The sequence below is a fragment of the Schistocerca gregaria genome, chromosome 7 (assembly GCF_023897955.1).
Source record: "Schistocerca gregaria isolate iqSchGreg1 chromosome 7, iqSchGreg1.2, whole genome shotgun sequence".
Lineage (NCBI taxonomy): Eukaryota > Metazoa > Arthropoda > Insecta > Orthoptera > Acrididae > Schistocerca > Schistocerca gregaria.
This window is the reverse complement of record NC_064926.1, coordinates 493,451,244-494,425,824: the sequence shown is the minus strand read 5'-3', so window position 1 is coordinate 494,425,824 and position 974,581 is coordinate 493,451,244. Positions and strand designations below refer to the sequence as shown.

Genomic DNA, 974,581 nt, shown 5'->3' with positions numbered 1-974,581 from the left:
ACATGTTACGTTTGATTAGGCTCATATAGCTGACTTACTCTCATTTTACTTGCTTTCCTTGTCTTTTTACGCCATTTATATTTGCTGTTGGAATTTACCTACCTATTTCTTACATAATTCGTGCTGTTAAAGAGGTGAATACAGTGAGCAGATGAAAGGAATGTGGCTTTCAGTAGTTATTTGGAGATAAAGGGTAGTGTGGAGATTTACTCCAAACCAGTCTTTGGACTGAAGATAATAACAGTAAATAGTATGACTACTACTACTACTACTATACTGATACAGTGATGATTGTCACAGATTAAATAGTCTGCTACTTATTGCCCATTAAGTTAGATTTTAAAAAAAAACGAATATTCCATATTGTAAATACACAGTAAAAGTAAAATACCCAAACTCTTAAGCAGGGGCTTATGGTAGATTCTAGGTTTACATTGTTTATTATTCTAATGGTCTATTTTGTATGCCAAAAACTCACTTAGCTGTTGTCAAATCACCCCAGAACATGATTCTATATTTAAGATGGGCATAATAGATAATCTCAATAGTTTTTTCACATGACATTCATACTAAAAATAACATTGAGGCTGATACATTTACAGTTCACATCACATATTTGGTTGGCAGAGGTTAACAAGTACGCTCGGTCAGATGGCGGCTCTTACATTTAACTCTCAAGCTGATAAGGTAAGCATGTTCTCACTAGGTATATAGCAAGATGTTCAAAGTGGTCTCATTTTTCACAAATTAGAAACCACTGTAAGTGAAAAACAGTTGCTGACATGTCACATTTTTTACTGTTAACCTTTCCTTCTTTCTATTAGTCTCTGTGGAAGCTATACTGTGCACTTACAGTAGCCATGTGACAAAAAACCAACCAAAGCTATCAAAGAACTATTTAATACTGCACATGACTGACTCATATAGGCTATCCTTCTCATAAACTGTATTAACATTGTTCCGTAAAAAATGTGCCTTATTAAAGAAGTAAACAAAAGTTTTGTGTTATTATCACAAAGATGTGATGTACACAGACATGACTCTACCTATTGTACTGATCTAGATTGAGCTTCTAGACTGTTATATCTTAATAGTTCTATCTTTTCTGGGGGTGTAGATGTCAATGAACCACCATTACTAGTAATAGAGATGCCTAGAAAAATACGAGACTCTGGTGTCATACACCAAGCATTGTCACAGACGTATTTATGTAATTTCAATGGTCATTACTTGGCTTAGAAAAAATATTATACAACATTAAAGTAATTACTGTCAACAGAGTAATAATTATATTTAAAATATATATAAATGTATTTAAAGTAATCCCTCGTGTTCCAGTAGCATACGTATGGTCTTGTTTTATTAACTGTGCTGGAAAAGCATCAATACCAAAACACATTTCTTATTAACGTGACCACATATATTACAACAAATATTGACTACTGTTGAAACTAGCTTCTGATTCTACAATGAGGTAACAGATGTGTTACAAAAATAGCAAACAGGTGCTTTCTTTCTGTCAGACGAAAGTTCTTAAGCACAAAATGAAATGTGATTGGCACCATATTTTCCCTTTAATAACTATCAGCCAATTCAATATACTTACTAATATGTTTAGTGTTTACAGATAACTGAGGGATCATAATGATGAAAAGTACACGAATTTTATGGCCACAAATACACAGTTATATTCTACCAAAGCATAGAGTTGAGTGTCATTTGTTCATCTGTAGTTGCAGCAAACCATGTACAGCACCTAGTCAATATTCAAGTTTCTGTTCCAAAACATCAATGCTGCCAGGCTTTTTATTGCTGTGGGACTCTCCAGGGGACGATAGAGTAGAAACTTCTACACTGTTGGAGACGCCAAGAAGGATAGAATTTATTTATTTAATCAGCTTCTAGCAGCTAATGGCCATTTAGCAAGATAAAAGTTAAATAAGAGGTATTTAATACCAATCATAAACTGATGACATAACAATGACACAAGTATAACATCATTAACGTTTAATTTTGTTGTAGTGGCCCAAATATAAATAAAGATATGCATATATATTCTATATATTAAACAACACCACAAGTTAACAGATAAAATGAAACAATTGTATCACTAGAAATAGAACTGTTCAGAACCTAAACTGAAATAACTAAATGTATAAAAAATGTATTAACATGGCAGTTAAAATAGTTCCCAGAGCTGAGTTATTAATAGAAAGATATATCACTATCTTGGAAAAATTTGATAAGTTTATTAGGTAAATTCAGAATTATTCATAGAAAGTAGAATCGTACCACTTGCAGAAAACTCTAATTTCAGAGGACGTTATTAAGGCAAAGAAGATTGGCTATGCCTCTCCCATTTTGCAAATGCAATGAAGATGTGACTGGCGGCACCTTCTGTAGTGTTCAGCATTGCCAACTAGGCGGATTTCCTATAACAAATTACAGAATTTAAAGTTGTAAAATTGTTAAAATTTAGCTTTGGCAATTGATGGATTTTTTGACAGATATTATTAAAAATTTAAAAATTTACTTTCTTTGACGAATTTTGCTGATTTAGTTTAATTTTGATAAAAGTATTATATATTATCTGGAAATAAACTGTTACAAATCTTCATACACCTGCAAGGCAGTGGCATGGTGTATTAACAAATTGTTTCACTAAAAAGTTTCAATCAGTGTGTTGCGAAAATAGGTTCTATTTCTAATTTGCTATTTCAAATTAAATATATATAGGATATAAGTGACAGCTTAACTGGAATTAACCCTAGCATTACCAACGTATTTTTTGTTACATGTGATACCAATGGGGGGGGGGGCCTCAAAGGCCCATAAAGAATACCACAATTTATTTCATCATAAATCAAGTTTATTTACTTCTGATACCTCTAATAACACTTCAAAATGCTTAGACATTGTTTTTGTATACTGGATAATAAAAGATGTTATTATAATACGAATAAAATGAACAAATCACGAGATTCAGTTTATATATTTTTTGGAGTAATGTTTCAAAATAGTGTTTTCTTATAAAAACGACTTTTTTAATTCGATACACTACACGAAGCAAACAAAATTTACTGTCTCATTCTGCAACGTATTTTTCACACAACACTGTCTTCCTGCAGTGTTTCCCACAGACGTGTTTGTGGCACTGAGAGCAGGTAACAGTTGACTTTCCCAGTTTGTTGTACTTGATCTTTTTAGATGCAGCTTCTTGGCAGCATAGGTGGCACCGTCCACGTGTTCCTGGTTCTGCTGTTGAGGATGATGGTTCTACAGAGCAGCTGAGCTTCAGTTGTGTGATGCTTTCCATTGCCATTATTACTGGCTTCTGAAGTCCATACAAATTTTGTGCCCGTTTATCTACTTGAGATCTTATTAGTTCGAGACCTAAGTTAGTGATAAAAACCCTTCTGCGGTTTAGCAAATTCTTTTTCCAATTCGGAAAGTTGAGGAGGAAGAGTGAATATGCATTTATTGCTGCTATGTCAATGAGTGTGTAGAAGAGGGACAAAGGCCATCTTCTTGTTCCTCTCTTTGTGCTGTAGTGTCTTGCCATCTGGTCTATGGTGTCCACGCCTCCCTTTGTAGAATTATAAAAAAGATTTATGTTAGTCTTTTTTGAGTCTTCATTCAACACCCCTTCTGAGTGATAAGTTGAAAGCATCAACAGCAGTCGCTTTGGCTTCTCGCGGACTAGCGTTGATGCAAGAGTAACTGGTGGCCTCTGTGTCTGAGGGTCAGTATAAGCAAAGATGGAAGAGTGTAAACTGCGGCCAGTTGTAGTCTTCAGCTCTTCAGGTATGTGTCGTCTGTTAGACTGTAGGGTGCCAACAAGTGTGAGGTGAAAATCATTCCATAGAGTCTCAGCAAGCTCCACTGAAGTATAGTACCGATCTGTGGTAACATTACGGCCTGATTTTTCAATAGGTTTTATTAGTCTCTTTACAATTTCCATCGGTCCATTTGAATGCTGTGTATTTCCTGACTTGCCTGTATAGATGTCCATGCTGATCACATATCTAGTCTCAGAATCAGACAGCATTCGAATTAGAATGCCGTATTTTCCAGGTTTTTCTTTTAGAAACACCTTGAATGGACAGTGACCACGGAACAAAGACAACATCTCATCCACTGTTGTATGTAGACCAGGAATGAAATACAATGGAAGTGAAGAATTGAAGCTTTCAAAAATTTCCCTCATTGGAGCAAACTTGTCAGTCTGGCGACGAATTTCTCTTGTGTTCTTATCATCAAACCTCAATATTTTAGTCAATTCGAAAAATCGGGTCCGACTCATTGATCCATAGTACACTTGTCGGCCCTGAAGCAAAGACCATAAATCTTGGACAGGTATCTTATTGTCATGATTTGAACCCATGATTAGCAAGAGTCCTATATAACAAAATAACTCATCTTCATCTGTGTGCTGAATACCTAGTCGAGAAGCCTCTTCATTTGAGTGTAGTTTTATTAGATTCATAATTTGAGGTGTAAAAAAGAGCTCTATAGCCTCTTTCGGAGACGCAATTCTTCCTTGTTGTCCTAGCCCCATTCTTTCTCGCACTATATTTTGTACAGAACGCCGATATTGTCGAGATGGCTTTGTAATATACTCTCGTCCACTTTTTTCAATGAATTTATCACATTCCAGATCATTATCATCTGGTGGATTGGCTTCAACCTCATCTTCATTCTCAGACGATGAATCAGTTCTAATTTCTTCCACATCATCATCGACTTCACTTTCCTCTAAATCTGATTCGTTCAAAACTTCTTCTAGCACTGTTTCAATGGAACTATCACGTAAACATTGTCTACTCATGTTGCTGGTTCAACAGCAGCAGAAACACTGAAAATAACAATGGTCCGCTTCGTAATAATATGTCTGAAGGCAACAATGCCACAATTCGTTTCATGGTAAGAATTTGAAACGAAAGACTCAACCTCGTAAATCTTTCCTTGCTATTACCAACGGGTGGGCTTCTAAGGCCCACAGAGAATTAAATCAAGTAAATGAATTTTAATTACATTTTTATTCCGAAATTCTGTAATGACTCAATAGTACATTCAATAACGAACAATTACCTTTGCTTTCAAGTTCATATATCAAAGGGTGTGGATACAACATAGAAAAACTGAGTCAGTGGGCCTACGAGCCCCCCCCCCCCCCCCCCCCCCCCGTTGGTAATGCTAGGGTTAACACCTTTGGTTTCATTCCTGTTAAGCACTGTACACAGTTATCTTTTATTTAGATCTAATAGTAACAAATATCTTGGATGACCAGCAAACTCAGCAAAGCAAACATAATATGGTGGCGTATGGCTTTAATATCTTTTGCATGCCTAGATACAGAATATGCCTCTAGTAGTAGTAGCACAATAACAAAGGTATTAATTGGCTTATGAGTTCTGGATAGTGAGTGCAGTGCATTAGTGTATGTTCCAGTTCAGTAGTGCATTATTATGTGTTTGTTAACCATTAACAGTTCATAATGGGAGGGAACCTCCATGGCATGTATTCACTATAAAGAAAAGTATAAAGAATCAGAGATTACTGCATACTATGTGCAAGACAATGTGTGGGGCTATAGATAGACAGATGATGAATGAAGCACATTTTTCTGTCAAGAGAGCAATGACTGATGCCTTCAATGACTAATGCAGCAGAATATTGTCAAGTGATCTGTCATGGAACTCAAAGAAATTCTGATCATATATAAAGACTGTTAGTGGCACCAAAGTTAGTGTCCAGTCCCTAGCGAATGAGACAGGAACTGAAACTGAATGTAGCAAATCAAAAGCTGAAATGCTTAACTCCAATTTACAAACATTCCTTTACAAAGAAAAATCCAGGAGTATAGCCCAAAATTAATTATCATACCACCAAAAAGATGACTGAAACATGTATTAGTGTCAGTGGTATTGAGAAACAGCTGAAATGTTAAAATTCAACAAAGCCCCAAGGATCAATGGAATACCCATCAATTCTATACTGAATTTGCAGCTGACTTAGCCCTTCTTCTAGATATAATCTACCGTAGATCCCTCCAACAAAAACTGTGCCTAGTTCTTGGAAAAGGTATGGATCACACCTGTCTACAAGAATAGTAGCAGAAGTGATCCACAAAACTACTGTCCACCATCCATGACATTGATTTGCTGTAGGATCTTAGAATATGTTCTGAGCTTAAACATAATGATGTATCTTCAACAGAATAATACGCCAACCGGTGTGGATTTCGGAAACATTGATAAAAGTGAAACCCAAATCACACTTTTCTCACATCACATACTGAAAGCTTTGGATCAAGGCAGCCTGGTAAATGCAGTGTTTCTTGATTTCTGAAAAGCATTTGACTAGTATTGCAGTTACGCTTATTGGCAAAAGTACGATCATATGGGGTATCAAGGGAAATTTGAGGACCCTTTGATAGGAAGAACACACCATGTTGTCTTGGATGGAGTGTCATCAACAGATGTAGAAGTTAGTTTGAGTATGCCCCAGAGAAGAGTTTTGGAATCCTACCTTGTTCGTGTTATATATTAATGACCTCACAGACAATATTAATAGTAAAATCATGCTTTTGGAAAAGGGTGCAGTTATCTATAATGAAGAAAGTAGCTGCTTAGTATTCTGTCAGATCTTGATAAAATTTCAAAGTGGTGCAAAAGCTGGCAATGTGCTTTAAATCTTCAGGAATGTAAAGCTGTGTGCTTCACAAAACGAAAAAAACATAGTATTCTATGGCTATAATATCAAAGAATCATTGCTAGAATCAGGAATCAGGAATGTAAAGCTGTGTGCTTCACAAAACGAAAAAAACATAGTATTCTATGGCTATAATATCAAAGAATCATTGCTAGAATTGGCCAAGTCATACAAATACCTGGGTGTAACACTTTGTAGGGATATGAAATGTTGTTGTTGTTGTTGTGGTCTTCAGTCCTGAGACTGGTTTGATGCAGCTCTCCACACTACTCTATCACTCTGTTCTGTGCAAGCTGCTTCATCTCCCAGTACCTACTGCAACCTACATCCTTCTGAATCTGCTTAGTGTATTCATCTCTTGGTCTCCCTCTACGATTTTTACCTTCCACGCTGCCCTCTAATGCTAAATTTGTGATCCCTTGATGCCTCAAAACATGTCCTACCAACCGATCCCGTCTACTAGTCAAGTTGTGCCACACACTTCTCTTCTCCACAATCCAATGAAATGGAATCATCATATAATCTCAGTCATTGGTAAAGCAGGTGGGTGTAAACTTCGGTTTACTGGTAGAATACTGGGGAAATACACTCAGTCTCCAAAGGAATTTGCTCACAAATCACTCATGCGACCAGTTCTAGAATGTTGCTCAAGTGTGGGGACCCATGCCAAATAGATCTAACAGGGGATATCAGACGTATGCAGTGAAGGGAAATATCAATGGTCACAGGTTTGTTTAGGCCAGGAAGGAGTGTCAAAGCAATACTGAATTAACTGTACTGGAAGACTCTTGAAGATATATGTAAACTATAGCAATAATGTCTATTACAAAAAGAAATATACTACAATCCCCTACATATCGCTCACATAGAGATCTGAAGATAAGATTAGAATAATTACTGCAAGCACAGAGGCATTCAAACAGTTATTATTCCCAAGCTCCATGCATGAATGGAATGGAAGAAACCCTAATAACTGGTACATTGGGACTCACCCGCTGCCACGCATCTCCCGATGGTTAGAGGTGCCTGGGGAAAATAGCAGTGCATGGCGCGAATATTGCCAATGCAATCTGAATTTGCGTCTGTCAGATTTACTTCTTCACGGAAAATGATTGTTCTATTTGTAAGCAGCGTCTTCATGAGGGTCAAAATTGTCATTTCAGTTTATTAAAAATGCATATGTATGTGTAGCTGCTTAAACTTCTCTTACATGGTTTGTAGTTAATCACTATGCAGTTAGATCCATTGATCATCTTTCAGATCTAACCAAGAAACTTTTCCCGCGTGCTGACTATTCATCTCTTTTAAAGGTACATGACACAAAGTGCAGTGCTTCGATGTCGAATTCCTCTACTAACACTTTAAAGCAGAACTACAATACTCCACGGATAATGGGCATTTAGTCTTCTTATAGATGAATCTACTGACATTTCTGTCACCAAGTTGTTGGCTGTATGCACTGTATATTTTTAAAAACTGAGATATTTACACTTCGTTAAGAATTGTTGAACTAGAGCAAGAGTATGCTGATTCCATTGTTACTACAGTAAACTCATTACTTTCAGACCTTCGAGTTAGACATTAAGCAGACGAGACGAATTGGTAATGATAATGGCTCAGTAACGGCGGGCATTAACGATACTGTTTACCAGGAACTGAAACGTGAGCCGGTAATCTAGTGTTGTTCCCAAGTTCGACGATTCTTTCACTTAGCTGTGTTCTCTGCTGCCAAAACTTTGCTAAGGAATCTTAAGTTTTACATTTGTGAAATTATGCTTAGTGCTCTAAATCTTCGTCCCGACAATTCAGGTAAAGGGATTTGCTTAAAGCAAGAAATGATAGACTCGAGGCCCTTAAAATTGTACTCCAATGAGACACAAAGTGGCTGACGATCAGGGTTGCTGTTAATCGCATTTTAAGTCAGTAATTTGAGCTAAAGGCATGTTTCGAAATATCCTGACTTCAGACTGTTACTCAGCTGAACTTTTAAGCAAGGTGTCTCACCTAAATTTTCACCGCCAATGTCCCTGGAACCGCAATAGATATTGACGAATGTCTTTCACGGGTATGAATGTACGGCAAGGGCTCACGATAACAAATACTACGAGACGTTCTAAACCGTGTGCAAACATTGGTTTCAGCACAAAATTATGTTTTTTAATGGACGCCCTATATTACTCCATACGCAATAAGTAGCATGAGAAATCAAAACAATAATGGCGTTAGCTGCATCGCAATACGTCTGTTACATCCCGAGAAACTGGAACTCGAAGTTGACGCGTGAAATCTACGAAATGCGCTGCTATTGCACTTTCCACGACACAAAAGAGAACCGCATGATACTCGTGATCGCGATGTGATTGACGTACACCTTCTTACTTTCATTGTTATCACGCATTTTATGTGTAGGATACTGTTTACCAATGAGGCCACGTTTACAAACCGTGGGGAACGTCATCTTACACAATATGCAATACTGAAAACCAGAAAATCCACTCTGGATTCTCCAGGTTGAATATCAGTGTCAGTGGAGTGTCAATGGTATGGTAGTGTAGGACACCACATCATTGTCCGTTATTTCACTGATGGCACTTTTAAATGGCGATAGTACGAAAGGTTCCTGAGATGTATCTTACCTGGATTGATGGAAGACCTACCCATTCATTTGCGTCAAATAATGTGTTATCAACATGGCAGATGCCTTGTGCATAATGCCGCAGTGGCCTGACAGGCGCTAAACCAACAATTCCCAGGTTGATGGATTGGATGGGGGAGTCCCATTCAGGTATTTCCAGCATGGTAGCCGAACCTCACACCCATGGATTTTTTTCTCTGGGGACATGTCAGACATGTGGTGTATCAGCAGTTCTCAACAACAGTTGTAACATTCCCTATGCCGATATACCATTTTGTAACATCCCCTCTGCAGAATGACGAACCCAAACTTATAACCCCTTGGACTGTCTGGTATGGTAAGTGGTAGATTTACAGGAGTGTGTGGCAGTTCCTCTTTGTGACATACCTGCGCGGTGGCAGCGCAGTCAGCCTCTGCACTTTCTCGACCTGTAATCTTACCTACCCTGACCTGCGGTTCAGCTGCTCATACTACAGGAAAACTTAAACATAATCCTTCTTTAATAGTTAGCGCTTTCTGTGTGCTCTGATCATTATTACTCATATTTGCTCTCTACTTTCAATTTGTCTCATATTCTTTCAACCTAAAAACTAAACCTTTTCTTTAACTTTAAATACCCCTTTCCCGCATGTAAGTTCTGTTACTTTGCATTTCCCCAACTACTTCTCTCCCTTGGACTCTTGTGCTCTCTCTTTCACACCCCTGTGAAGAATCTTTGGTAGACAAATGGTTAGTAGAAGAGGCTGAAGCACAGAAACGAAGAATTGCTTCAGTCTGCTGAGGTGCGCACAGTCCCAAGCTGTGAAGTTTCCCAAGAGTAAGAGACTCCCTACACTTAATTATCTCTCTCTCGTCTCCTGTAACTCTTCAATTCTATTACATTCCTTAGTCGAAAAACTAGTTTTGAACCAGGGTAGACGAGTCGATAGGCATTAATATGTGGTGAACTCTCCACCAAAAATGGGTCCATGATACACCAGCAGAAATTTCTTTTACTCTTGGGACAGATTTTTCGATCGCTCTTTGGTCTTGACCAAATCCCCTGGTTTAAATACCGTTGCCTGAGCCCTTGCATCATGTCTTTTCTTTCTTTCAGCTGTCCATCGACACATTCTTTCCCTGGCCAACTTTTCTATTTCATCCTTAGCTACAACTTTGCTCGCCGGAAAAATAACTTCACACCCAATAAAATTCGTTGGTTTGTGTACAAACATTAATTCAAATGGCGCAAAACCAGTTGCTTCATGCCATACATTATTGATTACCTCTTCAACTTTTAAAATAAAGTTTTCCCAAGTTGTGTTTCTTCTGTGACAATAAGTTCTACATAACCGGTTCAACTCCTTCATGAACCGCTCACTGGGCTTCCCTTGAGGGAAATATGGCGAAACTCTGACATGTCTCAGTCCATGTCGCTACAATATTTCCGTAAACTTGTGGGCTGTAAACTGAGGACCATTGTCTGACAGTGAAGCAGCTGACTTGTCACCTGCACAGAAATATATTTCCCCAGTTTTTCAGTTTTTCAGTCAATATCTTGGCATTCGCCCTCCTAATTGGTTTCAACTTTGTGTTTCGCAAACACATCTAACACTACAAAAATATAGGTACAAGCACCCCTGGATACTGAGAGAGGTCTAAACAAGTCTACTGCAGTCAGGGACCGATGGTCTTTGTAGTCTGGTCCCTTCAGACCCCACAAACCAACCAACCATCCACTACAATTAATTCTCGAGGTCATTCTACTTGCTCATTCTGTCACAAACCTTGAATGGGAATCGTAACTGCTCGCGCCTTTTGACATTGATTACAAGGTTGGACTCGCCTCTGCATCCTACGCCACATGTTTTCAAATATTACCTCCTCCTGTAATTCTGTAATTCATTTTCGTGCCACATAATGTACATGACTTTCGTGTACTAGGCCTATTAATTCAGCTATACTGCTTCGGAAAACAGAGTTTCCACTCGTCCTGGTCCTCTCTCCTTCTCCTAAACAACACCCCTTTATGAATCTTATAACATAATTTCACTTTGCGATGTTTCTTTGCTCCGAATATTTGCTTAACATATTTTAAATATTCATCCCGCTTCTGCTGTCTTCTTATATCCTTACACAACCGCTTAAAATTACCGAACTATCAGTTTAATAAGTCACAGCAGCAAAATACTAACGCGAATTCCTTACAGACGAATGGAAAAACTGATAAGAGTCGACCTCAGAGAAGATCAGTTTAGATTCTGTAGAAATGTTGGAACACGCGAGGCAATCCTGACCCTACGACTTATCTTAGAAAATAGATTAAAGAAAGGCAAACCTACGTTTCTAGTATTTGTACACTTAGAGAAAGCATTTGACAATGTTAACAGGAATACTCTCTTTCAAATTCTAACGGTGGCAGGGGTAAAATGCAGGGAGCGAAAGGCTATTTACAATGTGTACAGAAACCAGATGGAAGTTATAAGAGTTGAGGGTGCATGAAAGGGAAGCTGTGGTTGGGAAGGGAATAAGACAGGGTTGCAGCCTCTCCCCGATCTTATTCAATCTGTATATTGAGCAAGCAATAAAAGAAACAAAAGGAAAATTCTGAATAGGAATTAAAATCCATGGAGAAGAAATAAAAACTTTGAGGTTCGCTGCTGACATTGTAATTCTGTCAGAGACAGCAAAGGACTTGGAAGAGCAGTTGAACGGAATGGACAGTATCTGGAACGGAGGATATAAGATGAACATCAACAAAAGCAAAACGAGGATAATGGAATGTAGTCGAGTTTAGTCGGGTGATGCTGAGGGAATTAGACTAGGAAATGAGACACTTAAAGTAGTAAAGGAGTTTTGCTATTTGGGGAGCAAAATAACTGACAATGCTCGAAGTCGAGAGGATATAAAATGTAGACTAGCAATGCCAAGGAAATCGTTTCTGAAGAAGATAAATTTGTTAACATCGTGTATAGATTTAAGTGTCAGGAAGTCGTTTCTGAAAGTATTTGTATGGAGTGTAGCAATGTATGGAAGTGAAACGTGGAGGATAAATAGTTTGGACAAGAAGAGAATAGAAGCTTTCGAAATGTGGTGCTACAGAAGAATGCTGAAGATTAGATGGGTAGATCACATAACTAATGAGGAGGTATTGAATAGGATTGGGGAGAAGAAAAGTTTGTGGCACAGCTTGACTAGAAGAAGGGATCGGTTGGAAAGGCATATTCTGAGGCATCAAGGGATCACCAATTTAGTATTGGAGGGCAGTGCGGAGGGTAAAAATCGTAGAGGGAGACCAAGAGATGAATACACTAAGCAGATTCAGTAGGGTGTAGGTTGCAGTAAATACTGGGAGACGAAAAAGCTTGCACAGGATAGAGTAGCATGGAGAGCTGCATCAAACCAGTCTCTGGACTGAAGACCACAACAACATTAACTACTACTACTATTTAGTCATCTTTTACGTTCGTCTCACACTTTACTGTCCACTCTCGTGGCTTTTCTTTCACAAGCTTCCAGCCCACCTGAGAAGCACTTCGTACTACTCCATGATGCATCCGTATTACTCGTTTCCTGGTAAATGCACCATTTTGTAGCATTTCCTAGGCTGATGTACCACTTCGTAGCGTCCCCTCTGCGGAATGACAAACCCAAACTTATAATGTACTGGTCGTCTTGGACTGTCTGGTACAGTAAGCAGTAGATTTATAGGGGTGGATGGCAAGTCCTCTTTGTGACTTACCTGCGTGGTGGCAGCGCAGCCAGGCATCGCATTTTCACAACATGTAATCTTACCTTCCCTTAACTGCAGTTCAGCTGCTCAAACGTTATTCGGCACCCTGTGGTTTCTGGACTTAGCAAATATCTAGAACTAAGGTTTTGGAGAGGAATTTCTGAGATACTAATTAATAAACACAGCTCTGATAAAAGCAATTATATTCTAGAGGCATGTTGGCCTCAAAAGCCTTTGATACAAATTATTACAAACAAATTACAAAATCGTAGTTTACGCGCCAGAATCCAGCCAGATAGTGGTCAGACAGATTAGCCCCTCTAAGTGGGTTCAAGACCATTGCCAGATACCGATTGCATTTGGTTGTTGTTTCAGACAGGCTAATCTCAGTTGTGATTGTATTAATATAATTCACTCTGCAGCCACATGGGTCTTTTAATGTACAAGGCCAGGATCTTGTATTACAGGATGCCACAGAACTCAGTCTTTACTTACACTTGATACCCCTAATAGTAATAAACATGATCATAACCAATTGCTCATAATGATCACTGGCAGGAAACCAAAAACGGAATTGCTACAGCAGGAGCGGCAACAACAGCTGACTTACCATGTTCAATGACTGTCCTGTTGTTTCATGTGATAAGCTTTGTTTAATTAATTATTTGTGTCTATGCCTCAGTAACTGTCACATATTAAGAAAAACATTCATTCACAGTCAAAATAACTTCACCACCTACACGAACGCTGCTTTGTCATGGTCTTATTCAGATTTAGCCAAAAAGCAAAGCTTAGTTTGTAATCTTGTGGGAGAGACACTGCCAGCCATCCATACTGCTCCTTGGTCGAACAGCTAGTCCCCAACAATGGCGTACTGTGCGCCCTTCTCCCCCACTAAACTGCTTGTAACCCGAGCCATCATCTTTTCCCTTAAAACAGACACATTTTACCTTACACCTTCCCTGCTGCTTTCTGCGCATATGCACTTTTGATTTACACTCTTCCGCAAATTTTACTCTGGCCTTCTGCTCCAATTTAAAGTTTTTTCAAAGAACTGCTTTTTTACCCTTCGGCAGCCTCTGGTAAGTCCAGGCCACCTTCTCCATCCTTAATGGGTGGCCCACCTGTGGATACTACGTCGTATTTCTAAGCTGACCCTGACTTTTCTGTGTCCTTCCGTCTTCACGATCTTGCAAGTCACTATGCTGGCCTACCACACCCGACTCGGCTCCCATCGTAACTCTTCGGCACGCTACCTCCGCTATGGCCGTCTGCCTGTCTGCTATCCTGCTACTTTCTAAGAGGTGCCCATTTAATTTAAAAGGTTAAACATAAAGTTTCATTGCCCGTACAACAACTGGGTTTCTTTCTGAAAGCACCTCATATTCTTAGCTAGCGAATGAAGTTCTTAAAACTATTGCTTAACTGAAGCATGGTCATTCGTGCACAGCACATTGCCACCTCCCACAGTGGCCAACATGGAAGCCTGTATTACCGCTGCATGCGCTGTAGTAACACCACAAACACTGACAACCGTGAGTGGATCTGTGACGGAGTGCGCACAGCAGTGGTGGGAAGAAAACTGCGACCTCTTTGAACAAATGTTGTGGCGTTTCGGCTGTAAGACGTGTGATTACTCACTTGTATACATTTTGCGTATTATGGAGAAGGCATATGTTTGTCTTGTTGGTACTACTGTATGTTTATGTATGCGTTGCACCATTTGCAATGGTTCAATTGGGCCGCAGTCATGAAAGATGTTCAGTAACAAGTCCTGTACGTGACATGTACCATTTTGTAATTGGTGTACAGCTTTGTACAAATAGCATTTACCTCCCTGTGTGAACATCTGACAGCCGTTAATTTTCTTTACTCTGACCAGTGGTTATCGATATTTCGTTACCATTATGTCCATTCTAATACTACCCAAAAGGTCATTGATGCACATACCAGTAAACCATGGTTTCATTTTGGGTGACTGGACATCGGTATGTTTCCCAGGCCATGTACTAAATGTGTAGATTTCAATATGTAAGTACAACATTCGTTGCTTCATAGTGTGTCAATCACATCGTTATTGCAAGCAATGTGTAGGTCACGCTTGCATTGCAGGAAGTATAATAGCGGCGAGTTTAGTTCATTTCACACATCAACTAAGTGTTCCAATTTCTCTGAATGTAATTGACATATTGCAATTCAACCAACATCATTATTATTGTGATTTCTCATGTTATTGATTGCATATGGAATAATTTGGGACGCCGATTGAAACAAAAACGTAAGTTAGTGTTGAAACCAATACTTGCACACCATTTAGGAAGTCTCATAGCATTTACTTGCGTGAGCCTCTGCTGTACATTCATACCCATGCAAGCCATTTGTAAATATTACTGTGGTTACAGATATATTGGTGGTGGTAAGTTTAGGTGGGACACCCTGTATAGTGACTATGTACTCTGATGTCATCATCAACCTTTACCTTCTGTTTCTTAAACCAACTCTAGAAGTATGTCAAAAAGTAAGTAAATCATTCCAGTCAAGTGCAGTACATAGTTAAAAGCCACTGCAAGACTTAGTTCTTCTTACGTCTTATGAGGTGGATTGTTGCCCCAGTTACAGGGAGGATTTGCTAACGGTAGACATTAGAAAATATAATCCACTAATATTTATCTTGGCCATGGAGTAGAGGTTTCACTGGTAGACATGATAAGACATCATACAATTAACACAGGTGCAAAAATTTCTGCTTTGCTTACTAGTGGAGCTCCAGTGCAAATGCCAAGAGTTTTCAAAAAAGTGTCTATAATTATACGAGAATAGCGTTTGATGACTGTTAAAGAAAGCATAATGCTGCTACCATAGGAATGTCAATTACCTGAAACAGAAATAACGAAATTAGATTCCCAGTGGTTAAAATTAACTACTGTTCAACGGAAAAAATGTTAGTAATATAATAGACCTTTGGCAAAAGGTCGCATCATAGGAACACACTAGTTCCCAAAATCCATTTCGTAACCTCTCACATCTTGCAATGGTGCTTTTTGTCTTACTTTGGCCAAATGCTGAGATCAAAACAGCATTTTACATGCTAAACAATGTGAAAACCTCCCTCAGGAATAGACTTAAAACGAATATGGTAAACGCAGTTCTTACTGATTGGGATGGACTTACACAGTTGAACAAGTGCTGTCATAATTATGTCTCACCAGTGCATGTTTTGAAGCAGGACGACACAGTGACTACTTAATGACTAGTAGAACAACACAGCACCTCAGCTGAAGAAGAGAAAGAGGACAATGTGAATCAATTATTATTATTTTAATCAACAAAAGTGTGTAAATGTGTGTAAACTTGCTTTTTACTGTTGCATCAAAATATGGTGCTGTTATCTAATAATTTGTATTTTTTATTCTGACTGAGTTGGCGGATTTTTAAATCTTTGTGCGACTCAAAAAGTAATGAGTATAATGTTTAAAATAAATTGTAATTTTATCTTTATTTTTGCTGAAATATACGCAGATATATAATTTTGAAGGAAGTTTTAAATGTTTGCCCAACATGTACACAAGTAATGAGTGTAATATTTTGAAATAAGTTTTATTTTATCTTTATTTTAGCAAAAAAAATACAGACATGCAATTTTGATGGATTTTTAGGGTACTGGTCTCACGGAGAAAATAATCAAGTGATGGGAACACAGGCAGTGTTAGTTCAGTTGCAGAGCGGAGATGCAGGTAATTCTAATGCAGTGGAGGCATATCAAAAACCTACTGTAGGTGAATCTCATACAGCGGATAGTAGATATCAGCCAACTGGGTAAGCAAACTTTGCAAAAACCAGGATCTAGATTGGATTACAGGTTGAACACTGTTGTAATATCTTTACCTGAGTATGTGAGACAACTTTCGAGTCCCCTTGTCATTGTTGAAAGGCATTGTGTGTGGCCAGACAGCACATTTTAAAGGACTAAAATTTGAGGTCAATGAAAGTTCCAGATGTTGTGACTTCATTCATTGCGTTCACATGTCTCACATCTTCTGAAAGACAAAAAACGAATTTCAGAAACCGTTTTTCGCTCTCGTGTTTGCTTGTTAAGGACTGAAGCGGATTTGCTAGAACATATATTGGTTGTGGTGAGAGACTATTAATTATAGGTAAACTGCACGAACGTAGGCATATATGCGTTCAAAAACATGTGATAAATGTTAATCTCGTATTTTTGGTGAGTGGTAATTTACCTTTTCTCCCCAATACGTTCAACAGCGCCAGCGTGACTGCGGCGGCTATTCTCTCTTCTTACTGAACTTCGTCTCCGAATGTGTCCATTTAAAAATCCTATTTCTCGTCACACAGAGAGAAGTAAATCAGGAAGTAACTCGGTAGTAGAATGAAAACTTGCAATTTCCACATATTTGAAGTTTTACTAAACAAAATACTGAGACTCGGTTACATGCGTCCTCTCGGTATGAGGTTGTTGTTGTGGTCTTCAGTCCTGAAGCCACTCATATAGTAGGCCTGACTACTAGATGCCACAGAATGGGGTAGAAACCTCCCAGACCCTACGGTATCTTTGCCGTACTTAGACAGTGTGAGTATTTATTTATATGATTCAAATGGCTCCAATGGGTCTGAGCACTATGGGACTCAACATCTAAGGTCATCATTCCCCTAGAACTTAGAACTACTTAAACCTAAATAACCTAAGGACATCACACACATCCATGCCCGAGGCAGGATTTTAACCTGTGACCATAGAGGTGCGCAGTTCCAGACTGAAGCGCCTAGAACCGCTCTGTCACATCGTATTTATTTATATGTGTAGGCAATTTAAAGTACCTAACACCCAGTCAAATACGGCGCCTGGAAAACAGCTGCTAGAAATTATTATTTAATCAGCACATTCGATATTCCTCTTCAATTGGATAAAGTGTAAACAGCTTCAGTCTAACATTTCTCCTTATTCTTTTCTGTACAAAAAACTTTCCTTCGCTCATATTAGCCAAAAGTTTTTAAAAACAAGACGAACTTTCAGATCCCAAGACTAGTGGAGCAACCTTCGTGCCAGTGCACATTGCATTCTTGCCAAATATATTCAAGATGGCGGCCATGACGTCATACAAGATCGCTGCATGTAGACTTGGCAACATCGCATGACATCATATAAGATGGCGGCTTTTGGCGGGAAAATGGACCAATTGTGCTACGTCCACTAATGAAACCTCAGGAAAAAATGGCGGGAAGTTTGAATTCCAACAGGATAAGGCATGCAAAGACCGTACTTGTCTTTTTATTATTTATTTATTTATTGTTCCATGGTACCAAATTAAGGATAAGTCTCCATGGTCATGGAATGGGCCAATACATGAAATTGTAGCATGATATTAGAAACAAGATAAAATGAAATGTAAAAAAAAAACATATTCAGGTGACAAGTCGTAAGTTTAAATAAAGAAAATCAACAATGTAACACTGGAGTTTGCTTAATTTTTTAGCTCTTCTAGGAACTCCTCGACAGAATAGAAGGAGTGAGCCATGAGAAAACTCTTCAATTTAGACTTAAAAGTGTTTGGGCTACTGCTAAGATTTTTGAGTTCTTTTGGTAGCTTGTTGAAAATGGATGCAGCAGAACACTGCACTCCTTTCTGCACAAGAGTCAAGGAAGTGCATTCCACATGCAGATTGGATTTCTGCCTAGTATCAACTGAGTGAAAGCTGCTAACTCTTGGGAAAAGGCTAATATTGCTACAACAAACGACATTAAAGAAAATATACACTGGGAGGCAAAGTCAGAATTCCCAGACTATTGAATAGGGATCGACAAGAGGTTCTCGAACTTACACCACATGTAGCTCGAACAGCCCGTTTTTGAGCCAAAAATCCCCTTTTTGGATCAGAAGAATTACCCCAAAAAATAATACCATATGACATAAGTGTATGAAAATATGCGAAGTAGACTACTTTTCGTGTTGAAGTGTCACTTATTTCAGATACTGTTCTAATGGTAAATAAAGCAGCATTTAGTTTCTGAACAAGATCCTGGACATGGGCTTTCCACAACAGCTTACTATCTATCCGAACGCCTAGGAACTTGAACTGTTCCGACTAGCATATAAAATGCCCATTCTGTCTGATCAAAATATCGGTTCTTGTTGAATTGTGCGTTAGGAACCGTAAAAACTGAGTCTTACTGTGATTTAGCATCAAATTATTTTCCACAAGCCACAAACTTATTTCATGAACTACATTATTTGACACTGTTTCAATATTACACACAAGATCCTTCACTACCAAACTGGTGTCATCAGAAAACAGAAATATTTATGAATCACCTGTACTACTAGAAGGCATATCATTTATATAAATAAGAAGCAGCAGTGGCCCCAGCACCGATCCTTGGGGAACGCCCCACTTAACAGTGCCCCATTGGGACTGAACATCAGTACCACTCTCAATATATCGGAGAATTACCTTCTGCTTTCTGTTCTTGAAGTAAGAGGCGAACCAATTGTAGGCTACTCCCCTTACTCCATAATGGTCCAACTTCTGCAGTAATACACTCCTGGAAATTGAAATAAGAACACCGTGAATTCATTGTCCCAGGAAGGGGAAACTTTATTGACACATTCCTGGGGTCAGATACATCACATGATCGCACTGACAGAACCACAGGCACATAGACACAGGCAACAGAGCATGCACAATGTCGGCACTAGTACAGTGTATATCCACCTTTCGCTAGCAATGCAGGCTGCTATTCTCCCATGGAGACGATCGTAGAGATGCTGGATGTAGTCCTGTGGAACGGCTTGCCATGCCATTTCCACCTGGCGCCTCAGTTTGATCAGCGTTCGTGCTGGATGTGGAGACCGCGTGAGACGACGATTCATCCAGTCCCAAACATGCTCAATGGGGGACAGATCCGGAGATCTTGCTGGCCAGGGTAGTTGACTTACACCTTCTAGAGCACGTTGGGTGGCACGGAATACATGCGGACGTGCATTGTCCTGTTGGAACAGCAAGTTCCCTTGCCGGTCTAGGAATGGTAGAACGATGGGTTCGATGACGGTTTGGATGTACCGTGCACTATTCAGTGTCCCCTCGACGATCACCAGAGGTGTACGGCTAGTGTAGGAGATCGCTCCCCACACCATGATGCCGGGTGTTGGCCCTGTGTGCCTCGGTCGTATGCAGTCCTGATTGTGGCGCTCACCTGCACGGCGCCAAACACGCATACGACCATCATTGGCACCAAGGCAGAAGCGACTCTCATCGCTGAAGACGACACGTCTCCATTCGTCCCTCCATTCACGCCTGTCGCGACACCACTGGAGGCGGGCTGCACGATGTTGGGACGTGAGCGGAAGACGGCCTAACGGTGTGCGGGACCGTAGCCCAGATTCATGGATACGGTTGCGAATGGTCCTCGCCGATACCCCAGGAGCAACAGTGTCCCTAATTTGCTGGGAAGTGGCGGTGCGGTCCCCTACGGCAGTGCGTAGGATCCTACGGTCTTGGCGTGCATCCGTGCGTCGCTGCGGTCCGGTCCCAGGTCGACGGGCACGTGCACCTTCCGCCGACCACTGGCGACATCATCGATGTACTGTGGAGACCTCACGCCCCACGTGTTGAGCAATTCGGCGGTACGTCCACCCGGCCTCCCGCATGCCCACTATACGCCCTCGCTCAAAGTCCATCAACTGCAGATACGGTTCACGTCCACGCTGTCGCGGCATGCTACCAGTGTTAAAGACTGCGATGGAGCACCGTATGCCACGGCAAACTGGCTGACACTGACGGCGGCGGTGCACAAATGCTGCGCAGCTAGCGCTATTCGACGGCCAACACCGCGGTTCCTGGTGTGTCCGCTGTGCCGTGCGTGTGATCATTGCTTGTACAGCCCTCTCGCACTGTCCGGAGCAAGTATGGTGGGTCTGACACACCAGTGTCAATGTGTTCTTTTTTCCATTTCCAGGAGTGTATTTTGTGGTCAACACAGTGAAAAGCCTTTGTTAAATCAAAGAAAACACCTAGCGTTCGCAACCTTTTATTTAATCCATCCAAAACCTCACAGAGAAAAGAGAATATAGCATTTTCAGTTGTTAAACCATTTCTAAAACCAAATTAAACATTTGACAGCAAATTATATGAATTTAAATGCTCCAGTAACCTTGTATATACAACCTTCTCGATAACTTTAGCAAACACCGATGGCATAGAAATAGGTCTAAAATTGTCAACATTACCAATGTCTCCCTTTTTATAAAGTGTCTTCACTACCGAGTACCTTAGTTGGTCAGGAAACCGGCCACTCCTAAAGGAAAAGTTACAGATATGGCTAAGTACTGGGCTAACATACACAGAACAATACTTCAGTATTCTGCTAGATACCCCGTCATATCCATGAGAGTTCTTGTTCTCTAGTGATTTAATTATTAACTAAATCTCCCTCGTGTCAGTATCATGGAGGAGCATTTCAGGTAACAGTCTCGGAACACTTTTATCTAAGAGCGATATATGATTCCCTGTTGGGACTAGGTTTCTATTTAGTTCACCTGCTATATTCAGAAAGTGATTATTAAATACTGTACATATATGCGACTTATCAGTAACATGGACATTCCCACTACGCACTGATTCTATATCCTCGACCTGTCTCTGCAGACCAGCCACTTCCTTTGCGGCTGACCATATGGTTTTAGTTTTATCCTGAGACTTGGCTATTCTATCTGCATACCACATACTTTTTGCCTTCCTTATAACATTTTTAAACACCTTACAATACTGTTTGTAATGGGCTGCTGCATTTAGATTTTGACTGTTTCTAACGTTTTGATATAACTGCCACTTTGTTCTACAAGATATTCTTATCCCTCTAGTGAGTCACCCAGGCTGCCTGTTTGTGCTAGTACCCTGTTTTGAACGTTCTAACGGAAAGCAACTTTCAAAGAGCACGAGAAAAGTCTTCAGAAAAGCATTATATTTATCGTCTACTGTATCGGCGCTACAAAAATCTTGCCACTCTTGTTCCTTGATAACGTTTTGATATAACTGCCACTTTGTTCTACAAGATATTCTTATCCCTCTAGTGAGTCACCCAGGCTGCCTGTTTGTGCTAGTACCCTGTTTTGAACGTTCTAACGGAAAGCAACTTTCAAAGAGCACGAGAAAAGTCTTCAGAAAAGCATTATATTTATCGTCTACTGTATCGGCGCTACAAAAATCTTGCCACTCTTGTTCCTTGATAAGATTTACAAAGGTCTCTACAGCAACTGGATCAGCTATCCTAAACAGCTGATGAGTATATTTAACACGTGTTGCAGCACAAAAATCTTTTAGGGTTAAAATTTGTGCATCATGATCTGAAATGCCATTCATCTTTTTGCTGATAGAATGCCCTTCTAGTAATGAGGAATGAACAAAAATGTTGTCTACGGTTGTTCTACTGTTCCCTTGCACTCTCATTGGAAAGAATACGGTTTGCATAAGATTATATGAATTAAGGAGGTCCACCAGCATCCTCTTCCTTGCACAATCACTTATACAATTAATATTGAAGTCACCATATATAACTAACTTTTTGTATTTCCTATAAAGTGAACCAAGAACCTCCTCTAGCGTTAGCAAAAATGTTGCGAAATCGGAGTCTGGGGATCTATAAATATCAACAGTCAGGAGTTTAGCTCCATTAAATTTAACCACACCTGCACAACATACTAGCACCTTTTCAGTGCAGTACTTTGAAACATCAATTGACTCAAATGGGATGCCGTTTTTCACACACATGGCTACTCCCCCACACTGCAAAGAGCTCCTCGAAAAGCTGCCAGCCAACCTGTATCCTGGTAAAGGAAACCTCTGAATTATCTCCTTCTTTAAGAAGTGTTCAGATATACCAATAATTTCAGAGTCAGCATCTATAAGCAGTTCACTAACTTTATCTCTAATACCTTGTATATTTTGATGAAATATACTAATTCCCTCATTACTCGAATACCTAAGCTTAGTCAAAAATGGTTTCCTTGTTAGAGAGACTTCCCTTAAGCAGGAATACCTATCAGCTGACTTTAATCTAAAAAAGGTGCAGCTCTTACACCCACTACTGCAGGAATTTTCCCATGAGTGATCCCACCAACCCCACCTATGCTGTCACCTATAAGCTTTGTCAACCTCCCCTTCCCATACCTGTTGAGGTGCAGGCCATGTCTAGTAAAACCCATCCTGCTGATAGACTCCACTGATTATCATTCATTAATATTCATTATTCATTATTATTTATTATCATTCCTTATCATTTATTATTATAGGCCTACCTCCACTAAAAAATGTTCCAAATTCAAATTCCAACACGATAATGGCTGCAAAACCTTACTTTTGTTAATTATTATTCATTATTATTTATTAACATTCATTATCATTCATTGTAATTTATTATCATTCATTATCATTTATTATCATTCATTATCATTTATTATTATTATTACTATTATTATTATTATTTATTATAGGCCTACATCCACTAGAAAATTGCACCAAATTCAAATTCCAACACGATAATGTCTCGAAAACTGTACTTCTAAGTATTATTATCATTTATTATTTATTCAAGATGTCCGATTTTTCTTACATCCATAACAAAAATCTATCGCAAGTTGAAATCCCAACACCATAATTGATCACACGTACGAACTTTCTCCCTCACTTACCTTTTTCACTGTTAGCCTATCATAATCGCGTCAAATAATAAACTGCTCTTATAGTAAAATAAGTCACGACCTTTGATTTTGCAGGCCGGGGGGGGGGGGGGGGGGGGGAGGTACTGAAGACTTAATTTCAAGTAGTACGGTCATCACTTGTTCTCCAACACAGTCAGCACACACATCTTTGATATCGCAGTGAAGTCACCACGACGTCCACGCTCCAACTGAATTAGTTCAAATCCTCGCCACCCCCTGGCCAGTGCCCGGAGACACTGCCTACGCCTGTAATGTGAGGCGGTCGGCCACTAGCGCGGGGGGCGAGCCCAGCGATCGCTGCCATGTCGTAAACATATTTTCGCTGGACACGCTGGAACTTGTCGAGTTTGACGTCACAGCGGCCGCTTGTCCGCTCACCACGTGTATTCGTCGGCTCCGCACGTTTCCTGCCAAAATTGTCTGCCTCGGAGTTGAATCACACAACGGTCAGCCGTTTCCCTGCAACCACGCCACGTTCAAAAATGTCGATGCTGATCGCTCACTGTCCACCACGTCTCCCTGTGCGAGCGAGAACGCAGTCCTACTCTTCTGGCGGCAAAGTGTGCCCTGGGCCATGTTGCACAGCCCACAGACAGGCACCCAATCATAATTTCAGTACACACAATAGCAAACTGCTACTAAATAATACACCACACAGATGTGTAGATACGCTCAGTACTCGTAAACTATCCTAATAACGCATAGCAAAACCTGCAGATCCGCTCGCAGAATAACTCAGCAGACGTGCGCAGGTACCCCCACTCTGCACCCTGACCACAGGATCGTGAGGTCACCTTTCCGCCTGATTTCAGACCTCGCACAGCACCTGCTCGGCTTCCTCAAGCGTGAGTTGGCGCGGTCAACGCGCTCGTCAGCGGTCAAAGCACACACATACGTCCGTCCAGGACCGCATTCCCGAGCCGAGACCACCAAACGCGGGTGAAAGTCAACTTTATATCAAAGTAGCATAATTCCAAAGCGCAGCCTCCACACGCTAGACACATCATAGCAGCACATGTCTTTACCTCCTATGACACTGTAGCACACTGCACATGCTCCTCACATGACATTACACGGCCTTTTAACTAAACATAACTAGACATCCCTGCTCAAGCCTCATCGTGTGACTAGCCACCTAAAAACCTTCTCAATTTATTCTTACTATACAACATATTTTTTTTAAAAAAAAAGATCTAATTTACACCTCCCACTGCACCTCACCTCAAACCCGTCCCACCATCAACATACGCAAACGTCCTCAACCCTATCTTGACTCTCATGTATCACCCCACAAACCATGCCCATCAATCAATTTACAATTCTCATCCCCTCTTTTCGAATTACAAACGTATACTCTATCTAAACACCAATCAAATCATCTTTCTCGCACTTTCAACAGTAAAATTTGTTTTACACACACTCAGAAATACCAAACGGAATTTAAAGAGTCAAACCTTTATACAGACCATCAAGCACATACGACACTCACACCAATATTCAAAGCCTGGTCGATATTTACCACCTCCACCTTCAATTAAATACACTCCTGGAAATTGAAATAAGAACACCGCGAATTCATTGTCCCAGGAAGGGGAAACTTTATTGACACATTCCTGGGGTCAGATACATCACATGATCACACTGACAGAACCACAGGCACATAGACACAGGCAACAGAGCATGCACAATGTCGGCACTAGTACAGTGTATATCCACCTTTCGCAGCAATGCAGGCCGCTATTCTCCCATGGAGACGATCGTAGAGATGCTGGATGTAGTCCTGTGGAATGGCTTGCCACGCCATTTCCACCTGGCGCCTCAGTTGGACCAGCGTTCGTGCTGGATGTGCAGACCGCGTGAGACGACGCTTCATCCAGTCCCAAACATGCTCAATGGGGGACAGATCCGGAGATCTTGCTGGCCAGGGTAGTTGACTTACACCTTCTAGAGAACGTTGGGTGGCACGGGATACATGCGGACGTGCATTGTCCTGTTGGAACAGAAAGTTCCCTTGCCGGTCTAGGAATGGTAGAACGATGGGTTCGATGAGGGTTTGGATGTACCGTGCACTATTCAGTGTCACCTCGACCATCACCAGAGGTGTACGGCCAGTGTAGGAGATCACTCCCCACACCATGATGCCGGGTGTTGGCCCTGTGTGCCTCGGTCGTATGCAGTCCTGATTGTGGCGCTCACCTGCACGGCGCCAAACACGCATACGACCATCATTGGCACCAAGGCAGAAGCGACTCTCATCGCTGAAGACGACACGTCTCCATTCGTCCCTCCATTCACGCCTGTCGCGACACCACTGGAGGCGGGCTGCACGATGTTGGGGCGTGAGCGGAAGACGGCCTAACGGTGTGCAGGACCGTAGCCCAGCTTCATGGAGACGGTTGCGAATGGTCCTCGCCGATACCCCAGGGGCAACAGTGTCCCTAATTTGCTGGGAAGTGGTGGTGCGGTCCCCTACGGCACTGCGTGGGATCCTACGGTCTTGGCGTGCATCCGTGCGTCGCTGCTGTCCGGTCCCAGGTCGACAGGCACGTGCACCTTCCGCCGACCACTGGCGACAACATCGATGTACTGTGGAGACCTCACGCCCCACGTGTTGAGCAATTCGGCGGTACGTCCACCCGGCCTCCCGCATGCCCACTATACGCCCTCGCTCAAAGTCCGTCAACTGCAGATACGGTTCACGTCCACGCTGTCGCGGCATGCTACCAGTGTTAAAGACTGCGATGGAGCTCCGTATGCGACGGCAAACTGGTTGACACTGACGGCGGCGGTGCACAAATGCTGCGCAGCTAGCGCCACTCGACGGCCAACACCGCGGTTCCTGGTGTGTCCGCTGTGCCGTGCGTGTGATCATTGATTGTACAGCCCTCTCGCAGTGTCCGGAGCAAGTATGGTGGGTCTGACACAGCGGTGTCAATGTGTTCTTTTTTCCATTTCCAGGAGTGTATTATTACCATTGCCACAACATTCTGCCAGCGCTCGATTTGTACCTACTTTTCCGCTCTTAACTGTTGTCACTAGCGATCGAATATCACTATCCATAGATTGCATAAATTTCCACATAAAAAAAATCTCGCCCCGCCGTTTAGAGACTCCTATATCTGAACACATACCATCATTCAACAATCACTTGCTCTTAATCTAATAACTCATCCATCAGGTCTGGGGGCAAGGTCATCCCTTTCTTTCTTTCTTTCTTTCTTTCTTTCAGCAGCAAAGTGTTTTTTTTGGTTTTTTTTTTTATACTGTGGTAGCTAAACTGCGCCATCAAATTAACATCACCATTCGCGAAACATATCTTCAAATATGTAAACACACTACTCAATTACACAGCGGTCCCACTGAGGACATGACCTTCAATATTACAGTTCTTAATCCAATAACCACCGAAACAAGTACTAACTTCTCAAACTAATCCCATAGCACCTTACGAAGCGAGCGTCCGAGCGGCATGTCAAAGCCACATAGCTGTCCATCTAAACAGCCGTCCACTCAGCCCCAGGACCAGAATGCTGAAGTGGGCTCTCCTTGTACCTGCTCTCCAGCTATTGTCTAACGACATACAGTGCACAAATGGATTCCTGAATAGCGCAGATCTCTATCTCCCCCTTGCATCTCCAACAGGACATGTAAACAGTGTCTCCCCCAGCCAGCGAACCCGAAGTCATTCACCCTTCGCTTACAATTTCCACTTGCATATATAAAACCATATTCACTCCTGCCAAAACTCACTTAATAATAAAAAAAGCATTCTCCCTTTCTAAGCATAGATGAGTATGCATTTATCTTCACCCATCTGATCTCTGCAATTTAAGTCGAAGAAAGACAAATCTATTAACTTTGCAACCTATCTATAAACAGAACGACTTCAGTTACTACAACAGGACCTTGTTTTGACCATTCGCCGGAAATGGGCGCAATGTTGTACGCCTCAAACTAGGTACAAGTACAACAGATCCTCAACACCCTATCATCTTTATCCTCTACCATCAAACAGTGAAAAAGTCACGGAGGCACCAACGCGATCCACCTCCAGCACGGACAAATGGAATTCACAATACTCCCCCCGAATAACTCAGAGTGCAACCATCCAAGAATTCCTAACAGCTCGCCACATCCAACACCTCAAACTACAGATGCCTATATAAACAAGAGTATATTAAATATACACACACGCTGCAGAGACCCCTTTAAAGTTTGTACTCTAAGTGAATGATAAGTTGCCTCTGGCCCTTGTTCAGACAGTGTTTTCTAACACACTTTTGCACACTCCCAAGCATTTCGTCTTTCTGCCGCAACTTCGAAATCATTGTCTGATTCTAAACAGAGATTAACACGGACTGGGGCATGGCCTCTCTCAGGAAACTATACCTTGCATCTTATAAATCATATTCTTACAGTCGATAGCATAACATGGAATGATTTTAAATAAAGCACACCCACAACACAAGGAAAATAGAAGAGCCTGCTGGCGTTGTAGCGACTTCCTTCGAAAGTGATTAACCACCTCTACATTTAAACTCATATATCGCAATAACCGAATAGTTTATAACTCGGCATGTAACACTTTGTTACAGGAAATGTTCAAAATGTCCTCCGTTAGCGAAGATCACAATACGAGCACGATGAGTCTCGACATTTGTTGCCGGTGTTGCGTAGACAAGAGCTTTCAAATGCCCACATAAATGAAAGTCAAGAGGGTCGAGGTCAGGAGAGAGTGGAGGCCATGGAATTCGTCTGCCTCTACCAATCCATCGGTTACCGAATCTGTTGTTGAGAAGCGTACGAACACTTTGACTGAGATGTGCAGGTGCTCCATCATGCATGAACCACATGTTGTGTCGTACTTGTAAAGGTACATGTTCTAGCAGCACAGGTAGAGTATCCCGAATGAAATCATGATAACGTGCTCCATTGAGCGTAGGTGAAAGAACGTGGGGCCCAATCAAGACATCACCAACAATGCCTGCCCAAACGTTCACAGAAAATCTGTGTTGATGACGTGATTGCACAATTGCGTGCGGATTCTCGTCAGCCCACATATGTTGATTGTTAAAATATAAATTTTGATCACGTTGGAATGAAGCCTCATCCTTAAAGAGAACATTTGCACTGAAATGAGGATTGATACATTGTTGTATGAACCATTTGCAGAAGTGTACCCGCAGAGACCAATCAGCTGCTGATAGTGCCTGCACACGCTGTACATGGTACGGAAACAACTGGTTCTCCCATAGCACTCTCCATACAGTGACGTGGTCAACGTTACCTTGTAGAGCAGCAACTTCTCTGACGCTGACATTAGGGTTATCGTCAACTGCACGAAGAATTGCCTCATCCATTGCAGGTGTCCTCGTTCTAGGTCTTCCCCAGTAGCGAGTCATAGGCTGGAATGTTCCGTGCTCCCTAAGATGCCGATCAATTGCTTTGAATGTCTTCCAGTCGGGACACCTTCGTTCTGGAAATCTGTCTCAATAAAATGTACTGCGCCCCGTGCTAATCCATACATTAAATGGGCATCTGCCAACTCCGCATTTGTAAACATTGCACTGACTGCAAAACCACGTTCTTGATGCTAGTACAGTAGAGAAATGAGTCGCATATCAACACAAGCACCGAAGTCAAAATTACCTTCCTTCAATTGGGCCAACTGGCGGTGAATCGAGGAAGTACAGTACATACTGACGAAACCAAAATGAGCTCTAACATGGAGATTAAGCGTTTCCGGACACATGTCCACATAACATCTTTTCTTTATTTGTGTGTGAGGAATGTTTCTTGAAAGTTTGGCTGTACCTTTTTGTAACACCCTGTACATCCTGAGTTGTGTCCGAGAGGTGGATCCACCATATGCAGCATCCGTGATAGTGTTCGCGGGTAGACTAAGCACGCGTTACGTCCGGAGAAGTATTCTATGCTCGACGTTTGGTCCACTAGCCGATGGGACCGGGACCTAGGAGCCGTCCGCGTGGCGTGCATGTGCGCAGAGATACGGAAAACAGAGCAAGCGCTCTCCGAATGTGGAGGTGACTGGATACGCCTTGCTTACATTTAGAGACAATTTTACAACACAGAACAATAACTTATGTCGCGGTCGCGAGGATGGATCTGACATAAAATCGAAAGAAATGAAAAAAACTGATTAGCGCATAGATATAAACTAACCTAATATACACCGAAATGCGGTGAAAATGATAATGTACTCGCTTATCTTCTGGTTCGCAGGGGAAATTTGTACATGGAATCAAGTATGCGGCAACGAGGAATGCAGGAAAACGATGACGTCGAAGCGAGCCGAATAAGGAAGGCAGTCAATTTTTTCTCTTTGAATTCGTATTATAGTGTATATCTACTGAGGTGGCAGTCATACACGCGAGTTGAAGACTGTATTTGATACTTTTCAGGAGGACAGAGAATCATTCACGTCTAAACTTTCTCACATCTGTGTTAAATGATAACAGAGGGTGTACGGGATGATCACTTGAGACAGAGCTGCAACTAGGTACGATTCAAACGTTGACTCATTTGTTCTAGAGAAGGACAAGTTGCTGAAGGTAGATTTTTTCCCAGTATTCTATTTGGATGCTTCAGTCACGTGATATAGCCAGCGTTCTAGTTGTATGCTGCTACGTGTTCAGTATGTGGTTTAAAGCGATGTCTACTTGCGATCGTTAACGGTCAACCCGTCGGTCATCAGAGGACTTCCATCTCATGTGTGATGAAAGTTGACACATTCCTCTAATCGCACTTTGATTTACGCGATCCCCACCCTGTCGCATGTTTGGTGTAAAACCGAGACTTCAGCGTCTTAACTAAGTTAGCTGTGGGTATTTGTGAAGGGCTGTAATCATCTTGTTCTTCTTAACTGTGTGCTATTAAATTAAGGCACTTTGAGATCTGTTACTATAAATCGATATGGTGTGCTAAGCTCCAAGACTTGGTTACATTTCGAGACATGTGGTGCACTTGGATGGGTTAGGACTAGGAAAGCTCTATTCAGTCGAGAGAGGTGGAGTGTATTCATCTGCTCAGTTGAGGAATAATTGGGTAGCGATGTTGTAGGGTAGGTAGGTCAATGCCAAGGTGAAGATGGTCTTTTAATGTAAGAGGACTAGATAGCTCTGTGACCGCCATACGCAGGGAGATTGATCGAGTACTATGCGCGATGTCTTAGAAACATGTATAGCGTTGTCTGGTATAATTTGATCGCCTTTATGTGTTCGAGAATTAAGTGTGAATGGACGTGCTGAGCAGTCATCTATGAATGGTACAATGATACTTGTAAAGTAGTGGATGTATGGTTTAGCTATGATACTGAAATTAAGAAAACAAGCTGTCACATGATTGGCCAGTGTTGGACTTACTGTAAAATTTTTCGCGATATCAGCTGTGATGGATAATATTACAGTAGATCGGTGGTGTCATATCCATCGCATCTGTGCATTGGATATGACATAATGATTGACTGACAATGCTTTCTTGAGTTGGGGGAGAAATTTTGATTGATGGACAGCAACTTCCAGGGTTGCAAGCACCGAAAACGGTGATCCTGTACTTGTGTGCAAAAATGACCAATCACTAGAAATGGAATGCAGAGTTATAAACTATTCGGTTATTGCGATATATGAGTTTAAATGTAGAGGTGGTCAATCACTTTCGAAGGAAGTCGCTACAACGCCAGCAGGCTCTTCTATTTTCCTTGTGTTGTGGATGTGCTTTAAATAAAATCATTCCATGTTATGCTATCTACTGTAAGAATATGATTTATAAGGTGCAAGGTATAGTTTCCTGTGAGAGGCCGTGCATCAGTCCGTGTTAATGTCTGTTTAGAATCAGACAATGATTTCGAAGTCGCGGCAGGAAGACGAAATGTTTGGGAGTGTGCAAAAGTGTGTTAGAAAACACTGTCTGAACAAGGGCCAGAGGCAACTTCTCATTCGCTTAGAGTACAAACTTTAAAGGGGTCTCTGCAGCGTGTGTGTATATTTAATATAATCTTGTTTATATAGGCATCTGTAGTTTGGGGTGTTGGATGTGGCGAGCTGTTAGGAATTCTTGGATGGTTGCACTCTGAGTTATTCGGGGGGAGTATTGTGAATTCCATTTGTCCGTGCTGGAGGTGGATCGCGTTGGTGCCTCCGTGACTTTTTCACTGTTTGATGGTAGAGGATAAAGATGATAGGGTGTTGAGGATCTGTTGTACTTGTACCTAGTTTGAGGCGTACAACATTGCGCCCATTTCCGGCGAATGGTCAAAACAAGGTCCTGTTGTAGTAACTGAAGTCGTTCTGTTTATAGATAGGTTGCAAAGTTAATAGATTTGTCTTTCTTCGACTTAAATTGCAGAGATCAGATGGGTGAAGATAAATGCATACTCATCTATGCTTAGAAAGGGAGAATGCTTTTTTTATTATTAAGTGAGTTTTGGCAGGAGTGAATATGGTTTTATATATGCAAGTGGAAATTGTAAGCGAAGGGTGAATGACTTCGGGTTCGCTGGCTGGGGGAGACACTGTTTACATGTCCTGTTGGAGATGCAAGGGGGAGATAGAGATCTGCGCTATTCAGGAATCCATTTGTGCACTGTATGTCGTTAGACAATAGCTGGCGAGCAGGTACAAGGAGAGCCCACTTCAGCATTCTGGTCCTGGGGCTGAGTGGACGGCTGTTTAGATGGACAGCTATGTGGCTTTGACATGCCGCTCGGACGCTCGCTTCGTAAGGTGCTATGGGATTAGTTTGAGAAGTTAGTACTTGTTTCGGTGGTTATTGGATTAAGAACTGTAATATTGAAGGTCATGTCCTCAGTGGGACCGCTGTGTAATTGAGTAAGTGTGTTTACATATTTGAAGATATGTTTCGCGAATGGTGATGTTAAGTTGATGATGCCCGCATCTCGTGGTCGTGCGGTAGCGTTCTCGCTTCCCACGCCCGGGTTTCCGGGTTCGATTCCCGGCGGGGTCAGGGATTTTCTCTGCCTCGTGATGGCTGGGTGTTGTGTGATGTCCTTAAGTTAGTTAGGTTTAAGTAGTTCTGAGTTCTAGGGGACTGATGACCACAGATGTTAAGTCGCATAGTGATCAGAGCCATTTGAACCATTTTTTTGTTAAGTTGATGGCGCAGTTTAGCTACCACTGTAAAAAATTAGCTGTCTGCTGCTGAAAGAAAGAAAGAAAGAATGGGATGACCTTGCCCCCAGACCTGATGGATGAGTTATTAGATAAGAGCAAGTGATTGTTGAATGATGGTACGTGTTCAGATATACGAGTCTCTAAACGGCGGGGCGAGATTTTTTTTTTTTTTGTGGAAATTTATGCAATCTATGGATAGTGATATTCGACCGCTAGTGACAACAGTTAAGAGCGGAAAAGTAGGTACAAATCGAGCGCTGGCCGAATGTTGTGGCAATGGTAATAATATTTAATTGAAGGTGGAGGTGGTAAATATCGACCAGGCTTTGAATATTGGTGAGAGTGTCGTATGTGCTTGATGGTCTGTATAAAAGTTTGACTCTTTAATTGCGTTTGGTATTTCTGGGTGTGTGTAAAACAAATTTTACTGTTGAAAGTGCGAGAGAGATGAGTTGATTGGTGTTGAGATAGAGGATACGTTTGTAATTCGAAAAGAGGGGGTGAGAATGGTAAATTGATTGATGGGCATGGTTTGTGGGGTGATACATGAGAGTCAAGACAGGGTAGAGGACGTTTGCGTATGTTGATGGTGGGACGGGTTTGAGGTTAGGTGCAGTGGGAGGTGTAAATTAGATTTTTTTTTAAAAAAAATGTTGTATAGTAAGAATAATATTGAGAAGGTTTTTAAATGACTGGTCACTCGACGAGGCGAGAGCAGGGATGTGTAGTTATGTTTAGTTAAACGGCCGTGTAATGTCATGTGAGCAGCAATGCGCAGTGTGCTACAGTGCCATAGGAAGTAAAGACATGTGCTGCTATGATGTGTCTAGCGTATGGAGGCTGCACTTTGGAATTATGCTACGTTGATATAAAGTTGACTTTCACCCGCATTTGGTGGTCGCGGCTCGGGAATGCGGTCCTGGACGGACGTATGTGTGTGCTTTGACCGCTGACGAGCGCGTTGACCGCGCCAACTCACGCTTGAGGAAGCCTAGCAGGTGCTGTGCGAGGTATGAAATCAGGCGGAAAGGTGACCTCACGATCCTGTGGTCAGGGTGCAGAATGGGGGTACCTGCGCACGTCTGCTGAGTTGTTTTGCGAGCGGATCTGCAGGCTCTGCTATGCATTATTAGGATAGTTTACGAGTACTGAGCGTATCTACACATCTGTGTGATGTATTATTTAGTAGCAGTTTGCTATTGTGTGTACTGAAATTATGACTGGGTGCGTGTCTGTGGGTTTGTGCAACATGGCCCAGGCACATCTGGTATTGGTGTTTCGTGATAGCGTGTATGGTTAAATAAGTTGTTCGAAAAAAATAGAGTGTTCTCAATGATGACACGCGCCTGCTGCGCAGATCAGAGTGATTGGCTTTCCGTCACCATCTCGGTTGCATGCGAGTAGTAGTAAATGTTTTCCCGGCCGCGTTAATCGAGTGTGTCAACGAACTATGAGCTATTCTGACAACAGATGTGAAGGCAGGTCCCAACCTGAGACGCCGGCGGTATATATGAGAAGAACAATACAGCTTTCACATGTGTCGGCTGTCACGAGCGCTCGGAAGCTGAACTTGGCTGGAGACTCTGGAATCCCCTTCCCCGCCGACCGCAGGCGCACGCGGTGTGCTTTGGAGCGTAATCTAAGGCGCATAGGCGATATCAATTTCTCCGGTGATAGGTACGAATGTGACTGTGTTGAGGTCATGTTTGGGGGAGTCCGAGCGGAGACTTTTGGTCGGTTTGGCAGCTGGTGGTGTTTGGGCGCGTCTGTTGCACTATTTTGCAAGTATGTCTGTGCAATGTGTGGTACTTTATTTGGAGAGTTTAAGAATACAGAGCTCGTCTGCTGATATTGTGTACTGCATTATTTAAGAGCTGTTTGCTATTGTGTGGTGAAATTAGGAGTTGTTTACGTGTTTGTGGCCTGTGTCAAATGACCACAGTCGGATCAGTGTGGGTGTTTTGTGACAAATACACTCCACGACTTAATAAAAGGGCTCCAAAAAAAAGTTATGCCCTTCCTTACTTCCCCAAGCAGCACAGCGCAGTCTGAGCTGTTTTTGCACAACAATGGCAATCTGGTCAGAATGTGAGTGAGTAGACAGACAACTGGACAAATTTATCTGTAGAGGAGTTAGAGGTCTGGATTGGAATGAATATCTTGATGGGTGTGGTTGTGTTGCGAAGTGTAGTGCACTACTGGAGTTTAGAAACTGCCTTCTGTCAGCCTTACATACCGAAACCTATGAGAAGTAAAAGTTTCAAAAAGATATGTCGCAAATAAATAAAGTATACTAATTCCTCCTTCCATCAGTGAATGCAGTGAAATTATTTCCCAAAATTGGCAGTTGTTTGGCTATTTGGAGGTAAATGTTTTACATTATTTACGAGCGGTTTGCATGTCTCTAGGCTGTGCTATGAGCTATTTTTAAGTGTTTACAATTAGCAAGTGTGTGTCTAGAACATTATAAATGAGTTATGTAGGAGTGATTTGCAGGTCTGTATGATGTGGGACATGTCGGTGTGATACATATACTCCATTCCTAAATAAAGCAAATTCGTTCCTCCATCCATGAACCTAGTGCAGCGTGAGTCAGTTTACCAGAAACATGTAGGAAGAGGTTGAGTGCTAGTGGCTTAGTTTGAGACAATTTTCTTACGTTGGTGGCGGAAGCGCAAGTGAGCGTTGTTTACTGGCAGATTTCAAAATTGGCGCTGGTTTTTAGAAGGAGGAGGTGGCGGTCTGGTCCTCCAAAAGTAGTTGAAATTAGGGAGTTGAACACGTTTTCATGCGTATATGAAATTGTAACTTCAATTATTTAATATAGCTGGGGTGATGAGAGTGAATTAGCGAGCGTTCTCGCGACGAGCAAACGCGCTTTTATACGGTCATGGTGGATTCCACTGTCGGTCAAACTCTGGCGCCAAACGTATCCTTTGTCCGGCACGCGGTCGACAGGTTCCATCCTGTCCAGCGTTAAGTGTTTGTGGGCGCGGAAAGATGTTTACGTAGTCGGACTGAGGCGAGCGCGGCTGACTGTTTGTTGCGAGACCCTGAGGCGCCGCTCGCCACCAACCTGGCGCGCTGGCCATGGGGATGTGCGGGCACTGCTGGCCTCTTGACGTCAGCCGGCCAGGGAGCTATCTATGGAGTGGGCTCAGCCGACCGCGCTACGTCAGCTGCGCTCGAGAGTTTCGCTGTGTGAGCATGGAGAATTCAGGTGGGACACACCTGCATGACCATAATGTCTGGAATAAAGAGACATGTTCCAGGTATTTAGAGAAGGCTATGTCGCGTTTATGGAGGGTGTGTGACGTAAGCGGGACGACGGGGCAACGATTGTACAGTTAGAACGTGCGCGCGAAAGCGAATCAATTAGTGGACGTTCTAGCGCAGTCCAAACGTGCTGTTATATAGTCATGGCGGATTCCACTGTCGAGCACACTTTGCCGCTAAAAGTGTAGGACTACGTTCTCGTTCGCACAGGGAGACGTGGTGGACAGTGAGCGGTCAGAATCGACAAGTTTGAACGTGGCGCCAAAAGTGTTGCAGGGAAACGGCTGACCGTTGTGTGATTCAACTCCGAAGCAGACAATTTTGGCAGGAAACGTGCGGAGCCGACGAATACACGTGGTGAGCGGACAAGCGGCCGCTGGGACGTCAAACTCGACAAGTTCCAGCGTGTCCAGCGAAAATATGTTTACGGCATGGCAGCGATCGCTGGGCTCGCCCCCCGCGCTAGTGGCCGACCGCCTCACAGTACAGGCGTAGGCAGTGTCTCCGGGCACTGGCCAGGGGGTGGCGAGGATTTGAACTAATTCAGTTGGAGCGTGGACGTCGTGGTGACTTCACTGTGATATCAGTGATGTGTGTGCTTACTGTGTTGGAGAACAAGTGATGACCGTACTACTTGAAATTAAGTCTTCATTACCTTCCCCGCCCCCCCCCCCCCCCCCCCGCCCTGCAAAATCAAAGGACGTGACTTATTTTACTATAAGAGCAGTTTATTATTTGACGCGATTATGATAGGCTAACAGTGTAAAAGGTAAGTGAGGGAGAATTTTCTAGTGGATGCAGGCCTATAATAATAAATAATAATAATAAATGATAGTGAATGATAATAAATGACAATGAATGATAATGAATGTTAATAAATATTAATGAATAATAATTAACAAAAGTAAGGTTTTGCAGTCATTATCGTGTTGGAATTTGAATTTGGAGCAATTTTCTAGTGGAGATAGGCCTATAATAATAAATGATAAGGAATGATAATAAGTAATAATATTTAATAATGAATGTTAATGAATGATAACCAATAATAACAAAAAGACAAGTATGGTTTTTGCATGCATTATCCTGTTGGAATTCAAACTTCCCGTCATTTTTTCTTCTGGAGGCTTAGGTTACTGGATGTAGCAAAATTGGGCTATTTTCGCGCCAAAATTCAAAATTCCCGATATTTTTCTTGAGCTTAGCACAATTGGCCCATTTTCCCAACAAAAGACGCCATCTTGGATGACGTCATGCGTTGTTGCCAAGTCTACATGCTGCCATTTTGTATGACGTCATCGCCGCCATCTTGAATAAATTTGGCAACAATGCAATGTGCGCTGGCACGAAGATTGCACCACTACTCCCAAGCACGATTCAAAACCGGTTGTGTTAATTGCGAACAAAAATCAGTTGCAGAATTGGAAAAGCAGCAACACGAAGCGAATTTCCAGAATTGACTTTGAATTGTTTACATGACCACCCAGAAGCGATACCGAGGAATCGGTTTGCGAATTCAGATTTGGGAGCCCAATTTAAACGGCGTGAGTGAGATTTAACCCACAGTTCACAAACTCAATAAATATGATACAACAGCTTGTGGCTTTTGTGGTATAACCGTGAGCTATCGTTCATACAGGATGCCAGCAATTCTGTGTAATTGTACAGCTTACAACATAATGTTAAATGCAATCATATAGGCGGTTATCGATGTCACAGTACAGGTTATGACATTAGAGTTGTGACAAGAGTTAAATATGAGGAAGAAGGAACCCAAATGTTGGATCCAATACGAGATTTCGTGCAGGAATACATCAGGTGCCACAAATACATTCATAAAATAAATAACAGCCTAAGACAAAACTGCTGTTTGCTGTGGCAAACTAACAAACAGTTGGCATGTAAATATCATCTGCAGAGACGCCACACTTCCAAGATTTCCGAATCCTATTGTATTCGTTGATGTAGGCATTTCGAATAACTGGTTTTCAGTTTAACAGCTGTCACATCACACTCAGCGCTATTTCTCGCAAATAATACACAACTTATAAAGCGCTAAGTCTCACTAATCACGAAGTTTATAAGACTCACTATTTTGGTTACACATTAAATTTATTTATTTATGTATCCAAAAAAATTTCAAGTCTGTGGAATAGGCCGATGTCATTGTTCTGCAAATATTGCGCGCACACACACACACACACACACACACACACACACACAATGCTACAGAAAATTAAACATAGGTTGTTGTTCTTGTAGTTACAGAAGCAGCGAAAGTTTACTGGCCAACTGCTGTTTTGACGTTTTTCATTAATAAAATGAAAATACACTGAAATGAAATGGAGTACAGCAGCAATTGATGGCATTAGCAACGTGGTACTAAAAGCTTGTTCCCAACAAATAAGTAGGATTCTCAGTCACCTATGTAGTAGCTCACTGAAACAGGGAATTTTTCCAGATAAACTGAAATACACTATTGTTAAACCATTGCATAAAAATGGGATAGGTCTTATGGTAACAGTTACCACCAATCTCACTTCTGACAGCTTTATCCAAAATTCTTGAAAAAGCATTGGAATCAAGAGTAACATAAGATATTTGCAAAATCAAGTACTAACAAAATGTCAACTTGGTCGTCAGAAAGGCTTTTCAACAGAAAATACTATATATCCTTTCACTGATCAAATATTAAATGCATTGAATAACTGAACGTCACCACTTGGGATACTTTATCATCTCTCAAAGGCTTTGATTGAGTGAATCATGAAACTCATCTAGATAATCTTACATATTGAGCTATGTGTGGAACAGTGCACAAATCGTTCAACTCATATTTAACAGGAAGACTGCAGAAGGTTAAAACTAACAGTACAGATAATCTGCAAAAATCAGCAGACTCCTCTAACTGGGGAGGTATCAAGGATGGTGTTTCACAGGGTTCAGTCTTCAGTTCTTTATTGTTCTTAATATGTATTAATGACCTGCCACTCTATACTCATGAAGATGTAAAGCTAGTTTCCTTTTTTTGTTGCTGTTGATACAAGTGTAGTAATCACCTGCCCCCCAAACAAAAATCAGCTGAGGAAATTGTAAATAATGTCTTTCAGAAAATTATCAAGTAGTTCTCTGCAAATTGACTCTCAGTAATTTTTGAGAAAACACAGTTTATACAATTCTGTACAGTAAATGGAATAACACCACTGACAAATATAAATTATGAACAAAAGTCTCTTGTTAAGACAGAATATTTGCAATATCTAGGTGTGTGCATTGATTAGAAACTGAATTGGAAGAAACACATCGATGACCTGCTGAAAGTTCAGCTACTTATGATATTAGGGTTATTGCAAATTTTGATGACACACTTATAAGTGAATTAGCCTGCTATGCCTACACTGAAATAAGAACACCGTGAATTCATTGTCCCAGGAAGGGGAAACTTTATTGACACATTCCTGGGGTCAGATACATCACATGATCACACTGACAGAACCACAGGCACATAGACACAGGCAACAGAGCATGCACAATGTCGGCACTAGTACAGTGTATATCCACCTTTCGCAGCAATGCAGGCTGCTATTCTCCCATGGAGACGATCGTAGAGATGCTGGATGTAGTCCTGTGGAATGGCTTGCCATGCCATTTCCACCTGGCGCCTCAGTTGGACCAGCGTTCGTGCTGGACGTGCAGACCGCGTGAGACGACGCTTCATCCAGTCCCAAACATGCTCAATGGGGGACAGAGCCGGAGATCTTGCTGGCCAGGGTAGTTGACTTACACCTTCTAGAGCACGTTGGGTGGCACGGGATACATGCGGAGGTGCATTGTCCTGTTGGAACAGAAAGTTCCCTTGCCGGTCTAGGAATGGTAGAACGATGGGTTCGATGACGGTTTGGATGTACCGTGCACTATTCAGTGTCCCCTCGACGATCACCAGAGGTGTATGGCCAGTGTAGGAGATCGCTCCCCACACCATGATGCCGGGTGTTGGCCCTGTGTGCCTCGGTCGTATGCAGTCCTGATTGTGGCGCTCACCTGCACGGCGCCAAACACGCATACGACCATCATTGGCACCAAGGCAGAAGCGACTCTCATCGCTGAAGACGGCACGTCTCCATTCGTCCCTCCATTCACGCCTGTCGCGACACCACTGGAGGCGGGCTACACGATGTTGGGGCGTGAGCGGAAGACGGCCTAACGGTGTGCGGGACTGTAACCCAACTTCATGGAGACGGTTACGAATGGTCCTCGCCGATACCCCAGGAGCAACAGTATCCCTAATTTGCTGGGAAGTGGCGGTGCGGTCCCCTACGGCACTGCGTAGGATCCTACGGTCTTGGCGTGCATCCGTGCGTCGCTGCAGTCCGGTCCCAGGTCGAGGGGCACATGCACCTTCCGCCGACCACTGGCAACAACATCGATGTACTGTGGAGACCTCACGCCCCACGTGTTGAGCAATTCGGCGGTACGTCCACCCGGCCTCCCGCATGCCCACTATACGCCCTCGCTCAAAGTCCGTCAACTGCAGATACGGTTCACGTCCACGCTGTCACGGCATGTTACCAGTGTTAAAGACTGCGATGGAGCTCCGTATGCCACGGCAAACTGGCTGACGCTGACGGCGGCGGTGTACAAATGCTGCGCAGCTAGCGCCATTCGACGGCCAACACCGCGGTTCCTGGTGTGTCCGCTGTGTCGTGCATGTGATCGTTGCTTGTACAGCAGTGTCTGGAGCAAGTATGGTGGGTCTGACACACCGGTGTCAATGTGTTCTGTTTTCCATTTCCAGGAGTGTATTTTCATTCACTGCTTTCATATGGAATCATATTTTAGGACAATTCGTCATTAAGAGTGGAAGCATTCATTTCACAAAAGCGTTAAATAGCTGGAGCCCATCCAAGATCACATAGCAGACATTTATTTAAGGAACTCAGGGTATTCACAGTACCTTCGCAATACATAGATTCACTTATGAAATTTGTTATTAATAACCCATCCCAATTCAAACATAACAGCGAAGTGCATAGCTACAACACTAGAAGAAAGGATGATCTTAATTATTCTGGATTAAATCTCACTTTGGCAGAGAAAGGGGAGAATTATGCTACCACAAAAATCTTTGGTCATTTGCCAAACAGCATTAAAAGTCTGACAGATAGCCAACCAACATTTAAGTAAACAAATTAAAACAATTTGCGAATGACAACTCCTTCTACTGAATAGATGAATTTTTACATATGAAGTAGTAACTGTAAAAAAAATTAATTAACTATTTTGGGTAAAGAAAACTTGCATTTCATGTGACACATTCCACATCATTACGAAATGTCATATTATGAACTCTGGAACAAGTATTAATGTATGTATGTATGTAAACAATTACTCGAATATAACTGCCATTGAGTGCTTGTGGCATGAAAAACAGCCACCAGGGAACAGTGGTGGAATGAAAGTGACGACGCAAAGTAAAACCAAATTGAACGTTTTGTGACACGACATACTGCTCCACAGAAAACTAGGACTTACACATGCAGTTGCACTGTGGCGACACATTTGTTGCATGTGTGAAACCCTTCCTTGTTCATAATTATTTAGCCACACAAAAATACATGCAACTTTGATCAAATTTTATCAGTTATCACAACACACAGATAATATTCAGGTGTTTTGTTTGTTTCGAGCCATGAACGCCAATTGAAACTGGCTGTCACGGCATCATCACGTCATGTCAAAGTGTATTCACATTGGTACTTGACATTAGCCTCAAAGAGATTTCTAACCATCATGAATTAGAAACTGTTAAAATGTTATGTCTTCTTATTGACAGTAAATTGATCTGGGAACCATACATTAAAATATATTTGCTAGACTTTCAAGAGTTATTTATTTAATAAGAAATTTAAAAAGATGTGTTCCAAATAACTATATAAGATCAGCAATTCTGCTTTATTGCAAACTATCATATCATACAGAATTTTACTGTGAGTAGTAGCTGTTATGTGGGACTGATGACCTCAGCAGTTTGGTCCCTTAGAAATTCACACACACACACACACACACACACACACACACACACACACACACATCAATTGTAATGTAAATGAAATTTTACTCTTCCAAAATAAATTAATAAGAATAACAACTATTTCTGATAAGACAGACCATTGTAAACCTTTATTCATTAAACTGGAATGTTAACAGTAGAAAAATTATTCATCTCTAATGTTTTATTGTATGTCAGAAACAATGTTTCTAATTTTGTATTGAGAATTTATGTACATACTCGTAACCAGAGACCAGATTATATGAATTTGTGTTCACAATATTTTAAAAATTTAGACAGGCGGTCTCTAGCTCGATCTAGTTTTAATGTCTCATAGATTTAGTGTGATCTATAACTGCATGCAATCGCTAACGGAGAGGCCACTGCCAAGCGAAATCATTAGAGAAGAGGAGCAGGCAGACAGAGTCAATGGTCCCTCCCTATGCCCCAGTTAATCCCCTCCGCTGTCATACCATGTGCGTTGGAAACAATAAAATTAAACTAGCAAGCTTTCAGTCGCACATTCATTGCTTCAGTTTAGCTTTCTATTAACTTGTACACAGTTAAATGTGTTTTCAACGAGTAATGTGTAACTTTTTGTGCGCTACGTCCCCGAAAAAGGAAACGTCACTGTCATTTTGGGGATAGCTGACCAACATGGAACATTTACATATGACAGAACTGTTTTATATTGTCGAGTTTCCAGGAAAAAAAGTTTCGTGCGAAAAAGGTTTCAAATGGACCAGCATGTCAAGATAAGTCTTCATATAGCAGGAATGCAGATGAAAGGACCACGACAACAACTTCCGACGACAGTAAGCAGTAGCAGGGATTTGTCCAAATGTAACCAAAAAAATCAGTTTAACATGTATCTATGTAAAGAATTCATTGCAAGCAAGATTCCTCTTCACAGACTTACACACCCTGCCCTCAAAAGCTCCCTGCACAAATATTGCTTAAATCAAAATATGCGAGATGAATGAACATTGCGTAAAAAACACATACCAACAATTTATATAGATGTTCTGGAAGAAACACGCAATGAACCCAAGGAAAGCATTATCTGCATTTCAGCTGACGAAACCACAGACACTTGTGGACATTGCATTTTACTTTTAATCGTTGGTGCTTTAAAAGAAGAGCCTTCTTTTTTCTATTTAGTAGTCTGCAAAGAACTTGGAAAAGTAAATCATTCTACGATCGCAGATTTGTGAATGAGGGATTTAGAAAAATATTTCCAGAACCTCTGTACATGAAAGGGTGTTTTTGTTTATTTCAGATGCTGTTCCCTGTATGATCAAAGCAGAAAAAGTCCTCCGAACATTTTATCCCAATTGGATTCATGTGACGAGCTTTTCTCATGCAGTACATCACCTTTCTGATGAAGTAAGTTCCACGTTTGTGAATGAAAATAAACTAACTTCATCCACAAAGAAAGTGTTTCTAAATGCTCCAAATGTGCTTGTACCTCTTCAACCAGTGCTAACTCGTTGGGGTACATGGGCCGAAGCTGTGTTGTCTTACAATCAACATTTCGAGCCCTGTAGAGGAGTAGCAAACGACTTTGATACTGCAGAGCCTTTGGCAGTTTGCCAGTACAAGGAAGCTTTTAATGACTACGGTATTTAAAAAGAGACATTGCTGTGATTAGCACTCATTTTTCCCATATATGTGCAAGTATTAAAAAGCTTTGTCATTGAATGATTCTATTCACTTAATGAATAAAGTTAATCTAGTGAACTCCCCGTTGCCAAAAGCATTCGCAAGAAAACTTAAGGAAAAGTTTGAAAACATTTTAAACAATAACCCAGGCTTTGAACACTTGTGCCAAATTTTATTATTGGGATAGGTGAACTTTAACCAGAAAAAATAATTGCCAACATAGGACCCAAATTCAAATACTGCCTAGTTAGCCCAGTTGATGTAGTACGGTCCCCTTCCGCTTATAAAAATATTTTGGGTGACTGAAGACATAATCTTATTACCGAAAATATGGAACAGTATTTGGTCGTTTATGTTTGCCCACATCAGAAACCGAGCGAGGTGGCGCAGTGGTTAGACATTGGACTCGCATTCGGGAGGACGACGGTTCAATCCGGTGTCCAGCCATCCTGATTTAGGTTTTCCTTGATTTCCCTAAATCGCTCCAGGCAAATGGGCCGGTATGGTTCCTTTAAAAGGACACGGCCGACTTCCTTCCCCATCCTTCCCTAATCCGATGAGACCGATGACCTCGCTGTCTGGTCTCCTTCCCCAAACAACCCCCAACCCCCCACATCAGAAAAATGTAAAATAAATGGTAAATGATGCTTTGGTCCAATAGTATTAGTTAAAAGCTAATGCTGTTCAAAAAAATTCATGATTGTATATTGTATTTAAATAAAATATTAGTGAGTTTCTGAGTGTGCCCCTCTCCTTGCGATATATCGCAAATTTGTTCCTGTACGTGTCGACTGTTCCGCCAGAACTCACTCGCATTGCATCCACTTGTTACCGACAACAATGGCAAAGAAGGAACAATCCTTGAACCACAGTATGTATCCCAATTTTGTAATTTTATAGAAAATAATCCCAGAAATACCTCCTTCTTAATCTCTGCCAGAAAGTACTCAGAAAACAATATCATCTTGTGAAGTTCTTCTTGTTATGTCCGTGCTTGCTACGAAAATGCAATGGGAAATTCCGCCTTATACAAGACACCTTTTTTCTGTTTTGTTTCACCCATACATTTTCACCTCTTTTGTACTATCTTCAGTGGGTTTAATATTTAGTTTTAGCTGTAAAATTGTTGTTACATATTAACATTTTTGTTGTTTATAACATTATGTCTAAGTTAAATTTACAGCTTAATTGACGAAAAGTGGATGATGCATTAGTTAACATACCTTACCTGATGCTACTGTCCATTTATTTTGGTAGCTATTCTGCTACACAATATACAACTTGTCATCTTCAAACAGCAAAACGTATTTAGTTTTCTATTTGTTATGCATTTACTAACAGAAATGAATCTGTATCAAGTTTTTGTGTGTAACTTACAGTGTTGAAATTGTGGTGCGTTCTCGTGTATTGTTGGCTTACTTCGTCACGTATGGTCGCTTGGCACTATACTTTTTCGATTTCTCAAAACATAGGCAGAGTTTTCGCTCCCATTACATGTTGTTGTGGCTGTGTGGTATTAACTTGTTTCGTGGTGTGTTTGGCTGGGTGAGGCGGGCGAGTTTGAATTGTGTGCGGCATCAGTGGTGTATGGTTTTGTGGGTGTCCATGTGTGTGCTGAGGACTGGGGCAGGGAGAGAGAGAGAGGGTGAGGGGAGCGACTGAGAGAGAAAGATTTCTTTTTTCCAATTAGTAGTTTTGGAGTGTGTGTTATTTGTATAGTACTTCTATTATGAAGAAGAGGGTATTGTTGCACTGTGGTGTGTATTGATTGAGTACTGCTACTAGTTTTTAGGATGTGTTAGTCAGTTTCAATGTTGTTGGGTGCTGATTGTGTGCTAATAGGTGGTATACAAATGTATATGTTGGCCAAACATGTACGAATTTCTGAACCAGGTATACAGAATACCTCAGAGCACTGAAAAGCAATAGCTCACACTCAACATTTGCAGATTATCTGACAGAACACAATCACCACCCAACAATCATTGAAACTGACTTACACATCCTAAAAACTAGTAGCAACTTACGAGGGGTGTTTGAAAAGTCTGGCACCAACGGAGCATATCGAGGTTATGTTTAGTTAGTAGCATCTTTGGAAAAAAAAAACCACACCAAGTTTCAGCCATATTATTAAATTTTCTTGTGTTTGGCATTCGTGTGAATCACGGAAGTCGAGTGATTGTCAAAAAATGGAGGAAGAAGAATCTCGTTTGGTAATTAAACCTTACTTTATGAAAGGCAAAACGCCTCAAGAGATTAAAGAGAAGCTTGATAAACATTACGGTGACTCTGCACCTTCGATTAGAACAGTTCATAAGTGGTTTCAAAATTTTCGTAGTGGCCATATGGGCGCAAGTGATCCTGAACGTTCTGGACGCCCTTTGGAGGTTATGACTCCAGAAATCATTGATAAAATCCGTGATATGGTGAAGGATGGCAGAAGTGTTACGGTGCTTGAAATTGCTAGTGCTTTGGGCATGGAATAAAAGGGTACATAATATTTTGCGTAAACATTTGGACATGTGAAAGCTATCCGGAAGATGGGTTCCGCGATTGCTCATGCTTGACCAAATACAGAACTGTGTGAAGTTTTGCAAGGATGGTTTGCAGCTGCTTAGGAAGAGTCCTCAGGACTTTAAGCGTCATTTTGTCACTGTGGATGAAACATGGATTCAATTTTTCCTCTTTCTTGGCATACAATGTGTGAAGTAATACCAAATCCTGATAAAATTAAAATGTAAACTTCTGGGTGCCAAAAGAATCAGAATAGGTGTTCATACATAATTCGGTCATCCTCTCCTGCAGGATCAAAGAATGATGTGTCTCCTGAGATCAAACAACAATATAAACAATGGGTCACCAAGGGAGAATCTGCAACAAAAAAGGTGAAGAGCAGAATTTTGGCTGCAAAGGTTATGGCAACTGTCTTTTGGGATTCGCAAGGGATAATCCTCATGGACTATCTGGAAAAGGGAAAAACTATTACAGGTGCCTATTATTAATCGTTACTGGACCGTTTGAAAACCGAGCTGCTACAAAAACGTCAGCGATTGGACCGGAAAAAGTCCTTTTCCCTCATGAAAATGTGCCAGCACACCCCTCAGCAGTTGTGATCGCAAAAATAATGGAAACAGGATTCCAACTCGTTTCACATCACCACTGTTCTCCAGATTTAGCTCGCTTGGACTACTATTTGTTCCCCAATTTGAAGAAATGGCTGGCGGGACAAAGATTTCATTCAAACAAGGATGTGATTGCAGCAACTAATAGCTATTTTGCAGACTTGGACAATTCCTATTATTCGGAAGGGATCAACAAATTAGAACAGTGTTGGACAAAGTGCATAAGTCTAAAAGTAGACTATGTCGAAAAATAAAAAAGATTTACCCCAAACACGTAAGTAGTTTTTATTTTAATATGGCCATTTCAAACTTCCCTCATATACCAAAAATTCACTATAGAGAAAACTATGACATCCAAAAATCAATAGCGCAAGGAAAGAAAATAATCATGAATACACATCACTGTGCGACAATACCCTCTTCACCACAATAGAAGAACTATACTAATCACACCTATACCAAAACTCTTCATGGGGAAAAACGTCTTTCTCCCTCCTTCCCCCTCTCCCCCCTCCCTCCCTCCCTCCCTCCCTCCCTCTCTCTCTCTCTCTCTCTCTCTCTCTCTCTCTCTCTCTCTCTCTCTCTCTCTCTGCCCCAGTCCTCAACACACACATGCACACCCACTCAAACCAAATACAATTCAAACTGTAGCACCTCACCCAGCCAAACACGCCACGAAACAAATTAATACCACACAGCCACAACAACACGTAACAGTAGCGAAAACTCTGCCTATATTTTGAGAAACAGAAAAAGTGCAGTGCCAAGTGACCGTAGATCACGAAGTAAGCCTATTAACTTCGCCAGTAACACCAGAGAACGCATCACTGTATCAAAACTGTAAGTTACACACAAAAAAAACGTGCTACAGACACATTTCCGATCGTAAATTCATAACAAACAGAAAAATAAATTACGTTTTGCTGTTTGCAGATGACAAGTTGTATATTGTGTAGCACAATAGCTACCAAAATAAAAGGACGCTATCACCAGGTAACATATGTAACCACAATTTTACAGTTAAAAATAAAAGTTAAACGCACTGAAGATAGCAAAAAAGTGCTGAAACATGTATGAGTGAAACGAAACAGAGAAAAGGTGTCTTGAATAAGGCCGAATTTCCTATCCCTTTTTCGTAGCAAGCACGGACATAATAAGAAGAACTGCACCACAAGATGATTATTTCCACACCAAACCAGGTATTTTCTTCGCAGCTCTTCAACAAATACCAGAACACAACCATCAGACTTCTTAAAACCGTACTCAACATAAAATTCAACAAATATGTTTGACTTATAAAATTGTACCTATCTTTGTAACCATAACTGTAAACAACATGTCACCAACAGCACAGCAGACAAAACATAAGATGTAAAGAATGTGGATAAAGCAAGAAATCAGGCCTTTCTATTCCAAAAAACAGACTCTGAATGTTCAACTATACAGATTGCATACAGAACTAGCAAATCACATATCCTATCCACCATTTTTTGATGAATTAATGTACAGGGTCAGAACATACACAGGTACCATAATAGGCAGAAAACATACAATCCAACAAAAGAAACTCACCAAAATGATAAACCTCACAAACACCTACTAATCCAACCGCCAACACAACAAGCACACTTATCACAAAAGAGTGATTAATCTAACAGACATTAAATTATCTGAACAAGGAAGCAACCTACTTGAAGAGGGTCCCAAACATAACATAAACACAATGGTGTCACACAGGACAGTAGAAAATATAACAGAAAGTGAACACATCATAAAACAACAAGAAGAACTAAACACACCTGAATTCAATGCAAATCTAACAAGAGAAGTAGTTGCTGAGGAAATAAGAAACATAATCAAAGAGAACAACTCCACTGTGAAAGAAAACACTAGGACTGCTGAAGAAAAAACCTACAGAAAACTACAGAACAAATTAACTCAAGAAAATGCCATCATCACAAAACCCGACAAGGGTAATTCAATAGTAGTCGTAAACAAACAAGAATACATTCACAAAACATTAGAATTCATCCAAAGCAACAGCACCACAGAATTAAGAAGTGACCCAACAAACTGATACCAAAGTAAGTTACAGAAAACCCTGAAAAACATACAAACAATTTTCACAGAAAAACAGATTAAAAGAATGACACAGAAAAATCACAAGGCCCCCATCCTAAAATTATTGCCTAAAGTTCACAAACCCAGAATACCTATATATCCATTGATATACTTCACCAGTATACCATTTGGCCAAACACACACACAGTCTCTGCTCCAGACAATATACAAATACACTGAAAACAGAAGTCTAAAGAACTCAGGTGACTTAATAGAAAAAATAAGAAATGGAAACATACCAAACACAGCAACTTTGATTCCATTTGACATAATTTCCATGTACACACACATCCCAACAGTGAAACCATCAACATCATAGAAAGAAACCTCCAACTACAAGGGAACACACCCACAACAGACATATAAGAAATATCAGCCATATTCAGACTCGTCACAGAGCAAAACTACTTCACAATTTTACTCTCAACAAGATTGGCTACCCATGGGATCCCCAATCAGTGGCCTCCTGGCTGAAATTTTCCTCAATTAGAGAGAAAAACAAATCTTTGACAAAATAGTGATATCAAAACAGTGCAAAATAATATATTGCTGCAGATATGTAGATGACATAATTTGCTTAATAGATGAACCACAGCCTCACATAAAAGAACTTCATGACAACATAAACTCCATCCACCCACAAATACAATTCCCCATTGAAACACAAACAGATGAAAAACTTAATTTCTTAGATCTCACCATATATAAGAGAAACAACAAACATGAATTCACAATCTACAGAAAACCCACAATCACCAGCTCCATTATTCATAACCAATCAGATCACCCCATAACTCACAATGAAGCAAGCTTCAGATAATTACTTCGCAGACTGAACAAAATACCGATGAACAAACATGATTACACACAAGAACTGAACGTAATACAACAAATTGGACAGGAGAATGGATATGATGCAAAGAGAGTAGACAAAATAAACCACAAAATACATTTACAAACAACACATAACCATGAAACACCCACACAAACAAACAGAAGACAACACACATCAAATCAGCAGACAGTAAGCAATAAATGGCACATAATGACTTACAACAACAGAGCCACACACAGGGTGGGTAATATACTTAAGAAACAATCACTCAGTATCGCATGCAGAACTAACAACAGTATATAAAGCAGACTTGGAAAAAATATCACTAACACTGACAATTACAGCTAGTCCGGTATATACCAACTTACTTGCAACTACTGTCAATCTGTATATGTGGGCCAAACATGCAGGAATTTCAGAACCAGGCATATAGAACACCTCAGAGCACTAAAAGGCAATAGCTCACATTCAACATTTGCAGACCACCTGATTGCACACAATCACCACCCAACAAACATTGAAACTGACTTAAACATACCGAAAACTAGTAGCAGCTTATGCCAAAAATTAACTATAGAAGAAAATTATCACATCCAAAAATCAATAGCCTAAGGAAAGAAAGTACTCAATGAATACACATCACTGTGCACAAAACCATCTTCGCCACAATAGAAATACTATACAAATAACACCCACTCCAAAACTACTCATGGGAAAAAAAATCTTTCTCCCTCAGTCCCTCCCCCCACCCTCTATCTCTATCTCCCTACCCCAGTCCTCAACACACACATGGACACCCACAAAACCATACACCACTGATGCCGAATACAATTCAAACTTGCGCGCCTCACCCAGCCAAACACGCCACGAAACAAATTAATACTACACAGTCACAACAACACGTAATAGCAGCGAAAACTATGCCTATGTTTTGAGAAATCGAAGAAGTGTAGTGCCAAGCGATCATAGGTCACGACGTAAGCCTATTTACTTCGCCAACAACACAGGAGAACGCACTACAATTTCAAAAGTGTAAGTTACACACAAAAAAAACGTAATACAGACTCATTTCCGTTAGTAAATGCATAAGAAACAGAAAAATAAATTTCGTTTTGCTGTTTGCAGATGACAAGTTGTATATTGTGTAGCAGAATAGCTACCAAAATAAACTGACAATAGCATCATGTAAGGTATCTTAACTAATGCATACACCCAATGGCCAAATAAGCTGTAAATGGAACTTAGACAAAATGTTATAAGCAATACAATGTTAATATGTAACAACAATTTTACAGCTAAAAGTAAAAATTAAGTCCTCTGAAAATAGCACAAAAGTGCTGAAAGATGTATGGGTGAAACAAAACAGAAAAAAGGTGTCTTATGTAAGGTGGTATTTCCCATCCCAATGATATCAGTGTTCTAAATGTGCCAATTTTTCGCATGACCAGCGCTCTTCCTCACAATTGATACGCACAAGTTCGACTCTGATCTATAGTGCATACACTAACTACCGTGCTTTTTTGTTATTTCATCTGGCATATATTGACACTTTTGATTTTTAAACGTTTTTCATGCATATTTGCATCCATATTTTAAGGTTTTTATGATGCATATAATCCGAACTCTAGGTATAACACTAGAAACAGAACATGTGTAGACACGCCAAATCACATATTGTGTAAATCACATAACTGCTACCTAGTCCTTGGACTAATGATGTTTAAGGGGGATGTAATGGATTTTGGTCGAAAAAACGATTTTCAAAAATATTATTTTCATGATCTGCAAAATTTACTCTATGTTGTGTGTGAATTTTATCGTGATAGCAGCTTTAGAAATGCCTTCAAATTGTTGAACTGATTAACTTGTGGCCACTCCCACCTTTTCCGACATTTGGGAAACTGCTTGCTTCAGTGGAATTTTTGTCAGTATGAAGGCTATTTTCTTTTGATATCTTTGGCTGGCATCTATATCTCTGAGTGACATCTATAGCTTTGCCTGAAAACTTTCTTCCATGTTGTTTATTTATATTTTGACAATACTAACACGTATTAGTAGGTGGACCTTTATGTGGAAGTAAAGATTTATGCATAATGGGTGGTGGCAAAACTGTGTTTACCAAAGGGAGTTTTCATGGAAATCTGTTTACCAACAAAATAGAGGAAGCAGCTCGAAATGAAGAATATAAGCACTCAGCTTCAGCTTCGAAACTTGGGACAGGAAAATTGTACAGGTGTGTGAATGATGTTGATATGGATTCCATTGGATTCAGAGCTTCTCTGCAGGCTATAAAGTTTTCATGATCATGTTTTAGCTAAACTGATACTGGTACCTACAAAGGCAATTTTGAGTTAGCATATGCTCTGAGATACCTTGGAGAGAGCAGGGAAGTAGGTAATGTATTTTGTAGTTTTATGAACAACCTAGTGCAAGGTTTGAAAAAATAAAGAAATGGCTAATGCTGTATACGATACAGCCGAAGTTTCTATGAAGAAAGCAGAGAAGGAATTGGTAGAAATAAACCAAAAAGAAATAGATCCTGGGGTAGATATTCATGGCAGTGAATCTTCTACAAATGTTACTGACTGTGTATGTCTGTAGCTGGGACCTGGATGGAAAGGGGTCACACATGTATAGATGGAGTTGCATCTGTTACTTATATTATCTCAGATAAAGTTTTAGATATAGAGATTATGTCTAAATACTGCCACTAGTGTGGAACAAGGAAAATTTCCAACAATGAAGACGGTAAGAAACTGTGGTAAGAAAAGCATGTAGTTACAGGGGCCCAAGTGGGGCCATGGAGGCTGCTGCTGTTGTGAGGATGTTCTCCAGATCTCAGAACCAGTATTTTGTTAGATATTCTAAATACCATGGTGATCGGGACTCCTCTTCGTTCTGAGCTGTAACAGATAAAAATGTGTACAGTACAGCAATAGAAAAGTTGGAGTGTGTTGGCCACATCCAAAACAGGCTAGGTGGTAGTCTTCATCGCTTGCTGAAAGAGAAGAAAGGTGAAGTACTTGAGGATGGAAAACCACTAGGAGGAAAAGGCAGGCTTACTATGAAAGAAATTGATTCTCTTGAGTTATTTTATTGGAGAGCTATCAGGAAAAACACATATAATTTACTGGCAATGAATTGTACAGAGTGGGCAATTATTTTTCCACAAAATATCCACTGACCAAACACCAATGCACAATCTGTGTCCAAAAGACGATTGGTAGAAATGAGACATATTCACATAAACACTCATTACCAGAACCTGTTATGAATGCAATTAAGCCCACATTCAGGTTTCTTGGGAGCCCTGATTTATTCAGGAAGTGTGTTCTTGGAGAGAAAGCCTCAATAATTTAATTTGGATGAGATGCTCAAAAAGGACATTCTGTGGACTTGAAGTACTCAAAATAGGTGTCTATGATGGCAGAATGGAGGGTACTAGAGAGAGTTGCTATAGATTCTGGTGTGTTTACAACAAAAGTATTTTACACCATCGACAAAAGCAGGGTCAAGAAAGCTTACAGATTAGTGTCTTACTTGCAAATATAGGACAGGCAGATTCGAAGACAAGAGAAGACATACCTGGAGGATGAGGAATAACAGTATGGAGGATTTTAAACTTTAGATAAGCTTATTACCTGTAGAACTATGAAAAGAAAATTTTTGACCCCCATTTTCTCTGTTTTACATTTTTTACATTATTAAAAGGCTTTCTCAAAAAGTATATGCACTAACGATATGAAATTTTCAGGGACTGTTCACAATGTGTTGCTGTCTCCCTGGAACTAAAAAATATGAGATCCTGCAATTACATTCTTATTTTTAGATGATTTTATGAGGAAATAAAAGTTAATTTTGGATATGCAAAATTAAAAACTCTGTTAATAATATAATTTGTACCATAAATTAATAACTGTAGTTCAGTGGTCTTATAGCCTTTTCGTGACACTTCAATAAAATTTTCAGATTAATTGCATGATAATAATCTGAGTTATGGCTTTTTATAAAAAAAGACAGTAAAAAATTAAAAATTCAATGTTCTTGGAAATTATTAATCCTGCATATTTTATTATTTTTCCTTAAAACACAGCTTTTTTGCTTTACAGATGAAAAATTTTAGATTTTTATGTTAATAAATATGGCTCTAATTATTTTTAAATAAATGTTTACGTGTTCCGTTACATCCCCCGTTAATAGGCTTAGGGTAGATTTTAAAGAACTGCCTGTAAATATATTTAAAGCTAAATAGTGTAAGCTACTAGTAAACCATCCTTTTTAGACAGTTGACAAACTTTTTTAAGGTCAAAATACTTGTAAAGATGAGCGAGACAGTAGGGGATTTTTTTTTATTATATGAGCTTTCAAAAAGTACCTTTATTTTTCTTGTAACAGCCAAGCGTCAGCCAGCAGAAGCAGCCTGTAATTTTTCTTGTCCCACGGTTTGGAAGTCAGCACCAAGGAAGCCTACCTCGATCACTCGCCTCCCTTTTGTGCTGACGAGTTAATGTCACCCCAGCCGTCGCTGACCAAGCCACGCTCTGGAAAGTTCCATTGCCGCCCCCACAGGTTTCTCGGTCCTGGCCAATCAGGGAGGAGGAAGACACATTGCTGTGCTGGAAGTACTCGGCCACCGCCATCGGGCCCTCGGTCTTGGACGTGCAGCCTGGTGCTGTGGCGCCGCAGCTTGACCCAAAGTCTCCAACCTGTTTCCAAAGTCTTCCCAAGATTTCTTCTTGGATGCAGAACACTGTCCTTGCCTTTACTCTAACACCTACGTCACTGATTGTGTCATAAAAACTATCCATCTTATCTTGATCTGTCCCTTCACAATGCGAATATACTGACACAATCCTAATTTTCTTGTTAGACACTGTCAGATCTATCCGCATCAGTCGTTTGTTTACGTACCTTATTGTAACTACGCTGGGTTCCATTTCTTTCCTGATGTAAAGCCCTACACCCCACTGTGCTATTCCTGCTTTGACTCCTGACAAGTAAACCTTATATTCTGCCACTTCCTCTTCTTTCTCACCCCTTACCCGAATGTCACTAACAGCTAAAACATCCAACCCCATCTTACTTGCAGACTCTGCCAACTCTACCTGTAAGTAGGCTGTTTAGGTTTTTTTTATTGGTAACGCCAACGCCACGTAGCGCTCTGTAAGAAAATCACTGGCTGTGCTGCGTGCAGTCTGTGGCTGGTTTGCATTGTTGTCTGCCATTGTAGTATTGGACAGCGGCAGCTGGATGCTAACAGCGCGTAGCGTTGCGCAGTTGGAGGTGAGCCGCCAGCAGTGGTGGACGTGGGGAGAGAGATGGCGGAGTTTTGAAATTTGTAAGAATTGGTGTCATGAACTGATATATATATATATATATATATATATATATATATATATATATATATATATATATATATATATATATATATTATGACTATTAAGGTAAATACATTGTTTGTACTCTATTAAAATCTTTCATTCGCTAACTATGCCTATCAGTAGTTAGTGCCTTCAGTAGTTTGAATCTTTTATTTAGCTGGCAGTAGTGGTGCTCGCTGTATTGCAGTAGTTCGAGTAACGAAGATTTTTTGTGAGGTAAGTGATTTGTGAAAGGTATAGGTTAATGTTAGTCAGGGCCATTCTTTTGTAAGGATTATTGAAAGTCAGATTGCGTTGCGCTAAAAAAATATTGTGTGTCAGTTTAAGTACAGTCTTGTATAATTCTTCTAAGGGGACGTTTCATATGTCGACCCTTAGCCAAGGATACCTCACTGGAATTTTCTGATTTTTTCTTGTAGTTTGTGTAATTATTGTAACTATTGTTTATTGCTAGTGCGTAATTGCAGAGAGAATCTCGTTTGTAGTTGTAGTCTTTCACCGTTGTACAGTAAAACAGTTGTGGCATGCATTTAGAGTTGCACCAAGTATTTCGCAGCTGCGCTTGCAATTAACTAGATATTATTTGCTATGTTAATGTGTTCTCTTATTTTTTGGCTCTTCAAATTGTGTTTTTCTGTGTTGTCGTGTGAAATATTGTGACAATAATGGCGTGTGAAAAACGTAATACTAGGCTCCAAAATAAACTGAGAAATGACAGTGAAGACGAAAGCAGTGTGTTAGCGCCACCATGCAATGAATTAACTAATGTTCAAAGTAGTAATTTGGTAATTGTACATAGGGAAATGGAGCGGGCTGCAAACAATGGTGTAGACAGTGAAACAAGTAGTGAACAGAGAACAATTATCGATCGATCAGTCGGCAACAGCTCGCCTCAGGATTCCGAAATGACAGGAGACATTCTTGCAAATACTGTAGATTCAGGTTTTGCGTCCTCACCGCTATCTCAAATAAGTCAAGACACATTTTCTGTTTTTCAAACTGCGCATATTGCCGGTTCAAATGCATTGCCGAATAGCACAGAGGAACATGTTTCAGACACCAGTGCATTGTTATTACAATTAATGCAACAAATGGGACAAAAGCTTCAAAAGTTAGACACAATGGAACAAAATCAGAGACAAACACAGCAAAATCTTCTAAAGTTAGACACAATGGAACAAAATCTTCAAAAGTTAGACACAATGGAACAAAATCAGAGACAAACACAGCAAAAGTTAGACGCAATGGAGCAAAAGCTTCAAAAGTTAGACTCAGTGGAACATACGCTTGAACAAACACGTGAAGATTTAACTACTGAATTATATAAAATCGAATCGAAGTGTCAAAAAGTCTGTAATGACGTAAAAACACAAATTTGTGAGCATTTCCAACCTATTTTTTCGCGACATGAAAATGCATTACAGAATCACGAAGCAGCCATAAAAGAACTGCAAACAATTATTCATGATAATCATGAGACCTTGGAAGCTAAAACTGACTCAGTTGCATCTACCGATTCGGTTACACAACTTGCAAAAACTCAAGAAAACTTAAAGGACACAGTAGATACTCTGAAAATTGGTTCAGGAAGACACATGGAGGACATTAGTTCATTATCAGATAAAGTAGTTGAACTTTCGGATCAGCTAAATAATTTATCTACGAAGGTAGATGATAATCTGAATGACACAAAACCGGTAGTCTTTAATGACACAGAAGAGTTCGAACAAATTAGGAAATTCAAACAAAATCAAAATCAAATTAATACGCAACACCAAAGAGAAATCCGGGAAGTACAAGATCAGCTGACACAGGTAATACAAGAATTACGTGTTTCAGAGGACACTCGCACTCCAATACGGGAAGAGGGACATAAAAATACGGAACTGCCACAAAATAACAACACAGGGCACTTTGGAGATTATGAAAGAAATTGGCAAAGTACACCGAATTTTGATATGGAACCGCCGAAACGACGTAACAATGACCGATATGCGACCCGCCTACACGATGATTTTGACTATAAGCTGTTCATTACTACACGTAAATTCAAAACATTTAAGAATTCTGGCAACGACATTCATCCACAAGCGTGGCTCCATCAATTCTCTCATTGTTTTCCTCCCAACTGGTCACTAGAGCACAGATTAGAATTTATGTGTGGCTACTTAGAGAATGAACCAGCTGTAAGAATGCGATCGGTCATTCACGATTGCCACAGTGAAGGAGAATTTTACCATGCCTTCCTCTCAGCATATTGGTCCCAAGCCACACAAGACCGAGTAAAACATGGCATCATGATGATGAAACATTTCGAACAATCTGAATTTTCCAGTCTTGTGAAATATTTTGAAGACATGTTGCACAAGAATCAGTACCTGTCAAACCCATACAGCCCGTCAGAACTCATCCGCATTTGCTTAATCAAATTGCCTGAACATTTACGGCATATTATTTTGGCAGGCCGTTGCAAAGAGGACATTGAAGCTTTTCAGGGACTCTTACAAGAACTAGAAATTGACAATGACAATCGCGGAACGCGAAAACAGGAACACAACAATTACAGGTCACATCCGTCGCAATCCCGCGATGAAAGAAATAATAACTGGACACGACAAGGCCATTCTCACAACACAAATCGTGACCAAAACAGACACCACCCATATGACAACCACTGGCAGAGTAATAGTTACAGAGAAAGATCGCATTTCCGTAGTAATGAATATCACAGAGACAATCAGAGAAACAGACAATACGGGAACCAAAATAATTATTATCAAGGGAGACGGAATAACTTCAGACGCAACGGTCCAGCGCGCAGTTACGATTCAGGGAGAAATTCTCCACCACATGACCGACAAGAAATTAATTACAGAAATTACCGACATGACGACAGACGATATGATCGTAACGACAGACCTGAATTGCATCAGAACTGGCGGGATTCAAACAGAGCAGTGCCCTCTCGACAAGGTGAATTTGTAGAAGTTAGGTCTCCTAATCCCAATAACGGCGCGCGCCAACAAAGAAACAGACAATGACTCGCACCGCAGGCAGCCACCTACGCCGGCGGGCTCAGAGAAAAATAACAAGAGACACTAACCTTGAGAAAAGATTTAGCATTCCTTACCGACGTATAAAACATGATAATTGCTTTTCAGTTGACAGTCTGCGTACTAGGAAGAGTAAAGGATTGTACTACATTTCACTTGTAAAACCATTTATTGAAATATAATCTGCAGTTTAACTTTGTCTTTGTCATAAAACATTTCACTTCACATTTCTAGTATGCTTTGTCACACTGAGAAACTGTTAACATGCAACAATGTTTTAAAGTTAAATATCCAGTCAAGAACCAAGACAACTTATTTAAACAGAAATTACGAATGGATTTTTATGGCGAACAGACGACACAGTGTTGTTATTTGTACATTCTTGCTTGTTAGTTGCACGATTACGTAACGACTATAAGGCTTACATACTTAGAACAGTTACCAGTACTGCTAATGAGATTTTAATGCAACATTTTGGTTTACTTGAAAATACATTCTGGATTTAAAGTACTTTCTGTGAGATACCAGATGACTCAGTGGTTAGTTTATGTGACAGCTACACGATTTTATCACAACGCTACTAATGAGCGACAATTTACAATGTTGCTTTTGCACTGTATCTGTTTTATATCTACACAGTTTTTCTGTATTATTCTGGAAAGTAAAACATGTTTTAGTAGTAACTTGTAGGTATAGCTACAATGAGACAGCCTTTTCTGTAGCACAACAATACGTACAGTACAGTACTTACTTCATCACGGCAATAAGCGTAATAACTAAGATATCTATACGTAAAGCATTTCAATTTCGTTTATCATGAGGTAAGTACATTGACTTCTGCAGAACTTAGCTTTCCGAGGACAATAACTACGACACTTCCACAGAGATTGTCTTACAGCAAGACGGACATTTAGCGCTACAGGACACGCATTAAACTATTTATTTTTCAACATATTTGAATTACAAAGAAAGTTTTCCGTGATACATTTCATTCCATTGCTGTAATCTGTAACACCTGAAAATATAATTACATTAATCCTCAGGGGGGTACACGCTTACTTTGTGTACCATGTGTTTGGCAAGCACAAGGAGCCCTAGCTAATATGGTATTTGCTTATACAATTTTACACATCGGTACCATATTTCTCTAACACAGAGTTACACAGCTATCTGATTATTTGACAGAGAAACAAACATATTTTTACTACGTCAGTGACAGATGTTTACGCAATTACACAGCTGGATAACTTCACACTTATGAAATTGTATTTTGCCTGTACTTTGTGAACTCTTCATATTTTTTCAGAACCATTGTGATACTATGAGAGCTTTGAATGATTTATTTGGTATGAGATCATGATTTTTAACGTACGTTTGAGGTAGATGACACTTTTGATATGAGCAGAGAATTTTTTTTAGGCTTTGAAATTATTGGAAGAAGCTACGACGATTTTGAGATTTGGCTGAGGTTTTATGATGTTATGATGACGATGTGTATTACGCTGTTGCGGTATGTTTATGATCAACAAGCTGATGCTATATGAGGAATTTGATTATGCTACATATTTATTATGATGAAATATTGAAGAAGGGTATACGAATATGTATATGTATAATAAGGTAAGGAATAATGAGTAGTGGTTAGGGACTCTGGTTTGTGGAAAAGGTTGTTGGAAACCAAGAACTGTACTTTAAGATTTATGAAATGTGTGTAAATGCGTGAATGTATTACAATGCTGACGAAAATTTTTTGGACACTGTTATATAAATAGGATTTTGTTTCTACAGATGAATAACGCAAATTCTTGACGTGTGAAATTTTTATATGAGACTGTCACTGTAGCGGAAACTGCTGTCATAAATATTTCAGTAAGAAAGGTAAGTGACCTTGACGTAATGCGTTTTGGGCGCCCAGCTGAGAGGTAGTCGTCTGACAACAGAAAGCCATAAAAAAAGGGCACTATCCTCGCTATTGACATTCCTTTGTAGAAAGCATCGCAAATACGACACGCCCATTACTTGGAAAGATACTTACATCTGACACCTGATTATAACAAACGTCTTTCTACGAGAGTTGACAGAATTTCTACTAACTTATGAAATGTCACATGACTATTGAATGATATTTTTATGCTTTGCTTTTCATAGTTGCTTATTTCATTTGATATCTGTTTTCCAGCTGTGTTGCAGCATTGGCTTTATAAAATAAAATTAAATGCATTTGCTAATGTGAACACTTTCTGTCAACAGATCTATTAAATAATTATTTTATGATCCACATTCTTCGAAAAAGGAGCTCTTGGAATGGAAAGAGCAATAAGAAGCGACTAATAACAGTAACTGTATATATAATTTTCTTTTCAAGTACTTGGTAATTTGTTGTAGCATTAGTTTTTGTGGTGCACCACTTTAATTACATAGACATTAAGATGTGATTATAACTTTCCCTTATCTGCATTGTTGTCTTTAGTATACTATTTTTTCTGCTTGTGGGTTTGTCATGTTTAGATATAAGTTATTACATTTACTGCTGCTTGCTTTGAAAATCTGCATTTTTTTGGGTCATTGCTGTTTGTGTTAATTTGTTTTGTGCTGCTGCATTGCGTCGTCCTTTAGTTTAGCATTTGAGCTCAGTAGGTTTAAGTTAGCTTAAGAGAGGTAGACTATATAAGAAACTAACTATGATGAATTGGGAGGAAAGCATTGAGAAGCTATAAGAAAATGGTTTGGCCCAAAAAAAAAAAGTTGTGTACAGTGGAGAAAAACTATTTTCGAAAGAGGATGTGAACAGAATACAGAAAGCATGCTTGGATAGGATTTTTTAGGCGGAAACAAATGTTGAAATAAGACGAAAGATCTATGGACTGCAGTTTTGGGATGGACTGCAGTACCAAATGTTACAGTGAAAACGAAAACCCTGTCCTTTCCTTTTGTGTTATCCCACTATGTGTTTCTGTACCCTTGTGTATTTATTTTCTTCCTGTCTCTGTGTACTGTTTCATAGATTTTTTTCTCTTCTAATACTAAGCTACATTCACTATGATGAGGAATACTGTTATCCTCAAATATATCTTGCATTAATAACATGTTATTTACTTTCGTAAACATGTTTACACATAATTTATTCTGTTTTGTTCTAATGCTGATGTGTGAAGTTGATGTTTCAAAAGTTATTCTGATCTTTTATGTATGTACTTATGTCGTAATTTTTGTAACACTGATGTATTTGTTATCTCGATTCTTTTGTAAAGCCTGTATTACTGCAAATGTTATCTGTACTATTATGTTCTTTAATGATATATTTTGTCCTTTGTTATTGTATTCTTATGTTATAAAATTGTAATTGACACCAATTCATCAAATTAAGTAACTTGTAAATTACATTTCACTGTACACGTTTCTGTTGGTCATAGTATATGGACAATACGTGAGAAGTAGGGACTGATAGTGTTTGCAAGTGTGTTGATAATTCAGCAAGGGACTGGTTAACAGCATTGCTGGTTCTAAGGACAATTCCAAAACTTTGTGAGTGGACAAGTGGTGGGTTATGGACTTGCAATATTATCCACAAGACTCTTCAATGGTGATTGTGCGCCCGCACAGTCAAACAGATGGCTGCTGGCTATCTCTACAAGGACTGAAGTGGGTCTACACCTTTGATGACCCACCAATACCATTATTTCTACAAGGACTGCAGTGGGTTTGCACCTCTGGTGGCCCACCAATACCGTAATCTCAACCAGGACTACAGTGGGTCTGCGCTGTAATGACCTACCTACCAGTATTCTTCAAAACTTCGACTGACTCTGCTGTCGGTTTGCTCTGATGTGGCCCATTACCTGTCAGCATATCAAGAGTCAGCACTGTCTTTCTGTTGGAAGGACAACACTACTTCTTCAAGACTGCATGGAAATCCACTACTTCCGTGTGCATTCTGTTTAACTGCTCAGACTTTGAGAAAAAACACTGCAATTTTACTTTGATGAATGATCAGGACTGTCTTTATGGACTGTGAGAAAATTTTAGCTTTTGACCAACATTGTATCGATAAGTGTGTGCATTTCATTTCTTTGTTATTGTAATTATGAAAAAAATTTTCAAATCTGTATCGGCCACTGCCCAAAACAATTTGTAATTTTTTTGTGGGGAGCATGGGGGCTATGTAAGTAGGCTGTTTAGTTTTTTTTTATTGGTAACGAAAACGCCACGTAGCGCTCTGTAAGAAAATCACTGGCTGTGCTGCGTGCAGTCTGTGGCTGGTTTGCATTGTTGTCTGCCATTGTAGTGTTGGACAGCGGCAGCTGGATGCTAACAGCGCGTAGCGTTGCGCAGTTGGAGGTGAGCCGCCAGCAGTGGTGGACGTGGGGAGAGAGATGGCGGAGTTTTGAAATTTGTAAGAATTGGTGTCATGAACTGATATATATATATATATATATATTATGACTATTAAGGTAAATACATTGTTTGTACTCTATTAAAATCTTTCATTCGCTAACTATGCCTATCAGTAGTTAGTGCCTTCAGTAGTTTGAATCTTTTATTTAGCTGGCAGTAGTGGTGCTCGCTGTATTGCAGTAGTTCGAGTAACGAAGATTTTTTGTGAGGTAAGTGATTTGTGAAAGGTATAGGTTAATGTTAGTCAGGGCCATTCTTTTGTAAGGATTATTGAAAGTCAGATTGCGTTGCGCTAAAATAATATTGTGTGTCAGTTTAAGTACAGTCTTGTATAATTTTTCTAAGGGGACGTTTCATACCTTCTTCCCAGAGTAGCCCCCATTGATATTAATAGCTCCCCATCTTGTTTCCATTCGTTTGCCGAGTCGTATCGTAGTGAGGACCAGAAAATGTCGAGAGCTGGAACATGTTAGTTTAAATGGTATACTCGGGAACAAAGAAGTTAGAATTTTGGTTGATGCTGGTGCACAGATTAGTGTATTATTTGTAGATAAAAATGATCGAAGGGTGTTACAGCCATCCTGATTCCATATCAGTGGCCTTGGAGAGGAAGTAATTATCCCTGCGGATTCGTTTGTAGTGAATCTGCAAATAGCCGAAGGTAAATACAGTCAAGGGATGGATGTAGTAAGGTTAAAGAAAGGTGATTTTGACATCAAATTAGGGAATGACTGCTTGCACCGTTATCAGGGGATAGTGAATTATCGAATGCACACTGTGCAGTTCGGTGAAGCAATTCATCATTTCGGCAGTGCACCATCCCACCAGCCACGAGGAAGCTGTGAAAGGCGTTGTTCAGTCTTCCATAAAAGCGTGGACGTGGGCGATAATAATCACTGACCCTGTAACGATAAGAAGCTGAAGCTCAAAGATTCTTTGGATAGATGTCAAAAATCGTACGCAGCCGGAGACAGACATTCTGGTGGATCCACTCACCCAGAATAATGTATTAGATCGTCAATCAGTACATATAAAGACAAGTATTTGTCGACCGGAAAGAAAACAGAAAAGTTTTGCCATACCGGTGAGTGTAGATAATTTTGGTGTGAAAGATGTTGTGATACCGAAAGGTGCTATTGTTTCTAGTAGACAGAAAATTTTGAAGAAGTAGGAGGAGCTGAGATGCAGCAAAGTAAAGATGAGAAGGCTTGAGGAAAAAGAAGTGTTCAATTAGAGAAGTGCACAATGTCGCGTAGTCATTAAGGAGTCAGTTGTCAGAGAAATTAAGTCATTTAAACGTTGAGAAGAAGATATTGCAGCCAGTGTTAGAGGAATTTTCTTGGTTGTTTGAAGAGAGGCAATTCTTATCAGCCACGGATTTGGTTCAGCACGAAATTCCGACCGGTGAAGCACGGCTGATTGCATAAAAACTATATCGTATATAGTATCATTTGCAAGGTGTAGTCGAAGATATGATTCAGCAGCAATTAGCTGCAGGAATCATTCAGCCCTCCTCAAGTTCGTGGGCATCCCCCGTGCTCGTCGTACCGAGAAAGTCCGTAAATTTAGAGAAAGCCCATCACCTATGTGTCGATATGCGGGCAGTTAACTGAGTAATGACACCAGACACGTATCCATTACCACGCATTGACGAGACATTAGACCGCCTAGGCAACTGCAAGTATTTCGCCACCCTTGACTTACGCTCCGGATATCATCAGATCCCTGTTGCATCCCCGGACCGCCATAAAACTGCTTTTGTCGTACCTGCAGGATTGTATGAATCTGTAAGAATGCCTTTTGGTTTGAGGAATGCACCCGCCACTTTTCAAAGATTTGCAGATTTGTTGTTGCTTGGTATATTTAGATGACATTATTATTTTTTCTAAAACTATCAAAGAACATGCAGAAAGGCTGAGAGATGTTTTGGAAAGGTTCAAAGGAGTGTGAAACTGGAAAAGTGTGTCTTTGTTCAAACAGAAGTACAATAGTTGGGGCAAATAGTAAGTGAAGAAGGTGCCAAACTGGATCCCCATTTGACCACAGCAGTAAAGGAATTTCCAACACCAAGAAATATCAAAGAATTACAGTCATTTCTAGGCCTTGAAAATTATTACAGACATTTTGTGAACAATTATGCTACCATTGCGAAGCCCTTGACTAAATTATTGAAAAAAAGGAGCTAGTTTTATCTGGGCCAAGGAATGTGATGAAGCAATGCAACAAATCCAATATGTTTTAACTAGAGCCCCTGTACTAGCATACCCAGATTTTGAAAAGCCATTCTTTCTGGTGGTAGTTGCCTCCTATTATGCTGTAGGGGCCATCCTGTCAGAAGAAATGGATGGAGAAGAACGACAAATTTGTTATGTGTCTCCACAGTTTAACAAAGCAGAATCGAAATACAGTACCACGGAAAAGGAGCTTTTAGCGCTCATGTGTGGTGTAACCTATTTCCGATGTTATTTGTATGGGAAAAAATTTACTGTCATCACTGATCATGCCACGTTACAGTGAATGCTAAGCTGAAGAGACCCAAGCAACAGGTTAACTCGTTAGGGTTTAAAAGTGAGCGAATTTGAGTATGAGGTAAAAGACAAATGGGCAAGTTGCGTCAAAACGCCGACGCATTAAGTCGGAAAGCCAGAGTGATCGTAACTAATGTTGTTTCTATTGAATAATTGAGGGAAGCACAGCAAAGAGATGTTGAATGTCAGAAATATGAGGCTTTGCCTGAATTTTCTGTTGAAGATGGAATTTTATATCGAAAGGCCCTCTTGGGTAAACGAGTGGTAATTCCGAAAGAACTACGTCGCAAAATAATAGCACAATTTCACGATAGTCTGCAAGCATGTCATAATGGTTTTTGTGCCACCAATTGCCAAATAGCCACCCATTACTTCTGGGAAGGCAGACGGCGAGACGTGCAAAGGTATATACAAAATTGTTTGCCTTGTGTTAAGAGGTCATTACCACCTCGGACGAAAGTGCCCTTACTGCAAGTACCAGGAGCCATTCGTCCTTGGGCTTTAGTAACCGCAGATATCGTTGGTCCTTTCCCTCTGAGCCTACAAAATAACAGATATATATTGTCCATCATAGATAATTTTTCCAGGTTCATGCTTTCTTACTACGTTAATAAACATCACAGTGACTGGGACAGGCATGTCCAATACGTCACATCAGCTTATAGTAGCTGTGTCCGTGAAGCTACAGGACATTCCCTTTATGAAGCAGTATATGGCCGCCCTATGAATTCGCCTTTTGAGATTGACAAACTGCCGCCTAGAATTAAATCGAAAGACGTGAAAGGTTTGACCTGACATCAAAAAGCCATTAGGAAAAAAGTGAGAGGGAATAACGCAAAACGCACTGCTCATCCGTTAAAGAGGGATAACCTGGAAGCAAAAATGCCCGTGTACAAGGTAGGAGACCTAGATATTTTGAGCAATCCAGCAGTAAAAAAGGGAAGAACCAAGAAGTTTACACCTACTCATGAAGGACCATACCGTACCATCTGGCTTACTTCGCCAGTAAATGCAGAAATTCAGTTATCAAAACGCACAGTGATCATTCATTTCGACAGGTTAAAGTTGTACAAAGGTCCCGAGCCATCCCCCAATAGCGAAACGCCCTATTACGCAAGTAGTTCCACCCAAGAAATCAAGAAAGAAGGTAATAAAACCGCCTAGACCGCAACGTAGATATGCTGTAAGGTCAAAGCACCCCAAAGATTTATGTTTCAGGAGTTAGATCTGAGATGACATGTAAACAGTTGGAAAAGTCCTGCGTGCAGCAAGAGAATTAATTGACAGAAAACACCGTCGTTACTATATATTCATTTAAGTTGTGCTTGTTAGGTATAAGTAGACATAAGAATTGGAAACCATTGGTAATAGAATTTAGGATGTCACATGTTAATGGAAGTGACTGAAGTTTTTGTACTCATTGTGTCTTGTAATGTTGTCGTAGCAGTCGGGAACTGAAAACACAAATACTTACTGGTAACGGAATTAAGGGGAAAATTGTCCTTTCCATTAGAACATGGTGAGCTAAGGATCAGTTAATCTTGTATACGTTAAAGGGATTCACACTTCAACTTTTGATTTAGTGAATACTGAACGGACAAAGCTGTTAAAGCTTTACCATAAAAACATGATAGTAACACGCCTTCGTAACTGCCGACATTCTGAGGTCTACCTGCTATTTGACATACACCCTATAACATGTATGTTTCGCTAAATGTTCACACACCAATAATAGCAAGAATATGTATGTCCAGGTTAAACAACAAATATGTTACTTTAAAAGTAAAAAGAGTCCTCCTTAAGTGCTATTTTATTGTTTTAATAATGCCATGTTGAAGAGACAACAAGGTAAGTTTTTATGATACCACGTATTTCTGTATATTAAATGCCAAGGAGGAAGTCGCTCGGTTAACGCCAGTCATTGCAATTTGTTTACATACAACAAGCCCTGCTCCTCGCCGCTTAGCGACGCCCCCACCCCCCCTCCTCTTCCCTTTCCCCACACATCTTCTCTCCGAGTGAGCGGTCATTGCAGTTCCCCCTCTCCCCGGCACCCACCTCGGCCGTTGGTGCAGGCAACATCTGCACCTTTCCCCTCACCCCTCCTCAGCAGTGCCCTTTGCCCTGCAGGCCACGTACCTCGGCCACGCAGAAGCAAGCACCTAGATGTGCTTCCGCCCCTGCTATCTTACGTTGTAGCGTAACCAGTAAATCCAAGAAAATAGTTAAGAAAAGAAATCCGTCAGCCTACTATTGCTTTACAGATTCTGCTAGTTTTACCGAATAATGGAAATCTATTTGCGACGTTTATTTGAATTTTCAGTAAAGAATAAAACCTAGAGCGGAAAGAAATTTTTTCCTTATAAACACTGTCTATAACACCAAAAGGTAGGAGACGTGGGAATTTCCAACCGGTCTCCAGCTGAGCTGTATTACCACTCTTGCGTTTAATAAACAGGTCTACACTCCTGGAAATTGAAATAAGAACACCGCGAATTCATTGTCCCAGGAAGGGGAAACTTTATTGACACATTCCTGGGGTCAGATACATCACATAATCACACTGACAGAAGCACAGGCACATAGACACAGGCAACAGAGCATGCACAATATCGGCACTAGTACAGTGTATATCCACCTTTCGCAGCAATGCAGGCTGCTATTCTCCCATGGAGACGATCGTAGAGATGCTGGATGTAGTCCTGTGGAACGGCTTGCCATGCCATTTCCACCTGGCGCCTCAGTTGGACCAGCGTTCGTGCTGGACGTGCAGACCGCGTGAGACGACGCTTCATCCAGTCCCAAACATGCTCAATGGGGGACAGATCCGGAGATCTTGCTGGCCAGGGTAGTTGACTTACACCTTCTAGAGCACGTTGGGTGGCACGAGATACATGCGGAGGTGCATTGTTCTGTTGGAACAGCAAGTTCCCTTGCCGGTCTAGGAATGGTAGAACGATGGGTTCGATGACGGTTTGGATGTACCGTGCACTACAGTGTCCCCTCGACGATCACCAGAGGTGTACGGCCAGTGTAGGAGATCGCTCCCCACACCATGATGCCGGGTGTTGGCTCTGTGTGCCTCGGTCGTATGCAGTCCTGATTGTGGCGCTCACCTGCACGGCGCCAAACACGCATACGACGATCATTGGCACCAAGGCAGAAGCGACTCTCATCGCTGAAGACGACACGTCTCCATTCGTCCCTCCATTCACGCCTGTCGCGACACCACTGGAGGCGGGCTGCACGATGTTGGGGCGTGAGCGGAAGACGGCCTAACGGTGTGCGGGACCATAGCCCAGCTTCATGGAGACGGTTGCGAATGGTCCTCGCCGATACCCCAGGAGCAACAGTGTCCCTAATTTGCTGGGAAGTGGCGGTGCGGTCCCCTACGGCACTGCGTACGATCCTACGGTCTTGGCGTGCATCCGTGCGTCGCTGCGGTCCGGTCCCAGGTCGACGGGCACGTGCACCTTCCGCCGACCACTGGCAACAACATCGATGTACTGTGGAGACCTCACGCCCCACGTGTTGAGCAATTCGGCGGTACGCCCACCTGGCCTCCCGCATGCCCACTATACGCCCTCGCTCAAAGTCCGTCAACTGCACATACGGTTCACGTCCACGCTGTCGCGGCATGCTACCAGTGTTAAAGACTGCGATGGAGCTCCGTATGCGACGGCAAACTGGCTGACACTGACGGCGGCGGTGCACAAATGCTGCGCAGCTAGCGCCATTCGACGGCCAACACCGCGGTTCCTGGTGTGTCCGCTGTGTCGTGCGTGTGATCATTGCTTGTACAGCCCTCTCGCAGTGTCCGGAGCAAGTATGGTGGGTCTGACACACCGGTGTCAATGTGTTCTTTTTTTCCATTTCCAGGAAGCCAGCCCTTGACGTGATATTTATACTGTAAGTGACCATTGTGTGGGGAACATGTCAGACAAGGATCGAATTTGAAATGCCAACGTGCAATACAGTAAAGTCAAGTAACGACCCAGTCAATGTTATTGTTAGTTTTAAATAACAATCTTAACAATAGTCCAGTTCAGAAGTTATTTACTGTGTCCAGACTAAGCCCCTGCAACTCTCGCTTCCCGCGAAGCAGACCGGTACAGCGGGCCCCGGACCGAGTAGGGGTCAGCCTGGCCGGTCGTCCCGGAAACACAGGCGCTTCCCAGAGACGACCAGGAGGCGTCCACGGCGCCGCAAGAGGTCGCTATAGCCGCAGACCTCTTTCCTTCCTCTCGACACGTGACTGAAAATAGAGCCAGCCATAACCATGCAGTATTTAGGCTGGCGCAGGAGCCTGGAGAGGCACCCCCACCCTCACCTACCTTGGCCTCACCATTGACTGTCACCTCGCCTGGACCCCTCATCTCCGCTCCATCCAATCCAAACCCCACAACCGCCTCCGATCCTCAAACTCCTCTCTGGCCGGACATGGGGGTTGCACCCCTCTACCATCCTCCACACCTACAAATCCTTAATCCGTCCCATCCTCTGTTATGCCAGTCCTGCCTGGATATCTGCCCCCCCCCCCTCAATTCTATAAGTCCCTCCAGATCCTTGAGCGTCATGCACTCCGCCTCGCCTCCCGTGTACGCCTCCCGTCCCCCACGAGGATCCTCTATGATCTCATTCCTTTCCCCCATCTGCTCCTATTCCTCGCACATATCCGCATCCTCTACACCTCCCGCCGCCTTGATCCCCCTCACCCCCTGGTTGCTCCTCTCCTCTCCCATCCCCACCCCCTGCCACGTCTTCATTGTTGTGTCCCCCTACCCTCTATCTCTACACCCTTCATCCCCTTTCCCAAGATGGCTTCCATCAACTCCCCCTCCCGGATGATGCCCTCTCTGCCTCCATTTATCCCTCCTATGAATTCTGATCCTCACTCCCCCTCCTTTCCTCTGTCCTTTATCTGGGCTCCCTCTCCCCCCTTCCATCCTCTTTTTTCCCCACCTCCCATCTCTCTGCCCCCTTCTCTCCCCCGAGTCCTTTTGCATTTCCTTCCTCTGCTTCCTCTCATTCCCTCTCGCGTCTGCCCTGCCCCTCTCCCTCTTTATGAGTCCTCTCCCTCCTTGGTTCCCCCCACCCTTTTCGTTTTTTCCTTCCTCCCTCCTTGTTCTTCCCCCTCCTCTAGGTCCCCCCCCCCATCTGCGATTGGCACGAGAGTGTCATATTTGTGCCCCCATTTTCGTGCAGTGTTTTACAGTGAGCGTTCCGTGTTCTGTTTTTTGGGAAGTGTTGCGAACGGCCATTATACTGTCGCTGGGTGTGCTTTTTATCTCTTGCGAACAGAACCCAGATTGTGGCAATGTTTTTTAATTGTGTGTGTACTATGTTACTTGTCTGATTCCTGTGTCTTTTATTAACATTGCCAACCCCTTTTGCTTTCTGTTTTAACTTTCCGCATTTTTCCGCCATTTTACACTTTAAGTCACCGTTTTATCGCCTGTTTTTCTCGTTTCTTTTCTTCTTCCGTTTCTAAAAACAAAGTCTGTAGGCCGTAGAGCAGTGTACTAAGATGCTGCCAGCCCACCCCCTTCAGGGGGAATTGAAAATCAATCAAGAAAAAAAAACGCTAGAGAGGCGGTTCACGCCGAGCGAGCCCACTGGTGTCATCGTAGCCACTGCGTCATCATCCACCACCGCCAGCGTGCCAGAGTCATCCTTGCAGGGCATCTAATCGTCCTCCGACTCAGGTGACGGCAACGTGGACTCCGCGCCGCTCTTCACGAGACGCCCGGGGCTTGGTTTGGTGAAGTTGTATGATTACTACATTATTAGCCACTAGTTTTGAGTAAGTGATCTCTAAAAGAGCCAAGGCGGCTTCACAATTCATACAGAAGTATAAAAATTCATAAATTATGTACGTTTTAGAATAACAGAGTATCTACAGGGTGTTTTCAAAAATGACTGGTATATTTGAAATGGCAATAAAAACTAAACGAGCAGCGATAGAAATACACCGTTTGTTGCAATATGCTTGGGACAACAGTACATTTTCAGGCGGACAAACTTTCGAAATTACAGTAGTTACAATTTTCAACAACAGATGGCGCTGCAAGTGATGTGAAAGATATAGAAGACAACGCAGTCTGGGGGTGCGCCATTCTGTACGTCGTCTTTCTGCTGTAAGCGTGTGCTGTTCACAACGTGCAAGTGTGCTGTGGACAACATGGTTTATTCCTTAGAACAGAGGATTTTTCTGGTGTTGGAATTCCACCGTCTAGAACACAGTGTTGTTGCAACAAGACGAAGTTTTCAACGGAGGTTTAATGTAACCAAAGGACCGAAAAGCGATACAATAAAGGATCTGTTTGAAAAATTTCAACGGACTGGGAACGTGACAGATGAACGTGCTGGAAAGGTGGGGCGACCGCGTACGGCAACCACAGAGGGCAACGCGCAGCTAGTGCATCAGGTGATCCAACAGCAGCCTCGGGTTTCCGTTCGCCGTGTTGCAGCTGCGGTCCAAATGACGCCAACGTCCACGTATCGTCTCATGCGCCAGAGTTTACACCTCTATCCATACAAAATTCAAACGCGGCAACCCCTCAGCGCCACTACCATTGCTGCACGAGAGACATTCGCTAACGATATAGTGCACAGGATTGATGACGGCGATATGCATGTGGGCAGCATTTGGTTTACTGACAAAGCTTATTTTTACCTGGACGGCTTCGTCAATAAACAGAACTGGCGCATATGGGGAACCGAAAAGCCCCATGTTGCAGTTCCATCGTCCTTGCATCCTCAAAAAGTACTGGTCTGGGCAGCCATTTCTTCCAAAGGAATCATTGGCCCATTTTTCCGATCCGAAACGATTACTGAATCACGCTATCTGGACAATCTTCGTGAATTTGTAGCGGTACAAACTGCCTTAGACGACACTGCGAACACCTCCTGGTTTATGCAAGATGGTGCCCGGCCACATCGCACGGCCGACGTCTTTAATTTCCTGAATGAATATTTCGATGATCGTGTGATTGCTTTGGGCAATCCGAAACATACAGGAAGCGGCGTGGATTGGCCTCCCTATTCGCCAGACATGAACCCCTGTGACTTCTTTCTGTGGGGACACTTGAAAGACCAGGTGTACCGCCAGGATCCAGAAACAATTGAACAGTTGAAGCAGTACATCTCATCTGCATGTGAAGCCATTCCACCAGACACGTTGTCAAAGGTTTCGGGTAATTTCATTCAGAGACTACGCCATATTATTGCTACGCATGGTGGATATGTGGAAAATATCGTACTATAGAGTTTTCCAGACCGCAGCGCCATCTGTTGTTGACAATTGTAACTACTGTAATTTCGAAAGTTTGTCTGCCTGAAAATGTACTGTTGTCCCAAGCATATTGTAACAAACGTTTTTTACCCAAGTATTTGTATCTTTTTAAAAAATAAAAACGGCCCTTACTTAAAAAACAACCCTCGTAACTTTATTTTTCTTGTTACAGACAAGCTTCAGCCGGCAGCGTCGGTTGGCTGTAATTTTTCTCGTCCCGTGGTCTGGCAACAGGAAGTGAAGACCAAGCCTCCCTCGTGTGCGGACGAGGTAACGCCTCCCCAGGCGTCGCTGACCGAGCCACACTCTGGAAAGTTCCATTGGCACCCCCGCGGGTTTCTCGGCCCTGACCAATCAGGGCGGACGTAGCCGCATGATCGTGCTGGAAGTACTCGGCCGCCGCCACGGGGCCCTCGCTCTTGGACGTGCGCCCCGTTGTAGTGAACACATCTTCCGCTTCTCCTGGTGCTGTGGCGCCGTGGACAGTTTTTGCATGCCACTCGAACTTACCCGATTGGCAGAAACCAACGAAACTAAATTACATTGATACAGTAGTTAATGAAGGAATATATGCTTTTGACTTTGTCTATTGCTGTAAGAGCTTAATGAGAACAAAACTTCATTATTATTTTTTTATCATTACAGTCCATCACGTTACAGCTCATCAAGCCAATTCAAATCATATGATCTCAGCTAGTATGGCTGTTCTCAACTGTCATTTCATCGGACTTGCGTTCTTTGCAAGATGATTTTCAACTGGTTTTACACTTGAAGTGCAAATACATAACACATTATCTTATATATGTGAATGCTGGAGTCCACATTTGTATAAAAACGACATTTATTGGACTCAAACGGTCTGCAACTTACAGGGATGGCTTGTTTATTGGAGAAGCAAGACAGAATTTCAGAACAAGAAGAAAGTGGATCCAAAAAATTTCATTACATGATACAGAAGGGGAATTTCGTACATTATATAAGGAGCTGAAGGTGGAGGAATTTGCATTTTATAAGTATTTTAGAAAGTCGAAGCACCAGTGTTTCCATTTGTGCCATCAAATACCACCCAAAATTACGAAAAAGGAACACAATGTTAAAAGCTGTCGTCACAACCCACGAAAGATTATTTCTTTGAGGGTATGTTTAGTTGCCAGTTCAGAGCAAATTTTTATGGAATACTCGTATCTCCTTCTGTATCTTTCCTTTCGAGATTTATGGCATTATATATATATATATATATATATATATATATATATATATATATATATATATATATATATACTGTATTTGGCTTTTAATTGTTCAAGTGTATTATTTGTATTGGGGTTAGCTAGTGAATCCACACAAATATCAGCCATTGTTGCTTGCAAAATTGTTTCACACAAAGTCCAGAGAGCTACTTAACAATAAATACATCTGCCACAGACATGAATTTGAACAAGCAACTCTAATACATAACTTGGTGTACAATTTTAAAAAAAAGCATTTTTCCAATATTGCAGCGTCTGAGGGTTTCATTCTATTTGCTTACAAAACCTATCAAACTCCTGGCAACATACAGATGATGTCCACTTACTACTTAATTTGAAAAACTAAACAATTTATATAAATATAATAATAATGAACAAAGACATAGATTTACAACTCAGATCAAATACGAAAATCATGACAAAATGCATTGGGGAGATGTATGTATAGCTGCATATTAGGAGGAAATGAGCTTGATGGTCATGTTCAGTGCCGCCATTGCATAACATTTAAAAGTCTCTCGGTGGTGTTAAAAATTCCACTAGATACGATCAATAGTGTTAGCTAAAAATCTGCTAGCTATGCCTAAACTTTTTTGAGGGCAAAGATAATGTCAGGGGCGGTAAATTATATTTATTTTCAGCTTTTAGTTACCGCCAGATAATTGTGTACTACAAGATATTTTTGATGATGCTATTTTGCTTTTATTCTTGGAATATTTTCCAAAGTTGATATGAAAGACTAAAAATCATATTCATTTATTGATATATGGTACTGAAGTGTGTTATATTTTTAACAACAAAACTAATTCTAACATGTTCAAGTTACAGAAATCTGAAAAAAATTAAATTTGTGAATGATGCCCTCAACTGGAACTCCAAATTACTCATGTCACAAGTTTTCGATCTGAAAAAAAAATAAAAAGTGCACACCGTCAGGTGGCTTGCGGAGTATGGATGTAGATGTAGATGTAGAACCCTGAAATCGCGAAAAAATCGGAGTTCCATACGAAAAGTTCAATGCCACCCAAAACATATTTGTAGCATCAAACTTTTTGCGATTTCATGGCTGGTCCCATGGAAAGAGTTCTTCTCACTAATGAGTACACTGATTGGACCTAGGATTTAACATGTCATGGTGTGTATATTATGGTACACTTTCACAAAAGAAAATATAGTTATTAACTCAATACTTTTACCTACATTCCAAAATCAGGTAAGAAGTCTCCAGGATCATCAACTGCATTAAATGAAGAAGTAGTTGAAGCCTCTCCAGTTTCTGTTGCTCTTCATTTACTGACCTGGTTAATAACACGTTCTGGGAGGTTATAAGTCGAGCAACTCATTTTTTTAATCTTGACTTGGTTTCTGATGAAAAGAAGAAAATTTGCCATTTGTTCAGAGTGACTGTTCCAAAGTTCGTTTTCCATAGTGTTCATGGAGCTAAACATCTTTTCTTCTTTGCCGTTAGAGTCGTGTAAGAATATAACAGCAACAGTGAAATCATTAAAATGCTGGAAAGTGTTTGATCCTGTCACAATTTTATTTTCAGCTGCTTTGGCCCAAAAGCTAATAGGGATTCCAGTCAACAAAGTCAATAGTTTGCCACTACTGCAAGTTTTTGTCAATTTGTTTGTCTTTCTCACTCAAGATAGTAATTTTTCCTAAAGCTTTGTAACTGGGTGGCAGTCGCAAGATTTTGTCAATTTGTTTGTCTTCCTCACACAGGAGAGTCATTTTTCCTAAAGCTTTGTAACTGGCTGGCAGTCGTTTATGGCTTTCTTCTCCAACCTTCACTTTAAAATCAATACACCTTTTTTTTTATTTCTGCAGCAATGACATTATGACTTGCCAGAAGTTTCTCTACATGTGACTCAAAAAGGTATCCAAGGCAGGCACAGGATAGAGGGGGGGTCTCTAATTTTGGAACTAAGTAGTCTGTGGGTTGCTGCTGCCATCGACAACAGAATTCTTCACAGACTGAACCAATGAGCTCAATACTATTGAACATAGCAAAGTCATCAAAGACTTAATCGTTTTACATGGTTTGATTTTTAACTGTCAAAGATTTTCATTGTCTGTTGAAGTCACCAAGGATAGTTTTCAAAAAATACACATATAGTCACTTTCGTTCATCTGCGTATATATTATAAAGCAGCTACGCTGTGTGACATCGATTCTTAGCAGTCACTAACTGTAGTTTTAATTTATCCCTTTGCAATATTTTTTATATAGCCAGTTCGATAGATAGCCATCAGTTGTCACATGCCCTCAGTATTTTTAACGGCGCACCATCGTGATTAATTGGCTATAAAATATATCTCATGTGTGCGTTACTACATGGGTTTGGCTGAAGTTGGTGAGTGTCGGGTTGTAGACACTGGCAGTGCAGGCTGGAGGCCACCAGGTGGCAGTGGTGTAGCAATGGCAGACTAGCCACGGAAGGCGTGGCTGTGTCTGTGTGATGGAAGCGATAATGTATAGGGTGCTCCCTTCACCACTGCAGCCAGTGATAGCACTCGAGGCATGCACTGCGAGTATTGAATGGTAATGAATGCGTGGTCAGAAAAATGGAGGGGTAACTCCAGGGGGTCGGTGACATATGAAAGCAGTTGCATTTGTAGCTCATAAGGCAACTTGACAAGAGAAAGGGCGCAGAGAGTGATGTCAGGTATAACTTCACTGTCGCTTTGGGAGTAAAGCTGTCACCAGAGCTATGAGGTTATCCACTTGCCTAATAGTTCGTCGTGAAGATAGTGGTATATTGGCCTGCATGGGAGAATGGAGAGGTGCTTGATGAGGCAGTTTTTAGCCTGTGTATATTTTCAGTCCTTGGGTGGTGAAAGCAGTAGAACACAGATGAGGTCGATGTGGTCGTGCAGATGCCTGATTAAGCAAATGAAACTTGTGCTATCATTTGAGATACCCTGAAGATTCAGGATATTGTCCACTAGGGCAAACCATGTCTTAGGATTGTCTTTTGCAGTCCTGGCAGCTTGGGAAACCCCACAGGGGTAGTATTACGAGTGGGTGAGGGAACAGCCGACACGCACTGAGGCAGTAGTTCCATACTGGACTGGGGTGTGAAGTTGTGATTGAGCGTTATCGCACCAGAGACTGAAGCAGCAGAAGTCTCGGCTGGTTTGTAGTAGAATGCACGTTGAAGTCTGTTAATTTCCAGAATGGGCATGGTTGTATCAGATGCTCCAGTGACAGGAGCACCAGAGGGAGGTGCAGCAGGAGCAGGTGTGGGCAGAGCAGGTGGTGCCATAATTCATAACAGCTGGCCAGACACATGATCATAAGTGGAGACCCAAACAGGTATGGACGAGGCAGCAGCGCCATACCCGGAAGCAGCAAGGAAGAACAATGCAGGCGCAAACAAGGAAGTGATGTCGTGATCCATAGCAGAAGGAGGGGGCACATCCGAGGCAGGTGAGAAGAAAGTTGCAGCACCATGGGCTGGTGCATTTGAAGTGGCAGCAACAGACTATGGGCGCTGTAGGTTGTTGCGACAGAAGAGGGTGCAAAAGGTGCAAGAGCAATTTTCCAGTGTAGCAGAAGAACCCATCACAGCAGGGGGGGGGGGGGGGGGGGGGGAAGGCAGGCATCGTCAATGTAAATTGTGAGAACACTGCAGGATGAGCAGCCAAATGCAATGAGGCAGCATGATGTAGACTCAGTAAATGGGCCGTGTAGCTTCAACCTTGACATTGCACCCGCGATGTGGTGTGGAATGGCGTGGCAACATCCTTTAAAGGGACAAGGTCGATAAGTAGGCTGTTTGGCACAGCATGGTCACCTGTTGGCCAACAGGTGAAATCGGCCATATTGTGCTGGGTGATGCTCGCTTGATGGCGTCAAAAACCTGTGAAACAAAGTCACATTTCTGCCTTAGCTGTGTGTGATGAGGTAAGTGTTATAGCAGATTCACAGTCAAATCTCACTGTAGGTATTGAGCAGATAGAATGCGAAGGAATTATATGGTCCATGGTTGCGGTGAACAATGGGAACCAACATACACAAAACAAAGATGATAAACACTCGCATTTACTAAAGGTTGTCAGAATCACCACTATGGTTATTGGTGCAGTTAAGCTAATGTGCATCAGTAATAACACATGTTTCAATGGAAATACACTTATGAAACACTAAATAACTAGAAATAATATAGCAAAAAACGTGAGTGTTACAGGATGTCAGAAAGCCAGCATTAGAATTCTCCAAAGAAAGTCGTTCACACATAAAATACACTTTTCACTTCTTGATTGTCGCTACAAGTACCTTTTAAGCTTAATCAGTTCAGGTTACAATACATGACTCATCTAAGAGCATTTTTGGTTATAGGAGTACACATCTATTGCTGTGAACTGCACATGTTATATTGCTCTGAGATTTAATTATTATGTGTTGAAGTTAATAAGAAATGGGATATAGCTTTAAATGCGTTTTCAAATTAGTGCCAACAATGATATTTGAAAGCAACTGCAAGCTGTTTTTGGTTTAACTGATGTCATTTATCTATAGTTGAAGTCCAACCACTTGGAGCACTAGCAGCACTGCAACCATCAAAAGGTTATATTATTTTGCCCTGTAGGGTTTTGTCATTGTTTGACAGAATACTCCTGGGACTGGGGATTCCCGTTTTATCTGATTCCATGTTGAAGTTACCAATACCAGAAGTTGAAGATCGGTAACTGCATAATGATCGTACTGTATTTAATTATGTTTGGTTAGCTGCACATTTTTAATATCTAAACTAAGAAACTTTGTGTCTATTTGATACCCTAAAAAGTCGCCAGACGTCGCTAAATTATTTACACGAAAAAAAACCAGAATTTTGTCCACTAAAAGTTCATAAAATACACTGGTGACGTGATCAAAAACAGATGATGACGTCAGAACTTTTGTGGATGACGCAATTTGAAAACTGTTGCACCACGTTTTGATGGAACATGTCAGTTAACGAGCATTTTGCTCTCATTCAAGTAAATGGCGGATAGAGACAGCCTGCCAGGAATTATAAAACAAATCCTGTCATCCAGGACCAGGTGCCACAAAGAGCGCAGATTCGCCACGAGATGGGTAAATTCACGGGCGTCTATGGTGCTGAATGAGGCCAGGCTGATCAGGCCTAAGTGCTGTAATGTGCGAGAGAGACAGGCAAGAACCTACGTCATAGAGAAACCCCAAAGGGCTGTTTGTACCCAGGGAGGCATAGGAGTGTTAAATACGATGGACACAAGATCGGCCGTAAAGCGAAACATTTATGAAAACTATTTAATTCTGTAGTAATTCAGGGAATGAAGCAACAGTAATTTTAATCTACCATCTTTCTTAAATTTTCATGGTGATCTCAATAAAACTTTAATTTTGATCATATCTATAATAGGTTAGGATTTACTGTGTAAGTAGGCTGTTTAGGTTTTTTTATTGGTAACGCCACGTAGCGCTCTGTAGGAAAGTCACTGGCTGTGCTGTGTGCAGTCTGTGGCTGGTTTGCATTGTTGTCTGCCATTGTAGTGTTGGGCAGCGGCAACTGGATGCTAACAGCGCGTAGCGTTGTGCAGTTCGAGGTGAGCTGCCAGCAGTGGTGGACGTGGGGAGAGAGATGGCGGAGTTTTGAAATTTGTAAGAACTTGTGTCATGAACTGATATATATATTTTGAATATTAAGGTAATTCATTGTTTGTTCTATTAAAATCTTTCATTTGCTAACTGTGCCTGTCAGTAGTTAGTGCCTTCAGTAGTTTGAATCTTTTATTTAGCTGGCAGTAGTGGCGCTCACTGTATTGCAGTAGCTTGTACTAGTAACAAAGATTTTTGTGAGGTAAGTGATTTGTGAAAGGTATAGGTTAATGCTAGTCAGGGCCATTTTTGTAGGGATTTTTGAAAGTCAGATTGCGTTGTGCTAAAAATATTATGTGTCAGTTTAAGCACAGTCTTGTATAATTTTTCAAAGGGGACGTTTCATATGGCGACCCTGCCAGGATACCTCACTGGAACCTTCTGATTTTTTCTTGTAGTTTGTGTAATTAGAGTAGCTTTTTTTTATTGCTAGCGCTTAATTATAGAGAGAATTTCCTTTGTAGTTGTTTTTCATTGTTGCACAGTAAAACAGTTGTGGCATGCATGTAGATTTGCAGCAAGGATTTCGCAGCTGCGCTTGCAATTAACGAGATATTATTTTCAGTGCTACACTAATGTGCTCTCTTATTTTTGCTCTTTAAATTGTGCTTTTCTGTGTTATCATGTGAAATATTGTGACAATAATGGCGTGTGAAAAACGTAATACTAGGCTCCAAAGTAAACTGATAAATGACAGTGAAGAGGAAAGCAGTGTGTTAGCGCCACTGATTAATGAATTAACTAATGTTCAAAGTAGTAATTTGGTAATTGTGCATAGGGAAATGGATCGGGCTGCAAACAATGGTGTAGGCAGTGAAACAATTAGTGAACAGGGAAGCATTATCGATCGATCGGTCGGCAACAGCTCGCCTCAGGATTCTGAAATGACAGGACACAATCTTGCAAATACTGTAGATTCAGGTTTTGCTTCCTCACCGTTTTCTCAAATACGTCAAGACACATTTTCTGCTTTTCAAACTGAGTATATTGCCGGTTCAAATGCATTGCCGAATAGCACAGAGGAACATGTTTCAGACACCAGTGCATTGTTATTACAATTAATGCAACAAATGGGACAAAAGCTTTAAAAGTTAGACACAATGGAACAAAATCTTCGGAAGTTAGACACCACACTTGAACAAACACGTGAAGATTTAACTACTAATTTACATAACACTGAATCGAAATGTCAAAAAATCTGTAATGACGTAAAAACACAACTTTGTGAGCATTTTCAACCTATTTTTTCGCGGCATGAAAATGCATTACAGAATCACGAAGCAGCCATAAAAGAACTGCAAACAATTGTTTGTGAAAATCACGACACCTTGCAAGCTAAAATTGACTCAGTTGCATCTACCGATTCAGTTACGCAACTTTCAAAAACACAGGAAAACTTAAAGGACACAGTAGATACGATTTCAACACAAATGGACACTCTGAAACTTGGTTCAGAAAAACACACAGAGGAAATAATTTCACTATCAGATAAAGTAGCCGAACTTTCAGATCAGTTCACTAACTTATCTACAAAGGTAGATGATGATCTGAATGACACAAAACATGTAGCCTTCACTGACACTGAAGAGTATGAACAAATTAGAAAATTCAAACAGAATCAAAATCAAATCAACACACAGTACAAAAGCGAAATGCGGGAAGTACAAGATCAGTTGGCTCAAGTAATACAAGAATTACATATTTCAGAGGACACTCGCGCTCCAATACGGGAAGAGGGACATAAAAATACGGAACAGCCACAAAATAATAACACAGGGCACTTCGGAAATTATGAAAGAAATTGGCAAGGTACACCGAATTTTGAGATGGAACCGCCGAAACGACGTAACAATAACCGACATGCGACTCGCCGACATGATGATTTTGACTATAAGCTGTTCATTACTACACGTAAATTCAAAATATTTAAGAATTCTGGCAACGACATTCATCCACAAGCGTGGCTCCATCAATTCTCTCATTGTTTTCCTCCCAACTAGTCATTAGAGCACAGATTAGAATTTAGGTGTGGCTACTTGGAGAGTGAACCAGCTGTAAGAATGCGATCGGTCATTCACGATTGTCACAGTGAAGGAGAATTTTATCGTGACTTCCTCTCAGCATTATTGGTCTCAAGCTACATAAGACCGAGTAAAACCTAGCATCATAATGATGAAACATTTCGAACAATCTGAATTTTCCAGTCTTGTCAAATATTTCGAAGACATGTTACATAAGAATCAGTATCTTTCAAACCCATACAGCCCCTCAGAACTCATCCGCATTTGCTTAATCAAATTACCTGAACATTTACGACAGATTATTTTAGCAGGACGATGGAAAGACGACACTGAAGCTTTTCAGGGACTGTTACAAGAACTCGAAATTGACACTGACAATCGCGGAACGCGAAAACAGGAGCACAACAAGTACAGGTCACACCTGTCACAATTCCGCAATGACAGAAATAATACACGACAAGGCTATTCTTACAACGTAAATCGTGAGCAAAACAGACACCACCCGTATGACAACTGTTGGCAGAGTAGTAATAATTACAGGGAAAGATCACCTCTCTGCGGTAGTGACTATCACAGAGACAATCAGAGAAACAGACAATATGGAAACCAAAATAATTATTATCAAGGGAGACAGAATAACTTCAGACGCAACGGTCCAGCGCGCAGTTACGATTCAGGGAGAAATTCTCCACCACGTGACCAACAAGAAAGAAACTATGGAATCTACCGACATGACGACAGACGATATGATCGGAACGACAGTCCTGAATTGCAGCAGAACTGGCGGGATTCAAACAGGGCAGGGCCCTCTCGACAAGGTGAATTTGTAGAAGTTAGGTCTCCAAATCCCAATAACGACGCGCGCCAACAAAGAAACCGACAATGACTCGCACCGCAGGCAGCCACCTGCGCCTGCTGGCTCAGAGAAAAATAACAGAGACGCTAACCTTGAGAAAAGATTTAGCATTCCTTACCGATGTATAAAACATAATTGCTTTTCAGTTGACAGTCTGCGTACTAGGAAGAGTAAAGGTTTACACCACATTTCACATGTAAAACCGTTTATTGAATGATAATCTGCTGTTTAACTTAGTCTCTGCCATAAAACTTTTTACTTCACATTTCTAGTATGCTTTGTCGCACTGAGAAACTGTTAACATGCACAATGTTTTGAAGTTAACTATCCAGTCTAGAACCTAGGGAACATTTTTAAACAGAAATTACGAATGCACTGTTATAGTGAACTGACGACACAGTGTTGTTATTTGTACATTCTTGCTTGTTAGTTTCACGATTACGTAACGATTATAAGGCTTACATACTTAGAACATATACTGTTAATGAGATTTTAATGCAACATTTTGGTTTAGTTGAAAAGACATTCTTTATTTGAAGTACTTTCTGTGAGATTAAAGATGACTTAGCACTTGGTTTCTTTGATAGCTACACGATTATATCACGACGCTACTAATGTGTGACACAATTTACACTGTGCTTTTGCGGTGTATCTGTTTTATAGCTGCACAGTTTTTCTGAATTCTTCTGGAAAGGAAAATTTGTTTTAGTAGTAACTTTGTGGTATAGCTACAATGAGACAGCCTTTTCTGTAGCACAACAATACGTTACAGTACAGTACTTACTTCATCACGGCAATAAGTGTAGTAACTACGATATCTATACGCAAAGCATTTCACTTTTGTTTATCATGAGGTAAGTACATTGACTTCTGCAGAACTTAACTTTCGGAGGACGATAACTACGACACTTCCACAGAGATTATCTTACAAGACGCACAGTTTAGCGCTACAGTACACGTATTTGAGTGATTAATTTTGTACTTAAAACATTTATTTTTAAAGATATTTGAAGTACAATGATACAAAGGTTTTCCGTGATACATTTCATTCCATTGCTGTACTCTGTAACACCTGAGGGTATAATGGCATTAATCCTCAGGGTGGTACGCACTTACTTTGTGTACCATATGTCTGGCAAGCACTAGGAGCCCTAGCTAATATGGTATTTGCTTATACAACTTTACACATCGGTACCATATTTCTCTAACACATAAATTACACAGCTATCTGATCATTTAACTGAGATAAACAAACATTTATTATACTACATCAGTGACAGATGTTTACACAGTTGGATAACTTCACACTTACGAAATTGTATTTTGTCTGTACTTTGTGAACTGTTCATATTTTTTCGGAACCACTGTGATACTATGAGAGCTTTGAATGTTGTATTTGGTATGGAATCATGATTTTTAAAGTACGTTTGAGGCAGATGACACTTTTGCCATGAGCAGAGAATTTTTTTTAGGTTTTGAAATTATTGGAGGAAGCTATGACGATTTTGAGATTTGGCTAAGGTTTTATGATGTTATGACGACGATGTGTATTACGCTGTTGCGGTATGTTTATGATCAATAAGCTGATGCTATATGAGGAATTTGATTATGCTATGTATTTATTATGATGAAATATTGAAGAAGTGTCTACGAATGTGTATATGTGTAATAAAGCAAGGAATAATGAGTAGTGGTTAGGGACTCTGGTTTGTGAAAAAGGTTTTTGTAAACCTAGAATCGTACTTTAAGAGTTATGAAATGTATGTAAATGCGTGAATGTATTACAATGGCGACGAAAATTTTTTGGAAACTGTTATATGAATAGGATTTTGTTTCTACAGATTTGAAACGCAAGTTCTTGACCTGTGAAATTTTTTATATGAGACTGCCACTGTAGCGGAAACTGGTGTCGTGAAGTTTTCGGTAAGAAAGTTAAGTGACCAAGTGCACGTAATGCGTCGTGGGCACCCAGCTGCGCGACAGTTACCTGGAAACAAGCCATTAGTGTGTGCCTTTCAGAGGCACAGGCGGAAAAAAAAGAGGCCATTATCCTCGCTATTGACGTTCCTTTGCAGAAAGCATCGCAAATACGACACGCTCAAACTTGAAAACATATGATCATAGTGTGGAGCTCTTAATTGATGATATTTATTAAAATGCCTATTGTCTTGCCAGTTGAAAGATTGTTTACTGCATTATGAAACGCCGTATGGCTAGTGAATGACGTTTCACGCCTTGCTTTGCCTATTTTGTTTAATACCTACTTTCTAGCTGCACTGCAGCATGGTTACTATAAAATTTAATGGATGTACTAATATAAATATTTTATGCCTACAGATCCAGTAAATAATAACTTTATGATGTACTTAAAAAAAACGAAGGAGCTCAAAAAGACATTTCCCTTCACAGGAATTGCATACAGAATTTTCTTTTAAAGTACATGATAATATTTTTTTACAATAAGTTTTTGTGGTTCACCACTTTAATTATATAGACATATACATTTCCCTTATCTGCATTGTTGTCTTTAGTGTAATATTTTTCTGCTTGAGCTTTGTCATGTTTAGATATAAGTTACTGCATTTGCTGCTGCTATTTGCCAGGCATAGTGCTACTAAATTTCACTTTGTATTACTCTGTTAAGCTAGTTTTACTACTGATTTATTTTTCTTGTTGCTGCACATTGGTTCATATCAGTTGAAATGTTGCATTGCTTGGTAATTTAGATTTACTGTAGCTTGCTTTGCCAATTGCCATTTTTTTTCTCATTGCTGATTGTGTTAATTGTTTTGTGCTGCTGCATTGCGTCGTCCCTTAGTTTAGCATCTGAGCTCAGTAGGTTTAAGTTAGCTTAAGAGGGGGTAGACTATATAAGAAACTAACTATGATGAATTGGAAGAAAAGCATTGAGAAACTATAAGAAAATGATTTGGCCAAAAAAGTAGTGTACATTGGAGAAAAACTATTTTTGAAAGAGGATGTGAAGAGAATACAGAAAGCATGCTTGGATAGGATTTTTTTTTTTTTTTTTTTTTTTTTTTTGTCTGGAGCAAATGTAGAAATAAGAGGGACGATCTATGGAATGAAGTTTTGGGTTGGACTGCAGTACCAAATGTTACACTGAAAACAAACCCTGTCCTTTCCTTTTGTGTTATCCCACTATGTGTTTGTGTACCCTTGTGTATTTATTTTCTTCCTGTCTCTGTGTACTGTTTCATAGAATTTTTTCTCTTCTAATACTAAGCTACATTCAATATGATGAGGAATACTGTTATCCTCAAATATAATTTGCATTAATAACATGTTATTTACTTCGTAAAGATGCTTAGACATTATTTATTATGTTTTGTTTTAATGCTCATGTGTGAAGTTGATGTTTCAAAAGTTATTCTGAACGTTTATGTATTTACTTATGTCATAATTCCTGTAACACTGATGTATATGTTAATTTCTATTGTTTTGTAAAGCCTGTATTACTACAAATGTTATCTGTATTGTTATGTTCTTTAATGATGTATTTTGTACCTTTGTTATTGTATTCTCATGTTATAAAATTGTAATTGACACCAGTTCATCAAATTAAGTAACTTGTAAGTTACATTTCACTGGACACGTTTCTGTTGGTCGTAGTGTATGGACAATATGTGAGGAGTAGGAACTGATTGTATTTATACGTGTGTTAGTAATTCAGCAAGGGACTGGTTAACAGCATTGTTGGTTCTAAGGACAATTAGAAAAACCTTTGTGAGTACACAAGTGGTGGTCGATGGACTTGCTATATTCTCCGCAAGACTCTTCGATGGTGATCGTGCACCTGCACAGTCGCAACAGATGGCTGCTGGCTATCTCTACAAGGACTACAATGGGTCTACACCTTTCATGACTCACCAATACCATTATTTCTACAAGGACTGCAATGGGTCTGCACCTCTGGTGGCCCACCAATACCGTAATCTCTACCAGGACTACAATGGGTCTACACTGTGTTGACCTACCTACCAATATTCTTCAAAACTTCGACTGATTCTGCTGTGGGTTTGCGGTGTTGTGGCCCATTACCTGTCTGCATGTCAAGAGACAGCACTGTCTTTCCGTTGGAAGGACAACACTACTTCTTCAAGACTGCATGGAAATCCACTACTTGCGTGGGCATTTTCTTTTACTGCTCAGACATTGAGCAAAAACACTGCTATTTTACTGTGATGAAAGATCAGGACTGTCTTTATCGACTGTGATAAAATTTTAGCTTTTGACCAACATTGTACCGGTAAGCGTGTGCATTTTATTTCTTTGTTATTGTAATTATGAAAAAAATTTTCAAATATGTATTAGCCACTGCCCAAAACAATTTGTAAATTTTTTTGTGGGGAGCATGGGGGCTATGTAAGTAGGCCGTTTAGGTTTTTTTATTGGTAAGGCCACGTAGCGCTCTGTAGGAAAATCACTGGCTGTGCTGTGTGCAGTCTGTGGCTGGTTTGCATTGTTGTCTGCCATTGTAGTGTTGGGCAGCGGCAGCTGGATGCTAACGGCGTGTAGCGTTGCGCAGTTGGAGGTGAGCCGCCAGCAGTGGTGGACGTGGGGAGAGAGATGGCGCAGTTTTGAAATTTGTAAGAATTGGTGTCATGAACTGATATATATATATATTGAATATTAAGGTAAATACATTGTTTGTTCTATTAAAATCTTTCATTTGCTAACTGTGCCTGTCAGTAGTTAGTGCCTTCAGTAGTTTAAATCTTTTATTTAGCTGGCAGTAGTGGCGCTCACTGTATTGCAGTAGCATGAGTAACGAAGATTTTTGTGAGGTAAGTGATTTGTGAAACGTATAGGTTTATGCTAGTCAGAGCCATGTTTTGTAGGTTAAAGTGAAACTAACAAGTTTTGTAACAAAGGCCTGAGTGCTAAAATCTGAACGCTTTGGTCGATCTTAACGATCGACATTTGATATAAAAGCGCATTATTAAAATGACAAATGTTGTAAATATCAATTCTGTAACTTTATTTTTTTTAAATATATAGTAAATTTAAACTATCAGTATTTTCAGTTAAGTATCAGATCATCATTTCCTCCACACAAAACACAGCATGAAACCTTATTGAATCATGAGCTAATAGAATATTTGTTGTAAAGTTTAGTGCATAATATTTACTTCTGTTCTTTATCAGAAAGATCATTGGTGCAAGGTTACTGGTTGTAACATTCGAAGTTAAAAAGGAAATTGTACTTGTTTAATGTAAAAGAATTTAACTTTTATTACGTAATGGATATTATTGTTACTTTATTTAGAACGTGAAAGAGATCAAGCTTTGATTATTTCAGTATGTTAAAATGTAAAATAATGTAGAATAAGCTGTAGCCAATCAGATGGACAGCTTCTGGGAGAGGAAGTGCACTAGTCAATGAGCGAGGATATTCGGCGCGCTGGAAACGCGACTGGGGACAGGCCGAGGGAGTGCTGGAGGAGACACAAAAGCGGACGGTCGGTCTTTAGGTAGCTAGGAAGTGAAACGACTACGAAAATTTCGCGTTGTGTGGTATCGCAGGACTTACCGGTAGTCTCTGAGAGGTGAGCAGCTGTGCGCCACTTTTTGTGTAGACAACGAGATGAAGTATTGGACCTATATTTCGCAATGAAACTGTGAATGATCGAACTCTGTCAAATGGATATGCACTCAAGTGTAACAGTAACTCTAAATACGATCTTATTCTAACCAAATCGCAACTGTGTGGTCTACATCATTTATAGGTCGTTAATTTAGCTCGCGATATTATTATATGTTATATTAACTTTGTTTCCACAACGAAACTTTGTCTCGAAACACGGCAAAAAATCCTAAGAGATTCTGAATGTATGTGAAGTATGTTAGCGGCAAGAAACAATAAATGCCTTCTCTGCGCGATAGCAATGGAGATAATATCGAAGACAGTGCTGCCAAAGCAGAGTTACTAAACACATCCTTCCGAAATGCCGTCAGCAAAGGAGACGAAGTAAATATTCCAGAATTCGAATCGAAAACAGCTGCCAACATGAGTAACGTAGAAGTAAATATCCTCGGAGTAGTGAAGCAACTTAAATCACTTAATAAAAGCAAGTCATCTGGTCCAGACTGCATACCAATTAGGTTCCTTTCGAAGCATGCTGATGCATTAGCTCCATACTTACAATCATATGCAACCGTTCACTCGACAAAGATCTGCACCCAAAGACTGGAAAGTTGCACAGGTCACACCAATATTCAAGAAAGGTAGTAGGAGTAATCCACTAAATTACAGGCTCATATCGTTAACGTCGATATGCAGCAGGATTTTGGAACATATATTGTGTTCGAACATTATGAATTACCTCAAAGAAAACGGTCTATTGACACACAGTCAACATGAGTTTAGAAAACATCGTTCCTGTGAAACACAACTAGCTCTTTATTCACATGAAGTGTTGAGTGCTGTTGACAAGAAATTTCAGATCGATTCCGTATTTCGGGATTTCAGGAAGGCTTTTGACACAGTGCCATACAAGCGGCTCGTAGTGAAATTGCGGAAAGACATCGAGTAAAACAGAAGTGATTTCTGGCGTTCCCCAAGGTAGTGTTATAGGCCCTATGCTGTTCCTTATCTATATAAACGATTTGGGAGACAACCTGAGCAGCTGTCTTTGGTTGTTTGCAGATGAAGCTGTCGTTTATCGACTAATAAAGTCATCAGAAGATCAAAACAAACTGCAAAACGATTTAGAAAAGATAACTGAATGGTGCGAAAAGTGGCAGCTGACCCTAAATAACGAAAAGTGCGTGGTCATCCACATGAGTGCTAAAAGGAATCCATTAAACTTCGTTTACACGATAAATCAGTCTAATCTAAAAGCTGCAAATTCAACTAAATATCTAGATATTACAATTAGAAACAACTTAAATTGAAGGAACACATAGAAAATGTTGTGGGGAAGGCTAACCAAAGACTTTGTTTTATTGGCAGGACACTTAGAAAATTTAACAGACCTACTAAGGAGACTGCCTACACTACGCTTGTCCGCCCTCTTTTAGAATACTGCTGCATGGTGTGGGATACTTACCAGATATGATTGATGGAGTACATCGATAAAGTTCAAAGAAAGGCAACAAATTTTGTATTATCGCGAAATATGGGAGAGAGTGTCACAGAAATGATACAGGATTTGGGCTGGACGTCATTAAAAGAAAGGAGTTTTTCGTTGATACTGAATCTTCTCACGTAATCCCAATCACCAACTTTCTCCTCCGAATGCGAAAATATTTTGTTGACACTGACGTACATAGGGAGGAACGATCACCACGATAAAATAAGGGAAATCAGAACGTATATGGAAAGATATAGATGTTCATTATTTCCGCGCGCTATACGAGACTGGAATAATAGAGAATTGTGAAGATGGTTCAATTAACCCTCTACTAGGCACTTAAATGTGATTTGCAGAGTATCCATGTAGATGTAGATATATGTTTCATACAATGTCTCAAACTTGCCATTAGCCACACAATTTAACCAAAGGGTCATAAGTGCCTATTTTAGTGCGAGTAATGCGACAATGCAGTTCAAGCCCTAGACGAGTTTGAGCCAAGACATTTCGACGAAAAGGAACCGCATGTGAGACTGAATATCTTTGGGATGTTAGCTCGCAAACATGACATGACGGACAGTGTGAACTGGCCTGAAAGTTGTTTCATCAAAGATGCCATCATTCATCATTCTTGGGTGTAGTGCTCCTTGTGGTCGTAGTCTTAAGTGTAAAGAAATTACACTTCTTTCATTAGTGGACTTGTTCAAGTGACGTTTTCTTTTATATGTATGAACTTCAGATGAACTTTTTAATCTTACTGTAATGTTTATGTATCTTACATTTGACTTCAGTTTTTCTATCAATCCAACTTACAAAGCTCTCTGGGTTAATACTGTGACTGGGAACTGATCTAACAGCATTTTCGGTAAGTGGGTGTAAATAGAGCATCAGCTTCGTCAGTCCATATTCAGGGAAAGGTTGTGCCATCAGTTTTTTCCATGTGTCCTCCTCACTTATGGAAGGCATGTACATAAAAAGTAGAATATTAATTTTGACTTGTGCTCCTTTAAAATTACAATTTAAATGTGTGGATATTAAATATGGTAGCAGTGTACACTGCACTAATAACAGTCAACCACATAATGATTTGAGTACATTTATTTAACATGAGAAAATGTCAACGTAGAGGAGAATACAAAACCAATGCTTATGCTTTGTCGTCGTCCATGCCCGCCACAGAGACGTCCCTTTCCCCACCAGAGCATGGGATAAGTGCAGAGATGGAAATAGTGTCGACAACAAAATCTCAAAGCCACCAGGAAGAACATAAGTGGCATCATGCGCAGGAATACAGTTGATCATCGACGGTCCAGGGGAGAGAGGTGGACAGAGGGTGGAGAGGAATGTAGTTTGAAAGGATGTCATTACCTGAAACAGAAACTAATGAGGAGTCGCTGTCAGAATCGTCAGGGCCATCGAACATGGCGATAGGGGTGACATCGAAGTGCAGTGATGTGACCTGTGGTGGGGTTGAAGGAATGTTGAAGATGAAGATGGTGCCACTGCACATAGATAGGTCACCGATGTTATGACCTTAGACTTTGCATGGAATACTGACTTGTGTAAAGGAATCGGGTCGCATGCAGAGGAAGAGAGACTGCACTCAGGGAGAGAAGGATCCCTAGAGAAGTCACTTGGAATAGAAATGGTAACTTTGTCCTGGGCAAGGACAACTGTAGAATCAGAACTGTCATCCATACTTTGCGGTGGGGGGGATCAGCTAAACTCCAGGCCGGTTTGAGACAGACACTATTTGCTTCTTTCCATTAAATAGAATGTCGAAGGTGTTCTGTCCACTGCTGAACACTCTGTGTGGGAGAGAGTAGGAAGGCTGGAGTGGCTTTGACTGAGTCATCATGTAGCATAATGTAGTTACAATGTGCGAGGTCTTCATGCAGGAATAAGCGAGGAAAGGTGTGAGTCCTTGGAGGGCAGGTTATGTATTTTAGAAATGCATTCAGGCACTTGTTTAACCAGTTCTGGAAGTTCATCTGTGGTTACAATGGGCACTGGTTCGACAAACTGAGTGGGTAGGACATGGGCTTCGCCATATAAGGCCTCTGTTAATTAGGCCTGGAGATCATCTTTATACGCTGTGCACACTCTGAGTGGGACCATGGAAGTGCAGAGACCAAGAACCACCGTGATACATAAGTGCCACCTTCAGTGCACGATGCCACCTCTCCACTAAGCCGTTATTCTGGGCATAATATGTTGTTATATGGAATTCCTACGTCCCACAGAGCTCGCACAGAAGGGAGAACAATGTTGACTCAAATTGGTGGTCCTGATCCAGGGTAGTAGAGGAAGGACAACTAACTTGATCAATCCAGGGATTGAAGAAGACAAGAGCTACAGTTTCAGCCGTAATGTCAACAACTGGGATGGTTTCAACCCATTGTATCGTATGATCAATAATAGACAGGATGTAATGGAAGCTGTTTGACTGGGATAGAGGAACGATGATGTCGCTATGGATGTGTTGTAATCTGTCCCTCGGTATGCTAAATGTTCCGAGGTATGGCTAGGCATGTCTATTGGGTGGAGTATACCTGTGGAAGTGTCACAGGAGATAGGCATTGTGTAGCCCAGGAGGAGGCATTGCTCAAGTGTTAGGGTGCAGTTTGAATCTTGAGGCATTTGCGACAACTCCTGGTCATTTGCTTGTAGGTTGGCAAGCTCACCCATATTGATGGAAGAGGTTATAGAGTTCATGTAGGAGAAATAGTCTGTGATGCCATTACTTGCATCCTGTATATACTACACACTGGTGGAGTACTGACAGATGAGGTCTATGTGGCATAGGCATTGTGCAGATACATCCATGCTTACGTTTTGAATAGCATCTGGTACAGGACTGAAATCAGTGTAGATGGTGGACTCGTGACCCTCGATGTTATCACAAAACTATCATACCACTTCGTAGACTACCAGCAATTCATAGACAAATGTGGACCATTTGTGCTGAGAGGCTGTCAGTTTATGGAAAAAAAAAATTCAAAGGCTCTGTTTATCACCCAAGTGTTGCTGAACACTTCACCTATTGATGAATCATCTGCATTGCTCGTAATGGAAATACATGCATCTAAGATAGTATAGGGCAGAGTGACAGCACGGGAAAGAGCTGACTTTAGTGCATCACTTCCATCCAGAAACCTTCGAGGCGCCAGAAGTGATTTTGTCTTTAAGGGCATTAGTAAGGCAGGCCTGAAGGGATGCAGCATGACAAATGAGACGTCTGTAAAAGTTGATAATTCTGGGAAACTGGTGCAACTCACGATAGTCAACGGGAAGAGGAAGGTGTTTAATGAAATTGACTCAGATGGAGGTAAAACGGATTCCGTCCGCCAAAACATCATGGCTGTGGAAGGTGACATCTCCTCTGCACAGTTAAGATTTCTCATGTTTTATCTCGTTGCCGTTCTTATGTAGCAAGATTTAATTCATGCTCAGCCTCAGATGAGGAGAGAATGAGTATGTCATGTACGTAGGCATATGCATATGGCATGTTAAAAAGCAAGGAGTCAACAAAACAGTGTCAGGTCTCGGCACCTTTTTTTTAAGCCTTACGGCATATAACAGTATTCAGCGAGGCCAAATGGTACAATCACAGCGGTTTTTGTATTGTCCACTGGGGCCATTGGTATATCAGTAAACTGTCGAAATACTCATAATAAAAGTTCCCAAATTTACTGCCACCCAGGAAAACTCTTGCACTCGAGTTATACTAGGGATCCGACATGAAAAGCTCTTGAGGTGTTTAGCAAGTCGTGGAACGTATATCGGAACAACATGTCAGAGGCCATAGGAGGGAGAGTGTCATTGGAGTTGACAAAAATATTCTCTCTATTAAGGACAAAGTGGAGTGTGATAGTGAAGTCATCTTGTCGCGTATAAGAAGTATAGGTGCAACCAAGTTAATTGTTGGATGTTTTTACCAGATAGCCAATTCTGCTGTGACTGTTTGAGAGCCATTCAAAGAAAGTCAAAGTAAATAACCAGATCATGAAATAGTGGTTGGAGGCGACTTTAATGTGCCGAGTATAGCCTGAGATGTCTATGGGCTCATTGCAGTAGGTGCAGACAGACAGTCATGTGAAACACTTTTGAACACGTTTTCTGAAAATTGTCTTGAACAGCTAGTTTGGCAGCCCACATGCACTGGAAATATCTTAGATCTTGTAGCTACAAACAGGCTGGGCCTTATCGACAATGTCAGAATAGAAACGAAGAATAGCGATCATGATGTCATTTTAGCAACTATGATTATGAAAGTTAATGAATCAGTAAAGAAGGCTAGGAGACTGTTTCTGCTAGACAGGGCAGTTACTAATATCTCACATAGAAGTGAATTGGCATCGCTTAGTTCCAGTAAGATGGATGTAGTGGAATTATGGGCAAAGTTTAAGCAATCTGTAAATCGTGGTCTGGAGGGTCATGTGGATAGTAAGTGGATAAAGGATGGAAAAGACCCACCATGGTTTAATAACAAAAATTCGGCAAATGCTGAGGAAGGAGAGGCTGTTGCACTCTCGTTTCAAAAGGGAATGCATAAATGAAAGAAGGTTTGTAGAGATTTGTGCGTCTGTGAAAATATCTATGCACGAAGCATGCAACTACCACTGTCACACCTTAGCAAAAGATCTGGCAGTGAAACCAAGAAAATTCTGGCCATATGTAAAATCACTAAGCATGTCTAAGGCTTCCATTCAATCACAAATGTCTGCTTGTGTCTGTATATGTGTGGATGGATATGTGTGTGTGTGTGTGTGTGTGTGTGTGTGTGTGTGTGTGTCTGTATGTGTGTGTGTGTGAGTGAGTGTATACCTGTCCTTTTTTCCCCCTAAGGTAAGTCTTTCCACTCCCAGGATTGGAATGACTCCTTACCTTCTCCCTTAAAACCCACATCCTTTCATCTTTCCTCTCCTTCCCTCTTTACTGATGAAGCAACCGTGGGTACCTACCGAACATATACCTGCATTACTTGATCGATATCTGCAACCCTAGAGTACAAAGACTTCCCTCCTCCTCCTCTTAAAGATGCCCATCGTTTCCCACATTGTCTGAAATCCGTACCTGTCCCACTCCCACCACACACATCTTAGTTGTCACCATTAATGCCACCTCTATATATACCATCCTCCCATGTACATGGTCTTTCTGCTGCTGAACATTTCCTCTGTCAGTGCTCACCAGATTCCAAATCTATGACATCCTTCCTACTCACCTTACTCAAGTTTATACTTACCAACCACTACATGGCCTTTGAGGGGCAGGCATACACACAGATCTGGGGTACGACCATGGGAACCAGGATGGTTCCTTCCAGTGACATGGGTTACTTGGATGGTGCTTTCCTGGGATCCATAAGCCTTCAGCTCCTGGTTCGGTTTAGATACATTGATGACATCTTTACTATATGAACTCATCATGATGCAGACATGTTAAAACTACTGGAATCTCCAAGTACATTCTCCTACTTAAATTTCACATGGTCCTACTCCAAATACCATGCCACTTTCCTCACTGTTAATCTCATACTCACTGAAGGTCAGCCACAAACTTCTGTTCACATTAAACCAACTAACAAACAACAGTACTTACATTTTGACAGTTGCCGTCCTTCCCATATCAAACATTCCCTCCCGTACAGCCTTGACACGCAAGGCAAACTTATTTATTCAGATGCAGACTCTTTACAGCAATGCACCACCATTCTGACCTCAACCTATGCTGGGCATAATTACCCCACCAGCCTAGTTCGAAAGCAGATTTCCTGGGTCATCACATCCAATCCTGGTAAAGGTGATACCTCTAAAAAAGAACTTTGGAGTACACCACTTGCCACTCAGTATTATCCTGGTCTTGAGTGTATTAATCAGCTACTTCAATAAGACTATGACTTCCTAAAACCATGTCCTGAATTGAGATCCATTCTACCTGAGATTTTGCCCGCCAAACCTATGTTAGCTTTTCGTCACCCCCCCCCCCCCCCCCCCCAGTCTACGCAATATCCCTGTCAGACTCTATGCTCCTTCTGCGCCCATCTCTCTACCCTATGGCTCCTACTCCTGTGACCACCCCCACTGTAAGACTTGCCCTGTGCACCCTCCTACCACCATCTCTACCAGCCCTGAACTGGCAAAATGTACACTACCAAAGGAAGAGGCCACCTGTGAAACAACATGTCATATACCAGCTGCTATGTAAACACTGTTCGGCTTTTAACATTGGCATGACTACCCCCAAGTTATCAGTTAGGTTGAATGGGCACAGGCAGCAGGTGTATACTGCTAAGACACAATATCCTGTTGTAGAGCATGCTCTACAACTTGACAGTTGTGACCTTGGTGCCTGTTTCCCCACATGTACCATCTGGATTCTTCGCCCAGACACCAGTTTCTCAGAACTCCCTAGGCGGGAACTAGTGCTACAACACCTGGCCTCAATTTACATTAATTTCTTTGGTCTGAGTATTTCTTCACAGTAACTAGTCCTTTTTCACTAGGTTTTAGTTTTCTACAGCTTTCATTTTCTGACCTGTCTATTTTTTGCCATCCGCCTCTCACATCTATCACTTGCAATGCACTAAACTTTTCACTTTTAGTAACTCATTCACAATGTTTTACCAGTAACCTCTGTCTTGCATATTACCCTACTTTCCAGCTTAAAGCTCACAGGTTTTCAAATCTCGTCTAGTGCAGTTCCCAACAATCTTCCCTTCTCATAATGTCCGGTAAGTCTCCCGTGACCCTGGGTTCTGGGCAACTCTGTCAAACTCTTTTCCTAAACCTCACCAGCCCATTTCCTTCACCTATCCTCCTTCCTCTTCAACCCTTCTGCAAGAACAAGGAGCCACTGGCTCCGAAATCTTGCAAATTGTAACACCTTTTGTATGTGCATTCTCCTGCTTCTGCTTGGTGAGTAGACTTTTTAGCTATCAAATTACTTATATTGTCAAAAATTCATTATTTTCGTTGATATATTACTCAATATTGCTCGTATGACACAGGGTTTGTATGCGTTTTCTTTGAATATAACAGGTGTAAATTTTGAATATTAAGTTCTGGTAGATATAATAGATTGCTATCACGAATGCTATAATGTGATTTGCAGCCTCTCAGTGACAAGATATGCTGATGCACTTTACATGTGATTTGTCCTTAAGTTTGTTTATGTTGGTCTTATGTCATTCTGTGGTCATGTGCTTTCCCTTTAGTAGCCAAATAATGAAACAATTCTGAAGCCCTGCAGCACAATAATATTTTGTCTCATTACCACTGGAGGGAAATGAAAAACTTTGTGGTGGTGAGTAAATAACAGTTTTCAGCTGAAGTCTCACTGAAAGGCAGAATCACTGTGTTGGCGATAGGTACACAAACAAAGTTACAGAGCTTCGCTAGCTTTCAGAATGCACTTCCTTTTTCAAGCTTGTAGGAAAAACATGTACACAAACACACACGCTCACTCACATGCACTCATCTGTCTTCCTACATTGTGTTCAGTCGACTGCCAGTTCTTTCCTGCCCCATGGTGAAGGTACTGAGATGAGGTAGGGGTGTAGATTGGGTTGGGGTGAGGGATGGAGAGCAGTGGGAGGCACAGAGACTGGTGTGGAAGATATCCTCAGTGAGTGTTTCCTGTGAAAAATAGTGCAATCTTTTTGTATTTAAAACCTTCGCCAAGGAAAAGGGCAACTAGTAAATCTTGTTGCTGTCTAAGTCACCCTGACAACTTTAGTTATGTGTGTGGGAAGTTCACTCCAAAAGCCCAAATAAAACCAATCCCTGATTTGGTTAAGAAGGCGTATAAATTGCATTTTGATTTCCTGTTGGTGACCAAGATAAAAATTTTGCACCTCATATTGCCTGCATAACCTGTTCTACAACCTTAACCAAGTGGTTGAAAGGAGAACACCAAGCCATGCCATTCGTTGTTCCGATGGTGTGAGCCTAATGACCATTATTCAGACTGTTACTTCTGTCCTACAAATATTTTGGGACATTCAACCAAAACTAGACATAAAATAAAGTATCCAAATGTATCTTCGGTGCATTTGCCTGTGCCCCATGATGAGGGCTTGTCTGTTCCTGTCTGTAACTTGCAAGCTGCAGAACCACACACCATGTCAAGTGAATCAGAAAGTATTGAACATATAGAAGAGTACTTCCCTCAATATCATGACACTTTGCCTCAGCTTTTTAATCAAAAGGAATTGAACAATTTGGTTCGCGATCTAAAACTTTCAAAACAGCAAGCTGAACTCTTGGGGTCAAGACTGCAACAACGGAACTTTCTAGCTCCAGGGACAAAAATTTCCTGTTTCAGATCAAGAGTGTTTCCTTTGCTCAATATTTTCATATGCAGAATTCAATGTGTGTATGTAGAGATGTCAATGGTCTGATGATGCAGCTACGTGTACAACATAATCCACAGGAGTGGTGACTATTTATTGACTCCAGTATCAATGTGTGTATGTAGAGATGTCAATGGTCTGATAATGCAGCTACGTGTGCAACATAATCCACAGGAGTGGCGACTATTTATTGACTCCAGTAAAACTAGCTTGAAAGCAGTACTAATACATAATGGCAATGCATTTACATTGGTACCGCTGGCTTATGCTGTATACATGAAGGAAATTTATGAAACGATGGCTTTACTGCTAGACGCAATCAAATATAAGGATCATGAATGGCAGCTTTGCTGTGATTTAAAAGTTTTTGCACTCCTTAGATGATTACAGGCTGGATTCACGAAATACTGCTCCTTTTTGTGCATTTGGGACAGCCGTTACACCAAGAACCACTATACAGTCAAGGAATGTCCTATAAGGATGTCATATGTTCCTGGAAACGTAAATGTGAACAATAACCCATTGGTTGAGCTCAAGAAAATCATTTTGCCTCCCCTTCATATCAAGTTGGACCTTACCAAGAACTTTGTAAAATCTCTGGATAAGGAAGATTGGGCCTTCAGTCACTTAAAAGAAAAGTTTCCCAAATTAAGTGAGGCAAAGCTGAAAGATGGTATATTTGTTGGACCACTAATAAGAAAATTACTGACAGATCCAACCTTTGATACCAAACTCACAGATATCCAATTAGCTGCTTGGTCTTCTTTTACCACAAAGCCATACGCCTTGTCACGAAGTACCACCCTAGACTGAAAGGACTGAACCATGTCCTTCGACAGGGCTTTGGTTATCTATCATCGTGCCCTGAAATGAGGGACATACTACCAAGATACTCCAAACCTCTCCCAAATTGGTGTTCCGCCACCCACCTAACCTCCACAACATCCCAATCCATACCTATGCCATCATACCCCCTCTCCTATCACATGGATCATACCCCTATCGAAGGCCCAGATGCAAGATCTGCCCAGTCTACTCACCCAGGACCACCTACTCACAGGCTTATCATACCTCTTCAAAGGCAAGGCCACTTGTGAAAGCAGCCATATTATATACCAGCTCTGCTGCAATGATCCAGAGGCACAACATGCAGCAGAGCACAATGTGCAAAATTTCAATGGCAGCTTCACAATCCATGCCATCTGGATCCTCCCCACAACCACTAGCTCTTCTGAGCTGCACAGATAGGAGCTATCCTTACACTCCCATAACATTCCTGGCCTAAGCCTAAGGTAACTTGCTGCACCCCACCCCCCTCCCCACTCAATAGAGTGTGTGTGTGTGTGTGTGTGTGTGTGTGTGTGTGTGTGTGTGTGCGCGCGCACCATCCCCTGCTCCACATGACTATGAAATCGCACGACCAAGAGTCCACCACCTGCCCCCTATACCTACACCCCTAACTAGCCTCCCCACTCTCCCATGAGCCACTTCCCCCTACCCCCTCCCTGCCTCCCACCACTCTCCTTCACTTACCCCACCCTGCTTCACACCCCTACTTCACCCAAGACCCAAGCTAGAAAAAGGAAGTGTATTCCAAAAGCTAGCCAAACTCTGTTCCTTTTGTTTGTGTACCTATCAGTGACACAGCACTTCTGCCTTTCACTGACAGTCTCCTTTATTCCTAAGTAACTAGTATAATTCCCAACAAGAACTTTCGTGACGCCCCCCCCCCCCCCCTCCAATCGGTAATGCTGGAATTCAATATGGTGTTGGCCCACCCTTAGCCTTGATGACAGCTTCCACTCTCACAGGCATACCTCCAGTCAGGTGCTTGAAGGTTTCTTGGGGAATGGCAGTCCATTCTTTGCGGAGTGCTGCACTGAGGAGAGGTTGTCCTGTTCAGCTGCAAGGCGGTGAAGAAATGTGCAGGAAGCATCAACTCATTACTGCATGTGGTCCTCAGTCGGCATGCATGGCACCCACCTTGCGCACACCTTCCGGTACTTCAATGTTTCCATTAAAATTTTGTGAGCAGTGCTTCGGGAAACCTCAGGAACCAACATGCAGAGATCATCCAGGGTGACCTGTCAATCTTCATGCATTATTTGCTCAACCTTCAACACTGTCTCCTCAGAAACCGACTGTCCCCCACTTCTTTGTTAATCATGAATTTTGGTCCAACCAGCTGCAAACTCTCAACATCACTTACAAACATTTTGGACATCCATGCATGACTCACCATACACTTTTGTCAAATGGTGATGGATTTCAATCAGTGCAGTGCCCTTTGCGTTCAAAAATCGAATAACTGCATGCAATTTGCACTTGGTGGTAACATCCAATGGGAGCTCCATTGTCAACGGCTGCCAAGCCAAGACTGAGCGCCTCAGTGCAGCGTGCACCTGTTTACACACAGTGCGTGAAGCACTCTTCATAACTGTGTGACCAACTGCCACACAGAGTTCTGTACTTATAAAGAAATAGGAGACCTTAGTTTTGGGATTACCCTCGTATGTTGAAAAACCTGCTTTTTGCATTGGAAAGTGTGCAACTGGTATGAAGGCATGTCAGCTGACTTTGCTGTGCTGGCAACTAAGCAGGAGCACACCCAAGCTTGGCAACCATCTGAATTCTTGACCACACCACCTTGCTTGCTGTTACCCAGATGCCTAGATGAGCCAGATTATGCAATGCTCCGAAAACTATGTGCTCAAATTCTGTGGGAATGTACAGATATTGTTTGTCCTGGGATGTGTCACACCAGATACTCACGGCACAATATCGGACAGAGAAACATTGCAGCTGCAGGAATGTGAGTTCACTTTGAAGCAAATCATGCAGCACTGTTGCTTGGCTGCTGTCTCAGCCCAAGGCACCACCTGTAGGTTATCGCAGTTTGGAGACAGATGGTCTGTGATAATGTTGTTTCTACATGAAACGTGACACACACAGTTTTTTATTGGGCTATAGATTCCGCTTGTCAACACTGCTGCAGTGAGCTATGATCCATTGCACATTGGAAGAAACAAAATGTTTAATGCCCACAAAGGTCACCAGCAACTCGCCATCAATAGCACTCAATTTCTTCTGCTGCCACATAAGGTTCTGTGCTGACTGAATTCTGGCTCGTGTCCATCATAACAGCCAATGGGGTAGATGATCCAGCCGTGCCACATGTGCCAAACATTGCTTGTCTTTATGAAATGCCACTTCTCTTTCTGGGGTCCAAGGAAAATGCTCCTTGTCTGTACGTGAAAATATGAGCTTATCATCCAGAATAGCAATGGCAACCCATGCAACACTTCATGAAAAAATAATAATAATAATAATAATAATAAATAAATAAAAATAAAAAAATAAAATAAAACCACTGCCATGTCTGTGCAGTGTTTCTCAAGGCATGAATCTGTATGCAAAAAAGGTGTTATAACAGTGATTTTCTGTGCATCCACTAGCTCCACCAGAATTTGCAAAGATGCCTTTGCAAAATTGACCACACTAAACACCTGAGCACGAGAGATCATGCAGTTACAGTCAATCATGTTAGGCACAGAGTAACAATCGGGAATTGTGTGGGCATTGAATGTCCTATAATACCTGGATAATCACCAGGATCTGTCTTTTCTGTCCACCACATGTAGTAGGGACGCCCAGAAACTACCTGATCTAGTGACAATATCTGATTTCAACAGCTCCTTGAACCCAATTTGCAGTACCATGTACTTGTATGGCAGAAACCTCCTTAGATGATCTGCAACATCTTGGCCAGGTGGGTATGGTGCACTTACTGTTGGTGGCGACTGGATGTGTGAGTGCTGGAAATTCTTGCTGAAAAGATTATAACCATTTACTGTAGGCTAGGAAACATTCAAATCCACAGACACCATAATGTGACACTGCCAAGTGGTTTCCACTCTATTGTATGGGCACAATTGACTCATCATTTACCAGCACAGGTGACATGGTTGACAGATTGGCACTGCAGTTCACTGTATTTAAATGAAGGTCCACTAAAGCTAGAGACACATGAAAAGGAGACAAAAAAATTTGTACTGAGTATAGGGTCGGTGACACTGTTGATAACAAAATGTCCAAGTAGGCTAATATTGAAGACTCACATCACAGTAACATCAAATTGCTGATGCTTCTCCTGTTCATGACCTGTCTCCACATTTGCCTTCGCTGCAAACTCTGTAGGTCAGTGACAGCCAAACTACCTGTGTTTCATGTGCCTGAGCTCTGCTTTCCAGTGCTGTTCCATGTGAGACCCCCTCCCTCCCAGTTGTAGATGCTATTACTAACGGCACCTGCAATGGGCAAGTACTACTGAGTGTCCCCTTGCCCAGAACAAGGCTTGCCACCTCAATGCCATCATACTCCTCCATGCTAAAACTGCCATCCAGGACCTCTTAACACTCCAGAATTGTGTGCCCTTTGGACAGTAATTGGTCTTCTCCTATACACTTTGTCCTTAAGAAAGAAGGTTCTTCCTGCTTGTGCGGGGACTATCACATACCCAACACTCAGACAATCCTTGACAATTGTCCAGTTCTGTACAACCAGGATTTAGTGCAACAATTGCACTGTGCCCAGATTTTCAGCATTATTGACTGTCACAAGGCTTATCACCAAATCCCAATGCACTGTGACAACATACTTAAAACAGCCATTACCATACCATTTGGCTTACTTGAATAATGCTACATGCACATACAGTCATAAATGCTCCTCATATGTGGCAATGTTTTAACCACAATTTTGTTCACACTCCCCTTTTTGCTATGCATAACTTGAGGATATTCTCATCTACTTCTCTTCTGCTGAAGAGCAAGAGCTCCATTTATCTCAAGTTCTCAAAGCACTCATCAACAATGGTATCAAGATAAACCATGACACATCTCACTTACTTGCTACCAGTGTCATTTTTCTGGGTTCCACCATGTAGCTGATTGCATCACGTTCATCTGAGATTTGCCATTTTCCCAGACACTTCTTGAGCTCTATCATTTCCTTTGGATGATTCACATCTTCTGGTGTCGTATTCCTCATGGTGCACCCCTGCAAGTGCCTTTGACAGATGACTTGAAAGGCAAAAACACTCTCAGCACTCACAAAGTGGTATTCACTGACCAAGGTTGTCAGGCTTGCAAGCCCCCTCACTGATGCATGGCATTTCTATCACCACTGATGTGAACAAGTCTTGCAACAGTGTCATCCTACATCAGCACATGGGCAACTCGATGCAGCCCCTTCATTTCCTCTCCAAGAAACTCTCTTCCTCACAATGTAAGTGGTCCATCTTTGATTAGGAACTATTTGCGATATAAGAGGTGGTCCATCACTTCTGTGAGGACATAGAAGGCCAGTCTGTAACTAAGTACACAGATCACAGTCCACTTCGTGGATGCCATCCATAATCCTGCTATCGACTTGCTGCCACAGCATGTCCATTACATGGACTTCATTTGCCAGTACACCACTGCTGTCTTCAGAGATGCCAATAACATTGTCACCAATTACATGTTACTTGTACACACCATCTCTTCACTCTTGGACTTGGATGAACTGACACACATGCAACAAGGTGAACTGAATACCTGCCATTTACAATAAGATGATGATAAAACGCTGACTATTGAGTCATGCCACCTCTCTGGTTATTCAGTGAGGAGGAGATTAGAGTTTAACATCACGTCAACAACGAGGTCATTAGAGACAGAGCACTAGTTCAAATTGGGGAAGAAAATCAGCCATACCCTTTCAGAGGAACCATCCTGGAATTTGCCTGAAGAGATTTACGGAAATCATGGAAAACCTAAATAAAGATGGCCGTACATGGGTTTGAACCGTCATCCTCTCAAATGCGAGTCCAGTGTGCTAACCACTGCACAACTTGCTTGGTCTGGTTATTCGTGTCCTGTGCAATGTGACACCTCCATAGGTATTCTCCATCGCCTCGCTCTGGCCTCACTCCACCAAAAAATCTTCTCAGTGATTCACTTCCTCATTCAGCAGGCATTAAGGCCACTACTCAACTTGTCACCAAAAACTTCATTTACATGGCAGTTGAGTATGATTGTCGCATATGAACACATTTATGCTTATGACGCCAATGTAATGAAGTTGGACACTATGCCCAATCTCCACTGAGTCAATTCGACATTCCCAAAGGATGGTTTTGACATGTTCATGTTGACCTCGTCAGTCGTCTTTCCTCCTCAGACAGTTTCAAATATATACGGAGCTTCTCCCAGAAATTCCCACTGATACTGTCACTCATGCATTTGTTGTCTCTTGGACTGACCACTTCAGTTGACCCTCTTCTATCACTATCGATCAGGGGTGACAGTTCGAATCTGTCCTTTTCAGCAGACTGTGCAACTTGTGCAGTGCTTATCATCTCCAAAGTAATGGGATGATTGAACGCTGGCACTGTATCCTTAAAGCAGCCCTAATGTGTCACTCCACTTCCTGCTCCAAGGCCCTCACCTGCATTCTGCTCAGAACTTATACAGCATTCTAAGATGAACTGCAAGCTTCACTGGCTGACATACTATGTGGTGGAGCCATGGTCTTGCCTGCTGAATCCATTGATGAGTTCAAGCCTCACCCCCCCCCCCCCCCCTCCCCTTTCCAAGCTCTCAGCTTTGGTCAGTCATGTCCATTCTCACATAACTCACATCAACATTCAGCCTCCATGTGCTCACCTACTGCCCCACATGCCTTTAGTCATAGGAACTTAGAGCACTGTAACTATGTAATGCTCTGCTCCTCAATTTCAGTTCCTGTCTCATTTGCTAGGCACTGAAAACTAACTTTGGTGCCACTAACAGCCTTTACGTATGACCAGATTTTCTTTTGGTTGTACGAGGTGTGTTTTTTAAGTAATGTCCATCTGAGCATAAGTACACAAGGAAAGGTTATTTCAAACAAGTAAATTTATTTTCAGAAAGTACATACTTCACTCTATTTTTAGAAAAATGGTTCAAATGCCTCTGGGCACTATGGGACTTAACATCTGAGGTCATCAGTCCCCTAGAACTTAGAGGAGCTACTTAAACCAAACTAACCTAAGGACATCACACACTTCCATGCTCAAGGCAGGATTCGAACCTGCGACCATAGCGGTCACGCCATTCTGGACTGAAGTGCCTAGAACCGCTTGGCCACAATGGCCGGCCTATTTTTCAACATAGTTGCCAAGTTTGTTCAAACACATATCATACCTCCCAACCAATTTTAAAATACCCTCTTCATAAAATTTGCCACCTGCTCCGATAACCAAGAGTTCACTGCTGTTTTCATGTCATCGTCGTCATTGTAATGGCTGCCACTGAGGTGCTGTTTGAGGTGGAGGAACAGATGGTAATTGCTCAGCACAAGATCAGGACTATAGATTGGGTGGTCTAAAACTTCCCAACCAAAATAAATCATGGGTTTGACCTGCAGTGTGAGGTCTTGCATTGTCATGGAGAAGGACAATTCCCTTTGTCAGCATGCTGCATCTTTTGTTTTGAATCACTTTGCATAGCTTTCTCGGGGTTTGCCAGTATGCTTCTGCATTGATAGTGGTTCCTTGTTGCATGAAATCGACCAACGAAACACCATGCCTATCCCAAAACACCGACGCCATGATTTTGTGCTAGGACAAAGTCTGTTTGGCCTTCACCTTTACAGGTGAGTGTGTGTGTCTCCATTTCATGCTCTGTTGCTTCGATTCAGGTGTGATATGCGAAACCCATGTTTCGTCTCCAGTTATGATATGACTCAAGAAGCTGTCACCTTCTTCATGATAACGAGTCAAGAACTTCATCACACACTCAAATCTTTGATTTTGTGGTCCTCTGTTAGGAGTTTCGGGACCCAACAGGAGCACAGTTTCCTAAACTTTAGGTGTTCAGAAACAATGTTGTAAAGCACTGATCTCGACATGACAGGAAATTCGTTTGAGAGACCTGTTATTGTGAAGTGTCTGTTCTCATGAAACCTTGCTTCAACTGAAGCCACTAAATCGTCTGTAATCAAAGAAGAGTGACCAGAGCGGTCCTTATCATGGACGTTCTCACAGCCATCTTTGAATTCTCATACCCACTTATGCACTTTGCTTTCACTCATAACATATCACCATACACTTCGCAAATCTGTCAATGAATTTCTGCAGCAGACAGGTTTCTTGGTGACAAAAACTGCATAACTGGGCGAAACTCACATGCGGCAGGCGATCTGATAGTCTTAAACATTTTGAAAGCACAGAACAGAACCATACAGGTTAGCTACAGAGCTGAAACTGAGCACAGTTGTTCCTGAGGCATGCCAGTACACGATGCATGTGCTCGTTGAGGTAGGAACATGAACTACTAATGTCTACAACAAAATAGACCTTACTTAAAAAACACGCCTCATATGAAAGATCACTTGGCAGTCTTCTGCTACAGAAGTCATTGGAGGCATCATGTATTGCTCTCTTGACAATCAAATGAATTTCATTTAGCATCTCGCATTGTAATAACAACTACTGTGATGGACTGCTTGATTATCTTTGATTCAGTCTAGTTTCAACTGCCACTATATGTGTCGAATTGTGCTAACTACAGTAAAAGTGCTTTCTCTATATGTTCCTTTTGAGTTGGTGATCTCCTTTTTTCATCAATTTTCTGTGAGAATAGGAATTGCAACAACTGCATAGAAGTTAATTAGGTGGGCATTATTCCTGGAAAAATTTCAGATATACATACAACACATATAGGGTCACTTAATACTTACTGAATACCCTTTGCAGATTACCCCTAGGTGTGGGTATGATGAGTAGATGATAAGTAGTTCTAAGTTCTAGGGGACTTATGACCACCCCAGTTAAGTCTCATAGTGCTCAGAGCCATTTGAACCATTTTTTGAAGATTTAGTTTCTGCATAAAGGTTACGGACACTTTGGTACATGTAAGTGCATTAAACACACTGATTACATTCTATTACTGTAAAAATAAGGAAGTAAAAGGTATTTTAAGAACTTGCACATTATATCCAAGAGTGAAGGATGACAATAGTCAGATAATTCATTAATTATATCCCGTAATACCCAAGGTACTCCATGATCTCATTGCTGCAGATTTATAGGGGCATTTGCCTTGTGGTATTGCCCACTCATTTTTGTATAAGCAAAATGCTGGTCCAAGTGTGTGAAATTGTATCCCATGAAAGTCGCGTATTGAACCAAGGTAGTTAACTGTCTACGACAAAACACTGTAGATGTGGGGAAACCTAATTGTTTGCTCACAGATAATGGAACACATTTTACTTGTAAAAGCTTTAGAGAATTTCAAACATGAGTAGCTATCAAGCACATTGCTATTTTCAAATACTATCCACAGTCCAATCCCACTGGGTGTATAATGAAAGAAATTTGCCAATTATGTTGAACAAATTGCTCTGCCAAACATACTATCTTGGCATAAGGGATCCTAGAGTTCCCTATTATTCTAAATGAGCCATTGCATTTATCAACAGGATGTTCAGCAGTGGAGGTGATGAAAAAGAAATTCATTGCAGAACCCTTATTGAAATTGTTCACTTGGTATATGGGAGATAAAGCAGATAAGGATGGCATACACAAGTCTGTGGAGCAACAATTAAGAAGGGAATTAAAGAGCAGAATGGGGGAACATAACCCATGTGGAGTTTGCTGGTCTACAATCGGGCGCCTCCCCAGATGGCGGATAGGGGAATGATCACCAGACATGGTGGGTACTGGGCAAATAAAATACCTGGGGTGGGCCAAAACTAGCAATCGCTGCCTTGTAGTATGATTTTGGCTTATCAAAGGCTAAAGGAAGAAAACCTTGAGTAAAAATTACCTGGTCCTCCGAGTTGGGGGGTTGTGCAGTGGGCCAGCTCCTCACTCACATAAAAACATAAAAATGCTAAAAAACCTAATAATATGCCTCGGAAAAATTGGAACTTTGGATGACGAACTGGCAATGAGACATGGGAAATTATTTTTGGATGCTGGTTTGTACAAGGTATTTCCACTAAAATAAATTTACTACCTGCAGAACTTGACATGTTCAACATGGATGTTGTTGTACTCTCTGAAACAAAGAAGAAGGGCCAAGGAGAAGAAGAACTGGATAATTATGTACATATCTGGAGTGGGGTTTCAAAAGCAGAAAGAGCCAAAGCATGAGTCTCCATTATGATAAAGAAATTGTGGAATAAAAGAATCACAAATTGGACATTCATCAATCAACATATTATAACTGTTGAAATGACATTATTTGCAAGGATCTGAGGATGAATCTAAATGTTACACATACATGTATATTAAAAATTATTTACCAAGGAAAGTCACAAAACAGCAGTATGTTTGAGAAGTTATTTCACTGAGAGAACCAGTTTCAGCTACTCATTATTGCCATCTGTTGTCAAGTGTTTGAAGTAAACACTCCAAAAATGAACTTACAGAATCCAGATATTGATGGCTCCAGTTATGCAAGTATAGATATAAATATCTGGTTGTCTATATATGGAGTGCATCGGAACCTGAAGATCGCATTAATGAGATGCTGAAACTGGTTGCCTAAATAAAATAACTTTTCAACACATATGGTTGTTTGGCTATTTTCCCAGGTAAATATTTGACCAGCTGCTGTCTCATATCCTCTATGGATAGACACAGATTGCAAATTATGGTTTGAGAATTGTTGTACAGCCTAGAATGAACCCTGGAAGAGGAAATTCCTTAATATGTCTTTCTTATCTAGGTGTCATTATGCACAATACATTTAAATTCTAAAGAAAGGGCAATACAAATCTTGCAGAAACTGAAATGCCTCCCTTGCGAAGCATAATGAAGTTTGTGTGTTCAAAGTGGACGTAGTCTGACCAGTTCAGTTTGCTATCAGTACATACTAGTAGATATTTTTGTAGTGCCCCTTCTTCTCCTGTTGCCTGCTGATAATTCAGTTTTATTACTCCTCTACACTTTTACCATTTATCTGAAACTGAAAAAAAAACTGGTTTTACTGAGGTTGACGGAAAGTCTGTTTTACTGAGTACAGTGACATCAACAGAAAATATGGTACCTTTACAATAGTCCGTACAAAGAGGTAGGTAATTTAGGAATTTTATTGATTCTATTATATGTTTTTTTTTTTGGTGATAATTTCAAGAAACTAACTCATGCATTTTTGTTAAAGAGGAGTTAGTGTGAGCTCGTCCATTATATTTTGAGACATTTAAAGACAAAATTTTCACTTTAATTTCTTCAATGAATACATCATGTATTACAATACTGCTGCTGTTAATAGGTATGCTTTGTTAATAGGTATTCTTAGCGATCAACATAGTATTCACTTATTCTAATGGAGTATGGAACATCAGATATGCTCGTATCATTTGGTATATAACGATTACGAAGGCTGTCGATGACTAGATCTCTGCTGTAATGTCTCCATCTTCTATTTTCAACAAAGCTGTGAAAAACCTGCTGTGTGGATGGCAATCTCCGGTCCACGAAACGTTTTATACGTACCCACAAATTTGCTTTGTTATTCTGCATAATCCAATATCTGGGGCAAAGAAGACACTCAACAGGTGTTAAAGCAATAATCCTACGATCTGTGAGATTTTCACCTGAAACAATTTTCAGTACAAAATGTTGTGTTCCCTGCAAAAATTTAAAAAGAGAACACAACAGATTACAGAAAAGATTACTAGATACTGTCAATATGAAATTTAACATCTTCACAAACATATTTCGGCAGCACTTCAAATCTTTTTTTCTCCCCAAGTAAACAAATGGAAGCAAAATTAAATGGAAATAGGGATGAGAGATGGACAACATAGAGGATCCTGAATCAGGAAGTGAAATCTACACTTAATCTAGACAGACTGGAATCGAGTTGAAAATCTATCACCACCAGTATTCTAATGTTTTTAAGTCTGTGATAAAAAGGAAAACAAATGGGCTATGTACAAAAAATAAAGAATGCAATAAAGAGAATCTAGAGCATTAATATACAAAAAACAGTGAGATCTGCAATTTATTTGTATCAAACAAAGATTAACATAATGCGATTTCAGATGATTAATAGTGGCCTGGTGGTGTGACAGACAGAAATTATTTGTCATGTGTTGAACAATACAGCTGATGAAAACTTCCTGGGGAATAAGCTGAATAATAAGCTAAAATGGATTCAACGTGTAGCAAAAGTATCAAAAATTTCAGTTAACATCTTTTGTAGCTGAAAGCATCTTTCATCATGCTGACTTGTAGACTACTATGTTGTTTTTCACAATTTCTCTCATTGATATCTCATGGAATCATTTTCCGAGCCAATGTAACTAAGTACAGTGAATAACTCAATGTCTTGCAGAATCTCCTTTTAAGATTCTGGAACTGTTACACTTGGGTGTCTATTCATTTTCTCCTCAATATGGCATTAACTAAACGAAACATTTTTTAACCTCATTTCACAAATATTATTATTACTGTTGGACCTAGGTTTTAGGTTATAAGCTCATTTTCTAGTATATAGCTGATTAATATGATAAAGGGAAGTCCTTGGTGGAATATAAATAATGGAAGTAGTAAAAGTAACAAACCACCCTGTCTGATGCCTGTTTAAGGCCAAACTTGCAACAATTTGATTTCATGAACTGTTAAAGATACTGAAACAAGGTTTTCAACATATTAGAATACACAGAAAGGTGCATAATTATGTTGCATGTGTAATGCACTTTACACTTGAATCAACTAAGATACTGAAACACTTATGTAGAGCGATAGCCTTTTTACTGCGTCCAGAAGCTCCTGAAAAGACAAGTGCAGCCATATAAAGCTTTTTGATGTTGGCAATGAAACTTTTTGCAAAAAATATCTGAGAAATAACTCAAAAATAAAAGTTAAGGCAGCTGGAATCACCTACTTCAGTCAAGCATCATGCAGTGAGGCTCTCGTGCCTCGTTCCACTATCTTATCATGCATTTGGCTGTTTACTTTCTTCCACATAAGCTGCTCACTTAAATATGAGTATGTACGCATATTTAATTGTTTTACTAAGTCTTCAATGATATGCTATAAGTTAGTATAAAGTTCCAGTTATGACAACCATAGCTGACCACTATATCTTTGTCATGTAAAGTAGGGCCAAGAGAAATTGTATTTAATTAGTAGTTTAAGCCAGTAAGTTGATTACTAAAGGACCTCATGCAGATACCTGTTATTTTCCTGTAGGACTTTCTGACTGATGACTTTCAGGCAAATTCAGCTACAGTATATTTAGAGGGATTCAGCTACAGTATATTTAGAGGGCCTGATGATGAGGAAGTGTATCACTGAAACTGGTTGCCAATAAATTGATAATGAAGTTACAGCCAACGGCAGTGCTGAAAATTGTAATAAACGTGTCAGTGCTCACGATCACACCCTTACCACCATTCAAACGGTTCCTTCAACAAATCTTTGGAGTACTGGCAAATCTACATCTCATGTTTTGACTTGCATTGTTGTGCAAATAACATTTCTAGTGTGCAGCAACGTGATTTACAATTGTCTTCTAGTAGCTGTTTATACAAAGCGCTATGGAAATTCCAACCACTCTCAGACCATAGAGATTTGTCTTTCAATGACTTCTGAGCTCTTTATCCGTTTACTATGGTCATATGATACACTGCTGCAACTAAGCTCCAGTTTAATCAGTGTCATAAACAGAAAAGTCAGTTGAATGCAGCTTAGGTATCCAACTTGTAGGATCTTGCATGCAAGTGCAGTTTCACGTGTCAGAAGTGTAAAGTTTCATATTCAGAATCTTTGATTCAAGATGTGATTGTGTGCCTTGTGCTGACAGGGAGGTTGCAGCTAAAACTTTGGCCACCATGCCACCAATAGTGATGTGAAATGGTTTGAGTCTCACCTAATTAACAGGAAACAATGGGTGTTGCGAAATAGGTAAGCAATCAGTCTTCATCTGGCTGGGAATTAATTACATATGGTGTTCCTTGATGTTCCATTTGGGTCTGCTGCTTTTCCTTGTGTACATTAATGACCTCTTGTCCATTAACTGCCAGATGCTAAGTTTGTTTTATTTGAAGATGATACAAACATTACGATAAATAGCAAGTCAAGTACAGATTTAGAAATGCCTGCCAATCAAATTTTCGTTGACATTAATAAATGGTTTAAAGTCAATTCACTGTCATTAAACTTTGAAAAGACTCGCTACATAAAGCACTCTGTCTTCAGGCCACGAGTGGCCTACTGGGACCATCCGACCGCTGTGTCATCCTCGGTGGAGGATGCAGATAGGAGGGGTGTGGGGTCAGCACACTGCTCTCCCAGTCGTTATGATGGTATTCTTGACCGAAGCCACTACTATTCGGTCGAGTAACTCCTCAATTGGCACCACAAGGCTGAGTGCACCACGTAAAATGGCAACAGCCCATGACGGCCTGGATGGTCACCCATCCAAGTGCCGACCACACCCGACAGCACTTAACTTCGGTGACCTCACAGGAACCGGTGTAACCACTGCGGCAAGGCCATTGCAATTCAGAATCAGTGAGAGATTTCCTTCTGGCATGTATGTAACATATGAAGACATGGAGATTGAAGAGGTTGACAATGTTAAATTTCTGGGTTTACAATTCAGAATAAATTCAATTGGGAAGGGCATACCACATAATTGCGCCTAAACAAATCTGTTAGATGTGAGAATGATGTCAGATGTAGGAGATATAAATATAAAAAAATGCATACTCTGCTTACTTTCATTCTATTAAGTCATATGGAATCATATTCTGTGGTAACTCATCAAACTGAGCAAAAGTTTTTTTGCACACAAAAGTGTTTAATAAGTCTAATTTGACGTGAAAATTCAAGAATATCACGTGGAAACCTGCTCAAGGAACTTTCAGTATTCTAACAACTGCTTCTCAGTATATTTATTTGTGAGTGAAATTTGTTTCAAATAATATTTCCAACCAATATCTCAATACATAGCATCAATAATGGGAATAAGAACAATATACACAAAGATCTAAAATCTTTTGCCTTGGTCCCAAAAGGGACCCATTATTAAGGAATGTACATTTTCAATAAACTACCAATAACCATTAATAATTTTTATAAAAAAATTGTTTCAGACAAAGCACAGTTACACAGAGCTTGAAAGACATTTTGATAGGCAAATCCTTCTACTTTGTAGATGAATATCTTAACAGGGACTGTTAGACCAGCTTAAGCAAAAATGTCAGTTAGATTTCAGTTGTGAAAGCAACAATCAAGATTAGGTAGTTTGTGTATGATATATTTATTAAAAGTGCATAACTATGTTTTATTCTGACAGTGTATCAATTCTGTAAATACAAGCAGTTCCAGTTTACTATAACATATTGACACATTTTGTCAATCTCCTGACAAATGATCAGGATAGAGAGTATTATATTTAAATGTTTTACATTTTTAATGTTATATTGTCTGACTTGTTCCATACCCTTGGGAATCATCTTATTTTTGTGTCTATGGAACAAGAGCTGAACCTAATCTCTAATCTACTCTAATCCAAGTCTGATCTCCTAGTCTTGACGGGATGCTTAAAATTACTAAATATTTCAGGATTTCTTTGGCATCTCAGCATGCTTCTATGAATGACATTCAGTTTTTCCAAGTTGTTAGTTGCTTTCTCATACAATGGTCAACTGATGATTCCAACTCATCATTCTTTAATTCTGCCTCTATGACTCATCATAGTATACAGGTGACAACATCACTGGCATCTCAGTATCAGATGACCTTTTATTTGATGTTAGCTGGGCACATCCTCTCTCCTTGGTGCTGTGACATATAACATGCATGTCAATGAAACTTCAGTCCTGTCCTGACTATGATAGCAGATATAACAGAAACTGATGTCTGCACTGTGTAGCAGACAGCTGTGTATACGGCAAGTGCAGTCATCTGGTCTTTGAGTGGCTCACCGATCACATGATCAGCTGCAGTATGAAGACAATATTGTGGTCCACATAGTAATGGCTGTGGGGAATGTGGGTTCAAAGCTCCCTTTAGACTTGACACTACTTGATCAGTCCATGGACACTAGTGCTGTTGAGTCTTTTATCAACAAGAACACATATCATCAGCTCAGTTAGCCTCTGCACAGCAGGCCCAGTGACAGGTCCTATTATACTGCTGCAAGACCATTCCTCTACCTGGAGAGCTGTCACTGTGGCTAAGTAAAAAATCATTGAACATGTACTAACCTTAGTGGTGCACTCCCCAACTGCTACTAACATTTTTGGCTTAGACTCTTTAACAGTTTTGGATTCACAGAGGACCAAGTTAATTTAGCATCAACCACAGCCTCTTTTCTTGATCTTTATGCCCTGCCCACATCCTATAAAGAGATTTTTGAACCAACACTCAGTTGTGCATAGAGCTTTCAACTAAGTCTTGTGAAGCTTGTACACTTCCATTTGCGGATGGTGAGGCTGTTCAGAACAGCTTCAGGACCAAGGCAATGTCCATGGTGATCATTAAAAAATCAAACAGGCTTTTGCACATCTGTGGTGATTTTAAGTCCACAATAAATTCCGAAATTAATGTTGATTCTTATCTTCTGCCTCACCCAGAATAGTAGTTGACTAAACTAGCCAGTAGCTACTATTATTTGAGGACAGATTTAAGGGATGCATATCTTCAAGTGTTGCTTGGTGATGTATCACATCAGTTGCTAGTTTTAAATATGCTGTTTGGCTTATACCTGTACAGTTGCTTACCATTGTGGATTGCAAGTGTATCTGTCATTTTCCAAAAGCATTTGTAATTGTTGATTCAAGGTATTCCACATTCTTTTGATTATTTGGATAATATTTTTGTGACAGGGTTGAATCCTTGTTTAAACAGCCCCAGGAAAATGGTTGATTTTTCAGTTAGGAAAGCAAAGTCTCTTGTCTCCGGTGTTATGATGGCCTCAAGACTGCTCCATTTCTTATGCCATGTATACCAGACCTGCCATTGACACTAATGATGGACGCATCCCAGTATGGCACATCGGCAATTTTGTCACACAAGTTCTCAGATTTATGAAGTCAAGAATTTTCATATATATCTGTATGGCAGCAAGTTCCATCTGTCAACTGAATCTTGACTTACATGTCTGGGCATCAGTCTAAGCTTCCAGATAAGATGGGCAGCATCTGCAGTGCTGGACATTCTTTTTATGCAGACAACATTAGAAAATCTGTTTTTATCCCACTGCCCAATACCTCAATACAGACACCCTGTATCACCTCCCTCTTGGCTGCAACATGGGATTCAGTTGCTCAGAAACTGTTTGTTTTGCATTGGATCAACAGCAGCAAACTACATTGGACGAATTGCCACTGGTGGCACATGAGGTTGCCTTGGCATCATCCCATGTCCCAATCTTGCACAAGATTTTTCACCAGTCCAGAAGCAGTGGCTGGAGCATGTTTCCCACCAGGCCACTTTGGTTTCAAGCAATTATTTTGCACTGTGCTACTTGCTCAATGCCACAAAGTGCATCTTAGCTTTGGCCACATTATACTCGGGACTGTTGGACATACAAGTAATTCTGCCCACACCTTCTTCATGCATCACACTGGAGAATGAAGGCCTTGGCCAGGCATCAGTGCCAATATTGAATGTGTGAACCACTCCTCCTCCATTAATCAAATGTCCCTAGCTAAACACTTTCCACCATGGTCCCACTCTGAATATCCTTGGGAGTGCATCCACATCGATTTTACACAGTTGTTTCAGGAAGCTAAATGATTTCTAGTGGAGAATGACCTCTCCAACTTTCTGTTCATGGTGCACATACCATTCTCCACCTCACCTACAACCATTTGTGTCCTTGAGAGGATATTTGTCACTGAGTTATATCTAGCAACCTGGTGTCACGTAAGAGTCCCCAATTTACATCAATTAAGTTTCAAGCCCTTCTTCACCACAATGGTATACACACCTGACCAATGCTCCTTTTCAACCCATCTTGAGTCTGGAGGTTGAACGAAAGGCCCACATTTATTAAACGCAAATAGGGAAGGCCTTGCTATGATCATCAACCGAGAATGCCTTGCACAGCTTCCTCACAGTGTACAGGTCCACCCACATCAACGATGTCAGTTTAACCAAAATTCTGCACATGCACAGGCATCACGTGCAACAAGCCCATCCTGCATGCAAGCCCAAAAACACGGGGGGCACCTGTGTCTGGGCACATGAGGCTAGTGTCCATGGTAGGCTGAAGAGGTCATCAAATGCAACAGGCACTGTCAGATGTTTGACATTGCAGCTGGGAACGTTTACCTGACCTGCCATAACAGCCCGGTCCCTTTGCGATCATAGTCGCAAGCAGTGCCCCTGGCTCTGACCCATGGACAGGACAGAAGGGTTACCACCAGCTGGGTCTCTTGCCCTCTCCCCATATACCTCCTGCAGTGGGTATGGGTCTCTGCTCCTGTACTCCTACTTGTCCACAGATGGGTGATAGATCAAGGTTTAAGAATCTATGGAAATGGGGCCGCTCCCTCTGTCCCAACTGTCGGTCATCCCAATGGCACTGGAGCAGTCTTTCTTTGTGGGCATGCTGCCATACCTGCGTGTTTCATCTGGGCGTCAAACCTAGTCTGGCAAGATCCATTGGGAGAGATCCTCCAACCTCCCACCCCTGGCAGTGCTAACATTACCTGCATCATTTTCAGCCCTAAGTGCCAATTTTTGGGGGTGAAAGAGTTAATACCCCCACCAGAGGACGCAATCGATGGCTGATCAGGAGCATTGCTGTTAGCTACGGTTAGATGCCATCGCCAGGTCTCAAGGGTGAGGCTAATTGCAGTATGGCACTAGGCGAATGGGTAAGGCTCAGCCTTCTTTGGTACACTCCATGAGCTCAGTTAAATCTCATCTACCAGCTGTTCAGATATTGACCTCGCTTTGGACATAGACTTTGTGGCTTATGTTCTTGGTGTTTATACAGTGATGCACTCATGAAAACCTTGGCGTTCTTCACAGATTACACACGGACACTTTAAATTGGTAGGACCAGGCATTAAAGAAAAATACCATGTACTGGTGACAGCTAGGATTCCATTGCAGCTGCTCATTCAGTCCAGACTAATTAAGTGGTGTATACCTTTGAAACACTACAGCAGTTTCTCAGGCTGATCCTAGTCTGGCAGAATCATTTTATTTTATTGCTTGTGTATTGATGACAAGTTGTGTGCCACTACCTTTTTATGACATTCTGTTAAATGGATTACACTACCCACCACATGATCTCTCAATTGTGTCTTTTTTTTTTAGAATTCTTTGAATTTCAGCTTCCGCTGCTGCTCTCTTCAGCAACAGTATTTGATGTGGCTCTGTACAAAATAATGCACATTCTCTAACTTGGAATTTCCATGCCCATCCATGCATTTTTCATATTTCCTCATAAAATACAGACCAATTTCTTTTCAAATCTTGCATCAATTTGCAATGTTGCACCTCAGACAATTCAGCAAGGTTTCCTGTCTTCTGGTCAACTAGATCAAATATATTAACTTCTCTAGTGGCATCAAGCTCGTCATGATTATCTTCTTTCTCTCTATGACACTTATCTCTTCCATTTCATTCACTGATTTCAACTCTCTAAATGCAGAAATCTCTTCATCTTTTTCTACAGTTCCATGATTCTTTGTCATCCTTGATAAGCAATTTTCCTTTACTAAAATCCAGTGTGACACATTTCTCTGTGAGCAAGCAAACTCCAAGCACAAAACTGACACACAACACTTGGACAGTTAATATGTTCTTCTCAGATTCCCTCTATCCACTCTTAAATCTTGTTAAAGCTTGCCCCTTCCTCACTGCCTTTGTCTCTCAAAATATCTATCTATATTCTATATATCTCAGTCTCTAAAATAGGTATTGATGCTTCAGCATTTATGATTCTGTTTTCATGCAATAGATCTTGTCTCATGTCCCTGTGATCTTTAAATTTCATGATTAATATTGGCAATGACCTGCTTCCAGTGTTCATTCCCAATTGCGTCACATTAGAAACTTCCTTCAGTTGTACAATTCTTGTTGTAGATGCATGTGTTCTCCATAAGTACTCGTTTGTAGTGACTACTTTGGTGACTTTCTCATACCACTCATAAATTCATGGCAATCATTTTCGCAAGTACTGTCTTTTTGCAGGTTGATCTCCTGAATACCTTGCTTCTTCAACTTTTCTGTGACTATCACAAACACTGCATGTCAGTCAGTCATCAAAATTTTGCCACATATACTCCCCTTGATAATCACCATTATTTTGTACCTCATGGCTACAGAAATCACCAAGGTCTCCTTTTTTTCAAATCAGAGCTGCACTCCCCATTCTGTTTTCTGCCCCTTTCCTTTCTCCAGTTTTCCTCTTCCACCATCAGTTCTATCTTGTCCAGCATTAAATATAATTCCTCCACATTTTGGTCTGGCAGCAGTGAAATTTTTCCATGCACTGCCAATGACAAGCTTTGAATCAAAATCTCCATCAGTCTTTCTTCACATACTGTATCACCCATATATGCTTTCTTGTCCCAATTTTTTCTATACAATTTATCATTATTACATATTGATCCCCCCCCCCATGAACCATGGACCTTGCAGTTGGTGGGGAGGCTTGCGTGTCTCTGTGATACAGATAGCCATACCGTAGGTGCAACCACAACGGAGGGGTATCTGTTGAGAGGCCAGACAAACGTGTGGTTCCTGAAGAGGGGCAGCAGCCTTTTCAGTAGTTGTAAGGGATGATTGACTGATCTGGCCTTGTAACAATAACCAAAACGGCCTTGCTGTGCTGGTACTGCGAACGGCTGAAAGCAAGGGGAAACTACGGCCGTAATTTTTCCCGAGGGCATGCAGCTTTACTGTATGATTAAATGATGATGGCGTCCTCTTGGGTAAAATATTCCGGAGGTAAAATAGTCCCCCATTCGGATCTCCGGGCGGGGACTACTCAAGAGGATGTCGTTATCAGGAGAAAGAAAACTGGTGTTCTACGGATCGGAGCGTGGAATGTCAGATCCCTTAATTGGGCGGGTAGGTTAGAAAATTTAAAAAGGGAAATGGATAGGTTAAAGTTAGATATAGTGGGAATTAGTGAAGTTCGGTGGCAGGAGGAACAAGACTTTTGGTCAGGTGACTACAGGGTTATAAACACAAAATCAAATAGGGGTAATGCAGGAGTAGGTTTAATAATGAATAGGAAAATTGGAATGCAGGTAAGCTACTACAAACAGCATAGTGAACGCATTATTGTGGCCAAGATAGATACGAAGCCCACACCTACTACAGTAGTACAAGTTTATATGCCAACTAGCTCTGCAGATGACAAAGAAATTGAAGAAATGTATGATGAAATAAAAGAAATTATTCAGATAGTGAAGGGAGATGAAAATTTAATAGTCTTGGGTGACTGTAATTCGAGTGTAGGAAAAGGGAGAGAAGGAAATGTAGTAGGTGGATATGGATTGGGGCTAACAAATGAAAGGGGAAGCCGCTTGGTAGAATTTTGCACAGAGCACAGCTTAATCACAGCTAACACTTGGTTTAAGAATCACGAAAGAAGGTTGTATACATGGAAGAACTCTGGAGATACTAAAAGGTATCAGATAGATTATATAATGGTAAGACAGAGATTTAGGAACCAGGTATTAAATTGTAAGACATTTCCAGGGGCAGATGTGGACTCTGACCACAATCTGTTGGTTATGACCTGTAGATTAAAACTGAAAAAAACTGCAAAAAGGTGGGAATTTAAGGAGATGGGACCTGGATAAACTGAAAGAACCAGAGGTTGTGCAGAGTTTCAGGGAGAGCATAAGGGAACAATTGACAGGAATAGGGAAAAGAAATGCAGTAGAAGAAGAATGGATAGCTTTGAGGGATGAAGTAGTGAAGGCAGCAGACGATCAAGTAGGTAAGGTAAAAAGACGAGGGCTAGTAGAAATCCTTGGGTACCAGAAGAAATATTGAATTTAATTGATGAAAGGATAAAATATAAAAATGCAATAAATGAAGCAGGCAAAAAGGAATACAAACGTCTCAAAAACGAGATGGGTAGGAAGTGCAAAATGGCTAAGCAGGGATGGCTAGAGGACAAATGTAAGGATGTAGAGGCTTATCTCACTAGGGGTAAGATAGATACTGCCTATAGGAAAATTAGAGAGACCTTTGGAGGTAAGAGAACCACTTGTATGAACATCAAGAGCTCAGATGGAAACCCAATCCTAAGCAAAGAAGGGAAAGCAGAAAGGTGGAAGGAGTATATAGAGGGTCTATACAAGGGCAATGTACTTGAGGACAATATTATGGAAATGGAAGAGGATGTAGATGAAGATGAAATGGGAGATATGATACTGCGTGAAGAGTTTGACAGAGCACTGAAAGACCTGTGTCGAAACAAGGCCCCCGGAGTAGACAACATTCCATTAGAACTACTGACGGCCTTGGGAGAGCCAGTCCTGACAAAACTCTACCATCTGGTGAGCAAGATGTATGAAACAGGCAAAATACCCTCAGACTTCAAGAAGAATATAATAATTCCAATCCCAAAGAAATCAGGTGTTGACAGATGTGAAAATAACCGAACTATCAGTTTAATAAGCCACAGCTGCAAAATACTAACACGAATTCTTTACAGACGAATGGAAAAACTAGTAGAAGCCGACATAGGGGAAGATCAGTTTGGATTCCGTAGAAATACTGGAACATGTGAGGCAATACTAACCTTACGACTTATCTTAGAAGACAGACTAAGGAAAGGCAAACCTACGTTTCTAGCATTTGTAGACTTAGAGAAAGCTTTTGACAATGTTGATTGGAATACTCTCTTTCAAATTCTAAAGGTGGCAGGGGTAAAATACAGGGAGCGAAAGGCTATTTACAACTTGTACAGAAACCAGATGGCAGTTATAAGAGTCTAGGGACATGAAAGGGAAGCAGTGGTTGGGAAGGGAGTGAGACAGTGTTGTAGCCTCTCCCCGATGTTATTCAATCTGTATATTGAGCAAACAGTAAAGGAAACAAAAGAAAAATTCGGAGTAGGTATTACAATTCATGGAGAAGAAATAAAACCTTTGAGGTTCGCCGATGACATTGTAATTCTGTCAGAGACAGCAAAGGACTTGGAAGAGCAGTTGAATGGAATGGACAGTGTCTTGAGAGGAGTATATAAGATGAACATCAACAAAAGCAACACGAGGATAATGGAATGTAGTCAAATTAAGTCGGGTGATGCTGAGTGAATTAGATTAGGAAATGACACACTTAAAGTAGTAAAGGAGTTTTGCTATTTGGGGAGCAAAATAACTGATGATGGTCGAAGTAGAGGGGATATAAAATGTAGACTGGCAATGGCAAGGAAAGCGTTTCTGAAGAAGAGAAATTTGTTAACATCGAGTATAGATTTAAGTGTCAGGAAGTCTTTTCTTAAAGTAATTGTACGGAGTGTAGCCATGTATGGAAGTGAAACATGGACAGTAAATAGTTTGGACAAGAAGAGAATAGAAGCTTTCGAAATGTGGTGCTACAGAAGAATGCTGAAGATTAGATGGGTAGATCGCATAACTAATGAGGAAGTATTGAATAGGATTGGGGAGAAGAGAAGTTTGTGGCACAACTTGACCAGAACAAGGGATTGGTTGGTAGGACATGTTCTGAGGCATCAAGGGATCACCAATTTAGTATTGGAGGGCAGTGTGGAGGGTAAAAATCGTAGAGGGAGACCAAGAGATAAATACACCAATCAGATTCAGAGGGATGTAGGTTGCAGTAGGTACTGGGAGATGAAGAAGCTTGCACTGGATAGAGTAGCATGGAGAGCTGCATCAAACCAGTCTCAGGACTGAAGACCACAACAACAACAACATATTGATGTGAGTAATTGGCGAGAGTCAAGAGTGAAAATTTCACTGAACGTTATTTATTTTGTAACCAATACTATTTCACAAACTTATCTTCCAATAGTTCATAGATCTCGTTTTTTGTGATCACTCTGCTGCCACAGGCATGCATTTCTCATTGCAAAAGGCCAACCAAAAAACTTATTTGTCTCTTGTTCATCCCAATTTACCAGATACAAGTCTCTAAACTGAAAAAGGCAACTTTAATGACTGAAATTTACGCACACTTATCTAACTATCACTCACATTACTTGTGGTGGTAACAATAACATCTTTCTGTTTAGCTTCAAACCTTGGCACAGTTTCTCTTTTCCCTTCCAAATTCGGCAGTTACACTCTGTTCAGACTCTACACTCCAATGACAGTGTTAATAAGTGATTTTTTGTTTACTTAGCAGACACTTTGTTTCTGTGATTTCACTGTCTTGTTTCTTATTCTGCATGGATAAATTTGTCATTTTTTATTTGCACCAGATTTTGTGTTCCACAAATTCCTCTTTTAATGCTTGAACATCATTCTCAATATTTATTTATTGCTACATTCTCTCCAAATTCTCTGTTACTACTCTTAAGAACTTTCTTAGGTGAAATCCTGACATTTTTTCACTTTTTGTAATTACATCACTTCGTTCACAAAGACTTTTGATCAAATTTGTGACAGCAGTATTCAAATTTCAGGTTGGAACTGTGGTAACTGTTTTTAGTAGTCTGCAAATTTGCTTATATCATTGTTATCCATTGTCAGGTAAGAATGACTCTTGGGTGTCAAGGTTTGCACTGCTTTGTGGTCACTTATTACACTGTCATTTCCTATTCCTGAGGCACTTTCCCATTCAGAACTTATTAAAATGTTTTCTGTTACATGTTTTTGTTTACTTTGCCTTGCCATTACACTGTTTGTCTCCATTATTAACAGGAATATTTTTAATTGCAAAAATGACTGTCCTCATCACTTTTCTTAGTTCATCTCTAATTAACATCACCCTACTTTTTACTTTAGATGCAGCTATCCAAATGCTGACACACAACGGTTCATAGCAAGGTGCCACGGCCCAGGGACGTATCGCCACACCCCCCTTATCTGTCAAAATAAATTGATCACATTTAGAGGGTGCTACAGCATGATGACTTGTATTATCCATCATTTGAATTTTAAGGACTCATCAATTGGTCTACACGAGAAATGCTATGATACAATTAGACATTTTATTTTTATTAACACTTTTTGTCCCACAGTTCCCTTATGTGCCACTAAACAACAGCTTAAGAGCAAAATAAATTTTTAATATATAGGAGTACACTACAGAGAGTGACTGTAACATTGAAGAGAGAGAGTACCAGATCAGGACAACAGTTGCAAAAGTTCACATATGAGAAAGTAAATAAGTGACCAGTCACTGCAACTCAGTCCTGAGGAAATAGTCAATGCATTAGGTTATTGTAAAAATTGTTAACTTAAATGTGATTTGTTAAAAGTTGTAAATTAACAAGAAAGAATAACACTCATTAACAGAGATGCACTTAACAGTTCAGTATCTCAGAAATGAATTAGACTTACTGCAAATAATTGTAGAGGAACACTCACCACCTGTGTTGGTAATGACTAAATAGGGCCTAAAATCTAGTGAAATAATGTATTATATATTAGAAAATGCCATAAAGAGGGTGGTGCGAAATTTATATTATTAAATATACAGCAGTTTAAAAATTTTTTTTTCTAAAACACCACACCAAATAGGGATGACAGTTGTTGTCCTTCACAGTAATGATCTTTTGTTAGCTAAGCATAAAATAATAAGGGTATATTGCCCACCAAATGATGTAATGTGCCTTATGGATAGACTTAAAAGTGTAATTGGTCAGACTTTTCCTAATTGCCTTGCTACGAGTAAGCTTGAAGCTTACTGATGTTTTAAGCTCATATAATGTTTTAAATTTAAAGATACTACAGTAATGTATTCATGTCCACTAGAATAGATTATGCTAAAATCGACAGAAATGTTATATAGGTAAGGTAAACTGCAGTAGCTTAAATTTTCATTATTCTGATCACTTTTGTCAGGTGATATGAGTACACAAATTAAGCTTTGTCTAAAATAGTAAAAGTTGTTCTGCAGTAACAAACTATGAATAGATCAAATATTCATTGTTTTAAACACAAACTTGCACAGAAGTGGGATTCTGTGCACCAATTCTGTTGATACATTGTGACTATAGTTGCCCTGTCAGATGAATCCAGAAGGTAGTTAAAGAATGCCAAAATGGACTGAAACTAGTCTGATTAGGCTCAGGAAAAGTATACATCACCTAAACATGTTTTATCAATCAACTAATCTGCAGGTATTTAAGGAAGAAAACAACCACACAAAGAAAACTTTCAAAACTTAAATTGCTTCTCTCCTCCCACCCGTAGACTGCTAGCGCTTTCCTTCTCCACTCCACTTCAGACTGCTGCTTTCATTCACTGCGACAGTTGCATTCTAGACAAAGATAGTAGTCATGTGAGCATCAGGTAAGCTTCCTTGTGTGAATATATGTATCTTTTCCTTTGTAAAGAGGGCTTTGGCCAAAAAAACCAATGTGTAATGAGTCAAATGTGTCTTTTTGTTGTGCCTGCCTACAGACTCAACATGTCATCTTTACAGTGGACAGCAATCTAATGTTTTCATAATGTTGTTGATATTCCATACTTGACTTTGCAAATGTTTGTTTATATTACAAATTATTTCATGTGCACAGTTACTTTTATACCTCTGTGAAGTTCAATAAGTACTGTTACTGTAATTAATGGTTTAATTACTTCTCTTCGGGATATATTTACAGAGGAACAGATGTGCTGTGTGTCACTTCACTTGATTAAACTGTGAAACTGGAACTGGCCATCAACTATGTAATAATTCCACTTTTAAAATTCATTTCTTGTTCTGTTGATATAATTTGGCACTATCAGTTACAGCACCGGTTCCCAGAATATCATTTCAGGACAGTATGATATAAGGCGCTTCAGGTTTGAACAAAACTGAGTGCAACATCTAACAACAGGTAAGGGGACCATCGCAGAACCCAAGAAAATTAACACAAAAACATTCAGCTTAGGACATGATGGTAACATTTTCAAAAATCCAACTCCTATATGTAACATTTTAAAAACTGTATCACTACTACTATTTACCAACCAATACATACTATAGATGCACAGGGCAAGGCCCCATATCACCATATTCATTGTACAGCATATGAAACTGTGGAGGTCATTGAGCAGGAAGAATGCAAGGTAACACACATGATAAAGAAAGAATTTTCATCTGGTGGGATAGCATATCCAGTGCAATTACTAAGGTGTAGCTAAAGGGAATCTCTCAACCGCTTACCTACCTGATTAATGGTAGCATTAGAGAAAATATGTATCAAACTATTCTAAAAAACAGTGTTGTGAAATTAGTGTGTAAAAAGGGAAGCAGGAAGATATCTCCACTCCAGCATAACCCTTTCCACTTCAATGTCGAGTGCCACTCGACATTGCGAAATTTGTTTTCCGCTCCGATGTCAAACCTCATTCAACATGACTTTTCGAAGCTCTCAGACATATTTTGAGTCTACTAGGCATTATTGTTGCAGTGTGCTGCCATCTAGGAGAACTAGTGTTAACTCGGTGTCGAACAGTCAAAGATTGTAATTATTACGTTCAAGTCCATGCACTCGAAATGGCTAGTTCTTCACATACAGTCCTTTCTGAGGAAGAGATTTTAGATCTTTTAGAGTAATCTCTAACTGAAAACAAGAGTGAAAATGATTTTGATTATGATAGTGATTCATTTCAAAACAATTTGAGTGACAATGACAAAGAAAACAGTGACAATGTGCATGTTTCAAGTGATTCAGCAGAGGATTCATGGCGAATGTGGAGCGACACTGACACTGACTTCACAGATTTTCCTTTTGAAGAATCAAAGTGTGGTTTTATAACAGAAAGTAGTTCTGTTCCATCATCGCCCATCAGATTCTTTCAATTAATTTTTACAGATAACCTATTTCAACAAATAGCAGATGAAACGAATAGGTATGCTACATCAAAAATACGTAAAGTGACACCACTTCCACAACATTCTGCATGGTGGGACTGGGGAAATGTTACCATGGAAGAAATGAAATGCTTCCATGGTGTGCTACTGAATATGGCATTACAGAAGTGGAAGAACTTGCAGGACTTTTTTTTCAAGAGAATGGTTACAATCATCCAACTTCTTTCCAGACTGTTTTAGTCGCCGACGATTTATACAGATTTTCTGGCACTTCATGTTTCTAATCCGACGAGTGCTGCACATGTCAACAGTCAGGTTCAGTCACATCTGAATAAAGTGACAAATGTAATGAATTACTTGTCTGGCATGTTTCTCGAAATTTATCGAGCATATCAGTATTTAGCTGCTGATGAATCTACAGTATTGTTCAAGGGTTGTGTATTATTAAAAATGTACAATCCTCAAAAACTAACAAAATGGGGACTCAGAGTTTATGTAATTTCAGATTCATCAAATGGTTATATCTGCAATTTGATACCCTATTTTAGCGCTGTAACAACTGAGTCATTGATTTGTCCATGCTTGAATTTTTCTGAGAGAATAGTTCTTCAGCTGCTAGCTAGTATCAGAAATGCTACAGGGCAATCAGGGTATCGTTTGTACACTGACTGTTTTTATACAGGCGTTGCATTAGCTGATGAGCTGTTGAAACAGAACATGCATCTCACAGGAACGATTCAGGCCAATCACAAAAACCTTCCAGCTGCAATCAAGAAAGGAGCTCTGCGCGTCTAAGGAAGCATGAAATAAAATGCCTCTGCAACAACAAAATGATGGTTCTGGCATGGCAAGATAAACGAACAGTTCTCATGCTTTCTACAAAAGCCAATAACTCAGTGTCACTTATAGAAAGGAGAAACAGAAAGGAAAGGAAAGAAATAAAGAAACCAAATCTGATTATTGATTATACTTCAAAGATGGGCGGAGTTGACCAATCTGACCATTTTATTTCCAGTTACGGTTTTCTAATGAAAAGTCTCAAATGGTGGCGTAAACAGCTATTTACTATACATGAACCACTGTGAGAAAAACAACTTGACAACACCGTCTCACAAAGCATTCCGTAAAGTGTTATAAGAGGATTAGTTGCCGAAGAAAGAACTCAAGGACAGAAATGAGGACGTCGTTCAACTTCTGATGACAAGGAACGCTTGAATGGAAAGTTGCACATTATCAACAAGCTTCCTGGGAACAAGCATAAGGATTGTGCAGTGTGCTCAGACAGGAAAAAGAAATGTGGCAGGCATGACACTGTGTATTACTAGGAAACATGCTCACGAAACCCAGCTCTCCACCATGGAAAGTGTTTCAAAAAATACCACACAATGGAAAGTTTTGTACTGTTAAAGCTTACGTAAATATATGAATGAAAGCATACATTTTGTTTTAATGTAATGAATTACAATTGTTGGCCAGCGGCCACATTGTTTCCACAAAGAGATCCGCGCAAATCTCTGCGGTTCACTGCCACTCAGGAGGCGGCGATTTAAATAAGAGTGCACGGAGCTGCCCTGTGTCTGCCTTACAGAGTGCAAAGAGTTAATGCCTTTTTCACAAAACATACACTGCTTATAAATTCTCAGTACAGCTTTAGAAAAGCACTACCACAGCAATTTCACAGAGCATGTAGACAGCACAAATATCTTCAGAATGGCAGAAGCTTTCAACACAGCAAATCATAGCTTACTTCTCAGAAAATTGACATCACAATGAATTTGCACAATTACTAACCTGATTGCTGACTTGTTCCTCAATAGCTCCTTAACTCTGTAGTCTCATGCTGAAAACTGTCTGTATTTGTAACTAAACTGAGCAATAACAGCTGCAGCACCACTGCTTTAAGATTCACTTATTTGCACATTTACTCTGATTAAATCCCATTTGAGTGATGACCAGCTTTTAACATTTCCTCATGTAACTAGCATTTCACTGGTAAGAAATTTGTTAACTCCAATCTGATCAGTCTGTGGCAACTCCTTCCATGGCCTCCACCTGTAGCAACAGATGATGGCCCCCCAACACCCTCACTGCCTACTTCCTCCGGAGGAAGAACTTAGATGCCCATGCTATCCAGATGTCACACATGCTGAACCATTGCTTGAGCAGTCTCTTGTTCTACTCTGATGAGGCAACACCTCCCGACCATGTTCTTGACAGCTCACCCACACAGTGCCACGTGGCTTGTTAGTCATCTGCAGCACTTTGACAGGGTATGTGTGAACAGTAAAATTCTTACCCCACATTCAGTGTCAGTCATCTGTCATGGTTCACTAAACAAGAGAAGTGCTGCCACATTTCTCCGCACTGCCTTCCCCAGCTGCGCACCCTTGAACTGCTTCCATTGACTCTGTGTTTACAAAGCCTGATACCTGAAGCCTGTTTCATCCTCCCAGTAACAGCACCTGCAATACTGCATGCAGTGTGACACAAATAGTGATGTGAAGTGCAGTGCAGTGTGCACCAGGAGTACCAGGTGGATTTATTACCATCCCATCCCTGACTGTTTTGGCATCCCTTTACCTCCAAGCATGCCACTGAAGTGGGTTATTTCATCTTGCCAAATGACACCAAACAACGGCTGTAAGCCTTTCATGGCCTCCCCTGTCCAGAGAGTCCACCCTGAATGATGTCCCTCCTTCATTAAGAAGTAGTAACTCATTAAATCTTACTGTAGTTATTAGCTTTTAGGAATAATATATCAGAACAAGCTCACACAGCTCTTTCAACACACACTGTTATTTATTGTTATCTTCCTTAATTAGCTCACCACTTAGGTATGTATGCCCGTTAGAAGCATGGAAAGGAACCTAGACCGTTCCTTCATGGTGATGACTTCCAAACCAACACATTGAGTCTCTTTACTGAAACACACTAGTTTTCCTTTATCATTAATCCAATTAGCCCACCCTATGTGGTCACAAAATCAGTTTCCATTCGACTGATGAGACACAACCTGCTCACACCTACACCTGTCACTACTTCGTGTATTAACATATGGTGAAGATTGTATTGCTTGGTCAACATTGTGTGTGTCCTGCCTACCTTCTTCTGTGCAATATTGCTTGCCAGCACCACCCCACATATCGTGACAAACTGCTCACACTGTTAAGCCACAATGTTGCTACCACACATTCCCACCCCTACTGTGGTCGCACCTGGCGGGCTCTCAAGCCAGAAGCCGTCATTACCCCTCCCACCCCAGCACTTATAAGCACTTCGAATGTGTCAGAACTCCGGAAGTAACTGTCAGCACTACAGAACTGCTTGTCACAGCTGACCAACAGGGTAGTGCACCCAGCACAAGTCGACTCTGCAGACCCTCCTCCCAATTGTGCATGCTCACTTGCCCCCCATCAACCCAAAAGACCCACCTTTGTGGTTTTCTTCCACTGAGACAGTTTTTGCTGGTTGCTCTATCACAAGCAATGCAACATAATTCGGTATGATTGCCAGCCATATTCATCCGACCAGCTCTGCTGAAGTCCAGGATGTTATTTCAGATCCATTCCTCTCCGGCAGCTACACTAAATTAAAAGAATGCATCATGCACCGCTATCGGGTGGAGAAATGTAGGGTCCCCCTGAATAGGTCAGGCGTGCACTACACGCCGGAAGCGGCTACGAGGGTAGCGGAGTACGTGTGGAGTGCACATGGGGTTTTTTTAGGTTAGAGAATTCCCTCCCTAGGCCCGACAAGACGCCTCCTGAGACGCGGCAAGGCAGGAGTAGGCAAAATGCAACAAGGAATAACAATATTAATGTGCTAATAGTAAACTGCAGGAGCGTCTATAGAAAGGTCCCAGAACTGCTCTCATTAATAAACGGTCACAACGCCCATATAGTACTAGGAACAGAAAGTTGGCTGAAACCAGACGTAAACAGTAATGAAATCCTAAACTCTGATTGGAATGTATACCGCAGAGATAGGCTGGACAGTGAAGGGGGAGGCGTGTTTATAGCGATAAGAAGTGCAATAGTATCGAAGGAAATTGACGGAGATTCGAATTGTGAAATGATTTGGGTGAAGGTCACGGTTAAAGCAGGCTCAGACATGGTAATTGGATGTCTCTATAGGCCCCCGGGCTCAGCAGCTGTTGTGGCTCAGCACCTGAAGAATAATTTGGAAAATATTTCGAGTAGATTTCCCCACCATGTTATAGTTCTGGGTGGAGATTTTAATTTGCCGGATATAGACTGGGAGACTCAAACGTTCATAACGGGTGGCAGGGACAAAGAATCCAGTGAAATATTTTTAAGTGCTTTATCTGAAAACTACCTTGAGCAATTAAACAGAGAACCGACTCGTGGCGATAACATATTAGATCTTCTGGTGACAAACAGACCCGAACTATTTGAATCAGTTAATGCAGAACAGGGAATCAGCGATCATAAAGCGGTTATTGCATCGATGATTTCAGCCGTAAATAGAAATATTAAAAAAGGTAGGAAGATTTTTCTGTTTAGCAAAAGTGACAAAAAGCAGATTTCAGAGTACTTGATGGCTCAACACACAAGTTTTGTCTCAAGTACAGATAGTGTTGAGCATCAGTGGACGAAGTTCAAAACCATGGTACAATATGCGTTAGATGAGTATGTGCCAAGCAAGATCGTAAGAGATGGAAAAGAGCCACCGTGGTACAACAACCGAGTTAGAAAACTGCTGCGGAAGCAAAGGGAACTTCACAGCAAACATAAACATAGCCAAAGCCTTGCAGACAAACAAAAATTACGCGAAGCGAAATGTAGTGTGAGGAGGGCTATGCGAGAGGCTTTCAATGAATTCGAAAGTAAAGTTCTATGTACTGACTTGGCAGAAAATCCTAAGAAATTTTGGTCCTATGTCAAAGCGGTAGGTGGATCAAAACAAAATGTCCAGACACTCTGTGACCAAAATGGTACTGAAACAGAGGATGACAGACTAAAGGCCGAATTACTAAATGTCTTCTTCCAAAGCTGTTTCACAGAGGAAGACTGCACTGTGCTTCCTTCTCTAGATTGTCGCACAGTTGACAAAATGGTAGATATCGAAGTAGACGACAGAGGGATAGAGAAACAATTAAAATCGCTCAAAAGAGGAAAGGCCGCTGGTCCTGATGGGATAACAGTTCGATTTTACACAGAGTACCCGAAGGAACTTGCCCCCCTTCTTGCAGCGGTGTACCGTAGGTCTCTAGAAGAGCGAAGCGTTCCAAAGGATTGGAAAAGGGCACAGGTCATCCCCGTTCTCAAGAAGGGACGTCGAACAGATGTGCAGAACTATAGACCTATATCTCTAACGTCGATCAGTTGTAGAATTTTGGAACACGTATTATGTTCGAGTATAATGTCAGAGACAGTATTGGATTTTCCACACCCTATCACTGTCGAAGGCCTCCAGCATTTTATCGGCAGGGTCAACTTTTTCCATCGCCATCTTAAGAATGCCACTGCCACTCAAGAGCCCATTACTACAGCTCTCTGTGGTGATGAAACAAAGTCAAAAAGCTGGTCCTTGGACACAGGCCATAATCAAGAGCTTTGAAAAAACAAAACAGGACCTTGAAAACGTGGCCCTTTTGGCCCACCCTCACCCTAGTGTCCCCACACAATAGCGGTGGTCGTGAGCGAGACGGTTATCAGGGCCATCCTGCAACAATTGGTTAACAATGTCTGGCAACTGCTTGTCTTCTTTTCATCCAAGCTCTCTGATGCACAACACTGCTGGAGCATGGTATCACTGCAAGCTGCTCATAGTCCACAAAGTCATCCACTTTTTCCTATTTTCATTTGAGGGACACTTCTTTATGATCTTCACAGACCACCACCCCCTCGCCTCTGGTTTTTGCAGGAAAGACATAGGTCAGATCTCATTTCAATAGTTTAGGCTACAGTAGTATATCACACAATTCACTACTGATGTACAGTGTGTTGCTGGCATCGATAACATTGTGGGAGATTTTCTTATCCCCTCCTGTGTCATCACCCAAACCTTTGATTACAATGCCCTGGCAGGTGCTCAAGAGGAGGGCCTGGACTTACCCCACATGCTTCAGAATGTGGACTCTGGCCTCAACCTCAGCTACGATCCATACTCGGCTCCGACTGTAAGATGTGGTATGATGTTCTCATGGGTCCTTCACAGTCTGAAAGTTCCTGGTATGATGTTCTCATGGGTCCTTCACAGTCTGAAAGTTCCAACAGTTGGTGCCACCCCTTCCTCCCTCCCACCTTCCAAAAACTGGCATCTGATGGTGTCCACAGCCTTGTACACCCAGGCATCCACACATCTGCCACCATCATGAAATAATGCTTCGTCGGCCCAGTTTCCAACATGAGTGCAGCACTGGGCCCAGTACTATATTCCATGTCATTGTGCCAAGGTCGAACGGCATGTTCACTCCCCTGCAGATGCCTTTCCCTCCCCCCACCTACCTGCACAACACCGGTTCATGCACACTTTCACCTCAACATTATTGGTGGCCTACTACCCTCCTCAAATAGATATCAATATCTGCTGACAATTACTGACATTTACTAGCTGGCCAGAGGCCACACCTTACCTCTGAAATTTCCGCTGAAACTGTGGCTGCAGCCTTTCTTCAAACCTGAGTGTCCAGATCTGGATGCCCACGTGACATCACTGCAGATCCCAGATTCCGTTCACTTCAGCCCTCTTCTGATCACAGACAGCCACCCAGGGCTCCAATTTCCACAATACCACCAGCTACCACCCTGCAGCTAATGGCATGGTGGAGCAGTTCCACTGCACTCTTAAAGCCGCCTCCACATGTTATTCTTCCGAATGGTCCGCTGCCCTACCCCTGGTACTTCTAGGCCTGCAGATCACTCACAAAACTGACATAGGAACTTCTACCACTGATTTGGTATGTGGACAGCCACTCATCATTCCTTGTTATTTTTTGGAAGTGACCCCACCCCCTCCTGACAGTACCATCCCAGGTTTTGTGCACCAGTTCCAGAGCTTCATGGCTCAGCTGCAGCCAACACCTCCACATCATCATGGTGAGCACTGTACCTTCATCCACCGTGACCTCAAAGCATGCACATCTCATGCTTCCGGTGGATGCATACCAGTCAACACTCTGCCCTCAGTATTCGGGCCCACACTTGGTGTTAGGCTCAAGCCAGCCTACAGCCTAGAGCCCATCCAGCCAATGAGCACAGCACCATCAAGATGGAGTTGCCTCGCCTATTGCCAGTCCCAGTCACAGCACCATCAACACTGTGCCTGATACAGTTCAGGCCAACAATTTCTCATATACTATTCCCAACATGCCACCAGCAGACGCCGTGTCTGACACACCATCAGCCGACACCGCCTATGGTCCACTGCCAACCGACTAGATGACTGACAAATCCCAACTGCCTGAGACCCCGATGTCACCACCACACTACTGTGCACACCAGGATGGCATCTGGTGGGCATGTAAGGTGTTTTTCCTAGATGTAAAACGATAAATGCCAGGATTTGTGGAAAAGAAGGGCTTTATTCCCAAGAAATGGGATACAACATTCATAAACACTGGCTACAGCTGTGGAGTGAACCACACATGGTACAGAAAGAGCATTTCACCCTTAATAGGAAGGAGTGGCTGACACGTCAGAGGGTAAGGAAGCCGCAGGAAAGAGAGTGACATGCTGTTGCAGCCACTACCTCACAAACCCTTTCACATACCTCATGCGATGGCACTTGGTCCTCCCACTGGCAGGTTTGAGGTAGAAAGTTGGCATCTCTCAGTCAGCAATACTGTGGTGACATCCTTAGCTCAGCGTAATTACATGGGAGCCAGCCACAAATACTGCAAAGTAGTTCACGTAACAGCTCTCACCACTGTCTGAGGCTAAGATAAAATGATGGAAGTAGAATATAATAATAATTTTACCATTTTTACCCATTAACATGTACACTACCTTTTTCACAGCCTCCAGCCAATGCAGACAGCCCCTCAATCCCATTGGCGGGCGCCTCATCCAACAAGATGTCAGCACCACTACACTAGCACCTGCACCACTGTAGCAGTGACACTATTTCACACACACCCAACCCGCACACAGGGTTTGCCCATGCTCCTCCTCTCATCAGAAATCGCAGCAGGAGCATGAGCACAGCAGTGACAACCTGTGCCCACCTCCCAGAAAGCATAAACTGTCAGCCTCAAACACTCCTCTGGACAGCTGGCACATCTGTTTTCCTCTCAAAAGGGGAAAACTGTAGATGACTAGATGACTCCTTCCATTGCCTCCCACCTGCAATAGCAGAGTAGCAGATGGCGGGCTACACACACTGGAAACCAACCAACCTACTCCCCCCACAACACTCTCTCTGGCCACTTCTGCCAGAGGGAGAGTTTAGACGGCCATGCTTTCCACATGTCATGCATGCCGAACTGCCGCTTGAGCAGTCTATTGTTTCGTTCTGATGAAGCAACACCAACTGGCCGTGCTGTTGGCAACTCACCCATGAAATGCCACATGGCTTACATCATTGTCTGCCGCATTTTGCCAGGGTATGCATGAAGAGCAGAACTGTTATCCGGATTCAGTGTCAGTGTTGCGTCGCGGTTCATTTAACAAGAGGAGTGCTACCACATTTTTCTAAGCCGCTATCCTGAGCTGCATTCCCTCAAGGTGCTTCCATTGGCTATGGGTGTATGAAGCCCAATGCTGGAGGCCTGGTTTGTCCTCCTGGTACCAGCACCCAGAATATTGTGTGAAGTGTGGTGTAAATAGTGAAGTGCAGTACGCACCAAGAGTACCAGTCGGGTTTATTACCATTCCATCTGTGGCTGTTTTGGCACTCCTTTTCTGCTAAGCATGCCACTGTAATGGGTTTTTCTGCCCTGCAAATGACATCTTACAAAGGCTGTAAGCCATTAATGGTCCAGATACTCCACACATAGTGAGGGCCCTCCTTGATTAAGAGGCAGTAACTCATTAAATCTTCCTGTAGTTGTTGGCTTTTAGCAATAATATTTCAGAACTAGCTGATCGCTTAGGTATGTAAGCCCCTTGAAGAATAGAAGGGAACCTAAATCATTCCTTCAAGTCCACTCTCCTACAAGACGGTAATACTACGAATCACATTACTGAACCTATATATGGATATCAGACAGTGGCAGAATAATTCATCAGTATTCTTTTAACCAGTTCATTGTTAAATGTCTTTCTTCACCATACTTCCACACAGCACTTACTGAGTGTCCAACTGAGTTCACCTACAAAATTATGTACCTATAGTCACTCACAGGTGCTTGTGAGCTACGGGCTACACAAATGACCATTTTCTCAAAAGGAGTTCATAAGAAAGACACAACACAGTGGAATATCATTACACACAGATTTCTGCATGTTCATTACTAATCACAGACTTTTAAGTTGAGTAATATAGAGATGTTGCTCAAAAGAAGTCTACCCACGGACTTTAACATTTAAGTGTTAATCAGCTGGTAGCTATCTAGGCATGGTCCCTTTACACGCAGATGTTATAGGGATTGTTCCCAAGCATGGACTGAGGATTCCTTGGCTGGAGGGAGTATATAAAGATGGACATATGGATATTTTGTGAACTAATGATTATATTTCAGTTTATAATAATGTAAGAGACAGATTTAGCAGTAGTGTCAAGCTATTTAGCCCCACAACAATCATCTTTAACTGTATGTTAAATGATTAAAAAAGTATCTACACCCATCAAGATACTCCACAAGCCACTGTATGATGTGTGGCAGAGGGTACCCTGTACCACTACCAGTCATTTTCTTTTCTGTTCCACTCGCAAGTAGAGCAAGGGGAAAACGACTGTCTATATGCCTCTGTATGAGCCCTAATTTCTTGAATCTCATCTTCATGGTCTAAATGCACAATGTATGTTGGCACCAGTAGAATCATTTGGCAGTCAGCTTCAAATGGTGGTTCTCTCAGTTTCCTCAATAGTGTTTCTCAAAAGGAACATCACCTTCCCTCCTGGGATTCTCATTTGAGTTCCCAAGGCCTCACCATTACACTTACATGTTGTTCGAACCTACTGGTAACAAATCTAACAGCCCGTTGCTGAATTGCTTCAATGTCTCCTTCAATACAACCTGGCATGGACCCCAAGCAGTCGAGCAGCACTCACGAATAGGTTGCACCATAGTCCTATATGCGATCTCCTTCACAGGTAAACCACTCTTTCTAAAAATTCTCCCAATAAACCAAAGTCAACCGATCACTTTCCCCACTACAGTTTTCACATACTCATTCCATTTCATACGCTTTGCAATGTTACACCCAGATATTTAAACTACTTGACTGTCATGTAGGACACTAGTAATACTGTATCCAAACGCTACAGGTCTGTTCTTCCTAATCAGCAGCATTAACTTACATTTTTCCACGGTTAGAGCTAGCTGCAATTCATCACAGCAACTAGAAATTTTGTCTAAGTTGTCTTCTATTTTCCTACAGTCATTCAACTTTGACACCTTACTGTACACTACAGCATCATCAAGGTTGCTGCCCACCGTATCTGCCAAATCATTAATGTATGTAGAGAACAACATATGTTCTATCACACTTCCCTGGGGCACTCCTGATGATACCCTTGTCTCTTCTGATGAATACTTACCACTGAAGACAACATACTAGGTTCTATTACTTAAGACATTTTGAGCTGCTCACATATCTATGAACTTATTTCATATGTTTGTACCTCCATTAACAGCCTGCAGTGGGGCACCATGACCAATGCTTTCCAGAAATGTAGAAATATGGAATATGTCTGTTGCCCTTCATCCATAGTTCTCAGTCTCAAGAAAAATTAATATATTCGAACTGAGAATATGTTCACAATGATTCTACATCAAACCAGAGTTACGAATATTGCTCTGTAATGTTGTGTGTCCATTCTCTAACCATTCTTATATACAGGAGCCACCTGTGCTTTTATCCAATCATTTGAGACTTTGTGCTGTGCAAGAGATTAATGAATAACGCAGGCTAGATAAAGGACCAACGCCATATAGTACTCTTCGTAAAACCAAATTGGGATTCCATACAGACCTGGTGATTTATTTGCTTCCAAATCTTTAAGCTGTTTCTCTATGGCAGGAATACTTATTACTATGTCATCCATACAGGCTTTCAAATCTTTCAGTTGTTTCTCTATGCCTGGAATATTTATTACTATGTCATCCATACAGGAGTCTGTATGATGGTCAGACTGACTCCCATTTGCTATGATCAACTGCCACACCAGACTGGTCAACAAGGGACTGAATGGAAGCCATAGAACTGCTTAGTGATTTTACACAGGACCGCAATTTTCTCGATTCTTTGCCAGGTCTTTTGCTGAAGTATAACAGTTTATAGCACTAGCCTGCCATACGATTCTCTCTCCTAACAACCTAACCTTCTATTCTTGACCTGGGAAAAGCCACGTATAATGATAACTTGCTGTGGAACAAGCTACTGTTACCCTCTGTGAGGATTTTAAATTTTGACGGCGCGTGTGTCCAATGGATAAAGGTATCAGACTATAATTTTTAATACGATGAACGTAACAGAAAACTAAACAGACTTTAACCTTTGGAGTTAATGAAAGTGTTGTTGTTGTTGTTGTGGTCTTCAGTCAGGAGACTGGTTTGATGCAGCTCTACATGCTACTCTATCCTGTGCAAGCTTCTTCATCTCCCAGTACCTACTGCAACCTACATCCTTCTGAATCTGCTTGCTGTATTCACCTCTTGGTCTCCTTCTATGATTTTTACCCTCTACACTGTCCTCCAATACTAAAGTGGTGATCCCTTGATGCCTCAGAACATGTCCTACCAACCGATCCCTTCTTCTAGTCAAGTTGTGCCACAAACTTCTCCCCAATCCTATTCAACACCTCCTCATTAGTTATGTGATCTACCCATCTAATCTTCAGCATTCTTCTGTAGCACCACATTTCGAAAGCTTCTATTCTCTTCTTGTCCAAACTATTTATCATCCATGATTCACTTCCATACATGGCTACACTCCATACAAACACTTTCAGAAATGGCTTCCTGACACTTAAATCTATACTCAATGTTAACAAATTTCTCTTCTTCAGAAATGCTTTCCTTGCCATTGCCAGTCTACATTTTATATCCTCTCTACTTCGACCATCATCAGTTATTTTGCTCCCCAAATAGCAAAACTCCTTTACTATTTTAAGTGTGTCATTTCCTAATCTAATTCCCTCAGCATCACCCGACTTAATTTGACTACATTCCATTATCCTCGTTTTGCTTTTGTTGATGTTCATCTTATACCCTTCTTTCAAGACACTATCCATTCCATTCAACTGCTGTTCCAAGTCCTTTCCTGTCTCTGACAGAATTACAATGTCATCGGCGAACCTCAAAGGTTTTATTTCTTCTCCATGAATTGTAATACCTACTCCGAATTTTTCTTTTGTTTCCTTTACTGTTTGCTCAATATACAGATTGAATAATATCGGGGAGAGGCTACAACACTGTCTCACTCCCTTCCCAACCACTGCTTCCCTTTCATGTCCCTAGACTCTTATAACTGCCATTTGGTTTCTATACAAATTGTAAATAGCCTTTCGCTCCCTGTATTTTACCCCTGCCACGTTCAGAATTTGAAAGAGTGTATTCCAGTCAACATTGTCAAAAGCTTTCTCTAAGTCTACAAATGCTAGAAACGTAGGTTTGCCTTTCCTTAATCTAGCTTCTAAGATAAATCATAGGGTCAGTATTACCTCACATGTTCCAATATTTCTACGGAATCCAAACTGATCTTCCCCTATGTCGGCTTCTACTAGTTTTTCCATTCATCTGTAAAGAATTTGCGTTAGTATTTTGCAGCCGTGACTTGTTAAACTGATAGTTCGGTTATTTTCACACCTGTCACCACCTGCTTTCTTTGCGATTGGAATTATTATATTCTTCTTGAAGTCTGATGGTATTTCACCTGTCTCATACATCTTGCTCACCAGATGGGAGAGTTTTGTCAGGACTGGCTCTCCCAAGGCCGTTAGTGGTTCTAAAGGAATGTTGTCTACTCCCGGGGCCTTGTTTGGACTCAGGTCTTTCAGTGCTCTGTCAAACTCTTCACACAGTATCATATATCCCATTTCATCTTCATCTACATCCTCCTCCATTTCCACAATATTGTCCTCAAGTACATCGCCCTTGTATAGACCGTCTATATACTCCTTCCACCTTTCTGCTTTCCCTTCTTTGCTTCGAACTGGTTTCCATCTGAGCTCTTAATATTCATACATGTGGTTCTCTTTTCTCCAAAGGTCTCTTTAATTTTCCTGTAGGCAGTAGCTACCTTACCCCTAGTGAGATAAGCCTCTACATCCTAACATTTATCCTCTAGCCATCCCTGATTAGCCAATTTGCACTTCCTGTTGATTTCATTTTTGAGACTTTTGTATTCCTTTTTGCCTGCTTCATTTACTGCATTTTTATATTTTCTCCTTTCATCAATTAAATTCAATATTTCTTCTGTTACCCAAGGATTTCTAATAGCCCTCGTCTTTTTACCTACTTGATCCTCTGCTCCCTTCACTACTTCTTCCCTCAAAGCTACCCATTTTTCTTCTACTGTATTTCTTTCCCCCATTCTTGCCATTTGTTCCCTTATGCTCTTTCTGAAACTCTGTACAACCTCTGGTCCCATCTCCTTAAATTCCCACCTTTTTGTAATTTCTTCAGTTTTAATCTACAGTCCATAACCAAAAGATTGTGGTCAGAGTCCACATCTGCCCCTGGAAATGTCTTACAATTTAAAACCTGGTTCCTAAATCTCTGTCTTACCATTACATAATCTATCTGAAATCTGTCAGTATCTCCAGGCTTCTTCCATGTATACAACCTTCTTTTATGATTCTTTAACCAAGTGTTAGCTATGATTAATTTGTGCTCTGTGAAAAATTCTACCAGGCGGCTTCCTCTTTCATTTCTTAGCCCCAATCCATATTCACCTATTACATTTCCTTCTCTCCCTTTTCCTACTACTGAATTCCAGTCACCCATGACTATTAAATTTTCGTCTCCCTTCACTGTTGTAATAATTTCTTTATTTTGTCATACATTTCTTCAATTTCTTTGTCATCTGCAGAGCTAGTTGGCATATAAACTTGTACTACTATAGTAGGCATGGGCTTCGTGTCTATCTTGGCCACAATAATCCATTCACTATGCTCTTTGTAATAGCTTACCCGCATTCCTATTTTTTTTATTCATTATTAAGCCTACTCCTGCATTACCCCTATTTGACTTTGTATTTATAACCCTGTATTCGCCTGACCAAAAGTCTTGTTCCTCCTGCCACCGAACTTCACTAATTCCCACTATATCTAATTTCAACCTATCCATTTTCCTTTTTAAATTTTCTAACCTACTTGCTCAATTAAGGGATCTGACATTCCACACTCCGATCCGTAGAACGCCAGTTTTCTTTCTCCTGATAATGATGTTCTCCTGAGTAGTCCCCTCCTGGAGATCCGAATGGGGGACTATTTTACCTCTGGAATATTTTACCCAAGAGGATACCATCATCATCAACCATACAGTAAAGCTGCATGCCCTCTGGAAAAGTTATGGCTCTGGTTTCCCCTTGCTTTGTTCGCAGTACCAGCACAGCGAGGCTGTTTTGGTTAGTGTTAGAAGGCCAGATCAGTCAATTATCCAGACTGTTGCCCCTGCAACTACTGAAAAGGCTGCTGCCCCTCTTCAGGAACCACACGTTTGTCTGGCCTCTCAACAGATACCCCTCTGTTGTGGTTGCACCTACGGTACGGCTATCTGTATCGCTGAGGCACGCAAGCCTCCCCACCAACGGCAAGGTCCATGGTTCATGGGGGGAAAGTGATAAAATTAATATTTGAATAAAAAAATGAATGGTTGCCAGCCCAATAGGGCACATTAATTTGGAAAGATATGTTTATGAAAATTGGATAATGGTTACTAAAGTTACTTAATATTTCCCTTTGAATAGCGTACAGGCTACAAACTGACATAGGGTACTCTGAGCTATGTGTAGCAGCAGTTATCAATAACGCACACTCCAGTAATTATGGAAAGCAAATTTGCACTAAACTCATACTAACAACAGCTGCATTCAAGGAATTTACTTAAACCAATACTGAAATGTTTGTGCATGAAGTGCTGAACTAAATTTGAACATGGGGGACTTCTATCTTAACTGACATGTAAAATGACAAATAAAGATAGTTAATATCATTATTATAGCAGTAATAGTTCAATTAACTTTCTAATATGTGAAGAATATGATGGGGACCCATAAACCAGTATAATGTCACTAGTCAGGCTCTATGATTATTTCAGTAGAAAAGACTAATCAAACAAAGCTACTCCTTAACGTCACTTGGAATAGTTTATATTCCACTTTGCAAGGCAAAATATTCAACACTGAGCTCAATTAACTTTTTTTTAAAAAGGAATCATTCATAATAGGAATCAAGACACCACTAATTTTAAAACAAGCTTAACTTTTTGTCTCCTTTTTACCACCTGTGAAGCAGGCATTTTAGACAATAATATTTACACTATCTGGCACTGTATTCTTGCAAAATTATACTTTGCAATAAACTGAGAGTACTTTAGCAAAATCCTATCTGACTTCACTTTTTTGGTCTTAGCTTTAACTTTTGCTACTCCTTTCACATTTGACAAACAAAAAGAAACCACTCTGAAAACACTTGAAAGCAAGAATAGTTCATTTAAAACAGGATACTTGGTTTTAGAAACACTTAGGAGAGGACCCTGCTTTGGTTCATGATTGGGATAGAAGATATAGTTCTGTATTCATGGCCCTTGATGTTCAAATGCTCTATCTCTTCTTGGCATTCGATTTTCAATATATTAGGGCCATTCCTTTTTGCTGAGAATACCAAACAATAGCCAGACCCACATCCGAGGCAAAATGCCTTGCAAAGCAGCTTCCAATTGCCTCTCTTGGCACCATAGAAGTGTGCCATGCTACGGCTGGCCACTTACTGCATACTGTTTACACCAAGGAGCCGCCTAGTTTGACCACCAAAACCATCTTTCACGTCACACCATGCAGCTTCCGTTGCAGAGGGACTTCATTACAGCTTTAACATTTTACAATACAATTGCCCTAAACATGAACTAGCTTCCAATTAACATTGTCTTTCTTATAAACATACACATATTATAAAATTCATTATGTTAACAAATCATTTTTCTTTTTTCATATATATATTACAAAACTCTAAATTTCCTGTCACAAATCAGTGACTTTAAACAACAAAGAATACACACTCCATAACTGGCAGATACACAGTTACATAATATAAACCTACTTCTAATCATAAAAGTGTTACAAGTGGTAGCTGTATGCTTCGCGCATAGATCTTTTTACAGACGCACAAATCTCTACTAAACTTCACTCGTCATCAATTGTGCATTCTCTTTTGAACAGGGAGTGCAACAGCCTATGCTTCCTCAGCACGTTCTGAGTTTCATTATTAAACCATGGTGGATCTTTTCCACCCTTTATTCACTTACAAGGCACGTAACTCTCCAGACCATGATTTGCAATCTGCTTAAACTTTGCCCATTATTCCTCTATGGCCATATTACTGAAACTAAGTGACGTCAGTTCACTGCCTAAGTGAAATTCTAACAACTGCTTATCTGCTCCATCTTGCAGAAACGCTCTTGCAGCCTCCTTGATTGATTTATGAACTTCCATAACCTACAATGACATCATGATCACTACTTCCTGTTTCTATACTGACACTGTTGATAAGGTCCGGCCTATTTCTAGTTACAAGATCCATGATATTTCCATCACGTATGGGCCGCTGAGCTAGCAGTTCAACACAATTTGCAGAAAACATGTTCAAAAGTATTTTGCATGACTGTGTGTCTGCACCATGCACAAACCCCTAGACATGCCAATCTATACGCAGTAGGTTCCAGTTGCCTCAAACTAGTATTGCATGATCTGGCTATTTACATGTTACTGACTGTAGACTTTTTGAATGCCTCTAAAACTGTCACAGCAGAATTGTGTGGCCAGTAAAAACACCCAGCCATTAACTTGGTTTTTGACCTACACCTGTTATATGCGACCAGATAACTTCACTGTCACACTCAACTTTGTCTTTAATGGGGACCCTTTTATTTTTTTGTCAATGAACACTCCCCCTCCTATGGCCTAATCTGTCTTTCCAACATATGTCCCATGACTTAGTAAATGATGATGATGATCATCATCATCATCATTCATCCCCTTTATGGTTGGAGGAAGGCAATGGAAAACCACCTCCACTAGCACCTTGCCTAGTATGGCGGTGCGGGTCCACTATGCTCTGTTACGGAGTATTGGACTTCATCATCATCATCAACTTACTAAATAACTCAGAGCTTTCCACCTTGGGTCTTGGCCAGCTCTCAGTCCCAAAAATTATTTGAGTGCGAGAACTTTCCTGGTGTGAAATAAATTAAGCATCTTTATTATGAATGCTTCAACAGTTTACTGACAAAATTTTGACAGTCAGAGTGCATTTATTCTAAATGCCATCTGACTTCCCTTGCTGCGTATCAACTGGCAAGTGTTCATCAGAGCACCTCAAACTACCACCTAGCCTGAAAAACCCTATTGTGCACCCCACAAGCACTCTGCTACCTGAGTGGCTGTCTTATTTGTGTAGCGCACCCTGATCTATCAAGGGGAGTTTTAAAATCCCCAAACATAATGCAGGTCAAGAAATCTGCTGTCAAGACTGTCACAGAGTCAATAAAGCCTTTGGATGAGACCCTCCATTCAGCTCTAAACCAAGGGACTCCAATCAGCTCTTGGAACAACGCAGCAAATTGCCAGCTCTGCTTGCACCACACACGCAAGACCAGCAGCTTTCAAGCTTTTAAGGGAGAGGGTAAGGAGTCATTCCAGTCCAGGGAGCGCTCCCGAAACTGGAATGACTCCTTACCCTCTCCCTTAAAACCAGTATCCTTTCGTCTTTCCCTCTCCTTCCCTCTTCCTGATGAAGTAACCGTGGGTTGCGAAACCTTGAATTTTGTGTGTGTGTTTGTGTTTGTTTGTGTGACTATCAACATGCCAGCGCTTTCGCTTGGTAAGTTACATCATCTTTGTTTTTAGATATATTTTTCCCATGTGGAATGTTTCCCTCTATTATATTCATATCATTAATTTGAACCCAACAATTGTGTTTGTTATTGTTGCATTTCCAAATCTTTTCTGTCGTCTTACTTTCTCTTTCTGTTGTTGCAAGTAGTTTCACTTTGTATTCACCTTCTCCTTTTTACCCCTTACCCTCCCCTTTAAAACCCACATCCTTTCGTCTTTCCCCCTCCTTCCCTCTTTCCCAATGAAGTAACTGTTGGTTGCGAAAGCTTGAATTATGTGTGTATGTTTGTGTTTGTTTGTGCGTCTATCAACATGCCAGAGCTTTTGTTTGGTAAGTTACATCATGTTTGTTTTTAGATAAATTTTTCCCACGTGGAATGTTACCCTCTATTATATTCGTATCATTAATCTCAACCCAAAAATTGTGTTTGTTATTGTGACTGTTGAATTTCCAAATCTTTTCTGTCATCTTTCTTTCTCTTTCTGTTTTTGCAAGTAGTTTCACTTTGTATTCACCTTCTCCTTTACACTCCTTACCCTCTCCCTTAAAACCCACATCCTTTTGTCTTTCCCTCTCCTTCCCTCTTTCCTGATGAAGCAACCATTGGTTGCGAAAGCTTGAATTTTGTGTGTATGTTTGTGTTTGTTTGTGCGTCTATCGACATGCCAGCGGTTTCGTTTGGTAAATTACATCATCTTTGTTTTTAGATAAATTTTTCCCACGTGGAGTGTTTTCCTCTATTATATTGATATCATTAATTTGAACCCAAGAATTATGTTTGTTATTGTCACTGTTGCGTTTACAAATCTTTCTGTTATCTTACTTTCTCTTTCTGTTTTTGCAAGTAGTTTCACTTTGTATTCACCTTCTCCTTTTTACTACTTACCCTCTCCTTTAAAACCCACATCCTATCGTCTTTCACTCTCCTTCCCTCTTTCTTGATGAAGCAACCGTTGGCTGCGAAAGCTTGAATTTTGTGTGTATGTTTGTGTGTCTATCAACATGCCAGCGTTTTCGTTTGGTAAGTTACATCATCATTGTTTTTAGATATATTTTTCCCACGTGGAATGTTTCCCTCTATTGTATTCATATCATTAATTTGAACCCAAGAATTATAATTGTTGTTGTCACTGTTGCATTTACAAATCTTTCTGTCATCTGAATTTCTCTTTCTGTTTCTGCAAGTAGTTTCACTTTGTATTCACCTTCTCCTTTTTACTCCTTACCTTCTCCCTTAAAACCCACATCCTTTTGTCTTTCCCTCTACTTCCCTCTTTCCTGATGAAGCAACCATTGGTTGCGAAAGCTTGAATTTTGCGTGTATGTTTGTGTTTGTGCGACTATCAACATGCCAGCACTTTCGTTTGGTAAGTTACATCATCTTTGTTTTTAGATATATTTTTCCCATGTGAAATGTTTCCCTCTATTATAATCATAACTTACAAAAATGTGAGATTAAAAACCTTAAACAGAAAAACAAACATGAAATTTAATAAACCCTAGTATGAGGAAAAAAACAGAAAATGATAAACACTTAACGTGCTTCACTGTAAATGCATATCAGCTGAGAGCTGGAGCCCGACTGACTGGCTTACTAAATGAATACTGCATACCTATGAGAATTACTAAGTTTAGTATAAAATCCTTTGGTTCGCATTCCATTAATTTATGCAGTTTCTTAATTAGTTGCTTATTTGGATAGCCAAAAGCACTATCCAATACACAAAAATTAGGATAACTAAAGTGAAAGTAAAATCTGTGAAATAAAGAAACTAAAAGTTCAAATAATGGAAGTATTTTTGGATGTGTCCAAACTGTAATTACAAATACTTTCTAAGTTAATCAGTTTTCAGAGAAAGTAAAAGGTTATTGCACGAAGCTAAATAAGAACTTTACAATGAGCTAGATATTTTTGTGAATAGAAAGTTATTATGTTATGCTAATTTTATGATCACATGGAATGGAAACAATTTCAACTATCACTGTATCTTAAAAGAAACATTTTATGGAAAAGTAAGACAAGAAAAAAATAGTGTGGTAGCAAGTAGAGTAATTCCATCTTGCTGTGTTTTACTCTGTGCACCCATTCATGCATCTTCTAGCGATACACATAATGAATCATGAGCAATGCTAACTGACCTACAAATCAGGTGATAAAATTTAAACTTTCAATTCACCAGTGAAACAGTAATAAAAGGTGTGCAGAGGGACTCAATCCTTGGTCCTTTTCTCTCCCTTATATAAGGAGCAGTCAGATGAAAACAAAACACAGGGAAAAATGGAAGTAAACTGTTTAAATCTTTCATAAGAAATTGCCATATCTGTTGATACATTTATCCTGATGAGAGACCAAGATGGTCAGTGCCTTCTTGAAAACATGTTTGCTGCTTGCACCTCTTCATCTGAAGCAAATAAACGGCCACAAATGTTTTTCTTCAGGGTTCCAAAAATATGGAAAATGGATGGGGTGAGATTAGCACTTAATCGAGCAATATGTGTACAGCACAGTCAAAACAACTTTGACAAGATATGGGTGTGCCCACATTTTGAGAATGCTGCAGAAAATTTGCTGGAAAGCCCTTACACATCCTCCATACAGTCCTGATCTCACCACATGAGACTTCCAATTTTTGGAGCCCTGAAGAAAAACATTCATGGTTGCCGATTTGCTTCATACGAAAAGGTGCACACCTGTGTACAATCGCGGCTCCATAGACAACCACAAACATTTTTCCTGTCTAGTCACACAGTGGATTAATGTATCAAAGAATATGGCAATTACTTTTGAAACAGTAAACAGTTTACTTGGTTTTTCCATCTGTCTTATTTTCATTTGACTGTTTCTTGTGTTATTGCATTAACAACACTGCACAGTCCATTAACTTCCTTATTATAAGCTATCCAGATGTCATCTCTATCTTGTTCTACACTGTAATTGGAAAGATAAAAAAATCTACTCACCAACTGGTGGCAGGAGGACCAATTTATAAAGCTATTTTATTTGCAAACTTTTGGAGCCAGTAGCTTCTTCTTCTTGCAGAAGGGTTGAAGGGGAAGGAAGAGATCCATTCTGTCCACCACACCTAGAATAGTTTTTTGTTGCCCTCCCAAATGCCGCAATATCCTTGTAGAGACCAATGCTCCTTCTGCACCTGTCTCCCCACCCTATGGCCCCAACCCATGTGTGTCTGCAGCTTGTGGCTACCGTTGCTGCCTCTGGATCACAGGGTCCTGGGTTCGATTCCTGGCTAGGTTGGGGATTTTTTCCATTGAGGGGAACTGGGTGTTTGTGTTATCCGCATCATTTCATCATCATTCGTGAAAGTGACAAGACTGGACGGTGTAAAGATTGGGAATTCGTACGGATGCAGATAAGCGCACAGTTGAGTGCCCCACAAATGAAATATCATCATCATCCTACTCATGTGACTGTCCCCACTGCAATATTTGCCCTATGCATCCTCCTACAACCACCTATATCAGCCCTGTAACTGGTGAAACATACAATGTCAAAGGGCAAGCCACCTGTGAAACAACACAACAAGTTATCAATCCGGATGAATGGGCATAAGCAGAGGGTGTATACTGACAACAAACAATATCCTGTAACAGAGAAATCTCTACAACACGACAGTCCTGACCTCAGTGCCTGTTTCACCACAAGTGCCACCTGGATTATTCCCCCAGACACCGGTTTCTCAGAACACTGGAGGTGGGAACTAGCACTACAACATGTCCTTGGTTGTTGCCACCCACCTGGCCTTAATTTATGTCAGTGTCTTTGGCCTCCACATTTCTGCACAGTAACTGTTCCTTTCTTCACTCCGTTCTATGGCCTTCATTTCCTGACCTGTCTATTTTTTCCTGACCGCCCCCCCCCCCCTCCCCTCCCCCCGCCACCATCTCTACCACACACTTTGATTTCCACGCTTATTGACTTGTGCATAATGTTTTGATAGTAATCTCTACCTTGCATATTACACTATCTCCCGATTTTAAGCACTCAGGTTTTCAAATCTCATCCGGTGCAGTCCCCAACAATCAGTCTTTCCTTCTCATCCCATCCAGTAAGTCTCCCCTGAGTCAAGATTCTGGGCAACTTTTCCAAACTCTCCCCATTTCCCAAACCTCATCAGTCTTTTTCCACCACCAATCTTCCTTTTCCTTCAACCCTTCTGCCAGAATGAGTCATTGGCTCCAAAAACTAGCAAATTTAAATACCTTCAAATGTTTGTTCCCCAGCTCAGAATTTTTTATCTAACCAATTACATTATATTTTCAAAAACTGACAATCTTAATTTGTGTTAGAGAACATGAGGAACTATAATATTTTCTTACTATTAGGGTAACAGAATTAACAAAATACTTGAATAGTTAGGAATGTCAATCTATCTCAATTATTGACATGTACAACAGGCAGTTCTCACCCCACCAATGCAGGAAATGTATGTAACATCTTGGCAACAGTAACTAACAGTTGTAAATTTCTGGGTCTGTACGTTGATGAAAATTTGCAATGGACAAACCACATTGATTTCATTTGAGGAATAGTCAGTAGTGGCTTGTACCTCCTTCACCACGTCCCATAAATAGTTGCTGGCAAAACATCAAAAATAGTATCCTGCGAAATGATTTACCACTTTATTAACTATAGGATGGAATTACGATGCTCTGCAGCTGATGTCTAATTAAAAAGAATATTACTGCTAAAGAAATGAACAGCGAAACTTATACATGGGATAGGCCATAGAGTACAATGTGGTGAAGTGTTTGGGTAGCACAAATACTCAGTGCTGACCTGTTAGAATGTGAATATGTATGTTCACTTGCAACCATCTCTTGCTTTGTTGACAGCATCTGTGCTTCACAATCACAGTCAGTTATGTACATAAGAAACACAGAGTCTGATGCACCCCACAGTAGGCAATCCATCGTTTCCATTAACGAACACCAAATAACATATGAACTGATAAACAAAGAATTTAAAAGTAACATAATTATTTATTTGTGTCACAAAAACGCTGCAAATAAGCATAGTGCATCAACACGACGAAGCAAAACCCAGAGAATGAAGTCAAAGATCTCCAATACAATTATCGAATTTGTTGAGTTCACCGTTGATAGTCACCACACGTATCATAATTAGCAGTGATTTTCATTTTTTTACGAACCTTTAACTCTTAAGAGATGAGTTTGTATTAAATGTAATGGAAATTTTTAAAGAATATACATTGAACAGACCAAAAAATGTGTTTTTCTATAGTTACGTATTTACATACAACATACCACAAGTTCATAAAATTTTGAGCTTTTGTAAGGTCCAGCATACCTGACAGGTGGACTAGTGTGAATTATTTCTGCCTGATTATGACAGCAAGTGAATGAAAAAAATCATTTTACTTTCTATTTTGATTTATTCCAACTGATTGAGGTTTTTGATCTGATTTGAGTGCAAAGGACAGGAACAGCATTACCTTTACGCCTTCCCATAACTTGTATTGCATCCAGAATTTCCAATTAGCATAAAAATAAAAATTCAACATACTTACCAAGACCAAAAGTAGCAAGCTCACTAAGAATACATATTTGCATAAAGTGTGTTTGTCCAATTTCGCCAGGTTGAATTCCTGTCCCAAATGTCTGTAATCTACAGCTTTGATGATCTTTCTTTGTTTCTTTTACAATTATATTTAAATGTTGAATTATCTGGCACAATCCTTTTAATACGAAGAACACATAATTGGTTCGTGCTCCACAGGCTGTAGAATTTGAAAAGATATGAATTACAAACACAGTGATACATGATTTACTTCAAAATAGAACTTCTTATTGCCTAAGATTGAAGGCCACATATTATTTACAGTAGTTTGATGATGAACACATTATTACCTAAAATTGTTTCATTTGGCTCATATGTTTTAATTCTTGAAAGCATACAGCACTCGTGAAGAGCAACTGAACTCCATTCATCAAAATATGGAAATCTTGCCATAGCATATTTGCACATATCCCAGTCTGGCTTTATTGTTTCCTCTATCACCTTATCAAAATCTTTTTTCTCAATATGAAGCAGTTCACATGTTGCTGTTAATCCAAGTTGTTGAGGATTAGTAATACTACTAACTTGGCTTCTAAATACAGTAAGAAGTTTAATTAAAGTAAGTTAGTCCAAAAATCAATAAAAGTAACTTATAATAATTACAGCAGTGATGATTGACAAGTCTTTTTAACATATGCTGTAGCATCTCTCTGACAACTGCCATGGTAAATAAGAAATCCAAGTCGATATAAAATAAATTTTAACTCGACAAAATAGTGTTTACTAATAATATATAGTGTGTACCAATAATATACACTCAGCAATGTGGATAACATATCAGTATATTCATTAAACTACTGACATATAGAAAGCTGCTAATATGTGAGAAATCCAAGCAACAGAAACATTTTGAAATATAAAGCAGTTTTCTTTTTAATCCTCTTCCCGTTTACATTTATATAAGTTATTTAGAATTAAACTGTCCAGTGATACTACGGTTATAAAGAATACAACATTTTTATATGATGTAGTGGTTGGCCAGTGTTGGGAGGCAAGCTTGCATGACCAGCCATGTTGTGGCCAGTCCCAAAGGAAGGCACGGCTGGGCCATTTCTCTGTGATCAATGGAGTTCAAGTGGACATATTTTGTACTTTCCAAGCCACCACCATACATTGTGTGAAAGACGGTACCTTGTGTGACAGAATACTACTACCCCCTCCCTTCTACCACTACAAAACCACGTTTCCATTTGGGAGTGATATCTGGGAAGAAATATTGCTAGTAAAACAGTTACCAGTCAGCAGGTGATGGGTGAAGTGATCACTGTAGCAAATATCTACTAATACCAGTATTGCTGGCCTTTGTTTTGATCACAATCGAGGTAGATTCTCCCTGCACATCAGTTAGGGGCCTGAAGAAGGTGTAGTAAAACACTGAAACTAGTTCCCAAATAAAAAGAGGTTGAAAATTGACGGCTGAAAGGTATTTGACATCCTCCAAGTATAATAAGGTTGAGGATCCTATGAGCTTTGCTGTGTTGTCAAAATAAGTAGTGGCAGATGATCATTTCTGCACCAATGTAGTGAAGGAACACTGTTGCTTGAACGTAAATAGAAGTTATGCTGATGTGCAGCAAACACATGGAGAATCTGTCAAATAAAATTGACGGACAGGTTAGAATAGGTATCTGTGAATGTCAGTACAATATCCCTGTGAATCTAAGTATAAGTGTAACTGCAATTGAAAGAATTCATTTTAGCTGAAGGTAGACTGAGAAAGATTAGCTTGATGAATTTAATGAGATCCCTGTACAAAGTAAAGTAAGCCACCCAATTATACAGAGCCAAATATTTCAGGCAGAATAGTACACTGTCTTCTTGATAGTGGCAGTGAAGCAAGTGCATTGATCCAAGCATTCAGATTATACTCCTAACAGCAATAAGTTGGCTGTAGTGTGAGTAACTGGTTTACGAATAATAGTTTCTGATAGAAAAATATCTAGACTGGTAAAGCAAGAAGCTTTGATACCAATGGTATACAAGACACAATTATAGATTATTCTTGTTTAAGTGTCAAACAATGGAAAATCCACCATGGAACGTAACAATATTGTGAAAAGGAAAGTTGTTACTCACCATATAGCGGAAATGCTGAGTTGCCGATAGGCACAGCTAAAACACTGTCACAAATAATAGCTATCGGCCAGCAAGGTCTTCATCAGAATTAGACGGCAAATGCCAACATATATACTCACACAAATGCAATTCACACATACACGACTGCAGTCTCAGCCAACTGAGGCCACACCTCCAGTGTGACTGCAGTCTCAGGCAACCGAGGCCACACTGCCAGTGTGGCCTCAGTTGTCTGAGACTGTAGTCATGCGTATGAGTTGCGATTGGCATGAGCATGTATGTTTGTGTTTGCAATCTAATTCTGACGAAGGCCTTGCTGGCTGAAAGCTATTATTTGTGACAGTCTTTTTGTTGTGCCTATTTGTGACCCAGCATTTTGTTTAAGTGTGTTAGGTTTAAATCTGGATATGTTAATTGGCACTGATTTTGTGTCAAAGTACCAAGGAAAGATCAACTTTGATCAGAGCCAAGTAATGTGAATGCTGTTAAATTCTGCTGTAATTACTGTGCCTTTAATTGGAAAGCATGTTGTTAATAATATTGAAACATGAGAGATACCCATAAGCATGACAAAAAATAGCGGTACTTGTGGAAGGCAATGGCAAACCACCTTGCTAGGACCTTGCCTAGTACAGCGGTGCGGGTATCCCCTACACTCTGTCATGGAGTATGGGACTTTATCATTATTGGGGGAAGATCCTGAATTAACTAGAAATATGAAGGTTGCTGATGAGGAATAGAAATATATCTTGGAGGAACTAGAGGCTAAAATACAGTCAACTGAACAAAATTTCAGTGAACAAAGGGCAGAACTGAGAAAAGTAATAACTCGTCATCACAGTGAATTTTCAAATAGGCCAGGCGTGGAAAAAGTTGTGACTGTCATTTAAATGCAAAGCCTGAGCAAATTTTTTTCCAAAAAATGCTACACAATATATGTTAATTGGTAGGAAGCCATCAAGAAAGAAATTCAATGTACATTGGATTGGAAGGTAATTGAACAAGCAATTAGAGAATTTAATAATCCTCTGGTGGTAGTAGCTAAATATGACAGATGCATCAGATTAGTGTTGGATGCATGCTGGTTAAATGAAATTGTAATGGTGGAGAGAGACTTCACCCAAAAATATGGACAAGTTACTACAAAAATTCTGAGGGGCTAAATACTTTACTTCAATGGATATAATGTGTGGCCACTGGAAAATAAAAGAATCTTACGGCATTGATGGCTGAGAGGCCCCATCTGGGGGAGCTCGGCCGCTGGGTGCAAGTCTTAGTTCGGTTGACCCCACATTGGATGACTTGCACGTCAGTGATGATGAAATGATGGTGAGGACAGCACAACACCCAGTGAATGAGTGGAGAAAACCTCCAATCTGGCTGGGAATCGAACCCGGGCCCCCTGCATGGTGGACAAACATGTTGCCACTCAGCTAAACAGGTGGACTGAGGACATTGGAATGTGTGTTTGACAAAAGAATCTTGTAAATAGATGGATGGCCTTTTTATATGAGAGTGTTTGCAGCTAGTACAGAGAAGTCCCTTTTGGATCAAATATTTCTGTGTGTGCCATTGTTAAAGTGATGGCTTACATAATGGGAAAAACTGTTAGAGTAGGGGACAGTTCATGTAGACGATATTCTGTAGGCAAGTTTATCATGCGGGGAACATATTAGTCTACTAGACAGGGTGCTAGAAGCAATAAAAGGAGAAAGCACGAAGTTAAAGTGAGAAAAAACCAAATGCATTAAAAACAACTTAAATTTCTTGGGCCATAAAATTAGCAGGAATGTTACATGACCTAATCCTTCCAAGCTGTTAGTTTTTGAGAGCTTTAAGGTTTCAAAGAATAAAAGGAAACTCTTATCCATGTTTGGATTATTTGGGTTCTACTGACATTTTGTCGGAGACCAGTCATTTAACGCACCTTGCTTACACCAGTTATCGGAAATGGGTACCCCTTGGGTTTGGACAAAAGAGTGCCAGTCTGCTTCTGCAACCTCCTGTATTTGGAAGGCCCTTTTGTATGTCAGTTGATGCAACTGGGAAGGGAATTGCAGTAGAGGTGCTTCAGCTGGAAACAGAAGGTGATAAAGATATACCTGAAACGATCACCTCTACAAGTCATTCAATGCAACATGCAGAGCGTAATTATGGAACCTCTGATCAAAGGCTATCATGTTTTGTATGTAGAAGTTTGAACATTACTTATTAGGCCATAAACTTTTAATATGTAGTGTGCACACGGCTTTTACATTTTTTTAAAACTTGCAAGTTGAGACATGCATGACTAATTGACAGGCCATGTACCTTCTTCAGCAGTTTGTGCTTGAAATTAAACATATACATTGAAATGACAATCTGATAGCAAGTGGGCTATTGAGACCCACTGAGCTGCACAAATGAATCAGAAATTCACTTGATAGAGAACAATCTACATCTACATCTACACTTATACTCCCCAAGCCGCCCAACCGTGTGTGGCGGAGGGCACTTTACATGCCACTGTCATTACCGCCCTTTTCTGTTCCAGTCGCGTATGGTTTGCGGGAAGAACAACTGTCTGAAAGCCTCTGTGCGTGCTCAAATCTCTCTAATTTTACATTCATGATCTCCTCGGGAGGTATAAGTAGGGGGAAGCAATATATTCGATACCTCATCCAGAAACGCACCCTCTCGAAACCTGGTGAGCAAGCTACACCGTGATGCAGAGCGCCTCTCTTGCAGAGTCTGCCACTTGAGTTTGCTAAACATCTCCATAACGCTATCACGGTTACCAAATATCCCTGTGACGAAATGTGCCGCTCTTCTTTGGATCTTCTCTATCTCCTCCGTCAAGCCGATCTGGTACGGATCCCACACTGATGAGCAATACTCAAGTATAGGTCGAACGAGTATTTTGTAAGCCACCTCCTTTGTTGATGGACTACATTTTCTAAGGACTCTCCCAATGAATCTCAACCTGGTACCTGCCTTACCATCAATTAATTTTATATGATCATTCCACTTCAAATTGTTCCGCACACATACTCCCAGATATTTTACAGAAGTAACTGCTACCAGTGTTCATTCCGCTATCATATAATCATACAATAAAGGATCCTTCTTTCTATGTATTCGCAATACATTACATTTGTCTACATTAAGGGTCAGTTGCCACTCCCTGTACCAAGTGCCTATTCGCTGCAGATCTTCCTGCATTTTGCTACAATTTTCTAATGCTGCAACTTCTCTGTATTCTACAGAATCATCTGCGAAAAGCCGCATGGAACTTCCGACACTATCTACTAGATCATTTATATATATTGTGAAAAGCAATGGTCCCATAACACTCCCCTGTGGCACGCCAGAGGTTACTTTAACGTCTGTAGACGTCTCTCCATTGATAATAACATGCTGTGTTCTGTTTGCTAAAAACTCTTCAATCCAACCACACAACTGGTCTGATATCCCTTGTTTATCACGCGACAGTGCGGAACTGTATCGAACGCCTTCCGGCAGTCAAGGAAAATAGCATCTACCTGGGAGCCTGTATCTAATATTTTCTGGGTCTCATGAACAAATAAAGCAAGTAGGGTACCACACGATTGCTGTTTCCAGAATCCATGTTGATTCCTACAGAGTAGATTCTGGGTTTCGAAAAACGACATGATTCTCGAGCAAAAAACATGTTCTAAAATTCTACAGCAGATCGATGTCAGAGATATAGGTCTGTAGTTTTGCACATCTGCTCGATGACCCTTCTCAAAGACTGGGACTACCTGTGCTCTTTTCCAATCATTTGGAACCTTCTGTTCCTCTAGGGACTTGCGGTACATGACTGTTAGAAGGGGGCAAGTTCTTTCGCATACTCTGTGTAGAATCGAATTGGTATCCTGTCAGGTCCAGTGGACTTTCCTCTGTTGAGTGATTCCAGTTGCTTTTCTATTCCTTGGACACTTATTTCCATGTCAGCCATTTTTTCGTTTGTGCGCTGATTTAGAGAAGGAACTGCAGCAAACAGCTTTGGAAAAAGGTGTTTAGTATTTCAGCTTTACAGGTGTCATCCTCTGTTTCAATGCCATCATCATCCCGGAGTGTCTGGATATGCTGTTTTGAGCCACTTACTGATTTAACGTAAAACCAGAACTTCCTAGGATTTTCTGTCAAGTCGGTACATAGAATTTTACTTTCGAATTCACTGAACCCTAGCCCTCCTTACGCTACTTTGACATCATTTAGCTTCTGTTTGTCTGAGAATTACAAAAAAGTCTTTTAGGCCACCCTAATTCTTCAAAAGTAGTGCAGTACTACTGTCTGCATAATGGAATTTTGTTCCGAAGAAGAAAACTAGATTCAGCAAAATGGAAGTTGTTTTCCACCCCAATATGTGCACTGGTAGATGATCTGCCTTTATGTCAAGGAAATTATGGAAATAAGAAATGCATCTCCATACAGAGAGAAAAAGTGATTTTCAAGAATATTTATCATAGAGCAGCAGAGAGACTGATATCCTGTGTTGTATGTCGAAAGGTGCTTGCAATAAACAGCATAGTGCTAGAGGAAATGTACATTGCAGAGCCAAGTGAGCCCCTATAATAAATGATAAACAGATCTGTTTTTTCCCCCTATCCATATCTAAAGGAATATGTACTTATGTTTTTATGTTGGTTAATGGTTTCAGAAAACAGATCAAAGATTATCCAGTAAATCGAGCTAATGTCAAAACTCAGATAGACAAGATGCGAAAGGACTATTTTGTAAAAACTGGCAAGCTTAAGAGACCCTTATTGTATAATGGTGAAAAATGTGTATCATATAGATTTAAAATTTGTATTGTATAAATTTAAAATCCTCCCCCGATGAACCATGGACCAATGCCGTTGGTGGGGAGGCTTGGGTCCCCAGCGCTACAGATAGCCGTACAATAGGTGCAACCACAACGGAGGGGTATCTGTTGAGAGACCAGACAAATGTGTGGTTCCTGAAGAGGGGCAGCAGCCTTTTCAGTAGTTGCAGGGGCAACATTCTGGATGACTGACTGATCTGGCCTTGTAACAATAACCAAAACGGCCTTGCTGTGCTGGTACTGCGAAGGGGAAACTGCGGCCGTAATTTTTCCCGAGGGCATGCAGCTTTACTGTATGATTAAATGATGATGGCGTCCTCTTGGGTAAAATATTCCAGAGGTAAAATAGTCCCCCATTCAAATCACCGGGTGGGGACTACTCAAGAGGATGTCGTTATCAGAAGAAAAAAAACTGGTGTTCTACGGATCGGAGCGTGGAATGTCAGATCCCTTAATCGGGCAGGTAGGTTAGAAAATTTAAAACGAGAAATGGATAGGTTAAAGTTAGATATAGTGGGAATTAGTGAAGTTCGGTGGCAGGAGGAACAAGACCTTTGGTCAGGTGACTACAGGGTTATAAATACAAAGTCAAATAGGGGTAATGCAGGAGTAGGCTTAATAATGAATAAAAAAAATAGGAATGCGGGTAAGCTACTACAAAGAGCATAGTGAATGGATTATTGTGGCCAAGATAGACATGAAGCCCATGCCTACTATAGTAGTACAAGTTTATATGCCAACTAGCTCTGCAGATGACAAAGAAATTGAAGAAATGTATGACAAAATAAAGAAATTATTACGACAGTGAAGGGAGACGAAAATTTAATAGTCATGGGTGACTGGAATTCAGTAGTAGGAAAAGGGAGAGAAGGAAACGTAATAGGTGAATATGGACTGGGGCAAAGAAATGAAAGAGGAAGCCGCCTGGTCGAATTTTGCACAGAGCACAAATTAATCATAGCTAACACTTGGTTAAAGAATCATAAAAGAAGGTTGTATACATGGAAGAAGCCTGGAGATACTGACAGATTTCAGATAGATTATGTAATGGTAAGACAGAGATTTAGGAACCAGGTTTTAAATTGTAAGACATTTCCAGGGGCAGATGTGGACTCTGACCACAATCTATTGGTTATGGACTGTAGATTAAAACTGAAGAAATTACAAAAAGGTGGGAATTTAAGGAGATGGAACCTGGATAAGCTAAAAGAACCAGAGGTTGTGCAGAGTTTCAGGGAGAGCATAAGGGAACAATTGACAGGAATGGGGGAAAGAAATACAGTAGAAGAAGAATGGGTAGCTTTGAGGGATGAAGTAGTGAAGGCAGCATAGGATCAAGTAGGTAAAAAGACGAGGGCTAGTAGAAATCCTTGGGTAACAGAAGAAATATTGAATTTAATTGATGAAAGGAGAAAATATAAAAATGCAGTAAATGATGCAGGCAAAAAGGAATACAAACGTCTCAAAAATGAGATCGACAGGAAGTGCAAAATGGGTAAGTAGGCATGGCTAGAGGACAAATGAAAGGATGTAGAGGCTTATCTCACTAGGGGTAAGATAGGTACTGCCTACAGGAAAATTAAAGAAACCTTTGGAGATAAGAGAACCACTTGTATGAATATCAAGAGCTCAGATGGCAACCCAGTTCTAAGCAAAGAAGGGAAGGCAGAAAGGTGGAAGGAGTATATAGAAGGTTTATACAAGGGCGATGTACTTGAGGACAATATTATGGAAATGGAAGAGGATGTAGATGAAGATGAAATGGGAGATACGATACTGCGTGAAGAGTTTGACAGAGCACTGAAAGACCTGAGTCAAAACAAGGGCCCCGGAGTAGACAACATTCCATTGGAACTACTGACGGCCTTGGGAGAGCCGGTCCTGACACAACTCTACCATCTATTGAGCAAGAGGTATGAGACAGGCAAAATACCCTCAGACTTCAAGAAGAATATAATAATTCCAATCCCAAAGAAAGCAGGTGTTGACAGATGTGAAAATAACCAAACTATCAGTTTAATAAGTCACAGCTGCAAAATACTAACGCAAATTCTTTACAGACAAATGGAAAAACTAGTAGAAGCAGATCTCGGGGAAGATCACATTGGATTCCATAGAAATGTTGGAACACATGAGGCAATACTGACCCTACGGCTTATCTTAGAATCTAGATTAAGGAAGGGCAAACCTATGTTTCTAGCATTTGTAGGCTTAGAAAAAGCTTCTGACAATGTTGACTTTAATACTCTCTTTCAAATTCTGAAGGTGACAGGGGTAAAATACAGGGAGCGAAAGGCTATTTACAATTTGTACAGAAACCAGATGGCAGTTATTAGAGTCGAGGGACATGAAAGGGAGGCAGTGGTTGGGAAGGGAGTGAGACAGGGTTGTAGTCTCTCCCCAATGTTATTCAATCTGTATATTGAGCAAGCAGTAAAGGAAACAAAGTAAAATTCGGAGTAGGTATTAAAATCCATGGAGAAGAAATAAAAACCTTGAGGTTCTCCGATGACATCGTAATTCTGTCAGAGACAGCAAAGTACTTGGAAGTGCAGTTGAACGGAATGGATAGTGTCTTGAAAGGAGGATATAAGATGAACATCAACAAAAGCAAAACGAGGATAATGGAATGTTGTCAAATTAAGTCGGGTGATGCTGAGGGAATTAGATTAGGAAATGACACACTTAAAGTAGTAAAGGAGTTTTGCTATTTGGGGAGCAAAATAACTGATGATGGTCGAAGTAGAGAGGATATAAAATGTAGACTGGCAATGGCAAGGAAAGCGTTTCTGAAGAAGAGAAATTTGTTAACATCGAGTATAGATTTAAGTGTCAGGAAGTCATTTCTGAAAGTGTTTGTATGGAGTGTAGCCATGTATGGAAGTGAATCATGGATGATAAATAGTTTGGACAAGAAGAGAATAGAAGCTTTCGAAATGTGGTGCTACAGAAGAATGCTGAAGATTAGATGGGTAGATCACATAACTAATGAGGAAGTATTGAATCGGATTGGGGAGAAGAGAAGTTTGTGGCACAAATTGACCAGAAGAAGGGATCGGTTGGTAGGACATATTCTGAGGCATCAAGGGATCACCAATTTAGTATTGGAGGGCACTGTGGAGGGTAAAAATCGTAGAGGGAGACCAAGAGATGAATACACTAAGCAGATTCAGAAGGATGTAGGTTGCAGTAGGTACTGGGAGATGAAGAAGCTTGCACAGGATAGAGTAGCATGGAGAGCTGCATCAAACCAGTCTCAGGACTGAAGACCACAACAACAACAAATTTAAAATATGTTTAGAGAATGCAGTAATTTGACTTAAAAGAATTTTGGCATCATATTTCCCATGACGAAATATTAGTGAGGGGATTGTGAGTGAGTTGAATCGATTATGTCAAATCTACTGTGCAAGAAATCATATGACATGGACTGATCATACCAGAAACTTTGAAGAAATCATCAGCAACCTTAAACATTGATGCAACAGGATTTACTCATTGTGAACCTATGTTTAATCATGACCCTCATAACATCATTTCGAATATGGTTGATTTTCCCTTTCTGTCTAAGATCTCACTAGATGGAAAGAAAGTACATTTAAGAGCTAACATACATACAAGAGCACTGGACAGAAAAGGGTATCAGGATACAAAAGTGAACAGGTGACCTAGCGTTAGTTCAGGGAAAAAGAAAATTTCAGCAGAAACACCGAAATTTATGTATATGTAACAAGCAGCATTTAGAATAATAGGTAATCCACAAAAAATGCATACAGACTTGAGTACCCAGAGATTAACAAGAAGTTGGGACTCTGAAGCATTGTGGATTGGAAGAAATTTATGGATAACAGTAATTAAGAGTCGGTAGGGAATATGCCACTGTTTGACAGATACATAGTTTGGCATACTGTGCAGTCCCAGCTGAGTGAATGTTGTTTCCACTTTCAGATTTCATTCCTCCTTCATCTGTTTCCTATCAACAGAGTAGATTCTGAGGGGAATCTGCCACTCTTTGGTGGATACACGATATGGCGTACTGATTAGTCCCACGTAAATGAAACTATTTTCACTTTCAGATCTCATTCCTTCTTCTTTTCTATCCAAACTTAATAAGAATTATATGTCTTCATGTGTATATATAAGCTAGTACTGTGTAAGGACTTGGTAGTGTAAGAATTATTTACCAATTTTGATGTACCTGATTTGTGAAATAGCAACCACAAGAAGAGACTTTGTATCAGTGGATTTAAAATTTTCATTGAAATCATGTAACTTCTAGAGAACAGTAGAAAAGATAATAGTAAACATGGGTTGTCAAATCTTAAATTTGGATTAGTAGGAAAATATATAAATACTATCCATAAAAAAATTGTAAAAGCTGAAGTTTCCTGAAATCTCTGAAAATGAAGACGTTTGTAAAAAATTGTATTTTTTAGTTGGTAATTAATTTGTCTGTAATTAAGAGTGGTAAGATTACACCACATAGAGGAATGCAAAAGCGATTTGTCATTAACTGATGGAGGGTGGGAAGTGGGTGATGCACATGCCAGAAATATGTGTAATGAGGTTAGTAGTCTGATGAAAAAAGAATGGAGGAAGAAGGAACAATTATATGGAGTAATTGGAAATAAAAAGGAGATTATTTAAGGAGGTGTATGTTTATTTTTCTTAAGTCTCAAGAAAGAGTTTTAAGAACACTTATCCTACTTGTGAGGCAATGTAAGATGTAGAAACTGACAAACATGGACAGTAATACAGGCACCTAAAATGGTTTCAGAAATGCAGATTTTTGAGAATGCATGTATAATAATAAGTACAATAATAACAGGTTTTGACAGAGGTAACAACAATACAAGATAGCTGCTGACAAGAAAATGACTTTTGTAGTAAAGTAATCTGTATTATAATTGATCCATACAAAGATGAAAACCCGCAGTGGTCTCTCAACCTTATGAGACAGGTAGTGTAATAGTTAATGTACTAGTATGTACTAATGTACTAGTATGTATGTACTAGTATGTACTAGTAAAGTACTAGTGTAATAATTATAATGCAAACTAGCCAATACGTCACAGAGGAAAACTTCGATAAGGACATATTAAAATGTAAGCACAACTTTTTACAGAGAGTGGAGTTTGTGTCTCAGGACCTGTACCAAAATAAGTATTAAGATGACAAGAAATAGCATTGTACATTTTGTGAAATGATGTACTGCCAGTAGAAATACTGAGAAAAAAAAGAGAGATTTTAATAGTGAAACAAAAACATTCTTTATTTTAACATCTGTTGTAATGATGTGAATAAGAAAAGAGAAAAAGTAGGCTTTTAAATTGTTTGTCCTCCCTTATCCGCTTGCCATGGACATGTGGGCATTATGTATCTGTAGTAACCTGCGAGCTGTGTTTAGAAAAGTGACAAGAGCACCAGCCAAAGTGGCTCTTCCCCTTTTCCTCGTAATATATTTGAACTGTGAAAGGACATGCACCGAAGTGACTTCCCCCATCTACTCCAAATGAGCAATGAATGAATGGCCATTAGCACGCTCTCCAAATTCATTATCTTCTGCAAATAAATGAGTGAGTATCAAAATTTGTAAGTGTGAAGTCTTTTCAAGATTATTGACTGAAATACACCAAATAAAAACAGGCATTACAAATAAAAAGCCGTTCCACTGAATATAAACATATGATTAAACTGAAATCAAATTATTCTTTGATATGAAATAAATTTTTTGCATATTTATCTATAAAAATGTTAACCTTTACAAATGACTGCTTGTGTCTGTGTATGTGCGGATTGATATGTGTGTGTATGCGACTGTATACCTGTCCTTTTTTCCCCCTAAGGTAAGTCTTTCCGCTCCCGGGATTGGAATGACTCCTTACCCTCTCCCTTAAAACTCACATCCTTTCGTCTTTCCCTCTCCTTCCCTCTTTCCTGATGAAGCAACCGTTGGTTGTGAAAGCTTGAACTTTGTGTGTATGTTTGTGTTTGTTTGTGTGTCTATCAACCTGCCAGCACTTTCGTTTGGTAAGTCACATCATCTTTGTTTTTACAAATGTATTAATTTGTTGATTTGTGTTTCTTTGTGTGTGTAAGTGTTCTTCATGTCTACTGTGGTAAATAAGAGAAGTGCTAATACAAGAAATTTAAAAAATCTACACACACATAAAGGAATCAATCTTTCCATCTCATCCCATCTGGTAAGTCTCCCCTGATCTGCAATTCTGGGTGGCTTTTCTGAAATCTACCCCTTTTCCTAGATTTCTCCAGTCCTTCCACTGCACCCCTCTTCCTTCCCCTCAACCCTTTTGCTGAAAGAAGAAACCAGTAGCTCTGAAAGCTTATGCAATTACAACCTTCTTTTATGTGTATTTTCTGCCGCCACTTGGTGAGTAGATTTTTTGTCTATCTGATTACATTACATAGTAAAAAACTGATTATATTCATTATTATAAAAATAGGTATTTCCTAGAAGTATGTGCAATTATACTTCACTTGTATACATTATTTAATTTTATGTTAAAGTTTTTATCATGCAATGAGATATAAGGTGATGTGGGAAGCCAGCAGTACGGCTACATATCAATAATGATGCAGTGTGGCTACATATCAATAATGATGAGAGAATGATATTAGTAACTCCCGAGCAATCAGCCAAGGCCAAGCTGACTGTGCGTAAGTGTGTGCATGAGCATTCGGACAAAGCATTGTGCGACAATCTAAAATAAAATCAAAAATTTATGTAATGTCACAGTACTTCGCCAGATGATGTAAAACAATACTAGTGTTATGTTTTCGATTAATTTCTACAAAATTCAACTTTTTATGAAATTTCAAAAGCATGAAACATTAAAGATAGAAAGTTTTTGTTGTAGGTTCCATTTTATGTAAGAAACATATGGTAGGGGTTTTTATGAAGTTACCTCTTTTAGTTTTCAGGTTATTAAATAAAAACTGGTTTTTGTACTAAAATTTTTAAAATAATGATAAATAAAGTAGCCTTTAGAAGTAAGTTACAATGACAAAATTACATCAACTTTGTTCACTAGAAATAGTGATGGACCTGTACCAAAATGCAGAGTACAGTACTGCTCATAGAAAACTTGCGAAAATTGTTAGTCTTCAACTATTTTTTTGCAAAATTTGTAGACATGTATTTTCATGGTTTGATAATTTACTGGAAATCCAGAGTTTTAGTTACAATGTTTTTGTTCTGTATGCCACCTGTAGTGTTGTGCAGAAAACGATATGGCAAGTGGCCTCCCTTGTTCACAACTTCTAAGGCAAGGAATTAACTATACTTAACTAGCAGATGAAGTGATAATCAGAAATACTTGGAACTTCAAGCAGAGGTCATCTCTGAACCGTATTGAGTGCTGATTATGATAAGAAAATTTTAATGAATTTCAAATATATTTTTGTGTGTGTAAACTTTTTGTGATTACATTGATCTGTTCGAATGGTAAACTTTCATTGACTGAGAAAACTTTAATGAACCTCCAAAATATTTCTGTGCATGTGCACTTTTCTTGAATACACTGATTTGTTAAAAAAGTAAATTTTCATTTATTGCTGTAGTTCCCAACTCCTTTTCATCATAAACTGAGAATTAGAAGATTTTATTCAGTTTGATCAGCTAGACTGTGGACTGGAGGTTTCAGGGAGCAGATTCCATGATTACTTTCTGGCTGTTTACACAAATATTTTATAGGCTCTTGTAAACAACAGTAGTATTTAAAGAGTGCACAAATACATACTAAATGCACCAAAAACAAACTTGATGCAAGTGACATAACTTTGAACCCACTGCTCCACACCATTTTTAGAGAACCTAAATTATTATGCCATTTTCCTTTGTCATGCTACAATGATTACTCACCTCCTGAATCAAATATGAAAAAAGGCATTCTGTTTAAATGGACACTGGCTTCCAATAGGGCATATGTAAAATTAAAGCAGCAGCTAAACTTGAAACTCTGTTTAACATACTGAATACCACAGGTCGTAGATATTTGTGGCCAACACTTCCCAAGATGGAGTAGGCATCAATACATTGCATTACAATGAAATCCTGATGGCACTGAGCAACAATAGAATGCGCTTACAAGTTCTTGACCATGGCGCACATGTGCGCACGCACACAGCCATATTACACAAAAAGTGCATTTGTAGCAGGTAGATTGAATTTCCTATGGCATAGGAAAACAAATGCAATCCTTTGTAGAAGACTGGGTGGCATATCTACAAGAACTTGGCTGTACGTGTACTTTCTAGTATGCATGTGACAAATACTATGCTGAAACCCATGGAACATTTAGCATTAAACCAAGATGCTCAGTCACAGGCATTTAGTGAGTCAGTTCCCACTCCGGTAAAATTGCTCTGATTTGCCAAAGTCTTTGAGATTTCACAAGCAGCACAGGAAAGTTTTCCCAACTAAATGTGAAATTTCTGCACTTTTCAATACATCTTCCAGAATTCAAATCACTGTTCATCAGGCCACTCACTAGAACAGCAAGACACAATGGTGTTTGCTTCAACAAGCATGTTTCAAAACTGCATGTTCACAGCTATTGCCATTTGCAAAATTGTCGTAAGTGTTTTGTGAAGCATCTACATCTAGAATGCTTGCATTACAAAGCTTGAATCTGCTACAACTTCTTCAACACAACACATAAACTGAAGCTACAATCAGCCTCACAGCATCACTTCCCAGGCCCAACATACAAATAGTATCAAACTGCTTAGCCATAGCAATGCCTCCTTTCCAAACAAATTAATACTTTCAGTTCCTATTCAAGAAATGCCAATTATTTTTGTTTATGATATCAGTGCATCAGTTTTCCTTTTACAGCAATCCAAATACTTGAGCATCAGTCCACCACAATTAAAACCCATACAGTCATAAGCTTCCATGTGGCAGGCAATCATTAAGTTATGCCCATTTCACAATTAACTATACTTGAGATATAAGCATGTGACCCAAGTCCAACATACTTAGTGGTGGCAGATCATACAGTTAACATTTTCGGCACCCTGGCTCATACTGTCTTCAGATTTTCTGTTCAGGAATCTGTTCTTGCCATCCAGTATCCTATCCTTGGACTCAAATAGGCACACTTTTTACAATGTTTCACTTTCTCCATGAATCAGACTTGGGAACTATAACAGATTTTTACTATCACGTTAAGCTTAAAGGTTTCGCAGTCCAGTTGCAATCAATACTATTGACACTTCACTTCATGCTGATGTCAACAAAGAACTACAGTGGTTGGACAAATCAATGGAAAAACTGCAAGAAATGCATGATTGAATATAAATGCAGATGCTAGTGAAGCCTGTGGGTTGCACTGTTGTATATGACCCCAAATGGCACCCGTGGAATGTCCTCAACACATTGCAAATGTCAGTCATGTTCAGAAAGGGCAAGGTAGTTGCGAATACAATATGTCACAGCTGAGTGAATTCAGACATGAGCAAACTGTTGGTGCTCATACGGTGGTTGCTTACATAAACCAAGGCAGCAGAGTGTTTGGTGTTTCAAGAGGCGCCATACTGAAGATTTAAGATTTATGTCACATACAGGAAAGAGGAAAAACATCGTCCACTAAGTTACAGTGCAGACAAAGGTCTGTGGTGAGTAACAGCAAAGACTGCATCAAAGAGGAAGAGGACGAGGACGACAGCTGCAAAAGTCACTGTAGAACTGACTGGCACACTCACTAACCATGTCTGCACCAAACCAACATGAAGGGAGCTGTAGTAGAAGCAAGGAACTGACTGATGAGCTAGAATTCCAGAACATTTCATCAGCAATGTCACGTCAAAGAAACAAAACTTGGACTATGAGAGAATGTCATTTGGTCAGCTGAGTCTTGTTTCACACTGTTTCCAACTTCAGCCTGAATTTACATTCAAAGAGTGAAACATGACGGCAGTTCGATGATGATGTCATGGAATTTCCCAGGCTCTATTGTTACTCTGCACAGTCACATTACTACCGAGGATTGTGTGACCAGTTTGGATGATCAGGTCCATCCCACAGTACAATGTTTTTTCATCACTGGTGTCGCTATATTCCAAGAATAAAGGCCCCTGCTCACAAAGCACACATCATTCAGGACTAGTTTTGTGAGCCTAAGGATGAATGGTCACATATCCACATTTACCATCCCTCAACATTATTGAGCCTTCAGCCTTCATATCTATTTTGGATAGAAGTGTGTGTGATCACTATCCACCTCCATCATCACCACCTGATTTGCCTCTATCTTGCAGGAAGAATGCTACAAGATTCTCACTAAAACCACCACACAAGACCTGTATTTATCCATTCTGAGCTGGCTGGAAGCTGTTTTGAATGCCAGCAATTTTCCTTCATCGTACTGGCATGATAATATAGTGTGTTTGTGGTGTTCCCATGTTCTTGCCCACTCCCTGTACACTGGGTAGGGCACAAAAATGTTTTGATACCAACACTCAACTGCCAGTGGACAATACCACTGATGAATGGTTGCAAACCAGAACAAATGTTGAGTCTTTGTGGCAATTTTAAAGCAACAGTGAATGCACAAAAGCTGACCATTCATGGACAACAGTAATCCTCCAATTTTCTAAAGATATCTAGAACAACTTATAATGGGTATTCCACAGTTTATAAATAATATATATGATATTATTGTCACAGGTGAAGCACATGCTACATATCTGCATAATTTGTATGTCTGATACATTACATGGCCTTAAATGAGACAATTCCAAATATTCTTTTTTTTTCACCTACTGCCACATATAAAGAAGCCCCAAAACATTCTCAAGAATATGTTGAAGGAAGTAGGAAAATGCCTGCTATCATTAACCTTAGAGATCTGAAAGTATTCCTAGACAGAGGGAAATTGCTGCTACCATTAACCTTAGAGACTGTTCCTACACAAAATCAATTGTTACACTGCATCCAAAATGTCTCCGCCTTTTGGCCCTCATATACTGGAAATGCAAAAAAATTAAGTGATAACAGGCATGTCAACAAGTGTTTCAGTGATTCAGAAGCAAACTAAAGTCAGCAAGCTGGCTAGCAATGTATCAACCAAGTCTGCCCCTGGTTCTAGCAACTGACACCGAAGCACATGAAATTGGTAGTCTTTAACACATAAATTTCTCAGTGGTTCTAAGATTTCTTTGGCCATTCCAGTCTCAAATTGAAGAGGAGCTCCTGGCTATCATTTTTGATATAATGAAAATTAATTTTTTAAATAAAGAAACAAATTACATGTAATTATTGACCACGAAACCTTATTCTCCATTCTTTGACTACAACACACACTGTCCAATCATACTACTCACTTGCTCAAGCACTGGGCTCAATACTTATCAAATATTCTACATTCCATTTATTAATGGCCTTTGAAATAATATTCAAATGCAAATGCATTATTTATGTTGCATATGTTACCTGGTAATTCAACAGCCCAGAAGCTGTTTGCTTTCAGACAGAACACCATCAAACCATCTGGAAGAATTTCCCATCACATTTTGGAACATAGAAACAGCTACGATGAAACATTCTAACCTTGGTATAGAAATACATTACATGCAACAAGAGTGGTCAACAGTACTATCAACAACAGAAAATCCCTGACTTCAGTAATATTTTTCAAAGCAATATTTATAGCAAGCTTTTGAAGAAATGCTTCTCTTAGCATTTTAAAATGAAGTATGCAGGATTATTACACCATCTCTGTTGCAACAACACACCTTGAACCTATTTCACCCGTCACACTGTGGAATTACAAGGATGATAAATCTTTGCTAAAAGTATGTTTCTTGGCCAAAAATGGATGAAGACATTACACACGTTGTGAAAAATTATATAATGCATCAACCAGCACCTTCTCAAACACTTTGCCTCATGGCTAGAGCCAATACAGCCATGGGAACATATCTTGCAATCACGCATTTCCCACATGTGGTCCAGCTACAGCTTACTGCCATGGTGGCCACCAGTATGCTTTATTGCAGATCTTCTCCACTGAAGCATGGCACCCACACTTGTAACTAACAGTTGTCCACAGTTCAAGGCAGCCACAGTCACTCACTTTTGTACTTGCAACAGCATCCAACATGAAAATGTGCTCCAAATTTCAACCTGCATACAATTGATTTGTAGGGATATTTGAGAATAGTTCAAACTCTTACATAATTAAATGTGAACAGTTTCAAAACAGTTTTTAAAGGCATTTCAAGCAAGGTCACTGTCTGGATGAGCTGCTTAACAGCCACCATCATCAGATTTTGTGCCAGTGTAATGTGAGGATAACACCACAGTATTCCACATTGGGATTCCAGTGTGGGTAAGTTCATTTTGGGCCACACAAGGATGGATTCAGGGATCCACTGCGGCTTGTTACAGCTGTTAGTTGGATGTGGTTGTGACATATGAGGGCCAGCTGTGTAAACACTAAAATCAGCTGCATTTGCGGCATTCAGCCCATTTCAAGGATCACTATGGCTGCAATCACCTCCAAGCTCTCAGTTCAACAGACAGCCACAATCTGATGAACTTATGCTGGCTCTGACACTGAGACTATGCTGCCATCAGCAGACTGTGGCTATGGCGCTGAATATCACATACCATACATCCTCCTTGCATTGACCAAGGCATTCAGCTCTTTGATCAGTTTGAGGGGTAAGGTATTCAGTAGTCCAACTGAATGTTGATTTGAAAATCATCAATTTGCATAATTGCTACAATGTCCAGTGGAGACTTTGTGAGCCGAATGCCTGCGTTAATGCCTGGCTGCAGCCTGCTGTAACCTACATCAGTGTATGCCTTTGCCTGCACCATACAGTGGTCTCTGTGGATCCTATAAGACAAGCTGTGTGTTTCCTTGAGCTGCGTTAGTTTTGCTGTTCAGACTTTGCTTGTACCTGCTACAGCTGGGCTCTTCCTATAGTAGACTAGTGAAATACTTTTCAACGAGAACTTTAATTTTTCTTAGTTTTGTTTCTGTAGACAAACTGTAGGCAAAGTCATACAAGTTTTCACAAATGAGGCCTTCATCAAGCTATATGAGCAAAATTATTTTGTTATTATTCCTTGTTTTTGATTAAGCCTTTTATAATGTGAACTATTGAATTTTAATTGAAAGATTAAAATGCTGTGGCATTATTTACATCTGTCTTGCACGTGCAGTCTCAAAGCTTCAAAACAGAAAACAGAGAGCAATACTGACAAGCCACATCACAGGATTTACAGTTTACCTCTAAACTACATAAATAAATTTTGAAAGATTTTCTAAGGACTGTTCAAAAATGGTAATGTGCAATGATAACAAAATAATGTTAATCAAAGGTTCAAACTTAATCACACAAAACACAGTTGGAGTGATGACCACTAAGACAATCAGTTTAGATTCTAATCACATATGGACCCATGTTATCAAATTTCAAATGAATAACATTGTCTGTTCAATACAAAAACAGTCTTTATGGCCATTCACTAAATCAAATACTTCAGTTATAATTCTTTGGTGCCCAGCTGCATAGCAACCTACAACAGTGTTAACAGATAACCAAATTACTCAGCAAATTTCATTCAGACGTTTTCTCTCTCAAAAGTTTGTCATAAGGTGTTGACATGCAGACAAGGGTATATATCTTATTTTGAAATACAGTCACTTCCTGCTGCCTTGCAGAATTGTCTTCTTAGATATTGTTTCATAAGTCAATAAAATATTTAGCTGGCAAATAAGAGCAAAACCAATATTGAGTCATCTCAACAGACACCTTGAAAGATCTCAGAATTCTAGACTCCAATCTTACTCATATTCACATTGAGGGAGAAGTTCGGGCTGATTACACTAAACAACACCCATTTAGCAGTAGTTCATTTATTCACCTAAACACATGCAAGGCTCACAAAGAACTGAACATGGGGGAACAGACACAGACAATGCTCAGAGTCCAAAGATGATGCTCAGAGTCCAAAGATGAACGCATATCGATGCTGGTTTCGATCTCATCGGCGACACATAGTGCCGCCCCCCCTCCTGCAGTATGAAGTACTCTTGAGAGGCCGGAGGGGGGGTAGGGGGTGGTAAGGCATCGGCACAGAGGTGGTCCGCGGGAGCCGGACCACGGTTGGCTCGGCAGCATCATTGGGGAGCTGTGGGTAGATGTCATGAAGGAAGGTTCGGACTCGAACCTGGAAGTCGTTGAAGCGGTCGGGCGTCGTACTGGGCGTGCAGCGACAGGTAGGCCAGCGGTTTGCAGGTGGAACAGAGCGACGGCGATGATGTCTCCTGTGGGCATGGCGACCACACAAAGCATGTCCAGGTCGACATCAGGAGAGAGGGAGGGGAATACATTTCACCAGGTGGAAGGGAATGGTAGAGTTGGTGTCATGAGCACTGGATGAAAAGAAACACATGATGAATGGAGTACAATCACACAGTATTACTGAGATGTCGTGGATTATGTCCGGGGGGACAGGCACAAACACCTCGAGCGAGGGCACGTTCAAGATGGGGAGGCGTGAGAAACCTCGACAGGGCAAGGCAGGCGACGGTGGAGAGGTCGAAGGAACTGGCAAAGGGCCCGGCAGCGAGGGGAGCATATGGTCACTTGACGGAGTGCGTGAGACCGGAGTAGAGGGTGCGGCCAGGGGAGAACTCGACAATTGGAACTGGAAGTCACTCGACGGAGAGTGTGAGACTGGCGTAGAGGGCAAGGTCGGAGGAGAGCTTGAAAATTGGGAGCTAGAAGTCACTCAATCGAGTGTGTAAGTCCGACGTGGAGGGAGTGGTCAGAGTGTCGTGAGCCACGACAGTGAGTGGCGTGGTCATGGCCTGAAGGGGGGTAGAAGAAGGCTCGACATGAGCAGGCTTAAGTCTGTTGAGAGAGACTGTAACAGCTGAATCTTTCATCTGGATGTCATAGGTGTTGGCTGAGCGCCGGAGAACTCAGTACAGGCCGGTATATGGAGGTTGGAGGGGAGCACAGACAGTGTCATCTCAGAGCATGACATACTCGCAAATGTCCACAGATTTTGGGACGTGAATCTTAGAGCGGGAATGGCTGGTGGGCGAAGGGATATGGAGGTTGATGATATGGCGTCTGATGCAGTCAATGAAGGAAGATAAGTCAGACAGAGGGAGAGAAGCAGAAGGGCTCACAAGTTCGCCATGGAGAACAATGTCCTGGCTGTATACGAACTCGGCTATTGTGCCTTTGAGGTCTTCCTTATGTATCGTACATGCCAAGTAGCACAAGGGGAAGGGCCTCCGTCACAGAGAGTTGTGGCATCGAAAGGTGCCTTGAGAGTGTGGTGCCAACGCTCGAATAGCCCGTTACTTTGCAGATATGCTGTGGTAGGGATGTGCCGGATGCCGCAAGTGTTACAAATCTCGTTGAAAGGCCCGACTCAAATTGTCTGCCCTGGTCAGTCATGATGATAGCTGGACATCCGAAACGTGATACCCATTACTCAACAAAAGCTTGAGCAACAGTTTCTGCTGTAATATTGGGGAGGGGGACAGTCTCGACCCAGCGAGTTGTTCGGTCGACAGACAAGAGAACATAACAAAAGCCATTAGAGGGGAAGAGAGGGCTGACAGTGTCAATACGAATATGCTGGAAACGCCCAGGAGGGATAGAAAAGGAGCCGAGTGGGGGTGAAGTGGGCTTGTGTACCTTTCAGTGTTGGCATGTGACGCAGGAGTGTGCCCATTGCTGGCAGTCCTTGTTGACATTTCTCCACACAAAGCGTCCGTTACGAGGCGGATGGATGCACGAACACCGGGATGGGCTAAATTATGCAATGCGTTGAAGACAGCTTGATGGAGCATGGTTGGGATGAGGGGGCATAACGTGCCCGTACTGTCGTCACACCAGATCTCACCAGAAATGCCAGGGTAGGTAGTGCGGACGAAGTGTAGTGAAGGAATAGAGTCTGAAATCAGGTTTTGTGACTCCTCGTCGGCGGGTTGGAGGTTAGGCAGTTCAGAGAGGTCTAACAGCGAATGGACGGCGTCGACTCATGAAAGGAAATCAGTAACTACACTGTCAGCACCCTTTTATGTGTCTGACATTGGTGGTGAACTGAGATATGAAGTCCATGTATCTGAAGTGGCGAGGAGGCGGGTCAGCTGGCAGGTTTGTAATGGCTGGAGCCAGGGGTTTGTGGTCTGTTAAAACATAGAAAGGGCGTCCATCAATGTCAGTCTTAAAATGCTTAATCGCTTCATAGACTACGAGCACCTCCCTGTCAAATGAGGAATATTTCCGTTGTGCATTGGTGAGCTTCCATGAGAAGAACTGCAGAGACGAAGTTTGGCCATCGATTGTCTGACTAAGGACAGCGCCGATGGCAGTATCACTCACATCTGTGGTGATGAAAAGCTGTGCATTGGAATGAGGATGCGTGATGGTGCACACTTCGGCAAGAAGATTTTTGAGGGCAGTGAAAGAGTCAGTCATAGCAGGGGTCCATGGAACGGGCCGAGATCCAGAAGTGTTGGTGCCTGCCAAGGCATCCATCAGTGGAGCCCGAGCTAGATGTCAGCGATAATAATTAATTGTCCCCAGTAATCGCCATAGCTCTTTGAATGACGAAGGTATGGGTAGGTTTAGTATTGTTTGTATTTTCTCAGGGGGCAATGAAATGCCGTCGGCAGAGACCCAAAAACCAAGAAAAGTGACATTGGGTTGATGTGGCTGCAATTTGTCCTGGTTGGTCTCGATGCCTGCTGCCGTGAGAGTGTTCGTAACAGTTTGCACATGTCGAATGTCGTCGACAGAGGAGCTGAACACAAGAATGTCATCAAGATATGCAAAGCAGAATTTTAGGTCGAATAGCACTTCGTTGATGAAGCGTTGCCAGGTCTGGGTTGTGTTTTTCAGACAGAAGGGCATGAATCAAAACTGAAAGAACCCGATCAGGGTGGTTATTCCTGTCTTCTCAATGTTTTCATGTGCCATGGGGATCTGGTGGTAGGCCCGTTTGCAATCAATGACAGAGAACGTCGTCGCACCTGTGAGGGAACTGATAAAGTCGGCAATCTTGGGTATGGGGTAGGTGTCCATAATTGTTTGTGCGTTTAGTCGACAGTAGTCTCCACACATGTGCCAGGACCCGTCTTTCTTGGGTGTCATATGTATGGGCGTAGACCAGCTACTGGCAGAGGGTTGAATGACGCCAGAGCTTAGAAGTTCAGAAATCTGATTTTTAAGGTCGGAGAGGCGCTCGGGACAAAGTCAACGTGGTTTACTTCAGATCGGGGGACTTGGTGTGAGGTGAAGCTTGTGAACCCTGCCATTGGTGATGATGGAAATGTTGCCGGCGGCACAGAAGGCAGTTTGTTTACAATGTGTGGTGGGCAGGGTAGGCGAAGCGTAATCATGGGTTTCGGAGCCAACAGACAGGAGCTGGGGTGGCGAAGTGTCCCAGGAGTCTACGTGACAAGGTGTCCGCCGGCCCGAAGCAGTGGCACCGTGGTCGGGTGAGCTCCATAGAGCTCATGAGCCGTTAGTGAGTCTATTGTCCAAGGGTGCAGCCTGTGGCAGCATTGTTGCGGGGGAACCGCTTGGCATGAGTGCACTGTTTGTGTTGTCAGTGGTGGTAGCATGGCGGCGCGCAGGAGCCGAAGTTGCATAGTTTGAGGTGCAGTCCGTGAGGGACGGGATAGGAGCCGTCAGTATGGGAACACGTGACTCTCGTCGCGCATGCGCACTTGTGTCCGGCCGAGTGTCAAACGCTGCCGTGTTAGGGGTGTGTGGCCCTGCAGAACTGTCAGTACACCTTATGGCAGTCTCGATAGCACAGTTGCGAGGAGTAGCAGGAGGTAAACACACTGAGGCTCAAATGCTGGGATTGCTAGCAGATTCCGCGCACTTACTGACCTTGCTTTGTTCTTGCTGTAGTGTCTGTAATTCCTTTGCTGCAATGCAGAGCTGGAGCTGTATTTCGTGGAGCTGGAGGGAGAGTTCGAAGTTTTCCTTGCATAGGCGAGTGACATGTTCAACCTCAACAAGGCACTTGTGCATGGTTTCTTGTAATGTTGACAGAGACAAGCATGTATGGATGAGATGAGCCCGGACTGATGTGTCAAGAGGGGGGGGGGCCCTCGACAGAGCACAGGGGAAGTGAGTCTTGTACGGATGATGAAACACGGTGTTTCGCACAAGGTCTGGTAAAAGTTAGTGGTGTCACAAAAAGGGAATGCCTAGTATAAATTTGTCAATTTAGCACACTAAAAAAGTCCACTCAAGTTTGCAGGTTGCAGAGAGTGAGACGACGTGGGAAGTTGAACCCGAGCATTGCAGTTTAGTTGAATGCATGGCTTGCAGTGAAGTATGATGAGGGCGGATGTTCGCAAGGACGTAGGCAGCAGCGAAACATTGGCGCCTGTGTCCACTAGTAAAAGGTATCCCAACGAAATGTCTTTAATGTAAAGTCGTCCACAATTATCCGGTCATTCCCAGACAGAATGGAGCACTGGGGGGTGCCTGTCATGTTGTGAGCAGGACATGGCACCCGGACCTACCTGCGATTGGCATTTGGGAAGTAGCAGGGTGGTCTGCAGTTCTGTGCCACCTCACCAAACTGTGTGTGAAAGTAACAGTACGGGTAGTGCGGTTCCATTGCCTGCGGAAAGTTCATTGCCAGTGGCAGTGACCAAGGTTCAGTGGCCGCATCAGGTTCGGTTGCAGGAGAGGGCGTGGCCGTGGGCAGAGCCAGTGACGTCCCAGTTGTATGTTTACTGCTTCCCGGAGCAAGCGGAACGGCCGGCACAATATGGCCCCGGCAGTGTCCAGCCACAGGGCGATGAGCCTGAACCTAAGACTTGTCAGTTAGGCTGTGGCTGGCGAAATAGAGCTTGTCAGCAATTGTCATTCTTTGCTCGACAGGTTCAGGAGACCTTTGAGCCAGAGCAAAGCGGATGTGAGAAGATAGCTTATCTGACCAGATGGCGCGGAGAGCTATGTCAGAGAATAGTTCAGCACTGACCAGGGCGTGCAGCTGTCTCCAGAGCTGGGACGGTTTGTCATTGGCTAGTTGCTTGACGTGGAGCACTTGCCGTATTGTTGCCTCAGTTGAGCGTGCAAGCTGATGTAGAACTGTCTTTTTGGAAAGAGTGTACCGGGTAGATGAGTCCGGGGCATCGACCAGGTCAGCAATCAAGTCCTCCTGGACATGCAGGTGGGTGATGAGGCACAGAAACCGGGTTGACTTGTCAAGTTTGTAATGGTCGAACACTTCGTCCACAATTCTGAACCATGTTGTTGTTCTGTCGGAATTAAACAGTGGCAGCATCGGCAAGCGCTGTAGGATGTTCGGAAGAACAGGTTGAGTTGAGTTCGTCGGGGCATTGCCTGAATCAAGCTGTTGTTGCTGTAGTATTCCAGGAGAGCATGCCTCCAGGGGTTGTGGCAACGATGGCTGTTCGGGTGGCAACGTGAAGGTGACACGTTGTGGTTGAATGAGACACCGTAATATGTCAATAGCGATTGTGGAAGCTCAATACGTTGTGGGTGTGTTTGGATTGACATGTCACGGAAGATTGACACGGATGAGGCACCAAGATGTGCTAAGAACGGTACCGGAAGCACGACTGGAGCCGGCACAGGGGTGACAGGTGAGAAAAAGTTCAAAGTTTGAGAACGCGTGTTAGTCTGCGGAAAGCTCAATGTCTGATCACAGCCATGGCCACCTGTATTGCAGGGAGGCTGCAGAGGTGCAGGCTGTCCAAAAGCACAGTGTGGGAAATGATGTCGAATGTGGGACGGAATGTGTGAATGTTCACTGTTCATTGTCACTCCACTCAAAACAGTGAGCGGATAAGGTGAACGTCGTGGCACAAAACACTGAGCTGTAGCAGTGGGATGGAGGTGGAACTCAGGCACAGATAACCAGTTATTGTTCTTGTTGCAGGCCGAGGTATCGAAGTAGGAAGGCATGTGTTGATGCTGGACTGAGGCAGGCGTGGGCATGGTCAGATGCTAAGGAGGTGGACCTGTGAACGAAGCAGTTCTGGCCATGTGGCAGGTATCCGCGTGGTACTGCACGGACTGCAACATGGCAAATCGTTGTCCTGGCAGTAGTAGGTTGTCCGACAAAGCATTTGCAGAAATTGGCATTGGTCCCACACTGCAGGGAGATCTGTAAGAGGTAACTGCGCAGTCAATGATGGAGGGCACATGTGGCGGGAACAAAGGCGTTTGATAGCCGGAGTCATGTGCACTCCTAACCTCACTTACTGTTGCATGCTCGAAACGTCTGGCGAAATCGGCAGAATCATCGAGTGAGAGGCATCGTGCTGCAGTCCTGGAGGGTTCACATCGCCCACAACACGATGCATCTCAATCACAAAATCCCGCGTTAGGCGCTGGTCCGAAGTCATTGTTCAAATGCTGTGTCTATGTAATACCCGCGAAAATAACAGACGCAGAGGTCGCGGACACAGTAAAACAGCGAGAACGCAGACACAGTAAAACTACGAAAATGGAAGACATTACAACTCGGGGTCACCAGTGAGGGAGAAGTTCGGGTTGGTTACACCAAACAACACCCATTTAGCAGTAGTTCATTTATTCACCTAAACGCATGCAAGGCTCACAAAGAACTGAATATGGCGGAACAGCCCAAAGACAATACTCAGAGTCCAAAGACGATGCTCAGAGTCAAAAGACAAATGCATATCGATCCTGGTGTTGACCTCATCAGCACCACAACATTAATGGTACTTGTAGCTAATAATAAAAATCATTCTTACATGAAATGTCATATTCATAAACACAATATTTAAAAATGTTCTTGGTGACTCTGTTCCCTTGCATAAGCTTAGAGTGAAGTTTTATCTTGATCTGTAAAGATCTTTCACAAGCTGCTAACAAATATAGAGCAAGGAGTTGGATAATTTTTATTTTTTGAAAAATTAACACTTTCAATAATTATTTGATTATCTACATTCAGTGACTGAAATCTTCTATTACCAGCATGTCAAGTAGAAAGGCTCAGTTTAAACATGCCTCTATCATTACAGCTTGTGGCAGATTGTTGTTACGTGATAATTATCAGTGTATTTACATCAATTTAAAAAAGATAAACATTAGTACATGAAGAGCTACTTAGGGTAGCTGAGTAGGTAATGTCTGTCAATCAATGAAGTAGCAGTTCTGTTAATTTTATTGTGTTAATTTATAGCCTGCATACAGACACAAAGAATGTTGCACTTTAATAATATATTAGCATCTAAAATTGCATTAAATTGGTGAAGAGGAAAACAAAAAAAAGATGACTATCTCTTGATAAGTTGGGAATAATGTTTGTGAATATGATGTAATGCTTATGTGTAAATACAAGCACTGATGGGTTGAGGGGAGAGCAGTGCTTAAGAGTCCGCCCCATACTGAAAAATTCCGGGTCCTCATAACTCAACCTAAAATGATGTACCTTTTATTTTTATTTTTTCAACATCCCTAAATGTCCTAGATCTGGTTACTGGTAGTGAAAAGCAACATAAATAAATAGTTTAATGAAGTGGTAACATTCAACAGTTTCAGATCAATGGAAAATAGTTTAATAAAATGGTAACATTCGTTCAATAGTTTCAGATCATTGGAAAATACCCTCCTTTCCACTGGAGTCCATCCTGGCTCCACTGCTGAGTATATATATTCTGAACAATATACTTGTCATTTATCTTTACCATCATTGCCAGAAGAGAATGTTTTTATAGCATTCCAAAAGTAGAAAAGGCGGAAGGCATCTCTACAGGGCAGGCAGAGCTCAGAGCCTGGGAAAGGCTATCTGCCTAGGAAATGGTAATCCAAAATATTACTCAGCGAGTGTGGAAGCTGTGATGTGGCAGCCCCATCACCAAGCTTAAACTGCACAATGCTCGTAACGTGGCCAGGGGATTCTATACCTATTGGTTCACATCAACAATTTGCCTCGAATAATGGATTCAAAGGAAATGGACATAGGCTATGGAACAGGAATTCGCAAGGTGGAAACAAGAAACACTGCTTTAAATTTGGGGCATGGAATGTCCGTAGTCTTAATAAACCAGCTTCAGCAGCGACTTTGATATCTGAACTACAAACATACAAAACAGACATTGTGGCTCTACAGGAAATTAGGTGGCTTGGAGAAGGGTTACACACGGAGGATAATTGTGTCATTTTTTATTGGGGAGGTGAAAAACATCATGAATTTGGTACTGGTTTTGCTGTTAAGAACAGGGTTGTTAATCTGGTTAAGGAATTCCATCCCATTAACCAAATAATGTCTTACATAAGAATCAAACACCAGTGGTACGATATAACATTTGTAAATGTCCTTGCACTGACTGAAGATTCAACTGAGAATGAGAAAGATGAGTACTATGAAGAATTAGAGTGAGTAGTCGACAAGAAATATGAGAATTATTTTACGGGACTTTAATGGAAAAATAGGTGAAGAGGATATGTTCATCCCCACAATAGGAAAACATAGCAAGCACTCGACCACAAATGAAAATGGATTAAAAATTATCAACTTTGCACTGTCAAAGAATATGAGAATTTGCTCGATGATATTCCCTCACAAAGATATACACAAAGGTACATGGTGCTCTCCAGATGGCAAAACAGTAAATCAGATTGACCATGTTATGACAGATCAACATTTCATTTTATTTATAAGAGATGTCAGAATGTACAGAGGAACTGAAATTGGCTCAGATCATTTCCTAGTGGTAGGAAAGATGAAAATCAATATGATTTGGAATCAACAACCAAAATCCACACCAAAACCTAATTTAGACATCAAACGACTGAAGGAACTGTCTGTTAAGGAAGCCTATGCAATTGAAATACATAACCAATTTACAGCATTGCGAGAAGCTGAGGAGAAAAATAGCATCGAAAAGGCTTGGGAAAGAATAAAGATTGTAGTAACAGATGCAGCAGAAAAAACACTGGGCAAGAAAAAGAAAACAAAGAAATAGAAATAGTTCAACGAAAAGTGTAAGAGAGCAGTAGAAAGGAGGTAAGAAGCCAGGATACTGTGGCTGCATAATAAGGAGAGTGGGGATAGGAGAGAGATCTTCAAGGCAGTTAGAAGAGAAACAGTAAGAGTTCTACGAACAGAGGAAAGGAAATATCTAACTGGAGTACTAGAATCTACAGAAGTGGAAAGCAGGAATGGAAACTCAAAGAAGTTGTTTCAGTGTACAAAGAAAAGTAAGAGGGGTTATCAAAGTGAAAAACTGTTCATAAAAGACAAAAATCAAAATATGCTAACGCAGCTGGAAGATATCCTAGAAAGATGGAAAGAGTATTTCTCAGAAATGTTAAATTGCACTGATCCGCACATAATGCAATGTCTGAGAGTGACAGCATTGATAATGACAAATGTAGAATCACAGAACAGGAAGTGATCCACACCATTCAAAAGCTCAAAAACAACAAGGCAGCAGGTGAGGACCAGATATCAGCAGAGATGTTAAAAGAGGGCTGAAGCAAACTACAAAAAGAAATTTATAACCTAATCACAATGATCTGGAAAACTGAAACACTGCCGGAAGATTGGAAAACTGTAATAATTTGTCCAGTACACAAGAAAGGAAACAGAATGGAATGTGGAAATTTCAGAGGAATCAGTTTGCTGAACATAACATACAAAATTCTCTGAATGATCATTACGGAAAAACTTAAACCTTACAAAGAAAACATTAATCAAGATTACCAGGCTGGATTTTGAACAAACTGTTCCACAACAGATAATTTGTTTACTATATGACAGATCTTTGAGAAATACTGTATCTTCATTGACTTCCAACAAGCCAACAACAGCATCCACAGAAGTAGCCTCTACAACACATTACGAGAAGTTACTATACCCAGTAAAATCATTAGGATGATACAACTATGCATGGATGGCTTCCAGGCAGGAGTGAAGTTCAGAGGGTCTATATTTCCCACCTTTACAATTAAAAGAGGCTTAAGACAGGGATATGCTCTTTCATGTGTCCTCTTCAACCTTGCATTAGAGAAAGTGGTTCGGGAGAGTAATTTACATCTATACAATGGTCTCCGATTCGAACACAGTGAAGTAAAACTCCTGTCTTGTGGAGATGATATAGTGTTGCTGAGTGAAACTGAAGAAGAACTGAAAGACATGTACAGATCTCTCAGGCACAGTGCCAGCAAAATGGGGCTTTTGATTAACCAAGAGAAAACCAAATATATGGAAATAGGTCGAGTCATAAACCCAAATCCTTACATTGAAATTGACCAGCATTCCAAATTCAGAAAAGTTCTCTGGTTTAAATACCTTGGATCACATTTCAAAAGTAAAAATATCATAACAATGGATATAAATGAAAGAATAGCCTCGGGGTCAAGATGTAAGCAACCCACCTAAAAGTAAAGCTTTGTCAATCACTACAAAGCTGAAGATATACAACACTATCATCTGCCCCATAGTACTGTATGGTTCATAAAGCTGGACACTTACAAAGGATGAAAGAGAAAAACTGAATGTTTTTGAAAGAAAAATAATGAGGGACCTGTGTTGGAGAATGGTGTACGGAGAATTCAAAAGAACAATGAAATTTATCAGTTAGTGTAGCAACCCACTATCATCAAGAAATTAAAACGTAAGGAGACTGCAATGGGCTGGACATGTGGCTAGAATGGAAAACAACAGGATCACCAAGAAAGCATTTGAAGGAACTCTCCAGGTAACAAGACCATTAGGCCGACCCCGTACAAGGTGGAAAGATAACAGAGAAGGACATCGCAGCATTAGGAATTTCCGCAGGGTGGAGAGAGGCTGCAAGAGACAGAAGGCGGTGGAAGCAGATTGTTGATGCAGCGCATGGACTACAGGGCCTGTAATCGCTGAGAGGAGATGAGAAGAAAAGAGAATCATAACTACCAGCACATTCCAAGAGATATGGCCTCCGCACAGGAACTCTTTAGAGGGAACTACGTATGTCATGTTTGGTAGGAGTATAAATAACCAAACAGGCATATTAGGTTATGTGATACTTGCTGTGGTTTGTGTTTCATCAAACACATCAGCATGTGAAACCTTGTTTTTGGAAGAAACCGGTTACATGATTCAGTGTCTGTGAATTCAGGTTTCCAAAGTATCTTCAAATGTAAATGTGATGAAAATCACTACTCCAGTGGTAGACAAACTAAAAGGCATGGATGATTACAATACATAGAAGATCAAGATGAAATTACTTCTAATGTGTGAAAAATTATGGGATTATGCCATGGATGAAAGGGCCATTACAAAAGATACAGCTGCATGAACACTTATTCTTTTGCTCGTAGACAAATCTCTGTAAAACATGTAGAAAACACAATGCAGGCAAGGGAAGCTTGGGATACTCTGGGAAACCTGCTTACTGGGTGAATACAACTAATTGGAAGGATCTGGGATACTCTGTTGTACACTACATTATCCAAATGTGAAGGAAATATTCAGAATTATCTAACTCATATTCTGTGTGTAGCCAACAAAGTGCAGAGTATGAACAAACTAGTTGATAACGCAATGCTAATTGAATTTATTATGCTGAGATGTTTAGTAAGATTTTGTCTGCCTTACAAGATGTGTATAGAAACCAGTACAATAGATCAAAATTTATCATTGAAAAACAACAAAGAGAAGTTACTAAATGTAGAATAATAGCACATGTTGGACAAAGCTCGTGGTCACATGGCTTTATCCACAAAATATTGTAAGAAATCACAGACAAAACACGAAAGGAAGAAAATAAAATTTTCACTTGCTGGAAGTCATTTCGAAACTCTCTCCAGAGGCAAAAATCATTCCGAGGGAGCATACAAGTAATTGTTCTGCCATTTGGTATGTCATATTTCAACCAGAATGAGTGTATCATTTCTGGAGCATCACTGAACATGATTTCAACAAAGCAATGTCTCCAAGATTTTGTATCAGAAAAATTGTAAACAAAAAATTCTGAAGTGTGCTGATTGTTATTACCTTTAATCACCAATAATTGCGAGGGTATTCAGACACTCTCTCTTAGAAACCATAGCTGGTTACATGATAACAACTCAGTATCTCGTATTCGACTGCCGTGCCGTGACATGTGGCCGGCGCCGTTCGTAGCTAGGTGGCGCTCCTGCACTCAGCCGAGTTGCGGAGCGTCTCTATCCCCGTTTGCGCGTACTCTCGTGGAGGCACTGTTAAATGTCGTGGCACTGTCACAACACTTTTCCCCCACTTCAAGGGGAAAAAAAAAACACTCACTTCCTTGGAGACATGGACAGTGCGGAAACATCCATGGCCTCTTGTGAGGCCACGAGAAGATCCCGCGAAGAAACACGAGAGTATGGTCGAAAATGTCCAGGACGGAAACTCGTACGTGGAATGTGCCTCCTGGATGAGATGATGGGTGAAAACTCTAGAGGAGCATCCATAGGTGTCGTGGACTTGGGCGTGTGCTCCAGCGAGATGGGTCCCGGAGAAGGCGGCGTCGCGACTAGGGCCGGTTCCGGCGTACTCGGAAGCGGTAGCGACGTCGGCTGCATCAACACGTACGGTAGATAGGCAGCGGCGACAGGACTGGCTTCTCGGGCTGGTGGAGGCAAAGGAAGGGGCAGTGGCACCAGCGTGACCACCACTAGTGGGTGCACTCTGGTCGTAATGGCGAACAACCGTGCCGTCGTCCGTACGTATTTCACAAAGCCGGCAGCCGCGAAGAGCCTTGACCACCCCTGGAATCCATTTAGGGCGAGACCCATACCCTCGTGCCCACACGTCGGCGCCCACTGAGTATTTTCCCGCACTAGGGGACACAGCACAAGGCCTGACAGGGTGAATCAGGTGCAGTAGAGTGCATGGTTGACGGCCATGCAAGAGTTCAGCAGGGCTGCGATTACCCAGAGGCGTGAAGCGATAAAAACTCAGAAATGGCAGCAGAGCGTCATCTGCGGAAAAATCACTAAGGAATTTTTTCATCTGGCTTTTGAAAGTACGGAAAAGGCACTCGACCTCCCCATTCGATTGCGGATGGAAGGGCAGTGCTGTAACATGATGAATCCCTTGTCCAGTACAAAAATCACGGAAGGCCTGCGAAGAGAACTGACGGCCATTGTCAGTGATGATCGTGGATGGAAGACCATCTAGCGCAAAGATTTTGGACCAAGACAGCGTCGTCGAGCAGTGGTGGGCGACGGACATCGAACAACAAATGGAAACTTCGAGAAGGCATCATTCAACAGTAGCCAATAAGTACCGAGGAAGGGGCCGCCTAAGTCAGTGTGCACCCGTTCCCATGGCTGTGCCGGATCAGGCCATGGAGCATTGTACGAGGTGCAGCCAGTTATTGAGCACACTGACCACACGCAGCAACCATGTGGGCGATGTCTGAATCAATACCGGGCCAATAAATGTGCCTGCGGGCCAGGGACATAGTCCGAGAAATACCCCAATGACCTTCATGCAACAGTTTGAGAACATCTTTGCGAAGAGAGGCTGGCACCACAACCTGTGGAGATGCGCCATCTGTGGCCAGAAGAACAACACCATCACGAACAGACAGACGAAGGTGCAAGGCATGGTAGTTGCGAAGGGGATCCGATGCCCGGCCCTTGGTCCGGTCCGGGCAACCCCATTGAACAAAACGCATCACCCGACGCATGACCAAGTCCCGTGCATGACCTGCGAACCTGTAAGTGGAAAACCCTCGACTGCACGATTTTCTTCCTCATCAATGTGGAAACAGAGTAGTTCATCATGATCGAAAACTGGGTCGGGGCCCATCGGCAATCGCGACAATGCGTCAGCGTTGGCGTGGTGGGCCGTGGGGCGATAGTGAATCTCATAGTGAAAACGAGACAAGTATAAGGCCCAACGTTGCAGGCGGTGAGCTGCCTTATCCGGAAGCAACGCTGATGGGCTGAACAGAGACCAGCGGTTTGTAGTCACTAATGAGGTGAAACTTAGAACCATACAAAAAAAAAAAAAAAAAACGCTGAACTTTTTTAGAGCATAAATGATAGTGAGCGCCTTCTTTTTGATTTGATAGTCACGCCGTTGCACATCGTTGAGGGTCTTGGAAGCATAGGCGATGGGTCATTCCGACCCATCCTCATACCGATGGGCGAGAACAGCCCCTAGGCCATACTGTGACGTGTCAGTCGCCAGAACCAAGTGCTGACCCGGACGGAATGTGGCAAGACAAGGCGCCGACTGCAAATGAGCCTTCAGGTGAACAAAAGCCTGCTCACACTCGTCGGACCAACAGAAAGGGACGTTTCTGGGTAACAGCTGATGCAGAGGACGAGCTACCTCCGCCGCAGACGGAATGAATTTGTGATAATAAGCAATCTTGCCTAGAAACGCCGGAAGTTCTTTGACCGTAGACGGCGGGGGTAGAGCGTTAATGGCCGCAATGTGCTGACTTAGAGGATGTATACCCTCACGAGACAAGTGGAAACCAATGGAGGGTTGGAAAAACTGTGACTTGTCCAGATTGCACCTCAACCCAGCCGAATGCAAAACCCGAAACAGTGAACGCAAATTGCGAAGGTGCTCCTCAGTGGAGGCCCCCGTGACAACAATGTCATCCAGATAGTTCATGCAGCCGGGAACGGAAGCCGTGAGCTGTTCCAAAAACCGCTGAAAAATTGCCGGTGCGCTAGTGATGCCAAATGGTAACCGCTGGTACTGATACAACCCACAAGGAGTGTTGATGACAAGAAATTCCTTGGAAGTAGCATCCAACGGCAACTGATGGTACGCCTCCGATAAGTCAAGTTTGGAAAAGAACTGGCCCCCAGCGAGGTTGGTAAATAACTCCTTAGGACGAGGAAGAGCTTAAGTGTCAATGAGGCTCTGAGCATTGACAGTGGCTTTAAAATCACCACACAATCACAGACTCCCGTTTGGTTTAGAAATCACCACGATCCGCGATGCCCATTCGCTGGAGGTAACAGGAAGGAGAATCCCTGAAGCTGTTAACCTTTCTATCTCAGCCTTGACAGGTGCACGCAACGCCACCGGAATAGGGCGTGCCCGGAAAAACTTAGAGCGAGCCGTAGGTTTAAGAGTAATGTGGGCTTCAAAATCCTTTGCACAACCCAGACCAGCAGAGAACACGGACGAAAATTCAGAACACAATCCATCCAGCTGCTGATACGGAATATCCTCAGATATGAGGTGCACATCATCATCAATGGAGAACCCGAACAACTGGAAAGCATCATAACCGAACAGGTTTTCAGTGCCCGCATGATCCACCACATAAAACGTGAGGGGCCCAACAACAGACTTGTAGGCAGTGGAAGCATCAAACTGACCACTGATAGGAATTTTCTGTTTATTATAAGTTCTCAGATTTCTCGTAACTGGAGACAAAGGAGGGGAGCCCAACTCCAAATACGTGCGAGAATTAATGAGAGTTACTGCAGAGCCAGTGTCCACTTGCATGCGCATGTCTTTATCCAGAACACGAACAGTAACAAACAACTTATTAGTTTGAGAAAGCACACAGTGAACATCCATGTCCGATGCCTCATGAAAGTGACAATAACTGCACCAACAAGAGTGACTTCACAAAGTGAGACAATTATTGACATCACAATTACTAATATGTGTAACTAAGAATCACATGTAGTTCAGACAGAAATATCTGATCATCATGGACAACTAATCAGCTTTTGCAGAAGTAATGACTCAGTATCAGAACCAAAACAAACAACCAAAGAAATTAGGATCATCAGTGAACAAAATATCAACATCTTTAGAACAATGTTAAGTAAGGAAACCTGGAGTGAAACCCTACAGGCCCAGAGTGTAAATGAAAAATATGATGCATTTATTTCAACAATTAAGTACCATTTTAATGTAGCATTTCCCAAAGTAAGGAGACAAGAAAGGCGGGAAGATCAAACACAGTGGATTACCAGTGAAATACTAGAACAGTGAAGGAAGCTTCAGGACGTGAGACGGATGGGCGAAGCTGAAAACTATAAAATGTTAAAAAAGAAGTATAGAAAAACAATAAGAGAAGCGAAAGCAAGAGCAATTGACACCACTATAGCGAACTCAAAAAACAAGGCAAAGGCAACTTGGAATGCAATCAATGCTGAAAGAAAGGAAAAAGATGGGTCAAACAAAGAAGAAGGTATTAGGTCAATTAAAATAGACAACACAGTGGTCACAGATGGTATGGAAATAGCAAACATACTGAATAATAACTATTTCAGTGTAGTAGAAAACCTAAAATTGGAAAGAAATAGTCAAAAACAGAAGGGTATTAAGGTACCAAAAAGATCATGCAGTACTATGTTCTTAAGACCAGCCACAGAAGATGAATTACGGAAAACCATACAGAAACTGAAGTCCAAGAAATCAGCTGGTGATGATGAAATATCAAATCATGTAATAAAGCTGGTATATGAGGAGATAATAACACCACTGAAGAACATAGCAAACTGTTCTTTCAGAGATGCAATTTTTCCAGAAAAACTGAAGATAACGAAGGTAGTGCCAGTGTACAAGAAAGGGTGTAGGGATGATCCCAACAACTACAGACCAGTTTCACTGATATCAGGTTTCTCAAAAATCCTACAAATGCTTATGTATACCAGATTAGTTAACTATTTGGACAAACATAACATTCTCATGCCCTCACAACATGGTTTCAGAAAGGGTAAATCTACAGAATCAGCAACTGTCAGTCTAACAGAATACATTTTACAGTCCTTGGATGAGAAAAAGGTTGTCTCTGCAATGTTTCTGGACCTTTCAAAGGCATTTGACACCATCAACCATGAAATGCTGATACAAAAATTAAGCAACTACGGCATTCACGGGCAACCAGGTGAATGGATAAAATCATACTTGTGCAACCGCAAGCAGTATGTATCATTAGGAAACTCGTACCAATCAGAAACCAAATCCATCAGATATGGAGTGCTGCAGGGTTCGGTAATGGGGCCATTGTTATTTAATGTATTTGTTAATGATATAGGTGTTGAGGAGGAAGAAAAGAAAATATTGTATGCTGATGACATGACAATACTAAATAGTGACCAAAATATGGAACAGCTTGAGAGAAGAGCATACATATCTGCAAATGTCACAGCTCAATGGCTGTTGGAAAATGAACTGGTTATAAATCTAAAAAAGACTAAGTATGGAGTGTTTAGAAACAAGGAAAAGGCTGTAGACATGGATTTAGAGGTTGATGGAACAAGGCTGGAAGAAGTAGAATCTGCTAGATTCTTAGGTATTCTTGTGGATAATGAACTGAAATGGAAAAAAAAAAAATAAATAATGTCTGTAAGAAACTGAGCTCTGTCATATTCTTAATGATGCAGCTCTCACAGTATTCAGACAGGAACCTTCTGTGTACAGTGTATCATGGACTTTTCGAACCATACTTACAGTATGGAGTGACTGTGTGGGGAAACTCAAACAAACAAGAGACAAAACGAGTGTCCACATTACAAAAAAAAGCAATTAGGACCATTTTAAGAAGAAAGACCTCTGAAACATGCAGAAACTGTTTCAAGAACTTAAATATCTTAACTTTTGCATCGTTGTACATATACAAAACAATAATGTACATCACAAAAGGTAGTGAGGACTGGATTACAAATGCTAGTGTACACACCCACAATACAAGAAAGAAGAATGAAGTACGGAGCATACCCCACCGACTGGCAATGCTAGAAAAAGGACCCCAGTACTCTGGTATCAGACTACTAAGAAGTCTGCCCAAAACCCTGCAAGATAGTGTACTTCACAATGACTTTCCAAAGAAACTTACAAGACTATCTCATTAAAAAAGAGTTTTACAATGTTGCAGAATACTTATGCCATTAAATTTGTATGTATTGTTACTCATTATCAGTAATGTAAAAATGTAAGCTAAAGGTGTAGAATAATAAGTGATAAGGAATGTTAACACTTTGACATGTCCTATATTACACGTACATTTACTGTACACAATGTAATCTTACAGAATCAAATAAAATTCAATTCAATTCAATATCCATGCCCCAGGCAGGATTCGAACCTGCGATGCTAGCAGCAGCATGGTTCCAGACTGAAGCACCTAGAACTGCTCAGCCACAGCGGCCAGCATTTCAAATATCTGCACTGGAAACAAAACTTGAGAACTTCTTTTAGTCAAACATTTCAACAAACTTTAAGTCAGGCAGTGGGCAGTGAATCAGGTCTGTCATTCAACAGCATGATTATAGTACCTAATATCTCAAGGTACATCCTTCTGTAGTCATCTTATGATGTGTTTATGTGCAGGTTTCCTTTCTTCTATCCATTGGAGTATCATAAATGGTTTCAGCCTTGCACCAAATTTTTTCAAAGCTTTTGTATCTCTTAATGCACAGCTTTCAAGTCTTCCTCTTCTTTGCTGCAAGATGCAGTTCTAAGGATTTTGACTGCTGCACAACATTAAAGGTAATGTCTGGCAGTGAAATCAGTTCTTTAGATAACATATTGAGAAATCAACATGCTTAATTGAAAGCAGTTGTGCCCAATTTTGTAGATTTTCTAAAGTAATTACCTTGATTGTTGGAGTCACAGCTTTCCCTGTATCCTCTAAATGATAACTGTAGATGTCCTACAAAGGATGTGGCTGCTTTCCTGATTCTGTTTCACTGGTTCATAATGCTTTTAAAATGCTTAGAAATTTCTTTTCATCTAATTTCAAATCAATCCAACTTTTACCAAATATGCCCAGTGCTATCCATGCATGGATATGAGATTCTGATTTATCATACAATAAAATTGCAGTGTGCAGATTACCACGGTCCAAATAATCACAATATTTATCATTCTTGTCTTTTCCAAGAAACAAACATTGCCAACAGAAGAGTTCACACAGTAGTTCACTGCTGCATAACCAAAGTGTTTTGTTGTAATTATCAGGATTAAGTGTTCATAAAAAAATTCTGTATTTGTTCTCCATCTTTAACTTGTGAGACAAGGAATTGGTCAAACATTCCTAACAAGTTCTAACTTTTCACTGAATGGCCATGAGCAGAAGGCCATCAAAAACACTTACTACAACATCACTATTACTATCACTCATTTTGCAAAACTGCTGGCAAAAATGTCATGGGACTGAGCATCAGATTAGTGTGTTCTCTAGTCCAGACTAGAATGGTGCACTGGAAAGGACTAACAGATCAGTTAGTGAGATGGTTTGATTTATGTTATTTGTCTCTGATCTACTTGAGAAATATAGGGTAGAGGCTTGCAAAACAGCTGTTTACCTAAAGAACAACTTTTCTCACAGAGTATTTAACGGCTCAACAGGAGTTATAAAATAGTGAAGTTGCTTCTTTGAACCATTTAAAAGTGATTGGTTGTACAGATTGTACAGACCTTACCCTCATAGCAGATCAAAATAGAACAAAATGGGATTCCAAGGCTAAGAAATATTTTTCACCGGTTAAGATGAGATCACTAAAAGTTACAGGCTAACTAATCCACAGAATTCCAAGAAAATTGTGAAAGGCAGGAGTGTTGTTTCACTGGAGAATGAGTGCAGGATTGACAGTACTAGTACATTGGCCACAAGTGAAAATTACAGTATGTTCTGGCAAATGGAACACCTTGCTGAACAGGACAAGGAAGAAGAAGTAGTGGAAAAGAGTAGTGAAGGTCATACCCAAATATTCCTCAGCAATAAGCAATTGAAAACACCTAAGTAGTAGCCAGCATTCACTATTTGACATTCTGGAGGGAATTCTTTATGGATAATTCCCTTTGAATCAAAGAAAAGTGAGCAGTGGCCTGACAGTTCCAATTAGATCCTCAATTAACCTGGTAGATGCACAACAATCATTTCAAAGAAAAATTTTCTTAGACTCAAATTCTTGATGATGCTCCTGAACATGGATTATCTTCAATGCTGTCTCTGCCATCACAAAGTCGTGCATGCACTTAAAATGTTTTATGATTTATTTCGTCACTATCAAAACACATTTTATCATTTCAAAAATTCTGTGACATTTTTCCACTATTTAAACCAAAACTTAATGTTTGCACATTGCTTCTCTCACCAGTTTGTAATGCTATAACTGTTAAATTTAAAATGCAAGGTAGTCAACGTACACACTATTTAATTCATGCATTCATTCACAGATGGCACTAGTAGTAGTTGTTATTGTTGTGGTCTTCAATCCAAAGACTGGTTTGGTGTAGCTCTTCATGCTCTTTATCTCTCAATAACTACTGCAACCTACATCCTTCTCAATCTGCTTATGTATTCATCTCTTGACCTCCCTCTATGATTTTTACCCCTCATGCTTCCCTCCAGAGCTAAATTTGTGATCCCTTGATGCCTCAAAATGTCCTGTCAACTGTCCCTTCATCTAGTCAGGTTGTAGCACAAAGTTCTCTTCTCCCCAATTCTATTCAGTACCTTCTCATTAGTTACGTGATCTATTCATCTAATCTTGAGCATTCTTCTGTAGCACCACATTTCAAAAGCTTCTATTCTCTTCTTGTCTAAACTGTTTATTGTCCGTGTCTCACTCCCATACATGGCAACACTACATACAAATACTTTCAGAAAGAACTTCCTGACATTAAAATGTATACTCAATGTTAACAAATTTCTCTTCTTCAGGAACACTTTCCTTGCCATAGCCAGTCTACATTTTATAGCCTCTTCACTTCAGCCATCATCAGTCGTTTGCTTCCAAAATAGCAAAACTCATCTACAACTTTAAGTGTCTCATTCCCTAATCTAATTCCCTGAGCATCACCTGACATACGACATAACTGATATAATTAGTAGTTACAAGAATATAAACTCAGTCACCTTTCCCGTGGGGCTAGAAATTCTTCAATCAAAGATGCAGTATATTTGAGATGGCTGACAGGAGAATTGTTAAATAGTAAGTATCAAAATCATGTAATCGTTTTTCAAGATAATCCGATTGGTATCTACCTTTACCATCATAAGCACCAGCACATCCTAACATCTAATCAAACAGCCATCAAAATTTCCCCAAAGATATGAACTATGCTGTCTGTAAATGAAAACTCTGAGAGTTATGGGCAACAAATGAACAGTCACAAATAAGGATGCTAACATTTTAATGCTTTTAGCATTTAACAGTGTCTATGCCGTAACACATCACTATGGTCAGTGGGCTAACGGGGGATGTTATTTGTTGATAGGCAGGAGTCTAATTCAATTGCGTATGTGTGTCACTGTTAATCTGAAAACGATTTTCATTGTTATCAAATAATAAAAATATTATATGTACTTTCAGTAAGAGTTCCAATGTTATTGAGGACAACCCTGTAAAATATTCTGATGTCTGCGCCATGCAGTGTTTTTATCGCACTATTTTTGCAGAATAAATACTTATTTTCATACTACAAGAAAAGAACAGACAATGAAATTACATAAAATAAATATGTACCTTTAAGGACATGTCAGTATAATGATGGAATTTCCAAATGCAAAGAATACCAAACTGAGTGTTTGATCAGTGCATTAATACACCATTTCATTTTTGGCTATTGTTGGTGTAAACACAAAAGATTTCTTAGGTTTAATTCAATGAGTGACAATCAATGTCTACTTCTGATAGCAGTTTTGTTCCTAACAATTAACCAAAGAGTTTAGAAAAAAAGTTTATTGTTACGTTTACATCTAATTTGCTAAAAGAAATTATGCGGCACCCTTCTGCCCTTGTTGACAAATTTATTCTTGGAAGGAAGTTAAAGATGAAAATCAGCAACTTTAGTTGTCCTCAATCAATACTATCTCTTACATTAAAAACTCCACTAATAATCATTGTGGAGGTAAGTATACATAATCCTATTACTTCTCTCTGATGGTTTGATTAAATAAAAATTAAAATATTATAGGTCACTTCTACATAGTTTGGACTAATAAAAATGAAACTCCTATAGGTCACTTCTACATAGTTTGGACTGTTATCTCCTGTTCTACATCCAAACTCTGCAAACCAAAGTACATGGTAGAAAGTAGTTTCAGTATAGCTGATATTAGGACTTCTTTCTTTTTCATTCATAAATGGAGTATGGGAAGAATTACTGCTAAAGTGCTCCTCTGAGCAGTTTATTTAGTCTAATATTATGTTTTCATCTTCCTGCTTTTAAAATATATGCATGGGGGGACATTGTTCTTTAATGACAAAAATCAGTTTGAAATAAATTGAAACATATACAATGGAAACACATAAACATTGTACCTGTTTTAAAATTAAAATGGGATTACATTATGATTCTGCATAAATTTTGTAAGTAATGATCTTAGTACTTGATCATTCTCATAAATTCTCTTAATTCTGAAATTGCTGTAATCTGTCTGTGTACTCTTCGACAAGCCCTTGTACATAAATTTTAAATACATCAAGAGTAAATAAAATGTTGTTGATTAACATTGCTTGAGTAGATTATTTCTGACAAACATGAGTAGTTAACACTGTGTACAGACTCTACTTATAATAGCTGCTTCTATCTGCTAATGTATTCCTCGAGTTCTCCACATTGTTAAAAATTATTGTGCTGTATTAAACATTATGCATGTGTGAAGTAGTGAAATAACTAGAGAACTAACTGGAGAAATGCTTATATCATGGTGGATTACTGAAAATGTCAGTTCCACATATATTAATAATTTTTTTTGGGCGTTAACTACTGAACAAGAAATTTCAATATTAAAGATGTTCACATAAACTATATTGGTAATAAACCTGAAATTAAAGAAATAAATTTGTTGAAAACTCATCGATCTTGCTAATATATTTTTTTCTACAAAAGCTGGTATGATTATTATTTGCTTCAATAATTTATTGCAGATGGCAAAGGTAAGTCATACACCTGCTGTGTATCACACCACCTGAAAAGTAACAAATCTACAAATCAATGAATAAATGATGATTTTTTTTCTTCAGGCAGATACCATAAAAATTTTGCTCAAACTTTTGCTGAACACTTATTAAAAGAACACTACACAGAAAATACTTTTGGAAAAGTGTACATTTTCAGACCTTCTGTTGGGCTGTCTGTAGACATCTCCAGGCAGTACCTGAATAAATGTTTGATCAATACTTCCCTGATCCATGTTAAGACCTCATTAATTAATATCACAGATGCATTCAGGGAGGATACAAAGCTAAGAGTCTCAGTGTCAAAACAAGTTAATATGAATGACAATCCTGTGTGTGCACTGCATTAAGATACAAGAGAGGTTAACAGCAAAGATACCAACATGGTAAATGGTTAAAAAATAAATTCAAGAGACTTCTGATTTGTTTAGATGAACTACAGCCATCAAATCATATTTATGTGATTTTTGTTTCTGAATATCACCTGATCACTGAAACAGGAATGCTGATTATGGATGGGTATAGTTTTACCATGAAGTTACTGCAAGGTAGGCATGGAGAAAAAGAGTTGGTATTTACATTAAGGAGGAATACAAATATGAAAACATTGACATCCTTAGTTTCTATAGTGATAAGCATTTTTCTAGATGCAGAAATTCATGGAAAGTTAACATTAATTGTCACAATATGCATAGTTCCAGCTACTATATCTAATTTAATTTTTTAGAGTATATTTATCCTACAGCTGCACAGGAATTCCTTGCCATTTTATACGACTGAATTCTTATCATAAATTTGCTCCAGGAATTACAGAAACTACCAGCACTGCTACTGCTAACATTTCTATAGACACATCTACACTGTAAAGTGACATTGTAAATTGTCACTCTGTCACTGTTCAATCATGAAACTCAACTTGTGTTTAAACCTCTGACTGCTGTAGACAATCTTGCTACACATTGTCTTAAGCATCAGGTCATTGTTACCTAATCTGTCAACTTGATTTGATTTGATTTATTTATTCATCCATGGCTCATCTTTTAATGATATAGGATTTATCATCATAATACAGTGAAAATAAACAGCTTACAACACACATGCATACAGAATATATAAGTATGTTTTTATGGGGATAGGACAGGTAGTTAACTGTGCCTTGATGAAGGAAACATCCCAGCATTTCACTAATATGATGTAGGAAAACATAAACCAGAATGGCTAGATAGAGCATACTTTATCCTCTTAAATATGAAGTCAGTGTCCTGAAAACCTGAAAACTGCACTGCATGCTCCTGTTGGTCCCTACAATACAAACACTGCAAACTATACAAACACTGCAAAGCTTAAGGAGCAACATTGCACCACCCCCTCCCCCCTTGCCACTGAAAAACTGAGTCAGCATTCCACCATAATGAATGGGCCATCTATGATGAGTCATAGGTACCAGTAGCAAATGTTCTTAATAACTGTTCCTTAAATATAGTAGAATGCATACAAACAAACAGTTCAAGAGAAAAATCACAGCACCAAGTTGCACAAACAACTCTCATCATTCTGAAATTAAGAGAATTATACACTCTCAGAAATCAGAGCTCATCTTGTGTTTAAGTTTTTTTCCAGTAGAATGCTAAAGATTTGTTCCTATATAATAAACTCAGTCTCATCAGAAACATGTAATGCATCATTAATTTAAGGCATTTTTCCACACAGTCTGAAATATGGCACTGTTAAGCCCCTCTTTAAGAAGGTGATAAGAGAGAAGTCACTAACTACCAACCCATTTCACTACTGACTTCATTTTCTAAAATATCTGAGAAGATGCTGTACTCTAGAAAAGTCTATCACCTAAGCTACAAAAAGATCCTCAGCATATCACAGTTTGACTTTCAGAAGGGTTGCTCCACTGAGACTGCCATGTATATGTTAACTTACCAAAATTTAACAAGCATTAAATAATAAAATAGTGATAAATGTTATTTTCTGCAACCTATCTAAGGTAGCTGACTGAGTGGATCACGGTATTCTTCCAGATTGAAGTTACATAGGGCTGATGAAATAGCCAACCAATGGATAAAGTCATATCTAACCAAAAGAATGCAGAAAGTTGTAGTTAATAATTCAAACAATATAGGTAGGGCACATAATTTTGGCTGGGAAGAAATCATGTATTGTTCCCCATATATGTAAGCAATCTTTTGTCTAATATACAACAAGCAGAGTTAGTTCTTTTTGCAAATGACTCTAGTATTTGTGACGAAGCAAGCAGGAATATGTTTACATCCCCTCGTTTTGCCATCTGCCTCCTTAAATTCATTTTTTCACTTTTAACTAATTACCATTAACATACGTGAATATAATCTATATTTTCATATAAGAGAAAGGTTGGCCCTCAGTTTTAAAGAATATTGACTATTCTTTGTTAGTATCTATCATTACGGGGCAAAATCAGTAATTGTTTTGTAACTTGAATTCTATTGTTGACATATAAATAAATAAATAAATAAATAAATTTGCCTTCAAAAATGTCTGCTTGTGTCTGTGTATGTGCAGATGGATGCGTGTGTGTGTGTGCGAGTGTACACCTGTCCTTTTTCCCCCTAAGGTAAGTCTTTCCGCTCCTGGGATTGGAATGACTCCTTACCCTCTCCCTTAAAACCCACATCCTTTCATCTTTCCCTTTTTCCTGAAGAAGCAACCGTCGGTTGCGAAAGCTAGAAATTTTGTGTGTGTGTTTTATTTATTGTGCCTGTCTACCGGTGCTTTCCAGTTTGGTAAGTCTTGGAATCTTTGTTTTCAATATATTTTTCCCATGTGGAAGTTTCTTTCTATTTTATTTAAATATAAATTCTGTAACAATTATTAATGTTTGGAATACAAAATGCTAGAAATTTAAAGTATTTATTTGGCTTTTTTTAAAAAGATTTTAGCAAAGCCAGCCCTTAATTAATTCCAAAGTAATTAAGTTTTGTCAAAAGTTAAATTCATGATTTAAACAAATAATTCGTCTTAACACTTGTAGTAGAAGAAACTGATAAAAATAACCAATTTTGTTGATGTATTTAGTTAATTTAATGAGTTAAACTTTAATTGTAAATTCTGTAAACTTAGCTTCGAACAATGTGTAGTTTCAGTGCCTATTATTGTGGGGGTATATAAGGGCCAGATTTTTGGTCACAAGTCCGTCAGTCCACGGCTGAGTTTCAGACGAGGAACCTGTGCTGGTTAGAATGACAACAATGTATCAACTTAACAGTGAAATAAGTGTTACACCAATAGGTCATGTGTTAAAGCAATAACAGTGTCTGTTCCATACGTACCTTTCTATTCTTCAAGAACTTTGAACTTTGTGGTTAAGTTTTTACTGCTCATAGTTGCTCAATAGTAAACTATTGTAGCAGTATGTGGATGTCCGCCTGCTAACTATTAATTAGGCTTATGGAAAGTTAAACAATAGTGCACTGGCCATATAGCTGTGTATTATTAGGAGGTTGTGTAAAATGGAAGTAAAATTCTGTGAAATGCAACTGTGCATCTGCCAGCTACAGTCATTTACAGTAGACAGTACTACACGTCCACCCCCCCCCCCCCCCCCCCCCGCTTCCCCCCCTCCCCCCCCTCCCCCCCCCCCCACAGCCAGTATGCCCATGCTTTATACTGTGTGGGAAATCATTAATATAAATTAGAAATAGAGCTGGACCTAAGGTGACTAAAGTAGAAGTCATAGGTTATGACCTAGCAGTATGGCAAAATTACAGGACACTGACAATGATTGTAAATTGTACCGGACATAGCCACAATTTAATGTGTACGACAATCTTCTGTGCAGGGAAACAAAGTTAGGGAAAAGGGTAGTAGTGCCAGTGAAACTGAGGGACAAGGTTTTAAAGGGAGCACATGATCACATGTTATCCAGTCATACAGGATGTGGAGCGACGAATAGGAGAGTGGCGGGAAGGTACTGGTGGAGAGGTAGGAAAGGCAATGTGGATCAGTATGTCAAGAATTGTATACCATGTGCACAGAGAGCAGATTTGAGTCGGAAACAGAGACAGCTACAACAATTACCAGAAGCAACATGTCCATTCTCTTTGCTGGGGACTGATGTCTTAGGACCTTTAAGACAAACTCCATTGGGGAACAGATTCGTTCTGACAATAATAGATAATTTTTTGAGGTATGTGGAGATGGTGGCTATGCCAAATCACCAGGCGGCAATGGTCATGCAAGCATTAGTAAACAACTGGATTTTGAAGTTTGATGTACTAGCGACAGTAATTACTGACCAAAGGACCAACTTCATGTTGGATTTAATAAAGGAACTGTGTAAATTGCTGAATGTAAAGAAGTTGAGGACAAGCACATTGCATCCACAGGCCAACGGAAGGACAGAATGGGTACACAGAACAATCGGGAAGATGATGAGTTTTTTGTGGATTCTCATCACTATCAATGCAACGAGTATTTGAAGCATATTGTATGCGGATACAATGCTAAAGTCCATACAAATACCGGTTTGTCTCCATATGAGGTAGTGTACGGGTGAAAAATGCCATCGCTGTTTGATTTAGTGAAGCTACAGAAAGGAAGGACTGGTGAATCTGTACGACAATTTGCGAGAACAATTTGGGATGTTAGGAAACGAGTACAAAAGGTGAATACAAAGGCTTTGGAAAGGCAGGAAGATGCAGTAAAGTGGAAAGGAAGTTTATCGCAGTATACAGTGGGGCAATGGGTAACGCTGTCCACCCCCTACATGCAAAAAGGGAAAACGAAGAAATTCCTCACAAGGTATCAAGGGCCATACCAAGTTGCTGAAACCACATCCCTCGTTAATGTTAAGCTTCAGCTGCCAACTAGAACAAATATAGTACACACTGGGCGGTTACGGTCATTTCAGGGTATCCCAGATGTGATACCAGTCATGTCACAGGAAAGAAAGAGGAAGTAAGAGAGAGTGAAGAGAGGTGCTAAGCACAGAGAAAACCAGGAAAACTGAGTACAGTATGAAGTACCGTATGCTTTGCGATCTAGAAAATAGAAGAGTATTTGTAGTTCTTTTTGTTTTCTAGTTATGTATCATTGGGTTTGCATAGATTAATTAGGCATTTTATTTTATCTGTGTTTTTGAGTACCATGAGCCTGCTAGGGGCAAGAGTCTTTTGAAGAGGGAGGAAGGGTGATGATGATCCCTGTCCTCAGGTCACTGAAAGGGGAAGTGTAGCATCTGCCGTATGTGAAGTGTTGTTGGAGGAGAAATAAAACGCGGTTCTGGAGAAATAAATGTGTAGGAATAAATTTTGAGGTGAAGCCGTTATAAATATGTGTTGAATGATGTCAGAGTCATACACTTTCCTGTTTAAATTTTTCGTTATCTACAGTGCTAGGTCGGGAAAGCCGTGTTTATTGCACCAGTTCATATAATGTAAATTTAAGAATGGAAGTGGTCACACAATCGGTGTGGGGTTTGGATAAAAAATAGTGAATGTTGGAGGAAAATCTGTGAAGCTACAAATATGGGACACGTGCACGGTGCAATTATTTTTAGCCAAGAGAAAAGGAAGACTGTCCAAGGGACATTGTGGAGCCAAAATTGAGCTTGCAATGGGTTGGGATGCATTGGATCTTCTCCATCTACGGGAATTTGATAGTAGTAGCAAGTTGATTTGAGCAGGGAAGCGAAACATATAGAGCTCGAGGGGAGCGGAATTTTAATTAGTGGAACTAAGTGTAACATAATAGGACCAACCTTCCACCTGCCAGCATCAATTTCAAGAGTCAGCAATTAAATGTTACACAGCCACAGCTGTACTGACCAGAAGCCACTTTAGGGTTTTTGCCAAGGCAGAATCTGACCTTGTTAAATCAAACTCTGGAGCCAGGTCTGGTGAGATCCATAAACCAGTTCATTTTAGAGCAATAGGGGCGTATATCAGCCAAACAGCTTGTGCAACATGTCCCTGAGTATAGGGAAAGACAACGGCAAAGAACGATCATTTTGAGCACCTCTGTGCCGAATGTCATCGCAGCCTTAACTTTGTTATGTGTTGTTTTCTTTCTGATCATGTGGAGAGGTAATTCCAAGTAGAACCAAGGGTAGTCCACGACCCAGTGGATTGGATAACGAGGGTGTGAGACAAGTAGCTAAGGGGTTGATTGAGCAGTGGTCGTCCAGTAAGGATTTTTTACGTTCTGTTTCATGTATGGTTTTAAGAGGTCACTAGACCACATTTAAGTTTTCTAGTAGTAAGGAAATATGCCACAGGGGCCGACCCAAACAAGTTAAGAGCTAGTTAAGGGTCGACCCGGGGATTGGGTCTTTCCAAAGAGGGGGATAATGTAGCAGCACTGTTGTTTAGGATAGGGAAAGTTAGTTTTGTGTGATATTCTGAGCACAAGTTGCAGCCAGGTGCAGGCCGGATTGCAGTGGGCTATGCATACCAGCAGTTACGAAGGCAAATAGAGGTCACAGGTGTGTAGTACTGCCGGAGAAGGCACACACAGCAGTTTTCATGGCACAAGTCACAGGCAGAAGGGGGCCACTGGCCAACCTAAGTGTTATGCATACACGATGCAAAGTGGCACGCTTGACAAAACAGAGGCGCACAGCCGAGTATAAATAAATAGGGGCCATTTTCTAATGAGATTCATTCAAGTGTAGCAGCTCTCCTGGATGGCAGCATGTGTCACACCACCGGGCTACACACAGCAATAGATGGGGCGCCAGCATTCCAGTCCATGGTGGGTCATTGGCTCAACCCTTTGAGGCCAAAGTGGGGTCTGCAGCCAGCCAGCAGCAGGCCACTCTTCGGCTCGCTACTGCGGGCAGTCGTCTCGGCTCCCGACACACGCTGGAAACTTACCGAGGCGAGGGCCGCAGATTCGGATGACGAATAGCAGGCGCTTGTTGCCACTGCGATCTCAGCTATGCCAGCAAGGAAGAAGCATTGTGGGGCCAGCAGAGCAGTGCTGTGACACGAGAATGGTGGCCACTGAGTCGGCTACTGGCACAGCCACCCTGATATCATGGAACTCAAAATGTTGTGCTAGTTATAAGTAATAGAATCATAAGAGGATGGAAGGCAAAGAGGTAAGGTAAACAGAAAATGAAAGGTGTCGGCATATGTGGAGGAAAATTAACATCTGAAGTAATCAGCTCGTGGGTGTATCAGCAATGGCAATATGCAGTATGAACCATCTTGAATATGAGAACTTAATATTAACTGTGGTATAATAGAAGTGTTTGTGTTGTGTGGAATCAGTATATTGGCACAACCTATTCTAACATTAAGGAATTCCAACTTTAGACATAGTTGCCTGGAGTAATATGCAAGAGTTGTATGTATATCACCCTTCAGGCTAGAATGTCAAGCAAATAATAGTTTTTCTAAGTGATAATTTCGTCTGTCTGATCGGTAATGAGTGTTAAGTTTGCCTTAGCATAAAGATCTGTTACTGTGGTGTGTTTTTCAGTAGAGTCAATGTTGCAAGGGATAAACACAGCAGGTGTTTATTTATTACATAATGAAAAAATAATGAAATAATAAAAAAAATAATAATGTTAGGGTCTTAATGGTTGGGGAGCCTGTCTCTGCGGTAGGGACATTTTTTGAGAATGCACTCCACTAGCTAACAAGGTAAAAAATGTAAGTAAAATAATTGAACTGACAGACAAGATTGAGGAATGAAAAAGATAACTGTATACCAAGAAATGTGGTGTAGCTGTATTGATGATCTAATTTTGAACTAGGCAACATTGGGTACTGTGTATATTGTGTAATTCATGACACTGCAGCTGGGAATGAGAGTTTAACAGAAAGAGCAAAATTTTAGTGAGGTACAAGTCATATAATGCTGCATCATTGGATCTATATGTTATCTGAAAACTTCTATTTGTTTTCTGAGGAATTATGAGCTTAAAGTGGTAATACTGGGATGTATTGCTGATCAACTGATTCTGACACGTCAACTATTTTGTAACATTTTGTGAGGATTTAATTTTCTGTTTGAATGAGAGCAGTGCTCAGAGCTGAGTAGAGAAGTGGGGCAATGATTTGGTACAACTTCCATCCCCTTAATTTTGATTTGAATAGTAATTTAGTATGTGGTCATGAGGCCTGCCCGGTTAGCCATGCGGTCTAACGCACGGCTTTCCGGGCGGGAAGGAGCGCCTGGTCCCCAGCACAAATCCGCCTGGCGGATCTGTGTCGAGGTCCGGTGAACCTGCCAGTCTGTGGATGGTTTTTTGACGGTTTTCCATCTGCCTCGGCGAATGCGGGCTGGTTCCCCTTATTCCGCTTCAGTTACACTATGTTGGCGATTGCTGCGCAAACAATTTCTCCACGTACACGTACTCCACCACCACTCTACCACGCAAACATAGGGGTTACACTCATCTGGTGTGAGACGATCCCTGGAGGGGGGGGGGGGGGGGGGGTCCACCGTGGGCCGAACCACACAGTAACCCTGGGTTCAGTGTGGGGCAGCGGAGGGGTGAAGTGGACTGCGGTAGTCGTCGTGGGGTTGTGGACCACTGCGGCTGCGGCGGGGACGGAGCCTCTCCATCATTTCTAGGTCCCCAGTTATTACACAATACATACAATACAATACAATGTGGTGGTGACTATTTTTTTTCATAACGCAATGTTTAGTAAATCTATGCTACTTTGGCTTCTTTGCATATGGAAGAGAGACCCAAATCTTTCAATTTTTACCAGTTTCAGAGAGTTATGACTCGCAGTAATGTTTTGTAGTGTAATGTGTATTTAATTTTAAAAAAATTTCTAGTCACCACCTTTCGTACTATAGTCAGTTTTAGTACTAATTATTCTAATGTTATGAGAACTTTTTAATGTATCCATTTATGAAGTAATGACTATTATTTTGAGTGTGAAACATTTTTTCTGATACTTAAATTAGAAGTAAAAGTAATTGCACTAAAGTAGCGTATTTTATCTTACTTTTTCATGTACTGTGTCAGAGGAGAACCACCACCAAGGGAACTGATAGCAGTGCATTTCCTTACTAATTGCCACTTGGACCTTTTGAAGGCATGGACAACTTGGTGAGAGAATGTGTAAGAGTTCATTAAAAGTGTGAAAGTGCTTGTGAAAAATACTAAACACTGAGGAAGTGAAATTTTTTATCCAAAAAGTGAACAGCAATGTGCAGTGTAATGTAACTTTTTTGCTACTCATGGGGATTAATTTTTTGTTAAGCAAGATAGGACTTGTATAAAGTGATGTACACTTTAAAATGTAATCTTTGTTCACCCCAAAAGGACATCACTTATGATGAAGATGCCTAATTGTGGATATTTTGAGCAAATGTACAATATGTACTGTATGTAGTGTATGTAAATATGTTGTATGGGAATTTTCATACGGCCAGTTCACATAAGTATGAATTTGTAAAGTATATGTACTGTAGTTTTGATAAGATTTCATATGTAATATCTTTCTGTGTGTAGGTTTTTAACCCACTGCCTGGGGTCACTTGTGGTCATTGAATTGCCTGTTAGCTATTTGCAATGTCTATCTGGTCTATCCAATGAAGGGGTGATGTGACAAAGCAAGCCAAGATATTTTTACTTCCCCTCTTGTTTTGCTACCTCTCTCCTTAAATTCGTTTTTTCACTTTTAACCAATTACCATTAGCATACGTGAATATAATCTGCATTTTCATAAAAGAGAAAGGGTGACCCTCAGTTTCGAAGAATATAACACCAGATCTAATTTAGTGCGTAGTGTTATGTATGTAATTGATGTTCTAATTTATTTTGACTATTCCTAGTTAGTATCTTTTGTTACAGAGTGAAATCAGTAATTTTTCAGAACTTAAGTTCTATTGTTGACGTATAAACAAATATAAATTCTGTACTAATTATAAACATTTGGGGGAACAACTAATAGTAATCTTAAAGTATTTATTTCGAAACCATGTTAGCAAAGCCAGCCCTTAATTAATTCCAAACTAATTAACAGTTTTGTCAAAAGTATTGTTTGTGTAACTATATAGGTTAATTTCATGATTTAAACAAATAATTCGTCTTAACCCATGTAGTAGAAGAAACTGTTAAAAAGAACCAGTTTTTCAATGACCCAGTTAATTTAATGAGTTAAATTTTAATTGTAATTTCTGTAATTTTATCTTTGAAAAAGGCGTAGTATCAGTACCTATTATTGTGAGGAAATATAAGGGCCCGAGTTTTGGTCATGAGTCAGTCAGTCCACGGCCGAGTTTCAGACAAGGAACCTGGGTTGGTTAGAATAATAACAATGCATCCATGGAATAAGTGTAACACAATTAGGCTGTGTGTTAAAACAATGACAGTGTCTGCTCCTTACGTACCTTTCTATTCTGCAAGGACTGTGAACTTTGTGGTTAGGTTTTTACTGCTTGTAGATGTTAAATAGTAAACTATTGTATCAGTATGTGGAGGTTTGCCTGCATACTATTAATGAGGCTTATGGAATGTTAAAACAAAAGTGCACTGGCACTGTTTGTTATTGGGGGGTTGTGAACAGTGAAAGTAAACAACTGTGAAATGCAACTATGTGCCTGTCAGCTACATTATTTACAGCAGTCAGTGTTGTACTTCCACAGCCCATTTTTCAGACAATATCACAACACAGTACGTCAACACTGGTGACAGATAGGGCAGAACTCTATATGAAAGAGGCATTCCCGGTGCAAACAAATGAAATTGTAATCCTACCCACCTCACCGTCTGAAATTAAGAAAATAATAAATTCACTTAAGAATAAAAACTCACATGGAACTGATAGTATCTCCAATAGAATACTAAAATCTTGTCCACACCTGATAAGTCGAGTTCTTAGCCACATATGTAATAGCTCATTGAATCAGGGAATATTTCCTGACAGATTGAAATATGCCATAGTTAAACCCTTGTATAAAAAAGGTGACAAGACAGACGTCAACAATTATCATCCTATTTCACTTCTGACATCCTTCTCAAAAGTGTTTGAAAAAGTAATGTACTCAAGAGTAACTTTACACATTAGTGGGAATAACGTTTTAACAAAATGTCAGTTCGGTTTTCAGAAAGGTGTTTCAACAAATTTTAAATGCTCTGGATAATAGAACATCACCAATTGGGATTTTCTGTGATCTCTCTAAGGCTTTTGATTGTGTGGATCATGAAATCCTCTTAGATAAGCTGAAGTACTATGGAATGAATGGTTCAGTACACAGATGGTTCACTTCATATTTAACTGGTAGAATGCAGAAGGTTGAAACAGTAAACCCACATAGTACACAAAGGGCAGCAGGTTATTCAGACTGGGGATGTATCAAGAATGGGGTACCACAGGGTTCTGTCTTGGGGCCTTTATTGTTTTTAATATACGTTAATGACTTGCCTAATTATATTCATGAAGATGCAAACTTGGTTCTCTTTGCAGATGACACAAGTATTGTAATCAAGCCTAAAAAGCAAGAATCAGCTGAGGAAAATGCAAATAATGTTTTTCAAAGAGTTATTAGGTGGTTTTCCGCAAATGGACTTTCATTGAACTTTGAAAAAAACACTGTACATACAGTTCAGTACAGGGAAAGGCATAACACCGGAAATAATCATAGAGTGTGGGGGGAAATCTTTAGCTAAAGCAGATTGTTCAAAATTTCTGGGTGTCTGTATTGATCAGAATTTGAACTGGAAGACACACATTGACAATCTACTGAAACGTTTGAGCTCAGCTACCTACGCTATTAGTGTCATTGCAAATTTTGGAGACAAGCACATCAGTAAGTTAGCTTACCATGCATATTTTCATTCATTGCTTTCTTACGGAATCATCTTTTGGGGTAATTCATCACTAAGAAAGAAGCTATTTATTGCACAAAAACGTGTTATCAGAATAATGTCTGGGGCTCACCCAAGATCATCTTGTAGACAATTATTTAAAGAATTAGGGATATTGCCAGTAGCTTCACAATACATATACAGCCTAATGAAATTTGTTGTTAGTAACCCAGATCACTTCAGAATTAATAGCACAGTCCACAGCTACAATACTAGGAGACAGGGTGACCTTCACTACCGTTCATTGAATTTGACATTGGCACAAAAGGGGGTGAATTATACTGCCACAAAGATTTTTGGTCAATTGCCAAACAATATCAAAAGTCTGACAGACAACCAATCGGCATTCAAAAGTAAGTTAAGGGAATTCCTGAATGACAACTCCTTCTACTTCATAGATGAATTTTTAGACATAGGCCAAAGAAATACAGTAAGCATTAACAATTGTACCGTATATAAGACTAACAATGATTATTTGGGATAAATGAATCTTGTGTACTTTGACACGTTCCACATCATTACGAAAGAATCGTGTTCATGATCCATGGAACAAGTAAACTAACTAACTAACAACAAACAAAGAAATAAATGAAGGCAACCGTCACTAATACAATGCTCAAAACAATTAAGGGATCATGTGAGATACTATACACATCACATGGTAATGTATTTTACTCATATATCAGTTATGATTGTAATTTGTGTGTGATACAGTACAATATTTTGCTGTCATAGATCTTTACTTGAGGTTTATATGGCATTTATGTAGAGGGAGGCCCCCTGGGGCTAGCATAACAGCAAAACAGTAATTCTCGTTGCCCTCTAATATGGTGTGTGATCACCTCGGACAGTCAGTACAGCCACACATCTGCATGGAATGGACAGTATAATATTATCAATCACCTCTTGAGAGATATTTGGCCATTCGTCCATGAGTGCAATATCCAGCACTGCAACCACTGTGGGAGGTGCTGGTCTGTCTGCAATGCGTCTGCCAAGTGCATCCCGGACATGCTCAATCAGGTTTAAGTGGGGTGAACAAGCTGGCCACTCCATCCATTCCATTTCCTCAGCTTCAAGCACATTGTCCACCACTGTAGCTCTGTGGGGACAACTGTTATCGTCCACCAGAAGGAACCCATCTCCCATGGCACCAGCATAAGGCACAATAAAAAGTCAATGGATCCCATCACTATATCTCTGAACAGTCAAAGCACCATTCCGAAAGGTGTAGAGGTCCATATGTGCACCAATACTGACTCCTGCCCACACCATTCGTCCACCATCATGATATGGTGATGTTTCCTGCACATAAGTAGGACTGTTCCGAGTTCCATGTTCTCTCCAGATGAAGGAACAACAATTGTCTGGCTGAACACAAAATCTTGACTTAGCTGTGAACAGCACCCAGCACCACTCATTACAACTCCAATCCTGATGTTTCTTCGCCCAGTTTCTCCAGGCTAAACAGTGTTATAAATTTAATGGGACCACACCATAGGCCTCCGTGCATAGAGGTCACATTCCCAAAGGCAATTTCAGACTCTTTGTGTTGATATTGCACTTCCTGTTGCTGCCTGGAGGGTGTGTTGCAGCTGAGTTGCATTCGGCCTCCTGTCTTGACGGGGGCCTCCTGTCTCAACGGGCTGTTAACCAGAGATAATGGTCATCTCTTGCTGATGTTACCCATACAACCTTGGCCTTGCGTTCTTGTAATGGTTCCTGTTGTCTGAAATCGTGTCCAGGTCCTGGAAATTACACTTTGGGACACTCCAATAGCTGCAGGTACCGCCTTCTGTGTTTGTCCCGCTTCCAACTGTCCTCTGGCTCTCCCAACTGTCCTCTGGCTCTCCATGCCATAGCTCTGGGTAAGATACGTTGTTGTTGCATTGTACTAAATGCTCACTACACTAACTGAATCCAAATGCTTGTGTAATTCATTTGGTAGAGTAAACATAAATCCCCTCTGTGGCAACTTCCCGTTACTATCACTTTCTCGGTGACTGTAATGTTGTTGTCTGCACTCTGTAGAACTGATAGAAAGATGTCAAACCATTTTAGTTTATTCTGCTGATGACAATACGTCACAGCCTAGATATCTCAACTGATGCCCTAATTGTTTTGACCAGTGTAGAATAAAAAAGCAAGAGGAATGCATCTCGTTCTTTCATCAAAATATAAAAGGCCTCCTAAGCAAAACAGATCAACTTTTTATTAACATTAATCAAAAGGATTTAAATAATGCTCAGATTTTGTGCTTAACTGAACACCATGTTACTGATAAATGCACCTTGCCATCTAAAAGTTATAGGTAAGTAACAAACTGCTGTAGGGAAAGTAAAGACAAAGGTGGAGTAGGATAGTGTAGCATACAAAGGAATAGATACTAAGAAATACTGTATGGAACAATAATTTGAGGCATGTGCAACTGAAACAATAACTAATTTCTAGATAATAACAGTGCTAGCTGTCTACGGTATCTTCAGGTGACATAAAACTTTTCTACATATATTGGAACTCCTGCTGTCAGGGTTACATGCAAATCCAAAGGATGTTGTAGTTTTAGGCGATTTTAATATAAACTTTTTGACAGAAAATTAGAATGAAATTGACTTTGAGATTGTAATGATCTTATATAATCTGATATCAGTAATAAAATATTCAACAATAATTATATCCAAGTCCCAAACTATAATAGATAACATGTTTTTATATGTAAGCAGACATCAGAATTGTACTGTCAGGCAGGTTATAAGGGGGGTTTGAGATCATGATGGACAAATTCTCACTCTTTATGATGTTAATCTGTATAACAAAATATTTGCTCAATGGAAGTTCATACGAGTAATGAACAAAGATGGTCTTCAGTATGTAGCCTTGATAATACTGATACTAAATTTAAGTGTTTTATAAAGAATCCTGTGCTCTTTTTGAAGAAACATTTCCAAAGAAATGGATCAGAAACAGTGCTTCCAATTCTGCAAGTAAGCCTTGGATTACAAAAGGCATAAAACAGTCACGTAAAACCAAAAGGGAAAGTTATGCTGGAACAATATTATCGAAAAATGTAGAAAAATGGGAACACTATGATTGTACTGTAAAACTTTAAAGAAACTAATATAGAAATCAAAAGCCCTTTATTATGAGAAGAAAATAGATAATTCTAATAATAAAATAAAAACAATTTGGAGCAGTGTAAAAAAAGAAACAGGAAGAGAAACAACAAGCAGAGAAGATGTAAATAAAATAAGATATGAAGGAACCCTAATAGATAACCCAAAAAGTGTGGCTGAGGATTTTAATAAACACTTCCTATCAGTAACTCAACAAACTGGTTGCGAGCCCAAAGCTGATGACTCTGCAGGAGTTGATAATACTTCTAATAATTTACTGAAATATTCTTGCATGTGGATAATGGACATTCTATGTCATATTTTCAATGCTTCCCTTCAAAAAGTTGTTATTCCCAGTAGGCTTAAGTATGTCATTGTGAAGCCCCTATACAAAAAGCGTGATAAAACTGAATTAACTAACTATTGACTTATCTCTCTGCTGACAGTTTCCTCTCAAATTCTAAAAAACTAATACATGTAAGAATTACTGATCATCTCGTGAAAAATGGAGTTCTCAGCAAAAATTCAATTTGGCTTTCAAAAGTGTCGTTCACCAGAAGATGCAATCTATGCCTTGTAAATGAAGTCCTAGAAACCCTTAATGAGAAAATGCTAGCAATTGGTGTCTTCTGTGATCTGTCTAAATCATTTGACTGTGATGATCACCAGATTCTCTTGCAAAAAGCAAAATTAGAAGAAATAAGTGGTGTTACAGGTAACTGGCTACAGTCGTATCTCCAAGACAGGAAACAAAAAGTTGTCTTGAATTGCTCAGGTAGAGTATGTGATGTTTCTGCACATTCTCAATAGAGTTACATTGGTGTGGAGTGTCTCAGGGCTCAATTCTTGGACCACTATTATTCTTAATTTTTATAAATGATCTACCATCATGAACAAGCCTGCCATGTAAATTTACTTTATTTGCTGATGATACCACAATTTTTATGAGCAGTAGAACAGACAGTAATCTTGAGAAATCCATTATCACATACTCTCAGATGTGCTTAATTGGTTCAAGGTGAATTGTCTCTCATCAAATTCCAGTAAGACCGGTTGTATTAAGCTCTGTACAAAAACAGAAAAAGAGAGAGAATTAAGTCTGACATGTGGTAATCAGCCAATAGAAAGAACGGAAACAACATTTCTTGAAATGCACATTTTCAAGAAAATGAACTGGTCTTCACATATAAAATATCTCTGTAAGAAGCTTAGGTTGTCACTACATGTATTGAACCTAAAACTGCAAAAGTGGCATACTATGGCTATTTTCACTCACTCATTGGATATGGTTTTATTTTTTTGGGGAAAGTGTTCATTGTTCAGATGCAAACTTTTAAGAGTTATATGTGGATTGCGCCCAAGAGACTTATGTACAAACAGCTTTCAAAAACTTAAAATATACATAACTACATGCCAATATATTTTTTCTCTCATGTGTTTGGTCTGTAAAAATATAGAGATGTTTCAACCAAATAGTAATTATCATGAGTATAACACACAGAGGAAGAATGACATACACAATGTGCATAGATGTGAGCTGGATATGAAAGGGGGTCCACCACACTAAAACAAAACTTTTCAATGCTCTTACTCCTGAAATTAAAACAGTGACTCATAATAAGAGAAAGTTTCTGAAAGCATTAAAATATTTCTGCTAGAAAAAGCTTTCTACAGTCTAGATGAATTTTTTAAATAAATAAATTGTAAGATTGTAATCTTATAAAATACAAGATGACATAATGTCACTAAGAATATAATTTAACTGGAGCTGTGTAACCGTTTGTGCTCTGTATCTGTTTTTCTGCAGTGCTTCAATGATCCTAAGAAAATATGTATCTTCTTTTTTCTGTATTGCCACTCAAACAAATTAACTGTATAAATTCTTATATAAATATGTAAATGTCTGTATGTGGTATAAGATTATATTATTGTATTTGTAAAAAACTGATTTGTTCCGCATCCTTGTGAACTTAACACAGTTGGACCTACGGAACATGAAATAAAATAAAAAATAAATAAAATCAGTCAAATCAAATCAAACACATTATTACAGGAAAGGAATTTTTCCTAGTATGTAGGCTACCTTACATTAAATAAATATAAATGAAAGTACATACTACATTGATCTAATGTCAAGCTCAAGGCAGGTGCCATAGAAGTTCACAATTAAAGTAAGAACCAAGGAAGTTGAAGTGTGGCTATGTGATGGCCACAAATGCCCACACACTAATATGTTTGATTGCATGGCCATCTTCCGCAGCAGCTCTTAACATTTGTTACTATAGGTTATCTGCCTTGAGCTCACTGCAGTCTGATTAAAAAGAATCACACCTACCCCAGTTCGCTTTTGTTTATAAAGCATCTTACATGGTTATTGGTGTTGCTTTACATATTCTGCTCCTTCCCTCCTTGTTAGCAGCAGTTGGTGTCAAGTGCTGCACTATTTACAATTCACTATCTTAAACTGTTTCTCATTTTGGACTGCCACAGTGTTTATGCTGCTTTTGAGCAACGAAACAGAAGTTATGGTGATTTTAATTAAAGGGTCACATCAGAACGCAGTTATATACTGGGCATGGCGTGAACTGCTGTGAATTGCGTGGTGTTCTGGCAGTGAACAAGATATATGGCTATCAGTGTTATTAGCCCTAATCTTATATATATGCTTTGTGTTTTGCTCACACAGAGCCAAAATATGTGGATCAGTTGTGATTTTAAAATTGTGAATTAATGTTTGATTTGCACTGTGACGATAACAGAGGTTGCAAGAGGGCTCTGGTGAATCATCAGTTGTGATTTTAAAATTGTGAATTAAAATTTGATTTGCACTGTGACAATGACAGAAGTTGCAAGAGGGCTCTGGTCACTTATTTAAGAGAGTAACACATTTTGCCTCACACAGGTTGATGGTAGGCAGAATCGATTGTCAAGCACTGTCAGTGCTAAGTGAATGAATGTGACAGCAGTCTGGATGTAGACATCGGTCAGTTAGCATATTGTAGTTGGAATCCCGTGATATCATATCAGCTGAGAGTGGTCCTATCACTGCAGGTTGATCCTCAGTAATACATTGCACCAAATTGTGACAAATAATGTTACTAATGAATGTTCAAAAATTTATAGAGTGCTGAAAATCTGTGTTTCACATAGTGCGCTGGCCACACATTGGACTGCAGTGGCAACTGCGTGTGCTTAAGTATTGTTACAGTGTCTAATGACAGACCAAAGTATTGACCTGTGTTGGGATTAACCCTTATTAGAAGATGAAAGTAAACCACAAAATATTGCTCAAACAGAGTAAAATATCTCAACACTGGTTATTGCAAAAAAAAAACTCACCATTGTGTTTAATATGGATGAGTAGCAGCATTCTGATTAGAAATGTCTCACAAAATAGCTAAACCCAATATCACTAATCTGTTAGGTCATGGTTACCTAAAAATTGGAACTCATGTTGCTGTTCAGTTATTAAAAATTCACAGAATTTAATTGGGAGAATTTCATTTTGACCACCTTGCCTAGGACCTGTTCTTTGGATCAAATAATAACGAATATTAGTATTGCCTGTGATCAAAATTCGACCAGTTGCATTTCTAAAGTAAAGCTAGTCAAACTTTTCCATGTAATAAACTGGGATTTATTCATATGCAGGTTCTTAGTGTTACCTAAACATTATGCTCTAATTGTAAAGCAACAGCATGCATATTGTGAGATAGTAACTTCATTTCTAGGCATTTGGTGCATTATTGAACAAATTAACATGCCACTCAGTATCTCCATAAGGAAATACTAATAGATGTTCTAATGAATCCAATGATGAATCTATAACCAAGATGTGTTTGACCATACCAGAGTTTCTGAAAAAACACAAAGATAAAAAAATCTACTAACCAGGCAGTAGCAGAACACACACATAAAAGATGGTTGTAACCGGCAAGCTTTCAGAGCCAATTGCTCCTTCTTCAGGCAGAAGGGTTGAAGGGGAAGGAAGAAAACTGACTGGAGATGTCTACAGAAAGTGTAGATTTCGGGAAAGCCACACAGAACCACGGGTCAGAGGAGACTTACTGTATGGGATGAGAAGGAAAGACTGATTGTTGGGGACTGCATCGGACAGATTTGAAAACCTGGTAGCTTAAAGGTGGAAGACAGGGTAATAGGCAGACAGACATTAATGCTTAAACATCATGCATGAGTTGATAAGAGTGGAAAGCTAAGTGCATTGTATGTAACAGAGGTGGGAAAGACAATGAAAGATGTAGAAAACTAAATTGGAATGAAGCAAAGAGTAGTTACAGTGAAGAAATGCTGAGATGGGAGAAATTAACATAAATTAAGGGCAGGTAGGTGGTGAAAACTAAGAACATGCTATAGGGCTAGTTCCCACCTGCAGAGTTTTGAGGAACTGGTGTCTGGGGGGAAAATCCAGATGGCGCGTGTGGTGAAACAGGTGCCGAAGTCACGAATGTCATGTTGTAGAGCATGCTCTCCAACAGGATATTGCAATTTGCTAGTATACACCCTCTGCTTATGCCCATTCATCCATTGATAATTTGGTGGCAGTCCTGCCGATGTAGAAGACCCAACAGTGTTTACATAATAGCTGGTATATGACATGTCGTTATGCAAGTGGCTTTCCCTTTGATAGTAAATGTTTTTCCAGTTACAGTGCTATTATAGGTAGCAGTAGGAGGGTGCATAGGGCAAGTCTTGCAGCGGAGATGGTCACAGGGATAGGAGCTGTAGGGTAGGGAGGTGGGTGCAGAAGGAGCGTAGTAGGGTCTGACAACAACATTTCAGAGATTGAGAAGGTGCCAGAAAGCCATTCTAGGTGTTGTGGGCTAAATTTCAGACAGAATGGATCTCATTTCAGGACATGATTTTAGGAAGTCATGGCCCTGTCGAAGTAGCTGATTAACATATTCTAGACCAGGATAATACTGAGTCACCAGTGGTGTGTTCCAAAGCTGTTTTGTGGAGGGATCAGCAGTACCAGGATTGGATGTGATGGCCTGAGAAATCGGCTTTTTAACTAGGCTGATGGGGTAATTACGTACAGTGAAGACTGAGGTGAAAATTGTGGTGTATTTCTGTAAAAAGTCTGCATCCAAATAAATATGTTTGCCATGGATGACAAGGCTGTATGGGAGAGAACATTTGACATGGAAAGGATGTCAACTGTCAAAATGTAAGTACTGTTGTTTATTGGTAGGTTTAACGTGGATAGAAGTGTGTAGCTGGTCTTTGGTGACGACGAAATCAACGTCAAGGAAATTGGCATGGTTTTCGGAATAGGGCCATGTGAAATTTAATTGGGAGACAATATCAGAGTTCTCAGGAATTTTAGCACGTCAGCCTCACTATGAGTCCATATGGCAAAGATGTCATCAAAGTATCTAAACCAAATGAGGAGCTAAACACTTACAGATCCTACAAAATCCCCCTCCAAGCAACCACCTTTAAGCTCTCAGGTTTTCAAATGTGTCCAATACAGTCCCCAACAATCAGTCTTTCCCTCTCATCTCGTACAGTACGTCTCCACTGACCATCAGTGCTGGGTGACTTTCCCGAAATCTACCCCTCTTCCTAGACAAATCCAGTCCTTTTTCTGTACCCTACTTACTTCCCCATCAACTGAGCCATTGGCTCAGAAAGCTTGCCAATTACAACTGTCTTTTATGTATGTGTTCTGCCGCCACTTGGTGAGTAGATTTTTTATCTATGCAATTAGATAATTTTGTCAATAATTGATTGCTTTTGTTGTTAAAGAAGGCAAAGTATTTCTTTCTAATGGTGGCTCATTGTCAATTATGGCAAAAATTGAGGCTTCATCAGTTTGAGCTGCATCATTGTAATGCCACAAGTCTAGATTTTTATTAACCGTGTAACCATACAAATTTCTCTATTTTCATTTTGAACTCTTGCATAGTAATCTTTCATCGCAGTGAAAGAATGCACAAAATAATTACCACATTTTAATTCAACAGCAATTTCATACTTGACATTCTTATTATTATTGCATGACTGATCTGTCGATTATTCAGTTTGTAGCAAACAGCCGCATCAATTTCATAAAAATATAATTCAATATAAGATAGGGAACATCCACATGTAGAAGTCATTGGACCTAATCTATGATAGAAAAATGTCGTATGTAAAACTGGGTGTGAAATTTTGGCATCAAAACTGACCATAGTAAAGGCTGATTGTAACTATAAATACTATTGAGATAATTCTTTGATTTCTCTTGAATTCTTGGATAATTTGAACTGAGACCTTGTAAAAGTGCATCAAAAAATAAATTTTGTGTTAACACTGGCAAAGTTATCTTTTCCCTTATGAATTCACAATGTGAATGCTGATCTATCATGTATGGTAAACTCTGATGCAAAATGTTTTGCATTACAAAATCTGCACTATAAATCAATCAAAACGCAATTGTAACTGTTAAAATTTGTAGAATTACCTTAAGTAGACATTTATATGTACCATTAACTACAGCATTTGCAATATCATTTGCTCACAAAAATTTTGTCTGGCTATCTTTGTATCTTTCACTGTGACTCATCAGCATTCCCTTCTAGGCATAGCCTAAGACAAATTTAGTTTCTACATAATGACAGAAGACAGAAGTTAGTGCTATTCACAATGCGTAAAATTATATTCTTTGTTACTGCGATATTTTGATTTCCACAGCTGACAACATTATCAACCTAGCAGTTGTTGCATTGTAGCTATTTGGTATGTGTGTGTTACTTCAAATGAGCCATGTAAACATGGATATCCCTGTAATGCAATTTCACGAAAAGTTGTTAATTTCGTGTGTCATTTCTACCAGAATTTGAAATATAGTATTCCAGTCAACATTGTCAAAAGTTTTCTCTAAGTCTATAAATGCTAGAAATGTAGGTTTGTCTTTCCTTAATCTATCTTCTAAGATAAGTCGTAGGCTCAGTACTGTCTTGCGTGTTCCAACGTTTCTGCGGAATCCAAACCGATCTTCCGTGAGGTTGGCTTCTACTAGTTTTTCCATTCATCTGTAAAGAATCAACGTTAGTATTTTGCAACCATGACTTATTAAACTGATAGTTTGCTGATTTTCACACCAGTCAGTAACTGCTTTCTTTGGAATTGGAACTGATGTCTGAGGGTATTTCACCAGTCTCACATGTCTTGGTCACCAAATGGAAGAGTTCTGTCATGACTGACTCTCCCAAGGCCATCAGTAGTTCTAATGGAATGTTGTCCACTCCTGGGGCCTTGTTTCAACTCAGGTCTTTAAATGCTCTGTCAAATTTTTCAAGCAGTATCATATCTCCAATTTCACCCATCTCCTCTTCCACTCCCATAATATTGTCTTCAAGTACATCCCAATTGTATAGGCCTCTATATACTCCTTCCACCTTTCTGCTTTCCCTTCTTTGCTTAGGACTGGTTTTTCATCTTGATTTTCATACAGGTGGTTCCTTTTTGTCCAAAGGTCTCTTTAACTTTCCTGTAAGCAATATCTATCTCACCCCTACTGATACATGCCTCTACATCCTTGCTTTTGTCCTCTAGCCATCCCTGCTTAGCGGTTTGCACTTATAGTCAATATCATTTTTGGGATGTTTGTATTCCTTTTCGCCTGCCTTAATTACAGCATTTTTATATTTTCTCCTTTCATCAATTAAATTCAATATCCCTTGTGTTACTCAAGGATTTCTACTAGACCTCGTCTTTGTACCTACTTGATCCTCTGCTGCCTCCATTATTTCATCTCTCAAAGGGAATACAAACGTCTCAAAAATGGGATCGACAGGAAGCGCAAAATGGCTAAGCAGGGATGGCTAGAGGACAAGTGTACGGATGTAAAGGCTTATCTCACAAGGGGTAAGATAGATACTGCCTACAGGAAAATTAAAGAGTCCTTTGGAGAAAAGAGAACCACTTGCATGAATATCAAGAGCTTTCATGGAAACCCAGTTCTAAGCAAAGAAGGGAAAGCAGAAAGGTGGAAGGAGTATATAGAGGGCCTATACAAGGGCGATGTTCTTGAGGACAATATTATGGAAATGGAAGAGGAGGTAGATGAAGATGAAATGGGAGATATGATACTGAGTGAAGAGTTTGACTAAAAGACCTGAGTTGAAACAAGGCCTTGGGAATAGACAACATTCCATTAGAACTACTGACAGCTTTGGGAGAGCCAGTCTTGACAAAACTCTACCATCTGGTGACCAAGATGTATGAGACAAGCGAAACACCCTCAGACTTCAAGAAGAAGATAATAATTCCAATCCCAAAGAAAGCAGGTGTTGACAGGTGTGAAAATTACTGAACTATCAGTTTAATGAGTCACAGCTGCAAAATACTAACACGAATTCTTTACAGACGAATGGAAAAACTGGTAGAAGCCGACCTCGGGGAAGATCAGTTTGGATTCCGTAGAAATGTAGGAACACATGAGGCAATACTGACCCTACGACATATCTTAGAAGAAAGATTAAGGAAAGGCAAACCTACATTTCTAGCATTTGTAGACTTGGAGAAAGCTTTTGACAATGTTGACTGGAACACTCTCTATCAAATTCTGAAGGTGGCAGGGGTAAAATACAGGGAGCGAAAGGCTATTTACAATTTGTACAGAAACCAAATGGCAGTTATAAGAGTCAAGGGACATGAAAGGGAAGCAGTTTTTGGGAAGGGAATGAGACAGGGTTGTAGCCTATCCCCGATATTATTCAATCTATATATTGAGCAAGCAGTAAAAGAAACAAAAGAAAAGTTCGGAGCAGGTATTAAAATCCATGGAGAAAAAAATAAAAACTTTGAGGTTCGCCGATGACATTGCAATTCTGTCAGAGACAGCAAAGGACTTGCAAGAGCAATTGAACGCAATGGACAGTGTCTTGAAAGGAGGGTATAAGATGAACATCAACAAAAGCTAAATGAGGATAATGGAATGTAGTCGAATTAAGTTGGGTGATGCTGAGAGAATTAGATTAGGAAATGAGGCACTAAAAGTACTAAAGGAGTTTTGCTATTTGGGAGCAAAATAACTGATGATAGTCAAAGTACACAGGATATAAAATGTAGACTGGCAATGGCAAGGAAAGCGTTTCTGAAGAAGAGAAATTTGTTAACATCGAGTATTGATTTAAGTGTCAGGAAGTCGTTTCTGAAAGTATTTGTATGGAGTGTAGCCATTTATGGAAGTGAAACATGGATGATAAATAGTTTAGACAAGAAGAGAATAGTTGAGGTTGTTGTTGTTGTGGTCTTCAGTCCTGAGACCTGTTTGATGCAGCTCTCCATGCTACTCTATCCTGTGCAAGCTTCTTCATCTCCCAGTACCTACTGCAACCTGCATCCTTCTGGGTCCGCTTAGTGTATTCATCTCTTGGTCTCCCTCTACGATTTTTATCCTCCACGCTGCCCTCCAATACTAAATTGGTGATCCCTTGATGCCTCAAAACATGTCCTACCAATCGATCCCTTCTTCTTGTCAAGTTGTGGCACAAACTTCTCTTCTCCCAAATCCTATTCAATACTTCATCATTAGTTATGTGATCTACCCATCTAATCATCAGCATTCTTCTGTAGCACCACATTTTGAAAGCTTCTATTCTCTTCTTGTCCAAACTATTTATCGTCCATGTTTCACTTCCATACATGGCTACACTCCATACAAATACTTTCAGAAACAACTTCCTCACACTTAAATCTATACTCGATGTTAATAAATTTCTCTTTTTCAGAAAAGCTTTCCTTCCCATTGCCAGTCTACTTTTTATATCCTCTCTACTTCGACCATCATCAGTTATTTTGCTCCCCAAATAGCAAAACTCCTTTACTACTTTAAGTAATTCCCTCAGCATCGCCCGACTTAATTCGACTAAATTCCAACATCCTCGTTTTGCTTTTGTTGATGTTCATCTTATATCCTCGTTTCCAGACACTGTCCATTACATTCAACTGCTCTTCCAAGTCCTTTGCTGTCTCTGACAGAATTACAATGTCATCGGCGAACCTCAAAGTTTTTTTTCTTCTCCATGGATTTTAATACCTACTCCAAATTTTTCTTTTGTTCCCTTTACTGCTTGCTCAATATATAATTGAATAACATAATAATATAATAATATAATAATATATAATTGAATAACATCGGGGAGAGGCTACAACCCTGTCTTATTCCCTTCCCAACTACTGCTTCCCTTTAATGTCCCTAGACTCTTATAACTGCCATCTGGTTTCTGTACAAATTGTAAATAGACTTTCGCTCCCCGTATTTTATGCCTGCCACCTTCAGAATTGGAAAGAGAGTATTCCAGTCAACATTGTCAAAAGCTTTCTCTAAGTCTACAAATGCTAGAAATGTAGGTTTGCCTTTCCTTAATCTTTCTTCTAAGATATGTCGTAGGGTCAGTATTGCCTCATGTGTTCCTACATTTCTACGGAATCCAAACTGATCTTCCCTGAGGTCGGCTTCTACTAGTTTTTCCATTCGTCTGTAAGGAATTCGTGTTAGTATTTTGCAGCTGTGGCTTATTAAACTGATAGTTCACTAATTTTCACAACTGTCAACACCTGCTTTCTTTGGGATTGGAATTATTATATTCTTCTTGAAGTCTGAGGGTATTTCGCCTGTCTCATACATCTTGCTCACCAGATGGAAGAGTTTTGTCAGTACTGGCTCTCCCAAGGCCGTCAGTAGTTCCAATGGCATCTTGTCTACTCCGGGGGCCTTGTTTCGAGTCAGGTCTTTCAGTGCTCTGTCAAACTCTTCACGCAGTATCGTATCTCCCATTTCATCTTCATCTACATCCTCTTCCATTTCCATAATATTGTCCTCAAGTACATCGCCTTGCATAGACCCTCTATATACTCCCTCCACGTTTCTGCTTTCCCTTCTTTGCTAAGAACTGGGTTTGCATCTGAGGTCTTGATATTCATACAAGTGGTTCTCTTACCCCCAAAGGTCTCTCTAATTTTCCTGTAGGCAGTATCTATCTTACCCCTAGTGAGATAAGCCTCTACATCCTTACATTTGTCCTCTAGCCATCCCTGCTTAGCCATTTTGCACTTTCTGTCGATCTCATTTTTGAGACGTTTGTATTCCTTTTTGCCTGCTTCATTTACTGCATTTTTATATTTTCTCCTTTAATCAATTAAATTCAAAATATCTTCTGTTACCCAAGGATTTCTACTAGCCCTCATCTTTTTACCTACTTGATTCTCTGCTGCCTTCACTACTTCATCCCTCAAAACTACCCATTCTTCTTCTACTGTATTTCTTTCCCCCATTCTTGTCAATTGTTCCCTTATGCTCTCCCTGAAACTCTGTACAACCTCTGGTTCTTTCAGTTTATCCAGGTCCCATCTCCTTAAATTCCCACCTTTTTGCAGTTTCTTAAGTTTTAATCTACAGGTCATAACCAATAGATTGTGGTCAGAGTCCACATCTGCCCCTGGAAATGTCTTACATTTTAAAACCTGGTTCCTAAATCTCTGTCTTACCATTATATAATCTATCTTATACCTTTTAGTATCTCCAGGGTTCTTCCATGTATACAACCTTCTTTCATGATTCTTAAACCAAGTGTTAGCAATGATTAAGTTTTGCTCTGTGCAAAATTCTACCAGGCGGCTTCCTTTTGCATTTCTTAGCCCCATTCCATATTCACCTACTATGTTCCTTCTCTCCCTTTTCCTACACACGAATTCCAGTCTTCCATGACTATTAAATCTCATCTCCCTTCACTATCTGAATAATTTCTTTTATTTCATCATACATTTCTTCAATTTCTTCATCATCTGCAGAGCTAGTTGGCATATAAACTTGTACGCCTGCATTACCCCTATTTGATTTTGTGTTTATAACCCTGTAGTCACCTGACCAAAAGTCTTGTTCCTCCTGCCACCGAACTTCACTAATTCCCACTATATCTAACTTTAACCTATCCATTTCCCTTTTTATATTTTCTAACCTACCTGCCCGATTAAGGGATCTGACATTCCACGCTCCGATCCGTAGAATGCCAGTTTTCTTTCTCCTCATAACGACGTCCTCTTGAGTAGTCCCCGCCCGGAGATCCGAATGGGGGGCTATTTTACCTCCGGAATATTTTACCCAAGAGGACGCCATCATCATTTAATCATACAGTAAAGCTACAAGCTGCATGCCCTCGGGAAAAATTACAGCCGTAGTTTCCCCTTGCTTTCAGCCATTCGCAGTACCAGCACAGCAAGGCCGTTTTGGTTATTGTTACAAGGCCAGATCAGTCAATCATCCAGACTGTTGCCCTTGCAACTGCTGAAAAGGCTGCTGCCCCTCTTCAGGAACCACATGTTTGTCTGGCCTCTCAACAGATACCCCTCCGTTGTGATTATACCTACGGTACGACTATCTGTATCGCTCGCTGAGGCACGCAATCCTCCCCACCAACGGCAAAGTCCATGGTTCATGGGGGAAGGGGGGGAGGGGTAATAGAAGCTTTCGAAATGTGGTGCTTGAGAAGAATGTTGAAGATTAGATGGGTAGATCACATATCTAATGAGGAGGTATTGAACAAAATTGGGGGGAAGAGGAGTTTGTGGCACAACTTGACTATAAGAAGGGATCAGTTGGTAGGACATGTTCTGAGGCATCAAGGGATCACAAATTTAGTACTGGCGGGCAGCGTGGAGGGTAAAAATCGTACAGGGAGACCAAGAGATGAATACACTAAGTAGATTCAGAATGATGTAGGCTGCAGTAGGTACTGGGAGAGGAAGAAATTGCACAGGATGAGTAGCATGGAGAGCTGCATCAAACCAGTCTCAGGACTGAAGACCACAACAACAACAACAACAACCTGCTCGATTAAGGGATCTGATATTCCAGGCTCTGATTCACAGAACACCAGTTTCTTTCTCCTGATAATGTGGTCCTCCTGAGTAGTCCCCACTCAGAGATCCAAATGGGAGACTATTTTACCTCTGGAATATTTTACCCTAGAGGACACCATCATCATTTAACCATACAGTAAAGCTGCATGCCCTCGGGATGGCTGTAGTTTGCCCTTGCTTTCAGCCGTTCGCAGTACCAGCACAGCAAGGCCATTTTGGTTAATGTTACAAAGTCAGATCAGACAATCATCCAGACTGTTACCCATGCAACTACTGAAAAGTCTGATGCCCCTCTTCAGGAACCACATGTTTTTCTGGCCTCTCAACAGATACCCGTCCATTGTGGTTGCATCTACAGTGCAGTGTATCGTCAAGGTATGCAAGCCTCCCCAAGGTTCATAAAGCATATATTTATTTTTACCACTCTTAATGGCTACTTACAAATACAATTTTTTTCTTTGTGCATATCTACGGCAAAGTGCCTGTCAAATTATATAGGTTTCATTGGCCTCCTTGTGTAATTAATGTTAAAAATTTGTACTTCAATTTTTGTGATGACATATTAATGTTATGATTAAACTGTGATACAACGTAATTTTGAAAGTAAAAAATTGCAGGGCGTGTCGAAAATTCATGTTCTGCATCAAGTGCACAGACAACAATCTGGATTGCATGGAGGACTGTGTTTGTGTTACCTACTGATACAGGAAGTGACAATATACCAAAGTATTGACCTGTGTTGAGATTAACTGTAATTAGAAGATGAAAGTTGTGTTTGCCACACACTGTGTCTAACTAGAATATATTGCTCAAATAGTGTTTTAATCTCAACACTAATTATTTTCTCTGAGCACTATGGGACTTAACATCTATGGTCATCAGTCCCCTAGAACTTAGAACTACTTAAACCTAACTAACCTAAGGACATCACACAACACCCAGTCATCACAAAGCAGAGGAAATCCCTGACCCTGCCGAGAATCGAACCCGGGAACCCAGGCGTGGGAAGCGAGAACGCTAGCGCACGACCACGAGCTGTGGACACTAATTATTGCATACACCACTCCCTGTTGTGTTCAAGACTGCTGAGCAGTAGCATTCTGATTTGAAATGACTCCAAAAACAGCTAAACCTGATTAGTGCTTATATATAAGGTCACAGTCACATAAAAATTAGAACTCAAGCAGCTATTCAGTTATTAATCATTGACAGAATTTAATCAGGAGTGTTTCACCTTGGCTACTGTGCCTAGGACCTGATCTTTGGGTCAAATAATCATGAATATTAAACTCAAGAGACTGAGATACAATATAATTTTGAAAGTCAAAAATCAAAGGAATGAACAATATCATTTGGACTTCACAATGCAGTAGTACTTGACATACTGTGAGTAAACTTGTTTTTACAATATCAAACAGTGGGAGCAAGTTCAATGAACAGTGCCTAAAAGTGTGAACGTTAAAATCCACAAGAGAAACTGTGAAAGTCCAGAGCAAAAGAAAGACACATATGGTCAACATGTTCAAATTTTCATCACAAATATATCAGGGAAGTGAACTTTGGTGATTTTAGGGCCAAAATTGTTTTTTGAACGGTTAAAATTGGTTGACTTTACGTGGAATCATGAACTGAAATGTATACCTTGGCTCCAACAATGGTGGCACAATTATTGAGTGACATCACACAGGTGTGTGGAGAAATCAAGTAAAACAGTAGTGGGCAGCAAGGTGATTCCACAAGCCCCTACAGTAAAACATATAAGGAATTAGGGCAATGCAGAAGGACCACAATAGATCGTGACTGCAATGACATCAAGTGGCAAGATGCGAACAACAGGGGCACCGAGCTCAACATCTAGTGGTGAAGCATCGAATTACATACAACAATGCCACCTGGCCGCAGACCAGTGAACTGCGAGCAATGTGCTGATCAATAGTCGCAGCATCGGATGGTGCACATAGCCCCACAGTGCAACTAACAGATGTGCGGACAGCAAATTGTAAGTAAAGAGATGGATCCATTGCAAGATGGCTGCAGAGTGAGATCACAGGTATTTTCTTCCTCTGCTAAAAGAACTTATTTAAGAGAAAATTTTATTTTTTTGTATACTTTCTGTAGTGTCCCTTCTTGTCCCACAGCTGAATATTAACATCTCAGCAGCACTTGTTCTTGAAAAAACTTGTCCTTTAGCTGAAGTCCCGATAATCGCGAAATTTTGCGTGACATAAACACAAAAAATTCTATTCAAGTTGTCTTGATAGTGCAAAATTCGTTTAAAAAAGACTGCTACTAGTTTCATCAGTGTCTATTGTCACAATTGAAGTGCAATTAAACGTTTCTAAATTGTATTTAACTAACACATTTCATATTGTTTACTGGTTAGATAGGCACGATTTAGGCCTAACCTTTCTGAGTTATAAACGTTCAAAAACCAGACCAAACTCGCCTGATAATGCAAATTTTCTAAAAGCAAATTGATTTCAAATTCAGACTTTTGTCATTGTATCTCTAAATCAGGAAAAAAAGCAACCAATACACATAAGACTTTTGTGTCGTTTTTTGTTTACACATAGCCAATCTCCCATCCCTGACAAATTTAAAACTTAATTATTCTTTCAAAACTGACCATGAGTGAGAAATGTGGGAGCTGTTATAGTGTAGTGAGTAGAGGGATTTGTTGCCAATCTTGTAGGAAATATTTTCACTGGGGGGGGGGGGGGGGGGGGGGGGGGAGAATGTTGAGAGAATGAAAGAGGCTCTCTCTTGGAATTGCAGAGTGTGCAGTAGGAACATTCTGAATGGAGGAAGCAAGGAAGGAACTCATAGGGATCAAGGGAGATAGGGGGGAGGAGGGTGGTTGGGAACCGGCAGCTGGTAGGAGGATTGGAAGAAAGAGAACGATCTGACACCAAAAACAGGTATCTACCATTGCCAGAGTTAAGTGGAGAAGAGCCTCAGGTAGAATGAGGAGCAGGAAATGTGCAGCACACTTCAACTGAGGGCAAGTAGCCTAGGAATGTACAAAGTGTTAAGAAGAAGAAAGTGCTGCTGCTAGGTAGTAGCCATGGGCAAGGTGTAGGCATTCAGTTACAGGAAAGTTTAGGGCCAGCGCACCAGGTCACCAGTATCTTCAAGCCAAATGCACTGCTAAGTCATGTGATAGAGGACCTAGGGTCTTTATGTAAGGACTTTACAAAAGAGGACCGTGTAGTGATAGTGGGAGGGGCGGGAAATGGTTTGGACAGGAATAGGGCATATGACATAGGTGGTGACCTGGACAAGATAGCTTCCCTGACTCAAGGCACCAACGTACACTTTGCTGAGCTGCTCCAGCATCATGATCGATCACACCTTGATGGAGCTGTAAGGCGAATCAATGTGGGGTTAGGGATGGCTCTGAGGACAGCCAACTTTTCTCATGTTTCTCTGGTGCCCATCAGGACTATCAACAAATGGGGTTTCACCAGGCATGGCCTACACCTAAACAGGACTGGGAAGGGAAGATTGGTACAGCTGATTAATGATTCATTCATGCCACACATGGTCAAATACCTGTTGTCATAGGTAGGAGAAGTATGTGTTTTTTAGGATAAATCCAGACAACAGGTTCTCCTGCCTAAAGCGTATCTCCAGCACTTTAAAAAATACTGAAACAATCACTCACGAGACAGATTTTAACAAACAAAAACCAACCATTGGAAAGAGTGACATGGGGCATTTCACAGACTTAACAATCTTCCATCAAAACATGCAATCAATAAAAAATAAAATACAACTACCAGAAGTTGAGCTCCAATCTTTGAACTGTACAGTAGTTTGTATAACTGAGCACTAGTGTAGAGACACACAAATCCAACATTTAGTGTTATCATTGTATGAAAAGCCAAACTCTTACTGCAGAACTAATTCAAGGGGGGAGGGGGTGGGGGAAGGATCATGCATTTATATCAGAAAAGAAACACAGTTCTAATCAAGACATAACCTCAGTACCATAAGTGAAGAGAAACACTTTGAAATATCAGTTATTGAATTAACAGGCTTGATATCACCGAGAAATTAATCATTTTGCGTGGTAGTGTGGACACCTTTATCAATAAGTTAACAGAAGTTCTAGATAAAGTCTTAAGTACAAAGGTCAACATAATTCTGTGTGGGAACATTAACATCAACACTAACATCCTAAATGAATCCAGCAGCACCTTCATAAACATCCTTCAAAGTTTTAGCATGTCCCTATTGGTTAATAGTGCAACAAGGGTTACAACAATGACTTCATCAGTAATTGACTATGTGGCCACAAATATGAACAGGGAAAAATGTGATGTAGCTGTAAAAGAGCTTGGACTGTCAGACCATCTCTGTCAAATAACAACAGTAAAGCCAGACATCGAATCATTCCTTAAACTGCAAGCCTACAAACGACATCCATCAAAAATCAAAATAAAAGATTTTTCGAAAGAACTAGAAAGGCTGAAGTGTACAATGAAACCAATGTGAATATGAAACTCTCTAAATTACCCATGTTGTTTAAACTGAACTTTGAAAAGGCATTTTCAAAAGTATGCATGTCTGTATCAACATCTCACAAAAACAGATGGACAAGAGCAGGTATTAAGAAATCTACCCAAACACTTAAAACACCTCAGTTCCATGAAAAAGATTCGCAATGATCCACAATTCTTAAATTTCTATCACAGATACAGAAAAATCTATAGGAAGATGCTGACTGCTGCAAAAAAGTCATTTAATGACAAAATAATATATAATGCAGAGAATAAAAGCAAAGCAGTCTGGGAAGTTATAAAAAAGGAAATGGGCAGAGGCAAACAAACACAGAATAACATACTGCTAAGGGAGGGGGATAAAGTAATAAATGATCCACAGCATTTAGCAAACTATGTAAATGAACATTTTTCAAGTATTGCAGAGAAGTTACAGCAAAAATTCCCCAAACAAATACAGCACCCGTAAATAATGTTACACTAAATACAATGATGTTACTTCCAACCACAGAGAGTGAAATCAGCAAACAATTCAAAAACTAAAAAAGAAAACGTCAGTAGGCTTAGATGAAGTGCCAATGTGTGCACTAAAACAATGCATAGGGATTATACAAGGCCCCTTGACAAATATAATAAATGAATCCTTCACATCAGGGACATTTCCAGAGCAGTTAAAACAGGCAAGCGTTGTACCTTTGCTTAAGAAAGGTAATGCAGAAGACATAGAAAACTACCAGCCCATTTCCCTGCTGTTAGCATTCTCAAAAATAATAGAAGCAATTATGAAAGACAAATTAATGAAGTACTGGTACCTGAATAAACATCTTTTAAGGGAATCACAGTTTGGTTTCTGTAGTGGCAAAAATACGGGTGTCAGCCATAGTGGAATTCACAAAAGTTGTACGTGATGCTCTTGATAAAGATGAGTGTGTCACAGGCATATTTTTGGATCTTTCTAAGGCGTTTGATACAGTCGACCACAAGATTCTATTAAATAAATTAGAAGCAATCAGAATAAGAGGGGTAGCTAATGACTGGTTTCGATCATACCTAACAGATAGGGTACAAAGAGTAGAGATAACACATACTTCAAATACATCTAAACATTTAGTAAAAAACTTATCAGAACCAAAATACATTAATAGAGGGGCTCTACAAGGTAGCACATTAGGACCAATACTGTTCTCGATATACATCAATGACATTCCCAGTAGTGTTACTCATGGTGAAAAAATCCTCTTTGGTGATGACAGAAATATTATAGTCACTGAGAATATAAGAGAACTCCTTGCCGAGAAAGAAAATGAAACTCTCAAGGAAGTTTATGATTGCTCAATAAGTAATAAAGTGACATTGAACATAAACAAAACTAATGCCACCAATTTCAGCTTGAAGAGGAAAAATGAAAATGTTAAATTAAATGTAGCTGGCACCTCTATAGACTGTGTAACAAATGCTAAATTTCTAGGAATGAATACTGATTCTGTGTTGAAGTGGTGTTGACACACAAAGGTACTTGCAAACAGAATGTCATGAGCATGTTATGCCCTTAGAATCCTATCATCAGTGTGTAACATGCAGTGTCTTTTAGCTACAGATTATTCATATGTACACTCAATTCTTAGCTATGGCATTCTTTTTTGGGGAACAAATGCACAAAATATGAACACAATTTACAAACTCCAGAAAAGAGCCATAAGAATAATAACCAAAAATACTAGTCGAGCTCATTGTAAGGATCTGTTCAGAACACTGGGGATGTTAACTGCTCCATGTGAATACATTTACCAGTCAGTTGTACACATCAAAAATAACATTGGTAATTACTGAACAAACATCACCACCCATGACCATGCAACAAGAGATAGACTCAACTTACAATCACCAAGAAAAAATAAACATAAAACTCAAAACAGCATTTTCTACTTAGGAATAAAACTGTACAATAAATTACCAAAAGAGATTAAAGAAATTGCAAAAATACACTTATTTAAAAAAAGCAGCTAAAAAGTACCTGTTATGCAATACATTTTATACATTGAAGGATTACTTAGCTAAAACAGAGTAGGGGTTTGAGAAAAAAGGGTTATACAAATAAATACTAATAATGATGATTATAAAATATCCAACATTCCGCATAACACCTTCACTTTATGTTTTTTACCTTCTTTTTTTTCCTTTCTAGAAATACTTACCCCCAAGCTATGCATAGCACAATACTAACACCTCTACACCTCTTCCTCTTTCTGAGCTCAACTTCACACTCATTATGGAGGGATGCTGACTCAGTTTTTCAGGATAGCAAATGGGAAGTTGCAGTACAGAAAATGGCCCAGAGATCACCAGTGTGTGTGTGTGTGTGTGTGTGTGTGTGTGTGTGTGTGTGTGTGTGTGTAGTGAGTGAAGTGCTATGAAATAATGTGTGTGTAGTGTGTGCAATGACTGATAGTGAGATATGAGTGAACACTGTGGCATTACATTATTTAATAAGTTATTTGTAAAAAAAGAATTGTATACCAGGAGTAAATCTAATGATTGTCTCTAACTATAGAACTCTGTAAATATATGTGTGTATGAATTAGTTTATTTTAAATTGATATAAATTTGTAAATACTTTAACATGTCCTATACCCTTGTAAAAAGAGATATACGGATGAATAAAGCTACTAATACTACTACTATTACTACTACTACTACTACTACTACTACTACTACTATTACACCAGACACCAAACATCACAACTTGAGCTACAGTCAAAGGATGAGTGAAGATGGCATGCTGACACAATAGCAAACTACATTACACTATCTTCAGAGCATATAAGTGACTTCAAATAATACAGTCAAACTTGCTCAAATTGGCACATGTATAATTCGGAAATCTGCCCAAACTGAACAAGCATTTCAGCCCCATCACATTCCGTGCACTTATATATGCTGATTTGTTGTATAAAGCAGAACGTGCCTAATGCAGAAATGAAAAGCAAATGTTAAAACATACTTAATAATTCATTGTATATTGCGGAAAAGAGCCTATACAGTACTACTGTATAACAGTTCATTAGTTATTCATGATTCTACAAGAACGTTACTCTTAACATCTCTGTTAAGTGGTGCAAAACCACAGAAAGAGGTCCAGCATAGTGCGGCGTTGCTGGTGTGGACCTAAAACCTGCTCTGTGCAACAACGAGTAAGTTGTGCTCAGTGTCAGTACAGTACATCAAAGGAAATGGTTCGTTCGTCGATGTTCTGTTTGTTGACTTTCTCATTTTCCTCATTATTGATGCACACCGTCACACATAGGAATACTGTTGCACATCTACAAACTCTCAGCTGCAATGTGCACAATAAAAGAGGTGGGTATTGTTCTGTCAAACAGTGGTTTTACCAGGCAAGCTCATTATTTTCACCAGTGTCAGCTGACTAGTAGCACTTTAAAAGATACAGCAACATGATGTTGAACAAACAGTATGTGTCATTAACACTTAACAAAAAGATTAATGTAACTGAGGCAAGTGAAAACGACAAACTCTCTATGTGCAAATTTATGTTGCATTTCAAATGTGGTAAAACACAAATTTATGAGACTTTAAGAAACAAGAATAATATGTGGGATGAATGGATGAAAGGGAACATGCAGATGAAAAGAAAGGTGAAGAAGACCGGAAATTAAAAAATTAACGAAATAGTGTGGGTATGGTTCATAAGTGCGCAGACAAAAAACTTACCTTTATCTGGACCCATGTTGCAGAGTGAGGCTCTGAAAGACGCTAAAGAGCTTGGAATTACAGAATGTTTAAGGCATTCACAGAATGGCTGGACAGTTTAAAAGCTAGGCACAACTTGTATGGAATGAAGTGTATGAGGAAGCTAAGGATGTGAAGGAAAGTGTAGCAACAGAACGAAAGACAATACTGTCCAACTTAATTGTGAATTATGACCCGAAAGATGTGTTCACTGCTGATGAAATGGGACTGTTTTATTGCATGCTGCCTTCAAAATCACTAGCAATTCAAGGTGAAAAGTGCACCGACGGAAAAACGTCCAAGGAGAGGCTCACTGTACTGCTGTGTGGAAACATGTTAGGTGAAATGGAGAAGCCACTGATGACTCGAAAAGGTGGCAAAACTGCATTGTTTCAAAAACATAAGACATCAGTAAGCCTCCAATCACGTGGCAAAGCAATTAAAAGGCGTGGATGGTGAGTGATCTTATGGAAGAATGGCTGGGCTCTTTCAACACCAAAATGAAAAAATGAAATCCCCAAGTTCTCCTTTTCCTAGACTATGCAACCTGCCAGCTGTGAGTAATTTTATCGAACATGAAGTTGGCTTGGTTCCCTCACGGTTCAACCAGCCTCACACAATCCATGGACCAGAGGATTATTTACACATTCAAGTGTCATTACAGGCAATTACTGATGCACTCTCTTATTCTTAGTGCTGAAGAAGCTGAAAGTGCGTTTGCTCTTGCATGGTCAGTTTCTGTCCTGGATGCAGTAATTTGGATTGGCTTGGCATTAAAGGAAATAAAACCTAAAAATGTCACCAAGTGCTTCAACGGAGTGAGGTTTCAGGGTCAAGAACAAGACGCTTTTGTGACCATGGCCAATGAAGTTCAAGAAAATGCAGCAGCAATTGCTGAATTAATGAAAATGCGAAACATTTCATGTAGTGCAGATGATTACATTCGAAGTGTTGACTTTCTGTCAAATGACTCCACTTCCACTTCAGCAGCAAACAGATTTAATAGAAATCCACAACATAGAGAATTCTCCCAACTTCTTGGAACTATTGTATGGTGCAAAAAAATGCATAGAAAAGAAAAACAATTTTGAACAGGAAATTAAAACAAGTTTCCCTCCTTGGTATGTGGCGAAAAAAGTGAAATGTACAGCAAATAAACATGGGAATAATATGTACATACCTAACATACCAGTCAGATAAGAATTATAAGGCTGCAAATAAGAAGCCAAGCATTACATGGGTTTAAGGTCAGAAAGGTAAACTGGGACTTTGTTTATGAATATGATACAGATCAATTAACTGTTGAAACTCTGTTTAATAATTTCCTTAAGACATATACTGACTTATGGTACACTTGTTCACAGACATATTTAAAGGCACTCTTTGCCTTTAAATATGTCTGCTTGTGTCTGTGTATGTGCGGATGGATATGTGTGTGTGTGCGAGTGTACACCTGTCCTTTTTGCCCCATAAGGAAAGTCTTTCCGCTTCCGGGATTGGAATGACTCCTTACCCTCTCCCTTAAAACCCACATCCTTTCGTCTTTCCCTCTCCTTCCCTCTTTCCTGAAGAAGCAACCGTCGGTTGCGAAAGCTAGAAATTCTGTGTATTTGTTTGTGTGTTTTATTCATTGTGCATATCTACCGGCGCTTTCCCGCTTGGTAAGTCTTGGAATCTTTGTTTTTAATATATTTTTCCCATGTGGAAGTTTCTTTCTATTTTACTTACATCATCGTTGTTTATATATTTATTAATTTATGGCGTGTGATTATTGCAATGCTTTATGCAGAATTGTGAATCTTGATGTTAGTGTTTGGTTTTGGTAGACTTGTGTTTATTATTGTTTCACATTTAGGAAGACAATGGTTCAGACCTGTGTCTGGTCATCCTGATTTATGTTTCCTGTGATTTCCTTAAATCACTTCAGGTAAATGATGGGTTGGTTCCTTTGAAAGGGTTCGTCCCATTTCCTTCCCCATCCTTCACTAATATGAGCTTGTACTCTGTCTCTAATGACCTTATTGTTGATGAGACGTCAAACACTGATCTCCTCCCCTCCTCCTCTTTATTACTGTAATCAATGGTGATAGTTATTTTGTCATTTTGGCGAACTGAAGTGAAACTGTGAAAGCTTACTTAATTATTGGTTAATTAGGAAGAGATTGGGGCTACCAAAGATTTTTTAATAGTACTTCCCAGTGAAGAGTGTAATGGAAATCACCACCAGAGTTTGTTTGGTTACTTATACAGGGTGCAGCACTTAAATCCAGACAAATGAAACTTTTTTTAGAAGCAAATTTATTAAAACAAAACACAAATGAAAATGAATATCCTTTTACATATAAGTAGTGATACCTTTCAAGAGTAACATTACTCAATGTAATCCCCTTCAGCTGCAATGACAGCATCCAATGTTGTCCTGAGCCAATCATACGCACTCTTAAAACAATGCTGTCCACATTCGCGAATGCTGCTTCGATAGCAGTGGGTAGAGATGCGACATTAGGGTGCTTCATCTTATTGATAACTCTTTTGACTAGGCTCAAAAAATTATAGTTGAGGAGGTTCAAATCTGGGCTATCTGGGGCCATAACTCCTTTAACAAGAACATGTCAACATTATCCAAGATTCAGTTTTGGACTAAATGGCTCGTATGAGGTCCTCCTCTGCCATCAGACACATTGTTCCCTCACTGACATTCAATACTGATCCCAATTTCCTCTGCGATTACCCAGCAATAACCCCAGATCCTCCTAAATCAATGCCTGAGCCTTTTTGATGACTTCTGCAGTTCTTGACACACATTTCCTCAAATGAGATTCCCTCACCATGTTAGTGGAACCTTCCCCAGACTTCTCCAAAACATTATACTTGGCCACAGTATCATAAACAGTTGGTCTCAGATACCCAAAAAATCTAACTATTTCAGTGGGCAAATGCCCAGAACGAAGACTTTTGCTAATCAGGCTCTATGGTTGTACTCTGCACTTGTCCGTAAGATCTCAGACATTTTGAGGTTCTGACTGTTTCCTAGTTGCCTATGGCTTTCAAGAACGCCACTCGCAACCTCTGGCAGAACTATGGTATGGTGGGAAATTCAAACTGCAATTTGATTTAAGTGTTGCATCCTGCAGTAGTACACAATTTTTCATAAGAAACATGGCGCCTCAGAGCAAAGCAGTGTCACAAGTCTTGAGAAAAAAGCCAAGATTAGTGGCTTGTTGTGTAAAAAATGTTTAAAACGTGAGGTATTTTGTGCTTGAAATGCAACTTTTGGTTGCACAAAAAGTGCGCGAAAATATAGTTAAAATTCATCAATGACAATGTTCAATCATCATCTCTGGATTGTTTACATGACGAAAAACCATCACTAGCTTCGGAAGTGCAAACAAAAAATTTCATCATCAAAGGACTGCAAAACAAAATTAATACTCTAAAATCAGAACTATTATTACTCAAGAAAGAAAATACTGATGAATCGCAAAATATGCAGCTGTGTGAATCGTGAAACCAAATGTAGTGATAGGTCTATAAACAATCCAAATCAGTCCACTTCACAAAGAGATGAAGTAAAAAATGCATCTATAGTGGCTTTACAGCAAGTCCAAAGTGAAAACAGAAATTTTGACAAACTTAGTAACATTTAACAAGATTCCACAAATGGGTCTAAATCAGTTTGTAATGATGCAGGCCTGCAGTTAAACAGCACAAACTCGGAAAATAAATACTAGTTGTGCAAGAAAAAGAAAATTAAGCCTCAAAGTAAGGTTACTGTAAATGGGAAAGAAGAATTTCTCTTTATATGAGACTCTTACTTAAAAATATTGTTGTGCCAAATTCAAAAATTGACTTGCATCCAGTCAACAACCATTTAAAACATTGCTACTAACCAAAATGGTGTCAGAGTGAAATCAAATTTCAAGGGCATATTCATGCATGTTGGGAAAAACTCTGCTCGACACAGCAGTGAGGCCTAAATTATTAGCGGATCTCGAAACTTGATTTGTACTGCTAAATCATTGTATAGTAAATCAAGACTGGTAATAAGTGGTATTTTGCACAAGAGATCGGTGAGTGACTCTTACATAGACAAAATAAACAATGATATTAGCGCCCAGTGTGATAAACTTGTTGTTGTGGTTGTCTTCAGTGCTGAGACTGGATTGATGCAGCTCTCCATGCTACTCTATCCTGTGCAAGCTTCTTCATCTCCCAGTACTTACTGCAACCTACATCCTTCTGAATCTGCTTAGTGTGTTCATCTCTTTGTCTCCCTCCACGCTGCCCTCAAATGCTAAATTTGTGATCCCTTGATGCCTCAGAACATGTCCTACCAACCGGACCCTTCTTCTTGTCAAGTTGTGCCGCAAACTCCTCTTCTCCCCAATTCTATTCAATACCTCTTCATTAGTTATGTGATCTACCCATATAATCTTCAGCATTCTTCTATAGCACAACATTTCGAAAGCTTCTATTCTCTTCTTGTCCAAACTAGTTATTGTCCATGTTTCACTTCCATACGTGGCTACACTCTATACAAATACTTTCAGAAACCGCTTCCCGGCACTTAAATCTATACTCGATGTTGACAAATTTCTGTTCTTCGGAAACGCTTTCCTTGCCATTGCCAGTCTACATTTTATATCCTCTCTACTTCGACCATCATCAGTTATTTTGCTCCCCAAATAGCAAAACTCCTTTACTACTTTAAGTGTCTCATTTCCTAATCTAATTCCCTCAGCATCACCCGACTTAATTCGACTACATTCCATTATCCTCGTTTTGCTTTTGTTGATGTTCATCTTGCTGTGGTATTTATAAACCCAAACAAATTTATAAGTAACAAATGTCTGGTTATAGATGGTGTACATCTAAATAGGCTAGGCTCAGTGACTCTGAGTAAAATGTTTTTGGACTTTTGCAAAATCATCAACAATCAGGGAAACTGACAAAGTGTGGAAAGGTTGTTAAAACAAAAGAATAAACTGAAAATGAAAATAATACAGATATATTCCAACAAAGATTTACTTAAAAGCATTCAAAACAGCAATAAAAATTTTCTAATGCATTGGAATATAAATGGTGTAGCCTCAGATTTTTGTAACCCAAGTTATTTAAAAATTGATGAACTTCTACTTTCAGAATGTTCAGATTTAAAAAATTGTGTGTTTAATGGAACATTGGCTGAGAAAAGGCAATACAGGGACTCTAAACAAATTTGAACATTTTACAGTTTCCAGTAGTTTCTATAGAGGTAACAGATCTTGTGGGGCTGCTGCATGCTTCTAAATGAGAACTGAGTCCAGTTGTTTGAATGAGGAAGGAAATTTTTAAAGTTGTGCTGTGGAACTAATTGATTTAAATACTATAATTGTATCTCTGTACAGATTTCCTGGAAGTGCTGTAACAAAATTGTTTTTATCCATATTTCAATGTTTATTAGAAAGATTACAGAATGACAGTAAGAAAAAATTGTAATTGCAGCAGACTCTAATATAAATGTATTAAATAATAACAATGACACTGTAATTCTTTTGACTTAATTTAGAAATATGCTTTTAGTTTAAGTTTCACTGAATGTACTAGGAGAAATAGCCACTCTGAAACATGTATTGACAATATTCTGAGAAATTATCAGTTTGAGGATGGAAGCAAATTCTGTTTAGATTTTAGACATATCAGATCATTCAGCAATGCCCATAGAGTTTTCAAAAATATGGAAACCAGAATATGTGAAAACATGTTTTAAAAGGAACTTTAGCAAAGAGAATGTAAATATATATTCTAACGAAGTGAGAACTATAAACTGGCCTCTAGATAACAGTGTGTCAAGTGAAAAAATTTCAAAACATTCCTAAACCATTTCCTAGATGTTTTCAATTACACTTTTTACCATCAAGACAGATGACAGAGAATGGCCAGTAAAATAATTTGGATTACACCAGGAATAAAAGTTTCTAGTGTCAGGAAAAAACAGCTTCACAATGAGTTAAAACATAACAAAAATGCTGACATTGTGGGGTGTGTAAAGAGATATGGGTATGTAAAGAAGTATAAGAATAAATTCAAAAGAGTTGTATAGGCAGCAAAAAAATTGGCAAACAACCTGTATATTAGAAAACATGAAAATAAATCAAAGGCAATTAGCGGTGTTGTCAAATCTGAGTTAGGAGTAAAGAACAAGTGCCAAGAAATTAACCGAATAAGAATTAAAAATGATATAATTACAGATCCTTTTCAAATGTCAAACTGTTTCAATGATTTCTTCACAAATGTGGCAAAATCAGAAGTAGATATCATGGCCCACGAGGAACTTTGTAAATATGAAACAAAATGCAAGTCTTAAAACATTCAAAAGAATTATCCCAAAGGTTGTAGAAGATGCTATAGTCTCTTTAAAAAACAAGAAATCAGCTGGGTGTGATGAAATTACAACCATTTCTCATCTATTGGCTAAAATTATTAATCAGTCATTTGAGGAAGGATATTTCCCAGATGTGTTAAAATATGCTGAAATAAGACCATTGTTCTACAAAGGCTCACTAGATGACATGGGAAATTACTGCCCTACTTCCCTGCTGCCAGTTTTTGCTAAGGTGATAGAAAGGATTGTTGGAAAACATCTTGAAGACTTTCTTATAGAAAACAATATTACAGTTAAAAGTCAATTTGGATTTCAAAAGGGGAAAAATACAATAAATGCTATCAGTGAATCCACTGAAAAGATAAACTCTGCTTTAGGCAAGGGTAAAACGGTCACAGCTATTTTTAGTGATTTGACCAAAACTTTTGATTTGGTCAATCACTTACTACTACACAAGCTAGAGAGGTATGGGATTGTGGACAGGGCATTGTAGTACTTCAAATCTTATTTGTCAGAAAGAAAAGAGAGTTATTCAAAATTTCATTGGAAAAAAAAATCATTCTCAGACTGGAAAAAGATTTGTACAGTGGTCCCACAGGGGCCAATTTTAGGGCCTTATCTTTTTCTGCTGTACATAAATGATTTACCTTTGAACATTGATGTTCACTCCATTTTATTCACAGATGACACCTCGGTTTTAAATGAAAATGACAATTTAGAACAAATTCATGATGTTGTTGTTGTGGTCTTCAGTCCTGAGACTGGTTTGATGCAGCTCTCCATGCTACTCTATCCTGTGCAACCTTCTTCATCTCCCAGTACCCACTGCACCCTACATCCTTCTGAATATGTTTAGTGTATTCATCTCTTGGTCTCCCTCTATGATTTTTACCCTCCATGCTGCCCTCCAATACTAAATTGATGATCCCTTGATGCCTCAGAACATGTCCTACCAACCAATCCCTTCTTCTAGTCAAGTTGTGCCAAAACCTTCTCTTCTTCCCAATCCTATTCAATACCTCCTCATTAGTTATATGATCTACCCATCTTATCTTCAGCATTCTTCTGTTCATGATACAGTGGAAAATATAATGGGAAACCTAGAATTATGGTTTCAGCAAAATGGATTAAAACTGAATGTCACAAAAACACAAATAGTGCAGTTAGTGCTAAAACATCATCAGCATTTCCCACAAAAATAGTGCATGGCGATCAGGAAATGACTGAAGCAAGTTATGTAAAATTTCTAGGTCTAAATCTTGACAAAAATTTAAATTGGAAGATACATGTAGACTTCTTAATAAACAAACTAAAAAGCCTGACTCCACCCTTATGGACACCAGGAAGATAGTCTACCACAGCTACTTTGAGAGTATAATTTGATACAGAATAATTTTCTGGGGAAACTCTGCAAACAGCTCAAGATTACTTACACTTCAAAAGAGAATGATAAGAAACATGTGTTTAGTCCAAAAAATAACATCATGTCACCCATTATTTAAAAAATTAAAAATACTAACCATACTTTCTCTGTACAACGACGAAATTTTTATTTTCATCTATAAAAATCAAAATTCACTTGACAATTTTCATTTCAACCACAATTACAGTACTTGTCACAGGCACTGTTTCAAACTTCCCTACCATAATTTAAAACTTTATCCTCAAACACCGCTACTCAAAATTAGCTAAAGAAAATAAAGAATTCAGTAAATGCTTGCAAAAGTTGTCCCAAGAGAATAAAGAGAACATAGAGAAAATATATAGGAAAATAATGAATGCTGGGAGGAAGAAGGAAGGAACAAAGACCGCAAAGAAAGACATGTCAGACTGCATGAAAATTGAGGTAAACTTGGAGACAATATGTGTGACATGAGGGTCAATATAACAGAAGAGCAGAGAACAGTGTTATGAAGGAAATGCAGGATCTGGAACAAGATAAATTTTTGTCCACAGATACAGGTCAAGAGAAGCCAATTGAAGAAAATGAAGAAGAGATGGGCAGACTCCTGACAAAAATAAAACTTCAGGAAACAGAACTAGCTATGAATTTGAGGGATGAAACAGCAACACAGAGGGAGGAAGGCAATCCACAAATTAAACAAGATATCAACCATTTGCAAGAAGTTATACAAGGCAGGAGAACAAACCTGAAGAAACTGACAGGAAAGTTAAGAGCAAACCTTTGGTAATGAGGAAAGATGATGTCATTACAGCAACTAATAGTGATAATAAGCTGTTGAAAATGGTGGATGTAAGCTCTGCTAACAAGGTTAATTGTATCAACAGATCCTTTACATTAATTAACAATGAAGATCTACAAACCTTCAGCTGGCATTTGCAGCAAAGTATAACATATCTCTTCATTTCTTGATATACAATAACTTTTCCTGGCAATGGATGTTTGTCATTATTCTGGATGGTGTTGCATTGAAAGGAATATTCAGTTTGCTAAAATATAGTTTTTGCTTAGCTGATTCTCTTTAAGTTGGATTTGTTGTACTCATAAAGAGGAATGATAATGTCGGAGGTGTGCTATGTACAAAGAAAAAGCACTAATACTAGGATTCTGACAGCCTAGTTAAGCAGTCTGGTTATGCAGTAACTATGAAATAAAAACTATCTGCACTTTGAACGTATGTAGTTGAAGTCTTCAAATATTGGAACCACAAAATGTAAGAATTATTTGCTTCCATGAGTAAGGAATTTCAATCACACTGTCCGCTTCCTGCCAAATCACAAACCCAACATGTCACCTTAGCTCTGCTGCATCCTGCCAAATCCTCACAACCGAGAAGAAAAAAAGATACTCTTTAAAGCAAAGAGGTTACATCATAGTCGAAGACATTAACAAAACTTGGTAGATTTTAATTGGTAGATCTTTCATTTTACAACTCATAATTTATTTTGACGTATCATATATAAATGGTTGTGTGTGAAATAATGATCTTCAGGAGGTATAATATTATATGAATATTTTGATTTATAAAATGATATTAGCACATCCTAGCAGTATCAAAGTATACAGAATAGGTCTTATCTCTGATTACATCACAAATGGAATACACAGCATATCAGACAAAAATGTAAATGACAAATTCAAACTATTCTTGAATACTTAAGTATCCTGCTTGAAGCTGTATTTAAAATGTGCCAACCTGAGTGATGAGGCTAACAGTGACTCACTAATGGCATCAAAAAATTCTGTGAAACAAACTTTATACTTCACTCAACAATTCTAATAAACCTCATGATCAATACAAAATACTGTAGCATCCTAAAGAATATGATTTAAAAAACCCTAGAGTATGTTTGTTAAATCTTAAATGGACAGTTCAAATAACAAAGTAAAGACAATTTGAAAGTTGATAAAAAAAGAGGCAGAAGAACAGACAATATTGAAGTGTGTCATAATGGCACCATGGTAGATGAAGGTGAAATAATTGCCAACAACTCCAACAACCATTTTTTGACAGTAGTCAATCAAATTGGTTCTAAAAAGGTCCATGGCTGAAGCCATGAACCTGATAAATAGATCGGTGCAGAAGTAAATCAGCCAGACGTGTTACCTATATCACAATTGATGGGACTAAGCAGGTGAAAAGCCAAACAAAAAACAAAAATGCCACTGATGTGGAAAATATATCAAAGTAATGAAGCACTGCTGTAAATTTATTCTTAAAGAACTTCATCACACATTCAGTAAGCCTCAATGAATCTGAGTATCGTCTTTGAACTAAGCTAAGATTATCTTTGTGCAGTTCTGCCACGTCAGTTCTTTGTAAGCCTTTGATGTGTTTAGGTGAATAAACGAACTACTGCAAAATGGGAGTGTTGTTTGGTGTAATCGACCCAAACTTCCTCCTCACTGGTGACCCCGAGTTGTAACGTCTTCCGTTTTCGCCGCTTTACTGTGGCCGCGACCTCCGCATTGGTTATTTTCGCGTGTATTACATCGACACAGCATTCAAACAATGACTTCGGCCCAACGCCTAATGCCGGATTTTGTGATCGACATGCATCGTGCTGCGGGCGATGTACACCCGCCAGGACTGCAACACGATGCCTCTCACTCAACGATTACGTCCTGGAGGCACACTCTCCTGGAATACTACAGCAACAACAGCTCATTTCAGGCAGTGCCCCGACAACTGAGTTCAACCTGTTTTTCCGAACATTCTACAACACTTACCAACACTGCCACTATTTAATCCCGACAGAGCTACAACCTGGTTCAATATTGCGGATGAAGTGTTCAACCATTATAAACTCGATGAATCAACCAGGTTTCTGTGCCTTATCACCAACCTGCACGACCAGGAGGACTTGATGGCTGACCTGGTCGATGCCCCGGACTCATCTACCCGGTACACTCTAGCCAAAGAGACAGTTCTACATTGGCTTGCACGCTCAACTGAGGGAGCAATACGGCAAGTGCTCCACGTTGAGCAACTAGGCAATGACAAACCTTCCAAGCTCTGGAGACGGCTAAGTGCCCCGGTCAGCACAGATCTATTCTCTGACACAGCTCTCCTCGACATCTGGTTAGATAAACTATCTCCTCACACCCGCTTTGCTGTGGCTCAAAGGCCTCCTGAACCTGTCGAGCAAAGAACGACAATCGCTGACAAGCTACACGATGCATCACTGTTCCACTTCGCCAGCCCCTGCCTACCTGACAAATCTCAGGTTCAGGCTCATCGCCCTGTAGCTGGGGCTGTACTGTGCTGACCGTTCTGCTCGCTCCGGGAAGCAGTAAACAAGCAAGTGGAACATCACCGACTCTTCCTGCGGTCACGCCCCCTCTTCAATCGAACCTGCTGTGGCCACCGAACCTTGGCCACCGCCACTGGAAACAAACTTTCAGCAGGAAATGCAACTGCACTACCTGCATTGTTACTTCCACACACGGTTTGGTGAGACGGCACAGAATTGCAGACCACCCTGCTACTTCCCAAACGCCAATCGCAGGTAGGTTCGGGTGCCGCCTCCTGTGCACAACATGACAGGCAACCCACAGTGCTCCATTCTGTCCGGGAATGACCGGATAATTGTGGACGACTTGACAATTAAAGAATTTTCGTCGGGATACGTTTTCCTAGTGGACACAGGCACTGATGTTTCACTGCTGCCCACGTCCTCAGTGTCATTGAACATCCGCCCTCATCATACTTCACTGCGAGTTGTGAATTCAACTAAACTACAATGCTCATGTTCAACTTAACATGTCGTCTCACTCTCTGCATGTCGTCTCACTCTCTGCAAACTGCAAACTCAAGTAGACCTTTTAGTGTGCGAAATTGACGAACCTATACCAGGCATTGACTTCTTGCGACACCACAAACTTGCACCGGACCTAGTGTGAAACACCATGTTTCACCATCCATCCAAGAGCCACGTCCCCTGTGCTCTGTCGAGCAACCTCCCCCACCCACCCACTCCCACCCCTACCCCCTCCCCCGCCCTGTGACACATCGGTCCGGGCTCATCTCATCCGCACATGCTTGTCTCTGTCGACGACGTTACAAGAAACCACGCATAAGTTTGAGCTTGAACACATCGCTCGCCTACACAAGGTAAACTTCGAGCTCTCCCTCCGACTCCACGAAACACAGCTCCAGCTCTCCAATGCAGCAAAGTAATTACAGACACTACAGCAAGCACAAAGCAAAGTCAGTATGTGTGCTGAATCTGCTTGCAATCCCAGCAATCAAGCCTCCAGGTGTTTACTTCCCGCTACCCCTTGCAACTGTGCTAACAAGACTGCCATAACATGTACTATAATTATAATAATAATAATAATAATAATAATAATAATAATAAAGATTTTATTGTCTTTAGGCCATTACAGCAATTGACAATGTCAAATGAAGATACAATTTACAATACAGTGTAATAAGGTATTGACTACTGAAATATTTTAGCTTATATTACAATAAATGTACAGTGGGTCATCTGTTGGATTACTGCATTTTACAGTTGAAGAATTCATTGATATCAAAGAACGGGTGGGCAATAAACCATTCATGCAGTCTTTCTTTGAATGTATGTTCAGGAAGCTCCTGTATAGCACGTGGCAGCTTTTAAATAGTTTGTGCCTTGTGACTCATAGCTATTTATTGATTTTGATAATCTGTGGTAAGGCGTGTATATGTGTTTGATGCTTCTTGTGTTGTAACAATGTACATTTTCTCTATGTTTCACATCTTGTAGGTTCTTCTTCATAAAGATTAAGACATTGTATATATAGAGGTTTATTACTGTCATAATTGTTTTGGTAAATATGGGTTTGCAGTGAGCCTTATGTGCAGAATTTGTAATTATCCCAATGGCTTTCTTCTGCAATAATAGGATGTCATGTTTATGACTACAGTTACTTCACAAGATAATGCCATAGGATATTATATTTTGGAAAAATGCAAATAAGATGATCTGATGTATGTTTCATGTACACAATTTCTGAGTTGTCTTATTAAATAAATTGCTCTAGATAGCTTACTAGATAGCTCCACAGGGCCACACCCTGCCTTGACACTTGGCCGGACACAAGTGCGCATGCACAACAAGTGTCAAGTGTTTCCAAACTGATGGCTCCTACCCCGCCCTCGCGGACAGCACCACAAACTATGCAACTTCGGCTCCTGCATGCCGCCGTGCGACCGCCACTGACAACACAAACAGCGCACTCGCACCAAGCGTCTAATCCGCAACCGTGCTGCCACAGGCCGCACCCTGGGACAATGGATTCACTAATGTCTCCCGACCTCTACCGAGCTCACGCGACCACGGTGCCACTGCTTCGGGCCGGTGGCCATCTTGTTGCGTTGACTCCTGGGACACTTCGCTGCCTCGGCTCCCGTCGGATCCGCCAAGTGGCTCCGAACACCATAACCATGCCTCACCTGCCCCGCCCGCCACACACTGTAAGCAAACCGGCTCCCGTGCCACTGGCAACATTTCCGTTGTCACCTACAGCATGGTTCACAAGCTTTGCCTGACGCCAGGTCCCCCGATTTGCAGTAAACAACATCGACTTTGTCCAGAGCGCCTCTCTGACCTTAAAAAAGCAGATCTCTGAACTACTAAGATCCAGCATCATCGAACCCTCTGCCAGTAGCTGGTCTATGCCCATAGATATGACACCCAAGAAAGACAAGTCGTGGCCCATGCGTGGAGACTACCGTCGACTAAACCCACGAACAATTATGGACACCTACCCCATATCCAAGATTGCCGACTTTATCAGTTCCCTCACAGGTGCGACCACGTTCTCTGTCATTGATTGCAAACGGGCCTACCACCAGATCCCCATGGCACCTGAAAACATTGAGAAGACAGGAATCACCACCCCCAACGGGTTCTTTCAGTTTCGATTCATGCCCTTCTGTCTGAAAAACACAACCCAGACCTGGCAACGCTTCATCAACGAAGTGCTATTCGACCTAAAATTCTGCTTTGCATATCTTGATGACATTCCTGTGAAGGACAACATTCGACATGTGCAAACTGTTATGAACACTTTCGCGGCAGCAGGCATCGAGACCAACCAGGACAAATTGCAGCTACATCAACCCAATGTCACTTTTTTTGGTTTTCGGGCCTCTGCCAATGGCACTTCGCCGCCCCCTGAGAAAGTACAAACAATACTAAACCTACCAGACCTTCGTCATTCAAAGAGCTCCGGTGCATTCTGCGGAAGGTTAATTATTATCGCCAACATCTACTTTGGGCTGCGGAGATTCAGACTCCAATGACGGACACCTTGGCAGGCACCAACACTTCTGGATCTCGGCCCGTTCCATGGACCCCTGCTATGACTGACTCCACTGCCCTCAAAAATCTTCTTGCCGAGTCCTGCACCATCACGCATCCTCATCCCAATGTGCAGCTTTTCATCACCACAGGCACTGCCATCGGCGCTGTCCTTCGCCAAACAATTGACGGCCAAACTTCGCCTCTGCAGTTCTTCTCATGCAAGCTCACCAATGCACAACGGAAATATTCCGCGTTTGACAGGGAGTTGCTCACAATCTATGAAGCAAGACTGACATTGAGGGACACCCTTTCTATGTTTTAACGGACCACAAAACCCTGGTTGCATCCATTACAATCCTGCCTCCTCGCCGCTTCAGATACATGGACTTCATATCTCTGTTCACCACCAATGTCAGACACATAAAGGGTGCTGACAATATAGTTGCTGATTTCCTTTCACGAGTCGACGCCATCCATTCACTGTTAGACCTCTCTGAGCTGGTTAACCTCCAACCCGCTGGCGAGGAGGCACAAAACCTGATTTCAGACTCTACCTCTTCACTACACTTTATCCGCATCACCTTCCCTGGCATTTCTGGTGAGAACTGGTGCGATGACAGTACAGGCACGTTACGCCCCCTCATACTAACCGCGCTCTGTCGAGCTGTCTGCAACACATTGCATAATTTAGCCCACCCTGGTGTTCATGCGTCTGCCCGCCTCATAGCGGAGCGCTTTGTGTGGAGAAATGTCAACAAGGACTGCCAGCAATGGGCACACTCCTGCGTCACTTGCCAACACTCAAAAGTACACAAGCACACTTCACCCCCGCTCAGCGCCTTTTCGATCCCTCCTGGGCGTTTCCAGCATATTCATATAGACATTGTCGGCCCTCTCCCCCCCCCCCCCCCCCCCTCCACTAACGGCTTTTGTTATGTTCTCTCGTCTATCGACCGAACAACTCAACTGGGTTGAGGCTGTCCCCTTCCCCAATATTATGGCAGAAACTGTTGCTTGAGCTTTTGTCGAGTCATGGGTATCGCATTTTGGATGTCCTGCTATCATCACGACTGAACAGGGCAGACAATTTGAGTTGGCTCTGTTCAACGAGATTTGTAACATTTGAGGCATCAGGTGCATTCATACCACAGCATATCACCCACAAAGTAACGGGCTAGTTGAGCACGGACACCGCACTTTCAAAGCGGCTCTTCGATGCCACGACTCTCTGTGGACGGAGGCCCTTCCCCTTGAGCTACTCGGCATTCGTGCGATCTATAGGGAAGACCTCAAAGGCACAATAGCCGAGTTTGTATATGGCCAGAACATTGTGCTCCCTGGCGAACTCGTGAGCCCTTCTGCTTCTCTCCCTCAGTCCGACTTACCTTCCTTCGTGGACCATGTCAGACACCACTTCATCAACCTCCATATCCGTCTGCCCGCCAGCCATTCCTGCCCTAACGTTCATATCCCGAAATCTCTGGACAATTGCGAGTACATCATGCTCTGAGATGACACTGTCTGTGCTCCCCACCAACCTCCACACACTGGCCCATATCGAGTTCTCCAGCGCTCAGGCAACACCTATGACATCCAGATGAAAGATTCATCTGTCACAGTCTCTCTCAACAGACTTAAGCCTGCTCACATCGAGCCTTCTTCTATCCCCCTTCAGGCCATGACCACGCCACTCACTGTCGTGGCTCACGACGCTCCGACCACTCCCTCCACATCAGACTTACGCACTCAATCGAGTGACTTCCAGCTCCAATCGTCGAGCTCTCCTCCGACCTCACCCCCTACTCCGGTCTCACGCACTCCGTTGAGTGACCACATGCTCCCCATGTCGAGCTTACCTATAATCACGCCCTCGCCGCTGGGCCCTTTGCCGGTCCGTTTGACCTCCCCACCATCGCCTGCCTCACCTTGGTGAGGTTACTCACGCTCCCCCATCTTGAATGTGCCCTCGCTGGAGGTGTTTATGCCTGTCCCCCCAGACATAATCCACAAAATCTCAATAATACTATGTGATGATACACTGTTCGTCATGTGTTTCCCTTCATCCACTGCTCATGACACAACCTCTGCCAGTCCCTGCCACCTGGTGAAATGTGTTCCCCTCTCGCCCGACGTCAACCTGGACATGCTTCGTGTGTTCGCCACACCCATCAGAGACATCGTCGTCGTCGCTCCGTTCAACCCGTAAACCGCCGGCCTACCTGTCACTGCACAACCAGCACGCCAAGTACGATGCCCGGCTCACTTCAATGACTTCCAGGTTCGGTGGCCGAACCTTCCTTCACGACATCTACCCACACAGCACCCCGACGACGCTGTCGAGCTGATGGTGGTCCGGCTCCCGCGACACCATAGTCACCGGGGGGATGACTATGGTGTCAAGCCTCTCAAGAATACTCTGTACTGTGACGGGAGGGAGGGGTGGGGGGGGGGGGGGGGCAACTATGTGCTATGTGGCGGCAATGAGGTCGACACCAGCATCGATCTGAGTATCGTCTTTGAACTAAGCTAAGATTAGTTCAAAGATTCCGCCATGTCAGTTCTTTGTAAGCCTTCAATGTGTTTAGGTGAATAAATGAACAACTGCAAAATGGAAGTGTTGTTTGGTGTAACCAACCCAAACTTCCTCCTCTAATTCACTGCTAAGATGTCTTCCTAAAATCCTAGAGAAGCTTGTTCACAAGATGATTACCAATCATCTTAATAAACACAGTATTCTTGAAAACAATCAGCCATCTTAATAAACACAGTATTTGACATCCACCGAAAAATATGGGTCCATTCAAAATTACACTTTGTGAGGTTCCATTGCTACCAAGTTCATTCTCCTGGCTTATAATTAGTGTTTGTACACTGACATGCGATGGTGGCATTGACGACACACACGTCGACGAGGCATAGTGCTTCAATGCTGTTGCAGATAGAGCTCACAGCGGAATGATTCCACTGGCCTGCACTGCCCGCTTCTATAGGGAATGAGTGACCTTGGTTACGTCACGCACTGATTACGGACTTAGACTGCAGGCACCAGCGAGAAAGGGTTATCCCGGACGCGCATACTAGGTATTATAGAATATGCGCGTCTGCTGGTGCACCAGCCTGGCGCCGAGCCAAGCGGGTTGCGTAACCGACTGGCTAGGTGCCCAGCGGGCAGTGCAACACTATGCTTTGTTAAGTTTTTCAAACTGTTGCATCCCTGAGCCCCTGGTTCTAGATGTACCCTTGTCCGGTTAGTGGCTGTCGCTACAGTTGACACTTTATCAATAATTATAGTACAGAGTTACATCACCAGTTACAGTTACATTTTCAGCAAGTACACCAAGTCCTTTAACCCATACATGTATTTTCTCATCATTACTAACTTTATGACAGGTGCAGGTATACAAAGTAAAAGGCATATTACTGTAAACATAACTAGATCTACTAGACGTCTTCGGGTCGATCCCAAAATTCCATGTCTTGTAGGTGATGACAAATCAGGCGGCGAAAGATTCGAGTCCAGGAAGGGGTATTTGAACTGAACAATCCTTTTTCTCACTAGCCAACCAACTTCTCAAATACATGAACAATAAAATGTCACCAGTTGGAATCTCTTGTGATTTGCCTAAGTATTTGAGAGTGTTCGTAAAAAACTTCCACTTGGGAAGACTGAGTGCCATTCTTAAATGCTAACATAGGGATGTGCACTGAGTTTTATCTAGATGACAGAAAGCAGAACATAGTGTTGAACAATTCTGCAATGGCATCCAGCCTGCTCTGTCTGTGGCACAAAGAAATGTATATATCGCAGGCTTAACTCTTAGTCCCTTACTGTTCTTGATCTTTATCAAACGACCTCCCATGGTGTATGAGCCAAAAGTATACTTCACTCTGTCTGCAGATGAGAGAACCATTATGACTGGCAAAATAGGCAATTGGAATCTAGAGAACACTGCATCCACTGCATTCAAAGAAGCTATAGATTCATTCACTTCAAATTGCCTGTCTCTCAGTGTTGACAAGCTCAATTCATTCAGTTTCACACAGCACACAAAAAACAAGATGATGTTGAAAAAAAATATAGTAACAGAGATGTAGTGAGAATTGAGTCTTCCAAATTCCTGGGATTACATACTAATAACAACCTAATTCCGCTACTTTACACCTCTGACCTCCTAAATTTGGCAGCATTTGCCATTCGCTTGATTGCGTCTCTTTGTGACTTGGAAACAATCAAAGTTCCATAGCTTAGACATATCCATTTATTTATGATATACGGGATCATATTCTGTGAAAATCAGTCACCTGTAAATAAAATCTCTATTGGACAGAATAGGTTCGTCAGAATTATGAGCAGAGTTCACCCCAGATCCCCTTGCAGACATTTATTCAAACAGTGGGAATCATGACCATGCCATGCCTGAATATTTTGCCGGTTATGTCCTTTGCCAATAATAACTGTACATTTTGCAAAATAAACAGTGGCTGTCATGATCATGATACACGAACTAACACCATCTTCACAAAGACAAAAAATATCTCAGCATGAAACAGAAAGGAGTACATTATTAAAGCATAAAAGTATATAACAAACTTCCAAGTCACATCAAATCAGTCATTAGGGATCTGGAAAAATTCAAAAAACAGTCAAAACTTCATATTTGTGTCAGCACTTCCTATTTTTCCAGTAATTTTTTGGAAATGTGTAGTACTTTGTGAACTGTGTTTGATTTTAAGCATCGCTATGTGATATTAGTGTGTAGTACTAGTATATAACTTACTGACAAGAGTGCTCTATATGTGCACTAGCCATTTTCCAGCAGCTTTGCCCATGCACATGATTGAAACATTGTGACGTGCATCTCCACCTCCCCACATCTCTAGATTCATCTCTTCCTTCCTCAGCCTATGACCATCTCATCCATCCCCCATCTCTCTGTCCATATGCTTCTCCCAACTCTGCCCATCTCCTCCTGTCACCCTCTGTGCCTATCCCTCCTGCACTTTCACTCTGTCCATCTCCTCCTGTCCCTCTCTGTCTGTTCATCTCCTCTTCCCTCCCCTCTCTGAACATCTTCTCTTCCCCGATCCTCTCTGTCCACCTCCTCTTCCCTCCCTTCTCTGTCCATCTACTCCACCTGAACCATCCCTCATTATCCCTCTCATTCTCCCCCTCTATTTGACCACCACATCCTCACTCCTCCTCTCTCTCCATCTCCTCGTGCCCCAGTCTCTCTGTTCGTCGCCTCTCCAGCCCTCCTCTCCCTATCCATCTGTTTCTGTATCCTCTTGCAACTCATCTCTTCCTCCCCAATCTATCCCTATCCATATTCCTCCTCCTCTCTCTGTCCATCCCCTGATGCAACCCTCTCTCTGTCCATTTTCTCCTGGCCCCTCTACTCTATCCATCCTGTCCTGACCCCCTATCTCTGTCCATTCCCTCCACCATCCATCTCATCCTCCCCTTGTCCGCCCCCGGTAGCTGAGTGGTCAGCGCGACAGACTGTCAATCCAAAGGGCCTGGGTTCGATTCCCGGCTGGGTCGGAGATTTTCTCCGCTCAGGGACTGGGTGTTGTGTTGTCCTAATCATTATCATTTCATCCCCATCGACGCGCAAGTCGCAGAAGTGGTGTCAAATCGAAAGACTTGCACCAGGCGAACGGTCTAGCTGACAGGAGGCCCTCGTCACACGACATTATTTATCCTCCCCTCAGCCATGACGATCTGCATGTATAGCACCTGCACAAGCTGCTGGTGAAGCAGAGCAATACCGCTCCCATGTCAGGGAGTAGAAATCAATTTTCTGCCACTAATGTGCTGACATGCAAAGCAGGTAGATAAAAAATGCCAAAACTACTTAAACACAACACACCTGGCATGGAAGGATATCATGGGCTGGAAAAACTTTCCTTGACTCTGAAGTATATGCTGCCCTAAAACGCAGGTCAGTAAGATAGGCCCATTATATCCCCGCAATACACACTTATCATGTAGAGCAGCCTATATGGCAGGGGCTGAAATGTCTTACCTTGTCTCTTATGTGTAGTCTGCCTGTAAAGCAGGCCAATACTGTTCTATTGGGTGACTAAATCCACACCCACAATACTTTTCCTTCGAATGCATTACCTACAAACAAATTCAAGATACGGCTATCGGCAGCCACATGGTGCCATCCTATGCCAACCTATTCATGGGCCATTTGGAGAAATCCTTCCCAAGCACCCAGAATCCTAAACCCCTCACCTGGATCAGATTTACTGATGACATTTTTACGATCTGGATAGAGTGTGAGGGCACCCTAACCACATTCCTCCAGAACCTCAACAGCTTCTGCCCCATTTGCATCACCTGGTCCAACTCAACCTATTAAGCCATCTTCCTAGATGATGACCTTCACCTCAAAGATGGCTACATCATTACCTCTGTCCATATCCAACCAACTAACCACCAGCAATACCTCCACGTCGACAGCTGCCACCATTCCGTACCAAGAAGTCTCTTCCATACAGCCTAGCCCCCTGTGGTCTTCGCATCTGCAGTGACAAGTGGTCCCTCTTGAAATATATCGAGAATTTCACTAAAGCCTTAACAGACCATAATTATCCTCCAAACATGTACAAAAACAAATTTCCCATGCCGTATCTTTCCAGTCTCCCACCACCTCCCAAAGTCTCACTGTCCAGCCACAGAGGAGTATTCCCCTCGTAACTCAGGACTGGAGTAACTGAATTACATTCTCTGCCAGGGTTTTGACTACCTCTCATCATGCCCTGAAATGAGAATGTCCTGCCCACTATCCTTCCCACCCTACCCACAGTGGTATTCCACCATCCACAAACCTAAACAATACACTCGGCCATCCCTACACAACCACTGCTCCCAACCCCTTACCTTATGGCTCATACCCCTGTAATGGACCTAGATGGAAGACCTGTCCATACATCCTCTCACCACCACTTACTCCAGTCTGGTCACAAACATCAACTATCCCATCAAAGACAGGCCTACCTGTGAAACCAGTCATGTGATCTACACGCTAAGCAGCAACCACTGTGCTGCATTCTATGTGGGCATGAGGACCAACAAGCTGACTGTCCGTTGAATGACCACCGACAAACTGTGGCCAAGAAACAAATGGACCACCCTGTTGCAAAGCATGCTGTCCAACACACTATCCTTCATTTCAATGACTGCTTCACAGCCTGTATCATATGGATCCTTCCCACCAACACCAGCTTTTCTGAACTGTGCAGATGGGAACTTTCCTAGCAATACATCCTATGTTCCTGCCTTCTGGCCTCAACCTTTGTTAGTCATTGTCCTCACCCATACAGCCGCTTCCCTGTTCCCATTACAGCATTACACAGCCCTCATTCCACCATCACACCTGGGCTTTTTACTTCTCTCCTTTCCTGCTACACCTCCCCCACCCACCACCTCTCCCTGCCTTCTGTCTAACCTCCAAATTGCACATAGCTACCCTACCCTCTTTCCACCTCGTCCCTGTGTGCTCCCCAGCAGCACTTCACTGTGTTCCACCCCTACCCTACATCCTTCCCCCTCCCCACCCCAGCCTCCTCCTTACCCCACCCAGTTGCAGTTGCCACTCCCATCATACACTTGTGCTGCTGCTCACAATGTGCCTTCAGTTTCCAGAGACTGCATTTGTGTGTGTGTGTGTGTGTGTGTGTGTGTGTGTGTGTGTGTAGTCTATTTTTGATGAAAGCCTTGATGGCCGAAAACTTATATGTGATAGCCTTTTTGTTGTGCCTATCTGTGACTCAGCATCTGCGCTATATGGTGAGTAGCAACTTTCCTTCCATAATATTGTTACATTCCATCCTGGATTTTCCACTGTTTGTCAACTAAGTAGGCTGTATTTATCTTGAAAGATGAGAAAATAGATTCAATAAACCAGAAATTACTACCACTAGAAATATTTTGTGACTTGGTTAAAGCTTTGGTCTGGATGACTCATGATATCCTAATGCAAAATTTAGAATATTATGGAGGAGTGCTACTCACCATATAGTGGAGATGATGAGTCACAGGTAGGCAGAACAAAACAGTCATCAAGTTAAGTTTTCAGCTGGAAAGGCCTTCATCCGAAATAGACCACACACACCCACACACGAACACGTGCCCCTCCCCCCACCCCCACCCTACCCCCACATACACACACACACACACACAGATGACCACATGCTCTGTCTCGCAAGACCAGACTCACTTTTCCATCCTGGATTTTACGTTCTTCCATATTATGGAGTAATAAGACACATCAGGCTCATATTTTTTATCTTATCTGAATGACAGAAACTAATCTGAGGTAGTTATATGTCCATTACTTAACAATAGGCACTCAGAATTTGAAGCGTCATGAGCATCATGCATTGTTTACCACAAGGTTCATTCTTGGACCCTATGCTGTTTTATGATTCTTCCATTTGCTGTTTCAGAAGATGCAAATTTTGTCTTTTTTGCAGGACACATGAGTACAGAAATAAAAAATAGTATTAGCCTCTTACTGAAAAGGTAGCTGATGAAGTACACACACATGAAATAAAGTTCTACATCAGCTCGGTTCCGAGAATTCTGGAACCTGTACAGAAAATTGAAATAGAGATCAACATAAACATCATTTCTGCCCTTTTTATTGCTCACGAAAACCACACATTGCATGTTGTGCCACCATACAGTGAGACCTTCTGATGTCATGGTCCAGTTGCTGTTCATACCGGTACCTCTAATACCGAGTAGCTGGTCCTCTTGCACTGATGCATACCTGTATTCATCGTGTCATACTATCTAAAAGTTCATCAAGGCACTGTTGGTCCAGACTGTCCCACTCCTCAATGGCGATTCAGTGTCGATCCCTCAGAGTGTTTGGTAGGTCATGTCGTTCATAAACAGTCCTTTTCAATCTATCCTAGACATGTTTGATAGGGTTCATGTCTGGAGAACATGCTGGCCACTCTAGTTGAGTGATGTCGTTACCCTGAAGGAAGTCAATCACAAGATGTGCATGATGGGCCCGCAAATTGTCGTCCATGAAGATGAATACCTCACCAATATGCTGCCACTATGGTTGCACTATCGGTCAGAGGATGGCATTCATGCAGCTCCAATGTCAGGCGCCTAATGGAGCCCCTTAGGGATATGGCAGCAAGAGAGGGGAAGAAAACCAATGTGCACTCCTTGTGGATGCCGGGGGGAGTCATTCCAGATGTAGAAAGGGTCCTTCCGGATGCCATGAAGGGTACAGGGTGCACCCATCTGCAGGTGGTCGCTCATGTCGGCACCAATGATGTGGGTCGCTATGGATTGGAGAAAATCCTCTCTGGCTTCCGGCGGCTATCTGATTTGGTGAAGACTGCCAGTCTCGCTAGCGGGGTGAAAGCAGAGCTCACCATCGGCAGCATCGTCGACAGGACTGACTGCTCACCTTTGGTACAGAGCCGAGTGGAGGGTCTGAATCAGAGGCTGAGACGGTTCTGCGACCGTGTGGGCTGTAGATTCCTCGACTTGCGCCATAGGGTGGTGGGGTTTCGGGTTCTGCTGGATAGGTCAGGAGTCCACTACACGTAGCAAGTGGCTACACGGGTAGCAGGGGTTGTGTGGTGTGGACTGGGCAGTTTTTTAGGTTAGATGGCCTCGGGCAGGTACAGAAAGGGCAACTGCTTCAAAGGGTGCGGGGCAAAGTCAGGACACGCGGGGACCAAGCAGCAATCGGTATTGTAATTGTAAACTGTCGAAGCTGCATTGGTAAAATACCTGGACTTCAAGCGCTGATAGAAAGCACCGAAGCTGAAATCGTTATAGGTACAGAAAGCTGGCTGAAGCCATAGATAAACTCTGCCGAAATTTTTACAAAGGCACAGAGGGTGTTTAGAAAGGATAGATTGCATGCAACTGGTGGTGGCGTGTTTGTCGCTATTAGTAATAGTTTATCCTGTATTGAAGTAGAAGTGGATAGTTCCTGTGAATTAGTATGGGTGGAGGTTACACTCAACAACCGAGCTAGGTTAATAGTTGGCTCCTTTTACCGACCTCCCGACTGAGCAGCATTAGTGGCAGAACAACTGGGAGAAAATTTGGAATACATTTCACATAAATTTTCTCAGCATGTTATAGTCTTAGGTGGAGATTTCAATTTACCAGATATAGACTGGGACACTCAGATGTTCAGGACGGGTAGTAGGGACAGAGCATCGGGTGACATTATACTGAGTGCACTATCTGAAAATTACCTCGAGCAATTAAACAGAGAACCAACTCGTGGAGATAACATCTTGGACCTACTGATAACAAACAGACCCGAACTTTTCGACTCTGTAAGTGCAGAACAGGGAATCAGTGATCATAAGGCCGTTGCAGCATCCCTGAATATGGAAGTTAATAGCAATATAAAAAAAGGGAGGAAGATTTATCCGTTTAGCACGAGTAATAGAAGGTAGATTTCAGACTGCCTAACAGATCAAAATGAAAATTTCTGTTCCGACACTGACAATGTTGAGTGTTTATGGAAAAAGTTCAAGGCAATCGTAAAATGCGTTTTAAACAGGTATGTGATGAGTAAAACTGTGAGGGACGGGAAAAACCCACCATGGTTCAACAACAAAGTTAGAAAACTACTGCGAAAGCAAAGAGAGCTTCACTCCAAGTTTAAACGCATCCAAAACCTCTGAGACAAACAGAAGCTAAACGATGTCAAACTTAGTGTAAGGAGGGCAATGCATGAAGTGTTCAGTGAATTTGAAAGTAAAATTCTATGTACCGACTTGTCAGAAAATCCTAGGAAGTTCTGGTCTTACGTTAAATCAGTAAGTGGCTCGAAACAGCATATCCAGACACTCCGGGATGATGATGGCATTGAAACAGAGGATGACACGCATAAAGCTGAAATACTAAACACCTTTTTCCAAAGCTGTATTCACAGAGGAAGACCGCACAACAGTTCTTTCTCTAAATCCTCGCACAAATGAAGAATGGCTGACATCGAAATAAGTGTCCAAGGAATAGAACAGCAACTGGAATCACTCAACAGAGGAAAGTCCACTGGACCTGATGGGATAACACTTCGATTCTACACAGAGTACGCGAAAGAACTTGCCCCTCTTCTTTAACAGCCATGCACCACAAGTCTCTAGAGGAACAGAAGGTTCCAAATGATTGGAAAAGAGCACAGGTAGTCCCAGTCTTCAATAAGGGTCATCAAGCAAATGCGCAAAACTGTAGACCTATATCTCTGATGTTGATCTGTTGTAGAATTTTAGAACATGTTTTTTGCTCTCGTATCATGTCATTTCTGGAAACCCAGAATCTACTCTGTAGGAATCAACATGGAAGATCTGCAGCAGATAGGCACTTGGTTAAGGGAGTGGCAACTGACCCTTAACATAGACAAATGTAATGTACTGCGAACACATAGAAAGAAGGATCCTTTATGGTATGATTATATGATAGCGGAACAAACATTGGTAGCAGTTACTTCTGTAAAATATCTGGGAGTATGCGTGCAGAACGATTTGAAGTGGAATGATCATATAAAATTAATTGTTGGTAAGGCGGGTACCAGGTTGAGATTCATTGGGAGAGTCCTTAGAAAATGTAGTGGCTTACAAAACACTCGTTCGACCTATACTTGAGTATTGCTCATCAGTGTGGGATCCGTACCAGATCGGGTTGGCGGAGGAGATAGAGAAGATCCAAAGAAGAGCGGCGCGTTATGTCACAGGGTTATTTGGTAACCGTGTAGCGTTATGGAGATGTTTAGCACACTCAAGTGGCAGACTCTGCAAGAGAGGCGCTCTGCATCACGGTGTAGCTTGCTCACCAGGTTTCGAGAGGGTGCGTTTCTGGATGAGGTATTGAATATATTGCTTCCCCCTACTTATACCTCCCGAGGAGATCACGAATGTAAAATTAGAGAGATTTGAGCACGCACAGAGGCTCTCAGACAGTCGTCCTTGCCACGAACCATGCACGACTAGAGCAGAAAAGGGAGGTAATGACAGTGGCACGTAAAGTGCCCTCCGCCACACACCGTTGGTTGGCTTGCGGAGTATAAATGTAGATGTAGATGTAGAACACCCACTACAGTACCTTCCATGACCACCCGCGGTGTACGTTGGCCCCAGTTAATGCCACCCAAAAACATCAGGGAACTTCCACCTTGTTGCACTTGTTGGACAGTGTGTCTAAGGCATTCAGCCTGATTGGATTACCTCCAAACACTTCTCCGATGATTGTCTGGTTGAAGGAATATGCAACTCATCAGTGAAGAGAAAGTGATGCCAACCCTGAGCAGTCCATTCGGCATGTTGTTAGGCACATCTGTAACCGTGCTGCATAGTGTCATGGTTGAAAAGATGGAGCTCGCCATGGAAGTCAGGAGTGAAGTTGCACATCATTAGGCCAACTGCGCATGGTTTGAGTCATAACACTATGTCCTGTGGCTGCACGAAAAGCTGCATGAAAAGCATTATTCAACATGGTGGCATTGCTGTCCAAGCTCCTCTACATCTACTGAGCCATAATCCACAGATAGCGGTCATCCACTGCAGTAATAGCCCTTGAGTTCCTGTCTCTCTGTATCACCTCCATGTCTGAATAACATTGTTTTGGTTCACTCCGAGACACCTGGACACTTCCCTTGCTGACAGCCCTTCCTGGCACAAAGTAAAAATGCGGACACAATTGAACCATGATATTGACCATCTAGGCATGGTTGAACTACAGACAAAACAAGCTGTGTACCTCCTTCCTGGTGGAATGACTGGAGCTGATTGGCTGTCGCACACCCTCCATCTAATAGGTGCTCTTCATGTATGGTTGTTTACATCTTTGGGTGGGTTTAGTGACATCTCTGAACAGTCATACTGACTGTGTCTGTGATACAATATCCAAAGTGAACATCTATCTTCAGGAGTTCTGAGAACCGGGATGATGCAAAACTTTTTTTTATGTGTGTAGCATTAATAAAGTGTCTTAGTTCACCCATGTTTGCAACGCACATAATTACTGATACAGGCAATTTAAAAACTAAGGAACTAGTTTCTTCTGCATATTTACATTTACTACTGAGTAAGGGAACCATTTTGTGGGGAACTCAATGTACAGGGACAATGTTTCCTGAAAACATAAGAAGTTTTTAAGAATTGTATCTGTTGTTAATTTTAGAGCATCCTGTAAGGACTTGTTCAAAAAACAAGGTGTTTTAACAACTAATTCACAACTTGTTCTTGTTGTTGTGGTCTTCAGTCCTGAGACTGGTTTGATGCAGCTCTCCATGCTACTCTGTCCTGTGCAAGCTTCTTCATCTCCCAGTACCTACTGAAACCTACATCCTTCTGAATCTGCTTAGTGTATCATCTCTTGGTCTCCCTCTACGATTTTTACCCTCCACGCTGCCCTCCAATACTAAATTTGTGATCCCTTGATGCCTCAAAACATGTCCTACCAACCGATCCCTTCTTCTAGTCAAGTTGTGCCACAAACTTATCTTTTCCCCAATCCTGTTCAATACCTCCTCATTAGTTACGTGATCTATCCACTTTCTCTTCAGCATTCTTCTGTAGCACCACATTTTGAAAGCTTCTATTCTCTTCTTGTCCAAACTAGTTATCGTCCATGTTTCACTTCCATACATGGCTACACTCCATACAAATACTTTCAGAAAGGACTTCCTAACACTTAAATCTATACTCGATGTTAACAAATTTCTCTTCTTCAGAAACGCTTTCCTTGCCATTGCCAGTCTACATTTTATATCCTCTCTACTTCGACCATCATCAGTTATTTTACTTCGTAAATAGCAAAACTCCTTTACTACTTTAAGTGTCTCATTTACTAATCTAATTCCCTCAGCATCATCCGACTTAATTCGACTACATTCCATTATCCTCGTTTTGCTTTTGTTAATGTTCATCTTATATCCTCCTTTCGAGACACTATCCATTCCGTTCAACTGCTCTTCCAAGTCCTTTTGCTGCGATGTTGTCAGCGAACCTCAACATTTTTATTTCTTCTCCATGGATTTTAATACCTACTCCGAATTTTTCTTTTGTTTCCTTCACTGCTTGCTCAATATACAGATTGAATAACATCGGGGAGAGGCTACAACCCTGTCTCACTCCCTTCCCAACCACTGCTTCCCTTTCATGTCCCTCGACTCTAATGACTGTCATCTGGTTTCTGTACAAATTGTAATTAGCCTTTCGCTCCCTGTATTTTACCCTTGCCACCCTCAGAATTTGAAAGAGAGTATTCCAGTCAACATTGTCAAAAGCTTTCTCCAAGTCTACAAATGCTAGAAACGTAGGTTTGCCTTTTCTTAATCTTTCTTCTAAGATAAGTCGTAAGGTCAGTATTGCCTCATGTGTTCCAACATTTCTACGGAATCCAAACTGATCCTCCCCGAGGTCCGCATCTACTAGTTTTTCCATTCGTCTGTAAAGAATTCGCGTTAGTATTTTGCAGCTCTGACTTATTATACTGATAGTTCGATAATTTTCACACCTGTCAGCACCTGCTTTCTTTGGGATTGGAATTATTATGTTATTCTTGAAGTCTGAGGGTATTTGGCCTGTCTCATACATCTTGCTCACCAGCTGGTAGAGTTTTGTCATGACTGGCTCTCCCAAGGCCGTCAGTAGTTCTAATGGAATTTTGTCTACTCCGGGGGCCTTGTTTCGACTCAGGTCTTTCAGTGCTCTGTCAAACTCTTCACGCAGTATCTTACCTCCCATTTCGTCTTCATCTACATCCTCTTCCATTTCCATAATATTGTCCTCAAGTACATCGCCCTTGTATAAACCTTCTATATACTCCTTCCACCTTTCTGCCTTCCCTTCTTTGCTTAGAACTGGGTTGCCATCTGAGCTCTTGATATTCATACAAGTGGTTCTCTTCTCTCCAAAGGTCTCTTTTAATTTTCCTGTAGGCTGTATCTATCTTACCCCTAGTGAGATTAGCTTCTACAATCTTACATTTGTCCTCTAGCCATCCCTGCTTAGCCATTTTGCACTTCCTGTCGATCTCATTTTTGAGATGTCTGTATTCCTTTCTGCCTGCTTTATTTACTGCATTTTTATATTTTCTCCTTTCATCAATTAAATTCAATATTTCTTTTGTTACCCAAGGATTTCTACTAGCCCTCGTCTTTTTACCTACTTTATCCTCTGCTGCCTTCACTACTTCATCCCTCAGAGCTATCCATTCTTCTTCTACTGTATTTCTTTCCCCCATTCTTGTCAATTGTTCCCTTATGCTCTCTTTGAAACTCTGTACAACCTCTGGTTCTTTCAGCTTATCCAGATCCCATGTCCTAAAATTCCCACCTTTTTGCAGTTTCTTCAGTTTTAATCTACAGGTCATAACCAATAGATTGTGGTCAGAGTCCACACCTGCCCCTGGAAATGTCCTACAATTTAAAACCTGATTCCTAAATCTCTGTCTTACCATTATATAATCTATCTGCTACCTTTTAGTATCTCCAGGATTCCTCCATGTATACAACCTTCTTTTATGATTCTTGAACCAAGTGTTAGCTATGATTAAGTTATGCTCTGTGCAAAATTCTACCAGATGGCTTCCTCTTTCATTTCTTAGCCCCAATCCATATTCACCCACTATGTTTCCTTCTCTCCCTTTTCCTACTGACGAATTCCAGTCACCCATGACTATTAAATTTTTGTCTCCCTTCACAACATACAAATGCATAATTATCTGTGTTATTACCAATATTAATCTTTTCTCAAAAAAGAGTGAAAACCATGAACATAACATCAGGCTAAAATAATAACCTCTATAAAGACTCCAAAGGGTACAGAACTGGTACAGAATTGTTGTTGGTGTTGCATTTGACAACCAACCGGAGCACTTTAAACGTAACGTACATAACATGGTGGAGTTTAAGACTGAATTATAGAACTTTCTTCTGGGAAACACCATCTGCTCCATTGAAATGTGTTTTTATACTCTCAAATTGAATGTTTCTGGTTAGTTCATAATTAGAACCAGCAATCTAATATCATTTCACTAAGTTGCACTTAAATTACATGTACATCAGTGACTTCTTTTCACAAGCCACAATCAACCTGCCATGGGATCCAGGCAAAATGATTAATGCAATTTAAAAATGTAAATGAATAAAAATAATCAAATTTCAACAACAAGGCAAGGACAATTTGCAGGATTACCAAGGTATGAAACAAATAAACTTAGTAATGCAAATAATATTGAATTCTCAGATGACAAAGGCAGTGAGACAGAAGATATGAAATTTAAATCACTAGCTACTAAAATTTAATAAATTCATCATAACAGTAACTGAAAACACAGACACAAAACATAGTCCATCAAAATGGATACCAGTAACTATACAATCCCTTGATCAAAATTATCTGAAATGAAATCTGTGCAGTCCTAAAGCATCGACTGCACACTGACCAGCGCAGTGCCACGAAATGGCATCAAGAAGAAGCTGACCCATATGCCAATGGAAAGAACGGGCAACACCACACCTCCAAGAAGACAGAGTTCAGCACCCCATGTCAACATTAATTTAACTAGCAGCCCTTCGGTGGTAGCCCCAGTTCAGTCGCAGCCCTCAAGAGCATCAGTACAGACTAATAGGAAGCTGTTACTTAACTTGCATTCTGTCAGTAATAGATTATTTGAGCACTTGCAAGTAGGAGGCACAGGCAGCCACTTCATAAAGAGAAGTTAAGTTATATTTTTTTTTTAGAAGTAAAATGATCATTTAATCTTCATGTGATTTGTACAGATTATTTTGGATTCCTGCTACTGGCAATCACAACTTCTCTCCTTCCTTTTTTGTGACAGTGCTGATTGCCACAGTAGCCCACACAACATACTCTATACTGAAAATCTCACATATAATCAATTTCTAGTTATTTCTGCTTAGTCTTATCAGTACCCCTTCAAATTACTTAACGAAGTTTAAAATATTTCATCTTGGGCACTATAAGCTGTTCTCATTGCTATATTGTAGTTTACCAAATTTATTACTGTACAGCATACAAATAGATTTTCAGTTCTGACAGGTCTTCGGGCAGGGAGGTTACAAGGTGTAGTTAGTGGTTATGGGCGGGACAAGCACACAGTCTTAGTACGGACAAGCAGAGTGGAGTGTTCAAAACAAAATGAATGAATGCTACTGCTCCAACAGAGAAACAAAGGCATTATTCATTAAGATAGCTGAAGATAAAGGACATAATCACTCAAAAGACTTATTGTCTTTCATAAATGATGAAAGAGGAAAACTAATAAAATGGACAGAGGACATCTGTCGACTCAAATGCGGCAAAAGTGTTCTAGATTCTCTAGAAACAGCAAACAACTTTAACAAAATCATACAATGGATACTCCAGATAGATATATCTACAATGTAGGAAAAAGACAGATCGCTACTTACTGTAAAGACAACACATTAAGTTGGAAACAGGAACAATTAAAAGACATTTACATAAAGCTTTCGGCCACAGCCCTCATCAGCACTGAGAAACTCACCATTTATATACACAAGGAAGCACACCTCAAGCACCCATGACCGCCAACTCCAGCATCTCGGTCCAGAATGCCAGCTGATTGAATTATGCAATATCCAAATTTGTGAGCCATTCAGGTATGACAGTGGCCCATGCTGAACTATAAGGGAACATGAAGGCAGGCATAACCATCCTCAAGGTTACAGTTGACCTCTTCTGACCACCGCAATGGAGGATCACTGTGCTTGTACTAAGCAATTTGTAACTCCTTCACATCTGTGACTATCCGTTCAAGAAAAAATAATGGATCCCTGTGTCATCCCACACTACTGATCAGAGGCTAGCAGAAGCTGCAATAAGAATTACCATCCCGTGCATAGGCTGCCATTAATGTCACAAAACAAATGGGTACTTTTGTAGTGATGTCATGACCAGGAAGCACAGACTGCTGATTAATGGTGCTGCAATGAATCATGGTTCTGTGCTACCTCAAATGACCATCATTGGTGAGTATGACTGTTACCTGGGGACAGGTCTCATTTTTCTAATGTTTTGGAGAGGCTCATCAGTGTTACTGTCGGTGTCATGGTGTGGGGTGTCATCAGGCACAAGTTATACCACAGTTGGTAACAATTGAGGGAACTTTGGTGGTACAATGGCTTGTCATGGGTATCCTGTCCTCATGTGCTACCAATCATGTGACAGTATCATGGTGCCATTTTTCAACAAGACAGTGCTCATCCACACATGGCACAAGTTCTTTATAAAACTGACTCAACTTTATAATCACTGAAATAACGTCGTAAACTCTCTCAACATGTGTAGTTTAATTTTGTTTCCTCCTGCCCTCCAGAGTGCAGCAGCATTTTTTTTTTTTTTTTTTTTTTTTTTTTCAGGCAGTGTAGTTCCGGTGTTCCTAAACAAACATGTGCAGATTCATTGCTGGTTCGTGATTACTAAAATATGCAGCTCCTCTACCTTCACAGTGTTCCCAACTTTGCCATTGCCATGTATAATAGGAAAGACTCCAGCACAAATAATAGCATTAAATATTCAAACAGCAGCGTATAGATAGTAAGTCAACTTCATCACACTGGATGGAATGATGATGGGTGCAAAGATGACAAACCCTAAATATTACTTTGTGACTGAAACTTCCTGGCAGATTAAAATTGTATGCCAGACCGAGACTCGAACTAGGGACCTTTGCCTCTCGCGGGCAAGTGCTCTACCAACTGAGCTACCCGAGCATGACTCACTACCCACCCTCACAGCTTCACTCCCGCCAGTACCTTGCTTCTACCTTCCATACTTCACCGAAGCTCTCCTGCAAAACTTTCAGAACTAGCACTCCTGGAAGAAAGGATATTGCAGAGACATGGCTATGCCACAGCCTGGGGGATGTTTCCAGAATGAGACTTTCATTCTGCAGTGGAGTGTGTGCTGATAAGAAACTTCCTAGCAGATTAAAACTGTGTGCCGGACCAAGACTCAGTCCAGCACACAGTTTTAATCTGCCAGGAACTTTCATATCAGTGCACACTCCACTACAGAGTGAAAAATCTCATTCAGGATACTTTGTGACAGTTTCAGATTTGTGTAAATACACACCATTTTGTTTGTACTATGTGTGGAAATTTGAAAGCGGCAATTGCACATGTCAGACAAGTGCTAGTATTGGCAGACTTACCAGTGTTTTGATGTACCACAATATTTTGACAGAGCTTTCAGCAACATGTATGACTTGTCCTGTTGTGACACTATAAGAACATGGTGTATCTCTGCATACCTACACGAACTATTTCTTCAACTTCTTCCTCACAAATTGCTATTGAGGCAGAGGTCACGTCATGTGTAGTACGAAACTAAATGTACTACTTATTTACCAACACCTCAACTTTAGAGAATTATCTATTAAATATTGACAAACATTTCCTTTTCTTCTCTCAGAGCTGAAATTTTTTCATTAAATTTCACTATAGTACTTACTTCCAACTTCTTGAGCACAAAACAGTGGATAATTAATTTATTACAATAAACAGAAATTGTTCCAATACTGAACCACTTGTTGCTTATTAAGTAGTCTCTAAAAGAAGCCTTCAACAGGTAAAGAAAAGAGGTACAAAAGAAAATAATTTTGAGTACTCTTCAATAAATGCTCTAGTGCCGTATTATCAGAGACACTTATTTGGGCACTAAATAATATGTGAACTTACTGTAAGTTGTTACAGTAGCCGTTCTAGGAATATCATGTATTAAAGAAATTTCTCCAAATACATCTCCTGGCTCCAAATCACCCGCTGGAATGATGACAGGTTCATTTGACACCGGGTCTATAGCTGATTGTGTTATACCAGCTTTACCCGACAATATAAAATAAATGCCCGTTGGAAGACCTTCCTGTTTGACAACAACTCTGCCTGGCCCATAGCAAAGGAGATAAGTAACTTCTGCTAGTTTCTTCTGCACATCCTGTCATCAAAAATGAAAAAGGTCACTACACATTCCAAACTTTAATAGAAGGAATGCCAGCAGAATGAAACATCCAATTAAAAATCTGAACTTGAAACATTATAAAGACTCAAAAAGGTTTCACATTCATGAATGCACCATTCTACTGAAAACAAAAGTTAGCAACACAAATTGAAGTTGTGCATTTCCTCTCTGATGTGAGCATGAAAAACATTGTATCATCCAGGAAGAAATTTAATCTAAATAAGAATTTACTTTGTGTTTCATGCACTGTTTTGTTTTATGAGAATGAAGTGTTAGGAGACTGTGACAGCTGAATGTTTGTGTCAGCATTTGTGTTATCAGAAGTACCTGCAAAAACTGACAATGAGAACAGGAAGGTAGCAGAACACAAAAATTAACTACCAATATTACTACGTTTCATAAAGAAATAAGACTGTAGCTTTGTTTGTTTTTGGACTGGGAAAGAGAACTGTGTCTTTTTTGTTTCAGTTATTGTTTTAGGGTACATGTGGAAGGCAATGAGAGAGTTACAACAGTCTGACATGCATGAACATTTTTAGATTCTACAATCTCACACATACATGTGAACAGAGTAGCCTTAACTTTGTTAAAAAGTGGAAATTATTATTCCATGAGATTGAAAGTGAATTTTCATACAGAGCACCAAGATGTTGTACAATTTACAATATTATTTCAAATTGGAAGCTTGATAACTTACTAGCTCTTACTATGCTGTGATAACACAATTTGTAGGCATATAATGAATTGTTTCATTACAAAAATGCAAGTCTGGAGTTGGTTTTATTTATTCGCTGCAGCATTCAGACCCATCAACTCACACACATTACACCACCCTAACCATTTACAGAATATGCAAAGAAACTCACTAGAAAATAAATTGTGAGTCCTACAGTGCAGCCACAGGGTTGTGTGAGTCTAATAGAGGGAAACATTCCATATGGGAAAAATATATCTAAAAACAAAGGTGATGTGACTTACCAAACGAAAGTGCTGGCAGATCGATAGACACACAAACAAACACAAACATACACACAAAATTCAAGCTTTCACAACCAACGGTTGCTTCGTCAGGAAAGATGGAAGGAGAGGGAAAGGCGAAATGATGTGGGTTTTAAGGGAGAGGGTAAGAAGTCATTCGATTCCCGGGAGCCTAAAGACTTACCTTAGGGGGGAAAAAGGACGGGTATACAATCGCACACACACACATATCCATCCACACACACAAGCAGACATATTTCAAGGCAAAGAGTATGGGCAGAGACGTCAGTCGAGGCAGAAGTGCAGAGGCAAAGATGTTGTTGCATGACAGGTGAGTTATGAGTGGCGGCAACTTGAAATTAGCAGAGATTGACAGTGGATAACGGGAAGAGAGGATATATTGAAGGGCAAGTTCCCATCTCTGGAGTTCGGATAGGTTGGTGTTAGTGGGAAGTATCCATATAACCCGGATGGTGTAACACTGTGCCAAGATGTGCTGGCTGTGCACCAAGGCATGTTTAGCCACAGGGTGATCCTCATTCCCAACAAACACTGTCCATTCTCATGAATGGACATAGGGCAGACAGTGTTTGTTGGGAATGAGGATCACACTGTAGCTAAACATGCCTTGGTGCACGGCCAGTACATCTTAGCACAGTGTTACACTGTCCGGGTTATCTGAATACTGCCCACTAACACCAACCTATCCTAACTATGGAGATGGGAACTTGCCCTTCAATATATCCTCTCTTCCCGTTATCCACCAGGCCTCAATCTCCGCTAATTTCAAGTTGCCGCCACTCATACCTCACCTGTCATTCAACAACATCTTTGCCTCTGCACTTCCGCCTCGACTGACATCTCTGCCCAAACTCTTTGCCTTGAAATATGTCTGCTTGTGTCTGTATATGTGTGGATGGATATATGTGTGTGTGCGAGTGTATACCCATCCTTTTTCCCCCCTAAGGTAAATCTTTCCGCTCCCGGGATTGGAATGACTCCTTACCCTCTCCCTTAAAACCCACATCCTTTCGTCTTTCCCTCTCCTTCTCTCTTTCCTGACGAAGCAACCATTGGTTGCGAAAGCTTGAATTTTGTGTGTATGTTTGTGTTTGTTTGTATGTCTATCGATCTGCCAGCGCTTTCGTTTGGTAAGTCACATCATCTTTGTTTTTAGAGATAATGAATGTAATTGGATAGATAAAAAATCTACTCACCAAGTGGCAGCAGGAGAACACACATATCAAAAAAGGTTTTACATATGCAAGCTTTTGGAGCCAGTGGCTCCTTCTACTGGCAGAAGGGTTGAAAGGAAAGGAAGAGGGGTGAAGGAAAAGGATTGGAAAGGTTTGGAAAAAGGGGTAGAGTTCGGAAAAGGCACCCAGAACCCCAAGTCAGGGGAGACTTACTGGATGGAATCAGAAGGTAAGTTCCCCTGACTTGGGGTTCAGGGTGGATTTTTCAAACTCTAGCCCTTTTCCCGAACCTCTCCAGTCCTCTTCAGTTCTCTTGCTTCCTGTTCAACCCTTCTGCCAGAAGAAGCTTCAATCCTCTTGCTTCCTGTTCAACCCTTCTGCCAGAAGAAGGAGCTGCTGGTTCCAGAAGCTTGTTTGTGTAAAACATTTTTTTATATGTGTGTTCTCCTGCTGCCGCTAGGTGAGTAAATTCTTTATCTATCCAATTACATTCTACTGTCAAAACTTAATTGTTTTCTTTGTTATAACAATTATGAATGATTGTCTATAACTAACTGTATCCTAACTGTAAGTTAATCACATCGCAATTTTGTGGGTACAATCTGCATTCCAAGCTACAAAAAAATTATGTCAATGATACTGACTTCCACTCATATTGTAGAAACATACGGAAGAAACTCTACAGAAATGGAAGAAAAAACTATAAAAATATGGAGATCCCAATAAGTGATATTCTGTGTACTTAGTAAAATATGAAGATGATAAACTGGTTTAGCTCTAGAGTATATGATGAGAAAACTGATGCAAGAATATAAAAAAGGGGGTCTAAACTTAAGTATTGGTAAAGCAAAATGTATATTAATTGATAAGATAAATAAAGATTTAGCATTGGAAGAAGGGATGAGGACATTGTCAGTTAATGAAGGAAATAAAAACTTAACTATCGCCATTACAAATTATGAGAAATGAGACAAACAAATTATTTCAAGAATAAACTGGGGAAATACAAAAGAGTGAAGGTAACAGCTCACCATATAGTTGGCATGTTGAATAGTCCTAAGGCATATAAACAAGATTGCATTGTGCCAGAAGTGCTGCTCGATTAGGGTGATAGGGTGGGTTAGGTGAAGTGAGTAAGGAAAAGTAAGGAGGTGGTGGGAGGGGGACGGATAGGAAGAAGGATGGCGATGGTTGGGAAAGGTAGTAAGTTAATGAGATAGCTCATTCTGGTGCAGGCAGCTGTGTGTGATGCACGATGGCTTATGCATTGGATAGGTGGGTGGGGAAAATGGAACAGAGGAAAAGGGAGATTGCACAGAGTGAACGCAGAATGAGTGAAGCAATGGTGACAGTGAGAGAGGTCAAGATAGGGGAGCAGGAAAGGAGCTAGCAGAGTTTGAGGCAGGAAGATTACCTCCAAAAGTTTTCCAATTTACTAATATCCTGCTCCCACATTAGTGTACCACTGTCCAACAATACCTAACCTGTTCCTACCAACAATGAAACCTTCTGTCAGTCCCTCATAGCACCCATACCAGCCTTGCTCACCTTCTCCATCAGACACATATCTCAAAAATCCCTCCCAAGACCCCACAAAAGTCAGAAACCAAACAACCCCCAAACACTGTTACTTGACAGTCTATCAAGAAAGTCAGCACTACAGAAGTTTCAGTCATATCCAAAGGCCTTATCTTCAGCCCCACACCTGAATCAAATTACACTGGATTCATCAAAGACATACTCACCTTCACCAAATCCCTACAGTCGATACACTTTTTTTGCCAGGAAAACCTGAAATCAAAGCCAACTAAAATCCAACAATGAACTTTACATCTCCAGTCCACATCTCTGTCCAACCATGATTCTCCCCCACTCCCACCTAAACACCCTTCTAACCACACCTGATTACCTTCTAGAAACTCCTTACCTCCAACTTGGCCTCGTTCTCCTTTCCTAGTTCCTTTCCCAATAACATTAATATATCCACAAAGGAAAGAGCATACAACCACAACCTCACAATAGAGTGTGACTTAATCATCCTCTCTACTGACAAAGGCTCTACTACCACCTTGACAAACCACAGTGAATATTTGACAGAAAGTACCAGCTGACAGTTTGAGTCTTCCATCTACATGTTACTTGGTAAGATGGCAGACAGGGTAAATGTATTTCGCAATTTCCTCAAGAAAGTAAATATTGGTGGTAAAAAAAGTCTGTATAAATCATAAGGATGAAACTCTGAAACTAACTGAATGTGTATTCAGTTATAAAACCCACTGCATCCATCCACAATTATGTAATGAATTGTGTTTTATTCATTTCATGACGTACATTTGCAATCCACTTGGTTTGTGTACAGGAGACACGTCAAAATTTTATAATACAGTTACAATGATTTTTACATTAACAAATAATAGCACTACAATAAATGATAACACTATAACGATATTTCTTGGAATATGTAACACATTGTATACAGCTCAAATTTCCAGTTTGCCCTGCATGAATTCATCCACTGAGAAATAACACTTCAGTGTCAGTACCTCACATAGCTTTCTTTTAAGTGAACCTAAATTCATCTGCATCAACTTGTTGCCTTTTAATTTATTACAAATTTTCATTACCATGTATTGAGGTCCTTTGGCATACAGTCTGGGGCAGTGGGTGGGGAGCATAAAATTTTCATTGTTTCTAGTATCATGTGGATGGACAAAATGGTTTCCCTAAAATAATTCATGCGTGATGTACAAAAATATAATGATCTCGTGTATGTATACGGATGGCAGAGTTAATATTTTAAGTTTTCTGAATAATGGTTGACATCTTTGTGATTTGTAGTGTACATATTTAGAAAGATTTTTTTTTCTGTATTTTTAGTATCTACACTATGTTTGTCGAATTACCCCAAAAACAATACCATACATAACAATGGATTCAAAGTAGCTTGTATATGCTACTTTTCGTGTGTCCATGTCAGTTGTAGTTGATAATAAACCATGAACAAATAAACTACAAACTAATCAGTGAACCATATACTGTTAACAGATATTGGAAGCTAAAACGACACTGAGAAGCCTTTGGAAAAATTTAAAATGAGCATGAAGGGTTCTCTGGGATGTACACTGAAAGTAACACACAAAATGTATGTAACAAATCATCTAATATCTCTTAGGCATGGTGCCCAAGAGCTAAATGGCAAAATCAGGTCTGTGAATCATTTTACGAGAGAAAAAAATCAGTACTTTTACAAAGGTGTGTAAGAAGAGACTATCTGTGAACCCTGGCATTGAACAACTTGAAAGAAATGAGTAAACAATTATTGGTTTATATCTAAACAGTCCAGGAAAGATTCACTTCTTGAATAAGTATGGCTCTTTATACATACAACAAAAATAAGAAAGGAAAGTACAGTGATAAAGCATACATGAACATGTGACGGTTCGCCCGCTTTATTTCTTCGTTTGTTGTCCTCGGTGTCGACATACTGCATTGCTATACTAGCTTAAAAATGGGGGGTGGAAGTCAAACACAGACTACTTCAAACGATGTAGCCAACAGGTGCATCTGCGTTTCACAGTTGTTTACTTTCACCGTACACAACCCACCAATATACTCAGTTATATGGCCAGTTCACTATTGTTTAACTTTCGATAAGCCTCATTAATAGGTTTACTGTTTACTGTTGAACATCCACGAGCAGTAAAAGCCTAACCGCATAGTTCACATTTCTTGAAGAATAAAAAGGTACATATGGAAACAGACTCTGTCATTGTTTTAACACACAGCCCAAATGGTTTCACTTATTTAACAGTTAAGTTGATGCATTGTTGTTGCTCTAACCAACACAGGTTGCTTGTCTGAAACTCGGCCACGGACTGACTGCCTTGAGACCAAAAATCTGGCCCTTATATATACTCACAATAATAGGTACTGAAACTACTCATTGTTCAAAGTTAAATTTACAGAAATTACAATTAAAACTTCTCATTAAATCAACTGAATACATTGAAAAATTGGTTCTTTTTAACAGTTTCTTCTACTACAAGGGTTAACATGAATTATTTGTTTAAATCATGAAATTAACATACATAGTTACGCAAACAATACTGTTGACAAAACTGTTAATTACTTTGGAATTAATTAAGGGCTGGCTTTGCTAACATGTTTTCAAATAGAGCCAAATAAATTCTTTACGAATACTATTAGTTGTTCCTCCAAATATTTATAATTAGTACAGAATTTATATTTGTTTACAAGTCAACAATACAGTTTAAGTTATGAAACAATTACTGATTTCACCTTATAACAAAGATCATCATCACCTTGGACAGTTTCCAGCCTTTGGCCAGGTATGTATGGAACACAGGCCTCTACATTATCTTCTGGCTTGCCACCATCCCTCCGTCTTCACCTTGGTCCAGTCTTCTCCTTTCTTCTGGACACAGTCCTCCACTCTTTTCAGCCATCTGTCTCTCAGTCTCCCTCTTGGTCTCTTTCCTTCCAGTTTCATCTTGTGTATCCTCCTGGGTATCCTCTTCTCCTCCATTCTCTTCACATGTCCATACCATCTCAGCCTTGATTTCTCTATCTCCTCCTCTAATGGTTCCACCTTCATTAACTCTCTGATCCTCTCATTTCTTAACCTGTCTATCTTTGTCACTCCAATACTGTTTCTCAAGAATTTCATCTCACTAGCTTGTACTTTGCTTTTTTCTCTTCCTTTCATAACCCAGGTTCCTGATGCATATGTCAGAATTAGGACATAATACGACTGGTATATAACCTTTTTACTGATTTGGGGTGCATCTTTGCTCCATATCAGGCTTCTGACACACTTCCGAAATGCTTCTGCTTTTCTCCCCCGCTCGTTTATTTCCGTCTTCCTGTATCAGGCTTCCTATGTACTTGAAACTATCCACTCTCCTCAATCGTTCCCCGCCAATTGTTATTCCCAATGTTCCTCTCTCCTTCTTTCTTGCTGTGATAATTACCTCACTCTTACTTATACTATATTTCATCCCATATTCCTGTACTGTTCATTCCCATACATCCAACTGCTCTTGTACTTCCTCCTCATTATTCCCCCAAATCATCAGATCATCTGCAAACACCATAGCTTCCATCTTCCTTTCACCAATTACTTGTGCTACTGTACTCATTATATCATCCATCACTACAATGAACAGTAAATATACTAACTATTAATAGTCAAAATAAATTAGAAAATCAATCATATTCATAAAAATAAACATAAAATTAGATCTGCTGTTATAGTCTTTAAAACTGAGGGCCAATCTTTCTCTTTTATGGAAAGGCAGATTCCACTCGGGTATGTTAATGGGAATTAGTTACAAGTGAAAAAATTATTTTTAAGGAGTCAGATGGCAAAACAAGAGGTGAAGTAAAAGTAACCCAGCTTGCTTCATCACAAACTGACATTCAGGTAAAAAAGTATGTCCTGTAATGAAAAAACCAAACAAGGACAAACAGATAGTTATGGTGCAGGGAATGAGTAGAAACCAATTAAAATGAAGAAAAGGCAACACACCCAAATAGCAGATGGCACCCCCCCCCCCCCCCCCCCCTCTCTCTCTCTCAGGTAACAGACACAGCAATTTATATTCTGAAGATTTCGACTCCTACACATTAATAAGCAATTGTTGAAATACAAGTGACAGCAAGCTTTTGTGTGTGTGAATGTGCATGTCCGTGCGTGTGTGTGTGAGTGTACCTGAGTAGTATCACATCTCCGCAGAGATTCTTAGGAATCAGGAAGTACTTAGCCATAAGCAAGTACATATAAAATGATCATAACATGCTAAGCTTTAAAACAAATTCATTATTCAGTATAACAACAACAACAACAACAACACACACACACACACACACACACACACACACACACAAATTTTATAATGTGAAGTTATGAACATACACCTCAGGATAACGTTTGAAGCACTGAAGTCCACAAACAATGCTACTAAGGATTTCTCTTTCCTTCTCAGAGCGATATTCTGCTGGTTTCATAAATGATGCTTTGTCCTGAAACACAAATAATCACTTCACTAATGAGCAGAATAAGCGTTTTCATTGAGAAACAAATTGAGATTAAGTTTACCTGCAGGGAAAGTGTGCCCTTTTTGCCCCTTTTCCGCTTCAGAGCCAAGATTTTCTGTTGGTCAGTTTCATCTATTTCCTCTTCTTCAGTTTCAGTCAGCCAATAGAGGTTGGCAAACACTTTCCTCACAACTGCACGGAATCGTAGCTTACCTCTTAGCTTTGGTTCACCTGTCACCTGAAACAGATGAACTTTGTACGAGATACCTCTCATTCTTATTGATTCTTTTGATTATTTGTTGTACAAGATGCACAGTATGATGTTGGACATATTAATATAAATATAGTGAAGATTATGCCATGAGAACGAGCACAATATGTATTACCTGGAAGATACGTAATGTGATGATAACATTACAGCGTGATATATTTAATAAAATAGGAATATTTCAGTAGACAAATGTGTTCACATATGCATTTAAATATAAAAGAAAATGTTAGTAGACAGTAAATTTAGGTAGACTTTTTTTCATCTGTGATATAAGGTATTTGCTTATACTATAGTACAATTTATATAACAGGTAGTCTTGAGAACTACTTTAAATAATTGTATATTCTTTATAGTTTGATATAGTGCAGTAGTTTATAACATAATGTTTCCCTCTTCTTAGGAGTCAAATTTGTTCAAGAGCCGTTTGTGTTGATTTCTGTATATTGTATGCAGATTAAAGGAGGATCAAAAAATATCCACCTAAAGAGATGCAGTACATTAATAATTACATTTACAATCTAGACTTAAACTGAACTGCTTCCACAAACCGCAACAATATGCCAGGACTGAAGCACAAGTGCAACAATGCAAAAGCACATCTTTAAATGCCAGTAATCGCACAGTCAACTAGTTGCAACATAATATAGCCCACAGGACATTTCATATCAAAGACTATAAATATCTAAAAATGAATCACAACTGAGTCAGACATTTTTAGACGTCAGTAAGCATTACTATGCAATAACACTGTCAAGTTATGTAGCTTCATGATGTCAATTCCACAATCAAAGAACAAAGACAGAAAGGAAATTTAGAGACAACCATATTGTTAACAATGAGATCATGAGGGGTGAACTATTAGTAATTTTAGTAGTTGCCATAGCAGTAACAGTAATCTTTATTTGGACATAACATCATTACAGTCTTCAGTATTGTCATTAAAGCTAAGTTTGCTGATAACATTATAATGCTTTCAAAGACAGTAAAGGACTTGGAAGATCAGATGAACATGGAACTGATAATGTCTTTCAAAGATACACATCAACAGTGGTAATGGAATTTAGTATGATTAAATCCAATCACACTGAGGGTATGGGACACTACAAGTAGTAGACAAGTTTTTCCATCTTGGCAGCAAACAGTGATGGCAGAACTAAAGGGGATAGAAAATGCAGACTAGCAAATAGCAAGAAAATCTTTTCTGAAAAAGAAAAGAAGTGTTAGGACGCCATTTGTGAAGTTATTTGTCTGGAGTTCAGCCTTGTATGAAACTGAAACATGAACAATATAGTTCAGACAAGAAGGGAATAGTAGGTTTTGAAATGAAGTATCACAGAAGATGGCTGCAGAGTAAATGAGGAGACTGAATGAGGCCCTGAATGAAACTGACGAAAAACAAATTTACAAAACAACTTCAGTAAAAATCGGGGTCAGTTGAAAGGAAACATGCTGAGTCATAATGGAATCATAAGTTTGGTAATGGAGGGAATTGTGGGGGTACAAATAGTAGAGCAATAACAAGGCATCGCTACAGTAAGCAGGTTCAAGTACATGCAGTGTGCTGTAGGTGTGAAAAGATATAAATGAAATATACTAGCATGGAGAGCTGCATCAAACCAGTCTTTGGCCTGAAGAGCACATCAATGACATATATATCCTAATGGAAGATTTATGAGCACATCAATGACATACATATCCTAATGAAAGATTTATGTAGCATCACACAGGCACATTGGTGACTCAGAGGTCCAATGCAATACATCACCAGGTACCCACAGTTGGGTCAAGTGTATCCCACACCAAAAGAAAAGAAGGGTTCATCAGAGATGCTTGTCTACATACTCATTTTGCAGATAAATGGTTGAGTGAGGCATCACCATGGAACTTGCTACCATCCTTGACGAATTTCCTCCATCTGCTACAGTTTTCAGAAAACTCCTCCCATTTGTCACAGTCAATATTAAATGCATTCCTATCACCTCACACCAAAGTGCAAAGCAGGTCTTCCAGGAGGTCTCTTGGCATGTGCTATCTCACTAACTAATCTGTGGTAGGGAAGACGGAAGTGGTCCATAAGATTAAGTGTCCCACAGCAGGCAATGTACCTTGAGAGTGGCAGGGACACTTGGTAGATTTGCAGCATTCAGGACCATTTCATTTGTCACAAAGACCCTCCACATTATGCCAAGAACGTTTCATAAGCACTGCAGATGAAACATACTGAGCTTATGTTCTTGTTTGGCATTTGATGTCCAGGTCTGAACACCATACAAGAGTAAGCTCAGGATGCATGTTTGATAGACAATCATTTTTGCAGTCACCATAAAGTGTTTGTTAATCCCCATTCTACTGCAGAACTCCCCAAAAGCATTCACTACTTTGCCAATTCTTGAATTAATTTTGTTGTGTAGAGAAAGATCTTCTGACAAACTGATGTTGCAGAATTTGTAGATTACAGTCAACAAGGAACCATCTAATCTTACGTCAGGCATATCTGTGTATCCTTTCACTATAATTGCAGTGTTCTTTACAATCACAGACATGGAGAAGAGCTTGCATGTAGCAGCAACCAGAACCGTAAGACTTTGAAGGTCGTCTTGAGTATGTATTATGATGCTGCATTGTCAGCAAATAAAGGTTACTTACAAATAAGTTCTCACAGTAATGCTGGTAGTGCTTGGATCTGAGTAACAAGATTTTGTAAAGTTTCCTGTTAGGTCTGGTATGCAGATGGATGCAAAGTTATGTTTCACCAAAAGTAACTTTGACAATTAACGAGAAGAATATGGCATACAAGGGATATAGGTTCTGCCTTTTTTTTCCCAACACAGATTTTTCATATTACCCAAACATGTTTCAGCATCTCTGTGCCATCATCAGTGGGTTTTGTTTACTGGACTACTATAAAAGTGAACATAATTTTAGGATGTAACAAGATGGAACCTATATTCCATAATTTAACTGCAAACACAGAAGAAAGACAAGAGCTGTAAACCCAAAAGATGAATATCAAACAAGGTAGGGACCAGTAAACAGCCTTGACAAACTCATTTTTTTTTTTGCAAGAAAAGGACCTGCTGTGCTTCCTCCAAATATCACAGCACCCTTCATATCATCATGAAGAGCCCTGATCATCTTCAAAAGTTTTTGAGGGAACCTTATCTTCACTTATAAAGTATAGAGTCCATCCCTGCTTACTGTGACAAACGCCTTATTTAGGTCAATTAAAGCAATCAACAATGGGGTCTTCTTCTCATGGGACTTTTCCTGAACTTGTCAGAGCATGAAGATCATTTGTGCTTTTTATTATATAGCATAAAAACCCTATGCTATACAGTAAATGGGGAAATTAATGAAACGCTTTGTTACAACATAAGCATGGTTTGTATTTACAATAAGCTACTTAAAAATGATATGTGATAATAGAGCTTTCATTTGTCAGCTAGTATTGGTTTGTATTTTTTTCTATTTTTTTTTTGATGCTTCTTGTGTAACTTTTTCTAAAATGAGTTCCTTCCTGAACTTCTCGGAGAAGTGACCAATCGTAGTCCACCATCATGTTGGTGTTCCAGTGGCCTTGGTAGTGTTTTTCCATCACATTAACGTCCTGGTGAAATCGGTCTCTTCGGTGCTCACTAACATGTCCCATATTGTCCAGGAAATAATCAAGGTGACTGTTCAAAAAGTGAACTTTCAGGCTCATTAAACATCTTAAAGTTTCAAACTTCTTAATATTGTAATAAACCCTACCACTTATCTTAGAAGGTAGATTAACAAAGGGCAAACTCATGTTTCTAGCAAAGCTTTTGACAATGTTGACTAGAATACTCTCTTTCAAATTCTGAAGGTGGCAGGGGTAAAATACAGGGAACGAAAGGCTATTTACAATTTGTACAGAAACCAGATGGCAGTTATAAAAGTCACGGGACATGAAAGGGAAGCAGTGGTTGGGAAGGGAGTGAGACAGGGTTGTAGCCTCTCCCCAATGCTATTAAATTTGTATATTGAGCAAGCAGTAAAGGAAACAAAAGAAAAATTCGGAGCAGGTATTAAAATCCATGGAGAAGAAATAAGAACTTTGAGGTTCGCCGATGAGATTGTAATTATGTCAGAGACAGCAAAGGACGTGGAAGAGCAGTTGAACGAAATGGACAGTTTCTTGAAAGGAGTGTATAAGATGAGCATCAACAAAAGCAAAACTTGGGTAATGGAGTGTAGTCGAATTAAGTTGGGTGATGCTGAGGGAGTTAGATTAGGAAATGAGACACTTAAAGTAGTAAAGGAGTTTTGCTATTTGGGGAGAAAAATAACTGATGATGGTCGAAGTAGAGAGGATATAAAATGTAGACTGGTAATAGCAAGGAAAGAGTTTCTGAAGAAGATAAATTTGTTAACATCGAGTATATCTAAAGTGTCAGGAAGTCGTTTCTGAAAGTATTTGTATGGAGTGTAGCCATGTGTGGAAGTGAAACATGGATGATAAATAGTTTGGACAAGAAGAGAATAGAAGCTTTCAAAATGTGGTGCTACAGAAGAATGCTGAAGATTAGATGGGTAGATCACATAACTAATGAGGAGGTATTGAATAGAATTAGAGAGAAGAGAAATTTGTGGCACAACTTGACTAGAGGAAAGGATCGGTTTGTAGGGCATATTCTGAGGCATCAAGGGACCACCAATTTAGTATTGGAGGGCAGTGTGGAGGGTAAAAATGATAGAGGAAGACCAAGAGATGAATACACTGAACAGATTCAGAAGGATGTAGGATGCAGTAGGTACTGGGAGATGAAGAAGCTTGCACAGGATAGAGTAGCATGAAGAGCTGCATCAATCCAGCAGTCTCAGGACTGAAGACCACAACGACGACAACAACAATATTGTAGCTATAACAGAAACATATTCTGGGTCTTTTTCATGTGCTAAGAACTTTGTAATGACTTGCCTGACTGATACCCATGCTTCTTTCTCATTTAAGGTCATTGTTGTTTCAAAGTTAACATCAAACATCAATTTTCTAATGTCAGGTCCAACAAAGACGCCTTCTTTTAGTTTAGCTTCTGAAAGGTGTGGAAACTTCTGGCAGAGATACTTAAAACAAGGTCCATCTTTAGGCAAAGCCTTTGCAAACTGTTTCATTAGGCCTAACTTTATATGTGGAGGTGGTAGGAATATGTGTTTTGGATCTACAAGGTTTTTGTGTAGAATGTTTTTCTCACCAGGTTTTAAAGACCCACTCACAGGCCAGTTCTTTCAGCACCAGTGTTGATCCCTAGCCCTACTGTCCCATTCACACAAGAAACATGGAAATTTAGCAAAGCCACCTTCCTCATCAAGGAGCATGCATGTTATTTTTAGATCACCACACAACATCCAACCATGAGCAGAATAGCCCATTTTACTTGGCACTATTTCTAGGTTTTCATAGCTTTACTTCATATGTACAGAATATCCAACAGGTATAGCTGCATACATGTTACCATCGTGTAATAAAGCAGTCTTTAAACTAGTTTTGGATGAATCAATAAACTATATTTGGTACAAAATTCCTGCATTGGGATTGGGTCCTTGAGAATATTGATGTGTTGAAACCCCTCCTTGTTTATAAGTGTCAGGCCACTATCAACTAGAACTGAAACCACTGCAACACTACCCACAATGATCTAAACAAATCAAAGGCAGTTGTTAAGTGCACAGTTTGCAAATGCATTCATACATACTGGGAGAAACTTTGCACAAGTATACAGGAGTATTTAGGTGTTGGAGACATTGGTGTAGTGTATTCGGGTATCAAAAGGGCTATTGGGCCTGTTTCTAAAATGACTGCCTCACATAAGGAGATCGATGGTAGAATAGAATAGAAACTTTATTCGCACATAACATGTCATTTACGGTCAGCTGATTGGGACATAGGCGACTTGTCAGTTTAAAGCTACTTCTCTAATTGTAAGTATACAGAATAATTACAGGTAGTTTGTAATTTTAAGTACCACAAAATGATTTAAAATAATCATGTTGAAAATAAAGTAAAATTAGGAATAAACAATTAATTAAAGTACTTTTTTAGCATGACAGAATAAAATGCAACATCAGGCACAGTTATTTGTGACAGTCAGTCATAAATTCTTCTACACTGTAATAATATTTACTTCCTAGGTATTTTTTAAAATGATGTCCAACTTCTTCTGGTTCATAATTTTTAAATTTTTCATAGACCTTATTTTCCAGCCTCATGCTCATATAGTAAGGTGTCTTCTGCAGCAGTTTTAGCCTATGAATTGGTAACTTATATTGATATTTGTTTCTTGTTTCATAATAATGCTTAAACAGGTTATCCTCAAAAAGTTGTGGGTTTTATTTAGAAAACTTAATTGTCATATAGATATAGAGGCCAGGAACAGTCATAAGATCAAGGGCCTTGAACAGGGGTCTGCACGATTGCCTTTTTTCTGCATCTGCCATAGCTTTAATGAGTTTTTTCTGTAGCCTAAAAACTCTCTGTAAATTGGTATTCTTTGATCCCCAAAAAAGTATACCCTATCTAATCACAGATACAACATATGTATGATGTACAACTTTTATGACTGGTGTTTCTATTATACTGTTTATAACATTCATTGCAAATATTAAACTATTTAGATGGTGACACATGTCATCTATGTGGTCTGTCCATGATAAATTCTTGTTCAACATTTCACCTAGAATTTTGGTACTGTTCATGGTGGCAAAGTGATTGTCCTCATATGTTATTTCTAGTATATCCTGTATAGTTTGTTTTGTGGTAAAGCAAATGTTTTGTGCCTTTGTTAGATTTAATTTCAGACCATTATTTCTCATCCAGGCCTCAATTTCACCAAGAGACTGCTGAAGACGAGTAATTAAATTTTCATTTTTCTTGCAACAGTCTATTGCTGTAGAGTCATCTGCATAAAAAATAGTGTCTGAATTTATGTTAGTCGGCAGGTCATTTATATAATACAAGAACAATATTTGTCCAAGGATAGATCCTTGTGGCACTCTTTGTTCTGCCTTTCCCCAACTTGAGAAGACTCTCTTACCAGTTTTTCTATTAATGTTCTTTGTTTCCTGTTTTATAGGTAAGATGATGTCCATCTCAGCGAATTTTCACTAAAACCACATGCTTGTAGCTTGCGAAGTAGTAGTTTGTGATCTACTGTGTCAAAGGCTTTACACGTCATAAACGATGCCCGATACATTCATATTTTTATCTAGACTACTACTAATTTTTGTAATAAGTTCATTAATGGTTTGCACAGTGCAGTGGCCTCTTTGGAAACCATGCTGATTGTTCTCGATAATATTTTGCAGATTATTGTAGTTAACTATCTGGTTGCATGCAGTTCTTTCAAATATTTTGGAAAACATTGATAACAATGAGATTGCTCAATAACACAGGCCAACGATGGAAAAACGTTTTTGCTGAAAATACCTTATTCTTATCTTTTTTAAGGTGGGCAATCCAAATATGATACTTAAAAAACTGTATCTCCCAGAATTTCTTCACATTTTACAGTTAAATTTATTAAATAAAGCGATTTTTTAAAGAATTTAACTGTTTATACCCTCCCCCCATGAAGCATGGACCTTGCCGTTGGTGGGGAGGCTTTCGTGCCTCAGCGATACAGATAGCCGTACCGTAGGTGCAACCACAACGGATGGGGGTATCTGTTGAGAGGCCAGACAAACGTGTGGTTCCTGAAGAGGGGCAGCAGCTTTTTCAGTAGTTGCACGGGCAACAGTCTGGATGATTGACTGATCTGGCCTTGTAACAATAACCAAAACGGCCTTGCTGTGCTGGTACTGCGAACAGCTGAAAGCAAGGGGAAACTACGACCGTAATCTTTCCCGAGGGCATGCAGCTTTACTGTATGATTAAATGATGATGCCGTCCTTTTGGGTAAAATATTCCGGAGGTAAAATAGTCCCCCATTCGGATCTCCGGGCGGGGACTACTCAAGAGGATGTCGTTATCAGGAGAAAGAAAACTGGCGTTCTATGGATCGGAGCATGGAATGTCAGATCCCTTAATCGGGCAGGTAGGTTAGAAAATTTAAAAAGGGAAATGGATAGGTTAAAGTTAGATATAGAGGGAATTAGTGAAGTTCGGTAGCAGGAGGAACACGACTTTTGGTCAGGTGACTACAGGGTTATAAACACAAAAGCAAATAGGGGTAATGCAGGAGTAGGTTTAATAATGAATAGGAAAATAGGAATGCAGGTAAGCTGATACAAACAGCATAGTGAACGCATTATTGTGGCCAAGCTCACGCCTACTACAGTAGTACAAGTTTATATGCCAACTAGCTCTGCAGATGACAAAGAAATTGAAGAAATGTATGATCAAATAAAAGAAATTATTCAGATAGTGAAGGGAGATGAAAATTTAATAGTCATGGGTGACTGGAATTCGGTAGTAGGAAAAGGGAGAGAAGGAAACGTAATAGGTGAATATGGACTGGGGCAAAGAAATGAAAGAGGAAGCCGCCTGGTCGAATTTTGCACAGAGCACAACTTAATCATAGCTAACACTTGGTTCAAGAACCATAAAAGAAGGCTGTATACATGGAAGAAGCCTGGAGATACTGACAGGTTTCAGATAGATTATATAATGGTAAGACAGGGATTTAGGAACCAGGTTTCAAATTTTAAGGCATTTCCAGGAGCAGATGTGGACTCTGACCACAATCTATTGGTTATGACCTGTAGGTTAAAACTAAAGAAACTGCACTAAGGTGGGAATTTTAGGACATGGGACCTGGATAAACTAAAAGAACCAGAGGTTGTACAGAGTTTCAGGGAGAGCATAAGGGAGCAATAGACAGGAATGGGGGAAAGAAATACGGTAGAAGAAGAATGGGTAGCTTTGAGGGGTGAAGTAGTGAAGGCAGCAGAGGATCAAGTAGGTAAAAAGACGAAGGCTAGTAGAAATCCTTGGGTAACAGAAGAAATATTGAATTTAATTGATGAGAGGAGAAAATATAAAAATGCAGTAAATGAAGCAGGCAAAAAGGAATACAAGCGTCTCAAAAATGAGATTGACAGGAAGTGCAAAATGGCTAAGCAGGGATGGCTAGAGGACAAATGTAAGGATGTAGAGGCTTATCTCACTAGGGTTAAGATAGATACTGCCTACAGCAAAATTAAAGAGACCTTTGGAGATAAGAGACCCACGGGTATGAACATCAAGAGCTCAGATGGAAACCCAGTTCTAAGCAAAGAAGAGAAAGCAGAAAGGTGGAAGGAGTATATAGAGGGTCTATACAAGGGCGATGTACTTGAGGACAATATTATGGAAATGGAAGAGGATGTAAATGAAGATGAAATGGGAGATACGATACTGCATGAAGAGTTTGACAGAGCACTGAAAGACCTGAGTCGAAACAAGGCCCCCGGAGTAGACAACATTCCATTGAAACTACTGACGGCCTTGGGATAGCCAGTCCTGACAAAACTCTACCATCTGGTGAGCAAGATGTATGAGACAGGGGAAATACCCTCAGACTTCAAGAAGAATATAATAATTCAAATCCTAAAGAAAGCAGGTGTTGACAGATGTGAAAATTACCGAACTATCAGTTTAATAAGTCACAGCTGCAAAATACTAACGCAAATTCTTTACAGACGAATAAAAAAACTAGTAGAAGCCAACCTCGGGGAAGATCAGTTTGGATTCCGTAGAAATGTTGGAACATGTGAGGCAATACTGTCCCTACGACTTATCTTAGAAGCTAGATTAAGGGAGAGCAAACCTACGTTTCTAGCATTTGTAGACTTAGAGGAAGCTTTTGACAATGTTGATTGGAATACTCTCTTTCAAATTCTGAAGGTAGCAGGAGTAAAATACAGGGAGCAAAAGGCTATTTACAATTTGTACAGAAACCAGATGGCAGTTATAAGAATCGAGGGACATGAAAGGGAAGCAGTGGTTGGGAAGGGAGTGAGACAGGGTTGTAGCCTCTCCCCGATGTTATTCAATCTGTATATTGAGCAAGAAGGAAGGAAACAAAAGAAAAATTCGGAGTAGGTATTAAAATCCATGGAGAAGAAATAAAAATGTTGAGGTTCGCTGACAACATCGCAGCAAAAGGACTTGGAAGAGCAGTTGAACGGAATGGATAGTGTCTCGAAAGGAGGATATAAGATGAACATCAACAAAAGCAAAACGAGGATAATGGAATGTAGTCAAATTAAGTCGGGTGATGCTGAGGGAATTAGATTATGAAATGAGACACTTAAAGTAGTAAAAGAGTTTTGCTATTTGGGGAGTAAAATAACTGATGATGGTCAAAATAGAGAGGATATAAAATGTATACTGGTAATAGCAAGGAAATCATTTCTGAAGAAGAGAAATTTGTTAACATCGAGTATAGATTTAAGTGTCAGGAAGTCCTTTCTGAAAGTATTTGTATGGAGTGTAGCCATGTATGGAAGTGTAACATGGACGATAACTAGTTTGGACAAGAAGAGAATAGAAGCTTTCAAATTGTGGAGCTACAGAAGAATGCTGAAGATTAGATGGGTAGATCACATAACTAATGAGAACGTATTGAATAGGATTGGGGAGAGGAGAAGTTTGTGGCACAACTTGACCAGAAGAAGGGATCGGTTGGTAGGGCATGTTCCGAGGCATCAAGGGATCACCAATTTAGTATTAGAGGGCAGCGTGGGGGGTAAAAATCGTAGAGGGAGACCAAGAGATGACTACACTAAGCAGATTCAGAAGGATGTAGGTTGCAGTAGGTACTGGGAGATGAAGAAGTTTGCACAAGATAGAGTAGCATGGAGAGCTGCATCAGACCAGTCTCAGGACTGAAGACCACAACAACAAACATAGTTAAAATAATTTTAAAAGGAAATGTAATGAATGTAGATGATGTTGGTAGCACTACTGGAAAACATTTGTTTCCAAAAATGGTTGATTCCGTTTTTGTGTGAACAGATGGTTTTTGTTTACTGTCAAGCAAACCTCACTTTCCCATTTCCTGTACATGTACACATTACAACGTCTATTGGTGGTTGTTGTAAAAACTCTGCTGACTGTTTTTGTTATATTTGTGGTGAATTTGTGACAAAAAAAATACCAAAGAAACATTATGAACTTCGTGAAAAAGATTTATCTATCGTACTTTGGATCTAAATTTGGTGGTGATGATAAATCTTGGGCACCGCATAAGGTATGTTATGTGTGTGTTGAAGATCTGAGAAAATGGTCCAAAAAGGAGAAAAAAGCCTTTACATTTGCTGTTCCTATGATATGGAGGGAGCCAAGAAATCATTCCGATGATTGCTACTTTTGCAGTGTCGATATTACTGGTCATAATTCGAAAAACAAGAAGGTAATAAGCTACCCTAACCTTCTATCCACCATCCAACCAGTAGGTAATGGTGTAGATTTGCCGGTTCCTGAACCATCAGATGATTTAAATTCTATTCCAACAGAAGTGTTGTCTGATGTACAATCTGATTTGCATGAACCAGATGATGATGAATTCCATTGTAATACAGAAAGTGTAAAACCCAAATTGTTTACTCAGACCAAGCATGAAATTTGGTTAGGGATCTGGGCTTAGCGAAAGAAAAAGCTGAATTGCTTGGCTCTACATTGAAAGAAAAGAACTTATTGGCAGTTGGAACCAGCATATACACATATAGAAAGAGAGAGCAGCAATTTTCCAAGGTTTTTCAACAAGAAGGTGGTTTAGTGTACTGCTCAGACATTCCTGGTCTGATGAATCAGTTTGGTATTGAATACAAAAAGGAAGACTGGAGGTTATGCCTAGTAGTGTATTAAAAACCGTAAGGAACTTTAAGTTATCAGATAGTGCTGATATTTATGACATGAATTGCAATTTACTGAAGAAAGTCATTCATACCACTGTTCGTCCACTTCATAAAGAAATGTTTATCAGAGGGATACTTTCTAGAGGAGTTGAAATTATCTCTAGTGGTTCCTGTGAATGAAAGAGTGACAAAGACAACCCTGTAAGTTTCAGACCAATATCAATAGTTCCAGTCACAGCCAAAATAGTAGAATACATCATTTACCATCTGCTCATATTGAAAAACTTGGAATATTTAATGTAGCACAATACGGATTTAAAAAAAAAAATCGTCAGCAGTAGATGCAATAGACTCCGTAATTAAATATGTTCTTAAAGTGTTTGAGGAGAAAAGAGTTGCTCATGCCACTTTCTGTGACCTGAGGAAAGCATTTGACTGTGTAGGATATGACACACTACTACAGGAACTCCATTTTTATGGCATCAGGGATAACAGCCTAAAACTACTAAAACCTTGTCTCCAAAACCATATGCAATTTGTGTATATTAGCACAGAAAAGTCTCTGAGAAACAAACTAAGGTGGAAGTTCTGCAAAGATCTGTGTTGGGACCATTTTTGTTTTTTGGTAATAATCAATGGCCTACCCTCCTTTATAAGTTGCATAAAGTGCTTTTTGCAGATGAGACTATCATCCTAAACTACAACAACGATCTAAATATGTTAAATGATTCTGCTGACAATAAACTTGCCCAAGCATCATATTAGTTCAGGTCTAATGAGTTTGTCCTGAACGAGAACAAAACACCATAAATGGTATTTAGCCTAGCCTGAAGGACAAAGTCCTTTTAATGGTCCCTGTTATATAAAGTTATTGGGGGTCTACTGAGATGCCAAATTATCCTGGGAGCAACAAATAAAATACATCAGTGTTACATTATCCAGAGTAATTTACTTATTAAGATGTTCTTGGGGGTATACTGAGATGACAAATTGTCCTAGGAGCAACAAATAAAATACATCAGTTTTACATTATCCAGAGTAATTTACTTATTAAGATGTTTTATGAAATGTGTAACAGAAGAAATGCATATGTTAAGACACCTTATTTTGCACTTTTTCAAAGTACTATGTCTACTATGGACTTATTCCCTGGGGAAACGTAAGCCATGTTCAAAACATAATACCATTGCAGAGGAAAGTAATCAGACTCATTACATGTTCTCATCATAAAGCACATTGAATGCCCTTGTTCTCTGAATGTAAAATAATGACTGTTATAAATCTGAATATATACCAAGTGTTAACCTATCACAACACTAGAAATAATAAATCCACATACATGTCATACCATACATTATCAGAGTCAGTCGATAGTTATGAGCTACTAGGCCAAAAACTATTTAATAAGCTTCCTCAGATGGTACAAGACCTTCCAGATTGTGAATTTAGGAAAACATTAAATAAATGGCTTCTTGACAACCTCATAAATTAAAAGAATTTTTTGACTGCAACATGGAATTGTAAGTTAACAACTGACATGGCCAAACATTTCTATTTGCTAATGTAATGATTGTGTTATATACATAAAAAATTGTCTATTGCTGTATAGGCCTAATGGCAATACAATTATCTTATCTTCTTTCCGAACTCTATCACTGAACATTTATACTGTTACAAGGTTCTTAATTTTGCAGACATTCATCTTGGTTTTTCTATGTGTCATAGCAGAGGGAATATTTTTAAACACAAAGCTAACTTTTGTCACTACTAGTATTTGATCAGTGTCACAATCAGCACTATGTAATGAACACATGTGGAAGAAATGGTGAAGAGATTTTCCCTTAGTTAAGATAAGATCTAGTTGATAGCAATGTTTGGAGTGAAGGTGCATCATCTTGCCTTCAAAGTACATGTCATCAATGCACGGTTGGTATTTGGCACAAAATTCATGTAGCTGTAAACCATTCTCACTCACAATGAAATTTTCACTCTGCAGTAGAGTTCACTGATACCTCATCTCCTACCTTCCAAACCTCACAGAAGCTGCTCTTGCAGCCCGCAAAAGACAAAGGTCCCAAGTTTGAGTCTCAGTCCAGCACACAGTTTTAATCTGCCAGGAAGTTTCATTCTCAATCCTCTTGTCTGCACCACGACTACTGCAAGTACATTGGTGCATGAGAAACAGCAAGCTGTAGTTGAGTTTTGAATTTGAAGATTTCATCCACACATGGAGAATCCTCTCCTTCAGCATTACAATGCCAGGCCACCAGAAGGGCAGCATCATATACAAAGATCTGATACCTCAGGTTCACTGTCATCTATCATTCTCCATACAGTCCCGTCTTGGGCCCCATCTGATTTTCATCTGTTCCCAAACCTTGAAGAATAGCTCCGAGGACTTGAGCTCGATAGTGATGAAGTGGTGCAAGCAGAGGTGACGTTGTGGCTCTGTCAACAAAGTCAACCAATCGACAGTGACAGTATCAAGAAATTGCTCGACTTGGGAGGAATGTGTTCATCACCAGGGTGGCTACGTTGAGAAATAAATATATAGATATGAAAGATAAAGATGTTGAATGTTAGTAACGTCTGTTTTGTTTAAAAATCAGTAAAAGTTTTCACATAAAAAATTCAACTTTCAGTATACCCTCGTACTTACCACTACTAATATACTTGACTCTACATACACAAAAAATAGGGAAATATATAATGGGGTCAGAAACATCAAAAAGGGTCGTTTTAACTTTCATTGTAAATCAACACATAGAGGAGGTGTTGAGTCACAGATAACCACAATGAAAATGATTGGACAAAGAAAATGAAGCATCACCAAGGAATTATCTGAATAGGATGGAAATCCCTAGATATGACATACATGTACAGACAAACAAATGAGTACAATTTCAGAAAAATTGGGTAATTTATTCATAAGAAAGAGCTTCACAAATCGAGCGAGTCAATAATGTGTTGGTCCACTTCTGCCCTTTATGCAAGCACTTATTTGGCTTGCCACTGATTGCTAACAGTTTTGGATGTCCTTCTGAAGTATATATAGTGAAACCCATGTTTTACGGTTTCATGCAGTCCAGACTTAAAAAACGCAAACTTGAGGAAAATGCAGAATCAAGGAAAATATTAAAACCCCCCGAAATATGAGTAAAAACACATGTAATTGACAAATAGGATTAAAAATCCCAATCCTCTGCAACGATTTGTATAAAACCTGTCTAGGTGAAGGAAATTAAATCTACAATACAATGCTTATTGTGGAATCAAAACATGGGGGAACTTGTATATACGTAAAAGAACATGTAGATTACAAGAGTATAACATCTGTTTGCAAACTTGGTTGTGAAAGAGACTTTGAAATCTCAGCTGTAGAATTAATGTCTGAAAACACTATTATTTTTGTGTGTATAGATCTCCTGTTAGCAAGATAAGAGCTTTTTTCAAAAAATTGGACCTTGCTTTAGGCAAACTTAAGACAACTGGGAAAACAGTGGTACTATGTGGTGATTTTAATATTGACTTTCTGAGCCATAGCCCTCACAGGGAAATGTTTTTAAATATTATAAAAAAGCCTACAATCTTTGTCTTACTGTTAGCTCTCCAACACATGTAACTAAAACTAGTGTCACTCTCCTTGATCAGGTATGCGTAAACATGGACAAGTGTACATCAGAAAACTTTGATACCGGCTATAGTGACCACCTTTCGCAATTACTGACCATACCTGTAAATCACATTTCAACCAGTATAGAAAATGTTATCCATAAAACGATTTATAGTGGGAAAAATATTGAATGCTTCCAGTACCTAATCAGTGAACAATCTTGGAGAGAAGTATATGATACCACTAATACTAACGAAAAGATGGAACATTTTTTGAATATTTTCAAGCATAATTTTGACATAGCTTTTCCACAAAGGGAAGTTATTTCCAAGAGCACAGATACATTCAGAAACTGGATTACACCAGCCATCAGACTATCTTGTAAAAGGAAGCGGGAACTTTTTCTGCAGTCAAAAACTAACAGCAGTCCAGAATTTATTAATTATTTCAAAAAATACAAGCTAGTTTTGAAATGCATCATAAAGGAGGTAAAAATTAAGGAAAATGACAAATATATTATGAAGTCATCCGATAAAACTAAGTCCATGTGGGAAACTGTGCAGGATCTTACTGGGAAGAAGACAACTCACAAAAATATTGCGATATCACATGATGGCAAGAATGTCACTGACCCTAGGGAAGTTGCAAATAGTTTCAATTCTTACTATGCAACTGTTGCTGGGAAATTAGTGAAGGAAAAATTTGGAAATCCACCCAATACAACATGTAAAGAACTTTCATCTACTGAAATAAACAATATATCCATGTTCCTCAGTCCAGTAAGCCCAACAGAGCTCCTAAATACCATTAATTCACTGAAGAGTAAGTATTCAACTGGTATTGATGATATTCCAGATTATATTATAAAAATAACAGCAAGACAAATACTTTCACCTTTATTGGACATATGCAATTCATCCTTATCATGTGGTTTCTTCCCTCAGCAACTGAAAATGGCAAAAGTAATACCCCTATATAAAAAAGGTGATCATCAATGTATGGGTAACTATAGGCCTCTGTCTCTATTGTCAGGGTTTTCGAAAATTATTGAAAAAGTGTTCCTTTCAAAACTAATTACATTCTTTGACAAGAATATTATTTCTGGATGTCAACATGGCTTCAGACCACAGAGACCAATTGAAACTGCCACTTTCAAACTGATAAACCATGTCTTAAATGCAGTGGACAACCACAGAAATATCTCAGGTTTATTCTTGGACCTAACAAAAGTTTTTGATATGATTGATCATTCTATACTCCTGAGGAAGCTCGAATGGTATGGTGTACGAGGTGTGCCAAATCAGTGGATCAAATCATATTTGGAATCTCGCTCTCAGGTAACGGAAGGAAATGAACTCCAGGTACACGTTTCAGAACCATGTGGACTAACTCATAGTGTTCCACAGGGCTCCATTTTAGGTCCCTTTCTTTTTTGATCTACATTAATGATTTCCCATCACACGTTAGGGATTCTGAACCAGTACTGTTTGCAGATGGCACCAGTCTATTGATTGAAGGAAATAATGAAGAAAATCTTACTGCATCTGCAAAAGATATTTCAAAAGGAGTGTCTGAATGGTTTACCAGAAACAGGCTAATAGCTAATCCCCAAAAAAAGGTACTCATGAATTTCCACACTGATCAAAATAAAAATCCGGCACAACCTGTAACATGTATAGATAACCAAAATATTAGTTCTGTCAATGAAACTAAATTTTTTGGGATTCAAATCCAGGAAAATCTTAAATGGAACACTCATATCACAGCCCTAAATTCAAAACTAGCAAAAATGAGCTATGTGGTAAGAATTCTCTACAACAGTACTAGTGCAGAAACAGTTAGGACTGTATACTTTGCTCGTGTACATTCAATACTGAAGTACGGTATCATTTTCTGGGGAAATGTACATCAGGCCATAACAGTTTTCAGGAAACAAAAGGCAATTATAAGAATAATGAAACAAGTGAGCAGCAGAAAATCATGCAAACCTTTCTTTAAAGATCTAAAGATCCTACCCCTTCCCTGCATTTATATACTGGAAGTAGTCACGCACGTCAAAAAAAGCATACTGAAAAAAGAAAACCTTTTTCTTCAAAACAAAAGTGTCCATGATTACAGAACCAGGTCAGACAGTGACATACATGTCAATCATTGTAACACCACATTATGCCAAAAAGGTGTATATCATGCGGGAACAAAACTTTACAACAGATTACCAAGACATATAAAATCTCTTACTGAACTACAAAGCTTTAAAAAGTCTGTGTCATCCTACCTTCTGAAAAACTGCTACTATTCAGTCTCACAGTATCTTATGCAAGAAAAAATGTAATTTGTATCTTTAATTGTAGGAATAAGTTATAAATATACAGTATTTCAAAAATTTGTAATTATTAACTGTATAGATCCAAATTGTCATAAAAATTTATAAAATTAATGTTTGACATTTGAAAATCGAATAGCTAAAAAGGTTTTCTGTCCAATATCCTGTGTAAAATATATGTACTTAAAAAGAGATTTATATGGACAAATAAACAAATAAATAAAATAATTGTGGTAACGAATTTCATCAGTTCTTAAAAACTCATAGACATATAACAGCAAGTACAAACCCATCACAAGATTGAAATTGGTATCTGTATCAAGCTGTTTTCTGACATGCTACGATGATGAATTATACATTCAAAACACTTGTTTTTGAAATATCATCCTTTGTCCTCAACCAAAAAAAAGCAAAAATTGATGAGCATGTTGGATTAAACCAAAAACACCACAGCTGCAAAGTGCTTAAACCGTAAGCAAAAATGTGAATGTCTGCTTAATGACAAACTATGTCACCATTGCTGTTACTGTTTAGTGCTTTTCTTAGAAGCCACATTTCACATGCTCATAACTGTTAAAGTGTTATTTTAGGTTTGATGTGAGAAACAGATATGTGACAAAATGAGTTTACTTCACCAGCTGACATTACAAACTTATTAGAAGTTGGCTCAGTGAATTTCTGTACTCTGTGTAAAATGTAAGTTTGAAAGAAAGCTCAGGTGCTACAGTTTCATTTCATGCCCTCTGTCACTTTTTGCTATCTTTATGATTTACAGTGTGTGGTGAGTATGGTGCAAAGTATATATGTATGTGAGTAGTGTATGTAGTTGTTGCAACTGTATCATATCATATTGGAACACAAAAGTTTTTAAAATGTGCTAAACAAACTAAAGAAAGAAAAGAAGAAAAAAATTGTAATAGCAGCAGATTTTAATATAAACATTGCAAATGACAATAAAGAATCAACAAATTTATTGATTCAATTAAAAAGTCTGGTTTTAAACTAAATTTTTCGGAGTCCACCAGAGAAAATATTCACTCAGCAACACGCATCGACAACATTGTAACAAATTATAACTTTGATAATGTAAATAAATTCTGCCTAGACTTAGGTCTTTCTAATCACTCTGCCTTGTTTGTGTCACTGCCAAAAACTGACAAACATAATATAAAGAAGACTTGTATCAAAAGGAGTTTCAATAAAACAAATATTGAAATATTCTATGAAAAACTAAGTAAAGTTAAGTGGTGTTTCAGGGATGGTGATTCAACAAATGAAAACTTTAGTACATTCTTAAACAGTTTTATTGAGGTATTTAATGAAACTTTCCCGCCAAGATCATATTGCAACAAAACATCAAGTAAGATAAAATGGATCACACCAGGAATAAAAATATCGAGTGAGAGGAAAAGGAAGCTACACAATCAACTGAAGTACAAAAAAGATCCTGATTTTGTAAAATATGTTAGAAACTATAAAACTATTTTCAAAAAAGTTGTGAAAGCTTCAAAACAAATGGCAAATAACAAATTCATTCTAGGGCAGAAAAATAAAACAAGGGCAGTATGGTCTGTAGTTAAGTCTGAATTAGGTGTCCAAAACCATAAACAAGATATCTCAGAAATCAAACTTAAGGAAAAATTGGTTGTAAATCCAGCTCAAATATCTGAGTGCTTCAATGAATACTTTATAAATGTAGCACAATCTGATTTAGACATAGCAAATTATGAGCAGAAAGTAAATAGTTTTGGGTTAAAAGACAATACCACTGAATGTCTTAAAAAATTCAACACAGTCTCAGCAAAACTTGTTGAAAATATCATACTTTCCTTGAAAGACAAAAACTCGGCTGGCTGGGACGGGATACCCACCAAAATAATTAAAAAAGTTTACAACGTAATAGCTCATCCTCTCTCTCTCATAATAAACAAATCCTTTGAAGACGGTTACTTCCCTGATCTCTTGAAATATGCGGAAGTAAAACCATTGTATAAAAAAGGTTCAAAAGATGATATGGGAAATTATCGCCCCATCTCTATACTTCCTGTCATATCAAAAATATTTGAAAAAATTGCTGCTTTACAGATACAAAGCTTCATCACACAGAATGATATCATTTCACCAAACCAATTTGGCTTCCAACAAGGCAAAAACACAGTAGATGCAATAAATGAGTTTATTGAAAAAATTACTTCATCACTAGATAGGAAAGCTAAGGTCGCAGGAATATTTTGTGATCTGACAAAAGCATTCGACTCTGTAAACCATGCCCTCATGCTTTTCAAACTCAACAGGTATGGAATAAGGGATATTGCTTTGAAATGGTTTGAATCATACCTCTCGGAGAGGAAGCAAAGGGTAATAATCACATCAAATGGAGCAGATTACTTCTCAGAGTGGAAAACTGTCACACAAGGTGTTCCTCAAGGCTCAATTCTTGGACCCATTTTATTCCTGTTCTATGTAAATGACTTGCCTCTCAATATAAATACTCATTTAACTTTGTTTGCAGATGATACTTCTGCCCTAATTGAAAATGAAAATTCTGAAAATGTACCACATTGTGTCATGAATACGTTAAGAAACCTGGAAACATGGTTCAGTCTAAATGGCTTAAGGATAAACATTTCAAAAACCCACATGATGAGTTTTAAATCCAAAAAGTCAAAAACTGAAGAAATCTGTATCACTCACAACAATCAAAAAATGAAAGAACTTGACTCAGTCAGGTTCCTGGGAATAAACTTAGACAAAACTTTGAGCTGGAATTCTCATATAGAATATCTAGCAAATAAATTAAACAGCCTTGCCTTTGCAATGGAAATTTTAGCCTGTGCCACTGATATGGCCACCAGGAAAATAGCGTATTATAGCTACTTCGAATCAGTTATTCGATATGGCATAATTTTTTGGGGAAACTCTGGAAACGTTACACGAATCTTAAAATTGCAAAAAAGAATCGTTCGCAACATGTGCTCTGCACAGCCGAGGGCATCATGTAGACCATTATTTAGAGATCTAAAAATATTAACTGTTCCCTCTCTATACATCCTTGAGGTGATTCTTTTCCTACGCAGGAGAGCTGATCTATTCAATAAAAATCATTTTGAACACTCGTATGACACGAGACATAAAGAAAACTTTATGCTCACCTCTCATCGTTTAAAACTGCGTGCTCAGACTCCTCAGTATATAGCCATGAAAATTCACAACTCTATAAAAGGGTGTGGCATGATGAGTATGAAGGTAAATATTTTAAAAAGCAAGTTACATGATTTTCTAATTAAACGATGCTACTACTCTGTGGAAGATTTCATGAAGGATGAAGTGATAATTTGAGCTGGATCCCTGAAATGGAATAAAAATTTCTGATAGTTATAGTAGATGTAAATGCTATAAGTTTGACAAATTTTAAGTAAGTAAATTTTTCACAAAGTATTACTGTAAGTATGACAAAATTGTAAATAAGCTAATTGTAACCTTGACGTGTCTCCTGTACATCAGACATATGTTCTGAAATATTGTACGTTATGAGATAAATAAAACACATTTAACATTTAACATTTAACATCGCAGAATCCTTATTCTATTTCCATGTGACATCTCTGACTTGGCACATCACCCACACGAAAAGTATATTTACAATATTTCACAAAATGCTTCCACCCCTACCTGCCCTCCCGTCATTGAAGAGTCACTCTCCCTCTCCACACATCCCGTAGGTAAGCTCATTTTACATATATGTGATTATGGTGTGCTAGCTGTGCTGGCTATTGGGTGACTTAACAAGTCACAAGCCAATAAGAGTTTACCAGCCCGAAATGGGCAATGTTTCCTTGATTATGACTGAGCATATTCTTTGAGACTCAATGTCTGAATTTAAAAGGTTGAAGAGTGATGTTGCTGCTGAATACAGTACATCAAAATTACATGCAAGAAGATGAGTCTGAGTGATATGTGGCACAAGAAAAGGTGGTGACTGGGCCCCTTTGTCACGTATTGTCTTGGTCTGGAGAACTTTGCATCAACTGTCTTGTTTTTCCATTACCCCTGCAACCTAGCAGTAGTTGTATCATAATCAAATGGTGAAGCTATATCTTGCAAGTTGTGTTGGCAATGCTGATCATGAATTGTGTCAGTGTTTCCTCTCTCACATCTTCTCCCTCCACAACAGTCTAAAATATTCCCTTAACTCAACCACCACCCTTGGTGCGAATCATCTGTCTTTTGGGCCACTTATAACTTGTTCCGCCACATAAATTTCAATAGGAAGAAAAGGGACAAACTCAAGAGAAACACTGTGTAAGAACCAAGGTAAGGTACCTAGTAGGAACAAACGTAAAATTAGGGAATTTTTACCAATGATCTCATGGGTTTTTCACAGGGGCTACGAATATATGCTGTAGAATCACAAAAAAAAGTAAAATTAGAGAACAAAAAATTAAAGTTCCATAGTGCCAAATTCTGTCCAATTGGCATGTTAGATCATCTCCATCCTGAGGTGGTTTGAGGACACTGCCCATAATGCTCCAAACTTTCTCTATTGGGGAGAAATATGATGACCTTGCTGGCCAAGGTAGGATTTGACAAGCACAAAGACAAGCAGGAGAAACTGTCATCGTAGGCAGGTGGGCAGTATCTTCCTCAAATGTAAGCCCAGAACAGCTTGCCATGTATGGCAACAAAACAGGACATAGAATATTATTGACATATCACTTTGCTATAAGGGTGTCATGGATGATGACCAATGGCATCTTGCAATGAAAAGAAATTGCACCTCAGACCATCACTCCTGGTTGGTGAGCCGTATGGCAAACAACAGTCAGGTTGGTATCCTGCCAATGTCCAGAGTATCTCCAAACATGTCTTTGGCCTAGACTCTTATTGAATAGAGTAGTCATGGGTCAGTGACTGTTTAGGACATCCAAAATATCAGGCCGGACTAAATATCTTCCAGCTGTTTTCAGATGTGAACTTGTAGCAGACTCATTCAGTAACACGACACTCAGTAACACTGCATAACTGATGTTGGGATATTAACCATCGGACGGGCGCACCTGTGTATAAAGTGCATCAACTGCAAATAACATTGTCATTTACAGTTCCATTGTTGTTTTACAATAGCAAGCCCCTACCAATTCCTACATTATTGTTTCAGCTACCACAGTGAGAAGTTGTCATAGGTTGACGTGAACTACAGTAATTTAAAATAAACTGCGAGTGTGTCATCTTAGTGTACAAAGCACGCCAGGCACCCAGTCATGTAGGTGATTTTTCCTTTACTTTTATTTCGTCTCTTTTTAATCGAATCAAAAGATAACATGTAACAAGCGGGTATATCACTGAGCAGGGCAAGATCAAAGCTGACAGACAACGAGCTTGATTGATTACTCAACGAGGGTCCAGATTTTAACTCTGTACCAGACAACAAAAATGATGATGACTCTGAAGCAGAAGAGGAATTTATCACACCAAGTGAACACGATTCAGATTCTGATCAAGTTCATGATTCAGATGATGACTGTGAAGAGCCACTCTCCACTGATGGTATTTTTATTGGGAGGAACAAAACGTGTAAATGGAATAAAATATGCCCTAATATGACTTCAAAAACAAAAAGAAACAATCTTGTGAAAATATTCCCTGGGATTACACATGTTGCCAAAGGGGTCACAAGTGTAACAGAGGCTTTACGGACAATACTTAGCCTGGAAATGATTGATGAAATTGTAAAATACATATAAGAAAGAATGTGTACAATATTCCAGAGAAAGGGACACTAAGGAAACTTCAAGGTGTGAAATGATGGCATTCTTGGGGTTGCTGTATTTCATCTGGACTAAGAAAGCAAACCACACAAATGTCATTGAGCTGTGGACAGCAGATGGTACTGGCATAGAGACTATGACAGCTGTGATGAGCTACAGAAGATTTCTGTTCCTTTTACAATGTATCTGTTTTGACGACAAGAGTACAAGGCAAAAAAGAAGAGTAACTGATTAACTTGCTGCAATAAGGCAAATTTTAGATACCTTTGTGTTGAACTGCAAGAACACTTATAGTTTAGGGCAATTCGTGACAGTAAACAAAAAGTTGCAAGCTCTCCGGAGTCGCTGTTCTTTTGTTCAGTATATCCTGGACTAAGCAGCAAAGTACGGGATAAAGATTTTTGTAGTAATATTGAAGTATATTGTGGAAGACAACCTAAAGGACCATACCATTTTCCTAATTCTCCATGTGATATTGTAGGAAGGTTAGTTACTGACACAGAAGGCTCAGGAAGAAACATTACAATGGATAATTGGTACACTATCTATTCCTTAGCCAACTCTATTTTCCAAAAGCAATTAATGTGCATCAGCACGTTGAGAAAAAACAAACGCGAGATCCCACAAGAACTTTTACCTGGAAAACATAGTGGTTTTCAGAATGATATGACACTAGTTTTGTATGTGCCAAAACAAAACAAGGCAATGTTTATATTACTTTCAACTATGCATGATTTTGGAACCATTAACGAAGTTACAGGTAAACCAGAGAAAGTTTTGGATTACAACATAACAGAGGGAGGAGTCGACACAGTCAATCAAATGGGAGGTAACAAGAAGATGCCCATTGGTTGTAATCTATGCTCTAAAGGACATAGCAAGAATCAATGCTCAAATAATTTTTCATGCAAATGAAGCAAATCTAAAAAAGAAGAGAAGAATTTTCTTGAAAGATTTAGCACTGTCTCTTATGAAGCCTCAACTAGTGGAAAAAGCTAATATTCCTTCACTTCCTGCCAACATTGCAACTTTCCTTATGAAATACAAAGATCAACGTGTTGAAAGAACTGAGGAGCGGAACACCAAGAAAAGAGGTCAGTGTGTGACATGTGGACAAGCAAGAAACACATCTACTACCATAAGGTGTAACTCATGCCATAGCTTTTTTTTTTTTTTTTTGCAAAGGACATGTAAAAACAGTGTATGTGAGAAGTGTAGAGCATTTCCCGAAAATGCACAAATCAATTAACTGTGTAGATGGAAGGAACTTTGTGAAAACCGGTACTTCTTCAATATATAAAGCCTTTGTCCTTTTATATTGCAATGAAAGAGCGTTTTTGTTCAGTATGTGCTTAAAAAAGTGTATGAATAGATTGGTGTGTCAGCTACGGCAACAGAATGATATGACAGTTTCTTATTTGTTTCATCAAATAGTAAATTAGCGATGTAATATAAGTTTCTTGTATTGTTGTTTAAATAAACTAACATAAAACTGTTATTTATCTCATACATGTTTCCCTTGGTAGCATAATAACAGCTTTTGATTACATGTGTACAAAGTGCACCGTGCGCCCGCTTTTGTTACAAAAATCGGCGCACCTGCTTGAGAGTTAAATACAAACTTGATGTACATTTTCCATGTTTTAAAGACAATAAACCAACTTAAAGGAAATTTAGACATTTTTTCAAATGAATCATGCACGAATCCTGAATAATTGACTTTAACTTTCAGCTACTGCCCATGGACTGGAGTTATTTGGCCTTTGCATAGCAGGTGTTTTCGTCAATGCTGCTTTTGTCGGTTAAATCTGTAAATACTGTTTCAGAGTGAAGGAGCAGACAACCTGAAGGCTATCCAGCTAGGTGGACTGAGTGTTTACAGGATAGTGAGAGAGCAACCCGCCCCGCCACAGTACCAAATGGGACTAATAGGAGATATTGAAGGCATTCAGAGAAGGGTAGCATCAACGGTCGTAGGTTTGTTTGACCTGTAACAGAGTGTCACAGAGATGCTGAAGAAACTGAACTGGCAGACCCTGAAGATAGACAAACACTATCCCAAGAAAGACTACTTACAAAATTTCAAGAACTGGCTTAAAATGATGACTTTAGGACTGCATTACAAACCTCCATCTATTGCTCACACAATGATCATGAGGACAAGATTAGATTAATTACAACACTCACAGATGCTTTTAAACAATCATTTTCCCTGCCCCCCCCCCCCATATGTGAATGGAACAGGGAGAAATCCTAATAACTGGTACAATGGGACTTACCCTATGGCATGCACTTCACAGCAGTTTGCAGAGTATGTACGTAGATGTAGATGTAGATATGCCTAGACCTAAATCAACAGTGCAGGTGGTAATACCACGCAGCTTAATAGGTGTATGATTCACCACCTGGAGCTGTAGAAGAGATCCATAAGTGTGAGACCAGGCAGTTGTTTTTGGGAGTGGGCTTCTTTCAGAGTACAAGTCAGTGAAAAAGTACTGGTCTGTATTTCTTTCAAGAACATGTAAACAGCCACCCCAAATTGTTCTAGTCCTAGTCACACCCATTCCAAGGGGCACTATAACAAATTAAATTTTGTCATGAATTAAGTAGCATGGTGAGAAATATGTACATCCATGGACGCAATATGTTACAAACCAATGGAATAACAAGGGGTGTTCAATAAGTAATGTAACACATTTTTTTCTTGGCAACTTTCCATTGAAAAACCACAGAGTTTGTTGTGAGATATCATGGAATATTCTCACTTTAGCTCATGTAGTTTCATGAAAGTTCCAATAGGTAATGGTGCTATATGTAGCCTTTAAAATAGCATCTGCAACAGAGTTGAATTCCAAGTATAGAGCTGTCATTGAGTTTCCTTTGTCAGAAAACCAGAGCATTGCAGATTTTCTTTGGCACTTGCAGAATGTCTGCAGAGACATTCTGAAGAAAATCAAGGTGAGCCATTGGGTAAAGCACCTATTGTCGTCACAAGAAGCTCACACAAACCTGTTCAATCCCCTGTGTGCTGGCCAGCCCCAAACAGCAGTGACCCTTGCAATGTTGGAACATGCTCAACTGAGATGATCAACAGATCACAATATAATACCTCACTGCACAACTTGATATCCCTGTTGGTAGTGCTGACACACTCGTCCACCAGTTGGGGTACTACAAGGTGTGCGCCCTCTAGGTACCATTCTGGGATAAGAGCCTTCCCAGTAAAGTGGCATAAGTCAATCGCATAGGATGAAGATTTATGTTGAAAAATAGGATTTTGTAGCCAAAAGACTGGGTAATAATAGGATGTAATGGAATCCTGAATAAAACTTAAGTGTTTCCCGAAAAAAAAGGTGTTGTATTACTTACTGAACACCCGTCGTATTACGTGTCTCACAAATTCATTTTTGTGTGCACCACACATCTGCCGTCGCTGGTGGGCTAGCACCACAGCAGAGGAGGCAACAGCCAGTGCTCACAGCATCACAGACTGCGCATTGCAATTAAGAGTAGTTATGTCATTCGCACAACTCTTTGTGGCAGGAAACATCCTTCTCGACTGCACTTCCTGTGGAGACACTGAGCCAATGCACACATGATGGATGTGTCCACACATGTTTTGCTAGTAACTATGAACTATAGTTCACTCGGAAACACCATCAGATATTTAACCCATAACTTCCCAGTGTGTCCATATGGACACAATTGTTGACTAGTTTTGTTTTTACTTCATTGTTGGCTTACAATTATTTTTAGCGTTGGCAGTCACATATTGTTTTCAGGGAGGGTTTGAATTTTACATACATTGTGTTAACACTTCATTGTTACCATTTACACTGTGATTGTGACAGCCTGTATTTCAGGGAGTGCTTTGACGTCCGCAATGGAGCATGTTGATGTAAAGTAAGTAATGTTTCATAAAGAACTTCTTCATTCTGTCATGTGAAACTGTTTGCAGTATATCTAAATATGTTTATAGAGATTTTCATTTGAGAAAAGTTGTTATCCATCGATTCACTTTCTGTTTATGAAGTGATTATTTCAGCCATGTCCATATAGACACGCTGGGCAGTTGCAGGGTCAAAAATGATTTCGTTAACAGAGGTCTGGCAGAATCTTTAGAGCCTGGTTTGACTGTGCAGGATATTTTAGACATCCTGTTTGAGGATTCAAACACTCCTCAGGCTGATGGAATTTACATCAGGACCCTGATCCAGCAGTCCTCACGGATGAGGATTCGGATGATGAGGATGAAGGAGGAATGGCAGTTTATCTCAATCCTAGACAACTCCGGACTGAAGCTGAAATAAGATTAACAGACACACACACACAGAAACAGATTTCAGAAATATAGATTACAGGAACAGAAATATGCAAAAAACCTGGGTTCATGGTGCACTAATTTCAAATTTGAAGTCTTTTTCCTGATTCATGCTTTGACACGTATGTCGATAAGTCTGCAGTGGAAATTTTCGAATTATTCTTTCATGACAATCTGATACAATTCCTAGTTGATGAGTCAAACAACTACACACTTTTAAAGAACTTTCCAAATCCTAATATAACTTGTGAAGAAATGAGGTGTTTTCTGGGATCCTCATTCTAAGTAGTTATAACTCTCTCCCTAACAAGAGGTTATACTGGGATTCCAATTTAGACACACAAAATGATTTTGTATGTAATGCCATGAGGAGAAATCGTTTTCAACAAATTCTTAGATTTCTGCACAGTAATGACAATAACAAATTTGATGAAAAGGACAAGATGTGGAAAATTAGACCCTTTATTGAAATAGTAAAAGACAAATGTAATAAGCTGTTTGTTCCTCAGCAACATCTGTCTTATGATGAATCAATGATAAAATATTTTGGGAGACACTCTTGCAAGCAATTTATCAGGGGGAAACTGATACGATTTAGATATAAAGCATGGTGTTTATGCACTACTTCTGGATATCTGGTAAATTTTTCCTTTTATCAAGGAAAATCACCCAATCCAAATACAGTATATGAAGCACAGTTCGGTAAGGCTACTGCCCCACTCGTTCAGATGATAGTTGATTTGACACTGGATGTAAAGCTACTGCCATTCCACTTTTTCTTTGACAACTTATTTACAGGTTTTTCTGTTCTGCAATATCTGAGAAAAAAGGGCTATGGAGCACCAGGCACTGTCGGAGAAAACAGAGTTCCCAAATTGTGCCCAATTTCCTCACAGAAAGTGCTAGTTAAAAAGGAAAGGGGGTATTTTGAATCCTCACTTTGCAAGGATGATGGTGTTTTCGTTGCAAAATGGGTGGACAATTCAGTGGCTACTGTAGCTTCTACTTGTGAAGGAGGTGAACCTGTATCATTTGTAAAAAGATATTCCACAAAGGAGAAGAAGACAGTTCAAGTACAACGTCCTCAAGTTATCACAGCCTATAATAAACACATGGGAGGAGTGGAGAGGATGGATGAAAACATTGCCATGTGCAAAATAAACATTCGAAACAAGAAGTGGTACTGGGCTTTACTTTCTTGGCTGATTGACTTATCGGTACATAATGTGTGGCAGCTGAAGAAAGGAATGGAAGCTAGGACTACTCAACTTGAATTCAGAAGAGAAATTGTACAAGTTTACCTAAAAAGATACATGAATCCCGTAAAAGTAGCAGGCAGGCTGTCTATCAGTCCTTATGTGTAGATACAAATCACGTGTTCCACGTGATACCAGATATGATGGTATAAAGCACTATATCAAGCAAACTGAGAAGAAGAGAGTTATAACACCAAGTTGAACACATATATTTCAAAACGACACAACACATGTAAGTCACTGAGCACGTTGACGAAGCAAGACATGTGAACAAGGTAACATTCGAATGAACACTGAGTCCAAGTCTACTGGCTGCTACATGACTGGCAGACAGCGCTGCATGTAGAGGATGCGCGTAATTGCGCGGCAGTACTCTGAATGATCGGCGAGTCACAACACTTTTCCCCCCTTTGAAATTTTTGCACTGGTCTTGATGGAGGTGGCCTGGAGATTGCTAACGTCCATAGGCGTTGTTTGACTGGCCGTAAAGTCTCGAGGAGGAGGCTTCCCGTACGGACGGAAGTGTCCCCGATGATAACGGGTCGAGATGATAGGAGACGTAGGGGTCGAATCTGCTGGGGCCCCGTGCACCAATCTGCCCGTTGCGGCAAGTCCCGTTGATATAACAGGAGACATGGGCGATGTGTCGGCGTCCGTAGGAGGAGGAGGAGGCGAGTAGATTAGCTCCGACATATGATGGTCATCTGGTTCCTGCATGGGCACGTCTCCTGGTGCCGTCCGTTCTTGTGCTGGCACCGAGATGACGGTGAGAGGGCTGCATTGCAAGTCAAGATCCTGAGCATCAGGTAGAGCTGAAGGTGGTATAGCGGCATTCGGAACAGGCGTTGCCGGCACACAAGGCCAACGCTGGACCGAATGACGCACTGCAACACCCGTGTCTATCTGGTTTTCATACAGGCGTCAGCCACGGTGTGGTAAGATGCAGCCTGGACTCCATTTTGGCCGCCTGCCATATCCCCGTACCCAGACGAGGTCGTTGGCAGTGAACCGGCCAAGTGAACGCACCTGCGGCCGTGAGGTGGAAGACCGCAGAAGATGAAGTAGTGTGTGGGGCTGTCGGCCATATAAGAACTCAGCCGGGCTGTGGTCGCCCATGGGGGTGAAACGGTAAGAAACCAGAAACTGGAGAAGCCCATCATCAGCAGCAAAAGAAGTCAGGAGTTTCCGCATCTGAGCCTTAAATGTGCGGACCAGTCATTCCGCCTCACTGTTTGATTGTGGATGGAACGGAGGGGCCGTAACATGCATAACACCGTGACAAGCACAAAAATCCGCAAATTAGGAAGAGGCAAATTGCGGACCATTATCAGTGACAAGAGTAGAGGGAAGGCCTTCCAAAGAAAAAATGTGGGCGAGAGCACTTGTGGTTGCCGTGGTGGTAGGCAACGTGCAACGGACAATGAAAGGAAAGTTAGAGTAGGTGTCAATTATGAGGAGCCAATGGTCTCGCGAAGTCAGCATGAATGTGCTCCCAGGGCATCGCAGGTGAAGGCCACGGTGACAAAGATGACTTCAGGGAGGCAGTCTGTGACGCACAAGGGCCGCAGGCAGCGACCATGTGTGCTATTTCAGAGTCGATGCCAGGCCAGTACACATGATGGCACACCAGAGATTATGTGCGATACACACCCCAGTGCCCTTGGTGAAGGAGACGCAAGACCGAAGCACGCAAAGATGCAGGTACCACAACAGGCGGCGAAGGATTGTTGGTGGAAAGGAGGATAACACCATCCCTAACCGTGAGGCGGTAGCGCAAAGCGTAGTAGTTCCGCAACGGGTCAGAAGTCTTAGCGGACGGATGATCTGGCCAACCCTTCTGAATACAGGGTAAAACTTTGGAGAGGGTAGGATCAGAACCCGCAGCAGCTGCCAGCCGGTCCCCGGTGATGGGGAATCCGTCCACAACCCAGCTTGGTAGCACCCAGTTGGAAACACAAAAGTTCGTCCCTATCGAATCCCCAGAACAGGACCCATAGGAAGGTGAGACAGTGCATCAGGATTCGCATGTTGAGCCGTCGGCCAGAAATGAATCTCATAATTGAAACGAGACAAGTAAAGAACTCAACGCTGGAGGCAGGGTGCAGCATTGTCGGGAAGTGACGATGATGGATGAAACAAGGAAACAAGCGGTTTGTGATCCGTAACAAGATGAAATTGGGATCCATAGAGAAAAACACCAAACTTATGAAGAGCATAAATAATGGCCAAAGCTTCTTTTTCAATTTGAGAATACTTTTGTTGGGCATCCATGAGCGTTTTGGAGGCATAAGCAATGGGTTGTTCAGAGCCGTCCGAAAAAAGGTGCCCAAGGACTGCGCCAGCCCCGTAATAAGAGGCGTCCGTGGCAAGAACAAGATGTTGGCCAGGTCGGTAAGTAACCAGGCATGGGGCCCGTTTTAGCAAAGTCTTCAATTTCTGGAAAGCCGCATCACATGATGCGGACCAGTAAAAAGGCACATTTTTATGCAACAGGCGATGCAACGACTGAGCCACCAACGCAGCAGACGGTAAAAACTTGTGATAGTATGCCATTTTCCCCAAGATGACCTGCAGTTCCTCAACAGATGCAGCGCAAGGAAGGGCATCAATCGCAGCGACAGTTCGCTGAAGTGGACGAATACCATCCCGAAAGAGTTGAAACCCCAAGTACGTGATAGATGCCTGAAAAAATTGTGATTTCTGAAGATTGCACTTAAGACCGGCAGTCTGTGAGACATGAAAAAGTGTGTGGAGGTTCTGAAGATGTTCTTCAGTGGTGGAGCCAGTGACAACAATGTCGTCCATGTAATTTATACACCCAGGGACAGGGAGCAACAATTGTTCCAAGAACCGCTGAAAGAGAGCAGGGGCGCTGGCAACACCGAATGGCAATCATTGGTATTGATAGAGGCCGAAAGGCGTGTTAAGGACCAGAAACTGCCGGGAAGGAGCTTTGAGAGGAAGTTGATGATAAGGTGCTGACAGGTCAATTTTAGAAAAATACTGGCCTCCCACAAGTTTATTGAACAATTCTTCAGGTCGCGGCATAGGGTAAGTGTCGATAAGGCATTGCGCATTTACAGGGACTTTAAAATCGCCACAGAGACGAATATCACCATATGGCTTAGCAACAACAACGACAGGAGAGGACCACTAAGTGGAAGTGACAGGAAGCAAGACCTATGAAGTAGTGAGATGATCCACCTCCCATTTTACCCGATCATGAAGGGCCACAGGAATGGGCCGAGCCCGAAAAAACTTAGGCCGAGCAGTGGGTTTGAGCATGATATGAGCTTCAAAGTCGTTTGCACGGCCTAACCCAGGAGAAAAAAGGGACGAAAATGTCGTCGACAAGGAATCCAATTGAGCATAAGGAATAGCATCAGAGACGATATTGACAGAGGCATCTATGGAGAACCCAAAAACGCAAAAGGTATCAAAACCAAAAAGATTCTCTGCATTACTCACAGATATGGGAACAGTGCGAACAACAGATTTGTAAGATACCTCAGCATTAAACTGTCCCAAGAGAGAAATCTTCTGTTTACTGTAAGTCCATAATTGCCGAGTGACAGGTGATAGGAGTGGAGAACCCAACTGAAGATACATCTGATAATTAATTATAGTGGCAGCAGAACCGGTATCCACCTTCCTGCGAACATCCCGACCAAGGATTTGGACAGTGAGGAATAACTTCCCTAAAAGGGAAGAAGTGCAACTGACAGACAACACAGAAGCAGAATCAGCGTCACGGTCATGAACATCATGTATGTGGTTGGATTTGCAAACGGATCACACATGACACTTCTTTTTTAATTGGGACACACAGCCCAACATTGGGGACAGTCCTCCTGTGAATGTTTTGGAAAATACTGCGGACATGAAGCAAGTTGCCGTGGGTTTTGCTGCAGTTTCTTAGAGGGTTGTTTAATGTTAGGCCGAGGCTGCGCGTGGAGGCGTACTGCGGCCACGTCGTCTGGCGGAGACACATACGTCGTCAACAGCGCACAGAGGTTGTATTTCCCCAACGTCACCCCATGCCTCTATTTGCGCCCCAGCGGCGCAAGAAATTTCAAATGACTACGCGATGGATCGGACTTCATCTAGAGTCGGATTTGCCAACTGAAGGGCATGATGCCGAACTTCTTTGTCGAGCGCCAACCGGATAATAGCATCCCATACCATAGAATCGGCATAGGTTTCTTTGTCAACGGCAGTAACAAATTGACTTTTTCGACTGAGGCCATGTAGTTCAGCAGCCCAAGCGCGATAGGATTGATGCAGTTTTTTTTGACAACAATAAAAGGCAACACGAGAGGCTACCACATGCATTTGCTTTTGAAAATAGACAGACAGAAGTGAGCACATTTCAGCAAAGGACAAAGATGCAGGATTTTTCAAAGAAGCCAATTGCGACAAGAACCGATACATTTGAGGTGAAATCCATGAAAGGAACAGAGACTTACATGTTTGTTCGTCTGTGACATGAAATGCCAAGAAGTGCTGTCGAAGACGTTTTTCGTAATCAGACCAGTCTTCCGCCGTCTCGTCGTAAGGAGGAAAAGGAGGTATAGACAACGACGAGAAACGCCCCGCATTTGAAGCCGCTATGAAATCGCGAATCGTTGATGTTAAAAGCGTTTGCAATTCAATGAGACCTTGCAATAGTTGCTCGACAGTAGCCATGGAAACCTGTGGGTCAACAATGAAAAGGAAAAATCCACTACCTCGTCGCCAATTGTTATAACGTCAAGTTGAACACATATATTTCAAAGCGACGCAACACATATAAGTCACTGAGCAAGTTGACGAAGCAAGACATGTGAAGAAGGTAACATTTGAATGAACACTGAGTCCAAGTCTAGTGGCTGCTGCCAGGCTGGCCGCTTAGGTGGCGCGGCCGCTGCATGGCTGGCAGACAGCGCCGCATGTAAAGGATGCGCAGCGGCACTTTGAATGATCGGCGAGTCCCAACAAAGAGAAGATGTCTAGGTTTGTACTGCAAACAGAAATCATCAGCTGTTCACTCAAAATGTGATGTAGGACTGTGTTTAGAATGCTTTGAAGTGGACCATGAAAGTCAGTAAAACAAATGATTGTACATTATTTTGTGTATGGTGTTATAAATTGGTTTGTAAAAAATATTTTGTTCAAATTTTGCCTTACTAGTATTAAACATCTTATTAATAAAACAAACCTTCAAATGTATTTCAATATCACAGAAAATATTTCAAATACGCATCTGAGTGCCCAGCGCATCCATATGGACACGTTATGTTACAGACAAACTAAGACAGAGAAGAGTCAAATAACGGCTTATATGCACTACTTAGATGCACAAGAAGTCAAAAAATTGAAAATTAATTTAAATATCCAATTTTGAAAAATTCGGGCAGTTAAGAGTTAACAGCTTGCTGAGTGTTCAGTTTAGTTCAAGCAAGAGGACAACATAGTGGCTGAGTTGGATTTGAAATGCATAGCAGTACTGTTGCGCACTGGGATGTCTTTGGTGAGCTGGCGGTACACCAAGAAAAAGCACAGAACAATTGCAAACAGTTCCTGAGTCCCACTGGGAACAAGAGGATGTGTGTGCATGGAGACTGCTGTGATGGCATCAAATAAGTCATAATTCTTTTATCAGTTGGTAAAGAGGTGACACAGTACCAAACACATGGACTGACTGGACTAAGTCTTGCCTGTTGTTAAACTCAACTTGCTTGTGTCAATGTTATGAATTTGCCGATAAGCAGACCTAGTGTAATTGTTGAGCTGTTATGGTGAACACCATCCAATAAACAGTGCTACTGCATGTAAACATTTGTAGAGTAGTTGGGGCAAGCACAATGGGAGGGCTCTGCACAAGACTATCTCAAATTTAAGATTAAATTAGCTCCACCACTAGTGTGATCTTTTATTACCATACATTGTTAGGAACTGTTGTCCCACACAAGTGATCCAGATTATTATGTTACTTTTAGTATCAGAGTTAGTTTAACTGCACTAGCTGTGGAATCACCACTTGGAAAATTTAAAACTGTGTATCAGTGCACCAGTGTTCACTTCCTACACAGTGGCTTCTTTTTTGTTTCTTCATTTAGCACAGAGTGTAGATGTCCAAACATGTTTGAGAACTGTAATCTGCTTATTGTTTTCTCTTCTTTCATTGAATAAAAATGTTATTTGTAATGCATATTCAGTAGTTGTGCATTGCCAAAGTCATGGGCCATTCCAAACCATTCATTCCCATGACACATTTAGACAGATCAACAATGCCGTTCTCACACTGGTGATCCCATATGAATTCCAGAGACTGACTACTGACATCACCTCTTCCCCACCTTGCTACCCCCAACCCTCTCCACCATTCACACCATGTAATTCTACGCTCCAGTTGGCCAGCATCCTGCAAGCATACCATTGTGACCTAAACCAGAAATGATTCCACCTTTGCCAACCCCTTCCTTTGAGCTTGGCCCCAGCCAATGCCCAGTACCCCCCTAAACCCTCCTAAGATAACAGAGCCAATGGCTGGCTTGCACCTGCTCATATGTCAGTAGTGCATTTTGCGCAAAATGTCACTGCCTCAACACACCCTCTTCCCCCTTTCACCCCCAGACAGACTGTACCAAGGTCCATGTACAACCATTCAACTCTCGCAACTCCGTCAGAAGTTTATTTCCATGGAAGCAATATTTGCAGGTACTTCGGTAGCTAGCAATGCCACACAGTTCGCTCTGACAGTCGCACAGTTTGAGCCTTCGGTTGCTATGGACGCAAGCAACATCATCACCATAGTATAATTTTCACTTTGCAGCAGCATGTGTGCTGGTATGGAACTTCCTGGCAGATTAAAACTGTGTGCCGGACCTAGGCTCTGTAACTCGGGATCTTCACCTTTTGCAGACAAATGCTCTACTGATTGAACTACCCAAACACAACTCACGACCAGTCCTCACAGCTTTACTTCCACCAGTAACTTGGCTCCTATTTTCCAAACTTCACAGAAGCACTCCTGCAAAACTTACAGAACTAGCACTCCTGAGAGAAAGGACATTGTAGAGCACTTGTCCATGACAGGCAAAGGTCCTGAGATCAAGTCTCAGTGTGGCACACAGTTTTATTCAGCTAGGAAATTTTAGGTCATCACAGATCTACCCAAGTTCTGCAAATTCAATGTGCTCAAAGATCAACAGATAGGACAGCTGGCCTCATCGAAATGCAGCACACATGTGTGCTATTTTCATCACAGGAATGCACCGATAAGCAACCATCACAGTGCCTCCAGCACCTTTGAGCTCTGGCTGAACCCACAGTAATTCCAAATAATCTGGGCAAATAAAACTGGGGACAAACAGCTTGTGACGGTACCTTGAGTGTTTCGGCAATGACACTGCCAACAGCTGGACACCTTGTACATGTTGCCCGAACTCTGACGGCAGCCACCAGTAGGCATGCCCGATGGCTCTGCTGTGTCTCAGTGCCTGTACATGCACTACTGTGGCAACTCTCCTCCTGCCCCCATCAGCTTACCTGCTTGACACTGGCTCCTACCTCACCGTATACCCCCTCTGGCTGCTATCTTCCTCTACCCTTCCCCCCTCCCCACCATGGCAAATTTTTCCACCACACCACCTATCATTCCTACAACCGGTTGTTGACCTCAGCAGAGGTTTCACACTGGACTTTGCTATGGCCAATATAATGGACTCTATCTTTGGCACTGACTTCATCGCCCACTATGGCCTTCTCCTTGACCAGCCAAACCACAGCATCGTCAATGCTACTTCCCACTGCTTTGTTCCTTGTGTTTCCTGCACCCCCATTTCGCCACTAAGCAGTTCTCCTATTGCAACCCTTTTGCCTACCTCCTTGCTGAATTTCCGCTCCTCACCTGCCCTTCTAGTGACCCCAGAGTTGCATGCCATAATATGCTGCACTACATTACAAGTCTGGAAACCACACGGCATTTTTTGCTGACCCTACCCCATCCCACCGGTCAAGCGATGGTCCGCAAGCCAAAAATGAGACAGCCATCACTGCCAGGGTGTTATGCCCCTCAAAGGACCCATCAGGCTTAACATTGCACCTCGTTCCCAAAAACATTAGGGCTTGGTGCCCATGTGGTGACTTTTGCGGCCTCAATGCCTGACTAGTTCCCACCCACTATCCTGTTCCACTATTACACAGCTAAAGTAACAGCCTGTCGGGTGTTACCCTGTTCAGCAAGTTAAGACTTCACTAAAGCATTCACACAAATTCTGGTCACTTCAGAGGACATGGAAAAGACAGCGATAACCCATTCTGTATAGCCCCTTGGGCTCCTTTGCATGCTTGGACAATGTCCTGATCCACTTGTGCAGAACTGATTATCAACCTGGAAAAGTGCATTTTCAATGTTTCTGAGATGGACTTCCAGGGGAATAGAATATTTCCTATCAGCTATTGCCCACTGAGCGAGAGATTCTGTGTCATAGTCGAATTCTCACACCCCAAAATATTTATGGAACTCCCAAAGTTCATCAGAGGGGGAAAACTTTCACCAACATCACCTGAAGAACGTGGCATCACTCAGTACTGCCCTCCAGAGCGACCACATTAGAGGCAACAGACCCATACCCTGGACAGTGCAAAATACAGACAGCTCTGAGTTAACAAAATAAGACATTTCCAATGTTGTCCTTCTGTCCCACCTGCATCCATCTATCCACTCTTGCAATCACCATGGATGCCAACCAATCCATTGCAGATGCTGTCATCCTGCAACATGTCGAAGGTTTTTCTCTGCGAAGCTGGTTGAGCAGCAGCAGAGCTGGGCCGCATTTGACCACAAGCTCCTTGGCATGTATAAGGCAAGAAGAATGCCCCTTTACAGCTTCACTAACCACTGCCTGTCACCGTAGGTTTCAGCCAAAAAGACAGCAGCCAAATTTCCCTTCAACAGTTCTGCTAACAGGGATACATCACACAATTTATGACCGACATGACATGTGACAGGTGTTGTCAACATTGTCACTGACTGTTTAGTTGCTGCAGCACCATTACCACCCCCCTCGATTACATCATAACAACAGGTGCCCCTGAAGCAAATCCTGAACTTGAAAAGCTGTGCTGCAACAGCAGCACAGCAGTTTCAAGTTCAGTGTAGAGTTTTATTTGAATCCAATCCTGACTGGAAATTAACATAATCATTTTTTATCCTTTGTGAGTTAATCCACCTCCAAACAGTTAACATTCTGACGTAAAATGCAATCTAGCATTTCATCTCTATTCTGATCTCTTTATGGGGCATATCACCGTTTTGAGGGCATTCACATTGACAACTAAGTTTTAGGTTAAAAGATTAGTATTCAGTAAGTATCTTTTGGGTCACACACTGCATCCTGCAAAAATGTGTGTGTTAAAAGAATATTAAACTACTAATTGGAGACATGGATAGGCCAATTTGGAAAAGGAAAATAAGATACTTGTTGGATTACCATAAAGTTGCATTGGATGTCACTGTTAAGAGATTAGTGAAGCTCAGAGTGCTGGAAGACAGCGCAACAAACAAAAGAGCTGAAAAGCACAAAGAACAGTTTGACTTGTACCGAAAGTCAAACTGTTACCCAAAATGTACCATGACTAGTGCAATTAGTGATGAAGTGAATCAAAAGGTAATGGAACAGGAAATAGCTAATGACACACAGGAGGCATTAAAGCAGCAGTCTAAAGCCTCATCCACGAATCAGTAATTCAGACTCTGCACAGACTTTTTCTCCTTTAGCTGGATACCAGATGAAGATGTTTTTATGTGTACATCAAAACTGAGGAGTTTGTGAAATGAGTTGAACAATGGACCTGAAGCTAACCAGATCTTATGCTAGTTTACAAAACCTTGCATATTTGACCAAGTGAACTTGAAACCTTTCAATAAAGCTAGATGTTGCTAACATAGGATGAAAAGAGAACAAGTAAATTAATAGAACATTTATGTATGTTAGAAAGGAATTTCATGAAGAATCCAAAAAGTGACAAAATGTAAAAGGAAGCACTAACAGTATATGTAAGAAAACAAAAACCAGATGGTAAAGACACCTGTGTTGAGAATGAATCAAGACAAGATTACATTTGCAATTATTCTAAATGAAAGGGCCAAAAAGAATAGCAGAAAGTGGATTTCTGTTGGAAAACAAAACAAAAATAGCAGCCAGGAAAGTTTTGCAGCTGCTAGGGCTGTGCTTATTTCTGCTGTGAAGAACCCTATTCAGTTGAAGTAGATTAAGCAACAAGCTGAGCTACGAGGCATGTGACCAGGTGGTCAGAGTATTTTACAGACCTTCTAAAATTTGACAGTCCATGCTGTGTAAAGGCAGCTGGAAAAGAAACCCTTATGGCAGTGGATAAAGGCAATATTTGGTTATCATCTGTAACTGATGGTCACAGTATGATGCTGTTGTATGAGTGGTATGTTCCACATCTATCTAGAAACTTGTTCAGTGTCAGCCACTCAAGAGTGGAATCAGTGAATTTAAGTCATCAACAAAGGAGGGTTGGATTAAAGTTGATGACAAAGCAGTGCTGCATGGAACCCGGAAGCCCTCTGGAGTCATGTACGAGGGTTTGAACTTAAATAGTGACAACTATTTATTCACAACTGATACAAAAGAGTTACATGTTTGCACCTGTTTCTGTCCTTCAAAGTGGTCACCAGCATTGTATAGAAAGCGTTGCCAGCGATGTGGAAGGCATAGTATACCGTTAGCATAGCCTGTTCTGTTACTGGTGCAAATGGAGTGGTCTAAAGTTATGGTGATTCTCAAGTACGACTGTGATGGTGTTATCCTAATTCATTACATTCCTCCACAGCAGACCGTCAATGCACTGTATTACTGTTCACTTTTGGAGTATCACCTACAACCAGCTTTGCGAAAGAAGAGGCAATACTTTGTGCGCAACCCACCCATCATTTTGCACAACAATGTACGGGCGCATACAGAGCAAGCTGTGGCTGCTCTTTTGGATCGATGTGACTGAGACATGCTGTACCATTCACCATACTCCCTGTACATAAGTCCTCGCGACTTTGATTTGGTTCCGAAGATGAAGGTACGACTTCGTGGCATTCGCTTCAGAACTGTTCCAGAGATTCAACAGGCAATAGACCGCTCCGTTCACACCATCAGCAGAACAGGCTCTGCTAACGGTATACTATTCCTTCCGGACTGCTCAGAACGGGTTCTACATGATGCTGGTGACTACTTTGAAGGACAGTAACATGAGCAAACATGTAACTTTTTTGTATCAGTTGTGAATAAATAGTTGCCACTATTTAAGTTCCAACCCTCATACATGCAGAAATTCAACCAACTTTGCTCAAAGAAATTGCTGCAGTAAAAGAAATTAAAAAGAAATTGCTGCAGTAAAAGAAATTAAAGAGACTCCATTATTGCACTGTACCATGAGAAATGAGGACATCAGGAGAAACACCATGTCAAAGGAATATTAGGAAGAGAATTGGGCATAAGTTTTCCCTTGGAAAAGGCATTCTGTGAGCCATGCATTTATGGCAAAGCAAACTGCTTGCCGCTTGGTCTGGGAGAGAAGACAACCAAGCAAGAGGAACTGACAAAAGCTGATGTCTGTGGACCTTTTAATGAATCTTTGAAGAAGAAGATATATATGGTTGTGTTCAAAGACAGCTACACAAAATTTCAATATTGCTACATCATGAGGCAAAAATCTGAAGTTAAGGATGCTTCGAAATATGTTCACCATTTGAAGATGCTGGGTCACACAGTCAAAGGTCTACTAAGTGACAATGGTCTAGAATTTGACAGTAAGGAATTCAGAACATACTGTATGCACATGGTGTTACTCATAGGCTGACAGTACCCTACACACCACAGCCAAATGGTGGAAGTGAGAGTAAGATATGAACTGTAGTTGAAATGGCAAGAACCTTCAAGTACTCAAAAAAAGACGTTAATTTCCCAACAGCCACATGGGCAGAATTGTTTGGAGCATCAGTGTACCTTTCTAAATCGAACTGGAAAATTATCTGTGGAAGGTATTAGTCCCTTTGAGTTAAGGTTAGGTAAGAATCTGAGAATAAAACATTTACATATAATAGTCTCTACATGCTAAGCCTACATCCCAGTTCAAAGAAATAGAAAATTGATAAGAAAGCTATCAAGAACTATCTTGTGAAATTAGATGAATGTGAGCATTACAGAATTTGGTTGAAAAAAGAAAAGAAAACTGTTAGCAGAGATGTAATCTTCCACGAAAGAGTTGCAAGTTGTGAAGCACAAGTCAAATTACCATTGCAGGATGTTGAGCAAAATAAGCAGGGAAAGTGCGCAGCTCAGGAAGAAGATAAGGTAAACTCCACCAAAGAAGAGTCTGAAGAATCAGGAGACTGAAGAGGACAGTACTGACACCAGAGAAGAGGTGCTGATACCAGAGAACAGGAACTCTTTAACCAGTCTCATAAACAACTCCAAAATCACTCAACATTGATGAAACCTTCATGGCTAAATAACTTTGGAATGCCCACTGGAGAGATGATTAAAAAAAAAATTAAAAAAATTTTTAAAAAAAGATGAAGAACCAGAATCATATGAAGAAGCTGTAAGTGGTACACAAGAAATCACTGGAAGCAAGCTATGAAAAATGAAATGAAGTCACTACTAGAGATTCAGACATGGCAATTGACTACTCTACAAAAAGGAGCAAAAGTTATATTGTAAGTGGGTTTTACATGTGAAGACTAACCACAATGAGGTACTAAGAAATGTAAAGCAAGGCTTGTTGTCGAGGGGTTTAATCAATGCTATGGCATAAACTACAGTGAAATCTTCGGTTCAGTAGCTAAGCTGAGCACAATTCGTTCAATGTTAAGCGTTGCTGCAGGTGAGAAGATGCATCTCACACAGTTTGATGTGTCCACAGCATTATTGTATGGATAACTAGACAAAGTAATGTATTATGCAACAGCCTGAAGACTACAATGATGGTGTAGGGAGAGTTTGCACATTAAGGCAAAGTTCATATGCATTTAAGCAGGCCTTGAGATGTTGGCATAACTTCAGAGCACTTCTTTTGACAGCAGGTTCCAAGGCAAGTGATGCAGATATTTGCTTACATATCAGAGATGAAGGTGGCAAGAAACTGTTAGTCATTCTTTATGTAGACGACAAGTTAGTTGTGGTGAGTTATCAGTAGGTTTCCAGAAAGTTTGTTGATGAGTTGAAGGTTCAGTTCAAGATTGCTGTGAAGCCAGCACCGTATTTCCTCAGATTCAAGATAAAACACTTTGATGATGGTGCCTCAAGTCAGCAAGCCTATGCAAAGAGACTCTGGAACATTTCAACTTGTACCAACACAAATGGTAAACGATGTGGATACACTACAAGCAGAAAGAAAGAATGCAGAGGAGTGCAACTTTCCTCATTGACAAGCAGTTGGGAGCACTGATGAACCTGATCCTTGGAAAGACACCCTAGTTAGTTTACAGTATGATCTTCCTGTCTCAAACTCTTCAACAGCAGCTGTAGTAAGACTAAAGCGAGTATTCCAGTATGAAGCAGATATATGTGACCTAATCACAACCTATTGTTCAAATTTATTCAGTGGCATATTACATTGCTACAGTGATGAGGACTTTGGACAGTGCCACAAAAGTGGATGGTCAACATCTGGTGTAGTTATTACACATGGAAGTGGAGCTATCATCTGGCTCAGTCAATGATTGCCACATCTACAATAGAAGCAGAGCCGGTAGTGTAACAGAACCTGTTAAGCGCATAATTTACCCATGCAGAAATCATGTAATTTAACTATGCAAACATTTTAGAGGAATGAGAAAGTTGATGGAAGTTCCAGTCCTTAATACTGACAATCAAGCAACAGTGAAAAATGCACAAAATCCTGAGATCCACCGTAACAAAAAACACATTAAGATTTTTTTCATCTGAGAGTTAGGCATTCAGCATATTTCAACTGAGAATCAGCCAGCAGATATACTGATTAAATCCCTAGAAAAACCAAGACTGTTAGTTTTATGTAAAAAAAGGATATTTTGTGTCAATTTGTTTCTTCTTTACTCCTTTCTCTCTTCATTAAATAAGGGTAGTGTTGCAGTTTTATATATATATATATATCAAATGAGGTTGGCAACACTTCTGCTGTGGAGTTTTTGGAGGAACAAGTAATGCAACTGTTTTGTTTAGCAAAGTGTGTTTTTGTAGAATGTGACATAAACTAAATGTTTGGTACACTAGTACAATTTTTCAAGCTAAAATGAGTTAATGTAACAAGTACATCTATGTACTAGAAGCCGCAGCTCATGGCCTCACAGTAGCGTTCTCGCTTCCTGAGCGCGGGGTCCCGGGTTCGATTCCTGGCGGGATCAGGGATTTTCACCTACCTCGAGATGACTGGGTGTTGTTGTGTCGTCTTCATCATCATCATTCATCCCCATTACGGTTGGAGGAAGGCAATGGCAAACCATCTCCACTAGGACCTTGCCTAGTACGGCGGTGCGGGTATCCCGCATCATTCCCCTATGCTCTGTCAAGGAGTATGGGACTTCATCATAATTATTTACTAGTGGGTGATTATTCTAGAAAGACATTTTTTTTTTCTTAAGAGTAAAGATCAAATATTTGATTTTTTCTGTGTGTTCAAAACTTGGATAGAAAATGTGGTTGGTCCAAAAATCAATGCTGTTAGATTGGATAATAGTAGTGAATTTGTAAACTCTTAATTTTTATTCATTTCTCAGAGAGCATCAGATTAGTGTGTGCTATAGTCCAGAACAGAATGGTGTAGTGAATAGATCAATTTGTAAGACTGCATAGTGCACCTAACCAGTACAGGCAGAGGCATGCAACACAGCCTTTTTCTTAAAGAACCGTGTTCCTCAAATAACACTTAATGGTAAGACTCCACAGGAGTCATGGAAAGGAAAAGTTGTCTTCTTTGAACCATTTGAAATTATTTGGTTGTTGAGCTCTTCTCAATACAGCACATCAAAAAAGAAGAAAGTAGGATGCCAAAGCTAAGGAATTTGGTTTTGTTGAGTATTGTCAAATGACTACAGATCTCAGACTAATTGATTGACAGAATCCCAAAAAAATCATGCAAGACAGGAGCATTGTTTTTCTGAAGAATGAGTGCATGACTGACAGTACCAGGGCACCAACAGAAAATGAAAATTACTGGATGTTCTGGCCAAGTGACCAGTATGCGTTGAACGTTGTGAGGCAAAAGAAATAGTGGAAGTCAGCAGTTCTGAGAGTGACAAAGCAGATGCTAATCAATACCCAGGCTACAACCTGGATGCTCAGTTAGTGGTAGACATAGAGGAGACAGAAATGCTGCCAATGGACCCTGATCCTCCAGAAGTTGAACAGCCAGTCAGAAGAGCAGGACATGTACCCAGACCCAAAGGGTATCCAAATTATGTGACATACCTGATGAGTGAGTTTTCCAGCTAGTGAGAAGATCCTGTAAATCTGGAGGATGCCATGTCAATTAGTTAAACGACTGGATAAAGGCCGTGAAAGAGGAAGTAAAGTGTTACCACAACAGTAGTGTTTGGGAACTTGTGGACCAACCCAAGAGTAAAAGTAATGTGACTAACCAACCATGAGTAAAAGTATTGTGACTATGTTGTTGTTCTGGTCTTCAGTCCTGAGACTGGTTTGATGCAGCTCTCCATGCTACTCCATCCTGTGCAAGCTTCTTCATCTCCCACTACCTACTGCAACCTACATCCTTCTGAATCTGCTTAGTGTATTCATCTCTTGGTCTCCCTCTACGATTTTTACCCTCCACGCTGCCCTCCAATACCAAATTGGTGATCCCTTGATGCCTCAGAACATGTCCTACCAACCGATCCCTTCTTCTAGTCAAGATGTGCCACAAACTTCTCTTCTCCTCAATCCTATTCAATACTTCCTCATTAGTTATGTGATCTACCCAAATAATTTTCAGCATTCTTCTGTGGCACCACATTTCGAAAGCCTCTATTCTCTTCCTGTCCAAACTATTTATCGTCCATGTTTGACTTCCATACATGGCTACACTCCATACAAATACTTTCAGAAATGACTTCCTGACACTTAAATCTATACTCGATGTTAACAAATTTCTCTTCTTCAGAAACGCTTTCCTTGCCATTGCCAGTCTACATTTTATATCCTCTCTACTTCAACCATCATCAGTTATTTTTCTCCCCAAATAGCAAAACTCCTTTACTACTTTAAGTGTCTCATTTCCTAATCTAATTCCCTCAGCATTACCCGACTTAATTCGACTACATTCCATTATCTTCGTTTTGCTTTTGTTGATGTTCATCTTATATCCTCCCTTCAAGACGCTGTCCATTCCATTCAACTGCTCTTCCAAGTCCTTTGCTGTCTCTGACAGAATTACAATGTCACTGGCGAACCTAAACGTTTTTATTTCTTCTCTATGGATTTTAATGCCTACTCTGAATTTTCTTTTGTTTCCTTTCCTGCTTGCTCAATATACAGATTGAATAACATCGGGGAGAGGCTACAACCCTGTCTCACTCCCTTCCCAACCACTGCTTCTCTTTCATGCCCCTCGACTCTTCTAAGTGCCATCTGGTTTCTGTACAAATTGTAAATACCCTTTCGCTCCCTGTATTTTACCCCTGCCACCTTCAGAATTTGAAAGAAAGTATTCCAGTGAACATTGTCAAAAGCTTTCTCTAAGTCTACAAATGCTAGTAAAGTAGGTTTGCCTGTCCTTAATCTTTCTTCTAAGATAAGTCGTAAGGTCAGTATTGCCTCATGTGTTCCAGCATTTCTACGGAATCCAAACTGATCTTCCCCGAGGTCAGCTTCTACTAGTTTTTCCATTCGTCTGTAAAGAATTCATGTTAGTATTTAGAAGCTGTGACTTATTAAACTGATAGTTCACTAATTTTCACATCTGTCAACACCTGCTTTCTTTGTGATTGGAATTATTACATTCTTCTTGAAGTCTGAGGGTATTTCGCCTGTTTCATACAACTTGCTCACCAGATGGTAGAGGTTTGTCAGGACTGGCTCTCCCAAGGCCGTCAGTAGTTCCAATGCAATGTTGTCTACTCTGGGGGCCTTGTTTCGACTCAGGTCTTTCAGAGCTCTGTCCAACTCTTCACGCAGTATAGTATCTCCCATTTCATCTTCATTTACATCCTCTTCCATTTCCATAATATTGTCCTCAAGTACATTGCCTTGTATAGACCCTCTATATAGTACTTCCACCTTTCTGCTTTCCCTTCTTTGCTTAGAACTGGGTTTCCATCTTGATGTTCATACAAGTGGTTCTCTTATCTCCAAAGGTCTCTTTAATTTTTCTGTAGGCAGTATCTATCTTACCCCTAGTGAGATAAGCCTCTACATCCTTAAATTTGTTCTCTAGCCATCCCTGCTTAGCCATTTTGCACTTCCTGTTGATCTCGTTTTTGAGACGTCTGTATTCCTTTTTGCCTGCTTCATTTAGTGCATTTTTATATTTTCTCCTTTCATCAATTAAATTCAATATTTCTTCTGTTACCCAAGGATTTCTACTAGTCCTCGTCTTTTTACCTACTTGATCCTCTGCTGCCTTCACTACTTCATCCCTCAAAGCTACCCATTCTTCTTCTACTGTATTTCTTTCCCCCATTCCTGTCAATTGTTCCCTTATGCTCTTCCTGAATCTCTGTACAACCTGTGGTTTAGTCAGTTTATCCAGGTCCCATCTCCTTAAATTCCCACCTTTTTGCAATTTCTTCAGTTTTAATCTACAGTTCATAACCAATATATTGTGGTCAGAGTCCACATCTGCCCCTGGAAATGTCTTACAATTTAAAACCTGGTTCCTAAATCTCTCTCTTACCATTACGTAATATATCTGAAACCTGTCAGTGTTTCCTACTATATCTAACTTTAACCTATCCATTTCCCTTTTTAAATTGTCTAACCTACCTGCTCGATTAAGGGATCTGACATCCCACGCTCCGATCCGCAGAACACCAGTTTTCTTTCTCCTGATAACGACGTCCTCCTGAGTAGTCCCCACCCAGAGATCCGAATGGGGGACTATTTTACCTCCGGAATATTTTACTCAAGAGGACGCCATCATCATTTAACTATACAGTAAAGCTGCATGTCCTCGGGGAAAAATTATGGCCGTAGTTTCCCCTTGCTTTCAGCCGTGCGCAGTACCAGCACAGCAAGGTAGTTTTGGTTAGTGTTACAAGGCCAGATCAGACAATCATTGAGACTGTTGCCCCTGCAATTACTGAAAAAGCTGCTGCCCCTCTTCAAGAACCACGTTTGTCTGGTCTCTCAACAGCTACGGCTATCTGTATTGCTGAGGCACGTCAAGGTCCATGGTTCTTGGGAGGGGGGATTTGTACATATGTTTCTCAATAATATAAACATTCCTCTCACAGTATTTTACTTAGTTCTACTTTTCTAATCATATCACAAAACTTTTACATAGTGCAATGTTTATGAGCATTAAGTTACAATCTATAATTATTTTAAATACCCATTCACAATGTAGTAGCTATTATGTAGTAAATTACTTTTAGGGCTTTGTTGAAAGGTGTGGGGACCATTTGCATCTTTGTGGCAGAGTGTTGTACAATTCTGTTCCACAGTATGACACACTATTTTGAGCTTTTGACTTGTTTCTTCTGTTTAGATGTAAATACTGTCTGGATTCGGTTCATGGTCATGTATTGATAGATGTATTCACACGCCAAACTGTCAGAATATCTACCTCTTTGAATAAATCTTTACAAGTGCCCTGTTGCTGCTATTTGTTACTATTCATTGAGTTACTTTCTGAATCTTGAAAATAGTCTGTATTTTCCCAGCACTTATTCACCAAAACATTATTCCACAACTGAGGATTGAATGCATGTATCCAAAGTAGGCTACTTTGAGGCATGAAATGCTCCACACAGTGCAGAGATCTGTAGGACATAACATGCTGAGGATACCTTCTTTACCAAAATTCTCACATGGTCTGTCCATTTCAACTGACAGAGGATACCTTCTTTACCAAAATTCTCACATGGTCTGTCCATTTCAACTGACAATCTACATTCATCTCCAAGAATCTGGTAATAGTTACACAATCTAGTACATCATTATTTACTTTTATTATGGTATCACTGCATTTATTATTTAGTCAAAAGGTTATACAGTTTGTCTTTTTCACATTTACAGTTTCTCTATTCCTTAATGACCAGGATTATTTCTCCTCTTTAATCTCTTGATAGCACAGAGGCCATCCACCATTTGTTGGCACAGCCACAAGCAACAAGTCCTGTAGTCTGTTCAAATGCCACAGCATCTGGACTCACTTGAATTTTATGAACATCAAATTCCTTAAAACCAGAACGATATTTTGCTATAGCTTTGCTCATAGAAATACAATAATGATACTTCTGAGTCCGTGTGACTGAACTGGTTTTATAAAATCTTTTAGCCAAGCTCCTGTTTTATGATGCAAGTTCATTATTTGCTACATAGGAAAAGTGGCTAATGGCATATATGCTTCACCCAACTCAAACAAATGGAAGGAAGGTTAATATTTGATCATGTGCTTCCACAAGTTCTTAATATGAATGTTATGAAAACCATCTCAATCTTTATTTTATGAGCATTTATTAAGCTGTTAGTTTCATTCCATATGGACATCCTTACATGACATGTGGTACAAATGTCTCTGTGGCACCATTTAAATGCTCAATTTCCCAATAAAGCATTGAACTGCACATGTTGCAATATGACAAGCACAATATTCCCCTTCACAGGCTGTGCTTGATATTTGTATTCCAAAATGCGCATTTCCACATTTTACTAGGAAATTTAAGCATTTTAAATCATGACACTGTTCGCCAGAGCTTCACTAATTTTATCTCAACAAATCATCTCTACTGAAGTGAATAGCACTAAAATAAAATTTATTTCCATATTATCCATTTCGACTATCATCATGAAAGGACAGGAAATGGCACCAGGTGCACTCAGTGTGTATGTTTGAGGACCTCATTCAACATGTTAAAGACGCTATTCTGGCAGCCACTGAGGGAACAGGTTGCAAGCTACTGCAGATTGTGATGCACAATGGAACAAATGATGCCTGTGGTCTGAGCTCCGAGGTCATACTGGATTATTCCAGTGACAGGTAGAGAAAGGTGAGAGGACCAGTCTTGTAACGAAGATTCAACAAAGTTCATAGTATGCAGCACTGTCCCCAGAACTAATCGAGGCCCTTGGTTCTGAGTCGAGTGGAAGGACTGAACCAGATACTTCAAAAGATCTGTGAAAAGTGGCTCAAGTGTGCACCACACATCAGAGGGTCTTTTAGATAGGCAATTATCAATCCAGTTCAGATAACAATGCTTGTAGGAAACCTAGAAAGTCAAAAGAAATTCCTCCCACAGGTGAGAGTATTCGAAACCTAATGGTTAACTGCCACAGAATTTGTAACATAGTGCCAGAATTCGAAGCACTCCTGAATAATAGGTACATAAAGGTGGCTGAAAAGGGCAAGAACATGTATGGGAACTCTGGCTCAAGTTTAAAAGAATAATTGACCATGCATTGGATAGATATATACCCAGTGGAACAGTTCATAATGAGGAGGGAATCTCCATATGTGGTCACTGCAAAGAAACTTTTAAAGAAACAAAGACTACTGCTTCATAAGTGTCAAAAAGATCTACACGCATAGATAGAGAGATGCTGAATGAAATATTGCCAAGAGGGCAATACATTAAATCTTCAATAACTACCACAGCAGAATATTGTCAAATGATGTTTCACAAAAACCCAAAGGAATTCTACCCATATGTAAAGGCTGTTAGTGGCACCAAAGTTAGTGTCCAGTACTTAGAAAATGAGACAGGAACTGAAATTGAAGGTTGCAAAGCAAAAGTTGAAATACGTAACTATTATCAAATGTTCCTTTACAAAGGAAAACCCAAGAGAACTTAATTTTGTTCATCATATCACACATTTTAGGAAAGCCTGATTTAAATAAGCATGATTTAAATAATGAACACTGAACCAGTAAGCCGACTCATTTTTTAAAAATAATAATAATAATAAATAATAATCCATTGATCTGAAGACTTTATCATCCACAGTCTTAGCTGTTTTATGCATGATGAAGATCTGTTTGTTTATCTTTTTACACAGTGCATCTATGAGCTCCCCCCCCCCCCCCCCCCCCATGCCAAATGATTGTCTGTTATAGTTCCTAGAAAGTTTGTGCTGGTTACTTCTTTAATGGTCTTTCCATTTATTTTAACGCTTATATTATAATTTTCACTAAAATTGGTCTGAAATACTACATTCATCGTTTTAGACCGATTCATAAACAGGTTGTTTTGCGTTAAATATTTATTTGCATTTTCGATATTCAGGAGTGCTTCCTTCTCCAGCTCCTCTTTTGTGTCAGCTGTGCAAATGATTGTTGTGTCATCATCGTACATTATAAGTTTCTGATTTATATAGCTAAGGAAGTCGTTTACGTAGAGAATAAATAGTACTGGCCCAAGCACCGACCCATGCGGCACACAGTGTTTAACTGTTTGCAATTCTGATCTGAACTCAAACATAACCTTACGTTCATGAGCTGAAACCATGGAGGTAAGAATCTTACCTCCATGGCTGAAACACTCTTCAATTAAAACAATGATAAAACAAAGTTTCATTATATTACTCTATTGACGTGTGCAAGTGTTAACCCCACAGTAGTAACCCCGTCGAAACATTAAACAGCGCAACTGCGCCAGGTCTCCAACCACTTATTCAAATACGAATCATCTCGTAGACAACCGCCTCACTGTGGGATTCTGCCACTTGCTCGTAGCGTGGGTCATTTCCTTGAACGAACTGTAAATTTGTTATCACGTACCTCCCAGTTTATTTTATATTACTGATGCTCACTTGGATGAAAGACAACATAACTTATCACACTGACAGCCTAAGCAGTAATGAATGAGGAGGTATGGGCTCACAATTGTAAAACATCAATGCAACGGTACAAGACAATGTTGTTTAAAGCTAGCGTGCTACACATAGTAGGTGCGCCCGCACCAAGATTAATCGTATACACATTGTCAACTGAACGATGAGCCCCGACAAAGCGCATCTTCCGCTTGGAGCGGCTAACAATGTATTTTACATTCATTTCATATTTGCCTGCAGACAGCTGTTGTGTTGTATAGGCATCGTCAGATGGTTATACAAATGATTATCAATAAGGTCAGTAAACAGCTGCACATATATAAATTTCATAGCAACCGTAAACTATGAAGTAGTGTAGGAGCACGCACAGAACCACTTGTCTTAAAATCGCCTACGTATCCGCCACTAATGTATTTCGAAGCCTTACCGTGACTTCTTCTACTGATGCCGCACTTGTGGTGGTTCTTGACGTCATTATAAATACTTGGATTTTACCTCCTTTTTTAATTTATACTCTGATTCTTAAAGAGATGATGACGATTATTTAGGTTTTAGAGAGACTTTATGCATATGAAACCACTTCAGTGCAGTGACATATTACAGTAAAAGAATCTTAACAACGAATTTTTTGTTTGCTACGCAACAATACGTACGTAAAAAAGTGGAAGGGTAGGAGAGTGTGCGTGAATTAGTTGTTTGTTTGTTTTGTTTTCTTCCACTTCCGTTAGATACCATTTAGTCACTGCTGCGTAATAATAATATCTTTGTTCACTCAATATACGCATCTTTTAGTGTAGCATCGCTTTTCCTGTTTATTATTAAATTTTATATCTTTATCTGTCCATTGCATATAAATATTAGAGTACATTGTTGTAGGTTTTAATGTTGGGTTCAGATAGCAAAGACTTCACTGACATTAGTTGTGGGATTTTATTCTCGATAGCAAATGCTAAAAACTTGTTCCTCGCCTCACTATATTTTCTGTATTGACATTATATACTTTCGTATCTCCCTGAGTAGTATCGTCACAAGAACAGGCTGGTGTTTGGTTTGTATGTAGTCGGTGTAAGTGCTCTGGAAATATCGTGTGATTCCACTTAATGTGGATGTTGCTTGTCGAGGTCCACAAAAGTACTGCAACCAAGGCCGTTTCGGAAATCGTGATAATAATAATAATAATAAACCCCGTGGAGGACCGGGAAAAGAATAATCCTCCGGTATGTTCTGCCAGTCGTAAAAGGCGACCAAAAGAACAATCCACTAATAGGGCTAACCCCCATTTTAGTGTTATTAGTTGGTTCAGGAGAGAGCTAATGAAGCCTCGGACAAGTAATGTCATGGTCAGAGACGACGCTTGAATCCTATGCCCGTCCACAATGGTAACGACACTGCTAGCCACACGGAAAATGATTTAAATCCAAATACTGGTGTTTTGCAGGATATTCTTCCTGCAACCACTCTAGAAGGAAAACAAAGATAGAGGATGAGATGGTTAGATGAAGTTAACCGACACCTCATATTCTGTTATTACCAACCAACAAACTTAGGAACCACTCAACTGGATACAGATCCCAAGAATACACAACATTTATTACCAGATACCCAGAATTAAAATTTTTATCAGAACAACGACTAGCTGATCAGGTCCGTGTAATAATCAAAAATAACAGGATACCCCAGTCAAAATTAGAAAACATCAAACAACAAATACAACAAATACTGCAACAAAATAATGTGGAATCAGAAGAAGAAGAAAATACAGTAATAGACTCAAACATTCAAGAGCAAACAAACGAAGAACAACACGCATCAATTAAACAATCAGAGCGATACGAAATCTTAGGACAGCCACCAAGACAAGCACAAATAGAACACAAAGTGACACACATGCTACATATAGAAGAATAATTTCAGCTGACATACATAGAATACAAAGAAATCAGTAAAATAATAAACTCACTGAAAAGTAAAAGCTCTTACGGAATTGATGGCATTTCCAGCAAGATACTTAAAGCTTTTTCCCCACAGATAAGTAGGATTCTCAGCCACCTATGTAATAGCTCTTTGGAGCAGGGTGTTTTCCCCGATAGACTGAAGTATGCCATTGTAAAACCATAGCATAAAAAGGGGGATACGTCGGATGTCAACAACTATCGCCCAATCTCTCTTCTGACAGCTCTATCAAAATTTTTTGAGAAAGTTATGTATTCAAGAGTAGCCTCCCATATTTGTAAAAATAAAGTACTAACAAAATGTCAGTTTGGTTTTCAGAAAGGCTTTTCAACAGAAAATGCCATATACGCTTTCACTGATCAAATATTAAATGCTCTGAATAACCGGACATCACCCATTGGTATTTTTTGTGATCTCTCAAAGACCTTTGATGGAGTAAATCATGGCATTCTTTTAGATAAGCTAAATCATTACGGTTTGAGGGGGGCAGTGCACAAATGGTTTAATTTATACTTAACAGGAAGAATGTAGAAAGTTGAAATAAGTTATTCTTGTAATGTTAAAACAACAACTGATTCCTCAAACTAGGGGGGCTATCAAGTGAAGGGTTCACAGGGTTCGGTCTTAGGTCCTTTACTGTTCTTGATATACATTAATGACTTCCCATTCCACATTGATGAAGATGCAAAGTTAGTTCTTTTGATGATGATACAAGTATAGTAATAACATCCAAAAACCAAGAACTAAGTGATGTAATTGTAAATGATGTTTTTCACAAAATTATTAAGTGGTTCTCAGCAAACGAACACTCTTTAAATTTTGATAAAACACAGTGTATACAGTTCCATATAGTAAATGGCACAACTCCAGTAATAAATATAGATTTTGAACAGAAGTCTGTAGCTAAGGTAGAATTTTCCAAATTTTTAGGTGTGGCCATTGATGAGAGGTTAAACTGGAAGCAACACATTGATGGTCTGCTGAAACGTCTGAGTTCAGCTATGTATGCTATTAGGGTTATTGCAAATTTTGGTGACTATAATCTCAGTAAATTAACTTACTATGCCTACTTTCATTCACTGCTTTCGTATGGCATCATATTCTGGGGTAATTGATCGTTGAGTAGAAATGTATTCATTGCTCAAAAACGTGTAATCAGAATAATTGCTGGAGCCCACCCATGGTCATCCTGCAGACATCTATTTAAGGATCTAGAGATCCTCACAGTAACCTCACAGTGTATATATTCTCTTATTAAATTTGTTGTTAACAATCCTAACCAATTCAAAAGTAATAGCAGTGTGCATAGCTATAACACCAGGAGAAAGGACAATCTTCACTATGCAGGGTGTAATCTGACTTTGGCACAGAAAGGGGTAAATTATGCTGCTACAAAAGTCTTTGGTCACCTTAGATTATATTAGATTAGATTTCGTTCCATAGATTCGTGTTGAGGAGATCCTCGTGGATGTGGAACAAGTCACCTTTTTTTTATTTTTTATTTTTTTAAGCTGAAACAACAATACTAATAGTATAAATATATACATCATAAATATATACATCATTTGTTTCTATTAAAAAATTCGTCGATGGAGTAGGAGTTTGCAGTAGGGTTTTGGAGCATATACTGTATTCAAACATTATAAATCACCTCGAAGGGAATGATCTATTGACACGTAATCAGCATGATTTCAGATATCATCGTTCTTGTGCAACGCAGCTAGCTCTTTATTCGCACGAAGTAATGGCCGCTATCGACAGGGGATCTCAAGTTGATTCCGTATTTCTAGAATTCCGGAAAGCTTTTGACACTTTTGACACTGTTCCTCACAAGTGACTTCTAATCAGGCTGTGCGGCTATGGGGTATTGTCTCAGTTGTGCGACTGGATTCGTGATTTCCTGTCAGGAGGGTCGCAGTTCGTAGTAATAGACGGCAAATCAACGAGTAAAATTGAAGTGACAACAGGTGTTCCCCAGGGAAGCGTCCTGGGACCTCTGTTGTTCCTGATCTATATACATGACCTGGGTGACAAGCTGAGCAGTTCTCTTACGTTATTCACAGGTGATGCTGTAATTTACCGTCTAGTAAGGTCATCCGAAGACCAGTATCAGTTGCAAAGCAATTTAGAACAGATTGCTGTATCGTGTGTCAGGTGGCAGTTGACGCAAAATAACGAAAAGTGTGAGGTGATCCACATGAGATCCAAAAGAAATCCGTTGGAATTCGAATACTCGATAAGTAGCACAATTCTCAAGGCTGTCAATTCAACTAAGTACCTGGGTGTTAAAATTACGAACAACTTCAGTTGGAAAGACCACATAGATAATATTGTGGGGAAGGCGAGCCAAAGGTTGCGTTTCATTGGCAGGACACTTAGAAGATGCAACAAGTCCACTAAAGAGACAGCTTAGACTACACTCGTTCGTCCTCTGTTAGAATATTGCTGGGAAGTGTGGGATCCTTACCAGATGGGATTGACGGAGGACATCGAAAGGGTGCAAAAAAGGGCGTGTCGTTTTGTATTATCACGTAATAGTGGAGAGAGTGTGGTAGATATGATACACGAGTTGGGATGGAAGTCATTAAAGCAAACACGTTTATCGTCGCGGCGAGATCTATTTACGAAATTTCAGTCACCAACTTTCTCTTCCGAATGCGAAAATATTTTGTTGAGCCCAACCTTCATAGGTAGGAATGATCATCAAAATAAAATAAGAGAAATCACAGCTCGAACAGAAAGGTTTAGGTGTTCGTTTTTCCCGCGCGCTGTTCGGGAGTGGAATGGCAGGGAGATAGTATGAGTGTGGTTCGATGAACCCTCTGCCAAGCACTTAAATGTGAATTGCAGAGTAATCACGTAGATGTAGATTCATTTGGTATGGAGTTAATTACATCCTGGAATGAGAGTATGTGTGTGTCCCAATCAATATGTCTTTTATGGCAGTATATTCTACATAGTTTACCAATTTCTTTTATCAATCGTTAGAAGGGTTCGAAGAAGCGTGATATCTGGATATATAGATTGGAGAAATGTTTCTAGCTCGTAACATGCGTGTCCATATCGCAGATCGAAATTGTGGTCCAAAAGTACTTTCAATAGATGCCCAACATGAAATAGAAAATGTTTTACAAATGCATTCGAAATAGATTTAGTAGTAGCTTTGCGTAACGGAGCGAAGGTAACAAATTTCGAAGTGAGTTCAACAGCGACAAAGATGTTACAAAAACCTCTATTAGATCTGGGAATCGGTCCAAAAATGTCTACAGCGGCCATATGTCTCAATTCAATCGATACAATTGGATACAACGGAGGAATATGTGAAGTCGTGTCTGATTTGGCTTTCTGGCAGATTTTACATGACACAAAAACTCGTTGAATACGTTTCTCCATATTGGCAAAATAACAGTTGTTTCTCAGTATAAGAAAACATTTTCTGATTCCATAATGTGCGTAACTTAAATGAGTTAATGTGTTAACAAGCTCGTCAGGAATGCATAATAAGCAGTTGTTGCTGTCAGGGTGAAAGCGGCGAAACAGAGCGTCGTTGTTGCGTACAGTATAATTGTTTTTAATGGTAACGATATTTCTATCTCGCCAAATGTGGTTAATTTCTGTCCATACGTCGCCCTTGCTCTGCTCTTGTGCTATGTCTCATAATGACGACAAAATGATATTTTCAAATGCAACTTGTTGAATATACATGAGGCTAAAATTTGCTTGGCAGAAGTCAGTGGCGATGTCTTGCTGATCGTTGCTGAGAGAACGGGATAGCGCGTCTGCTACAATATTGTGTGTACTGGGAATGTGAACAATTGTAAAAATAAATTCCTGTAAATAAAGCTTCCATCTGCTTAACCTGTCATTTGTAAATTTAACTGAAAGTAAAAACTGTATAGCTCTATGATCTGGACAAACCATAGTGTGTCTTCCATAAAGAAAATGCCTAAATCTGGTAAATGCCGCCTGCTGTGGTGGTCGAGCGGGTCTAGGCGCTTCAGTTCGGAACCACGCGACCGGCATGGATGTGTTTGATGTCCTTACGTTAATTAGGTTTAAGTACTTCTAAGTTCTAGGGGACCGATGACCTCAGATATTAATTCCCATAGTGCTCAGAGCCATTTGAACCATTTGGTAAATGCCCATACAACACATAATGTTTCGAGCTCTGTAACAGAGTAATTGCGTTCAGCAGGTGACAGAATGCGACTTGCAAAGGCGATGTTTTTAGTTACTGTAGTAACGTCTTCTTCAATTTCCTGAAAAATGTGTACGCCTAGAGCGCTGTTAGAACTGTCGGTGGCAATGGAAAAATTTCTGGTAGGATCTGGGTGAGATAAAAGTGGTGGGCTCAACAAGGATTGTTTCAGATTAACAAATTCAAACTGCTTGGCTATCCCAGGTCCAAATAGAGCTTTTACCCGCCAGCTGACATAATCTAGGGATGTCTAAAGCAGAGTAATGAATAAATTTACGGAAAAAGTTTATTAATCCCAGAAAGGTGCCTAGCTGTTTCTTGGTCGTTGGTTCAGTAATGTCACGTAAAGCTTGAAGTTTTTCGGGGTCAGGCGCAATGCCTTCTGCTGACATGACATGTCCAAGAAATTGTATGGAAGTTTTGCCGACATACGATTTGCTAAGATTAACTGTGAGTCCTTGGGCATTAAAAGTCTGCAACAGTTGTTCAAGAATCAAATTATGTTCAGACCAGTTAGCTTCTGCGACAAGGATGTCGTCTACATACATTGCGATTCTGTCGGAAGTATCGTATTCAACCTCGAATAAATGTTGCTGAAGAAACTGTTAGACCGAACGGTAATATGGAAAATTGATAATAATCACCAAAACAGAGAAATACTGTGTACTTTCTGCAGTTCGGATGGAGCAGAATTTGTCAAAATCCTGATTTTAGAAGTAATGTGGAATAAATAGCAGTAGGCCTACCATGAAATTTCTGTAGAAGTTCTTCTATTGTCTGTGGGCGATCTGTTTCATTAATAATAATGTCGTTACATGACACGAATCAAATGCGAGGCGAAGTGAGCCGTCCTTTTTCTTAACAATATGGAGCAGGTTTATGCACGGACTAATTGATGGTTCAATAATAGCTTGATCAAGCATAGCTTGCAATTCTTTTTTGACTTGTTCTCTGTGGATATATGGAATGGGATAACGTTTGGCTTTAAATGTGTCGTGCTGTTTAACTTTGAATTCGTACATAAAACCGGACATAGTACCAGGGATGTTGTCAAAAACTGGAGCTTGCTGTAAAAGAATATAGCGTAGTTGAGTACGTTCGTCATCTGTATTTGCACTGCTCTGTTTTACCCTCTCAGAAATCATTTGCATAACGTCATATTCGGCTTCGTCTGGTGTATTGTAGTGGTGTCCATACGTATATGTGAACAATGTGGAATGACTGTCTGTTACGCGATGTAGAAGTGACCTCTGTCCGATTAATTGTCTGCTCTTCTGCTGATAAAGCGTGCTGAAATTCCAATGCCAGTTGTAATTTTTCCTCCTTTTAACATTACATAGGAACTTCGGAAGTCAATAATTGCGTCGTGTTGTACCAAAAAGTTCGTACCTAAAAACAATCCAAAAATTTTGTGTGGAACGTATGACCTGCAATACAAAATGATAAGTGTATCTGTAAGTTTACATCTACTTCTTTACCAGATACTGCTCCTTTTACTATAGTTTTGCCTACTGGTAACGTAGGATAGGTGTTCTCTTTGTTGCATTCGTTGAAAGTTTCTTCATTTATAACTGACATAGGTGATCCAGAATCGATTACTGCTGAAAATGTGGATCAATAACAGGGTGAGGAATGGTTTTTTGTATAACTGTTTTTTCTTATAAAAGTGTGTCTCGGATGTCGTCAAAAGTAATAACATTTTCAAGAGTATTGCTTACGTTGCTGGAAGATACAACCTTTACTGTATCTAGTCAAATTCTTTCTGACATGCTGTTATTTGCGGGAGGATGCTGTGGCGTTTCAATTATCTGTACTGTTCTGTTACTTCGTCCTGACATATTAGGTTGGGGATGATATCGACTGTCTGGTTCAATCATGATCTGTTGTGGATGGTTCTGCTGCTGACAAAACCTGCTGTTATTAAATGTGCGCCGAAAACTGTGCTCATTACCTTTACATCTGTCATGATAGTCATTACTATACGATGCGTTTCGATAGGAATTGAAATGATGTGTCTTCTGTACGTAGTGATTTCCTTGTTGCTGTGCGTTACTATTTGGCAGAGCCGACGCTCTACGTGTAGGCGGCGAAACATTAAATCTTGGTTGGCCTTGTACATTACATTGTTGGTTAGGTATGCTAACCGGCTGGTTTTTTTGTGTTATGGGGAAAACCCTCTATTGTTGTCAAAATGTGTTTGCTGTTGCCGATAATTTTGACGATACTGATAATTAAATTTTGTGTGGTGTTAAAGTTCTGGTAGCTGTCATTTCTGGAGCGTCTAATGAAAACTGTCACTTTCAGGTAAAACTTGTCATATCAAGTTTTCTTTACTCATTTCTAACCCTAGAAAGATCGATAGTTGAAGAGTTGTTTTGATAGCCAAAAGGATGGTAAAAAGAGTAGGAAGCAGCGCAGAAAACTAAACAAGAAATAGCACTACCACGGCTCAGGGCCCTGTGCGCGCAACGGCGCAAAAAAATTTATAAAAATATTTATAAATTAATTTAAGCAGACAAAGATGAAGTTCAAATTCATGTACTTATGAGAAGAACGGCATCAGTAATACTATTAACAATAATTCCAAGAAAATTTACCTGCGCCATTAGATGTTGCAAGAACAGTAACTGAGAACCCCATATACAAAATTAATTCTCCTTCGGGAAATGTAACTTCAGCGTTACGATTTTTCTCGCCTGTTGTTTGTTCTGCATTTACGGGAGATCAGACAAGAAAGTGAACATTCTAGAAATATTTGGCAGAAATGAATAAAGCACAGAGTGGTGAAGTGGGGGCGTTCTGATTTATATCACAATGAGACACTTTCGGTGCTACAAACAATCAAAGATGAATAATAAAACAATTTTCGTATCGCTGTCAGTCACTCTCAGGAACGATTCCCCGCTTTCATAAGCTGATTTCAGCTGAGAAACAATTTCTTCTTCAGTGAAAAGATCGTCATTTACATTGCTGTCCATTATCACGAATGAAGCTACAAACATGGAAGCACTTTCAAGCACTGTTAAATATGTAATAAGGCAGTAACAATGTGCTGTGGCTGCGTGCGCTTCTGTATTTACGCTGTATTGTTTACAGTATCAAAAGATTGTAGATACGTGGTATTTAAGTCTCCAGAGTTCCGCGGTATTGCCATCTATTTATCTGCTTTGTCACATACGCGGTATTGTTTTAGATAATTTTTTCATGGTAAATAATTAAAAATTCGGCATTATGGCGTTAAGAGCAGATGCGCATACAGTCTACGACGTCATCTGACTGAAAAACGAAAAATCGGTAATTTGCCAGTTACAAGGTATTGTTTCTTCATCGACGATATATTTTGCTTTCGTAAACAACTTACGCTTGCCTTCCTGTCTCTGTGTAGTAATTGTTTCAATGACTTGATTCTTTACTTTGTTCTGTTCCTGTATGAATTTACGGTAACGCGTTTCACTGTTTTGTATGTGGTGATTAAAACGTTCATCAGTTTGGCTGTTCCGTTGTTCAAGTTTCTTGTCAACTTTCGCATCCAGCGTGCGGGAAAGTTCTGCTGACATTAAACTCGTCGTGTAACTGTGTTGCGTTTTGTGGACATTGTTTAGCAACTGCACTGATTTCATCTCTAAGTAATTTTGTTGTGGCTGCACGTGTATTACTTATTTCTTGAGCAACAGATCTAATTTCTTCACTAATATTCCCAGCATAAGCCTTAATTTCCTCACGTAACTGTTCTTTGGTATCATCACATTGCACAGCAACAGCTGTAATCTGTTCACTAAGTTGTTTGTAATTGATGTCGTGTTTTTCTTTCAACTGTTTGAAATTTTCATTAAGTTGTTTGTTCGATTCATTAAGTTGTCTATAATTGTTGTCTTGTTTTTCATTCGATTGTTTGAGACTTTCATTAAGTTGTTTGTTCGATAATTAAGGTTGTCGTGTTGTCATTAAGTTTTAGCAATAATGCCACAACTTGATGCATCCCAAAATTAGCGAATCTATTCTCTGTGCTGTGTGATGGTGTATCTACACTTGTCACGTTTTTTGTAACTATTTTGCCATTGATTCATGAAAAGGTTCACTAATTGGATGTGCACTGTTGGTCACTACATCAGAATCAAATCAATAAGACGTATTTTTAGTACATTGTTCATCTTTGTTAGAAATATTTCTCTGTTCACTGCGTAAATTTTGCAAATCAGGTGTGTCAAACTGGACAGCGTTCATTGTAGTGGAACGTGCTATGTCATCATTTGTCGTTAAATTTACTGTGGCCATTATTGAATTTGTTTGCTCATCATTTAGATTAGAATCATTACTGGTGGTTGGTACACACTGATTATCTGTAATTGTGGATTATCATTATGACACTGAGTGTCGTTAGTATTATCAGTCAAATTATTCAAGTCGGCTTTTTCACTCATTATGCATCGCGATCTACTGTTAGCAGTTTTTCGCAGCATTTTCATAAGTCAAAGGAGGCACAAAATCAAACAAAGACAAAGCAAAAATGGAACAAATACAATGATAACAAGGAGCAATAAATTTCCAATGATCTGTGAAAGAAGGAGTGACAAATTAGTAAATGCGTTGTGCCAGATGCAAACTACGTTTAACATTAGGTAAATAAGAGCAGATAATAATTGACTACTTCTCAGAAATTCACAAAAAAATACGATCCTGGCCGGCTGTCGCCAAGTGTAACCTCCCAATAAAAATGTGACTAACCTCTCAATAAAAATGTGACTCATATATAACCTTTCAACAAAAATCTCGTAATGTAACCTTTCAATAATTAACTGACTATGAATCTAAACTGGTAAATCTGGATGTCAGCAGTGCTGCGTCATGGCCCTGAAAAGTCATTCTGAATCAACCGAACATTCTTACCTCAATGATGTCGCCTGATAACGCGTGTATATCTGCTCCTATAATAAATTTTTCTGGCACAGCCCAGTGCAATGCTGGGTACTAGATTTTGTTACGTATGAAAGCAAATAATTTTTTTACGATAATTGGCATGACTATGGATAGGATAAATTAGTACAAACTTTAAATTCGGATGAATGACTGTCAAAAGTTATCTTTATAAGAAAGATTATTACTGAAAAATTATTGAAAAATATTTACACGTGACAAAATCAGTCGTAACAATTAACATACGGCACTAAACAATAATATTTTGATTTACCTTATACTACATCGCTCAGGCATCGTCATCATTCTCCACGACTGGCCTTGCCCAACTGCTCGACTGCGAGCTACTACTACTGCTGCTGCCAACACTGCTCTCTGGTCTGCGATTCTATTGTAGTTTACATATCGCAGGCAGTGCGTGAGCAATCCTCTCTTACAATGGGGTTCATAAATCTCTGTTCTAGGTAGTTTTCAGAGGAGGCATTTAATGAAGTTCCACAGGATGCCTTATTATGCCCACCACTAAAAAAACCTTAATTTTTTCAATTAATTGTTTGATGATCAAAGTCTCCACAGATGGTTACAATATGATTGGGGAACTTATGTACAAGTAAACTGAGGTTTTTCTCAAGTTTTTGGTTACATTAGGGGATGAATCGGTGGGCAACAGAAGGATCCAATTACCATTTTATGTCCACCCCTGATAATGGGCCTTACCCAAACAACCTCACATGCCGCTTTAACTTCTAACTCATTCGATTTGAGTTTCTTGCCTACTGCGACAAATACACCACTTCATTTCCCATTTACCTATCCTTCGATATACATTAAAATTTTCCCCAAAACTCTCACTGCCATCAATTCTTTTGCAATCAATTTAAGGTTTCAATCAGTTTTCTGTTATGTGAGCTTCACTGATTTTCATGAGCACTTCATAATCTACTACTATTTTGCAAATGCTTCAACAGTTTACCATTAGGATCTTATTACTCTCACGTGTGGGAGGCATTTCTTTCGATCTGATACTTCTGGATTTCCTACAGCTATTTCTATCTGGATTGGATGGGGAGTGGCCTAACCCAAAAACCCTTGTGTGCACGCCATACACAGTCAGCTTCCTGAGTAGCAGCCTCTAATGTATAGTGCACACCTCATCTATTTAGGGAGACCCTACAGTTCTCAACCCTATGGCACAAGCCCAGAAAGTCGCAGCCTAACTTGTCACAGAATCTTCGAAATCTCTAGTGCATTCCTACCACTTGACACAGAACCAAAGGTAGACTATCAGTTCTGGGGACAATGCTGTAAATTGTGTGCTTCGTTGAACCTCCAAGTACAAGATTGATGTTCTCAACCTTGTCCGCTAGTCGTTTGAATGACCCAAGAATGGCCTCAGATCCCAGATGACAGGCATCATTTGTTCCTACATACGCCACAATCTGCAGCTGGATGCATCCCATTCCCTCAATGTCTGCTGGTATAGTTTCTTCAACAGGCTGAATGAGGCCCCTAGCCATATACACTGAGAGCAAGTTGTAATGTTTCCCCAAGTGTCAGCGGATTTCGTGACTGTTTTTTCGCGCAATAGCACTGAGACTATTTATCGCTGACAATAGACTCTGCGATTGCAATGAAATTATTATCTCTGTAATTGGATTATCTATTTAATTTAAGCAAAGAAGAACATGCAACTTTTTTTTTTCTTTCTCTTCCTTTTCAGCCATTGTGTGGTACGGTCATAAGATATAGGACTATTTGTCGGTCTATGTTACGTAGAGATTTTGTTATTTGTGCTCAATTTGCATAATAATAACTATTTAATTTCATTGTGTTTGTTATTACGACTAATCATGCCTTTCTTCCTCAGCATTTTTTATGAATGTGGTGATTAAATGTGGCTTACTTTGTGTGGGGATGTCTGTTAGTGAGTGATCGCATATTAACGGCACCAATGAGGTACACAGAAAGAGCCTCCCAGCAGATCGTTCAGTAAATGTCATGAAAAACCAAACGGTAAATAGATAAAAACGGTACCAATCAATGTAATACGTTTAGTTTTCTTTCAGGATAGAACCTGCATCTAAAATTTCACTTTTCACAAAACGTAGTCCGATAACTTTTACGCGTAAATCACGTCCCAAAATTATACTCGCCAACAGACAATCTCGGTAGAGGAGTCTAGATAAAAATACATCGATCATTAATTATAGTGTTGGTAACTGCGTTCAGATTTCAATATTTACAAATATTTTTCATGATTTTCCAAGTATGTAATTTTCTTGCTTTAACTGACGACTCATTTAGCCAAAGATAATTTTAATTTGGCTCAGACTTACATTTGAGTTCAAACATTTTAAAGAGCAGAATAATATAAAATTAAATACTAATATCAAAACCCAACAATAATAAACAACAATAATAATAAAGCCCTTAGTACAGGACCCTTTTTTGTATGTACATATGTTTGTATATGTATCATTGTAATTTCAATATCTAAAAAATTTGTTTATTTTTGTTACATGAAAAACCACTGTAAAGAGATATGAGACAATTACAATTAGCTGGGTATTACGAGACGTGAAGTACAGCCCTTAAAAGCAAGAATCACAACTCGAGACATTGCTGAAGCACAGTAAGAAAGAAGGTAAGGACATAACTGTTTTCCTTTGTCCTGGTGTGCAAAAGTTAGTTTGGGAATGTTGAATTCCGAAAAACATTGATCACAATAACTTGAACATTTTTTGGTGATTTTTGCTAAACTAATCGTCGCTAGTTTGTTTTATCGTCAATTGCTATCCATTAACAATAATTCCTATTAAATAAAATTTGCTGCGTGTAAGTTGAGTAGAATTAATGGGCAATTTTATTAAATTCAACGAAGTGTATCTTTTTTTTAAATTCATGGGCGAAGTTGGTAGAAACATTAAAATGGCTACACCAGTAGTAGTAGAATGAGACGTAGTCAGTGACGAATAAGATATGGTGAGTCAGGAAACTAAAAATTATGAATTATCGGTGGGTGAAAATGCACCTACGACCGGACATACTGAAGAACCCACCCAGAGTGGATCAGTGCCTACTAATTTCACTGAGCTGTTCACATTTTTCAGAGAACAGAGGCAAGGTTTACATCGCGCTGTTCATGAACAAAATGCACACTTTAAAGAGGTTCAGAAAAATGTAAGACACAGTTTAGATGCAAAACTACAAAATGTTACAGGCAGTTTCGATGCAAAACAACAGAATGTGACTGACAATTTTGATGCAAAACTGTAAACTGCAGACACTGAAATCAAAACTAGTATGACTGGTAGTTTAGACGCAAAACTTCAAAATGTGACCATACATGTTAAGTCCTATAGTGCTCAGAGCCAATTTGACTGAGAGTTTGAAGATAAAACTTCAAACTGCAGCTAATGAATTTCAAAATAATACAACAACATTAGTAAACGAAAATTTGAACGCCATAGCCCATCAGGTACAAGAAAATGTTGCCACACAAATTCGCGACGAAGTTGATAGAAAATTCAGTAAAATTGGAACTAACTTAAAAAATATTAGTGATGAATTTGACGAAATGCGAAAAACATACAAGAACGTGTCTGAAGCTGCCAATGATGTAACCAAGCAGGTCGCTCAAGTTAATGCAGCACAAAGTACATTAGAAAATTTTGTGCAGTAAATAGCTACACAGGTACAGGCACTCGCTATCAAACAGGAGAAATCTGTAGAAGCGAAGTTTGTAGAGAGAGGCAATCAGTTTACTCTTGACTTTGTGAACTGGTTGAACATGAAAGACAACCAATTTCAATAATGTTTACAGAACGAACTGCCTGTAACCCTAAAGAAAGCGGCAAATGAAGCTTTGTCGGCAGCAAACATGTTAAGTGAAAACACCGAACAGGTTTCTGAATGGAAACAGACAATTACACAAGAACTAGACACGTTAAAAAGGGAGCTTGCAGCGATAAGAAACGCAGCAGGTGAGTCTGATTTACATGTCAATAAGTTGCCAGGGACGCAGACTGTGACGTCTTGAGGAGCGACATTAATCAACTGTTCGGCAACAATGCTCAACCTGCAACCCATTCACGTAGCTTGTGAACAGGGGGAGGCCAGTCCTCGTTCTAACATACTTGTGGAGGAGAATTTACTAAAATACAAACAGTTCCAAAGTTTTACATCACATCGCAAAATACCACACCCTGTCATTTTTATCAAAAACCCCCATGGTATACTACCAGAATCATGGTATGATAATCAGAAAATACAATTTGTCACTACCCATGTTCAAGGTGATGGAGCCTTATGAGCAAGTGAAGTAATAGATTATTGGCATACTCATGAGGAATTCGAGAAAGCTTTTCTAAATAAGTATTGGTCAGCTAAAACACAAGAACGTTTAATAATCCAGACATGTACAATAGTAAGGTCATGTGGCTTTTAAAATCAAAACTACCAGTCTCAATAACAGAACATTACTTTATGTAACAGATTCAATGTAGAACTTTTTACATCAACACTTGATTCTATTGGCCTGTTGCATGACAAAGCGAAATTGAATGGAGGGCAGTAATGCTTAAGTATCAAATAACAACAGTAACTATAGTAATGTTAGCAAAAATAAGAATAATTTGCCTCAATCTTACAATGGTGATAATAATCTAGGACAAAGGGATGGAAGAAATCCTCCTCCTTTTAATAAGAGGCGTAGGCAAGACAACAGTAATAACAATAGTAATAACAATAATCAGCCAAACCGCTGGCAACCACTACCATAGCAGTCGAACAGTACTTGGCATTCTAATCATAATCAGCTGGCGCTTCTGCGCCACTGAATAGTGCGAGGGGAACACAATAGTTCTGGACAAAACTAGAGGCAACAGCTAGCACTAAGAATTACAGAGGCGGTGGGCAACACTATGCCCAGCACATCAGAGGCGTTAAATTAAATGTGACTTCATACAGCCCTCATAGGGCGGTCGCTGAAGAAACAGGGGACAAATGTCATGAGAGCGTGTATTTAATAAGATATAATCAGGACAAAAATCTGAGTGATGAACTTTGCGAAGAAAACCATTTGTGTAAACTAACAGAAAAGGAAAAAATCCAAGCTTCATTTCATACAGTAGTAGTACGATGTATCAGGCAGCGTAACTTGCTGTGACTGTGCGAGAGAGAGAGAGAGAGACAAAGATATTGTTTATTACTCTGTGGCGGTCAGCGCTCACGTAATTATTCTTAGGATATAGAGCTTTTGTTCTTCTTAAGAGTAATTTTTACTAGAAGAGAGCCATTCTTGTGATGTAAAAATTGACGTCATTGCGAGTTTTTGATTAAAATTGTAAAATGTATGTGTATATGGAATGAAATCAGTTAATAGAACAATAAAATATTGTGATTTAATAATAAATACCAGCTTCAGAACAGTTCCGGAAGGAGCGTTCAGTTCTAGTGAAATAGTTCGATGTTTTCTTCGGAAAAGAAGTCACTTTATGAATCATTTAAATCCACAATAGTACCTGGACATTTCTCAGAACTGAAAGCAATCTGATTGCTATACAACAGAGCCCCGAAGAATATTTCTCCGTACTTTGGTTACCACTTTCAGCTAAACACGGTATCTGCAGCATCTGGAGCAGGTTTCTACAACAGCAGAAGCGTGTAATCGCTATCAGTTTCACACATCGCCCTGTGTACGCTGCATGTATTTACCCACAACAGTGAACATACAGTTACTCACACACATAGAAAGACAATACAAGGTGGTGTGGTAAACATTCCAGTATATAGGTCCCATAGAGCTAACAGTAATTATCCTAGTAGTTGTAGTAAACATTTTTTTTTTCGAAGGAGTCTTTATAGTAGGTGGCATAACACCCACACTTACTGTTGACATGAGCGCAGCTTCAAATTGCATGGCTTTAGAATTCTATAACACGATTTGTGAACTTCAGACATGACATACGCTGCCGGTACACAATGTAGGATCATTGGTGCGTTTGGAAATAAGTCAAAGGAAGTAAGTGTTCAGACTCATGTATTAGTTGAGGCAGGTAATGTAGCCATAGAGAGCACATTCCTGTTTTGTGAAGGTTTATCAGTGAGCTGCATATGGGGTGTAGATTTCTTACAAGAAAGAGATGCAATAATTGACCTTTCTGGTGGCACATGTGTATTAAAAGTGAATGGGAAGGGGATAGCCCTACCACTCATTAAAAGCAAGCTGGTTCAAAGTAAGTTTAGTCAAGGAGAACGAATCAAATACATAAAACCAGAAGTAATTTTATGTGACACTCAGTTTCCTATGTTGCAAGACCAAACAAAGCCCAGTCAACAGCAATTTGATGTACAGTCTTGCAGACAAGAAGTACAAAGCAAAGTTTATTAATTAATTTATTTAAACAGTGTACAACAGAACAAATATATATCTGTTTTTGATGAAAAGCCCAGTATAATTAAAGGACATGTGTATACAAAGCAAGTAAACATTCTTCCAATCTACCTATTCTGATCTGTGGGCCAACAGAGAAGCTGTATCAAATTAAATCCGTTGCATGTTAGAATGGGATGTCATAGGACCATCCATGAAATCATACAGTAGTCCAATTCTTGCAGTGGCTAAACCAGAATATAAAGAAATATTTTGCTGAGTAAACATTTCCTAGAGTGGATGTCACTATGTAAATATTATGAGAATTTGTAAACGTGTTACTATGTAAGATGTAATCATAAGATGTAATCGTAGTAACATTTTCATGGATGCAATGACTTCATTTTTTTCTTTTTTTTGCTATGCAATTCTAAGTAAAGAAAGTAAGGCAGAGGCCAATGTATGATGAAGTTTTTTCATCAGTAGATTTTAGGTTTTCTACAGATGCAATGAGTTTTAGTGTAAAATATTTTTTTTCATTATGGGTAACATGTAGTTTGTAAATATAATCAGTAAGTTACTGTGAGTCGTGTTTTTAAAGGGAAGTAATAAAACTATTGAGATTTTAGTCCGATAGTAGGGAAATGGCAACATTGTGCCATGAGCAGACTTGTATACTTTACTAGTTCTCGCGACTAATTTCAGCCGTACACACCAGTTTGTGTGAGGTAAAAACAGTCAGTGATGTCTTTAGCTCCAGTTGTAATGACTAAACTCGCACTACATACTGAAAAAAACACTATAAACCTAGGCTTCACAACCGTAAACAGCCACACAACAAAATTAATGTCGCGAAGAATTGTAAGAGAAAAAAGTTAGAAAGTTATGGAACATAAACCCTATGTATATCATACAGTTAGTACCTACAACAGAGTACATAAGCTGTAGGATTCTTCTTTGAGCACATTTGTTAGTAACATGTCAGTTACCGACAGGGGCTCAGTAATAAGTTGTCGATGACAAACAGAACTGTTAGTGGTGCAGTTGTGCACATAAATTTGCATTTCACAGGAGGACTCTTTATACAAGAGCAAAGAGAAATATTTGCTTTCAAGAGACGTTATATGGTTATAATACAGCGTCGCCTGGTGAAATAAATACAAACACTTCGCACTAATATCGAATATGGACGGCACTCTTAGCAGCAAGTGAATCTGTGTACTCACCGAGACGACGGCATTGAAGTAATGTGATGATCAGCTAAAGTGAAACACAGTGAAGTGTTGTTACTAGAAACTCAGATAATGAATAACGCGCAATAAACTGTGGAACAGACTGCAGCGCTGGAATTTTGTGAATGCGACTTCACGTGTAATTATTACACGCCGACGCGAAGCTAAGCGCTTAAGAAACCAAATTTTTGATAAATGCTTTGTAGCATGTGTAATGTACAGTATTATGAGAACACTAATGAATGTGAAAAAACCGAAACTAACATGAACGTGTTTATGCAGTAACGGTGTTCACCTTAACTGACAGTAGAGTGCATGAACAAAAAGCATCTATTACCTCTTTTGTATCACAACACAAACATGTATACTATGTTATTCACAGCTGTCACCAAACAAACTGATATACATTAGTGTTCCACAAGACTGCAGCTACGTACTAATCAAAATCCTTTTAGGGAATGTGTATTAAAAAGTCAATATTGTGTGTCACCAATCTACATATGTTTCTTGTAATACCTGTACCCTGACCTGATTGGATCCCGTCGGGCACACCTGGTCCAGAACTCCAGAATCTTCTTGCTCTATCGCAGACAACACAGATCGTCGTGGCTCACACGTATGCAGATTTTGTAAACTTTGCGAGCACGCCTCCATGACCACTTTACACAACAGCAACGGCGAATGCTGCAGTACGACTGACTTCGCCTTTACAATCGTCAAGCAAGAATGAATAATATTCAACTGAGTGATCATTATAAACTGTTTCAAGACACCAGACAAGACAGGCTTTTCCAGAACAGGTGAAGTGAGTTCCACTGGCTTAGTTTCAGTTTCAGCGAAAGTCAGCACCTCAAACTTGTTGGTTAGGGGTATCAGTACAACACCCTGAGTCCTCCGTTGTTGCCATCCACGCTGTACAGGACGCCCGGATCTACCACTGAAATACCACTCACAGTCAAGTGGATGGGAAACGAGAGATTCTATACTTTCTGCAGAGGAGACAGGATCCACATGAGAGGATGGTAATTGAGGTACCTCCAATGCACGTATCACAGGTATATGACTCTAGGGAGCTCTTCCAACAGACTGATTTGCAGTAGCTGCCGATCATTTGACAGCGTTTGACAGTATTCAGGGCGAGTTTCAGCTGTTTATGAACGTCAAGCTACTTATCCCACGTTTGAGAGCAGCATTCACAATGGGGCTGCACTTTGACTGGTGCAGTGTATTACATGGCAGTGAAAAAATAACTTTACATAAGACTGCTGATTACGTTTTAATCTGCTGAGCTAAAAAGTTGCTAATTACCTACAAGAATTGAGGCAGATTAACAAAACGAGATTTCTACTAAGGCAACACAAAAACCTGTAGTAAAAATTACTAGTTTACTAAAGGGTGACGTAATTATATTTGTTAGTAAACTCGGAAACAGAGTTAATTTACGATAATTGCAGAAAATATACTGTAAAGGGCTGCTACTCTTTAAGGGAAAACTAGATTAACACAATATGTTAGTAAGAAAATCTGCTGCCATAACTAAATTACAAACGCGGATTTTGTACATATTATTCATAGACTATGCAATGAATAATAGTAGCTTCCGAGAATTCTCAAAAACGCACGTTTATTTGCGTTGGTATACAATGAAATTCAGGGTTGACGTATTCTTTGGCTAAACTGTGAACCACAAATAGTGATTTGGTACAAAATAAATTACGTATCCAACTCACCGGTAGCTTACGAAACTTTTATCTAGTAAATGTCCGAAAATTGTCAAACCAACCTATTGTACAATGAAAGTAGAGAACGATTGTTCTGAACGAGGATACGCCTATTGTTCTTAAAAATTTTCAAAGAGCACAATTTAGTTTAAGACTATAATTGACGATAACAGTCCCAGTTTATCGCGGCTCTCGCGAACGTTTGAAATTTCACAATATATCACAATACAAACAATCAGTGAAAGATTATGCATGAGCAACGTTAACAGTAAAAATATGCAAATGTAGGTCTTTAAATTGGCTCACAGTCTTGTACACATGGTCTCACACAAGGGAAAATTCCTAAGTCAACTTTTATGTACACTGAGGCGCCAAAGAAACTCGTATTTGCATATGTATTCAAATACAGAGATATATAAACAGACAGAACACGGCGCAACGATTGGCAACGGCTATAGAAGACAACTGCCTGGCGCAGTTGTTAGATCGGTTACTGCTGCTACATCCACATGAGAGGATGGTACTTGAGGTGTCTCCGGTGCAGGTAACATAGGTACATGACTCTCGGGAGCTCTTCCAACAGACTTATTTGCAGTAGCTGCCAATCGTTTGACAGCGTTTAAGTGAGTTCGAACGTGGTGTTAGTCGGTGCACGAGCGATGGGGCACGCATCTCCGAGGTAACGATGAAGTGGAGATTTTCCCGTAGAACCAGTTCAGGAGTATACCTGAATCAGCAGTCCAGTAAAACATCAAATATCCGACATACCTTCAGCCGGAAAAAGATCCTGCACAAACGGGACCGACGACAACTGAAGAGTATAGTATAGTGTGACACTAGTGTAACTCTTCCGCATATTGCTGTAGGTTTCAATGTTGAGCCATTAACAAGTGTCAGCGTGCAAACCATTCAGCGAAACATCATCGATATGGGCTTTCGGAGCCGAAGGCCCACTCGTGTACCCTTGATGACTGCACGACAAAAAGCTTTACACCTCGCCTGGGCCCGACAACACTGACATTCGGCTGTTGATGACCGGAAACATGTTGCCCGGGCGGACGAGTCTCCTTTCAAGTTGTATCAAGGTGGACTTGCACGGGTATGGCGGCAACTTGCCAGGGGCCTTGCATTTCAGCAGGGAACTGTTCAAGCTGGGGAAGTTCTGTAATGGTGTGGGGCATGTGCAGGCAGAGTGATATTGGACCCCTGATACGTCTAGATATGACTCTGAAATGTGACATATATGCAAGCATCCTGTCCAATTACCTGCATCCATTCATGTCCATTGCGCATTCCGACGGACTTGGGCAGGAAAATGCGACACCTCACTCGTCCAGAATTGCTACAGAGTGTTCCAAAAACATTCTTCTGAGTTTAAACACTTCGGCTGGCCACCAAACTCCCCAGACATGAACATTATTGAGCATACATGAGATACCTTGCAATAATCTGTTCAGAAAAGATCTCCACCCCCTTGTACCCTTACAGATTTATGGACAGCCCTGCAGTATTCATGGTGTTAATTCCCTCGAGCACTGCTTCAGACATTAGTCGAGTCCATGCCACATTGTGTTGCGGCACTTGTGTGTGCTCGCGAGTGTCCTACGCGATATTAGGCAGGTGTACCAGTATCTTTGACTCTTTAGTGTATAAATATAAATGCGCATTGCACGAATTTTTTACTAAGCTGATGCTGTGCACACTTTTACACTGGCACGCCGAAAAAGAACACTGAGTGTAAGATTATGTAGATCAAAATCGCTCAAATGTGCAGCACCAACAATGCACATGTTCTTCCTGGTGCAGTTAACAGTTTTCATGCATCAAACTGTTTCTTGGTGCACGGACTTTCCTAGTGAGTATGACTAACGAAGATTTCTGCAGTGCAGTCATCAGGCCATTTTCACGAACCCACTGATTCGCGTTCCTTATCGTGACATAAGGTTGTTCATTTCCTTCAGTTATATTAAATGGGAAATAAACACACATATGTCACCTGCAAACTGGATTACTCTAAATGACTTCCATATCACAGGTATACACTGATCATTATGACCACCGACCTACTATCGATATAAACCCATTGAGGCAATATCAGCATAAGCTGGCAGGGAATGATTGCAAGTCACATGTAAACACTGTGCATCAGTATCAGTGAGCATGCTCTCCGTGTGTAGACTGGGGAAGACGCGGATTCTTTCTGAGTTTGACTGAGACGAGATTGTGATGGTCTGGAGGCTTGGCACTAGCATTCTCGAAGCTGCATGACTTGGCAGGTGTTTGAGGAGTGCTGTGGTGAGTGTACTCAACACGTTGCGAAACGAAAGTGAAACCACTTCCAGACACCGTGGGGTGCGGCGGCCAACCCTCATTACAGGTGTCAGACTTCATAGCCTGGGTAGAGTAGTAAAACAGGACAGGCGGCGAACTGTCGCGGAACTAACGTCAAGCTTTAATGCTGGGTAGGGTACAAGTGTGTCTGAAGACGCGGTGCGCAGAACACGCCTAACAATAGGCCTCTGCACCTGACGACCCATGTGTGTACCAATGTTAACACTACGATATCAGCAGCTACGACTGAAATGGGCACGTGACCATCGGCACTGAACGTTGGCACAGTGGCAGAGCATTGTATGCTTTGATGAAACGTGGTACCTTATAACGTCCCCAACATTTACACGAAATTTGCCGTAAGTAATGTAACTATGCCAGGCACCTCTGGATAATATATCGATAATTATACAAAGATCATAATGTGTAGGCAACATAAGTAGTCTCTTTTTGTTGTTGCACTTGTCTCTCTCAGTTAGCTTGAGTCATAGAATGAAATTTTCACTCTACAGCGGAGTGTGCGCTGATATGAAACTTCCTGGCAGATTAAAACTGTGTGCCGGACCGAGATTCGAACTCGGGACCTTTGCCTTTCGCGGGCAAGTGCTCTACCAACTCCAGTACCTCACAGGAGAGCTTCTGTGAAGTTTGGAAGGTAGAAGACGAGGTACTGGCGGAATTAGAGCTGTGAGGACGGGGGCGTGAGTCGTGCTTGGGTAGCTCAGTTGGTAGAGCACTTGCCTGCAAAAGGCAAAGGTCCCGAGTTCGAGTCTTGGTACGACACACAGTTTTAACCTGCCAGGAAGTTTCAGCTTAATTCATGTTACTCAATTAATTCTGCAGATTTGATGAATCGGTCGAAGTAGATGTTTCTTGGATTGCTACTTAATTATTTACGACTGGAACTGTTATTAGAAATCAGGTGCACGCATTTGAATATCACGCGCTTCATGCAGAGGATCTTTTGTTTCAAATATTAGCCATGAGGAATACTGTGAAGTTGGTTTTTATTTATTTTTTAAATATACTGTTGTCGTTAAAACCTTCTTCATCATTCAGATGTGACGGCGTGAATCTGTCATCTTACATGGTAACAGCTTCTTGACACCTGTGCTGACTACTGAGTAATGGAGACAAAATGGCGGCAGCTCCATTATGCTCTGGGGAACATTAACTTCGGCATCCATGGAACCAGTGGTGCTCGTGCAGGGCACCATGATGCGCAGGTAGTACTGTACACTGGGTGCAGACCATGTACATTCCTTCATGATAATCATGTTTCTCGATGGCAGTGGGGTTTTTCAGTAAGATACCTACCATGTCACAAGGCCAGGAGTGTGATGGAGTGGTTCGAGGAATACAATGGTAAATTCCAATTGATGTGCTGGCCCTACAACTCACCGGATCTGAATCTGATCAAACATGCCTGGGATGTGATTGAATGTGGTGCCACAGCTCATCGTCTCCCCTCCCCCGAATTTACTGGAATTAGGTGAATTGTGTGTGCTGATGTGGTGCCATCCCCCACCAAAGGCCTACCAATGCCTCATTACTTTTATACCAAAGATGGACATACCAGTTATTAGGCAGTTGGTCATAATGTTCTGGCTGATAAGTGTATATTGCACATAGTAGTGGGCTGAGTACGAATCCTTGTGGTATGATACTGTCCACCAAGCATGACCCTTGAACCCAGTATCCTTTCTATATATGCAGTTAATTCACTGATTAATGATGATGTACCTTCTACAAACTGAGGTGAGTTCCTAAAAGTAAATAACTTATATAATAGTATATTTGTCTGAATTTCATCATATTCTTTTGCAACATCCGAATATAGTGCTGCTGTATATTTGCTCTCACCAAAGCCAGCTAACCTGGAGGAAACTAATATTTAAACATTGTCATTGCAGCTTCTACCTCCATGATACCCGAATGCGCGACCCCTTGAACCCAGTATCCTTTCTATACATGCAGTTCATTCACTGATTAATAATGATGTACCTTCTACAAACTGAAGTGAGTTCCTAAAAGTAAATAACTTATATAATAGTATATTTGTCTGAATTTCATCATATTCTTTTGCAACATCTGAATATAGTGCTGCTGTATATGTGCTCTCACCAAAGCCAGCTAACCTGGAGGAAACTAATATTTAAACATTGTCATTGCAGCCATGATACCCGAATGCACGACCCCTTGAACCCAGTATTCTTTCTATATATGCAGTTCATTCACTGATTAATGATGATGTACATTCTACAAACTGAAGTGAGTTCCTAAAAGTAAATAACTTAGATTATAGTATATCTGTCTGAATTTCATCATATGCTTTTGCGACATCCAAATACAGTGCTGCTGTATATTTGCTCTCACCAAAGCCAGCCAACGTGGAGGAAACTAATATTTAAACATTGTCATTGCAGCTTCTACCTCCATGATACCCGAATTGCGAACCAACTAGTAAGGATGAGGATTATACCCACCATTCCAATCACCTTTTTTTTATTAGTTTTTCCAATGCTTTCATAATATATGATGACAGTGCAATCAGTCTGTAAGAAGTGGCTAATAGTGGAGCTTTCCGTTTTTTATACATGGGGACTATGATTTGGGCCTTCCATTTTTGGACTAATTCTTGATGCATCCTAATTCCATTATAGATTTGGAGAAGTAATTCTACAACATTGTCAGGCATATTTTGTATAATGGAATATGTGACCTGAATCATTCCTGGGGAAGTGTTTGGGCTCTTTTTGATGACTAATGTCAACTCATCGATACTGAACTGTGTAGTTATTTACAGGAGTTTCCCTTTGTCTTCTGAATATGTTATTATGAACTCTTGGTGGGGCAATAAGCACACAGAACTCTTCTATACATTCACATGATGGTATATTATTGACTGTAAGCACTGTATTCTTAAATCTGTTGACCTTCTGCCATATCTCTGATGGTTTAGTATTCTTGGTCAGACTATTACAATATACTATTCAACTACTCTTCTTGGTGTATTTCAGTATTTTCTTGGTTATAGCTGTCATTTGTTAATAGAACAAAAAGTTGTCCACTCTAGGTTGTTTAACACATTCACATAACACTGCCCTTCTGTTTTGTATTGCTTTAGCGCAGTCTTTATTTCACCTTGGATAACCCAGTCATCTTGCTTTCGTTGATACAGGTTATTTTGGGATGGACTCATTTGCTATGTGATACATGCTGTTCTGTAGTTTCATGTAAGCCCTGTGTAGATGTTGTTGGTTTTTTTCTATTGATTTAACCTCTAATTCAAGAATTTGTCAAAATTTATACCCATCGACTTTGTTCATGTTCCAAGTCAATTTGTTGGCAATATGAGCTTGGTTATTTTTCTCGCACTGCTCACACTGCATATTCATAGTTACGAGAAAATGATCTGATCCCATGGTTTTCTCCAGAACGGACCATGCTGTGATTTGGTTCATTTAGTGAGAGGTTAATGTTATATCCACTGCAGTTGGTCTCTTTCATAGTCCTTGGTTTAATGCTAAGGATCTGTAACTGTATATGATCAAGCTATAATCATCAGTGCAAGACATTACATACCCCTCTCCCTTATTATTCAAATGACATCCCCATGCTGTGTGCTGGGCTTTACAGTCCACACAGATTATGAATGGTTTTGTGTTACAATATTGTCTGCATGTGTTCTTCAAAATTCCTAGAGGTTGGGGGGACGATATACAGACGCAATGGAGAATCGGCTTTTGATGGTACTTATTTCTACTGCTGTTGCTTGAAAGTCAAGGTTAGGTACTGCAATAGTAATATGTTCATAGTAGAGTTTTGTACTAATTAGTATGGCTACTCCATCTTTCCCATCCTCTCAATCCGATCTTATTACTTGATATCTTCGACATCTAATGGACATGTTTGCTTTAATCCAAGTTTCACTTATAACAGCAATAGAATAGTCATTAGTGTAAAGATCATTCATGTATAACTTTCCAGTAGCATGTAAGGATTTAGAATTTCATTTGTGAACTTTTATATCCATTATCCTGTTTATATAAGTGTAGTATAAGTATAGCCTATTTCTCTTGTGATCCATATTTATTTTTTTGATACTATTGACGCAACTATATTGTATATATTAGCTTTATTTGAGCTTTCCTTGTTTAATGAGGTAAACTGTGTTATTAGAGTTGTTATTTCCGTCACCAGCTATTCAGTTATTGCTGTTTTTTTATCCTCCCCTCCTTGCCTGTTGGGGCTCAGGTGATGGAGCATGTGGATTCCCTTTAACAGGTGATATTGGTAAATTTATATTTGCAGAAAGAGGACTTTGAATCTGTATATTCTTTATTTGTTTTGGTCTAATGTGGTGAACAATCGTTGTGAATCCCTGCTGAATACTTTTAATGGGAAGGTGGGGGACTCTTTCTGCCATTCTGATTTACTCCTGTCAAGATTCCTTACCACAGCAGCATAAGGTGTTTGGTTTACATATTTTTCAGTTTCCTTAAAGGATATATTGTACGTTGCTGACGCTTCCTTAATCTCTTGTTATTTTAGGTATAATGGGCAAGCTATATCTTGTTGACACAGTATATTATTCCTCTTGTGCACTGAGCTGTCTCATGGTTCTCTCCACACTGATTGCATTGAGTCTGTGACTGACATTAGTTACTAAGAAGGCATCTAAAATACCGCCTCACTAGGCGTATGTGTGGTCAAACATTACACTGCATGCCATATGTCACATATTCTAGTAGAAAATGTGATGCAAATGTGAACATACATGTTTGCCAGGATATGTAATTCGTTGTTTATAAATTACTTATTCTCTTTATGATGCTTTGTATATTGGTGACTGTAATTGTAGACTGAAAAGCATCTTTCAGCTCTAACCCTGTTAATTTTGGATCTACATTTCTGATAACTCCCTGTTGAAGTGTTCTATGGTTTGGAATGTACGCTACCATCTCTTTATGATGTAATGGATTGTCCTCCATAAACTTGTTTGCAGCCTCCATTGTTGACAAATTAATATAAATTCTGTTTCTTCCCACAACCTTGCCTACTGTATCACTATGATATCTAATATCTTTATTTTGATCATATATTAGTTGGGCATCCATTTGCGAAGGATTTTGGGTATATCATTCTGTTCTTACATAAGTTGTGTGCTAAAGGAGTTGCCACCTAGTGCTGTCTTCAAAGCCCCAGCTGCGATGGGGACTTTCTTCGTTTAAATTAAATGTGTCAGATATATCTGTGTTGAATGTAGTCGAACTCGTTACCTCCTTTGTTATCTATTGCTGAATGGTGACTGTTCTTCCATTCTCTTTTAATTCTTCCTTCTGCTCCTTCGTGCATTTTGCTGTAGAGCTTGTCGGTTTCTTGATATCCATACTCATGTTCGGGAGAGCTTTCACCGTCTGTAACTCTCGATTGTATAACTTAAAAACTGTTTGTTTTCTGTAAATTTGTGATAAAACATTAAGAACAACCTATTTTTCGGCACTTCTAGCCACATTTCACACTCGGGTTTCATTGCAAGGAGGAAACCCGAGTGTGAAATGTGGCTAGAAGTGCCGCCATTCTCCTACTGCGTATTAACAGTGCGACAAACAAGAGCACAACAGTACAGAGACTGTGACTGCACACTATTTTTTAATTAAAAACTACATAGTTGAAGCATGATTAAGAAAAACATTGATGGTTGTTAATACATTAAAATATCTTAAAAGCATCACTTTATGTATCTTAGTAATAATATTGTATCTGACACATAAGTAGGACCTACTTCCAAGACTACAGTAACACCATTGTACATCTGCTACGGCCTCTAACCAGTCCTCACATTCGTGTTTGTTTACATCAGGTTTTTTCTTATTACGTGGACAGTATATCGTGGCAGTCGGCCGCAACCGCAAACAGACGACAACTTTGATGCCCACGGGAAGAGGAGTGCTGCAGAGCAATAAGTCCCGCCTCCCTCTCGAAGGGCTGCCAGCCTACGTCTGCATTCTGTGCTACCATGAAAGTGAAAGTGATGTGATGGTCGTAGCGATCGCTGATTGCTTTTGTTGTGATGGGAGACGCATTCGAATCCCTCTATGCACCTGCGTTAGTCTCCTCACTCATTTCATACTAAGAAAGAAAAAGAAACAAGCAATCCACAACGCAAAGCAAGTTGGAGTACACAAATCATTTGGTAGCCGCTATAGTGAAATTGCTTGCTGTAGTTGGCAGTGGTAGTTTGGACCCAACCTCTACGGGTATCTTACGCAACTACAGTTCAAAACACTCCCCATCTAAAACTGCCACAATATAATGTCCACAAAATATGATGAACAGGGTATAGAGCATTTGTAGTTTCACAGAATAAATATAAACAAACGGAACAGTGGAATAAAGAAACAATTGCATAGCATGTACAGAAATATTAATAGTATTAATAATAATTGTCATCATTAGGGTTTGAACCCACAATGCTTGTTACAACAATCTAACGGTCACCCATCTAACGATCACTCTCACCAACTTGAAGACATATTATGTACTGATGCAGCAGGAGAGACCATTAACAGCCAGTACGACAGCAACAACCACTTGACTCCCAGCAGGAGAAACCATCCCACCATTAACAGCCAGCCCAGCAGCAACAGGAATCGATCCACCACCAACTGCCAGTATGACAGCAACAGTCAGTCGACTCCCAAATAGAAAAATCTAACAACCATTGCACTTAAAGGATGTTTTAGTGCCTGTGAGCCTAAGGCAAATACAAAGGTAAGAAACGTTTCTATACAGATTGTACTGGTTCCCAAAAATTACAACAAAAACCGTAAATAAAGGAAAAAAGAACAGGAATTCCAAGAATCCTATAAAGAAAACTATTCTTTAAACCTTAGGCAAAAAAACAGCACTTTTTTAATGTAGTCGAACATAAATCACATGGTTACAACCCATCAAAATGAAAGAACGAATGAAATTGATGAACTACAATTTAACTCTCAGAATGTAGAAATATTAAAATTGTTTGTTTAAAAGAGCATTGGCTTACAAAAGATAGTATCATAATTTTAAATATTACTCATGGGGGCTCATACATAGTTTTAAATAATTCTGTAGAGTATGAAGTATAAGACAATTTCCATTTTCTAAATGAAGAAGGAGTATTTGAAAGGTGCCCAATTTAATTAGAAACACAAAATATTATTACTGTTTCTATATATAGAAACCCAGGTGTAGAGATAACAAAATTATTTTTACTGAAATTAAAAAATCTTTTACAGAAAGTCACGAATGAGAAAAAGAAGAAGGTATTAATAGCAGTTGATTTCAATATAAATTTATTATCAAATCAATGACTCAATAAAGTTTATGGACTCAATCCAAAAATTTGGTTTCAAGGCAAACTTCAGGGAAATCACAAGAGAAAAAGAAAATACAGAAAGTTGTATTGATAACATTTTAACAAATTATAAATTTGTTGATGCAAAGAAGTTATGTGTGGAATTGGGACTCTCAGACCACTCTGCTCTGTTTATTGAAACAGCAAATGCAAACGAAACAAGCACTAAAAATACTTATAGCAAAAGACATTTTACTGCTGAAAATTATAACAGTTCTTCTCTAAATTAGAACACGTGGAGTGGCAAGTTGTAGATGATACTCCAATTTCAGTACAATTTAACAGGTTTCTAGAAAGATTCTTACATGTATTTAATGAAATATTTCCACTTAGAGTATTCCACACAAAGGTGGCAAATAAGCTAAATTGGATCACTGATGGAATAAAAATATCCGGTTGGAAGAAAAGACAACTGCACAAGGAGTTGAAATACAACAAAGACCCTGTTTTATGTCAAATGGTATAAAGACTTATTTAAAAGGGTAGTGAAAGCTGCAAAAGAAATGGTAAATAATAAATACATTTTGGCTCATGAAAACAAATCAAAGGCAGTCTGGTCTGTCGTAAAATCAGAACTGGGGATGATAACTAACAGCATAGTTATCTCCAAAATTAAGGTGGGAAATAAAGCTATAACAAATCCTGCTCTGATTTCAGAATATTTTAACAATTACTTATAAATGTATAAAATCAGTTGCAGAGGTAGATGGTTATACTGAAAAACTACAATTAGGTCAGGAGGCGGAAGAATGTTTCAACAGATTTAAAAAAAATTCAGCCAAAGGTGTAGAGAACAATATATTACAGCTTAAAAACAAAAATTCCGCAGGGTGAGATGGCATACCTTTTAAAGCAGTTAAGTCAGCTGCCAGGATAATAGCTCACCCCTTTGCTAATTAATCAATAAATCACTCAAAGAAGGCCACTTTCCAGACGCCCTGAACCTTGCAAAAGGTAAAACCTTTGTTCAAAAACGGCTCAAGAGAAGATATGTGGAACTTTCGCCCAATCTCTATTCTCCCAATTTCCTCAAAAATATTTGAAAAAGTGGTAGTAATGCAAATCAAAAAAATTATAGAAAAGTCAAACATAGTGTCAGACAATCAATATGGTTTTCAGCCAGGCAAAAACACAATAGACGCCATGAATGAGTTTGTGAAAAAAAAAATTGTTCTGCCTTAGACAAGTCTAGAAAAGTTGCAGGATTGTTATGTGATCTCACAAAAGCATTTGACTGTGTAAACCATCAATTGCTCCTGTATAAAATAGAAAAATACGGAATTGGAGGTCGTGTTTTAGATTGGTTCAGATCATACCTCACAAAGGGAAAACAAAGAGAAGTCGTATCATCAAGGAAGGGAAATCTCTTTTCTCAATGGATGATTATTTCACAAGGTGTTCCAAAGGGCTCAATTCTGGGTCCAATTTTATTCTTACTTTACATAAATGACTTGCCACCAAACATAAATTCACATTCAATTTCATTTGCTGATGATACGTTCACCATCATCGAAAGCATTCACTCAGAAAAAATTCCCTCAACTGTCACAAATCTGCTAGACAGTTTAGAAAACTGGTTCCAACTAAATGGGTTAAAATTGAATATTGGAAAAACACATTTACTACAGTTTAAAAATAAAAACTCTAAGATAAATGAAATTCATATTACTTGCAAAAACCAGGAACTGAAACAATCAGATTGTGCTAAATTTTTAGGAATACATTTGGACCATTTCACATACAGAATACTTAGCAAATAAGTTAAATAACCTGACCTTTACTATGAAGATTTTTCATATTAAATTAGCATGGAGATAAGAAAAGTAGTTTATCACAGCTATTTTGAAGTGGTTATAAGGAATTGCATTATCTTTTGGGGTAATACAAACAAAATCATTAAAATATTAAAATTATAAAAACCAATTGTTAGAAATATGTGTAATACAAGACCAAAAGAATCTAGTCTCCCACTCTGAAGCTCTTGTAGTAACGCATCCCGGGCATCGACATTGTCCGTTAGCAACTGCAGCGACTTTTGTAAGATGTCTAACTGGAGCTGCTGCTGCTGCATGAGCTTCTGCTGTTGCTCCAGCAGACAGACTAACTTTGCCTCCATACCAGCAACAACCACCGTTTACCTCATTGCCAAAATGTTGTAACGGCGACTGGAACGGTCACTGGATTGAAGTGACGGAAAGCACGTCAGGACCCGTGGAGCGGCCCGCGAACAACAACACAACAGGAGAGGATGGACATGACCAATGCAGGACAGAACGAACAACAACAAGATCGAAACAGCAGAGTCACAAGAAAACCTAACAACCACATCCACTTGTACACAGAATAAGGAAGTAAATGGGCTGTCTAAGGCGAGGCGATATGTCCACAGTCATACGCAAGGTTAGACTAGCTGGCCGAGCGAGAGGCAGGCGCTTAAGTACTCTATCGGGGGCGCTGCTATTGGCCGCTGGAACCACGTGTTCCACTGTGGCGCCCACACACTAAATGTTGGCCAGGAGACGTGTGCCGCCACAGCTTACGACGCGATGGTGTAGAGACCTCTAGGAGTCTTCGACGTCCATGACGTCTGGCGGGGATTCAGATTCCGCGGCACGCATTACCAGAAATACCATGACTGTATCAGATCTCTTCAGTACTTCGTCTACTCACCCGAGGATGGCCAGACGTCTCTGGGTCGAAATATCGTGAAAGAAGGTTGATGGGATCCATCTGCAAACCCTAAAATTACTGGAAAAAGAAATACACCAGGAAAATTTCAGAAGCCACAGACTCTAAGATGGTTGTCGTAGACTAAGAGCTGCGCGCCATTAGAATATAGACGCAGGATGTGTTGTCATGTTTTGTAGTGAGGTGGCTTGAAGCAGGGGAGCGACCTGATGTGCCTGTATCAGGCTGCTGTACTAGTTTGGGTAGCTGCAGAGTGGACTACAGCAGTACACGTTTTCACTGAAGCATGCACAGAACTAGCAGGAGGGGTGCAGCCGAGTAGGCACAGCGTCCTGGTCGGGTGAATTGTTGTAACGGTTAGGTGTGGGTTGATGGCTGGGCGTGAATGTGGCAGACAGTTATTTACATTCCACTACAAATGCGGTACCTGGGTCCATCATGGTATCTGATTGTTGGTGCTTCACTACAGCAGAGTCTTGCAAGGCTGCTGCAGGTGCGGCGTGGGAGGCCCGGCTGAGGCCAGAGCAGCTCGACAACTGTTGGTTGGCCAGGCACTGCATAGTGAGCATTGTGCGGGTTGTCTCCATGGCTGCATTCAGTGTGTGGGCTGGCTATATATGCAACAAGTGTTGATGTCGGTGCGAGTGTTTATCAAGTCGTGATGTTGCACAAGGCCAAGCATCTGGTCAGCAAGCCATAACCGGGTTTCCAGCTGTTTGTCCTTGTGCATCAGCATGGCCATCTGTACGTTTTAAGGCAGCTTGAGAAGCCATAGAGCATGATCTGATAAGAGATTTGCTTCAATTTGGAAGTGTAACCTGCACCACAGTGCTGATGGGGTATTGTGGCCCAGCGACATATCAGTGTTGGCTATGTGGAGCTGTTGTTCAGGGGAACGCATAAGGCACTGTAGTATGTGTTTTCACTGTCTCATATCTGTCAGTGATTGGTGCGTGGAATAGGAGGTTACAGATAAGATCAGTGTTGGTGTGGAGGTGGTTCAAAAGCACCAAAAACTTGTCACGGTCATCTGTGATCCCAGCCGACTGCGTCATGCAATCACAGAGTGCGAACATACTTGTGGAGAATCAAGTGGTAGTTGTGGCAGATGTAAGTTGGTGTGTGTAGCTGGTGGTAATCGGCCTGGTGGCAAGGAGCTGGAACCAGTATGAGTTTGTTGTAATCGTGTGAAGTACATTGCGCGGGTTCGTGAACGTGATCTGATGGTGCTGATAGAGAGGGGAGCTGGCTTCATGGCACGGTAGTCGCAGTAGGTGCGTCAGTAATGCAGGTGTCGTGACCAACAGAAGGACATCATCGACCACAGAGAGCATGTGGGACAGGTGGCGCCAGGGGCTGAAATCAGACTGCATCCGACGAGTAACATAGGACGGCCACCCATGGACCACCTAATTTAGAATCTGCCGCAAGACAGGGTCGCAGCAGGTAGCCGCAGTAATGTCAGCAGCTATAAGAGGAAGACTGTCCAGCGCATCCCAGTGGGTGGAATCAATGTGAAAACAAAGGACCTCCTGTTGGCCAAAGGCAGGATCAGCGCCTGCTCGGAGACATGACAAGGCATCCGCATTAGCATGGTGGGCGGTGGGCTTACACCAGACGGTGTAAGCATAATTACGTAAAAACAATGCCCTGCACTGGAGGCATTGAGCAGTCTGCTCGGGAAGGTGAGAGTGGGGTCCGAAAAGTATAACCAATGGTATATGGTCCGTCAGGAGGATGAACTTTGCCCCAAAGACATAGGTGTGAAATTTTTGGATGGCGAACACGATCGCCAGGGCCTCCTTTTCAATCTGGAAGTAGTTCCGCTGTGCTGGGGTCAACGTCTTAGAGGTATAAGCGATAGGCCGTTCAGAGCCAACGGCATCCTGGTGCGCAAAGACGGCCCCAATGCCATATGCCGAAGCATCAGCTGCCACAACCAAGGGGCAGGCCAGAGAGAAGGGAGTAAGGCAAGGGGCGAACTTCAGCATCGCCTTTAAACGGAGTAAAGCCTGTACACAGGCAGGCGTCCAATCAAAAGGTACCCCTTTGCGATGCAAGTGATTGAGGGGTTGAGCAATGGAGACAGCCTGGGGCAAGAACTTTAAGTAATAAGTAACCTTGCCCAAAAACACCTGGAATTCAGAGAGGTCCTTGGGACAAGGAAGGGCCTCAAAGGCCGCGGCATTACAACTCGAATGACGAATGCAATCTTTGCTAAGCCAGTATTCCACTTCCATTTGAAAAAAACAACACTTGTCCACACGACCAGCAGACTGCAGAGCTAGAAATAATTCGCTGAGGTTTTGCAAATGTTCCTGGCGGGAACACCCGGTGACCAAGATGTCATCCAGATAATTCATACGTGCTGCAATTGGCTGTGTAAGCTTCTCCAGGAAGCGCTGGAAAATAGCCGGCGCCAAAGAGATACCAAAGGGAGGGCGCTTGTACTTATACAATCCGAAAGGCGTGTTGATAACCATGATGGTCTGAGATTCGGCATCCAAGGGCACCTGGTGGTATGCCTCAGCCAGGTTGATCTTGGAAAAATACTCTCCCCCGGCATGCTTGGCAAGAAGGTCTTCCTGTCGTGGAATGGGTTAAGTGACAACAACAGACTGAGCATTGGTTGTAGTGTCGAAGTCCCCACGCAGCCAAAGGGACACATTGGGTTTCCGTATGACCACCAGTGGGGTCACCCATGCACTGTAAGTTACAGGTTCCAACATGCCACCGGCCTGGAGCCTATCAAGTTCCTGCTTGACCACTGGCCATAAGTCCACCAGAAGAGGCCGGACCCGCAAGAAGCGAGGCTGAGCAGCCGGCTTTAGGGTGATGTGCACCTGAAAGCCAGAAGCACACCCAAGATCCAGTGCAAACGACGACGCAAAAGTGGAGCACAGATCGTCCAAGTCCTGAAAGGGAACAGCCGTGGAAATGACCTTAACTTCGTCAGAAATTGAAAAACCAAGCAGTTGAAATGCATCCAGGCCACAAATATTCGAAGCCGACGGATGGTCTACGACAAAGAGGGTAAGGAGCCATGGAACACACTTGTACGTCGCCTGGATGACGAACTGTCCACGAAGGGGAATGGAACCGTCTCTGTAGCCGACCAAATGGCGAGACGAAGGCGAGAACGCAGGAGAGCCCAGCTGTGTATATGTCGCCATATTAATCAGGGAGACGGTGGCCCCAGTGTCGGCCTGAAAACTGACATCCTCAGTGAATTGCGGAGCGTGAGGAAAGGCTTCTGCACTGTTGGGTCATCCTGTGGTATGACCGATTGCAGAGCATGGATGGTATCTTGAGGCCCAGGAGGGGCAGGACTGGATCGATTTGAGCGACTACGACAAACCAATCGGATTTGGCCCTCCTTGTTACACAGCGTGCACGTTTTCCAGCAGTAAGGACAATCAGGACGGGAATGGGCAGTAAAGCACTGTGGGCAATATGGGTGTGGCTGTGCGACCGGCGATGAGAGGCGACCGAAGGCGCCAACGCCATAGAGACGTCAGAACACGAGGAGTCCCAACGGCGCTGGCCTCTGTTGGCTGGGCCACGTCGACGTCGCGAGGGTGGAACCCGCCATGACGCCACGATCGCTGCCACCTGCGGTAGCGCCATAAGACGATCGTTAGTCGTTTGAGCAATTTCAAAGGAGTGGGCAATGCGGAGAATCTCTTCCAAGGACGGGTTGTCGAGTTTCAATGCCGCAGTACGGACTTCGGGCTCAGGAGCCAGCTGACCCACCACATCCCACATCAGGGAGTCTGCATACGAAGCCTTACACTGCTGATTGGTGCACATAAAATCACATCAACGGCTGAGATCCTGCAAGTCCGTGACCCAGGAACAATACGATTGACCAGGCTGTTTATGGTACTGGTGGAACTCCAGTCGAGAGGCGACTACATGGTAGCGTTGGGAATAATAGTTTGTCAGCAAAATGCAGAACTCCTGGAAAGAGAGAGCCACAGGATCAGACAACAGTGCCAAGTTACGGAGAAGAAAGAACGTGTCCAGAGAGGCCCAAGACAAAAACAACGACCACTGCAAGGAGTCGTCCGTAACTTGAAAAGCTGCGAAATGTTGTTTCAGCCAATGTAACCAGTTTCCCAGTCCTCTTTACCGTCATTATAGGGTGGAAACGGCGGCGGATGTAGGAAAGCATCAGACACCCAGGGACTCTGAAGCTGGTGCGGTAACGCGTCCCGGGCATTGACTTTGTCCGTTAGAAAATGCAGCGACTTTTGTAAGATGTCTAACTGGAACTGCTGCTGCTGCATGAGCTGCTGCTGTTGCTGCAGAAAATAGACCAACTTCACCTCCATACCAACAACGACCACCGTTTACCTAGTCGCCAAAATGTTGTAACTATGACCAGGTTAGTCACGGGGTAGCAATTACGGAAAGCGCAGCAGGACCCTCGGAGAGGCTCGCGAACAACAACACAATGGGAGAGGATAGACATGACCAATGAAGGACAGAACGAATACAACAAGATCAAACACCTCAGTCACAAGGAAACAAGCACGTCCACTCGTACACAGAACAAGGAAGTAAGTTGTCTAGTGCGAAGTGAAGTGTAACCGATGTATGCGAGATTAGACTGGCTGGTGGAGCGAGAGGCAGGCGCTTAAGTATGCTATCAGAGGCGCTGCTATTGGACGCTGGGCACCCTCACACTAAAAGCGGGCCAGGAGGCGAGCGCCGCCACAGCTTACGGCGTGATGGTGCAGAGACCTCTGTGGGTCTTTGATATCCATGGCGTCTGGTTCGGATTCAAATTCTCCCCCCCTCCCCCCCCCCCCCCCCGAGTAAGATCATTGCCCTACCACAGCAAGAACTACTGTATCTTTGCCAGATCAATCCTCTGTAGTACATGCTCTATGCTGCATGCATTGTCAGTTGCTGTGAGAATAAAAGTATTCATAGTAAGTGGCGGGAGTGTGAGTGATTATTTATTGTCATAATTACCACGCCTGCTTCCCACCAAGCTACATTGGTAACCCCTTCTTACAAAATACCGAGTTACACTCGCACCGGCACGCTGCCGATCACTGTGGAATACAAACTTCACGCCACAAAGAATACGCCCAACGACAGTGCTTCATCGCTTGGAATCATTACAGACAATTTATATATGGATCTATTTCGTGTTCTCGCTGATTCCTGGACGAGATAACCAATGCAACTGTGGTTCCATATAGTGCAGCAATACTGTAGCAGATGACAAACAAGCAGAGTGTAGGTAGAGTCTCTCTATTAGACCTGTTGCACCTTCTAAGTGTTCTGCCAATGAAACAGAAGGCTTTGATTTGTTTTCCTCACAACATTATCTATGTTATTGTTCCAATTTAAGTCATTCTAAATCCTAAGCCTTTAGACAAATTGACAGCATTTAAATTTGTGTGATTTATTGTGTTTTCAAAATTTAATGGATTCCTTTTTATACTCAGGTGGATGACTTCATTCTTTTCCTTATTGAGAGACAATTGCCACCCTCTGCACCATTCAGATATTGTGTCTAAGTCTTTTTGCAATTGATTTTGATCTTCTGATGATTTTACTAGATGGTAAATAACAGCAACATCTTCAATCAATCCAAGAGGGCTCTCAGATTACATCCTAAATCTTTTATGTTGAGTGGGAACAGCTGAGGGCCTATAACCCTTCCTTGGGGAGCGCCGGATATCACTTCTGCGTTATTCAGTGATTTTCTGTCAATATGTACTGAGACCTTTCTGAGGAGAAACCTCAGATCCAGTCGCACAGCTGAAGTGGTAATTCTTAGCCACACAATAGGGTATTTGACTGTTTCCTGGAAATTATCTTAAATGATTAATAATGTAATTTTAAGCTCCTAAAATACTTTTTCCCCTATTGAATTTCAGTATTCCGTTATAAAAATGGAAATGAAATTAAAATAATTTGAAAGCTTGCTAATATGCTCTGTTCGAGTCATGTGGTGCCTGTGATTTCACTTGCTAGCTCGCTGTTCCTGTCATAATGCTAATTCATAGTGATGCCTTGTTGTGGTTGCACTATACTGGCAGATTGGTACCATATCGATGCACAAGTTCACTAACATAATTAAAAATATGTTGCGTTGTGCAGTTAACTTACCTCTGAGTTATGCTCTTCCACTGTTACAATGAAGGATAATGTCATTCAATGAAATTAAACTCCTAGTGAAAATTGCCATTTTTCCGAATACACCTCAATTCTTTGGTAGCTCAGTTGTTAGAGCGGTAGACCATTGAATTTTATAAGATAATGTCCATAGATTGCTTGTTAAACTGTAACCAGAAAGAACATTTTAAATTATTTGTAAAATGACTTGACAGTCCTCTCAGATGAACACCAAATTATGAAACTTCATGCACCAATCAGAAACACAATATTATTGTGTTTTCCTTGCTGTTAATATGCATATACATTTGCAAATGTTGTTCACACATGTCACATTCAAAAAGATATTTCCTAGTTTACATGGCCATGCACTTTTTACTTAATTAGAAACTATGTTTGTGACACCTGCAAGTTGCACATGCTGTATATATATCTCTGTACAATCTCATTACCCTACACCTCATAGTACAGCTGGTGTATAGTGATTCCTCCCTACAAGCAATGCTTTCCAAATATGTGGATTGTTTGTTTTCAAAGTAAGTGCACTTATCGTCCATTGTCCACGAGAAGCTATATACTATAATACATCCCACAATCAAAAGAAGCTACAATTATTTCTTGCTAATGCTATTTTTGTATTTGGGTAAAACTTTTAAAAATATACTACCCTTAGAGGATTTGAACATGTGACTTAATTACCCGTAGTCACAAGCACGATCTGATGCACAACTTTTTTTCCCCATACAGTGAAGGAATAGAGGGAGTGGTCTCAGGGGTGAAGTGAGCAGGGGTCATTGTACAATGGTTGGCCACAATGTCTCCATCACAAAACAGGAACATATGGAACTGTAAATGGCCACAGGAAAATATTCATTTATTTATTAACAAAAGATAAATCTGCATTTTCCATGACTTGTCTCTGAAACATAAAAGAAAAATAAACACAAGGCTACACTTCTGTAACAAGCACATGTGGCGTCGAGACTCCACGGACACTGCCGCCCCATTTTCATGACACGTCTCCTCCTTAAGCTGCGTAGGTAGCGTGATTTGTTAATCTCCTTGTCTGAATGTATCAAGCTTATTTCCTGTGATGAATAATCCAGCTATGGGGTGGATCGTGTAAGATGCTCTGCAACAAGTTCAAAAAGTTTGACACTTACGGTTCTTCACAATAGCATAATGATGATCATTTAAATAGTTCCAAAAATCCATGATTCCTGTGACACCACCTCCAAATAAATAATGAATTGCATGACCTCTCATCCATATGACAGCTATGTGTTTCGTCCTCGTGTAATAAACGGCGTCTGAGTAGAGGAGAGTGCGGGAATCGATGTAAGTGGGAGACATCTGTAAAAAGAGAGCCAAAATTTGACGCACAAAATATCAGCTCTCTTCCATCAGCCCACAATATAGCCGGTGTTTGTCTGAATCCTGGATGTTGCAATACACACATAGAGGCAAAGCTGCAAGATGGATTCTATGGAGTCTCTGTCGAGTAATTTGTTTACTGTTCACTGTCAAGTGCCAGGTTGAACATACATCTGAATCTAGCGCTACTACGTTGACAGAGCACCATACTACACTCAAATGCACAGTAGGACACATCAGTTTGATGACATTAGGCAACCGGCAGCGAAAGGGTGCGATCAACGTCACAGGCCATTGGTAAACAAGAGACAGGGAGATCACCTTGTAGGTAGCTATACTCTAGATAAAACCTCTCAAAGCAGGGAAAGGGCACCATATCTCAGTAAGCACCCCAGATGGTCAAGGGAATATGGTGCCAGAGCCTCCATAAGTAAGCCTGTGAGTCTGGTTGGGCATCACCGCCAAAGCTTGAGGTGCATACTAATGTATAGACACACTGCTTGATCATGAACATTAACGAGGCAAAGTTTATCCTGTTCTTTAGGAAGAGTGAGGGAGTCATATCAAACCTTAAATATCAGTCTAGTGCTGTCAGAGGAACCAAATGCACCATGATGCCCTGAGCTGTGTGTTTAGGCATCAGTAGCATTTGCGCTACATGCAGAATTCATGATGCCTGATAGAAATTAACAAATTGGGTCCTTTGATAAAGGTCCAAAGCATGAAGATGATGATACGGAAGTCCAGCATGCATGCATTGCAAGACACTCCGATAATTAAGGGCATCATGTGTGACATGTCACCCATTAAGTCAATACCAAGACAGCGGATTTTATCCCACAGTCTGAGTGGGGCAACACTTGCAGGTGTCATCCCAGTGCCAGCATTCAAAGCCATCAATTTATGTTCATTTATACAGCTCCCCGAAGTTTCACCGTAAGTGATTATCCAATCCAAGGCTCTGCAAACATCATGTTCATCGTGAAGTGTTAACATCAGATCATCTGCATACACAGTGCACCTAAAATCGAGCTACCAAGAAACAAACCCATGAGGTATTGTCACAGACTGCATAATAAAGGTTCCAATGCTAAAGTGTACAGTACTGTCAATAATGGGAACCCCCGTCTAACGGAGAAGTGAATTTGCAAGGCGTTCGACAGTCTACCGTTGACAAGCACTTTCAATGTTGTGTCACGTAGGAGATGGAGTACCATCTCGACAAAAGCATCTCGGTAATGCAAATTCTGAAGAACAGCAGTTAAGTACATATGACTGATGATCAAATTCTTGACTGAAGTCTATCACAGCCAGTGCTCCCAGTATGTAATGCACTTTAGTGAGGCCAATCAGGTCCCTGTAGCGGAACAGGGCAACGCAGATACTGTGTGTCCCAACCATCAATGCCTGATCCACTGTTAGGACGCGAGATGTCGTATGCTGAATTCGAGCTGTCAGTAGACACATGAAGATTTTCATATCACCGTTCAACAAAGTTAATGCTCGGTAGTCTGTAATATATGATCCTCTGTGTGGTTTACAGATTGGGATGATGATATCTTCCACAAATGCAGCCAGAAGTTGCACCTCTGGTGTCATGAGCTCTTGACATATAGTAGTCCAATAGAGCAGCAACAGTCCCTGGAACGTCCTATAAAACTCCAAGGGTAAGCCATCTGGTTCTGGTGCCCCTTTTCCTATGGCATCCAACACTCCTCTTCCAGTCACTGGTTCTAGCAGTTCCTGTTGGAGTTCCAGAGTAACCGTTGTGTGTGTCAAACCAGCAACAGCAGTAATGATATCTGGTCAGACCTCATCTCCACATACAGGTGAGAATAATGGATAAAGTATTCATTGTTTATGTCTCTTAGTGTGACGTGATGTACATCATCTTCTGTTGTCACTGCATGGATCAATGTCCTATGTCTGCGCTTTCTTTCCATGGCTATATGTTACATGGAGGGCCGTTTGTTGGCGATTCTGACAGTTCGATGTGTACAAATAATGGTCCCTTCCAGATGTTGATGTGCCAAGGCCAAAATCTTCACTTTTCCTTCGTTGACAGTCATCTGGTAGTCTGGTGATGGGGCCATAAGGGAACACTTCCTGAAGATGGCGTAGTAGAACTCTGTACTGCTGCGCCTCAATGCTGCAGCTTTCCTACTAAATGTCTTCATGATACATTGAAGGCTCAGCTTGGCACTGTCCAGCCACCACAGTAAAGCAGATGTATACACTCCTCATCGTTGCAGGCACAGTCTCCACATCTTCCACTGCCACTTGACATTCCACTGAGGACATGTGAGTGGTGTTAAATTTCCACGGACTGCGGGTGTGCCACACATTTTGGCATCAAAGTGTGATGGTACAGATGTAAACAGGATGGTTAGTAAATGCAGCTGGCCACAAATCGGCTGCCGAGACCGCATCCCTGAAAGATCGAGAAGTATATATCCTATCAATTCTGTTAGACAAATTTTCCATAAAGTGCATGAAACCCTGTCCGTCAGCACGGGTATCCATCAAACTAAGCTCGTGAATGATAGCTCTGAGTGCTGGGCAAGGAAAATGCTGAGGAATTTGGGCCTTGGGAGATGGTGTTGTAATGTAACGGACTACTGAAGAGTGCGATACCACTGTTATAGTCGCATCTGCCCTTGCAGGGTCAGTGCTCCAATTTCATTTCTATGATTTTTTTTATTTAATATTATTGTATGTAGTATTTAATTTTGCCCAAATCTTTTTATTATATTATTCTATAATGTGAACTTTATTTGTTTATTTCTGGAGAATATGTTGGCACCAGTGTGAGCCAAAGACATTCGTGTGTGAATGGTAGAGTGTCAGACATTGTTAAGGTGACTGTTGGAGTGAGTTAGTTGGACTGTTGTGGGGAGAGCGTGGTTTTGTGAGGTGGACTGTTGATGGGAGTACGGAAGGAAGTATGTCGTCTTATATTGAGAGTATCTATAAATAGTATGTGATATGAAGATGGAAATTATTGTGAAAAAGTTTAATTAATAAAAATGAAGAATCAATAGTAAAACAAAAAGCGAGTACCAGTTTTCATTAGCACACAAAGACCCGGACCTAATATTAACAATGTTAGATGGATGGAACGCACCATGGCGAGAATCAGGACAATGAGACCAAATTCAGCATCTAAAGGTAAGGTATTTTAATTAGTTTTAGTATTCTGTGATGTATCATTCTTTTGTCTAAATATTAAGCTTAACATCGTCTGTTGTAGATATAGACCACCCAAGCAGGCGGGGTGTCGTCAATTGATCATCATAATCTCAGGGTTTGAAATAGCATTTAAATGAATTGAAAGTTTGTCACTTGATATTTGATTTTCACCCCAGACGAAAGAGGGTACATTACAGTGTACAACTAAAATCGACCCCAATCACCATATCATCTGACTTACCTTGGCATAATAGTGTTAATTCCTCAATAAATTCATGTCTCTTGCTGGTACTAAATTCACTCCTCTTGCTGGTACTGGATGGTGTGTAAACGTTGACGAGGTGTATCCCTTGGACTGTAAGTGCTATCTATGCCCCTGGCTTTTGGTAGGTATCATACATCGGTGGCTATTAAAACTTCCTTGAGAAGTAATGCGATGCCACTTCCCATATCCGACACATATGATATGCAAGTCGTGTATCCAGAGATGCCCTGGAAGTCAAGAACTTACACCTGCAATAAGATTGCATCAATGTCAGCCACATAAAGTGTGTTACATAAGTATGACAGCTTCTCACTTGACCGAATGGTATTGATGTTAATCATTATAGACCCTCAAAGGCAGCGGCTGTCATTGGCGTATGCAGTGGTGATGGGTTTGGTCACCCCCACACCAACCTGTCACCTCTATTTTCATACTGTCCACAGGAGATGAGGAGGATAGTGTAACTCCCCCTCTTCTGTAAGTGATGTGCCCACCAAAGAGTCACCTTCCACGTCGTCTGCCCATAGGTCACTGGAGAGAGGCTGCTGGTGTGGTTCATCGGCTACTGAAGAGGCCCTTGTAGCGATTCTTCGTGGCTGCAACGGTATTCCATCACCCCCTCCATCTCTGAACAGGTATCCAGGAGAAGAAAAGTCCATGATCTCAGTTCCTAAAGATGGAACAGTGTAGCTCGACGCCTCTGGGGCAGGAGCATCCCTGACACTGTCGAAATCAGTACGATTGTGTGTATCTGTCCACTAGATACAGTTGTCACACGGTGTGCATCGGCGTTTCTTGCACTTACAGGGGTCAACACTTCTTCCAGACATGCATCTCCATGTCAGAATGTGAGTGTAGATCCAACTTCTCTGCACCTTCCAAGAGGAAAGTTTGGGTTGATACGACTCACGGATCAATATCGATCCACTCGTGTGTTGGCAGTTGCCGTTCAAGTTTATCTGGCAACTCCGTTTGCAAAAGGCAGAAGGTATGTGCCTTATTAATAACGTGTCCTGCTGTCTGCAGTGGTAACCTATCCCAATCCCCATCGCCCGACCCTGCAGGTATCACCACTTGGGCGTCAGACACTGTAGGTGCCATCACTTGTGTGCCAGACATCTCGGTGTCGTTACTTGTGCATAAGTAATTGGTAGTATCAATGGAGGAACATGTCGTACCACCCCTCCTGATGGAATCTGGGTGATCCGTTGCTGCAAACAGTCAGAGGGAACATGACCATCCTGTCCACATCCTGAGCATGTGCATAGTTGTCCATCATACATGATAATTGCATGACAACCATCAATGTTTGAGTATGAAAGAACATGCTTCATCAGTTCAATTTTGACCTGTCTTACTCTGCTGAGTGCAGAATATGTTGCAAAAGTCTGTCACTTCCCAGCCATGTGGATGATGACAGTCCTGTATGGCTTAAGAGCGGAGATAATGGAGTCGGTGGATACCTCAAAAGGTAGCTCAAATACCCGAAAGGTCCTTGGGATTAGGCCTGCATGTTACAAAGTAACAGTATGTGCACCTGAGTGCCTAAACTGGAGTTTGCTGGCAGCACCAGTAACCACCTTCCTGCACGATTCTTCATTAATCATCTTAACAATGACTACAGTGGTTGTGATTGAAAAGTGAATACCAATTATGTCCTGTGGATCTACATGTAGTTCATCACACAAGAAGTTTTCCACTTCATATGCTCATGACCTTGGGTATTCGGCTTGGAATGTAATCTTGATAGTGTTCTTCCTATATGAGTTTGTCATGTTACTTCAAAGAGCTTGTAGTAAGTGATTTGCACTTGTGTGACGTAAAAAACTCCTGTATGTCACTAGAATGGTTGGACAGCAAGCACACCTTCTCACTCCTCCGTCACTGATGGCCAACTGTCACTGAACGCCTGCTGGAAGCAGTGCCTCTGCTGAGTGTCTTCTGCAGAGGAAAATAGCACTTAGTTTTGTGCATTGTGGCTCATGACTGATAGTTGACAATCTAGTTACAAAATAAGGACCCATTTGAAAAAGTTCCGTGATTCCTTAGTTTTGACAAGTTAAATGATATTGCAGGGAGCAGGGAAAAAATGTCTGTCGTTGCTCATATCGCTGCTCTAAACTAGTGGAGCATAAGTGCATCGACTTAATTTACATCTACATCTACATCCATACTCCGCAAGCCACCTGACAGTGTGTGGCGGAGGGTACCCTGAGTACCTCTATCGGTTCTCCCTTCTATTCCAGTCTCGTATTGTACATGGAAAGAAGGATTGTCGGTATGCTTCTGTGTGGGCTCTAATCTCTCTGATTTTATCCTCATGGTCTCTTCGCGAGATATACGTAGGAGGGAGCAATATACTGCTTGATTCTTCGGTGAAGGTATGTTTTCGAAACTTTAACAAAAGCCCATACCGAGCTACTGCGCGTCTCTCCTGCAGAGTCTTCCACTGGAGTTTATCTATCATCTCCGTAACGCTTTCGCAATTACTAAATGATCCTGTAACGAAGCGCGCTGCTCTCCGTTGGATCTTCTCTATCTCTTCTATCAACCCTATCTGGTGCGGATCCCACACTGCTGAGCAGTATACAAGCAGTGGGCGAACAAGCGTACTGTAACCTACTTCCTTTGTTGTCGGATTGCATTTCCTTAGGATTCTTCCAATGAATCTCAGTCTGGCATCTGCTTTACCGACCATCAACTTTATATGTTCATTCCATTTTAAATCACTCCTAATGCGTACTCCCAGATAATTTATGGAATTAACTGCTTCCAGTTGCTCACCTGCTATTTTGTAGCTAAATGATAAGGGACCTATCTTTCTATGTATTTGCATCACATTACACTTGTCTACATTGAGATTCAATTGCCATTCCGTGCACCAAGCGTCAATTCGCTGCAGATCCTCCTGCATTTCAGTACAATTTTCCATTGTTGCAACCTCTCGATACACCACAGCATCATCTGCAAAAAGCCTCAGTGAACTTTGGATGTCATCCACCAGGTCATTTATGTATATTGTGAATAGCAACGGTCCTATGACACTCCCCTGCGGCACACCTGAAATCACTCTTACTTCGGAAGACTTCTCTCCATTGAGAATGACATGCTGCGTTCTGTTACCTAGGAACTCTTCAATCCAATCACACAATTGATCTGATAGTCCGTATGCTCTTACTTTGTTCATTAAATGACTGTGGGGAACTGTGTCAAATGCCTTGCGGAAGTCAAGAAACATGGCATCTACCTGTGAACCCGTGTCTAAGGCCCTCTGAGTCTCGTGGACGAATAGCGCGAGCTGGGTTTCACACGACCGTCTTTTTCGAAACCCATGCTGATTCCTACAGAGTAGATTTCTAGTCTCCAGAAAAGACATCATACTGGAACATAATACGTGTTCCAAAATTCTACAACTGATCGACGTTAGAGATATAGGTCTATAGTTCTGCACATCTGTTCGACGTCCCTTCTTGAAAACGGGGATGACCTGTGCCCTTTTCCAATCCTTTGGAACGCTACGCTCTTCTAGAGACCTACAGTACACTGCTGCAAGAAGGGGGGCAAATTCCTTCGAGTACTCTGTGTAAAATCGAACTGGTATTCCATCAGGACCAGCGGCCTTTCCTCTTTTGAGCGATTTTAATTGTTTCTCTATCGCTCTGTCGTCTATTTCGATATCTACCATTTTGTCAACTGTGCGACAATCAAGAGAAGGAAGCACGGTGCAGTCTTCCTCTGTGAAACAGCTTTGGAAGAACACATTTAGTATTTCGGCCTTTAGTCTGTCATCCTCTGTTTCAGTACCATTTTGGTCACAGAGTGTCTGGACATTTTGTTTTGATCCACCTACCGCTTTGACATAGGACCAAAATTTCTTAGGATTTTCTGCCAAGTCAGTACATAGAACTTTACTTTCGAATTCATTGAACGCCTCTCGCATAGCCCTCCTCACACTACATTTCGCTTCGCGTATTTTTTGTTTGTCTGCAAGGCTTTGGCTATGTTTATGTTTGCTGTGAAGTTCCCTTTGCTTCCGCAGCAGTTTTCTAACTCGGTTGTTGTACCACGGTGGCTCTTTCCCATCTCTTACGATCTTGCTTCGCACATACTCATCTAACGCATATTGTACGATGGTTTTGAACTTTGTCCACTGATCCTCAACACTATCTGTGCTTGAGACAAAACTTTTGTGTTGAGTCGTCAGGTACTCTGTAATCTGCTTTTCGTCACTTTTGCTAAACAGAAAAGTCTTCCTACCTTTTTTAATATTTCTATTTACAGCTGAAATCATCGATGCAGTAACCGCTTTATGATCGCTGATTCCCTGTTCCGCATTAACTGATTCAAATAGTTCAGGTCTGTTTGTCACCAGAAGGTCTAATATGTTATCGCCACGAGTCGGTTTTCTGTTTAACTGCTCAAGGTAGTTTTCAGATAAAGCACTTTAAAATATTTCACTGGATTCTTTGTCCCTGCCACCCGTTATGAACGTTTGAGTCTCCCAGTCTATATCCGGCAAATTAATATCTCCACCCAGAACTATAACGTGGTGGGGAAATCTACTCGAAATATTTTCCAAATTATTCTTCAGGTTCTGAGCCCAGGGGCCTATAGATACATCCAATAGATACATCCAATAGATACATCCAATTACCATGTCTGAGCCTGCTTTAACCGTGACCTTCACCCAAATCATTTCACAATTCGAATCTCCGTCAATTTCCTTCGATACTATTGCACTTCTTATCGCTATAAACACGCCTCCCCCTTCACTGTCCAGCCTGTCTCTGCGGTATACATTCCAATCTGAGTTTAGGATTTCATTACTGTTTACATGTGGTTTCAGCCAACTTTCTGTCCCTAGTACTATATGGGCGTTGTGACCGTTTATTAATGAGAACAGTTCTGGGACCTTTCTATAGACGTTCCTGCAGTTTACTATTAGCATATTAATATTGTTATTCCCTGTTGCATTTTGCCTACTCCTGCCTTGCCGCGTCTCAGGAGGCGTCTTGTCGGGCCTAGGGAGGGAATTCTCTAACCTAAAAAAACCCCATGTGCACTCCACACGTACTCCGCTACCCTCGTAGCCGCTTCCGGCGTGTAGTGCACGCCTGACCTATTCAGGGGGACCCTACATTTCTCCACCCGATAGCGGAGGTCGAGAAATTTGCACCCCAGCTCTCCAGCTCTTCCACAATTGGCATTCACAAAATTCCTTTCTGTTGTTACTTAAAAGTTGTAATAGCATTTTCCATCACTAAACAGCTAAACTGTTTGTGAAAAAGTACATAAAAACCTTGTAACTTCGGCTACCACTCCTATAACACACGTACAGCTTTGTCTTACTCCTGGTCTGCGATGTCACCAGAGCATCAGCCAATAACAGAGCATTTTTGATCATGTGACCATACCTTGATATTTAATGATTTTTAAGCTTTATTTGCATAAAATTAACTGAAATTTTGTGAGAATATTGACCATAAATGTTATTTAAAAGTTGTAATCAATCAGGATAACAACAATCTGAACCATATTTTTAACATAAAAAAATAGCCTATTTGATTAGAAGTATCTTGTGAGGAAAGGCATCAAAAACCTTCTGGAAATGTATTAATATGGAATCAATTTGAAATTCCCTGTCGATGGCACTCATTACTTTGTGCAAATAAAGAGCTAGTTGTGTTGCATAAGAATGATATTTTCTGAATCTGTGATGTTTGTGTGTCAATAGACTGTTATCTTTGAGGTAATTCATAATGTTCAAAACCATTATATATTCCAAAATCCTACTGCAAATCAATATTAGTGACATAGATTTGGAATTCAGTGGATTACTCCTATTTCCTTTATTGAGTATTGGTGTGATCCCTGCAACTTTCCAGTCTTTTGGTACGGATCTTTCATTAAGTGAGCAGTTGTATACAATTGCTACATGTGGGGCAATTGTATCAAGATACTCTGAAAGGAATATTGTTAGTATGCTGTCTGGACCACGTTAATTTGCATTTATTAAGTGCTTATAGCTGCTTCATGTCACTGAGGATATCTATGTCTAAGTTACTCATGTTGGCAATGGTTCTTGATTTGAATTCTGGAATATTTACTTTGTTTTCTTTGGTGAAGTCATTTCAGAAAACTATGTTTAATAACTCCACTTAGTGGTGTTGTCATTGGTAATATTGCCACTGGTATTGCACACTGAGTATATTGACTGTGTCTTGCTGCTGGTGTACTTTACATATGACCAGAATCTCTTTGGATTTTCTGTCAGATTGCTAGGCAGAATTTCATTATGGAAGCTATTCAAAGCATCCCACACTGAAGTCTGCACTACGCTTCGAGCTTCAGTAAAACATCACCAATTTTGAGACTTTGTGTCCTTATAATTTGGCATGTTTTTCTTTTCTTTTCTTTTGTTGTTGTTACGTCTGCAACATTGTTCTGACTTGTTTAGTGTATCATGGGGGATCAGCACCATCTTTCATTAATTTATTTGGTATAAATTGCTCAATTGTCTCAGATGCTATTTCTTGAATGTAAGCCGTGTCTCATCTCCACTTACACAGTTAGTTGGGGATGGGTTGAGGCTCTCTCTTAGGAATGCATCATGTGAATTTATACTTGCTTTTTTAAATGGGTATGTTTTGTTATTATTTTTTGGTGGGTTTGGTGTTAGGGTATTCAGTCTTACTACAATGATCTTGTGGACACTAATCCCTGTACCCATCTTAATGCTTCCTGTTTGCTAGAGGTTATTTGTTGCTAAGAGGCTGTAACAAAGTAGGTGAATTCTTTCCCTTGTTTTGTTTTTCTTCCCCAAAAGTTCTTAGTTTTTTGCAAATATCTTCAAGATTGTCACTTAAGTGGCATGTGTACAGTACTTTAAATCTTTAATACTAACTCAGGGCTTAACCAACTTGACATTATTATCCACTACATTCAGTTTGTCAATCAGAATCTATTGGTGTGATTAGTTTACCTAAAAACTGTGCTAATTACAAATACCAATAATTTCGAACTTTGTTATCATTGTTCACAGGGAAACATGTACCCAGTTACTAAGTTTTGGATTGACTAGATGAAAAGGGCAGGTGAATAATTATAGCATTTATACAGCTTATGTTGAAAATATGTCAGTAATTTTTGCCTCCATTTAGTTTCACAGCATTCATATAAAAACAATTTTACTGAAGTAGAATCCCATATTTTGGTAAAATAGACAGCATAATTCAATAGCAATTATTATTTGATCTGAAAGTTCACATTTAGAAGAATCTCTCTCCACTATTCAGTTAATCAGGAGAGTAATTGTTTAATTGGAATTTGTAAAAAGACAGCGGACAACAATATCTGAGAATATTGTTACTTATTGTAAACATATAACAGGAATGTTTCAGGAGCCACTTTAGTCAGTCAACGGAAGGTTATGAGATTACAAAGATTCAATTTACTGCATACCGTATGCAGATGAGTTACCACAAATTAGAAGCATACAAAGTGCCAAGTTTTATATAAATTCTGTGTCCGAAGTTAATTCGGTGACTGGTTTTCAATGATCGGCTGTGAGTTTCCCATTAATCTCAAGAACTGTATCGAACTTCAATAACACATTCTGCAAATTGTGACAATAGTATTATACTTGTCTTATTTTTAAATGATGTTTACTGTGCACATTGTTCATCATGTTGATATGATTACCTACTTGGTAGGACAGTATAATTATTTTAACTGTGTTAAACATTTACTTGCCACACATAAACATTTGGGTCACTTCAGTGTTACATTACTGAATTTTGAAAATTCTCAATATAGAACATCAATTGAGCGTAGTAAGTGGCTAGTTGTTTTTCTATGCATAAATTATAGTGAATGAGACATGAGCTGGCCATAAACTATAGGTTATTTAACAACAAAGTTTAATTAAATTATTTTGACTGAAAACCTGGTGTGGATCATATCATTCAAAATAGCACACTTTAGTAAATCATTTTCAGCCAGATTTGATGGAGGTGCAGCTAGCTAGCAAGGGTATAATTGCACAAGTACATACAACTATGCTTCAAGGTCAAATATGTTTTCGCAACTACGTACACTTTGAGTGGGCTTCCGAACTAATTGCCCAAAATAATTTTCCAAGAAACCATTTAGTATGGGTTCAGATGACGTTTTATGCCTGTCACCGACATTTAACATGTAATTCAATCGACATTTTGAGGATAGATCAAAGTCACCAGCAAGCATAACTGTATGAGCAGGGTTTCTATTTGAAATGAGGTTCAAGTTTTCTTTGAGCTTTCAGTAACTGTATCATCTGAGTCAGGTTGTCAGTAAAAGGAGTTAAATATTAATTTATTTCAGTTGCCAGGTATAACCTCTACCCATGATAAATCACAGGAACTATTTACTTCAATTTTGCTAAAGATAAACTACTTCTGACAGCCACAAAGATGCCGTCACCAACTATATTTAACCTACCTTTTCTAAATACTGCTTCATCCTTTGTAAAAGTTTTGGCTGAACTTCTCTCTGGCTTTAGCCAGCTTTCAGCACCTATATCAAATGGTTCAAATGGCTCTGAGCACTATGGGACTTAACATCTGAGGTCATCAGACCCCTAGAACTTAGAACTACTTAAACCTAACTAACCTAAGGACATCACACACATCCATGCCCGAGGTAGGATTCAAACCTGCGACCGTAGCAGTTGCGCAGTTCCAGACTGAAGCGGCTAGAATCGCTCGGCCGCACTGGGCGGCAGTACCTATATCAATTTGGGTTTCAGTGCTTTCTATACACACTTGGCACTCTGGTTCTTTCTCATCACAGTTATATGTTTATAGCTACAGTATTGATTGTTGCTCTGTCCATCCTCTTCCTGTGTTTGTACTACACCTTTCAAATCTTAATTACTTTCTGCACTTTCCCGAGACCCTCTAACCTAAAAGACCACCCAGCCCATTCCACACAGCCCTTGCTATCGGTGTAGCCATATCAGGTGATGTGGAATAAAAATATTTTTTATTAATGTATCAGGCTCCACTGTATTTCAGCTCTTTCATAAACTGTCAGATACTTGTGAACCTGTGACTCTCTTCTGTTCTGACATAACAGGAATACTTGAGAAATATTTTGAATTGCAGATCCATGTTGCTGTTGCGTACTTTATATAATCATTTTCAGATAGATTTGATGGAGGTGGAGCTACCAAGGGCATATTTTCACAGGTAAATACAGCTACACACTTCAAGGTCAAATATGTTTTCACAACTATTTACACTTTGAGTGAGCTCCTGAACTTACAGTTCAAAATAGTATTTGGAGAAAGCTTTTAGTACGAGTTCAGATGATGTTCTAATCCTACCATCAATGTTACACATTATGTCAATTTACAGCTACAGTGTTGATTGTTGCTATGTTTACCCTCTCCCTGTACTCGTACTGCACCCTTTGAAACTTAAGTTCCTTCTGCGCTTTCCCAAGACCCTCTAACCTAAAAAAAACACCCACTCCATTCTACACAGCTCCTGCTACAGGTGTAACCATATCAGGTGATGTGGAAAGAAAATCTTTTTTTATTATTGTATGCAGGCCCCACTATATTTCAACTCTTTCACAAATTTTCACCTACTTGTAAACTTGTGACTCGCTCCTGTGACATTGAGAAATATTTTGAATTGCAAATCAATGTTGCTGCTGCCAGATGCAGATCTTGTTCAGCATTTCACGAAGTCAAATCAGAACTATAGACAGTGGATTACTCAATTATAGGGCCTATTAGGGAACATAAATTTCACTATGAAAATAATCAATGTAACATGTCTTATGCAGGTTCACTAATTCGATTATCGTGCGCTCCCCTGATAATAAATTACAGAAGGCCTGCTCAGTCTAACAAACTTGTCTTTACAAGTCTCAGGCATACAAACAAATGCATGTTTCTGCTGAAGCATTACAGGATGAGGAAGCTGACGTATTCAATACAAGTCAACATTTGACGCAACCAAGTGAGCGGCATAGCCACACTCAGAAAACATAGGGCATACATACTACAAAATCTTTTATCACATTTTGGCGTGAACCATAAAAGCCATGTACCTGTTTCTGTCAGAACACACATTTTATAAAGACCAGACATAGGCTGAGATGCACAAAAGAAGCACAACCAACAAAAATATCAGACACTTTAGCATACGGCAGTGGTTAATAACAAAAAGTTAAATAATCTACATCTACATCTACATCCATACTCCGCAAGCCACCTGACGGTGTGTGGCGGAGGGTACCCTGAGTACCTCTATCGGTTCTCCCTTCTATTCCAGTCTCGTATTGTACGTGGAAAGAAGGATTGTCGGTATGCTTCTGTGTGGGCTCTAATCTCTCTGATTTTATCCTCATGGTCTCTTCGCGAGATATACGTAGGAGGGAGCAATATACTGCTTGACTCTTCGGTGAAGGTATGTTCTCGAAACTTTATGTATTTGCATCACATTACACTTGTCTACATTGAGATTCAATTGCCATTCCGTGCACCATGCGTCAATTCGCTGCAGATCCTCCTGCATTTCAGTACAATTTTCCATTGTTGCAACCTCTCGATACACCACAGCATCATCTGCAAAAAGCCTCAGTGAACTTCCGATGTCATCCACCAGGTCATTCATGTATATTGTGAATAGCAACGGTCCTATGACACTCCCCTGCAGCACACCTGAAATCACTCTTACTTCGGAAGACTTCTCTCCATTGAGAATGACATGCTGCGTTCTGTTATCTAGGAACTCCTCAATCCAATCACACAATTGATCTGATAGTCCGTATGCTCTTAATTTGTTCATTAAACGACTGTGGGGAACTGTATCAAACGCCTTGCGGAAGTCAAGAAACACGGCATCTACCTGTGAACCCGTGTCTAAGGCCCTCTGAGTCTCGTGGACGAATAGCGCGAGCTGGGTTTCACACGACCGTCTTTTTCGAAACCCATGCTGATTCCTACAGAGTAGATTTCTAGTCTCCAGAAAAGACATTGTACTTGAACATAGTACGTGTTCCAAAATTCTACAACTGATCGACGTTAGAGATATAGAAGGATAGTATGTAAAATAAGGGAAAGGCAACCACTCAACCATAGAGTGGATCACATAAACGTATTAAAAAATTCACACATAGCCAAACAGAAGCTGAAAAAAGTCTTTAACATATGTCAAGCCTGGAAGAGTGAGAGTGCAGACTATGCTGCAGACAACTCCGACATGCTTAGTTGAGAGAAAATTGTGGTGGAAAGGGGTATCCAACTGGCACATTTAGTGAAGTAGCTGTTGAATCATTCATGTTTTGGTGTGCAGCACAGCCAGCATCCAGATCGTTAAGTTTGAGCTTTGCAGTTTGGCGGCGACCATAAAGGTAGTACACAGTTGGTTATTTTTCACGCCTAAATAGAATGCTGTACACTAATTGTAGCACAGCTGATATATAACATAAAACAATGGAAACTCCATGTTGGAATATCTACAATATAAGGAAAACCACATATTGCTACTCACCGTATAAATGACACACTGAGTTGCAGATAGGCACAACAAAAAGATTGTAACACATTTAGATTTTGACCAAAGGCTTCATCAGAAAAGGAAAAACACACTCTCATTCATTCACACGAGCAAGCATACTACACAAACACATTACAGCCATCTCTGGCAGCTTGTATTGGAACGCAACTGTCACGTTGAATGGAAGCAGTGGACTGGAGGGTGTGGAGAAGGGATAGCAGGGTACGAATGGCGGAGCTAAGAGCACTGTCTGGCACAGCGTGCAGAGACTAGAAGGAGGCATGACAAGACTGCCACCAGGCACTGTCAGGAGGCTGTGGGGCAGGGAAGTGGGGGAAAGGGAGTGGTGAATGCGGAGCAGAAAAAGAGAGGAGCAGAGAAGAGGAAAGACAGATGGGTGTTTTGGCAGAGGGTGGCACACAGAGGGTTAGGGGACGTGAAAGAGAGGAGGTGATAGGACAGAGGGGCTGAAACAGTTTGGCGGAGCGTGTGGAGACAGCAGGTTACCTTAGACTGTAGCCAGGTTAATATCAAGAGCAGAGAATGTGTTGTAATAATAACTACCATCTGTGCTGTTCAGAAACGCTGTTGGTGGAGGTGAGGATCCATATAGTCTGGGTTATGAAGTAGTGAAATCAAGCACATTATGTTCAACTGTGTTGCGGCACAGGATAGTCAACTTTGCTCTTGGCCACAGTTTGGTGGTGGTCATTCACCATGGTGGACAGCTGGTTGGTACTCTACTACAATCATGTACACCTTTTTGCATTATAAAAAGCTGTGCAAGTTTTTTCAGTGTGACAAGACTGGAAGAAGAAGTGCTGGGCGGGTGAGTGGATGAATTGTGCAGGTCTTGTACCTGGGTCTTCCATAGTGATATGATCCCTGCAGCAAGGGCTTGGGGTTTGGTGTAGCACAGGGATGGAATAGGATGTTGTAGAGGTTTGGTGGGTGATGTAACATCACTTTAGGAGTGATGGTAAGGATCTTGGGTAAGAGGGTAAGATGTCCCTCATTTTTAGGACATCATGATAAGTAATCAAAGCCTTGACAAAGGTCCAGGATGGTATTAGGTGATGAAGGGGGAATTACTTTGTAGCTGATTCTTGGGAGGATTGGAGGTGAGTGGGGAAATGGCAAGGGAAATTTGTTTGCAGACTAGGTCTGGGTGATAGTGCCTGTCTATGAAGGCACTGCATACCCTCAGCATAGTGGACAAGGGAGTTCTTGTTACTGCACACACACCCTGTCCCTATCAGAGAGGAGGACGTTAATGCCCAGGACAGTGGCATCCTGGGTTGAGAAGGGCCATGTGAAGCAGATGGGTGAGAATGTGTTGGGGTTGTGAAGATATGAGAATAGTGTCTCTTGGCTCTGAGTCGAGATCATGGAGGTATCATCAATGAACCTGAACCAGACTAGGGGTTTGGTGCTTTGGGAGGCTAGAAAGATCTCTAGCTGGCATACAAACAGGTTGGCCCTGGAGGGTGCCATGTGGATGCCCACGGCTGTGCTGCAGATTTGGTTGTATACCTTCCCTTCAAAGCAGAAGTAGTTGTGAGTTAGGACGAAGTTAGTGAGGTGTATGAGGAATGAGGTAATGTATTTGGAGTCTGAAGGATGTTGAGAGACACAGTGTTCAGTAGTGGCAAAACCATGGGCATGAGGGATATTGGTGTATAGGGAAGTGGCGTCAGTACTGATGAGTAGGGATCCAACAGGTAAAGGGGTGGAGATGGTGAAGAGTCAGTGATGGAACAGGTTGGTACCTTCAATAAGGGAGGCCAGTTTATGGCAAGTGGTTGGAGGTGTTGGTCAATGAAGGCCAAAATTATTTCAGTGGGGCACAACAACCAACTACAATGGAGCATCCAGGATAGTTGGATTTGCGGCTTTTGGGGGAGGCCATAGAAGATAGGTGTGCAGGCTACCATAGCAGTGAGGAGGAAAACAGATTCAGGTGAAAGGTTCTGGGAAGGGCCTAAGGTTTTAACCAGGGACTGGAGATTATGTTGGACTTCTGGAATAAGATCACTCTTGCAGAGTTTATAGGTAAAGCAGTCAGATAAACCTAGCCAACGGTGAAAATTTAAATGGGGTGAAATAAATGTTTGTAAACTATATTGACCAAGCAGATACTGAAAATGATAATGGAAAACTAATTAGCTCTCATTTCCAAAGTAAATGGGGCTGCACTTATTATAATCATATTTTATTAGTGTTCATCGCCAGCTCCTTCCCTTGTATGTTTCAAAATCCTACTGTTGGTAAATTGGGTGGTGAAGTTTCAGGCAACAATAGCTTTGTCTGTTTTGTCACTGCTTCTGGCCAAAGATCGTCGCAACAGTTGGAAGAACATGTTACTGAAATGTAGACAGTGTATGTGGTCATAGTAATTCCTGTGATTCAATACACCTCGCAAATGCGTAAACAGTGCTGACAATTTTTGCTACATTTGTGGACAGGCTGTATTGGTACTATAAATGAGCCCAAAACACCATGTATTAGGACGGTGTACAGACTGTATTTTGGCTGTTAAATTGGGGACAAGGACAAGCCATGGGCTCCTCATGTACACTCCTGGAAATGAAAAAAAGAACACATTGACACCGGTGTGTCAGACCCACCATACTTGCTCCGGACACTGCGAGAGGGCTGTACAAGCAATGATCACACACACGGCACAGCGGACACACCAGGAACCGCGGTGTTGGCCGTCGAATGGCGCTAGCTGCGCAGCATTTGTGCACCGCCGCCGTCAGTGTCAGCCAGTTTGCTGTGGCATACGGAGCTCCATCACAGTCTTTAACACTGGTAGCATGCCGCGACAGCGTGGACGTGAACCATATGTGCAGTTGACGGACTTTGAGCGAGGTCGTATAGTGGGCATGCGGGAGGCCGAGTGGACGTACCGCTGAATTGCTCAACACGTGGGGCGTGAGGTCTCCACAGTACATCGATGTTGTCGCCAGTGGTCGGCGGAAGGTGAACGTGCCCGTCGACCTGGGACCGGACCACAGCGACGCACGGATGCACGCCAAGACCGTAGGATCCTACGCAGTGCTATAGGGGACCGCACCGCCACTTCCCAGCAAATTAGGGACACTGTTGCTCCTGGGGTATCGGCGAGGACCATTCGCAACCGTCTCCATGAAGCTGGGCTACGGTCCCGCACACCGTTAGGCCATCTTCCGCTCACGCCCCAACATCGTGCAGCCCGCCTCCAGTGGTGTCGCGACAGGCGTGAATGGAGGGACAAATGGAGACGTGTCGTCTTCAGCGATGAGAGTCGCTTCTGCCTTGGTGCCAATTATGGTCGTATGCGTGTTTGGCGCCATGCAGGTGAGCGCCACAATCAGGACTGCATACAACCGAGGCACACAGGGCCAACACCCGGCATCATGGTGTGGGGAGCGATCTCCTACACTGGCCGTACACCTCTGATGATCGACGAGGGGACACTGAATTGTGCACGGTACATCCAAACTGTCATCGAACCCATCGTTCTACCATTCCTAGACCGGCAAGGAAACTTGCTGTTCCAACAGGACAATGCACGTCCGCATGTATCCCGTGCCACCCAATGTGCTCTAGAAGGTGTAAGTCAACTACCCTGGCCAGCCAGATCTCCGGATCTGTCCCCCATTGAGCATGTTTGGGACTGGATGAAGCGTCGTCTCGCGCGGTCTGCACGTCCAGCATGAACGCTGGTCCAACTGAGGCGCCAGGTGGAAATGGCATGGCAAGCCGTTCCACAGGACTACATCCAGCATCTCTACGATCGTCTCCATGGGAGAATAGCAGCCTGCATTGCTGCGAAAGGTGGATATACACTGTACTAGTGCCGACATTGTGCATGCTCTGTTGCCTGTGTCTATGTGCCTGTGGTTCTGTCAGTGTGATCATGTGATGTATCTGACGCCAGGAATGTGCCAATAAAGTTTCCTCTTCCTGGGACAATGAATTCACGGTGTTCTTATTTCAATTTCCAGGAGTGTATGTTACATATCTTGTGTCTCGAGTCTTCATTCATGGCTGAATCATAAAAGATTTTTCATGGGGTTTGCTGTATCCACAATCTGGTAAGAACAATCAAATCATGTGAATGATTGTTACTTTTGTGCAACAACTCCATTAACACTTGGTATCTCTAAGATGAATCTTGACGTATCTTAACATACCATCAGCCATGCATCCAAGGTCGCATGGAGATGGACTGCCTGTTCCTGTCCCACCTGATTGTGCTAATGATGAAGGCAATAATGAAACTAGGGCTGCACCATCACCTTCAAAAAACAGTTCTTCAAAAGATCCTGATTTTGTGTGGAATGATGAGTGTACAGAGATTCACAAAATAATGCAATGTGAACTTAATGAGCTAGTGAGAGATCTGGAATTATCAAAAAGTAAAGCTGAACTGTTTGTGCGAAGACTGCAACAGTGGACAGTAAATGTGAGTGCAGTCTGCAACTGCTGTATGCCACTCCTTCCATTTTTGAAAGTGAAAAGAATGTGGTATTTTGTTGTGATGTACAGAGACAGGGCAGCTATTGGCATTGACTATAAAAGTGATCAATAGAGGTTGTTCATCGACTCCTGCAAAGAAACATATGGTAACATGAAACAGTTGTTATTGTGATTGAACTATGGCCAGTTTAAATGGTAGATTTAGGGGGATCTGGAAGTCATAGGCATAATACTTGGGATGGAGCATGGCTACACCAAATTCTCTTGTTTCCTGTGCCCTTGGGATAACCACACCAAAGCACTTCATTATAAAAAGAAAGATGGGCCCAAGTGTCAATCACCTAAACCTGAATCTCACAACATTATGCACAAATCACCTGTCAAATACAAGAACATAATTGTCCTTGCTCTTCACATAAAATTGGTCCCAATGAAAAACTTCATTAACGTCAAGGACAAAACTGGGGAAGTATTTCTCTATTTGTGAGAAATTTCCATATCTCATTGAGGCGAAAGTACAAGACGGGATTCTTGTGGGTCCCCAGATAAACAAACTGTACAAAAATGAGCTTTTCAATACAATCCTTGCAGGTGATGAAAAGTTAGCTTGGGATGCCATTGTTCAAGTTTCAACAAACAGTCTAGGAAATAATAAGACAGAAAACGGTTGAGGCGTAGCGCCTTCGTATCGTTCCTGTCACTTGTTAGGGCGATATCATTATAGGCATGAGTCATCGACAGATGTCACCAGCTGACATGGACCTGAGTTACAGACCTGCACGTAGTTGTACTAGTAGGCGGCAGAGGTCAGCAGTTGATGGATGGTGCTGGCAGTCGTAGTCAAAACAATGTTGTAAAGTTATGTTTGATTAATATTTAATGTATTTGCATAATTATAATTGTTTTATATGTGTAGTAATTAGCAGTGTGAGTGTTGTATGAGTGAAGAACAACAGAAGTAAATGAAAATTGTTTTGTTTATTCATGAAGTACCAGCTAAACTATACAGGGGATTTACTATAATTAAATGTGCAGTCAGTTTATGGTACTAATAAATTGTGAGTAGAACACAAATTAATCGGTAATTTCAGGAGGAGTAATTTTATATTTGATACTTTTCTAAATTTATTTATTTAGCAATTGCCGTAGAAAGAATGTTTTACTATGATTGGTCATTGAAGAAAGTGCAGGTTAGTGCGGGATAATACTGCAACCTGATTTGCTGTTTGTGATATCAGCCAATCAGAAAAATGCAGTCTTGCGCCAATCTATGTTGCGAACAAAGCCTTTGGTGTGATCTAGAGAAGTCGGGGGCTGAGAGTTCGAACCAGTAACATCTCAGTGAAAGCAGCTCCGACGAAAGTACTATAAAACCGCGGAAAAATTCTAATTACGAGTTCGCGAAGTAGTTCAAAGTGTATTTAAGTGAACAGTATGGTGGAAGTCGTGTGGAATTTCGGACGGAATATAAAAATTATTGCTTTTGACTGTTAGTTAAAACTGTGTGGTGTGTTGTGCGTTCTCAGACTGGAACAGGTATTACGTGTGGAGCAGAGTGCACAACATTTGAGCGAGCATTTTCATAACTTACGATCCAGTGAACTCTATTAACTTTGGTAATGGGTGTAAATACCATAAACTGGCTACGTGTGTGATTGTGATTGTGATTTGCGTGTGAACTTTACGTTGTGTTGCCACTTAGTACGGACTTGCAGTATTAACTGTGATCTTTATCGTAAAAATACACCTGAAAATTTACATTGCCAAGTTAAAACTTTTATTTCAGTAGCTGGCTACATCCCGTATACCGGACAATTCTATGTATGTTGCGACCTGCAGTAGACAGTAGTGGTCTAGTATTTTCTACTACAGCATTTAGCTAGACAAATGAACATTACTGGACACTGGCAAGGCGGTGAAAGGTAACGTGCCGTGCCGCACTGTAATCACCTTGTGTCAATTCTCCTGCACTGCTACAACAGACTGGAGTGCAAAATGTTCTTAAAGTGTCATTTCCTAGATTCCCACATAGGATTCTTTACTGACAAGTATGGTGCTGGAATCGACAATCATGGGGAACGCATCCACCAGCAATTTCAGACATGGAAATGAGATACCCGGGAAAGTGGAGTGCATCAGTGCTAGCCAATTACTGCTTGACACTGATCAGGGAATCACCAGCAGAAAACTACAAATTCCAGACAAAGTGGCTACACCTCAATGACCTTCCTCTGAGGAATAACAAGGTAAATACACGCATAAGCTTATATAGGCAATAATGTAAAGGTATCAAAACTTCAAAATGAGAGCTAATCTTGCATTTTTATTAACATTTTTGCTATCAGCACACCTGAAAAAAATAAAGATAAGCTGTTTTTATGTCACTTACACAAAAGAAGTAAAATTTTGTTGGTTAGTGCGATTAGCGGAGGCAATCCACCAGGTAGTCACTGCGATTCATAACAACAGACATGATACTTTTGTCTGCAGGTAGAATTATTGGGTCACGGTTTGTTTTGAGCTTGTGTATGGCTGCCTTTTCTTCTGCTGAAAAGTTGATGTTCTTAGGAAGGGACGTAGGGCATGATGGTGAGGCCAAGTTGGGGGTAAAGAATTCCTGGAAGGTGACCAGGGGAGTGGTTAAGTGGGAGGGGGAAAAGGTCACAGTAGGATGATGGTATGAACTGGGAGTGACATAGTTCAATATTGGTATTAGGTTGGCTTTGGTTGGAGGGACTGGTAGCAAAGAAGTGTTTCCACTGCAGGGTTTGGGAATGTAGGTCTTTTACAAGTCCAATTTGGTTAAAGTTGGGTGTAGGGCTAAAGATGAGGCCTTTGGATAAGAATTGAAACTTCTGTGGGGCTGAAGATTTTGGTGGAACAGTTAACAGTGGTCAGGATATGTTTCAACACTGTATTTGGTGGAGAGTTGGTGGTGAATTTTGGGGAATGCGGCAAGTTGTAAAGGTCAGATAAGCAGGGTTTGGATGCTATGATGAGTTCACATAAAGGAACTCTGCAGATAGGATATGAAATGGGTAGTGGAACCCTGAGGTGGCAGTATGATGTCAGCAGGTTGGGTAGCTTATGGATATGGTGTATGGGATACACCAGGTGCTGGAGAGCAAGGGATTTGATGTCAGAGACATGATGTATGCAGCAGGGATTGCATACCATGCAGAGGTTGTTCTGGGATACCTGTTTCATGGAGATATTTTTTTGCAGTACAACGTTAGTGAGCGTCAGGTACTGGCAAAATCTGAAAACGTGAAGGTCATTATGAAAGGAGTGGTGGGGTCCAGACAAAGTAATTTTTGTGGAAAGGCCTTGTGGGGGAAGGGGGGGGGGGGCGGTCCATGGTTTAGGCAGCATTTAAGAAACTGGATGTGGTATAGGTTTCAGAAAGGGATACTTTTCTGAAATGGTGCAGAAAGATGGAGCAGGGGTCAATTATGGTGAGGATGGCATGTTGGATGACTGTGAGGAGCTGGATAACAGCAAAGGTGCATACCACACATTTTTGTGTATTTTTACATATTTGTGTGCATTTTTAGATACCTGTGGATGTTCTGCATGTGTTTATGTATTTTTATGCATCTTTTCTGTGATCCGGTTCCCCTCTCAATCATCCATTACCTTATTTGCCCATTTCCTTGTCATCTTGTTTCCCCATTGCCAACCGTTCTACAATGGACCCCTGCTCCACCTTCCTACACCAGTTCAGAAAAATATCACACTCCTGGCTAAAACACAGCCACCCATTCAGTTTCTTAAATGCAGGCTAAACCACAGAAGCCTCTCCCCCTCCCAATGGCCTAATGACAAAAATTCCTTTCTCTGGATCCTACTCCTCCTTTCAAAATGATTTTCACTTTCTTTAATTCCACCAGTCGATGGCACTTACAAACTCAGTACTGCAAAAATGCATCTGCATGGAACAGGCTTCGCAGAACCACATCTGCTCCCTCTGCAAGATACTGCTTCTCTGCAATCCCTGCTACACACATCATATCTCTGAAATTGAATCCCTTGTTCCCCAGCATCCAGACGACTATTTCATACACCACCTCCATAAGTTATCCAACCGGCTGACATTGTACTTCCACCTGGGGCACCACTATCCAACCAGTATCCAACCCACAGTGTTCCTCCTTGTCAATGGCTCATAGCACCCAGACCCTGCCTAGCTCACCTTTTCAACTTGCCAGATCCCCAAAACTACCTACTAACAAACCACCAAGTCCAGCACCCAAACATTCCCGGAACACTGTTGTTAACCTTTCCACCAAAACCGTCAGCCCCACAAAGTTTCAGTTCTATCCATAGGCCTCACCTTAGATCTACACTCAAATTTAATCACGTTGGACTTGTCAAAGATGTTCTCTCCTTCTCCTGAACCCTACAGTAAAAACACTTCTTTGCCGCCAGTCCCTCCAATCAAAGCTAATCTAATCTCAATCCTGAACCTTGCCTCTTCCAGTTCATCCCACCATCTTACTGTGATCCTTGTTCCCCATTTGCCGTCCCACCTACCCCCCCCCCCCCCTCCCTCCCCAAATAAACAATCACTTTCCAGGAATTCCTTACCTCCAACTTGGTCACACTGTCCTCTCCCAGGTCCCTTGCTAACAATAGCAACCTTTCAGGAGAAGAAAGGACAGTCATAAACAAGCTCAAAACAAAACTAGGCTTATCATCCTATCTGCAGACAAAAGTTTCACAACTGTTGTTATGAATTGCAGTGACTACCTGGCAGAAGGCGTCCTCCAGTTATCTGACTCCTATACCTATAAACTCTACCAGGGCGATCCCATCCCATAAGTCCAACACAATCTCCAATCCGTGGTAAAAGTCTTAGGCCCTTCCCAGAAACTCTCCCCTGAATCTCTTACCCTCCTCACCCCTGTGGCACCCGGCACAACTACCTTCTAACTGCTCCCCAAAATCCACAGATCCAACAATCTTGGATGCTCAATTGTAGCTGGTTGTTGTGCCCCCACTGAAAGAATTTCGGGCCTCATTGACCAACACCTTCCAACCACTTGCCCATAATCTAACCTCCCTTATTGAAGGTACCAACCAGTTCCTTCACCGAGTCTTCACCATCTCCACCGCTTTATCTGTTGGATCCCTACTCATCAGTATTGACGCCACTTCCCTATACACCAACACCCTTCAGGCCCATGTTTTGCCACTGTTGAACACCACCTCTCACAAAGCCCTTCAGACTCAAAACTCACTGCCTCATTCTTCATACACCTTACTAACTTTGTCCTAACACTCAACTATTTCTTCTTTGAAGGGAGTGTATACAAACAAATCTATGGCACAGCCTTGGGCACCCACAAGCCCCCCCCCCCCCCCCCAATGCCAACCTGTTTATGAGCCATTGGAGGAGACATTCCTAGTCTCCCAAATGCCAAATCCCTAATCTGGTTCAGTTTCATTGATGATATCGACTCAGGGCCAGGACACCCTATCTTCATTCCTTCACAATCTCAACACCTTCTCTCCCTTGACCTTTGTCAATGCTGATCTTCTCACCTCTGATGACTCAGTCCACGCCTCTGTCCATATTAAACCCACCTACCACCAACGGAGCCGATATTTCGACAGCTGTTATCCCTTCCATACACATACAGATTGATCACCTGGGGATGGCAAACCTGTAGTGACAATAACTCCCTTGCCCAGTATACTTAAAGAGTCTCACCAGGGCCTTCACAGACAGGCACTATACCCCCGTACTTATATGCAAACAGATCTCCTATGCCATTTGTCCACGTACCTCCAATCTCCCACCACCCCCAAGAACATGCTACAAAGGAGTTCCCCCTTTCTCGTTTAAACAGTACCACCCATGGAATGGAACAACTGAACTACATCTTTCATCAGGGCTTTGATTACCAATTACCATGCCCTGAAATTCAGGACATCCTACCAAAAATTCTTCCCACCCCTCCTGAAGTGGTGTTCCGTAGCCCACTCAACCTCCTAAACACCCTATTCCAGCCTTATATCACTCTCAATCCCAACCAATTGGACAGGGATCATGTACCTGTGGAATGTCAAGGTGCAAGACCTGCCCAATTCACTCACCCTGGGATCCCTATTTCAGTCCTGTCACAGGCTTATTCTACCTGATCAGGGGCCAGCCTACCTGTAAATGCAGCCATGTCATAAACCAGCTCTGTTGCAATCATTGAACAGCTTTAATTACCAACCATCTGTCCACCAGGATGAATGACCACAGCCGTCTGACGCCATGAGCAAAGTTGATAACTGTGTGGTATGACATGTACCTGAACATAACACGCTTGATTTCAATGTCTGCTTCATAACCCAGACCATATGGATCCTCACCTCCACCAACGACACTTATGAACAGATTGGAGTTATTCTTACAATACATTCTCTGCTCCTGAATTTAACCTGGCCTCAGCCTAAGGTAAGCTACGGTCTCCACGCCCTCCACCCAACAGTTTCCACCCCTTCTATTCTACCATCTCCTCCCTACTCATGTCCCCTCAATCCTCTTCATTTGCTACCCTATGCCAATGCACCCACCTATCCTTTCCCACTACCCGTCCTCCCAACGATGCGCCTCGATGGCAGTCTTGTCATGCCTCCCCTTACTTCCTGCATGCTGCTCGAGACAGTGCTCTTCTCTCTCCCCACTCTGTACCCTATTACCCCTTCTCCTTCCCTGCACCCTTTATATTGCTGCTTCTGTTCAATGTGTCTGTTGCATTTCAGTCCAAGCCTCGGAGATGATAATCATGTGCGATGGAGGTGGGCTTGCTTGCGTGAATAAATGAGTATGTGTTTCCTTTTCTGAAGAAGACTTTGGCCGAAAGCTGAAAATGTAACAATTTTTTCATTGTACCTCTCTGCAACTCAGCATGACATCTCATATGTACGGTGAGCACCAATTTACCTTTTCCTTATATAGTTGATATGTAACATCACAAGTGTCCTTGCCTTTGAATGGGTAGAATATGACAGCACCTGGAGTGTGGTCGGAGTGTGGGTAGGAATATAGAACAGGTCTTTCATCTGGGCCAACCATATGGGAATGAATCATGTGTGCAGGATTGGGATGGACAAGGATAATCTGTGGACTAGTGTGTGGCAGAACATTACTTTGAGGGATGCGGGTAGGACTTTAGCTAGGTTAGCACCCATCTCGGGGTACGACAAGAGATAGTTGAAAAAATTCTGGTTGGTAGATGGTTAACAGGTTTATTGGTGTCATAGGAGCAGATGGTACAGATTTGTTTGTGGATGAGCTGGATAGAATAATCCATATAAAAATTTCATCAATCAATCTGAACCAGAAAAGAGATTTTAGGTGTTGACTGGGTAGGACAAATTCCTCCAGATAGCCCATAAAAGTTGACAATGGACGATCCCATGAGACTTCTCATGACAGTACCATGGAGCTGTTTGTAGACATGGCTTTTGGAACTGAAATAATAGTGGACCAGGATGTGGTTGGCTATGAGGATTAAAAAGAGGTGGTGGATTTGTTATCAGGAGGATGTTGGGAAAGACATGGGGGATGTTGGTGTAAAAGGATGTTGCATCCACAGTACCCTACAAGGAGTCGGGTGGTAACAGGTCAGAAAATGTATTGAGGTGGTGATGAAATGAGCACTGTGTTGAATATAGGAAGGGAGGTTACAAACAAATACCACAAGAGGCCACTACCATACAGGCACAACCACTCGCTGGGCACCACTCAGTTTTGAGCAGCAGCCCCCACATAATTACACTACAGAACCCAGCCTCTACATAATTACACTACAGAACACAGTTCTGGTCTGAAGATTACACTCAGACACAGCAGTCGCTATTTATGGAGTAATAGGACAGTCAGTCATGAGGGTCTGCACGATTACTTTTAGTCACAGTGAGAATATCACAGACTGCTAAAGGACACTGAAGTTATTTAGTTTTCATAGTTTTATGTATAGGACATCCAGTGCCACATATCAAACTGTTACCAAAGTTAAGTACCACACATAGTACTGCCCTGTCAAGCAAGTGTTTAATTAGTAGGACTAACATGCAACTGCCACCCATTTTAATGAACTATAGCAATAAACAAGTTTTCTGCTATGATGGATGTTTGAGGTGAATTAATGGTAACATTTAGTTAGTTACAACATTCCAACACTTCCACTGCCAGTAATGTAATTGATCAGATTCTTTGTCTACAACTGGAGCCTCTCTAATCTTTCTCGTTTCATTGGAAGATACGATGAGAAAGTGAGACATGTTTGTGCAGATATAGCGAGTAGTTAAGAGTCTTTGTAACTCATATGGGCAGATGGATATTGTATTACTGTGGAACGTGAATTACTGTGAATCATGTTTTGAGTATTTAAAGAAAATCCATACACTACCACAATTGAACTTTTATTATTTAGCAGTTAAAGAGACCCATCTAACAATTACAATTTTTGAAAGTTCCTGATTTCTTTGTATAGGAAAAACTCGAGACAAGGATCATACCCTGAAGAAGATAATGTACCAGAATATTTAGGAAAATCCTAGGTAATACATGGGTTGATGGACAATGGCGAATGAGAGCAAATGAGGACTTGTACAGCAAGACATAACCTATCACAGCATCCATTAAGAACAGATGGTTGTTATTTTACGGTCATCTCATGAGGATGGACGGTGACTGACTAACAAAAAGAATATGGAGTTTCATCCGATTTAAGAAAACAAGGGCGAGATGGTTTGAAGAATGTGAAAACGATCTTATGCAGATTGGTATCTAAGAGAGAGAAATTCCTGACAGGAACAAATTTAGAAGATTGGTGAACAACTACCAAGGTTTTAAAATGGCATCAACATCCAAAATATGTAGAGCACCTTTGCCCGAAGAGCAGGCACTTCTTGGTGGGCTCAGAAGATACTGGCAGGAAGTCAAAGCTGGAACAAGAACAAGACCTACACACTAAAATGAGATTGGTCGTTGCCACGCATTGAGCATTACTTCTTTCAAGTTGAAGCAAAATGACTAACATCAACTAAAAGCAATAAACATGTTATTGAAACGTAACCTTCTATTGAAAGATCACATCACAAAAGGCAAATGCTGATTTTCGAGGCATACTGCATCGAGGAATTTCACTCAGGGAATCAGCTGAGTAAAATCTTTGTTTGGGAGCTCTGTTTTGACAAATATCTTACCTGCCATCTTCTGATGAAGCACATGGACTCTGCCAAATGCTGCTAAATACGTTTCATCTCCCAGAACTGTACTAGGTGAGCCAATTGCGATTGCTTGGAAATGGAAGTCGCAGGTTGTGGGAGTAGAGGTAGTGGGAGAGTGGCTGTGCATTGATTCCTGCGACTGCAATTCCATATTGTCCAGTGCTCGTGTTCTGATCGAGGAATGCATCTAGTGAATTTTTGATGCATCATTCTAAGAGGGGTCATGATGAAATCTGGTGTCTGTTCATGAGATTTTCGTAAAATCTATGCTATGCTATGCTGTGCTGCCTTTGACTCTTCTGTGTAGCTGTGGCAGACATTCTTCATGTACTCTTCACATTTCTGAGAGATGCAATGTTGCATTTTGCCAGTGTATTGGTGGCCACAAGTGCACGTAATGTGTTCATGCCAGGTGTTTTAGTCCCAAAAGATATTTTGTGGCATCCAGCAGGGTAGAAAATTTTGTCAAGATCCTTGCAACCTTGGCATAGGGCATATGGTAGGAGAAATAAGCCTTTGTTGTCAACTTGTGCCATTTCCTTCTCTTCCATGATCTGTCATGAGAGTGTGTTTTATTTGCATCCTCAGAGTAGCTGTCCCAATGGAAAATTTCATATAGATGATGTAACATAGAGGGCCGGCTTCATTTATGACAGAGGGCTTGGACTCTGAGCATTAGCATGCAACGAAGTCCTACATGGGATGTTGGCAATTAGCTACATTTAGGTAGAGGTCTGTATGTGTCTTCTTACAGTATACAGAGTGCTCGTATGCACTTCATTTAAAAAACACTTTCAAATTTGCTGGTGACCCTGTAATTCTGTTAGACATGGCAACACAGTCGATCAATTTAATGGAATAGGTATTGTCTTGAAAAGAGGTTATATGATGAACACAACAAAAGTAAAACCAATAATGTAATGTAGTTGACTGAAATTAGCCAATGCTCAGGAAACTGGATCAGAAAATAAGACACAAAATAGTAGACAAGTTTTGCTATTTGCATGGCAAAAAACTGATGATGGCTGTACTAGAGAGGATATAATATGTAGACTCACAATAGCAAACAATGCATTTGTGAAAATGATAAATTTGCTATCAAATATAAATTTAATTAATGTTAGGAAGTCCAGTGAATAGCTATTTATCTGAAACGCAATCTTCTACAAAATCGAAATGTGGCCAATATTAACAGTTGAGACAAGGGAGAACAGAAGCTTGTGAAATGTGATGCAACAGAAAAGTGCTGAAGATTAGATGAGTAGATCAGATTACTAAAAGGTGGTACTGAATAAAATTGGGGAACAGAAATTCATGGCACAACTTGACTCAATAAAGGAATTAATTAACAGCATACACCCTGAGGAAGAGAAAGTGTGTGTTTTGGGGATTGTACAGGAAAACTAAGACTTGAATAGAGTAAGCAGGTTGAAACTGGATGTAGGTTGCAGTAATTATGAAGAGATTGAAAGGACTTCTGATTCATTCAGTCTCAATTTATAACGAAGTAGACTGTGAATACAGTTTATTAATCCCTACTACTGTGCATGCCCAAAAAAAGAGTACGCATGCCGAAGCATTCAGAATTAAATGACTAACTTTTGTAAGCAAGAAATTGCTCTTATGAAGGAATAAGGGATAAATTACTTTGCGGAGCTACTATATATTACTGACACTCTCTGCAGCGTGTGGTCCAGTAGTTAGTGCCCTGCCTCTAGATTGGGGCCTGGTTCGATTCTCAGGCAGGTCAGAGATTTTCTTTGCTCATTTGTTTTGTCCTAACCGTTTTCTCTCACCCTCATGTGCAAATTGCCGAAGTCTCATCAAACAGAAAGGCTTGCACCAGGAGGCCAAACAACCCTAGATGGGGTCCCCCGGCCAACAATACCATACTACCATTTCATTTTTTTCCATTATTAATATTACCAATATTTTTTAGAGAAAACAATGTTTTCTACTATTTGTTGAGGATTACCTCTGCTTATTCAAACTGACCTTAGTAGTCAAATATTTCATTAATCAAGTCTTTGTATTTCATTAATTACATCTGGAAGTCATCTTACTCAATTTATAAGTAGGAAATAGGTACATAAACAATATCCGGAAGACTGTAGCTCAGATTGCAAACTTGTGTTCTTCAGAAGATAACAACAAACACAATATTGTTGTTTTCCTTTTTATTTAAAAAACCCCATCATTTTCTTCTCTTAAACTTTTTTTTATCTAAGTGAATTACCATCCAAAACTGATGTATCAAGAATCACTCTTTTCTCACTATGTTGTGTGCACATTTTCTATTGGCTGAAATTACCATGTTCTAACAATCATCATTTGGAGATAATTTAATGTATGAAAACTGACTGACCTCTTGCTAAACATCCATTTATAAGTAGTTTCACATAAATCTTCCTTCAGCGTTAGGTTCAAACATAGTTTTGGGGTGTACTAACTACATTGCATTACATCAAATACCAAAAAGTTATATTAATATTTTATTCTCTGTTCATATTCTAATTGCAGTGGTGTGAGATGACATACTTTTGCTATTGTTCTACAGGTTGATATTTTGAGATAGTAAAAAGAGAACGAAGATGCACTTCAAGCTTGTAGATATAAATAAAACAGTTTTAGTAAATAAATACGCAGTGTCTAAAGTATAATAAATAAATAAATGACATGTTTATGATTACAGAATTACAGAGTGTGGTTAAGACCATTTAATATTAATAAATTCTGCATTTTTATAAATGTAAATAAAAAAAAATCACATATCAAAAGACTACTATATGAATAAACTGATTTCACCATTGTGTCGCACCATATAAAATATTCCTTCCAAAGCCATTAATTACTTAGGACTTCATACTTCAATTTTTACTGCACGCTTCAGCAATTTCACCTGCATAACAGGTTAAGCCTCCCATATACCTAATAGCAAAGGAGTTAGGTGGAAAGGTATACAGTAAAATCTCATCACAACAAACAATTTCATCAACATACATATCACATTTCTTAAAGAAAATGTCTTATACCTACTGATAGAGTTACATGCAAGTCCAACATTAAATATTATTTTCAGATGTTTTACCATTATACTGGCTTAAGTAACTGCATGGTAGGTAAACAACACAAGGCAGTAAGCGTCTATACATTATCTACAGCCATGCTTACTAGGGAATTACTTTAACTGTATAACACGTTTAGATAGATTTGTTGCTTTGAGATTCTACTGTGTCAAGAAAATAATAGCAGCCAATGACACTTCCCAACACTGTAGCTGTTATTATTACTACTTTAAAATACAACTCTGTAATCACTTAAATTGGAAAATTCATGTAATGTACTGCTGCTACAGAAGTAATAAGGCGCAAATTGTTTCTTAAGCATCTACTATTTTTTTCAGAAACAAATAAAACTGAAATTTATGAAATTACAAAATACATTGGAGCTGCACAAAAGCAAATGGAAGTGATATCTTACATGTAATGGGCAAGGTACAATGTCAGAACATATTGCTCATCAAAGAAAGACATAGATTTCTCTTTTTAACACATTATTCACTGGAATTCACTGATGACAATGATTGTTTCCCCTCTTTAAAAGTACTGCACTTACTGAACTTGAATATTTACACATTAACTTAACTATTTCAATATGCTAATACTTGAGTATTCAATACTCTCATGGGCAAATGTACAAAATAAATTACAATTACGATACTTCAGTATTTCATACTGTACAATCACACATTTACATTGGCTGTAAACATTATTATATGCATCAATACATCGAATATATTAAATGCTGCACTGGAGATTTCAACAATATAAAAAAATTACATTTGGCTAAGCCACTTTTCCTAACACACATTCAAATGGACAAATAACAAACTTGGCATGCAGAAAAATAGTTTCCACTTTTTCATTTCTGACTAGCATAAAAATAGACTTTCTTTTTTTTTTACCATATGAATTATTCCTTAGACCTAAAACAAAAATTAACATCCCTTAAATCGACCGAGCGTTGCAATCTTATTTTCTCTGTCCACACCCATATAACAGAAACCAGTACAGATTTAGCATCCATTTTGTACTTTTTGTTTTCTTAATGGCTAATAATATTAGTTCATAAAAGTTCATCTATTCTGCAAACATTAATCTGTCTCTCTCTATCTCACTCACACACATACATGCACACTCACACCCAAATACATATTCCCCCATTTATTTACAAACTGTAAAATCACAACACACATCTCTGTACGACAATAGCCACCGGACTGTCCGAATAAAATATCAGTAAATGTAGAATGTTACAACTTATACATAAAACAGCTTAAAGCTGAAGATAGTGCAGTTAAGAATTACAGTGCCAATATGGCACTTCACAAAAAATTCTAATGAAAGTCAAATGAGTACTTGCATGTTACTCCTAATGTACAACGTAAACAAGTATTCATTAATATAGGTAAAATGAGAGTACTCTGATAAGTTTCAGTGGTCTATAAGGAACTCAATTAGTTCATAATGTGAGATATGTGTTCTTTTCTGCCTGCCATAACAAATATAGTACATATTCACATATTCTTTCATCCTCCATCACAATCTCAAGTAAACATATACTGATTTTTGGCTCTATAAATCTCCTTGGATACTATATACCAGTTATATGTCAAGATAAGTGCTGTCTGCATATTCCATTCCATTGTACAGTGGGCAATTAACTGTCCAGACACACTCAAAACTGTAAAGTAAGTCACCAAGGCCATCACAGAAAATATACCCACTGATAGCTGCAAGAGAATTCTGCAGCTATGTAAGTGCAAGAAAACTCACAAGTCACAAATTGATAAGGTCTACTTCAGGATTTTAGCTTATTCATGTAACAAACCCTCAGATGGATGGTCAAATGATGCTTATTCATTAATTGGTATTTCATATCAGGCTACAAATGCAAGATGCATATGTAGCAATTCATGTGTGCACGCACACGTGCATGCATAGTATGTACACACGTGCCCGCCCGCCCGCACACACACACACACACACACACACACACACACACACACCACAAACAAATTCTAAATGTACATGTAAGAAACAAACTAATGAGCCAAGGGGCTATTAAGAAGCTCATTATGGTGGCAGAAACGAAACTAAACGGCATGTCACTTGCTGTGACGTAATTTGCATCATTTGCACCATCTGGGGGTGGGGGTTGGGACACTCTTACCACAAAGAGCACTCCATATGCACAACAAACATTGCCTCATATCATTTCTAGCAACTCTGATGTTTTTACATCATGAGTGGCATCCACACCAAAAGGTACAAGCTAACACGAAGTATCATCATATGTTATACCATTTTACAATCTAGCATATGCCAAACTCCAAGGCATTTTCAAACCTAACTTTGTAAAATAAATAAATAAATAAATAAAACCAAATTAATCACAGATTAAATCAAAGCACATCACAACTTAACATACACTTTACAGGTCTAACTGGTATCTTTCTTTAGTCAAAACAAAAATATGTTTTGAATGATGGAAATTTGGTAGCACACTTTGACAAACAATTAAAAATATGAAATAAGTACTGCCTGAGAAACGTCAACCCGTGGAGCTGGCTTATAACCACAAACCTCATTTTCCCAACCCCCACTACAGGAGCCATTCTCAAGGATTCAATATAGTTGGCTTTTTGCGATGTCTCCGACCTGGTTCCAGAAGGTAAGAGAGATCTAGGGGCTGTTTACTGGGCAATCTTGCTAAGAGGCGAAGTAGTATGAGATTCAGACGCTGTCTCTGGCTTGCTCTCTGCAAATAAAACAAAGAGTATCACTTAAACAAAAGTTTCCACTATGAGAAATGTAATGATAAATCTCAATTCTGAGTCACAATAGGTATCACCAGAACAACATGATATCTCTCTCTCCCCTCCCCTCTCTCACATACAAAAATCTTTTTTTATAATTTTATTTAATATTACAAGTAAAAATAATTACAAATGATTTTGAAATGTGATGGAAACATAGCAGCAATAGTAGAGAAAAAATAACACAATTTATACATTTCTAGGTTACAGTCCTGATAAAACATTGTTAAATTTGTTATGTTACACCATGAACACAGAAACATTACATTCATTTGAGTGTGTCTAAACTGAGATAGGTTAGCACTAATTGTTTTCTTCTGTGAATCTCTTATCTTTGAATCCTACACGAGATCACCCAAGTCCCCTTCACTTCCATATCATTCATTTCTGAGGTTTCAGCCATGTCAGTCTAGTGGTAAAGTACATGCTTGGAAATCTCAAGGTTGCGGGATTGCATCCCACTAGGACCACGGAATTTTCAGTCTGCGTTCAATCTCATCTTTACCCCTCAAAAATGTGAGGAGTCACTAGGAACGACGAGGTTCAGATTTCAAGTTAAGCTGTAGGTCCCATTCCCTCGGCTGGATAACTGGGGTTAATCAGGGACACCAAAGCTGTTGAAGTGGTGTCTAAGACTTGCACCAGGCCACTGACCCAGGTGCAAACATGATTATTTCCAAAGTCTGACCTCTCCAAAGTTACACGTGTTGTGAGACACATTTGAGTGGTAATGAACAGTTTTGTTTGTTATTTCCTGTCATGTGTGTACCATACAGTCTTTACAAAAGCCCATAAGCATTTCCAATTTGTTGTAAAATGTTGAAGAAAGACAGGATCCAAAGTCACTTCTCACAGTACAGTCTAAATTGATAAATTTCCTTAACTTCACTTAAACTATGCCATAAACATTAATGGGAATGGTTCAGGGTCATTTGAGTTATACTGAAGATCATTGTGAGCATCTGCTCAGTAAATGCAGAGAGCTTTGGAAGTGAAATATACTCACAAGCCCAAAATGTACTTTTGTGTGGTTCAATTTTTGTCACTATTTCCTTTGAGTCCCTCAACTTCCACTTATTTCCTGCCTGCTTATCCGTTTCAGACTTCCATTTTTTATCACTACACCACCAATCTTTTACTAATTTCTTTGTCTTGAGACCAGTTGGGGGCAACTTTCCTTTCCAACTATTTATTTATTTGAAGACAACTACTCACCATATAGCTGACGCATTCAGTGCTCAACAGGCAAATAACAAGATTGAGGACACTGCTGAATTTCAGGCAATATCCTTACCTATACCACAACTACCACTGTCCCAACATTGTAATCTGACTGGAGTATGAGTCAGGTGGATTGGGTGAGAGGAGAACAGAGATGGGAAAGGAACAAGAAATAATAGAGAGAAGGGTGCTTGAAGGGTGAAAGGAAGAGGCTGGAAGGGAACAGCACAGGAATGTGGCTTAGGTAGGGTATTGGGGAGGGGGAATAGAAGAGAATAAAAGAGAGACCACAGGGAGATGAGGAGAGTTCATCACCCAGTGACAGAAAGTGCTACAAAGCACTTGTTGACTTCAATAGCTGCTTCACAGTCCGTGTCATCTAAGCCCTCTGCTTCCAGCTTCTCTCAATTACAAAGATGGGAAATGTGCTAAGAAATCATGCTTCAATTCCACAATCCTCCCAGCTTCAACCTCTACTAGACTAGACCCTGTCTTTCAACCTAACCTACCCTTGTACCCACACATCCCACTTCATTAATCTAGACTCACACTTTCCTCTCTGCTGTCTCCACTTTTATCATGTGCCACATACAACCACATCTACCTGCCTCACTGCTGCCTCACTCACTTGTTGCCTTTCCACCTTTTCCTTTCAGCTGTCAACCATCCAACAAAATACCTCACCCAAGTCAGGCAGCAGCACTGAGGCAACATAGTCAGTCAGGACAATGTACCCATGACTGTGTGTGCATGTTCTGAAAGATTGATGTGGAGGAGGACAGCATGAAAGATTATGTATGTTTTTAATCTCGTTTATGTGGCTATGACCACTCAATCTCTCAACTGAATGAAGAACAGTTAACTTTACTCATTGCATTATTTGTTTTCCAGACAGGACCAGGTTTTTCCTGTATCATATTACTCACTTCTTCACTTTTATTAGTTACCGAAAAATGTAATTAAAATGTGTATCTTCATCATAGGCCCAAAACCAATAAAATTACACATCACTGTGACATTGCAGGCAAAACTCCACACAGAAAAATTTGCTGGAACACACATAGATTAGGCAACAAGACTGTGTCGCCACTCATTCAGTTGCTTTTGGACAGTGCCCCCACAATTTGTAGGAAAAAGAGTTCCGATTTTCATGTAGAACTAATTATTTTTCTCACAGTTACAAACTCCAATACTGAAAAATCCAAAGAACAAAATAATAGAGCCATCAAACTCATGTTTTTTCCATGAACACTGTTGCTTTGTGCACACACATAATTATTCTCCAATATTCAGCTTCTCTGGTGCATCACAACTCTTGTCAGGAGGAAAACCCATAAACCTCTCCCATCTGAATACCACATTATTATTATATTAAAAACAAAGATTCCAAGACTTACCAAGCGGGAAAGCGCCGGCAGACAGGCACATGAACAAAACACACAAACAGAATTACGAGCTTTCGCAACTGGCAGTTGCGAAAGCTCGTAATTCTGTGTGTGTGTTTGTGTGTTTTGTTCATGTGCCTGTCTGCCGGCGCTTTCCCGCTTGGTAAGTCTTGGAATCTTTGTTTTTAATATATTTTTCCCATGTGGAAGTTTCTTTCTATTTTATTTACAACCACATTATTATTATTATTATTATTATATGCACTAACAATTTTAACATGTTTGACAATTAATTCTTTAGTCTTTCCATATCAAACGCGTTGCTCAACTCCAGAATTTACAGATAAATTGATATTTTGTATCACTACACAAAAACATTTAATACCTCCATATAATGTTGCAAATTTATGACAAGCTGCAGTGCATAAATATGTGGCAGGCTTGAAAAAACATTGTTTTCTTCGGTCTAAAACAACCTATGTATATCAATTATCACGAATATGGATTATCTAACACCACGGGTAAATTCTGTCAAAAAGTGACACTACAAATGGTCTAGACTAGGACACTGCTTGTTTTTAATAAGGAGAAGGGCTTAGGTACTACGACAGCTTTAAATGATGATGATTTCTATGTGTATTTGTTTTTAAATGACACATGTGAAGCTGAATTCTTGAAAAATATGCTAAGTTTGGGATTCAAAGTAAAAGAGTTAGAAATAGCTAAAAACTATTTGGGGATGGAAATCAAATACGATAAAATTAAGAGGTATGTACATGTTTAAGTCAAGATCATGCTCATTAGCTGCTGGAAAGGTTCAGACCGTAAACACTTTTACTTAAACTTAACTTGATTTTCTAAGTGAAAAAGAAAACAAGGTTTATGATGTTGCTTATCAAGTCTGAAAAGGTAGCTACATGTATCTGTCTGTACTTACAAGACCAGACGTTTCTTTCGGTGTGAGCTATTTAAGCCAGTATTCTGACATGAACTAGAAATGGGTTAAGAGAATTTTGAGCTATTTTAAAGAAACTAAGATTTATTGTCTTCAAGTTTACGAAAGGGCATTTACAATATGTGGTTTTGTAGATGCAGATATGCAAATTGTTCCTTCAACAGGAAATCATACAATAGTTTTGTTTTTAAACTGTGTGTCTCTGCAGTTCTATGGCAGAGCACTAAACAGGAAACTGTTGCTCTTTCTAGAACATGGGCTGAGCATATGGCTCTTTCTGAGTTTTGTCAAGAGGCCATTTATTTAAGAAGAGTATTTTATGGACTGATACACTGTAACAATTGTGTAACTTTGTTTAATGGTAACCAGAGTGCTTAAAATTTGTCTGTTGATATTCAGCATCACTTTATAAGGGAAGTAGTATCCAACAAAGTCGTAAAAACATTTGACTTACAGAAAAATGATATGCCAGCAGATATAATGACAAAAGTATTAAGAAAAGGAAGACATTGTGAATGCCTTGATTGTATGGGTCTAGGTACTTTTAAGACCGCCATCTGCATGTTTTGAAGTGGGGTCTCTAAGAGCCATGATCTTTTGTATGTCTTTGTATGCCAGTGAATTCACCTTGCCTTGTCATGTTCTCTGTGATGTGTGTGTGTGTGTGTGTGTGTGTGTGTGTGTGTGTGTGTGTGTGTGTGTGTATCGTGTGCGTGTCATGTCTGCTGTATATCATATAGCACTGAGTGCAGTATAATGTGCGAGTTCCTCTTAACACGAAGAGGTCTAATAAAGTTCAGGCGTATGTCTCAGTGTTCTCAATACATGTAGATAGATAGAACACTAAATACAGCAACCTACAAACTGATCATTTCCATACTTTGGTTGTTTACAGCACCCCATAAATGACTTAGACTTTCAGTGAGATAATGCACCATTCCATTCTGTCTTGCACCACCCCATTCTCACCAAATGTTTCAGAACGGCTTGGGGCTGCCTGTGTGGCTTTCCTGAGTGACTCACCTCCATCCCACATAGAACACCTGGGACACAACCAAGGGAGATGTGCCACATCCTAGACTGGAGGCAGCAATTGACTGCTTGTGGATCAGGGTATCTTAACTTGTCGTGCACTCCATGCCAGGACATTTGTCATTGACATCAGGTAGGAAGCATGTGTTACATGCTGCCTGTAATTCACTTTTCCATGAACGTTTAAACAAAACAATCACTACAATAAACACACAATGGAATGAGAGTTAAAAAAAAAAACTTGTACCTACCAGGCAATAGCAGACGGGAAAAATCAGAAATCATGAGTTTTCTCTACCAAGCAAGAGAGAGTTACAAATCATGTTCCCCTTGATGTGAAGCCCAGAAATGCTTCTAATTAACTTTTTAATAGTGTTATAGTGGCTTTCAAACCCTTCCTATCTTCTGCTAGGTGGAAAAACCTCTGGTTCTTTTCATTTGATTAATTATCCCCTCTCCTACCTCTCCCACACAAACTTTTGCAGTTAGTTGTGTGGGAGAGAAACATTTGTTACCAGTATCTGAGCTATTGGCCAAATATAAAATGGAAGAGGATAACTGCTTTTATTTTATCTCTAATAAGGAATATTAATATTCACAACTCCCTAGCTTTACCTAATTCAAGAATCTATTAGTGGTTATCATTTGAATAATTGTGGAAATTGTGATAGTGGAGGAAGAGCTTATCACAAATAGATACAAATGTATTCCTAAAACACTAGATTGAAATAAATGAAATACTGGGGCCACTAGATGCATCTGCATAAAGATATTTTCATACGTATTGTAACCTGAATACAGCAACCAGTCACATATGTGAAGTTTGTTTACATTTAAACATTACCTTACTTGTGGCTGGTTGCTGTTTTTAAATCACAATGTGTTTTGGACAAGATTGTGGGAAAGATATGTGCCACACAAATATATCCTTCGAACACAGAACAATAAATTGTGTATTTTGAAATAGTTGTGCTTACAAAATATATAGTAAATAAATGAGTAGTATAAAGATAATAGTATAATGTTACATTATGTAGTATGTTTAAAAACACTTCTAAGCTGTGCAATGCAGCCACTGAAACAACACAAAGCAAAATTTACAGAAGATAAGCACAACAGCAGAACATTAGCATTCACCATAAAAATAACAGTCTTCACACAAACAAGCTACAGTAATGATGTTAACAATGTTGGAATGTTCTACTCACAGTAACATATTATGCACACAAATTTGTTTTAAATTAATGAAGCTGCACTGAAATGCATAAGACTGAGAGGATGAATGGAAAACTCACAAACAAACAAATTTTTTCAGGCACTGTGAAAACTATTTTGCCTTTCATTTTAAAGCTGAGCAACACAATCTGCGTGTCTCAAATACAATGATGTGGTTAATGCTCTCTGTGGCAATATAAAGAAAAGGGGGGAGAACTTACACTTCATAGGCTGCCATAAATCCTTCCTAAATTAACAATGGGTTATAAACCATGGGGCAAGAGAAGTATCGAAAGACCAAGGAAGAGATGGTGAGATTAGAACAGGCTCTTGGCCTAACCCTAGAGAGACAAAAAACGAAGAAGAAGAAGAAGAAAACTCAAATTTAGGGTGACATATTGTTTTAGAGTACCACCTGCACCAAGCAATAGATATTATAACTTTCTTTTGCAATATAAAAGATTTTCTGAGGGTGAAGATAAATGGCTTGAAACTTGAATAAATTAACCTGTTCGATTGAGACTTCTACACAGCAGTCTTTTTTTTTTTTTTTTAATATTTTTATACATGATATGGTGTAGATTGCACAAAAATTGTTAGCATGCACCAAATCAATTAACCATTCAGTTATTTATTACAATTTTTTCCATCTTCGCTACTGTGAGAGCTCTACTACTGAACACTGATAGCTCTTAAGGTATGCATTTTAAGCCCATGCTTACTGGACTTTTTTTCTTGTTTTGGTCCATACTATCTCGTTTCAAAACATAAAAAGCAAAGAGCTTGCAGTAGAAAAGGTGTGCTTCACATTACCTAAATTGAACAAGTGCTTGTAGCTTTTAAGGTGTCCATTTCAGTGCCCACATTTACTACATTTTTTCCCCTTCCTTTGGTCTATACTGCCACTTCTGAAAAAGTGCGTGTTCAGCGGGGACAATGTAGCCACACAAGTGTGTGTGTGTGTGTCAGGTGGTTGGAGTGGGGGGAGGGCAGGAGGCACCCGGCTGTATTTGTACTCTTATCTCATTAAAGGATTTGTCCACAGGCTAGCAAAGTTTTCATTCTTTTTTGTGTGCCCGTCAAAAACTCATTACTTCCACTATTCTGTAAGTAGTCTCCCTTACCTCCAAATTATACATATGTATACTACCTTCCTGTCCACAGCTATGCCTGCATACATATATGTCACATATATTTAATGCTGCCAAAACTCTGATTCTATAGTATGTTATAAAACGAAACTCCAGAGAGGGTATCTGATGTATGTAACTGTGTGACATTACCTTTGGTCCAAAACATGGTGGCAAAGCTATTGGCTTGTTGCAGCACTCATTCTTAAGATCTGAGTGATACATTGAACAACATATGTAAGAGACAGTTTGTACTTCATGCCTTTAAATTATTGCAAGTCAATTAAGTACAGATCGTTTTTTACTTGTAACCCCATCTCATCTCAATTACCCTACGAGTTATAGGGATATCTTATCCCACAGTATTTTTGTACAAATAATGAGTTGGGCCCCCTCTTAAGCTGTCCCAATGCACAATGCATAATCGTACACAGTGTCACTGCTGAGCAATGCTTACAGAGGGGCATAAGCAGGAATGTACATTATGAACCATGCTAGTGATGTAGCCCTATATCTTACATTATGCAATGAAAAATTCGGACGTAAGGATTAAACACATCGAAGACTGTACAAGCATTGTACTCATTACTCTGAATTGTATCATATAGCAAACATCAACTGATGAACTCATTTTTGCAAATAAAATACAATTCAACAGGCAAAGAGTAAATAGCTTTTCCAAAGGGTAAATATTTTCCCCTAATTTATGAGATATTCTTCAAATCAGTAAGTATCTTGTACTACACACTTGCTAAAGTAGCCTAATGTTCTTCCTCAAGGTTCAAGTTATACCCTAATCAAATTTGATGGAAACCGGTTCAGCAGGTTAGTAATAATAAATTCAAATGCCATGAATGATGCAGCAGTTTCCACTGATCTCAGAGTTTATGATATCATACATCCAGAACTATGTGTCGTACAATGATATAATTTTGCATATAAATTCAGTGGTGTATGTGACAATGTAGTAAAGAAGTAATAAATTAAGATGTCTTGTCTGATGAGAAAATGAACAGCGAAAATGTAGTAAGTGATAAACTTTTTTCTTTCATTTTGTGGGGGATGCCAGCCAGAAAAATTTGCATAATGGTTTGAAATTAGGTGTAAAGTTTGTTGCAAGTTGCTAAGGGCTATCGTTGTCAAATGCTGGATGAATACGATCTGGGTATTTGTGCATGTGGTCTACACTTCTTTTTCACCCCCACCTCTCCAGTAGGTAGTTGTTTCTTACCCATACAGCAATTCTTTCCAAATAGTAAGTAACATATGTACTAAGTTTGATTGAAATCGGTCCACTGACTTCGGAAGTGATATTGAACATACAAACATTTTTTATAATTTGCTTGTATATCTTTTTCCATGATGCCATTTTGATGAAATACAGCCTATATGGTGTCCTGTGCTACACTGAAGTTACTAGTGAAACCCCTTGAAAATCTGTCTAGTTATTTGGAGACTGGCTTGTTCAAAGACAAAATGATAGAAACGGCAAATTTACAGATACATGATTAGTACAGGTATATTGTTCAACTGATGCAATAATATGCTTGCACAAAACAAAAGCCAATCATTCTATATCATAATTATTTATATGCAGAGACTAACTCTACGTGCCTAGTGATAATAAATGTTGTGACTCGCCAATCTTTCAGAGTGACGCCGTGCAGTTATGCGCATCCTCTACATGCGGCGCTGTCTGCCAGCCATGCAGTAGCAGCGCCACCAAAGCGGCCAGACAGCCAGCGGCTGCTAGACTTGGACTCAGTTATGATTTGACTGTTAAAGTGTATACACGGCTTACTCTGTTTACTTGATCTGTGACTTTCATGTATTGCATCTTCCTTGAAATATATTTGTTGAACTTGAAGTTATTGACCCACATGTTTCCATGGCTACTTTAGAGCAACTATTGCAAGGTCTCATAGAACAGCAAACACTTCTCACAAATGCGATTCATGATTTCGTCACGGCATCAAATGCCAGGGCGTCTCTCGTCATCGTCTCTACCTACTTTTCCTCCTTACGACGAGACGGCGGTAGACAGGTCTGATTACGAAAAACGTCTTTGACAGCTCTTCTTGGCATTTCATGTCGCGGATGAACAAACATGTAAGTCTCTGTTTGGTAGCCTCTCATGCTGCCTTTTATCGTTGTCAAAAACAACCAAATCAATCCTACCGCGCTTGGGCTGCTGAACTTCACAGCCCCAGTAGAAAGTGTCAATTTGTTACTGAAGTTCACAAAGAATCCTACACCAATTCAATGGTACGGGATGCTATTATCCGTTCGGTGCCCGACAAAGAAGTTAGGCAACATGCCCTTCAGTAGGCAAATCCGACTCTAGATGAAGTCCTATCCATCGCTCAGTCTTCTGAAATTTCTCGCACCGCTGGAGCGCAAATAGAGGCATGGGGTGACGATGGGGAAATACAACCTCTGTGCGATGTTGACGAAGCGTGTGGCTTGTCCCGGCTGGCCAACGTGGCCACAGTATGCTCCCAAGCGCAGCCTCGGCCTATAAACAAACAGCTAAAAATATGCAGCAAAACCCACGGCAACTGCCTTCATGTCTGCGGTGTTTTACGAAACAGTCACGAGAAGACTGTCCACAACGTAGGGCCGTGTGTCACAAATGCAAAAAAAAGGGTCATGTGTGATCCGTTTGCAAATCCGACCGCATACATGAAGTTCATGAACATGACTCTGATTCTGTGTTGTCTGTCAATTGTACTTCTTCCCTTTCAGGGAAGTTATTCCTCACTGTCCAAATGCTTGGTCGAGATGTTCGCATGCAGGTGGATACTGGTTCTGCTGCCACATCATCAATTCTCAGACATATCTCCAGCTGGGTTCTCCAATCCTGTCACCTGTCACTAGGCAGTTACGGACTTACAATAAACAGAAGATTTCTCTCTTGGGACAATTTGATGCTGAGGTATCTTACAAATCTGTCGTTCGCACTGTTCCCATATTGGTGGTCAACCATAGTAACGCAGAGAATCTTTTTGGTTTCGACGCCTTTCACATTTTTGTGTTCTCCATAGATGATTCTGTCAATATCGTCTCTGATCCTATTCCTTATGCTCAACTGTATTCCTTGTTTACGACATTTTCGTCCCTTTTTTCTCCTGGGTTAGGCCATGCAAACGACTTTGAAGCTCATATCACGCTCCAACCCACTGCTCGGCCCGTTCCTATGGCCCTTCGTGATCAGGTCAAACGGGAGCTGGATCGTCTCACTGCTTCAGGGGTCTTGCTGCCTGTCACTTCCAGTGAGTGGTCCTCTCCTGTTGTCGTCGTTGCTAAGCCAAATGGTGATATTCATTTCTGTGGCGATTTCAAAGCCACTGTAAATGCTCAATGCCTTGTCGGCACTTACCCTATGCCTTGACCTAAAGAATTGTTCACTAAACTTGCTGGAGACCAGTATTTTTCTAAACTTGACCTATCAGAAGCTTATCATCAACTTCCTCTCAACACTGCTTCCTGGCAGTTTCTGGTCCTCAACACACCTTTTGGCCTCTATCAATACCAACGATTGCCATTTGGGGTTGCCAGCGCCCCTGCTCTCTTTCAGCGATTCTTGGAACAATTATTGCTCTTTGTCCCTGGGTGTATAAATTACAAGGACGACGTTGTTGTAACTGGCTCCATCACTGATAACATCTTCAAAATCTCCGCACACTCTTTCATGTCTTACAAACTGCCGGTCTTAAGTGTAATCTTCAGAAATAAAAATTTTTTCAGGCATCTATCACGTACTTGGGGTTTCAACTCTCTCGGGATGGTATTTGTCCACTTCAGCAAACTGTCGCTGCGATCGATGCCCTTCCTCTGTTAAGGAACTGCAGGCCTTCTTGGGGAAAATAACATACTATCACAAGTTTTTACCGTATACGGCTTCGGTGGCTCAGTCGTTGCATCGCCTGTTGCATAAAAATGTGCCTTTTCACTGGTCAGCGTCATGCGATGCGGCTTTCCATAAATTGAAGACTATGCTGAAACAGGCCCCGTGCCTGGCTACTTATCGACCTGGCCAACATCTTGTTCTTGCCACGGATGCCTCTCAATACGGGGTCAGTGCAGTCCTTGCGCACCGTTTTTCTGACGGTTCTGAACAACCCATTGATTATGCCTCCAAAACGCTCATGGATCCCCAAAAAGAGTATTCTCAAATTGAAAAAGAAGCTGTGGCCATTATTTATGCTCTTCATAAGTTTGGTGTTTTTCTCTATGGATCCAAATTTCATCTTGTTACGGATCACAAACTACTCGTTTCCTTGTTTCATCCATCAACGTCACTTCCCGACAAGGCTTCACTCCGCCTCCAGCATTGGGCCCTTTATTTCTCTCGTTTCAATTATGAGATTCATTTCCGGCCGATGGCTGAACATGCGAATGCTGACGCACTGTCTCACCTTCCCATGGGTCCCGATTTGACATTCGATAGCACGAACTTTTGTGTTTCCACCTGGATGTTGCTGAGCAGCAGGTTGTGGACGGGTTCCCCATCACTGGGGACCGGCTGGTGGCTGCTACGGGTTCTGACCCTACCCTCTTTCGGGCTTTACGCTGTATTAAGAAGGGTTGGCCCGATCGTATGTCTGCTAAGAGTTCCGATCCGTTGCAGAACTACTACGCTTTGCGTTACCGCCTCATGGCTAGGAATGGTGTTATCCTCCTTTCCACCGACAATGCTTCGCCTGCGTCTTTGCTTGCTTCGGTCTTGCGCCTCCTTCACCAATGGCACTGGGGTGTGTCTGGCACAAAATCTCTGGCACGCTGTTACGTGCACTGGCCCGGCATCAACTCTGAAATCGCACACATGGTAGCTGCCTGTGGCCCTTGTGCGTCACAGGCAACTACCCCGAAGTAATCTTTGTCACTTTGGCCTTCGCCTGAGAAGCCCAGGGAGCGTATTCATGCTGACTTCGCCGGACCTTTAAGTACTTATTGGCTTCTCGTTATTGACGCCTACTCTAACTTTCCTTTCATTGTCCGTTGCACGTCGCCTACCACTGCGGCAACCACCCATGCTCTAGCTCGCATTTTCTTTTTGGAAGGCCTTCTCTCTACTCTTGTTACTGATAATGGTTAACAATTTGCCTCTTCTGATTTTGCAGATTTTTGTGCCCGTCACAGCGCCATGCATGTCACGGCCCCTCCGTTCCACCCACAGTCAAACGGTGAGACTGAATGACTGGTCTGCACCACATTTAAGGCTCAGATGAGGAAACACCTGACTTCTGCTGATGATGCGCTTCTCCAGTTTCTGGCTTCTTACCGTTTCTCCACCATGGGCGACCATAGCCCGGCTGAACTCTTACATGGCCGACATCCTCGCATTCTACTTCATCTTCTGTGGCCTTCCACCTCACGGCTGTGGGTGCCTTGTCTTGGCCGGTTCACCGCCGACGACCTTGTACGGGTACGGGATATGGCAGGTGGCCAAAATGGAATCCTGGCCACATCTTACGACACCGTGGCCAACACCTGTATGAAATCCAGATGGACACGGGTGTTGCAGTGCGTCATTCGAACCAGCTTCGGCCTCGTGTGCCAGCAATGCCTTTTCTGGATGCCGCTACACCACCTTCGGCTCTACCTGACGCTCGGGATACTGGAATCTCTCATTACTCACAACGCAGTCCTCTCACCATCATATCGGTGGCAGCACAAGAACTGACGCCACCTGGAGACGTGCCCATGCAGGAACCAGATGACCATCATCTGTCGGAGCAACTCTTACTTGCCTCCTCCTCCTACAGATGTGGACACATCGCGCCATGTCTCCTGCTATAACAACCGGACTTGCCGCAACGGGGTAGATTGGTGCACGGGGCCCCAGCAGATTCGACCCCCACCTCTCCTGTCATCTCGACACGTTATCATCGGGGACACTTCCGTCTGTACGGGAAGCCTCCTCCTCGAGACTTTACGGCCAGTCAAACAACACCTATGGACATTAGCAATCTACAGGCCACCTCCATCAAGCCCTGTGCAAAAACTTCAAAGGGGGGAAAAGTGTTGTGACTCGTTGATCTTTCAAAGTGCCGCCGCGCAGTTACATGCGTCCTCTACATGCGGCGCAGTCTGCCAGCCATGCAGCAACAGCGTCACCTAAGGGGCCAGCCAGCTAGTGGCCGCTAGACTTGGACTCAGTTATGATTTCACTGTTAAAGTGTACACATGTCTTAGTCTGTTTACTTGATCTGTGACTTTCATGTATTGCGTCTTCCTTGAAATATATTTGTTCAACTTGAAGTTATAACAATCAAATTTTCATTCTGAACAATTATTTAATAAAATTCTCAGATGCCCAATTATTTTCTCACTATATTTTCACTAGACGATTAACAATGCAAAACTGAAGTTACTTAGTATTTTTGGCTCCATGAGCTTGTATGATGTTATAAATTGTTCATGATACACACAGAAACATCTGAAGAAATGGACTTCACAAGACTGCGAACTATTTTCATTTTGGCTTTTCTGTGATTGTTATTGTTAGCTAATGAAATGAGTTAATGGTATCAGTCACATTTTATTTATTACTACAACATGTTTCAGACATTTAAACCTCCAGCATCAGGTACATTTATGTGGATCAATACACCATATATATGTAGTGTCATGATTTTGGTGTAATCTATGGTACTGTTTACAACACATACTGTGACACTGTCTGGTAAAAGTCTTCAAGTACTAGACCATGCCACAGGTTGCCCCAAAATTGTAAAACAACACATACGCGTCATACTAACCTACATAAACCCACCTGATGATGGAAGTTTACACCTCTGAAACTTGTGGAAATAAATTAAACTGTGACTGCTAACAGTAAACTTGTTGTTTCATTCAGTATCACATAGCTCACTTTCTTCACTTCCTCAAAGGCGGTGCAAATAAAAGCAACAACTGGTCACCATTGGAATTAAATTGAGTTTACCGCACTGCACTGACTCACTCGTCAAATTAAATTCGGCAACTGGATCACTGCAACCTAGTTACACTAGCAGCCAACTCTCTGTTTGACTGAGCCTTATTTCTTTATTTTCTTTTTAGTTAAAAAAAAGAGATGTGCAAGTATAGGAGCTTAAGCTTTAACATAATGTCTACAGGGGGAAACATTCAAATTCTATAAGCTGCATGCATCAATAACCATTCATCAAATTCAATTTTTTCATTTTCTCAATTTACATTAAGCCTACTCTCATGATGAAATTCTAATCTTCACAGAAAACTTGCCCTTAACACTTTTGAGTGCCTTGCCTGTAACATTACATTGTCTTTAATGTTGGAAAGAATACCTTACCCATAGTATTACAGGCATGACATTCTTTCCAACACTGAAGACAATGTAACATGGTGATCTCGGCACTTGAAGTGTTAGTTAGCAGGTGAATACCACAACTAGTATGGTGAGAGAGCATACTGAAGAAAACTTGAACATCACAATTATTTTTAATACTTACTGTACATGTAAGATACTTCAATATTATGAGTAACTGCGGTGCTGTATTAATATCAATTAGTGAGTACTGAATTATTTTCTGACAGTCCCAGATTCAGTACAGTTTGTGGTTATGAAGTATATCAAAATGCAATATGAATTAGGTAGGATTGCTGTCCACCACTTTGAGGAGGCACTGAGTACCGGACAGGCACATTTAAAGGTTTTGTTTAGCTATCCTTCATTAGTGGAACCACAGCACTCAGAGATGTGTATATGAGTTCTTGTGTGTGTGAGTATGTTTCTTCACCTCATGAAGAACTTTGTCTGGAAGCTAAGTAATATCCAAATGTCCACTTTTAAGTGGGCCTGTTCACTGCTCAGTGCCTCCTCTATGTGGTGAGTAACAATTCTAACCTATATCGTCATTTCATCCAGAATCTCCCACTGTTTGAAACTGCATTGTGATTCAGTACATACAGGAAGTTGTAATATTTAACCATAATGGTAGGAAAAACACATTAATAAGTCACATTAATAAGTCACATAAAGAAAACTGTGTGATATTTAACATAGTACCATGATGTACAGATTAATCACTGGGTTAGTGACCACTTTCCTTTTATCTGTTTACATAAAGCAAACACATGCTGCAATAATTTTACTGCACACATACATGCAAAAACAGCACCCTATGCAAGATATTTGAACATAACGCACAGTACACTGAATGAAAATGATAATCCACTGTCAAAGTTTCCATCAATACCATTAGCCACACAAATGTACTGGACACACAGAAAGCAAATTATTGTGGCATTAATATCTGCCGCAAATATGGTAAACAAATGCACAATTAGTGTTTTTGAGTTAAGAGGTGCAACATAAGAAGAAAGGGATATAAATAAACACTAACAGCATTACTATTAACATTAGCTCTGGCAAGTGGACATGCATTGAAGCGAATAAGCGAAGCAGCAACATGCCTTTCGTGCCAAAGTGTCATCCCTTACTCTGGCTAGAGGCAGTTCCTCCTCCTCATCTTGGTGTGTAGAAGGTTGCTGAACCTTTGCCTCCTCCTCTGCTGCTCTTGAGCTTGTGCTTCGGCCCCGTGATCTTGGTGCTACAGGTCCATGTGGCTGATGGTATAAAAGCTTTAGTTACAATTATGCAAGCAGAGTGATATGTGAAGTGTGCAAACTAACAATAAGTAAGTGTTTCATGTTAAGTTTTGGTTATTCAATCTCACTTAATTCACAGCACTGAAATATCAACAACTGTCTGCTCCTATTGCACCAGCAGGGTAATATGAATAATAAGCATATACATGATTGTTGAAGTTTTCCCGGCATAATGAGTATTCCATGTGGTTTTGAGGTTGCAGCTGCATGACAATGACCTTTTGCCACCACATTTCAACTGACAACCATTCAGCCATCTTAAGGTGATTTTAGCATGGAGATTACTGGTGCATGTTGCTGACATTATACTGAAAATTGGTACAGTGGCGCATGTGCTTAAGGTTTTACTGTGCGACATCCTTCTGTCAAATTTAGCACCTTTCGTTGATACTGTTCTGTCTACAGAAGACAGCTGCACACACAACAGTGATATTGCATGTATGCCCTCTATTGAACTGTGGCCCACACAGTTAAAACTCAGTTGTCAAAATAATAAAATTCACTGTCACTGAATTTGTCATTAGATGTAAAATTTAGTCTTTCTGAAGATAACACAGAAATCACAAGGTTCCAAGCCTTATCAAGTAGAAAGGCACCATCACATGTAATAATGTCTTCTGCAAAACATATTTCCACAGATTCCTTAATAATTGAATCCCAGTAGGATCGTGCTGTGGCCAAGTTATTCATAGCAGAATAGCCCGTAGAATGTCCTGTGGAGTATCAACACTACTGGGCTGGAGAAGGTGAGTCTGATGATCATGTTCCACCCACCTTCCATGAACTGTGCATATTGTCTGACCAATGTAGGCTTTGCTACATTGATATAGTAATCTGTGGATCATCTTTTGCTGAGATGAGAAGAGCACAGATTTTTATAGGTGGCCTGGGTTTAATATGACGTTTCTTAAGGATTCTGCCTAATTTAGATGAAATGTTACCCACATCTTGGAGGGACACCCCTTGAGGTTTATGGTCATGTTTACTCCTCAATAAAGATGGCTTAATTCCATGGGAAGAACATCTATTGCCTTTAAACGCAGACTGCAGGTGTTCTAACTCCTTCGCAAGGCTATCTCTATCAGATACAACACATGCCTCATGTGCCTGTATACAAAGGATGCCAACAGCATGTGAAGGGTGGTGACAGCTAGAAAGCTAAAAATATAGATCCACATGTGGGCTTACAGTAAAACAGAAAGCCCTAGTGATCTATCTACTTTCCAATGGATTGAAATATCAAGAAACGAAAGACAGCCACCTTACTCCAAATTCATCGTAATCTGAATATTTTCATGGATAGAATTTAGATGTAAAACTCATGATGGCTCTTCCTCATTATGGGGCCACACTACAACAGTATCATCTAAATATCACGTTTGGTTTAAGCTCTGCAGACTCGAGTCCCTTCTCCTCAAAGTCTTCCATATATGAGTTTGCTACCAGAGAGAATACAGGACTTCCCACAGCAAGGCTCAAGTCTTTATGACAATGAATCACACTTATTAATAAATTTTGATGTTGCTTCACTCTTCACAAGTGTCCATCTAACGGAGGGGTGGTAAAGATTTCGGCTTACAGGCCACGCCCAGGCCCCACTGCCAAAGCGCTCAGCCTTGCTTCACACTTCCTCCACTCCCATGCAGCACTTTCTGAGTGCAAGGACGGAGAAGAGGGGAAATCAGGGAACGCATTGCATTTAAATGGCAGTACAGTTGCACAGCATACAACCTGGTTTCACATTTCTCAACAACACAGATCACAAACAAATCAAGTTTTCAGTATTAATTAATTATATTTGGCATGCTGAAGACATAATATAATTTTTGTCTGGTACAAACTGTTGGCACACGGACAGACGTACATGATTTCAGAGAGTTTCACATGCCACATAATTGTGACTTATTTAGTTTCATAATTGAAAAAAAGTCTTTCACACAAATATTTCATGTCAAAATATTGTAGCACTTCTACCATCTCACTACAGAGACTTGGAAAACCTATCTGAGAAAAGCATTGCAGACGTCCTGGACAATTTTAAAGATTTATTTTTAAAACTGGAATTACCTTGGAGGTCAATCAGTCTGCATATACACAGGGGCGCTTTCAACTGAAATGGCAAACTGTCTCGAAACTGAAGTGACTTTTGACAGTGTCCTCAAAACCTGTATAAAACTACTGTTGTAATTCTTGCAAGGCCACAATGAATTCTTCAAACCTCTCACTTTCTTTAACTTGAGCTTTTTTGCCAGAATGTGTCCCTTCTACAACACGGTTTTGTTTTTAAAGTCATGTCCTTCAAATCAGAAAAAAAGTTATCTTGCAATGTCTTACTTGGACAGTTTCCAGCTTTTTCCTTCATAAATTCAACAATAGTGAGTTTTTAATCAAAAACTTGTTCCAGGCATACCCTTGCCTTAACCAACACACTTTGCAGTAATATATGGAGTCTCCATACCCTTTGTTTATTTCCACTGGAAACTGTTGAGTTTAAATTCCTTCTGTGAAGTACTATAACGTCATTTTGTGGCAAATAAGCAGTACCCATCACTTATGTGAACTGTAATTCTCATCCCGCTCTTCTGTCATTCCCGTTTATTTTAAAGGATTGTGACATCAGTCAAGGGGACAACCACAGAGACTATACAAGTGTATGCACTACAGGTGGGCTGCAGTTCTGAGGAGAAGCAAGCGTTTGAAGAGGAAATGCAGAAACAGATGGGAAGGAAGAATGGGATAGTAATGGGGGATTTAAATGCACACGTTGGAAGAAAAAGACAAGGCTGAGATAGTGTGCTTGGACCAGAGGGTTGCGGCTGCCGAAACGAAGAAGGTACTATTGGCGTTCTGCCAAAGGAATGGCTTGCTGGTTGGGAATTCTTGGTTCAGGAAAAGAGAGCCATAAGATTACCTAGTACAGTCAAGACTTATAGAGAAAGTTGATAGTTGACTACTACCTGTACGATAGTGAGATGAATAGGAACATCACCGACATTAAGGTAATACCATCAGAGGCCTTGGATAGCAACCACCATTTGCTGGTAATTAACCTGAGAGGGATTAAGGATAATAAAGAGAAAGAAAACCAGAAAAGACGTATAAGAGTATGGAAGTTGAAGGAGGAAGAAAGTAGGCTACAGTGCCTACAAGTAGTAAAGGAAAGCATCCCAAAGTATGAACCATAAATGGTAGAAGAGAAATGGGGTAGATTCAAGGGAACATTAATAAGTGTGGCATATGTGGGAGGTCAAGCAACAAAAAAAGAGATGGAAGGAAACACCCTGGTGGCACAAACAATATAGCACAGAAGAATAGAGCCTTTAGGGTATGGTTCCAGAAGAGAACAGTAGAGACAAGAGAAGAGTATCAAGCAAGAAAGAATGAAGAAAAAAGAGTGGTGGCAGAGGATAGTGAAAGTTCAAAAAAGGTGTTATATGGGATGATTAAAAGTAAGAGGAAGAACGGTATGATATATTATGCCAGAATGGTGAACAAAAGTGGCCAAGATGTGGAGAATAAGAAGGAACTGAAGAACATGCGGAAGGAGTATTTTCAAAAACTCCTGAACCCAAATGGAGACTGGGATGAGGAGAAAAAGAGGAGGAACAACAAATGGAAAAAGACCTTACATGGGGAGAAGTGGAACACGCATTGGGCAAGATGAAGGGAGGGAAGTCACCAGGTCTGGATGAGATAAGTGCAGAAATGGTGAGAGCAGCAGGAGAGGTGAGGATACAATGGCTACATCGAGTAATGAAGATTGTGTGGAGACAGAAGATGATCCCAGAAGACTAGAAGAAGAGAATAAGTGTCCTGATATTTAAGAAGGGAAATAGAAAATAGTGCAAGAACTCTCAAGGGATAAAATTGATGAGTCACTGTGCACAGATTTTTGAAAAAATCTTGGTAGCACAAATTCGGGCAAAATTAGAAGGAAGGATGAGAGAAGAGCAACATGGCTTCAGAATAGGAAGGTCCACAATGGATCTAATTTTTGCTGTAAGACATCTGAAGAAACAGCATTATAAATATAGAATAGATCTACTAATGACATTCCTGGACATTGAAAAAGCGTATGATAGTGTATGTAGAAACAAAGTGTGGAAAGCCCTGGAGAACAAAGGAGTAGCAAAACAGATTATTTGGAGAATAGCAGAAATGTACCATGGAAGTGTGAGCTTTGTGAAAGTGGGAGGAGAGATCAGCTTGGATTTAACAGAAGAATGGCTTGTGGCGGGGAAGTGCACTTTCACCATTACTCTTCATTGTAGCAATGGATGATACAATGAGTACAGTAGCACAAGTAATTGGTGAAGGAAAGATGAAAGCTATGGTGTTTGCAGAGGATTTGATGATTTGGGGGAATACGGAGGAGGAAGTACAAAACAACTGGACATATGGGAACAAACAGTACAAGAATATGGGATGAAATGGAGTATAAGTAAGAGTGAGATGATTATCACAAGAATGAAGGAGAGAGGAACAACTGGAATAACAATTGGTACAGAACAATTGAGAAGAATGGAGAGTTTCAAGTACCTAGGAGGCCTGATAGAGGAAGATGGAAAAAACGACAGACAAATAAACGAGTGGAGGAGAAAAGCAGAAGCATTTCAGAAGAGTGTCAAAAGCCTGATACGGAGAAAGGATGTACACCAAATCAGTGGAAACTATATATACCGGTCAAACTGTGTCCCAATCCTGACACCATCCAAAACCTGGGTTATAAAAGGAAGAGAGAAAAGCTAAGTACAAGCTAATGAGATGAACTTCTTGAGGAACAGTATTGGAGTGGCAAAGATAGACAGGTTAAGAAATGAGAGGATCAGAGAGTTAATGAAGGTGGAACAATTACAGAAGGAGACAGATAAATCAAGGCTGAGATGGTATGGGCACGTTAAGCACGTTAAGAGGATACCCAGGAGGATACAAGAGATAAAACTGGAAGGAAAGAGACCAAGACACAAATGGCTGATAGGAGCAGAGGAATGCATCCAGAAGAAAGAAGAGTGGACAAAGGTGAAGACAGAGAGATAGTGGGAAGACATAAGACGACAGAGAGGCTTATGTTTCAAACAGACCTGGACAGAGGCTAGAAACTGTCCAAGATGATGATGATGATGATGATGTGACAACAGATCGCTGGATAGTTTCTTTTTGTGCAAAAAGCCACTGGACCTGCGAACGCCCTTAATACCACAAATAAATAGTGAACTCAGAGAGTTGTGCCAACCGGAAAATACTGCACTACAAATGCTAAATGAAACATTGCATTGTTCCAGTTACAAGGAGGACTGGGCAAACCTGACTGACAAGCCGGGTCCTTGCCCACAAGTGACCCACGCAAACTGCACTTGTGAAATTCGGCACACCGTGGCCAGCTCTACTTTAATGGTCACTTTGTTACTCATTGGCAGCTTGAGTTCTGTCCCATCATGTCCTTTCCTCAACTTACCTTTTATTCAACAAACTGAACAAACTGATGCTGTTGCTAAGGTGTGGGTGTCCTTTGGAAGCTGCTGTACCAGACACACATTGTGTCTGATAGAGACAGCCTTCAAAGGAGCCAGAACACCAACAATCTGTGTTTAAAGGCAATGGATATTTCAGATCACAGCTTTAACTCTCCGACTGCTACAGACATTCTCACTGCTTTCTGTGGTGTGTGAGGCTTTGTCATCAACTTATCCCGCTACCTTCACTGGTACACAACATTCCGGCCACTACCTATGTACTTGTTAAACCATATGATCCGACCCACTGGTGTTGAATGTTCCTGGAGCACTGGATGTCATGACTTTATCGACTGCTCTGGGTTTCGCCACCCGCAATACAAAGTAAATACGATTACTCTGACAACTGAAGTGTTTCACTCCTCTAGAAAAGAATTACTGCATAGACAAACACACGTGTGTCAATATTGTTTCGTGACTATGAATTACATATCTTCTGCAGTTTTAGTATGATTTTAGAAGCCTATGATGAAAGCGAGGTGTCACTTTGGACTCATCTTAGTAAATTAGCGTTCTTTCATCATTAGACCAGTTGTCCTCAATATTCATAACTGTAAATACTCAAGGAAAGGGTGAACCTATCTGTGATATAGCTCTGATATATTGGCAGTCACTAGGAACCATAGTAATAAGTTTTCACTCCACATTTGTTGATTCTGATTCATGATACGTTTTCAGTAACTTTGTGTTTCATCACAGGAGGAAAGCCAAGTAACCTAACAAGATGTGTTGCAATACAATTACTCTCTCCCATGTGCACAGCGCAGCTGTATTACACGACTTATCACTGATGTGCCCGAGTGAATGTGTCGGCCACTATGAAACACTTATCATCTAATTTTAAGAAAACTATTTGGTGAAAAATTTTGATTCTTTTACATCTTACACTCTTTCCGTCCATTATTTGTCGTAGATACTGTGTTGCAACAAAATACACGAAGCATTGCACGAAATTTTAAGAATTCTGTAGAGGTAAAAACACATTGCATAGACATTGCATATGGTTCATTTGAGATCATTCATTGCTGTATATAAATTGTAGCTAACATACTGAACTATAATGAAAGGATAGATTGCTACTCACCATGAAGGTGACACACTAATTTGCAGATAGGCATAACAAAAAGCCTGCTACACATTGAGATTTTGGCAAGTGCATTGTGCATTTTTAAACACACACACACACACACACACACACACACACAGAGCCATGAAATAACTGTCATGTTGAATGAAAGCAGCAATCTGGACAGGGGTGGGGGAAGGGGGAGGGATATAACGAATCCCAGAATGATCTTCTTGTGGCCACGATCTTCATGTCAGAATAATCCATAGACTGTTCTGTGGAGATACAATGTTCAGATATGGCTGGCTGACTCAGCTGGAAGACAGAATAATCCATAGAATGTTCTGTGGAGATACAACATTCAGCTATGGCCAACTTACTGAACTGAAAAAGGAGAGTCCGGTGTTCATGTTCCATGCACCTCTCATCAGCTATGCATGTTGTGTGTGCAATGTCGGCTTTGCAATACTGATATGGTAATCTGCAGATTCCACTATGCACAGCACAATTCACAGCACCTTTTACTTTACTGCAGTAGAAGAGCCATTGAACACAACTGATAGCTTGTTGAAGTGTGCAAGGTGAGTATCAACAAAAGTAAAACAAGGGTAATGCAATGTAGTTAAGTGAAATCAAGGAATTAGATTAGGAAATGAGATACTAAACGTAGCTGATGAATTTTGCTACATGGGTGGCAAAATAACTGATGATGCATAAAATAGAGACGGGTGGGAGCACTGGCAGAAGGTGGCACACAAAGGGGATGAGGGAACGTGAATTAGGAGAAGGTGATAAGACAGAGGAGGCAGAAAATTTTATGTGGACAGTGGGCATCAGTGGGTTGCCATAAGTTAAAGCCAGGACAATTTCGGGAGTGGAGAATGTGTTATGAGGATAACTCCCATCTGTGCAGTGCAGAAAAGCTGGTGGTGGACGGGAGGGTCCAGACACTCAAAGTTCTGAAGCAGCCACTGAAATTAAACATATTATATTCAGCTGCATGTTGTGTCACAGGGTGGTCCATTTTGCTCCTGACCACAGTTTGGCGATGGCCATTCATCTCGGTGGACAGCTGTTTGGTAGTTACACAAATATAAAAAACTGCGCAATGATTGCGGCAGAGCTGGTATATGACATGGCTGCTTTCACATGTGGCTCAGCTTCTGATGAGGGCTGATATGAGTTTGCAGAAGGTTCAAGTTAAAGTGTCAACGTGGCATAGCATTGACGAGACCACACACATAGTTCAAGAAAGGTGTGTGGAACATGATTGCTACAATTGCCTTTTGCAACCCAGTAAGCCAGGCACTGCCAAATATTGTATGTTAGTAGAACATTCTATATATTATTCTGCCGTGAAAATCATTGCCTCAGTGAAACCTTTCTGGATTCTATTATTTAGCAACCTGTGAAAATACACTCCTGGAAATGGAAAAAAGAACACATTGACACCGGTGTGTCAGACCCACCATACTTGCTCCGGACACTGCGAGAGGGCTGTACAAGCAATGATCACACGCACGGCACAGCGGACACACCAGGAACCGCGGTGTTGGCCGTCGAATGGCGCTAGCTGCGCACCATTTGTGCACCGCCGCCGTCAGTGTCAGCCAGTTTGCCGTGGCATACGGAGCTCCATCGCAGTCTTTAACACTGGTAGCATGCCGCGACAGCGTGGACGTGAACCGTATGTGCAGTTGACGGACTTTGAGCGAGGGCGTATAGTGGGCATGCGGGAGGCCGGGTGGACGTACCGCAAAATTGCTCAACACGTGGGGCGTGAGGTCTCCACAGTACATCGATGTTGTCGCCAGTGGTCGGCGGAAGGTACACGTGCCCGTCAACCTGGGACCGGACCGCAGCGACGCACGGATGCACGCCAAGACCGTAGGATCCTATGCAGTGCCATAGGGGACCGCACCGCCACTTCCCAGCAAATTAGGGACACTGTTGCTCCTGGGGTATCGGCGAGGACCATTCGCAACCGTCTCCATGAAGCTGGGCTATGGTCCCGCACACCGTTAGGCCGTCTTCCGCTCACGCCCCAACATCGTGCAGCCCGCCTCCAGTGGTGTCGCGACAAGCGTGAATGGAGGGACAAATGGAGACGTGTCGTCTTCAGCGATGAGAGTCGCTTCTGCCTTGGTGCCAATGATGGTCGTATGCGTGTTTGGCGCCGTGCAGGTGAGCGCCACAATCAGGACTGCATACGACCGAGGCACACAGGGCCAACACCCGGCATCATGGTGTGGGGAGCGATCTCCTACACTGGCCGTACACCTCTGGTGATCGTCGAGGGGACACTGAATGGTGCACGGTACATCCAAACCGTCATCGAACCCATCGTTCTACCATTCCTAGACCGGCAAGGGAACTTGCTGTTCCAACAGGACAATGCACGTCCGTATGTATCTCGTGCCACCCAACGTGGTCTAGAAGGTGTAAGTCAACTACCCTCGCCAGCAAGATCTCCGGATCTGTCCCGCATTGAGCATGTTTGGGACTGGATGAAGCGTCGTCTCACGCGGTCTGCACGTCCAGCACGAACGCTGGTCCAACTGAGGCGCCAGGTGGAAATGGCATGGCAAGCCGTTCCACAGGACTACATCCAGCATCTCTACGATCGTCTCCATGGGAGAATAGTAGCCTGCATTGCTGCGAAAGGTGGATATACACTGTACTAGTGCCGACATTGTGCATGCTCTGTTGCTTGTGTCTATGTGCCTGTGGCTCTGTCAGTGTGATCATGTGATGTATCTGACCCCAGGAATGTGTCAATAAAGTTTCCCCTTCCTGGGACAATGAATTCACGGTGTTCTTATTTCAATTTCCAGGAGTGTACATCTGCTGGAAGACCTTACTAATTGCAACAGCTGTTTTCTGCTTGGTAACGCTTGGGACCTGGTGATTTCTTGACATCTTCAGAAACAAAAAATTTTATACCTAATGACACATCCAAGCACAATTAACGTTATTATTTTGACAACTGAATTTTAATTCTCGAGGACTAGTTTCAAAAAACACACTACACATAGGTACTTTCTAACATCATTACACAAACCACCATCACTCCAATACTGAGCGACACATTATCGCCACTGTGCACATGCCTACATGCAGTAGATGGAGTAAAATTTGACAGAGTGCACTAACTCAACAGAGGGCAGTAGTGTAGTGGAAACCTTTGCACATGTGCCATCGTGCCAAATTTTTGGTATAAAGTCAGCAAAGTGCACCAGCAATCTCCGCTGTAAACTCAACAGGAGATGACTGAATGGTTGTCAGCTGAAATATTGCAGCAGGATGTAAATGTCATCTGTCTCCTAACACAAAACCTCATGGAATAATCAAGCTTGTGCTTAGAGGATACATCCAGAAAGAGTTTCTATTCACAAAACATGCAACACATAGGTACTTTCTAACAACTTTGTACAAACCGCCATCACTCCAGTACTGAGTGACACTCTTGACATAACGTCTTTACACAGGTGTTGTGCAGGAAAGTACCAAACGTGAATTGTGGATGGTTCTGAAGGTTTTGCTAATATGAAAAACATTTATGTAAAACTAGTAAGCAATCTATGAATGTGAGAAGTAGCAAATACATTCACAACTTCAGAGGAGACATTTTGAAAACACCCTTACCGTATAACAGTAAGAAAACAAAAATAATGGAAGAGAGGTGTTCAGCAGTTGATATGCACTTAAAAGAAACTTCACACAACATCCTCCTTCAGATCCATCTGGTACAAAATACTCAGCCAAGGCAATGTAACTCTCTCTCTCTCTCTCTCTCTCTCTCTCTCTCTCTCTCTCTGTGTGTGTGTGTGTGTGTGTGTGTGTGTGTGTGTGTGTGTGTGTGTGTGTGTGTGTGTGTGTGTGAGCTGATGATTTGTTTGATCCTGAAATTACTTGGGCCACCAATAGTGGCAAAAACAAACTGTGGATATGGTGAACAGTATTGTTGGAAACATAAATTTTCATATTTTTGCAAGCATGTTGGCTTCCTGCACCTAGTATTCAGATGTTATACAAACATTATTGGATTTTGTGGTAGTCAAAGTTTTTGTTTGAGAATACTATAGCATATCAAACTAAAAGTATTTTGCATCACTGCTTAACAATCAGAAGAAGTCAATACCAAAATGTGAAGTTTGTTGAAGCAATACAAAATACAACTAAATGCTGAAAAGTGTAAACATACTGCCTTATGTTATTACTACTTACAAAATAAGTAAATAAGCCTTTCCATCAAATACTTTAATAATAGGAACATACTAACACACATTTTGCAAGTAGATTAAAATTTTTGTCGCTATGTTAAATGTCTGACAAACTTACAGTGTACGTCCTCTGTGGTTTCAGACGAGTATCAAATGTTTCAAATGCATAAGTTTTAGTGCAAATTGAATGCCTCGGTTTTGCAATTTTTGTAAAAAGATGGGCACTCTTGTCAACCCGATATTCACAAATATATACATGCTCCTCAGGTGCACCCACAGGTCTTCCTTTGCAGTATGTATTTAAATCAAGCACCCAGCAGTGTCCCATGATGAGATCCAAGGGCACAACCTCATACAAAGGTACTCTCATAACCTCGTTGGGAAAAAATTTCCGAGAAGGTTCATGATAAGTTTCATGTGGGCGAAGGTAATGATGCCCAAATGCAAATTTTTCATTCCTGTAAAATAATAAAAAAATGTCTTGAACTACACACAATGAAATATTATAGTTTTCTACTATATATATATAAAGAAATATGATAAGGAAGACAAAGCTGTTTAGTAAAATAAATTTGTGTTACATGGTTCAGATACCTGCATATAAACTCACAAACAAAAAAGTTGGGTCTCTTGGAGGAGAGAGGAAAGTGAAATTACATTTAATGCTTTGGGAGGTGATGTGGTTTTGTCTCATTAATTACAAAATCAAATTAAATGAACAATAAAATTGAAAGCACAAACACACTGTTGGTCCCTTGTAATTAAAATGTTGCTGCCTTTAGGGTACAAAACACTGATTTTTCTGGGATATGTCAGCCCACAATTGCTGTATTTGGTTATCGATATTCTGAATATCGGTACTGGAACTGAGGTTATGACTTCTCACGGAAGTTTTATGAGAAGTAAATCGAGAGGACAGTTTCATTCATAGACCCTTGCTTCACAGCTGAGTCAAGGTAGAAGCTTGCATCTGCTATTGATTTTTACAATTTACAGTTCTTGTAGCACTAACAATATAGGCAAACTGAATGACAAGAATACAGTATTCTCTTGGCTCCATACAGCTGAATCAGCAAACACCATACAACTTCACATCAACACTGTAACAAATCTTGAAAATCAACAGTGCTCTACAACAATGGCAGCTTTCTGGCATTGTTGAAGCACATGTTTCATGTTCCAAGTGTCCTATGCAAACATATTTTTGTCAGTGTTAATTTGTCTCTTGGGCTAGTATAGAGTGGGTCCAACACCAGTGATGGTAGTTCATCAGTTGCACATATCAAATGGTATGATAGTTTCACATAGCGGATTGTGCATCTATATTGACATGAGAATGGGAAAATATTCTTCAAAGTAAATTTGCAAGTGATCTCACTTGCCAAAGCCTCATCTGTAAACGTAAGAAGACCCCTACATTAATTTATTACACAACATTAAAACATTGACCTCAGCAGCAATAATTTTATCTGCGAATATAAGAACCTCAAATCTGAGGTTTCGAATGATAGTTCACCTCCTGTGCAACGAAATTTGTTGTGGCGATGAAAATAGCACTGAACTGGCAATAAAATAACACAAAAATTGGCAAAAGTACTGAATTTGGACAAAAAATAACACTGGAATTGGGAATTAAGTAACATAGTAATTGAGAAAAAGATAACACCAAATTTGGCAAAAAAGAACGAAAAAGCACTGAATTTGGAAAAAAAGAAAGAAAAAGCACTGAATTTGGCAAAAACATAACACCGAATTTGATAAATTACAATGTCGAATTTGGCAAAATTACAGCACCAAATTTGGTAAAAATGCAGTGCCAAAACTGGCAAAACGCAGTGCCAAATCTGGCAAAACACAGTATGGAATTTGACAAAACCACAGCATTGAATTTGGCAAAACATAGCACAGGATTTGGCACCGGAAAAAATCTGAAATGGCAAAAAGATTTGGAAAAAATGCACAGAGTTTTGAGGTGGAGGAAATGGGGAGAAATAACAAGGACATTGGGAAGAAAATGATACTTGGTGTGGCAAAAACTAACACTGAAATTGGAAAAACCAATATCAAACCTTGTAAAAATAGACTATGAAAAAAAAACCAAATTTGAAAATAATTACACTCAATATGAAACAATTGGCACCAAATTGGACCAAAAAATAAGAAGGTTTTTTCCTGTTACTACCAGTTGCACATTAAATTTCTGGTACTGCCAATGCCACACACAACTCTTGTCAAGATAGACATTACAATATAACATTTTCATAGCGTTCCTTAAGTAGCGTACAAAGAATGGAAGAATTTAATTATTGCCTAAAACTAAAAACTAAATGAAAATATTACCTTACATATCTTTCCACTAAATGCATAATTGTTGTTCCAAATTATACTTGTCTTTAATAACAGTGACATACACACACACACAAAATAACGGTGAGCTCCTTCATGATACTGTGTCAATCAATAATAACAAAAATCAAGAATGCTGATAGCTGCAGTAGTACTTGGCACAAAATATACACTATAATGAGAAACTGTCACAGATGGTGAATAAAAGTGAACTATTTCAGTTTACAAAATAACAAGACTGTTCTATAAGATTCGAAACGGGAATCAATAATAACTGATTGTAATGTCATACGTAACTGAATTGAACCTTAGCATTACTTTCAAGGTTAATTTTACATTAAGTACAAGATGAAAACATTACAGAATAATGAAAAAAAAATGACATACTTTTCATCTTTCCACAATCTTTCTATTCTGAATATATCCAAGTCTGAATACTTCACATCTTTAACAGTTTTGTATGTGTGTTTTGTTGGCGGTGATGTCTTTGGAGCATTTTCCTCTATCATATCCCGGAGCACATAAACGGTGTCACCTAATAACAAAAGTTAATGTTTCACAAGTATATTAAAATACTAATCTGCTCTACAAAATTTGTTTTAATAGCTACTTTATGCCTTATTTGTGTACCTTGGCGAAGCTGTAACGTTCCCCTTAGAAGTGTGATATAGTAGGTGAGCCCTGGTGTAGCATAAGGAGGCTGTGGCGACATCAGAATTTCAAGTTCAACAGGTCTAGGGTTGCACTGTTCACAGAGATAGTGTTCCACACCTTCATCTGCTCTCACACAATCACAATGCTGCCAAACAAGACACCGTTCACACTGGATCATCATGCCTTCATCTTTGTACAAACCGCAGATGCATCGTATGACATCCTCCTCCTCACCACCTGAGAGTACACAAATGATAATTAATATAATATGACCAATACTCTATTCCCACGTATGAGTATTAGCCAAGCAAACAAAATCTTCAGATAAACTATTACTATCTATAAACTCTCAGAACATCGCAATTATTCTTATTTCGTCAACACTCTCGTGTTAATTTTGTAACAGACTCTGGCTTTCAATATTTACAGAAGAGGCGGGTGGAGAGAGGTTGCAGGAGTGGAGGAATCAAATGTGCTGCTTCAAATTTCACAGGAGTTGTGCCAAAAAATGCAAAAGTGGTGGTCAGATAACAAGTTAAAAAATCTCAGCAAATAAGACTATCAACCTGCTGCTCAAAGGCAGCCTCTCTCTCTTGTGGAATCCTACTCTGAGGATGGGGTGAGCTCCTGTGCACTGCAGTGCTATATTTAAGTATTTGGGCATAAATTTGGATGTTAAGGTAATTGGGACTGCAGACAGCAGTGCTAGATCTCCTGTGGCCACATTTCAGGGCTGGTGTGGATTTCCCGGAACTCCAGTTCCAGAGATTTAGCAAGTTTTCCACAGCAATTGGTACTTACTCCCATACACAAAAGTAATATTAACATAGGTCGCAGATGTAGAATTCCATAACAGGGGCTGAAGAATATAACTTTGTTAACCCTGAGGTATTCAAGTGGTTAAGATCAAGAACTATAAGTATGCCATCTGCTGGGATGGTAGTGTAGATATCAACAAATGTATTACAAGGTTTAAGGGTTTCGGGTGGTTTTCCTTTTTTATTTTATATTTAATTCCACCACTCACTGAAAATCCTTAAACTACATAACAAATCAGGAAGAAAATTTTTCATCACAATTGCATGTAACTTTCTGTAGCTATGTGGACATACAGGGTGTTTCAAAAATGACCGGTATATTTGAAACGGCAATAAAAACTAAACGAGCAGCGATAGAAATACACCGTTTGTTGCAATATGCTTGGGACAACAGTACATTTTCAGGCGGACAAACTTTCAAAATTACAGTAGTTACAATTTTCAACAACAGATGGCGCTGCAAGTGATGTGAAAGATATAGAAGACAACGCAGTCTGTGGGTGCACCATTCGGTACATCGTCTTTCTGCTGTAAGCATGTGCTGTTCACAACGTGCAAGTGTGCTGTGGACAACATGGTTTATTCCTTAGAACAGAGGATTTTTCTGGTGTTGGAATTCCATCACCTAGAAGACAGTGTTGTTGCAACAAGACAAAGTTTTCAACAGAGGTTTAATGTAACCAAAGGACCGAAAAGCGATACAATAAAGGATCTGTTTGAAAAATTTCAATGGACTGGGAACGTGGCGGATGAACGTGCTGGAAAGGTAGGGCGACTGCGTACGGCAACCACAGAGGGCAACGCGCAGCTAGTGCAGCAGGTGATCCAACAGTGATACATCGCACGGCCGACGTCTTTAATTTCCTGAATGAATATTCCGATGATCGTGTGATTGCTTTGGGCTATCCGAAACATACAGGAGGCGGCGTGGATTGGCCTCCCTATTCGCCAGACATGAACCCCTGTGACTTCTTTCTGTGGGGACACTTGAAAGACCAGGTGTACCGCCAGAATCCAGAAACAATTGAACAGCTGAAGCAGTACATCTCATCTGCATGTGAAGCCATTCCGCCAGATGCGTTGTCAAAGGTTTCGGGTAATTTCATTCAGAGACTACGCCATATTATTGCTACGCATGGTGGATATGTGGAAAATATCGTACTATGGAGTTTCCCAGACCACAGCGCCATCTGTTGTTGAAAATTGTAACTACTGTAATTTCGAAAGTTTGTCTGCCTGAAAATGTACTGTTGTCCCAAGCATATTGCAACAAACGGTGTATTTCTATCGCTGCTCGTTTAGTTTTTATTGCCGTTTCAAATATACCGGTCATTTTTGAAACACCCTGTATGACGTGCATTGGATTCTTGGTGGCATGTGTTAAGATAGCAAGCAATATGATGATGATGATGATGATGATATGCCACATTAACATAGGAAGACATGGGAGAGAGAGAAAAGTTCAGAATAAAAGTAAAAGTTTTAAGGGCTTCTGCGAGAAAATAAAGAAAGACAGGTATAATATAGACAGAAGAAAGAAGAGAAAAACATAGGGAAAAAAATGAAAAACTACTGGAGAGAGAGAAAGAAAGGAGAAAAAGAAAGAAGATATAAGTTATTCCATGTGGTACTCAGCAGGAAAAAAAGTAATGAATTGTAAATAAAGACATAATGTTAAAAAGATAAGAAATTTTCGATCGCGACTTAACCCTGTATTGGGCACTGTTGCTCTCAACCAACATCAAAATTGCACACTGCTTTCTGTGACGTTTTTCTAGTTTCATCCTCGGGCGGGCAACAATCATTACAAGCAATGTTTTAACTCCCTGATACAGTGATATTCTGTTCTCTCTGGTGTGAAGTTTCTGGATGATCTGCCTCTTAGACAGACGACATGCTATGTCATGTGAGCATCGAATACTGAAGTAGCACTGCTTTCAATTTTGTGACACTGTTTTATCTGGTACAGCGGAAACTGTATACAAACAGAAAGAGGGACATTTCTAAAAATGTACTGTGAAAATGATGTTGCCTGAAGGCACCATTGCTCCAATATCAAACTTTATAACACATGTGTAATGTTTTCAGTACCATCACGATAACACATTTACAGGATATTGGAGATGGAAACAAACACTTTTTACAGAAGAAATAAAAGAATCAGCATTATTTCACCACCAGAAGATCCTTGCCACTCTCACTGTTGCCTACAATAGTGACAAACATTCAGAATATGAACCAGAGAAAGCTTGCAACAGCAGATTATTGGATATTCCAGAATCTGAAGTAGAGCCTGATGAGGAATCCCTAGTTTCCTCAGGCACTAACAACTGAATCATTGTGACTGAGCCAAGTGACAGTGGTTAGCACACAAGACTCACATTCAGGAGGGCAACAGTTCAAATCTGTCTCTGGCCGTCCACATTTAGATTTTCCACGAGTTCCCTAAATTGCCCCACATAAATTCCAGGAAAGTTTCATCGAAACGGCATAGCCGATTTCCTTCCTCATCCTTGCAACATTCCGAGCTTATGCTCCATCTCAAATGTCTTAATGTTGATAGGACATTTAACTCAAATCTTCCTTCCTTCCGAGCCTGATTTCAAGATACTGGTAAAAAAAGAAAAAGGGGGGGGGGGGGGGCCACAATAACAACGTGAACACCAAATGCAATAAGAAGAACGGCACTGCATTCAGCAGAATAAAAAAAGACATCCAGTTCCATGTGATGGCTGATGTACCTACTGTGTGTGACAGTCATTTAGCAGGTCCACCACTGCAATATTTAAGACAATGTGTTAGAAATTATCTTGTGGATACTATTGCTATGGAAACTAATGCATATTCAGAGTAACAACACAGTGCAGTGCAGTCAACAGAAATAAAAGTGAGGTGGAGAAGTGGACTGGTATGCTCATTTATATGGGTATTGTAAGTATGCCTTCTTGGACAGATTACTGGTCAGTCAACAAATTGTGACAGAATTCCAGGCATTATGAGCTTGAAATTACTCAAGAAATTTTGTAGGTAAATATGTTTTGCAAACAATGAGCTAGCAACACACAGTAACAACACACTAATCGGGATCAAACCACTTCGCAATTCTGCATTAGAAAACTGCCGTCAACAACAACAGCAACAACAACGACAAGTCTACTGATGAGATTATGGTGACTTATAATCATACAAAGGCTGGCAATCTGCATAGTACATTCAAAATAACCACCACAAACAGCGTTTCAAAATATTTGTAAGTGAAGATGTGTCATTCGTTATGTATGATTTTATTCCTTGTACAGACAAAGTCACACTATCACACATTACAGAAGCAGAAAGGTCTTTTGGAATTGATGGGTACAATGCACAGTCAGTCCTAAGAAGAAGAAATATGGACTCTTGTGCCAGTAAATTATATACAATATGACAATCTTGGTCACTGACGGGGGTATGGACCAAAGAGAAGATTTCAGCTTTCCCTCGGGAGTATGTGGAATGGTTCTGTGGTTTGTTAAAGAGAGGAATTGTTTAAAAACATTCATATAAAATAAAGCACATGCAACCAATTTTTCATCCACAGGAAAAAGACTGTGGTTTTAAATAGTAGCATGCAAGCGCCTTTTATGAGCAATGTCACTTACAAGTAACATGCTGTATTTTGAAAAAAATAAATTTTACAGAACCCCAAATGCATGTAAAATTCTTTACATGACCATATACATTTTATTTAAGTAATCTTAACATATTTTCTTCATAATATTCCTGTATGTGACCAATAATAGGCTAAAACAGAGATATACTCCAAAACTGAACTGACAGCTCAAAACTTCTTAAGAACAATAGGCTTGTTATGTAAGGGAGATTTATGAGATCAAACGATGGAAAATCCAGAATGGAATGGAAAGTGCCTATCGCGACTCAGCATCTCCACTAATGGAGATTTATAAGAAATTTATATTGGCCACTCCAGTTGACCTCCATCGTATGGTAATTGGCTTCACCATTAAAAACAACATAACTACTGTGAATATTCCTTCCGTAGAATGCAAAATAAAAAAACCACATTTTACTGTGGTAATTTATGTTTAGAGGGAGTTACTGCTTTGGACTATCCTTCAAAAAATAAAACTTAACACACTTTTGTTGACACTAACATTTGCAAAAATTCTTAACATCAACATTTTTTATCCCTTGACATCAAAGCTGCTTTGAGAGTGTACAAACCTGGATCATGTTCTGGTATAAATGACGATGGTGGACTTTCCCCCAATATTTCTTCAAGCTGTGCCATGAAATCCATTTTGGCCACATTGTATACTTTACGTAACCTTGTTGCTGTGATTCCCAACTCCGATGTACGGCCAAAGAATCTAACATTATTTGTAAAAAGTCGACTCATGTCCTGATCAAACGATTCTACAGTTTTATAATAGCCTGTTACAATATTCTGACCTAATGTTGTCAGATCAATTGGATCAGTAACACGCTGGTAATACTGAGGGAGTTTCTTTTTTGAAGGCAATGTCAGGAAAGGTGCTGCTAACATCTCTCCATGTTCATCTGCAACAAAAGCAAAGCATATTGAATTGGAATGTAATCTCATTAAAAGTTTGCACATCAGAGTTAAGCTATAAGTTTACCTTTAGCAGATGTAACAACATTGTACAAATCCCTGAAAACATAGGCCAATCTTGCAGTCCTTGTGAGTTCAGGATTATCTTCCGCTTGTGCTAATCGTCGTGTTCTGATGTTTCTAGGAGTGGATAATGCATTCAGTTGGGTAAGAAACACATCCGACTGCTTGACCTGAGGTCGTGCGTAGTTTCCTGCAAGTGGCTCTTCACGACGGGTTGCCTGCTTGAGACGTTCTCGTAGCCTCTTTACCTAAAGTGACATGATAGGTATTATAAAGGCCTGAAATAGCTCCTGTAGGCTACATTAACACATTCCTACTTCTTGACTAATATTATCGGCAACAACATTCATAATAAATACCTTTTCAAGATTTCTTAACAGAAAGCAGTGATGCATCTGTGCAAAACATCTCTGTTGGTGCGACATTGGCTTTACTGGAGTCATATTACAGTGTTTTTGACTTGATGAGCCTTCCCCAAGCCTCTTCTTATACTTCAGCTTATTTGTACTGCTGCAGATGCTGGTACTGCTTTTCCGGGAATTTTTCCGTGGCCGTCCTACCATTCGCCTTTCTCTCTCTTCGACTCGTGTCACTGATCCATTTACTCTCTGTGACTTGCCTCCTATTACTCCACGACACTGAGAACTTCCACATTTGCAAGTCTGTAAAAAAAGAGCAGTTTTCACATGCATTCTGGAAAGCTACACTCTACAACTAGAGTTATAAATTATATTTGGGTACATCACGATCTGTGATCCACAAATAAAATATGCAGTTTCCAGCTCTCTACAAACAATAAATGGGAATTAAGTACCTTGACAACCAAATTGGAGTAGCTTTAAGGTGAAAACTATAGCTCAAAAGATAAGTGCACTTTAAATGTCGCAAATATCCATTGTCCGTAGTGATAATGAAACTGCACATGGAAATATTCATAGTATGGAACCAATATATTCCATGAGGGATGATCATGACTTACACATTGAAAAATTACTAGCATATTAATAAAACATTTTGTTACATTTCAATAACTGTGAAATGTTACACATACAGGTTGTATATGCGTCCAAGGAAAAAATTCCCGGATATCCCAGTTGAAAATTCACTTTTTCCCCACATGAAAATACACTCCTTCCAAGACGAAAATACACTTTTTCCATGATAATAGACAGTGTAGTTTCCCTCAGAGCAGTAAAAACATCAATTTTTAGAATCATACAGGTTTTATATACACCAGCGGAGAACTTCCCCACACTTAAGAAAACGAAACTCAGCAACGAGGGGGTGGGGTGAGAGAACGTGTTTTGAAAAGATCTTTGATGTGCAGCACAATGTACGCTGCATATTTTCATGTTATGAAAGTATAAATTCGAATTCCACCAAACACAGCATGTTAATTTCCGGAGCACTGAAATACTGATTGCAATACGCTTTTGTACGCCAATCATAGCTCGTGTCACGTGATCTCACTGGCCAATGACAGCAGATAATCAGAGAATAGGACATGTGATGTATTCAGCCAATAGCAACGTCACTGTTAAATAACATGAACAAACAAGTACGAAAAGTTAATAGTTTAAATTAATGCCCATAGTGTAGCTACTAGAAAAGCTAAGTTTTCACGTATAACACTGGTGTTTTTAGCGTGTGTTACACTTTAAGGTACATCACACAAATGTGCCAACAAAATTTTTAACAATGACATTTATGTCTGGTCATCAGGACTCGAAATTATTCCAAGTGGTTGGTACTCAAAGTGCTAAGTTTTAAATGAGAGTCAAACACTCTGTGATTTAAGAAATTCATTGCACATTCTAATGCATAACATAACTCATCTTCCATAAAAGGAAAGTTTCTTTGAAAATAACGTTTTTCAAAGAAACATTTGCAATATTTTCCTGAGACTTCCTCAACATGGGTTCGTTTCAGCAGGTGCCAGAGAGCGCCAGAAAACAGCCAGAGATACTCCAAGATAGTAGGAATTCTGTAAACTGTAGTAAAATGCATAATTTGGCTTAAAGAACACATTCATATGTCCAGATTTACAATGAAGTAGGCCCCAATCTGATATTAAGCTTTTCAGTGCAGTTTTTGGGATGCAAATTTTCTTGTAATACCGGTACTATATTGTCTCATGTTTGGTTCTTTATTATGGCACAATGCCATATGTGCCGGAATATGAAAATGTGCACTTAAAAATTCAGTGAACAATTAAAACTAGCCAATAGTGTGGACTGAAACATTTAGTTTCTTATTAATTGACTGCATCTGTGGAAAAATTAAGAAAAGCCACATTTATTTAGCAGACCGACAAAAACGACTTCATTGTTGTGCAAGGCGATTAATGCCTGACTGCCAAAAACATGGAAAGAAAATAAAATCAGAAAACTGAAATTAATAACATATCTTAGCCTTCCATAATTATGTGAATCAATTTTAATGCTCTTGATAGCACCCAGCCACAGAAACCCATTTTGTATAACTTGTTGTGTGAACTGTAAATGAAGAGAAAGCAGCAAAATCACTAAACATAAACACGGGTCACTATCTCCCTCCTCACTACAATCCAGACTGCTCAATGCATACGTGAATCTGGTACCTTAGGCACGCCAGAAAATTTTTTATGGGTAGCATGACTACTTCCTGATACTGGTGCAGCAACACTTTAAGTAGCCAAAGGCAGAAGGTACTGCTCATACGGAACTCAACTGCGCATATGCAGGAGCCTGCTGGAAACTGCTCAAAACGAACTTAATGAAACAGTTATTATGTCACGCTCATCGGAAGTAGTTTGCTGTTATGAAGTATTCTATTATCTTCGTCCTAAAGCCTTTGACACATTTTGCTTTAGGCAGGCGCTTGTCTGTGCACTGTGTCTTCTTCTAAATGGCGCATTTCCTTTTGCAGGTTTTACATTGGTTTTAGTCTGTTGCAATATTATTTTGTAGTAGGGTGATACAGTAAAATTCTTTGTTAGACTATCAATTCTTACCAGTCAAAATTACGAAAATTTAACTCAAGACTAAAACAATGAACAATTCCCGGAATTCTGAAAAACTCCCTTTTTTTCCAGAATTCCCTGTTGTTCCGGAGTGTATACACCCTGACATACCACAAATACTAAATGCAATATTGCCACACTCAGTTGAGCACTAAGAGAACTTAGACAATGATGCAGCTAGTTCATTTGGGTGAGAGAAATGACATCAGTTTCAGTAATGTGTGTGACATGTAATTACAGTAAACTGTGAAGCAAATTTTCCATCATAGACAAGTAATTTGCAATTTTTATTTGCTGTAGTTGGTCACTGTCAATCACCTACACTTACATGCTACACAGCAAGGGGAAAAAATGACCCTCTTGCAGGGGATGGCGTGATTCAGCTGTACAAGAGCAACAGCTATTACAAAACAGTTGGTTGTAACGAATATTACTTTTACATTGAGTGAGGAGTCAATACATCTGCTAACTTCTATTATTGGGCTCCAGAAACAAAAGAATAGAAAATGATTTACTGTAAGTCACCAAACCAAAAGCAAATGTTGGGCTTCAATTTCCTTATATTCAATGAGTGTCATAGAGAAGAAAAGCAACAAAGCAGCACTATTTGTGATACATACACTCCCTTTGCGTTGTGGTTCTCTTTCAAAAGATGTACAAATTATGTTTCAAGGTTACTGTAACAACTACAAATACATGAAATAAGTAATGTCACTTGGATATGGATTACTCACAAAAGTGACATTAGCAAAGGAACAGGCAACATTTCAAAATAGATTTATTTGAAGAATACGCATTAACCAATTTAACGTATGGCTCAACATTAGATTGAAACTGGGTGTAACTGTTCTTAATTCTGGACTGAAGTATGTTCCATAGATTATATACAATGATACTAAATTTTTAGTTAATGGGCTACACATTAAAATGTTGGCAAATTTTATATTGAAAATCTTTTACCTGTCCTTCTGCAGGGTTGAACAGAGAAAAGTTGTAATCATACGAAAGTTCTTCAAGTGGCTCAATGTCCCGTAAAGCAAATAAAGCCATACGGAATAAGCCATTGACGCTCCATTTTTGCATTTCACAGTTTGGTTCACAAGAATGATTCACAAAACGCCCTGGAATCAAACATCCACATTATTACCATATTATGCAACATGAAATATTTCCTTCTACAGATATACTTTTACAAAAAATTATATGCACCTTGAAGGAATTATCCAAATTGGATGGAAATTGGTAGATGTGATGTACATGTACAGACAAACAAATGGTTACATTTTCAGAAAAATACGATGATTTACTCAAGAGAAAGAGCTTCACATACTGAGCAAGTCAGTAATGTGTTGGTCCACCTCTGATCATTATGCAAGCAGTTATTTGGCTTGCCATTGACCAAGTTGTTGTATGTCCTCCTGAGGGACACTGTGGCAAATTCTATCCAATTAGCATGTTAGATCATCAGAATGCTGAGAAGCTTGGAGGCCATAATGCTCCAAACAATCTCAGCCGGGGAGAGATCTGGCAACCTTGCAGACCAAGGTAGGGTTTGGCAAGAACAAAGACAAGCTGTAGAAACTTTTACCTTGTGAATGTGGGCATTATCTTGCTGCAAGCTGTAAGCCCAGGACGTCTTGCCACGAAAGGCAACAAAGTGGGGCATATAATATCATCAGCATACCACTGTGCTGTAATGGTGCCACATACGACAATTGAAGGGGTCCTCCTATGAAAAGAAATGGTACCCCAGCCCATCATTCCTGATCTTCGCACTTTATGGCAGGAGCATTTCTTGACAAGTATCTGGCTTAAAATCTCGTTTAACGGAGTAGAATTGTCTTCATTGATGAGTCCTTTGAGAAGAGCCTCAATGACAAGTGAAGATATATCTGGAGACACCCTGGATAGCAGTGAAATAACTAGCTGATATTTGCCTGTCACACTGCCCGACAAACAGGCCTGATGGTCTGGGGTGCCATTTCTTTAAATAGCAGGACCTTTTGGCCATCATCTACAGCACAGCAGTACGTCGATGATTTTCCCTCTTTTGTTGCCCTTCACGGCAAGTCATTCTAGGCTTAAATTTCAGCAAGATAATGCCTGTCCACACTTGGCGATAGTTGCTACTGCTTATCTTAGTGCTTCTCAAATTCTGCCTTGGACAACTAGGTCACCAGATCTCTCCCCAACTGAGAATGTTTGGAGCATTGTGGACAGTGACCTCTAACCAGCTCAGGATTTTGATGATGCAACATGGACAGAATTTAGCACAATACCTCTCAGGAGGACACCCAATAACTCTGTCAATCAATGCCAGTTTGAAGAACTGCTTGCATAAGGAGGAGAGAAGGATCAACACATTACTGACTTGCTCAATTTGTGAATTTCTTCCTCTTGAATGAATCATTCAATTTATTTGAAATTGTAATGATCGGTTAGCATGCATGTGTAGGTCACATCTACTGATTTCCATCTCATTCGGATTATTCCTTTGGGGTGCATGGTTTTTTTTTGTCTTAAGAGTTTTTTCCATCTCATTCGGATTATTCCTTTGGGGTGCATGGTTTTTTTTTGTCTTAAGAGTGTACTTCTACACACATCTACAAAGGCATTTTGTGCATTAACAAACAGCTAACAAACAGCATGCTACTCACAAATTTTTTTGGCTAAATATAATCAGTTATCTGTAATTGACATTACTGAGTAAAATGTGCTCATTCACTACTTCTTCCCCAACTTCCTTTTTTAACAAATATAGGAAAACATTAGATCACCGCAGGAGCCTGTAGCTAGCTGATAAGACTGTTTGCACGTAATTTCTAATACATTCTGTGGTACCAGACACTCTACAAATTATGTTGCTTAAGTTCTTCACACAAGAAATATTTTTTTCACCTTAACACATTTCTTTTATAGTCTAAATGTTAGCCAATTTAATTCAGTTTGTGAATGGCTACACAGAAAGTTGTCATTAATTCTGCACTTTCAAAATATTAACTATGAAAATTAATATCTTATTCACTCCTGACTTAGTGTCAAAGGCACTCCTGACTTTGTGTCAAAGGCTGTGCTGAGCTTGTGTGTTCCTTTGCAATACATACAGCTGACACTATTTCAGTGACTTCTCGATTGTCTTCAAAAGAAGTGCTTGACTATTGTTCTTTTAATATATTTGTTATTTAATTCTAAATAAGTGTGTCATTTGGTCAATTAACTGTGTCATTTGACCAAACAGAAATACCATTCAGTTTGACAAGATTGTGGCTGCAGTGAAGAAAATTAGTAAAAAATGACACATCTTCAAAAGGAACTTGTTACTTATAGAGTAAACATTGTTTTCTTTGTTTTATGCCTCTTTTTTCCTGGATTCACATTATTACAAGCTACACAAGTTAAACTGTCTCTTGGGACTGTAATAAAGTCTTATTAAGATCAAACACTTTTTGCTCTATTCTATATCATCTCCAGCAGCAATTGTAATAATATGACTTTTCATACAATTTTGTTTGCCAGGATCATGAACAGTTCTCATTTTTTCACTTACTACTATAAACAGTATTAAATTATCATCATTACTCATGCCCCCCCCCCCCCCCACCCACCCACCCACCCACTCACCGAGCACACACATCATTCTTCATGTTGTTCTGGTAGATTTTAGCATACAACACTTTCACCAACACTAAATCTGTATGTTTTATTAGTTTAAATAATGATTGTGTGGTCACTCATTATGTCTTTCTTTTCAGTTGTTGCCTTTTAGATCCAGAAGTTCTCTTGTAGGGTCAGAAGATGTTTGTTGTTACTGAATCTGACTATGTTCATGTCTGCTTCTATTATGGTAGGAAAAGAACAATCCTTCTAGACAACACAATAACAGTATCATATAAATAAGGCAAAATACCCACTCTAAATTACCCACCACTGCACCACAGTAAAGCAACGATCAATGCACACAGAAGTTATAGATACCTCCTCACTCCCACACACACATCCACACTAAAAAACAAACACACAGGATATAGTACATGCACCTGCCACTACCAAGACAAGAAAAAAAGATAAACAGACCCACAATATCAAAGCAAAGTAAAGGAAATAAACATGAATATATTTAGTGTTAGTGGAAGTGCTGTGTGCTAAAATGAACCACACGTGTAGAAGAACATGTAGAATGATTCCAGAATGAGATTTTCACTCTGCAGCAGAGTGTGTACTGATATCTGCCAGGAAGTTTCATTTAGAATGATGTGAGAAACAAAGAAACTGGAGTAATAATGTTAAATTAATACTGTTTACAATAGTAACTGAAATTATGAAAACTGTTCATGATCCTAGCAAGCAAAATTGTAAGAAAAGCCATATTGTTACACTGACCACTGAAGTTGCTTTAGAATAAATCTAAACAAGTTTCACCTTCAAAAGACTTTTTTTTATTACAGTCATGAGAGATGACAGAATCAATATAAATTCTAATTGTATTCACAAACCAAAATATATTCCAAATCAGTTCAAAACAAAAATGTTCTTCCTTAACAAAGATTAAATGTAAACTAACAGAAATCAGCAGCACCAAAAACTGAATAAATGAACTACACAAATTTAGTAAACTTACCATCTCCTCCCATTCGATGCCCATCAATCACGAGGCCACCATCCAAATTGAGGCAATAGTGATGAGTGTCATTTATGTAACGTGATGCCATCCTGTCTTTGAATTCTTTCTCACTGACAACTTCACCGACATACTCCAAAATAAATTCTCCTGCCCTGATAGGATATTTGGTTCTAACACCCCATCCCTGGAAGATAATGATCAAACATCAGGTATACATAAAATTTAAAAGACAGAGACAGTATAATGAGTGAAGTAAATGGAATAATGTAGATAATGTTAGAAGAGCACAGAAAATAACAAATGACAGTAAACAGAACAGTACAGACATTTAACAGAAAACTATACCAGAATAAATATAAGAAAAGCCCATTAAAGCATGTAAATGAAATGGGAGAGATACCAGGGGAAGAGGGAGGGAATGAAGGAGAGTGAAGGACGAATAAGTGAGGGTGAGGAGTTAGGGGAGAGGTTGAGAAGTTAGGTGGGGGGGGGGGGGGGGTAAGGAGTTAGAGGGTAGATAGGGGGGTGGTAGAGGAGTTAGGGGGAGGTAGAGGAGCTAAGGTAGAGGAAGAGGAGCTTGGGAGGGGGAAAGAGGACTAAGGGAGGAGAGGAGTTCGGGAGGGGGAAAGAGGAGTAAGGGAGGAAAGGAGTTTGGGGGAGGGGTGGCAAAGGAGAGAAGTTGGAGTGGGGGTAGGAAGGGAGAGGAGTTAGAGAGGTAAGGGGAGAGAGGAGTTCATGGGTAGGGAGGGAGGGAAGTTCTACGAGCGAGATGAGTTGGGGGGGGGGGGGTACGGAGGGAGAGGAGTTAGGGCAGGAGGGAGAGGAGTTAGGGCAGGAGGGAGAGGAGTTAGGGCAGGAGGGAGAGGAGTTAGGGCAGGAGGGAGAGTAGTCGGGAGGGTGAGAGAAGTTGCGGGGAAGGGGGATTTGTTAGGGGGAGGGATATAAGTCAGGGCAATGGGGAGAGTTGTTAATGGGGAGGGACAGGAGAGTAGTTAGGGGTTAGGGCAGGAAAAAAAGGAGTTAGGACAGGAGAGAGGAGAGTGATGGGAGAATGTGGAGGAGGTAGAAGAGGAAGGGGAGTGAGGGAGGAGGTAGGGGATGAGGGAGTGGAGTGGGGGGGGGAGTGGAGACGGGGGATGAGGGAGTGGAGGCGAGGGAGCAGGGAGCGGAGGCGGGGGAGGAGGGAGCGGTGGCGGGGGGAGGAGGGAGCGGAGGCGGGGGAGCAGGGAGCGGTGTCGGGGGAGGAGGGAGCGGTGTCGGGGGAGGAGGGAGCGGAGGCGGGGGAGGAGGGAGCGGAGGCGGGGGAGGAGGGAGCGGAGGCGGGGGAGGAGGGAGCGGAGGCGGGGGAGGAGGGAGCGGAGGCGGGGGAGGAGGGAGCGGAGGCGGGGGAGGAGGGAGCGGAGGCGGGGGAGGAGGGAGCGGAGGCGGGGGAGGAGGGAGCGGAGGCGGGGGAGGAGGGAGCGGAGGCGGGGGAGGAGGGAGCGGAGGCGGGGGAGGAGGGAGCGGAGGCGGGGGAGGAGGGAGCGGAGGTGGGGGAGGAGGGAGCGGAGGCGGGGGAGGAGGGAGCGGAGGCGGGGGAGGAGGGAGCGGAGGCGGGGGAGGAGGGAGCGGAGGCGGGGGAGGAGGGAGCGGAGGCGGGGGAGGAGGGAGCGGAGGCGGGGGAGGAGGGAGCGGAGACAGGGGAGGAGGGAGTGGAGACAGGGGAGGAGGGAGTGGAGACAGGGGAGGAGGGAGTGGAGTTAGAGAAAAGAGTTAATGGCGGATGGCAGGGGGAAGTAGGGGGTGAGAGGGGGGCTTAAAGGAGAGAAAGAAGTTAAGGAAGAAAGAAGAGGCAGTGAGATGATCAGAGAAGAGGTATGTGACACTCGTGAGGTGTTTTAAATACATTGTTTTTGCCCTAATGTATTATGCACTGATGCTAAAAGTCAGCAACTTGCTGTAGTGTTTCAAGAATTTCCACTGAAATTCTAGAACCACTTGGCCTTTGACCATCTCGAACACATGATATTCTAAATATAAGTGTGAGAGAGCCTATCTACTGTTTGTCACCTGTCTGTGTGTGCAGGTCTGAAGTGTGTAGTAAGACGATAGACGATTGTAGACACAGCGGTCGAACGGCACCGACAAGTGTTTGCCAGTCGCAACACGGAAGTTTAATTAAAGAACACGACAGACTCAAGGAACTTCTGTATTATTCCGTACTGTTTTATAACTGTGACTTTTGTTAGCATGAAAGAACAGTTGAGTGGAAAAAGATTTTTAGTCACTTTTAACTTGAACCTGCTGGAGGCAAGACATGTTTACAAATGTGTGAGAAGAGGAATGGCTATTAAACCAACTCTCTCGCAAACGTTATTTAATTGGTCTCTGGAAGTTACTATTGGAGCATTGCCACTGAGGCAATGAGAAAATGAATCGACTTCATTTACTTCCGGTACGTTGGACGTGGAAGAATTATGGGCAAATTTTAAACACATTGTAAATCACGTAATGGGCAAGTTTGTGCCGAAAAAGTGGGTTACGGACGGCAAAGACCTGTCGTGGTTTAACAGCACAATTCAGAGACTGCTCAGGTAGGAAAGGCAGTTGCAATCGCGTTACAAGAAAGATCGGGAGAATGAGGACAGGCAAAAGTTAGAAGAGATTCGTACTGCTGTAAAAAGAGTGATGTGCAAAGCATTCAAACACTACCACTGTCATACCTTAGCAAAAGATCTTGCTGAAAATCCAAGGAAATTCTAGTCTTACGTAAAATCGTTAAGCGGGTCGAAGGCTTCCATCCAGTCACTCACTGATCAGTCTGGCCTGGCAACGGAAGACAGCAAAACTAAAGTTGAAATTTTAAATTTAGCTTTTGAGAAATCTTTCACACAGGAGGATCGTACAAACATACCGCTGTTTGAGTCTCGTACAGATTTCCGTATGAAGGACATAGTGATAGACATCCCTGGGGTTGTGAAGCAGCTGAATGGGTTGAAAATAAATAAATCGCCAGTTCCTGACTGGATTCCAATTCGGTTTTACAGAGAGTACTCAACTGCACTGGCTGCTTATTTAGCTTGCATTTATCGCGAATCTATTGCCCAACGTAAAGTCCCGAGCAAATGGAAAAAGAGTGCAGGTGACGCCTGTATATAAGAAGGGTAGAAGGACGGATCCTCAAAATTACAGACCAATATCCTTAACATCGGTTTGTTGCAGGATTCTCGGACATATTCTCAGTTCGAATATAATGAATTTCCTTGAGACAGAGAAGTTGCTGTCCATGCATCAGCACGGCTTTAGAAAGCATCGCTCCTGCGAAACGCAACTCGCCCTTTTTTCACATGATAACTTGTCAACCATAGATGAAGGGTATCAGACAGATCCATATTCCTTGACTTCTGGAAAGTGTTTGACTCCGCGCCCTACTGCAGACTCCTAACTAAGGAACAAGCATATGGGATTGGTTCCCAAGCATGCGAGTGGCTCTAAGACTTCTTAAGTAATAGAACCCAGTACGTTGTCCTCGATGGTGAGTGTTCATCGGAGGTGAGGGTATCATCTGGACTGCCCCAGGGAAGTGTGGTAGGTCCGCTGTTGTTTTCTATCTACTTAAATGATCTTTTGGATAGGGTGGATAGCAATGTGCAGCTGTTTGCTGATGATGCTGTGGTGTACGGGAAGGTGTCGTCGTCGAGTGACTGTAGGAGGATACAAGATGACTTGGACAGGATTTGTGATTGGTGTTAAGAATGGCAGCAAACTCTAAATATAGATAAATGTAAATTAATGCAGATGAATAGGAAAAAGAATCCTGTAATGTTTGAATGCTCCATTAGTAGTGCAGCACTTGACACAGTCACGTCGATTAAATATTTGGGAGTAACATTGCAGAGCAATATGAAGTGGGACAAGCATGTAATGGCAGTTGTGGGGAAGGCGGGTAGTCGTCTATGGTTCATTGGTAGAATTTTGGGAAAATGTGGTTCATCTGTAAAGGAGACCGCTTATAAAACTAATATGACCTATTCTTGAGTACTGATTGAGCATTTGGGATCCCTATCAGGTCGGATTTAAGGAAGACATAGAAGCAATTCAGAGGCGGGCTGCTGGATTTGTTACTGGTAGGTTTGATCATCACGCGAGTGTTACGGAAATGCTACAGGAACTCGGGTGGGAGTCTCTAGAGGAAAGGAGGGCATTCTTTTCATGAATTGCTACTGAGGAAATTTAGAGAACCAGCATTTGAGAATGACTGCAGTATAATTTTACTGCCGCCAACTTACATTTTGCGGAAAGACCACAAAGATAAGATAAGAGAGATTAGGTCTCGTACAGAGGCATATAGGCAGTAATTTTGTACCTCGTTCTGTTTGGGAGTGGAACAGGGAGAGAAGATGCTAGTTGTGGTACGAGATACCCTCCGCCACGCATCGTACGGTGGATTGCAGAGTATGTATGTAGTTGTAGATGTAGGCCTTCTGCTCAGCTAAGAGGCAGTGTTGGTCATGACGCTGTTCCAGGGGCAGACTTCCACTTTTAGTGTGCACCACCTTATTGTTGTCCCCTTCTGTGTCCTCTGCTGTACTCCTGTCACCAACAGCCTCACACTCTAGTGAGGCATGCAACTGTGCCTACTTATATGGAGCCCACATGTTTTGACCTGCCCTCCTCCCTCTCTGCCTTCCCCTTCTGTATCCCTTTCGCTGATGGTCAAACCCGCTGACAGAAGTATTTACCTGCGGACGGCAGTAAGCCAAGCAGGCCCATGCTTACACCGAGTTCACCCACCACAGATTTCGCCTTACACTTTGTGCCCATTGTTGTTGCCGAGTGCTCGGTTGTCAGCTATCTGCACCAGCCAAGTGCCGAGTTCATTCCTGTGCACATCTTTACACGATTTCGGACTATCTGTTTCCAGTAGAGTAATTCGCTGAGCGAGTCTTATTTCCTCTCACATAGTTTTGTTCCCCAGTCATTATTGAGCCACTGTTGACCAGTGAAGTACCCAGCTGACAGTGTAGTGTAGCGGCATTCATGCTTGTGTCGATACTAAAAAAAACTATAAAAACAGATTTCCAACTGATATTATCCATTAATTAAGATACATATTCATGGTTACCTTGTCCTTTGTCATGAACTTTTCCAGCCCTGGTGCCCATTCATGCTTTTGTATTCGTTGGTTTGAACAATAATCCTTGCACGGACAAAGCTGTGGAGAGCATTCAGCATAAACCATTCGATTTATGCACTCCTCACCACATCCCTTGACACCAGGTCTACTTGGTAGTGGACAGTTACAAGCCTGTGCCTCATACATGTACGTTGGTTTGACATCGTAGTACACATCTACAAAAGAAATACACATGCATATAATTAGTTTAAATAATTCTAATAATGTGCAAGTAAGTTATACAGTTATCTTTTAGAACTCTGTGATAACACTTACTTGTGCGGATCTTTTTGTAATTCCAAGACGGTACCCGATCTCGGCCTGGAAGCTGGCTATGTGTATGTAACCACCACAAGTCATACGGCAATTTGAACTCCAGTCTTCTCTGTCGCAAATATTTTCCACAGTGGTATGGTGGAGGAAGAAGACCATGCTGGTGTTCTTCAGGCCTATAGATAAGTCTGGATTTTCCCACATCTGCTGGTGGTCGCCTAACACTGTAAACATAGTAATGGAAAGGCCTTGGTGGAATATAAGTAATGGAAGGAATAAAGATAACAAACAACCCACCATATAGCTGAGACATTGATCTGTAGGTAGGTGCATAAATATAAATGAGAACACTGCTGAGCTTTCAGATGAATCTTTCTTCAGAACTAAGCTCTGAAGTAATATTCTTGCAAAAGCTTGGCAATGTCCTCAGTCTTGTTTCTGTGCTTATCAGAGACTCGATGCCTCAGCTATACACTCTATGTCGTTACTCAGCTATATACAGAGTTGCTAGAGAGTTGCTGCCTTCATTCCTATTATTAACACTGTAAACATAATGAAAGAGATAAGTAGGACTAAACAGATTATATCTACAAGGGCCTTTTTTTCCATCCTCCAATAGGCTATAAATAAAAGACAAGTTCATAGAAAACATATTACCAAAATTTTTGTACGCTTATGGTTACTTTTCAATACAATCACCGAAAAGATTGAGACAGTTATCGAACCTGTGGACAAGCTTTGCAATACCCTCTTCAAAAAATTTTGCCACCAATGAATGGTATGAAAGTGCTGCCCTCCTAGCCATGTCTCTGGTTCTGGGAAAACGTGAAAGTCGCTGGGTGCCAGGTCAGAACTGTACGGTGGATGATTGAAAATTTCCCATTGAAATTGTTCGAGGAGCCGTTGGTTGGTTGGTTTAAAAGAGGGGGAGGGACCAAACTGCTAGGTCATTGGTCCCTCATTCCAATTAAAATATTTCCACAAGGATGGGAGTAAAATAATCAAGACATAAAAAACCACAGCTGGAAGAATGGAGAAAACCACAAGAATGACTGAAGGGCAACAAACACTAAAATGGACAAAATCAGACAAGAAAATCAAAGAGAAGCAAGAAACATGTAGAAGAGATCAAAACAAGAGAGCAGATTACCATGGTTGGCTGGCTGGCCATGAGAATAAAAAGGAGAAGCAAGCCACTCTGCAACACATTAAAACCTCCACTCTAAAAGCAGTAGGGTGGAAGACACAGGGGGACAAAGGACATGCGCTAAAACCTAGATCAAATGATAAAACCCAACTTCACGAGTAAAATGCAAAACTAAAGCTGCTGTTGAGGCACATCACCAAACACTGAAGGTAGGATGCTGGGAAAGTTAAAAGTCCACCGCAGAGGGGCTAGAAATGGGCAGTCCAGCAAGAGGTGGACGAGCGTCATTTGTGAGACATAGCAACACCGAGGTGGGTCCTCGCGATGGAGGAGGTAACCACGTGTTAACCACATATGGCCAATGTGGAGCACAACAGAGGACAACTGATTCCATGTGAGAGGACCGTATGTAAGACTTCCACACATTGGAGTATCCTTAATGACATGCAGTTTGTTGTGCATTCTGTTATGCCATTCCACCTCCCAATGCCAAAAAACCCTGTAGCATAAGACAGAATGCAGGTCAGTTTTGGAAATGCCCATTCCAGACGCAGTTTCTGCTTAGCCTGTTTGGCCAGCCTGTCGGCAAGTTCGTTGCCTGTGATTCCGACGGGTTCTGGGGTCCACACAAACACCACTGAATGACGGGACCATTCCAGGGCATAGATGGACTCCTGAATGGCTGGTACCAAAGGATGGCGAGGGTAGCACGGGTCGATAGCTTCTAGGCTGCTCAAGGAGTTATTGCACAGGTGGAATGACTCATCAGGGCATGAGTGGATGTGCTCAAGAACATGAGATATGACTGCCAGCTCTTCAGTGGAAACACTGCAGCCATCTGGAAAGGAGAGCTGTTCAATATGTCCTCTATGAACATAGCAATGCCTATGTGACCACCAGCCATCAAGCCGTCAGTGTAAACCACTTCATGGTCCCGGTACATGTTAAGAAGCGAGAGAAAGTGATAGCGGAGAGCCACAGGGTTAACGGAGCCCTTAGGGCCATGCGAAAGGTCCAGAAGAATCTGCGGCCTAGGTGTACACCATGCAGGTGTATGTGAATGGGGAGGTGGTAACGGGAAGGACCCCAGTTCAGACAGAAGGGACTGGATGCGAACTGCAACTGTAATCCCTAACCTGGACCGCTGACGCAGGAAATGAACGTCCATGGGTGGGAAAAGGAGACGGTATTTCAGATGTGCAAGAGAACTAAAATCGTGTGTAACATAACTGGTGAGCAGTTGTGCATGCCTAACCTTCAATGGAGGGACTCCAGCCTCCACCAGGACACTGGTCAGCGAACTTGATCTAAAAGTTCCCGTCACTAGGCGAACACCACACAGGTGCACTGGGTCGAGTAAATGAAACGCTGCAGGCGCCACCAAACCGTAAATCAGACTCCCATAGTCGAGGCGGGATTTAACAAGGGCTCTGTAGAGCTGCAGCAGCGTAGAGCGATCTGCATCCCAGTTGGTGTTGCTCAGGCAGTGTAGGGTATTGAGATGCAGCCATCACTTCCACTTAAGCTGACAAAGGTAAGGTAGCCAAGTCAATCAGGTGTTGAAAACCAGTGCTATGAATCGATATGTCTCCACTACAGTGACTGGATCTTCATTAAGGTAAACTTCTGGTTCTTGATGAACGGTGCAACACCAACAGAAATGCATGACACACGACTTCGCAGCTGAAAACTGGAAGCTCTGGGCTAGAGCCCATGACTATGTCTTGAGAATGGCTTCCTGTAGGTGCCACTCAACAACACCAGTACTGCAGGAGCAGTACGAAATGTAGAAGTAATCCACATACAGTGTAGGCGAGACTGACGGCCCTACAGCTGCTGCTACATAATTAATAGCCACTAAAAATAAAGAGAGAATCAATATGGAGTCCTGCGGAACACCATTCCCCTGAATATGGGGGGAACTATAGGAGGCACCAACTTGGACACAGAAAGTACGGAGTGACAGGAAGTTTTGGATAAAAATCGTCACGGGCCCTGGAGACCCCACTCATACACTGTGGCAAGGATATAATGTTGCCAGGTCATGTTGTTTGCTTTACCTAAGTCAAAAAAGATGGCAACCAGATGCTGACATCTGGAAAAGGCTCTTCGGATGGCAGACTCGAGGGACACAAGATTATCAGTGGTAGAGCGAGCATGGCGGAAGCTGCCCTGACATGGAGCCAGTAGGCCACGTGACTCCAGGACTCAACCCAACCACCAACACAGCTTATGTTCCAGCAGCTTACAAAGAAAGTTGGTTAGGCTGATAGGCCAGTAGCTATCGACATCAAGTGGGTCATGACTGGGTTTGAGCACTGGAATGAGGGTGCTCTACCGCTATTGTGATGGAAAGATGCCATTGCACCAGATCTGGTTGAAGGTGATGAGGAGATGTCGCTTGTAGTCAGATGAGAGATGTTTAATCATCTGACTGTGTCAGCCCAGGTATGTTGGGGCAATGAGCAAGGACACTGAGGAGCTCCCACTCTGTAAATGGGGTGTTATAAGGTTCACTATGGCGTGTAATGAACGGGAGGACTTTCCTTTCCATCCAGGGTTTGAGGGTGCGAAAGGCTGGTGGGTAGTTTTCCAACACAGAGGCTCGAGCATAATGCTCAGCAAAGTGCTCGACAACACCATTTGCATCATAAGCTGGAGAACGCGGGCACGGAGCAGCTTAAAGGCAACTAGCTACTCTAGGGAAGTGTGCTGCTTATATCACTGTAGAGCTCACCAACACATTTTAATTGCCTCGGCAATTTCTGGCGATCAGCAAGGGACTGTCTTTTGCTGGGGCCACCCTAAAGAACGAGGGATCGCATTTTCCGCCACAGAAATGATTGCTGTAGTCACCTCCTCAATGACAACATCGATGGCACCATGTGTGGGAAATTCAGCGGTGACAACAGAGGTGAAGGCTTCCCAATCTGCCTTGTTTAAAGCCCATCTGGGTAGGCGTCCATGGGCATGACGCCAGGGGAGTAACAGGAAGATGGGGAAATGGTCACTACCACACAAGTCGTCATGTGCACTCCAGTGGGTAGGTGGGAGAAGGCCAGGACTGCAAAGTGAGAGATCAATGGCCAAATATGTGCCATGTGCCACACTGAAATGTGTGGGGGCACCTGTATTTAAGAGGCAAAGGTCTAGTTGTGACAGTAAATTTTCAACCTCCCTACCTCGGCCAGTAAGCATGGTGCCACCCCATAAGCGGTTATGTGCGTTAAAATCTCCCAAAAGTAGGAAAGATTTAGGGAGTTGATCAATCAGTGCAGCCAATACGTTCAGAGGTACTGCACCATCTGGAGGAAGATATACAGTGCAGACAGTTACTTCCTGCATTGTCTTTGTCCTGACAGCCACAGCTTCAAGAGGGGTTTGAAGGTGCACAGGTTCACTACACACAGAGTTCAGTATATAGATACAAACTCCACCTGACACACTATTATAGTCGCTATGGTTCCTGTAATATCCCTTATAGCTGTGGAGGGCAGGGGTCTGCATTGCCAGGAACCAAGTTTCCTGGAGGGCAATGCAGATAGCAGCTGTAAAGCTTGACAGTTGCTGTAGCTCAGCCAGGTGGTAGAAAAAATCAGCGCAATTCCACTGGAGGATTACATGATCGTGAGACTGGGAAGGCATGAAACACTCAATGAGGCAGTCTACACCTCAGGGTCACCTGTTGCCACCAGATGAGTATCTGTGCAATCGACATCCATTGTGCCTGAGGGCCCAGCGAGACCTAGGTCCTCAGCAGATGCCAATATCTCCACCTCATCCTTTGTAGGTAGTGATGGTGTGGGTGCCACGGCAGGGCCTTGGTTCTTAGGAGGGGGGGGGGGGGGGGGGGGTGCCTTTTTCTTTTCTTTTTAGGTTTCTCTCGCTGCTCCTCAGGTTTGCCCGGCTGGGAGGGCTTCACTGATTCAGTCTCAGGGACTGAGAAGGACTGTGAAGCCCTACGACCAGCTACCTGTGGTTGCTTCAGCCAGTGGTGGATGTCAACTTTATCACTGGTAGGAACCTGGAAAGGGAGTGACCCAAGGGACCCCTTCCTGGCAAGAGGAGCCGAAGAAGACTTACGCTTCTTCGGCTGAGAAGTGGGGACTGACGTCCCCGATGGTTGGGAGGGTGTTGCTCCTGAAGTAGGTTGTGCATGAGCAACAGGGAGGGAAGTGGCCCCCCCACAATAAAGGGGCAAGTGGAGTCTGACAGCTCTGAGAGCCAACTGTATGTGGCAGAACAGAAAATGGTAAAACTTTTGTCATAGCAGCGACGTAGGTTGACGTCATATGCATAGATGCACAGGACGTAGTCTCTCATATTTTCTCTTAGCCTCAGTGTATGTTTAGTCAATCCAGGGTCTTGTATTCCATTATTTTTCTTTCTTTCTGGAGAATCCTGCAGTCTGGCAAGTAAGGCGAATGGTGTTCTCCGCAGTTGACACAGATTGGAGATGGGACACAGGGAGTATTGGGATATGAAGGATCTCCACAATCCCGACAGGTAACATTGAAAGTACAGCAGGAAGACATATGGCTAAACTTCCAGCACTTAAAACACCGCATGGGGGGATGGATATATGGCTGTACGTCACAGTGGTAGACCACCACCTTGACAATCTCGGGTAATGTGTGTCCCTCAATGTCAGACTGCTAAAGAAGGTCCCTGCAAAATATGATACCCTGGACCATACTTAAGCCCTTATGGGGCATGATGGAAACAGAAATATCCCCCACCTTATCAGAGGTGAGTAGTGTTTGTGACTGGGCAGAGGATGCTGTTTTTATCAAGACTGACCCAGATTGCATTTTGAACAAGCCCTCCAGCTCCCCAAACTTTTCCTCTAAATCAAGGAGCCGTTGGGCTGTGGAAGCAGTGTGTGGATGAGCGTTGTCATGGGTCAACACGATTCCTAAAGTCAACATTCCTCTACATTTGTTTTGAATGGCTCTATGCAAACGTTGTAAAGTTCCACAATAAGCAGCTGCATTGATAATGGTTCTGGGCTGCATAAACTCTACAAGCAACGTACCTTTTTAGTCCCAAAACACGGTACCTTTCAGTTGTTGAATGTTTGTTTGAATTTTTTTGGTGAATCTGGATGCATCCATTGCTGTGATTGTCGTTTTGTTTCCAGTGTCTCGTATTGGGTCCAAGTTTCATCTCCAGTAACTATTGATTTCAAAAAGTTCTCTCCTTCATTGTGATAACAGTCAAGGAAATTCAAAGCTGATGCCATTCGGTGACTTTTGTGGGCGTCCGTCAACATTTTTGGAACTCAACGAGCACAAAGTTTTTTGTAGCTTAAATGTTCAGTAACGATAGTGTGTACGACAGATCTTGAATCTTCTGAAATTTCCATAGACAAAACAGTTATGGTGAACCTACAATTTTCTGTAACCAATCAGTCAATGCGTTCAACAAGATCAGCTGTAACGACAGACGTTCGTCCCTGGGACCCTTCATCATGCATGTCACATCGGCCATCTTTAAACCTTCCGCACCACTCATGAACAACACCATCAGTCACGAAGTTATCACCATACACTTGGCTCATTCTCTGATGAATTTCTGCTGCACTATTCCCTTCTGCTTGCAGAAACCAAATTACAATTTGTAATTCATACTTGGCGGGAACAACAATGACGGTCTCCATGTTTATGTGACTGTAGTGCAACGCAGACTGATGCCTTGAGGTCGGCAATGGCGGAGTGTGTAGTGCGAGAGTTGCGCAGTAGACTACAGCGCATGTCCACTTTCTGCCGCTCACGTAGCTTCTATACAAGTGATCGGAGGTTTGGGGGGGGGGGGGGGGGGGTAGACCCTCGTACATACTACAGCACAGCGCGCACGCACACACGCGCACGCCCACACACACGCACGCACGCCCACACACACGCACGCACGCCCACACACACGCACGCACGCCCACACACACGCACGCACACACACACACACACACACACACACACACACACACACACACACACACACACACACCTTTCACTACACATCTCTTCAATCAAAAGTACTGATACTCTTTTCAGGTATTCCAACAATGTCTCATCACATAAACAGAAGACACTTCTAATTCGGAGTGCTTTCTGAACTATTCTGTACTCTGTATTTGCTATAACCTGAAGCTCCTTTTCCTTGGAGAAAAAAAAAAAAAACCTTAGCATTGTATGAAGAAATGGGACTTCTTATTGCAGTAAACATGAAAGCAGTTCAGTGGCTCAAACAAGTAAGGGTATTGTACTACATCAGGGCAATATAAGTATTGATGATTACCACAAGCAGATTATTTCTGAAAATATATGGTGCATATGGCAGTGAACAAGTTAAAACTGAAAAAAATAATGATAAAGGATGGAAGGGGGACTGCAGTTACTTTCAAACTTTTCTTCCCAGAATAAAAAGTAACAGCTACTTTGCACTATTAGAGTTTCTTTAAACAAAATTTATCTTGAATAAATGATGGTAACTTATTTTAAACTTACTCTGTTTTATAGTAGTCTGAAAATAACCCAGCCACAAGATATTTCTTTCTCCACCGAGGCTGTTTTTTACGCTGAGAAGACTTTGTAGATTCATCACCCGAAGGAACATCACTACATATCATACTTTCATATGGAAGCACTTCACTGCTGCAAATAAGTTGTAATAAGAAACCAGATATTATAGAACCAACACACATCAAAAATGTAATTTTATTGTACAACTGTCGACTCTGTGATAACTTAAAACAGGTAAATTCGCTTGAGAGAACCTCCATTCCTGGGACTTTACAAAGTTCGCACAAAGCAACTCCTCAACAGGAATGGTGTGATGAGTACTGATGAGGCCACACGTAAAACTGTGTTTACCTCTATCAACACTTATTGTTTTGGTGCTAGAAGATAAATTATATTTATTTTCCATGGAATATGAATGAGAATTTCGACTATCAGATAGCCGCATTATATAATAATTAACAAAAATAGTACAAGCACATATGGGTTAAGTGTTAACTCTGCGTAAATAACTTACAGTTATGGTACTCAGTATCAAAAGATTATAGGTATGTCAAGATGTACTGTACAACATTAAATGCACAAAGAAAAATATATTGCGAAAATTAACTTTTCACTTTACGCAAAAGTCATGTTTGGTAGTCATATATACAGGATATAAAAACTGTGATTACAATTCAGCAGCTGGAGCGGAACTTTAGTACCAACTATGGTAGGAATGCCCAGAGACAATCTGGTTGGACCAAAGTTCTGTTACTTTGTACTGTTCCTCATAAAGTGTAATATCTCCTAAATTCATTGTAACAATCCAGGGCAGACTTTTCTTTTACCTCAGAAACAAGCAGGTCACTGGATCAATCTATATATTTGCCACTTTCCTCATTCTTAAATTTGAATCAGTTAACTAAAGAGAATGACTTCTCTACTTGGAACAGGAGGCACCACTTAAGTATCACAGCTAAGTGGCTAGTGGGTGGCTTGCAGCATACCAATTACAATGTTCCCACATTCTCTATATTTGTCCATCTCTGTTTTCCTTTTGAGGGTTTGAATACAATCTCATTTGGATATCAAATTACCTTATGACTTCTCTGAAATTAAGATTGTAAGTTTAACAGTAACCCACTATCCTGGTAAGTATTTGACAAGAAATGTTCTTCTGGAGGTGTGTCTACTTAGCAAAAATGATAATAGTGACCGAAACTGTCTCATGAGCAATCTCACATGTTTTTCTTTGAAATAAAATTAATTAAACAAATATCTTTAATGAAGATGCCCATATTACTTACTAAGGAGTGAGCACTGTATCTAGCACTAGTACAGAAACTTCGGTGCTTCAGTTTTTGCTGCTCTAACTAATAAATAGAAAGGGGAATAACTTTCATTTTACAGTCACAAGAAGAAAAGCAATACTGTGTCACTATATACATTTTAAAAGGAATAAAAGATATTCTTCACACATCACCAATCACCATTAACATATTTTAACAATATATCCAATTATTTTCATGTGTGTGTGTGTGTGTGTGTGAGAGAGAGAGAGAGAGAGAGAGAGAGAGAGAGAGAGAGAGAGAGAGAGAGAGGTGGGGAGGGGGTATTTATACATTTTTTCATTCAGGTGAATGAACTCACGGCAACACTTTTTACTATTAACACGACAAATAAATAGAGAAAACAACTGAAAACAGTGTACTTACACATCATCTCTGTCAACATAGTCCTCACGACATTTTCTATAGCGCTTTGGTGGAGCAACAGGCTCATCTTGTGACAAGTCACGTCTCCTCTTCCTCCTAGGTATTTCTTCATTGGGTGGTAACACCATATCTTCCATAGCACATGAACTCTCATCATCTGTTCCATAACCTTCCAATTTTGCACCAACATCACGCAATGCACCTCTGCTTTTCTTGCTACTACTTATTACGTCGGATTCTGTGTCAGTATCATCTTCCACTTTGCAGGCGCTTTTTCGATTTTTGTTCTTATCTCTAGAGTAAAGGTCTAAGGTAGTAGTACTAGTAACACACTCTACTTTCTCTTCCCTGATCTTTTCATCCGAGCACTGAGGTATTTCAGTTGTTTCCGACTTCAGTGATTCAATTTTACGACCCTTTGGTTTTTCACTTTTTGCCGACACTTGGTCCCTTTTATTTGGTGATTTGGTCTCTGTGCACTGAGTCCCATTAACTGAACTGGAATTCAAAATTTCACTATTTGACACTAATGCTTCATTTATCACAGGTACGTGGAGTGATGTAGCTGGTGATTCACTGGAATTTTGTACTTTCTCTGACAGACAGTTTTGAATCTGTTCCAACGATTTATCAATCAATGGGGGTCTCTTTTTCTTCTTTCTTTTTATTGGAAAGCCAGTTCTGTTAATTGTTTTCCTTCTTCGAGCTCTTTCTTTCACTGCCCCTGCTGCTTTTTTCAGAAGCTCTAGTGGAGTTAATTTTGTAACGTGGATACGCACATCCCTGATTAACTTTCTCCTCTTTAGATGTACACGTTTCAGGTTTGATTCTTCCCGGGCTGATGCTCCATTAAGACGTTTCAATCTGAGACTATGAAAAGTGTGTGTTCCATGTTCAGTAACATTGTTTTTATCACTACTAGAACTCACTTTTGAGGAAGGAACAGGCCTTGTCTGCACTGTCCTGGTTATAACGGGAGATGTTCTGCATGGCTGTGGAACAGATCTTCCTGAAGCAACAGTCGATTTTTCTGTAGGTGGAATTACTGTAGGTGACTGCACTGATTTTGCAATGTCTTTTACACTGGTGTCACTAGTTTTACCAGCAGGTAAATTGCTTTTGCTAGTACACACAGTTTCTTTTGATAATGCACCTCGTGTTACGGGTGATGAAAGCTTTGTGGCTGTTACTGTCCTGTTTCCTGTGGACACTTTACTTAATGGTGACAATGATTTAGCAGCTGCCACTGACTTTGTTTGTGAAGATGCTAATTTATTTGAAGCTGAATTGGTTTTAACTACTGTCCTGTTAATGACTGAACTCACACGTTTCGGCAACATAGCTGTTTTCGAAACTGATGACGATAACCTGTGGATAGGAGATCCCACCTTAATGGTGGGGAAACTGGACTTGCTCAATACTGGTGATGATGGCTTTGCATGTGTAGGAGAAGCAGGAACAGTGGAATCTGGCTCAGCAATTTTCACTGACGGTTCAAAGATGCCTGGTGGAACTTTTGGCTCAGCAGACACCGAAGAAGATCCCTGAACAACTGCTGTTGATGCAATTGTTGTCACCACTGATGACGATGCTGTTGTTATTGTAGTTGTCACTGGCGCTGCAACTGCACTGGTTGTTGTAATTGTAGTAACTGAGGATGACAACAACGGTGCAGTAGACACCGGCAGTGGCACACTGACAGCAACAGGAGTGGCAGTAGAGTTTATACTCGCACTACGTGACGCAGTTCGTTTGCTTGGTTGTGGAGGAACATTATGTGAAGAACTGTTATCACCTGTTACATCTTTGTTCTTGTTAACTACCACACATGGTGTTTTTGCACTATTGCAAGTAGCAGCTACAACATTCTCTAATCGATGCCTTTTTTTAGGTGTGACAATTACAGTGCGTTGTCCCTGAGGGGTTTTGTCAAGACATGGCGTTGTTGTATATTTGGTTATACAAGCCTCGATAGTTTCATCTATGGAATTTCTGGAAACATCTGCCAGCAGTTTAGACTTTATGTCGATCTGAGCACAATTCTTATTAGCTGCATTTGTCACGCAGTTTGTTTTATCACCCAATTTTTCTTTTGAAACTGAGCATATCTTCTCTGCTGGTTTTATCTGATTTTTACCAGCTGTTGCCACTATGCTTGTACTGCTTGTACCACTCTTCTCTTTCTCTAGACACAATCTCTCCATTCCACTTGTTTTCTTGCTGTCAGTGGTAATGTCTATTTTTGTAGTATCTGCTGATGTGTTAACTGGCTGAAGGTTTGTTGCGGTTGACATGTGGTAGTGACGTTTCTTCAAAGGAAGCCTCTGTTCATTGCTGGCATTAGCTTCAGGCCGTTCATGACCCTATAACAAAAATAGACTCATTGTTATTTCCAAAGTTTGCAACTAAACAAAAATACTGGAGACTCAAATTATATCACAAACTACAGTAAAGGAAAGGCACCCTACAGTTGTGTGGGGCATTTTTAAAGACAATATCGAGCAAAGTGTGCTACAGACTGTACAATGCAGTATGTATCAAAAGAGTATATGCGCTGTTTGAACATGAATTTGTGCATAACCCATATGTATAACAAATATTTAAAATATAATAAAGCCAATGTCCAGATAAGCGTAGATGAAACACTTGAGCAGGAAATGCTGGGCTGTGATTCAGTGTAGCTATTATAGCATTTAAGTGAAAGAATGAATAAGTATTTCCTGTACGTAAATACTTTTATGATCCTTCAATACATACACTAAGGTGACAAAAGTCATGGGATATCGATATACAAATATATAGATGGCAGTGGTATCATGCACACAAAGTACAAGATGTCCCACTCGAAAGTGGCCCCACAAACGTGTAGCAATTCCACTGAAATTACACTGTATAATTTGTGGCATCTGCTGTGGCAACACTGTACTTTGCGACATCGTTTGAGGCAACGGTGTGTTTCTGCACATCACTGTGGCTGCAGCTCAGTGTTTCGTGTTTAGCAACAAATGGCTATTCTGTTGAAGAGCACATGGTTTTTGTGAAACAATGTTGGATTATTGGTTTCATTAACACATGTCAGTGAATGTTTGTTGAAAGGTTTGGTGACCAGCATATACTGTCTAAATGCTGCATACAACACTTAGTGAATAAGATAGAGAGCAACTGAATGATGTTGGATATTCGTGGCAGGGAACAGTCGCCATTATGGAGGGGGGGGGGGGGGGGGGGGGGGGGGGCAGTGACTGATGTGCAACAAAAATTTTTGGCCTCTCCTGCAAGGTCTGTTCAACCAACGTTTTTCTCAGGAATGTAGAATGTCACAAACTCGGGACAGCAGTTCTACATCTCTCACAGTACAATTCTGTGGTGTAATGAAAAATCCACATGCACTGGATGAGCAACCCCTGCATTCACAAAAGATTGGCGTGTTCCGTGCAACATCAGACTATCCCCCCCCCCCCCTCCCCCCCCCCCCCCCCCCCCCCCAAGTCTAATGTGACAAGGGCAGTTCGCACTGAAATGTTTCACAAATTTGTAAAATAGCTGGGTGATGAAGAACTTACCCTCAGCTGCTACCAACAGGATGGGGCCAAATGTCACATTTCAAGTGACCATGGCTGAGTTTGGAATCATTTTTCCCAAGCACAGTGATTTTGAAAGGACTGTGGCCCTCAAGGTCACCTGATTTACCACCAACTGACTTTTTTATGGGGTGGCCTAAATGGCAAGGTCTACAGGAGCAAATCATACAACTCTGAAGATTTACACGAGAACATCGTCCACAAAATCCAGGCAGTAACACCACAGATTCTGGCAGCAACGTTGGAAAATCTGCAGAGGCGAGTTCAGCTGTGTTTACAATTTGAGGGTGGTCAATTCCAGCATCTATTGTGATTCACCTTTATTTCACCATGAACAAGATAGGACATGTTCATTTCATTTCATTTCATTTCCTGCTGTTTATGCAAAGCCCTTAAGTGTAATTTAAGCAAATGTATGTTTATGAAGCCTCTTTCAAGCTGGACACCCTGCATAACAGAGCAGTGCTTTGGTGGACCTGTCATTTGTACTAAGGTGATTCACATGAAAAGATTTCCGAAGTGATTATGAACATACAATGGGAATTAACAGATGTTGAATATGGAGTAGTAGTTCCAGCCAGATGCAATGGACATTCTGTTTTGGAAATAGTTATGGAATTCAATATTTCAAGATCCACAATGTCAACAGTGTGCCGAGAACATCAAATTTCAGGCATTCCTTTCCCTGCGGACAATGCAGTGGCCAATGGCCCTAACTTAATGACTTGCAGCAGTGCCATTCCATACAGTTGTCAGTACAAACAAACACACAAAATTAAACAATGGAAAATCCACTATTGTAAATGTGTGTGTGTGTGTGTGTGTGTGTGTGTGTGTGTGTGTGTGTGTGTGTGTGTGTGGTGTGTGTGTGTGTGTGTGTCAACTAATTTTGATGAAGGCCTTACTGGCCAAAACTATTTTTGTGACAGTCTTTTCGTTATGCATATCTGTGACTCAGCATCTCCACTATATTGAAACACACAAATTGTGTGAAATAACCACAGACATCAACTTGTGATGTAAGATAAATGTTTATACCAGTACAGTGGAGTGAAATTTGGCATTAATGAGCTGTGGCAGCAGATGACCAATGCGAGTGCCTTTGCTAACAGCACAGCATCACCTGCAGTGCCTCTCCTGGATTCCTGACCATATCAATTGGACCCTAGATGATTGGAAAATCATGGCCTGATCAGATTAGTCCCCATTTCATTTGGTAACAGCTGATTGTAGGGTTTGAGTGTGGGATACACTCCACAAAGCCATGGGCTCCAGTTGTCAACGAGGCAGCACTGTGTAAGCTAGTGGCGGCCCATAATGGCGTGGACTGTGTTTACATGGAATGGACTGGATCACCTGATCCAGCTAAACTGATCATTGCCTGGAAATGGTTATGTTTGGCTACTTGAAGATGATTTGCAGCCATTCATCAACTACACTTTGCCAAACAATGATTGAATCTTTATGGATGATACATTTGTTGGCAATTGGTTTGACGAACATTCTGGACATTTTGAGCAAATTATTTGGCCACCCAGATCGCCAAATGTGTATTCGATCGAACATTTATGGGACATAATCAAGAGGTCAGTTCGTGCACAAAACCCTGCACCAGCAAACACTTTTACAATTATGGACAGCTATAGAGGCAGACTCGCTAATATTTCTGCAGGCAACTTTCAGTGACTTGTTGAGTCCATGCCACATTGAGTTACTGCACCATCCACAGAGGCAAAAAGACTTCAACTAGGAAGTGTCTTATGACTTTTGTCATCTCAGTGTAACACCATTCCAATGTCTAGCTTTGTCATTCACCAAGTTCTACACAGCCCGTAACTACATAAGCAATACTTAGTTTCACAAGTTTCTGATTAGTCATAACTTTTCAACTCAATGGAGGTAAGCACGATGACTACAATACTTCTCTGCCAAATGTTGTTGTCATCTGAGTGAGTGAGAGGGAGAGACACAGAGAGAGAAGTTGGTATTAATCAAGAATCAGAGAACATCATAATAATTATAATTTATTTAAACAGTCAATGGCAAAGGAGGAATTGAGAGTGCCAAAACACTTCCTGAAAAGAACAAATTGTTTCCTCACAACCAATGAAATGGAGCTCTAGCAAGATTGCAAAATCTCATAAATCAAAAATTATCAGTTTTAAGCTGCATGTTTGTACATGTTAAGAACTGTGTCCTGCATAAGATGAGAAATCTTTGATCTCATTACATGTATGCTTAGTTGTTCTCCTACACATTAACAAAAACTTGTAAATTCTAACATTCAAATCTTAGTATATGAAACCATGTGTCACAGAAGAATTTTTCTGCTTGGGAATTTAACATGCATCAGTCATTTTTGTGCCAATGTAATAATTATTTAGAGTTTTTTGGTGATATTTACAACATTTGCCTAGTTTAACAGTGTTATAATGGAGTGATTAATACACAACAAGTAATTAATTGAGCAGGCAATCAGTTAATGTATGCAAAAGATTAGATTATCGAAAGTGTTAAGTTAACAAATAAAGAGATAGAGGGGCTGGCCAGTACTTACCTCAGCTCAGTACAGCCGATAGAAACACAAAAAACTTAAATTTTCGGTTGTTTTTTATGTTTCTATCGGCTGTACTGAGCTGAGGTAAGTACTGGCCAGCCCCTCTATCTCTTTGTTAGTAATTGTTTCACATCTTTATATGAGATTTTCCATTAATTAGTAAGTTAACAAATAAGGCAGATGTGAGGTGTGCTATTCTTTCTCCACCTTATAGTATGTTATTATACCAAAGCATAACACTCATTTTGTAGATAGATGGATAATAATATCATGCCTTAGGCCTACAATTATTATACAGAATATCCCAGAAGTACACAGTATAAAAATTTTACATCCAAACAGTGAATTTTGATATTACAGGAAACTCAAATGCAAGTACATAATCACACATCAAGGGAAAGTAAAATATTGAAGATGACACTATAATTGTCAGACATTTTCTGCCCAGAAGTTCCAGCAACATTCTCAACAGGTTCAGTTATAACCCTACTATAGTAGAGGAATCTAAAGGCTCAGAAGTAGATGATCTGAACTTGACAAGTAAATGAAGGAATAGAGCTGGTCTCCAACTGGGGGTGATCCATGGAGTGGCACCACACCACCTCTTCTCCACAGAAAAACTTCAAAGCTGCACCACCTTCCAGTAATGTCACAGTGACAGTGTTCTGGGGCTCTAAAGGGGTTATTCTATTTGATGTTCTCCCTCAGGGTGCAACAATCAAAGCTGAAGTTTATTGTTACCTTGAGGGAATTGAAGAAACGATTTCAGTGTTCATCATCATAAAAATGCAAACAAATTTCTCTTCCTCCATAACGACACAAGGACTCACAAAAGTCTGCACACCTGAGAAGAGCTCACAAAACTGAATCAGACTGTTCCTCATCCATCCTACAGTCCAGACCTCGCACCTTCCAACTTCCATCAATTTGGCCCAATAAAAGATGCACTCTGAAAACGCAGTATGTTGATGATGGGAATGTTATTGATACAGGAAGAGGTTGGCTCTGATGTCAACCAGTAGAATGGTACCTCACCGGCATACAGGCCCTCCCAGTAAGAAGGTGTAAGGCCGATGCACTGAATGAAGATTATTTTGAAAAATAGGATTTTGTAGCCAAAAGAGTGGAGGATATCATGGAGTATTGTACTCATAAATAAAAACAACCTGCTTTCAGAAAAAATGTGTTGCATTGCTTACTGAATGCTCCTCATACCATGGACGTACAAGTAGTGCAGTCGGTGCTTGCACCCCAGGCCAATTGTCTTTCTTTCAAACAGAAGCTGGTGAGCATTCCACATGCAGAAAGAAAACGAGGTGCTCAACTCACCAGTTGATTATGTTGATGTTATAAAGGAAGTGAGGTATGAAAAACATGCCCAGTGTAGACTACTCTCAAGTTCTGTGCTATAAATCAGTTTGTCCAGAGAACAAAGTAAGCAAGCCTGGTGTTACAGATGTATTGGCACTGAGGTATAAACCATCTATGGGTACCAAATATAAACTGGATTTTGAAGACGTTAGGAATTACTTCTGAGATGACCTATTACAATGACCAGTAATATAAGAACCAGCTACAATTTTTGCACAAAAGAATTGTGATTTAACGTCTCTAAAATCAGTTATCCAAAAGATTATAATCTTTTTTAAGGATGTCTCATTTACACATAATGTCAAGTAAACAGTAGGAAAACCACAAAACTAACTTTTATTTTTGTGTGAGAAGACTTTAAATTCATATTTAATTCATGTTTTGTGTCTGTATGCTCAGTTCTGTTAGTAACATTAAAAATTATATGAGTGCAGAAACTCTTAACTTCTTGTGTTTTAACAATAATTTGGTTGCAACGCCTTGTATATCACTAAATAAGGTCACTAACACCATAAAAATTGCCAAATAATGTGTGCAACAGATATTGTTACTTTATTTTATGACTCAGTGTCTCTTTAAACTAGCATGACTTGTATCAATTTAAACTTGTACATATTATAATGTTATTTTAGTTTCCTTTAAAATCTGTGTTTTTTGAGATATGGTGTTCTGTTATCTTAATGATGAAATGTAGTAACTGATACATATGCTAAACTAGCAAGTAAGTGAAGAAAGAATCTGAAGTAGTTCCCATATACAAGGAAGGAGTAATTAGCCTTATAAACTCTGGACATAAGCTACACATGAAGATCCTCACTGCCAACACTAATCAATAACAGATTTTATTTTGCCTGAAGAACAGATTATGTTCTGTAATAGTAATTCTTGTGTTTATTAAGTTTTTGTTATGAAACACATCATTGAAAAAAGGACAGAATGAAACTGCAATTCCTATATTATGTTTGTTGACCGTGTTAAAGCTTTTGACAGAATACTGAGAAGTCAACTCTGTATAACCACAGCTATTGAAGAAAACTCTTATTATAACATTCAAATGTGTCTTACTGCTATAGTGATGTGCAAACAAGAAGGTGGTTGTGTGATGTATTCTGTGCAGAGAAGTATGTAGAACACTTTGGGGCATTGTCAGTCTCCTGACACGTGCTACAGCTGTTTCCTAAGTGCCAGATTGGACCAATGTTTCTGCTTCTGGCACAACATAGAACAGTTTATATGCTTGGAAAACTGTTGCGGTCACTTCTTAATGTACTACTTGTCATGTTCACTTTATGCCACCCATAATGAACACTACTGTGACGAAGTACCTTCACTATACATAAACTAACATGAAAGTTCAATGCTAAATGGCCCATGTGCATCCTGAAGTGCATGCTATAGACAAATATGGTAGACTACTGGCTGAACAGTCATGTGGTACACTACTTCTTGCCACTGTCAGCCTGCCTTCTTAGGTACATACCACTATAGCTACCTCCAAGTCAGCTATTAATAACTATCTATTAAACATGTTGGCACATGTATCTTCCTTGGCTGTATACATTCACATTTTGAGTAAACTGATATTAAACATAAAACTGAATATGCTGTAAAACAATTATAACCCTATAATACTAAGTGAGAAGGACGGGAATTTTACAAGACAAAGGCGATAACAGGAAGCAACTATGATGCTGCGACATGAGTCCTTAATGGCAAGAAACAGAAGTAAAACCCAACCCCAGAAACAAGGTTTCTTCAATTGATTATTGAAGCAACATGGGGAGATATAGCCTAACTCTCACCATAAGTTAAAGAATCACACAAAATCACCAGAGGTGAAAATTTCATGCTTAAAGGATGAGTGACCCACATTTATCAAGCGCAATAGCAGCCAAGTGGCTTCCAAAGAATGGGTAGGCTGAAGATCCAATGGAAAGATCAACAGTGGCTGAAATCCAAAGTTCATAATCTTTAATCACAGTGGTTACGACACCAAGCGTATATACTGATGGCTTGTATGTCACTAGAACAAATGTATTATTTATCAATAATCCTACCAACTGCATACGACAATGGTCTTGGAAGCGGATAGCAACTGTGGTAAGCAAACACCATAGCACCTTCAGTTCTAGCCCCTAGTCCCCTCCCCCCTCTAAACCAAACACACCCAAGTGACTAAAAGAATCATTGTATTGTCAATCCAGCAGTGTGCCTATTCCATGCCATGCAATTTGATTGCTACTAATTGATAATTATAAAATAATGTTTTCTCACAGCATGAACTGAGAAAGTAGTTACCATTTTTACTTGGGTGAGTTTAAGACACAAAAAGAGTGCAACCTGAACCGATAAATCTTAGTCTTACCTTCGGTACTTCAACAGCATTCTTCTTTATTCTTCTTTGACGGCACTTTTCCTTCCCTCCATCTCCCTCAGCACCAGACTCTTTATCACTACTTCTTGATTTTTCACTACCTTTCCGCTTCTTAATGATTCTTTTAACCCTAAATATTGATGGTAGAGCTAATTCGCCTGCCCTCAAATTCCCCGAGACAGAACCTCCCCTGGCAATAATACAAAAGCGATTAAAATCTTGTATCAATTTTTCCACTTCTAACAGGAATGCAGGATCCACGACACGTCTCTCCGGTTTCACCAGTCCTAGCTTTTTCTTTCGTTTTTTGTGTTTGTGATGTGATATTCCAGGAGGAAAAGAATGTACCCTTGGTAACTGTCTAGGTTTCACTAGTTTCTGCACTGTAATTGAATGAGAGTTAGAAGCTGAAAGTGTCCCTGAATTTGCAATATGTCTTTGCCTGGGGCCACGTACTCCCAGTCGTCTCTCAGTTTCTGGAATTTTACTCTGAGTCATATCGTGCCTCCTTCTACCTTTCCTACGTCTTTCCTCAACAGTAACTTTAGAACGCACAACAGTTTCAGCCTTCTTCTGGCTGTTTTCTCTCAGTCTCACTCTAGAAGATTTAACAGGAAACCTCTTAACTTCAGTAGACTCAGTCTGAAGAGATAGTTCAGATCTCCTGCTTACTCTCACATTTACATCACTAAAAGTAGCACAACCTTTCTGTTTCACATTCACTTCACCACTACTGTCATTCCTCTGTAGTTTTCCTACAGGTGAATCCTCACTAGCCTTGCCTTGATTTGCAGCCTTTCTCTTCACTGGGCTCCTACTTTCAGCCTCCTTTGAAGTTTTTCTGTCCATAGCAGGTAGAGGAAGATTGGGCTCCAACACAGGAGGGGCCTTTTTGGGTCTTCCAGGTCCTCGTTTTATGGGAGCCACAGGAACAGGTGATGGAGTAGGAGGAATTTCGTCACCACTGTCAGTACCACTAGCAGTTACTACAGCTGAAGCATTGCGAAATGATACATGGTTTTGCACTGGCCTCTTCCTTGCAACCTTGACATTCTTCCTCAGTTTTGGTCTGCCTGGACCCCTACGCTCAGTTCGTGGACGGCGTATGCACTTAGTGTTCTTAGCTGGCCTTCCAGGACCACGTTTCACAGGTCCTTTCTTCCGCCTACCAGAAAACAATGCAGGAGGGGGAGTGGCAGTATCCCGTGCTGGACTTGGCAGAGGTGAAGAGGTCTTCTGCGTGTTCGGTGCAGGAGAATGAACTGCCGTATGGGAAGAAGGTGAACAAGACTGGTGAACTGGTGAGCCGGCCACAGATTGGATTCCACTGTCTGGAGAAACATTAGACACCGAACAGTCTAAACGCATGTAAGCTTCCAGTTCTGGCACCAGTTTGCTGGGTGCCGTAGGGCATTCCGGCCGATTTGTCGACTCGGCAGCTGGTTGAGGTGGTCTGATCACTTTTGGGGGTCGGCCCCTTTTTCGCCTGTGTGGAACATCTCTCTGAGTAGCTGTCTTGTTTGTATCTTGTACTGAAGTTACAGTAGCTGCCTGTGATGAAAGTATCTCTGTCTTCTCAACAAACTGCTGAAGCAATGCTGAAGAATATCCACCAACAGATGAAGATGGCGCAGCTCCATCTGGGATGTTAGCTGGTTCTTCAGTTGCCTCTCCACTTTTTGCAGCTGTAGCACTCCTCGTCATGGCTGGAGTAGCCTCTTCACTGTCTATATTTATCCTCTTAATTGCATCACTCACAACTTGTTCTGGTAGTTCTACATCACTACTGGATTCAGCTCCTGTGGTTGCTCGTTGCTGTGCAACTGCTGCAGACACTTTCCCACTTTCTGAACTGACATCTTCAAAACCATCAAAAGGAGGTCCTGCTTCATCTTCATGGTTGTCTATTGTTACAACATCTGGAAGAATAGCTGCCAAGTCCTCCTGGTTGATTTCCTAGAAATAAGAAACTGTGTTAGTTTCATTGTTGGTGACAACAAATACAGTGTATAAATAATATTTTTAAGAAAGTCATCAGTTAATTCAACAAGAAAGCTGGAAATAAAGTATTCAAGCAGTTTACACTATATCAGTGTGATGATACCCGTGTTTCTGGAGCATGTATACATGTAGCACACTAACCCTGCAGACAGATTACCATTACAAAATTGTCACAATTAATTATTTTTGAGAGCTCTTGTGAATATGTTTAAAAGCTAATAGACAACACTGACACTGAGAATAACTTTTATAAATTTCTGTTGGAAATGAGAATAACGTTTAAACATAAGAAAGTAAATGGATTTAAACTTACACCTACAAACAAAACAAAAATAATATTTCCTGAATAAACTGGGTTTAATAAACAAATGATAATGACACCATTAAGAAATGGAGCATAAACTAAGAATGGGGAAGGGAAGCGGCTGTGTTCTGTTCATAGGAATCACCCCAGCTTTTGTATTAAACAATTTATGGCAATTGTGAAAATCTATGCCTAGAAGGCTGAAAGAGAATTTGAACTAATATCCTCCTGAATGAGAGTCTAGTGTCTTAATAATTTCACCAAAGGGGATGCAGCCCCCCTCCCTTCTGCCTGGTGGCCTTTGGTCCTAGGGAGGGCCCAGGAACAGTCCCATTTTTAATCAAATCCCAAATGAGGCCAAAATACGCCCAGTAAATAAGAGGCAATTTGGAGTTCAAGGACTCATATGTACGCAAAATATGAGGGTTGACTGAAAAGTAATGCCTCCACCTTTGTAGCTCTTCAACAGTTGACAGCATTGGTACACAGCAGGTACTGGCTTGTTCTGTAGGCTCTTCTCTAAAGCTCCACTTGGCAGGAAGCCTTAGCATTGAACGGTTGTGTTGTTACAGTGTGAAGTACGGAACACTCTGCAGACAGTCGGTCAATGTGATTTAAGCAACGTGCAGTCACTGAATTCTTGACAGGAGATGGTGTCACCCCAAAGGAGATTCATCAGAGAATGAAAACAGGTTGGCCAGAATTTTACCGTGTGGGTATACAGGCGCTGGTTCCAAGATGGCGTACGGCAGTTGAGAGGGATGGAAATTATGTGGAGAAATGAAAATATTGTCCCTAAAGGATGTATCTACACACTGTAAAACTTTCAAACATGTAGAATAAGAGATAGATTTAAAAAAAAGTGTGCATTTCTTTTGGAGTGACCCTCGTAACTTAAAATTTTTTTGGAGACCAAATGAATATATTAGCTGAAACTGTCGGGGATACCCATCAGAATGCAGAAAACTCAAAACTGTCCACTTGTGCATGCTCTCCAGAACATTCTGTTAACTCCATTTCATTCTTCATAAATCTTGATTAGAAGTAGTACATAGTTAATGTAAATTTTCTTTGATTTTTATTGTGGAGTCTTAAGCTAGTTTAAATGGTAGCTGTTTCATCATACACCTAAGAAGAGCTCAAAATGTAAATACTTGCGTTTCTATTTAGATCATTATCATGTTGAAATTTTTTAATACATACTATTAGGATCGGAAATGCATGGAAACTTAAAGTTCTATAATCCTTTGCAAACATTAGATTCTTACACGACGTTGTTTCCCAATACACAGTAAATTGCAGATTCACGATGTGTAACAAACAAACGATGGTTTATCAAATAGTAAAATAATCTTTTTATCCACTGAAAAAAATTGGCTTTATTGTCAGCCGCAATATAAACCCTATACACAACATTCATTTTAAAATGAATCATGATAGTACTTATCTATTCTCTCGAGCCCAAAGACTACAAAGACAGAAAAAATTACTGTTATGGATATGTAGGTCATGATCTGCACCTAAATAATCTTTCAATTTTTTAAAAAATGATTTCATCCATCTACCTCCCATGAAAGAAAGTTATGAAAAGCAAAGTCTCACAAGGCCAAATTAGTCATTGTATCTTTATCCAAATATCTTCCCACTCATGGAGAAAATAAAGATGATGAAGAAAAGGGTAATCAAAGTGTTGAATCTGACTCCAATGTACACACAATTTTTATGTTGAGACTAAGATGATAAACCTACTGTTTGTGATTTTAATGAAAACTTTTGTGCGACACTGAAAAACAGATGATAAAGACAGTAATGATGAGAAAATTAGTGAGAATGAAAATACTTCTGATGCATCTAACTTCGACTCTTCTTCATCCAGTGATACTGTACACTGGCCAGTACCTGCTATAGAGGATATCACAACTGTGATTACTGAAAAGGTTTATGAAGTATATCAAAACAAGGTATCTATAAAAAGACAAGGTGAACACACTACACAAACCCATTGACATTTTAGTTTTTCGTGGGTTTACTCACGTTTGAACAAGACGAAACATTTAACGAAATGGATGTTGTACTCGCCATGAACAAATAAACTGTACTGTTTTTTGCTGCCGATTATTTGCCTCTGAGAGCAGTATATAAACATGAATCATCATCTTAACATCTATCAAATTTTGAAAAATGCAGAACACTCTGTATGGTCTTGAAACTTAAGAAAAGGCTCTGACAAACATAATCAGAAGATTGTTCTTGATGAGATCACGGAATGGAGGAACATTTTACATCACTGTTTAGATATTACACTATTTTTAGTCCAGCGAAAGCTTGATTTCTGTGGTGACAGTAAAGACATTTCTTTGGAAAACAGAAATTTTCTTAAAATTAGTGCAATTGATGACAAAATCTCAGTATTACAGCTGGAGGAGCCTGCTGGTGAATAAAAGAGAGTATCTTATTACTGGTAAAAGGGGATACAAAATGAATTTAATTTTATTTTAGGTGAATACATTTAGGAAGAAATTATTGCAGATATATTCCATAAATATTATGGAATAATTTTTGACGGCACTCCCAGTGAAAGAAGAACTGACCAACCGAATGAAATATTGATATGTCCATAAAGAAGACAAAATTATGGAAGTTCCAAAATCCTTGTTAGTTTTTTATGTCAGGAAAGACTGCAGAGGATATGTCAAAATATATTCAACAGCACCCAGAAAAAGACGGGCTGATATTGTGTTATGCATGGCTCAAAGGTATGATAACACTGTGCCAATCTCAGATGTACATGGAGGAGTATTATGAAAAATTCAAGAAGTCAATCCAAAAATCATTTTCAGTCCCTGTGCAAATCATTCCTTAAATCTTTGTGGAGTTTGTGAATTCTCATTTATTCCCTTCGGCATCATCTGTTTTGCACTCATAAAGAGGTTATTTCAATCTCCTCATCATCTACATACAGATGGGAATTACTTATAGAGAAATAAAAACGTTTGAAACAACTGTTTGATATCCACTGGAGTGCGCATTACATTTCCGTTAAAGTCATAAAAAGAAAATGAGGAAGCAACTGCGAGCACTTTTGAAGATATGCAAGTGTCATTCAAGGCAAATCTTGATACTAGATCTGTAGCAAGCTTGCTCCTTCACATATAACTGCATTTTATCTTTTTGACCAACTTCAACTTTTGGCACATGACAGTGGAGAAGTCAATTTAGCTGAAGAATATATATATATATATATATATATATATATATATATATATATAAACACACACACAGAATTACGAGCTTTCGCAACTGGCAGTTGCTTCGTCAGGAAAGAGGGAAGGAGAGGGAAAAATGAAAGGATGTGGGTTTTAAGGCAGAGGGTAAGGAGTCATTCCAATCCCGGGAGCGGAAAGACTTCCCTTAGGGGAAAAAAAGGACAGGTGTACACTCGCACACACACACACACACACATATCCATCCGCACATACACAGACACAAGCAGACATATTTAAAGGCCTTAAAACCCACATCCTTTCATTTTTCCCTCTCCTTCCCTCTTTCCTGACGAAGCAACTGCCAGTTACGAAAGCTCGTAATTCTGTGTGTGTGTGTTTGTGTGTTTTGTTCATGTGCCTGTCTGCCGGCGCTTTCCCGCTTGGTAAGTCTTGGAATCTTTGTTTTTAATATATTTTTCCCATGTGGAAGTTTCTTTCTATTTTATATATATATATATATATATATATATATATATATATATATATATGTGTGTGTGTGTGTGTGTGTGTGTGTGTGTGTGTGTGTGTGTGTGTGCGCGCGCGGATGGATATGTGTGTGTGTGCGCGCGCAAGTGTACACCTGTCCTTTTTTCCCCCAAGGTTAAGTCTTTCCGCTCCCGGGATTGGAATGACTCCTTACCCTCTCCCTTAAAACCCACATCCTTTGGTTTTTCCCTCTCCTTCCCTCTTTCCTGAAGAAGCAACCGTTGGTTGCGAAAGCTAGAAATTCTGTGTGTGTGTTTGTGTGTTTTATTTATTGTGCCTGTCTACCGGAGCTTTCCCTTCACATAAGACTTTAGATAAAGGACTCACCAAATTAAAAACCATGAATGAGATTTTTGTGATGGAAAGAACTATAATTATAGACAATGCTGTTACTTTTGGCACTAAAAAATACTATGATATGAACATTAACAATGATCAACAAGGAAGACGGAGGGTAGATAAAACAATGTCAGGTAAACTAGCTCATGACACTGGATTATCAATTCAACAAAAAGTTTGTTGATCGGTGTTTGAATGCATAGAATGATTTCGACAAGAGTTCTCACAACAATACATGGTCATTAAAGATATCATCAAAATTTTCCAAACCGTTGAAATAAAATTTATGCTTGAAGCTTCCAATAATGCTCTGGCTGTAGCACTGGACAATCTGGTAGAAATTTACGATGAGTTTGATAAAGAACAGGTGGTGCAAAGAAATAATCTATGTGCAATGAATAAAATTGTAGATGTTGTTGCTAGACAGACAGCCCAAGAAATCCTTCAATTTATAATTAAATGGGACTTCACTGAATTAAAATGGGACTTCACTGAATCATTACCCTGTATATCACTTATAATCCAATACTTCTTGGCTATTTGTGTCTCAGTCACATCATGCTAGAGAATAGCTAGCTAAACTGTACATTTTACTAAGTGAAAGTAAAGTGTCAAATGAAATACATTTGAATGATTTTATTGAGAATTTCTAAAAATAAAGACACCAAAACATGTACTATAACAACATCAATAATAAATACTATCTCGTACTATGGTTACGAAGCTAACTGTCATTATAATTGTAAAAGGTTTGTTTCCAAAAATATAAAATATAATTTTCTTATTCTATTCATTATTATTCCTTTGCACTGCCTGATGGTAACTGCGCTAAACGCTGATTCATATTTTCTCACATACATCTTTAAGTATGTGCACTACAATTACTAGTATGTAGAATACATACATTATAAATATTTGATTTCTTTATCAATCATGACACCTATATTATTCATATTTTACAAAATGTACAGCACATATATCAATTTCTAAACAGACTGGAGAGCATGTTTAGTTTCATCACCACAGGTCTCTGAAAGGCTTAGGCGGTCATTGCACCATACCACCTTTGTTTGGTCTTCTTGAATAAGATATACCATACAACAATATTAATAGAAGAAAAGTGAAAGATAGTATGAAAATGATTAGTCAAAAGGAATCAGAAATTCCTTTAGGTTATTACAGGGCTCAGCATATTCGGCTGTTCATACCTCTAGATGCTCTGTTATAGGAAGGGTCTCAGACTGGACCTCAATATGACCCAGCTCCTGAGCTAGTTGTGAGATCTCTGCTACCTCTCCATCCTCATCACTATCTGACTCATCATCATCAGTGTCAGTATTGCTGCGGGGTGTATGGACACCCCTCCCACGTCCACTGCCACCTCCAGCACAAGGGTACAGGCTCGGTGAGGCGGGTACACGCATACTGTAGAGCGCTGCTGTGCGGCCACCTACGGCCGAAACCTGCAACAACAAGAAACAAAAATAAAATGTGTAAAGTTGCAAGAGAAATGTAGCACTTCAAGTATTGCTACGTGTATCAACTGACATTGTGACAAAGGAAGCTGGAATATTTTTACTTCCCCTCTTGTTTTGCCATTTACCTCCTTAAAATTTCTTTTTCCACTTTCAAGTAATTACCATTAATGTACATGAGTATAATCTGCATGTTCATAAAAGAGAAAGGTTGGCCCTCAGTTTTAATTTTGTGCTTAGTTTTATGTATGTTATTGATTTTCCAATTTGTTTCAACTATTCCTAGTTAGTATCTTTTGTTATAGGGTGAAATCAGTAATTGTTTTGTAACTTAAATTCTATTGTTGACATACAAACAAATATAAATTCTGTACTAATTATAAACATTTGGGAGACAAAACAATAGCATTCTTAAAGGATCTATTTGGCTCTATTTGGAAACATGTTAGCAAAACCAATCCTTTATGAATTCCATAGTAATTAACAGTTTTGTCAAGAGTATTGTTTACATAACTATATTTGTTAATTTCATGATTTAAACAAATAATTAGGCTTAATCCTTGTAGTAGAAGAAACCGTTAAAAAGAAATTACACTGAAGTGGGTACACTGAAAATGTAGCATATGGGAACATTGAAAATGAAGCAGATATTCTTTAAGTGAACATATTCAAACTCTGATACTTGACTGAAAATAAGTTTGTAATTAACAGTTCACTAAAACCTACCCTTTGGGTGCCCTTTATCCTGCTACTGTTGAGTCATAAATAGTATGTTACTTCTCCTATTTTTTGGAGAACCAACCATACCTGTATAAAGCCTGTTATTAAATCAGATCAACACTCCCACAGGCATATTTAAGCTACTGCGATCACCCCCCACTCCGGGAGGAATCCATGTACCCCTACAATCTGTGTCTAGTGCATGATGAAACATGATATTGTTTATGCATTGTATATCTGGTGTGAAACATGTGAATTAGTCCCATATTTACCTAGGTGAATGTGGAAAACTGTCTAAAAACCACATCCAGGCTGTCCAGTATACCACCTCCCATGGTGAATCCGTGAGGCACATTCAATTTGGGGCTAATGCATCTCCCTGTGTTACAGAATCAAGTACTCTGATGCACTCAGGTGTCCTGGCAGTTTCAATAGTTCTCTGACATAATGCTGTAAAATTATATCTGAGCATCATCCTGAGTATGTTTCATTCATTAATTTTGTGTTTGCCTATTAGTGGGAGCTGTGGTTATATCTGTCACTATTATATGAAATGGTAACTCTGATCTCCCACCTGCACAACAAGCTCTCTATCTTATCTGCCTAAACATGAAAGTGATATCATATAATGATGCCGAAAGTAGGTACTTAGAATTGCAGGTACTTGGTTCTCTTTAACGCAATTGAATTTGCTCAGCACATTCAGTTTTCATCAAGAAATCATTACCCACAAGAAAATGTAATTGCTGTATGTGAATTCTGTGCTATGTTCTGGGCAACAGCACACAATTAAGCCACTTCTGACATTAAACATCTTCACTGATTAACAAACACAACTATGCAATAATATTTAACTTTCTAGTGTGCACTGCGTGAACAGACCAACACCTGAGCCCAAAAATTCTTGCCATTATTTCTCCACTGATTGACGACTCCATAGAGTGCTGTGTGCACAACAACCATATACGTTATTAGAAGGTAGGTCAGTGTTGGCTGTAATTTTGATGGTTTATTGACAGCAAAATGTTCCATAGGTTTGGTTACCGATGATAACTTGACACCAGTACCTATGAGCTTTAATTTGTACATTACAGCACTGAAGATGATCATTGTGTTATTGGAAATTGATTTTGCTGTCAGTAAACCATGAAAATTATGGCCAACGCTGACCTTCCTTCTAATTATTTCTCCATGTAATCACAGCACACAAAATTATGTACTGGATGTTCATAATATGCTGTGTTTCTATAAATGAATTCTTATCTGTCTGAGTTAAAAATGATAATCAGAGTTTTATTCCACAGTTTCACTGATTTTTGGGTTTTGTTTACAGCTGTATTCTTTTAACTATTTGTGACATGTCCAATGTTGCGTACTGATGGCACTGCAAACTGAATTAGATTAAACACTCATTTTCTGATACACACAATCAGTTTCAAGAGATTGTCTTTACTGACACACTATATTTTTAGATATGCTCAACTCATTAACTAAGTAATCAGCATCTGAAGAAGCCACATAGACGAGCTGTGTTCAGTCTCAATACCAGAAGTGATTTCTGAAAAGTAACCTTTGGTATAGGGCACAAACTTGGATTCTACAATAACACACCAGCTAATATGGATGCCCATAAAGACTCACTATCATTTCAAAAACTCATAACTTGGTAACTATTAGAGATAGACAACTGTGGTTTGTTGTAAAATGTTTAACACCTCTCAGTTTCTTTTTTCTTTTTGTTCTATGTTACAGATTTGTCTTGAAGTGCATCAAAACGGTGACAAACCAGAAGGTTGCAAAGTGTCATCTGGTGTGCAGAGTCCAAGTCTCCAACAATGCTACTGCAGAATTATCGAGTTCATACGGGAGGGCATCACCGCAGAAACAAGGATAATGTGATGGTTCAAAAAAATTTAAAGAGACAGACAGTGTCAAAGAGCTGTCTCAAAGCAATGGCTCCTTGGGTCCCAAGCAAATGTATTGGCAACGACTTCAACTGTCCATAAAATGATACATAAGCAGTTACGCCTTTTTGCTGTAACAGTCTAAGTATTGGAGCTTAACAATCGTCCTCTGTAGTATTCAATCGCATGCCCCATAGTGGCCTCCACACATACTGACAATGATGACTTGAGAGTCTCACTTTTCGTATGAAGCAACATTCAATATTTCAGGACATGCGGATTGCCACATTAGGAAATGGGCTTGGAAAAGCAGCACAACACACATTAACACATCCATTATAGTCCCAAGCTTCATGTTTGGTGTGGCCTAATGCATGACAGGCCCATGTTTCTTCAAAGAGAATACCATAAACAGAAATGTTTAGCTGGACATACTGAAACAGTTCCTGCTATGACAAATTGAAGAGCGTAGTTGTCCATCACTGTCCAGCATAATGGTGCACCTCCACATTGGTGTTAGAACATGTGAGATATGCTGAATGACACACATTATGGGAGGTGGATAGGTCGTGATGATCCCAACACATGGCTCTGTGCTATCCTGATGTCATGCCATTAGATTTAGTTTTGTGGGGTTATATCAAGGATTGTGTGTACACAACACCAGTCAATGAGATCAGAGCTGTTGATGCTGCAGTGCTGACCTGTACATGGATGGAACTCAAATATTGCTTTGATGTTCTGTAAGTGATGAGTGGGGTGCATATTGGAAATTTCGCACAACTGAAGAAAAGATTCTAAGAGTTGCTAAACGGTTTAAAATAAACCACAACACTGTATCTCTAATGGTTTCCAAGTTATGATTTTCTGGTATGGCAGCAGGATCTTGCGGCCACCCTGCAGGCTGCGGCCTTTTCAGAGAAACCTCGTAGCATTCACTTTCAAGGGACTAAGGTAAACTTAAATCTGGATGACTACATGGGGATTACTGTTCCACTCTTTCGAAATGGGAGTCCACTGTGTTAATGTCCATTTCATCCCTCTGAGCTTTCACAGAAATAAATTTTGATAGAAAAAGAGGCTGGTGTACTATCAAATGCAGTGTCCAATATTTTCCCCCAATAATGTGTAGGCAGAAGATGGAAGCAGTATCAAGTCAGACTTGCCCCTCACAGCCTGGGCCTAGTTATGGTATCACATTATTATCAGATGGGTGCATATCTTCCATAGTGTTGTCAGAATCTGAACTCAATGTAGGCCTTCTATAAGTTGTTATATGCTCCTGTTAAAACTACTTTTACGTCTATACCCTGCAAGCCACCTTAGTTTGTGGCGGAGGGTGTTTTTGGTACCATATCTCTTTTCTCCTTCCCTTTTCCATTTGCAAATAGCAGATGGGAAGAATGTGTCATTAAACCTCTGTATTAGTTCTAATTCTGATTGTCTAATTGTGTCCATTTTGCGATGCATATGTGGGAAGAAGTAAAACACTGCCTGGCACTTTTTTGAATGAACATTCAACAGTCTGGCTGACTTTAATGCGCAACACATCTCTTCTAGTGTCTGTCACTGGAGTTTTGCAGAGCATCTCCGTGCTGCTCTTCACTGAATATTTTCTACCTCTTCTTTTCACCCAATCTGATAAGTATCTGAGACTGTAGCAATACAGAGAAACGGTCGAACAATTGCTTTGTAAGACATTTTTCGTGAGTGAATTACTTTTCCTTGTGATTTTTCCCATGAGTCTCAATTTCACAACTAGTTTTATGTAGTCATTTCACTTTAGATCACTCCGGATATTACTCCAACGTATTTTCCCGTAGTTACCTTTTCCACTTCTAGGCACTGGTACTCCGAGCATTCTCTGTATCCAGCTGATCGTGCAGTGTGCTTTTAGGCAGTCTTGTGACAGAAAAACAAGGCCTCAACACCAATGTCTTCTCTCAGCTCTCCTAGTACGGTATAATGAATGGTTTAGTCCCTTAACAGTCCTTGTAGATTACAAGATAAATGCTGCTAACACTTTATGGGAAAAGTACTGTTTCCACGGTGTTGATTTAGGTTGAGAAGAAGGCACTGCTAAGCTGCACATTCGTGAGGCACCTTTCGTAATAAACGTCAGCGGGTAGACGGCGGCTGCCCCACGTGGGGCTCTGCGAGGGAGATGCTAATCAGCGGCGGCGCCACGCAGCCGACGACTGCCCGCTGACTCACTGCCGGGCCAACTACGCGGACGGCCGACGGGGGCGGGCTTTACCTACGTATTAGTCACATCACAGATGTCGCGCCATCCGTGACTGCTAGGCGCCGCGCTACTTGACGGCTAATGCTCAGCAGCCGTTTCTCCTCACCAGTGTTTTCACTATCGAGTCAGGGACTTCCACAGAAACGGGAATTTCTTCACAAATTATCAGTAGGTAGATAAGTATCGTCAGAATCGAACTAGGTCGGCATTTAGAGCCTGAAAGAATTAGGGTTTCTTGTTGTGGGATACAAACGCGAGAGGATAAATAATGATCTGCCGACTCCAGTCCCGCAGCCGAAAGAAAGTTTACGTCATTGTATCCAACATCTTCAAAAATTAGAAAACTGCGTTTATTATAGTTGGATTCTCTTCTTTTCTGGGAGAACCATTCAGAATTTATACTCTACTATGAGAAAGTGTGAGTAAACTACATTATCAGTACCTCGCGAGAGATCGAAAGGCGGACTCATCTGTGTCTCTATCAGGTCGGCTGATCGGATCGTGCAATATCCAGATTTATGGGGCATTTATAAGTGACAGTGTCTACATCTATTATACCCGGCAAACCATTATGAAGTGCTGGGCAGAGGGTACGTTCCATTGTACCAGTTATTTAAGATTTCTTACCGTTCCATTCACGTACGGAGTGCGGGAAGAATGATGGTTTGATTGAATGCCTCTGTGCTTGCAGCAATTATTCTAATCTTATCCTCTCGAACCCTATGTGGGCGATACGTAGGGGGGTTGTAGTATATTCCTAGCGTAATGATTTAAACTCGGTTCTTGAAACTTTATTAATAGATAGTTTATGTCTATCTTCAAGAGTTTTCCAGTTCAGTTAATTCAGTATCTCTGTGACACTAGACCACGGATCACACAAACCTGTGACCATTCGTGCTGCCCTTCTCTGTATACGTTCGATGTCCCCTTTAAGTCCTATTTGGAACGGGTTCTACGCACTTTAGCAATATTCTAGACCCGGTCGGACGAATGATTTATAAGCAACGTTTTGTGGATTGACAGCACTTATCTGGTATTCTACCAATGATCCAAAGCCTACTACCTGCTTTACCCACAACAGAGCCTATGTGATCATTCCATTTCGTATTCTTACAAAGTGTTACACCCAGGTTTTGTATGAGTTGGCCGACTCCAACAGTGACTCACTGGTATTATAGTCATAGAATACTACTTTTTTTCGTTTTGTGAAGTGCGCAATTTTACATTTCTGAACATTTAAAGCAACCTACCAATCCCTGCACCACTTTGAAGTCTTATCAACATCTGAGTGAATATTTATTAAGATTCTTTCAGAGGCACTTCACCACAGATAACTGCATCATCTGCAAAAATATTGGTATTACTATCAATATTGTCTGCAAGATGAAAGGTGATTAATACACCGCATGAACAACAAGGGTCCAAACACACCTCTCTGGGGCGCACCTGAAGTTACTTCTACATCTGACAATGATTCAACATGCTGCATCCTCCCTAACAAAAATTCCTCAATCCAGTAACAAATTTAACTTGAGACCCATATGACCGTACTTTTGATAATAAGCGTAGGTGCGGTACTGAGTCCAATGCTTTTCGGAAATCAAGACATACAACATCCACCGGACTGAGTTGATACAAAGCTTTCAGTATGTCACGTGAGAAAAGTGCGAGATTGGTTTCACATGATCAACATGTTCAGAATCCATGCTGGCTGGCACTGAGGAAGTCACTCTGTTCAAGATACCTCACTGTGTTTGAGCTTAGAATATATACTAAGATTCTACAACAAATCGTTGTCAAGAATACTGGACGGTAGTTTTTGCGGATTACTGCTGCTATTCTTCCTGTAGTCGTGTGTGACTCGTGCTTTTTTGCAAGAACTTTGTTCGAGGGATCTACCATAGGGGCTAACTCGGCCGCAATTTAAGTATATAATCTGACATGGATTCCATCGGGCCCTGGAGCTTTGTTCAATTTTGACAATATTCTGCTACGGCAGCCACTGAATGGATCACGCATTGCTCTAGCTCTCTTGACAGTCAAACGCGTTTCATTAGCATCTGCCCATCTGTAGCCCTATGCTTTGTGTCCCGATGCAGGACTGAAACTCACTGGAAATGGAGGAAAAACTGACCTATAACCATGTGTCCGGAAATGCATCGTCGCTACGGTAGATGGCACTGACAAGTGATGGTTCCTCTGACCACGTGCCGTGTGTTTCTTGTGTGTTGAAGGCTGTGTGTGTGAGATGCAGCGTAGTGTAAACAGCTGAATGGTCCGGTATTCACATCGGAACAAGCCAGGATGGTGTTTGTGTGCGGTCAAGCAGACGGAAACGGTCGAGAGGCAGCACGGCTATACCAAAACAAGTACACTCACAGACAGCAACCACACCACCCAACATTTAAAGCCCTTTCTGGGCGTTTGTGTGACACGAGTCCTTTGAGACAGACGAACGTACAGGGAGGCGGCGGACTGTGCCTACACGAGATTTGGAGGACCGGGTTCTACAGGTTATTGAGACGAACCATAGTACAAGCTCCTGGCAAGTTGGCCGCCAACGTGGTGTAAGCCAATGTACTATTATATGTATCCTGCATGACAGCCGCCATTATCCCTATCACTCGCAATTCCACGAGGCCACTTGGAACATCTGTTGTGACGTGGACGCGACGCAGCTCTGTACTGTGTTCCGGGACGATTTTCCGCCGTTGCACGCACACCGTGCATTTGGAGATACATTTTCATAGGGCCTTTTTTCCTCCATTTCCAGTCAGGAATCCGTCGCTGCAGTTTGCCGGTTTCATTAATATTCACATATTAGAACACTGACAATCTCGAAGGAGTAAATATTACTGCGGGTGGCTGCAGATATCCGCTACTGTCAAGTCTTTTCAGTGTGACTATTAGAGTAGTACACTGAAGAGCCAAAGAAATTGGTATATGTCTATCGTGTAGGGAGACCGTGAGCATGCAGAAGTGCCGCAACACGACGTGGTATGGGGTCGACTAATGTCTAAAGTAGTGCTGGAGATAACTGACACCATGAATTCTTCAATGCTTTCCATAAATCCGTAAGAGAACGAGGAAGTGGAGATCTCTTCTGAACAGCACGTTGCAAGGCACTCCAGATATACTCAATAATCACAGTGGGGAGTCTGGTGACCAGCAGAAGTGTTTAAACTCAGAAGAGTGTTTCTGGAGCCACCTAGTGGCAATTCTAAACATGCAGGGTGTCGCACTGTTCTGCTGGAATTGCCGAAGTCGGTAGGAATGCACAACGGACATGAACGGATGAAGTGGTTAGACAAGATGTTTTCGTACGTGTCACCTGTCAGAGTCGTATCTAGACGTATCAGGGGTCGCATATCACTCCACCTTCACACACCCAACATCATTACAGAGCCTCCACCAGCTTGAACAGTCTCGTGCTGACATGCAAGTTCAATGGATTCATGAAGTTGTCTCCATATCCGTACACATCCATCCTCTCGATACAATTTGAAACGAGACTCGTCCGACCAGGAAACATGTTTCCAGTCATCAACAGTACAATGCCGGTGCTGAAGGGCGCACGCGAGGCGTAAAGCTTTGTGTCGCGCGATCATCAAGGGTACATGAATTGGCCTTAAGCTCCGAAAGCCCAAGAAATGGCTCTGAACACTATGGAACTTAACATCTGAGGTCATCAGTCCTCTAGAACTTAGAACTACTTAAACCTAACTAACCTAAGGACATCACACACATACATGCAAGAGGCAGGATTCAAACCTGCGACCGAAGCAGTCGCGCGTTTCGGGACTGAAGCGCCTAGAACCGCTCGACAACCGCGGCCGGCCCCGAAAGCCCATATCTACGTTGTTTCGTTGGTTCGCACGCCGACACTTGTTGATTGCACAGCATTTGAAATCTGCGGCAATTTGCGGAAGGGTTGCACTTCTGTGATGTTGAACGATTCTCTTCAGTCATCACTGGTTCCGTTCTTTCAGGGTCTTTTTCCGGCCGCAACGATGTCGGAGATTTTATGTTTTACCGGATTCCTGATATCCATTGTACACTCGTGAAATGGTCGTACGGGTAAATCACCACTTCATCACTACTTCGGAGATGCTGTGTCCCATCGTTCGTGCTCCGACTATAACAACACGTTCAAACTCACTTAAATCTTGATAACCTGCCATTGTAGCTGCAGTAACCGATCTAACAATTGCGCCAGACGCCGACCGCAGTGTCATATTCTGTCTGTTTACATATCTCTATTTGAATATGCATGCCTGTACCAGTTTCTTTGGCGCTTCAGTGTAGAGCGAACACTGGTATCCGCGCAAAGCTCTCTGCCTACAGAACGTGTGTGGGACACACTTTAGCACGCCAGCAGCCGCCGCCACCGACTCTTCCAGACCCGCATGCAGGGATGCATCGACAGCCTATGGACAAATCTTGAAGCAACTCTTCACGAGAGGATGACCTGTCGCTACCAGCCTAGCAGTAACCGTACTGTCTTGGTCTAAGGCGTGTATCGTATCTGTGCCTAACGTTTTCTGTTTAAGTTGTTTTGTGCTTTCGAATTCTGTGGCGCCTCTGTATATCTTAGCGATACAATGATTTGACTTCGAGAGAATTTTATCAAATACATGAGTAGTAAATCTCCAGCGAGTAGGTGTTAGCTCGTCCTGTCACTTATCCTAAATGCTACCGGTTTTTTTTTTATTAATACGCTTAGCTTTCGGGCAGTCTGTGCGTTAGTGAAGAGCTGAGAATAAAAACGAAAACGTGGACGAGATAGAAAGTGGCGCCGCTGGCTTTCCCTCTGCGACTCCGCGGTGAGGACGCGCGTTGCGACGGCTGCCTGCGCTGCTACCGCGGACCGGCAACGCAGCGCGGCGCGGCAGGTGCGGCCGAGCGCCCACTGGTCAGGCCGGAACCTGGCCGCCGCCGCGCTGGACCGTCCACAGCCGGCCGGGATCAATATCGCCGCCACCGCCGCTGCCTACCTACCTAACACAACAGTTACTGCGGAGTACTAGGCCTGGACTTGGGCCTCCCCCTCCCTGTCCTCCTACCTCTTGGCAGAGTTAGATCCGAAGCACACTTCCGTCTTGTTGACCAGTCTAGTGTGGCAGTTGAAGAAAGCAGAACGAAAGCCGAAGTTTTAAATTTCACGTTCAAGAAATCGTTCACACAGAAGAGCCGTACAAACATACCGTCATTTGACCATCGGACAGACTCCTGAACGGACGACATAGTAATAAGCATACCCGGCGTAGAGAAACAACTGAAAGATTTGAAAACAAGTCACCAGGTCCGGATTGAATCCCAGTTAGATTTTACAACGAGTACTCTATCTGCGGCATTCGCCCCTTACCTATCTTGCATTTATCGCGAATCTCTCGTCCAGCACAAAGTCCCAAGTGACTGGAAAATAGTGCAGGTGACTACAGTATATAAGAAGGGAAAATTACACACAAATATTCCGAACTTCTGTTTGCTGAAGAATCGTTGAACATATTCTCAGTTCGAATGTAATGAACTTTCTTGAGACTAAGCAACGTATGTCCACGAAAGAAAGCATCGCTCGTGCGAAACTCAGCTTGCCCTTTTCTCACATGATATTGAAAACTATGGATGAAGGGCAACAAGCAGATTCCACATTTCCAAATAGCATCTGACATGGTGCCCCACTGCAGGCTGTCTACGAGGGTACGAGCATATGAAATAAATCCACAGGTACGTCAGTGGTTCGAAGACTTCTTACATAGTAGAACCCAGTATGTTGCCCCCGACGGCGGATGTTCAACAGAGGCGCAACGGTATCGTCGGAAGTGCTCCAAGGAAATGTGTTAGGACCGCTGCTGTTTTCTATATACATAAATGATTTGGCGTACAGGGTGGACAGCCACATGCAGTCGTTTGCTGATGATGCCGTGGTGTACGTTAACGAGTCGGAGTTGACTCACTGTAGGAACATACAAGACGACTTAGACAAAATTTCCAGTTTGTGTGATGATGGCAGCTAGCCCTAAATGTGGAAAAAAGTAAATTAATGTTCGGAAACAGTGTTACTAGTGTCCTGCTTGGCTCAGCAAGTCGTTTAAATATTTGGGCGTGTAACGTTACTAGGCAATATGAGGAATGAGCATGTTAAAACCGTGGTAGCGAAGGAAAATGATCGACTTCGGTTTACTGGGAGAATTTTAAAAAAGAATGGTTCATTTGTAAAGGAGGCCGCATATAGGACGCTGGTGCGGCCTATTCTTGCGTTTTTGGGATCTGTACCAGGTCAGACTGAAATGAGATATCGAAGGAATTCAGGGACGGGCGGCTAGGTTTGTTACCTGTTGGTTCGAACAACACGTAAGCGTTAGGAGTGCTTCGGGAACTCAAATGGGAACCCCTGGTGGGAAGGGGACGTTCTTTTCTTGAAACGCAATTGAGAAAATTTAGAGAACCGCAATTTGAAGTTGTCTACTACCGTCAACATACATCGCGCGTAAGGACCACGAAGATAAGACACGAGAAATTAGGGCTCATGCGGTGACGTACAGACAGTCGTTTTTCCCTCGCTCTATTTCCGAGCGGAATGGGGGGGGGGGGGAGAACAAGTAGTGGTACAAGGTACCCTCCGCCACGCACCGCACGGTGGCTTGCGAAGAACCGATTTAGATGTAGAATACACTGCCTATTCCAGATCTATACGCGTAACAGGCCTAAGCCCTGTTGAGCCGAGCATTTATGCGAAATATTTCAGAACGTCTATAGGCACAAGAGATTCAATGATCCGAAAAAGGCATATTACTTATGAATAACTACACTGATGGGAAAAAAATCGCAACACCAAGATAGGATTGTGCGATATAAACGATTGTTGGTAGGCAGGCGTGTTTCTACATCTGGAAGATGGAGTCTATTCAAATTTGCTGCCAGTTGCATAAGATTGACGCTGGTTGCGCCACTATGAGGAGGCAAATCATGCTTGCTTTAAATACCCGATATAACCGTTGTTGAGAGAGAGTTACCTTTCAGGTTTGGCGAGGTGACCTTAAAATTAAAAATAAAACCTAAATAACGGCGATTGGTATTGTTTTATTCGACCATCATTTGCGATTTCGGTGACGTCAAGCGAGAGCTAATTGGAGGGCATGGTTGAGGCCTGTTGTGTTTTCTGATGAATGCTGGTTCTGCCTCGGTGCCAGTTATTGATGACTGTTAGTTACAGGGAGGCCAGTTGATAGCCTGCGACCAACCTCCCTGCGCCCTAGAAACACTGGATCTACACCTGGAATTTTGGTCTGGGGTGCGGTTTCGTATGACATCAGGAGCACTCTCGTGGATATCCCATGCACCCTGACCGCAAATTTGTACGTGAAACTGGTAATTCTACCTGTTCTGCTGCCATTCATAACAGAATTACAAGGGATGTTTACCAACAGGTTAACTCCCGCTCAGATGCCGCTGATGTAACCCAACATGCCCTACAGAGTGTCGACATTTTGCTTTGGCCTGCTTCATCACCAGATCTGTCCCCAATCTTGCACATATGGGACAACGTCAGACGACAACTCCGGTGCCATACACAACCAGCATTAACCATCACCGTACTGACCGATCACGTGCAATAGGCATGAAACTCCAACCCACAAACTGACATCCTGCAACTGTGCAACAAAATACATGCTCGTTTGCATACTTGCATTCAACTTTCTGACGGTTACACCGGCAATTAGTGTACCAGCATTTAACACCTAGAATGCGTTAATGCGCGCTTACATCAACCTGTGCTCCTGCAATGTCAAACACTGAAATATGATAGGCCGGCCGAAGTAGCCGAACGGTTCTAGGCGCTACAGTCTGGAACCGCACGACCGCTACGGTCGCAGGTTTGAATCCTGCCTCGGGCATGGATGTGTGTGATGTCCTTAGGTTAGGTAGGTTCAAGTAGTTCTAAGTTCTAGGGGACTGATGACCTCAGCAGTTAAGTCCCATAATGCTCAGAGCCATTTTAAATATGTTACCTCGACAAATGTACTCCCGAAATTTCATTATTCTACATTAAATATTTTTTGGTGCTGCATTTTTTTTTCTTTCAGTGCATAAACTTTCGTTGGAGTCTCACATCGTAGATCTAAAGAGGAAACAAGTAAATGTTGAAACTTTTCTAACGCTAACAGTCAGTTTCATACACAGGGCACGAGTTCCTAGCGTTCGGGTTCCTTTCTTCATCGTGCTTATTCCACAGCTCTCCGCATAGCTCAGAGATAATTATAAGGCCGTTTTCGCTGTTCTAGTTCAAAATTTACACTGAGTTGACAAATGTCAGTCGGGCCTCCTTTTGCTCGGCGTAGAGCACCAACTCGACGTGGCATGGACTCAGCAAATCATTGGAAGTCCCCTGCAGAAATATTGAGTCACGCTGCCTCTATAACCGTCCATAATTTCGAAAGTGTTGTCAGAGCAGGATTTTGTGCACGAACTGACCTCTCGATTATGCCCCATACATGTTCGACGGGCCTAATGTCGAGCAGTCAGGATGGTCAAATCATTCGTTCGAATCGACCAGAATGTTCTTCAAGCCAAACGCGAACAATTGTGGCCCAGTGACATGCCGCACCGGCATTCATAAAAATTCCATCGTTGTTTGGGAACATGAAGTCCATGAATGGCTCAAATGGTCTCCAAGTAGCCGAGCATAACCATTTCCAGTCAGTGATTGGTTCATGTGAGTGCCATCGGCCACTCCGTTGTTCTTGGTGAGAGGTAATACCTGCTATGTGGTATTCTCGGCACACTCTTGACGCTGCGGATCTCGGAATATTGTATTCGCTAACGATTTCCGAGATGGAATGTTCCATGAGTCCACCTCCATTCCGCCTTCTAAGTCTGTTAACTCCCGCCGCGTGGCCATCATCACGTTGGAAATCTTTTTGCATGAATCACATGTGTACAAATTGCAGCTCCGATAATGCACTGCCCTTTTATACCTTTTGTACGCGATGCTACTGCTGTCTGTGTACGTGCATGTCGCTATCCCAGAGTTTAGTCACCTAAGTGGATTTTGGTTTGTGACATCTTTCTATTACTGAAAAAAAAACCACCGTTGCACCCTATATAGTGAATTGTTCTGAACGTATCTGCGCTTCGAGAGTAATAACTGACAATTATCTTACGAATAACGTAATTCCACACAAAAAAATGATCAAGTCATGGACGATATATGTTGCATTCGTCCAACGGAAAAGGGGACAGTACTTAAAATTGACTTGTGGTTGTATTTATCTGGAGCCGCAGGAAACGGGCAAAGGCGTTAAAATATTTACTTTCGCTAAACTAGAACTATCCTTTTACATACAGACTCCATTTCCTAATAGTGGTAATCCGTCTGATGTGTGAAGTGGGTTGGCACAGTTTGGCGATAAACGTGTATAGAGGAACCTTTACTTCTAGTGAGAGTCGCCAGTGCATCTTGCATCTCAACGTTCTTCCTGAAACAACTCTACTTAGCCGTCACAAACCATGCTAGAGGGATCTCATCTCTGGGTACGATATGCCAATGTATTGTTTTATGAGACGTTAAACTGTTTGCAAAACTGGTTATTTCAAGGCAACACGCGAAAGCAAAAACGGCTTTCACCTACAATGGAGCAGGTAAACTTTTCCGAAATCTATACAGTCGTACAACCCCGTGTACCAGTCGTGCATATGTAATACTTCCCAAATGCATACCTAATTCTCCTCCCTACTCCGCAACCAGTAAGCCAAATGAGTAGGACGGACAACTAGGTATTACTTTGTCGAGCGCATGTTAAACAAGAAATCTGTCTGCTCTTGCATCAGTATATACGCAGGAACACGCAATTATGAACTGCCTAGAACAACACTTAAATGCTGGTACTTTACAGCTTACGATCAACACACTTCGTCAGAAGCCGTCTGTTCTTGTTTCGCGATAATCAGACGGTATTGCATGCAATTTATTGCGGTTAGCTGTTGTGTAGGACAGAGTAAAACTGTGGAAGATAACATCGGAAAGCGCTTTTCTTTATGACCGCCCGACTCGGCCTGTCAGCCTCGTCTGATTAATGGATCGTACTTCCGCATGGCGGTCTCCGGATCGTGCCTCTATATCTGCTGCACGTTTCTGAACCTCCCCCTTTGGCCCGAGTCTGTAAATCACCTTTGCCGTCCATTGTAATGCAAGGAATACAAATGAGTGTGCTGATTTTTCTACCGCAGATGTATGCGCATTGATTCCCAGGAAGAGGCAGCAGAAGACGAACTCGTTAAATTCTGGCCAGGACGGCCATGCTGCAGCACTATCGCTATGCAACGTCTTACAGCTTGTATTGACGCCTTTCGCTCCATCTCGAACGCAGCAGGCTTTCTGCAGAGTAAGTCAGCCTTACTGTTTGGTCGATGGATTCTATTTATACCCTGGCACACATTTGGCAAGAGCGCAGTGCACGTACGGATGTCTATGGAAAGTAAAAGCACGAATATCAGTGCGTTTATACTTTATCTTTTACTGTCCGGCTGAACATAAAAACACTACAGAAAAGACGAGTTCGAACATTTGCAGACTCCTGTCTGAAATAGAGAAAACTAAATTGTTTTATTCGCAACAAGTTTACGGTGTCTTCAAGCCGTTGAGATAAGCACCCCAGGAAAAAAAAAAAGCTTTAATCACTATGGGACTTAACATCTGAGGCCATCAGTCCCCCTAGACTTAGAACTACTTAAACCTAACTAACCTAAGGAGATCACACACATCCATGCCCGAGGCAGGATTCGAACCTGCGACCGCAGCAGCAGCGCTTTTCCGGGCTGAAGCGCCGAGAACCGCTCGGCCACAGCGGCCAGCAGCATCCCAGCATGATATTTGATATTACGTCCTTACTTTTGTATGACTCAAAATCTATCGTTCATAAGAAAGACAAAGTGTTCAGACTCCCGTCGACGTCTAGGTTATTACGCCTCTCGCCGACGTCTAGATTGTTATAGATAGAATACAAGCTTGGACATAAGAAAACTGGGGTGACACTGATTCAGAAACCGTTCCGGCATTTTGGCTCAAGTTATTTGGGGAGGCGAAGATGGATAATTTAAAACCAGGATCGCTAGGCGTTAACACCACGCCTCCCGATTTAAGGTAGAATGTCTTAAGACTACTGCCTAGTTGCTGGTTTCCCTTTTAATTCTTAATATCCTCTCTCAGTTATTAATTTCTAAGTTTGGTACTCTGACGTCACTCAGGCTGAATCGACGTATACTAGACGAGGAAGCTAAGACAAGCATAGGCAAATATACTCATAATGATTAAATGCACTATGTGATCAGAAGTATCCGGACAGCCCCAAAAACATACATTTTTCATATTAGATGTATTGTGCTGCCACCTACTGCCAGATACTCCATATTAGCGACATCAGTAGTCATTAGACATAGTCAGTGAGCAGAATGGGGCGCTCCGCGGAAATCACGGACGTCGAACATGATCAGGTGATTGGGTGTCACTTGCGTCATACGTCTGTACGCGGGATTTCCACACTCCTAAACATCCCTAGGTCCACTGTTTCCTATGTGATAGTGAATTGGAGACGTGATAGGACACGTACAGCACAAAAACGTACAGGCTGACCTCGTCTGTTGACTGACAGAGACCGCCGACAGTTGAAGAAGGTCGTAATGTGTGATAGGCAGACATCTATCCACACCATCACACAGGAATTCTAAACCGCATCTGGATCCACTGCAAGTACTTTGACAGTTAGGCAGGAGGTGAGAAAACCTTGGATTTCATGGTCGAGCGGCTGTTCATAAGCCACACATCACGCCGGTAAATGCCAAACGACGCCTCCCTTGGTGTAAGGAGCGTAAACATTGGACGATAGAACATGGAAAAACGTTATGTGGAGTGACAAATCACGGTGCACAAGCTGGCGATCCGATGGTAGGGTGTGGCAATGGCAAATGCCCGGTGAACGCATCTGCCAGCGTGTGTAGTGCCAACAGTAAAATTCGGAGGCGGTGATGTTACTGTGTGGTCGTGTTTTTTATGGAGGGGGCTTGCAGTCCTTGTTGTTTTTCGTGGCACTATCACAGCACAGACCTACATTGATGTTTTAAGCACCTTCTTGCTTCCCACTGTTGAAGAGTAATCCGGGGATGGCGATTGTATCTTTCAACGCGATCGAACACCTGTTCATAATGCACGGCCTGTGGTGGAGTGGTTACTGCACAGATTCCTGGCCTGAATCCTATAGAACACCTTTAGGGTGTTTTGGAACGCCGACTTCGTGCTACGCCTCACCGATCGACATCGATACTTCTCAGTGCAGCACTCCGTGAAGAATGGGCTGCCATTCCCCAAGAAACCTTCGAGCACCTGATTGAACGTATGCCTGCGAGAGTTGAAGCTGTCATCAAAGCTAAGGGTGGGCCAACACCATATTGAATTCCAGCATTACCGATGGATGGCGCCACGAACTTTTAAGTAATTTTCAGTCAGAAGTCAAGTTCAAATGATTCAAATGGCACCGAGCACTATGGGACTTAACATCTATGGTCATCAGTCCCCTAGAACTTATAACTACTTAAACCTAACTAACCTAAGGACATCACACAACACCCAGTCATCACGAGGCAGAGAAAATCCCTGACCCCGCCGGGAATCGAACCCGGGAACCCGGAGGAGTCACGTGTCTGGATACTTTGGATTACATAGTGTACATCACGAAGCGGGTATGTTAACTTGTAGAGGGCAATGTGGCGAATTTTTTGACACACACAAGTAATTCCTAACATTTATAACTTCCGAATGATGACACCGTCCTCGGTTATTTAATACATACTTTCTTCTGTGACAATGAAAAGAGTGCTTCGAAAAGGACTTCACTGAGATAACTTGTGCGGAACATTATCTGACAATAAGAAGACAACAGCGCCCCAAACCACCGTCCCTCCGTCAGAAAAAGTGACCACACAGACGTCTGCGCTGCTGCAACAAATGTAAGCGAACACGTAAGTCAGCACACAGAAACTGCATGCCGAATTTCACCCAACACAGGCACATGTTACAGAGGGGCACAAGAGAACAATGGACTCGGACTGACTGTGCAAACCTGCCAGCAACGCCTCGCAACACCTCCATACTTTTATATTCAACCGTTGGCACCACCGAACACACCGCATTTACCTTCCCTTGGCAGCCGTCTCTGAACAAGCACAAATTCAGGAGTGGCTAAAACACAAGTATGCTAGTAGAGCATTCTCCCTCATTCAAATGTAGGGTCTTAGATAATCACGTCAACAGTCAGGTTGTATGCATATTATTTCTATCGTCTCACCTACCCTTTACTGTGGCTATGAAGCTTTGATCACTGACAGGAGATAGGCACATCGTTTCCAGAAATATCAAGTCATTGGCACTTTTGGAGTGCAACATGAAGAAATGCCTAAACAAATACTAACAATCTGGAGTAATGGGATCAAACTGACCATCACACGTTGATGACTTGCGCACGAGATATTAAGCACTTCAAGCACTACTTCTAACGAAAAAGGCAGGGGTGTGACGAGCTCAAAAGGTGCGAACGAAGCACAAAGAGACTCCCCATTTACCGGTCATAAACTACTCGTGCTAAAAATGTGGGAATTTGTAACGTTTCCGAGATTGTGGGGCATGTGTTTCCATAACGATGAATTATTCCGTCTGGAGAGTAGTTTTACGTACATTCTGCTTGTCAGATCACAGACGTATGGAAGTAAACTTCTCGTCAATTGATGAGGGACACGTGGTCCGTGGATTCTTCCGTCGCGTTTGATTAATTTGCAGAGACGATGTTGAGGACACTGTTGAGTGGATTACTATTGGCTTTCGGGAGCACTCTGGAGTCTGGTTGGCTTGGTGTTACTGGATTTACCATAAAGCCAAGGCAAATGTTTTAGAACGCTGGACTGTAAATAATGAAAGGTTTTTAACGAGTGGGCGCCAATTAGGTGAGTGCAGTTGGTCACAGCCCTGATTTTCACGCGCTTGAGTTTCTATTTACACTCCTGGAAATTGAAATAAGAACACCGTGAATTCATTGTCCCAGGAAGGGGAAACTTTATTGACACATTCCTGGGGTCAGATACATCACATGATCACACAGACAGAACCACAGGCACATAGACACAGGCAACAGAGCATGCACAATGTCGGCACTAGTACAGTGTATATCCACCTTTCGCAGCAATGCAGGCTGCTATTCTCCCATGGAGACGATCGTACAGATGCTGGATGTAGTCCTTGGAACGGCTTGCCATGCCATTTCCACCTGGCGCCTCAGTTGGACCAGCGTTCGTGCTGGACGTGCAGACCGCGTGAGACGACGCTTCATCCAGTCCCAAACATGCTCAATGGGGGACAGATCCGGAGATCTGGCTGGCCAGGGTAGTTGACTTACACCTTCTAGAGCACGTTGGGTGGCACGGGATACATGCGGACGTGCATTGTCCTGTTGGAACAGCAAGTTCCCTTGCCGGTCTAGGAATGGTTGAACGATGGGTTCGATGACGGTTTGGATGTACCGTGCACTATTCAGTGTCCCCTCGATGATCACCAGAGGTGTACGGCCAGTGTAGGAGATCGCTCCCCACACCATGATGCCGGGTGTTGGCCCTGTGTGCCTCGGTCGTATGCAGTCCTGATTGTGGCGCTCATCTGCACGGCGCCAAACACGCATACGACCATCATTAGCACCAAGGCAGAAGCGACTCTCATCGCTGAAGACGACACGTCTCCATTCGTCCCTCCATTCACGCCTGTTGCGACACCACTGGAGGCGGGCTACACGATGTTGGGGCGTGAGCGGAAGACGGCCTAACGGTGTGAGGGACCGTAGCCCAGCTTCATGGAGACGGTTGCGAATAGTCCTCGCCGATACCCCAGGAGCAACAGTATCCCTAATTTGCTGGGAAGTGGCGGTGCGGTCCCTTACGGCAATGCGTAGGATCCTACGGTCTTGGCGTGCATCCGTGCGTCCCTGCGGTCCGGTCCCAGGTCGACGGGCACGTGCACCTTCCGCCGACCACTGGCGACAACATCGATGTACTGTGGAGACCTCACGCCCCACGTGTTGAGAAATTCGGCGGTACGTCCACCCGGCCTCCCGCATGCCCACTATACGCCCTCGCTCAAAGTCCGTCAACTGCACATACGGTTCACGTCCACGCTGTCGCGGCATGCTACCAGTGTTAAAGACTGCGATGGAGCTACGTATGCCACGGCAAACTGGCTGACACTGACGGCGGCGGTGCACAAATGCTGCGCAGCTAGCGCCATTCGACGGCCAACACAGCGGTTCCTGGTGTGTCCGCTGTGCCGTGCGTGTGATCATTGCTTGTACAGCCCTCTCGCAGTGTCCGGAGCAAGTATGGTGGGTCTGACACACCGGTGTCAATGTGTTCTTTTTTCCATTTCCAGGAGTGTATTTCGGAAGGGTGATTATCTTTGGCGGCTGGAATCAGACAGTCGATTGGACATTAAATCTCAGCTAATAGTAATCTGGGAAGAGTTGGGCCGAAGAAACGGAACTGGCTGCATTAACGTGAAAATAATCGTTCTTTTTTATGCGGAAGCTAATCTATTATTTTTAGCTTCACTGGCATTTTTATTTTCCAGCGCTTATGTCAACATTACAACTGAACAGGGTGGAGCAGTGATAAGAATACTGGACTGGTTTTCGAGAGGGCGGCGGTTAAATTCCCCGTTCGGCCGTCTAGGTTCTCCGCGATTCCTTTAAAGAGCTTAAGGCAAAGGATAGGATGGTTCCATTGAAAGGCCATCTCGGATTTTCTCCTTCCCCACATCCCCTCTACTTCGCGCTTCATCTCTAATGACCACGTCGATGACGTAGCTTTAAATACCAGCACCTTTCTTCCTTTCCCAATATTTTTCTTTTGCAGTTTGAGGTTGTTACAGGGATCAGCTCCCAGGTTGTCACCGGTCTAAAGTTTCAGTCCCAGTCGCTGTGACGTCCTCCGAGTGCAATGATACAGCTACAATTCTCAATCAGTGGTGCTTAGGCTGTGACTAACTACTAAAACTTTTACTCTGCTGCGGAGTATGTGCTCTGTTACGAGTCTTCATGGCAGATTGAAACAGTGTGCCAGATCGGGACTCGAACCCTTGTTTTGCGGATCATAGTAAGGCTGGCGATCCGTATGACAACAATATCACATTGACAGAGAACTGGAAGACAGAAGTCGAAAAAAGCCCCCCCACAGTAGAAGATATTTCCTCAGGAGTAGAGATCAGAAACATCTAAGTCTCATCAGGGACTTTACGAAATATCTCTCTTGCCAATCGCGTAGCGAAATTAAAAATGAGTTAAGTGCGATTCGCTTCGCTCTCGTCACTTGGACGACAACAGCGGACATTACATCGAATTTACGAGCAAAGTAGGGCTAACATTACAATGTGACTCCAGTAATTGTATCTACAGTCACCAGACCTACAGCCAACAAGTTCCTCGGAACACGCCCCATTTTGTAACACAGGCGATGATCAGGTCCTGTCACTGCAAGAGCCTGAGGCGTAGCCTATGGCCATCGACGGGCAGGACAAGTACTGGGCACTTGAGCACGCTGCCTTCTCGGCCGGGTGTGCGGGTGCCGTCAATGTCCACACGAGCTGACGCCAGTTAGCACAAGAACTTGTTTACTTGCACCTCCGCTGCGGGGAAAAAGCGCTGGGAGCGCCGAGACGCGGCGCGGACGGAAGCGAAGACGGGCAGACTAGGGGGCCACGCACGAGCGAGCAGCAAGTAGGGGGAGTGGGGAGGGAGAACAGCAGATGTGCGTCCTGCCAAACGGAGCCCGCGCCGCCCTGCGCAACAAGCTGCCTCACAAATTAAAACAGCCTGCATGTCGCCCCGTCTACAGTTCTGCAACGCTAAGTATTCCTGACTGCCTAACCAAGCTATCGGAAACTAAGACGCTATCAACTTATGGCAGACGACGAGTTGTTAAACTTCGCATAAACGTCAAACAACTAATTCGCAACGATGTGTTACGATATAAAATGCCAAATGGCTAAACGGGAATGGTTACAGTGTAGCTGCAAAGCTGCAGAAGAATAAACTACTAAGGGAAAGATAGATGCCACCTATGCGAAAATCAGACCTTCGGAGGAAAGAAAAGCAGCCGAATGAATATCAAAAGCTCAGATGGTGAGCCAATACTGAGCAAATAACGAAAAGACGAAACGGAGGGAGGGAGGGAGAGAGAGAGAGAGAGAGAGAGAGAGAGAGAGAGAGAGAGAGAGAGAGAGAGAGAGAGAGAGAGAGGGGGGAGGGAGAGGGAGGGAGAGAGAGAGAGAGAGAGAGAGAGAGAGAGAGAGAGAGAGAGAGATGGGGGGTGGGGGGGGAATCTACACAAGAGAAATGAACCTGCAAGCAATATTTGGAATGTGAAGATAAAGTAGATGCTGTAAATTTATTTTAATATTACTATATTATTTTTACACGTTGCATGTCTACATATTTGCAGCACTCTGCAATTAGAGGGCTCCGAATTGTACCATGTGACGTGACAAGTAATACAGCAATGTCAGTGTGTGAGAAACAGTGTGCTGCAATCAAGTTTCGAATTCAACCCTTTCCTTCAGCATGACAATGCCAGACCACACACGAGCACTGCGACATCTGCAACAATCCGACGCCTTAGGTTCACAGTCTTCGATCATCCTCAATACAGTCCCTGTCCGATTCTCATGTGTTTCCAAAACTTACAGAAAACTTTCGAGGACTCCACTTTGACAGTGGTGAAGCGGTGTAAGCAGAGGTGACGCTGTAGCACCACCAACAAAGACAAAGATTTTACAGTGACGATATCAACAAACTGGTCTCCCGCTGGGAGAAATGTGTTAGTCGCCTGGGTAACTATGTTGACAAATAATTATTTAACATGTAGAATAAATATGTACAATGTTAATAACGTTTGTTTTATTAAAAAACTTTATAGTCCTCTTATAAAAAATTCGAAGGCATTACTTTCCTGATCACGCTCGCATTATGCTCTCTGATAGTGCTTAACCATTAAAATAAATTTACAGCAATCTTCGACGAAAAATTGCAGAACTAAATAATGCGCTACACAACCTGCTATTAGCCGACAAACGCAAGTTACCATGACAAAAAGAGTACACAAACTGACGCACCTGACTTTAGTATACATTAGTAGTCTCGTTCCAATAATGTTGTACATAATATTCAACATTGTGCAATTGTATAAATTGCTTTAAAAACCTGTTCCTAGCTGCATGGATTAACATGCGAAATTTTATTATCTACCACAATATCCAATTAAATACAGATTTTCTAAATGGAGTAATGCAATGTTTAAGGGCCAATCGGTAGCTGATGAAATGGGAATCGGTGTAGGTTTGCAACAACATAAATGAAACAATTTTTGCACTCAAAAAGTGTTTTTGAAGTTATTGAGTTCCCGTCGGAAATACAACTGCATTAGCATATTAGTAAGATGAATCCTTGTGAACTGAACTGAGCTTTGGTTTAAGACAAATTTCAGTGAGACAACAAGAGATGCTTAGGTTTTATTCAAACCTCGCCACCGACGACACACCCCTGTGTACTTTAAATAGGGAACAAGTCCACGAGTGGGAAGAGACCGCAGCGCCATCGTTCTCAGACTCGTCATAACTGCGGAAACGTTGGGCGCGAAGGGGGGGTCAGCATAGCACCGACTAACAGCTGCTCCTTGTTTTCTAATGCGTGCTATGTTTTCTAATGCGTGCAATCCTCAACAAAGGACTCGTACTCGCTCCGTTTCTGATATAGTACGAGAAGTGTTGATATCCCTGAAAGAGTGAGCCATGACAAAACCATTCTATCTGATAGGAAAGACATGTAGGATAACGTAAACACCCTAAAACTTAAAGAAGAATGTAATAATTCCAGTTCCAAAGAAGGCAAGTGCTGGCAGGTGTGAATACTACCGAGTCATCAGTCATAGTTGTTAAGTATTGATACCAATTGTTTATAAAAGGGAGAAATTGGAAAGAGAATTGAAACTCTGGGTAAACAAACAAAAACTTTATGAGATTTACTGATTACACTGACATTCTGTCAGAGACGGCAAACATCTCGTACGAGCATCTGAACGGAAAAAGTAGTCAAATGGATCTGAGCGCTATGGGACATAACATCTGAGGTCATCAGTCCCCTAGAACGTAGAACTACTTAAACCTAACTAACCTAAGGACATCACACACATACATGCCCGAGGCAGGATTCAAACCTGCGACCGTAGCGGTCGCGCGATTTCAAACTGAAGTGCCTAGAACCGCTCGGCCACCTCGGCCGGCTAGAAAAGCTAGTATCCTGAAAAAGAGACTGTAAGATGAACACCGACAAAAATAAAACGAAATGGAATGTAACCGAATTAAATCAAGCGATGCTCTGGGAATTAAATTAGGAAATGAGACATAAAAATTAATTGACCAGTTTTGCTATTTGGGCAGAAAAGTAAATGATGATGGCCAAAGTAGAGGGGACATAAAAATGCAGACTTCAATATAAATGTAAGCGTTAGTTAAGTCTTTTCTGAAGGTGTTTCTCTGGCGTGTAGTGCTGTATGGAAGTGAAAGATTGACGACAAGCAGCTGAGACATGAAGAGAATAGAAACCTTTAAAATGTCGTATTATTGAAGAACCCAGAAGATTAGATGGGCAGAACGAATAAGTAATGAGGAGGTAGTGGATCGATTTGGGGAGAAACGAAATTTATGGCACAATCTAACTAACAGAAGGGATTGGTTGACAGGATACATCCTGAGGCATCAAGGAATTGTCAGTTTGCTAACGAAGGGAAGACGGGGGACTAGCTGCTAAGGGAGACCTACACATGTATACAGTAAGCATGTTCAAATACGTGTAGGTTGTAGTAGCTATTCAGAGATGCAGCAAGTACAAGTATTAAAATTTCTATTTTAAGCTGGTTTACATAAGACAGGTAACAATGTACTGCACTTCATACGGTATATTAGGTATAGCTGTACTACCCGTTAGTGACACACGAAAATCCGGATTTTCTGCTTATCATGAACGGTCGCCATAACCACTTCGGATATTCGTGCAGCTCTCCGGACCGAGACAAACTTCCACATGTCACATTCTCAACGTCATTATATACCATAGTCCACTATTTTCATCAACTAATGCTCGCAACATCACTCGATTCCCACTGCAGGGAGAATGAGACTACGAGGAATCAAGACCAATGTTGTTAACGTCGTATGCCCACCCATGCTTATAATACTTATTTGCACGTCTGAAAGAACAGACACTGTTGACGATCCACTGTTGTATGAAATACTTCGAAATGTATTCGCTGACTGCGAATTCCTTGATATCAGTTATATTAGACACAGTATGTATAATCATAAGTAATATGCACGAATAGCCGAGGTGGTGAAGGCGACCGCTCGAATTAAGGAGGAAATCCGGGTTCGCATCCCGGTCGAGCACAAATTTTCATATCTCACTGTTGGGTAGTACATCTACAGTGCATCTAACTTAAATTTCGAAGTATTTCATACAGCTGTAGATTATCAAAACTGTCAGTTCTTTCAAACATGCAAGTAAACTTTATAACAGGGCAAACGTATTATTTTGCGCGTTTCTCGAAAATCTAGGTTATGCACTTAATAGAAAATATCTGGCCGTTGATGTACTTCATGTTGCATAGAGTAATGAACGAATACTATTTCATTCCACTTTTGGAAACGCACTCGGTACACAGAACAACCACACACATTTCACCACCAGAATGCTTGTGCACAGAGACGTCGGTAACAGACGAAAAAAAGTAGTCTGTATATGGTTTAATGACCTGTCTGCAGAACCAGAACAAACAGAAGTTGTTACGAGATAACTACAACACGTACACTTCACATATTAAAGTTTCAAAAGGCGGTATGAAACGAGCAGTGCTAATGATCTGCTTCGTTATATAACTATTCTGAAACTTTCGACTCAACAGCATAGTTTCCATGAAACGCACTGTTTGATAAACCCGACAGACGTAAATATGTAGAGCTATAATTAAACGTACATATATTCAGTTCATTTTTAACTGTCCAAATACTCACGTTGCCGCATGTGAATGAAGAGTTATCAGTTTTCTTCCGGCGACACATCCCTTATAAGCCGTCGGCTGATTAACAAATGACAATGATGAGAGAGGCTATTTTTTTGAAACTGGTAGTTCATACAAACCCCAGGTACGATGCTTAGCTTTGCACGAGAAGAGTAACAACGCCAAAATGAATGAATGGACGGAATTGTAGATGTGCAAGACAGAGTTGCAAAAAAATATATTTTCAAGTAACAAAAATGGAGCATGCAAATATGGACCAGGAGAAAATAGCAATAATTGTGACCCAAGGAAAAAAAAAAAAATACCAGCTGCGATAAGGCTCTGAGACACTTGCGTACAATACGACGATCTGCCTCATTACTAAACGTCCGTGCTGGAGCCTTGTCTGATACTTCTGGGCATCGAATCACACGCTTGCCTGATGCGACGAACAGCATACACCGTAATACCAGAGACATGAAAACACTTCTCGAAACATGGAGACAGGAGAAAGAATATTTCGTGCAGTAGTCTAGAACAAGATTTAAGCGCTTTAGTCCGTATGCGAAATGATACTGCGGGCATGTCACGATTGCCGGGACGCGGAACTATAGCTCCCTCCAACCAACAGGTCGTTAGCGCGGTACAAAAATAATGTCCTCCGAACGGGCTGCCAAACGGCGACACTTAATCCGCGCGTTGGCCCCACGCGCGATGCTGGCCAGGCGTGACGTCGCTGGCTGCTGACGTCAATCCCTGCAGCCGCCTCGGCGTCGCCTTGGCTAACACCACCCGCCTATCGCTGCCACGACAGCCAAGTGAGTCTGCCTTTGGCCGCCAAGAAGCGTACGCCTGCAAAATGAGCAGCCCATTTGTGAAGGTCGACCGACGTGACAATGGTGCATTTCCTCATTGTTGCCGTGTGTCGTAATACAATGACCACTCAAAATAACAAGGCGCGAAGGAGACAGACGGAAACCATTAACTTCAGTTCAGCACTACTATATAATTTTTTTGTTTTATTCCGTTGCCAATTTGCGACGAGTACACGGTCGCAGCACAATGCGGCAGTGTGCCCAACGACTTATACATTATGAGTGAAAAGGACTTTACAACTTTGAAATAATGTAAAAATCTATTGACATAACTTACAGAACCGGTAGATGCGCCATTTTGTAGCAAACAACCTCAAATTTCACACAGAAGTGTCAAATGTCATTTTGGTTCGATGTGACTACCATTCGAGAAGCGGCAAACATCCTACTGGTAATCGATTCGTTCTCATACTCGTTGCAGCAAAACGAGTGTAACTTGTGCAACGGCAGCATAGAACCGATTTTTCAGAGCGGATAAATGGTTGGTAGGGAAGGCACATACACACGGCCTTCAATGAAACCCGAGAGAAAGAAATCCAATGATTTCAAGTTGGGGAGCGAGGCGGCCAAGGGACTGGCCCTTCGCGGCCAATCCATCGACCTGGAAAGCGATTATCGCGGAATACTCGAACTTCCGTGAGGAAATTAGGTGCTGCACCGTCTTGCTGGTAGTAAATCATCCCATCTCGGTCATCTCTATCGGTCTGTGGAATTAAAAACTTTTCTTGCAAATCCAGAAAACAATACCAGAGATAGTTTCCCCCGTGAAGAAGAAAGGACAGTACACTTTCAATTTGCTCCTTAGCAAAACAACATTAACTCTGGCACTGTCACGAAAGCGTTGCAAGGTTGCATGTGAATTTCGCTGCCCTATATTCTGAAACGCTGGCGCTGCTAATGACGGAATGGAGTACTGGTACTCTACATGAATCATACTTGGGGTTGTTTCTACAAAATAATACATCTGCCGATTTTGTATCTCAATAAATTTTTATATCATTCCAAAGTTGTAATGTCCTTTATCACTCACCCTGTACTGTGCTAGACATAGCTAATAACAACGTTCTACCGAACACGAAGACACAAAAGGATTCATAATTACTAGCAATATCCGTATTTTTCAAATCATTCGAACAACATATCATAAAATCAGTCAATGAAGAAAAGTACTCCACAACCGAAATGTCATAGCGGGGACGATTGGTCGACGAATACTCAGAAAAGTAGCCGCAATGAATTATCACCTCGTAGAAAGATTTAAGGTGGTAACATCACAATATTCTAGTCATGCGGAAGCCATATACCGGTTGAACTGTAAGCAAGTATAATACGTCGACAAATGTGATGGATTACAATACCCTCTTTCGACCAAATCTTCAGTACCGCACACATGCCATTACCACACGAGGATAGCAAAAGAAATGGAGCATGTTGAAATTTGATCTCCGCGATCTGTCACAGATTTGTCTCAGTCACGTCACCGTATGTTCCACGAACTGCAGTGCCAAACGACAACAATACCGATGTGAATAGCTGAGGCACTCACTATAAATTTTCAATACAAATCAACAACGATAATAATGGCTCTAATGTAAGTGTCGCGAAATGATTACGGTCGTAAAAGTGAGATATACTCGAGTTTATACTGAAGTGTACCGTCAATGGAACGGGAAGGGGACAGACGACTTTTCGTACTACGTACTGAGGAGCAGTTTGGAAGGTGAGACGAAGCAAGTTGAATATCCATCCAGACTCATCTTCTACGTTTTTCGGCCTACCAAGATTTTACAATATGATAGTGTACCTAGTACCTAGTGAGTGCATAGTAATTTCAGATTCATAAATAAATTTAGTCCCATTCATTGCTCATTACAGACTACTTGTTAATATAGTTGCAGTGATCTAATTCGTTAACTCAGAAACTTCGTCAATTATGAAATATTGTTAATTGAAAAGGTAATACAGTACGACCTTACGCGTTTAGTGAGCGGTGGGAAACACATTTCGGTACATTAACGCCTGTCATTTGAAACTACGTACTTCCAACTTTTCCGTAAAGTATCTAAAATTGTCTGCAACTAATTATCTACCACATTAATTAACATAAAGGCTTTAGACCACTGCTAACATAAGTTACAAATTACGTAAAATTTACTCTTGGATTCTAAACTTTGGCATTATAATTTTGATGATATATATTTCATGTTCAATTTGACGTGCAACAATTGTTAACTAACTCACTAATTAGACGGTTCAATATTCTGACAGGTCATAAGATATTTTATTTAAGAAGGCTGCCGTCTGTAATGAGTAGTTTTAAACATATTGTTCATAGACAAAATTATGTATATATACACCTCGCACACCTGACGTCAGACGGTCTGCGAATGAGAGCAAAGGGAGCAAAACGTATGTCTCCTGTCGTGAGCAAGGTGCCGTAATCCGATAACTAACATTCTGGAAATATTCTCATATATTGCGTGCAGTTCGTTTTCTTCGCTTGTGAGTTTAATTCATGAGCTCTGCGACCGTAATTACTAATCAATTCTGAGTGAGAACAACTTAGAGGAACATCCATTATTGACTCCGATGAACAATGACTGTTTACCAGAGCACTGTTGACGGGCTTACTGATTATTTTTGTGCACTATCTTAATTGTTTCTTCGTGTTCCAAAAATGTGTATGAGAACACAGTGATACAGTGAACCGATACGTTAAATTTTTGTCACATGTGAATCGTTTTGAACCACTGGACTGCGTCGTATGACAATTTAACAATCAAATGGTTCAAGTGGCTCTGAGCACTATGCGACTTAACATCTGAGGTCATCAGTCGCCTAGAACTTAGAACTAATTAAACCTAGCTAACCTTAGGGCATCACACACATCAATGATCGAGGCAGGATTCGAACCTGCGACCGTAGCTGTCGCTCGGCTCCAGACTGCAGCGCCTAGAACCGCACGGCCACTCCGGCCGGCATTTAACAATCTATGAACTCGTGTACTACGTAACACTGCTTTTCCTTAATGAGACCTATTTGTGAGACCCGAAACTGGCCATATCAGTGAATAATTTACACCAAGAGTGAAAATTAAGTGTTTTAAATCTACATCTGAAGTCGACCGAAATATTGCTGTAGAATGTTAGTACAACCATCATCTTTCAGCCAGTTTTAGAGCCAGCGCAGTTACCGAGAAGAAAATAAAAGGCTTATGCAGAACGGGCGTTTGTTCCAAAGGCACGAGGGACAACTGAACAAATATTCAGATTAGACTGCACAAAATTAAAATGTAGTAAGGGAAAAACGACGAAGAAAAAACTGACAGCTAGACATGTCAGCCGTGGATACTACAAAGGGTAACAAAGATTGCAAGACATTTACAGAAAGGGAGGCTCAGAAGTCGAGGCGATGGCGTGGGCGGAACGACTTTGACGAATGACAGTAACACGGCCGAAACGGCGACCGCTGTGTAGGAGGAGCGGCCGCTTACCTGCAGCTGGCAGCACGCAGCAGCTCGCGTACTCGCCGGCTTCGGCGCGGAGGTGTAGGCCTACTAGCCGCTGTAGTCCCAGCCAGCGCCGGCGCCCGCGCTCGCCGGCTGTTAATTAATTTTTCCGCGCGGCTCTGAGCGGCGCCGTGTGGTGCGAGCGGTCCGAGCCGGCCGGCGGTTGGCCCGGCCTGCTGACGCCTTGACGCGTGTATAATGCACTGCGTGCCGCGCCGCGCGCCACGCACAACGCACTCCGCTTTCTCCCCCTTTTTTTCGATGCACATTTACGGAACGCAGGGGCTGGCGTTCCGGGAAGGCGACAGCAACAGCGCGGCGCCGCGGGCCGGTCGGTGTCGGCGACTTCTCCCGTGCACTGCCCCCGCAAATTGCGGGTCCCTCTGGGATGTACGGTTTGTTTACAAAGTCGCGGCTCGCTCGGGCTTCCCGGACGTTGAGACTTGAGCAGATAACCGACTTTATCTCAACAATAACCGTACCCGAAACATCCGCGACGCACTGTTCCTTATCGGTTAACACGGTTTAAACGATAAGTACGCGCCAACACAGGATTCGAATGTCGGCAGCACGGGCCGTTGTAACAGGCGCGCTTTGAACGAGGTGTGGGACAGCTGTCAGGTTCGAGCACAACGGCGATAAGGTGCCAAGCAAAACTTTCACAGTACCTACAATGATATTTGTTCCAGTAACGGGCTTCTTCAGATTAAATTGCGCAAGAAACTATCTTTTCAGCAATCTTCCGCATAGAAATTTTCGATGAAACTATGTTTATCCCATTACAATCTTGCTGGGAGGAACAAGTGGATACTTTCAGTCGACGACTGCACAATGCCGGATTCGAGATTTCAGACGTGTCATTATTATGCACTATAATAAAACGAATCTCGATACCTGTCATGTATTATTGGGTTTTCCAGCCGAGTTGATACTTCATATTTCGGTTTACTACCAATTTTAATATTAAATCAATAAACCAACATGAGCGAACAGGATGGGACCGCTCTACGCAGCGCCGTTAAGTGTTTTGCCCGTAGTTCTATTTTGTTTTAGTATCTGCTTTTGTCAGTTTTCTGCATACTGTACAGTTCACCAGCTAGAGAATGGTTTCGCATCCGTCACCTTAATTATTAACGGCGCCCCCATGTGCTACCAGACCTTGACTGGCAACTGATCATTCTACCATTCTCACGGGAAACCGAGAAACTAGCACAGACTTCACTTGAGAAGCTTCAATCAGACCACGAGAATAAGTGGTGAATGGCTTGTTATGACTACTGCGCCGACACCCCCCGGTCTCTTTCTGATGGACTACTCCACTGAGATGCCAGGTTAATCTAAAATCTGCTACCACTGAGGATAAAATTTTGCCCCAAGATGACTTTAATTTAACGTACGACCATATCATAAAATTTCCATCATTGCAGCTTCCCTTCACAGCAAAGGAAGCTGGTAACCAACCTGCAGATAAAGTAGAAGCAATGGAAAGTCGTCAGCTTTGCTGCCATTATTGACCCCACGACACCGAATTTTTCTGGGCTTTGGGAGGAAAATGGTGGTAGAAGAAGAGGGTAGTGATCTAAACGAATTTGAAGATGAAAATGACCCTTCTTACAATAATGAACGTGACACTGCTCCGCATGCCAATGAGAAATATGCCAACCAGTGTTATATCTCTGCAGTCGTCCTGTTCATCAAATCTGCCGCGATGTCAGCGATGTACATACATTGTGAGGAAACTTGCGTGAATACTGAACATTTGCGAAAAATTGTATATTAATTCATACGTGAAGTTCATTACATGCTGCTAATTTTTCACGTCCTGTATGTCCTTACAGCAATCTATTACGGTTTCGCGTTATTTCTAATACAATGAAGTAGTTTGAGTTCTTATGTTTCGTACATCGCTGTTATTCAGGGATACGTGTACTTACTTTCCTTTTGTGATTTATTTTGAATTATTTTTGTGTTACACTGATATTCTGCATTAAAATACAGGATATGCAAATACAAAAGTTATGGTGGACAATGAATACCTCATAGCTGCATTTCGTAAATTTAAAAGAAGAAGCAAAATCGGTGTCTTAAAAAATAATATGAAATGATACAGGTTAAGTTGCTACAAGTATAACTATATAGTAGACGCCTAGTTATTTACGAATTAGAGAAATCCAATCCATGCACTTTCAAATCTTTTTTTCATAACGGAGTTACTGGTTACTGGAATAGCAAGGTTTTCCCGGACGGGTGAAGTTACGAAGTTTCATTGCCCATCATCGAAATATTTGTAATGAAAGCAAAACAAAATAATTTTTCTTTGCTATAACAAAGCAATATCCTTTTGGACTCCGCAACGCTATTTATGGTACAAAGAAGTCACAACTCCGTTTGAGGGTTAAGCAAGGCTACACGACACGTAGGCAGACTAATACGTAATGTGAGGAACAAAATGAAGCAGTTATAAGACGGAACGAAACAGCAGGCTGAATTTTGATGGGCGGTAGGCGCACTGGGTAACTGAGCCCAGCAGCGTGAAAGAAGCAGTAAGCAGGCAGGCTGTCCACAGTCGTCTTTTTGGAGAGCGCTGGCTGGCGGCGGCGACTAGGGCGCGGGCCCTGCGCCCCTGGCGGAAGGAGCACATCCGCCGCGGGCCGCGGCTGCCCGGCGAAGGCCGTCACGCGCCGCTGGCCGCCCTGCGAGGAGAGGCGGCGGGCGCGAGCGCATTCTTGTGGCCAACTGCCCGCTAACTGGAACACAAGCCGCGCCCGCCCACTCTTCACGACGCGTTTCCTCCTAACTAGCCGCACAATTAGCATAAGTGACACGCAGCTCGGCGTCCGATCGCCTACGTGTGTTCTCTACGGGCCAGCGTTCGGCGTGCAGTGGCGGCTGTATAACGCACGATAATATTTCCGTTCTTTTCTTCCCATTTCGAAAACTTATTCTAAGACTGCTGAGTACAGTTCTGGTGATAGGGACCGTCCTTACGTGCCTCCTCTTTCGTTTCTGAATTTCCCATTATCTTCAGGAAGCAATGACGCAAAAATTCTTCATTATACACATATAGGACTACGAATTAACTAAACTAACCCTTAACCGGTGTTGCCCAGTCTCTGGGACTCCATGGAAGCTGTTCAGTACCTTCCTATGGTGGATAGATACGTCGCGTTCTAAGGCAACTGCAGTCTGTTGTTTTTTTAATATTTTTTTTAACTCCCTACGCAATGTCACTGTGACGATGGACTGCTGGCAGCACTTTCGATCTCACCAGTGATTTCTTCCACGTACACTCCTGGAAATGGAAAAAAGAACACATTGACACCGGTGTGTCAGACCCACCATACTTGCTCCGGACACTGCGAGAGGGCTGTACAAGCAATGATCACACGCACGGCACAGCGGACACACCAGGAACCGCGGTGTTGGCCGTCGAATGGCGCTAGCTGCGCAGCATTTGTGCACCGTCGCCGTCAGTGTCAGCCAGTTTGCCGTGGCATACGGAGCTCCATCGCAGTCTTTAACACTGGTAGCATGCCGCGACAGCGTGGACGTGAACCGTATGTGCAGTTGACGGACTTTGATCGAGGGCGTATAGTGGGCATGCGGGAGGCCGGGTGGACGTACCGCCGAATTGCTCAACACGTGGGGCGTGAGGTCTCCACAGTACATCGATGTTGTCGCCAGTGGTCGGCGGAAGGTGCACGTGCCCGTCGATCTGGGACCGGACCGCAGCGACGCACGGATGCACGCCAAGACCGTAGGATCCTACGCATTGCCGTAGGGGACCGCACCGCCACTTCCCAGCAAATTAGGGACACTGTTGCTCCTGGGGTATCGGCGAGGACTATTCGCAACCGTCTCTATGAAGCTGGGCTACGGTCCCGCACACCGTTAGGCCGTCTTCCGCTCACGCCCCAACATCGTGCAGCCCGCCTCCAGTGGTGTCGCAACAGGTGTGAATGGAGGGACGAATGGAGACGTGTCGTCTTCAGCGATGAGAGTCGCTTCTGCCTTGGTGCCAATGATGGTCGTATGCGTGTTTGGCGCCGTGCAGGTGAGCGCCACAATCAGGACTGCATACGACCGAGGCACACACGGCCAACACCCGGCATCATGGTGTGGGGAGCGATCTCCTACACTGGCCGTACACCTCTGGTGATCATCGAGGGGACACTGAATAGTGCACGGTACATCCAAACCGTCATCGAACCCATCGTTCAACCATTCCTAGACCGGCAAGGGAACTTGCTGTTCCAACAGGACAATGCACGTCCGCATGTATCCCGTGCTACCCAACGTGCTCTAGAAGGTGTAAGTCAACTACCCTGGCCAGCAAGATCTCCGGCTCTGTCCCCCATTGAGCATGTTTGGGACTGGATGAAGCGTCGTCTCACGCGGTCTGCACGCCCAGCACGAACGCTGGTCCAACTGAGGCGCCAGGTGGAAATGGCATGGCAAGCCGTTCCACAGGACTACATCCAGCATCTCTACGATCGTCTCCATGGGAGAATAGCAGCCTGCATTGCTGCGAAAGGTGGATATACACTGTACTAGTGCCGACATTGTGCATGCTCTGTTGCCTGTGTCTATGTGCCTGTGGTTCTGTCAATGTGATCATGTGATGTATCTGACCCCAGGAATGTGTCAATAAAGTTTCCCCTTCATGGGACAATGAATTCACGGTGTTCTTATTTCAATTTCCAGGAGTGTATTTTATGTGATTTCTTACAACAATTCTCCGCAATGCTCGCGGTCCTGTCCGTTAGTATACGAGGTCGGCCTGGTCTTGTTTCAGCTGTGGCTGGATGTTAAACTTCACAATCACCCCATCAACTCAGGCAGCTTTAGAAGGGGTGAAATGTCCCTGATGGGTTTGTTACTCGGGTTTATATCAAGTGACTACGTTCGAAGTCACTGAGCTATTCGACAAGATTCTGCAATCACTCGGATTGGGTATTAAAAAGAATACTTGCATAATATCTCATGAATGCAGTCAGAACAACCACCCGACAATTGTTTCGCTAACTGTCAAACACAGTCCTATTAACCTCCTTTGAACACACTGAAAGATCTTGAGGAACATTACTTAAAATAACCGGGTCTAATACAGTTACACTGATCTTCAGCAGTATTTGTAAATAATGGATGTTAAGGTACTGCAGAATGTCCACAAGTTTGTCAGAAGAATCCCCTAAGTCTGCACCCAGCGTGGAAAGCATGGAGGAGAAATAGGGGTAGAGCGTGTTTTTATACTGAGCCATGCTGCTGTGACGATGAACACTAATTCGTAATACATTCTTCATAGGCTTGCGCCATCGGCCCTTCATCTGAAATGTGAACCGACGACCTCTTATCTATTTTTTGTGATTTAAGAGCTAGACGTAGCTCGAATGCCGAAACAATAAGCTGACGATTCTGGTAATCTTTTTAGCGTGAGTCTGAGTTATGTAAATGATCTGCAAAATGAAGTTATAAAGATGATCAAGGCACAAGGAAACTCTAGGTAAGGTCTGAAAACGGATTATAAGAACAAGTATTTTTATTTTTAGATGTCTTCTAGCAAATAACAGACTCCCAGCACTGCGACAGATCCAAAACAAAAGGTTTTGTGACAGTGGAAATGGACGGTCCAGAACGTAAAAGACAGAGAACCACCGATATTTAAATTCATACAGCTGATTTACTGCAAACAGCCAATATTCGTCTCTAATTAAGCAGTTTAGTGTCAGATCGCATCTCAAGAGTTGCTGAACAAAGGAGAGGTGAAGGGAATGGCTACATGGAGAATGGGAGGCGCATTTTCAATCGTATTCTAGCTGCGTATAATGCCTTTGGATTGGAACAGAGGCACTACGCTCAACTCAAGAGAATTATAGTTGAGAAAGATGCCCAGGCAGTGAATTCCATCTAAACTCCACGTGGATATACCCTATGCGAAGGTTTCGGATTCGATAAGGTACGTAGCAGAAGTGGCTTGGTAGTTAAAAAACACAGAACTCAGCCAAATAGCAACAAAAAATTTTACAGCTGCGTTTCTGCATAATTCAAAAATGTGTTGTACTCTTCATTCCGAATGCTGGGGTGACGCTGCTCCCCATGCTTGTCTATTTCGTGCAGGTCTCACCATCTCTGCATAAACACTACAACCCACATCCGTATGACATACTTACTGCATTCAAGGATTCTTTTAGTCACCTTGATCCACAAACTTCTTTTCTCCCCCCAACTGGGTTCAGCACCACTTAATTACCTAAGGATTTCCTCGGAGCGATTGATTAATGGTGTGCTTCCGCGTGTTGTGCCAAGTTGTTGTTTCCATTTTATGCACAATATTTCGACGACCGACCTATACGTCTTCTTCAGGTTCTACAAGTTTTTGTTGTTATGTGCACCTGCTGAGGCTGGAGTCCAGCAGAACACTCGGAAGCACGCCATTAATTTATTGATTAGTTATACAATACATACATCTAACTTCAGCAATCTTCTGTAACACCACATTTCAAAAGCTTCTATTCTCTCCTTGTCTGAACCGACTATCGTTCACTTTTGACTTCTGTACAAGGGAACACTGTAAACGAATAGTTTCAGAAATGACTTCCTATATTAGATAAAATATTTCGTTTTTGTTGATGTTGCCAGAATGGATTTTATATTGTTTCTACTGCGTTCATCGTCAGTTATCAGCTCCCCTAACAGGAGAAAAAACCTTGACTAATTGAAGTGTTCGATACCGCTTCGCCAACTCATAACCAATGGATAACCTTTCAACCTAATCTTATCCTACGGCGACGCAACATATCAGAATGTCGCCACATCTAAAACTTCGTATTCACTTTCGTTCGTCAGTTCATAGCCATACTGCTACCTCCTACAATAACGTAGACGTAGGGCTACAGTACGGATTTGGACTGTCACTGCAAGTCATATTTCTTAAACCAACACAAACGCGAAAGAAGTGCTGTTGGTGTTCTGTTGTCTTTCTATTTGCGCACTCACGTCATACGCCACATCATCATTACGTTGCAGAACGAAACCAACATCCACTATCGGTATGATCAGTTGACAACACTACTCTACTGCTTTTAGTGTCTCGTTTCCTAATTTATTACCTCAATATCGTTTAATGTAATTGAACTACAGGCAACTACCTTTGTTATACTTCTGAGGATGGCCATCTAACAACATACTATATTTCCACTATGATCCACTGGTCTTCTCAGTCCTTTGCCTAATCATCAAAATTTAAATATTTTTATTTCTTCTCCTTGAACTTTAATTGCATTTCCCAATTCCGCTATGCTTTCTTTTATTGTTTGCTTAATGAACAGATCGAATAATATAGGGGATAAACTGTAACCCTGTGTCACTCTCTTTTCAAGTACGGGTGACCCTTTCACGTCCTTCAGCTCTTATGAGAATCCTGTTTCTGTACAAACTGCAGATCACGTTACGATCCTTGTATTTTACCGCCGCTATATTCAGAATTTCAGTGTCTATACACTGACGGAAAAAATCGAAAACAAAAAATGATTAATGTAGAGTAATGAAATTTCGGGAATACATTTGTCTAGGTAATACATTTAAATAATATATGATTTCAAGATCCCAGGTTAATGTAACCGCAAAAAAGCTACTGCAAATGTGAAACGCAGATTCATTAATAACCGGTGTAACCGCCAGAATGTTGACTGCAAGAATGCACATGTGCATGCATTGTGTTGCACGCACGTGCCGGATATCAGTTTGTTGTGTGGCGTTCCATGCCTGTTGCATTTGTTCCGTTAATACAGGGAAGTATTACGCTGTCTGTGGATGATGCTGGAGCTGTCATTCGATGATGTCCCATATGTGCTCGATTGGAGGCAGATCTGGTGATCGAGCAGGCCAAGGCAACACGTCAACACTGCAGAGCATGTTGCGTTACAACAGCGATTATGTGCGCGAGCGTTATCCACCTGGAAAACACCCCTTGGAATGGCAACACTGCAGGTCCAGTCACCAAAGTGACGTGCAAATTTCAGTCACGCTACGTGGGATGACCACAAGAATGCTCCTGCTGTCATATGAAATTGCACCCCAGACCATAACTCATCGTGTAGGTACAGTGTGTTCAAAAAATGGTTCAAGAAGCTCTGAGCAACTTGGGACTTAACTTCTGAGGTCATCAGTCCCCTAGAACTTAGAACTACTTAAACCTAACTAATCTAAGGAGATCACACACATCCAAGCCCGAGGCAGGATTCGAACATGCGATCGTAGCGGTCGCGCGGTTTCAGACTGTAGCGCCTAGAACCGCTCGGCCGCGACGGCCGGCGGTCCAGTGTGTCTCGCACGCACACAGTCTGGTTGCAGATCCTCAAGTGGCCGCCTCCTTACAAAAAAAACAGTCATCACTTGCACCGAGGCTGAACCAACTTTCATCAGAAAACACAACAGACCTCCACCCCGCCCGTCAAAGAGCTCTCGCTTGACGCCTGTGAAGTCGCAAATGGTGGTGGTTTAGGGTCATTGGAATGCAGGCTACGGCGTCTGCCTCGGAGCTGTCCTTGAAGTAAACCATTTATGACAGTTCTTTGTGTGTCTGTGGTGCCAACTACTGCTCAAATTGCTGCTGCAGATGCAGGCACTATGGTCTTCCCTCTCGTTAGTGTCATGTGGCCACTCGGAGCCCGGTCTTGTTGCGATTGTACATTCTCGTGACACCGGTACGAGCAATCATTACAGTGACTATATTCCTGCCAAATCTTTCTACAATATTGCAGAAGTAACAATCATCTTTTTGTAGCCCTAATACACAACCGAATTCAAACTCATTGAGGTATCGACAATGGCATCTTTGTGGCCTTAATGGCATTCTTGACTAACATCAATTCAGCACATCCAATACCTGGGGTAATTAACGTTCACGACCGTTGCAGCACGTTTTTGAAGCAAACCTGACTGGCATCCTCAAAATAGCACTACTAGCGCCACTATTATGCGACTGTCAGGAAATCTGAATAGAAACACGCCCATCAACTTTCTGTATGTTGCACAACTCCTCCTTGGTGTTGCGATTTTTTTCCATGAGCTTACTTCTTCATGTAGAGAAAGCTTACTCTCTACAAGCAGTGAGTTCACTACTGATGTAAATATTATGCAAGTCCATCGTGACACGTAGAGTTCTTTAATCTCTCTTTATACCCTTGCTTACGGTTACTTGGCGTGATCAAAGTGGCGCAAGCCACGCATTCCCTCGTAAGGTACGGAAGCGCTGCTAGAAGAACGCGGTCTTAAAATAGAAGCAGCGAAACGGCGGCCGGGGAATCAATACAAGGAGAGCGGACGCAGCGCACACGGACGGAACTCGCGACTTGTTTGCTCGCATCACGAGCAGGCAGGGTGGAGGGGACAGCTGAGATGCTATTCGTACAAGCGGCGGTAAAAACACGCTGGATGGATTCCATCCTTCGAGGGAAATTCAATCGGACCCTCGTGGCGGCAACACCGAGCTTCCCTCGTCTCGATAAACTTCCCTCCCGTCCTGAGCCACCCGCGGAAGTTGGCTGGCGCCAGTGCTGCGTAGTTTAACGTTGTTTGCCGTCGCATCAGCAACCGGGAGGGGGAGCGCCCAGTCGGCACTCTTCTTGCCGCTCTACTCCCTGGCGATGGCGCTGTTAGATGCCACCTTATGGATCGCATCGAATTTCAATCTAAAGCCGGGTTTCCCAAACTGTGTTCCGCGGGAAGTGAAGAAGTGCTCCCGAAAAACTATTAACAACATGGCCTTTTCTTCTACATTATGATAGTACCAACTTAAAAAAATATATAATTTCTGTTTTATTAGTTCTGATTGAAAATTGAAGTATACTGAATAAAACAAGATTTAATCATTTTTTAAAAAATTTATTGACTGAGTCAACAAGGTGTTCTATCAAAATCCGAGGATTCTCAAAGTGTTGCGTAAGTGGCAAAGTTTGGGAACCCTTGGTCTAGAGGCTGCAAACAGGTAGCAGTGTCCAGCGTAATCGGCACAGTATTAGGAGCTACTCCTACATTCTTCATTTGGTTTTCACAGTTTGGAACGACATTTGATGCTTGATCCCAGTACGGCTTTGAGAGCACATGGACAGCCGCTAAATTTTAGTGTGACGCGTTTCGAGAAGTAAAGTGAAGGTTTAGAATTATAACCGGCAATTATCCCCAGGCCACTGTCGTCTCCTCCACCTTGACTGTCCCAAATTTACTTCCTATTATGGTGATTCAAGTTCACAACCTTCACAGAGCCAAGTAATGAAAAATAACACCCTGTTTTATTTGCGAAAAAATAGCGCCGAATTTAATCAGTACACGAAAAGCTAACCATATAAAGACAGGGTCGGGATTTGTAACATAAAAAGCGCATTGTCGGTTGTTACTTCTTATCGTGTTTGACGCATTAAAAGGGTTCAGGTTACTTCAAGAATACAAGTTGTTTTAAATGATCCCACATATTTGGCTATGCCCCACGGCATAGGATTCGCTGGTGGCATAGATTGTTTACATTTGCAGTACTGTGTTGGGAGTAAGTGTATGCCACGCGTTACCTGCGTGTCATTTGTCATGTTGTAACTTTCTATATCACAATATATTGTGCCTAACTAACCTAAGGACATCACACACATCCATGCCCGAGGCAGGATTCGAACCTGCGATCGTAGCGGCCGCGCGGCTTCAGACTGTAGCGCCTAGAACCGCTCCCCCACTCCAGCCGGTTCCATGCTCTCGATGTATTGATTGCTCAAACACCACATCAGTTCAGTATATCTCCACAAGTTTTCGTTGTGGTCAGGGCAAACGATGTCGCAATTGTCAAGTAATTTCCTGCTACTAAATTATGATACCAGCTGGGAGAAATAGGCGAAAACCATGTCTCTTGCGGACAGAATTACGTTGCTTTCACTATTATATCTTCTCATACGTTCAGCCATTCTAGTTAACTCGGATTCCCGAGGACTCTGTTTTCAGGTAAAACGGCTAGCCATCAACATTATAAGGAGCACTCAAATTAAAATGAGACGGATGGAGAAAAAGAGTAAGCAAACTAGTTATTAATTCGAAAGCAATCATCATAGCTGTTAAGAGATTTATCCCACTCTAAGAAAAGGCGCTCTGTCTGTGCCTTTACGGAAAAATGTATTTGCTTGCCTACAGAACTATGACTGTATCCAGGCGCGCTCCTCTTCGTCTGAAGCAAATCAAAGGCCACGAAGGGCTCCTAAAATATGAAAGCTACATGAGGAGGACTGTATGGAGGGTGTGTAAGGGCTTCCCAGAGAATCGTCTGCAACATAGTCGATGCAACGGCCATGTCAGCTCCCAGAAATATTACGAAATTTGATTCGCAAATTGCATATCTAAATTGATTGAAGCTGTACCATATATTGGTGACACACAAAAATTTATGTCCGAACGGGACTCGAGCCCGGTTTCCGGTTGGTTGGTTGTGGGAGAACCCATATGTCACATCTGCCCACATCTCTTAAGGCTCTCTCTCTCTCTCTCTCTCTCTCTCTCTCTCTCTCTCTCTCTCTCTCTCTCACACACACACACACACACACTGCGTGATTGCCGCCAGAGAGGGACATTCGATGTGATCGCTGTTTTACACGGCACATAATAGTTATTATGTAATAGTATAATGTCTCTGTTGACAATGTCCGAAGGAACAATGTTTTATGTGAATTGTCAACCCAGACATTGTGCATTTATGTAATAGACTCCTGGGAAATCATTATGGCCTTACTATTCGACTCCAAGGACCCGTAGTTCATCGACTTTTTGGAACATAGCACCCCAATTAAAGCACAGCGCTTTGCAGACACTGCAAGTCCGAAAACCCAGGAATGTTGACGGACGCCATCACCCTGTTGCAGGATAATGCCCGCCCACATATTGCCGAAGCTGTTTCGACAACACCGCAGAAGTTTTACTGGGAAGCTCTTGCTCTTCCTTCATAACAGTCACGATCTCTCGTCAGCTATTTCCACAGTTATGTTGCCCTCAAGTAAGACATTCGTGGCCGTCAACTTGCTTCGGACGAAGCCTGTGTACAATCATGGTTTCGTAGGCAAACGTAAACATTTTTCTATGAAGGCACTGACCGTCTTGTGTCACTGTAGGATAAATGTTCTAATAGGTATGGTGATTACATTCGAAACGATAAACAGTTCACTTTTATCTATTTGTCTTGTTTTCATTTTACCGACGCTTATACAGGGTGGTGCACGAAAAGCCGGACACGGGATCACACCGCTCACCTATTAACGCTCAAAGTTTTGCCGGCCACGAGCACATACAACAACAAATAGATAAACATGTTATTATTAGATAATAAAGAAACAGAAAATAACCCAATGTAAAGGTCTACATTCACTGATATGCTTTTTTTTCTGCATTACATTACATTAGGTGTTGAAAGGCCGTAGCACTCGGTGTAGGTTTTTCGTGCGCCATTCTGTATTTATTCTCAAGCCTTTAAGAAAAGGGCAGAAGTTTTCTAAACGCTTCCTCTACGTATAAACTAGAATAATCGGCGATTGCCCACTTCATTGATCTGGAACCAATAACATTTGCCTCAGGTTTGTGACTGTTACATCCACGAACACATATGGCTTGCCGCGCGGGATTAGCCGAGCGGTCTCAGACGCTGCAGTCATAGACTGTGCGGCTGGTCCCGGCGGGGTTCGAGTCCTCCCTCGGGAGTGTGTGTGTGTGTGTGTGTGTGTGTGTGTGTGTGTGTGTGTGTGTGTGTGTGTGTGTGTCTTTAGGATAATTTAAGTCACGTAGTGTGTAAGCTTAGGGACTGATGACCTTGGCAGTTAGATCCCATAAGATTTCACACACATTTGAACATTTTTGAACATATGGCTTTAAAGGATTTACAGACAGTTACAGCACGCTCACAATTAAGACGGTGCAGATTAGCCAGGATGCGGCTTATTCGTGCGAAAAATTTACAAATAAAGTATATCGTTATAATTAGAAAAAATATCTGCGTTAATACTAATTTCTGATCATGAAACGTGTCGGCGACTGAGTGGCCTATCAACCGAAACTTGAGCAGCTGAGTGACACTGGTATAGAGAACGACGTGTTTTACGTAGCGTAAGAGTGCGAAGGCGAGGCGATCGAGGAATCCGTTAACACGCATACTGCGGCACTGAAACGCCTCGATCTGTTACCACAGAACGCAAGATAAAGCTCGAGAGACTATACCGATGGTGATCGGTCGTTTATTTCCCAAAAGTCAACTGAAAGCAAGTGATAGGAAATACCGTGTGATGTATGTGTAATTTTTTTTTTTTTTTAATGACTCGTCCATGTTTTCCTGCTGTCCGCGCAGCGTCGGTTCGGCGCCCTGGCCGCTCAACTGCTGGCCGCTCCACAGATAAGGGGCGGGCAGTCACGACGAGCCATTGGACGGCCACCGGCGGCCGGCCGGCCCCTGACCTACGAAACAGCTGGCTCGAGCCCCAGGCGGCGCCGCGCCCGCCTCTAGGTCAGTAAAGCGCGCGCGAATCAATACTGCGCTACGTCATCCAGCCTCCCGCAACAGGGCCGGCTCGTCTGCGTTCCAGGCTGTTCCATAACTGCTTCGTCTCGTCCCGCCTTACAAGTACTCATTTAAGTGAAGATATATCGGTTACAGTATCGCCGATGCCCGTCTGTTGAGAAGCTAAACTTCGGTAACACGACTTACGAAAAAGTCATTCCTCTGAAATACAGCTTCTTTTATTACGAGGCGATGACTTGCAAGAGGCGGTTGTAGGTGAACAGACCGCGTTCTTCCAAAAGAGCTTTTCACTAATAACAAAACACGACTATTAGGTGTATCGTATGAGTTAACAAACGTTGCGCTCCCATTTAAATATATGGCCGAAAGAGTCAGCCTTCAGGAATTGTGAAACGAATTCTGTCGTCCAGGACTAGGTGCCACAAAGGGCGCAGATTCACCACGAGTTGGGGAAACTCACAGATGTCTATTGTCTATTGCGGCCGAAGCGCTGTAGTGTGCGAGTGAGCCGGACGAGAACCTACGTCATAGGGAAACCCAGTAGAAGCCATTTGTGGCCAAGGAGACGTATCAGTGTTAAATGTGGCGGGTCTAAGATCGGCCACAAAGGGAAACATTTATGAAAACTATGTGGTAATGCAGGGAATCAAGCCATAGTAACTTTAATCTGCCATCCTGCATAAATTTTCATGGTGATCCCAATAAAACCTGAATATTGATCATATCTGTAACAGTTTAGGATTTACTGTTAAAGTGAAATTAACAAGTTCTGTAACAAAGAACTCAATGCTAAAATCTGAACGCTTTGGTCGATCTTAATGATCGGCATTTCATATAGAAGGGCATAATTAAAATGACAAACATTGTAAATATCAACTCTGTAACTTTATTTGTTTAAAAGATATAGTAAATTTAAATTATCAGTATTTTCAGTTAAGCATTAGGTCATCATTTCCTCCACACAAAACACATTGAACGATGACAGTATGATACCTTATTGAATCATTACGTAATAGAATATTTGTAGCCGGCCGGGGTGGCCGAGCGGTTCTAGGCGCTTCAGTCTGGAACCGCTACGGTCGCAGGTTCGAATACTGCCTCGGGCATGGACGTGTGTGATGTCGTTAGGTTAGGTTTAAGTAGTTCCAAGTTCTAGGGGACTGATGACCTCAAATGTTAAGACCCATAATGTTCAGAGCCATTTTAACCATTTTTTAAGAATATTTGTTCTTAAGTTGAGTGCATAATAGTTACTTTTGTTCTTTATTTATTTATCAGAAATCACATTGGTACAAGGCTACTGGCCGTGCCATTCAAAATTAAGAAGGACATTATATTGGATTTATGTGAAAACAATTAACTTTTATTATTTAATGGAAATTATTGTTACTTTATTTAGAACGTGAAAGTGGTCAAGCTTTGAGTATTTAAATACGTTAAAATGTAAAATAATGTAGAATAAGTTGTAACGAATCAGATGGAAGGCTTCAGGAAAGGGAACTGCACCAGTCAGGTGAGCTTGGATATTCGGCGCTCGGGAAACGCGGCCGAGGACGGGCAGAGGGAGTGCTGGTGCACACGCGGAAGCGGGCAGTTCGGCTGGAGACGCCAAAGGGACAGTTCGGATTGAGACACGAAAGTGGAAAGTCGGTCTTTAGGCAGCTAGGAAGTGAAACGACTTAGAAAATTTCGCGTTGTGTGGTATCGCGGGACTTAATATCTGAGCGGTGAGCAGCCGCGCACCTGGAGTGAACTCTTGACTTTTCGTGTGGAGTATCGGACTTGTTTCGCGATGAGATTGTGAACGATCGAACTGTGTCAAACGGATATGCGATCGAGTGTAACAGTAACTCTACATACAACCATTTTCGCTATTAGTTTGTTTTCTGAACAAACATTTTTCTAACCAAATCGCAACTGTGTGACCTACGTCATTTATGGGTCGTTGATTTAGTTCCCGATATTACCATTACTGTTATCATATGTTATATTAACTTTGCACTTCGCAAACTTGCCATCAGCCAGACAATTTAACGAAAAGGTTACAAGTGTAACTTAGGGCATGTAAAGCGACACGTGCTCTTCAATCCTTAGACGAGTTTGAGCCAAGACATTTCGACGAAGAGGAACCGCATGAGAGCCCGAACACCATAGAGATGTTAGCTTGCAATCGTCGTAGATACGACACGACACTGCCTCGACGAATTTTTGACTAATAAGAGTTCAGTATGGGATGCCAAATGTTCAACAAAAATGAAAGTATCATCGGTGTATGGCGCATGGTAGCGTACCGAGCGAAGTGGCTAGCACACTGGACTCGGTAGGACGACAGATGGAATCAGCACCCGATCATCCACATTTAGGTTCCCCGTGATTTTCCTAAATTGCTCCAGGCAAATACTGGAATAGTTTCTTTGAAAGGGCCCGGCCATTTCCCTCCCCATTCCTGAAACATTCCGAGCTTGTCTTGTCCTTCGTCTCTAGTGATCTCGATGATGACGGGATGTTAAAACCCTAATCTTCCTTTTTTTGTGGAAGCATAGCTGGCCCTTTAATATAGTCAACAAAAATTAACGGTTTATCAGATAAAATCGGCAGCACTAATACACTGCTCACGGACGACTGTGCTGTGAACGATGAAGTATCGTAGTTGGACTACGGCACGACGTGGATAAAATTTTCGCTTGGTGCTATGAATAGAATCTTCCTTTAAATGAGGATAAATGCAAAATTAGGCATAAACAAAAACGAGCAATCAGATAGCATTCTACTGATCTGTGTTCATCTTCTTAAGCATGTCCCGTCGTTCAAGTATTTAAGGCAAATACTAACAAGCGATATACCCGGCCAGTTAGCCGTGCAGTCTAACGCACTACTTTCCAGGCGGGAAGGCGTGCCGTTCCCCGGCACGAATCCGCCCGGCGGTTTATTGTCGAGGTCCGGTGTACCGGCCAGTCTGTGGATGGTTTTTAAGGCGGATTTCCATCTGCCTCGGAGAAAGCGGGCTGGTTCCCCTTATTCCGCTTCACTTACACTATGTCGGCGATTGCTGCGCAAACACTGTCTCCAAGTACGCGTACACCATATTTACTCTACCACGCAAACATTTGGGGTTACACTCGTCTGGTGTGAGACGTTCCCGGGGGATCCACTGGGAGCCGAACCGCACAATAACCCTGGGTTCGGTGTGGGGCGGCAGTGGGGTGAGTGGACTGCTGTAGCCTGTTGTGGGGTTGTCAACCACTGAGGGGCTACGGCGGGGACGAAGCCTCTCCGTCGTTTCTAGGTAGCCAGTTCAATACAATACAATAAGCTATATGAAAGTAGTGTTACGGATGGACCACATGTCGTATATTTGTTGAAACAATTCTCGGAAAGCGCGCTCGATTTGAACGGGAAATCGCAAAATGATGTGAAACCAACTCGAAAATATTGCTCCACAGAGTAAAGCAGGAAGCAGACTTCGGTCTTTGGAAGAATAGTAGGAAAATGCAAATCAGTCTACAAAAGGAGAGTGTTTACATATCATTCGTGAGATGTCATCCCTAGAATACTGTTCAAGTGTGTGGGACCCGTGTCAAATAAGACTGGTAGAGAATACTGAACGTATACAGAGTAGCGCAGCACGAATGGTCACAGGTTTGTTTCACCCGTGGGAGACTGTCACTGAGATGTTGAAAGAACTGAACTGAGATACTCTTGAAGATAGACGGGAGCTACTCTGAAAAAGTCTGCCAACAAAGTGTTCAAGAAACGGCTTTAAATGGTGACTCTAGGGATACACTATAATCCCCTACCCATCGGTCACATAGGCATCGTGAGAGTAAGATTTGATTAATTACAGCTCGCACTGAGACATTTAAACAATCATTGTTTCTTCCTGCGCCTCATATTTGAATGGAACGGAAAAAAAGGGGAAGTACCCTTTGCCACGCACTTCACAGCGGTTCGCAGGGTATACATGTAAATGTAGACAACAGACATCGAACGAATTCAGGAACTCGCTGCTATGATCGTAACAGGTCGGTATAATTGATATGAAACTATAGCACAAATGCTCGGGGAACTTATATGGGTGTTCTTGGAAGTAACTCGTTCTCGTGAAACGATACGCTCAGAGAATTCAAATGCGAACCTTTAGAAGAAATGTGACGTTGTCCTTGCGAGGTCCTGAGATCATTATGCTTGCACCAGTGTATACTTTGGGAAGGGTTTGTGATATTAGAGATTTAGGGTGTGTACAGACGCATATGGACGGTCATTTTCCCTCTATGCGGATGGAATGCGACATAAAATATTGAATATTAGTACAACGTAACTTCGCCACGCACTGTACTGCTACAGCTGTAGTCCAATCATCGCGTGGCAGCGGCTCGGTGTGAAGCGCAGATGCAGGTTAAAAACTGCGCCGAGTGCGAACTACAGCCCAAACTACACGTTCCATGAAGCGCAGTTCTCACTGAGGCAATACGATCTGACGCGCAATAATGATCACTAGATGTGGCCGTTATCCGTACGACACTAGAGTTTCCACACGAGCATTACGACAACGTCCAAAATAAGTCAAGTATTTACCTAAGACTGGAAAAAGGTATGGCTCTCTTCCAGCGTTATAAACTATTTCGATGTGTCACATTTGGTACGCAGCACTGTATGACCTAAAATGCACCAAACGGAAACTGTTCGGCGACTATATTTATCACCGCAAAGTTTTGAAAATATGCGCTGCGTTTTACTTAATCACAATAACTATGGGCAATAGCGAAAAGCGTCGTCTCGCGTACCGTATCACCTCAGGGAGAACCGCGCCTGATAATCGTACTCAACTGTATCCGATAGGCCGTGATTTTCATTCCGCGGGAAGGGGACTGGAATGTGATAACTCCAAGAGACAACATAGCGCAATGTTTAGTTCTGTGTTGAACTTCAGATGAAATGAGTGTAGTAGACCGCACTGTTGGGTGGCATAGCGAGCAAACTGGAAGCGTGGTGGTTTAGAACGCCATCGGATATAACAAGCGATCTCACCTTAAACTTAATTAGGGCAATCTAAGGAGGAATCAGGCGAATTGCTCTTCCTTTTTACCCAGTATACAGGAAACTACCTGATAACCACGTCACGGTCTATTTACAACCCGGGTCCTCGTTCACCCACTCCTACGCCCGCAGTGGAGATGCTTTGTACCTCTGTCCGAGCCGCGTCGACGTCGCCTGGCGAATGACCAATGTAAACGAAGTACCCTACTGCCAGAAGAACAGCATGAACGCCACTGATTGTCTACATAACATTCTACCATATTCTCTATTACTTACGCTTATGACACTGGTTCTAATTGTTTTAACGTTTATATCCTGCTTTCCCTTCTTTTATGATGCATACTCAGTCACTGTATCAAAATTCGTAATGCAGAGTCACCTTATAAATTTTGTTTTATGTTATGTAAATAATGACGTTACGTAAGTTACAACGAACACTCTTCCTTTTAAAGAGTATGTTACTTAATATACAATTTTATAATGGTCATATATTTTCCACTTCGCAAAAACGACAATGATCTGCAGAATTACACAGGAGTATTCCTCAGGCGGATGTAGACGTCGCCACCCGCCTGCATTCCCGTCAGTTTTTTGAACAGCTGAGCATGTCGTTTTCCATTGCATTCAGTGATTCCATAGACGAGATGCATATCGGCCGATTCGTCATCAGTAAACCCATCCAAAAGTATTTTGTAAAACCATTAACGTACACCTAACACCGTCGGGAAAAGCAAACCCGAGCAGTACTGAATGCAAGCTTGAGGACCAACAGTAAAATAGGCCTTACTGTTGTCAACAGCAAATACCGTGAGTGAACGGTACAAGCCTGTTTCCAAACAAGACACACGACGCATAATATCGATATTTTCAATGCAATATCGACGCAAGGAGTAAGAAATCAAACAAAATGTAATTACTCTGTAACGAGCCACTGGAGACGAGGGGTTAGTTAGACCAAAATACTTGAAAAATATCCCTGAAGGACCTCCAAATGTTTGTCGGTGGAGTTCTGGTTCAACGTGTATATATGCATAATGGCCTTTTCGACAGAATGACAACGCTCCTTACGTACGTTACATGTACCACATACAGAACCACGTGTACAGACCATTTTTTATTTTAATATATGCTTAGTCGAGTAGAAGAGACACGACTTTTAAAATACATTCTTGTATTTCGGTTTCACTGTATTTTCTGAAAACTAATTGTAACAAAAAAACTAGGTCCAATAGAAAATAAGAAAAAATATAGTTACTTCCCACTGTAAAATTTTAAGCACCAACAGTTCTTGTTCGAGTATTTCCAGTCCTATTCATCAGCATAACACATTAAGGGCACTCGGCCTTTCTACCTTCTAGACCAAATCGCGAAGTTACGACGGTCGGATTGACGGACCCTTCATCCACATTTTCTGGGTGCAAATTTCACTACGTGCAGCTTACAGGACACCGACTGAGATTCGCTGCAAGAATCCCCAGTAAGTGTAGACCGCATTTAAAGGAGGCAGCTTACAAAATCCTCGGTCGACCAATACTCGAATATTCCTCGCCAGAATAGGATCTGTTCCAGACAGAACGGCGAAGAGTAAATGAAGAAGATACAAAGAAGAGCTGTGTCTTCGTCACAGATCCACTTAGTACGCGCAGTGGCCAACGCTAAAAGAGAGGCGTCGTGCATCACGGTGTTGTTTACTGCTAATGATCCGAGAGTGTATGTTCCTAGAAGATACCGCCAATATATTGCTTTCTCCTACGTGTATCTCGTTTAAAGACTATGAAGATAAAAAGTAAGAGAGATTCGAGCCCACACAACAGAGGCTTACCAGCAATCGTTCTTCCCGCGAAGTATTTGCTACTGGGAAAGGAAACGGCAAGGGTCCCTTTAACACAAGATACCTTGCGGAATATAGATGTAGATTAATTTCATTTTACTTCAATTCCTCGTTTCTACCGTTGCAATCTTCACAAATGTTGGTGTAGATTAGTAGATAGTACTCCTGCTCGGCAGAAAATTGTGCACTCTTCTTGTGTCTTACCCTGTTGGAGGGAAGTGAGGCACACAGGTCGGATAGTAACAGTTTAACATCTCGTCGACGTGAAAGTCATACCAGACTAAGCGCCAGCTGAGATGGGTAAGAATGGAGGGCGAAACTCACCGTAGCATGTCTGAAGGAATCATGCTGGTATTTCTCTCAATCGAGAAACCACAGAATGCACAAGCGAAAGCTACCAAGTGGGCAGTTTTTCTTCTCGAACTCGTTGTCATTTCAGTAGAACATATAAATATTGGAACAGGAGGAGGGTGCATACCGCTTCTTCTACTTCTATATCTACATGAATACTCTGCAATTCACACGTTAAGTGCCTGGCAGTGGTTTCTTCGAAGGCCCGTCAGACCGTTCCACTCTCATAACAACGCGTAGGAAAAATTAACACTTAAATATTGTAGGAGCTCTAACTTCTCTGTTTTATTATGATGATCATTTCTCCTTACATGAGCTGGCGACACTAAAATATTTCCACGTTCCGAGGAGAAAGTTGGTGCGTGAAAACATCTCGTTTCAAAGAAACATCTTTTGTTTTAATGGTTGCCATCCCAACTGGCTTATCATATTCGTGACACTCTCTCCGTATTTCGCGATAATACAAAACCAGCAGTCCTTCTTTGAACTTTTTCGATATCCTTTGTCAATCCTACCTGGCAAGCATCCCACGCAGCACAGCAACACACTTAGCAGAGGACTAACAGGCGTCTTGTAGGTAGTTTCTTTAGTGCATCTGTTGCATCTTCTAAGCGTTCTCCCAGTAAAATGTAGAGTTTGGTTTTTCTTCACCAGAACATTACGCACGCGATCGTTCCAATTTCCCAAATATTTAATCGAACTGACAGCCTTAAATTTGTTTAATACATCGTGTAACTGAAATTTAACAGATTTCTTTTCGCATTAACGTGGACGACCTCGCAACATTTCTTTATTCAGAGAAAATTTCCAGCTTTCACATCATATACATGTTCTGTCTACATTGTTTTGAAATTGGCTTCGATCATGTGACACACTAAGATGGCTGCTCAGATTGTCTCCTAAATCGCTTAATTAGATTCGGAACAGCAGAGGGACTTTAACACTTTCTTGGGGAACGCTGGGTATCATTTCTGTTTCGCTCGATGACTTTCCGTCCATCACGACGTACTATGACGTTCCTGACAGGAAAAAGGCGAATCCAGATACATAACTGAAGCGATACACCCACTGGCACGCGATCTGATTACAAATCGATTGGGAAGAAAGCTGTCAAAAGTGGAAATCTAGAACATGGAATCAATTTGAGATCCCTTTTTGATAGTACTCATTACTTCGTGCGAATAAAGATGGTTTCACAAGAACCATATTTTCTGAATCCGTATTGACTGTGTGTCAATAGACCGTTTACTTCGAGGTAATTCATAATGTTCTAAAGCGGTATTTGTTCCAAAATGCTACAGCAAATTGACGCCAGTAACATGGGTCTGTAATTCATACGATTACTCCTATTCCCTTTCCCGAGTAATTGGTGCTACCTGTGCAGCTTACCAGTCTTTTGGTACGATCATTCGTCGCGCGAGCGGTTGTATATGACTGATTATGGGGTTATTGTAATAGCATACTCTGAAAGGAACCTTGTTAGTATGCTGTTTGGACAGGAACGCACGTCTTTATTAAGTACTTCAAGCTGCTTCGCTACACCGAGAACAACTAAGTCTACTCGTGTTGGTTGTTGTTCTTGACGCAAATTCTGAAATATTTACTTCGTCTTCTTTGGGAACTAATTTCGGAAAACAGGATTAAATTCCTCTTTAGTGGTGCTGACATCGGTTATATTTCCAAAATAGTACACCGCGGTGCAAAGCAAACGAATTGACGAGCATAATTCTGTTGCAAAGATTGAACATTGTACGATGATACAGCAGTTATTTCACATCAAAACGCACATACCATGAAGCTGATAGCCTCATACGAGGACAGGATTGATACATTTTCATCACAGTGCTGCCCCGGAGTAACCCTTACACTTTACAGTATTATTCGGAGACATCTTTATTTATTCACCTTACACCAGATTTATATATGATACGAAAATATATGATGGACTATTTCTAAGGCTACCTAGCCTAAACGTAACCCAACACACCAGTACCACGAGCGAAACAATTAGCAGAAAAAAGCGCGAAAAGGCAGTGCAATTGAAATATCAAAAAGGCGCTGGGGGCAATAAGGCAGCGGTATGGAAAATCATCAATAACAGTTGCTATCAGCATCAGATGTATGTATGTATTTAAGCCCCTACTTAAGTACCAATCTTTACTAAAAAAGACTGCGGTATTTCTAATATAGCTGACCGCTAATGCCATACAAAATCCCCTTACTTGCTCGGTGAATAGGAAACAGAGATAAAGATAAGGTAATCGTGGTAATAATGGTTCTCCGAAAGCTTGTAGGTGTAAAACAGAGAGACAATAAAGCATAAGTGGGAAGTATACAGTTGGAGAATAAACTCCCCATTGACATTCGAGAAGCGTGGGAAGGATCTAAAAAGCTAGGCCACGACAAAGGCGTCTCCCGAAAGAAGTGAGAGGAGGGCGAGTCGGAACTGCGACGCCCGTTGCTGAAATAATAGGAAAAAAGCAGCGTAGCGCAACTCGGCGAGGCGCAGGCGCGAGGGAGGGAAACCACCGCGCTACGGACGGCTCGTGTGACTGTGGCCTTCGCCGCTTGAGGCCGCGCGCCGCGCCGCGGCGTTGTTACGTGAATCACTGCAGCGAGCAAGAGGGCGCTCCGATCGGAGTGTTCGTCGGGCGGCAAGCCGGTCTGCAAGGCCTCCGCAACGCACCGCAGCATCGCGCTTTTTTTTTAGTGTCTCTGTACGTGTGTGTGTGTGTGTGTGTGTGTGTGTGTGTGTGTGTGTGTGTGCTCTCGCAGCTTCTCGCTCCTTCCCAGTGTTGCCGCACTGCAGCGCGCCATGGGAAAATATATTCAGACGCCTCACTCGCTGCGCACATAAACACTCTGGTCGCAGGCATTCCAACTATTACTTAAAAAACATATAGGAACTCTACCAAATTTAAAATGCGCACCATACTATTGGGCGTAATCTATCTACGTCGTTAAAGAATTCAGGATGCAATCTGACAGAACATGCATACTACTTTCTCTCTGCCGCAAAATAAGCGGGACAAAAAAAAAGTTATTTTCGATTGGTTCGTCACAAAAACTGGAAATCATTCCGAGAGTCTCAATCTTCTCATCAAAGAAAGACAGTTCTATCAAACAATTTAATGCCATATTTCTAACGCTCTCCGGTAAACAGCCTGGTGATACCCAACGTCATTCTAAGGTTGCAAAGCACCAGAGCTTCTCTTTATATAGTCACGAATCCAAACATGTTTGTCCCTTCCCTTTTTTTCCTAATTTCAAACAGCCACTCCGCCATTACTAAGTTAGCAGGCCAATTTCCATTTCTAATAGGACAGTGGTACTCCGACACTAAAAAAAATCTCGGTTGAAGTATACACTTATTTCGCCATGTACACTGGCAATTACGATACTAGTTTCGCAACGGCGGTTTCAAGAAACGAGTTCCGCAACCTAGCGTTTCCGTATAAATAAGATTTAAGAATCCATCGTGGCGTTTCTTGTTTCGACAACACAACGACTCGCTTTGTTAGTGCGAGATGAAAAAGGGAGTTTCTTCCACACAGATAATAGAATGAACAATGCTTCCCCATATTTCTGCAAGCTTTCCTACTTGGACACAGAATATTATTCTGCATGTATGGGCAAGGCACTATAAAGTCCAAGCGCAGTCAGAGTATTTTATTACTGCTCATGGTTATAAAAATTATTAATGGCAAACGGCTGCAGAAGCAAAACAAAACGGTAGTTCAGTTTTCTACCAAATCGAATAATTGGGGCGTTAGCTACAAATGAAGACTCTAGCTTATTTCCCTGAATATACACAGAGGCGTCTAGTTGTCAGGCGCAATTCATCATCATCTGCGAACACTTCATTCTCAGTTACATGTCAAAACATCTACCACAGACGAACATTGTCACTAATGCGGTACGTCGACAATGTGACGGTGGTGAATGAACGATGATTGTACGGCATCATCACGATGCCAGTGCTCTTAACGCCGCACACAGAATGGAGAATACGCGCAGTATTCAAGCCGCGGCGACCATCCTCCACGAGTAATTCAAATGAGCGTACAGCTGCTTAACGACCGCTCAGCGTCGACCTTGGAAGCGGAACACGCTGCCGATTAGATATTCAGCGCGCACAGGGACGGGCGAGCAACAGGCTGGCATTATAAAACGGACAAAAACGGCATTGATGACAATATTCCGCTCGAGGGCAGACACAATACTAGCTATTCTGTAAGTGTGGCACGAACCACACACGCAATTCAACCTCGCGCACACAAATGGGACGTCAGCGTCGACACACAGCAGCTTCTTCAAGAGGTGAAAATTCATCTAGTCTCCATAAAAAGACATTCATCATACTAAACTCTGATTACCACTGCCACCGGAAAATGTCTGAAATATTTTGTATACAAAGCCAGTGTCTGACACTCCGTTGGCACCAGCCTAACTACGCGTTACCAAAAGAGCTCGATTCTGCAGTTATAAGAAGCACCTGTCCGTGATATTTTTTCCAATGAGAAAACGCTATGGCTTCTGCAAGCTGTGTCTTAAAAAAAAATAAAAAGGACGCACAGAAACTGCTATTTGTATACCAGCACACACAAACTTTTGTCTGATATAGCCAAGATACACAAACAATGTTATCCCTAACGAGCGAACGCCCCCCCCCCCCCCCACCTCCTCAGATTTAATGGTAAAATGGCTCAATGGATAGAGCGTCAAAAACTGAGCACAGATCAATCATGAAAACAGGAAGAAGGTATACTGAACTGAAAAACAAGCAAAATAAAAACAGTGAACGGTCGAAGGATGGAAAATGCAATGCAGTGCAGACTATAACAGCAATTGTGTTGTGGTTAAGTGGTCACGGTGTTGAACTGCCATGTGGGCGAGCCATATTTTTACTTTTTTTTCCTCTCCATCCGCTGTATTAAAATTGGTATCTGTGTCGTGAGGTAACATCCGTTTTGCAACGGCGAGGTGTAAGAAAGGGACATACAATGAGTTGATTCTGCTGAACTACTATATTAGCAGCCGAAAGGAAATGGCTTTCGAATTGGAACCGCAAACGTTTGCTAGTCAATCAAATCCTCCGCCGGAAAACACGGCTAGTGTGACGTACACGGCGTTAATGACAGAACGTGTGTCATATGGCAGAAATCTCTTACCGATGCACCTAATTTGTACGTATGGTGAGTGAGTGAGACATGTATGCCTCATTGTCCGATGTAGGTGTTCGTATGAATGTGATCACTCGCAAGGAAATGATGAACACATGATAGTTCCATAAGCTGCAACAGTTTCAAAATCACATAGTTTATCTGTGCTCTGTCAAAACAAAAACGGTTTTGAAGTTGCGTCTCGTTTTGGAAGTTCTGAAATCCTTTATTGTAACATAATTCACACCCATCTACTTCTCATGTGTCTGTGAGAGGGCGCGCGGGAGTGTGTGTGTGTGTGTGTGTGTGTGTGTGTGTGTGTGTGTGTGTGTGTGTGTCATCTATTTTCGACAAAGGCCTTGCTCGCTGAAAGCTTATACTGTGACAGTGTTTTTGGTGAGCTTATCTGCGAATAAGCATCTCCGCTACATGGTGAGAAGCAACTTTCCGTTTGATAAAATTGTTTTCCTTTCTGTGAGACGTCTGTGTGGTATCTCGCTTGCTCTCACTATTCATTACGTTATAGCTACTGCCAAGACTACAGAAAGAGAACAAACATTTCAACGACCGGACGGACAGTTCATAAAGTTGCGGGAAAAAAAAAAAAAAAATAAAATGAACAGCACCAGAGAGATTTAAACACGGCTCGCCCGCATGGCACTCAAACAAACATGGTGAACACTTTAACCACGTCGCTGTCGCTGTTTTCGGCTGCTCTATATTGCACTTCTTGTCCTTCTACTCTTCACTGTTTCTATTTTGCTTCCCCCCCCCCCCCCCCCCCCCCCCCCCGCAGTTCAGTACACCTTCTACCTGTTTTCATGCCTGATCTGTGTTCAGTTTTTGACGGGTTATTCGCTGAGCCATATTACCACCGAAGCTGAAGGGTGTGCTATGGGGAGTTTCACTTGTAACTAACTCTGGGATTTCAGAAGAAGATTCCGCAAAAACCGCAAGATATACAGAAAAATGACACATACTGCATCTCTTCTCACCAAGTTTCGATTCGTAATACGCGCCGCGGATTAGTTTCGGAGCACACCACTAAGGGGCAGGCGTGTCAGAACGTGGCATATACGGGAGCGAGGTGTGCGTTGTTGTTGTGGTCTTCAGTCCTGAGACTGGTTTGATGAAGGTCTCCATGCTACTCTACCCTGTACAAGCTCCATCATCTCCCAGTACCTACTGCAGCCTACATCCTTCTGAATCTGCTTAGTGTATTCATCTCTTGGTCTCCCTCTACGATTTTTACCCTCCACGCTGCCCTCCAACAATAAATTGGTGATCCCTTGATGCCTCAGAACATGCCCTACCAACCGATCCCTTCTTCTGGTCAAGTTGTGCCACAAACTCCTCTTCTCCTCAATTCTATTCAATACCTCATCATTAGTTATGTGATATACCCATCTAATCTTCAGCATTCTTCTGTAGCACCACATTTCGAAAGATTCAATTCTTTTCTTGTCGAAAATATTTATCGTCCATGTTTCACTTCCATACATGGGTACACTCCATAGAAATACTTTCAGAAACGACTTCCTGACATTTAAATCTATACTCGATGTTGTGTGTATTGTATCTTTATATGTGACCTTGTATTAGCTAAATACGAGTCAACTATGCCGATTCGGCGACGATTTCGTACCATAAAGTATGTAAATGTTCCAACTGACCAAAAAATCCATGGTCGGTACAACATATTCCTTGAGTCCGGATGCTTATTTGGTGTAAAAGAACAGGCTGGTCCGATCGTGAGCTGTGATTTCGTGTACCTGAATATACTGCAGCTACGGCTTATGCAAATATTACAGCAACACGTTGGAGATTTCATTTTGCAACAAGAGAGTGCTCTAACACGCTTATTTTCATACATTCGTCATTGCCTCGAAGCCGAACTATCTCAGCCCGGTAGCCTCCCCCTTCTCCGTGTGAATTCTTCTTGTTGTATTATGTCAAAGATCGTGTGTCCCCCCTCTCCATTGCCACTTAATTTGGAAGAGTTCCACAAATGAGGAGACAAAAGGAATTATGCGATTTCAAATACTCTTCCTTGCCTTTGTATTTCAAGAAGTTCAATTCGAGCCTGCTCTTTTTGAGATTTAAAAAGCGCACGACTCTCATTACAGACTACTGCACGCATTCTCTGCGGCTACGCTAATGTCAGCCTAAAATGACACGTTGTTATAACGGGGAAACAAGATTGAAAATGTCACTAACTCCTCTTTAAGTGTGTTAGCAACTAGAACTAAAATCGTTGGTTATTAATATACAGGACCAATAGTTGTCGCTAAATATATTCTAGGTTTGCTATTCTTTCGAACTCACAGATACGAGACCGACTGCAATGGGGTTTCGCACCAACACTGATTATTAGTGCGTAGATGAAGACAGGAAGGACGATTACGATTTAGGTCCTGTCGGTAGAATCGTTATTACATAGCAATACAAGGTCGGATTGATCATGGACGGTCCAGACAATTGGCCGCGTTGTTTTCGAAGGAACCATTAGGTGAATTCGCTAACAAATAACTGAAATTGTCACTCTCCTTCCTTTCTTGAACAAACTGGGGCAGCGAAAATCATTTCCCTTGCTTAAATTAACATCGGTTACATTGGGCTGAGCGGGCTGTCGGTACACTACAACTATACAGAAAGATATGCGAAACGTTATTAACTGGTATAGATAGTCTAAACTGCTATATAGTTTTGCAGCTCTTCCCCCATACAGATTCCAAGAAGATGCATTGAGTATACATCGTTTTACAGGACACAACTACATGTGTAATACCGTCGACAATTTCTTTTTGTAAGAACATTATCTCCTCTTTGTTTTGATGTCGGTACACCACTCGTGCCAACCCGTGTAGCGGCGTCACCGTGAATTGAAAACTATCAGCTGAAGAAGCAAGACTGATTTTTTATCTCATTTACCAATTAATATGGCTCAACTCGTCGTAGTCTGCAAAACTGCTAAACGTTGTCTACTGTGGGATAAAAAGGGGAGTCATGTCGCCAGTTTAGGCGACACAAATATGCGCATCCTTTACACCCACGGTAATGTTTTCAGGTTTACAAAACATGGAACTTCTGTACGGCCTCGTCGCTGTGACATATGAGAGGGGTAACGCAGAAATGAATATATAACAACGCGATCGGCGGCTGGCAGGCGTCCGTGTGCTCTTGAGACGGCCGGCTAGCCCCACTTGGTATTGGCGACGCGGCGCATGCCGATCCCTTGACACAAGGAGTGATGGTGGCGCTGGCAGCTGTGGTGGGGTTTGGCGGAGAGGGTGGGGAATAAGCAGCAGCGGCGGGGTAGCCGGAAGGGGGACGCTGCTCCGTATCTGTGATCACAGTACGAACCACCGCGCCTGTTGGCAAAGACAAGATGCAATTTACAACGGGCACAGGCTCAGCGGTGTCTTGGGCGCACCTAATCCGTAGACTCTGTAGCCAGGCACGATTATTCCATCTAATGCAATAGGCCCTTTCGCAGCGTACATTACGCCAGATTAATACAGGCCCCCAACTACAAACTTCGCAATGACAGATCATCTACACTTAAATATATTTATTAAGGTAAATACTTTCAATTCGTAGTTTACGAGTAAAATATTTTAACGGCCTGAGAATGAATAACAAAAATACGAAAATTATATTATGTTTAAGGCATACTGCTATAATTTTATCAAAATTGATCCCCCTGATCCTTATACGTCTGCTGCCAAACAGCAATTACCGTCCACAGAGATCAAGCATGCGAGGATTCTATCTCAAACGGTGAAACGCGTAACTGGTTCGATCAATCTGCCCAGCTCCGGCGACAGACTTGGGTCCATTTAAGGTGAGAACAAGTCAACGGGGCTTGCAGGCCACACCATACTGATCGACATACTGGATGTTACACGAAATCGTCTGTTGGCTTTTCTCACCCATCACCGAATTGGTGTTTATCATGCTACTGTGTGCAGCAAGCGGTGCTGTACCCACCAGTTATACGAGCTGCTCCAGTTAAGCGGGATGGCAGAAGTGGGCCTCCTGAAATGACTATCACCTTGCTCCAACGTTCGCGAAAAACCTTTATGGAGATATCTACCAGTAATCGCATCTGCGTTCACACAGTAGCATATGTGACTACTTCCACACTTGAAATAAACTGCGAGCGTGAAGCAGGTGGAAGGTAGAATCATTAGTATTACCATGAAGAAACTGTTGCTCAAGTTCTATACCATGCACGAAATTTGGTGCACCAAAGTGCTGCAGCTTATGGGGTTGCAGCCATGTAGGCTGTGCTCCTACAGTGCCAAACAAATGGCTACGTAACTTATGCATACCATGCCACAAAAGCATATTGGTTTCGAGTGCATTAGTAGCTTCTCAATCGTGGTACCTCAACATCCGGCGTTTGCACATCGCGCTTTCTACAGCTAACATGCTCATTGTTCTTCAAAGCCCTCGAATAAGTGTTTCTTAATACATATGTGACGATTTATTTCGATGCCGGCCGGCCGAGCGGTTCTAGGCGCTTCATTCCGGAACCGCGCTGCTGCTCCTACGGTCGCAGGCTCGAATCCTGCCTCGGGCATGGATGTGTGTGATGCCCTTAGGTTAGTTAGGTTTAAGTCTAGGGGACTGATGACCTCATATGTTAAGTCCCATAGTGCTTAGAACCATTTGAAAGCCCGTACTTTGCGCACATCGGTCTCCTACGACAACCTCGGCGGAGATTTATAAAGGGCAGTCAAATAAAAACGAGACAGATCAGAAAAAAGTAATCGTCACAACTGTTAATACCTTCATGCCACTGTGAAGCAAATCGTCAATGCCTTCATGGGAAAATGCCTGCAGTTGTCTACAGATCTATAATTGTACTCGTGCGTGCAAATCTTGGTCTGAAGCAAATCAACGTTTGCAAAAATTTGGAAATCACATGGAAAGAGACAAGGACTATAATGAGGTTGTATAAGGGTTTCCCAGAGAAACTTCTGCAGCTTAGTCGAAACAATCATGGCAACATGTAGGCAGGCATTATCCTACAACAAAATGATGTCGTCCGTCAACATTCATAATCGTTTGGACTAAATGGCGGGCATCAATTTTTGCTCAGTCTTTGTGTACCGCAGTACGGTGGTTGTGGTGCTCTGTTCCAGAAAGCCAAACAGCAGCAGTTTGACGCAGTCAAAGAAAAAGTCGTCATGATTTTCCCGAAGCTGGCGTCCATAGCTTTGGATTCTTTTGGTGGTGTGAATCCACGTAATTTCATTGTTGTCTCTGAAGTTCGCTCCCCAGCTCAAAAATGACGACGCCATGTTGCATCTCCCGCCACAAATGGGACATGAAACGATATTCTTCGTCGTGACACTCTTCCATGTGCGGCAGTGATATCGACATTCTCCTCAGTTAGGCTGTGGGGAATCAACTGTGCACAGATTTTTTTCCGGAACTTCAGATGCTCTGCCATGATAGCGTGAGCAGTATCGTAGCTAATGCCAACATGAATCGAACGCCTCCACCATCATTTTGACGGCAGCATTCACCGCAGCACCGACAGATGGGGTAGTGACACGATGAGACTGACCTAGCAGCAAACTGTTTTTCAATGAGACATCAACTAATTGAAATAGTTTTTTTTAATTGGTTGGCTTTCGGTACTTGCCGATGCACCCATCTCAATAGTGTTACGTCAATTTTGACGGTACTAACGCGAGGACAACACAAAACCCAGTCCCCGAGCAAAGAAAATATCAGACCCGGTTGGAAATGGAACCCAGGCCCCTTCGTTTAGCAATCCTCCACACTGACCGCGCAACTACCGACGCGGACCTCGAAACAGTTTGTTTCACGCAAACACACGCGCAAGTGACATACTGTGTTCGTCGTACACAGCAGACATTCGGGCATGGGTTTCACTTTCTGACACTTCTTCCGAAATCAGAAATTGCACTAAACCTCGCTGTTTCTCTTTCCTGGGCTCCTTAGTGAAGTTTGACGCACAAGCTACTCGATGACCTCACGTGGAGCGCGTCCAACAGACAAATAGCACAGTGATGAACGTTCTCAGTGTTCCTTCTTGATTCCCAATGGAGGGCACTTTTATACACACATCTAATTCCGTTACCAACGTCCGCGCCATGCTTGTTCTACAGTCTGAATAGTTTTGTTTTGACTGACTCTTGTCGAAAGCCGGAAAGAGCTACTAATAGAAAGAACCTTCCATTACGCCCGAGAGATTGTTCGGATGACACAGTGAAAAGTGTTGGAGTTAGTAGGATATTGTTCCAGAGTGGCTTCGATCTGCTGCCACAAAATATTGATACTATCGCACGATTACAGTCATAGCGATAATGTGAGCAGAACATTTCTGTTTAATTGGGGGCACGTCCATGCAGCATGCTACGAAAAAAAACTGCAACTTCCGTTCTATACAGACGACTTCGCCGCTTCCAGCCGCTCGCGGTCAGGTTCAGTCTTACTGGAGGGCGCAAGACGATCCGTGACCTTGGCGCAGACGCCTTTCCTTCGAGGTTCTGTTGGGAGCAGTAGGAATCCACAGTAATTGCGAAGGTCGCCGCTAATTATGGCCCAATAACTTTTGCCTTCTGTCCAATAGAAAAGAAGGTTTGCGCCGAAACATGACACACACACACACACACACACACACACACACACACACACACAAAACGCTGTTACAGCTTTTAAAAAAATGATATTTAAATTTTCGTGTCCAATCGATGGAGCAACGTCATGTGAAATCTGGTGCGATGTTCACTGACTGACTATGACACCCACTGCTGTGATGGAGAAGGCAGAGTGACACGGTTCTGTTTGGTGACTTTGTGTGTTCGTAATTGCCGTTTGGTATACCAAACTGAAAAGAGTAATAATAAAAGGGTGACGGAAGGGATGGGAGTGGGGGGATGACAGTCGCGCTAAGTCATGATGCTGGAAATGTGGGTTATTCTTGCTGTCACTGTCAAACATTAATTTGAGGCTACTCTACCGAAAGATACATAAAATTATAGTCTCGATAGCATCTGGCTCATAGTGCTAGCGGTAACGGCATTTTGCATTCAAACAGGGCGTTGCTTGTAATACTGCACGGGCACTCTTTGCTGCCTCTATCAACACATCATAAAAAAAAAAAAAAATTGGCGCTTCAAACAGAAGGAACACTCGTTATACAACTGATGAAAAATTTTTCTAAAACTGCTCTTTATAAAACGTATTATTCTACTGAGCATAATGTTCGCATCGATTTCAACCCGAACGAAATTTTGCGTACCGCAACATAATAAACAAATCGTACGACTGGCAAAGAAACGTAAATAATGCGACTTCAGTTAAGCCAGCTTCCCGCTGTCGAAAGAGTAACTAACTAGAGCGACCTTATGTGGAATGATCCCGTAAAACAAATGTAGCAGCCAGAAAATCAGATGCCAGACTGAGATTATAGGAAGAATCTTGAGGAAATCTACGAAAGAAGTGGCTCGCGCGGAGCTTGTTTTTTAGAGCTAATACAGAAGCTTACGGACAATCATCCTTCCTAGGCGCCATTCGCAAGTGGAACAGGGGATCAGTTAGTGGCGCGAGAAGTACCTTCCGCCACACACCGTCAGGTGGCCTGTGGAGTACTGATGTAGATGTAGAGCAGACGAAAGGTGGAAATTCCGTCGCCGGTCGCCTGCCTCGTTGTGTGCGGTCCCACGTACGGCGCGGCGCGCCTTATAATTACCGGGGATGTGGCTTTTACGAGCTGCTGTAATTGCGGAAAGGACGGGCTAGCCGGCGGCTATTATGCGCTCTTAGCGAAGAGTTTCTCCGCAGCTGCGATGCACGTGATTCCGCAACTGCGGCCAGCAGCAGAGAATCTGGCACAACTGCCGCGAGCTGCGAAGGTCGCCACCGCGGCGCTATTCCAGCCCGCATTTTAACGCGAACGGAGCACGTTCCGTCCTGGTCCATTTCCGCGCTGCACTGCCTTCTCAGAAGATGCTTTCTACGTGGTGTGAGAGAGAGGGAGGCGTCGGAACAATGTGTGTTACCTGTATGCGCTGCTCCTTATGTCAGCAACACATGCAACGCACGCATGCATTGTTCCGCACATGACAATCGGCCGAAACAATATGGACGAGTAAACAGAGTCTGAAAGTGAAATCGTGTACATTTTTTCCAATACGTGAGACGTGATTTGAAGTGCAGATGGTGGAAGGCGCGACTTCCGTAGTTTCGGTATACAGCAGAGAGGAGGCAAGAAAATGTTTTTAGGAACTCGTCTACTGCTGATAGTAACAAAGAGAATGGTTCACAATTTACACTACGCTGTCTCCTCCATAAATATTTGTAACCTAAATGAGTGATGGTGGTTGTTGGGATGTTTAAGGGGGACTAAACAGCTAAGGTCATCAGTCCCCCCTAAATGAGTTGTGAAGCGCACGACGACTATAGTAAGCTGCGTTATGAGAGAAAAGAGACGAATGTATTCGTGTACTCACGGCCAACCAATACTGCAAAACCGAGTATAACTTTAATGGTGCTTATTTTTATGCTTTGCACAGTACCTATTAGATAATACCTTGGTCCGGCGATTAGAAAAAAATAGAACTAGAGAATCTACATTTTGACCAATAAAAAGGAAGGTTTGAGTCTGGCGCCCCGTTGCCTTCGATCTCATTGGAGACAGAGTATAGAATCAGGATCTGTAAGTATGGGAAAGAAAATCGGCCGTAGTTAACAGTGCCCACGAAACTTAACTAGATGCATAGCACAAGCCTGGACTGCAGTAAGTATGGCTATGGAAACAGGCCATGCCCTAATTGAAGGAACTCTTCAGAAAGTCGTCTCAAGTAATTCTGGGAAACCACAGAAAACCTACAAATGGATGGTGCGTCGGAATGGAACTCCGCTACTGAATACAAGTGCAGCATCACCTCACTCATTAATTTCTAAAAGGACGATTATGATCACGTCCTACAGTGTTTATCGACCTTAAGGGACGCGTTTTGTGGGCCGAATGCTGAAGCCATAAGTGACGGTCACTTAGCGTTCTAGCACACTGGACGCGCATCTGGTAGGAGGACAGTTCAGACCTGCGTCTGGCCATCCTGATTTGGGTTTTCCGTGATTTTCCTAAATTGCTCCACGCAAATTCCGGGACGGTTCCTTTGACAGGGTACAGCCGACTTCCTTTCCCGATCCTTCCCTAATCCGATGGGACCAGTGACCTCGCTGTTTGGTCCCCTCCCCCAAATCACCCAACCAACCGGGTTAAGAAACCAATACAGATTTCTGGGTATTCCTCAAACTTCCCTTATGGTGATCTCTTCCCGATGGTTCATCCGTTCGAAAGATTAGAAACGTCTCGCAGGCAGTCACTATCACTTCTGTGGCCTCGTGGCAGTAAGGTGAACGAAGAAATGTCACGATTCGTTGTCTCTCAAGAAATGCGCATTTCGGCCTCTGTTCGTACGCGTTCGCTCAGCTTTGTATGGCCAGTAATGAGGAATCTTATAAACTACAGAAGAGTTATGAGCGACAACATTTCGGTGGTAACTTCTTCACGTCGTTGTTTTATTGTCCAGACATTTCTACTCCGTACCGCGAGATAATAAATCGCACGTCCCGTCGGGCTACTGCACGCTAGAGACTGCAAATCGGAGATCACTTCTACGATAGCAAATGACCGTGCTGTGTGCAGGCAGCTCACGATTGCTCGTAAACAAGAGGAGGAGGAGGAAGAAGAATCATAAAAAGAGGAAGAAATCTGCGAACGAGGCGCTTATGGATGACAACCAGTATTTCGAAGCTGGCGGCCGTAAATAATCTCAGGTGGCGGGCGATGGTGCGGTAAGGGCGAGATGGTGCAGGGCAGATAGGCAGCGGGCGGTCGCGGGTTATCGCGGCTCGCAAGACAGGGAGCCAGGCGAGAGGCGCGGCGGGAATTAATTACGGCGCGGCCGCCGGCACGCCCGCCACGACGTGACAACATTCCTGACGAGTCCACTCTCTGCTCGATATCACGGTCATTATTCCGAGCCGGCGAGCGAGAGTGAACGAGTATGAGCGCCGCGAGAGGAGAAGCGAACGGCGGCGCAGCCGGCGACATCAAGTTTTTGTGGTGGTGGGGAGAGTTCATAACCTGCTGGGCGGCCCTTCTACCGACAGCCTCGCTGCCGCAACGAGGTACAGTCCGGTAGCAAAGGCTGCGCGAGCGTGGCCAATCTCGACGTCCGGCCAGCCGCTGAGCTCCCGATCAAAGAACTCGGCTTACCTTCGCGTCAAGGACACCGTCTACCCGAGGGCTGCAAGAACTTACAATTCCTGCACTTACAATGTAACGTCTGTACACCTTCTGTGGCGCACGATTTACATGCTGAATTTAGCTCCAGTTCTGTCATCCACCTCTCCCGTTTGCAACACAACACGGTCCTTTTTACTTCGTCGTTGTAATGAAACGTTTGCTTTATAATTTTTTCTTCGTCCTCCTTTTCAGGAATGTCGTAAAAGTGATGTAATACAAATTTAATGTTGCCCCTACCATCCAAGTTTAACCATGGTTAATCCTATTTATGGTTACAGACCAGCATCCAGAAAGCAGAAACGATGGGAGGAAAGCAAATTGCAGAGTTGAAATCGTTGGAGATTTCAGATAAGATAGATTTTTCCAACTTATATCACACTCTTTATACAGGACACGTTCTGAGTAATCACCGAGTCACCAATTTAGTGTCGGAGGAAAGTGTGGGGACTAAAAATCGTACAGGGAGACCAAGAGATGAATACAATAAGCAGATTCAGAAGGATACACAGGGTGTTTCACAATTCATGTTACACACTTCTTGAGGTTGTAGACAGGACTTCGTACATCAAGTTTCACATAGGAAACCTTTTCCGGAAAAGTCATTCAACGACGCTACAGAGCGTCAAAGTTAGGCGCGGGCGCCTGTAAATGTATGTATAAACATGGTGATTCCGGGTTGATGTTACAAACTTTCCAGGATGATGGAAAGGATAGATGTATCAATTTGAAGTAAGAGTCCCTGTACAGGAAATGAACGAGTCGAAGGCTACAAGCCAAACCCGTTATGATACTTCTGACAGTGGTATACATGTACCGGTAGACTACTGTTGTTGCTACGAATGTAGGATAGGCAAATTTCAGAGGTGGTAGTATGGAACAAGGGGAAAATATCCAGTAAATATGGCTCTAAAATGTATATCCGAGGAGCTAAGAGCACTTGTTCAACTCTGCTACCATGAAACACATCTCATCTACTGAACAAGTGCTCACAGCTGTTAAGGTATAAATTTTAGAGCCCATGTTTACTAGCTATTTTTTCTTGTTTTGGACCAGACTACCACCTCTGGAGGTAGCCTATCTTACAACCTTAGCAACACCAGTACCAGTACATGTATTCCAAGTCAGAAGTACCAGAACGGTTTTCACTTGTAAGTTTCTGCTCGTTTCGTTTCCGGTACAGCGACCCTTACCTCAAATTGACACATTTATCCTTCTCCAACATAGTTGGAAGTCCGAATCACCATCACGGAATCACCCTGTACATACGTACATTTACAGGCGCCGGCGCCAATAGCTCTGACGCTCTGTAGCGTTGTTGGATGACGTTTACGGACATAGGTTCCTATGTAAAACTTAGTCTACTACGCCCCCTCTACAACCTCTAGAAGTGTGTAACACGAAATGTGAAACAGCCTGTCAACTGTAGTAGGCTTGCACATGATAGAATAGCGTGAAGAGCTTCTTCAAACCAGTCTTCGTACTGAAGACCACCGTAACAACAAAACAACAACAAGTAATATTACTATTACTAATCTCTATACTGAATTACCGTCGCGACAGTCTTTCTACAAGGCTCTGGTCATGTCTCCTCCCTTAACCTTCAACGGATCGTAAACGTGACAAACTTAGAGTATCTTCCTGTTTCCTTTTTCAGTCCGATGTTGTATGCTCACGAGTCGTACATACCGTCACTGTCTTCACCACTTTTGCTACCGATTCACAGCTGACTCACTAGCAACTTAAACAGGAACATTGGCATTTAATGACCAGTTGACAGGAACGGACCGTAAGCTCAATTTGGGAAGGAAACCGACCGCGTCCATTAAAAGGGAACTAAACCGTCATTCGCCTTAAACGATTTAGGGAAATCACAGAATAAGTAAATCTGGATGACCGTATGAGACATCGAAACGTCGTCCTCCCGAATACGAGTCCAGTGTCTCACCACTGCCGATGTTCCAGTGGGTGCTAACAACTTCGTTAATCACCTCTTCGATGTTGCAACCGAGAAACACATCAATTAATACTGAAAGGGTATAGAGACGCCCGTTTACACTTTCGATAAAACTTGACACTGAAACATGCTTGATATGCATGTCCCCCCCCCCCCCCCCCAACTTATCACAGAACGAGAGATTTTATAACACCAATTTCTCTGTCCATACGTCCAGAACGAACAGGAATATGAGGAGTGGCGTTGTAGTAGATAGTCTGAGTTTGTGACCGCAATGTCAATATGTAAAACTACCGACGTTTTGGTCACTGAATGCATGTGGCCTGTTTCAGGGTGTTTTTGTTTACGGAATAAATATACGTTTTACACATTGACAATGCGGTCACAAACACAGAAAAAAAATATTGACTGTGCAATGTCCACTGAAGCCTAAGGTAATATTTATACTACAGAAGATACTTTTTTATGAACGAGCAATACTGACTGACTCTAAACCCACTCTTTACTAGTAGTTAATTTTCATTGCGCCTGAGTAATAACAAAACTTATGCCTTCTAAACCACGTTCTTCCTCGTTTCACTTCCTTACACCGAAAAGCACAACTACTGTGAGCTAAAGACCACAGGGCCCTCTACCACGAGCTGATTCGAGATGCTACCTAGCAGTTCTTTGTGATACAAAATCACATGAAGATTCCAACCAATTCTTCATGGCAGCTGCCTCCGATAACAAACGTTAATTGCAGAAACCTAGAAAAATGCTTTAACATAACGTATTTACTTTGTGGGAGTGAATGCTTCCCAGCATTTTGAACAACGAATTACAATAGATACCTACCGTGGATCCAACGAGGGGAAGCTGAGGTATGGGACGAACATGTTTCCATTGCATCACATAACCTGTTAAAGTAAAAGACAGGGAAACCAAGAGGTTGGTGCGAACTGCGACTTTCCGGTAGATGGTTTAGTCTGCATGTGGCTATTATGATTCACGAGCGCTGAGAACGTTTGTGTGTTGAACGTGAGAAGTCTCCATACATTTAATTGAAGCTACGTCAAACGTGTACGCTTGAAAACACACAGTACGGATTTTAGGCTGCACGACTAAACTACACCGACCGAAATTCCATTCTCAGTTTACGAAATTGTTGGTTTTGCAATAAATATAAGTATCGTTTGTGGGACTGTACGTCGCAAGTCATGATCGTATGAGAGTACCAGTTAGCATCAAGGAGTTTAAGATTACCACAATGCTGAGCTCAGTGCTACGACTCGCCCATCTGGCCCACCAGTAGCTAAAAACGTCACGCAAGGTCGCAGCGGTGAAAGGCAGCAACCAGACGGCTTCCTCGATGGCATAGGCGTAAGGTCATCCGCAGAGGGTGGCGCACGCACTCTGCCGTAATTCCGCGATAACCTGGGGTCAGGCTGGAGTGAAGCACAGTCCGCCGAAACCAGGCCCCGCCACCAAGTAAAACCCAAGCCCAAATGTGGGCTCTAGTAGGGTCTCAGTGTAGCCTTTTAGTGTCCTTGTCTGTTGCATGGTCTGTCCACTTCCCCCCTTTTTTGCTCTCTCTCTCTCTCTCACACACACAAACGCACTACATCAGAGAGAGAACACCAAGCATGGAGGGCAGTTTCCATCAGTAAAGCTTCTCTAAAACGTACACTGTTGTCTTCTGAAACAGTAGTAGGCAACCATGTAAAATTATACCCACCGCTACTGCTTACTAACAGGGAAGGAGGACGGAGAGAGTCCACAGTCTTAATCTGTCTAGCTGAACTATAAAACTAGCGGTTACTGTAGTTAGTTGGAAGGTCAGCTTCCAAATAAGTTCTTCCTAACATCACCTCCCCAATAGTGAACTCCAGAAGACAGCTAACGACGCGGCAGACTCCGAGTTTTACCTACTTTCACTGCCTCATAGCATACTGGCGCCAGTACTTGTAGTCTGCTGTATGACCGTTGTCATTTCATGGCAACTACATTTGTCTATAGTGTTTGTTTAATGAATGTGTTGAACACGAAAGATTGCTGTTACGGACGGTCGTGTGTACTATATCTTTTCGGATATTGTTTTCATCTACTTTCCTACACGTTCAATAGACTAATTTGGTGTTGACTTGTAATTACTAACCTGAAGCACTCCTACCATTTATAATTTAACATCAATGACCTTGATGTATAGGACAATAATACGTAGTTCATAATGAGTTACTGTAATATTTTACAGTGTGGAATGAATACCGCTTACCCTCTTTCTAGTGCTAACTTAGGAATAATTTGCCGTGCTCCTGGAACAAGGACGAAGTACGAGACTAAGCAAGAAGGCATTTCTCTGTGCATCATTTTAATGCCGAATAATATTTAGTGAGTGTTGTTTCTTAAATGCATAATACCTGAAACTGAATGATGAAAGGAACTAAATGTTCGTAAATTGTAAAAAGGTTAAAATAAACGATGCATAAGTTAATAGGTCTACAAAGATATTTATGAAGCGGTTTTGGTGGTGGTGGTGGTTACTGTTTAACGTCCCGTCGACAGCGAGGTCATTAGAGACGGGAAGCGGTTTTGTTTCCATTTATCTATAACGAAAACACGTATCAAAAACAATGATGTTGGTCCATGTCCACAATGAGGTGTCAGACGTCCCGTCGACGACGAAGTTATTAGAGACGGAGCAGAATTCTGAATGGAAGATGGATGGGAAAGGAAAGTACCATCCCAGCATTTGCATGTAGTGATTTAGGGAAATCATGGAAAGCTAACTCTGAATTGGGGGGGGGGGGGCATTTTACAACACGGCTCTCCCGCATGAGAGTACAATGTATTAACCACTGCGCCACCTCAGTGCCCACTACTACACGTCACTAGATAAATGAGTGTCTCGAGGTGTTATCTATAGGGATCCGAGACGACTCGCAATAGCCTGTTGACAACCAGAAAGTGTGCTCCAGCTGTGCAATAAAAAAGCAAATAAACAGAAACAATGGGAACATATAACTTATTCTACAAGCAAAATTACATTCTAGCACGCTGTGATTCCTACAACTGACAACTACAATACTTGTCAAAAGTTAAACGTAATGAAGGCAAAAGAATTCAATATATAACATTTCGTATACAACAGTGTCGTAAACCTGCAATGAAGAAATATCTGAAATTGATGATAAGCGTGAAGAATGAAAATTAGAAACGAAAATTTCGTCCATAACAACAAACTAGTTTTACATATGTAGACTGAAGCGACGAATGAAAATTTGTACCAAGGCCGGGATTCGAATTTCGGCCTTGATACAAATTTTCATTCGTCGCTTCGTTCTGCATGTTTACATCATAGATGTCTGAGACTTGAAAAGGTCTCTGGAACCATAAATTTTTATTTGAACAAACTAGTTAATAAGGGACGCAGTCATGCTCTGCAGCCTTGGCTGCCCGTCATGCTAAGCACAGTAATGGTATTCTCTTTCAAAAGTTTAGAAGCAGACACCTGCATCCTAGACACGGTCTACTGGATTCTCAAAAATTCAGTGGCCAACCCACGCGCTGAAAGTCTTCTCCTGCGAGAAATTAACCCTCCACAGAAATTCAATGTATACAGGAATTACAGTGCCTGAAGACCAATCTTGCCTGACGAGCCGCACGTTGTGGTTGCAGTATCTCATGTCCTAACCTCTGAGCGTTAACAGTATTCCTCTGATCTCCAATGAATATGTGAAGATCTGTACGCCCTTTCAACAATATACCCAACTGACCGCGTTGTTTCTGTGATCGTAGCAGCTACCATTCTCCTCCAATACGAATGTACTGAGTGGTAAGGCGGGACATATTTGTGAAGAATCTATTCCCTAATTCATTCGTCGTGCAATCTTGACGTCGCTTACTACACAATAAACGTATCAATGTCTGCACCGCTCTGAGAACATACACTGCTCCAGGCGTACTAAGCGTCTGCTCCAATGCCAGTTTCTCAGGCAATGCAACGTCTGCACAGTTGCACTTTGCCATACAGTTAAAGCCAGGTGTAAGTCTGTTGTGGAATAAAAGATGTTGTACGGGTCTACGACTAAATTTTTTTGTGTTTTGGAAGTATCACAGAAAATTCTAAATGGCACTTTGTAGGCATTTAACGCTGTCGAGATTTAGGACTGAGTGTGGTATGTAGACAACCGTACTTCGCACAAGAGGTCTAATTTAATTTTTCTCTCTTCATGTTGTTTCTGTGATTGTAGACAAGTGTGCGATGTGAATTACTCTGATAACCGAAGAAGTACGACGCTACTAGGTGTCCCATTACTCCAACTTCCAAACAGGACACAAATGGGGTGTCTGTCACAACATACGTCGTGAGCTTCACCAGAAAGAGCAAACAGAGTGGGGCATTAAGGGAATAATGCACAGTTCCTTGTAATAATAAAATGGCGCGCCTGTTCGAAGCAGGAACCGTTCTTTTCCTATATAGGTAGAACAATTCCGGTTTTTGGGGTTATCTTGACGGCCATTTACAGCAATTGCTCACCTTTTCGTTCTTTTGACACTGGCGTATTATTCAACCGAGCTTGATCCCCAGCACAGCGAGAGTTGCCCCGATTATATCAGAGTCGCCGGATTGGAAAGCCGGGCGTTATTCTGGCCGGCGTAACTGGCCTTGATTTACGGCCGGCCGGCGCTGGCCTGACTCCGCTCCATTTAGCGTAAAGAGCGCTTCCAATGTGGGTCAAACGCGCTCCTCTGCTATATCCACTTGCGCTCCCGGACAGCGCCAATCTCAATCTACATCACCAGCTCCCTCTCTGTTTTACTTACTTCACATTTACACTGCAGGCATCTGCGAGGCCGTTCCGTTACAGCCGCGAGTGTCTTACATAATCGCGTGGAGGAAAATGTAGTGCCTGTAACTTATGCAGGAAGTCACGAACTTGCTGTCGTTCTATTCGAAGATTACAATTACATACTTAGTTACGCGATCCGTAATTTCAGTTGTTTACCTCTGTGGCACACGAACAGAAGTTTCATGCTTTTCGGTTTACTGAAGTCATATCGACGACTACATCACTAGAGGCGCAGCAAAAGCTCTACCAGGAACGTATGGGGAAGGAAATCGGACATGTCTTTTCGAAGGACCCAAACCCGTATTTACGTTAAGCGACTTAGGGAAATTTACTGAACACTTAAATCTGGATTTGAGACGCCGTCTTCCCAATTCGATTCTAATGGTTTACAATTGTGTTATCTTTCACTGTGGCTATGAAAGAGGTGTAAAAAATCAGTTAAAACAGTTAATAGCTCCTGCACGCAATGATGGTGCAAGTTAGGATTTTTCTAAAGATCTGTCTGAAGTTCCGCTTTTTCTACAGGCCGTATTTCATTTGAAAACGTTATAGCTATCTTTGTGTGCATTCGCCCGGAAGCATTTCCTGATTCGAATGCAATACTCCGTATCGAACAGAGAAAGGTGAAGGCAGTCACATTCGAATACGTATAGCTATCGCTGTATGATTCATGTCTGCTAGAAACTTATTAAGTTATACGACAATTGTCTCGATACATAAAGAAAGACGTACTTGTCTAACTAGTTTACTTGTTTATGAACATACTTGTATTTAATGTTCGCGAATAAAGCTTCATTTTGTTCCAGCCACGTCGAGCTCAAACCACACGCAGTGCAGCCACCCCGGCCATCTTCGACGGCTGAACTTTTTAACAGTCACGCAGTATGGTAGAATCAGATGACAGTTATAAATGTGTGCCAATTCAGATACCTGCCTATCGTGGGCAGCGAGGTATCACAGCGTTATCCCAGCATGCTTCGCGGAATGACGCAGAGCTGCAAGTGTCAAACAAGTCCGCCCGACCCAAAGCCTTTAACTTCTGACAGCTCTCTGTCGCTGCGTGCAGACCGTAGAGAGTAAAGCCCTACCGTCTCAATAATTATAGGATGACTGTTATTTTAACCGATGAAGGAAGTTGCTACTGTTTAGCAATGTATGCACCTCTCTTTAAATATCATCTTGCGCGGCTCTATACACTGAGATGACAACAGTCATGCGATAGTTCAAATGGCTCTGAGCACTATGGGAGTCAACTTCTGAGGTCATCTGTCCCCTAGAACTTAGAACTACTTAAACCTAACTAACCTAAGGATATCACACACATCCATGCTCGAGGCAGGATTCGAACCTGCGACCGTAGCGGTCGCGCGGTTCCAGACTGTAGCGCCTAGAACCGCTCGGCCATTCCGGCCGGCCATGCGATAGTGATATGCACAAATACATATGGCGGTAGTATCGCGCACACAAGATATAAAAGGGTGTTGCGTTGGCGGTGTTGTCACTTGTACTCAGGTGGTTCACGTGAAAAGGTTTCCGACGTGATTATGGTCCCACGAAGAGAATTAACAGACTCTGAACGCGAAACGGTAGTTAGAGCTAGACGTACTGGATATTTCATTTCAGAAATCGTGCGGGAATTCAATATTCCGAGAACCGTGCGTAGTATTAAGAGAGTGCCAAGAATAACCAATTTCACGCATTACCTCAAACCGCAGTCAACGCAGTGATCGACGGCCTTCATTTAACGACCGAGAGCAGCGACATTTACGTAGTGTTCTCACTGCTGACAGACAAGCAATACTGCGCGAGATAACCGCAGAAATGAGTGTGGGACGTACGATGAACGTATCCGTTAGGGCAGTGCGGTGAAATTTGACGTTAATGGGCTATGGCAGCAGGCCACCGGCGCGAGTGCCTCTGCTAACAGCACGACATCGCCTGAATGCCATTCCTGGGCTCGTAAAGACAATACGTCATATCATTGGACCACAATTGTTCGCGATTGGTTTGAAGAGCGTTCTGGACAGTTCGAGCGAATGACTTGGCCATCCCGGTCGCCCGACACAAATCCCATAGAACATTTATGGGACATAATCGAGAGTTCCGTTCGTGTACAAAATCCTGCACCGTTAACAGTTTCGCAACTGCGGGCGGCTATAGAGGCAGCATGGTCAGTATTTCTGCAGGGAATTCCAACGACTTGTGTTCATGCCAAGTCGAGTAGCTGCTTTACTCGATGCAAAAGGAGATCCGATACCATATTAGTACGACTTTTGTCACCGCAGTGTATTATGAAGCGACAATATGTGTTACTAATATTCTTATGATTAATCTTTTAACACTTGTGGTAGAACACAGCGAATCAAGTCGTAAGATTGAAATGGTTCTTCTTATATGACGTGGTGGAATCTCGTGTCGCAATCGAAGAACTCTTCTTTTTTACTTGTGTGTACCAGTTGTTCGAAAATCTACGCGAAATGCAAGGCCCTGAAACGAAAACGTTGTAATTATAAAATCAATACTGTTTACCCAAACGAAGCAATATGTATACGCGCAGAAGACGTCCACGATGAATCACGCTTCTGACATCAACAAACTGCATCTCAGTATGATAATTAGTTCTTGTAACTTGTAGCGATTAAAGGCGCAAAGTTTTCGAATTTGTTTGTACAAAAATTATCATCATATGAAACGTAAATTTTGAGTGAAGGGATGCGGTTACTCCCGAAGCATACTATGTATCATCGTTCTCCCACACGGTGTTAGACTATCAGCCAACACCGTTAAGTAGTGCACCTCCACGGAAAATTCGAATAATGTTTCATTATTCATGAAGCATTTTCATAAGAAACGATGAGGTGGTTCTGGCGCACCAGTCCGAACTAGGCAAATACTGTGTCCAATATGTTTTCAATAAAACTATATTATATAATGAACAGCCTTGGGCAACAGCGTTGCAAAAAGACGTTAAGAACGCCACTAGTGACGTCTATAAAGAACGGCAAATGGCCACGAAATGCCGATCGGAATGTTCGAGCACATGCTTGCTGTCCAGGGCTGCCCGGCGCGGCGAGGTTTTACGTCGGACGCCACCTGAAAGGCTGCGAATGCGGCCCTCGCGTGGAATAATAATCAGTCCGGCAGCTTATAACAAACGACCAGCTGCAAAAGATGCGTGCAGCGCCGCCACTGGGCAGTAAGACAAAAGGCCTGGGCGCCTCCGCTCCGTGCTGGCGCGCTTTGTAATGGCGTTCTGCAAAGACAAAACACCGTGTGGGAAAGCATGCTCTTTCGTAAGTGCCCTCCTCCAGGCACGATAACCGGAATTAACGGCGCGAGCTGCGCAATAGCACTCTTCTCACAGGCGAAGGCGGAAATTAAATAATAAAACAGGTAATTAGAGTCTAAGATAAAATACTGCATTGAAGAACGCGGTAGAAACATATCAGGCTAAGATGCAGTCTTACGTGCTTGGCGCGTGATGCAGGACAAACTTCTGAAAATGTCACGGGTTAACGGCGATGCAGCTTCTTTTACACTAACGAGACAATCTAGCCATACTAGGTTATTATTGTGATTCGTGAGTTGTTTAGTCGACGATCTTCTGCGTGTCAACGACAAATGATTTCTTCATAAATACGGTATACATTCTGTGCAACAAACATTTAACCAGAGTTAGGCGTTAGGTAACCATGGCACAGAAGAGTCATAAATGTTACTGGGGTAACAAACCAAAGGTATTACTCTGGAAAGATCAACTCGAGGTCAAGTGTGTCTTAAACAAAACATTCCATAAATTACACAGAACAGCCTCTGAAATTTAATCAGTAGATCTACAGTAATTCTGAATATTCGTGGTTCAAGAAGAAATTATTTCAGGTGCTTGTAGCTGTTCTCCTTTTTTACTTTAGACATTTACCTCGGAAAATTTTTCACTGTTATTGTAGGTATTTGGGGAGGAGAGGCCCATTAGTTACTCGGCTGGGCAAGGAGACGGTAGGAAACCGATCACGGTCTTCCTGAAGAAACCACTCCCGGCATTTGTCCGAACCGTTGGAAATCAACACACGCTGAGAATTCACTTTAGACATTTACCTCGGAAAATTTTTCACTGTTATTGTAGGTATTTGGGGAGGAGAGGCCCATTAGTTACTCGGCTGGGCAAGGAGACGGTAGGAAACCGATCACGGTCTTCCTGAAGAAACCACTCCCGGCATTTGTCCGAACCGTTGGAGATCAACACACGCTGAGAATTCACGGCTTGGTGACAGATTCATGATCCTACAATAACGTGTGCGGCATTCCCGAAGAATGATTAATACCTCAAAGCACAATATTCCTTCGAGTTTTGGCTTTGCTCACAGGCGGCCTTCATATCTATGTAGAGATAGACCACATCCGTCTAAAAAAGATAATGAATTTTGCTTCGTATTGAAAGCCAACGGCTGGTTCCACAGGACGTAGAACATATCGACTCACCAGGAAAACTCTCAAATCAGATTGTCTGATAACATTTTCCCGTTAACATTTTACCGAACTTACATCCTCTAGAGATGTAACAGAAGATAGATACATTTTTACGCACGAAGCAAGGAATCCGTTGGAAGTAATGCGTTGACTGTTAACAGTGAACCTTTTTACAGTTCATTAGTCGGACAGTGGATATTTCTTTTTTTTTGAGGGGGGGGGGGGTTATATTGCACTGCTATAAGGCCTATTTTATTTGTTATGAGTAATGACTATATTAACCTTGTAACGCGAGTACAAAAGAGTTTTCCAAGATCAGAAGTGGAGAGAATTGATCGAATGTGGTGCTAAACATTTTCGTAACTAATCGTTGGTATAATACACGGCGTAGTTATTTCGCATGTGTTCCTAACATCGCTAGGAGAGTGCGGATTTTTATATCGAGAGTTGTGGGGTCGCGTAGATACAGGAATTATGGCTTTCTTATGAGCAGTTGTACTCTGTAGATATGCCTTACCAGTGTCTAGCTCCCTTCTGTTTCTTACTCTATGTCCAAATGTCTTCTAATAAACGTCACTAGAAGTATGGGGAGAGCTGGCTGACTTGGCGAAAAATAATATCCACAGGTTAAAAAGTTTGAATCTCGGCACGTCAATACTTATTCCGATGCTTAGCTCATTGTGCATCGTTAGAATTCAATTATTTTCTGAGTGAAAGAAGGAGAGTGAATGCGATAAAAGGGACTGAGGCAAGGGTATGGCGTGACATCCTTGTAGATGCCCTTACAGTTCGTTACAATGATAGAGGAAAACGTGCAAAATATAAACTGGGTAATTACCTCGTACTGAACGCACTGCCCTGGCACAGTGGAAGAGAAATGTTTGTCTTGACACAAGCAAGCACACATGTTAACTTGACGGGTAAAGTGCTGCGCGCGAGAGCAATGATGACGCACGTGTTTGTTTGTTTGTTTGTGTGTGTGTGTGTGTGTGTGTGTGTGTGTGTGTGTGTGTGTGTGTTTACACGTGGTTCGTGACAGTCGTGTATTTGAAGAACTAATTAAAGTTAAGTATATATGTATATTCCTTGATGTGCTACTTCTAAGGTGTTGGAACTAATCAACTATGTGCTGCAACGCTAGTGTTTTTCAATATAATATTGTCTCTCGCAACTAGGTCTATGAAAGATGTCCAGTAGCGTGTAAAATAACGATAAATGAAAGTATGCAGCGTTTCGCTATAACATATAGAAGTATACATTAGTGTAAACTACAATGCGTTATTGCCACCCCCACCCAAATTTTTGTTGTGGTGACATTGAACTGTGAAGTAGCCGCGACGTCTAAGTTATGTTGGAAGGTGATAATTTGGCCGTGAGCTGGTGAATCCAGCTAACGCAAATGTGAAGGAAAGCTTGTCACAGGTTGATCTACGATGTAGCCTCATGTCTAAGTTAGCGTCGTGTTTAACGTGCTTCGTTTTTATTATTACGAAACCTGAGAGTAGATTTATAAAACTTGTATAATCTTTGATGATTTGTAAGTCTCTTCAGGTATTTTGATGCGTATCATACACAAACACTACGAGACATGCATAATTTTTTTCTATTTTTATATTATTTAGCGGTAACACGAAGAACCATGCCATATTTACAGCTGTAGGATAACTTTTATTAGTTAAGAGGAAGGCAATTTGCTATGCACGAAGGCCGTAGCCTACATGCAGTGGCAATCGCTGTGCCGGCAGCATAGCCTTTGTTGAACAAACCAACTACGTCCTTACCGGAAAATTCCCTCAGAAAACGCAACTATATCCTTTCATGGCCGCCTTTACTGCAACAAAAAATAGCTGAAACTTAAACCACTGTATTTTCAGTATCTGTAAAAATCAAGTTACCAGCATCGGGAGCACGACAAACCCTGATCCACTGTGCCGTACCGCTCCTGAACTTTATTTAGGTTTCCAGCAACAGTTTAACAGTTTCAGTGTTTCATCCTCTAAATGATGGTAGTAATTAGTAGAGACAATACCACATTGAAACCAGGCCCCTGGCGGAGAACATGTTACAGCTTTCGGACATGCCAGGTATAAAAAGACGTTATTTGATCAATATGTGTGCTTCATAGCATAATTATTCTCCTTAGACATGATATAAGGAACACGTGTTCGGTTTTCTTTTTGTACGTGGGACTTTAACCTGGGGTGGTGACAAGTACTACTTTGAGCCAACACACCTAAAAGTTAATGCCCGCAAACATAATCGTCGGCCATTTCTCTCGAGGAGCGTCGCATGCCTACGCAGCTGTCGGTTGAAGTGTGGTAGGCGGATCGGTAATCTATGTCCTGCAGAATGACCTCAGTTTATTGGCACTCTGCCGCCGCACACAGTATTGAGGCATGGACCTTGGCGCTTAAATATTTATGACTACGCGGTAACGTTTGCTCTAACGACTTTTTTCTTGGGGGAACGTTTCTCATGCTTTACTGAGCGAGTGTTTCTCCTTTATTCAGCTCTTCTTTTATGACTTGTGACAAGTATGTTAGCCAACATGTCCGAGAACGTGTGCGCGATTTATAGGAGACTTACGATTTAAGACATCTGCTCATATCGATCAACGTATATACCTTCGGCTGACTGTTTCTTTAGGGAGCCAGTTTCGAGAAAAATAATTGCCAAGGCGCTTCATTGCAGAGACCGGTGAACTATCATACAGCTACGTAATCACTGTTATTCAGTTCAGCGCGACCTACTGCCTTCATCTATATACTATGCCTTTGTAAACTACAGCGCCTGCGAATGTGACACTGGTGAAATATAGGTGTACCTAAAAGTAGTAATCAAGGTTCTGTCAGTAGTTGTTACAACCAGGGTAATACTATATATTAATGAACCTTACAAATGGCAAAGTAGTGCATGATAAATTTCTGTGATTGTATTAATTTAATGTTACGTTAACATAGGCACTGCCTCTTGCAACTAAACATTTTCGGCCTTGATGCTCATTAGGCTGTACTGCCGAAACAATGGAAAAGTGCGAATACCCAAAAAGCTTTATAGATATCCCGCGTAAAATAGTACCCTACTTTCATCAATGAATGTTTTCAACGACGGACGCAAGTAATCAGGCGGTAAAACGTATGTGTTGTGGCGTAATGTAGATGTTTGATAATGTCCGGACTGTCGAAGAATGCAAGATCACGAGTTTAACGTCCCATCGACGAGGAATCCAATAGAGATTGAGCACAAACCCACAGGACAAAGTTGTCATTTCGAAAGAAGACTTCCCGGCACTCGCCTTAAATTATTTAGAGAAAATGCGTAAACATAAACCTGAGTGGCCAGAAAATTTCATCCCCTTCCTCCAAACTGACATATGGCGGTAAAAATCACTAACAAATGTGATGTGTAAGGTAAAGTGCTAACTGTGCTTTCTTAGAAATGGGACTGCCATCTAAATAAAATTAATTAGTGACATGCGACGCATGAAAGGAAACGAGACGACCCTCGTCTGAATACCATTACCTGTATTTTACATATGAGGTTCATTCAAATGAGACCTGGTCAGTGCGTCTTCCTTTGCCTTACACGTAAGGTGGCACCACATAACTGCGGACATCTATTTGTAGAGAGACTGAAGGGTGTGCACCGTTTGATGTTGCATAGCGCCAGTGTGGTTTCACGCCGAAGAGAAGGTGGTCACGCAAGTTATCGCCCACTGCCGAACATACAGGCGAGTAAGCAGGAACAACGTGGAGTGATTCGATTTTTGGCGGCGGAGGGAGTTGGAGGCCAAGAAATGTATCGACGGGCGAAGGCTGTGTACGGTGAGTACGGTCTGAGTCGTTCAAGTGTTGTGGAATGGCATAAACGATTCCTTGAGGGGCGCGAGTCACTGGAAGACGATGTTCGTCCTGGACAGGCTCGTCGTGTCATCACACCGGAAATGGTTGCGGAAGAGAATGCTTTAGTCTTGGACAACTGCAGAATCACCGTGGATGAAATGCATCGGTTACCCGCACCATAATGTATCAACGCTTAAACTTTCGTAAAATCTGTGCGCAGTGGGTTCCCCACCAACTGACCGTCGAACAGCGCAATACTTGAATGGTGCTGTCTTCGAGTCATCTGCAACGTTATCATGAGGAGGAATAAGGCTTCCTGTCGCGTATTGTCACAGGTGACAAAACATGGTGTCACCATTTTGAACCGGAAAGCAAGCATCAGAGCAAGCAGTGGAAATATGCGACTTCACCAACTCCACAGAAATCAAAGGCCGTGCACACAAGTTCTGGTTAAGGTCATGATGTCTTCCTTTTTTGAGCGCAAGGATCATCTGCTTGTCGAGTTTCTGGAGAGGGGAACCACTAATGGCGTTATCCTCTTGCATGATAATGCCCGCCCACACACGGCCAATGCGGTGAAAACGACATTGCAGCAGTTTCGGTGGGAAACGTTGGAACATCCACCGTACAGTCCCGACCTTTCGCCGTGTAGCTTTCATGTGTCTGGACCTCTAAAACAAGCTATTCGCGGACATCGATTCGCAGCGGACGACGAAGTGTGTGACTGGGTCCAGGCATGGATCCGACTGCAGCCTACTAGCTGCTTCAAGGATGGAATAGACCAGCTAGTGTCGATTTGGGATAAATGTGCCAAATGTTTTGGCGACTCTTTTTGAGTGTGTGTACTGTGTATAACTACATTTTTGAGTTAATAAAATTGCTACCGTTACTTTATAGTAATGAACGAGTTCCATCTGAATGCCTCTTACAGTTTGGGACAGAAGCGGAGAAACCATAAAGAAACATCGGGACATGAGCATCCGTAACGTAAGTTACTACTAGAACTGCAGGGAGATGGATAAGTAAGTATGATCGTGAAAACTTAATCGTGATGAAGAAGAAATCTGTAACTAATGGTCATTGTTGTTGTTGTTGTTATTGTTGTTGTGGTGATGGTGGAGGAGGAACGGAAGCGTTACGTTGCACGGTCATGTGCAAGAAATAAACTGATTTTGTCCGCCCCAATGTCACAGGCTGAGGAACAAACACATACAGGTTTAATCATGGGAGCACAACAGCTGCTACTGTTGCAGCGTTAACACGCCTCCGACAATTGCCTGTTAACTGCGAAGCAGGCTATACTCCTCTGCCTTATTACCGCCCCACGTACCTTCCGTGACTAAGTGTGCCTGCACGTGGACATTAACACGGATGCGCTTTGGGGGAAAAATGACGTAAAACACGAGAGCAGCAGCTGAGTCACGCGGCGCAGATAACCGTCAAAATATTTATCTCGGTCCGCCGGAATGGCCAGTGGCTTTAGGCAGCACAGAAAGAGAATACGGCACGAACTCTAACCTTTTAAAGCGCCAACGACGATGCCGCAGCGCGTCGGAAGAAATGGTTGCAAGAGGAGAACGAGGAGGAACTGGGGGGAAGGGGGGAGGAGAAAATGCAGTTGCCTGGAGAGCAGTAAGGCGGCGCAGCGAGCCAACGCCCGCTGAACGCCTGTTCCTTTACAGTCAATATTATTCTACAGAGGCGGGCGGGGCCAAATGTTAAGACATCACAGCAGTGATGACACGGCAGAGGTGGACAGCATTCTGCACGACACAGTTCTCTTCTTGAGCGTGACACTCATTTACGAGCACTCCTTCCGTGACTGATCCCAATACAGTTAACTGGCTCAACCGCAGTGTGAAAAATAAATGTAAACATCGGCGAACAGAAGATATTTTAAAAATAGTAATAAATTTACTCCTGTTTCGGTATGGTTCTTCTTCTTACTCTGTACAGACATCTATGCCATAAAATACGCATCATCGTTCGAACGAAGATATGGTTTCTTCAAATTAGCTGTTTCATTTTCCTCTGCACTGATTCAAGGTTATTACATGTAACGGAATGGTACGTCTAGATTCACGAGTCTTTTCTTGGGGGAATGGTGTCTTACCTGTGGCATGTTCTCAAATTTTTCTAGATAAGGCTTCAATGTGACGCGGACGTTTAGCTGTAGGTCATCAGAGCAGTAAAAACTAGGACTGGGCAAGGACGCGCCATGTTCGTTTCTAAGCTAGAATGTCCGTTACAAAACAAACATTTCGCCATTTTACATCACCCATATTTTGATGGGGTTGTTCTTCATTGAGAGTTATTGTCCGTCCTGTAATGTTTAGGTACAACTCTCGCTTGGTAGCCTATAAGCATTACACCTTATGCTGATCAGGTACACACACGTGGAGCGTCTACGTAGCTACTGAATAGACTTTTTCAAATGACTTTTCTTTGATATAAAACGCCTTGAATAATACTTCTGATCGCAGTACGACCCTTTTTGAGATTGCATTTAGTGCTTCTAGTCTGTCCTTTCGTGGCTGAACTCTTTCCATGCATGCTATGTACAACTCATCCTCCCACAAAAAATTTCCTTATCAATGGAGAGCAAATAATAGTACACTGTTGTGCTAAATACAATTCGCTCTGCCACAATTGTTTCACGCTAACTGTATTTGGGCACTCTGTTTCATGCATCAACCGCGGGCTTTCCAAACACTTACACATCTGCCTTCACTGTTTTCAAAGAGCTAAAAAATGACCATTTCTGTGCTATAGGGGCCTAAACGACGCTTCACATCTACATACAGACCACCGTATCCCAAAATAGAAATTATGATTTGTGAAATTATATTGCTTTCGGAAAGAGAACAATCAAACTGTAATGGCGAAAGTTCTGATTCACGAACTTGTCGATACTTCAGCCGCAAATCAAGCAATAAGAAGCCTTAACTGCACGTGCCACAGACGGTTGAACGCCACTACAGTAGCTGTTTTTATTTTGAAATATAGCAGTATATACTTTCACTTTAGAAGAGGAGGTTATATCGAGTGGATCCGGCCGCGGTGACCGAGCGGTTCTAGGCGCGTCAGTGCGGAACTGCGCTGCTGCTACGGTCACAGGTTCGAATCCTGCCTCAGGCATGGATGTGTGTTATGTCCTTAGGTTGGTTAGGTTTAAGTAGTTCTAAGTCTAGGGGACTGATGACCTCAGATGTTAAGTCCCATAGTGCTCAAATCCATTAGAACTATTTTTACATCGTGTAGTAAAATAATTTTCTCCCTTTCAATTCCATTCGAGAATGGTAAGTGGAAGGAAAGACTTTCGTTACTATTCTGCAAAGAGGATAATCTTTCTTTATTTATACTGGACTGTGGACTTCCGGACGTTTTAAGTTTTTTTCTTTTTTCGGTTGTTCCACAGGCGATTGTTGAGCATTATGTAGTCCCGTATTGACAACATACATCTGAGCTAAAAATGGCAGGCTGCTGCTTCTTCTTCTCTTCTTCCTCCTCCCCTCTTCCCTACTGACCGGGGCAGTAGATCGACAGATAACACTGAAGATGTACCACGAAGGTTTTTGCTAGATATCTTTGTAAACGGTACTTTATTAGGATTCTTCCCGAAAATCTACTGTACCGCCTACGTGTCCCAATGCTGAGTTTGTTGATCATTTCGTATAGGTATTTGATGGTTGTGACTGAGCGCCGTTCAGTATTCCGTATGCGCCTTCATCAAGGAAAATTCTTACCACGTAACGAAATGAAGCTGCCTTAAATTCTTACCATGTAACGATATGAAGCTGCTGTAAATTAAGTTTTCCGAACAAAAAGGATAAAACTGGTTTCGGGTTTTCAACACAGTTCAACACGTTATTTGTGTTGTACTATTCATGTATCCACATGCTACAACTCATCAGGAACTATCAACTCCTAGTAATACGGCTCACAGCCTGTATGAACTGTCGCCATTTTCTGCTTGTGGTTGTAGACGTTTTTATTCAACAGAGCATTAAGAATTAACACCAGAAAAAGAATGTTGTGAAGACAATTTCGAAGCTATGCTTCATCCTTCAGGCCGCGAAGTCAAATTTAAGCGGAATTGTCAAGACAAAACAGTGTTACGTTCAGCACAACTAGTGCTTGAAGGTATGTAAGTAACAAATAAACAACGTGTTCGGATCTTCACACGACTCGTGTTGCAAAATGACGCTAATTCACTCTCTCTGCCATTTTACACACACACACACACACACACACACACACACACACACACACACACACACTCTGCACTGAAGATGCACAGAAGAGGAAGAAGTAAAGTGGGCGACTGCCGCTCTTGGCCCACACGGAAAGTGCGCATGCGTGGAGCGCTACCCGCAGAAACGTATAGATGACGCCGGGATTGGGAGGCAGAGGCTCGCAGCCAATTGCCGGTCGGGCCGTCGCGCAGATAACAGTGCAGGCAATTGCCCGCTCGCCTGCCCCAACCCCTGCAGCGGCTCTTTTCAACCACTTGCACCGCTTCCCCATTCCGCCCGCCGCCGGCGCTCACGATGCGGAAGCAGACCGGGGCCCTCGCCGGCGTAATTGAACTACCTGCTCCGGGCGGAGAGCACCGATAATCAAATTTCGGTATAAAGTGGTGTGTAAAAGCACACCCATCCCCAACGCTCTGTCTCCTTCGTGCAAAGTTTCTCGATAAGATAGTGTGCTACGTCGGCACCTATTAAGTAACAGCAGGTATATATAGCGATCGAAGGCGTTTTGTCAGCACGGGCAGTTCATACGGCGACACACTGTTTCTGTGTCAGCACAGGCACTTTTTTTTTAAATGAAAAATACATGAGGACTAAATTTCCTACTAACAATACACACGTGCAAATGTAAGAAAGAACTGCACCATTGAATACGAGACATATGTAAATGCGGCCTTCCATACCCCACAATTTTTGCTTCACTTTTGATTTTAACTTTCCAGGTTGGTTCAAATGGCTCTGAGCACTATGCGACTAAACTTCTGAGGTCATCAGTCGCCTAGAACTTAACTAATTAAACCTAACTAACATAAGGACATCACACACATCCATGCCCTAGGCAGGATTCGAACCTGCGACCGTAGCGGTCGCTCGGCTGCAGACTGTAGCGTCTAGAACTGCACGGCCACTCCGGCCGGCAAACTTTCCAGGTATGTGTTGGATCAATTACAAAGACAATTTCTACATGGATCAATGTCCCTAGCAAGTATAACAAAATTTACTGCGTCCGTTTCTCATGGTTCATGGTGTTGCTATCGGAATGTAACAAAGTGAAATATCTTCAATACATGTGTACATCATCCACATGCCTTTAGGCAATTATTTTAGCCTGAGGCAAGAATGCCGTATTTAATTTTTTTTACTGCAAATTCTACGTAATACTCACCGAGCTGCGCTTTGATAAATATAAAGCATGCAATGCGGAGTCGTAAGGAACAAAAGTGTCAGATGGTTGACGACTTAAGGCTTATATCCTGTTCTCCTCTCACATGTGGTGGAAAGGGAATGAGGAGAAAATTACGTGCCAATTTTAAAAGCTTTTCGTAGCCCCTCAATGAACGATTGGTCTATTATGACTCTCTTGGCAAAGTGGAAACGATGGCGGTTATAACTGAACCATCTGCGACCGAGCGGCATCACAAATATTTATAATGCCTATCTTAAAATGTTATTTTCACAAACATGGAAACTCGCTAACATAATCTGTCTTCCTAAGCCAGGAAAAGATCAGATATTTCCACAAAATAAACGTCTGATTTCCCTGTTAAGCTGTCTAGGTAAAATTCACAAAAAAGGTCATCCTTCACTTTCTCCGTGAATTCCCAACTTCTAGGGATGTAATCATTCCACAACAATTCGGATTTCGAGGCCAACACAGCACTGTGCACAAGAGTTAAGGGAATTCCAACGCAGCGTCACGCAATGGCGGAATTATATACACCTAAGTAAAGCCTATTGCCGACAGTTGTGGCCGATCGGCTCTAGGCGCTCCAGTCCGGAACGGCGCTGCTGCTACGGTCGCAGGCTCGAATCCCGCCTCAGGCATGGATGTGTATAATGTCCTTAGATTAGTTAGGTTTAAGTAGTTCTAAGTCTAGTGGACTGATGACCTCAGATGTTAAGTCTGATAGTGCTCAGAGCAATTTTGAACCATATTTCCAGACAATTAACGTTCATCGTTGACTAGCACGTATTCTTATTACGAGGATTTGAACGAATACTTTCTGCGTCCTCTTGGTATGTGTTAAACTGAAAGGCGACGGAATGAAGAGATGGTGGTTTGGGAGGTGAGGGAGAGGGGCGCACTAAGGGGAGATGATGCACGAAACTAAACACAGTACGTGACGAGTGAAGCATCTGTTACGAAATGAAGACTGCTCTAACCACCGAAAGTGTAATAGCCTCTCTGATAAGGAACCACGCTATGCAGCAGATATTATTGAGGGATACTATGATAACGTTTTCGGATAACAAGCATGCACTTCGTCGCCTTCTACAACGAAATGGAATTACCAGTGAAAAACTCTGAAAGTTATACCGCTGTAGTAAGGTTGGCACACGCGGACATCTGCTTCCACACACGTGTTAGCATCTTATATCGGCCGGTATAAATCTCTGGCGAGTCACACATTTGTCCAATCTACAAGACCGGTTTCTCAGCTACGCTCCGCCTGCGGAAGGAATCTTGGAGCTGTTTCTTTCGAACACATGAATTGTAAACAAGGTGTTTATACCTTCTGACAGGAAGGGGATAAGTTATGTGATAGATAACAGTAAACAGAACACTCAAAACACAGTGCAAGCGGAGGGAAAATAGAGGCATTTGTTCAAAGATTAATGCGGCGCTTACTCGAAAGCACCTGAGTACATTTTTATAGTGTACGTCCCTATACCACTATCAATACAACACACTTACACGAAATGTGGGGTACGTAATGTACATGACTTTTATTCTTTTTTTTCCAAAGTTATATGATTAGCAAGAGGGTCCGGAAGCGATAGTTAACATGACAGAGTATATGAAATATTTATATTACTCGTATTACAGTATTTCTGTCGTGAATTCTGCGTTCGAGAAGCTGTGTGCATATGACAATTTCGTTGTTGCTCAAAGTATGCTCCATGCAGGCACTAGGAATTAAGGAATTCATCGATCGAGCCCGTTGCATAGAACTGAGTTGCGCACTGCCACAATGAAAAATTTTTGATTATAATACGACCTCATACATTCTGCGAAGCCCACTATTTCGCGTATCAGCAATGCGGGGGAGTGGTGGTTACTATGCAAATATGTCTGGACAGGAAAGAGAGAACGAAGAAGAAACATACGATTTACATCTTCTCTCTCACTTTTTCTCATGCCTAGCAAAACCATACGCGTGATTTGTGATCCATTCTCCCCCAAAGGAAATACTCGCAGTGCTGACGTTAACACTGCGTCACTAGTTCAAGGAACGTGACTCAGAACAGCAACGCGACAGTGCGGCTGCTCGGGGTTACGTGCAGAACCGCTGCACTTGTGCTTAAGTTCATCCATTCTCGATATTTACCCTTTTACTATGTTCGTTGCTCTGTAACAGGCGTTCCATGCTCACTGCAATTCTTCATTATAGTGTTACTATTTCCTCAGAAACGACTCGTTTTGTTATTACATGGACACTTAAGGCAGCTGTTTTGTGCACTTGCAAAAAACTGGTTCCCTTGTCGAAAATCTGTTCAAAAATGGTTCAAATGGCTCTAAGGATTACGGGACTTAACATCTGAGGTTATCAGTCCCCTAGACATAGAACTACTTACACCTAACTAACCCAAGGACACACCACACACCCATGCCCGAGGCAGGATTCGAACTTGCGACCGTAGCAGCAGCGTGGTTCCGGACTGAAGCGTCTAGAACCGATCGGTCACAGTGGCCGGCGAAAATCTGTAAATATAAGTTTCTACTTGTTAACAAACGGAAGGAACACGGTGTCTTTCCCCAGAAACGGCTCATTTTGTCATTATTTGGCCGCTTATTACAGCTGTTTTGCGCACTTTGGCAAGAAAAAGGAGCACTATTGTCGAAAGTCTGCAAACAGCAATCTACTGGCCGTTATAATTCTTCCAAACGTTTGTGAGCAATGCATTTTCTTAGAAGTGGGAAGAACATGAACAATGCATGAATTATAATTGATATCGGTAGAAGGTAGGCTACTTCAACGCCCCATAGGCATCGAGGAAATCAGAGGAAGGGCAGTTGGAGAAGAACGCAGAAGAGTGCAAAGGATATGGAGAATATTAACGGAATCCACCGTATACTACATTCAACATGTTATGACGGGGCTTTGAGCTTCAGTTCCAACCAGTGCATGGTCTCGCTTAATATGTACAAGAGCAAGGCGAACTGTTGACACGCAGTTTCATACAGATTCTTGCCTAGTAGTCGGTCTTCTTAGTCAACGGGCTGACAATCAGAGCACGGTAAACAATGCTTTTCATTGGTCGAATGTGGCACTACAACCTGTTGACTTCTTGCACAGGCTCAGGAGTAGCTGCAAAGCGATTCGCTGGCCTCACTGACAATACGACTGTGCAGCGCCGGTCTGCCAGTTCCGTACTTGTACAAAGCTGTTTCACACGTTCCTTGTGAGTCTACTGTTAACGATTCCGCAGTGTTATTTGGAAGTGGTTTGTTTACTGACTGTACTAATCACACCGATGATCTGGATGTGATTAGGCTGCCAACATCGAAAGCGAAGTCTTCTGGAACTTCAAACTGAGCGCAGTTTTGCTACAATCAACAGTAACTTACTGGACACTTAACTCCTGCATACAAGTGTCTGATTTATCTCGATCATCCGAAATATATATATGTCCACAATCAAACTAAAAAAAAAAGTACAAATAAACACTGTTTACCTAGCGTGGCAACCTTTCTTCTAATATTGTGCGTTACGAAAATATGAACAGTAGTTCACCTTTTTTAAATAGCACCCTATATTTTTATTCCGTACTCTATTTCCTTTTCTCAAGACCTGTCTTAAAAGCTGTCAGGGTGTACAATTCATTGGAACATTATTTGATTAAAAACATAACACAAAAATGACTTCGACTCCAGCGTAATTGCGTAGAGCGTTGGTACATGGAGTAACGTAACTCATCTACTTGCTGTTGTTGCCAGTACACCAATGGAAACACAAGGAAAATTCAGTCAATTGTCTTTAGTTTAATGTTTGTGTGAGTGCAATGTACGGGGTGGTAATAATTAATGTCTCGCCTCTTAATCCGGTGTAAAAGAAAAACTATTTACCGTGTGAGTACCCATCTTTATAGGAATGATGTTCAGACCATATGCTGGAGGATTTGCGCTGTTTTACCGAAACAGCAATTGTGCTGCTGCTCTCTGCGAGTATCACGCTTTAAAAGAATATGCAGAAGTCCACTTTTCGCACCGGAGTTGAAGATCATGATTCGCGAGTCCAAATTAACGCGCTACTAGGGAACTGCTCCTAGGGAAGGCTGACGACTAATTGCGACACAAATAATCACAGACGTTCCAGTTACCATGGCTGCAAATTCTGGACGCAATGTGCAATCTTCAACCAGTGCAACAGCTGAGTCACGACAGTCGAACATTCCATGGTCCACCGTTCGAAAAGTGCTGCAAACAGTTGTGAAATGTTTTGTACTCATCAGAACCCGCTGCGTGGTATACACCACGAAGATGACGTGCTGCAGACGCCAAATTTAAGCGACAGGAGGAAGATGCTGTGATATGCAAATGATTAGCTTTTCAGAGCATTCACACAGGCGCCGGTGGCGACACCTACAACGTGCTGACATGAGGAAAGTTTCCAACCGATTTCTCATACACAAACAGCAGTTGACTGGCGTTGAGTGGTGAAACGTTGTTGTGATGCCTCGTGTAAGGAGGAGAAATGCGTATCATCACGTTTCCCACTTTGATAAAGGTCGGATTTTAGCCTATCGCGATTGCGGTTTATCGTATCGCGACATTGCTGCTCGCGGTGGTCGAGATCCAATGACTGTTAGCAGAATATGGAATCGGTGAGTTCAGGAGGTCAATAAGGAATGCCGTGCTGGATTCCAACGGCCTCGTATCACTAGCAGTCGAGATGATAGGCATCTTATCCGCATGGCTGTAACGGATCGTGCAGCCACGTCTCGATTCCTGAGTCAGCAGATGGGGACGTTTGCAAGACAACAACCATCTGCACCAACAGTTCGACGATGTTTGCAGCAGCATGGACTCTCAGCTCGGAGACCATGGCTGCGGTTACCCTTGACGTTGCATCACAGACAGGAGCGCCTGCGATGGTGTACTCAACGACGAACCTGGGTGCACGGATGGCAAAACATTTTTTCGGATGCGTCCAGGTACTGTTTACAGCATCACGATGGTGGCATCCGTGTTTGGCGACATCGCGGTGAACGCACATTGGAAGCGTGTATTCGTCTTCGCCATACTGGCGTATCACCCGGCGTCATGGTATGGGGTGCCATTGGTTACATGTCTCGGTCACCTCTTGTGTTCGCATTGACGGCACTCTGAACAGTGGACGTTACATTTCAGGTGTGTTACGACCCGTGGCTCTACCCTTCATTCGATCCCTGCGAAACCCTACATTTGAGCAGGATAATACACGACCACATGTTGCAGGTCCTGTACGTGCCTTTCTGGATACAGAAAATGTTCGACTGCTGCCCTGGCCAGCACATTCTCCAGATCTCTCACCAATTGAAAACGCCTGGTCAATGGTGGTCGAGCAACTGGCTCGCCACAATACGCCAGTCACTACTCTTGATGAACTGTGGTATCGTGTTGAAGCTGCATGGGCAGCTGTACCTGTACACGCCATCCAAGCTATATTTGGCCCAATGCCCAGGCGTATCAAGGCCGTTATTAGGGCCAGGGGTGGTTTTTCTGGGTACTGATTTCTGAGGATCTATGCACCCAAATTGCGTGAAAATGTAATCACATGTCAGTTCTAGTATACTATATTTGTCCAATGAATACCCGTTTATCATCTGCATGTCTTCTTGGTGTAGCAGTTTTAATGGCCAGTAGCGTATGTCATACAAGGACATTAATATTTCACGCTATGAGACGAAAGACACTACTGAGTTCGAGTATATTTTTTTGCAATAGGCCTATTTCGGCGAGATTGCCATCTTCAGATTACATCAAGAGGTCTTGATGTCCATACGACACAGCTGTCTTAATTGCTTGCACTACTATTTATGTTTGCTTGTTTAATATTAGTGGAGCTATAGTAGGCGTTAAACTTTAGCTGGAGCAATTATTTCTGAAGTTGCCAGGTTATGAAAGCTTATATCATAATGACGTTACTTGACAGCTGTATACAGTTGAATCAGCGATGTTGTGAATGATATCTCTAGTGCGGTTCCAGGTTGTGGTTGATGTAGATGGTAGTCACACTGAGCAACATTCGTAACCTGGAAAACGGTGTGTAATTAATAAATATTACTCTCTCATGTGGAAATTGAAAAGTTTCTTTCAATGGTTTGTTCATTACCTCTCTTCCGCCAGTTCACATAAATTTTACCACGAAGTTTCATTTTTCTACGCTCACTCGTTTTTGTTGGAGGGGCTCAAGCAGCAAAGTTTAATTGTAATCACGCTGTACACCAACGAAGAGAAGGTAAAAATGCTAATCGTATGTGGAAGATGTAATTTAGCAGAAAACTAGCTATAATACTGTTGTCCTATCTACAATAGGTGTTGTAAATTGAAATGATGTATTAAGTTCAGCAAGGGCAGGCCTTGATTAAAAACTACATCACCATTACTTTTATTTTATTGTGGTCGAAGGCAGGTCTGATTTAATCCTTGTATTACCATCTGTTTAATGCAAACTCCAGCAAGTGGATGTTATCCCGTGTTGGCGACACTGTTTGCTTGTACATGAGAGTCAGTCAGTTTTGGGTGACGTTTTTAATAACGTCACGCTTAGTTAAATGTAATATATGTGATACGTTTCTGAACAAGCCTTTAAGAGAGGATGTGGATTATCGAATAAAAAATATATATGTTGCTGTTACAAAAAGAGGAACTGCTGTTCACATCCTCGCAACGGCCGAAGTTACAAGAAGAGTAATCATGCTGGTTGGTGCCTCCTTTTAGACAGACAACATTTGCTTTGATACATCTTTCACACTGGGGTGGCAAAAGTTGTGGGATAGCGGTATGCACATACACCGTTGACAGTACCATCTCGTCCGCAGCTCGTGGTCTAGCGGTTAGCGTTGCAACCTGTGCATTACGGGGTCCTGAGTTCGATTCCCAAACCGGGTCGGAGATTTTCTCCGCCTGGGGACTGGGTGTTTGTGTTGTCCTCCTCATTCGGAAAATGGAGAGACTGGACACAATAAAGATTGAGAATTTGTCCGGGCGCTCATAACCACGTCATTGAGCGCCCACCAACCAACCAACCAACCAACCAACCAACCACCACCACCACCATCATCATCACAGTAGCGTCTCGTACACAAGGTATAAAATGATTGTGCACTGGCGGAGCTGTCATTTGTACTTTGTGATTTATGTGAAAAGATTTCCGACATGATTATGGCATCACGACGGGAATTAACAGACTTTGAACGCAGAATGATACTTGGAGCTAGATGCATAAGACAAACCATTTCGGAAATAGTTAGGGAATTCAATATTCCGACATACACGGAGTCAAGATAGCGCCGAGTATATCAAATTTCACGCATTGCCTCTCATCACAAATAATGTAGTGGTCGACGCCCTTCACTTAATGACCGAGAACAGCGGCTTCTGCGTCGAGTTTTCAGTACTGACAGGCAAGCCGCGCGGGGTAGCTTCACGGCCTAGGGACCTTGCCACAGTTGGCGCGACTTCCCCCGTCGGAGGTTCGAGTCCTCCCTCGGGCATGGCTGTGTGTGCGTTGTACCTTGGGTAAGTTAGTTTCAGTTGGATTAAGTAGTGTGTGAGTCTCGGGACCGATGACCTCAGCAGTTAGGTCCCATAGGAACTTACCAATACCCACCACTGAAATGCGTGAAATAACTATAGAAATCAATACGGGACGTACGACAAGCGTACCCCTTTCGGCAATGCGGGGAAATTTAGCGTTAATGGATAAAATGGCAGCAAACGACCGACGCGAATGCCTCTGCTAACTGCACGACATCGCCTGCAGGGCTTCTCCTGGGCTCGTGACCATATCGGTTGCACCCTAGACGACTGGAAAGCCGTGGACTCGTTAGATAGCTCTTGATTTCAGTTGGCACGGGCAGAAGACAGGCTTCGAGATCCTACGGGGCCATGGATCCAAGTTGTCAACAAGGCACAGTGCAGCCACAATGGTAAAATTTGTGGCGAGGTGTTATGGGACCAAACGGCTGAGGTCATCGGCCCTTAAGCTTACACGCTATTTAATCTAACTTAAACTTACTTACGCTAAGGACGACACACACACCCATGCCCGAGGGAGGACTCGAACCTCCGACGGGGGGAGCCGCGCGGACCGTGACAAGACGCCTCAGACCACGCGGCTCCATAATGGTGTGTGCTGGGTTTACATGGAGTGGACCAATCGCTGACTGGAAATAGTTATGTTAGGGTACTTGGACAACATCTGAAGCCATTCATGAACTTTATCCAGGTTGCCTGAAATGATTTCCACTGAACATTTATGGACATAATCGAGAGGTCAGTTAGTGCTAAAATCCTGCACCGGACACACTTTCGCAATTGTGGACGAATATAGAGGCAGCATGGCTCAATACTTCTGCAAGGGACTTCCAACGACTTGTTGAGTCCACGCCATGCCGAGTTATTTCAGTATGCCGGCCAAAAGGAGGTCCGACATGATATAGGTGGTGTCCCATGACATTTGTCATCGCAGGGTATTTTGCTTCTGGAAAAGAAGTCATTCGTGGCGGTAAAGATAAAATGGGTCGCGCTATGTGATAAATATTTTCGTCATAGATTCAGTTTGTGGAATCAAGGTAGCCAACAACACGATGGAATACATGCCGCCCTGGGGATGACAAGTGGAGCTTGTAGTCGTGTATCCCGTGAGGATTTTCCAGTCGAACTGCTGGGAGATGAGGTATCTGGTGGCAGCTGCGGCCGCTAACAGGAACGAGGCGGCAGCCGCGAGACGCCCACGCCACGCGCGCCGCGGCCCACGCGCCAGGGAGCGGTAGGCGGTAGGTAGCGCTGGAATGTCGCCCCGAGCCGAGCAGGGCAGGGCAGGGCAGGGCAGGGCAGAGCAGAGCAGAGCAGAGCAGAGCAGCGCCACGCGGCCGCTGCCGTGCTCACCTCAACTCGTCCGTCACATTTCGAGCGGATTACCAAAGTACTGTATGGCAGCGACTTTCCCAGCTCGGCGGATCGAACTGCCACACGTGACTGCCTCGAGTATCGGCTCACGGCATCGGTCACATCGCTGTTGGTAGCCTCTTAGGAAGGGCACAACTCGGATATTAATGATTTTTTGGTGGAAGAGGACATTACGGTTACGATAACAAGAGAAAGGAAGGCGACAGCGATAGAGCGAACACCTGCAGACGGACCGAAAGAGGGAACAGATATCCACCAAGAGGGAATGTACCACTGTTCAATTTGGAGGAGAGAAATGATCCCGGCAGAATGGAAGCGGAAGCAGTCTGTCATCTGCCCGGTACTTACCAAAGAAGACCCAATGTGTCATAGGACGGTTGCTATTCACAATATACATAAATGACCTTGTGGATAACATCGGAAGTTCACTGAGGCTTTTTGCAGACGATGCTGTGGTGTATCGAGAGGTTGTAACAATGGAAAATTCTACTGAAATGCAGGAGGATCTGCAGCGAATTGGCGCACGGTGCAGGGAATGGCAATTGAATTTCAATGTAGACAAGTGTAACGTGCTGCGAATACATAGAAAGATAGATCCCGTATCATTTAGCTACAAAATAGGAGGTCAGCAACTGGAAGCAGTTAATTCCAAAAATTATCTGGGAGTACGCATTAGGAGCGATTTAAAATGGTATGATCATATAAAGTTGATCGTCGGTAAAGCAGAGGCCAGACTGAGATTCATTGGAAAAATCCTAAGGAAATGCAATCCGAAAACAAAGGAAGTAGGTTGCAGTATGCTTGTTCGCCCACTGCTTGAATACTGCTCAACAGTGTGGGATCCGTACCAGATAGGGTTGATAGAAGAGATAGAGAAGATCCAACGGAGAGCAGCGCGCTTCGTTACAGGATTATTTAGTAATCGCGAAAGCGTTACGGACATGATAAACTCCAGCGGAAGACTCTACAGGAGAGACGCTCAGTAGCTCGGTACGGGATTTTGTTAAAGTTTCGAGAACATACCTTCGCCGAAGAGTCAAGCAGTACATTGCTCCCTCCTACGTGTATCTCGGGAAGAGACCACGAGGATAAAATCAGAGAGATTAGTGCCCACACAGAATCATACCGACAACAGTTCTTTCCACGAACAATACGAGACTGGAATAGAAGGGAGAACCGATAGAGGTACTCAAAATATCCTCCACCGCACACCGTCAGGTGGCTTGCGGAGTAGATGTAGAAATGAAACGCAGCTACTACAGAGGAATGGCCAGAGAACGATGACAGTCCTTTAGATCTGGATGGTTAAATCTTTGACGTAGTAAAAGGGGTCAATAACACATGGCAGTACTCAATCAAATTAATAGACCAGGAACATTCCATAAATTGATCACTGCTGTTATCGATAATGCTTTTCTTCGATGTCGTAATCGAAATACAAGACGGCGCGCGCAGCGTTTACGACATCCGGTAGGCGCGACACCACTGCCGCTAGGCTGCTCAGTCGCCAGCTGAGTCGCAATAGTTGCCAGAGCGAATCGATGACATCATGACAGTCGACTGCCAAGCAGATCCAGCGACAATTGGTCCGTTCAGCCTGACTACAGTAATCAACTGCCAGCCGTTAACGTGAGCAGTTCGAAAGGAATACTACGTTAACAATTCCTGGATGGGTCCGAGCCTCACATGGGCAGCGGCCCATAGCCATAGACGTCCTATCTTCTGACCTATGTGTCGTACAATGATACGGTTTTCCAGATACCTCCCGTATTCAATCAAACATACACGCTACCTGGAACTCTAACCGGATTGGCGAAACAGTTTATTCTTTTAAAAACATCTGGGTAAGCTGAAACTTATCCAACTTGATCCAGAATTAGATTTCCACTCTGCAGCGGAGTGTGCGCTGACATAAAACTTCCTAGCAGATTAAAACTGTGTGCCGGACCGAGACTCGAACTCGGAACCTTGGCCTTTCGTGGGCCAAGTGCTCTACCATCTGAGCTACCCGCAGACTCACGCCCCGTCCTCACAGCTTTACTTCTGCCAGTATCTCATCTCCTACCCTCCAAACTTTGCAGAAGCTCTCCTGCGAACCTTGAGGAACTAGCACTCCTGAAAGAAAGGATATTGCGGAGACATGGCTTAGCCACAGCCTGGAGGATGTTTCCAGAATGAGAATGATGTTTCCAGACTATGGCTAAGCCATGTCTCCGCAATATCCTTTCTTGCAGGAGTGCTATTTCTTCAAGGTTCGCAGAAGAGCTTCTGCAAAGTTTGGAAGGTAGGAGACGAGGTACTGGCAGAAGTAAAGCTGTGAGGACGGGGCGTGAGTCGTGCTTGGGTAGCTCAGATGGTAGAGCACTTGCCCGCGAATGACAAAGGTCCCGAGTTCGAGTCTCGGTACGGCAAAAGTTTTAATCTGCCAGGAAGTTTCATATCCAACTTGATGTTGGTCGCTAAGCCTTTAATGCACCATGCTTCCTACTTAAACGACGACTTTGCGAGGCACTTCTGAGGGAGCCAAGGAGGTGATAATCGGAAATGGGCGTTCCAACGCCTAAAAAAAACTGCTAACGAATATTTTGATTCCGTGGGAATCCACATCCTCTAAGTATTTGTTTAATAAAAGAATGCATTGTATAAGGTGCGTTCAAAAAGAAACGAGCCGGGGGCATAATTACAGAAAAATGTTAGAAGTACTGACCCTAGCTGTTGAGACAGCTGTTTCACTGTGACACAAGGCGGTGCATGTCTGTCTCCTAAGAGGCTGCGATGTTAACCAGTTCCGTACGTACAGCTGGACGTTGTGGTCTGAGGTGACTCGTTTTCCCCTCAGAGCCTTTTTAAGGGGACCAAAAATGGCGTAATCACAGGGAGAGAGGTCCAGTCTGTATGGCGGGTGGCCGAGAACCTCCAATTTGAATCTGCAGGAGTGCCGCTAATGTGTTGACCGTAGGAGGCTTTGCTTTGCCGTGGAGCAGAATGACTCCCACGCGAGATTGCCTGTTTGTTTTGATCTGATCGCTTGGCGAAGAGTGGTCAAGGTTTGCGGGTAACGCTCGGCATTCACTGTTGTCCAGTGCTGCAGGAAGGGAATCAGAAGGGGGCCACCTTGGTCAAAGAAGAACGTCAGCATAACCTCCCTGCACTCGTGTGGACGATGACATCCGCTGTACGTGCGGAACTGGTTAACATCGCAACCCAGGGAATTTTATGAGACAGCCATTCACAACCTTGTGTCACAGTGGGAAAAGTGTCTCAACAGCCAGGGTCAATACTTCTAACATACAGGTACTGGTTTCTGTAATTATGCCTACGGGTCATTTCTTTTTGAACGCCCCTTGTATGATGTAGACTGTATTGTGCTTTATTGAAATCGCACTATTAGCTAATTTCGACCGTGACCCGTTATAAAGTACACTTACAATATGATGTATTACAGTAGTACTGAACTCTTTTTTTTATGTCGCATACATAAAGCCAGAAGTTGTACTCCATCGTAACATCCTCTGAGTGCAGCAGCCTGACAACCCATGGCCATAGATGTCTGCAATGAATAGTTTCACCGGTTAGTCAACGGTGTGTATTCTTACACCGCTACACAACGGCACCATTTTCGACCTTAGGCCATGATGTTTAGTGCGATTTGTTTGCATATCGCCCTTATCTAGCACTTTCACTCTCACTAAGTACTTTTCTAGGAAAGGCCTTTCGAGTTCAAAGGTGATTTGGCCAAACTTGACAAACTTTTCCGTTGGCGGCACTGGGAGTAGAAATTTTTACTCTGAAGACAGTGATGTATCAATGACTGCCTTCACAAACATAACTTTTTCAGCCTCTGTGGTTATACATGAAGCGTGACTAGGGTTGCCAACTTGTGTAAGTACATATACTTTTTATTGAGCTCCGTGTGCAATAAGATAGTCCTAAAAATGAAATATTTTCAAAATCTGTGTATTTATCTACTGAAATATGGACTTTTCGTACTTCTGGCTTCAACTACGGATTTTTGGTCGGCTTTAAAATGTTGATAAAATAAATGAGTTACTCTTTATTCAAATGTACTGCACTTCTTTCCTCTTCCTGCAGTTTTCTTCGGTAAATGCTGTGGTTACGTCAGCAGAAAGCATGTAAGATACAATTGTGTAATTTTTTGGTGACTTAAATCACTAGTTTTTTAAGCATATGCACCCATGTTTAGAAAAACAAATCAGAAAACGTTGAACGACTAGACACGACATTCACAAGACACGTCAATTAGCATGTTCCGCAGAAATGATTAGCACTGGAACCATGTCGGCCCGTGGGTTCAAGGTCAAAATAGATATCGCGGCGCAACACCACCTACCGGTAAAATGTGCCTGCGGCTCTTGTCACTATAAACCGAAGGTAATGGAACAGAGTGACTTGAGCAGATGTGCAGGATGCCTTGCAGACGTATGCGCGAACCGTACCGTCAGATCAGTGAGTTTGAAAGAGGACGCATGCGAGAATGTGGTGCATTCATTCGGGAAATTGCTGCTCGTGTGCGACGAAGTGTTCCGACAGCGTAGCGGGCGTGTGCCGAATGGTTCACAAAACTAATACGTACAACTATAACCCAATACGTTAATTGTTTCCCAGCAATCGAATGTATAAATTTGTTTTCATTCAGTTCTTCGCCCACGACGGAGGTATCCTGTGAGCATGCGCAACACTAGAAGCGAAGTCAACAGCAAACATAAGGCGCCTCATTGTTGGCGTGCTAAATTGATCAATGTTAGTTGGGATTGCTTGGGGGAAGAGACCAAACAGCGTGTTCATCGGTCTAATCGGATTAGGAAAGGACGTCGGCCGTGAGCGCGGATAGCGAATACCTGAACTATTCGTTGAGAGATTTCTGGGAAAGTATAGTGCACGTACAAAGGAGACCGCGCATATGACGCCAAGTGCGAACCAATTTTGAGCATTGTTAAAAGTGTCAGGATCATTACCTGGTCGGATTAAAGTAAGGCATGGAAGCAATTTACAGGGGTGCAGCTAGATTTGTTACCCGATGAGGTCATAAACGTTCCGTGAACTTGAATGGGGACCTTCGGAGATAAGTCGATGTGCTTTAACTGAAACTTTATTGAAGAAATTTAGAGGACCAGAGTGACTACGGGGGAACGACTGTATTGCCTCCTACGCTAACTGGCGTTAAGGACAAAATAGAGGAAAATAGGGCTCGCGCAGGAGCATGCAAGCAATAGTGTTCCCCCCACCCTCACACTTTCGAGTGGAACAGGAAAGTCACTGTGTAGCAATGGTTTAAAGTACCCTCACCATGCATTATAAAATGGTTTAGGAAATATATATGTAGATGTAGGTTCTGCTTCTTTATTGGTCTGTTCACTGGTAACTGCGGAAAATGTTTCTTTGTGTATACAGTTGGTATTCCATTAACTCCTGCAAGCCTCTCTCTTAACTTAGCAAATACGGCAATAACTCGTCAGTGAAACTGTTCGAGGCCTCCTTAAAAAGATGATAGCATGTATTTCTCAAAGCTTTTCACAATGTAAACGACATCTTTCACTTGGACCAGAAACCGAGTGCAATATTTGGTTACGTCCAAGTGTGGAGTAAAAGAGTTACGAGGCGGGTCCCGCGTTCGGTACATGCCAGTACTGTGTAGCAAAAATTGTACGCGCTGCAACGAGTCTCTCATTGCGGTACACGTCGTCAAATTAATTGAATACCCTACAATCTAAACGCGGACTTCATGCGACAATAAAAGTCGACCAATTCTTACAATTTATCTAAGAAACAACATTTCAATACTTTACAAGCGGACTTCACGGAGCACGGAGTGGTCCTCTCAGAATTCTTCATACTTACGAGAACCTGGAACTTTAACAGTGGCAACTACTTACTGACAACTTATACAAGATGGACTCATATAGAAGTTCAGCTGTACTTAAAAAGTAGTCACCAGAATTGTACATAAACCGTCGCCAGCCAGCTATGTGGAAGACGCAGAATACCCTTAGCAGCTCTAGTTGCACTGATAGTTCGTGTGGAGAAGTCCTACGCCCGACGAATCTCTGTAGCAGTTCTCAAGCGAATGACATGACGTGTTGCATTCAATTTATTCCTAAATTTGAAATCACAGGGCCTAACGTCCGAGAAGGGTGGTGAGTGGTGCAGCACTTCCCAGTCCTCTTGATGGATGCTCCATATGCACCCGAGCACTGTCCTGCAAAATGATGGCTGGATCCTGCAGAAAGTGTCGGCGCTTCTTTCTCTAAGCTGTTCATTTTTGGATCACAGCCTGCGACCAGCTTACAGAGAGAAGTGGCGGCGATTTCTCCAGCACCCATCAATTTGCAGGGCAATACTCCGGCGCATATGGCACAAGCCGAGACCGATACGTTCGATCGATCGATGGGACTGCGAGTGCCATATCGCCCACCGCACTCCCCAGACTTGTGACTTTCAACTTAGTTGCTAAGCTGAAGAAAGCACTTCAATGGCATTGTTAGCACAGATCCGTCGGGCAACAGGCCGTTCACAACTGGCGCTGCTAAGAGTATCCTACGACTTCCGCATACCGGCAAAAGTTGGTGAATACTTTGAAGTGCAGTGAAAATTCGAAAAATGTTTCTATTTTGTATAAGCTGTAAAAAAATAGTTGCCACTATTAAAGTTCCAATCCTCGTATATGACTGAAGGTCAGTGTCCGGATATGTAATTCATAAAACGATTTGGCAAAAATCTTTGGAAATAGTACGTTATCCGAACGCCATTAAGTACAAACAGCTAACGGCCTTGCCGCATTGGTAACATCGGCTCTCGTCAGATCACAGAAGTTACTCGCTGTCGGGGTTGGTTAGCACTTAAACGGGGAACCGTCCTATCTGCCGGGCGGTGTTGGCATGCGGAGTGCAGTGAGCCTTTGTGAGGCACATTGAGGAACTTGTTTGAGAAGCAGCGGCTCCGCTCCTAAAACTGACAATGGCCGGGAGAGTGGTGTGCTCACCACACGCCCCCTCCATATCCGCATCCAGTGACGCCTGTGGGCAGAGGATGACACGGACGTTGGTCAGTACTGTTGGGCCTTCCGAGACCTGATCGTTTGGTTTTTTAGTTAAGTACGAACAACTGTAATTTTAATGGATTCATCGACAGCTCCATGAATACAGCAGTTGGTTTGAAATTATTAAGTCAGTGGTTTGCATCCCGTCATAACATACTTTTTCTAATTCTGTATTTCTTAACATTAACTAAATGAAAATGTTAACAAATACTGAATCATGATTTTTAAAAATACTTGTTTTTCGTTACTGGTCATCATCATCATCATCATCATCATCATTTAAGACTGATTATGCCTTTCAGCGTTCAGTCTGGAGCATAGCCCCCTTATAAAATTCCTGCATGATTTTGCTCTGATTGTTGCCAGCATCATACACTCCTGGAAATGGAAAAAAGAACACATTGACACCGGTGTGTCAGACCCACCATACTTGCTCCGGACACTGCGAGAGGGCTGTACAAGCAATGATCACACGCACGGCACAGCGGACACACCAGGAAACGCGGTGTTGGCCGTCGAATGGCGCTAGCTGCGCAGCATTTGTGCACCACCGCCGTCAGTGTCAGCCAGTTTGCCGTGGCATACGGAGCTCCATCGCAGTCTTTAACACTGGTAGCATGCCGCGACAGCGTGGACGTGAACCGTATGTGCAGTTGACGGACTTTGAGCGAGGGCGTATAGTGGGCATGCGGGAGGCCGGGTGGACGTACCGCCACTTCCCAGCAAATTAGGGACACTGTTGCTCCTGGGGTATCGACGAGGACCATTCGCAACCGTCTCCATGAAGCTGGGCTACGGTCCCGCACACCGTTAGGCCGTCTTCCGCTCACGCCTTAACATCGTGCAGCCCGCCTCCAGTGGTGTCGCGACAGGCGTGAATGGAGGGACGAATGGAGACGTGTCGTCTTCAGCGATGAGAGTCGCTTCTGCCTTGGTGCCAATGATGGTCGTATGCGTGTTTGGCGCCGTGCAGGTGAGCGCCACAATCAGGACTGCATACGACCGAGGCACACAGGGCCAACACCCGGCATCATGGTGTGGGGAGCGATCTCCTACACTGGCCGTACACCTCTGGTGATCGTCGAGGGAACACTGAATAGTGCACGGTACATCCAACCCGTCATCGAACCCATCGTTCTACCATTCCTAGACCGGCAAGGGAACTTGCTGTTCCAACAGGACAATGCACGTCCGCGTGTATCCCGTGCCACCCAACGTGCTCTAGAAGGTGTAAGTCAACCACCCTGGCCAGCAAGATCTCCGGATCTGTCCCCCATTGAGCATGTTTGGGACTGGATGAAGCGTCGTCTCACGCGGTCTGCACGTCCAGCACGAACGCTGGACCAACTGAGGCGCCAGGTGGAAATGGCATGGCAAGCCGTTCCACAGGGCTACATCCAGCATCTCTACGATCGTCTCCATGGGATAATAGCAGCCTGCATTGCTGCGAAAGGTGGATATACACTGTACTAGTGCCGACATTGTGCATGCTCTGTTGCCTGTGTCTATGTGCCTGTGGTTCTGTCAGTGTCATCATGTGATGTATCTGACCACAGGAATGTGTCAATAAAATTTCCCCTTCCTGGGACAATGAATTCACGGTGTTCTTATTTCAATTTCCAGGAGTGTATTTAAAGTATCGGGGAAGCAGGTTGCTAGCCTTACTTGCCCCGAGTCCCATTGAGTTTTACCCCTAACGGCTGAGGGACTAACCGGTGGATTTGGTAGTCTTTGCCGTCTGAGCACAAAGGTGACCACGACTCAGAATATGTCCGAGATGCCCAGCCTTATTCCAAAGTAACTGGTATCCCGACTGTCGGGACCACTTACTTGGTCACTCATACGTTGCCCGTGGTTCATGAACTAGGACATGACTACAGGAATCCACACTGGTCGTATGAAAAAATCGGTAAACAAATCATAGTGCCTTTTTGTTAAACGAAAAAAGTTATACACTCAATAACACTATTCAGCCTCTAGAAATAAAAATACTTGGTTTTCTATTTGATGTTTCCCATTTTGTACTAAATTTTCATTTATTTTAGGTACATCCACTTTCATTCTAATAGTAATAAAAATGTTATTTTTTTATTAAAAACGACGATTTAATATTGAATTGACATTTCCATATGGTAACACACACGATTTTTTTGAAATGTATGCTACTATAGAGAATCGATTGCACAATTTCAAACCAACTGTGCTACGCGCTGAGATACCACTGAATTATTAAACAGTTTACATTATTGTGCACTTAAAACCGCTCAAAAATATTCTAACCTTTCATCTCACTATTTTAAGAAACTGATGTCCTGGAACTGACCTCCAAATTATCTTAAGTATGAACAATTCTGAAAGGCTACCTTCCTTTAAGAGAGATCCATTGTATCTGTTTGCTGCATTATGGCCCAACAGTGGAAATATGTTTTGCACGATGACAAGGAATAAGGATACAACATTTCCTGTATTCTATTCACATCATACTTGAGCCAAAGCTCGAGCTTTAATCAACCTCCAATAGAGTTCCCGTCGTGAGCAATGTAATGTAGTGAATACATTTGTGGTTTCCTTGAATGAACAGCTGTCGGTAGTTATCATATGAGACAGCGCTGTAAGGTTACGGAGGCGGCAGGAATAGATATGATGCGTGCGCTACCAGTGATTACACCGATACACACAACGCGAAATTACACAGGATATAACTGGTTAGTTACTACTAAACATCCTGATGCTGTGAAGAGGTAACAATGCACAGTTACACCGGACGAAAGGTCGCTGGAGGAAAGTTTTTACTCAAATTCTACGTGTTAAGAATAATGGTGTTTTACGCAAAGGGGTCCTCGCAAAACAGTTCCGAGCTCACAACAATGTTTCTTCTCTTGCATCATTCACGACTGGAACAAGAAACGGAGGATTGTGCTACAGAAAGATCCTTTCGCCACACAATACAGCGACCATAGGCAATAAAAACATTGTAACTCCACTTTTAAATTTTGAGGATAAGCAAAATCGGTTACTTAAAAAATAACGCAAAGTGATACAGAAATGTCTGCATGTGTAAATGTATAGTATAAGCCTAGTTATTGACAGATTGGACAAATCCATGCACTTTCAAATCTCTCTTTGGTTACAGAGTTACTGTACCCTCAAATTACGAGGATTTCATAGACCGATGGAATATTGCTTACGATCTATAAGGTGGTTAAAGGAGTATAGACGCAGAAAGAAATGACTTAGTCCAGAATGAATTTTTCACTCTGCACCAGTGTGCTCGCTTGTATGATTGAACTTGATTGAACCAGGAAGCTTTGCCATGAGCGGCCAAGTGCTCTGCCGAATGAGCTAGCCATGCACGACTCACAAACCGTACGTTCGATGCATACGAGCGATGCGTTTCAGGAGTGCACATGAAACAATGGTGCCGCGCACACTACGGAGTGAAGCTGCGAAACCGCCGCGTTCGCCAACCACTGTTGCATCTCGCCGACAAGCAGCAATCGTTGTAGTTGAATGGAGCAGTGAAAGTGCGTTACCAACCACCTCAACAGCTGTCTTCAGCCTGGCATGGATGCGACTAGTTTGGACGCGGAATTGTTCAATGAAGGGCTGAAAAAAATACCCTGACATATGGGGCACCTCTCGCAAAGAGTACCAAAATAGGATTCAGAAGAGTCACATGGTTTCAAGTGTGTGGAAAGTTTTGTGGGGGTTCGATGTGAAAACAAATCAGGAGAGAAATGATACAGATAAACATCAATGCTAAACAATTTAGTTCAAAAAATGGCTCAAATGGCTCTGAGCACTATGGGACTTAACATCTTAGGTCATCAGTCCCCTAGAACTTAGAACTACTTAAACCTAACTAACCTAAGGACATCACACAACACCCAGCCATCACGAGGCAGAGAAAATCTCTGACCCCGCCGGGAATCGAACCCGGGAACCTGGCCGTGGGGAGCGAGAACGCTACCGCACGACCACGAGATGCGGGCACAATTTAGTTCAAATGGCTCTGAGCACTACGGGACTTAACATCTGAGGTCTTAAGTCCCCTAGACTTACAACTACTTAAACCTAACTAACCTAAGGACATCACACACACATCCATGCCCGAAGCAAGATCCGAAACTGCGACCGTAGCAGCAGCGCGGCTCCGGACTGAAGAGCCTAGAACCGATCGGCCACAGCGGCAGGCAATTAATCATTTATGTCTGTAAATTAAACATTACTTCCTTTGTTAAGTGAACTACTACTTTGGGTTGCTCAGATTTCACTATCAAGATCACACAGCATGCTTTTCAAACCCCCTGGCATTTTCAGCAACCTTTCCCTTGTGAATTTCGGTATGCACTCTTTTTACAAGACTTCCCAAACATATTTGCGAACTTTCCTTACTATTTTGTAGAGCTGTCTGGCCGAATGCATATTTATAATGTACAACACTTAGAATGCAGCTACTACTCAGGTATCTGGAAAAGATGAACAACTGACCGACTGTACATGCATCATCTCTTACATTCATAAACAGTGTCACGAACGCTTTCAAAAGCATGAGCTAACCCGCGTGTGAGTCCAAAACCTGCCGTTGCGTTTCTTGATGCATTCATAAACGAAATAAGCGAATACTGCCTGCTTTCTTCTGCCTGTTCGATTCCAATCCAGTACAGATACACAGTTATTACTGTGACACCGCGATCTCGCTGCGAGCACGTGCGGGCGTTGCTCGTGTGCATCGAGCCGTACTCACAGCTTACTTCCGCCAGTATCTCATCTCCTGCGTTCCGAACTTCACAGACGTTCTCTCTCTGTAACTTTCAAGAATAGCACTCCTGGAAGAAAGGAAACTGCGGAATGGCTTAGCCGCGGCCTGGGGGACTGTTTCCCAGAATGAATTTTTCACTCTGGAATTTTTTTATTCTTCCCAGAATGAGTTTTTCACTTTGGATTTTTTTTATTCTGGAAACAGTCCCTCAGACTGTGGCTAAGCCATGTCTCCGCAATTTCCTTCCTCCCAGGAGTGTTAGTCCTGCAAGTCAAACAGAACTTCTATGACGTTTGGAGGGTAGGAAATGAAGTATTGGCGGAAGTAAAGCTGCATACGGAAAATACAGCAATGGTTGAGCCCAAACAAAGCTGCAATCCTCGTGCAATGACGCAAGTTCTTGTTGCTTTCGTCGCTGCCTTTTTTTTTAAACTCCTCAACCTCGACACACTGGCCGTGAAATGTCTAGTGTAGTCCAAGGAACAAGCGATCATTTTCTTCGCAAACGAACCAAATGTTTTTGATTTCGGCCCATCTTGGAACATACTGTCACCTGATTGCTGCTTACTTTCCGGTTCGTACAAAGTAGATCTAAAGTTTAATCTGTTACGAATTAGCACAGAGATTTTGCATTTTGTCGGTCGAATGTTTTGAATCATTACCTTACACCAACTGATGTGAGCTGGCTTCTGAGTTTCTGTAACTGCGCGGACTCCATCTAGAACATATCTATTCATGCAAAATGGAATGTGCTTTAGTCTCTATCGCACAAAAACTCATATGCAAAGCCTCTTCAATTAAGCTGCGTACAGCATCTACTGTGTTACGAAGAACAGACGCTGATTTTCATGAAATTTATAGATGACAGAAGCGTGATTACGATGAAATTATGAAAGTCATTTGTAAACAGTCCTTTAATAAAACGATTGATTACCAAAGTCGAGTACAGCCCTTCGAGGCATTGTTGTTGACCTCGGCCTCTATGAAAATGGCAATAAATCACGCAACAAAAACCTTCACGTGGAATTTCCAATATTCACAAGATTCCTTGCGTAAAAGCTCAGTTTAAACAAATCACTCTGCCATTTTCTGATCAACAATAGTTGTGCCACGTCTACGTCTACATCATGTCATGACTACTTCAATTCACACTTAAGTGCCTGGCTGAGGGTTCTTCGAACCACTACTACTTTACCGCTGCACTCTCTAGCAGCACGTGGAAAAAACGATCAAAATCTTTATGAGCTCTGATTTCTCGTATTTTATTACGATCATCGTATCTCCTCATGCAGGGTGGCGGTAATAAAATATTTTCACATTCAGAAGAGAAAGTTATTGATTGAAATATCGTCAAACTATCTCGCATAACGAAAACCGCCTTTGTTTTAATGAATGCCATCCCAACTAGCTTACCATATCTGTGACACTCTCTCCCCTATTTCGCGATAATACAAAACTAGCTGCCTTTGAACGTTAACGACGTTCTCCGTCGATCATACCTGGTAAGGATACAAAAGAGCATACCAACACTATTAGGAGAGGACGACAAGCACAGTATAGGCTCTTGACTAGACCTGTTGCGCCTCTAAGTGTTCTGTCAATAAAACGTAGTCTCTGGTTTGCTCTGCCCTGAACTTCATTCATGTGACCGTTCTAACTCAGGTCGTTCGTAATTGTAAATCCTAGTTATTTAGTCGAATTGACAGCCTTTAAATTTATGTGACTTACCGGTTAACCGAAATTTAATGGATTTCTTTTCGTTCTCATGTAGATGATCTCGCCCATTTCTTTATTCAGAGAAAATTGCCACATTTCGCAACAGTACGCACGTTTTTTTTTTTTTTTTTAATAATTTTGCAGTTGGTTTTGATCATGTGAGACGGTAAATGACATCATCTGACGGCTACTCAAGTGGTCTCCTAAAAATAGCTTATGTAGATTAGGAACGATCCCCTGTCGATAAAACTCATTACTTCGTACGAATAAAGAGCTAGTTCTGTTTCACTAGAACGATAATTTCAGAATCCGTCATGAATGCGTGTGAACAGTCCGTTTACCTTCCAGGAAAGACATTTTCTAATGCAGCATATGTTCCAAAATGCTACTGAAAATGGACACCGACGTTGGTGATTGGCTCCGGTATTCAGCGAATTACTCCTGTTTCCCTTGTTGAGTATTGGTGTAACCTGAGCAACTTTTCAGTCTTTTGATATGGATCTTTCGTCGAGAGAGAGGTGGTGTGTATGACTGATAAGTATGGAGCTATTGTATCAGCATTCTCTAAAAGGAACTTTATTGGTACGCTATCTCAATCGGAAGACACGCCTTTATTAAGTGCTTTAGGCTGTTTCGCTACATCGAGGATATCTACTTCTCATTTACTCATATTGGCAGTTGCTCTCAATTCCAATTCTGTAATGTTTACTTCATCTTCCTCGGTGAAGGAATTTCGGAAAACTGTGTTTAATAACTCCGCTTTAGTGGCACTGCCTTCGGTTATATCGCAACTGGTATCGCGCAGTGGAGGTACTGACTGCGTCTTGCCGCTGATGCGCTTCACATACGTCTCAACAGCGACACCTAGTGTCAGCAAGCGGACGCCTGTTTCGTCGGCGGTCCAGCGGGAGAAGGAAGCAGGCTGGCGCTGGCGGCGTGAAAGTGGCGGGGAGCGCCAGCGCCGCCTGTAGAAAGCTGAAGGTCAAGGCTAGGCGGGTTGAGTGAACCAGCCGCCGCTCGGCGCGGCGCGCCGCGGCCGACACGCGTCACGTACATTCTCGTGGGAGTGCTGGGCCCGCGCCCGCGCCCGCAAGGACACTCGGTCACTAAGTCATGATCCCCGGCAGCCGCGCCTCGCCGCCTCCGCATTTCAGAAAAAAAAACGAGGAAAATTACTGCGGCCGCAGCCACGGCTGCTCTAAAGAGGTACGACCGGCCCGATAACATCGGAGAGCTCTCACAAGGCGCTCGCTAATGTGGCCGCAGCGTGGGGAGCGCCGCCCAGACACTGAAGCACAGACAGCTTCAAAGCCAAGTACCAGCATGCGCGACGCAATGCAACTGGTGACACAATTATTCGACGTCCACAACGGGCAATAGTTGAGGCGCCGCAGAGACAATCTGGGAGCGCTACTAGTATCGTAAACAGGTCGTATGTGTCTTTCGAGATGTGTCAAGAATTTTACTAGCGACCGTTGAAAAAAGTGACCATGTTCTTGCGAAATCCCGCTGGACCTTGTATTAAAAGGAGACTCTGAAAGACTTTTAGTCCGTGCAACTTGCGTCGCAAAGGATCGTAACAATGAACTTCGGTCTCTCCATACGCGAATGGAATAGTTCAGGAGTGGCTTATATTAGTACGTGGTGGTGGTTGTGGTGGTGAGGACGGCGGACTTCGGCTTGTGGAATGACATGGGATAACTGTAGGTATCTGGTCTCTGCAACGATTAGACATTTGAACATCGAGCCTTGAGCAAAAATAGTAACGATTGTTCGGTGTGATGTAGTTTATTTTATTGGTGCATAAGTTTGTAGCGTTTTTGTTTTTCATGTTAGTATTCATTGCGGTGGGTTTATTTACCGAGTGTCATTTTTTATTTGTACTTCACTGTTGTTATTTGAGTTTACATATTGTCATTTTTATTATTTGGAGATAGTGAGTGTAGCTGTGGACGCTAGAAAAATGGAGTGCCCTGTGGGGAAATCGGATCATTTCCAACATTATCACCTTCTTGATTTTATTAGTGTGGCGAAATGGGGAAATGTATGGGGAAATGTCAATGGACAGAGCACACCAAAAAAATGGTTTTCTTGTTTTGAGGAGGATCATTTTGACACTAGTAACGTTCATGACACCTTCAGTGTTTGATGAAAATCGGTTAAACGTCTTAATCCACAATGATCCACGTCAAGGTCCTCCAGATGCGGCAAATGTGATGAACTGTTATCATTCCACCATCCTGAGACTTTTGCATACAATGAGGAAGGTTCAAAAATCGAGTGTAACTCTACCGCATGCTCTAAGCTAAAATCACAAAATCAGTGAGTGGCCATATGTGCATCTCTGCTTGCTCGTCAGCAATCGGTTCGTAAACAACACCGACCATCCCTATCTTGTATCGTTACAGGTGCCGACAAATGGAATCTTTACGGAAAATACAGCAATGGTTGAGGTCAAACAAAGTAGCAATCCTCGTGCAAAGATGCAAGCGCATCCACAAAAGTAATTTCATGCAACTGATGGAAAAACGACGGTATTGTGTGTTACGAACAGCTTCCCCGAGGTGCGACCATCACAGCTGACATTTGCTAACCACTACTGAGATGTCTTGCGATGCAATCCACGAACAACGGCCAGGAAGACTGCGTGAAGTGTGGTACTTCACGATAACGCCCACCCGCATTCTGCTAGACTGACGAAAACACTATGCAGGAGTTGGGTTGGGAACTCATTCCGCACCCTTCTTATTTACCTGATCTTGCGCCCTCAAGCTTTCACCTAACAGTGAAGGAGAATATATTATTGGTACCTAAAGCCTCTATTATGTATAGCTGTTGCGTTTATTAAGCTTATGGACAAACGCTTTGAAATTATGCACCAACTCAATAAACTGCTGTTCTGTATTTCTGCTGTTTCTCTGTGTGGAGTATATGGATGGGCTTCAAACGTTCCCAGGCACATTATTACTGTAGTGCCCTTCTGGGCTGCGGGGAGGGGGGAAGGGGGGAGGGAGAGAGGGGAGAGGAGAGAGAGAGAGAGAGAGAGAGAGAGAGAGAGAGAGAGAGAGAGAGAGAGAGAGAGAGAGAAGACCAGGACAGAGCGCACGGCGTTCACCCCTACAGCTCGTAAACAATAACACGACGTGCAATGGAAGCACACACCGGCGTTAGAAGTAAACCGTTAGCACCACCGGCGACGACTCGTCATAAACGGGGTTAGGGATGTTAGCTACCACGAAAAGTCGTCTAGGATCACCACGGGAACTGGTTGTGTATCTGGCAAGACAATAACTAAGCCTGGCCAACTTGGACTCTAGATCGCCATCACCACTCGTATTGTTGTTTCCTTCGGAGTATCCAGCATTTTAACAATACGAGTTTTTCAGGTTAATTTATGATACGAGATGTTGAGTTGACGGTGGGGAACTACACACTTCACTGCCAGAGGACTGAGTGGCAGAACACACGCTTTTCTAACTACGGGCTGTGTAGTATCTTAGTTACCAAAGCACTTTTCATAAAGAAAGAGCCGGCCGGGGTGGCCGAGCGGTTCTAGGCGCTACAGTCTGGAAGCGCGCGACCGCTACGGTCGCAGGTTCGAATCCTGCTTCGGGCATGGATTAGGTTAGTTAGGTTTAAGTAGTTCTAAGTTCTAGGGGCTGATGACCTCAGAAGTTAAGTCCTATAGTGCTCAGAGCCATTTGAACCGTAAAGAAAGAAAACAAAACAGAAGTAATACTTGCGTATGTCGTGAGCACCGCTTGGCAGCGTAAAAGTATCCTATGAATTACGGTGGCGAAAGTCTCTGAAATTCTACAGTAGAGAATGTATTGCTAAATATAACACCACGTTAATGGAAGACTGTATTAACTCCCACGACTTCAGCGACCTCCACTTTTATAATAGAAAATTTATTACTTTAAGCTGTTGAACATCGATCTGTGGAAAGCCGTTACATACCCAGCAATACGAAGGGAAAAGGACGCTGTTATCAATAGACATTAATTAAAGCTCTTTTTTGCTATGATTTTATTCACAGCTGTCATTTTTTCAGCCACTGTGCTGTATATTTTTTCACAATAGTAGATTTATTTCACTTACCCGGTTCTGACAGTGAGATCTTCTTCGGAACTTCAATTTTGGCTTAGCAGACGCCAAAACCTTCGGCAATGAAGCAGTATGCCATGATATACCGCAAAATGCACATGGTACGTTAGATAATTATGATCACAGATTAATAACTTAGGCAAGCATTAATCACACTACAGAGCCAGGTGGTGCGTACCATTATACTTCACTGACGAAGGTAATATGACATCTAAGCCAATATTGAACTTCCAAAGACGATAGATTGATCTGTAGAAGCCAGATCCATCTGTAAATTAAGCGACATAAATATTCCAACTCTACAGCTGACAATTTTATTCTGAAGAAAACAAAAATTGTTACTATCCTTTAGCTGTGTGTCCCAGCGCTGTTTATGAATTCATCACTTAAAGAAATCGACTAATTCAGTCTCACCTAAAACTAGATGGTGTCGCGATAAGGCAGAGGCCAAGACAAAAGCCTGAAGACACCGACTGGCCGCCTCCAATTTGCACGCAAGTCAGACCGGGCCCGCACCGGCAGCAGCCTGTGCTGCCAGCCAAGGCCACCCCGCCGCAAGGTCGCAATTAGCATAGCCGCCACACTGATACATCATCGCCATTATGGCGATATTCCCCCTGCTCCTTCTTACTGCCACAGAGTCGACCACACCTTATGTAATCTCTATGGAATCCGGGCTTATGCAAACAGTTCTCATTCGCAACTCCCCTCCCTCGCTGCTCACTCTCTCCTCGCCTCCCTGTCTACGAGAGCTATCCCGAAAGCAACAGATGTTTTAAAACAAAAAGCTAATAACACTGAAAAACCAAATTTTATTCTATATATATTTAAATATAAACTCTTCACCGGCACTCAAATTGAAGCATTTATTGTACCGCGGCACAAGATATTTCAGTACAGTCTGTCTAGAGATCTGTCGCCTGCGACTACGACTGCTTGTTTTGTATCATCCTCCTTAAGTTTGTCAGTGTCTGATAACACCTCTCTGAGTTAACTGTCGTGCCACGTTAAAGGAAATCAACTAGAGTCACTCACAGAGAGACCCGAAACACAGCAGTCATGATCTTTCTTGCTGACAATATTTACTAACACTATCTTAGTTTCTTGGTAGAGTTTGTGTGTCACCATTCCATAGCAGTCATTTTGTTTCACAGCTGATATGCTTCGCCCGATACGATACTGCAGGGCCTGTATTATTCCAAATTACTATTCAATGTTCCTTCGGACATGCAGATGTGTAACTGAATGACGACAATGAAAAATCTGTGCCGAATCCTGATTTCCTTTCTATCACGAGCGGCCTTCTTACGATAAGGCTATCCCAGCACGCTTCACGGCCCCCAAACCCAAACTTCCACAGGTCGTCAACCGCGAGTCTTCAACTTGCACTCGTACATCCACTACATATATTTCCGTACTGGGGGGAGACATTTTAATTGAAAGTAACTTGTCCGATGTCGAAGAATGAGTACAACATTGTAGTGTCTATGTTGCTCTCAAGTACGATGCAATGTTCCTTCGGATGTGCACGCGTGGAAGTTTGGGTCTGGCTTTGAACCCTGCTCGGACAGCCTAATAGTAAGGCTAACGCTTGTGATAAACGGGAAATCCAGGTTCGAGTGCCGGTCTGGCACAAATTTTCACTGTCGTCATTTCATTATACGGCTGATGGTTATCCATATTCCTAACTTCTAATACATTTCATGTATTTATAATTTTGGTGAGATTTCCTACGGTGTGGTAGCGTGACATATAACGGGAACTACACACATTAAAACAAGTTTTGCACCACCCCGATTCCCAAAACTGCTGAAGACAGGCGATGACTATGGATATTGTATTACACACACAGCCACAGTCCCTTTGACTGACCAGATATGTCATTAAACCCGTCTAAAGATGTAAACAACTATGCATGAGCAGAGCCTATTAGACGGAGGGGGTCCACAGCCGATGAGTTCCAGTCATTCCACCAGGAAAGAGGTACACGGGTCGTGTTTGTCTGTAGTTCAACCATGCCTAGACGGTCAATACCGCGGTTCGATCGCGTCGGCATTGTTACTTTGTGCCAGGAAGGGCTCTCAACAAGGGAAGTGTCCAGGCGTCTCGGAGTGAACCAAAGCGATGTTGTTCAGACATACAGACAGGAACTGCCGATGACATGCCTTTCTCAGGCCGCCCAAGGGCTACTACTGCAGTGGATGACCGCTACCTACGGATTATGGCTCGGAGGAACCCTGGCAGCAACGCCACCATGTTGAATAATGCTTTTCGTGCAGCCACAGAACGTCGTGCTACGACTCAAACTATGCGAATTACGCTGCATGATGCGCAGCTCCTTCCGGACGTCCATCTTTGCAACCACGACATCATGCAGCGTGGTACAGATGGTCCCAACAACAAGCCGAGTGGACCGCTCAGGATTGGCATCACGTTCCATTCACCGAGTGTCGGATATGTCTTCAACTAGACAATCGTCGGAGACGTGTTTGGAGGCAATCCGGCCAGGCTGAACGCCTTAGACACTCTGTCCAGCGAGTGCATCAAGGTGGAGATTCCCTGCGGTTTTGGGGTGGCATTATGTGGGGGCCTTCGTACGGCGATCTGGTGGTCATGGAAGGCGCTGTAACGGCTGTATGATACGTGAATGCCATCCTCCGATCGACAGTGCAACCATATCGGCAGCATATTGGCGAGGCATTCGTCTTCATGGACGACAATTCGCGCCCCCATCGTGCACATTTTGTGAATGACTTCCTTCAGGATAACGTCATCGCTCGACTAGAGTGGCCTGCGTGTTCTCCAGACATGAGCCCTATCGAACATGCAAGGGATAGATTGAAAAGGGCTATTTATGGGCGACGTGACCCACCAACCACTCTGAGGAATCTACGCCGCATCGCCGTTGAGAGTGACAATCTGGACCAACAGTGCCTTGATGAACTTGTGGATAGTATGCCACGATGAATACAGGCATGACACAATGCAAGAGGACATGCTACTGGTTATTAGAAGTACCGGTGCGTACAGTAATCTGGACCACCACCTCTGAAGGTGCAATGTGTGGTTTTCATGAGCAATAAAAAGGGTGGTAATGCTGTTTATGTTGATCTCTATTCCATTTATCTGTGCAGGTTCTGGAACTCTCGGAACCGAGGTAACGTAAAACTTTTTTGTGTGTGTACGTAAACAAAGGCATTGTAATTACATTATTGATTCACTTTGGGTAATCCGCATTACAAAATCACGGAAACACGAATAAGAGATTCGCGACTGAGACGGAGCAGAAAAAAAAATTTGTCAGTTTTCAGTTGTTTATACAGCTAAGTGAACTTCTACAACTACGATCGATGAAACATATAAAAGGTGAAAAGTAATGGTGAGCCGTTTCTGAAAGGCAACAAAGGCATGAAAGACTCACAAATACATTCAATTCTAGTCCGCAAAGTTATTTGCGTGTGAGCACCGTTAACGAAAGTGCGCGCCATTCAGCACAGAATGGAGACGGGCAGCCGTTCCTGCCGGCGATACAGCTATGAAAGCGTGGCGTCCCGCAAACCGTAGCACTCTTTCAGCACGTTAATTGCATCCACCTGCTACTGCTGACATTTAGTATTGAGCGCGCATCGTATTGTGAAATATTAGCCTCATTCTCCCAGCGATGTAGCATGAAGCTTGTCTTTCAACACTCCTCTCTCCTCTGTTAAGGCCGCGCGCAGCGAAGTATACTGTTATCCTCAAACCTTCCTCAGTCGTTCCGTCTTGCAGTTCACTTCGCCATCATTTCTATTTCTTTTCCAAGGTTCTTTAAAGCACTAGGCAAGAAAACAAGGAGCAGCTCTCTATCTACTCGATTACACTGAACAAATGCGATCGTCATGGCAAGGTCATATAGTACGATAACCTGTCAGTAACTTGCCTCTATTTTCTCAAATAGCAGGAATGACAAAGTATTCACGAGACACACAAATAAAAGACACTGAGTTACAATAAAAACTTTCTCTGGTTAGCGGCAATGGGGTAGAAACAGATCGGCAGTCTCTTTTTTCTTCAAGTTTTACATATTTCAACCATGTATAGCAGACACGTTCCGCTTTTTCCGTTGATATACCCCTTATTATTGAAATCCAATGTCTCAATAAACGGGTGATGATCTGAAATTTTGTACGCATAAAATTTGCGCAAAACTTCCCTACCAATCATCCAAGTACATCATTTGCCACTTGATTGATCATTTAGTCTTTTTTGTCCTTTATCGAACACCAAAACTGTCCTTTCTGAAATACCATTTCTAGGGTTCTGGCTTTAGAAATTAACATTATTTTTATTTTATTTAAGGTGTTTTTCTTGGGAATTTGTATCTTAATACTTCTTTACTGCGCCTATTTCCAATAATCATACTTCATAACCAGAACAACACACAATCGTCAACAGCTTTTCTATTCTTGTGTCGCACACTACTATTTCTACGAGCTGTCTGAAGAGTCTAACACACAGTAATGAGGGACAGAAAATGGATGCTATGCTTATACCAAGTCGTCGCACTGAGAACTGTACTCAGATTAACATAACTTTGTCACTCACAAAAAGAAGTGGGCGGGGTGGGGGGGGGGTCAGTGTTGGCAACATGCATTTTGCATTTAACTACACTTCACAAGGCGCTGCGCATACCTACTAAACAGACAATGCAGCGAGCACTTGGCGCTCGGCGAAGAACAAAGATTCGTTGGGTGGCCTCTACCACTTAACTAGCGGAGACGTCAATCACAACGTGATTTTAATTATGTATTTCGTTCTGTCAAAGATGACAAACAGCTCTGTGCTGTCGCCGTTTGTAAACACGTTCCAGGGCCGTAATAATACCGCACACGATCAATCGTGAGGCGCAAGGTTCAGAGATTGGCTGCTGTGTGGTACTTCTTTGTGAATGTGCCATTCCTCCGGTCTCTTAGGCTTTAATTCACCATATTCATCTTAAGCGGCCGTGTTGAGTCATTTCATTACACTTTATCAGGCAGTCACTTAAAGTGAAGACGTGACTTGCATCGTTATTTGACCAGAACATCCTAACCCTTTGCTGCTTCACTACATACTCTGCAAGCCACGGTACAGTGGGTAGCGTGTTCTCTCTCTCTCTCTCTCTCTCTCTCTCTCTCTCTCTCTCTCTCTCTCTCATAATGCTTGAAGCCCCTTGACGATGAAACAGAGGCGAGCAGTATACTTTCCTGTCCAATAGTGGCGAATAGTTGATCAACTTGTCAGTACGTCGGATCGCTTGTCAGCACGTCGGGTCTGCGTGAACGTCGATGGCAAATCGTCTTCGAACACGCGGAGAGAAGAAAATTAGTAATAATAATAATCTCATCTAATTTCGGTCTTGGAATTTCTATAGCACTACAGAGTTACAGCTCAAATACCATCAAGAATCACCATCTGCGGCTGAGAATTAACGAGGAATGAGTCTAGCACTAAGTTGTATTTAGTAAAGAGTAACTTTGCGTCTTAGTATACTTTTGCTTCTTCGAGGCTCGTGCGTTAACCCAGCTCCAGTAAAGAAAGGTCTACTTGCCACTTAAAACCGGTGGAGGAGACAAATAACTGCCTTACTATAAGGTGCAATATTTGGAATTCTGAGTTTGCCTGTCACCACGATGCGTGTCACTAATTTGTCGGTAAGATTTTACTTAGTTAAATAGTTACCATTATCACCTAGATAGTCATCGCTCATTAAAACATTTCATTAAAAAATTGGGCGTTACTTATATCTGCTTTTGTCTCAGTTAGTCCTAGGTGTATTAACGACGCTGATTCTGCTCTTGCTCGTCTTTTTCACAGAGCCAGGGGCCTGAAAATATTCAGTCTTGGGGGGGGGGAGACAAACGTAGCAGACGATTGTTTTGGAACTTTTTGTCGGCTTCACTGAAATTTTACATCTTAGATGTAAGAATGTGACATTTCACTAAATTTCACCACAGCGAAAATTATTTGAGCTATTTGTAAACAACAACATTCCTCTGGAGTGGGCCGAGGCGGCTCGAGATGTTCCTAAAACGGCCAGTGTACGGCTGGCAACGTTGTCGTTCCCGATATTTGATTTATGAAGTATGAAGTTCTAGCTTGAAGCTTTCTGCTAAGGAGTCGCGGCGGGCAGATGCTTAGCGCCGGCTTTATTGCCTCGCGCAGGCCGGAGTCACTGGGCGCCGGAGCTGCTGGCCGGACCGGTGCACGCCAGCTATCGATAATCGCGGCGCGGCGGCAGGTGACGCCGCGTCTCACAGGCCTTGAACCCGCTCTGCCGTCTGTCCGCGCCGAGAGAACCTGTCCTGGCCGGACTGGTCGCTGGCGGCCGTAGTAATAATCACCAACAAACATCCGATGCACTCGCCTCCACGCCACCATTTATCATCATCATAGTCATTATAAATTGCGACACGTCCTATATTGTATGGTAATTTTATTTGGCATATGGCAGACTACATGGTATTATACAGTTACACGCTATGCTGACTGAAGTCATGGGATAAGCGGTATACACACATGCAGATGGCGGTAGTATCGCGTACACAAAGTATAAGACGCAGAGCATTGGCGGAGCTGTCATTTGTACCCAGGGGATTCGTGTGAAAAGGTTTCCGTCGCGGTTATGGCCACACAACCATTTCGGAAATCGTTAGGGAATTCAGTATTTCGAGATCCACAGCGTCAAGAGTGTTCCGCGAATACCAAATATCTAGCATTACTCTCACCACGGGCAACGCAGTGGCCGCCGGCTTTCAGTAACGATCGACAGCAGTTGCGTTTGCGTAGACCTGTCGGTGCCAACAGACAAGCAACACTGAGTAAAATAACCGCAAAAATCGGCTACGTCGGTGTGGCATTAATGGGCTAAGGTAGCACGACATCGCCTGCAGCGCCTCTCCTTGGCTCGTGACTATATCGATTGGACCCTAGACGAATGGAAAATCGTGGTCTGATTAGGTAAGCCCCGATTTGAGATAGTAAGAGCTGACGCTACATTTCCGAGTGTGTCGCAGACCACACGAAGCCATGGACACATGTTGTCAACAAGGCAATGTGTAAGCAGTTGATGGCTCCATAATGGTGTGGGCTGTGTTTACATGGAATGGACTACGTCTTCTGGTTCGAATGAATCGATCAGTGACTGGAAATATTTATGGTCGGCTGTCTGGAGACCATTTGCAGTAATTCATTCACTTAATTTTTATGGATGACAATGCGCCTTGCTACCGGGTCACAACTGTTCGCGATTGGTCTTAAGAACATTCTGGACAATGCGAGCAAGTGATCTGGCCACCCAAATCGTCCGTCATGAATCCCATCGAACAATAATGGTACATAATCGAGGGGTCAGTTCGTGCACAAAACCCGGCACCAGCAAAACTTTCGCAATTATGGACGGCTATAGAGGCAGTATGGCTCCATGTTTCTGCAGCAGATTTTCCAACGGCTTGTTGATCCATGGCACGTCGAGTTTCTGCACTACGCCGGGCAAAAGGACGTCCGACACGATATTAGGAGGTACTCCATGGCTTTTGTCACCTCCTGTTTACAGCTTTTGACGTCAGTGTCAGGAAGAATTTGCTTTGCCCATATATCGTGTTAAGTGCACTCCTGCACTATGTGTTGAAAGTTGCCGAGTTTCTATTCGCAATTGCAAAATGGGCCAAGCACTTTTTATCAACATGGAAAATCTCTACATATCCCATGTTTCGTGCAGATCCTATCTTTTTTCCACGTACATGGGGGCAGTTTGAAGTCTTCTCTTTTAATGTGGGTGTTTAGGTCGGTTTATATTCCCAATGGCGCTTGCTGGATCCATATTTCCTCTTATTTATGACGTATATCAAATGGATAACCAAGAAGCTTTGCTGCAGTTTTTATTGCTGGTTGCCTGGATTTTATCCTGTCAGGCAAGTAGCTGTGAATGGGAAGCTTCTTACATAACAATGTTTGCGCGGAGAGGTATGGCCCAACGTTGGCAGTCATTAAACTGCTGTAATTTTGAGAAATCCTGTGACCGTACCCACTGTTGCTGTTCAACCACACAGGGGAGTGCTATTCCGCTGTGTTAAACCCCAATGCAGAACAGTGAAGCGTTACAGCTGCTGATACCTTGTTTTCCAGTTTACTCAAAACTGGTCGATTTCACATTCGCGAGACGCCGAACTTAAAATGCTGCTCCTTCTGGCGTTGTGCTCATTACCACTTGCCTTAGTCACCATTTTTACACCTGCGTTTCTCACTGCAGCACGTTGTGTGACATTCCCTCAATACTGGGCCCAGTCCCCGAAAATTAATATGCATGACGCAGTCCCTCTATCCTCTTTAGTCCCTTGTCCAGGACTGTAGGATCGCAACCAGAGGGAAAAAGAGGGCAAAAATAATCGCATAATAAACAAAGAAGACACATGTTTATCACTCAATCAATAAAGTTAAAGTATTATTTTTCAAGAATACACTCAAAACAAGGGCGAACTACGTAGAAAATATTATAGGGACCTAATTTTCAGGAAAGCATGAGTTCACGGGAAAGCACACAGGTTAATAAAATGTATCCCGTAATACTAAGGGGACAGCTTTGGCGGCTATGCAAGACGCTCAAGATAACCTGATACTGCTCCACACGGCAGGTTGTCCAACTGTGGCGGCAAATTTGGCAGTTCGGCTGTCGTGTGCAGTACTGCACACACTATGCATGCTATAGGTGGTGCATCGTAATCTCACATGTTTTAACACGAACTGTTTGTGACGATTAGAACTGTGTGTCGGGACGGTATTCGAAACCTAACAGGAATCAGTTGCAAGTTGAGACTTGCCCTGTGCGGCGATCACGGATAAGCTCTCGTCTGGGTACTGCCGCCAAATGATCGCACCCGAGGCAGCCTCAAGTGGGAGACACTGGCCACTTACGTGTGGGCGAGCCAATCATTCAGTGAACCAGATAAGACCCTCTTCCTAAAAATCTTGGTAAAAACATTGGATAAGTCACAGAACTTTAAAAACTTTAACCACATTTTTTTGTATATTTTCTAAAAGAGATGGCAGATCCGCCGGCAAGTCAGCCGCGGCCCAATAGTCAGAAAATAAATCGCAATCCAGTAAAACGTAGCACACAGTGACCTGGATGCCACAAGCACCACACATTGGAGTGTCGTCTCGCAGGAGCAGGAATCCATGCATCATAGGACTGTGGCCTATCCAAAGCCGAATGAGAACCTCGTCACGTACGTAACTGGAAGGAAGTACACCACACAGGCGTTGTGGACTTAACCAAACGGAGCTTATTGTCAGTCATTTCCAGCCACTCATCACCCCACCGACGCATGACTCGTGAGCTCAACGGCGTTGTGAGTGCGTGCAGCGGGATGGCACACTGAAATACTTGCGGATCGAGACACGCCTCCTTGGCTGCGAGATCTCTTTCGTTCCCAGCAATGCCGATGTGCCCTGGAATCAAGCAGAAAGCCACCTCCTTCCCCAGTCGTTGTAGTTGGAGGAGGGCATCCTGGATGGTCTGGACTATTTTATCTACTAGATACGAACGATGCAATGAGTTAAGGGCACTTAGTGAATCGGAACAGAGAAGAAATTTAGGGCAGGAAGAGCGTCTCATCTGCTCCAATGCCCGCAAGATCGCAGACAATCCTGCATCAATGACAGTAAACGCTTGTGACAGTCGGATCTTGAGGACACGATCCGGAAAAACAACACAGCAACCAACGGAATCCCCCTGTTTCGACCCACCCGTAAAAATAGATACATAGTCGTGGTACTCAGATAAAATGGCATAAAATGTTACATTAAAAACGGTGGTAGCAAAAAAGACGGTCCATAGGGAGATGAGCAACAATATGGGGAGCGGGTGAGGTTGGAGCTGCAAGAAGCTCACACACCTTGCGTATCAGGAGGAGCTGCCACCGGATGGTTAGTGGCGTTACCCAGGCCTCAGCAGACAGGCTAGGTATGGGTCCCCGCATTGTGGACAGCGTCGAGAATCCGCAAATAGAGGGTCTCGCTGACCCATCACCGTGCACCCGTAGTCTGGCTATGAACGCACAAAAGCCCGATAAAACTGGAGACGACGCGCCCTGTTCGTTCCCCAAAACCTGTGGCTGAGGCACTTGAGGATGTTTAGTGCCTTCAGGGTTCTGGCTTTCAAGTCTCGCAGGTGTGGCAACCATGACAATCTGGAGTCAAAAATGAGGCCCAGCAACTGCACTGTGTCTCTGAAATGTAGGATAGTGTCCCCCATATGCAAGGCAGGCAAATTAAAAGGACGATGACAACGACTACAATGAACACACAAACACTAATCGGCAGAAAACTGAAAACCCGTCTTTGCACACCACTCCTCTGACTCAGACCACTCCTCTAACTGCCGCACTGTAAGTTACAACTGACGGCTCACCGTTGCAACACTGGAGGATGAACGGAAAACAGCAAAGTCGTCCACAAATAAGGAGCACTGTACTGGACTCCGTACCGAAGATGTTATACTGTTGATGGCTATGGAAAAGAGGGCAACACTTAAAACACTGCCCTGGAGGACACCATCCTCCTGCTCAAATCGATCAGAGAGTGTGTCACCAACTCGAGTCCGAAAAAACCGCTGAGATAGGAAAGACCGAATGAAAATGGGGAGGTGGCCACAAAAGCCCCATTGATGAAGTTGTGCGAGAATACAGTGTCTCGAAGTAGTATCGTATGACTAACTGGTATCAAAGAACATGCCGATACAGTGATGCTGAAGGAGGAAAGCCTGCTGAATAGCGCCTCTAGGAGGGTCAGGTTGTCGACTGTGGACCGAAATTTTCGGAATCCACATTGAGAGCGGTTAAGGAGTTGTCTGATCTCTAACAGCTAGACCAGACGACGGTTAACCATCCGTTCCAGGGTCTTTCCTACACAGCTCGTCAAGGCGATACTCTGATAACTGCTGGGGCATGTGCGGTCTTTTCCTGATTTGAGAAGAGGGATGAGAATTATCTACCTCCACGCGTTGGGGTGGACGCCTGTCTGCCATATTAGATTAAAACATTCAAGGAGGATTTCGTTTGAGGCTGCTGGTAGATGTCGAAGCACGCGTGACCGTGTGCAGTGTCAGAAGTCTCAGTCAGTGACGAATCGAGCTTCCACATGGAGAAAGGGGAGTTGTAGGTCTCAGAACTGTTCGACAGTCATACGGTAGCGAAGAAACGCTGGATCCTGGCTTGCAGTGGCAGTAGTTTGTGCAAAATACTCGGCCTGCGTCTGAGTAATGTTTATAGGTGTTGTTTGGAGGCACCTGGTTCAGCACAGACACGTTTAAGAACGAACTGACCGACTTTCGAAGGCTGCGTGAACGCTCCTTCTTTTATATTAATTTCTCTGTCACACGGCCAACCCCAACTAAAATAACTTTGTGCTTGGTGTTTATCGATGGATCGACTACGTTAAGCTTGTTAATTTAAGCCTTAAACAGTAAACTACGCGCGCCGTAAGTATTAGTATGAAACAATAATAAAATAAAAAGTTACGCCAACGAAACCACAGTGTTTCAGTACGAGTCGCCCACTGGAGGTAATGCGTTTGTATGTTGTACTGTTTCGTGTTCCGAGACTTTAAAAGGGAGGGAACAGAGTGTGTCCCAGTGACTGAGTTTCTTCGCACCGCGACTATACTCTACGACAGGTTTTCGATGAACACGCTCTCCACGTCAACCCAGAGTAACTACGGCTTCCTGTTTTAGTCTCACGCCTCGCTTCAAGTGACATGTGGCAGCCATACAGCATGAAATTCTATTTACACATCTTTTCAGCAATACGCAGATATTACAACTATAGCATCTTAGATGGAAATAGAGATTTTTCCGTATTTCACGTTTCTTTACCTTAAATTATCCGCGAGGCGATGAAATGACAAGGTCGGAGTACAATTCAAAGCGCGCGAAAAAAATTTTCAGAATTTCCACCACTATACAACTTACCAGAACAGTAAAGCTTGGCACTAGCGCTGTCGTTCAAGCAGTGTGTGTGTGTGTGTGTGTGTGTGTGTGTGTGTGTGTGTGTGTGTGTGTGTGTCAATCACACCCCCGGAGTTGAGATTTTTCTGTTTTCTATCAATTGCCGCTTTTCCAGAAAAATGTAACGGGGTTCATTTATTTTCCAGTTCTTTAAAATTTCACCTACGCCTCGCTTATACCGAAGCCACATGTTATGTACGGTTAATGCTCAACTAAATGTTGTCGCCAGTTATAACAGTTCACGTACAACAACGAGGACTTTTCTCCAGCGCTCCTGGTAAATAGCCAAGCGAAATTTGGAACATGACTGCTTTTTTCAACGGAGTAAATTCCACAAGCTGTTGACCAGGGGGATGCGTTGATCATTAGTAGAGAACTGCATTGCATTGGAACGGTCAAGGAGAGTGTAGACTGAGGTTCATATAGAAGCGAGGAAACTGTGAAAGCACGCACTTCACGCAGGGTACTGAGTGGGGAAACGTGAGCGCCCATGTGGGGAACGGGAGAAGTTCCTAACACCCCCCCCCCCCCCCTGCGGGTCACGTCATCCCAACAGCCGCCTGCAAGCCAGAGAACAAGCCACAAAAATGTTGACGCCGGTTACGTAACAGCCATGCTGCTTGGGAGGCACCGACAGTGGTGTCTCAGGGACCGAAAACACAGCTTCCCTGAAGCGGAAGTAATTCATGGAACGAAAATGGTAACATGTTACAGATCTCTTCCCACTTTCTCTCACCTATTAATATCTGCATTCCCCAAATACGTCATTTCTGCACGAAAAAACAAACTAGTCGACGTCAAGGAAAAACACCCTGCAGATCACTGATGGATAATATGCTGATATATCTCCTGGCAAACCTCCGACAGTGATTGTCTAATGCTTCTACAAAAATTTGTAGTGTCAGCCTGTTTTTGATGTCGACCTCTGTACGTCGGCATATGTTTTGGTATCAGAGGAACCAGTTACACTCCTGTGAGTGATGCTATCTTCAATTGCCCTCTACGCTGCGAAATGGGCATATAAACAAACAACGGTGTCTTGAAATATCTGGTTAATTCCGTAGCAGTGCCACTTTTTATCTAGTAATACTATCAGTCGCTGATACCTAACATAGCAGGTATGCACAATGAAATAAAACTTCTGAACCTATAGTTAATGTGTGAAGTGTTCCTACCGACGGCCGCTGCGTTCCGGGAGAGCTAGGGCCTCTCGTCTGAGGCGTGACATCTTTCGGGAGGAGAGGGTACCGTTAAGAGAAAGCCGAGTACGAGCGTGCTCTTTGTTCCCTGATGCCGACGCGATACAGTCGCGTCCTAGAGTGACAGATCACGACCACCTCTTTCAGCCCGCATTCTCAAGGTTAGTCCACCGCCTGCAACGTCAAGAATGCAGTTACCTGCATCCTACCAAACTTCGCTCTCTTGCTGCAAAGGAAAAAAATCGGTATTTGGCTTTGTTCAGTTTCCAAAAAAATGAATACTATAATTGAGAACGTTTCTTCAATATAATCGGCGCTCTTTCGCATGCCGTTTTGAAGCGTTTGACGCAGCAGCGGAAAGGCTAGAGGTGCGTACGAAAGCATGCAGCAGAATAAAAATAAATCTTTGTCATAGCGCTTTTATGTTCATCCACGAAAGAGCTGTTACGTAATGATTAACTACGCCTCGTGTTATGTACGAGTGGTGAAAAGTAATGTCTCCGAATTATTTATGTGAAAAAACTCTTAAAGCTTTTTAAATAAAACAAACGTTATTAACATTGTACCATTCTTCATGTCTTTGTCGCTAGAGGGCTCCGAACTGTAGCGTGTAACATGACTGTGTGTAATGTCACTGTGTTGGTGCGTGAAAAAAAGCGTGCTGTAATCTAGTTTTGAATTTGAAGAGTTCGTCCATATGTGGAGCAGTCTCTCCTTCAGCATGAAAATGCCAGAGACCACATCTGCGCTGCGACACCTGCAACAATCCGACGCCTTGGGTTCACTGTCATCGATCATCCTCTCTACAATCCCGACTTGGCTCCATCCAATTTTCCATGTTCCCAAAACTTAAAACGAATACCTTCGAGGGCTCCACTCTGATAGTGATGAAGTGGTGTAAGTCGGGGTAATGTAGCTCAGACAACAAAATCAGACGTTCTACAGTGACGGTATCACCAAACTGATCTTTCGGTGGGAGAAATGTGTTCGTCGCCAAGGTGAGTATGTTGATAAATAAACACGAAGACATGGATAGTAAATACGTAGAATGTTAATGAAGTTTGTTTTATTTAAAAAGCTTTAACAGTTTCACATAAAAAAATTGGAGGCATTGCTTTTCACCAAGCCCTCAAAGAAAACGTTTGTCACCACAGCTTGTTCTCCGTAAAATAATCTGTGAATCTCCAGAAAAACAAGCTCCAAGTAACCTACTTACAGCACATATGGGGAAAACGCTATTGGTTAAAACATCGTGCGATGCGTTTACAGGAGCAGGGGCCATATTTTTAAAAATGACGCCGACTAAACACAAAATTAACTCAAATTTGTTTATTTCTACTTCCACTCGAAGTAGACCAGCACCACTGAATACTGTACATTTTCTGCTTCGCCATTTCATGACAAGTCAGCGCACAAATGAGGAGGAAAGACGGGTCTATCGTCGGTGTGGGCAAAGATACGGAAGAACACAGGGCTTGTACTTTCCAAAGAAACCGTCATGGCATTCAGCTTAATCGATTTGGGAGGACCTAAATCTGGAAAGCGGAATGGGATAGGAACTGACTCATTCAGCCAGTTGTAAGAGGAGCTATAGATTAACGCAAAACCTGAACCACGATGCAACTTTTTCTTTTTCGCATTAACAAGTGATTTTCAGAGATGAAACGTGGTACTGTATACGTCACGAGTACTAAATAACTATTTGGTTAATTCACTAGTTATGACGTGCGTAATATTCTACACACCTCATTATCACAATACGGCAGTTTGTTCTAAAGTGATCAGGGGTGAAATTAAAATCTGCAACTATGCCACAATCAATATCCCGTTAAAATAATTTCGTGTGGGTCAGTGGACTGGGGCAAGTCTTTCAACTAGGCGCCACTTCGGCACATTGCTTGTCACTAACGCTCCCCAGCTATCCAACCGGGAAAACGCACCTAGAGTTTAACGTGTTGTGTTGTTTCTGGCGAATCTCCAAATCACTGAAGTGCGATGCCTACGTTAAAAGGCGGATTACAAATTTCCGCAGCCGGACCGGGATTAGATCCCACGATCTTTCGGTTTCCAGGTACGTTCTTTACCGCTAGACCACCACGCCAGACAACACGCTTTTGCGACATGCCGCACATTGTGACACGCTAGTATCCTTCTCGATATGCTATCCACAAGGTGGTCCAGAATTTGCTGCTTAAGTGTGTCCTACACTGCTCCTGCGACGCCCTGGTTCGTGCAAGCATAAACCGTGGGCCATTCCCATTCGGTTGATTCCCGCCCCCTTGTGGAAGCTGGCCACGTCATGGGCTCGTACACTCTTGTTCTGAAAGACGAACCTATTACCGAAATATTGTTTGCAGGGCTGGACAATAGTTTGGAAGATCCAATCCCAATACACCACAGCCTTCAAATTATAGTTGACAGGGATGAGAGGTGTCTGATCTCCCTACATACTTTCAGCCTAAACCACAACTGACTCATATTCCTTCTGAATCTGTGGCACTGGATGACAGAGTACACTGGTAGCATCCTGCATTCACATTCTTCTAGCTCGATCATTGGTCTGCTAACAAATCCTGCATTCCCCATTTTGAGGAGACTATATTTGAGAGCTTTTCAACATTTTTGTTTCAAAAACCACGATGAGACAAGAAGTGTGAACTCCCAGTTCAGGTCAGACATTGGACTATGTGACTGACAGCCAGCTATTAGGCCCAGTCAAGATTTTTTCAAAAATGGAGAACGTGACGCCATTGATCCAGTCCCGGTTTAGGTCTTTCCCTGTCTGGGGATTACCTACGAGGCAGGCACGACTTCTATGTGGCGAACATCCGTTGATGTTGCTGACCGAGGGCGATCACTAGGAAGCACGTCATCGTCACAGTTTTTGTATCTCACAACAGCGATGGAATGCTCTAATAGCGCCACTGAAGTGTACGGCGATTCCCCGTTCTGAAACCTCTACCTGCTGTATAGGGACAATGAGCCACACGTTTTTTGAGATGTTTATTTAGCGAACGTGTCCTTCGCGGCAAGCACTAGTTTCCAAAATCCCGCTGAGTAATTGTGAGAGAGACCGCTAGCGGCATAGCTGTGGCGCGAAGCGAGGCTGCGACGCGACAGGTCGGCCGTTCGAGCCCAGCCGGGTGTAGTGTTGCCGGGTAACCGGAGCGGAGCGGAGCGGCGCGGCGCGGCGGCCGTAACCCGAGCCCGCCGTGTCACCCGCCATTAATATTCCTCCGGCGGGACATTAGCGGCCAGGCGGGGGCCACGGATCGCTTTCAGGCGAGCGCGGCAACCCGACACCTCGCGTACCAGCCGCGCCGCGCACACATGACACACTTCTCTGCCCCGCGCCAGGCAACGGTCAGCGCCGACCGCAGCTTCCGGTGGCGCGGCCGCCACGATCCTACCCAAACACGCGCTTTCTCGCACATGCAGCACGGCCGTCGACTGACCGCCATCTACAATACGCATGTACGTCCTCTTCTGTAGTATTGCTGTGCGGTGTGGGATCCGCATCAGGCAGGATCGACGGAGGACATCGAAAAAGTTCAAAGAAGCAGCTCGTTCTGCACTTTCGCGAAAAAGGGAAGAGAGAGCCACGGATATGAGATGCGAATTGGGTAACAATCATTAAAATAAAGGCACTTTGCTTTGCGGTAGGATCTTTCATAAAATTTCAGTCACCAACTTTCTCCTCAGAGTGTGAAAAAATTTGTATGTACCCATCTGTATCGGGAGAAATGATCATCATAATAAAAGAAATCACAGCTCACACTAAAAGATTTAAGTGTACGCTTTCCCCGCGAGCTCTGCGAGAGTGGAACGGTAGAGAAATAGGAGCAGCTTGAATGTGGTTCTATGAACCATCTGCCAGGCACTTAATTGTGCAGAGTGACCAAGTAGATGTGGATTTTAAGTCAGTACATGAGTACAAAGACACCGCACTCAAACATTTGTTTACGATAGCACAGATTAATACTGTCCTACTACTCCGAACTCTGTGCTCTCTTTCGTTTTCTGTGACCTGTTTTCCTTTCTTCAGTTCTATGCCTTGTCAGTTTTAGTGCTGGCTTTCTTTGGAAATACTGATAGGTTCTTAATACCTTCTTGAATAGGTCCTGTTCAGGATATTTTCACTTGAGCTCCCTTTTTTTTTTTTTTTTTTTTTTTTTTAATAGCCAGAATAATATAAAAGTAGGTTGGTCTAAATTCGGGCGCATTTACGCTACGTTTCCATAGAAAGAAAGGCTCCTTTTTCGCATGGCATCTGTCACCATATCCACGTGCCTCTACTGTTTGTTGTGCGGTTTTCTAAACACACCAGTCTCTCTAAAATGAGCTTCTCGCCGATTTCACGTTACGTTACATTGCTAAACATACCAGTCTTTTTTTTGAGCAAAATATATTACTTTCCGTTGCTTCTAGCTTGTCGTTCAGAACTTTCCTATTAATCGTGAGGCATTATGTTGTTTTCAGCACCTCCAGTCGAATAAGTGCACAACTGTCAAAGTTGGTACCAAACTATACACGGATCGTTTATTGTACACACCCTTACTCAGCTGGTACTCACTCCGATTTTGTTGATCATAATATAGTGACTTGTTTGTCATGTCACACTGTTCGATCGACTATGCTATGTACTTCATCTTTTCGTCCAAACTTAAATTTGCTGATTTACACCGAGCTCTCTCGGCACTGACTTGACGTATACTCAAAGGAGATTCTCCTCGATCGGTGGGTTTTTTCAGCTTTACGTAAATGTACATAACATAATTTCATGACTTTCAACCAGGTACAAATAGAAACGTCGAAGCAATCAAAAGGTAAGGCACAGATCATTTCATTATGACTTTCAACCAGGTACAAATATAAATCTCGAAACAATCTAACGGTATGTCACGATCATTGTGTTATAAAATGCCGTGTCCTTTACGATTAATGTACTGCAGAGTACCGTCTATAGCTAGCCAACGTAATGTGTGGCTTACTCAATAACGTTTTACTACTTTGGAAAAGTACATGAAGTTAATGGTTTTAAAAAGAACCAATTCGTTCGCCCAACCTACCACACAACAAGGATTTTCGCGATACTCAAAATTTATATTCAGTGACACGTTCCCCAGAGAAAGCGTAGACACCACAACTGTGTAAAGACCAACAGTGTAAAGACCAACTGTACTACTAACTCTGAATTTAGGTTAATTCCTGAGTATCTGAATTCCATTCTGATGAAAAGAAAACCTCAACACACCAATAGCTTTATAAAACAATATACGTCAGGAGAGGCTGGTCCAGGAGTAGATTTGGAATTGTAACCGACAGTTTAGAGTACACTCAACTAAAACGTAATACAGAATTAACTATGTACAAGAGGAAAATTTATTTCACTCCTGTGAGTTTAAACATGCTGTGCTGCACGGGGTGGCAGCTTGGTCTCACAGGAACTTAAAAAATTGTTGTAGCCAGTTACCACATCTACTGTGCGACCCAACACGGAATTCAAAGCACACTACTTTGAAACAATTTCTCTGAATCTGTTATATTCTGCATACATAAAGTGCGTAGTTTCTTCAAATTATGTGAGAGAACAAATGGACGCTGCCTTCGCTAACAGTATGTAAGAGGACCGCGCTTTGACGCTGCTAACAAGCAGAGAGCTTTTCGGAAGTGCGCGGAGTTTGAAGGGTTGTTTGCCGTAAGCTGGCTAGCAGAACTTGCGGTCTAGTTGGAAGCAGTTCCCGAAGAGAAGCGAACGGCGGGGGCGAGCCGAACAGAACGGAACGTGGCAAGTTCTGCCGCAGCGCGAAAGTCACAAGCCCGCAAGCTGGCTCCTCGCTGGCAGGACAACTGTCTCCCGCGGAAGTTGGGCCCTAACGCACCAAACGCACTACCAAGTAGACAGCTTTAAAAATTTGTGGTTAAGAAAACAGTAAACTCCCAATGAAATCTCTTCATTAGCTAATCATTGCTCTAGGATACAAAGTATCAAATGTTCAAATGTGTGTGAAATCTTATGGGACTTAACTGCTAAGGTCATCAGTCCCTAAGCTTACACACTACTTAACCTAAATCATCCTAAGGACAACCACACACACCCATGCCCAAGGGAGGACTCGAACCTCTGCCGGGACCAGCCGCACAGTCCACGACTGCAGCCCGTTAAGACCACGCGGCTACAAAGTATCAATCACTTTCAAGTCATCATTGTGGAAATTACGATGGGAATATAGTTGGGGGAGGGAGCAGAAACTTCTAAATGATATAGTATTTTTACATGTTGCGAAACAAAGGAGTTATCACTTACTCGTATGAATCTGGAGCACGTGCACGAAACCGCACTTCACTCTATGACGGACGGAGCCGCACACTCCTGGGACATATGTTTAGCACCAAGAAACAATAGTTTTAGCATACCTCTGACATCTTTGGATTCAAACTTACGTTAAGAGGACAGGAGGTACGTTCGAACGTAATGGTTAGGCGGTCATATGACGAATATCGGCAATAATTGAGGAAAGATCTTTATCTGGATAACGGAAGCAACGTGATAGCGCGTCACCACAGACACACTCAAAGCAATGTACAACACTATGATTTTCGTCCCTTACCATGATGCAGTACCAGCTTGTTCTGTGTACACCCTTATCCATCCAGACTTCCGTCCTGGCTGTAGCAGCAACAGCTGTTCGAACCGGAATGTCGTTCTGATTTTCCAGGAATTAATCATTCTGCCCTACTCGAGTATGCTCACATGTTAATATTGCGGCCTCTGACATAAGCGAGGCTTACGGCATCATGCTTTCATGTTTCCCTTCATCAGAAAGCTCTTCACTGGCCGGCTGGGCGGAACTCTGAGAATTCCGGTCGTTGCTTGGTTTTTGTGTATTCCATATCTCCGCACTATTTTTCACTTCACAAACGTTAGTATATTACTAAGACACTCTTAACATTTATAAGAGAAATAATAGACGGAAACACGCCTGCACAAAAAATTCAAACTTTTTTAGTGGAAAACAAAACATGAAGTCACGCTAGTGGCTTGGTGAAGCCGACACGTCGCTAGGCGGCAAGCATGAGACATAGCAATGTGTATACTAGAAACAGCTATTAACAATCGTTCCAGCATATTTCTAGTATCTGGTATGGTTTCTTTGAGAGAAATTTTTGTAATGTGCAAAATGTTGGCCTACTCCAAAAGTCAAACGCGTCATATACAGTGCAGGGTAGGCAAAATAAAATTCGTCAGAAAACATTCATGAGAACGGGAGATACGTCCATCACAGAAAACTATGAAAACCTTGATTTCAATGCAACAGTCTGTGCAAGCATATCTCCCCCCCCACCCCACCACCCTGCTCTCACCCGAATAGTTCCCTTGAATGAGAGGAGGAAACGTGTTAAGTGCTCAGTTGAATATAACACAAAACTGTGTTCACAATACGGCGGATGTTCGTTGACGAATGATATGCGAAGAACAAATCGTGGTAAACCACAGTGAAACTGTTTGCTGAACAGTTTAAGACAGGATATGTTCTGGCAAAACCTCCAGCAAAGGATGGAATGAAAAACTTAGTTGCTAATGGCGCGAAACTAGCTCCGTAGGGAACAAAAATAGTTAACTATCCAAAAGGAGTTCCAACATCGGAAAACATTGGTCGAGCGAAGGAAAGCCTGTAACAAGTCCGACGAAATTGCAACGCCGTTTATCTTTGCAACTGTGGATTAAAAGATCGTCGTGTTAAATCATTATCAAAAAGAACCTCCATCTGCAGTCTTATAAATTTACTGCTGTGGCTCGGTAAAGGGATCCAGACGTTCTGCTGGTGGTTTCTGAGTGAAGTGCATTCAGGGCTTTTGGAATCTCAGTTTTTCAATTCATATGAGACTTGGTTTAATCTGCCATAGTATGTGAACTCACAGAACATGTTCTATTATAACGAGAATGTCCCGATTAGTACTTTGAAGAGCCGTTGCATAATCTCAAGACTGGCGTTCGATGCGCAGTATTTGGTGTCGGCATCACAACACGATTCTTCCACCAAACTGTTAATGCTAACTTGTATCTCCGGACACTATTTAATCCATCTGATGGCCAACTTACAGCAAATGAACAACATGATGTTTTCAGCAAGATGGAGCAACAACAAGCACTGCCTTGACAACCCTGTCGCAAAGGCATGACGTGTGGACAACTAAAGGAGACAGTACAATCCTCTGGTCACCCCGATCGCATGATCTCTCTTCCTGTGGTTTTTACCTGTGAGGCAAATTGAAGGGACAGGTGTACCAGCTAACCCATACACACTGGAACCACTAACTCAGGACACTGAAAACGCTATTGCCGCTACACCTCAGGCGAAGATTCTACACGTCTCTCGCAGTTGATAAATCGAGCACAGCACTGTTTTCATGTCAACCATGGTCATGTGCAGCATCTTCATCTTCAATGATGTTAATTAACAAGGCGGCAGCCCCGAGTCCGTCTTGTTGTGAATCGTGTTTGTTGACATGGCCAGCGTTGGAGACAAGCGCTCTGTATTTTTTCATATTATTAAATCAAGATCGCTATTTTAAAAAAAAATATTTGATTACTGGTTTCAGCTACACACGAGCCACCTACAGATCATAAAAGCATTCCTGATTACGGAACCTGCCATAACGGTTCAACACATTGCTGATATCTTTTTTTAAAAATGACAACATCCATACACATCGTATAGGTAAAATAACTTTACATTGTTTATAGTCAATTGAGTAGAACTAAGGTCATAAAATGAAGGCTTTATGCCATTACAATTTATTAACTGACAGTTTAATCAATATTTGTACTATCTCAGGGGAGAGATGAGCTCAGGTCAGACATGTATTCTCATAGCAGAGATTATCTGAGCTCTTCTCTGATATGAGATAGAACAAATGCTGATTAAATTGTCCATTACTAAATTTTAACGGCATAATACCTTAGTTTTATGACATTCGTTTCTATTTTATTGGTTATGAACGATTTACCTATATGCTGCCTACAGATGTTGTCATTTTTGGAAATGATTTTAACGGTGCGTTGAGCCGTTACGGCAATGAACCTAATCAAGAATGTTTTTATGACCTGTAGGTGACTCGTGTGTAACTGAAACTAGTTTTCAAAATTAGAAAAAAAAGAGATCTAGACTTCGACGCTTTTCATTTTTTGGCTCAGTTTTATTTGTCAGCCTGTACTAGGTGGGTGCCCAGTCTCGTACGACACGCATATCGTTTCTCGAACTCTGAGACGAATTTTGCAGAGCCCTTCCCCGTTTCTCACCAACTGTCTTTCCCGTCTGTTACGAGGGTTAGAGATTCGAAAACTTCGTTACAAGTGGCAACGCAACCACAGAGCTCTGAGGCAGTCCCAAACGGCGGATGTGATAAAACATGACTTGCCCGTTCAATAACATCCCACCTACGCTAAAAGCAGGGAGCAAAAAGAGGGAGGGGAACGGTGTGACGGGGGTGGGGGGGCAACCGGCGGGTAAAAAAGCATCGATTGCCGGGTTCGAGGCCGGAAGGGACAAAACAAGCGCGGGCGGCTGCGATTGGCTGGACCGGCGGAAGGGAGGGGGAGCGGTTCGAAGCCCGGCGCTGCTAAAGTTGAACGCTCGCAGGCCCGCCGCTGCGGTCCACACACTGCACCACACCACACCACACCCAGGCCCGGCAGCGCAGCTCCGCGCCGCCACGACAGCCGCTGATTTATTGCCGAACCGCGCTGCTGGGCTGCCCGCTTACGCGCGGGTGTGAGGGACCGGCGCCAAGGCCGCTCCTCTCTCTCTCTCTCTCTCTCTCTCTCTCTCTCTCTCTCTCTCTCTCTCTCTCTCTGGCCTTGAGCTCCCCCTGCCAAAAAGCGCGGTCGCCAATTGGACGTGCAAACCTAACGCAGCTGTTACAAATCAGCCTTAGCTAACATCCGGAATTATGGCTTGCTTTCTTCAGATTTCGCTTCTGTGTATCGATTGCCTTAATCCTTTTCCATTTTGTTAGCATCTCATTATGACACTGGACAGCTGCCGTAAAACATATGCAGCACACTACCGCTGCGCCTGATATTTCACGAAAAATGAAGCTGCAAATAAAAGGAAGAGCGCATTTTATCACTGCGGGGCTTAATCATTGCCACTCTCTATGCCCGCATTTACACGCCTTATCAGCCTCTTCTCTGTTTATGGAAAAAGCCGCTCCTTTCGCTTTACACCAAGACATCTACGCGAAAGGAGCTTGGAATGATAGTAACCTCCAGCTAAAAAACTCATCTTACCACCAATTGGTCCCCCCCCCCCCCCCCCTCTCTCTCTCTCACACACACACACACACACACACACACACACACACACACACACACACACACACACACACAGAGAGAGAGAGAGAGAGAGAGAGAGAGAGAGAGAGAGAGAGAGAGAGAGAGAGAGAGAGAGAGAGAGAGATTTTTTCGCTTAAAACGTTAAGATAAATGCACTACATTACCATTACTGAACTGAGAAAGACTCCCTTGTTAACAGTGTTAACAGCGTTGTATCACGAACGAATAAATGTACTATCGTTTAGATTGCATCGAGGTAGCGAACGTGAAGTTTAAACTGGCCAATATATGTGCAGTCTCATAATGCATTTTTACTACATAGAGCAAAATTTTCGACGCGAGGTACAGTACCCAGCCGCGGTCTACACTATCGTTCACTCGTCATTCGTGGCGTGACACTATCCTAGGACTGGAAGAATGTGTGGGTGTTGGTGATTGAACTGCATAAAGGACGAAGATTAAGTATTGAGAAAGACCCCCGACGACACTTGATACGGAGCATCGGACGGATGGACGGGGGAAGGGTCAGTGCACCCTTGTTATAGAGAACGTTCACTATGCACCTACAGTGATGTATGGAACCCACAGATAATCTGAAACTGGGTTGGTCTCGACTGGGATCCACTTGAAGCTGCTTGAACCACGGGTGCCACACGCCATGTCCATATTTATTCTGTGTATGGTTCGGATAATCAACAAAACGTACCAAATCGCAGTTTGGCCGCCCATGCACGGAATGCGGCGAAAATATCCACCAGACCATAAGACTCCCTCCTCTGGAGCACAGCTTCCGCCTCCCAGGGGGAGGGCCGTACCCGACCGACCCGCACATCCCCTTCAAAGCTACGCCCACGCGCCCCGCCACCGCTCACTCCGCCACCACGACCGCGGCGCCACTATTAAAAGCGGCCGCTTACAGTAACCCGGGGCTATATTTGGGGGCAAATCGATCAAGTGGCCAACTCACGTGACAAGGAATACAACAACTGAAGATTCAGGGAGGTTTTTTTGTGTTTTTTGTTTTTTTTTTACGCAGGAAACTCCGTAGCTTTTTACATGAATCCCACCTAGGAAAACACACGCTATTATTGATGACGCCATTCGAAAGCTCAAACAATTCTTGACTTTAAGTAGCATAAATAGGGCTGACACAGAATCCGAAAAAAACCTGCCTACTGCGAGGTACTGGTTTCTGCCTTCATGTGTTAAGACTAAAAGCGAAACCATCACCATAGCACGATAAGAGTGAAGTTACATACTGGCGCTTATATAAAACTGGTACAACTAAACAAGCTGGTATAAGAGTATCTTAAATGAGAGCCGCAGTGAATCATGTGGCAGACTCAAATAAAATCACTTCGAATACTGTATATCATTTTAACAATACATCACATACAACTGCAACTGTATTCAATCTGAATCTGGTCATAACACAATCCTGGTTTGCTAGCTACGGTCCTGGCAGACGTGATATGGCCTATCTTCCTCTGACTTCATTAGTGGTTCAACCACACAACACTGCCTAAAGTTTATTAACGTTTAATTTTTTGTCACACTCCACAATATTTGTAGAGAGTCATACTAAAACATAAACTAAGTCTTCGTGTAATTTGGGTATAATAAAAATCGCCCAAATACATAAATCCAATATGTCGTTTCAGTGGACGTCAAAATGAAGGCGGTTCAGTAACCTGGCAAAGAAGCAGTACAAACGGAGCTCAGCTGGACAAGGAACTCGGCCGTGCACTAATCAAAGTACTTGCCTAGAAAAAAGTAGGGGAAAGTGCAGTAAACTAACTGTGGGTAGTCGGAGCGATCGTTCACTCATTTAATCATCGTATACCAATAAATCTGTCGCTGTGACGTGTCAAAACAAGCGTACTGGAGAGTGTAGACTTGACAGTCGATGGCTGATATGTGCGCGAAAATGTACTTCATAATAGGGAACAGCTCACCGCTGTTTTCTTCAGATGAGAGGAACGGCGACAGCGACACGAACATCCGGCACAAAACAACGGCACATCTGACAAAAACAAGAAAACTCGGCACGTATTCTGCTTGTAGAAGTCGGTTCAAATGCAGGCAGTGAAACAACGTAGACATTACAGGCAATTAAACTCATTTCACAGTTATCCGGAGAAAAGCGTACCGAAACGCTGACAGCTGCACTATTGATTAAAATATATGTCGAGAGGAAAATACCTCCAATGAGTTCGTGTAAAAAGTAAGTAGACTGGCCATTAGCGATTCAAAATGCAGCGCAACAGCCAACGCCTCCAGAAGCATTCCTTCTTGCAATGGCGTGGGCACTCGGCCGCTTGCCAAAGCAGGCGCACAGTCCATTGTTAAAGGCTCGTTGCAGACATGCCTCCATATTGTGAATAGCGGAAATTTCAGTTGGTGCCACATAGGCAAGCGTGTCGAAGATGCCATAGCGGATAGCTGAATCGTTAACAGCTCACGTGCCGCTTACATTTCTGACAACGTAAATTTATGGCAGCTATCTACATGCTGACTAGCTGTTCTTCCACACAGCAAATTGTTCAGGCACGGACAGACGACAACGGCTGGAGAATAACAGTTCTCATAGTGACAGAGCCGTGGCTTTCTATTTTTCATTCCCCAGTAGACTTATGCCTTGTGCAACAGTTTCAATAGTTACGTATATCTAGCTTTGTTCTACAATTGCTCTTCATAAATAAGACCGTACTGCTTGCGAAACAACTGATGTGGGAATGTACTGATTGGGGGCTAAAGTTAGTAGCTTCCATGAACTAATAAGGTTGGACGAACATGTGCAGTCAGTGGTAACAAAAATGAAGAGAGAGAAATTTCTCGGGAAGACAGGGAGAGAGCGCGCGTCCTGTTTAAAGAACCACACACGAAGTGTTACTACGAGCTTTTATACAATAGTGCTCCAGCTTTTGAGGCTTTTTCTCAGGTAGGCACAGCAGGCGATATCGCATCGTAACAATCTGGTGTCGGTAGTAAGGAACGCTCGCCGAACTTAACAACGTAAATCGCTGCAAGCAAGGAGACGTCGTTCTTATGTAACCCTGTTGGGTACAATTAGTCAACAAATATTTCGAGTAGTATGCATATTCTACTGTCTCTGTATCAATACCACGAATTGCGGTCATAGAATTAGGGCGAGACAATGAAGAGTAACCAGGCACACAGCACAGTCATGTACCATTTACTTCTGTACGGATGGAACACGACAAGGATTGGCTCAGTTTAGTCCAAAGTATTTACCACTTTGTGCAGTGTCCGACGGATTGTGAACGGTCCAATCATATTGATGTCACCACCTGCCGAAAGCCTTTTGCAGCGCGAGGCGTGCAGGAAAAGAGTCGATGAAACTCTGGAAGTTACCGGTAGGGATGTGAAGCCATGTCGACTCCAGTGCCATGGCCAGTTGCACTGGATTTCTCGGATGAAGATCATTGGCGCGAAAAGCCCGATCAAGATAGTCTGACGTTGCATCGTCCTCCTGGTAGATGCCATCGTACGGAGGAAAAAAACATATTGCATGTACGAGTGGATATGATCCCGAAGGGTAGATGCTACTTGTGTTGATCCGTTGTGCCTTCAAGAATGGAAAGATCACTCACGGAATGCGGCGAAAATATCCACCAGACCATAAGACTCCCTCCTCTGGAGTGGATCTTTCCACGATTGTTACTACACGCAAAATGCCATCTGCGATGGAAAATAAAACATGATTCATCTGAAAAGGCCACCTGTCGCCATTCAGCGGACGTCTAGCTGAGGTACTGGCGTGCAAATTTCAGCATTCGTCGCCGATGAAGAACAGTGAGTATGTGTGCGTGAAACAGGAACCTGCTGCGGAGGCTCATACGCAGCAATATTAGCTGAACAGTTGTTGAGGAGACGCTGTTGGTAGCCCCTTGGTTAATCTGGGCTGTCTGTTTCTCAATAATTGCACGGCTATTCGTCTGTACACATCTCCGCAGCCGTCGTTCACACCTGTCATCTATGACCCGTGGTGCACCACAGATGCCCAGCGCTGGTTTTGGTGAGCGTCAGTTTACCACGCACGGTGTACTTTAACCACGGCGGCAGGTGCACTGTTCACAAATCGAGCCGTTTCGAAAATACTTCCTCACTAGGTCCAAATCCAATGATCATGCCCTTTTGGACGTCGGATAAATCGCTCCGTTTACGCCTTACAACAACGACTGCTCTGTTTTCCGCGTCCTTCCGTCACGCTTTATATACCGTCTACTGCTAGTGCTGCCACCTGCCATCTGTGAATAGTTATTGAACGCTGACATCGAACATACGCGGTGGTCACAGAACATGAATGGACCGTATATATGTCAACGTAGTCCGCAGCCTCCACAACGATTCGAACCAACATTCAGCCTCCGTATGGCTATCAAAATACTGAAGACGTTCCCAAATGCACTACCCCTTCGCATACAGATTGTCCAACAGCACTTGCGGTCCGTCACTAATGACAGAGCTGTCAACAAGACATTAAACCCGAAATCTTCCTGCTTGCTATAATGCACCTCTATCTCTTAAATTGTAGCAGTCGAAATAAAAGGTGGAATAATGTATGTTCAAGAAAAGAAACTTTTCAATGTATACACAGTACATCGCGGGGAACTTTTCGGTGGTATTTACATCGAAGGAATAAAGCGTACCGACCGTGATACCGTGCTGGACCTAACAAAAGAGATCGGTCCGATAAAAACACATTTTATTCTTCCTGTTGCCGTAACAGAGAATGGGGGAATGGAAAGGTGGGTCGCCTACGCAGCCGTCACGCACGTAGTAATAGGGCGAGCTGTGTTTCAATTAGAGGGCGGGAAACCCGCGACCGCGCAGCTCCGCCCACGAGGGAAGTCAGACCGCGGTGATCGATCATATTAGCAATTTATGCGGCGCATTAATTAGCCCCCTCTCTCTCAGCTGTGCAAGGCGCCGCCGCCGGCGCGATGACGTCACAGGGTAAACACGGCGCGACAGACGCCGGCGCGTGGTCAGGCCGCCGGCTCTGCCCTGCGATCAATACACTTGGCCCTCTTTAATCCATCAACACGCCGCCGCCCCGCTGTGTAATCCCCACAACCTGTCCAAGCAGCAGCTCCGTGCGTTGCGTGGCGATTCTGGGCAGCACCTTTAAAGAGCAACACACACATATCTCTCCTCTGTTGTATCAAATATGATCCAATGTCTACCAAAAAGAAGTAAGATCAGGGTCTGTAAAAGGAATGTTAAATGGAAAAAGGCCACTAAAAAGCGCAGCTTTAAGCAGCGTCTGTTTCACAAGTAAAGGCTTTAATTTTTCTGTTCTAACATGGTGAAGTAAATTCTGTGCTATCGCTCAGTTGATTTGATTGACATCTATAGCGGGAAAATATGGCCGCGAAAATAGCATTCGTAAGAATATCATGATAACATCAATTACACGTACATAACTAACAAGGTGTAAACAGCTGTGTGAAGTCATTCCCTATAGCTCAAGAATAGGAACAACTAGTTACATCCCTCCACAATCGTTCCTTGGGAATTATACATTGCCGATTCGCCTCTATGTCGTTCTCTGCCGTTAATGGAAGTCACTAAGGAGTGATGATTAGAACAATCGGTCGTCACGATCGGGTTTCCCAAACCATAACCATTACCTGAAGAAGGGAAATTTGTTAACATCGAGTATAGATTTAAGCGTCAGGAAGTCGTTTCTGTAAGTATTTGTATGGAGTGTAGCCATGTATAGAAGTGAAACATGGATGATAAATAGTTTGGACAAGAAGAGTATAGAAGCTTTCGAAATGTGGTGCTGCAGAAGAATGCTGAAGATTAGATGGGTAGATAACATAAATAATGAGGAGGTATTGAATAGAATTAGGGAGAAGAGGAGTTTGTGGCACAACTTGACAAGAAGAAGAGACCGGTTGGTAGGACATGTTCTGAGGCAACAAGGGATCACCAATTTAGCATTGGAGGGCAGCGTGGAGGGTAAAAATCGTAGAGGGAGACCAAGAGATGAATACACTAAGCAGATTCAGAAGGATGTAGGTTGCAGTAAGTACTGGGAGATGAAGAAGCTTGCACAGGACAGAGTAGCATGGAGAGCTGCATCAAACCAGTCTCAGGACTGAAGACCACAACAACAACAACAACAACAACAACCGTTACTTCCTCTTCTAGCAGCTCCATAGTCCTCATGACACTTTGTGTACTCAGCTTTACAACAGTCGTTCTACCGCCAGTGTCTGGAAACTACGCTACGGGAGAAAGATTTCAGATATGTGCCTAACTGCTTTCACGGCATGTGGACCAAAACAATGTAGTATTTTTTTCTCGCTGTTGGAATTTGACGGCGACACACTAACGTGACCAGTATTTTGTACACAAACTTATTAAAACCTGCCGCATATCGCATAAATAAAGTAGGCGTTAGCGGCACCCTGCTGGCTAGTCTGTTTCATTTAATTTGGTGGGTCGAGCATGCGTTTTAGTGTTTCATTCCGGCATCTTTAAAATAGTCTTTGGAAACGAACGGACACATGGAGATTTACGGGGCGACAGAATCGATCAGAAACCTCAGCACCCCTCCGCCACCCCTGTCTGCATTTATCTGAGATGTGGAAACCTGGCTACGGAAGCGGACCCGAGTCCGGCACGCAAAGCAAGCTGGCTTGCGTGACGCGCTGGCGGTACTTGCACGCGTGTATTTATAGCAGGCCACGAAGACGCCTGCCGCGCAAGCTGTTCGCCGCACCACCTTCTGCAGTGATTTTTTTTTACAAGAAGCGCCACCTCCGACAGCGGTATTCTGCCGCTACATTGCATTTTCGCATGGTACTTCGACCTCAATGGCGATGTGTGTTTACTCGCGACGGAACAGCTTGAGTTGGGCAGTTACTCCAGTATATACGAAGGCAATGAACGTTTCTCTCGATAATTTCCTAAAAACTTACAACCCAAGTCTTCGCCCTGAAAACGATAAACTTGAATAGTATGGGCGTCTATAAGTAAACCGCGCCTCACAGCAAAGACAGCTTAAAAGAAGGGAAGCTATTATTCTCCTACATCTCGATCACCGAAACTCACATTTCACTGTCTTAACCTATGAAAGTTAGTATTCAGCGAAAGTAAAAATGGTTGCCGGATCTTCATAACAATCGTCAATACTAGTTACGGTGGTGATTGATGAGACTAATATGAAGAGAATTATCCGTGATTGGTTAGTTACTTCGCTTACATTGTAGCAGTCCGCACATCAGATTTCCCCATCATAAATTAGAGGTTGACGCACGAAAATCCGGCTCCGCGTACTAGACGCTCATCGTCGCGCCCGCCAATTGCCATCTAACGCTTCGAAGCTGTTGCGACTACGTTTTGTATCATCAGTGCAAAAGCCATTATGACATGAAATATCTTAGTGAGGTGTATCCTCTTCAAGAAAGAATAGCAATAATGGACTTTAAGGAAACGCGGGGCATCTTTGTAAAGAGGTTTCCTAGCATTTCCATGTCAGCAACGAGCAGTACACAGGGTTTGGTGAGCTGCGTACTAGAGGTCAGCTGCAAACGCAAAAAAGAATCGAGCCTTGTCCGTTCGTAGAAGTTGCTGTGATCGTGGATATTCCAGCACGAATGATACCGAGGCCAAAGAAGCTGGTATGTAAATTGTCTCGATATAGGGATGGAGCCCATCAAAATGACGCGTGTCTAAGAACAGAAGGAGGAAGACAAGAGAAAATGTGTGAAACGCTTGAAACGCTGTATGAAGCTATGTCAAAAATATTAGAGTGGAATGTTGGATCCGCTGCTGTATTTCATGAGTGATGAGGCCAGGTTCCATCTGACACAACATGCGAACTCCCAGTATACTAGTCAAGAAACAATCCCTATGCGACTGATTAGGAACCTCTTCGTAGGGAAAAAATCGGAGTGTGGTGTACAGTGTCAGCAAGTAGGATTGTGGGTCCCATATCTGCTACGTAAGTACGTATCCCACCGAGCTAAATTTCTATTCGGGGGTTATGGTGCTAAGAGTTATGTACTGTGAATTATAACTGACTCTTCAGTGAATCATTGTGGAAAATTGGCAGTTAGTACGAAGTTTCGGCTGAGGATCGTTAAATACAGAGCTTGCAGTCGCATCGGTGGAGCTCCAATTCTCTGTAAAATATTCATCGATCCATATTTTCAGGAACCGGGAGTGTAAGGAAGAGAAGAAAGAATGGGCGGAAATCGCGTGATGAATTCCTCCTGACAGTTTTAGTATTATAAACAAACAGGGCTCATTGCAATCTGCTCTTACAATCAGTAGAAGCAAAAACACACACACACAGATACGTTCGTCGGCTGATAGTTCAGATCTCCAAATGTACGCCCATATAGCGGCGAGTTTAGCGTCAAGCGGTGCATTACTTCCGCGAGCTAGCCGAGCACCAGCAATACTACTGCGCAGTTGCCGACGTTGCCACTGATCCGCAGGGCGTCCTAGCTAACGTAACGTAGCCAGCCATGAACGATGCAGACTACTTGGATTGCTACTGCCCGGGTTGGCATTCCGCAAATGCCAACAGGTATAACAGAAGGGCTTCACGGAACAGATGGAGAGAACATGCAGAACACAACCCTCATCAGTCATATTAGTCATCCAAGAAAACCAACATAGTCGTGCGGGACACGACGCATCTACAGATCATCAAGCTTTAGATCGCTTAAAGACAAATATACAACGGAATACACATATAAATGAACTCCGTCAGCGTACCAAGCGAGTGATGGTGAACGTTCTATAACTACATGTGACATAACGTATTTATTAAACACTACCACGGAAAAATATGCCGGATTTAATACCCTTTGACAGTAAGACCATTAGAGAAGGAGTAATAGGCCTGAAAGCGCAAGGATTTAGGATGAAACAGATAGTACCCTTTTAGGGAACCATCCCCAGAATTTGTTGTCGGAATTGAATTATGGAAATCACGGGATACCTAAGTCTGGATGTGCGAACACAGATTTGAAGCCCGCTACTTCCACACACAAGTCCACTGTGGTTGGTTGAGTAGGGGGAGGATCCCAAACAGCGAAGTCATTGGTCCAATCGAATTAGCGAAACATGGGGAAGGAAATCGGCCATGCACTTCAACAGGAGGCATCCCGGCATTTGACTGACGCGATTTAGAGAAATCACGGAAGACCTAAATCAGGATTGCCGGACGCGACTTTGAACCGTCGTCCTCCCCAATGCTAGCCCAGTGTGCTGACCACTGAGCCACCTCGCTCGGTAGCCTACTGTGCTAGGCATTGCCGCCACCAAGCTTGTTGCTGTCGAGATAATCGTAAATTCTTAGGTCAAAGGGGGAACACGAAATGCGAGGGAATCATACAAATTCTTCCACTATACTGCCACGGTCCAGCAACTGTGATATATTTTTAGTAGGAAAAACAGTCTTGGTTGGGAACACAACATAAGCTTTATTGAGGCGTTTTGCCTTTTTGAGGCATCTTCAGAATTCGTATAGGACCTGCGGGTAACGCTTTAGTCGTAAGTAGAAACTTTTCTGGCCAACTTCGGCGAAGATATGCAGTTAAGCCTAGATAGGTCCACACTTACACTCTTGACACAAATATGTGAATAAAAATTGTAGTGGCCGTGAATACATGGCAGCACGTGCATATGAAGGAATGATATCGTTTGCTAGCAAACCACCTTCCAGAAAGGTTTAGAAATTAACGCATAATGAGTTTACATAAAGCATGCTGCACTGAATGCAAGGCGATAATTGTGTCTACGTCTCGTTAAAGCTTTTCACTAAAGACAAAACATCTGCTCCAGAGTAACATGTGGTGCAGGCGAGAAGCTGCCATGACACTGTTAAATGACCATCCCAGGTTCAAACATGACTGTGTGATTTTAACCCCGCTCGATAATTGCGGGTGGTCGTAGGTACTAGGTCCATTAAGGAACAGATAGCAAAACCCAAATGTGGGAGGCGAGCGGGTTTCATTTGATTTCATCATTATCTACGAGATCAGTGTGCTTTGGCATCGCCAATTTATTTCGATGGCACCAATGAAACACTGAACAGCGAAAAAAGCTGGTACACCTGTCTAATATCGTGTAGGGCCCCAGCGAGCACGCAGAAGTGTTGCGACACGACGTGGCATGGACTCGACTAATGTCTCAAGTAGTGCTGGAGGGAATTGACACCATGAATCCTGCACGGCTGTCCATAAATCCGTAATACGAGAGCGTGGAGATCTCTTCTGAACAGCACGTTGCAATGCATCCCAGATATGCTCAATAATTTTATCCATATTTTGCAGCTCAATACAAGAGCTATGAATTACAAACACCTAAGTTCAGCATACACAGAAAACACACACACACCGGCATAACACTGGACAACTCATCATCAAGAACATGTAAATGCTTTCAGGCTCAACCACTTTGAAAAATCAGCCATTGCACAAGATATGTTGGAAACGAAACATGTCATCAACAATCTAGAAAACAATTTGGTAGTATTACGTAATGAAGCCAATGGTAAGATCCTAAATATGTTAGAACAACTGGAAAAAAAAAACAAAAAAACCCAGAATCGATGTTAAATGAACAACCAGATTTCACAAGACACAGCTATTTCAGTAGTTTTAAAGAACTATTCTAAAGTTATTTACTGCATATGTCAATTTTTTAATAATTATATCTTTAGCACTATGAAAAATTCATCTTTGACCACACCATGTACAAAAAAACATCTGTGAAGTGTTTACAAACATGTGGTTACGAATGTGCCTCTTGAATAAAGTGATAGGTTTGAAAACGACGGAGGAAAAACTTAAGCTGTTGCTAAAACGTTCGAAACGATTTTCTTGGATTATTTGGTAAGATTACACTGTTCATCTTTTCCACTATTTCGCACAATTTTCCGCGTCTGACTTGCGAATTTCGCAACCTAACATCAAACCTTTTCGTGACAGGAATATGCATTTCATCTCATCCAAGAGAAAAAAATAAAGCATGTATTAAGGCGAATTACATCTGAACATGGACCCACAGTGTCCGAAATGCAGCGTGTACTGAATAAAAAACGAAAAATTGTGACTGAAGTCGTTTTTTAATTCATACCTCGAGTGTATGCTCAATAATGTTCATGTCTGGGGCATTTGGTGACCAATGGAACTGTTTAAACTCAGCTACTCTGTAGCAATTCCGGACAAGTGAGGTGTCGCACTGTCCTGCTGGGATTGCCCACGTCGGTCGGAATGCACTATGGACATGAATGGATGCAGGTGATCGACATGATGCTCACGTACGTGTCATCCGCCAGAGTCGTATGTAGACGTATCAGGGGTCCCAAATCACTCCAACTGCACACGATCCACAACACCATTACAAGCGCGTCCACCAGCTTTAACAGTCTCGTTCGGCTCCGAAAGCCCATATCGATGATGTTGCGTTGAATGTTTCGCACGCTGACACTTGTTGGATGGCCCAGCATTGAAATCTGCAGCAATTTGCGGAAGGATTGCTCTTCTGTCACGTTGAGCGATTTTCTTCAGTCGTCGTTGACCCCGTTCTTGTAGGATCCTTTTCCGGCCGCGGCGATGTCGGAGATTTGATGTTTTACCGGATTCCTGATATTCGCTATACACTCGTGAAATGGTCGTTCGGGAAAATCCCCACTTCGTCGCTACCTCGCCGATGCTGTGTCCCATCGCTCGTGCGCCGACTACAACTGCACGTCCAGACTCACTTAAATGTTGCCACTGTAGCAGCAGCAACCGATCTAACTGCGCCAGACACTTTATGTCTTATATAGGGGCTGCCGACCGCAGCGCCGTATTATGCTGATTAACTATCTATTTGAATACGCATGCCTGTACCAGTTTCTTTGGCGCTTCGGTGTATATTTATCAGGTTAGCTTAAGCAGCAGAAGCTATAGAAAGCAACATGCAGGCAAATATATTGATCAGACTACGTTGAATTAAAAGCAGAAGCTGATGTTACAGACTTATGTCTCTCAACATTTCGCCGCGGAGTATCAAAAAATAACGGACAACTTCAAAAATCAAATGTTTGCGGTTAGTGTCGGAATGTCGACAAAATCAACAGCTTTTCTCCCGGTAAAGGTACTGGACGTCGAGGCAGGTTTACTCTCCGTCGTCCTGTAATCAGCGGCGGCCGCCCACGCGGGGACGGAAGCGGCGCGGCAGTTAGTAGCGGCAACTGCTAGCAGATAACGCCCACGCCGGCGAGGGAATTTTCTTCGCTCAGCGTGCCGCAAGGCAGAGCCGAGAGTAATGTGGACGGCGGGGAGGCGAGGCGCGCTGGCATCGTGCGCGCCAGCAGATCAATTGGGGGCGACGAAAAGGTGGCCGGCTCCGGCTTCGCGCGCGGTGCCCGCTGCGTACTTATCGCCTACCATCTACCACATACACGAGTAACAACTGACGAGTACAGGAGGAAGTTCTAGTGGCACTTTATGCGGTACTCGATACACGACATTTGCAATGTTGCATCAGCAATACGTCGTCGTTTCTTGCGGTGGGGTGGGCGTGGTCTGTGACACAGGATGAGCTACGTGGAGTAAATGCTTTGGATCTGGAAAACACAACTGAATATTTAGGCACACGAGAATAGTTCTGCAATACCGGCGAAGATGTGAAACAGTATCGGCTTTACAAAGTGGGGAGACAAGTACCTCTCCTAACTTTTAGTGTAATGACCTCCTCCGACTCCGTGGGCTTTCTATGAACATCACACTGCGTTACTGTCAGAGACAGACGAATGGTAATTCCCAGACGGTAGTACACCAAGGAAGGAAGAATTCAGAACTCTTATCTAAGGATTCCTTGGTACGACACGAGTGAAAGATAACAGCATATCGTTAAAGATATCCTGCTACAAAGCGGCTTCTATCCGTGGCAATATGAGAACAGACGTGTGTCACTATCTCGAACCCTCATCGTCTTCGTATGTAGGCCTGCTGATTTTATCATGAAGCACGCGGGAACTGCTAAAATCAGCAACAAGGAACCTGTCTTACTTTAAAGAAAAAATGAACAAACTACTCTTGCCAGTCATTATGCCATATATGGCGGGGGGATACTATCCTCCAATATTAACCACTCCCTGTCCTGTGAAACGATGGAAAGCCTTAGTATGTCTCCACACGTTTTAATATCTCTTTATTTTAACTCTGAAAATCCCACGCGATTTGATACAATGTGGCCAATAGATCTGTAGCACAGTCTACGCCAAATCCTGATCCTATAGGACTGCAAATGTAAGCGTCTTTCTCCCAACAATAATCATCATTTAACTTCTCTGTGAATCTCTTACTTTCGTATGGGCTACAGCGATCTACTACGATGGCAGCGGCGCGACTGACTTCCTTCGGCGTCTACAGCTTCGGTTTCTCGTTAAGGCTCCCAAAACACGATGCAGTGGCATTCTAGGAGGAGGGAGGATATTGGTGTTTAACCCCGTCGACAACGAGGTCATTAGAGACGGAGCGCAAGCTCGGGTGAGGGAAGGATGGGGAAGGAAATCGGCCGTGCCCTTTCAAAGGAACCATCCCGGCATTTGCCTGAAGCGATTTAGGGAAATCACGGAAAACCTAAAATCAGGATGGCCGGAGACGGGATTGAACCGTCGTCCTCCCGAATGCGAGTCCAGTGTGCTAACCACTGTGCCACCTCGCTCGGTTGGGCACTCTAGATGACCAAATTGATTGATCTACAGTTTAAAAGTAAATCCTAACGAGTGTACGATGTTGAGTAGACGCTAACAAAATATCCAGTCAACTTTAAGCATAGGTGACGACAGTCACATTTTATCGGACAAAAAGGAACTGCTTCTTATAGTCTTAACAATACGGAAGTGATCGGATTTTCACTTGACCATACGACATAGACATGAGTGATGGAAAATTGCAGCAGTGTTGTACAACACGTAAGGAACGAACAGGCTTCAAGTGACACCGTTCGTCAGCTATGTTTTTTGATGGTATGTGACTACTCGACCATACAGCCAGCTCATTAAGCCAGAAACTGCTCAACGGCCAAATTCTATGCATCGATCTCATACATACAATGGGCAAAAGATATATACATGTATTTCATTACTATCATTTGATTCTACAACTAGCAGGTGTCACACGCAGTCACCCAGATTCTTGTTATTCTTCAGAGTGCACTACGGGGACATCAGCTTGGAACCCGTGTGTGTAGGGCCGTATAGTGCAGAGGCAGAAACGCCAGTTTGTAATAATGGCGAACGGAAACGAAAGTGTTTTAGGATAACAAGTTTTCACGTCATTTGCGAACACGGAGGCCTCCATGCCCACAGGCAATACGCAGGTTATCTCGCCAGTTCGTATGTCGTGGTTCTCTTCCAAAGTGTGCGCTGTTACACGGTGGCTGGCGCGTATCATAACGCTGGACATGTTTGCTCGCGAACTTCGCTTTACAAGGCTGTCCCGCCGACGGTCCCCGACAGTGCATTGCGCGCAAGCAGGGCGGTCGCAGGAGGGAGGAAAGGCGACTTGCGGCGTTGTCGCAAGTTGACATCGGCCGCCGGCGCCGCTCGGTGCGTAAACAAAGGTGACGCACCGCGGCCACCCTCGCGCCCGGCGCCTGGCACGCACGCTCACACTCGCTCCCCCCTCCCCCTGCCCACACACTCCTGCTGCTTCTGGGCCGCTCGGCTGCGCTACTGTCGTTGCACAAGCCCACGACACCGTACGCAAGACGCCTCCGTTACACATGCCTCTGTAGCAACCTTAAATACGTAACGTACATTGTCCCAGATGTAATGTGTTCAATTAGTATAGAAGAGTGGAAACCGTTTTCTCTTAAATATGCTGGCCTCCTCTGTCCTCTAACACTCTCAAATAATTAATATTCTTCCAACGAATATAAAGATGTAAAAGAACACAACTTGGACAGAAATGCGTGCTATAAAACACTGCTAAGCACTTCAGTTGTAACCACAGACATAGGGAGGAACACTCATCGAAACCTCACTGCGTACAACACAACAAAGCTTTAACAACGCCCACGTAGTGCGTTATACAGTGAGTCTGAGTCCATTACTTACCTCTTCCGTGTAATCACTTAAAAACCTCACTGCACACAAAAAGCGCGTTTACGTATATGCTACAAGTGATCAGTTAGCTTTTCCGCGAAATATACCCTTCTAAAGCCCCGGAAGGGCACACATGAAAATCTGACATAAACATGTAGTATGTTTGCATACATCGACGCAACATTTGGCAGTGTCACTCGAGCTTCTTTCGCTGGCGTTGCTATAGCTGTGCCTACGCCACTTGTAGCATGCTGGCAGGTTAGTAGCTCGGACGCTGCTTCTGGAACAATCTTTCATCTGCTGTATGGGCCATGTAATTTGTTGCAGGTTCTCCAATCAAACAAGCACGAAAAGTGGTAATTTAATGCTCGTAATTGTTATGAGATATAAACCGCATTCTCTATTCTTAATGAAGTCGATGTGTACTGGGCGCCGAAAGTATTTTCCGGAAACTGGTGTGATGTAAATAATGTTTATCTCTCTCAGTTACCCAAGACAGCGACGAAACCATTACAATTTGTAGTTCTCACATTATTATTTCAGTCCTACATTATTACACTCGCGTAGATTTTTGTTGTATTTGTTAACATTGATGCGTATTACTTACTAAAACATTTAAGGGGACACATTTGAGTGCACCTGAGAAATGGCAGAGTATCGTCTTGACAGCAGAACACCCAAGACCTCCAGTGTCCATAAGTGTGACGCATTAGCAAGAATCGCAGACCAAAGACGTTCGTACATCACCTAAAATATTCTGCGAAGCGGTGTACAACCTGAGAACAGCGTTATCTGATAATATATGGTTTTGGACTGTTCGCAGCGTTTCCCTCGAGTGCCCGGCCAAAGATTTTCGCTGGCATCATTCGTACTTTACCGCTGAATACAACGGAGGAGTGTACAATAATGGGCAAGAGTTCTTCCATAGTATCTGTCCCAGTTGCGCGAGAAACACTTCTCGTCCGTTCGCTCTCTAGGCCCGGGGGCATCCCCGACAATTACGCAAGACGAGGAAGGGAATGACAGCGGCTTCGTGAAAGGCTGAGACGGCGTGACTGGCGGGCGGCGCGTCCAGCGAAAGGGCGAAAGTCGAGGGGAAGACGCGGCGCGTGAAAGTCGGCGCTTACCTGCTGGTAGCTCTTGACCAGGTGGCTGACTATCTCCCACACATCCATGGCTTCCTTGTCGGTGCCGTACTCGGCCGCAGTGGGGAACCAACAGTGGCACCACTTGCTCCCGCGCTTGGGCTCTGCCGACTCGTTGTCATGCTCGGCGTGGCGGACCATAACACAGCGCGGCACTACTGTCACTCGCGGCGCGGCGCGGCTGTCACGTGGCCGGGCTCGGCGCGGCGCGGCGCTAGCACGTCGCACGTCGCGTGCGCGCGGCGGACTGGCGCTGCCCGCCGCCGCCGCTGGGGCAGTGGACCAGCCGCGGGCGGGCGCGCGCGCAACAAGCCGCCGCAAGGACGTGCGGCGCGGGCCGGCCGCGGCCAGCCTGCGTCGCTCCTCTCTCAACTTACTCACTTCGCCTACGTATTACTTGCAACGTCTTCGCGTCGGACCTTGTCGCAACAACAGCCCCACAATCTAAGCACGTCATTCATCCTCCACGCGTCCGGCAAGGTGGGGTAACTGTGAAGCGAGTCCCTTGAAACTTCGACATCGCGGGATTGAATCCCGGTCGGACTATGGAATATTTCAATCAGTTTTTAATGTAGCCTCCACCTTTCGAAGACATGAAGATTCGCCAGGAGTGACACCTGGTTCGGACATTCCACGTTAAACTATACGATTCCCCTTTCCCAGTGGGTTAGCGACACGCAACTCGCCAATGTGGTGCCCAATTGAAAGACCTGCAACAAGCCTTGGATCCGAACGGTGGATGACATTAAGTTGACGTCTGAAGATTTTCACTAAAATAAATGTCGTGTGACTAGGGCCTCCCGTCGGGTAGACCGTTCGCCTGGTGCAAGTCTTTTCGATTTGACGCCACTTCGGCGGCTTGCGCGTCGATGTGGATGAAATGATGATGATGATGATTAGGACTACACAACACCCAGTCCCTGAGCGGAGAAAATCTCCGACCCAGCCGGGAATCGAACCCGGGCCCTTACGATTGACAGTCCATCGCGCTGACCACTTTTTTCTATTTTCTTTCTTTTTTCATTTTTTTCGTTGCTTTTTCGTGTGGGCGGACGTCACAAGACATCCGTTCAAATTGATTCCTTTACTCAGCTTTTTATTACAGAAAAGGGCGAGCATCCCTCTGACCGAACACGCTGAGCTACCGTGCCGGCATCCACTCAGCTACCGGGGGCGGACAAGATTTTCACTGATCCATGAGTAATTATGATATCGTTACTGGGCTGATTTAAATGGCCAAAGAGTTTTCCATGACATCGCTAGATTTTTTTCTCATCAGTACGCAAACTATAGCAAAGCGAGGAGCTTCCAACAAACAGTAAGATTTCCCTTGCGGCACGCAGAATTCCTCCCGTTACTGCTTTACGTCGAACAAACGATAGTTCCGTAATGGCTGTGTTACTGAATGTTCTAACGTTATTTTATTAATTAATCATTCAGTGCCCCATAAATATTCTCTCTTTTCGCCAAGAGGTACCACACTTTTTTTTAAACAGAAATTCTAGATAGCAAGTCTTTTTCCAAGAACCGCGAAGAGTAGCCGCTGGGTATAGGGCGTATTGTCACGGTCCGTGCAGGTCCCCTCCTAGGACTCCTCCCTCGGGCGTGGGTGTGTGTCGTCCTTAGCGTACGTTAGTTTAAGTTAGATTAAATAGTGTGTAAGCTTAGGTATCGATGACCCCATCAGTTTGGTCCCATAAGACCTTAACCATAAATTTCCAATTTCTTTTCCCAGGGTTTTGTCACTTCTCATGCCTTGTTCAAATATATGTCGTACTAAGGAAATACTAACACTAGGGAGGTTTCACTATTACCAAATCGCATTGAAGGCAACAGTATACTTTAATGTAGTTTAGACTTATCTTCAAAAGGACTTGACAAGAGGCACTAAGTGAACGCTCGCGACTGCTACGGTCGCACGTTCGAATCCTGCCTCGGGCATGGATGTGTGTGATGTCCTTAGGTTAGCTAGGTTTAAGTAGTTCTAAGTTCTAGGGGGCTGATGACCTAAGATGTTAAGTCCCATAGTGCTCAGAGTCATTTGAACCATTTTTGAACTAAGTGAACGAACACACGACGCATCAGTGATCTGGAAACAAACCATCTTGTTTCGTTGAAAATACATTAAATTAATTATGCAAGTCAAAAGAAATCTATTTATGTGTGCCAGGACATTGGGAACCTCTTGTGGCAAGAACAGTAAAGGGCCATCACACTGTGATCTCGCGCCAGCAGTCACCATATTTTTAAGAAAGTGAATCATTTCTGGTGGACAAACGGCTTCACCAAAGAAATCACTACAGAAAACTAAGTTTACAAAAAACACAACACAAATTTTTAACATTACAATTGATTTAGCGCTCTTGTGACTCGCTGGAAAAGTTTTTAACAGTGAAATATGCTAATCTAGATTGACAAAAGATCTTTATATATAGTCACTGCTATGTGAAATTGTAATTATGAATCCTACATAGTAATGTTATGTCACGATGGCCGGCCCAGCGAACTGGATACGATTTCTTCAATCGAGCAGTCTGGATGTCATCTTAAAATAAGTGTTCAGTGGGATGTGATTAATGATGCTAGAACGGACTGGCTGGAACTGACTTATCCTATACAGGTCTGGAAGTTACTCAGTGAAGTTGGCTAGAAACGCTTTTCCTACTCATACAGGCCAAATTCTGTAGCGGAAGCAGTGCAGTACCCCGGGGTTATTTGTGATGCTAGTGATCAGCAAAACCTTTTCACACAGATGTCTGCTGCGGTCTTTTCAAAATGGATATTGTGGAAGAGTATACAGTAGGTGATTTAGGGATAGTTGCAAACTCCAAAAAAGGATAACGTGATCAGCAAGTAATAGTGGCTTCGACAGGTACTGCACAATACAGACACAAACATATTTTTATTCTCCATCCATAGTCAAAAGACGATAGGGGGCTTTTACATTCTCTGGCCGGTTACTTACATTTGAAGACAAAATTAAATTTGCGCCCGGAAAAAAAAACCGAATTTGCCAGGGAACTGCGGTGGCCCCGACTCGTCCCAGCGCCGGCCTTCGAAGCCAAGGACGCCTGGCCACTGGCAACCGCCTAACTGTACACAATCTGCGCGAAAGTGAGTCACACGAACAAAGACGGTTAGCCGCTAAGTATCGCCAGACAGACAACAGTTTCACAAAAACTACATAAATTTTAACGTGTAGTATTGAATCCGTTAAAAATTTGTCAACTGACGCTTTTCAGATACAAACAAGACATCATAAAATATAGCGGAATATCATTGTATTACAAAAAAATAATAATAAATGGCTCGAATGGCTCAAAGCACTATGGGACATACCATCTGAGGTCATCAGTCCGCAGGACTTAGAACTACTTAAACCTAACTAACCTAAGGACATCACACACATCCATGCCGCGGCAGGATTCGAACCTGCGACCGTAGCAGCCAATTGTATTACAAATTCCAATGAATATGTCAGGCATATTTCACTGCCGATTTTATGTGCTTGTATTATATCAGCAAATTCGTAATTTTCCGTGTTGGAGATGCATTTAAAACTAGTGAATACAGTGCCCTTTCGATTTGGTTTTAGACGACGTGCGTATCAAAAACGAATGATGCCCTACACTCAAATCTGTTTTTAATATAAGTCAATATCTATAATCTTCGTAATACGAATTGAAGTTAAGTGAAACTATCCACTAATTCCATATACAGCATATAGTAGCTATTGCTACTGAGACAGTTAAAATACTCGTGTGACAAGAGTGTAGTACGTGTACACGATCGAGCGTCCATCGACAGAAACTATCAGCAGCCAATACTGACATCGGTACAGGAGCTGGAGTTTGCAGCATGACGCGCTAACAGGCTTCAAGTGGCCAGTAAATGCAGGCGAAATACGTTATTTGTTCTCGGCGAGGCAGTCGAGCGCTAATTGGCGGTAGCGCTACGCTACGACTGCATCACTAACAGCAGAACAAACACGGCCGCTATTCAGAGGCGAGTCGAGCCGAGCGAACGGCCGCTCTTTTACGATGCGGCACTCCTTTTACGACCCGGCCGCTCTTGGGATTAAACGCGTCACCAGCTACACGGACGCTTTTTTTCACATTGTTCTTTTTTTGTAAGATCCCTAAAACAAAATTTAGGCTATCACCAGGCTGAGACTTGAGTCAGACAGGACACAGCACACGGAATTTTCTAGAATACGTTCTGAAGGACGTGGGTTGTGAAGCTTCAGCAAATATTTGCATTTCCACAATTTCGCATTTTTTTCTTAAGTCTGTCTTAGCAATTCCTGTTTCAGGTTTTAGGAAGTACAGAAAGAAATATCTAAATCCGTGTGCAACATAAAAACCGCTACCAACATCTATTAACTGCTTCCATCTGAATCGAATGATGTTCCAATAAACTAAGGCACCGTAGCTTTCCTATTTTCAAAGGAGCGCTATTTATGTTGGATAAGGTCTGGGGAAGGATGGAGAGGTAACCAATTTAGGTAGCACACCAGACCATTTACAGAAATAATTGCTAGACGGCGTTTGGAAATCCGGACTTCTAGGACGGACATTTTCAAAATGGAATTGGATAATGTATGCAGAACAGACCTTTAGAACAAGCAAAAAGATCTAGCTATCTTCACGATACGTGATCATACCTTAGAAATTATTTTAATTGTTGAATAGTATTCCGAATTTTGCACAGTGTTATCAAATTCCGTAGCAGTTTTTACATTCTTTTCTTTCCTCTTATACTCAATGGTTACCAATAAAGCTACTTCCTGCGTGGTACACAAATGATTGCACAGTGTTTCATCTAAGTTCCCTAACAGTCAAATGATTGCTTAAAACCCTCTGAACTTTCAAAGCTTCTCATATTTTTCCCTTTTCTAGAATAACTTTTTAACGACAATCTGAGAAAAAGGCCACCACAAACGGAGAACAAGATCGGCTGGACAACCATGAGACGGGGTCGAGTCCATGCCCTCTCCAAAAAAAACAACAGCGATATTCGCCTATAGCGATTTAGGAGAAAGAAACACGAATCCGTATGACTTTACGAGTATATGAATCCCGTTTTTGCGAATGTAAATGTAGTTACCTGTTTATTTTGTTTTTGGGCGCCAAAACAGCTAAGGTGATACGCTCCCTTGTCAGAAACGTAGAACACGAATGTAGTCATCTGGTCTAGCCGTCAGCATGTTCGACACCTGATTGTGAAGAGACCGGAACAAAACGAGATCTAAAGAAAGGACTCCGGTTCCCAATAACCTACCTATCCGATAAGCACCAGGAATAACGTAGAAGCAATCACAACTACTGCGTCACCTCGCTCAATTATCTCCGGAAATCAGATCAGTTGGAGAATTCTTTGCAGTTTGTGTACCAAATGTATCTGACAAATTCATGGTCTCCTACAAGTATATGACGAGGAATTTGAGCAAATATGAAGGAAAATCTTAAACTTAGAATTGCTTCGCGAGAAGTTTCCTGGTACCACGATAGATTCCACAACTTGTTAATATCTAGGATAATCCCAAATACGTTCTTTAAATATTTATCACCACACAATATTTTGCAATGCTACGATACGAAGTCCTGAGTCTGCGATTACTAGTTTCACTGAAACCGTAAGAGAATTTCTATGTTTTCCTGGCGAAGCCAGAGTTCGCCAGTTACCAATATACTTTTGTAACATTGCTCAACGTGTTGAAATGTATATTTCTTAGCGGACGTTTGGGAGATGGTGGGCGCTTTCCCTTCTTCTCCCTTGAGCGCTGTTTCCACGATGGACTTACCAACCTCAAAATTACCGGAATCGTTCCCTACTGGTGTATATATATCGTCGATAACTGCACTACACCTCTGTTGTAAATTTACTTTTCTTCATATGATGAAGTGAATTTAATTTAGATAGGATGTACGTGGTGACGTTTAAATCATTACGCAACCATTGTTCACAGTCGTGCGCCACACCAAAAATAACTCGTTTCAAATTTCTCCGTTTAAAGTTAGGGAAAGCACAACAAGAGTGTACGAATGCCCCTTCCGACGCCACAAAAAGAATACAATGGAGTGTCTGCTTTAGCATTGTGCAACCAAATTAAGTCTATACAATATTTTCCTCGAACATCAGGTGGTAACAACAACTTATGAAATAATAAGGTACAGTTAACAGGAACTCCGTTCTGTATCAGTGAAGTGCTCCATAGCTCTTACTACCGCAGTATTTAAAGTGTTCTTTCATATTTTGGTAGCTTCCTCGTTCGTCACGGTTTCCAATCGGATCTATTTACTTAAGGAAGTAGGCTACCGTGGTGTGATACGGAGATACACAGTTCTAATTGCTACTGAAATTACAGCAGAAGTATACTTGTTTTTATCTACGGCGAACGTGCAGCAAAAACAGCTGTCATGATGCAGTTCTCACTGATGCCTTTATACAGTCACGAAATACGAGGAGAGACATGCATCATATATTATTGATACTATTACTATTAAAAAATCACATTTCATTTTCCGGTAATTTCCACATACTTTGGAAGGTGTAACACATTGCCTCTCGTACTCACAAAGCATTCGAAATTCGAAATAAAGGTAATTTATGAGTGGCGTTCAATAAGTAATGGAACTTTTTTTTTTCTGAAAGCAGGTTGGTTTTATTCATGATTCTAATACCCCATAGTATTCCACACTCTTTTGGCTACAAAACCTATTTTTCATCATAATATCCGTTCAATGCTATGCTTTTACGCCACCATATTCGGAGAGCCTGTATGCCTGCATGGACTTACCGGTCGACGTTGGAACCAGCACCTTGCCGCATCAATAAGCCTCCCACCACCAAATCACTCACGTACTGCTTTCCGCGGAGTGCATCAGTCACTGGGCCAAACGGGTGGAAGTCGGCAGGTGAAAGAACCGGGTTGTGGGGTAGAGTACCACAACTGGTGGACGAGTGTGTCAGCACTATCAACAGAGACGTCGCAGATGTGCAGCGACCTGTCTGATTGCGAACCGTCGATCACCTCGAATGTGTGTGTCTGCACATTCCAACATTGCAGGAGTCACTGTTGTGTGCAGCTGGCCGGCATGCTCAAGATAGCACGGGTTTGCGCGACTGATGCGGTGATGACAGACCACTCGCTCAAGGACCCACCGTGCTTTTGTTCTCTGTCAGGGTCTCTATAGACATTCTGCAAGCGCTTTGGTTTTCCGCCAAATGAAACTCACTGACTGTTCTCTGCTTGGAACTCAACTCGTTAGATCACCATTTTGAAGGCTACGTGTAGCGCCGCCACCTGTCGCAACTTCATGAAACGACAGACTGAAGCGGGAATATCCCACGATGTCCCACAACAAATTATTCTTTTTTTTTTCAACCGACATTGGCCGAGAAAAAAAAGTGTTGCATACTTATTGAACGCCCTTCCTACTTTGTCAATTGGGTTTTCTTTCTTTTTTATGGTAATGTATTACCTACGATAAGAACCGGCTTATTACCACGATAAGAACAGGCTTTCACTCATAGTTGTCCTAATTTTATATTCACCTGTGCCTATGACAAATAACGCTATCAGGAAGACATCACCAGGAAATAGCTATTTTATTCCTTTCGCCTCGGTGAATCTAATCTTGCCAGAGCACCATCATCATATGACAATAGGATGAAGTTAAATCCAAATGGGGAGAAAATAAACTTGTGGCATAACTTGACTAAAAGAAGAGATAGTTTGATACATTCTGAGGCATGTGCTGAGTAAAAATAGTGGAGGAAATCCACGGCTTGACTACAGTAAGGAGGTTCAAATGGCTGTACCTTGTGATAGTATGGCAGAGATGAAGAGGCTTGCACGGGATAGACTAGCATGGAGAGGCATGAAACCAGTCTTCGGATTGAAGATCTCAATAACTACTGTTCGGTAAATGCTCTCCTTACAATAGCTGCGACTTTATGCCCACTGAGTCTTCCGAGTTTAGTATTCTTAAATAAAATCACTTTTTTTTTCTTTTTTTCTTTTTAAGGCAGCGTCATTTCGATGGAGGAGAGCTATCGAAGGCTCGTGCATTTCATTCAAAATGACTACAAAATTTTTAACAGCTGCTTTCTTAAATGGCACCTTCCGTCCAATTAAAATACGCCTCGTGTAAACGTCTTCGAATTGATCGCCTTGAACCGGTGCCCGGTCTATGATCCACGTCCCTGCCGCACGCAACTCTTATTCTTGTCTAGAAATCGTGACACACAGTGAACAATATAAATAAAAGCCAACACTCGTTCCCTTAGAATTTCTGAGTAATAGCGTTACAGTCTGGAACCGCGCGACCGTTACAGTCGCAGGTTCGAATCCAGCCTCGGGCATGGATGTGTGTGATGTCCTTAGGTTGGTTAGGTTTAATTAGTTCGAAGTTCTATGGGACTGACGACCTCAGAAGTTAAGTGCTCAGAGCCATTTGAACCATTTATATCATTCGTAAAACTGTTTCGAACACGCTTCCGCGTAATAAAGTGCGATTCGTGCTGAATTTGCTCTGCAATACGCGAGGAAATAGCTTGCTAACACTTTTAATACTGCGAATGCTGAGAAACGTTGTTGCTGTCTTAAATATTAGGACGTTTGATGTAGCTTTCCATGCTATTCTATCCAGTGGAACCCTTTTAGTCTTTGCATAACTATATTCCACAAGAACTTGCTAACTGTTATCAAGCATGGTCTCACTCTACAATGTTTATCCCATCACCTCTCCCCCCCCCCCCCCCCACTCGCAAAATTGCACAATTGAGCATTCTCTGATGCCTCAGCATGTGTCCCCAACTAAACCCTTAATTTAGTCATGTTGTTACATAAATTACTTTCCTTCCTGGTTTGGTTCAGTACCTATTCATTAGTTACTCTATCTACCCATCTAAAATTCATCATTCTTCGGTGGCACCACATTTCAAACGGTTCTTTTGTCTCCTTGCTTGAACTCTTTATCTTTCATGTTTCACTTCCATGTCACAATAAACACCAAATAAATTCAGACAAGACTTCCAAACACTAAAATTTATATTCGAATTTACATATTTCTGTTTTTCAAAAATGCTTTCTTGCTACCAGCCTGTGCCTCATGCAATCTTAACCTTTGCCACCGTCAGTAAGTTTTTTGCCCCCAAGAGGCAAATTCGGCAATACCTTTAGTGTCCAATCTTTAATTCGACTACATTACCCTTGTTTAACTTTTGTTACCTTCATCTTACAACCTCTTTTCAAGACACTATCCATTGCGCGCAACACATCTTCGAAGTCCTTTGCCATCTGTGATACGGCCTCATCAACAAATCGTAAAATCTTTTTATCTTACTCCCAGCACTTTATAATCCGCTTCCCAAATTTGTTCTTGGTTTCCATTACTCCACGCTCAATATACACCCCCACACAGCACGAACCATGGACCTTGCCGTTGGTGGGGAGGCTTGCGTGCCTCAGCGATACAGATAGCCGTAGCGTAGGTCCAACCACAACGAAGGGGTATCTCTAGAGAGGCCGGACAAACGTGTGGTTCCTGAAGAGCGGCGGCAGCCTTTTCAGTAGTTGCGGGGGCAAAAGTCCGGGTGACTGACTGATCTAGCCTTGTAACCTTAACCAAAACAGCCTTGCTGTGCTGGTACTGAAAACGGCTCAAAGCAAGGGAAAGCAACAGCCGTAATGTAGGGCATGCAGCTTACTGTACGGTTAAATGATGATGGCGTCCTCTTGGGTAAAACATTTCGGATGCAAAATAGTCCCTTATTCGAATCTCTGGCCAGGGACAACTCAGGAGAACATCGTTATCAGGAGAAACAAAACTGGCGTTCTAGGGATCGGAGCGTGGAATGTTGGATCACTTAATCGGGTAGGTAGGTTAGAAAATTTAAAATGGAAATGGATAGGTGGGAATTAGTGAAGTTCGGTGGCAGGCGGAACAAGACTTCTGGTGATGTGAATACAGGGTTATAAATACAAAAACAAATAGGTGTAATGCAGGAGTAAGTTTAGTTGTTTAGTCATGAATTAAAAAATAGGAGCGCGGGTAAGCTACTATGAACAGCGTATTGAACGCATTATTGTAGCCAAGATAGACACGAAGCTTACGCCTACCACAGTAGTACAAGTTTATATGCCAACTAGCTCCACAGACGACTAAGAGATTGAAGAAATGTATGATGAGATAAAAAATAATTCAGATAGTGAAGGGGGACGAAAATTTAATAGTCATGGGGGACTGGAATTCGATAGCACGAAAAGAAAGAGAAGGAAAAGTTGTAGACGAATATGGACTGGGGGATAAGGAATGAAAGAGGAATCCGCCTGGTACAATTTTGCATAAAGCATAACTTAAATCATAGCTAACACTTGGTTTACAAACCATGAAAGAAGGTTGTATACGTGGAAGACGCCTGGAGACACTGGAAGGTTTCAGATAAATTATATAATGGTAAAACAGAGATTTAGGAAACAGGTTTTAAATTGTAAGACATTTCCAGGGGCAGATGTGGACTCTGACCACACTCAATTGGTTATGAACTGTAGATTAAAACTGAAGGAACTGCGAAAAGATGGGAATTAAAGGAGATGAGAAACCGAAGAAACAGAGGTTGTAGAGTGTTTTAGAGAGAGCATTAGGGAACGATTGACAAGAACGGGGGAAAGAAATACAGTAGAATAAGAATGGGTAGCTTTGAGAGATGAAATAGTGAAGGCAGCAGAGGATCAAGTAGGTAAAAAGACGAGGGCTAGTAGTAATCCTTGGGTGACAAAAGAAATATTGAACTTAACTGATGAACGAAGAAAATATAAATATGCAGTACATGGATTAGGCAAACAGGAATACAAACGTCTCAAAAATGAGATCGATAGGAAGTGCAAAATGGCTAGAGGACAAATGTAAGGATGAAGAAGCATACATCATTAGGGGTAAGATAGCTACTGCCTACAGGAAAATTAAAGAGACGTTTGGAGAAAACAGAAGCACCTGCATGAATATCAAGAGCTCAGATGGAGAACCAGGTCTAAGCAAAGAAGGGAAAGCAGAAAGATGGCAGGAGTATACAGAGGGTCTCTACAAGGGCGATGAACTTAAGGACAATATTATGGAAATAGAAGAGGACGTAGATGAAGATGAAAGGGGACATATGATACTGTGTGAAAAATTTGACAGAGCACTGAAAAACGTAAGTAAAAAAGAAGGCCCCAGTAGTAGGCGACATTCCACTAGAGCTATTGATAGACTTGAGAACCAGCCCTGACAAAACTCTACCATCTGGTGAGCAAGATGTATGCGGCAGGCGAAATACCCTCAGACTTCAAGAAGAATATAATAATTCCAATCCCACCAATCCCAAAGAAAGCAGGTGTTGACAGGTGTGAAAATTGCCGAACTATCAGTTTAATAAGTCACGGCTGCACAATGCTAACACGAATTCTTTACAGAAGAAGAATGGAAAAACTGGTAGAAGCCGACCCCGGGGAGGATCAGTTTGAATTATGTAGAAATGTTGGAACACCTGTGGCAATACTCACCCTATGATTTCTCTTAGAAGGTAGAGTCTCTAGTGGAATGTTGTCTACTCCTGGGGCCTTGTTTTTACTTACGTTTTTCAGTGCCCTGTCAAATTTTTCTAGCACTTGTAGACTTAGAGAAGGTTTTTGACAATGTTGGCTGGAATACTCTCTTTCAAATTCTGAAAGTGGTAGGGATCAAATACAGGGAACGAAAGGCTATTTACAATTTGTGCAGAAAGCAGATGGCAGTTATAAAAGTCGAGGAGCCTGAAAGGGAAGTAGTGGTTGGGAAGGGAATGAGACAGGGTTGTAGCCTCTCACCGATGCTATTCAATCTGTATATTGATCAAGCAGTGAAGGAAACAAAAAGAAAACTTTGGGGTAGGAATAAAATTCATCGAGAACAAATAGAAACTTCGAGGTTCGCCGAAGACATTGTAATTATGTCAAAGGCAGCAAAGGACCTGGAATGGACAGTGTCCTGAAAGGGGGATATGAGATGAACATCAGCGAAAGCAAAACGAGGATAATGGAATGTAGTTGAATTAATTCAGGTGACGCTGAGGGAATTAGATTAGGAAATGAGACATTTAAAGTGGTAGACGACGTTTGCTGTTTGGGGAGCAAAATAACTTATGATGGTCGAAGTAGAGAGGATATCAAATGTAGACTGGCAATGGCAAGAAAGGCGGTGTTGAAGTAGAGAAATTTGTTAACATCGAGTATAGATTTAAGTGTCAGGAAGTCTTTTCTGAAAGCAAATGGTTCAAATGGCTCTGAGCACTATGGGACTTAACATATGAGGTCATCAGTCCCCTAGACTTAGCACTACTTAAAGCTAAGTATCCTAGGGACATCACACACATCCGAGGCAGGATTCGAACCTGCGACCGTAGGAGCAGCGCGGTTCCAGACTGAAGCGCCTAGAACAGCTCGGCCACAGCGGCCGGCGATGTAGATTGCAAAAGTTACTTGGGAAATGAAGAAGCTTGCGCAGGATAGAGTAGCGTGGAGAGCTGCATCAAACCAGTCTCTGGACTGACGACCACAACACACACGATTAATAACATGGGGACCGGCTACAGCTGTCTCACTCCCTTCTCACTAGTGCCGCCTCCTCATATCCTTACATTCTTAGACGAGCAGCCAAGTTTCTGTACACGTTCTGGATAAGCTTTATATTATCTTTATGACATGAAAAATTAGCTCTCTGGAAGGACAATCTAAGTGAATGAAGCTTTATTAACATATTATGCACGTAGCTGGCACACAGAACCTTAACGATGGCGTTCCAGTGCTTTGGACAACAACTTATTTTGTCTTCTCTAGCTACAATGCTTTACTGAAATATTTGCAAGCAATTTCACACATTGCTATTAGTCAGTGGATGCTAACGGTAGTGTACACGTATCACACTCCACGCCGTTACACTGAGGTTGCAGAAGTCACGGGATAGCTATATTCACATGCAGAGATGGCGGTAATACCGCGTACACACGGTATAAACGGGCAGCGCATTGGCGTAGCTGTCATTTGTACTCAGTTGTGTCATGTGAAAAGGTGTCCGACAAGAATTAATAGACTTTGAAAACGGAATGGTAGCTGGAACTACACGGAAGAGACAGACCATTTCGAAATCGTAGGGAACTCAATTTTCCGCAATCTACAGCGTAAAGAGTATGACGAGAATACCGAAGTTCGGGCATTACCTCTCACCGCGACAGCACACTGGACGACGGCCTTCACTTAACGACTGAGAGCCGCAAAAGTGAGGCTACAGTTATTTAGAGAAACCACGAAAAACTAAGTAAGTTTTCTTCGCCAGTATTACTACACTGCTCTCCGGAATACAAACCGAAGCATTCGTACGTGATTTACTGAATGATGAGAGACCAGCCGATGTGTGTGTTAAAAATGTCAAGAACACCGACAGCTGTAATTTCATCTCTAGTTTATTGGCTACTGATTTCAGTGTTACAGTACGCCATCGTCAGGCTCTGTACATCAGATAGCGGCTGAATTTCCTGTCACTACAGAGTGTCTGTCATATGTGAAAATAACCCGACTTCCCACCAGCTCTTGCTCACACTACGACCCCTGCAACACAAGAGCGGGTGCGAAGTCCAGTTATTTGCACACACGTCATACATACTGCTATCACTGAGGAAATCCACCCGCCGTATATCGTAGAGGATCTGAGGATGGCCTACTGTAACTTTGAAGCAATAAATTGGAGACGAAATTACAGCTGATTGTGTTCATGACGTTTTCAACACAAACCAAATGTGTTATTAACCACAGCGTCATATCGCTCGCCGCATCGTCAACGTTTAAATCCCTAAAGATGTTATGTGTTTATTATATCCATTTCTGTGCATGTGTCAACGCAACCAGAGATCACACTACAAAGTTGCAGCGCCTCAAGTACAGTCGTGGCGAGGCGAGTGCAACAGTAGCGGTTATCCGTGGGCGGCGGAGGCGACACGGGCAGTGTGCGCACGCATCCGGGAGCCCGCGACTGTCTCGTCAGCGGCGGAGGCCTTGAAAGCAGCGACAGAGGCTGCTGGCATCTCAATTCCACGACGACCGCAGAAGGTCGTCTGGGAAAGCTCGCCGCCACGAGAGCACAGCGCAACGCCAAATCCGCGCTCGAGACGACAACAAATATGTCGCAACGACTGATACGACACGACATGTAAAACACTTCTCGGGAATCACCTATAGATGCTCAAGAAAATAAAACTACAGCCCGCAGCAAGGCGTAAATGGCGCTTAACTTTTCTGATCCATTATTAGCAATGTCTGAAATTTGTTCCTTAGTATTGCCAGTGTCTTCAAACCACGGCGGCTGGTGCCTGAAACATCCTTTCACCCGTACAACGAGTCAATTGTACTTGTGTCCACGTGTAAGTACACACATAAAAAGATACATATACATATAACATCTTTAAGGATTTAAACTTCGGCTATGACTATGAGCCGAGCGATCTGACATTGTCCTTAAATGACACACTTGGATTTAGTTGAAAATGTCAAGAACGCTGCCAGCTCTAATTTCATCTCAAATTCATTGGTTACCCGTTTCAGCGTTACAGCCACATCAGGTCCTCAATAGCAGACGGCAGCTGAATTTCCTCAGTGACAACAGTATGGTTGATTGGTTTGGGGAAGGGGACCAAACAACGTGCTCATCAGTCCCATCGGATTAGGGAAGGATGGAGAAGGAAGTCGGCCATGCCCTTTCACAGGAACCATCCCGACATTTGCTGAATTGATTTAGGGAAATCACGGAAAACCTAAATCAGGGTGTTCCAGGTGTCGTCGAGTGAAAATGTAGAATGATCAAGAGCTAGGGCGCAATCCGGTTTTTTTCGCATTTGAGATGATACACAATGTTGTCACTAATGATATTTAGCCGCTATCTGGTACGGAGGGCCCGATGATAACGTATTGTAACGCTGAAACGGTAGCCGATAAATTGGAGGTGAAATTATATCTTCCGGTGTTCTTGACATTTTAACACATATATCGGGCATTGTTGCATCATTCAGTAAAGCACGATTGGATGCAAACTCACTTCTCATCGTAACGCGTTGAACACGGCGAGAAAAATCACGGCTGCCTTTTTTGAATGAGGCGGCAAAGGAACGAACTACTGAAAATGAACCGTATTAATATAGAAACAACCGCCGAGAACATGCGAGTGCGAGTTAAGTACCGAGAGCACTCTGACAGAAGGTACAGTCGTCCTGCAGTTTCCAAGCACTTAGAACGATTTATGTTACCACGAGCACAGTGAACAGGTGACAGGAAGCCTCGGAATACGACCTTCTCTGCCTCCACATGTCACAAATGTTCACCTTTCGGAGGAGAACGGTTAGCTGAGGCTAGGAGTGGACGCAGACTTCTCTGCCGATGGTCAGACGTAAGGAACCCAAAAAATTACATAAGAAAATAACACCTGATAATATACTGGAGCTAAGCTTCACATAAGACGGGGAAACAATGTATGCTGAGGTACTGCGTCTCGCTGAAAGATATGTTTCGAGAATTGCGAGCTAAGGGATTATACTAGTCAAGTGAACTGACTCAACATTTTACGAAAACTAATCTACAAGCTGCAAGAACAAGCAAACACGACAGCTTCTAATTTGAGACTCTTCTGCGTCCGTTATTCTCACCAATCCTATTGTTAACTGCCCCCACTCTTTAACATTTAGTTCTTTTTCTGATGGAAGAAAGGTTCATTGAAAGAAAAATATCAAAACTGACTTTGTAATGTCCAAGGCCCGACAAAGGGTACCAGTATGTCTCCTGTAGTGCGGAATCTACAGGTGCCTGCGTTGACGAATAGGTTATTAGGGCAAGGCCAGTTTTTCAATTTAGATATATGAGCTACGTGTTACCCCGTGTATGTTGATACACTTTTTACACAAGCGTTGCTGTTTGTGACTAACTCAATAAAAATATTGTATTTTGTATTTCTGAATTGATTAGGCTGTGTACCGCTCTGCAAAGCTATAGCAGTGGAGAAAGAATGGATCATCTTCCATAGAACAGGCGCACAACGCACTGTGTTTAATTCCACTTCTGCACATTCCAGCAAGACTATCTGCGAGAAGCGTTCTTCATTTGCGACGTTAGATACCCGTATAGAAGCAGGCATACGCCAACAACGCACAACGTCATTCTCAACATGCAGCGCCTGGCTTCCTTAAGCATCCTCCCAATCGCTTAAGTTTATCGGTAACAGTGAAGTGAATTATGTATGTCACAAAGCCACGAAGCTATAGAGTGTGATCGCCTGAGAACTAATTCCTGTGGAAATGGTAGATACTGCTTATTGCTCTGTTTTTAAGACTTGCGGATGCTGTGCCCTTGTATGGCTGTAGCTTTGAATATTTGCAACAGTACGGATTGTGACCTTAGTTGGCTTTGTTTCGTGTCGTTACGCAAGGTTGCCCCTAGGTCTTTGATAAAATACTGCTGCGTGGCGACTCCCGCAGATTTTCAGTCCGCTGTCGGTGTAAAAGAGCGATTCCCAATACTACTGCTAATTTTTCTCGTACTGTAACCACCAACACTATATTATTTATAAGACAACTGCAGGATACCGTATATCTACGCTTTACAACCACGAATAAGCGCAAAGGTAGCAGTCTGGCATTAATAAGCGTTTAGTGGTCTCAAGGAATCACAGTCCCAATGTTACTTTCAATTTCATAACATATCGACACAACAAAACGCAATTTCTATACGAGGGTTGGCTGAAAAGTAAGGCCTGTAGAACACGAACAAAAACAACCACGAAAATCAGGCAAAAATTATATTATACGAGGGTTGCCCAGAAAGCAATGCACAGCATTCCCCCTCAGCCGAAAACTATGCTACGAATGCGATACGCTACGTACGCAGTATTTGAAGTCTCCTGACCGAGCTCGTCAAGTTCCCGTCACTTCAGACAGAAGGGCGTACGTTTCAAAATGGCGTATGTAGGTGATGTACTTTACAAGCGATGTGTCGTCATTGAATTTCTCACTGCAGAGAAAGAAACTGTGGGGAATATTGACAAACGCATGTGCAAAGCCTATGGAGCATCTGCTGTCGACAGAAGTACAGTTAGTCGCTGGGCACGGAGGGTGAGGTCATCAGAAGGCTGTTTGGCAGAGCTCCCCGATTTGCAGCGTTCGGGAAGGCCATCCATGGCTGTCACACCTGACCTAGGCCATCTCGGACTTCCGCTTGTTTGCGCCATTTGTGGAAGACATTTTTGAGGACGACGAGGAGGTAATTCACGCAGTGAAGCACTGGTTCCGAAATCAGGACAATGATTGGTACCGACAGTGTATACACAACCTTGTTTGGCGCTGGACGAAGGCCGCAGAATGGGATGTAGATTACGTGGAAAAATAGGGAGTGTAGATAAAACACCATTATTTCGTGTTTGTAATTCTCATTATGTTCAATAAAAAACCGTTGAAGAAAAAAATGCGCTGCGTAGCTTCCTGGGCAACCCTCGCATTTATATCTCAACACAGTCACTGTAAAAACTAACCCATCTCTCCCAACGTGTAACACGTTCTTTCGCTCATTCACTGAAAAATTCTTCCGACTTCCCTCGAATCAAAGACTTGCAGCTGCCTTCACCTCATCGTCTGAGGTGTAATATTATCCTTGGAAGGTGCAAGAGCGGGAGAGTAAGGAGAGTGTGGAATCGGTTCAAACTTCGGATTTCACAGAACCTCTTCAGCTGCACGCGACGTGTGTGAACGAGCGCTGTCACGATGCAAGATTATTGGCGGCAGGCTGACCCTAAAAAGACAAAGTCGACGTCGGAGGTATTAGAATCTCTATGTATCGAGAAGAATTTACCGTTGGTAATCGTACCAGAAACTTGCTCAAAGTCGGTGAGCATTCCAAAATACACAGTCAAAATAATTTATTTTTGCGAATGGTTGTTCTATGAACTTTTTCGCCTGTGGAGATGAAGAATGTTGACATTCAGCGCTCTGTCTTTTTCTCTTCAGGGTCATAATAATGGACTCATGACTCACCACCGTCACAGTCAAAAGGAAGTCGTCTCCTTCCTCACGTAGTGCTAAAAAAGTTACTCGCGGGAATCCAATCTCCGGCTTTCGTTCTCGTATGAGAGATGGTTTGCTACCCAGATTTTACGGTATTCTAATTATTCTATAACGAAGCCGACACGTTCCTTGGATATTCCAAAATGGTTTGCGATGTTTATCGTAAGTAGGAGTGATCTGACGTCTGATTCGCGTTTCCTCAACAATTATGGCTTTTTCCAGACTCGCAACCACGAAATTTTACTACCGGTCGATTTACAGTAGACTTAGCAACAGTATCCTCACAACAAACCGCCTTCAAACGACAATGAATCTCACTAAGAGATTTTCAGCAGTTAAAAATTTGATAACAGCCTGCTGTTTAACTCGCGTTCAGGTGATTCATGTGAAAAGGTTTCCGACGTAATCATGGCCACAAGACAAACTTCTAACGCGGAACGATAGTTGGAGCCAGACGCTTGGGACATTCCGGAAATCTTTAGGGAATTCAATATTCCGAGATCCACAGTGTCAAGACTTTGTCGAGAATATCACATTCGAGCATTACCTCTCATCACGGACAACGGAGTGACCGACGGCCTTCGCTTAGCGACCGAGAGAAGCGACGTTTGCGTCACTGTTAACAGACAAGCAAAACTGCGTGAAATAACGACGAATGTATTCGTTAGGACAGTGCGCGAAACTTGGCATGATTGAGCTATGGCAGCAGACAGCCGACGAGTGCTTTGATAACAGCACGACGTTGCTTGCGGCGCCGCTTTTGTGCTCGTGACCGCATTGGTTGGGCCCTGAGCTGTTTTTGCATTGACTGGAAATGGTTATGTTCGACCACTTGGACACTTTCCAGGCTTTCATGGACTTTATGTTCCCAAGCAACGACGGAATTTTTATGGATGACAATGCGTCATGTCATCGGGCCACAATTGTTCGCGATTGGCTTGAAGAACATTCAGGACAATTCGAGTGAATGATTTGGGCACCCAGATCGCCCGACATGAATCCCATTGAACATTTATGGGACATGATCGAGAGGTCAGTTCTTGCACAAAATCCTGCACCGGGAACCCTTTCGCAATTATGGGTGACTGTAGAGACAGCATAGCTCAGTATTTCTGCAGGAGACTTCCGACGACTTGTGTAGTCCACACCACGTTGAGTTGCTGCACCAAGCCGGACAAACGTTCTGGCACAATATTAGGGGCTGGGTACCTCAGAAGAATGGATGCCTGTATGCCAACGAGAATGACCTTATCTGTCTCATTCACACACCCCGTATGCGAGATGTATGATGTAGAAATGTTTCACAGCATGCTTCGGAAACAGTTTCTTTTACTTTACAAGACGAGGTGCGAGGACAACAGACTATCACTAATTTTCAACTTTTTTCGATACGTCCAGGCATGTGAGAGTAATACCGGAATGAGAGGTGACAAAAACTGATTAATGTTTGTCAAATGACGAGTGTGCGCGCAAGCTAATACGACTTTCATCGTTTACCACATGGCAGGCGGTCCGCTTTTGGGCAACTGCGACTGCCAATGCGCGGCTTGGCAGAGATCTGCACACGGAGGGGCCTTGCCGCGTGGAGCCGAGTGGAGGGGCAGCAGACAGAGCTACGCTCGCCCTTGAACTGTCCCCGAGGAAACTTGTTGGTTCGCCTTGACTCGCCGCTGCCGTCGCCTCCGCCGGCCGCTCGTGCAGAAACGCGCCCGTGCTGAGTTGCGTCGTCCCTCGCAACTCCTAACAAGCTGCACCGGCCGACTCAATTAAACATCCGCGTCAACTGATGACGGCCAAACTTTTTTTTCCAATCGGCGGTGCATGTATTAATGAATGTGCCAAGCTCAGAAATCACAACAAGAATCGCCTTGATCATCTTCGGTGTTAGGTTGAGTAGAAGCGGCTATTCACAATCGAATGTTATCAATGAAATACTATACTTTCCTTGGGAACTCCTACTTTCCTCGACAACCCCTCGCATACGTTCTAAATACATTGTCTGCAAATTATTTTTCACTTTGATGTCAGATTCTAATCTTTCTCGTATGTGGGTAACACTTCAAAGACGCGTTCATTTGAATCAAATCAAGAAGGAAACTGACACTACAGGCTGGTAGAGTGTTAAAGATTTTGGACGGGGTCAATGCAGAAAGAAGTCTTAACAACCAACGCAGTCCATGTTGAATATGCAGAAAATACAATCCACTTTCACGATGGTTGACAAGCGGACTGAAAATACAATGTGATGTCTTCCCAATCACTCATTTAACTGATACAAAAGGTTTCTGGATGTAGAATCACACTATGTTGTAAAGCAACAGTCGCTAGATGCATAAAACCGTTTCACACATCTTGTGAGTTATTTTACAACTGAAATCACTCCATATCTAGAAAACTTTTTATGTCCACTTACTTCCGCTGGCAGTCAGGCACTTCAGTCACATAACGTTTGAGAATTAAGTCAGCTATGATAAAGTTGTTATATTTTGTTTCTACAGTACCTCCCCCCCCCCTTCCTCTCCCAGAGTTCAACACAGTAATTCGAAACCCTAAAATTTGAATAGTATTAAGAAATGTGATATTTCATTAACAGGATAGTTGAGGCCTATAGAATAAATTAAAGCTTAATTCACTGACATTTAGCTACAAAAATATCCAGAACATGTGCAATTTGAAAAATTATGAAATGTAAAATACACTTTTGGATGACTTATTCAAGAGAAAGAGCTTCACAAATTGAGCAAGTGGATAACATGTTGATCCATCTCTGGTCTTTGTGAAAGCAGTTACTTGGCTTGGCACTCACTGATAGAGTTAATGGGTGTCCTATACACAGTATCATGCCAAATACTGTCCAATTGGCATGTTAGAGTGTCAAAATCCCAAGCTAATTGGAAGGCCCTACTCATAATGCTCCAGATGTTCTGGGGAGACATATGGCAAACTTGATGGCTGAGGTAGGATTTGGCAAGCACAAAGACAAGCAGTAGGAACTCTTGCCATGTGCAGGCAGAAATTATATTTCTGAAAGGTAAGTGCAGGATCACTTGCCATGAAGGGCAACAAAATGGGACGTAGAGTATCGTCCACGTAGCGCTGTACTGTAAGAGTGCTGCAGGTGACAACCAAAGATCTCCTGTTATGAAAAGTAAAACCACCCCAGACCATCACTACTGGTTGCTGGACCGCACGACAGGTGACAGCACATTGGTATCCCGCTGCTCTCTGGGGCGTCTCCACACACATCTTAGCTGGTCATTGGGGGTTTAATTCGAAGTGAGATTCATCTCTCAGACAATTCTACTCCAGTCAATGAGATCCACACCAAAAACATGTTTCAAGGTGCCACAGACAGTATTGTGGGCCATTGGGATACTGAGCACCAACTCTTCAAACAGAAGTGGACATGAAATCACACCATTTGATGAAATCTTAAATATGCACAAGCACTTAGCATGGATTAGATGAGACAGCTTCCACAATCAGCAGTTTGGGGTGTTTCTACACGCCAGAGTATGCACCACAAAATTCATAGTTGCCATGGCAACACCGCTGTAAGGGCTTGTCAAAGTTCTTGATCATATTCCACTATGCAAATGCAGAAAAGATTCTTCTAAACATATTGCATTACGTTTTAAGTTGAATATGACTTCACTAGTAGCAGTGGACATAAAACTGCCACTTGAAATTGACCCATATAAGATGCCATATATATGCAAAGTTAATTAAGCCCAGAGGAAATAATAATAATGCGCGATCTAACTGGCCTCAGGAGTGATTCATCACAGACACACAACACAATGGAAATTCTTTTCGCATCTGAAATTGATTGTGACCTAGTGATGCAATGTTATCACAGAACATAATGAGATGATAAAACAGCTGCTGCCCAAAAACTCTCAAGACGAACTTACCTTCAGTAATCTGAAAATAATTTACTAATGCTAAGAAATGTACAATATTTGGATTAACTGCTCAGAACTGTAGTAGATCCAATTGAACTATCAATGAAATCAAAGCACAAGACTATTTCTGTAATTATTTCTGCATAAGGCATTAGTGCAAGCCTCATGTTACTACCATCTTGAAAAAGTAACTTTATTTAAATTAAATCGATGAAAAGAATGAACCAGCAATTCATACGAAGACCTGCTCCATAAAACAGATTTGAATAACATGTAAAACACAAAACCTTTTGTTGAATAAAATATCAGCTTGATAAACCTGATAACGAATCTGAAACACCATGTAAATGGAACCGAATCTGCTCCACTTTGATCAGAAACACATTTGTCACCCCTTCTCATTCGATAACATTGCCTAAGCAACGACCCTGTTCCGATATAGCTTGGCAGATCGCAAAATAAAGAAACATATTACCTTGTAATGCAGAATAAGCACATAGAGAGGAGCTGTATACAATTGTTATTATCACTTTGTCAATACAAACCCACTGCGGGTTCTATACATAGCTCCCTCTTTTTCTCAGTATATGTTAATGCAATCACATATGTCACCACACCACATCATACACGAGCCAAACATACATTTTCACTCCAGAGAAACTGGTCAAACCGACCAGAGTGAAGCAGAATGCCTTCTTTTCCTTTCAAACCGGTAAGCCATATGTGCCGACTACACACTCACTAGACACTCGCTGATGAACTCTCACCCCAAAGACTTCAAGCATACACACTAATGTAAACAAAGCCGTCATGAATGAGTAGAAGTCTATCAATATGCCACATGTACAATAACAAAGATTTTAGATGAAGATACATAAAGCAGAATGTATAGAAGATGTCCAATTATAGTGGATGCCTTTCAATGTAACTGAAGTATTGTTTTTTAAGTGCCTGGTAGTCCAGCACAGTGACAGTATCAGTGACCTACAATAAAGTATGGGAACTGGTCCAATAAATTTGATACCTACACTGTAGGGTATCCAGTTTAGCAGTGGATAAGTAGTGATTTTGACAGTATAAGTTAACTTCTTAATTTTTATTTCATAGCCACTTTGATGTGTGTGTGTGTGTGTGTGTGTGTGTGTGTGTGTGTGTGTGTGTGTGCGCAAGGAGGGTAGGGGTGCGCCACCATATTGTGAATCCCAAGTTAATGGTAAACTAACTTGACACACACTATTTAAAAAAACACTTTGTGACTGACATTTCGAGAAGTCAAGTAATGGTGGTCAGGCAATATCAATTCTTCCATAAGTGTCAAATGCTTGCTATGTTGCCTGTTTTGTAGGTACACACAACACCTTCTCATGCGTGGCTAGCTGGATGTCAACAACAAACACCTCCAGCCCTGTAATCTGCCAATCTCAGACTTATTTGATTTGAGCTAATTTCCCAATTCATCTGATGCACAGTACAGTCTGTGTTTCAATGGAGCAAAATCCAAGCAATAGCGTGGATGTTTTTATGTTCCCGATTCTTTCTCTGTACAAGGGAGCAAGAAATACTCTTCTTATCTCATACAAAATTTATTTATTTCACTTGGATGCCTCACTGCAAAAATGAAATTTGTGGAAAAAATAGGCATTTGATGTCAGGCAGACAATGACTGGCACAGAGGCTCCTTCAGATGGGAAATTGAAAGCATGGTATTTCTTCATGCACAGGTAGAGTGAATTTCAGAGACAGCTTACAAGCCAGCAACCTTGTAATAGAGCTTAATAGTTTATTTTTAAAAGTAGCCAGATGGAAGGTCAAGTAGAACCCAATAAATTCTTGGACCTTTTATTATTATTATTATTATTATTATTATTTAGTTCTTGTTAAAGGAATAGCTTGTTGCAATAGTATGGGCTTCATTCATGACTGTGGAATTCCTGCCACTCATGTACCTTTCACGTTCAGACTAATAAAAATTAGCTATATGTTACAGTATCAAACAAAATATAAAAGATATGTCCAATGAATATCTCTGTCTGCTGACCAGAGTGACAGCTGCTCAATACATTTGAGACTTTTCTTCTGTTGCTGCTTTCAAAAACTGTATTCAAAGGAAACAAATCTCAAGCTATACAACAGTGATTTGTTGTTTGGCCATTACAGTGTCTGCTAAGAAAAGGACCAAGGCACATTTGGTACTCAGGTAAAAAAAAAATTATGCCATTTATATTCTACATGAAATTTTATTTTTTATCCATATTAGGAAATATTTATTTGACTACATCTTTCAGTGGGCAATGGTAATTTATTTCGAATCCTGTGCACTTATTCCTGACTAAAAAGGTAGCTACTATTTTCTCACAACTCAAACAGAAATTCTCCACTATATGTAATATATTCAGATTCATCCCATTCATATCTATTGATCATTAATGTACAACAGTAAAATTTATTGTATAACCATTGTAATATTAAGAGGATATACAGCTACTCACCGTATAGAGGAGATGACGAGTCTACCCCTATACAGTGAGCAGCAATCTATCCATTTCAATGAAAAAATCAATTTTTGAAAATATAATGTAATTGGATGGATAAAAAAAAATGTATTTGCCAAGCACCGGCAGGAGAACAGACACATAAATACATTGAAATTTGCAAGCTTTTGGAGCCGGTGGCTCTTCTGTCTGGCAGAAGGGTTGAAGGGGAAAGAAGAGAGTGAAGAGGAACAACTTGTGAGACACAGGACATTCGGAAAAGTCCCCTAGAACCCCACGTCAGGGGAGACTTACATGACGGGATGAGAAGGAAAGCTGAATGCTCCTCATTTCCTACACCTCACCAGTCTTTTTCCTTCACCCTCTTCCTTCCTCTTCATCCCTCCTACCAGAAGAAGGAACCACTGACTCCATAAGCTTCCAAAATTGAATATCTTTATATGTGTGTTCCCCTGCCACCACTTGGTAGTAGATTTTTAAATCTATCCAATTACATTATAATATATCCTTCTCATAATATTGTTGTTATCCCATACTGGGCTTTCCAGTGTTTGTATTAGAGTTGTGTTGTGCAGGATGAGTATGTGAAAATATCAGCAGGTTAACAAATATTAAAAATAAGAATAAATATTGACACAGTTGAGCATAGATGATGGATGTCACTGTTTTCATGATGGGTCATGCCTCAACTTCTGAAACCATGAATATCACTAAATTAAAAAATTAAGCCAGTTTTGTGGTGCAGCTTTTAGGAAATCATAATAAACTACATTTCATGACATTTCCTTGCTGAACATAATGATGGAGCAGATTGCAATTATATCAATGAGCTCTTGCCGTTTTACTCCCCTGCTAAAGCAGCATTAAAAATTCAGAATTCTTTGTAAGTTACTTTGTTTAAAAATTGTATGCTAAAGTTTTATTACAGGAGGATCCACTGTCTCTGAACTTACCATTTGTTTTCCTGAAAGTCACATGCTCACTCAAGACAGTTAATTGTGTTGTGCGCGTTATGTAGGCATATAAAAAATGCTAATGGTACTATTATTTTGGTTTCCTGCCTCTCTTCTTATCTGGTCTCATTAAATTGTTAATAAACTAAATGTACGTATGTATGTACTATACTATTTGTTTCCATCAATAGTAAGCCAAATATCTGAGATAACAAATGTGATTGTGTCTAGTATGGGAGGTAGCGACACTGAGTTCATGTTTGTCTGTGAACACAATATGGATGTGGCAGCAACAGTTCTGGATACATTGACATATTTCCCATTTAAGTGCAGTATTCGGTTTGCTTAGGAGGGTGATTATAGTCTCATCATTGTTCCGTGCACTTCGCCAATTAGTATATGACATTATGCCATATAAAATAAACACATCACACAGAAAAACGATGTTAACAACAAAAATGAATCACAACTATTATGTTACTGACTACAAGTGCCCTCTGCAACTGATTGTAGTAACTAGCATCTGGAGAAACAGAGTGAACTGTCATGATGTTATCTCAGTCAAGTCCAAATCCAAAAGCAGGGTTGTCAATGAAATACAGCACTTATCACTGAAAGCACATTCATTACGGACACCAACATACACCCAGAACAAATCTGAACTCCTGGAAAGAGTGCTGCTGTTTATAATAACATCAAATATCCCAGAACATACAAGCACTACAAACATAAGATAGCTCACGAATCTTCCATTAATGGTAAATTCTTAATAACAAATAATAGCTGGTGGCTGGTTTGAATTGGTGACCTGGAGCACATAAGTCAATGACACAAACTGCTATGCCACACTGCATGCACCACAGCTCACAGAATTGTTCCCTCTCCTACGAAAGCAGGTTTTGTCTTTGGTCCTCTGTGTGGCAGCACTGGTGGCTTCTCACGTTCTCGTTGATTTGTCACATTCTCTTCACTTACAATAAACATCAAAGGTAAGCTCTCCTACTGAAGCTTCAGGATCGTCAAGCAGGTCTTCAGTTTCCCCCGAACGAAAAGCCCCTATCATTGATCAGGGCCTCAGAACTATAGTAGAACTTCATATGTTTGACATGGGCTACATTTCTGTGCTTATGTGACATCTGACATACAATGAATGACACAGTAAGGTCCAAGGTAGCACTTTAGTAACTTTTCCAATAATCCCACTTTCCACGCAGGTGTAAAAATCTATACCAATGTATAGATGGTGTTCTAGCGATGTCGGCCTTCTCCTGGGTCTCCAGGGTGTGTGTGTGTGTGTGTGTGATGGAGCAGTCTTTCTTTTTCAGTCTTGATGGTGAGGTGCTTCACACAGTCATCTTGACCATCGTCCAGTTGAACCGGAGGCAGGGTATCGAGTATCGCTTTGATCTCACGATCACTACAGAGGAATTCCTGTAATGTCTTGGTTCACTGTTCTGTATATGAATGTCACGACAGGCAGTAGTGTATCCCATTCCCTCTGTTAGAAATTACTGTACATCGAAGTACATCTGCCAATGCCTTAGTAGAGAGTTCTTTGAGGCTCTCTCTCATTGGATGGTAAGCAACTGTAATCCTGTGGATGATTTCCACGCTCTAAGATCGTCACAAGAGGTGCTCCATGCTTCAGAATAATGCTTCTGCAAGGAATATCGCAATTTCTGGAGCTTTGATCATCGCACAGCGGGTAAGGTAGTCAGTGCAGACTAATAGCCATCATTGATTCTTGTTTGTTGGCCTTGGGAATCTCCCCAAGAGGTAGTTTCCATTCTGGTAGAATAGCACTGTCGCAGATAGAATTGATATCAACTGCCCGCAAATTACTGTGCCATGCGTTTTCGTCACTGGCATTCTTTACATTGGCTCATATGGTATCCATATGTGGCAGCCAATGGATTGGAAGAGAGTTAGCTAGTGATACCATGTCTGATTCTGCCTGGAGTCATCAAAAATCCCAGGTAACCAGATGTCAGAATGTCATGGAAATACTGCACGATAGCTGGCTGTAGATAATCTGGGATTTCTACCCCATTGGATCCCAGTTCCTCTGGTACAATGTTCTGTTCATCAATTGGCATTTTCCTTTGTCTGTGCCCCCCCCCCCCCTCCCCCCCTTTTCAAAGCTTCTGTAGGTTTCAGAAATGCTGGATCTTCTCTGTATTTAGCAGCAATGTCATTTAATGCAATATGAATGAGATTTCATTCACACTACTGTGTTCACCAAAGGATTCCTGGAAAGGCTGCCTGTGCCCTTGTGTTTGCCTCTCCTCTTGTATACCACTGATGCCCGTCTTGCCAGTCACCCCTAAGGATCTTTAAGGCTAGCCAGCCTGCATGGAGTATGGTGGTCTGTCACAGTGATTACCTGTTTGCCAAATAAATACAGCCAAACTTGCTGATGGCCCAAACTACTACAAGCCACACCTCCTTGGTTTTCGAGTAGTTCATCTTGGAATTGGAGAGTACTCTGGCAGTATACGTTACCACCTATTCAGCACCTGCCTGAATTTGCACTAGAACTGCATAACCGCTAGCACCAGTGTTAAGGTCTGTCTCAGCATTCTTGTCATACAATGGTAGGCCTGGAGAATATGTTGGCATCTCCTTCCAGAAGTCCTTTATGAGTTGCCAGTAGTACAGCAGATTCTGAGAAAACTTCCCACTTAACAAATGTGTCAAGTTGGAAAATCTGTGACTACTCTTATTTTTATCTGGATCAGGACAGTCTCCATTGTCATTCACTAGATGCCCCAATATTTTTATTTCTTGGCCATAGAAGAGGCAGTTTTATGGATTTAGGCTGAAGCCTATCCAGGCTGGACATGGCTGTCACATAGCTTAGGTGGTTTTCAAATGTTTTACAAAAAAAAAAGTCATCTATCATAGGTTCAAAGGTGGCTGCAGCATTACACAGTCCAAACAGCTTAAATTTTAACCATCTTGTCAGCCCCATCAAGCTTGGTTTGCCAGCAACCTGTCTGCATGTCCATAGTTGAGAAATACAGTTCTCCTTTCAAGCAGCCTATGATGTCATTAAAATGTGGCTATGGGTAGATATCTTCTCTCATGATAATAGTCAACGCAAAAATACCATGTGTCAACCTCCTCATTCCTAAGACCATAGGAGGGGGAACAAGCACACCCTGAAGGTTCAATGAAGTCATTTTGCAACACCTTCCCCACTTACTTCCAGATTACCAATGATTCAGCCAGCAATGCCCTATGTGATGGCTGGCTAATCACTTGATGAGCTCCAGTGTTGATACAATGTTTTATCACGGGTCACTTGGTCTGTATTTTTTCCACCCCAGATTTGGAATCATCCTAAACAGTGCAGAATGGCTAACACTAACTGCTACTGTTTCTTGGTTGGGCCAATTCCTGTTGGCCAGTCTGATAGCAGCTTCTTCCCCTGTACTGTCTGTAGTGGTAGCAGAACATGATTTTTGTCGCTGATACTAAGTTGTCCTTCGTGGAATGATTTGAATGTTCCAATGCATATACCTTTAGGGATGGATTGTGGCTTCTCTTGACGATTAGTGAGGCAAAGTTCTCCTTGACCACAAACAACAGTTATGATGGTTGCTAGCAAGCAGATTTCTTCCACGAGACTGAGTAGCTTTTTGCAGTCAACAAAGTCTTCACAGTTTAGCTGAGCATTTGGACTGATGGCTGGAACTCTGCTCACTGATGACAGAAGGGATAACGTCTTCAACAACAAACAACTGCACAGAACACCCCTGTTAAGTGCACTTGTTGGAAAAGTTTCATCAATCTGGAGTTCTGCCCTTACAGAGTCTACGATTGCTTGCGACATTCCATCCAAGAAAACAACATGACAACATTCTGTTAAAATGACAATTCGAAAGGCTGTGTTCCTTCATTGATAATTATTCTTGCAACACATATTCCTGTTTGCAACCTTCAGCACAGTAATTTTTGTATCACAAAACATTGTCACTTTGGCTAGCGACATGCATTAGATGAGGCTGTTCCAGCTCACGAACTCCATGATGAGCTGTGGAGCACTCCATGCCCCGCGAAGTGTTGTCGCTTGCTGTGAATAATCAAAGGGGCCGGTGGCAAGTGGCACAGCAAGCCTTTTGATCTGCCTGCCACACCTTACATGATCACCAATGTCATATTCTCCAGCAACTATGGTATAGCGACATGCTAGCTCAAGGAAATAGGAAGTTAAGGAAATAAGAAATAACTGTTTTAATATAAATTGCATAAGTTCATTGGGCATCTGAAAGTGGACTTTTTTTTCATGACAAGAGTGGAAATATTGGGCATCAAAGCATTTACAGCATTACTGCGGAGGATGGGCTTCATCCTCCACAGTCGACAGAATCTTCGGTATAGCTGAGTGTCTTCACTGATGGCTGGAACTTGGTTCATTGATGATGGACACGATAATGTCTTCGATTGAAAACAACGCCCCAGAAAAATCTTTGTCAAGTGCACTTGTCGGGAAAGTTGTGTCCTGAAGGACAGATGGTTCTTGGATTTTATTGCTGAGAAAAGCTGCTCACAAGTATATAAAGATCCAAACATGCACATGATCATGAGGCATCTTTGTGGAGCTTGGGAAATTTTTTTTGCTGTAATGAGCGACACCGCCGTGGCAAATTTAGCGTTTTTTAGTACCTGTCTTTCAGCAAAGTTGAAGTTTGCAAACCAATAACTTCCATCTGGAGAGACAGTGGCAAATTATTGGGTGAAACCAAGAAGGGAATGCTGAGCAACATCATTTCCATTTCAAAAATTGCAAGTCCTCAGTATCTTGTTTCAAAAGATGTGATGAGCGGCCTTATCTTGGCTTGATAATCATCAAATCTGGTATCTTCACGTAATTTTAAAGAAGCCAGATGATTGAAGAACGTTAAAATTCCTTCAACCATCTGCCTCTAAAACAAAAGTAACTTTTCTACGAACGCTTTTAGTTGGTCGTGCATGTCAACTATTAGCTGCTGTTTGGCATGCAATGATGGATTTAAATTATTCAGGTGCATGGTCATGTCAGCTAAGAATGTTGTGTCTGATGTTCATTTTAAATCTTTCAGACAATTCATTTCTTCAGCTTTTATTTCCAAGAAGAGACAGATTTCCTCACAAATGACAAAGCAACATCAAGAACTTTTCTCCAACTCAGCCAAAGAACTGTGCTGAGATAAAGTATGTCCACATCCTCTGCTTCCATAGCTTTCAGGAACCCTTTGAACTGGCAGCGATTTACACTGTCACAACACACCAAATTCATGCACTTGACAACAACTGTAATTACATCACCTAGTTCCACTGTTTCAGCACACAGTGCCTCGTGGTGAATGAAACAATGAACAAAATGTCTTTTCCAAATTCATTCTCGAGTTTGTTTTCCAAATGAGAAGCGAAACCTCGATGACGCCTCATCATTTGTGGCACATCCATAGCTACAGAACGGAGCTTAGCCCAAGGTAAATTCATGTTGTCCATTAATTCACGAACAGCTCCATAGTCCTGTTGCCATACAACTGAACGATACCACATTCAAGAGTTCCTCAGTACTTGTAGCTCCATATCAACACCATGCACGAATACTGAAAGTTTAACACTGTCACATGTATCTGCGCTTTCGTCAAGTGTTAGTGAAAATGCAACAAAGCTCACAGCTTTTTTCACGAGCTATGTTTTTAAGTTCGCTGCAATGTCCAGAATTTGACTAGATATTGTTTGCTTTGAAAGACAAACCCATTCAACTGCCTGCAGCTCCCTAAGGAACAAACATTTTGCAATTGCTTCCATGCACAATTGTATGAAAGAGCCCACAGAAAACTGTTTGCCACTCATCACTATAATGTGAGTCACTTTGTAGCTTGCACCAACTGCTGCTTAAGTTCCGTTCTTCACTGTCACTCACTCACCTGAAAACTACAAACATATATCTGTACGTGAACGATGCTCCATATTTCTGTAACTTCTATCCTAAGAATTCTTTTTTTAATTTATGTCATTCGTAAGGCTGGCTATTAGCTCTTTGTGTGCTTTGTTTTCTATATGCTTGTAATGTGCTGCATGAAAACGTGTATAATGATGCTGTATGTTGTACTTCTTAGCAGAATGACATAAGGCAATGTGGACACCCATCCCTCTCAATAAATAGAAATGTATCCTCCAATTGAGGCAGAGGACTTCCGCAACTGATCATAGCTGCCACTGAACACGGATTGTTGCATTAGCTGTTGCTTAACACAACCAGGGTGCAACTAGTTTGCTTTTCCCACCACACGGGCTACGACCTGCTGGAGTGAGGATTCTGGAGTGAGGATTCCAGAGCACTTCTCCTCGGGTCATTGTTGGAAGGGCCTGCATTAGATACCACAAAAAAGAAGCTTGGGAGATGACTACATGCCCGAATAAGTTGGCCATTGATCATAAAGGTGAGGAGATTTCTCGGCATCCTGGAACCTGCACTCCAAGGAGGATTTTCATTTGTGGCAGCCTCACCTCCATAGTTGGTCATCTCGTTAGTTTTCCTGAAATCAGCAGCTAGATGAGTGGTTGGTACCTCTGTATGGCGATGGGGAATGGGTAGAGTGTGTTGGAGAGTGACCTCTTCCAGCGTACAGTCTTGAGCTTTAGCACACAGGTTGAATATAACTGTCTGCAGTGGACTGTGCAAATAGGACATTTATGATGGGTGATGTCTTGCAGTACAATAGTCATTGAGCACTTGTCTTCTTTCTCTGCAATAGTATACACCATATCTACGGATTTCACAGTGAAAAAGAGAGCAGTGTTGTCTTCAGCCCTTCAAATGTCTGTTATTCTGTGGGACATTATGCTTAACAAAGGAGTTTGTTGCACCTACATTGGTCGGATGCTGGGATGTCTTTTTGCCTGATGGGCAGAATAAGTCCGATTTGACAGAGTTCATTCATCATGGCGTGTTCAACTGGTGGTGGTGCTTGTGGTGGTTGTTGTTAGTGTCTAAGCTCTATACACTTCTCCAACATTATTTATTACCTCCTGATATATAATAGGTAGACATTCCTGATTATCTATCGCTTCCTCGGCCCAACAATTCTGGCTTTCATAAAAGGTGTACTACTAGTCTTACAACCTAGTGCGTGACAGAGGAGAGATCATGATGGTCTTGCATAGGCACTATATTCAGGAGTCAATTATACTTCTTTCCTCAGACTCTTTTCTACTGCATTTCCTTGATTTGCAGGCACTACTTTATGAATTCTTCTGCCTCCTTTCACCAAATGTGAATTTTTTTCAGCTTTTGTCATATTTATACTGACACTGTTGCGAAAGCTGATAACAATGTTTATGTCTATGTTGGGCCCTCTTCTTCAATCGTTCTGACCAGCATCTCAAAAACACTGGTGGGTTGCTTACTTACGGCTGCTTTGGAATCCATCGTCCTCTTGAATATACAGACCTTTAGAATGCTTTACTACTTGTATTCTCATTCCTGTCCATGCAGGAGGTAGCTTTTATTGTGCTTAGTAGGAGCCACAGTGATGTGTATGTTTCGAGGTACCTGGCACCTCCAAATAACATCATGTCATAGACTCACTCCAAAACCGAAAGCAGAATCTTCAATGACATACAACACTTGGCATTGAAACTTATTTATTATGCAGAATTGAACTCAACTGGCTGGAGAGTAATGTTATCTATACAAACATTGAATACTTCAATGTATACAAGCAGTACAAACACAACATTTTTTGAGAACCTTCCAGATATGACGAATACTAAGCAACAAATAATTTGTGGTGGTTAGGTTTGAATAGGCAACCCACAGCATGCAAGCAAGCGAAGCTATTTTACTAAACCATACTGTGTGCACCACAGCTCGCTGCAACAGGACAGTGGTGGACAGAAAAGAATAGTAGGTGCGACCAAGCTCGTTCTTTGATTGGGTGTTGGTGTGGTAACTGTCCTATAAACAACCGGTAATCAGCTAGTTATTCTGATACAGGTGTAATTCCTGTTTCACTTCATTAGGATTGCAAATTGCAGCATTAATAGGTTCATCATGGCAGTGGTTACAATTTTAGCAAAAGAAAAATTAGTTTTAATCATTTTACAGCCATTGCCTAGAAAAGATTCAACAAAAAGTTTATCTGTATTATACAAAGTCTGTCCCACAGGAAAGGTAACTGATGTGAAATAAAATACAAGAGCTTTACTTTAATGGTTTTATTGAAAATAGGGTCCTTCTGAGTCAAAACACACAATTCAGATAATCAAGCCTTTGAAACTGCCTGCAGTACCATGCTCGTAATCTTCTGGTATCTGAAATCATGCTGAAATGTTTTCCCTTCACCACTATTTTCAGTTTTGGAAAAGGCCAGAAATCACGCAGACGAATAAGGAACATGTATAAGCAACATTATACATTTTTGAGCCAAGAAACTGTGTACAATTCTGCTTCTTTGCAGCAGTGTATTGCCATGCAACAACCATGTTACCTGATCCTGATGTTCAGGTTGAAACCTAACAACTGTCGCCCATAAACAATTTGAAACACCCAAGAAGTAACCTACATTCACCATTTCCTTTTCTAGAGCAAACTCTTTTTTGATTATTCCTTTTGAATAAAAGAAAACAGAGAGCAGTGCCTTGACACACCTTTTCTGCAAGCATACTTTTCAAGGTCTCACAGATTCTTGGCATTTCCATTCTACATGTACATACACACTCCACACGCTACCATATGTTGTGTAGCAGAGGCTAGCCTGAACCACTACAAGCCATTTTCTTCCATGTTCCACTTATAAATACAGTGAGGAAAAAATAGATTTCTATAAGCCTCTATACGAGCCCTATTTTGTCATATTTTATATTTGTGGTCCTTATGCGAAATATACATTGCTGCTGTAGAATCATTCTGCACTTAATAGTGTTCCTCAAAATGAATGTCACCTTCCCTCAAGGGATTCCCATGTGAGTTCCCAAAGCATCTCTTCAATACCTGCATGCTGACCAAACCTACCGGCAACAAATCTAGCAGCTTACCTCTGAATTGCTTTGATGTCTTCCTTTAATCCGACCTGGTGGGAATCCCAAACACTCTAGCAGTACTGAGGGAAGGTTCACTTTAGTATCCTATATCCAATCTCCTTTACAGATGTATCACACTTTCCTAAAATTCACTCAATAAATCAAATTGCAACTATTCGCCGTCCCTACAACAATACTTACATGTTTTTTCCATTTCATGTCACTTTGCAATGTCACACCCAGATACTTAATCGAAGTGCAGTCGATCAGCACAATAATAATGCTGTACTCAAAAATTACGGTATTGTTTTCCTACTCATCTGCCCAAATTAGCATTTTTATAAATTTATAGCAAGTTGCCAGTCAACACATAAACTAGAAATTTTGTCTGACACCTTGTATTGTCTTACAGTCACTAAATGATGACACCATCCAATACAACACAGCATCATCAGCAAAAAGTTGTAGATTGCTGTTCACACTGTCAGTCAGATCATTTATGTATCCAGAGCGAGTAAGAGTGGTCCTGTCACATTTCCCTGGAGTACTCCTGACAGTACCCTCTTTGACGATTACTCACTGTCGAGGACAACATACTTGGTTCTATTCCTTATGAAGTCTTCAAGACACTCACATATTTGGGAACTTCATTGACAGTCTGTAGTGGGGCACCATTTTAAATGTTTTTCAGAAATCTAGGAATATGATATTGCAGGATACCAAGTTGAGATTTGGACAAGCAATGCTTTCTAAAACCATGCTGATCTGTGGACAAAAATTCTTCCATCTCTAGAAAATTTATCATATTCAAACTATGTTTGAGGATTCTGCAGCACACCAATATTAAGGATATTGGTCTATAATTTTGAGGATCTGTTCTTTTACCTTCCTTATATACAGAAGTCATGTACACTTTTTTTCCAGTTGCTTGAGAGTTTACACTGGGAAAGAGATTCACAGTAAATGCAAGTAACAGGCCAATGCTGTAGAGTAGTCTGTAAAACCGAATTGGTATTCCAGCCAGATCTGGTGACTTATTTGTTTTCAATCCTTTCAGAGCTTCTCTACATCAGGGGTGCGTATTACTATGTCCTCCACATGGAAGTCTGTGCAATGGTCAGATGACAGTATGTTTGTATGAATCTCCTGCATGAACGATATCTCAAATGGGAAATTTAAAGCTTCAGCTTTCGTTTTGCTATCTTCTATTGCTACACCACCCTTGTCAATGAGTGACTGGAGAGAAACATTCGGCTCAGTTAGGAATTTTATATAGGACCAGAATTTTCTCGGATTCGCCGGTAGCCGAGCTTTGGTGCTTTGTAAGTGTCTCACACTGAAAACACTGTTTCATCACCTGCTATGATGCAAAATTTGACATCTGGGTCCCTAGCAACTGATCTTTTCATGTGTCTGGAGTGTTCCACACACTGATATTTCTGATCACTGGTGAGTGAGTGGGACAGAAAGCAACAACAGCTCTTCTTGCCAAAATTTTCAGTGAGAACGTAGTGCACAGTTTTTTAAGGAATTCCAGGAAGCTCCTCAGTTAAATTGTTAGATGCATAACCATCAGTTCATAGAATTTCATGTACTTTTTTAACAACACAGATGCTCCTGGACATAGACCATTTTCAGTGCTCTCTATACCATCACAAAACCCTGCATATAACTTGAAAATGTTTTTAAGACTCTTTCCTTCATACTATACACAGGTTGTATCATTTTGAAAGTGTTTGTGGCACTTTTACACAATTTAAAACAAAACTTACTGTTCCCATATTGCTCCTTTCACCATCAAAGTTCAAAATATACTGTTAAAGTTTCAGTTATTACAAGCAGACTGATATAAAATCAGCCATTCTGTGGAATGCACTGTGCATTTAAGCACAATTAGTATGCCAATTATCATTTGCATTGATTCTCACATTTTGGATTTGAGAAAGAATTATTTATAGTAAATGATTGCAGTATCTTCTCAAATATAAAGTTTCAAATAATGTAAGAAATTTGCTTAAAATGACTTTGTGTAAATTAAGACAAACAGGCAGCACATACTGCAACTGCACTGTTTGTTGCTTTCATGGCATGTTCTTGTTGCTTGTCTGGTATTTTTGCACATACTGAGACAAAGTACTATATCAACAGCAAGCATGATAACTACTTCTCTCACAAGGAAGGCCATGGCTTTACTTCTCTGTGGAAAAGGGTTCACACACCTGGATACAAATTCAGCAGCTACATCTTCCTGGCTGAGGAATATAAGCAATCTTGTAGAAATATCTAGTTTCTGCAACCAAGTTCAGCCTAATGCACAGAAAACATTTTAAAACATCTCAGCTTTTTGCCAATGATAAATGTGCATTACACAATCACCTTTCGGAGGAAAAAGTAGCACCTCATTCTAAACTATTCAGTTGCATGCACCAAAACTATCTGGTTGTAGTTATATTACATATGAGGAATTTTTATGTTAATTTTTCAATTTTGATGGAGTGTAGCAATTTTTTTTTTTTTTTCCTCAATGAAACTATGGGCTCTTATTGGAATAATAAAATCTTTTGTGCATTCTGATTGAATCGGACTCCTGTCTTCCCCCTTGGGTGTAAAATTTCTCATTCAAAAATCAAAAACATTTGTGTTATAAGAGAGACCATTTTTAATAGACTCCAAGACATATTTTAAGCTACTGACAGTCTGGACATAACAGAGTGCATGAAATTTCCAGTCAAATCATTTTTCATTTCTTCTTCTTCTTCTTCTTCTTCTTCTTCTTCTTCTTCTCCTCTCTCTCTCTCTCTCTCTCTCTCGCTACATATTAATCAATTTTCACTGAATATCCTTCTTACAACACTCGAATTCATAGCATTACTGCTCTTTTTAATGTACGTAATGATGCTGAAAACATGAGGAAATACCCAGTTTCTTTGGGGATAACCTGTTATATTTTCTGCTTAAGGCCTTAACAGGATGTGCACTACACTGACATTTAGTTCCGCTGTAAAGGAAATCTTAAATTTTAGTTTCCTTCTAAACAAAGACAAATAAAATGTAGTGTCCCTCATCAACAGCAACTGGCACATTGAACTATTATTTCAACACTGCTTGCTTTTCTTCAATGTTCATCAAATGGGGCTCATGTCATAATACTTTAGACTTTCCTGCATTATGTGGAAATGAATAGCAATCATTAAAACTAACTCTTATTGTCATGAATGGTGTAATATTTCAAAATACTACAATTTTGTCATAGTTTTTGTTATTAAATTCAGTATATGTGACCTGTGTACAATGTACTGTTTATTTTGCCCAGGAGTGTGTTTTTCACGTACTGCCACTTAATAAAGTACGACATCAGTTGATCAAGAACGATAACATACATACTGCCATGGAGACGTTGTCGTCAACGGCAATACTGCTATGCCAAATGTGGTAAATGGACTGAATTACACTTCAAATACACATGATATGTGCATGTATGATGAATGCACTTTGCTGCTCATTATCCACATTTTTCACACTTTTATTTAACTTCATACACCACATACATTCCTGTTACTATGATCTGACATTGTCATGCACTCCAAGAACTTGACTGAGAGCTGCACTTAAGGCATAAAAATCTAGTAATCCTATGTTGTAAGGCATTCATTCAACCCTGAAGAAAGTGTAATAGGAGGGAAGACACAAATATGGATGTGTTAGCAAATTGTAATATCCAAATATCTTCCATACAATCATCAATTATGTACTGATGGGTTAAAAGGTTTCATGAGCATTACAGCCAATGTCATAAGTAATGGGTGTCAGTGCCAAAAGCAGCGTATTCACATAAACTGTCTCGAGAATGTACCTTATAAAAGTAGGACAAAAAGAGCTCTTATTGGCCATTACTATAAATGTAGTAATTACTAAACTTACACTGGTATGCTAAACTTAAGGGAAAAAGTAACTTTTGCGCAATATAACTCAGCTCGATTAAACTTGGATCATACATAGAAAAACTAAAACAGTATACTACAGAAGGTAACTGAATGAAATAACAGTGAGATGAATAAAAATGACACTTTTAATCAAAGACAGTTACACTGAAGTCAGAGTTTGTGATGGTTCCCTGGACATTATAAAAATCAGGACATGATTATTAATATGATGTGTGATCACCATGGACGACAATTAATGCTCTGCAACGTGCTCCCAATCTCACAAGGCTGGTAAGGAGTTTTTGTGATAGAGAATTTCATTCCTCCATCAGTGAAGGATGGCCATTGATGCATATGGACATGTTGCACTATGTCTCCCCAATGCATCTCAGACCAGCTTGATGGGATTTAATCCTTTGACTAACAACTTCTTTTGGAATGAAAGACATTAGTGTATGTTTATTTTCTATAATTTTGCCATCAGAAGTAAGAATGTAAATAAATATTACCCACCCTTTTGTTTTCCAATGTGGGGAGGTGTGGGACATTCAGAGTTTATTCATATGTACCGCAGAGATTCCATAAGAGAATTGTGAGAAACTATAAGATGTGCAGAAAACAGACACACATCAGTGGGTACAGCATCTCTCCAAGTTTTAACTCACATTACAGGTGCTCAATATGGGAACCGTTTGTGAAGTGGTGAACCTCAATATAAGCATGCGGTTCATTGACAAGAATTGTCAGGGAAGGTAGGAAAGCTGCCTGTTTTGCATATCTGTATGTGTGGACTAGTTTGAAGCAACAATACGAAGAGCACCAGAGCAGAGGGATAACAATGAAACTTGAGGACAGCACAACCTACGGGTGGCTTTAATTACAAGTATTTTGCAAACCATTAGCAGACTTCCTTTTACCAGTGGGACGTGGATACATAGCAATAACATACAACAAATTCCTACAATCTATGTTGTGACATCTACTTCCCACTGCCACTCAACAGGTTAAGTCTGAAGCGGGGGAGCGGGGGGTGGGCACACGGGGAGGGCGGGGGGGAGACATGGACGGACAGCCCCAATCCATCTGCTGAATATCCTCTTGTTCCCAAAGCTCCTCCTCCATCTGCATTGTTCGATGCAGTCATGCATTTTGACCCATAAAAATGATGTCAGGGTCGAATTCATACTTGAAAAGATGCATGTCGGAGGGAGTACTATGTAATTGTAACATTCATTGGTGAGTGTACTCTGTTCAAACATTTGGAGGTCAGTATGCCCATGGAACATTATGCCTCCCCACAGCATAGTACATAGACTACCAAAATAAACATGTTGAACTGTGTTCCTAGGTGCATTACATGTTCTCATCTCTTGCCACACAAATGTACAGCCAGCACGGTACAACATGATTGTTTTGGTGGTCCACATGATACGGTGTGGGGGAGGTAAAATATTTCATGGGTATACTGAACTTTAAATCTTTGAGAATACTACACATTCATGAGCCAGTGTTATTGTGATACTGTACTCCTTCCTCATGTGTATCTTTTCAGGGGTACATTCAGCTCAGTCACCATTCTTATGGCTGACAATGCACAACCACATCAGAGAGCGCAGTTGGAGGAGCTCGCGGAACGAGTAAGTGAATGGACTGGTCTATCCTTCCTCCAACTTAAATCCCACTGAGCACATGAGGAATGCATTGGGGAGACACAATGCAGCACATCCACATGCACCAACAACCATCCAGCAGTTGTCAAACACGATAGTGGATGAATGGGATGCCCTACAAGAACTTGTTACTAACCTCATGACTGTCACGGGAGTACATTGCGGAGCGTGATTTGCTGTCTATAGCAATCACATACCCTATTAACAACCATGTCCTGCTTTTTGTAATGTCCAGGGGACCACCATGGCTTCAGAGTAATTACTGTCTTTGAATTAAAGTATCACTTCTGTTTTTCTTATAGTGTATTTCTTTCCATTACCTTCTGTACTCTACTGTAGCATTTCTTTTATATGCATAATCCAAGTTTCATTGAGCTATGCTACTTGGCAGTGAAACAAATTGTGCAGAAGTTTACTTTGATCCTTATGTTTTAGGGATGTCATCATTCGCCCTGCAATTCTGGTCCAAATGTGAAACCCTCTAAAATTGGAAGAAATGCTATTCAGTGTCTTACCTTTTCCTTCAGTGGTGTGTGAGATCCTCTGGATTTCCTCTTCGTGATCTCTTGCTTCTTCACAGTCACTGGAGCCTTTGCTGACCTAGTAGTTGGAGATGATCGTTCTGGTTTAACTTTCTCTTTTTTTTCTTCTCTAGCTGCTTTGCAGGATGCAACTGCACTACATCGCTTTATGTCACTTTCCTTTGGTTTCTCGCTCTTCTCTGCTTTGTCTGAGCTATCTGATTTTTCTTGATCCTTTGAGCCCGCTTTCTTATTAACCTTCAATGCAGCAATCTTCAATTTGAAGCCACCCTTGAAACAAAAACCAGTTATGTGACAGAGCATGATATTTTAGAGTTGCTTAAAAAATGACTGTGCAAAGTGTCAAAAGACTAAAGAGTGCAGCACAGTGACATCAAGACTACAATGAATGATATTTAATAATATGGAATGGGACATAAAGAAAATGAAGGTGATAATTATGTTATAGTCATCATATACTTCCAAGGACAGTACTTAAATTAAATGAAAGTTATCTACAATGCTAAGCATAGAATCTTGCATTTCACACTATCAATTTTTCCCCCTCTTCTTTCTCTAGTTAGTTATCAACGATCATGTTATCTTAGTTATTTTATCACAATATCTGTTACGCTTTCATGTAACAACTGCTCTTCTGGTTATATCTAGTTGACTTTTCAGTTTCTGGACTGAGGCACCAAAGTTCATCTGTAACAGGGAATATTCTAACATTATGGAGAGTTATGAACCAGCATTTTTGTATAAGAGTGACAGCTAGTTGTAACTGAATTTTTATTAACATTTGTCCACATCTTCACTGAAAATTACATATGGAACTTTCCCTGAACACAGTGTTAGACGATGCAAGAAACATACATATGATCTGTTACAACTTTTCTATCTACATACACCAGCAATCTTGAGAATTGCTTTATTTTTCAACATTAACTGAACGAGCTCATGTGCAAGCTGGCCAGAATGTTTTCTTAATTTGTAGTCAAACATTATACTGACATCAGCCAAAATTCATTGTTCACCTCACACAGCACTTACCTTAGTAAACTCAATCAGACTGCTCTTTTCTCATGAACAATGCTTTGGCACTTGCTTTGCCTAGCCTTCATGGCAATATAGTATTGCTGAGCATGTCCTTACACATAACAGCACGGATCGCAGTATTTCTTCCACCTTCGCACACCTGTTCTTGCAAAGTGCAATAATGGGAAGAAGACTTCCAAAATCTGTTTTTCCTTCACATTTCGTTGTGTACTGGCTTACACTAGTATTTCATTTCTCTTTTGTTCTTCTAAATTCTTTTTCCTCAAATTAATAGTGGTCCTATTTACTTTCTGCACTATCCCATGGTCTTTTGTGATATATAATACAAGATTTCCATCAGCACTTTGCAGTTTAATTCCAATCAGCAGTCCAAGCTGTGCTTGATTTATAATCTCAGTATTCATGTTTATAGCATCATAAGTTTCCATTTAAAAGCCTAACCTTCCATTTACAGAAAGAGTCTTTTAGTTTAGTAATCATCCAAGAGGGTTACTTTTGGAGATATGCTCATTAACTCTTCTTTCTGCTGCAGTAACACACACATGTTTGGGGGTCCTCCTAACATAGTTATGCATTGTGTGTGTGTGTGTGTGTGTGTGTGTGTGTGTGTGTGTGTGTGTGGTGGGGGGGGGGGGGGTGTCGTGCACATGCATGCGTACGGCATCCATGTGTCTATAATAGAAGACATGTACCATACTTTTACAATATGACATTTAGGTAGCCAACTCATGTGAGCATTTCACACAATAGCTACATTTTACAAGCATGTGCACATGAATATAGGGTCCCACTTGTGAACTGTGCTTTTAAGTCTAAAGCCTAAATCAAATCACAAGTTGTAAGATTATATTGTGGAATTAAGTGATTTGTATATGCTCTTGTTTTGTTGTGGGGCAGTAAATGTTATATGCTTACTACAAAGTCTTCTTTTTGAGGCAGATACTTGATATTGAGCAGGCAGCCCAAAGTTACTTATGTGTATGAATAAACTATGGTAAAACAACCACTGCAACTTGAACTCTTCTGTTGGAGGACCATGCCTGCATAAAACAATTCGGGATTGTGGTTCCACCTTGACTCAAAACCATTTTTGTTTATTTATTACCCCAAACTAGTCTCAGCATTATAATTTCTTTATTCTAAAACATGCAAAATATCCAACAACGTAAAACAAAAAGTGTACAGAATAATAAACGTACAATTATGTGGATGACATATTCTGTGTCTCAACTAAAATACAACACAGGACATAACAGCTACACAACATCAACAACACAGTACACTCACAAATACACTCCACGGTGGAACCTAATAGAGGGGAAAAAATAAAGAAAAAACTAAATTTAGTGGTCTTCACAATAACAAGAAAAACCATCAACATGAGTTTCACACCTGCAAAAAAATATAACCAATAAGCTCACCACATTCTGTAACACTACTACTGTAAGTGAATCAACACAACACAGATTAATTGTATATGTTAATCTTGATCACATACATTACACAACTAACATTATGGGCTTACAGACTTAGCACATTTTTAAGAATTCCTGTTATAGCTTCGAAAAGAATATAAACAGTAAACATTACTAAATAAAATTCTCTCAAAGTACATCTCACGACACATGGCAACACCGCTATGGCATATCTGAATTACTGCAAAGATGGAAAGTTATGCTCTACCTGTGTTTTCAAAGCAACAAAGAGCCAGCCAACAAGCATGAGTACACAACGCATTACTTAACAACCTAGGGCCCACCAAAATTGTATCACAATACAATAACACTGACATTGGCGAGTTCAAATTTTTCATATTTGTTAGGAACAGTGCTCATACCTTTGCAGCTGATGTGCTATTTGAAAGAGAGAGAGAGAGAGAGAGAGAGAGAGAGAGAGAGAGAGAGAGAGAGAGAGAGAGAGAGAGAGAGAGAGAGAGAGAGGAGGGGGAGGGAGGGAAGGAGGAGGGAGGGGAGAGGGAGGGAAGGAGGGAGGGGAGAGGGGAGAAGGAGGGGAGAGAGGGAGATAAAAAAAGGAGGCAACAAACTTAGGAGTTAGGCAATGACTTTAAGGTGAAAATGTACTATAAAATCATTCACACAAGATCTGGAATCAAACAGTACACAAACAACAACTTTTTTTGTAATGTATTTGAACAATGCAAAATTCTACACATTTTAGAATAAAGAAATCCACTAATGTGGTGGCATTTAGCTTAAACTGGTTCGAGGATGTAAATGAACAAGAAGTGTTTTGCATCATGGTGGATCCACAATCCCATATTATTAACTATAGTAAAGGCGTGAATCTTTGGGTTTTGGCGGCGCAAAGACTGTTCCATTAAGTTTTGGGTGTGTATCCACAAGAATTCTCCTTCTAATATTTCCACTGTATAATGTTCAGCCATCTTTGGAGTGAGCAGCAAAACTTCTGCTCCAGTGCTCGCTTTGTGCCTTTATGCTCTTGTACTGCACAAATGCACATGCGGCCACAGATGCAAATGCGCCAGAGATGTGGGTTGGCGGCAAAGACATGCATAATGCACGAGTTACAGCTATGACTTCGCAGTCGATCTGTATTGGCCTATCGATATAGCATTGTGAGCTACAATGTTACGACGTCTTTGTGAGTTTATTACACCAAGTACCGTATTCCATTATCAAGGTTGAAAGGAAACAACTATCTCTATTAATTAAATTGGTCATTAAGCGAATCTTAATTGCCTCCTTCACTATCGAGTCCAAAAAAGATGAGTTGCCAAAATTTTGACGTTATCATACAACATACTGTGACCAGTGTCGATAAGAGTGCTCTGCCACTGCCGACTTGTTAGGTTGTAGAAGTCGTCTGTACCTTCAGTGTTCTGTATATCTTTCTTGGACAGTACAAGTTGTTTGTCCAATGTAAGAAAGGCCACATTCACATGGAATTTTGTAAACTCCAGATTTTCAGAGCAGCAAATCATCCTTGACGGAGCCCAAGAGTGGAGCTGTCTTGGGTGGATAACGAAAAATCACTTTTACTTTGTGTCTGCTGAGAATCAGTCCTATTTTTGATGAAAAGCTACCCAGACATGGCAGGAAGGCCATTGGTTTAAAGGTTTCTTCGTCTTCCTCTGCTTTCTTTGTGGACTCTTTTGGTTTCATTTTCAGTGCCTTCTGTATTTGCTGTGGGGTGTACCCATTGTCTTCAAACACTCTTTGTAAGTGGGAACGTTCATATTGCAGACTGCTTTCGTCAGAAATAATATATGCCCTATGGATCAAAGTTCGGAGAACACTCATCATCTGGGCAGGATGGTGGCAGCTATTTGCACGTAAATACAAATCCGTGTGTGTTGGCTTATGATACACTTTATGTCCCAAGTGCCATCTTCTCTGTGCTGAACCAGAACATCCAAGAATGGAAGGCATCCCTCCTTATCAATTTCCATTGTGAACTTAATTTGATTTTGGAGGGAGTTCAGATGTCTTAAGAAGTCTTGCAAGTTGTGGGACCAAACTACAACGGTATCATCAACATACCTGCAGAATACCATGGGTTTCAAGTGAACAGATTCAAGAGCCTTCTCCTCGAAGTCTTCCATAAATAAATTGGCCACCAGAGGGGATAAGGGACTACCCATGGCGACTCCATCCATCTGTTCAAAAAATTCGTTGTTAAATAAGAAGTACGTCAAGGTCAGAACATGTTTGAATAAAGCTGAAATCTCTTTGTCAAAACTTCTTTCAGTAAATTGTAGAGACTCTGGAAGGGGAAACTTTGTGAATAAAGACACCACATTGAAACTAACCAATATATCAGAAGCGTTCGTTTTCAATGATTTCAGTTTACTAATGGAATCAGCAGAGTTTCTTATGTGGCGAGTACATTTTCCCACAAGAGGCCTCTACAACGATGCCATGTGTTTGGCAACATCATAGGCTGGAGAGCCTCCATTACTCACTATGGGGCAGAGAGGAACACCTTTCTTGTGGACCTTCGGTAGTCCATAAAATCTAGGAGGCACCACACCACTTGGTTTCAATCTCCAAAATGGTGACCATTTGCAGTCAATGTCGTCTTTTCAGTTTGAATTTTCTTTACTTAATTATTCACTGTTGCACCACCTATAACGAAAAAGTTTCTTCCCCTCCTTCTGACCACTTCAGACATTTATAGCCAAATGCAGCTCACACACATCACATTCAAGTTAGCTGCAATTTCCCCATTAGGAATGATATAAATGAGAAATACAAAAAAGTGAAGGTACAGGCGGGAAGGAAAATAGTATGAATATTATATTAAGAATGACAATCAGTGAAGGAAAGAATCTTAAATTTTTAACAAAAACCAGAAATTTAAAACTGGAGAGGTTAAAATTTTACAGTCATAATAATAATAACATGTTGTAGTAGTAGCAGTAGTAGTAGTAGTACCCTCTTTAGCAAAAGAAAACAGCCACTGGAAAGCTCCAGAGGATCACTGGGTTAAAAGAACTTTTTCTTCTCCCCCCCCCCCCCCCCCCCCCCAACATGAAATTCAAATTAAACTTGAATCTGCTGTTTATAATGGCTTACTGTCATGCAACACTGAAGTTGGATAAAGTAATGGTTGGACTTAATTGAAAGTGTAATATGAACAAAAATATGTCAAGACAAATTAAAGCAGTGAAGTTATTTTTTAGATGATGTACTGATCACAGGGGTAAACAACTTCAGCGTTCTTACATGGATAAATAATTTTATTAGTGCTTTGTTTCAGTTGGTGATGCTAACACTATTATCTAATATAATATGACATTTAAGTCTTTCCCGACAGATATTTTGGAGAGAAAATTCTTGAGTAACATGCCAGATCTGAGTGCGAAAGTGGCATGAGATTCCTTCGCCAAATCGAGATGCATTCGTATACAACACTAATGCACCTCAATACATCCTGTCAGCCAATTGTGGTGCCTCAACTTCCACAGTATTTGGCCACAGCTGTTGGCATTAATAAGCATGCAGCTCAGCTACTGCATGACAGACAATCAGACAATATAGCATGGTTCCAAGAAGTTCTTTCACCAATGGGATTTACACGAAACTTCGCAATCTACAGCTCAATCAGTGTACCTGTGCCCACCAATGACAAGAGTTGAATTTTGGGACCTTCTAGAGGAAGAGCCGGAGAAAATATCGAAAAAGATCATCAACACATGGCTGGGTGACTTTATGGCTCAACTGAAGCAAAGTAAAATAGGAAAATATTCTGCACACAGAATGGTATAATGATTGTCAAACTGTGCCAGACATTCGGCCTTCAGATAATGTCAACTTTCTACAAACATGAACTAAGTAAGCAGAAGACATGGCATTTACCTAAAAACCTGAATGCAGAGAAATAAATCAACCATGTGGCAATATCTAGGACATCAATTAAGGAAATTATACATGTTCAAGTACAGCCAGGTGCAAAGTTCAACTCAGATCACAATTAAAATGAATTTCATTCATTTCAGAAAGGCTCAATTAGCAGGAAAGAACCCTTATAGACATGGAGCGGCAAAACTAAAGACCAATCGAGGCGTATTGAAACAGTACCACAAGCAACTAACACTCCAATCTAAGAACTGAGCAGACACTGCCAACAAAATACAACAAGTGGCCAATGTTTCAATTTTGGAAGTTCAGAAAGAAAAAACATAGTTGAAGGTCCAATGATAATACGAAAAACAACACATATACAGACTGATCAGGATTTTTGGAACAGTGTCAGAGACTTCTATCAAACTTTGAGTGTAATCTGAAAGGCTATCAGGCCCCAAGCATATGCTTCAGAGATGAAAATGGGAAAGCTGTGTATTGCCTGAAGTCCCACGATATAATTAAGCCCAGACACAGTGACAGACTTTACCTCTCATACAACACTAAGAATGCAAAAAAAGACCATCTCCCCCCTCCACGATCCATTATCCTAAGTCTTTATGGAGTATATGTAATTACCATGTGCACAAATGACTACACATTACAATACTGAGAGGCGAGAATCAACTACACGCGTGTCAGAGGGAACAAAAGCTGATTACACACAGAAGATGTAATCCCTAAATACTCAAAAGCACATCATCACTAAATTCTGAGATGCATTTCCTTCCACCAGTTTAGTAAACAACTGAGAGCAGTATTGAGAAACAGCTGAAATCATTAAAATTGAACAAAGCTATAGGGCCCAATGGAATTCCTGTCAGATTCTATACAGTGATGGCAGCTGAATTAGGCCCTCTTCTAGATAGTCTATTGTAGGTGCTTCAAACAAAAAAGCCATGCACACTACTTTGAAAAAAGCACAGGTCACAACTGCCTACAAGAAGAGTAGTAGAAGTGATCTACGAAGCTACCCTCCAGTACCTTTGACATCGATTTGTTGTAGAGTCTTAGAACATATACTGAGCTCAAACATAATGAGGTATCTTGAACATAATGACCTCCTCAATGCCAACCAGCATGGATTCAGAAATAATAGGTCACGTAAAACCCAAATCGAACTTTTCTGGCATGACATATTGAAAACTTTAGATCAAGTCGGTTAGGTAGATGCAGTACTCCTCGATTTATGAAAAGCATTTGACTCTGTGCCACAACTACACTTATTGTCAAAATTACTTCCCCTAAGGGAAGTCTTTCCGCTCCCGGGATTGGAATGACTCCTTACCCTCTCCCTTAAAACCCACACCCTTTCATTTTTCCCTCTCCTTCCTTCCTTCCTGACGAAGCAACTGCCAGTTGCGAAAGCTTGTAATTCTGTGTGTGTGTTTGTGTGTTTTGTTCATGTGCCTGTCTGCCGGCGCTTTCCCGCTTGGTAAGTCTTGGAATCTTTATTTTTAATATATTACAATCATATGGGTATCAAGTGAAATTTGTGAGTGGATAGAGGACATTTTGGTAGCGAGGATGTAGTTGTTATCTTGGAATCATCGTCAGATGTAGAAGTAACTTCTGGTTTGCCCCAGGAAAGTGTGTTGGACCCTTTCTGTTCATGTTGTACATTAATAACATTGCATTAATAGTAACCACAAGACTTTTGGAGATGATGTAGTTATCTGACATGAAGTACTGTCTGAAACAAGTTGCATAAATATTTAGTCGGATCTTGGATAAGATTTCAAAGTGGTGCAAATATTGGCAACTTGCTTTAAATGTTCAGAAATGTAAAACTGTGCAGTTCAAAAAAACAAAAAAATGATGTATCGTATGACTATAATGTAAATGAGTCACTGCTGGAATCGACTAACTCATACAAGTATCCGAGTGTTAATATTTTGCAGGGATAGAAAATGGAATGATCACATAGGTTCAGTCCTTGGTAAAGCAGGTAGTAGACTTTGGTTTATTGGTAGAATACTGGTGAAGCGCAATCAGTCTACAGAGAAGACTGCTTACAAATCACTCAGGTGATCGGTTCTAGAATATTGCTCAAGTGTGTGAGATGCATACCAGATAGGAGTAACAGAGGATATACGCAACGTACACAGAGAAGGGAAGCATGAATGGTCACAGATATGTTTGATCCATTGGAGAGTGTGGAAATGAATTGGAAGACTAAGATATACGTAAACTATCTCGAGAACATCTATTAACAAAGTTTCAAGAACTGGCTTTAAATGATGACTCTAGGAACACATTACAATCTCTCACATATTGCTCACACAGGGTTCATGATTATAAGGTTATAATAATTATTGTACATGAAGAGACATTCAAATACTCATTCTGATCCTGTTCCATACATGAATGGAATAGGAAAAAACCCTAATGGCTGATACAATAGGTTGGATCTCCTGCCATACACCTCACAGTGGTTTGGAGGGTGTAGATGCAGATGTAGATGAGAACTAAAACTATAAAAATAAACGAACGATGAAAGGTCTGTGGTCCACACCCTTGTCAGTTGCAACACGACTGCACTAAATACTTTGCAACTCTTTTTAATCATTAGTAGGGTTTATGAACTGTGAAAAGGAAAGAGTGCGTGTGTGTGTGTGTGTGTGTGTGTGTGTGTGTGTGTGTCAATTCTCAATTATGTCAAAACAACTCCTTCACTCATACAAAATAATGTTCACTTAAAAGTAAATGTGCTATTAATAATTAACAATACATTACCAATAATTCTATACATATACTCAATTCTAATACAATAGCCACTGCAAATGCTTTAGAAGATGGCAACTCACCTGATCAAAATTGTTTTCTCTTATAGAGAAAGTCTGATGGGTATTGGAAGAACGACTGGAACGACCACTGTGCGAACTGCATGATGTACTGCCTGAATCTGAGTCAGAGTCACTCCAACTGCAGGAATCACTGTCAGAGCCCTGGATACAAATAATAATAATAATAATAATAATAATAATAATACCTATATTAGCATATTAAGAGAAAAGGAACCAAAAACCTATTTTTTTCTGCTTCTCTACACTATACTTTCCGCACTGACTGTCACATTTGTTGGATAGTAAAGTAAATATAACACTGGTGGTGTTAAAACTGTAAGGCTACCACTGCTGGCCAAGGTCTGTCTTAACTGCTCACATTTTTTTCCATTTTCTGCGATGGTCCTTTAAATGCCCTCAGTCAATCATAAAATTCCTATCTCTTTTCCTTTCAGTGATTTTGCTTTGACTGCTTCAAACTGAAACTGCAACTTAAGAAACTATAATAGTACAAGTTCTCTTCTCTTAAAGTGTTTTTAAGGCATGTAACTGCGATAAACAGGCCTTTTAATTCTAAAACTAGTTTACTGTAATTTCGAGTGCCATGTCTTCCCTATTGCCATTCCCATCAATGATGGCTGCACTGTGTCTTGTTGCCCTTAGGAAATAAACAGACTGAGGTGTCCACTTACTGACAGTAAAGGTCTTCCTACACAAATCCTTTTCCAGTTATCAGTCTGCTCTATGTAGCAGGAAGCAAAGAATATGAAAAAATTATATCCAGTGCATATTTTAGTTACTTTGTAGCGTCAACTGCAATATAAAGTAAGTGCAAAATAAAATTTGCTTCACAGAGAACTAAAAGATAATTCCTTTAGGCAATCACCTATTAAAAGCTGACAAAGGCAGTATAATAACATAAGTATAGGTTTCCACAATGACTATTGAGCAAACATCGTGAAAATATTTAAGAACAAGTTTACTATTTATAAACTCTGCTACTTGATGAAAGGTTTTGGAATATATGTAGAATAGATTTTCTTTGCAATATCTCATGGGAAAGGTATGAAGGTGTGGTGGATGGCTTCTGTGGTAAGACACCATCTCCAAGAAGTTACGAGTTCAGAACAAACTGTGGAAAAGACCATGGCAGGTACACTTATTTAGCTGGAGTTTCAAAATGCAAGAAGGAAATCAACAAAATACAGGTATACTGTGATAGCACAGAAAAGTGTTGGAAAAGTCCAGATTATGTGTATGTGATCAGTAAGGCACAAAGAGTAAAGGTGCTCAAAGGTGATAAGAAGGGTGTATCCTACATTGAGTTTTAACAAGTTCTTGTTATTTTCCTGAATCTAGTCATCAGATATATTAGGAACACTTCACACAATGTGTTTTCAAGAAAATTTCGACTTTTTGTAAGTGGATTATTAGCGAACTGTGTAGTTTTTGTAAGTGCTAAATTTTTTTAAAGAGAAATAATTACTTACCCAGGAATTTATAGCGATACTGCACTGAAATTTATCTTTATTACAGGTAACAAATCTTTTCTGTAACGCTGTTTAAACAGTAGGAGAGGCCTAAATATTTTAACTACTGCATCAACTACAACTTGGCATAAAAATTAAGTTTAACTCATAAAACAAATTCTACTTAGCACGAGTTCCATTGGTGACAAACTTATAAGGGATTGCAGTGTAAGCTAATACTAACAATTTATTTATTTACACGACAAGTTCCGTAGGACCAAATTGAGGAGCAAATCTCCAAGGTCATAGAACATGTAATTACATGAAATTACAATGTAAAAGTAATAACACACAAAAAATAAAATGTTTATGAACCCGAAAAAAGTAACGCCATAAATTTAAGTAAACACAATCAACAATACAACAAGAATCAGCTTAATTTTTCAAGAAACTGCTCGATAGAATAGAAGGAGTGACCCACGAGGAAACTCTTCAGTTTTGATTTGAAAGCACTACTGCTAAGATTTTTGAATTTTTGTGGTAGCTAACAAAGTGACAGTTATTCATATTTCATCACTGAGAGAATTGTTTTCTTAGTGTAAATTTAATGTTTTCAAAAGAAAGTGAGGGCATAATTCACAGAAGACTGGTAAAATATTGGCAGACATTCAAATGCATGTCCATTTGCTGTCTCACCCATGAAGAAGTTTTAAGGATGATTTACAGTCCTGTTTATAAGCCTCTAATATTTCAAATTTAAAGGAATGTTAAAAAGCTTTTCATATGATCAACAATCAAAAGTAATTATTTCTATTTACACATTTTTATACTGTAAAACATTCATACACTTTTCAAGGGACTTATTTTATTATGCAGATCTAGATTTCGGCTAGAAGCTAGCCATTCTCAATGCTATGAACACAAGAAGTACATAGTTAGATGATGCCATTAAATGTTACACGTAATGGCTTAACTCATGTTGTTGTTGTCTTCAGTCCTGAGACTGGTTTGATGCAGCTCTCCATGCTACTCTATCCTGTGCAAGCTTCTTCATCTCCCAGTACCTACTGCAACCTACATCCTTCTGAATCTGCTTAGTGTAGTCATCTCTTGGTCTCCCTCTACGATTTTTACCCTCTTCGCTGCCCTCCAATACTAAATTTGTGATCCCTTGATGCCTTAGAACATGTCCTACCAACCGATCCCTTCTTCTGGTCAAGTTGTGCCAAAAACTTCTCTTCTCCCCAATCCTATTCAATACCTCCTCATTAGTTATGTGATCTACCCATCTAATCTTCAGCATTCTTCTGTAGCACCACATTTCGAAAGCTTCTACTCTCTTCTTGTCCAAACTATTTATCGTCCATGTTTCACTTCCATACATGGCTACACTCCATACAAATACTTTCAGAAATGACTTCCTGACCCTTAAATCTAGACTCGATGTTAACAAATTTCCCTTCTTCAGAAACACTTTTCTTGCCATTGCCAGTCTACATTTTATATCCTCTCTACTTCGACCATCATCAGTTATTTTGCTCCCCAAATAGCAAAACTCCTTTACTACTTTAAGTGTCTCATTTCCTAATTTAATTCCCTCGGCATCGCCCGATTTAATTTGACTACATTGCATTATCCTCGTTTTGTTTTTGTTGATGTTCATCTTATATCCTCCTTTTAAGACACTGTCCATTCCGTTCAACTGCTCTTCCAAGTCCTTTGCTGCCTCTGACAGAATTACAATGTCATCGGCGAACCTCAAAGTTTTTATTTCTTGTCCATGGATTTTAATACCTACTCTGAACTTTTCTTTTGTTTCCTTTACTGCTTGCTCAATATACAGATTGAATAACATCGGGGAGAGACTACAACCCTGTCTCACTCCCTTCCCAACCACTGCTTCCCTTTCATGTCCCTCGACTCTTATAACTGCCATCTGGTTTCTGTACAAATTGCAAATAGCCTGTCGCTCTCTATATTTTACCCCTGCCACCTTCAGAATTTGAAAGAGAGTATCCCAGTCAACATTGTCAAAAGCTTTCTCTAAGTCTACAAATGCTAGAAATGTAGGTTTGTCCTTCCTTAATCTAGCTTCTAAGATAAGTCGTAAGGTCAGTATTGCCTCACGTGTTCCAACATTTCTACGGAATCCAAACTGATCCTCCCCGAGGTCCGCATCTACCAGTTTTTCCATTCGTCTGTAAAGAATTCGCGTAGGTATTTTGCAGCTGTGACTTATTAAACTGATAGTTCGGTAGTTTTCACGTCTGTCATCACATGCTTTCTTTGGGATTGGAATTATTATATTCTTCTTGAAGTCTGAGGGTATTTCACCTGTCTCATACATCTTGCTCCCCAGCTGGTAGAGTTTTGTCATGACTGGCTCTCCCAAGGCAGTCAGTAGTTCTAATGGAATGTTGTCTACTCCGGGGGCCTTGTTTCGACTCAGGTCTTTCAGTGCTCTGTCAAACCCTTCACGCAGTATCTTACCTCCCATTTCATCTTCATCTACATCCTCTTCCATTTCCATAATATTGTACTCAAGTACATCGCCCTTGTATAAACCTTCTATATACTCCTTCCACCTTTCTGCCTTCCCTTCTTTGCTTAGAACTGGGTTGCCATCTGAGCTCTTGATATTCATACACGTGGTTCTCTTCTCTCCAAAGGTCTCTTTTAATTTTCCTGTAGGCTGTATCTATCTTACCCCTAGTGAGATAAGCTTCTACATCCTCACATTTGTCCTCTAGCCATCCCTGCTTAGCCATTTTGCACTTCCTGTCAATCCCATTTTTGAGACGTTTGTATTCCTTTTTGCCTGCTTCATTTACTGCATTTTTATATTTTCTCCTTTCATCCATTAAATTCAATATTTCTTCTGTTACCCAAGGATTTCTAGCAGCCCTCGTCTTTTTACCTACTTTACCCTCTGCTGCCTTCACTACTTCATCCCTCAGAGCTACCCATTCTTCTTCTACTGTGTTTCTTTCCCCCATTGCTGTCAATTGTTCCCTTACGCTCTCCTTGAATCTCTGTACAACCTCTGGTTCTTTCAGCTTATTCAGATCCCATGTCCTTAAATTCCCACCTTTTTGCAGTTTCTTCAGTTTTAATCTACAGGTCATAACCAATAGATTGTGGTCAGAGTCCACATCTGCCCCTGGAAATGTCTTACAATTTAAAACCTGGTCCCTAAATCTCTGTCTTACCATTATATAATCTATCTGATACCTTTTAGTATTCCCGGGATTCTTCCATGTATACAACCTTCTTTTATGATTCTTGAACCAAGTGTTACCTATGGTTTGTATATTACGTACCACTATTATTTCCGCTCAAAGCATATCTACATCTACATGGTTATTCTGCAATTCACACTTAAGTCACCGCCAGAAGGTTCATCGAACCATTTTCATACTACTTATCTATCACTCTACTCTCGAATGGCAGATGGGAAAAAGGGACACCTAAATTTTTCCTTTCGAGCTCCGATTTCTCTTATTTTATTATGATCATCATTTCTCCTTACGTAGGTGGGTCTCAACAAAATATTTTCGCATTCGGAAGAAAAAGTTGGCGATTGAAATTTCGTAAATCGATTTTGCCACAAAGAAAATCACCTTTGTTTCAGTGACTGCCACCCCAATTCGCGTATCATATCAGTGACACACTCACCCCTATTGTGCAATAACCCGAAACGAGCTGCCCTTCTTTGCACTTTTTCGATGTCTACCGTCAATCCCACCTGGTAAGGATCCCACACCACGCAGCAATATTTCAGCATAGGATGGACAAGTGCAATGTAGGCTGTCTGTTTAGCGACTTTGTCATATCTTCTAAGTGTTCAGCCCGCAAAGCTCCGTCTTTGTTTCACCTTCCTCACAAAATTATCTATGTGGTCTTTCCAATTTAAGTTGCTCGTAATTGTAATTCCTAAGTATTTAGTCGAATTGACAGTACTTAGGTTTGTGAGATTTGTAAGTCCCTGTTGATCGGGCTTCACCCACAGTTCATTGAATACTACTGTTTGCAGAAGCCGGGCTGTATGGAGAACACATTGGTTGGTTACATGGTGCCGTATACATGAACTACATATATAAAATTCAAAGGCAGTAAACCACTTCAAATCTGCATGAGAATTACATAAAATGAACCGTAAATAAAATTCTTTACATTGTAGTCCCACTTATTTCATATTTGCCAGCACGTAATAAAATTTCCATGTTCACTCCTTGCGAGTCGGTTTTTATTATTAAAACATCTAAATTATGTCAGATGGGTAAAACTTTTCGATTTTTTTAAAAATTTATAGGACACAAGAAGAAGACACTTGCTGTATACACCTATTAGTTGATTTGCCTTAAATATTTTAAACTTTATATCTCCCTTTATTAAAACATAAGAAGTATATTGTTCATCATATTTACTAAATAGTTCTTAGATGGCGCCAAATGTCAGTCAGATGCGTGGTTGGTGCAATTTGGCTATTCCGCTATAGATATAGAGGATGCTAACCCCATTATCCCTTAAAACCGATTTTCGTTGTAAATGCAAAACAACCAATATACTGAATTGCTGTTAATAATACTGTATATGTATCTGAGCTGAAGTTATCATGGAAGAAATTCTGTTGGTTCAGAATTATAATCAATGTATTCGTACAGTATTATGCAAATGGCTGCTACATATTGGCAAGACGGCAGGTATTACCTCATTCCCCCTGGGTCAAACCCTACACTGTTTCCCAGCAACAAATCTTCGAACAATTCCCAGAACAGCGCATTTTTCATAACAACCTCATAATTAATCAGGTTGCTGTCCGTATTTTTGCAATGGCAGAAGATCTCTAACTCTTCTAGGAGGTCGAGGAACCTGCCCTTCCCGCACTTATGCAGCAACCTCACACTGGGTGTCAAAATGGCACCTTATGTTTTGTTGTAAGTAAATATGCAGCCATACACATCATATTGGGAAGAAAAGATACCATGGAGAAATCGAGTATGGCTGCCTTCCACAAACAGTAGTATTCAATGAACTGCAGGTGAAGCATGATCAACAGGGACTTACAGGCTTTGAGCGGAAATAATAGTGGTATGTAATATACAAACCATATGAGTTAAGCCATTACTTGTAACTTTTGATGACATCATCTGACTATGTACTTCCTGTATTCTTAGCACTGAGAATGGCTAGCTTCTAGGCAAAATCTAGATCTGCATAATAAAATTTAAAATGGATGACTGACTGCTGCACTCTATAATTTACAAGTCTGTATTACAGTAGCTGAGTGCAACCGCATTCTGAATGGAAGGTAGCCTGATGATAGTTCATATTTTTCGATGAAAAAATTCAATATTATAGCTTGTTTCTATTTCTCGGATGATATTTCTTTTTCTCTGGTTTTCTAGTTCATAAGTGCTTGCCGCTGGTGGGGAGGCTTGCGTGCCTCAGTGATACAGATAGCCGTACCGTAGGTGCAACCACAACGGAGGGGTATCTGTTGAGAGGCCAGACAAACGTGTGGTTCCTGAAGAGGGGCAGCAGCCTTTTCAGTAGTTGCAGGGGCAACAATCTGGATGATTGACTGATCTGGCCTTGTAACAATAACCAAAACAGCCTTGCTGTGCTGGTACTGCGAACGGCTGAAAGCAAGGGGAAACTACGGCCGTAATTTTTCCCGAGGGCATGCAGCTTTACTGTATGATTAAATGATTATGGCGTCCTCTTGGGTAAAATATTCCGGAGTTAAAATAGTCCCCCATTCAGATCTCCGGGCGGGGACTTCTCAAGAGGATGTCGTTATCAGGAGAAAGAAAACTGGAGTTCTACGGGTCGGAGCGTGGAATGTCAGATCCCTTAATCGGGCAGGTAGGTTAGAAAATTTAAAAAGGGAAATGGATAGGTTAAAGTTAGATATAGTGGGAATTAGTGAAGTTCGGTGGCGGGAGGAACAAGACTTTTGGTCAGGTGAATACAGGGTTATAAACACAAAATCAAATAGGGGTAATGCAGCAGTAGGTTTAATAATGAATAGGAAAATAGGAATGCGGGTAAGCTACTACAAACAACATGGTGAACGCATTATTGTGGCCAAGATAGATACGAAGCCCACACCTACTACAGTAGTACAAGTTTATATGCCAGATACGAAGCCCACACCTACTACAGTAGTACAAGTTTATATGCCAACTAGCTCTGCAGATGACGAAGAAATTGAAGATCAAATAAAAGAAATTATTCAGATAGTGAAGGGTGACGAAAATTTAATAGTCATGGGTGACTGGAATTCGGTAGTAGGAAAAGGGAGAGAAGGAAACGAAATAGGTGAATATGGACTGGGGCAAAGAAATGAAAGAGGAAGCCGCCTGGTAGAATTTTGCACAGAGCACAACTTAATCATAGGTAACACTTGGTTCAAGAACCATAAAAGAAGGTTGTATACATGGAAGAACCCTGGAGATACTAAAAGGTATCAGATAGATTACATAATGGGCAGGTGTGGACTCTGACCACAATCTGTTGGTTATGACCTGTAGATTAAAACTGAAGAAACTGCAAAAAGGTGGGAATTTAAGGAGATGGGACCTGGATAAACTAAAAGAACCAGAGGCTGTACGGAGTTTCAAGGAGAGCATAAGGGAGCAATTGACAGGAATGGGGGAAAGAAATACAGTAGAAGAAGAATGGGTAACTTTGAGGGATGAAGTAGTGAAGGCAGCAGAGGATCAAGTATGTAAAAAGACGAGGGCTAGTAGAAATCCTTGGGTAACGGAAGAAATATTGAATTTAATTGATGAAAGGAGAAAATATAAAAATGCAGCAAATGAAGCAGGCAAAAAGGAATACAAACGTCTCAAAAATGACATCGACAGGAAGTGCAAAATGGCTAAGCAGGGATGGCTAGAGGAAAAATGTAAGGATGTAGAGGCTTATCTCACTAGGGGTAAGATAGATACTGCCTACAGGAAAATTAAAGAGACCTTTGGAGAAAAGAGGACCACTTGTATGAATATTAAGAGCTCAGATGGAAACCCAGTTCTAACCAAAGAAGGGAAAGCAGAAAGGTGGAAAGAGTATATAGAGGGTCTATACAAGGGCGATGTACTTGAGGACAATATTACGGAAATGGAAGAGGAGGTAGAAGAAGATAAAATGGGAGATACGATACTGCGTGAAGAGTTTGACAGAGCACTGAAAGACCTGAGTCGAAACAAGGCCCCTGGAGTAGACAACATTCCATTGGAACTACTGACGACCTTGGGAGAGCCAGTCATGACAAAACTCTACCATCTGGTGAGCAAGATGTATGAGACAGGCGAAATACCCTCAGACTTCAAGAAGAATATAATAATTCCAATCCCAAAGAAAGTAGGTGTTGACAGATGTGAAAATTACCGAACTATCAGTTTAATAAGTCACAGCTGCAAAATACTAACGCGAATTCTTTACAGACGAATGGAAAAACTAGTAGAAGCCGACCTCGGTGAAGATCAGTTTGGATTCCGTAGAAATGTTGGAACACGTGAGGCAATACTGACCCTACGACTTATCTTAGAAGCTAGAGTAAGGAAGGGCAAACCTACGTTTCTAGCATTTGTAGACTTAGAGAAGGCTTTTGACAATGTTGACTGGAATACTCTCTTTCAAATTCTAAAGGTGGCAGGGGTAAAATACAGGGAGCAAAAGGCTATTTACAATTTGTACAGAAACCAGATGGCAGTTATTAGAGTCGAGGGACATGAAAGGGAGGCAGTGGTTGGGAAGGGAGTGAGACAGGGTTGTAGTCTCTCCCCAATGTTATTCAATCTGTATATTGAGCAAGCAGTGAAGGAAACAAAAGAAAAATTCGGAGTAGGTATTAAAGTCCATGGAGAAGAAATAAAAACTTTGAGGTTCGCCGATGACATTGTAATTCTGTCAGAGACAGCAAAGGACTTGGAAGAGCAGTTGAACGGAATGGACAGTGTCATAAAGGAGGGTATAAGATGAACATCAACAAAAGCAAAATGAGGATAAATGGAATGTAGTCGAATTAAGTCGGGTGATGCTGAGGGAATTGGATTAGGAGATGAGACACTTAAAGTAGTAAAGGAGTTTTGCTATTTGGGGAGCAAAATAACTGATGATGGTCGAAGTAGAGAGGATATAAAATGTAGACTGGCAATGGCAAGAAAAGCGTTTCTGAAGAAGAGAAGTTTGCTAACATCGAGTATAGATTTAAGTGTCAAGAAGTCATTTCTGAAAGTATTTGGAGTGTAGCCATGTATGGAAGTGAATCATGGACGATAAATAGTTTGGACAAGAAGAGAGTAGAAGCTTTCGAAATGTGGTGCTACAGAAGAATGCTGAAGATTAGATGGGTAGATCACATAACTAATGAGGAAGTATTGAATCGGATTGGGGAGAATAGAAGTTTGTGGCACAACTTGACCAGAAGACGGGATCGGTTGGTAGGACATGTTCTGAGGCATCAAGGGATCACCAATTTAGTATTGGAGGGCAGCGAGGAGGGTAAAAATCGTGGAGGGAGACCAAGAGATGACTACACTAAGCAGATTCAGAAGGATGTACGTTGCAGTAGGTACTGGGAGATGATGAAGCTTGCACAGGATAGAGTAGCATGGAAAGCTGCATCAAACCAGTTTCAGGACTGAAGACCACAACAACAACAAGTGAATTCAAAAGTTTTGATTCGTAGATTAAAAATTTAGCCTAAGTTGAAAGTGATTACAAGACCTGGCCACATGTTAAATACATACGCATGACATTAAACTGTAGACAATAAGTATACCTACCTTCATACTGTAAAGCTTGCTACATCATATACTAAAACTGATATTTACAAGAAATTATACAACATTCAGGGTACAACTTGGCATCAGGTGATGTTGACTCTATGTAATATGGAGGACCTAATGACAAAATTTCATTCTATACAGCAACACGTGTTGTTAAATTTTAGAAGTTCTATTAGATCTCACCCTAACCAACACCTATGAAACTGGATCAAAATCGGAAAGAAGTGCCAAAAGTGTTGGCATTTGTGACTGTATTGTAAGGCTTCACTTTAGTTCCCAATCTAATTGCCTCCTTCAAAATCACTACACGTTAAAGAACACTCACCTCCTGCTAACATCTGCCTGCAAAACGAAGTCAATACCGCTTCCTCCTCCTTTTACGAAATAATATGCCACCAATTTTGATTCTGTCTTATGTTTTTCATAGACGGCCTCACATCTGTGACAGCTCAGAGGTAGTTTTATACAGGGTAGTCCATTGATTGTGACCGGGCCAAATATCTCACCAAAAAAGCGTCAAATAAAAAAAACTGCAAAGAACAAAACTTGTCTAGCTTGAAGGGGGAAACCAGACGGCGCTAAGGTTGACCCTCTAGATGGTGCTGCCAGGTCAAACGGATATCAACTGCGTTTTTTTTATTACATATTCGTGTAGTACGTAAAGAAATATGAATGTTTTAGTTAGACCACTTTTTTCACTTTGTGATAGATGGCACTGTAATAGTCACAAACTTATGACTCACAATTTTAGATAAACAGTTGGCAACAGGTAGGTTTTTTAAATTAAAATAAAGAATGTTTTATTTCGGTTGTTCCAATGTGATACATGTACCATTGTGAACTTCTCATTTCTGAGAATGCATGCTGTTACATCGTGATTACCTGCAAATACCACATTAATGCAATAAATGCTCAAAATGACGTCCATCAACCTCAATGTATTTGGCAATACATGTAACGACATTCCTCTCAACAGTGAGTAGTTTGCCTTTCATAATGTTCGCACATGGATTGATAATGCGCTGACACATGTTGTCAGAGTTGTCGGTGGATCACGATAGCAAATATCATTCAACTTTCCCCACAGAAAGACATCCGGGGACGTCAGATCCGGCGAATGTGTGGGCCATGGTATGGTGCTTCAACAACCAATGCACCTGTCATGAAATATGCAATTCAATACAGCTTCAACCGCAAGCAAGGTATGTGCCGGACATCCATCATGTTGGAAGTACATCACCATTCTGTCATGCAGTGAAACAACTTGTAGTAACATCGGTAGCACATTACGTAGGAAATCAGTATACATTACACCATTTAGATTGCCATTGATAAAATGGGGGCCAATTATCCTTCCTCCCATACTGCCACGCCATACATTAACCCGCCAAGGTCGCTGATGTTCCATTTGTCACAGCCATCGTGGCTTTTCCATTGCCCAATAGTGCATATTATGCCGGTTTATGTTACCGCTGTTGGTGAATGATGCTTCGTCACTAAATAGAACACATGCAAAAAATCTGTCATTGTCCCATAATTTCTCTTGTGCCCAGTGGCAGAGCTGTACATGACGTTCAAAGTCGTTGCCATGCAATTCCTGGTGCATAGAAATATGGTACGAGTGCAATCGATGTTGTTGTAGCATTCTCAACACCGACGTTTTTGAGATTCCCGATTCTCGCGCAATTTGTCTGCTGCTGATGTGTGGAATAAGCACGACAGCAGCTAAGACACCTACTTGGGCATCATCATCATTTGTTGCAGGTCGTGGTTGACGTTTCACATGTGGCTGAACACTTCCTGTTCCCTTAAATAACAACTATCCAGCGAACGGTCTGGACGCTTGGATGATGTCGTCCGGGATACCGAGCAGCATACATATCACATGCCTGTTGGGCATTTTGATCACAATAGCCACACATCAACACGATATCGACCTTTTCCGCAATTGGTAAATGGTCGATTTTAATACGGGTAATGTATCACGAGGCAAATACCATCTGCACTGCCGGAATGTTACGCGATGCCACGTACTTACATATTTGTGACTATTACAGTGCCATCTATCACAAAGCGAAAAAAGTGGTAAAACTAAATCATTCATATTTCTTTGCATACTACACAAATATGTAATAAAAAATGGGGGTTCCTATTTTTTTTAAAAATGTTGATACCCTTTTGACTATGGCAGCACCATCTAGCGGGCCAACCATGGTGCCATCTAGTATCCCCCTTCAAGCTAGACGAGTTTCTTTCTTTGTAGTTTTTTCGTCTCATTCTTATTTCGTGAGATATTTGGCCCGGTCACTATCAATGGACCACCCTGCATTATTCAGAAAAAACACTGCCATAGCTTTTGTTTATCACAGCCAATTTTCCTTCTGATTGGCCTAACCCTGGAATTTTATCACAACCCAACACTTCGTTTGATTACAGCACTACAGTATAGTTATTTATTAGGTTGGCATTGTTAGGAGATAAAGCACTAGCAGCATGAATTGTTACATATTTTAAAAAGTTCAACTAATTCAGAATGAAGGAGAACAGTGCTCAAGAAAGTTTACTGCAAAATGTTTATAAGTATGCCAATGCTCTGGCAGTGTCACTGTGTTTCAAATAGAATGAGACACAATAACACGGCAGTCAGTTGCGAGTGCAAACAAATGAGTACTTAGACTGCTCCAAGGGAAAGGAGAGGAATGGGGTAACTACTCCCACATCCCTCTGGCATGGTTGGTTGTCCAAATCCGCATTCTGTGCTACTACAAAAGCAGAAATGGTATAATAGTCATCTGATCCCTTCCGGTCTGACGAGGGTCGTCATGGACCAAATCAGTCTCTTCATTCACTTCAAAGTAAAAAAACAATGAGCAATATACAACAAAAAGAAAAGTGGAATACACTAAGCATTTCGTAAAGGCTACAGCCGAGTTGTTGCTAACACTGTTAGAGGCATGCATAGTGCAATTCAGGCTTGACATCTATACCAGTATAATATGCAACCATAGTTGCAAAAACAATGCACCTAAAATTGCCACTCTGAAGTGTCCACATAATATATGTTACCGTTTTTATTTAATTCCTCTGCTACTGTTTCATTAAGTGTAAACTGCAGGAAAAATAATTACAATGGAAAAGCGGATGGGAATGAATATTTGTAATTTGAAAGGATCGAGGAAGGGGGGGGGGGGGGGGGAGAAGAAGAAGAAGAAGAAGAAGAAGAAGAGTAAACAACAGGAAACATTAATTCCGGGAATGTAAATGCAGGATTACAATGTATCAGTTTTTAAGTATTGAAAAGTGTAGTTAGACTGCCCCACCTGTGAAAGTGAATGCCAAAAATGTCTGGGACAGTTTAGTTACCAACCACAGAAAAAGAACATGAGAATACTTGTTCTGCAAGTTATTTCAGTTTCAGCCAATTAATGAGTGGATGCTCCAGTTCTGTCATAAATATGTTCATAAATTAATGTCACATTGTTGCACTTTAATAGCACGCTGACTTAAAGCTGACACCTGACAAAGCTAAAATAATTTATTTTCTCCATTACCGTCTCATTAGTAAAGTCTTATATTCATGGCTTTGCTAATTACTTGATTTTCTAGAAATTTTATTGAAGCTGCATCATAAATGGTATCCCATCACTTATTTACACAAAGCATAGAGTAACATTCTCCATTGTCATAAGCGCTGTTTTGTCCAACGATTAAACACAAAGTAAATTTAACAAGAGGCAGAACACTCCACTTACTTCAGAATCACTGCCAGAGCTGTCAACCGATTCAGAATCACCAGAATCTCCATCATTATCATCACCATCATCATTATCAACAGAATCGTCACTTTCACTGTCATCATCTCCATCAGTTTCTTCACTCCCACTGCCAGCGGCATCAGCATCATCATCTTCATCCTCATCATCATCTTCTTCTGGCTCCTTACTTTCATCTCGTTTCCCCCTGTCCACTTTTCCTTGACCCCATGGCATCGCTCCTCCTGCCATGGTCTTAGAAGCTTCTAGTGGAGTTGCCGGAGATCCCTAGAACAATACAATTACTAATATTATATATCTACCTTAGTGAAAAGTACGGCTGACTACTACTATGAAACCAAAGACTCCACGAAAGTTATTTCTACAGACTTGCATTTCATTTCAGAAATGCATAGTTTACACAGATTTGCTTGTTTATTTCACTATCATGAAATGCTTTATCGCAGAAAGACAAAAATCAATGAGAAAAAGTATCCATCTAAACAGTTTCCAAACTATGTACAACATTATTTGGGAAGAAAAAAAAAAAAAACTTTTCCCTCTACCTCAAGAAGATAATTTTACGAAGCAAAGATAAAAGTGAATGAAATAAGTTTTTCGCACCAGGTTATAATGATACAGTAAACAAAAGCATTAAAGCTATTTATGAAGTGGAAATAACCTCACAGTAATAAGCTAACAGCAATATGGCTGTCACTTTAGATAATCTTATATCAGAAATAAGACTAGAGAAGAATATGGTTAGACATTTATCTGTATGAAATGGAAAACTCAACTGAGAATATTGGCTTTACAGGCAACAGAAACAAAACATAAATGATATTCCTAGTATTCTGAACTATATGATTCTTCTAGAGAGTGCAGTAGAAATGATTGGGAATGGTTAAGAGAAGTGTCATTTTCCCCACACAACAGATAACTCCATCTTAATTTCCCATGTGCCATGTACACACGGTTTATTGTCAACAGAAGTTAGGTTGACTGACATTTCATAAATTCTATATCAACAAAAATGATCAACATTAAAAAAAGAATGTAACTGGATGAATAAAAAATCTACACAAGTGGCAGCAGGAGAAAACACATGTTAAGGTAAGGAAATTTGCAAGTTTTTGGAACCAGTGGTTCCTTCTTCCGGCAGAAGGGTTGAAGAGGAAGGAACAGGGGTGAGGAAAAAGACTGGCGAGGTTTACGAAATGGGAGAGTTCAGAAAAGTCATTAAGATCCCAAGGTCAGAGCAGACTTACCGAGGGGTTGAGAAGGAAAGTTTGATTGTTGGGGACTGCACCGGCCGAGCAGAGATTACTGACAAAACAACATGCACGAGTTATAAAGGACAGAAACCTAGGAAAATAAAAGACACAGAAAACTAAAAGAGAGCAAATAAGGCAGTAATTACTGAGAAGAAATGCTGAGACCAATGAAATTAATCTAAATTAAGGACACCCCGATAGCGAGAACCAAGGACATGTAACACAAGTTCCATCCTGAAGAGTTCTGAGATACTGGTGTCCGGGGAAAGAATGTGGATGTCATAACAGGCACCAAGTTCACAACTATCATGTTGTACAGCATGCTGTGCACCAGAATGTTGGATCTTTCTAGTATACAACTTCCTCCTATGTCAATTCATCCTAACTGAAAACTTGGGTATAAAAAACTGAACATTGTGTACATAACTGCTGGTACCCAGCTAGCCATTTCACACATTACTCTCCCTTTGAGAATGTTTTGGCAGTTACAGGGGTGGTGTGCATAGGGCAAGTCTTGTAGTGGGTACGGTCACAGGGGTAGGAGCCATAGGGTAGGGAGATGGGTGCACAAAAGGCATAGAGCTGACAAGGCTATTGCAGAGATTAGTGGGGCAATAAAAACTATTCAAGGTGTGGTGGGAAAGATTAAAAAGAATGGATGTCATTTCAGGGCAGGGTTTAAGGAAGTTATAGCCTTGTCGATGCAGCTGATTAATACATTCAAGACCTGGATCATACTGAGTGACAGAAGGTGTGCCTCTAAGGGTTTTTTTTTTCTTGGGAGGAGGCGGGTGGGGATGGGGTGTCAGCAGTAACAGGATTGGATGTGATGGCCTAGCAGACAAACAAAATGATCAGGGGCATGGCCATGTGAACCAGGATGGCTCATCCCTATGCCAACCTTTCATATATGGATTGGAGGAGGCTTTCTTGGGATCCTTAAGCCTTCAGTTCCAGGTTTGGTTTAGATACATTGATGACATGTTTGCTGTAGGACTCATGGCAAGGCGGACCAATTTCTGGAATCAATAAATACATTCTCCCACCTAATTTTCACATGAAACTATTCCGAATGCCATGCCACTTTCTTTGATGTTGACTTCATCCTCGCCTAGGGACAGCTACACCTTTATCTTCACATTACACCTACCAACAACCCACAGTACTTACACCCTCACAGCTACCATCTTTTCCATGTCGAATGTTCCTTCCCATTTAGCCTTGGCGTTTGATGCAAATGTATTTGTTTGGATGCAAACTCTTCACAGCAATACAACACCATTGTCACTTCAGTGCTGGATGTAATTACCAGCCCAGTGCAATAGCAGATTTCTCAGGCCATCACATCCAATCCTGGTATGGCTGATACTTGCAAAACTTATGAGTTCCATCTGCTCTCACTCAGTGTTATTCTGGACTTTTATACATTAATCAGCAACTTTGACAAGGCTATGACTTCTTAAAATCATGACCCGAGATGAGATCTATTCTGTCAGACATTTGGCCCACCACACCTATAACAGTTTTTTGTCACCCTCCCAATTCCCGCAATATCCTTGTACGATTCTATGCTCCTTCTGGACCCATTTCCCTACCTTAAGGTTCCTATACCTATGACTGACCCCACTGCAATCTAGCACTATGCACCTACTACCACCAGCTATACCAACTGGCAAAACATCAGCTATCAAAGGGAGAGCCACCAACAAAACGACACTGTTAGGACTTTTATATCCAAGTTATTAGTTAGGACGGATGTCCATATGCTGATGATTTAAGCTGACAACACCCAATATCCTGTAGTACAGTGTGCTCTAGAACATGACAGTCATGGCCTTGGTACCTGTTTCACCACAAGTGCATCTGGATTCTTCCCCTAGACATCAGTTTCTCAGAACTCCACAGGTGGGAACTGGCATTTCACCACATCCTTGGTTCTCCCCAACCACCTGGGCTTAATGTTTTCTGTCTCTCATCACTCTTGACAGAGCACTGAAAGACCTGAGTCGAAACAAGGCCCCCGGAGTAGACAACATTCCATTGGAACTACTGACAGCCTTGGGAGAGCCATTCCTGACAAAACTCTACCGTCTGGTGAGCAAGATGTATGAAACGGGCGAAATACCCTCAGACTTCAAGAAAAATATAATAATTCTAATCCCAAGGAAAGCAGGTGTTGACAGATGTGAAAATTACCGAATTATCAGTTTAATAAGCCACAGCTGCAAAATACTAACACGAATTCTTTACAGACGAATGGAAAAACTAGTAGAAGCCGACCTTGGGGAAGATAAGTTTGGATTCCGTAGAAATACTGGAACACGTGAGGCAATACTGATCTTACGACTTATCTTAGAAGAAAGATTAAGGAAAGCCAAACCTATGTTTCTAGCATTTGTAGACTTAGAGATAGCTTTTGGCAATGTTGACTGGAATACACTCTTTCAAAATCTAATGGTGGCAGGGGTAAAATACAGGAAGCGAAAGGCTGTTTACAATTTGTACAGAAACCAGATGGCAGTTGTAAGTCTCAAGGGGCATGAAAGGGAAGCAGCGGTTGGGAAGGGAGTGAGACAGGGTTGTAGCCTGTCCCCCATGTTATTCAATCTGTATATTGAGCAAGCAGTAAAGGAAACGAAAGAAAAATTTGGAGTAGGTATTAAAATCCATGGACAAGAAATAAAAACTTTGAGGTTCGCCGATGACATTGTAATTCTGTCAGAGACAGCAAAGGACTGGGAAGAGCAGTTGAACGGAATGGACAGTGTTTTGAAAGGAGGATATAAGATGAACATCAACAAAAGCAAAACAAGGATAATGGAATGTAGTCGAATTAAGTCGGGTGATGCTGAGGGAATTAGATTAGGAAATGAGACACTTAAAGTAGTAAAGGAGTTTTGCTATTTGGGGAGCAAAATAACTGATGATGGTCGAAGTAGAGAGGATATAAAATGTAGACTGGCAATGGCAAGGAAAGCATTTCTGAAGAAGAGAAATTTGTTAACATCGAGTATTGATTTAAGTGTCAGAAAGTCGTTTCTGAAAGTATTTGTATGGAGCGTAGCCATGTATGGAAGTGAAACATGGACGATAACTAGTTTGGACAAGAAGAGAATAGAAGCTTTCGAAATGTGGTGCTACAGAAGGAACGCTGAAGATTAGATGGGTAGATCACATAACTAATGAGGAAGTACTGAATAGGATTGGGGAGAAGAGAAGTTTGTGGCACAACTTGACCAGAAGAAGGGATCGGTTGGTAGGACATGTTCTGAGGCATCAATGGACCACCAATTTAGTATTGGAGGGTAGCGTTGAGGGTAAAAATCGTAGAGGGAGACCAAGAGATGAATACACTAAGCAGATTCAGAAGCTTGTGCAGGACAGAGTAGCATGGAGAGCTGCATCAAACAGTCAAGACTGAAGACAACAACAACAACACTCTCCCTTCCCCTTCAAATCTTCTGGCAGAAGAAGGAGCCAGTGGCTCCAAAAACTTGCAAATTTCCTTAACCTTGACATGTGTTCTCTCCTGCTGCCACTTGGTGAGTAGATTGTGTAATCTATGCAATTACATTTCATACAATCTGATTGCTTCCTGGTGTTTCTATCTGCCGTTTGAATAATAGTGTAGTAACAGTAGTAGTAGTAGTAGTAGTAGTAGTAGTAGTAATGATACAAACTTTGTCATGGTAGGTGCGCAATGTTAAGGCAGGAGACACAAGGCTATTTTTGTGCTCTTCTAGTAAAATTCAAGATTTAAAATTGGCAAATATATTTTTAACACCAAGTTAATAAGCAACATTTTGTAAAGAAATAAAACCTCAAAAGTTCATGTAAAATAGGAAAACTGGATGATTTGAAACATAATGTGTCCTTGAAAGTTTCAACACCAAGTCTCAATTTACATAGGTTAAATTTTCGTCAAGTAATAGAAACTGGATAAAGCACTAGTATTTTCTTATTCAGAAGGTTACTAACATCTGAGCTTATCTTTTTTCTCTTACATGTATCTTGTTCCACAAATCCTCCTGAGAGAGCATGAATAGTTGCACTTCTTCATTTTTTTGAAATAATAACCTGGTGCTGCTATTTTGTTATGGTCTTCAACCAAACACTGGTTTGATGCAGCTCTTCATCCTACTCTATCCTGTGCAGGCCTCTTTATCTCCAACTAATTACTGCAACTTACATGCTTCTGAATCTGCTTACTGTATTCATCTCTTGGTATCCCCCTCTACGGTTTTTACCCCCCCCCCCCCCCCCCCCCCCCACGTTTGCCTCCAATACTAAATTGATCCAATATTAAATTGCCACAAAACGTGTTGTATCAAAAGAAAGGGATCTTTTGATACAACACGTTTTGTGGCAATTTAGTATTGGATGCAAGCGTGGGGGGGAGGGGGGGGGGTAAAAACTGTAGAGGGGGAATATCAAGAGATGAATACAGTAAGCAGATTCTAATTCAGGTCGTGCCACAAATTTCTTTTCTCACCAATTACAATCAGTGATTCCTCATTAGTTACATGACCTACCAATCTAATCTTCAACATTCTTCTGTAGCACCACATTTCGGATGCCTCTAGTCTCTTCTTGTCCAAACTGTTTATCGCCCATGTTTCATTTCCATACAAGGCTAAACTCCATACAAATACTTTCAGAAAATACTTCCCAACATTTAAGCCTATATTCGATGTTAACAAATTTCTCTTGTTTGGAAACCCTTTTCTTCCCATCACCAGTTTACATTTTATTACCTCTCTACTTCCGAGATGATCAGTTATTTTGCTGTCCAAATAGCAGAAGCTCATGTAATACTTCAACTGTCTTGTTCCCTACCCAATTCCCTATCACCCTATTTAATTCGACTAATTCCATTACAGTTTTTTGTTTGCTTTTTTTATGTTCATCTTATTTTCTTCTTTCAGGAACTGTCTGTTCCATTCAACTGCTGTTTCAAGTCCTTTGCTGTCACAGACAGAATTACAAAGTTATCGCTAAACTTTGAAGTTTTTATTTCTTCTCCCTGAATTTTAACTCCTATTCTAAATTTTTCTTTGATTTCCTTTACCACTTGCTTGATGTACAGACTGAATAAAATCTGGGATATGCTACAACCCTGTCTCACAGCCTTCTCAACCATGCCTTCCCTTTAATGCCCCTTAACTCTTGCAACTGCTCTCTGGTTTCTTTACGAGTTGTAAATAGCCTTTTTCTCCCTATATTTTACACCTGCAGCCTTCAAAATTTGAAAGAGAGTACTCCAATCAACATTGTCAAAAGCTTTCTCTAAGTCAACAAATGCGATAAACATTGGTTTGCCTTTCTAATCTTATACGAGAAATCGTAGGGTCAGTAGTGCCACATGTATGCCCACATTTCTCTGGACCCCAAACTGATTTTCTCCAAGGTCAGATTCTAACACTTTTTCCATTCTTCTGTAAATAATTCATGTTAGTATGTTGCAATAATGACTTATTAAACTGATAGTTCAGTAATATTCACACGTACTGGAACTTCATTTCTTTGGAGTAGTAGTTATTACATTCTTCTTAAAGTCTGAGGGTACAACACTTGTCTTATATATCTTGTGTACACCAAATGCAACATTTTTGTCATGGCTGGGTCACCCATAGCTATTCATAGTTCTGATGGAATGTTGTTTACTACCAGGGCCTCGTTTCGACTTAGGTCTTTCAAGCTCTGTCAAATTCTTCTCGCAGTAACATATATGGCATCTCATCTTCAATTAAGTCCTCTTCCCTTTCTATAACATTGCCTTCAAGTTCATCTCTGTTGTACCAACCCTCTATATACTAATTCTACCTTTCAACCTTTTTTTCTTTGCTTAGGACTGGTTTTCCATCTGAGCTCTTGAGATTCATACAGCTGTTTCTCTTTTCTCCACAGATTTCTTTAATTTTTCTGTAGACAGTATCTATGTTTCCCTTAGTGAAATACAGTTATAGATCCTTATTTTTGTCCTCTAGCCATTCCTGCTTAGAAATTTTGCACTCCCTGTCAATTTCTTTCTTTAGAATTTGCATTCTCCCTTTCGCCTGCTTATTTGCTGCATTTTTATATTTTCCCTTTTCCTCAACTAAATTCCATTTTTCCTGTGACATCCAAAGATTTCTACTAGGTCTTGTCATTTTACCTGTTTGATTCTCTGCTGTCTTCACTATTTCATCTCTCAAAGCTGCACATTATTCTTTTATTGCATTTCTATCCCCAGTCAGTTCCAGTCAATCGTTGCCTAATGTTTCCTCTGATACTCTCAACACCCTCTGGTTCTTTCAACTTATTTAAGTCCCATTTCCTTTATTTCCTACTGTTTTGCAATTTCTTTGGTTTTAAACAACAATACATAACCAATAAATTGTGCTCAAAGTCAACATCATCCCCCCCAAAAATGTTTTACAATTTAAAATCGGATTCGAAAATCTCTGTCTTACCATGATATAACCAATACGAAACATTCAGGTGCCTCCAGGACTCTTCCACTTACAAGGGTTCTCTGGAAACTAAGGTTACACGGCAAGTAGCTTTAGCATGGAATGTCCGTGGTTAAAGTTGGTACCACTGCCATGTAGCAGGAAGCCAGCAGAAGGAACAAGCATTCCAACAATCAGTAGCTCATTGATTAGTGTTGTGGTAGTGTTCTCCTTCTGGTTCTTGCCAAGTGCTAAGTGCGCGCTGCAATTCACTGCCTAAACACTAGGAGTATGAACATCACTGTTATTCATCATGAAATTGTTTCAGTTATGGAGAGGGCTTAACATTACAGCGGCATGTGACAAAATGGATAAGGAATTTCAATTTTGGAAGGACGGAAATTCACAATGAAGATAGAAGCAGGAGGCTGTCTGTTGTGACTGACGATATTGTGCAAATAATTGAAGAACATCTACTCCCTGATCATTGTTAGACAATTGACGACCTGCATGCAGTTTGTCCAAACATTTCATTTCACAAGCTGTTGTTCATAAAATCTTAACTGATCAACTAAATTATCACAAACTGTGAGCACAATGGGTCTCCAAAGGGCTTGCCAAAGTACACAAAAAGAACAGAGTCAGTGCTGCTCACGAATTTCTTGACCATTTTGAGACTGAAGGTGAGGCTTTTCTCAACTCAATAGAGACAGGAAATGAAACTTAGGCTCATCACCATACTCCAGAGAGCAAACAACGATCAATGCAGTAGTGCCATACTCATTCTCATTCAGCCAAAAAATTCAAAACTCAGCAAACAGCGAAGAAAATCATGGTGTCAGTGTTTTGGGACAGAAAAGCAGTTTTTCTCATTGATTATTTGGGAAAATGGTGAAACAACGCTGCAAGATATTGTTAGACTATGGAGAAACTTCGCAGAGCCATAGAAAACAAATGTTGTGGGATGCTGACAACGGAAGTACGTCTCCTTCCTGACAATACGCATCCGCACACCGGTCAAACAACACAAGAGATGTTGACTTTGTTTGGTTGGGATGTTTTAAGCCACTCCTCTCACAACTCTGATCTCGCACCTAGCGACTATCATCTGTTCACTAAATTGATGGAACACCTTCATGGAAAACACTTTTCGGACACTCATGAGGTGAAAGTGGGAGTGAAGAACTGTCTGATAAAAGTGGAGGGAGTTGTCTGTGACACAGTAATCAAAAAACTCTTTCCATGGGTGACACAAAGTATTGAGGCAAATGGTGATTATGATGTAAGACCTATTCTACAGGCCATGTAAATTTTATTAAAATAAATTCATTTTTTGGTACTTCAAAAGTTATGGTAACCTTACTTTCCAGATTAGCCTCGTATACTATCTTCTTTCCATGATTCTTAAACTAAGTATTAGCAATGATTTCAGTATGCTCTGGGAGAAATTCTACCAGAAAGCATCTCTCTATCCCCCCCCAAAAAGTCATTTACTTACAGTTTTTCCTTCTCTTCCTTGTCCTACTTCCTAAATCTAGACCCGATATGTTAATTTTAAGGACATCTCATGGAGTAATTGATTTTCTTGACTGAGCTCATTAATACAATCAAACTCGACAGTACCATCAATAACATAATAAATATAATCAAACTTACACATCTACATCTATACTCTGCAAACCACCACAAGGTGCATGGCACTGTACATGAGTAAATATTCTAATCTTATCTGTACAATGCATATGTAAGTGATACATATAGGGTCACAGTATAGTCTAAGAGTAACCATTTAAAGCCGGTTCTTAAAACTTTTAATGCTAATAGACTTTCTCAGGATAGTTTACGCCTATCTTCAAGAGTCTTCCAATTCAGTTCCTTCAGTATCTCTGTGCCACTTGCCCAGGGATTAAAAAACCTGTGACCATTCATACTGCCTCCTCTGTATGCATTCAGTATCCTCTGTTAGACTTATTTGGTATGGGGTCCCACACACTTGAGCAACATTCTAGAACTGGTCACACAAGTGATTTGTAAGCAATCTTCTTTGTAGACCGATTCCATTTCCCCCATATTTTACTAATAAAGTGAAGTCTATCACGTGTTTTACCCATGACTGAATCTGTCTGATCCTTCCATTTCATATCCCTACAAAGTGTTATACACAGATATTTGTAAGAGTTGGCCGAATCCAACAGTGACTCATCAATATTTTAGTCATAGGATACTACTTTTGTTTTGTGAAGTGCAAAATTTTAGATTTCTGAATATTTAAAGCAAGTTGCCAATCTCTGCACCAAGTTGAAATCTTGTCAAGATACGACTGAATACTTATGCAGCTTCTTTCTGACAGTACTTCATTATATATATATATAAAAACTGCAGTGTCTGCAAAAAAAAGGCCTGATGTTCCTATTAATATTCTCCACAAGGCCCTTAATATATAGGGTGACCCTAAAGTCACTATACACTTCAGTGATATAGTAATGGAATATTTGTTTCTTGCAGGAACTATGACAGAATGCTAACCAAAGAAGAACGAGTCACTGTTGTTTCTGCTCGTTTTCGTGGAATGACGTATGAACAGGTGCAGACAGACTTTGCCCATCGATTCCGGAAAACAGGCCCCACCATGCTTGCTATCAAGACCCTCATCAAAAAATTCCAGCACACTGGTAGTGTTGCAGATGAAGAACATCCAGTGAGGCCATGCAAAGTGTGCAGGATGCGATCACATGTAGCCCTTCCGCATCTACCAGGAGACTTAGTAAGGAGCTTGCTATTCCTCAAACCACTGTATGGAGAGTTCTTCGTTACAAGCTGCACAAACATGCGCACCATATCCAGGTCGTACATCAGCTTGAAGTGGAGGACTACACAGCCAGACAAGATGTGTGTCATGACCTGCTACAAGCTGTGGAAAACGATAATTTGATGCAAAATGTCTTGTTCAGTGATGAAGCTACATTTCATACCTGTGGACATGTGAACAGACACAACTGCAGGATTTGTGTAGATGAACAACCAAGGGTGCTGGAGGAGTGGCAACATGACACAGCAAAACTGAATGTGTGGTTAGGAATAACGAGGTCAACAGTGTACTGGCCCTTCTTCGCAGAACAAACTGTTACTGGAACAGTTTTTGGAGCTCCAGTTGGGATCTGGTGTGTTTATGGATACTGTTATTTTTCAACAGGATGGTGCACCACCCCATTTTGCTCTCATTGTTCAGAACTATCTGAATCACGCATTTCCTGACAAATGGATAGCTCGTGCCTCTCCACAGATGTGGGCACCCTGCTCTCCTGACTTGACATCCTTAGACTTTTTTGCATGGGGGTTTATCAAGTCTAAAGTATACTAGGTGAAGATCCACAGCACTTAACTCGTAACGCAGCAGATTCGAGCCACAGTTGCTGAGATTACACCAGATTTGCTTGGGCAGGTTTTTTAGTCTACAGTGGAGCACTGGGGCGGGGAGGGGGGTGCATAGACATGCAAGGTGGTCACATTAAAATGTACTGAAATTACGTCCTATTGTAACTTAAGTTGCAGTGCCATTACATATTGGTTAATAAAATCTGTTTAAGTACAAAATGTATTGTGACTTCAGAATCACCCTGAACAATATGAAAAGCAAAGGTTCCAACACACTTCCCTGGGGCACACCCGAAGTTACTTCTACATCTAACATGACTCTCCATTCAAGATATTATGCTGTGTCCTCCCTACCAAAAAGTCCTCAAACAGTACTTGCTTCATACTGCACACATTTAGGTGTCTCCGAATGTGTGTGTGTGCTCTATTACTACTGGCACCATGTTGCTCTATTCTTCAGTTGATTAGCACTGTTTTGATTGAAATACAGGGCCAAAAACAACCTCTATAAATACTTTAAATGTTTATCATCAGCACAGAATGGCATAAGATATATGGATAAACATATATGCAGCACTCTGCTAGAGGATTTTTGTTACCTTGGTTAAGTATTTTTGCAATCAGAATTTGGGTAGTTATCAGACATACTGTATGTATAAACCTAGGTCACCACACATGTAAAACTACAGACCACTTACTGACACTGATTTCTTATAGTATTACAGAACATATATATGACTACCTTCCAGAAGACCTAACAACTATTATGTAGGAATCAACATTGTTTTCGCAAGTACTGGTCACGTTGATACCAAGCTTACTCTGTTAGTTCGTAAAATCTGGAAATCAGTAGATAATTGAAATCAAGTTATGTCATGTTTGTTTATTTCCAAAAGTTTTGGTACAATTCCTCACGCTGCCGCCTAATAAGCCAAATCATGCTTTGGAATATCCAAAGAGATATGCAACTGAACTGAAGATTATATATTGGGCATGCAGCTACAAAAACATTTCAACCATGAGATCACAGACTGAAGCTGTAGCACGCGCAGCTGTTATTTTAAATACGACACCCACATCACTGTATTTACAGCAACAGAATACAAAATGGTGAAAAATGTTGTTCATCGTCAAAGAGCTTTGCGCAAACTGAATTTACAGTTACTCTCATAACCTGCTGAGATATTGATGCACTGTAGTGACATCTTTGGAAACTGTACAAAGAAAATGCCAGATTCCATACCTTGTAGAGAGTAAAACCGATATTTTTATTAACTACATATTTCGCCAAATCACTTTCCACCGTTTCCTTCACCATCATGTCTCAGAATAAAAGAATTTTGTCACTGTCACAAGACATCGAGTCACAAACGTCAATGCAGTTCTCTTTGACTCAGTGGTGACGGAAGTAGTGGAAACTCTCTTTAGTTTTGAGACCAGGTCAAAGCTTGAAATCCAGCACTTCCTTTGGTGCTTCAGTTCTTGCATTGATATACCAGCACGGATAGAGTACCTAACCACATATCCAGTTCATAAGAAGCTCTTTGCCACTAATCAACATTTCTAGCATTCGTGTACTCTACTGCCACAAGTGCAGCAATGTGGACCTTGTATTTAGAAAGATGTAAGTTGTCAGTCAGCTAACTCAAATAATGGGTGAAAGGTATGCACCAGAAATCTAATGGACCAGGAATACGCCACAAAAATACACGGCTATTCAAAAAGAAGGAAAAGATTTTAAACATTTATTGCCTCCAAACTACAAAAGAAAAAAATGCAATTCCAATGTTCCTGGAAAGAGAAAAGTTCAGATTTTTATGCATTCAATGTCAACATCATGTGTCATACTACAAATATCAAAATGGTGGCTCATTTCATGCCACACACGAAGCAGCTGGTCTCTTGTTATCAAATTGACAGCTTTACCAATGCAATGTAGCAGACTTTTAAGAGTGTCAGGCATAGTGGGGATAAAAATATGGTCTTTTACATAAATCCACAGATGAAACTCACAAGGTGTGGCGTCTGGAGATCTGGGAGGCCACCAACAAATAAGTTCATCTTCTGCTTCTCCTCTTAAAATCCAACATCCCCCCGACCTCACACCTTATGACTTATTTGTGGATACAGTAAAAGACCACGTTTAACCCCCAGTATGCCTGACACACTCACAAGTCTGCGACATCACACTGTTGAAGCTGTGAATTCGATAATGAGAGATCAGCTGCTTTGCGTGTGGCAGGGAAAGAGCCACCATTTAGATATTTGTGGTGTAACACAGGGTGTTCGCACCAAATGCATAAAAATTTGAACATTTCTCTTTCAAGGATCACTGGAACTGTGTTCCTATCTTTTTTTAGTTTGGAAGCAATAATATCTGAAATCTGTTCCTTCTTTTTGAATAGCTCTGTATGAAACTTCTATTTATATACACAAGCCATCTATTGTCATTGTATTATGATGAAAAATCCTACTTCACTAAAGAAATAAGCAAAAAATGAACTACAAAGATTAGCAGCTGACTTTAAAGTAACTCATTTAAATAAATAAAATAAAATGGGCTCATACTGTTTGGCTATGCTAGTTACAACTTTACTGTATTTAGGAGTATTTGGCTGAAGCAATGTATGGTGGAATGACCAGAAGGGGTGAGATTCCAGCCTCGGATTTGCTGGAGGAACCATACGGAAATGTAGTTCACACACGAAAGCAGTCACTTATAAAATCCTTGTTTGGCTGATTCTTTAGAAATTGGTGTAAGTCTGTGACCCTTACCTAGGTTAACAGAAGAGGTGCGAAAGATACAAAGAACAGCTTCACCATCTTTCTTGGGTTCACTAGGTCAGTGTGACAGTATAATAAAATTTTTCGGTAGCAACAGTAACAAGATGATGTACATCCCAGACTCCCTTAATCATAAAATTCCAAACATAGGTCAACATCTTATACTACCTCCAATAATAACAATCTCTATAATTAGAAAAAAACTGAGACTCACACAAAGAGGTACTGACCATCTTCTTCCTGCATGTCATTCGTGAATGGAATAGGGGCGGCAGGGGGAGAGGAGGAAATGATTCTAGTGAACTATGTAGCCTCCACCAACCATTATATGATGATTAGTGTAGTACAGATACAGAAGGTCATTTGAACTGAAGAGAAATGAGATACACCAACTGGCAGCTAGGACAGTAATTCTCTGTTCTCTCATTCAATACTGCCTTTGTTTAAAAACTGAAATTTGGCACATCACTGTCAACAAACCAGAAGGTGCTACATGCTACATTATGCAAGGAGTTAATGTGAAATGTTGCCACTATTCTTTAAGTGCCTTAACATCATTTTAGCAAGTGCAGGCATTAACCTCGACGAAAATGGCAACAGTTAGAAATTCAAACTTTACAGCAGTCACAAGCTGCATGCAGCTTTTTATTTTTAAATGTTTGTTTGAGTTCACAACAATTATGTAAATTATGCAACATTAGGCATAGATGGTTATTTGATACCAGAAATAAAGACCAATAAAACTACTATATGGAGATGCAGCGTGAAAGACAACCAAATGCCAGAGCAGGTGAGTTATTTATCACCTTCTAAAACTCTTTTAAACCTAGTCATCCCAACAAATGCTGAAAATGAAATGTATTGGCACCCTTCTTCAGTGGACCAAATGGAGTACCACTGAAGACACAACCTTGAGAACACTGTGGGAAAATTCCTGCTTTATGTAATAGTAACACGAGTAAAATAATTTATAATCGGTAGATTGTGAGAGAAGTATTTACAACAAAGTGTAGGGATACTTCAATGCATTTAGTTGCACTGTTGTTTATTAAAAAAAAATCTTTAACTGCTTGTTAGGCAACTGCCTGAGGTAGGCATAAGATAACTGTATCTCACATTTCATAAACTAACCGGCATTTGTGTGGATGCTGATATCAGCAACCACATAGTTATCAGAACACAAATAGTTTACATTATTCGAAATATCCAAGGAATCATGACTTTTTTGTTTAAAATATTTGTGAATTACTATCAGTCATGGCATGGGCGTGTTACTATTACGTAATGCAGTAATTTTCCCCCAGTGTTCTCAAGGTTGTGTCTTCAGTGGTACTCCATTTGGTCCACTGAAGAAGGGTGCTAATACATTTCAGTTTCAGTTTCAGTACACACACACACACACACACACACACACACACACACACACACACACACACACACACACACACACACAACAAATATTTAATCCCTCTTCCAATCCTAATCCCAATCCTGCACCCCCATGGGCCATTCCCTTGTGGCCGGCCCATGCGCAATACCTGCCCCATACACCGCCCTAACACCCCTACCACAGTCTAGTCACAGGCAATTCCTACCCGCAAAGGACATGGCCACACGTGTGCGTAAAAGCACACGTTATATATAAGCTTGTTGCATTTAGTGTACAACTTTCTATGTGGGCATGACATTTATCCAACTGTCTACTCAAATGAATGGTTACTGCGAATTTGTGGCAAACTGCAAAATTGACCATCTAGTTGCTGGACATGTTGCACTCAGCAACACAAATGACTTCCACAGCTGCTTCACTATGAGGGTCATTTGGAAACTTCCCTCTAGAACAACCTTCTCTGAACTACACAAATAGGAACTGTCTCTTCAACACATCCTGCTCTCTCACAATCCCCCGTGCCTAAACCTCTGTAAACCTGTTTCCACCTCTCACCTTACCTTTTCCCTACTCTCTTTCATCCACATCATTCCTACTCTGTCCAAACATGCACTAACTGCTCCCCCGCCCCCAAAAAAGTGAGCATTCTCCTCCCCCCACCCCCTCCTCTCCAACCTCTTTCCCTTCTTCCACTGTATCTTCACTTTTCTCTCCTCCTCTCTCCCTTCCCCCCTCTGCCTAATCAATAATCAAAGTATCAATAATTAGCAATTTTGACAGCAACAAGCGTGTGCTTGGGTGTGTGTGTGTGTGTGTGTGGTTGTGAGTGTTAATATGTGTACTACTGCTAGGCAAAGGGCTCATGCTCAAAAGCTAGTGTGAAAGCTGTTTTCTGTAGTGTGTTTCTGTGCTCTTCCCATATATCTGCTATGATTGCCTTTCCTTAATTTTACGCACTTAATAATTAGGTAGACAATCGGAAGGTTAGCTGAAAAGAAACAGATTGGATGTGAGAAACATTCCCTAAATTTGTAAACCAAATTCTGTCAGCAGAATTGCAAAAGAGTAAGTCATATTTAAAGTTGTTTTATTGAACATTCTAGTGGTAAAACAAGTAATTCTTGTAGCAAAGGATGAGGTGCTGAATTTCATTTTTAGAATTCTTGCACATATGAAGCCCACAGTCTACTTCTTTGACAATGAAAATGCTCTAAATTGAAAAAAAATAATAAAATCTCCGGACTAACATACTGCCTCAGAACTAAGGACTTCCTGTTCAAATTCTGAACAGACTTTGCATCAGGACTAGTCTCTCTTCCAGCACTGCTGTGACTGGAAGAGATCCTGAGTTACTTTAGTTTTCAAAGCAGGTTCTGTTTAGTAAAACTACAAATGCACATTGTCAATGGAGAATTCAGAACATAAATTAAACTTGAATATGACAGACTTTAACTAAAGCATGTACTTCAAAAGGCTACTTTTAGCCAAGAGGTCCACAAGGGTGACAAGTGGATGTAATTCGACCCTCAGCTGGCTTTCAATAATATTCTGCGTTACTGATGAGTCAATTACATAGATGGAACTCACAGAATACCACATCAGATATGCAATTTGTTCAGAAACAAACTTAACACTGGGACAGCCCGAGGAAAATAAGACCAGCAAGCTGATATGCACTTTTCATCAAAGAGCAAATATTAATTTGCACAGATGTGGGAGTTCTTGCAGGCAGATAGAAAAAGACAGTATCTTAAAATGTGAGCTAATGCCAATGTTCAGCTGCTGCTTCTCCCTACACAGCATGAATGGAAAGAACGCAAAGTGACATCTGTACACAATCACGTAACATGCAGTCATCTGCAAAGTGCAAAAGTACGTTTACAGTTATTTTCATAGTGAAAACAAAGTTGATGTGACTTACCAAACAAAAGCGATGGCACGTCGATAGATAAACAAAACAAACATACACACAAAATTCAAGCTTTCGCAACCAACGGTTGCTTAGTCAGGAAAGAAGTAGAGGTGAAAGGCGAAATGATGTGGGTTTTAAGGGAGAGGGTAAGGAGTCATTCCAATCCCGGGAGCGGAAAGACTTACCTTAGGGGGGGAAAAAAAAGGATAAAGGCCTTTACAAATGCCCGACCGTGTCCGAGCGCGCCCGTGGACGGATGCGCGCGCGAGTCTGTCTGTGTGTGTGTGTGTGTGTGTGTGTGTGTGTGTGTGTGTGTGTGTGTTTTTGCGCGCGTGCACGAGTAACCCCCCCCCCCAAAGCAAGTCCCTCCGCCCCTGGGACCGGAACGACTCCCCCCCCCCCCTAAAACCCACATCCCCCCGCCTCCTCTCCTCCCCCCCCCCCCCCCCCCCGACGAAGCATCAGACGGCCGCGAAAGCTTGAATCTTGTGTGTGTCTATATATAATATTTTTCCCACGTGGAATGTTTCGTGAACAAACACACGCACTTTTGTAAAGGCCTTTATCCTTTTTTCCCCCCAAGGTAAGTCTTTCCGTTCCCGGGATTGGAATGACTCCTTACCCTCTCCCTTAAAACCCACATCATTTCGGCTTTCACCTCTACTTCTTTCCTGACGAAGCAACCGTTGGTTGCGAAAGCTTGAATTTTGTGTGTATGTTTGTGTATCTATCGACTTGCCAGCGCTTTTAGTCACATCAACTTTGTTTTGAGATATATTTTTCCCACGTGGAATGTTTCTCTCTATTATATTTTCATAATGAAATAGACTGGATAAATGACAAACAGGAAAGGACACATTCACAGAAATGTCTCTGTTCATCTCCAAAATTTGTTTACTATGGGTAGAAATCAGTGTTAAATAAATTATTAACTTCAAGCTAAACCACCTCGTGCTTTGAAGAAAGCAATAGACATTTTAAATGCCAAAAGTTTGTTAACCACTGTAAATTACCAACATACTCATTAAAACAATAACAATCTCCAATTATATGTTCAGTACATTGAAATATATTATACATAATTGTGAATGCAGTGGGTTATAGACAGTCACAACATGATAAATAATTGGAATCGAAAAGATAAAAAATTAGATACAGCAAATATCAGAGACCTCAAACTTCTCTAAAGTTTTTTTTAACAACATTAAACATTCATGGGTCTTTGCAAGTGGGGGGATGACAAGAAGAGGCATGCCACCCCTCTCTTACCCCACCCCACTGGAATCTTGAGTATAGCTTTTATTCATTACAGAACTCCTTACATTATGGCTAATCATCAGTTCTCTGGAACTAGTATGTTTTTTGTGTCATATATAAAATTCAGTTCTTCCTGTGTGACATCTCAAAACTGCCCAGCTCATTTATACTAAAAAATAGCAATTTTAGGGTCCCACCCCTCTCAGATAAATTTCTCCTTACATCCATGCAGTTATTTGTATTTGAACTGTATAGATAAATACCTTGATGGCATCCATATCCACAGTTGATGGAAGTTCATCAGGTTCTGAATCATCATCTGCAGGGCGGTGTATCACTGCACTCCATGCAGAACTCGTTAACAGTGGTAACGTATCACTCGCTACACTGGCATACTAGAATTAAAGAAACTTACATATATACTGGGATATAAGAACGGATACTCTTTATATCATATATGAAAATTAGTATTTCAGAGCTTTTGTAAGTTTCCCATTAAAATTAAATGCATCAAGCTATTGTAAAGTTATGTCTACAAAAGCGTTTACTTTTAAATGATATCACACATTCAATTGCTGGCAGTTATACAATCAATATTGTCAATCTTTAACCAGTAAATAAGAAGAACGCACTGAATAATTTTTCATTAAATTGTAACTTCAGTGGGAAAAATGGGAAATACATACTGAGTCATGAATTGATGAACTGAAGGATACAATTCAGATTCCTAAGAATGTTACACAGGGCAGCGAAAAATATTGGTGGAAAAGCAGACAGTAGGTTGACAGCAAAAAGGAATTGGGCACAAACAGAAAGAAATGAAAGCCTAAGAAATTGAAAGGGGTAAATGTATGCTAGTCCACAAATAAGATATGGAGTTATTTAAAAGAAAACTCGCACACAAAGAGAAAGAGAGAGAGAGTGTGTCAAAGACTAGGTAACTAGCATCCCAATAATCATAAACATGCAATTAAGGTTCTGTTGTAATGCAGGCTATCCCAGCTGAGTCTGTTCATTCTACGCAAAAGTTTCACGATTCTCAAATTTTCACAAAAAGAAAAACTAGTTTCCATTTAGCATGAGAGTGTTAACAACTGACTATTAAAATGACTTTTCCCTTTTGTTGAATTATTTATAACCACTCCAAAACTACATTAAAATCTATAATAGGATGGGGAAAAATGAAACATTCTGTCTAGAGAGAAAAGGTGATTTATGATACACTGCTTTTCTTTCAATGTGACCAATGTAACGCCAAAAGTAGACATGATTAATAATAAACTCTAACTGTCTAAAAGAAAAAAGAAAAATATAAATGACTCTGTACTGTTACATACTATTCTACTTTTTCTGCATAGTGTTCAGAATAAGCAAGATTTTTGTATGGAGCCACATTTGACCAACCTTTTTCACATCACTGCTTGACGTTTGGTTGATAATACTATCTCCTGCTGGTGCAGTTGCCGTTCCTCCTCCTTCAAACTGGGTGTCTTGGTACACTGGAGATGCCTTGTCTAGCTGGGGCATGCTGTACAGTTCCATGCAGATTTTACTGTTCTGTTATCACAGAAAGAAAAAAAAAATACTTTTCAGTTTAGGAATTCTTATCGAGATACAAAGTTACTTATGTGATGGGCATGTGGACCAAACCTTTCATGATAGAGCATGTACAGAACTGCAGAGCTCTTGAACTACATCAGTGTTGTTTGGGATAATAAGATGTTGCTGCTTCAGCATCACCTCACCCTTACATGCTTCCAATATTTGGTTTGTTTTGCCTATAGGATAAACTCTCATGATTGCTAAAACCAAAAAGAGAAAAAGACGTGTGACCATTGGATACTAATATAGTCAGTGAACACAACTATAAATGAGCATACCAAAAAACAAAATTTAAAGTGTACACTGAGCAGTAAGATACGTAGACATGAAATTTAGTGTTCAATTATACAATACTGGAAACACACAATTATAGTTCATGAATCTAACTTCAATTTTAATTCTGAAACTGCATACACAGCAGTCCAACATTTCAGCCCTCTCCTGTTCTTAAGGCTCATAGATTACTTATATATTTCTCCACTCACCTTGACAATTGTCAACAAGATCTACATGTAACAAGTCTTGAAAATATTATTAGAATACCAAACATTCACAAGAAATTGATATTTATGTGCAGCTATAGGTAAATGGAGCCTACGGATCCTCAATGTCAATTATCGAATGTTTCATTTTACTGACAAGATGGGATTAGTAAACAATACTGTACTCTGCCACATACTGATCATGTTATTAACATTGAGGAAATACATGCCACAATAAACTTCCAATGAATGGAAAAAAAGACCAACGAACTAGAGGGACCTCAACAGGGCTATAGTCTGATCCATGAACAATGGCAGGTTGCACATGCCAATACAAGGACGGGGACTGCATTGTTGCCAGTTCCAAGCAACAGTTGAGGACACATGTGCACATGCTTTGCATTTCATGACAGAGTGTGTCCTGCAAATCAGGTCTCTAGCTTGCTTGTGTAGAATTTGTCACTTCCCACAAACACCAGTCATGACAATTTGCAACAAATGGAATAAATCACAAATTTACTAAATAGCTCACTACAATCAAAAATAATACTTTCGTTACGTACAATATTCACAGCAGAGTGCTCAGAACACTACTATTGATCAGTGGTTGTCGCAGAACGCGTGACGTAGGTGCCCATAAGCACAAGCCTAAGGTGATTGCCATGATTCTTGAAGTCAACTATAGGTTTTGGGTGTTTATGATTTACTGCTACACCACAGCGAGAAATGAACATTTTTACTGACGACATAAATTTGACTAAGAAACATAAAATCGTGACTCATTCATGGGCTTCACCAATTCTCAACCAACTGTCCACTTCCAACATAACCTAAATTTCTAACTATGCTACAGTTTGGACTGTCACCATCAGGAAAAGACAGTGGAGATGGTTGAAGCGAATAGGTAGTACAGTGGGGCTGTATCAGAATTTTACATCTCTACTAGACCTACATTTATTTAGCAGACAATGCAGTTTCTACGATCACCCACAAGAACTAAAATGCATTTTGTAAGCAAAATACGTGACTGAAATCTACAACTGAAACACAAAAGTAAAACGTTCAACTGCCATCTATAAAACATGTTACACTACACTTCAAAGTATTTATTGATGGCTTATGTTGCTCACCAGGCCCAACAAGACTAAAGAATTGTACATAATGAGGAATGCCAAAATATTACAATATTGGATAATGGTTAATCAAAACATGGATGATACAGTGTCCCAGGGATATGACAGGAATGCTCAATTGAAGCAAAGAAGTCTAGTTAACTTCGGCTTTAAAAGGTGTAACCTTAAGGGCTGTACCTTAAGAGCTATGAACACTTATTCACCTCTTATGCTGTGAAATAAACATCTTCTACTGAAAGCTCTTTGCTTTATATATTTTTGGAGAGGGTAGTATGGAGAGAGAGAAAAAAGAAGAAGAAGAAGAAGAAGAAGAAGAAGAAGAAGGACTCATCAACACGGGCTGCGGAATGCATACCGCAAGAGCACTTGTTTAGTATAACAAGACATATTTCACAGCGGCGAAGATGAACAAGGGCTCATAGCTCTTTATGTATTACTAGACTTCCTTGCCTCAGATGATCATTCCTGTCATATCATAGAATACTGACCATCCCTCCTGAGAAACCTTGTATTTATATATTTATTGATCCAAACAGAGAAGCTGTTTCATATACATAAGCCACAAGCATTTCTCATCAACCCCCATCTGTACACAGCAACTCATTGCAAAGTATGTGGTGGAAACAGCTTCTTTTTTTTTTTTTAATTTATTGTTCCGTATTTAATAGTTTCTCCCATAAAGTATGAGAAATGTATGTATTGCAACACAAGACAAATGAATGCAAAAAAAAGTTTTGAGTCACCTGTAACCTGTCTGAAATATGTGCAATTCTTCTTGAACATGAAATAGCCTAAGAAATTGTATTCACAATGGAGTATATTGCAGTATAATACATAAACAACTCCGAATATATCTGTACACAAGTTTAAACACACTTGATTATCTTGAATGGTCAATGGAAAAATAAATAAATACAAAATTGGAACTCATTTGACTAATGGAGGATGGTAAATATGTGCCAAACATTCAAAATGTGTGTGTGTGTGTGTGTGTGTGTGTGTGTGTGTGTGTGTATTACACAAATATTTTTCAGTAGTTGAAATACATTTCGCCACATTTAACACTTAGGCCCAATGTCACAAATACTATGATGATACTGTTGTGACTGTAGCATGTAAAACAATCGACATTTTACAGTAGTTATTTCTACTTTCATATATCAGTGAGGGACATATATCAGTGTAGTGATTTGGCCATTTGTCTTTATAATGAGTACAGTAATAGATGAAACAGCAGATATCTAGTATGAACAGGAATAGTAGCTTTTTTAAAAATAGTGGCTGTGTTGCTAAATTTAGTGTATGCAGCCTAAGCATAAATATCTAATAGCATTTTAACAACAGACCATGGCACTTATAGCAGCTGTTTTTCTTTGTTGAAGTCTATTTCAACCTGTAACATACACCCGAAAGGTTCTCCTTCATAGCGTGATCTGTGGAACACGAAAATGAATGAATTCAACAGTCTTCCACATGGTGAAATAAACTATTCCATATTGTGCAACTGAGTTTAAAAAGAGCAAATCATGCAATATTAAAGAATAATCCAGGTGCTACTATTAATTTTAGTTTCTATGATGAAGAAAATTGCAAAAACAACTCTCTCTCTCTCTCTCTCTCTCTCTCTCTCTCTCTCTCTCTCTCTCTCTCTCTATCACACACACACGACCAATAGATTTAATGTCAAAATGGAATATGTCAAACATGCCTGTTCTACTTTATTTACCATGTACTTTTATGTATGAGGCTTGTAGATGATACCCAAAATGACATTGGTGCTCACAATAAATACTACATAATGTGTTATTTGCAAAGAGTTATGTATGTTGTTACATACAGATGTTTGATTTCATATTCGGCTATCACAGATCACTACAGAGAGATAATTAATACATTGTCCATTTGAAAAACAAATGGATCATGGAAAAAACTGGGTTTGAAGGCATAATTGTGATTGTAACTACACTGGAACATAGGCTGGCCATATGAATGGATGGGAAAAAGCTTCTATAAAAATATGGTTTTAAAGTTTAATATAGGCCTACTTGTTTTTAAAACATATTTACGCATTCTTGTCAAGACACTTTCCTTCAGTGAACACGTAATCAAACAGTTTAATAATTTTGCAAAACCTTACTTTTCATTTAAAAATACTGAGCTTACAGCAGAACAGATAACTTTCATTTCACACTGCACTTGATCATGGCAACTGAACTGTTCCAATTGTTGCAACTAATGCACCGAAGATTAACTGTTTCATGGCCTTTTTAATATTCTTAAAACTACACAATACACAAGACCCTGGTTACACGACAGCAGGAATATACTGGTCTACATTGTAAAGTCGTAGCCAGCTGCAAGTCTCAGTGACAAGACTGTGCCAATACAATGAACATTTTTGACCTGAAGCCCCTACACAAGAAAGTTCTAAGCTTATCAGTTATGTTATATTCGACTGTGGAAATGAAAATGAAGCCAACTTAGCTGAAATATACAATGTGTATATTTTTATTATTATTATTATTACCTGTTATTTATTCAGACGAATGAAATTCAGTTCCACGGTATCAGATGTATTCTATACAATAAAACAATATGCAAATATATAAAACAGAAACAAAGTAGGATAGAGCAAGGTTGCAGGTCTTTCCCAAATGGAGAACCTACAGATAGACCACCATATCAATATTATCTCTGCACTGTATTTCATCAGTTAAAAAGGCTATTTCAGTTACAATATAGCTACTGTAAACATTATCTGTTTTGACTAGTTTTCAATTGGCAAAAAGAACCAGTTTTCAGTCCAGCAAATGGCTGGATTAGTCATCAATTCTCATGCTGGAAGTTAATTTAAAATCCATACCACAGATTTACTTGACATTTCTGCCATAAACAAAGTCTGTCACATACTAAATCTTCATATTTCCACACTAATACATAACCAGAGGCTTACACTGACAATTTTATCTTAAAACAAAGACCTGTATAATATGTAATCTGCAACTTGTGTTGGTGAATAACATCTCAGGAAGCATTTCCTTCTAAATTTCTATAGGCTCTAAAGTAATGATTTGTTTTCCATATGAATCTGCCATGGAAATCAAAATGGAGTTTCAAGCTTTGTCCTTGTTGCTTGCAGAAAATAATACTGAAATAAAGAGTGTCCATCTCCTCGCAAGAACACAATTTTTGTTCTGTCTATCCCCAAAATGTGTTTCACCACAGTTGTGCTTCTCTCCTTGCAAGAAGGCAGAGCTTCAATAACGCATTATTTCTATGACAATCATTTACCAGTGTCAAGTATGGTCCCACTTCCAGTGTTTCCAGAAACTTAACTACAGCAATAAACTCTCGCTTCAGACTGAATACACCGGGATGCTATTATGTTGCAGGACCAAAGACACCAGTGTGTTTGATTGGTTTCACAACACAGCAATGTCATTACTGAATATGACATATGATGCAGTGGGACCAGGTGAGTACAAATATGGTTCCAGCAGAAAAGAATGGAGTAGAAGCTAAATTTGTATTTACCTTTGGGAACATCTCAAAACTTAATGTTTCAAGTGCGCCACCAATTACTCTGCCTTACAGAGTAAGATTTATGGTTGCAGTTTGTCATGTGAAAAATAATGCCGCCTGCAGTAATCTTATAAAGCTACAAACAAATATTACACCAGTTACTGAGTGTATATAACTATTTAATGGAACTAAGACCATCAACACCTGATGTGACAGATAAAATATCTCTAAAAATGCATTTCCTGGGAATAGTTTAAATAAAAGTAAATCTTACACGATGTATTATTATTATATGGAAATTCCAATAACGGCATGGAACACTTTCGATGTACTGAGATATCATCGGAAGGTTTTTAATACTGGCCAATTATACAGAATTATTAACAGTTATTACTTAAATCATGCAGCACATAAAAAATTTAAAATTGAATACTATAAAGATTTCTTTGTCAAAATATTATTTCATAACCACAACAGGAAATTGTTGTTGTCGGTGTGGTATATGCTAATATAGGCCTAATTTGACGTTGGTCACTGTCACGGTACCTACCAAGCGGCAGTTTGTTGACGCCATATGGACACAGTTAACGAAATTTAGTAATTTTTCATTAATTAGAAACATTCCCGTAAAATCCTGGTAACAAAAATGGTACGCCATGAACGTACAAAAAGCTTCTCTGAAACACATGATGGAGCGTGTACAGCAATACAGTTATCAAAAACGACTATAACGGCGTTACGACAATTTACGTATATAAACGTAAACACAATCGAATTACATCTGAGAAAGGTGTCATATAATGATAAACCGCACTAACATGAAAAACAATATCGAGAAGAATAATTTGTGTATGTGTTTCAAGTTTTAAAAGTCTATGGTTTAAAAAGGCCAAAGCGTCATTACCTCAAGATCTCCTTCAACGTTCGGGCATAATACGATTCGTCGATCAATCCAAATGTATTTCGAATGCTTCTTATTTACACCATGAACTACGACTGATGTCCGTAAACTTCCGGTTATTGCTTTCATCCGATAACTGAATTGATTAATTGAGCTTTTACACAACACACTTCAACATCAACTCAGTGTTCACGAGCACAATAAACACATAAACTTCATCACTTCACTTTCGGAACCTTCACGATACTTTCTGTTGCAATGTTTATCTCATTTCCAGACGATTCACATCGTAAATACACAAAGCTAAACAAAATGGCGATGAACGATTGAATGCACGGAGAGGGGAATGAACGGGTTATATCACCAAGTCGACACACGAGCAGAAATGCAGTTTCTCACAATAGCACAGACAAAACACAGACTATACTCGTTAGCTTGTGGGAAGATGTGGTATATTTCATACACCGAACACCGCTTGCACCCTCGCAACAACATTTCATTAGCAACTAGCGGGAAAGTTTGGCCAACTGTCTTCTGTCCACCGATACGGATAATTGGTGCGCTGAAATCGACGATTGTTTCTGCACCTGTCATGAAGCATTTGATGGAAATATCGCCCGTCGACACGACAAAAACCGTTAATGCGTTGCGCACTACGACAGTACCGAAAGAAACTCATTCGTTTGCAATCGGTAACTATAAAAGCACGAAATAAAACACATTACATCTTTGTTAAAACGCACAAGAACAACCGCGTAACATAAAACGGTAAACTACGTCTTCAGTATTCATTAACGTTTGAAACAAATAATACGGCGATGGTGATAAAATACTGGGTTTCAGGCACCTATGAAGTTATAATATATTATATATATCTGACATTTTCATATGACTTGCAGTGCTTTGCGGGCTATTGTACGGTAAAATCATACCTGCCTCACATGTGACAGTATCATGGACAATACGGGATGTATGAAATACCGAATTGGCGATAGTTGACTGCAGAAGCACTGGTTATTACTTGTGGTGCAGTGAGCAATTTAATCACGAAAATAACGGGTCAAATGGTATGGTCTTTATCAAGCTTGTCAGTTCTTATGCAATTGACAAATATTTATATTCACTGAAAGGTTGGGATGAAGGGAAAATGTATTCTTCTGATTCAACTGCCCGAAAAAATGATAGTAAATCGAAAATAATATTGTTTGTAATTACACGGTCTAGTGCAAAATTTTTTAAATGAGGCCATGGTAATCGGCAAATATCGCTGGTATCATTCGCTTGGTATTGGCTTGGTATGACTGATTTGTTATCGGAACTTTCAAATGTCTTAGTTCGTAGCGTCTTCCTATGTTGAAACAAAACACCGGTGTAAACTGCTTACTTAACGAGTACAGTAGGCGAGGAAGCCAAGAAAGGTTGTTCTAATCGTGCCGTAAACATGCTTGGCCCAGCACTAAATCTCCTGAGGTAAGACGTGTGATGAGCTTCGTGTTTTATATGTGGATCAAATTTGAGATGCTAATTAGCTTTTATTACAAGCGGTGTACTGATGCCAAATTATCGGGACATTTAATATGTTTAAATGGTAAATTCATGGTAGAGAATGGCGGGAGTAATGTAGATAATTTTAGAAAACTTTATTTAATCGTTAGACGAATGGAAAAGAGGTGGGAAAGGGGTAGTGGAACTCCTCGAAACCTAAATGACATGTCAGTTACTTTGTCAGCTAACGATGTTTCAGTGAAACTATCTGGCCCACTTCACCTCAATAAAATACTAAATTGACATAACAGATATGACATGGCCATAAAATAAATCATGACCGGAAGAGCCGCAAAAATATCAAGTAGATTGAAATTAATTGTAGTATAGAGCTTTTTATGGCCGTTTCGTATTAGAACATTATGCACAGTTAAGGCTCTTAGATAACCCAAAGTATGCCAACTAGTACAGAACACAACAGGCTACATGTGTGTGTGAGCTATACCGTTTTAGCCAAGGTGTCGTTTTTGCCAGCGCGTTTGAAGATTTTAGTATATTACTTTCCTTGTACATATGCCTGTATTATCCTAAAGTTTTACTTGAGTGAAAGAATAGCTGCACTATAATTGTTGCTATTTAGTGACGTGATGCCATGGACAAAGTCTCTTGTGAAAAGAAAGTGAAATATATTGTCTGGCAAGAACAAGTAGGTATATTGCAGTAGTTACATACTTCAAAAACTACTCAAAATTACTAAGCAAGGTTATTAAAAAGTCAAGGGACATGCACATAATGTTAGAAAAATCAGTAATTCTGATAAGGCGTAAGGCTAAATGAAATGAGGCAGGACACCCAGCCACAGAACAAGATAATTTAACTACTGAACTGAATAAAGGGCTATAAATAATGGGTGACAAGTAGCATATTTATTTAATAATCATTTCTTAAATATAGCCTAGTAGTAAGCATAGGGAAAACAGCTGAAGAGAAAAATCACAGTAGGAAGTTGAAAAAGTAACTCTCATGAAATACAGTCATTCAAATGTATCCGCAACTTCTCCTGGAATTAAGAAGATTATACATTCTCTCAAAAATAAAAGCTCATCTTGTTTTGATGGTTTTCCAGTAGAGTACTAAATATGTGTGTGCATATATTAAGCCCAGCCTTAACTGAAATATGTAATGCATCACTAATTCAAGACATTTTTTCAGAGAGACTGAAAGATGCCATTGTTAAACCCCCCTCTAAGAAAGATAGAGAGGTGTCAAGAACTTCTGTCCTGTTTCACTGCTGACATAATTTTCCAAAATCTTTGGGGAGCTGATGTGTTCTAGAATAGTATTCCACATGAGCAACAATAATATCCTCAGTAAATGACAGTTTGGCTTTCCCAAGAATTGCTCTACTGAGACTACCATTTACACAATCATTAAGCAAATTTTACAAGCATTAAATAATAAAATGGCATTAGTTGGTATTTTCCTTAACGTATCTAAGGCATTTGACTGCATGCATCACAATATTTTCCTAGACAAACTGAGGTTTTATGGACTACATGGTATAGTCAACCAATGGGTAATGTTGTCTTCTGCCAGAATAATGCAGAAAGTTGTATTTAGTTACTCATCCAATGTTCTCAGGGGAGATTTTTCTGGCTGGGGAAAAGACACTTACAGGGTTCCCCCAAGACCCAATGTTCGGTCCACCATAATTTCTTATAAATAATCTTCTGCCTAATATACAACATGACTTGCCCCCCCCCCCCCCCCCTCCCTCAACAGGTATTGTAATCAATCCAAGCGTGCATGCAACAACAAGTGTCATAGACTGGTTTTCTGTGAACGGTCACACCTTCCATTTTAAAAAGACACAACATATTCAGTTATGCACATGCAGGTCTACTACACCAATGATAAAAGTAACACATGGCGAGGAAATAATAAATAGGTTGGAATTTCAGAAGTCTTATGTGTCCATATTGATGAGAACTTGAGCTGGAAAAATCACATCTTGGAACTCCTAAAACAACTTGTTTCAGCCTCATTTACTCTTAGAATCATTGCACATATTGGGGAGAGATAAATCAATAAGTAGAAGTATTTTCATTCAATAACTTCATACAGAATTACATTCTGGGGTAACTTCTCTGTATTGTGCAAAACCTTGCTGTGGGAATAATATGTGGTGCTCACTCATGATCATCTTGTAGACATCTGCTTAAAGATGACTATTGCTTCACAGTATATTTATTACTCATGAAGTTTGTTGTAAATAATCCATTATAGTTCAAAAGGAACAATGATGCACTTAATTATAATACCATAAGAAAAAGTGGCATTTATTATTCCACATTAAGGCTGTCTTTAGCTGCAACAAAAATTTTCAATTATTATAAATAAAATGTCTGATGCACAACTAAGTAAAATTTGAAAACAGACTAACGAAGTTTCTCCTTAACAACTCCACCTATTCTGTTGAATAATTTCCAGAATTTTTATTACTGTAGTGGATAGAAGGTGGTGGGTAGAATTAGAAAACAAGTCAGTTTAGATGATAGACAAAGCATTGTAGATGTTTGTTGATCAGATGATACTGAAGTCCTTGAGGCAATGACATTACTAAAACATGATTGAACTAGCACCGAGAGCCCTTAATAAATAAACAAAACAAAAACAATGAAGGAACAGTAATCATTTCTATCAGAAAATTACTAGCTTCATTTTCTAAGTGTTCTATATTCAAATACTTAAGAAGTCCTACCCTACACCACCCCCCATGAACCATGGACCTTGCCGTTGGTGGGGGGGGCTTGCATGCCTCAGCGATACAGATGGCCGTACCGTAGGTGCAACCACAACGGAGGGGTATATGTTGAGAGGCCAGACAAACATGTGGTTCCTGAAGAGGGGCAGCAGCCTTTTCAGTAGTTGCAGGGGCAACAGTCTGGATGAATGACTGATCTGGCCTTGCAACATTAACCAAAACGGCCTTGATGTGCTGGTACTGCGAACGGCTGAAAGCAAGGGGAAACTACAGGCGTAATTTTTCCCAAGGACATGCAGCTTTACTTTATGATTAAATGATGAAGAAAGAAAACTGGCGTTCTACGGATCGGGGCGTGGAATGTCAGATCCCTTAATCGGGCAGGTAGGTTAGAAAATTTAAAAAGGGAAATGGATAGGTTAAAGTTAGATATAGTGGGGATTAGTGAAGTTCGGTGGCAGGAGGAACAAGACTTCTGGTCAGGTGACTACAGGGTTATAAACACAAAATCAAATAGGGGTAATGCAGGAGTAGGTTTAATAATGAATAGGAAAATAGGAATGCGGGTAAGCTGATACAAACAGCATAGTGAACGCATTATTGTGGCCAAGATAGACACAAAGCCCATGCCTACTACAGTAGTACAAGTATATATGCCAACTAGCTCTGCAGATGATGAAGAAATTGATGAAATGTATGATGAGATAAAAGAAATTTTTCAGGTAGTGAAGGGAGACGAAAATTTAATAGTCATGGGTGACTGGAATTCGTCAGTAGGAAAAGGGAGAGAAGGAAACATAGTAGGTGATTATGGATTGGGGCTAAGAAATGAAAGAGGAAGCAGTCTGGTAGAATTTTGCACCAAGCATAACTTAATCATAACTAACACTTGGTTCAAGAATCATAAAAGAAGATTGTATACATAGAAGAATCCTGGAGATACTAAAAGGTATCAGATAGATTATATAATGGTAAGACAGAGATTTAGGAATCAGGTTTTAAATTGTAGGACATTTCCAGGGGCAGGTGTGGACTCTGACCACAATCTATTGGTTATGACCTGTAGATTAAAACTGAAGAAACTGCAAAAAGGTGGGAATTTAAGGACATGGGATCTGAATAAGCTGAAAGAACCAGAGGTTGTACAGAGATTCAAGGAGAGCGTAAGGGAACAATTGACAGCAATGGGGGAAAGAAACACAGTAGAAGAAGAATGGGTAGCTCTGAGGGATGAAGTAGTGAAGGCAGCAGAGGGTAAAGTAGGTAAAAAGACGAGGGCTGCTAGAAATCCTTGGGTAACAGAAGAAATATTGAATTTAATGGATGAAAGGAGAAAATATAAAAATGCAGTAAATGAAGCAGGCAAAAAGGAATACAAACGTCTCAAAAATGGGATTGACAGGAAGTGCAAAATGGCTAAGCAGGGATGGCTAGAGGACAAATGTGAGGATGTAGAAGCTTATCTCACTAGGGGTAAGATAGATACAGCCTACAGGAAAATTAAAAGAGACCTTTGGAGAGAAGAGAACCACGTGTATGAATATCAAGAGCTCAGATGGCAACCCAGTTCTAAGCAAAGAAGGGAAGGCAGAAAGGTGGAAGGAGTATATAGAAGGTTTATACAAGGGCGATGTACTTGAGTACAATATTATGGAAATGGAAGAGGATGTTGATGAAGACGAAATGGGAGGTAAGATACTGCGTGAAGGGTTTGACAGAGCACTGAAAGACCTGAGTCGAAACAAGGCCCCCGGAGTAGACAACATTCCATTAGAACTACTGACTGCCTTGGGAGAGCCAGTCATGACAAAACTCTACCAGCTGGGGAGCAAGATGTATGAGACAGGTGAAATACCCTCAGACTTCAAGAAGAATATAATAATTCCAATCCCAAAGAAAGCATGTGATGACAGACGTGAAAATTACCGAACTATCAGTTTAATAAGTCACAGCTGCAAAATACCTACGCGAATTCTTTACAGACGAATGGAAAAACTGGTAGATGCGGACCTCGGGGAGGATCAGTTTGGATTCCGTAGAAATGTTGGAACACGTGAGGCAATACTGACCTTACGACTTATCTTAGAAGAAAGATTAAGAAAAGGCAAACCTACGTTTCTAGCATTTGTAGACTTAGAGAAAGCTTTTGACAATGTTGACTGGAATACTCTTTTTCAAATTCTAAAGGTAGCAGGGGTAAAATACAGGGAGCGAAAGGCTATTTACAATTTGTACAGAAACCAGATGGCAGTCATAAGAGTCGAGGGGCAGGAAAGGGAAGCAGTGGTTGGGAAAGGTGTGAGACAGGGTTGTAGCCTCTCCCCGATGTTATTCAATCTGTATATTGAGCAAGCAGTAAAGGAAACACAAGAAAAATTTAGAGTAGGTATTAAAATTCATGGAGACGAAGTAAAAACTATGAGGTTCGCCGATGACATTGTAATTCTGTCAGAGACGGCAAAGGACTTTGAAGAGCATTTGAACGGAATGGACAGTGTCTTGAAAGGAGGAAATAAGATGAACATCAACAAAAGCAAAACGAGGATAATGGAATGTAGTCAAATTAAATCGGGTGATGCTGAGGGAATTAGATTAGGAAATGAGACACTTAAAGTAGTAAAGGAGTTTTGCTATTTAGGAAGTAAAATAACTGAAGATGGTCGAAGTAGAGAGGATATAAAATGTAGACTGGCAATGGCAAGGAAAGCGTTTCTGAAGAAGAGAAATTTGTTAACATCGAATATAAATTTAAGTGTCAGGAAGTCATTTCTGAAAATATTTGTTTGGAGCGTAGCCATGTATGGAAGTGAAACATGGACGATAACTAGTTTGGACAAGAAGGGAATAGAAGCTTTCGAAATGTGGTGCTACAGAAGAATACTGAAGATAAGGTGGATAGATCACGTAACTAATGAGGAGGTATTGAATAGGATTGGGGAGAAGAAAAGTTTGTGTCACAACTTGACTAGAAGAAGGGATCGGTTGGTAGGACATGTTTTGAGGCATCAAGGGATCACAAATTTAGCATTGGAGGGCAGTGTGGAGGGTAAAAATCGTAGAGGGAGACTGAGAGATGAGTACACTAAGCAGATTCAGAAGGATGTAGGTTGTAGTAGGTACTGGGAGATGAAGCAGCTTGCACAGGATAGAGTAGCATGGAGAGCTGCATCAAACCAGTCTCAGGACTGAAGACGACAACAACAACAACAACAACATCTTTACCATAAGTACTCATGGTGAGGCTGACTTGCTGAAATTTCTGGAATCTATAAATATTGTCTCCCAATTAAATTTCACATGGTCCTATTCCGAATCCCATGCCACTTTCCATGAAGTTGATCTCGTCCTCACAGAAGGGCAGCTACACACTCTGTCCACGTTAAACCTACCATGAAACAACCGTACTTCCATTTTGACATTTGTCATCCTTTACATGTCAAATATTCCCTCCCATACAGCCTTGGCATTGGAGGCAAACATATTTGTTTGGATGCAGACTCTTTAGAGCAATACACCACCATTCTCACCTCAGCCTTCACTGCACATCATTACCCCACCAGCCTAGTTAAAAAGCATATTTCTGGACCATCACATCCAACCCTGGTACTGCTGATCCCTCCCCAAAACAGCTTCAGAGCAAACCATTGGTGACTTAAGTATTATCCTGGTCTGGAATGTGTTAATCAGCTACTTTGACAGGGCCATGACTTCCTAAAATCATGCCCTGAAATGAGATCCATTCTGTCTGAAATTTTGCCCACCACACCTAGAATAGCTTTCCGTCATCCTCCCAATCTCAGCAATATTCTTGTCAGACTCTTTGCTCCTTATGCACCCATCTCCTTACCCTATGTCTCCTACTCCTGTGACCGTCTTTGCTGCAATACTTGCCCTATGCACCCTCCTACTACCACCTATAATAGCCCTGTAACTGGCAAAACATACACTATCAAAGGGGGAGCCACCTGCAAAACGACACATGTGATATACTAGCTATTATGGAAACTCTGTTCAGCCTTTTACATCGGCATGACTACCACCAAATTATCAATGAGAATGAATGGGCATAGGCAGAGGTTATATACTGGCAACTCTCAATATCCTGTTGCAGAGCATGCTCTATAACATGACATTCATGACCTGTTTCGCCACACACGCCATCTGGATTCTTCCCCCAGACACTAGTTTCTCGGAACTCCAGGGATGGGACAGATGGGAACTAGCACTTCAACATGTCCTTGGTTCTTGCCACCCACTTGGTCTTAATTTATGTTAATTTCTTCCATCTCAGCTTTTCTTCACTGTAACTACTCTTTGCTTCACTCCGGCTTTAATTTTCCACATCTTTCATTGCCTTTCCCGTCTATTTTTCACCTCCCCCCTCCTACTTCTGTTATATACTATGCACTTTACTTATTCACTCTGATTAACTCTCGCATGATGTTTTAGTAGTAATCTGTCTCGCATATTACCCTGTCTTCAACCTTTAAGCTCTCAGGTTATCAAGTCTCGTCCGATGTAGTCCCCAACAATCAGTGTTTACTTCTCATCCCGTATGGTAAGTCTCTCCTGACCTGCGGTTCTGGGTGACTTTCCCAAAATCTACCCCCTTTTCCTGGACCTCTCCAATCCTTTTCCTTCACCCTTCTTCCTTCCCCTTCAACCCTTCTGTGTGAAGGAGGAGTTGCTGGCTCCAGAAGCTTGCCAACCACAACAGTATTTTATGGATGTGTTCTGCTGCCAGTTGGTGAGTAGATTTTTTATCTATCCAGTTAAATAATTTCATCAAATACTTAACTTGGCATGGTGCATTAATAATGTCACTTTATTACTTTTGTAGTTGCAAACAAAGCTTTGAGCTGATATGGGATAAGCAGCTGAATCCTAAGATGAAGGGAGACTGATGTCCACTTGAATGTACTGATACTGGACGTAATATGACTAACCCTGACATGTGTAGGCTGGCTCTGAGTACTATGCGACTTAACATCTGTGGTCATCAGTCGCCTAGAACTTAGAACTAATTAAACCTAACTAACTTAAGGACATCACACACATCCATGCCCGAGGCAGGATTCGAACCTGCGACCGTAGCAGTCACGCGGTTCCGCATGTGTAGGCCATGAATAGTTCAATGAAAAGTATGAATGCCTGGAAAAAAATGATAAAAATTGAAAGCAAGAGGGCAGAATGGTTTTGAAGTGAGGGAAATAATGCCACAGATTACTTTTTACTTTTATTCATTAAAATTTGTGGTATAGAAATGAGGATGAGACTAGAGGCTAGAACAGAAATGCAACATGCAAAAGTTAGACTTAATACATACATCCAAAAAATGAGACAGAAAGTGCAAAATTGCAATCAAGAATGGCTAGAGGAGAAATGCAAAGCTGTAGAACCTCGAGTAATTATGGAAAAGATAGACGCAATTGAAATTTGTGTGTTTTATATGGACATTGTTCACCTACATTTTTGTTGGTAATTTCATTGTCCAGAACAATTACCAACAAAAGTGTAAATAAATGCCCTAACAAAATGACTAATCATGCTTATCACATAATGTACACAATGTAACATATTTATCTTCCTGATCCAACATGTAACCTCACTGGCACACACTGCGAAGGAAACTAACCTCACTTCATAGTAATTACAATGTAAAAGTAACAGTAAATGCACCTGATGATGCCAACATGCTGCAAAAATGTGCCGTGCTAATAAAATATTAGTAACAAATGACTGTTGCAATATATATTATTTCAGAAAAGATAGATGCCACTTATAGGAAAAGTAAAGAAACTTTAGGAGGGAAGAGCCTGTATGGACAATAAGCTCTCAGGTGGAAACCCAGCCTAAGGCAAGAAAGGAAGGCTGAAAGATGGAAGTAATATACAGAAGGGCTATACAATGGGAACAAATTTAAAGACAGTACTATAAAAAGAGAAAATGAAGATTATGTTGTGGGACATATGATAGTGCAAGAGTAATTTGACAGAGCATTGAAAGACCTAAGTCCAAACAAGATTCCTGAAATAAGGCTAGGCCTGATAATTATTGAGTTCCTTGGCAGAGTTAGTCACGGGAAACATGCTGACTTCAATAAGAATGTAATAATTCCAGTTTCAAAGAAGGCAGATGGTGACAGCTATGAATGAATGTTATCAAACTTTCAATTTAACAAGTATTCTTATTTGTTTGGATCTTAAGTATTTCAGTTTGATGCGGCCCATCCAGACTTCCTCTTCTATTACTTCATTTCAGAGTAGTACTTATACCCTATGTCCTCAGTTTATTGGCGGAGTATTAAAATTTCTGCCTTTGCCTCCAGTTTGTACCAATCTAAAGCTCTCTCTAGTCCCATGAAAGTTATTCTCTGATGTCTTAAAACATGTCCAATCATCCTGTCCCTTCACCTTGTCAGTGTTTTCCACATATTTCTTTCCTCTTTTCTTATCTTATCATTCCACCAAATTTTCAGCAGCCTTCTATAGCACATCATCTTAAGCACTTTGATTCTATTATTTCCTGGATCCTCCACTCCACCCCCCCCCCCCCCCCCCCCGCCACACACACACACACACACACACACACACACACACACACACACACACACACACCAATTCGTGATTCACTTGCATACAGTGTTGTACTCGAGGTCAATATTTAGTTCTATTAAACTTCTTTTTGCCAGGAAAGCCCTCTCTGCCTGTGATAGTCTGCTTTTTGTGTTCTCCTTTCTTAGTCTGACCTACATTACTTTAATTCTGAGGTAGAATTCTTCATTTCATCAACTTTGGGGCCTCAGTTTTGATGCTAAGTTTGTCATTAATCTCATTCTGTTACTTCGTAATACTTTCATCTTTCTTGGTTTTACTCTTGGTCCGTATTCTGTGCTCAGTAGGCTGTTCATTCTACTTGGTATGTCCTGTAATTCTTCCTCAATTTAAGTGAGGATACCAATGTTGGCAGCGAATCTTATCATTGGTATTCTTTCACCCTGAGTTTCAATCCCGCTTTTAAACTTTTCTTTTATTTCTGTAGTTGCTTCTTTGATGTGTAGAATAAACAGCAGGCGTGAAAGGCTGCATCCTTGTCTTACATCCATTTTATTCCAAGCTCTTTGATCTTGGTCTTCTCTTCTTTTTGTTTTGTCTTGTTTCTTATACACATGTAGTACATTATCATCTTTCCTTGTTGCTTGCACCTGCTTTTCTGAGAATTTCAAATGCCTTATAACATTTTCAGATGCTTTTTCCAAGTCAACAGATCCTATCAAAGTGTCTTGATTATTTTTATTGTATTGCATCTGTTGCCGAGTACATCATCAGCCGCACCTCTCCATTGTCTGTACATTTCATAAAGCCACCTTTTTATCATCTTATAGCACCTCAATTTTCTTTTCAATTCTTATGTATATTGTAGTTGCAAGCCACTTGCATGTAGGAGATGTTAAGCTAATTGTGCGTGAATTGTTACACATATCTGCCTTTGCTGTCTTCGAAATTGTGTGTGACTTTTTTTCCAAAAGCCTGATGCTGTGTCTACAGTTTCATCGATACTACACACCAAATTTAATAATCAACTGGTTGCTATTTCCGCTCTCCCCACCCCCCTCCTGCTGCTCTGCACCCATCTTTCCCTCTTGCTCCTAAATCATTTTAGAATTCTCAAGGCACGGAATTTTATGCTTCCTCCATTTTTTGATTGCACATATTCCAAAGCTCTGTGAAATTCATACTGTAACAATGGATCCCTTACTTCTTTCAAGTCACCTTCCATTTCATTTTTTATTGTGTCATCAGACAGTTCCTCCCCCCTGTACAGATCTTCCGTGTATTCTTTCTACCTATCCTCTCCCTCTTCTGCATTTAACAGTGGAACTCCGCCTGCACTCTTAACATTGACAACTTTGTTGTTAATATTACTGAAGGTTGTTTTGATTTTTCTGTATTTTAAATTGGTCCTTCCAATGTCCAGTTCTTTTTCAGTTCCTTCAGATTTTTGCTACAGCCATTTCACCTTAGCTTTGCTGCTTTTTCTGTTTATTTCATTCCTGAATAACTTCTATTGCTGTACTGCCTGAGAGTTTTTTTTACTTTCTTCTTTCATCGCTCAATCAAAATGCTCAATCAAAATATTTCTTCTGTTACCAAAGGTTTCTTTGCAGTTCTCTTTCTTGTACATATGTCTGTCCAATAACTGTGATTGTCTCTTTTATAACTATCCATTGCTCCCCAACTGAACTGCTTGCTATGGTTTTCTGTACCGCTGTATCTATAGCCTCGGGGAAACTTCATACGGACATTGCTATTTCTCAGTACTTCAGTATCCCATGTCTTTCAGCACTGATTCTTCCTGACAGTTCTCTAAAAACTTCAACATTAGTAAATTTTGATCCAAGTCCATGTCTGCTCTTGGGTGTGCCTTACAATCCAATATCTGATTTCAGAATCTCTGCCTCATCATGAAGTATTCTGTTTTCTTCCCATATTTGCAGGTCTTTTCCAAGTAGACTATCTCCTATTGTGATTTCTGAATAGTGTATTCACTACTACCAGCTGAAGTTTACATAAGAACTGAAGTAGGGGATTGTCTGTAGGAGCGAAGTACAGTGGTGGCTGTGCGTGCCTCAAGATTGCTACCGTAGCCCTGAAGGTCCTACAGGTAACCTGGAAAGTGATAGGCAGTGGGACTCGGTTGAAGCTGCGACAGGCTTAGCAGGCTGGTAGTAGATAATCCCACTGTTTTCAAGAATGGTAGGAGCCCAGGAAATGATAGATACAATAGGTGGTGACCCGGCTGCAAACATGAATTATGATTTGGAACAACGAATATTCAGACATTGACTGGGAAGTGCAGGAGATGGTGGGTAGCCTTGAAAGAAGGAAGTTGGATATGTTGAGGTTGACGGAAATAAGGTGAAAAGAAGAAGGAAAGACAGAATTGAGAAATGGGTTATAAGTAAGTTGAGTTAAAAGAAGTAGTGAAGATAATAAGTGACAAGAAGATGCAGATAAAAATATCACTGAAGTAAAAACCACACAGGTATTGCAAGTGTCTTCCTCACTGGTAGGTTGCACTTGAATTGAGCGAAGAATGTGCAGAAACAGATGGGAGGTAAGAGCATGGCAGTAAAGGGGGGATTTAAATGCGTATGTTGGAAGAGAAATATGAGGGTACGAAAGTGTGTTGGACTTAGAGGGTTGGGGCAGTTGAGATAAGGAAAGTGAAAGAATGTTGGATTGCAGAAAAAGGAACTGTTTGATAGGGAACTCCTGGTTCAAGAGAAAGGAGAGCTACAAGAGTACCTAGTACAGTCATGACTTTGATTAGAAAGTCGATAGTTGAGTATATCCTGTACAATAGTGGAATGAATAAGAACGAAAACTGTAATTGGTGTATAAGGGTATAGACACTGAAAGAAGAGAAGAGCAAGTAGAGTACCTCAGAATAGTAAGGAAAAGTCTCTCAATGGATGAACCAAAAATTGTGGAAGAGAAATGGGGTGAAGTTAAGGATTTAAGAAGACATTAGTAAGTACGGCAGAAGTACTATGTGTAACAACAAAAATTTTCAATTTTTTACAATATAATGTAACCAGATAGATAAAAAGATCTACGAGCAAAGCTGCAGCAGGAGAGCACACACATAAAAAAGGTTTAACTTATGCAGGCTTTCAGAGCCAGTGGCTCCTTCTTTCAGCAGAAGGGTTGAAGGGAAAGGAAGAGTGGTGAAGGGAAAGGACTGGCGAGGTTTAGGAAAAGGCCATTCCCCCTCCCATTTCTGTTACATGCAATGCACTTAGCTTTTCACTCTTATTAAATTGTGCACGATGTTTTTAGCAGTAATCTCTGTCTTGCATATTACCCTGTACTCCACCCTTAAGCTCTTGCGTGCTCAAATCTCATCTGGTGCAGTCCCCAACTGTCAGTCTTTCCCTCTATCCCATCCAGTAAGTCTGCTCTGACCTGGGGTTGTGGGTAATTTTTTTGAACTGTACCCCTTTTCCTAAATCTCTCCAAGTCCTTTGCCATCACCCCTCTTCCTTCCTTCTCCTTCAACCCCACACCCAACTGGTAAAGCAGCTGGCACCTACAGGTGTCATGGGATCTCCCTGGGACCCCTCTCACTGGAAACCCACAGATGCCTGACATCGCCCAGTGGCTGAAAGACCCACAGCCTGTTGGTCTCTGGGCTGTCTGCTCTTCATCTGTCCCAACCCACTGAGGAAAGGCTCTTGCAAGAATTTTGGCCACCAAAGGCTGTGAAGGAGGAGGAGAACAACAACTCAAAGAATTGGGACATGGCTATCTGGTGACCTCGGAGGTGCCAGATGCTCCCACACAGTTGAATTCTGAACCAATGTTCGTCGATACGGTTCCATCCCCACCAGTAAAAAAAAAGGCAATGATCTTGCGGTGTGACCAGTCCCCATGCCCCATTTATGCCTAACTTGGACACATCTAACATGATAATTTAATGGAACTGTAATGGGTATTGCTGTCACCGGCTGGGACTAAAACACATTTCCTCATCCGTTTGCGATTTTTGTTGCTCTGCATGAAATGTACTTCACTGATCGCCTTTCCCAACATTCCTTGGTTACTGTGCATTCTGTCTGAACTGTGCTGGCTTCGAGAGGCCATTTGGAAGGACCGTACATTTTTCACTGAGTGGAAGCTGCTGTAGGCATTTTCCTCACCTCATGATACGGCGACAGCTCCCGATTCCGCTCACAATAAGGTGATATTGGAGTGCCACCCAACAGCTCCATCTCCTAGGCGTCATAAGCTGTATTTGGTACGAAGGTGTCTTCTCTTCACTATGGTGAGATAGTATCATTACCTCTATTCGTAATTCGGGCAAAACCCAACATCCATCAACTGTTACTGGCTGATTATATGTTCACCAACGTGCTATGCAAACTGATAGAAAGAATAGTTGCCTACCGATTATGCTGTGTTTTCGAATTACTGAATCTCTCTCTCTCTCTCTCTCTCTCTCTCTCTCTCTCTCTCTCTCTCTCTCTCTCTCTCTCTCTCAATATATGCAAGGTGTAAAACAGCAACTGCCACCATCTCATTTTACTTACCCTCCATGAGTGGGGCTTTTAAGGCTCAGTGCTAATTTTTGTGTCTCAGTTTTTATCCTACCAGTTCATGGTGTGATTAGCCACTGGTATAATTTTAGATCGCAGCAGGTGGTGATGTAGGGAACACTGATGGCACAACAGTATGTCACTGATATCCTGCGTCCTTCCTGATGTGTTAGTTCTAGTGTCACAATATGGTGGTGCTGTTTCCTACATGACAGTGCTCATCCACACAACTCCCTGAACTGTCTGTGTGATGTTGAGGTACTCTTGTACCCGATCATGTGTGGGACCAGCTTGGGTGTTAGCTCTGTCTCAGTGCTGATATCTAGGATATCGATGACCAGGAACGATTGTGGGACAGCTTGCCTTAGGAGAGGATAAAGCAGCATTGACACCTTTCTTAATGTAAGCTGTGTGTGCATCCAAACCAGAGGGGGGGGGGGGGGGTGCTATAACATACTGGTAAATAGGCTCATTCTGCCACATTCTGATTAAATTTGACTTGATATTAACGAAAAAAACATCACATACCCTCTCAACCTGCGAAGTTTCTATATGTTTCCTCCTACCCTTCTGGGTGCTTAAGTTTTTTGCAAGGCGGCATGTAACTATCTTGATACGTAAGAAAATAACACGAGACTGTAGCAGATACAGTGGGATTTTGCTGCTAGATATTCAGTATCTTCCACTAATCCTGTTAAATAAAATGAAGCTACTGATTGACCTAGTAGTTGGAGATAATCAGGCAGATTTTCATATAGAAAAATCAGCTATAGATCACATTTATCATGAGGCAAATCTGTTTGAAGTACTGAGAGTTTAGCTGACCATTGTAGCAACATTTACAGAATATTTCAAAGTATATGATAGTGTTCACAAGCCGAACCTGTACAACAACGTAAGGAGAATATGGTTAGCAAGGAAGTTAATGGAATGTGAAATACCAGTAAGAGTATGATCTATACTCGTGAGAAACAAGCGATTGCTACATTGGACAAAACATTTAATGTAATGCGCTCCACAAGAAAATGACATCAGAAATACACATTAATGAGAAAAGTGCAAATCTGAGAAGAATGTATTTGTGAGCATATGTTGATAACATCACAATTCTGACAGAGAAGGAAGTTGAGATGTAAGACTGAGGGTTCTGACCAAAAACGTAGGCAAAGACGGCCTGAAAATCAATGGTGAGGTAACAGAAATGCAATTGCTTTAGTTTCATTTTTTTGCATATTTCGTGGATCACATTTGTGACAACTCACCATGATGTGTACTGACAGCAGGTTTACAAATAAGATACAGTATCTCTGCTGGCCATTTACATAAGTGGAAGTTTTGTTGAAATCACAATCTAAAATAAAATTCATTAATTGTACCCTAACCCCACATGTATTATCAAGTCAGAAATTCAGCTATGGAGTAGGAGAAGTTAACGAGTAGAAATCATTTTAATTTGCTTCTGAAGCTTTCCTTACCTGTCAATTTCTTTAATTCACAAGGAAGGTGGTAATATTGTTCTATGACCCCATACTTTGCTCCTTTCTGTGCAATACAGAGGCTAAGTTGTGGATAGTGGGGGCTATTTTTTGTCTCTGGTGCTATACTCATGAATGCCATAATTTTGAAACAATATCAATGCTTCAAAACAAGCTTGATAAGAGAGTAAACATGTTGTGATACTGTAGTGAAAATGACTTTTTTTTTTTTTACAGTTGTCTACAGGAAATTCAAAGAGGGCCATTTCTGAGTAATGAATACCTTTTGTGTAGGCGTGTGTGTAGAATTGTCTCAGAAAATTATTGCACATGACATGAATAGAAGTAATAAAGTAACCTCATTTTTTTAAATGTTTAAATGATCAAAATCAGAAATTGAACATAGTGTTAAATGCTGCCGAATGCAAGCATTTGAGAAGATCTGTAATTTGCGAATTCCAGTTCAGGTTTCCCCCTGCGGGTCCGGGGTTAGAATAGACTCGAGGTATCCCTGCCTGTCGTAAGAGGCAAGTAAAAGGAGTCTCTCACTTCTCGGCCCTGTAAGTTCAGGTCCAATTTTGTGGTTTGACATGCCACTTTCCAAATTCTACAGAAGTGTGGGCCATATGGGGAAAGACACCTTACGTGGTGCATGGGTTATCCATAGTGCCTTTAGATTCGATCTCCTGAACCTCTTGTCATGGCTTTGCATCTGAACCTGCAATTGCAACCATTTGGGCAAGGACACTTTCTGTTGTCTCCTGTCCTCTTTTGCCCCCATGACAGTATTGGATTTCTCTGCACCCAATATCCAGCATGGTAGCCAGTCTGTTGCGGTCGGGCCATCATGTACCCATTTGGTGGTAGCCCCCTGACAACACAGGGATCACACTGCTGATGCCCGAGCTGTAAACTCCCCACATATGCCAAGGAGTAGACGCCTGTCTTCCTGGGGCATCAGGAACGGCAACGGCCATCAACTCCAGGTGGCCTTTGCTGTGTCTGGGTGGCGCCTGTGGGGAGAGCCCCTGATCGGAGTGGATGGCATCAGGGCGGATGACCCAAAATGAAGTGGACTAAGTCATCTCTTGCTGGTGACCGTACGGCACCAGAGTCTCTAAGAAGGGCAAGATCGAGTACAAAGCTGACAGATATGACAGTAAATTGTTTCCCTCTCTCGCTACACTATGGGAGGAACGTAGGGCTACAGAAAGAAGAGAGCCAGTCTCGAGATGAGACTGTAGCAGAATGAACGAAGCCTCATTTTTTGTTGAACATCTTGAGGACAAACTGGGGGAAGTGACAGTGCTGTCAAAGATGAGAAGCGGTGCAGTCTTGATTCAGACAGCATCCCTAGCCCAATCCTGTGCGTTTCTCACTTGTGACCGGCTGGGTGGTATTCCTGTTTCCATCGCGACCTCCTCTTGCAGTGTGACAACGAGCTCCATGCCAATCTAGAATGGCGCGGTGCTCTTTCATCTGGTGCGTTGACAAGGGACACAAATACAACAGGGTTGGTACCAGAGCCTTCCTATTGGCCTTTGAGGGTAATTTATTGATGGTTTACTGCTGTGACGTTAAACCATATGTCCCTCCCCCTATATGGTGCTTTAAGTGCTGGAAATTTGGGCACATGTCTTCCCACTGCACTTCCAACGACAAATCTCAAGACTGCGGATGTCCACTGCATCCAGATACTCCCTGTGCTCCTCCTCCCACTTGTATCAACTGCGGAGACTTTCCACTTGTATCAACTGTGGACAACAGCACTCCTCCTTCTCGTCAGACTGCACAGTACTTCAAAAGGAGCAGAAAATCATGGTGTAAAAGTCCCTGGACCGGTTGACTTACCAAGGGGCTAAACATAAATTTGAATGATTACACCCCATTCAATTGACATTCATATACACTGCAGCTACATTATTATCGCTAGTACCAGTACCAGTTGTACCACACTCTGTGCCACAAACTGTGGGCTCTCTGGGCCTCAAGAATACATCTGCCCCCTTAGTGGCAGAAGGAAAATCTCCTTCCATTGTTCCCAAAGTACCTACTTCAGGAGCAAGGGCCTCCCAAATGCAGGGGACGTCTGTCCCTTCCGCCAGCCGGAGAAGCAACAGCTTCCTCTGGCTCCTCTTGTGCGAAAGGGGTCCCTTGGGACCCTCTCTCCAAAGGTCTCCACTAATGTCACTTGCAGTGACTAAAGGAACCAAAAGCTGCTGGGCGAAGAGCTCCACAGTCTTTGTCTGTGCCTGAAGCTTCTTCAGAGGTCCAGCAAGCCCCTAAAGGGAAGCGAGAGGCAAGCAAACATAGGAGTCTGCTAAGAAACAGGACCCTCTGGTGCCCCCAACACCACCAGTCCCTACCAATTCTGCACCTGTGGATAAGGTGGAGATCTCGGTGCTCCCTGAGGACCTGGATCTCACTGATGCCTCATCCACAATAGGAATGGATAAAAATACTCAATCGGTGGCAGCAGGTGACCCTACCTTCCCAGCCCCACAATAACGTCATCCTCCAGTGGAAATGCTGCAGTTTTTTCCACCACTTGGCTGAGCTACGGCAACTGTTAAGCTTTACACCTGCTTTCTGCATTGCCCTCTCCAGGAAACCTGGTTCCCAGCCCTTCGTGGATATAGGGAATATTACAAGAACCGTAGCGACTATAATAGAGTGTCAGGTGGAGTTTGTGTCTGTCCTGAACTCAGAATGCAGTGAACCTTTGCCCCTTCAAACCCCTCTTCAAGCTGTGGCTGTCAGGATAAGGATGATGCAGGAAATAACTGTCTGCAACATATATCTTCCTCCAGATGGTGCAGTACCCCTGAATGCATTGGTTGCACTGATTCATCAACTCCCTAAACTGTTCCTATTTCGGGGAGATTTTAACACCCATAACCCTTTGTGGGGTGGCACTGTGCTTACTGGCCTCTGCCTCTTAAATACTGAGGCCCCCACACATTTCAGTGTGGCTCATGGCACTTACTTGGCCATTGATTTATCCCTCTGCAGCCCAGGACTTCTCCTGTCTGTCCACTGCAGAGTCCACAATGACGTGTGTGGTAGTTACCACTTTGTCATATTCTTGTCATTCCCCCCGCCATTCTCCGGGCTTCTACGAAGATGGGCTTTAAACAAGGCAGACTGGGGAGCTTTCACCTTTGCTGTGAACGTTGAATCTCCCCCACATGGTAACATGGATGTGGTAGTTGAGCAAGTCACTAAAATGATCATTTCTGCAGCAGAAAACACAATCCCTTGTTCTGTAGGGTTGCCCCGGCAAAAGTCAGTACCTTGTTGGCTGCTGGAAATCGCTGAGGCCATTTAAGAGCACTGGCGAGCTCTACAGCGACATAAGCAGCACTCTTCCCTAGAGCACCTAGTAGCTTTTAATCCGCTCTGTGCCCATGTTCACCAATGTATAAAAAGATGGAAACGGGCATGTTGGGAGAGGTACATCTCGACCATTGGGTGCCATATATCACCTTCCCGAAGATAAGATGTGTTTGTTGGTACCAGACCCTGACAGGTGCTACTGGCATCAACATCAATGGCCTGTTATCTACCAATGCAAACACAATTGCTGAGCACTATGCTCTAGCCTCTGCACCAGAGAATTACCCCCAGCATTTCTCACCCTCAAATGGTGGATAGAAAAGAAAGCCCTCTTGTTCACTGAATGTCACAGTGAACCCTATAGTGCTCCATTTACAGAATGGGAGCTCCTCAGGGGCCTTGCATGTTGCCCCGACACTGCTCCTGGGCCAGATCAGATGCACAGTCAGATGATCAAACATCTCTCGTCCGACTACAAGCGACATCTTCATCCAGATCTGGTGCGATGGCGTCTTTCCATTGCAGTGGTGTGAGAGCACCATTATTCCAGAGCACCCGATAAGAACCTGCTTGATGTGGATAGCTATTGGCCCATCAGCCTCCTCAACGTTCTTTGTAAGCTGTTAGAACATATGGTACGTTGGCGGTTGTGTGGGGTCCTGGAGTTATGTGGCCTACCGGCTCCATGGCAGGGCGGTTTCTGCCATGGTCGATTTACAAAACGCTTAAGACACGGTACTTTGTGTCCAAGTTGGTGCCTCCCATAGTCTCCCCCCCCCCCCTCCCCCCCAATATGCAGGAGACTGGGGTCCTGCAGGGCTCTGTATTGAGTGTATCTCTATTTTTAGTCTAGCAACAGCTGTCGGGCCATCGATCTCACCTTCTCTGCATTTTGTACTGCTTCTCCACTAATGGTGCTGCCAAGCGGCACCTACAGGGAGCTGTCCACAAGGTGCAGTGGTGGGCTCTAGCCCACAGCTTACTGTTTGCAGCCGCGAAGTCAAGTGCCATGCACTTCTGTCAGCGTCGTACTACTCATCCAGATCCAGATCTTTACCTTAATGACGATCCACTCACTGTAGTGGAGACATATCAATTCTTAGGACTGGATTTCGATGTCCAATTGACTTGCCTTCCTCACCTCCGTTAGCTGAAGCGGAAGTGCTGGGAGCACCTCAGTGCCCTCTGTTGCCTGAGCAACACCAACTGGGGTGCACATCGCTCTACGCTGCTGCAGCTCTACAGAGCCCTTGTTCAGTCCCGCCTTGACTATGGGAGCCTGGTTTATGGTTCGGCGGCACCCTCAGCATTGCGTTTACTCGATCCAGCGAACCACTGTGGCATTAGACTGTCAACAGGGAGCTTTTAGGATGAGTCCAGTGACGAGCATCCTGGTGGAGGCCAGAGTTCCTCCATTGAAGGTTAGGCGTGCACAACTGCTTGCCAGTTACGTTGCACACATTCATAGTTCTTCTAAGTATCTGAATTACTGTCTCCTTTTCCCATCCATGGTAGGTCGTTTCCCTCAGTGGAGGCCCAGGTCTGGGCTTAAGATTGGGGTTCGCATCAGATCTCTTCTGTCTGAAGTGGAGTCCTTGCCTTTACCACATGTAATCGAGGTCTATTCACGTACATCTCCATGGTGTACACCTAGACCGACACTTCGCCCCGACCTTTCTTATGGTCCTAAGGACTCAATTAACCCCACAGCTCTATGCTGATTCTTAGCATGTACTGGGACCATGAAGGGGTTTGCATTGATGGCTCGATGGTCACGTTGGATTTGCGTATGTTCTTGGAGGACATATTGAACAGCACTCCTTGCCAGATGGTTGCAGTGTTTTCACTGCAGAGCTGGCAACCCTTTCTGGTGTTCTTGAACACATCCGCTTATGCCCTGGTGAGTTGTTTCTTCTCTGTACCGACTCCTTGAGCAACCTACAAGCTGTCGACCAGTGCTACCCCCACCATCCTTTGGTAGCAATCATTGACGAGTCCATCTATGCCATGGAATGGTCCAGTCATTCTGTGGTGTTCGTGTGGGCTCCAAGCCACGTCGGAATCACAGGAAATGAACTTGCTGACAGGCTACACTGAAGCCGCTTCTGGAGATCGGCATCCTTGTAACTGACCTGTGATTATTATTACACCGCAAGATGTTTCCGCCTTGGGAGACGTAATGGCATAATCTCAGTACGCACAACAAACTGCATGCCATTAAGGAGACTAAGAATGTGTGGAAGACCTCTGTGCAGTCCTCTCGCAGGGTCTCTGTGGTTCTCTTTCAACGGTTAGCATTAGCCATATGTGGCTAACACACGGCTGCCTCCTCTATCGCAGGGACCCATCTCGGTGTCACTGTAGCTCGCATATGACTGTTATCCACATCTTTCTGGACTGCCCGCTTTTAGCCGTTCTGCGGCAGACTTTTAATCTTCCGAGCACCCTACCTTCAGCATTGCGCGACAACGCTTCAACAACAGATTTAGTTTTACATTTTATTTGTGTGTGTGCGTGTATGGGGGGGGGGGGGGGGGGGTTATCGTACCGTCTCTTTGGAGTGGACATTTTAATGTGTTGGGGAGTATTATTGTGATCATCCAGCCCAAACCATATGCTCTATGGTTTTAATACTTTCTTCCACTTTTCCTTGTGGTGTATGTTTTCCCTATTTTTTGTTCATTCCATTTGTTTCCTTTTTAGGTGTGGTGTTGGGTGTTTTTGTACCTTGAGCCTTGGTTGCGTCAGGAAAAAGGGACTGATGTCCCTGTAGTTTGGTCCCTTTATACCCCAAACGAACAAACCAACCAGTTAAAGTTTCGATCAATGTGTACAGCCAGGAATGTTGAACAAATAGTCTCACGTGTTTCCATTCCACTGCACTATATTGTCATCAAAATGGACTTTTTTTTTCTCCTAAGGCAAGTCATAAACTGTTCACCTAGAATGAATTAATAGTACTTTTGAATAGTTAACAATCGCAGCCACCTAGAATTGGACATAAAAATGTAGCAGCAACTTGGCAAATCAAGGTGGTGATTGAATTGAATTGAATTGAATTGAATTTTATTTGATCCTGTAAGATTACATTGTGTACAGTAAATGTAGGTGTAATATAGGACATGTCAAAGTGTTAACATTTCTTATCACTTATTTTTCTACACCTTTAGCTTACATTTTTACATTACTGATAATGAGTAACAATATATACAAATTTAATGGCATAAGTATTCTGCAACACTGTAACTCTCTTTTTCAATGAGAGAGTCTTTAAGTTTCTTTGGAAAGTCATTGTGAAGTATACTATCTTTCAGGGTTTTGGGCAGACTTCTTAGTAGTATGATACCAAATTACTGGGGTTCTTTTTCTAGCATTGCCAGTCGGTGGGGTATGCTCCGTACTTCATATGTGATAGTTGAGGATGGAATCAAACTAGAGGCACACAGTGAAGTTAACAAATAAATATTCTGAGGTAAGCACATGATCTTAAAGGTTTTAGAATGCCAGATAACTTAGTATAGAGAGAATAAAACAATGGAAAATCCAAGATGGAATTATGACAATATTATGAAAAGGATAGATTGCTGCTCACCATATATTGGATATGTTGAGTCTCAGATAGGCACAACAGAAAAACTGTCGAGCAAGTAAGCTTTCGGTCAAAAAGACCTTCAGTGGAATTCACCAACACATGCCCCTGCCCACGGGGCGCGCGCGCGCGCGCACACACACACACACACACACACACACACACACACACACACACACACACACAGTCTCTGGTTGCTGAGGTCTGATCTGGCCTTGACATGCAGAGACTGTGTGTGTGCGTGTGTGTGTGCGTGTAATTCTGATGAAGGTCTATATGTCAAAAAGCTTACTTGTTTTACAGTCATTTTGGTGTACCTATCTGAGACTCGACATCTCTACTGGTTATCTGACATTCAGGAACTGTGAAACAGTACAGATTTTTATTCCATCCACTACTATCATCATCCAGCTTAATATTTGCTGCTTTATGACAGCCGTAGTAGTAATAGTAGTAGTAGTAGTAGTAGGAAGAGGAGGAGGAATGGTGCTATATTGAGGTTAATATTTAGCACCTGTACATCAGGTTTCTACAGATACACCAGAACCACAAGAGTCATTATCAGTCTTTCTAAGATTCATAGTTTTGGGAAAACTTTTGCCCCAGCTTCAATAAAATTGCTGTCAATGGTCTTGGAGGAACAAGCCATTGATTCAGTATTTGTTAGTATACTGATGAATATAAACGGCAGATCTACGGTGCAATTAAACTTCATTACATTCGTTACAGAAGTGGGAAACCCAGAATTAAAAAGGAATTGGGCAGTTATATTCCATATCTCAGAACTGAAAACAAGAAGGAATATTTGCAAACAACTTCAAAAACTCCCAATATTTCGACAGATGCACACCCTGTCAGTTCAGAGGCACAAATGCATTGTGATAGTGTTGTGCAAAAAAATTTAAAACCTTAATATGTGAGGAATGCACATATCCCCCCCCCCCCCCCCCCCCCACACACACACACACACACACACACTCGAACACCACAATGCCATTACATTACCAAATATGACCAATATCAGAAGTTATTAATAGTGAATATTAAATACCAATGGGCGAGAAAGTCACATGTGTTATTTGATGAGGAAGGGAGCAGAGTTCAAGCAGAATTTAAGGGAAAACTTTAGTCTTCATTTTTAAGTTAAGACATCTTGCTGCACACCTTGAGCTGAACATAGAAACATTTTATCACTAGACTGGGATTTGGGTGTTTAGCCCATCACCAGTGCCATCTGGTATGGAGGACAAATATATAAATGTATATGTATTGATGTCTATAACATAAGGAACATTTATAACAAAAACTGAAATTCCTTGTGTAAAGACAGCTGAGTGGTCTGATGGGTGGCACATATATACACAAGCAACATAAAACAGTATTTCCAATAGCTTTCAAGCTCCTGCTCTTTTTCTAGCAAAAGAACACACATTCACACACAAGGAAGCGCACTCACATGGCCATGATGAGACTGATTATTGATTATCATTTTTTGAGAGCATCTACACCTACATGATACCACACAAGCCACTGTATAATCCATGTAAAGTGTACTGTACTGTAATGTATCACTTTGGTGTGAAATTGTGTGTTGCACGAGCATTTACCAAATCAACAAACAATAATTAATTACCACTATAAAAAGTTTATTTAGGTAAAAAAATTGGTATAGCTTGGTGTTTGGATGTGCATTTTATTTATTTGCATGTATTCTGGAATGGATGGACACAGTGTATCTGAACGATAGGAATCTTACTACGTTTTCAGTACCTGCTGGTTGGGTGGTATATTCTGTGTCATCGGGCTCAGCTTTGAAGATATGGTACAAGCCATGGAAGAAGAAGGACCATCACAATTCCAACGACGTCATGTGGACAAAAGAAAAAATGCTATTTCTATATTCAGTTGGTATCTGTTAACTAAGACACAGTTGTGGATATAGTCGATATTAAGTGTTTATGATTTTCCAAATAACGAGCCAACGTTTTTACATGTGGTCATTGTAAACGAGATTACAGTATGCAGCACATTGTTTGCGAGAAGCTCATATTTATTTTGAGAATTTGGGTGTTGTAGTGTAACTATTACTTTCCAGCAATAATTGGTACCATTCGCATGAATGGACACAGGCAGACAGTCTTTGTTGGTAATGAGGATCACCCTGTGGCTAAACATGCCTTGGTGCACGGCCAGCACATCTTGGCACAGTGTTAAACCGTCCGGGTTATCTGGATATTTCCCACCAACACCAACCTATCCGAACTCCGGAGATGGGAACTCGCTCTTCAGTATATCCTCTCTTCTCAATATCCGCCAGGCCTCAACCTCCGCTAATTTCAAGTTGCCGCCGCTCATACCTCACCTGTCTTTCAACAACTTCTTTGCCTCTGTACTTCCGCCCGACTGACATCTCTGCCCGAACTCTTTGCCTATACAAATGTCTGCTTCTGTCTGTGTATGTGCGGATGGATGTGTGTGTGTGTGTGTGTGTGTGTGTGTGTGTGTGTGCGCGCGCGCGGACACCTGTCCTTTTTTTCCCCCTAAGGGAAGTCTTTCTGCTCCCGGGATTGGAATGACTCCTTACCCTCTCCCTTAAAACCCTTATCCTTTCGTCTTTCCCTCTCCTTCCCTCTTTCCTGAAGAAGCAACCGCCGGTTGCGAAAGCTAGAAATTGTGTGTGTGTGTGTGTGTGTGTGTGTGTGTGTGTGTGTGTGTGTGTTTTATTTATTGTGCCTATCTACCGGCGCTTTCCCGCTTGGTAAGTCTTGGAATATATATATATATATATATATATATAAAGATTCCAAGACTTACCAAGCGGGGAAAGCGCCGGCAGACAGGCACATGAACAAAACACACAAACACACACACAGAATTACAAGCTTTCGCAACTGGCAGTTGCTTCGTCAGGAAGGAAGGAAGGAGAGGGAAAAATGAAAGGGTGTGGGTTTTAATGGAGAGGGTAAGGAGTCATTCCAATCCCGGGAGCGGAAAGACTTCCCTTAGGGGAAAAAAAGGACAGTGTACACTCGCGCACACACACACACACACACACACACACACACACACACACACACACATATCCATCCGCACGATTCCAAGACTTACCGAGCGGGAAAGCGCCGGCAGACAGGCACATGAACAAAACACACAAACACACACACAGAATTGCTAGCTTTCGCAACCGATGGTTGCTTCTTCAGGAAGGAGAGGGAAAGACGAAAGGATGTGGGTTTTAAGGGAGAGGGTAAGGAGTAATTCCAATCCCGGGAGCGGAAAGACTTCCCTTAGGGGAAAAAAAGGACAGATGTACACTCGCACACACACACACACACACACACACACACACACACACACACACACACACACACACACACACACATCCATCCGCACATACACAGACACAAGCAGACATATTTAAAGGCAAAGAGTAGTACATCCGTCCTTTTTTTCCCCTAAGGGAAGTCTTTCCGCTCCCGGGATTGGAATGACTCCTTACCCTCTCCCTTAAAACCCACATCCTTTCGTCTTTCCCTCTCCTTCCTGAAGAAGCAACCATCGGTTGCGAAAGCTAGCAATTCTGTGTGTGTGTTTGTGTGTTTTGTTCATGTGCCTGTCTGCCAGCGCTTTCCCGCTTGGTAAGTCTTGGAATCTTTGTTTTTAATATATATATATATCCACACCAAGTAGAAATTCTGCCTGTTGTCCTGTATCCTCCTACAGTCTCTAGACAAAGACACCTTCCTATACACACAGCTTCATCAACAAACAACTGCAGATTGCTGCTGATCCTGTCCATCAGATCACTTATGTTTCCAGAGAACAAGAGCAGTCAGTGGGGCACTCCTGGCAGTATCCTTGTCTCTGATGAACACTCGAGGACAGACTGGGTACTGGGTTCTATATAATTTAAGAAGTCTCCTAGGCACATGTACATGTGGGAACCTATTCCTTTGCTTGTACCCTTGTTAACTGCCTGCAGTGGGGCACTGTTTCAAATGCTTTCCAGAAATCTAGGAATATGAAATCTACATGTTGCCCTTCATTCACAGTCCACAGAATGCCATGTGAGCAAAGGGCAAGCCAAGTTTTGAATGAGTGATGCTTTCTAAATCCCTGATATGGAGTATGTTCGAGAATTCTGCTGAAAACCGATATTAGGGATATTGGTCTCTAATTTTGCGGTCTGTTCTTTACTCTTCTTTTGTACAGAAGTCAGCAGTGCTTTTTTCCAGTCACTTGGGACTTTGTTCTGGATGTGAGATTAATCATAAAGGCAAGATAAATAAGAAACTAATGTCATAGAGTACTCTTGGGAAAACTGAAATGGTATTCCATCCAGAAGTGGCAACTTATTTGTTTTCAACTCTTTCAATTATTACCCTACCTTTCAGTTACTTCCCTACACCAGGGATGCCTATTACTAAAACCCCTACATAGGGGTCTGTGCGACAGTTAAACAGCAGTATGTGTAACTGATGCATTCAGTCTGAAAGTTAAAATTTCAGCTTTCCTTTTGCCGTCTTCTACTGGCATGACAGAATGGTAGACTAATGACTGGATAGAAGCCTTTGACTTGCTTAGAGTTTTACACAGTACAAAAAATTTCTTGGGTTCTCAGCAAGATCTACCACTAAGGTATGATGGTATAAGTTGTTGTATACTTTGCACATAATTATTTTTACAGACACACAAATGTATACTTACTTTTGTCTGTCAACATATGCACATTCTTTTTTGAAATGAGAGAGCAACGATCTCTGCTGTTTTTTTATTGAACCACAGTGGGTCTTTGTGACCTTTATCCACTTACTTGGCACTTTCTCCTCCAGAGCATGATTATTAACAGTTGATTTACACTTTACTCATAATTCATCTCTGTCCATCATATTGGAACTAAATTATATCCATTCACTGTATAATTTGGATGCTAACAACTGTTTATCTGCTCTTTCCAGCATAAATAATCTACTGGCCTTCTTGATTGTTTTATTAATTTTAGTAACCCTTGTTGCTATGTCATAATAATCACTAATCCTTGACTGTCTACTGATACTGTTGTTAAGGTCAGGTTTGCATCTATAAAGAGTACAATGTTTCTATTTCGTGTGCGTAGTCGAACTAGTTGCTGAAGGCAGGTTTCTGAAAATGTGTGCAAATTTACTTCACGAGACTGTGTGGCTATACCACCTGCAATTAATTCATGGACACCCCAGTGTATACTTGGTAGGGTAAAGTCATCCCCAACTAATATTGAATGATCACTGTTTTTGTACAATAGATTAGATTAGATTAGATTAGATTAGATTCAGTTTTCTTTCCATAGACCCAAAAAGTGAGATGATTCTCGTGGGTGTGGAATATGTCAGAAAGTATAACATAAAAACATAAAACATTTGAATATAATACTTACTACCCTGATCATTTGTCACGAGACAATCGAAATAGGTTAATACAATGCAGTAAAGTGGAGCAGCTAATATTTATAGAATTAACATGCCGTCAGAATGAAACACTGTTATGCACTATTAATAAATTTATCATACACAAATACCTAATCTTGATTGTTGTGACCAAGTGTTGTGAAAACTGAAATCTAACCTATATTTTTACTTAAGTTGGCCCCAACAGTCTCTGTTAAGATATTCGTCTATGGAGTAGAAGGAATTGCCTATCAAAAAAGACTTTCAAACTCTGTTTAAACCGTGCTTTATCTGTAACCAAGTTTTTAATAGTTGCTGACAAATTATTGAAAATGTGTCCCTGAATATTGGACCCCTTTTTGGACCTAGGTAAGTGATTTTACGACTGTATGTAGATTTTTCTACTGAGCGTAGACTTTCTTTGACTGATTCTGCAACTGTTATGGTGGAATTGGGTGGCTGGTAAAAACATCCAATGATTAACTTGAGTTCACAGTGCCTTGTTACTTGCACCTGGATAACTTCACAGTTAGATGTAATTTTGAACTCGATAGATGAAATATTTTTGTCAACTGCAATGGCTGTGTTGTATAATCGGTCTTTTCAGTATACCTTCCATACCTCACTAAATATTACAGAGCATTCTACTTCAGGTTTCAGCCAGATCTTGGTTCCGTGAATAAAGAGTGCGGCAACTAAGTGTTCATCAGAGGACCTCAAACTACCATGTAGTCTTAAAAAAAAAAAAGAGAATGAGAAAACTCTAGAGGTACTCTGTGATCTGAATAACTGCTCCCTATCAAGGGGAATCCTAAAATTCTCCATCCCATAATGTAGGTTCATAAATCTGCAGCTAAGATAGTCACACAATCAATGGAGCCATTGGTAAGGAGCCCAGCCAACTCTGGGTAAGATGTTACAAACCTCGCTTCTGAGACTAGTGGTCTTCATCACTTTCACCAGCCACCCACACAATCAAGATTGCCTAAGAACCTAAACAACATGCCAGTGGTGTCAGCATGAGCCAAACCTTGCAAAAGACTGGACCCTCAATAGCTACAGGTTGTTTCTTGTTGCTTTTTGGCATGTAACAGCTGAGATCATATGTGCCTGATGATAACCACAGGCAGTGCCTCCTACACGCCTGGGCTGAGGCTCCCCAGCAGACATACCAAGTGCACATTGGACTTCGTTCCAGCCCTGCACACTATTTCCCTAAGGGGCTCCGTAATGCACACAACATTGGAGCTCCATATAGCAAGAAAACCACTGTCTCTGTGTGCCTGCATGGATTCTGTTGCAGGAGTGCCCACCTGCCCACCCCGAGGATGACTGGGCAGCTGCCTTGGCTGATTGGAGTGGGGAGAGGGAAGGAGGGACGCACGAGGCAAGGAGGGGCTAGCAGGTCACTCCAAGGCAGGTTGTTTGTCAGACTACTCTAACAAGGCAGAAAGATTTAGAGCAAGGGTAGTCAACCTTTCTTACATAACACCCGTTTTTGTACCTCTGTTACTAGGAGTACTTTCTAATGCTCACCGCTTCCATGGTAATCGTGGCTTACAAAGTGGGAAAGTTACTTTACTTTATACATTTTATAAAGCAAAGTTCCAAAAGTTAAAGCAATAATAATAATAAGCCCCGTGGAGGCCCGGTAAAAGAGTAGGCCTCCGGTATGTTCTGCCAGTCGTAAAAGGCGACCAAAAGAACAAACCACTAATAGGGGTAAGACCCCTTTTAGTGTGATTAGTTGTGTCCTGAACCAACTAAAGAAGCCTGGGACAAGCGCCGTTATGGTTGGGGACGACTCTTGAACCCTATGCCCGCCCACAATGGTAACGACACTGCCAGCAAATTGGAAAATGATTTAAATCCAAATAGAGATGTTTTGCGGGATATGCTTCCTGCAACCACCCTAGAAGGAAAACAAAGACAAAGGATGAGATGGTCAGATGAAGTTAATCGGCACCTCATGTTCTGTTATTACCAAGCAACAAACCTAGGAACCAACACAACTGGATACAGATCACAAGTATACACAACATTTATTACCAGATACCCAGAATTAAAATTTTTAACAGAACAATGACTAACTGATCAGATCCATGTAATAATCAAAAATAACAGGATACCCCAGTCAGAATTAGAAAACATCAAACAACAAGTACAACAAATACTGGGACAAAATAATGTGCAATCAGAAGAAGAAGAAGAAGAAGAAGAAGAAGAAGAAGAAGAAAATACAGTAACGGACTCACACATCCCAGAGCAAACAAACAAAGAACAACACACATCAATTAAACAAACAGAGGAAAACGAAATCTTAAGACTGCCACCAGAACAAGTACAAAAAGAACACGAAGTGACACACATGTTAGATGTAGAAGAAAAATTTCAGCTGACATGTATAGAATACAAAGACACAAATACAGACGTTAGACCATTCTTGCATAGACCGCCAAATAACCCACAAGTCGAAACAACAATAAAAACTATCAACACAAAAAAATGAAAACACAACTATGGAAGAGTTACAACTACCGGTTTATATAGGAGCACTCACTACACTAAATATACACACTAGGCAGAGATCAGAACCAACCAACACACAGAAGAAACCCACAAAACCAGCATGGCAACACAGGCTACAGATCGGAATAGAAAAACTGAGAAAAGACATTGGACAGCTAACACAATTTATAAGAAAAGAAATATCAGACAAAAACGAAAAAGGTTAGGTAAAATCTCACAACAAGAAGTGATAGAGCAATTAGATGAAAAGAAGCAGAAATTACAAGCATTGGCCAAACGACTTAGAAGATACAAAAAAAAAGTAAAAATAGAAGGAAACAAAACCAAACATTCACCACAAACCAAAAGAAATTTTACCAGACAATAGATAACACACACATTAAATAGACAATCCACCAAACATAACAGACATGGAACACTTCTGGAGCAACATATGGTCAAACCCGGTAAAACATAACAGGCATGCACGGAGGATAGAAGCAGAAACAGACACATACAAGATGATACCACAAATGCCTGAAGTGATAATTTTGCAACATGAAGTCACCAAAGCAATTAATTTTACTCACAATTGGAAAGCCCCTGGAAAAGATAAAATAGCAAATTTCTGGCTAAAGAAGTTCATGTCAACACGCACACATCTAACTAAATTATTTAACTGTTACATTGCAGACCCATACACATTCCCTGATACACTTACACATGGAATAACTTATATGAAACCTAAAGATCAAGCAGACACAGCAAACCCAGCTAAATACCACCCCATAACATGCCTACCAACAATATACAAAATATTAACTTCAGTCATTACACAGAAATTAATGACACATACAACACACAACAAAATTATAAATGAAGAACAAAAAGACTGTTGCAAAGGAGCACGAGGATGTAAAGAGCAACTGATAATAGATACAGAGGTGACATATCAAGCTAAAACTAAACAAGTGTCACTACACTATGCATACATTGATTACCAAAAAGCTTTTGATAGTGCGCCCCACTCATGGTTACTACAGATATTGGAAATATACAGAGTAGATCCTAAATTGATACAGTTCCTAAACATAGTAATGAAAAATTGGAAAACCACACCTAATATCCAGACAAATTCAAATACCACGGCCAATACAGATTAAGCGTGGAATATACCAAGAAGACTCATTAAGTCCTTTCTGGTTCTGCCTTGCTCTGAACCCACTATCCAACATGCTAAATAATACAAATTATGGGTATAATATTACTGGAACATACCAACACAAAATCACACATTTGCTATACATGGATGATCTAAAACTACTGGCAGCAACAAATGAGCAACTCGACCAATTACTAAAGATAACAGAAGTATTCAGCAATGGTATAAATATGGCTTTTGGAACAGACAATATTGTTTTTCAATAATTTGATTATGTTCACTTTTCCTTCATGCAAGTGTGGAAGCGAATCGGGTATTTGTGATGTTTTCAGAAATGAGAGTTGTTCCAATGGCTTGTCCTAGTTCAGGAGTGTACTGAAATGTTCGGCTAGAATTTCACACTTATTTTTTGTATTCATTTCCAGAGCTTCATTGTTGGAACCACGGGCTAAAAGGTTAGTAGCCAACAAAGTTTTCTCTGAATGTCTTGTAAAAGGTGCGGGCATTTTCTGGGTAAAGTTTTCTTCTATTTTGTTCAACCTCTTGTTGTTGTTGTTGTTGTATCTTTTTTCCAATGGAATAACTTCAGGACAGGTTTCTATACTTCTATGAATTTTTATAACTTCTCTATTGTTTTATGAATACTAAAATTATTCCAGGCTTTAATCCTATATTACACAGCTTGATTACATGTAATATTCCACCACCTATGTTTTCGATTTCTCTCAGGCTGACCTAATTTTATTGTTTGTGTCACTTTCTGTGCAAATTAGGACCAGTTCATGGTTTCCACCCTATGGTTTAGGATAGGTAAGACAGATATCAAGTTCTACGAGAGGTCAGGATTGAAACAAATCTTCAGTTTAGGAAAGAAATTAAACAGCACAATTCTAGCACATTTGATCACCAATCACAGCTGTCAATTATAAATTTTTACCAGAAATTTTATCTCCACCAAGTTGCACGTCAGTCCTAGGTAATTGCATTGATGAATTAGTCACCCAACCCAGTTGACATAATCTGCCTCTCTGAACACCATGTGACCACTGGTATAGGAACTAGGCCTAAGCACAATGAGAAACTCAGACAGGAGAGTACTGCAAATGTTAGAATAAGGAAAGGTTCTCATAAAAGTATAATTAAAAATAATGTAAGTATATTTCATCAAAATATTGGGAGTTTAAAGAATAATATAGATGAGCTTCTGGTTTGTTTAGAAGATTCAGAAGCTGAGGATGAAATAGATACACTATGCCTGTCTGAGCATCACGTTTTTACTGATATGGATAAGGTAAATGTAAGCGGATATAAGCTCTCTGCACATGTAATTAGAGAAAATATGGAGAAAGGAGGAGTTGCCATATATGTCAAAAGTTACATTGTGCAAAAAGTATAGAAACAAAAAAGTTTTGTGTAGAGAAACATATAGAAGCATGTGCCTGTGAGCTTAAATTAAATAAAGGCACATTTATAATTCTAACTGTATACAGCCCCCCCCCCCCCCCAAATCGGGAAATTTTCATCTATTTCTGAAAAATTTGGACTGCTTGTTGTGCTATCTGTCAGGGGAAAGCAAATGATTATTTGTGGGGACTTCAATGTAGATTCTCTGAAAAAGGATAATAGGAAAAATGACCTTGAAGTATTACTCGGTTCTTTCAATTTGACACCTGTTATTGATTTTCCTACTCGGGTGGTAAAGGATAGCAGCTCGCTGATAGACAACTTCTTTATAGACCAAGATAAGTTTAACCAGATAAATGCTCAGCCTGTTGACAATGGTCTTTCTGATCATGGTACACAGCTAGTTACAATATATGATATAGCTCCATTCAGCAGTACTAAACAGTCCTCCAAAGTAGTATGTTCAGTCAACGATTTAACAATTGCAAATTTCAGTGAAAGCCTACAGCAGTTAGACTGGGATGAGGTCCACTGTGAACCTGATGCCAATTTAAAATGTAATTTATTTCATGACACTTTTGTAAATGCATTTGAAAACTACTTCCCCAAGAAAATAGTTAAATATACTCATAAGAAACCATGTAACAAACCATGGCTTACTAAGGGTATAAAATATCGTGTATCTGGCAGAAAGAAAGAGTAGTGACCCAGAAACTATCAAACATCTGAAATCAGCAACTCTGATATTCCAAATTGTTTTAATTTTATTATTATTAAAAGAGAAACAGGTCAACCAAGAGCACAAGAAGACAGTATTACCATCAAATTGAATGAAAACTTTACGAAAAAAAAGTCAGAAGTTGAAAATATTTTTAATAATCATTTTCTAAATGTTGTGGATATAGCAGGATCCAGGTGTTCATTAGAAGATGCTAGGCTGTTAATGGAAGAGGCCATACCTATGCAATTTGATACAATTACAATCTCACCCACTTCTCCCTCTGAAATTAGGAAAATAATAAACTTGCTTAAAAGCAAAAACTCGCATTGAATTGATGGCATTTCCAGCAAAATACTAAAAGCTTGTTCTCAACAGATAAGTAAGATTCTCAGCCACCTGCGTAATAGCTCTCTGGAACAGGGCATTTTCCCTGATAGACTGAAATATGCTATTTTTATACCTTTGCATAAAAAAGGGGCTAGATCTATTGTCAACTCTTACCGTCCAATCTCTCTTCTAACAGCTTTATCCAAAATTTTTGATAAAGTAATGTATTCAAGAGTAGCTTCACATATCTGTAAAAGTGAAGTACTAACAAAATGTCAGTTTGGTTTCCAGAAAGGTTTTTCAACAGAAAATGCCATATATGCTTTCACCAATCAAATTTTGAATGATCTGAATAACCGAACACCATCCATTGCGATTTTTTTGTGATCTCTCAAAGGCTTTTGATTGTGTAAATCAAAATTCTGCTAGACAAGCTCAAGTATTGTGGCATGAGTGGGACAGTGCACAAATGGTTTAATTTGTACCTAACTGGAAGAGTGCAGAAAGTTGAAATAAGCAGTTCTCATAATATGCAAAGATCAGCACATTCCTCAAACTGGGAACTATCAAGAATGGGTTCCACAAGGGTCAGTCTTGGGCCCTTTGTTGTTCTTAATATATATGAATGGCTTGCCATTCTATATTCATTAAGAGGCAAAGTTAGTTCTCTTTGCTGATGATACAAGTATAGTAATCACACCTGACAAACAAGAATTAACTGATGAAATTGTCGATAATTTCTTTCAGAAAATTACGAAGTGGTTCCTTGTAAACAGACTCTCACTGAATTTTGATAAGACACAGTACATACAGTTCCGTACAGTAAATGGTATGACGTCATTAATAAGTATAGACCTTAATCAGAAGCATATAGCTAAGGTAGAATATTCAAAATTTTTTGGTGTGTCCATTGGTGAGAGATTAAATTGGAAGAAACACATTGATCATCTACTGAAACGTTTGGGTTCAGCTACTTACGCAATAAGGGTCATTGCAAATTTTGGTGATAAACATCATAGTAAATTAGCTTACTACACCTATTTTCACTCATTGCTTGCATATGGCATCATATTTTGGGGGTAATTCATCACTGAGGAATAAAGTATTTATTGCACAAAAGCGTGTAATCAGAATAATAGCAGGAGTCCACCCAAGATTATCCTGCAGACATTTATTTAAGGGTCTAGGGATATTCACAGTAACTTCTCAGTATATATATTCTTATGAAATTTGTTATTAACAACCAAACCCAATTCAAAAGTAATAGCAGTGTGCATAACTACAATACTAGGAGAAAGGATGATCTTCACTATTCAAGATTAAATCTAACTTTGGCACAGAAAGGGGTGAATTATACTGCCACTAACGTCTTTGGTCACTTACCAAATAGTATCAAAAGTCTGACAGATAACCAACAAGTATTTACGAAGAAATTAAAAGAATTTCTGAATGACAACTCCTTCTACTCCATAGAGGAATTTTTAGATATAAATTAAGAAAAAAAGAAGAAAAACCAAACAAAAATAGTAGTTATATTAACTTAATTATGTCATGTATTGGAAAATTTGACTCGTTCCACATCATTACGAAATATCGTATTCATGATCCGTGAAACTAGCACTAATCTAATCTAATCTGGACTTAAGTAATTTTTCTTCTTGTTGAGTTCTATGAATCTGGGATCAGTCCAGCAATTTGTGTTACTCTTGTCCATTGTGTGTTGGACTGAAATTTTACCTTTGTGTGTTGGGGGGCACATGTGCATCCTTCAGATGAATAATCAGAAGTGACTCTCAAAATAATAAGCAGCATACTTTCATAATCTTCTTAACCATAGAGATGAAGTTTGCCCGTTCCCCCTCCCCAGTAGAACTTTGCTGCTTTATGCTCCAGAACAGCACTTCTTGTTAAGCCAATATAATTCTTTTGGTTATTTAAAGTTGAGAACACTCTGATCATTTGCAGAACCCAGCTGGCTATTTGTCCAGATGAAATAAGGTAGTCAATACATTTGACAAACTAAAAGATATTTTAAGTGAAAAAGTTCAGTCTTCCTGCTCTGACCTGGAGCACAACACTAGGAACGAACAACTGTAAAAGAATTACAATGTTATTGGATCAGAGAATGACAACAATAGTACATTGTAGATAGCCATGGAGTGACAATAAGGAGAATGCAGAACTGACACACATCTTGGAAACATTAAGAACTTGCTATAAAGACCCTGTTTTCATCTGGTGTCACTGGCTTCATGCTGCAAGGCATCCAGGTGGCTGCGGCTGGTAACTAAGGTACCTCTGGCAGCTGCTTTGTGTATCTATGGGCGTGCTGTTTGAACATCAGTGCAAATTATGCTTGCTGTAATGTCTCAGCTTGTGTCTATGATAAGTGTAGTAACTGGCAGTTTACTATACTTCCCACATTCCTCCTCCCTTACATGTGGTGTGGAGCAGGTGTGGGTTGCGAAGGACTGTGTCATGGTCCACGATGCTCTTAATACAGAGACGTCCATGGAGGTGTCGGAGGGTGGCAGTCAATGGCACAAGCAGTTCCCAGTCCACCTGGACCGGTGCGTATGGGCAAAATGATTGAGGGAGGAAAGGGTACCCCCCACCACCTGTGGACTCTGGGAATGGCCAGGGGCAATGAACAATGGGGTGTAGGGCCCCTGGCCTGAGGAGGATACCCTGCACCCATCCTGGAGGCAGCTGGTTCTGAGGGAGTGCCACGGGTAGAACCTTTGATGCGAACCATGAAGATGTGGCAACCCGAGTATGGATGATGGCAGAATCCAGTGATGCAGTGAGGGATAACCAATGTAATATCTTCTAAAAAAAATGTGAAAGAGAGCAGGTGCAATAGTGACCCAGAACATTAGTCAGTCCAACGTACTGCTGTTGCTGAATGCTTCTTCTTCTTCTTCTTCTTCTTCTTCTTCTTCTTCTTCTTCTTCTTCACACTTAAGGCACTGCCCAGCACTTGGGGCAGCCCATATGCTCGTGCTGTCCAAAACAAGAGGGGCATGAAGGAAGTGACATTCACTATTCGTGTTGGTGACAACGTAATTTTCCTTGTTGGCTCGGGTGATGGCTTATTTGTCGAGCAGCTATCTCCAATTTCCCCAGTGTGTTTGGTTCCTTGTGCTGGAATTGCATGCTGATGGTGACAGCAACATCGCTACAAGCCTTTTAATTGGCAGCCCCCAGTGTGGGAGACTTGTAACAACTGTACGATATTCAAAACCTCCCTCAGTATAGGGTCCTCAAGCTAAGGGCATGTTGACACACCTCCTTATCTTGGTTTGTACCAATGATATCACCTCCGACCACAGCATCTGCATATGACTCGTAAGACTCGGCAGCGGCGAACTTGCACGTAAGACTCGGGCTGTTTAGCTCCGCGCTGCCCAAGTGTGGTGAGATTGCTGTGGCTGTTTGTGACATTAGTAGAGGTCGACATGTGCAGTGATCACGTGTGTATGCTTGCGGTCATAGGTAGACAGCAAACTACTCACATCACCAAAAGAAAGTGTCGCTGTTCCTTGAAGAGAAGCAGAGTAAGTAATGCATGCCAGGGGATATCGGCAATAAGGAAAGAGCTTTACAAGCCTCCTTGTCAACCCCTCGGAAAGTCATGAAATGTTGATAAACCCACTTCTCGTCAGTGTCCCTGTCTTCCATCGATTCATCATAGGGTGGGAATGGCAGCAGGTGAACAAGCGATGGTGGAGCCTGGGTCAGAGTAGCCAACAATTGCTCCAACGTGACTATAAGCACCTGCTGTTGTTGCAGAAGTGACCTGAGTAAACCCTCCAAGGAAGAACTGAACAGGAGAAAAACCACAAAATTCAAAACACACACAACTTTGACACTCCCTTATTTTCACTTGTGTTCTAACTAGGACCACAAGGAAACACACGAGCTCAATTTTATAGAGTCATGGAGAGTGACAGCAACAAGAATACAATGTAGATAGTGTCGCAGAATATCAACAACAAGAATACAGACCAGACAGTTACATGTAGTAGGAACATTAACAACTGAGAGCCCAGAGGCCCATGTGTAGTTTACAAAGGTGCTCTCTCTGTCTGGTGCTGCTGGGTTCACATGCTGTTGTGTGTGTGCACGGCTCTCCAGGTGACTGGTCAGTGATGTTGCTGCCCCTGGTGACTGCGCCGTGTCAGTGTTCATGTGCACTATGTTTGCTGTAGTGGCCTCATGTGCATGATAATTTCTTTTCTTTTCATACTTGACAGATAGTGGATATGCAGAAAGAAATTCTTCTAGTATCAGCTCCAGCTGTACTTTCGTAAAAATACACTGGCCTACAAGTTTTCCTCACAGTTGTAACAGAAGTCACAACTTATTTTCATCTGACTTGCTAACTTTTTCCCCTGAAGAAGGTCATCCATGGCAATAGTGGGGATAGAGCCTGTGTGTGAAGGCATTTGCCCAATATGCTGACGGTCTCACCAAGGCCTTCACAGACAGGCTCTACACCCCGACCTAGTCCGCAAAAAAATCTCCCGTGCTATTTCGCCCCACACCCCCAATCCTCTCACCACCCTCAAAGGAGTGCCCCCTTTGTTATCCAATACCACAGTGGACTGGAACAACTGAATCACACCTTTCACCAAGGCGCTGTTAACTGTCATCATGTTTGATTGCCTATTATATCATACCCTAGAACAAGGGTATCCTACCTGAGATACTTCCCACCCCTCCTAAAGTGATGTTCAGTCAGCCACCCAACCTTCACAGTATCTGAGTTTGACCCTATGCCACTCCTACTCCCAAACCCTTGTCACAAGGATTATATTCCTGTCGAAGACCCATGTGCGAGAGCTGCCCATTCCATCCACCCATCGCTTTTTATTTCAGTCCTGTTGCAGGTGTATCCTACCCCGTCAGGGCCTGTGGTCCATGTGTGAAAGCAGCCATGTCATTTACCAGCACTGCTGCAATCGTTGTACAACTTTTTATATTGGTATGACTACCAACCTGCTGTCCATCAGTATGAATGGCCACTGCCAAACAGTGGCCAAAAGCAAAGTAGACCACCCTGCAGCACAACATGCAATTATTAAGGAGAAACAAACTGTTGAAAGAATATTAACAAAGCACTGGAGGGAGAAAGGGGAGCAGGTTGCAGCAATGCAACACATGTAATGCACAAGTCAAGCATACATACAGCAATGTTTTAAAATGGTGGTAGTGCATTTTACACAGAACACAATAAGATTCAGTACATTCCAAAGACTCCAGCACTGAACTTCACTGGCAGGCATTCCTGTGTTTGAATAATGGTATTTCAAAAAAGTGTTGCTTTAAACTAATGAATTTTAAATTTTTGTATCTCTTATCAGTTTCAACTTTTTGATAATTGTAATTTATCCTTCTTTGACTGTGGATAAAAAGTGGTCAAAATTGTGTTGCAATCCCTTAGAAAGAAACTTACACTGCATGAGTAAATGTCGTGGAAATATAACTTATGGACGATTGATCTGAACTTATTATTATCTAATTATTATCTAATGAAAGAAAACCTGAACTATTGATAATTGAAAGCAAAAAATCTTGTGGAAAGGTACAACTGAGTTGAAGCATGTCTAATGGGCCTGAGTTTGTGGATGCTAAAGAAGGCTTGTATTTGTTGAAAGCCCCTGCCTTCATTATAGAAATCCTCAGTAATAAAGAAATGTATAGTCTCAAAAAATATTGTAAAGATACAGCTGACAAAATAACAGTGAAATTAAGTGAAACCTTCTTTCAGGAAGAAACCGATGAAAATCTAGAAATACTTGGTTGTGATGATACACAAACAGAAATGATTGACAAGTTTAAAGGAAACTAGTAAAAGTTAAACATTTTCAGTGTTGAGTTTCCTACCTAACTCATATAGAAAAGAGTCTGGAGTAAGCAGCTGCAAAGTATGAAGAAGAAGAATAGAAAAAAGTGGAAGAAAATGGCCTAATCTTTACATCTGACCCTAAACCTGGACAGTGTTTGTCTGCTAAAACTGTTCTGTTAGTGAAAAAGTTTCATTGTAATGATAGTACTAGCAGGTGAATGCCTGACTAACATGATTACATTTTTATGGGAAACGATGCCCTATGCATATTCAAAACAGATTAATTTTACGAAACCTAAGAGAAGTGTACAAACTTTTCATATCAAATTGCATTCTCAAAATTTGCTGTATTAAGGCCAATAAATTGTATTATAGCTGGGGCTAGTGGGATACTCACTGTTTGCATTTGTTTAAAATCATAAAAATGGAAATTAAGGATAGCTGGAGCAAATTTGAACACAATGTACAAAAAATTTATGAAAATCTAAAGGTTTCAAGAACCAGACCAATGGTTGATTTCACATGCACTGCCCAATTAATCAGTCTTCTTTTGTAAGTGATAGCTTTATTAATCTTAATAGTTCAGGGAAGCATAAATTCAGCATGCTGTTTACAATTGAAGTTCAGTTCAGGCTTAACTTACTTCTGTTGAATATGTTTTTCTTTCTAGGGACAGCATCCTTCACAATGCTTTGATTTTTCTTTTTGGTGATATTATTAAGGAATACATTGGTTGAAATCCATTACTGTTTTGCAAATATCTTGAGCACGGTGACTATCACATTCTCTTTCCCAGAGCAGTTCATTCATTAAAACTGAATTCCACACTGGGTTTCAAACCAGTTATCTTTGGTTTGGTACTTAAGGAACTCAGCTTCAAATTTATGCCACAATTTCATAAGAGTTAGGTAAGTAGTGAAAATCACACTGATAATTTGAGAGCAAGGAATGAATAGTTTTCCTCTACTTTCATTCTGTATTGGGGAATACATTTCTTGATCATCTAAAATGTTATGTAACACCAGAATATCTTTACAAAACCCACATTTTGTATTTTTTGAAACAGAGCAGCAACAATACCCTGCTATATATGTAAGAACAGGCAAATCTTCACTGGAATTTTCAGTAAGTTCTGATGGATTGAGATTCCTTCCACATATGATGAAATAGCAGTCAATGTCATTATTTCGGTCATCTGAGGAAAAACCTGTATGGGCTTACTTCGCCAAAAATATTGGATTTTAAATTTAGGCTAATTACAGACTGCAAGAGAAGCTTCTTTTCTACTTCATACACCTGCCTGATACTGACATTGTACTGACCTCCACATAACTGTGCTTTCCAAATCCCTCTTTGAGCAAATCAGTTTGAAATTTTCCAGGTAAAAAGTAGGAAAACTGCAATTCATTTATACAACATTCAGACAATTTTATAAAGGCCTGTGTTGTCTGAATTAATGCTGAACTTTTTTCTATTGTTAGTGAGCCCTCAGGATATCAGGTGTTTATTTTTTCCCATCTGCTTAGCCATTGTAATATTCCTGTAAGATATGCATACTTGGGGTCATCTATTGTACATTGTTTTAAAGGACTCATAAATTCATCATTTAAACTATTACCTTTAAATGGTGTTTTCACATTAGCTACTTTCCACCATTTGATAAACAAACTAATGTAATTTGCTGTTTCCATACAATGATCTAAGGAGTGTTTTGGACCCATTGTTTGAAGGTCATTAGCGGTGACATCACTGAAAATTTGCAGAGCGAGTTTAGCATTTTGTTTTTCAAAGTTACTTGGTCTCATAGCTTTCAAAGTCAGACCATTACAATATTTTGCCAGTTTTTCATGTTCAAGGTCATATAGCCTCAGTATGGCATAAAAACGGGCATAATGTATGCAAGAATAATTTTTTTGAAATGTGGGGTAAATCATACAGGAATTATTTTTTTGCTTTAACCAGTTATGCCAGATGCACTTCATAATGTGTACAGCCTCAATTACAAAAAACAATGCTCTCATTGACTCTTTAGGATGGTTATATACATAAGAGACTGAAGAGGGATTTGAAAAATCATGACATTTCCCTTCTATTAATAGAATTATTATCTGAAATTACAGAGAGTACTTTGAATCTTGTATCTTCAAGACCCAATATAATTCTTTTGATCCACTGATGCAAATTATCACATGGTAAAATATGAACATCTTTAAAGTTACTCAGTATACTGCTGATCATGAAAACATATGCTGAATTTGCTGTCAAACATTCACCATTCACACACCACTTCCTCCTTTATAGTCAAAATATTCTTGTAGATGTATCTCATCTATTAAAAGGTTGACATGATATTCATGTGGCTCAAGAAATTTAACTTCACCTCTTGTGTATGATAAAAATTATTTTCACATTGCTCTTTCTAGGGGCCTATGTTAATACTAGAACACACTCTTTGAATTGTTGATGGACGAGGGCTTAAAAAAAAAAAACACGCCTAATCTCTATTAAACCTATAATCACATGGGGAAATACTGCAAGATAAACAAGAAAATATCATGAATGATGGAGTATATGAAATTTTCTTTGATGATAGTAATTTCAACTGTTGTAAGATAAAGTGTATGTTTTTGCTCTTTTCATACTCAGATAAAGTGTCTGCAGAATGTCACATACATAACTCAAAATTTGCTCAATATTATTTGGAACATTAATCTGTATGTCAGCTTCTTCCACACAGTCTAACACATTACCTAATTCAACAATGCTTGAAACCCTTATTAAAACCTTGTCCCCATTTAGTCCTGTTTTGTTTGTTTGCTTGTTCATGACAAATACTGATACATAAAGGTTTTCACTAACAAGAACAGAATATTTTATCACAGGAGAAGGAACTGTTTGACTGTGTACAAACAATACAGATGTAGTTTTTGTAATGATACTCAAAAAACCAGATAGCTTTAACATTGATAGTTTTGCCTTTAACTCACACAGTGATATAATGGACTGAGCTTTTAAATATATGTCCCTTTCCTTCAGACTATCCTGAACAACTTCCTGAATATTTTGCTCTTCAAGTTTCTGTCTCTTTAACTCAGGGCCAATTCTGTAGCTTGAAGGTTTGCTCAAATAGTGAGGGCAGTTCGGAAAAACAGAAGAAACTGCTGTTGAAAGCAAACTTGGTATTGCAAGTGTGCAAGGAATGTCTCCATTTCTTCTGATATCTTGAGATGATTATATAATTTCATGCGGGTGAAAATGCTGTTCACACACCTACAACCAATTACAATGATCTTAGTAAAGGAACAACATTACTGAGGGACTAAATCAAAAAGAAACTTTCATATTTGTAAATGCTGAATATTACATTTTATAACTATTTCTGGCAGATATTTAGGAACTATTAGTTGAGTTATCTTTGACCTCAGTGTCTGACCATTCATATAAGGCTACCTGTTCTTGCCCGAGTCATGTTATTAAAAAAAGCTGGCTGAAATCCTCATTACTTTTTGCAAATATCTTGAGTGCTGTGATTACTACATTCTATTTCTCAGAGCAGTTCATTGATTAAAAATAACCCAATAAATATTTAACATGGGAAATAATAAATTAGTCTGCCCTAGAAAGTAGTACCACATGTCTCGACAATCAGAACCTGAAATGTATAAGTCTGACCAAGCCAGAAATATATTGGTCTTGGCAATGACAAGGAACATCAGAACATAGTACAAAAGACACACTAAAATTTATTTTAAAAAAAACTAGGCCCAGTTCCTTGTTGTAGCGAAAATGAGCTAATTTTGTTACATATAAATGTACAATCCTTAAGTAGTATAGTTACTTAATTCCAGTACTGACTGGATGAAATTAAGTGCAGCAATCTCTGTGTGACTGAACATTGGATTAAAAGTACAGAAATGAATTTGTTTGCACCATTTGCTTATTCAGTAACAACAAGTTACGTTTTTGAAGCATCTGCTGTGGCATTTCACACTCACAAACTTCTTATTGCATCCCTATACCAAATGCCAGCTACTGGTGGAGAAACATTCACAAGAAGGTTCTCCACTTTAATTCTAATGACTGCAAAATATAATCATTACAAAGTTTTTGTCACTGGAGATATTAACCTAGAAATAACAAGTAAAGAGAAAAAATGTTATTTGCTGAATGTGGTAAGCTCAATGAATTTATGTTGCTTAAATAAAAAAAAAACCAACCAGGATGGAAGCATGGCTTGACAATTTGCAATGTGCAGAAATAAGCAGAATGTGATACCATCAAATTAGGAATATATGACATGATGGCATATGGCTTGAAGATGGAGAACTGTCTACTGATAATTTCAAGATGTTAACTAAATACAGAATTCTCAATGAAGAGAACATGAAAGAATGATAAATGACTTCAAAGTAATTGAATGGCCCATTATACTGACCAGCTTCTTCACATTCATTTCCATCATGAAACACACACTAGGCAGTAACTGCCCTTTTTTGTCTCTAAAAGATGCAACACTGGTAATACCATAATTACAAAACAACACACTAAAAGATGTAAAATGAGGATATTTTACTCATGCTGAAGAACATAACTGCTGACAGTTGTAAGAACAAAATAACTCTATAAGCTTGAAAGAAATGTACATATTTGAAATTAAAACAGCAAAAATCAAAGCTAATGAGTACATTTTAAATTCAAAAAGAAATGTAAAGCATCCTGGAATGTGATAAAAAGTGAAACAAACATAGGAAGGGAAGAAATCACTATCCCAATTAACTTCAATGAATATTTTGTGAACTCTGAAAGTTTCCTTGTATCACAAAGTGATGATGCATCTTATGTGGAGGGGGGGGGGGGGGGGGGCGGTTCCTTTTGCAATTACAGAGCAAAACAAATAAAAGGATCATGTGGACAAAAATTACTGCTACAGATCTTTCCAACTCAGAAAACAAGCTTTACAGCTCAAGAACAGAGGACTACCATGGGCACAGCAACTATGTTCTAAAACGTATACTTATAGAAATTAGAGAGCCAATGCTCCATTTTATAAATAAAATTATTGATGATAGGCCTTTCCCTGAATGCCTTACAATTACAGTTACACTTTTAAAACAATATCTTTTAAACACATTACATGGAAAATGCTGAAGCACATAATGGAAACGCTTTATGAATGGTGTTTAGCTTTAATTTCCCCTTACAGAATTTAAGTGGCGGTAATAACAATAACAACACAATACTCTCAAAAGATTTACACGTTAAGTGCCAGGGGATGTGTAAATTTAAGGTTATGGCTCACATTGTTTACTTTATACTACAGTGTGATTGTAAATGGACTTAAATGACTTACCTTTGTTGTTTTGCTGATGATTAAATTTTCTCTTGGGATAGCTAGTTTTCATTTTTCTTCCTTTGGAAATGAAAAATCTTCTGTATGGCATTTTGTCTATTACTAACACAAATTCGAACTGTGCATCACATAAATAACGTTAAAAATGTTCTAAAACAGTTACGTTGTGCTGCATTCACATACTCCCATGCTCAGCACAACGTTATAATACTCTTGTTGCTTCCTTTTGTTATGACTACTCTTGGATACCCATCATGCTGTTAGCAGGGAGCGCTCAGGCCTTATCTTTAGGTGGCGTTGGCTGTTCTTACTTGTGTGTATGAATGTTGTGAGTTTCTGATTTGCTAATAATGGCTGTGGCTGAATGCTTTGTGGAGTGTCTTTTAATTGTACTCGTCTGCTACTTAACATGTCATCTTTATGGTTAGTAGCAATCTCTCTCTTCCTATAAAATTGTTACCTTAATTTTTATGTTTCATTAAATTGATTCCAGGAAATAAATTTAAAGTTGTTTGTTTTGGAAGTCATGAGTAACTTTCGCAAATCTGTTGTTTTTCACTATTAATTACTTACATACTTCTTAACACTTAAAAGCTATTATCCACTTACCTACTGTAGAGTTCTCCATGTACAGTATTAATAGTGCACATTTTCTTGGCGCATTGCCTTACACACATAGTATCACATGCCACCCAAAATGTATCCAGTTTTTGCTAATTTATAGAAAATGATGGGGTGGATTTTACTGTTTATAATTGCTGAAATATGTCACAGACTCAGTTTTTCTTTAAAGGAACTATAAATTTTTGTGTGTGGCATTGGAAAATTTGCAAGCCAAGTAATGACAGCAAGTGTGACACATTATTGTCATCCTGAAAATGTTTTTGCTGTGGGACCACACATTCAAACTAAACTAAAAGTATTGGAAAAAGGCTAGAAAGAAGATTTCAGTGAGAGATATATGTAGAACTTTATGAAATAGTAACAAGATAGCAACACTGCGATCCACTGTCCCTCCAACAGTAGGAGACATTTCGCAAATTACACCCTACTGTACAAAAAGCAAACAAACACAAACTCGGGTATGGTTCATCTGTACATTATTATGAAAGTCATATTAGTTGCTCTTGAAATATCGATCCTGCGCATTCATAAGTAGTGATCACTGGCAGATAATATTGCACACGGCACAGAACAGGCTCATGTTGGCATTTCATGTTCTCGGGCGTCAACCATGTTCCCTTGCAGACCTATTGTTTTAATTTCCCCCACAGATAAAGATTCAGAGGTGTTAAGTGTAATGTCCATCAATTTTGTCTTTCCCCAAACAAATTCTACATATTCTGTCACAAAGGTCTGTAATTATATGGGCAGAACATCTGCCTTTGTTGTTGTTGTTGTCTTCAGTCCTGAGACTGGTTTGATGCAGCTCTCCATGCTACTCTATCCTGTGCAAGCTGCTTCATCTCCCAGTACCTACTGCAACCTACATCCTTCTGAATCTGCTTAGTGTACTCATCTCTCGGTCTCCCTCTACGATTTTTACCCTCCACGCTGCCCTCCAATGCTAAATTTGTGATCCCTTGATGCCTCAAAACATGTCCTACCAACCGATCCCTTCTTCTAGTCAAGTTGTGCCACAAACTTCTCTTCTCCCCAATCCTATTCAATACCTCCTCATTAGTTACGTGATCTATCCACCTTATCTGCCTTATGGCCATTGATATGTATTCCATTAACTATGGTAGGATATCTGTTAGGAACTGTAAATTCTAATTGCTATTTAGAGACCCATCAGAAGAATAGTGATGAGATGTGATTTTTGAAAGAACATAGATGTTGACAAATCATGATAGTAGTTTATACATTTTTCAGGCAGTGTGGACTTAAAACTCACTTGTAGTGTATATTGCTATGATTGATTTGTCACTGTTTGTAAATGATAATTCATACACAAATAAAATCTTACATAGAAACATTGCATCACTTTGCATGTTTTCTTACAAGAGGGCCACATGGCCATCAAATTTTTGTAATTTTTTGTATTTGTGGTATCGGTATGTTGAGTCCAGTGTTGATCTGCCAAAGCAGTCTGATGCCATTCTCAAAAACTTTTGAGAAAAGTGACTTTGAGATTTTCCAAGTTACTTTAATTCACTAAAGGTAGGAAAATTTGATTGGCTTCAGTAGTTCTCAGTTGTGCTCAAAACTGGTAATCACTGGGTGGCTGGTTTGAGTTTTTTTGTTCATTAATTTTGAATACATACTTCATTTAAATATAAAAGTCCATAAATAAGTGCAAATCAGCACACACATAATTACCACTTTTAATGAATAATGCACATCTTACTTCTGGTTTTGCCAACACATTTTTTGTCGCCCTGTTCACTGAGCATAATTAACTCCACACATGTTGCACACTTTTACATGTAGAGTTTGTAATGTACACTGACTTACACAAGAACGCAACAGTTCACTTTAAAACTCTAGTTAGTTTTATGAGACTGATATACTATTTTATGATGCAGTATTGTGTTATGGTCTCATCTAGATGTTTAACAATGGACAAAGAATAATTATAAACAAACTGAGCCAGAGATAAGGAAGTAGGGCCTAACAGAAATGGATTCACACTCTAAGCAAATTTTGAGGGAATTCATTATGTATTATCTCCTCTTGAATCAGTCTTGGCATCCACCATTTCAGGCATGTTTCTGATAAATGTTGCAATGTTCTCCTGTGGAACCATCTCCCATTACTTTCAGGAGGGCTTCCAGTAGGTACTGTGGGGTTTCAAAATAATACCAACAGCCTGTCTGGTCCCATTAAGTGCACAAAGGATTCAAGTCAGGGCCTTAGGCACACCAAGCCATACCATGAATCTGCACTTCTCCAAGAACTCTGGCAACCTATGGGTGTATATTAGGGTTAAAACCACCCTAATAAATGCACAATAGGCTCTGAAAGGGTTTCCTTCACATACTGATGTACTGTAAGGCTCTCATTCTCTGCAAAGGTCAAATCTGTTTTTACAGTCATACCATCAGAGAACAATCCTGAATGAGAATATGCAAGGGGAATACCTTTCCTGGACTTCTTGCAAGGCGAATGCAGGGCAAATAGTGATTCATCATTGTTAGACTCATCAACAATATTCCCTTGCAAAATGAAGTTGGACCACATCGTTAAATGTCAACTCCATTTAAATAGCCATCAGTTTTTTGAGGAGCAGCCAAAGAATCAGGCTCTCTGAAAAATGGTGGAAAAAAATTAAATTCTCTTTTGTGTCAAATATGTGTAATGTATCTTATAAACTAATGGAGAAAAATTTTGCTTAGATTGTGAGTAAATATTTTTGGAGCAATTGCTTTTGATGGAAAAATTTCAGAACCTCCATCACACATCGGTAAAAAATATATAAGCGTTATAGCTTTTAATCTAATATTTGAGTGTGCTGGACAATTATCAACCTTTATGCTTTACTCATAAAAAATCTCTTACCCAAATGAGAAACCAATTAGTGTAGAGGTGTCAGCATTCACATTTTGTTTCAAATGTATTCTACCCATAATATTCTTACCATTTTAAAACACTGCAGTTTGAAACTGCTAGCAAATAAGAGTAGTTTTCAGACACATCTGAACTGCACCTAGCAGTACAATATTTATTTGGAGTTCCCCGCCTATGATTACGATTGTTCCTTAAGAGGTGATGATGTGTACCACTTACATCAATGTTGAAGACTTCTTTTGTATCACATTTTTCGAGCCTTGAAGGGAATGTACACTGTAACCAATCAGTAGTTCTGATTAGTAAACCTTAATTAGTTTCACCAAAACCATTTTTGTAACACTATTACATTTCTTTTCTGGGCATATTCCAAGCAGTCTATGTTTGAATACCTTATTTACTCGAATCTAAGCCGCACTTTTCCCCGGTTTTTGTAATCCAAAAAACCGCCTGCGGCTTAGAATCGAGTGCAAAGCAAGCGGAAATTCTGAAAAAAGTTGGTGGGTGCCGCCGCAACTTACTCCTGCCATCGATTATATATAGCGCTATACAGGCGTGCTTCGTAGGCACAAAGATAAATACTGGCGCCAAAACCTCTGCCTCAGTAAATAATTTTTTTATTTTTTATTTATTTTTTTTTTTTTAAGTGGAAGACTAGCTATTTTCTGCGCCCCGAGTTTCGACCACTGCATTTTCATATATTATCCAACGAAGTAAATACAAATCCCGTATTGCTCATCTTCGAATGTAGCACAGCATTTCAATGTACTACGAAAATCCAACTGGCAAGACTGTTTAGGATATTTGTCAATATAGCCAACGCTACGTTCTGAATTTTTTCCTATCTGTGAGAAGAGATGGTTGCTAATAGGAACTTTTATAAATTGTGAATCACATGCAGTATTCTCTTCACCATAAGAGGAATACGCATATAAACATTTTGCCATGTATTGTTTCATGTTTGCTGCTATCTCATTTAAATCCTGTCTGCCTAATAAACTACGAAACTAGAGTGAGACAACAGCAAACGCGGAAGAATATACATATCATGTCATGTTTATATTCGTATTATTCTTATGCTTAATAGTGATGCAGTCAGAAATGAAGCACGGCAATTGACTAGATTTTTAAATGTAAGATGACTAATTTCTGTGTAGAATGTAATGTACTAAAGAGGCGCCTGTACAGATTTTCAAACTGAGAAAAATTTTCGCTAAACTCTCGTTCAGAACATCTTCTATCATACGCAGTCTATTATTTGGTTCTTGTTGATCATTATCAAAGAAACAGCAGTGTAAGACAACAACAAATAGCAGTTTCTTGCCATTGTTTCACTAATGAGACGATTCCTCACTCTGTTTTTGTTTTTTAATTGTAGCGCGCACAAAAGCAGGCCATGCCGCGAGCGGCTACAGGCCGTACAAACGCACTATCAGAATGCGACAAACTATGCATGACACAGTACAGTAATGCATTTTCAGCTTAGAGTGACGTAAGCACCTATAGCAAAGAAAACTGCGCTTATCAGATCAAAGAAAAATAAGCAATCAGTTCAAACCAGACGACGCACGTAGAAAAGCAAGGGTACCCGTATAAATACGGACGGAGCGCCTGACGCATAACAATGGCTACCCGATAAGGCGTAACTGCTAAGCTTACTACTGTAACTTCATTCATTCTACCTAAATTGTGTCTCATATTACAATGGGCAAACTTTGTTTCGATTTGGAGATGCGGCCTATAATTTTTCTCTCCCCTTGAATTTCGAGTCTCAGATTTCAGGTGCGGCTTAGATTCGGGAATTTTTTTTCCCTTGATTTCGAGTCTCATTTTTCAGGTGCGGCTTAAATTCGAGTAAATACGGTACTCATTTGTTTTGTTTCACAGAATTTCGGCACAGAGTCTTCTGGCAACCTTCAGGTGAATACTGATAGGAAAGGCACTGAGCTCATGAATTAAATACCCTGCCAGCACATGCGTGGTATGCCCAGTTGGCGTGGCGCATGCACTGTTTGTCTGGAAGTCTGTTTGCTGCATTGCGCACCCTCCGTTATGAATGCTGGATTCACTAATATCAGATAGAATGTCTTCACACGGCAACGATGCTGCCTGCGCAGAGCACAAAGTTTTTCTAAGACAGAATTCCTTGCAGCATTTAACAGGAAACCGCCGTCTCGATTAATACGGGATTCAGGAAATTGTATTTCCGCTGATTCATTGATGATGGAGCTTCAAAAGTTTGACATGTGCAATAGCGGACTTGTTGGCTTAGATGAGACAAGTATACGACTTGTGATGTCCGGAATTAAAAAAAAAAGATGGGTGGTAATTTTTTGTTTTTGTTTTGTTGTTGAAAGGAAAGAAAGAAAAAAGTGTGAAGGGAAGTGGTTCTATTTTTACTGGAATGAACTTATTGATGGACATCACAAAAATTTATTTTACCTTTTTTTTTTTTTTACTCATCGAAGAAGACAACACAACACATATAAAAGAAATCATCACACTAATATTATCCACAGAATGATCGTTTCACAAGACACTTTCTAGCTCTACTGACTCTTAAGACTGAACAAGACTCGACTGACTCTACTCTCTCTCTGGACCACAGCCTCTTCACGTCCCTCTGGACCAGAGATTTCAACTGTGATTAGCACGCCGATTATTTAATTAATCGTACAGCCGCTGGGCGCGCGCTTGGCGCGTCATTTAAATGGGGTTAAACGCACACCCCGAGAGGCGTGGGCTAGCGGTGTCTTACAGGTATCGCCACAGACTGATGTTATATGATGCATTCTTGCACTGTGTGTGTCGTTTTGTCCTATGTAAGATTTGCACATTCACATCAAATTCTATAAACATGTGCCTTGTGCAACTCTAAGTAGTCTTTAACGAATCCCAATAGCTCCGAGATCTTAGGAGGAGGACGGAAAACTGCTTTAACTTTGTCTTCTTAATATTATGCCTATTTTGAGATGAAATATATGGTAACTAGGCAGTCGTTTTGAAGGCCTTATCCTCTTGTTTGTCTTGTCGTTTGTACATCTGTAGCATTCCCTGTACTTGTAATGAATATCCATTGTTCTGGAACACAGTTTGTGGGTGGTCAAGTTCCATTTGCAGATTATCAGCATCAAAGATGGTGCAGTGATTACCATATATTGGATTTCAGCCAAAATAGGCAGAATATTAGGAAGGGGCAAAGTTAAAGCAGTTTTTCGTCCTCCTCCTAAAATCTCGGGACTATTGGGATCTGTTAAAGACTGCTTAGAGTTGTGCAAGGCAGGTGTTCGAAGAATTCTATGTGAATGCGGCATATCTTACATAGGACAAATGATGTGCACAGGGCACTGTAAAACTGCGGTATACTCACCTTTTCCACGCCAAACCTCTGGAGTTCCAGCATCATTGAATCAATGGAAATAAGACTGCCTGAGTACCTTATTAATTTAGATGGCAGTTTCCAGTTAAATTCTGCATGAGATCTTGTCATAGAAAAACTTTATGCTCTGTGTAGGTGGCAACATTTGCCATGTGAAGACAATCTATCTGATATTGGTGGTGGCAGCTTTCACAATGGAGGGCACGACGCAGCACGCATACTTGCAGACAAACAGAGCACGCGTGACACCGAATACACACACTGCGCATGTGCAGGTGGTGTCTTACAAATGTAAGCTCAGTGCCTTTACTATCAGTAATCACACGAGAATGGCCAAAAGACTCTGTGCCGAAATATCATGGCAGCAAGTTGCAGACATCTGGTAGTTCACCAGAAATTTTATAGAACAATCTGTACGCAGGGAAAGTTTCAAATCTCGCTCTGAGACCTGCGTTATTTGAATCTTTCTACAACCTCTTATTTAGCCATTGTTACAAGTTCTCTATTTTTAATCATCATCAACAGTGTAGAGTTACCAGTGCCAAACTCTTTAAACATTAAATAACAAAATATTTTGACTGGACAGTAGTATTATGCTAAGTTTTTCACTTACTTTCCTAGCATCATTCTTGAGAGTTCTATGAATAAGCCCTCAGACCTGGCGAAACTTTGACAATTCTTCACTGAAAGAAGTTCAGGTGTAATTACCAAATGGAGTAAATTATATAAAGTGATCCTGTTGTAAATATTTAACTATTATACAGTGTATTATGGAGTCTGGAGTGTGCTGTGAACTATGATTATCATCTGCCTAAAACGTTTTGGATATTTTACTTTTTGCACTTTATCTTGGATGTCCTACTGTGAGGCTGAAGGGGATTTACACATCAACTATGTATTGTAGTTATTGAGTGAACATTTGCATGAATCTAGCTGCATGCATTTCTCCTTTGAGTAACTACTGTTTGAAAATATAATTGTATTTAAATTCTCATGACAATTAGAAATATATACAGCAGTTCAGAATGTAATTTTACTTTCGCTTTCTTATTGAAGCATTTTGTAACATTAATTTTTGGTTTCAGGAGCTGCACAAGAAATGCTGCTAACATGTTTTACCCAATGACTACTGTACAATATGCATTTATGCATTCAATAAATGCACCTTCCCTTTTGCATCCTCCTTCAGGAGTTGTCACTCAGATCCGCTGCAAAGTAAGAAATAATTTCCCACGGCCCAAAGAAACTAAAAGAATCAAAATACATGGTTGGAGGACACGCATGTCTACATTGGAAGGACGTAAGATTCTAATGAGGAGAATTCTGAAGGGAAAACATGTTCTCTCACATTAGTTACAAAATTTACATAAAGCAGAAACTGTGTTCAGCTATGTTAGTTCACATTGGATGAAAGACTTGTAAGACATTATTGATGTGATTCTTATGTGTATTAAGCACATGAATCTAATGCTAAAACAGTAGCATTCTACAGTTAAATAATAAATTTTTGCTGTTATATTGTAAAATTTATTTTGCTTGTACAAAAATAAATAACTGCTATGCCATGGTTCTTGTGGATGCTTTCTCTAGCATTAATTTTTTACAAGACCACAAAAAATAGTCTGGAGGAGGGGCATCAATTATCAGATCATTGTTTTTGCCTTCATAACTTCTTAAAATCAAGCTTTTAAAGTGAATGTGTGCTGGTATAATCAGATCTTCACCAGGTTTTAGCTCCAGGGCAGCAACTAACTGTTTACTTAACCTCTGAAAAAGAAAATAAAAATCTTGTTATACATTGCTCTGATGATAAATTCTTGGGGCCTGTGATAGTAAGAACAGGCTTCCATTAAAAATTATACAATTTTCATCGTAAGAGATTGCCAATTTACACAATCTTTCACTGTATTCTCTGGTGGCACAATGAAGGCCTACATACGAGCATAACACTGTTAAGGAAACTGGTCAGTGTACATCACTGACCTGAAACTAGTGGGTGGGATCTTGTTTATCCAAGAGTGCTGAATTTTGGGTCCTCCTCTTGATTCGGTGTACAATAAATGTTACTACAAGAATTACTCCGTATGAGTGCAGCTTTTGGGTTAAGATGCATATTACCCAGCCGCATCGTGAACAGTCACAAGCTGTAGTCATCTATTTTTTGTTGATCTGCCAGAAGAGAATTGCTCTAAACTAACATGGGAACAGCTTATTTACAAAAATACATAGAAGTAAACCCAGTCAGGATGGTATTCAGAAAAAACTCAACATTTTACTTATGCTTTTTCATTTAATAAAATGTTCACCTACATTTACATCCATACTCCGCAAGCCACCTGACAGTGTGTGGTGGAAGGTACCTTGAGTACCTCTATCAGTTCTCCCTTCTATTCCAGTCTCGTATTGTTCATGGAAAGAAAGATTGTCAGTATGCCTCTGTGTGGGCTCTAATCTGTGATTTTATCCTCATGATCTCTATGCGACATATACGTAGGAGGGAGCATTATCAGATCATATACTGCTTGATTCCTCGGTGAAGGTATGTTCTTGAAACTTCAACAAAAGCCCGTACAGAGCTACTGAGTGTCTCTCTTGCAGAATCTTCCACTGGCTGCTTTACTGTGAATTTTATATGGTCATTTTTAAATCACTCCTAATGCATACTCCCAGTTACTGACCTGCTATATTGTAACTAAATGATAAAGGATCTTTCTATATATTTGCAGTACACTTATCTACATTGAGATTAAATTGCCATTCCCCGCACCATGCGTCAATTGGTTGCAGATCCTCCTACATTTCAGTACAATTCACCACTGTTACAACCTCTTGATATACTACAGCATCATCCACAAAAAGCCTCGGTGAACTTCCGATGTTATCGACAAGGTCTTTTATGTATATTGTGAATAGCAACAGCCCCATGACACTCCGCTGCGGCACACCTGAAATCACGCTTACTTTGGAAGACTTCTCTCCGTTGAGAATGATGAGCTGCATTCTGTTATCTAGGAACTCTTTAATCTAATCACACAATTTATCTGATAGTCCATTAAATGACTGTGGGGAACTGTATCAAACACCTTGCGGAAGTCAAGAAACACAGCATCCACCTGGGAACCCATGTCTATGGCCCTCTGAGTCTCATCGACGAATAACGTGAGTTGGGTTTCACACGATCTTCTTTTTCGAAACCCATGCTGACTTTCAAAGTCAGAAGGGCTAAGCAAGTCGAAGAAATGTTAAGGTCCTTCTATCATCAGTAAGACAAAATAACAAATAACTCAGTTACTCATGGAAAAAAATTCTTTCTATTTCAAACATATTATTTCAGTGCTCACAAAACTGCAATCAAAAAATGTAGGCCTACCATAATTTCAACAGTGAAGTGCAGAAGTGAGTCAGTGCTTGTTTGGGGATGAAACAAACCTTCAATACAGGAGACCATGTCATGTTGTTATACTGAAGACAAATTTATAAATGCTATAGAGAAGTTGACACACACACACACACACACACACACACACACACACACACACACACACACACACACCTACTTTTCCTTTCCCCCTACATGGTGCTGGCAGGATGCACAGTGCTACTAATGCTGAAAGTCTCGAGAGGGCCCTCACAGACAGGCATTACTCCCACTCCCCGTCCCCCTCAACAAGAGATTTCCCCTGCCCCATCCTCAGAAACGCAGAGTGGAACAGACCACCCCCCCCCCCCTTTTTCCCATTTCATCCCGCACCACACCACATTGAGCCCTACAATGCTCCTTTTACTGGATGGGAACTGTAGCAGGCTCTTAGCTCTTCACGAGACACAGTCACAGGGCCAGACTCCATTCACAATCAGATGACTCAACACTTGGATGTTCTCCATAGGCAACAGCTCCTCAGGGTCTTCAATCACATCTGGCTCACGGGTGACTCACTGCCAGCACCTTGTTGCAGTGTTCTTTGACCTACATAAGGCATATGATATGACATGGCTTGGTACCATCACATTTTAGTTACCCTCCATGACTGGGGCTTCTGTGGTCCCCTGCCGATTTTTATCCACGAGTTTTTATTTTACGGCTCTTCTGGGTTCAAGTTGGTGTCACGCTCTTCCTCATTGCCATAAATGGGCTTGTGACGTCTGTTGGGCCTCTGGTTACCCCAGCGTTGTATGTTGACGATTTTTGCCTCTGATGCAACTTCCACTCGATGGCGTCTGCTGAGTGCCAGCTCCAAGGCGCCGTCTGACGTGTCTCTATGTGGGCCACTGCCCATGGCTTCCAGTTTTCCTCCTCCAAAATGTGGGTTATGCATTTTTATTGTTGACCCACAGTACACTCTGATCCAGAACTTTACTTAGGCAACCAGCTTCTTGATGTTGTAATGAGTCCTGTTTCTTGGGCCTTATTTTTAATAACAAGCTGACATGGCTGCCCCACACTCGCCACCTAAAGACTACATGCATGTGGAAGCTTAATGGTCTCTGCCTCCTGGCTCACACATCTTGGGGTGCAGACCGTTCCACTCTTCCCCATCTTTACCGTGCTCTGGTTTTGTCCAGACTCGATTGTGGTAGTCAAGTTTGTGGTAGTCAAGTTTATGGCTCAGCAGCTCCTTCCACTTTGAATCTCCTTGACCCTGTCTGTCATTGTGGGGTGTCTCTGGCTATTGGTGCCTTTCACACTAGTCCTGTTGATAGTCTCCTCACAGAAGCAGGGATTCCCCTTCTACACATCCGACGGAGCCAACTCCTTGTTTCGTATGCAGTCGCCATCCACTAGTTCCTTGACCATCCTGTGTACCCTGTGCTCTTTGCCAATGAGGGATGTCTCCCTCCTAACACCTGCCCACAGGTGGGATTGCTGGTTGGCATGCATCTCACTACCCTCTGCTGGGAACTCCATCTGCACTTACTGGACTGCACCCCATGTCTTTTCTCCCGTACCTCCCCTTAGATGGTGCCTAGACCACGGATTAGGGTCACACTCTTCCAGGGTCCTAAGGTCTCCGTTGCTCCTATGGTTTACCGGCGTCTTGTATGTGCCATCCTTGCAGTTCCAGCATGCCACTGTCTTTTACACTGATGGTTCCAAGACTACTGATAAGGTGGAATACGCTTTTACGTCTCCTACCAGCTTCAAGCACCATTTGTTGCCAGTATCATGTAGTGTATTTACAGCAGAGTTTCTATCCATTTACAGGGCCTCCTTTTTGTTTCTCAGGCCTCCCTCCATAGTGTTTTAATTTGTTCCAACTCCATGAGCAACCTTCAGGCTATCAACTGATGCTACCCCTTGGTCTCTGCCATCCATGACCACCTCTCTGCCCTTGAGCATGCCACCTGTTCAGTCATCGTTCTCTGCGTCCCGAGTCAAATCTCTGCGTCCCGAGTCATGTGTGAATCCCAGGGAATGAATTGGCTGACTGTTTGGCTAGAGAAGCAGATAATTAACACCCCCCCCCCCCCCCCCCCCCCAATTCCTTTTCCGATTCCAGCTGTGGATCTATGGCAAATCTCTGTCTGCCCACCATTGGAATGCCATCTGGAGCATTACTGCTCATAGGAATAAACTCCGCACAATCAAGGAGTCTACTGCAGTTTGGGGCACTTTTTTCCCCACCCCTCTTAGAAGGAGTCCACTGTTTTATGTCATTTATGCATTGGTCATACCTGGTTTACCCATTTTTTCCTCCTACTTAACGACCCACACCCACAATGTAGTTGTGGCACCAGACTGACGATATCTCACATACCGGTGGCATGTCCCCTTGTTTCGACCCTTCATGCTACATATAGTCTTCCTGCTTCCTTAAATTTAACATTAGCAGACGATCCACGGATGGTTCACCTGGTTCTCTGTTTCCTCCGTGAAAGTGGTTTTTATTTCCAGATATAAGGTTCTCCTTTAGTCTTGGAGCAGGGGTGTGTTGGTTGTGATTGGGACTCTTTTAGCAGTCTTCACATTCTGTGATCCCATGACCGCCCGCCCCTCGCCCCGTCTCTTTTTCCAGTTTTTAGATTTGGTCTCACCTTTTATGCTTATACTGTGTGTGTTAAATGTTCATTCTTTCACAATTTGAATCCTCTGACCGATTCCGTTCGTTTTTAGCAGACTCCCTTTCTTACGTAACCCCCTTTGGAATCATGGGACTGATGACCTCGCTGTTTGGTCCCATACTCTCTCAATGAATCAATAATGCCCCATCCTCACAAACCCCCAATCCTCCCATCACCATCAAGAATCAGCTAAAAAGCAGCATACTTGTCATCACCTTGGACTGGAACAACTGAGCCATATTCTTAGCCACAGCTTTGATTATTCCTCGCAACATGACCTGAAATGAGGGACATCCTATCTAAGATCCTTCCCACCCTCTTATAGTGATTTCTATCACTCACCCAAAAATCATATTCCTGAGGAAGACCCAGGTGCAAGACCTAGTCCACCACTATGCAACTCCCAACCCCTTTCCACAAGGATCATATCCCATGTGGAAGACAGGTGCATGATCTGCCCCTTCCACCCCCCCCCCCCCCCCCACCCACCCACCATTTTCTTCTCCAGTCCTGTCACAGGATAATCTTACTTCATCAGAGGCTGGGGCACCAGTGAAAGCCGGCATGCCACATCATCTCTGCTGAAAAACACTGCACAGCTTGTTATATCAATATGACTACCAACCAACTGTCAACAGGATGAATGACCACCACTAAACTGTTGTGAAGAACAAAGTTTATCATCTGCTGGCCCATCATGCAACTCATTATAACATGCAATATTCCAAAGCTTTACAACCCAGACCACCTGCTGAAATGCAGTGTTTGCACTGCGTCCAGCCGGCACAGTACGCATGCGCACCTTTTATTCTAGCTCAAGAAATGATGATAAAAGCTATAGTCGAGACAGCATACGTAGATCCCCGACAGTTCATAGTGCTGTTGCCAGCTTTCAACTGCGAAGCATTAATGCCTGTAGGTGAAAACTGTAGCTGTCTAAAGATATGTGACAACACTGAGGCATTGCTGTGGAAACATTTACAAAATTATGTTCCATTACTGGTAGAGGCAGCTCCATGAAGCTGCCACACCCACCCCAGTTCAACTGTCAGGTATCAACTTACGGCGACTAAACTATAGCAATTTCTGTTCCTTTTTGTATTTGACTATCGACAAATCACAGCTTCTGCATTTTGGTGTGTGGTATCCTTTAATCCAAAAGTATCAACAAAAATTTATGAGTGCGAAAGAATTGCATTGGAAACTGGTACATGAAGTATACCCTTTCTCACACTGTAAATACACTTCAGTCTCCTCTTTAACATATGTTGAAAATAAAAACAATACAATGAAGCCACTTCCAGAAGCCTGGAGCAAAAGATCAACACTGAATGCATAGAAACTGGCAGTCAATAAATGATTCCAAGGAGTACCTATACAGAATATGCAAGACATGCTTCTGATGATAATGTGTGTTACTTTTTCTATTTATCCATTTCTTAAGGTTGTTTCCACTTTTATAAAGTCACATATCAGATTTTCAGCCTTCTCCGTACATTGTTACTCTTGCAGTAATTCATTACTAAATTACCTTCAATATCATATTGCCTTTGTGTCAGAACACAAAAGTTTTCAGATACATTCAGTTGGTATTAGCTAGTGAATTTGGTCACAGCAACTATGGCAATGTTAACAAGAACTTGCACTGCAGATTGTAGATGTAGCATTTATTTTACATACAAAGTATGCAAAATTATTAAAAATGAACCATAGAATCAAATAAAATTAAAATTTCAGCAGTTGTCCTTTTTAAAAGCGCATGAAGTATTCTGGCAACTGTGTTGTTACGTGAGAGCTTAGTGAATTTGAAAAGGGACAAACTGTTGGGGCTCGTCTGGTGAGTGCTGCTGTAACTAAAGTAGCCAAAGTGTGTGGTGTTCCATGAGGCACCATATCTAAGATTTATACAGCATACAGGGAAAGTGGAAAAATCATCCACTGAGTCACTAGTACAAAAGTGTGTGTTGTGGGATCATGACAGACTGTCACTGAAGAGTATTGTGACAAAAAAGAAGAGGATAATGGCTGTTAAAGTCATTGTAGCACTGAATGTCCCACTCATGAATCCTATTGGCACCAAAACAACATGACAGGAGCTCTATAAGCTGTGAATTGCTGAGACAGCTGGAACTCCTAAACCATGTCAGTAACATAAATGTCCGCAGCAGGAAAATGTGACAAGCCATAAAAACCTGCATTGGAGCAATGGAATAATGTAATTTGATCCAATGAGTCCTGTTTCACACTGCTTTCAACTTCTGCCTGAGCTTACATCTTCTGTATGCTGTCACACGCCTAGAATACAAAGTGAAAAATGGCTGGAATTTAGTGATTAGCCGTATATTTCTGCCGCCCTCCCCTACCACCCATGGTTACTCTGCACGGTTGCATTGCTGCAAAAGATTGTGTGACTCTTTTGATCAATCAGGTCCATCCCATGGTGCAATGTTTATTCCCCAATGGTGACACAGTGCTCTAAGATGACAGGGCCCCTGTTCACAAAGTTTTTTGAGCAAGAGGATGAATCGAAGTACTCCACTGGGCACCAGTCATCAGATCTCAATATTATTGAGCCTCTGTGGTGTACTTTGGAGAGAAGAGTACCTGATTGTTATTCACCTCCACCATTTTGGAGGAAGAATGGTATAATGAGACCAATGACCTCACTGTTTGGTCTCCTCCCTCAAATCGATCCAACCCAACTGTGAAGCATGCACATGGAGGGGTTTGAAACTCAATTTTGGCATAGAGGAAATTGAATCTCACTTTTTTTCTGGAAGGGGATACAATATCTGTTCAAAAAAGTTCAGAACTTTGTCTACAAAATTTTTCTATACTTATCTTTAATTATTGTGCAAGGTCTCTATTGAAATACTCTCATCCACAATTGATACACCGCTCTCAATGCCGTTTCCACTTCCGGAAACAGTCATGGCACACTTTTTGCTCAAGTGCTCAAAGTGCCATCTGCAAATTTCCACTTATCTCATCTATAGTTGCAAATCTTCATCCTTTCAACAGGGTTTTCAACTCTCGAAATAAAAAAGGTCCGCAGGGGCCTGGTATGGAGGATGAGGCAGCACAGTGATTTTGTTTTTCGTGCAGTCATCAGTCACCAACAGGAATGAATGTGCAGATGCTTTATTGTGATGCAAGAGCCATGAATTGTCTTGCCACATTTCAGGCCATTTCCTTCTCATATTTTCTCACAGGAATCTTAACGTGTCCCGATAGTGCCATCAATTAAGTTTGTTGGCATGAATTCATTTGAAAGTCAAAGAAAACTATCAGTATGGCTTTGACCTCGCCTGATGAGCATTTTTTGGTCCTGGAGAAATTTTTCCAACCTATTGTGAAGATTGGACCCTGACCTCAACGTCATAACCGTAGACCAACGTCTCATTATCACCAGTTATGATTCTCTTAAGGAACATCTCATTCTCATTTGCGCGGTCCAAAAGCTCTTCACAGATTGCGATTCGAAGGTCTTTCTGACCTGGATTCATGAGCCTCGAGACAAACTTGGCGGCAACATAATGCGCATTCCAACATAAAGCAATGTCGCTACATGTCAAAGGACATCCTGAACGAGGGTCACCTTTAACTTCAGTCTGGTCATTTTCAACCATGTGAACCATTCGTAACACTGAGTATGGTCTAAGCACTAATCACCGTAGGCTTCCTCCATAATTTGGCGAGTCTCTGTAAAGGTTTTCTCGAGTTTCACGCAAAATTTAATGAGACGAGTTGCTCCTCTAACTATGCCATCTCAAAATTTGCAAACTGTTTAACATGTTTTACTCAATACAGACCTCGTATAAGGAAGATCCTTAAATCCATTAAATAATATTTAGACAACACTGAAAAGAATATAAAAATTCTTTATTTGGAAGCTAACATGCACTCCTCTAATACACACTGATCCAATGCTGATAGTATAATTAGTCTTCATAATTTTATACGTCTTGAAAGCTTATTCTGTTTTCTTGTAAAACTGCAGGTTGTAAGTATTTCTCCAATTACTGCCAAAATGTTTTGTTAACAACCTGCTCGCATCTGACACTGTTCTGTATTATTTGTTTGATTATAGCTGGTTTGGTGTCTGGTACAGTTTCGTCTTTCTTTTTACATATTTTGCTACACCTGTATCACTTCTGTAATGACCGGAAGGTCTGACATTACACTGAATGGCGGTTGTGGTTGGGATGCTGATGGACCACAACACCTGGGTGCAGGTGCCTTTCTGACACCCGATGTGCGCTGGCAAAGCAGCAATAAAGAACCCAACATTTATAGTTTAATAATACACAGGCAATCAGACTATATTCCAGATCATCTGTGGCAGTAGCAGCAAACGGCCAGTCAGGAAGGCGCTGATATCGGTGTGCGGCCCACATTTTTGTTTCGCCCACTGCACATTAGTTACTCTTCCCAGTGACAGGCAGAGAGCACTGCACAGGGCATGTCATGGTCCATTAATTCACGCTGCAGCTTTGGAATATGGAAGACAATCAGCATCAGCAGAGTCTGCTTGCTACTGCAACAGTGGAAGAGCAGTTGCATGTCCAGGCTTGTAGTGGAGACCACCACGTAGTTCGTTGTTCGAAGGCACGTAAGTCATCTTTATCGGACTTTGCACGAATGGCGGCACTGCAGCTAACAGTGGCCAAGTGTCCACAGTGGGGCTTGCAGCATGGAAAATTGTAGATGGCTATTTGAGTAGATGGGGGTCCAGCACAGGTCCTCCTCAATATACCGGGTGATCAAAAAGTCAGTATAAATTTGAAAACTGAATAAATCACGGAATAATGTAGATAGAGAGGTGCTTGAAATGACATGGGGTTTTATTAGAACCAAAAAAACTTCACAAAACGTCCAACAGATATCACTGGCAGCAAAACGTCAGTGACTGTGCATGACAATCGTGTATAAAAGGAGCTGTAATGAGAGAGAGAATCAGATGCGCCAGTAGTTGCAGCATGTTGGCGTTACCTGAAAAGCCGCTTTTAGTGAAGCTGTATTATCAGAATGGGGAATGTGCTAGTTCAGCGTTACGATCCTATTGCCATAGGAAGGGGATCCGAACAGGTAAAGGTTCATTGACAAATGTGGTGAGAATGATTTCAAAGTTCGAAGCCACAGGTTGTTTAGATAACAGACACCGACCGTAGTGGCCGACCGAGCACAAGGCGTAATGCTGCTGAGACAGTTCAGGAAGAAATGGAGACTAGCGGGTTTGTCTATGCACAGAGAAGTCAGCACTCATGCAGTCGCACCAGCATTCCATACACTACTATTTGGTTGGCACTGAGGCGTACCCTCCAATGCTATCCGTACAAAATCCATCGGCATCATTAGCTGTTACCTGGCGATTTAGTGGGCATTTGCGGTGTGGGCATTTCAAAAGATTGTGGAAGATGATGATTGGTTGAGTAATGTGTTGTGGACCGACAAAGCTCATTTCACACTCCGAGGGTCTGTCAACGCCCACAACCTCAGAATTTATGCTACCAAAATTCCTAGAACTGTCATGGAAATTCCATTGCACGACAAGAAAGTCACAGTATGGGTTGGATTTACCACATCTACTGTTACCGGGCCTTTTTTCTTCGAGGAAATGCGTGATTCTGGTTTTGTAACTGCTACCGTGATGGGTGAGAGGTACACCGATATGTTACAGAATCACATCATCCTCAGCCTGGCTGATAAACACCTGTTGGAACGTTCAATGTTTATGCAGGATGGTGCTCCACCCCATATTGCTAGATGCGTGAAAGATCTCTTGCATGCATTGTTTGGTGATGATTGTGCGCTGAGCCGATACTTTTGTCATGTTTATGGTAGTGGTGTGGGCCTGTGTGGCAGCCGTCATCCACTCCCGTTTGCTCAGTACGCTTTTCACCCGATTTTGTGCAGAAGGTACAACAGGTTGGTCCGATCTGAAGTTCGAGGACATTCATAATTTACGTAATGCCTTGTAGGCCATCGTAGAAATTACACCTTGCCACACTGGTTGCAATGTCAACTACATTTATCCTGCTGTGAATGGTTTTTGGAGACACTTTTTCACAGATCACCTTGTAACTCGATAACAAAGTTTCCGGTGAACTTGGGGTGAACACTACAATAAAGCAGAAAGAAAAAGAGAGAAAAAAAAAAAAAAAAAAAAATCGCCGGGGACTACCTTCTTAAATTTTTAATTATGTCATTTTATGCTCTATGAATATAGCCATTTTTGTGTTACTTGGATCAGTTTTGTGAATTACTTGGTTACTACATGATCAATTACCTAACTTAGTGGTAGCTATGTAACAAATAAGCATTGAAACATCGTCAGTCAATTTACCCAAAAAAGGAGTTACAAGATTAGCTGCAATAGTTTCCATAGAAGGAACACGTATATTAACCAAAGCTTTTGCCTCCATTGGCTGACTGTCTACACTCATTAATGATTTTCAAAGTACCTACCTGTCTTTAAAACACAGTACTACTTTCCTGCAACTCAGCCATTTGTCTCCTAAAAATTTCAGTCACTTCTTGTGTTTCTGCTGTTTGTGTTTCCAGCATTTGTAGAACCTCCATTTAACAATACAATAAAAATGAGGCTGGGGGAAAAATCTTTACAATGTAACATAGTCCAACACAATTCAAAGCATTGATGTGTTTCATGGCCAAATTTTCTGCATACACTGCAACTCATGCCCATCTAAGTTGCTATACTGGCATCTCAGTGGTTTCAAAAAGGACTCACCATAATTATTCCTAAATCGAGAGAGATCTATCGGTTCTTGCAGCTTCACAAGTGTCACTTAAATTTCTCTGATTATCCTGCTTACCAACCACGGCTACACAACAAGAAAAATGTAGGAGACGTTCAGCAAAACTGCTGATGGCTTGCACACTGCAGTCCTGCAGTGCTGTCCAGTAACCAGCTGCAGATGCCAATGACCAGTCCTCCCACAAGATGAAACGGTGCCAGACAGGAACTCTTATGATGCTAGATGTAATAATCGATGGTTGGATGTTATTTTAGGTGGCAGTTATTGGTGGGTCGAGGTCAGGCACAGTGGCCTGGTAAGCAGCTACCTTTCTGACACCTAATGGACATTAGTAAAATGGCATTAAAGAATCAAACATTTACTGTTCAACAATACATAGATGACGCAATTATGATCCATCAGGCCACGTATGGCAGCAGGGCAGCAGGAGCGAATGCCCAGCCAGGAAGGCACTGATGTCAGCACATGTCCCATATTGTTGTGGAAGATTTGCCTAAGGCTGCAGATGTTGGAGGTCATCCATGGCACATCAGCTACTCTGCCCAGTGTCAGATGGACAGCACTGCATGGGTTGCACCACAGGTGCTGATCACTCTGCAGCTTCTGGAAAGGAGATATAGCCAACAGCAATGGATTATGCCCACAGGAACAGAATGGGCAGCTGGGAGACCGTTGACCATAGCAATGATGAAAGAGTGGCTGTAAATCCAGGCTTGTGCCAAAACCACCTGCTCTTCGAAGGCACCTAAGTCCCCACATCCGACTTGGTATGAATGGCAGTGTTGCAGCTAACAGCATCCAAAACCCCAGGGTGGAACTTGCAGCAATATGGAAGTTTGTAGAATGCTAGATGAGTAGATTAAGAACCGACATAGGTTGCTCATTGCAGGTCACCAGCACACTAAACACATCTCTATTGAAAATGAACAATATTTATAAAGGGCCTGGCCTGTGTTTGTTATTCTACTGTACTGGTTTCTTCACCTGGGGTACAAGGAAGAAGACAGCAGATTGTGATTGGAACATGGAACAAAAAATGATTGGGTGTACTCCGGGCACTGTTAGAAGGAACCCTAGCAGCAGATCAAGATCAGCTTCCATTACAATGGCTTTTCTCAAAGCCAACTCTCATGGTAAATCAGTTAACATTGAAGGCTTATCACCAGATAAAGAAGTAGTGTTATCAGATCTGAAGAAATACAGATTGTGACTTTTTGCTGGTACTGGAGACCCAAAGAGGACCACAAGACTGAAGGCTACAAATAAATGGAATGCACCTTATCACTTAATAAGTATGAGACAAAGTATGATAGTACTGCGTTTGTGAAAGCTGGCCTAAACATCCTGTTAACAGGTATAACCTCTGAATATGATATAGAGATCCTGACTGTTGAGATCCGGTCATGCATGGTGACATCAGTGTAAAAACCACCAAGTTCATGGAACCCCTAATTTTTAATCCCAGTCAATAAACCTGGCCGCGGTGACTTAAACTGCCATAGCACATCCTGGGGTAACTGGGAGACTGATAAGAATGGAGAGGATCTTGAAGAATGGGCTGAACAGCTGGGGTTGATGTTAATACATGACCCAAAGCTGCCATCCTCCTCCAACAATGGGAGATGGCGTGAACAGTGCAACCCAAACAACATATGTTAGTGATCCTTTCGCCCAGCATGCAAAGAACCAACTCTTGAGGCCTCTCCCTCACACTCAGCATCGATCAGTGGTAGCTACGGTGAAGCCAGAAACTGCCCAGTTTAAAATACTGAATTTTAAGAGAGCTCATTGTGAGAAGTTCAGTGACAAACTTGAGCCAAACCCAGAGATCTATGCTAGGTTTATCAAATTAGTTAGAATCATCTCTCTAAGATACATTCCTAGAGCATGCACACTATCTTACATCTGTGGACTTAATAGCGATTCAAGCTCTCCTCTGGAAATACAAATATCTATTTGAAGCTGACTTATTCCCTGAAGAAATGACTGAGATAGGTGAGGAGCTATTGAATGCTGTATTAGCAACAAGAAGAGAATGACATGACCAGACATGAAATAGAACAGCTGCAAGGCGAGGAGGCTGCTAAAGAAACTTAACAGTGACCCCACAAGTTCTCCTCCAAGCCTGTTAAATGTATCACCTAATAAAATTGCTTTTCAACTATTGTTGAAATGGAAAACTAAATACTGTGGACAGGAAGCTTCACAGAAATGCTGATGGAAGAACTGGAAGCAACTTTCCGATCTATGAAGAACAATAAAGCTGCAGGCCTAGATGATCTAAGACCAAAGCGAATGAAAATGTTTGGGCCAGTAACAAGCAATGGATCTTAAATTTAATGAACATCTGCATTTCAAAATTACACATCACTGAGATCTGATGCAAAGCCAAAGTTGTGTCACTTCTGAAGTCTGGAAAGTACCCACCTCATCCTAAGAACTTCCGAACAGTTTCTCTTCTTTGCAAATGTAAAAGGTCCCGGAAAGACTGATCCTCAATTGCATCTCACATGCTGATAAAAACCTTATAAGTGAGCAGCCAGGTTCCCCCCTTGAAGGTCATCAGCAGTCAAATTCTCAATCTGACTCAGTATACAAAAGATGGATACAAAAGAGGATAAGTCACAGAAGTGGCATTCATTCATAGATCTGTCAGCAGTATAAGACATCATTAACTACAAGAAGTAGATTAGAAAGGTATATTCAGTTACTAGCACCCCTGCTGTACAACATCTACACTAACAACCAATCAATCAGCTCTGGAACAAGAACATTTATTTATGCAGATGAGACAGCAACTGCAGCTCGAGGCTAAACCTCTGAAGTAGTGTACACGAAGCTGGCAGCAGCCCTCAAGGATCTCAGCACCTATTATGATGATAACCACCTGAAGCCAAATCCCAGAAAGATGCAGGTCTGTGCCTTTCATCTGAGAAACTGGGAAGCCAGGGGGAAGTTGGGTATTACATGGAGGGGGCAACAACTATGACACTCTTAAATACCTGGCGGTACAGTTGGATTGCATGCTCACAGTCAAACATCACTATCAAGAAACAAGGCTGAAAGGATATGTTTGGTATAAACATAATACTTAAACTTACTAGCACCACTTGGGGATCCTAGCCTAACGTAATCTGTAATCCACCCTGGCACTAGGCTTCTCTGCAGCAGAATATGCAGCACCAGTCTGGCACAACTCCACACATGCAAACAGAAGGACATGACATTGAATGAGACTGTAGACATTGTGGCTGGCTGCTTACGGCCAATTCCTTTCACCAAAACCTATCAAATTATGGGTACAGTGTCACTTGAAATACGCAGAAGAACAGCTGCAGAAATTGAGGAAAAGGGGCAGGAAACCGACCCCAGGCATCCCCTGTTTGGACATGAAGCACAAAGACCTAGGCTGAGGTCAAGAAGGAGCTTTATGCACACATCATCAGCAATTCTGTCATCACCTGAAGTCGTAAAACAGAGATATGGCAAGTTTCATTAACTGAAACAGATAGGAAGACAATCACAGAGAAACCTGCCATGGGCTTTCATCTACCATATGTGACATGGAAGGCTCTAAACCAGCTGAGAACAGGAGTGTCAAGATGGGAGGCGAACCTCAGGAAGTGAGACTATGCCACTGCGGAGGACTTATGTGAGTGCGCCAACCTACAGGAGCTACAGGACACACAACTCTACTGGTCTGCAGAAACCTGCCTGATACCTTCACTACAAAAGATCTTTATGCATAAAGTGATAAGGCTATCAAAACTGTGGAAACTTGCAGTCCATATGTGTCTTGCTGTATTGTGTTATTACTTTCAGTATCTTGTATTAATGTACTGTGTTTCTGGCATTTTAATTATTTTGTACATCTAAGTACTGGACACACAAAATATATACATTAACTGAAATCATAACACAGCTGAGACCTGGGCACGGGAAAATCAGGCTGTCCGAGTCATGGATGCTCCATCTTAATGCTGTGTCAGTAATTTGGCACCCAGGACTGCCTGGTCTCGCTGAGATGTTTAGTAAGCAGTTCGAAACCAGGTTCTGTTTACAGCATCATGATGGTCGCACCCATGTTTGGTGACATCGCAATGAACGCACATTGGAAGCGTGTATTCGTCATCGTCACACTGGCGTATCACTCGGCGTGATGGTATGGGGTGTGACTGGTTACATGTCTGTCACCTCTTGTTCGCATTGATGGCACTTTGAACAGTGGACGTTACATTTCAGATGTGTTAGAACCCATGGCTCTACCCTTCATTCGATCCCTGCAAAACCCTACATTTCAGCAGGATAACGCACGACCCTGTACAGGCTTTTCTGGATACAGAAAATGTTCGACTGTTGCCCTGGCCAGCACATTCTCCAGATCTCTCACCAATTGAAAAGGTCTGGTCAATGGTGGCCGAACGACTGGCTCGTCACAATACGCCAGTCACTACTCTTGATGAACTGTGGTACCGTGTTGAAGCTGCATGGGCAGCTGTACCTGTACACGCCATCCAAGCTCTGTTTGACTCAATGCCTAGGCGTATCAAGGCCGTTATTACGTCCAGAGGTAGTTGTTCTGGGTACTGATTTCTCAGTATCTATGCACCCAAATTGCGTGAAAATGTAATCACATGTCAGGTCTAGTATAATATATTTGTCCAATGAATACCCGTTTATCATCTTCATTTCTTCTTTGTGTAGCAATTTTAATTACCAGTAATGTAATATTCTGCTTGCGAAACACCACACAAACACAGCAGCAGTTTATGTATGCAGTACTACTAGGACTACCCTTCTGTTTTTTGTACTTAGATGACATTCTTGTCATACTGTCAACCACAAAACAACATGAGCAACACCAGATGCAAGACTTGCAACAGCTCCATAAATACAGCATGGTACTGAATACGCCAAGCGGATTTTTAGATAGCCACAGATGAATTTTTTAGGTCACCAAATTTAATAAAAGAGCCCACTTGCCCTGCCTGAAAATATGGAAGCCATTTAGCAGATCACGTGCCCATGCACTGCTCAGGAGTTACTGAACTTCTGTCACCAACATCTGCCACACTTGGCCTCATTACAAGAACCTCTTACCTTAGCAGTGGCCAGCCTGAAAACCTAAGGAACTTTGCCAATCCAGCTGTGTGTGTGTGTGTGTGTGTGTGTGTGTGTGTGTGTGTGTGTGTGTGTGTGTGTCGAGGGGGGGACCAAACTGCAAGGTCATCGGTCCCTTGTTCCTGGTAAAATAATTACACAAGAGAAAGAAAAAAGGAGATGTACAGCACAATAACAGGAGAATGGAAGAACCAGAAGGACAACCAACACTATCATGGCCAAAACAGGAAAAGAAAACCACAGAAAGAAGCAAGAAACAGGTAGAAGGGATAAAAACAAGAAAGCAGATTACTGTGGCTGGCTGATCACGAGAATAAAAAGGAAAAGCCAGCCACTCTGCAACACATAAAACGTCCAGTCTAAAAGCATTAGAGTGGAAAACACAAAGAGACAAATGACATGCACAAAAACTTATATAACATGTAACACTAAATTAGCCAATGAGGTGTTGTCAGCTAAAATTAATAGCAACAAGTCCGGTAACTGAAGAGTCTGTCGCAGGGCAGCCAAAGGAGGAAAGCTCACCAGTAATATGGGCCACTGTCAGCGTGGTGCCATGCTGATACTGAGATAGATCATCATGGTGCAGGAGGTAGCTGTTTGTCACCCAAGTGTGGCCACTGCAGAGTCCACAGAGTCCCTGCAAGAGGCCCATGTGAAGGTCTTCCACACATTCATAGTCTCCTTAATGGCACATAGTTTGTTGTGCGTACTGAGGTTATGCCATTCTGTCTCCCACAGCCGCAAAACCTTGTGGCATGGTACTGAACGCATGTCAGTTGCAGAGAAGCCGATCTACATAAGCAGTTTCTGCATAGCCTAGTTGACCAGCCCGACAACAAGTTCATTGCCTGGGATCCCGACGTGACCTGAGGACCAGACAAACACCCCTGAACAACTGGACCGTTCCAAGGCATAGATGGACTCCTGGATGGTAGCTACCAAAGTACGACGAGGGTAGCACTGGTTGATACGATTGTAGGCTGCTCAATGAATCAGTAGACAGAAGAAACAACTCCCCAGGGCATGAACGAATGTGCTAAAGAGCATGGGATATAGCCACCAGCTCGGTAGTGAAAACACTGCAGCCATTGGGCAAGGAATGCTGTTCAATATGTCCTCCATGAACATACGCGAATCCAATGTGATCATCAGCCATCGAGCCGTCGGTGTAAACCACTTCATGGCCTCTGTACATTTCAAGAATCGAGAGGAAGTGGCAGCAGAGAGCCGACAGGTTAACTGAGTCCTTAGGGCCATGTGAAAGGTCCAGGCAAAGCCACAGCCTAGGTGTACACCATGGAGGTGTACGTGAATGAATCTCAAGTATAGGTGGTAAAGGCAAGGACTCCAATTCGGAAAGAAGGGATCGGACACAAACTGCAATTGGAAGCCCTGACCTGGGCCACCTATGCGGGAGATGAACCGCCATAGGTGGGAAAAGGAGACAGTAATTCGGACGCGCAGGAGAACTGTGAATGTGTGCAACTTAACTGGCCAGCAGTTGTGCACGCCTAACCTGCAATGGAAGGCCTCTCGCCTCCACCAGGACGCTAGTCATTGGACTCACCCCAAAAGTGCCTGTCGCTAGGCCCAAGCCACAGTGCTGAACTGGGTTTAGTAAATGCAACGCTGAGGGGGCCACCGAACCATAAACCAGACTCCCATACTCAATGCATGATTGACCAAGGGCTCTGTAGAGCTGCAGCAGTGAAGAGCAATCTGCACCCCAGTTGGTGTTGCTCAGGCAGCGGAGGGCATTGAGGTGCTGCCAGCACTTCCGCTTAAGCTGACGAAGGTGAGGAGGAGCTGTACGAAATGAAGGCTCAAGCATAGTGCTCATCAAGTGTGATTGCATAGGTAAATAACATGTCATTTATGTTAACACCTGTTGGGGTCTGGTACCCGAAAACATGTTTGATCTTTGCCCAGACTTGGGAAGGTGACGAATGGCACCCAATGGTCAAGACTTATCTCTCCCAACACTCTTGCTTCCGTCGTTAGATAAGTTGGCAAACACGGGCAAGGAGCCATTCACAGGCTATGAGGTGCTCCAGGGAAGGTTGCCACTTATGCTGCTCTAGAGGGATCATGTTTTCTAGTGCAGAAAGGATTGTTGTAGTCACCTTCTCAACCATCACATCGATGTTCCGATGTGGGGAAGAATCAAGAGTGACAGCAGAGGTGAAAGTTTCCCAGTCTATCACTACCACACAGGTCGTCACGTGCTATCCAGTAGATACAGGGAGAAGTCCTGGGCTGCAAATTGATAAATCAATGGTCAAGTAACTACCACGAGCCACACTTTAATGTGTGGCAGCCCCAATATTCAAGAGAGAGAGGTCGAACTGAGACAGTAAAGCTTTCACATCTCTGCCTCTGCCAGTAAGCACAGTGCCACCTCACAAGACGTTATTTGCATTAAAATCTCCCAAAAGTAGGAAAGGTTTAGGGAGTTGATTAGTCAGTGCAGCCTATGCGTTCAGGGGTACTGCACCATCTCGGGGAAGATATACATTGTAGACAGTTATTTCCTGTGTCGTCCTTATTCTGACAGCCACAGCTTCATAAGAGGTTTGAAGGGACATCATTTCACTACAGACTCAGCTTAGGACATAAATGCAAACTCCACCTGACACTCGGATTCCTGTAATGTCCCTTACAGCCGTGGAGGGCAGGGATCCGCACTGCTGGGAACCAGATTTCCTGGAGGGCAATGCAGAAAGCAAGTGTAAAGCTTAACAAGTTGCCGTAACTCAGCCAGGTGGTGGAAAAAGCCGCCACAATTCCACTGGAGGATGGCGACATCGTGAGACTGGGAAGGGGGCAGAATATTCAATGAGGCAGTTTATACCTCAGGGTCACCTACTGCCACTGACCTATTGCCTGGGCATCCATATCAATTTTGTCTGAGGGTCTGGTGAGATCTAGGTCCTCAGTGGAGGCCAGAATCTCCACCTCATCTGCAGACGCAGAGCTTGCAAGTAGCTGTGGTGTGGGTGCCAATGCAATTTCCTTGGTCTGGGGGGTCTTCGTTTTGGATTTCTCTCGCTGCTCCTCAGGATTCCCTGGCTGGGAGGACTTCACTGATTCAGCCTCCAGGACTAAAGGATAAGCATGAAGCCCTGCAACCAGCTGCTTTTGGGCTCTTCAGCCACTGGTGAGTGTCATCTTTTCCACAAGCAGAAACCTGGGAAGGGAGTGACCCAAGACACCTCTTCCTTATGCTTCTGTGGCGCAGAAGTGGGGACTGATATCCCCAATGGTTCAGGGAGGGGGGGGGAGTGGCTGGCTCCCAAAGTAGGAGGAAGAAGTGCCCCGCACCATCAAGGGGACAGGTGTAGTCTTCTGGCTCTGAGAGGTGACTGGGGTTGGCGGAGCTGATGGGGCTAGAACTTTTATAGTGGAGGTGTAAGACAATGTCATAAGTACAGGATGCAGGCGTTCAAATTTCCTCTTAGCCTCATTGTAGGTCAGTTGTTATAGGGTCTTGTATTCCTTTAACTGTATTTCGGTTGGTTGGGTGTGGGATTGAAGGGACCAGACTGCTAAGGTCATCGGTCCCTTGTTCCACGATAAAATCACACGAAATAAAAACTGTCAGTTTTTAAAAACGGAGAACTGAGACAAGGGACGACACAATACAAGAAAGACAGACAAAGACCAGACAAACGGAACTAAAATCACACCGAGTGTGAAGGTGGTTGGCCGACCATGAAAATAAGGAAAAGCCAACCACCAAATGACATTAAAACCCACAGTTTAAAACCACAGGCCAAAGGCCCAAGTCAATACAGGAAATAAAAGGACAAACACTCAAATCATAAAATAAAAACCCCCCTGCCCGAATAAAACTCAACACGAGGTCCACCATAGCAACGTCATCACATAAAAGGGCAGGGAGGGTATCAGGCAGCGCAAACGTCTGCCTGAGTCCTGTTAAAAGCGGGAAGTCCACCAAAATGTGGACCACCGTCAGAGCTGCCCCGAAGCGACATAGCGGTGGGTCCTCCCGGCGCAACAAATGGCCGTGCGTCAGCCACGTGTGGCCAACGCGCAGCCGGCAGAGGACGACAGAGTCCTTCCAAGAGGCCCGCATGGAGGAGCGCCACACACCGGTCGTCTCCTTCACCGCCCGAAGTTTGTTGGGCATGGGCAGGGTGCGCAACTCGTCACCCCAGGCACCAAGCACTTTCTGGCGCAAAAGCGACAGGAGATCACACTCCATAAGGCCGAGTTCCAGAGCCGGTGAACTCACTGCCTGTTCAGCCAGCGTGTCAACACGCTCATTGCCTGGGATGCCGACATGACCTGGGGTCCAAACAAAGACCACGGAGCGGCCGCAACGGGCAAGAGCATGGAGCAACTCGTGGATGGCCATCACCAGACGGGAACGAGAAAAGCACTGGTCAAGAGCTCGTAAACCACTCAGAGAGTCACTACAGATGACAAAGGACTCACCTGAGCGGGAGCGGATATACTCTAGGGCGCGATAGATGGCAACCAACTCGGCAGTGTATACACTGTTCCCGGGTGCCAGCGACCGTTGCTCACAATGATCCTCTAGAGTAAGAGCGTAACCAGTGCGACCAGAGACCATCGAACCGTCGGTATAGGCCACGGCAGATCCGGGAAACTCGGCAAGGAGAGAAACAAAGCAGCGGCGGAGGGCCGGAGGAGGGACCGAGTCTTTCGGACCCTGTGCCAAATCCTGCCGAATGCATGGTCGGCGCACACACCAAGGGGGCAGACGGAGATTGGCCCGGAAAACAGGCGGGAGAGGAAAAAACTCAATCCCACACAGTAGAGCCCGGATGCGAACCACGATCGTACACCCTGACCGGGGCCGCCTGTCTGGAAGATGGACGATCGAGTGCGGGAACAGGAGACGGTAGTTGGGATGCCCTGGCAAGCTACAAACGTGGGCAGCATAAGCGGCCAGAAGTCGGTCACGCCGGATCCGCAATGGAGGAACACCAGCCTCCACAAGTAAGCTGTCAACAGGGCTTGTCCGAAATGCTCCTGTGGCGAGTCGGATCCCGCAGTGATGGATGGGATCCAGCAATTGCAATGCTGATGGCGATGCCGAACCATAAGCCACACACCCATAATCAAGGCGGGACTGGATCAGCGCTTGATACAGCCGGAGAAGGGTGGACCGATCGGCACCCCATCCGGTGTGGCTAAGGCAACGGAGAGCGTTTAAATGCCGCCAGCATGTTTGTTTAAGCTGCCTAATATGAGGCAGCCAAGTCAACCGGGCATCAAATACCAGTCCCAAGAACCGATGCGTCTCTACCACAGCAAGAGGTTCACCGTCAAGGTAAAGGCGTGGCTCAGGGTGAACCGTGCGACGCCCCAGAAATGCATAACGCAGGTCTTAGCGGCCGACAACTGGAAGCCGTGCGCTACAGCCCACGACTGCGCCTTGCGGATAGCGCCCTGCAGCTGGCGCTCAGCAACCGCAATGCCAGCGGAGCTGTAGTAGAGGCAGAAGTCGTCTGCATACAACGAAGCTGCGACGGACGATCCCACCGCCTCAGCGAGCCCATTGATCGCAACTAAAAACAGGGAGACACTGAGGACAGACCCCAGTGGGACCCTGTTCTCCTGGACCCGGGAGGAACTATGGGACGCAGCAACTTGCACGCGGAAGGAACGAGACGACAGAAAATTCTGAATAAAAATCGGGAGCGGGCCCCTAAGACCCCACCCATGAAGTGTGGCCAGGATGTGATATCGCCAAGTCGTATCGTACGCCTTCCGCATGTCGAAGAAGACGGCAACCAGATGTTGGCGGCGTGCAAAGGCTGTACGGACGGCAGACTCTAGGGAGACCAGATTATCGACGGCAGAGCGGCCTTTACGGAACCCACCCTGAGACGGAGCCAGAAGGCCTCGAGACTCGAGGAGCCAACTCAACCTCCAGCTCACCATACATTCTAGCAACTTGCAAAGAACGTTGGTGAGGCTTATGGGGCGGTACCTGTCCACCTCCAGCGGGTTCTTGCCAGGTTTCAACACGGGGAGGACGATGCTTTCTCGCCATTGAGACGGGAACACACCCTCAACCCAGATGCGGTTGAAAACATCTAGGAGGCGTCGCTGGCAATTCACAGAGAGGTGTTTCAGCATCTGGCTGTGGATGCGGTCTGGCCCAGGAGCCGTATCAGGGCAAGCAGATAGTGCACTCTGGAATTCCCAGTCGCTGAAAGGAGCATTGTACGACTCCGCGTGGCGCGTGTGAAAGGAAAGCCTCCAACTTTCCAACCGCTCTTTCCGGGAGCGAAAGGCCAGTGGGTAATTCGTAGATGCAGAACACTGAACAAAATGCGCTGCTAACCGGTCCGCAATCGTGTCGGAGTCAGGACACACCACTCCATTCAGCGAAAGCCCAGGGACAGGGACAGAGACAGGCGGCCGATAGCCATGGAGTCGCCTAATCTTAGCCCAAACCTGCGATGCAGAGGTACGGACGCCAATGGTGGAAACATACCGTTCCCAGCACTCCTGCTTCCGTTGGCGAATAAGGCGTCGGGCACGGGCACGGAGCTGTTTAAAAACGATGATGTTCTCCAAGGACGGGTGCCGCTTATGGCGTTGAAGAGCCCGCCGGCGATCTCTAATCGCCTCTGCGATCTCGGGCGCCCACCAAGGCACAGTCCTCCGCCGAGGGGACCCGGATGAACAGGGAATCGCAGATGCCGCCGCAGAAACGATGCCGGTGGTGACCGACTGAACCACCGCATCAATGGTGTCATGGGAAGGAGGTGCGATAGTGGCGAGAGAGGAGAACAAGCCCCAATCAGCCTTATTCAAAGCCCATCTGGAGGGGCGTTCAGAAGAGTGACGCTGTGGTAGTGACAGAAAGATGGGGAAATGGTCACTACCACATAAGTCGTCATGAACACTCCAGTGGATGGATGGTGAAAGTCCGGGGCTGCAGATAGAAAGGTAGATGGCCGAAAATGTGCCATGGACTACGTTGAAATGTGTCGGCTCTCCCGTGATTAAGAGGCAGAGGTCAAGCTGCGAGAGAAGAGTCTCGATATCTCTACCCCGGCCAGTAATCGCGGCGCTACCCCACAGGGGTTTATGGGCGTTAAGGTCGCCCAGTAACACAAAAGGAGGAGGCAGTTGTGCTATCAATGCAGCCAACACATGACGCGAGACATCACCATCTGGCGGAAGATACAAACTGCAGACAGTAATAGGCTGAGGCGTCCACATCCTTACAGCGACAGCCTCTAAAGGTGTGTGAAGAGGTACACATTCGCTGTAGACAGAGTTAAGGATGTAGACGCAGACTCCACCAGATACCCTCTCATAAGCTGCCCGGTTCTTGTAATAACCCCGATACCCACGTAGGGCAGGGGTCCGCATTGCCGGAAACCAAGTTTCCTGTAGGGCAATGCAGAGGAAAGGGTGACTGCTGATGAGTTGGCGAAGCTCAGAAAGGTGGTAGAAAAAAGAGCTGCAGTTCCACTGGAGTATCGCTTTGTCCATGTCCGGAAAAGGCGTGAAGGGGGCGAGGAGGCAGATCACGCCACTGGGTCACCTGCTGCCACCGATGGAGGACCAGTACAATCTGCTTCCATGGTGTCTGAGGGTCCGGCGAGATCCAGGTCCTCAGCGGACGCCCGGATCTCCGCCTTATCCTCGGACGCAGAGCCTGTAGGTAGCAGTGGGGGTGGATGCCAACGCGTGTTCCTTGGCCTTAGAGGTCTTCTTCTTCGTCTTGTCTCTCTGGTCCTTGGGTTTCATTGGCTGGGAGGGCTCCAGCAAGTCAGTCTCCGGGACGGAGGAGGAGCGGGAAGCCCTGCGACCAGCCGCTGGTCTGCTTTTCTTCCATTGGCTGACGTCACCCTTCCCAGAGGCGGAAACCTGGGAAGGAAGGGACCCAAGGGACCCTTTCCGTGCTATTCGAGCCGGGGAAGTTTGAGGCTTCCCCAGCATAGAAGTGGGGACTGATGTCCCCGATGGTTGGGGGGTTGCTGCTCCTGAGGCAGGTAGTGCAGGAGCAGCAGGGAGTGAAGTGCTCCCCACCATCAAGGGGGCAGGTGTAGCATTCCGGCTCTGAGAGGTGGCAGTCTGAGGGAGAGCTAATGGGGCCATAACAGTAGTAGCCGCGGCGTAAGAGGCAGTCATTCGAACAGGATGGAGGCGTTCGAACTTCTGCCTGGCCTCAGTGTATGTCAGGCGGTCCAGGGTCTTATACTCCATGATTTTGCGCTCTTTCTGGAAGATCCTGCAGTCCGGCGAGCAAGGCGAGTGGTGCTCTCCGCAGTTTACACAGATGGGAGGCGGAGCACATGGAGTATTGGGATGTGATGGGCGTCCACAATCTCGACATGTGAGGCTGGAAGTACAGCGGGAAGACATATGCCCGAACTTCCAGCACTTAAAGCACCGCATCGGGGGAGGGATATATGGCTTGACGTCACAAAGATAGACCATCACCTTGACCTTCTCAGGTAAAGTATCACCCTCGAAGGCCAAGATGAAGGCACCGGTGGAAACCTGCTTATCCCTTGGACCACGATGTACGCGCCGGACAAAGTGAACACCTCGCCGCTCTAAATTGGCGCGAAGCTCGTCATCGGACTGCAATAGAAGGTCCCGATGGAATATGATGCCCTGGACCATATTAAGACTCTTATGGGGCGTGATTGTAACCGGAACATCCCCCAGCTTGTTACAATCGAGTAACCGGCGGGACTGGGCGGAAGACACCGATTTGATCAAAACCGAGCCCGAGCGCATTTTGGACAAGCCCTCCACCTCCCCGAACTTGTCCTCTAAGTGCTCGACGAAGAACTGAGGATTCACCATCAGCTCTCGTACACACCAGGTAGCGGGGCGAGTATGGTTCTCTGGCATCCTTAGTCTTTCATTCCTCCCATGGTGGAGCCAGGGAGGGGAACGATTTGGGGGCATATGTAGTTGCGTTGTATTGAGCCCTGGAATGCTTAGAGACTGCTGGCGGCTGGCCGCCAGCAAGAGATGATGTACCACGCTTCATTGCGGGTCATCCGCCCTGATGCCACCTACTCCGACCAAGGGCCCTCCCCACGGGCGCCACCCAGCCGCAGCAACGACCACCTGGCAGGATGGCCATTGCCGGGAGTCCCAATGCCCCAAGGAGATAGGCATCTACTCCTTGGCATACGTGGGGAGTTAACGGCGCTGGCATCAGCAGAGCGATCCCTGTGTAGTCAGGGGGCTACAACCAACAGGGTACATGGCGGCCCCACCACAACGGACTGGCTACTGTGCTGGATTTCAGGTGATGTAGTCCAATATCGTCATTGGCGCATAAAGTGACACAGCATAGCAGACTGCAATAAACTGCACCCAAGAACAAATCCACGCCCAAGAGATGGTAGGTGAGCGGGACTGCTAAGCGATGACGACAAACATGGCTAGAGATGGTAATGCATGATGGACACATCGCTCCTTGTAAGGCGCCCTTCCCCAATCGGCTCGCTCTTCGGAAAATTTAGAAGGATGGAGGTCAAACCCGTTAGGGGACCATCTCACAAGGCCAAAACGTTTGAGACTCCTTTTAGTCGCCTCTTACGACAGGCAGGAATACCGTGGGCCTATTCTTACCCCCGAACCCACAGGGGGGTTAACTTTATTTCTTTCTGGAGAATCCTGCAGTCATGCGAGCAAAGCAAATGATGCTCTCCGCAGTTGACACAGGTTGGAGGCATAGCACATGGAGTATTGGGATGTGATGGGCATCCGCAATCTCGACATGTGGCGCTGGAATTACAACGGGAAGACATGTGGCTGAACTTCCAGAATTTAAAGCTCTGCATTGGTGGAGGGATATAGGGCTTTACATCACAGCGGTAGACCATCACCTTGACCTCCTTAGGTAATGTATCAACCTTGAAGGCCAAGATGAAGGCACCGGTGGCAACTTGATTATCCCTCGGACCCCGGTGGACACGTTGAATGAAATGCACACTCTGCCACTCTAAATTGGTGCGCAGCTCATTGTCAGACTGCAAAATAATGATTACAGAAATATCCCCCAGCTTGTCACCAGCGAGTAACGCCCATAACTGGGCATACGATGCTGTTCTGAACAAGAGTGACCCAGAACTCATTTTGGGTAAGTCCGCCACTTCCCCTAACTTGGCCTCTAAATGCTCAACAAAAAACTGAGGCTTCAATGTCATGGAAACAGTCCCCATCAGCTCTCGAACATACAAGGTACCGGGGCAAATAAGAGCTGCTGCCATCCTTAGCCTGATGTTCCTCCCATGGTGTGGCCAGGGAGGGAAACAATTTGGGGTTGTACTTCTGTGCGTTGAACTGAGCTCGTGAATGCTTAGAGACTGTTGGTGTTTCACCACCAGCAAGAGATGGTGGACTATGCTTCATCGCATGTCATCCGACCTGATACCACCCAATGGAGGACCATTGCTGGGAGTCCCGATGCCCCAGGGTGACAGGCATCAACTCCTCAGCATACATGGGGAGTTCAGTGTGCAGTCATCAGCAGAGCAATCCCTTTGTGGTCAGGGGGCTGCAACCAATAGGTTACATGGTGGCCCTACCACAATGGACTGGCTACTATGCTGGATATCAGGTGCAAACAAGTCCATTACCATAATCAGTGCAAAAAATGATACTGCACAATGGATGCAGGGTAACCTCACCCAACAGCTGGAAAATGAGCGGAAATGCAGATCCACATCGACGTAGGATGTCAGAAGTCTCAGCACACGATGGACATGAAGCACCATATAAGGCGCGCTTCCCCAACTGGCTCGCTCTCCAGGAAAATTTTGTACTATGATGGCCAAACCCCACAGGGAACCATCACAATAAAGGCCGAAATGCGCGAGACTCCTTTTAGTCACCTCTTACAACATGCAGGAATACCCCAGGCCTATTCTAACCCCCAGACCCGCAGGGGGGGATAAGCTATTGGGGCCGCTCTGCAACAGATCCATGAGGACACATAGTAAACTCTGGCCTTCTGCGTCCATAAGCTGTCATCACCTCAGTAGGAGAGGTGTGCTTACAATCAGGGACTCCTCACAATGAGACAATAAAATTTCCACGCACAGCTTGAAGCAAGGGAGTTCACAATTTCTACAAGCCACAACATACTGACATACACTGTGTGTTCAAAGGTATCTGGATGCCCCCCAAAACATACGATTTTCATATTAGGTGCATTGTGCTGCTACCTACTGCCAGGTTCTCCATATCGGCGACCACAGTAGTCATTAGACATTGTGAGAGAGCAGAATGGGGCAGTCCACGGAGCTCACTGACTTCGAACGTGGTCAGGTGATTGGGTGTCACTTGTCATATGTCTGTACGTGAGATTTCCACACTCCTAAACATCCCTAGGTCCACTGTTTCCAATGTGATAGTGAAATGGAAACGTGAAGGAACATGTACAGTGCAAAAAAGCGTACAGGCCAACCTCGTCTGTTGACTGACAGAGACCATCAACAGTTGAAGAGGGTCGTAATGTGTAATAGGCAGACATCCATCCAGACCATCACACAGGAATTCCAAACTGCATCAGGAGCCGCTCCAAATACAATGACAGTTAGGTGGCAGGTGATAAAACGTGGATTTCATGATTGAGCGGCTGCTCATAAGCCATGCATCATGCAGGTAAATGCCAAACAATGGCTCGCTTCGTGTAAGGAGTCTAAATTCGGAAGCGGTGGTGTTATGGTGTGGTTGTGTTTTTCATGGAAGGGGCTTGCATGCCTTGTTGTTTTGCATTGACGTTTTAAATGCCTTCTTGCTACCCACTGTTGAAGAGCAATTTGGGGATGGTGATTGCATCTTTCAACACAATCGAGCACCTGTTCATAATGCACGGCCTTTGGCGGAGTCGTTACATGACAATAACATCCCTGGAATGGACTGGCCCACATGGAGTTCTGACCTGAATCCTATAGAACACCTTTGGGATGTTTTGGAACACCAAATTCATGCCAGACCTCACCGACTGACATTGATACCTCTCCTCAGTGCATCACTCTCTGAAACCTTCCAGCACCTGACTGAACATATGCCTGAGAGAATGGAAGCTGTCATCAAGCCTAAGGTGGGCCAACACCTTATTGATTTCCAGCATTACAGATGGAGGATGCCACAAACTTGTAAGTCATTTTCAGCCAGGTGTCCGGATACTTTTGATCACATAGTGTACGTATTGTGGCTGAAGAAACTGCACCACCCCGTAAACACAGTGAACTCATTTTCATAGCGCAATTCAGCACACACATCAGGCATGTATTGGGCACTGTCAATGTGGCTGTCGATTGCCTGTTTTGCATCTGTGGTGTTCCAAACTGCTCAAGCACTATGGATTTTTAGCCCACAGAAATCTGACTAAGAGCTCCAAAACTTATCTGAGCAATCCAAGCACAGCACTGGAATTGAGGTAGTTGATGTGCCTGGTGCTGATGCCAAAATATACTTTCGACTGGAAAAAACAAGGCCCAGTAGTGTTTAACAAGCCCATCTTCAACAACCCGTTGTGTGGGTGAGAATACAAAAAGGCATTTATGAATGGACCACACCTGAAGCAAGATTAACTGTCTCGTACACAGACCAGTTGGTAATTTCCTGATTACTAATGCACAATTTGTACACATCCACATTGACGTCATGGTTCCCCCACCTTCTTTCAACAGACAATGATATTCCTTACCATGATCAACCGTCTTGCATGCTGGCCTGAAGCAGTTCTGGTGGATAACACATTTGCAGAAACATTGACGTCCTCCTTTACTTGAAGTTGAATTTCTTGCTTTGATTGCCCACTGCACATAAAGACATGTCACAGCCACCAATTTGAGTCGGACCTGTTCTCCAAACTAACTAAGTTCTGCAGCACAATGCACCTAATGACAACAAGTTATCACCCGGCCAGTAATGGTATGACTGAAAGCTGGCATTGTTCACTCAAAGAAGCAAACATGAGCCAAGATTCAGATTGGATGATCGCATTACCAATGGTATTACAGGCCTCTGAATAACATGTACACCCAATTCAGAAGCATCATCAGAAGAACTTGTTTACAGCGAAACCCTATGCCTACCAGGAGAGTTTGCACAAACACAACTGCCGCAGTTATATGATCTTGATGATAGCAACTTCATACTTCGACTGAGGGAAAATGTTGCCCGACTTCGCAAATATTGAGCTTCAGGGCATGGCACCTCTGCTATCTACATGCATCGGGACCTACAGACATGCATCCACGTCACATTCCGCACAGACAGTGTCAGAATTTCACAGCATACTGTATAATGGCCTCCACATGATTTTCCAACAGGAGGAACACACCTTTGAGATACCGGTAAACGACAAGCCTACTACAGTCTCCACAGAATAAGTAAAATCATCATATATTCTGCACGACAATCAGTAGCCCATGACCATATCAGCCAGGACTGGCTCTCACACAAACACCATAAGCAGCATTTACAAGCACTAAGAGATCTGGATGGCGAGTACACTTTCCTGCCATTCACTGTCATGGAGCCATGTTGTTGGACTACCTTCTTTCTGCAATGCATGGATGTAGGAAGGGAGCTTTAATGTGACCAAACTACCAAATGACAAACAATTTAGCACCAACTCTTCTGTATTTTATGGACAACATTATTTTTGTATACTTTGCTTACAATAGTGGATGAACAGATCCATCTAACTTCGTGGCTCAATGATAGATTACAATAAATGTAGCTTGCTTTCACATCAGCTATCAAGTTCATTCAACCAATTACATTTCTTGTAAGTAAATTTCAACTATTTTTATAGGTGTTGCATTCTTGCATGTGCCCCTCTGCTCTTTGGCCTTGAAGGCGCCATAAAGCTGTGACGCCCAGTGAACAAACAGTCCTCTACACCACACCTTGGCTATGTCCAGTGTTCATATGACGTACATTTGACCTGCTCATTCATAAAATGAGAGCACCTAAGACTACATTTTCAACCTACACAAACATCTTTTGTCAGCCTAAAAGGATAAATGTGTAACATGTCATGCTACTCACTCAACTATCCTGCTTCACTTTCTTAACATTGGTTGGTTGGTTGGTTGGCTTATTCCAGGTGGGGACAAAATAGGAATGCCATCGGCCCCATGATTTAACGTGGCAGTAACCAAGAGAGGAATGACACACACAGCAAAAACACTCAAGGTGAAGGGGAAATGGCCAAACAAAGATGTAAAATGAACATTGGGGGCAACAGAAAGAAGAAAGAACAAGAGAGGGGTGGGGGGAAATGGGGAGAGAAGGGGTGCGCCAAAAATGCTGTATGCGTTGGGATACCAGCACTGCAACCAAGATCACAACATAACAGGCACACTACCAGGGGGAAGAAGATACAAGAAATGGGGAAACAAAACTGCACGAAAGACTATAGAACACACAGTGAAAAAGGCTGGAGAACCTGGCTAGTGTAGGGACACAGGCAAGACCTCCGTAACAAATGCAAATGCTAACTGGGAGAATCCAATTACAGAGGAAAATTCAAGGACTTAGACCTTAGAGAAAAAAAACCAGTTTTGCGAAGAAAACCAAGGACAGATGTAACCATGTGAAGGGTCATCTGCTAACATCCGGACGAAGAAGTAGGATGGCATATTCAGTGGGAAGGGCCAGAAGGAGGGCGTATTCCAGCAAAATATAGATCACAATACAGGACGACCTGTAACTACAAAGGAAGGCGACTCAATGCGGAGAAAAAAAACCATAGGTCGACCTAGTATGGCAGGTATGACTGGCAGAGGGAACAATTCCACGTGGTGGGAATCTCCTTGCTTGCACAAAGTTTATTTACTAGACAAGGGTGTAGCCTCTGAAGAGTCGGGACGCAACTGAGCAAAAATGGACCTGACAAATCCACAAATCTGACCCCCAGAGGGGTCACAGAATGTTGGTGTAGGTTTGGATGGCAGTGGCCATGGGGCAGTGGAAAAAATACCAAGCAATAGCCTGAACACCATTCACTAAGTCCATACATAACAAAACTCGGGTGAGGGAGGACCATTTAATAAAGAAGAGGGCCCGGTAGATGGCCATAAATTCTGCAGTAAACACCCTATACGTAGCAGGCAAGAGATGGTGTTCCATGCCAAAAGAAGGTGTGAAGGCATATCCCATATAATCAGTGAGTTTAGAGCAATTGGTGTGGAAAATAATGGCACCCTGTAACTCCCATAAGAGCATTTGGAACAAACAATGGAACACCACTGGAGCAATGGAGGCTTTTTGATCCCAGATGAGATCCATCTGAAACATGGGCAGCGGACCTAAACAAGAGGAGTTGGTTGGGAGAGAACATGGGCAAGAGGACGAGGAGAGGAGATGGAAATCATGGCAGAGAGAAGCGAGGCAGAGCCCAACCAGTAAATCCGCCCAAGGATGGGCAGTCAGTGTGTGACATCCCAAAGCCACAAAAAGAACAGAACAACAGGGGAGGGGTGGGGTGGGGGGGGGGAGAGGGGATAATGATGGCGTAAGAAACCAGGAGCTGTGATCATTGGACCTGAAAAGGCAGAGATCCCAGCATTAACCAGACAATTATCAACATGTTTAGTGCAAAAGACACTGCTGATTAAACAGATACCACGATAGTGAACCAAGTCTAAGAGGAGCAGAGTGGAAGGGGCAGCTGATCCATAAACTTGACGATCATAGTCTAGATGAGACAGAAGTAATACACGATAAAGACAGAGAAATATTGAACAATACATGCCCGAAGAGGTGTGCACAAGGAAGTGAAGGACATTGAGTTAACGAAAACAACCTTCAGATCACGGATATGTGGGCAACCACATAAGCTTGTTGTCTTAAGACTTAAGAAATGGATCTGGGGAGCATGGTCAGGTGTTTGGCCTTGAGGTAGAGCTCTGGATCAGGATGGACTGTAGTATGGCAACAGAAATGCACCACCCTTGACTTAAGGGGAGAGAACTGAAAACCGTGTGAGAGTACCCACATGGAAGTACATTGGATGGCATCCTGGAACTGGCACTCTGCAGAGGCAGCAAGCTCAAATACAGAAATCATCGACATACAGAGCAGGGATAATTAATGTCCTGGTGGAGGCCATAAGTCCATTAATAGTGATGGGAAAAAGGACACTTAATATGGTGTGCCAACCCGAACTCCAAATGGCCAGTGGGACACGAACCAGTGAATAAAAATCAGGAGGGGGTCCCGCAGCACTGAGAAAAAACCTGCCAAAGTGCGGTTTCCAATCAAAGCAGATGACTGATCGGAGGCTGCAACTCCCGTAAACCACACTGTTACAGAGATAAATGACCCCATGAATTGAGGACCCAACTGTGCCACCATCCATTGAATTAACTTGCTGGGGACACTGGTCGGATTGATTGGCCAATAGCTAACAAGGGACAACATATCCTTGCTAGCCTTAAGGACAGCAACCACAATATTGTTTCTCCATTGAGAGAGGAAAATCTCTTGTAGCCAAAGGCAATTAAACATCTAGAGGAGATGCTGTCATCGTAGAGGACTGAGGTGTTGAAGCAGTGGAATAAGGATCAGGGGCTGAATCATGGTAAAAAGAGAGGGTCAGAAAAAGTACCCAGTCTGTAAAAGTTTCATTGAAGGAGTCAACCTGATAAAGGCTAAAACACAAGTGGACGGCTTCAGTTCGCTATTTCTGAAAGAGGAAGGTGGGGGATAGGAGGCTGATGCCGATGCCATCGGAAAATGAGTCATGAAGTGATCCGCGAGAACCAACAAATTTGTACAAAGGCCACAGTGAATGGGGCCTAGCGAACAGGGAACAACAATGTGAATTATCTTATTGGACAGATCACTTCATCAATACATACTGGCAAAGAAGGTGTAAACACGATCTGGGAGATCTACATAGGCCAACTGGCATGATGGAAGCCCAGCAGGGAAACCTGGCAATTGAGAGATGAGGAGGGCATGAGAGGATCAACAGGACATCATGTGACAGATTAGTGGCCGAAAAAGTGCCATATATGGTACTTAAATAAGTAGTAGAACCATCATTACGAAGGCAGAGGTTGTGGTCTGCAAGCAACTGGTCAATGAGGAGCCCCCTGATTAGACAAAAAAGTACTGCCTCCACAAAGGTTATGGATATCAAAATCCTCGAGGAGGAGGAGGAAGGGAGGGAGGGGTTAGTTGCTAAAGCAGTGCAGTTAGGGCAGCTCGCATAGGTGGTCTGTCAAGAAGGACACAGAGACTGCAAACTGTGACCACAGAGTCCATGTGGACCTGGATGGCAATTGCTTGCAATGTGGTACAAAGGGGGATCCATGTACTAACAATGCCCATACAGACCAACGTGTAAACACCACCAGAAGCCTTCACAGGACCAAGCCAGTTGTAACAGAAAGCTTGGAAGGGTCGGTGATGATATTCCTGGAAAATCACAAGTTGCCAATTAAAAGGAAATAAGGGATTGCATCTTCGGGAGCTGACGGTAGTAAAATTACAGTTTCACTGAATAAGCACAGAATGGGGATCCAAATGGGAGGTGAACAGGCTGGGGCCAATCACACCGTCAGGTCACCATCCATCACCGACAACAACAGGGTGGCATCCATAAATCGATGGTCAGATCCAGGTTGCGAGGGGAATCGGCACCTCTGGGGGGGCATCAGAGGGACCTTGACCTGGGACTTAAGTTTCTTCATTTTCTTCTCTTTCGAAAGTTGGGGAGGGCAGGGCAAGGAGAGAGGGCAGGCCTCTGCAAGTTCCGAAACTGAAACAGAGTGGGCGATCTTGGGGCACACAAACTGTGTCCCGCAGCTGACTTAGGGTAGCAGACCTCTGGACTGGGAGATATTAGGGGAAGGGGTCCAAGGAGAGAGTGCCATCAACTGCATGAGGGGGACACTTCTCTGGCTGGGGATGGGGAGTGGTACCCAGCTGTGAGGACTCGGGAAGTGCAGGGCAAATGGAGGAGGAGAGGGGAGCAGAACTGGGGTAGGGAGAAATGTCATAACTGAGGCAAAGTTAGAGATCATTGACACAAGGTGAAGTCAGTCATACTTCAGACGACCCTCAGTGTAGGACAAACAACCAAAGGACTTACAAACTGGGCAGTCTGGCGACCTTGGAGAGTGACGGTTGTGACAATTAACATATGTGAGCAGCGGAACACAGGGGTTCCCCTCACAGAGTGGGTGTCCATATTAACTGCATACAGGGTCCACTGTACAGGGGGGAAGACGTGTCCAAAATGCAAGCACCGAAAATACTTCATAGGTGGTAGGACATACAGCTTCACATCACACCAATAACACACAACCTTGATCTTCTCCAGGAGAGTATCTCCCTCACATTCCAGAAAAAAGGTGCTGGTATCAATGTGATTATCCTTACAACCTTCGTGAACATGTCGAACAAAATGAACATTCTGTTGTTCCACATCAATTTGAAGGATGAGGTCCCAAAAAAATAACTCCCTAAACCATATTCAAAGACTGGTGAAGAGCACGTGAAAGCGGGAAGTTTCCAAGTTGATTACAAGCACGAAGGTCTGCTGACTGGGCAGCAGAAATAGTTCTGATTAACAGTGAACCCGACTGCATCTTCCCGAGAGACTTTACTTTGCTAAAGTGGTCTTCAATATTTTCCACAAAAACTAATGGCTCAGTAGCAGTGTCAGTCCTAGTACAGACCAGGTAGTGGGGAAAGTGTTTCATCCCACACTCACGTGCCTGGCCCTCCTTCCAGGAAGCAGCCAGGGTAGGTGAGGCCAAAGGGTCATAAGAAGCAGCATTAAATTATCCATTACTAACTGAAGAGATATTTGGAGCTTGATACATTTCATATGCAAAGCATCTGCCCTGATACCACCCACTCTCACCAGCAGCTCTCCCCGTGGGTGCCACCCAGCCACAGCAAGGGTGTGTGGCACAGAGTTCCGATGCCCCAGAATGATAAACACAGGGTGTATACGTGGACGACGAAAAAAAATTCTTGGATTTTTTCCATATTTCCCGGTTAAATATACACTTTCGCCCAGACGAAAATACATTTTTCCGTGTTAATTAACAGTATGCTTTTCCTCGAAACTATAAAACATATCAATTCTTTAAATAGTTGTAGTTTTATACACCGGCGCAGAATTTCCCGGCATTTTAGAAAATGAAACTCAGGAGAAAAAACACGTTTTAGAAAGATGTCTGATGTGCAGCAACATGTACACTACATATTTTCGTATTACGAAAGTCTAAATTCGAATTCCATCAAACACCGCATGTTACTTTCCGAAGGATTGAAATCAAGTTTGTGATGCACTTTTGTACGCCAGTTGTAGCTCATGTCAAGCAATCTCGCCAGCCAATGACACCGGATATTCTGATCACAGGACTCGTGATATAGTCAGCCAATAGCAACATCACTGTAAAATAGGAAAAGGTAATGGTTTAAACTAATATACGTATATACATAGTGTTGCTACAAGAAAATAAAAGCTTTTATGTTTAATAAGCTGCAAGAGAAGCTAAGCTTTAAGACATAACGATCATTTTTGCGCGTGTTACACTTTAAAGATACATTACAAAAATGTGTCAGTAAATTTTTTAACGACGTAAATGTCTGGTCTTCTGGGCTCAAAAATATTCTAAATGGTCGCCCTCAAAGATTTGATTTTTGAATGAGAGTCAAGTGTTCTGCGATTTAAGAAATTCATCAGACATTCAGATCAGAGTTCATCTTGCGTAAAAGGAAATTTACTTTGAAAGTAAGGCTGTCCAATTAACCATTCGCAATACTTTCTTGCGACCTGTTAGAAATAGAATCGTTTTAAAAGTTGCCAGAGTGCGCCAAATAACAGGTGTCGTAGCGCTTGTGCAGCTACGATGATGCAGGAAGCCCATACGTATGTACATGTAAAACATTAAAAGATCTTACATTATGTCATAAAAGAAACAAGACATTAGAGGACACTCCAAGAGCATGAGAATTTTGTGAGCTATATTAAAATGCATCATTCGGCTTAAAGTGCACATTTATATGTCCATATTCAGATGTAAATTTTCTTGGAGTACCTGTACTGTATTATCTCATGTTTGGTTCTTTATTAATGCATAATGCCATATGTACTAGAAGATGAAAATGTGAACTTGAAATGCAGCAAACAGTTGAAACTAGCCAATAGTGTGGAATTAAACACTTAGTTTCAAATAAGACTGCCTCAGCAGAAAAGATTAGTAAAAGTCAAAATTCTTTAACAAACCAACAAAAATAACTTCATTGTTCTGCAAGGCAATTAACACTTGACTGCCAGAAAGGTGGAAACAAAATAAAATCTGCACTAATTACATATTTTAGCCTTCCGTAATTATGTGAATGTATTTTAATTCAATTGATAGCTCCCGGCCACAGAAATCCATTTTGTTTTCATTTGAAGTGAGAGCAACAAACGAAGAGGAAACAGCAAAAGCACTTAATGAAAACACGCGTCACGTGGAGACTACAACCTCCCACTACAACTCAGACTGCTCTGTGAATCAGGTCCGGATCTAGGGTATTTTCGAACCGAGGCAATATTAGATAGTGGTGGTAGGACGCCAAAAATATAAAAATCGACTTTTCAAAAATATCTTCATTTTGTAGCGCACATCTTTCTGAAGAGTCTGATACATAAAACATATGTATTCGAGGGAACGTAAGACATATTTGGTCTTAAGTGTTGCAATGTGCAGTGCCGTGCCTCTCCACACAGTATTACGCTCTGTGGAATTCAAACATGTAATATTTTGTAATGGAATGGGTGCCATCAAACTATATTCACACCAGTCGAAATTAGAAAGTCCTGTGGTGTCTCTCCTGCTCCCAGTCGGCTGGTTTGACATCCTGCTCCTCTTTATTGACATCCTGCTACTCTTTAAAAAAAAAAAAAATTGGAGTTAATACTGGTTGGGATTATTTGTAACTGGCAGAACAAAAACTCTTCAGAAAATTTGTAGTCTTTACTGCCTATTAGTTAATAACTTGGTGATTTGTGTGACATAAAATTAAACATAGGATACATAAAACGAGTAAAGACAAGAGACAAGCAAGACAATACACATTTCTTCAATCGTTAAGTCCTAGCTTCTTTTCTCACTAATCTTGCCACAGCTTTATATGGTGTACTTCCCCTCTGAGGAAGACCTACTACCTCACTAAAGTTCGTTAACGTTTTGCTACATGAAAAAATGAAATAGGCCTGCCCAATATTGGAGCAGTTGTTCCACACACCAAATAAAAGAGACTGTTTTGGCACAAATGGTCATTTTTATAACACGGCGGAATATAATTCACGAAGTACCAATATGAAATGCCTATTAGGCCTACTACAAGCAAAACATTGCGTGTTAGGAAATAGTTTCACATTTCATTCATACTCTCTAGCTTCTGAAGCATCAGATCGAAAAGTAATACTAAATTTTAAATAAATTTCGAATCGTCATATTCTCTCGTAATTTGTGAGAGTCCCCGTTTTTTCTCCTTCCTCATTCTAACAAACAATCTCATCACTAATTCTGTAACTATTCCTGCTAGTGTCAAAATTTATTCTCTGGTTAATTTCTTCAACAGTTTAGTTATCAGGTTGGGCGTTATTACGTGTTCGTACAACGCGTTTTCCATGCTACTCCCAGAATAGAACTTTAGCAGATGCTAGCCGAGGACAGTATAACTGCCCCTTAGCAGTGTAGTGGTCTGACCAAAAATTTTCTGACAAAATTTCATTTTCTTGGACACACGGAGGAGAAATACGCAGTCTTTGTTGCCTGTTATTCCTGTTAGTCGTTTTGTTCCACTCTGGTAGTCTAAATGGAATTCGCTAGTAGTTATAACAACACTGTTTACCCAGTCAACCACATAAACAGCGACTGGCATTCATCCGTTGGGCATTATTCCACTCAGCTCATATAGACCCGTCCCCATTTGTCTGCAGGAAAGTTTATTTCTAGATGTGATGGGGATTCCCCTGGCAGACACATCACGTACACTATGCACGCATTCAAAAATCATTTCTTTCAGAAATCGAATTAGAATTTGTTCAAAAACCAATGTGGACGCGTTCAAAATCATATGAAATTGATAGACCATGCGCTGGTTGCTAGGGGCTTTGTGAAACAAGGTCTTTTTCAATAATATGAATTGAATTAACATGATTATTTTTCAGCACACTCTCACAAAATATTAGATTGCACTGATATTGAAAAAAAGGAGTATTGATAGAAGCAGCTTCTTTCCAACACTAGTCAGTTTATTGTTAGCCTACCTTACTGAAATGTACAGTTCTGGGACATGATGTACAAATGAATTAAATACATCCTCACCTGCCATGAGACACTTTCTCCAACTAAAAGATTCCAATAAAAATACTTCTTTTGTAAGAAAATATTCAGATAGTGTTCCATCTAATTGGATGAGGTGGAGTGTGGAATGCTGTTTGTCATAAGCATATTGAAAGTGTCTGGTTAACCCTCTGGTTCTGTGGGCTAACACTATGTTAGAAGTACATGGGGAATCTGTTGTTCCCTGGCTTCAGAAGCAGTATCAAACGTCTCCTCTTATGTCTAAATAAGAGGAAGCGTTGAGTGTCATTCTTCTATTACTGACTGCTGGACACGATTTCCAATTCCACTGAGTCTGGTTTTCTTCTGGGCTGACTGAAAGATAATGGTATTATGGCATCACCTAGTCCGGAGTGCTGCTGTAGCATTGGCTCCACAGTGTCCAGTTTACTCTTCTGATCATCCCGTTAAAATGGCCTTCTTTTGAGTAGGGTTGTCTCTGATATAAGGAGGCAGAGGGTAAAGTAGCCAATGGAGTGTAAATGTTGATCACTTTCCACTAAACAGTATCTGTGGGGGCTGGATAGTATAGGAAGAGATCCATAATGGGAAACAACTCGTGCAGATATTTGTCCAGAATGTAATATGTAAATGACATGTTACAGTAACAGTCTCTCAATTGCTCTGTCCTTGGAGTGAATGGGGGAGGGTCTCATAGCACACAGTATCCACTGATGTCTTCTAAATAAAAGGAATTCAAAAGAGAATTGTTTCAGAAGCCCTTACATGTTTTGCTGTCTACAGAACCTTGTGATGGAATATATACAGAGCATACTATAAATTGAAATGGCAGATGTACTGTGACCATTAAAACTTTTAACTCTGTGGAACCAATGACCGCATAGTGGTACGTTTCTATGGCAAACACAAATCACTATTAACTAACTTCGTAATTTTGTTTCTTCTTTTGCCCCTGTGTTTCACTGTTCTTTGGCTCTATGTTAACAGCATGACTCAATATCAACACGAAGTTCAACAAGTAATTCAGACACTTGAGTGAATGTAACCTTTCAGTGTATTTAGTAGTTCCAGCAATTCTCTTGAATGTCTCTTTTACATATTATTATGCAGTGGTATGCTCTGTTACTACTATTTACATTCAATGGCAGTCTGGAAGGATTGTTGGCCTGAAGTCTTTGAATGGAGTAGTTATTACAAACCTCCAGTGGTCACACCCCTGACACTGGAAGTTGACTGAGAACATAATTGTTGGGAGCCTTTTGGAACCTGTGATAAGTTAGAAATGAATGAAAAATTGATAGCTCCACATAACTGAGTAAGCCTAATAAAGCTGGGGTGTGGCAAATACCCAAGAGATTCCAGAATGAGATTCTCACTGTGCAGCGGAGTGTCTGCTGATATGAAACTTCCTGGCAGATTAAAACTGTGTGCCCGACCGAGACTCGAACTCAGGACCTTTGCTTTTCGCGGGCACTTGCCCGCGAAAGGCAAAGGTCCCGAGATCGAGTCTCGGTCGGGCACACAGTTTTAATCTGCCAGGAAGTTTCACCCAAGAGATTAATGACGAATATCTGTGAAACTTCCGCTCTGCAACAGTGACAACTGAGAAAGCGAGAATCATAACAGATGTTTAATAAAATGCAGATTTCATATGTTCAGGTACGTCAAGATATCTGTCATTTATACTGCACTTGTGAAGTGTTCGAAAGCTGTGGTAGTGAAATGTACCAAAACATTTGTGTCACAACTGGAAATCCATTAACGTTCTGCAGAAATGTGCTGAGTGAATTAATGATCCTATGCTTTTAATCACTGTGCTGGTAATTGCTAAATAGAAAAGAAATGTGCCTTCATAAAAGTTTTTGAAAATCAACCCATTCTTAAGAAACCAACAAAAATGTTAGTTTCCGAACTGCAATAGACCATATGTGGCCCTTGCAAATTTCACTTATACAGTAATTACACCAATGATATACAGTGTCTACAAAAATTAAATAAATGAGCATAAGAGTAAATTTTTCTGTGGTTACCTGAGGCAACTTTGCGTGATCACTGTAGGGGCTTATAGCTACAGGTATACCAAGAACATGCTGCACTCTTCCGCCATAAAGGTGGTCTCCTAACACTGGACTCAACAAATATGCTGAGTAAATCCTAATAAAATGCCATTTTGTCCGTGATGTTTTGAATTCTACCAGGCTACAAAGAGATCCCTTTTCCAATGTGGAGTACTCTACAAATGTAGGAAAAATTTCTTGACGTTTCACAGACTTCTTTGACCATTTTGTCTCAAGAATCACCTGTAAATATTACACAATTATAATAAACAAATTTTTAAAAAGGAGAGAAGAACAAGAGTGCAATAATGTTCTATTAACTGTTATACAAATTACCTGTGATTCCTTTTGTCCAGGTCCTTTTTTCAATGTGATACCAATGTTCTCAGAGCCGGAATCAGGTTGGGGCTGCCCTACTACAACCAACCAATAGTTGTAGATCACTTTGTCCTGTACTTTGCCATAATTCATTGACTTCCTTACATTTTTAGCAACACTCTCATCTGCTGATAAAATGGTGATTCCACTAGCATACCTGCAAAAATGGTGAATAATTGCAAGAGCTATAAATTAATGTGCCACTCTTGACAGACATTTTGTACCAAAATGGAAAATCTGTTGAATACCCAACAAACATATCAGTAACTTGGCAAAAAGACAACAAAAACACTAGATGCAAAGCCTCAGCCTGGTCAGGGAATTGAACCAGAACCAAGACAAATATGTATGATGAAACAAATTGGAATAATACTGCAAAGTGTTAGGAAATGGCGAAACAAAAAGAGAGAAATAAGAAGTCCAATGATAGTATCAAATTTGTAGTGAACACGGAACCAAAACATAAAAGGGCAAAGAGAGGAATACTGGTATAGAACAGAGAGGAGAGCGGCAATAAAAAGTGAAAACTTGCAAACAGAGCAAGTACCAGCTGAGGAAGAGGAAGGATATTAAGCAGTAGGTAGATAGTAGGTGAAGCATACAATAATGCAAGTCAAGTGAATGAACAGAATGGTGAATCTGGGAGCGGCTTAAAATAATGATACTGAGATTCCATCTTGTATGACTGTTGTTCAAAGTTCACCGATCATTGGTTCTGAAATGCCAGCACACACAATGGCTTGGGTTTACTTCTCTACAGTAAAACTGATAGTGGTCATCTGCGCTTTTTACCTGAAAGACAAGGTTCTGGTACACCCAAAGATGATGTTATTCCAGTAACTTCCACAATTTTATCATACTTCTAGTGCAACACACATTGTTTCTAGAGCAGTTCTTGCTTTTGTAATAAACTGCAGAATAACAACCTTGGAGCATCCATGAATCTACATATTTATTACGTTAGAATTGAATGAGAGGAGGCCCTACCATCCTGATAAACAGCAGTGCAGAATTTGTCCACACAAGGATAGATGACCTGTATGAATTGCCTGTAAGATTCATTTGAAAGAATCCCCTGTCACATTTGCCAGAAGATATTGCAGTTGTCCCCAAAGTGTGGTTCAGAAGCAGCATACCTGAAAATGGATTTCCTACACTATTTCTTCTTGTAACACATCAATGTCCTATCATCACTGTGAGCCATTCACTAAACAGTAGTCACTGTTGTCTGCAAGGTACATCAGTGTTGTCAGACGATGATCTAGTGGACAGTATCCAGGCAACACTGCTACAACATTAATTCCCAAGCCCCTCCACACGATTACTAGTGACATAGGAACTGGGCCACCTATTTATTACCTGGCTTGATGAATAGTTGCCACCATCATATTGCAATCACCATTGTGTTATTTTACATACTGATTAATTCTCAGTTGGCTGTTGATCACTGAATCAAATCAGAGTTTTTATGCATGGCCCTGGTGCTAGGTGGTTATGTTTAGGGTTGGCCTGTGATATATACAGTGTCAACTTACCCTGGACAAATCACAGGTCAATTCACTATCACAGGCTAATTCACTGTATCAGTTCACTTTGATTTACTTCATGGTGCTGAATAAAATTAGTATAAAGTGCGACTTTTTCTCCCTCATCTTTCACACTGCCTTTATAACTCAAAGACAATCATTCCATGAAAACATCATTAACAATTAAAACTACTTCTTGTATCTGGGATGAGGGCTAATTTACCAGAATCCTACCTTCATCCATCAAATTAGTATTCTGTTGCCCATCCAACCTATACAGTATCCTGATCCATTCCATGCCACTCGTGCTCTTTGTCTGCTCACCATGATTTACTCCCCTGTATTCAATCACCACTTACTACCGAGCGAGGTGGCCAGTGGTTAGCACACTGGACTCGCATTCAGAAGGACGACGGTTCAATCTCGTCTCCAGTCATCCTGATTTAGGTTTTCCGTGATTTCCCTAAATCGTTTCAGGTAATTGCCGGGATGGTTCCTTTGAAAGGGCACGGCCGATTTCCTTGCCCATCCTTCCCTAACCCAAGCTTGCGCTCCGTTTCTAATGACCTCATTGTCGACGGGACGTTAAACACTAACCTCCTCCTCCTCTTGCTACTGCTGTCCAATCACACATATGAGCTGGAATCCAAAATTTTCAGGACTGGTGCTGCCATCTGGAAAGTAGGAATAGTAGATATTTGCGCCACTAGGTGGTGAGAGCTGCATATCTGATGAGTCAGTGTGCAGAGTGTCATTCAGCTGGGAGGGCGTGTTGTGTGTCTACAGTGATTTCCGTATTACTCTGTGTTTGATGTGTGGTGATTTTACGATGGACCCGTGAACAGGACAGTGCGTGGGTATCAAATTCTGTGTGAATCTTGGGAAAAGTGCTACGGAGACCCTTGCAATGATTCAACAAGTGTTTGGGGGATAGAGCGCGAGCTGTATGCATGTGTTTGAGTGGCATGCTCGGTTCAGGGCTGACTGTACAGGCATCTAAGATGATGCTCACACTGAACGGCCCGTTAGCCAGACATTGTTGCCAAACTTCAACAATTGGTTTGTGCGGATCGACGTCGAACCATTCAAGACCTTGCGGATGAAGTGGGTATTGGTTATGCGACATATCAACGAATGTTGACTGATGAATTGGCCACGTTGACTGATGAATTGGCCACGCGTAGTGTTGCCGCAAAATTTGTTCCAAGGATCTTGACTGCCTATTAGAAGGCACAGCGTGTTGAAGTGTGCACGAACCTTCCTCAGACCGCATCTGATAATCCAACCTTCTTGTCACGGGTTATCACCGGCGACGAGAGCTTAATTTATGGTTATGACCCAGAGACAAAGCAACAGAGACAAAGCCCGGGCTCTCCAAGACCCAAAAAAGCAAGACAGGTGAAGAGCAAAGTGAAGAGCATGATGATCATTTTCATTGATACCAAGGGAATTGTGCACAAAAATTCGTCCCACCCAACCAAACAGTGAATTCCGCCTACTACTGTGACATTCTGCGATGGCTCCATGAAAATGTGCGGCGAAGACGGCCTGAACTTTAGCATCAAGGGAACTGGGTGCTGCATCATGACAACATGCCCTGTCACACGTCCTTGCTCACCAGGAACGTTTTGGCAAAAAATAACATGGTGGTTGTACCCCACCCACCATACTCGCCAGGTTTGGCACCTTGGGACTTCGCGCTATTCCTCAAACTGAAACTCAAGTTGAAAGGCAGTCGGTTCGACACTCTAAAGAGGAGTCAAGAAGCATCGCTGGCGATGATAAACACTCTCAAAGAACAGGACTTTCAGAAAACGTATGACCAGTGGCAGAAGTGCTGAGACCGGTGTGTATGTGCAGATGGGAACTACTTCGAGGGTGATGGTGACCACTAGTCTAAATGTAAGGTTTTCAACAGATGGCAGCACCAGTCCCGAAACTTTTGGATAGCACCTCGTATTTCCTACTCAGTCACAGGCATGGCTGTATGTGAAAGCAGTCACATCATGTACCAACTGTGTTATAATTATTGTGCAGTGTCCTATGTAGACAGGGCAAATGGCCAAGCATCTGCATTAAATGCCACTGCCGAAATGTGAGCAACCACAAACTCTAGCACCTGTTTGCTAAACATGCTGCACATCGCGAAATCAATAAATTCAAAAGCTGCCTGAATACTCAGGTCAACTGGCTCATACAATCCACTCCTGTAATCAACAACTGATCATTCCAATGCCTTATGAAGTGTTGGAACTCTGTGGACGTCAGTCTCCAGCAAAATCACATCACAGCTCTGATTATGCTGAAAGATGTCTGACATTTATGAGCAACATCTTTTATGTGCATCTTCAGATACACACACACACACACACACACACACACACACACACACACACACACACATTGTCTGCATCTTGTATAGCTTACACCTTCTCCAGAAATATACTGTATAAGTCAACAGATTAAATACAAGGCATGTCCGGAAAGTTGTCCTTTTTTATGTTCTACTGCCACCACAGCACTAGTGTCACAATTCTTCTCTCTGGCTGATTGTCTTTCCATTGATGCCAATACAGCAGATTTATGTTGTGTTTACATTTGTTTGTGATCATTTAAAATGTAAAGGCTTTACAAATGTCTGCTTGTGTCTGTGTATGTGCGGATGGATGGATATGTGTGTGTGTGTGTGTGTGTGTGTGTGTGTGTGTGTGTGTGTGTGTGTGTGTGTGCGTGCGTGCGTGCGTGCGTGCGTGTGTGTGTGTGTGCGCGCGCGCGCGCGCGCGCGCGCGCGCGCGCGCACGCGAGTATACACCTGTCCTTTTTTTTCCCCTAAGGTAAGTCTTTCTGCTCCCGGGATTGGAATGACTCCTTACCCTCTCCCTTAAAACCCACATCCTTTCGTCTTTCCCTCTCGTTCCCTTCGTCTTTCCCTCTCCTTCCATCTTTCCTGAAGAAGCAACCGTCGGTTGCGAAAGCTAGAAATTTTGTGTGTGTGTTTGTGTGTTCTATTTATTGTGCCTGTCTACCGGCGCTTTCCCGTTTGGTAAGTCTTGGAATCTTTGTTTTTAATATATTTTTCCCATGTGGAAGTTTCTTTCTATTTTATTTACATCAGAAAAGATAATAAGCTTTTCACAAAATCATAAGGAATGTTTTGGTCCTTTTCTTTCACAGCTAGCATCAGAAGCAGGATATCTAAAGCTGTACCCTGTAAGCCACTGTACAGTGTGGACAAAGAATATATTGTTGACTAGTTGGTTGGTTGGTTTGTGGGGGTTAAAGGGACCAGACTACTTAGGTCATCGGTCCCTTGTTCCACGACCATAATAATACACGAAGAAAAGTCCAACAAGCAATAAACACATAACGGAGACGACAAGGGACGACACAGTACAAGAAAGACATAGACGAAGACCAGAGAAAAGAGATTAAAAGACACACAGAGTGCGACGGTCATTGGCCGACCATGAAAATAAAACTGGAAAGGCCAACAACCAAGGGACACATTAAAACACCACAAACTAAAACCCCAGGCCAAAAGTCACAGTCGACCCAAAAAAAAATAAAAAGGGACTCTCATATTGAATGATAAAAACCCCCTGCTCGAATAAAACGGAGAACTAAGTCAGCCATAGTAGAGTCATCGGTTAAAAGAGCAGGGAGTGTATCAGGCAGCGCGAACGTCTGCCTGAGGGCAGTTAAAAGTGGGCAGTCTAGTAAGACGTGTACCACGGTCAGGGCCAATCCGCAGCGACAGAGAGGCGGGTCGTCACGGCACAAGAGATACGCGTGCGTGAGCCGGGTATGTCCTATGCGGAGCCGGCAGAGGACGACAGCGTCCTTGCGAGACCCCCGCATGGAGGAGCGCCACACACTGGTTGTCTCCTTTACTGCCCGAAGTTTGTTGGGAGAGGGCAGGGTGCGCCACTCATCACGCCAAGCAGCAAGGACCTTCTGCCGCAATACGGATCGGACGTCACTCTCTAAAAGACCGATCTCCATGGCCGGGGAACTGACCGCCTGTTTCGCCAGTTCGTCAACCCGCTCGTTACCCGGGATGCCGACGTGACCCGGGGACCAAACAAAGGTGACAGAGCGGCCGCGCAACGGACGAGAGTATGGAGGGACTCCTGGATGGCCATCACCAGACGGGAACGAGGGAAACACTGGTCAAGAGCTCGTAAACCGCTCAGGGAGTCACTACAGATGACAAAGGACTCACCTGAGCGGGAGCGGAGAAACTCTAGGGCACGATAGATGGCAACCAACTCGGCAGTGTATACACTGGAGCCAGCTGCCAATGACCGTTGCTCACAATAATCCCGTAGAGTGAGAGCGTAACCAGTGTGACCAGAGACCACCGAACCGTCGGTGTAGGCCACCGCCGCGTTCGGAAACTCGGCCAGGATGGAAAGAAAGCGGCGGCGGAGGGCCTCCGGAGGCACTGAGACCTTCGGACCCTGTGCCAAGTCGAGCCGAAGGCATGGTCGGGGCACATTCCACGGGGGCAGACGGAGATTGGCCCGGAAAACAGGCGGCAGAGGAAAAAAGTCAAGGCCACGGAGAAGGTCCCGGAGGCGAACCGCAATGGGACACCCTGACCGGGGCCGCCTGTCTGGAACATGGACGATCGACCGCGGGAACAGGAGACGGTAGTTTGGATGCCCTTGCATGCTATAAACGTGCGCGGCATAGGCGGCCAGAAGGCGGTCACGCCGGAACCGCCATGGAGGGACACCAGCCTCCACAAGTATGCTGTCGACGGGGCTTGTCCGGAACGCTCCCGTGGCGAGGCGGATCCCGCAGTGGTGTATGGGATCCAGCAATCGCAATGCTGAAGGCGAGGCAGAACCGTACGCCACACACCCATAATCAAGGCGGGACTGGATCAGCGCTTGATATAGGTGGAGGAGGGTGGACCGGTCGGCACCCCACCTGGTGTGGCTTAAGCAACGGAGAGCGTTTAAGTGCCGCCAGCATGTTTGCTTCAGCTGCCTAAGATGGGGCAGCCAAGTCAACCGGGTATCGAACACCAGTCCCAAGAACCGATGCGTCGCGACCACAGCAAGAGGTTCACCGTCAAGGTAAAGGCGCGGCTCAGGGTGAACCGTGCGACGCCGGCAGAAATGCATAACGCAGGTCTTTGCGGCCGAAAACTGGAAGCCGTGCGCTACAGCCCATGACTGCGCCTTGCGGATGGCACCTTGCAGCTGCCGTTCAGCAGCGGCGATGCCACTGGAGCTGTAATATAGGCAGAAGTCGTCCGCATATAAAGAAGCCGCGACGGACGACCCCACCGCCTCAACGAGCCCATTGATGGCAATTAAAAACAGGGACACACTGAGGACAGACCCCTGTGGGACCCCGTTCTCCTGGACTCGGGAGGAACTATGCGACGCAGCTACTTGCACGCGGAAGGAACGATACGAAAGAAAATTCTGAATAAAAAGCGGGAGCGGGCCCCTAAGGTCCCACCCATGAAGTGTGGCCAGGATGTGATGGCGCCAAGTCGTATCGTACGCCTTCCGCATGTCGAAGAAGACGGCAACCAGAAGTTGGCGGCGCGCAAAGGCTGTACGGATGGCAGACTCCAGGGAGACCAGATTATCGACGGCAGAGCGGCCTTTACGGAACCCACCCTGAGACGGAGCCAGAAGGCCCCGAGACTCGAGGAGCCAACTCAATCTCCGGCTCACCATACGTTCCAGCAACTTGCAAGGAACGTTGGTGAGGCTTATGGGGCGATAGCTGTCCACCTCCAGCGGGTTCTTGCCAGGTTTCAATACGGGGAGGACTATGCTTTCCCGCCATTGAGACGGGAAAACACCCTCGACCCAGACGCGATTGAAAAGATCTAGGAGGCGTCGCTGGCAAGGCACTGAGAGGTGTTTCAGCATCTGGCTGTGAATGCGGTCTGGTCCAGGAGCCGTATCAGGGCAAGCAGAAAGTGCGCTCTGGAATTCCCATTCGCTGAAAGGAGCATTGTACGACTCCGCGTGGCGCGTGTGAAAGGAAAGCCTCCGACTTTCCAACCGCTCTTTCCGGGAGCGGAAGGCCAACGGGTAGTTCGTTGACGCGGAACACTGAGCAAAATGCTCTGCTAACCGGTCCGCAATCGTGTCGGAGTCGGTGCACACTGCTCCATTCAGCGAAAGCCCAGGGACAGAGACAGGTGGCCGATAGCCTTGGGGTCGCCGAATCTTGGCCCAAACCTGCGATGCAGAGGTACGGACGCCAATGGTGGAAACATAACGTTCCCAGCACTCCTGCTTCCGTTGGCGAATAAGGCGTCGGGCTCGGGCGCGGAACTGTTTAAAAGCAATGAGGGTCTCCAACGACGGGTGCCGCTTATGGCGCTGAGGAGCCCGCCGGCGATCTCGAATCGCCTCTGCGATCTCGGGCGACCACCACGGCACAGTCCTCCGCCGAGGTGACCCGGATGTACAGGGAATCGCAGATGCCGCCGCAGAAACGATGCTGGTGGTGACCGACTGAACCACCGCATCAATCGGATCAGTGGAAGGAGGTGCAATCACTGCGACAGATGTAAATAAGTCCCAATCAGCCTTATTCAGAGCCCATCTGGAGGGGCGTTCAGAAGAGTGACGCTGTGGCAGTGACAGAAAGATGGGGAAATGGTCACTACCACATAAGTCGTCATGGACCCTCCAGTGGATGGATGGTGAAAGTCCGGGGCTGCAAATAGAAAGGTCAATGGCCGAAAACGAGCCATGGACCGCACTAAAGTGGGTCGCCTCTCCCGTGTTTAAAAGGCAGAGGTCAAGCTGTGACAGAAGAGTCTCGACATCTCTGCCCCGGCCAGTAATCGCGGCGCTACCCCACAAGGGGTTATGGGCGTTAAAGTCGCCCAGCAACACAAAGGGAGGCGGCAGTTGTCCTATCAATGCAGCCAACACATGACGAGAGACATCACCATCCGGCGGAAGGTACAAACTGCAGACAGTGATAGGCTGAGGCGTCCACATCCTTACAGCGACAGCCTCTAAGGGTGTATGAAGAGGCACACACTCGCTGTAGATAGAGTTAAGGACGTAGACGCAGACTCCACCAGACACCCTCTCATAAGCTGCCCGGTTCTTATAATAACCCCGATACCCTCGTAGGGCAGGGGTCCGCATTGCCGGAAACCACGTTTCCTGGAGGGCAATGCAGAAGAAAGGGTGACTGCTGACGAGTTGGCGGAGCTCAGCAAGGTGGTGGAAAAAACCGCTGCAGTTCCACTGGAGAATCACTTTGTCCATGGGCGAAATAGGCGTGAAGGGACCGAGGAGGCAGATCACGTCACTGGGTCACCTGCTGTCACCGATCGAGGACCAGTACAATCGGCGTCCTTGGCGTCTGAGGGTATGGCGAGATCCAGGTCCTCAGCGGACGCCAGGATCTCCACCACATCCTCAGACGCAGAGCCTGTATGGAGCGGTGGGGTGGATGCCACCGCGCGTTCCTTGGCCTTAGAGGCCGTCTTCTTCTTTGTCTTCTCTCTCTGCTCCTTGGGCTTTACTGGCTGGGAGGGCTCCACCGAGTCAGTCTCCGGGACGGAGGAGGAGCGGGAAGCCCTGCGACCAGCCGCTGGCCTGCTTTTCAGCCATTGGCTGACGTCACCCTTCCCAGAGGTGGAAACCTGGGAAGGGAGGGACCCGAGGGATCCCTTGCGAGAGAGAGTCGCCGAAGAAGTCGGACGCTTCTCCGGCTTAGAGTTGGGGACTTGTGTCCCCGATGGTTGGCGGGTCGTTGCTCCTGAGGTAGGTGGTGCAGGAGCAACAGATGGGGAAGTGCCCCCCACCATCAAGGGGGCAGGTGTAGTATTCCGGCTCAGAGTGTTCAGTGGAATCGGTGCAGCAGATGACAAAACTACTGTTTTGGCAGCGGTGGCATAGGAGCTGGTCAGAGCCACAGGATGTAGCCTCTCGTATTTCCGCTTAGCCTCAGTATAGGTCATGCGGTCCAGGGCCTTATATTCCATGATCCTTCGTTCTTTCAGTAGAACCTTGCAGTCTGGCGAGCAAGGGGAATGGTGTTCGCCGCAGTTCACACAGATGGGAGGCGGCGCACATGCAGTATTAGGATGTGAAGGGCGTCCACAATCTCTGCATGTCATGCTGGAAGTACACCGAGATGACATGTGGCCGAACTTCCAGCATTTGAAACACCTTATCGGGGGAGGGATATAGGGCTTCACATCACATCGGTAGACCATCACCTTGACCTTTTCGGGTAGGACGTCACCCTCGAAGGCCAAGATGAAGGCACCGGTGGCTACCTGATTATCCCTCGGACCCCGATGGACGCGCCGGACGAAGTGAACACCCCGCCGTTCTAAATTGGCGCGTAGCTCGTCGTCTGACTGCAAGAGTAGGTCCCTATGGAATATAATGCCCTGGACCATGTTGAGACTCTTATGGGGTGTGATCGTGACGGAAACATCCCCCAACTTGTCACAAGCGAGTAACCGCCGTGACTGTGCAGAGGATGCCGTTTTGATCAATACTGCCCCAGAGCGCATTTTGGACAAGCCCTCCACCTCCCCAAACTTGTCCTCCAAGTGCTCGACAAAAAACTGAGGCTTGGTCGCCATAAACGATTCCCCATCGACTCGTGTACAGACTAAATAGCGAGGTGAATAAGGTTCGCTGCCAACCGTAGCCTTTCGTTCCTCCCATGGTGTGGCCAGGGAGGGGAACGATTGTGGATCATATGCCTGAGCGTTGTATTGAGGCCGAGAACGCTTAGAGACTGCTGACGGCTGGCCGCCAGCAAGAGATGATGTACCACGCTTCATCGCGGGTCATCCGCCCTGATGCCACCTACTCCGACCAAGGGCCCTCCCCACGGGCGCCACCCAGCCTCAGCAACGACCACCTGGCTGGATGGCCATTGCCGGGAGTCCCGATGCCCCAAGGAGACAGGCATCTACTCCTTGGCATACGCGGGGAGTTAACGGCGCAGGCATCAGTAGAGCGATCCCTGTGTTGTCAGGGGGCTACAACCGACAGGGTACATGGCGGCCCCACCACAACGGACTGGCTACCGTGCTGGATTTCAGGTGAAATGTAGTCCATGATCGTCATTGGCGCATAAAGCGACACAGCAGAGCAGACTGCAAAAACCGCACCCAAGAACAAAGCCACGCCCTAGAGATGGTGAGTGGGCGGGACAGCTATGCGACGACGACCAACCAAGCTAGAGATGGTAATGAGCGATGGACACATTGCACCTTGTAAGGCGCCCTTCCCCAATCAGCTCGCTCTTCGGAAGAATTTAGAAGATGGAGGTCAAACCCGGTAGGGGACCATCACATAAGGCCGAAATGTTTGAGACTCCTTTTAGTCGCCTCTTACGACAGGCAGGAATACCGTGGGCCTATTCTTACCCCCGAACCCACAGGGGGGCTGTTGACTAGTATCACTTCCCATCTTCCTTTACTATTGACAAATAGTATATGGGAAGAAAGACTGTTGGTATCCTTTTGTATGGCCGTTGAATCTCTAATTTTAGTTGTATGGTATTTATGTGAGATGTATAGTTCATGACCTATTTTGCAACACAGGTCTTAGAATTTTGTGACTAAGGATCTCCTTAATAGCCAGTGTTGTTTTTGCGCGTGACATGCTGACTAGACAAATCCATGTAGAACTCTTCTCTCTCTTCAATTAATCTAACTTGGTAAAGGTATAAGACTAGTAAACAATATTCAAGAATCAGTGAAACGATATTTTTGTAAGTGGCCTTTTTTGTTTATTAGTTACATTTCCTCAGGATTTTTTTCAGTATCCTTTTAGTCAGTCATATGCCTTCCCCCGAAACTAAATGTATGTGACTGTTCCACCTTAAATCACTCCAGAGAGAAACTTTTACATACCTGAACATTTTAACTGTCACATATTTGATTAAAATCATGTGGTCAGACTAGATTGGATCCTTTCACCTATTTATGTACATTTTATTTATTTATATGTCGTTAGTCTACATATGATTAAATCGACAATTTTACATTTCAAGTTTACATCACACTTATTATTTTACTGTTTTATTGCTAGAAATTTACATAGTACTGTCTAACTGATGTGGTGCACTAATGTACCTAATGGTACATTTATGCTGCAGCCTCACAGCTGGCACCTCGCTGCTCACAGCCAGCCAAGTTACGTTTATGCTGCAGTCTCATTGCTGGTACACTGTTGGTCATGCAGGCATCACAGTCTTACTGGGAGCCTTTACTCTAAGGTCTTTCATATAACTAGTTGAGTGGTGTATTTGCATTGTGTATGATGCAAAAATTATATTCTCCGCATTATCTGGTGGTAGGATTAGTAGTTTACTCATGCCAAAATGTGGTTATCGACAATGAAGAAGGAGAATAGGCACAGACACACACTTTGTATGAAGATCATCCACACTGCAAACACTTTTACCAATTCCAAAAATAGCTCAAAATTTATCCAGAGTTCTTTTATCAACAGTTATGTATGTTGCAGCAAATTTTCCACTTTTATTTTAAATGTTATCAAACCAGAATAGTTCAATAAATGAAGACTCGATTGAACATTATTAATTTAAATTCTATGGAATGGTGATTCGTGGGCCTACTAACTTTGAGTTAATATTTTGTCAGTCTTTACCTATGTCTACTTCATGTACTGCCACTTTTGAATTTTCTTACTGATCTTCTATAGGGTGGGGGTGGGTGTGGGGACAGTAAATTAGATGAACAGGAGAAACTCATTTTACAAAAACTATTACAGTTTATTTCATACACCATGAAATGGTTGTCATAATCTGTATGCGCCTAGTCCCAGATATCATCGCACCCAAAAGTCGCCGAAGTAAGTGTATGTTTAAAAATCATCATTTGTGGTTCTCACTCTTAAAATTACCTCATAAGCTCAAAAAAAAAAAAAAGAAAAACTGTTTGTATATGGTGATTGCATTGGTAGGATACTGGCAAAACACAGTTTTCAAAGGAGACTGCAAAGGTGGGGGGGGAGGGGGGGGGGGGTCATGAAATCACCCTCAAATACTGCTCAAGGATGTAGAGTCTATACCAAATAGGACTATCAGCAGACACTGAATATACAAAAGGAAGGGTGATACCAATGGCCACATGTTTATTTGATCCACAAGGGAGCATAAGGATGGTGGGAGGGGAGATTACATCAGCTTGCAGACCATTGCAAACTGCCTCTAAAAAGTCTACTTCCAATGTTCAATGTACCAGTATTATGTGAGGAATCTAAGAATGTACTATAGCCTCTCTATGTATCTCACCTGCTGTGATCACGAAGACAAGGTTAATCAAATTATGGCCTGCAACACCCATTTAAGAAGTCATTTTCCCCCCATTCCATAAGCAAATGAAATGGGAAGAACTCTAATATGTGGTACAATGGGAAGCACCCTCTGCCATCAACTTCACAATGGTGAACCTAATCTAATCTAACTAGAGAAAGTCACTATTTCCTTCTACCCAGGACAGAGGAGTCTAAAATGCAAAACAGTGTGTCATATCACAGACTTAAACAGTACAACACTGGATATAATACCAGCATCTTTGGCCAATGGCTCCAAAAACATTTGTTCGACAACAGTTATTACACTGTGAATAGACATATAAAACAGCCCTCAACAGCCAAATAATCATCCATTAACTGTAATATGTAACTTTATGTTCACATAATCGAAGTGGATTGTGACAAAAGGGAGCAGGATTACAGCTGCAAAAGTCACTACAGAAATGTACGTCGAACTTGCAAACCCTGTAAGCACCGAAACAATATGAATGGAGTTTGATCAGCAGAGAATTGCAAGGTGAGCTGGAATTCCAAAACCAAGAGGGAAATGTGGTACTAATAACATAAAACATAGACTATGGTGCAATGGATGTGTGGGGGGTTATGGGTGAGGAGGGTGGGATGGTCTTGTGGGTGCATTTTGTGCTGGTAATATGTACTAACAGAACAGAGGAAATAGCACATATCCCAAACAAACCCAGAGCTTGCACATCCATGCCGCGGCCTCTGGGCAACAGGTATAATCTGTGTTGATGGCTATCATCATCAGATCTTCATGATAATGCAAATACTAGAAAAATGCAAAGGACTTGGGACTGATACACATCACCTCCTTATAGACTTAAGATCATCCTACAAGAATACTGACAGAAGGAAGCTGTACATAGCACTGGTAAAGTTAGAGATTCCTAATACACTGATTGCCTTAGAGAAAGCTACTATGGAAAACACAAGTTACAATCCAAAATATGTTATCAAGGGCTGTGGGCACAAAAAAATGGGTTAGGGGAGGAAGACATTCTCCTGCCTTGATGTGGGCACTATCCTGTAAAAATCAGTTCTGGTGCTGACATATGCGAATGATACTGACAAAATTACAAGAATGCCAAAAGCAATGAAAGAAGCCTTTACAAGTTTTGAGAGAGCTGCTACAAAGATGCACCTACAGGTAAATGAAGGGAAAACTAAGTACATATCCTTAGTTAAAAAGGTTATCTGCATGATCTCCAATCCATAGAAATTGGTTTGCATAAGCTTTGATGATGTGTGTAGTTTCACTTACTTTGGATCAGAAGTAAACTATAAGAACCATGTCAGCTCTGCAATCTATAAATACTAAGACTATCTGCTAACAAGTGCTACCAAGGCCTCAGAAAACATCTGAAATCTAAGCTGCTGTTCAGAAAAACTACAGCTATTATGCATCAAGTTTTAGTAAGTTTGGTGCTAACATACGGTGCTGTAACATGGACCCTGACAAAATTTTTGAAAAGCAACTGGGCACATTTGAAAGAAAGATCACAAGACAAGTTCTTGAGCCAATGGAAGAAAATAGTGTCTGAAGGAGGAGGGCCAACTATGAATTACATACTCTGTATAATGAACCAGCACTGTCAGCTACATTAAGATTTAAAAGTTTGCAATGGGCACAACATACACTGAGAAAAAGTGATAGAATGATTAAGAAGATATACAGCACAGTGCCTGAAGGAACCACAAGTGTGGGAAGTCCAAAGCCAAGGTGGAAGGAAGGTGTAGAGGACATAAGGTAAACTGGAATTCAGAACTGGAGTTAAGCACTAAACAGGGAAGAATCCAGTAATCTTCAATAGAAGGCCACAGTTCACAATGGGCTGTTGCACCAATGATGATGATGCACCAATGGAAGAATGTCATTTGGTTGGATGAGTCTTGTGTCACACTGTTCTCAACTTTTGGCTCAGCTAATGCCCCAAGAGTGAAACTTGGTGGGGGTTCGTTGATGATATGGACAGTCATATCATGGTATTCAATGGGCCTATATTTACTTTGCAAGGCCGCACCACTGCCGAGGATTGTGTGACCAGGTTCAGCCTGTGTGATCAGTTTCATCCCGCAGTACAATGTTTGTTCTTCAATAGTGGTGATGTGTTCCAAGATGACAGGGCCCGTGTTCACACAGCTCATATAATGCTGGACTGGTTTCGTGAGCATGAGGATGAAATGTCGCAACTCCCTTGGCCGCTACAGTCACATCATCTCAGTATTATCGAGCCTCTGTGGTATACTTTGGAGAGATGGGTGTGTGATCGCTATTCAACTTCATCATTGTTACCTGAACTTATCACTATTTTCCAGGAATAATAGTATAAGACACCCTTGAAATCGATACAGGATATGTATTCATCCATTCTGAGGTAACTGGAAGCTGTTTTGAATGCCAACAGTTTTTCTGCACAGTGTTTGGCATGGTAGCATGTCATATTCTTAGTGCTTCCATTTTTGTCCACTGACACTTTTTATGTATTTGAAGTCAAGTCAGAACACTCAAATTCGATCTGTCTCTCCAAGTATTGAGTGTTAATTTACCTTTAATGTAAGTCAGTTGCCGTTAATTATCTTCTTTATGTGGAGGTCCTGCAAAGCAGTATCTCTGTACAGCTGTATGTAGCCTAGGAAAGACTTCAACTCATCTCCTTTGCAGCTGTTATTCATGGAAGGAAAAAATGAAATGTACGCTAAGAAACACTGTCAACATGTCTTCACTGACTGTCCTATTTCTGTTTCAATGAGTCTACAGATCACGATAACTTCATAACTTGGAGCAGATACAACGTAAATTACATGCAACATCCACCTTGACTGCTCGACAAGTAGTAAGTGACTTTTCATTTTAGAGGTTCTTCTTTTTTTTTTTTTTGTTTTTTTTTTTTTTTTCTTTCCTGGAGAAGGTGTCTGCTCCTTGATAGTCAAGAAATCACCAAGCCACTATGTCAAAACATAAAAGGTCCTGCCCACAGCAGTTGAAGACATTTACTCACCGTTGTGCTTCACTGATTACTCGAACCACACACCTCTCCATTCAACTCTGCACAAATGTGAAACAAAACAACCATGCACAGTACGTATTTTGTGAATTATTCTCTACCAATACCACTTAACTATTCTGTCATGAGCATCTTTCCTTGTCATACACAGGGAGTGAGAAATCTCGTTTGCCTAAACAGTCACACTGCACCATCCCTGCAGGTATCCCTGCATCACTAGGCCACGGATCAAGCAAACGTGGCCATTTGTGCTTCCTTTCTGTGTACGTTCAATACCCCTGTTAGCCCTATTTCGAACACATCCCACACACTTGTGCAATATTCTAGAAATGGTAACACAAGTGATTTGTAAGCAGTCTCCTTTGTAGACTGATTGCACCTCCCCTGTATTCTGCCAATAAACTGAAATCTACTACCTGCTCTATCCGCAACTGAACCTATGCAGTCATTCCATTTCACACCCCAACAATGTGTTACTCCCAGGTATTTGTATGACTTGACTGATTTCAGCAGTGATTCACTGATACTGTAGTCATAGGAAACTATGTTTTTACGTTTTGTGAAATGCAAAATTTTACATTTCTGAACATTTAAAACAAGTTGCCAATCTTTGCACCACTTTGAAATCTTATCAAGAACTGATTGAGTATTTATGCAGCTTCTTTCAAACAGTATTTCATTACTGATAACTGCACCATCTGGAAAAAGTCTGAGTTTACTATTAGTACTGTCTGCAAGGTCATTAATATGCAACATGGACAGTAAATATCTCAAACATTTCGCTGGGATACACCTGAAGTTACTTATACATCTGACGATGACTCTCCATCCAAGACGACATGCTGCATCCTAGCAAATGGTCCTTCACTTGATACCCCATATCATCATACTTTTGACAAGAAATACTGCACCTACCTGACCGAATTGATCCAAAGCTTTCAGCATGTCATGAGAGAAAGGTGTAATGTATAGTGTTCCCTTTCCTGAGGGGAAAGGGTGGGCTGTTTGAGGGTCTGTGATACCCTTTTCAGCCTTAAGGAAAACAGATGACATTTTGTCTCTTCTGGTAGGGAAACTAGAGTATGACACACTGCTCTCAGCCACAAAATAATTATGGAGGCAGCCATGATTTGTAGTAATCTATCTTGAAAAATACATGCAAGGTAGTCACATGATTAATCCTGCCATTTATGCAGTATGTTACGAGAAAAAAGTATTCATAAGGATGCAGTCATATAATGTTTATGCTGATATTACTTTAATGTGGTATAGGATTTTCTGTGACCTGCTCGACATGAGATGCATTTATATGCAATAAGTAATAAAGACTCCTATGTCTGAACACAAATATCTGAGATTTGTAGGTGCATAATCTGTTTCAGCAGAGTGTAACAAGACCTCTTCATATGCAAGTTTATTATTCAGTTCTCAAGGTCCTTGTCAAAGACCTCCAAGAAAAATGCCTTCAACCTTTTCTGTGGAGGAAAACAAGGTTTGTAGTAGGCTGAATTATTATTTGTTAATCGCACTATCAGCTGGTTTTGACACAAATGTCATTATCAAGCACCTACAATAAAACATATTAATGTGGAACACACTGTGTCATCAAGGTCATTCCACATCAATGGGGCCAATATTAAAAAGTGTCCCCACTTGACCAGCTCCAAATCTAATTAAACTTGGTGTGAAGGTTCGACATGGTGTTTCACGGTTATACAGTCTACCAAATTTCAGTGGTTGAATTTTTAGGGGCTATTCACCTTCACATAACATACATCATTAGTGTTCTGTCAAAAGGCACATTTTCACTTGGTAGTTCTCCAGGCTGTCTGGTCTTCTGCCATCCTCTTCAGGTCTGCGTAGCTATTATCTTGTACAAGGTGTATACATGGACATGGGAAAAAAATTCCCGGATTTTTCCCAGATTTACCATTTGAAAATACACTTTCTCCCGGGTGAAAATACAGTTTTTCTGTGTTAAATAATAGTACACTTTCCCTGGGCACTGTAAAACTTATCAATCCTGGAATGTTTATGGTTTATACACCGACGTAGAATTTCCCGACACCTTAGAAAACGAAACTCACAGGGGAAAAAACACATTTTGGAAAGATGATTGATGTGCAGCAACATGTCCACTGCATATTTTTGTGTTATGAATGTATAAATTCGAAAACGACCAAACCCCGCATGTTACTTTCCGAAGCATTGAAATTGAGACTGCGACGTGCTTTTGTAAGCCAGTCATAGCTGATGTAACGTGATCACGCCAGCTGATGACAGCACAGGACACGTGATGTAGTAGGCCAATAGCACGAACACACAAATGAGAAAAATTAATGGTTTGAATTAATATACATAGTGTTGCTACAAGAAACAAAAAGCTTTCACATATAAGATTGGTCTCTAAGATTAATAAGCTGCAAGAGAAGCTAAGCTTCCATATATAATGTTGATCTTTCTTGCACATGTTACACTTTAAGATTCATCACACAGACGTGACAGTAAAATTTTTAATAACAACGTATTCGTCTGATCTTCTGGGTGCAAAATTCTTCTAGATGTTTGTCCTCAAGGAGTTGATTTTTAAATAAGAGTCAAACACCCTGTGATTTAAGAAATTCATCTTACATTTTCACACATAGTTCATCTTGCATAAAAGGAAATTTACTTTGAAAGTAACGCTTTTTCAACCACCATTCACAATATTTTCCCGTGACCTGTTAGAAACTGGTTCATTTCAGCATTGTCAAAGAGCACCAGATAACAGGCATCACTGCACTTGCGCAGGGCCATTCTGAAATGCATAATTCGGCTTAAAGTGCACATTCGTATGTCCATATTCAGATGTAAATTTTCTTGAGTTACCTCATGTTTGGTTCTTTATTATGGCATAATGCCGTACGAGGTGGAAGATGGAAAACTGCCTCACAGAAAAGATCAATAAAAGACAAATCTCTTTAGCAAACTGACAAAAATAACTTCATTGTTCTACAATGACAAAAATAACTTCATTGTTTTCCAAGGCGATTAATGCTTGATTGTCAGAAAGATTGAAATAAAACCTGTAACTTATAACATATTTTAGCCTTCCGTGATTATATGGAGTTGGAGTGTTGGAGGGAGGAGACCAAACAGCGAGATCATCGGTCTCATCGGATTAGGGAAAGATGGGGAAGAAAGTCGGCTGTGCCCTTTAAAGGAACCATCCCAGCATTTGTCTGGAGCGATTTAGGGCATAATTATGTGAACGTATCTGATAGCTCCTGGCCACAGAAATCCGTTTTCTTTTCATTTAATGTGAGAGCAATAAATGAAGAGGAAACAGCAAACTCATTAAACGCAAACACAGGTCACTTGGGACTACCCACCTCCCCACTACAACTGAGACTGCTCTGTGCATCAGCCCTGGATCTACGATATTTCCGAACCGGGGAAATACTAGATAGAGGCGCCCAGCCACACATCTGTAGCCAGAAGTGGGAGAAGGTACTACTCATACGCAACTGAACTGTACATGCACAAGAGCTCGCCCGCAACTGCTTAAAAGAATCTAATGTAAAGAGCTGTCACATCAAACTCATGAGGCAATTTGTTGTTAGGAAGCATTGCATAGTCTTCCTAAAGCCTTTGACACACTTTGCTGTTGGCAGACACTTTTATTAGTGCTGTGTTTTTTTTTTTTTTTTGTTGTATATGGCAGAAATATGTGACTAAGTTTTTCCCCCCCTCTCTCTCACTCATGTTTTGTCGCTGCAGTATTATTCTGCAGATGTGGGATACAGTAATATCCTTTGTTGGACTATTGGTTCTTACCACTCAAAATCACAAAAATTTAACTGAAAACTAAAGCAATGAAAAATTCCTGGGTTTTTCCCAGTTTTCTCCTGGATGAAAAAATTCCCGGGTTTTTCCCATACCTCCCAGTTGTGGCGGGTTGTATACACCCTGTTGTATCTCCTCCTTCCTCTCAGTCTTCTCCCACAAACCAGTCCTTCCAAAGCATCTGCTAGCAAGCACACCCTTCTCAATAAATGTCCCAACCAGTTCTTTTTCCTTTCTCTTGTAACCTTCAGCAGACATCTACTCTCACCAACCCTTTCCAGTACTCCTCTATTACTCACTCTTTCCATCCAGCTTATTCTCTCCATGCTCCTCCACATTCACATCTCAAACGCTTCTAATCTTTTTTTTAATCCTCTCACCCTCCATGTTTCTGCCCCATATAGTGACACACTCCAGACAATATATCTGCCAAGCCTTTTCCTTAGACCTGCCACATAACTGTCTCCTCTTTCTGGTGAATGTCTCCTTCACTGTGGCAATTCGAGTTTTCACCTCCTGGTGACATCTCAAGTCTTCAGTTACTATGCTTCCAAGATGTTTAAATGCACTTACTTGGCTAATGGTAGATTGTCCTATTTTAATATTTGACAGTCTGCTTCTTGTACTGATGACCACACAATGTTTTTCTTCTGTTTTATTTGCATCCCATATTCTTTCAGATCTTTCAGCATGTTATTCACTGTCCGCTCACTTTCTGCCACTAATATCATGTCCTCAGCAAATCTTATACATTCTATTCTCTTTCCATCAATACATATTCCTGTTTCCCCATCTAAGCCTTTCGGAATAATCTCTTCAAGGTACGCTTTAAACAACAGGTAGCACCTTGTCTAATGCCTCATCCAGTGCTGCTTTCTTCTGACTTTTCATTTCCAATACTTATCCTTACTTTCTGGTGTAACATTACATTCTGTAGCAGTCATCTCCCTTTCCTATCTACTCCTTTCCTCTTCAAAATATCCATCAGCTTGTTCCACTGAACTCTGTCAAAAGCCTTTTCTAAATCTTATAAACAGCAAATATTTCTCTACCTTTTTCCATATATCTTTCCCCTATAGTTCTTAACAGGCCAATAGCATATCTTGTTCCTTTTCCTCTTCTAAATACGAACTGCTCCTCTGCAATCCCTCTATCCAGCTTGCCATCCAGTCTCTTATTCAGCACTCTCAGCAACATTTTAGCTGCATGAGAAATTAAACTGATGGTCCTATGCTCTTCACATTTTTTAGTGTTTCTCTTTTTCTCTACTGGTATTGTAACCATTGCAAGGAAGTCCTCAGGCCATTCCCCTTTGTCATATATCTCATTACATAGGTAGACTGTTTCTTTTCTTGCCTTGTTTCCCAGACTCTTCAACAGTTCTGCTGGCAAATCATCAACTCCACGTGCCTTCCTATTCTACATCTTCTTCAGCACCTTTTCTACTTCTGCTCCCAAGATGGTGAATCCCTTTCCATCTTTCGGCACATATTGCTCCTCTTCAATCTTAATTTCACTTTGTATTTCATCCCCCTTATACAGACATTCAATATGTTCTTGCCATCTGTTAAAAACCTCCTGTGGTTCTTCTGCTAGAGTACCATCTGCTCTTTCTATTTCCATTTTATTCCTTTCTTTTACATTCAAAAATTATCTCACTAGCCAGTCTATACATCATTTCATACTTTCCCTCTTTCTCTATTTTGTCACATTTCTGTTTCATCCATTTTTCCTTGCTTCTTCAATTTCTCTTCTTAATTCATTATCCAGTTTCCTGTGTCTCTTTTTGCCTTCTTCAGTTTCTACATTTTTCCACTTTCTCCACTCAACATGTTTTCTCTTATCCGTTTTTTCCTGGTGCTTTGGGATACTTTTTTGGCGGAGTCCATGAGTCTTTCCTACATTTTTATCCATTTGTTTATTAACACATTCATCAACACTACCTCTTTCCCATTTCTCCATAAATCTGTTTTCCAAATCTGATGCCTTTCCTACCTCTTTGAGTCTTTCTATGTTTAGTCTTTCTTTTGCTTTACCTCTCCGGACATTTTTCAACTTCACCCACTACTAGGTTGTGATCTGAATTTATATACAATCCTGTATAAGCTTTGGCATTCTTCGAACTGTTCCTAAACCTTTTTTGCAACAGGATGTAGTCCAACTGATATCTTTCCCTCTTCAAATTTGATATCCATGTGTAATGTCTCCATTTGTAGTGTTCAAATAACTTGTTACCCACTGCTACAGAAACTAATTAGTCATTCACCTCTCTCATTTCTTATTCCTAATCTAAATTTTCCTACTGTATCTTCATCTATTCCTTCATCCACCACTGGTTTCCAGTCCCCCATGATGATAATGCACGCATTTTTATTTTCTTTTTCGATGAGTTGTTGTATTTTCTCATAATATTCTTCCACTTCCTCATCTCTATGCTGGTTTGTTGACATATATACCTATATTAACACCAAATCTTTAGAACTACCCTTCAGTCGTATCATCGTCAGTCTTCCATCAATATATTGTACTTTCATTATCTTAGTTTTCAGCTTTTGCCCTATCAATATTCCTACTCTGTTTTCACCACTCTTGATTGCCCCTGGCTAAAAGAGCTTATAATCTCCACTTTCTATCTCCCCATTCTCTCCCCAACTCATTTCACACAAATCCTTTTTCCATCTCCTATTTTGCATTCTCTAGCTTTCCTGCTACAAAGGTGAAAAAGTGTCAAGTTTGCTAGGCTTTTTTAAAAGTTCTAGCAAACATTCGGTCACTTGCTTTAATGTGCATTGACAATTTTTTATGCTGAATCACACAGTGGCAATAATTAGGGATTTAGCCACAGCTAAATTAGATATAAGTCTCTAAAGTGGCTAAAAAGTTTGACACACTATTCTGATAGCCATGGTTTGACCGACCACTGCTGTTTTTCATGTGAACCAATCACACCAAAACTTCAGATGGTTATTCCCACCTATGACGACTATATATGGATGAAATTCAATTAACATTGGATGCCTAGATGAAAATGTATGCTGCTCCAAAGTTGGCCAAAATTTTCTATGTGCAAATTTGATGTTTTCCTTGTTTTTAGGAGGGAGGGGGTGGGGCAATATCTGAACTGTGTCTTGTTCAATCTTTTTTTCTTGCCACAGCGGTAAAGAGCATGCTTTAAGCTTTCAAAGCTATATTGTTTCATTTCTGTATCTTGTATTTTGATGATGAGTAAATACACCTATCAAAAGTAAGGAAAATGGATTGCCGACAAATACAAAAAAATTACTACACTTGGAAGTTGTAAATCAAAGTATGTGTATTATAGTGTCTTTTAATACTACACAATTTGTCTAATGTTTATGGAATATAACAATGCCAATAATAAGTGTTTTTACATTATTTTAAAGTAGTAGTAGTAGTTGTTGTTGTTGTCGTCGTCTTCAGTCCTGTGACTGGTTTGATGCGGCTCTCCATGCTACTCTATCCTGTGCAAGCTGCTTCATCTCCCAGTATCTACTGCAACCTACATCCTTCTGAATCTGCTTAGTGTATTCATCTCTTGGTCTCCCTCTACGATTTTTACCCTCCACGCTGCCCTCCAATGCTAAATTTGTGATCCCTTGATGCCTCAAAACATGTCCTACCAACCGATCCCTTCTTCTAGTCAAGTTGTGCCACAAACTTCTCTTCTCCCCAATCCTATTCAATACCTCCTCATTAGTTACGTGTTCTACCCATCTAATCTTCAGCATTCTTCTGTAGCACCCCATTTCGAAAGCTTCTATTCTCTTCTTGTCCAAACTAGTTATCGTCCATGTTACACTTCCATACATGGCTACACTCCATACAAATACTTTCAAAAACGACTTCCTGATACATAAATCTATATTCGATGTTAATAAATTTCTCTTCTTCAGAAACGCTTTCCTTGCCATTGCCAGTCTACATTTTATATCCTCTCTACTTCGACCATCATCAGTTATTTTACTTCCCAAATAGCAAAACTCCTTTACTACTTTAAGTGTCTCATTTCCTAATCTAATTCCCTCAGCATCACCCGATTTAATTTGACTACATTCCATTATCCTCGTTTTGCTTTTGTTGATGTTCATCTTATATCCTCTTTTCAAGACACTGTCCATTCCGTTCAACTGCTCTTCCAAGTCCTTTGCCGTCTCTGACAGAATTACAATGTCATCGGCGAACCTCAAAAGTTTTTACTTCTTCTCCATGAATTTTAATACCTACTCCAAATTTTTCTTTTGTTTCCTTTACTGCTTGCTCAATATACAGATTGAATAACATGGGGACAGGCTACAACCCTGTCTCACTCCCTTCCCAACCACTGCTTCCCTTTCATGCCCCTCGACTCTAATAACTGCCATCTGGTTTCTGTACAAATTGTAAATAGCCTTTCGCTCCCTGTATTTTCCCCTGCCACCTTCAGAATAAACTGATAGTTCGGTAATTTTCACATCTGTCAACACCTGCTTTCTTTGGGATTGGAATTATTATATTCTTCTTGAAGTCTGAGGGTATTTCACCTGTCTCATACATCTTGCTCACCAGCTGGTAGAGTTTTGTCATGACTGGCTCTCCCAAGGCCGTCAGTAGTTCTAATGGAATGTTGTCTACTAGCGGGGACCTTGTTTCGACTCAGGTCTTTCAGTGCTCTGTCAAACTCTTCACGCAGTATCTTACCTCCCACTTCGTCTTCATCTACATCCTCTTCCATTTCCCATAATATTGTCCTCAAGTACATTGCCCTTGTATAAACCTTCTATATGCTCCTTCCACCTTTCTGCCTTCCCTTCTTTGCTTAGAACTGGGTTGCCATCTGAGCTCTTGATATTTATACACGTGGTTCTCTTCTCTCCAAAGGTCTCTCTAATTTTCCTGTAGGCAGTATCTATCTTACCCCTAGTGAGATAAGCATCTACATCCTTACATTTGTCCTCTAGCCATCCCTGCTTAGCCATTTTGCACTTCCTGTTGATCTCATTCTTGAGACGTTTGTATTCCTTTTTGCCTGCTTCATTTATTGCATTTTTATATTTTCTCCTTTCATCAATTAAATTCAATATTTCTTCTGTTACCCAAGGATTTCTAGCAGCCCTCATCTTTTTACCTACTTTATCCTCTGCTGCCTTCACTACTTCATCCCTCAGTGCTACCCATTCTTCTTCTACTGTGTTTCTTTCCCCCATTGCTGTCAATTGTTCCCTTATGCTCTCCTTGAAACTCTGTACAACCTCTGGTTCTTTCAGCTTATCCAGATCCCATGTCCTTAAATTCCCACCTTTTTGCAGTTTCTTCAGTTTTAATCTACAGGTCATAACCAATAGATTGTGGTCAGAGTCCACACCTGCCCCTGGAAATGTCCTACAATTTAAAACCTGATTCCTAAATCTCTGTCTTACCATTATATAATCTATCTGATATCTTTTAGTATCTCCAGGATTCTTCCATGTATACAACCTTCTTTTATGATTCTTGAACCAAGTGTTAGTTATGATTAAGTTATGTTCGCTGCAAAATTCTACCAGACGGCTTCCTCTTTCATTTCTTAGCCCCAATCCATAATCCCCTACTATGTTTCCTTCTCTCCCTTTTCCTACTGACGAATTCTAGTCACCCATGACTATTAAATTTTCGTCTCCCTTCACTACCCGAATAATTTCTTTTATCTCATCATACATTTCATCAATTTCTTCATCATCTGCAGAGCTAGTTGGCATATAAACTTGTACTACTGTAGTAGGCATGGGCTTTGTGTCTATCTTGGCCACAATAATGCATTCACTATGCTGTTTGTAGTAGCTTACCCGCACTCCTATTTTTTTATTCACTATTAAACCTACTCCTGCATTACCCCTATTTGATTTTGTATTTATAACCCTGTATTCACCTGACCAAAAGTCTTGTTCCTCCTGCCACCGAACTTCACTAATTCCCACTATATCTAACTTTAACCTATCCATTTCTCTTTCTAAATTTTCTAACCTACCTGCCCGATTAAGGGATCTGACATTCCACGCTCCGATCCGTAGAACGCCAGTTTTCTTTCTCCTGATAACGACGTCCTCCTGAGTAGTCCCCGCCCGGAGATCCGAATGGGGGACTATTTTACCTCCGGAATATTTTACCCAAGAGGACGCCTTCATCATTTAATCATACAGTAAAGCTGCATGTCCTTGGGGAAAATTATGGCTGTAGTTTCCCCTTGCTTTCAGCCGTTCGCAGTACCAGCACAGCAAGGCCGTTTTGGTTAATGTTGGAAGGCCAGATCAGTCAATCATCCAGACTGTTGCCCCTGCAACTACTGAAAAGACTGCTGCCCCTCTTCAGGAACCACATGTTTGTCTGGCCTCTCAACAGATACCCCTCCGTTGTGGTTGCACCTACGGTACGGCCATCTGTATCGCTGAGGCACGCAAGCCTCCCCACCAATGGCAAGGTCCATGGTTCATGGGTACAGAATGTAAATATAATAAAACCTCAGAAAATGCTCTTAAGATTATAAAATCTAGAAGATCATGAGGAAATGCTATGTTGCTTCAGAACGTTTTAACTCTACAATGTGGTGGTGCAAATATGCAATGTAACTCAATTTTCATTGGCATTATAAAGCAGCAATATATTGCTGAATCACCACTTTCGATTGTTACAACACTTTGTGACGAAGTAAGCAGGGATAATTTTACTTCCCCTCTTGTTTTGCCATCTGCCTACTTTATTCTTTTTTTTTTTAGTTTTAACTAATTACCATTAACATACGTGAATATAATCTGTATTTTAATAATGGAGAAAGATTGGCCCTCAGTTTTAAAGAATTTAACACCAGATCTAATTTAACTTAAACTTGAGAACCAAACAATCACATTACAAATGATTCAGAAACTGAGGCAGAAATCAAGTGTACAGTAGTGGCAGAGGAAAAACTCGTAAAAGTAAATGAAACTGTAGATTCGAAATTGACAGAAATGGAGAAAAAGGTGGAAGATGTACAAAATTTTAAGCACAGAGAATGTGAAATTATTGGTGCTACAGTTAAACTATCAAAGAGTGTGAAACAAGAAATACTATCAACTGTGGAATTGGCAGGAGAGCTATTGAAATACAATTTCTCGGTGTTTAAAAATCTCAGTAGTGATGTAATATTTGGGACTAATTTCTTGTGCAATTAGCAAGTAGGGGGTCAACAATCTGTGTTGGATTCATTATGTGGTGATAGTGCTTACCCCAGCTGTCTGTCTCATTTTTCATGTTTCCTGAGGCTGTCAAACTCTTCTCCAATCCTATCTGTAGTTCATAAGTAAATCACTACAGTAGGATTCTTAAGTATAGGAATATTTGAGAAAAGATTTCTCCATTGTTTCTATCTGTGTGTGTATGTATATTATGTTGTGTTCGTTATAAGTAAGGTAATCGTAAGAGAATGAAAGAAAATAAATTGGTACAATGGTGAAAGAATTTCTGTCAAACAAAGAGGTAAGGTAAACAGAAAATGAAAGTTGTCAGCATACGTGGAGGATAAGTAACATCTGAAATAATCAGCTCACGTGTGATGTTAGTATAAATTGGTGCAGCAGCAGAAGCAATAGGCAGTAAAAACCATCTTGAATACTACATCTTAATATTAATTGTAGTATAATACAAGTGTGTTCGGTGCAATCAGTAAATGAAGATAACTACCTACCCATAGAAGTGTCATGGTACAGCTTTGTTTAACAATAAGGAATTACAACTTTAGACATAGTTGCCTGGAGTAATGTATGTGGAAAGAATAAGCAATGTTTGTATGTATATCATGCTTCAGGCTAGAATCTGAAGCAATTTGATGGAATACAGGGAAGTAATAGTTTGTCGAAGTGATGATTTTGTCTGACCGGTAATGAGAGATAAGTTTGCCTTAGCATAAGGATCTGCTACTGTGGGGTGTTTTTCAGTAGAGTCAATTTTGCATTAGATAAGCAGAGAAGGTATTTATTTCTTAGATAATGAAACAATAATGGAACAATATAACAATGAACAATGTTAAGGTCTTAGTGGTTAGGGAACCTGTCTCTGCAGTCAGTAGATTTTTTGAGAATGCACTCCACTAACTAACAAGGCAAGAAATGCAAGTAAAATAATGTAGCTGACAGACATGATGAATAAATAAGGTAACTGTGTACAGACAAATGTTGTGTAGCTGTACTGATGATCTAATTGTGAACTAGGCATCTACATCCATACTCCACAAGCCACATGACAGTGAGTGGCGGAGGGTACCTTGAGTACCTCTATCAGTTCTCCCTTTTATTCCAGTCTCGTATTGTTCGTGGAACGAAGGCTTGTCGGTATGCCTCTGTGTGAGCTCTAGTCTCTCTGATTTTATCCTCATGGTCTCTTTGCAGGATATATGTAGGAGGGAGCAATATACTGTTTGACTCCTCGGTGAAGGTATGTTCTCGAAACTTCAACAATAGCCCGTACCGAGCTACTGAACATCTCTCTTGCAGAGTCTTCCACTGGAGTTTATCTATCATCTCCGTAATGCTTTCGTGATTACTAAATGATCCTGTAACGAAATGCGCTGCTCTCCATTGGATCTTCTCTCTCTCTTCTATCAATCCTATCTGATATGGATCCCACTCTGGTGAGCAGTATTCTAGCAGTGGGCAAACAAGTGTACTGTGACCTACTTCCTTTGTTTTCGGACTGCATTTCCTTAGGATTCTTCCAGTCTGGCCTCTGCTTTACCAACAATTAATTTTATATGGTCATTTCATTGTAAATCACTCCTAATGCCTACTCCCAGGTAATTTATGGAATTAACTGCTTCCAGTTGCTGACCTGCTATATTGCAGCTAAATGATAAAGCATCTTTCTTTCTATGTATTCGCAGCACATTACACTTGTCTTCATTCAGATTCAATTGCCATTCATTGCACCAAGCATCAATTCGTTGCAGATCCTCCTGCATTTCAGTACAATTTTCCATTGATACAACCTCTCAATATACTACAGCACCATCCGCAAAAAGCCTCAGTGAACTTCTGATGTTATCCACAATGTCATTTATATATATTGTGAATAGCAACGGTCCTACGACACTCCCCTGTGGTGCACCTGAAATCACTCTCATCAAACGAGTATGGGGAACTGTATCAAACGCCTTGTGGAAGTCAAGAAACACAGCATCTACCTGGGAACCTGTGTCTATGGGCCTCTGAGTCTTGTGGATGAATAGCCCGAGCTGCGTTCCACATGATTGTCTTTTTCGAAACCCATTCTGATTCTTACAGAGTTGATTTCTAGTCGGCAGAAAAGTCATTATACTCTAACACAATACGTGTTCCAAAATTCTACAACTGATCGACATTAGAGATATAGTTCTATAGTTCTGTACATCTGTTTGACGTTCCTTCTTGAAAATGGGGATGACCTGTGCCCTTTTCCAATCTTTTGGAATGCTACGATCTTCTAGAGACCTACGGTACACCGCTGCAAGAAGGGGGCAAGTTCCTTCACGTACTCTGAGTAAAATCGAACTGTTATCCCATCAGGTCCAGTGGCCTTGCCTCTTTTGAGCAATTTTAATTGTTTTTCTATCACTCTGTCATCTATATTAATATCTACCATTTTGTCATGTGTGTGACAATCTAGAGAAGGAACTATAGTGCAGTCTTCCTCTGTGAAACAGCTTTGGAAAAAGACATTTAGTATTTCGGCCTTTAGTCTGTTATCCTCTGTTTCAGTACCATTTTTGTCACAGAGTGTCTGGACATTTTGTTTTGATCCACCTACCGCTTTGACATAAGACCAAAATTTCTTAGGATTTTCTGCAAAGTCAGTACATAGAGAACTTTACTTTCGAATTCGTTGAATGCCTCTCACATAGCCCTCCTCACACTACATTTCGCTTCGCATAATTTTTGTTTGTCTGCAAGGCTTTGGCTATGTTTATGTTTGCTGTGAAGTTCCCTTTGCTTCCACAGCAATTTTCTAACTCGGTTGTTGTACCACGGTGACTCTTTTCCATCTCTTACGATCTTGATTGGCACATACGCATCTAATGCATATTGTATGATGGTTTTGAACTTTGTCCATTGATCCTCAACGCTAACTGTACTTGAGATAAAACTTTTGTGTTGAGCCGTCAAGTACTCTGAAACCCGCTTTTTGTCACTTTTGCTAAACAGAAAAATCTTCCTACCTTTTTTAATATTTCTATTTACGGTTGAAATGCTGTAACTGAACTATGAACACTGATTCCCTGTTCTGCATTAACTCCTTCAAATAGTTCAGGTCTGTTTGGCACCAGAAGGTCTAATATGTTATTGCCACGGTCGGTTCTCTGTTTAACTGCTCCAGGTAGCTTTCAGATAACGCACTTAAAAAAATTTCACTGGATTCTTTGTCCCTGCCACCCATTACAAACGTTTGAGTCTCCCAGTCTATATCTTGTAAATTAAAATCTCCACCCAAAACTATAACATGGTCGGGAAATCTAATCAAAATATTTTCCTAATTTTCCTTCAGGTGTTCTGATACAACATCTGCTGAGCCAGGGGATCTATAGAGACATCCAATTACCATGTTCGAGTCTGCTGTAACTGAGACCTTCACCCAAATTATTTCACATTTCGGATCTCCGTCAATTTCCTTCAATACTACTGGGTACTGTATACATTGTGCAATTCATGAAATTGTGGCTGGGAATGAGAGCTTAACATAAAGAGCAATGTTTTTGTGAGGTACAAGTTATATAATGCTCCATCATTGGATCTATAGGTCATCTGAAAACTTCTATTAGTGTTCTGAGGAATTATGAGCTTAGAGTGGTAATACTGGAAACAAAGAACAGTAATTTTGCTGTTCAAATAATAAATGTGGTGCTGAACTGATGAAAGGTTAACCATTTGGTAACAGTTTGTGAGGATTTAATTTCTGGTTGAATGAGAGTAGAGCACAGAGTTGAGTAGACAAATGGGGCTATGATTTGGTACAATTTCCATCACCTCAATTTTGATTCGAATAGTGATTTCTTTTCATAACACAATGATTAGTACATCTCTGCTACTGCATATGCTGAGTTCATGAGTTCATACTAGAGGTAATACACATCTTGAGTTTTTGCTATTTTGCAAAAGGGAAAGAAACAAAAGTCTTTCAAGTTTAAGCACTTTCAGACAGTTATGACTTGGAGTAATGTTTTGTAGTGTAATGTGCACTTGATTTTAAATTTTTGTACTATAGTCAAATTTAGTGATGATTATTGCAATGTTATGAGAACTATGTATTTATTTATGATGTAATGACTACCATTTGCCATTAGTGTTAAACATTTTTTTCCTTAGACTTAAGGTAGAAGTAAAAGTAAATGTACTAAAGTAGGGTATTTTGGCTCATTTTCTCACTTACGGTGGCCGAGGAGAACCCCCTCCAAGGGAACTAATCGCAGTGCATTTCTTTGCTAACTGCCACTTGGACCTGTTGAAGGTGAGGACAGCTTCGTGAGAAAGTGTGTTAAAGCTCATTGAAAAAGTGAAAGTGCTTGTGAAAATTACTGAACACTGAGCAAGTGAAATTTTTTGTCTAAACATCAAGTGCAGTTCAACTTTTTGCTACCCATGAGGATTAATTTTTTGTTAAGCAAGACGGGACTTTTATAAAATGATATGTATCTTTAAATGTAATCTTCATTTATCCATAAAGGACATCACTTATGATGAAGGTGCTAAATTCTGTTAAAAAGAGTAACTTGTTGATATTTTGTGTAACTTTGCAATACACTGTATGTAAACATTTTGTATGGGGATTTTCGTATGGCAGGTTCACATAAATATGATGCTGGCAACAATCAGAGCAAAATGCCTCGGACCTTTGGAGGTGACGGAGTCCCACTTCTAACTGAAAAACCAGGGACTCCTAAGATACAACTTGGCAAACAAATGGTAATGAGATGGGGAGCTATTAATATCAATCGGGGCTACTCAGGGAAGAAGGTAGAGCTGGCAGAGGCTGCAAGTAAGATGGGGCTGGACGTCTTAGCTGTTAGTGACATTCGGGTAAGGGGTGAGAAAGAAGAGGAAGTGGGAGAATACAAGGTCTACCTGTCAGGAGTCAAAGCAGGAATAGCACAATGGGGTGTAGGGCTTTACATCAGGAAAGAAATGGAACCCAACGTAGTTGCAATAAGTTATGTAAATGAACGACTGATGTGGATAGATTTGACAGTGTCTAGCAAGAAAATTAGGATTGTGTCAGTACATTCGCATTGTGAAGGGACAGATGAAGATAAGATGGATAGTTTTTATGAGGCACTCAGTGATGTAGTTGTTAGGGTAAATGACAAGGACAGTGTTCTGCTCATGGGCGATTTTAATGCCAGGATTGGAAATCGAACAGAAGGGTATGAAAAGGTTATGGATAAATTTGGAGAGGATATGGAGGCCAACAGGAACGGGAAACAACTCCTGGATTTCTGTGCCAGTATGGGCTTAGTAATAACAAAGTCCTTTTTTTAAACATAAGAACATTCACCGGTACACTTGGGAAGGCAGGGGAACCAGATCTGTCATTGACTATATAACAACAGATCAGGAATTCAGGAAGGCTGTGAGGGACACACGAGTATTCAGGGGATTCTTTGATGACACTGATCATTATTTAATCTGCAGTGAAATTGGGATTGTGAGACCGAAAGTGCAGGAGGTCAGATCCATATGTAGGAGGATAAAAGTGGAGAAACTTCAGGATAAGGAAATCAGGCGCAAGTACATGACAGTGATCTCAGAAAGGTACCAGTTAGTTGAATGTAGTCAATTACAGTCATTGGAAAAGGAGTGGACATGGTACAGGGACACAGTACTAAAAGTGGCTAAAGAATGTCTTGGAACAGTAGTGTGTAAAAGTAGGATGAAGCAAACAGCTTGTTGGAATGATACAGTCAAGGCAGCCTGTAAAAGGAAAAAGAAGGTGTATCAAAAATGGCTACATACTAGAATTCAGGTAGACAGAGAAAGTTATGTTGAAGAAAGAAACAAAGCCAAACAGATAATTGCAGCATCCAAGAAGAAATCTTGGGAAGACTTTGGAAACAGGTTGGAGACTATGGGTCAAGCTGCTGGAAAACCATTCTGGAGTGTAATTATCAGTCTTCGAAAGGGAGGTAAGAAGGAAATGACAAGTATTTTGGACAGGTCAGGAAAACTGCTAGTGAATCCTGTGGATGCCTTGGGCACATGGAGGGAATATTTTGAAGAATTGCTCAATGTAGGTGAAAATACGATCAGTAATGTTTCAGATTTCGAGGTAGAATGGGATAGCAATGATGATGGAAATAGGATCACATTTGAGAAAGTGGAGATAATGGTCAGTCGATTGCAGTGCAATAAAGCAGCTGGGGTGGATGAAATTAAGTCAAAGCTCATCAAATACAGTGGAATGGCAGGTCTTAAATGGCTACACAGGATAATTGAAATGGCCTGGGAGTCGGGACAGGTTCCATCAGACTGGACAAATGCAGTAATCACACCAATCTTTAAACATGGAAACAGAAAAGATTGTAACAACTACAGAGGTATCTCTTTAATCAGCGTTGTGGGTAAAATCTTCTCAGGTATTGTTGAAAGGAAAGTGTGAGTATTAGTTGAGGACCAATTGGATGAAAATCAGTGTGGGTTTAGGCCTCTTAGAGGTTGTCAGGACCAGATCTTTAGCTTACGGGAAATAATGGAGAAGTGTTACGAGTGGAACAGGGAATTGTATCTATGCTTTATAGATCTAGAAAAGGCATATGACCGGGTTCCTAGGAAGTCTGTTCTACGAGATTATGGAATATGAGGCCAACTTTTGCAAGCAATTAAAGGTCTTTACATGGATAGTCAGGCAACAGTTAGAGTTGACGGTAAATTGAGTTCATGGTTCAGAGTAGTTTCAGGGGTAAGACAAGGCTGCAACCTGTCTCCACTATTGTTCATATTATTTATGGATCATATGTTGAAAACAATAGACTGGCTGGGTGAGATTAAGATGTGTGAACACAAAATAAGCAGTCTTGCATATGCGGATGACTTAGTTGTGATGGCAGATTCGATTGAAAGTTTGCAAAGTAATATTTCAGAGCTAGATCAGAAATGTAAGGACTATGGTATGAAGATTAGCATCTCCAAAACGAAAGTAATGTCAGTGGGAACGAAATATAAACGGATTGATTGCCAAATAGGAGGAACAAAGTTAGAACAGGTGGACGGTTTCAAGAACTAAGGATGCATATTCTCACAGGACAACAACATAGTGAAAGAACTGGAAGCAAAGTGGAGCAAAGCCAATGCAGTGAGCGCTCAGCTACGATCTACTCTCTTCTGCAAGAAGGAAGTCAGTACGAAGACTAAGTTATCTGTGCACCGTTCAATCTTTCGACCAACTTTGTTGTATGGGAGCGAAAGCTGGGTGGATTCAGGTTACCTTATCAACAAGGTTGAGGTTACGGATATGAAAGTAGCTAGGATGACTGCAGGTACTAGTAGATGGGAACAATGGCAGGAGGGTGTCCACAATGAGGAAATCAAAGAAAAACTGGGAATGAACTCTATAGATGTAGCAGTCAGGGCAAACAGGCTTAGATGGTGTGGGTCAGGTTACACGCATGGGAGAAGCAAGGTTACCCAAGAGACTCATGGGTCAGCAGTAGAGGGTAGGAGTCGGGGCAGACCAAGGAGAAGGTACCTGGATTCGGTTAAGAATGATTTTGAAGTAATAGGTTTAACATCAGAAGAGGCACTAATGTTAGCACTGAATAGGGGAACATGGAGGAATTTTATAAGGGGGCTATGCTCCAGACTGAACACTGAAAGGCATAATCAGTCTTAAATGATGATGATGATGATGAGGTTCACATAAGTATAAATTTGATAAGAGGTATGGAGGCTACTGCAATTTTGATAAGATTTCTTATGTAATATTTTTTTGTGTATAAGATTTTAAACCCAATTTTTGGTGCCACTTGCCAATTGCCTAATTTGCAATATCTATCTCGTCAATCGAATGAGGGGGTGATGTGACGAAACAAGTTGGGATAATTTTACTTCCCCTCTTGTTTTGCCATCTGTCTACATAAATTTTTTAAATTTTAACTACTTACCATTAACAAACGTGAATATAATCTGCATTTTCATAATAGAAAAAGACTGGCCCTCAGTTTTAAAGAATTTAACACCAGATCTAATTTGAGCTGTGTTATGTATGTAATTGATTTTCTAATTTATTTTAACTATTACTAATTAGTATCTTTCATTATAGGGAGAAATCAGTAATTGTTTTGTAACTTAAATTCTATTGTTGACACATAACCAAATATTAATTCTGGATTTATTATGAAGATTTGGAGGAACAACTAAAAATATTCTTAAAGTATTTATTTGGCTCTATTCAAAAACATGTTAGCAAAGCCAGACCCTACTTAAGTCCAAAGAAATTAACAGTTTTGACAAAAGTATTGCTTGTGTAGCGATATTTGTTAATTTCATCATTTAAACAAATATATTTCGGCCTAAACATTGTAGTAGAAGAAACTGTTAAAAAGAACCAATTTTTCGATGTATTCTGTAAATTTAATAAGTTAAGTTTTAATTGTAATTTCTGTAAATTTAATTTCGAACAATGTGTAGTTTCAGGGCCTATTATTGTGATGATATATAACGGCCTGATTTTTTGGTCACGAGACAGTCAGTCCACAGCTGAGTTTCAAATGAGGAATCTGTGTTGCTTCAAATGACAACAATGCATAAACGTAACAGTGAAATAAGTGTTACACCAATAGGCCATGTGTTAAAACACTGACAGTGTCTGCTCCATACGTACGTTTCTCTTCTTTAAGAATTGTGAACTTTGTGGTTAGGTTGTTACTGCTCGAAGATGTTCAATGGTAAACTAATGTCACAGTATGTGGAGGATTGCCTGAAAACTATTAATGAGGCTTATCGAAAGTTAAACAATAGTGCACTGGCCATGTAACTGTATATTATTAGGGGGTTGTGAACAGTGAAATTAAAGTACTGTGAAACGCAACTGTGCACCTGTCGGCTACATTATTTATAGTAGTCAGTGTCAGAATCCACAACTCATTTTTCAGCTAGTGTAGCAACGCAATACGTCGACACTGAGGACAACGAACGAAGAAATAGATAAAGCAAGCAGAACCGCTACAACCTCAATGGAAAGGGTAAACCACATATCAGTGAAAAAAATGACCAAGCCATTAATGCGGAATGCACAGATCCAAATTTCTGAATTATTACCCCTCAGCATCTGAAGACATGGTTACACTGGCCCCTCAAATGACTAATTAAACCAGTGAGATTATATCAACTACGATAGAAGACTTACCTTCAACTTCAATGCAAACTCATGATTCCATCACTATTGAGAAACTCTGAAAGAAAAACAGCATCACCAAAACTTCCACTAACTTCAGTTGAAGCAACAGAAAATGAAAAACCACCACTCAAAAAAAGATGAAACTCCAGTTGGGGCTTGCTGCTATTCCAGAGCCAAGAAATCGAATCAAGAGCCCAACTAGCAAAACCTGCAAGTCCTCTGCAGATTCTAATGTGTGTCAGGTGTTCACATTTCATCTGAGAATACAGTTTTGACCAGCAGCAGCAGGAGCTCAAGAGTTCCAAGAAGATCAACATGAACAAAAAAGCACTAGCCAAAAATTTTTAATTTGTCCTATATCATCATGGGCTTCTCTGCACACAATGTTGATCTACAGGATAAATAAAATTACAAATTTCATTATTGAACAATAGAGATTCCAGGACAGAATGTAATAATATAATGAAAAGGATAGTTCCTTCTTACCATATAGCGGAGATGCTGAGTCGCAGAGAGGCACAACAAAATGACTGTTGAAAAATCAGCTTTCAGCCAACAAGGCCTTTATCAAAAGTACACAACATACACACACTCATGCAAACGCAACTCGCACACATGACCACAGTCACCATGGGGGGGAGAGGGGGGGGGGGGGGGGGGAAATGGCTAGTCAGGGAAATGTTTGCAAAATGCGTTCGGATCCTGCCTACGAAGTTGGGAAGGGGGGGGGGGGGGGGATTGTTGGGGGAGGTAGGTTGTGACAGCTCCCCACAGAGGACAGGGTTTTCACCACAGATGAACTCACTCGCGCTGTCCTTGATATCTGGTTTGTACGACGACAGTAGGCTGAGAAGTACCCACGGGAGGGCCTCGGTCCAAAAACTGTAGTGACACCGCAGTGCTGTCTTGAAAGTGGGTTGCCACCATTCTACCAGTCAGTTTGCTTGCGGGGTAGTAGGCAGTTGTGCAACATTTGTTGATATGACACAGCTGGCACAGTTGGGTGAAAAGTGCCGATTCAAACTGCCGGCCGTGGTCGGTGGTGACAGTAGTGGGGCAGCCGAAGTGGGAAATCCATGAATACACAAAATCCATAGCCATAGTTTCGGCACTTGCATTGGTGAGAGTTACGGCCTCTACACACTGCAACAAATGATTGATGCAAGAAAGAACATTTGCAGAGAGGTGGAACAGTGTGCCTGGTGACTTTGTTGCACTGGCAGGTGATGCAGTTCCGGGCTCAAAACTCCTGGGTCTGTAGGGATGCGAGATCGGAAATGTCAAGGACCGTTGAGACGGTGCTAATTCGGGAAAGAAATCAGCAACAATATTGTCGCCGCCATTGATATGGCAGATGTCAGTAGAGAACTCAGAGGTCAAATCGATATGCTGAAAGCGACGGGGCAGGGAGGGTCGAGACGGGGGTTGCGTATGGCATCTGCTACTGGTTTATGGTCAGTCAGGATATGGGTAGGTCGGCTCTCATCATCGGGGCAGAAGTGTTTCACCACCTCATAAACTGTAAAAAGTTCATGGTCGAAGGCAGAGTATTTTTGTTGGGCACGTGAAAGTTTCTTTGAAAAGAACTGAAGTGGCATGACAACGATATTGTGGCATTGTTGTAGGAGCGCGCCTACCACAGAGTCACTGGCATCCGTGGTGATGAAGATTTCAGCATCATAGATTGGATGAGCGGGGCGATAGCTCGTGTGAGAGAGTCTTTCAGGGCCTGGAAGTCTGCGCACACTGGTTCCATCCACGGAAGTTCCATCCCTGAAGTTTGCTTGCCGGCAAGGGCGTTAGTGAGGATGGCCTGGGTGTTGGCCTGCTGCAGGCAAATGACGACGGAAGTACTTATCGTTCCCAGGAATCGAAAAAGCTCTTTGGAAAAGGAGACAGTAATTCGGATGCACAGGAGAACTACAAACGTGTGCAATATAACTGGCGAGCAGTTGTGCATGCCTAACCTTCAATCGAAGGACTCCGTCCACCGCCAGAACGTTGGTCACTGGGCTCATTCTAAAAGCACCCGTTGCTAAGCAAATGCCATAGTGGTGCAGTGGGTCGAGTAAATGCAATGCTGAGGGCCCCGACCAACTGTAAACCAGACTCATAGTCCAGGCAGGATTGAACACAGGATTGGTAGAGCTGCAGCAGTGTAGAGAGATCTGCACCCCAGTACTTCCAGTACTTCCACTTAAGCTGATGAAGGTGAGGTAGCCAAGTCAATCGTGTGCTTAAACCAGTCCTAAGAATCAATATGTCTATCCTACAGTGAGTGAATCATCATTAAGGTAAAGTTCTGGTTCAGGATGTATGGTACGACGCCGACAGAAGTGCACGACACACGACTTCGAGGCTACAAACTGGGAGCCATGGTCTAGAGCCCATGACTGCACTTTGTGAATGGCTCCCTGTAGGCACCATTCGGCAACACTAGTATTGGAGGAGCAGTACAAAATGCAGAAGTCATCCGCATAAAGAGAAGGTGAGACCGACAGCCCTACAGCTGCTGCTAGACCGTTAATAGCCACTAAAAATAAAGAGACACTCAATTTGGAGCCCTGTGGATCGCCATTCTTATGAATACAGAGGGGGGAGAGCTATGGAAGGCACAGACTTGGACATGTAAAGTATGGAGCGACAGGAAGTTTTGGATACAATGTGGCAAGGTCATGATGTTGCCAGGTCATGCTTTATGAGTCAAAAAATACGGCAGCCAAATGTTGGCGTCTGGAAAAGGCTCTTCGGATGGCAGACTCGAGTTATCAGCGGTAGAGCAACCCTGGCGGAAGCCACCCTGATATACAGCTGGTAGGCCACGTGACTCCAGGACACAACCCAACTGCTGACACACTATACGTTCCAGCAGCTTATAAAGAAAGTTGGTGAGGCTGATGGGCTGGTAGCTATCCACGTCAAGTAGGTTTTGACCAGGTTCTAGCACCAGAATGACGGTGCTCTCCTGCCACTGCGATGGAAAGACGCCATCGCACCAGATCCGGTTGAAGATAACGAGGAGCTGTTGCTTGTAGTCAGGTGAGAGACGTTAATCATCTGACTGTGGATGCAATCCGGCACAAGAGCTGTGACAGGGCAATGTGCAAGGGCGCTGAGAAGCACCCACTCTGTAAATGGGGCATTATAGGGTTCACTGTGGCGTGCAGTGAACCAGATGACTTTCCGTTCCATCCACCATTTAAGGGTGCAAAAGGCTAGGGGTAGTTCTCCGATGCAAAGGCTCAAGCATAGTGCTCAGAAAAGTGCTTGGCAATCGTGTTTGCATCAGTAGATAACACACCATTGACGTTAATGCCAGTAACACCTGTCGGGGTCTGGTATGCACAAACACGTCTGATCTTCGTCCAGCCTTGGGAAAGTGACGTATGGCACTCAATGGTCGAGATGTACCTCTCCCAACATGCCTATTTGTCATTTTATAAGCTGGCGAACGAGGGCATGGAGACGCTTAAAGGCTATTGGGTGTTCTTGGAAAGGGTGCTGCTTATGTCGCTGTAGAGCTCGTCGACACTCTTTAATTGCCTCAGAGAATTCCGGCGACCACCAAAGGACTGTCTTTCGCCGGGGGCTCCCCTAAAGAACGAGGGGTCACGTTTTCCACCACAGAAACAATCCTCCTAGTGACACGCTCAACAACAACATAGATGGCATCATGTGGGGGAGCATTCATCGGTGACAGCAGAGGTGAAGGCTTCCCAGTCTGCCTTGTTTAAAGCCCATCTGGGTAGGCGTCCACGAGCATGACACCAGGGGAGTGACAGGAAGATAGGGAAGTGGTCACTACCACATTAGTCATCATGTGCTCTCCAGTGGATAGATGGGAGAAGGCCAGGACTGCAAACTGAGAGATTAATGGCTGAATATGTGCCATGTGCCACACTGAAATGTGTGGGGGCACCTGCATTTAAGAGGCAGAGGTCAAGTTGTGACTAAATTTTTGACCTCCCTACCTCGGGCAGTAAGCATGGCGCCACCCTACAAGGGGTTATGCGTGTTAAAATCTTCTGAAAGTAGGGAAGGTTTAGGGAGTTGATCAATCAGTGGAGCCAATACAATCAGGGGTACTGTAACATCTGGAGGAAGATATACATTGCGAACTGGTATTTCTTGCATCGTCCTGATCTGACAGCCACAGCTTCAAGAGGGGTTTGAAGGAGCACTGGATCACTAAATACTGAGTTCAGGACATAGACCCAAACTCCATCTGACATTCGAATTCCTGTAATATCCCTTATAGCCGCAGAGGGCAGGGGTCCGCATTGCCGGGAACCAAGATTCCTGGGGGGAGCAATGCAGAAAGCAGGTGTAAAGCTTAACAGTTGCTGTAGCTCAGGCAGGTGGTGGAGGGGGGAATAAAAGAAATAATAAAAATAAAATAAAAAATCCTTGCAATTCCACTGGATGATTATGTGATCGTGAAACACAATGAGCCAGTCTACGCCTCAGGGTCACCCGCTGCCACCTGATGAGTACCTGTGTGTTGAAGATTCATTGTGTCTGAGGGCCCAGTGAGATCTAGGTGCTCAGCAGATGCCAGCATCTCCACCTCATCCTCAGACACAGAGCTTGTAGGTCATGGTGGTGTGAGGGCCACCACAGTGCCTTGGTTCTTGGGCTTCTTTTTAGGTTTCTCTCGCTGCTCCTTAGATTTGTCCAGCTGGGAGGGCTTCACTGATTCAGTCTCAGGGACTGAGGAGGACAGTGAAGCACTACCAACAGACACCTGTGGTTGCTTCAGGCACCTGTGGTTGCTTCTCCGGCTGAAAAGTGGGTACTGACATCGCCAATGTTTTTTTTTTTCAAGGGGTGGGGTTCCTGAAGTAGGTTGTGCAGGAGCAACAGGGAGGGATATGCCCCCTCACCATCAAGGGGGCAAGTGGAGGCTGATGGCTTTGAGAACCAACTGTATGCAGTGAAACAGAAGATGGTGGAACCGTTGGCATAGCGGCGGCATAGATGGACGCCATATGCACAGGATGTAGCCTCTCATATTTTCTCTTAGCCTCAGTGTAGGTCAGTCAGTCCAGGATCTTGTGTTCCACTATTTTTCTTTCCTTCTGGAGAATCCTGCAGTCTGGTGAGCAAAGCGAATGATGCTCTCCGCATTTGACACAAATGGTAGGCGGGGCACAGGGAATATTGGGATGTGAAGGACGTCCACAATCCCGGCACAAGATGCCCGGCACGAGATGCTGTATGTACAGTGATAAGACATAGGGCCAATCTTCCAGCACTTACAGCACTGCATCGGGGAAGGATATAGGGCTTTACGTCACAATGGTAGACCATCACCTTGACCTTCTCGTAAAATGTGTCACCCTCGAAGGCCAAGGTGAAGGTACCAGTGGCAACCTGATTATCCTTCGGACCCTGGTGGACGTGCAGGACGAAATGGACACCTTCTACATCTACATCTACATTTATACTCCGCAAGCCACCCAACGGTGTGTGGCAGAGGGCACTTTACGTGCCACTGTCATTACCTCCTTTTTCTGTTCCACTCGCGTATGGTTCGCGGGAAGAACAACTGTCTGAAAGCCTCCGTGCGCGCTCGAATCTCTCTAATTTTACATTTGGGATCTCCTTTGGAGGTTTAAGTAGGGGAAAGCAATATATTCGATACCTCATCCAGAAACGCACCCTCTCGAAACCTGGCGAGCAAGCTACACCGCGATGCATAGCGCCTCTCTTGCAGAGTATGCCAATTGAGTTTGCTAAACATCTCTGTAACACATCATGGTTACCAAATAACCCTGCGACGAAACGTGCCGCTCTTCTGTGGATCTTCTCTATCTCCTCCGTCAACCTGATCTGGTACGGATCCCACACTGATGAGCAATACTCTAGTATAGGTCGAACGAGTGTTTTGTACGCCACCTCCTTTGTGATGGACTACTTTTCTAAGGACTCTCCCAATAAATCTCAACCTGGTACCCAGCTTACCAACAATTAATTTTATATGATCATTCCCCTTCAAATCGTTCCGCACGCATACTCCCAGATATTTTACAGATGTAATTGCTACCAGTGTTCGTTCCGCTATCATATAATCATACAAAAAAGGATCCTTCTTTCTATGTATTCGCAATACATTACATTTGTCTATGTTAAGGGTCAGTTGCCACTCCCTGCACCAAGTGCCTATCCACTGCAGATCTTCCTGCATTTCGCTACAATTTTCTAATGCTGCAACTTCTCTGCATACTACAGCATCATCTGCGAAAAGCCGCATGGAACTTCCCACACTATCTACTAGGTCATTTATATATACTGTGAAAAGCAATGGTCCCATAACACTCCCCTGTGGCACACCAAAGGTTACTTTAACGTCTGTAGACGTCTCTCCATTGATAACAACATGCTGTGTTCTGTTTGCTAAAAACTCTTCAATCCAGCCACACAGCTGGTCTGATATTCCGTAGGCTCTTACTTTGTTTATCAGGTGACAGTGCAGAACTGTATCGAACGCCTTCCGGAAGTCAAGGTAAATAGCATCTAGCTGGAAGCCTATATCTAATATTTTCTGGGTCTCATGAACAAATAAAGCGAGTTGGGTCTCACACGATCGCTGTTTCCAGAATCCATGTTGATTCCTACAGAGTAGATTCTGGGTTTCAAAAACGACATGATACTCGAGCAAAAAACATGTTCTAAAATTCTACAGCAGATTGATGTCAGAGATATAGGTCTGTAGTTTTGCACATCTGCTCGATGACCCTTCTCGAAGACTGGGACTACCTGTGCTCTTTTCCAATCATTTGGAACCTTCCGTTCCTCTAGAGACTTGCAGTACACGGCTGTTAGAAGGGGGGCAAGTTCTTTCGCGTACTCTGTGTAGAAACAAATTGGTATCCTATCAGGTCCAGTGGACTTTCCTCTGTTGAGTGATTTCAGTTGCTTTTCTATTCCTTGGACACTTATTTCGATGTCTGAAACAGCTTCGGAAAAAGGTGTTTAGTATTTCAGCTTTACGCGTGTCATCCTCTGTTTCAATGCCACCATCATCCCGGAGTGTCTGGATATGCTGTTTTGAGCCACTTACTGATTTAACGTAAGACCCGAACTTCCTAGGATTTTCTGTCAAGTCGGTACATAGAATTTTACTTTTGAATTCACTGAATGCTTCACGCATAGCCCTCCTTACATTAACTTTTGACATCGTTTAGCTTCTGTTTGTCTGAGAGGTTTTGGCTGCGTTTAAACTTGCAGTGAAGCTCTCTTTGCTTTCGCAGTAGTTTCCTAACTTTGTTGTTCAACCACGGTGGGTTTTTCCTGTCCCTCACAGTTTTACTTGGCACGTACCTGTCTAAAACGCATTTTACAATTGCCTTAAACTTTTTCCATAAACACTCAACATTGTCAGTGTTGGAACAGAAATTTTCGTTTTGATCTGTTAGGTAGTCTGAAATCTGCCTTCTATTACTCTTGCTAAACAGATAAACCTTCCTCCCTTTTTTTTATATTCCTGTTAACTTCCATATTCAGGGATGCTGCAACGGCCTTATGATCACTGATTCCCTGTTCTGCACTTACAGAGTCGAAAAGTTCGGGTCTGTTTGTTATCAGTAGGTCCAAGATGTTATCTCCACGAGTCGGTTCTCTGTTTAATTGCTCGAGGTAATTTTCAGATAGTGCACTCAGTATAATGTCACCCGATGCTCTGTCCCTACTACCGGTCCTGAACATCTGAGTGTCCCAGTCTATATCTGGTAAATTGAAATCTCCACCTAAGACTATAATATGCTGAGAAAATTTATGTGCAATGTATTCCAAATTTACTCTCAGTTTTTCTGCCACTAATGCAGCTGAGTAGGGAGGTCGGTAAAAGGAGCCAATTATTAACCTAGCTTGGTTGTTGAGTGTAACCTCCACCCATAATATTTCACAGGAACTATCCACTTCAACTTATCTACAGGATAAACTACTACTAACAGCGACAAACACGCCACCACCGGTTGCATGCAATCTATCCTTGCTAAACACCGTCTGTGCCTTTGTAAAAATTTCGGTTGAATTTATCTCTGGCTTCAGCCAGCTTTCTGTACCTATAATGATTTCAGCTTCGGTGCTTTCTATCAGCACTTGAAGTTCCGGTACTTTACCAATGCAGCTTTGACAGTTTACAATTACAATACCGATTGCTGCTTGGTCCTCGCATGTCCTGACTTTGCCCCACACCCTTTGAGGCTGTTGCCCTTTCTGTACTTGCCCGAGGCCATCTAACCTAAAAAACCGTCCAGTCTACGCCACACAACCCCTGCTACCTGTGTAGCCGCTTGCTGCATGTAGTGGACTTCTTGCCGCTCTAAATGGTGCACAGCTCATCGTCAGCGTGCTAAAGAAGGTTCCTGTGAAAGATGATACCCTGGACCATATTTAAGCTCTTATTGGGGAGAAACATCTTTCAGCTTGTGACAGGCAAGTAGTGCCTGTGACTGGGCAGATTATGCTGTTTTGATCAAGACCTACCCTGACTGCATTTTGGACAAGCCCTCGACCTTCCCAAACTCGTCCTCTAAATGCTCCACAAAAAACTGAGGTTTCATTGACAAGAAAGATTCCCCATCAACTCTCATACATACGAGGTACCAGGATGAATAAGCTTCGCTGCCATCCTTAGCCTCCCATGATGTGGCCGGAGGTGGAGAGGAGGGGGGGAAGGGGAGGGTACAACAATTTTGGGTCGTATTTCTTAGCATTGAAGTTGAAGCTTGATCACTTGGAGACTGCTGGTGTTTGACCACCAGCAAGAGATGACATACTACGTTTCATGGCCTGTAACCCGCCCTGATGCAACACACTCCAACCAAGGGCCCTCCCCACGGTCACCACCCAGCCGCAGCAACGGCTACCTGGCAAGATGGCCATTGCTGGGAGTCCCGATGCTATTCCTTGGCATACATGGGGAGTGGCATACATGGGGAGTTAACAGCGCAGGCATCAGCAGAGCGATCCCTGTGTGGTAAGAGGGTTACAACCAACAGGGTACATGGCGGCCACACCACAATGGACGGTTACCGCGCTGGATGACAGGTGCAAATGGGCTAAGAAGTCCATTATCGTCGACAGTGCCAAAAGTCATACTGTGCACAGGATGGAGGAAAACGCACCCAGGAGGGTGACATCACCCAACAGCTGGAGAATGAGCGGAAATGCAGATCCATGTTGACAAAGCATGTGAGAGGTCTCAGTGCGTGATGGACACTATACACCATATAAGGCGCCCTTCCCCAATTGGTTTGCTCTCCGGGAAAATTTTGAAAAAGAGAGGTCAAACCCTACAGGAGACCATCACACAAAGGCCAAAACATGTGAGACTCATTTTAGTTGCCTCTTATGACAGGCAGGAATACTTTGTGCCTATTCTAACCCCCAGATCCGCAGGTGTCCCAAGAATTGGACAGTTTGTTGGCACAGTTGTATTGTGTTGGTGTTGACGTCTACTCCATTTGATGAGTGCGTCCTTTACTATTGTGATGGGGCGTTCGTGATCTTGCGCAGATTTGCTGAAGATCAGGTTATCGTCATGATATTCGAAACAGAAGTCGAACTGGAGCAAGAGAAAGCCAATAAAGTGTTGCCATGTCTGGGTGGCACTTTTTAACCTGAATGGCATGAAACAGCACTTGTACAACCCGAAAGGAGTGATAATCGCCATTTTCAGAATTTTCAGGTGCGACTGGGACTTGGTGATAAGCCCATTTGCAATCCAGTACACTGAAAATTTTAGCACCTGTGAGAAGGTTAGTGAAATCGGAAATGTTTGGTATAGGATAATTGTCCATCACAGGTCTAGCATTCAAGCATCTGTAATTGCCACACCTACAAAAGGAGCCATCCTGTGTAGAGGTGAGGTGTATGGGTGATGACCAGTTACTATCCAAGGGCTGTAAGATTCCCACCTCAAAAAGTTCCTGTATTTGCTGGTGAGCCTTGTGGCAAATAGGTGGGCCCTTGGACATATGATGCGATCAACAGTTCCGTTCATGACAGTGGAAACCAAATGCTGTGGCATCTTCGTCTGGTCGAGAGGGGAATGGCAGCAAAAAAGTAACATTTTTGCTACGTTTACGCCAGTATGGATGGCAGTTTGCAAGTGCTGAGCGTGAGGCGAGCGTGAGCGGAGCACATAGAGGCTATCTATTGTCTGTAGTACACAAGACAGGTGTGCTTGGTGGCGGCGGCGTTGCTGGCGTGCATGGAGCTATAGAGCGAGCCGCTCGAAGAGGCATGAGAGTGGGGGGGGGGGAGGGGGGGATGTTTATCAACACACTGTGCACACATGGCAGCAAGGAGCGTGATTGGAGCCTGGACGGGTGGATTGTCATGAGGTGCGTGATTGTCTGTTTGTGAAACAGGTGAGAGAGACATTGAGCGGAACACGTTATAAGGGCGGGGACAGTGGGGTAACATTGTGTGGTTGAGACTGGAGTCACACGAGATAGGTGTGGTGTTGCTAACCTGTATTCTGATGTCAGCGGAGCTGTCAGGTGTGGCGGATGAAGGCTCGGGTGTCAGCACTGTCGAGAAGTGTAAATTGATGCGGGCGGTGATTGCGGCAAGCTCAACCTCTTTGCATGAAATGCGGTATTTCAAAATGGCATTCTCACATGGGGGGGGGGGGGGGGGGGGGGGCACATGTCTTGGCACTTTCCATCAGTACACAATTCACAGCTGCACAAGTTCTACTCATGAGAGTCGCGCACTGAAACATTGATCAGTTAGAGGCATTTACACTCTGAGCAGGTAGTGGAGCAGAGTCACATGGGATGTGAGAGTTAGAATGTGGTGAAACAGAACACTGAATGACATTTGAAGACAGGTGGTGGTGTGATAAGAAGTCCACTTCCACGATCGGTTTGCAATATCCGTCAATTGGAAGATTCAGGGAGGGAGAGGCTGTTAGAGAGGTGAAACTGAAAATCAACAGAGCTGCAGGTCTGGAGTGTAGATGAGTTTGTGCGTGTGATGGGGCATGTGACCATCGATTTAGGTATAATTGAGACATTATTGAGCACGAACTTGCTACTCAAAGAACAGTCTTTGATATAAAGGCGGGCATTCAACGGGACAGAGGCGTTGATGGAATGTAGCATGGGTTGCCACTTATCGGACTATTCATGCACCGGGGTGGTCAGCGTAGGTGCGATATGCAGTGGCTCGGTGGGCAGAGAGTGAGTGTATTGAGTATCAGGTGGTGCAGCAGTCTGGGGGATGGAGTGCAGCCTGCCCCTGCCTGTGGCCAGGTGAGCTACTGGTGCAGGAGTGCCAACCTGTTGCATGAGCTCCTGCTGGTGTGTGAGCGAATAAACCTGGTCAGCCATCCACAGATGCGAACGAATGGATTCCAGGGTGTGAGGGACGAGATGAACCTGGAGATCTGTAGGTGGTTTTGACAAGCACACTGACCACAGGGTTTCATCTGGCATTACTTGCTTGCTGACCAGGAGGCGTAGCTGGTGCCGAAGCTCAAACAGGGTGCAGTTACCGAGATGTTCCTCGTACAGTATTTGCAGAATAACCTCTTGTGGGGAACACGAGAGGCCCTCGATGATATTATGTTTTGCGAAATCCTACTTTGGAGTTAGTGGCAGCATCAGAAGTAGGTCGCAGATTAGGTCGGTGTGCTCATGCAGTTGAGTTGTGAGGCACAGGAATTTTGAATTGTCGTCGGTAACTTGGTACAGTTCGAACAAGTTCTCCACCAGTGCAAACCACATTGCTGGGTTGTCCTTGGGTAACGGGGGCAGAGTCGGTAAGCGGCCTGGTGGTGGCGATGAAGTCACAGCTAGTTCTGTAGCCGAGTTCCTCGTATCACTTTTATGACGTGGATGCCGGACCAGTGCAGCCACACAGATGGCACTTCATAGGGTGCGAGCGAGCAGTCTGTCGGAGCGGATGAGAATGGCACTGAAGCACTAGGAAATGATGCTGTAGAACTGCCTGATGCAACATTCGCATCACAGAAGTCCGGCATGGAAGACATGGCTGGCGCCTTGTGAAAAGCGAGTGGGTGAATGGCTGCAGCCGAGAGAAAACCCCTGCAAGTTTACTTGCGTTGGTGAAGGGGTGGAAGAGCGAACCTACGTGGGGCAGCACAGTAAAATGTTCCTACCGGGCTGTCGACGTGACGAGCCAAGGCATGTTCGGAGAGGTGGAAACCACAGTCAGTATCAGCACGCCGCACATTTCTCACCTCAGGTGGGGACCCGTAAATTGCACTGAGGGGCTGAGTGGTTACTGCGGGCAGAAACTGGCCTGGGAATGTTGATGAAATACATTGGGCATTGTCCACTTTGTAAACCAATGAAGAAGTAAAGCACTCGGGTGTCGCAGGAGTGCTATAGGTACACGTGGTCTGTCCTAACAAAGACCAGGTTGCACACAGCACTGTTGTAACACATGGGCAGCCAGCATCTGATGCATAGTTTGCGCACGAAAGGAGAGGGCTGAAAGGAGGTCATCCAAGTCGCTGGGAGAGGTTTAATAACCCGGAGCTTGCTCCCCTGAAGGGAGGACCAGTGGTGATGCCAAAGTGACACCACATGCTGACAGGCAGCAACACAGAGATCATCAAAGGAAATGTAAGAGCCAATGGGCTGAGGTATAAGGACTCCAGCCATGGCAGCAGCACCAGCGGCCTTGTTTCCTGCCAGAGTGAGATGTCAGGAGTGAGCAAATGACAACTGTATTGGACCCATTGCACTAAGGTACGGACGGTACACAGCACACGAAGGCTTTGAAGGGCACTAAGTGAGTCTGAGCAGATTATGCGAATGAAAAGCCTGTGTCGCCAGATGTACTGCGTAGCCTGATAGAGGGCGAAGAGCTCTGCTGTAAATACTGAACAGAAGCCAAAAATGAAAAACTTCAGAGCCAATGACAAAGGCACACCCGACAACAAGGTCAGTCTGAGAGCCATCAGTGTATACAAAGGTGCTATCACAAAGTTCCACATGAAGGTCATGAAACTGAAGGTGATAGAGTGAGGTCGGAGTAGTGTCCTTAAGAAGTGAATGAAGACCAAGGTGAACAAGGGTCGCCGCACGAAGCAAAGGTAGTGAAGGGTTCACACCCACCGGGAAAGTTACAGGTCGCGCGAAGCGAAGCTACCAGAGGAAGAGCTGAAAGCGAACTCCAGGAGGTAACAGAGAGGAGGGACATGCCCCATACAGGCGATCAAAGGAGTCATTGAAAAAGGAGGCATAGGATGGGTGGCCACGCATGGCTCACCTTGTGATGGCATTGGGGAAACTCCGAAAAAGACTAGCAGCCTTGACTAGTCCGCAGAGGCCCTTAGATAACAAAATATTGACTCCATGTGGTTTGTTCAAATTCTGTGATGATATTTTTACAGACATAGTTTCCTTATGTACCAAAAGAAGAAACTGAAAAAAAAAAAAAAAAATTAACCAGCTTGACCATGAAACAAGGTCTGCCAGAGGACATACAGTTTCTGGAACAAGAGAAAGTCATTAATTTAAGCCACTTAATTGTAATCAGTTCAGAGTAACCACAACATTCAATGATGCTACAGCATTCACAGTTAATGCCTTCAGAGCAGATGAAATTCCAGCAGTCTCAATTGCAAGTTTACAGCCAGGACAGTATGTTGCATGTATATATGACAATTTTTGGAGGGTTGGAAATGCATGTAATGTTTCACATGAACAACAAGGTGTCCTCATGAGCTTTATGCACCAATACGATTCAGCTCATTCCTTCCACTGGCCAACTGCTATAGGCACCGGCTGAATTCCTGAGTGGCATATTTTCATGACTATAGATGCACCACCAACATCATCACCAGGAAGACAATACAGTTACCCACAATCTGTTCTTGACAAAATTGCAAAACTGTTTAACCAAAAGTGGACTGACCTTTTTTTCTGCCCCCAAATTTGCTGTGTTGTGTATTATACCTGTTTTTATGGCATGTGTTAAATTAATGTTTTAAGCTGATTTATATACTCAAATATAAAAATTAATCATGGGACTTAATGAGCAAAACATTTCACTATTCAATCTTCTCAAAGTGCTAAAATAATAACTTTAGAAACACATTCTTACTCATCAAAATGCAAGATCCTGGAATTAAACAATATAGCCTCCAAAGCTTAAGGCATGCTCTTTACAGGTGTGGCAAGAAGAAAAGGAGAGAACAAGACAATTGAGATATTGCCCCCAAACCCCCAAAAAATACCCTAAAATTTGCACATAGAAAATTTTGGCCAACTTTGCATCTGCATACCTTTTCATCTAGGCATCCAATGTTTATTAATTCTGATCCATATATAGACATCATAGGTATGAATAACCCTCTGAAGTTTTGGTGTGATTGGTTCATATGCAAAATAATAGTGGATGGTCAAAGCTTGGCTCTCAGAATAGTGTGATGAATTTTTCAGCCACTTTAGATGCTTGTGTCTGTATTTAGGTGTGGCTAAATACCTGATTTTTGCCATGGTCAGACTCAGCACAAAAAGCTGTCTCTGTATATTACAGCTATGACCAAATGTTTGCTAGAACTTTAAAAAAGCCTAGCAAGCTTGGCACGTTTGCACCTTCATACATGATGCGAAGATGAGTAGCCTCTATTTAAAAGCCCCTAAAACTTCAACCACTGAAGGTGCTGAATTGGAATTTGGTATGTAACTGTCAAAGACAATATAGAACCTTCACACCAAGTTTGATTACATTTGGAGATGGATGAGTGGGGAGTCCTGATCCCCCTGACATGATCCATCAGTGTATGTTTTGTAAACATCTACAAAGCGTAAAACAATCTTGTTAAATATGTGGCACAATCCTTTACCTCTGCTTACATGCAAATACACATTACATGATGTATTAGGTTACACGCGGCACATAATCCAAATTCCTACACTTGAGGCCACATTTTACACAGCCCATATCAAACTCCTATGTGAGTGAAATCATTAAATCTGTTGAGTTAGTGCACTCTGTCAAATTTTACTCCATCTACTGCATGTACGCATGTGCACAGTGGCAATAATGTGTCACTCAGTATTGGAGTGATGGTGGTTTGTATAATGATGTTAGAAAGTACCTATGTGTAGTGTGTTTTTTGAAACTAGTCCTCGAGAATTAAAATTCAGTTGTCAAAATAATAACGTTAATTGTGCTTGGATGTGTCATTAGGTATAAAATTTTGTGTTTCTGAAGATGTCAAGAAATCACCAGGTCCCAAGCGTTACCAAGCAGAAAACTGCTGTTGCAATTAGTAAGGTCTTCCAGCAGATGTACACTCCTGGAAATTGAAATAAGAACACCGTGAATTCATTGTCCCAGGAAGGGGAAACTTTATTGACACATTCATGGAGTCAGATACATCACATGATCACACTGACAGAACCACAGGCACATAGACACAGGCAACAGAGCATGCTCAATGTCGGCACTAGTACAGTGTATTATATCCACCTTTCGCAGCAATGCAGGCTGCTATTCTCCCATGGAGACGATCGTAGAGATGCTGGATGTAGTCCTGTGGAACGGCTTGCCATGCCATTTCCACCTGGCGCCTCAGGTGGACCAGCTTTCGTGCTGGACGTGCAGACCGCGTGAGACGACGCTTCATCCAGTCCCAAACATGCTCAATGGGGGACAGATCCGGAGATCTTGCTGGCCAGGGTAGTTGACTTACACCTTCTAGAGCACGTTGAGTGGCACGGGATACATGCGGACGTGCATTGTCCTGTTGGAACAGCAAGTTCCCTTGCCGGTCTAGGAATGGCAGAACGATGGGATCGATGACGGTTTGGATGTACCGTGCACTATTCAGTGTCCCCTCGACAATCACCAGAGGTGTACGGCCAATGTAGGAGATCGCTCCCCACACCATGATGCCGGGTGTTGGCCCTGTGTGCCTCGATCGTCCTGATTGTGGCGCTCACCTGTACGGCGTCAAACACGCATACAACCATCATTGGCACCAAGGCAGAAGCGACTCTCATCGCTGAAGACGACACGTCTCCATTCGTCCCTCCATTCACACCTGTCGCGACACCACTGGAGGCGGGCTGCACGATGTTGGGGCGTAAGCGGAAGACGGCCTAACGGTGTGCGGGACCGTAGCCCAGCTTCATGGAGACGGTTGCAAATGGTCCTCGCCGATACCCCAGGAGCAACAGTGTCCCTAATTTGCTGGGAAGTGGCCGTGCGGTCCCCTACAGCACTGCGTAGTATCCTACAGTCTTGGCGTGCATCCGTGCGTCGCTGCAGTCCGGTCCCAGGTCTACGGGCACATGCACCTTCCGCCGACCACTGGCGACAACATCGATGTACTGTGGAGACCTCACGGCCCACGTGTTGAGCAATTCGGCGGTACGTCCACCCGGCCTCCCGCATGCCCACTATACGCCCTCGCTCAAAGTCCGTCAACTGCACGTACGGTTCACGTCCACGCTGTCGCGGCATGCTACCAGTGTTAAAGACTGCGATGGAGCTCCGTATGCCACGGCAAACTGGCTGACACTGACGGCGGCGGTGCACAAATGCTGCACAACTAGCGCCATTCGACAGCCAACACCGCGGTTCCTGGTGTGTCCGCTGTGCCGTGCGTGTGATCATTGCTTGTACAGCCCTCTCGCAGTGTCCGGAGCAAGTATGGTGGGTCTGACACACCGGTGTCAATGTGTTCTTTTTTCCATTTCCAGGAGTGTAGGAAAGCGGACAACTCAATTATGGTATACTAATTTCTGTAAATAGAAACCTGCAGTACAATATGCTATATAAAGCACACAGAAAAATGAAAATTCTAGCATAATCAGGCAAAAAATTGTGTGTTATATGTCCATTACAAATAAAGCTGCCAGAGACTCACTCAGTGTGTGTGTGTGTGTGTGTGTGTGTGTGTGTGTGTGTGTGTGTGTGTGTTATATGTCCATTACAAAAAAAGCTGCCAGAGACTCACTCTCTGTGTGTGTGTGTGTGTGTGTGTGTGTGTGTGTGTGTGTGTGTGTGTGTGTGTGTGTGGGTGGTGGAGGGGGAGGGGGTGTCTATATTTGACAAACACTTTGTTGGCTAACATTCCAACAGTCTTTTTGTTGTGACTTTCTGCAACTCAGTATCTTCGCTATATGATGAGTAGCAACTACCCTTTTACTCGTAATTACATTTTTACATTCCATCCTGGATTTTCCATTGTTTGATTACTAGAGCTTTACTGCATATTTAGAGCAATTCACAGTTGGTGATTTACATGGAATATACTCTCAACGCCGATATAGAAGAGTTATTCATTCAAGGGGTGTTAAAAACATACATACACATGCTATTTTACAAGTGTTCAAAATATGGATTTGTTTAATAACAGATATGCAGAGAGATGTCTTTCTATTCTAAATATTTTAATTTATTTTTATTGTAGTTCATATCAGCCCAACTTGGACATTTAAGTAGTAAAGCTGCAGATGTTATGATAGTAAAGCTATCTGTAATAGATGAAAAAGAGTAATACAATATAGCCTCTCCCAACACCAAATGATGTTTTTGAACCACCAATGTAAATAAATGTGGCGTCCTTCATTTGTGTGCATAGAGCAGCAAATGCCTGATGATAAACGAGAGAAAGGGGGGGGGGGGGAGGGGGGGGGAGGGTACCATCCTTTGAAAGTTGACAAAGGTCACGGAGCAGACAGGTCCGGGGGCGGAGCCAAGGCGGTGCTGTACCCCCAGTTGTCAAGAAAGTTTTAGGAAAGTGGAAGGAAAGAGAACGTAGCAGTTGACGGAAGCAGACTCCCGGTGGTTGTAGAGAGGAAGGGCGGCCTGCATACCCTAAATCCAAGGAGGCATTGAAAAAAAGGTCATGGGCCAGATTAGCAGGCATGGAAGAGACATGGCTAGCATAACGACTCAAAATGACAGCTCGCCGATTGGACAGCGGAGGTTCAGCAGTCTCAGCATAAAGGCTTTCCACAGGGCTGGTGTACAATGCTACAGATGCTAAATGCAATCCACAGTGGTGGACAGAGTCAAGACGCCCGAAGAATAGGCGCCCGAGCAGAGGAGTAAACTATGCTTCCATAGGCCATTATCGAGTGCACTAAGGCGTGAAAGAGGCGGAGAATGACCACTCGGTCCGCTCCCCAGGAGGTACCATTCAGAACACGGAGGGTGCTGAGAGATGGCAGAAAGCGGGCTGAAAGATAGGAAACGTGGGAGGACCAGCACAGTTTCTGTCGATGATAAGACCCAAGAATATAGCGACGTCTGCGAATGGAAGGTCGACAGGGCTTAGATGTAGGGAAGGGGAAGAAACTATGTATGATGCCAAAAATTGACACAAACGGTCTTACTGGGTGAAAAGCGGAAGCCGGTTTCGATGCTCCAAGAGTGGAGGCAATCAAGACATCCTTGAAGATGTCGTTCAAGAAGGCTGGTCCGTTGAAAGCTTTAGATCGCAAAATCATCCACAAGGAGGGAGCCCGAGACATCGGGAAGGAGATAATCTGTAATTGCTTTTATGGCGATGACAAACAGTACAACACTTAGCACAGAGCCCTGGGGTACCCCATACACTTGGGAGAATAGTGTTCACCCGCACTTTAAATGTGTGCTCTGCCATAAATTCACAAATAAAAAGGGACAGTTGACCTCGAAAGCCCTAAAAGAATAGTGTGCGAAGGATGCCTGTCTTCCAACACGTATCGTATGCTCTCTCCAGATCACAAAATATTGCTACTGTTTGGCGTTTCCTGAGAAAATTGTTCATGATATAACTGGAAAGAGCAACACGTTGGTCAACTGCAGAACGATGCTTTCGGAAACCACATTGGTCAAGTGTTAAAAGGCTTCAGAACTCCAGCCACCAGGCTAAACGGCAATTCACCATATGCCCCAAAACTTTACATACACTACTCGTGAGGGAAATGGGGAGATAGGTAGAGGGGAGATGTGTGTCCTTTACAGGTTTCGGAACAGGAACGACGATAGCTTCCCTCCATCTTCTGGGAAAAGTACTGTCAGTCCAAATTCCATTATAAAGGCGAAGAAGGTGATGCTAAATTAGATTATAAAGGCGAAGAAGGTGACACTGAGTACGGTATGATAAATGCAGCAACATTTGGATGCGGATACCATCTGGTCCTGGGGCGGAAGCGCAAGAAGAAGAGAGTGCGTGTTGGAGTTCCCGCATGGAGAAAACAGTATTATAGTTTTCGCTATTTTGAGAGGAGAAAGCAAGAGGTCGCACTTCTGCTGCACGTTTCTTTGGGAGAAAGGCTGGCGGGTAATTTGAAGAGCTCAAAATGTCAGCAAAGTGTCGACCCAATGAGTTAGATATTGTGACGAGGTCCACTAAGGTATCTTGCTCGACAATGAGCCCAGAGATCAGGGAGAAACTAGGCGCGACAGATAACAATTGCATTTGACTCCAAACTTCTGAGGACAGAGTGAAGGTGTTAAAAGAGTTAGTGAAGAAGTCCCAGCTTGCCTTCTTGCTATCATGGATGAAGCGACGGCATCGAGCACGTAACTGCTTATAAGCAGATACAGTTGGCCGAAGTAGGACGATGGTGAAAAACACGAAGAGCACGTCGCCGCTCACGTATTGTGTCATGGTACGCCTTGTTCCACCAAGGAATTGAGAGGGGGGGGGGGGGGGGCAAATCGGAGGTGCGAGGTATTGAACGTTTCGCGGCTGTAAGAACAACTTCTGTAACATGAGTGCCCTGATTGTCGATGCTAGGAAAATGACGGTCATCGAATGTGGCTAGAGACGAAAAAAGTGTCCAATCGGCTTGGGCAAACTTCCAGTGTCTCGGGTGCATAGATGGCAGTTGTGGCTGCAATCGAAGGACACTTGGAAAATGGTCACTTGAGTGTGTACCAGCAAGAGCGAACCATGCAAAGCACCGAGCTAGCTGAATAGTACCGACCAAAAGGTCCAAATGAGAGAAACTCGTCATGGAGGCAGACAAAAGGTAGGTTCCCCAGTGTTGAGGGGAAACAAGATCTGCTTATCTGCTTGGTGGAAGATGTCAATCAATAGGGAGCCTCGCAGACAAGGACGCGAAGATCCCCAAAGCGGGTGGTGGGCATTGAAGTCCCCAACCAGGAAATAGGGGGGGCGGAAGCTGACCAAGGAGATGAAGGAGATCAGCTCTTGCCATCAGTGTGGACGATGTTATGTATACGGTATAGAGAGAGAAGGTGTATCCAGAAAGAGAAAGACAGACAGCAACAGCTTGGAATGAACTGTTTAAGGGGATTGGGTGATAATGGACAGTATTTTGGAGAAGAATCATGAGTCACCATGTGCTGGAGTGCCATCAACAGAGTGGAGATCAAACCAGACTGACTGAAAATGAGGGAAAACAAAGCAATCGTGGGGACGCAGCTTTGTTTCCTGAAGACAGAAGATGACCGGCAAGTAGGATCATAAGAGGATCGACAATTCATCCCGATTGGCTCTAATTTCGCAGATATTCCAATGGATAATTGACATAGGGTGGACGAAAATGGAAGAATCTTACCACGGTTGCTCTCAACTCAACGACAGCTGAGAGCTGGCGGCCAGCAGCATGGAACGGCATTCAGCCAAAGGCAGAAGATCCTGATCCATAGGTTGTTTGGGAGCAGCTCTTGCCTCAGCGATCGGCCGCCAACAGTGCACACCTTGGTGACACGGAGGACGGTCGAGGGCAGTTACCACCAGGTGGCACTGTAGATGAGACACGCCGTGTCGGAGAAGGAGAGGAACTTGGTTTCTTATGAGCCTTCTTGAAAACAGGATGTTGAGATGAGGGAGGAATCGATGGTTGTGAAGTTGGGGTACATAAAAAATCTTAGCGAGTAGGCTCTTTTTTGGAAGTCCGGGTGTCTGATTTTGGGGCTCGTGATTTAGCAGAAGCCGATGAAGGGAGAGCAATAGAGTGAGCAGGTGATAGTGGAGAGGTTGAAAGGCCGATCTTTGTGCTGGCCAACCTGACGACCGTGGCACTAAATGTAAGATCACAAGTCTGCATGGCTGCCTCCTTAGTGGGCCGAGGAGATGTAAGGACAGTGCTATATTTACCTGCTGGAGGCGCAGTGGGCTTTCGACTAGCAACTTATGAGCAGCAAATGTAGACACCTTTTCCTTCACTCAGATTTCCTGAATAAGCTGTTCATCTTTGAAAATGGGGCAATCGCTAGAAGAAGCAGTTGCTGCAACGAGGGGATGGAGGTGGACAAGCACCCTCATGGGCATCCTGGCCACACGTAACGCATTTGCCGGATTGAAACACGACTGGCTCGTATGATTAAACCACTGACACCGATAGCAACACGTATGGTTGGGGATGTAAGGGCGAACTGAAATTATTTCACAGCCCGCTTTAGTGTTCGGTGGAAGTTGAACTCCATCAAATGTCAAGAAGATAGTACAGTTTGGCACCAAGTTGCCAGCAATTTTTGGGTCTGGAGAGCACTGACTGTTTCTAACAACAAGGTGCCATTTTGTAATCAGGAACAAGACTTTACAGGACCTGCAATTGAGTCAACACCTTTCTGAATAATGAAAGGGTTGACTGTGGAGAAGTCTTGACCTTCGTCCGACCGAGAAACAACAAGGAACTGTGGCACTGATGGAAGAATTGTCCAAGGCTGGGACTCATTAAACTTTCACTTCTGAGCAGAAATTGTAGACATAGAGGAAACCATTGCAGAAGTATCCCCCGTGATTACCGGTGTCTCCGATTGTGTGCTCCTTTCTTGTGGGGGAACTCTCAGAGCACTCCTGCCTTAGGTGATTGTTCACACCTCAGTTCACACCTCCTGAGAAACGGATGGAGGGACCAATTGGCACGTTCAGAAGGTACCAACTCTGGTAATCACCCCTTCCCGGGCCTGGCCATTACCAGAGGGTACGTATGTGTCCTACCTGTTTACCCAGGGCTGGGAATTACGTGTTATCCCATCACTGGCTACGCATGCGTGGGAACGCGTGGATCGGCCTTCAGACACGCACAGGGAGGGCAGAAAGAGAAAGGGAGGAACAAAGAAAAGGAAAGAAGAGAGGTCTCATACGCCGCAGTGGAGAAAAGGGTAAAGAGAAGAGGCAAGGAAAAGAGAAGGATAAAGGGAGGGCAGACTTTCAAACATAGAAAACAAAGAAGAGAGACTGTCTTATGGTTATAAGCATCCATCTCCGAATGTAGGCACAACACATACTCCCATAGGGGGAGACGGGGAAGGGAAGAGGTGGAGGTGAGTGGTGGGGGGAGGATGGAGGATGGGGAAGGATGTGAAAAGGAAGGTATGCAGCCCGGAAAGGAAAGAGCCACACTAACTTGGGGTCCCATGCTTGCAATGCACATATCCACAAAAGAGTTGTTTACCCCCTGGGGGGTCATTTTTCCTTGTGATACATACAACATACTGCACATCAAGTAACTGTTACACACATTTATATTTTAATTTAGTCATATGTTTCCCCATTTCTGAATGTAAGATATGCTCACCTTTTCTGGCTTACCAATGGAGATGTTTGTGCACTCTGACATGCTGCAGTCGAGAGTCGGCGATATAAAGTACACCTTTGACAACATAAACTGTCAGTTTATGTAGCAAGTGGCTACAACTTTACAAACTTTACATATATTGTCATGTGGTCATATAAAAGTAATGACGTGGCTTCATTCACAATGATGTTAGATGTGGACTACGTAAAATATGGCCAAAATTGTGGAACGTAATTTCAAATTATGTTCCGCATTTAATATGACACATTATGTGGTGTGCATCCACATGAAAGTAGAAGTAGTAGTTGTTGTTGTTACAATGGGTTTCACACTGGTATGTTTTATTTTAGATGTTTGATAGTAACATAAATGTAGTAACAGACTGACAGCACAAATAATAACACAGCCTACTACAGATCATGTATTCCTTCACACAATTTCTAGAGTTTATGGGCCCACAGAAAAGCGAAGTAATAAATATTTAATTCTTGTCTGCCTAATGTCCACATGACAATAATGCTTCCCCTCAGAGTGCGAGTAACGCTAATCAATATTTAACCAATTACAATAATAATGGTGTGCCGCAAGTGATACACAGTTCAGATTGTGCACTGTATTATTTTTCTTTTTTAAGTTAAAACCAGAGTTAGACGTCAAGTCTTTTGAAATATATTCTGTGAAATCTGGCCAAGGAACATAAATAACTAACTTATTCATACTGCACTTATCAACTTTCAAGATCGTTCCATTACCTCATACTCTTGCTCTAGTAATTGCTCTCTTGAGAATTTGCACCCAGGTCAATTTAATCCCAACTGTCTTAATCTTTTCAAAATTTTATTTATCTATCACTTCATGGGTCTGCCACAAAGATGTCTCCATCAGGTCTTTCCACCATCACAGTTTTCGCACGGTGTTCAAACATGTGTGATACATCCTGCCCATCAGTCTTCTTTCCTCCATTTACTGAACTATGTTGAGTTGCCACATCAATTCATACAATTCCTGGCTCTGCTTTTTGCAGCTAACAGCATCTTGCTTTGCATAAAAACATTCCTCAAGATTTTTTGTTGAAATACTAACAGTCTCTCATCATCCTCATTTGTGGCAAATACAGTTTCTGATCCAAATAATGCCACTCAGAGCTGTTACTGCATTATGTGTGTTTGCTTCTGCTGGAAATTGTGTGTGAAGATCCAATATACTTAATGCCGAAATACGTTCTGGATGCATTAATAATCCACTGTTCTATATTTAACTTTAAGTTGCTGTGATTCTCAAACCAGGTATACATTTACTTGAAGTTTCCTTCCTCAGCCAAACTCAGGTCTCATGCCTGTAATGCTCCACTGTATATCACAATCCTTCCATCTTCTCAGAGTTGATTTTGCTAACATTATAGGCTAGGTTCCTCACTATTGCCACTACTGCGGCTTCCAACTTGGGCAGGGCTGTTATGACATCAGCATAATTTAACAAATGCATTCTTCCACTGCCCAAAAGGCACCTTTATAATTTCTGCCGGTTTTATCAGACAATATTCTGGGCCATTATGTTAAAACCATGTGAGTGAGACAGCATCACACTAAAAAGTCTATCTGAACACTTTTTAAAATTATCTTGTTAGTCACTCTCATTCTCTCCTTACAGACTCAACACCACATGTAATGGTTTCTTCCTGATCCAATCAAGTATGCAGTGCAGAAAGAATAATTGCTTAAAGGCCCCTGTGCTTGCTCTAATTAGACTAATCTTCTCATCACAATACCTGTGGATGCAATATATAAGGGACTGAAGAATATCTCTAGATTCTTCACTTAAAAATGGTTCTTGAAACTTTGTAAGCAAGCTCCTGTGGGATAATTTATTTGTGTCTTCAAGAGCCAGCAAGTTCAATTTTTTCAACATTCCCATGACAGTCAGCCATGTCTGAAACAAACCAGTGACTATTCATGCCACCCGCCTTTGCATACATTCAGTATCACCTGTTAGTCCTATTTGGTATTTATGATGGAAAAAGAGCCTGGAATAGACAGAAATACGTAATGTGTCAGAAGCTATTTGGGTTGAAAAATATCTGTGTCCAAAAGTTCAAGCCAGCAGGGGGCTCTGAACACACTACTGTCATTGGTCTGTAAGCACCTTCACCACGCATTTGCAACTTTCAAATGATGTCCCCATAACAGGTCGTCACACTGCTGATACCAGCTTTTGCTACTCGCCTGCAGTAACAAGCAGCCACTACTGAATAATGTATAGCAGTAGTCTTCAGGAAATATTGTTGAATACTCCCAACATGATCCGTTGACAGTCCCACGCGGTATATATGGAATGCATCCACCAGAAAAGCATGAAGAATCACATAAAATTTCCATATTTGGCATCCCAAGGGTTATCTGTCCACCTGTTCTCATTTAAGCTTTTCATGAGAAGGTACTGGTTTTCTGGAGATTAAAAAGAGTGTTACACTAAAAAAATAATCAGATAAATGATACTAGGAATGAGTAAAAAGATGAATATGGGGGTACAAACTTATATAGAAAGTATAACTACAAGCTATTTTGAATGTGCAAACATTAGCCATACCTTCCAGGGGTCTTTACTGGACTGAGGGAGCGATACCCCAATTCTTCAGCGATGTATGGTAAGGCATCTGAAAGAGTTTCCTGACAGTCTCCCACAACTGCTGTGTTCAACAGATATGATTCTGATAAAAAATTTTTCTTAGTTGGTGGTTTCACACTTATGCCATAAGGCTTGTTAAGAATTACCAGTCCATCTGTGAATACAAAAATAACTTCATGGATCTAAAATGTGTTACCGATGTACACTATTGGCAACAAATGATTTTGTATGAAAATTTACCTTATTTTTACTTTACATAAAGAAAGATCAAATATGGAATAAGACAGCTCATTTGACCACACACACACACACACACACACACACACACACGTATGTTGGTAATATGGATTATTGCCACGAGATTAAATGCAGCAGCAGTAGCAGAGCACTTTTTGTCTATGAAAACACCAGACGTGCTCATACTTAGATCATTACCCACACTCACATTCAAGTAACTGATGGAACAGTTTTACCTAAAAGGTACACATTACTCTGCAAAGCACCTTCCCCTTCCTCAATATCTTCTCAATCTAATGGCACTAAACATTCAATGTGGCTTGCTATTCACAAATAACTCAACAAATATCGTAAGGAAACAACGGATGGGAGAACATCTCGGTGGCAAACACTTATCTTCCACATTCCTCTCTGCTCCAGCTTCTTATTATTATGCAATATGTCACCAAACTTGCTATTTTTTGAGACTGGGCTAAACATTTTGCCCATCTGTATGCGTAATATCCTTGACCACCACTGAGAATTCCAGGTCTGGAAACCAGAGCTAAGTTTTTGCTAACTCTATAACAAACTCTTTTACAGTCATCATAAAAAAATAACAATGATGTTCACAATCTGAAATGCAACACTGATGGTTTTCTGTGTAAGGTATTGATGTTACACTTCCTGTGTGCAACCTATATGCCTCTTATGTTCGATGTCAGTAGATTTATTTATTAAATTTTCTCTCAATCACCATTCTTTATGTTTGCTGAGGTGGCCTTGCTACTCAGTTCCACCTAACCATGTTGCAGCAGTCCTCACAGGACTTTGCTTCCTTGTGCATGGACAGGTGCTGAAAGAGATCATTTGTTTTCTTCCAAGCTGCTTGCATGTCACAAATGAACTCTAAGCCACCTATGTTGACATTTTCTCTTACAAAACACCACCTCGTAGTACAAAAGCTTGTGTAGAATGTGGATTGACGGGTCTTTTTAAAAACTGATGTGGCTTCGGCAAGATCAAGGTTAGACTAGAGATAAGATAGGATTCAGTTTTCGTTCCATTGACCCAAAAATGACACGAGTCTTGTGAGCACAGAGCACGTCAGAAAGTATAACATACGAAACATAGAACATTTGAATACAATACTCACTTCCCTGATCATTTGTCAGTAGATTGTCAAAATATGTGACGACATTACAGTAAAAACAGGAATTAGTAAGTAGTCCCAACATAAGCTTGTTTACCAGTCAGTTCCCCCCGTGAACCATGGACCTTGCCGTTGGTGGGGAGGCTTGCGCGTGCCTCAGCGATAAAGATGGCAGTACCGTAGGTGCAACCACAACAGAGGGGTATCTGTTGAGAGGCCAGACAAACATGAGGTTCCTAAAGAAGGGCAGCAGCCTTTTCAGTAGTTGCAGGGGCAACAGTCTGGATGATTGAATAATCTGGCCTTGTAACACTAATCAAACGGCCTTGCTGTGCTAGTACTGTGAACGGCTGAAAGCAAGGGGATACTACAGTTGTAATTTTTCCCAAGGGCATGCAGCTTTACTGTATGGTTAAATGATGATGGCGTCCTCTTGGGTAAAATATTCCGGTGGTAAAATAGTCCCCCATTCGGATCTCCAGGCGAGGACGTCGTTATCAGGAGAAAGAAAGCTGGCGTTCTATGGATCGGAACGTGGAATGTCAGATCCCTTAATCGGGCAGGTAGGTTAGAAAATTTAAAAAGGGAAATGAATAGGTTAAAGTTAGATATAGTGGGAATTAGTAAAGTTCGGTGGCAGGAGGAACAAGATTCTGGTCAGGTGAATACAGGGTTATAAATACAAAATCGAATAGGGGTAATGCAGGAATAGGTTTAATAATGAATAAAAAATAGGAGTCTGGGTAAGCTACTACAAACAGCATAGTGAACGGATTATTGTGGCCAAAATAGACTCTAAGCCCATGCCTACTACAGTAGTAGAAATTTAAATGCCAACTAGCTCTGCGGATGATGATGAAATTGATGAAATGTATGATGAGATAAAAGAAATTATTCAGGTAGTGAAGGGAGACAAAAATCTAATAGTCATGGGTGACTGGAATTCGAGAGTAGGAAAAGGTAGAGAAACATAGTGGGTGAATATGGATTGGGGGTGAGTGAAAGAGGAAGCTGCCTGGTAGAATTATGCACAGAGCAAAACTTAATCATAGCCAACACTTGGTTCAGGAATCATGAAAGAAGGTTGTATACATGGAAGACACCTGGAGATACTAGAAGGTATCAGATAGATCATATAATGGTAAGAAAGAGATTTAGGGACCAGGTTTGAAATTGTAAGACATTTCCAGGAGCAGATGTGGACTCTGACCACAATCTATTGTGTTATGAACTGTAGATTAAAACTGAAGAAACTGCAAAAAGGTGGGAATTTAAGGAGATGGGACCTGAATAAACTGACTAAACCAGAGGTTGTACAGAGTTTCAGGGAGAGCATAACGGAACAATTGACAATACAAGAAGAATGGGTAGGTCTGAGGGATGAAGTAGTGAAGGCAGCAGAGGATCAAGCAGATAAAAAGATGAGGGCTAGTAGAGAGCCTTGGGTAACAGAAGAAATATTGAATTTACATGATGAAAGGAGAAAATATAAAAACACAGTAAATGATGCAGGCAAAAAGGAATACAAACGTCTCAAAAATGAGATCAACAGGAAGTGCAAAATGGCTAAGCAGGCATGGCTAGAGGACAAATGTAAGGATGTAGAGGCTTATCTCACTAGGGGTAGGATAGGTACTGCCTACAGAAAAATTAAAGAGACCTTTGGAGTGAAGAGAACCACGTGTATGAATATCAAGAGCTCAGATGGCAACCCAGTTCTAAGCAAAGAAGGGAAGGCAGAAAGGTGGAAGGAGTATATAGAAGGTTTATACAAGGGCGATGTACTTGAAGACAATATTATGGAAATGGAAGAGGATGTAGATGTAGAAGAAATGGGAGATAAGATACTGCGTGAAGAGTTTGACAGAGCACTGAAAGACCTGAGTCGAAACAAGGCCTCCGGAGTAGACAACATTCCATTAGAACTAGTGATGGCCTTGGGAGAGCCAGTCATGACAAAACTCTACCAGCTGGTAAGCAAGATGTATGAGACAGGCGAAATAGCCTCAGACTTCAAGAAGAATATAATAATTCCAATCCCAAAGAAAGCAGGTGTTGACAGATGTGAAAATTATCGAACTATCAGTTTAATAAGTCACAGCTGCAAAATACTAACGCGAATTCTTTACAGACGAATGGAAAAACTGGTAGAAGCCGACCTCGGGGAAGATCAGTTTGGACTCCGTAGAAATGTTGGAACACGTGAGGCAATACTGACCCTATGACTTATCTTAGAAAATAGATAAAGGAAAGGAAAACCTACGTTTCTAGCATTTGTAGACTTCGAGAAAGCTTTTGACAATGTTGACTGGAATACTCTCTTTCAAATTCTAAAGGTGGCAGGGATAAAATACAGGGAGCAAAAGGCTATTCACAATCTGTACAGAAACCAGATGGCAGTCATAAGAGTCAAGGGACATTAAAGGGAAGCAGCGGTTGGGAAGAGAGTGAGACAGGGTTGTAGCCTCTCCCCGATGTTATTCAATCTGTATACTGAGCAAGCAGTAAAGGAAACAAAAGAAAATTCAGAGTAGGCATTAAAATCCATAGAGAAGAAATAAAAACTTTGAGGTTCGCTGATGACATTGTAATTCTGTCAGAGACATCAAAGGACTTGGAAGAGCAGTTGAATGGAATGTATAGTTCCTTGAAAGGAGGATATAAGATGAACATCAACAAAAGCAAAACGAGGATAATGGAATGTAGTCGAATTAAGTTGGGTGAGGCTGAGGGAATTAGATTAGGAAATGAGACACTTAAAGTAGTAAAGGAGTTTTGCTATTTGGGGAGAAAAATAACTGATGATGGTCGAAGTAGAGAGATATAAAATGTAGACTGGCAATAGCAAGGAAAGCGTTTCTGAAGAAGAGAAATTTGTTAACATTGAGTATAGATTTAAGTGTCAGGAAGCTATTTCTGAAAGTATGTATATGGAGTATAGCCATGTATGGAAGTGAAACATGGATGATAAATAGTTTGGGCAAGAAGAGAATAGAAGTTTTCGAAATGTGGTGCTACGGAAGAATGCTGAAGATTAGATGGGTAGATCACATAACTAATGCGGAGGTATTGAATAGAATTGGGGAGAAGAGGAGTTTGTGGCACAACTTGACAAGAAGAAGGGACCAGTTGGTAGGACATGTTCTGAGGCATCAAGGGATCACGAATTTAGCATTGGGGGGGGGGGGGGGGGGGGGGGCAGTGTGGAGGGTAAAAATCATAGAGGGAGACCAAGAGATGAATACACTAAGCAGATTCAGAAGGATGTAGGTTGCAGTAAGTACTGCGAGATGAAGAAGCTTGCACAGGATAGAATAGCATGGAGAGCTGCATCAAACCAGTTCCAGGACTGAAGACCACGATGACGATGACAACAACCAGTCAGTTGTCATTACATCCATTATAGCCATGACCTTTTTTTCCTTTTTCTTCTTGTCTTCTTAACACCTCTAAACTATGATGCCAAGGACCAAGTGGCCCCAAACAAAAAGTGAAGACATTTACTTGCCGTTCCCCATTGTGGATATATGGGTTCAAAATGTTCTCCCATCTGCACCAGTCGAAACCTCTGAGCAGCTTAGCATTCTTTATGTTATTAAATCATCATCAGGGGTGAGAGACATAACACTTAACAAAAATTTATCTTTAGAACGAATCACTACTTGAAAGCAGGAACTATTTGATTTACAGTCTGAACTTACCCACAACATGCAACTTAGGTATAGCACTGAAAAGTATCTATTCTTAGGAAGCACCCACCTCACTCTCAACCTGTGCCTTGGTTTACTTATACAAACATTTAATATCTCATATGGACACAATTTAAAAATTGTATACCTATGCTCATTTAGCATTAGGGCCTAACCTACTTTCCAGAATGTCCGCACAAATTCCACTAGCTGCACTGTGATAGTACATATGACATTAACTTTCCAAAGAAAACTGCCTAGCAAAAGAAGAATTTTAGTGTTGAAGAGTACCTATTAAGGCGCGTTTAAACTGTGCTCAGAACATGTTTTTGTTCAGAACATTGTGTGCAACTTGTCCCCTCAACATGTCGGGCAACATTGTTCGTTGTTCGCATTCCTGTTTACACTAGTGACCAACATTTCTACGTATTCGCATAGTCTGCTATGGTAAACTGATAGGTTACTTTGTGTATTCACATCAAGAGATACGCTTTGGCAAGTGAAGAGGAAGAATTAATGGCATTTGGTGCTGCAATAATAATACTTAATGAAATGAGCAGACCAAGAAAATGACAGTCATCACTGGTGGGTCAAAACATACTATAGAAGACATAGCGGGAATGACATGCTTTGCGAGCTGAATTTGGAAGACGGTTCTGGCTTTCGTAACTTCACTAGGATGTCGCCGTCAGATTTTCAAATGTTGTTGAATATTATAGGACCAGTTGTTTCAAAGAAAGACACAAATTTCAGAAAAGCAATTCCTTTGAAGTAAAGACTTGCTGTTACTCTTCGTTTTCTGGCACCAAGGAGACTCCTATCAAAGCCTCGCATATTTATTTCACATTTCAAAGCCAGTCATATCTCAAATAGTTCTGGAAGTTTGTGAAGCTTTGGTTGAAGGATTATGTAAAGGTAATTAAGCTACGTTAACAGCACTGAAACATATACCCCAACAAGAAAAGTGACAACTCGAAAATGGGACTTTTGAGTTTATGTCACTGAAAAATATGGATACAATTACAGTATTACTTTTGTATATAATATAACAGAATATACTGCCATTAAATACTTACTTGAAATGTAAAAGAAGCTAGTACTACTTCACTAAAAGTTTCGTATAATTCTTTAAAAGTATTTCCGCAAATATTGCATTTTTGAGTTGTGTCACTGTTCTTGCCAGGTTACGACGTATTTAATTGATTAGATATTTATTTTTATATTAGTATTTACATATTTGCATCATTCATTACAGATAATTTCATCAGAATCTAAATCAGATATGGTGCCAATGAATGTGACAGGGGAATCTGTGGTTGAAGTTGACGCTCATGATGCTGCTGTGTCTATGTTTATTATGGTATGCTGCTGCTTCCTCAGAGCATTCAGTTGGCATTGATGTTGCTGCTGCATAATATTATGCAACATTTCTGCTGCATTAAGTATGGGGTCTCTTCTTCCACCCCCACCCCCCCTTCGCCAGTTTTTGTGGAGGTGGTGTGCTGTCCTCTTCACCCTTCTCTGCAGGTTCCTCTGTTTCAGTTGCTGCATGTTGAGGTAGCTCTTGCAAAACCTGAAGCCAAATTTACTTGTTTCAGATTCCAGCTACTGAAGACGAATGGCGTTCAAAAGGAAGTGTGTTCCGCCAAGCACTCCACTTCTCTCAATGTGTGGGAGCAATTGATGGGTAGCACATTGTTCTACAGTGCCCCGTTGCTAGTGGGAGCGAGTTTTATAACTATAAAGGATCGTTTACCATTGTGTTACTTGCTGTAGTTGGTGACAACTACAACTTTTTATATGCTGATGTTGGCTACCAAGGAAGTATTTCTGATGGAGGTGTTTTCAAGAAAGCCTCCATAAGTGAACTACTTCACAAAAATAAACTGAACTTGCCATGTTACGAGTGTTTACCTGGAGGGACAAAGCCACTACCACACGTATTTATGGCAGATGATGCTTTTCCATTACATGAAAACATCATGAAGCCGTATCCAGGTAGGCACAACAGAGGCTCTAAAGAGTCTATGCCATACGATCATTTATTTACCACAAAATGTCAAAGGCAAGAATGAGTGTGGAAAATACATTTGTTTTTATGGCTTCAGTGTTCTGGGTCTTCAGCAAACTGATACTATTACAACCACAGAAGGCACAAACCATCACAATGAAAGCAGAGTGTCTGCATAATTTTTTAAGAAAAAATTCCGAGTCAAGAAGTTATTATAGCCCACCAGGAAGCTTCAATTCTTTTTGTCCACAAACAGGAGAAGTCATTCCAGGGGCATGGAGACGAGACGCTAATGTAACCTCTATTACTACACTCCCAAATATACCATGGAGAACTTCTCAAACACTCAAGAAAATTCACGACGAATTTGCCAACTACTTTGTGAGCCCACAAGGAGCTGTTCCATGGTAAAATAATTACTGTTTAAATTGTTGTACAAGAGAATAAAATTAATCATATGCAAGTTGTTGTTGTTGTTGTTGTTGTCTTCAGTCCTGAGACTGGTTTGATGCAGCTCTCCATGCTACTCTATCCTGTGCAAGCTTCTTCATCTCCCAATACCTACTGCAACCTACATCCTTCTGAATCTGCTTAGTGTATTCATCTCTTGGTCTCCCTCTATGATTTTTACCCTCCACACTGCCCCCCAATGCTAAATTTGTGATCCCTTGATGCCTCAGAACATGTCCTACTAACCGATCCCTTCTTCTGGTCAAGTTGTGCCACAAACTTCTCTTCTCCCCAATCCTATTCAATACCTTCTCATTAGTTACGTGATCTATCCACCTTATCTTCAGCATTCTTCAGTAGCACCACATTACGAAAGCTTCTATTCTCTTCTTGTCCAAACTAGTTATCGTCCATGTTTCACTTCCATACATGGCTACACTCCATACAAATACTTTCAGAAACGACTTCCTGATACATAAATCTATATTCGATGTTAACAAATTTCTCTTCTTCAGAAACGCTTTCCTTGCCATTGCCAGTCTATATTTTATATCCTCTCTACTTCGACCATCATCAGTTATTTTACTTCCTAAATAGCAAAACTCCTTTACTACTTTAAGTGTCTCATTTCCTAATCTAATTTCCTCAGCATCACCCGATTTAATTTGACTACATTCCATTATCCTCGTTTTGCTTTTGTTGATGTTCATCTTATTTCCTCCTTTCAAGACACTGTCCATTCCGTTCAAATGCTCTTCAAAGTCCTTTGCCGTCTCTGACAGAATTACAAAGTCATTGGCGAACCTCAAAGTTTTTACTTCTTCTCCATTAATTTTAATACCTACTCCAAATTTTTCTTTTGTTCCCTTTACTGCTTGCTCAGTATACAGATTGAATAACATCGGGGAGAGACTGCAACCCTGTCTCACTCCCTTCCCAACCACTGCTTCCCTTTCATGCCCATTGACTCTTATAACTGCCATCTGGTTTCTGTACAAATTGTAAATAGCCTTTTGCTCCCTGTATTTTACCTCTGCCACCTTTAGAATTTGAAAGAGAGTATTCCAGTCAACATTGTCAAAAGCTTTCTCGAAGTCTACAAATGCTAGAAACGTAGGTTTGCCTTTTCTTAATCTTTCTTCTAAGGTAAGTCATAAGATCAGTATTGCCCCACGTGTTCCAACATTTCTAAGGAATCCAAACTGATCCTCCCCGAGGTCCGCATCTACCAGTTTTTCCATTCGTCTGTAAAGAATTCGCGTTAGTATTTTGCAGCTGTGACTTATTAAACTGATAGTTCGATAATTTTCACATCTGTCAACACCTGCTTTCTTTGGGATTGGAATTATTATATTCTTCTGAAGTCTGAGGCTATTTCGCCTGTCTCATACATCTTGCTTACCAGCTGGTAGAGTTTTGTCATGACTGGCTCTCCAAAGGCCATCACTAGTTCTAATGGAATGTTGTCTACTCCGGAGGCCTTGTTTCGACTCAGGTCTTTCAGTGCTCTGTCAAACTCTTCACGCAGTATCTTATCTCCCATTTCTTCTTCATCTACATCCTCTTCCATTTCCATAATATTGTCTTCAAGTACATCGCCCTTGTATAAACCTTCTATATACTCCTTCCACCTTTCTGCCTTCCCTTCTTTGCTTAGAACTGGGTTGCCATCTGAGCTCTTGATATTCATACACGTGGTTCTCTTCACTCCAAAGGTCTCTTTAATTTTTCTGTAGGCAGCATCTATCTTACCCCTAGTGAGATAAGCATCTACATCCTTACATTTGTCCTCTAGCCATCCCTGCTTAGCCATTTTGCACTTCCTGTCGATCTCATTTTTGAGACGTTTGTATTCCTTTTTGCCTGCTTCATTTACTGCATTTTTATATTTTCTCCTTTCATCAATTAAATTCAATATTCCTTCTGTTACCCAAGGATTTCTAGCAGCCCTCGTCTTTTTACCCACTTTATCCTCTGCTGCCTTCACTACTTCATCACTCAGAGCTACCCATTCTTCTTCTACTGTGTTTCTTTCCCCCATTCCTGTCAATTGTTCCCTTATTCTCTCCTTGAAACTCTGTACAACCTTTGGTTCTTTCAGCTTATCCAAATCCCATGTCCTTAAATTCGCACCTTTTTGCAGTTTCTTCAGTTTTAACCTACAGGTCATAACCAATAGATTGTGGTCAGAGTCCACATCTGCCCCTGGAAATGTCCTACAATTTTAAACCTGATTCCTAAATCTCTGTCTTACTATTATATAAACTATCTGATACCTTTTATTATCTCCAGGATTCTTCCATGTATACAACCTTTTTTTATGATTCTTGAACCAAGTGTTAGCTATGATTAAGTTATGCTCTGTGCAAAATTCTATCAGACGGTTTCCTCTTTCATTTCTTAGCCCCAATCCATAATCACCTACTATGTTGCTTTCTCTCCCTTTTCCTACTGACGAATTCCAGTCACCCATGACTATTAAATTTTCATCTCCCTTCACTACCTGAATAATTTCTTTTATCTCATCATACATTTCATCAATTTCTTCATCATCTGCAGAGCTAGTTGGCATATAAACTTGTACTACTGTAGTAGGCATGGGCTTTGTGTCTATCTTGGCCACAATAATGCATTCACTATGCTGTTTGTAGTAGCTTACCCGCACTCCTATTTTTTATTCATTATTAAACCTACTCCTGCATTACCCCTATTTGATTTTGTATTTATAACCCTGTATTCACCTGACCAATGTCTTGTTCCTCCTGCCACCGAACTTCACTAATTCCCACTATATCTAACTTTAACCTATCTATTTCCTTTTTAAATTTTCTAACCTACCTGCCCGATTAAGGGATCTGACATTCCACGCTCCGATCCGTAGAATGCCAGTTTTCTTTCTCCTGATAACGACGTCCTCCTGAGTAGTCCCCACCCGGAGATCCGAATGGGGGACTATTTTACCTCTGGAATATTTTACCCAAGAGGACGCCTTCATCATTTAATCATACAGTAAAGCTGCATGTCCTCGGGAAAAATTACGGCTGTAGTTTCCTCTTGCTTTCAGCCGTTCGCAGTACCAGCACAGCAAGGCCGTTTTGGTTAATGTTGCAAGGCCAGATCAGTCAATCATCCAGACTGTTGCCCCTGCAACTACTGAAAAGGCTGCTGCCCCTCTTCAGGAACCACATGTTTGTCTGGCCTCTCAACAGATACCCCTCCGTTGTGGTTGCACCTACGGTACGGCCATCTGTATTGCTGAGGCACACAAGCCTCCCCACCAACGGCAAGGTCCATAACCTTGTTTACCTCTTCAATTGTGTCCCAGGTCTCCTTTGCATTGAATTTGTATATACTTTTTTTGACATGTCTTACATTAAACATACAATCGCTGTACATAGTAAAATCCTACATGAGCAAATAAAACTCAGTTGAATTCAATTCAAGCATCTTTATAATGGGTTTGAATTACACTCCAAGAATGCACCACTGCCACAATTTACAGCCAGTCACACCTGAGCTTAACAAATAAGCTGCATCAGAGTCAATAACACTCGATTTTAGTTCTGCAGCCATTTCTGCTGGCAACTACACCTGAAACGTACTGCCCTCGACCATTAAAGTGGTCATGACACATTCACTGGCTTCACCAACTCTTAACCAAACTGTCAGCTTCCAACACAGCTAAGCCACAGACTATGCTACACACCAGTCTGTCACTGTGACCATGCCACATCATTACAATTTATTGTGCAAATGTTCCCTGGAACGTAAAACTACCTAACACTGAAAGCAGTAGCATATCTGATAGATAATAATATGATCGTGCTGAAAAGAGAGAGACTAAATGTGCTACACTTATAGATTTGAGCAAAGCCTTCAACTCACATGAGACTAGTAACAAAATCTGTGCACTATTGCATAAAAGATAATTTAATACGTATATTTAGAACCTATCTACCTGAAAGGCTATGCAAATAATCAGATATCAAAACTGTTGAAAATAAAACATGAAATCAGGGGTTGGTTCTTGGACTCTCCCTTTTCATTGTTTACATAAAGGATTTCTCAAATCACATATGTGAGAACATATTATATGCTGACGACATAACACTGATAACAGGTGGCAACATACAAAGTGTTCAAAACTGAAATGGAGAAATAATGGGATGACTGACTACTGCTGTATAGCCATCCAGCTATCCACTAACAGAACAAGGATGGAAGAATTTCTATCACTCTCCGTGCAATAAAGTATGAGATAAGAATGTGGCATTACTTGGAGTTGTGATCGAAACAAGTATTCTGTGGGATGAACACATTTATTATCAAGAGTCAAACTAGCAAGTGTAACTTTTTTGTTACATAAATTACAATAAAATATTCGTAAGAATCTACTTCTATTCTCTTATTGTACAATCTTCCACTCACACCTGCAATAAGGAATACAGTTGCATGGGGAAATGGACCAGAGTCAACACTCATTTTCCAAAGGCAGAAGAAAGCCATTACATCTATTCTGGGTTTGTGTCACTCAAGAGACTTGCGGAAGTCAGTTCAATTCACTTAATGTACTGACAGTCTCCAGACTTTATATGTATGGTTCCCAATTCATGCCAAAGAAAATTTATACAAACTTAAGACTAAAAAATAATGTTCATTTGCACAACACAAGAAATAGCCACATGATGCATTTACCAAACTCAAGACTGTCCCACACACACACACACACACACACACACACACACACACACACACACACACACAATAGCTCTAAACAACTTATGATTATTTGTTATCAATGCTTGCCAAATTTGGTGACTGAACATGTAAATGATATTCTCTCAGCAAAGTAACTCTTCTAAAACCAAAACTGTGATCTGCTGAAGATATTATTATTGCTATGGTTAGATACTATTCTACAATACATTCCCATCTCAAAAATTTTGGAGAATGACATCAGCAGTGAAATAGGCCTATAGTTATTGAATCTCTCTTATTACCTCTCTTAAAGAAGGGATTGACAACTGTACATTTCAGTCCCTGAAAAAATGCCTGGAGTTAGTGATGCATTATATATTTTGGGTAAGACTGGGTTTATTATGTGGGAACAAATCTTTAGTACTTTATTCGAAACACCGTCAAAATCGGATGAGCTTTTATCTTTTGAAGGATGTACTGTATAATTTTCTTAATTTCAGAAGAAGTTTGTGATGCATTCATATGACTGAATTTTATGAGAGTTACTTTTCCTACACACTGCTGTTATTCTTATCTTGAGCTGTTTGTCCCTATGCTTTCTACTACATTTAAGAAATGATTAATATATTTGATACCTGTGATGCATCACTTATAGCCCTTCCAATTAGTTTAACAGTGATGTTATCCTGATATGTGGTTGGTTGTTCTGTTTCTTGTTTCACTGCAGTCCATTTATCCTTAAGTCTGTTGCTGGAATTACTGATTTCTAAAATTATGTGCACCTTCCTTGCATTTTTTAAAAAAACTTTCTTCAGTGATTTTGAGCGGTTGTTTTAGTGTACATCTCCTGCAGGGTCTCCACTTGTTCCTGCCAACAGATATATTTCCCTTTTCCTTTCACAAGATACTTTAATCCCTCTAGTTATAGATGGTTTGTTACATGGTTATTTACCGAACTTTCTGATTAACTTATGTGGAAAGCAATTTCCAAATAATGCTATGGGTTTATAATGCAATAACGGTACATAGAACACAATCGGGTGTACCCTGGAAACGAACTAGCACGAACAGCTGGTCCTACTACTGGGAAACATCAAAGAAAAATGGCAAGCACACAAAACTGGACCAAATGAAGAACAAAAATTGTGACAACTTCATTAAATACTGAAGGACTGTCAAGAGAGAAAGAAGTCTTATCATCAGACAAGTGCAAACAATATTCATGGGACATTTTAGCATTGCAAGCAACACACAGTGAGGTAAATGACCACAGACCAAAACCTGAAGGTATGAATATGGTATTATAATGCCCTCAAGAACAATATGGTAGTGCTGTCTTGGGATTATGGAAGTGCCCGATTCCACCCATCTGCTTTGACACATGACGTCATCAACATGGCGGAAATGGCTATTCTAAGTGTCTCCAATATGGCACCAATGATGTCACTACATACACACAGCAACAAACACGAAAATACATATAAATCAGACAATAACATCTCCCTCCCAAAATACAATCAAACTAATAGGACAACTGCAGGAAACTGGGGGTTTTATGGAAGGGACAAGCTAAATATAACAGGAAAAAAAGAACAACAACAACACAATTCCAAAACACACAAAATGATGGACAAGAAAAATAATTACAAAATCTATAGGAATCGGACACTTCTCTTGAGCTATATAGGTCAACTGCAGCTGACGTTACCAAAACACCAACACCTACAGTAGAAAATATGTGTTCTCTCTCTCTCTCTCCACACACACACACACACACACACACACACACACACACACGAGAGAGAGAGAGAGAGAGAGAGAGAGAGAGAGAGAGAGAGAGAGCATCATCAAACACAACAAGACGACATCTACAAATACAACAAACTCAAACTCCACACCTTAATGACGTCACACATCATAACACCCTTACGCCATGGGGCAAAGCAAATGGGTGGAATCTGACACTTCCGCTTCTTTGATAGACCAGCTATAAGGATTAAGTGAACAAGTTTCACGAACAAAAGCAACACTGAAATTTTATCAATTGAGCTACAGTCATGCACTGTTATATCAGCAATACAAACCATCTAATATTGATTTTACCTTCCACAAGCCAAACAAGTTTCATAACAAAAATATCAAGATTGTATTGAGAGTTTAAGTGTAAATCAGGGATACAATTTAACCAAAAAAAAGGGGGGGGGGGGAAGAACTAGAATACTGGACAGCAAGAGAGGGACTGAAGATTATTTTTTATTCTAAACTAAGACCATCTTTCAACAGTGGCAGATGGCAGAAGAGATGATATAATCCCATCATCATCTTCATCACTAAAACACTGCTTATCATGTTACAAAAAATGCAGAAGCAGCTTTTCTTTGGATGCAGCATTGCCCTGTATTTTGCACAGTTTTGGAGTTATCCAGGTAGAAAATATATCCTTGAAACAATGCTTTAAATGCAAGAAATCGATATGAGTGGCTTACAGAGAAGAACTCGATCTCAAAGCTGAAAATATAAAAGCAGTCCCAACAAACAACTAAGAATTTGTAAAATTTGTAAAGAAAATGTCAAGGAGGAATCAATTTATATCTAGCCTTGACTCAAGTTCAAAAGATATCTTAAGCAACTATCATAACAAGTACAATGCAGATTCTTTTTCCCCAGATACAACTGAAATGGGAAAAGAACTATTTCAAAGCATAGCTGAATAAAGAATTGAGAGATGGGCTAAACTATTATCTGGTCTGGACATGAAACAGAACAGTCAAAGAGCATGGAAGGTGATACAACATCCTAGCAATGAGCCTCCGAGCCTGCCACTGAGTATGAACGTCACTCCGAAACAGACTGTTCAACAACTACTACTGAATGACAAGCCAAGACAGGAGGCAGATACACTGTATCTCAAGTGAAATACGAGGAGAGAGTGAATTTCTAGAATCTCCATTCACACCTCACGAACTGGGAAGAGCAGTGCAAGAACTCAAAGAAAATAAAGCATATGAAGCAGTTTGGAGTGAAAACTAATGAATGGCTAGTGAGGATGAACAGATGTACGCAAACATATCAGATTCCCAAACCTTGGAGGAAAGCACAACTAGTAGCATTTCTAGAGCCTGGCAAAGAGATGACAGAGCCAAAAAGTTTACATCCTGTTTCCTTAACCTGCCACACATGTAAGTTATTCGAAAGAATGATTCTGTCAAGATTAGCAACCAAAATTAACACGAAACTTATCCCTAAACAAGTTGGATTTGGAACAGGGAAAGTATGTTGCACTCAAATACTAAATCTAACTCCACACATTGAAGACAGTTTTGAAAGGAAACTGATAACTGCCACTTTCTTTGTTGGTCTTCCTACTGCATATGATTCAGTAAACCATCAATGGCTCCTAATGAAAACCTGTGAAATAACAAAGGACATTTGACTAACTTAGGCCCTACATGTGAAGAGCCATGTTACAGAATCGAAGATTCTATGTAAACTCCCCAAGAGAAGGAAAGTAGATGGAGAAACCAAAAGAATTGATTACCGTAAGGGACTATTCTTCTCCCATTTTCTTACAGTATGTATACAAATGACCAGCCAGATATAAAGAGATTCATATATGCAGATGACTCTGATATTACTGTCCTAGGAAGAACATTTGAAGAGATTAAAAGAAAACTGACACAGGCTTTACATACCCTGGAGATCTTCTATGAATAAAATCACCTGTGATTTAATCTGGAAAGTATGGAAGTATGGGCTTTCGACCTGCATAACAGGTAAGTGCCAAGGAAATAGAATGGAAAGGGTTTAGATTACACCACTGCAGCAAACCAAAATACTTGGGAATCACAGCAGACAGTACAATGCCATCTAAAAAATACTGCAATGATCTAAAAGGAAAATTATGTGCATGACACATTATACATAAAGTGACTGGTTCAACATGGAGAGCACAACCCAAAGTTCTTCAATAATCAGCAATGTGACTCTGTTTTGCAGCTGGAGAATATGTGGCACCAGTAAGGGAGGCATCCAGCCACTCTGAACAAGAAAACATAACTTTAAATGAGACTATCAGGATTGTCATTGGATGCCCGAGGCCTACACCCCTCTACACAATTTACCCACCTGTGGCCTTTGTTGTTGTTGTCTTCAGTCCACTGACTGATTTGATGCAGCTCCCCATGCTACTCTATCATGCGCAAGCCTCATCATCTCAGAGTAACAACTGCAACCTATATCCTTCTGCATCTTGTTAGTGTATTCATCTCTTGGTCGCCCTCTACTATTTTTACCCTCCAATACTAAATTCATGATCCCTTGATGACTCAGAACATGCCCTACCAACCAATTCCTTCTTCTGGTGAAGTTGTGCCACAGATTTCTCTTCTCCCCAATTCTATTCACTAGCTCCCATCTAATCTTCAGCATTCTTCTGTAGCACCACATTTCAAAAGCTTCTATTTTCTTCTTGTATAAACTTTATTATCCATGTTTCACTTCCATAAATGGCTACACTCCATATAAATACTTCCAGAAAATGCTTTCTGACACTTAAATCTATACTTGATGTTAACAAATTTCTCTTCTTCAGAAACACTTTCCTTGCTATGGCCAATCTACATTTTATGTCTTCCCTATCCTCATCAGCAGTTATTTAGCTGCCCAAAAAGCTCATCTACTACTTTAGTCATTTCCTAATCTAATTTTCTCAGCATCAACTGAGTTAGTTTGACGATTTTCCATTATCCTTGTTTTGATTTCGATGTTTTTTCATCTTTTATCTTCTTTTCAAGACACTGTCCATTCTGTCCAACTGCTCTTGCAAGTCCTTTGCTATCCCTGACAGAACTGCAATGTTATCGGCAAGCCTCAAAGCTTTTATTTCTTCCCCCTGGACTTTGATTCCTACAAATTTTTCTTTAGTTTCCTTTACAGCTTGCTCAATATACAAATTGAATAATATCAGGGATTGGCTATAGCCCTGTCTCACTTCTTTTTCAACCATTGTTTCTCTTTCATGTTCCTCAACTCCTAACTATCATCTGGTTTCTTGTGGCCATGGCACCGCCAAATATCAGACGCAAAGTAACGGGTGAAACAGAGAGGAAAAAGCAGCAAACTGACCCAGGGCACTTGAAGTATAACCACCAAAAAGTCTCAATTTGTCTTAAATCAAGGAAGAGCTATAGCTAACAGACTGTACCGTAAGAAAGCCAACCCGAGAGCCACCACCTTTCTTTAAGTCTGGACTCTCAGCAGAATGCAAACCTGCACCACAAAGAGAAAATCAAACAAGGGCAGCAACTACAATATAGTACATGAAGAGCACTGAATAGATTAAGAAAAAGAGTCGCAAAATGTAATGTAAACTTGTGTAAGTGGAGCTACTCTGAAGATGAGCAGTGTGAATGTGAAGAAACACAGACGGCTGAACATCTGCTCATGTGCCCAAAGATAGAGTTTTACTGCATAGTGGAAGATTTAATTTCGTCCAATGACAAGGATATTAAACCTGCTGTGCTTTCGAGGAAGAGTATTTAAATGTTCTTGGCTGGACACAGAAAGTAAAATATCATGAAATAGATTCAATTTTAAGTTAACATTTGGTTCTATATAAATTTCATCCCACGTCATTTCTTGTAAATCATTCTTAAAAACCATTTGTCCCGGCCACATTAATTATTCTGATTTCCAAGGAGGAGTATCCATACTGTTAAGACACGATGTTACTTATCCTAACAATTGGTGCATGATGATTAGAGAGAGTATTTGTTAAAGGTACAGTTATTTTTTTGCTTTGAGCTTCATCTAAGAAAATATAAATCAGGGCCTATCGTCTTTATATATGGTTCAAATGGCTCTGAGCACTATGGGACTTAACATCTATGGTCATTAGCCCCTAGAACTTAGTACTACTTAAGCCTAACTAACCTAAGGACATCACATCACACATATCCAAGCCCAAGGCAGGATTCGAACCTGAGACCATAGCGGTCACGCGGTTCCAGTCTGAAGCGCCTAGAACCGCACATCCACACTGGCCGGCTCGTCTTTATCCACCCATACTGCAAAGTTAATTACTGAAATCAAATTGTAGGATCCAAATAAGGTTTCCAGATAATTATCCCTATCAGAATACTTTATAAAATCTACACTGAAGCCACCACTGATTATTAATGACTTGCTGCTGTCTAACAGATAGCACAGTAAGGTATCCAGATCACTCATTCAAAATTTCCTAGTGGGGATCTAAATACGTTACAATTAAAAGTGTACTATTTTCTTTTAGTATATCATTTTTACATACTCCTAGAATTATACTGTTAACTGTACTTTACATGTTGACAGTGTCAACTGTATCAAAATAGGGCCTATACTGAACGGTTGATCATAAACATTCCAAACATTCTAAATTCTTTGAACATGCTCTGTTGGAAACAACTAGAATAGCTAAACACACACTTCTCCTGACTCTGATCACTTCATTCACTCATAGGTTCCTGTATTTCAGTCTGCTACAAGATACCACTGTAGCTACTAAAATGTTCAATTGACAAATGGGTTGGGTATCTGCAATATTTCGCTGTGGCGTGGGGCAAAAGTATGTATTGGTATTATGATACCGGTAATGAAGGATTTTCACGTCCCAGTTCATACCGACGGCGTCCTTAAAAAACTTCGTATTCGCAATGTGGCTACGAGAACAAGGAACTTCATGTTCAAGATGCTGCTCAGTCCATCACAACGAACTGTACCCTAGTGAAAACCTTTATTGAATATTTAATCTATTACCTCTATTATAACAGATATTTTTCAGCAAATAGTCCACAAAACTTCGCACGTTGTTCCAGGGGCACAACTGGCTGTAGACATGCTTCGCTGCTTTAAAATCTTCTAATGGTGCGCGTAGACGCCTCAATAATATCCCATTTGGGGTGCCGATGAACTTATAACCATCCCTAACAGCAATCATCGTGCTTCACCTTTAGAATGACAGTATAGGGTGATAGTAAACTGGTAGACAGAAAACTATCGGAAACTGTTTCTTCTCTCATTAAAAAACAGCACTACTAACTCTCCTTTGCGCGGCTTTTACTAGTGATCAGTAAAATCCACTAACACGTAACACTAAACACATCATAACAACACACACTCACATTTTCTTTCATAACATCCGCGGTAAACTTTGATTTGCGGTAACATCGACACCTATCGATAACAGCAATGATTCTTCCGGGTGCGACGGAGTATCTACCAGGGCACTAAATGTAGTGACTTAATCAGCAATATATTGTGCTACTTACGTATTCTTTGTCTCTTTGCATCTACGTAACATCGAAAACAACATTCATTACTCCATTTTAATATTCTCTGTAGCACAAAAGGGGTGCAGGTGCACAATGAACCAATTAAAATCATTGATCATTTATCCAGTGATATCAAAAGTCTGACATAGAACACAGTAAAAATTTGAAAATTAACTGGAAAAGTTTCTCCTTGCCAACTCCTTCTATTCATTAGTTGGATTTCTATTATCGTAATTTGTACAAAGTGGAGGGCAGAAATCACCAACTCTCATCTGTAGTTACAAAAGTCTTACAAATTTTTAGCATGTAGCCATATTTGAAAACTAATTTCTGATGTGACTGTAAAAGACTCGTTTCATATCATTATGATTTATCGTGCAAAATAATCCATTAAATTAACTATTTGGCTATATCCCTGCTGCAAGTAGTTTTAAAAATATTCGAAAGGGCATTGTGCAATAGATTGTACAAACACATAACTCAAAAATGACTCTCCCAGTCTGAATTTCGCAAAGGGCTCACGACAGAGCGTGCAATATTCAGTGTTTCAAAAGATATTCTAGATGAACTGAACTGTAGAATATAACCTGTAGGGATATTCCTTGAGCTCGCTATAGCTTTTGACTGAGTAAAAACTAACATATTATTATAAAAATATCCACATTGGGCATCACAGAGACAGAAAAGAACATAAAATCATTCGAAAAAACTTTTGGAGCAGTACATAGAGATAGCATGTGAATGAAGAGGTCAACCTAAGAACTGTACGAACATACAGACAGACTCACAGACATAACTAGGAAACGCCGATTAACATACACAGAATGAAGAACATCGGACACTCAAAGAGGATTTTTGATGTAAGTTACCAGCTCAATCAAAAAAACCCACTTGTTTCAAGAAACAGAAGACCTAAGACATGCAGGAATCAATAAAGAAATGGTAGAGAAAGAAGCAAATTCAGAAACGAAATTATGAACACGAAATTGGAAGTAAAAGAAAGGAAGAGACCAAGGAAAATATGGTCACACGAACACAGTCAAAGAATTAAGCGGTTTTGAGAAGAAAAAACAAGAAGAAAACATTAAAAAAAGGGGGAAAAACTGAATAATCATGTAACATTCAAGTTCAATCACTGTCTTAAGAGAAAAAATGTATAATAATAATAGTAATAATAATAATGATAAACCTTCCACACTATGGCAACAAAAAACAAATATTAGCTTGCCTAGAACCCTACTTACATACCAGGAAACAAAGAGTAGCCCTAACAGGTGTAGGGGAAACAGTAAAATCAGAGTGGAGAACTATTAAGTAATGTGTTGAAACTTCCTGGCAGATTAAAACTGTGGAAGGTAGGAGACGGAACCTGGCAGAAGTAAAGCTGTGAGTACCGGGCGTGAGTCGTGCTTGGGTAGCTCAGATGGTAGAGCACTTGCCCGCGAAAGGCAAAGGTCCCGAGTTCGAGTCTCGGTCGGGCACACAGTTTTAATCTGCCAGGAAGTTTCATATCAGCGCACACTCCGCTGCAGAGTGAAAATCTCATTCAAGTAATGTGTTCCTTATGCCTCGATTCGTTGACTTCTTATCTTCTTAGTATATATTTATCACCTACTGGCATCACTAAATAATAATGTAATGCAAATATAGTTATATTTATAGATGATACAAAGGTGTGGCACCCTCAGTGCAGATTACTATTGAAGGAATAACAAAACATGTATAAAAATAGTTTGTAGGAAATAGGCTACTATTAAACCTTTCCAAAAAATTTAATGCAGGTTTAGACAGTAAGCAAGAAGGTACAAGCTCTTGAACTTGCTTTCAAAGTACAAAAAGAAAATTTTCATACATAAGATTTCTAGGAATAAAAATGCATAATAAATTACGAGGGAATGAACATACTGATTATCTGCTCAAGAAACTATGTCGAAACTGAAATGTTATTTTCGCGTTAAAAATCTCCCTGCCTAAGATACCGATGGTGCTAAAGTCGCATTTCTTTTGGTGTACCTTGGGCACTTTGGTTCCTTTGTTGTGTGTCTGCCACTCCATCCACTTTGCTTAGTAATACGAAGTAATAAAAGTTGTTTCCTTATATTCCTGTATATGAATTTGGCTTCCATAAACCTTAATACGGTATGGACCCAGATTAGTCGAAGAATTTCACCACAGAAGTTTTTATGTCTCTTGTTTGATACGCGAATCGAGACGTCTCGCGAGTCATTTTTTTTTTTTTTTTTTTTGCCATTGAGTGTGAAGGAATCGCAAGAAGCATTATAAAACTGGACGGATCGAATTTCCAGCTGTGGAAATTTCAGATTTCAGCCTTGTTTAATACCTGTGGCATTCGAGATGTGGTGGGCAGCTAAAGAGGAAATAAGACCATGTTTGTGCCACATATTGCATTTCGACCGCGATCGACCACTCGCAGCTCGAATTTTTGATAATGTGCACTACTGCTTGTGAAATGAGGGAGAAATTGTGTATTATTCACGATTCAAGAACAAACATCCGAAGCAAACAAACTTTCTCTCATGAAAAACTGCCACAGATACCAAACGAACCCAAGTGATCCAGTGCCGTGGCGTTTTGCGAAAATCATGAACATCGGGAGTCAATTCAAGAACGTAGGTGAAAAACCATGTTGGACCTGGACGTTGTGATCATGGCCAAGACACTCAGTAGCCTTCCGGAAATCTATGCTGTAGTCACGGGCGATGACAGGGTTCCTGGAGATTAATGTTCTGGGGCCCAAAGAAGCTTACCTCCAAAGAAAAACGATTGAAGATATGGAGGAGGCGACCAACGTCGTGACAGCGACTTTCTCTCACGCGAATTCAAGAGGAAAATGTACTTGCTGGAGCTCTATAAAGAAAGCCATCTGTCGAGAAATTGCCGTTCTAAGAAGAAGAAAAATAGCTAGCAAAATAGAGGGTCGCACAAGAAAGTTCGATGCTATAAAGTGATTTGTAAGACTAAGCTGAATGCTGACATAAGTGATACCTGCATTTTTGACAGTGGGCATCATCTTACATAACTTTTCGGCGGGAATGGTTCGGTGAAGTTCGTGAATGTCAAACGAATGAAATTTGACTTGGAGATAATGGCGACTGGGAAGCAAAGATAACTGAATCAATTAAAATAGAGAAAAGCATCAATGGGCGTTGGGGAGATGGACGAATTGATGACGTACTGTACACCCCAAAAATTAGGAAGATTTTTTTTCTGTCGGTATTTGTAAGACCAAAGGTTCTGAGGTGAGCATTTAGATAAGTTAGTGAATGTTTATTGCGATGGATGTGTCATTGCCCAAAGAATAAAACAGGGAAACGAAATTTGCAGGATGTCTTTTTGTGTCAAACACCCAATGTGACATTAATTTGACATGGTTGGCTCTGTGAAAAAAACTTGGCACATAGAAAGTAAATGATTAAGGTTATCCAACAACTAAAGTAAACACAAATTTATAGTAATTGACACTATAATTACGAGCTCGGATTTAAAACACATATAACATGTTAACACTTACGTCAATCACAATGACAGAGCCTGAGTGGTTTGAAAAGTTTAGAAATCATGTAGAATGTTGTTCATTCATTATCCACTCTGCGTTTTTCTCACATACAAGTCTCACATGCAAAAAATAACAGTATATCTCTGTAGATTTAAACAAATTACAAATCTTATAATGATGCTTATGTATGGTGTGACCGTATTATACAGGAGATAAAAGAGAGTGATATCGTCCGGTAGTGGACGATGGGTTATGCGTTTGTTTCTTTTTTTTTTAATATCCAAATATCTTCAGAGTCTGTCTTTAATACTGATGTTTTTACATGTGTGCTGAATTAGTCTATAGTTTCTTAGGCATGTCAGTGGCGCTGGAATCATTACTCCTTGTAAATCGTCAAAATACATCATTACAGTACTTAGTTAAATATTATACTTTGGCATTAGATGGCTCTTGGCCTCTTTCTTTACTCAAACCAGTGTTTTATGTGACGAGATGTGGCTCATCGCTTCCCATGTAGAGAACGAGAACTTCTACTGGATTCTCGTGATTCACACATAATTTCAGTGATGTAGTTGCACACAGGACATGCATTCATGTAAATTGTCAAAATCACACTATTAAATTGATTAATATAACATATACATCATAATATCCATAATATTTATCAAATTGGTGGATATAAGTGTTTATGCCTTGAACTTAAAGTCCATTGTTTTCGCACTATTATGCTTCAGTTAATTGTGGCCGTTGCCACAGTCATTTGTGTTCGTCTGTCAATGGACAGGCGGCTACCTTCATTCGTTGAAAAATAATTGTACAACACATTGATCTAGCTTCAATATTCTTAACTTTAATAAACTCAGTCCTGGTTAAAAGAGAGAAACTTACAATCTAATATGAAAATCAAAGGTAGATGACTTATACACTAACCATTGTCTGTACATTTGTACTATGTTTTAGTTAATTCAGGGGTTTTGTCTCTGTTATAGATTTTTTATGTGTGAATTGCACAGTATTTGCATATCGCTTAAATTTACACTAATAAACTTTCATGTTGCACACAAACACAAAATACTTTGACATTGTTTGCTGTGGGTTGTCGAAGGTAGTTTGTCGTCTTGAATCACTGCATCTTGGCATGGTTAGGTGGGCAAGAAGGACGTTGCGAAACTGGATCCTCATTATGTTAAATGTTCGTCCATGCAGATAAATGTCCGCGACGTGTGTTCATTTTGGTGCATTTTTTTTATCATGAAACAACAATGAAAACCTGAGTTAGGTTGTGCTTAACGGTAAGCTTACATCACTAATAGGGTAAGGGATAAGAATGTGAACATTAGGTTTACAAAGCTAGTGTGAGTACTCGCTCACTTTATTTATACATTGTTCAGTAATATCTTATTTTCGCTCCGAAATGACTATACCACTGTTTGTGTTTAGTGTACTCTCGGTAGTTGACATAAGTCCAGAGTTTGAATGCATTTATTGTTATACAGGTCTCTATATGCAAGGAAATATACATATGCAGGGAAATATACAAGTTTGAACTACCGATGGGCACAGGGCTGTTAAGTCAATCAGCTAGCATTGTCAGAGGTGACGCATGTCGCTGCTGCAGTAAGTTGCCTGGCCATTCGTGTGCAATACAGGCTTGGTGGTTATCGCCCATATCTGTGGGTTAGCTAAGCTGCCTTCGAAGTATTGTCTTTTCGTTGATAACTCATAACTTGACTGCATCGTGAGTGTATTCGACGCATCTGCAAAGCTGACTACAGGGCGATCTTCACTTTGTGGTCCTTGGATCGTTGCTGTGGTTCATCGCCTGCAAGCTGCAAGACTCGCCTGCAGGTAAGTACATTTAAAATTTTCTGCATGCACACATGAGTGAAAATCGTAGCACTGGTTATAATTCTCACTGCCTAAGGTGTCTTGTAATGTTTTCTGTTAATCGGTGATTATACACTTGAACTTAGTCATTTCCAATTCACACGAGGAAAATACAACTTTATAATTTTGTCACTCGTCGATTCACATGAGCAGTGCACACGTCCATATTTCTTTTTCGGTTCAATTTACAAAGAAAAATTGCTACTAGTCACAATGTTTGCTTAATCACTAGTATGTACAGTTTTTTTACTAGTCAGTTCTTTTGGTGTCAGCATAGCCATTCGGTTTCGCTTTCAGAGTAATTTTAATTTTCAATTCTGTTTCAAAGATACTCTTTAAAATTAATGGGGTTTTTACAGATTTCTGTTACTTTCTTGTTTATGAGTTCTAAACCTTTTACTTTCATTGATTGTGCATTAGAGAGAATTTTGTGCCAACAGATAAACTGTCTACTCGCAACAGCGAGAGCGTGACTTTAACCAGCTGGAACTGTCACAGCATTCGGATTTTCAATTGCATGTGTTCCAGTCGATAAAGTAATAAAGAAGACAAATGACCAATAAGTGACTATTCACGGTGAAATACTAAAGGAATTTGGAAGATACACGGAGTCTCGAAGTGTTGAAACCCTTTGCATACAGTGTGTGTGTTCACATTCCATTTAAATGTCCTCCATTCAACTACTGATGCTCTCTTAGGATGGGAATAGGATAGGTAGGAATTCGTAGATATATACATACATACATAGTGAGAAGAAAATGTTAAAGTTCCTTGAAATCTTGAGGACAAAAAAAAAATTTCGGTGACACTTCTGCCACATCAAAAGTATCAATGAGATAAATTACTTCTACATTTACCTCTAATACTATTTTCTATCTACTTACATTTTTTTTACAGTGTCTATATCACGTTAGCCTCCTCGTGGGTGGTGGTATTTATATTTGGCTTCTAATAGTAGAGCAGTATAGATTTAAATTCGTAGACTCATGTATCATTCCTTTGTATTGGTTGCACGCTTCTTGATAAATAGCAAAAGATTTTGGTCTTAGTACTTGTAACGCTTCAATATTCTAATAACTTGATCAATCTCTAAATGAGGAAACTTCCATTTTGAATAGGTGTGGTCGCATTATCCCGTCTTCCTGCGCTGTGTAGTATTCGCTTTCCACGACAATCCATAAATATTTAAGCTGGGCGTGTCAAGGGACAAATGACTGATAAATTCCGCTCATGTTTGCCGTCAGGTTCACGTCGTACGTTGCCTTGTTTTTCTTCTTACCGCTCAGTCCACGTGGTTGATTATCTCACCTGCCGTTGGACTTTCTCTCATCATCCACGGGTCTATATCTTTCCTTACATGCGGTGGTTACGAATAATTGTTCTCTCTCCATCATGACGCGCCGTCTGTTCCTCAGATAAAATTATCTTCGTCTTAAATCTAACAAAAGTCATCATGTAGAATGTCGGAAGGTGGCTCACCGGCTACGTCCTCCCTTTGTATTCAAATAAAACCTCAATATAAATCAGCATCCATGGCCATCAGCCGTGTAGGACCTCATCTTCTTAATAACTAACTTCAAACCTATGTGATAATTTCTTCTGGCAGGCGACTTTCTTTAGTAAGTTTCTTTTCCCTCTGTGCGGCAGTGTCTTGACTCGTAGATTCACTCTTCTTCTTGTCTTTCAGCCGTCATTATTATTTCCTCAGCTTGAAGCATACTTCTTAATGTGCTCATGGTGGTATAGACCCTTTATCGGCTATCAGATAGCAATCAATGTGTGGTTTGCGCAGAATTATGTACAGACCCTCGTACAAGTACCTCCACTTTTTATTAAGACGGTACAGTAATTAAGGTTTGATCCTGCCTTGGGCAAGGATGTGTGTGATGTCCTTAGGTTGTTAGGTTTAAGTAGTTCTAAGTCTAGGGGACTGATGACCTCAGATGTTAAGTCCCATAGTGCTTAGAGCCATTTCATTTTTTAAATGAAGGATTGTAATGCATCCTCATTAATACTTTTTCATTAAGTTTGTAGTCTACCACTTTCACAATCTTTTTATCGTGTGCTCTTCTTCTGATATTTGCATGAACGGTAAGTGAAATCATGGCCTGTCTGAGTTTTTCATCGAGTTCTTTTCCATCGCTATGAATTTTAGGTATCGGATCGATCCACTCGTTGTGTTCCCTTTGATTTGACATTAGTTCTGTTGACTATCTGCTCGAACGGGGTTACAAATTCCACTTGATCATTTTTCTTATTTCGTCTCTGATGGCTGCCTTCTTGGATTGCGGTACCGCATAAGTGGTCCTGCAGTATGTGTCATGGGGAATGACTTTCATGTAGAACACAACGCCTCTTATTATCCCTGGCTTGGTAGAAAATACGAGTGAATATCTCACTAAAAGATGGAATAAGGCTTGCTGTTGGGCTTCTGTTAGTTCACATGATTCCATGGTTTTCTGGATTATTTCTTCTTGAGCCGGTATTTGCTCGTCTTCGTCACAATCGGCGATGTGTTGGCTGAAATGCAACATGTGGACGTTGCGTACTCTACCCTTCTCGTACAGTCTGCGCATCAAACCATGACATTCTCGACCTGTTTCTCTTATCTTGTCACGAAAATGTTGAACCATAATTGCTTTCTCGTTGACTGTTAACTTGCATGTACCGTTATAATTATCAGTTACTGCTCTTGTCTTGCGGAGAAACTCTATACCGAGTATGCAAGGAATGGATAGACTGTTCACAACTAAAAACACACATACGATTGTTACTGATTCTATTCGGACTGGTATTTGGGTTTGAAGATTTACTCTTTGAATCATGGAACCGACCCCACCAGTGACTGTACAGCCTTGAACAGGTAAAATGGGTACTTCGATTAATGCAGATATTTTTCTGCAAACACACAACGACATTGAGTTCATGTTCGCACCTGTATCAATAATCCTAATGATGGGTAAATCAGCGATATACAAGGTGTTACAAAAAGATTCAGCCAAACTATCAGGAAACATTCCTCACACACAAAGAAAAAAATATGTTATGTGGACATGTGTCCGGAAACGCTTACTTTCCATGTTAGAGCTCATTTTATTACTGCCGGCCGCGGTGGTCTAGCAGTTCTAAGCGCGCAGTCTGGAACCGCGTGACTGCTACGGTCGTAGGTTCGAATCCTGCCTCGGGCATGGATGTGTGTGATGTCCTTAGGTTTGTCAGGTTAAGTAGTTCTAGGGGACTGATGACCATAGTAGTTAAGTCCCATAGTGCTCAGAGCCATTTGAACCATTTTATTACTTCCCTTGAAATCACATTAATCATGGAATGGAAACAGACAGCAACAGAACGTACCAGCGTGACTTCAAACGCTTCGTTACAGGAAATGTTGGAAATGTCCTCCGTTAGCGAGGACACATTCACTCACCCTCCATCGCATGGAATCCCTGATGCGCTGATGCAGCCCTGGAGAATGGCGTATTGTATCACAGCCGTCCACAATACGAGCAAGAAGAAAAGGTTCAAATGGAACTCAACTGCTGAGGTCATTAGTCCCCTAGAACTTAGAACTAGTTAAACCTAACTAACCTAATGACATCACACACATCCATGCCCAAGGCAGGATTCGAACCTGCGACCGTAGCGGTCTCGCGGTTCCAGACTGCAGCGCCTAGAACCCCAAGGCCACTTCGGCCGGCGAGCACGAAGAGTCTCTACATTTGGTACCGGGGTTGCGTAGACAAGAGCTTTCAAAGGCCCCCATAAAGAGGGTTGAGGTCAGGAGAGCGTGGAAGACATGGAATTGGTCTGCCTCTACCAATCCATCGGTCACCGAATCTGTTGTTGAGAAGCGTACGAACAATTCGACTGAAATGTGCAGGAGCTCCATCGTGCATGAACCACATGTTGTGTCGTACTTGTAAAGGCACATGTTCTAGCAGCACAGGTAGAGTGTCCCGTATGAAGTCATGACGGTGAATCGAGGAAGTACAGTACATACTGACGAAACTAAATTGAGCTCTAACATGGAAATTAAGCGTTTCCGGACCCATGTCCACATAACATCTTTTCTTTATTTGTGTGAGAGGAATGTTTCCTGAAAGTTTGGGCGTACCTTTTTGTAACACCCCGTATATCTGCGCAGAAGCTGGTACCCGGTCTGCCAATAAGGCTTCTGTTGGTTTAGTCACCTTTTCTCCTATTAATTCTTCACGTATATCTCAGTGATGATCACAGTGTATGAGATTTATTGACTCCGACATGAAGTCACCCCCTGCACATCCGCAGCCAACCAATGAGGCTTGGACTAGCTGCTTCTAGTTTTCCGCTTTCACTTGGGCTGAGCTACTACTGTTTGATTTAGTCCTCGTGCTATTGTCTTCAGTTATCGTCACGGTAGGGCTTGGATACCATGTTCCCATTGGTAAGAATTCCGGTCAGTTGGTAAAATTAAAGCTAGGCTGCGTTCTGTCTTTGGCGTAGAATATGGGCGGATTGTATCTTCCATGCGGCTTCTGATTTTGTTTTAAGTGCTGCTGATTATTTGCATTCGTTGCTTGTTGTGGAGGCGCATTTTGTTGGTATTGAATGACTTGGATCTGTTGCTCAAAATTGTTATGATTTCGCTGCCCATTTTGGTAGCATCCACCGTATTGGTTCCCACCGTAGTTGTTACATTGGTGACCGTTGCCGTATCTATTTCGTCTGTAGCCATTGCCATAGTTTTTCTGATTGTCATTATAAATGGGGTTGCGTCTGTAATTATTGTTACGCCTGATCTGCTGGTTTCCATTCCTATAGTTACCATTATTCTTTCCGACGCTTTGCTGCCAGTTAGCGTTTCCCTGTTGGCTACCCTGACTGTTCCCGCTCACGCTGTCGTGGATGTCGGCGGCAGGTGCGCTTGGCGTTTGATATCCGTAATTGTGGTTGTTCTGAACATGCGCGTATTCATGGATGATGTAGGAACTGTCCAACACGGATAAGAACATCTCCAGGTCGTCATCCGGAACGTTTACCCATTTTTCCCTTATCGATATAGGCAATTCCGATTTAAGAATCATTATTACATCTTTAGTGGTGACTTGTGTATCTCAATAGCGAATCTTCCTCAAGTATTTCTCGAAATACCTCCCTAGACTCCCAAATTTGGTATGAAAAGGTTCGGCATTATACACTTCTTTCCGAAGTCTCTGCTGTACTCCTGTGCTCCAAAACTTATGCAAAATTTAGTGCTCGAATTCGGCATAGGTATGACATCGATCGAGCATATCTGTTCCCCATAAGGCAGTTTCTCCTTGAATGAATCCGATCACAAATTGTATGCGTTTGTGGTCTGACCAACTTTCTGGGAATACGCCTGAAAATTCTTTTAAAAATACGACAGGGTGAATGTTTCTCTTCTCTGGTATGAATGTTTGAAAGTCTCTAAGTTTCAATACTCTCTCTTCTTTCAATAGATTCGCAAGCGATACTTGAGCGATTTGTTCGAGTTGTAATAGCTGGTAGTCCTGCTTCGGTACTGATCGTGCGAAAGGTTGTTGTCGGCGGTCGAAATATACCGGCGAGTTATTTACGGTGGGTAATTCCCTTTGGGATTCACCCTGCACGTCATTGTTTTGGAGATCATCTAAGCGGTGTTGCATTGTCTCAATTTGACCGTCAGATTTGCGTTTCCAGTCTGGTATATCTTTCATGAAGACACGTCGAGTGTGCCCGAAGTCGCTCCTGAAGTTGCGGGAGCAGCTGAGGCTTCTAATGTGCCTGATTTTACAATGTCTTTGAGCTCGTTCATTACCTTGTCGGAATTTTCTCTTTCTTTGGCCTCCACCCAATCTTCATAGCTCTTGTTCAGTTCTGTGGTGTATGTGTCTAAGCCATGCTTTATTTTACTTCCATATTCAACTTAGCCTGTCACCTGACAATTCTGTCATTTTATCGCCTATTTTCTTGATATTGTCTTCAAGTTTGTTGACCTTTTCCAGACACTTCTTCATACTTTTTCAGCGTCTTCGCAGCCTCAGACTGGCAAGCTGTTACTTGAAGCTGAAGTTGGTCGGCCATTGATTTCATGCCATTTTCCAACCTCACAATTTGCTCTGCTACTGTGGAAATGTTACTGTCTATTTGCGCGCGTAAGTCGGTTTTGACCACATCTACTTCATCTTCATTGTTCCATTATGGATCATGGGATGACGGAATCTGTGTCACCTGGCCACCAAGAGCTGTTGCAGGCCGATTTGATTGACGGATCCTGTTATGTGGCTTCTTCTGTGTATAGCGATTTTACGACTATGACCTGTGGGGCCTGAAGATGGCCTCAATGTAATGCCGAAACTGGTAGCACATAGAAGTTCATATAATAAAATAAATTTCTACAATACATGTGGCTGCGGGTAAATTACTGTATCAAGAAGCATCTACCTCACGTTTCTGACCTTCTTTAGTTCATCCTTTACAGAATCTGTCTTGCTTGCCACTGTACCAAACTTCGTTTTCATATTACCCATTACTGAGTCGATTTCTGCCATTACTGTAACCATTTGTGATCCGAGTTTACCAATATCCACTTTTAATTATTATTCATTGAGTCAAGTTTAGTTTGTACATCTGCCTTTGCTGAACTCATTTCTGCTTTAAGTCTGCCTTAAAGTCAGTTCTTAAATCTGTCTTCAAGTTAATTGTTGCAGAATCATATTAATCAAATTTAGTTTCCATGTCTGATTTTAAATTAGAGAATAACAAGGCTTGTTTCTCGTCCCACTCCTCCTCCTTCTCTTCGCATTGCCTTTCATTCTCATCACATTCGCGTTTTTCTCTCTGTTTTTCCTCTTCCCGTTTGCGTGTATCTCTTTGTTTTTCCACTTCTCGTTCGTGTTTATCTCTCTGCCGCATTTCGATACACATGTCAAGTTCCTCCAATTGATTCATCTGCATGTTTGTCCAAATCTTAGTCCACGCTCCTAGTCCTCAATATTTAACATGCCTAGCCAGGACTCTGGGCGATTATAAATTATACGCGAGCAGAGCAGCTATGTACTCGCGTCTGTTTCGGAAAGTTCATCCACAGAATTATCTACTCGCTCGTCTTGTGCCATGTTTGCAACCAAATATTTCGCTATAGAACCACTGGTCATCTTTTTAGATACACTACTGTACTGTTCACATGGAGTGTCTGTGTCTGAGGCAATTGTCACTGGTGGCAATGAAAACTGAATAGCACAACACGAAAAAGGCAATATGGATTCCATTGAATGTAAACAATTGAAGAAAACGGTGCTGTCTGTTACCAATGCTGTATTTCCACCATTTTGGATTTGAATGACAAGAATGACAACAAGAAAACATATACAGACATTTACAGTACAACAATAACAAATTTTCACTTTAACAAAATTGACTTTAAAAATGTCAAAGAAATATTTTTGAGACAACTAATCTGAGCAAATTTACGAAACGGAGCGGGGTTTGTTGGGAAAGCTGGATTTTAAATGAACACAGCACCTGAATGTCAGAAAATGGAAGGTGGAAGTGGGGTTTTCGCAAACACAAAGGATCCTACTCACTTAGAATTGTCTTGAAACAGCGACTCGAAACTGCAATTACGGCCTCCAATTGTATTTTATCGTTCTGTTGGTAGTCACCATAATATTTTCCACGTCCGTCCTTGCCAGAAAATTTCCCTCTCTGGTCCCACATGAAGTTAAAACCAAGAGGATTAGCTATGATTTTGATTCAAGTCACTGTTCGTGCCTCACATCTGATGTAAGGAAATATTATTATTATTAAGCATCATTGAGTAGGGGAAGCAACATATACTTGCGTGACTCCCTTTCTAGTTTAGAAAGTGCCGTGTACCATCGTGGAACAGTGAGGCTTTGTGCCAGCAATGTACGATTTGAGAAGTGAAGTTTGCTAAGAAATTCAGGGACGCCACTCGCATTAGACTTTTAAGAATATTACAAGGTGGTAGGTGGGGGGAGGGATAAAAGTAGTATGTTAACGTCTGCCTCGACTATTCTGTCCACACAATGACACATTGGACACAGTTGGCTCTGTGAAAAAAATTTGGCACATAGGAAGTAAATGATTAAGGTTGTCCAACAACTAAAGAAAACACAATTTTAGAGTAATTGACACTATAATTACGAGATTTGATTTAAAACACGTACAACGTGTTGTATCAATAACAGTTACAGAGCCTGAGTGGTTTGAAGAGTTTAGAAATCATGTAGAAATGTTCATTCATTACCCACTCTTGTGCATTTTTCTTACATACTTGTCTCACAGGCAACAAACTAACAGTATATCTACGTAGATTTAAAGAAATTACAAATCTTATAACGACGCCTATGTAATGGTGTGTCCATATTATACAGGAAATAAGAAGAGAGTGATATTGTCCAGTAGCAGATGTTGGGTTGTGCAGATGTTTTCTTTTTTTATATATATTGAAATGTCTTCAGAGTCTGTTTTTAAAATCGATGATTTTACTTGTGCACTATATTAGTCTATAGTTTCTTTCGCATGTCAGTGGCTCTGGATACATTTCTCCTTGTTGTTGTTGTTGTGGTCTTCAGTCCTGAGACTGGTTTGATGCAGCTCTCCATGCTAATCCATCCTGTGCAAGCTCCTTCATCTCCCAGTACCTACTTCAACCTACATCCTGAATCTGCTTAGTGTATTCATCTCTTGGTCTCCCTCTACGATTTTTACCCTCCACACTGCCCTCCAATGCTAAATTTGTGATCCCTTGATGCCTCTGGACATGCCCTACCAACCGATCCCTTCTTCTAGTCAAGTTGTGCCACAAATTTCTCCTTGTAAATAGTCAAAATACATTATTACATTGCGTATGTGACAAGATGTGGTGGTGTCAAAATACAAACTCTCATCGATGAGATGTACAAGGAAAAATGAATCCAGTGCCACTGAGGCGCTTAAGAAACTATAGATTAATTCAGCGCACATTAAAAACATCTGTATAAAAGAATAAAAGACAGACTCAGAAGACAAATTACATTAAAAAAAACAAGCACGCAACCTATCGTTCACTGCCAGATGATTCACTCTCTTTTTATCTCCTGTATAATACGGATGCACCATTACATAGACGTCGTTATAAGATTTGTAATTTGTTTAAATCTACAGAGATATACTGTTATGTGTTGCATGTGAGACTAGTATGTGTGAAAAACGCAGAGTGGTTAATGAATGAACATATCTACATGATTTCTAAACTTTTCAAACCTCTCAGGCTCTGTTATTGTTATTGATGAAAGTGTTAATATGTTATATGTGTTTAAATCAAAGCTCGTAATTACAGTGTCAGTTACCACAAATCTGTGTTTGCTTTGGTCGTTGGACAACCTTAATCATTTACTTTCTATGTACCAAATTTTTTTCACAGAGCCAACTGTGTCCGAGGTGTCATTGTGTGGACAGAACAGTCGAGGCCGATGTTAACATTCTATTTGCCATTTAGTTTTGTGTGTGTGTTGTTGCTCTGTTGTGTCTTGTGTGTGGTCATTGTTTGTGTTTTGTGTTGTTCTGTGTTGGGTGAAGATTTGTGTGTGTGTGGTTTGTTCATTCTTATACTGTTTGCATATTTTTTTATTTAACTTGTCTAACATATGGGTCGTATAGCCATTTTCTACTGCTATTTGTTTTATTGTGTTTTGTTCTTGTATTTAGTTCTGTTTGTTCATGTGTGTTCTGTTTAATATGTGGAGTATGAATCTGATGTTTGCTTGCTTATGTGTCAATGGGTGGTTTGATAGGTTGTGAAAGATGGTGCTTGTGGTTGTCCATTCCCTGAATATTGTGAAGCTGTTTGTTTTGTTTGTTTTATCTATGGTGAGATATAGAAAATGTAGTGTGTTGTTAGTTTCTGTTTCTAGTGTGAAGCTAATTTTTGGGTGTAAGTTGTTTATTTCATGGTGTAGCTGTTCTATGTGTGTAGGTGGTTCATAAATGAGGCATATTATGCCATCGATATAATGGTACCAGTATATAACTTTGTAGCTTCTTGGTGTTATTATGTGTCTGAAGATCATGTTCTTCAGGAGGCCACTGATTGGTGATCCCATTTGCAATCGTTCATGTTGAGAATAAAATTCTGTGTTGAACACAAAATACTTTTGTAATGTTATGGTCCTGAGTATGGTTGTTATTTCATTGATGCGTGTGTCTGGTATGTTTCCTTGTTGTTTTAGCCTTTGTGTGATGATGTTGATTGTTTCAGTTATTGGAATACAAGTGCACATAGATGTGATGTCGAATGATATGAGGGTTGCTGTGTCCGGTATGTGTATGTTCTTGATTCTGTCGATTAACTCCTTTGAGTTTTAAAGACTCCTGTTGTTGTCAAAAGTGTACAGTTCTTTCAGTAGTGTGTGTGTTTGTTGGGTTAGGTGGTAGGATGAAGCAGTTTGGAAGTTAATGACGGGCCCTAATGGGATATTATCCTTGTAAACCTTTGGTAGAGAATTCAGGGTGGGTGCTTTTGGATTTTTCTGTCATCCTCTGTAACTGGCCTTTTGAGAACGTATTATTGATGTTTTTCAGTGTCTGTTGAATGTTTTTCTGGTATCTTGCTGTTGGGTCACTGATTAGTTTTGTGATGTTGTTGTCTTTGAGAAAATCTAATGTTTTCTCTATGTATTCTTTTTCATCCATAATTACATACTTAAGAACACTAAAACCCAGTCACAGCCTATACAGGAAACTGACAATTGAGGAAAACGTCCATATACAAAAGGCAATAGCAGAAGTAAAACAGGTCTTAAACGAATACACTACACTCTGCAAGCGCACATAATTTAACACATTAAAGGAACTTTACAAGTAAAAACAGTACAAACAGATAAAGTCTAGACGCACACACCCAAGCTCACCCCCCCACCCCCTACACACACGAAAAATAGATACACTAAAATCTGCAAAGACACACCATTTACACACGAAACGAATATCACACAAAAGACAATACACACAGCTAAGAAAAGTACAGAAAACACACACACACACACATACACACACGCACACTCACAAAGACAAACTGCAAACAAAATTCAAATTTGGAAATGGACACTCTGGTGAATAAATGAACACTGACTGGGCTGGGAGACACAACAAACCAAATCACACTGTGTTTTGGTGAAGTGAAAAGTGTTTTACTACGTTACTTGTGGAAAATACTTGTTATACTTACATGTGCATCACAACATCTCGCCACGATGCGGAGAATGGAAGTGCTTCCCATACGAAAACGTAAGTAAAAATGAATAATAGCGCGAAAACTTCGTGACACATAATTTTATTATAATTTAGCAAAAATGTTCTCATTTCAGAATAAATAAAAACGAAAACTCACTGATGATGGTCCAGTGGTGCCAAAACATGTCTGGGTACTGAGAGAAAACGGTGTTTTGCATAACTGGCAGACCTCAAATCCAACAGTTTTAACTGCAAACACGGCTAACACCAGGAGCTGCAAATCAAAATGATGAATATTTTAATGAGATATTGAGGCGTATTATCTACCAAGCCAGAGATAATAAGAGGCTTTGAGTTCGACGTTTTCTATCTGGACACTGTCTTAACCATCTGCCATTACACAATTTGTTGCAAAAGCACGTTCCATGGAATTGGACAGACGAGTGTCAACGAACTTTCAAGGAGATAAAAGAAGCAGTACTCTCCAGAGCTATAGTGTGCCATCCAAATTTAGATGAAGACTTCTGTACATCTTGCAACACTTCCATTCAGGGTCAAGGCGCTTGTCTCTTCCAGGAAGAACAAGTAAATGGAGAGAGGAAAATCATATTTATTAGTTTCTGGAGTCGTGTATTGATTGTGTATGAGCGAAACTACTCAGTAATGGAATTGGAAGGTGTAGCCATCGTATGGGCATTTCGGAGATTCAATTGTATTTATGGGCAAAATATAAAAGTCTATTCCAAACACCAAGTCCTCCTTTGTGCTTTCTTGTAAATTACTACACCTGAGGTTAACAAGGAATACCGATTTGAAATTGTCTACATCAAAGGAAAGAACAATGTCATAGCCCACGCCCTATCACGCATACTGGAGGGAATGCCGAAAACTGTGAAACTGAGGAACAATTACGCAACTGACAGATATTGTTAGTGAAAGACCCGATTCACCGATCCTACTACCTACAGCTAAGCAGACAAATGAAGACCTTGCAAGACGCCAGTAGAAAATGGAATAAAGTAAAGGGAATACTCATGTTAAATCCTCAACAATGGTTAGCGAAATTTTAGAAATTACATCTAAATCTACATGGCTACTCTGCAATTCAGACTTAAGTGCATGGCAGAGGGTTCATCGAACGATTTTCATACTACTTCTCTACCATTCCACTCTCGAATAGGGCGTGGCAAAAAGGAACACCTAAATCTTTCCGTTCGAGCTCTGATTTTTCTTATTTTATTATGTTGATAATTTCTCCCTGCGAAGGTGGTTGTCAACAAAATAGCTTCGCATTCGGAAGAAAAAATCGGTGATTGAAATTTCGTAAATAGATCTGGCCGCAAAGAAAACCGCTTTTGTTTCAGTGACTGCCGCCCCAACTCGCGTATCATATCAGTGACACTCTCACCCCTATTGTGCGATAACACAAAACGAGGAGTATTATTTCATCGGACAACAGAAACAGGAAGATGGTGCGTGTGCATACCCCATGCCTATGTGGAGTATTTGTTGTGTTATACCCACCACAATGTACTGCTACGTTCCTAATTTGCATGGGAAGATAATCAAACTCCCACGAAATTGTCTAGTACGCCAGAAAGCCAAGCCATTTAATCTGCCAAATGCTTTGCCATTAAACCCCATATTAACCCAGAAACCACACAGAAAGTATGTATAAACCTCACTGGACCGCTCCCGATAGGAAGAGGAGGCGTGAAATAGCTGATGGCACTTCTAAATCTGTTTACAAAACATATACATCTGTACGCAACGAAGCCGTCAAATACGTCGCCGATTATAAAAAGAATAGAGCAGGATTACTTCCCACGTTTTGGAAAACCAGAGGCCATACTTTCGAACATTAACGGCAAACAATGGAGAGGTTTTCTCGCAAGGAAAAACATCAAGCAAATTTTGATTTCAGAATTCAGACCACAGTCAAACTTGACAGAACGCGTATTTAAGGAATTCAACCGATTCATCTGCACATATATTCCGACACGTCAGACAAAATGGGTAGAATTTTTAACGCCGTTCGAGCAGATAGTCAACAACCAACCCCACATGTCAACCTGTTACACGCCAGCGGAACTAATGTAGAATTATCCACCTCGAGTGGATCGATCCGATATCTAGAATTCAGAGTGATGAAGAAGAACTCGATGAAAAACTCAGACAGGCCATGATTTCACTTACTGTTTTTGCGAATATCAGAAAGAGAGCACACGGTAAGTATATCGGGAAAGTGGTAGACTACAAACTTAAAGTATTAATGAGGGCGCATTACGAACCTTCATTACTGCACCATCTAAATAAAAAGTGGAAATACTTTTACAGGGGACTGTACATAATTTTGTGCAAACCACACATTGGTTGCTACCTGATAGCCAATGTCTGGAAGACTAAACGATCTATACCAGGACATTAAGAAGTATGCTTCAAGCCAAGGAAATAATAATGACCATTGAGGAAGATTTTGCTGTTAACATCTACAAAAAGATGGACATGTGAACTGCTCATGTGAATCAATGAGTGACAAAATTATAAGCTTGTGTTTTACTCATGTGATTTGGAAGTGACTAAGTTCAAGTGTATAATCACCGATTAACACAAAACATCACAAGACACATTAGGCAGTGAGAATTATAACCAGTGCTACGATTTTCAATCCAACATGTATGCTGAAAATTTTAAATGCACTTACTTGCAGGCGAGTCTTTCAGCTTGCAGACTGCAAACCACAGCAACAATCCAAGGACCACAAAGTAGTGTGCTTAGCAGATGTGTCGAACACACTCACGATGCAGTCAAGTAATAAGTTATCAATGAAAAGACAATACTTCAAAGACAGGTTAGCCAAGCCGCACGTACTGGCGACAACCCTCAAGTCTGTGCTGCACGCGAATGGCCAGGCAAGTTATTTATTTATTTATTTTATCCATCTTTCAGCATTAACATACAATCTATGTCGTCAGAAGAGTTACAGCTATTTGTACATTATGTTTTACATACCAAAATATTACACAGTAAAAATATAGCAATGTTGTAAACTATTAGCTTACAACAGCCTCTAAACCTAGATCTATAAATAACAGTAAGCCATAATTTATCAGCGTTAACATGCAATCAATGTTGTCAGAAGTATTATAGCTATTTGTACATTATATAACAAAAATATTACATGAAGAAAAAAAAATGACACTGTTGTACCCTATTAGCTTATAGCTAGCTGCCTCTACATCCGAAACTATACATAACAGTAAGCCTTAGTTTATCAATAAATTAGATCATCTTTACAACTATTCTGAAATTCTTCTATACTGAAGAAAGTATTTTTCTTAATCCACATTTTGGTTTTAGTTTTGAAAATATCCATTGAAACTAATTGAGCCTGTACGGGTAAAGTGTTGAATAATTTTATGCCTATGTATTCATAGCTAGATTAGGTTTCCTTAAGCCTGGTTGTGGGTATATCAATCATATTTCTTTGTCGAGTATTGTGTTGATGAACTGATTTCCTTATAGTGTAGTGGTTTAAGTTTTCTTTTGTGTTCAATAGGCAACAATATATGTAAAGAGATGGGACTGTGAGAATATTTAAGTCTCTAAAATAAGATCTACATGAGGTCTTGTTGTCAGTGATTCCGTAAAGACGTCTAATTGCTTTCTTCTCCCAAGTGAAAATTTTTTTGGCTCCTGGAGAGTTACCCCATAAAAGAATGCCATATTGTAGATGGCAATGAAAGAAGGCATAGTATGACTGAAGCAATAAATCTTGTGTAACACATGTGTGTAGTTTGGCTAGTAGGTAGATAACTTGTAATAGCTTTCGACATACATAATCTGTATGTGTGTCCCAAGTTAATTTTGAGTCAATGTGTATTCCTAGTAGTTTAACAGGTGATAACTCCTTGTTACTGTTTGATAAACTGAAGATTATCTTGACAGTCTTTTCATGGTTCATAGATAAGTCATTAGCTTTAAACCAGATATTAGACATTTTGAGACACTCTTCACTTTCCTCCTTCAGTTTGTTTATATCCTTTCCAGAATTAGCTAATGTTGTGTCATCGGCATAGAGGATAGATTTACAGGGTAAGTTATTCGGAAAGTCATTTACAAACAATATAAATAGTAGAGGGCCAAGCACTGAGCCCTGCGGAACACCTCGTTTTATACTTAAAGTCTGTGACTGTTGGTCATTATCCTTTACTATTTGTTTTCTATTGCTGAGGTATGATTCAATTAGTGAGAGTTCCAAGTGTTTGATTCTATAGCAACACAGTTTATCTAATAATGAGTCGAAAGCCTTACTCAAGCCAATTAGAATGGCTTCAGCAGATAATTCTGACTCAAATGCGCTTAGTACAAAAGAGATAAGGTTTTCAACTGCTTTGACTGTTGGTAAGTTTGACCTAAATCCATACTGAGAATGATTTAATATATTATTGTGTGATAGGTGTATGCATATTTGCTGCAGTATGTAGTGTTCTATTATTTTTGAGAGAATAGGCACAAGTGAAATTGGTCTATAATTATTGATACAGGACTTGTCACCCTTTTTGTATAGTGGTATGACAACTGTTTTTTGAGACATTCTGGAAAGTGTCCACTCGAGAGCATCCAGTTTATCAGTATGCAAAGAGGATATGATATGAGATCTACAACTTTTTTAATTACATAGTTTGACAGGCCATACACATCTTCAGATCTAGAGTATCCTAATTTAGAGGTTGCTTTAATTATATCAGTTACTTGTACTTCTCTCCATTTACAAGCTGACACTATGTTTGTAATGTTTTGTTGAAAATTTCTGCCAGATATGGGGTGAGAAATAGGTGTATGTATTGAATTGGAATTCTGGTTGCTGTGGGTTGGAAGACTAAGATTGGCAGAGTTGACAAAAAAGTGATTGAAATCATCAGCAGTGATGTTAGCAGCATTTGTGTTGTCTTTGTAGTTTATATCCATACCTAGCTCTGCTTTTATTACTTTCCATGCAGCCTTACATTGATTGTGTGATTTTTTAATGAAATCACCATTTGCCTTACACTTGGCTCTTTTAATTTCAGATCTATATTTTCTTTTCAGGTTTTTGTAAGTTTCTTTATCTACTGCTCCCTTTTTGACCTTATCATGACAAGTAATTACCAATATTCTCAGTTTTTGTAATTGGGGTGAAAACCACTTCTGTAAAGTTGAGTGGCTAGGTTTCCTAACTTTCTTGTTTTTTTGTTTTTTAACCAGTGGACAGCATGCATGGAAGATTTCAGAAATGATTTTGAGGAATGTGCTGAAGGCTTCATCAACATTTCTGGAGGAATGTATAACAGTATTCCAATCTACAGACTTAAGTTCTTCTCTGTATTTGTATCTGTAGATAGTCTGACACACTGAGTTTGTTCCTCGTCTTCTTTTGGTTTTTTAGTAATTAGTTTCACCCATATACCTCTATGGTCTGACAGGTAATCGACATTAAATAAGCCTAGCTCAAAATCACATTTGTATACATTTGTTATTAGATTGTCAAGACAGGAGGAGTGCCTCGTAGGACTTTCATTAGCACAAAAGAGATTATAGGATCTTAACATGTTTACTAAATTAACATTTCTCGCTGTCATTTTCCTAATGTCTATGATTAGATCCCCAAATATTAAAATTTTGTATCTAGTATATTTTTGTATACTGATCACAAGTTTTTCTAAATGTTCTATAAATTGTTCTACATTACTTTCAGGAGTGTGATATAAAGACACAGTTATGAGCTGTATACTAGATATAATAAAAGCAGCTGCTTCAAATACAAGTTTAATGCATAGGTCACTAACTTCAAGAACAGAAAACTTTAAGTCTAGATCATTGCTAATATGTATGGATGAACAGCCCATAGGATTCACTGGGTCTGCAGTAGTACGTAGCTAATCTGAAACCCAATGGTACATACAGTTTTATATCCTCTTCCTTTAACCAATGTTCGTTTATACATAAAATCATTCTTTTGTTACTTTTTAATAGTATACCAAGCTCATCAGCTTTATTTTTCAGAGACCCGACATTTAAGTGCAGAAATAAGATAGAGTTACTGTCACAGGAGGGGAGGGGTACAGTATTATGGGGTGATGCACACATTTGTTTTTTCAGCCCTGGAATCTATGTTAGGTGGCGTTTGGACATCCTTGGGATAAAACATAAAAAATCTTCATTTCTCTTTGGTAATTTTTTGAGTCTGTTTGAAACACGGATGGAAGTTTGTTTCACTTCATTGTCCACAAGTTTCATAGGAACATGTTTTCCCAAATCATTTGGTATCACTTCATCATGGGACAAAGATGATACTTTACTTACTGCGACTGGTCTATTCTTTTCTGCTACTCTTGAAGGTGATGGAGGAGGAGCAGGTACTGTTTCTGCTGTTGGTGAAGTTGGTTTAGTTGCTGCTGGTGGAGGAGTTGTTTCTGCTATTACTGGTAAAGGAGTTGGTTCTGCTACTGCTGGTATGGGAGATGGTGCTGCTGCTATAGGAACTGGTTCTACTGCTGGAGGAGTTGCTTCTGTTGTTGCTGATGGTGTTTCTTCTGCTATTGCTGGCGGAGAAGTTTGTCCTGCTACTGCTGGTGAGGGAAATGCTGTTACTGCTGTAGGAGCTGGTTCTAATGCTGGAGGAATTACTTCTGCTGTTACTGAACGTGGTTCTTCTGACGCTGCTGTTGATTCTACTTCTGTTAGTATTGCTTCTTTAGGTACTTCTGCTGCATTTTCTGTTACTGTATCTGGGCCATTTAAGTGCAGCCCGTGAGTAGTGTGGAATCTGCATCCAATGGTATTAATATTAACAGAAACATTTCTATATTGTTTGCATATACTGGAAAAAAGTTCATTTGCGGCACTAATTTCCTTGTTTACACTCGACCAGGACATCAAGTCGTACCTTTGTGGTATATTTACGAGGATAACGTTTGTATGACTTAGTTCAGATAAACACTTGTTTAATTCGCAGCAGGCTTTAGATGTATCATTTTGATAAATGTCATTAGATCCACCAAAGAGGACAACAAAATCTTTTGAAGACAGATTTTTTATTTCTTCAGAAAAAACTAGCTTTCTTATTTATGAGAGGAGCGCCCCAGGCTTTACAAAGCTCGTCGATTTCACATTTGAAGCTTTATTTATGCGTGAGACAATAACGCGGCTGTGGCTATCGCCTAAAATATAAAGTTTTGGAACATGGTCGGGAGTTTTAGACTGATGTTTTCTTTCGCACTCGCAACAGGTTACACCACTGTTTGTGTTTTTCCCGCACTTTCTACAAACATAAACAACAGAACTGTTATTAACAAAGGTTACAGTATCTTGAGGTATAACGCTAAGCCTCTTTGCTTCTTTTTTTATACTGTTCGTGTTCGTGATGTTTTATAACTGAAAACTCTTCCAGTAGAGCACTGATAACTTCGTCTTTGGAGATTCTCATATTAGGTTTTTGGCATAAGTCTCCTTTGAAACAGCTATTGCAGAACCATAGTTTCCTTTTAGGATTGATATTAACACACGAATAATGAAAAACCGTTTTACAATTTAAGCACATTATACCTTTTACAACACGTTCCTTGCAATGGCGTGTTGTATCAGAGTTCACCATTTCCCACGAATGAGTCGAAGTACTTGCTGCATGAGATGCCTGATAATAACATTTTCCTGTTACCAGGCTTTTTTGGCGTCTACTTTTGCGATAATATAACATGGCATACATGTACTGTCATAATACACATAGAATTTGTTGCATATCGAACACTTTTCCTCGTTATTTTTTGACTTTTGTACGGGACTAACATACTCCCGATCTACACTAGGCGCCATCTTTCTAATCGCTCTGACAATGCTAGCTGATTGACTTAACAGTCGTGTAGCCAGCGGTAGTTCAGAAATGGACATTTCCCTGCATATAGAGACCTGTATAACAATAAATGCATCCAAACTAAGGACTTATGTCAAGTACCGAATGTACACCAAACACGAACAGTCGTAATTTCGGAGCGAAAATAAGATATCACTGAACAATGTATAAATGAATTGAGCGAGTACTCACGCTAGCTTTGTAAATCTGATGTTCACATCCTTATCCCTTACCCTATTAGTGATGTAATCTTAGTGTTAAGCAGATCCTAACTCAGGTTTTATTATTGTTTCATGATAAAAAATGCACCAAAACGAACACACATCACGGAAATTTATCTACATGGACGGACATTTAACATAATGAGACTCCAGCTTCGCAGCGTCCTTATCTTGCCCACCTATCCATGCCAAGTTACAGTGAGACAAGACCACAAACTACAATCAACTACTCACAGTGAAAAACGTCAACGTGTTTTGTGTTCGTGTGCAGCATGAAAGTTTATTAGTGTAAATTTAAGCGATAAGTAACCCTGTGCAATTCACACATTAAAAAAATCTTCAACAGAGACAAAACCTATGCATTAACTAAAACATCATACAAATGTACAGACAATGGTTAGTGTATAAGTCATCTACCTTTGATATTCATGCTAGATTTGAAGTTTCTCTCTTTTTCAGCAGGACTTAATTTATTAAATTTAAGAATATGGAAGCTAGATCATTGTGTTGTACAATTATTTTTCAAAGAATGAAGGTCGCCGCCGTCCATTGACAGACGAACACAAATGACCGTGGCACTGGCTACAATGAACTAAAGCATAACAGTGCGAAAACAATCAAGAATCTTTATACATCATAAGTCATTTCACAATGATATGGATTCAAATTCGAGGCATATTAATTTGATAAATATTATGGATATTATGATGTATATGTTATGTTAATTAATTTAAGAGTGTGATTTTGACAATTTACAGGAATGCATGTACTGCGTGCAACTACAACATCCGTGGAATTACGTGTGGATCACGAGAATACACATAAAACACTGATTTGATTAATGAAAGTGGGCAAGAGCCATTTATTTGCCAATATATAATATTTACGCATTGTATTGATGTGTTTGGTGATTTACAAGGAGAAATGAATCCAGCGCTACTTACGCGCCTAAGAAACTATAGATTAATTCACTGCGCATGTAAAAACATCGATATTAAAGATAGACTCTGAAGACATTTGAATATTTAAAAAAAACGGCAAGCGCGCAAGCCATCGTCCTCTGCCGGTCGATATCAATCTCTTCTTATCTTCTGTATAATACGGGCGTACCATTACATAGGCGTCATTATAATATTTGTAATTTGTTTAAATATACAGAGATATACCGTTATTTTGTGAGACTACAATGTGAGAAAAACGCAGAGTGGTTAATGAATGAACATTTCTACATGATTTCTAACCTTTTCAAACCACTCAGTCTCTGTCATTGTTATTGACATAAGTGTTAACATGTTATATGTGTTTTAAATGCAAGCTCGTAATTATAGTGTGTATTACTTTAAATTTGTGTTTGCTTTAGTTGTAGGACAACCTTACTCATTTACTTTCTTTGTGCCAAGTTTTTTCACAGCGCCAACCTTGTGCAGCCTGTCATTGTTGGACAGAACAGCCGAGGCCAACGTTAACATACTAATTTTATTCTTTCTCCCCCCCCCCCCCCCCCACTTGAAATATTCTTCAAACTCTGTTGTAAACTGGCCCTTAGGCACATTTTCAGTGCGAGTGACGTCCGAGAATTTCTTGGCAAACTTCACTTCCCAAATCGTACATCGCTCGCACAAAGCCTTGCTGTTCCACAATGGTATGCGGCACGTTCTAAACGGGAAAGGGAGCCACACAAGTATATGTTGCTTCCCCTTCTCAGTCAGATGCTTAATAATAATAATAATAATAATAATAATAATTCCTTACATCAGGCAATGTTCCTTTCGATATGCATGCATATCCGAAGGAACCGGAGCTGCAGCGACTACACTTGTTATGAGATAAATTCGCAGTTTCCAATATGGAACCCCTCTAGCTATAGAACAGAAAGACGACAGTGAAAATATATGCTGGACCAGGTCTCGAACCTGGATTAGGTTATGTACTAATAGAACTATGATACTTCACCAGTCATATAAGTTTGAGGTCCAAGTCATATCAACACAGTAATGTAATAAAAAGAGAAAGGAAGAACAAAAATTATTTGTGAACACATGTAATAGTCGTTGCGAGGCGTAATATAGCACTTAGAACTATTCCACCACGTTGTCCACCCAATGGGCCAGTGGTATGCACCAGGATCCACAGTGTGACCAAGTCGAGTCATCCATCTCTTTGGCGTGGTCTAGGGTTGACAGTTAATGCTGTGCATAATGCGAATCCCTGATGTCGTCCTGTTTGTTGAAAATAGGCTGTGAATCTTGTATTGTGTACTCGTCTCGCAGTATCCATGCTGGTTTTAGCCTTTGTACCAAGACTATAGGTGGTTTTCCATTGCGTATAATGTCGCAAGTGTTGCCACCCCACAGCATCACTGTAAGTGGGCCCGAATATGGCTGTTGGAATACTGTGTCACTCTTATCTTCTCTCAACATCACCAAATCTCAGTTCTGCAGTTCTGTGTGTACAAAAGCTGGTGAAACACTGTGTTATCTCAAGGGAGGAGAGTGGATATTGCTAATATGAAGTTTTTCACATATTACGAATTCCAGCAACTCTCCAGAACCTGATAAGGCTGTTGGTTTGACAAACTCCGCCAAAAAGTTCAGAGTTTGACCATACAAAAATTCTGGTAATGATGCTTGAAAGTCTCCTCTGAATGCTGATCTGATTCCTAATAAGATCCAATGGAGAGTTTCATGCCCGTCACCCCCATGGCACATTAATGCTGCCTTTAATGCGCAATGCCATCACTCTACCAACCCATTGCTTTGGGGTTGGGAAGCAGTGATCCTTCAGCATTTCACATCGTACATTTTACAAAGATTGCTGAACAGTGCTTGTTGGCCTTGATCTATTGTGATGGCACTAGGCATCCAAAGCAAACCATCTGTATTTCAGTGAATGCTTTCGCTGTAAACGCAAGTGTGATGTCATTTAGTTGACTGGCTTCCATCTTGTCATTCTGTCAATGACAGATAAGATGTGTTTAAAGCCTCTTGACATGGGAAAGTGGATGATCAAATACAAGTGAACATGTACACAGCCAACTGCAACATCGTCTGTGCCTAAAGCAAGGCTCATGTGTCTTCCTAATTTGCTTTTTTGAAAATATACACAAGCTTGTGTCTAAATTTTACAATCTTTTTTCATGTTAAGCCACACAAAACGTTTTGGAACTAGTCTGGTAGATGGACATATTTCTGGATGCAATAATCTGAGGGTTTCTGAAAGATGGTTTGACTATACTTTTTAGGAACAAGAAGTCTGGCGTGTCCTTATGATGCATCACACCATAACCTGTTTCTGTATCAGTCATTTACCTGTGCTCAAATTTTTGACTTGTTGTGTTGTTTAGTAACAACTACTAGGGCTTCTCCTCATTTCCTTGGCCTGCTGCAATGTTGTCGAGGTCGAGGCATATTAAAAGTGAATTTATTCCATAAAGGTAATCCACCACAATATTATCCGCCCCTCTAATATATACCACATCCATCAAGAAATGGCTGATCAAATGCAAGTGACAATACCGTCGAGCCGGAGAATTTATACTAGGGTTCCCTGTCGCGTCCAGGAGACAGCGATCCATCATCATTGTGAACTGTCGACGTTCGATGTCAGCCTTAAAGCACCTGACTGCCTCGGGAACCGTGTGTAATTCCCTGTCAAACGCCAACCACTTGCGTTGAGCCACAGTTAGTTTTCATTTTTTTATTCTTTTTAAGATAATCTCAGTGGGTAAGGTTTTCCAGTGATTATCTGATGCAAAACTGCTCCGATTGTGACGTCTTTCACGTCATATTTAAAGGAGCATCCTCTGGTGGATGATTACAGTGATTTGCAGAGTATAGATATAGTTGTAGATGTAGACGATCTTCTCAGAAGCCTGTGGGATATCATCTGCCGGCTTCAGTATACGCTTCCCACGATTACGTTTTCCCATCATGGCGTGTGTCAAAGGTGTCTGCAACTTTACTTCTTGAGACAAATGTCTCCTGTAAAACTGGACTGTTCCAAGAATTCGTTGCACCTCTTCGAAGATTGTAAGTATAGGCATGGAGGGGATAGTTTCAATCCTATAAGCTGTGGGACTAGTAACAGATGTAGTTATGTATTCTTTTTACTATTTGTTATTAGATGTAGAATACATTAATATCTGAATTCCATGTCCATGAACAGCATCTGTTCCTCGTTCCTGTATCCACTTAAGAACCAAAAACTAACCAAGGAAGACATAAGACAGAGTGCAAAGATAGTTTTTAAATGTGTTTCATGCCATTGTGCTGCTTTTGAATAAAGCAGTATATCATCCAAGTAACAAAAACAGAACAGAAACTCTGTTATTGAGTTGATATAACACTACCATGTTTGAGCTGAATTTTTTCTTTCATATATAAGGCTTTTGTACGAATTCACTGTTCTGAAGCGCCATTGGAATGTGATGGTTGGTGCTTTTACAATCTATCACTCTAAAAGTATTTAAAACTGCCAGAGTGTGTGAAAAGTCCTCTAAGTTGGGAAAAGAATATCTGTCTTGTATCTATAATCTCCACACAATCTGTAAAAACTGTCCTTCTTAGATATTAAATCAATCGGCGATGCCTATTTACAAGAAGAAGGCCGAATCTTGCCTAAGTGGAAACGTCCTGTTACAACTTTTTAGCGCCTGACGTCTATCGGGTGCAAGTCTCCTTGCCTTGACGTAGACTGGGCGACCTTGCGATGTATGAAGGTAAGGCTTTGTTCCTTGAACAACAAATATCTCCAGATGATTTTTGCCCACGTTTTTTATCGACCGCATATATCCTTTTGCCGACATAACCAGGTACATTCTTGATGGCTTGCACTGCACTGACCTGTGTATTTTGTCCCTTCCAGCCTATGCCTTATTGCTTCCTGTAAGTCTGAATTTTATTGACGCTGTAACGCTTCCTGCTGTGCCACCTACTGTAATTTGGTGTGAGTCTTGATGATCTCCCCTTCGTTATCGACTATAATTTTGTCAACCGTTTCCTTTTGTCTCCCACTACTGTTGTGCCTATATTGTGCATGTGCCTCTTCTCTGAATGTCACATAATAGAACAGTTGATCATTCCTTTTGCTAAGTCCAGTGAAAGTGAATGGTGGCAACGAAAATATGCTCCTATAAATGGCACAGATATATCTGCTATCACAAAAATTCAGTTGAAAGTGCACTGCAGTTCATAGTCTATTGTGAGATGATATGTTGCGCAATCATGCAATCGTTTGTAGTTAATGGCATGTAGCAAGGCCCTTAGCGATTTGCAGCCTGAGTAGTACTGATCCCATGGTATGGTGCTTACTGTGGAACCAGAGTCTCCCAGCAAGCTGCGATCAGACATCCTATCTTGCACACAAATCCTTAGAACCTTAAGCTGGAAAAACGAAATGTTATTCTGCTCCTTTACGCCTTGTAGAGTGCACTTCTGTTGAGTCTTGTCGTCCAACGCACTGATAGTATGTTGTTGTTGCTATGCCAAACTGCAAGGATAAATACATTTGCGTTGTTGCTCAGAATTTCTCTTGAAACCAAAATAAAGTTTGCCCTTTGCTAATGAGCCTGCATTACACATGATGTTGATAAGCACTCTTCGTGTATCCAAGAACCTTGGGCCAATGGTCTTCCATCGGGAGGAGTCAGCTGCTTCTGTTAAAAGTTGGGTGTGGACACAGGGTACTTACAAATGGTCGAAATTTTTTATGACTTTATTAAATTTTTGAGGTCTGTCCTGATCTCATTGATATATACATTATAGGGTTTCAAATGAAAAATTACCTATATATATTTTAAAGTTACAGTCATGCATGCTGCCAAACCCTCTTTATTTCTGTTACAGAAACCAGTATTATTTTGTAAAGAACTGTGAACTTTCTGTTTCCAGCGATTATATGCATGATACGCTGTACATGTTGATGACAGTGCGAGTTTCTAGTGTCTATAAATAATTATATTTTCTGGTATTTACTTTTGTTTGGCTGAAGCAGTTTGTTCACGTGTTACTGAATGTTTGTTGCCCAAGAGGTACATATATTTATGGAAGAGCATATCCTTCAGTGTGCAATAAATACGAGCTATTCCATGCATCAAGAAATTCAATAAAAGGAAATTTCATGGTATCCATTTCAAAAACAAAGCAAGCCACACTGTTGAATGTAATCTATGTACCAGTTCTTCAGGGAAGAAACTCTCACATGGCACACCTCCTGGTGATTCCAATTTTTGTGTTAACAATGACGCTGTTTGTACTGAATTTTTGTTGGTGATGTGGGCATCTTATCTTTTTTGATAAAGGAAGTGGCAAAAGGTAAACAATGTGATAGTGTAGGCTGTCTGGAAATAACTGAACAACAAAGTAGCAGGAAGGGTTTAGCTTCAAAATTAGTTGTTCTGTGTAGATCCTGCAATAAATCTACCCAGAAAAAGACTTCGAACATTGTGCAAAATTCATATGATGTGAATTTGAAGTTAATGTAAGCAGTGCATGCAATAGGAAAAGGTATAAAGACTGCTCAAACGTTTTGTGGTTTGATGGTCCTTCCTCTTCCTCCTAGTAGGTCCAGCAAGTACATAAAAATACTTTTAGGTGCCTTGACGGTTGTGTCTAAGGCACCTATGAAACGTGCAGTAGAAGAAACTTTAAATATTAGTGGAACCAGGGACATTGCTGCTGAACTTCATGGGACATGGAAATGTCGAGGACACTGTTCCTTTAATGCTGTTGTAAGCTCTACTTATCTGGAGAATGGAAAAGTTGTTGATGTTGAGTGCTTATCTAAGTACTGCCACACCTGCCATGGTAACACTGAAGGACATACTGAACATCAGTGTTCTAAGAATTATGATGGTTACAGTTGATGTATGGAGTGTGATGAAACTCTACAAATATTTCGGAGGTCGGTGTCCGTTTATAACGCTAGATATGCGAAGTACCAAGGCGATGGGGACTCTAAATGTTTCAACAAAATGAATGAGTTCAATGTTTATGGTGATACCTTGGTAACAAAAATGGAGTGTTACGGACATGTCAAAAGCGGGTGGGTGCTAGATTGAGGAAGCTACAAAGGGAAATCAAAGCAAAGTTGCTACCTGATGGAAAATCTCTGTCTGTCTGAGGCAGATTGACAGAAACTGAAACAGACCTTCTTCAGAGTTATTATGGACTGGTCATTAGACGAACTGTACCTCTGAATGATGTTACAGCAATGAAGAAGCTGTATGGGCCACTTACTTTCAAACATTGTCCACAGATGACCACCCTGCTCACATACTTTGCCCTAAAGGAGCAGATTCTTGGTGTGGTTACCAAAAAGCAAAAGAAAGTGATCAAATATACCATCATAAACATTCTCTTCCTGAGCCTGTTATGAATGAAATAAAACTAATTTTTAGAGACCTCAGTGACTCTGTTTTGCTTAGTAAATTTCATCATGGGGGCACTCAGAATACAAATGAAAGTTTCAACCATTGCATATAGGAAAGATTACCCAAGAATGTTTTTGTAGGACTAAATATATTACAAGTTTGTGTACTAGATGCAGTGATATGTTTCAGTGATGGACTGGTAGGAAGGTTGGAAGTCCTGAAATACTTAGGCATTAAATGTGGCTCTAATACAGAAGATCAATTGTTTGCATGTGACAGACAATGGATGCATGAAGCTGAAAGATTGGCTGTTCAAGTTACCAAAGAAGCTATAAGTGCTAAAAGAAATGCCAAGAGGAAGCTTGAAGATGAAGAAATGCTGCAGGATGGAGACTATATTTCAGGAATGTTGCGAGGCACAGTTTAATAGGACTCATATCTTCTTCATTCGCAATTTCCTGCAAGTTTTACTTTTAAGAATTCAGGTACAAATATTTCCTAAAGTTTATAAAGCATTGCTCTAATTTTTTTCCTGTAACTTTCAGTAGTCCATTCTTACGTAGTAGACCTAAGCTTTATTGCAGAATCAACTAAATTATAGAAAAAATAACCTTTTGATAGGATAAAAATTATAAAATTTAAAATGTAAGGTGTTATATTTTTTCATCCTTGTAATATACATAATAGATGGAATTAAATAGGTCTAGTACCTCAGCCATCATAGCATGCATATCTGATAAAAATTTGGTCTCCCTCAAATGTTTAACATTGGGTTAAATGGTACCTGGATTTAAGGAAGTATTTTGGGGAAAAATTGCATCAATTTTTTTGTATTTTTTTAATAACCCTAAGCAGGTTCAAAAATATTCAAAATACTACTAATTTGTTTAGAAAGTGTGCTGTGTTACCTGATATCAACAAAATTCTGTAAACCATATACATTATAAACAGTGTCTGAAAGAAATAGGTGTTGATTTTTACATAATGTTGTGCCAGAAAGGTACCCTGTATCCTTAATCAGAGTTCCGTGTCGTTTCTGTGCATCCCATGATCCCTCACGCCACCAAATCTTAGCATCTTGCGAGTTCCTAAATGCTCGTATTTCCCCAGAACTACTACTCTACTGCTGTGGAAACATGGATCCCTAAGTTGTGTTAGAGTGGCCGGCACGAAAATAAGAGTCCTCAAGGTCACGGCTGCTGCCTGCCGCCAGCAGGTGCAGAGGGTTGTGATTTGCCGGCCTCTCTGCTTTGTTGCCATGTAGGTACCGTTAGCGGTGTGGTAGGTAAGAGCAGCTGAAAGCTCAGTTGCACCACGCTATATCGAGTGTTCCTGTCTGATCTCAGTGTCTTACTGTCTTTAGAAAAGTGTTTTGACGTGTGTTCGGTGGTGAACAACGATGCACGAGCAGTGGCCTACTTGTAGTACTCTTCCAGTCGGTGTGCGTAAAGGGCGGAAAGACATTCGTAAACAATCGAAAATAATCGAATGTACTTGTGGCAGTCACCAACAGAACTTCTGTAGACGCACAGTGAAGGATAGCATTATTCTGTGGCGGCGCGCACAAGGTACAGATTGTTTATTCTTTGATCATAAATAATAGTTCTGTTGTTATTGATTCAATGTTAATATGAGCTTTTCGTTGCAATAAAAAAATAAAATATTATAGCCTATCTACTTCTTGAGTCTTTCTGAAGGTTGTAATAAGTAGTACGTGGCTAAAGTGGTGACCCCGTATAAAGAATTTCGTTGTAGACGAACAAATGCAGCCCACTTCAATTTCGTCTACCAGGAGATCGGCGAGTCCGCGCGGCACACAGAGTGTTACGGATCGGCGCGACGTTTTGCTAAAGAACATTGAGGAATTACGACGCGACATTGAAGAACTAGAAAACGCTGTGTTGAATTTTTCTGCGCCATCAAGTAACGGCCTTTCGGCAGAGAACAGTAGCAAGATGAAATTATGCCCACCGCAGTTCACACCTGATAAACCTGAACTGTGGCTTGCAATGCTTGATCTGACTTTTCAGATTCATGGCATTCACAATCAAACAGCAACTATCAGCGCAGATACAATACTTCAGCCGCCCGCCACGCAAGAGTATACGCGTTTTAAGCAGTTACTCATTGTGCGACTACGTAGGCCGGTGGAACAACGTATCCAGCAAGTATTGCTCGGTGAAAAGAGAGGAAATAAGTCACCTTCGGAATTTTGGCGGCACCTCCGACTTAGTCAACTCCGAGTTGCCAGATACGACACTGCAACATGTATGGCGTGTGCAGCTGCCAGAGGCAGTTAGAACGGCTGTGGCGCTCTCAGACGCACAAGATATCTCGTCGTTGATCTCATTAGTAGACAAGATCTACACCTCGTTAGACGCAGCGCATATGTCGACGGTGATGTTCAGACACAACAGTACAGACTCACAGGAAACGGCGGCGATACAACGACGCCAACAGCCGGACGTTTCTCAACAACTGGATGACCTACGAAAACAAGTTGAGTGATTGAAGCAGCAGATATCGACGTTGCTCGGAGGCAAGACATGCACAAACAAAAAGAGCAAGGAAGATGACATTGTGTCTAAGTAGCGTATGTGCTGGTACCATCGACGATTCGGAAGCGAGACGACACCAGTCGCGAGTCGAGCACCAGCGCCTACTGTTACAAGGTGACATCGACGAGGGGCAGCTATGGGTGAGTAACCTTTCTTCTTTACCTTCACTGTCCCATCGGCTGTTTGTTACAGACGTTAAGTCCAGCCATGCATATCTAGTCGACTCAGGTTCGGACGTTAGTGCATTGCCTGTTGGAAACTGCGATGTGAAGCTCCCTCCATCTCAGTCGAAACTCACAGCAGCAAACCAGACGTCGATAGCGACTTATGGAAAACGTCAGATAGTGGTAGGCCTCGGGTTCCACGAAAGTTTACCATGGACTTTCGTAGTTGTCGATGTTTCAGACGCAATATTGGGTGCAGATTTCTTGTTTCATTATGCACTTGAGGTATCTATTAGCTCAGTGAGCATTCGGCGGGGGACACAGTGCATTAGAGGCACCCTAGGACGAAGCCCTATGTCCACGTTTGATTGCAGACAAGTAGCAAACTGCGAATCTATGTCTGGTGGGAAGACAATAAAGCACAATACGGTACATCACATCAGGACTATACCTGGTCAACCAGTGTCTCAACACCCACGCCGGTTAGCTCTGGATCGTTTTGCTGCAGCGAAGGCAGAGTTCGAAGAATTATTACGCTCGAGAATAGTCCGTAGATCCGACAGTCGTTGGTCATCGCCCCTTCACCTCGTAAAGAAGAAAGATGGGACTTGGAGACCATGCAGAGATTACAGAGCACAAAATACTCGTACCATCAACAATCGTTATCCGATACCACATATCAGCGATTTTACGCACGCACTTGCAGGCGCGACTATTTTTAGTGTCATTGATTGCAAAAAAGCATATCACCAGATACCGGTCGCACCTGCTGATATACCGAAGAGGGCTCTCACGACACCATTCGGCTTATTCGAGTACCTCCGTATGCCGTTCGGGTTAAAAAATGCGGCAAAAACTTTTTTCATTGATGAAGTCCTCAAAGGTTTACCATAGTGCTTCGCGTACCTCGACGACATCTTGGTTTTTTCGTTGTCTGAAGAACTGCACGAACTACATCTAAGGACTGTTTATCAACGTATTGAGGCATATATCATTTCGGTCAATCAATCAAAGTGTTTACTTCGACGACGTCAGGTGCCACTCTTGGGCTACTAAGTGACAGCAGCTGGTATCTAACCACTGCAAGACAGACCGGCCGGTGTGTCCGTGTGGTTCTAGGCGCTTCAGTCTGGAACTGCGTGACCGCTATGGTCGCAGGTTCGAATCCTGCCTCGGACATAGATGTGTGTGATGTCCTTAGGTTAGTTAGGTTTAAGTAGTTCGAAGTCTAGGGGATTGATGTCCTCAGATGTTAAGTCCCATAGTGCTCAGAGCCAGCCACTGCAAGACAAACTCGACCTTATCGAAGAGTCGCCCCATCGACTTCTACAGACAACATCTGCCTAATGTGGCAGCACCTTTGACGTCAGCACTAGTCGGCAAGGATGCAGTAGGCAAACGACCTTTACAGTGGACACCAGTGATGCAGATGGCATTCGACAAGATCAAAACCTATGTACGTCAGGCAATAATTTTGGCACATATGGTTTCTCAAGCTCGACTGGCAATTGTTGTGGATGTGAGCCAGCAGGCAATAGGTGAAGCTATACAGCTTACATCATCACAAGTAAAATCGAGTGCCTATGGTAGGGAGCTACTGGCAACGTATGAAGCCATCAGACATTCCCAACAGCAAGTAGAAGGCAAACCATTCACTGTTTTCACAGACCACAAGCCAATTACCTTCACCCTTCAATAATAAAAAGAATGGTTGCTCACCACGACAATTTAGACTACTCGAGTTTATCTCCCAGTTTACGACAGACCTGCAGCACATAAAAGGAGCTGAGAACGCCATGGCAGATTTCCTGTCTAGGTTGGAACGAATCTCTCAGACTATTGACTACAAGGAAATAGCTGCAGCACAGGAAACAGACCAGCAACTTGCTAAATTCTCTTGTGATAGTACGTCTGGGTTATGCTTGTAACAAATACAACCTATGGGTGAACACTTCTGAGTTTGGTGTAACATATTGCAAGGAAAACCGAGACCGTTCGTACCTTAGAGATTGCGACGACAATTATTTGATAGCATCCATGGACTGGCTCATCCGGGAATAAACATCAGCGTCAAACTAATGACAGACAGATTCGTGTGGTCCGGTATAAATAGAGACTGCCATAATTGGGCAAAAACGTGCCTGGGCTGTCAGAGGGCCAAGGTGGGATGACACATGCACAAAGCAGTAGGAAACTTCCCACTTACCACACACCGTTTCACACATATTCATCTGGACATCGTGGGACCGCTTTTGCCATCGGAAGGATACCGTTATCTCCTCATTGCGGTAGAGCGCTTCACCAGATGGGCAGAGGCGATTCCGTTATCGGATATTTCAGCAGAAACGGTGGCACGTGTATTTCTTTCATCTTGGATCGCACGTTTCGGCTGCCATTTACATATCACCACAGACCAGGGGCGTCAGTTTGAATCGATATTATTCTCAGAATTGGCCAACCTCTGCGGGTTCCAACATCACCGCATCACAGCGTACCACTGAGCTAGCAATGGGATGGTGAAACTCTGGCATAGAACATTGAAACCTGCATTAATGTACCATGCACAATCTCGGTCGTCAGCGTTACCCCTAGTTTTGTTGGGCCTACGCACAGCATTGAAAACGGATTTAGGGGCATCCACCGCAGAATTGGTTTATGGTGAACCCTTACGACTGCCTGCAGAATTCTTCGCCGATAAAGAAGGGGAACGACAGACCGAATTGCCGTTTACATTGCAAATGGTACGCGAGCATATGGCCAGACTTCGCCCATCTCCTGTCTCGAGACATGGAGCAGTAAATATGTTCATCCCAAAGATCTACGCTCATGTACACATGTGATGTAACGGGCAGACGCTGTCCAGTCACCGCTGCAGACTCTATATTCTGGATGTTACAGAGTGCTCTCACAGGATGAACATACCATGCAGATAGATATAAATGGACAGAGTCAAGTGGTATCATTGGAACGGCTCAAACTTGCACATATGTTACCGACTGAAGAGTACACAGAGGTCAGGCACCAAGCGCCACATTCCAAACCACTGGACCAGGATGACACCACCTCACCACCACAAGAGGAAGCGGTACTGTCACTACCAGCAACAGAAGCTGAAGAAGTTCAACCAATGCCTTCAGTGCACACAAGAGCTTTGCGTCGGGTGAAATATAGATACCCCTACTTTCCCGGAGCTCTGCTCTATCAGAGGGAGGCTGTGTGGGAGTTGCCAGCAGAACACCTGTAGACGCACAGTGAAGGATAGCATTATTCTGTGGCGGTGTGCACAAGGGACAGATTTTTTAGTCTTTGATTATATATAATAGTCCTGTTGTTATTGATTCAATGTTAATATGACCTTTTCGTTGCAATAAAAAGTAAAATATTATAGCCTAATTACTTCGTGAGTCTTTCTGAAGATTGTAATAAGTAGTACATGGCTAAATACTCAAGTTTTTTACTGATCTGGCAAACAATGAAGAAGCGAGAAATAACTTTAATTTTGTGCAATTTTATAAACTTACTGTTAAAGTGTGTGGTGTCTCCAAGTCAGCTGTAGGCTGTATTAGCAAATCTGTGTCATTGGCAGAATCTCCAGGCATGAATTAATGTTCTGATTCTCCAAGAAAGGGATACGAACGTGAACGGAAATCAGCCGACTTTGACGATTTTAACAAACAGCTCGTACATAGAACTGTACTTGGATATTATGACAGAGGAGAGTATCCAACAGTTAAAAAAATACAGGCTGAGCTCTGTGAAAAAATTAATTACTCAGGCTCAGAGGCCTCCGTCCTTCGTCTTCTCCACTCCCTTAGTTTCCGATTCAAGAAGTGTAATGACGGATGGAAATTCTTAGTGGAACGCAGAGACATTGCAGCAGCAAGAGCAAAGTTTCTGAGTACAATGCACTTCTTGCGTGCTGAGGACACCAGGCCTGTAGTGTACTTGGATGAAACTTGGGTTTCACAACCGCACCAATGAGTATATATGGCACGACTCCAAAGGAAACGCCGGTTTGAAAGTACCTTCTGGTAGTGGTGACAGATTAATCAGCGCCCACGCTGGTTCATTAACCACAGGCTTCATACCACAGGTCACACTTGTTTTTCGTGGTGGGAAAAGTTCTTGCCAATCCGATTACCATTCAAAAATGAATGGAGATGTTCTTAAGAATTGGTTTATTCGACTGTTGCCTGCGCTGGAAGAGGGGTCAATTATCGTGATGGATAACGCCAGCTATACCACTCAATTCAGATAGAAAAGGTGCCTCGTTCAAATTGGCGCAAGGCAGATAGTATGGAGTGGTTAAACAAAAAGAATGTTTCATTTTCAGTTGATGAAACGAAGCCTGAACTCCTGCCTAAGGAAAAAAAAGTAGGTGACAAAAAGAGTTACGAATTACTGCCAATATAATCCCATTGAATTGATATGAGCCCAAGTAAAGCGAGAAGTAGCGAAAAGAAATACTACTTTCAAAATTGCTGATGTCGAGAAACTAACACACGAAGCTCTTGACAGTGTTACTCAGCAAGACTGGGAGAGGAGTGTAAAACATGGAGAATCATTGCAAGTAACTGATTTCTGAACCAGGGTTTAAGAGCCACCATACTGGAATCTGTGATGATACACCTGCCTGAAACAAGCGACAGTGAATATGAAGACAAGGAGCCAGAAGGTCCTTCAGTTTAGGCAAGTGCGGTCTATGCAAAAAGCTAAATTGATTTGAATATTTGCCGGTCGCTGTGGCCGAGCGGTTCTAGGAGCTTCAGTCTGGAGCAGCGCTGCTTCTACTGTCGCAGGTTCGAATCCTGCCTCGGACATGGATGTGTGTGAGGTCCTTAGATTAGTTAGGTTTAAGTAGTTCTAAGTCTGACAGCCTTGGGAGAGAGCCAGTCCTGACAAAACTCTACCATCTGGGGAGCAAGATGTATGAGACAGACGAAATACCCTCGGACTTCAAGAAGAATATAATAATTTCAATCCCAAAGAAAGCAAGTGCTGACATATGTTAAGATTACCGAACTATCAGTTTAATAAGTCACAGGTGCAAAATACTAACGGTAATTCTTTACATATGAATGGAAAAACTGATAGAAGCCGACCTCGGGTAAGATCAGTTTGGATTCCGTAGAAATGTTGGAACACGTGAGGCAATACTGACCCTACGACTTACCTTAGAAGAAAGACTAATGGAAGGCAAACCTGTTTTACTATCTTTTGTAGACTTACAGAAAACTTTTGACAATGTTGATTGGAATACTCTCTTTCAAATTCTAAAGATGGTAGGGGTAAAATACAGGGAGCGAAAGGCTATTTACAATCTATACAGAAAGCAGATGGCAGTTATAAGAGTCGAGGGGCTTTAAAGGGAAGCAGGGGTTGGGAAGGGAGTAAGACAGGGTTGCATCCTATCCCCAATGTTATTCAATCTGTATACTGAACAAGCAGTAAAGGAAACAAAAGAAAAATTTGGAGTAGGTATTAAAATCCATAGAGAAGAAATAAAAACTTTGAGGTTCACCGATGACATTGTAATTCTGTCAGAGACAGCAAAGGACTTGGAAGAGCAGTTGAACGAAATGGACAGTGTCTTGAAAGGAGGGTATAAGATGATGAACATCAACAACAGCAAAACGAGGATAATGGAATGTAGTCGAATTAAGACGGGTGATGCTGAGGGAATTACACTCCTGGAAATTGAAATAAGAACACCGTGAATTCATTGTCCCAGGAAGGGGAAACTTTATTGACACATTCCTGGGGTCAGATACATCACATGATCACACTGACAGAACCACAGGCACATAGACACAGGCAACAGAGCATTCACAATGTCGGCACTAGTACAGTGTATATCCACCTTTCGCAGCAATGCAGGCTGCTATTCTCCCATGGAGACGATCGTGGAGATGCTGGATGTAGTCCTGTGGAACTGCTTGCCATGCCATTTCCACCTGGCGCCACAGCTGGACCAGCGTTCGTGCTGGACGTGCAGACCGCGTGAGACGACGCTTCATCCAGTCCGAAACATGCTCAATGGGGGACAGATCCGGAGATCTTGCTGGCCAGGGTAGTTGACTTACACCTTCTAGAGCACGTTGGGTGGCACGGGATACACGCGGACGTGCATTTTCCTGTTGGAACAGCAAGTTCCCTTGCCGGTCTAGGAATGGTAGAACGATGGGTTAGATGACGGTTTGGAGGTACCGTGCACTATTCAGTGTCCCCTCGACGATCACCAGAGGTGTACGGCTAGTGTAGGAGATCGCTCCCCACACCATGAGGCGGGTGTTGGCCCTGTGTGCCTCGGTCGTATGCAGTTCTGATTGTGGCGCTCACCTGCACGGCGCCAAACACGCATACGACCATCATTGGCACCAAGGCAGAAGCGACTCTCATCGCTGAAGACGACACGTCTCCATTCGTCCCTCCATTCACGCCTGTCGCGACACCACTGGAGGCAGGCTGCACGATGTTGGGGAGTGAGCGGAAGACGGCCTAACGGTGTGCAGGACCGTAGCCCAGCTTCATGGAGACGGTTGCGAATGGTCCTCACCGATACCCCAGGAGCAACAGTGTCCCTAATTTGCTGGGAAGTGGCGGTGCGGTCCCCTACGGCACTGCGTAGGATCCTACGGTCTTGGCGTGCATCCGTGCGTCGCTGCGGTCCGGTCCCAGGTCGACGGGCACGTGCACCTTCCGCCGACCACTGGCGACAACATCGATGTACTGCGGAGACCTCACGCCCCACGTGTTGAGCAATTCGGCGGTACGTCCACCCGGCCTCCCGCATGCCCACTATACGCCCTCGCTCAAAGTCCGTCAACTACACATACGGTTCACGTCCACGCTGTCACGGCATGCTACCAGTGTTAAAGACTGCGATGGAGCTCCGTATGCCACGGCAAACTGGCTGACACTGACGGCGGCGGTGCACAAATGCTGCGCAGCTAGCGCCATTCGACGGCCAACACCGCGGTTCCTGGTGTGTCCGCTGTGCCGTGCGCGTGATCATTGCTTGTACAGCCCTCTCGCAGTGTCCGGAGCAAGTATGGTGGGTCTGAAACACCGGTGTCAATGTGTTCTTTTTTCCATTTCCAGGAGTGTAGATTAGGAAATGAGACACATAAAGTAGTAAAGGAGTTTTGCTATTTGGGGAGCAAAATAACTGATGATGGTCGAAGTAGAGAGGATATAAAATGTAGACTGGCAATGGCAAGGAAAGCATTTCTGAAGAATAAAAATTTGTTAATATCGGGTATAGATTTAAATGTCAGGAAGTCGTTTCTGAGAGTATTTGTATGGAGTGTAGCCATGTATGGAAGTGAAATGTGGACGATAAATAAGTTAGACAAGAAGAGAATAGAATCTTTCGAAATGTGGTGGTACAGAAGAATGCTGAAGATTAGATGGGTAGATCACATAACTCATGAGGAGGTATTGAATAGAATTGCGGAGAAGAGGAGCTTGTGGCACAACTTGACTAGAAGAAGGGATCGGTTGGTAGGACATGTTCTGAGACATCGAGGGATCACTAGTTTAGTATTGGAGGGCAGCGTGGAGGGTAAAAATCGAAGAGGGAGACCAAGAGATGAATACACTAAGCAGATTCAGAAGGATGTAGGCTTCAGTAGGTATTGGGAGATGAAGAAGCTTGCACAGGATAGAGTAGCATGGAGAGCTGCATCAAACCAGTCTCAGGACTGAAGACCACAACAACAACAACAAGTCTAGGCGACTGATGACCTCAGATGTTAAGTCCCATAGTGCTTGGAGCCATTTGCAGCATCTTATTTAAATGTTTGTCTATTCATTTGAGTTATAGAGGACTTACTGCAAATGTTTTTCCCTTACAGTAGATTTCTGATAAATTTATCACAAGTGCTGGCGATTAGTTTACTCGCCAGTAACTGTCAATTAAAATAAGATTGACAACTCTGCACTAGTTAACAACAGTTTTCCCCAAAAACCTGTATCGATTGTCTTTACATTTGGATATAATCTTACTGCATTCGGTTTACTTGTACATTGAAATTTAACCCCTTTTTTTTCGTAGAAGGATTTACTGGCTGTTTCGTCGTAAGGATAATGCAGTTCATAAAATGACAAAACGTTGTGGTGCTTCTGTATCGACTGTATATATAAACAGTGCAGCAACGTCAGAATAGTCCCAGTAGCTATCCTGTTTCTCCGAGAAGAGCGTATAAATCTATGATATTTTATGACTTTCACAAAAAGTTAGAATGTAGAATTTTATTACTTTAGTATGACAGAGGATAGTATCCGATTGCTAGAGAAATACAGGGTAATATCGACAATAAAATTGACTATTCTGGTAAGTCACTTCAATGCACTGTCTTCCCTGCCCACTTGGTTTTTAATTCAGAAACTTGAATGATGGACGACATTTGTAACACAAGACAGGGAAATTCTGTAGTAAGAACAAGGTTTTGGCGTACCGAGCACCTATTGCGTGTTGAGAATAATAGGCTTACACCAAATTTAGATAAAACTCGGGTTTTTACAAAACCTTTAGAACAAATATTTTGCTCGACTTCAGAGAAAATATTGGCTTCAAAATAACAATAACTTTTGCGTAGCGTATATTGGTGTTGTAAGTGACGGATGCAATGAAGAAGGGTATGTATTAGCAGCCAGTAAAATGTTTTCGGGCATTAGGGAATATTCTCGGTCATATTAAAGTGAGCCATCCTAACAAAACTCTTGGCGATGGCCTACAACCTCTCGCGCGCTGCTGCTCACTGAATATCTCTAAAGTAATTTGCCTCTGTACCTGATACGACACTATAATGAAGTCTGAAATGTTATAAAAATAATTTTTTAATTTTCTTAACAACTTTCTCGAGGTAAGTTTCTTCACAGTCCTACAGAACGATAATTCACCAGCGACTGCATTTATCGCTCCGCAGTCGGCACAGTTTCACACCTCTTATAATATTTATTTTTTTATCTCAAAATACTTTTATGTTTGCGAAATAAAAGATTCAGCATATGCATCTATAAACTTTGAGGACGTTCATATATTTTTTTCAGACCAATTACATTAGTGATTCTATTACTACCATAGGTTTAAGTAAAAAATTATATTCCTCCAAAATTTCTTGTAACGTTAGTTTTCATTTTTTTCCTAGCTGCTAGTGAGAATTTTCTTTTGGAAACTACTACATCATATTGTAGATTAAAAATAGAGTTGCCCAATATTTTTTTCGGTTTCTACAAACATTTGAAATTATCACTGTAAAAAAAAACTGGCAATGCTTTAAGACAGCGAGATGACCTGGAAGCCCTATTTTCGTGTCGGCCACTATAGTAATATTTCTCATATGTGAATGTACTTCCTATGCAATCATAATACTGAGCAGAATCTGTCAGCCAAGTGTAATTTGATGTCTAGAGTTACATACGCCCTTGAAATAAGCGTAACTTGAACCTACAGTGGAACATTGAGCAGCCATATTCTGCAGAAGGTGTCATCTGAAAATATATTGGATCCCAATGTGTGTCACCATAGCTGCGAAGGTATTGTGTTTTCAATGCACTCTTCATACAAGTCCTCGCATATCTTTTGTTCAGATGTTTACAACAGGTGTGACATTAATGCCTTTTTTATCATATCAAATTTTTTGAAGTAGGGGGAGAGGCAATAATATCACAGGTGATATGAGAATGTTTGGCTAAATTGCTCAGCAGTGCTACAAAATTATGTCTGTCATCCAATAATCCATAACTTCGTAAAGGGAATTCAATTATTTGAAACCAAGTCTGTGTGTGGCTGGACTGGAATGCTGGTAACTTTGGAATGATTCTCACTGGCCGCGTTTCAGTACTAACCCCTCACTGGAAAGGCATTGCATTGTCAGATTCGTACAACGAATGTTGCTGGCAGGCTACAACACCCAATGCACACTTCGCAGTACTGTGCAGTTAATGCCGAAGTGTTTGAGTCATTGGAGCACACACTATAACACTAACTTGCCATGAAACAAACTAATGTTGCCCTCTTGGAGGATTTTAAAGATTGACCATGCCCGTGCCTAATGGACAATGGAGTCGGGCAATAATTTTGAATTTGGCGAAGTTAACAGAAAAAAACCAAACAGACTTTAACATTGGGAGTAAGTGAAAGTGATAAAATCATAAGTGAATGAAAAAAATGAACGGTCGCTAACCCAATTTGGCATATTAAATCGGAAATATTCATTTAAGAAAATGGAATATCGGTTACTGAAATTACTTTCGTTGAGCTTTTCCTTTGAATAGCAAAGAGTATACAAACTGACAATGTGTACTCTGAACTGTGTGTAGCAACAGTTACCAATAACGCACACATGAGTAAATTATAAGAAGTAATTTTGCATCAAGTTCATACTAATGACAGCTACACCCAAGAGCATTACTAAAATCAAATACTGAAATGTTACTGCATGAAGTGCAGAACTAAATTTGGACATGAGGGGCTTTTATCTTGACTGACGTACAAAGAAATCAATAAAGATGAATAATATCTTAAATACACTGTTTAAGATCATCTACAAACACCAATTTTCCTTAACAACAGTAATAGTTCAATTTTTTCCTAGTAAGTGGAGAATATGATGGGGACCCATAAAATAGTATAGTTTCTCTAGTGAACTCTCTCTGATTATTACAGTAAAAAAAGGCTAGTTCAAAAAGATAATCATTCACTTCACTTTGAGTGGTTGATAATTTACTTTGTAAGGCAATAAAACACAACACTGGGCTAATTAACTTAAAAAATGTACCATTCGTGATAGAAATCAAAACCAAACTATTTTTGAAAATGAGCTTAACTTATTTGCTTTTTTATCATCTGTGAAGAAGGTATTTTGGACAATGATATTTACACAATCTTGCACTGTATTCCTGCAAAACTATACTTTGTAATAAACTAAGGATACTTCAGGAAAATCCTATTTAACTTAACTTTTGTGGTTGTAACTTTAACTTTTATTACTCCTTTTACACTAAGCAAAAATCACTTTAAAACACTTAAATGCAAAATTGTTCATCTAAATCAGGATACTCAGTTTTAGCAGCACTTAGGTGAGGACCCTGCATAGGTTCGTGATCAGGATAGAAAATATGGTTCTGGACACAAATTTGTTTTTGTGATTATTATTCAAACGACATACAAATTAAATAGTCCATGCCCATTACATTACTGAATGTATGAAGTTAGTGAAACAGTGGCGAAGAAAAGTGGCAAGCAACATGGCAGCTAACTGTACTCATGGCTCTTAAAGTTCGAATGCTCTATAAAATCTCTTCTTGGCGTCGGATTCTGAGAATACCAAATAATAGCCAGATCCACATCCGAGGCATATTCATTGTAAAGCTTCCAACTGCCTCTCTTAGCACTGTCGAAGTGTTGTGTGCTATGTTTAGCCACATACTGCGTACCATTCACCAGATGAGCCACTCAATTCGACCGCCAAACCCGTCTTTTACATTACGTCATGCCACTTCTATTGTGGAGGGACATCCCTACATCTTTAATATATTACAAATACGAGTGCCCTAAGCATGAACCAGCTTTTAATAAACATTTTCTTTTTATGCAAATACACATATTATAATAATTTATTATTTTAACAAATGTTTTTACTTTTTTCCTGTCACAATTCTAGGACTTTAAATAACAAAGAATACACACCCACAACTGCAGATACATGGTTACATAATATAATCCTACTTCTCATCGATGTACGTGTTACAACATCACGTTGCTGCAACGATTGCAGAGTACAATGCGAAGCGGGCGGAAATGTCAAATTATGAACCGACACTCTAGACTCCACCGTGATAGAATCTGGCGCTGTTTTCTCTCGCAATAATGCTGGCTGATTATAAAACTGACCGACCTGTGTGTGTCTGTATTGTTCACTATACTTGGCATCATGATATATGATTGCATGCGCACTATAATACTGTTGCTGTGCATTGATTTGTTCACCTATTGGTCCGCCATCAGCTCTATGACCCATGAAATAAATAGTCACTGCCACATTTCCTGGGACTGATGACCACAGATGTTAAGTCTCATAGTGCTCAGAGCCATTTGAGCCACATTTCCTCTCCAATTTGAGTCTTGTTGTGTTTATGAAATAATGGTGGTGTGAAGTTCGCCGTTTGATTTTTTTTCTTTTTAAAAGGGAACCCATCCTCTTGCTGATGATATAAACGTGCCATTGTAAGCAAATGTACCATATTAGCCCAATGTTAAAAACCTAAAAGTTATAAAGAATCTATGAAGTCATGGTCACCACTGTATCTAACTAGCGAAGGCAATTGGAGCCAAGAACGATTAGCGCCATTGAAACTCACAGTTACTACTTTATTATTCATAAATCTGAACAAGCGCATTAACATTAAAGCTCAGATATAGTGAGGGCCCTACACTCACAAGGAAGTTTCGCATCTCAGTCCATTTATGTGGGAAAGTCTTGCTTGCTCAAAAATCGATTTCATTCTACTCCATTACTTCCATAGTTCAGTGTTATTGCCATTGTAGTTGCCACAAGTTTTTTAAACAGCATTTTGTGCGGGATGCAGTAAAATGTCTTGCTGCGGACATAGAGTGCCACACTTTCTCTGTCTTCAAATACTGCTTTATTTTTGTAATTAGGTCCAGTACTGCTGTAATTCACAAATTTTACCATGTCCTTTGGGCGCACTTCGTTAGAAGTTGGTGTCTCGTCCATCTATCAGCAGCGTCTGGACCATAAGGCAGACCAAAACCTTGTAGCACTGCTATATGATAAGAAAACTGAGTGCCTATTAGCCTACGAGTACCTCCAGCTTGCTCCCGATCCAGCAGTATACATGAAAGGTGCAGATATGACATTAAAAGAAACACCATTAAAGGTAATGATATACATAAGTGACACAGATTCATTAAAATATTAATTTAATGCTGTTGCTCAGGTCTAGCATCCAGTCGATATTAACATAACTTGTGCGTAACATAGATTGACTTATTTTAATTAATCTTGATAGAACTTGGTTTTGGATCGTGGCTGAATTGTTAATGTAGAAAAGGCCAAAAAATTTAATAAAACTGTTATATCTGTGATCCTGACTTGGCACAATAAAAACTGTGAATGCCGCGCATTTCAAACTGCCTAACGAGGGAGCTTTGTTGTCTTGGAACAGAAAAGAAAGAAAGCACAATGTGGCCAAATGACTCTGATTCTAAGTATCGTAATTATTGGAACAGTAAACATATCGTAAGTGGGAAAGCAACGAGGAGTGTTTCTGGAGGAAGAAGCGAGGTAAGTCAGAAACGAAATTTTTTTAAGCACTCCATACTGAAATCGAACATCATATAGTAATACTCATGGTTGCCATGATTGAATTTATAACGAGATTCTGACGCAAGTTTATAATTCTCTTATACACTTAATACCATACCCTTAGGGTATTCGTGCGATATAGCTTATTGACGACCTATATTTACGTTTGGAAATCATCGTCTGTCCCCGTCGTTCTTTTTATGAACAAAGCAAGGTTAACATAATGTTGAAACTTGCAGTAGTGTTGCTAAGTATGAATAATTTATAATGGAAGACCCAACCTCCCAGTCCTTTCGTAACTTTTCTTTGTAACAACTTCCCGAAGAACTTATGAGCAGATGGGCGAAAAAAGAAAAATAGGTCACAATGTAGTACAATCAGTTTTGAACAGCATTAAGTCAGATGGAACAATATTCAGTACGATTTATGCCACGAGTTTAATTTGGCGGCAGTGTTTGAATGCTTGGAAGAGAGAGAGAGAGAGAGAGAGAGAGAGAGAGAGAGAGAGAGAGTTGGCTAGATACTCCATACACTCAGTAACGCTAATATAGATAGGAATTTTTTACAATGATACTCAGTATACTTAAATCTGAATTTCTTATTTTATTTTAATTTTATCTCATATTTTTACAATCAATTTGAAGAGAATATTGCCTCGTCTGTTGGACACTGTTCATGAATTGAATGCTGTCAAGTACCGCAACTGACCAACCGTCAAACGTCTATAGTGCGTCTGCCACATGGTTTTGTACTCTGTTTCAGACACCCTTTCCTCTTTGTATTGAAACAGAAATTAAAATTGCCAAAATTTTGCTTTCCAAGCAGACTGGAGAGGGTATTTGACATGAATTATCAAAAGTATGCCAGACGTATTATCCTCTGACGGACGACAGCACTGTGGACACACACACACACACACACACACACACACACACACACACACACATACAGGAGAGAGAGAGAGAGAGAGAGAAATTAATGAACACATCACAAAGACGAGATCAGTTGCAGTCCATTGATATAAATACTCAATATTTAAATTGTAATTGATGGTACCAACCTGTAACTTAAAGTTCTTGGGTATTCATCAAATTGTGGGAGGTAATTAATACACGAAAATATTAACACTGAGTTCACACACTCGATTACTGTAACTCCCTTACTACAAGGACTATTTTGTTTTGACAGTAAGTACCACTAGGGTCATAAATACCTTCAGTAATTTATGCAGAATGTATTGGCAGAAATTTCATTTCTTTTAATGAACTGACATAAAAAACATTGAATTGAAAACAAGAAAACAAAGTGTTTAAGTAATTTTAGATGTATTCATTCTTACATATAAAACATAGAAATTCTGAATGCTGACTAAAATCAAAGATAAACATTTCTGCACTTTTCTGGATGTTTTGTTTTCATGGAGCATTTGCATAGGGAGCTTCATCTACGTTTTCCCCACCTTTGCATTTGTGCTGAAGGAGAATGAAGAGCAGGAATGTCACTACAGTGACTTTCCAGTTCACGAAGAAATTCTCTTGTATTGTAGTTGATTCGTTCCTTCCACTCAGGATGTAAGTCCAGCCAAATTATGAAAGTAGTCTACATCTACATCCATATTCTGCAAATCACGTTGAAGTGCGTATGTTTAAGATTTTTGACTTATTCCACATCCATGACGGTCATTTCTCGTGGCATTTGCAGAAGGAACATTAGCATCTATATTCTTTTGTGTAAATATGTATTAAGTATTATCATTTTACAACATGTTCTACATCCATCTACATCTACATCCATACTGTGCAAGCCACCTGACGGTGTGTTGCAGAAGATCCTTGATGATCTTCTCACTGTTGATCTATGGAAAAAAAGATTCATATAATCTAATCATCTCTCATATCCCCCACTCCCTCAGGTCATGTACCCAATGACATGTGGTCAAACTGGTAGCACATCAGTTGGAAAAACTGATAAGATTTTTTAAATAATGTTTAACAAAATTCTACCAACCTGAAGATATATTATAAATATTTTCATTAGTAAGATGTCAAAGGGGACACAGGGATACAGTCAAATTGGATATCTCCAGAGAGACTGTATTCTTATCTTTAAATGCAGTTTATGGCGTGGTAAGGACTATGGGAGCAAACTGCGTAGGTCATCATCGGTCCTTAGGCTTACACACTACTTAATCTAACTTAAACTAATTTATCCTAAGGACACGACACACACACAGACATGCCTGAGGGATGACTCAAACCTCTGATGGGGAGAGCCGCAGGAACCATTACAAGCATCAGACCACACGCTATCCTGCACAGCTATGATGTACTGTTTCAAGGACTACAAGAGAGGTATTTTTTTTCCTTGTCAAAGCCATGCTCACTACAGAAAAGGTTAAGTAGCTACTAAGCTGTAGTACTCAGGGGGATGCGTTCCCCCTTTTTGTATAGAGGTACAAGTAAGTTCCATAATTTTGAGCTGGTCAGGAGAAACTCTAAATTATAGGCATTTATTCATAATAAATCCAAGCAGTTTGCAAATAAAGTGTACGGTCCTTTTTATTGTGTAGTTAGAGAGACATTAGCAGTCAATGCTTTTCAAGATAGAAGATTTTGAAACAGCATTTACTATATCTGTGGGCGTGACAAGATTCAAATGGAATTCATGACATGTAGAAAGCTGATCAGTGAGTATATCAGTTGCTGATGTGTTTGGTTGATTTATTTCACATCATAATTCATTTACTGTAGTATTAAAGTATTTATTGAGCTCTTCTGGCTGTAGCAGAACATCTTGTGTTTCAGAAGAAGAGAATTCTTGTCTTATAATGTCCCTGGCAGCCTTACATTTGTGCAGAGCTCCTGATACATAATTTTTATCGGCAAATTAATTTGCAAGAAGTTTAATTACTACTTTTAATATCTTTTACATCATTATCATCATCATCATTTAAGACGGATTATGCCTTTCAGCGTTCAGTCTGGATCATAGCCCCCTTATAAAATTCCTCCATGATCCCCTATTCAGTGCTAACATTGGTGCGTCTTCTGATGTTAAACCTATTACTTCAAAATCATTCTTAACTGAAACCAGGTACTTTCTCCTTGGTCTGCCCCGACTCCTCCTACCCTCTACTGCTGAACCCATAAGTCTCTTGGGTAACCTTGCTTCTCCCATGCGTGTAACATGACCCCACCATTTAAGCCTGTTTGCCCTGACTGCTACATCTGTAGAGTTCATTCCCAGTTTTTCTTTGATTTCCTCATTGTGGACACCCTCCTGCCATTGTTCCCATCTGCTAGTACCTGCAATCATCCTAGCTACTTTCATATCCGTAACCTCAACCTTGTTGATAAGGTAACCTGAATCCACCCAGCTTTCGCTCCCATACAACAAAGTTGGCCGAAAGATTGAACGGCGCACAGATAACGTAGTCTTGGTACTGACTTCCTTCTTGCAGAAGAGAGTAGATCGTAGCTGAGCGCTCACTGCTTTAGCTTTGCTACGCCTCGCTTCCAGTTCTTTCACTATGTTGCCATCCTGTGAGAATATGCATCCTAAGTACTTGAAACCGTCCACTTGTTCTAACTTTGTTCCTCTATTTGGCACTCAATCCGTTTATATTTCTTTCCCACTGACATTACTTTCGTTTTGGAGATGCTAATCTTCATACCAGAATCCTTACATTTCTGATCTAGCTCTGAAATATTACTTTGCAAACTTTCAATCGAATCTGCCATCACAACTAAGTCATCTGCATATGCAAGACTGCTTATTTTGTGTTCACATATCTTAATCTCACCCAGCCAGTCTATTGTTTTCAACATATGATCCAGAAATAATATGAACAACAGTGGAGACATGTTGCAGCCTTGTCTTACCCCTGAAACTACTCTGAACCATGAACTCAATTTACCGTCAACTCTAACTGTTGCCTGACTATCCATGTAGAGACCATTAATTGCTTGCAAAAGTTTGCCTCCTATTCCATAATCTCGTAGAACAGACTTCCTAGGAACCCGGTCATATGCCTTTTCTAGATCTATAAAGCATAGATACAATTCCCTGTTCCACTCGTAACACTTCTCCATTATTTCCCGTAAGCTACAGATCTGGTCCTGCCAACCTCTAAGAGGCCTAAACCCACACTGATTTTCATCGACTGACCATTATCTCCACTTTCTCAAATGTGATCCTATTTCCATCATCATTGCTATCCCATTCTACCTCGAAATCTGAAACATTACTGATCGTATTTTCACCTACATTGAGCAACTCTTCAAAATATTCCCTCCATGTGCCCAAGGCATCCACAGGATTCACCAGCAGTTTTCCTGACCTGTCCAAAATACTTGTCATTTCCTTCTTACCTCCCTTTTGAAGACTGATAATTACACTCCAGAATGGTTTTCCAGCAGCTTGACCCATAGTCTCCAACCTGTTTCCAAAGTCTTCCCAAGATTTCTTCTTGGATGCTGCAATTATCTGTTTGGCTTTGTTTCTTTCTTCAACATAACTTTCTCTGTCTACCTGAGTTCTAGTATGTAGCCATTTTTGATACGCCTTCTTTTTCCTTTTACAGGCTGCCTTGACTGTGTCATTCCACCAAGCTGTTTGCTTCATCCTACTTGTACTACTGTTCCCAGACATTCTTTAGCCACTTCTAGTACTGTGTCCCTATACCTTGTCCATTCCTTTTCCAATGACTGTAACTGGCTACATTCAACTAACTGGTACCTTTCTGGAACTGCTGTTATGTACTTGTGCCTGTTTTCCTTATCCTGAAGTTTCTCCACTCTTATCTTCCTACATATGGACCTGACCTCCTGTACTTTCGGTCTCACAATCCCAATTTCACTGCAGATTAAATAATGATCAGTGTCATCAAAGAATCCCCTGAATACACGTGTGTCCCTCACAGCCTTCCTGAATTCCTGATCTGTTATTATATAGTCAATGACAGATCTGGTTCCCCTGCCTTCCCAGGTATACCAGTGAATGTTCTTATGTTTAAAAAAGGAGTTTGTGATTACTAAGCCCATACTGGCACAGAAATCCAAGAGTTGTTTCCCGTTCCTGTTGGCCTCCATATCCTCTCCAAATTTACCCATAACCTTTTCATACCCTTCTGTTCGATTTCCAATCCTGGCATTAAAATCACCCATGAGCAGAACACTGTCCTTGTCCTTTACTCTAACAACTACATCACTGAGTGCCTCATAAAAACTTTCCATCTTATCTTGATTCGTCCCTTCACAATGCGAATATACTGACACAATCCTAATTGGCTTTGCTAGACACTGTCAAATCTATCAACATCAGTCGTTCGTTTACATACCTTACTGCAACTACGCTGGGTTCCATTTCTTTCCTGATGTAAAGCCCTACACCCCACTGTGCTGTTCCTGCTTTGACTCCTGACAGGTAGACCTTGTATTCTCCCACTTCCTCTTCTTTCTCACCCCTTACCCGAATGTCACTAACAACTACAACGTCCATCCCCATCTTACTTGCAGCCTCTGCCAGCTCTACCTTCTTCCCAGGGTAGCCCCCATTGATATTAATAGCTCCCCATCACATTACCATTTGTTTGCCAAGTCGTGTCTTAGGAGTTCCTGGTTTCTCAGTTAGAGGTGGGACTCCGTCACCTCCAAAGGTCCGAGGCATTTTGCTCTGATTGTTGGCAGCATCATATTTAAAGTATCGGGGAAGCAGGTTGCTAGCCTTACTTGCCCCGAGTCCCGATGAGTTTTACCCCTAACGGTTGAGGGACTAACCGGTGCATTTGGTAGTCTTTGCCGTACGAGCACAAAGGTGACCACGACTCAGAATATGCCCGAGATGCCCAGCCTTATTCCAAAGTGACTGGTATCCTGACTGTCGGGACCACTTACTTGGCTACTCATACGTTGCCCATGGTTCATGAACTAGGACATGACCACAGGAACCCACACCATGAACCACATCTTTTACATTGCAGGCAAACTTTGTAAGAAATCGTACACTGCTCTGTACCACATTTGCAATTATTTATATAAATTTTTTAAAGTGAAAGCATCTTTTCCCTGATACCAGCAAGGTCATCAGTGTACCATTTAAGCTTTTTATCTTTCTGTTTGGTTTAGTACTGTTTCTTTCCAGTGCTGATGTAGAGTACCACACATCAGTGTACGCCTTAAAGAAATTATTAAAGAGAGTTTTAATAGCTGATTTGTCTACATTATATTCATAAAGAAAGTCCTCGTTTGCATTTCCAAGACAGTCTGTGAATAACTTAACACATTCCTTTTCGTAACCTTTAACCCATGTCATGCTTGGCATCTTATTTGCACCCACACAATCAATATCTGACTGTGTGTAGTGGAATGTGTGAAATAGTGAATCATGATCTGCAAACATTCATCTACTACGCTAACAGTGTGTAAGTCTCTTGAGAAATAAAGTATAATATTGTCCAAACAGGTATTCCTACATGTAGGCCTATTGTTAGTAGTACAATACAAATTTAATGATATGAGTGGGTTCAAAATGTTTTTGAGTTAGGTTCATTTGATCCTGATAACACTATGTTGAAATCACCACATATTGCAACATTTGTTTTGATTTAAAAAAAATTTCTCATTGTTTGTTCAAATTTCTCAATAAAGAAATTAATATAAATAAATAAATAAATAAATCTCTTTATTCATCTGTTAACAATATACATTGTATGGATGTAGTTAATTACAATATAGTTTTTAATTTGTTTGTTTCAAAAACTTGGATAATAAATACAAATATTTTATATCAATATATAAATAATATTACTTTTCCATTTTCAGGTATTCTTCAATGCTATAAAAATTGTGTGTTAGTAAAAGTTGTTGAAGATATACCTTGAATTTATAAAATTCTTTAATTTTCTTTGTTGTAGAAGGAAATGCACTAAAAATTATTTTGGGCTGGTAGTTTACACTTTTTTGGTAGAGTGCTCCTTTGTGGGTGTCTCTGTGAAAATCATCCCTGTTCCTTGTTCCATGGTTATGAACCTGATTATTTAATGTTGAAAAATTCCTGGTGAGTTTTCAGAAGGCATACACATTCATAGATGTATAAGCTAGGAAGAGTCATTATTTTAAATTCTTCAAATATTTTCCTGCATGAAACTCTGCAGGGAATCCCTTTCATTATTCTAATAGCCATTTTTTAAAGTTTGAAAGCCTGTTTTGCCGTACCTGTATTTCCCCAGAAGATCACACCATATCTAAGCAAACTGTTCGTGTAAGCATAATAGGCACACACAGCAATGGTTCAGTGTTGCAGCATTCCCGAAGCATTCTTAGCACATAGCAGCATTAACTTAAGTTTTTACTCAAAACTTCTAGATGCTTTTCCCATCTCAAGTACTCATCGACCAATATACCGACGAATTTTGTGTATGGAGCTTGCGCAATAACATAGTTCCCTAACTCAACTTTTACTCTTCTTCTAGCTTTACTTTTAATATTATTGAAATTCATCAGTACTGTTTTATCCTTATTTATGATCAAAGCATTATCACTAAACCATTTTCCTGTATCATTTATTGTCCTAGAGACACTCTGCTGTAGATCATCCTCAGTGTATCCTTTTATAAAAATGCTAATGTATCAGCAAACATCACCGTTTTTGCAATTGTCAGATGGTTTGGCAAATCGTTTATGTGTACCAAGAACAACAGAGGGCCTAGCACAGAACGCTGGGGCACTCCATAGCTAGTTTTTTGGAATCTGAAGGATACTCTTTGCCTTCATGACATATTTGTTCTTTCTGTTGCCTATCAGATAGATAAGACTTGAACCATTTGAAGGCAAGTCCCTGGACCCCATAACATTCTAGTTTCATAAGCAATAAGTTGTGGCTGATTAAATAAAATGCTTTAGATAAATCTAAGAATATTCCACAGCTTAATTCATTCTTGTCCAAGGCATTTAGAACCATTTCCATGAACTGGAAGACTGCCTTTTCTGTGGATCTCTTCTTTCTAAAGCCATTTTGAGCATTAGTCAGTATTTTATTTTTATTCAGGAAGTCAGCTAGCCTTTCGTACATTACTCTTTCAATTACTTTAGAGAAACCTAACAATAATGACACTGGCCTATAATTTTTTGTCAGCTGTACTATCCTTTTTGTGAAGTGGTTTTATTGTGGAGAGTTTTAGTTTTGATGGGAACACCCCTGTCCTGAAAGAAGTATTAATAATGTCAGTTAGGTGAGTATCTACTTGTTTGATTACCTTGTCTGGAATTCCATCAATAGCACAAGACATTTTATTTTTTAGTTTATTAATAGCATTTGTAACTTCACATTCTGTTACTGGGTACAGAAACATTGTCTTTTCACAAGTTGGTACTTTTATGTTTTTGTTGTGTGAATTGCACAGTCTTCTAATTAGGTTTGGTGTCATGTTCACATAATATTCATTGAATATATTGGCTACCTGTTGAACATCTTCTATCACTTTACCCTCACTTTTAATTTTGAAATTGTGGGCCTTGGTTTTACATTTTCCTATGCTATTGTTTATGACCTTCCAAATCGATTTTGATTAATTGCTTCCATTATTAATGTATGAATCATTGCTTAGCCTTTTTTCTGCCTGCAAAACTTTCCTATAGACCCTTCTATATTTCCTTTAGTATGGTTTTATTGTTGTATTTATTTGAGCATGTTTGCTTAGGTTTCTAAGAGTGGGTGCTGATTTTTTAATCCCTTGTGTTACCCGATAGGACTACTACCAGTTTGAGATGTGCACTAGCTGAAAGTTATGATATTCTGTTGGATCAGTCTTATACTCCAATTTCATACAACTGAATTCTGTTTTAATTCAGAGGAGTAAAAGCTTACATCTATTTTAAAATTTTTTAGATATTTTGTAATAAAAATTGCGACCACTCTATATTCTTCTCTCAGCACTGCACGTTATATGGAAGAATTATAAATAGAGTCACACCTAGCAAATATATTTAACTGTTATTTTTTAAATACAGTAGAAAGTATAGGGACACAAGAGAAAAATCACAACAGTATATAGGAAAGGTAACTCAAAAAAAAAAATTCAGTCAGTTTATCACCAGCTTCTCCTTATGGAATTAATAAAATTACATATTCTCTCAAAAATAAAAGGTCATCTGGTTTTGATGGCATTTTCAGTAGAATACGAAACATTTGTTCCGCTATAATAAGCCCAGTCAAATCTGAAATATGTAATGCATCACTAACTCAAGGCATTTTTCCATCTGCATTTACGTCTTCACTGTGCAGAGGGTACATCCCACTGTACCAATTACTGGGGTTTCTTCCTGTTGCATTCATGAATGGAACATGGGAAGAATGATTGTTTGAATGCCTCTGTGCATGCAGTAATTATTCTAATCTTATTCTCATGATTCGTCCTTCACTCGTGAGCATTACCTGCTCTAGGGGTTAAAACTGATGCCACACCAGGCCGACTAAATCAAGGAACATTCACAATAAACCGACCTGGATTATTTTTTGGCCAATGCTCAGAAATTTGTGGAGCAAACCACAGAATCACGCCAATTGTAATTGAAAGAACTTCAGTAAATTTATTTATCAAGTGATTATCTAAAATAGTTTAAGGAGTTAGTTAATATATATAACACATATGGGATTGTAGTATATTCCTAGTGTCATAATTTAAAGCTGGTTCTTGAAACTTTGTCTAATAGACTTTCTCAGGATGGCTTACATCTGTCTTCAAGAGACCTCCAGTTCAGTTCTTCCAATATCTCTGTGAACTCTCCCATGGATTAAACAAGCCTGTGGCCATTCATGCTGCCCTTCTCAATATACGTTCCCACATACTTGAGCAGTATTTTAGAATCGGTCATACAACTGATTTGTAAACAATCTCGCTTGTTGACTGATTGCACTTCCCCAGTATTCTACCAATAAATCAATGTTAACCACCTGCTTTTGTCAATGACTGAACCTATGTGATCATTCCATTTCATACTGTTAAAAAGTGTTACCTACAGGAATTTGTATGACTTGGCTGATTCCAGTAGAGACTCGTTGATGTTATAGTCATAAGATACTACGTTTTCTCGTTTTGTAAAGTGCACAATTTTACATTTCTGAACATTCAGAATGAGCTACCAATCTCTGTACCACTTTGACCACTTTGAAAGCTTATCGAGATCTGACTGAATATTTATGCAGTTTCTTTCAGATAGTACTGAATATTTATGCAGTTTCTTTCAGATAGTACTTCATTATAGATAACTGCATCATCTGCAAAAAGCCTGATTTTATTGTTAATATTGTCTGCAAGGTCATTAATATACAACAAGAGCAGCAAGGATCCCAGCACACTTCCTTGGGGCACACTCAAAGTTAATTCTCCATCTGATGATGACTGTCCATCCGAGACAACATGCTGTGTCCTCCCTACGAAAAGTCCTCAGTCAGCCACAAATTTCTCTTGATACCCCTTACAATTGTACTTTTGACAATAAGTGTAGGTGTGGTACTGTGTCAAATGCTTTTTGGAAATCAAGAAATAACTGCATCTGCCTGATTGCCTTGATCCAAAGCTTTCAGTATGTCAGGTGAGAAAAGTGTGAGCTTTTGGAATCTATGCTGGTTGGCACTGAGGAGGTCATCCTGTTCAAGATACCTCATTACGCTTGAGCTCAGAATATGTTCTAAGATTCTATAGTAAGTCAGTGTCAAGAATATTGGACAGTAGTTTTGTGGATCATTTCTACTACCTTTCCTTGTGACTTTTTCCAAGAACTAGGCAAGGTTGTTTTTTGTTCAAGGGAACTAGAACAGATTATAGTTAGAAGAGGGGCTAACTCAGCTGCAAATTCCGTATAGAATCTGACAGGGATTCCGTTGGGCCCTGGGGTTGTGTTCAATTTTAATGATTTCAGCTGTTTCTCAACACCACTGACACTAATACATATTTCATTCATCTTTTCAGTGGTATAGGAATTAAATTTGGGCAATTCTCCTGGGTTTTCTTTTGTAAAGGAACATTTGAAAATGGAATTAGACTTTCGGCTTTTGCTTTGCTACCCTCAGTTTTAGTTCCTGTCTCGTTTTCTAGGGACTCTACATGAACTTCGGTACATATGACCAGAATTTCTTTGTGTCGTGTGAAAGATCACTTGACAATATTCAGCTACAGTAGTCACTGAGGGCATCATGCATTGCTGTCTTGACAGCCCAACATGTTCATTCAGCATCTCTGTATGTATAGCCCTACGCTTCATTTTACACCTATTATGCAGTAATCTCTGTTTCCTTAGAAGTTTATTTACAATGACTGTATGTACCATGCAGATTCTCTTTCATTATTAACTGCTCCGCTGGGTCCATATCTACCAATTGCTTGATCAACTATTCTTTCAAACTTAGGCCATAGTTCCTCTACATGCTCCTGACCTTTGCTGAGTGTTTCAAGTTCATCATTGAGATATGACACTACTGATTTTTTATCTAGTTTACTGAACTTATATATCTTTCTACTTGTTTTAGTTGTCCTTCATACTTTTGGTAACTACTGTTGCCACAATCACTTCATGGTCGCTGATACCTGTTTTGATGGGCACATCCTCAAAGAGGCCAGATCTATTTGTTGCCGTTAGATCCAATATATTTCCATCATGAGTGGGATTCCTAACTATCTGTTCCAGATAGTTTTCAGAGAAGCCATTTTCTAAAATTACCAAACGAAAGGGTTGGTATGTTGATAGGAGACAATAAAAAACACACAAACGCACACACAAATATCAAGCTTTCGCAACCCACGGTTGCTTCATCAGAAAAGAAGGAAGGAGAGGGAAAGACGAAAGGATGTGGGTTTTAAGGGGAAGGGTAAGGAGTCATTCCAATCCCGGGAGCGCAAAGACTTACCTTAGGGTGAAAAGGGGACAGGTATACACTGGCACACACACACATATCCATCGGCACATATACAGACACAAACAGACATATGTAAAGGCAAAGGGTTTGGGCAGAGACATCACTTATAAACTCGCATGGGAAGTATTTTGTTTTATTTTTTAAAATATAATCTGCACTGGTTGAAAATGTTAAAAATTTTACGTGCATTACTTCAAGATCTAATAAAATCGGTAATTTTTTTTATATAGAAGGCTGTCTATAGCTGTGTTATAAACGTAAACAGTGTTTGTCATGTCCAGAAGAGGATGGGCATGAGGTTGAGGAAGTTGAAACGAAGTTTGAGAGACAAGAAACTTTCTGATGGTAAAACCATAAGAGGCAGGCTGACATACAAAATCATTGATGAACTACAGCAGTATTATAGGATGGTCATTGGAAATAATTCTGAGATTTGTTGAAAATGGAGCTTGCAGTGTGGGCTACCTCATTCCACAGATTGTCAACTGATGAAAAACCAGTACACCACCTTTACCCTCCTGGATCTGATTCATGGTGCAGTTACCACAATGCCCAGCACTCAAACAGTTCTTACAGCCATAAACATTCCATCCAAGCAGCAGTCATGGATATAATAAAACCTATTTACAGAGACCTGGCAAATCCTGAATTACTGAAGAAGGGTCTGCATGGTCAGACTCAAAATCCCAATGAGTCATCCAATAATCTTATATGGACTCACTTATCAAAAAATGGTTTTGTTGGAATGAAGACACTAAAGCGGGGGGTCAGTGATGCTGTTATTGCTTTTAATGGTGGCAACATTGGTTTGGTGAAAGTTCTGCAGCATATGGGAATTAATCCTGGAGCAAATTGCATCAGAGCACTTGAACGGATGGACAAGGTTCGCATTGATAAAGCGGAGTATGCAGCACAATTTGCCATTAAGGAGTCCAGAAAGAACATAAGAAAAAACTTGGAAAAAGATCAAGAGGATAATGTACAGAATGGTTCAGTGTGCTTCTGAGTGACTAAAAATTAAAAAAAAATTAACCATATATTAAGTGAGTTACAGTATTTTGAAACTTTAGAAGCCGTTCCAGAAAATTTACATTTTCTATTGCATTTTTCCCTAGATCTCAGAGACCACTTCAAGTTGAGTATTCAAATATTCAGGGCGTAATGACATACATATCCTGAGTCTACTGAACTAAAAGAACAGAATGTTATGTATAATTAAAATTATTTACGATAACATACAAAAAAGTACACAAAATTTTAACCATGTAATTAAAAAATTGTATTTCCGAAAGCAGTGGCTGAAATGCAATTATTGTAGTTCAGTAGACTCGGAACATACAGTTTAATGCCCTGTAAAAGTTTCATGTCAATGGCTACAGTGGTTCATGAAATACAGGGAAGCCAAGTTGCTAAATTTAACATTGTCGGAAAAGGGCGTTCCAACTTCTCTTGAGCTCTCAGGGTTTCTAATCTCGTCCGATGCAGTCCACAACAATCAGTCTTTCCTTCTCATCGCGTGTGGTAACTCTGCTCTGACTCGCCGTTCTAGGTAACTTTCCTGAAATCTACACTTTTTCCTAGACCTCTCCAGTCCTTCCCCTTCAACCCTTGTGCCTGAAGAAGGAGCCACTGGCTCTGAAAGCATGCCAATTACAACTGTCTTTTATGTGTGTGTTCTGCCGCCGCTTGGTGAGTAGATTTTTTTATCTAGCCAGTTAAATTATTTTGTGAATAATTGATTGTTTTCGTTGATATATTAGCTCATGTGGCCATCATTCCTTCTTACATAACCCTCTTGTCAGTCTTTGTTGTCATCTGTCTTGTTCAGACTGTCGTCTGTTTTCTACCTCATGTGCTAATCCACTCGTTTTTTTATCTGTATCACAAGATGAATCAATCCATTCGTTTTTTTATCTGTATCACAAGATGAATCAACACTTTGGCCATACATCTTTTCTAGTGCTCGTAGATGGGTCAATTTTTTATTTGCGTGTCAATTCCATTGTTATTTACGAATTTCCTTATAACAGTTTACAGTTCATTACACTGCATGGCCTTCTCCCGATCGTCTTTCGCCGATTTATTTACAAATTTTACTGCTGCTTTCTTTCCCACCATCCACTTATCTTGTTTATACATAATTCTTTCACATTTTTGTGCATTTGTTTTTCGGCAAACAGTTCTGATCGACTTTTATTGCCATTTTGTACATCGCCTTTACCGCTTATTAACAATTTTTGTACGAATTTTTCTGATTTTTCCGAATTTTTTCCTTACTTTTCTTCCATTCTTCTATCTTTTTCACCCTCAGCTTATAATTTTTTGTGCCATTCCCCGTTTGCTAACTCTCCAAACTGCCCTCTCTTGCCACAATGAGTCCCATCTCATATTAAATCGTTCTTTTGGTGAAAACATGCTTTTGCACTATCAAAACAGAGGTCCCACATTCTGTTTCTTGAAACCTGCTTGTCCTTTGGAGTTATTCCAAAAGGCCTAACATTGAAAGTCCCTGTATCTGGATGTAATCCTAGTCTACACCTGGCTCTTTTACAGTTACAAATACAGCAGTCTCTCGCTCTTACCCAGCTAATATGTGATCTATATTCCTCATCAGCCAATTTCCACTCTACTAGACTTCTCTCCTTCTACAATATTGTGCATGTTATCTGCTCCTCCTGTTTCCTTGAATGGTATCATCCAACAAGCCAACTTCAAACTGCATCAACATGCCAGACTTCACCTCAAACAGCTATCCCACTTTCTCCTGAACTGCCTGAACAGTGTTGTTTCCCTTCCTGTCCCTCTGCAGCTCCACACCATCTACCACAACTCCTTTCCTACAAACCAAGCTTGGCCAACCTACTTAATGTCTCACAGCCTTCATCACTGCCTCCCAGACCAAGAATAGCCCACAATCACAAGAACCAGTTACAGCAGTACAGTGTCCTTAACCTCTCATCTAAAGCATCCTCCCCTCCTGAATTATCTAAGGGTCTCACTTTCAGCCCTAAACCTGCATTTGATCATGCTGCTTTGGTGAAGGAGCTACTTTCCTTCACATGTAGTATTCATTGGAAATATCACTTTGCAACCCAATCCCAAAACCTTTTCCAACAGCGAACCTGACATTGAACCCTGCCTTGAATAGTTCAGACCACTATACCAACTTGATCCGCCACCACTACCTCACAATCATCCCTTACAAGCCTTCCAAGAATTTCTCACATCCAGCATTGCCTCACAACTCTTCCTCAGGTCCCTACAACATGACCGTGACTCGTTTTCTGCAGAACTCAAAGCTCTACGTTCCCTGAAAGCTGATGACTCCATCATTACACTCCCAGCAGACAAAGAATCTACCACTGTAATACTTGATCAAAAGGAGTATGTTAGTGAAGGTCTACACCAGCTGGCTGACACCTATACATACAGTGTCTGCCATCAAGATCCAATCCCTGTGATTCAAACTGACCTGCAGTCCCTCCGTAAAACTTCAAGCCCCTCACAAGGACTAACACCTCAGTCCATAGAACTTCTCACTCCACCTAGACCACACACCTTCACCTTTTACCTTCTTCCTAAGGCCGACAAACCCAAATCGTCCTGGCCATCCTATAGTCGCTGGCTTCAAAGCACCCACCAAATGTCGATCTTCCTTAGTTGGTCAACAACTGCAACCCATAATACTAAGACTCCCCTCCTACGTCAAAGATACCAACCATTTCCTAGATCTTCTGAAATCTGTGCCTGTCCCACTCCCAACACACACCCCTTGCTTGTCACCATTGATGCCACCTCCTTCTGTACCAATTTCCCTACCCCTATACATGGTCTGTCTGCTGATGAACATTTCCTCAGTCAGCGCCCACTTGATTCCAAACCTATGACATCCTTCCTACTCACCTTAATCAACTTTATAATTACCAACAACTATAAGGGGTGTTAAAAAAGAAACAAGCTGGAGGCATAATTACAGAAACCAGAACCTGTTTGTTAGAAGCATTCACCCTGGCTGTTGACACATTTGTCCCACTGTGACACAAGGTGGTGAATGACTGTCTCATAAAATTCTCAGGGCTGCGATGTTAAGGATACAGGGTACTTTCCTGGCTCAATGTTATGTAAAAATCAACACCTATTTATTTCAGGCACTGTTTATAATGTATGTGTTTTACAAATTTTTTGTAGATATCAGGTAATGCAGCACACTTTCTAAAGAAATTGGTAGTATTTCGAATATTTTTGAACCTGCTTAGGCTTATTAAAAAAATTACAAAAAATTGATGCAATTTTTTCCCCAAAATACTTCCTTAAATCCAGGTACCATTTAACCCAATGTTAAACATTTGAGGGAGACCAAATTTTTATCAGATATGCATGCCATGATGGCTGAGGTACTAGACCTATATAATTCCACTTATTATGTATATTACAAGGATAAAAAATATCACATCTTACATTTTAGTTTTTATAATTCTTTTCGTAATAAAAATGTTCATTTTACTATAATTTAGTTGATCCTGCAATAAAGCTTAGGTCTACTACATAAGTATGGACTATTGAAAGTTACAGGAAAAATTTAGAGCAATGCTTTATAAACTTTAGGAAATATTTGTACCTGAATTCTTAAAAATACAACTTTCAGGAAATTGCGAATGAAGATTTGACCCCAATTAAACTGTGTCTCAGCACATTCCTGCAGCATAGTCTTCATTCTGCAACGTTTATTCATCTTCAAGCTTCCTCTTGGCGTTCCTTTTAGCACTTGTTGCTTCTTTGGTAACTTGAAGAGCGAATCTTTCAGCTTCATGCACCCGTTGTCTGTCACATGCAAGCAATTGATCTTCTATACTAGAGCCACATTTTATGCCTAAATTTCTCAGGACTTCCAATCTTTCTATCACTCCATCATTGAAACATATCACTGCATCTAGCTCAACAACTTCTAAAGTATTTAGTCCTACAGAAACATTCTTGGGTAATCTTTCCCATATGCATTGGTTGAAACTTTTATTTATATTCTGAGTGCTCCCACGAAGACATTTACTAAGCAGGGATCACTTCTTGCAGCATGGGGCAACAGTGAATGCCCAATGTTACTTGCAAACCTTGACCGTCCTTCACCAAGTGATCAAATTAAAACGACAGGCAATCTAACCCTTAGGGTTATTCTGCTCCACGGCAATGCAAAGCCTCATATGGCCAACACAGTCGCAGCACTCCTACATAAATTCAAATGGGAGGTTCTCGGCCACCTTCCATACAGTCCAGACCTCTCTCCCTGTGATTACGCCATTTTTGGTCCCCCCATAAAAAGGCTCTGAGGGCCAAACGATTCACCTTGGATGACGACATCCAGCTGTACATGCGGAACTGGTTAAGAATAGAGGGTAGTTATAAATTGTGGAAAAATCATATAGTCTTTTGTGATTATATTGATATATACATTCTAGGGTTTCAAATGAAAAATGACATATATATATATTTTAAAGTTATGGTCATGTACACCGGCATTCCCCCTTTATTTCTGTTACAGAAACCAATATTATTTCTAAAATAACTGTGAACTTTCTGTTTCCAGCGATTATATGTATGATACATTGTATATGTTGGTAACAGTGCAGATTTCTAGTGTCTGTAAATGATTACCTTTGCTAGTATTTACTTTTGTTTCGCTGAAGCAGTTTGTTTACGTGTTACTTGAATGTTTGTTGCCCAAGTGCTACATATATTTCTAGAAGGGGGGCATCTTGGTCAAAGAAGTACATCAGACTGGCAGCGTTGGATGATTGATGCATGCTGCTGCTACCTGTGTATAGTCACATGACATGTACGCATGCCTTCTAGCGACAAGCTGTGAACTTTCATGCTATGGTCGGAACCACACCTTGTTACACATGCCACAGTGTTAGCCTCCTGTCACTGGTTTGCGCATTCCAGACTCTGGCTTGTTTCTTTTTGAACGCACCTTATACTTCACCTTTGAGGGGCAGACATGCAAACAGACCAGGGGTACGGCCATGGGAACCAGGATGGCTCCTTCCTATACCAACCTGTTTATGGGGCGCTTGGAGGTTGTTTTCCTGGGATCCATAAGTCTTCAGGCCCTGATTTGGTTGAGGTACATTGATGACATCTTGTACTATATGGACTGACCTGCTAAAATTCCTGGGATCTCTGAATACCTTTTCCCATTTAAATTTCACATGGTGCTATTTCTAATCCCATTCCTTTCCACGCTTCTGTCCACGTTGAACCTACGAAGCAAACGTATTTGTTCGGATGCAGACTCTTTACAGCAATACACCACCATTCTCACCTCAGGCCTCACTGCATATAATTACCCCATCAGCCTAGTTAAAAAGTTGATTTCCCGGGCCATCACATCCAATCCTGGTACTGCTGATTCCTTCAAAAAACATCTTTGGAGCACACCACTGGTGAGTCAGTATTATCCTGGTGTGGAATGTGTTCATCAGGTCTATCATATACATTCCCATCTCTGTGTACTTTCTCCACACCTCAGGCAAACCACTTTGAGTGACCTGTAACCAATTAGCAACATCTTGCTGTGTATGAAATACTAAAAGTAAAACTGCTATCCTGACTCTATCAAAGTGTTGTATGCCTCTGTGTGGCATGTTATTGCAGTGCCGAACACAAACTGAAAAAAGCTGTTGTTGATACAGGACTGCTTGAAGTGTGCCATTGTGGCAGCGATATGTTTACATGAGTGGGAAATGGCCGCAAGCTATGCTAGTAGTAAATAGCATCCAGTATATGGTCTGTAACTGGATAATGCATGAAGTGTCTACGCCAATGAGCTTGCTTTATATAGGATCTGGATTCATAAGTTGCCATTGGCTTTAAAATAGCATTAGTCACGAATCAGGGGTATTGTATTCACAGCAAACTTGATTTGTCAGACAGGATTTTTGTGCTTCAAGAGAGAGAAGACCAAGGTATTTGTATCGTGTAACTTCACTGTGGTGCATGCAGCAAGTCCTATACAACAGAATGGACGTGGTCCAAGTGTTTCCCAGCCACTTCCAAGTACACATGAATCTGGACTGGCGAACCGGCTCACTGGTTATAGGCTACACAAGTGGTGATGGCGACAGACAAAGCTTTATGAGCATGAGACCTGGAATGCAGGGCATTGACTGCACAGACCATGTCCATCACTCAGCAGCACACAGATGAATGCCACTCGGTACACTTCTGTTGATTCCATGCAATGTTTGGCACATCTGCATGTAAGTACAACTTAACCTGCAGTTTTTTCACAGCAGATGCACCACCACACATAAGCACACTGAACAAAGTGACAGCACACGAGTCCATATTATCAGGATATGAGGCTATAATCACACATGATGTTTCGCTGCCTAGAGACCCGAGAATTTTTGTGTGGGATTAGGTACCACAAAGACACTTTCTTATTCACTCAGGCTCAGTGTTAGCACCATCCTTTATGAATATTCATGTGAAGGCGATAAATGTAAGTAAATATCCTTAAGGGTTGTTAATGACACACCAGTGCAGCATTCCGGCTATGCACTTATAACAGTTAATGTGGGACAAATACAGTTTTGTGTGGAACTTTTGTGTCGCTGAATTGTCAGCTATGATTATAGGTGCATAACTTTCTTAGTCACTATAAACTGTCAACAATTTTTGATATGGAAATTAACAATGTGGGTATGAAAAATATAGTGCACACAATGAAACATGCTGGGCACAATGACAAACTGTCAGAACAAGACAGCAGGGGAGTTTGATGGACTCCAGACACCAAACCGAAAGTGGCATTGTTGGCAAGAGCTCACAATTATGGAATGTTAGCCATGAAGTTGCATCATTATGTTGTGAAAACGAATCCTTGCAGTCTTGAATTATAGAGCGAAAATTAAGATTGCAAGATTTATAGAGTGAGAATTAAGATTGTAAGATTTGAATACAGCCTTATCCACACTAAAATGCATCATACATGATTGTGATGGTCGTAAGCAATTTACCCAACAAGTCACAAGACATAGGGTAAGGCATCCAGCAGCAATGTTCTCATCAATCGCAACAGACACATCAGTCATTATTGCATCAGCACAAGAGGCAGTAGTTCTCCTGACTCCTATAAACACTTTGCAAGTTATCCTGGTGGGGTTGAATTCCATGTCATCTAGCAGCATCACAGCCGCTTCTTGTGGCACCCCAACCACCTAGCCACCAACAGCAGCTTACTCCACTACAGTAGGAGCAGACGTTTCAGCAGGGCTAGCGGCGATCTCCTTCACATCAATGGCCGAAACAATGGCTACTAGAGATAGTGACATCAGAAGCCACTTCTACCCACTGACAACAACATTACCTAATATAGACTAAGAGCGACGGGAGAAGAGTTTTATGTAACACAAGACATCACATTCAAACAGAGGACGTTTCCCTGTTGTCGCTAGAGAGCACAGACTCATGCCAATCTTTGAAAGGCTAAGAAAATGGTTGAATACCCTTTAAATTTTGAAATGATTAGACCTTCCTCCACTGCATGGTCTTGCCTAATCAATTTAGTCTCAGAAAATGATGGGTTGTGCACCCTCTGCAGGGATTACAGAGCGCTCAATTCACGTATGGTACTAGCTACGTACATGATACCAAATCTGCTTGACTTCTCCTATGCTTTAGCAGGCACAAAAATTTTCAGTGTAATAGATAAACACAAAAGCATACCACCAGATCCCTAAGTTCCCACCTGACAACAGTCATGTTGTTTGAGTTTGTTTGAATGCCATACAGATTTAAAAACACTGTCCAGAGATGGCAATATTTTATCCAGGGCCAGCCATGGAATGCCAAACTTAATACAAGCAGCATGTGCAGGCCACGCGTGGGTCAAGGCCCGGCCTGACACTCAGCTTTGCTCGGTCCTTCTTGGAAGTACCCGGAATTGTGTGACATTTCAATAAATGAAAAGCACCAGTTTGCTTTTGTTCTGCTATATATTGTAGAATAAAAGCAAACTGGTGCTTTTCATTTATTATAATGTTGTTCTACCAAGAACTGATGGAAGACTCTGTTAATATGTGACATTTCATTTAGCATTGCAGTGCTGCATTTTTTGGTCACCACATCTCTCTGAGATTGGCAGAATTGTGGTGTCAGCACTGTTTACTCTTCACTATTTGTTCACGGTATGAAGGATGTTTACAGATCCAGGAGCTCTTTGTACAAAAAGAGGCAGCCTATTGATCTATTGAATCCTTTAGAATGAAGGGGAATCATGGGAGAGGAGGATGAGAATTGAGAGCTTTCGGCCACTCAACAGTGAGGTTATCAGCGTGGATGAGAATTGTCTGTTTGCATAACTGATGGGTACATCACAATACCATGTCGAGAGAATTTATTTAGTTGACAATGATAGAGCAAACAATTACAACAAAAAACAGATGGGATTCATTCTCCTGTACGTCAAGAAAAACTTTGTTCTGAATTTGCAGGCATTGAGCACATGAAGAAATTGATGGTACAAATAGTAAAATTTCTGGTTGCTAGGATTATTTAATTGTCAGTTGCAACAGTTTTAAGTTGAAGTGAACGAAGAGTATGGAGACTTCATATATTACTGAAAAGTTTGTTGGTTAAGTCATGGGGCTTGCCTGGAATGAGCTTGTGTTTAAGAAGGGTAGTAGGAGTAATCCATCGAACTAAAGACCTATACCATTGATGTTGGTTTGCAGTAGGGTTTTGGAGCATATACTGTATTCAAACAGTATGAATCACCTCGAAGGAAACGATCTATTGATATGTAATCAGCATGGTTTCAGAAAACATCGTTCTTGTGCAACGCAGCTAGTTCCTTATTCGCACGAAGTAATGGCCGCTATCGACAGGGGATCTCAAGTTGATTCCGTATTTATAGATTTCCGGAAAGCTTTTGACACTGTTCCTCACAAGCGACTTCTAATCAAGCTGCGGGTCTATGGGGTATTGTCTCAGTTGTGTGACTGGATTCGTGATTTCCTGTCAGGAAGATCGCAGTTCGTAGTAATAGACAGCAAATCATCGAGTAAAACTGAAGTGATATCAGGTGTTCCCCAGGGAAACGTCCTGGGACCTCTGCTGTTCCTGATCCATATAAATGACCTGGGTGACAATCTGAGCAGTTCTCTTAGGTTGTTCGCAGATGATGCTGTAATTTATCATCTAGTAAGGTCATCCGAAGACCAGTATCAGTTGCAAAGCAATTTAGAAAAGATTGCTGTATGGTGTGGCAGGTGGCAGTTGACGCTAAATGACGAAAAGTGTGAGGTGATCCACATGAGTTCCAAAAGAAATCTGTTGGAATTTGATTACCCGATAAATAGTACAATTCTCAAGGCTGTCAATTCAACTAAGTACCTGGGTGTTAAAATCACGAACAACTTCAGTTGGAAAGACTGCATAGATAATATTGTGGGGAAGGCGAACCAAAGGTTGCGTTTCATTGGCAGGACACTTAGTAGATGCAACAAGTCCACTAAAGAGACAGATTACACTACACTCGTTCGTCCTCTGTTAGAATATTGCTGCGTGGTGTGGGATCCTTACCAGGTGAGATTGACGGAGGACATCAAAAGGGTGCAAAAAAGGGCAGCTCGTTTTGTATTATCACGTAATAGGGGAGAGAGTGTGGCAGATACGATACGCGAGTTGGGATGGAAGTCATTAAAGCAAAGACATTTTTTGTCGCGGCGATATCTATTTACGAAATTTCAGTCACCAACTTTCCCTTCTGAATGCGAAAATATTTTGTTGAGCCCAACCTACACAGGTAGGAATGATCATCAAAATACAACAAGAGAAATCAGAGCTCGAACAGAAAGGTTTAGGTGTTTGTTTTTCTTGCCTGCTGTTCGGGAGTGCAACGTTAGAGAGATAGTATGATTGTGGTTCGATGAACCCTCTGCCAAGCACTTAAAGGTGAATTGCACAGTACTCATGTAGATGTAGATGTAGATGTAGATTTAAAATTCGCTGTTGTTGAATTTATAAATTAAAGAGGATTGCATGAATGGAAATTATAACATCAGGAATGGACTACAGACTTTGCGTTTTAAGTGGATTTGACTGCACAGTGCTGACAGAAAGACATTGAAAGGTAACTTATCTCTTGATGAGGATGCATTTATGAAGAAAATCAGTTTGTAGAAGGGACACATGCTGACAAAGACAGTCCAGTTCCCTAAGCTCAGTGGCATTAAAGAAAAAGCAAGTTTGAAGAATTCGTTGTGGCCTTGAAGGAACTACAAGGGGGATCTATAAAGGTTTTGTGGACACTGTTAATCTTACATCAGTTTTTGAGCTATTTTTGAGACTGTCTGCTATTTCAGTTGAAAGCTCCTTGAGCACTTGAAGGTGTAACTGATTGATCTGCAAGGTAATTCCAGTTGTAATGAGAAATATTTTTACATTAAAACTATCCAGAACATCTACATTGCTTTCCTCGGATAGAGTTTCCAAGCCTCCTTTATGAGGTTACAAAACTGCTACATTATTTCGATTGACATGTTTGTGTAAAAGACCTTTATTCCCTTATGAAGCTTAGTAAGTCACGGAATTATGTGGTAACTTGAGTGCTTAACTCTGTGAAGTAGTTTGCATCTCTCCATATGTCAGATAAAAATTATATATGGTGTATCAAAAAGAATCATCCAATTTGGTATGTTTATATTTATGGAACTAATAAACATATGCAATGAATTTTGTTTCTTGATGAACTTGAAACTCAAAAAGTTTTTTTCGTAGCTTTTCATAGGTGTTCAATATGCCCCCCTTGAGATGCACGACATATGTCAGTGTGGTATTCATATTGTTTCCACTCTGCAGCGAGCATGCCTTGAGTTACAACTTCCACAGCTGCTGTAATACGATGTTTCAGTTCATTCATTATTGTTGGTAACAGAGGCATATAAGTACACTCTTTTATAAACACCCACAAGAAATAATCACATACAGTCATGTCCGGTGAGCTTGGAGGCCTATAAAGTAAGGCTGAATCATTTGGTCCAGTGCAACCAATCCATCATTCAGTAATCCTTTGATTTAAAAATTCCCTCCTCCCCCCCCCCCCCTTTCCAGATGCCAGTGTGGTGGTGCCCCATCCTGTTGGTAAATGAGGTCATTCAAGTAAGTCTCCAACTGTGGGAAAAGAAAGTTCTCAAGCATATCGAGATATGTGCTTCCTGTAACAGTGTTCATGGCAAAGAAAAATGGACATACATCTTTTCCTGTGAAACTGCACAAATCACAATAAATTTTGGAGAGTCTCTCTCAAGTCGTACAACTTCATGTGGCTGTTCCGTACCCCACACTCTCACATTATGATGGTTCACCTTTCCATTTAAATGGAATGTTGCTTCGTCACGAAACGCTAAGCATGGAAGGAAACTGTCATCCTCCATCTTGCCAAGAATGAAATTGCAGAATTCCCACATTGTTGTTTGTCACCTTCTTGAAGAGCTTGAAGTAGCTGAATTTTGTATGTAAACATCAATGCAACACATCCCAGATGGACATCAGGGGCATGGCTTATGGATTTCTGGGGACTTCCTGTGAAACTATGGAAGATGTGTTCTATGTCTGCGTCAGACACTCGGAGATGGCCCGGCGAATTACCATTATAGAAACAACCTATTTCTCAGAATTGTTCATGACATTGTCTGATGGTCTGTGCTGCAGGAGGTTCCACACCATACCTGGCATTAAAATCACGCTGACCAGTTATTACTGACCCGCACTGCACAAAACGTAGAACACAAAATGCTTTCTGTTGTCCTGACACAATTTTTACTGGAACTGAAGTGGGCACACACTGCTGATACCTAGCGGGAACCATGTAAAACTCTTAAGAGTTTGCTCTCTCCAACAGTATGCTGTTCAATCATGTAAATCAGATAACATAATAGTTATGATTTTTTTAAATCGGATGATTCTTTTTGATACACCCTGTATTATGTCTTCATCGCTCCAATGATAATTAAGTAATATTGAAATTTGTTTTGTTTGTGCTCTATATTGTTGACAAATGTGAAATATAAAACCAAATCATATGCAGTGCAGCTGCACTGCTATTTACATGCGGCATGTTCACACTCTCCCTCTCTTCCCTCTTCTCGCTCTCATACGGTGTGGCATGCCATTGAGGGAAATGTGCCGTGAGGCTGAGTGCTTTGTCACTCTTGCCTGGGCACAGCCTGAGAGCTGAAATCGTGGCTGCCCCTGGTTTGATTGATTCAATGTACAGAGGTATGCCATCCTATTTCTGCTGTTTAGATGTCATTCTGTTTTTTTTTCCAGTCTGCAGAAGAGCATGAGAAACATTTAAATTCTATTTCCTGTACACTAGACTTACATGGCATTCTACTAATTAAATAATAATTAGAAAAATATAATTTATGTAAGGGACAAGTAGCATTTTTAGGACACTCTGTTTGTAATGAGGGGATGAGACCAACAACAGAGAGGACAGAAACTGTCCCTAAAATATCACATCCAACAAATTTCCATGAATTACACAATTTCCTCAGCACAGTAAATTTTGCAGAAAACACTTACCCTTATCTGCACAGGGACAAGTGTCACTAATAGAAATATTGGCTGGTAAGGATAAAGAAGGAAAGAGAGTTTTAAAAATGGATGGAGGAAATGCAGCAGGCATTTACAGACATTAAGCGTAACCTTGAAAGTATCGTTACTTTAAGTTACCCTGTAGCAGATGCGCCATTGTCACTCACAGCTGATGCAAACGACAAGGCAACAGGTGGAATTCTGCATCAGATTATACAGGGGCAGCATTACTCCCTTAGATTTTTTCGAAGGAATTGTCAGATTCCCAGCAAAAATTGTCAGCTTTTGACCAATAGCTGTTAGCTGTGTATGAATGAGTTCGGTAATTCAAACCAGATGTAGAGAGGCAGGAATACATGTTCTATATGGTTCACCACTCACTGGTGGATGCAATTAGAAACCCAAGCAGAAACTGTCCTCCCCACCATTTCAGACATCTAGATTTTATTGGTCTGTTTTCAGTTGCTGTGAAATATATATAAACTGAAACAGAGACTGTCCTCCCCATCATTTCAGACATCTAGATTTTATTGGACAGTTTTCAACAACTGTGAAACTGAAAGTTTGATTCCAGACTTCCTTAATGCCTTGTTGAACTCCATTTACATGGTGCAATTCTTGAAAGCTCAGGATAATGGTAACGAACTATGGCAATCATTAACAGATGATACAACTAGTGTTAAGTTGTTTCCAACTACCTGCTATGAATTGTAAATTGTGGTAGGACACATTGGAGGGCCACAAGTGGTCATTTATTCCAGAGCCATGGAGATTGACTATATTCAAACATTTGCATGGCTTGACTCATCCTGGTATATGTCCGTTGGTTCAGTCAGTGACTGAGTCCTTTGTATGGCCTGGTATGAAGCATGATTGCTGACAGTGGGCTCAAGTGTGCATGTACTTTCAGAGATGCAAGGTGGAGAGTCATACAAGCACACCAGTGGGCAAGTTTGATGTCCAACCTGGGCAGTTGCAACATCTTCATTTAGACTTCATGGGACTGCTACTGTGTCTAGTGGTTTCTGCTACAGTCGTATGACAATTGACAGAGTGTCACGATGAGTGGAGGCAATGCCACTTGAAGATATTATGGCAGAACAAATGGCAAAAGTCTCCATATAGTTGACTCATGGATTTCTTCACTTTGGCTACTCTCTAGTCATAAAACAGAAGATTAGTTTAGATTAGATATACTTTCATTCCAATTGATCCGTAGTGAGGAGGTCCTCCAGGGTGTAGACCATGTCAGAAAAACAATAATACATGACACATATTTACAACTGAAACAAATCAGCTAATGTACCTTCCACAGGTCCCAAGTGGAATGATCATCATTTTTTTAATGAACACTATATGAAAGAATCATTTTACAGACACTCATTTACTAAGATCACATGAATTCACTGAATTTAAAATATTTTTTATTTATTTATAAGGTAATAAACATATAATAGACTACTACAATACTTATTTACAATGAACACATTACTGCACTGAAATGGTGCAGAAGTTAGAGTGTACAGGAATTGAGCTGTTGGTTTTAAAAAGTGATATATTTTTAATGACGAATTTCATTAAGGGATAAATATATCGGGAAGCAGTAGTTAGTATCCCTAGTTCCCTAAACAGGCTTCTGCAGGATGTTCTCGAGTTCACACCACATACAACTCTTATTGCACATTTTTGTGGCTGGAAAACTTAGCTTGGCTTGATGAATTACCCCAAAAAGTAATCCCATATGACATTATGGAATGAAAGTAAGCATAGTATGCTAGCTTTTTCATTTTTATATCCCCTTTGTCTGACCCAATTTGCATTGAAAATAGAGATTTGTTAAGACGCTTCAGCATTTCTGTGGTGTCCTCCTCCCAGTTGAATTTATTATCAAGTTGTAATCCCAACAATTTAATACTGTCCACTACTTCTATCTGCTTGTCATTGTATGTTAGGCATATACTCATGGGACACCACTTACAAGTTCTGAAATGCATGTAATGTGTTTTTCCTAAGTTTAGTGCAAAGAATTGGCTAGAAACCAGTGATTAATGTCCACAAATATTACATCTTTCTAAGACTACATTTGATTTGCTATTTATTGCAATGTTTGTATCATCGGCAAACAAAACAAACTTGGCATCTGGTAATGTTACGGATGAAAGGTCATTGATATACACAAGAAAAAGTAAGGGCCCTAAGACAGAGCCCTGTGGGACCCCACATGTAATTAGTTCCCAGTTGGATGATGCCTGATAGCTTAATACGTGTCTCTTTGCTAATAACGCCATTTGTTTCCTGCCAGATATATAAGATTTCAACCATTTTGCAGCATTTCCTGCCTTCATTGAGATGACTTGTGGATTTCTTCACTTCGGGTACCTCCTATTCATAAGAATAGAAGATTAGATTAACTCTCATTCCAATTGATGCATAGTGAGGAGGTCCTTCAGGGGGTAGAACATGTCAGAAAAACAATAATACATGACAAATATTTACAACTGAAACAAATAAGCTAATGTAACTTCCACAGGTCCCTAGTAGAATGATCATCATTTTTTTAATGAACACTATATGAAAGAATCATTTTAAAATACTCAATTACTAAGATTGCTTTATCATTTTAAAACACTCAATTACTAAGATTGCGTTAATGCATGGAATTTAAAATAAAAAAAAAACGTTTTTTATTTATTTATAAGGTAATAAACATATAATAGAACTACTACGATACTTATTTACAATGAACACATTACTGCACTGAAATGGTGCAGAAGTTAGATTGTATATATACAAATCCATTGATTCTACTGAGAAATTCATCAATGGAGTAGAAGGAGTTGGCCACCAATAAATCCTTTAGGCTTCTCTTAAACTAGATTTCATTGGTTGTTAAGCTTTTTATGGCTGCTGGCAATTTATTGAAAATGTGTGTTCCTGAATAATGCCCACCTTTTTGTACAAGACTAAGTGACTTTAAATCCTTGTGAAGATTATTCTCATGTCTAGTATTGATTCCATGAATTGAGCTGTTGGTTTGAAAAAGTGATATTTTTTTTAATGAAAAATTTCATTAAGGAATAAATATATTGGGAAGCAGTAGTTAGTATTCCTAGTTCCCTAAACAGGTTTCTGTGGGATGTTCTTGAGTTCACACCACATATAACTCTTATTGCATGTTTTTGTGCCCGGAAAACTTTAGCTTGGCTGGATGAGTTACTGCAAAAAATAATCCCACATGACATTATGGAATGAAAGCAAGCATAGTATGCCAGCTTTTTCATTTTTATATCCCCTATGTCTGACACAATTCGCATTGCAAATAGAGATTTGTTAAGACACTTCAGCATTTCTGTGGTGTTCTCCTCCATAATATTCTAGTTTACTTAAAAGGATATTGTGATTTACACAGTCAAATGCCTTTGACAGATCACAAAATATACCAGTTGCCTGTAATTTTTTGTCTAATGAATTAAGTACATTTTCACTGTAAGTGTAGATAGCCTTCGCAATATCAGATTCCTTTAGAAATCCGAACTGCCACTTTGACTGTATGTTATTTGTGATAAGATGATCATAAAGCCGATTGTACATTACCGCTTCTAAAATTTTTGAGAGTGCTGGCAAAAGTGAAACTGGACAGAAATTTTATGCTATTTCTTTATCTCCCTTCTTAAACAGTGGCTTAACTTCGGCATATTTAAACCATTCAGTAAATATTCCACTGATAAACAACTGATTACACAGATAATATGTTACTTAGCTCAGAATCACATTCTTTAATTAACTTTGTTGATATTTCATCATACCCACAAGATGCTTTTGATTTTAAAGATTTTGTGATTGACATTACTTCTGCTGGGATAGTGAGGGTCAAATTCATATTATGGAAGTTACTTGAAATGTCTGGTCTGAGGTATTCCACAGCAGTATCTACAGAACCTGACAACCCCATCTTTTCAGTAACAATTATAAAATGTTTGTTAAAAAGTTCTGCAATGCGATACACATCTGTCACCAATGGTATCATTAACTCTTAATGCTATTTGTCCCTTTTCATATCTGGTTCTACTGGTCTCCTCCGTTACTACATTCCATATTGTCATTATTTTGTTATGATATGACTATCTTTTCCTTGTAATATATTTGCTTTGATGTCCATATTACAGTCTTTAATATTTTGCAGTGTTTCTTGTAATGTACTATAGCATCAACATCAGAACTGTTTCGGATTGACAGATACAGTTTTCTTTTTGTTTTACAAGATACTTCTATTCCTTAAGTAATTTGTGGCTTCTTTGTAGACTTTGCTCTAACCTTGGTTAGTTTTGGGGGAAAACAGTGTTCAAATAAGGTAAGCACTTTATTAGCAAAAGTGTTTTCATTCATGTCATGAGCACTGCAAATGTCACTCCAGTGAATTATCTCTGAGGAGTGTCCTGAAATAATCGTGTGGCTTATTGATTACACTCTTGAGCTCGGATTTGACAGATTTTATATCCTGTTCAGTATTAACATTTAACAGAAGGAACTGCATGTCATGGTCTGAGAGGCCATTGGCTATTGGTTTTGTAGTATAAATTTGTTCATTGGATTTTTCTATAAAGATATTATCAATGGCTATCTGTGAGCAAGTGGCTACTCTAGTGGTGAACTTTACAGTGGTAATTAAGTTGAGTGATAGTGTTACTAACTCAAATAAGTTCTTATTGGGAGAGTCTTTAAGGAAATCTACATTGAAGTCTCCTGCTACCACTATTTCTTAGTTTTTTGTTGTTAAATGGGCCAGTACAGCTTCAAGGAGGTTTATGAACTATTAAAGTAAACTGCAGGTGCTCGATATGCACTTAATATTGTTGTAGTTGATGTGGTCTTCAGTCCTGAGACTGGTTTGATGCAGCTCTCCATGCTACCCTATCCTGGCAAGCTTCTTCATCTCCCAGTACTTTCTGCAACCTACATCCTTCTGAATCTGCTTAGTGTATTCATCTCTTGGTCTCCCTCTATGATTTTTACTTTCCACGCTGCCCTCCAATCCATTCAAGACACTGTCCATTTTGTTCAACTGCTCTTCCAAATCCTTTGCTGTGTCTGACAGAATTACGATGTCATCAGCGAACCTCAAAGTTTTTATTTCTTCTCCATGGATTTAAATACCTACTCCAAATTTTTCTTTTGTTTCCTTTACTGCTTGCTCAATATACAGATTGAATAACATCGGGGAGAGACTGCAACCCTGTCTCACTCCCTTCCCAACCACTACTTCCCTTTCATGCCCATTGACTCTTATAACTGCCATCTGGTTTCTGTACAAATTGTAAATAGCCTTTCGCTCCCTGTATTTTACCCCTGCTACCTTCAGAATTCGAAAGAGAGTACTCCAGTCAACATTGTCAAAAGCTTTCTCAAAGTATACAAATGCTAGAAACGTAGGTTTGCCTTTCCTTAATCTTTCTTCTAAGATACCCTTAATATTATGGAGGATTTTTTTGTGAAATTCTACTTCTGATGCCCATGCTTCCATATGCTGTCCTAGGCAAAATTTATGAATGTCTATGTTCTTAAATTTATGACTGTTCCTAATGAATGTGGCAACTCTTCCTTTCTCCATTTCTGCTCTACAAAAGTGAGATGCTAACCTAAAGCCTGTAACACTTAAAAGCACTATACCAGTGGTCACGTGATGTTCAGAGAGGCAGATTATGTCAGCTGGGTTTGAGGACCCTGATTCATTTATGCAGATAATTAATACATTATTTTTATTTCTCAGTCCTCGAATATTTTGATGCAATAAACATTGCTGACATTTCACATTGACTCAGTTAAAATTGGGTAGAGTTGAAATTTCTGCTGATTGTTGAAAATTCTTAACCAATAGCTGTTAATGCTGATGTAATAAGCTAGAATTATGTTTTTTAGTTTCTTTCTGAAACTGAAGGTTTGTCTCAATCCTAACCTCTCTTAAAACTTTGTTTCTTTCTGCCCTCCCTACCCTAAAAAAGGGTCTTTTCTGAACCCTATAACCTTTACTTTCCTGCTATTTCCCCAGCCAGCTTACCCTTCCCTTTCCAGTTGAGGTGAAGGCCATGCCTAGTATAATCCCACCTATTGAGAGAATCAACAGGAACCACATCAATGTGTGACCCTGCACCTGATATAAGCAGCTGTTCCAACTCCAAATTGACTCTCTTGACAGAAGAGTTCAAATGAGGTCGGTCATTGCACCCAAGAACAGATACAAACTCAACACTAGTATGCTTTGATGCTGATGCAATATTTGCAAGATCACACTCTATACTGTACCCAGGATCTCTGTCAATACTATTACCTGACCCACCCACTATAACCACAGTATCTTCCGTAGTGAAATCTTTGCAAAGTGATCCTAAATCCTCTGTCACCTGCTCCAGACCAGCACTAGGTTTAAAAAAAATTGGTGACCCGGTATTCTGATCCTAGTTCATCCTGCAAAAGTTGGCCAACACCTCTTCCATGGGAACTACCTAACAACAACACTTTCTTTCTCTTTACTGATTTCCCTACATTCTTACTTTCCAAGTTGCCGCTGAAAGTTTGTTGTGCCCTGTCTACACCTGCAACTACTTGAGGCTCACCAGCTTCTAACTGAAGCAACAGGTCAAATCTATTTTCCACATTCACCACAAAGCTGTCAGGCAAAGTTCTAGGCCTGTTCCTCCTTTTGCCTGTTACCACTTTCCACCTCTCTTTACCCTTCTCCCTCCTTAACCTGTCAAACTGAAGCAACAGGTCAAATCTATTTTCCACATTCACCACAAAGCTGTCAGGCAAAGTTCTAGGCCTGTTCCTCCTTTTGCCTGTTACCACTTTCCACCTCTCTTTACCCTTCTCCCTCCTTAACCTGTCAAACTGAAGCAACAGGTCAAATCTATTTTCCACATTCACCACAAAGCTGTCAGGCAAAGTTCTAGGCCTGTTCCTCCTTTTGCCTGTTACCACTTTCCACCTCTCTTTACCCTTCTCCCTCCTTAACCTGTCAAGTTCTCCCTGGGCCTTGTCTAACTCAGCCCGAAGGGCAGCAATTTTCCCCTCCTGTTCTAGTATCTTCCTATCTCTACTACACATCCTACAAAATCACTGATGAGTCTCATTTACTTCTTCTATTCCCACACCACTACAGAGGAGGAGGAGGAGGAGATTAGTGTTTAACGTCCCGTCGACAATGAGGTCATTAGAGACGGAGCGCAAGTTCGGGTGAGGGAAGGATGGGGAAGGAAATCAGCCGTGCCCTTTCAAAGGAACCATCCCGGCATTTGCCTGAAGTGATTTAGGAAAATCACGGAAAACCTAAATGAGGATGGCCGGAGACGGGATTGAACCGTCGTCCTCCCGAATGCGAGTCCAGTGTGCTAACCACTGTGCCACCTCGCTCGATTACACACCACTACAGTCACCTACATGGAAAAAACTACAGCACCCGTCACACCAAAGCCCCAACAATTCTGTAGCAAGTCAAGCACTTTACACTCATGATAAACATAACAGTTTATTAAGAATAATTCAGTTAAATTACAGATAAACATGAAAATATGATTCCACAAATATGGCCTATATGCACCTATATGTAAACAAAAACAACAGTGCAAAGTTTCTGAAACAACAACTTAAACTTTCCTGAAATGTGAGTTAAATAAAGAAGAGGTACG

At 41.4% G+C, this 974,581-nt stretch overlaps 5 protein-coding genes across 9 annotated transcripts in view; 2 read left to right on the top strand and 3 right to left on the bottom strand.

The window, feature by feature from the left end:
- Positions 1-108,871: 108,871 nt before the first annotated feature.
- Positions 108,872-323,843, bottom strand: LOC126281434 (cAMP-dependent protein kinase type I-alpha regulatory subunit-like). Of its 2 annotated transcripts, XM_049980398.1 has the most exons (7): positions 323,559-323,843; positions 271,868-272,044; positions 271,687-271,791; positions 263,296-263,551; positions 149,898-150,092; positions 149,558-149,767; positions 108,872-109,486 (listed from the first exon to the last, which is right to left on the bottom strand). In XM_049980398.1, exons 1-7 carry the CDS (start codon positions 323,604-323,606, stop codon positions 109,185-109,187), a joined length of 1,293 nt encoding a protein of 430 aa, XP_049836355.1. In that variant the 5' UTR covers positions 323,607-323,843; the 3' UTR covers positions 108,872-109,184. The 2 variants fall into 2 exon arrangements, with proteins under 2 accessions (XP_049836355.1, XP_049836356.1); XM_049980399.1 differs by lacking the exon at positions 149,898-150,092 and having other exon boundaries at positions 109,067-109,486; positions 323,559-323,768.
- A 70,789-nt stretch (positions 323,844-394,632) lies between these two features.
- Positions 394,633-717,147, bottom strand: LOC126281722 (histone-lysine N-methyltransferase ash1). Of its 3 annotated transcripts, none has more exons than XM_049980899.1 (23): positions 716,438-717,147; positions 710,445-710,596; positions 710,199-710,351; positions 709,058-709,189; positions 690,372-690,659; positions 676,374-676,514; positions 667,118-667,414; positions 472,753-473,007; positions 465,140-467,104; positions 455,266-457,628; positions 453,557-453,703; positions 445,910-446,130; positions 445,583-445,809; positions 440,476-440,662; positions 436,818-436,978; positions 433,216-433,518; positions 432,861-433,104; positions 432,445-432,780; positions 427,382-427,642; positions 427,139-427,286; positions 424,524-424,863; positions 413,436-413,561; positions 394,633-397,973 (listed from the first exon to the last, which is right to left on the bottom strand). In XM_049980899.1, exons 3-23 carry the CDS (start codon positions 710,334-710,336, stop codon positions 397,833-397,835), a joined length of 8,421 nt encoding a protein of 2,806 aa, XP_049836856.1. In that variant the 5' UTR covers positions 710,337-710,351; positions 710,445-710,596; positions 716,438-717,147; the 3' UTR covers positions 394,633-397,832. The 3 variants fall into 3 exon arrangements, with proteins under 3 accessions (XP_049836856.1, XP_049836855.1, XP_049836857.1); XM_049980898.1 differs by having other exon boundaries at positions 453,557-453,700; positions 716,438-717,125; XM_049980900.1 differs by lacking the exons at positions 667,118-667,414; positions 676,374-676,514; positions 690,372-690,659; ... (2 more) ...; positions 710,445-710,596; positions 716,438-717,147 and adding an exon at positions 626,507-626,827.
- Positions 717,148-717,720: 573 nt separating this feature from the next.
- Positions 717,721-771,386, top strand: LOC126281725 (uncharacterized). Its single transcript, XM_049980904.1, has 3 exons — positions 717,721-717,904; positions 749,700-749,729; positions 770,902-771,386. The coding sequence occupies exons 1-3, from the start codon at positions 717,876-717,878 to the stop codon at positions 771,167-771,169; spliced, it is 327 nt and encodes a 108-aa protein (XP_049836861.1). The 5' UTR covers positions 717,721-717,875; the 3' UTR covers positions 771,170-771,386.
- Positions 771,373-893,184, bottom strand: LOC126281724 (mitochondrial mRNA pseudouridine synthase RPUSD3-like). 2 transcript variants are annotated; one of them, XM_049980903.1, is made up of 5 exons: positions 893,080-893,184; positions 873,667-873,859; positions 812,501-812,699; positions 812,138-812,407; positions 771,373-771,583 (listed from the first exon to the last, which is right to left on the bottom strand). In XM_049980903.1, exons 1-5 carry the CDS (start codon positions 893,123-893,125, stop codon positions 771,374-771,376), a joined length of 918 nt encoding a protein of 305 aa, XP_049836860.1. In that variant the 5' UTR covers positions 893,126-893,184; the 3' UTR covers position 771,373. The 2 variants fall into 2 exon arrangements, with proteins under 2 accessions (XP_049836860.1, XP_049836859.1); XM_049980902.1 differs by having other exon boundaries at positions 892,715-893,165.
- Positions 893,185-941,236: 48,052 nt separating this feature from the next.
- The window catches only part of LOC126281721 (uncharacterized), an 88,897-nt gene continuing 55,552 nt past the window's right edge, over positions 941,237-974,581 (top strand). The window contains exon 1 of the mRNA XM_049980897.1: positions 941,237-941,363. Coding sequence (XP_049836854.1) covers positions 941,262-941,363 — 102 coding nt within the window. The 5' untranslated portion in view covers positions 941,237-941,261. The remainder of the gene's footprint in view (positions 941,364-974,581) is intronic.

Bases quoted from the DNA above. Each gene is read 5' to 3' on its own strand.
- LOC126281434 (XM_049980398.1), bottom strand. From the start codon at position 323,606: ATGACGTCAAGAACCACCACAAGTGCGGCATCAGTAGAAGAAGTCACG. The intron at 150,093-263,295 runs GTAAGTTCACAT...TTGGATTAACAG, and splicing joins GGCTACTGTAACAACTTACA to CAACATGTGAACTGCTTCAT. The intron at 149,768-149,897 runs GTAATAATGTGT...CAAATTCTACAG, and splicing joins GCCAAATGAAACAATTTTAG to CCTGTGGAGCACGAACCAAT.
- LOC126281722 (XM_049980899.1), bottom strand. From the start codon at position 710,336: ATGGAACTGTACAGCATGCCCCAGCTAGACAAGGCATCTCCAGTGTAC. The intron at 676,515-690,371 runs GTAAGTGGAGTG...ATTTGTATCCAG, and splicing joins GCTCTGGCAGTGATTCTGAA to GGCTCTGACAGTGATTCCTG. The intron at 446,131-453,556 runs GTAAGTTTAAAA...CTATGTTTACAG, and splicing joins TCAGACTACTATAAAACAGA to TGTTAGGCGACCACCAGCAG.
- LOC126281725 (XM_049980904.1), top strand. From the start codon at position 717,876: ATGCTTGGCCCAGCACTAAATCTCCTGAG. The intron at 717,905-749,699 runs GTAAGACGTGTG...ATTCATTTCCAG, and splicing joins CCAGCACTAAATCTCCTGAG to AGCTTCATTGTTGGAACCAC. The intron at 749,730-770,901 runs GTTAGTAGCCAA...TTTTGGTTTCAG, and splicing joins TTGGAACCACGGGCTAAAAG to GAGCTGCACAAGAAATGCTG.
- LOC126281724 (XM_049980902.1), bottom strand. From the start codon at position 892,895: ATGATTGCTGTTAGGGATGGTTATAAGTTCATCGGCACCCCAAATGGG. The intron at 812,700-873,666 runs GTATGGCTAATG...CCATTTTTGCAG, and splicing joins CCAGTAAAGACCCCTGGAAG to GTATGCTAGTGGAATCACCA. The intron at 812,408-812,500 runs GTAATTTGTATA...TAATATTTACAG, and splicing joins CTGGACAAAAGGAATCACAG to GTGATTCTTGAGACAAAATG.